This window comes from Somniosus microcephalus, chromosome 5 (genome assembly GCF_052327205.1).
Source record: "Somniosus microcephalus isolate GS21.2 chromosome 5, FLI_Smic_1.0, whole genome shotgun sequence".
Lineage (NCBI taxonomy): Eukaryota > Metazoa > Chordata > Chondrichthyes > Squaliformes > Somniosidae > Somniosus > Somniosus microcephalus.
The window spans coordinates 219181531-220334963 of NC_140991.1; the positions used below are offsets into that span (position 1 = coordinate 219181531).

The 1153433-nt window shown below is 47.2% G+C and overlaps 1 protein-coding gene across 5 annotated transcripts; it reads right to left on the reverse strand.

Moving 5' to 3' along the window:
* Positions 1-31209: 31209 nt before the first annotated feature.
* Positions 31210-810737, reverse strand: adcy2b (adenylate cyclase 2b (brain)). 5 transcript variants are annotated; one of them, XM_085988700.1, is made up of 26 exons: positions 810549-810737; positions 762793-763319; positions 755462-755659; positions 659087-659248; positions 462868-463017; positions 397687-397841; positions 328021-328132; positions 327805-327932; positions 306060-306218; positions 288280-288412; positions 268405-268581; positions 249049-249092; positions 248088-248168; positions 220418-220487; positions 218111-218208; positions 200534-200618; positions 184435-184572; positions 128704-128820; positions 123994-124178; positions 122520-122604; positions 104752-104910; positions 99316-99462; positions 92043-92150; positions 85308-85422; positions 54909-55033; positions 31241-31770 (listed from the first exon to the last, which is right to left on the reverse strand). In XM_085988700.1, exons 2-26 carry the CDS (start codon positions 762988-762990, stop codon positions 31618-31620), a joined length of 3282 nt encoding a protein of 1093 aa, XP_085844826.1. In that variant the 5' UTR covers positions 762991-763319; positions 810549-810737; the 3' UTR covers positions 31241-31617. The 5 variants fall into 5 exon arrangements, with proteins under 5 accessions (XP_085844827.1, XP_085844828.1, XP_085844829.1 ...); XM_085988701.1 differs by lacking the exons at positions 762793-763319; positions 810549-810737 and adding an exon at positions 660931-661045 and having other exon boundaries at positions 31210-31770; positions 755462-755551; XM_085988702.1 differs by lacking the exons at positions 762793-763319; positions 810549-810737 and adding an exon at positions 673444-673594 and having other exon boundaries at positions 31210-31770; positions 755462-755546.
* Positions 810738-1153433: the final 342696 nt, after the last annotated feature.

Sequence of the window (1153433 nt, forward strand, 5' to 3'; positions counted from 1 at the left end):
GTTTTGTCCTTGGACCAGCAGTCCTTCTGGTCATGGGTTGTTCTGCCGCAGCGATAACATTTTTCAAATCCCCGTGTCATTTCATGGGTGCCGTATTCCTGTGGCTTTTGCTGTATTTCCGCAGCTCCCCTTGCTGCTGCTTCGTACGATACTGCCACGCTGAAAGCCTTATCTAGCGTCAGCTCTTTCTCTGAGAGTAACCTCTTCTGGGTTCCTTCACTCAGGAGTCCACAGACAAATTTGTCCCGTAGGGTATCTGCCAGTCCTGCTCCGAACTGGCAGTGCTTTGATAGCTTGCGTAGTTCCGTAAGGTAATCAGCATTGCTCTCATCTTTATGCTGATTTCTCTTGTGGAATTTAAATCTTTCTGCTATCAGCAGCGGTGTAGGATTTACGTGTTCCTGTAGGATATCAACAATTTCGTTAAAACTCTTCGCCATCGGTTTGACTGGAGTGATCAGGTTCCGCAATAGGCCGTACGTTCTTGCGCCCATTAAGTTTAGTAGCACTGATGCCTTTTTCTCATCGGCTACTTCATTTGCCTTGCAATATACTTTGACTCTTTCCACATACGTGGTCCAGTCTTCTATTTCATTATCGAAGGCAGTGATATTGCCAGTCTTCGGCATCTTGGAGATCTAAGATGGTGCCTCCCGCACTTTGCCTTCTTCCCCGATTGAACAAAATGGTGCCTCCCGCGCTTTGCCTTCTTCCCCGATTGAACAAAATGGTGCCTCCCGCGCTTTGCCTTCTTCCCCGATTGAACAAAATGGCGCCTCCCGTGCTTTTCCTTCTTCCCCGCTGGATTAAGATGGCGCCTCCCGTGCTTTCTGTCTTTTCCGCTGCTGCCAACGCTGTTGTTGGCATTTTTTATGCCTTGATGGCGACGCCCGATGGTCTTCGCACGCTTCCCCTCGCGTTGCTGCCAACGCTGCTCTCCGCGGTCCCCGTGGCAAACTGCAGCTCCTCACGGCTTTCTGCGCTTCTAATTTCTTTTTCTTTTATTTTAATTACTGTTCCCGTCGTCAGAGCAGACCCTATGGGACACTTTCCTCCCTCTTCTTGGGTCTGTACGCTGCCCGGCTTCGTAGCACCGGCCGCGCCCTGTGTGGTCCACCCTCTCTCTCTCTCTCCTCTTCCCGACAACGCTGCTTGGCCCCGTTGAAAAGCCACCCGATCGAGCTCTAGCCCGCCGCAGCCCAGGAAGGATCAGTGTACGACCTGCCACCAGCCCGATTAGCTGGAACACCATAGACTGGAGAACCAAGCCCAGCTCTCGACAGCCTCTCCTGCAAATCTTCGAATTCGATGAATCAGAGGGCGGTTGCCCACGGTTGACGCCCGTTTCTTCTGTTTTTTTTTTCTTTTTGGATTTCTTCCTTCTGGCTTCGACCTCTAATAACTTCGCTTCAGGGATGGATCCCCGTGAGGTGGTGCAGAACTGTAGGTAAGTTCGGATCTGTTCGTCGCCAATGTAATGTCCGTGTGTAATTGAGACACGGACTGCAGAAGTTGGTTATAACAGGTGTTTACTGAATGGAGACAAAACTGGAACTACTATACAAAGTTACTTCACAGGCTTATATACAGGGGTGGTCACTACTGGTACTGCAGTATACAGGGGCTGCAGAATATAGTTCCTTCTTCAAGGTACATACACTACAGCACTGACTGTGGCTGACAAAAAGGATGACGACGTCACACCTGGGCGACTGTCAAAGATCCTAACTGACGCAAAAGAAGTGTTCCAGCAAGGACTCAGAACACTAAAAGGCATGACAGCGACGATTAAAATTGAAGAAAATGCAAGCCCAAAATTTTTTAAGGCCAGACCTTATGCGATCCGCCCAGCCGTCGAAGCAGAGCTGGAGAGTCTGGAACGTTCAGGTGTACTGTCCAAGGTAGACTGGAGCGAGTGGGCTACACCCATCGTCCCTGTGATGAAAAAGTCATTGAGCAGCACGCCTGGGGAACCAAGGAAGGTTCACATCTGTGGGGACTTTAAGGTAACAGTGAACCCGGTCCTTCACACCGTACAATATCCACTTCCGCGGATTGAAGATATTTTCGCCTCGCTATCTGGAGGGAAACGCTTCACTAAGATTGATCTGGCCCAGGCGTATCTGCAAATGGAGGTAGAAGAAGCATCAAAAAAATACCTCACAATCAACACCCATAAAGGTCCCTACCAATATAACCGGCTGGTATTCGGGGTAGCATCAGCTCCGGCTATTTGGCAGAGGGCAATGGAACAAGTCCTGCAAGGGATTCCAGGGACCCAGTATTTTTTGGACGACTTCCTGGTCATGGGCGAAAATGACAGTGATCACCTTGCCAACCTGGAGCAGGTGCTCACTAGATTGCAGGAATATGGGCTCCAAGCTAACCGCCCCAAATGCGAGTTTTTTAGAAAACAGATCTCGTATTGTGGCCACGTTATCGATAATGAGGGGTTACATAAGTCCCCAGAGAAGATTGAGGCAGTAGTCAAGGCTCCAGCACCGGAAAATGTGTCACAACTGAGGTCGTTCCCCGGGCTGGTAAACTACTACCATAAGTTCTTGCCAAATTTGTCTACAATACTACACCCACTGAACACCCTACTGCAAACTGGGGTGCCATGGAAGTGGAGTGACGAATGTAGATGACCTTTCCAGAAGAGCAAAACACTAATCACATCGAAAGAGGTATTGGCCCATTACAACCCGGCATTACCAATTTGGTTGGCATGTGATGTGTCACCCTACAGCATTGGAGTGGTGCTGTCGCACAAATTCTCGGATGGCTCAGAGAGGCCAATAGCCTTTGGGTCACGATCACTAACCTCAGCCGAGCGTAACTACACCCAGATTGACAGGGAGGCCCTCAGCCTAGTGTGGGGAGTGAAAAAGTTCAATCACTATCTGCACGGACAGAAATTCACCTTGCCGACTGATCACCAGCTTCTTGTCTCCATTTTTAATCCGAAGAAGGGCGTTCCGGTGATGACTGCGCAATGACTACAAAGATGGTCGCTTTTTCTAGGTGCGCACCACTATGAGATTGAATATAAGGGCACGAAACAGCATGGAAATGCTGATGGGCTATCACGCCTGCCACTGCCTACTGCGGAGGAAGCACCAGCAGTGGATCCTGTCGAAATATTCCATTCGACTATAGTTGAATACCTACCGGTAACTAACGCTTGTATCGAAACGGAAACCCAAAATGACCCGACACTGTCTCGGGTATATGATTTGACGGTGAAGGGATAGCCAGCACATGGCGACTCACTGTTGCCAGCATTCTCAACAAGGAGAGAACAGCAGTCAGTGTGCCGGGGGACCTTGATGTGTGGATCCCGAGTGGTAATTCCACCCAAGTTAAGGCATGGGGTGCTCAATGAGCTTCATGAGGGTCATCTGGGAGGGGTAAAAATGAAAAGCCTAGCCAGGGCTTATGTGTGGTGGCCGGGAATCGATAAACAAATCGAGGACCTGACCAAGAGCTGCTCAGGATGCCAGAAAGTCCAAAATGCACCACCACAGGCCCCTCTACACCCATGGGAGTGGCCCTCATCTCCATGGCAACGGGTGCATATTGATTTTGCTGGTCCATTCATGGACTCAATGTTTTTAATAGCCATGGATGCGCACTCGAAATGGCCTGAGGTCATCAAAATGTCCTCCACCACCACGGAGAAAACTATTGCAGTCCTACGGACCATTTTTGCCAGGAATGGCTTGCCAGAACAGATTTGCTCCGACAACGGACCACAGTTTGTGTCCGAAGAGTTCCGGAGGTTCTTGAAAAAGAATGGGGTAAGGCATTACGCATCCGCCCCGTATCATCCAGCCACAAATGGATTGGCTGAGAGGTTCGTACAAACCTTTAAGAAGGCAATAAAGGCTATGTACAATGACAACATTCCGCTGCAGCACAAGGTGGACAATTTCCTGTTCGCCTACCGGAATGTGACACATGCAGTCACCAACCAGGCCCCAGCCATGATGTTCTTTAACCAAAGGTTAAGATCTCGCCTGGATTTGCTCAGACCAAACGTACGAAGAGATGTTGACTGTAAGCAATTCCAGCACATCCATGAGAAGCCAACAAGGAGCTTCAATGTAGGGCAACCAGTCTTGGCCCGCGACTACCGAACAGAAAAATGGCAGCCAGGAACGATATGCACACGGCAGGGCCCACTAATGTACACAGTGGACGTTGGGGAGAGCATCGTGAGACGCCATGCTGACCAGTTCCTAGAGTCACAGGAACAAGTCAACCCCATGCCTCACCCATACGTACCTGGTGATGAACCCGACGTACAGGTCGCATCTACCCCAGAAACAGTAGCATCGGAAGCTGATGAACCAACCGACGACAGGGGGCCAGAATCGCCTCCGCACCAAGAGCAAGACACTCGGGAAAGGCGCTATCCAGAAAGGATCAGGAAGCCTCCCCAAAGACTGAATATATAATTAGACTATTTTCAGCTAATGTTGCATGTTAAAAGTGTTAATTGTAATTAGTTTGATATTTAATTGTTAAATGAGTGTTATGGTACTGTTAATCTAAAAGGGAAGGAATTGTAATGTAGATACCTTTAAGGGGGAACTATGTTTTACAGCTCATGTATACTGCAGTACCGGCAGTGACCACACCTGTATATAGCACTGAGTAGTAATTTGTACAGATCATTTGCAGTGTGAGCCACGTTGAGTAAACACCTGTTGTACCATTCTCCGCAGTCTGTGTCTTATTATACACGGACGCAACAATCACACTCCTTACTTGTGCCTTGTCGATGGTGGAAAGGCTTTGTGCAGTCAGGAGGTGAGACACTCGCCACAGAATACTGGTCCAGTTAAGTTTCTGGTCAATGGTGTCCCCCAGGATGTTGATGGTGGAGGATTCAGCGATGGTAATGCCGTTGAATGTCAAGGGGTGGTGGTTAGACTCTCGCTTGTTGGAGATAGTCATTACCTGGCACTTCTGTAGTGCGAATGTTACCTGCCACTTATCAGCCCAAGCCTGAACGTCGTCCAGGTCTTGTTGCATGTGGGCATGGACTGCTTCATTATCTGAGGAGTTGTCAATGGCACTGAACACTATGCAGTCATCAGTGAACATCCCCATTTCTGACCTTATGTTGGAGGGAAGGTCATTGATGAAGCAGCTGAAGATGGTTGGGCCTAGGACACTGCGCTGAGGAACTCCTGCAGCGATGTCCTTGGGCTGTGATGATTGACCTTCAATCACCACAGCCATCTTCCTAGTAATACTCACAGAATCATACCTTTTAGCCAATGTCCCAAACTCCTCCATCACCATCCCACCGGCTGGACAGACCCACCAGAACTGGTGGCACAATGGTATACAGAAGGGACGGAGTGGTCCCGAGAATCCTCAACATTGCCTCTGGACCACATGAAGTCTCTTGGAAATGTCCTGCTGATTACCACCTACTGCCCTCCCTCAGCTGATGAATCAGTACTCCTCCATGTTGAACACCACTTGGAAGAAGCACTGAGGGTAGCAAAGGCACAGAATGTATTCTGGGTGGGGGACTTTCATGTCTATCTCCAATAGTAGCTCGGTAGCAGCATGAATGACTGAGCCCTGAAGGACATAGCTGCCGTCTGGGCCTGCGGCAGGTGATGAGATAACCAACATGAGGGAAAAACCTACTTGACCTCGTCCTCACCAATCTACCTGTCCCTGATGCATCTAGCACCACTAATGACTGAGCTGGCCGAGTCCTGAAGGACATATCTGCCAGACTGGGCCTGAGAGGTGGGGAGAGAACCAACAGGAGGAAAAACATACTTGAGCTTGTCCTCATCACTCTACCTGTCGCAGATGCATATGTCCATGACAGCACTGGTCACCGCACAGTCCTTGTGGAGATGAAGACCCGCCTTCACACTGAGGACACCCTCCATCATGTTGTTTGGCACTACTACCATGCTAAAAGTGATAGATTCAGAACAGATCTAGCAACTCAAAACTGGGCCACCATGAGGTGCTATGGGCCATCAGCAGCAGCAGAATTGTACTCCACCACAATCTGTAACCTCATGGCTTGGCATATTCCTCACTCTACCATTACCGTCAAGCCAGGAGACCAACCCTGCTCAATGAGGAGTGCTAAACATCATGCCAGGAGCAGGACCAGGCGTAACTAAAAATGAGGTGCCAACCTGGGGAAGTTGCAAGTCAGGACTACATGCATGCTAAACAGCAAAAGCAGCATGCTATAGACAGAGCTAAGTGATCCCACAATCAACAGATCAGATCAAAGCTCTAAAGGCCTGTCACATCCAGTTGACAATGGTAATGGACAATGAAACAACTAACGGGAGGAGGAGGCTCCATGAATATCCCCATCCACAATGGTGGCGGAGCCCAGCATGTGAGTGCAAAAGTCAAGGCTGAAGCATTTGTAAACATCTTCAGCCAGAAGTACCGAGTGGATGATCCATATTGGCCTCCTCCTGACGTCCCCACCATCATAGACAGCCAATTCGATTTACTTCACGTGATATCAAGAAATGGCAGAGCGCACTGGATACAGCATAGGCTATGGGCCCCGACAACATCCCGGCTGTCGTGCTGAAGAATTCTGCTCCAGTGCTAGCTGTGCCTCTCGCCAAGCTGTTCCAGTACAGCTACAACACTCGTATCTACCCAATAATGTGGAAAACTGTCCCGATATGTCCTATTTACAAAAAGCAGGACAAATCCAATCTGGTCAATTACCGCCCCATCAGTCTACTCTTAATTGTCAGCAAAATGATAGAAGGTGTCGTCAACAGTGCTAACAAGCAGCACTTACTCATCGATGCTCAGTTTGTGTTCCACCAGGACCACTCAGCTCCAGACCTCATTACAGCCTTGGTCCAAACATGGACAAAAGAGCTGAATTCCAGAGGTGAGGTGAGAGTGACTTCCCTTGACATCAAGGCAGCATTTGACCGAGTGTGACATCAAGGAGACCTAGTAAAATTGAAGTCAATGGGAATCAGGGGAAAACTCTCCACTGGCTGGAGTCATACCTAGCACAAGGGAAGATGATTGTGGTTGTTGGAAGTCATCTCAGCCCCAGGACATCGCTGTAGGAGTTCCTCACGGCAGTGTCCTAGGCCCAACCATCTTCAGCTGCTTCAACAATGACTGGCAGGTAACATTTGCGCCACACAAGTGCCAGGCAATGACTATCTCCAATAAGCGAGAGTCTAACCACCGCCCCTTGACATTCAATTGCATTACCATCGCCAAATCCCCTACCATTATCATCCTGGGGGTCTCCATTGACCAGATACTTAACTGGACCGACCACATAAATACTGTGGCTACAAGAGCAGGTCAGATGCTGGGTATTCTGTGGCGAGTGTCTCACCTGCTGACTCCCCAAAGCCTTTCCATCTACAAGGCACAAGTCAGGAGTGTGATGGAATACTCTCCACTTGCCTGCATGAGTACAGCTCCAACAACACTCAAGAAGCTTGACACCATCCAGGGCAAAGCAGCCCGCTTGATCAGCACCCCATCTACCACCTTAAATATTCACTCCCTCCACCACCAGTGTACCATGGCTACAGTGTGTACCATCTACAAGATGCACTGCAGCAACTTGCCAAGGCTTCTTTAACAGCATCTCCCAAACCCGCGACCTCTACCACCTAGAAGGACAAGGGCAGCAGACACATAGGAACACCATCACCTGCCAGTTCCCCTCCAAGTTACACACCATCCTGACTTGGAAATATATCGCCATTCCTTCATCGTTGCTGGGTCAAAATCCTGGAACGCCCTCTCTAACAGCACTGTGGCAGTACCTTCACCACACGGACTGCAGCGGTTCAAGAAGCCGGCTCACCACTACCTTCTCGAGCAATTAGAGATGTGCAATAAATGCTGACCTTACCAGTGACACCCACATCCCAGGAACAAATAAAACAATGTTAAAGTCTTTGGAGTGGGACTTGAACCCACAACCTTCTGACTCAGAGGTGAGAATGCTACCCACTGAGCCATGGCTGAATGAACCGGCTGCTCATCCCACCCACTCCCACTAACTACTGTATTTTCAGCTGGACGTGAACCCTAGTGACCAGAGCTCCCATTGGTAACAGGTGAGAGCCTCATGCATATATGCAAATTGGGGTCGTGATATCATTTAGAGATTTTCATCAATCAGTGCCTGACTACCTCCAGTTCCTGCTCCTGATCACCAACCTTGAGCAATACATGTCATGAGGTAGCCATTTGGAGTAATGTTTAAAGGAATACTTTTCTGGAAGTTGTTCATGGGTTTCACATCTTAATGGATTTGAAAGCTTATGCAGTTACTAGTGTAGGTACTGAACTTGTATTGCCTGCTGTTCCACGGTGTTGCTACTCTCTCTTTCTGCTGAAAAATACTCCTCCTCCTTAAGCTACTGTTGCAGGTCTTTGACAATCAGCCTTACCAGCTGATTTTCTGCCTCCAAATCGATGAGATACCTATGGGGAGCACCGATCATGCTGGCAACTCATCAACCACATGTAACTGAGGGGTGATCCGAAGAATCACACAGTTCCTCCAGTGACACCTCCAGGTGGGGCCACACTTGCTCCACCCACTACTGACCCATTTACCGTGCGCTTATGAAAATTGTCCACCATAAGTTCTTTTAAAAGAGAATTAAATAGTTGTTTAAATAAAATGAATATTGAAAGGTATGGAGAGCAGACATCTGCTGAATGCAGTTGATTTTTCATACACCTCTCTTCCCCGTTCATGTACTTTATTTGTGTTACTCATTTTGTTCTTGTGCAATACTGTAGACCAATTGGTGTGACTATCCATAAGCACACCAATCTGAATAGACTTGAGAACATTTACAATTAAAGTCCATGTCAATAATATAGATCCTTTGAAAAAAATCTGGATGCCATAATTATGCTTTACAGACAAATAATTGAAAAATGGTTGTATTCAGTTCTGTTGTTGGGTGTGGGGGTGGGGGTTGGGGAGAGGAAGGAAAATCACATTAGCTAGTACTAATGGAAGACTTCGGATGCTACTGCATTCAGTAACACAGTGAGAGTTCGCTCGCACTCCAAACATAAATAAATTCCCAATTACAAGAGGAAGACCAGCTGGTATCAGACAATGTTAATTTAGAGTGAGGATAGATCCTGTGATTGATTACAAACAAAATGCAGGGTAACGTGCAAAAAAGATTCTATTTTCATTCCCAGGACTTTGGTTAAGAGTCACTACAACAGCTCATCCAATTTTATTGTGAGAGTCCTTCATTTAATTCATCATCTTTAATGCAAGAACTCATAATTTTTACTGAGAAACCATCACTTTTTATTGTGAGAATCCATCACTTTTTACTGAAAGTCCACATTTTTACTGTGAATCCATCACTTTTTACTGAGAATCCATCACTTTTTAATGAGAATCCATCACATTTTACTGAGAATCCATCGCTTTTTACTGTGAGAATCTATCACTTTTTACTGTAAGAATCCATCATTTTTACTGTGAGAATCCATCAATTTTTACTGAAAATACATCACTTTTTATGGAGAATCCATCACTTTTTACGGAGGGAGAATCCATCACTTTTTACCGAAGAATCCATCACTTTTTACTGAAGGATCCATCACTTTTTACTCAGAAACCATCACGTTTTACTGAGAATCCATCACGTTTTACTGAGAATCCATCACGTTTTACTGAGAATCCATCACTTTTTACTGAGAATCCATCACTTTTTACTGAGAATCTATCACTTTTTACTGAGAATCCATCACTTTTTACTGAAGGTTCCATCACTTTTTACTGAGAATCCATCACTTTTTACTGATAATCCATCACTTTTTACTGAAGGTTCCATCACTTTTTACTGAGAATCCATCACTTTTTACTGAAGGATCCATCACATTTTACTGAAGGTTCCATCACTTTTTACTGAGAATCCATCACTTTTTACTGAGAATCCATCACTTTTTACTGAGAATCCATCACTTTTTACTGAAGGTTCCATCACTTTTTACGGAGAATCCATCACTTTTTACTGAGAATCCATCACGTTTTACTGAGAATCCATCACGTTTTACTGAGAATCCATCACTTTTTTACTGAGAATCCATCACTTTTTACTGAGAATCCATCACTTTTTACTGAGAATCCATCACTTTTTTACTGAGAATCCATCACATTTTACTGAGAATCCATCACTGTTTACTGAGAATCCATCACGTTTTACTGAGAATCCATCACTTTTTTATTGAGAATCCATCACTTTTTACTGAGAAACCATCACTTTTTACTGAGAATCCATCACTTTTTACTGAAGGTTCCATCACTTTTTCCTGAGAATCCCTCACTTTTTACTGAGAAACCATCACTTTTTACTGAGAATCCATCACTTTTTTACTGAGAATCCATCACTTTTTACTGAGAATCCATCACTTTTTACTGAGAATCCATCACTTTTTACTGAGAATCCATCACTTTTTACTGAAGGTTCCATCACTTTTTACTGAGAATCCATCACGTTTTACTGAGAATCCATCACGTTTTACTGAGAATCCATCACTTTTTACTGAGAATCCATCACTTTTTACTGAAGGTTCCATCACGTTTTACTGAGAATCCATCACTTTTTACTGAGAATCCATCACTTTTTACTGAGAATCCATCACTTTTTACTGAGAATCCATCACTTTTTACTGAGAATCCATCACTTTTTACTGAGAATCCATCACTTTTTACTGAAGGTTCCATCACTTTTTACTGAAGGTTCCATCACTTTTTACTGAGAATCCATCACTTTTTACTGAGAATCCATCACGTTTTACTGAGAATCCATCACTTTTTACTGAGAATCCATCACTTTTTACTGAGAATCCATCATTTTTACTCAAAATCCATCACTTTTTACCGAGAATCCATCACTTTTTACTGAGAATCCATCACCTTTTACTGAGAATCCATCACTTATTACTGAGAATCCATCACTTTTTACTGAGAATCCATCACGTTTTACTGAGAATCCGTCACTTTTTACTGAGAATCCATCACTTTTTACTGAGAATCCATCACTTTTTACTGAGAATCCATCACTTTTTACTGAAGGTTCCATCACTTTTTACTGAAGGTTCCATCACTTTTTACTGAGAATCCATCACTTTTTACTGAGAATCCATCACGTTTTACTGAGAATCCATCACTTTTTACTGAGAATCCATCACTTTTTGCTGAGAATCCATCACTTTTTACTCAGAATCCATCACTTTTTACTGAGAATCCATCACTTTTTACTGCGAAACCATCACTTTTTACTGAGAGTCCATCACTTTTTACTGAGAATCCATCACTTTTTACTGAGAATCCATCACTTTTTACTGAGAATCCATCACTTTTTACTGCGAATCCATCACTTTTTACTGAGAATCCATCACTTTTTACGGAGAAACCATAACTTTTTACTGAGAAACCATCACTTTTTACTGAGAATCCATCACTTTTTACTGAGAATCCATCACTTTTTACAGAGAATCCATCACTTTTTTCTGAGAAACCATCACTTTTTTACTGAGAATCCATCACGTTTTACTGAGAATCCATCACTTTTTACTGAGAATCCATCACTTTTTACTGAGAATCCATCACTTTTTACTGAAGGTTCCATCACTTTTTACTGAGAATCCATCACTTTTTACTGAAGGTTCCATCACTTTTTACTGAAGGTTCCATCACTTTTTACTGAGAATCTGTCACTTTTTACTGAGAATCCATCACTTTTTACTGAGAATCCATCACTTTTTACTGAGAACCCATCACTTTTTACTGAGAATCCATCACTTTTTACTGAGAATCCATCACTTGTTACTGAGAATCCATCACTTTTTACTGAGAATCCATCACTTTTTACTGAGAATCCATCACGTTTTACTGAGAATCCATCACTTTTTACTGAGAATCCATCACGTTTTACTGAGAATCCATCAATTTTTACTGAGAATCCATCACTTTTTACTGAGAATCCATCACTTTTTACTGAGAATCCATCACTTTTTACTGAGAATCCATCACGTTTTACTGAGAAACCATCACTTTTTACTGAGAATCCATCACTTTTTACTGAGAATCCATCACGTTTTACTGAGAATCCATCACTTTTTACTGAGAAACCATCACTTTTTACTGAGAATCCATCACTTTTTACTGAGAATCCATCACGTTTTACTGAGAATCCATCAATTTTTACTGAGAATCCATCACTTTTTACTGAGAATCCATCACTTTTTACTGAGAATCCATCACTTTTTACTGAGAATCCATCACGTTTTACTGAGAAACCATCACTTTTTACTGAGAATCCATCACTTTTTACTGAGAATCCATCACGTTTTACTGAGAATCCATCACTTTTTACTGAGAAACCATCACTTTTTACTGAGAATCCATCACTTTTTACTGAGAATCCATCACTTTTTGCTGAAGGTTCCATCACGTTTTACTGAGAAACCATCACTTTTTTACTGAGAATCCATCACTTTTTACTGAGAATCCATCACTTTTTACTGAGAAACCATCACTTTTTACTGAGAATCCATCACTTTTTACTGAGAATCCATCACTTTTTACTGAGAATCCATCACTTTTTACTGAGAATCCATCACTTTTTTACTGAGAATCCATCACTTTTTACTGAGAATCCATCACTTTTTACTGAGAATCCATCACTTTTTACTGAGAATCCATCACTTTTTTACTGAGAATCCATCACTTTTTACTGAGAATCCATCACTTTTTACTGAGAATCCATCACTTTTTACTGAGAATCCATCACTTTTTACTGAAGGTTCCACCACGTTTTACTGAGAAACCATCACTTTTTTACTGAGAATCCATCACTTTTTACTGAGAATCCATCACTTTTTACTGAGAATCCATCACTTTTTACTGAGAATCCATCACTTTTTACTGAGAAACCATCACTTTTTACTGAGAAACCATCACTTTTTACTGAGAATCCATCACTTTTTACTGAGAATCCATCACTTTTTACTGAGAATCCATCACTTTTTACTGAGAATCCATCACTTTTTACTGAGAATCCATCACTTTTTACTGAGAAACCATCACTTTTTACTGAGAATCCATCACTTTTTGCTGAAGGTTCCATCACGTTTTACTGAGAAACCATCACTTTTTTACTGAGAATCCATCACTTTTTGCTGAGAATCCATCACTTTTTACTGAGAATCCATCACTTTTTACTGAGAAACCATCACTTTTTACTGGGAATCCATCACTTTTTACTGAGAATCCATCACTTTTTCCTGAGAAACCATCACTTTTTACTGAGAATCCATCACTTTTTACTGAGAATCCATCACTTTTTACTGAGAATCCATCACTTTTTACTGAGAATCCATCACTTTTTACTGAGAATCCATCACTTTTTACTGAGAAACCATCACTTTTTACTGAGAATCCATCACTTTTTACTGAGAATCCATCACTTTTGACTGAGAATCCATCACTTTTTACTGAGAATCCATCACTTTTTACTGAGAATCCATCACTTTTTACTGAGAATCCATCACTTTTTACTGAGAGAATCCATCACGTTTTACTGAAGAATCCATCACATTTTACTGAAGAATCCATCACTTTTTACTGAGAATCCATCACTTTCTACTGAGAATCCATCACTTTTTACTGTGAATGCATCACTTTTTACTGAGAATCCATCACTTTCTACTGAAAATCCATCACTTTCTACTGAGAATCCATCACTTTTTACTGAGAATCCATCACTTTCTACTGAGAATCCATCAGTTTTTACTGAAATCCATCACTTTTTACTGTGAAAATATATCGGTTTTTACTGTTAGATGCCATTATTTATTCCTGTGTTTACAGCCGTTTTTATTTTGTGAGTCATACATGTTTCACTGGAAAAGTTCATTATTTGCATTTAAATTTGATGGACTCCTGCATCTTTGCCTGTTTGGTGGAACACCAATTATGAAATTTACGGGGAAAGTCAAATCAAAGAAGTGCATGAGCATGACTATGCGCCATGACAGTCCATGGACTGATATGGTTCCTCACCACTCATTCTATGTAACAATGTAACACACAATCCCACATACTTGTTATTCGTTGTAATACAGGCAGTATTAAGGAGAGTTACTGGCCATTTCATACCTGAATAGTAAATTTAGATAAGGAGGAGCTGAGTAAATGTAAAACAAAACACTAAATCTGTGTATATGACTAATGTGACATGAAGCTTTATTTCATAATTCAACACCAGAAAACAAGCTTTGAATTTATGCTGTGCAAAGAAGCCAAACCTTCTTCTTTCTCTGACATAAAGAACTAACAGTCCCACCTAGTGCATCATAATAATACTGTAAATATAGGATTCTTCTAAGCAATATTTCAGAACTGATGTAATTCATTTGTGGAATGTGGGCGTCGCTGGCAAGGCTGCCATTTATTGCCCATCCATAATTGCCCTTGAGAAGGTGGTGGTGAGCCGCCTTCTTGAACCGCTGCAGTCTGTGTGGTGAAGGTACTCCCACAGGGCTGTTAGGTAGCAAGTTCCAGAATTTTGACCCAGCGACGATGAAGGATCATAGAAACATAGAAAAATAGGAGCAGGAGTAGGCCATTCAGCCCATCAAGCCTGCTCCACCGTTCAATATGATCATGGCTGATTCACTATCTCAATACCATATTCCTCTGCTCTCTCCCCATACCCCTTGATGCCTTTTGTGTCTAGAAATCTATCTATCTCCTTCTTAAATATATTCAGTGACTTGGGGCTGGATTTTGCCAATGGGGAGCTTTTGGAGGTGGGACTCCCACTTGTCGGGTATTAGTCCTGCCTTCATCGACTTGTGGCCAACTCCGCGCTATTTTCCATTGATTGACCTTGTTAAGCCCGCCCAGCGGGCTTAGCAGGCCAATTAAGGGAAAGCCAGTTACAGGTAACGTCAGCGAGTGCCGTTTCATCTGTCAAGAGCTTTTGACAGATGAAATGTTATCGTTTGACAGCTCTGTGAAGCTATCAAACACTGACGATCTGTCTTCTAAGTTGTGTCTTTACTCAAGACTCAATTAGAAAGCCTTACTGACCAGAAAGCAGAAGGCTGCAGCTTTTGACAGTTCAGTGGCCATTCTGATTTCTGAGCCGGTGAGCTGAGGGACTCCCGAGACCTGAAGGGAGGAAGCTTGCAGGAAGTAAAGGTAAGTAAAACTTATAGAAACATAGAAGACAGGAGATAAGAGCAGGAGTAGGCCATTTAGCCCTTCGAGCCTGCTCTGCCATTCAATGAGATCATGGCTGATCATCCAAATTCAGTACCCTGTCCCTGCCTTCTCCCCATATCCCTTGATCCCTTTAGCCTCAAGAAATATATCCAACTCTTTCTTGAATATATTTAATGAACTGGCCTCCACCGCCCTCTGTGGCAGAGAATTCCACAGGTTCACCACTCTCTGGGTGAAGAAATTCCTCCTCATTTCAGTCCTAAATGGCTTACCCCTTATCCTTAGACTATGACCCCTGGTTCTGGACTCCCCGGCTATCAGAAACATCCTTTCTGCATCTAGTCTGTCCAGACCTGACAGAATTTTATAGGTTTTGATGAGATCCCCTCTCAATCTTCTAAACTCCAGTGAGTATAAGCCCAATCGACACAATCTCTCCTCGTACGTCATTCCTGCCATCCCAGGTATCAGCCTGGTGAATCTTCGCTGCACTCCCTCCATGGCAAGAACGTCCTTCCTCAGGTAAGGTGACCAAAACTGCACACAATACTCAAGGTGCGGTCTCACCAAGGCCCTGTACAACTGCAGCAAGACATCCTTGTTCTTGTACTCAAACCCTCTTGCTACGAAGGCCAACATACCATTTGCCTTCTTAACCGCCTGCTGCACCTGCATGCTTACCTTCAGCGACTGGTGCACAATAACACCCAGGTCTCTTGCACTTCCCCTTCTCCCAATCTATTGCCATTCAAAAATAATCTGCTTCCTGTTTTTGCCACCAAAGTGGATAACCTCACATTTATCCACATTATAGTGCATTTGCCATGTTTCTGCCCAATCACCCAACCTGTCCAAATCGTACTGGAGTTTCATGACATCCTCCTCACAGCATACCCTCCCACCCAGCTTTGTGTCGTCTGCAAATTTGGAGATATTACATCCAATTCCCTCGTCCAGATCATTAATATATATTGTGAACAGCTGGGGTCCTAGGACCCATCCTTGCGGTACCCCACTAGTCACTGCCTGCCACTCGGAAAATGACCCGTTTATTCCAACTGTTTGCTTTCTGTCCGCCAACCAGTTCTCTATCCAAGTCAATACCTTGCCCCCAATCCCATGTGCCTTAATTTTGCACGCTAATCTCTTATGTGGGACCTTATCGAAAGCCTTCTGAAAGTCCAAATACACCACATCCACTGGTTCTCCCTTATCTATTTTACCAGTTACATCCTCAAAAAATTCCAGTAGATTAGTCAAACATGATTTACCTTTTGTAAATCCATGTTGATTTTGTCCGATCCTGTCACTGCTTTCCAAGTGCTCTGCTATTACATCTTTTATAATGGACTCCAGCATTTTCCCCACTACCGATGTCAGGCTATAATTCCCCGCTTTTTCTCTACCACCTTTTTTGAACAGTGGGGTAACATTAGCTACCCTCCAATTCATGGGTACTGTTCCAGAGTCTATTGAGTTCTGGAAGATGACCAGCAATGCATCTACTATCTCTAGGGCCACTTCCTTAAGTACCCTGGGATGTAGACCATCAGGCCCTGGGGATTTATTGGCCTTCAGTCCCATCAATTTTCCTAACACCATTTCCCTACAAATACTGATTTCTTTCAGTTCCTCCCTCTCATTGGACCCTATGTTCCCTGGCATCTCTGGAAGGTTATTTGTGTCCTCCTTTGTGAAGACAGAACCAAAGTATGTATTTAGTTGGTCTGCCATTTCCTTGTTTCCCATTATAAATTCCCCTGATTCTGACTGTAAGGGACCTACGCTTGACTTCACCAATCTTTTTCTCTTCACATATCTATAAAAGCATTTACAGTCAGTTTTTATGTTCCCTGCAAGCTTACTCTCATATTCTATTTTCCCATTCTTAATTAATCCCTTTGTCCTCCTTTGTTGACTCCTAAACTGCTCCCAATCCTCAGGATTATTGCTTTTTCTAGCCAATGTATATGTCCTCTCCTTGGATCTTATGCTATCCCTAATTTCCCTTGTTAGCCACGGCTGAGTCACCTTTTTTGTTTTATTTTTATGCCAAACTGGGATGAACAAATTCTGTAGCTCATCCATTCGGTCTTTGAATGTTTGCCATTGCCTATCCACCGTCAACCCTTTGAGTGCCATTCCCCAATCAATCCTACCCAACTCGCTCCTCAGACCATCGTAGTTTCCTTTATTTAAATTGAGGACCCTTGTCTCTGAGTCAAGTACTTCATTCTCCATCTTAATGAAGAATTCGATCATATTATGATCGCTCCGACCCAAGGGGCCTCGTACAACAAGATTGCTAATTAATCCTTTCTCATTACAGAATACCCAGTCTAAGATGGCCTGATCTCTGGTTGGTTCCTCGACATATTGGTCCAGGAAACCAGCCCGTAAGCACTCCAGTAATTTCTCCTCCACAGTATTGTTACTAATTTGGTTGGCCCAATCTATATGTAGATTAAAGTCACCCATGATGACTGCTGTGCCCTTATTGCACGCTTCTTTAATTTCCCTTTTAATGCCATCCCTAACCTCCGCCTTACTGTTTGGAGGTCTATATACCACTCCCACTAATGTTTTTTTCCCCTTAGTATTTCTCAATTCTACCCATACAGATTCCACATCATCAGAGCTAATATCCTTCATTACAATTGTATTAATCCCTTCTTTAACCAGTAATGCTACCCCACCTCCCTCTCCTTTTTGCCTATCTTTCCTGAATATTGAATACCCCTGGATGTTGAGTTCCCAGTCTTGGCCATCCTTGAGCCATGTTTCCGTAATCCCAACCAAATCATATTTGTTTACCTCTATTTGCGCAGCCAATTCATCCACCTTATTACAAATGCTTCTCGCATTAAGACACAAAGCCTTCAGGCTTGTTTTTTTAATGCTCTTAGACCTATTAGAATTATTATTTACTGTGGCCACGTTTGATTTAAACCGTTAAAACACTTTACACACACCTCACACACTTACCTCAGCACACATGCACCCATTACTCACCTGCACACCGGGCATCTCAGCCCCTCCGACCCCCACAGACCGACGGCCCACCTCACTGACCCTGGCATCGGGAAGCCCACACTTCAGGGCTCAAAATAGGGATTAGCCAAAAAACTGCCTGTTAACTACTTGTTAACAGGCAGTTAATTGGCATTAATTCCCTTCCCGCCTCGAGGAGGCGGGACCCAGCACGGGTCAGCTACCCGCCTCCTGGCAAGATGGCATGAGGGTGGGTTGGGCACCCGCCCCCAAATTCTGCCATTTTCCCGGCAGTTCTGCCTCCAAACCCGCCTCCCCAGAGCTGGCAAAATCCAGCCCCTTGTATTCAAGACTCATCAAACCTGTTTTGTGAGCAGAAATCAGACAGCTGCTACATCGGAAAATGCAGCAGCCATCGGTCATCTCTGCCGGTGAGATGCCGGTGTCTCCGGTTCCCCAACTCTTGAAGCCTGCAGGAAGAAACAAAGGTAAGTAAACATTTTCTATCACTTTTCACTCACCTCACATACTTACCTCTCCACACTTGCACCCATCACTCACCTCTACAGTGCACTTTTGGACCCCTCTGACCCCCACAGACCAACTGCTCGCCTCAGTGACCTTGGCGAGGTTTCCCGACGTCGGGAAGCCCACACTTACAGGGGTAAAATGGGGATAATCCTCTTAACTGCCAGTTAACCACCTGTTAAAAGGCAGTTAAGTGGCTGTAATCCCCTGCCCACCTCGGGGAGGCAACTCCCAGTGCGGGCGGCTACCCGCCTCCTGGGAAGATGGCACAAAGGCGGGTTGGGGCGGGATGGGCACCCGCCCCCAGGTTCTGCCATTTTCCTGGCAGTCCCACCTCCAAACTCGCCTCCCCAGGGCTGGCAAAATTCCCCCCTTGGCCTCCATAGCCTTCTGTGGTAGAGAATTCCACAGGTTCACCACCCTCTGAGTGAATCGGCGATATACTTCTAAGTCAGGATGATGTGTGACTTGGAGGGGAACTTGGAGGTGGTGGTGTTCCCATGCACCTGTTGCCCTTGTCCTTCTAGGTGGAAGAGGTCGCGGGTTTGGGAGGTGCTGCCAAAGAAGCTTTGGCGAGTGGCTGCAGTGCATCTTGCAGATGGTACACACTGCAGCCACGGTACGCCGGTGGTGGAGGGAGTGAATGTTTAAGGTGGTGGATGGGGTGCCAATCAAGTGGGCTGCTTTCTCCTGGATGGAGTCAAGCTTCTTGAGTGTTGTTGGAGCTGCACTCATCCAGGCAAGTGGAGAGTATTCCATCACACTCCTGACTTGTGCCTTGTAGATGGTGGAAAGTCTTTGGGGAGACAGGAGGTGAGACACTCACTGCAGAATACGTAGCCTCTGACCTGCTCTTGTTGCCACAGTGTTTATGTGGCTGGTCCAGTTAAGTTTCTGGGCAATGATGACAGGATGTTGATGGTGAGGGATTCGGCGATGGTAATGCCATTGAATATCAAGGGGCGCTGGTTAGACTCTCGCTTCTTGGAGATAGTCATTGCCTGGCACTTCTGTGGCACGAATATAACCTGCCACTGATAAGCCCAAGCCTGAACAGTGTACAGGTCTGGAGCACAAGTCTTCAGCACGATAGCCGGGATGTTGTTGGGGCCCATAGCCTTTGCTGTATCCAGTGCGCTCAGCCGTTTCTTGATATCACGTGGAGTGAATTGAATTGGCTGAAGACTGGCTTCTGTGATGGTGGGGACCTCAGGAGTAGGCCGATATGGATCATCCACTTGGCACTTCTGGCTTCAGATGGTTGCAAATGCTTCAGCCTTGTCTTTTGCAATCACGTGCTGGGCTCCACCATCATTGAGGATTGGGATATTCATGGAGCCTCCTTCTCCCATTAGTTGTTTAATGGTCCACCACCATTCACAACTGGATGTGGCAGGACTGCAGAGCTTTGATCAGATCCGTTGATTGTGGGATCACTTAGCTCTCTCTATAGCATGCTGCTTCTGTGTTTTAGCATGCATGTAGTCCTGTGTTGCCGCTTCCCCAGGTTGACACCTCATTTTTAGGTACGCCTGATGCTGGTCCTGGCATGCTCTTCTACACTCCTTATTGAACCAGGGTTGGGTCCCTGGCTTTATGATAATGGTAGAGTGAGGGATATGCCTGGCCATGAGGTTACAGATTGTGGTGGAATACAATTCTGCTGCTGCTGATGGCCCACAGCGCCTCATGGATGCCCAGTTTTGAGCTGCTAGATCTGTTCTGAATCTATGCCATTTAGCACGGTCGTAGTGCCACACAATGGGGGGTATCCTCAGTTTGAAGACGGGTCTTCGTCTCCACAATGACTGTGCAGTGGTCACTATTACCAATACTGTTGTGGACAGAAGCATCTGTCGCAGACCCAGACTGGCAGCTATGTCCTTCAGGACTCGGCCAGCAGTGGTGTTACTGAGCCACTCTTGGTGATGGACATTGAAGTCCCCCACCCAGAGTACATTCAGTGCCCTTGCTACTCTCAGTGCTTCTTCCAAGTGGTGTTCAACATGGAGAAGTACTGATTCATCAGCTGAGAGAGGGCAGTAGGTGATAATCAGCAGGAGGTTTCCTTGCCCATGCTTGACCTGAAGCCATGAGAATTCATGGGGTCCGGAATCAATGTTGAGGGTTCCCAGGGCCACTCCTTCCCGACTGTAGACTACTGTGCCACCACCCCTGGTGGGTCTGTCCTGCCGGTGGGACAGGACATACCCAGGGATGGTGATGGATGAGTCTGAGACATTGGCTGAAAGGTATGATTCTGTGAGTATGACTGTCATAAGTCCCCAGATGTTGGTGAGGAGGACTTTGCAGGGTTATCTGTGCCGTTGCCGTGTCTATAGCTGGTGCCGAGGTCGATGCCGGGTGGTCCGTCCAGTTTCATTCTTCTTATTGTTTTTCATAGCAGTTTGTTACAACTGAGTTGTTTGCTTGGCCATTTCAGAGGGCATTAAGAGTCAACCACATTGCTGTGGGTCTGGAGTCACATGTAGGCCAGACCAGGTAAGGATGGCAGATTTCCTTCCCTAAAGGACATTCGTGTACCAGATGGGTATTTACGACAATCTGGTAGTTTTATGATTACCATTACTGATACTAGCTTTTTATTCCAGATTTATTTAATTGACTGAATTTAAATTTCCCAGCTGTCATGGTGGGATTTGAACTCATGTCCCTGGATCATTAGTCCAGGCCTTTGGATTACTAGCCCAGTGACATTACCACTTTGCTACCGTTCCTGTTGAGTCTGTGTTTCCAAATGTAGTTATGCTGAATAACTGGACACAGACTACAGAAATAATTAAACAGGTCTTTAGTAATTGAGGGTCAGGGCTGAACTGGAATACACTTTGCTCCACAGGGTTTATATACCGGTGTGGTCACCACCGGTACTACAATGTACAGGAGCCATCAAAAAGTAGTCCATCACCTTAAGGTATCCTCTTAAGGTGGTACAGGTTACATACACTACAATTCCTCCCCTTTTAGCTTAACAGTGTACACCCCAATTTAAACATTACATGGATAACATATATACAACTTTCACACAAAACTGTTCAAAGATTCAGTCTCTGAGGAGGCCTCCTGATCCGGGCCGGATAATGCCTTTCAGGGGTCTCTGGTTCTCGTTGCTGGGGTGACTCATCCATTTGATCTCCTATGGATTGAACATCATCATGTACGTTCGAGTCTGAGGTAGATGCTACAGGCTCAATAACTTCTTCAACTGGTGTCTCTGCCGTAGACATGGGGTCGACCCTTGTTCTCGATTCCACAAGTTGGTCAGCATGACGTCGTATTACGTTCTCTCCAACGTCTACCGTGTACATCAAGGGTCCTTGTCGGGCACGAATTGTTCCGGATTGCCAATTATCATTCCTATAGTCCCTGGCCAACACTGGTTGTCCTATTTCGAAACTCCGAGTAGCCTTGTTATTTACGTGCTGGAATTGCTTGTTTTCGACTTCCCTACGCACATTGGGTTTTAACAAATCCAACCGGGACCGCAACCTCCTGTTATAGAACATTATGGCAGGGCTTTGATTTGTCACTGCATGTGTGGCGTTTCGATATGCCATCAGGAAATTGTCCACCTTGTGTTGTAGTGGAATATGGTCTTCGCTCATGGCCTTTATCGCCTTTTTGAACGTTTGTACAAATCTCTCGGCCAACCCATTTGTAGCCGGATGATATGGGGCAGATGTATAGTGTTTCACCCCATTCTTTTTCATGAATTTCTGGAATTCTTCTGACACGAACTGTGGTCCGTTGTCTGAACATATTTGTTCCGGCAACCCATTCCTTGCAAATATGGTTCTTAGAACTGCGATCGTCTTTTCAGAGGTAGTGGTCGACATCTTAATCACTTCTGGCCATTTAGAATGTGCGTCTACTGCTATCAAAAACATGGAATCCATGAATGGACCTGCAAAGTCGATATGCACACGTTGCCATGGGGTTGAAGGCCATTCCCACGGATGCAGCGGTGCAATTGGAGGTGCGTTTTGAACTTTTTGGCACCCTGAGCAGCTTTTAGTCAGATCCTCTATTTGTTTGTCGATACCTGGCCACCACACATAAGCCCTAGCAAGGCTTTTCATCTTGACTCCCCCCAGATGACCTTCATGCAATTCCTTCAGAACTCTCTCCCTTAATTTAGGAGGAATAATCACCCTTGTTCCATACATCAATGTTCCTTGACAGACGGACAGCTGTTCTCGTCTGGCTGAGAATGCTGGTAACAGTGGGTCGCCATGTGCTGGCCATCCCTTCACTGTCAAATCGTAGACCCGAGACAGTGTCGGGTCATTTCGGGTCTCTCTCTCAATACCCGCATTGGTGACTGGTAAGCATTCGATGATGGTCGAGTGAAATATCTCGACAGGGTCAACTGCCGGTGCCTCTTCCGCTGTAGGTAGTGGCAGGCGCGACAGCCCATCAGCATTACCATGTTGCTTTGTACCTTTGAATTCGATATCATATTGATGTGCCCCTAGGAAAAGGGACCATCTCTGAAGCCTCTGCGCCGTCATAACCAGAACACCCTTCTTAGGGTTAAAAATGGAAACCAACGGCTGGTGATCTGTCAGCAGCGTAAACTTTTGGCCTTGCAGGTAATGGTTAAATTTCTTAACTCCCCACACGAGGCTGAGAGCCTCCCTATCTATCTGAGCATAGTTGCGCTCTGTGGAGGTCAATGATCTGGATGCGAACGCGACTGGCCTTTCCAAGCCATTTGGAAACTTATGTGAAAGCACTGCCCCGATACCATATGGAGAAGCATCACAAGCTAAGCGAATAGGCAACGTTGGGTTAAAGTGAGCCAACACTTCCTTAGAGGTGATCAGTGCCTTGCTTTTTTGAAAAGCCCGCTTACAATCATCGCTCCACTTCCATGGTATTCCCATTTGCAAAAGAGTGTTCAGCGGGTGTAACACCGTGGATAAATTTGGAAGAAACTTGTGGTAATAGTTAACCAACCCAAGGAACGACCTCAACTGGGATACATTTTCCGGAGCGGGAGCTTTCACAACAGCTTCGATCTTGTCAGGTGACTTATGGAGCCCCTCCTGGTCAATGACGTGGCCGCAGTACGAGATTCGCTTTTGAAAGAACTCACATTTCTGGCGATTAACTCTGAGCCCATATTCTTTCAATCTGGTGAGCACCTGCTCCAAATTCGCGAGGTGATCCTTATCATCATCTCCTGTAATCAGAATGACGTCCAGGTAGCATTGTGTGCCTGGAATTCCCTGCAATACCTGCTCCATGGCCCTTTGCCAAATCGCTGGAGCCGATGCCACTCCAAAAACCAGTCTATTATACCGATATAAGCCCTTATGTGTGTTGATCGTGAGATACTGGCGTGACGTTTCATCAACTTCTATCTGTAGGTACGCCTGCGCCAGGTCTATCTTGGTGAAGTGTTTCCCGCCAGACAGCGAAGCGAAGATATCTTCAATCCGCGGAAGCGGATATTGCACCGTGTGAAGAACCGGATTAACAGTGATCTTGAAATCGCCACAGATGCGAACCTTCCCAGGTTCCCCTGGCTTGTTGCTCAATGAACGCTTCATGACAGGAACAATGGGTGTGGCCCATTCGCTCCAGTCCACCTTTGACAGTACTCCTGAACATTCTAGCCCTTCCAGCTCTGCTTCCACAGCAGGTTGTATCGCATAAGGTACTGGTCTGGCTTTGAAAAATTTTGGGTTTGCATGTTCTTCAACCTTGATGTTTGCCGTAATTCCTTTCAGTGTTCCCAGTCCTTGTTGGAACACCTCCTTAGCATCGTCCAATATTTTGGACAGTCGTTTAGGTTTGACGTCGTCCTCTTTACAGGAATCTACAGTCAGTGCTTGTATGGAATGCCAGTCCACATTTATTCTCCGGATCCATTCCCATCCCAGTAGTGGCGGACCTCCATCAGGTAACACATACAAGTCCATTTCCTGACTTTCTTTACCATTGTCGACCACATTTACTTTTATCTTTCCGATGGGGTATACTATTTGCCCCGTGTATGTTTTCAATACAATCTCCGTATCCCTCAGGGGAATGTGCGAGAATAACCTTTTGTAATCTTGCTTATTCATGACCGTCAATGCCGATCCAGTGTCCAATTCCATCTTCACTTGGACTCCTGCTATCTGAAGCATGACCCAGATAGTTTGGTGGTCTGCTGTGTTACCCACATTATGTATTTTTAGACAACCCAGTTCCTTACTGCTGGAGTCTGAATCCATCTTCTGTTCATCCGAACTGTTCTCTGTCACCTTGTGTACTTTTTTGTACTTCTCCTGCGGCGACTTTTTGCTGCTGGTCTTCTTTCCTGACCGGCATACTCTCGCTATGTGACCAAGTTTGCCACATTGCCTGCATTCTTTATCTTTGAACCAGCACTGGTTCTGGTCATGCGTTGTCCTTCCGCAACGATAGGACTTTACTGCGCCCAATGCCATTTCATTGGTGCTGAATTCTAATGGCCTTTGCTGTATCTCTGCAGCGCCTCGTGCTGCTGCCTCGTGCGATGCTGCAATGCTGAAAGCTTTGTCCAGCGTAAGATCCTTTTCCTCTAGCAGTCGCTTCTGGGTTCCTTCCTTAGGAGCCCACACACAAACTTATCTCTCAGTGCGTCTGCTAGTCCTGTACCAAACTGACAGTACTTTGATAACTTGTGCAGTTCGATTAAGAATTCAGCGTTGCTTTCCTCTTTAAGTTGAATTCTTTTGTAGAATTTAAATCGTTCCGCTATCAGCAGCGGCGTGGGGTTTAAATGCTCTTGCAGGATAGTAACAATATCCACGAGACTCTTTCCTACCGGTTTATCTGGTGTTACAAGGTTCCTTAATAACCCGTACGTCTTCGCACCCATCGAGTTTAATAGGGTTAGTGCTTTCTTATCCTCTGGTACCTCATTCGTTGTACAGTAAACTTCGACGCGTTCCACATAAGTGGCCCAATCTTCCACATCGCTATCAAAAGCAGTGATGTTACCCGTTTTTGGCATCCTTGTTGAGTTTCCTTTCCTTCGGATATGATTATTATTTTTTTTTTTTTTTTTCAAAATGGTGGCTTCCCATGCTTGGCGGCTTTTCCCGCGCTTGTCTTCTTCCCCCGCCGACTCAAAATGGCGATTACCGCGCTGTTGCCGTTCTCGCCTCCCAGCGATCCTTTATTTTCCCCTACGCTGCTGCTCTTGTTCCCCGCCGCTCCCGCGGTCCTTGTGGACATAAACGCTTTTCTGGCTGCTGCGCGTCTCTGCCCCGATTGCAGTCTGACCCCTGACACCGGCTGCGGTTGTGTTCTCCGCCCTTTTCGTCATTTCCCTCCCCTTCTCTTACTGACAACTCGGCCGACTTCCCCCCCGTGCCGCTCGATCGGGCTTACCCGCCGCTGTCGTCGAAGGGATGTTCACTGATGTTTGACTTCGTGGCCAGAAACCAACCCGGGTTCCCGATTGCCTCCTGTGCTATGCAGTGCCCAGCAGGATGTTGAGGGTGGATGTCCTTGATCGACGCCCGTTTCAGAGGCGAAGCTTCCTTTGATGCAACTGCCGCTAGGTAAGATCAGACTCGTCGCCACTGTTGAGTCTGTGTTTCCAAATATAGTTATGCTGAATAACTGGACACAGACTACAGAAATAATTAAACAGGTCTTTAGTAATTGAGGGTCAGGGCTGAACTGGAATACACTTTGCTCCACAGGGTTTATATACCGGTGTGGTCACCACCGGTACTACAATGTACAGGAGCCATCAAAAAGTAGTCCATCACCTTAAGGTATCCTCTTAAGGTGGTACAGGTTACATACACTACAGTTCCTGTAATAACACATTTATATTTCTGATTAACATTTCCTCAGTATTTTACATTACAAAATTAATAATGTTTGAATTTTCCTTCAAAAGATAGTGATAAGCCTATTTGATCTTCTGATGATTATGCCCTGTTGCATAAGTATACATAAATAATTACAGGCTTGTGGCTTTGATTAGCTTTTATTATGAAATCTTTTAAAGTAAACTTCAAATACTCAATGCTCTGAATTAATTTCAACCTATCAATCAATGGTAGCAATATATGTGATTACAATAAGTAGTTTCTGAATTAGATTATTAAATGCAACGCTCAGTATGGCAATATTCTAATGAATTTTCAGTGTTTTGTGAATCATCCACCACTGATGAAAAACTACTTTGGTTTGTTCTTTCCATAAAGGAGCTTTGTTTGACATCTTTTGAACATGAATTAACAGTTCCATGAGTGTTTTCACAGAAAAAATGGTGGCAAATTTCTTGACCTTTGCTCCATTTCCCAAGCACAAACATCAGGAAAAAGGGGTGGAGACCACTTTCATCAGGTCGGAGCAGAGTTGGGCCTGCAACTATTGTAGACCTCTGAAGACCAGAGGATGCTGGGCACATTGAGGGGGTCAGGAAATTCGGTTGCAGTATTTTGCTACAATACTGAGATACATCTCCTGGCAAATTGTTGAAGGAGCAGCACTGATGACAATGGGATAGATTTTTGTCTGGGCCCATTTTCGGGATCAATCAGCGCATGCCCAAACTGAAAGGCCAGAGGATCAATGGAAATTGGTCCGCGAGCATCGTCAGCATACTCCCGCTGCACAAGCTGCTAGGCAGGTCGCCTGAGCATAGGGATCAATGTTGGACCGCCTGCCTTGCTGGAAGTGGCCCTCGGATAAGTCCCAGGAGAGGGGGGTATTGTATTGGCCTGGGACATCTAAAAAAAAACTCACGAATTTAGCAGTGGGTCCAACGCCTCTGCAGTTTTGGTGCAGGCTGTCCTATTGCTATATTGGTATGATTTGTGCTCATTTTACACCCAAAAAGCAGGCTTAAAAGATACCAATTAATACCCCTATCGCTATACAGTTTTCCCTTTACAAAGATAAAACTTTGATTTGACTTGACAAGAACTAGCTATTCCATTCACTGCGAGTAGAGTTTTACAAGTTGAAGAGAACAAGATACCAGTGTAGGGTTTGGCCGGTGCCAACATCAGTGGGTGCATGGGCCTGAAGGATTTTTGGACTTTTAAAATGGATATGTACCCTTTAAAATGAAGACGCACATGGGCTGCATTCCATAATGGAGTTTGGAATTCTCCACTTTTAAAAAAAAAGGACTGAGTTTTGGTTTCTGTGAAGATAGCAGGAACTGTCTGTCTTTTGGGTTGCCATGGGACCAGTCTCAATGCGGACGTCATGAAAGGCAGGGGCCTTTCCATATTCAAACTTGTGTGATTTGTGGAAAAACACCTTTTGTCCATGGAGCTGGGATGTCTGGATGGACAATGACGTTTGCAGGCCAAAAGTAACACCTCTGGACTTTCTCAATGAAGGAGCAGTCAAGAACTTAACAAACAGTTAGCCCTTCGAGAACTGCTCATCTACAGTAATGGCCTACCATTGTTTTCATCAAGATGACCAATCCAGGACAGAGACGTCACCAGGAAGTCCAACTAGAGCCTCTGCGACCATGGTAACCAGGAATCGCCCAGCCAGTTTTGTGTATTATACGGGGTATAAATATGCTGAACTTTGGGGATTTGCGCTTGTTTTTTTCTCTACCATCTGGAACGGGGTTCTCCATGTAGCTACATGTCTGTCAACTCTCCAGGAACGCCCGAAGTGAGTGCCTCGCCGTACCGCCTGAACATAACTCTCTAGGCCTCATCGCATGCCTCTGTTAGGCACGGTTTTGTCTCTGGAGTCGAACGGACCCGGGACTGCGTGAATCAACGACAAGGGCTGGTAATTATATCCAGCATACACTTCTAGAAATCCCCAGGACCGCCCCCATGTTTGGCTGCTGAGGAACTGCAAGCGTCCAAGACGCAGGCTAACACGTGTGTGTGTGAGGAGACTTCCAAGTGTGGGTTCTGACTAAACCAGGAGAGGGCTTTAGTTAGAAGGGTTTTTCCATTATCTAGGCTTAGATTCTGGGAAGGGGGTTGGTTCGGCGTAACTGAGAGGCTGGGTATTTTAGTCTAAGATTATAAGTTGGTGTCCACGGTCACCTACTCATTATGCCGTAAGCGAAAGGAGTAGGGGTTGTCATTTTGTGATTGTAATAAAAGGAATCGATCTTTGACCAACCTGAACCGTTTCGTTTCGTCTGAGTCAATTATAATCTATCCATAGTAACTCCTTGGGTCCGAACTTGGGGGTTGTGGGGCTTGTAGTTCGCGGTATAATTCGGAAGACCAACCGGGTGGCATCTGGTCACGGCCGGTTTACACAGTAATCCCGCTGGGGACGCTGCGCATCGGGCATAGGAGAAGACCTATTTGGCCTTGGTTTCTCTCTCTGTGTGGGATTACCCGCTAATCGACGGGCCAGGCAGGGATTATTGACAAAAGCTCCTGCCGTCCAAGGGAAACAACCTAAACTGGGGAGTTTTTAATGCACGGGTCAACTCAAGGGAGAGTCATAGCAACACGGGGCACGCAAAAACACCCTACACCAATACCGAGGTTTATTTAAGAGGCAGCATAAACAATTAATATTTTCTTATGTGAAGCTAGTTTCAACTTGCTGCAGTGACCTAGATATCTGTGGCAGTGAGTGCCTAAAATGGTACTTGCAGACTTAACTTCTAAACATGGTTGACCACTCCATCCTTCTCCATCGCCTCTCCACCATCGTCCAGCTGGGTGGGATTGCACTCGCCTGGTTCCATTCTTATCTATCTAATTGCAGCCAGAGAATCACCTGCAATGGCTTCTCTTCCCACTCCCACATCGTTACCTCTGGTGTCCCCCAAGGATCTATCCTTGGCCCCCTCCTATTTCCCATCTACATGCTGCCCCTTGGCGACATCATCCGAAAACACAGCGTCTGTTTCCACATGTACGCTGATGACACCCAGATCTACCTCACCACCACTTCTCTCAACCCCCCACGGTCTCTAAATTGTCAGACTGCTTGTCCGACATCCAGTTCTGGATGAGCAGAAATTTTCCCCAATTAAATATTGGGAAGACCGAAGCCAGTGTTTTCGGTCCCCGCCACAAACTCCATTCCCCAGCCGCTGACTCCATCCCTCTCTCTAACATCTGTCTGAGGCTGAACCACACTGTTCACAACCTTGGTGTCATATTTGACCCTGAAATGAGCTTCCGATCACATATCCGTGGCATAATAATTCCACCTATTTCCACCTCCATAACATCGCCTGCCTCCACCCTTGCCTCAGCTCATCTGCTGCTGAAACCCTCATCCATGCCTTTGTTACCTCTAGACTTGACTATTCCAACGCACTCCTGGCTGGAATCCCACATTCTACCCTACGTAAACTTGAGGTCATCCAAAACTCGGCTGCCCGTGTCCTACCTCGCACCAAGTCCCGTTCACCCATCACCCCTGTGCTCACTGACCTACATTGGCTCCTGGTTAAGCAATGCCTCGATTTCAAAATTCCAATCCTTGTTTTCAAATCCATCCATGGCTTTGCCACTCCCTATCTCTGTAATCTCCTCCAGCCCCACAACCACCCCCCCTCCCCCGAGATATCTGCGCTCCTCTAATTCTGCCCTCTTAAGCTTCGCTGATTATAATCGCTCAACTTTTGGTGGCCGTGCCTTCTGTTGCCTAGGCCCTAAGCTCTGGAATTCCCTGTCTAAACCTCTCCACCTCTCTAACTCTTTTTCCTCCTTTAAGACACTCCTTAAAGCCTACCACTTTTGAGCTTTTGGTCACTTGCCCCAATTTCTCCTTATATGGCTTGGTGTCAATTTTTTTTGTCTTTTAACACTCCTGTGAAGTGCCTTGGGATATTTTACTATGTTAAAGGCGCTATATAAATACAAGTTGTTGTTGTTGATGGGATTGCTCAGTAGGTGCCTCGGGCATGTGCCTGAAACTGGCCGTGATGCTGCAGTTAGTTTTTTAGGCGCACAGCCGGAGGTTGCCACTTAAAAGATAAGTTTCAAGCTTTTCACTTACCTTATTGTAGAGCCGAGAGGAGTGCTCCGGCATCGGCTTGTACTCCTCCCGCTTGCCTCCTCCCGGACTCTCCTGAGGCCCTCGTCCATCATCTAAATTCGCTGATCTTGCTGCCACCCCCGTGACCAGTAACTTGTCCCTGGAGCTGCAGCTGGTGTCTGCAACCCGCCAGTACTATCTTACTGAGGCTGGTGGATCAATTTGCCATTGCCCTGCCGCCAAACTCATTAAGCCTGTGCAGCGTGCCCTGCACAGGGATCATGCCCCGATTCGGGCTCGATCCAATTTTTAGGCCAGCAGTTCTGTATGGTTATTAGTCATTCTAATGTGTTTAGGGACGCAAAGACAATTTACAATCAGTTTAATGAGTGGAGAAGATGGAAGGAAGGTAATGAAAAGCTGACCCCTGGTGGTGGATGCAGTGGGCTACATATCAAGGTAAATGAGGTCAACCTTAATGCGTAAAAGCATTTCATTTTATTTTTCCATGGAATAACAACAAATGACAGATTCTGTAAATAAAAGAACATACAAACGTTTAATGAATAAGTTATTACAAAACAATGTAACTTTAAATGCAGGACACATTTGTAAAAACTGGTCCTTGTAAGTGATTCTTTTAGTTTGCTCAATTAAAGCAAATAAGGTGTCCGCAGCACGTGTGAGTGTTTCTAAACCTGAAGAATTTAGATATAAGTAGTTCTACATATCCAAAACATAGGCAATGTATGTGCAGCTAAGGACAGACTCAAATCTATGTACAAACTATATTTATTCAGATCACTGCTTCAGAGGCTTGTCTTACTTTGCTGCTGAACATGTGATCATTGATGTTGAGCCTTCTGTTTTTAGGTCACCAGATTTCCTTGTGACAGCGATCGTGTCATTTCTGTATTTACAAAGTATGTTTTCAGCTCTCCTTTCCCTTTGACATTTATTATTCCCCTGCATGTGCAGTTGTAGCCAAGTGTTTGTAAAATGTTACTGGTTTCTTCTGTGATCTAGGAAAAGTTAAAAATGAACAAGAAAAAAAGACTCGTTACGACAGTAATTTATCCTGCACATTGTGTTCTTATGAAGTTTGAATCTCTAACCTAGTGTTGTAAAATATTGCAACAAAATAGCATTTTGATATTTGGATCTGGGTCTTCCTTCTAATTACAGCCCATTTTCAGGTGGTTTTGAGGCACTGAAAAGAGTAAAATGGGATGGTAAGGTCAACCACCTCTATTCACACAAAAGAATTGTATCAAAATTGACCTCCCAAAACTCTGCCTTTCATCTTTAACACCTGCCTAGAGCCCACTCACCACAATTAAATGGTGGTGTGACCAACATACCTGCTCCATTTCCTTCAATTACTGCGACAAATCTGCCTCAAATAAAAGCGTGCGAGCACTAACAGCTGTATCCTTGAGTGTGATACTGCATTCAGGGGGCCATTATGTTTGCTGAAGCTGCATATCGATCTTAGCTGTTTGATACTCTGAAGGTTCTGTCAACACTCTTCCTGTCACACTGAGAATATGGATTTCCCAATGGGAATCCCTTTATTCTTAAGTTTTGAAGAGGATGCGGATATGGAAGAGGCAATTAGAGTGAGGCATTGCAGAAGACATTTGTTCCCTACATGTAGCTACCCACTCATCGGGGTTTACAGACCTAGTTTTCTCAGCATGTCACTTCCTCAGAAGGTTGTGCTTCCTCTCAGAGGCAACTGAAGACCTGTTGCCCACTTCCACCAGAGGAACAGCATTGTCTGTAGCAGTCAAAATCACTACTGTCTTGAATTTCTTTGCTACCGGATCCTTGCAGGAAGCATTTGGTGACTTTTGTCACATTGGCCACGCAGCATCTCAACTCTCATGCTCTTTTCAGCAGGCCACCCAGTTTATTTCCTTGTCAATGAAACTAGCTAAACAGAGAGCTATCCAATTCAACAGACCGACAGGGTTCCCACAGGTGTAAGGAGCACTTTCTGAATGCACGTGGTACTCAAAGCTCAATATGTGAACCATCCTCAATTTCAAAAACATGAAGGTCTTTCATTTGATTAATACACAGCTAGAGTGTGCTGCCAGTGACCTTATCCTACATTTGTTCGCTCACATGGTGGGAGATATTGAGGCCCTAGAGTAAGTTCAGAGGAGGGTCATTAGATTAATACCTAGTTTCAAAATCCCTACCTATCAAAATTAGAACATAAGAACTTAAGAAATAGGAGCTGGAGAGTCTAGAACTAGGGGGCATAGTCTCAGGATAAGGGGTCGACCATTTAAGACTGAGATGAGGAGGAATTTCTTCACTCAGAGTGTTGTGAATCTTTTGAATTCTCTATCCCAAAGGCCTGTGGATACTGAATTGTTGAGTATATTCAAGGCTGAGATTGATAGATTTTTGGTCTCTAGGGGAATCAAAGGATGTGGAGATCAGGCGGAAAAGTGGAGTTGAGGTTGAAGATCTACCATGATCTTATTGAATGGCGGAGCAGGCTCGAGGGGCTCTTTGGCCTACTCCTGCTCCTAATTCTTATGGTTGCTCCCTATTCATAGCTCTTTTGTACACTAAGACCCTGAGATTTAGGCCCCTACGCTCCTCAGACAAAGACGGTAATTTTGCCTCCCTCTCCTGGATTTCTCGGCACTCTTCCACTCCCAGGTCCTCCTGCTCACAAATGTTATACCCAGTGAAAACACTTCTGACTCACTGGCCCTGATATTAATGGAAAGGCAGCTTCTGAGCTGGACTGGGGTAAGCGGTGCAGGGGAGAGTTGGAATTGCATGGGCAAAACCCGTAAGTCAGGTCAGTGCATTGGATTCTTCGATTTCAGCTTGATTGAGGGAATACATTTGGCTTCTGGGTTTTGCGTCTGCAAGCTGCGCAGTGGGCATCTTACGCACCCGCATGACGCGCTCTTAACTCTATTTAAAGGGACAATGTAGAAATAGAATTTGGAGGAGTTAGGAGGTGTTCATGATTGATGGTGCACAGAGAGCATGGGTAGCACCCAGATTTAATGATGCATCCTTGGAATTACTTCTGGGTGCAGTCAGAAGCAGGGGGGAGATACTTTTCCCTAGCAATGGGAGAAAGAAACCTGTGGCTCTCTACAAGAAGGCGTGGTTGGAGCTAGCTGTGGAGGTGAGCAGCAGAAGTGTTATGTCCTGGTCTTGGATGCATTGCAGGAAGTGATTTAATGACCAAACTAGTTCAGGAAGAAGTGAGCACATTTTCTGATTCACCTACATCATGTGGTTTAACCTCCCCCACCATTTTACTCTGTCTTGCCAAGCATACTCTATCACATCACTCCTCCCCAATGTTCCCTATAAACTGTGCGGCTGTCTGGAGGTCCTGCGCGGCCAGCTCACTGGCTTTTGAATGGAAAAACCGCGCAAGCGCGGAAATTTGAATGGGCCGCGCAGCCCGTTAAAGGGACTATGCACCCCCCAAAAATGAAAGGGAATATTGCTCCTCACACTCACTCAAATCTCAGCAGCACCCAGCCTTCACTTTCTATACACTTCAACACTTCCCCATTTATCCATCTACCATTGCCACTCACCCTAATCCTTATGCAATGTGATGCATCTACCTCATAGTCACCCTCACTGAATGCACTTTGTAGGAGAAGAGAGCACAAAACACGAGGGAGAGGACTGGAGGTGTGCTGCCACAAATAGTTGGTTGGGTTTTCACCTGGTGGTTCACTACTCACAAGTGAGCATGAGCAAACACTGGTGCCAGGGATAGCTGTGGTAAGTCCGCTTCGGGGGCAAAATCCTCTCCAAGCTCTGCTCAGCTGGACACCGATGTTGAACCTCAGGGGCTATCATTGAGAAGGAGAATGCCAGAGGTACAGCAGTAACTTTGCGAGATGCTGGCAGGTGTGCCAAGCACACACTCCACAATAGCGGAGAGGATTGAGGAGTCTAACTCGATCACTAGTGGATTGGTGGCGTAGAGAATTGCGAGAATGTCTGCCCTGGAGTGAATGGCTGCCTCCATGGAGCTTCAAGCACAGCGATCAAATGAGTCCATGCAGGCCATGACCACGGCCGTGCAGATTTTGGATGGCAACATTTCTACCGCCTTAAACAGGATAACAGATACCTTATCTGTGGCCTTACAATTTGTCACTAATCTTCGCCAAGCTGGTCTGCAGCAGAGTGGTAGGAGTGATGTGGCACTGGCCCATGGCGAAAATATTAAGGGCAACAGATAGGGTAGAGAGAAACTATTTCCACTGGTTGGGGATTCTAAGACTAGGGGGCATAGTCTAAAAATTAGAGCCAGACCTTTCAGGAGTGAAATTAGGAAACACTTCTACACACACAGGGTGGTAGAAGTTTGGAACTCTCTTCCGCAAATGGCATTTGATGCAAGATCAATTGTTAATTTTCAATCTGAGATTGATAGCTTTCTGTTAACCAAAGGTATTAAGGGATATGGGCCAAAGGTGGGATATGGAGTTAGGTCGCAGATCAGTCATGATCTTATTGAATGGCAGAACAGGCTCAAGGGGCTGAAAGGCCTACTCCAGTTCCTATGTTCCTATGAAAGGGGACATGGAAGTTGGAACTCCACTCAAAGCCCTCCCACTTCTCACCTGTTGCCTCCGCCCCCCCCACCCCGCACCCCCCACCCCCAGCCAGTAGCCGACATCCTGCCTCGTCTCCCGATGGCAGAGTCTTCCCCTGCACAGGTGCAGGTGGAGCAGTCTTTGGCAGGGTCCTTAGGGGCTCCAAACCCCAGAGGACGTAGGCTGAAAGCATTTCAGCAGTCAGGGGAGGGATCTGAGCTGCCTGTCACTATCTCTGCTGAAGGCACAAGGGATGAACCAAGTAGAAACAGCAGAAAGCATAAGAGAAAGCTATTGTAATTGACCAATGGTATGCACATGGGTGTTTGGCAAAATGTTATACTGTTGTGTTTCCTTTTTGTATAACGACACATGAAATTTATTGATTAGCACCACTTCCACATCCTGCCCACCATTGTGTGCCGAGTGCCTGCCCACCTTGTGTCCCGAGTGTCAACTTGCCCTTTTCCCTTTTACTTGTTTCATGTTGAATGTCAATATATGACAGGACCAATTGGGTAGATGTGCAATGGGTGGATGTGTGGTTGAAGGACTGTTTAATGCAAAGGCGGAGTGGGGGGCAGTGGATTTGGTGGTGGTGGTGGGAGCGGGCCAGAGGATTTCATTTGTGATGGTTTCTTGTGTGAGTCACCACTAGCTGAACTGTTGAGCTATTGGGGCATCCCTTGCAGCAATGTACATGGCTGGTCTGTCGATGGGTGCCCCATCTTCATATTACTCCTCCTCCTCTTCAGTGTTCTCCTCATCCGAAGATAAATGATGAGTGCCTTCATCCTCTCAGCTGCACAATGTTGTGCAAGATGCAGCACATCACTATCATTCTGGATACCCTCGCTGGTGAGTATTGAAGGGCGCCTCCAGACCTGTCTTGGCACCTGAATGTCTCCAACATTCCAATGGATTGGTGGCCATGTGGCACTCGTTGTGGAGCTCCTGCGCCTTGTTGGTGGGGTTACTTATAGGTGTCATGAGCCAACTTTGAAGGGGGTATCCTTTGTCTCCTACGAGCCAGCCCTTAAGTCTGCTTCCTGGAATGAAAAGGTCTGGAATATTGGACTGCCATAGTATGAAAGCATCATGACAGCTCCCAGGCTATCAGGCACCCACCTGCATGAACCTCTGCTTGTGGTTGCACACCAGTTGCCCATTGATGGAATGCTATCCCTTGCAGTTGATGAAAACTTCTGGTTGCTGTGGTGGCACTCGGATTGTGTGTGCAATATATGGCACCCTGTACCTGTGGGACGCCAGCCAGAGAGGCGAATGCGAGTGTCCAGTCATTCTGGCTACTGTCATCACAGGAGAAGTTTACATAGCTCCCAGCCCCAACAAACAATCCATCAGTGATCTGCCTTATGCATCTATGTGCAGTGGACTGCGAGACTCTCCGGTAGCACTCTGGAAGGAAGCAGAGGCAAAATAATTGAGGGCGATGGTGACTTTCACAGCCACTTGTAATGCGTATCTGCCAGGACCAGCAGGTCTTCTTCTAGGAGGCTACAGATGTCTGTGACCACTTGACGTGATAGCCTCAACCTGCGGAAGCACTGCTCTTCTGAGAAGTCAAGGAAGCTGAGACTTTTTCTGTAAACCCTGTAATGTGGGCAGTGCCTCCTACGACCTTGGCCCCGCTCCTGTGCACCTCTCTCTCCTGTGCACCTCTCTCTCCGGTGCACCTCTCTCTCCTGTGCACCTCTCCCTCCTGTGCACCTCTCTCTCCGGTGCACCTCTCTCTCCTGTGCACCTCTCTCTCCGGTGCACCTCTCTCTCCTGTGCACCTCTCCCTCCTGTGCACCTCTCTCTCCGGTGCACCTCTCTCTCCTGTGCACCTCTCCCTCCTGTGCACCTCTCTCTCCTGTGCACCTCTCTCTCCTGTGCACCTCTCTCTCCGGTGCACCTCTCTCTCCTGTGCACCTCTCCCTCCTGTGCACCTCTCCCTCCTGTGCACCTCTCTCTCCGGTGCACCTCTCCCTCCTGTGCACCTCTCTCTCCTGTGCACCTCTCTCTCCTGTGCACCTCTCCCTCCTGTGCACCTCCCTCTCCTGTGCACCTCCCTCTCCTGTGCACCTCTCCCTCCTGTGCACCTCTCTCTCCTGTGCACCTCTCTCTCCTGTGCACCTCTCCCTCCTGTGCACCTCCCTCTCCTGTGCACCTCCCTCTCCTGTGCACCTCTCCCTCCTGTGCACCTCCCTCTCCTGTGCACCTCCCTCTCCTGTGCACCTCCCTCTCCTGTGCACCTCTTCCTCCTGTGCACCTCTCTCTCCTGTGCACCTCCCTCTCCTGTGCACCTCTCCCTCCTGTGCACCTCTCTCTCCTGTGCACCTCTCTCTCCTGTGCACCTCTCTCTCCTGTGCACCTCTCCCTCCTGTGCACCTCTCCCTCCTGTGCACCTCTCTCTCCTGTGCATCTCTCCCTCCTGTGCACCTCTCCCTCCTGTGCACCTCTCCCTCCTGTGCATCTCTCCCTCCTGTGCACCTCTCTCTCCTGTGCACCTCTCCCTCCTGTGCACCTCTCTCTCCTGTGCACCTCTCCCTCCTGTGCACCTCTCCCTCCTGTGCACCTCTCCCTCCTGTGCATCTCTCCCTCCTGTGCACCTCTCTCTCCTGTGCATCTCTCCCTCCTGTGCACCTCTCCCTCCTGTGCACCTCTCCCTCCTGTGCACCTCTCTCTCCTGTGCATCTCTCTCTCCTGTGCACCTCTCCCTCCTGTGCACCTCTCCCTCCTGTGCACCTCTCCCTCCTGTGCAACCTCTCCCTCCTGTGCACCTCTCCCTCCTGTGCACCTCTCCCTCCTGTGCATCTCTCCCTCCTGTGCACCTCTCCCTCCTGTGCACCTCTCCCTCCTGTGCACCTCTCCCTCCTGTACACCTGCTGATCCCACCACAGCACGTCGTCGGTGCTGTGGATGGTGATGGTCTTCCTCTTCTGTCAAAAACATCCAAGGCGTCTCCCATTTTGCTGGTGTCTGGTTGAAAGCCTCCAAAGTTCTCCAATGCCTATATGGTGACAAGAACTCTCTGCTAAACATTTGCCAAAGAGAACTGACAAAGCAGCTGTAAGAAATGAGCCTTTATTAAGTTTGAGCTATTTGAAGTTGATAGACCCCCGTGAAGTGTACCTTCAAATCGTCTCCTTTTTACTGATCAGTTTCCCGAGACCCATGCTGGAGGTGTTAAATCTGAAGGAAAGTTAAATTCCTGTGAAAAGGCCCTCATTTGCATCCAATTAGCACCTTAAATTATGTCTTCATTGTCCACCCGCCTGCGTTAATGATCACGTCAGCTTCGGCGAGCAGATTGTTCGCACGCAGCCAAATGTGCCTCAGTGAAACCCGAAAGTCGGCGCGTTGGAGCCAGGTTGCGGTCGCGACTCTTTTCTCGCCAAATTTAACTACACACAATGCACTAACCCACTCATTCTAGCCTGTTAAAATTCCCCCCACTATTTGCTCCTGACTGGATATGTTTGGATTGGTGCTGGAGTAGGTGAGATGTCATGATGGAGTTAGTGCGAGGAGCTCATATACTTATTTGTCACTAAGATTAAGGCTATCCGTTCAGCTGCCTCTGCCACTTCCCTCCCTTCCCCTAGCCCACTGGGCCAAATATCCCCTAAGGTTCCTCCCACCGTAGCCCTGAACTTGCATTTTACTCCATTTTCTCCCCAAATTGCCTCATGCCTTCTTTAAGCTCATCTTGTCCATGAGATCCACCTTCGACCCTATTCCCACCAAACTGCTGACCACCTAATTTCCCTTCCTGACCCCATGTTAGCTAATACTGCTAACGGTTCCCTCTCCCCAGGTAATGTCCAACTCCCCTTCAAATTTGCCATCATCACCCCTTGCCTCAAAAAACCACCCTTGTCCCCTTGTTCTTGTAAACTACCGCCCCATCTCCAACTTCCCTTTCCACTCCAGTCATTGAACGTGTTGTCACCTCCCAATTCCGTGCTCACCTTTCACGCAACTCCATGTTTGAATCCCTCTAATCAGGTTTCCGCACTGGCACAGTACTGAAACAGCCCTTATCAAAGTCACAAATGACATCCTATGTGACTATGACCGTGGTAAACTATCCCTCCTCATCCTTCTTCACCTGTCTGCAGCCTTTGGCACAGTTGACCACACCATCCTCCTCCAATGCCTCTCCACCATCGTCCAGCTGGGTGGGACTGCCTTTGTCTGGTTCCATTCTTATTTATCCAGTCTTGGCCAGAGAATCACCTGCAATGGCTTCTCTTCCCACTCCTGCATTATTATCTCTGGAGTTCCCCAAAAATTTATCCTAACTCCCTCCAATTTCTCATCTACATGCTGCCCCTCGGTGACATCTTCTAAAACACAACATCAGGTTCCACATGTACGCTGATGACACCCAGCTCTACCTCTCAACCTCTACACTGTCTCTGATTTATCATATTGCTTGTCTGACATGAGCAGAAATTTCCTCCAGTTAAATATTGGGAAGACTGAAGCAATTGTCTCGGTCCCTGCCACAAACTCTGTTCCCTAGCTATTGATTTCATCCCTCTCTCTGGCAACTGTCTGAGGCTGAACCAGACCACTCACAATTTTGGTGTCATATTTGACCACAAGATGAGCTTCCAATCACATATCCGCTCCATCACCAAGACCACCTACTTCCACCTCCGCAACATCGCCCGACTCCGCCCATGCCACAATGCATCTGCTGCTGAAACCCTCATCCATGCCTTTGTTACCTCTAGACTTGACTATTCCAATGGTCTCCTGGCCGGCCTTCAATCTTCCACCCTACATAAATTTAAGCGTATCCTAACTCGCACAAAGTCCTGTTCACCCATCATCCCTGTGCTCGTTGACCTACATTGGTCCCAGTCTGGCAATTTTAAAATTATCATCCTTATTTTCAAATCCCTTCATGGCTTTGCCCCTCCTTATCTCTGTAACCTTCTCCAGCCCTACAACTCTCCGAGATCTCTGCGTTCCTCCAATTTTAGCCGCTTGAGCATCCCCGATTTTAATCGCTCCACCACTGGCAGCCTTGCCGTCAGCTGCGTGGGCCCTAAGCTGTGGAATTCCCTACATCTTGCTGTGTGCATCACACCACCCCCTCACTCTTCCTTGTCAAGCCTGCTCCATGACATCACTCCTTACACCCACTTACCTTGCACACGCACCCATTCTTCTCTTTTTATGCAATTCCTTACATCCCCATCTAACAATCCACCACTCCCACTCACCTTCATTTTATGCAATTTCATGCCTTTCCCTGACACACCCTCACCAAATGCACTGCAACCAACGGGTGAACACATGCCATTACACTCACTCGTAGGTCGGTTCTTTCACTCACTGCAGGAGAGAGAGCACAGAACACGAGGGAGCGGGCAAGGACTGGAATTAGGCCTCCAAACATTTCCCAGCTTACAAGTGCAGAGGAGGAGGTTCTCGAGATAAGTGGAGTTTCGGTGTCCCTGGCCATCAGAGATGGGGAGATGGGGACCTCCCAGCTACCTGGTGACACAATTAAATATCAGTGACCCACATGTCATACAACACTCAGTCATGTTGATTTGATTTCAACAGTGAGTGAAATATGATCATCTTCCTAATGATAAGTTGCAACATTCTTACCTTGCCAGGATTAATTCATATTAATTTTTATCTCCCCCAGGGCCTTCATGCGCGCAGCAGAAGTCACTGGAGGTTGTGGAAAATGATTCCTCAAAGGAGCTGAATCCTCAGGACTCATGCAGACCATGCACCAGCTCAGACACTCACACCAGCTCAGATACTCGCACTTCGGTGGGACCAGATAGTAAGATAGTTTGGTTTTTACCTGGTGACTCAGTTCACAAGTGAACAACTGCGGACAGTGGAGACAGGGACAGCAGTGGAGGGTCTGCATCAGAGGGCGCAGCCTCCTCCAAACTCTGCTCTGCTGGACCCTGGGGGTCCATTGATAAAAAGAATCACTGAGCAGCAGCAGAGAATTTGCAATGCACTGACTGGCCTTCCAAGCACACTCACCGCGATTGTGGAGAGAATGGAGGAGTCCACCTCAAGTATGAGTGGGTTGATGTCACAGGGCATTGTGATGATATATTCTATGGATCGAGTGGCCAGCTCCATGGAGCATCAAATGCTCCAATCAAATGAGGCCATACACACCTTGACCACAGCTGCGCAGACTCTGGATGACAAAATATCTGCCATCTTAAATTCCTTAGCCTTGGCCTTACAGTGCCGCACTGATCTGTACCAAAGTGCTCTCCAGCACAATGGTAGCAGTAAACTGGGGCTGGGCCATGAGAGGGATGATGGCGAAAGGGAACATGGAAGTGGGGACTTCACTCAAAGCACTTCCACTTCTCACCTGTTGCCACGCCACCAAGCCACCCCCCCACCACCCCATTCAGTCAGTACCCGACATGTTGCCTCATCTCACGATGGCTGAGTCTCCCACTACACAGGTGCTGGCGGGCCTCTCACCGGCTCCAAAACCCAAAGGTTTTCGGTCACAAGCATCTCAGTAGTCAGAGCAGGGATCTGAGCAGTTTTCCTCTACCTCTGCTCAAGCCACAGGGGTTGCACCATGTAGAAGTGGAAGGGAAAGAAAGTGGAAAACTTTGTAGTTGCACAATGGTATGCACATGGGTGTATGATAAAATATAATGTTAAGTTTCTGTTGTTTAGTTAAACCACATAAATGTTATTCTATTGCACCACTTTCCCGTGTTGCCCATTTTTGGTTGCTGGGTGGCAAATAGTCATTTAACTTGTTTGATGATGAATGGGAGACCTGAACTGATGGGGACCAATGCGGGGTATGTGCAAGGAGGCTAAAAAGTTGAGGGCAGTGGTAACTTTGACAGCCACTGGTTAACGCTCAGCTAACAGGTCCAGCAGGCAGCAGGTCTTCTTCTAGGATGCTGCCAGGCGTGTGCCACCACTTGACACGACAATCTGAGCCTCCTGAAACACTGCTGTTCGGACATGTCAATGAAACTCAGCCTCTGCCTGTACAACCTGTGTCGCAGGTACTGCCTTCTGGGAGATTTCTGCTACTGCCCTCTCTGCTGCTCCCCTCTCTGCTGTCCAGCTACAGGTCTCTCAAGTGCAGGCTGCTGCTGGTGCTGGTCATATTGTTCCTCATCTGAGACTCAATCTAAGACAGCCAAAGTGCTACCCATCCTGCTGTGATTCAGAAAACCTCCAAAGTGTAGAAAGTAAACTCTCAGCAAAAGTACTGTGAACAAACACTTTCCCACTAGCAGATAAGAAAGCAGCTGTGAGTACTGAGTATATATCGCAGTATTTCCACGAGTTTAATTCAGCCTCCTCAATTGCCTTTGTGTTCTTGCCTTGCGCCCACCGGCGAGTTTCAGGAAGCCCGAAAAACCTGTGGATGCGCTGTTAAATTAAAAAGTCAGTTGAAATAACGCTCCAATTGAATGACTAAAACATAGAAACATAGAAACATAGAAGATAGGAGCAGGAGTAGGCCATTCGGCCCTTCGAGCCTGCTCCGCAATTCAATGAGATCATGGCTGATCATCCAAATTCAATACCCTGTCCCTGCCTTCTCCCCATATCCCTTGATCCCTTTAGCCTTAAGAAATATATCCAACTCCTTCTTGAATATATTTAATGAACTGGCCTCCACCGCCCTCTGTGGCAGAGAATTCCACAGGTTCACCACTCTCTGGGTGAAGAAATTCCTCCTCATTTCAGTCCTAAATAGCTTACCCCTTATCCTTAGACTATGACCCCTGGTTCTGGACTCCCCGGCAATCAGAAACATCCTTCCTGCATCTAGTCTGTCCAGGCCTGACAGAATTTTATAGGTTTCGATGAGATCCCCTCTCAATCTTCTAAACTCCAGTGAGTATAAGCCCAATCGACACAATCTCTCCTCATACGTCATTCCTGCCATCCCAGGTATCAGCCTGGTGAATCTTCGCTGCACTCCTTCCATGGCAAGAACATCCTTCCTCAGATAAGGCGACCAAAACTGCACACAATACTCAAAGTGCGGTCTCACCAAGGCCCTGTACAACTGCAGCAAGACATCCTTGTTCCTGTACTCGAACCCTCTTGCTACGAAGGCCAACATACCATTTGCCTTCTTAACTGCCTGCTGCACCTGCATGCTTACCTTCAGCGACTGGTGCACAAGAACACCCAGTTCTCGTTGCACTTCCCCTTCCCCCAATCTATTGCCATTCAAAAAATAATCTGCCTTCCTGTTTTTGCCACCAAAGTGGATAACCTCACATTTATCCATATTATAGCACATTTGCCATGTTTCTGCCCAATCACCCAACCTGTCCAAATCGTACTGGAGTTTCACGACATCCTCCTCACAGCATACCCTCCCACCCAGCTTTGTGTCGTCTGCAAATTCGGAGATATTACATCCAATTCCCTCGTCCAGATCATTAATATATATTGTGAATAGCTGGTGTCATAGGACCGATCCCTGCGGTACCCCACAAGTCACTGCCTGCCACTCGGAAAATGACCCATTTATTCCAACTCTTTGCTTTCTGTCCGCCAACCAGTTCTCTATCCAAGTCAATACCTTGCCCCCAATCCCATGTGCCTTAATTTTGCATGCAAATCTCTTATGCGGGACCTTATCAAAAGCCTTCTGAAAGTCCAAATATACCACATCCACTGGTTCTCCCTTATCTATTTTACCAGTTACATCCTCAAAAAATTCCAGTAGATTAGTGAAGCATGATTTACCTTTTGTAAATCCATGTTGACTTTGTCCGATCCTGTCAAGTGCTCTGCTATTACATCTTTTATAATGGACTCTAGCATCTATTATTTCTAGGGTCACTTCCTTAAGTACCCTAGGATGTAGATTATCAGGCCCTGGGGATATATCGGCCGTCAGTCCCATCAATTTTCCTAACACCATTTCCCTACAAATACTGATTTCTTTCAGTTCCACCCTTTCATCAGACCCTATGTTCCCCGGCATCTCTGGGAGGTTATTTGTGTCCTCCTTTGTGAAGACAGAACCAAAATATGTATTTAGTTGGTTTGCCATTTCTTTGTTCCTCATTATAAATTCCCCTGATTCTGACTGCAAGGGACCTACGCTTGACTTCACCAATCTTTTTCTCTTCACACATCTATAAAAGCTTTTACAGTCAGTTTTTATGTTCCCTGCAAGCTTACTCTCATATTCTATTTTCCCTTTCTTAATTAATCCCTTTGTCCTCCTTTATTGAATCCTAAACTGCTCCCAATCCTCAGGATTATTGCTTTTTCTGGCCAATTTATATGTCCTCTCCTTGGATCTTATGCTATCCCTAACTTCCCTTGTTAGTCACAGTTGAGTCACCTTTTTTGTTTTATTTTTATGCCAAACTGGGATGAACAAATTCTGTGGTTCATCCATTCGGTCTTTGAATGTTTGCCATTGCCTATCCACCGTCAACCCTTTGAGTGACATTCTCCAATCAATCCTGCCCAACTCGCTCCTCAGACCATCATAGTTTCCATTATTTAAATTGAGGACCCTAGTCTCTGAGTCAACTACTTCATTTTCCATCTTAATGAAGAATTCAATCATATTATGATCGCTCCGACCCAAGGGGCCTCATACAACAAGATTGCTAATTAATCCTTTCTCGTTACATAATACCCAGTCTAAGATGGCCTGATCTCTGTTTGGTTCCTCGACATATTGGTCCAGGAAACCATCCCATAAACACTCCAGGAATTCCTCCTCCACAGTATTGTTACTAATTTGGTTAGCCCAATCTATATGTAGATTAAAGTCACCCATGATGACTGCTGTGCCCTTATTGCACGCTTCTTTAATTTCCCTTTTAATGCCATCCCCAACCTCCGCCTTACTGTTTGGAGGTCTATATACCACTCCCACTAATGTTTTCTTCCCCTTAGTATTTTTCAATTCTACCCATACAGATTCCACATCATCAGAGCTAATATCCTTCATTACAATTGTGTTAATCCCTTCTTTAACCAGTAATGCTACCCCACCTCCCTTTCCTTTTTGCCTATCTTTCCTGAATATCGAATATCCTTGCATGTTGAGTTCCCAGCCTTGGCCATCCTTGAGCCACGTTTCCGTAATCCCAACCAAATCATATTTGTTTACCTCTATTTGCGCAGCCAAGTCATCCACCTTATTCTGAATGCTCCTCGCATTAAGACACAAAGCCTTCAGGCTTGTTTTTTTAACGCTCTTAGACCTATTAGAATTATTATTTACTGTGGCCATGTTTGATTTAAACTGTTGATTTCTCTGACTGCCACTTTTGTTTTTTCCTTCCTCTCTTTTGCTTTTATCCTTGTTTCCCTTTCCTCTGTCTCCCTGCTCAGGTTCCCAACCCCCTGCCATTTTAGTTTAAACCCTCCCCCACAGCACTAGCAAACACTCCCCCTAGGACATTGGTTCCAGCCCTGCCCAGGTGCAGACCGTCCGGTTTGAACTGGTCCCATCTCCCCCAGAACCGGTTCCAATGTCCCAGGAATTTGAATCCCTCCCCCTTGCACCATTCCTCTAGCCACGTATTCATCTGAAATATCCTTCTATTTCTACTCTGACTAGCACATGGCACTGGTAGCAATCCTGAGATTACTACCTTTGAGGCCTATTTTTTAATTTACCTCCTAACTCCCTATATTCCGCTTTTAGGACCTCATCCCGCTTTTTACCTATATCGTTGGTGCCTATATGCACCACGACAACTGGCTGTTCTCCCTCCCCTTCCAAGATGTTCTGCAGCCGCTCTGAGACATCCTTGACCCTTGCACCAGGGAGGCAACACACCATCCTGGAGTCTCATTTGCGGCCGCAGAAATGCCTATCTATTCCCCTCACAATAGAATCCCCTATTACTATAGCTCTCCCACTCTTTTTCCTCCCGTGCTGTGCAGCAGAGCCACCCCTGGTGCCAGGAAGTTGGCTGCTGCTGCTTTCCTCTGATAAGCAATCCCCCCCAACAGCACTCAAAGTGGTGTATCTGTTTGAGAGGGGGATGTCCACAGGGGTCCCCTGCACTACCTGCCTGCGCCTAGTACTCCGCCTGTTGGTCACCCATTCCCTTTCTTCCTGTCCAACCTGTACTTGCGGTGTGTCCAACTCTGTAAACGTGCTATTCACGATGTCCTGAGCATCGCGAACGCTCCAGTATGCATCCAATCGCAGCTCCAGTGCCGCAATGCGGTCTGTCAGTAGCTGCAGCTGGATGCACTTCCTGCACATGTAGTTGTCAGGGACACAGGAAGTGTCCCTGAGTTCCCACATAGTGCAGGAGGAGCATACCACGTGGCCGGGTTGTCCTGCCATGACTTACCCTTTAATTAATTGAATTTAAATTAAATCAATCAATCCCACTAATTACACTACAGTTAAATGGTTTACCAACAGTCCCCGCTACACCAGAGAGACCTCAGTAACTATAAACCACGGAGTTAAAGTTTAAAAAAGAGAAATACTCACCAACCAATCACTTGCCTGCTTCCTGGTGACGTCACACTTTGATTACTTTTTACCTCTCTCTCCCACTGCTGAATTGGTATGCCTCGTTCACTGCCGCGGCTTTTAAACTGCCACCGCTCCTCGTTCCTCACCCAGGTCCATCGCTCTGGCCGGGCCTCGGTCGCTGCCGCCGCTTTTAAACTGCCGCCGCTTCTCGCTCCTCACCCAGGTCCATCACTCTGGTTGGGCCTCGTTCGCTGCCGCCGCTTTTAAACTGCCACCGCTCCTCGCTCCACACCCAGGTCCATCGCTCTGGTCGGGCCTTGTTCGCTGCCGCCGCTTTTAAACTGCCGCCGCTCCTCACTCCTCACCCAGGTCCGTCACTCTGGTCGGGTCTCGTTTGCTGCCGCCGCTTTTAAACTGCCACCGCTCCTCGCTCCACACCCAGGTCCGTCGCTCTGATCGGGCCTCGTTCGCTGCCGCCGCTTTTAAACTGCCGCCACTCCTCGCTCCTCACCCAGGTCCGTAGCATATGTTAATAGGCAACCCGCCTCCCCGAGGGGATTGCATGCAAGTAGCCTAACATGCTCAAGTTAAACGTGGAAGGCGGCGGGTTGGAGCCGGCTTCCCGACGCGCTTGCATTTTTGCTGGGTTTAAACCCCCACCTGCACCCAAGCCCACGCGCTCCTCCAGGTTAAAATTTACCTCATTGTTTCAGCAATGATGACCATACAGTAATATATGTCCAAGTAAAGATGCTGTGTGAATTGGAGGAAAATTTGAAGGTGATAATTTTCTCAAAATATTGCTGCTCTTGTCATTCTTGGTAGAAGAGGTGACAGGGCTTGGTGGTGCTGTTGAGGTATGCTTGGTGGGTTGTTGCAGTGCATTCTGTAGATGGTATATACTGCACCCAGTGTGCCAGAAATGGAAGGGATGGATACTGAGTCTAGTGGCAGAGGCACTGATCAACTGAACTGCTCTGTCCCGGGTGGTGTCAAGCTTATTGAGTGTTTCAGCTGCACCTATCCAGGTGAGTATTGCATCACACTCCTGACTTGAACCTTGTAGATGGTGGAGGGACTTTGAGGAGTCAGGAGGTGAGCCACTTGTCACAGAGTACCCAGCCTCTGCCATGCAGAAAGGAGGGAGAGAGAAAACGGGGAACTACAGACCAGTTAGTCTGACATCAGTAGTAGGGAAAATGCTAGAATCTATTATTAAGGACATAGTAACAGGGCACTTAGAAAATAATAATAGGATTGGGCAGAGTCAACACGGATTTATGAAAGGGAAATCGTGTTTGACGAATCTGTTGGGAGTTTTTTGAGGTTGTAACTAGCAGAATAGATAAGGGGGAACTAGTGGATTTTCAGAAGGCATTCGATAAGGTGCCACACAAGAGGTTATTAAACAAAATTAGGGCTCATGGGATTGGAGGTAATATACAAGCATGGATTGAGGATTGGTTAATGGACAGAAAACAGAGAGTAGGAATAAATGGGTCATTTTTGGGTTGGCAGGCTGTGACTAGTGGGGTACTGCAAGGATCAGTGCTTGGGCCTCAGCTATTCATAATCTACATCAATGATTTGGATGAGGGGACCAAATGTAAGATATCCAAGTTTGCTGATGATACACAGCTGGGTGGGAATGTAAGTTATGAGGAGGATGCAAGGAGGCTTCAAGGGGATATAGAAAGGTTAAGTGAGTGGCCAAGAACATGGCAAATTGAATATAATATGGAAAAATGTGAAGTTATCCACTTTGGTAGGAAAAATAGAAAAGCAGAGTATTTTTTAAATGGTGAGAGATTGGGAAATGTTGGTGCTCAGAGCGACCTGGGTGTCCTTGTACAAGAATCACTGAAAGTTAACATGCAGGTACAGCAAGCAATTAGGAAAGCAAAGGGTATGTTGGCCTTTATTACAAGAGGATTTGAGTATAAGAGTAAAGATGTCTTACTGCAATTATATAGGGCCCTGGTGAGACCACACCTGGTGTATTGTGTACAGTTTTGGTCTCCTTACCTAAGGAAGGATATACTTGCCATAGCGGGAGTGCAATGAAGGTTCACCAGACTGGTTCCTGGGTTGGGGGGATTGTCCTATGAGGACAGATTGCATAGACTAGGCCTATATTCTCTCGCGTTTAGAAGAATGAGAGGTGATTTCATTGAAACATACAAAATTCTTACAGGGCTTGACAGGGTAGATGCAGGGAGGATATTTCCCTTGGCTGGGGAGTCTAGAATAAGGGGTCGGCCAATATAGGACTGAAATGAGGAGAAATTTCTTCACGCAGAGGGTGGTGAATTTGTGGAATTCTCTACCCCAGAGGGCTGTGGAGGCTCAGTCGTTGAGTATATTCAAGACAGAGATCGATAGATTTTTGAATATTAAGGGAATCAAGGGATATGGGGATAGTTCAGGAAAATGGAGATGAGGTAGAAGATCAGCCACGATCTTATTGAATGGTGGAGCAGACTCGAAAGGCCAAATGGCCTACTCCTGTTCATATTTCTTATGTTCTTATGCTCATGTAGCCACATTGCTAATACAGCTGGCCCAGTTAAACTTCTGGTTAATGGTGATCTCCAAGATGTTGATGGTGGGGGCTTTGGCAATGGTGATGCTGTTGAAGGTTAGGGGGAGATGGTCGGTCTTTCTTTTGTTCAAGATGGTCATTACCTACCCATTATATACAAAATTTTCTCCTTCACGAATTAGACTCCTGGATGTGCTCTGACCCATCTGCAAGATCCATGACCAAACTGTGAATTAGGCTTGTGGCAAAAAGGGGAAACGATTGCAGGAAGGGATGGCTCAAATCTACACTGACCTATCACTGAATGACCTGCAGGGAAAGTTAGCCTCACAATGGACATGTCTCTTTGCCAAAGTATCTCACATGACAATCTGGATTAAACTGTTAGCGATGATTACACCTGGTACATGGTATTTGACTTTGTCTAGAATATCAAGGTGGCTGACATACTTTCAATTGCCACATATAGGTCTTTCAACCACCCTGAAGTCAGCTGTCTGTCAAAAAGTTGATGAGGAAACACTGAAATTTTAGATGGCTTAGTGATAACATTTTCCAGTAGTCTGTCAAATGGTAACTATTCTCAGTTATCATCAGTTAATGTGACTTTGGATGCCAGTAGCTTTTGATCATTTTAATGCAAGCTGAATTCTCACATCTACCAATTCCTGATAAAAATAGGGTGTCATTAACAAATCATTCACAAAGCTTTCTGCTAATTTTTATGATGATAATTCTGCATGTGATGCTTTATTCGCAAAAGTAACATAAGTTAATATTGAAAGGTAAATTTACTAGTCCCTGCAGGGAGCCATGCTTGAAGGAAGCCTGGATCAGAGACAGCACTACAATACTATGGTGTGGAGATGCCGGTGTTGGACTGGGGTGGACAAATGTAAGAAGTCACACAACACCAGGTTATAGTCCAACAGCTTTATTTGAAATCACAAGCTTTCGGAGCGCTGCTCCTTCGTCAGGTGAAGTGGAGAAATGCATAAAGACACAGCTTATATAGTCAGAGAATAATGTCAGATGTTTACAGGTAATCTTTCTAACTGCCATTTATCACACCTCGGCAGAGAGATAATCACAGCAATCAAAGGTGTGAGTGGTGTCCAAACAGGTCAGTCAGGAAAACATTACATCAAAGAACAATGAGGTGGGGTCACAAGGGGTCAAATGTTGCAGATGCTGGGGTCTGCATGAAAAACAAAAAAACAGACAAAAAACATTTTTTTTGCTTGAAATCACAGCAGGTCCAGCTGCATCTGTGTAGAGAGAACAAGCCAACGACGACTCGAGTCTGGATGACCCTACGTCAGGTGGGGTTACATGTAGCATGACATGAACCCAAGATCCCGGTTGAGGCCATCCTCATGGGTGTGAAATTTGGCTATCAGTTTCTGCTCGACGATTTTGCGTTGTCGTGTGTCTCGAAGGCTGCCTTGGAGAATGCTTACCCGAAGATCGGAGGCTGAATGTCCTTGACTGCTGAAGTGTTCCCCGACTGGGAGGGAACACTCTTGCCTGGCGATTGTTGCGCGGTGTCCGTTCATCTGTTGTCGCATTGTCTGCATAGTCTCGCCGATGTACCATGCTCCGGGGCATCCTTTCCTGCAACGTATGAGGTAGACAACGTTGGCCGAGTCACATGAGTATGTACCATGTACCTGGTGGGTGGTGTCCGCACGTGTGTTGATGATCTGGCATGTCTTGCAGAGGTTGCTGTGGCAGGGTTGTGTGGTGTCATGGTCGCTGTTCTCCTGAAAGCTGGGTAATCTGCTGCGAACGATGGTCTGTTTGAGGTTAGGCGGCTGTTTGAAGGCGAGTAGTGGAGGCGTGGGGATGGCCTTAGCAAGGTGTTCGTCATCATCGATGACATGTTGAAGGCTGCGAAGAACATGGCGTAGTTTCTCCGCTCCGGGGAAGTACTGGACGACGAAGGGTACTCTGTTGGTTGTGTCCCGTGTTTGTATTCTGAGGAGGTCTATGCGATTTTTTGCTGTGGCCCATCGGAACTGTCGATCGATGAGTCGAGCGTCATATCCCGTTCTTACGAGGGCGTCTTTCAGCGTCTGTAGGTGTCCATCGCGTTCCTCCTCGTCTGAGCAGATCCTGTGTATTCGCAGGGCTTGTCCATAGAGGATGGCTTGTTTAACGTGGTTAGGGTGGAAGCTGGAGAAGTGGAGCATCGTGAGGTTGTCCGTGGGCTTGCGGTAGAGTGAAGTGCTGAGGTGTCCGTCTTTGATGGAGATTCGTGTGTCCAAGAATGAAACCGATTCTGAGGAGTAGTCCATGGTGAGTTTGATGGTGGGATGGAACTTGTTGATGTTATCGTGTAGTCTTTTCAGTGATTCTTCACCGTGGGTCCATAGGAAGAAAATGTCGTCGATGTATCTGGTGCATAGCGTTGGTTGGAGATCCTGTGCAGCGAAGAAGTCTTGCTCGAACTTGTGCATGAAGATGTTGGCGTATTGGGGTGCGAATTTGGTCCACAGGGAAGTCCATCGTCAACCTGTCCGACCACACCCTTCAACCAGACGAAATTGAAGTTCTCAGCCGAGGGCTCAATTTCTGCCCCACCACCAAAATGGACCCCATTGGTCTCGCGGCAGACACAGAGGAATTCATCAGGAGAATGAGGCTCCGGGAATTCTTCCACAAATCCCAAGATGTCAGCAGCGAACCCAATGAGACAATCAATGATCTGGAACAGCAGACAGAGGGATCCACAGTGCAGCAACCGAAGAAGAAAGAGTCAAATTGGACCCCTCCGGAGGGTCGCTGCCCTAAGCTTGACATGTATGCTCACGCTGTCAGGAGATGCAGCAACGCTAGATTCATCAGCTGCACTCACAAGACAGTCCAGAATGTCACCCGAGCACAACGCAATGCCATCCACGCTCTCAAGACCAACCACAACATCGTCATCAAACCAGGAGACAAAGGAGGAGCCATCGTCATACAGAACAGAACAGACTATTGCAAAGAAGCATACCGACAACTGGACAACCAGGAACACTACAGGCAGTTACCCGCAGATCCGACCAAAGAACACACCCGCCAACTCAACAGGCTGATCAAGACCTCCGATCCAGATCTTCAAAGCATCCTACGCGCTCTCATCCCACGTACTCCCCGCGTGGGAGACTTCTACTGCCTCCCAAAGACACACAAAGCCAACACACCCGGACGTCCTATCGTATCAGGCAACGGAACCCTGTGTGAGAACCTCTCTGTATATGTCGAGGGCATCCTGAAACCCATCGTACAGGGAACCCCCAGCTTCTGTCGCGACGCTACAGACTTCTTACAGAAACTCAGCACCCACGGACCAGTTGAACCAGGAAAACTCCTCGCCACGATGGACGTCTCAGCACTCTACACCAGTATCCCCCACGATGACGGCATCGCTCGGACAGCCTCAGTACTCAACACCAACAACAGCCAATCTCCAGGCGCCATCCTACAACTCACCCGCTTCATCCTTGATCACAATGTCTTCACCTTCGACAACCAGTTCTTTACCCAAACACACGGAACAGCCATTGGGACCAAATTCGCACCCCAATACGCCAACATCTTCATGCACAAGTTCGAGCAAGACTTCTTCGCTGCACAGGATCTCCAACCAACGCTATGCACCAGATACATCGACGACATTTTCTTCCTATGAACCCACGGCGAAGAATCACTGAAAAGACTACACGATAACATCAACAAGTTCCATCCCACCATCAAACTCACCATGGACTACTCCTCAGAATCGGTTTCATTCTTGGACACACGAATCTCCATCAAAGACAGACACCTCAGCACTTCACTCTACCGCAAGCCCACGGACAACCTCACGATGCTCCACTTCTCCAGCTTCCACCCTAACCACGTTAAAGAAGCCATCCCCTATGGACAAGCCCTGCGAATACACAGGATCTGCTCAGATGAGGAGGAACGCGATGGACACCTACAGACGCTGAAAGACGCCCTCGTAAGAACGGGATATGATGCTCGACTTGTCGATTGACAGTTCCGACGGGCCACAGCGAAAAGTCGCATAGACCTCCTCAGAATACAAACACGGGACACAACCAGCAGCGTACCCTTCGTCGTCCAGTACTTCCCCAGAGCGGAGAAACTACGCCATGTTCTTCGCAGCCTTCAACATGTTATCGATGACGACGAACACCTCGCTAAGGCCATCCCCACGCCTCCACTACTCGCCTTCAAACAGCCGCCTAACCTCAAACAGACCATCGTTCGCAGCAAATTACCCGGCTTTCAGGAGAACAGCGACCATGACACCGCACAACCCTGCCACAGCAACCTCTGCAAGACATGCCAGATCATCAACACAGATACCATCATCACACGTGCGGACACCACCCACCAGGTACATGGTACATACTCATGTGACTCGGCCAACGTTGTCTACCTCATACGTTGCAGGAAAGGATGCCCCAGAGCATGGTACATCGGTGAGACCATGCAGACACTGCGACAACAGATGAATGGACACCGCGCAACAATCGCAAGGCAGGAGTGTTCCCTCCCAGTCGGGGAACACTTCAGCAGTCAAGGACATTCAGCCTCCGATCTTCGGGTAAGCATTCTCCAAGGCGGCCTTCGAGACACACGGCAACGCAAAATCATCGAGCAGAAACTGATAGCCAAGTTCCGCACCCATGAGGACGGCCTCAACCGGGTCTTGGGTTCATGTCACGCTACATGTAACCCCACCTGACGTAGGGTCATCCAGACTCGAGTCATCATTGGCTTGTTCTCTCTACACAGATGCGGCTGGACCTGTTGTGATTTCAAGCTAAAAAAATGTTTTTTGTCCGTTTTTTTGTTTTTCATACAGACCCCAGCATCTGCAACATTTGACCCCTTGTGACCCCACCTCATTGTTCTTTGATGTAATGTTTTCCTGACTGACTTGTTTGGACACCATTCATACCTTTGATTGCTGTGATTATCTCTCTGCCGAGGTGTGATAAATGGCAGTTAGAAAGATTACCTGTAAACATCTGACATTATTCTCTGACTATATAAGCTGTGTCTTTATGCATTTCTCCACTTCACCTGACGAAGGAGCAGTGCTCCGAAAGCTTGTGATTTCAAATAAAGCTGTTGGACTCTAACCTGGTGTTGTGTGACTTCCTACAATACTATGGCATTGATTCTTTGACTTATGCTCCTATCGAGTGCAGCTTTCTACTAAGAGTGTGAGATCAGTGAATTTATCCTTTAGAAAAATATTACATAAAACAGCTTTAAAAATCAGCAATCTTTGGTGACCAGCTATCTGTTAGTCCTGTTACAATCTCTCTTCCTCTATGCCAATGTGATTAGATAAACTTTTTTCCCATTCTGAGATCCTACATATAACTGGATTCTGTTGTAACTTAAGATTGAAAGTATTTGATACGCGAATTGTTCGTATAAAAAATAGCAGCTATTTGTGACACATGAAGGACAGTAAATCCATTAGGTGCTTGTGTCTGAAGAACAATGTAGAAAGAATTAAGATGAGGCTACCTGTATCTTGCCAAGGACTCCTGTGCTGTCCATCCTGCTGGCCACATTAACACTATTTCCCCAGATGTCGTACTGTGGTTTCTGAGCTCCAATCACTCCAGCAATAACAGGGCCATGGTTAATACCTGCCAGAAAATTAAATGATCACTTTGCAAACAATGGTATAACAAAATATTTTCTCACTGTTACAAAATAAAAGTGGGGCAAGGGCAGCGACAGGTCAGTGCATATCAAAAAATATTATGGGGCAGCTTTTGTGGCTGGCAGCATACCTACGGAGTGCGCCGCAGGCATCCGAATAGAATACAAACTTACCTGATGGGGACTCTCCTTCATGAACTTGCTCTCTGATGCTGCGGATTTGAGGGCAGTGTAATGGCCCACAGATCCCAGGGGCTCAGTGTGTGCGGAAGCGTACCTGAGATCACATGGGCCTGGCGCTCCAATCATCAAACGGAATTAGATTTTAAATCATTTCAGAATCAAATCCCGTAATCAGATTTCATTACAATTACTTTACAGGATTGGAATTTAATTCCTCATTAGCTTCATTCCACCAACTTCACTACATCTTAGGCAGCATCTGTGGAGAGAGAAACAGAGTTAACGTTTCAGGTCGATGACCCTTCGTCAGAACCTTCGTCATCGACCTGAAACGTTAACTCTGAGTTAACGTTTCAGGTCGATGACCCTTCGTCAGAACCTTCGTCATCGACCTGAAACGTTAACTCTGTTATCTTTCCACAGATGCTGCCTGACCTGCTGAGTATTTCCAGCATTTTCTGTTTTTATTTCAGATTTCCAGCATCCGCAGTATTTTGCTTTTGTTTTTTCACTACATCTTAGTTATGTTAGGAAAAATTTAAATTTGCTGGTAATAATTATCAACATCATTAAAACTGCAATCTTTTCAGAAACAAGAAAAACTCATTTGATACAGATACAACAGTATGTAAGAACAAAGGAGCAGATTATTCTTTGTGTATGTTTAATTAACAAATTTGAATTATGAATGGGGATGGCGATCTATGGATCAATTCAAACACCTCAAAATCAGAAAATTAAACAGTCCGATTTCTGAGATGAAAATGATGTTAAAACATGCCGAACAATGCTTTGGATCTTCTGCGGTATCCCCTCATGCTGATGCAAACAGGCCCTGCGTCTGTTTGCATTAGCCATAAAAAAAAATTGTACGTAATTGCTGGGCAGTTGGTGGGCAATTAGCCCAACTCTGCGCCAACAATTGAGATTTCCAAGGCGGTGCGGATGATCTGTCAAGTCGTAACTTGACAGATTGCAAGTTTGGGATTTAGTGCATGCGCTTCCCGAACTTGTGGTCCATTTCAAAGGCGGTATGACGCGTACCCACCGCAAATTCTGGCCCAACATCTGCATGGCAGACAGGTTTAATAAAAAAACCTTTAATTCCTCCATGACTATAACATACTGGTAGCAGGCATGTGCAACTCTGATCCTTTGATTAAATGGTTTAGCTTTGAATTACCAGATAGAACAAAAATGCAATTGACTGATTGGATATTTTGAATTGAAAAGGAACATTCTATAGTGGGTTAAGTGATTACAGGACATAGCTACATTTACCAACATAATACTATATTTTCTTCTGACACACCACCTGTTTTCGGGCAGTGCAGGAAAAATGAGCACAGCGAGGCCTATCTGAACCTCGGTCCCCAAATCAGGCCACTGAAACTTTTCTGTCCTGTCATTACCGGAGATCACGGTCATCTGGCCTTTGGCCGTCCTGCCGCATTCAAATGATGGTGAGGAAGTAGGACTTTATTGCTGCAGTACCGCCAACCCATAACTAGACTGCTACCAGTGTGGCACATTACTGACTTTAGTGACAGAAAGAGCATGCCATCCAGGGAAGCGGGAGGGGAAGAACTTGTGTTGTCCACCACTCCCTCTCTTATGACTCGACAACTGACAGGTCTGTTTTGAATATCGTCAGGGCAATTCTGCCTCCTTTAATAGCTATCTAGATTTTCCTAGGTTGCAGTGCTGAGCTCCCTCTAAAGAGCATAAATAATTGATCCCAACTCGGGAAGATGAGAAGTCCTCTCCGCAACCCATCTCCACCGGCAATACCATCCTAAATGAAATTCCAGGTCTATATATCAGGGGATTAAAAGTTCTACCTAAAATAATGAGTCAATGTAGGAATAGACCTTTGAATTAATAGTTTGTTTATTTGAGTGTCAACAGTATACTGGTTGCCTACTTCTAATGAAGCCTTTCTGTTCTGTACTGTTTAAAACTGGGTGCTGCAAGTACTGGCACATGTTTTTAATTTGTTCATGAGATGTGGGTGTTGCTAGCGAAGCCAGCATTTATTGCCCATCCCTAATTGCCCTTTAGAAGGTGGTGGTGAGCTGCCTTCTTGAACCGCTGCAGTCCGTGTGGTGAAGGTATTCCCACAGTGCTGTTAGGTAGGGAGCTCCAGGATTTTGACCCAGCGATGATGAAGGAATGGCGATATATTTCCAAGTCAGGATGGTGTGTGGCTTGGAGGGGAACTTACAGATGGTGGTGTTCCCATGCGCCTGTTGCCCTTGTCCTTCTAGGTCAGTGGCAGGCAAAATACGGACCGTGGGCTGTATCCAGCCCTCCAATGGATTCAATCTGGCCTGTCAAGGCCTGCCTTCGAGGCCGAACATTCGCTGCAACTGACCCCGGCCACATAACGTCAGGAGGCGGGTCATTGTTTCTCAGGGAGCAGGGGTATCTACCAATGGGCCTTAGAGATAGGAGGCAAAGATGTAGGGCTGGATTTTACCAGCCCTGAGGAGGCGGGTTTGAAGGCGGGTCAGGTGGGAAACTTTGCAAAAATGACGGTGGGTTCCGATCCCACCATCAACCCGCCTCCGCGCAACTTTGCCAGAGGCGGGCTTGCAGAGTCTGTTTCGGTCGCGCCTCCAAGCGGCGGAATAGGCCCTTCAGGCTCTTAACTACCACTTACCCACCTCTATAATGCCATTTTGAGAGGCCTTTCCCACATTTCCAGCATCCTGCACGTCTCCTCTGAAACACACCAGCTTATCCTGTCGGGTTCACAAATGGCTGGCTTCCTAACAGCTGCAGCTCCACCATACAAAAGGAGTTTTCAACAAGGATCAGTTGCAGGTGGCATAACTTTGTTTTTTTAGATCTTGGAGAACGTTTTGCAGGTCTACTCATTTTGGAAGTGGTGAAGCTGAGATCCATCTCCACTGTGACCTCCTGGGAAAACCCTCTCCCCACATTGACTGAGCGCTTCCTCAACTGAGGTATCCACCAGCAGCATGGGAACCATTTATATCCTTTCATCCTGGACTTCTGATTCAGATGAAGAGCAGCCGCGGCAGCAGCAGAACCAGGAACAACAGCAGTAGGAGCGCCAACCTGCTGCTCATCCACCTGATGGTGCACAGGGCAGAAGGCGGCAGCGCAGGGAAGCACGTCGTCGCAGAAGATACCACCAAGACAGGATTTACAGGATGAGGATGAGCTTCCTCAACATGAGTGAGCAGCAGTGCCAAAGGAGGCTGAAACTTTCGCGAGAGGTAGTCGCTGACATCTGCGCAATGCTGCACCAACACCTGGAGCCCAGAGGATCCGGTGGACACTCCTTACCAGAGGCTGTCAAAGTCACCACCACACTCAACTTTTTTGCTTCAGGCTCCTTCCAGGGATCATCAGCAGAACCTCCCAGTTGGCCGCACACACTTGCATCACGCAGGTAACTGATGCCCTCTTTGCAAAGGCGCACAATTACATACACTTCTCCACGGATCAAGCACATATAACCGCGCGTGCAGTTGGCTTTGCAGGCTTGCCAAGGGCGCAGGGCGTCGTAGACTGCACACATGTTGGTTTTTTTTTATTCGTTCATGGGATGTGGGCATCACTGGCAAGGCCAGCATTTATTGTCCATTCCTAATGGCCCTCGAGAAGATGGTGGTGAGCCGCCTTCTTGAACTGCAAAGGGCAGTTAAGAGTCAACCACATTGTTGTGGGTCTGGAGTCACATATAGGCCAGACCAGGTAAGGATGGCAGATTTCCTTCCCTAAAGGACATTAGTGAATCAGATGGGTTTTTACAACAATCTGGTATTTCCATCACAACCCAGCTATTTTTGTCAATTGCAAGGGCTTCCACTCCCTCAACGTGCAGCTGGTGTGTAACCACAGGAAGGACATTTTGCATGTTCGCACCAAGTACGCTGGCAGTTGCCATGACTCATTTATCCTGCGGCAGTCTAGTGTGCCTCCGCTCTTCAGTCTGCCAAACCAACTTTCGGGATGGCTGCTTGGAGACAAGGGCTATCCCCTGAAGACGTGGCTAATGATGCCGTTCAGGAGGCCATCCAACGAAGCCGAGGAGCGCTACAACTCCAGCCACATTTCGACCAGATCCATTATCGAGCAAACCATCAGCTTGCTGAAGTTGCAATTCAGATGCCTTGATAGATCAGGTGGAGCCCTGCAATGCACAGCAGCCAGGGTCTCCAGAATCAACGCGGTCTGCTGTGCACTGCACAACATTGCACAGCATCGTGGCTGGCAGCTGCCTGAGGAACAAGTGAGTCAGATGAGGAGGAGGAGGAGGATGAGGAGGAGGAGAAGGAGGAAGAGGAGGAGCAGTAGGAGGAGGAGGAGAATGAGAATGAAGACCTTGTGGCGACGCGAGCATATTGCTGCCCGGAATGCAAGGGATGCACTCATCTTGGCCAGATTTGCTTAAGTTGGCCAATCAAACACTTGTGCCTGGCACTGTAAGATTCGAAATTTTTCATTATATAATCACACGAGACAACAGGATTAATAACACAGCTTTATTGACCAAAAGAAGCTTGTACCGATAAAACCTTTGATAAAAGGGCACACAAAATGGCCGCCAGACCTCGTGATCAGTTTCTTGGACCATTTGATTTCTGTTACTGCAAGCCAGACAGGCTTGTGGATTGAGAACAGTAAGCCCGCGAAAGCCAGTATCGGGAAACTGAAACTCAGGGAAATGGGCATACATATTCAATTGGATTCTAAGTACAAGACAGTTTCAGGCAAACAGGATGGGGCCCATCAAGATATGGGCGGACAATGCATGAACACTTAAACCCATTTAATGTACAAAGGAAAAACCGTTTAACAGCCATCAAGGGAAATCTCCAGACCGATCAATATGCGAACCGAGTTACGGTGACAAAGTAAAAGACATTATCGGCCAGGAAGGCCAGTTAAAGCTATCACCGGCTCCCGTTACAAGACAAAGCGCCCCTGCAGAGATTTCTGCCCGCCAAAATATTACAAAGACTGGACTATGATCTGGCGGGAGATAAGGCTGGCCCAAAAGGGTATAACTATGGATTTTGAAAAGTCCATCAGCGCCTCTTCTACCTCGGTAGCTTCGGAATTCGATCAGGACGTTTCGGATGGACATTTCGGAAAAGGACAACGTGGTCGGTGTTCAGCCAGACAAGGCTCGGCCACGACGAGAAGACAACGAGGGTGGCCCGGGTGCCGTTGTCGGGAGATCATCGACGACCCAGGCCGAAGAAGAAGACACCCTCAGGAAAACCGACGATCCAGGCCGGAGGGAAAGGACATTCCGGGCCTAGCACTCCCGTGCCTCAACATCCCATTCTCGGGGTGTTTTCCTGCTCCATGAATCCAAATCCACAACAGACTTAGTGGATTTCAGCCATGACGAGCGCTCACCGAGGCTGTGTCCACTGCCTCATCGCCTGAGAGAGAGAGAAAAACAAGCTGCGCCAGAAGTTTCCAAATCCACGCGACGACGGAAAGCTGTGCAAAAAGGCTGCGAACCCCTCCTTTTCGTGAGTTTGAAAGTGGTGAGCATGATCCCGAGTTCCTCAAGTCGAAACTTAGTTTAGGTATAAAGGGGAGGGAGAGGGTAAGGGTAATCGTAATGTGTTTCCCCTTTTTCGATGTGCCGTGTGTTTCCCATTTCCATGGAATCAAGTTTATAGATATGTGCATGCTTGTAGTCGCTTTGATTTGTGCTTATGATATGTATTTTGTAATGCTGCAAACTGTTTAATAATAAAAGCATCCATTTCGTGCTATTCAACCTGGTCTATTGAGTCTTTCTCTGCACTACAGTTCCCTGCACCTAAGTCCAAGGTCTAGAACCGTAGGGAAGAGTGGGTCGAACCACTCAAGGGTAATTATTGCACGAAGCCTGGTAGGAGACCAGAACGAGCAAGAGAAACCCCCTACAGAAATGGCGACCGCGGCAGGACCTTGGCAGCAGGAATGTAGCGTGTTAGATCAAGGTTTAAATAAACGAAATGTGATGGATGAGAGGATAACAGATTATGTTTTTGGGAAGGTAAACCTTACAAAACAATGGATATCTGACCTATTAAGGGATAGGCGCTCGCTAGACGCAGCCATCAAGTGGACAGAAGGCAAAGAGCACAAAAGATCTGCAGAAAAGGCGGTCTGGCTGATGTGTTACAAGAAGCAAGTCCAGCTTTTGGACCAGGTCGTTGTAGCACAGACAGCCCAGATAAAAGGGCTGCTTACAGAAGTAGAGGAAAAGGTTGCGGGAGGTCAGAAACTGATTCAATCGCTCAATGTGCTGAATCAGGAACGCCAATCCACAACCCACCGCCATGAGACCGGATAGAGTATTTGGAATGTCAGGTCATTGAGGCCAAGGCCAGTGAAGGTAGAATGAGAGAGAGATGTTTCCGCCTAGCCAAGCAGATAGCGACACAGGAGGAAAGTATCTTGGGGGCCAGGGCAGCCTATAAGATGGCCATGCAGGATAGGTCTGAGAACACCGACCATAGCGCTTGCCACCGGGAGCTAGAGGACCTGAGAACGGCCCTAGCCAAGGCAAACGGATTGGTGTGTCTCATAAACCCGCCAGCGAGCCAGCTACTGTTAGCCAAGGAATCCAAAAGACCGATTCCACCAGAGACAGTTAGGGTATCAACTCCCGAGCCCTCAGCACCTCCTGCCTATGATGAGTCTTGGACTCCGGGGAAGGAAACGGAGGAGTCAGACACAGGGGTTCTTGAGGCAGAGCAACCCCAGGTAGCAGAGTCAGGACCGGCACCAGTGTGTCCCACGCGACACCGGAGGCTCGGTCCGGACCAAGCGAATGGCGATGATGGACCCCTTGTGAATCAGATCATAATGCCCCATAGCGCACGACAGCTAAGGGAAATGATCAGTGACATCCCAAAACTCTCCGAGTCAGGAGATCCCTCAGTGCATTTTCGGGACGTGGAGCAAACCGCAGCAGTTAATGACTGCGACGGGGCCGAAATGTCCAAAATGCTGCTGTTCTCCCTGGACAGCTCACTCCACCAATGTCTCCCTGATGAGAGCAAGAGAGGGCGAAAAACGTACGAGGAGATACGGAATGAGATCCTGGAGATTATAGGGGAGGGTGATGGAAGTCCGTTCCTCCGATTGGAAAGGACGATACAGCTAGCGGGAGAACCCCCACGCGCTAGATGATGACCAAAGGGCTCATTGGCTCCGGTGTCTGGTCGCCAATTGCTTGCCGTCGGTGAGGGAGCAGGCCAAAGCATGGTTTGACCCCACTAACCCCCGCTCCACGGAGGAAATAGTACTTGATCAGCTCACGATAGGTTACAGAAACAACAAGAGTAGGAGTGTGCCTTCCTCAAAGGGGAAGGTGCATGAGGCAAGGCCTGCAGCTCCTGCTAAAAAGGAATGGCATCAGGAGGGGAATCGCGCCCCCCAAGCCAAGAGCAGTTGTTACGGGTGTGGAAAGGAGGGTCATTGGCGCCGGGACTGTAGAAATCCGTGGAAGGATAATAGAGGGAAATTTCCCGCAGTCCAAGCCCAAGCCCAGACCGCTGCCCCAGCACCAGCCCAAAACCAAACCATAGCTCTCGCCCCAGCACCAGCCCAAAACCAAACCGTAGCTCTCGCCCCAGCACCAGCCCAAAACCAAACCGTAGCTCTCGCCCCAGCACCAGCCCAAAACCAAACCGTAGCCCCTGCCCCAGCACCAGGAGCTGGTGCAGTTGTGGATCCCGCCGCGATTGAGTCGATTTTACAGACAATGCGGTCCCTAATGACCTCGCAGGGGAAGGTGGCATTTGTCAACAACCCTGTTGCTCCCCCAGCCCCAACCGCAGCGCCCCAATGACTGAAGCCCGCGCAGCCCGTCTACCTGTGTCCGCTCCGTTATGACGCGTGGAGAAGACCCGTTGTGGAGATGGAGGTGGAGAAGGAAAAGGGTAGTTACCTGTTGGATACGGGAGCATCATGCACCGTGATCCACACAGCTAAGCCTTTCGCCTCACCTCTATCTACCCAGACTCCATTCTCAGTAGCGGGTTTCACAGGCAGAGAACAGGCTGGCGCGTACTCCATCCCGCTCTCCATTCATTTGGGAGCACTCCACACCACATGGACGTGCATCCTATTGAAGTGGAATGAGGGGGGTGGGAAAGGCATCCTCGGGGCTGATTTCTTGGTGGAACACGGGATCCTCGTGGACCTTAGAAATCACTGTCTCTGGGGAGCCGAGAATGGATTAGGTAAGGTAGTTGTGATCCCAGGGAAGGGAGAAAAAGGGACCCTGTGCACCATGAAGCCGTCAGGGGGTTACGACCGCGAGCTTCTGGTCGCGGACGTCCCAACGGACTTGCAAGCGTTTGTGTCAGACAATCTGACCGCGTTTGCCACCCACAAGCACGACTGTGGGAGGGTCACCGGGTTTGAGGTCAGCGTAGACGGGGACCCCATGATCCGGCCACAAAAGCAGTATAACTTCCCCAAGGAGGCAGAACCCGACATGGAGACAGCAATATCTTCCTTGGTGCAGCAGGGCGTATTAAGACAAATAGCCACTCACGTGAACTCCCCATTATGGCCGCTAAAGAAGCCGGACAATTCATGGAGGGCCACGGTGGACTATAGAGTCCTCAACAGTAACATCCCAGCCTGCACGCCCACGGTAGCAGCAGTTGCCGACCTAATAGGGAGTATTCCAGCCTCCGTGACCACGTTCACAGTGTTGGATATCTTGAACGGTTTTTGGTCCATCCCAATGCGGCGGGAGGATCAGTACAAGTTTGCTTTTACTTTTAAAGGGCAACAGTACACTTGGAACTGCTTGCCACAGGGTTTTCACAACAGCCCCAGCATTTTCCATCAATGCATGGCGGGAAGTTTAAAAGAATTTAGCCAGCCCAATCAGATAGTGCAGTATGTGGACGACTTACTCCTGTTCACGGACTCAAGGGAGGAGCACGGCCCACTATTAGCCGAATTATTGGAACTGCTAGAAAGGAAGGGTTTCAAGGTAAACCCAAAGAAGGCACAGATCGGCCAGCAAGAGGTGAAATTCCTGGGTCTGGCCATCCACGCCGGGGAAAGGGCCATAGATAAGGCTAGACGGGAATCGGTGCAAGATTTACCGATCCCTAACACAGTAACGGGTGTAAGGTCCTTTTTGGGGTTGACCGGGTACTGCAGGGATTTCATCGAGGACTATGCAGCCACAGCAGCCCCGCTACTCCGACTCTTACACAAGGGAGTCGAGTGGTCTTGGGATGAGGGGTGTCAGGCAGCATTCGAGAAGTTGAAAAGGGATCTGCAGACCGCGCCAGCCTTAGGGGCCATAGATGGGGGAGAGGAGTTCTTCCTGGAAGTAGCCGCTAGTGGGGGCAGCCTGAGCGCCGTGCTGCTCCAGGAGCGACACGGCAAGCTGAGACCAGTGGTCTATTCCTCCAGGGTACTCATGGATGTGGAGAGGAGTTTTTCCAATTGCGAACGGCATCTCCTGGCCACGCATTGGGCTGTGAACAGATCAGTGATCTTCACAGGAACCTCTCCCATCACTCTCCTCACCCATCACACTCCCACAAAGATGCTTCTGGATGGAAGGATTAAGGGTGGGACTGTAAGCAGCGCCCGGATTGCGCGCTGGACCCTCCTCCTTTTCCAGATGGATCTCAAAGTTAAAGGTCTCTGCGAGCCGAAGCTCGCAGCCAACATGGTATATCCCGGAACAGCCCATCGGTGTTCCGTCGAAGGGGTATGGGAGGTTCACATAGGTTTATGGGCCGGGATACACCCCACAGGCCGCGAGATCTATGTAGACGGTTCCAGCACGGTATCTGCTGGCGAACGACTCACAGGGTGTGGAGTTTATGACCCTGCGGCAAACATTGCCTTGGCAATTAAGCTCCCCAGCACTATGAGCGCACAGCAGGCTGAACTGTCCGCGGTGGCGTACGTGGTCACCCACCCCGAAATTTTCCCGACCCCATACACTATTTGCTCGGACAGCATGTTCACGTGCAATTCGTGTACGGAATACCTCGCCATCTGGTCCCGCCGCGGATATACCTCCGCGGACAGACGGCCTTTAACAGTTAAGCCCTTGCTGGAAAAGATCCTGGCAGCTGTGGGGGAGGAAGGGGAGGTGTTCATCCATAAGGTGAAGGCTCATTCCACCACAGAACCCCGCAGTCAGGGCAACCAGCAGGCGGATGCGCTAGCCAGGGAGGGTGCCCGCAACGGCATTCTCTGGGACCCCTATGGACCCGGACCCGTGGCGGCGATCCAAGGCGGGGAGGGGACTCCAGGGAACACAGGGGTGACACCGCCCCTAGACCTAAAAACCGTCCAGACCCTGGATCCCGCCCTCAAAACGGTCCTCAAAGCCATTGCTGAGGGTAAGCAGGTAGAGGGTCCGTACAGTACGGCAGCCCTCTCAGTCAAGGAAGGCATGCTGTTCCGAGAGGAGCAGTGGGTTGTGCCGCAGCAGCACCGGAGGGAATTCCTTCAACTGGCCCATGAGGGTCCAGGGGCAGGACACCCCGGGCCTGAGGTTACTTGGCAACGGGTAGAGCAGGCGGGATGGTGGCCGGGACTTAGAGACGATGTCTGCGAGTTCTGTGCGAGCTGTCTTGTGTGTGCTGCAAACAACCCAGACCCCCAGAAAAGGAAGGTGCCCATGGGACACATCAGGAGGGTAGAGGGACCGTGGCAATCGATTCAGGTCGACTACATAGGGCCCCTGCCCGCCGCCCAGGGCGGTTATAAGTATTGCCTTGTTCTGGTGGATGTGTTCACCAAATGGGTAGAAGCTTTCCCGTGCAGAACAGCTACGGCACTGGGTACTGCCAAGATCTTGATCCGGGAAGTGTTCTCACGGTGGGGACTCCCCCGTTTTGTTGAGTCCGATCAAGGGAGTCAGTTCACCGGTCAAGTGATGCAGAACACCCTCATGCTCTTGGGCATTGAAGGGAAGTGGCACGTAGCTTACAATCCCCAGTCATCCAGGATTGTTGAGCGCATGAACCGGACCCTCAAGGAAAAGCTGAGGAAAGAGACAATGGGCTCGCCCCAGAAATGGGCGGAGGTCCTGCCTTTAGTCCTCATGGGGATCCGAGCCAGCCAGTCCAAAAGTACGGGATACTCCCCGCACGAATTAATGACTGGGAGGATCATGCGAACACCCACCCATGTACTAGCCCCGGTGCTCACTGAGGGCCAACTCCAAGAGGTGAAACGAGACAAGTTCGTCCAGACCCTTTTGGAGCGCCTGAAACAGATTTATGGGCAGGCGGCTGGGAACATAGGGAGACAGCATCAGGGCAATCGACTGTTGCTGGAACCTCGTAAGCAACAAGAGTGGGAAGTCGGAGACCAGGTCATGGTTAGGAACTATGCCCGGGTGGGGAGTTTTGAACCACTGTACATGGGGCCTTACAGCATTGTAGACAAGGCCAGCCCCATGGTTTATGCAGTGAAGGTGCCCTGACGTACAAAATGGTTTCACATTAACCAGTGCAAACTGTTTAAGGCGGGTGCACAAGGGCCAACAACAGTGGCCAGGTCTGAGGACGAAAATCCCCAGCCTGCGACAGAGTCACAGACCATACAGGCTGGAAGAGTGGCCTGCGTGAAGGGAGAAGTCATCCCATTGGAGTGGGAGGTGTTGTGTATGTAATATGTGTGCTACTTGAACCTATGGACAGGACTGCACTACTTGTAGGGCGTAGTGATACGCAGTACCACTCCTGGCCATAGGGGTATAAATAGTACTGTGGGTACTGATCTCCCCTCAGTTCCCGCCTGTGGGCATGAAGTAAAGACCTACGTATAGTCCCTACCTCCAACCAGTAAAGACCTGTTTGAGTTATACGTTTAAGTCTTTGTGTTAATTGTTCAATACAATACACATACTTAACACTGGCGACGAGTCAGGTTCTTACCCTGCGGCAGTTGAAGAGAGGTTTCAAACATCACCACACCACTAGAAGCGACAGGCTTTAGGACTCTGAAGCCTCCATCAGCGACTGAGCACTGGAGTGCAGCAGCCATCCTGACAGCTTCCAGCGACTGACAGAAGTCTTTCTGCAGTTTCCTTGTTCAACCTAGGTGGTGGGGTAAGCCGTGCAGCGTTGGCTGCAAAGACAGGGCTGGGGAAGTTGGAGGAGATAAGGGCGATCGCAATCCCTGATAAGAGCCGCGGTGAAATGCGCGAGCGGGTAAGCCAGAGCCCGGGAGGGAGCGAGCAAGAGCCGCGCGAGCGGGCGAGCCAGAGGCCGGGAGCCGCTTCAAGTGCGAGGCGCAGCGCGGGCCAGCGATCGGGACCAAAGATAAGGGCTGCACTCGGGCTGAAAGGCGCAGCGTCGGCAGACACTGAAGGCGCGAGAGCCGCGGTGAAAAGCGCGGGCCATCGATCGCGGCGGAGATAAGGGCCGCACTCGGGGCTGAAGGGAGACGGCGTCGGGGGACGGGTGAAGACCGCCAAGCGTGGGAAAACCGCCATTTTGTGGGCGGAGGACGATGGCAAGAGCGGGAAGCCGCCATCTTGGATAGCAGTAAAAAAAAAAATCTGAGAAATTGCAAATCTGATAAAGTACTACAATGCCTAAACACGGGAATATTAGCAACTTTGATAGTGACATCGAAGATTGGGCCATATATGTTCACAGAATCACAGAAACCCCACAGTGCAGATAGAGGCCATTTCAGCCCATCGAGCCTGCACCGACACATATCCCACCCAATCCCCGTAACCCCTACACCTAACACATATCCCCATTTAATCCCCCTAACACTAAGGGTCAATTTATCATAGCCAATCAACCTAACCCGCACATCTTTGGACTGTGGGAGGAAACCGGAGCACCCGGAGGAAACCCACGCAAACACGGGGAGAATGTGCAAACTCCACACAGACAGTCGCCCGAGGCCGGATTCGAACCCGGGTCCCTGGCGCTGTGAGGCAACAGTGCTAACCACTATGCCACCGTGCTGCCCTTGAACGAGTTAAAAATTATTGTAAGGCCAATAAAATTCGTGAGGCTGATAAAGCACTAACATTATTAAATTTAATGGGTGCGAAGACATACGGGCAATTGAAACACCTGTTATCACCAGATGAACCGGCGGATAAGACGTTCGATGAGATTGTTACTGTCCTGAAAGATCATCTAAACCCCACGCCGCTGATGCTAGCGGAACGATTTAAATTTTACGACAGAAGGCAGCTACAGCATGAAAGCAATGCTGAATATTTGCTGGAATTGCGTAAATTAGCGAAATATTGCCAGTTTGGAACGGGACTGACAGATGCACTACGAGACAAATTTGTGTGTGGTTTATTTAAACAGGATACACAAAAGCGACTGCTCGAGGAGAATGAGCTGACGCTTGAGAAGGCGGTCACTATGGCAGCAGCACACGAAGCCGCAGCGAGAGGCACGGCAGTAATGCAGCTACGGTCACCGGAGCTCAGTGCACACAAATTGGGTGTGAGTTCTGGCAAATGTTATCGTTGTGGAAAGACAACGCATGATCAGAACCAGTGTTGGTTTAAAAACCAAGAATGTAGAACTTGTGGTAGGCTTGGACATATAGCTAGAGTATGCAGGTCAGGGAAGAAGACCAGCAACAAGAAGTCACCGCAAGGAAAATACGCAAAGGTACACAAGGTGACCGAACAGGAGTCCGATTCAGACGCTAGCAGTAATGAACTGGCTAGCTTAAGCTGTAATGAACTGGCTAGCTTAAGAGTACTCAACGCTGGTAAGGGTGCAGACCTCCAGACAATTTGGGTCACTCTTCAGATAGAAGGAGTCCAAGTAAAACTGGAATTGGACACTGGATCGGCATTGACGGTCATAAATAAGAAAGATTACGGAAAGTTATTCCAACATATTCCCCTACAGGATACGGGGATTATATTGAAAACATACACGGGGCAAAGAGTGTACCCCATCGGGAAAATAGAGGTTGCAGTGGTCCACAAGGGCGAAGACAGTCAAATAATGGACTTATATGTGATATCTGAAGGAGGTCCTCCACTACTAGGATGGGAGTGGATTAGGAAAATGAATATGGACTGGCATTTCCTACAAACAATAACGAGTGAGAACTCGGTGAAGATAGTCGGCCCAGACTCTGGAACGGATGATGGTAAGCCAACTCAGGTGCAAAAGACAAAGTTTCAGCACAGAATTCCACTGAGCAACAACAACATAGTTTAACTGTGGATTCTGAGTCTGGCAAGTCTACTGATGTGCCCATTTCTGAGGGACACCGGGCTCGAACTCAACTCCATTTCAAACTACAACAGCAATTAGAACAAATGCTTCGCCGTTTTGAGCAAGAGTTGAATGCAACGAAAGAGTTCTTTGATATAGAGTTGGAGAATCTGGAAAGACAACAGAAGCAGCTGATGGAGAAAATGGAGCAGGAGCACACAAAACGTCTGATGTCAGAGGAGTTAATGGTCAGCCAACTCCTGCATATGCTGAAGGACAGGACTCTGAAATGGGAAAAACTTGAACACGAACTTCAATATTCAAACGAAAGGGGTTCGGAGCTCTCAAAGGTTATTGGAAGAGCTGAGGTGGCAACACAGATTGAGATGACTGCAACAGAGCAGCCCTTGGATGCCAAAAGTACGCTGACTCACGTCAACGTAGAACAACAGACCGCTGAAACAGCTGCTCCGGTAGAGGGATTGAATAGTCCGATCAATCAATCTCCAAAAGAAGTTGAAGTAGTAAAATCTCAAATGAGGTCATTAGTAAACGACTTGCTGAAAGCCCAGAAAAAGCTGGATGAAGAGGTACGCATGAAGAAGTCTCTTCAGGAAAGATGTCTGGACTTGGAACAAAAGCTGGCTAACGCCCAGCTGGGTATGGAGGAAATAGAAGACCCTCTCGCTAGCCTAGATCAGGACGACACCGAATATTACTATGTCCTGTCCTGCCCAACTTGTAACTTCGACTCCCACCATACAGAAGTCATGGAGGAGCACCGAAAGTCTACGGAACATCGGGAGAAGGTGGCTCTACTACGGAAAAAGGAGGAAGAGAAGGAGGAACTGCGCATGCAGCTGGCAGCTGACAGTGGAGCCCAGAGAGTCTCCAAGAAGCAGAAAAGGAAAAGTCGAAACAGAAGATGACCCATCTGAACCATTATTACCTCTACCAGATCACACACGTGGTCCCTCCGAACGGAGCCAATTCAGTTCGGAAGTTCAAACAGTTAAATCCATGGAAGGACTATTGAATGAGTCACTCCAGCAACGTGAACCGACTACACCACAGAGATTGAATCTGTGAACTGTTTTCCGCAGAGACTGAATCTGTGATCTGTTTTGACATGAAGTTATCTATGTATCTATGTTATTCTGTTATGTAAACCTGAAGTTATATATGTATATATGTTATTACGTTATGTTAAATGGGGAGATGACTGTAAAGCTAAGAAGGGAGGAATGTTGTGTATGTAATATGTGTGCTACTTGAACCTATGGACAGGACTGCACTACTTGTAGGGCGTAGTGATACGCAGTACCACTCCTGGCCATAGGGGTATAAATAGTACTGTGGGTACTGATCTCCCCTCAGTTCCCGCCTGTGGGCATGAAGTAAAGACCTACGTATAGTCCCTACCTCCAACCAGTAAAGACCTGTTTGAGTTATACGTTTAAGTCTTTGTGTTAATTGTTCAATACAATACACACACTTAACAGGAGGTCTCCCCCCTGATTTGGGATTCGGATGGGGAGGGGGCTGAACAGCTTGACCCCGCCCTTGACCCGATCACGGAGGAGGATGAGTCAGAGGACGAAGATTCCGCCCTCGACTCAAGCTCAGGGGAGGTAGGGATTGGGGGAGGAGACTCACTACCTGTAGGGACAGGTGCGGTAGAGTCGGATACCACAAATCCCGGCCCCGGGGGGGCGGAGCCAGAGGGAAGGGAGCCGGAGCCGGCAGCTGTGGTGGGACCACAGGCTGTGACGGTGAAAGTCCCAACCCCCGGTCCGTCAGCCCTGGGAGCCTCACCCAAGGCAGCCCCTCGTAGGTCGACTCGAAAGCCCCAGCCCAGAAAGCAATGGTCCAACTCTCCCTATCTTCCCCAACCTCGATACAGAGCAGCCCGAGAGAGGCACGATTCCCATTCAGCAGAGACAGGCTGCGGGGGATCAAAGCCTAAGGTCAGTGCAGCCCCGCCACAGGAAGCGGCGTGCTGCAGCCCTCACAGGAATTAGGTAGGCCGCCCGAAGGAGGGCGGCGCTGTATATAGGTTTAGGTGATGATGTCAAGTATAAGTCATTTTAATGTCAGTTTAAGATGGGAAAAGTTTGAAATGACGGAATGTTTAAAGAATAGTTTTCAAAGTCTGCCCAGTATGTGTGGTTGTTTGGAAGCAGGGTCAAGGGACCCGCGCGTCCGTTTAATTAAGCCAGCACCCGTTGGGAGCCTGGCTACATCATCTTGTCGATTACAGGAACCAGGGATACAATGGAAAGGATTCTCGTAGGGATCGCGGTGATCGGGTGCGGGCTGGCCTACCGGGGCCACACCAAGGACGTCATCGTGTTCGGGTGTTCCGGGGACACAGCCCCCATCGCGACGGATGGGACGGGGAAGCGAGAGGTTGAGGAAACCGCCACCTACTTCCACCAAGGGAGATGGCCAGGATGGCTGGGGACAAATTCTACGGAATACTCCAGCAATTTCGGTTTCGCCTACCAAGAGACTTCATTGATGTGCCCTCGGGTGAGGATCCTTGCACCCAGAGTCAGCGTTACCGTGGGAAAGAAGATCTGTTTGGTGTGTAATGGGAACGTACCACTAAGTCGATGGTGGTGGTTACGAAAGCTGGGAAAGGACATGAAAAACTCTACTATCGAGTGGGAGCGACTGGGTAACAATACCCATCGGACAATTACGGGGACTCACGGACAGTTACGTGTGTGTTGGGACAAATGGTGGGAACCAGATGAAGGAATATATGTCTGTATGTGGGGTTCGAAACGCGTCTGCCCCAAGGGCGTATCCATCTTTTTCCAGAGGCAGTGGCAGGTCGAAGGAAAGGGGATGAGATGGGATGTCAGCACTCGGGCGTGCGGAGCCCCATACTCCCCGATTCCGGTAAACGCCACTGAACTCATCACCCGCCCACGCAAGCCCCTGCCCACAATCCCGGTAGCACTAGCCCAGAAGGAAGGGTGCCCCACCACCACAAAGGGACCCGGAAACGGGTTAGTATTGGTACCCACCGGTCAGGTGCTGTACCAAGGGGTACACTACGCGGTGGCCTCAGTGATTTTAAACCTCACTGAGGTACGATTGCCGGAGTGGTGTCCCAGAGAGACGGAACAGTTGTACCAGGTACTGTTAACCCGAATGTTCAGACAATTTTACGAGTTTCACTTTGCCGACATCGACAAGGCCAAATTATACACCACACCACAGGAAGTTTTGGATCGGGTAGGGAGGCAAAGAAGGGGTACTGTAAATGACATTTTCACTGCTTTTAGCACCGGAACGTCTGTTGTCAACGCTCTAGACAACGTGGAGCTGCAGACACAGATCAATGGTTTAAAAACCCAGTTGAGGAACATACTGACAAGCGAAAATAAGGTAGTGGGTTCTGAGCTGCATGAAGACCAAGCCATGACACTACACTTAAAGGAAATAATTGCTGAGCTGGAGAAGCACGCTAGGACAGTAAATGCGCTCATTAAGGAGGATCGGAATGCGTCCGATCAGGCTGCGCAGAACGAGGCTTGTGTGCTATACGGGGCGTGGTTACTGGGCGAGGGCCGCAGTAATCTGGAGGATTTAAAACAAGGTTTGGTCCCGTCCTGGATCAGCAACAAGCACTTGCAAGCGCTCCACCCTTTCGAGAACGCATTAAGTCCGTGCCAACTCAGACTAGCCGCAGAGGCGTACCCAGTCCCAGTGGACTGCGGACGCTCGAATCACACTATCATGGGAATCGTAATAAGGATGCCGGTGTTGGGTCCCGCAGCAAGGCCCGCCCCGGTATACAGGGTGGAGAACATTGGAGTCATTCAGGGGGGTGCGCACATTCGTTACGCAGTGGTCCCGCCTTATGTCAACAGATGGGAGCGTACGATGACAGGCACCGACCTCTCGGGGTGTCGTAGCCGGGGAGCACACATCATCCTGTGCCCCCAGCATTTGAATGCCTTTTTGAAACCACAGTGCGGGTTCAGAGCCGCTAGCGCGAAGCCGATAAATTGCACCATGGAGGCAATGGCAAAGGACCATGTGCCCCCGCAGGTGGCATATATCGGAGGTGGGGCATACTGTGTCACCACTGCAGCACCTCACTACCGCCATGGACAGCACGAGTGGTGTCCGGTCAGTGACAGCAGTTTCTGTTTCAAACCCAGGGCTGAAGTTCAAGTGGCACAACAACGGATTGTCCCCATTCCTGCACCCTCCACCGTTCACCTCACTGTAAAAGAGAATTTCACGGACTTGCAGTGATTCATCGCGCATTTTGGTTATGTCATTCCCCCTCTCCCCGAACACCTCACCAAGATTTTAAAAGCCGTTATAGTTTCACAGAAACATTTCTACACACTGGAGCAGAAGACAATAGAGATAGGAAAAGACATATTGGATATGGTCACCCCACCATGGTGGGACCTGTTCACCAATATAGAAATCCCGGCCTGGATTAGAATAGCATCCCACATCCTAGTAGTGTGTCAGGTTTTAATTGTAATATTTTTATTGTTCGTGCATTGCAAGAGAGGCAAACGCCTCCAGAGGCACGAGAACACAGGAGAATGGAGAGAACGCTATGTACGAGTGGGGGAGGAGGACACCCCTGTGTAAACAGCTAGCGTTAAAAGTTAAAAAGCGTCCCTCCATTTTTAGATTTTCAGATACTGCAGGGTTTAAGTGTGTGAATATTGTAATATTATAGCCGTTTGGTGAAGTTTGTTTTTTTGATTAATAAAAGGTGTATACAGGTGGTGCAAGGAGCATTGGGCCCTTCACATCTGAAAGATTTAGTGTGTTATAGTTTAAGGTAATACTGCCTATGATTGTCCAATTGTACACAAGGTAATTTTCTGAAATGGGAACTGCATGTGTCATGGGGGTCATGGATAGTAAATTACCGGGAATGTTTGGACGTGAGGAATCGGGAAAAATTTGCTCACCAAGGATTATTGATACTGTAAGCAAGCTATCAGTATCACAGGGGGGACTGTAAGATTCGAAATTTTTCATTATATAATCACACGAGACAACAGGATTAATAACACAGCTTTATTGACCAAAAGAAGCTTGTACCGATAAAACCTTTGATAAAAGGGCACACAAAATGGCCGCCGGACCTCGTGATCAGTTTCTTGGACCATTTGATTTCTGTTACTGCAAGCCAGACAGGCTTGTGGATTGAGAACAGTAAGCCCGCGAAAGCCAGTATCGGGAAACTGAAACTCAGGGAAATGGGCATACATATTCAATTGGATTCTAAGTACAAGACAGTTTCAGGCAAACAGGATGGGGCCCATCAAGATATGGGCAGACAATGCATGAACACTTAAACCCATTTAATGTACAAAGGAAAAACCGTTTAACAGCCATCAAGGGAAATCTCCAGACCGATCAATATGCGAACCGAGTTACGGTGACAAAGTAAAAGACATTATCGGCCAGGAAGGCCAGTTAAAGCTATCACCGGCTCCCGTTACAAGACAAAGCGCCCCTGCAGAGATTTCTGCCCGCCAAAGTATTACAAAGACTGGACTATGATCTGGCGGGAGATAAGGCTGGCCCAAAAGGGTATAACTATGGATTTTGAAAAGTCCATCAGCGCCTCTTCTACCTCGGTAGCTTCGGAATTCGATCAGGACGTTTCGGATGGACATTTCGGAAAAGGACAACGTGGTCGGTGTTCAGCCAGACAAGGCTCGGCCACGACGAGAAGACAACGAGGGTGGCCCGGGTACCGTTGTCGGGAGATCATCGACGACCCAGGCCGAAGAAGAAGACACCCTCAGGAAAACCGACGATCCAGGCCGGAGGGAAAGGACATTCCGGGCCTAGCACTCCCGTGCCTCAACATCCCATTCTCGGGGTGTTTTCCTGCTCCATGAATCCAAATCCACAACAGACTTAGTGGATTTCAGCCATGACGAGCGCTCACCGAGGCTGTGTCCACTGCCTCATCGCCTGAGAGAGAGAGAAAAACAAGCTGCGCCAGAAGTTTCCAAATCCACGTGACGACGGAAAGCTGTGCCAAAAAGGCTGCGAACCCCTCCTTTTCGCGAGTTTGAAAGTGGTGAGCATGATCCCGAGTTCCTCAAGTCGAAACTTAGTTTAGGTATAAAGGGGAGGGAGAGGGTAAGGGTAATCGTAATGTGTTTCCCCTTTTTCGATGTGCCGTGTGTTTCCCATTTCCATGGAATCAAGTTTATAGATATGTGCATGCTTGTAGTCGCTTTGATTTGTGCTTATGATATGTATTTTGTAATGCTGCAAACTGTTCAATAATAAAAGCATCCATTTCGTGCTATTCAACCTGGTCTATTGGGTCTTTCTCTGCACTACAGTTCCCTGCACCTAAGTCCAAGGTCTAGAACCGTAGGGAAGAGTGGGTCGAACCACTCAAGGGTAATTATTGCACGAAGCCTGGTAGGAGACCAGAACGAGCAAGAGAAACCCCCTACAGCACCTTCTTACCACATCATAGACAATGGACAAGGACCTGTGGCTTCCTATCACTCTGACCACCATCATGACAAAGACAATTCACCCTGAGCCCTCAATGTGGCACTTCTATTTCCGAAATGACTGAGTCCAGGACTTCAACAGTTTGCCATCAATTCATTTTAATACATTGACTAAAGGATGGCATTTAACAATTAAACCCAACAGAACACCCAAGTGACTACCCTTGTGACTACTTGTGCTTTATCTTCCTCTTACGTGTGCTCCTACGTGGTGCCTCCCCTGTGGCTTCAGCAGATGTGGAGGCCCCTTTCTCACTTTCATGCTGCTCCTGCTTCGACACCTTTGGCGGGCATCCTCTGGGGTTGCGAGCCTGTGAGGGCTCGGCAACAGTCTGCTCCTCCTGCGGCTGTGCAGGGGCGAGACGCCCATTTGAGTTGGGTGAGGACTCTAGTGGGGCTCTGACTGAGGGCTCCGCAGTGGCATGGAAGTGTGAGCACTTGGAGAGGAGCCCCCACTTCCTTGTTGTCTGCTACCAACATCCCTCTCATGGGTCGGCCCCACTTCAGTGCTAGCAAGTGGTTTGACAGCACCTTGCTGCACATCAGGGGAGCCATGAGGAACCGTATCTGCACTGGCAGTCCTACTCCAGGGGACTTCCTTGAAGGTCTGGTTTCTCTGATCAATAGCTGCCCGTCACTCCTCCAGAAATGTCAGTCTATTCTGAACATTCACCATGTTTTCAACACTCTGACGACTTAGCTCCTCCATGGCCGTAGCCATCCTCTCCTCTACCATAACCATCCTTTCCACGGAGGTAGCCATCCTTTCCACGGAGGTTGCCATCCTTTCTGGGGTGATGCGTTCATGCGCCAATGCCTCTACAAAGGCTCTGCTTATGTTAGCGTTGGATTCCTCCATCCTCTCCACACACGCAGTGACCCTGGAGACAAAACCTGCCAGAGACTCCTGCACCTGTTCCTGGAGTTCCAGCACCACTCTCCTTTTGGATGAATCCGGAGGCACAGGGTCCACATGCAGCTGAGCAGAGCTGGGAGCGCCCCGCGGCCTTCGACAAGAATTCGCCACTGCTGTCCCTGTCTCCACCATCTGCTGATGCTCACTTGTGAGCTGTGATACAACAGGTGACAACACTGCTCTATGTCCTGAAGGTCCCACTGAGGTCTGAGTGTCTGCGCTGGTGCTGGGTGCGTTTAACTCTGCTGACGCTGCACCCTCAGAGGTTGCAGGGCCCTCTGAGGAGTCTTCCAGCTCAGGCTCTTCCTCCTAGATCGTGGGGAGGGGGGCTGTTGATGGTCCTGTGGGGGAGTAAAGAAATCAGTTAGACATGTGATATAAACGTTGAATGCACATGGAATTGTGAAGATGATCAGAAGTCAATGGCCTAGAAATTCAGTGGGCTGCGCCACCAGTTACGCCTAAAGAGGGCACTCAGTGGCTTTAGCGCCACTGGCCGTGCCCGCCGCGATATTTAGCGGGGCGCTAATGGCGGCGTTAGCCTGTTGCGCTGCGCCACCACCGATGACGTCATCGGTGTGCGCAGCGCCCCGCTACCGCCCCGATCATGATATTTGGTCGCGCCCGCCTCTGTAACGCCGATCGCAAATCGCGCCCGGTTCATGGGGCCTACCTGTGGCGGTAGTGGCGCAAATTAAGGTGGAGGTGCGGGGCGGCCATTTTTTCGGTGGCCGCCTGCCAGCACCTCCATCCCCGGCCTCCTGATCCCCCCCCCCACACCCGGGCAGTGCCAGCTGTGTCCCGAGAGCCCGGCACTTCTCCTCGGTGCCGGGCTCTTTTGCCGGCACTCGCGATCGGTCATCGCGCTGGTGCAGGCCCCTCCCCCTTAAGAAGGGGAGGAGGGCCTGCAGTACCGCAGTGCGCCGTGCCGCAGTGTGTGGCGCTGCAGCACGTTGCGCTGCGATATTCAGTTTCAGCGCCCCAAGAGGGACGCGGGGCGCCTCGAGCAGCGCCCCGCGTCCCTCTTGGGGCGCTCCAACTGAATTTCCGGCGGGCGCAACTGCTCCGTTCACAGCGGTAATTCCGGCGCCCAGGCGAGCTTGGCGCCCCATTTGGGGCTCCACCGAATTTCTAGGCCAATCTGTTTGAGCATCAGTAGCCATATCTGTCACTCAGGCAATGTAAATGAGAGAGATGCAAAGCTATTGTGTCACCAGCCTGCTCTGATGCGCCCGCCTGTCTGTCCCCCACTTTCACATCCTCCTCGGCTCGAACGACCTCTAGGGCCGCCTCCTCAGCGCTGGTGAGATGGGCTATTGAGGGTGGCCCTCCTCCTGTCTTTGCCCTTTCCCTCTTATTGTAGGCTTTTATTTTCTGCAATGTGGAACACAAGTAGAGTTTGAGTGAGAATGATAGAGTGAGTGTAGATAATCCATAGCATAGATGCTTCGAAGGACACAAAGATGGAGGCCGGTGTCGGGAGCAGCAGGAAAGCGGCATTACAGTGAGTATTTAAACCCACTTTTGCAGGCTTTTTTCAGAGGCTTACCAATCTGGTGGCGTTCCAGAGCCACGTCACAATTCAAAAAGTGACGCGGGCAAGAGGAAACAGCTGATTGGGTGAGTATGGCCAAGTGAGTATTTATACTACTCCATAGTTTGAGAGTTAAGGTTACTAGTTTATAAAGTTTAGAAGGTCGTCATTTTTGTGGTTTATAGTTTCTAAGGTCTTTGTTGTGTAGCGGGGAGTGCTAGTAAACAAGTGCCCTTGAATATATCATTTAATTATAGTGTAATTAGTGATATTGATTTGATTTAATTTAATTTGAATTAATTAAAGGGTAAGTCATGGCAGCACAGCTCGGCCCCGTGGCATGCTCCTCCTGCACTATGTGGGAAATCAGGGACACGTTCTGTGTCCCTGATGACCATGTGTGCGGGAAGTGTATCCAGCTGCAGTTACTGGCAGACCGCATTGCAGCGCTGGAGCTGCGAATGGATAATACTGGAGCATTCACAATGCTGAGGACATCATGGATAGCACGTTTAGGGAGTTGGTCACACCGCAGGTAAAGGCTGCACAGGCAGGAAGGGAATGGGTGACCGCCAGGCAGAGTAGTAGGCGCAGTCAGTTAGTGCAGGGGTCCCCTGTAGCCAACCCCCTCTCCAACAGATATACCGCTTTGGATATTGTCGGGGGAGATGGCTTATCGGGGGAAGGCAGCAGCAGCCAACTTCCTGGCACCATGGGTGGTTCTGCTGCACAGGATGGGAGGAAAAAGAGTGGGAGAGCTATAGTGATAGGGGATTCTATTGTAAGGGGAATAGATAGGCGTTTCTGTGAGCGCAAACGAGACTCCAGGATGGTATGTTGCCTCCCTGGTGCAAGTGTCAAGGATGTCTCGGAGCGGCTGCAGGGCATTCTGGAGGGGGAGGGTGAACAGCCAGTTGTCATGGTGCATATATGTACCAACGATATAGGTAAAAAACAGGATGAGGTCCTAAAAGCTGAATATAGGGAGTTAGGAGGTAAATTTTAAAATAGGATCTCAAAGGTAGTAATCTCAGGATTGCTACCAGTGCCACATGCTAATCAGAGTCGAAATAGAAGGATCTTTCAGAAGAATACATGGCTAGAGGAATGGTGCAAGGGGGAGGGATTCAAATTCCTGGGATATTGGAACTGGTTCTGGGGGAGCTGGGACCAGTACAAACTGGACGGTTTGCACCTGGGCAGGACCGGGAGCGATGTCCTAGGGGAGTGTTTGCTAGTGCTGTTGGGGAGAGCTTAAAGTAAAATGGCAGGGGGTTGGGAACCTATGCAGGGAGACAGAGGAAAGGGAAACAAGGATAGAAGCAAAAGACGGGAAAGAGAAAAGCAATAGTGGAAGGCAGAGAAATCAAGGGTGTAAATCAATCAGGGCCACAGTAAATAATAATTCTAAAAGGACTAAGAGTGTTAAAAAAATAAGCCTGAAAGCTTTGTGTCTTAATGCGAGGAGCATTCGTAATAAGGTGGATGAAATAGCTACGCAAATAGATGTAAATGGATATGATATAACTGGGATTACGGAGACATGGCTCCAGGGTGACCAAGGCTGGGAATTCAACATCCAGGGGTAATCAATATTCAGGAAGGACAGGCAAAAAGGCAAAGGAGGTGGGGTAGCATTGCTGGTTAAAGAGGAGATTAACACAATAGTAAGGAAGGATATTAGCTCTGATGATGTGGCATCTGTATGGGTAGAGCTCAGAAATACCAAGGGGCAGAAAACGTTAGTGGGAGTTGTATACAGACCCCCAAACAGTAATGCTGAGGTTGGGGATGGCATTAAATGGGAAATTAGAGACACGTGCAATAAGGGCACAGCATATAGATTGGTCTCACCAAATTAGTAACAATACCGTGGAGGACGAATTCCTAGTGTATACGGGATGGTTTCCTGGACCAATATGTTGAGGAACCAACTAGAGATCAGGCCATCTTAGACTGGGTATTATGTAATGAGAAAGGATTGATTAGCAATCTTGTTGTGCGAGGCCTCTTGGGGAGGAGCAATCATAATAGGATAGAATTCTTCATTAAGATGGAGAGTGAAGTAGTTGACTTAGAGACTAGGGTCCTGAATTTAAATAAAGGAAACTACGATGGTATGAGGCACGAGTTGGCTAGGATGGATTGGGGAACGTTACTTAAAGGGTTGACGGTGGATAGGCAATGGCAAACATTTAAAGAGCGCATGGATGAACTACAGAATTTGTTCATCACTGTTTGGCATAAAAATAAAACAAAAAAGGTGACTCAACTGTGGCTAACAAGGAAAATTAGGGATAGCATAAGATCCAAGGAGAGGACATATAAATTGGCCAGAAAAAGCAGCAAACCTGAGGATTGGGAGCAGTTTAGGATTCAGCAAAGGAGGACAAAGGGATTAATTAAGAGGGCGAAAATAAAGTATGAGAGTAAGCTTGCAGTAAACATAACAACTGACTGTAAAAGCTTCTATAGGTATGTGAAGAGAAAAAGATTGGTGAAGTAAAGAGTAGGTCCCTTTGCAGTCAGAATCAGGGGAATTTATAATGGGGAACAAAGAAATGGCAGACCAATTAAATACATACTTTGGTTCTGTCATCAAAAAGGAGAACACAAATAACCTTTCAGAGATGTCGGGGAACATAGGTTCTAATGAGAGGGAGGAACTGAATGAAATCAGTATTTGTAGGGAAATGGTGTTAGGGAAATTGATGGGATTGAAGGCCGATAAATCCCCAGGGCCTGATAATCTACATCCTAGGGTACTTAAGGACGTGGCCCTAGAAATAGTAGATGCATTGCTGGTCATCTTCCAAAATTCTATAGACTCTGGAACAGTTCCCATAGATTGGATGGTAGCTAATGTAACCGTACTATTTTAAAAAGGTGGCAGAGAGAAAATGGAGAATTATAAACCTGTAAGCCTGACATTGGTAGTGTGGAAAATGCTAGAGTCCATTATAAAAGATGTAATAGCAGAGCACTTGGAAAACTGCGACAGGATCGGACAAAGTCAACATGGATTTACAAAAGGTAAATCGTGCTCGACTAATTTACTGGAATTTTTTGAGGATGTGAATGGTAGAATAGATAAGGGAGAACCAGTGGATGTGGTATATTTGGACTTTCAGAAGGCTTTCGATAAGGTCCCGCATAAGAAATTAGCATGCAAAGTTAAAGCACATGGGATTGGGGGTAAGGTATTGACTTGGATAGAGAACTGGTTGGCAGACAGGAATAAACGGGTCTTTTTCCGAGTGGCAGGCAGTGACTAGCGGGGTACCGTAGGGATCGGTCCTAGAACCCCAGCTATTCACAATATATATTAATGATCTAGACGAGGGAGCTAGATGTAATATCTCCAAGTTTGCAGACGACACAAAGCTGGGTGGGCGTGTGTGCTGTGAGGAGGATGCAGAGAAATTCCAGGATGATTTGGACAGGTTGGGTGATTGGGCAGATGCATGGCAGATGCAGTATAATGTGGATAAATGCGAGGTTATCCACTTTGGTGGCAAAAACAGGAAGGAAGATTATTATCTGAACGGCAATAGATTGGGAAAAGGGGAAGTGCAACGAGACCTGGGTGTCCTTGTGCACCAGTCGCTGAAGGTAAGCATGCAGGTGCAGCAGGCGGTTAAGGAGGCAAATGGTATGTTGGCCTTCATAGCGAGAGGATTTGAGTACAGGAACAAGGATGTCTTGCTGCAGTTGTACAGTGCCTTGGTGAGGCCGCACCTTGAGTATTGTGTGCAGTTTTGGTCGCCTTATCTGAGGAAGGATGTTCTTGCCATGGAGGGAGTGCAGCGAAGATTCACCAGACTGATACCTGGGGTGGTAGGAATGACGTATGAAGAGAGATTGGGTCGATTAGGCTTATATTTGCTAGAGTTTAGAAGAATGAGAGGGGATCTCATTGAAACTTAGAAAATTCTAACAGGACTAGACAGACTAGATGCAGAAAGGATGTTCCCGATGGCGGGAGAGTCCAGAACCAGGTGTCACAGGCTAAGGATTAGGGGTAAGCCATTTAGGACAGAGATGAGGAGGTATTTCTTCACCCAGAGAGTGGTGAACCTGTGGAATTCTCTACCACAGAAGGCAGTTGAGGCCAATTCATTAAATATATTCAAGAAGGAGTTAGGTATATTTCTTAAGGTTAAAGGGGTCAAGGGATATGGGGAGAAAGCGGGGACAGGGTACTGAATTTGGATGATCAGCCATGATCTCATTAAATGGCGGAGCAGGCTCGAGGGGCCGAATGGCCTACTCCTGCTCCTATCTTCTATGTATCTATGAGTGAGGTCCCAATACTAAGGGCCCTCCCTGTGTGTTGTTAGTTGTTGTCATTGCATAACAGTGATAGGGAGTGTGAGGGCAGTATAGTCGAATTGTGAAGTGATTGTGTACATAGAGAGAGAGGGAATGGTTAAGGGTGCAAGGGATGTAAGGGTAAAGTGGGATGTGTTGGAGTAGGTTGACAATGCAGAGTGATGGTGCTGAGAGGAGATGGGGAGCAGAATGAGGGTAAAGGTGATGTTATACTCACTTTGCCTGTTCGGACAAGGTCATTGAACATCTTTTGGCACTGCAGCCAGGTTCTGCTGCATATTGATCTGAAACTGACCTCCTGAGCCAGTTGTAGCCACACAGCTTTGGTCTGCTGGGGATGTTATTTCCTCCCAGAGGATGGAAACAGCACCTCCTTTTGTGCTCTGGCTCCCTCCACCAGAGCATGGAGGGAGTCATCATCAATCCGTGGTGAGGCCTTGGGCCTTGAAGTAGACATTCCACTAGCTCCAAATACTTTGAAGAGAAGCAATCACAAGCATAGAGGCCAAAAATTAAACAAGGCTGCTTGGAGCCCTTAAATGCAGCAGGAAAAATAACATCATCAGAGGCGAGTTTCAGGCCCAAAAGACTCATTGGGTCAGAGGTACGCACACGCTGGGAATCAATTGCCCAATTAGGGCAAAATAGATCAATTATCCTGCCTGACAGCGGAGGTGGGAGCGGGACCCGCCGACCACCTGACACCTGGTAAAATCCAGGCCACAAAGTCTGGCAGCTGAGGTGGACACAAGGTGACCGGGAGTCGCAGATTGGGCCACGCCCCCCCCAGTGAGGGCCTTTTACCGACGGCAGCGTGGCCCCATAACCGGTGGAGAACAGTGAGTGCAGCAGCGGGGATGGCGCTGGCCCATCCCCCACCCCCAACCCAGGCTGTTTGTTGCTGTCAGGGACTAAAGGAAATCTGATACTGTCTCATTTCATTGACAAGGAGAATGGATATCAGGTAGCAGACTATCTGTTCTACTGAAGTGTTGAGAGTTTGTATAAGACCATGTGGTGTTTGGTCTTGCTGTCGAGGGATAGGTGTGGCATAGATGTGACAGACTACATCAAATCAGATATTATTCTCATGTCACAACGGGTCCGAAGCATCCCAAAATCTGGCTATATTTATCTAACCCCTGTGATGGGGTGACTGATGGATGATACCTGTTAACCAATTATTAACTACCACCTAACTAATTAATGCAAAACTGATTTGTGTTTACTAATTAGCATTTTAATTAGCTCAAATTTATTTATTTAACACTGATTATACTAACTGATAATTAGTAAATTAGTTAGCAGATTTATTCATTAACTTAACACCCTCTGCTCATTAGGCAATTGGTGAGTAATTTAATTTTGCTCATTACTGTACTAATTACACAGCGATTAATTTAAAAGCCGCTGAGCGGTGTGCGCGGGACCTCCAGACCACCGAACGACTGAACGGGAACATTGGTGTGCGGCCATCAATAACTTACTAAAACTTGTTAAGTGGCCCTCCAGCCCAAATAATTGGCCACCCCTGTTCTAGGTGGTAGAGGTTGCAGGTTTGGGAGGTGCTGTCGAAGAAGCCTTGGCGAGTTGCTGCAGTGCATCTTGTAGATGGTACACACTGCAGCCACGGTGTGCCAATAGTGGAGGGAGTGAATGTTTAAAGTGGTGGATGGGGTGCCAATCAAGTGGGCTGCTTTCTCCTGGATGGTGTCGAGCTTCTGGTGTTGTTGGAGCTGCACTCATCCAGGCAAGTGGAGGGTATTCCATCATACTCTAACTTGTGCTTTGTCGAAAGAGTAAAGACTTTGGGGAGTCAGGAGGTGAGTTACTTGCTGCAGAATACCCAGCCTCTGACCTGCTCTTGTAGCCACAGTATTTATGAGGCTGCTCCAGTTAAGTTTCAGGTCAATGGTGACCCCCAGGATATTGATGGTGGGGGATTCGGTGATCCCATTGAATGTCAAGCGGAGGTGGCTAGACCCTCTCTTGTTGGAGATGGTCATTGCCTGGCACTAGTTTGGTGTGAATGTTACTTGCCACTTATCAGCCCAAGCCTGAATATTGTTCAGATTTTGATGCATGTGGGCATGGACTGTTTCATTATCTGAGGAGTTGCGAATGGAAATGAACACTGTGCAATCATCAGCAAACATCCCCATTTCTGACCTTATGATGGAGGGAAGGTCATTGATGAAACAGCTGAAGGTGGTTGGGCCTAGGACACTGCCCTGAGGAACTCCTGCAGTGATGTCCTGGGGCTGAGATGATTGACCTCCAACAACCAAAACCATCTTCCAACTGGAGTCAGTATTAGTCTACAAATCCAAAATGAAGAACCCTCTGCATGTGTGTAAACATGTGTGTATACAGCCTCATTTGTCTGATCAGATGGGTATATGGAACTGGAAGTATAATTCAGTGTCACCAGTTCTGCATCATTCTAAGCAGGTATTAGTTTCAAACCATATCTGCAGCATAACAGCACCAAAGGAGTACTTTGTACTGGCAGTTTCACCACCAGATCATGAGAGCAGACAGTATAAACATACATACCAATACGCAGCTTAAAGTCATTGAAAGAATGCTTGTTGATCACATCAAGTTTTATCATGAGTGCGAAGGCAAACTCTAACATGGTTCCAATGTGTGTATACTGTCTGTCTGCCTCCTGAAAATCAAGAGAATCTTTGAATCAAATTGCATAAGAAAGCAAGACTTTCATTTATATAGCACCTTTCGTGACCTCCGGACGTTCCAAAGTGTTTTACAGCCAATAAAGTACTTTTGAAGTGCAGTCACTGTTGTAGTGTAAGAAACGCACAGCCAATTTACGCACAGCAAGCTCCCACAAACAGCAATGTGATAATAACCAGACAATCTGTTTTTTAGTGATGTTGATTGAGGGATAAATATTCACCAGGACAACTCCCCTGCTCTTCTTTGAAATAATGCCATGGGATCTTTTACATCCACCTCATTCGAAAGATGGCACCTCCGACAGTGTAGCACTCCCTCAGTACTGTATTGGAATTTCAGCTTGGATTTTGTGCTCAAGTCTCTGGAGTGGGGTTTGAACCCACAACCTTCTGACATGAGAGGTGAGAGTGCTACCCACTGAGCCATGGCTAACGCTTAGTGACTAGGCAACACACAGTTCACAAATGAAAGGTATATTGGGAAGCATTTAGAAATTGTTCATAAAACTGAGCAAAAATAAATCTATGAATGTAAGCTAAAAATGCAGAAAATGTTATTAAGCAACATTAATTTTTTTTTGAAGGAAAATGTGGATCAACACACAAATCACTAAGTGCCGTAGAGCCTGCATAATGAATAACATTGAGTGTTAATATATATTACATAATAATCTACCAAAGGACATTGATCCACTTAGCTGTCATGCCCAAATTTAAGTATTTTAAATAATGCCCTGCTCCAAAGGTATTTGCTATAATTTTGCACATGTGATGTAGAATCTCAAAAATTAAGTTCAGGCTTTTATTATGAAACATAACACAGATGTTTCTGCTTTTATGTTGTTGATGCATTGATGATGTAGCTAACAGTTCACAGATCAAAATAATACAATGTTATTAATTTACTTGTTTGCCTGCTAAATCTTGCACATTGTGTTTGCAGTTTTCCTGCTTTTTGTAGCATTAGCTGCTGAGCTTTCCTGAAAGTGTTCCTGCCAAGTATAGAATCACCACCTCATCTGATGGGTTGGGAATGGCTGCTGATTTATGTTAATTCACATTATTTTCTGTCCAGAGTACTCTGCTCGCCCATTTAAACTCGCACATGGGGAATCTTGAAACGTGGGCGCTCAACACCCAGTACAGCTGAGACTAGCATGCACAGCTCCTGCTACATCTATTTTTACAATTATTGTAATTGGGGCCCTATTGGTGTGAATACTGTCTCTATTTTTGCATTGTTAAATGCCTGGTAGCAGGTTACCTGTCTACTGGCAGAATAATGAATGTTATGGGAATTGCACAGAGGGAGGAAAAATAAACTATGCATTTATGCAAACAGATTAATCTTATCTTGGAAAGCAGTCAATGCTTGTGAGGAAAAGGTTATTAACCGTATTATTATTTTGGATTTCAAGCTGCTTGGCAGTTCCCAATTAAGTGTCCTCTCTATATAGTCAGCACTTTGGGAGCCTGATCCGTGTCAAAACAAACATCAGTGTAGACCAAACCACTGTCCTCACAGCACTGATTCTTCTGAGCCAGGTTCAATGGCAGAGTGGAAGATGAGTACCATTTGAACTAGATTGGAAGGAAAGAACAGTGCAGGTTCAATGGTGGAGGAAGGAAAAGATTGGCAGATTAAAATGAGGTGAGAGGGGGAGTACCAGGTTGAATTGAGGAGAGCGAGGCAAAAAACATGAACTGGGAGAGTTTGAAGAGGAGAGAGCTGGTTGGATTTTTCTATTCTCATAGTAGAAGGTGGGTCGGAGCTGAACTTCTACCCACTGCCCCGACCATGCCATGAATGCAACTGATTTTCCTGAGTCAGGTCTGATTAAAAGTCCTGATGGGATCTCCACCACACAAGAGCCCTATACATCAAAATTTGGGCCAGAAGAAGGAGCCAGCATTAAAAGACTTTAAAAGCAATTTTTACAAATGGTTCTGAATGAACAATTGACCCAAGGCATGGGACAGAAGTGAAGGACAGGTGTCCACTACCAGACACTCTCAGTCCATTAGGACCTTCAGTGGTCTTTGTGCCACTGCCCCCATGTTACCTGGGGTTGGTGGTACAGTAGCGGGAAGGCAGAGAAATAGGATGGTTTCCTTAGTCCCGCCACCCTGACTTCATTTAAATGCAGTGTGGCAGTCAAGGGTTGGGTGGCGAGTTTCCTGCTTGGGGAGAGGAAAACTTGAGATTTCACTTTTCAGGGTCAGGGATTTAGTGACAAGAGGAAAGAAGCTGGAGGCAGTGCTAGAGTGGAGAGAGAAGAGGGAGTTCTGGGGAGGATGGGAAGAACACAAGTTTGAATTGGAGGAGAAAGCAGAATGCTGGGTTCAACCAGGAAAGTGGGGACTAGAGGTAGAGCACCAGTTTGAACTAAGGGGAGGAGAGGGTGAAGTTTGCTAGCATGAACTGGAAGAGTTGGAGAGGGAGAGGGTGAATTGGGTTCAGAGGGCAGTGAGTGTCTCAATAAACTGGGGGTGTGGTTTGAGGGGAAGAGTGCCCCTATGAAACAGGAAGAGTGACTATTGAGGTAGGTTTTGGAGGAAACCCAATGACATTGCAGTTTTCCTTTTATTTGATTAAAAATCTATCAGTTGTGAAGTATAAATGGAGGAGCAATATTTGGAAATGTGTATAATTCTAAATTTACTGTCTGCCATCCTGATTCAAATAATCCTATGATCAATAAGGACACATTTGAGTTTCCTATTTGCTGTGATGCTATTTTTAAAAGAAAAGAAAATTAACTAAAAACTTTTCTCTCTCAGTATACAGATTATTGTCTGCTGTTAAGGAAAGCTTTAAAACATAAAGAAAAATAATGAATTACCAAATACAAATACAGAATACTTTTCAATAAAATTGAGCAAATGTTTCATCCTTTTTAGGTGAATAAATGCAATGCACTTCTGCATTATAAATTCCAAAATACTTAAAATGCACAAAATTAAGTATTGAAAGCAACAACTTGCACCCCTTTAACAGAAAAATGTCCCAAGACATTGAATGGTGAGCTAAAGAAGGTATAATTAGTAAAGGTGACCAAAAGCTTAGTCAAAGTTATGCGTTTTAAGGAGGATCTTGAATGAGGAGAGGATAGTGAAGCGTTTAAAGGGTTTAGGGAGGGTATTCAAGAGCGTGGGACATTAGTGGCTGAATGCAGTCACCAATGGTGGGGTGGGGGGTGGGGGGGTGGTGGCGTAGTGCACAAGAGTTCCAAGTTAGAGTAACAAAGAGTTCAGGAGGGGGATTGTAAGGCTGGATGAGGTTACAGGAATAGGGGAAGGAAGGTCATAAAGGGGTTTAAACACGAGGATGAGAATTTTACATTTGAGATATTGGAGGACCAAAAGCTAATGTTGGCGAGGACAGTGGGACTTGGTACGGGATAGGATATAGGCAGCCGAATTTTGGATGAGCTGATGTTTATGGAGGATGGAAGTTAGGTGTTGTCAGCGTAATTGTGGAAGATGGCACCATGTGTGTGGATGATGTTGCCAAGGGGTAACATGTAGATGAGGAAGAGGAGGGGGCCAAGATAGATCCCTGTAGAACTTCAGAGATAATGGTGCAGGGGCAGGAAGAGAAGCTATTGCTGAAGATGCTCTGGCTACAAAATGTTCTGGGTGGGTGGGGGTGGGGGGGAGGCTGGTGGTGACATAACCCCAGACTCCACTCCCAAAAAAATAAATTTTGTGCCTTCAACATCTGTATGCCTCCAGACTTTCAAGCGCTTATTTGCTCCCCCCAATATGATTGAAGGAACATTGGGTATACCAATAGCTTAAGTTAAAAGCTCATGCCCCACTGCAATCTCAGTATAATTACTTGTTTTCACATACCATAGACAAGGTCAGATTTGATTTTGAGTTGTTAGGTTTTTGAAACTATTAGTCAACTTTTTTGAAGCTATTGATCAGCGTTTGCTACTTTTCTAGGTTGGCAATTATGTATGCAACACTGTCACAGCTAAAAAAAACAGCCTAATTCATCTTGATATAATTCACATGGAAAATAACCAGATGATTGCACTTGTCTAACAACAGCCATTTTAGTGGAAATAATCTGTATTCACAGTCGATGCTAAACAGACACACCTTTGAAAAGCAAAATGTCAAGTGCTGTTTAGCAATGAAGAGTTCACTATAGGGACAATTATCACAGATTGCACCACCGGCAATGCCTTTGAGATACACTAAACAATGAAGAGTGAATAAGGCTCTTCAGATTATTTGCATTCTAAGAAACTGCAGTAACTCATTTTAATTGGTTGCTGTCATTAACACAGAACAACCACATTTCATAGTTAGAATTCTAATTAGCAATTCAAATTGTTGCTGCAATTACCAAATTAATCCTCTTCTACAGATCCTAATAAAGCTCTTTCACTCTGATAAGTTTAGATGCTAAAGCATGTCACTCATTTTGTAAAATGGGCACAGGTATATCAATTTCAGCATAACCATGGCAATACGTTTAATAACTAAAACAGAGCATTATAATCTGTTCTTGTTTAGTGGAAGCTTGGCTGTAAATTTAAAATAAAAGCATGTTCTGCTAAAGATGCTTCACTATGTCTGGGAAAAAGTTCAGATGTTTTAAAATGCTTTACAAGTCAACCATTTCAGGACTATGATGGAACTTTTGCAGTAAAATTGAAATCAAAAATGATAGTGTACGTGAGGGACTGGGCACTGAATGAAACTGAACAGGTCGCTCCTTTTATATCCCTATCTCTCTTTTCAATAGCATCATGTTCTAACTCATTGATCCTTTATCTATCAACCATGTGCTTACCTCATGAATAACAGCATTACCTCCCTGGGCTATTCCCTCTACTGGATACATATGCAACTGCATTGTATTATTTTAAACATTACTATTTGTATCATTTTATATTATACAGAAAATGTGTATGTGATATATATTTTACATTAAAGTGGAAACTGAGGATTAGGAGAATTATAGCTACGCCGATGCAATCAATTGTTCATACAGATTGTTTTCTTCACTGGAACATTTTAGGTTAAGTGCGAATTAGGGCTCTGCATAAAGGTAATTTATACATTTGGCAAATATTCTAAAAGAGTAGTTCTGCAGTCTTGTTTTACCATTTATCTGAATTTCCCCAAATCACATTTTTTTAAATTGGGCATTCTCTAATTCTAAGCCCATAGACTGTCTTTACATTACCCATAGTTAGGAGGGACAATAAATAGTGCAGATGGGAGGAGGAAGTTGCAAAGGGGCATAGAGAGTGAGTGGGCAAAATTATGGCAAATAAAATTCAACATGGGTAAGTGTGAGGTTATCCACTTTGGACCTAAGAAAGATAAATCAGAGTATTTTCTAAATGGTGAGAAATGAGGAACTGAGCAGGATCAAGGAGATTTGGGAGTCCAAGTACACAAATCATTCAAAGCCAGTAGACAGGTACAAAAAGGCGAATGAAATGTTGGCCTTTATATCAAGGGGGCTAGAATACAATGGGGAGCAAGTTATGCTTCAGTTGTATAGAGCCTTGGTCAGACACCATCTGGAGTACTGCGTTCAGTTTTGGGCACCGCACCTCAGGAATTATATATTGGCCTTGTAGAGGGTGCAGCGAAGATTCACCAGAGTGATACCAGGTCTTGGTTAAATTATGGGGACAGGTTGCACAAACCTAGCTTCTATTTCCTTGAGTATAGAAGATTGAGGGGTCATCTGATAGAAGTGTTTAAAATGTTAAAAGGATTTGATAAGGTAGATATGGAGAATCTATTTCTTATAGTGGATGAAATCAAGAACAAGGGGGCAAAATCTTTAAAATTACAGGCCATTCAGGAGTGAAATCAGAACTTTGTCACACAAAGGGTAGTAGAAATCTGGAACTCTCTCCCCAAAAGGCTGTGGTTACGAGGACAATTGGAGCTTTTAAGATTGAGATAGATAGATTGTTGTTAGGTATGGGTATCAAGAGATATGGAGCAAAGGTGGGAAAATGGAGCTGAGGTACAGATCAGGCATGATCTAACTGATTAGCAGAGAAGGCTCGAGGGGATAAATGGCCTTCTCCTGTTTCTAATGGGAATGGGAATCTTAACATAAATCATAATTATGCAGAGTACCCATAAACCCTCAGATGGGTGAAAGTAAATTTATACCACCCTTAGCTTCTCAATTATGAGCTCCCAGTACCACCTCAGCAACAAGATGGTTTCTCATTTATAGCCCAAGAAGTAACACATTCCTTTAGCGAGTGGGCAGCAGCAGATCCAGAGAAAGTAGAGTCGATGGCAGTGACCACACACCTTAATGGGAAGGCTGCTTGGATCACAGGAAACGTGCCTCTCTGATTTTAATGTTTTCAGTGGCAACAGTCCCACTCTCCACAATGCTGCTACTCTGCATCCTCCCCTTTGCTACCACTTGCCAAAGGACCCATATACATATGTATAAAAATAGCAAAATATTTTGCGCAGGTTTGTTTCTAAAATTATGGGTATGCCTGTGTAAATCTGAAACTGAACAATGATATGCACTGAAAACTTGCCATTAGAAACTCATTTTAAAGAAAGAGAAAAGAATATGACTTACTTGGCTGTACTCCTGAACTGTGGCAGCACTTAGCCCAGTTGCTGCCATATACGTGCTCCCAATAGTTTTGATCTTTTCTACTCCGCTGAATTTAGGCTTGGACAATAACTATAGGAAATAATAACATAATATTTTTGTGAACATCTAAATATTAATTTGGATAATCAGATTCCAAGTAAATAGTGTCTTGAACAACAGTGATGTGTATATATTTAGGGGGTTAACATGCTATGATTGTTTAACACAAGACAAAAACAAGAGATTGCTTTGATGTTGTACAAAATAAGCTAACAGACAAATACATTCAAAGTATTAAATTCAATTTAAAACCGATAGATTTATTCCAAAAAATGGAGAAATGCAGCAACAACACAACAGATTGTTTAAATGTTTATTATTTTTGAATTTTACTATCAACTGAAAGCAGGAAAATAGTGATTAAAGGTGACCAATGAAAGTGCTTCAAGGTTATTTTGAAAGCCAACCTGAGGGGCTGTTGAATCTCTATTATGGTCTGGGAGAAGCAAATTGAATAATGTACAAAAGATTTGAAGAAAAATGCATGCCTGATCTGGCAGAAAAAAGGGCAAAAGGAAAAGCAAAACAAATCACCAAGAACAGTTTTTGATGAATTTACTGTGCACTAAATGTGACGATGCACGCACATCACTCGTTGGATTTGCATTCATCCCAGAATCCAAAAAGCTTTAATTCCACATCAACGTAACTTGACTGTTATGATCAATACCTGAGCTAAATTTCAAAAGGTAGCCTGTTCTATTGCACAAGTGTGTTTATATTTCAAAATCTATGTTTGGAGAGAAAGTTAAAGGGAATTGAATCGCAGAGAGTAGAGAGATGTGTTTAGTATTTAATCATCTGTCTTATATCAATAAAACCACATTGGTTTAAAGCCTTAGGCCAGAATTTTCTTTACCTGGGCAGGTCAGGTGCAGGCGGTCGTCATTGCGGGTCATGACCCCATTCTTGCTTCCATCCCGCTGCTGAGATCGACTTTGCGCTAATGGGGCCTATTAAGCCAGCCCTGCTCGTTACCCGGCCCTCTTAAATGATAAATGATACAGACCTGATAACGTCATCGATGATGCGTTTTCAGCCGGGATATTTAAACGAGCCATGGCCACATTGCATTTGAAGGATTATCTAGGAGTGTGCAGCCACTGCACTGGAGGTTTTGATTGCTCCAAGCAGTTGGAGAGATGATTGCACAGAGGCAGAGGACTGCACACAGGTTCTCCGATGACTCCCTCCATATGCTTGTGGAAGGAGCCAGAGCACACAGGGAGGTCCTCTTCCCTTTGAATGGAAGAGACCTCCTTAGGAGACAAAAAGAGCCTGGCTCCAAATTGCAGAGGAGGTCAACAGAAGGGATGTGTTCAGGAGGACCTGGGTGCAGTGCCGGAAACGTTTTAATGATCGCATTAGGAAAGGTGAATGCAAAGCTGCACTCAACTTCATCCTGCTGTGCCTCTCATCACATCCTCATCACTCTGCTTTCCCAACCCTATTCCTGCACATCCTTACTCACACCAACATACCTTGCACAATCACCCATTCCTCTCTCTCTATCTACATTATCACATCCCCATCTTACTAGCCATCCCTAACACGCACCCTCATCCTAATGCAATCATACCAACTAACAGCATGCAAGGAGGCCACTTGGCATTGCCACCGTAATCCATCATAGTCTTCTTCTAAAGATGTAACCCATCCATTCCTTACACCCATTCCATCACTCTCACTCAGCCTTCTCTTCTTTCCCTCCTTGCAGGAAAAGAGAGCGCACAATAAGAGGGAGAGGGAGAGAACTGGAGGTGGGCCTCCATCATTTGCCACCCTCACAACGGCAGAGGAGGCTGCCTTGGAAGTATCGGGAGTGGCCGAGCAGCTGGAGGTGGGAGACGGAGAGAGGGGGACATCTCAGCAACCTGCTGACAGAATTACATACCATACGGCATACATCAGTCACTCATATGGGGACTGATATCATCAGCCACTGAATGGTCATCATGTGCATAATGGTATGTGTACCCATTCTTCATATGGCAAATCTAACTGATCTCTTTACTCTCCCATAGATCCATCAAGAGGCTCCCCTTCCAGGAGGAAGAGGAAGACAACTCCTCAGAGGAGCCTCCAGCCTCTGAGGGCGCAGCATCACCAGACATGAGCTCACCTAGCACCAGCACACAGACGCACACCTCGGTGGGTCCCATGCGAGATAGTGTTGTCACCGGGTCCGTCACAAGTCAAAAGTCAGCAAGAGCAGATGATGGAGACAGGGACAGCAGTGGAAGCTCCTACAGAAGGGTGCAGGATGCTCATAGCTCTGCTCAGCTGCATGCAGATGCTGAGCCTCAGGGGGCCATCCAGAAAGAGGGCGATCCTGGAGGTGCAGGAAGAAATGCAGGGGGCTCTGACAGGTTTTGCGACCGCGATGTCCATCTCCAACATGAGCACCACTGTGTAGCAGGCGATGGTAACTGTAGGCTCTTCCATGGATAGGATGGCCACCTGCATGGAGCAGCTAATGCACCACTCACAGGAGCACATGGTCTCTATGGAGAATAGATGGCTATCTATGGAGCATAGATGGCAGAGGCTCATAGACCTCCTGTCTAGGAGGGATGTTCCTATCTCTATGTTTCTATGTTTCTATGTTTCAGCATAGATGTGGGTCCTTATGGCCCCACTGATGTGCAGCAAGGTCCTCTCCAGCTCCTTGCTAGCAGGGAAGTATGGTTGGGCCATGAGAGGGATGATGGTGAGAGGGGAAATGGAAGTGTGGGCTCCTCTCAAAGCACTTATACTTCTCCCCTGTTGCCACCCCCTCAGTCAGAGTCCCAGATGGTTACTCGGATTGCGATGGCCGAGTCTACCCCTGCACAGTCGCAGGAGGAGCAGACTTTGGCGGGGCCATCACAGGCTCCAAAACCTAGAGGACATCCGCCAAAAGTGTCTATGTAGTCGCAGCAGGGAAGTGAGCTGGCTACCTCTACCTCTGCTGAAGCCACAGGGGTAGCACCATGTAGAAGCACGTGGAAGAGAAAGATGACACAAGTAGATTCACAAGGGTAGCCACTTGGGTTTTTTATTCAATGTTAATCTTAAGTTTCCGTTAATGTATTGTCAACCATAAAATCTTTATTTTCACCACTTTCCCGTCATGGACAAATTTGTGTACAGCTTTGGAAGTGGCTTATTGAGTTGCAGTGAATGGTGAGACTTAATGGTACCTCCAGCAATGGTGGTCAGTGTGAAAGAAATGGCTTGGTTATTGTAGGGATCCTTTATGGTGTTGCTGTGGGGTGGTGCCAACCTGGCGCAGCATGTGGCAGCCATATGGGTGGGTGTACTGCATAAAGTTAAGTAAATCTGGCCATGACGAGGCCATCCCCGGGCAGCAATGTGCTCGGGTGCTGGTGGGATCTGGCCCGCAGCTTCCTCCTTCTCTGAAGAGACTGTGCACTCAGTGCCTTGCTCTTCAAGCAGTGCTAATCCTTGCTGCTGCACTATATTGTGCAGGTGCAGCAGACCACAATGATTCTGGAGACCCTGGCTGGTGCATACTGAAGGGCTCCTCCAGATCTGTCAAGGCATCTGAAGCACATTTTAAGCATGCCTATTGTCTGCTCTATGACACATCTGGTGGAAATGTGGCTTTCACTGTGTCTCTCCTGGGCCTCAGTACTTGGCCTCCTCAAGGGTGTCATGAGCCATGTCTTCTGTGGATAGCCCTTGTCTCCAAGCAGCTAGCCGGAAAGTATGTTTGGAGGAGCGAAGAGCTGAGGGAGGGTGAACTGGCGAAGGAAGAAAGCGTCATGGCAGCTGCAATGGAATTTGGCACACACATGCATGATGATCTTCCTATGGTTGTAGACCAGCTGCACATTGAGGGAGTGGAAGCCCTTACGGTTGACAAAGACTCCTGGGTTATGATGGGGTGCCCTGATGGCCACAAGCATGCAGTCGATGATGCCCTGCACCCGTGGGAAGCCAGGCAGTGTGGCAAAGCTGAGCGCCCGCTCAGTAACACTGGCTTCATCAGTGGCAAAATTGATATAATTGGCTGACTTGTCAAAGAGGGCATCAGTGACCTGTGTGATGCATCTGTGGGCGCCGGACTGCAACATGCCGCAAATGTCTGCTGCAGATCCCTGGAAGAGCCTGAAGTGAAGAAGTTGAGGACACTGGTGACTTTGACAGCCACTGATAAGGCACATCCACCCACTCCTCTAGGCTGCAGGTCTTGCTCGAGCAATGTGCAAATGTCTGCGATGACATGGCGTGATAGCCTGAGCCTCCTTTGGCATGCTGCTCCGTCATGTTGAGAAAGCTCATGCTCTGCCTGTATACCCTAATTTGGGGGTATCGCCTCTGGTGCGGTGCAGCCCTGTGATGATGCCCTCTGTCCTGTACAGCATCAGGTGGTTGAGGAGAAGGTTGGTGGTGTTGTTGTTGGTGCTGATGGTGTTCCTGGTGCAGCTGGTGTTGGGGCTCATCCTGGTTCGATTCTGAGGAGACAAGGTGAGACAGTATAAACGGCACCCATGCTTATGGACTAGATGCCAGGTCAAGTAGAGATCAGAGGAGCAAGCTGTCAATGGTGTGATGAGTTGTACCAATGAGGTGAGACTGGATGGCAACTTTGTTGGAAACACTTGCAGCCTATAGAAAGTTAAATGTGTGCTGGGAATGCAATCAGCAACAGCTTCTGCCTGAGGAAAGTGATAAGCTGTGAGGTGGGAGCTTTTATAGTACATTTTATGTTGTCATCTAATCAGCTGGAGCAATGGCCACTCACCTCCCACCTCAGGCTGAAAGACATCGTTCCCGAGCTGCGTGAATCTCGTGAGAAGCCAGGGAAATTCGAAAGCTAGGTTGAAAAAGGTGCTTAAAAGTCTGACAACTACCTGTTAATGATTTGAATTAGGTTGCCCGCCTCAGCTGGTTGGGTCACTGCTGCACCGGCAAACGCACCCAAGGGAAATAGGCGTCGGGGCGGGATGATGGTGGGTTCCCGACCCGCTGCAACTTATTTCAAATTTCCCACCCGATCCGCCTCCAATTGCGCTTGCACGGGCTCCAGAAAATTCCGGCCTAAGCCTTAGTCTTGTAGGAGCACATATTCAGGCCACTTTTGAAGAGGAGAGTCATGAGGTAACACAATATATTCCATTAGCTGGGAATCTCTGTTACAATCTGTGGGTCTTGCTATCATTTACCTAGATATTGGGCAGAAAAAGAGGCACTCTGGATCCAGGTAAACAAGGTCTGCTTACGGGAATGGTCAGTGAAGCTGAATAACAACATCTTGTAATTAAATAGTGCCTTTAATGTAGAAAAATGTACAAAGGCACTTCACAGAAGTATAATTAGACAAAAACTGATACCGAACCATGGAAGGCGATATTAGGAGTAACTAAAAGCTTTGTCAAAGAGATAGGTTTTAAGGAGGGTCTTAAAGAAAAAGAGGTGGAGAGGTTTAGGGAGGGAATTCCAGAGCTTAGGCAGCTGAAGTTTGACCCCCAATGGTGGGGCAAAGGGAGTGGGGGATGCACAAGGGCCCAGAGTGTAGGAGGAATGCAGAGTTCTCACAGGGTTGAGCTCAGTGAGCACAGGGATGATGGGTGAGCAGTATTTGGTGCAGGTTAGGGCAGAAGTTTTGGATGAGCTGAAGTTTATGGAGGGTGGAGGATGGAAGGCTGGTCAGGAGAGCATTGGAATAATCGATTCTGGAGGTGACAAAGGCATGGATGAGGGTTTTGGCAGCAGATAAGCTGAAGCAGGGAAAGAGACGAGCGATATTACAGACATTTTTGTGATGGAGAGGAGATAGGGTCAGAAGCTCAACTTGGGGTCAAATAGGAGACTGAGATTGTGAAAGTCAGCTTCAGCCTGAGACAGTGGCAGGGAATGGGGATGGAATTGGTGTTGTGGGTAAGTGTGGCAGGTTCGAAGACGACGGTTTTGGTCTTCCCAATATTTAGCTGGAGAAAATTGTGGCTCATCTAGGACAGGATGTTGGTCAAGCAGTCTGGCAACACAGAAGCAGTGGAAGGGTCGAGAGAGGTGGTGGAGAAGTAAAGTTCGGTGTCATCAGTGTACATGTGAAACCGGACGCCATGTCTTCGGATGATGTCGCCGATGGGGGGCATGTAAATGAGGAATAGGATGTCTCCAAGGATAGATCTTTGTGGGACTCCAGAGGTAATGGTGTGGGGGTGGGAAGAAAATCCATTACTGGAGATGCTCTGATAAAGTTTGGATAAGAAAGAGTAGCACTGTCCCATTGAGCTGGACAATGGAAGAGAAGCGTTGGAGGAGGATAGTGTGATCAAAAATGTTAAAGGTTACAGAAAGGACGAGGAGGATAGTACGCTATGCTCACAGTCACAGAGGATATCAGTTTGTTTCAGTGCTTTGGCAGGGGTGGAAACCTGATTGTAGAGAATCAAACACTGAATTGTGGGAAAGATGGGCATGGATTTGGGAAGCAACAACATGTTCCTGGACTTTTGAGATGCAAGGGAGATTGGAGATAGGGCGGTAGTTTGTGAGGACAGAGGGCTTGAGGGTGGGTTTTTGAGGAGGAGATGGAAGCATTTACAATGGGGGCCAGGAAAGGAATGTGGGTGATCAGCAAATTAGTGAGAATGGGGATGAGAGAGCAGGAGGTATCTCTCATGGACAAGATGAGCTCGGAGACGGCATGGGGGGAGTAAGGAGACAAGCTAGACAAAGAGCTGGTTCAGGGTTCGGACTTGGGAAGCAGTGTTAAGTAGGGCGGACCGGTGAGAAATCCGTCGGGCATCCTGCCCCCAACACTATTTGCATGCAGTTGGCAGGAGTGGCCAGTAGAAATCCCCATGGAAGCAGACAGAAGGAAATCTCAGTCGAGGCTGTGAGGCTGCAGTAGGCCTCATCGCCCACATTTTTCATCATTCTCCTCTGTGATTCCATCCAATTTCGGATGGGATTGCGGTTGGTGAATGCCGGCCACAGTTATTTTGTACTTGTCTCTAAATTTACTACAGTACTATATTCTTCTTTGTCGTTAAAAGTGAAAATGTGAATGAAAAAAAATGGTTTATGTGAAGAAATTTACAATGCAGTAAGTTAGATTATTGCACTTTTTCCATCAAGGGCTGTCAGTCATCTGAATACTGAGAAGTGGTTCCCCTGCATTTGGAAAGATCACATCATCATATCTACAGGCTAACAAATGGCTATGTTGCTGTACACTTACATCATCAAAGTCAGCAATAATTTCATTCAGTAATCGGAGACATTCCAATCCTTCTTTATTTACATCTGACTCTGTGTAGAATTCTTTGAAATCTGGGATGGATGCAAACATGACACAGACACATTCGTATGACTGATGGTAAAGGTCCTGCCAAGCAAATGAGAGATGTAACATTAGAAATGTGCAGGCTTATTCTTTTCCATTGAAAGTTTAAATCCAGCATTCAATCCACACATTTTCCAAGTCTAATTACAATCATGCATTTTTTCTGATATTTGGAAGAATTGAAAAGACTATGAGGGCAAAATTCCCCTTGATAACCGTGCCTCCTGCAAATTCTGCGGGAGGTTAGCGGCGGCGCTACTGGGTATCACCCCGATTTTCTGCGCCCAGAGATCATTTGCCTGGTAATGTGGAAACACCCATAAATGGCGAAAACCCAGTATAACTGGGTCCTACCATTTTCTTGGGAATTCCAACAGAGATACAAAAGGAGGCCCATTGAGCCCCAGCAGAATTTATGGGACATAGCATTTTGGAGTCCCATTGATGGGAACAGATTTGGACCCTGAAACATGATTACATATAATCGGTAAAGTTTACACATGAATATTACATTCTTCTGTGTGCTATTTTAAGGCAGGCATTAACCATTTTATGAGTATATTAAGCATTTCTACCTGAACTTCATCAATCAGAAAATATAACTGACACAGCCAAAAGAATTTAGGATCTCTTTTATGATGCACTAGCCTTAGTGCAACTAGGTAGAAAAACTAAGGTGTTGTGAATTCCATTCAAGTATAGAATCAAGCGTAATAATTCTAAAATCGATTAACATGTCTTGGGCAAAAAAGAATTAATAGAAATTAAATGATAAAGCTTCTAAAACCTTGTTGCATAATTACATTTTGGGATTTTTTTTAACTATGTATTTTCATTGGGTTCAGCTTCACACTCCATAAGTGAGTACTTGAACCCCATGATCATTACCTAACATTTAGGTAAGTGATGTGAGCGCAGGGGTCCAACAGAGATAAGAACATAAGAATTAGGAGCAGGAGTCAGCCATACGGCCCCTCGAGCCTGCTCCTCCAATCAGTAAGACCATGGCTGACCTTCGAACTCAACTCCACTTTCCTGCCCTATCCCCATATTCCTTGATTCTACAAGAGTCCAAAAATCTATCTATCTCAGCCTTGAATATACTCAACAACTGAGCATCCACAGCCCTTTGGGGCAGAGAATTCCAATGATTCACAACCCTCTGAGTGAAGAAATTTCTCCTCATCTCAGTCTTAAAAGGTCGACCACTTATCCTGAGACTATGCCCCCTAGTTCCAGATTCTCCAGCCATGGGAAACAATCTCTCAGCATTTATCCTGCCAATCCCCCTCAGAATCTTATATGTTTCAATGAGATCACCTCTCATTCTTCTGCACTCCAGGGAGTATAGGCCCAATCTACTCAATCTCTCCTCAAAGGTCAACCCTCTTATCCCAGGAATCAATCTAGTGAACCTTCATTGCACGCCTCTAAGGCAAGTATATCCTTCCTCAGATAAGGAGACCAAAACTGTGCACCGTACTCCAGGTGTGGTCTCACCAAAGCCCTGTACAATTGTAGCAAGACTTCCTTACTCGTGTACTCCAATCCCCTTGCAATAAAGGCCAACATGCCATTTGCCTTCCAAATTGCTTGCTGTACCTGCATGCTAACTTTGTGTTTCCTGTACAAGGACACCTAAATTTCTCTCAATACCAACATTTAATAGTTTCTCACCATTTAAAAAATATTCTGTTTTTCTATTCTTCCTACCAAAGTGAATAACCTCACATTTCCCCATACAGGAAACTTTGTGCTATCCGGAGGTGAGCTATCCGGCAATCTGGAGCCACTGGCAAAAATCAGCAGCCGTTTTTTATTCTTTTTGTTTGTTTTTTTTGCTTTGTTTGAACAGTCAAGCTGTGCAAGGTCTGTAGCTATAGCAACAGCTTCAGCTACAGAGCTTTAGGGCCACACCCGAGTGTTTAGAAGCTGTTGCTAAGCAACAGTGTTTGTTGTCAAATACGGAGATAAGAATCTCCGTATCTCTCAACATTAACTCTGGAGAGTACGGCACTTTTTAGGCAACGGCAGCAGCTCGGTCCCGTGGGTGCCGGATAGCACAAAGTTTCCTGTATTATACTCCATCTGCCACCTTACTTGCCCACTCACTTAACCTGTCTATATCCCTTTGCAGGCTCTTTGGGTCCTCCTCCCAGCTTACTTTCCCACCTAGCTTTGAATCATCAGCAAACTTGGATACATTGCAATCGGTCCCTTCATCTAAGTCATTAATATAGATTGTAAATAGCTGAGGCCCAAGCACTGATTCTTGCGGCACCCCACTAGTTACAGCCTGTCAATCTGAAAATGACCCGTTTATCCCTACTCTCTGTTTTCTGTCCGTTAGCCAATCCTTTATCTACTCTAATACGTTACCCTTTTATGTGGCACCTTATCGAATCCCTTATCCTTGTACTCTAGTTTAATGCATATAATATTTGCTGCCATGAGACCTCCTCAACTTCAGAAAGATGGAAAAGTAAACACACTATCAGGCAATGGCTTAAGCTATAAACTGCTGGACTGACTTACTAAGCAGTACACAGTTAAATGAACAGTATTAAATACAAACAGTGGGTTTATAGTACAGTAATTACAAATTTTGCTACACTCCTCAAAATCTTGAAAATAACAAAGATGCATTCTGCATTATTGGTCACTTATGTCTTCAATACCATAGACTCTCTGGCCTGACCTATTGTTGTTGGCTTCAGAATGACTGCTAACTAGGAGAAAGTTAGCCACAGATATACTAGTCAAAGTAGTTTCAAAATACACAAAAATAAACAATATTAAAAAATATATTTTTCATAACTACATTAGGTGGTCAGCCACTCACAGAATTCAAGTCAGTGTTTGCCAGCACAAATAGAGTTGTCACTTACAGTAAGGTTCAAAGACATCTCTCAGCCTGTTTGTCTGTACCTGACCAAGGTATCAAGCTGATCAAATGGAACAGAATGGCACCCAAGCATATCAGTGATAGGAAGTGCTTCATAGGAATAATGAAGCAAATTTTCCTCTTCCTGTGGCTGAATGTATTGAATTGCCTGGGTGCAGTGCATAGAGGAAAATTGGGCAAGGAGGTTTGCATACTCACAAGGGAGCCTATCAATCTGGTGAGCCCCATTTTGGGCAAGCGATCCTCTCTGTCCAATTTTCCTCTATGCAATATGTCTAGGCAAAACAATACGTTCAGGTGCAGCAACAGGAAAATAAACCCCAGTGTCTTTAAAGTGACCTTTTATGTACCAGATGGTAATGTGTATTCCCTGCAGCTTGAAGAAGAAGCTAACTGCATCCGATATTTAAAGTAATTGCCAGAGTTTTGTGCACAGATGCAGCACATCTAACTGAGGCAGTGATACTTGCATTTGATGGCTGTGGGAAGCCCCTCTCCCCCATGTAAAGGGTAAGTGTGGCTCTTTTAGTCTTGGTTGCAGCCCACCTAGAAAAAGGTACTCTGAAGATAGAAAAGACCCATGAGGAAGGCCATGGCAAAGCACTTCAGCTACTCTTCCCTAGTAAGTGGCTCAAGAATCTTATGTGTGATACTTGAGTTAAGACCTGCTGTAGGGCAGAACACAATAGATGAAGGGACGGACATATCTGCTATGTAGCACCAGATGCAATGCAATTCCTGCTAAGGTTTGCTTTAGGCATTGTATGGGATTTTTGAGCGTGAACCACCTTTTACTTTATTTGTACTATTATATTACTAAAAAGTGCTGGGATTTGTCTGCAGAATTACAGACAGCAACAGTTTGTGCGTGTCAATATTCCACCATGTTGGTTGTGGTGTTTTCTGGGCTTTAGCTGTCTGGCATGGCCTGAAGTTTTCAAAAATTCGACGGTTTTACTGAAAGTTTTTTCATTTTTACATGAAACATATGGTGGATGATGCAATTACGCCATTGTGTGCTCAACAACTTAATGGCCCTGAAATTGCGGTGTCTGTGACAGAATACTCTCAGTGTACACCATCGTATTCTCTTTAAAAGGCTCCGCAAGTTTTGGATTTCCACATGCGCTTGCAGTACGCCTTGACAGATCATCCGAACTGCCTGAAAAATGAGTATTGCTGGTGCAGAGTTGGGCTATTTGCCCAAAAACTGCACAGCAATTGCCCACACAACTCTTACAGCTGGTAAAAGGAGGCATAGGGCCTGCTTGCATCAACGTAAGGGTATATATATTGCTTAAATAAAACATTTAAAGATCCAAAATTATGCACATACACATTAAATTAGTTCATGCAAATATTGACCCAGATTTCAAAGGTTGAAATAATTAATCAAAAAATTAAATTTTTATTGAGGTTGGTGCAATGAAGGAATTCATGAATAAAATTGCAATTCAATACATTGTATAATTATTAGAATTCTGTACATTGTATAATTATTTGGGGATTCCATTGCATATCATTAGGGGATTCCCTTCATAAATGATTGCAATGGAATCCTCCATTGTCATCGGAGGACCGGGCCCACTTGATCCCAGGGACGCTTCCAAAATGCCTGTATCTCTGGGATCTATGGGCCTTTACGTTTCCGTCCGCCTGGAGGCCTGAGGCCACAACTCTTTGCAACCTGATCGCCAACAGGTAATTTCAGAATTGTTTCGCAGGTTGGAGGCGTACTCTGGAGGTACGCTTCCGACCGCAAGTTCTAGGCCAATATGTACCAAAAGAATCTTTAAAATTGACTTGGATTTTCAATCCAAAATTGCTTTACTAATAATCACTATTGCCATTTCCTACACACGTGCATCAATCCAGTGCTGCAGACAGGCTAGTATCTAAAAAATGTACATGAAACGTGATGTATTAGAAAACAATTAAATTTTATGTGTATTTATTAATCCTATAAAAGCAGTGTAAGTTTTGAAAATAAGTAATATGCAAAAAAAGTCCAATAAGACTGTAAATTAGCAACTGGACTGACTGCAGCACTGGATTGATGCACTGTGTGTAGAAAATGGCAATAGTGATTATTAGTAAAACAATTTTGGATTGAAAATCCAAGTCAATTTTAATGATTCTTTTGGTACATATTAAGTTGTTGAGCACAGAATGGCATAATTGCAATACCCACTATATGTTTCACATAAGAATGAAAAAGATTTCAGTAAAATAGTAGAATTCCATTTTCTGTCTGCTGCCGCACAAGAATCTCACCAGGACTCCATGTGAAGTTTTCTGTTAAAGCTAGTACTGGTGGGAATCCTTTAGACCAACAAGACTGATGAACTAAATAGTGGCTGGAAATGTATATAGACTCATAACAGAAACCATTGATTTTTTTTGTTGAAGACTGAAAAAACACTTACTTCATTTTTCCAGTTTTGAGCCAGGAAATGTTCAGCCACGTGAGCAGGAAGCACATTTTCTAGCAACACTCTGTTGAGGTTTTCCATGGTTTCTATCTCCTCACATTCTCTTTTGAATTTGTTCTTCCACAGGAAGTCTAACCTACAGTAATATTCATTCTGTTACAAGAGGACACAGAGGTAAAGAAACAATAGACAACTTATCATCTGACCGAATTACACAAGATAGTAAAAAGATTCTAAGGCAAATGGAATGCATGTTAACACACATCAGTTTATAATATGAATGCACTGATGGTATAAAATCAGTGGTAGATGTCACAGTAAAACTCTCAAAGTCTCAACTTGCAACTGTACAGCGCTCCTTACATGCAGGAAGATGTCTCAGAGCACTTTACAATAAAGTTCCAAGGGATACCGTACACACCAAGCATGAGAAAAGAGGGAAAAGGGCAAAGAAGGTTTTGAGGAGTTTTTTGAAAGTTGGGAGAGGAGGGGCAAGGCAGAGGGAACTGGGTAAAGAGTCCCAGAGGGCTGGAGCACAGAGGGAGAAATTGGCTAGTGCCTATCAACGGGCACAAATCGGGCAGCGCTACTGCAACGCATGCCCGAAGAAGTTAGCCCAAGGATCACCAAAAATTGGTCCTCAAGCCTCATTACCATGAAACTGCTGAGATGGGGGCGCCAAGCAGGTGCTCTAATGCAGCTCGTTGGTTGGGCCAAATGCAAAATCAGCTAGCTCGGGTGCCTGCAACGGTCGCCGTGTAAAACCTGTGGGGTGAGAGGCAAACAGGAGGGGGCTAGGTTTTGCGTCTGTTTTACGCCCGAAAAATGGGCAGAATGCATACCAATTCCTACCATATAGTGGCCAACTCCCAACTTTCAATCTAATATCTAAATATTAATCTTTATGTCCAGAAGCTGAGTAAATACAAAGAATCTCCAAGTAACAATACTTAAAAAATTTACATTTTAATCTACATTTAGAGTTCTGAAATTAATAAAAAATAATTTGGACTAAAATTGATCTTAAAAAGAGTTATTTTCACATATGGTACCTTCAGTTGAATATAATTTCATGGTGAGTTTGTAGTGTGAAGATTTATGTTAGAAACACTACAAGCCCATATTTTGTTAAGAGATTAATTACCACGTTCTATAAATTCAATTAGCTACAATTATCAACTGAGGATTACCCTTAAGAATTACACCAAGGGCCTCAAAAATTGTAGTATTATACAAGCTCAAGGGGTCCAGTTAAAATTCTTCTAGCTGTTTTTCTTCTCCACTTGAGTCACTGTTACTAACAGAGAGCTCTGCAGTAGCAGATTGTGCTGTTAGATGGCACGAATACACGCTTGACTCATATCAAAAGTAAAACAGCCCTTTATAAAGGGTGTTTTAAAAAATACATTATTGGTGAGGTTTAGTGCTCCACTTTTGCATATATCAATGAAGCACTCCAAGGTCACATGTGATACAGCCAGATGTCAGGTCAAAATCCTTTGACTACACCACAGGTATGTGCTTTAATCTTCCACTTCAAAATAAAAGAATCCCAATACACCAGTGTGAATTTTCCCACTTCAGCCATTGTCTTTAAGTAAGATGGTCAATTAATGCTGAATTATTGATGATGTGTCTGCATAGGAACTGGGTTAAGTGAGCCCAAACTGTTTTCAGGCAACTTTAAAACAATCTTCCTTTCTTCCCTGAAGGCAATGATTCCTTATTGCTTATGGTTCTACAGACACCCATCACCAGACATCAAATGGGTTACTATACTTTGTCAGAAATATGTTTGACAATGTGGAAGATGCATTGACTGTCATTAACAAAGTCCACATTGATAGAACTCAGTTGGTATTGGGCCATATATCAAAGGCAAAAGCGAGGAATGGTTTAGTGTGAAGATTTGGCATGCAATCACTGAACGGAAAAGGCCAAGCTCAAAATTCTTAACGTATTTGATCCAGATGATATATAGCGGAATAAAGAAGAATTCAAACAAAAAGACAAGGCAGTTAAATGCTCAGCATGTAAAGACAAAGGAAACAGCATCGACAAACAAGCTCAAGAGGCAGAAATGGCTGCAGCGAGGGGCGATATGAGGGCATTCGATCAGATCACAAAGAAACTTGCAAGACACTTTAAACAGCATGACGAAGATCCTGTCACAAACAAGCATGATTTACCTATCACCAAACCAGAAGATATAAAGTGGTGGGCAGAGCACTGTCCACAAAATCTTCAACATAGGAATAGGAGTAGGCCATTCAGCCCCTCAAGCTTGTTCTGCCATTCAATTAAACATGGCAGATCTGTATCTTAACTCCATTAACCTGCCTTGCTTCCATATCCTTTAATCAGTCCACTTCTGAAGAGTAGGATTGACTTTAACTGAAGATAGCTGAATTGGATATCAATTGTGATGAAATTACATTGTATGAGCTAAGATCTGATATAGCTAACTTAAAGAACAAGAAGTCACTTGGACAACATCAAATTTGTGTAGAATTACTTAAATAAAGTGCAGATGAAAGCCTGATTACCATCCTACGTTTATTTAATTAGTGTGGGAAATAGAAATTACACCAAAAATTTGGATAAAAGGAATCAGTGTCAAACTTCCCAAGAAGGGGGACAGAAGTGATTGTAACAACCGGGATAATATTATGTTACTCTCTGACTCTTCTGTACCATTATCCTCAATAGAATTAGGGTGGCCATTACGTAAGAAAGTCATCATTAAAATTCTGTATCAAGAAGCGCAGTGTGCAGTGAGAACAAGCAATGAATAATCCAATGGTTCGATATATACTGGTGACAGACAAGGTTGCATCTTGTTCCCTATACGTTTTGGTAGATGTTTTGATGAGACAGTCACCTAGCATCAAATCAGACATTGCATGGACCAGTGGAGAACTTGGAGACCTAGGGCTAACTGGCAAAAAGTTGCATTAAGATGGTGGCCGCCGCTCATTCACCTGCTGGTGGCAGGTTCCGCGGCGTCCTCCATTATCAAAGGCCCGGCAGCACTGCCGATAACATCCATCGCCCAGCAAATTAAAATGAAGGCGGTGATGTCAGGTCGGCGTGCAACGCTGACTTAACATCACCACAGCGAACTTGGGCCTTTGCGCTGAGTTCAGCGGTGGGTCCTAAGCTTGCCATGTAAACCTAGCGTGCAGCAGACTGACAGGCGCTGTCAATACCTCTTAAAGGGACACACACATCTTTCAGGCAAGTGTGCATTTAAGCTTTTAGACTGTTTTTTTTAATTTTATTGAAGCAGTGACTTGCTGAAATACATGTTAAAAGTTTTTTGTGTGTGTAGGGAGTGCTGCTGGATGCGTGCAAAGCCGCAGATGGTAAAGGAAGGCCTCTGAGAAGACAAAAAAATGCTGGAAATACTCAGCAGGCCAGGCAACATCACTGGAGAGAGAAACAGAGTTCACGTCTCAGGTCAAGATGCTGCCTGACCTGCTGAGTATATTTTATGCTGTCATTTCAGATTTACAGCATCTACTCACAGAAAGAAGAGGAAAACGCAGAAGATGAAGACGCAGAAGAGGAAGAGGCTGAAGAAGAGGCAACAGAAGAGGAGGAAGCAGAAGGAAGGTTGCAACCCAGACAGCTCCTTTCTGGCTGGGATATCCGGGATGGAATCATCTGCCTGCGGTACCAATGACCACAACCCCAATTCCCCTTTCACCATTTGTCCCACACCTTACCTTCCCTCTGTTACTGACCATCACAGCATCCTCTTGGCCACAATGCTGAAATAAAAGCTGCCACAAAGCAAATTTTCCAATCCAACTTTATACATCCATCCTCCAATATGACATCAAGAAATCAACTTATCACTCTTATGCATTCTCTTAGTGACTGTCTTGTGTGTGCCTTTGCCTATCCTACTGATGTCACGCAGTGCTACCCCAGTGGCTGCAGCATGGCTGGTGGAAAGCTGCTGGCCTAGAAATTGAGTTTGCGCTGCGCCAGGGCTTTAGCGCCGGAAGTTAGCGCCGGCGCTAAAGCCCTTTGCGCGCGCCAAAAATTCAGTAGCGCCGCGCCCAAACGGCTGCCGGCGCTACTGAAGGGTTTTAGCGCCTGAAAACTGGCGCAACGCACCGCATTGCGGCGCTATTCCGGCGCTGCGGCACCCGCTGCGGTGCGGCAGGCTCGGGAAGTGCAGGCCTCCTCCTTCCGTTAAGGAGGAGCTGCCTGCACCCGGCCGCGGCCCGCGCAAATCTCATCAAAAATGAGCCCGGCACCTCGGACAAGTGCCGGGCTTGCATCTGTTCCGGGGGGGGGGGGGGCGGAGAAGTCCGGGGAGGGAGCTGCGGGCAGGCGGCCGGCGGGAAAGCGGCCGGCCGCCGCGCCTCCTTAAAGTGCCGGCGCAGACTCCGGCAACACTCGTTTGCCGGAGTCTTAGTTGCGGCTGCCACTGGCGAGGCGGCCGCAACTGAATTTCGGCTTGGGGCCGGGTTACCACGGCAACCGGGACGCTGCGCACACCGATGACGTCATCGGTGCCGGCGCAGCGCTACCGGTCTACCGCCGCGGAAGGGCGCCAGGCAATTTAGGAACCGGCGCCAATTGCAGCGCTAGGCCCTCTAGCGCCGCAAAATCGGTGCTAAGGGCACTGAATTTCTAGGCCGCTGACTTTCACTGGGGGACACTTCAAATGACCCTGCTGGTCGACCTTGAGGAGCTGGAGGCTGGGAGTGTGAAATCAAATGAAGGTGTTTCTTCTTCTTCGCCCTCCTCTTCATCTTCTTGGCCCTCCTCTTCATCTTCTTGGCCAACCACTGGCTGGCTGGCTGCATTTCTTGGGTGTGTGAAATAAGGAAGGCAAAAGGGTGTAGTTGTGATGAGGGGAGGGCAGGAAAGCAAGAGGTGCATGCAAGAAGGAGGATAATGTATGAGGATACCAGCATCTTGTATCCTTTCTGCCCCGCCACTGACCAAGGGCTCAGCCATACTCCTGCCAAGAATGGCCTGCACTGTCTCCTCCAAGGGGGTGAGGTGAGGCTAGGAATAGGAAGCGTGCTTCGTGATTGGTACAGATTGTTGGTAGGTCCGTGATTTGGTGGGGGAGGGGGGGAAAGTCGTGCATTGAGCAATGTGTGAGGCTAGCTGGAGTGCTGCGTGTGAGACCCTGGGTGCCCCTTCCCTGTCTTGCTGAGCCATTTGTGTTAGTGCTTGTTGTGTATGTACCTTTAAGAGAATAACTGGTCTCAGACTGCAATACCGGCAGTGACCACCCCTGTATAAAAGGCGCTAGAGAGCCTCTGTTTTGTTAGATTCGTTTATGCCTTTCACCAGTAAAGTTCTGTTTGTTTCTCTCCTGCTAGTCCGTGTCTCAATCATTCATGGACTTAACATTGGCGACGAGGTAGAAAGAACTTACCTGCAACTCCGCAGCAGCTCCGACGACGTTGAAGGTCGGAAGAAAAAAAAAAGAGTCCATTGAAACTCGAGGAACGGGCGTCGACCGTCAATCATCGGGTTCAAGGCTTTGCAGGAGCGACTTTCCAGAGCCAGGCTGGGTTCCTCGGTCCGTGGTTTCCCAGCTAATCGGGCTGGTGGCAGGTAGTGCTCTGATCCTTCCTGGGCTGCAACGGGGCCGGGCAGCGAGTCGGGAAGCAAGGAGAGAGAGAGAGGGTGGAGCATACAGGGCGCGGCCGGTGTTTCGAAGCTGGGCAGCGTTCGGACCTCAGAAGAGAGAGGGGAGTGTTCCAGAGGGTCCGCTCCACGACAGGAAGATAATAAAAGAAAACGAATTAATATTTAACGCGCAGGAAACCGTGGAAAGCAGCGCTAACAACAGCGGGGAAGAAGGAAAAGCGCGGGAGGCGCCATTTTGTTAAATCGGAGAAGAAGGCAAAGCGCAGGAGGCGCCATTTTAGATTTGCAAGATGCCGAAGACTGGCTGTATCACTGCTTTTGATAATACATTAGAGGACTGGACCACGTATGTGGAAAGAGTAGAGGTATATTTCGAGGCAAACGATATAGCGGAGGGGAAAAAGGCATCGGTATTGTTAAACTTAATGGGCGCTAGAACGTACAGCCTATTGCGGGACCTGATTACTCCAGTCAAACCGAAGGCGAAGAGTTTTAACGAAATTGTTGCTGTTCTACAGGAGCACTTAAACCCTGCACCGCTGTTGATAGCAGAAAGATTTAAATTCCACAGGAGAACTCAGCACAAAGATGAGAGCAATGCTGAGTATCTTACGGAACTACGCAAGCTATCAAAGCACTGCCAGTTCGGAGCAGGACTGGCAGATACCCTATGGGACAAATTTGTCTGTGGACTCCTGAGTGAAGGAACACAGAAGAAGTTACTCGCAGAAAAAGAGCTGACGCTAGATAAGGCTTTCAGCGTGGCAGTATCGTATGAAGCAGCAGCCAGGGGAGCTGCAGAAATTCAACAAAAACCACAGGAATACAGCACCCATGAAATGACACGGGGATTTGCAAAACGTTATCGCTGCGGCAGAACTAACCATGACCAGAAGGACTGCTGGTCCAAAGACAAAATATGCAGACAATGCGGGAAGATTGGACACATTGCACGAATTTGCAGGTCTGGGAAGAAGACCAGCGACAACAAAAAGGCTACTAAGGAACCGTACAAGAAAGTACAAAAGATGACGGACAGTAGTTCCGAAGACCAGATGAGCGATAGTGAATCCGAGAACAGGAGATTAAGCTGTCTCAAACTTCACAATGTAATCGCAAAAGAGGATCACCGAACCATTTGGGTCACCCTCACGATAGCAGGGTCACAAGTTAAAATGGAATTGGATACAGGATCAGCGCTAACTGTCATGAATCGACGAGACTATGAGCGGCTATTTTCACACATACCCTTGAGAGAGACATCCATCATCTTGACGACGTATACGGGGCAAAAAGTATACCCCAGAGGAAAAATAAGGGTGCCTGTCGAATACAATGGCAAGAAAATACGGAAATTGTATCTCTACATACTGCCAAATGGTGGACCACCGTTATTGGGACGGGAATGGATCAGGAAGATAAACTTAGATTGGCATTCCATTCATGCAATGACGGTGGACGGTAAAAAAGATGAAGACGTCACTCCTGGACGATTGTCAACAATCTTAGCTAACGCCAAAGAGGTATTTCAACAAGAACTGGGCACGCTTAAAGGCGTAACCGCCTCGTTAAAAATAGAAGAGAATGCAGTTCCCAAGTTTTTCAAAGCGAGACCGGTACCATATGCAATTCGTCCAGCCGTCGAGGCAGAGCTGGAGAATCTGGAGAAGGCGGGCGTGTTGTCTAAGGTCAACTGGAGCGAGTGGGCGACACCCATTGTTCCTGTCATGAAAAAAACATTAAGCAATAAGTCCGGAGAGCCAAGGAAGATTTGCATCTGTGGAGATTTCAAGGTGACGGTGAACCCTGTCCTTCACACAGTACAATATCCTCTTCCAAGGATAGAAGACATCTTTGCCTCACTGTCTGGAGGGAAGCGTTTTACAAAAATTGACCTAGCACAAGCATATTTGCAGATGGAGGTTGAAGAGTCCTCTAGGAAGTATCTCACGATAAACACTCACAAAGGTCTTTACCAATATCATCGATTGGTATTCGGAGTAGCATCGGCTCCGGCGATATGGCAAAGAGCGATGGAACAAGTCCTGCAAGGGATTCCGGGGACTCAGTGTTACTTGGACGACATCCTTGGAACAGGTGAAGATGACAGTGAACACCTTAACAACCTAGAACAGGTGCTCACTAGACTACGGGAACATGGGCTGCGAGCCAACCGCCCCAAGTGCGAATTTTTAAAGAAACAGATATCGTATTGTGGCCACGTGGTTGATGAAGAGGGGTTACATAAGTCCCCTGACAAAATTGAAGCGGTTGTTAAGGCCCCAGCGCCTGAAAATGTGTCGCAACTGAGGTCATTCCTCGGGTTGGTGAATTACTATCATAAGTTTTTGCCGAATTTGTCGACAATTCTGCATCCACTGAACGCCCTGCTACGAACGGGGGTAGCATGGAAGTGGAGCGATGATTGTAAACGTGCTTTTCAGAAGAGTAAGGACTTAATCACTTCGAAGGAAGTATTGGCTCACTACAACCCAGCACTGCCAATCAGGCTGGCGTGTGATGCGTCTCCCTACGGCATTGGGGCGGTACCGTCACATAAATTCCTTAATGGTTTGGAGAGGCCGATAGCTTTTGCGTCACGCTCGTTAACTTCTGCCGAGCGTAACTACGCCCAGATTGACAGAGAGGCCCTCAGCCTAGTGTGGGGGGTGAAGAAGTTCAATCACTATCTGCACGGTCAAAAATTTACTCTACTAACCGATCATCAACCTCCTGTCTCCATTTTCAACCCTCAGAAGGGCGTACCGATAATGACAGCACAACGGCTGCAGAGATGGTCCCTTTTCCTAGGGGCACACCAATATGACATCGAGTACAGGGGAACTAAACAGCATGGAAATGCTGATGGATTGTCACGTCTACCGTTGCCGATGGTGGGAGAAGAAGACCTTGCAGTGGATCCAATGGAGTTATTCCACTCGACCATAGTCGAATGTCTCCCTGTGACGAATGCAAACATAGAAAAGGAAACACGGAATGACCCGACTCTATCACGGGTCTATGATTTAACGGTGAAGGGATGGCCAGCACATGGCGAACCACTGCTGCCAGCATTTTCATCAAGAAGAGAACAGCTGTCAGTGTGCAGAGGAACCTTGATGTGTGGATCCAGAGTAGTAATTCCACCTAAGTTGACGGATAGAGTGCTCAGTGAGCTTCATGAGGGTCATCTGGGTGGGGTAAAAATGAAGAGCTTAGCCAGAGCGTTTGTGTGGTGGCCGGGAATCGATAGAGAAATCGAAGAGATGACCAAGAGCTGTGCAGGATGCCAGAAGGTCCAAAACGCCCCACCACAAGCTCCTCTGCATCCATGGGAATGGCCCTCATCCCCATGGCAAAGGGTGCACATTGATTTTGCTGGTCCCTTCATGGCCTCGATGTTTTTAATTGCGGTGAATGCACATTCAAAGTGGCCAGAGGTAATAAAAATGTCCTCAACCACCACGGAAAAAACTATCGCAGTTTTACGAACCATATTCGCCAGGAATGGGCTGCCTGAACAGATTTGCTCTGACAATGGACCACAGTTTGTGTCTGAAGAGTTCCGGAGGTTCTTAAAGAACAATGGTGTTAAGCATTACACATCTGCCCCATATCATCCAGCCACTAATGGATTGGCCGAGAGGTTTGTCCAAACATTCAAGAAGGCTAGCAAGGCAATGTGCAATGAAGATATACCCCTACAACACAAGGTGGACAACTTCTTGTTTGCCTACCGGAATGCGACACATGCGGTTACCAACCAAACTCCAGCCATGATGTTCTTCAATCGAAGACTACGATGCCGCTTGGATTTGGTTAAGCCAAACGTCCGAAGAGATGTGGAGAACAGGCAGTTTCAGAATATGAATGAAAGGCCGACCAGGAGTTTTAAGATAGGTCAACCAGTTTTGGCCCGGGACTACCGCACTGAGAAATGGCAGCCAGGAACGATTTGTACACGACAAGGACCTCTCATGTATACCGTGGACGTTGGGGAGAGCATTGTAAGACGCCATGCTGACCAGATTCTAGAGTCACTGGAAAACGTCAACTCCACACCACGATCTGATACACCTGGTAATGAAATCGATGTTCCAATTGCAGCTACCGCAGAACTGGTAATATTGGAAGCAGATGAACCAAACAACGACATTGATTTCGACTCAACATTGCCAGAAGAACCTGATACTCCAAAGAGGCGTTATCCAGACAGAATCAGGAAGCCTCCTCAAAGACTGAACTTATAATTGCTTAAACTTAACCAATGTATCTAGCAACAGTAATTGTGATTGTAATTCGTTATCATTAGTGTTAAATGAATGTTATGTACTGTTTATCTAAAAGGGGAGGAATTGTTGTGTATGTACCTTTAAGAGAATAACTGGTCTCAGACTGCAATACCGGCAGTGACCACCCCTGTATAAAAGGCGCTAGAGAGCCTCTGTTTTGTTAGATTCGTTTATGCCTTTCACCAGTAAAGTTCTGTTTGTTTCTCTCCTGCTAGTCCGTGTCTCAATCATTCACGGACTTAACAGTGCTGAAGCACTTTTCTCATTTTTTAAAGTTCGGAAGGGAGTTCAGTTTTAAGAGCTGAAGGGCTAGATTTTCAGTATAGACAGTTTTGGGGCGCTAAGCTTAGCGCCCGCCCGAAGTTATCGCCCGCCCCAAAGTAGCGCCCCGTTGCCGGAAATTCAGTGGCTTCGCCCTAAGAGGTTGGTGGAGCGCTAAAAGAGGCGTTCCACTAGTATCTTTAGGCGCTAAGCCGGCGGTGGAGAGCGCAACACCCGAGCTTGGGCGCAGCGCACGGCAGACACTCTGGTGCCAGTGAGCTCTTAAAGGGGAAGGGTGCATGTATTTTTTTCAAATGCAAAGTCTGGGGGGAAACGGGATGATGATGATGATGATGATGATGATGATGATGATGATGAGGAGGAGGAGGAGGAGGAGGAGGAGGAGGAGGAGGAGGAGGAGGAATAATAATAATTATTGGTGCCCGGAAACAGGACCGTTCACAACAACACCCAGCTTACTTCCACACAACACATGCAGAGTGCCTTTTGTACGAGTGCCCTTTAATTTGCGCTCCCCAGGGTGTGTTGCGTTCCCTTTTACAAACGCTCTGGACGCCAGCCGCACAATGGGGCGGTCCGACTGAAGTTTGGATTCGGGGCGGCCAAAGGGCGTTGCACGAGGATGTGACGTCATTTTCTGCGCGCGCATCCGGGCGGCCGCTAAACTTTGCACCGGCGCTAACGGGCAACTTAATTTGGGGCGGGGCGCAAACTGCGCTGCGCCCAGGCGCTACACGCATAGCGCCCGAAAATCACTTCTCTTAAGGCGCTAACTGCTGGCACAAGCAACTGAAAATCTAGCCCGAAGTCTCCCATTTGGGACTTCTTTTTAATGTTAATTTTTTTTAAAAAGGCAGTAAGGGCTGAAAACTTAATTTTTCCACTTAATTTTAATTTTTATAAGTTCAGAAGGCATTGCCCTTTTAATGCATTGCCTTTCAATTTCCCATAATGCCTAGTGAACTCCATTGCCTCGCTTCCAGAGGCTGTTGGAACATCGAAAGCCGCTTCTGGGGGGCACTCCGATGCCTGCAGTAACACACCAGGAGGGCATTACATGGTAAATTAGCGCTGGGCTAAAAATCTTTAGCCCCCACCATGAATTTTTCTCTTATAGCTTCGTCCATTTTCAGCGGCCGTTAACCCAAGGCCGCGGTGACACCAGCACCTCTCGTGGCAGCCATGAATTTTTAGCCCCTAGTTTTTGCAGACGATATCTGCCTCATTAATAAAAGTATACAAGACATGCAAAGAAAGACAAATGATCTCACAGAGACAAAACCAGAAAAGTGGGGTTATGCATCAACAGTACAAAAAGTCATGTCATGAAAGTTAATGTTGACTGAAAGGTGTATGACTGCAGGTTGTGTATTCTTAAACCTACTTAGGCAGTGTGCTGGAAGACGATGGAGGCTGCATGTCAGATATCAAAGCTCGCACCAGAAAGCGAGTAGAGCTTTTAAAATGCTTCACTCAATCTGGAAACCAAATGTGGCCGGAGAAAAAGCCAAGTTGAGAATTTTTCAAAGAAGTGTGCTAGCTGTGGTCCTACATTGATTAGAAATGTAGTGGTCCAACAGAGCCACCCAAAAGAAGCTCAACAGCTTCCAGTGTAGATGCCTGCGACTGCTCTTTATATCAGATGATTTAATAAAGTGATGATTGCAAGTGTACTTCAGGTGGCACAGATGCCAGCATTGACTATAATTACCACCTACAGGAGGCCTTCAAAGTGGAAATGGTTCAGGTACAGAGTAGACACATTCCCACGAGGAGGAAAGGAAGGGCATCCAAAGCTGGATGAATAAAGATATAGATGTTAAAATGAGACAGAAAAAGGAGGCTTATGACAATTGCAAGGTTCATAACACAGTGAATATAGAAAGTACAGGGGAGACCTAAAAAAAGTAATGAGGGGCAAAGCAAGAGTATGAGAATAGATTAATGACTAACATTAAAGGGAACCCAAAAGTATTTTATAAATACATAAATAGTAAAATGTTTGTCAAAGGAAGAGTGGGGCCGATTAGGGATCAAAAAGGAAATATCCTTGTGGAGGCAGAGAGCATAGCTGAGGTACTAAATGCATACTTTGCATCTGTCTTCACTAGATAAATGGATGCTGCCAATGTAGCCGTAAAGGAGGAGGCAGTAGCAATTTGGATAAGATGATAATAGATAAAGAGGAGGTACTTAAGTGTTTGGCAGTCCTCAAAATAGAAAAGTCACCAGGTCTGGATAGGATGCATCCTAGGTTACTGAGGGAAGGGTGGGACTTGTGGAGGTTCTGGCCACAGTCTTTCAATCCTCATTGGGTATGGGGGTGGTGCCAAAGGGCTGGAGGATTGCAAAGGTTATACTGTGGCAGAACCACTGAATGACTCTGGCTAACTATATATAATTCTCTTTAACGATGTTCTAACACCAGCCTAAACCTGTACCATTGTGTTAGGCATTACTATGTTTTGTATATAGAGTTTGCATGTATGGGGCGTGGCCCCTTTAAGAGCGCGGGAAAACGCGGGCAAACGCGATGACGTCACGTCGCAAATCACGGGACTGCCCAGTCAGTCCTCGTGGCATCTCCTTTGAGTAAAGACCTATTTGATTGTTCTCTTGTGTCGATCTCCGTTATTCGTAGGAATTTGTTAATTCCTACATTGGTGACCCCGTTTTTGTGAACGTTTTCACAAAAGAAGAGCACAGCATGGAAGCAAACGCCATTTCGCTAAAGCTACCGCAGTTCTGGGAGCAGCAAGCGCCCTCGTGGTTTGTTCAGGTCGAGGCCCAGTTCGCCCTGAGGAACATCGATGCGGATCAGACCAAGTATCTTTACATGGTCTCCGCACTCGACAGCTCTACCGCCTCTCGGAACGTCAGCCTCCTCGAAAACTCCCCAACGGAGCGCAAGTATGAAACCCTCAAAGCTCGGGCCATGTCATCCGTCCAGTCTACCGGGTTCTTGCCAGTCTTGCCCTTGAGGGCCTCGTACAGGGGCTGCATGAGTAGTGCTGCCTTGGGCACGAAACGGTGGTAAAAGTTTACCATGCCTAGGAATTCCTGCAGGGCCTTTATGTTCTGCGGGCGTGGAAAGGATGTCACCGCCTCTACCTTCGAAGGTAAAGGAACCGCTCCCTCTGAGGTGATGCGATGCCCCAGAAAGTCAATTTGGTGCAGGCCAAACTGACACTTGGCCGGGTTGATAATCAGGCCATGTTGGCTGAGGCGTCGAAAAAGGGTGCATAGGTGACAGGTATGTTCTTCCTTAGTAGGACTGGCAATTAGAATATCGTCCAGGTAGACGAAGAGGAACTTGGGGTCCCGCAGCACGGAGTCAATCAGGCATTGGAAAGCCTGGGCGGCGATCTTTAACCCAAACGGCATCCGTAAAAACTCGAAGAGGCCGAATGGGGTGATGACTGCAGTCTTCTGGACGTCTTGTGGATGAACTGGGACCTGGTGGTAGCCCCGGACGAGGTCGACTTTTGAGAACACGGTGTTCCCTGCCAAATGGGCAGAGAAATCCTGGATATGGGGGATCAGGTACCGATCCGGAGTGGTGGCGTCGTTTAGTCGTCGATAGTCGCCGCATGGCCGCCATCCACCGCCAGGCTTCAGGACGATATGGAGGGGTGAAGACCAGGGACTATTCGACCGGCGAATAATCCCTAACCGTTCCATGGTTGCGAACTCCGCCTTTGCGACCGCCAGCTTGCCAGGTTCTAGGCGCCGGGCCCGCGCATAGACCGGGGGGCCGTTGGTGGTGATGTGGTGTTCCACACCATGTTTCGTGGCTGTGGAGGAGAACGTGGGTCTTGTCAGGTTGGGGAATTTGCTGAGCAGGCGAGCGAACTCATCAGGAGTCGGGAACGCACAATACCACTGTTTAAAAAAGGGTAGAGCGATAAACCCAGTAACTACAGGCCAGTCAGCCTAACGTCGGTAGTAGGGAAACCTTCAGAGACAATAATCTGAGACAATATTAATTGGAATTTGGAAAAGTATGGGCTAATAAATGAAAGTCAACATGGATTTGTTAAAGGCAAATCGTGTTTGATGAAGTAACGGAAAGGGTTGATGAGGCTGATGTTGTGTATGGACTTTCAAACGGCGTTTGACAAAATACCACATAATAGACTTGTTAGCAAAATTAAAACCCATGGGATTAAAGGGACAATGGCAGCATGAACACAAGATTAGCCAAGAAAGAAAGAAAGAAAGAAGAAAGACTTGAATTTATATAGCACCTTTCATGACCACCGGCAGCCAGTTTGCACACAGCAAGCTCCCACAAACAGCAATGTGATAATGACCAGGTAACCTGTTTTAGTGATGTTGATTGAGGGATAAATATTGGCTAGGACACCAGGGAGAACTCCCCAGCTCTTCTTCAAAATAATGCCATAGGATCTTTTACATCCACCTGAGAGGGCAGATGGGGCCTTGGTTTAACGTCTTATCCAAAAGACAATAGAAAGCAGAGAGTACTGGTGAACGGTTGTTTTTCAGATTGGAGTGAGGTGTATAGTGGTGTTCCCCAGGGGTCAGTAATAGGACCACTGTTCTTTTTAATATATATTAATAACTTGGGTATACAGGGCATAATTTCAACGTTTGCAGATGATACGAAACTGTGTAGAAAACAATGAGGAGGATAGTAACTGACTTCAGGAGAACATAGACAGACTGGTGAAATGGGCCGACACATGGCAGATGAAATTTAATGCAGAGAAGTGTGAAGTGATACATTTTGGTAGGAAGAATGAGGAGAGGCAATATAAACTAAATGGTACAATGTTAAAGGGGCTGCAGCAACAGAGAGACATGGGGGGTGTCTGTACACAAATTTTTAGAGGTGGCAAGTTGAGAAGGCTGTTAAAAAAGTATATGGGATCCTTGGCTTTCTTATCAGATGAATAGAGTACAAAAGCAAGGAAGTCATGCTAAACCTTTATAAAACACTGCTTAGGCCTCAGCAGGAGTATTGTGTTCAATTCTGGGCACCACACTTTAGGAAGGATGTCAAGGGCTTAGGGAGGGTGCAGAAGAGATTTACTAGAATGGTACCAGAGATGAGGGACTTCAGTTATGTAGAGAAACTGTAGAAGCTAGGGCTTGTTCTCCTTAGAGCAGAGAAAGTTAAGAGGGGGTTTGATGAATGTGTTCAAAATCATGGATGGTTTCCAGTGGCAAAAGGGTCGGTAACCAGAGGACACAGATTCAAGGTGATTGGCAAAAGAATCAGAGGTGACATGAAGAAATATTTTTTGAGACAGTGAGTTGTTGTGGTCTGGAATGCACTGCCTGAAAGGGTGGTGGAAGCAGATTCAATAGTAACATTCAAAAGAGAGTTGGATATATACTTGAAAGGAAAAGAATTACAGGGCTATAGGGAAAGAGCAGGGGAGTGGGATTAATGGGATAGTTCTACAAAAGAGCCGAATGGCCTCATTCTGTGTTGTATCATTCTATGGTAACAGTCTGGGAGAGAAGATGGACCTACATTGGTCGCATTCTGAGAATGACTGACACAAGGATCACTAAGCCAACATGAAATTAGAAGCAACGAGGAAAAAGAGCTAGAGTTGATCAAGAGAAACTCTATGCAACAACAATGGATGCAGCTGTAGTGCACTTGCAACTAGGGGAGCTGGAGGCAAAAGCCTAAGACAGAATTAGATGGCGTGGATTGGTTACTACCTTACATCAATGGCACAGGAAGAATGATGATGGTGGGCTGGCAATGCATCTAAGGTGTTCTCCTCACCACCCCCCCACCCCCGCTGGAAATTCCAGACAGTCCGGCCACTGATTGGAGCCAGGGCAGGGTGTCAGTAACCTCCCCCCTCCTTCCAGCTTACACAGGGGCTCGTATTTAAATAAGTTTTAAAACATTATATTCAGGAGTCCCACTTCCGCCAGTTGTTCAAGCTGCTTCCCACCAGACATACTAGCATGTAACATGCACTGGATCCCTAAGTAGACCTGGAGCACAGGAACTCTGATGTTTGGAGTCCAAGTGCTCCTGATGTCAATGACTTCTAGGGGAAGGAGTAGGCTCTGCTCTCCCAAAGCCATCCCAGAATTCCTGGTTCTATGATGGGAACCAGTGTAACCTGCTTAATTTCTAGCCATTCTGGAGGTATTCAGTCAAAGTTATGTCAGAGGTCCACCAAAATGGCTGCAAATTTTTTGTCTCTATGTTTTCTATTACAGCATTACAACAAAAAGTTAATATCTGCTTCAAATTAAAATATAGCCCAATAATTCTACCAATATAGCCTGGAGTCTCAAAGCTGACTGGCCTTCAGGCCAACCTTTCTTCTTCATTCAGAGGGTCACCTCTTGTCAGTTGCTATGAAGCAGCAAAACCCTTAGGTATCTACAACTCAGGCCATTCCTGATTCTGGCTAGATAAGATGCAGGAAGAGGAGAGGAAATAGAAAGATTTTTTTTAAAAATTTCAAGCATTGTATATTAATGAATAATTATTGCAAGGCCCCATTCCTGGCATGTAGGCTCATTAGATTGGAGGAGGGGAGGGCTAGTCTTAAATCCACTCTTCTTCATTCCCCACCCCCAGATGATGGAGTGCTCCATAGTGCTCCATTTTGCAACCCAACCAACAACAGAGAAATCTGGTCAATGAGGGTTGGAAATAAGGCAACACTATAGGGCTGATTCTGTGACCCATGCTCCCAGCCAGACTTACAAAAGGATCCCATACTTATATGGTATTCACCATCCAGAAAACTTTTCAAACTGTTTACATTTCAGCCATGGCTCAGTTGATAGCACACTCGTCTGAGTCAGAAGGTTGTGGGTTCAAGTCCCACTCCAGCAACTTGAGCACATAAATCTAGGCTGACACTCTAGTGCAGTAGTGAGGGAGTGCTGTACTGTCGGAAGTGCCGTCTTTCAGATGAGACGATAAGCCGAAGCCCTGTCTGCTCTCTCAGGTGGACGTAAAAGATCCTATGGCACTAATTTGAAGAAGAGCAGGGGAGTTATCCTTGGTGTCCTAGCCAATATTGATCCCTCAATCAACATCACTGAAACAGATTATCTGGTCATTATCACATTTTGTGGGAGTTTGCTGTGCGCAAATTGGCTGCTGCATTTCCTACATTACAACAATGACTACACTTCAAAAAGTTCTTAACTGTCTGTAAAGCGCTTTGGGTCTGGTGGTCCTGAAAGGCGCTATATAAATGCAAGTCTTTATTTCTTTTGTTTTTAAAAAACTTTTACAGCTCCAAAAACAAAGAAAAGCAATTTATATGTCACTGTATGAAATGTAGCTGAAGCCAAAAGAGTTTCAGCTTTTAACAATTAGTGTGTGAGATGTAGGTTAATACAAGGGAAAATGCTACTCCCTGTATTAATCACTTGAATGTCAACAAGGTCAAGGGAGTCTAGTGTCATTGAACCTCTGTTTATTATTGCAGTATTAATTTAATAATCTTTAAAATTATTCCTGCACATTTCAATTGTTCAGCTCTTTTCTCTTCATTTTACTTTTTATTGTTAAAAAATCAAATATTTAGAGAATGCTGTCCTCACCTGTCTAGCCAGAACAAGAAGAGTGACGAAGAAAATAAAAAGAGAGATTGCACCCATTGTCTTCAGATCCTTCAGCACACCAGGCCTAACAAAGGAGTAGAAATATAATATGCTTAATACATGAAATCAATATTAGAATAAAATTCTGGCACCAGATCAGTGTATAACTGTAAAAAATATTGACCTTTAAACAATATTGATTCAATTTATTTGTATACAGTCTTCCTTTTTGTTCCATGTTAAAATTTTTCCTTACTTCCACTTTTTTAATTTAATGTTCATTGCAAGCTGTAACATTTCCATCTGTTTCTTTTAAAGTTATTGTGATAAACATACAATGATGGAAAACATGATCAAAAGTTTAAGGGGAAAAAATTTGGCATCGGCCATTTTGGGACGCTAACATCGCCTGGGCGATAACTTTAGCGCCCGGCTGTAATTAGCGCCGGCAACCGCAAAATTGAGTTTTAGCGCCCCAAGAGGGAAGTGGATGCTAAATCAAGTGCCTGATGCACGCCTCCTGCAGTTGTCGGTGTTTTCAACTGGCGCTGCTGCGGGGAGCGGAAGTCAATTTCGGGTCCGGGGCGCTACCGGGGCAATGCGCACGGCAATGATGTTATGATCTCCGGGCGAAGGAGATCGGGGCGCAACGCCATAGCACCGCCGCCAAACTCCCGCCTAATATGGCAGGAGTCGATGTCAGCACCGCGCCCGATCGCAAAGCCATTTGCGCCCATTAGCTCCCCCAGGCAAAAGCATCCAATTTCACCCCCATAAGTTTTTCATATTCACCACAAAAATATTTATTTCACGGTGTTCTGAATTGATTCCATCATACTCATCGTATTCATAATATGTATAAATTCTTTGCTACTTTCATTTTTTAAACCTTGATTTCTTCAACTTTTTCTATCCACGGTATATTTCAGCCAGAAGGGTGAAATAATGTGCATAGTTAGTAGTGTAGGTTGCATAATGAGAGTTCTTCACTTCCTTGAAATAAAATAATGGTATCAGGAGTAATTTCTTGGTGAAGCAGAGAAGGCTAAAAGGAAATTTTATATATATTTAAAATTTTGACAAGGTGAATAGAAAAAGGATATTTACTCCAGTTGGAGATTCAGTGACAAGGGGAATTTAAAACAGTCATTAGCACAGTGAGAAGAGAGATTAGAAGGGATTTCTTTAGGCAAAGAGATGTTGGAGCATGCAATGCTTTGCCACAGGACATAGTTGAGGCATACCTTTTAATGGAAAAGTGGATAAATATTTGAAGCAGAGGAAGATACAGAGCTATATGGAAAGAACAAGGCAGTGGGATTAGTTTTGGATTGCTATAGCAAAGAGCTGGCAGACACATGATGGGCCAAATGGCCTCCTTCTATGCTGTAAACTTCTATGGTTGAATGATTCACACATATGATAATCAACAGGAAAAACTCTACAAAGTACTGTAAGCTTGGAGAGAATTTACCTTTCTATCTGTACAGTTGTGTATAGCATTTTGCTATAATCATCAAAGAGCGAGGCATGGGTTTGCAGAAGAATTACATTGTAAACCACCACAGCAATCAGCATTATCATCATCTTCAGCTCGTAGTTTACTCGCAGGAACACAGAACACGACATCAATGCCAAAATACAGCTGTATAGAAAGTACTATGGTAGAAAAGTAACACATTGAAACCCTATTATAGTGAAGTCTATTAAAATGAATTTTCCTTTATAAAAAAATTGAAAATCGCACTGTTGGCTTCTGCTATAATAACACACCTCTTACAGGGAGATGTCTCTAAAAGGTCAAGATCAGTGCCGCAAGGCTAAGAGTATTTGGATGTATTGCTAGCACAATCCAATATAAAACAAAAAGCACCATAATGTCTTTGTACAAAACCTTAGTTAGAACTCACCTAGTAGTCAAGTTATGATCTCCTCACATGGTGGGTAATAGAGGCCCTGGAAAAGGTTCAGAGGAGGGCCACTAGATTTATACCCAGTTCAAAAGCCCTTAATTATGATATACTTAGAGAGCTTGGCATTTCTACTCTAGAAAAGCATAGACTTCGAGCAGATTTGATTGAGGTATTTAAAATAATGAAAGAACTAGACTGTGTTTGGGTGAATAGACTATTTTGATTAGAAATGTTAGAGAGAAGCAGGGGACATGCATATAAGTTAGGTAAGCATAGCACTGGTTAGATGTCAGAGGTTCTTCTTTTTGCAGAAGGTCATCATTCTCTGGAACAAGTTGCCTGCTTGTGCAGTGAGTGCGGATTCATTGCAAACATTCAAAAGAGAGTTGGAGGAATTCCTGGCTGAGGCTGATATCACAGTGTGCAAAATGTAGGTGGGATGGATTGGGTGATATGTCTCATGGTCACTGTGGTTTCTGGAACTAGTTTTGGCTACCTTTGGGAGTCAGAGATGAATTTCCAAGAATGCTACCTCCACCGCTTGCCCCCACCCCTGAATTGGCCATGGGTTTTTTTTTAATCTGTTTTTTTGCCTACCAAGGAGATTACATGGCTTCTGGTGGATGGGACCATTGGTGGTCAGGTTGCTTAGTTGTAACATGACTGTACGGGACAGTCTTAACGGACCAGCTGATCTTTTCCTGTCCATCATTTTTGTATGTTGGGACAAGCAGGACTTTGTTCTAAGAGGGTTTCACTATGGATGTGCATTAGAAACATTTTTTTTTGAAAGAATCTAATAAAAAATGAAAAGTCACTAAAATACAACTATGAATCAAAAATAAAACTAATGGTTACTATTTCTGATTTGAGTTGTCAACATAAATGGCTGAGTGGTACCTATAATGTTTTCAAAATGTCTAATGTGTGCAGCTTACAGCATTAACATCAAAGACAACAGCAAGCTGACTATAGTACTCTGATGTTTCTGTAGAACCACTGCTGTGCACATCAATCCATCAACCAGAGCTGCAAAACTAATACTGTGTAATTTCTCTGAAATGTTGCTACATATGTCCAAGTTAAGAGTAAGAATACATGAGATGAGAAATGGTCATTCAGCCCATCTAGCCCGTATCTTCCAGAGTCGGTAATCCACTTTATCACGGACTCTATCCAGCTTATTTAAGCTCCTGAGGAAACTTTACCCCTGATTTTTAAAGGTGAATTAAACAAATATCTAAAAACATTCATGTTATGGCAATGTGAAATTACTTCACAGCAACTGATAAGCCTATGTTTCTCAGTTATCTGTAAACATTTTTCATTCTGTCTTAAATTATCATTTTACAATTCAAATAATTATAAAACTAGTCAGATGATCTCTGATGAACTTTTTTAAAATAAATGTGTCTTTCTTGTGCTGTAAATGATTTTCTGTTTGTGTGGTACTGTGCAACGCTTTGTCTGAAAAATAATATGATGAATACTCAAGAAGGAAGTTGATCAGAGCATAAGTAATAGATGTTTCACTGCAGATGGAAAAATAAGTATAATTTTAGATCTTTATGTGTGTTGAGCTGGTTCTTCTTTACTTGGCTAGATGTTCTAACTTTCCTTTTTCTACTGCGATGCTTCTAATTTATTTTTCTGGGTAGGAAGTGAATTCATAACTACTGCCAAGATGATATAATCAAATAAATATCAATTATGGCCTTCTGCCAACCAAAGGAAAATATGCCCTTTGGGGTGTGATAAAACTCTTAGGGCTAGATTTTCATGGAGCCGTCAGGCGGGGTTTCAGGCGTGTGGGGGGGAAAATCCCAGCTTTGGGGGTCCCGACACCATCCCGCCCAAAACCCCGCCCCACGTAAGTTTCAGGGGCGGCGGGTACCTGCCCCGCACTGGGACCCGCCGAAACCAGGCGGGAAGGGATTAGTGCCAATTAACTGCCTGTTAACAGGGAGTTAACAGGCAGTTTTTAGCCTAATCCCCATTTTGAGGGGTTTCGTGTAGGTTTCCCGACGGCTCCAAACCACGCCAGGTTAGAGCAGCGGGCTGTCGGGTTGAATGAGTTGGAGGAGTCGCGATGTCGGCGCTCAGGTGAGTGATGGGTGCATGAGTGTAAAGGTAAGTGTGTTTGGTGTGTCTAAAGTGTGTAAAGAACTTTTACTCACCTTAACAGCCTTTCTTCCTGCAGCCGTCGGGAGCGCAGCACTCAGCTGGAACTGAAAGCTGAATGGCTGCGATCTGTCAAAAGTGACAGCCTTCAGCTTTTAGTGCTGCTGAGATTTCTAAATGAGTCTGCGCAGAAGGACTCAACTTAGAAATCAGACTGTCAGTGTTTGACAGCTTCAAACAGCTGTCAAACACTGATATTTCATCTATCAGAAATCTTGACAGATGAAATTTCAGTCTGTGATGTCACCTGTTGCCGGGTGGCCCTTAATTGGCCTGCTGAGCCCGCTGGGCGGGCTCAACAAGGTCAATCAAGGGAAAATCGCGCGGATTGGCCGGACGTCGAAGTAGGCGGGTCAGAAACCCAAAAGGGGAAGTCCCGCCTTCTTCCCGACAGGTTCGACAAAATCGACCCCTTAAATTCTATTTTTAGGTGTCCTTTGGTGTTACTTTATCTTGAAGCACTTCATTAAAGGTGCATTCTTACTACAAGTGCTGACTTGGCTTTTGTTCAGAAAATGTTACTTTAACACCAAATATCACCCATTAGGAAAATATTCACTCAGCATAAAGATTCCAGTGGGGTTTCAAGTTATCAGATCAGGTTACTTTTCAATATAAAATAATTCCAAACCATATGCATCACTAATCATTGAAATATTATTGACCAACATGCAACACAATCAAACATGCATCAGTGAATTCATAAATTAATAGAGTACCATCAACCAGAGAATCAATACATTCAGAGACCACTGGGAGCCAGAAATTAATAAATGAATACAGTAGCAGAAAAAGCAGTAAACAGAAAATAATACTGGAGCAACTATTGTAGAAATGGGTTGCAGTGAATTACTAGACCAGTGGTATTACCAGCAAAAACAAGATTTTAATGAAAATTGGACAATATCTTAATAAATTCATCGAGCAGCAGGCACATCAATAAATGAATACATTGACACAGCACTGGGCACGAGTGAATTAGTAAATGAATGGAGTAGTGGTACATAAACAAATCAATAAAATAATGAAGCATCAGCCACTAATAAATTCATAGAAGAGCAAGTACACCAACAAATTAATGAAACAGCAGGCCCCAGCAAATTTATTAATGCATAAGTGGACACCAGTGAATTAATAAATTTACAGAGCAGCAATCACACCAACAAATCAATAAAATAATGGAGCAGAAAGCAGCAGTGAAGCAATGAATTAACATAGCAGCATGCACACCAACAATATCAATAAATGGATGGAGCAGCCAGTACACTATCAAGTGAATAATAGGCAGCAGGCACCAGTGAATTAATACACGACAAATAATTAAATTATGGAGCAGTACTAAACAGTGAATTAAGCAATCAATGTAGAAGTGAGTATTAACTAATGAATAAATTAATAGAGCAGCAGGCACACCGTTAAGTCAATGCATTAATGGAAAATGGTCGCACCAACTGAATGGTATATCAGGCAGAAACTAATTAATAAATTCATAGAGCCGTGAGCAAACTGACAAATCAAGAATTAATTAATGGAGCAGTGTGCAGTAGTATTTAATTAATTATGGAACAGTAGGCACACCAAAATGGAGCAGAGTACTAATGAATTAATACACCCTTCCTATTTTTGAAACTGCTGCCTCCTGTAGCTGCTGATTTACTTTCATTGGTTTCACCTGCAGTTAATGACAACTACATTTTCATGTCACTGTGTCACACAGTGGCCAGAGGGCTGCAGTTACAAGACACGATGTTAACATTGGGATTTTCTATTATACTATTTTTTTTCCATTATAAATGTTGACATGAAAGTGACAAAACATTGTGACAACAGAAAATAAGGTTTGGAAAAACAATTATAAATTAACTTCCAGATTAACTATTTCAAATCCTCTTCTGCAATTTACTTGAATTATTTGTATATTGGCAAGTAATTGATTTTTAAACTACATATAACTACTTTATTATTTTAAGTGTTACAGTTGGTATAGTGAAAGAAATGACTCCAATGGACTGCTGCCTTTAGCTAAATATTAACATGCATATATAAAACAATTCATAAGGGAGAGAGCGGTCAAATATAATTGTACTTACTGGCAGGAAGAAATAGTCATTGTGCACAAACAACAGAGCCTGCCCATTTGAAAATTGTAAACTTGCATTTGTGCTGTTAACAGAGACAGAAGGTACCACTGAGTTCTTCAAGAAAAACTGAAGGAAAAATGACAAAAGAAATCAGCAATTGTAGATAAAAATAGAAGTTTTCATTTTAGATAGTAACATCTCTTAAGACTATTGATGTAAAACATCTTGAAATTCGGGTCGGGGGCTTCCTGCGGGAGCAAGCCTCCGACCTGCACTTACCTATCGCGCCGGCCGTTGAGCTGTGGGCCCCCGTGGGATTTCGATCCTGGGCCTGCTCCAACTGCCGGCGTGCAGTGCTTGCGTATCCCAGGGGCGCAGTTAGTTCGATGCGTCCCCTGGGATCACGTGGGCCATGGAGAGCCAATGGCAGCAGGGAATGCTTCATTCATAAGTTTGACAGGAAGAACTGTCAAACCTATAAATACTATAAGCCCCAAAACATCACTAAAACTTCAAATACATTTTTTTTTAAATCACATTTTTAAAATAACTATAAATTACATGAAATAACTATTTTAAACAATAATTAAAATTTTTGAAAAAATTAATTACATTTTCTAATGGGGCTAAAAATAAACTTACCTTTCTTTAAAGTATTTAAAAATAATAAACCTGTGGAAAAAATGTTTTAATTTTTATTAATTCACCACTTACCTTGTTAAAAGCAGGCCTTGCACCTGCTTTTTAAAAGTGTAACTGCTGGAGACTTAACCTCCCGGAAAAACCTGGAAAAAAAACGTAAGTTCGATGCGCATGCGCTGCCTCTCCGGCGCACGTGTTCCACCTCTCAACCCCTTCTTTCAGGGGAACGAAAGTGCTGGTTTCCCGCGCATGCGCAGTGCATGCACGAAACCAGCACTTCCATTGGGCCTACGCGTGAGTACCCTGTGTGTACTCACGCGTTGGGACCCGAATTTCTGGGCCCTTCTCTCCGCTTATGTATAATATTGTTTCAGCATAGGAAGCAGCTGAAGGTTTTTTAATGATAAATTAGCCCTCACCTAGAGATTCAGTGAATATAATTAAACCATTTGTCAATGTGATAAAGTCAGTTTTTTAAATTGCTAATATAGGCATATTTACATTACATAACTGTATTGTTGCCCTATTTAAGTGCATTTCCCCCCCAACTTATTCAATGCCTCATCAATCATGCAGCAGTTCTGTCCAGGCTGGGGGAGGGTGGGGTGAAAGAGTGGTGATGCTCCACATTGTACCATCAGAACATATACAAACTATACTTTATGCTTGGTGGTCATTTGACTGGTTTGTTACTCGTGTTGTTATTAATGGTGAAAGTATATTTTATTTTGTGTCAGGTTTTAATATGCAAAGTGGCTTCTTCAAATGGAGTAATGTTTAGGCTAAGAGTTTACTTCATTTAATTGTTTGCTTTTCAAAACAAAATAATTATATCACAAATAGAGTAAAAACTGGAACAAATTTCCCTTTCTGTTTTACCAACTTGGTTGAACTTTTTGAGGAAGTTACTAAGTTGGTTGATTTCAAAAGCCGAATGACAATACGCACCTTGATTTTCAGAAAGCCTTTGACAATATGCTGGACAAAAGGCTACTAAATAAGGTTATGTCTTGAGATTGGTAGGCAGATTTTGGGTTGGATAAGAAACCGGTTGCATTCTCTTAGCCAGAAAGTAGTTATTAATGGTAGTAGTTCTGTGTGGGGATCCGTCACTAGTGGAGTCCTAAAGGATTTTGTGTTCGGGCAGTTGTTCTTCACCATCTTTATCAATGATCTGGATAAAGGGAACTGTCCACTAGTTCGTGGATGGTATGAATATATATGTAGGTGTAGTTATTAAATGAACAATAAAGAACTCTGAAAAACTATTTTAAACAATATTGGCCCAGTAATTCGGGTCCGGGGCTTGCCGCGCGTGCAAGCCCCGTATATGCACTTACCCGACGCGCTGACATTTCACCTCCAGGGACGCCTGCAATTCGAGTTTGAAAAAGAAGAATCCCGGGCAGCGTCTGACGTCACGCCGCCCAGGAGTGCAGCCAGCGCGAAGCCTGGAGCGCGCTGTGCAAGTGAGACACGCCCCTTGAGGTCTCAGTTTAATAGGACACGCCCCCAATGTTTCTCACAAGCTGCTAAGCATTTTTACATGCAAAGCAACATTTTAAATAGGTTTTTGGTATTTTTATGAAGTTTTTGGTAACTTTTATAAACTTTTAAAAACGTTTACATTATTTTGAAGAATCTGAAGTAGTTTTAAACAGATTTAAAGCAATTTAAAGACTTTTAAAAGCCCTAAAATAATTTTTTTTATTCCATTTATTTATTTACCAATGTCATCGTCATACGTGTCTTCACACTGTTCCCTTTGGCGAACTGTATGAAGTGGTGGAAGGATTTATGGCCGTGATTAACACTCATTCCGTGACCGTAACCATCTTTGAACCAGCCATTAGGGTGGTTAGTCCTATGGCAGGAGGGTTTTACGGGCTCCCACAAGCTATACAAGGAGGGGGGGCTACCCACACCCACGGACGCAAATATCCCACTGGATGTCAACCCAGCATTTAGAGCCGGAGCTCCGACTCCACTTGCCGGGACTGTCTGGAGCGGGGTTCGAAACCCTAACCCCGTTTGGCCCAGCGGCGGGGATCCTACCGCTACGCCAAAGGCCCAATCCGATTAGCAACGTGAAATGGCTGGAATGAGCACAATTCACGGCATTAAAAGAACTCACAATTGAACTGATGATGACCTCAGCAATCTCCTCAATGAGGTGGAGGCGCAGCGCCTGCTCATCATTGGTAATGAGAAGTCCAAGGCGCCGCAAAAAGGACAGATGATAGCTTGGTCTTTCAAGTGGCAGCATAGGGCTCCAGTCACGGGGAGGGAAAAGGCGCAGGAAACGTATGGGTGTCACCTTTTGCGCGGAGTGGGCCTTTTGCGTAGCGGTAAGCATCCCCGCCGCTGGGCCAGAAGGAGTAGGGTTTCGAACCCCGCTCCAGACAGTCCCGGCAAGTGGAGTCGGAGCTCCAACTATAAATTCTGGGTGGACATCCAGCGGGATACTTGCGTTCGCGGGTGTGGGTGGCCCCCCCCTCAGATGGGTTGTGGGAGCCCGTAAAACCCTCACGCCATCGGACTAACCACCCTAATGGCTGGTATGAAGATGGTTATGGTCACGGAAGGAGTGTTAACGTGGCCAGAAATCCTTCCACCACTTCATACAGTTCCCGAAAGGGAACAGTGTGAGGATACGTACGACGATGACCTGTTGCGCAATGCACCTCCTTGGACCCTCAGTCGCAGATGCGAGGGGGCAAATCGTGCAATTGTTAAATTTTTCATTTTATTGACATGTAAAATATTGGCCCAGTAATTCCCTTCCAAACGCGCGAGTACGGTCGGGGTACTTACGCGTCTGTCCGGAGGAAATGCCGGTTTTCAGCATGCACAGCGCATGCGGGGAAAATCGGCATTTCCTGTCCTCTGAACGAAGGGGTTCAGAGGCAGAACGCGTGCGACTGTACAGGCAGCGCGTGCGCAGTAAAATTCGCCGCTTTCATTCATGCTTTCAGTGAGGTCAAGTCCTTACAACTTACACATGAAAAAAGCATGAGTACAGTTGCTCCAGAGGCTGCGGTTGTTTGGGAAAGGGATGAAAGTTATTTTAAGAAATGCTGAGGTAAGTTTTAAAGTTTATTTTTGTTTTTTAAAACGGGTTTTCAGTACTGTAGGTAGAAGGATCAATTGTGGCTATGTGAATTGAATTTGCTGTGTTTATTAAATGTGAAAATGACTCCAACATTTTTAAGAAAGAAACTTTTCATCAGTAATCTATTCTTTTAAGTAATTATGTATGTATGTCTGTATATATTCCTTTGAGTGTATGTATATATTCCTTTACTTATGTGTATGAATGTATGTATTTAATTATGACTTTCAAAGAAAGTAACTTATTGGAAAATCATAATTAAAAACATACATTCATACACATAAGTAAAGGAATATAAAACATACATACATATACGTAAAGGAATATATGCGGACATACATACATAATTACTTATTACTGATGAAAAGTTTCTTTCTTAAAAGTGTTGGAAATGTTACATTACTCATTTTAGAACACTCATTCTCACATTCAATTCACACAGCCACAATTGCTCCTTCTACCTACCGTACTGAAAACCCGTTTAAAAAAAAAAAAAATTTAAACTTTAAAACTAACCTCAGCCTTTCTTAAAATAAGTTTCCTCCCTTTCCCAAACAGAAATTGAAGACTTTCAGAAGCTCCACGATGACAGACTTCTTCCTCCGCAGCTTCTCGATAGCTTTACTCCTGCTTTTTTCATGTGTAAGTTGTAAGGACTTACCCTCACTGAATCCATGAATGAAATCGACGAAGTTCACTGCGCACGCGCTGCCTGTGCAGTCGCACGCGCTGTGCCTCTGAACCCCTTCGTTCAGAGGACCGGAAATGCCGGCGTTCTCCGCATGCACGGTGTTTCCTGAACGCCGGCATTTCATCCGGCCAGATGCGTGAGTACCCAGACCGTACTCACGCATTTGGACCCGAATTACTGGGCCAATGTTAAAATTTGAAAAAAAAAAAAAATTTTTAAATCGGGGCTAAAACTAAACTTACCTTACTGTAAATTCTTTAAAAATAACAAAATGGTGGAAAAAAAAATTCTCAATTGTACTAAAAGCCCACTTACCTGAAAAACTAAGTACTTACGTGTGGTTTTTCAATGCGTAAAGACCAGAGGCCTTTACACACGCGCAACTCTGGAAAAAAAAAAGGAATTTCACTGCGCACGCGCTGCCTGTGCAGTCGCGCGTGTTCTGCCTCTTAACCTCTTGGGTCAGAGGACAGGAAATGCCGGTTTTCAGCGCATGCGCTGTGCATGCTGAAAACCGTCAATTCCTCCGGGCACACGTGTGAGTACCCCGTCCGTACTCATGCGTTGTGCCCGGAATTACTGGGCCAATATACTGTTGTGTCCCGCATGCAGTTCTATCTGAAATGTGTAATGAGTGGGGGTATTGGGGATGAAAAATCACAGCCCTTCCAGCATGCTTCCACTGTATCTCTGGTGGGAGTGTGCTGGAAGGTCCGCAAATTAGGCTGAAACCCAGAATTGCCAGGTTCCAGGCTTATTTTGGGAGATTCTGCAAGGTCTTATCGGGGCAGATCCTCCATTCACACCAAACAAGGTCAGTAGGCTAGCAGAGGGCAGGGGTAGGAGTGGGAAGACTGAAATTTTGTGTCCCCCCACCCGCTCAATAAATGGGAGGATTATCAGTGACTGGTATGTCGAGTAAAATTGGGGGTAATGGCCAGCTGACTAACCATTGTAGGGCCCACTTGGGGTTCCAGGCCTCTATCATGGCCTGTACTCCCAAAGGTTCTGCAATTTTTTTAATACATTATTGGCTATGCCGAGAGAGGGAGCTAAGGGGGCACTTCATAAAAACATAGAAGATAGGAGCAGGAGTAGGCCATTTGGCCCCTCGAGCCTGTTACGCCATTTAATGAGATCATGGCTGATCATCCAAATTCAGTACCCTGTCCCTGCTTTCTCCCCATATCCCTTTAGCCTTAAGAAATATATCTAACTCCTTCTTTAATATATTTAATGAATTGGCCTCAACTGCCTTCTGTGGTAGAGAATTCCACAGGTTCACCACTCTCTGGGTGAAGAAATTCCTCCTCATCTCAGTCCTAAATGGCTTACCCCTTATCCTTAGACTGTGTCCCCTGGTTCTGGACTCCCCCGCCATTGGGAACATCCTTCCTGCATCTAGTCTGTCTAGTCCTGTTAGAATTTTATAAGTTTCAATGAGATCCCCTCTCATTCTTCTAAACTCTAGCGAATATAAGCCTAATCGACCCAATCTCTCCTCATACATCATTCTTGCCATCCCAGGTATCAGTCTGGTGAATCTTTGCTGCACTCTCTCCATGGCAAGAACATCCTTCCTCAGATAAGGTGACCAAAACTGCACACAATACTCAAGGTGTGGTCTCACCAAGGCCCCCTACAACTGCAGCAAGACATCCTTGCTCCTGTACTCGAATCCTCTCACTAAGAAGGCCAACATACCATTTGCCTTCTTAATCGCCTGCTGCACCTGCATGCTTACCTTCAGTGACTGGTGCACAAGGACACCCAGGTCCCGTTGCACATCCCCTTTTCCCAATCTATTGCCGTTTAGATAATAATCTGTCTTCCTGTTTTTGCCACCAAAGTGGATAACCTCGCATTTATTCACATTGGGCAGATGCATGGCAAATGCAGTATAATCACCCAACCTGTCCAAATCATACTGGAGTTTCTCTGCATCCTCCTCACAGCACACACGCCCACCCAGCTTTGTGTCATCTGCAAACTTGGAGATATTACATCTAGTTCCCTCATCTAGATCATTTATATAGATATATTGTGAATAGCTGGGGTCCTAGCACCGATCCCTGAGGTACCCCACTAGTCACTGCCTGCCACTCGGAAAAAGACCCAATATTCCTATTCTTTGCTTCCTGTCTGCCAACCAGTTCTCTATCCAAGTCAGTACCTTACCCCCAATCCCGTGTGCTTTAACTTTGCACACTAATCTCTTTTGCAGGACCTTATCGAAAGCCTTCTGAAAGCCCAAATACACCACATCCACTGGTTCACCCTTATCTATTCTGCCAGTTACATCCTCAAAAAATTCCAGTAGATTAGTCAAGCATGATTTACCTTTTGTAAATCCATGTTGACTTTGTCTGATCCTGTCACTGTTTTCCAAGTGCTCTAATATTACATCTTTTATAATGGACTCTAGCATTTTCCCCACTACCGATGTCAGACTTACCGGTCTATAATTCTCCATTTTCTTTCTACCATCTTTTTTAAATAGTGGAGTTACATTAGCTATCCTCCAATCCATGGGAACTGTTCCAGAGTTTATAGAATTTTGGAAGATGACCAGCAATGCACCTGCTGTTTCTAGGGCCACTTCCTTAAGTACCCTAGGATGTAGATTATCAGGCCCTGGGGATTTATCGGCCTTCAATCCCATCAATTTTTCTAACACCATTTTCCTACAAATATTGATTTCATTCAATTCCTCCCCTCTCATTAGACCCTATGTTCCCCAACATCTCTGGGAGGTTATTTGTGTCCTCCTTTGTGAAGACAGAACCAAAGTATGTATTTAATTGGTCAGCCATTTCTTTGTTCCCCATTATAATTTACTCTGATTCTGACTGCAAGGGACCTACGCTTGACTTCACCAATCTTTTTCTCTTCACATATCTATAGAAGCTTTTACAGTCAGTTTTTATGTTCCTGAAAGCTTACTCTCATAATCTATTTTCCCCCTCTTAATTAATCCCTTTATCCTCCTTTGCTGAATCCTAAACTGCTCCCAATCCTCAGGTTTGCTGCTTTTTCTGGCCAAATTATATGTCCTCTTCTTGGATCTTATGCTATCCCTAATTTTTATGCCAAACAGGGATGAACAAATTCTGTAGTTCATCCATGCGATCATTAAATGTTTGCCATTGCCTATCCACCATCAACCCTTTAAGTAACATTCCCCAATCCAGCCTAGCCAACTCGTGCCTCATATTTCTTTCCAGGGCAGAGGGGACCTAGCACCCCATCTGGTTCTGGCAACCTGCACTGCAGTTTGCGGCCTCTGAGGCCTAGGGCTCGATTTTAATAATGGATGTGGGTTGAGGGCGGGCCCGCTACTCGGCAGCTTTCGGACCTGCACCCGGCTGCCGCCTCCCAGCACTTCTGATTTTGGCTTCGTTGTCCTCGTTACGGCCGACGTGCAGGTCCCTCCAGGCAATTGCTTGGAGGGTGTCAGTTTCTTGCGTCTGATGACACATTGTTTGTTTGAAACTTTAAAGGGGCCATGTCCCCTTTGCATACAAATGTCATTGGGATGGCTTGGTGCTTTATTATCTAGAAAGGGTAGTTGACAGCGTCTGCTCTGAGCAAAATTTAATGAATGATATTGCTGGTCATAATATTCCAGAAGGAGATTCATGATTTTTTGATATCATCGGACAATGAAATGAAAAAGATGTTAGATGTGTTCCAATCATTTGCTTTGGTAATATTGCTTTTTTCTCTTAACGGTGCTGGGAGCTGCAGGAATGGTAGCCCCAAAACTAAGGCTGCAGCCAGGTTCAATGAGGGCTCTTTCCATGCTCTTGTTGAGGAAGTTAGAGGACGTTAGGAGCTCCTCTTTCCTGGAAACGGAAGGAGGAGGCCTCCTCAGCAAACCAAGGCAGCTTGGCTGCAAATTGCTGAGGAGGTGTGCTCGAGGTCTGAGTGCAGACGCACATGGGTTCAGTGTTCAGAAAGGTTTAATGATCTGCTGAGATCACCTAAAGTGTGGCCTCTGTGTTCTGGGAAATGTAAGTTCAAGAGTGAGGGCTCAGGGCAACTTCCATGTAGAATGTTGGTGGTGACACTGAGCGCAAACCACCGTTTATTGGACAGATGATGCCTGGGGTTTGAGACTGTCGGACTTATATTCATCTCCATGTGCCAGCCACCTGTGGTTGAAGCGTTAGCTTACGCGAATCTGGCATGGCTGAGTGTATCCCTTGCCTGACGGCCATCAATGTGGTCACCTGCTGCTGGATTGGCGGCATTCGGCCCCGCAGGGTGTCACTCCCCGTTCTCCGCCTCGTCCTATTCATCTTCCTCCAACGAGGCTGTGTGCTGTGCCACTTGTTCATCCGGCAGCACTAAACCGCGCGGCTCTTCCTCCGAACCCGACGACCAGGATGAGAGGATGTAAATGGTTCCCATCCCGTTGTTATAGATTTCAGTTGAGGCAAGAAGCTTGCAAGTGCACACTCAAAGTGGCCTGAAATTATTCTAATCAGTTCAAACTGCAGATGGGTGTCAGCTTGACCAGTCACAAGGTCAGTAGATTTGCAAAATCTTATCCCAAACCTCCAACAACAAAGTTGTTGCGCTTGAATGCCAGCCATGTTACAGAGCACTAAAGTTCTGCACCAATAATGACTACAAATCATGTCCTCTACCAACAAGTTTCCTTGCAGCGGGACTGTTTCTGACAAGACAGGAAACAGGAGCCAGAGGCACGAAAATGGGAACCCACTATCAAAATAGGATTAGCACAGCAGTTAACAGCCTCTTAACTGCATCAACTACCTGTCCCACCGGTTGGAGTCGGGTCAGTTTGGGAGCGGCTGACCCGACACTCTCAAAAATCACGTGGGGGGCGGGATGGAAGCGGGTTGGGTGTCTGAAGCCATTATTTCCAATTTTTGCATCTGACCCGCCTCCTCAGGGCTATTAAAATAGATTTACTTAGTGACACAGGTACCCATCGTTGTAATGGAATTGAAGGGACCTCCCACTGACCCCAGAAACTGTGACAGGGTCAGTGATTATGCTGTGATGCTGCCCACACAGATTATGTGTCACTAATATACTTTTGTTTTAGCCAACTGTGTTTATTATCATAATAACTTGCTAATGGAAAAATGGCTATAGTCTGTCCTGGAAAGAATTAAGATGGATGCTAACAACACTCATTGCAATAACATGGAGTTAGGTGCAGAATGAAGATCGCTTTACATTTTTCCAACAAGGAACCTCTGAAGCAATGATTCCAATGTCTTGACAGATCTTGGGACTTCCTTCAACACAGTCGAAATGGTTTGTCATGCATTATTTTGGTTTGGTGTGCAACATGGAATTCATAGGCGCTGACAGGAGAGGAGAACCCTCAGTTTCCCAAGGTTGAAGACACACAGTGAGGATGCCACTGATGGATAAGAATTACCAGGCACCAGTGGCTTGTGTCAAGATCTGATTAATGAGTCTTTCACATAGGACACCTTAGCTCCCTTGCATGAACAGTCCTCTCAAAACACTTTCCTCATTCCCTGGAAATATACACCCTCACCACCACAGTTAATAACTATTCCACAACTGCCAAACAGAGCATTTATTTCATCTCTGGTTCCAATTTACATTGTTGTAGCAGGAATGCTCTCTTGACACAATTTTAATGAAGTACCACAAAATGTTATTGTTCAACATTTCACTTAGATCTCTTGCTAATGTTTGCCACCCCGTGTTCATCCCAGGTACTTGAGTGTTGTGCTGTACTCCCTAATCTTGTGCTTCTATGATGTGCTCCCCCAATGACTGGAGCATGGAAGGTGGATTATCTACTATATTTCAGCCAAAGGTTCCTAAGATGGTGGTAGTTGTTCACCCCTGTGAGCAGGTGCCTGAGGCAGCCCAGCTGCAGCCTACACTGGAATGACCACAAGCTCCATGGTGGACTGTGCAATAGAACCCCACATATATGGGGTGTGGCATCTGCCATGCGCTGGAAACTCCTATACACACTCTCTGAACCTTGCTGCAGTGTGTCAATACTCAGAAAGCATTGTTCTTTTAAAAGCTGGATTCCTAAAGTCTGCACATGTTCTTTTCAGCAGAGAATAGGTCAACTCGGCTGCTGAGCAGCTTGTTCCTTTCCTTTATTGTCACCACCACCTGCTCCTACTCACTTGTATTCCAAATATTATCCAATGCATTCCTTTAAAAGTCACTGTCTAAATGTTGCAGGTGGATATTGCTATGCTGATACTTAGCAGGGTGAAAATCAGTGGTTGTGCATCTTTCAGTTGCCACATCACTAGACCCTAAGTCAGTTGCCTGACCTTGGGAAAGAAAAGAGACATATGGGTTAGGATGTAGCATTGATGACAATGACTTCTCAGTTCATTTTCCGCACATTGAAGGAACTGATGTTCACTTTCTGATTGAGTTACAGTGAGTGAAAAATTGGGTAAACAATGGTCTGGAAAAGCTGGTCACAGCCCTCAGCTGGGACTATACCTCTGGCCTCCCATCTCCTGCTTCCGCCAAATTATCCCTGCCCTGGATCTCTTGGGCTGCCTCCTCAAAAGGGTGAAATGAATCAGGTTGAGGGAGCCTTTTCCTGTGCAGCTTCTCCATCTCTTGTTATAGGCATTCTTCTCTTGCAAGAACAATGCAGAGAGTTAGATAATTGATATTGGTAAGAAGGCAGTCAGCATTGGCCATATGTAAGTCTGCTTACTATAGTGTATATGATAACAGGAACAATCATCATGCCGCTGCACTACATGGGAGGAGTTGTCAGGGGGAGCAGCATTTCAGGGTATGAGGAAAGGCACAATGAGGGTCAACTTTGTTCTAGACTTGACTATTCCAACGCTCTCTTGGCTGGCCTCCCATCTTCCATCATTCATAAACTTCAGCTCATCCCCTGCTGCCCGTATCCTAACTTGCACCAAGTCCCATTCATCCATCACCCCGGTGCTCGCTGACCAATATTGGCTCCCGGTCCAGCAATGTCTCAATTTTAAAATTCCTATCCTTGTTTTCAAATCTCTCCATGGCCTTGTAGTGATCAATAGCATGTCATTCTATAGTGGACACTAGGTGGAGCTCTGTAGAGCTGTATATAGCTGTATGTATAAGACTACACTACCCAGCTGTATGATATTAAGACTACATTACCCATGAGGCACTAGGCTACCCACAAGGCAACAGTCAAGATGGAAGCCTCTACAGAGACTGTACAAGTCCACATGTGCTCAATAAAAGTAACTAGCAAAAGCTAGCTGTGTTCATAATAAGAATGTCTAGTTATTAATGAACATAACATGGTACCAGGGTGGTGAAGATCTGCTGAGAATTGTGAAAAGCGACATGGAGAATTTGAAGCCACCAGAGCATTTGAATCTCACAGAAAAAATCGACTACAATTGGCAGACTTTTAAACAACAATTCGAACTCTACATTGCAGCCATCGGATTCGGTACGAAGCCAGACGCAAGGAAGATGGCGTTGCTGCTTACGGTTGCAGGCCCACAGGCGATAGAGGTATTTAATACATTTGTATTTAATCCAGAGGAGAACAGAGGAAAATTAGAAGATGTGCTAAAAAAATTTGATGCACATTGCTCTCCCAAAAAGAATGAGACGTATGAAAGATACATCTTCCGTTCTCGGACACAGCAACAAAATGAGACTTTTGATAGCTTTATAACTGATCTGAAACTGAAAGCACAGACATGTAATTTCTCTGAGCTCAAAGCATCCATGATTCGTGACCAGATTGTGTTTGGTATTCATGATAAAAAAGTCAGGGAACGTCTGTTGAGAGAAACCGAACTAAATTTGGAAAATGCGGTGAAAATATGCCAAGCCAGCGAGCTAGCTCGAAATCACGTGAAGACTTTCAGTGAAATCAATAATGATGCGAATGTAATGAGTGATAATGCTGCTGTTGGTGCTGTGTCCTACAAGGGGAAGAAACGTGGGCAGAACAGAAATGAAAAGCAATCGGAGGATGAAATTTTTAATTGTAAACGCTGTGGTTACAAACACCAGTTAAGACAATGCCCAGCATTTGGAAAAATGTGCACAAAGTGTAATGGAAAGAATCACTTTGCCAAACAATGCTTTTCAAAAGTACAAACTAAGAAAGGGCAACGAGTTAATGTGATTGAGGACACTGATTTAAGTGAGACATTTTTTGTAGGAATGGTGTTGTGACGATATCAAAAAAGATACAGAAAATGTGCAGCCCTCAGAAATAAACAATGCTGAACATAAAGTTAATGCAGTAAAAGAGGACAAATGGATGATCCCACTGCAGATAAATGGAGCATTAGTTACATTGAAACTGGACACTGGGGCAAAAGCAAACTTAATCAGTATGAGTGACATTAACAATATGAAAGAAAAGCCCAAAATACAGAAAAAGTCAGTACTACTGAAGAACTATAATGGACAGAAAATAGATAGCTTAGGTGTATGCAGACTTAAAGTGACAGTCAAAGACAAAGTGCATCATCTCATGTTTTCTGTTGTGGCTGAAAGACTTGATTCGATACTAGGTGACAAAGCTTGTGAAGACTTAGAACTGGTCAAAAGAGTCTACCGTATAAACTGTGCCATAAGCAGACCAGATGACTCAGGTGATGAAGCAGAGAGCCCATCAAGGATGAAAAGGCCAAAGGGTATCCATGTCTTAAAAAAGCCTAGTTTCTCCAAGAAGAAAAAGACTTCAAGGTCAAAGAGAAGCCAAAGGAAGAAAAGCACAAAGAGGAAAAACACAAGGAGAAAAAATCCAAAGATATAACCGCAGCAGATGTTGTTTAGCAGTGGAAAGAGAAAAAGAAAAAGAAGAAGCCTGCACCAGAGCAGGAAGCAGTTCCGGTGGATACTCCTTCTTCCCTCAGGCCAATCTTTGGTGTTCCATTAGCCAAGGCTGCTGAGAGGACTATGCCGAACATAAAGTGAACCAGCTGCCAGCAGTTTTTCGAGAGTGCATTGACTACATTGAGAGTTATGGAATGAAGAGTGAAGGAAACACTGAAACCCTCTCCAAGCAAAGATCGCAAGGAGACCTCGATCTATACAAGAGCAGATTGATGACAATGCCGCAACTGCATCTTGTCATTCACCACCAGAACAATCTCATGAAGACACATCAGACTTACCCGTGTTGAGAAGATCCACACGTGAAGTAAAAAAAGCCTGATAGACTTAATCTTTGAGTACAATGTAAAGCTTTGAAAATGTGTTGACTGTTTTGAAAATGTTTATGTTTATAGAGCACTAACAAAAGTGTTACTGATATTATTTTTATTGTTTTCTTGAAAGTTGATTGATATTGATTTTGTTAAACCTCAAAGAAAGGGGGATGTAGTGATCAATAGCATGTCATTCTATAGTGGACACTAGGTGGAGCTGTGTAGAGCTGTATATAGCTGTATGATATTAAGACTACATTGCCCATGAGGCACTAGGCTACCCACAAGGCAACAGTCAAGATGGAAGCCTCTACAGAGACTGTACAAGTCCACATGTGCTCAATAAAAGTTACTAGCAAAAGCTAGCTGTGTTCATAATAAGAATGTCTAGTTATTAATGAACATAACAGGCCTCACCCCTCCCTATCTCTGTAACCTCCTCCAGCCCCACAACCCTCTGAGATCTCTACGCTCTTCTAATTCTGGCCTCTTGCGCATCCCTGAATTTAATCGCTCCACCATTGGTGGCTGTGCCTTCAGCTACCTAGGCACTAAGCTCTGGAATTGCCTCCCTAAGTCTCACCGCCTCTCTAAATTTTTCTCCTGCTTTAAGGCGCTCCTTAATACCTAACTTTTTGACCAAGCTTTTGGTCATCTATTGTAATATCTCCTTATGTGGCTCGGTGTCAAATTTTGGTTGATAATGTTCTTGTAAAATGCCTTGGGGCGTTTTACTGTGTTAAAGGTGATATATAATTGCAAGTTGTTGTCGCATAATGGGCCAACATGGCAATCTTCCCAGGTACTGTCAGCCTGTATGGAGGTGAAGGCATGGGTCCTATGTTAATTATACTTAAGTGGAGTGTGCGTGTGTGTGTGTGTTCAAAATCAACTGGGCCGCACACATAAACATTGTCTGGCCCGGGACAGCTGGAGCTGCTTGGGTGAAGTTTTTCTTTCTATTCCCATTAACATGATTTGATGGAGGACTGCGCCTGGGCAGTTCCAGCTGTCCTGGGTGAAGACATCCCCTCCCCCTACCAGGAAGATCCTAAAGACTTGTATTTAACAACTAGAAAGTGCACCCCTGCAACAAAGTGCACCCCTGCAACAAACCCAACCCACCCATTGAGCCCCGTTTCGAGTGGCGACCCACCTCTGCAGCCTCCCTCCTTCCTTCCCTCTCTCTCCCTCTATCACTCTTAAGAGACAACCTCTCCTTTTGTTATTATTATTGTTTCCTTTACCTTTTTTGAGCAAAGGGGAGAAGGCGCCTCTCCCATCCTGATATCAGAGGGTGAGGTGGGGTTTTCTTCCTTTTTGTTTCTAAAACCCCTCTGTCTGAGAGAAGGCCATACTAGTGTATCAGGCCTAAAACTTGGGGTGAGTGTAGCCCTTATTAACAGCAGTGGCAACTCCATCTTCATCAGTGACGGGGCATAAGTGGGCATGGCAGCTACAGCTATTCCTGTTGCCCTGTCACTTTTCACCCTTATCATCCAAAAACATGGGGCGAAGGGCTACACTTACCCCAACATGACCATCGAGCCATGCGTCAAAGCAATGGCTGGGGTTGTCGGCTCTTCAGCCATCGTTGCTGCCTCAAACGTACGGGAAGGCTGTGTTCTTCCTGAGGTCTGAGCGGGTGGTGTTCCTAGCCCTTAATAAGGGGCTCATGGTGGGCGGGACCTTCCTGCCACTGGATCCCCTTGAGGCCACCACTCAGTTTTTATCAAATGTCCCGCTCTTTATCCTCAGTGAGCGCCTCCTCCCCCACCTACATCAACTGGTGGAGGTGAGATCGGGGATAGCGCCGATCCCGCTCAGCTTCAGAGAGGTCAGCCTCCATCACGTCGTCTTCTTCCGGCGCCAGCTTTACATTCAGCGGGCAAGGGAGGAGGACACGGAGGGTGGATTTGTAGTTAACCACCTACCGCGTCGCCTGCAAGGAGGGTGGGGTATGTACGTAAAAACTGCCCTGCTTCCAAGGCAGCCAAAACAACTAAGGCGGCCAAGGCTGGCACTGCCACTGCCACAACCCGCCTCGCCCCCGTGCTAGGAACACAAATGCGTGGTCGACTTCGGAGGCCAATGTCATTGCGGCCTCTGGCGGGGAGTGCGGAAAGCATCCATGTTGAAGGAAGGTGCGGCAGCAGATTAGACACCTCAGGCCGAATTCCTCGGAGAACGCGAATGCTCACATACCCATGCTCATTCGGGATTCTGATCCTGTGCCAGCGAGCGACCCCGTGCCTGCGAACGATCCCATGCCTGAGCCCACGATCATGCCCGCTTCTGCAGAAAACTTGCATCCTGCAGTCGGGCTCAGGATCAGGAGCCAGAAACAGAAGGAGGATGTGGAGATGGAGTCCTTTGCCAACATGGAGGTCTCCCTCCCTCTGCACCCCTCCGAGAGGAAGAGACGAAGGCGCCACTTCTTAGAAGTGGAGGAGAACCCATGTCCCTCCGTGGAAGAGGAGACAGCGCCCATCGCTGGTGCTGTGGCACCCCCAGCACCACCTCACACAGTCGGCGGGAGTCGACCATCCCTCGGGAGGGTGAGACAGATCCGCCTGTCCAGCCTGTGCCTCCTGGGGGTGGGATGGAAGCCCTGCCCATGGGGAGGGCAGCAGACCCTCCCAAAATAACACTGTCACTCATCGCTGGGTCAGGCATCCTGGAGGTTGGGGCGGGCGGGGGGTTGTTACATGGAGCAGTCCCGTGCAACAAATTTTTAAGTAGATTCATGGACTCCCAGGCTGCCTGCAATTTCTGCTGCCTGGATGAGTCCCTGTACCATGTATACACAGAGTGTGAGGGGCACCTGCCTCTCTTACAATTTTTAAAGGAGCTGCTCCTCAATTTTTGGTTGCACTTCAGTCCCACGCTCATTATCCTTGGGTACCCAGTGCGGAGGGGAGTGGGCAGATCGGAGGACCTCCTTGTTGGACTGCTCCTGGGCCTGGCCAAGGTGGCCATTAACAGTTCCAGGCAGCGGGCGGTCGTTCGGCCTGACTGCCTGCCTCTCTTCTGTGGCTACGTTCGCACCCAGGTTTCCCTGGAGATGGAGCATACAGAGTCTGCCGTACGCTTGAGGCCTTTGCGACCGGTGGGCACCGCAGGGACTGGAGTGCTTCATTACCCCGGGAACAAAATTTTGATTTGATTTGTTAAGTATCATTTAAATTCGATTTAATTTGCAGTTTATTGGTTGTGCCCTTTTAAAATGGGGCACTTGCTTTTTTATTGGTGATGGCACCAGCCATCGATCACTGAAATCAATATAAAAGATGTAAGTAACTGAAGACTGGGCTCCAGTACTCTATCCATCACCAACTGGCTACCTGACATTTACAGCCTACGCTTCAGGTTGCAACAATGAGAGGTGTGAATAAGATTTTCTGCTATCCACACCGAGTGAAATCATTGAACTTCTTGCAACACTGTAGCCAATTGCTTGGAACAATGATGCTGCTGGCATTCACATGGATGGTTACTTCTTGCCAAGAATAATGCCCAACTTGCTGTGGGACACATCTGTAGGGAAGATGTCCCTGCTCAGTTGCAGTTGCGCCAGTAATATTTCCACAACTTTTAAGACTTGCAACAGCATGCAATTTCCCAGCCACTCATGCTGCCAATCTTAGGCGCTACTCATGCCTGCAGCGTGCCCAAATTATGCTAATTATACTGAATCCAAAAACTTAGCTGAATTCAGCACTTTTTGGGGTTATTTAAGCCTAAGGGTGAAAACAGGGGCGAAATCGGTGCTGTGCTAATAAGAAACTCCTGTTTGAAAGTCCGCATTTAGCACACAATTTTCAGGCTAATTGATGATTATCATGATTTGAACTTGTCTGGAGCGCTAACCAGAAACCTGCAGGTTTAGCACTCAAGTGCTGATTAGATGCAATTTTAGAGGAGCAGTAGTTGTGGGCTCCTCACACACACTTTCACTGAAGGTGTGGAGTGCTCTCGCTGGCACATAGTAGTACATTGCAGGATGCCGCAGGGACTGAGGGAGAGGGTGCACAACAGGTTATCTGATGCGGCACTGGAGGTCCTGGTGAAGGAAGTCCAGAGGAGGAGGAGGGATGGCCTGTACCCACAGGAAGGGAAGGATGCCAACTTGCCTTCCTGTCCCTCTCTCCTGCAGCAGCTGGTGCTGCTCTGCCTGACCTCATGTCCTCCTCTCATTCCTCATCCAGGCCAAGGTGCCCATGACCAAGCACTCCCTTTCTTCTGGTGACTCCTATAAGGCGCAGTACCATAGAACTTACTCTTTTTAGGTGAAGTCCTCAGAGAATTTAGGGAATATTGCTCAAGTGTTGCTGAAGTCTTAACAAAGTGTCCCAGAAAGTCTCCCGATGTGTTTCAGAGGTCCTCTTCACAGCTCCAACAGCAATGATCATGAAATGGTGAGTATCCCTTTAAGTAGCGTTTGAAAACATCAACACTGTGTTTACTCCCAAACAGCTGTCGCTGTTAGGAGAGGGCGTAGTTGAAGTGTTAGCCCCCAAAATGCCATGCAGACTCTTTAATGAGCGCTAGAAGGCATTTTAAGTTGCAAGCAGCCATTCCTAGCACTGGCTTCAACTCCTTTACCAAGATGGCATCTTGCGCAAATGTGGGCTAAACTGGCATTTCAGCTTAAGACCCCATCTTGGCTAACTCTTTTGCGCCTGAAGTATTCGACGAAAATTTCCCCCAATGACTTTGGCGGGTGCTATTCCTGCTGCACCTGCCTCCCTCCAGTTCCAGGATTATACATGCAAATCAGCCCAAAATGTTCTTAGAAATTCAAATAGAAAAACTCAGCAGATCTGAAAGGATTAAACTCAATTAAGCAAAAAGAGAACTGGAATTGATTTATTGTCCTGTTCTATTTTACAATGAGGGAGTGGAGTCAAAACACCTTGCTCTTATTCAGTTTGCCTCGAAATGTACTTTCAAAGACATAACAAATAATTTTACTTATGTTAAGACATTTAACCACAATGTTCTCCTCTTCAAATTAGCTCTCAAATACTAATTGCTCAGCTCACTGCAAGAAAAAAAAATACTTTGCAGCTTTGAAAGTGTCAGGATCCTCTGTATTTTTAATTCTGTGCTTATCAAGGGCATTTTCTTCATCAAAATATCTGGGGCTAGAAATTTGCCTCCTTTGCACCTCCTGTTAGTGCCTCTGTGGGATGATAACTGGGCTCTACCGGCTTTGTGACTGGGCGCAGCAATAGTACCGATGCCCGCGAAATTGACGTGGAGGTTTGCGGTGGCGGTAACCACTAGAGCCATGATCTCCTGCACCCGGAGATTGTGACCTCATCCGGCTGTGGAGTGCCTCGGATCCAAACTTCGGTTCTGCCTCCTGCAGCACCGCTGGGCGATAACACCGACGACTACAGGAGGCGTTGTTAGGGAGGCCGGGTGCTTGGGGATCGGTATTTAAAGGTAAGGCTGCTTGCGTCAATTAAAAATGTCTTTTCACCCCTTAGGTTGTTTTTTCAACTTTTTCCTATGCTGCAATTGATCAGCCCTGCGCTCTGAGTGCTAGGGGCTGATCATCGCGGATCACAGCTGCCGTCGGCGACGAGGGACATCAATTTAATGCAGAGCCTGCAGCAATGGCCCTTCCCTTTAAGAGGGGGAAGAAGCCTCCATTCCCGGCAGTGCTGCACTCGACATTGGGCAGCGTTGAACCGGTACCGCCCCTCTTGCTGAACTTTAGCGCTCCAAGGGAAATGGTAGCACTTGATTTAGTGCTGCACTTCCTTCCTGGAGCGCTAAACCCGAAGTTCACATCGGAATTACTGGCATAGCGCCGGGCACTACTTTTTCGTTGCCGCTAAAGTTATCACCCCAAAAGTAGTCCAGGTAACACGTAAAATTCATGCTCAGTGCTCACTTAGATGATTATAGTGCTGATATCAATGCTAAAACTGCTGCTCTTGGGCTCGCCACTCAATTGAATTAATTAAAGGGTAAGTCATGGCAGCACAGCTTGGACCCGTGGTATACTCCACCTGCACGATGTGAGAAATCAGGGACACTTTCTGTGTCCCTGACGACCATGTGTGCGGGAAGTGTATCCAGCTGCAGCTACTGGCAGACCGCATTGCGGCACTGGAGCTGTGAATGGATACATACTGGAGCATTTGCGATGCTGAGGATGTTATGGATAGCACGTTTAGGGAGTTGGTCACACCACAGGTAAAGGCTGCACAGGCAGGAAGGGAATGGGTGACCGCCAGGCAGAGTAGTAGGCGCAGGCAGGTAGTGCAGGGGTCCCCTGTCTCCATCCCCCTCTCAAACAGATATAAAACTTTGGATATTGTTGGGGAAGATGGCTTATCGGGGGAAGGCAGCAGCAGCCAACTTCCTGGCACCATGGGTGGTTCTGCTGCACAGGACGGGAGGAAAAAGAGCAAGAGAGCTATAGTGATAGGGGATTCTACTCTAAGGGGAATAGATAGGCGTTTCTGCGGCCACAAATGAGACTGCAGAATGGTATGTTGCCTCCCTGGTGCAGGGGTCAAGGATGTATTGGAGCTGCTGCAGGGCATTCTGCGGGGGGTGCTCACAGGTAATAACGATATAGGTAAAAAATGGGATGAGGTCCTAAAAGCTGAATATAGGGAGTTAGGAGGTATATTAAAAAATAGGACCTCAAAAGTAGTAATCTCAGGATTGCCACCAGTGCCACGTGCTACTCAGAGTAGAAATAGAAGGATACTTCAGATGAATACATGGCTGGAGGAATGGTGCAAGGGGAAGGGATTCAAATTCCTGGGACATTGGAACCGGTTCTAGGGGAGATGGGACCAGTGCAAACTGGATGGTTTGCACGTGGGCAGGACTGGGACCGATGTCCTAGGGGGAGTGTTCGCTAGTGCTTTTGGGGACGGTTAAAACTGAAATGGCAGGGGGTTGGGAACCTGTGCAGGGAGACAGAGGAAAGGGAAGCAAGGATAGAAGCAAAAGACAGAAAGGAGAAAAGCAAAAGTGGAAGGCAGAGAAATCAAGGGTGTAAATCAAACAGGGCCAAAGTAAATAATAATTCTAAAAGGACTAAGAGTGTTAAAAAATAAGCCTGAAGGCTTTGTGTCTTAATGCGAGGAGCATTCATAATAAGGTGGATGAATTAGCTACGCAAAAAGATGGAAATGGATATGATATAATAGGGATTACGGAGACATGGCTCCAGGGTGACCAAGGCTGGAAATTCAATATCCAAGGGTATTCAATATTCAGGAAGGACAGGCAAAAAGGAAAAGGCGGTGGGGTAGCATTGCTGGTTAAAGAGGAGATTAACACAATAGTAAGGAAGGATATTAGCTCTGGTGATGTAGAATCTGTATGGGTAGAACTGAGAAATACCAAGGGGCAGAAAACATTAGTGGGTGTTGTATACTGACTCCCAAACAGTAATGCTGAGGTTGGGGATTGCATTAAATGGGAAATTAGAGACGCGTGCAATAAGGGCACAGCAGTTATCATGAGTGACTTTAATTTACATATAGATTGGGCTAACCAAATTAGTAACAATACTGTGGAGCAGGAATTCCTAGAGTGTTTACGGGATGGTTTCCTGGATCAATATGTCGAGGAACCAACTAGAGATCAGGCCATCTTAGACTGGGTATTATGTAATGAGAAAGGATTAATTAACAATCTTGTTGCGCAAGCTCCCTTGGGGAAGAGCGATCATAATATGATCGAATTCTTCATTAAGATGGAGAGTGAAGTAGTTGACTCAGGGACTAGAGGCCTGAATTTAAATAAAGGAAACTACAATGGTATGAGGCGCGAGTTGGCTAGGATGGATTGGGGAACGTTACTTAAAGGGTTGACGGTGGATAGGCAATGGCAAACATTTAAAGATCACATGGATGAACTACAGAATTTGTTCATTCCTGTTTGGCATAAAATTTTTTAAAAAGGTGACTCAACCGTGGCTGAGAAGGGAAATTAGGGATAGCATAAGATCCAAGGAGAGGGCATATAAATTGGTCAGAAAAAGCAATAATCCTGAGGATTGGGAGCAGTTTAGGATTCAACAAAGGAGGACAAAGGGATTAATTAAGAGGGGGGAAATAGAATATGAGAGTAAGCTTGCAGGGAACATAAAAACTGACTATAAAAGCTTCTATAGATATGTGAAGAGAAAAAGATTGGTGAAGTCAAGCGTAGGTCCCTTGCAGTCAGAATCAGGGGAATTTATAATAGGGAAAAAAGAAATGGCAGACCAATTAAATACATACTTTGGTTCATTCTTCACAAAGGAGGACACAAATAACCTCCCAGAGATGTCGGGGAACATAGGGTCTAATGAGAGGGAGGAACTGAATGAAATCAGTATTTGTAGGGAAATGATGTTAGGGAAGTTGATGGAATTGAAGGCCGATGAATCCCCAGGGCCTGATAATCTACATCCTAGGGTACTTAAGGAAGTGGCCCTAGAAATAGTACATGCATTGCTGGTCATCTTCCAAAATTCTATGGACTCTGGAACAGTTCCCATGGATTGGAGGGTTACTAATGTAACCCCACTATTTAAAAAAGGTGGTAGAGAGAAAACGGGGAATTATAAGCCTGACATCGGTAGTGGTGAAAATGCTAGAGTCCATTATAAAAGATGTAATAGCAGAGCACATGGAAAACAGTGACAGGATCGGACAAAGTCAACATGGATTTACAAAAGGTAAATCATGTTTGACTAATCTACTGGAATTTTTTGAGGATGTGACTGGTAGAATAGATAAGGGAGAGCTAGTGGATGTGGTGTATTTGGACTTTCAGAAGGCTTTCGATAAGGTCCCACATAAGAGATTAGCGTGCAAAGTTAAAGCACATGGGATTGGGGGTAAGGTACTGACTTGGATAGAGCACTGGTTGGCAGACAGGAAGCAAAGAGTTGGAATAAACGGGTCTTTTTCCGAGTGGCAGACAGTGACTAGTGGGGTATCGCAGGGATCGGTGCTAGGACACCAGCTATTCACAATATATATTAATGATCTAGATGAGGGAACTAGTGGTTAGCACTGTTGCCTCACAGCGCCAGAGACCCGGGTTTGAATCCGGCCTCGGGTGACTGTCTGTGTGGAGTTTGCACATTCTCCCCGTGCTTGCGTGGGTTTTCTCCGGGTGCTCCGGTTTCCTCCCACAGTCCAAAGATGTGCGGGTTAGGTTGATTGGCTATGATAAATTGACCCTTAGTGTTAGGGGGATTAAATACGTGGGGTTACAAGGATAGGGTGGGATATGTGTTGGTGTAGGGGTTACGGGGATCGGGTGGGATATGTGTCGGTGCAGGCTCGGTGGGCCGAAATGGCCTCTATCTGCACTGTGGGGTTTCTGTGATTCTGTGATTCTGTAATGGCCTAGAAGTTGGGTATAGCCCCGCTTGAGGCGTTAGAACTGGCGCTGCACAAAGTTTATAGCCAGACAAAACTTATCGCTGCCTGGCGCGATATTGGGTTGCATCACCCTCAAAGGGGATTGAGGCGCTAACTCAGACGTTGCACGGGGCTCCTAAGGTGCAAAAGTTCAGGTGCTACCCAATATCGTCGTGGATGGGCGCAGCGCAGGTGATCTCAATTACCGGAAACCACGAGACTTCCAGGCGCCGGCCGGCTCTTAAAGGGATGGGTCAGTCAGCCTGAGCTGCTACACTCAACGCCCTGTAGGCGTCAGAATCGGCGCTCGCCCTTCTCTGGCGCAAGAAACTTGGTGAGGATGGAGAAGGTGAGACAGAGAGCAGAGCGCTTCAGCACTGGACCACTTGGTGTCTGCAGTTGAGTGCCGTCGAGATGTTCTGTATCCTGACAATGGCAAGAGGCCGAATCAAAAGGCTTACCGGCGATCTTAGAGGGAGGTTTCTCAGAGGGTCAACTCCAACAGCTTGGCGACCAGGACCCCTGTTCAGTGCAGGAAGAAATTCAACGACCTCACTCGGGTCGTTAGGGTGAGTGTTGGTTATGCAAACTTCTGATTCCCTCCATCTGCACCTAACTTCGAGGACCCTGTTGCCATGATGCCCCAATGGCCATCTGTCAGCAAGCACCCATGGCCCTTTCTGGGCACACACATGGACATTTCTCTCAAGGCCACATGTAAGGGCCCTTGCACCATGGGGGGCATCAGATGATCTCTCAAGGCATCATGTTACAGAACTTCCCCTTCTTTCCCCTGCAGTCCAAGCTGGCGACGATGCGGAGGGAGCAGCGTCGAACCGGTGGCGGACCTCCACAAGTGGTCACTCTCACGGATCTCGAGGAGAGAGTGCACCAGATTCTTGGAGGACGTCTGTCTGGTCCTGTTACCACTGCAGCTGCCGACCCCATTCTCGACAGCGAGGGTAAGGCTCTCACCTTTTGCAACTGTCTCCTTCCACTTGGTCCCCCCGCCAGCATGCTTCCTCAGTGTGCCACAATCTGCCATGCCTTTCCGCCAACCTGTCCTTTTGCTAAAGCCACTCTTCCACCTCCCCGCTTTCAGATGATGCATCACCAACTGGGGCTCCATGCCCTGAAGCTACCAGTGCCAGTGCCTCCAGAGTTGAGGATCAGGAGGAAGCCGGACCATCCGCTCCAATCTCAGAGGAGCATACACATGTACAGACTGGGGATAGTAGTTCCCTGGAGGGGAGCGGGGGGTGCTCTGATGATCAGGCAGTTGCCGGACCAAGCGGCATGCCGCAACGCAAGGGGGGTAGGCAAGTTCGGCCACCGTCTCCCCGGAGGGCAAGGCAGGTAGTGATGACTGCTGCACAGAGTGCAGAGGAGGTGCGTCGCCTGGCTGAAATGAGCACCCAGGCCCAGCTCAGGCACACTGAGCTGATGGCTGCAGTGGGGAGGATGCCTCAGTCAATAGATACACTGACAAAGAGTGTGTTGGACTTCGGGGCAACAATGGAGAGGACTCTCCAGGGCTTCGGGGCAACAATGGACAGGACTCTCCAGGGCTTCGGGGCAACAATGGACAGGACTCTCCAGGCCTTCGGGGCAACAATGGAGAGGTCTGTCGAGGACTTTGGACCAACAATGGAGAGGACTGTCCAGGGCTTCGAGGCCGCTATGGAAAGGACTGTTCAGGGCTTCGGACAATCCCTGGAAAGGTCTGTCCAGGGCTTGTCCGAGGCAGTGGAGCGGTCAGCACCGGCCTTGTCCGAAGCAATGGAAAGAACTGTCCAGGGCTTCTCCGAAGCACTGGCACCTGGCTCACAGGTCCTCACTGCTGCCATGCAGTCACTTGCCGGCCTCGTCCACACCCAGATTGAGGCAACGCGAACTCTCACTGCAGCCACCCTATCTGCATCAGCTAGGATCACCCCGGGCCCTTCCAGTCCCATACAAGGCCAGGAATCAGTGGAGCATGCGATTGTGGCGGATGAGCCGAGCCGGTCCCCTCAGAGAGCCAGTGTGTCATCCGACAATGGTGCAGGTGTCCTCTCTCGGCAGGTGACCATTCCACATGCCAGCGCTGGCACGTCTGCAGTGCAGCTGCCACCACCTGCAGTGCACACTGCCTCCAGCCATGCTCAGATCAAGCATCCTGCGTCCGCACCCTCCAAGCCCAGAGGACGGCCAGGCCGTCCCTCAGGTGCTTCTGCGCTTCCAGACAGTCAGCAGGCGTCCCCCAGCCTTCACCCCGCCACTGGGGTTCAATTACGTAGGAGCAGCAGGGAGGGAAGGGGCCGAGCGCGAAAGAGAAGTCGTTCTCCATCAAGGGGCCAGCAGTAGAGGGAGATCCTGAGACGTTTCTTTAGCCAAACTCAAGGAGACCCTCACCTGTTGGAATTGTTGGAAATAGTTTGTTCAGTTTGGCGGCTTCGCCGAAGAGTTTACTGTTATTTTGTTTGTTATGGTTTCTGTTGACATGACGTTGTTTTGCTGTAATGAAAGACTTTTGTGACAATAAAGATAAGTTTAAATGTGCTATGGTGTACATGAATAATTACAGTGATGCTGGCCTTCAGATGCTTTCAAACATCCAAAGTGCGCAGCAGTTAAGACACTCATCATTCCGCCAGAGGGGCCTCGAGATGACTCCTCATGAGCCAGTGACGGATGGCCCTTCCACTTTCAGGAGCCCTTCCATCTTCCTCCTCCTGCTCCTCCTCCTCCTCGTCCGCACGCTCCTCCTCCTCCCCCGCCTGCTTCTCCAGGGTCAGAGGGAAGGCGATGAATTGACGCCTTCGCCTATAAAGGGCAGCTGTAACTTGCCGGATGCAGCAGTGGACTGCAGCCTGAGAGATATTCGCGATGTCCCCAATGGCTCACTGAAAGGATCCGTTGCCATAAAAATTGAGGCCAACAGTCAGTTTAGCGGCCACCGACAGAGAGGTCATGCACCGTTGACGCGGCTGCAGATCCTCAGTAAGCAGGTGGCACAGCTCAGTAACAACGTCCATCCCGATTCGGAGCCTTCGCACACACTGCTCCTCCGACATGTCAAGGTATGACCCCTAAAGACCCTCGCAGCATACCCTCGGATTGGGCAACCTCCATTGCCCCGCCTCCTTCTGGCCAATCCCGGCCCTCTCTCCCGCCGTCTTTCTGCCCCTTCATAGTGTTCGGCCAGGAGCCCGTCGCCCTCCAAAGCATCTCCCATTCCGATGCCAGTTGGTCAGAAGGCTGTTAGGTCTAGTGCTCCAACTGCTCCGGACAGGTTTGAGGGTCCCAAGTACTCTAATGCTAAAATCCAAAAACTCTGCTCCACAGTAGCTCCCCAACTCTCTCCACCAACGATCGCAATGAACAGGCCAAGTGACTGAAGCTTCTATACTAGAGCTGTCCCCTTTAAATAGCGCCCCCCGACTCCGAGAAGGGCCTGCTAACGCTCCTTTGAACTGTCACTAATAGCGCTAGGCGTTAAGGCTCCGGGCGCCGCCCAATATCCAGTCAGGCGCCCCTAAAAGGCGTTGCACCATGAAATGACGTCATTATGTGCTTGCGCTCGCAGACGCGCGCAAACACTTAGCGCAGGCGTTAAATGTATAGTCAATATGGGAGTTGTCGCTATCTTCATTGCGCCCGCCCCAACATTAGGCAACGCCCTAATTCTCGGTCTCTTTAGGCGCTAACCGCTGGCGCAAACAACCGAATTTCTAGGCCAATATGTCCAAGTTTGCAGACGACACAAAGCTGGGTGGGCGTGTGTGCTGTGAGGAGGATGCAGAGAAACTCCAGTATGATTTGGACAGGTTGGGTGATTAGGCAGATGCATGGCAAATGCAGTATAATATGGATAAATGCGAGGTTATCCACTTTGGTGGCAAAAACAGGAAGGCAGATTATTATCTAAACGGCAATAGATTGGGAAAAGGGGAAATGCAATGAGACCTGGGTGTCCTTGCGCACCAGTCGCTGAAGGTAAGCATGCAGGTGCAGCAGGTGGTTAAGAAGGCAAATGCTATGTTGGTCTTCATAGCAAGAGGATTCGAGTACAGGAGCAAGGACGTCTTGCTGCAGTGTACAGGGCCTTGGTGAGACCACACCTTGAGTATTGTGTGCAGTTTTGGTCACCTTATCTGAGGAAGGATGTTCTTGCCATGGAGGGAGTGCAGCAAAGATTCACCAGACTGATACCTGGGATGGCAAGAATGACATATGAAGAGAGATTGGGTCAATTAGGCTTATATTCGCTAGAGTTTAGAAGAATGAGAGGGGATCTCATTGAAACTTATAAAATTCTAACAGGACTAGACAGACTAGATGCAGGAAGGATGTTCCCGATGGCGGGGGAGTCCAGAACCAGGGGTCACAGTCTAAGGTTAAGGGGTAAGCCATTTAGGACTGAGATGAGGAGGAACCTGTGGAACTCTCTACCACAGAAGGCAGTTAAGGCCAGTTCAATAAATATATTCAAGAAGGAGTTAGATATATTTCTTAAGGCTAAAGGGATCAAGGGGTATGGGGAGAAAGCAAGGACAGGGTACTGAATTTGGATGATCAGCCATGATCTCATTAAATGGCGGAGCAGGCTCGAGGGGCCGAATGGCCTACTCCTGCTCCTATCTTCTATGTTTCTATGTTTCAACAGGTGGGCCAATATCGGGTGCAGTCTAATTCCCAGTCTTGTTTGGCCTAGGTTTTTCCACTACTTAAAGGGGAGATTCTTTGATACAACAGCACCTCATTGTCATTGCATTTGGAGCATCACTTGGAAGCAGAACTGACTAGGAAGAGATGGCTGTGCAGCAGCAGAGGGAGAGAGCAACATGGTTATCAGATGCGGTGCTGGAGGCACTGGTGGTGGCCGTGGGAAGGAGGTGGGCTGTCCTCTTCTCACAAGCCAATAGGAAGCCATCGGCCTGTACGTGTAGAGGCTGTGCTACGAGATATCTGCTTACATGACGGCCAACATTTTGGTCCCCATGTCCTCGATCCAGTGCCGCAAGAGGTTTAATGACCTCACACGGCAGGTGAAGGTGAGTGAATGCATCAGCAAATGCCATATCCTACCTTCTGCACCACAAGCCTCACAGACTGCTCAAAGCACTACACCCCCATCACTCTGCTACCAACAATCTCTACCTATCACCACTCAGACCACACAATCATAGCTTCACTTCACCCTCACAACCTTATCACTGCTGAAATATTCACACCCACATCTCACACCATGCACACACTGACAGCTATTTAGCTATGGCAGGCACTTCACCCAAACACATTGCACCACACTCACTCACACACTTCCCTCTCTCTTGCAGGCTAAGGACACACACAATTGCCGGGAGCAGGAGCAGACAGACCGGGGCGGGGGGGGGGGGGGGGTGGTGCAAGTCACAATACAGGCCTTGAGCCAACTGGAGGAGAGAGTGCTCAACATCATTGGGCGGGAAGTCACTGAGGCCGTAGCAATGGGTGAAGTTGAAGCCCTTGGTGACAATAACAGATTGGTGATTCCTAATCCTTCTTCTCACATCCCACTTCCCCCCTCTTCCCACAATCTCTTCTCACTTGCATGCATATCTTGCTCTCCCCCCAGCTCCCCTCCACCACAACCCGACACTTGTTCCTTTCTGTTTTCAGATAACCAAGAACAAGCAGCCACAGAGCCTATCCCTGAGGCAATGGAGGAGAGCGAGGGGACGAAGAAGAAGACACACCATAACTGCATCTGACACTGTCAGACACCAGTTCAGAAACTGGCACTGCGCATAATTTAGAGGGTAGTGTAGAAGCAGGATCTGCACATCAAATTGCTAGGTGCAATGGCAAGCCTGCCAGAGAGCCTCTTGGCAATGTCAAGGAGCATGGAGGAGTCTGCCTCCAACATTGGCCAGGGTTTTGCACAGAGCTTGGAGCCCATGATTTCCATGCTGGAAATGATGGAAAACTCCAGGAGAGACCGTGTCAACCCAGACACGGTGTTGTGTGTGATGGGTGATGTCGCAGCTGCCATTGCAGCACAGGCAGAAGCGACTCAACATCTTAGTGCTGCAGCAGAAGCGCAGACAGCTGTCCTGCAGTCTCAGCTTGCTGCCATACAAGATCAGACTGCTGCTATCGTGGCTGGGTTTACCACTGTCGAACTGGGCTTGCAGCAGGCCAGCAATCTGTCCTTCAACAGATTGCGTGGAATGCTGAGGCGTGCCCCGGGGGAGTGGCAGTGGGTCTGTGGAGCAGGGACCTGCTGTCCTCTCTCAAGGTGACAGCATTCCTCTTCCCACCACTGCCACTCCACCATTGCCCTTGCCACTGCATGTAAGCCAGCCAGCCCAGACTGCTGCCGCCCATGCGGAGGTGGTGCAGTGTACAGCTGGGCCTTCTAGGGCCAGAGCTGCTCGAGGTCATCCTGCAAGGCCATCTAAAGTCTCCCCTATGGAACCTCAGCAACCTTGAACCAGCCATGCTGCAGCCACTAGGGGAGCACTTTGTCGGAGCACTAGAGCAGGAAAGGGCACCTGAACGACAGGCACTTAGGGATTGCACAAGGGTGATTAATTGATATAGTATTTGTGGATTGATTATTGATAAATTTATTAATTTTGTTTGGAATCTTTGTTTGTGGTGGCTCTCATTTCAGCTTTGTGCCCAGGAGAATTGTGTGGTATTCCATGACACAGGGATGGTATGATGGGGATCTGGTTGCTGAGGATGTGGTGAGCAAAGGGGATCTGGGGTTACATTCACTGGAATCGGTGTCTGACGAGGCTTTCGGGGACAGCCCGTGCCGAAGGGGGATTTGCTGCCTGCCTCCTCCCTTCCTCCTCTTCTTCTTCCTGAGGTGGTCCTGCAATCCCTGATGGCAAGAGCTGTGCCCTTATGATGGCCAAGTTGTGAAGCATGCAGCAGACCACCACAAAATGGGACACCCGCTCCACCTAGTACTGGAGGGCTCCTCCTGAGCAGTCAAGGCAGCGGAACCGGTGCTTCAGTAGCCCGATGGTCTGCTCGATGATGTTCCTGGTGATAGCATGGCTCTTATTATTATTTGAGTGCTGGGCACGAGTGGTGGGGTTGCGGAGGGGAGTCCTGAGCCAGGAACAGAGTGGATAGCCCTTGTCTCTGAGCAGCCACCCTCAGGTTTGACATGGTGACTGGAAGATTGCTGGCACACTGGACCGACGCACGATGAAGCAATCATGGCTGCTGCCAGGATAGCAGGGATTGACCATCAGGATGTGCTGGGTGTGGTCACACAACAACTGCACATTAAGTGAGGCGTAGCCTTTGCGGTTACGGAAGATCTCAGGATTGTTATGCGGCGCACACAAAGCCACGTGGGTGCAATCGATGGTGCCCTGCACCATGGGGAAGCCCGCTATCCCGGCAAAGCCTAATGCGCGATCCTTTTGCTTCTCTCTGCTGAGAGAAGAAAATGTAGTCTTCTCCTGGTGTTAAGAGCCTCTGTGACCTTCCGGATGAAGCGATGAACGGGAAACTGGGAGATGTTCGCTATGTCTCTTGCTGGAGACTGGATGAATCCACTGCCGAAGAAATTGAGGGCCACTGAGAGAGCCGTGGTCGCCCTGCTCTGAAGCTGCAGGTCTGGTTGCAGAAGGTGGCAGAGTTCTGTGATCACCTGCTAGGTGAAGTGGAGCCTCCTAATACACTGCTCCTTGCTTAAGTGGATATAAGAGAAGTGCGCTCCTGTTGAGAGGCCTCCTGTTTGTAATGATCAATAACATGTCATTCTATAGTGGACACTAGGTGGAGCCGTAGAGCTGTATGTATAAGACTACACTACCCAGCTGTATGTATATTAAGACTACATTACCCATGAGGAACTAGGCTACCCACAAGGCAGCAGTCAAGATGGAAGCCTCTACAGATACTGTAGCTAGTCCACATGTGCTCAATAAAAGTGTCCAGCAAAAGCTAGCTGTGTTCATAATAAGAATGTCTATTTATTAATGAACATAAGATGGTACCAGGATGGCGAAGATCTGCTAAAAATTGTGAAAAGCGACATGGAGAATTTGAAGCCACCAGAGCGTTTGAAACTCACAGGAAAAATCGACTACAATTGGCAGATTTTTAAACAACAATTCGAACTCTACATTGCTGCCATCAGATTCGGTACGAAGCCAGATGCAAGAAAAATAGCGTTGCTGCTTACGGTTGCAGGCCCACAGGTGATAGAGGTATTTAATACATTTGTATTTAATCCAGAGGAGAACAGAGAAAAATTAGAAGATGTGCTAAAAAAATTTTGATGCACATTGCTCTCCCAAAAAGAATGAGACCTATGAAAGATACATCTTCTGTTCTCGGACACAACAGCGAAATGAGACTTTTGATAGCTTTATAACTGATCTGAAACTGAAAGCACAGACATGTAATTTCTCTGAGCTCAAAGCATCCATGATTCGTGACCAGAATGTGTTTGGTATTCATGATAAAAAAGTCAGGGAACGTCTGTTGAGAGAAACCGAACTAAATTTGGAAAATGCGGTGAAAATATGCCAAGCCAGCGAGCTAGCTTGAAAGCACGCAAAGACTTTCAGTGAAATCAATAATGATGCGATTGTAATGAGTGATAATGCTGCTGTCGGTGCTGTGTCCTATAAGGGGAAGAAACATGGGCAGAACAGAAATGAAAAGCAATTGGAGGATGAAATTTTTAATTGTAAATGCTATGGTTACAAACACCAGTTAAGACAATGCCCAGCGTTTGGAAAAATGTGCACAAAGTGTAATGGAAAGAATCACTTTGCCAAACAATGCTTTTCAAAAGTACAAACTAAGAAAGGGCAACGAGTTAATGTAATTGAGGACACTGATTTAAGTGAGACATTTTTTGTAGGAATGGTGTCATGTGACAATATCAAAAAGGATACAGAAAATGTGCAGCCCTCAGAAATGGACAATGCTGAACATAAAGTTAATGCAGTAAAAGAGGACAAATGGATGATCCCACTGCAGATAAATGGAGCATTAGTTACATTGAAACTGGACACTGGGGCAAAAGCAAACTTAATCAGTATGAGTGACATAAAAAATATGAAAGAAAAGCCCAAAATACAGAAAAAGTCAGTGCTACTGAAGAGCTATAATGGACAGAAAACAGATAGCTTAGGTGTATGCAGACTTAAAGTGACAGTCAAAGACAAAATGCATCATCTCATGTTTTCTGTTGTGGCTGAAAGACTTGATTCGATACTAGGTGACAAAGCTTGTGAAGACTTAGAACTGGTCAAGAGAGTCTACCGTATAAACTGTGCCATAAGCAGACCAGATGACTCAGGTGATGAAGCAGAGAGCCCATCAAGGATGAAAAGGCCAAAGCGTATCCATGTCTTAAAAAAGCCTAGTTTCTCCAAGAAGAAAGAAAAAGACTTTAAGGTCAAAGAGAAGCCAAAGAAAGAAAAGCACAAAGAGGAAAAACACAAGGAGAAAAAGTCCAAAGATATAACCGCAGCAGATGTTGCTAAGCAGTGAAAAGAGAAATAGAAAAAGAAGAAGCCTGCACCAGAGCAGGAAGCAGTTCCGGTGGATACTCCTTCTTCCCTCAGGCCAATCATTGGTGTTCCATTAGCCGAGGCTGCTGAGAGGACTATGCTGTATGATGGGATCCAGCTGCCAGCAGTTTTTCGAGAGTGCATTGACTACATTGAGAGTTATGGCATGAAGAGTGAAGGAAACACTGAAACCCTCTCCAAGCAAAGATCGCAAGGAGACCTCGATCTATACAAGAGCAGATTGATGACAATGCCGCAACTGCATCTTGTCATTCACCGCCAGAACAATCTCATGAAGACACATCAGACTTACCCATGCTGAGAAGATCCACACGTGAAGTAAAAGAGCCTGATAGACTTAATCTTTGAGTACAATGTAAAGCTTTGAAAATGTGTTGACTGTTTTGAAAATGTTTATGTTTATAGAGCACTAACAAAAGTGTTACTGATATTATCTTTATTGTTTTCTTGAAAGTTAATTGATATTGATTTTGTTAAACCTCAAAGAAAGGGGGATGTAATGATCAATAACATGTCATTCTATAGTGGACACTAGGTGGAGCCGTAGAGCTGTATATAGCTGTATGTATAAGACTACACTACCCAGCTGTATGTATATTAAGACTACATTACCCATGAGGCACTAGGCTACCCACAAGGCAGCAGTCAAGATGGAAGCCTCTACAGATACTGTACCTAGTCCACATGTGCTCAATAAAAGTGTCTAGCAAAAGCTAGCTGTGTTCATAATAAGAATGTCTATTTATTAATGAACATAAGACTGTTGAGAGCCCTTCTGGCCCTCCTCCTCCTCTGCGCGCATCTTCTCCTCTTCCTCGCTTTCCTCACTGCCTCTGCTCCCTCTCCCGAAGATACTCGACTGTGAGGGGAACTGCCAGTAGAGCCCCTATGACTGTGAGCAAGTGTCGTGAGCAGAAGCCTTTAAATAAAAACGAAGGCACTCTCCACTTGCCCCAATACTCCCCGTCACCTTAGGACCTCGAAAGAAGTGTAGAAAACTGCTGGAGTTGCAGAAATTTCCACAAAGTTGCACAGAGCCAGTCAAACTGCAGAAACATGTCAGCTGCAAATTGTTGCTGATGATCCCTTTGAATAATGTTGCTGGAGCCTCCTTTCTGCTCATCGTCTTGCTCAGCTGGTCGCAATTAAGACAGGCCGGTAAGTGGAGCGACGCAGTTCAAAATGGCAGATCGGGCGTCAAGTGAGCTTACTGATGTCGCGATCTGTATAATCTCCAAAATGATGGCGAGCGCACACATCGGCAGCACAGCCGCCCAGCTGAAAATGGCGGCTGCCGCGGGACTGACACGCAGTGCATGGAAGTTTGGCAGCTGCCATTTTTTCACCAAATCAGGCCTTAACGACTGACATTAAACCCCTGAATTTATAGAGATTGAAAGGAAACAGAAGATGGAGGCTTATGATCAATGTCAGGTTCATAATGCAGAAGATAACTAAGCTGAATACAGAAAGTACTGAGGGGAACTGAAAAAGGAAATAAGAGTAGCAAAGAGAGATTAAGAGAATAGATTAGTGGGTAACATAAAAGGTAGCAGAAAAGTCATGGCTGAGGTACTAGATAAGTACTTTGCATGAGTCTTCACTAAAGAAGAGGATGATGCCAATGTCACAGTAAAGGAGGAGGTAATAGACAATTTGATAGGATAAAAATAGATATAGAGGAGTTATTAAAAGCTTGGCAGCTCGCAAAGTAGAAAAGTCACCCAATCTGGATGGGATGCATCCTAGGTTGCTGAGGGAAGTAAGGGGGAAGTTAGTGGAGGCTCTGGCCACAATCTTCCAATCAATGTTCCCTATAAGCTGCGTGGCTGCGGAGCTCTCTGCCAGTCTCGCGCAGCCTGGGACTGGCTTTTGCAATGTTAAAGTTCACGCATGTGTGAAACTGTGAATGTGACACGCAGCCCCTCAAAAAAAAATTACGGGGTACATTGCTTCCAATCCTCCCAAGAGATGTGAAGTGAAAAAGGAAATAATAAGGAATATATTAATGATCTGGACGAGAGAACTAGATGTAATATCTCCAAGTTTGCAGACGATACAAAGCTGGGTGGATGTGTGTGCTGTGAGGAGGATGCAGAGAAACTCCAGTATGATTTGAACAGGTTGGGTGATTGGGCAGATGCAGTATAATGTGGATAAATGCGAGTTTATCCACTTTGGTGGCAAAAACAGGAAGACAGATTATTATCTGAATGGCAATAGATTGGGAGAAGCGGCAGTGCAACGAGACCTGGGTGTCCTTGTGCACCAGTCGCTGAAGGTAAGCATGCAGGTGCAGCAGGCGGTTAAGAAGGCAAATGGTATGTTGGCCTTCGTAGCGAGAGGGTTCGAGTACAGGAACAAGGATGTCTTGCTGCAGTTGTACAGGGCCTTGGTGAGACCACACCTTGAGTATTGCGTGCAGTTTTGGTCGTCTTATCTGAGGAAGGATGTTCTTGCCATGGAGGGAATGCAGCGAAGATTCACCAGAATGATACCTGGGGTGGTAGGAATGACGTATGAAGAGAGATTGGGTCGATTGGGCTTATATTCGCCGGAGTTTAGAAGAATGAGAGGGGATCTCATTGAAACTTATAAAATTCTAACAGGACTAGACAGACTAGATGCAGGAAGGATGTTCCCGATAGCGGGGGAGTCCAGAACCAAGGGTCACAGTCTAAGGATATGGGGTAAGCCATTTAGGACAGAGATGAGGAGGAATTTCTTCACCCAGAGAGTGATGAACCTGTGGAATTATCTACCACAGAAGGCAGTTGAGGCCAATTCATTAAATATATTCAAGAAGGAGTTAGATATATTTCTTAAGGCTAAAGGGATCAAGGGATATGGGGAGAAAGCAGGGACAGGGTACTGAATTTGGATGATCAGCCATGATCTCATTAAATGGTGGAGCAGGCTCGAGGGGCCGAATGGCCTACTCCTGCTCCTATCTTGTATGTTTCTATAAGAGGGGCAAAGAGACTATACGAGAATAGATTGGCGGCTAACATAAAGGGGGATCCAAAGGACTTCTATAGGCATATTAACAGTAAAAGGGTTGTCAGAGGATCGGTGGGGACGATCAAGGACCAAAATGGAGAACTATTGGTGGAAGCAGGATGCATGGCTGAGGTACTAAATGAGTACTTTGCACCGGTTTTTACCAAGGAAGAGGACTTTACCAAAGCTATGGTAAACAAGGAGGTTGCTGGGATACTGGTTGAGATAGAAATAGATAAAGGGGAGGTACTAGACAGGCTGGTAATAATTAAAGTGGATAAGTCACCCGGTCCGGATGGGATACATCCTAGATTACTGAGGGAAGTAAGGTCAGAAATTGCGGAGGTGCTGGCCACAATCTTACAATCCTCCTTAAATACAGAGGTGGTGCCAAAGGACATAGAAACATAGAAGATAGGAGCAGGAGTAGGCCATTCGGCCCCTCGAGCCTGCTCCGCCATTCAATGAGATCATGGCTGATCATCCAAATTCAGTACCCTGTCCCTGCCTTCTCTCCATATCCCTTGATCCCTTTAGCCTTAAGAAATATATCCAACTCCTTCTTGAATATATTTAATGAATTGGCCTCCACTGCCTTCTGTGGTAGATAATTCCACAGGTTCACCACTCTCTGGGTGAAGAAATTCCTCCTCATCTCTGTCATAAATGGCTTACCCTTTATCCTTAGACTGTGACCCCTGGTTCTGGACTCCGCAACCATCGGGAACATCCTTCCAGCATCTAGTCTGTCTAGTCCTGTTAGAATTTTATAAGTTTCGATGAGATCTCCTCTCAATCTTCTAAACTCCAGCGAGAATAAGCCCAATCGACCCAATCTCTCCTCATACGTCATTCCTGCCATCCCAGGTATCAGCCTGGTGAATCTTCGCTGCACTCCTTCCATGGCAAGAACATCCTTCCTCAGATAAGGCGACCAAAACTGCACACAATACTCCAGATGTGGTCTCACCAAGGCCCTGTACAACTGCAGCAAGACATCCTTGTTCCTCTACTCAAACCCTCTCGCTACGAAGGCCAACATACCATTTGCCTTCTTAACCGCCTGCTGCACCTGCATACTTACTTTCAGCGACTGGTGCACAAGGACGCCCAGGTCTCGTTGCACTTCCCCTTCTCCCAATCTATTGCCATTCAGATAATAATCTGCCTTTTTGTTTTTGACACCAAAGTGGATAACCTCGCATTTATCCACGTTATATTGCATCTGCCATGCTTCTGCCCAATCACCCAACCTGTCCAGGTCATACTGGAGTTTATCGGTATCCTCCTCACAACACACACGCCCACCCAGCATTGTGTCATCTGCAAACTTGGAGATATTACATCTAGTTCCCTCATCCAGATCATTAATATATATATTGTGAATAGCTGGGGTCCAAGGACCGATCCCTGCGGTACCCCACTAGTCACTGCCTGCCACTTGGAAAAAGAGCCATTTATTCCAACTCTTTGCTTTCTGTCTGCCAACCAGTTCTCTATCCAAGTCAATACCTTGCCCCCAATCCCATGTGCCTTAATTTTACACGCTAATCTCTTATGCGGGATCTTATCGAAGGACTGGAAGATTGAAAATGTTACACACTTGTTCAAAAAAGGGGAGAAGGATAAACCTGGCAATTACAGGCCAGTCAGTTTAACGTTGGTGGTGGGGAAGCTTTTAGAAACAATAATCCGGGAGAAAATTCACAGTCACTTGGATAAGCATGGACTAATAAAGGAGAGCCAGCATGGATTTGTTAAGGGCAAATTGTGTTTGACTAACTTGATTGAGTTTTTTTTATGAGGTAACTGAGAGGGTGGATGAGGGCAGTGCAGTTGATATTGTTTATATGGACTTTCAAAAGGTGTTTGATAAAGTACCACATATTAGGCTTGTTAGCAAAATTGAAGTCCATGGGATAAAAGGGGTAGCAGCAGCATGGATACAAAATTGGCTAAGGGATAGAAAACAGAGAGTTGTGGTGAATGGCTGTTTTTCAGACAGGAGGGAGGTATACAGTAGTTGTCCCCAAGGTTCAGTACTAGGACCACTGCTGCTTTTGATGTACATTAATGACTTGGACTTGGGGGTACAGGGCACAATTTCAAAATTTGCAGATTACACAAAACTTGGAAGTGTAGTAAACAGTGAAGAAGATATTGGCCCAGAAATTCGGATCAGGGGCTTCCCGCAGGTGCAAGCCCCCGACCTGCACTTACCTTGCGCGCCGGCAGTTGAGCTGTAGGGCCCTGTCAAATTCCGATCCAGGGCCTGCTCCAGCTGCCGGTGCGCAGTGCTTGCATGTCCCAGGGGCGCAGTTAGTTCGATGCGTCCCCTGGGAATCACGTGGGCCATGGGCAGCCAATCGGAGGAGGGAAAAGCCCATTCATAAGTCTTGACAGGAAGAGCTGTCAGACTTATAAATACTACGGCCCCAAAATAGCAGTTAACCTTCAAATAATTTTTTTTTTAAATCACATTTTTTAAATAAACTATAAATTACATTAAATAACTATTTTAAACAATAATTTAAATTTTTGAAAAAAATAATTTTATATTCTAATGGGGCTAAAAATAAACTTACCTTGCTTTAAAGTATTTAAAAATAATAAACCTGTGGAAAAAATGTTTTAATTTTAATTAATTGACCACTTACCTTGTAAAAAGCAGGCCTTACGCCTGCTTTTTAAATTTCTAAATTCTAAAGACTTACCCTCACGGAAAAACCTGTAAAAAAAACGTAAGTTCAAAGTGCACGCGCAGACTCCCCTGCGCACGCGTTCGACCTCTGAACCCCTTCGTTCAGAGGAACGGAAGTGCCGGTTTCCCGCGCATGCGCAGTGCATGCACGAAACCGGCACTTCCATCGGGCTTACGGGTGAGTACACAGCGCGTACTCACCCGTGGAGACCCGAATTTCTGGAATAATAGACTTCAAGAAGACATAGACAGGCTGATGGAATGGGCAGACACATGGCAGATGAAACTCAACGCAGAGATGTGTAAGGTGATACATTTTGGTAGGAAGAATGAGGAGAGAACATACACACCAAATGGTACAATTTTAAAGGGGGTGCAAGAACAGAGAGTCCTGGGGATGCTTGTGCACAAATCTTTGAAGGTGGCAGGACAGGTTAACAAAGCAGTTAATAAAGCATATGAGATCCTGGGCTTTATAAATAGAGGCAAAAGCCAGGAAGTTATGCTCAACCTATATTAAACACTAGTTCGGCCTCAGCTGGAGTATTGTGTCCAATTCTGGGCACCACACTTTAGGAAGGCATGAAGGCTTTGGAGAGGGTACAGAACACATTTAGTGCAATGGTTCCAGAGATGAGGGAATACAGTTACATGGATAGACTAAAGTAGCTGGGGTTGTTCTCCTTGGAGCAGAGAAGGCTAGGTTTGTTCTCCTTGGAGCAGAGATGGCTAAGAGGAGATTTGATAGAGGTGTTTAAAATTCTGAAGGGTTTAGATAGAGTAAATAAAAAACTGTTTTCAGTGGCTGAAGGATCAATAACGACTGGGCACAGATTTAAGGTGATTGGCAAAAGAACAGAGGTGACATGAAGAAAAACTTCTTTATGCAACGAGTGGTTAGGATTTGGAATGCAATGCCTGATAGGGTGGTGGATACAGGTTCAATAGTAGCCTTCAAAAGGGAATTGGATAAATACTTGAAGAAAAAATTGCAGTCCTGGAAATAGGAAGGGGCCATTGAACTTGAACTTATTAGAAAGGCCACTCTAATATGCAAAAGCACTTCTCACCTCCATCTCAGAAGAGAAGCAGAACAATGAACCCACTAGCCTCTGCCAGCTGAAGAGGAGCCAGTTTTTCCCAACACAAAGACCAAAGATATGTCCCAGACTTAGGGCCATTAATCCAATCACGGGCGGCGCAGACACGATGGGCCGAAGGGCCTCTTTCTGTGCTGTAAAACTCTATGACTCGTGGGTTTGATGATGACCCATCACTGATTAAGCACCGGAGTGCTTAGAAACAAAAGGAATTTAAAGATTGGTGGAAAAGATAGGGGTAGCAAGACTCCTATAAAGATAAATCCTTTTCCACCATTCTCTCTCTCTCTCAGTCTCACTCCACCAAGATTGACCTAACAAGAAGTACCAGAGGAAGAAGCCGCTGAGCGGAGTGATCGAGACCGACTGTGTGTGGTGGTAAGCATGGTCTCGAGTGTCCGAAGTTGGTAACCAGGTACCCCAGGCGAGCTGGGTCAGGTGTAAGGGCTCAGGGCTTTTCTCAGAAGTGAAGTTTTTGGGCTATTCCGGGGTGGAAGCTTCATTTGGTTCAGCCAGGTGAAGGGGCTTATGCAACTGGGTAATTCATTGGTAGGGGTGGAGTTAGAGTCCACCATAGCAACAAGGGAATTACTGCATGTTATAGTCCCCAGTTGTGTGCTGTATGTATGTTGTTTGTAACCTGGACCTTATTCTCCAGAGAGTGATTTCATTTAGTAGTGTATGTTTTAGCCAGTGTATGTTAGACCAAATAAATATAAGTTTGATTTTTCACCGAAGCATTCCTGCCTGTGACTTACTCCATTTACGCTCTGAATAATCATTCCCGGATATAGAACTTTTGTAAGGCGGGGGCGATTCGAACTGTCCGTCTAGCAATTGGGCTAGGATCAAAACTGCTTACAACGGGGGTGGTGCCAGAAGACTGGTGAATTGCAAATTTTACACCCTTGTTCAAAAAAGGGTTTAAGGATAAACCCAGCAACTACAGGCAGGTCAGTTTAACCTTGGTAGCGGGAAGCTTTTAGAAACAATAATCTGGGACAAAATGAACAGTCACTTGGACAAGTGTGAATTAATTAAGGAAAGCCAGCATGGATTTGTCAAAGGCAAATCGTGTTTAACTAACTTGATTGAGTTTTTTGATGAGGTAACAGAGAGGTTTGATGAGGTCAGTGCGGTTGATGTGGTGTACATGGACTTCCAAAAGGCGTTTGATAAAGTGCCACATAATAGGCTTGCCAGCAAAGTTAAAGCCCATGGAATAAAAGGGACAGTGGCAGCATGGATACAAAATTGGCTAAGTGATAGGAAACAGAGAATAGTGGCGAATGGTTGTTTTTCGGATTGGAGGAAGGTACACAGCGGTGTTCCACAGGGGCCGGTACTAGGATCACTGCTTTTCTTGATATATATATTAATGACTTGGACTTGGGTGTACAGGGCACAATGTAAAAATTTGCAGTTGATATAAAACTTGGAAGTATAGTAAACAGTGAGGAGGATAGTGATAGACTTCAAGAGGATATAGACAAGCTGGTGGAAAGGACAGACACGTAGCAGTTGAAATTTAATGCAGAAATGTGCAAATTGATACATTTTGGTGGGAAGAATGAGGAGAGGCAATATAAACTAAAGCATCCAATTCTAAAGCAGGTGTATGAACAGAGAGACCTGGGGGTATATGTGCACAAATTGTTGAAGGTGACAGGGCAGGTTGAGAAAGTGGTTAAAAAAGCATACGGGTTTCTGGGCTTCATAAATAGAGGCATAGAGTACAAAAGCAAGGAAGTTATGATGAACCTTTATAAAAACACTGCTTCGGCCTCAACTGGAGTACTGTGTCCAATTCTGGGCACTGCACTTTAGAAAGGATGTGAAGGGCTTAGAGAGTATGCAGAAAAGATTTACAAGAATGGTTCCAGGGATGAGGGACATCAGTTACGTGGATAAACTGGAGAAGCTGCGGTTGTTCTCCTTAGAGCAGAGAAGGTTGAGAGAAGATTTGATAGAGGTGTTCAAAATCATGAGGGGTCTAGACAGAGCAGATAGAGAGAAACTGTTCCCATTGGCGGAAGAGTCGAGAACCAGAGGACACAGGTTTAAGGTGATTGGCAAAAGAACCAAAGGCGACATGAGGAAGAACATTTTTATTTCCATTATTTTCTGATTTTACCCCCAATAGTCAAAGAGTCAGAAGAAGTCGTCAGAGACGTTCCAAGGCAAGAACCAACCAAAAATCACTGTAGGAATTTTTTCTACAAACTTCACTCAGGAAATTCAAAATCGCCCCCTCCGTGCTCGTACTGCCACTTGAGTGCCACTTTTAGAGTGGCAGTGCTCTGGGAGGTCAAGTTAGGGGTGGAAGTTGGGATAAATGTTGTGGGAACATTGGCATGTCCACCCAGCTCCACTTACCTCCAAGCGGATGTCAATATCAATTAGCGATCTTGTTGGCCACCTTTTGGGGTGGGACATATGCATCATTTTACTTTATTTTATGCTTCAATATGCTTGAAAATAGGTGTTTTTTTAACACAAAAATCCTGGCCGTTATAGTAAATATTGTTGTTGTAAAGATGTGTTCACTGATTATTGATAAATGTATTAATTGACTTCGGATAATTTTGTACTGTCTCTCATTTCAGCTGTGCGCTGTGATATGGCCTGTGACAGGGATGGAATGATGTAGTGAGCAACGGGGATTTGGGGCTGAATTTACTGGAACCACAGTTTGATGAGGCGGACACGGACTGCCCTTCCAGAAGGCCGATTGAGTGGCTGCCTCCTCCCTCGCTCCTGTTCCTCATCGTCCTCGTCATCCTCCTCCTCCTCATTTCCCTCTTCCTCTTCCTGAGGTGGTCCCGCAATCCATGCTGGCAAGGGCTGGGCCGACATGATGGCCAGATTGTGGAGCATGTAGCACAACATGACGAACTGGGACACCCACTCCGGCGCGTACTGGAGGGCTCGTCCTGAGTGGTCAAGGCAGCGGAACCATTGCTTGAGCATCCCAATGGTCTGCTCAATGAAGTTCCTGGTGGCAGCATGGCTCTCATTATGAGTGCTGTACAGGAATGTTGGGGTTGCGGAGGGGAATCATGAGCCAGGTGGACAGCAGATACCCCTTGTCTCCGACCAGCCAGCCACGAGCCTGGTGTGGTGGCTGGTAGAGAGCTGGAACACCGATCTGGCGCAGGATGAAGGCACCGTGGCTGCTGCCATTGAGGATTCGCTGTCTGTGGTCACACACCAACTGGACATTAAGTGAGTGGTAGCCTTTGCAGTTACAGAAGATCTCAGGATTGTTATGAAGTGCCTGCAAAGCCACATGGGTGCAGTCAATGGCGCACTGCACCATGGGGAAGCCCGCATTCCTGGCAAAGCCACATGCACACTCATCCTGCTTCTCTCTGGTGATGGGGAAGGAAATGTAGTCCCTTATCCTACTGTAGAGAGCCTCTGCGACCTCCCGGATGCAGCGGTGGATGGCGAACTGCGACATTTTACCTATATAACCTGTTGCAGACTGGAAGGATCCGTTGGCAAAGAAATTGAGGGCGACGGTGGCCTTGACTGCCACTGAGAGAGCCATGGTCGTCCTGATCTGAGACTTGAGGTCTGGTTGCAGGAGGTGGCAGAGTTCTGTGACCACCTTCTTGCTGAAGCGGAACCTTCTAAGACCCTGCTCCTGGCTTAATTGGAGGTAGGAGAATTGCTGTCGGGAGACCCTTGGAGGGTAAGGCCTCCTGTTGAGAGCCCCGATGGCCCTTCTCCTCCCTCTGGCCACATGTTCATCTTTCTCGCTGCCTGTGCTCCCTCCACAATAGATCCTGGAGGGCGAAGTCGACTGCCAGTACAGCCCCCATTAATGTAAGGAAGTGCAACACTTTGATATTTTGTGAGAATAAATGTAACTAACTTTTAGAAGCTGCAACATTCCGGAGATTAAACAACCTTTGAATGACTGAATTAAACTCTTGAATGACTGAATTAAACTCTTGAATGACTGAATCAAACTCTTGAACTATCTCAAACTGACAAGGAAACAGTGAAACAGCACTAACCTGACAGCTGTGACTCATTACTCATATTCCCTTTAAGTAGCGCCCCTGGAGCCAGCTCCAGACTGCTTCACGCCTCTTCTCCCTGTCGCTGTCACGGCGAGGCACTAAGGCAAGGGGCGATATTCAATTTGGCAGATCGCGTGCCCAGTGAGCGTTGCACGCTCACTGATGTCACAAACTGCCGGGTGCTGAAGGCGCTAATTCGTAGCGGTGGCGCTATGGGGGGGGGGGCAGAATTTGTCGTGCAGTGCTGGATTTGCCTCGCTGCGGCGCTACTGCCTCAGCCCCACCTAGCGGCCCTGACAGCCGCTAACTGGAGGCGTTAAGATACCGAATTTCTCCACCCATCTATTTTCTTGCTGGTTTGGGAAGCTGCTCTGATTATTCTATAGGGCAGTTTGATGAACTGGCAGTATGACAGAAAGTGACACTGTACTTCCCTTGTGTAGTTAGCTGCCCTCACACATAGAACTTTTCCTCTTTTTTAGTTCATTTGCATGGGAACTGCAATTGGAACTCATCAGCAGAATAAATCCCAAATAAAAATAAATGCACAAAATTCTGTGGAGATACTTTTTTCCGCTCACCTCTGAACTGATTAGCTGTCAGAGATGGTTTGGTTCATTTGGAGGAATGGAGTTCAGATCATTTATGAATGCTTGATTTTTATAAACATAGTTTTAAAAAGGCTCTGAGAACAAAAAAAATTCAGATGTCTGTGCTTGTCTCTGACTCCTCCCTTTCTCCTGGCCCTTTATCTCTTTTCTCTCACATTCAAATTTGAATTTATCAATTTTGCACCCAATAATTTTCCATATTTGTATAAGTAAACATAACCTCTTATGTATCCCATAAAAAGAGGACCATTATGTAACAAAGAAACTTAACGGAGAGAGACATTCCTGAGCATTCACTCAATATTATACAGCGAATTGTTGCCTAACAATTGTACTTTTCTATGTGCCTCTTTTCCAATATCTAGTACTGCTCACATTATGGCTGGAATTTTCTGTATCTGGGTGTTCGATGTGGCGGGTCGCGACCCCATTCTTCATTCCATCCCGCTCCTGAGATTGACTTTCCGTTAATGGCGCCTATTAAGGCCGCCCTGCGTGTTATACCCAACCCTATTAAATGGTGCAGGTCTGATGATGTCATCGATGACACATCTTCAGATGGGATATTTAAAGGAACCATGGCCACATTGCATTTGAAGGTTCATCTAGGATAGTGCAGGGACTGCACTGCACCATTGGAGTGTTGCAAAGAGTGGCAAACATGATGGCACAGAGACAGAGGGCTGCACCCAGGTTCTCAGATAATCCCCTTCCATATGCTTGTGGAGGGAGTGAGAGCATGCAGGGAGGTCCTCTTCCATTCCAATGGGCAGAAGAGATCTCCCCAATAGACCAAAGGAGCCTAGCTCCAAATAGCAGAGGAGGTCAACAGCATGGATGTAGTGAGGAGGACCTGGGGGCAGTGGCGCAAACATTTCAATTATCTCATTAGATCAGGAAAGGTGTGCGCAAAGCCACACTCAACTTCATCCTGCTCTCTCATCACATCCCCATCACTCTGCCTTCCCAAGCCTACTCCTACACATCCTTACTCACACCAACGTACTTTGCATGTCCACCCATCCCTCTCTCTCTATCTACATTATCACATCCCAATCTGGCTAACCACCCCTCACACTCACCCTCATCCTAATGCAATCATGCCAACTGACAACACAAAAGGAGGCCACTTGACATTGCCATCCCACTCCATCATAGTCACCCTCTAAAGATGTAACTCATCCATTCCTTAAACTCATTACATCACTCTCACTCAACCTTCTCTTCTTTCCCTCCTTTCAGGAAAAGAGAGCGCACAATAAGGGAGAGAACTGGAGGTGGCCCTTCATCAGTGGCCACTTTACCAACAGAGGAGGTTGCCCTGGAAGTGTCTGGAGTTGCAGATCAGCTGGAGGTGGGAGACGGAGAGAGGGGGACATCTCAGCAACCTGATGACATAATTACATCTCATACAGCCACATGGCATACAGCAGTCACTCATATGGGGACTGCTGTCAGCAGCCAGTGAATGTTCATCATGTGCATAATGGTATCTGTGCCCATTCTTGAGATAACATATCTAACTCATCCCTTTACTCTCCAACAGGTCCATCAAGAGCCCCTCCCACTGTCCAGGAGGAAGAGCAAGATGACTCCTCGGAGCAGCCTCCAGCCTTTGAGGGCGCACCGTCACCAAACATAAGCGCATCCAGCATCAGCGCAGATACGCATACCTCAGTGGGTGCAATGCAAGATAGAGTAGTGTTGTCACCTGGTGTCTCACAACTCACAAGCGAGCAAGAGCAGATGGTGGAGGCAGGGACAGCAGTGGAGACACCTCGCCAGAGAGCACAGGATGCTCCCAGCTCTGCTGACCTGCATGCAGATGCTGAGCCTTGGGGACTTTCCAGAAAGAGGGCAATTCTGGAGTTGCAGCAAGAAGTCATAGAATCTTAGAATGGCTACAGCACAGAAGAAGGCCATTCGGCCCGTCGAGCCCGTGCCGGCTCTCTGCAAGAGCTCTTTAGCTTGTCCCACTCCCCGTAGCCCTGCAAATATCTTTCCTTCAGATACTTGTCCAACTCCCTTTTGAAAGCTGTGGTTGAATCTGCCTCCACCACCCTTTCAGACAGTGCATTCCAGATCTTAACCACTCGCTGCATAAAAAAGCTTTTCTTGCATCTCCTTTGGTTCTTTTGCAGGAGGCTTTGACATGTTGTGCGACTGCGATGTCTGCAAACTTGCAGAGAATGGAGGAGTTCATCTCCACCATGTCGCAGGTGATGGCAACTGTAGGCTCTTCCATGGAAAGGATGACCACCTGCTTGGAGCAGCTAATGCGCCACTCACTGGAGCACATGCTATCTATGAAGAATAGATGGCTATGGAGAATAGATAAGAAAGAAAGACTTGCATTTATATAGCGCTTTTCATGACAACCGGATGTCTCAAAGCGCTTTACAGCCAATTAAGTACTTTTTTGGAGTTTAGTCACTGTTGTAATGTAGGAATACAGGAGAAAACTGTGGTCTGGATCTCACTAGCACCCAAGCACATTGCTGCCCGGGAGGCCAGGGATGGCTTCATCGTGGCTAGATTTACTTAACTTCATGCATTACACTCATATGGCTGCCACATGCTGTGCCCGGTTCGCACAGATGGCTATCTATCTTCTTCTTAGGTAGTCCCTTGGAACCGAGGATGACTTGCTTCCACATTAAAAATGAGTTCTCAGGTGACTGATGAGTCCAATGCGGGACCTACAGCGCTGGATTTTGATTCAGGGGCGGGCTGGGGTCGTGTAATCCGCATTTCGTGTTAGCCACCCAATTCTAAATCAATGTGGGAGAATGATGCGATTTTAACTTAATTGGCCAATTGAGTTCCAATGTGTGGGAACCCATGGCCAATGAGTTTTTCCAGTCTGAAAGTCGCCTCCGATGACGTCATCATTGCTGCTGCATTTAAGGTCTGTAACAAGACTTGCTTCTTCTGCAGACTGCCAACCTTTTGGCCTTTGCAGTGAGAGGGTCCTGGAGGAAGAAAAGCCAGCCAGAGACCTAGGTCTGCTCCCAGGTTCGATGACATTGCCCTGCAGGCTTTAGTAGAGGGAGCAAGAGCACATAAAGAGGTGCTCTTCCCTTCCTCAGGGAGGAAGAAGCCTCCCCACCAGACCAAGGCTGTGTGGATCCAGGTGGCAGAGAAGGTCAACTCATTGTCAGTAACTCGCAGAACCTGGCTTCAGTGCACGAAGAGATTTCATGACGTTCTGCGCACTGGAAAAGTGAGTATGAATTTCCCATCACCCTCAATCTGATCCCCATTGCCTTTCTGCACCAGCACTCAGCTTTAGCAATCTCTTCCTCCACATCCCACTTGACACTGACATCCATGCTCCCTTCCCCATTCCCTCTCTCTCTATGGTCACATTCACCTAACTATTCGACTATGCAGCCCTCACACTCCCTATCACTGTGATGCTATGAAAACAACTGACAACACACAGGGAGGACCCTTGATCTTGTCTGCTTCTAAGCATCTATGCTATGGCTTCTCTACACTCATTTCTTCATTCTCACTCAACCTCCACTTGTCTCCCTCATTGCAGGAAAAGAGAGCTCACAATAAGAGAGAAAGAGCGAGGACAGGAGGAGGGCCACCCTCAGTAGCCCAGCTCACCCCCTGGGAGGAGGCGGTCCTGGAGATCGTGGGAGTGGAGGACGATGCGCAAGTGGGGGAGGGACAGATGGGTGCATCACAGCAAGCTAGTGACAGAATAGTTTTCCATCTCTCTCAATGACATTGCATGAGTCGCTGATAATGATTCTGAAGCTCTATCAGGTGGACTTAAGATCATCTGCAATATGCAATGTGCATGTAACCTTGGCATCACATCTCTGACTCTTTCCTTTACTCCCTCACAGGACCATCGCAAGCAGCCATCCCCACTAGCCAGGAGGAAGAGCCTGAGCATCCAGACTCCTCAGAGGAAGCTGCAACCTCTGAGGGTGCAGTGTCAGCAGAATTCAGCGCACCCAGCACCAGCGCAGACACTCACACCTCGGTGGGACCATCGCGAGATAGGGTAGTGTTGTCACCTGGTGTATCACAGCTCACAAGTGAGCATCAGCAGATTGTAGAGACAGGGACAGAAGTGGAGAGTCCTAGTCGGAGGGCGCAGGACTCTGCCAGCTCGGCTCAGCTGCATGTCGACCCTTTGCCTCTGAGTCCATCCACAAGATCAGCGGTGCTGGAACTCCAGGAACAGATGCAAGAGTCTCTGGCAGGTTTTGTCTCCAGGGTCACTGCGAGTGTGGAGCGAATGGGGGAGTCCATTGCAAACATGAGCAGAGCCTTTGTGGAGTCATTGGCACATGAACGCTTCACCATGGAAAGGATGGCAACCTCCATGGAGATGATAAGTCGGCAGAGTGCAGAAAACATGGTGAGTGTTCAGAATAGAATGACATCTCTGGAGGAGCGATGGTCATCTACTGAACAGAGAAACCAGCCCTTCATGGAAGTCCTTCTGAGTAGAACTGCCAGTGCAGATACGGGTCCCCATGGACCCTCTGATGAGCAGCAAGGTGCTCTCAAGCCACTTGCAAGTGCTGAGGGGGACCTGACCCATGAGAGGGAAGTTGGTGGCAGACATCAAGGAAGTGGGGGCTCCTCTCCAAGCGCTCACACTTCCATGCCACTGCAGAGCCCTCGGTCAGAGCCCCACCAGAGTCCACACCCATCTGAGATCGGCATCTCAACCCCTGCACAGCCGCAGGAGCAGCAAACTGTTGACGAGCCCTCACAGGTTCGCAACCCCAGAGGACGCCCGCCAAAGGTGTCAAGACAGGAGCAGCAAGAAATTGAGCAAGGGGCCTCCACATCTGCCGAAGCCACAGGGGAAGCACCACGTAGGAGCACGCATAAGAGAAAGATACTGCACAAATAGTCACAAGGGTAGTCACTTGGGTGAAATTTGATGTTTTATGTTAAAAAGCCATCAGATGATTATTGTAAATAAAAAAATCTGATGGCTACTGCTGCAGTTGTGGTGTGTGTCATTTCGCGAATGGGACTTCCACATTGAGGGCTTAGGATTACTTGGTATATGCCTCAGTTGAGGAAGCGCTCAGTGAAGGTGGCGAGAGGGGTTTCCCAGGAGGTCACACTGGAGATGGGTGTCAGGCTCCAAACTTCCACAGCTGTGGTTATGCCTTCTAAAAGTTCACCCAGACCTGAGACAACAAAGTCCTGCCACCTGCAAATGATGGCTGATCAAATATCCAATTTAATGGTGGAGCTACAGCTAATAGTCAGCAATCCAATTGTGCTCCCGCCAGGTTTCACCGTCGTGTTTCAGAACAGGCATGCTTCATGTCGGAAAAGGGTTAAAATCACCAAGGCCTATCAAAATGGCACTATAGAGGTAATTTAATGCTTGTTAAGGGCAAGGACGGAGACGGGACCAGTAGACACAATTTACGTAAAATTGCTTGGAGGCAGGGTTGGGCCCGCCCGCCAGCTTTTGCAATTTTAAACCCCACACGCCTCCAATCCCGCCTCAATGGCCCGATGAAAATCGAGCCCACAGTCTCTGACATTGGTGGGGCAGGTGGTGGTTGAAGGGGTGGGTGGTTGGGGTGCTTGGGGTGACGTGCGCTGCTTGCGCTTGGCTTCCGCTTGTTCCCAGCGAAGAGACTTGAGGTGTTCGGTGCCTTCCCGGATGCTTCTCCTCCATTTTGTGTGGTCTTGGGCCAGGGATTCCCAGGTGTCAGTCGGGATGTTGCGCTTTTTCAAGGAGGCTTTGAGGGTGTCCTTGAAACATTTCCTCTGCCCACCTGTTGGAGCTCCAAGTAGAGCGCTTGTGTTGGGAGTCTCGTATCAGGCATGCGGACGATGTGACCCGTCCATCGGAGCTGATCGAGCGTGGTCAAAGCTTCGATGTTGGCCTGAGTGAGAACACTGACGTTGGTGCGCCTATCCTGCCAATGGATTGGCAGGATCTTGCAGAGGCGGTGTTGGTGGTACCTCTCCAGTGCTTTGAGGTGCCTGCTGTACATGGTCCATGTCTCTGAAGCATACAGGAGGGCAGGTATCTCTACTGCTCTGTAGACCATGAGCTTGGTGCCGGGTTTGAGGTCCTGGTCTTCAAACACTCTCTTCCTCAGGCGACCGAAGGCTGCACTGGCACACTGAAGGCGGTGTTGGACTTCGTCATTGATGTCTGCCCTTGTTGATAGTCGGCTCCCAAGGTATGGAAAGTGGTCCACGTTGTCCAAGGCCTTGTCGTGGTTTTTGATATTCGGGGGGGCAGTACTGTGTGGCGCGGGCAGGTTGGTACAGGCCCTTTGTCTTACGGATATTTAGTGTAAGGCCGATGCTCTCGTACGCTTCGGTGAAGGTGTTGACAATGGTTTGGAGTTCGACCTCTGAGTGTGCGCAGATGCAAGCGTCGTCTGCATACTGTAATTCGAAGACAGAGGATGGGATGACCTTGTATCTGGACTGGAGGCGACGGAGGTTGAACAGTTTCCCGTTTGTTCTGTAGATTAGCTCCACTCCAGTGGAGAGCTTGCTGAGGGTGAGATGGAGCATTGCAGCAAGGAAGATCGAGAAGAGCGTTGGTGCGATGACACAGCCTTGCTTGACCCCGGCCCGTACATGAATTGGGTCTGTGGTGGAACCATTGGTCAGGATCACGGCTTGCATGTTGTTGTGAAGCAGACGGAGGGTGGTGACAAACTTTTGAGGGCAGCCGAATTTGAGGAGGACGCTCCATAATCCCTCACGGTTGACAGTGTTGAAGGCCATTGTGAGGTCAAAGAAGGCCATGTACAGCGGTTGGTGCTGTTCCCTGCATTTCTCTTGTAATTGACGCGTGGTGAAGATCATGTCCATTGTGCCCGTTAGTGGGCGGAATCCGCATTGCGACTCTGGGAGGAGCACTTCAGCCACTGGGAGAAGGCGATTGAAGAGGATTCTTGCGATGACTTTCCCTGTGTCAGACAGCATGGAAATGCTTCTGTAATTACCGCAATCGGACTTGACACCTTTCTTGAAGATTGTCACAATTATGGCGTCTCTGAGATCCCCTGGCATGCTCTCCTCCTTCCAGATAAGAAAATGAGTTCATGAATTCGCACCAAAGTGCTTCTCCGCCATGCTTTAGTGCCTCGGCAGGGATTCCATCTGCTCCTGAGGCCTTGTTGTTCTTCAGTTATTGGATGGCCTTTTCAATCTCTTGCCGGGCTGGGGTTCTGCTGAGGTGGTGGCGGGTAGCATGCTGCGAGATGGAGTTGAGGATACTCGCGTTGAAGACAGAGTCTCGGTTAAGGAGATCTTCGAAGTGCTCCTTCCAGCGGGCACTGACTGCCCCCCTGTCCTTGATAAGTACCTCTCCGTTCTTGGCCCATAGTGGGGTAGGACCTTGGGTGCTTGGGCCGTAGGTGGTCTTGACTGCGCTGAAGAATCCACGCATGTCGTGGTTGTCAGCTAGCTGCTGGGTCTCCTGCGCTTTCTCCACCCACCATCTGTTCTTTAGGTCGTGAGTTTTTTGTTAGACCTCGGCCTTCAGGCATCTGTAGAGCTGCTTTCTTGCTCTCGAGTTCTATGGAGAATAGATGGCAGACGCTCATAGACCTCCTCTCTAGGAGGGATGTCAACGTAGACATGGGTCCTCATGGCCCCACTGATGTGCAGCAAGGTGCTCTCCAGCTCCTTGCTAGCAGGGAAATGTGGTTGGTCTATGAGGGGGATGATGGTGACAGGGGATATGGAAGTGGGGGCTCCTCTCAAAGCGCTCACACTTCTCCCCCATTGTCTTCCATCAGTCAGAGCCCCTGATGGCTCCTCGGATTGTGATGGCTGAGTCTGCTCCTGCACAGTCGCAAAAGGAGCAGACTTTGGTGGGGCCATTACAGACTCCAAAACCCAGAGGACGTCCGCCAAAAGTGTCTATGCAGTTGCAGCAGGGAAGTGAGCAGGCTGCCTCTTCCCCTGCTGAAGCCACAGGGGTAGCACCTTGTAGAAGCACGCATAAGAGAAAGATGAAACACAAGTAGATGCACAAGGGTAGCCACTTGGGTGTTTTAATAAATGTTTCTGTAAAGTTTCCGTTACTGTGATGTCACACACAAAATTATTTATTTTCACCACTTTCCAGTCATGGACAAATTTGTGTGCAACTTTGGAAGTGGCTTAGTGAATTGTGAGACGTAATGTTACCTCCAGCAATGGTGGTCAGTGTGAAAGGAATGGCTTGGTCATTGTAGGAATGCTTTATGGTGTTGTTGTGGGGTGGTGCAAACCTGGCACAGCATGTGGCAGCCATATGGGTGTAATGCGTGAAATTAAGTAAATCTGGCCATGATGAGGCCATCCCTGGCCTCCCGGGTGCTGGTGGGATCTGGACTGCAGGTTCCTCCAGCTCCTCCTCCTCCTCATCTTCCAGCTGATGCTTCTCCTGCTCCTCCTCCTCTGAAGAGGCTGTGTGCTCAGAGCCTTGCTCTTCATGCAGCGCTGATCCTTGCTGCTGCGCTATGTTGTGCAGGGTGCAGCAGACCATGATGATTCTGGAGATCCTGGCTGGTGCATACTGAAGGGCTCCTCCAGATCTTTCAAGGCATCTGAAGTGCAATTTCAGCATGCCTATTGTCTGCTCTATGACACCTCTGGTGGAAATGTGGCTTTCATTGTATCTCTCCTCGGCCTCAGTACTTAGTCTGCTCAAGGGTATCATGAACCATGTCTTAAGTGGATGGCCCTTGTCTCCAAGCAGCCAACTAGAAAGTCTGTTTGGAGGATGAACAGCTGAGAGAGGGTGGACGGATGCAGGACAAAAGAGTCATTGCAGCTGCCAGGAAATTTAGTGCACATATGCATGATGATCTGACTGTGGTTGCAGACAAGCTGCACACTGAGGGAATGGAAACCCTTGTGGTTGACAAAGACTCCTGGGTTATGATGGGGTGCCCTGATGGCCACATGTGTGCAGTCGATGACGCCCTGCACCCATGGGAAGGTAGCCAGAGCAGCAAAAGCCAGCGCCCACTCATTAACACTGGCTTCATCAGTGGCAAAGTTGATATAATTGGCTGACTTGTCAAAGAGGGCATTGATAACCTGTGCGATGCATCTGTGGGCGGCCGACTGCGAGATGCCGCAAGTGTCTGCTGCAGATCCCTGGAAGGAGCCTGAGGAGAAGCAGTTGAGGGTGCTGGTGACTTTGACAGCCACTGGTAAGGAGTGTCCACCAGGTCCTGTGGGCAGCAGGTCTTGTTTCAGCAATCTGCAAATGTCTGCGATGACCTGACACGATAGCCTGAGCCTCCTTTGGCACTGCTGCTCCGTCATGTTGAGGAAGCTCATCCTCTGCCTCGATACCCTGTGTTGAGGGTATCACCTCTGGCCCTGCGTTGATGCCCTCTGTCCTGTGCAGCATCAGGTGGTTGAGGACAAGTTTGGTGGTGGTGTTGTTGGTGCTGCTGGTGTGCCTGGTGCTGTTGGTGTTACGGCTCATCGTGGTCCGATTCTGAGGACCAAGGTGAGACAGTATAAACGGCACCCATTCTGATGTAATAGATGGCAGGTCAAGTAGAGATGATGGAAGCAATCTGTCAATAGTGTGATAGGTTCTACCAATGAGGTGACAATGGATCCCGACTTTGCTGGAAACACTTGCAACCTCTAGAAAGCTCAATCTGTGCTGACAATGCACTCAGCAACAGCATCTGCTTTAGGAAAGTGACCAGCTGTCAGGTGGGAGTTTTTATTGTACTTTTCATGCTGTGCACTAACGAGGAGCATCAATGGCCACTCGACTTCCGCCTCAGGTTCATCGACGTGGTTCCCGAGCTGCGTGATTCCCGTGCTCATCCAGGGAAATTTGAAAGATCAGGTTAAAAAAAAGCTTAAGTGTCTGACAAGTACCTCATAATGATCTCAATTAACCTGGCCGCCTCTGCCGGTCGGGTCACTGCCACGCTGGCAAACGCACCTGAGGAAAAGGAACATGGGGGCGGGATGATGGCGGGTTCCCGACCCACGCCAAGATTTTTCAAATTTACCTCCCGACCCTCCTCCAATCGCGCCCGCACAGACCCCAGAAAATTCAGGCCTATGTTTTCTCCAAAATACAGTTTTGAAATCTGTAAGACATGCTGTTAAGGCCAGTTTGGGTGAAAAAAATCACAGCCTCACTTTCGGCCACTTATGGCGGGAACTGCAACGGCCGCCATTTTGGGCAGGTCGGCAGCTCTGCCGTTGCCTTCGCTCATTGCAGAAATGGTAATGAGGCAGATTGTGACATCAATCAGCGTGCAACACTGATTTGACGCAAGAACTGCCATTTTTGACCTCACCACTCCATTCAACGGTCTCTCCAAATCACGAACAGATGGACAAGCAGCAAAAAGGATCCCCCAGCAGCGTTATTTAAAGGGATCAGCAACAACATGCAGCTGACTTGCTTTTTGATTTCTACTGACTCTGTGAAAGTTTGTGCAACTGTTTAGAGCTTTCTACAGTTATTTAAAGTTGCTGAGGTCACAGGGAGTGTTGCTGCGAGTGGAGAACGCCTTGCTTCTCATTTAAAGGCTTCTGCTCACACCACTTGCTCCCAGTCATGGGGGCTCTTTTTGCAGTTCCCCTCGTGCTTGAGTATGACAGGGAGATGGAGTGGAGGCAGCAAAGAGGACAACTTGCTCGCAGAGGGAGGAGGAGGAGGGGCAGGAGGGCTCTCAGCAGGAGACCTTGCCCACCTAGGATCTTCCGAGAGCACTTCTCTTAACTCCACTTAAGCAAGGAGCAGTGTATTCGGAGGCTCCTCTTCACCAAGGAGGTGGTCACAAAACTCTGCCACCTACTGGAACCAGACCTGCAGCCTCAGAGCACGGTGCTGCCAGTGGTCCTCAAGGTCACCGTGGCTCTCAATTTTTCCGCCACCAGATCCTTTCAGTCTGGAGCAGGCGACATAGCTAACATCTCCCAGTTCACCATCCATCGCAGAGGTTCTGTACTCCAGTAGAAGGAACTTCATTGTCTTCTATCTGAACGGAGAAAAACAGGAGGAACGTGCATGTGGCTTTGCCAGGATATCGGGCTTCCCCATGGTGCAGGGTGCCATCAACTGCACACACATGGCTTTGCAGGCACTGCATAGCAATCTGGAGATGTTCCGTAACCACAAAGGCTACCACTCACTTACTGTGCAGTTGGTGTGCGACCATGCCCAGCACATCATGATGGTGAATGCCTGGTATCCTGGCAGCAGTCATGATGCCTTCATCCTGCGCTAGTCCGGTGTGCCAGCAATCTTCCAGGCACCACATCAAACCCAAGGGTGGCTGCATGGAGACCAGGGATATCGGCTCTACCCCTGGCATAATAAATAGTTGGATATCAAAGTGCAGTACAGCATGTTAGAACATCTAAGCACTGTACCATAGAGTGGTAGAATGTGGGCATACAATTTCCCACCAGCTGAGTTTCCAGTATCAGTTGCACCAAACAGATGCAACATGCTTCACTGCTGCACAGTGAGAAGAAATCAGAGAGCAAGTCAACTGTGGCTCATTCTTACACAAACCTTGATAACCGATTCAATACTGATTCTGGCAGAAACCTGGGAACAAGCATTTGTTTTTATTCTAATCTGTGAATGCTCCATGGTACAAGAGGAAAGAAAAATAAATAGGGATGATTTAATATAGCAGTACAAAAAATGAATTTAATAAAGAAGATTAACCCCACAATGTTAAAAGAATCAAAGCCTAATTTGGTTTCATTATATAACATACTTACCATGTTAAATATGGCCATAACTAATATAACTGTGGTGGTAGTCATTGTGAGTGTAAGACGTGGCAAAGGCCTGTTGGCAATTATCTCAGATGATTTCAAAATCCACAACAAGGATGCTGAAGCCTTCTTGCTACATTTCTAGATGCAAAAGAAACAATACAATTAAACTTCTTTAAAAGAAAATTGCAATCCATGCTAGCAGTCCAAATTAACAATTTCTGTCAGCCTAAATGCTTTTGGTTTTGCTAATATGAATTATTGCCAGCAAAAGTGGAAAATTAGAAAACTAAATTTTTGCCAAATAAACCATTAGTTAAAAGATTAAATTGCTGCTCAGTAATAGCAGGAAGAATCTCCGACCTCTTTTGATACCAATTAAGTATTTGAATGCATCATTCCTGTATAAATACATATGACACATATTTACCACTTTAAAACTGTGGAGATGGACTTGTTATAACCTTGAAAGGTGAAGAAAACAGTAAAGTCTAATGTTTTACATCTTTGCATGAGTGGATCTAGTTAACAGTCAGATTTTTTGGCTCAAAAAAATCCTGCTGCTTCAATTTGAGCTGCAGCCCTTACACGCTGCTCACTCAGTCCCACACAACATTGACACTTGCTTCAAAAACACTTGAGACGGCATTATTCGAACAGTGAAGATGTGTCCCAATGTACAGAGGCAAGATCATCATTTATTCAAGATTTATGAAGCACACATTTTCCTGCTGTCACCCTATTCACCATGCAGAATCCTAAAATCATAGAATAGTACAGCACAGAAGGAGGCCATTCAGCCCATCAAGTCGGTGACAGCTCTTTTGAAGAGCAATCCAGTTAGTCCCACTCTTCCGCTCTTTCCCCATATCCCTGCAATTTTTTCTTCTTCAAGTATTTATCCAATTCCCTTTTGAAGGCTACTATTGAATCTGTATCCGCCACCCTATCAGGTAGTGCATTCTAAATCCTAACCACTCGTTGCATAATAAAGTTTTTCCTCATGTTGCCTCTGGTTCTTTTGCCAATCGCCATAAATCTGTGCCCTCTCGTTATCGATCCTTCAGCCATTGGAAACAGTTTATTTACTCTATCTAAACCCTTCATGATTTTCAACACCTCTATCAAATCTCCTCTTGAGCTTCTCTGCTGCAGAACAATCCCAGCTTCTCCAGTCTATCCACATAACTGTAATTCCTTATCCCTGGAACCATTCCAGTAAATCTTTTCTGTACCCTTTCCAAAGGCTTCCCGGCTGGGGCCGAACTATTGTTTTATATAGGTTTAGCATTACGTCCTGGCTTTTGTATTCTATGCCTCTATTTATAAAGCGCAGGATCCCATATGCTTTATTAACTGCTTTGTTTACCTTCAGGGATTTGTGTTGTGTATGTAATAGGTATGTTACTTTAAACCTATGGCCAGGGCAGCACTACTTTGTAGGGCATAGTGATACCGTAGTACCACTCCTGGCCATAGGGGCATAAATAGTACTGTGGGTACTGATCTCCCCTCAGTTTCCCGCCTGTTGGTATTAAGTAAAGACCTACGTTGAATCTTCCAAGCTGTCTCGTCATTATTGCATTAAGTATAGACACATACTTTATACTGGCGACGAGTAAGGTTCGAACTCACCAGTACACGGTGCAACAAAGGAACGGTAGCAGTACGGAGAGAGAAGGAGAGAGGCTTCTTACCAGCCAGCCTGCAGAGTCCAGCGTCGACCAAAGGAGGCCGCCCAGCACTCCGGGTTCGGGAGGAGCGGCAGCAACGGAGCGAGAGAGAGAGAGGTTTCCAGCGGAGGCTGCGGCAGCTGAGAGAAGAGGCTGAACGGGCGCTCCAGCCACGGGGCAAAAGTCCACCCAGGGCCAGGTAAACTGAAATTCTTCCCGGGGAACGGGAGCTGCAAGGGCCAGAATGGGCAGGCGATCTGGGGAACAAACGGAGCCACAAGGACTAGCGGGCCACGAGAGGGGAAGGTCGTTGTTAATAGCGGCGGTGGCAATAACGGGAGCTGCAAGGGCCAAAAATAACGACGCTGGAGAGAGGTCATTGACAGCAGAGGGAGAAAAGGCGGGAAAAACGCCATCTAGTGGAGAAAGCGGGAAAAGTTTTTTTTTCTCTTCAAAAGTTTAAAATGGCTAAAGAAGGTTGTTTGTCAGCATTTGTTGAGGACACAGAAGAGTGGGATGCCTATATCGAAAGGCATGAACTTTATTGCATAGTAAACAAGGTGGAAGATGACCAAAAGGTAGCAACCTTATTAAATTTTATGGGGGCAAAAACATACGGTCTGCTGAGGAATCTTCTTACTCCAGAAAAGCCAGCAAACAAAACGTACGCCCAAATTGTTGATACATTAAGGGAACATTTAAACCCTAAGCCACCATTTATAGCGGAAAGGTACCGCTTCTACAGACGCGACCAAAGGAATGATGAGTCGCAGGCAGCCTATTTAGCTGAGCTCAGAAGGTTGTCCAAACATTGCCAGTTTGGAGCCATATTGGCGGGCGCGATCAGAGACAGATTTTTCTGTGGCATGTTAAATGAGAATACCCGTAAACGGTTGCTAGCCAAGAAACAGCACAGCCTAGATCAGGCGATTGAAAGAGCACAGGGTGCTGCTCAAATACGACAAAACACAACCGGCTATGACACCCATGAGGTGACATTTCACAAAGGTAAATGCTACCGTTGTGGCAAAACCACCCACGACCAAAGTAATTGTTGGTTTCGTGATAAAATATGCCGGCAGTGTGGGAAAAAGGGGCATATAGCGAAAGTTTGTCGGTCTGGTACGAAACCCAATCGTGGGGGCAATCCGAGCAGTACCAAGGCAAGGACAAAAATACATAAGATGTCTGACAGTAGCTCAGACGAGTCACAGGAAGGCACAAAAGCAGAGCCTAAAGGTCTGGGATGTCTCAAGTTATATGGTGTAGACAAAACGGAGGACCACAGCACCATGTGGGTTAAAATGAAGGTAGCAGGCGTCGAAGTTAAGATGGAGCTGGACACGGGTTCAGCCCTATCAGTAATTAATGAACAAGATTAGAACAGGCTGTTCAAACGCATTCCCTTAAAGGATACAGAAATTAAATTAAAAACATATACGGGACAAAAAGTTTACCCGAAGGGAAAAATGCAAGTAACAGTTAAATACAATGGCAGAAAAGTGCCAGGACTTTATTTATACGTCCTACCAAACGGTGGACCACCACTTTTGGGTAGGGAATGGATAAGAAAAATCCATTTCGACTGGAAGTCGATACATGAGTTAAAAGTAGAGACCACCAAGGATGATACAACCATTACAAGCAGGCTGTCGAAACTATTGGCAAAAACGCCAGAGGTGTTCCAACAAGGGCCAGGGACCTTAAAGGACATTAGAGCAAAAATAACTATTGCTCAAAATGCAAACCCCAAGTTTTGTAAGGCCAGACTGGTGCCTTATGCCATTCGGCCAGTGGTGGAAGCAGAACTGGATGCCTTAGAGAGTGCAGGTGTCCTTGCAAAGATTGAGTGGAGCGAGTGGGCCACGCCCATCGTCCCAGTTATAAAGAAATCTGCAAATAACACACCGGGGGAACCAAAGAAGGTTCGCATTTGCGGGGATTTTAAGATAACTATTAACCCAGTCCTGCACATGGTACAGTATCCGCTGCCGCGGATAGAGGACATATTCGCATCGTTAGCTGGGGGTAGACACTTTACGAAGATTGACCTTTGTCAAGCTTATTTACAGATGGAGGTGGAGCAGGACTCGAAAAAGCTCCTAACGATTAACACACACAAGGGATTGTACCAGTACAATCGCCTGGTATTTGGTGTGGCGTCCGCCCCGGCAATATGGCAGAGGACCATGGAACAGGTCCTGCAGGGCATTCCAGGAACGCAATGCTACCTGGATGACATCCTGGTGACAGGACAAACGGATAACGACCACCTCGCTAACCTGGAGCGAGTACTTCTGTGGTTACAACAATACGGATTCAGGGCGAACAAGCAGAAATGTGAGTTTTTCCAGGAACGTATCTCATACTGTGGTCACATTATAGATAAGGAAGGCCTGCATAAGTCCCCGGAAAAGATCGAGGCAGTAGTGAAGGCCCCGCCCCCTGAGAATGTATCTCAGTTACGATCATTCTTAGGCCTTATAAATTATTACCATAAGTTCCTCCCGAACTTATCGTCCATTTTACATCCACTAAATTCATTGCTGCAACAGGGAGTCTCCTGGAATTGGGATGAAGCGTGTGAGGCTGCTTTTAAAAAGGGTAAACAACTCATTACATCAAAGGAAGTGCTCGCACACTTTGACCCAAAAATGCCAATGAGGTTGGCATGTGACGCCTCCCCGTACGGTATAGGGGTAGTGTTGTCACACAAATTTCCCAACGGGACGGAGAGGCCAATAGCATTTGCCTCAAGGTCGTTAACTACAGCCGAAAGAAACTATGCACAAATCGACAGGGAGGCCCTCAGTCTGGTGTGGGGTGTAAAAGAATTCCACCACTACCTGCATGGGCAACGTTTCACACTACTGACGGATCAACAACCGTTGGTGTCGATATTTAATCCAACAAAAGGGGTGCCCCTGATGACGGCCCAAAGGCTACAGAGATGGTCACTGTTCTTAGGAGCACACCAGTACCTTATCGAATATAAGGGTACCAAACAGCATGGCAATGCGGATGGCCTGTCGCGGCTACCCTTGCCTGCCGAGATCGAAGAGGTAGTACAGGACCCCGTGCAAATATATCATACGGCTGTTATGGAACACTTGCCCATCACCAGCCAATGTATCGAGCGGGAAAAACGGAACGACCCGAAATTGGCAAGGGTTTACGAATTAACCGTGAAAGGCTGGCCGGCGCAGGGTGACGCATCATTGCCGGCGTTTTCGGCAAGTTGTCCGTCTGCCGGGGCACATTGATGTGCGGAGCCAGGGTGGTGGTCCCTCAAAAATTACAACATAAAGTGTTGCAGGACTTACACGAAGGTCATCTGGGGGGTGTCAAAATGAAAAGCCTCGCCAGAGCCTACGTCTGGTGGCCCGGCATTGACAGGGACATTGAGGAAGTAGCAAAAGCGTGCCAAGGGTGCCAGATGGTACAGAACGTACCACCACAAGCCCCACTACATCCGTGGGAGTGGCCCTCAACGCCGTGGCAAAGGATCCACGTGGACTTCGCTGGCCCCTTCCTGGATGCGATGTTCCTTATTGTAGTGGACGCCCATTCAAAATGGCCGGAGGTCATAAAGATGTCATCAACGACAGCCGAAAAGATGGTCACAGTCTTAAGGAGCATTTTTGCCCGAAACGGGGTGCCCGAGCAAGTCTGTTCGGACAATGGGCCACAATTTGTGGCAGAAGAATTTCAAGCATTCCTAAAAAGGAATGGAGTGCGACATTATACGTCCGCAACATATCATCCGGCTACAAATGGGCTGGCAGAGCGATTTGTACAGACTTTTAAAAAGGCCATCAAGGCGATGGGGGAGGAAAGGTTGCCACTACAACACAAGGTGGACAACTTCCTATTCGCATACCGTAATGCTGCACATACGGTGACCAACCAGGCCCCCGCCGTCATGTTCTTTAATAGAAGGTTGAGGTCTCGCCTTGAATTGCTCAGACCAAACATTCGGAGAGACGTGGAAAACCGAGTATTTCGTAGGGCTCCTGACAGACAGACACGGAGCTTCGAGGTGGGGCAGCAAGTGTTGGCCCGTGATTATAGGAATGAAAAGTGGCGGTCTGGTACGATAAAGGCCCGCCAGGGACCCTTGATGTACACAGTTGAGACAGGGGAAGGCATAATCAGACGACATGCTGATCAACTTGTGGAGTCCAGAAACCCAACTGATTCACTACCTCAAACGTCTCAGCACATTGTTACAGCGGAATCACGGCCCAGCTCGTCGTTACAGAGGTCTCAGGATTGCGAGGAGTTCAGCACTCCAGTGATCTCCACGGCACAGGATGTGCCATCAGACACTGACGAGTCCAGCGATGAAGGGGTGACGGAAGTACCACCGCCTACACCGAGACCGACTAGAGAAAGACGTTATCCTAGTCAAGACAGGAGGCCTCCTCAGAGACTGAATCTATAACATGCTTCTGTTTATATATATATAAGTAGACAACTCTTGATGTAAATATGTTATGTATATTGTGTTACCAAATGTTATTAGCCCTAGTTATGGGGCATCGATTGACTTAATTGCACGGGTACGTTTTAATTAAAAAGGGGAGGAATGTTGTGTATGTAATAGGTATGTTACTTTAAACCTATGGCCAGGGCAGCACTACTTTGTAGGGCGTAGTGATACCGTAGTACCACTCCTGGCCATAGGGGTATAAATAGTACTGTGGATACTGATCGCCCCTCAGTTTCCCGCCTGTTGGTATTAAGTAAAGAGCTACGTTGAATCTTCCAAGCTGGCTCATCATTATTGCATTAAGTATAGACACATACTTTATAATTTGTGCACCCCCTTTAAAATTGTACCATTTAGCATGTTTTGTCTCTCCTCATTCTTCTTGCCAAAATGTATCACCTCACACCTTTCTGTATTGAATTTCATCTGCCATGTGTCCGCCCATTCCACCAGCTGTCTATTTATTTCCTTTTGAAGTTTATTACCATCTTCCTCACTGTTTACTACACTTCCAAGTTTCATGTAATCTGCAAATTTTGAAATTGTTCCCTGTACCCTCAAGTTCAAGTCATTAATGTATATCAAAAACAACAGTGGCCCTAATACTGAACCTTGAGGAACTTCACTGTATACCTCCCTCCAGTCTGAAAAACAGTCATTCACCACAGCTCTCTGTTTTCTATCCCTTAGCCAATTTTGTATCCATGCTGCTGCTGCCCCTTTTATCCCATAGGCTTCAATTTTGCAAACAAGCCTAGTATGTGGTACTTTATAATAATAATAATAATAAAATAATCAACTTTATTGTCATTGTTAGTGCACAAGTGCAGTAATGCCTTTTGAAAGTCCATATACACAACATCAACTGCACTGTATTTAAGGAAGATTAGAAGATTGTGGCCAGCACCGCTGCAATTTTTAGGCAAAATATGCATATTCATCTACACATAGCTCATTGCATTTTAAGTTCCTTGCTCAGTTTTCTCTATAATTTGCTTATTTACACCATAAATTAGGAACCACTAAAAAAGGGAAGGTAATGACAAGTAAGGAGCATTAATGACAAGTGTGTTGTGTGTGACTTAAATTTAACACCTGTGAAAAATGAGAATGACAAACTGTGGATCTTCATAAGTTGTGCTCAGTGAAGGCGCTAGAGAAGATTTTAAATACTATACTTTATAAAAACAGTCATAGCAGCTAGAGGGTCAAATGGACTTTTTTGCGCTCAATAATGCAAATAATTCAAAGAGAAAAGATCCAAGTAAATTTGGTCTATGAAGGAGATCAACTAGTTCTATTATTCTTGGTACAAGGGAATTTCAAACTGATTTACTTCACTGGTCTTGGGAAGTACCTCCATCATCACCAAGACTAGGGTAATGCTGAGAAACTAAGATGAAAGACATTGGTGAGTAGCCATCCAGGTCATCGCTGCAGGGGTTCCTCAGGGCAATGTTCTTGACTCAACTATCTTCAGCTGTTTTATCATTGACCATCACTCCACCGTAATATCAGAATGGGGCTGTTTGTTCACAGTGATTGCATAGTTTTCATCTCCATTCACAATTCCTCAGATAATGAAGCAGTCCATTCCTGCATGCAGCAAGACTTGGACAACATCCAGGCTTGGTCTGATAAATGGCAAGCAACACCTGCGCTACACTAGTGCCAGGCAATGACCATTGCCAACAAGAGAAAGCCCTTTCTCCTGACATTCAACAGGATTACCATCACCAAATCTCCCACCATTAACATCCTGGGGGGTCACCATTAATCAGAAACTCAACTGAAACAGCCACATAAATATCGTGGTTATTTCAGCAGGTCAGAAGCTGGGTGTTCTGCAGCGAGTTGTTCACATCCTGACTCCCCAAAGCTGTAAGATTTCACAAGAATTTCTGAAATTTCTACAGCCGAAGATTAAAGATAACCTGGGTAGAATATACCTTTAAAAATCCAGGGATCAAAATGGCCGTCAGACCTCGTGGCAGAAGACAAAAGACAGTCTCTCTGCAAAGCACGGGCTGACAAAAAGGACTTGAAAGGCAACCTGTGTGTGTGCTGTGAAAAGGATAATCAAAGATGGCTATCCGACCTCGTGGCAGAAGACACCACACAGCCTGTGTGCATATGAAAGGGAAAATCAAAGATGGCCGACAAAGGATTTAGAAAAAAAACCAGCCCCTGAAGCAATGGAGTATTTAAACTGTCAATCAAAGGCAGTTCGAGGAGTTTCACTGCAGGACAATCGATGTTTGTTTACAGGAAGTCTACAATGTTGACACAAAGGCTTAACCACTTGAGACTGCCAATCAATTGCGGTTCCAGTGGCCACAAGACAATGGCTTTGTTCACACTAACATCCAAGGGCTGTTTACTCAGCAATTAAGGAAATAGACATGTTTTTTTCAAACCAAGACAGCTCTATTCAAACCCATCACGATGAATGGGGAGACATTCAAAAACCCTTCATAAGGGAAATGGGTAATTCATCCAAACCCCATCACAGTCAATGGGGACAGTTTGGATCCCTTTTGTTCAGCCCAGATACATCCGGATTTGGGCAGGAAGATTTCGGCCCCAAATGGGGTATAAGATAGCTTCTCAAGAAGCCATCTCTCTCTCTCTCTGCAGCCTCACCTCCGTGCCCTATCTACAACTCAGGAGCCCGCCCAAGGGAGTGGAATACCAGCAGTTACTTTTAAACACTGGGGTATCTCCATTTCAGGGTTGTGAAGAATCTAAGACTGCAGGGGCACGGAGCAGGCATTTCACTGGTGAGCATAGTTTTTCTGGCCTATCACAAGGCAACTTAGATAGGTATTTACGGGTGGGATTTAAGGGGGATTTTGTTAAATTGTGATTTTAGTCAATTTTCCCTTGTTGTGTCTGTTTTCTCCTCCCCTGTTAAGTAACAGTGTTGCACTAAGCAAAAGAGTGCTGTAGTGGACACTAAGTACTGTGAGAAGTAAAGTGCCGCACTAGTTATAAGTGCTGTATTTAAGTAAGAGTGTACTGTATTAAAAGTGCTATATTTAAGTAAAAGAGTGTTGCACTAAGCAAAAGAGTGCTGTAGTGGACACTAAGTACTGTGAGAAGTAAAGTGCTGCACTAGCTATAAGTGCTGTATTTAAGTAAGAGTGTACTGTATTAAAGGTGCTGTATTTAAGTAAAGGAGTGTTGCACTAAGCAAAAGAGTGCTGTAGTGGACACTAAGTACTGTGAGAAGTAAAGTGCTGCACTAGTGAAAAGTGCTGTATTTAAGAAAGAGTGTATGTATTAAAAGTGCTGTATTTAAGTAAAAGAGTGTTTCACTAAGCAAAAGAGTGCTGTAGTGGACATTAAGTGTACTGTGTTAAGTAAAAGTGCTGTATCGAGCACAGGTGTGTTGTATTCATTATTTTAAGTTGTTTTCTTTTTGTTTCAATAAATACTGGTCTGTTTTGCACCCAACCACAAGTCTTGTTTCTGTCTACATCGCTACTGACTAAGTCCAGCGGTCAGAACCAGGGAAAGGGGAGCACTTCGAAACCACACGGGGCTCTGTAGCAGCTCAGAGGCTTCTGACTGGCCAGACACAATAACCCCATCCCCGTTAATAATTCCTATAAAATGACGACCGCGGCAGGACTGTCGGCAATGGTATGCCATGTGGCTGACGGTGGTTTGAGTCTGGACAGAGCAGCAGTTATGGTTTTACTTTTTATCACCCCACTGATCTGTTTGTGGTTAGGTGCCCACAGGCTTGGGGAAGTTACCCATAGGCTTAGGGAATCTAGAGCAGAGAGTTGGGATACGGAAAGGGAGGTCAAAGAATACCAGGCCAAGATAGAGCAACTGGTGGTCCAGTTTAGTGAGGGCAAAAGCCACACGAGGCACGAGTCAGAGTACCTGAAGTGCCTAGTTGCAGAGGCCAAGAGCAATGAGATGAGGGTGCGGGAGGAGAACGCCCGCCTCATACAAGAAATAAAAGATCAGGAGGAAAAGGTTAGGGAGGTAAAGGCAGCATATAAGCTGGCCTGCGAGCAAGGGTTTGAGGAAGCAGATCATGGCCCCTGTAGGGAAGAGATAGAAAGCTTGAATATGGCTTTAAAGAGGGCAAAGGGGATGATATGTCTGATCAGCCCGAAGGCAGGTCAGTCGGATTTTACCGGCAACCCAAATAAAACTGTTCCATTGGCAACACCCAGGAAAAGGCTGGTCAGGGAATCAGAGGTCCCACGACCGCCACCCACGGCACCGAGCTTTCAGGAGCTCTGGCAGCAAAGGGGGGTGGAGGATGAGGTGGTAGAGGAAGCACAGCAGGCCCCGCTAGATAGACCGGGACCAGGACCAGTGTACCCCCTCCAACAACGGAGGTACGGTCCGCCCGTTGATGAAGATGACCCCGGGGCCATCCAGAATCAGTTTGTGGTGCCGTATGGCACCCACCAGCTCAGGGACATGGTTAGCCACATCCCCAAGCTCACTAAAAAGGGAGACCCCTCTCTGCACTTCAGGGAGATAGAGCAAGCAGCTTGTGTAAATGACTGCGATGACGCAGAGCAAGCAAAAATGCTGCTATTTTCCCTGGCAGCTGATCTCCTCCAGGCCCTATCTGGCGAGTGCAAAAGGGGGCAGAGGGATTATGAGGGTCTGAAGAATGAGGTATTGGAGGCCATGGGACTCAATGATGGTAGCCCGTTCACCCGGGTAGAAAGAACGGTGCAGCTCCCAGGGGAGTCCCCGCAGGCGTTCGCAGACAGGCTGTGGCCAGTCTACCGGAGCACATGCCCGGGAATGCCAGGGCGGGCAGCACTGGATCCAGTCCAATTGACTCACTGGCTCCGGTGTCTCATGACAAACAGCCTACCCCAGATCCAAGCCCAGGTTGTGGCTTGGTTTGACCCCCGAAACCCCCAGACCACTGAAGAAGCGGTGATCCGCTGGCTCACTGTAGCCTTCAGGAACATGAGGGGTATCGAGACGCCCCAACCCAAGGGAAGGGTCCATGAGGTTAAACCTGGGAGCCAGAGTAAGAAAGAGTGGCACCAGGAGGGGAACCGTCCCTCCCAGGCTAGGTTAAATTGCTATGGGTGCGGGAAAGATGGTCACTGGAGAAAAGACTGTAAGAATCCCTGGAAGGATAGCAAGGGAAAGGATCCCACAGCCCCAGCCCATAAGGCAGGGCCAGGCATCCCTCCTGCAGTGATTGAGTCATTTTTACAGTCCCTACAGTCTCCTCTGACTGGCCAGGGGAGAGTAGCAGCCACCACCAGTGCTTTGACCCCATCTGTCCCACCTCACACTCAGCAATGACTAGAGCCAGCGCAACCTGTGGAAATGCTGAGGGGAGCAGGCCCTATGTTGAGATGGGGGTGAAGATGGTGCAGGGGAGATATTTGGTGGACACTGGAGCCTCCAGCACGGTGGCCCACTCAGAAGACCTGACCAATTCACCCCGGTCTAACAAGGTCCCATTTAGCTTAATGGGACCCACAGGGAAACAGGCAGCTGGGAGCGAACCTGAGAATAGAGATCCTCAGCCCACAGCAGGTACAAGCTCACAGGCTGCACAGGCAGGTGCAGTGGCTTGTATTAGGGGAGGAGCCATACAGGACCAGTGTAAGTTGTTTAAGCAGGGGGGCAGGGAAGGAGAGTTCTGGGACCCCTGTAGAGCAGGACCGGTAGCAGTAAGCCAGGACAAGGAAGGCACACAAGGGATAGCTTTGGCCCCGGACCAAAAGCAGCTCCAGGCCCAAGATTCCACATTTAAGGCCGCCCTGGTAAGGGAAAAGGATTTTGAACAGGATTACTGGCAGGCTGCCAGTTATATTAAACAATGCGGGTTGTTTAAGCAGGGGGCAGGGGAACAGGCAGCTGGGTTGTACCCAAGATTAGAAATCCCCAGCCTGCAGCACGTATGCACACACAGACTGCACACACAGGTGCAGGCGCGTGTATGAGAGGAAAGCTCCCCAGCACTTGGCCGGAGCAATTCCCCCTCTCTTGTGGGACTCCGGGGAGGAGCCTGAATCAGGTTTTAGACCTGAAGGGGTAGGCTGTCAGCCACCGGCAGCCAGTGGCAAGGGGTTGCCTGTCCCCAGCCCAGGTTTAGGAAGGGAGGGACCCAAAGGAGGAGGTCCCCAGCCAGCAGGGAGTGTGACCCGAGCTAAGAGTCTGCTCGCCGGGGTAACCCCACCAGTGACACTCCCTAGGTGGTCTCTTCGGGTACCCCAGCCCAAGAAAGTAGGGTCACCCACTTTCCAGTGGAGTAGGGCAGACTCCCGAGTCAGGGAGGAGCCAAAAGGCGGAAGTCCCCAACCAGCAGCCATAATCTGCGAGGGACCGGAAGCTGGAATCAGTCCAGCCACGCCGCAGGGAGCAGCCTGTGGCAGCCCAAACAGGGATTAGGCTGGCCGCCCAGAGACGGGTGGCGCTTGTATATAGCTTTGTTCAAGTAATGTGTATAAAGGATTAAGGTAGTACGTGTTAATTTTAATTATTATATTGCAATTCAGTCGTGGTAATTATTAGTGTATAAGTTTTAAGTATGGTACCGTTCCAGAATTGTATTGTGAATCGAGGTCGCGGGACCTGATCACACTCCCTCGAGCCAGGGGATCTGGCTAGATGTCTTTTTAGTCTTTTCCAGAGGTCCGGAAGGTACAGAGGACCATCGTGTTTTGGGTGATTCGAGAAAGGAAGCACCCCTAGTCCACGAAGGAAAGGGTCTGCAGGAAGCAGATGCCCACAACATTTAAACTGTTATTGGAAATTCGATTAAGATTAAGAATTTACAAAGCTTGTTAATTATTGTTTGGAGTTAAGGGAACAAATTGCATATGCCTATGAATTGTTATGTTTGCATGGCGAAAATTTGAAAAACATTTATGGCTGAAGAATAGTGCCACTTAATAAAGTGTCAGACAATTGCATTTTAATTAAAAAAAAGGAAGCTCGTTTTCTTCCATGTGTATTTTTAACAGATATGTTGGCTTGCTGATAATCCCATTGAAGATGTTGTATCATGATAAAACTATGTCGCAAGTGGTGCAGGGGCATTGGACCCCTCCATGCTTGAATTATTGTGAATGCAGTGATGCAGGGGCATTGAACCCCCTCCGTGTATTGATTATTTAACTAATCTTGTTTTTCTGTCGATAGATGCTTACTGTGTACTGTGATTCTCTCTGGGTAGGGGAGATGGAGGTGTCGGGGGATCAAAGATAGATTTAGATAAGTATAAGGGAAGGTTGTTTGTGGGGGGTCAGAAATTATTGCTCACCTTTGGACAGGATACTACAAGCAAGTTTTAGTATCCGATGGGGGACTGTAAGATTTTGCAAGAATTTCCGAAATTTCTACAGCCGAAGATTAAAGATCACCTGGGTAGAATATACCTTTAAAAATCCAGGGATCAAAATGGCCATCAGACCTCGTGGCAGAAGACAAAAGACAGTCTCTCTGCAAAGCATAGGCTGACAAAAAGGACTTGAAAGGCAACCTGTGTGTGTGCTGTGAAAAGGATAATCAAAGATGGCTGTCCGACCTCGTGGCAGAAGACACCACACAGCCTGTGTGCATATGAAAGGGAAAATCAAAGATGGCCAACAAAGGATTTAGAGGAAAAAAAACAGCCCCTGAAGCAATGGAGTATTTAAACTGTCAATCAAAGGCAGTTCGAGGAGTTTCACTGCAGGACAATCGATGTTTGTTTACAGGAAGTCTACAATGTTGACACAAAGGCTTAACCACTTGAGACTGCCAATCAATTGCGGTTCCAGTGACCACAGGACAATGGCTTTGTTCACACTAACATCCAAGGGCTGTTTACTCAGCAATTAAGGAAATAGACATGTTTTTTTCAAACCAAGACAGCTCTATTCAAACCCATCACGATGAATGGGGATACATTCAAAAACCCTTCATAAGGGAAATGGGTAATTCATCCAAACCCCATCACAGTTAATGGGGACAGTTTGGATCCCTTTTGTTCAGCCCAGATACATCCGGATTTGGGCAGGAAGATTTCGGCCCCAAATGGGGTATAAGATAGCTTCTCAAGAAGCCATCTCTCTCTCTCTCTGCAGCCTCGCCTCCGTGCCCTATCTACAACTCAGGAGCCCGCCCAAGGGAGTGGAATACCAGCAGTTACTTTTAAACACTGGGGTATCTCCATTTCAGGGTGGTGAAGAATCTAAGACCGCAGGGGCATGGAGCAGGCGTTTCAGTGGTGAGCATAGTTTTTCTGGCCTATCACAAGGCAACTTAGATAGGTATTTACAGGTGGGAATTAAGGCGGATTTTGTTAAATTGTGATTTTAGTCAATTTTCCCTCATTGTGTCCGTTTTCTCCTCCCCTGTTAAGTAACAGTGTTGCACTAAGCAAAAGAGTGCTGTAGTGGACACTAAGTACTGTGAGAAGTAAAGTGCTGCACCAGTTATAAGTGCTGTATTTAAGTAAGAGTGTACTGTATTAAAAGTGCTGTATTTAAGTAAAAGAGTGTTGCACTAAGCAAAAGAATGCTGTAGTGGACACTAAGTACTGTGAGAAGTAAAGTGCTGCACAATTATAAGTGCTGTATTTAAGTAAGAGTGTACTGTATTAAAGGTGCTGTATTTAAGTAAAGGAGTGTTGCACTAAGCAAAAGAGTGCTGTAGTGGACACTAAGTACTGTGAGAAGTAAAGTGCTGCACTAGTTAAAAGTGCTGTATTTAAGTAAGAGTGTACTGTATTAAAAGTGCTGTATTTAAGTAAAAGAGTGTTGCACTAAGCAAAAGAGTGCTGTAGTGGACATTAAGTGTACTGTGTTAAGTAAAAGTGCTGTATCGAGCACAGGTGTGTTGTATTCATTATTTTAAGTTGTTTTCTTTTTGTTTCAATAAATACTGGTCTGTTTTGCACCCAACCACGAGTCTCGTTTCTGTCTACATCGCTACCGAATAAGTCCGGCGGTCTGAACCAGGAAAGGGGTGCGCTTCGAAACCACACGGGGATCTGGAGCTGCTCAGAGGCTTCTGACTGGCCAGAGACAATAACCCCATCCCCATTAATAATTCCTACAAAGCCTCTCCACCACCTACAACCCAGAAGTAAAAAGTGTGATGGAGTACACTCCACTTGCCTGGATGGATGCAGCTGCAACAACACTCAAGAATGCTCGACACCATGCTTGACAAAGCAATCCGCTTGATTGGCATCCCATCAACTAGTTTAAACATCCAGTCTCTCCCCCACCGGTTCACCGTGGGTGCAGTGCATCCTATCTACAGGACGCACTGCAGCAAATCACCAAGGCTTCAAAACCCACAACCTCCACTAACTAGAAGCTTCAGAATGATTAAGCTGCTTGTTGACCCCATTGTCACTCTTGAATGTCCACTCCATGTAGTGTTAAAGCAGATTAATAGATATGTCTCCTGTGCCTTTTCCAAACTTAATAACACATAGCAGTACAAATACATTACTCTCTTAAATTCTAAATTCTATCAGTTTGCTTTAGCTGTTGGCTAATTGTGCTCTCCCTCTGTGCTGGCTGGGCTCAACTGTGATGTTGGCTATGGACAAAAAAACCTGTCAGCACTCATTATGTAGGCTGAAATATTTAAAAAATGGCCATTTGAGAACAATAGCACACTGTGGCCAGCAGCCATTGAATTGTATTCCACTTTGAGTTACCACCTTAAGAAGAGGGAGAATGAAAGGAAAACATGATTTTTTTTTTAAAAAAAACAGCTTGCCTAAGGATGGCATTGTTATTTTTAGCACTCAATGTTGCATTACATTTAAAGAAAATTAACCTGTTTTTCTAATTGCTGTGGGTGATCTCTTCATCATAGATACAGACACATCTATCTGAGATATTATCTGACTGATCAATCACATGGATATAAGTAGTTGTCTGTTAATTTATTATTATCTCTATCCTAAATGAAAGGCATAATCACCCACCAGAAGCTGTCCTGCAAAACAGGTGAAGAGGATGAGGACGAGTGTGAGGAAAGCAGTTCCAAATGAAATCCCAAGAATAGAAGTTCTACAAGAAATCCAAATATTTCATTTAAAATAAATGTATTTTTGATCACTTACACAAATCGTATTAACAGTTGCTGAATTAACCAATATGTGTTTCAACTTTGGCCTACCATCAAAACAGCATCTCACATCTCCCAAGATATCCCAAAGTGTGTCACATATATTGAATTACTTTTTCTTTTACAGCAATTTCATTGCTCCACAAATAGCAATGGAATGAATGGTAATTTATTTTGGTGGTGTTGATTGAGAGAAGAATGCTGGCCAGGAACCTGCTCGTCTTTTAATGGTGCCATAGGATCATTAACATCTACCTGAACCACTGGACTAGGCATATAAGACCTTGGTTTAATGTGTCATCTGAAGGACACACCTCCAACTGCGTACCTGCTTAGATTATGCAGTCAAGTACCAAAATTGAGCATGAACTCACAATCTTCTGACTATGGGGTAAAAGTGATTCTAAGTAAGCCAGCTAACATTTAAAGAACTTCTGCTGATGGATAATGGGGTACTATGGCTTGTTGACTCCCTAAGTTGCAGCACCATGGAATTCCGTGAGTTTAAATCAGTTTTCTGATTTCCAATCTCAGCCACTGTGGGAAAGCACTGACCATAGGTCTAGCCTTCCTCTAAAACGGAAAAACTTAGTTGAGAGAGTTGTCCCAAGCTGCTGTCAACACACATTACACATTTTAGCACCCAATTCAAGAGTGCATGGGTGGAGGCTGACAAGGAAGGGTGGTGGCTGCTGTCTAGAAAACAGTTGGTATATACCATGGCCAACCATGGCATGGAGAAGATAAAATAGAAGTTAGCACTCCTATTTAAAAATAAAATCACTCTCATTGACTCTATTAACATGTATTACATAACAGTCACTTAACAAAGCCAAATCCGTAGCAAGTAAAGATCTCATTTGTCATATGAGCCTTATAATAAATGTCCATCAAATTCACTAGTAATGTATCAAAGTTAGGTGCACATAGTCATGTAAAACAGGAAAGCATCAAACAATGCTACCAGTCAAGTTGAATATATTATTATTACTGAATTAAAAGCAAAGATATAAAAATCAAATACACAACATGATAATCAAAGAATCTTTAATGCATCATTAAATGCTAGGGCCTAGAAATTCAGTGGTGTTAGCGCCCACTTAGCGCCTAAAGAGGTCTTTTGCGCCGGCGCTGTTGGTAGCCTGGAATTCAGTGTAGCGCAAATGGTGGCGTTAGCCGGTAGCGCTGCGCCGGCACCGATGACGTCATCGGTGTGCGCAGCGCCCCGGTTCCAACGCGATGCCGGCCCGACGCCCAAATTCAGTTTTGGCCGCCTCTCCCGTAGCGGGCGCAAAGAGCGTTTGTAAAACGGGGCCTTGCAGCTCCGAGAGGCCGGGGCGTAAAGGTGGAGGTGCGGCCGGCCGCTTTCCCGGCGGCCGCTTGGCCGCACCTTCCTCCCCGGACTCCCACACCACCCCCCCCGTGGCATTGGTCTCTGACCCCCGCGAGCCCGGCACTTCTCCGTGGTGCCGGGCTCATTTGCCGGGGGAATCCAGCGGCGATCTCACGGCTGCAGGCAGCTCCTCCTTAAGAGAAGGAGGAGGCCTGCAGTACCCCAGCCTGCCGCACCGCATCGGGTGGCGCTGCGGCAGCTGGACGCCTGAAATTGACTTTCAGCGCCCCAATCGGAGGCAGCCAAACCCTGCAATAACGCCCGCCTCCGTCTTGGGGCGCTGCAACTGAATTTCAGGCGGGCGCTACGGGAATCCGGGCGTGCGCTAACTTTCGGGCGCTAAAGACCTGGCGCGGCGATAGCAAAATTCTAGGCCTAGGTATTTAATTATTAAAATATGGAGAGGTTAGTAAAGCTTTATCTTGTAGTCCCCCCTTTTATATTTCAACCCTGCTCTATTCACATTAGTATCTCTCCATCAGCATATATCATAAATATTTTTTATGCAGACTGCCTCAATATAATCCCTTGGTCAACCTGCCAGGGTTGGACTCAAGCCTGGGGAATGAGGAGAAATTTTGTGACAATTGTCAAGTCTGCTAGGATTTTTCATAGACTCTCAATAGGCTAGCCTACCACTGGTGGTAGATTGTTTCCTGGATTGATGTGGGTAGGGTCTCCATGCTATTTTTCTTTTCTTTTATTGATGACACAGTTGACAAGAGCAAAACAAAGTCACTAAGGAAAGCATAATGTAAATGATGGTTCACCAGTTAAGAATTAATTTCTCCAGCATCATAGCTGCTGAATCAAGAATAAATTGAGTTTAACATGTGAAAAATCATTCAGAGGATTAACAATTTTGTTGATGATTTACATTTTAAAGATCCGCTTGTAGCAGCATCTACAGGTGTAAAGTGCTTCCTTAAAAACACGCGATTCATTATAGAAGGGTATTGGGAAGGGAAATCAAATAATCAAATTAAATTGCAGAAGTCAATTATCACTTCTGTTATTATAGCCCGTATTTTCCGATGCCTATGGGTGTGTACCCGCTGTGTACACACCCATAGGGACATCGGAAATGCCGGTTTCAGGCATGCACAGTGCATGGGCTGAAAACCAGCATTTCCGATCTGTCAAGAATGCTCTTGACAGATTGGATGCCTGCCCTGGAGACAGGCCTCTGCGGGGGAGAGTTCCACTTTCTGCAGAACCTCCGCCCGCTGAAAACCCTTAGAAATCTTACGCCTGGTAAACGCAGGGGTAAGGCCTGCTTTTACCAGCATAGGAGTTGAAAAAAGTTTTTTTTTAAATTTCACTCATTTATAATTTTAAAATACTTTTAAAAAAGGTAAGTTTATTTTTAGCCCTGTAAAAAACTTTAATTCTTTTCAAAAATAAATTTTTGTTTCAAATATTTAATTTAATGTAATTTTCACTCATTTTAAAAACGTGATGGCTTTTTTAAAATGTATTTAATGTTTTAGTGTCTTTTTGGGGTGATCTCCATTCATATATTTGACAGGTCTATCTGTCAAAAGTATGAAGGGAGATTCCCTTTTCCTATTGGCTGGCCTGGCCCACGTGATCCCAGGGACGCTTGTGAACCGCATGCGCCCCTGGGATACGTGGGCCCTGTGCATTTCGACTGAGGAGAGGCCCAGGAGCGGAAGTGTCCGGACCTTGGGAGCCTTCAGGTAAGTTCATAGATTTTTTTTCGATAGGAGGCATCCGCACGCAGGAAGCCTCCTATCGGAAATTATGGGCCTTAGTATCATGACAGTGTCAAGGGCAAGTCACAAAATTCGATTTTCATGAAGTGAAGAATGTTTTTACAATACAAATTAAGTTGCACTTCAGAACGGTCTCCGCTGCAGCCTTCTAATGCTGGCTTTCCCGCCCAGCAGCCAGCCAGCCAGCCTCTCAATCTGACCGACTGCGAGGAGGGAAGTGGAGTAAAAAAATGACAATGAGATCCTGCCTTTAAATTCGTCAGGACTTCGACATTCCTGGCATTGCCAGGTTCATCCCCACACCGCACCCCCCGGGAATTGTATGTTGTTGATTTTAACTTCACAATATGAAAACTTTACAGGAGTGGCAATCCACTTAAACAGTGGAAGATTTAATTGGCAGTGGGAGACATCCTTCTCATTTCTACCTGTCTACCAACTTACCCATTATTTATCAGTTCACATCCTGTGTTTCCCTTCAGTTTGCTTTTTCAGTTTTTTTTAGACCCAATTAAATTATTTAATTCACATATTAGTTCAGATACTGTCCATCAAAGGTGTATGAATTATGATGAGTAAGTGTCATGAATGATAGATACATCATGCATTTAATTAAAAATATAAATTTGGATCTAAATAATATATTTGCATACATATCTGTAAAGCAAGCATCATTTTGTTTCCAAAGAGTGGAAGGACATAGACATAGAAACATAGAAGATAGGAGCAGGAGTAGGCCATTCGGCCCCTCGAGCCTGCTCCGCCATTTAATGCGATCATGGCTGATCATCCAAATTCAGTACCCGGTCCCTGCTTTCTCCCCATATCGCTTGATCCCTTTAGCCTTAAGAAATATATCCAACACCTTCTTGAATATATTTAATGAACTGGCCTCCACCGCCTTCTGTGGTAGAGAGTCCCACAGGTTCACCACTCTCTGGGTGAAGAAATTCCTCCTCATTTCTGTCCTAAATGGCCTACCCTTTATCCTTAGACTGTGTCCCCTGGTTCTGGACTCCCCGACCATCGGGAACATCCTTCCTGCATCTAGTCTGTCCAGTCCTGTCAGAATTTTATAAGTTTCAATGAGATCACCTCTCATTCTTCTAAACTCCAGCGAGTACAAGTCCAATCGACCCAATCTCTCCTCATACGTCATTCCTGCCATCCCAGGTATCAGCCTGGTGAATCTTCACTGCATTCCCTCCATGGCAACAACATCCTTCCTCAAATAAGGCGACCAAAACTGCACACAATACTCAAGTTGTGGTCTCACCGAGGCCCTGTACAACTGCAGCAAGACATCCTTGTTCCTGTACTCAAACCCTCTCGCTACGAAGGCCAACATACCATTTGCCTTCTTAACCGCCTGCTGCATCTGCATGCTTACCTTCAGCAACTTGTGCACAAGGACACCCAGGTCTCGTTGCACTTCCCCTTCTCCCAATCTATTGCCATTTAGATAATAACCTGCCTTCATGTTTTTGCCACCAAAGTGGATAACCTCACATTTATCCACATTATATTGCATCTGCCATGTTTCTGCCCAATCACCCAACATGGCCAAATAATCCTGGAGTTTCTCGACATCCTCCTCACAGCACACACGCCCACCCAGCTTTGTGTCGTCTGCAAATTTGGAGATATTACATCTCGTTCCTTTGTCCAGATCATTTATATATATTGTGAATAGCTGGGGTCCAAGGACCAAACCCTACGGTACCCCACTAGTCACTGACCGCCATTCGGAAAAAGACCCGTTTATTCCAACTCTTTGCTTTCTGTCTGCCAACCAGTTCTCTATCCAAGTCAATACCTTGCCCCCAATCCCATGTGCCTTAACTTTACACGCTAATCTCTTATGCGGGACCTTATCGAAGGCCTTCTGAAAGTCCAGATACACCACATCCACTGGTTCTCCCTTATCTATTTTACCAGTTACATCCTCAAAAAATTCCAGTAGATTAGTCAAGCACGATTTACCTTTTGTGAATCCATGTTGACTTTGTCCGATCCTGTCACTGTTTTCCAAGTGCTCTGCTATTACATCTTTTATAATGGACTCTAGCATTTTCCCCACTACCGATGTCAGGTTTACCGGTCTGTAATTCCCCGTTTTCTCTCTACCACCTTTTTTGAATAGTGGGGTAACATTAGCTACCCTCCAATCCATGGGTACTGTTCCAGATTCCATCGAATGTTGGAAGATGATCAGCAATGCATTTACTATTTCTAGGGCCACTTCCTTAAGTACCCTAGGATGTAGATTATCAGGCCCTGGGGATTTATCGGCCTTCAGTCCCATCAATTTCCCTAACACCATTTCTCTACAAATACTGATTTCTTTCAGTTCCACCCTTTCATCAGACCCTATGTTCCCCAGCATCTCTGGGAGGTTATTTGTGTCCTCCTTTGTGAAGACAGAACAAAAATATATATTTAGCTGGTCTGCCATTTCTTTGTTCCCCATTATAAATTCCCCTGATTCTGACTGCAAGGGACCTACGCTTGACTTCACCAATCTTTTTCTCTTCACATATCTATAAAAGCTTTTACAGTCAGTTTTTATGTTCCCTGCAAGCTTACTCTCATATTCTATTTTCCCCTTCTTAATTAATCCCTTTGTCCTCCTTTGTTGAATCCTAAACTGCTCCCAATCCTCAGGATTATTGCTTTTTCTGGCCAATTTATATGTCCTCTCCTTGGATCTTATGCTATCCCTAATTTCCCTTGTTAGCCACGGTTGAGTCACCTTTTTTGTTTTATTTTTATGCCAAACTGGGATGAACAAATTCTGTAGTTCATCCATGCGGTCTTTGAATGTTTGCCATTTGCCATTGCCTATCCACCGTCAACCCTTTGAGTGACATTCCCCAATCAATCCTACCGAACTCGTGCCTCCGTCCATCGTAGTTTCCTTTATTTAAATTTAGGACCCTAGTCTCTGAGTCAACTACTTCATTCTCCATTTAATGAAGAATTCGATCATATTATGATCGCTCTGACCCAAGGGGTCTCGTACAACAAGATTGCTAATTAATCCTTTCTCATTACATAATACCCAGTCTAAGATGGCCTGATCTCTGGTTGGTTCCTCGACATATTGGTCCAGGAAGCCATCCCATAAACACTCCAGGAATTCCTCCTCCACAGTATTGTTACTAATTTGGTTAGCCCAACCTATATGTGGATTAAAGTCACCCATGATGACTGCTGTGCCCTTATTGCACGCTTCTTTAATTTCCCTTTTAATGCCATCCCCAACCTCCGCCTTACTGTTTGGAGGTCTATATACCACTCACACTAATGTTTTCTGCCCCTTGGTATTTCTCAATTCTACCCATACAGATTCCACATCATCAGAGCTAATGTCCTTCCTTACAATTGTGTTAATTCCCTGTTTAACCAGTAATGCTACACCACCTCCCTTTCCTTTTTGCCTATCTTTCCTGAATATCAAATACCCCTGGATGTTGAGTTCCCAGCCTTGGCCATCCTTGAGCCACGTTTCCATAATCCCAACCAAAACATATTCGTTTACCTCTATTTGCGCAGCCAATTCATCCACCTTATTACAAATGCTCCTCGCATTAAGACACAAAGCCTTCAGGCTTGTTTTTTTAACGCTCTTAGACCTATTAGAATTATTATTTACTGTGGCCACGTTTGATTTAAACCGTTGATTTCTCTGACTGCCACTTTTGTTTTTCTCCTTCCTATCTTTTGCTTTTATCCTTGTTTCCCTTTCCTCTGTCTCCCTGCTCAGGTTCCCAACCCACTGCCATTTTAGTTTAAACCCTCCCCCAGAGCACTAGCAAACACTCCCCCTAGGACATCAGTCCCGGCCCTGCCCAGGTGCAAACCATCCGGTTTGAACTGGTCCCACCTCCCCCAGAACCAGTTCCAATGTCCCAGGAATTTGAATCCCTCCTCGTTGCACTATTCCTCTAGCCACGTATTCATCTGAAATATCCTTCTATTTCTACTCTGACTAGCACGTGGCACTGGTAGCAATCCTGAGATTACTACCTTCGAGGTCCTATTTTTTAACTTACCTCCTAACTACCTATGTAAGAGCCATAAAAGCTTAAGAAAATACTTTAAAATAGTGGCTAAATGGCATAATACAGTTAATTTACCTGAACGACTTATTGTATTAAGAAACCCCCTATTTTCTTGCTCCAGTAGTATAGTCCGACACCCCCTTCATTCTTGCCACAATGGAACAGTCCCTAAGCCACACATGGGTGCAGCCATCTTACAGTTTTAAACTGCACGTGGTGAAAGAGGCAGAAGCTGTGAGGTTTGGAGCAGTACAGTTTTTGACCGTGTTCGTTTATACGTGTTTGCTTTGTAATTCTGTTTGTTAAGTGTTATAGTAAACCATTTAAAAGACAAAGCTACGTTTGGGAACGTTTTATTTCGACACGCGTCTACTCGATGTTAAAAGCCCCACAGCCCAGTGGCCTGCCTGTTTGGAAACTAAGAAGCGCCACTACATTAGTCAAAAACTAGCTCCCTAAGAAGGAAGGGACGGAATCGTCGGCGAACGTATACATGAATGGTCACGGAGCCAGACGACAATTTAAGAAAGCGAAGGTACAGTGACTGTTACTTGCTTTGTTCATTCTGTTGAGAAGCTAAATAAGAGCTGCGGGTAAAATGGCCGAGGCCTTACGGAGCCAGGAGCTTCCCCCAGCCAGAAGGATTGCTGGCCAAAAGAGGGAAATAAAGCTCACCCCAAAGGCAAGGGAAGAGAAGTTACATAGAAGCATAGGTGCAAGGAAGGCTAAATTAGTTCAGATAACTGGAAAAATGAAGATAATTGATCGTCTCATGGAAGATAATGCTAATATTAAGAAAGCTGAAGACATGATGTATTACGATTTCTCCAAGCTGCATGAAGAATTTAATATACTCAATGAAGATGTATTAGCACTTCTGTCTGAAGAAGAGGGAAGCACTGATCAGCACGACTGGTTTGATCTTAAATCAACCAGCATTAAGGACTATATCAAGGCCACGGAGCAGTGGATGTTAAAAATTCGTCAAGATGCTGATACAGCAGAGAAAGATAAGGTTGACGATGAAGTCGGACCAGACGATAGCATTTCAGAGACTTCCGCCAGACCGAGCAAAAATCGAAAAGAAGGTAGCTCTGTTTCTGGACGCAGGTCAGTCGCTTCTACCACAAGCTCGGCGCGACGCATGAGAGCGGAGGCTGAACGGGCGGCGTTGATGGCGCGCGCAGCATCTTTAGATGAGAAGCAAGCTCTTGAACGGGAAGAGGCCCAACTGCAGGTCCAAGAGGCCCAACTGCAGGCCCAACTGCAGGCCCAACAGGCCCAACTGCAGGCCCAAGTGCAGGCCCAACAGGCCCAAGTGCAGGCCCAGCGGGCCCAGGTGCAGGCAAAGAAAGAACGGCTGGAGATGAAAACAGCTATCGAGGTCTCAGATGCCAGGTTGAGTGCGTACGAAGATTATGAAGGCTCACGGGACGGCGGGAGCCACTGCCAGTCAACGTTGCCACATAGAGTTGGATCCAGGGCACCTTCAAGAGTTACAACAGAGCCCGAAAGCAATTCCCCGGCATTACAGCGTGGAAGAGTGGCCTCTCCACTAACAGGAGCACGTGATGCTACCCCAGACGTCAGACGGTCTAGACTAGACCCTGCTGATGACCACCAGAGGCCTGAAGACACAGGGAGAAGCCTATACCGAGTGATGCAACGTCAGAACGAAATTACAGAGATGCTTGTAAAACAACAGAATCTGTTTCGACTCCCTCAAAGAGACATACCAGTGTTCCAAGGCGACCCACTCAAGTATAAGCCCTTCATCAGATCCTTTGAACAAGCCATTGACTCCAAGACAGAGAGCAGCAGTGATAAGTTGTACTACCTGGGACAGTACACCAGTGGTAAACCACAAGACCTGGTCAGAAGCTGTGAACACATGAGACCGGACCGGGGATACATAGAAGCCAGGAAGTTGCTGCAGGAGCACTATGGTAACAAGCTGAAGATAGCCACTGCATATATCGAAAAGGCTACCAAGTGGCCACAGATCAGATCGGAAGACGGAGAGGCATTGAACGCATATGTTCTCTTCCTCATAGGATGTCGCAACACCATGGAGGATGTTGAATTCATGGAAGAGATGGACAATCCTACGACTATGAGAATCGTCATCTCTAAGCTTCCTTACAGGATGAGAGAACAATGGAGAAGAACAGCCTTTGAGATAATGGAGAGACGGAAAAGTAGAGCCAGGTTTGCAGACTTAGTGAATTTCATAGACAAACAGGCTAAAATTGCTAGGGACCCATTGTTTGGAAACATCCAGGATGTCAGCCCGACCACCGATGGAAGAGTGAAAGCCAAGCCTGCTGAATCAAAGACTCTCAGGAAAGGTGGTTCCAGGGGAAGCAGCTTTGCAACTATCGTCACTCAGGCCGAGGAAGAAAGGCCCCAGAACTCATCTCCCAAAAAGAGCAGCACAGTGACGCCTGCTAATGCCTTTCAGAAGCCATGCTTATTCTGCCAGAAGAATCATACATTGGATTTCTGCAGCGACATCAAAGCACAGCCACATAAGGACAGAATCGAATTCCTGAAGTACAACGGCCTATGTTTTGGATGTCTCTCTCAGGGGCACCTGAGTAGAAACTGTAAGCAAAGAACAACATGCAGAGAGTGCACTCGGAAACATCCCAGTCTGCTGCATATCCATAAAGAAGAACAAGTCTCTAAGAAGAGTGAAGAAAACAATACCGACGAGAAGGTTGTTTCAAGTGCTCTGGTGTCGCTAGAACCAGAGACTTGTGGACTCACTGGGGCCGGTGACAGTGACTGTATTCTTGCCATCGTACCAGTAAGGATCAAGTCTAAGAGGAGTGAGAAGGTTGTGGAGACTTACGCCTTCATGGATCCAGGTAGTTCAGCAACGTTCTGCACAGAATCACTCATGCGACAGCTGAACGTTAGAGGCAGAAGAACAGAAATCCTATTACGCACCATGGGTCATGAGAAGTCAATGCAAAGCTATATCCTGTCAGACCTAGAAGTGTGTGGACTTGAAGAGAAGGACTTCATAGACCTGCCTAATGTTTTCACACAGAGGGAGATTCCTGTTAGAATAGGGAACCTAGCCCTGCAGAAGGATGTGGATAGATGGCCCTACCTAGAAAAGGTGCGTCTCCCATACATTGAAGCAGAAATTGGCCTATTAATTGGAACCAATGCCTACAAAACTATGGAGCCATGGCAGGTGATAAACAGCAAGGATGACGGACCCTACGCCGTCAGGACAGCCCTTGGATGGGTAATCAATGGACCGGTAAGGAGAGATGATGGCCACAAGTCGAACAAGGAGGAACGACAAAACGTCACAGTTAATCGCATCTCTATCGCAAGCATTGAAGAGCTGTTGATACAGCAGTTCAACGCAGGCTTCTCAGAACGCAGCTGTGAGGAAAAGACAGAGACGTCACAAGAAGACCATCAGTTCATGGGTTTGATGACAAGGTCTACACAGTTCATTGATGGCCACTATCACATTGGTTTGCCACTGAGAAGACAGACCGCGAAGATGCCGAACAATCGCTGCATAGCAGAGCAACGCGCCATCAATCTAAAGAGAAAGCTGAACAAGAACCCTGACTTTCACGAAGACTACAAAGACTTCATGAGAAACATCATAGCGAAAGGCTATGCTGTAAAAGTGCCCGAAGAACAGTTGAACAGAGACGATGGAAGGGTCTGGTACATTCCTCATCATGGGGTGTATCACCCAAAGAAGAAAAAGATCCGTGTAGTGTTTGACTGTGCCGCCTCATTCAGAGGAACTTCATTGAATGACCAGCTGCTTCAAGGTCCTGATCTTACTAATACCCTCATTGGCATCTTGACTAGGTTTAGACAAGAGCTCGTTGCCATGATGGCAGACATAGAATCAATGTTCTACCAAGTCAGAATCCCTGACGAAGATGCTGATCTTCTGCGTTTCCTTTGGTGGCCAGATGGCGACGTTAGTGAAGCGATGGTGGAATGTAGAATGGCCGTACACCTGTTTGGAGCCACATCATCTCCCAGCTGTGCAAGCTACGCTCTCAGAAAAACTGCAGAAGATGGCAAGGGCAAAGCACCATCCGAGGCTGTGGAGACAATCTTCAGAAACTTTTATGTCGATGACTGTCTGAAGTCCGTGTCAACAGAAGACGATGCCATCGCACTGTCAAGAGACCTTAGAACTCTGTGTTCGAATGGAGGATTCCATCTGACTAAGTGGATAAGCAACAGCAGAGCAGTTCTAGCTTCTATCCCAGAAAAGGAAAGAGCCACTGAAGTCAAAGATCTGGACCTGAGCCACGATGTCCTTCCTATCGAGAGAGCTCTTGGTGTACAATGGTGCATCGAGTCAGACACGTTCAACTTCAGGATAATGGTGAACGAAAGACCATCCACAAGACGAGGGATTCTCTCCGTGGTCAGTTCCATCTACGACCCTCTCGGATTCCTGGCACCACTCATTCTGCCGGTGAAGCTGATGCTACGAGAGCTGTGTAGAGACAAGAGAGGATGGGATGAAGATATCCCAGAAGGTCAAGCTCAGAGATGGCACAGATGGCTGACAGATTTGCAACAACTTTCTAGCTTCAACGTCAGTAGATGCATCAAGCCCGCGAGTTTTGGAGTTACAAAGACGGCTCAACTACATCACTTCTCGGACGCCAGTGAGGACGGCTATGGCATGGCTACCTACCTCTTGCTGACAAATCAACAGGGCCAGAAACATTGTGCCTTCCTCATGGGAAAATCCAGGGTGGCTCCGCTGAAGCAGGTCACCATCCCGAGACTGGAATTGACGGCAGCGGTTGTTGCAGTTAAAGTTGACCAGGTGATGCGTAAAGAGTTACAGCTCCCATTAGAAGAATCTGTCTTCTGGACGGATAGCACGACGGTGCTGAAGTATATAGAGAATGAGAAGATACGCTTCAAGACCTTCGTAGCAAACAGAATCTCATCCATTAGAGAAGCTACACAACCATCTCAATGGAGGTATGTAAACACCTCATTAAACCCAGCAGATCAAGCCTCACGGGGATTGAAGGCTGAAAACTTCATGAGGAGTGAAACTTGGATACAAGGCCCAAGTTATCTGCTGGAAACAGAGAGATCATGGCCAGAAAGACCAGATATGCCAAGTCAGATTACTGAAGACGACGTCGAAGTCAAGAGATCAGTCACAGTAAATTTCATAACTACGAAAGAGAACTTTGACACAGTGAACAAGCTTGTTAACCATTTCTCAGGATGGCACCAGTTGAGGAAAGCAGTTGCATGGTTTCTAAGGTTGAAAGAGTTGCTGCTACACCTGAGCGGTAAGAGAAAAGAGTACCGAGCCACTATCAGTCAGTCTGAAAGTAACCCTGATAAGCAGAGAATGCTTCTACAGCAGTATATGCATCAGCACAAGACCACATCGAGCAAGAATTCATTGACCGTGGAGGATTTGGCCAAGGCTGAGAAGGAGATAGTTTGCTTCAGTCAAAGACAAAGATACCCAGAAGAAACTGAAGCTCTACAGCAAAATACTCCAATCAAGAAAGGTAGTCATATCTACAAGCTGGACCCTACACTGCAAGCTGGAGTACTGAGGGTGGGAGGGAGACTAAACAAATCTGCTATGCCAGAGGAGGCCAAGCATCCTGCTATCCTTTCTAAGGACCTCCGGGTTGCTACTCTCATTCTTCAGCATATACACCAGAGTATTGGACACAGTGGGAGGAATCACGTGCTTGCGAAGCTAAGACAAAGATACTGGATTCCAGGAGCTAATTCCGTAATAAGAAAAATACTCTCTGAATGTATTGTTTGCAGACGGTTACACGCTAGAGCTGGGGAGCAGAAAATGGCAGACCTGCCTGAAGACCGTTTGTTACCAGACAAGCCCCCATTTACAAATGTAGGGGTGGACTATTTCGGGCCTTTCGAGGTAAAGCGAGGACGGAGCCTTGTCAAGAGATATGGTGTGCTTTTCACTTGTTTGACCATCAGAGCAGTTCATATTGAGGTGGCACACACGCTTGACACTGATTCCTGTATTAACGCCTTGCGGCGCTTTGTCTGTAGAAGAGGACAGGCGTCCATTATGCGTTCTGATAATGGCACTAATTTCGTCGGAGCGGAGAGAGAACTACGGGAAGCTATTGAAGGTTGGAATCAGCTTAAAATACAGGAAGCCATGATGCAAACAGGAATTAAGTGGATCTTCAATCCTCCGGCTGCATCCCACCACGGAGGTGTCTGGGAAAGACAGATACGCACCGTAAGAAAACTACTCAGTTCTGTACTGAAGCAGCAAGCGCTGGACGACGAGGGACTCCAAACCGTTCTGTGCGAGGTCGAAGCCATCATTAATGACCGACCGATAACTAAGACATCAGATGATCCCGATGACCTCGAAGCCCTGACTCCGAACCACCTGTTGTTGTTGAAAACACAGCCAGCCATGCCCCCGGGAGTCTTCAAAAAGGAAGATCTGTATGCCCGTCGGAAGTGGAGGCAAGTTCAGTATATGTCAGACCTCTTCTGGACCAGATGGACAAGAGAATACTTACCTCTGCTACAGGAGCGTCAAAAATGGTCCAAAATAAAGAGGAACTTCATCGTCGGAGACATTGTCTTAATTGTGGATGATTCAGCCCCTAGAAATTCTTGGTTGATGGGAAAAATAATTAAGGCCATGCCAGACTCCAGAGGCGTCGTTCGTCGCATCTGTTTGCAAACCAAGACCAGTACCCTGGAGAGACCGATCACAAAGCTCTGCCTGCTACAAGAAGCAGCGTGAAAAGCTCCTGAACGAAAGAAAAAAGTGGACACTTGTATTGTAAATATGTTGAACTCATTAGTTTATGACTCTTAATGTTTGAGTAATTGATATGCCTCATGTGCCTAGTCAATTAGGGGCCGGAATGTAAGAGCCATAAAAGCTTAAGAAAATACTTTAAAATAGTGGCTAAATGGCATAATACAGTTAATTTACCTGAACGACTTATTGTATTAAGAAACCCCCTATTTTCTTGCTCCAGTAGTATAGTCCGACACCCCCTTCATTCTTGCCACAATGGAACAGTCCCTAAGCCACACATGGGTGCAGCCATCTTACAGTTTTAAACTGCACGTGGTGAAAGAGGCAGAAGCTGTGAGGTTTGGAGCAGTACAGTTTTTGACCGTGTTCGTTTATACGTGTTTGCTTTGTAATTCTGTTTGTTAAGTGTTATAGTAAACCATTTAAAAGACAAAGCTACGTTTGGGAACGTTTTATTTCGACACGCGTCTACTCGATGTTAAAAGCCCCACAGCCCAGTGGCCTGCCTGTTTGGAAACTAAGAAGCGCCACTACAACCTATATTCAGCTTTTAGAACCTCATCCCTGTTTTTAACTATATCGTTGGTACCTATATGCACCACGACAACTGGCTGTTCACCCTCCCCTTCCAAGATGTTCTGCAGCCGCTCTGAGACATCCTTGACCCTTGCACCAGGGAGGCAACACACCATCCTGGAGTCTTGTTTGCGGCCGCAGAAATGCCTATCTATTCCCCTTACAATAGAATCCCCTATTACTACAGCTCTACCCCTCTTTTTCCTCCCGTCCTGTGCAGCAGAGCCACCCCTGGTGCCAGGAAGTTGGCAGCTGCTGCTTTCCTCTGATAAGCCATCCCCCCCAACAGTGGTGTATCTGTTTGAGAGGGGATGATGCTGGGATGATGCACACATCCCTTTGAAGAATGCTCAATCCTTATCATTGATCTTAGTGGGGGCATAGTATGGGTTGCAGCTACGAAGACAGGAAGAAGCCGGAGCATCTCCTGACTTTTTAAGGTACCAGCGCCATTAAAGAGTTAAAGCCTCATGAGAGACTGGAAAGGATTTGGGTTTTTTCACAGGTAATGGGGAAGGATTTTATCTGGACACCTCCTGATGAAGAATAATGGCCCGCGGGCGGAGGGCTGCGACCTGGAAAAATCTGCGCCCTTGCTTGAGGGCTCCCGGAACGCACATGCTTCCGCTCCTGGGCCTCACCAAACTTGAAGTGCGCAGGGCCCACATATCCCAGGGGCGCATGTAGTTCGCAGCATCCCTGGGATCAGGTGGGCCATGGGGAGCCAATCATAGAAGGGAATCTCCCTTTATACATTTGACAGGAAGACCTGTCAAATATATGAATGGAGATCAATGAAAAAACATAGTAAAACTTTTTTTTTTTTAATTTAAAAATCACATTTTTAAAATGATTTGAAATTACAATAAATTAAGTATTTTAAACAAAATTTTAATTTTTTGAAAAAAATAATGAAAGTTTTTTATGGGGCTAAAAATGAACTTACCTTTTTTAAAAAGTATTTTTAAATGATAAATCAGTGAAAATTTAAAAAAAAACTTTTTTCAACTCTTATCCTCGCAAAAGTACCAGGCATAAGAATTGTAAGGGCGGAGGGTCTCCAAAAAGCGGAACTATCCGCCCGCAGAGGCCCTTCTCCAGGGCAGCCGGACGATCTGTCAAGAGGATTCTTGACAGATCGGAAATGCCGGTTTTTAGCATTTCCGATGTCCCTACGGGTGGGTACACAGCGCGTACCCACCCGTAGGGATCGGAATATTTGGGCCAATAAGTTCTTAAGTAAATGGGGGTAATTTTAACCCCACACGACCGGCGGGAGAGGGGTCGGAGGTTAAATTGTCAAATATGTGACACCTGACCCCAACCCGCTGCGAACGCGCCTACTTCTGGTTTAACCACGAGTACCCTGCTCTGGAGCGATGGGTTCGTGATTATAATATGTTAATGAGGCTCCCTTCCTAGGTTTTGGCAGCCATTTGATGTTAACGCTGACCGGCCAGGTTTCCCAGGGCTTGGGAAACCTGGCAGCTAAAGGGAGGCGGAAATAGCCGGATCAAGCAAGTAAGTGCTTTTTAGAGCACTGCTTGCGGGCCAGGAGGAGCAGAAGTCCTTCCCCTTGGCCCCTGAAGCAAATCTTCTGCCGCAATAGGCTGACCCCAGTTGCCCCTACGATCTGCCGACACCCCCCGCTCCAAACCCACGATCCCGCGCTTTCCTCCCAGCCATTCCTCTCTCCTTGCTGCCGCGTTCTAAGCCCTCCACCATGCCTCGGCCTTTTCTGATTACCAGGGACTGTCCCCGGTGGTCCCCACTGCAGTCTTCTAATGCTGGCTTCCCGCCCGGCAGCCAGCCAGCCTCTCAATCTGGCCGACTGCCAGGAGGGAAATGGAGTAAAAGAATAAAAATGAGCAAGAGGAGGGTACTGGTTTGACTGTGAAGCTTGTCTTTTTATTCCAAGTGGCAGGGAGTAGGGATATGCTCAGCAAGTGGGGGAGGATTCCTACTCGGTAGCATTGGTTAGTGGCCTAAAAGAGGCCGAGGTGAATAGCTATCTAGGGGCTTGTGGTTGCTTCCCCTCATCTGTTTCCAAATAAGCCATAATCAAAAAAGGGTAGGGTGTGGCACAGTACTGAGCACAGCCTCCATTACTAGGTGTAACAGATGACCAGCATTCGGATCCAAGCCCTGAAGCAGCAAAATCATGTTTTATTCAAAAAGCAAAACTAATTACCATGCTTGACATTACCAGCCTGTCCCTTAAGAAAGATAGCACCTAAATGATGCACTGGAACCAGTTGCACCAGATTTATTGGGGGAGTAGTTTGTTTCTGGGCTGCATCCGAGTGTAAAGGTCTATGGCATTCATTTTCATGTGATTCAGGTGCAGACACCATAAAAGCTCGGCGGTTGGAAACGCTGCAGCAGTGGGAATGACCACTGGAGTCCTGTCCTTCTGGATGCTATCTAAAAACAGCAGCCAGAAGGCCTTCAGTATTTATTCCTGTTCCTTGAAGATAAAAAAAAGACTTAGCTTGGGCCCTGTTGTCTTTGGTGCCTGTCCCTCCGCGATCATCGATTGGAGAGTGGCCAGGCGCAGGGCCTAAGGCTTATTTCTACTAGGCGCCTTTCAAAATGGCCCCCTTTCAGTGTTGGAGAGGAAAATGAAGCAGGAGAGCCAAGAACGCCCCTCCTGTCTCATTACCATGACAGTCCTTAGCCTGTGCCTACTGTAGATACAGGTACTCTCTCCACTTCTTGGGGGAAGCCCTTGAAGTCTTGGAGAAATGCAAAGAGGCAGAGAATAAGCATCTTCTGGGTGCAAAGCACAGGGAAATTGCCCCTAGTATTTCAAGGACATTAATACATTCACAGAAGTGAATTGTGTACACGTACTTACTTTGGCAACACCAGAATCTGAACGATGAAGATACAGAAAAATATGAGGCAAGCACAGGTGACATAGTACTTGAAGGCTGGAAGTGTAGTTGCTCGGTACTACAGGAGTTAATACAAAAATATTAATTAATAAATGATCTAATGTAAAAAAAAACTACACATTACTGTAAACTGATATTTTTCTAAGTACAGACAGTAAAACAATAGCCCCAAAATTCATGAGGAGGCCTTAGCAAGGTGAATCTGGAGTAAATAGTCTCCCTATAAAACAATTTGTAAAATGTTCCCAAGTAGTCATAGTTGGTCCATTTTGGAACATTTTTAATGCTGGCGAAGAGTTCTGTCAGCTTTTTTCTACCATTAAATAAACTGGCATGCAGATGCCCATAAGAGAACCTTTTCACATATATTTAAGTATGTATGCATAGAATATCATATTGCCACAGAATAATGCATATATGGCAGCATAATTTAGCATTGCAAATTTCATGGTACCATGCAGGTACCAGCTTTAAATGGTAATCTGTAATATAATAATGTCATAAAAGTGCTTAAGCTTAATGCTTTAGGGGCTAAATTGGGCCGTATGTCACCTGTTTGTTAGGCGCTATGTGGCCAACTAAGACTCGAAAATGGGGTCCAAGATGCAGGTGCACTCTTCCGATGAGAGGTGTGCAGGAGGCCATCTTGGTAAAGGGGTTTGTGTGCACGCCTAACGACCACCAACAGCATGCAGAGCAGCGAGATGATGATGCAAATCAGTGTGCAATACTGATTTGAAGCCACCGCTGCCTTTTTCCAACTCCACACTCCAGCCAATGCCCTAGCTTAACCTCGCAGAATGAAGGATCCCCCACCAGTGTGCTATTTAAAGGGATCATGAACAATGTTCCCTGTAATTTTTTTTTTGCTGCATGGGCCCTTTAACTGCCTGCATGGCCCATTCAATTTCTCACACATGCATGGTTGTTTATTTGAAAAGTCTGTGAGCAGCCTACGCAGGACCTCCAGAATGCTACCCGTTAGTGGGAAAATGAATCATGAAGTACTTATAGATTAGTTGCTGGATTATTTCTTCTGGCTGCTGGTGCAATTGTATGTATTTTTGGAAGTTTCCTACTTGACTAAAGTTTGAATACTCTACAGGGAGTGGTCTGGTTAGTCTTGTAGTACTTTTTTTGTTAGATAAAATATTGTGCTGAAAGAAGTTGCTTCCAGGCATGGGTGGTCTGGTAAGGCTTCCTCTGGGAACTGAACATAACTGGGAGAATAAAGAGAGGCCTCAGAGAGCAGGACAAGCTGCTAGAAGAGGGAGGAGCAGGAGGAGGGGGAGAAGGGCACTCAGCAGGAGACAATAGCCATGGAGGGTCTTCAGGGAGCAATTCTCTTACCTCAACTTCAGCGACGACCAGTGCATGAGATGTCTTCACTTCACTAAAAAGGTCATGACTGAAATCTGTCAACTGCTGCAGCAGCAACTGCAGCCTCAAGGCAGAGCAAGGACAGCATTGCCTGTAGTTGTCATGGTTGAAAAGCTGCCAGTGTGTGTAAGCTGTGAGTTGTGTGTGAGGGTGAGTTAAACCACAGGAATTGAAGGGTTGAGTACTGCTTGATAGAGATTATTGGTAGGTGGGTGATGGGGGTTTAGTGAATTGAGCAGTGGATGTGGATAGTGGTGCAGTTGGTAGGATACGCCATTTGAAGATTGAACTCACTCACCTTGACAACTTGTGTCAGATCATTAAACTTCTTCCTGTACAGCATCCATATTCTTGGAGCAACTCTCTTGGCATTGACCTCTGCTGCTCTTCCCACTGTTTCCTGAGCATATGTCTCAAGGGCCTCCTGCCCCCCTGTGGATACAGGATGTCCCTCCTTCTCTCCACGTCTTGCACCAAGTCCTCCAGTACATTATTAGAAAACCTTGGTGCATGCTGTCTCGCATGTTCAGTCACTCTTCAATATATTACTGCCCAGATTCAGTTCACAAAGGACTCCCACCAGTTCTTGCAGCCATAATGCACCGTCCCTTTAAGAGTTGCAGGTTGGCTTTAAGTAGCGCTAACCATTTGCAATATAGGGCCCCCTGCTGATGTATGCAGCCAATAAACAGCGCGGGTAGCGCAGGCTGCACGCAGCAATCATTTAAAACAGCAGGCAGCACGAATTTACCGTGCTGCCTGCAACACAATGAATGGGTACAGTTTAATCGCATGCCGCGATCCCCACGCCCGTTTTTGGGGGTTATTAAATTTAACCCCCAATATCTTCACTATAACATCAATATTTGAATAATAATGACACTTACCTCTTTCTCTAATTCTTGATTATGAAAGAAAAGGGAAATTCTTTGAATGTCATCAGATTTTAGCCATTGTCTATAAAACAAACACATTTTCTATAAACTATTCTGTTAATTCTCAAACAAATGCTACAGATTTTTTTTTTAAAGAGTAAACGTTGTGATCTGGGATTGATTCCAGATAAATGCATAATCTGATCCAAACCAAGAACACTAATGTAGTAAACTGGCAATGTCTAACCCCAGGCCACTTATTCATATTATCTGGTGCATGGAGCTCTGACTTTCAACACATCCCTCTCACCAGGCCACTGGTAAGTGCAACGAGCACTGTTAATGAAAAGTGCTCCCTCCTGAAAACCAACTGACAGAAACAACCGATTTACTGGTAGATTTTAGAAATTTAACAAAAAACTAGTATCAGCATTGCTGCTTAATTAGCAGGAGCACAGCAGGCTGACATGCAACTATTGTTTCCAGCGGTGGTGCTCTCCACTCCAGTTGAGTCACCTGTGCAGGAGGAATCTGTTAAAAGGCAGAGCTCTGCAAGATGGATAAAAATGGGAAACTGGCTGGAGTTGGTTCGTGGGCTGGAGATTGGACACCGTCACCCACATGCCAGAGTTCTGATGCCCCCTCTTTTACCTGCCTGAGTCCTGATGCCATTGCCTCTAACTTACCTACTCACCTGAGTCCTGATTCTTCTATGCACCTGCCTAAGTCTTCACCAGATGCTGCTGTCTCTAAATTGAGTTTGAGTGCTGCTACTTCTAGCTACCTATCCAAGTCCCTATCTTATGCTACTCCGTCTAACACACCTGCTGACGTGGATGCTCTTACTGGTGTCTCTCCTTGACTGCAATTGCAGAAACAAACAGGGGAGAGAGTCAAAAACAGAAGAGTAAGAAACAAGTGAAAAAGGAGAAAAGAGAGCAGAGAGAGAGAAGTGAAGGAGACTGTGCTTTGATTGCATTGAGGAAGAGATTAAAGTCCCTGCTCCTCCAGGACCCATAAGAAATGTCAGACAAAAATACATAGGGGGCAAAAATGAGCTCAGTAGCACTGTTATTGGGTGATACAAGTGTCCTTAGGGTTCCAAAATGGCACACGTGTGCACTTCTGATGCAAAGTGCACCATCTTGGTAAAGGGGTTAGCACGTGTGCACTTAATGTCCACTGGAAGTATGCAGAACCGGCAGATCATGATATCAATTGGCCTGCAACGCTGATTTGACACCAGCTCTGCCATTTTGGAGCTCCACGCTCCAGCCAACACCCTCTCTTAAGCTTGCACAGCTGAACACATGTTAAGCAGCAGGAAGGACCCCCACCAAAAGTGTGATTTAAAGGGATCATCAACTACTTACAGGTTAGTTGCTGTTTTATTTTTTCTGGCTGTTGCTACAATTTTACACGTTTTTGGTGCTGTCTATAGTTGTTTCAAGTTTCAAAAGTGTACAGGGAGTGGTGTGGCAGGTGCTGAAGTACTTTTTGCTGGCTTCAAGGCTTCTGCACAAACCAGACATGCACTAGTACAGCTTCCTTTTGGAATCGAGCATGACTGGGAGAATGAGCAGAGGCCACACAGAGCAGGACAAGCTGCTGGAAGAGAGAGGAGGAGGAGGGGGAGAAGGGCCCTCAGCAGGAGGCCATATCCACCCAGGGTCTTCAGGTAGCAATTCTCCCACCTGAACCTCAGCGACAACCAATGTTTAAGATGTCTGCAATTCACTAAGGAGGCAGTCACTGAAATCTGCCACCTACTGCAGCCACAACTCCAACCTCAGAGCAGGGCAAGGACCGCATTGCCAGTGGCTGTGAAGGTGACTGCGGGTATGAAATTTTATGCGTCTGGCTCATTCCAGGCTGGAGCTCGAGATATTTGCAACATCTCGCAGTTTGCAGTGCACTGTTGCATAAAGGAGGCCACTGAAGCTCTCGCCTGCTCAGAAGAGCAGGCTAAAATCAGAACCTGTGGGATCGGTGTGGGACGTTGCTAGGTGAGTCCCATAGGTGATTTAAACAGCCAGTTAAAATCACCCCTATAGAAGTAGAGAAGGGAGGCAGAGTTAAAGAAAGGAAAGAATCAAACTGAAATGGAGAAACATGCTGACAGAAGAGCAGGAGGAGACAGACAGGCAGAAGCAACAGAAGTGGAGAAGAGATATGCAGGCAATTGTAAAGGAGAAGGAAAGATAGACAAATAGAATTGAAGATGTGCTTTTTTATATTCATTCCTGGGATGTGGGCATTGGTGGCAAGACCAGCATTTATTGCCCATCCCTAATTGCCATTCAAAAGGTGGCGGTGAGCCCCCTTCTTGAACCGCTGCAGTCCGTGTGGTGAAGGTACTCCCACAGTGCTGTTAGGGAGGGAGTTCCAGGATTTTGACCTAGCAACGATGAAGGAACGGCGATATATTTCCAAATCAGGATGGTGTGACTTGGAGGGGAACTTGGCATCTAGTTTAGCAAGTGAAATATGCAATGTGTGAAATACATGAGGTCTAATGAGTTGCAAATCAATGGAAATTAGAAGACTGATTTAATTCAGACTCAGAACACCACAGGCAGAATTTTCTGTGGTCCAACACCACCGGTGGAATTTTGCACACAGCAGGAGGCTAATTGGAAAATCATTGGGGTGTTGTCTGAGATTTTCTGGCCATTAATGTCAACGAATGGAAAATAGCTGACAGTGTACCCAATATTTTCTGATAATCCACCCGTTGCGTGCAACGTCATACTGGTGGCGCAGGGCCTTAGAAAATGCTGCCCAGGTTATTTAAAAAAAAATCGTTCCTGGGATGTAGGCATCGCTAGCAAGGCCAACATTTATTGCCCATCCTTAATTACCCTTGAGAAGGTGGTGGTGAGCTGCCTTATTGAACCGCTGCAGTCTGTGTGGTGAAGGTACTCCCATGGTAGTGAATTTCTTGAGTGTGTCTGGGATTGTTTTCTACAACAATATGTCCTAGAGGCAACAAGGGGGCATGCCATATTAGATTTAGTAATGAGTAATGAGCCAGATTTAGTTAACAGCCTAACCGCGCGTGAACCTTTATCCAATAGCGATCATAACATGATCGAGTTCAACGTAGCATTTGAAAGGGAGAAACGGTAAACAGCTACTAAGATTCTAGATTTGGGTAAGGCCGACTTCAACGGGATGAGACAGAGACCATCCGCAGTAAACTGGGCAAATCTGTTAATGGGTAAAATGACAGAAGATCAGTGGGAGATGTTCAAAAAATAATTTAATGTGATACAGAACCAGTTTATACCCCTGAGGGGCAAGAGCTCTACTTGCCAAAAAAAACCCAGCCAAGGATGACTAACGAGGTGAGGGACAGCATAGAACTAAAGGAAAAAACATACAAAAATGCAAAAAATAGCACAGATCCTGGTGAATGGGAAAAATACAAAGAACAGCAAAGGGTCACAAAACAGACGGTAAAAGCTACAAAAAGGGTGTATGAAAATAAACTTGCAAGAGATGTCAAAATTAACACACATTTTTTTTACAATTATATTAGGAAAAAGAGGGTAGTCAGGAGCAATGCTGGCCACCTGAAAACTGAAAGCGGTGATATTGTCAGTGATAATAAGCAAATGGTGGACTTGTTGAATAATTACTTTGCATTAGTATTTACAGTAGAGGAAGAGAATAGCATGCCAGAAATCCCAAGGAAACTAATATAAATCAGGGACAGGAACTCAATAAAATTAACGTAAGTAAAATAACAGTAATTATGAAAATAATGGCACTAAAGAGTGACAAATCCCCAGGACCAGATGGTTTCCATCCCAAGGTTTTACAGAAAGTAGGTGAGCACATTGCAGATGCCCCTAACTATAATCTCCCAAAGTTCTCTCGATTCAGGAACTGTTCTTTTAGATTGGAAAATTGTGCATGAATTTATGAATGACAAGAGAGGGAAAGAAGGGAATTATGGACCAGTTAGCCTAACATCTATTGTTGAGAAATGACTAGAGTCTATAATTAAGGACAGGGTGACTGAACACCTCGAGTATTTTCAGCTGATCAGAGAGCCAGCGTGGATTTGTGAAAGGTAGGTCATGCCTGACAAACCTGATTGAAGTTGTGAGGAGGTGACTAAAGTGGACAGGGGAATGTCTATGGATGTTATTTATAAGGACTTCCAGAAGGCATTTGATAAAGTCTCACATAAGAGACTGTTAACTAAGATAGAATAGTGGTTATATTACTGGACTAGTAATCCGAAGGCCTGGACGAATGATATGAAGACGTGCGTTCACAATCGCATCACGGCAACTGGGGAATTTAACTTCAGTTAATTAAATAAGTCTGGAATAAAAAGCTAGTATCAGTTATGGTGACCATGAAACTATCAGATTGTCGTAAAAACCCATCTGGGTCACAAATGTCCTTTAGGGAAGCAAATCTGTGGTCCTGACCTGGTTTGGCCTATTTGTAACTCCAGACCCACAGCAATGTGGTTGACTCTTAACTGCCCTCTGCAATGGCCTAGCAAGCCACTCAGCTGTAACAAACTGCTACGAAAAGCAATAAGAAGAATAAAACCGGATGGACTGGAGAACAGCTAACGTTGTAGCATTATTCAAGAAGGGTAGTAGGGATAAACCAAGGAATTACAGGCCAGTGAGCCTAACATCAGTGGTAGGGAAATTATTGGAAAACATTCTGAAGGACAGAATTAGTCTCCACTTGGAGAGGCAAGGATTAATCAAGGATAGTCAGCATGGCTTTGTCAGGGGGAGATCATGTCTGACCAATTTGATTGAATTTTTCGAGGGGGTGACTAGATGTGTGGATGAGGGTAGTGCAGTTGATGTGGTCTACATGGACTTCAGTAAGGCTTTTGACAAAGTCCCGCATGGGAGACTGGTCAAGAAGGTAAGAGCCCATGGGATCCAGGGCAACTTGGCACATTGGATCCAAAATTGGCTTAGTGGCAGAAAGCAGAGGGTGATGGTCGAAGGTTGTTTTTGTGACTGGAAGCCTGTGTTCAGTGGTGTACCGCAGGGATCGGTGCTGGGTCCTTTGCTGTTTGTAATGTTCGCAGATGACACAAACATTGGTGGGGTAGTAAATAGCGAGGAGGAAAGCCTCAGGCTACAGGACGATATAGACGGGTTGGTCAGATGGGCAGAACATTGGCAAATGGAATTTAACCCTGAAAAGTGTGAGGTGATGCATTTTGGATGGACTAACAAGGCAAGGGAATACACAATGAATGGTAGGACCCTAGGAAAGACAGAGGATCAGAGGGACCTTGGTGTGCATGTACATAGATCCCTGAAGGCAGCAGGATAGGTAGATAAGGTGGTTAAAAAGGCATATGGGATACTTGCCTTCATTAGCTGAGGCATAGAATATAAGAGCAGGGAGGTTATGATGCAGCTGTACAAAACGCTAGTTAGGCCACAGCTGGAATACTGTATGCAGTTCTGGTCGTCACACTATAGGAGGGATGTGATTGCATTGGAGGGGGTGCAGAGGAGGTTCACCAGGAAGTTACCTGGGCTGCAGCGCTTCAGCTATGAAGAGAGACTGGGCAGGCTGGGGTTGTTTTCCTTAGAGCAGAGAAGGCTGAGGGGGGACGTCATTGAGGTGTACAAAATTATGAGGGGCATAGATAGGGTAGATAGAAAGGAACTTTTCCCCTTAGTAGAGGGGTCAATAATCAGGGGGCATAGGTTCAAGGTAAGGGGCAGGAGATTTAGAGGGGATTTGAGGAAAACTTTTTCACCCAACGGGTGGTTGGAATCTGGAACTCACTGCCTGAAAGGGTGGTAGAGGCAGGAACCCTCACAACATTGAAGAAGCATTTAGATGAGCACTTGAAACGCCATAGCATACAAGGCTATGGACCAAATGCTGGAAAATGGTATTAGACTGGACAGGGATTGATGGTCGGCGCAGACACGATGGGCCAAAGGGCCTCTTTCTGTGCTGTATAACTCTATGACTCTATGACCACCCAGCATCGACCTCGGCACCAGCTTCAGACATGAAATCGGCACACCCAGCCCAATCGACCCTGCAAAGTCCTCCTCACTAACATCTGGGGACTTGTGCCAAAATTGGAAGAGCTGTCCCACAGTCTAGTGAAGCAACAGCCTGACATAGTCATACTCACAGAATCATACCTTTCAGCCAATGACCCAAACTCCTCCATCACCATCCCTGGGTATGTCCTTTTCCAACAGCAGGACAGACCCACCAGAGGTGGCAGCACAGTGGCATACAGTCGGGAAGGAGTGGCCCTGGGAGTCCTCAACATTGACTCCGCACCCCATGAAGTCTCATGGCTTCAGGTCAAACATAGGTAAGGAAACCTCATCTACCGCCCTCCCTCAGCTGATGAATCAGTATTCCTCCATGTTGAACACCACTTGGAAGAAGCACTGAGGGTAACAAGGGCACAGAATTAACTCTGGGTGGGGGACTCCAATGTCCATCACTAAAAGTGGCTCGGTAACACCACTACTGACCGAGCTGGCCAAGTCCTGAAGGACATAGCTGCCAGACTGGGCCTGAGAGGTGGTGAGAGAACCAACAGGAGGAAAAACATACTTGACCTCGTCCTCACCAATCATCTGTCCATGACAGCATTGGTAGGAGTGACCACCGCACAGTCCTTGTGGAGACGAAATCCTGTCTTCACACTGAGGACACCCTCCATCATGTTGTGTGGCACGACCATGGTGCTAAATGGGATAGATTCAGAGCAGATCTAGCTGCTTAAAACTGGGCATCCATGAGGCGCTGTGGGCCATCAGCAGCAGCAGCATTGTATTCCACTACAATCTGTAACCTCATGGCCCAGCATATCCCTCACTCTACCATTTCCATCAAGCCAGGGGACCAACCCTAGTTCAATAAGGAGTGTAGAAGAGCATGCCAGGAGCAACACCAGGCACACCTAAAAATGAGGTGCCAACCTGGGGAAGCTGCAACATAGGACTACATACATGCTAAACAGCAGAAGCAGCATGCTATAGACTGAGCTAAGCGATCCCACAATCAACGGATCAGATCAAAGCTCTACAGTCCTGCCACATCCAGTCATGAAACTAACGGGAGGAGGAGGCTCCATGAATAGGCCCATCTTCAATGATGGCAGAACCCAGCACGCAAATGCAAAAGACAAGGTTGAAGCATTTGCAACCCTCTTCAGCCAGAAGTGCCATGTGGATGATCCATATCGGCCTCCTCCTGAGGTCCCCACCGTCACAGGAGCCAGTCTTCAGCCAATTTGATTCACTCCACGTGATATCAAGAAATGGCTGAGCGCACTGGATACAGCAAAGTCTATGGGCTCCGACAACATCCCGGTTGTCGTGCTGAAGACTTGTGCCCCAGAACTAGCCGTGCCTCTAGCCAAGGTGTTCCAGTACAGCTACAACACAGGCATCTACCCGACAATGTGGAAAGCTGCCCAGGTATGTCTTGTCCACAAAAAGCAGGACAAATCCAATCCGGCCAATTACCGCCCCATCAGTCTACTCTCAATCATCAGCAAAGTGATGGAAGGTGTTGTCCACAGTGCTATCAAGCGGCACTTACTCACCAACAACCTTCTGACCAATTCTCAGTTTGGGTTCTGCCAGGACCACTCGGCTCAAGACCTCATTACAGCTTTGGTACAAACATGGACAAAAGAGCTGAATTCCAAAGGTGAGGTGAGAGTGACTGCCCATGACATCAAGGCAGCATTTAACCAAGTATGGCATCAAGGAGCCCTAGTAAAATTGAAGTCAATGGGAATCAGGGGAAACCTCTCCACTGGCTGGTGTCATGGTGTCAAAGGAAGATGGTTGTGGTTGTTGGAGGCCAATCACCTTAGCCCCAGGACATCACTGCTGGAGTTCCTCAGGGCAGTGTCCTAGGCCCAACCATCTTCAGCTGCTTCATCAATGACCTTCCCTCCATCATAAGGTCAGAAGTGGGGATGTTCGCTGCCCTTGACATCAAGGCAGCATTTGACTGAGTGTGGCATCAAGGAGCCCTAGTAAAATTGAAGTCAATGGGAATCGGGGGGAAAACTCTCCACTGGCTGGAATCATACCTAGCACAAAGGAAGATAGTTGTGGTTGTTGGAGGCCAATCATTTCAGCCCCAGGACATCGCTGCAGGAGTTCCTCAGGGCAGTATCGTAGGCCTAACTATCTTCAGCTGCTTCATCAATGACTTTCCCTCCATCATAAGGTCAGAAGTGGGGATGTTCGCTGATGATTGCACTGTGGTCAGTTCCATTCGCAACTCCTCAAATAATGAAGCAGTCCACACCCGCATGCAACAAGACCTGGACGACATTTACGGCTTGGGCTGATAAGTGTTAAGTAACATTCGCGCCACACAAGTGCCAGGCAATGACTATCTCAAACAAGTGAGAATCTAACAACCATCCCTTGACATTCAGCAGTGTTACCATCGCTGAATCCCCCACCATCAACATTCTGGGGGTCATCATTGACCAGAAACTTAACTGGACCAGCCACATAAATACTGTGGCTAAAAGAGCAGGTCAGAAGCTGGTATTCTGCGGCAAGTGTCTCACCTCCTGACTTCCTAAAGCTTTTGCACCATCTACAAGGCACAAGTCAGGAGTGTGCTGGAATACTCTCCATTTGCCTGGATGAGTGCAGCTCCAACAGCACTCAAGAAGCTTGACACCATCCAGGACAAAGCAGCGCACTTGTTTGGCACCACATCCACCACCTTAAACATTCATTCCCTCCACCACCGGTGCACAGTGGCTGCAGTGTGTCAAGTAGGTTTTTCCCCTCGTTCTGGTCCACTTACCACCTGCTACAGGCCCAGTCTGGCAGCTATGTCCTTCAGGACTTGGCCAGCTAGGTCAATAGTAGTGCTACTGAGCCACTTTTGGTGATGGACATTGAAGACCCGCCACCCAGAGTACGTTCTGTGCCCTTGGTGACTTCAGTGGTGTTCAACATGGAGGAGCACTGATTAATCAGCTGAGGGAGGACAGTAGGTGGTAATCAGCAGGAGATTGGAGGGAGGTATACAGTGAAGTTCCTTAAGGCTCAGTACTAGGGCCACTGCTGTTTTTGATATACATTAATGACTTGGACTTGAGGGTACAGGGAACCGAGCCATTGAAGTCCCCCAGCCAGAGTTAATTCTGTGCCCTTGTTACCCTCTGTGCTTCTTCCAAGTGGTGTTCAACATGGAGGAGTGCTGATTCATCAGGTGAGGGAGGGCGATAGGTGGTAATCAGCAGGAGGTTTCCTTGCCCATACTTGACCTGAAGCCATGAGACTTCATGGGGTCAGAGTCTATGTTGAGGACTCCCAGGGCCACTTCCTCCTGACTGTATACCACTGTGCCACCACCTCTGGTGGGTGGGTCTGTCCTGCCGGTGGGAGGAGTCTGGGACATTGGCTGAAAGGTATGATTCTGTGAGTATGACTATGCCAGACTTGACTAGTCTGTGGAATAGCTTTCCCAATTTTGGCACAAGGCCCCAGATGTTAGTGAGGAGGACTTTGCAGGGTCAACTGGGCTGTGTGTGCCATTGCCGTGTCCAAAGCTGGAGCCTAGGTTGATGCCGGGTGGTTTATAATGGTTTTGATACAACTGAGTGGCTTGCTAGGCCATTTCAGGGGGCAGTTAGATCATTTCAGAGGGCAGTTAAGAGGCAACCACATTGCTGTTGGTCTGGAGTCACGTATAGGCTTGACTAGTTAAGGACAGCAGGCATTTGTGAACCAGATGGGTTTTTACTACAATCCAATACCTGTAGTTTGATGGTCACCATTACTGATACTAGCATTTAAAAAAATTCCTGATTGATTTAATTAACTGAATTTAAATTCCCCAGCTGCCATGGTGGGATTCCGTACTAGTCCAGTAACATAACCACTAGGCCACCGTACCCAATATTATATGAAGGAGAAAGAGTGGACAGCAGTGAAGCAGATACATGGGTTGGTCCAAGGATTACAAGAAATGCAAAATATATTGTAAATTGGATGTAACATCTAATTATGTTTCCACTTGACTCACAAAAATTTTAATCAGATTGTCCCAGTCATTAGTTATGTCACAAAAAACTAGTGCACTGATCCAAAAAGTTTTCTCTGGGCTAACCTCCTTCCCATTAACCATTGCAATATAAAGATTCATGCCTAAAATGTGCCACAAATGATCCAGTTTTTAATGCTCAGGCTGTAAGCATAGATATTCCACTATTAGATTGTACCTGGGAAGAAATTTAAATTGCTTTACTGGGAAACACAGGCCCCGATATTTACTGGGGCGAATTTTGTGAGCGAGTGGGAGAAGTTTTGGTCGAAAACTCAGAAGTCAGCGTATATGTGTGTGTCTTTTCTTGCCAGCAGGTTCCCCGCCCGGAGGCCAGTCTGATTGATAGGCTTGGCTCCCTGTCGGGTGAGGAACACTCCAGAGCAGGCTGCAGATCAAAAGCAGGTAGGGAGTCTGCAGCTGGGTTAGTGGTAGCGTGGGGGGTGGGTGGGGGAACCGCATCTTGGGGGGGTGTGGTTGCCGATCCAAGTTGGGGGTGGGGGGGGTGGTCTGATACCTGATCCCAGGGGGGAGGGTGTCTGATTGCAGGGCGGGGGGTCCGATGATAGCCAGGGTAGAAGGTAAGCTTGGTGGGCTAGGAGGAAGCACTCCTGCTCCTTTGGATGACAAGCACTTAACTTTCCCGTAGCAGCCCTTGCCTCCCTTTATAGAGTCATAGGCCTAGAAATTCGGTGGTGCCCCAAACTCGCCTGGGCGCCGGAATTACCACTGCGAATGGAGCCGCTTCCGCCCGCCGGAAATTCAGTTTGAGTGCCCCAAGAGGGACGCGGGGTGCTGCTCGAGGCGCCCCGCGTCCCTCTTGGGGTGCTGAAACTGAATATCGCAGCGCAATGTGCCGCAGCGCCACACGCTGTGGCACGACGCGCTGTGGTACTGCAGGCCTTCCTCCCCTTCTTAAGGGGGAGGGGCCTGCACCAGCGCGATGACCGATCGCGAGTGTAAAGTCCGCGCCTCAATAATACACGGACTTCGGGAGAACAGCTTAATAGGTACTTTACTGAACAAGAGGCAGCTTGAAACTGAAACTACAGAAGCCTGCTAGGGCCTTTTAGGGGTGGTCACTGCCGGTACTGCAGTCTAAGACCAGTTATTCCCTTAAAGGTACGTACACAACAATTCCTCCCCTTTTAGATAAACAGTACATAACATTCATTTAACAACTAAATAATAACTAATTACAATTACAATTTTCTCAGTAATATATACATCAATTGGAATAGTCATTTATAAGTTCAGTCTTTGAGGAGGCTTCCTGATCCGGACTGGATAGCGCCTTTCTCGAGTATCCTGTTCTAGCGGTGGAGTCAATTCTGGCTCATTGTCATTGGTTGGTTCGTCAGCTTCCAATACCCCTGCTTCTGAGGTAGACGCAATCTGTACTTCGGGCTCATTACCAGGTGCACATGCTTGTGGTACAGGTTTGGCTTGTTCCTGTGACTCTAGAATCTGGTCAGCATGGCGTCTCACGATGCTCTCTCCAACGTCCACTGTGTACATTAGTGGTCCCTGCTGTGTGCATATCATACCTGGCTGCCATTTTTCTGTTCGGTAGTCGCGGGCCAAGACTGGTTGCCCTATCTTGAAGCTCCTGGTTGGCTTCTCATTTATGTGCTGGAACTGCTTATCCTCAACATCTCGTCTTATGTTTGGTTTGAGCAAATCCAAGCGACATCGTAGTCTCCGGTTGAAAAACAGTACGGCTGGAGTTTGGTTGGTTACTGCATGCGTCGCATTCCGGTAAGCAAACAGGAAGTTATCCACCTTGTGTTGCAGTGGTATGCCATCATTATACATTGCCTTTATGGCCTTTTTAAAGGTCTGAACCAACCTCTCAGCCAATCCATTTGTGGCTGGATGATATGGGGCAGATGTGTAATGTTTCACCCCATTATTCTTCAGGAACCTCCGGAAATCCTCAGACACAAACTGTGGGCCATTGTCAGAACAGATCTGTTCTGGCAACCCATTCCTGGTGAAGATGGTCCTTAGGACTGCAATAGTTTTCTCCGTGGTGGTGGAGGACATTTTAATGACCTCTGGCCATTTCGAATGGGCGTCCACAGCGATTAGAAACATTGAGTCCATAAATGGACCAGCAAAATCAATGTGTACCCGTTGCCATGGAGATGAGGGCCACTCCCATGGATGTAGCGGGGCCTGTGGTGGAGCGTTTTGGACCTTCTGGCATCCTGTGCATCCCTTGGTCATATCCTCGATTTCTTTATCGATTACCGGCAACCACACAAATGCCCTGGCTAGGCTCTTCATTTTTACCCCTCCCAGATGACCCTCGTGAAGCTCATTGAGTACTCTATCTCTCAACTTGGGTGGAATTACCACTCGGGATCCACACATCAAGGTTCCCCGGCACACTGACAGCTGTTCCCTCCTTGGCGAGAATGCTGGTAACAGTGATTCGCCATATGCTGGCCATCCCTTCACCGTCAAATCATAGACCCGAGAGAGTGTCGGGTCATTTCGGGTTTCCTTCTCAATACTTGCGTTTGTAACAGGCAAACATTCGACTATGGTCGCATGGAATATCTCCACAGGGTCCACTGCAGGTGCTTCTTCTGCCGTAGGCAACGGTAGGCGCGACAGCCCATCAGCGTTTCCATGTTGTTTCGTACCTTTGTACTCTATGTCATACTGATGTGGCCCTAGAAACAGTGACCATCTTTGCAGCCGTTGCGCCGTCATCACCGAAACGCCCTTCTTTGGGTTAAAAATTGAGACCAGGGGTTGATGATCAGTCAGTAGGGTGGATTTCTGCCCGTGCAGATAGTGATTGAACTTCTTCACCCCCCACACCAGGCTGAGGGCCTCCCTGTCAATCTGGGCATGGTTACGCTCGGCTGAGGTTAGCGAGCGCGATGCAAAGGCTATTGGCCTCACTGAACCGTCACAGAATTTGTGTGACAGCACCGCTCCAATGCCGTAAGGTGACGAATCACATGCCAACCGAATCGGTAGTGTTGGGTTGTAGTGGGCCAATACTTCTTTTGAAGTGATTTGGCATTTACATTCCTGAAAGGCACGCTTACACTCATCACTCCATTTCCATGTTACACCAGTTTGAAGGAGGGCGTTCAGTGGGTGCAGAATTGTAGATAAATTCAGCAAGAACTTATGGTAGTAGTTCACCAACCCGAGGAACGACCTCAGTTGCGACAGATTTTCTGGTGCTGGAGCCTTGACTACAGCCTCAATCTTGTCCGGCGACTTATGCAACCCTTCCTCATCAATCATGTGGCCACATTACGAGATTTGTCTCCTGAAGAACTCGCATTTGGGACGGTTGGCTCGTAGCCCATATTCCTGCAATCTCGTGAGCACCTGTTCCAGGTTGGCAAGGTGTTCATTGTCATTTTTGCCCGTAACCAGGATGTCGTCCAAATAACACTGGGTCCCCGGGATCCCTTGCAGGACTTGTTCCATTGCCCTCTGCCACATAGCCGGGGCCGATGCTACCCCAAATACCAGTCGATTGTACTGGTAAAGGCCTTTGTGAGTGTTTATCGTGAGGTATTTCCTAGATGCTTCTTCCACCTCCATTTGTAGATACACTTGAGCCAGGTCAATCTTTGTAAAACGTTTCCCTCCAGATAGTGAGGTGAAAATATCTTCTATCCGCGGAAGCGGATACTGTACTGTGTGCAGGACTGGGTTCACAGTCACCTTGAAGTCCCCACAGATGCGAACCTTCCTTGGCTCCCCAGGTGTGCTGCTCAATGCTTTCTTCATTACAGGAACGATGGGTATGGCCCACTCGCTCCAGTCCACCTTAGACAGCACCCCCGAACGCTCCAGACTCTCCAGTTCAGCTTCCACAGCTGGGCGTATCGCGTATGGCACCAGTCTGGCCTTGAAAAATTTTGGGGTTGCGTTATCCTCAATCTTTATGGTTGCCTTTACTCCTTTTAGAGTCCCAAGTCCTGGTTGGAACACCTCTTCCGCGTCAGATAGAATTTGTGACAGACGTCCAGGTGCGACGTCATCATCTTTTTTGTCAGTCACAGTTAGTGCCAGAATGGAATGCCAATCCAATTGTAGTCTTCGGATCCATTCACGTCCCAATAATGGTGGTCCTCCATCTCGTAGTATATACATGTATAGTTTCTGTGTTTCCTTTCCGTTATACTCAACTGGCACCCTTATTTTTCCTCTGGGGTAGACCTTTTGCCCCGTGTATGTCTTCAATACAATGGACGTGTCCTTTAAGGGTATGTGTGAGAATAGCCGCTCATAGTCTCGTCGATTCATGACAGTTAGGGCTGATCCTGTGTCCAATTCCATCTTCACTGGGGACCCTGCTATCGTGAGGGTGACCCAAATGGTTCGGTGATCTTCTTTTGCGATCACGTTGTGTAACTTTAAACAACTTAGTCGCCTGCTCCCGGAGTCCTTATCACTCTCCTGATCTTCGGAACTACTATCTGTCAGTTTCTTTACTTTCCTGTACTGTTCCTTAGTAGTTCTTGTCGTGTTGGTCTTCTTTCCCGACCTGCAGACTCTTGCTATATGTCCCATTTTCCCGCATTGCCTGCATATTTTGTCTTTAAACCAGCAGTCCTTCTGCTCATGGGTTGTTCTGCCGCAGCGATAGCACTTTTCGGCTCCATACGCCTTTTCGTTAGCGCTGTATTCTTGTGGTTTCTGTTGTATTTCCGCAGCTCCCCGTGCTGCTGCTTCGTAGGATACTGCCACGCTGAAAGCCTGTTCTAGCGTCAGGTCCTTTTTTGAAAGTGGTCGTTTCTGGGTTCCTTCAAACTGGAGCCCGCAGACAAACTTATCCCATAAGGTGTCTGCCAGTCCTGCTCCGAACTGGCAGTGCTTCGATAACTTGCGTAGTTCCGTACGATAATCAGCATTGCTCTCATCTTTGTGCTGGTTTCTTTTATGGAACTTGAATCTTTCTGCTATCAGCAGTGGTGTAGGGCTTAGGTGTTCTTGTAAGATATGAACAATCTCCTCAAAACTTTTCTCCATTGGTTTAGCTGGGGTAATTAAATTCCGCAATAGGCCGTACGTACTCGCACCCATCAGATTTAATAATACCGACGCCCTCTTTCCATCAGCCACCTCATTTGCCTTGCAGTACACTTCAATTCTTTCCACATACGTGGTCCAGTCTTCTACCTCGTTGTCGAAAGCAGTGATACTGCCACTTTTTGGCATCTTCGGCGATTTAAAATGGCGCCTCCCGCGCTTTTGCTTCTTCCCCAATGGAATAAAATGGCGCCTCCCGCACTTTTGCTTCTTCCCCAATGGGATAAAATGGCGCCTCCCGCGCTTTTGCTTCTTCCCCTTACTGCCACGCTGCTCCTAGCGTTCTACGGGGTAATGGCGGCGACCCGCAGCTTCGGCGCGTCTCGCTTTCCTTCCCCCCGTTTAGTTTCTCTCCGCTGTCCTATTCTCGAGCACCAACCGCGCCCTGGGCGCTCCACCCTCTCTCGTTTTCTTTTCCCGGCGACGCTGCGCGGCCCGATTTGTAGAGCCGCTCGATCGAGCTTGAGCCCGCCGCAGTCCGGAAGGGTCAGCGCGCTACCTGCTACCAGCACAATTCGCTGGAACCACAGTCTCTCCCGCAATTCTCCAAACACCGATGGATTCTTTGGGCGGTTGCCCTCGGTCGACGCCCGTTGCTCAGACTACGACCTTCCAGGACCTTCCTTTCAGGCAAGATCCCCGTGAGATGATGCCACACTGCAGGTGAGTTCGAACTTACTCGTTGCCACTGTAAAGTCCACGCCTCAATAATACACGGACTTTGGGAGAACTGTTTAACAGGTACTTTACTGAACAAGAGGCAGCTTGAAACTGAAACTACAGAAGCCTGCTAGGGCCTTTTATACAGGGGTGGTCACTGCCGGTACTGCAGTCTAAGGCCAGTTGTTTCCTTAAAGGTACATACACAACAGCGAGTGCCGGCAAAAGAGCCCGGCACCGAGGAGAAGTGCCGGGCTCTCGGGACACAGCCGGCACTGCCCGGGGGGGGATCAGGAGGCCGGGGACGGCTGCGCGAGGAGGTGCTGGCAGGCGGCCACCGAAAAAAATGGCCTCCCCGCACCGCCACCTTAATTTGCGCCACTACTGCCACAGGTAGGCCCCGTGAACCGGTCGTGATTTGCGACCGGCGTTACAGCGGGGGGCGCAACCAAATATCGCGATCGGGGCGGTAGCGGGGCGCTGCACACACCGATGACGTCATCGGTGGCGGCGCAGCGCTACAGGCTAACGCCGCCATTAGCGTTCCGCTAAATATCGCGGGAGGCATGGCCAGTGGCGCTAAAGCCACTGAGTGCCCTCTTTAGGCGCTAACTGGTGGCGCAGCCCACTGAATTTCTAGGCCATAGAGTTATACAGCACAGAAAGAGGCCCGTCAGCCCATCGTGTCCACGTGGCCATCAAGCCCTGTATTCTAATCCCATTTTCCAGCACTTGGTTTGTATGCTATGGCATTTCAAGTGCTCATCTAAATGCTTCTTGAATGTTGTGAGGGTTCCTGCCTCTACCACCCTTTCAGGCAGTGAGTTCCAGATTCTAACCACCCTCTGGGTGAAAAAGTTTTGCCTCAAATCCCCTCTAAACCTCCTGCCCCTTACATTGAATCTATGCCCCCTGGTTACTGACCCCTCTACTAAAGGGAAAAGTTCCTTTCTATCTACCCTATCTATGCCCCTCATAATTTTGTATACCTCAATCAGGTCCCCCCTCAGCCTTCTCTGCTCTAAGGAAAACAACCCAGCCTGTCCATTCTCTCTTCATAGCTGAAATGCTCCAGCCCAGGTAACATCCTGGTGAATCTCCTCTGCACCCTCTCCAATGCAATCACATCCTTCCTATAGTGTGGCGACCAGAACTGCACACAGTATTCCAGCTGTGGCCTAACTAGTGTTTTGTACAACTCCATCATAACCTCCCTGCTCTTATATTCTATGCCTCGGCTAATGAAGGCAAGTATCATATTGTGGCAAAGCCACCAACAGACTCCTGTATAAATGCCTTTAACAGAGTGCTACAGCGCCTATGTTTGTTTACAGTATGTAAATAGCCGTTCTGGATAAGCCCCAGAATCAGCGCGATGACATCATCACGTTGGTCACGTGAAGCCCCGAACGGCGGGAAATGTGATGACGTCATGACGTCAGAGAGTGGGAGGTTCCCAACTCAAACCTCGTGAAACCAGCACCAGAAAAGACCTGTTGATTATTTCTCCTGCATGCAATTGTTTGTTCTCTAGCTTCTATTAAACTTCGTTTTATTATCGGACTGACTCGACCTCAGTGCTTCAGTTAGGGATCTGACGATTCCTACATTGGTGACCCCGAGACTTCGCGGACGATTTTCGCGGAGGACACGCAGAACAAAATGATGGATGTTAATGCAGCGACTTTGAAGCTCCCTCAATTTTGGGAACAACAGGCGGCCTCCTGGTTCGTCCAAGCAGAGGCTCAGTTCCAGCTTCGGAACATCGTGCTGGGTCAGACCCGTTATCTTTACGTGGTCTCCGCACTGGGCAGCTCGACGGCTGCACGGATTATCAGTCTGCTGGAGACCCCGCCCGTGGATAACAAGTATGATACGCTTAAGGCGCGACTTATGCAGGTTTTCGGCCTCACGAAAGCGGAGCGCGCGCGACGTTTACTCACACTGCCCGGGATAGGCGACGCTAAGCCGTCTGAGTTGATGAGCCAGATGCTCACGCTCATTGGGTCTGAGCCGCAGTGTTTTCTGTTTCGGGAACTGTTCCTGAGCCAGCTCCCCGAGCAGGTGCAAGCAGCCCTCACCAGGTCGGAGGCTACGGACTGTGTAGTGCTCGCAGCCGAAGCCGACACCATTTATGCGGTATTGCAGCAGTACTGTGCCACCTCGAAGCGTCCCGCCCCGAAGAATCCCACCTTGGCGCCTCCACCGACCGGCCTCTGCTACTACCATGCCTGTTTCGGTCCAAAAGCCAGATGTTGCCGACACCCATGCAGTTTCGCGCCAACTGCACCGAGGAAGCAGCAGCACCACCGATTGCGTGAACGGAAGAACGACCCCGAGGTCGGTTTCGCGTCTACGATGGCAGTTGGCGATTCCGGGAAATTATTGTATATCACCGACTCCATTTCGGGCCGGCGGTTTTTGTGCGACACGGGCACTCAGTGCAGCATCCTTCCCGCTTCGCTCCTCGACGTCAGGTCAGGGAGGCGCGGTTCTCCACTCCAGGCCACCAACGGCAGCGCTATTCGTACGTTCGGGAAGCGGCGGATCCAGGTGTGTTTCGGCGGGCAACTTTTCCACTGGGAGTTTATAACCACCAAAATCGCACACGCAATCCTCGGTGCTGATTTCTTCTGTACCAATGGCCTATTGGTTGATTTACGTAATTGCCGTCTGATTCATGCCGCCACGTTTGCCTCCATCTCCTGTTTTCGGGGCTCAGGCACGCCCCACGCGGGTTCCTGCACCGTGCCGGCGCCCGACGACTTCACCCACCTGCTTGGGGAATTTCTGGATCTCACTCGACCCACCTTCTCGGCAGTGATCGCTAAACATGGTGTAGAACACCACATTGCGACGACCGGCCCCCCGGTTTATGCCCGGGCTCGATGGCTGGAGCCCAGTAAATTTGAGGCCGCGAAGGCGGAGTTCAGCACCATGGAGCGACTGGGAATCGTTCGCCGCTCGGATAGTCCCTGGTCGTCGCTGCTTCATATCGTCCCTAAGCCCGACGGTAGTTGGCGGCCCTGCGGCGATTATCGGCGCCTCAATGAGGTCACGACTCCTGACCGGTACCCAATACCGTACGTCCAAGATTTCTCCACTCATTTGGCAGGCAATTCGTTTTTTTCCAAAATTGACCTCGTCCGGGGGTACCATCAAGTGCCCGTCTACCCCCAGGACGTCCAGAAGACGGCGGTCATTACCCCTTTTGGACTGTTTGAATTCCTCCGAATGCCATTCGGACTCATAAATGCAGCGCATGCGTTCCAGCGCCTTATGGATTCAGTGCTGCGGGATCTTAAGTTTCTCTTTGTGTATCTCAATGACATCCTGGTCGCCAGTGCTTCGAAAGAGGAACATCTACAACACCTGCGCCTCCTTTTTTGACGCCTCCATCAGCATGGCCTTATAATCAACCCGAACAAATGTCAATTCGGACTGCGGCAGATAGACTTTTTGGGCCACCGCATCACTGCAGCAGGGGCACTGCCGCTTCGGTCGAAGGTGGCGGCCATCGCTGCTTTCCCGCGCCCGCAATCCATTAAAGCGCTCCAGGAGTTCCTTGGTATGATAAATTTTTACCATAGGTTTGTCCCCCGGGCCGCGCAGCTGATGCGGCCGCTCTACGAGGCACTCAGAGGGAAGCCTGGGAAGGAACCTGTGGTTTGGACGCCGGAGATGGATCGCGCTTTTGTGGACACGAAGGATGCTCTCGCAAACGCAACGATGTTGGCGCACCCGCTGCTTGGCGCCACCATCGCGCTCACGACGGACGCTTCAGACTACGCTGTAGGCGCCGTGCAGGAGCAATGGGTCGATGGGACATGGCAACCACTGGCGTTTTTTAGTTGCCAATTGCGTCGTAATGAGCGTAGCTACAGCACATCCGCCATTTTCATTTTCTATTGGAAGGACGCCAATTCACCGCGTTTGTGGATCACAAGCACCTGACGTTTGACATGGCCAAGACGGCTGAGCCATGGTCAGCTCGACAGCAACGACAGCTCACCTTTATTTCCGAGTTCACCACCGACATCCGGCACGTGGCCGGCAAGGACAACGTGGTCGCCGATTGCCTCTCGCGTGCGACTGTCCAGGCCGTCCAGCTGGGACTCGATTATTCACTCATGGCTGCTGATCAAGCGGCTGATCCAGAAATGCAGGCTTTCCGCACTGGCTCGTCCTGCCTGCAGCCAGCGGATGTGCTTTTCCACTCGGCTGGCACCTCCTTGCTCTGCGACGTCTCCTTGGGAGACCCCCGCCCGATCGTTCCGCTGTCCTGGCGTAGGAATGTTTTCGATGCCATTCATGGGCTTGCGCACCCGGGCGTGCGGGCTTCACAAAAATTGCTGGCGTCCAAGTTCGTCTGGAGGGGAATGCGAAAAGATGTCCGTGATTGGGCCAACACCTGCGTCGTGTGCCAGAGGGCTAAGGTGCAGCGCCACGTCAAAGCTCCCGTCGCCGTATTCGAGGTACCGGAGAGGCGTTTTGATCACGTCCATGTCGACCTCGTGGGCCCACTACCGCCGTCACAAGGTTTCACACATCTTCTGACCATAGTCGACCGTACCAGCAGGTGGCCAGAGGCCATTCCTTTGACGTCCACCACCTCCGCGGATGCCGCCCGGGCTTTTCTTTCATCCTGGGTTGCACGTTTCGGCGTTCCGTCTGATATTTCGTCGGATCGCGGGCCGCAATTCTCGTCTGCTTTGTGGAACGCCGTAGCCTTGGGTTTGGGCACCAAGCTCCATCGGACCACGGCTTACCATCCGCAGGCCAATGGATTATGCGAACGTTTTCATCGGTCTTTGAAGGCGTCGCTGAGGGCCACCCTCCAGGGGACCGCATGGATGGACAAGCTGCCGTGGGTGATGCTCAGGTTACGCACAGCGCCTAAAGAGGACCTGCAGGCATCGGCCGCCGAACTGGTTTATGGCCAGCCGCTCCGGGTACCCGGCGAGTTTCTTCCATCACCAATGCGTCCTTGGTCGACGGCCGAACAACTGGAGGCTCACTGGGCCGCAGCGCAATATTTCCGGCCCATTCCGACGTCGCATCACGGGTTGCCCGCGTCCCACGTTCCGCCGGAGCTTGTGTGGACTAAATTTGTTTTCGTCCGGCATGACACCCACCGTAGTCCTCTCACGCCTCCATATACAGGCCCTTTCCAGGTACTGCAGGCGGGTGCCAAGAGTTTTTTAGTGGACGTCGGGGGCAAGCCTGACCACATTTCCGTGGACCGCCTCAAGGCCACACACCTGGACCTTGAGCAACCGGTCGAGGCAGCGCAGCCACTGCGTCGTGGGCGGCCGCCCGTGACCACTTCGCCTGACCCGACTGTTCTGCAGACCACCGTCTGACCAGCCCATTCCTCTCTGGGAATATCGGAGTCGTTTGGACAGGCTTGTCCGACCTCCTCTGCAATTGACTTTTGAGGTTAAAGACACTTCTGGGGGGGGCGCATGTGGCAAAGCCACCAACTGACTCCTATATAAATGTATAATAACTGCCTTTAACTGAGTGCTACAGCACCTATGTTTGTTTACTGTATGTAAATAGCCGTTCTGGATAAGCCCCAGAATCAGCGCAATGACGTCATCACGTTGGTCACGTGAAGCCCCGAACGGCGGGAAATGTGATGACGTCATGACGTCAGAGAGTGGGAGGTTCCCAACTCAGACCTCGTGAAACCAGCACCAGAAAAGACCTGTTGATTATTTCTCCTGCATACAATTGTTTGTTCTCTAGTTTCTATTAAACTTCGTTTTATTATCGGACTGACTCGACATCAGTGCTTCAGTTAGGGATCTGACAATTCCTACAATATATGCATTCTTAACTACCTTATCTACCTGTCCTGCTGCCTTCAGGGATCTATGTACATGCACACCAAGGTCCCTCTGATCCTCTGTCCCTCCTAGGGTCCTACCATTCATTGTGTATTCCCTTGCCTTGTTAGTCCTCCCAAAATGTATCACCTCACACTTTTCAGGGTTAAATTCCATTTGCCACTGTTCTGCCCATCTGACCAACCCATCTATATCGTCCTGTAGCCTGAGGCTTCCCTCCTCGCTATTTACCACTCCACCAATTTTCGTGTCATCTGCGAACTTACTGATCATACCTCCTACATTCATATCTAAATCATTAATGTACACTACAAACAGCAAGGGACCCAGCACCGATCCCTGTGGTACACCACTGGTCACAGGCTTCCAGTCACAAAAACAACCTTCGACCATCACCCTCTGCCTCCTGCCACTAAGCCAATTTTGGATCCAATGTGCCAAATTGCCCTGGATCCCATGGGCACTTACCTTCTTGACCAGTCTCCCATGCGGGACTTTGTCAAAAGCTTTACTGAAGTCCATGTAGATTACATCAACTGCACTACCCTCATCCACACACCTAGTCACCCCATCAAAAAATTCAATCAAATTGGTTAGACATGATCGCCCCCTGACAAAGCCATGCTGACTATCCTTGATTATTCCTTGCCTCTCCAAGTGGAGACTAATTCTGTCCCTCAGAATTTTTTACAATAATTTCCCTACCATTGATGTTAGACTCACTGGCCTGTAATTCCCTGGTTTATCTCTACTACCCTTCTTGAATAATGGTACTATGTTAGCTGTCCTCCAGTCCTCTGGCACCTCCCCTGTGGCCAGAGAGTTTCTGAAAATTTGTGTCAGAGCCCCTGCAATCTCCTCCCTTGCCTCACACAGCAGCCTGGGATACATCTCGTCTGGGCCTGGGGATTTATCCATTTTTAAGCCCACTAAAACCGCTATTACCTCCTCCCTCTCAATGCTAATTTGTTCATGTATATCACAATCCCCCTGCCTGATTTCTATGCCTACATCGTCCTTCTCCAGTGAGCACAGATGCAAAATATTCATTTAAAACCCTACATCTTCTGGCTCAACACACAGATTGCCACTTTGGTCCCTAATGGGCCCTACTCTTTCCCTGGTTATCCTCTTGCCCTTAATATACTTATAAAACACCTTGGGATTTTCCTTTATTTTGCCCACCAGTGTTTCTTCATGCCCCCTCTTTGCTCTCCTAATTTCTTTTTTAAGTAACCCCCTGCACTTTCTATACTCCTCTAGGGCTTCCACTGTTTTTAGTCCTTTCTATCTGCCAAAAGCCTCCCTTTCTTTCCTAATCCATTCTTGTATATCCCTTGACATCCAGGGTTCCCTGGACTTGTTGGTCCCACCCTTGACCTTTACGGGAACATGTTGGCGCTGTACTTTCTCTATTTCCTTTCTGAATGACTCCCACTGCTCTGATGTGGATTTTCCTACAAGTAGCTGATCCCAGTCCACTTTGGCCAGATCCTGCCTTATCATATTAAAATCAACCTTCCCCCAATTTAGAACCTTTGTTTCCGGTCCATCTTTGTCCTTTTCTATGACTACCTTAAATCTCACCGAATTATGGTCATTGTCACCAAAATGCTCTTCTACTGACACTTCTACCACTTGCCTGGCTACATTCCCTAGAATTAAGTCCAGTACCGCCCCCTCTCTTGTAGGATTTTCTACATGCTGGCTCAAAAAGCTCTCCTGGATGCACTTTAAGAATTCTGCACCCTCTAAGCCTTTCACACTCTGACTATCCCAGTTAATATTGGGGAAGTTGAAATCCCCTACTATTATTGCCCTATTATTTCTACACTTCTCTGAGATTTGCCTGCATATTTGTTCCTCTATCTCCCCCTGACTGTTTGGGGGCCTATAGTACACTCCCAGCAAAGTGCTTGCCCCCTTTTTGTTTTTAAGTTCTACCCATATGGCCTCATTAGAGGAACCTGCTAAGATATCATCCCTCCTTAGTGCAGTAATTGACTCCTTGATTAATATTTCGACACCCCCTCCTCTTTTGCACCCCCCTCTGTCTCGCCTGAAGATTCTATACCCCGGAATATTGAGCTGCCAGTCCTGCCTCTCCCTCAACTATGTCTCTGTGATAGCAACAATATCATACTCCCATGTGTTCATCAACACCTTCAATTCAGCTGCCTTACTCGCAAGACTCCTTGCATTAAAATAAATGCCATCCAGCCTTGCCATACTCCCTTGTGCCGTTACATATTTGCTCTGCCTTCTAGGCTGACTTGTTTTCTCCTCTATATTTGGCTGTGCATCACCCCTTACTATAGCTCCACTCCGTATCCCATCCCCCTGCCAAGTTAGTTTAAACTCCCCGCAACAGCACTAGCAAACCTCCCCGCAAGGATGTTGGTCCCATTCCGGTTCAGAAGCAACCCGTCTGACTTGTACAGGTCCCAGCTTTCCCAGAAACAGACCCAGTGATCCAGGAAACTAAAGCCCTCCCTCCTGCACCAACTCTTTAGATGCTGTGTTTCCTGAGGCCCAGGAAACCTGGCCCGCCAGGGTTAAATCTGGAAGGTAGTTTAAATCTGAGGCACGCAGTTTCATTATAATTTTTAAATGACCAACCCGCCTCCTGAGAGCAGGCTGATTGCCTGCTCCCACCAGCAGCCCCCCATCCCGCCTCCATTAAAACCGGAATGGGTGGGTTGAAGGCATTTTGAGATTTTTAAATTCTCACATCTCACCCGAGCCCAACCCACCTGTTTTTGGGGGTTAAAATTCCTCCCCCAGAGTTGTTATCTGAATGTCAGTTGTGCATTGCAATTTTTCTAATGTGGTAGTGTCAGGGGTCCTAGAATTCTTGGCCAATTCTTGTGGTAAGACCAAATTAATTGTGCGGTGCAAAAATTAAAATCCCTGATTTTAATCTGGTGCAAATTAGGGGTGGGCAGGTGTCCCTCATGGATGGCTTGGGGCCATTTAACTCCCAGGCCTCATTTAAATGTGTCTACCCTGAAGCTGGTGGGAATGACATCAGGGCCAGTGGGTAGGAGCAGGAAATCAGACAGGAGGCCGACACTGCCGGCATAAGGTTCATGCTGGGGTGGAGATCTCCATAGAGCTGTCAGTAGTGGGAGGGAGAGGGAAGGCAGGGCAGAATCCTGCTTCTCCTGGCCCACAAGGAATTCTCACAAAAATGAAAAAAATATATTTATGTTGACCTCTTACGATCCTTCTGCTGCCTCCTGCCAGATTTTGCTGGTGGTTAGGTGCCGTGTGGGCCTCCCATGATTTTCAGTTAATGATGTCATCGGCCTGCGACTTTCACCTTTTTACTTCACAGCTCCTGAATACTGACAGCTAAAATGGTTGGGGGCAGTAACGCAGTGGCATATGTCCAACCATCACTTTGACTCCCTTACCATCCCATTCCCACCGGTTCGGCTGGGTTAAAATCAGGCCTAAAAATTCTGTGGCAAGTCTATCCAGGGATTGCGCATATCTCAATTGGCATATAATAAGGATTTTAATAGTGTAATAATTTTACAGTGGTTGCTTTTGCTAGGCATTCTAAATTATTTTAAAGCAATTTAATGCGCTTAGCCTTTGAGACCCTGGTGCTGCTCAGCTATTAATAATTATGGTTGTCACTTAACAATTAGCTGTCCTTGCCAGGTGAGAGTAATACCTAGCACAAAGGAAGATGGTTTTGGTTGTTGACAGTCAATCATCTCAGCCCCAGGAGTTGCAGGAGTTCCCCAGGACAGTTTCCCAGGCCCAAACATCTTCAGCTGCTTCATCAATGACCTTCCCTCTAACATAAGGTCAGAAGCCTTTCCACCATCTACAAGGCACAAGTCAGGAGTGTACTGGAACACTCTCCACTTGCCTGGATGAGTGCAGCACCAACAACACTCAAGAAGCTCGACACCATCCAGGACAAAGCACCCCATCCACAACCTTAAACATTCACTCCCTCCACCACCAATACATTGTGGCTGCAGAGTGTACCATCTACAAGATGCACTGCAGCAACTCGCCAAGGCTTCTTCGGCAGCACCTCCCAAACCCGCAACCTCTACCACCTAGAAGGACAAGGGTAACAGGTGCATGGGAACATCATCACCTCCAAGTTCCCCTCCAAGTATTTTTTTATTTGTTCCTGGGATGTGGGCATCGCTGGCAAGGCCAGCATTTGTTGCCCATCCCTAATTGCCCTTGAGAAGGTGGTGGTGAGCCGCCTTCTTGAACTGCTACAGTCATCATATGAAAGTACTCCCACAGTGCTGCTAGGACAACAGGATTTTGACAAAGCGACAGTGAAGGAACGGTGATACATTTCCAAGTCAGGATGGTGTGTAACTTGATGGGGAACTTGCAGGTGATGGTATTCCCATGCACCTACTGCCCTTGTCCTTCTAGGTGATAGATGTCTCGGGTTTGGGAGGTGCTGCCGAAGAAGCTTTGGCGAGTTGTTGCAGTGCATCTTGTAGATGTTACACACTGCAGCCACGGTACGCCGGTGGTGGAGGAAGTGAATGTTTAAGGTGGTGGATGGGGTGCCAATAAAGTGAGCTGCTTTGTCCTGGATAGTGCTGAGCTTTTTGAGTGTTGTTGGAGCTGCATTCATCTAGGCAAGTGCAGAATATTCCGCCACACTCCTGACTTGTGCCTTGTAGATGTTGGAAAGGCTTTGGGGAATCATGAGGTGAGACACTTGCAGTAGAATACCCAGCCTCTGACCCACTCTTGTTACCTCAGTGTTTATGTGGCTGGTCCAGTTAAGTTTCTGGTCAATGGTGACCCCCAGGATGTTGATGGTGGGGATTCGGTGATGGTAATGCCGTTGAATGTCAAGGGGCGGTGGTCAGACTCTCGCTTGTTAAAGATGGTCATTGCCTGGCACTTGTGTGGCGCGAATGTTACTTGCCACTTATCAGCCCAAGCCTGAATGTCATCCGGGTATTACTGCATGCGTGTATGGGCTGCTTCATCATCTGGGAGTTGCGAATGGTACTAAACACTGTGCAATCATCAGCGAACATCCCCGCTTCTGACGTTATGATGGAGAGAAGTTTATTGATGAAGCAGCTGAAGATTGTTGGGCCTAGGACACTGCCCTGAGGAACTCCTGCAGCGATGCCCTGGGCTGAGAGGATTGACCTCCAACAACCACAATCATCTTCCTTTGTGCTAGGTATGACTCCTGCCAGTGGAGAGTTTCCCCCCTGATTCCCATTGACTTCAATTTTACTAGGGCTCCTTGATGCCACACTCGGTCAAATGCAGCCTTGATGTCAAGGGCAGTCACTCTAACCTCTGGAATTGAGCCCTTTTGTCCATGTTTGAACCAATGAGGTCTGGAGCGAAGTGGTCCTGGCGGAAGTCACACACCATCCTGACTTGGAAATATAACTGTGTGGGGACGGAAAATAATGAACAAAACTAACAGGGATAAATCCACTGTCGAAGACAAAATTCTGTAACACTTTCCATGTCCGGTGATTTGCAGAGAAATACAGGCCCTGGGTAGAATGTAACGAATCAATGGAGGAGTGTGCTTTTTGACGTATTTTTAATCGGTTAATAAAAGTATTTCCACTGCTTTATAATAGATGATCTAATCCCCAACTATCTGGGTGGTCTCAGCCAGTCATTGCCTAATTCCTATGGCATAGGAGAATGTTAGAGGTAGTACCTGTGCTTTAGTAGCACATAGGTGACCTCTAATGTATAGGTGCTGTTTGTGATATGTGTGATCTCTGGCAGGCTAGTAATCATATGATTGTGCACTCATCTTTGGGAATCAGCAGCACGCATTGATGAGCTTCTTTTTGATTTTCTTATATTAATTTTTGCCCCTCCGTGTTATCCTTCAACAGAGATGGTGAGGCAGTCAAGGCTTTAAATTTCTTCATAGCTGTCAAGAGTATTCTAACCATCCCAGATACAAACTTATGGTAAATTGTGTGGCATTAATATTTAACTCTGCATTTTAAATTATTTATTAAGTTGTCAGCCTTTCTTTAATGCAAACTTACTTTTGTGAATTAATTCCATCTATAGCTCGAATCATCCTTTCATTTAATTCCTCCTCAAATCTCCTTTTCTGTGACTTTGTTCTGCAACAGTAAAAGTGGTTATCTGTCAATGTAGAGCGTGGGATACTTATCAGCCAAACGTAACACCAAGTAATTCAGAGAAAAACTCTGAGGATTCCCATCATGTTTCCTTTATCACCACATGCACAGAACTCTTGCATGTAGTTACTTGCTGACATACACTGGTCTTGAAATTGTGCACCATGATAATAAGAGCCATAACTCCAGAAAATAGGCTAGGACCTAGATACATCAGGTCCTGACCATGTGCTGCCACTTGCTGTGGGGCCTTGTGGAGGGCAGGAGCAGGGAAGAGGGTCAACTGGAGTCCAAAGACCTTGGGCTAACAGAAGCTGAGGGCATTTTCAGAAGCCAGTACACCAGAAGAGTAGAGCTATACTTAGCAGAAGTGGGTGTGGGGGGATCTAGGCCTCAATGGTAGGCTGGACCCTTGAAGAGATAAGGCGCAGGAATTGTTATGCATTTTGCTTGTTTTTCAGGTAAAACGACACAACATATACCAATTTCTGGGTGCGAGGGCTTGTGCCCGATACACAGTGGCGGTTTGACCACTGGCATATTGGAATTTCAGGGCTATTGTGTACAAATGCTTAAAACGTTCATATGAAATTTCTCTCTGCTAATTAAGTGGAGGTGTTAGCCATTTAAAGTAAATAGGTTAATGCCTCCGCTAAAATAGCGTTTAAAGATTTTCAGATAAATCTGTTAACCATTGCTACGCTACTACCTTAAAGCATAATTTCAGAACCACTGTACAAAAACTTCAACAATTCCGAATCTAAGAGAAGAACAGATGTAGGTTTTAACAGAGTGATCAGGAAAACAGCTGATGGGGTAATGAATTAGAAGCTGTATATGAAGGATGATAATTGACACTAACCTTTCTGTGCGTCGATGGAAATGGTACTGAACCATAGGTACGTCCTGCAAAAGTGGAATATTATTTGATCATTGTTATCTGGAAAAAAACCAAAACAGTAAGAAAACACACCATTTCATGGTGTTGTCACACATATGACTAAATGTTCCTATTTCACTGTTTCTTTAAACACTCTCAGTTCTATGGGGCTGAAATTTACAGGGCCTGAAATTTGGGGTGGAACACAGATCTGTCATTTCATCACTCCATTTAAACAATGTACCAAATTCCATTGGGGATGCGGCGGGCGAGCTGTCTGCCTGACCCTATGCCTTGGGGGTATGTCTGTGGGAGTTCAGGGCTACCTGAGAAGTCCATCAATAACAACCCCATTAGGTTCTACAGAGCTTTGGTCTGCTGAGAGCTGGCGTAACTTCCACTTTGAGATTAGCAAAGGCTCCAAGACTGTACTGAAGAAAGATAAATGATCCCAGAGGGGGTTGATTACCTCTCCACTTGCACTCTTAGGAACATTAAACAAAATTCTAGCATTTTCTCTTTGGGCTTTCCTGGTCCTCACATCCACCATATTCCTGCATGACTCCTCTCCAAATTTCCTGATAGCATCTGTACAGGCATGGGCCACCTGTCTCTAGTATTTAAAAAACTCCATCCTCATGATTTGGGACAAGATCTACAGCAATGGAGGATGGCAGAAGGGAGTCCCGCTCCATTGCACTACTACTGTCGAAGTGGAACACCTGGAATTTTGGCCTCTATTTCTCAGTCTTGCATGGATAATTTTATTTAGCAACGATTATTGTCTGGAGCCACATATGTAGAAAATTGTTGTCGGTCCTGATTTCGCTCGGAATCACTGTTATTTTGGCCATCCATCTTCTTAGTTTTAAATTTAAACTTCGCTCTTCCCCACCCCTCCTCCCCGCACGCAATGCTGTGCATTAATTCCCAAGTGAGAGGTCGGCAGACAACATGCTGTGAAGCTGGTAATTTTTCATCCATCCCTGCAGTGCTTCAAACAAAATCAGAAACTTCTTGTGTGGGATTCCTAAGTGAAAAATCAACAGCTCATCGCTTCACAGCATAGCACAAATAGAAGCTTGCTGTTACTGAAATGAAGTGAGTGCACTAGTCAGCTCATGTATTTATAGTTTTCTGTTAATCAGTAGGTTCAAACTCATTTCATCTTATATCATTTGTAGCTCTCCAGATGAGAAACAAAATGTATTAATGAAGTTTGTTGGAAATGTGTGGTTAACATGTGATAGACAGTGCAATGTAGAACGGCACAAAAAGTTCTAAGAAAAGACAAATGGACGTATATAGATCTTTGTACTTAAATGCCATCCTGCACTTTTAAAACATTAATTTCAAGATGACACTTGGGCAAATTTCTGACAAAAGCTTATCAATATAGTTCTTTAAAAGACTAGTATTTCTCCTATTTTATTTTTGACAGGAGGTTGGAGGATATGCTGCCTGTCCTATTCCCTGCTCTCCTGCCCCAACCCTAGGCATCATCTCTAATCTTCGCCAGACCTCCAACTCTGCAATTGCCCCAGTTCTCTTCATATTAATAGGCACCAGAGAGGGCTCTGGAGGTCTGATGCTGAGACCTGATTGGGGGGTGTGCGGATTAGGGGAATTTGCCATTGATGCTAGAGGAACCCGAGTACATATAAACAGCTGGACAGTGATGTGCTATGGGTTTGGCCATTCTGGGGGAATGGGTCAAACTTACAAATTTTCAAGTAGAGGTGAGAACTAATTTTTCCAGATATATTTAGTTAGTTTCCATACAACAGATTTTATATCTTTGATCCTAACACTGATTCCAGCCCCAGCTCCTGCCTCAATCACCCCTTCATGTCAACCATGCAGAACCCCACATTCTCCAATTTCTCTTATTTGGAAGGAGGAGGGCATGCCAGGGGATCTCAGAGACGCCGTAATCGTGACCATCTTCAAGAAAGGTGACAAGTTCGATTGTGGTAATTACAGAGGAGTCTCCCTGCATTCTGCCACAGGGAAAGTCATCGCAAGAATCCTCCTCAATCGCCTTTTCCAGTGGCTGAAGAGCTCCTCCCAGAGTCGCAATGTGGATTCTGTCCACTAAGGGACACAATGGACATGATCTTCACCATGCGTCAACTACAAGAGAAATGCAGGGAACTGCACCAACCACTGTACATGGCCTTCTTTGACCTCACAAAGGCCTTCGAGACTGTCGACCGTGAGGGATTATGGAGTGTCCTCTTCAAATTCGGCTGCCCTCAAAAGTTTGTCACCATCCTCTGCCTGCTTCACGACGACATGCAAGCCGTGATCCTGACCAACGGATCCACCACAGACCCAATTCACATATGGACCGGGGTCAAGCAAGGCTGTGTCATCGCACCAACGCTCTTCTTGATCTTCCTGGCTGCAATGCTCCATCTCACCCTCAGTAAGCTCCCCGCTGGAGTGGAGCTAATCTACAGAACAAACGGGAAACTGTTCAACCTCCGTCGCCTCCAGTCCAGATCCAAGGTCGTCCCATCCTCTGTCATCGAATTACAGTATGCAGAGGATGCTTGCGTCTGCGCAGACTCTGAGGTCGAACTCCAAACCATCGTCACCACCTTCACCGAATCGTACGAGAGCATAGGCCTTACACTAAACATCCGTAAGACAAAGGTTCTCTACCAACCTGCCCCTGCCACACAGTACTGCTCCACGATTATCAAAATTCATGACGAAGCCTTGGACAACGTAGACCACTTTCCATACCTCAGGAGCTGACTGTCAACAAGGGCAGACATCGATGACAAAGTCCAACACCACCTTCAGTGTGCCAGTGCAGCCTTCAGTCACCTGAGGAAGAGAATGTTTGAAGACCAGGACCTCAAACCCAGCACCAAGCTCATGGTCTACAGAGCAGTAGTGATACCCGCCCTCCTGTATGCTTCAGAGACATGGACCATGTACAGCAGGCACCTCAAAGCACTGGAGAGCTACCACCAACGCTGCCTCTGCAAAATCCTGCAAATCCATTGGCAGGATAGGCGCACCAACATCAGTGCTCTCGCTCAGACCAACATCCTCAGCATCGAAGCTCCGATGGACGGGCCACATCGTCCACATGCCCGATACGAGACTCCCAAAACAAGCGCGCTACTCGGAGCTCAAACACGGCAAGAGAGCCCCAGGTGGGCAGAGGAAATGCTGCAAGGACTCCCGCAAAGCCTCCTTGAAAAAGTGCAACATCCCCATCGACACCTGGGAATCGCTGGCCCAAGACCGCACAAAGTGGAGGAGAAGCATCCAGGAAGGCGCCGAACACCTCGAGTCTCTTCGCCGGGAGCAAGCGGAAGCCAAGCGCAAACAGCGGAAGGAGCACACGTCAACCCAAGCACCCCACCCACCCGCCCCTTCAACCACCATCTGTCCACCTGTGACAGAGACTGTAGGTCCCGCATTGGACTCATCAGTCACCTGAGAACTCATTTTTAATGTGGAAGCAAGTCACCCTCGGTTCCAAGGGACTGCCCCAGTCGCTCTCTCTCTTCCCCCCAGTCGCTCTCTCTCTTCCCCCCAGTCGCTCTCTCTCTTCCCCCCCAGTCGATCTCTCTCTTCCCCCCAGTCGCTCTCTCTCTTCCCCCCAGTCGCGCTCTCTCTCTCTCTCTTCCAACAACAACATGCCCTCGAAAAAGCCTCAGCACCGCCGGGCACTCCAGCTAGTATTGTTATAAAAGGGAGAGGAGTCTACTAAATAAATATAGACTAAGATAAGGTAAGGATCGAAGATAAAGAACTAAGATACCTAAAGCGGGTTTCAAAAAGCATGAGGTGTTCCAGTAGTGTCCATTAGGCCGGGATAAGCAACTCACAGACCCGGTGATGTCACAGGACAGCAGGTAGGTGACTGGTTGGTGAGTAATACATTTTTTTTGCTTTCGGGTGAGTAAACAGTGAGTAATTTGTTTTTTTTAACAAAAGTAGTCTACTTACTTTTCTTTAAGGCTATCAATAAACAAATTTTAAAAGGCTAGAGATGGCAGGGCAGGCGATGTGTCAGGATTGTAGTATGTGAGAGATCGTGGACAGCGAGTCATTCCTGGATTCTCACATTGGCAGGAACTGTTTCTGCCTTCAATCACTCTGGCTCAGAGTCATTGAGCTGGAGTGCAAGTTAGAGACACTCCGAAACATAAGGGAGGAGGAGGAATTTCCATGATAGATTTATCCAGAACACAGTCACACCTCAGCGGAAAGCACAGGTTCAGAAAAGGGAGGGTGTGACTGTTAGGGAGCCAGGTAGCGGGGACTTAGGAGAGGTTGAGAAGGTGGTCCTGCAGACACTGGTCCTGTCCAACAGGTACGAAGCACTCGCTATCTGTGAGGACAAGAAGAAAGACTGTGGAGAGGACAGCCACAATGCAGACCAAGGCACCATGGCTCAGAAGGCTGTCTAAGGGGAGGGCAGGGGGAAGAGCGGAATAGAAATGTGGTAGTGATAGGGGATTCTATATTTAGTGGGATAGCTAGCATCCTCTGCAGACACAAATGAGAATTCCGAAAGATGTGTTGCCTACCCGGAGCCAGGGTAAGGGATATCTCGAGGCGGCTGGAGAGGAATTTGGAAAGGGAAGGGGAAAATCCAGTTGTCGTCATCCATGTTGAAACAAACGAGATAGGTAGAAACAGGGAGGAGGTTCTGCTAAGGGAGTATCAGGAGTTAGAAGCTAAATTAAAAAGCAGGACCTCGAGGGTAATAATCTCTGGATTATTGAACGAGCCATGTGCAAATTGACAGATTAGGAGAACTAACACATGGCTAAAACGCTGGTGTAGGAAAGAGGGGTTAATTTTCATTGGACAGTGGCATCAGTACTGGGACAGAAAGGAGCTGTACTGATGGAATGAGCTCCACCGGAACAGGAAAGGGACCAGTATCCTAGTGGAAAGGGTAAATAGGGAGGTGGCAAAGGCTGTAAACCAGTAAGACGGGGGGAGGGATCTACAAGAAATGAAATAAGTCTAACTATAAAAAATACAGGAAAGGAGAGCATAGGACAGAATAAACTAAGGGAGAACATAAATGGCCAGGGAGTAAATAGAGTTGTAGAACAGGAGTGTAAAAAGATGGTTAAAAATAAAATAAGAGGAACTAGTATCAACAATGAATTAAACTGTCTGTACAGCAATGCACAGTGTCCATAATAAAACAGAGGAACTGCAGGCAATAATATGTTGTGAGGGACCAGATACAGTAGGGATTACTGAGACATGCTACAGAAAAATCAGGACTAGGAATTAAACATTGCAGGGTATTACATATTTAAAAAAGATAGAGGGGGAAAAGGGGGAGGTGGAGTAGCTGTACTTATTAGAGAAAACATAATGGCAGTAGAAAAAAGTGACACAGGCATCAGTAAGACAGAAATCAAATCCATGTGGATAGAGATAAAAGAGAAGGGTAGCCTACCGACCAATGTTCCCTTTAAGTTACGCGGCCGCGCAGTACTCCACGGGTCCCGTGCAGCCAGTGAGATGGCTTTTAAATTGAATGGGCCATGCAGCCTGCTGAAGGGGCCATGCAGACCAAAAATAAATTATGGGGAACATGACTATGGACCACCTAATAGTGGAAGGGAGAAGGAGGAAGAAATATTCAAACAAATTAGGGAAATGAGTAAAAAAACATTGGGGGAAAAATTCGTGTTTGCCAGTAAAGTTGCTGGCGTCACTGGCAACTGCAGTTAACAGCCGCTGAAAATGGCCGCAACGCTAACTGAGTGAAATTAATCAGCGGGTATGGAGATAGCTGGTGCAGTGCTCACCTTCCATGCAACGCCATCCTGGTGGCATTGCTGGAGGGATCCGGGGCGAAGTTTCTTTCTAGGTCTGGTGTTGCAGCTTCCCACAGCCTCTATAAGCGAAGCTAAGGAGCTCGCAAGGAATTGTGGGTAATGAAGAGGTCTGAGAATTAAAGGGACCCTGCACAGTGAAGCAATACAAAATAAAATGCAGTGAATCAATACATTTTTCAGCCCTTTCTGCCTTTAAAGAAATATTCAATATTTCAATTAAGTTCCAAATGTGAATATTCAGCTGTTAAAGCTGAATTACCTTCCTAACCTGAACAAATGGGAAAACTGCCTCAGCGCTAACACAACAAGCCAGTGAAGAGGCATCAAGGGCCTCACATACAGCACTCTAGCTTTGCGCAAGGGGTCAACACTGCAAGAGCGGCCCTTCACCCACGGGCCAGGAGGCCCTTCTGAAAGAACGATGTGGGAGTACATCACTGAGGCTGTCACTGCCAGCAGTGTCGCCCCCCACCACCTGGCTTCAGTGCCCAAAGAAGCTTCATGACCTCAGACCATTGGTCAAGGTCAGTGAATGCATCTTCAAAAGCTGTCCCCTACCAACTGCACCACTAGCCTCACACATTGCTCAATGCACAATCCCCAATCACTCACCTACCAACAATCTCCCATTCCTAGCCTCACCTCACCCTTGGAGGAGATGGTGCAGGCCATTCTTGGCAGGGGCATGGTTGAGCCTTTGGCCAGCGACGGGGCTGAAAGGATACAAGATGCGGGTATGCTTGTACGTTATCCTCCTTCTGGCATGCACCTCTTGCTTTCCCGCCCTCCCAACTGTGACATCCCAGCACAACTCCACCCTTGTGCCTTCCTCATTTCACACACCCAAGAAATGCAGCCGGCCCAGCCAGTCGGACCGAAGGTGGATGATTCCATCCCAGATATCCCGGTCACAAAGGGGCTGTCTGGGATACATCCTTCCATGTGATTCTTCCGCTTCGGCTTCCTCCTCTTCTGCGTCTTCCTCTTCTGCATCTACCTCTTCCCTCTGCAAGCAGAGGCTGTAACTGTAAAATGCTGGAAATACTCAGTTGGTCAGGCAGCATGTCGACCTGAGATGTGAACTCTGTTGCACAGATGTTGCATGACCTGCTGAGTATTCGCAGCAAGTTCTGTCTTCTCAAAGGCCTTCATTTACCATCTGAGCCCTTGCAAGCATCCAGCAGCACTCCCTACACACTTAAAAAAAAAATTCACATCTATTGCAGAAAGCCACCACTTCAATAAAATAAAAATCCAAACCCTTAAATTCAAACTTACCTGAATGATGTGTGTGTCCCTTTAAGAGCTGCAGACATTGCCACTGTCAGCCTGCTTGTATGCCAGGTTAACCTGGCATGCTTAGGTCACAGCGCTGAATTCAGTGCTAGGGTCAAAATTCGCATTGGTGACGTGAAGTCAGCGTTGCACGCCGATTGACATCACCACACCGCCTTTTTTTTTTGCAGGGCGCTGCCGGTTACCGGCAGCACAAAAGGGAAAAGGAATATGGCTATGGTGGCCGCTGCGGGAACCACTACCAGCTGGCGAAAGAGTGGCAGCTGTCATTTTATCGCCATTTCATGGCGCTACGGAGTGGCAGTGAGTAAATAAATTTCTAGTCCGTAGAATAATAATCATGAGGGTTTCAACTACCCCGAAGTTCACTGGCCAGAAGAGACAGGTAAAGGGGATAAGGTAATGGAGTTCCTACAATGTGTGCAGGACTCCTTTCTAACCCAGTATGTAAGAAGCCCAACAAGGAAGGATTTGCTATTGGATCTAGTAATGGGGAATGAACCAGAGCAGGTAAGAGAAGTAAAAGTTGGTGAACATCTAGGCAATAGTGAATAAAATATAATGTGGTTTAAGATAATAATTGGGAAGGACATAAGCATGACAGGATAATAGATTGGAGAAAAGCCAATTTTGAGGGGCTGAGAATAGAACTTGAGAAAATAAAATGGACAACAATAGTGGCAATCAATTATGTAGAACAGCAATGGGATACAACAGAGTCCATGAAAAATATATTCCGTTAAAAAAAAACACTAATGAGACACCATGAATGAATAAAGACATAAGGGAAAGATTGAGGGTAAAAAAAAGCATACACTAAGTACATGGACAGCAAGGGAGAGCTTGATAAGGGAGAATACGACGCAATTAGGAGAGAAGTCAAAAAAACAATTAGGAAGGCAAAGAGGAACTATGAAATTAAATTATCAAGGAACATAAAACAAAACAGTAAAATATTCTACAGGCACATAAATTTAAAAAAAGGAATGTTGGGATGGAAATAGGGCCACTAAAGGTTGGACAGGATAATGTCACAAGCAGTGATAGCGCAATGGTAGAAATATTAAAAAGTTACTTTGCTTCAGTATTTACTAGGAAGACAGATCAGGTGGACACAACATCGGAAGATGAGATAAGAAATTATATACTGCATATAAAATAAAGAGGAGAAATATTAAATAAATTAATTGAACTCAAAGAGGATAAAACCCCATGTCCAGACGGATTGCATCTGCACATTTTAAAAGAATCTAGGGAAGAGGTAGCAGAGGCACTACTAATCATATTTAATAATTTATTAGAAAAAGGTGTAGTGCCAGAGGACTGGCGGATAGTTAATGATATACCTATATTTAAGAAGGAAGATAGAACATATCCAGGGAACTATAGGCCAGTCAGCTTAACATCGGTGGTAGGAAAAATAACAGAATCCCTACTAAAGGTAACAGAAAAACATCCAGAAACTAAAATTATAATAACGAATAGTTAGCCTGGATTTCAAAAGGGAAAGTCTTGTTTGACCAACCTCATTGAATTCTTTGAAGAGGTAACAGAGAGAGTAATGCAGTAGATGTAATTTATCTAGATTTCCAAAAGGCTTTCGATAAGGTGCCACATAATAGACTAATGAATAAGGTCACAGCATGCAGAGTCAGGGGACAAGCAGCAGAATGGATAGCTAGCTGGCTGCAAGACAGAAAACAGAGAGATGGGGTAAAGGGTGGCTGTTCAGAGAGGCAGAAGGTAGAAAGTGGTGTCTCACAAGGGTTAGTGCTTCAATCTATATTAATGATTTAGACTTTGGAATCAAAAGCACAGGCCTAGAAATTCCTTACCTTAGCACCACCCATTAGCGCTGGAATCGTGGTGAAAAATGGCAGCTGCCACTCTAGTGCCCTTCTCTGGGGTGGGACTCAGCAGCCGCAATTTTGGTGAGGGCCTTAGTGCTGACGATAGCAGTGCTGGTCCTGGAGATGTAAATTAAGAGAGGGTGATGTCAGTCGGCGTGCATCGCCAACTTAACGTCACCTCAGCGAACTTCAATGTTAGGCTGGGTCCTAGGTTCGCTATGAAAACCCAGCATTCAGCAGACTGACAGAGACACTGTCAGCACCTCTTAAAGGGACACACACATCTTTCAGGTAAGTTTGCATTTAAGTTTTTGGACTGAATTTTTTTGATTTTATTGAAGTAGTGGCTTGGTGCAATACATGTTAAAAGTTTTTTAAGCGTGCAGGGAGTGCTGCTGGATGCTTGCAAGGCTTCAAATGGTAAAGGAAGGCCTCTGAGAAGACAGAAAATACTGGAAATACTCAGCAGGTCAAGCAGCATCCGTGGAGAGAGAAAGTGTTTACATCTCAGGTCGAGATGCTGCCTGACCTGAGTATTTTCAGCATTTTATGCTTTCATTTCAGATTTACAACATCTACTCGCAGAGGGAAGAGGAAGACATAGAAGAGGAAGATGCAGAAGAGGAAGACGCAGAATAGGAGGAAGCAAAGGTAGGATGCAAACCAGACAGCCCCTTTCTGCCTGAGATATCCGGGATGGAATCATCCACCTGAGGTACCAATGATCGCAACCCCAAGTCCGCTTTCAACATTTGTTCCACACATTACCTTCCCTCTGTTACTGATCTATCACAGCATCCACTTGGCCACAATGCTGAAATAAAAGCCACCACAAAGCAAACTTTGCAATCCAACTTTATACATCTTTGCATCCAATATGACATCAAGAAATCAACTCATCACCCTTATGCATTCCCTTGGTGACTGTTTTGTGTGTGCCTTTGCTTATCCTACTGATGTCATGCAGTGCTACCCCAGTGGCTGCAGCATGGTTGCTGGAAGGCTGCTGACTCTCTGTGGGGGACACTGCAAATGGCCTTGCTGGTCGACATTGAGGAGCTGGTGGCTGGGAGTGTGAAATTCATCCTTCTTCTTCTTCTTCTTCTCTCTCCTCTCCTTCTTCTTGGCCAACCACTGGCTGGGCTGGCTGCATTTCTTGGGTGTGTGAAACGAGGAAGGCACAAGGGTGGAGTTGTGGTGAGCAGAGGGTGGGAAAGCAAGTGGTGCATGTGAGAAGGAGGCTAACGTATGAGGATACCAGCATCTTGTATCCTTTCAGCCCCGCTGCAGACCAAAGGCTCAGCCACGCCCCTGCCGAGAATGGCCAGCACTGTCTTCTCCAAGGGGGTGAGGGTAAGCTAGGAATGGGAGGTGTGCCTCGTGTTTGGTACAGATTGTTGGTAGGTGAGTGATTGGGCGGTGGGGGGGGGGGGCAGTCGTGCATCGAGAAGTGTGTGAGGCTAGTGGTGCACTTGGTAGGAGACGGCTTTTGAAGATTTATTCACTGACCTTGATCACTGGTCTGAGGTCATGAAGCTTCTTTGGGTACTGGAGCCAGTTCGTGGGGGCGACACTGCTGGCAGTGATGGCCTCGGTGATCTGGTTGCACATCCTTCTTTCTGGAGGGCCTCCTGGTCCCTGTGGGTAGAGGACCTCACTTGCAGTGTTGACCCCCTGCACAAAGCTGGAGTGCTGCGTGTGAGACCCTCGGTGCCCCTTCCTTGGCTTGCTGAGCCATTTGTGTTACTGCTGAAGAATTTCCCCATTTTTTTAGGTGCAGAAGGGATTTCAGCTTTAAGAGCTGAAGACTCCCATGTGGAAATTTTGTTTAATGTTAATTTTTTTTTTCCAGACGGAAGTTGAGCTGTAAGGACTAAAAGCTGAATATTTTTTCATCATTTTATTTTTAATTTCAGAAGGCATTGCCCCTTTAAGAGATCAAAAATGCTTTCTGAAATGACAGCCTCATTTTCAGAGAGGCTGTTCTAGCTGCAATAACGCTTCAGCCACGCTACATTGAGGCCTCCTGCCGGACCAACGCCACCAGGATGGTGTTGCACAGTGAGTTATGCGTTGGGCTAATGTTAATTAGCCCACAGCACCAATTTTTCGGCCCAGCCAGTGCCATCATTTTCAGTGGCTGTTATACCTGACCACGGTGGCAGCGGCAGCTTTTGTACCGGTCACGAGGTTCTAGGCCACAATTTCATAAATTTGTGGATGATACCAAATTAATGGGGTGGGGGGGGAATAGTCAATGCTGAGGAGCACTACAACAAATTACAAGAAGGCATTAATAAACTTGCAGAATGGGCATATCATTGGCAAATAAATTTCAACACAGATAATTGTGAGGTATTACATTTTGATAAGAAAAATAAGGAGGTTACATATTACTTGGAAAATAAGAATCTAAAGGGGATAGAGGAGCAAAGGGATCTGGGAGTACAAATACACAAAATCACTAAAAGTAGCAATGCAGGTTAATAATACCATTTTAAAAAAACAATCCAAGCCCTAGGGTTTATTTCTAGAGAGATAGAATTGAAAAGTAGAGAAGTTATGCTCAACTTGTATTAAACCTTGGAGTACTGTGTACAGATCTTATCGCCATATTATAAAAAGGATATAGAGGCACTGGAGAGGGCTCAAAAAAGATTTACAAGGATGACACCAAAAATGCGAGGTTGTACCTATCAGGAAAGGATGAACAGGCTGGGTCTCTTTTCTCTTGAAAAGAGAAGGCTGAGGGGTTGATGCTGAAGAATAAAATAGTGTTCCACTTTTTACATTGTCAGCATCAAGCACCACAGACCAAGTACAACACAGGTTAGATTTGAGCGGTGGCGTCCTCTGTTCCGTTCCAACAGTGTGCCTTAAATCCCATGACACACTTACTGCATGTGTATGACATTGTAGATCTCCCACAATGTGTGACATCTCTGAGAAAGAATGTCAACTTGGAGCCAAATAATGCTGAATTATAGATAATTTTAAGCTTGGACCTTTCACCAACATGAACTGTATTGAGACCATTTGCAACCTATTCATGTTGTGACCTTGGTTTCTTGTCATTGATCTGAGCTCCAGAAAAGGATAGTGCTCTAATCCACTGCAACTCCCACCCTAAGCCCCATTTTAAGTAATTATATAAATTCTCTGTAACCCATGGGGAACTCCTCATACAAGCCTGACTGAAGTTGTTATCCTTGATGTCATGGACTTTCAACTGTACATTTGCATTTATCTCCAAATACCATGTAAGAACTGTAGTGTATGTGCTTTAAGTCAGAACTACTTTTTACAGCTCCTGTATACTGTAGTACCGGCAGTGACCACACCGGTATATAAGCTGTGCGCATGCCTCTCTACCCCAGTCTAGAGATTACCCTCCTCCAGTAAAGACCTGTTATTTGTTTATGTACAGCATCCGTGTAATTATTTATCCACTGAACCACGGATCTAACAGTGGCGACGAGTGTTGATGCAAATCTACCTGCAACATAAAAAAATTTTTTTTAAATAGTTGAGTCCAGGAACACGGGCGTCGACCGCGAGCAACCGCCCAGCAGTCAGGCAGAGATCCAACTTCGCTGGGGAGGCTGTGGAGAGCCGGGCTTGGTTCCCCAGCCACAACGAGCAGTAAGAGACCGACGACAGGTCCAGAGCAGACCCTTCCCAAGCAGCGGCGGCTGGAGCCGACCGACGGCAGAAAGAGAGAGCCGGGCAGCGTCGACGGGGTAAGAAAGAGGGTGAAGAGAACAGGGCGCAGCCGGGGGTTGATCACCGAGCGGCGTCGAGGAAAAATACTGCAAACCGGAGAGAGAGAGGGTAAAAAACAGCCGGGTTCTAGACTCAGCGGCGTTGACAAATATCAAATGAACGTGCAGAGCACAGCCAGGGATCACGGGCTGATCAGGGTCCACGGGGCGAAGCAAGGGGAGATGCCATTGAGCCGCGGAGAAGCAGGGAGAGCGTGGGAGATGCCATTGAGCTGCGGAGAAGCAGGGAGAGCGCGGGAGGCGCCATTGAGCCGCGGAGAAGGAAGAGCGCGGGAGACGCCATTTTGAGAAGCCGCAGCGGAGAAGACAGGCGAGCGCGGGAAGGAAGGAAAGCGCGAGAGACGCCATTTTGTGCCAGCGGAGAAGAAGGGGAAGCACGGGAGGCGCCATTGGTGATAGTTAACGCACAACCAAGGATGCCGAAGAGTGGCGGTATCTCTACGTTCGACAATGAAGTCGAAGATTGGGCGACATATGTGGAACGTATTGAGGTGTACTGCAGGGCGAATGAGGTGCCAGATGCTAATAAAGCACTGGTTCTGTTAAATTCCATGGGTGGAAAAACTTATGGGTTACTACGAAATCTAATAACCCCAGAGAAGCCGGTAAACAAGAATTTTGAAAGCATAGTAGAAATCCTACAGGACCACTTAAACCCCACACTGCTGCTGATAGCAGAACGATTTAAGTTCCATAAAACATAGAAACATAGAAACATAGAGATAGGAACAGGAGTAGGCCATTCGGCCCTTCGAGCCTGCTCCGCCATTCAATGAGATCATGGCTGATCTTCGTCTGAGATCATAGCTGATCTTACCAGTTCAGTACCCCGTCCCCGCCTTTTCTCCGTAACCCTTAATCCCCTTAGCCTTCAGAAATATATCCAATTCTCTCTTGAAAATATTTATTGAATTAGCCTTCACAGCCCTCTGTGGCAGGGAATTCCACAGGCTCACCACTCTTTGAGTGAAGAAATTCTTCCTCATCTCTGTTTTAAATGATTTGCCCGCTATTTTTAGACTGTGGCCCCTGGTTCTGTGCTCCCCTGCCATTGGAAACATTCTCTCTGAATTCAGCCTGTCCAGGCCTGCCATAATTTTATATGTTTCGATGAGATCCCCTCTCAATCTTCTAAACTCCAGTGAGTACAAGCCCAAACTATTCAATCTCTCCTCGTAGGTCATTCCCGCCATTCCAGGTATCAGCCTGGTGAATCGCCGCTGCACTCTTTCCATGGCAAGAACATCCTTCCGCAGATGGGGCGACCAAAACTGTACACAATACTCCAGATGCGGTCTCACCAGCACCTTGTACAGCTGTAGTAAGGTATCCCTATTCCTATACTCGAACCCCCTTGATATGAAGGCCAACATACCATTTGCCTTCTTAATCGCCTGTTGCACCTGCATGCTCTCCTTCAGTGACTGGTGCACAAGAACACCCAGGTCCCTCTGCACTTCCCCATCTCCCAATCTATTGCCATTTAGATAATAATCCACCCTCCTGTTTTTACCCCCAAAGTGGATAACCTCGCATTTATCCACATTATAGTGCATCTGCCACGTATCCGCCCATTCCCCCAACCTGTCCAAATCGCACTGTAGCCTCCTGACATCCTCATCAGAGCCCACCCCTCCTCCTAGTTTAGTGTCGTCAGCGAATTTGGAAATATTGCATCCAATTCCCTGATCCAGATCATTTATATATATTGTGAACAGCTGGGGTCCCAGGACAGATCCTTGCGGCACCCCGCTGGTCACTGCCTGCCACTCCGAAAACGAGCCGTTTATTCCAACTCTCTGTTTTCTATCCGCCAGCCAGTTCTCTATCCACGTTAATACTTTGCCCCCAATCCCATGAGCCTTAATTTTGCATGATAATCTTTTGTGTGGAACCTTATCGAAGGCTTTCTGGAAGTCAAGGTACACCACATCCACTGGCTCTCCCCCATCTATTTTACCAGTTACTTCCTCAAAAAATTCCAGCAGATTAGTCAAACACGATTTACCCTTTGTAAATCCATGTTGACTCTGTCCGATCCTTTCCCCATTTGTCAAGTGCTCCGCTATTTTATCCTTAATAATGGACTCTAGCATTTTGCCCACAACCGATGTAAGGCTTACTGGTCTATAATTCCCTGCTTTCTCTCTACCCCCCTTTTTAAATATTGGGGTAACATTAGCTACCCTCCAATCCACGGGTACTGTTCCCGAGTCAATGGAGTTCCGGAAGATGATCCTTAGAGCATCTGCTATCTCCAGGGCCACCTCCTTAAGTACCCTAGGATGTAGTTTATCAGGCCCCGGGGATTTGTCGGCCTTCAGTCCCCTCAACTTACCCAACACCATATCCCTAGAGATACTAATTTCTGTCAGCTCCTCCCTCTCATTAGTCCCTGTGTTTGTCGATATTCCTGGGAGGTTATTTGTGTCCAACACAAAGACGAAAGCAATGCTGAGTACCTAATGGAACTGCGCAAGCTATCGAAATACTGCCAGTTTGGAGCGGGACTAGCAGATACGTTAAGGGACAAGTTTGTGTGTGGGCTACAAAGTGAAGGAACCCAGAAACAGCTTCTATCAGAAAAGGACCTTACGCTGGACAAAGCTTTCAATATGGCAGTATCACACGAAGCAGCCGCAGGGGGTGCTGCACAGATACAACGGAGACCGCAAGAATATGGCACCAACGAAATGACCTATGGAACAGGGAAGTGCTATCGCTGCGGCAGAACAACACATGACCAGAAAGATTGTTGGTTCAAGGACCAAGTGTGCAGACAGTGTGGGAAAGCAGGACACATAGCAAGAGTCTGCAGGTCTGGGAAGAAAACCAACAGTAAGAAATCTCCACAGGAGAAGTACAAAAAGGTACACCAGGTGATGGACAGTGGTTCAGACGAACAGAAAAGTGACACAGACTCCGGAAGCAAGGAGCTGGGTTGTCTGAAATTACATAATGTAACCGAAATGGAGGATCACCAGACTATCTGGGTTACACTCAAGATAGACGGAGTCCAAGTGGAAATGGAATTGGACACAGGGTCAGCTCTAACAGTCATAAATCAAAGAGACTACAAGCGGCTATTTTCACACATACACTTGAAAGCTACAGAGATTGTCTTGAAGACGTATACGGGGCAAAAAATAAGGGTGAAAGTGACATATAAAGGTCAGGAAATACCTAAAATGGATATATATGTATTGCCAAATGGAGGAGCACCACTGCTAGGACGTGAATGGATCCGGAAGATACATTTAGATTGGCATTCCATACAGGCACTGAAGGTGGAGGCCAAAAAGGATGACGACGTCACACCTGGACGACTGTCAAAAATGCTAACTGACGCAAAAGAAGTGTTCCAGGAGGGACTAGGAACACTAAAAGGAATAACAGCAACAATTAAAATAGAGGATAATGCAAGCCCAAAGTTTCTGAAGGCCAGACCAGTGCCTTATGCGATCAGACCAGTGGTTGAAGCAGAGCTGGAAGGGTTGGAACGTTCAGGAGTACTGTTCAAAGTGGACTGGAGCGAGTGGGCTACACCCATCGTTCCTGTAATGAAGAGGTCGTTGAGTAATACGCCTGGGGAACCAAAGAAGGTCCGCATCTGTGGGGATTTTAAGGTGACAGTGAACCCAGTCCTTCACACGGTGCAATATCCGCTTCCATGAATTGAGGATATTTTCGCCTCGCTATCTGGTGGTGAACGCTTCACCAAAATTGATCTAGCCCAGGCGTACTTGCAAATGGAGGTAGAAGAAGCTTTGAAACATTACCTTACGATCAACACCCATAAAGGTCTCTATCAATACAACCGGCTGGTGTTTGGAGTAGCCTCGGCTCCGGCTATCTGGCAAAGGGCAATGGATCAGGTCCTGCAAGGGATTCCAGGGACCCAGTGTTATTTGGACGACACCTTGGTCACGGGCGAAAATGACGGTGATCACCTCGCTAACTTGGAGAAGGTGCTCGCCAGATTAAAGGAATATGGGCTACGAGCTAATCGCCACAAGTGCGAGTTTTTCCAGAAACAGATCTCGTATTGCAGCCACGTCATCGATGAAGAGGGGTTACATAAGTCCCCTGACAAGATAGAGGCAGTAGTCAAGGCTCCAGCACCGGAAAATGTGTCACAACTGAGGTCGTTCCTCGGGCTGGTAAACTATTACCACAAGTTCTTACCAAATTTGTCTACGGTATTACACCCGCTGAACACCCTACTGCAAACAGGGGTACCATGGAAGTGGGATGACGAACGTAGACGAGCTTTCCAGAAGTGTAAAGAATTGATCACATCAAAAGAGGTGTTGGCCCATTTCAACCCAGCACTACCAATTCGTTTGGCATGTGATGCATCATCCTACGGCATTGGAGAGGTGCTGTCGCACAAATTCCCAGACGGGTTGGAGAGGCCAGTAACCTTTGCGTCTCGGTCACTAACCTCAGCCGAGCGCAACTACGCCCAGATTGACAGGGAGGCCCTCAGCCTAGTATGGGGAGTAAAAAAATTCAACCACTATCTGCATGGACAGAAGTTTACCTTGCTGACTGACCACCAACCACTTGTCTCCATCTTTAATCCTAAGAAGGGCGTGCCAGTAATGACTGCACAGCGGTTACAAAGATGGTCCCTGTTTCTAGGGGCGAATCAATATGAAATAGAATATAAAGGCACGAGACAGCATGGGAACACTGATGGGCTATCGCGCCTGCCACTGCCTACTGTGGAGGAAGCACCAGCAGTGGACCCTATCGAGATATTTTATTCGTCGATAATTGAACAATTGCCAGTAACAAACGCGGATATAGAGGAGACCCGCAATGATCCGACGCTGTCACGGGTATATGAATTGACGGTGAGGGGATGGCCAACACATGGCGACTCACTGTTGCCAGCATTCTCATCCAGAAGAGAACAGCTGTCAGTATGCCAGGGGACAGTGATGTGTGGATCCAGAGTGGTGATTCCACCCAAGTTAAGGGAGAGAGTGCTAAATGAGCTACATGACGGTCATCTGGGGGGAGTGAAAATGAAAAGCCTAGCTAGGGCTTATGTGTGGTGGCCGGGAATCGATCAACAAATCGAAGACCTAACTAAGAGCTGCTTAGGATGCCAGAAGGTCCAAAATGCACCACCACATGCCCCTCTACACCCATGGGAGTGGCCCTCCTCTCCATGGCAACGGGTGCACATTGATTTCGCTGGTCCATTCATGGACTCAATGTTCTTAATAGCAGTGGATGCTCGTTCAAAGTGGCCTGAGGTGATAAAGATGTCTTCAACCACTACAGAGAAAACGATTGCAGTCCTACAGACCATATTTGCCAGAAACAGGTTGCCAGAGCAGATCTGCTCTGATAGTGGACCACAGTTTGTGTCCGATGAGTTCCAAAAATTCATGAAAAGGAATGGGGTAAGGCATTAAACATCCGCCCCGTATCATCCAGCCACTAATGGATTGGCTGAGAGGATCGTACAAACCTTTAAGAAGGCGATAAAGGCCATGTGCGACGAGGAAATTCCACTACAGCATAAGATGGACAATTTCTTATTAGCCTACCGAAACGCGACACATGCAGTTACCAACCAGACCCCGGCCATGATGTTCTTTAACCGAAGGTTGAGATCTCGTCTGGACTTGCTCAGACCAAATGTGCGAAGAAATGTTGAGGACAAACAATTCCAGCACATCAACGAGAAGCCGACAAGGAGCTTCAATGTAGGGCAACCAGTCTTGGCCCGGGACTATCGAACAGAGAAGTGGCAACCCGGAACGATATGTACAAGGCAGGGGCCATTAATGTACACAGTGGATGTCGGGGAGAACATTGTGAGACGCCACGTCGATCAGATCTTAGCATCACAGGAATGCATCAACCCCATGTCTCGAGTACCTGGGGATGAACCCGACATCTACTTCAGACCCAGTAGCAGTGGAACCCGATGAACTACCCAATGAAAGGGGGTCAGAATCGCCTCTGCACCAAGAACAAGAACCTCCGGAAAGGCGCTATCCCGAAAGGGTCAGGAAGCCGCCCCAAAGACTGAATCTATAAATGGACTTTTTGTTATTGAATGTACATGTAAAAATGTAATTGTTATTTGAATATTAAGGGGGTATTATTAATCTAAAAAGGGAGGAATTGTAGTGTATGTGCTTTAAGTCAGAACTACTTTTTACAGCTCCTGTATACTGTAGTACCGGCAGTGACCACACCGGTATATAAGCTGTGCGCATGCCTCTGTAACCCAGTCTAGAGATTACCCTCCTCCAGTAAAGACCTGTTATTTGTTTATGTACAGCATCCGTGTAATTATTTATCCACTGAATCACGGATCTAACAAGAACCACTATTACTTCCCATAGGTTCGTTCCACAATGTAACAAACTATACAGAGGCAACACAATTATGACAAAGGTCAATACAATACATCCACGAGTGAAACTTGGTTTTCTTGTAATAGATACTTTTCTAAAAGTGTTCTGACTTTGTACTGTCATAAGCTTCAAAAGAAAGTTAACACTTTTAGAATAATCTCCCAAAAAATAAAATACACCAGCTCATCCTTACAACAGTGTTGATTTTGCCATTTTCAGTTGTCATACTGTCTCGATGGTGTAAATGTGCAAAGGGTTTGGCTGCTCCCCAGGACTCCAGGTATCTGGTCATACGGACAGAAGCTCTCATCTTGGCTCCATCTGCAGTGTGTCGATGTCTGTAATGGTGCTGAGGGCTACGTCTCTCCACCTGTAAATTTAAAAACAAAGATGCTAAAAATCAGTACTTTCTAAAGGTCACATGACCAAGATATTCTACATCTTGCATTAATTCACATTAAAAAATACACATTATTAGAATAAAAAGTTAAAGTGATCCCTTAGGATCACACCCACCTTAAAGAAATCTCGCTACCAGCACTCTTTCTCAAAATCACACTGTTACAAACAATAATGAATAACTTTCACCTCTTTTTTCTGTCCTTTCATCGATGTCATTAGTCAGCTTTGTTTACATAAAAAAGATTTAAGAACATATACAAGGATAGATTCTGCAAGTCCTTGCACGTAGGGAGGCTTTGAAAAATCTACCCAATAGTGATGACATCATGGGAAGAACAATTCCGTAAAAGTCTGACCATGCAAGGGAGCCAATTATAATCTGTAGGTACAGTCAATATTAAACTAATGTGCATCAGCAATTTTGGTCATTTCAATTAACTCGGCTCCCTGCTTCTCAAATTCAACAGCGTGCATTTTCCAATTGGTTACACCTGATTAACAGGTATAAGTGGGTGTAACCAATTTGACAAATAGTTAGAGACACCCATTTTAGACCTCAGTGAAATCTCCAGTCAGATTTTATGCTGCTGCCAGAAGCATTATCACTTAATAGTAGGCCTCACTTTGGTATGTCCACAATACTGGGACAACAGGCTCCTCAACAGCCAGCAAATGGGGGTGGGAGTGTTGTGTCACTGCATCACTTGGCCACAGACATGGGGCACTATTTTGGTTAAAGGGTGAAAACAGGCGCTAAATGGGTGCTGTGCTAATAAGAAACACCTGCCCAAAAGACTGGATTTAGCATGCAATATTCAGGCTAATTGATGATTATCATGATTTGAACGTGCCTACAGGCGCTAACCAGAAACCTGCAGTTTTAGCACTCAAGTGCTGATTAGATGCAATTTTCATGGAGCAGTATATGTGGGCTCTTCGCGCCCATTTCCACTGAAGGTGTGGAGTGCTCTGGCTGGCACACAGTAGTACATTGCAGGATGCCGCAGGGACCGAGGGAGAGAACGCACAGGTTTTCGGATGTGGCACTGGAGGTCCTGGTGAAGGAGGTCCAGGGGAGGAGGGATGTCCTGTATCTGCAGGAGGGAAGGACGCCACCTTGCCCTCCTGTCCCTCTCTCCTACAGCAGCTGATGCTGCTCTGCCTGGCCTCATGTCCTCCTCTCTTTCCTCATCTTAAACTTAAATAAAGCCAATTACATAGGTATGAGGGATGAGTTGGCTAATGTAGATTGGGAACTTAGATTAAAAGGTATGATGGTAGATAAGCAGTGGCAAACATTTAAAGAAATATTCCAAAATTCTCAACTAATATACATTTCATTGAGAAATAAAAATTCCATGGGAAAAGTGAACAATCCGTGGCAAACAAAGAAATTAAGGATATTTTTATATTAAAAGAAGAGGCTTATAATGTTGCGAAAAATAGCAGTAGCCTGAGGATTGGGAGAGCTTTAGAAACCAGCAAAGGATGGCCAAAAAATTCATAAAAAGGGAGAAAATAGAATGAGAGTTGTGGTAAACCACTGTTGTTAGTATTGTTGTTCACTGTTAGTACTGTTGTTCACTCTTGCATATTGTTGTACTTGTCTGTGCATGCCTCAGCTGACTCCGCCCCTGGCTCCACCCTCATGGCTGGGTATAAAGGTTGCTGCTCAGAAGCCTCCAGCCCTTTTGGATACCAGGCAACCACAAGAGGCATGCTCTGTTCTTTGGTAATAAAAGCCTGTTTATTACTTTCTCAATCTCCAGTCTTTTGTAGCAATTGATAGTGCATCAATTTTATTACCAAAGTTAAATGTTGGCTGCGGATGCTGATCAACCGATGGCGCAAAACGCTGAGCAGCAGGCGCTGCTGTGAGCCCTCAGACCAACATGCCTGGACCTAGACCCCCAAGAAGCGGGTTCGTCGACTAAATTCGCACAATGGCTGCGTTGCTTTGAGGCGTATCTGGAAGCCTCGACCGTGACTCTTGATGAAAATAAACTGAAAATCCTGGCCTCGAAGGTGAGCCACCAAGTCTATACTTTAATCCAAGATGCGACGACCTACGCGGCGGCTATCGACCTACTGAAAGGGCAGTATGCACGCCCGGTTAACACGGTCTATGCCAGGCACCTTTTAAGATCTCGCAGACAGCAGCCCGGGGAATCGGTGGAAGCCTTCCTACGGGCACTGCGGGTACTCGGACGCGGCTGCGACTGCAAGGAAGTATCGGCCGCGGCACATGCGGAGGGATTGATACGAGACGCTTTCGTTGCGGGTCTAAGGTCCGACTACTCCCGGCAGAGGCTGCTGGAGAAGGGTGAAATAGACCTGACAAAGGCAGTGTCCCTCGCGCTCTCGCTCGACGCGGCCCACAGAAATATGGACGCTTTCTCCCCTCATCGCCCCGCGCCGTGGACGCCGCAATCTTGGGCCATGGGACCGCCACCTCCGACTGCTGCAGCGATGTCCAAGGCACAAAAATGCTATTTTTGTGGCCAAGCTAAACACCCTAGAGCACGCTGCCCCGCGAAGAATGCTACCTGCTCCGGCTGCGGGAAGAAAGGTCACTACGTTAGCGCCTGCAAAGGGAAGACCGCTAACGCCAGCAGCGCTGCGTGCGAACCGTGGGCGCAGCCATCTTGTCTGCCATCTTGGGCTCCCCCAGCCGCGTGGGGATCGGGACCGTGGGCGCCGCCATTTTGTCCGCCATCTTGGACGCCTCCGACTTCAACCACGGGGGAGCCGGACTCAACCACCGCCTCATCTGACGACCACATCGACTCGCTCGACCATACGCTGGCCTCCGTGACGCTGGACCAATCTCTCCCTCATCAACTGTCCAGGTCCATGATGGATATTACGGTAAACGGCCGCGCCACTACCTGCCTTTTTGACAGCGGGAGCACGGAGAGCTTTATCCACCCCGACACGGTGCGCAGTTACTCTCTCCCGGTCCTGCCGACGCGCCATCGGATCTCTTTGGCTTCCAAAGCCCAGTCAGCGGACGTCGGTGGCTACTGTGTAGTGACCCTTTCAGTAAGGGGCACAGAATACAAAAATTTTAAACTTCTGGTCCTGCCCCATCTCTGCGCTGCCGTTCTACTGGGGTTGGATTTTCAGTGCCACCTTAAGAGTGTCACATTAGCGTATGACGGACCCCTCCCCCCACTCACAGTCTGCAGCCAGCAGCTTTTAAATCGCCCGCCGTGCACCATTTGCAGCCTCTCCACCCTTAAAGTTCCCCCCCCCTCCTTGTTCGCTAACCTCACCCGCGACTGTAAGCCCATCGCTACCAAAAGCAGGCGTTACAGTGTTGGGGATAGGAGCTTCATTAAATCCGAGGTAGCGAGACTCCTGAAGGAAGGGATTATTGAAAGTAGCACCAGCCCATGGCGAGCACAAGTGGTGGTAGTGAAGACTGGCGAAAAACAGCGCCTAGTTATTGACTACAGCCAGACGATCAATCGCTACACCCAACTAGATGCATACCCACTCCCCCGCATATCTGACATGGTCAATCAGATAGCACAATACCGGGTGTTCTCGACGATTGATCTGAAGTCGGCATACCACCAGCTCCCCATCAGGGCTGAGGACCGCCAGTACACAGCTTTTGAAGCTGACGGTCGGCTCTATCACTTTCTCAGAGTTCCCTTCGGCGTCACCAACGGAGTTTCTGTCTTCCAACGGGAGATGGACCGGATGGTTGACCAGAACGCGCTCCAGGCCACTTTCCCATATCTAGACAACGTCACCATCTGCGGCCACGACCAGCAGGACCACGACGTTAATCTAGAGAAATTCCTCCGGACGGCCCAGCGGCTGAATCTCACATACAACAAAGACAAATGTATGTTTCGTACTACGCGCCTCGCTATTCTTGGCTGCGTAGTGGAGAACGGAGTCATCGGCCCAGACCCCGATAGAATGCGCCCCCTTATGGAGCTCCCCCTCCCCCACTGCCAGAAAGCACTGAAGAGATGCCTGGGGTTTTTCTCTTACTATGCTCAGTGGGTGCCCAACTATGCGGATAAAGCCCGACCCCTCATCAAGTCCGCCTCCTTCCCCCTGACAGCAGAGGCCTCCTGATAGACTTCAGTACACGAATTTTTAGTGCACTTCACCCCGCCGGACTCAATTCTAAACAAGGGGTGAATGTGGTAAACCACTGTTGTTAGTATTGTTGTTCACTGTTAGTACTGTTGTTCACTCTTGCATATTGTTGTACTTGTCTGTGCATGCCTCAGCTGACTCCGCCCCTGGCTCCACCCTCATGGCTGGGTATAAAGGTCGCTGCTCAGAAGCCTCCAGCCCTTTTGGATACCAGGCAACCACAAGAGGCATGCTCTGTTCTTTGGTAATAAAAGCCTGTTTATTACTTTCTCAATCTCCAGTCTTTTGTAGCAATTGATAGTGCATCAAGAGTAAACTAGCAAGAAATATAAAAATAGATTGTAAGAGCTTCTACAAGTATGTAAAAAGGAAGAGACTAGCAAAAGTAATCATTGGTCCATTAGATGCTGAAACAAGAGAAATTATAATGGAGAATAAGGAAATGGCTGAGACTTTAAACAAATATTTTGTATCTGTCTTCACAGTAGAAGACACAAAAAGCATACCAAAAATAGTGGGGAACCAAGGGCGAATGAGATTTGAGGAACTTAAAGTAATTAAGTTGAGTAGAGAAAAAGTACTTGAGACACTAATGGGACTAAAAGCTGACAAATCCCCTGGACCTGATGGCCTACATCCTAGGGTTCGAAAAGAGCTGGCTGCAGAGATAATGGATTCATTGGTTGTGATCTTCCAAAATTCCCTAGTTTCTAGAATGGTCCCAGCAGATTGGAAAGTATCAAATGTAACCGCGCTATTTGAAAATGGAGGGAGAGAGAAAACAGGGAACTACAGGTGAGTTAGCCTGGCATCAGTCGTCAGGCAAATGCTGGAATCCATTATTAAAGAAGATCATAATATGATTAGGCAGAGTCAACATGGTTTTATGAAAGGGAAATTGTGTTTAGCCAATGTGTTAGAGTTTTTGAGGATGTAACTAGCAGGGTATATAAAGGGGAACCAATTGATGTGGTATATTTGGATTTCCAAAAGACATTCGATAAGGCAATATATTAGCATGGATAGAGGATTGGTTAATGGACAGAAAACAGAGAGTAGGGATAAATGGGTCATTTTCAGATTGGCAGGCTGTAACTAGTGGGGTGCCGCAAGGATCAGTGCTTGGGTTTCAGCTATTTACAATCTATATTAATGACTCACATGAAGGGGCCGAGTGTAATGTATCCAAGTTTGCTGACGATACAAAGCTAGGTGGGAAAGTAAGCTGTGAGGAGGACACAAAGAGCCTGCAAAAGGATATACAGGAAACTTTGGTTTATCCAGAGGTTATATGTCCGGAATACTCGATCTAACGGCAAAAATCAGGAGCCATTTTCTATATGTTTTTTCAGTTCTCGTTGCTTTTTTTTTCCCAGTCAAGCACTGCAAGGTCTGTAGCTATAGCAACAGCTTCAGCTACAGATGCTTGCAGCTGCAGCCGATTGTTTTGAAGCTGTTGCTAAGCAACAGGGTTTGTTGATTCACACGGAGCTTCTCAGTTCTGTATGTTTAAACATTAACTCTGGTATGTCCGGCACTTTTGATGTTACGGCACCAGCTCGGTCCCATCAGTGCCGGATATCAGAAAGTTTCCTGTAGATAGGTTAAGTGAGTGGGCAATAAGGTGGCAGATGGAGTATAATGTGGGGGAATGTGAGGTTATTCACTTTGGTAGGAAGAATAGAAAAACAGAATGTTTTTTAAATGGTGAGAAACTATTAAATGTTGGTGTTCAGAGAGATTTAGGTTTCCTCATATAGGAAACACATAGGGGGAGAAATTCGGTTGTTAGCGCCACCGATTAATGCCTAAAGAGGCCGAGAAGTGGGGTGCTAGCCAATTTCCGGGCGGGCGCAAGGCGCCTAGTGCCTCGCCCCATATTGAGCATGCATTTAGCGCTGGCGCCAAATCTTAGCACCCGCTCATGGGCGCAGGCTGATTATGATGTCATTTGAGTGTGCAACGCCTTTTGGGCGCCCCGGACTGGAAATTCAGTGGCGCCCCCCTCCGTAGCACCTGGCGCTAATAGTGACAGCTTACCTGGACCTTACCAAGTCACTCTCGGGCTGGAGGAGCGTTATTTAAAGGGGACTGGTGTGGTTTAAAAGCGACAGCCATTTTTGGAGCACAACTTCCTCGAGAGCTACAAAGAGTTGCTGAGCTGCACACTGAGAGCCATTTGACCACTGAGCCAGCGCAGGCAGACGATCTTCAGCTTTCTGACCATCACCTTGCTGTTGGTGAGCCTTGACAATGGGGAACCTTCCTGTGGGCACTTATTATGGGGGCTGCATTGGAGGGGAATGTCCTGCTGCTGAATCATCTGGAAAGGGCACTGAGACGCTGGGAGAGGGGGGCGGGCATGGCCAGATGGAGGAGGGCCAACAGACATCACCACAGCAGACCTTACGCTGGCAGGGTTTTCCGACAGCAGTTTTCCTACATGAACATGCCGGAGGAGCAGTGTGTCAGAAGGCTGCGATTTAGAAAGGAGGTGGTGACTGAGCTGTGCCAGCTGCTTCAGCCAGATCTGCAGCCTCAGATAAGGTGCAGGACATCTCTGTCGGTGGCTGAGAAGATGCCTGCTGGCCTGAACTTCTACGCGAGCAGCTCTTCTCAGGCTGCGCGTCAGAGGCTGATCAGAAGTAGCTTCTAGGCCCCTCTCACGGAATGCTTGCTGCCATTCCAAGAACAGGAATGGAACCGGTCTGATACCCCCAAGCCAATGAAGGGCAAGATGCATGTAAATAGCAGGCATGGCCATTGTAAATGAAGAAAGTGTTTCATTAAACAAAATGTGGTTCCTTCAAACATGAGAAAGCTATGGCAACAGAAAGCAAAACTAATACACTGACACATAACTGCCTCTCACACCCGGGAGACTGTCCAAAACATAAATCACATTCCGACCATCTTCCTTGGCCTTGATTCCACTGCGCCAACCAAAGCATCCAATGCTCCATCAGTGAGGCGTTCCGCCCTCTGCCTCACCCTTTCCATGTCTTGCTAGGCTGGTGCGCCACAGGTAGGCTCCCACCACTTTGAAGGCCTACAAGGCAGTGAGTGTGTCTGGTGATGCCAATTGACCTGCCCCTTTAAGAGCTGGCCGGTGCCACTGTGTCTCAGGGAACATGATTATTGACAGCATCCTCGCTGTGCCCCGCCGCCGCGAAATTGGGTTGCGCCGCCGGGTTAGCGCCTTAAGAGTAGCGTGCAGCGCCTGATTTAGCGCCGCAATCACCTTTAGGGGGCGCCGCAACCCAATATTGCGCCAGGTGGCACTAAATCGCAACTGGCGCTAGGCTTTGCGCTTCGCCAGAACTAGCGCCCCAAACGGGGCTTTACCCAATTTCTCCCCCATAGAGTTAGCATGCAGGTACAGCAAGAAATTGGGAAGGCAAATGACATTTTGGCCTTTGTTGCAAGGAGGTTGGAGTACAAGAGTAAGGAAGTATTGCTACAATTGTACAGGGCTTTGGTGAGGTCACATCTGGAGTAATGTGCACAGTTTTGGTCTCCTTATCTGAGGAAGGATATATTTGCTTTAGAGGCAGTGCAACGAAGGCTCACTAGATTGATCTCTGGGATGAGAGGGTTGTCCTATGAGGAGAGATTGAGTAGACTGGGCCTATATTCTCTGGAGTTTAGAAAAGTGAGAGGTATGATGTGCCTCAATGAATCCGAGACTCGACGTTAACGGAGCAAAGCAAGGCTTTTATTAACTCAGAAAGTAATACACATTGGAGAAGTGTCTCTCATCCAGAGATCTGTTGTACTGCTGTGAGACACGCTGGGGCTTGCTTAAGTAGGGGCCAGGTATGGGCGGAGCCCTACACACAGTACAATACAGGTAAGGAAATGAAACTGAAACTAAACTAAACACAGGGAATACAGTGCCTGATGAATGGCATATTTCATCACAAGGTAATCTCATTGAAATATATAAGATTCTGAGGGGGATGACAGGGTAGATGCCGAGAGGTTGTTTCCCCTGGCTGGAGAGTCTAGAACTGGGCAGCACAGTCTCAGGGTAAGGGGTTGGCCATTTAAGACTGAGATAAGGAGGAATTTCTTCACTCAGAGGGTTGTGAATCTTTGGAATTCTTTACCCCAAAGGACTGTGGATGCTGAATGGTTGAGTATATTCAAGGCTGAGATAGATAGATTTCTGGACTCTAAGGGAATCAAGGGGCTATGGGAATCAGGCGGGAAAGTGGAGTTGAGGTCGAAGATCAGCCATGATCTTATTCAGTGGTGGAGCAGGCTCGAGGGGCCTTATGGCCTCCTCCTGCTCTTAATTCTTATGTTCATTCAGACTAAGGGGGTCATCTAGCAAGGTTCCCATGACCAAGAAGTCCCCTTCTCCTGGTGACTCCTATAAGGTGGAGTAGCACAACACTTACTCTTTTTAGGTAAAGTCCTCAGAGAATTTCCGGAATAAATGTTGTTAAGTGTTAGTGAAGTCTTGACAAAGTGTCTCAGAAAGTCTTTCGATGTGTTTCAAAGGTCCTCTTCACAGCTCCAGCAGCAATGATCATTGAATGGTATTATCCCTTTAAGTGGTGAGTATCCCTTTAAGTAGCGCTTGAAATCAACATCAACGCTATGTTTACTCCCAAACAGCTGGTCGCTGTTAGGAGAGGGCGTTAGTTGAAGCGCTAGCCACCAAAATACCGTGCAGCCTCTTAATGAGCGCTAGCAGGCATTTTAAGTGGCAATCAGCCCCTTAACGAGCCTCCGGGCAGCCGTTCCTAGCGCTGGCTTCAACTCCTTTAGCAAGATGGCATCTTACACTAAATGTGGCCTAAACCAGCGTTTCAGTTTAAGACCCCATCTTGGCCACCTCTTTACCTCTTTAGTGCCTGAAGTATTCACTGAAAATCGCCCCCAGCCCAGGTTTCTTACCTCAACATTTATTGTGCTAAACACTAGGTTTTATGGTGAGTTGTGTTGTGCACCGTGCAGTCTGTAAGGAGCTCCTGGTAACTGCTGCCCACCTATTGAGAACGCAAACTTATGCTTGTCAGTTGCTGAACAACTAATCAGTGACGATTTGCCTGGGAGGGGACAGTAAGCATTGTCTCTTTGAGGCTAAAGTGATTCCAAGATGACACGTCTGTAATGGAAGTTTGAAGTGAGTCATCCCTCTGTGGCTGACTCAGTAATCTGATAGCTGAAACAGGGAGGTCTGGAGTACTCCAATCAGCATGCTGCACTAGTGAAACACGGAGGGTTAGACCTGTCACTGGGGACTGCGACCCTTTTACTCAGTTTCCAGATGACCAATGCCTTACAGGTAGGTGGTCCTAACTGGACAAGCAATGGAAAGCTTACCAGTGCTCTGTACTGGTAAGCTGCATAATATTAACTAGTTCAATTGCAGCAGTACTTCTGCAAACACTAAGGGGGTGAAATTGGATTGGGCCCAAAAACGGGCACGGGGACCTGCCCGCGCCCTTTCAAAGTGGTGGAGGATGCATGCAGATTTGGTGCTGCCTATTCATTTACATGATTAGAGCGCTGAGCTCAGCGCTAAATGTGCTGCTGGTTGGCTCAGTGCTCAAGAGGGGGTCAATATGAATCGCAAACAGAGCGGAAGCTGAGAATTTGGTGATAGTAGGAATTCGGTTTGCAAGAGTAAGGTGGTTTTTCACGTCCAACTCAAAATTAGGAGTGGAGGCACAGGACCCGAGGATTCTAAGTTAAGTATGTAATATTTAGTTTATTTGTATTTGGTAGCTCACTGGTCTTTGTTAAGCTTGAGTAAATAATCTCGTCTTTGGGTAGTTTGCTTTGAGGAGCAAATACAAAAATTGCATGTAGTTTAGACATGGTTAACAGCAATTATATAAATCACCTTGTATCTAAGTAGTTTATTTTAAGTTTCCAATTAGTATGGAGGGACAGCTATGACCCGTAGCCTGCAATTCCTGCGTTATATGGGAACTTCAGAACGGTTCATATGTCTCGGTGACCCAGGTTTGCTCGAACTCACGCTGAGAGTTTCTGAGCTTGAGGGGCAGCTGGGTTCACTGCAGGGCATACGGGTGGCTGAGTGTGTCCTGGATCGCAAGTTTCAGGTGGCAGTCACCCCACAGCCAGACAGAGATCAGAATAGCAAGTGGGTGGCCACCCGCAAGGGTAGGAAGAGGCAGGCAATGCAGGAATCCTCTGGGAGTGTGGCACTCTCAAACCGATATTCAGCATTGAATACCGGTGAGGGTGATGATACCTGAAATGAGTGCAGTCCTGAGCCTGGTACTAGGAGGCAAAGGACTGCACAGGGGGCTACAGCAAAGTGCAGGAATGCAGTAGTAATTGGAGATTCAATAGTCAAGGGGACAGACAGGCAGTTCTGCTACCGTTGACGTGATACCCATTGCCTCCCTGGTGCCACGGTAATGGACATCACGGAGATGGTGCAGAACATTCTGTGGGGGGAAGGGGAAGAGCCAGAAGTCATGGTCCAGGTCAGAACCAACAACACAGGGAGGAAGAGGGCTGAGGTCCTGCAGTCAGAGTTTAAGGAGCCAGAGAGTAAGTTAAAAAGCAGGACCTTAAAGATATTAATCTCTGGATTACTCCCAGTGCCACGCGATAGCGAGAGCAGAAGTAGAAAGATATGGCAGGTTAATGCGTGGCTAGAGACACGGTGCAGGAGAGAGGGCTTCAGATTCTTGGGACATTGGGATCAGTTCTGTGGCAGGAGGGACCGGTTCAAGATGGAAGGGCTGCACCTGAACAGAGTTGGGACCAATATCCTTGTGGACAGGTTAACTAGTGCTGTGGGGGAGGGTTTAAACTAATTCACTAGTATTAAAAAGTATAAACAAGGTGCACAGCAGACTGAGAGAGACAGTTATAGTTAGAAATAATACAGAATTGGGTGGGATCATAGAAAATATGAAGAGGTCTAAGTTAGGTTTGCAATGCAGGTGTGCAAATGCACAAAGTGTGGTTAATAAGGTTGGTGAGATTCAGGTGCAAATAGCCATGTGGGAATACGATGTAGTGGCGATAACTGAGAACTGGCTCAAAAAAGGAGAGGATTGGATGCTTAATATTCCTGGGTACGAGATATTCAGGAAAGACGGAAGGAAAAAATGGAGGAGGGTTGCAGTTTTGATTTAGGAAATTATTGGAGTGCTAGAAAGAGAGAATGTCCTTGAGGGATAAAAGACAGAATCTATTTGGTTGGAATTGAGAAACAATAAAGGAGCTATTACGCTACTTGGTGTATTTTATAGACCACCAAATAGTAGGAAGGAGATAGAGGAGCATGTTTCCAAAGAAATTACTATAGAGTAGTGATAATGGGAGCCTTTAACTACCCCAATATTTAATGGGGCAGGGCTTGGGTTAAGGGCACTGAAGAGGAGGAATTTCTGAATTGTGTTCAGGAGAACTTTCTTGATCAGTATATTTCCTGGCCAATGAGGAAGGAGGCATTGCTGGATCTAGTCCTGGGGAATGAAATGGGTCAAGTGGAGAATGTCACAGTTGGAGAGCATCTCGGGAATAGTGATCATAGTATTGTAAGGTTTAGATTAGTTATGGAGAAGGACAAAGAGCAATCTAGAATAAAAATAGGAGGGCTAATTTGAGCAAATTGAGGAGGGATCTGGCTCGGGTAAATTGGCGCCAAAGACTGGCAGGCAAAAATGTAAAAAGGCCTAGAAATTGGATAAGGCCCGAAAACGGGTGGTGTCACAGCCTACGCTACTTGCCTGTGCCTCTTCTAAGTGGTGCAGGCAGCACGCAGATTTCGTGCTGCCTGCTCACTAACATCATTTGAGCGCTGATCTCAGCGCTAAACAGGCTGACAGTAATTAAAGTGGATAAGTCAGCCGGTCTGGATGGGATGCATCCTGGGTTACTGTGGGAAGTGAGGGTAGAAATTGCAGAGCTGCTGGCCATAATCTTCTAATCCTCCTTAGATACAAGGGTGGTGCTAATGGACTGGAGGATTGCAAATGTTCCACCCTTGTTCAAAAAAGAGAAGGATAAACCTGGCAATTGCAGGCCAGTCAGTTTAATGTCGGTGGTCGGGAAGCTTTTAGAAACAATAACCCGGGAGAAAATTAACAGCCACTTGGACAAGCGTGGATTAATAAAGGAGAGCCAGCACGAATTTGTTAAGGGTAAATCATGTTTGACTAACTTTTTGATGAGGCAACAGAGAGGGCGGATGAGGGCAGTGCAGTTGATGTTGTGCATATGGACTTTCAAAAGGCGTTTGATAAAGTACCACTTACTAGGCTTGTTAGCAAAATTGAAGTCCATGGGATAAAATAGGCAGTAGCAGCATGGATATAAAATTGGCTAAGGGATAGAAAATAGAGAGTTGTGGTGAATGGCTGTTTTTCGACTGGAGGGAGGTAAACAGTGGAGTTCCTCAAGGTTCAGTACTAGGACCACTGCTGTTTTTGATATACATTAATGACTTGGACTTGGGGGTACAGGGCACAATTTCAAAATTTGCAGATGACACGGAACTTGGAAGTGTAGTAATAGACTTCAAGAAGACACTGACAGGCTGGTGGAATGGGTGGACACATGGCAGATGAAACTCAATGCAGAGAATTTGAGGTGATACATTTCGATAGGAAGAATGAGGAGAGACCATACACACTAAATGGTACAATTTTAAAGGCGTGCAAGAACAAAGAGACCTGGGGGTGCTTGTGCATAAATCTTTGAAGGCGGCAGGACAGGATATCAAAGCAGTTAATAAAGCATATGGGATCCTGGGCTTTACAAATAGAGTACAAAAGCCAGGAATTTATGCTAAACCAAAATAAAACACTAGTTCAGCCCCAGCTGGAGTATTGTTTCCAATTCTGGACAGCACACTTTAGGAAGGACATGATGGCTTTAGAGAGGGTACAGAAGAGATATACTAGAGTGGTTCCAGGGATGAGGGAATGCAGTTATGCAGATAGACTGGAGAAGCTGAGATTGTTCGCCTTGGAGCAAAGAAGGTTAAGAGATTTGATAAAGGTGTTAAAAATCATAAAGGATTTGGATAGAGTAAATAAAGAGAAACTGTTTCCAATGGCTGAAGGGTCGATACCGAGAGAGCACAGATTTAAGGTGATTGGCAAAAGAACCGGCAGTGACATGAGGAAACACTTTTTTACGCAACAAGTGGTTAGGATTTGGAATGCACTGTCTGATGTGGTGGTGGATACAGGGTCAATAGTAGCCTTCAAAAGGAAATTGGATAAATACTTGAAGGAGAAAAAACTGCAGGGATATAGGGAAAGAGCTGGGGAGTGGGACTAACTGGATTGCTCTTCAAAAGAGTCGGTGTAAACTCGATGGGCTGAATGACCTCATCAGTGCTGTACTATTTTATGATTCTATCTCCTTGTGATACTCCAGCACAAGGGGGCTTGCAAGTAGAGCCCCCATGACTGGGAGCAAGTGCTCTAAGCAGAATCCTTGAATTCAGAAGCAAGGACTTCTCCACTTGCAGCACCAATCCCTGTCACCTCACCAACTTAAAATAACTGTAGAAATCTCCAAACATTTGCACAAACTTACATAGAACCAGTAGAAATCAAAAAGCATGTCACCTGCAAGTTGTTGATGACCCATTTAAATACCATGGGTGGGGGTTCTCTCGTGCAGCTGAACTCACATTCTGCTGTATGTGATTTGGAGAGGCTGTGCAGTCGAGCGGCGACTTGCAAAATAGCAGGTTGTGCGTCAAATCAGCGTGGCACGCTGATTGACGTCACGATCTGAGTCATTAACATTCTACTGGCGAATGCGGGCAACGGCCGCGCTACCAACCTGCCCAAAATGGTGGCTGCTGCGGCCCGTGCCAGAAGTGGGTGGAAATGAGGCGTCTGCCATTTTATTAACAGCTGGTGCTAAAGTACAGAATTTTGCGGCCTTATCCTTGCATCAAAGCTCTCTGGACTTAGTTAAGTGGGGTATGTCTCTATGGGAGAGAGAGTGCACTCTCTATATTGGGAAAACACAAATTCCAAATTATAGATTTCGCAGTTGCTTGGATTGTCGACTCTAATACATGGTGATGGGCTTCCATGTGTGTCAGACAAAGCACTTTAAAAAATTTATTTTTGAGACAAAGGAGTAGAATGCATAATAATATACAATGAAAACCTCTAGAAAGAAAAATAAAGTACAAACTAATCTGCAATTATTAAATGTACCTGATTAAAATATTTTAAAATTAAACTGATTCCCATGGTACAAATGTAAATTCAAAATTGCATGACTATAATTTTTTCAAGGACAGGGTACATTTGAAAAGATAATGCATTGTGCAGCTACATCTAGAATCAGAGGATCCAATGAATAAATAATAAAGCTTATTCCTATTCTTCTGAGTCATTCATTCCCCCAGGCATATTTTCTTATCAAACCAACTTTCCTATTTAAATGGAATGCAACCTCTCTCAGCATCCCAAGTAATCTTTGTGTGTTCCAGGGAACTTGCTGTAATTGCCCATTAGTTCCGCACTATAAATGGCTGAAAAAATTAGGGCTGGTGCATTGAGGAGTAAGTTTTTAATGGCATGATAAGTGATAATTACTGTTGAACAACCTCTCTGGCCCTGAAAAATTAATTTTCCCTTAATCCCATCTGTATGTCCCAATCTTTATTTCGCTTTCTGTACATCATTTAAATCTAATTATTATTTCCTGCTTTATACTTCCTGGTTTGGACTTTGCGTGTCTCAGTGAGGATTCTTCAACCTGATTGGTTGAAGAGCCTCGCTGTGGCTTCACTGCTCACACATGCCACAAATCCCCTGTAGAGGGTGCTGCACTGGAAAGGACGCTGGATTAGAAGAAATCTCCGCTGACAAGCCCGCAAAAAGTCTGTGGGCAGCGAGGTGATTGGTGAGCGTCGTTCCTTCCTCACTGAGAGCAAACTCCGGGCCAATGATTGTTTCCTTTTTCACTAAAAAAGAACCAATTTTCCATGCACTCTGTTCACTGCTCAGCAAGCTATTACTTCTCAAATAACTGCTGCTGATTATTAACATCTAATTTTAGACTTCCATTAAAATGTTTCAAACCCAAATAATGTTGTTCTAAAACTGACTGACTATGAAATGTACAACTGTACTAAATAGAGCAAATAGACTGAAAATACACTTCACAAACCTCAATTCTCAAAATATTATTTGAAGCATACTGTCTTGTAGAAATCAAGGTATGTGGCTAGAGTGGTGACGTTGGACAGCCATGTTATGCTCCTATTGCTATTTAATGAGAAAGGAGATGAAAGTGTTGTGATGCTAGGGGGTGATTTTGCCAATGGGGGCACATTGGAGGCGGGACTGCTGCTTGTCGGGTTTTAGTCCTGCCTCCATCGACTTGTGGCCATCCCACGCTATTTTCCCTTGATTGACCTTGTTAAGCCCGCCCAGCGGGCTTAGCAGGCCAATTAAGGGGAAGCCGGTTACAGAGAACGTCAGCAAAATTTTTGACAGATGAATTGTTATCGTTTGACAGCTTGTATTCAAGACTCATCAAACTTCTTTTGTGAGCAGAAATCAGATGGCTATTGCATCGGAGAATGCAGCAGCCATCTGTCATGTCTGCCGGTGAGATGCGAGAGTCTCCGCATCCCCAACTGTTGAAGCCTGCAGGAAGAAACAAAGGTAAGTAAACATTTTCTATCACTTTTCACTCACCTCACATACTTACCTCTCCACACTTGCACCCATCACTTACTTCCACAGCGCACTTTTGCACCCCGCAGACCCCCGCAGACCCACTGCTCGCCTCGGTGACCTGGCGAGGTTTCCTGAATTCAGGAAGCCCACGCCTCTGGTGGAAAAATGAGGATAATCCTCTTAACTGCCTGTTAACTACCTGTTAACAGGCAGTTAAGTGGTTGTAATCCCTTTCCTGCCTCCAGGAGATGGGACCCGGCATGGGAAGATGGCACGGAGGCGGGTTGCTGGCGGGATGGGTACCAGCCCCAGATTCTGCCATTTTCCTGGCATACTTACCTCGCCAGGTCACCGAGGCGAGCAGTGGGTCTGCGGGGGTCGGAGGGGTGCAAAAGTGCGCTGTGGAAGTAAGTGATGGGTGCAAGTGTGGAGAGGTAAGTACCAGCCCCAGATTCTGCCATTTTCCTCTAAATCCGCCTCCCCAGGGCTGGCAAAATCCAGCCCTGCTCTCTGCATCACCTGTTTAATACATTTGTGGCCAACACATTGATACTGCAGGTGATCCATATGGAAGGAGGCAGGGGCATAAATTTAACGGTGGTGGTGGCGACTATCTACCACTGGCAGAGCTGTCCTAATGCAAGAGGTGGTTGCATGTATCCTTACAGTTACTAACAGAGCTATGCAACTAGCCTCCTGCCGACCCAGGGCCTTTGGAGGCAGTCGTCCTCAGTCATTGCTTGGCAAGTGTCCCAGGGCCTGCAGATATGGTTGGCGGCATAACAGGAGGTATAGGAAGTCTAATTTTGGTAACTGGTCTCCTTGATTTGCCCTTTTTCACCTTGTACCACTTCAACTTTAAAAGCATTCCTTATCATTATTATAAATTGTGCTGCAAACTGGCACAGCACTCTAGCATGTATTAGATGGTTTGCCAATCCCTGAGGCGGAGTGAACATTTGTATTTTCATGCCCACTGTTCCTTTGCTAGATTCCTGTTCTGCTGAACTTTCGTAAATGCTTCAAGACTGACAGACTTGTAATTATATAGTGCCTTTCATGACCTTGGATGTCCCAAACGCTTTACAACCAATGAAGTACAGCCAGTGTAGTCACTGTTGTAATGTAGGAAACATGGCAGCCGATTTGCACAGAGCAAGGACCCACAAACTGAAATGAGATAAATGACCAGATAATCTGTTTTTAGTGATGTTGGTTGAGGGAGAACACCCCTGCTCTTTTTCCAATAGTGCAGAGGGATCTTTTACGTCCACCTGCGAGGGCAGACAGGGCCTCGGTTTAATGTCTGATCCAGAAGACCGCACCTCTGACAGTGCAGCACTTCCTCAGTACTGCACTGGATTGTCTGCCCAGATATTGTGCTCAAGCCTCTGGAGTGGAACTTTAACCCACAACCTTCTGACTCAGAGGTGAGAGTTCTACCACTGAGCCACAGGCTGTAATTCAATTACAATTCAGCTGTTTTTGTTCATACATAAACTTTCTGAACATCTCTGGATACAAAAAAAACTGCAAAAAACAAAAGCCAAAAATGAGAAAAAAAGGACAGAAAAATAACATTTTTTAAACCAGAAATTAAAAGCCATTTAAAAAACATTGGCCCGGATTTTCCGGGGCCTATGTGCATACGTGGTCATAAATGCCCCACGAGTTCTGGGTTTCCGTGTGATGCACATTCGCGAAAACCCCAAAGTTTCAGCTTGACAGATCGTACGAATCCGATGGAAATGGACATTTGCTGCCGGAGATTAGCCCAACTCCTGCCCAGCGAATGCCCATGAAACTCTTATGCCTGATAAAAGCAGGCATAAGGCCTTCTTTTACCAGCGTAAGGGTTTAAATAAATATTAAAATAAAATTTTTAAAATCAATTAAACATTCAAAAACTTTTAAAATGAGTTTAGGTTATTTTTGGCCCCTTGAAAAATATATACATTTATTTTTCAAAAAACTAAATATTTGTTTTAAATGTTTAATTAAATTGTATTCTAATAAATTTTTAAGCGCGATGATTTATTTTTATTTAAGTGCAGTGAAAATGTGTTTTTTAGGGGATTCCTATTATGCTTATGGGGATTTTGTACATAAATAGAGGCCCAGGACTGCAAGAGTCCAAAGATACAGAGGCACCAGGTAGGTGTGTAGGATCGGAGGCATTCGACCACTGGAAGCCTCTGACCACAATTTCCAGCCCATTAATAATGACACTGTTTGTTTAAGAGTTCCTTTATGTATTTGTTTTTTCTAGGCTTTAAACAAAAACAATTGAATTGTAATTGAAACAGTTACAAAAGTTCAGCAGAACAGGAAAATTGCAAAAGAAATGAAAATTACTTTTTTCTGTAACTAAATTTAAGTCAAGAGTCTTTTAGGTGAATAAATATTATAAATGTACCCAACAGGCTGAATTTTTGGCTGCCAATGAAAGAAAGAAAGAAAGACTTGTGCCTTTCATGACCACCAGACGTCCCAAAGCACTTTACAGCCAATGAAGTACTTGTTAAAGTGTAGTCACTGTTTTTAATGTAGGAAACACGGTAGCCAATTTGCACACAGCAAGCTCCCACAAACAGCAATGTGATAATGACCAGATACTTTGGGGTAGATTTTCCCGAACCTGTCAGGAAGAAGGCGGGACTTCCCCTTTCGGGTTTTTCACCCGCCTAGCCTACTTCGCCGTCCGGCCAATCTGCGCAATTTTCCCTTGATTGACCTTGTTGAGCCCGCCCAGCGGGCTCAGCAGGCCAATTAAGGGCCACCCGGCAACAGGTGACGTCACAGACTGCAATTTCATCTGTCAAGAGTTCTTGACAGATGAAATATCAGTGTTTCACAGCTGTTTGAAGCTGTGAAACACTGACACTCTGAGTTCTAACATGAGTCCTTCTGCACAGACTCAGTTAGAACTGTCACCGGCACTCAAAGTTGAAGGCTGTCACTTTTCATCGCAGCTGTTCAGCTTTCAGTTCCGGCTGAGTGATGCGCTCCCGACGGCTACAGGAAGAAAGGCTGTTAAGGTAAGTACAAGTAAGTAAAAGTTCTTTACACACTTTAGACACACCAAACACACTTACCTTTACACTCATGCACCCATCACTCACCTGAGCACCGACATCGCGAACCCTCCAACTCCTTCAACCCGACGGCCCACCTGCTCTAACCTGGCGTGGTTTGGAGCTGTCGGGAAACCCACACGAAACCCCTCAAAATAGGGATTAGGCTAAAAACTGCCTGTTAACTACCTGTTAACAGGCAGTTAATTTGCACTAATCCCTTCCCGCCTGGTTTCGGCGGGTCCCAGTGCGGGGCGGGTACCCGCCGCCCCTGAAACTTACGTGGGGCGGGGTTTTGGGCAGGATGGTGTCAGGACCCCCAAATTGGGGATTTCCCCCCCCCCCCCCCCACACGCCTGAAACCCCGCCTGACGGCTCCACGAAAATCTAGCCCTTTGTTTTTGTTATACATAGAAACATAGAAGATAGGAGCAGGAGTAGGCCATTCGGCCCTTCGAGCCTGCTCCGCCATTCAACATTATGTTGATTGAGGGATCAATATTGGCCAGGACACTGGGAATAACCCCCCTGCTCTTCTTCGAAATAGTGTTGTGGGATCTTTTACATCCACCTGAGAGAACAGAAGGGACCTCGGTTTAACATCTCATCCGAATGACGGCACCTCCGACAGTCCAGCACTCCCTCAGTACTGCACTGGAGTGTCAGCCTAGATTTTTATGCTCAAGCTTCTGGAGTGAGACACACATTGCCAGAGATTGGTGGTCGCGTGTCGTCCAAGTCCACTGTTTGAACACAGCCAATTTAAAGAATTATACCATAAAGAGGAGAGGAGGATAACCAATTAACACTTACCTTTGGGTTAATCACTAAGTGGGTCCTGATGTTGTGCACCTTCAGATAGGGGTCTCTGATATGCCCATTACCATCTTCCACTTTATAAGCTCCATTCAAATTCTCCAGTGTGACAGAAGTGATATGCACGCGACTAGCAGGGTCAAAAATAAGATAAAGTTGAACAATATAAGAGTAAGATTGCATAGTACTATGGAAAGTAAATGTGAACAATCAAAGACTTAAAAAATGGCTGTGAGGTAGTTCAAACTTAGCTTCTCAACATACACGGATTACAGCCATTAATCTTTGTAAACCAGTGTTCATTGCCCCAATCACCCATGTAAAGAATGCCACGAAACTAAATGGTAATGAAGATATTAAGCAGACAAAGCTCAAGTTCTGCAGTTTATAATCAGAAAATTATTGAACTATTACTGATAGCTGAGGCCTGGAAGTTATAGATCCTGAGGAATGAGAAAGAAGGAAAGAATGGGCAATCTTGTCATTTGTCCTGGTAAATGTTGACTGACAGTCTATAGCATATTCTGACTTTTTAAATGCAGATGTAACCCTTAAGCTTCCACTCTTCTCTCTCCTGTGAGTTCAGTTGATAGCACTCTCAGCTAAGTCAGAAGGTTATATGTTCAAGTTCCACTGCAGGGCTTGAGTATATAATCTAGGCTGACACTTCAGTGCAGCACTGAGAAAATGCTGGAGATGAGATGTAAAACTGAGGGCATGTCTAAAAGATCCCATGGCACCATTCAAAAAAGAGCAGTGGAGGTCTCCCTGTGTCCTGGCCAACATCCCTTAGTAAAAACAAATAAACTGGTCAATTATCTCATTGCTATTTGCGAAGCCTTGGTGTCCAAATTGACTGCCACGTTTGCCTCTAAACCAACAGTGACTACATTTCAAAAGTAGTTCACTGGCTTTGAAGCACTTTGGGACATTAAAATTAAATATAAATGCAAGTTCTTTCTTTCTATCTCTACTGTCAGCAGATGTTATACTCTGCACAGTTTGAGAAACACTGAAATTGTAGATGAGTATGTTACTGCATATTGAACACAAATAGGCCATTTGTTCCAATGGGCCTGCTTTATCATTTTACCATGACAGCTCTAACATTTTATTCCCGATTCTACATTTTTTTAGGTGTGGAGATGCCGGAGTTGGACTGGGGTGGACAAATGTAAGAAGTCACACAACACCAGGTTATAGTCCAACAGCTTTATTTGAAATCACAAGCTTTCAGAGCGCTGCTCCTTCTTCAGGTGAAGTGGAGAAGGAGCAGCGCTCCGAAAGCTTGTGATTTCAAATAAAGCTGTTGGACTATAACCTGGTGTTGTGTGACTTCTTACATTTTTTTAGATGCCCCAATACCCATGTTTCTCAAGTAAATATCTACCTCCCTTTTAAACACTTCAATTGATTCAGCATTTATGGCCTTCATGACCTTTTGTGCTAGGATTTGTTCTCTAAAACTAATTTTTAGCTAGCTTAGTTGAACTTTTATGAGAAATACATAAGTAAAGCCTAAAAGCATAAGTTCTATTAACTGTATCTGCTATTATTCCACCTACTTGTTTAATCCATCTATTTTATTTTTCAGTTTGCAGCTCCCTTCTTTACAATTCACCATGGAGTGATTCCATGATCCTGTGTTTCAAGAGGGAAGCCGTGTTCAATGGGAGCAAAGTTGGAAAGAAAGAAAAGACTTGCATTTACATAGCCTTTCATGGCCACCAGATGTCCCAAAGCGCTTAACAGCCAATTAAGTACTTTTTGAAGTGTAGTCACTGATGTAATGTAGGAAACACAGCAGCACAGCAAGTTCCCACAAACAGTTATGTGATATTGACCAGATAATCTGTTTTAGTGATGTTGATTGAGGGATAAATATTGGCCAGGACACCGGGGATAACTCCCCTGCTCTTCTTCGAAATAGTGCCATAGGATCTTTTATGTTCACCTGATAGGGCAGACAGGGCCTTGGTTTAACATCTCATCTGAAAGACGGCACCTCCAACAGTACAACACTCCCTCTGTACTGCACTGGAGTATCAGCCTGGATTTTTGGGCTCAAGTCTCTGGAATAGGACTTAAACCCACAACCTTCTGACTGAGAGGCAAGGGTGCTACCAACTGAGCCACAGCTGATACAGAGATAAGGGTACAACATTACCTCCAATTTCCTGACCCATACTGCCGTTCAGCACAGTTCCCTACTGAAAGCATGGGATCACCCATTATATTTCCTAGCTTGGTAACATCTGCAGTTTTGGCTATAATCTTATCTATTTCCAAATCTTGGTCATTTATAGACAGAAGGATAAGTGAGCACTGATTCCTGGAGAACACCCGTGCTTGCTTTTATCCCACATTTTGGCATCATACGTCCTATCAATTTTCTATCCATGCCATGAGGCTGCCTCCAATTTCATGTCCTTCAGTTTTAACTCACATTCATTTATGAGAAATTATCAAATTATCTTCTGAGATCCATGCATACAAAATACATTGATCCTCCGTTATTCACCAACTCAGTGACTCTCTCAAAGAATTCTATTAGCTTTGTTAGACATAAGCGCTTTTCCACAAAATCATGCTGACTCTCCCTAATCATCTTATATTTATTGATGTGTTAACTTACTGTCCCTGATTATAGATTCTTGTAATTTTTGCACTTCTGAAATTAAACTCACTGCCTGAAATTACTTGGTTTGTCCGTTCCTTCTTTTTTGAACAATGGAGTATTTAAGCCTTATGGTACTATCTCTAAATCTAGGAAGCTTGGAAGATTATGGGGTGAACTTCCTCGGGACTTCTCCCCCTCCGCTGCCATAACTTTAGCAGAAACCCCATATACACGAGTAAATGGGGCCGCTGCTGATTCCCGCTGAAATTACGGCAGCAGAGAGGAAGAATCCTGAGGAAATTCACCCACTCCAATTACCTTGCCTATTTTTTTAAATTCGCTTATGGGATCTGGGCGTCGCTGGCAAGGCTAGCATTTATTGCCTATCCCTAATTGCCCTCAAGAAGGTGGTGGTGAGCCGCCTTCTTGAACCGCTGCAGTCTGTGAAGGCACTCCCACAGAGCTGTTAGGTAGGGAGTTCCAGGATTTTGAACCAGCGACAATGAAGGATCGGTGATATATTTCCAAGTCAGGATGGTGTGTGACTTGGAGGGGAACTTGGAGGTGGTGGTGTTCCCATGCGCCTGCTGCCCTTGTTCTTCGAGGTGGAAGAGGTCGCGGGTTTGAGAGGTGCTGCCGAAGAAGTCTCGGCGAGTTGCTGCAGTGCATCTTGTAGATGGTACACACTGCAGCCATGGTACGCTGGTGGTGGAGAGAGTGAATGTTTAAGGTGGTGGATGGGGTGCCAATCAAGCGGGCTGCTTTGTCCTGGATAATTTCATTAAATGTAACCTTGAGAAGTATGGTTGGTGGTGAGAGGGGAGAATCGCCTTCATAAACATTCATGTTATGCCCATCCAACAGTAGCTGCTTAAGCAGAAATCGATTTGGTTCTACCTCACATTCCTTCTGATAGAAAAATACAGCTGTACATTAAAGAATCATAATGCGTCTTACAAATGTACGAATGATAGAAAATGTATCTGTGCTGAGTGGTAAACACTTCAAATAAGGAGTGACTGCTGGGCAGCATTGACAATTAATTACAATTTCAAACTAAATATTTATACCGTTGCATGTGTTCACAAATGTATGTGACAGGCAGTATTAGGAACAAGCCAGTGTACACTCAATATTCGAAACTCAGTGCATAAACACATGAACTCGTTTTCTTTAATCTGCAATTGTAGGATCATGGTGATTGTTGTAGTTCAGTGAATTACTCAGCAGCTTACTCTTAACAATACCCTGAGGTGCTGTCACAGGAGAATTGGTATTGGACACCTTGAAAGAAACCATTTGTCAATGCACCCTTCAAAAAAGTAATGTGACTATATGCTTTTCCATTCCATTGCTGTGGTTTAATCTGATTATTTTCCTCACAATTTTTTTAAATTTTTGTCCTCCAACCTCCTTGTAATGTGAAATTGAATAAAGAGAAGTCCTTCAGGAAAAAAAAAGAAAAAGAAAAAAAAAGAAATGATCAGCCATGATCTCATTGAATGGCGGAGCAGGCTCGAGGGGCCGAATGGCCTACTCCTGCTCCTATCTTCTATGGACCTGGAAATTTGCCTTGCTTCCTTAATTTATACTAATAAACAGGAAAATTCTAATGGTTAAAACTAATTGAATTGAAAAATTCCTTTGCTTCATAGATCTCTACCCGTCTTTGTACATCCAGTATCATATTTTCCTTCTCCAGAGTGAAGCAAAGTAGTTATTTAATGATTATACAATGTCCTCTAACTTCAACCTAAGTCATAAATGAATGTGTTTTAATGGTCCACCTCTGCATTCACTGGTTTCTTTTTTTGTTGCATGTATAAAAATCTTTGCTATTACTCATGATCATAAAATCAGAATTGTAGAATGGTTACAGCACAGAAAGATTCCATTCGGCCCATTGAGCCCGTGCCAGCTCACTGCAAGAGTCCCACTCCCCCGCCCTTGTCTCGTAGCCCCGCAAGGTTTTTCCTCCAATTCCCTTTTGAAAGTCACGATTGAATCTGCCTCCACCACCCTTTCAGGCAGTGCATTCCAGATCCTAACCACTTGCTGCATAAAAATTATTTTCCTCATGTCGTCTTTGGTTCTTTTGCCAGTCATCTTAAATCTGTGTCCTCTGGTTCTTGATCCTTCTGCCAATGAGAACATTTTCTCTCTATCTACTCTGTCTAGACCCATCATGATTTTGAACACCTCGATCAAATCTCCTCTCAAACTTCTCTGCTCCAAGGGGAACTACCCCAGTTTCTCTAGTCTATCCATGTAACTGAAGTACCTCATCCTTGGAACCATTCACGTAAATCTTTTCTGCACCCTCTCTAAGGCCTTCACATCCTTCCTAAAGTGCGGTGCCCAGAATTGGACGCAATACTCCAGTTGAGGCCGAACTAGTGTTTTATAAAGGTTCATCAATTACTTCCTTGCTTTGTACTCTATGGGCTGGATTTTCCTAAGCCCCTGGAGTCGGGTTGGAGGCGTGCGGGCGATAAAAATCGGAGATCTGGGGGTCCCGACCCCATCCCGCCTCCAACCCGCCTCCATGTCAATTTCATAGGAGTCGGGTTGCCGACAAGTGCTGGAACCCGACTCCCAGAGGCGGGAAGGGATTAAAGGCAATTAAACTGCCTGTTAACAGGTAGTTAACAGGTAGTTTTTTGCCTATTCGCGATTTTTATTGCTGGTTTGTGGGCTTCCCGACAGCTCCAAACCACGAAAAGTTTTCGAGGCGGGACGTGGGTCTGAGGTCTTGGAGGGGTCGAGATGCCCAGTGTTCAGGTGAGTGAGGGGTGCAGGAGTGCAAAGGTAAGTGTTTTGCAAGTGTTTAAAGTGTTTAAATAAGTTTAACTTACTTTTACTTACCTTTACAGGAGTCCTGCATTCCGGTGTCGGGAGTCGGCTGCAAGAACCACAGAAGCTCCGATTTTTAAAAAAAAATCAGCTTCTTGGTTTCTGCAGCAAAATGATTTTAAAGTTATCCTGAGAAAGGACTGAGGCTGAATTAGCAGTTTTTCAGTGCTTGACAGCTTCAAACAGCTGTTAAACACTGATATTTCATCTGCCAAAAGCTTTTGACAGATGAAATGTCAATCTCTGACGTCACCTGTTGCCGGGTGGCCCGTAATTGGCCTGCTGAGCCCACAGGGCGGGCTCAACAAGGTCAATCAGAGGAAAATCCAGTGGGTTGGCCACATCTCCATGGAGGTGGGACAACAAGCCCGAATGTGGGTTTCCCACCTCCAACCCGCCCCCGTAGCAAAATCCAGCCCTATGCCTCTATTTATGAAGCCCAGGATCCCATATGCTTTTTTAACCGTGTTGTCAACCTGCCCTGCCACCGTCAATGATTTGTGCACATATACCCCCAGGTCTCCCTGTTCATGCACCCACTTTAATACTCTTTAGTTTAAATTGCCTCTCCCCGTTCTTCCTACCAGAATGTATCACTTCGCACTTTTCTGCATTAAATTTCATCTGCCACGTGTCCACCCATTTCACCAGCCTGTCTATGTCTTCTTGAAGTCTATCACTATCCTCCTCACTGTTCACTATACTTACAAGTTTTGTGTCATCTGCAAATTTTGAAATTGTGCCCTGTACACCCTAGTCCAAGTCATTAATATATATCAAGAAAAGCAGTGGTCCTAGTATCAACCCCTGGGGAACACCACTGTGTGCCTTCCTCCAGTCCAAAAAATAACTGTTCACCACTACTCTCTGTTTCCTGTCACTTAGCCAATTTCGTATCTATGCTGCCACTGTCTCTTATATTCCATGAGCTTCAATTTTGCTGGCAGGCCTATTATGTGGCACTTTATCAAACGCCTTTTGGAAGTCTAGACAAATATCCTTGCGGGGAGGTTTGCTAGCACTGTTGGGGGGGGGGGTTTAACCGAACTTGGCAGGGGGATGTGGAACTATAATGGGGGTGATGTACAGCCAAATATAGAGGAAAAAACAAGTCAGCTTGGAAGGCAGAGCAAATATGTAACGGCACAAGGGAGTAGGGCAAGGCTGGGTGGCATTTATTTTAATGCAAGGAGTCTTGCGAATAAGGTGGATGAACTGAAGGTGTTGATGAACACATGAGAGTATGATATTGTTGCTATCACGGAGACATGGTTGAGGGAGGGGCAAGACTGGCAGCTCAATATTCCGGGGTATAGAATCTTCAGGCGAGAGAGGGGGGGTGGTGGGGGGGTAAAAGAGGAGGGGGTGTCGCAATATTAATTAAGGAGTCAATTACTGCTGTAAGGAGGGATGATATATTAACAGGTTCCTCTAATGAGGCCATATGGGTAGAACTTAAAAACAAAAAGGGGGCAAGCACTTTGCTGGGAGTGTACTATAGGCCCCCAAACAGTCAGGGGGAGATAGAGGAACAGATATGTAGGCAAATCTCAGAGAAATGTGCAAATAATAGGGTAATATTAGTGGGGGATTTCAACTTCCCCAATATTAACTGGGATAGTCAGAGTGTGAAAGGCTTAGAGGGTGCAGAAATCTTAAAGTGCATCCAGGAGAGCTTTTTGAGCCAGCATGTAGAAAGTCCTACAAGGGAGGGGGCGGTACTGGACCTAATTCTAGGGAATGTGGCCGGGCAAGTGGTGGAAGTGTTAGTTGGTGAGCACTTTGGTGACAGTGACCATAATTCGGTGAGATTTAAGGTAGTCATGGAAAAGGACAAGGATGGACCGGAAATAAAGGTTCTAAATTGGGGGAAGGCCGATTTTAATATGAGAAGGCAGGATCTGGCCAAAGTGGACTGGGATCAGCTACTTGTAGGAAAATCCACATCGGAGCAATGCGAGTCTTTCAGAAAGGAAATTGAGAGAGTACAATGGCAACATGTTCCCGTAAAGGTCAAGGGCGCGACCAACAAGCCCAGGGAACCTTGGATGTCAAGGGATATACGAGAATGGATTAGGAAAAAAAAGGGGGCTTTTGGCAGATACAAAGGACTAAAGACAGAGGAAGCCCTAGAGGAGTATAAAAAGTGCAGGGGGATACTTAAAAAAGAAATTAGGAGAGCGAGGAGGGGCCATGAAATAACACTGGTGAGCAAAATAAAGGAAAATCCTAAGGTGTTTTATAAGTATATTAAGGGCAAGAGGATAACTAGGGAAAGAGTAGGGCCCATTAGGGACCAGAGTGGCAATCTGTGTGTGGAGCCAGAAGATGTAGGTGGGGTTTAAAATGAATTATTTGCATCTGTGTTCACTATGGAGAAGGACGATGTAGACATAGAAATCGGGCAGGGGGTCTGTGATATACTTGAACATATTAGCATCGAGAGGGAGGAGGTACTAGCGGTTTTAGCAGGCTTAAAAGTGGATAAATCCCCAGGCCCGGGCGAGATGTATCCCAGGCTGCTGTGTGAGGCAAAGGAGGAAATTGCAGGGGCTCTGACACAAATTTTCAGAACCTCTCTGGCCACAGGGGATGTGCCAGAGGACTGGAGAACAGTTAATGTAGTACCATTATTCAAGAAGGGTAGTAGGGATAAACCAGGGAATTACAGGCCAGTGAGCCTAACATCAGTGGTAGGGAAATTATTGGAAAAAATTCTGAGGGACAGAATTAGTCTCCACTTGGAGAGGCAAGGATTAATCAGGGATAGTCAGCATGGCTTTGTCAAGGGAAGATCATGTCTGACCAATTTGATTGAATTTTTCGAGGGGGTGACTAGGTGTGTGGATGAGGGTAGTGCAGTGGATGTGGTATACATGGATTTCAGTAAGGCTTTCGATAAAGTCCCGCATAGGAGACTGGTCAAGAAGGTAAGAGCCCATGGGATCCAGGGTGCCTTGGCACATTGGATCCAAAACTGGCTTAGTGGCAGAAGGCAGAGGGTGATGGTCGAAGGTTGTTTTTGTGACTGGAAGCCTGTGTCCAGTGGGGTACCGCAGGTATTGGTGCTGGGTCCCTTGCTGTTTGTGGTCTACATAAATGATTTGGATGTGAATGTAAAAGGTATGATCAGTAAGTTCGCAGATGACACGAAAATTGGTGGGGTGGTAAATAGCGAGGAGGGTAGCCTCAGTCTGCAGGACGATATAGATGGGTTGGTCAGATGGGCAGAAGAGTGGCAAATGGAATTTAACCCTGAAAAGTGTGAGGTGATGCATTTTGGAGGGACTAACAAGGCAAGGGAATACACAATGAATGGTAAGACCCTAGGAAAGACAGAGGATCAGAGGGACCTTGGTGTGCATGTACATAGATCCCTGAAGGCAGCAGAACAGGTGGAGAAGGTGGTTAAAAAGGCATATGGGATACTTGCCTTCATTAGCCGAGGCATAGAATATAAGAGCAGGGAGGTTATGATGGAGCTGTACAAAACACTGGTTAGGCCACAGCTGGAATACTGTGTGCAGTTCTGGTCGCCACACTATAGGAAGGATGTGATTGCTTTGGAGAGGGTGCAGAGGAGATTCACCAGGATGTTACCTGGGCTGGAGCGCTTCAGCTATGAAGAAAGACTGGACAGGCTGGGGTTGTTTTCCTTGGAGCAGAGAAGACTGAGGGAGGACCTGATTGAGGTGTACAAAATTATGAGGGGCATAGATAGGGTAGATAAAAAGGAACTTTTTCCCTTAGTAGAGGGGTCAATAACAAGGGGGCATAGATTCAAGGTAAGGGGCAGGAGGTTTAGAGGGGATTTGAGGAAGAACTTTTTCACCCAGAGGGTGGTTGGAATCTGGAACTCACTGCCTGAAAGGGTGGTAGAGGCAGGAACCCTCACAACATTCAAGAAGCATTTGGATGAGCACTTGAAATGCCATAGCATACAAGGCTACGGACCAAATGCTGGAAAATGGGATTAGATTAGACAGGGCTTGATGGCCGGCGCGGACGCGATGGGCCGAAGGGCCTCTTTCTGTGCTGTATAACTCTATGACTCTATGTACAAAATGTCAACTGCATTGCCCTCATCATACCTCTCTGTTACCTCATCCAAAAACATTGATCAAGTTGATTGGTTTTTCCCTTGATAGGTTTTTCCCATGCTCTTTCATTGCCCACCTTAACATTTTCTTTCTCTTTTTCTGTTGCTTTCTATAACCCCCGCCATTCCACTTTTTTCCAACATTCTTTGCCCTTACACAGGTCTCTTGTTCTTGCACTATCGGCAATGTGGGGTTTTCCTTAACTGAGTTTATAATCAAATAAAGATATAGGCAATGTTCTCTATTGGTTCATATCTATTCCTTACTAAATATAGAATTTGGTTTTAAAGAATTGACGGAGCAGCAGAAAATGGTGGGATGCAGTTTAAGAACATAAGAACATAAGAAATAGGAGCAGGAGTAGGCCAATCGGCCCCTCGAGCCTGCTCCACCATTCAATAAGATCATGGCTGATCTGATCCTAACTGCCAATCCACTATCACAGAACCATCTCCTGAATCTAACAGAATTGGACACATGAAATAGGAGCAAGATCAGGCTACACAGTCCTTGGGCCCGCTCCGCTACCCACAGGGCCATGACCGATCCGAACCTAGACTCATGTCCAAATTCCTGCCTGCTCCCCGTAACCTTTAATTCCCTTTACTTCTAGGAAACTGTCTATTTCTGCTTTAAATTTATGTAATGATGTAGCTTCTACAGTTTTTTGGGGCAGCATATTCCATGGACCTACCACCCTCTGAGTGAAGTAGTTCCTCCTCATCTCAGTTTTGAAAGAGCAGCCCCTTATTCTAAGACTATGCCCCCTAGTTCTAGTTTCACCCATCATCGGGAACATCCTCCCTGCATCCACCCGATCCAACCCCTTCACAATCTTATATGTTTCAATAAGATCGCCTCTCATTCTTCTGAACTCCAATGAGTAGAGTCCCAATCTACTCAACCTCTCCTCATATGTCCATCCCCTCATCCCCGGGATTAACCGAGTGAACCTTCTTTGTACTGACTCGAGAGCAAGTATGTCTTTTCTTAAGTATGGACACCAAAACTGTACGCAGTATTCCAGGTGCGGTCTCACCAATACCTTGTACAACTGAAGCAATACCTCCCTATTTTTATATTCTATTCCCCTAGCAATGAAAGCCAACATTCCATTGGCCTTCTTAATCACTTGCTGCACCTGCATACTAACCTTTTGAGTTTCGTGCACCAGGGCCCCCAGATCCCTTTGTACTTCAGTACTTTCCAGTTTCTTGCCATTAAGATAATAACTTGCTCTACGATTTTTCCTGCCAAAGTGCATAACCTCACACTTTCCAGTATTGTATTCCATCTGCCAAATCTCTGCCCACTTACTTAGCCTGTCTATGTCCCCTTGAAGGTTTTTTATGTCCTCCTCACTCACTACTTTCCCCCCCATCTTAGTATCATCTGCAAACTTTGATATGTTATACTCGGTCCCCTCCTCCAAATCGTTAATATAGATTGTAAAGAGTTGGGGACCCAGCACTGACCCCTGCGGAACACCACTAGTTACTGATTGCCAGTCAGAGAATGAACCATTTATCCCAACTCTCTGCCTTCTGTTAGATAGCCAATCCTCTATCCATGCCAGAGTATTACCCCCAATCCCATGATTTTTTATCTTAAGCAATAATCTTTTGTGTGGCACCTTGTCAAATGCCTTTTGGAAGTCTAAATACACTACGTCCACTGGTTCCCCTTTATCCACCCTATATGTTACTTCCTCAAAGAACTCCAGCAAATTTGTCAAACATGACTTCCCCTTCATAAAACCATGCTGACTTTGTCCTATTAAATTATGATTATCCAAATGTCCTGTTACTGTCTCCTTAATAATGGACTCCAAAATTTTACCTACCACAGATGTTAGGCTAACCGGTCTATAGTTTCCAGCCTTCTGTCTACTGCCCTTTTTAAATAAGGGTGTTACATTAGCAGTTTTCCAGTCTGCCGGGACCATTGCCGAGTCCAGGGAGTTTTGGAAAATTATTACCAATGCATCCACAATCCCTACCGCCACTTCCCTCAAGACCCTAGGATGTAAGCCATCAGGTCCAGGTGATTTATCCGCCTTGAGTCCCATTATTTTACCGAGTACCACTTCCTTAGTGATTTTGATCATGTTTAGCTCCTCCCCCCCTTTAGCCCCCTGTTTGTCCAGTGTTGGGATATTCTTAGTGTCTTCTACTGTAAAGACTGATGTAAAATATTCATTCAGTGTTTTTGCCATCTCCATATTTCCCACCATTAATTTCCCGGTCTCATCCTCTAAGGGACCAACATTTACTTTAGCCACCCTTTTTCTTTTTATATAACTGTAAAAACTCTTACTATCTGTTTTTATATTTTTTGCTAATTTACTTTCATAATCTATCTTCCCTTTCTTAATCAATCTTTTTGTTATTTTTTGCTGTCTTTTAAAGTTTTCCCAATCCTCTATCCTCCCAGTAGATTTGGCTACTTTATATGCCCTTGTTTTTAGTCGAATACTATCCTTAATTTCTTTACTTAGCCACGGATGGCTGTCTTTTCTTTTACACCCTTTTCTTCTCAGTGGAATATATATTTTTTGGAAGTGCCCCAAACGCACTGAGTTGTCAATCTCCATATCACTGTGCATCACTCCACCCCTTCTGGAGGGAGAGTTATCTTTGGGAAGCTCTTATGCACTTGGAATTCTGGAAAATGCAACACAAATTGAGATTATTAAGTCCATCATGACTGTGTCATGCTAGCACTAATTCAGAACTATCTACTTCAATACCATTTGCCTGTTTTTTCCTGCTTTATCCCTATTCTGTTTATTATTTTTCTGCTGCAAGTTTCTATATAACTCACTCTTAAATGTCATAATTGACTCAACTTCAATAGCGACTTGTAGTAATATATCTAGGGGGCGATTTTCCCTGGATACTTTAGGCGCTAAAGTGCCTCCAAGGCGGCCAAGATGGGGTCTTAAGCTGAAACGCTGGTTTAGCCAGCATTTAGCGGCAAGATCCCACCTTGGTAATGGAGTTGCCCTAAGAAAGGCCGCCTGGAGAATCGTTAAGCAGCTGATTGCCACTTAAATTGCCTGCTAGCGCTCATTAAGGTGGCTGCATGGCATTTTGCTGGCTAGCACTTGAACTAGTGCCTGCTCCTAACAGCGACGAGCTAATTCAGAGTAAACTAGTCCTTGCAGAGGATTTTGAGTGCTACATAATGGTATATCACCTTTTACTGTTCACTTGTGGCTGGAGGTTTGAAGCAGACTTTTAAAATACATCAGGACACTTTCTGGGACACTTTGTCAAGACTTCACCAACACTCTATCAACATTTATTCTCGAAATTCTCTGAGGACTTCACCTAAAAAGAGTAAGTGCTGTGCTACTCCAACTTATTGGACATCTTATAGGAGTAACCAGGAGAAAGGGAGGTTTTGGTCATGGGCATCTTGCTAGGGTTTGGTCTGCAGGAGCAATGGGAGGAGGTCATGAGGTCAGGCAAAGCAACCTCAGCTGCTGCTGGAGAGAGGGAGAGAGGGATAGAACGGCGAGGTGGACTCCTTCCCCCCTCCGGGCAGAGGACATCCCTCCTCCTCAGGACCTCTTGTGTTGCATCCGAGAACATTGGCACCCTCTCTCTAGGTCCCTGAGACACCACAAGGACTACAGCGGTTCAAGAGGTTGGCTCACCACCACCTTCTCAAGGGCAATTAGGATGGGTAATAAATGCTGGCCTTGCCAGCGATGCACACATCCCAGGAACAAATTTTTAAAAATCCTTCCACGTTGGCTTCTCTCCCAGCCAGCGCACTTCCATGCCTTCATTGGAAGTGGGTGAGTGCAGGCTACATATACAGCTCCGGAAGATGTAGGAGGGGTTCTGAATGAATTTTTTGCGTCTGTTTTCACTATGGAGAAGGACGATGTAGACATAGAAATAGGGCGGGGGGACTGTGATATGCTCGAACATATTAACATCGAGCGGGGGGAGGTATTGGCGGTTTTAGCTGGCCTAAAAATGGATAAATCCCCAGGCCCGGATGAAATGTATCCCAGGCTGCTGTGTGAGGCAAAGGAGGAGATTGCGGGGGCTCTAACACATATATTCAGGACCTCTCTGGCCACAGGGGATGTGCCAGAGGACTGGAGAACCGCTAATGTAGTACCATTATTCAAGAAGGGTAGTAGGGAAAAACCGGGGAACTACAGGCCAGTGAGCCTAACATCAGTGGTAGGAAAATTATTGGAAAAAATCCTGAGGGACAAAATTTGTCTCCACTTGGAGAGGCAAGGATTAATCAGGGATAGTCAACATGGCTTTGTCAAGGGAAGATCATGTCTGACTAATTTGATTGAATTTTTTGAGGGGGTGACTAGGTGTGTGGATGAGGGTAACGCAGTGGATGTGGTATACATGGATTTCAGTAAGGCCTTCGATAAAGTCCCGCACAGGAGACTGGTCAAGAAGGTAAGAGCCCATGGAATCCAGGGTGCCTTGGCACATTGGATACAAAACTGGCTTAGTGGCAGAAGGCAGAGGGTGATGGTCGAAGGTTGTTTTTGTGACTGGAAGCCTGTGGCCAGTGGGGTACCACAGGGATCGGTGCTGGGTCCCTTGCTGTTTGTGGTCTACATTAATGACTTGGATATGAATGTAAAGGGTATGATCAGTAAGTTCGCGGATGATACAAAAATTGGTAGGGTGGTAAATAGCGAGGAGGGTAGCCTCAGTCTGCAGGACGATATAGATGGGTTGGTCAGATGGGCGGAACAGTGGCAAATGGAATTTAACCCGGAAAAGTGCGAGGTGATGCACTTTGGGGGGACTAACAAGGCAAAGGAATACACAATGAATGGAAAGACCCTAGGCAAGACGGAGGGTCAGAGGGATCTGGGTGTGCAAGTACACAGATCCCTGAAGGCGGCGGAACAGGTGGATAAGGTGGTAAAAAAGGCATATGGGATACTTGCCTTCATTAGCCGAGGCATTGAATATAAGAGCAAGGAGGTTATGATGGAGCTGTATAAAACACTGGTTAGGCCACAGCTGGAATATTGTGTGCAGTTCTGGTCGCCACACTACAGGAAGGATGTGATCGCGTTAGAGAGGGTGCAGAGGAGGTTCACCAGGATGTTACCAGGGCTGGAGCGCTTCAGCTATGAAGAGAGACTGGGCAGGTTGGGTTTGTTTTCCTTGGAGCTGAGGAGGCTGAGGGGGGACATGATTGAGGTGTACAAAATTATGAGGGGCATAGATAGGATGGATGCTGAGGAGCTTTTTCCCTTAGTAGAGGGGTCGATAACTAGGGGGCATAGATTCAAGGTAAAGGGCGGGAGGTTTAGAGGGGATTTGAGAAAGAACTTTTTCACCCAGAGGGTGGTTGGAGTCTGGAACTCACTGCCTGAAAGGGTTGTGGAGGCAGAAACCCTCACAACATTTAAGAAGCATTTGGATGTGCACTTGAAATGCCATAGCATACAAGGCTACGGGCCAAATGCTGGAATATGGGATTAGATTAGACAGGGCTTGATGGCCGGCGCGGACACGATGGGCCGAAGGGCCTCTATCCGTGCTGTATTACTCTATGACTCTATGACTCCACAAAAAAATGAGAGTTCTAAACCTGTCGTTGTCGGTTTCAGCACCTGCAGGCACGTTTAAATCATGATAATCATCAATTAACCCAAAAATTGCATGCTAAATCCACACTTTTAATCAGGTGTTTCTTATTAGCACAGCACCCATTTAGCACCTGTTTTCACCCTTTGGCCAAAATAACCCCCTTAATATTCTAAAATGCCTTTGCATGAAAAATTGCTTCTAAGCTCTTTAAGCTTCTATTACTAAACCCAAATGTATGCCCCTTGTTACTGATTCAGCAACAAATGGAATTAATCTTTCACTGCTTACTTTTGCAAACACTTTCATAATTTTGAACATGCTGATTAGATCATTCCTTAACTGTCTCTAGTGAATGCAGCTGAACTTTTCAAGCCTCTCTTCCTTGCAATTCTCCCAGTTAATCTCTGTTGCACTTGTTCCGTGGATCCTTTTTTTTATTAAAGGGCTCCCTAAATCTGCATACAGAACTCCAACTTAGCCTAACCAAAATCTTGTACAGATTCATCATCATCTCTTTTCTTTTGCATTCAATGCCCTTATATGTAAAATCCAGAATCCTATTGTCCTTTTTATGACTTTTCCCACCTGCAATCATGCTTTTAAAGATCTGTGTATCTGCACCATTTGACCTTTTGTTCCTCCATTCCACTGAAAATTTTCGGGTATATTTTCGATCTTTTTTCCAAAATGTGCTACTTCATATCTATTTATATTGAATTGCATTTGCCACATTGCTACCCACTCTCTTAGGGTTATTTTGAGTAATGACTCAGCCACAAGGAGATATCACCAAAGTGAAAATGAGTTGGCAAATTACAGAACTTGGAACTTGGCATCCAGATCCTAATGAATTTTAATTTAATAAAATTATTAAATAAAATAAAATACTTTTTGCAGAATTTACCGCAAAATCAAATTGTTTCCCTAATTACTACTACAAATAGGCACAAAAATTCTCAAAAGTAATAATGAATAAATTGAAATTCATCCATTAACAGAAACTAAATTATTTATGCCATGCTATTACAAGATCTCTGTTTCAGAAGGTTGTAGGATTTTACCAGTTTTTTTTAATATTGCAGGATAGTTTGATACAAACGATAGTGAAGATGCTTAACTACTCCTTTTTACAAGAAAAAGGGAGCATATGTTATAGCATCACATTTATGGTTCATGGGGGTTCTGCCAGTCTTCTGCCACAACTCCAGCAGAAGAATAGTGGAACTGACCGGAAATCACAGGGACCCGGATGCACTGGATCTCTGCTGCTCCCCAGATATTCCAGCCTCCTATTCCAGGACCTCCTGCTTTCCTGGCTGATTTGGGACCCAGCGTAGTACAGAATCCATTACACTGAGTGAGATGAAGTGCATCGACTTCCAGATGGGCTCTACTGGGTGAGACCAGGGAAGGCAAATAAAGAATGAGGCAAGTATTTTTTTTTAAATATTTGGTTGAGCCCTCTTAAGTAGGGGGCTGAGGGAGACATGGCTATTGTCCACAGTGGGCAGAAACAGGATTTTCCTCCTGCATGGGGCAGGCGGGTGCCGGACTGTGCCCGCAGAGGTGCTTGCATCCACCGCTCCACACAAATTAGATGCTTTCCCGCTGACCCAACAAATTCCAGCAGGGACAGTACTGGAGGGCACCAGATGGGCACGATGCCAGCTTAAGCGCTGGGATTGCATCCTGAGGATTTTCAGGGCGATAACAATTAAGTCATTAAGGGGGAGAAATTCCCCTCCTTTGTGCCTCCCATGGGGGGGCGCTAACGGGGCGCAAAGGCCTTTTAGCCCTGCTGCGGTGCTGACCGCGCCTCCCGCCAAATTCCACGTGGCGCTGCTGTGCTGAGCTGTGCGCCCCGGGTCGCGAAGTCACCCCCCGCCCCCCACTCTTGCGCTCCAAGAAGGAAGTGGAGTGCTTGATTTAGCGCTCCACTTCCCTCTTGGAGCAAGAAGTGGGAATTTTAGAAAGGCTGGAAGAGGTTAGCAGCTGGCGCTAACTTTTCCAGCTTTTCTGATTTAGCGCTCCAAACGGGGCTCGAGGGGAATTTCTAGCCCAATGATCCTTGTATAAGACCAGAGTCAACACAGCTTTTATTCAACAAAATTTCACCTTCATGTTGGCTGGTGTACACAAAGGTAATTTCTCCCTTCTTTTTCTTTACATTAACTGGTCCTCCACTCTTCCAGGGCAGCAATATGCCTTCCAATTTCAGTACTGGCTTCTGCTGCTGAATTTAAATCTTCTCTCGCTGTATCTATCTGCTTTCAATTTAAAACCAGCAGCAGAAGCCTCGATTGAAGTTGGTAGCTGAGAGGAAAAATTGCCATTAACATTGCAACATTGAAGGAGCAGCGTGGAATAACAAGTGACAGCAACAGTTGCTCAGAATGTACTGGCATTGTGCTGTTGCTGGGTCTACCATTTTTGAAGAGATTGTTCCACTAGGAGGGAAATCAACCAGGAGGGAAACCGTGTGCAGGATATGAACCTTGTACAAGACAACCTTGGTTGCTACTTTTCATCCCAAATAGACATATGGAAATATATATGGTACTTTTAAATTTCAAACATAAAAAATAGTGGTGCATTTGGAAATTTTCTTACCCTGGGACACCTCCAGCTTCCATGTGATTTGCAAGAGTAACATCATGTGACCAGACATCATATTGCCATTTCTGTAATCCAATGACTCCACAAAGAACATTCCCAGAATGTACTCCGACACGCATGTTTATATCAACTCCTGTGGCATCCCTTACCTTCCTTTAAAATAAAAGATGAAGATTAATATGAGCAACTTTTGTTCTAGAATGAGAACAAATTGAAAAATAAATCCCAGTTATCCATTACAGAATTCTAGTGCTGAAAGTTCCTTTCAGAGCTTTTAGGTGGACATGTGGTTAATTTTCACTTTCATCGCCAGGTGGAAAATGGGAGGTAGTGGATTGACTGCCCATTTTTACACCATGTGTACACTGGTCCGCACTGACCCCCCCTTCCCACCAGCCCACCCCACCCCCCGCCATTTATCTGTGGGCCAACTTGGCGAACCAGCCAGATGATTTTGGGAGCTGCATTGGAACTCTCCGTTTGCCATCCGCAGCTTGCCGGTGTTATGCAGATGTGCCCAAAGGGTCAATTGCAAGTAAGGCTTGGGCTTCCATCTTTAAGAGCGTGTCCCAGGTGCGCAATCCACTTTGCTCCAGTTTTTGGCATGGGCCCAATTTCCTAGCCAATATGTTCCTCAACTAAATATAATGGCCACAAAATTCGGCTCCTTAGCGCCCATTGTTTCAGCGCTATGAGTGCTATTTTGGCTCCAAAATGGTATCCGCAGTGCGCTCGTGCATTTCTGGTGCAAGTTGCCTTGGACGCCATCTTGGTGATGGTGTTAGCCTCCGTGCAATGAGCATCTGCCGGAAGTATGTAGAGTAGGCAGATTGTGACGTCAATCAGTGTGCAACGCTGATTCAATGCCACCGCTGCCATTTGGAGTTAAACGCTCCAGCTGATGCCCTCTCTTAAACTCGTACAGCTGAATACCTGTTCAGAAGCAGGAAGGACCCCTGACCATGCTATTTAAAGGAATCATCAGATGCTTTGAGGTTAGTTGCTGATTAAGTGCTACTAGCTTTTGCTATGACTGTACAAGTGTTTGGTGTTTTCTAGAGTTCTTTAAAGTTGCTAAAAACATCAGGGAGTGGTGTGGGAGGTGCTGAAGAACTTTGTCCTGACTTCAAGGCTTCTGCACAAGCCAGTTGCTCCCAGACATGGGTGAACTAGTGGGAATTCCCCTTGGAATACAGCATGACCTGGAGAATGAACAGAGGGCTGGCAGAGCAGAACAAACTGCTGGCAGAGGGAGGAGGATGGAGGGGAGAACGTTTCTCAGCAGGAGGTCATATCCGCCCATGGTGTTCAGGGAGCAATTCTCCTACCTGAACCTCAGTGAGGAACAATGTGTGAGACGTCTGTGCTTCAGTAAGGACATCCTCACTGAAATCTACCACCTGCTGCAGCCACGACTGCAACCTCAGAGCAGGGCGAGGACCGCATTGCCAATGGCTGTGAAGGTGACTGTGGCCATGAACTTTTATATGCGGGCTCCTTCCAGGCTAGAGCAGGAGATATTTGCAACATCTCTCAGTTTACTGTCCACTGTTGTGTAAGGGAGGTCACTGAGGCTCTCTTTTCCAAGAGAGCTCACTACATTTCATTCTCTCTTGCCAGAGATCAGCAGGCAGAGTGAGCACGCAGCTTTTCAAGGATTGCAGGCTTCCCCATGGTGCAGGGGGCCATTGACTGCACACACATCGCATTGCAGGCGCCGCATGCCAACTCTGAGACGTACCGCAAGTGAAAGGGATTTCATTCCCTCAACGTCCAGCTGGTGAGTGACCATATGCAGCAAATTATGCAGGTCAATGCCTGGTATCTTGGAGGCAGTCATTATAACTTCATTCTGCGGCAATCCACTGTGCCATCAGCATTTGAGCCACCAGGACAAACCAAAGGTTGGCTCCTGGGCAACAAGGGCTATCCATTGACAACATGGCTCATGACGCCAGTGTTCAACCCACGAACACGTAGGCAGCAGACATACAATAAAAGCCATGCTGCCACATGAAATGTGATAGAGCACACCACTGGTGTGCTGAAACAATGCTTCCACTGCCTGGACCGCTCTGGAAGAATCACAGAAACCCCACAGTGCAGATAGAGGCCATTTCGGCCCATCGAGCCCTGCAATACTCGGCAGAGTGGGTGTCAAGATTCGTGGTGGTCTGCTGCATGCTGCACAACCTCATCATCATGAAGGCACAGCCCTTGCGACCAGCTGTACAACTGCAGGATTCTCAAAATTTACAGATCCCCCATTACGAAAGAAAAGCCATATTAAAGTGATTTTGGACCCTTGCTAAAAACTACAGGAGGATAAAAGGCATGTTGGGCATAGCAAGGAGATTCAAGGTCAAAAACCAGACTTGGTATTTTTTTTAAAGGGACATGTTCAGGCAGGTTTGGGAAACAGGCTGCAACAAAGAATTTGGGATCTACTTATGCAGTAGCCAGTTTGAGTATTCGAGGTAATCAAACTGTCTGGGGGGAAACTGTAAACGTAACTCAGCCCCTATCAAGAGATTTACATGCTAACAATAGACACGGAAGAACAGCCTCACAGACCCATCCAAAAACATGCATAAACCAAATCGTTTAGCCAACCTACAAAGAATCTCAGGCCCCACAGGAAACTCAAAGCTTGAGGACAATTCACTACAATTAGATAAGAGCTCAACAGCTTAGTAAAACCATCCCAAAACTACTTCTTACATTTTTAATGACTCCAACAATTCAGGAAGCCATCTTGAAACCGCTTAAATAATTTACACATCTTAATATTAACGAGCCCGCCAAAATCTAACAAAAGACCTGAACAGATTTGGCACGCAGATTAGCAGGCCTCATTTTGTATAATTGGGGGCCTGTTCAACAGTTAAAGGGTATTCATCTCAAAGTACGTTCAAGTTCAGCAAGGCGGAGTACAGTTCAGCAAGGTATCATCTCACAGTTCCAAGTTCAAGGAGAGTCATCGCTGAGCAACATCGAGGTCGAGGAGCAAACATCTTGAAGCAGTTCTGTCTCGAAGAAGTAACACACCAACGGACACCTCGTGGCACCAAGGGCCCCATGAAACAATCAACCGAATATTACCCACAGCCAACCAGGTAATATTGGGCCACCGCGACCAATGAGAAAAAAACAACTTGGAAGAAGCCGAAGATTCCGCAAGTCTTTTCCACTCTACATTCTATCCTGACTTACCCCTGGGTAAGATTTTATCCAAAAAGACTCTAGGCCCTATTCCTAGCCAAAGAAAATTGGGTACTCACCTGATAGATCCAATACGCACCCTACCGCATCAGTGGACTCGTGAAGACTGACCAGCTACGCAGGTGAAGTCTTCTACCGCATCTGGGGTACGGCAGACCCCAACCAACACATCTAGTGAACCCCGAAATCGTGAACCAGCTCAACTGTCAAGAAGTTGTTTTGGTGAGCATTATCCCTGGTCCTTTAGAGTCCAACTTAGCTAGTAAGATGGGATTGGGAGATGTGAGAGATTTGTCTACTGTAAATTTTTCCTCGTGTATGTTGAAATGTTTCCCCATTTTATTAGAGTGTTATTATTGTGTTGTATTTTCTTTTCTCAAATAAAAATCAAAGTTCTTGCACCAAAATCAGTTGTTTGCTGCACTTTTATCACAACCCCCAAATAAGTCCAAGGTCTAGAACCAAGGGAATGGGAGCGATTCGAACCGCTCACAAGTCAGGGGCAAAGCTGACTCAAAACACCACCTCCTACACAGCGAGCAGCTGAGGAGGAGGAGAAGGAAGTGAAGGAGGAGGAGGAAGAGAAAGTGAGGAGGCAACCTAGACAGCCTCTTTCTGGATGGGCTGTCCGTGAACGACTCATTCAAATGCGATACCAGAAACGCAATCCAAATTCCCCAAAGTTCCACACCTTACCTTCCCTAATTGGATAAAGCCTAAAAATGGGTGTGGGGAGCAGGAAGCGTAATGTGCCTGCGACCGTTCAAAGCGCACCTCATTGTCAGTCTGGATGAATCATGGCCCAACAGGGAAGAGAGAGGGCGAGGAGGTTATCTGATGGGGCACTGGAGGCCTTGGTCCTGCAGGTTCACAGACGACATGAGTCATCTACTAGCAGGGGGGCAGGAGGTCTTCCAGGCAGCATGCCAGAAGGCTGTGGGAGGAAACAGCTCCAGCTGTCAGTGCAACGAGTGTTGTCCCCAGGACCTGGATCCAATGCCGCAAGAAGTTTAATGATCTCACACGAGTGGTCAAGGTGAGTCAATGTATCTTCAAATGACATATCCCACCAACTGCTCCATTAGTCTCACACACTGCTCAATGCACCACACCCCCATCACTCACCTACCAGCAATCTCTAGCAATCACCACTCATACCTCACAATCATAGTTTCACCTCACTCTCACACACGTACCACTGTTGCAACAGCCTTGCCAGCAACGCCCACATCCCAGGAATGAATTAAAAAAGACTCACATCAACATCCCACACCTTGCACACACTGCCAGCTTTTCAACCATGGCAGGCACATCACCCAAACACATTGCACCATACTCACTGACACACTTCCCTTTCTCTTGCAGACAAAGGTGGCTCATAACCGCTGGGAACAGCAGCAGACGGGCAGAGGGGAAACTTGACTTCACAACCTCATGGAGCTGAAGGACACAGTGCTGGAGATAATTGGAGGGGCCACCACTGAGTCCGTGGCAAGCCACAAAGTTGAAAGTATTGCTCATGATGACGATATGCTCATACCTAATCCTTCTTCTCACATCCCACTTCCCCCTCGTCCCACAATCTCTTCTCATTTACAAGCTGCTGATTGTGTAAGCATGCACATTTTGCTTTCCCCACCTCCCCTCACCACAATTCGACCCTTGTTCCTTTCTCCTTTCAGATCCCCAAGGAGTCCCACCAGCCCAGCCTGTCCCCGAAATTATGGAGGAGGAGAATGAAGGAAACGAAGAGGCACTGTCACACGATCTGACATTTCCAGGCACCAGCTCAGAAAATGGCACTGCGTGGACTTTAGAGGGTAGTATAGAGGCAGGATCTGCACATGGTGAGTCACCGGGCACGAGTGGGCTGTAGCCAGGCCAGGGGGAAAGGGTAGCTCAGGTGCCATCTCCCCGAAGGGTGAGTTCACACATGAGTTCTGCTGCACAGGACTCAGATGATGACCTCAATGGGGCAACCTTCAAAAGGGGGGTGGCGATGCACACGGAAATGCTTTGCGCAATGGCAAGCCTGCCAAAAAGAGCCTTTTGTCAGTGTCAAGGAGCACGGAGAAGTCCGGCTCCAACATTGCACAGGGTTTTGTGCGGAGCTTGGAGCCCATGATTTCCAGGATGGAAGTGATGAGCAACTCCATTAGAGAAATTGTCGACCAAACCATGATGCTGGGTGTGATGGGTGATCTCGCAGCTTGCATTACAGCACAGGCGGAAGTGACACAGTGCTGCAGTGGAAGCTCAAACTGCTCTCATGCAGTCTAAGCTTGCTGCCATGCAAGATCAAATGGCTGCCATCTTGGCTGGGTTTAGGAGTGTGGAAATGGGCTTGCAGGGTCTCACAGCAGGCCAGCAATCTATCCTCCAACAGATTACTAGAACTGCTGAGGCACTGCTCCAGGGGAGTGGCAGTGGCTCCATTGAGCAGAACCCTGTTGTCCTCTCTAGCATTCCTACTCCCACCCCTTCCAGACCGCCAGTGCCCTTGCTGCTGCCTGTCATCTAGCCAGCCCAGACTGCTGCCGCCAATGACAAGGTGGTGCAATCTACATCCGTGCCTTCTCGACCAGAGCTGCTCGAGGTCATCCTGCAAGGCCTTCTGCAGTGTTTCCCATGGAAATCCACAGCCTTCCACCAGCCATGCTGCGGCCACTGGGGTAGCAATGCATAGGAGCACTAGAGTAGGAAAAGGAACACGAAATAGAGACACTAAGGGAATGCATCAGGGTGATTAGTTGACGTTGTTATGTAGTATTGGAATTAATAAATTTATAAATTATATTTGGAATGTTTGTTTTGTGGTGGCTCTCATTTCAGCTTTGTGCCCAGGAGGATGCTGTGATGTTCCGTGACAGAGGGATGGCAAGGTGGGGAAGTGGTGAGCAACGGGGATCTGGGGTTTCATTCATTGGAACCGGAGTCTGATGACGCGCTCACAGACAGCCCGTCTGGAACGGGAATCTGCCGCCTGACTCCTCCCTTCCTCCTCCTCCTCCTCCTGAGGTGGTTCCGGAACCCATGGTGGCAAGGTTGTGGAGGATGTGGTAGACAACCACTCCGGTGTGTACTGGAGGGCTCCTCCCGAGCGGTCAAGGGAGCGGAACCATTGCTTGAGCACCCCGATGGTCTGCTCGATGAGGATCCTCGTGGCAGCATGGCTCTCATTATATGACTGCTGGCCATGAGTGGTGAAGTTGCGGAGGGGAGTCATCAGCCAGGCATAGAATGGATAGCCCTTGTCTCCGAACAGCCACCTTTGGGTTTGAGATGGTGGCTGGAAGATTGCTGGCACACCGGACTGGTGCAGGATGAAGGCATCATGACTGCTGCCAGGATAGCGGGCATTCACCATCATGATGTGCTGGGCGTGGTCGCACACCAACTACACTTTAAGTGAGTGATACCTTTTGTGGTTATGGAACATCTCAGGATTGATATACGGCACCCGCAAAGCCACGTGTGTGCAGTCGATGGCGCCCTGCACCATGGGGAAGCCCGACATCCTGGCAAAGCCACATGCGCACTCCTCCTGCATCCCTCTTTTCAGAGAGAAGACAATGAAGTCTCTTCTCCTGAAGTACAGAGCCTTCCGGATGCAGCGATGGACGGTGAACTGGAAGATATTAACTATGTCTCCTGCTTCAGACTGGAAGGATCCAGTGGAGAAATTTGATATGTTATATGGTTCTGAAGAAAAAAGGAATTTTCTCTCCTTTGATGATCAATAGCTTTCAAATCAGCTGTTCTGAAGGCAGTGATCAAATGCTTAACATGTGAATCAAAAGGAATGGCACAGCAAGAGATGGTGACAGAACATCCATATGATGTGAGACTGCTAGTACAGCAGCAAAAAGATCTGGGAGACAGCCTCTTACAGGGGTTAAAGGCTGCAACCATTATTATCACAAATAGCTTGCTGACTAAAGAACTAGCAATGCAAATGCAAATTATTATGGACCTTTTATTCACCCTTTTCAATTCACACTTAATAGCGAAACTACGTGGTCCCACTTTCGACGATTAGAGAGGATGTGGTATAATTAGTGTTCGGCTTTTAAAGAACAAGGCATACTGAAACCATATAGCAGCACATATAAAAATCACCCTATAATATTGCACAATCAGTATGATATTTTTGTTTCATAGAATCATTGAATGATACAGCACAGGAGACCATCGTGCCTGTGCTGGCTCTTTGAAAGACAGCCTGCCCTTTCCTCATAGCCCTGCAAATTGTTCCCTTTCCAGTTTTTATCCAATTCCCTTTTGAAAGTTATTACTGGGTTCTCCAGGCAGTGCATTCCAGATCATAACATCACTCTGTAAATTTTTTTATCCTCATGCCGCCTCTGGCTCTATTGCCAATTACCTTAAGTCTCTGTCCTCTGGTTACCGACCCTTTTGCCACTGGAAACGATTTCTCCTTATTTACTTTCAAAACCCTTCATAATTTTGAACACTTCTATTAAATACCCCTTTAATCTTCTTGGCTCTAAGGAGAACAATCCCAGTTTCTCTAATCTCGCCACAGAATTGAAGTCCAGCGTTCCTGGTACCATACTGGTAAATCTCCTCTGTACACTCTCTAAGGCCTTGACATCCTTCCTAAATTGTGGTACCCAGAATTGGACGCAATGGAGGGAATTTTAACTTTTGGACCCACCGGGTGTGGGGGGATCCGGTAGCATGATGGAAACCCGGAAGTCCGAGTCTCCTCGCATGCTGCCGTGTGTGTGACGTCACTGACAGGTTCCCCGTCCGGAGGTTAGCCTGATTGACAGGCTTGGCTTCCAGTCGGGTGGGGAACACTGGAGAAAAGGCCGTAGCCCCAGGTAAGTCCGTGATCCAAACCCAGGGAGGAGGGTTGTCTGATCCTGGGTGGGTTATCCGATCCTGGGGGGGCGGGGTTTGTATCGAGAGGGTGTAGTTGATGGTGGGGGAGATTCGGGGGCTGAGAGGAAGCACACCTGCTCCTCCCGGTCCACAAGGAGTGCTCCCCGAGGCTGTCCTCACCTCGCTGCAGCTGCTGGGATTTCCGAAGCCTGGGAACCCTGGCAGGCCACAGTTAAACCTGCAAAGTAGGCTAAATCCGAAGCTTCCAGCTATATAGTTAAAGTGCCAACCCGCCTCCTGGGAGCTAGGTTGGCTGCCCACCCCATCCCGCCTCCATTAAAACCGGAAGTGGGCGGGTTGGGTCTGGATTCAGATTTTTAACACTTTAATCTCCTACCTGATTCAAACCCGCCCATTTTTGGGGGTTAAAATTCACCCCAATACTACAGCTGGGGCCTAACCAGTGGTTTATAAATATTTAGCATAACTTCTTTGCTTTTGTATTCTCTGCCTCTGTTTATAAAACCAAGCTTTTTTAAGCAACCTTCTCAACTTGTCCTGGCACCTTCAAAGATTTGTGTACGTACACCCCCAGGTCTCTCTGTTCATGCACCCCCTTTAAAATTGCACCATTTAGTTTATATTGCCTCTCCTCATTATTCCTACCAAAATGCATCACTTTGTATTTTTCTTCATTAAATTGCATCTGCCATGGATCTGCCCATTTCACCAGTCTGTCTACGTTCTCCTGAAGTGTGTTACTATCCTCCTCACTGATTACTACATTTCTGAATTTCGTGTTATCTGCAAACTTTGAAATAATGCTCTGTATACCGAAGTCCAGGTTGTTAATATATCAAAAATAGTAGTGGACTTAATACCGACCCCTGGGAAACACCATTGTATACTTCCCTCCAGTCTGTAAAACAACCGTTCACCACTACACTCTGCCTTTTTCCTCTTAGCCAATTTCGTATCCACGCTGCCACTGCCCCTTTAATCACATAGACTTCAACTTTGCCAACAAGTCTATTATGCAGTATTTTTATCAAAAGCCTTTTGAAAGTTCATATACACAACCTTAATCGCACTACCTTCATCAAACCTCTCCATTACTTTATCAAAGAACTCAATTAAGTTAGTCAAACATAATTTGACTTTAACAAATCCGTGCTGGCTGTCATTTATTACCCCATATTTTTCCAAGTGCCAATTAATTTTGTCTCGGATTATTGTCTCTAAAAGTTTCCCCACCACCGACGTTAGGCTGACTGTCTTGGAGTGTCCTGGTTTATCCCTCCTCTTTTTTGAACGGGGGTTGCAATGTTTGCAACCCTCCAGTCCTCTGGCACTGCTCCCATAATGAGTATTGGAAGATTGTGACTTAGAGCCTCTGCTATTTCCATGTTAAGTTCTCTCAACAACCTAGGATGCATCCAATCCAGACCTCAGCAATGCCCTCTGATTCCACAAGAAAATCTGCTTTCTGGTCCTAATTGTAATGTATATACCTTTAAGGGGGGAACTATCTTTTACAGCTCATGTATACTGCAGTACCGGCAGTGACCACACCTGTATATAGCACTGAGTAGTAATCTGTACAGATCAGTTCCTGTGTGAGCCACGTTGAGTAAACACCTGTTGTACCGTTCTCCTGCAGTTTGTGTCTTATTATACACGGACACAACATTGGCGACAAGGCAAGTTCAAACCTACCTGCAACTCTGCATCACCTCCCGGGGATTCGTTCCTGGAGATCAGTGGATTGGAGGTCAAGGCCAGAGACTTGGGTGTCGACCACAGGCAACCTCCCAGTCATCCAGCAGAGACTCGAGAATTGTGGGGGAGGCTGTCGAGAGCCAGGCTTGGCTTTCCAGTCGAGGTGGTCCAGCGAAACGGGCTGGCAACAGATAGTGTGCAGACCCTTCCCGGACAGCGGCGGGCTAGAGCCCGACCGAGCGGCACAGCAAAGGGCCGAGCAGCATCGACGGGGGAGAGAGAGAGAGGGCAGAGCGTACAGGGCGCAGCCGGTGTTCAGGGGCCGAGCAGCGTCGAAGAGAGGGAGAGAGAGACGTGTAGAAACCCGCGAGGCGCCGCCATTGCCACGAGGACCGCCGAGAGTGGCGTTGGCAGCAGCACAGGAGAAGCGCGCAAAACCTACAGGGCGCCGCCATTGCCACGAGAACCGCTGGGAGCGGCGTTGGCAGCAGCGGGGGAGGAAGGAAAGCGCGGGAGATGCCATTTTAAGCCATTGGGAGACGCCATTTTAAACCACACCCAAAATGCCAAAGAGTGGCAGTATCACCGCATTTGACAATGAGGTCGAAGATTGGACTACATATGTCGAACGAATAGAGGTATACTGCAAGGCAAATGAGGTGTCAGATAACAAGAAAGCGTCGGTATTGTTAAATTTAATGGGTGCAAAGACGTATGGTTTATTACGAAATCTAGTAACCCCAACGAAGCCAATGGAAAAGAGTTTTGAAGACATAGTAATGATACTACAGGAACATTTAAACCCCACACCGCTGCTGATTCAAGTTTCACAAACGGAACCAGCATAAGGATGAAAGAAATGCTGATTATTTAACAGAACTGCGCAAACTATCGAAACACTGCCAGTTTGGAGCGGGACTGGCAGATACCTTAAGGGACAAGTTTGTGTGTGGGCTTCAAAGTGAAGGAACGCAGAAACGGCTTTTATCTGAAAAGGACCTTACGCTGGAAAAGGCTTTCAGCATTGCGGTATCATATGAAGCAGCAGCACGGGGCGCTGCAGAGATACAACAGAGACCGCAAGAATATGGCACAAATGAAATGTCATATGGAACAGAGAGCTGCTATCGCTGCGGCATAACAACACACGACCAGGATGATTGCTGGTTCAAAGACAAAGTGTGCAGACAGTGTGGAAAAGTAGGACACATAGCACAAGTCTGCAGGTCAGGAAAGAAAACCAGCAATAAGAAACCTACCAAAGAAAAGTACAAGAAGGTACATAAGATGACGGAGAATAGTTCAGACGAACAAAAGAGTGATAACGACTCCGAAAGCAGGGAACTGAGTTGTCTGAAACTACATAATGTGATCACAACGGAGGATCACCGAACCATTTGGGTCACTCTCAAGATAGCAGGAGTCCAGATAAAGATGGAATTGGACACAGGATAAGCCCTAACAGTCATAAACCGACAGGGCTACGAGCGGCTATTCTCACACATACCCTTGAGAGACACAAAAATTATTTTGAAGACGTACACGGGGCAAAAAGTCTACCCCAAAGGAAAAATAAGGGTGACCGTTATATATAACGGTAAGGAGACACCAAAACTAGACCTGTATGTATTGCAAGATGGAGGACCACCATTACTGGGACGTGAATGGATCCGGAAAATACAACTGGATTGGCATTCCATACAGGCACTGACTGTGGCTGACAAAAAAGATGACGACGTCACACCTGGGTGACTGTCAAAGATCCTAACTGACGCGAAAGAAGTGTTCCAGCAAGGACTCGGAACACTAAAAGGCATGACAACGACGATTAAAATTGAAGAAAACGCAAGCCCAAAATTTTTTAAGGCCAGACCGGTACCTTATGCGATCCACCCAGCCGTCGAAGCAGAGCTGGAGAGTCTGGAACGTTCAGGTGTACTGTCCAAGGTAGACTGGAACGAGTGGGCTACACCCATCGTCCCTGTGATGAAAAAGTCGTTGAGCAGCACGCCTGGGGAACCAAGGAAGGTTCGCATCTGTGGGGACTTTAAGGTAACAGTGAACCCGGTCCTTCACACCATACAATATCCACTTCCGCGGATTGAAGATATTTTCGCCTCGCTATCTGGAGGGAAACGCTTCACTAAGATTGATCTGGCCCAGGCGTATCTGCAAATGGAGGTAGAAGAAGCATCAAAAAAATACCTCACAATCAACACCCATAAAGGTCTCTACCAATACAACTGGCTGGTATTCGGGGTAGCATCAGCTCCAGCTATTTGGCAGAGGGCAATGGAACAAGTCCTGCAAGGGATCCCAGGGACCCAGTGGACGACATCCTGGTCACGGGCGAAAATGACGGTGATCACCTTGCCAACCTGGAGCAGGTGCTCACTAGATCGCAGGAATATGGGCTCCGAGCTAACCGCCCCAAATGCAAGTTTTTTAGAAAACAGATCTCGTATTGTGGCCACGTTATCGATAAAGAGGGGTTACATAAGTCCCCAGAGAAGATTGAGGCAGTAGTCAAGGCTCCAGCACCGGAAAATGTCTCACAACTGAGGTCGTTCCTCGGGTTGGTAAACTACTACCATAAGTTCTTGCCAAATTTGTCTACAATACTACACCCACTGAACACCCTACTGCAAACTTGGGTGCCATGGAAGTGGAGTGACGAATGTAGACGAGCTTTCCAGAAGAGCAAAACACTAATCACATCCAAAGAGGTATTGGCCCATTACAACCCAGCATTACCAATTCGGTTGGCATGTGATGCGTCACCCTACGGCATTGGAGCGGTGCTGTCGCACAAATTCTCAGACGGCTCAGAGAGGCCAATAGCCTTTGCGTCACGATCACTAACCTCAGCCGAGCGTAACTACGTCCAGATTGACAGGGAGGCCCTCAGCCTAGTGTGGGGAGTGAAAAAGTTCAATCACTATCTGCACGGGCAGAAATTCACCTTGCTGACTGATCACCAGCCTCTTGTCTCCATTTTTAATCCGAAGAAGGGCGTTCCGGTGATGACTGCGCAACGACTACAAAGATGGTCACTTTTTCTAGGGGCACACCACAATGAGATTGAATATAAGGGCACCAAACAGCATGGAAATGCTGATGGGCTATCACGCCTGCCACTGCCTACTGGGGAGGAAGCATCAGCAGTGGATCCTGTCAAAATATTCCATTCGACTATAGTTGAATACCTACCGGTAACTAACGCTTGTATCGAAAAGGAAACCCGAAATGACCCGACACTGTCTCGGGTATATGATTTGATGGTGAAGGGATGGCCAGCACATGGCGACTCACTGTTGCCAGCATTCTCGACAAGGAGAGAACAGCTGTCAGTGTGCCGGGGGACCTTGATGTGTGGATCCCGAGTGGTAATTCCACCCAAGTTAAGGGATAGAGTGCTCAATGAGCTTCATGAGGGTCATCTGGGAGGGGTAAAAATGAAAAGCCTAGCTTATGTGTGGTGGCCGGGAATCGATAAACAAATCGAGGACCTGACCAAGAGCTGCTCAGGATGCCGGAAAGTCCAAAATGCACCACCACAGGCCCCTCTACACCCATGGGAGTGGCCCTCATCTCCATGGCAACGGGTGCATATTGATTTTGCTGGTCCATTCATGGACTCAATGTTTTTAATAGCCGTGGATGCGCACTCGAAATGGCCTGAGGTCATCAAAATGTCCTCCACCACCACGGAGAAAACTATTGCAGTCCTACGGACCATTTTTGCCAGGAATGGCTTGCCAGAACAGATTTGCTCCGACAACGGACCACAGTTTGTGTCCGAAGAGTTCCGGAGGTTCTTGAAAAAGAATGGGGTAAGGCATTACACATCCGCCCCGTATCATCCAGCCACAAATGGATTGGCTGAGAGGTTCGTACAAACCGTTAAGAAGGCAATAAAGGCTATGTACAATGACAACATTCCGCTGCAGCACAAGGTGGACAATTTCCTGTTCGCCTACCGGAATGCGACACATTCAGTCACTAACCAGGCCCCAGCCATGATGTTCTTTAACCGAAGGTTAAGATCTCGCCTGGATTTGCTCAGACCAAACGTACGAAGAGATGTTGAGAGTAAGCAATTCCAGCACATCCATGAGAAGCCAACAAGGAGCTTCAATGTAGGGCAACCAGTCTTGGGCCGTGACTACCGAACAGAAAAATGGCAGCCAGGAACGATATGCACATGGCAGGGCCCACTAATGTACACAGTGGACGTTGGGGAGAGCATCGTGAGACGCCATGCTGACCAGATCCTAGAGTCACAGGAACAAGTCAACCCCATGCCTCGCCCATACGTACCTGGTGATGAACCCGACGTACAGGTCGCATCTACCCCAGAAACAGTAGCATCGGAAGCTGATGAACCAACCGACGACAGGGGGCCAGAATCGCCTCCGCACCAAGAGCAAGACACTCGGGAAAGGCGCTATCCAGAAAGGATCAGGAAGCCTCCCCAAAGACTGAATATATAAATAGACTATTTTCAGTTAATGTTGCATGTTAAAAGTGTTAATTGTAATTAGTTTGCTATTTAATTGTTAAATGAATGTTATGGTACTGTTAATCTAAAAGGGAAGGAATTGTAATGTATATACCTTTAAGTGGGGAACTATCTTTTACAGTTCATGTATACTGCAGTACCGGCAGTGACCACACCTGTATATAGCACTGAGTAGTAATCTGTACAGATCAGTTCCTGTGTGAGCCACGTTGAGTAAACACCTGTTGAACCGTTCTCCTGCAGTCTGTGTCTTATTATACACGGACACAACACTAACTGGCCCCAATCTTCCTTTGACTACCCTTTCACTATTATGTTTGTACCTGTTTCATAGAAAGTTTCTGATTCAAACCTGAAATTTCATTATTTCTACTAAAGGTTACAACATGATATATTTTCTCCTTGCAAGCACTGTTTTATAATTCAGCAATGTTTTGACATAGGCCCCACACTGTTTCAGTCCCAGGCTTCTTTCCTCACAAGCATTGGAACAGACTACAGTTTCTATAAAACAGGTGCTATGTCATGTTTGTCCCTTTCCATGTATTTTAATCTTTGAACAGATAGGTATTATAAAAGAAAGCACTTTTATTCCTGATATTGAAAAGTATTAAAATCTACCTCTTTGACCAAGCTTTTGGTCATCTGCCCTAATTTCTCCTTATGTGGCATGGTGTCAAATTTTTGTCTTATAATACTTCTGTTAAGCACCTTGGGATGTTTTACTGCTTTAAAGTTGCTGTATAAATACAAGTTGTTATTGTTGCTGTTATTATTAAAATTATTTTATTCCTTATCCAATGAGTGCTGAAAGACCTTTTCAACTTTCAAAGCATAAATATTTTTATGCAGTTAAATGAGTGAGGTAAAGTACAATTAGAGAAATGTAAAAAAAGGATATTTATGATTTACCTTAAGACAAAAACTGATAAATTTGTATATTTCTTGTTGATTTAGTTCAAAAAAATCTAGTGTCATTGCATTATAGCCCCTAAATTTATTGGATCACTAAATACTATGCAACAAGAGCCATGTTGGAATCCTGGCATGTGTAATTTTCCACATGAGCTTCATTTCTATATTCAAATAGTGCATCTGTGCCAGCCTTGGCTCAGTAGTAGCACTCTTGCCTCTAAATCAAAAGGTTGTGAGTTCAAACCCCACACTAGAAACTTGAGCACATATTCTAGGCTGATACTTCAGTATATTATTGAGGGGCGTGGACTTTTGGATGAGTTGTTAAACTGAGGCCCTATCTACCCTCCCAACATTTATCCCTCATCCAACATAACTAAAACAGATTATTTGATCATTTATCTCATTGCTGTTTGTGGGATATTGTTATGTGCAACTTGGTTGCCATATTTCGCCACATTACAACCGTGCATATTTAATTGGCTGTGAAGTACTTTGGGACATCCTGTGGTTATAAATGGCACTATATAAAAGCAAATTCTTTCTTTCTTAATTAAGTTTCTTTTATTTATTTTTTACTGCTTTCAAATATTTTTTCTGAGGTTATTTTTCTGTGTTTCTTCCTGTTTTTCTGGCTTTTTGTTGTTTTCTGCTCAATTTTTGGCATCAGACGATGTTCAGAATGTTTCCGTGGAAACAAAAACATTTGAATATTAGGGTAAATTTTACTAACTAGTGCTCCTGACAGAGAGCTGTGCATGACAGCACACATATTTGGATTTTTACTGCATAGATCAGAGCACCCTGCACAATTTTCTACTAATTTGCTTGCAAAATCCCTGGTAAGTGCATTGTTAATTGAAGCAGACATAAAAAGGGGATATTACAATACTCCAGCTCAGCGAATGATAAGCCACCTAATGCTTGCCAGCAGCAGGTCATCTCAAAATGAATGCTGGGGCTACATTTAAAATGCCAAAATTGCTCTACTTCATGATTGAAATGGTACAAGATGAAAGAAGGCATTCCAGATCCATCAGAAGGCTTCACAGCTGGACCCGCCCACACTCACTCATTATGCCATCAACCTGCAGGACCTGGGATGCTTACCTGACAATGACCAAAGACAATCAGCACCAGTTCACACAGCTATACCATCAGCTGCAAGAACACTTGTAGCCAACATAGTGAAGGTCAGTGGCAGGCAAGGTCAGCACTCTCTTCAAGCGTCCTGCCTTTGTCTTCACCTGAAATATTGTGCTGGTGACACATGTGGCAGAGGGTAACTGAGGCAGTGGCTAGTATTGTCATTTATCCACTTACCCACTGTATAACAACAAAAGAATGATACAGCTGCTGAATGGCACAGCATTGCTGTATTTTCCAAAGTAGAGGAGAGTCATTGATAACAGCCATGTGGCCACCTGGGCAACTTGAATGCGTGGCCTGCTGGAGGTTTGATGTGCATAGTCACCTGAATGGTGAGGCTTGAGGCTCCCCAGATATTGGGCCTCAGGCCTTTTCTTTTATATGTTCCAGGGATGTGGGCATCGCTGGCATGGCCAGCATTTATTGCCCATCCCCAATTGCCCTTGAGAAGGTGGTGGTGAGCCGCCCTCTTGAACCGTTGCAGTCCATGTGGTGAAGGTACTCCCAGGGAGTGCCAGGATTTTGACCCAGTGACTATGAAGTAACAGCCATACATTTCCAAGTCAGGATGGTGTGTGACTTGGAGGGGAACTTGCGGGTGATGGTGTTCCCATGCACCTGCTGCCCTTGTCCTTCCAGGTGGTAGAAGTCGTGGGTTTAGGGGGTGCTGTCGAAGAAGCCTTGGGGGATTTCTGCAGTGCATCTTGTAGATGCTACACACTGCAGCCACGGTGCGCTGGTGGTGGAGGGAGTGAATGTTTAAGGTGGTGGATGAGGTGCCAATCAAGCGGGCTGCTTTGTCCTGGATGGTGTTGAGCTTCTTGAGTGTTGGAGCTGTACCCATCCAGCCAAGTGGAGAGTATTCCATCACATTCCTGACTTGTGCCTTGCCTTCGGTGGAAAGGCTTTGAGGAGTCAGGAGGTGAGACACTCGCCACCGAATACCCAGCCTCTGACCTGCTTTAATGGCAACAGTATTTATGTGGCTAGTCCAGTTAAGTTTCTAGTCAATGGTGACCCCCAGGATGTTGATGTTGGGGAATTCGGTACAAGATGAAAGAAGGCATGCCAGATCCATCAGAAGGCTTCACAGCTGGACCACTCCACACACACTCATTATGCCATCAACCTGCATGACCTGGGATGCTTACCTGACAATGACCAAAGACAATCAGCACCAGTTCACACAGCTATTTGGTGATGGTAATGCCGTTGAATGTCATGGGGAGGTGGTTAGACGCTCTCTTGTTGGAGATAGTCATTGCCTGGCACTTCTGTGGCCCGAATGTTACTTGCCACTTATCAGCCCAAGCCTGAATGTTGTCCAGGCCTTGCTGTATGCAGGTATAGACTGCTTCATTATCTGAGGAGTTGCGAATGGAACTGAACACTGTGCAGTCATCAGTAAACTTCTGGCCTTATGATGGAGGGAAGGTCATTGAGGAAGCAGCTGAAGATGGTTGGGCCTAGGACACTGCCCTGAGGAACTCCTGCAGCGATGTCCTGGGGCTGAGATGATTGGCCTCCAACAACCACAACTATCTTCCTTTGTGCTAGGTATGACTCCAGCCAGTGGAGAGTTTTTCCCCTGATTCCTATTTACTTCAATTTTACTAAGGCTCCTTGATGCCCCACTCAGTCAAATGCTGCCTTGATGTCAAGGGCATTCACTCTCACCTCACCTCTGGAATTCAGTTCTTTTGTCCATGTTTGGACCAAGGCTGTAATGAGGTCTGGAGCCGAGTAGTCCTGGCGGAACTCAAACTGAGCATCGGTGAGCAGTTTATTGGTGAGTAAGTGCTGCTTGATAGCACTGTCTACAACACCTTTCATCACCTTGCTGATGATTGAGAGTAGACTGATGGGGCAGTAATTGGCCAGATTGGATTTGTCTTGATTTTTGTGGACAGGACATACCTGGGCAGTTTTCCACATTGTCGGGTAGATGCCAGTGTTTTAGCTATACTGGATCAGCTTGGCTAGAGGCACGGCTACTTCTGGAGAACAAGTCTTCAGCATGACAGCCGGTATATTGTTGGGGCCCATAGCCTTTGCTATATCCAGTGCACTCAGCCATTTCTTGATATCACGTGGAGTGAATTGAATTGGCTGAAGACTGGCTTCTGTTATGGTAGGGACTGCAGAAGGAGGCCGAGATGGATCATCCACTCGGCACTTCTGGCTGAAGATGGTTGCAAATGCTTCAGCCTTGTCTTTTGCACTCACCTGCTAGGCTCCGCCATCATTGAGGATGTTCATGGAGCCTCCTCCTCCCGTCAGTTGTTTAATGGTCCACCACCCTTCACACCTGGATGTGGCAGGACTGCAGAGCTTTGATCTGATCTGTTGATTGTGGGATCGCTTAGCTCTGTCTATAGCATGGTGCTTCTGTTGTTTAACATGCATATAGTCCTGTGTTGTAGCGTCCCCAGGTTGGCACCTCATTTTTAGGTACGCCTGGTGCTGCTCCTGGCATGCTCTTCTACATTTTGCTTTGAACCAGGGTCAGTCGCCTGGCTTGATGTTAATAGTAGAGTGAGGGATATGCCGGGCCATGAGGTTTCAGATTGCGGTGGAATAAAATTCTGCTGCTGCTGATGGCCCACGACGCCTCATGGATGCCCAGTTTTGAGCTGCTAGATCTGTTCTGAATCTATCCCATTTATCACGGTGATCGTGCCACACAACTGGATGGAGAGTATCCACACTTTGTCTCCACAAGGACTGTGCGGTGATCCCTCCTACCAATATTGTCATTTGCTACAGGTAGTTTGTCTATGTTATGCTATTCGATAGACTCTGGAACAGTACCCATGGTAGCTAATGTTACCCCACTATTCAAAAAAGGTGGTAGAGAGAAAACCGGTAAGCCTGACATCAGTAGTGGGGAAAATGCTAGAGTCCATTATAAAAGATGTAATGGCAGAGCACTTGGAAAACAGTGACAGGATCGGACAAAGTCAACATGGATTTACAAAAGGTAAATCGTGCTTGACTAATCTACTGGAAGGTTTTGAGGATGTAACTGGTAAAATTGATAAAGGAGAACCAGTGGATGTGGTGTATTTGGACTTTCAGAAGGCTTTCGATAAGATCCCGCATAAGAGATTAGCGTGTAAAGTTAAGGCACATGGGATTGGGGGCAAGGTATTGACTTGGATAGAGAACTGGTTAGCAGACAGAAAGCAAAGAGTTGGAATAAACGGGTCTTTTTCCGAGTGGCGGGCAGTGACTAGTGGGGTACCACAGGGATCGTTCCTGGGACCCCAGCTATTCACAATATATATTAATGATCTAGACGAGGGAATTGGATGTAATATCTCCAAGTTTGCAGACGACACAAAGCTGGGTGGGAGTGTGTGCTGTAAGGAGGATGCCGAGAAACTCCAGTATGATTTGGACAGGTTGGGTGATTGGGCAGAAGCATGGCAGATGCAATATAATGTGGATAAAAGTGAGGTTATCCACTTTGGTGTCAAAAACAGGAAGGCAGATTATTATCTGAATGGCAATAGATTGGGAGAAGGGGAAGTGCAACGAGACCTGGGTGTCCTTGTGCACCAGTCGCTGAAGGTAAGCATGCAGGTGCAGCAGGTGGTTAAGAAGGCAAATGGTATGTTGGCCTTCGTAGCGAGAGGGTTTGAGTACAGGAACAAGGATTTCTTGATGCTGTTGTACAGGGCCTTGGTGCGACAACACCTGGGGAATTGTGTGCAGTTTTGGTCGCCTTATCTGAGGAAGGATGTTCTTGCCATGGAGGGAGTTCAGCGAAGATTCACCAGGCTGACACCTGGGATGGCAGGAATGACGTATGAGAAGAGATTGGGCTTATACTCGCTGGAGTTTAGAAGAATGAGAGGGGATCTCATTGAAACATATAAAATATTAACAGGACTAGATAGACTGGATGCAGGAAGGATGTTCCCGATGGCCGGGAAGTCAAGAACCAGGGGTCACAGTCTAAGGATAAGGGGTAAGCCATTTAGGACTGAGATGAGGAGGAATTTCTTCACCCAGAGAGTGGTGAACCTGTGGAATTCTCTACCACAGAAGGCAGTAGAGGCCAATTCATTAAATATATTCAAGAAGGAGTTAGATATATTTCCTAAGGCTAAAGGGATCAAGGGATATGGAGAGAAGGCAGGGACAGGGTACTGAATTTGGATGATCAGCCATGATATCATTGAATGGCGGAGCAGGCTCGAGGGGCCGAATGGCCTACTCCAGCTCCTATCTTCTATGTTTCTATGTTATATGTTATATGTTATCCAAGTTAATATATTATATGTATGTATAGCACTGATTATAACTCAATTTTTTTGCCATTTTTGTTTTATCAGTTCAGCTCACTGATGGGATATAAATCCTATCTTACAGCTCATCAACACTCTCCATGTATGTAGAACTGCTAAGTTTACTTGATTAAAAAAACCAAGGAATGATAAGCATTTATTCCGTGCCTGGGACCTGTCCAATGCCTTATATACTCGGTGTTTATCATTGTTTACAGTCTTGCTCGTAACCGTACGAGTGCATTTTCATGAATCGTTTGTGAGGAAGACTGATTTACGAAAATGTCAGTACTAAAATGTCAGTGCACTGCTCTATTCCCTCTGTTTGCACAAGAAGACATTATTAAATCATTAATAGTGACTGGTAAAACAGCCTGAATGTAGTGCAAGGCCAACCAGTTAATTTTGCTGGAATAATCCATTAGCAATAAATGGGAGGGAGAGCTTTTCAATTTAAAGTTTATAATCACTTCAATAAAATATCTTTGAACTTTTTTTTTTCTCCAACCCCATTGTCACATAGTTTTAGATGTCTCTCCAAGCAGCACATCAGCTACAGCTATAGCAGGATCATCTGACAGGCCTCTGCCAAAGTCACTGTTAACTGGTTAGTACACGTGGATGATTCTTCAATTTTTATTCCCTATAGGAAGTCTCTGGTCTCCATTCAATATTTTCACCCTCCCCGCCACACTACTGTGAAACAAAGCTGAGATTGTCAGCTCAGCGATATGGGGAAATCAAACTTGTGATCCATCACTTTGTGATGTTGCAGATTTGTGTTTCAATGGATTGTGCCATTCTGCAACTGCCAAATTTGTATTAACTTATAAAATGTTGTTTGAAAGCACTTACCTCTCTCTTGTTCATTCATTCAAAGAACTTTTATAAATCATTGACAGTATACAGGATGGAGTTTTGAGGAAGACACTCTTGAACCAGAAGTACATACTGCCGAACAACATTTGGCATATATACAAACTTACAACAAGCAGCACGGATTAACATTTAGGAATCCAAATTTTACATTATTTCTATTACTCAAAGTGGAAAGGCTTTAAACGTAACTTACTTTATGGCTTCGCACATGTCCAAACCCATTTTCACGCAGTTTTTGGCGTGATTTGGCAGGGATATTGGTAAACCGGAGACACAGTAGTAGCAGTCCCCTAAAATCTTGATCCTCATACAATCATTTTCCTGAATAAAAGCAAAGGTAAATGTCACTTGGTAATGCCAATGCATGATAGTGCACGTAACCTTGCTTGTCAGTATACTTACTGCTTACCTTTGCAATTTGATCAAACTTGCCAAATAACTCGTTGAGTGTGTGCACAAGCTCCCCAGGTGAACACTCACTGGCCAGGCGTGTGAAACCCACAATGTCAGCGTACAATATACTGCAGAAACAAATATATTTAGCATTTAAATTCCATTGCCAATCATAAAAATAAAGCAGCACAACAGCATGCTCTGCCCATTGACGGGAAAAATCTAAAGAAATTTAAGAGTGCAGTTACACTATAGCTGGCAGACCCAAGTTAGACTGCTGAATCCATCCGCATTGAACTCCATGACATAGCATGTGTGCTTAGATCCATGCTCAGAATCTGCCTTGTGAGTGTTGTAACCAATGTTCCCCCTATTTTTTTTCCAGTGCGGGCTGCACCGCCTATTCACACTTCTGCACATGCATGAAATTTAACATTGATAAAGCCGGTCCTGGGCTGCGCAGGACCAGCAGAGAGCTGCGTGGCTTAGAGGGAACATTGGTTGTAACAGCAGATGCAAAACCTACTTATTCACCTGTACTCACACCATTCCCATGGTCTCAAACACTTTTTTCATGTGAGACAGCCATTCACTTACTTCCTTCAATCTAGTATATTGTATTTGCTGCTCAAGGTGCAGCCTTCTCTACATTGGGGAGACCAACTACAGTTTGGATGATTACTTTTCTGAAAACCATTCTGCTTCCAAGTGTGATCCTGACCTCCTTGTAGCTTGTCACTTTAACTCCCGTCTCATTCTCCCTCTGTCCTCTGGCTTTGGCCTCCTACACTGTTCCAACCAAACTCAACAGAACTTCAGGAACTTCTGGGTAGTCTGCAGGCCTCTGGTCTGACCATATCTATAGTAGGGGGTGGTGGGATGTTGGGTGGGTCTACTGACACCTGGGGGGAAAGGGTGAGATGAGTTGTCATTTTAATTGTTGATCCTTTGTCAGATCTGAGTTCTGCCCTAGGAAGCGGTGGGGTGTGCCCACAGTGTTGACCTGTCTTTTCTCTTTTTGAAAACGGCAAATCCTCTTTGTGTTCCCATCATTTCTATTTTCATTTTAGACCTCCTGCATCTACAGTTTCCCCCCCTTTTCTCAATTTCCTACAATGTTCCTGCCTTTTTCTTTGTGTTAACTTATCCCATGCCTTTACCCCATTTTAGCAATTTGCATATTCTTTCATTCTATTAATGGCCAAGATTTTGCTGGAGTGGGGCATCTCGCAGTATGCCCCGTCAGTTAGACTGGTTTGCACACGTTTAGGTTTTAATGTTTTTTGCCCACAAAGTTGCAGGAAGTGCAAGCTGATTATGGTGCGGCAAGGGCACCAGGCATCTGGGATCTTGGCAAACGATGGGACAAATAATGTATCTCCTTAGCCAATGAGAAATAGCCAGAGGAAGTACTGAGAAAGAGGGTGAATTAGAGTGGGTAAATTCAATGTCAAATCAGGTACAGAAAGAGACATAGAGTGAAAGAAAGATTGGATTAAGAGAGAAAGAAGAGACAGGAAGCAAAAGTATCCAAAAAATTAAAAAATTTTAAATTTAACATTTTTCAAATCTCCAACTACAATTCACATCCTGAAGGAATGAGACTCCACACTTTTAACTGTTCACTTTCTGAGCAAGAGGGGTTGATTGGCAGTCATTAAAAATGATCACGTTCTTAAAGTGGTACTTATGCTGTTAATTACTAGACTTAACTGTCTGTGGCGAGTTTAATGGGCAATTAATGAGCAAATTTTTTAAAATGTGTTTATGGGATGTGGGCATCACGGGCAAGGCCAGCATTTATTGCCCATCCCTAATTGTCCTTGAGAAGGTGGTGGTGAGCCGCCTTCTTGAATTGCTGCAGTATTCCCACAGTGCTGTTAGGTAGGGAGTTCCAGGATTTTGACCCAGCGACGATGAAGGATCAACGATATACTTCTAAGTCAGGATGGTGTGTGACTTGGAGGGGAACTTGGAGGTGGTGGTGTTCCCATGCACCTGCTGCCCTTGTCCTTCTACGTGGTAGAGGTCGTGGGTTTGGGAGGTGCTGGCGAGTTGCTGCAGTGCATCTTGTAGGTGGTACACACTGCAGCCACAGTATGCCAGTGGTGGAGGGAATGAATGTTTAAGGTGGTGGATGGGGTGCCAATCAAGCGGGCTACTTTGTCCTGGATGGTGTCGAGCTTCTTGAGTGTTGTTGGAGCTGCACTCATCCAGGTAAGTGGAAAGTATTTCATCACACTCCTTACTTGTGCCTTGTAGATGGTGGAAAGACTTTGGGGAGTCAGGAGGTGAGACACTTGGCACAGAATACCTAGCCTCTGACCTGCTCTTGTTGTCACAGTATTTATGTGGCTGGTCCAGTTAAGTTTCTGGTCAATGGTGACCCCCCAGGATGTTGATGGTGGGAGATTCGGTGATGGTAATGCCGTTGAATGTCAAAGGGTGGTGTTTAGACTCTCGCTTGTTGGAGATATTCATTGCCTGGCACTTCTGTGACATGAATGTTACCAGCTACTTATCAGCCCAAGCCTCAACGTCGTCCAAGTCTTGTTGCATGCGGGCATTGACTACTTCATTATCTGAGGAGTTGTGAATGGCACTGAACATTGTGCAGTCATCAGCGAACATCCCCATTTCTGCAGCAACTTCATGAATATCAGAGGGAGGTTAAGGGAAAGATGCTGTTTTCGCAATTCATGGAGTATCTCTTCCTCACTACAAGTTGCTGGCCGATTTGCACGTTAATAACGGCTCATGATGTTCACAATCCATTTTTTCAGCAAATTCTGGGCCAATGCCTTTTCATTGCCTCACCGAGATGATATTTAAAACAGTTTCCTGTTTTTCTTTAAAGCAGTTTGCAGATCATTAAACCTATTAACTTCTTCTCTGCGATTGGACTACCTGTTGTATCTTCTCCACTTTCCTTTCCAATCCTGCTAAAATGTTTGCTTATCTTTCCATTTTGAGTTTTGACAAAGAGCTACAGATGAAATACTGACCTATCCTTTCATTTCACAGATGCTGATAATTTAATGTGTATCTCCATAATTTTCCAGAATTTGAAGTTTTTTCCTTTTGCTTGTAGTCTCATATCTGTCACTTTAGTGTGCTCAAGAATCTTATTGCCAACCAAGTTATACTGCCACTTTTGTCCAATGCATAACTCAAATTCCTTCCAATGGTGTCAAAGTGTCAGTATAACTGCACGCTGAAGGTCAAATTATAAACGTGTATGTACTACAAACAGATAACTAGTCAATATGTTGAGCCATTTTCAGTACAACCATTTGTATAACTTAGAAAGCTAGCAATTCTGTATTCCTCCTTTTCTCAATTATTAAAAGAAATAAAAATATGCACTCCTTTCAGTACCTTCTAACGTCACTTCAGCTGTCGACGTCCTAAAAACACAATGGCTCGTAATTTCTGACAGGAAGCTTCCTGCGTGCGGACGCCTCCGATCGGAAACATATCTACGCTCTTACCTGAGGGCTCCCGAGATCCGGACACTTCCGCTCCTGGGCCTCTCCACAGTTGAAATACGCAGGGTCCACGTATCCCAGGGGCGCATGCAGTTCGCAAGCGTCCCTGGGATCACGTGGGCCAGGCCAGCCAATAGGAGAAAGGAATCCCAAAAAGACACTAAAACAATAAATACATTTTTTTAAAAACCATCGCGTTTTTAAAATGAGTTAAAATTACATTAAATTAAATATTTTAAACAAAAGTTTAATTTTTTGAAAAAAATAATTAAAGTTTTTAACGGGGCTAAAAATAAACGTACCTTTTTTAAATGTATTTTTAAATTATAAATGCGTGAAACATTATTAAAAACTTTTTTTCAACTCTTATGCTGGTAAAAGCAGGCCTTACGCCTGCTTTTACCAGGCAGAATATTTCTAAGGGTTTTCAGCGGGCGGAGGTCCTGCAGAAAGCAGAACTCTCCACCCGCAGAAGCCCGTCTCCAGGGCAGGTGTCCGATCTGTCAAGAGCATTCTTGACAGATCAGAAATTCCAGTTTTCAGCACATGCACTTCGCACCAACGCGTACACACCCGTAGGCATCGGAAAATACGGGCCTATAGCCTAGAAATTGCTGACAATGCCATTAAGCCAAATGCTGATGGAAAATGTCATACTGGGCAGGAATGTTGTGAATGTGTCATAGCATTTACATACTGTGCTTTTCCCTGCTGGCACAAAATTATTGTGTGAATTTTATTTAAGATTGAGCACTAATGTGATAGGCCAATTAAACCAGCACACATATCACCATTGATTATTCAATACATTCAAATGAAGTAGATGTTGCAGATGAGGCTGTAGTGGGAAAACTGATAAGAGCATAAGAACATAAGAATTAGGAGCAGCAGTCGTCCATACAGCACTTGGAAAACAGTGACAGAATAGGACAAAGTCAACATGGATTTACAAAAGGTAAATCATGCTTGACTAATCTACTGGAATTTTTTGAGGATGTAACTGGTAGAATAGATAAGGGAGAACCAGTGGATGTTTTGTATTTGGACTGTGCTGCCTTCCTTTAGGAATTTATGTTAGTTTTCAAGATAATTCAGGGGTTTGAGTAATTTGGGTCGCTTTCCATTGTGTGCTGCCACCTAGTGGATATTTGGTACCTAGCAAGTGTAGTAAAGCGCAGTAAAGTAAGTGCTGTAAAGTAAATTGCTATATATCACAAGACCTGCAGCTCGACACATGGTCTTGCAGTTATTTTCTTGTTACGCTTCGGCCTTGGACACTATTTGTCTGTAAGTACTTGAGAATGTTATAGATGATTAGTGTACACTATACTTTGCAGAAAATGTTTAGTTTGTAACCTTTCTCTGTAAGCAAACCTACACAACTAGCCGTAAATTGCTCGCTCTCTGTATCTAGCTTGTAGCTGTATTTTGATGCACTATGTACAGGGCTAATTTAAAGTGAATGTAAGAGAATGCCTTTCAGTTTGCTAAATGTATATTCACAGTAAGCTGTGTTTTCACGTATTTTGGTAAGTTACATGCCAAATGTACTGTGTTGCTCAGGCTTACCTAAGTTTGTGTATGCATATCAGTTATGTGTTTGTGTACTAATGTATGCTTCCATTTCTGCATTGTATTTAAGTTTCACAATAAGAATCTTTCAGTAAAGTTTACAAGAAAAGTCAAGCCTTGTGATTTTTATGGGAAGATATCAAGTTGTTAGCTACCTGTCTAGCTCTGCATAGGAACGTGCTGCAAGGGCAGAATAGTGAAAAGACAACAGCACAGCGGGCTCAAGCACAAGAAGATACCACCCAGCTACCATGAGTCTACGCTCAGGAAGACAATATACAATAGAGGACGTCGACCAGCCAACTGAGAAGCATGAGCCTCTTCGAGCAAATGATGCCAAGTCACAGTCCTCTAAAGCATCCTCTAGATCATCTCGGCGGTCCAGCAAACCGTCGTCATTGACAGCTTCTGCAGCCGCCAAAGCACATGCCAAGGCAAAAGCTGCCCAGGCTCAATTGTCCTTCGCTGGAAAAGAAGCTAGTGTGATGAAGCAGAGAGCCGACCTCGACGCTAGTGTGATGAAGCAGAGAGCTGACCTCGACGCTAGTGTGATGAAGCAGAGAGCTGACCTCGATGCCAGTCTCCACATTCTCCAAAGCCAGAGAGCTGCCGCTGCCGCTGAAGCTGAAGCTGCAGCTTATAAAGAAGGTGAGGAGAACGAAGGCAGGGAGCACAGCCATGAACCATATGTTCCAGAACAGCCCCTCAGTCCAGTGCAACGTACAAGTGAGTATGTCCAACAACACTCCAAATTGTTCTTCAAGGAAACATCCAGGTATCTCGACGCAGAACCAGCTACTCACCACAGTAACAAACAGCCTGTTTTCGGAGACACTGAGCTTAAAAGAGAAGAAACAAGTAAGACTTACCTGCAGAGACCTCCACAGCACTCGGCCAATCCAGCCAAGCAGTCCTTACCCGAGCCACAAGGTGCACAAGACCTCGCTAGGTACCTCATCCGCCGAGAATTGTTAAGTTCAGGTCTTCTAGAATTTGATGCCCATCCTGAAAATTATTGGTCAAGGAAAGCGTCCTTCCTGAGTACCACCAAGGACTTGAATCTGTCAGCCAGAGAAGAACTAGATTTGATGACAAAGTGGCTCGGAGCTGAGTCGTCAGAACAGGCGAGGAGAATTCGCTCAGTGCACGTCCGCAATCCCACAGCAGGCCTCAACCTGGTTTGGCAACGTCTCGAAGACTGTTATGGGACACCAGAAGTCATTGAACACGCACTACTTAAGAAGATTGAGGACTTTCCGAAGCTAACCAACAAAGATAATGTCGAGCTTCGAGAACTGGGTGACATTCTCCTCGAACTGGCGTGTGCTAAGGGAGAAGGTTACCTGACAGGCCTCTCGTATTTGGATACAGCTCGTGGGGTAAACCCAATAGTGGAAAAGCTCCCCTACAACCTTCAAAAGAAATGGATAGATAAGGGATCCAAGTACAAGGAGGACTACGGAGTGGCATTTCCTCCCTTCTCTCTCTTCTCCAGGTTTGTCCAACAACAGGCAAAGGTGAGGAATGATCCAAGTTTCACTTTCTCCACCTCCAGCAGTCACGCTCCTTCGAGAACAGAAAAACCCACAAAGTACAGCAACAAAGCCTCTGTGAGCGTGCACAAAACAGATGTTCCAGCCGAACCCTCAGTCAACCAATCCAGTTCTGCTGGGAATAAAGTGGATGACCCAGATCGTCAGTGTCCAATACACAAGAAGCCCCACCCACTCAAAAAGTGTTCATGCTTTAGAGGCAAGCCTATTGATGAGCGCAAATCATACCTGAAAGAGAATCGCATCTGCTTCAGGTGTTGTGGGTCGACTCTGCACATGGCAAAAGACTGCAAGGCGACAATCAAGTGCTTCGAGTGCAACAGTGAAAAACACATCGCAGCCCTGCATCCAGGTCCTCCTCCTTCGACCACCGAGAGTGCTGCGGTTGACAAAGAGGATAGCGGGGAGCAAAGTGAAAGCGCATCTTCTTCAGTCACCTCCAAGTGTACAGAGGTTTGTGGAAATTCAAGCAGCCCACACTCATGCTCCAAAATCTGCTTGGTTAAAGCATATCCTGTAGGGAGAAAGGAGAAGGCAATCAAGATGTATGCAGTGCTTGATGAGCAAAGTAACAAGTCTTTAGCGAAGACAGAATTCTTCAATCTTTTTGAAGTCAAGGCCAGCGCAGCTCCATACACGCTGAAAACCTGTTCAGGGACAACAGAGACTGTGGGTAGGAGAGTTGGCAACTTCGTGATCGAGTCCATGGATGGGAAACTACAGCTTCCCCTCCCCACCTTAATTGAGTGTGACATGATGCCAGATGATAGGACGGAAATTCCCTCCCCAGAGGTCGCACGTCATCAGCCCCACCTACAGCCAGTTGCCAACAAGATTCCAGCTGTGGACCCGGACGCTCCAATCCTCCTGCTCTTGGGAAGAGACATCTTAAGGGTGCACAAGGTGCGTGAGCAAATCAACGGGCCCCACAATGCTCCTTATGCGCAGCGGCTTGACCTGGGATGGGTCCTCGTGGGTGGAGTTTGCCTGGGAACAGTCCACAAACCAACGGATGTCAACGTCTATAAAGCAAACGTGCTGCACAACGGTCGCACATCCTTTCTCAGCCCATGCCCAAACAGGATCCAGGTAAAGGAAGACTACAATAGCATGACGCAGCATCATAGGTCAACCTCCTCTGCCTGTGAGGAAGAGGCAGGCCTCACTGTGAGCATAGACAGCCTAGGATGCTCAGTGTTTGAAAGGTCCAAGGAGACTCCTGAGTCCAATCTCTTCACCCTTGTGGAGCCTGAAGCTGATACTGAGATTTGGCCTGAAGTTACGACCCTGCTCACCAAAGCCTCAGAATCTCAGTTGGGCTCACAACGCTTCGAGCGATTCTCAAGCTGGAGAACACTCTGTCGAATCACAGCCCGACTCATTCATGTTGCAACATCCTTCAAGGGGAATTCGGACAACGTAGAATGCAAAGGATGGAAATGTTCTAAAGAAGTATCCAGCAAAAGTGAGCTTTCACAAGCCAAAGGTGTGATCATTCGCTCTGTCCAGCATGATGTCTTCAAGGAGGAATTCAAATGTCTTGAAGAGGGACAAACATTCCCCAAGCAAAGCCCACTTAAAAAGCTCAACCCAGTTACAGATGAAGATGGTTTGCTTCGGGTCGGAGGTCGCATATCATCCGCAGACTTGTCAAGAGAAGAAAAGCACCCTCTGATCATCCCACGCACCCATCACATTGCCACACTACTCGTGAGATACTATCATGAGCAAGTGGCTCACCAAGGACGGTACATAACAGAAGGAGCTATCCGAGCAGCCAGATACTGGATAATCAGGAGCAAGCGTCTGGTTTCTTCTGTTATCCACAAGTGTGTTACCTGCTGCAAGTTATGAGGGAGGTTAGAGGACCAAAAGATGGCAGACTTGCCAGCCAACAGACTCACTCCAGAGCCTCCATTCACCAGCGTAGGCCTTGACGTATTTGGGCCATGGACCATCATGACGCATCGCACAAGAGGAGGTAGTGCAGGCAGCAAGCGCTGGGCGGTGCTCTTTACGTGCATGTCTACCAGAGCTGTGCACATTGAGCTGATTGAATCAATGTCAACAGACAGCTTTATCAATGCCCTGAGGAGGTTCTTCTCAATCCGTGGTCCAGCCAAACTTCTCCGCTCCGACAGAGGGACTAACTTCGTGGGTACCTGTAAGGAGTTGGACATCCACACGGACGATGCAGCGGTAAGAAGCTACCTCCAAAAGAAAGGATGCACGTGGGTGTTTAACCCCCCGCATTCATCCCACATGGGTGGTTCATGGGAAAGGCTCATCGGTGTTGCCAGGCATATTCTGGATGCTATGCTGCTTCGGACAGGACCCACTCATCTCATACACGACGTCTTGAGCACTCTCATGGCGGAAGTCATGGCGATCATGAATGCAAGACCCCTGGTGCCGGTGTCCACTGACCCAGACATACCTGCAGTCCTCACCCCAGCGATGCTCCTGACTCAAAAGGTGAGTGCTATTTCAGCCCCCTCTGGAAACTTCGACATGGCTGAGCTGCACGGGAAGCAGTAGAAGCAAGTCCAGTGTCTTGCAGACACTTTTTGGAAGAGATGGAGAGGAGAGTATTTGTCCACCCTACAGAGCCATAGGAAATGGACAGAAGACAAGCCAAATGTCGAAGTGGGAGATGTTGTCTTGCTGAAAGACAGCCAAGCACACAGAAATGAATGGCCAGTGGGACTAGTTGTCAAAACTCTGCCAAGCAGGGACAAGAGGGTCTGCAAGGTGGAGGTGAAGATTGTCAAGGAGGGGACTGTCAAAGTGTTTCTGAGGCCAGTCTCAGAGATTGTAGTCCTCCTTTCTGAAGAAACCTAGAGAAAGGATTCTGAGTATGTTTGCAGCCAAAGGACGTTTTCTTTAGGTTTTATTTTGTATCTGTAGTGGTACAATGGAATTGTACAAAGTGGGGAGTGTGCTGCCTTCCTCTAGGAATTTATGTTAGTTTTCAAGTTAATTCAGGGGTTTGAGTAATTTGGGTCGATTTCCATTGTGTGCTGCCACCTAGTGGATATTTGGTACCTAGCAAGTGCAGTAAAGCGCAGTAAAGTAAGTGCTATAAAGTAAATTGCTATATATCACAAGACCTGCAGCTCGACACATGGTCTTGCAGTTATTTTCTTGTTACGCTTCGGCCTTGGACACTATTTGTCTGTAAGTACTTGAGAATGTTATAGATGATTAGTGTACACTATACTTTGCAGAAAATGTTTAGTTTGTAACCTTTCTCTGTAAGCAAACCTACACAACTAGCCGTAAATTGCTCGCTCTCTGTATCTAGCTTGTAGCTGTATTTTGATGCACTATGTACAGGGCTAATTTAAAGTGAATGTAAGAGAATGCCTTTCAGTTTGCTAAATGTATATTCACAGTAAGCTGTGTTTTCACGTGTTTTGGTAAGTTACATGCCAAATGTACTGTGTTGCTCAGGCTTACCTAAGTTTGTGTATGCATATCAGTTATGTGTTTGTGTACTAATGTATGCTTCCATTTCTGTATTGTATTTCAGTTTCACAATAAGAACCTTTCAGTAAAGTTTACAAGAAAAGTCAAGCATTGTGATTTTTATGGGAAGATATCAAGTTGTTAGCTACCTGTCTAGCTCTGCATAGGAACGCGCTGCAAGGGCAGAATATGGACTTTAGAAGGCTTTCGATAAGGTCCCACAAAAGAGATTAGCATGTAAAGTTAAAGCACATGGGATTGGGGGTAAGGTACTGTCTTGGCTAGAGAACTGGTTGGCAGACAGGAAGCAAAGAGTTGGAATAAACGGGTCTTTTTCCGAGTGGCAGGCAGTGACTAGTGGGGTACCGCAGGGATTGGTGGTAGGACCCCAGCTATTCACAATATATATAAATGATCTAGACAAGGGAACTAGATGTAATAACTCCAAGTTTGCAGAAGACACAAAGCTGGGTGGGCATGTGTGCTGTGCAGAGGATGCAGAGAAAATCCAGTACGATTTGGACAGGTTGGGTGATTATACAGCATTTGCCATGCATCTGCCCAATGTGGATAAATGCAAGGTTATCCACTTCGGTGGCAATAACAGGAAGACAGATTATTATCTGAACGGCAATAGATTGGGAAAAGGGGAAGTGCAATGAGACCTGGGTGTCCTTGTGCACCAGTCACTGAAGGTAAGCATGCAGGTGCAGCAGGTGGTTAAGAAGGCAAATGGTATGTTGGCCTTCATAGCGAGAGGATTTGAGTACAGGAGCAAGGATGTCTTGCTGCAGTTGTACAGGGCCTTGGTGAGATCACACCTTGAGTATTGTGTGCAGTTTTGATCGCCTTATCTGAGGAAGGATGTTCTTGCCATGGAGAGAGTGCAGCGAAGATTCACCAGACTGATACCTGGGATGGCAGGAATGACGTATGAAGAGAGATTGGGTCGATTGGGCTTATATTCGCTGGAGTTTAGAAGAATGAGAAGGGATCTCATTGAAACTTATAGAATTCTAACAGGACTAGACAGACTAGGTGCAGGAGGGATGTTCCCGATGGCAGGGGAGTCCAGAACCAGGGGCCACAGTCTAAGGATAAGGGGTAAGCCATTTAGGACTGGGATGAGGAGGAATTTCTTCAGCCAGAGAGTGGTGAACCTGAGGAATTCTCTGCCACACAGGGCAGTTGAGACCAATTCAATAAATATATTCAAGAAGGAGTTGGATATATTTCTTGAGGCTAAAGGGATCAAGGGATATGGGGAGAAAGCAGGGACAGGGTACTGAATTTGGATGATCAGCCATGGTCTCATTAAATGGCAGAGTGGGCTGGAGGGGCCGAATGGCCCACTCCTGCTCCTATCTTCTATGCTTCTATGTTGGGGAGGGTTTAAACTAAAATGGCAGGGGGTTGGGAACCTGTGCAGGGAGAACGAGGAAAGGGAAGCAAGGATAAAAGCAGAAGACAGGAAGGAGAACAGCAAAAGTGGAAGTCAGAGAAATCAACGGTGTAAATCAAACATGGCCACAGTAAACAATAATTCTAAAAGGTCTAAGAGTGTTAAAAAAAAACAAGCCTGAAGGCTTTGTGTCTTAATGCGAGGAGCATTCGTAATAAGGTGGATGAATTAGCTGCGCAAATAGATGTAAACGGATATGATATAATTGGGATTACGGAGACATGGCTGCAGGATGACCAAGGCTGGGAATTCAACGTCCAGGGGTATTCAATATTCAGGAAGGAGAGGGAAAAAGGAAAAGGCGGTGGGGTAGCATTGCTGGTTAAAGAGGAGATTAACACAATAGTAAGGGAGGATATTGGGCCAGAAATTAGGTTCGGGGGGTTGCCGCGCGTGCAAGCCCCCGATGTGCACTTACCCGGCACGCTGACATTTCAATCCTGGCCCACATTGCATTTCCTGTCACTGGCCCGCTTCAGGTCCTGCCGCGCTGTGCATGCGTGACCCAGCGGCGTACTTAGTGCGATGAGCCGGCTGGGATCACGTGAGCACTGGGCGACCAATGGGAGGTTGCAAAAGTTCATTCACGAGTTTGATAGTAAGAACTGTCAAACTCATGAAAACTCCTGGCCCCAAAACACTACTTAACTTGAAAGAAAATTTAAAAAAACATCGCACTACTTAAATAAACTATAAATAACTGTAAAAAACTATTTTAAACAATAATTTTAAATTTTGAAAAAAATTATTATATAAAAAATCGGGGCTACAAATACACTTACCTTCCTGTAAAGTCTTCAAAAAAAAAGAACCTGTGGAAAATTTTTCTAATTTAACTTAATAGACCACTTACCTGTTAAAAGTAAGTACTTACGGCTGCTTTTTCCACGCGTAAAACCGGAGTCTTTTCACCATGGGCAACTCTAATAAAAAAAGGGAAGTTCAGCGCGCACGCGCTGCCTGATACGTCGTACGCGTTCCGCCTCTTAACCGCTTGGGTCAGAGGAGAGGAAATGCCGGTTTTCCCCGCATGCGCTGTGCATGCTGAAAACCGGCAATTCCTCCGGGCCCACGCGTGAGTACCCCGTCCGTACTCACGCGTTGGGACAGGAATTACTGGCCCATTAGCTCTGATGATGTGGAATCTGTATGGGTAGAGCTGAGAAATACCAAGGGGCAGAAAACATTAGTGGGAGTTGTATACAGACCCCCAAACAGTAATGCTGAGGTTGGGGATGGCATTAAATGGGAAATTAGAGATGCATGTAATAAGGGCACAGCAGTTATCATGGGTGACTTTAATCTACATATAGATTGGTCTAACCAAATTAGTAACAATACTGTGGAAGAGGAATTCCTAGAGTGTATACTGGATGGTTTCCTGGGCCAATATGTCGAGGAACCAACTAGCGATCAGGCCATCTTAGACTGGGTATTATGTAACGAGAAAGGATTAATTAACAATCTTGTTGTGCGAGGCCCCTTCGGGAGGAGCGATCATAATATGATAGAATTCTTCATTAAGAGGAAAGTGAATTGGTTGACTCAGAGACTAGGGTCCTGAATTTAAATAAAGGAAACTACGATGGTATGAGGCGCGAGTTGGCTAGGATGGATTGGGGAACGTTACTTAAAGGGTTGACGGTGGCTAGGCAATGGCAAACATTTAAAGATCGCATGGATGAACTACAGAATTTGTTCATCCCTGTCTGGCATAAAAATAAAACAAAAAAGGTGGCTCAACCGTGGCTAACAAGGGAAATTAGGGATAGCATAAGATCCAAGGAGAGGACATATAAATTGGCCAGAAAAAGCAGCAAACCTGTAGATTGGGAGCAGTTTAGGATTCAGCAAAGGAGGACAAAGGGATTAATTAAGAGGGGGAAAATAGAATATGAGAGTAAGCTTTCAGGGAACATAAAAACTGAAGATTCACCAGACTGATACCTGGGATGGCAGGAATGACGTATGAAGAGAGATTGGGTCGATTAGGCTTATATTCGCTAGAGTTTAGAAGAATGAGAGGGGATCTCATTGAAACTTATAAAATTCTAACAGGACTAGACAGACTAGATGCAGGAAGGAGTCCAGAACCAGGGGTCACAGTCTAAGGATAAGGGGTAAGCCATTTAGGACTGAGATGAGGAGGAATTTCTTCACCCAGAGAGTGGTAAGGCTGTGGAATTCTCTACCACAGAAGACAGTTGAGGCCAATTCATTAAATATATTCAAGAAGGAGTTAGATATATTTCTTAAGGCTAAGGGGGTCAAGGGTTATGGGGAGAAAGCAGGGACAGGGTACTGAATTTGGATGATCAGCCATGATCGCATTGAATGGTGGAGCAGACTCGAGGGGCCGAATGGCCTACTCCTGCTCCTATCTTTTATGTTTCTATGTTTTTATGATCTTCAACTTCAACTCCACTTTCCCGCCCGATCCCCATATGCCTTGATTCCCCTGGAGTCCAAAAATCTATCTATCCCAGCCTTGAATATAGTCAAAGACTCAGCATCCACAGCCCTCTGGGGTAGAGAATTCCTAAGATTCACAACCCTCTGAGTGAAGAAATTCCTCCTCTTCTCAGTCTTAAATGGCCAAAACCTTATCCTGAGACTATGTGCACTAGTTCTAGACTCCCCAGCCAGGGGAAAAAACCTCTCAGTATCCACCCTGTCAATCTACCTCAGAATCTTATATGTTTCAATGAGATCACTCCTCAGTCTTCTAAACTACGGAGAGAATAGTCCCAATCTACTCAATCTCTCCTCAGAGGACAACCCTCTCATCCCAGGGATCAATCTAGTGAACCTTCATTGCATCCCTCTAAGGCAAGTATATCCTTCCTCAGGTAAGGAGACCAAAACTGTGCACAGTACTCCAGGTGTGGTCTCACCAAAGCCCTGTACAATTGTAGTAAGACTCCCTTACTTTTGTATTCCAACCTCCTTGCAATAAATCCAACATGCCATTTGCCTTTCTAATTACTTGCTGTACCTGCATGCTAACTTTGTGTTTCCTGTACGAGGTCACCTAAATCTCTCTGAACACAAATTAATAGCTTCTCACCATTTAAAAAATATTCTGTTTTTCTAATCTTCCTACCAAAGTGAATAACCTCACATTTCCCCACATTATACTCCATCTGCCACCTTATTGCCCACTCACTTAACCTGTCTATATCCCTTTGCAGGCTCTTTGTGTCCTCCTCACAGCTTATGTTCCCACCTAACTTTGTATCATCAGCAGACTTGGATACATTGCAGTCGGTCCCTCCATCTAAATCATTAATATATATTGTAATAGCTGAGGCCCAAGCGCTGATCCTTGCGGCACCCCACTAGTTGCAGCCTGCCAATTGGAAAATGACCCATTTATTCCTACTCTCTGTTTTCTGTCCATTAACCAATCCTCTATCCATGCTAATATATTACCCCCAACCCTTTCATAGTTTCATAGAGATAGGAACAGGAGTAGGCCATTCGGCCCTTCGAGCCTGCTCCGCCATTCAATGAGATCATGGCTGATCTTCCTCTGAGATCTTAGCTGATCTTACCAGTTCAGTACCCCGTCCCCGCCTTTTCTCCGTAACCCTTAATCCCCTTAGCCTTCAGAAATATATCCAATTCTCTCTTGAAAATATTTATTGAATTAGCCTTCACAGCCCTCTGTGGCAGGGAATTCCACAGGCTCACCACTCTTTGAGTGAAGAAATTCTTCCTCATCTCTGTTTTAAATGATTTGCCCGCTATTTTTAGACTGTGGCCCCTGGTTCTGTGCTCCCCTGCCATTGGAAACATTCTCTCTGAATTCAGCCTGTCCAGGCCTGCCATAATTTTATATGTTTCGATGAGATCCCCTCTCAATCTTCTAAACTCCAGTGAGTACAAGCCCAAACTATTCAATCTCTCCTCGTAGGTCATTCCCGCCATTCCAGGTATCAGCCTGGTGAATCGCCGCTGCACTCTTTCCATGGCAAGAACATCCTTCCGCAGATGGGGCGACCAAAACTGTACACAATACTCCAGATGCGGTCTCACCAGCACCTTGTACAGCTGTAGTAAGGTATCCCTATTCCTATACTCGAACCCCCTTGATATGAAGGCCAACATACCATTTGCCTTCTTAATCGCCTGTTGCACCTGCATGCTCTCCTTCAGTGACTGGTGCACAAGAACACCCAGGTCCCTCTGCACTTCCCCATCTCCCAATCTATTGCCATTTAGATAATAATCTACCCTCCTGTTTTTACCCCCAAAGTGGATAACCTCGCATTTATCCACATTATAGTGCATCTGCCACGTATCCGCCCATTCTCCCAACCTGTCCAAATCGCACTGTAGCCTCCTGACATCCTCATCAGAGCCCACCCCTCCTCCTAGTTTAGTGTCGTCAGCGAATTTGGAAATATTGCATCCAATTCCCTGATCCAGATCATTTATATATATATTGTGAACAGCTGGGGTCCCAGGACAGATCCTTGCGGCACCCCGCTGGTCACTGCCTGCCACTCCGAAAACGAGCCGTTTATTCCAACTCTCTGTTTTCTATCCGCCAGCCAGTTCTCTATCCACGTTAATACTTTGCCCCCAATCCCATGAGCCTTAATTTTGCATGATAATCTTTTGTGTGGAACCTTATCGAAGGCTTTCTGGAAGTCAAGGTACACCACATCCACTGGCTCTCCCCCATCTATTTTACCAGTTACTTCCTCAAAAAATTCCAGCAGATTAGTCAAACACGATTTACCCTTTGTAAATCCATGTTGACTCTGTCCGATCCTTTCCCCATTTGTCAAGTGCTCCGCTATTTTATCCTTAATAATGGACTCTAGCATTTTGCCCACAACCGATGTAAGGCTTACTGGTCTTGAGTAGCAACCTTTTCTGTGGCACCTTATCGAATGTCTTTTTTAAATCCAAATATACTACATCCACCAGTTCCCCTTTATCTATCCTGTTAGTTACATCCACAAAAAACTCTAATAAATTTGTTAAACACAACTTCCCTTTCATAAAACCATTTTGACTCTGCCTCATCATATTATGATTTTCTAAGTGCCCTGTTACCACTTCCTTGATAATGGATTCCCAATGACTGATGTCAGGCTAACTAGCCTGTAGTTCCCTGTTTTCTCTCTCCCTCCTTTCCTGAAATGCGTAGTTACATTTGTTACCTTCCAATCTGCTGGGACCGTTCTAGAAACAATGGAATTTTGAATGATCACAACCAATGCATTCACTCTGCAGCCACCTCTTTTAGGACCCTAGGATGTTGGCCATCAGGTCCAGGGGATTTGTCGGCTTTTAGTACCATTCGTTTCTCAAGTACTTTTTCTCTACTCAACTTAATTACTTTAAATTCTTCAATCTCATTTGCCCCTTGGTTCCCCACTATTTTTGGTATGCTGTTTGTGTCTTCAACTGTGAAGACAGATACAAAATATTGATGCCTTTCAGGTTGATTTTTCCAAAATAACACTTAGGACACAGAGCGTCACATGTCGTAAATTTCGGCACAGAACTTCAACATCAAAATTCATTCATAGAAAATGAAATGGGGTGCACTGACCTCTGTGACAGTGTTCCTGATATGGCCTGTTTCTGTGCCATATATCATAGGATATAGGATATATGGCACAGAGACAGGCCATTCGGCCCAACCAGTCCATGCCAGCCTTTATGGTCCACTCGAGCCTCCTCCCGTCTTTCCTCATCCACCTCTATTAGCATAACCCTCTATTCCCTTCCCCCTCATATGCTTGTCCAGCCTCCCCTTAAATGCATCTATACTATTTGCCTCAACTACTCCCTGTGGTAGTGAGTTCCACATTCTCACCACTCTCTGGGTAAAGAAGTTTCTTCTGAATTTGCTATTTGATTCCTTTGTGACTATCTTATATTGAAACTCTCTCTCTGTATCTACTCTATCAAAACCTTTCATAATTTTAAAAACCTCAATTAGGTCACCCCTCAGTCTTCTTTTTTCAAGCGATAAAGAGACCCAGCCTGTTCATCCTTTCCTGATATGTATACCCTCGCATTTCTGGTAACATCCTTATAAATCTTCTCTGCAACCTCTCCAGTGCCTCTATATCCTTTTTATAATATGGCAACCAGAATTGCACGCAGTACTCCAAGTATGGTCTAACCAAGGTTCGATACAAGTTTAGCATAAACTTACTACCTTTCAATTCTATCCCTCTAGAAATAAACCTAGTGCCTGGTTTGCTTTTTTTATGGCCTTGTTAACCTGTGTCGCTACTTTAAGTAATTTGTGTATTTGTACACCGAGATCCCTTTGCTCCTCTACCCCACCCAGACTCGCACTCTCCAAGTAATAAGTGACCTCCCTATTCTTCCTACCAAAATATAATACCTCACATTTATCTATGTTGAATTTCATTTGCTAATTATATGCCCATTCTGCAAGTTTATTAAGGACTTCCTGTAATTTGTTGCAGTCCTCCTCAGTATTAACTATCCTCCCCCCCCCCAATTTGGTGTCATCCGCAAATTTAGAAATTGTGTTCTTGATTCCAAAATCTAAATCGTTAATATAAATTGTGAATAACAATGGTCCCAGCACAGATCCTTGTAGAACACGACTACCCACCTTCTGCCACTGTGAATAGCTACCTTTTACCCCTTTTCTCTTCTTTCTGTCTTGAAGCCAGCTAGCCATCCATTCTGCTACTTGTCCCCTGACTCCGCATTTTCTGACCTTATTCATTAGTCTATTATGTGGTACCTTATCGAAGGCTTTTTCAAAATCTAGGTAAGTTACATCTACTGCATTACTCTTGTCTATTCTCTCTGTTACCTCCTCAAAAAGGTCAATGAGGTTGGTCAAGCAAGACTTTCCCTTTTGAAGTCCGTGCTGACTATTTGTTATATTTTTGGCTTCTAGGTGTTCTTCTATTTTCTCCTTTAGTAGGGATTCCATTATTTTTCCTACCACTGATGTTAAGCTGACTGGTCTATAGTTCCCTGGACATGTTCTCTCTCCCTTCTTAAATATAGGTATTATGTTAGCTATCTGCCAGTCCTCTGGCACTACACCTTTTTCTAATGAAATATTAAATATGTGTAGTAATGTCTCTGCTATCTCTTTGCTAGATTCTTTTAAAATGTGCGGATATAATTCATCCAGACCAAGGTTTTTTCCTCTTTTGAGTTTCATTAGTTTATTTAATAATATCTCCTCTTTTTTATTTTAAATGCAGTTATTTCATTGCTAATCTCATGATCCAATGTCATGTCCACCTGTTCTATCTCCCTGGTAAATACTGAGGCAAAGTCATTATTTAATATTTCTGCCATCTCTCTATCACTGCCTGTGGTATTATCCTGTCCATCCCTTAGTGGCCTTATTCCCATCCCGACCTTCCTTTTTTTATTGATGTGCCTGTAAAACATTTTACTATTTTGTTTTATTTTCCTTGATAATTTAATTTCACTGTTCCTCTTTGCGTTCCTAATTTTTTTTTACTTCTTTCCTAATCTCTTCGCATTTTCCCTTATCATGCTCTCCCCTGTACAATGTTAGCAGTCCTCCAATCCTCTGGCACCAAATCTGTAGCCAGAGAGGATTGGAAAATGATGGTCAGAGCCTTCTTTATTTCCTCCCTTGCTTCTCTTAACAGCCTGGGATACATTTCATCTGGGCCTGGTGGTTTATCTACTTTCAAAGAGGCTAAACTCCTTAATACTTCATCTTTCGCTAATTTGTCTTTGAGGTCCTGCTTTTTAATCTCTTTCCTGGCTCCCAAAATCTGCCTACATGACCTCATCCCTCTTTCTACCTATGTCATTGGTCTGATATGGACCTCGACCTCTGGCTGTTCACCCTCCCCCCTCAGAATGTTCTGCAGCCGCTCAGTGACATTCTTGACCCTGGCACCAGGGAGGCAACATACCATCCTGGAGTCACGTCCGCGGCTGCAGAAACACCTGACTGTTCCCCTAACTATTGAATCCCCTATCACTATTGCTTTTCTGGCATTCCTCCTCACCCCCGCCCCCCCCCCCAACCCCCGTACAGTTGAGCCACCCATGGTGCCATGGACTTGACTCTGGCTGTACTCCCCAGAGGAACCATCGCCCTCACCTTACCGATTAGAGAGCAAGATGCACTCAGGGGACTCCTGAACTACACGCCTGGTACACAACCACCATCAAAAAATCACAGAAGTTCTCACAGTGCCTTCATTTAAAGAAAACATCTGTGCATCCCTATTTGAAGGTGATTAAGGAGTGGAAGTATGGTTTTAGCTAGGCTAATGCTACCCTATGGAAATATGGCTCAAGGCACCCATGTGCCAACCATACTGCTCAATGACGAAAATGATAATGTTATAGCAGAGTACAAGAGTGAAAATGCCAATAAGGAATTAGCAGTTGTACTAGCAATGCAGCAAGGGAGAATGTTGAACCAGGCACTAATTCCAGATGCTTTTCAAGGAGTGCCACGGCTACATATTTTCTTAAAATAGCAAATCCAATCTGAAAGTAATCCTGTGCAAACCATCTTGTTCTGCACTTTCATGCTTAGTTCTTCAAATAGCATATTCTTCTGGACTCCTACTATATTGTAATCAATAAAAGTACAATACTCAGTATAGAACTCAAATCAAGTGTTGTGCAATTATTTCCTCTGCTAGTCAATCTCCCATGGTGTTGCACATGGTGAGTACAACAAAGTACAAAGATTAGGTGCTACAGTGTATAATTACAGCTTGACAAAATTACATAGGTGCTTCCCATTATAAATGTGGACACAGGAATTTATAATGGGAAAAGTCCTTTGTGCAAATCCCATTTATTAGTGGGAGAAAATAACATTTTTTACAGCCCAGATTTCTCAAAGATTTACTTACAGAATGTGTTAGATAATATCTTGTGACATTGCACACTAGGTGTAATCTCCAGATGACGCTTGGATACAGCATGGGGAATAATTGAATTAGGGAATGAAGACTGGTGTTTTTGTGACTGGAAGGCTGTTTCCAGTGGGGTTTTGCAGGGCTCAGTAATAGGTCCCTTGCTTTTTGTGGTACATCTCAATGATTTAGACTTTAATGTAGTGGACATGATTTAAGAAGTTTGCAGATAATACAAAAATTGGCCATGTGGTTGACAGTGAGGAAGAAAGCTGTAGACAGCAGGAAGATATCAATGGACTGGTCAGGTGGGCAGAAAAGCAGCAAATGGAATTCAATCCGGAGAAGTGTGAGATAATGCACTTATCATAGAGTCATAGAGTTATACAGCACGGATAGAGGCCCTTCGGCCCATCGTGTCCGTGCCGGCCATCAAGCCCTGTCTAATCTAATCCCATATTCCAGCATTTGGTCCGTAGCCTTGTATGTTATGGCATTTCAAGTGCTCATCCAAATGTTTCTTCAATGTTGTGAGGGTTCCTGCCTCCACAACCCTTTCAGGCAGTGAGTTCCAGACTCCAACCACCCTCTGGGTGAAAAAGTTCTTTCTCAAATCCCCTCTAAACCTCCCGCCCTTTACCTTGAATCTATGCCCCCTAGTTATTGACCCTTCTACTAAGGGAAAAAGCTCCTCAGTATCCATCCTATCAATGCCCCTCATAATTTTGTACACCTCAATCATGTCCCCCCTCAGCCTCCTCTGCTCCAAGGAAAACAAACCCAATCTGCCCAGTCTTTCTTCATAGCTGAAGCGCTCCAGCCCTGGTAACATCCTGGTGAATCTCCTCTGCACCCTCTCCAAAGCGATCACATCCTTCCTGTAGTGTGGCGACCAGAACTGTACACAGTATTCCAGCTGTGGCCTAACCAATGTTTTATACAGCTCCATCATAACCTCCTTGCTCTTATATTCTATGCCTCGGCTAATGAAGGCAAGTATCCCATATGCCTTTTTTACCACCTTATCCACCTGTTCCGCCGCCTTGGGGAGGGCTAACAAGGCAAGACAATAAATGGTAAGATACTGAGAAGTACATAGGAACAGAGGGACTTTGGAGTGCATGTCCACAGATCCCTGAAGGTAGCAGGACAGGTAGATAAGGTGGTAAAGAAGGTATACGAGATACTTTCCTTTATTAGTCGAGGCATAGAATATAAGAGCAGGGAGATTATGCTTGAACTGTATAAAACACTAGTTAGGCCACAGCTAGAGTACTGTATACAGTTCTGGTCACCACATTGCAGGAAAGATGTGACTGCACTAGAGAGGGTACAGAAGAGATTTACGAGGATGTTGTCAGGACTGGAGAATTTTAGCTATGAGGAAGGATTGGAGAGACTGGGGTTGTTTTCTTTGGAACAGAGGAGGCTGAGGGGAGATTAAATTGAGGTGTATAAAATTATGAGGGGCCTAAATGGAGTGGATAGGAAGGACCTATTTCCCCCAGCAGAGAGGTCAATAACCAGGGGCATAGATTTAAAGTAATTAGTTGAAGGATTAAGGGGAGCTGAGGAGAACTTTTTTCACCCAGAGGGTGGTGGGGGTCGGGAACTCACCCTGAAAGGGTGGTAGAGGCAGAAACCCTTATCACATTTAAAAAGTACTTGGATATGCACTTGAAGTGCTGTAACCTACAAGGCTACGGACCAGGAGCTGGAAAGTGGGATTAGGTGGGATAGCTCTTTTCCGGCCAGCACGGACACAGTGGGCCGAATGACCTCCTTCTGTGCCGTAAATTTCTTCTGAATCTATGATTCTAACCTTCTTAGAAATCTGCACTCCTCCAATTCTGGCTTCTTGAGCATCCTCAATTTTAATCGCTCCACCATTGGTGGCCGAGCCTTCAGCTGCCAAGGCCCTAAGCTCTGGAATTCCCTCCCTAAACCTCTCCATCTCTTTTTCCTCCTTTAAGATGCTCCTTAAAACCTACCTCTTTGACCAAGCTTTTGGTCATCAGTCCAAACATCTCCTTTGGAGGCTCGGTGTCAAATTTTGTTTGATAGTGCTCCTGTGAAGTGCCTTGGGATGTTTTACTATATTAAAAGCACTATATAAATACAAGTGGTTGTTGTTGTTGGTAGCACTGTACAATGCAACATTCAGCCTGCTATTCAAGAAGAGATCACCAAGAGACAACCTTAATCCCACAGACCTACCAGTAATACATTGAATATAGCCTATGAACTTAAACTCATTAAAACCATGCTTTAATTCTGTTACTAAGAACAAACTAGTTAATGCAGAGAAAATGTGAAGTTTATATTTAGGTTACTGTTGTAATGATTTAAATTCTGTTGATTCATTTTAAGAACCAACTTGCCTTTAACTTTATGACTGCAATTATAGTTAAATAAAGTAGCATTAGCATCTGCCTTGTTTCGGGTCGGGGGCTTCCCGCGGGTGTAAGCCTCCGACCTGCACTTAACTTGCGCGCCGGAAGTTGAGCTGTAGGGCCCCGTGGAATTCCGATCCGGGGCCTGGTCCAGCTGCCGGCGCGCTGTGCTTGCGTATCCCAGGGGCGCAGTTAGTGCGATGCGTCCCCTGGGATCATGTGAGCCATGGGCAGCCAATTGGAGGAGGGAAAAGCCCACTCATAAGATTGACAGGAAGACCTGTCAAGACTTATAAATACTACGGGCCCCAAAATAGCAGTAAACCTTCAAATAATTTTTTTTTTAAATCACACTTTTTAAATAAACTATAAATTACATTAAATAACTATTTTAAACAATAATTTAAATTTTTGAATTTTTTTTTTTTATATTCTAACGGGGCTAAAAATAAACTTACCTTGCTTTAAAGTATTTAAAAATAATAAACCTGTGGAAAAAATGTTTTAATTTTAATTAATTGACCACTTACCTTGTAAAAAGCAGGCCTTACGCCTGCTTTTTACATTTCTAAATCCTGCAGCCTTACGATCCCGGGAAAACCTGCAAAAAAAACCTAAGTTCAAAGCGCACGCGTAGCCTCTCCTGCGCGCGCGTTCGACCTCTGAACCCCTTCGTTCAGAGGATCAGAAGTGCCGGTTTCCCAGTGCATGCAGAAAACCGGCACTTCCAGTCGGCCTACAGGTGAGTACCCTGTGCGTACTCGGGCCGATGTATCTGACAATGAGTGTTAACTAAGTGTTGTACTGTGGCTCTGCTATTGCGTGTTCTGGTTTGTCAACAATCAATATCTTTCAAAATGAGTTATGGAGTCTCAAGTGGGCCAATTTAGGCATTGTATATAAAACTTGACATAAACAGTAGATCTCATTCTAATCCTCAGATGAAGACATAGTGGTGGAGGGATGATTTGTCTAACAGCTTTTCACTGAGTACAGACTGCATACTGGGATTTGTCAATACAATACTTCTGATACATTGGGGTATTGTGAAGAACTTAAAATCAGCATAATCTATTATATTTTAATTTCAGTATATGGAGTGCACATTTCATTGAAAACTAGTTATAACTACCTAGTACTCCTGTACATAGTGCTGTGATAGAGCTATTCGATGTTAAAGGTATGATGACTGTATGACACAATAGCAGCTAATTTATAGTTAGGCTATAACAATTTAGCCATGCAGTTCCCATAAATCACTCAAACGGTTTTCTACATTTTTTAAACCACCTTTTTTTTTATCAGTCACTGGGACACACCCAGACGCATTTCACCCCCACAGTGTCTTTCCTCACTTAATTTGTTTTTTCAAATAAAAAAGAATCAAATTGAATGTAGAAAGCTCAAATTACCAGGTATGTTTTGTTGATTGTTAATAATTAGGATGTTTATATTTTCTGATGTCTGTAAGTCAAGCATAGAAAGATTGAGGGCGAGAGAGACAGACAAACATGGCACAAATAAACGTATCAAGGAACCAATCACAAAACATCAATGTTTACAGAGATTCCTTACAAAGTCACAAAGCCACCAATGTTGTTCAGCCCATACCCTGCACCTTACTGTTGAAAAACACTAGGGGGGCGAAATTCATTATCGCCCAGGAATGGGCGCTAACTTCTTAAAAGTTTGAGATTTAGCGCCAGGAGCTAATGAATCTCGCTGCATGCACAACTCAGTGTCATCACTCAAAGAAAGGATGGGAGCGCTAAATCAAGTGCTAATGACCTAGCTCAGTGGCATTAGACTCAAACGCTAAGCAATTTCAGGTGCAGTTTAATCACCAGTCATCATTGCCACAGGCTCTTTCCTGTTCTTAAAAGGGAGGTGCAATCATGCTGCAGAACCTCATTCTCAGCATTGCTGGTTCTGCAGTGGTCTCAGCAAGCAGCAGAAGGCCAAGGAGAAGGAACCGGACCACTGAAGGAGGTATCATTATGGCAAATCAACGGCCCAGGGAGAGAGCTCGCAGATTCTGCAACCAAGCATTGGAAGTGTTGGTCTTTGCTGTGGAGAGACGGAGGGCGGTTCTGTACCTGGCAAGTGGCAGGAGGCCCTCGCCGCAAGTCTTCCATGCCATGTGGAGGGAGGCAGCCCAGCAGGTCTCGGGCAGCACTGTGGTCCCCAGGACCCACACACAGTGCAGGAAGAAAATTAACAACCTCACTCAGGTGGTCAGGGTGAGTCAATGCTTCAACAAATGCTACACACCACCGTCTGAACCACAGTCTACACACACTGCCCAAAGCACCAACCCCCAGCACTCACCCGCCAACAATCTCCACCTACCAACACTCACACCCACTTCTCACACCATGCACACAATGACAGCTATTCAACTATGGCAGGCACATCTCCCAAACACATTGCTCCACACTCACTCACACACTTTCCTCTCTCTTGCAGGCCAATGTCGCTCACAACAGGAGGGAGCAGGAGCACACAGGCAGGGGACAACCTGACACCCAACCACTTTCTCAGCTGGAGGAAAGGGTGCTGCAAGCCACTGGGCACCAGGTGGTGGGTGCCGTGGCCACCGGTGACCTTGACACCCTTGGGGACAACAACGGTATGTTCATCCCTACTCCTTCTCACATCCCACTTCCCCCTCACCCCACAAGCCTTTCCCACTTTCCAGCTAATCATGCTGTATGCATGCCTTTCTGCCTTCATGAGCCCTTTCCCTCCCTCACCTTAACCCGGCTCTTGTGCCTTTATGCTTTCAGATAATGAACAAGCAGCTGAGCAGCCTGTCCCTGAGGGTACCAGAGAGCGAGGCGGAAGAAGAGGAGGAGGGAGAACACATTGCGTCACTGCATGTCTCACCTGCAGGCACTAGCTCAGATACTGGCACTACTTGTTCTTTAGAGGCTAGTATAGTAGTGGGATCTACACAGGGTGATGCACCAGGGACGAGTGGGCTGCAGCAAGGCCAGTGGAAAAGGGTAGCTCGGGAGTCAGCTCCCCGGAGGGAGAGTTCGCACGCGAGTTCTGCTGCACAGGACTCAGATGAGGACCTTGATGGGGTGGCCTTTAAAAGAAGGGTGATGGGCATGCACACGGAGATGATAGGTGCAATGGCAAGGGTGCCTGAGAGCCGCTCGGCAATGGTAAGAAGCGTGGAGGAGTCTGCCTCCAACACTGCACAGAGCTCTGCGTACACCATAGAGCCCGTCAATTGCAGTCTGCAAATGATGATGGACTCCCAGAGACCGTGGCGACCCAGACCTGATGCCGCTTGTGATGTGCGACGTCGCAGCTTTCATTGCAGCACAGGCGGAATGCAGTCTATTCTTGGTGCCATTGATTCTCAGAATGCGCTCATGCAGTCTCTGCTTGATGCCATGCAAGCTCTGGCTGCTGCCATCATGGCTGGGCCGACCACCATGGCTTTCACAGTGTCGCAGCAGGCCAGCAATCTGTGCTCCAGCAGATTGGTAGTAATGCTGAAGTGCTGCCCTGGGGGAGTGGCAGTTGGTCAGTGGAGCAGGAAGCTGCTGTCCTCTCAGGATGACAGCATTCCTGCTCCCACCACTGGCACTCTGTCATTGCCCCTGTTGCTGCCTGTCATCCAGCCATCCCAGACTGCTGCTGCCCGTGCTGAGGTCTACAGCTGGGCCTTCCAGGCCCAGAGCTGGTCGAGGACGTCCTGCAAGGCCATCTGAAATCTCCCGCATGGACACTCAGCAGCCTTCCACCCGCCGTGCTGCAGACACTGGCTTACAATTCGTAGGAGCACTAGAACAGGCAAAGACACAGTAACAAGAGGCACTAAGGGATTGCACAAGGGTGAATAGCTAATATTGTTGTTGTAAATATGTGTTCGCTGATTATTGATGAATTTTTTAATTGTCTTTGGATGATTTTGTGGTGTCTCTCATTTCTGCTTTGCATTGTGATATGGCCTGCGACAGGGATGGAATGATGGGGATGTGGTGAGCAACGAGGATCTGGGGTTTAATTTATTGGAACTGCAGTCTGATGAGGCAGTCACAGACCACCCTTCCAGAAGTCCAATTGAGTGGCTGCCTCCTCCCTTGCTCCTGTTCTTCCTCCTCCTCCTTCTCGTCTTCCTCTTACTCATCATCCTCGTCCTCCTCCTCCTCTCCCTGAGGTGGTCCCGCAATCCCTGGTGTCAAGGGCAGGACCCTCATGATGGCCGAGTTGTGGAGCATTCAGTAGATAACGACGAAATGGGACACCAGCTCCGGTGAGTACTGGAGAGCTCCTCCCGCGTGGCCAAGGCAGTGGAACCATTGCTTGAGCACCCCGATGGTCTGCTCGATGATGTTCCTGGTGGCAGCGTGGCTCTCATTATATGAGTGCAGAGCAGGAGGTTGGGGTTGCGGAGGGGAGTCATGAGCCAGGTGGAGAGCGGATACCCCTTGTCTCCGACCAGCCATCTGCGAGCTTGATGTGGCGGCTGGAAGAGTGCTGGCACACCTGTCTGGCGCAGGATGCAGGCATCGTGGCTGCTGCCAGGATAGCAGGCATTCACATTGAGGATTCACTGTCTGTGGTCGCACATCAACTGCACATTAAGTGAGTGGTAGCCTATGCGGTTACATAAGACCTCAGGATTGTTATGCGGTGCCCGCAAAGCCACGTGGGTGCAATCAATGGTGCCCTGCACCATGGGGAAGCTCACTATCCTGGCAAAGCCACATGAACATTCGTCCTGCTTCTGTCTGGTGATGGGGAAGGAAATGTAGTTCCTTTTCCTATTGTAGAGAGCCTCTGTGACCTCCTGGATGCAGCAATAGATGGCGAACTGCCAGATGTTCGCTATATCTCCTGTTGCAGACTGGAAGGAATCGCTGACAAAGAAATTGAGTGGGACGGTGACCTTGACTGCCACTGAGAGAGCCGTGGTCGTCCTGATCTGAGACTCGAGGTCCGGTTGCAGGAGGTGGCAGAGTTCTGTGACCACCTCCTTGCTGAAGCGGGGCCTTCTAATACACTGCTCCTCGCTGAATTGGAGGTAGGGGAAAGACTCTCGGAATACCCTCGGAGGGTAAGGCCTCCTGTTGAGAGCCCTGATGGCCCTCCTCCTCCTTCTGGCCACAGCTTGTAATCTTTCTCGCTGCCTGCGCTCCCTCCACCGTAGATCCTGGAGGGCGAGGTCTACCGCCAGTACAGCCCCCATTAATGTAACGATATGTAGCCCTTTGAAATTTCGTCAGAATAAATGTAACACATTTTTAGTAGCCACAACACTCCTGATACTAAAGAACCTTTAAATGACTGAATTAAACTCTTGCACAATCGCAAACTGACAAGGAAGCAGTGAAACAGCACTAACCTGACATCTGCGATTGATCCCTTTAAGTATCGCCCCTGGAGCCGCCATCCACGTGCTTCATGCCTCCTCTTCCTGTCGCTGTCGGGGCGAGGCGCTAAGGCAGGGGGCGATAATCAATTCCGCAGATAGGGCGCTGACTCACTGACGTCACGATTTGCCTGGCACTAAAGCCCAGGTGCTAACTGTTAGCGGCGACTGGATTTGGCGTGCGGCACTGGATTCACCTCGCCCTGGTGCTACTTCATTAGTGCCCCGTTAGCTCCCCCGCCAGGCGCTAACGGAATTTCTCCCCCATGGAATCCACCAGTTCGCCAAACTTCACATTGCACCTTCAGGTTTTCCTTCTACAGTTCTGTCAGTCCTATATTCCCCCTTCTAGTGATACCAGATCAAAGGACCCCCATGCTGCTAAAGTCCAGCAACCCCACTGCATTTCTCCAAACCCATAACGGGTGGGAGAGGGCCAAGTTAAAAATTTAAACTCGGGATCCGATCCCACCGTGTACACACCTCCGGCCATTTTTACGGCAGCTGGTTACGTGGCATGTCTTGGGAGCTGCTTGGGAGGCAGGACAACTCATTATAATATTTACATCAGACTCCCACAGTGCAGTTGGGAGCCTGATTTAAATGTAATGGCTGCAGGGCAGATTTCCCAGGGCAAAGGAAACCCGGCAGCTAAATGGAGACGGGAGCATCCAGATCAAGCAGTTAAGTGCCTTTTATAGCACTCCTTGTGAGCCAGGAGGAACAGGAGTGCTCCACCCGACCCCTCAAATGAATCTTCTGCCGATCACGACACCCTCCCACCATTTCCAGAACTCTGGCTTGCCCCGCGATCAGCCGACAACCCCCCAACCTTCTGCCCCCGTCTTTCTCTCCCTCCCTCCTCGCTGCCGCGCTCCGAGCCCACCCACCATGCCCCGAACTTTCTCTCCCTCCATCCTCGCTGCCGCGCTCCAAGCCCATCCACCATGCCCTGAACTTTCTCTCCCTCCCTCCTCGCTGCCGCGCTCCGAGCCCACCCACCATGCCCTGAACTTTCTCTCCCTCCATCCTCGCTGCTATGCTCTGAGCCCACCCACCATGCCCCGAACTTTCTCTCCCTCCATCCTCGCTGCCGCGCTCCAAGCCCACCCACCATGCCCCGATCTTTTTCAATTGCCTGGGACCGTCCCCAATGATCCCCGGCTACCATGGGCTTTCCCACCCAGCAGCCGGCCAGCCTGGCAATCTAAAAAAAATGATAATGTGTTCCTGCAGGTTAAATTCAGCAGGATCTCTGTGTTTCCAGGATTTCCGGGTTACTACCCCGCACTCGCGCCTTCTCCCCACCTCCCCTTACATATCAGGGCCTTTGCCTTTGGTGAAAAGCTATGAGGTTCTGGTCAAATTAGCTGGACAGTAGTAGGGAAAATGCTAGAATCTATCATTAACGATATGGTAACAGGGCACTTGGAAAATCACAATATGATTAGGCAGAGTCAACACAGTTTTATGAAAGGGAAATTGTGTTTGACAAATGTATTAGCGTTTTTTGAGGGTGTAACTAACAAAGTAGATAAGCGGAACCAATGGGTGTTGTGTATTTCAATTTTCAGAAGGCATGCGATAAAGTGCCACACAATAGGTTATTACACAAGATTAGAGCTCATGGGATTGATGGGTAAAATATTAGCATGGATTGAGGATTGGTTAACAGACAGAAAACAGAGTGTAGGAATAAACAGGTCATTTTCAGGATTGCAGGATGTAACTAGTGGAGTGCCGCAAGGATCAGTGCTTGTGCCTCAGCTATTTACAATCTATATCAATGACTTAGATGAGGGGACCAAGTGTAATATATTCAAGTTTGCTGACGACACAAAGCTTGGTGGGGAAGTAAGCTGTGAGGAGGACAGAAAGAGGCTGCAAAGGGATATTGATCGGTTAAGTGAGTGGGCAAAAAGGTGGCAGATGCAGCATAATGTGGGGAAGTGTGAAATTATCCACTTTGGTGGGAAGAATGGAAAAGCAGAATATTTTTAAATGGTGAGAGACTAGTAAATGTAGGGATTCAGGGGGATTTGGGGTCCTAGTACACAAATCACAGAAGGTTAGCATGCAGGTACAGCAAGGAATTAGGAAGGGAAATTATATGTTAGCCTTTATTGCAAGGGTGTTGCAGTATAAGAGTAAGGAAGTCTTGCTGCAATTATATAGGGGTTTGCCGAGACCACACCTGGAGTACAATGTACAGTTTTGGTTTCCTTGAAGGAAGGATATACTTGTCTTAGAGGGGATGCAATAAAGGTTCACTAGATTGATTTCTGAGATGAGAGGGCTGTCCTATGAGGAGAGATTGAGTAGAATGGGCCTATATTATCTGGATTTTACAAGAATGAGAGGTGATCTCATTGAAACGTGTAAAATTCTTAGAGAGTTTGCTGAGAGGTTGTATTCACTGGCTAGAGAGTCTAGAACTAGGGGTCATAGTCTCAGGAGAAGGGGTTGGCCATTTACGACTGAGATTAGTTGAAATTTCTTCACTCAGAAGGTTGTTAATCTTTGGAAATCTCTACCCTGGTGAATGCTCAGTCGTTGAGTATATTCAAGACTGAGATCGATAGATTTTGGGCACTAAGGGAGTCAAGGGATATGGGGATAGGGTGGGAAAGTGGAGTTGACGTAGAAGTTCAGCTATGATCTTATTAAATGGCCTACTCATGCTCCTATTTATATGTTCTTATTATGTGCTTAAATATCTTCAGCTTATTGACGTAGATTCTGCATAACACCAGTTCCAGAGTATGAGCTGTAGCCTTGACAACATTTTTAATGGATTGTCTGAATTCTGATAAATGCCATTTCTAGAATACAGTACATATATTTCTGCATTGTGGAAATTTAAGTTTGCTCAATGTGTGAAATTACACAGGTGCATAGGCATAAATAAGAAAATAAAACTACATTAACACATTGAACATCTTGATTCTGGGTGCAATGCTGTATATTTATTGTAGAAAAATATGTTTATCACTTTATCCAAAAACTATTTGAGATTGTTACATTATAATGATGACATGCTAACTTTTGTCAAAATTACTAATGACTGATTTTGTAAAATTAATATCAGACAAATGTAAATCTCTATCTAAAATAGTTTGGATGAAGATAGCCATTGATATTAGAGGGAAACAAAAATAAAACACGGATGTTCATTTAAACCTTGCTTCTCTTTTCAGAAAATTAATTTAGAAAGTGAATGAGGAAAAGGCAGTCTATAAGTAGTAACTGAATTCAGCTTTTGTCAAATATCTTTGAAAAATGTGTACAGCTAGAGTTTATGAATTTGCGCTCCCAGTGTGCAGCCTGGACCACCTTTCGGGATATTAATATTATTGGACAAAAAAAAAAATACTGTGACGCATGCTGAGCCCCACACCCAAGCTCCCAATCTGTGTTCCCGACAGGCAAAGCTCTATGTCTGGAGCACAAATTCATAAAATGTATTCTATAGTCCATTTACAGCAGTCACTTCGTATCCTCTCAAAGATACTTTCCACTGGATGCAATCCTATTTCATTTTTGTGATATTTAATTTACTTCTTGCCCAGGATTAGAAGTGCAGGAAGAATGAACTTTTGAGAACTGCCCAGGGACTCTTAGTCTGGAGTTGCTAAACTGAATTAGCCAGACACTAATATTACATGCATTGCAAAGTAAGTTGAAACAGAACTAAAAAAAATGGGTTAATCCTCAAGACAGAATTGTCATCTGGTAAAGCGTCTTTCAAGATAGCAGTAGATATTGAGTGAAAGAATACAAAACAGGAATGCTCATTTAGTCTCGGAGTCAGAGGATATGCTATTTTATAACAATGTAGGGGTGTTATGTCATGAATATTTTGTTATAAAATATGTCTTTCAAGACACATTATCATGCTTTCTACCACTTTAAAAAAACAATTTCATTACAAACTAACAAAAAAACATCAGAAGAAAGTTTATGCTGCAGCAGAAAATCTAGTGGAGTACAGTTTTATTACCTACAGCCAAAGTGAAGCAGCGACCTTTAAAACTGCAATATGCACATCTGTCTGAATGAAAATGTAGCCATGTTTTTGATATGTGACAGTTACCATAGCACGGATATTTCTTTATTGTGGCTAGGCACACACGTTTCCCTTTCCACAATTGTTTCTGATACTGAGTTTGAGTGAAATTTTCAGGACAGGCTGTTCTTGCTCATTCCAGAAACTTGGCATACCCCTAACTGATTTCCACACAAATATTTATTGCGCTAGTCATAGTAGTTACTGTCCTTACTTATAATGTTATAAGGTCTCATTTTTCTGCTATCCGTCCCTTCTGGCATATACTGACTCAAATCCAGTGGAAACAATGCAGCATTTTAAGTAGGTCATCTTATTAGAACTGCTGTATTTGCATCATGAATATTTCTAAGTATACATTTCCATTGTTCATTACCAATGAATATAGATGCAGTTTTGTATGCCACTGGCCACAGCAAAATTGAGCACTTACACTTAAAAATATGCAAAAAAATGTTTTACTTCTCGCTGGTTTTCTCCCCTTCCCTTTTATCCTGAAGGCACTGATTCTTTCTGATAGTATAGTTCCAATGGCACTGGTCACCCTCCAATAACCTCAACCAAATGGCCACTATTCATGTGTGAGCCTTAACATCGGCTACTGCCAGGATATTCAACTATGAAGAAGCCTGATTTGTGCCCTCAATTGATGTCTACACGACCACTTCCAGCAGGGGCTGCTGGACAGACATCAGGAGTGGAAACAGTGGCCAATTTTCCCCTTCCTAATACAGGGCAGTTGCCAAATGCCTCTACACCTATCGTAGATATTTTTACCGTCATATTTTCCCCAAAACTATTGGATAGATTTTCTAGACTTGATAGCCAATAATTATCCTACTCAAATGTTATCATGCTCAAAAGTCTACAGCCTAGAAATTCGTTAGCTCCCTAAAATGGGCGCGGGGATCCCGATGCGCGATCAACCTGTGCTTGTTCAAAGGAATGCAGGCAGCACACGAACTTCATGCTGCCTGCTAATTGGCATGATTACGGTATTCAGCCCAGCGCTGGACACACTGCTGAGTGGCTGAACGCTCAGCAGGGGGCCCAAGTTCATGCGAGGCTAGCACCACTTAAAGGTAGCCTGCACTACTTAAAGGCAGTCTGCACCTCTTAAAGGGGAGGCGCATTCTGCCTGCAGCAGCTCACTGAACTGGTTGGGGAAGAGAGTGAGAGGACAAGTAAAGAACAGTTATGTCACAACAGGGGCGGGAGCGTGCGCCTAGGTTCTCCGATGCAGCACTGGAGGCCTTGGTGCAGGAGGTCAACTTGAGGAGAGAGGTGCTGTTTCCACAGGGGGCCAAGAAGCCTTCCAGGCAAAAGTGTAAAGTCTAAAGGGAGCAGATAGGTGCTGTGGTGAATGCCAGCAGTTTCGCCTCCAGGACCTGGCACAGTGCAGGAAGAAGTTTAATGACCTCACATGTGTGGTCAAGATCAGTAAACTCATCCTCAAATATCATATCCCACCATCTGCACAATTAGCCTCACACACTGCTCAATGCACCACATCCCCATCACTCACCTACCAACAATCTCTACCAAACATGACTCATACCCCACATTCATAGCTTCACCTCACCCTCACACACTTACCACTGCTGCAAGACTCACATCCACAGCTTACAGCTTGCACAAACTGTCAGATATCCACCATGACAGGCACATCACCCAAACACATTGCACCACAGTCATTGAGACACTTCCCTTTTTCTTGCAGGAAATGGTTGCTTACAACCGGTGCCAGCAGGACCTACAGGCTCGCCTTCATAACCTGACCCCCATGGAGGAGACAGTGCTGGCAATTCTTGGGAGGGGTATCGCTGAGCCCGTGGCCAGCGGCGAGGCTAAAAGAATACAAGATGTTGTTATCCTCCTTCTCACATCCAACTTCCCCCTCATCCCACAATCTCTTCTGATTTACAATGTGCACATGGTGTAAGCATACACCTCTTGCTCCCCCGCCCCCCGACCACAACCCTACTCTTGTGTCTCTGAAATGAGAAAGGCACAAGAAAACCAACCTGCCCAGCCAGTGGTGCATGAAGAAGAAGGAGAGGAGAGTGATGATGAAGAAGAAACACCATCACTCGATCTGACATTCGCAGCCACCAGCTCAGATACTGGCACTGCGCGGGCTTTATAGAGGGTAGCTTAGAGGCGGGACCTGCACATGGTGAGTCACCGGGCACGAGTGGGCTGCAGCCAGAGCAGGGGGAAAAGGTAGCACAGGTGCCAGCTCCCCGGAGGGCATGGTCGCACATAAGTTCTGCTGCAGAGGACTCAGATGAGGTCTTCAATGGGCTGGCCTACAGAAGAACACTATTGGGTATGCACAACAAAATGCTTGATGCATTGGCAGGCCTGCCAGAAAGCCTGAATGCAATGTCAAGGAGGATGGAGGAATCCAGCACCAACCTTGCACAGGGCTTTGCGCAGAGCTTGGAGCCCATGATTTCCAGCATGGAAGTGATGGCCAACTCCATTAGCGCACTTGTTATGCAGATTCTGATGGCTGATGTCTCAGCTTCCATTGTAGCACAAGCAGAAGACATCCAATATCTGAGTGTTGCAGTGGAAGCTCAGGCTTCTGTCATGCAGCCTCAGACTGCTCTCACGCAGGCTTAGCTTGCTGCCACGCAAGCTCAGACTGCTGCCATCATGGCTGTGTTTACCATGTGGAAAAGGACTTGCACGGTGTCACAGCAGTCCAGCAATCTGTACACCAACATATGACGAGAAATGCTGAAGCGTCGTCCCAGCGAGTGACAGGGGTTCCGTGGAGCAAGAACCTGCTGTCCTCTCTCAGGATGACAGCATTCATCCTTGCACTGCCACTTCACCAGTGCCCTTGCTGTTGCCTGTCAGCCAACCAGCCCAGACTGCTGCCGCCCATGCTGAGGTGGTGCAGTCCACAGCTGGCCTTCTAGGCCCAGAGCTGCTCGAGGTCGTCCTGCAAGGCTGTCTGCAGTCTCCCCCACTGAAGGTCAACAGCCTTCCACCAGCCATGCTGCAACCTCTGGGGTTGTACTTCGTAGGAGCACTAGGACAGACAAAGGCACACTGAAGACAACAACAACAAAAACTTAAATTTATATAGCGCCTTTAACGTAATAAAAGCGCTTCAAAGGAGTGTTATAAGAAAAAAGCACGGGCAGAAAGGGGCTGTCTGGGTTGCCTCCTCACTTTCGCTTCCTCCTCTTCCACTTCCTCTTCAGCTGGTCACTGTATGCCTGGTGGCAAGGACTGTGCCCTCATGATGGCCAGGTTGTGGAGCATGCAGGAAACCATGACAAACCTTGGGATGCGCTCTGGTGAGTACTGCAGTGCTCCTTCAGGGCTGTCCAGGAGCAGAAGCATTGTTTAAGGACGCCAATAGTCTGCGCTATAAGATTCCATGTGACAGCATGGCTCTCATTGTACGCATGCTGCCCACGTGTGGTTGGGTTGCGGAGCAGAGTCATGAGCCAGGTGATAAGCGGATAGCCCTTGTCGCCCAGTAGCCACCCTCTGGTTTGTCGCAGTGACTCAAAGGCTGAGAGAACAACAGACTGGCACAGAAGAAAAGTATCATGACTGCTGCCAGGATACCGGGCATTCACCATTATGAAGTGCTGAGCATGGTCACACACCAACTACACATTCAGCAAGTGGAAATCTTTGCGGTTTCCGTACATCTCAGCATTTAGATGCGGCGCCTGCAAAGCCATGGGCGTGCAGTCTGATGGCGCCCTGCACCATAGGAAAGCCTGCTATCCTGGTAAAGCCACGAGTACGCTCCGCCTGTTTGTCTCTGATCTGAAGTCCCCTCTCCTAGCATAAAGAGTGTTGGTCACCTCTTTTATGCAGCAGTGGACGGCGAACTGGGAGATGTTACTGCAAGAGAAAACCTTATTTATTTCAAAGAGAACCATATTGATCATATAATTAAGTTCAGAAGCATGTATTATTTTAATACAATTAGCCTAGCTTTACTCACAGGGGATGGTGAGTCACGTCTATCTATCAAATTTTGTTTTAATATGGATAACAGCCTTAGCAAACGTCTCAAAAGGTTTTTTGTAAAAAACATGAAAACCTTGATATCCCCTCACTAGCTATGAAAAATTATAAAAGTCAAATACAATGTTTGACAAATGGTTCCAAAAGGAGATATAAACTTACATTAACTCCAATTAATTTTACATCCCTCGAGTATAGTGAAGGACTAAAGTTTAATACATGGCAAATGGATTTCCAACAGTTATAATAAACAGGGTAATATAATTAATGTAAAATGATGTTTATAATTTTAAAATCACAGTAGCAAAACTTTAATGTAATTTTGAACTTAAATTGCTTCAGCCCAATAGCAGTACCCCCTGTTTGATGATTACATATGTAGCAATAGCCCTTTTTCAGAAGAATCCATAGTGTTTTGTCATTTTAGATGTGCCAAGTCTGTCATGGTGGCATCTATTCTGAAATGGAGTCTGTGGGTATGATCCCTGTTCAGGCCAACCTGTAAGGTGGTCCTTTCTCCAGACCAGAACTAGCAGTGGTTCACTTTTTAGGGCCAGCATGTGAATGTGAAGTGGCTATTGAAGAGAGTCTGAAGTGGTGGCTCTGTTCAAGAAGAGAATCTGTAGCAGTGGTCATTGCTTGGAAGATTCTGGACCTGAAAATCCTCAGGTCCATTGGCAGATCTGTGTGTATCTTGCAAATTTGTGTGGGAATTTGAAATACTGCGTTTACACCCAGAAACCCAGCGGCAACCAATTTGTACTGAGGTCTGGGGAGGACGGAAGTTCCATCTGTCCCAAACATGGCCCTTGGCATCAGAGGAGGCGGGGCCAAAGGGAAGGAATTCGCCAAGAATTTCCTCGGTCCCAGCTTTCTATTCACCCAGCAATCTGGACACTGGGATAAACTTGCCATACTGGTTGCTGAGGAAAAGAAGTGCAGCCTAAATGTGGGTCCAGGCCTGGCCTGGTCACACATGAAAATGCTAGCATCACTATTGATATTAGCACCCCTTTAAAAGGGGCTGATTAGTCACAACATAAAAAATCCAGTCATGCTGGCTGGCCAATGAGTGGCCTGCTAACACTGCATTTTCTCCTTTTTCTAGTGAACAGCCACGGGTTCAGGATTTTTGGGGTCTCTATCTTTGGGAGAATATGAAGTGATGGTACTTATTTTTGATAACAGCAACTTGCATTTATAGCCCTAATGCATTTTGTAGGTAGGAGCATTGAATACAAGACAACTTATTATGGCAATATTTGGGAGATCTGTCCTTATTTGGGAAAGTCTGGTACACTAACATTTTTCAACGTAACAGTAATATTATGGTATTGTGTGGACACAGCATCTTTGCATAGTTCTTTTGGTAAAATTTACGGTTAAAAAAATGTTTTGCATGTATCTGTGAAATGGCACAATAGTACGTGCTACACTGATATGTAAGTGGAAACCGAACTGACATATAATTAATTTTTCAACAACCGCCATGCTACACTGTTAAGTTGATCTTCCACTTTTTGATTAAATGTAAACAAACAACCATCATCCACAAGAGAAAGCGGCATGAGGCAAAGAATTGATCAATACATAAATGTTATTCCAAAACCATTAAAGCTGTTGTAGTTATTTAAAGTTAAATGAACTGAAATCACCATATAACTTTTAATTTTGACAAATATAAAAATGGAAGTAACAGAACTTGTATACAGTAAAATGTTTCCAAGTGCCTAAGTCATCCAATAAAAAGCAGCACAACATCAGCATTTGAAAACATGAACCATATTATTATTTTATATATATACCTGTACTGCATAAATTTTGAGGCAACTTGTAACCTGAATTATATTTTCTACAAAACTGTTGAAATTTGTTTTATTTATAGGTATTACGTTTTCAGTATCTGGCAAAGTCATAATCCTCTAATGGGTAGGACTAGAAGAATATCAATGGTACGTGCATTATGCAATATCTAATAATCTGCATAAACTGGACCCCACAATATTGTAGAACATTTAGTGATCCACTTATGTTGCTATGCACATGGTTGAATCCATGTTGCACTGTGCTCACAAGCATACCCAACGTCATGCTAAATTCTTCCTCCAGAGTGCTCTGAAAGTGTAGTGAAAGACGTGAAATGCTAGCACCAATATACTTTAACTTATGTACTAGTCACACATAAATTAGATATGGAGGACATATCTGTATAAAAAATTGCCTACTAGTGTCTGACCAATATGAAGGACCTGTTCCCACAGGAGGGTGAGTGAATTTTGTTTTGCTTTTAAATTTACCTCAGCCATACCAAATTCCTCTCTGAGATCATGATGGTTTCTAATATTTGGACAGCAAGGATGAGGATTATCTATGGAGAACAAATTTTGCTTACTTGTTAGATTGTACATTAACTGATGGGCTAAGTGACAACAAACTTTACAGATATTTTGAATATTGAAGATGACTGAGTGGAACTTATGACAAGGTGACTGATTATGGAGAAAGGATATTTACATAGGTTTTATAGGGCTTGCATTTTATATTACTATAATGCATATTATACAATATGTAATGGAATTATCTGGGGATGTAAGATGCAAAGTATTATTGGTGATTTCATTAAAAAAACTAAAACTTACCAGAAAATTCTAACTGTCACAGGTGAACTCTGATTGAATATCCTGTTTTTTCTGAGGAGCTGTATTTGTAGATGCTTCAACAGAGATTGTCAGGCGTTTCCCCCTCAAAACTAATTGAAAATCCACCTACACTTGTTTCTGGAAGATCCTGTCAATAGTGTCTGCACATGCATTGTGATAAGTTATTAGTTTCCACGCCAGGAGCCACTTGCCACATCAGACAGCCTGCAGTGCGCACATGTATTAAGGAAGTGGCAATGCCTATGTTTGTAAGAGGCAACACCATCATCACTTTTCTTGTGGAAAGGAAAAATTAGCTGGATAGGATGCATAGCTTTCACCAGCTGACAGAGTTCCTTCAAGGGTATAGAGTTGTACATGGTACCATGTAAGAATCAGGGATCTTCATAGCAACCCATTAGCTTTACGAAGAGAAAAGGTTTGCACTCAATGTTCAGATGGTAACTACATCACAGAAATATTATCATGCGTGTCAGTAGCCATTATGCAGGAAATTGCCATAATACCTTCCTTGTGTGGCAGTGCATAGTATTTAAAGAAGATACATGACCTGTATGGCTCTTAGGACAATAGAACTACCCTCTATAGTTATGACTGTTAAACCCACTGAGAAACCCATCAACATCAAAGGATCACCTTGGCCTGTATGCCTCTACATTTGCTTGTTGTTCCTCATCCATCACTTTCACCTTCAAGAAAAGTGTGCCATGCAGCTTAGGCACATTGAAAGATAATGGGGATAAAGAGCAATACTTGTGCACAATACGTGAAATGGTTCCTGTGATGAAATATTCCATTCATCACTGCCTGTGACTGTGGTCGGTTTCAGTGTCATTTCCCTTCCCCCAGTCCTCATTGTATTGTTTATTGGAATGTGCTGGAATGTGCTGTGTGTGTAGGGCTCCGCCCATACCTGGCCCCTTTTGTAAGCTAGCTCAGTCTGGCCTCAGTCTCCAGAAGGAAGATACCTCTCTCTCTTACGTGTTACTTTCTAAGTTAATAAAAGCCTTGTTTTGTTTCGCTAACATCGAGTCTCGGAATTATTGAGGCACACATCAGTTCCTCCCTTGGAGTATAGAAATTTCCAACTTAGGTTTGTACCATGTTTGATGGACCAAGCAAAAATGTGTACTAACTGTCTCCTAGCTCCTGAAAGCAGCACACTTCTTCCTCATATGCACCCAGGTTTGAGGGAGCTAGGGGACTGCACTGACTTGGTCAGCAATCTTCCTCTATTCACTTGGAACCAATGCTTTTACTGGAGGGTGACCTTCAACCCCTAGTAGGCCCCTCTTTCTTTGTGCACCTCCTGGAGCAGGACCTCTGAATCTGTAGGATCAAAAAGAGCAGTACTGCCTACCTGTCTCTGCTGTGCCATTGTGAATGACTAGTTCACTTTTCTGTTACCATCATAATTTCCCTTTTGCGCTGAACTACAACCCTTTAAGAGCTGCTGTCTCCACAGATTTTGCACTCAACCAAGTATCCTACAGGCCAAACGTATGGGTCAGGCTTTTCCTGTAATTGTAGCTTTTTCACAAATTTACGCAAATTTCACTCCCTGCACTTCTGATGCTGGTATGCCTGCTATGGACTCATATAGCCTAATTTTCCCAGAATTGCAACATTAGGGCTCTCATGTCACCACCTGGAATAGAGTGACCGCCAGGAGTGTGCTGGAGCTGACGAGATCTTGTCCAAATTCACTTGTGATATAGTGGTTATATTTCCTTTGTATGCTTTTACCTGAAAGTCTTTTGGGTGTATGTGTCCAAAACTATTTAGTCTAGTCGGTGTCTAAATTTTCTTATTACTTTGGCAATCTGAGGTTATCATCTGAGGTAGTCATGCTTTTGGTAGTTTACCCCTATTTTCCTGACCAACTTTAGGACTGTTCTTGTAGTTTATAACTCCAAATTTGAATTATAACGAGTCTGGTCTGAAATTTCTAATTTTTCATCCCTGACGATCTTTCTAATTGTTGTTTGGTTAATTCATTCCACCTAAGAACCCCAATCAGAATCATATCCCCAGTTGATAAAGTTAAAAAAAACCTCACATAAAGTACCAATAATTGTTACTGAAAAATGAATTTGCGTGAGTTGAATCTCTATTTAACACAATCTCCTGACTGTTCACTTGATTTCAAAGCAAGTACTATAACACAGTGGTTTATTTCCAATGACAGCCGAAATGAACAGAAGCTCTTCAGTATCTGTAAATTTATCCCTACTCATCCTCAGCACATTAATGCTTCCATTATCTGACCTTTTGAGAATCCACAGAATGATGCAGCTCCAAAGGAAAACTGCACTGTACCAAAGATGTTTGAAGGAACATTCAAACATTACTAATCTATCAGTATATTTCTGACTTGTATGTGAGAACTTATCCACTGTAGTCACACAGCATCAAAGTCACTGCCAGACCTATTTTGCAAACCATTCCGTCTTCTTTTGTAATTTAAAATTAATTTGATCAAAAAAGCATCACAGAGAATACCTTTTTGTTGGTGTCAGCAGACATCAATACCATCTTTGAATACCAGCATCGAGGTCCTGGTATAAAGTGTCAATTGTTACTGTTGAAAACATAGCTCAAAAAATGATCGCAAAGCCCACAAAACAACAGCAACAGTGTGCATCATAAATTATAACAAATAACTGGGAGTAAGTCCAAGGTGCTAAATTAATCTCTGTTGAAAGGAAGAAGGGTTTCAGAAAATAAGTTATTGAAGCTTTGTTGCCACAACTTATTGTTCATTAAACACATTCACTGGATTACAACCATGTAATCTTGGATGGTTATTATTTAATATGGGATGTCTTGTTTCCAGTTCCTCATTATTAAAGCCAAATGTGAGTTACCACTGAAACCTTTGCAAGGTTTTTTTTAAAGCAGTGGCTAGAATACTGGGCAATTTCTTCATAGGCAGAGCAAATTGTAAACACAAGCCTCACAGCCATTCATCATTCCATTAAAATAATAAAAATAACAAGACCATATGTTAATTAGTAGTTCAATTATGGGATGTACTACCACTTAATAGACTTTACTGGCAGCTTTTCTCCCTCTAGCTGCTAAATTGCTCTTTAAATTACTCTCAACATATAATTTTTACAAGGGGTAATTTTGCAAGGCTCTGCTGCTGATGCAGAGACTTACTTGTGATGAGTACAGATCTAGCAAGGCTCCTTGCTGGCAGTGAAGTCTTGTGAAATTAACCCTACAGTCCCTTTAATTAAAAGGAAAAGAAAAGTGTAAGTGGCTACTTTAGTTCAAAGCACTCTCCCAATTTTATGTAGGAAAATAAATTTTGTTTGCCCTTTTTGTAAAAGCATCAGCCCTGACTTTGTCCCCCACATCCCATGAGAATGGGACTTGCAGGAGGTTAAAATTCTTGTGGCAACCTACTCACTTGATCCTCGCTGGACTCCTGCTGCATGCCATTTTAACAGACGTGTTCTACCGAGCCAGTGACATTCTCGTACCAGGCAGGCAAGAGTCTCATTGAAATTCAAAAATCAGGGTCTGATGATGTCATTCAGAATCCGACTAAATTTTAACCCTCACAGCCGCTTTCGGTGTCCAGTACCATCCACACAGGGAAACCCACTGCTACATCCCGGACTTCACTCCTTCCACCATGATCATCTTCCCCCTGATCACATACCCAACTGCTGGGGACCATTGCGATGGGTCCCTGGCTGCAGCCTCCTGCCGTGCTCGCTGACTGGCCTGATGTCATTGACGCCGGATTCAGGCAGGTGCCTGCTCTGGTATATTTTAATGGGGCCCATGAGATCAAATGGCTTGGGCCTCAAGTTGACGATACGGGCGAGCCTGAAGCTCACCCTGTCGTCCCTACACTGCTAGCAATTTTAATACTGCATTAATTTTAATTGAGTTGCTCAGGTTGGGTCACTCTCCTTGCTAGATTACACTGGTACATCACTGAAGGGAAGTATCCTCGTGCAGTGCCACAGGAGACATCAGAGGCTATAACTCTGAACCAGCCTGAGAGCTGTTCACTGAAAGAACTGGGTTATTTCAGGTGGCTGGTTCATTCGGTGGGGAAGGTGGGGTGGGGGGGGTGGGGGGAAGTGGGAGGCTCTGCAATATGGTTCAAGTAGAGTTTCCTAGCAGTAGTTGTGTGATGCATGCTGCACAATGTCACCTTTCAATTAATCCAGGTTATTAAGTCACTGAGGAGGAAAGTGAGCCAGATCTATCCAGAACACACAAAACAACATCAGCAAGAGGTGGCAGAGGGCCATCCAATACTGACTGTTAGAGATGTATGTAACCTGGCAATACGGGAGACCTTCTCCAGACAATAAAATATTCACACTGCCTAAACTGAGTGCATCTAGTCCATTCCCCTGCACACTATGCTGGATTCTCCACAAGTCAGCCAACTCCATTCTATCATATCCCAAAGAGTTCAAAAGGTAGCTAATGTTACCCCACTATTCAAAAAAGGTGGTAGAGAGAAAACAGGGAATTATAGACCGGTAAGCCTGACATCGGTAGTGGGGGAAATGCTAGAGTCCATTATAAAAGATGTAATAGCACAGCACTTGGAAAACAGCGACAGGATCGGACAAAGTCAACATGGATTATCAAAAGGTAAATCGTGCTTGACTAATCTACTGGAATTTTTTGAGGATGTAACTGGTAGAATAGATAAGGGAGAACCAGTGGATGTGGCGTATTTGGACTTTCAGAAGGCTTTCGATAAGGTCCCGCATAAGAGATTAGCGTGTAAAGTTAAGGCACATGGGATTGGGAGCAAGGTATTGACTTGGATAGAGAACTGGTTGGCAGACAGAAAGCAAAGAGTTGGAATAAACAGGTCTTTTCCGAGTGGCAGGCAGTGACTAGTGGGGCACCGCAGGGATCGATCCTAGGACTCCAGCTATTCACAATATATATTAATGACCTAGACGAGGGAACTAGATGTAATATCTCCAAGTTTGCAGATGACACAAAGCTGGGTGGGCGTGTGTGCTGTGAGGAGGATGCCGAGAAACTCCAGTATGATTTGGACAGGTTGGGTGATTGGGCAGAAACATGGCAGATGCAATATAACGTGGATAAATGCGAGGTTATCCACTTTGGTGGCAAAAACAAGAAGGCAGATTATTATCTGAATGGCAATAGATTGGGAGAAGGGGAAGTGCAACGAGACCTGGGTGTCCTTGTGCACCAGTCGCTGAAGGTAAGCATGCAGGTGCAGCAGGCGGTTAAGAAGGCAAATGGTATGTTGGCCTTGGTAGCGAGAGGGTTCGAGTACAGGAACAAGGATGTCTTGCTGCAGTTGTACAGGGCCTTGGCGAGACCACATCTTGAGTATTGTGTGCAGTTTTGGTCGCCTTACCTGAGGAAGGATGTTTTTGCCATGGAGGGAGTGCAGCGAAGATTCACCAGGCTGATACCTGGGATGGCAGGAATGATGTATGAGGAGAGATTGGCTCAAATGGGCTTATACTCGCTGGAGTTTAGAAGAATGAGAGGGGATCTCATTGAAACTTATAAAATTTCTAACAGGACTAGACAGACTAGATGCAGGAAGGATGTTCCCAATGGCCAGGGAGTCCAGAACCAGGGGTCACAGTCTAAGGATAAGGGGTAAGCCATTTAGGACAGAGATGAGGAGGAATTTCTTCACCCAGAGAGTGGTGAGCCTGTGGAATTCTCTACCACAGAAGGCAGTAGAGGCCAATTCATTAAACATATTCAAGAAGGAGTTAGATATATTTCTTAAGGCTTATAGGGATCAAGGGATATGGGGAGAAAGCAGGGACAGGGTACTGAATTTGGATGATCAGCCATGATATCATTGAATGGTGGAGCAGGCTCGAGGGGCCGAATGGCCTACGCCTGCTCCTATCTTCTATGTAAAAACTAGCAAAGGAAATTCCTGTCAACCACATCCATCAAACGGCTGAAAATTCAGTAGCCTTAGCGCCTCATTTGAGGCGCTAGAGGGCCTTGCGCCGGAGTTATGGCCAGTAGTGAAATTCCCTGGGACCCTAAATCGGCGTTGCTCCGGTAGCGCTGCGCCGGCACCGATGACGTCATCGGTGTGCGCAGCGTCCCGGTTGCCGTGGTAACCCGCCCGAACTCCGAAATTGAGTTGCGGCCGCCTCGCCCGTGGCAGCCGCAACCAGCGTTTTGTCAGAGGTGCCTTACTGCAGTTAGCGCCGGTGCATTAAAGGCCCCGCGGCGGCCGGCCGCTTTCCCGCCGGCCGCCTGCCCGCAGCTCCCTCCCCGGACTTCTCTCTCCTCTCTCTCTCCTCTCTCCCCCCTCCCCCCCCCCCCCCCCCCGGAACAGATGCAAGCCCGGCACTTGTCCGAGGTGCCGGGCTCATTTTTAAGCAGATTTGCGCGGGCCGCGGCCGGGTGCAGGCAGCTCCTCCTTAACGGAAGGAGGAGGCCTGCACTTCCCCAGCCTGCCGCACCGCATCGGGTGCCGCAGCGCCGGAATTGCGGCGCGAAACGGCAGTTAGCGCCCTTTTCCAGGCGCTAAGACCCTTCAGTAGCGCCGGCAGCCGTTTGGGCGCGGCGCCACTGAATTTTTGGCGCGCGCAGGGGACTTAGCGCCGGCACTAATTTCCGGCGCTAAAGCCCTGGCTAAGCCAAAACCCAATTTCTAGGCCAAAATGTTTATTAGCATCAACCCTGCCAACTGTTTCCTACCACCATGCCTCCCCATGGTACACCTGCATAATGTTTTCATGCCTAATCTGGTGTCCCTTCTAGTTGGTACCTGAAAGCCAGGGGTACAAATTAGGATAATGAACCTTTTTGGACTGAGGTGGTCCTCATCTCATGGCAGCTGAGTCCTGGAATGGGTCTGTTGCAGATTGTGGCTCTGCTTCTATTGTGCCAGATATACAGGAATTGGATGGGTTAGCTGAAGGACTTGCATGCAAGGCTGGCAAAAGACACCTCCAATAGCCCATCTGCTGCACATGTTGGGAGATCATCCTCAGTCTCTGAATATATGTGTGATGCGCGGCAAGCATCATTCATTTTAAAGCAGAACCAATAATGCCAAAATCTGAAGGCTCTTCAATCAAAGGCTGACATCTCTTGAGCCTCCACTCAGAAATTTCAATCTCCTCTTCCACTTCCCACCTCTCTAGATCATTTGTCCTCGGTGCTTTACCTGATACAATATTCTCATTTCCACTATCTATTTTCCCCTGGGTAGTCCTCTCAGTTGGTGAGTGGGAGAAAGAAGACAAGTTAAAGCATAGGTAAGGATTGGTGGCTGCCCTGAAACAAAGGGGCCTGGCAGACCTTCCTCTTTCCCTCTCTGCATTTTCTTGCTGTGTTTCATTTAGATGAGAAAAGTAGAGGTTGGAATGGGTGGCAGACAAGCACAGATGCTATAAGTTACAGAACAAGGAGTAACAGGAGCTTGTTTGCATGCTGTGCTTCAGCAAGAGGAAATAGAAAATTGACATACTGTGAAGAAGAACCTACGGCTAACAGTCCCTTCGACTTCTTCCTCCCTGACATTCTCCACTGTGTACCTCCCCAGGAGATCAACTGCTACCTCCTCAAAGGATATCCAAGGCCTGGAACTGGGGAGTCAGCCCCAAGGCCTATTTTTCATGGGCATTGTTTATTATTTCTCCTGCAAGAAGGATGCAGACAGTGTAAAAGTCCTGTATTTGGCATTAAATACTATGGGGGAGAAATTTGGTTGGTAGCGCCAGCGATTAGCGCCTAAAGAGGCCGAGAAGTGGGGCGTTAGCCAATTTTCGGCCGGGCGCAGTGAACCCAGCGCCTCTTGCCATATTGAGTGGCTTTTAGCGCCGGCGCTAAATCTTAGCGGCCGCTCGCGGGCGCAGGCAGATCATGATGTCATTTCAGTGTGCAACGCCTTTTTGGCACCCCGGACCGGAAATTCAGTGGTGCGCCCCTTCGTTCCGCCTGGCACTAATAAGGACAGCTTACTGGAATGTTCCCCAGTCGCTCTCGGGCTTAGGGGGGGGCGCTCTTTAAAGGAGACTGCACTGGTATAAAAGCGACAGCCATTTTGGGAGCACAACTTCTTTGGGATTTTCACAGAGCTGCACGCTGAGAGCCATATCACTAGTGACCCAGCGCTGCCAGAGGACCTTCAGCCTTCAGACCATCACCCTGCTGCTGGTGAGCCTTTACACCGTGTATAATTTCTTGTTACCTATTATTATGGGGACTGCTTTGGAGGGGAATGTCCTGCTGCTCGACCATCTGGAAAGGACACAGAGACGGAGGGAGAGAGGGCCAGGAATGGCCAGATGGAGGAGGGCCAACAGACGTCGCCACACCAGACCTTATGCTGCCAGGGTATTCAGGCAGCAGTTCTCTTACCTCAACATGTCGGAGGAGCAGTGTCTTAGGAGGCTGCAATTCAGAAAGGAGGTGGTGACTGAGCTGTGCCACCTGCTTCAGGCAGATCTTCAGCCGCAGATAAGGTGCAGGACCTCTCTGTCGGTGGCTGTCAAGATTACAGTAGCACTGAATTTCTATGCGACCCGCTCCTTTCAGGCAGCAACTGGGGACATTGCCAACATCTCCCAGTTTGCGGTGCATAGCTGCATCCAGCAAGTAACAGATGCCCTGTTTAAAAGGCGGCGGCAGTACATCTCCTTCACTGTGACACTGGAGAAACAGCGGGAGCGCGCAGAGGGCTTCGCGGCAATAGCGGACTTCCCCATGGTGCAGGGCGCCATTGACTGCATGCACGTGGCTTTGCGGGCACCTGTTTTGAATCCTGAGGACTTCCGCAACCGCAAGGGGTTCCACTCCTTGAATGTGCAGCTGGTCTGTGACCACCGGCAGCTGATCCTCGCGGTCAATGCTCAGTTCCCAGGCAGCAGCCACAACGCATTCATCCTGTGCCAGACTTCAGTAGCAGACCTTCGAGTCCCCGGCTCACCCAGAAGGTTGGCTTCTCGGTGACAAGGGCTATCCTCTGTGCCCATGGCTGATGACCCCGCTCCGTTCGCCCAGCACCCCTGCAGAAGAGCACTACAACGTCAGCCATCAGGTGACGAGGAACATTGTGGAGCACACAATCGGTGTGCTGAAGCAGCGGTTACGCTGTTTGGACCATTTGGGAGGCGCCTTGCAGTACTCACCAGAGCGACTCTCCCACTTCGTCGTTGTCTGCTGCATGCTCCATAACCTTGCCACCCTGCGCACCCAGCCAATGCCAGCAGACATTGAAGGACCAGCAGAGGAGGAGGAGGAGGAGCAGGAGGAGGAGGAGGACCAAGACGGGAGGGTCCCAGAAACTGGAAGGGCCGTCCGTCAGAGGCTGATAAGGAGTCGGTTCTAGGCCCCTCTGACGGAATGCTTGGTGCCAATTGAAGACCAGGAATGGAACCATTCGGATAACCCAAAGCCTATGAAGGCCAGTATGAATGTAAACAGCAGACATGGCCAATGTCAATAAAATAATTTGTTTATTTTGAAAAATGTGCTTCCTTCCAGCATGACAAAGCAATGGCACCAGAAAGCTTAACTAACAAACTAACACATAAGTGACTCGCACACCCGGGAGACTATCCAAAACATTACTAACATTCAGACCAAGGGACTCGCACACCCGGGAGACTATCCAAAACATTATTAACATTCAGACCAGCATCCACTGCCTTGATTTCTAGAAATAAGACGTCTCTACTCTTTCCCCTTTGATGGTGATCTACTTCTCTTGCGAGAACGGCCCCTTCCCTCCCTGCAGCTCCTCTGTAATGGGACCCCAGTGGCTGCATGAAGGCTGGGGGACGCCTGCTGACTGTCCGAAAGTGCAGATGCCCCTGAGGGACGGCCTGGACGGACTCTGGGCTTGGAGGGCCTGGATGCTGACTGCTCCAACTGGGCACAGAGTGCTGTGGCATTGAGTGCAAGCGAGAGTTTGGTAAGTGGGAGAGTTCGAGCAAGTGGGAGGTGAGGGTGTGTTTTTTGCTCTGTTTTGTTCCCCACTCCCAGGCTTAGACAGCACTGCAGAAGCGGAGAAGCGAGACGAGTCAACCAAACGGGCCCCACAGACAGTATTCAAGGAGGAGGTTGGTGATCAGCTGGTTGGTTGGTTTTCTTCCTTCTCTTTTTATACCTTTAAGTTGGTAAGTCCTATTGAATAGTGGTGTGATATTATCATCTATATCCGGACAGGGTCTTCATAACTAATATTAAGAAATGTAATTAATTATATAGAATGGAGCAGGTGATGTGTTACTGTTGCGAGATGTGGCAGCCGGTGGACCCCATTGAGGCTCACGGTGATTACATCTGCGACAAGCTTTTGCTGCTAGAGGAACTCCGGCTCCATATTGAGGTGCTTGAGACCGAGCTTCAGACACTGCGACACATCAGGGAGGGGGAGAAGTTCCTGGACTCTATGTTTCAGGAGGTAGTCACACCTATGAAATTAATTAATTCAGATGTCGCCCGTGGTCAGGGACAGGATGGTGTGACTATGAGTGAGGCAGGTACAGGGATCCAGGAGGCAGTGCTGAAGGAGACGCAGCCCTTGCTCTTGTCAAACAGTTTCGAGATTCTTTCTCCTTGTGAGGGTGGGAGCGGGGACTGCAGGGAGGATGAGCAACCTGGCCACAGCACCGTGGAACAGGGGGCCATTCAAGTGGGGGGAGTAAAAAGAAATCTTGTAGTGGTAGGGGATAGTATCATTAGGGGGATAGATAGGGTTCTCTGCAGTCGATAGTGGGAGTCCCGAAGGCTGTGTTGTCTGCCCGGTGCCAGGGTTAAGGACATCTCTTCTGGGCTGGAAAGAAACTTGGAGTGGGAGGGGGAGGATCCAGTTGTCGTGGTCCATGTTGGTACAAACAACGTAGATAGGACAAGGAAGAAGGTTCTGTTAAAGGAGTATGAACAGCTAGGGGTCAAATTAAAAAACAGAACTTCAAGGGTAATAATCTCTGGATTATTACCGGAGCCACGAGCAAATTTGGCTAGGATAAATAAAATTAGAGAGTTAAATGCATGGCTCCAAGACTGGTGTGGGAAAAATGGGTTTTGCTTCTTGGGACACTGGCACCAGTACTGGGACAAGAGGGAGCTGTTCCGTTGGGACGGACTTCACTTGGCCAGTGCTGGGACTAGAATCCTGGCAAATCATATAACGAGGGCTGTAGAGAGGGCTTTAAATTAATTAGTGGGGGGGGAGGTTTCTAGAGAGCAAATAATAAAAATGACTACGGAGAAGGTCATAGACTTAGGTAGCAGTGGGGGAATTAAAAAACAGAGCGTGTCAGGAAGGGGCAGAAGGTATGGAGTAAAAGGTAAAGTAGTAAAAGGGGAAAAAGCAGGAACTAAGTGTCACAAAACATACTTGAAAGTTCTTTATCTGAATGCACGTAGCATTCGTAACAAAATGGACAAGTTAACGGCACAAATAACTACATATGGGTATGATCTTGTGGCCATTACAGAAACATGGCTGCAGGGTGACCGTGACTGGGAATTAAATATACCAGGTTATTTAACAATCAGGAAGGACAGGCAGGAAGGAAGGGGAGGTGGGGTGGCTGTGTTAATAAAGGAAGGAATCACTGTAATACAGAGAAATGATATTGGGTGAAAGGATCAGGATAGTGAAACAGTTTGGGTGGAGATACGGAATAATAAGGGGAAAAAAACACTAGTGGGTGTAGTCTATAGGCCTCCGAACAGTTGCAACTCTGTTGGACGGAGTATTAATCAGGAAATAGTTGAGGCTTGTAATAAGGGAACAGCTATAATTATGGGGGATTTTAACTATCATATTAACTGGACAAATCAAATTGGGCAGGGCAGCCTTGAGGATGAGTTCATTGAGTGTATTAGGGATGGGTTTCTTGAGCAGTATGTAACTGAACCAACCAGGGGGCAAGCAACCTTAGATTTGGTCCTGTGTAATGAGACAGCATTAATTAAAAATGTCCTAGTAAAGGATCCCCTTGGAATGAGTGACCATAACATGGTTGAATTCCATATTCAATTAGAGGGTGAGAAGGTTGGATTTCAAGCAAGCGTGCTAAGCTTGAATAAAGGAGACTATGAAGGTATGAGAGCGGAATTGAGTAGAGTGGATTGGTAAAATAGATTAAAGGGAAAGACGATACATGATCAGTGGTGTACATTTAAGGAGTTATTTTACAACTTCCAAAAGAAATATATTTCACTGAGGAAAAAAGGGTGTAAAAGTAAAGCTAGCCATCTGTGGCTAAGTAAAGTAATTAAGGATAGTATCCAACTAAAAACAAGGGCATATAAGGTAGCCAAATCTAGTGGGAGGATAGAAGATTGGGAAGTCTTCAAAAGACAGCAAAATATAACTAAAAGATTGATTAAGAAAGGGAAGATAGATTATGAAAGTAAATTAGCAAAAAATATAAAAACAGATAGCAAAAGTTTCTATAGTTATATAAAAAGAAAAAGGGTGGCTAAAGTAAATGTTGGTCCCTTAGAGGATGAGACCGGGAAATTAATGGTGGGAAACATGGAGATGGCAAAAACGCTGAACAATTATTTTGTATCAGTCTTTACGGTAGAGGACACTAAGAATATCCCAACACTGGACAAACGGGGGGCTCTGGGGGGGGGGGGGGGAGGAGCTAAATAAGATTAAAATCACTAAGGAAGTGGTACTTGGTAAAATAATGGGACTCAAGGCGGATAAATCCCCTGGACCTGATGGCTTACATCCTAGGGTCTTGAGGGAAGTGACGGTAGGGATTGTGGATGCATTGGTAATAATTTTCCAAAACTCCCTGGACTCAGCAAAGGTCCCGGCAGATTGGAAAACTGCTAATGTAACACCCTTATTTAAAAAGGGTAGTAGGCAGAAGGCTGGAAACTATAGACCTGTTAGCCTAACATCTGTGGTTGGTAAAATTTTAGAGTCCATTATTAAGGAGACAGTAACGGGACATTTGGATAAACATAATTTAATAGGACAAAGTCAGCATGGTTTTATGAAGGGGAAGTCATGTTTGACAAATTTGCTGGAGTTCTTTGAGGAAGTAACATACAGGGTGGATAAAGGGGAACCAGTGGACGTAGTGTATTTAGACTTCCAAAAGGCATTTGACAAGGTGCCACACAAAAGATTATTGCTCAAGATAAAAAATCATGGGATTGGAGGTAATATTCTGGCATGGGTGGAGGATTGGCTATCTAACAGAAAGCAGAGAGTTGGGATAAATAGTTCGTTCTCAGACTGGCAATCAGTAACTAGTGGTGTTCCACAGGGGTCAGTGCTGGGTCCCCAACTCTTTACAATCTATATTAATGATTTGGAGGAGGCGACTGAGTGTAACATATCAAAGTTTGCAGATGATACAAAGATGGGAAGGAAAGTAGTGAGTGAGGAGGACATAAAAACCTGCAAAGGGACATAGACAGGCTAAGTAAGTGGGCAGAGATTTGGCAGATGGAATACAACACTGGAAAGTGTGAGGTTATGCACTTTGGCAGGAAAAATCATAGAGCAAGTTATTATCTTAATGGCAACAAACTGGAAAGTACTGTAGTACAAAGGGATCTGGGGGTCCTGGTGCACGAAACTCAAAAAGTTAGTATGCAGGTGCAGCAAGTGATCAAGAAGGCCAATGGAATGTTGGCTTTCATTGCTAGGGGGATAGAATATAAAAATAGGGAGGTATTGTTGCAGTTGTACAAAGTATTGGTGAGACCGCACCTGGAATACTGCATACAGTTTTGGTGTCCATACTTAAGAAAAGACATACTTGCTCTCGAGTCAGTACAAAGAAGGTTCACTCGGTTAATCCCGGGGATGAGGGGGTGGACATATGAGGAGAGGTTGAGTAGATTGGGACTCTACTCATTGGAGTTCAGAAGAATGAGAGGCGATCTTATTGAAACATATAAGATTGTGAAGGGGCTTGATCGGGTGGATGTGGTGAGGATGTTCCCAATGATGGGTGAAACTAGAACTAGCGGGCATAATCTTAGAATAAGGGGCTACTCTTTCAAAACTGAGATGAGGAGAAACTTCTTCACTCAGAGGGTAGTAGGTCTGTGGATTTTGCTGCCCCAGAAAGCTGTGGAAGCTACATCATTAAATACATTTTAAAAAGAAATAGACAGTTTCTTAGAAGTAAAGGGAATTAGGGGTTACGGGGAGCGGGCAGGAAATTGGACATGAGTCTAGGTTCGGATCGCTCATGGCCCTGTGGGTAACGGAGCGGGCCCAGGGGCCGTGTAGCCTGGTTCTGCTCCTACTTCTTGTGTTCTAATTATGTGTTAGATTTCAGGAGATGGTTCTATTCCTGTTCCTGGCTGGGGAGGAGATCACCTTTTACAGAAGGTAAGTACTGTAGAAAATATAGGGACAGTGATCTCCTGGACGAGTTTCGATCGCCTAGATGGGTCGGAGAGGAATTTCCCAGATTTTTTTCTCCCAAACTGGCCATTGGGTTTTTTATCTGGTTTTTCGCCTCTCCCAGGAGATCACATGGGTTCGGGAGGGATGTAGAGTGATAGTAGATTTGAGGTTAGGATCAGATCAACCATGATCTTATTGAATGGTGGAGCAGGCTTGAGGGGCCAATTGGCCTACTCCTGCTCATATTTCTTATCTTATGTTCTTATGTAAGCAGTCTGTCCTGCAGGTGATGGCAGCTGCAGTGGAGACGTGCCAGCGGTGACATCAGGAATGCTGACATCCTGAGAGCGGACACCCACTCCGTGGTCGGCCGACACACTGGCACTCTGACGGGGCAGCACCGCAGCATGTGAACCAATTGGCTGGTCCACAGATTGCTGGCCTGCTGTGGTGCTGCAAGGGCCCCGGGTAATCCTGCCTGATCCATCGAGGGTGGCAGCAGTCAGTGCTTGCGTGGCCTCAATCTGCCTCTGCATGAGGCCAGCGAGTGACTGCGTGGCAGCATTCAGCACTTGCGTGGCAGGTGCCAGTGCTTCGGTGAAGCCCTGGACAGTCCTTTCCAGTGCTTCGGTCAAGCCCTGGACAGTCCTTTCCAGTGATGTACCGAAGCCCTGGACAGTCCTTTCCAGTGATGTACCAAAGCCCTGGGCACTCCTTTCCAGTGATGTACCGAAGCCCTGGGCACTCCTTTCCTGTGCTGCCCCGAAGTCTTGTACACTCCTCGCCTGTGCTGCCCCTAAGTCTTGCACACTCCTTGCCAGTGTCTCGATGGATTCGGGCATCCTTGCCACTGCACCCATCAGCTCAGTGTGCCTGAGCCGAGCCTGGGCGCTCATTTCTGCGAGGGAACGCACCTCTTCTGCGCTCTGTGCAGCAGTCATCGTGGCCTCACTCGCCCTCCGGGGAGACGGCTCCCGAGCTTCCCTACCCCCCTTGCGTTGCTGGAGCCCGCTGGTTCCTGCAACTGGTTCCTCCTCAGAGCCATCCCCCCCGCTCCCCTCCAGGGAAGCACTATCCCCAGTCTGCAGATGGGCTGGCTCGCCTGAGGGTGGTACGGATGGTCCGGCTACCTCCTGCTCGTCGCCTCTGGAGTCAGTGTCCCTGGCAGCTTGATGGCCCGGCTCCCGAGCTGGTGATGCAGCATCTGAAAGCAGGGAGGTTGAAGAGTGGCTTTAGCAAAAGGACAGGGTGGCAGCAAGGGATGCAAGAGTGCTGCAATGCTCTGACATGGGTCCAGAGTGAAAAAGCATGCTGGTGGGGGGAACAAGTGGAAGGAGGCAGTTCAAAAAGGTGATGACCTTACCATCGCTGTGCACAATGGGATCGGCAGCTCCAGTGGTGAAAGGGCCACTCATCCAGCCTCCAACAATCTGGTGGACTCTTTCCTCCAGGTCCATCAGTGTCTGCAGCTGAGGAGGGCCTCCTCCGGTACGAATCTGTTCCCTCCGGTTCCTGGCCAGCTTAGCCTGCAGGAGAAAGGACGGGAAGTGATGAAACATGCTGCCCTGAGTGGTCATCTCATGCCCCCCATGGTGGAACAGCCCTTACAGTATGCCCTGAGTGGTCATCTCATGCCCCCCATAGTGGAACAGCCCTTACAGTATGCCCTGAGTGATCATCTCATGCCCCCCATGGTGGAACAGCCCTTACAGTATGCCCTGAGTGGTCATCTCATGCCCCCCATGGTGGAACAGCCCTTACAGTATGCCCTGAGTTGAATGTGCGTGTGTGTTCCCAGAAAGGGACATGGGTGCTGGCTGACAGATGGCCATTGGGGCATCGCGCACCCTCTGGCCATAAAGTCAGGTACAGATGGAGGGATGAAGAAGATTGCCAAAAAGCCACTCACCCTAACGACCCGAGTGAGATCGTTGAACTTCTTCCTGCATTGCACAGGAGTCCTGGGCGCCACGCTGCTGGATTTGACTATTTGCAAAACTTCCCTCCAAGCTCTGCGGTACTCGTTCTGATGAGGCCTCCTGCCATTGTCAGGGTACAACATTGCTCGCCGGCGCTCCACTGCGCCAACCAAAGCATCCAATGCCCCATCGGTAAAGCGCTCCGCTCTCTGCTTCACCCTCTCCATCTGGTCAAAGTTTGTAACGCCACAGAATGAACAGCGCCGATTTTGAGGCCTACAGGGCGATGAGTGTGGCTGCTGATCCTAAATGACCCGCCCCTTTAAGAGCTGGCCGGCGCCAGCATGTCTCGTGGTCAGCGATTATTGACAGCACCTGCGCTGTGCCCGGCCGCCCAGATATTGAGTAGCGCCGCCAGGTTAGCGCCTTAGGAGTCCCGTGCAGTGCCTGATTTTACGCCGCAATCACCTTTAGGGGCGATGCAACCCAATATCGCTCGAGGTGGCGATAAGTTGCGCCTGGTGATAGATTTTGTGCACCACCAATTCTAGCACCCCAAGCGGGGCTATACCCAATTTCACCCCCTATGTAACTCAGGTGTCCGCATGCTGAAAATCAAATGAGGTTGACAAGTGTAGGAAGGAAGGACATGCAAGGAGAAGCTTTGAAAAGTCTGCGTGAATGAAAGGCTATGAGGGAAGATCCATTTCCAGATAGGGACAATGTGAAGGAACATTGGTGCACACTGCAGCCCTCTGTTGCAGCTCTTAAACACTGAGGGCAAGTTGGGACTGACAAGCATACTAGCATAATGCATTCTGGGAAGCTGGGAGAGATTTTTCATTCCTTGCCTGCCCTTATCAGCATATGTGGTATTTTGAATGTGCTGCGCAGCACCCCAAAGGGGTGCGCACCCAAAAAAAAATTAACGGGAACGTTGTTTATCAGGCCTCTTTCTGTTGCATTGCATTGCCATCCTTACAGTTACAGAGGTCATACTTACTGTTGCTCACTGCTACATCCCCCTACATGGCTCAAAGCACTGACTTGGATAGCCACATCCCATGCACTCCAAACAATCTGTCCCTCCACTGCCACATCTGCTGCAGAGGGACCTCTTGGACTGCATCAGAAAAAGTACTTGCAGGGCACTTTGTAGGTGGCCTGTCTTCTATCATTCCAATGCCGTTATAAATCTGCTGCTTATTCACTGATGATTGCTGTGTTCCACAATTTGCAAAGATTGCTGCCTGCCCCTTTAAACTGCTGCAGGATTTTAAAATATGGCTGTTCTGCTCCTCCTCACAGGTAATATACTAATGGATGGCAAGACTACACATTCAGCTTGCCCAACATTATGATAACGAGCTGACCTAAGAATTGGACAGTGGTCACAAGTGCAAGTGATGGGCAGTTGGAAGTCCTGCCTCACCACACCCAGAGGAAACTCTAGCCTGTTGTGTTCTGCAAGATATGATGTACCTGTCCTTAAAAAACATAACTCATTGTACGTAGTGCCACAGGAGATTTGCAAACAATTTGATATTATCATTAGTATTTATTATTCTGCAATGTATATTGCAACTTGGGAGAGCAATTAGTGTGGAGAGTGATCTTAATGTTGTTTTTCTTCTCAAGTACAAAAAGAGTACTTTTGGGCTCTTAATTGGTCTGTGTCAGATATTAACCCTTTTCATCAATTTAAGCCTAGATTTTGATCTCACCCTGGTGCAAATCCTGGCCTGATCTTCCATCTATCGGCTCTGCCCCAAGTTTGATTCCTGGCCACCCAGTGCCATGAGAGAGAATGAGAAAAAATAGCAGAGCATACTGATTGCATACCTTTTGTAACATTTCTTTGGTGTTCTACAAACTTCAGAAAGTGTATCTGAGAAAGGGAGACAGAGTATCTTTCCTTATCCTAATCTAAGGTTATAAACAGAAAGGGCTGGAGTTTATGTTAGCGACGCACTGGGAGCGGGGGGAGGGGGTTGGGAGGGTCCGGTAGCATGCAGGAAATCCGGAACTAAGTGCAGCACATCTGTCAGTGGCTTTTTAACCCAGCCACTGCATTAACGTATGATTTCCATGTTTCCTGACAAATTAACGCCAGCGGGCATGATGACGACTTGCATGATGCGATTTCAACTTCACTATTTAAGGGGACACTCCAAACATGAAAGTTGAAGCAGTTGCCGGTGGGAAGGAGGGAGAAACAAGTCTTGGAAGGTAAAAGGTCAAAGGCTGCATCCCATTTATTAGCTTGCAAAATTAAGGCACATGGGATTGGGGGCAAGGTATTGACTTGGACAGAGAACTGGTTGGCAGATAGAAAGCAAAGGAGTTGGAATAAACGGGTCGTTTTCTGAGTGGCAGGCAGTGACTAGTGGGGTACCGCAAGGATCAGTCCTAGGACCCCAGCTGTTCACAATATATATTAATGATCTGGATGAGGGAATTGGATGTAGTATCTCCAAATTTGCAGACGACACAAAGCTGGGTGGACATGTGTGCTGTGAGGAGGATGTCGTGAAACTCCAGTATGATTTGGACAGGTTGGGTGATTGGGCAGAAACATGGCAAATGCACTATAATGTGGATAAATGTGAGGTTATCCACTTTGGTGGCAAAAACAGGAAGGCAGATTATTATTTGAATGGCAATAGACTGGGAGAAGGGGAAGTGCAAAGAGACCTGGGTGTTCTTTGCACCAGCCGCTGAAGGTAAGCATGCAGGTGCAACAGGCGGTTAAGAAGGCAAATGGTATGTTGGCCTTCGTAGCAAGAGGGTTCGAGTACAGGAACAAGGATGTCTTGCTGCAGTTGTACAGGGCCTTGGTGAGACCGCACCTTGAGTATTATGTGCAGTTTTGGTTGCCTTATCTGAGGAAGGATGTTCTTGCCATGGAATGAATGCAGCGAAGATTCACCAGGCTGATGCCTGGGATGGCAGGAATGACGTATGAGGAGAGATTGGGTTGATTGGGCTTGTACTCACTGGAGTTTAGAAGATTGAGAGGGGATCTCATCGAAACCTATAAAATTCTGTCAGGCCTGGACAGACTCAATGCAGGAAGGATGTTCCCGATGGCCGGGGAGTCCAGAACTAGGGGTCATAATCTAAGGATAAGGGGTAAGCCATTTAGGACAGAGATGAGGAGGAATTTCTTCACCCAGTGAGTGGTGAACCTGTGGAATTCTCTGCCACAGAAGGCAGTGGAGGCCAATTCATTAAATATATTCAAGAAGGAGTTGGATATATTTCTTAAGGCTAAAGGGATCAAGGGATAGGGGAAGAAGGCAGGGACAGGGTACTGAATTTGGATGATCAGCCATGATCTCATTGAATGGCGGAGCAGGCTCGAGGGGCCGAATGGCCTACTTCTGCTCCTATCTTCTATGTTTCTATGTCCTGCTTCAGCGACGCCTCTCTGGATATGCTGCTGGAGGCTGTGAGGACCCGGAGGGATATAATTGTTCCCTAGCGACAGGAGGAAGAAGCTGGCTGAGGACACCAAGAAGGCGTGGTTGGAGGTGGCACAAGAGATCAGCAGCAGGAGCCTGGTGCCATTCTCCCAGATACAATGTCGGAAGCCGTTCAATTATCTTAGCAGGGCAGGAAAGGTGAAAGCAATGATACATTCACCTACCTTTTGATGTGCGTATCACCCCAACCTCTTCACTCTGCCTTCTGAAGCCTACTCCAGCACATCACTCCTCACACCAACTTACCTTGCGGGTAGACCCATTCCTCTCGGTCTATGCATTTCCTCACATCCCCATCTGTCCATCCACCACTGACACTCACACTCATCTTATGCATTGTCATGCCTCTCCTTCACAGTCACTCTCAACAAATGCTATCCATCCATCCGTTCAACACATGCCATTACTCTCATTCATAGGTCTCTTCTTTCCCTCCTTGCAGGAGAAGAGAGCACGGAACCTGAGGGAGAGGCAGAGAACCAGAGGTGGCCCGCCAGCCATCTCGCAACTGACAGCTGGAGAGGAGCAGGCGCTGGAAATCAATGGAGTCTCGCTTGCCTGGCCGTCCGAGATGGGTGTGGGGGCCTCCCAGCGACAGAATTAAATATCAGACAGCCACATGGCAGACAACATTCACTCATGTTGACATGATGTCAACAGGGAGTGAAATATGATCATGTGCATAATGATAACTTCAAACATTGTTACCTTGACAGTACTCATTCATGTCTTTTATCTCCCACAGGGCCATGAGGTGGTCCAGGTTTCTGCCTCCACCACCGACTACTCACAGGAGGTCACTCCCTCTGAGGGTGCACCATCAAAGGACTCATGCAGACCATGCACCAGCTCAGATACTCACACTTTTGTGGGACTAGTAAGACAGATAGTTGGGTATTCACCTGGTAACTCACACATCACAAGTGAACAAGAGCAGGGAGGCAGGGAGAGTTACCATTGGAGGATGCAGGGCGCTTCAAGCTCTGCTCAGCTGGGCACTGATGCTGTACCTCAGGGGCCACTGACGAACAGATACTTCTGGAGCAGCAGCAGAGAATGTGCGATGTACTGTCAGGCGTTCCAGCTGCACAATGGCAGCGAGATTGGAGGAATCAATCTCAAAAATGAGTGGCATGATGTCGCAGGCCTTTTGCGATGATGTCTTCGTCCATGGAAAGAGTGACCACCTGCATGGAGCATCAAACGCGGCAATCACATGAGTGCATGCAGTCCTTCACCAATGGCTTGCACACTCTGAATGCCACCTTAAATAGGATGAATGATACCCTAGACTTGGCCGTTCATCGCCCCACTGATCTGCAGTTCTCCAGCACATTGCTAGCAGGAAAGTGTAGGTGGGCCATGAGAGGGATGATGGTGAAAGGGGACATGGAAGTGGAGACTCGGCTCAAAGCACTTCCACTTCTCACTCATTGCCCCCCTCAGTCAATACCCCTCATGCTACCTCATGTCCCAATGGCTGAGTCAACCCCTGCACAGGTGCAAGTAGAGCAGTCTTTGGCGGGACCCTCATGGGCTCCAAAACCCAGAGGACATCCGCCAGGTGCAAATCAGCAGTCACAGCAGGGATCTGAGCAGCCTATCTCTACCTCTGCTGAAGCCAAAGGGGTTGAACCATGTAGAAGTGCTAGGAAACGAAAGAGTAAATATTTGAAGTTGCACAAGGGTATGCACGTGGGTGTGTTACAAATTGTTAGGGGGAGAAATTCAGTATCGCTCCGTTTGGGGGGTGATTATCAGCCGGGCACAAAGTTTAGCGCCTGGCGCTAATTATCGCCTCTGACTGCAAACTTGGCTTCTATCGCCCCTGGAGGTGATTGGAGCGCTAAATCAGGCGCTACACACCTCTCAAGGCGCTAACGCCGAGGAGCGAGGCGCTACCTCAGAGCGCTGGCGAAGCTCATGTGATGTCAGTCAGCAACGGAACACAGACAAACTGGCGCCGGCCAGTTCTTAAAAGGGGAGGGTTGGCTGTTTGCAGGACTGCTTTGTGTTAGTGGCATTGGGGGTATGGGGGTGGGCAGTGGGGCAAAAGTGGCTTTTGCATGCGGTTGTTAGATGGGTGCACTGCTGGAATCTAAGTGAACCTCACAATAATGAGGGCATTCCAGGCAGCAATGTGTGTCACTGGTAGTGTATTGCATGCATCACCTTCTGCCTCCTCCTTCTCCCCCTCCTCGGAATCGTCTGAAGAGTTTCTGAGCTCTGCGCCTTGTTCCTCCTGCAGGACCAAACCTCACTGCTGAGCAATATTGTGCAGAGCGCAGCACACCACGACCATTCTGGAGACCCTGGCTAGTGCGTACCGAAGGGCCCCTCCAGATCTGTCCAGGCACCTGAAGTGCATTTTCAACATGCTGATGGCTTGTTCGATGACACATCTGGTGGTCGTATGGCATTCATTGTATCCTGGGCCTCATTCCTTAGGTTTCTGAGGGGTGTCATCATCCACGTTTTAAGTGGGTATCCCTTGTCACTGAGCAGCTAGCCGATAACTTCGAGGTGCGAAGTGATCATGGAGGGTGGACTGCCGCAGGATCAAAGTATCATGGCAGCTTCCCGGAAATCTGCGCACACCTGCATAAAGATCTGTTTGTGGTTGCACATCAGCTGCACATTGATGCAGTAGAAGCCCTTGTGGTTGACAAACACTCCTGAGTGATCTATGGGTGCCTTCATTGCCACATGTGTGTAGTCAATGATGCCCTGCATCATTGGGAAGTCAACTAGAGCCTCAAATCCGAGCACACACACTATCTGACTGGTGTCATCGCAGGCGAAGTTCACATAATTGCCGGCCCTGGCAAGGAATCAGTCAGTCACTTGTCTTATGCATTTGTGGGCCACTGCCTGCGAGATCCTGCAAATGTCTCCGGCAGAGCCCTGGAAGGATTCAGAGGCAAAAAAGTTGAAGGCAATGGTGATTTTGACAGCCACTGGAAAAGCTCCAGTTGGCAGCAGGTCTTGTTCCAGCAGGCTGCAAATGTCTGCCACCATCTGCACTGACACCATGAGCATTCTCAGACACTGGTGTTCTAATATGTTGAGGAAGCTTATTCTCTACCTGTAGACCCTTATAGCCGGGTATGGCCCCCTGCGAGCAGCCTAATGCGTTGGAGTTAAATGCGGATTGGAGCCGGATTCCCGAGGCACTTGCATTTTTCCTGGATTACACCCTCACCCAAATTCCCCCCAAATCCTCTATCTCATCTGTGTTTTATTGACATCTAGAAAATGTAAGAATTCTAACTACCGAAACTTATGTGACAGAGAGAGAGAGAGAGAGAGAGAGAGAGAGAGAAAGAGAAGAGGTGAGTGACAGTGGAGTAAGGGAAGGGGAGGATACAGGAGTTGAGTGGGTAACTCAAATTTGAAGAGATGGGGTGGTGATGGGAGTGAGTGGGTGACGAAGGGAAGGGGGATGTAACATGATGAGAGTGATAAGGTCGGTAGAAGTACAAGTGATGTGAGGAGGGAATAGGAAGGGAACTGCTGAGAGTTGTAGGCCACATTTTCCCCACAATCCCCAGCAGAAAATGAAGCCTGTAACCATTGGTGGCTCCTATCCTCACCACTGCATGTCATTCACCACCTCCCATCTGAATGAAAGGAGGCAATGAAGAAAAAGACAGAGAAATACACAAAAAAGTTAGGGTAAAATAATCAGAAGAGAAGAGACAGGGAGAGAAACGGAAGCATGAGGACATACAGGCCTAGAAATTGGATACGGCCCAAAAATGGGCGGTGTCATGGCCCAGCGCTATTTAGCTGCAACAGTGCAAAGTGGTCTAGGTAGCATGCAAAATTCATGCTGAATGCTCATTTACATGATTATAGTGCTGATCTCAGTGCCAAAACCCACTGCTCATTGATTTACCACTCAACAGGTGGGCCAATATCGGGTGTAGTCTAATTGCAAGTCATGTTTGACCTAGGTTTTCTCCACTACATAAAGGGGAGGTTCTTTGATGCAGCAGTATCTCATTGTTATTTCATTTGGAGCTCCACTTGGAAGCAGATCTGAATTTGCAAGAGATGGCTGAGCAACAGCAGAAGGAGAGAGCTAGATGCTTCTCAGATGGGGCTCTGGAGGCCGTGGAGAGGAGGCAGGCTTTCTTCTTCCCGCAGACTGGTAAGAAGCCATCGCCCCACACATCTAGAAGACTCTGGCACGGTGGCATAGTGGTTAGCACTGTTGCCTCACAGCGCCAGGGACCCGGGTTCGAATCCGGCCTCGGGTGACTGTCTGTGTGGAGTTTGCACATTCTCCCCGTGTTTGCGTGGGTTTCCTCCGGGTGCTCCGGTTTCCTCCCACAGTCCAAAGATGTGCGGGTTAAGTTGATTGGCTATGATAAAAATTGACCCTTAGTGTTAGGGGGATTAAATACGTGGGGTTACGGGGATAGGGTGGGATATGTGTTGGTGTAGGGGTTACGGGGATCGGGTGGGATAAGTGTCGGTGCAGGCTCGATGGGCTGAAATGGCCTCTATCTGCACTGTGGGGTTTCTGTGATTTCTGATAACTGATATGTGACGGCTAACTGCGTGGTCCCCAGGTCCTGGATACAATGCCACAAGAAGTTTAATGACCTCACATGGCAGCTCAAGGTGAGTGAAGGCTTCAGCAAATGCCATATCCCATCATCTGCACCACAAGCCTCACACAATGCTCAATGCACCACACCCCCAGCACTCACCTACCAACAATCTCTACCTAGCAACACTCAGACCTCACAATCATGGCTTCACTTCACTCTCACAACCTTACCACTGCTGTAACTCTCACACCTTGCACACACTGGCAGCTATTCAACAGTGGCAGGCACATCACCCAAACACATTGCAACACACTCACTCACACACTTCCCTCTCTCTTGCAGGCTAAGGTCGCTCACAATCACCGGGAGCAGTGGCAGACAGGCAGAGGGGGAAGCAGCAATACAGGCCTGGAGCCAACTGGAGGAGACGGTGCTCCACATCATTGGACGGGAAATCACTGAGGCCGTGGCAACGGGCGAAGTTGAAGCCCTTGGGGAGAACAACGGTCTGCTCATTCCTAATCCTTCTTCTCACGTCCCCCTCATCCCACAATCTCATCTCATTTACAAGCTGCTGATGCTGTATGCATGGATATTTTGCTTCCCCCGCCCCTCCCCTCACCAGAACCCGACCTTTGTGCCTTTCTGCTTTCAGATAACCAAGAACTGCCAGCCACAGAGCCTGTCCCTGAGGCGAAGGAGGAGAGCGAGGGAGAAGAAGAAGGCGCACCATCACTGCATCTGACACTCGCAGACTCCAGATCAGAAACTGGCACTGCACGGAATTTAGAAGGGTAATGTAGATGCGGGATCTGCACAGGGTGAGGCACCAGGCACGAGAGGGCTGTAGCAAGGCCAGGGGGAAAGGGTAGCTCGGGGGCCAGTTCCCCAGAGGGCGAATTGACGCACGAGTTCTGCTGCACACGATTCAGATGATGGCCTCGATGGGGTGGCCGTCAGAAGAAGGGTGATGGGCATTCACACCGAATTGCTAGGTGCATTGGCATGCCTGCCAGAGAGCCTCTTGGCAATGTCAAGGAGCATGGAGGAGTCTGCCTCCAACATTGGCCGGGGCTTTGTGCAGAGCTTGGAGCCCATGAGTTCTAGGCTGGAAATGATGGCCAATTCCAGAAGAGATCGTGGTGACTCAGACATGATGCTGCGTGTGATGGACAATGTTGCGGCTGTCATTGCAGCACAGGTGGAAGCGATCCAACGTCTCAGTGCTGCAGTTGAAGCACAGACTGCTCTCCTGCAGTCTCAGCTTGCTGCCATGCAAGATCAAACTGCTTTCATGCAGTCTCAGCTTTCTGCCACCCAAGCTTAGACTGCTGCCATCGTGGCTGGGTATACCAGTGTTGAACAGGGCTTGCAGGATGTTGCAGCTGCCCAGCAATCTGTCCTCCAACAGATTGCTAGGAATGCTGAGGCGCTGCCTCGGGGGAGTGGCAGTGGCAGCGGGTCTGTGGAGCAGGAACCTGCTGTCCCCTCTCAGGGATCTGTGTTGGGGCCTCAACTATTCACAGTATTTATTAACGACTTAGATGATGGGATAGGAAGCCATATATCCAAATTTGCTGAAGACACAAAGATAGGCGGCATTGTAGGCAGTATAAATGAAAGCATAAAATTACAAAGAGATATTGATAGACTAAGTGAATGGGCAAAAGTGTGGCAAATGGAGTTCAATGTAGGCAAATGTGAGGTCATCCACTTTGGACCTAAAAATGATAGAACAGGGTACTTTCTAAATGGTGAAAAGTTAATAACAGTGGAGGTCCAAAGAGACTTGGGGGTCCAAGTATATAGATCATTAAAATGTCATGAACAGGTACAGAAAATAATCAAAAAGGCTAATGGAATGCTGGCCTTTATATCTAGAAGACTAGAATACAAGGAGGTAGAAGTCATGCTGCAGCTATATAAAGCCCTAGTTAGATCACACATGGAGTACTGTGAGCAGTTCTGGGGGCCACACCATAGGAAGTTTTCAAGATATTAAGGGGAACAGATAGGATAGATAGAGGGAAACTATTTCCGCTGGTTGGGGAGTCTAGGACTCGGGGTCATAGTCTAAAGAATTAGATCTTTCAGGAGTGAAATCAGGAAACACTTCTACACATGAGGTAGTAGAATTTGGAACTCTCTTCTGCAGACAGCAATTGATGCTAGATCAATTGTTAATTTTAAATTGCAGATTGATACATTTCTGTTAACAAAGGTATTAAGGGATATGGGGCAAAGGTGGATATATGGAGTTAGGTCACAGATCAGACATGATCTCATTGAATGGTGGAACAGGCTCGAGGGGCTAAACTGTCTACTCATGTCCCTATGTTCCTATGACAGCATTCCTATTCCCACCACTGCCACTCCGCCATTGCCCTTGCTGCTGCCCGTCAGCCAGCCAGCCCAGACTGCTGCCGCCTATGCCGGGCCTTCTCGGTCCAGAACTGCTCGAGGTCATCCTGCAAGGCCATCTGAAGTCTCCGCCACAGAAACCTTCCACCAGCCATGCTGCAGCCACTGGGGGAGTACTGCGTAGGAGCACCAGAGCAGGAAAGGGCACCCAAACAACAGGTACTAAGTGATTGCACAAGGGTGATTAGTTGATATTGTATTTGTGAATTGATTATTGATAAATTTACTAATTTTGATTGGAATCTTTGTTTTGTGGTGGCTCTCATTTCAAATTTGTGCCCAGGAGGATGCTGTGATATTCCGTAACAGAGGGGTGCTATGATGGGGATGTGATTGATGGGGATGTGGTGAGCAACAGGGATCTGGGGTTTCATTCACTTGAAATGTCATCTGATGAGGCGTTCATTGACAGTCTGTGCAGAAGGGGGATTCACTGCCTGCCTCCTGCCTTCCTCCTTGTCCTCCTCCTCTGCCTCGTCCTCTTTCTGAGATGGTCCCGCAATCCCTGCTGACGAGGGCTGCGACCTCATGATGGCCAAGTTGTGAAGCATGCAGGAGACCACCACAAAATAGGACACGCGCTTCACAGAGTACTGCAGGGCTCCTCCTGAGCAGTCAAGGCAGCAGAACTGTTGCTTCAGCAGCCCAATGATCTGCTTGATGATATTCCTGGTGGCAGCATGGTGCTTATTATATAAGTTCTGGGCACGAGTGTTGGCGTTGCAGAGGGGAGTCATCAGCCAGATGCAGAGTGGATAGCTCCTGTCTCCGACCAGCCACCCTCGGCTTTGAAGTGGTGGCTGGACGATTGCTGGCACACCGGGCTGGCACAGGATGAAGGCATCATGACTGCTGCCCAGATAGCAGGCATTGACCACCAGGATGCACTGTCCGTGGTCGCACACAACAACTGCACATTAAGTGAGTGGTAGCCTTAGCGGTTACGGAAGATCTCAGGATTGATATGCGGTGCCCGCAAAGCCATGTGTGTGCAGCCTTGTCACCGGAGGACCCTGAAAGAAGTTTATAAAGTTGCTAGAGTTGCAGAAAGTTACACAGAGCCAGTCTAACTGAAGAAGCATGTCAGCTGCAAGTTGTTGGTGAGGATTCCTTTAAATAACACTGCTGGGGACTCCTTCCTGCTTGTCAACACTTGCTTAGCTGGTCGCAATTAACACAGGCCGGTAAGTTGACTGGCGCACTCCAAAGTGGCAGATTGGGCATCAAGTGAGCGATGCATGCTCACTGACATCACGATCTGCATAATCTCCAGAATGATAGTGAGCGCGGACATCGGCAGCGCTGCCACCCAGCCTAAAATGGCGGGCAGAAGTGCGGCAGCCACCATTTTTTTTTCCTGAATCGGGCCTTAACAGCCAGTGGTAAGGCTTTGAATTTCTAGGCCACAGTTTCCAATGTCAAAGGAAATCCACTGGTATAAAATAAAATTTTTGCCGCTAGCATGGACTATTCAACATTGACTGTCAATGGAGGACGGAGCGGCTGAGGGACATCGTGCTCCCACTGCCACGAGAAGCCATTGTATTGACTCTGAACGCGGCGCTGTATGTATAGCTGACGCGTCACTACGGGGAATAAGCATTCCATTGTACTTGTAATTGTACTGGTTACATATGGCAAATAAAGCTGAACTGAACTGAACTGAACATAGAAGTTCATAATTGGCTCTAATTTCACACAAAAATGTAACTAAACAATTTATTCAATCTAAAATTCCACTCACACTTTTGATCATCGGTTCTATTAAAGGGAGAGATTTTAAGTGTAAGCACTTACGATGCAGAGCTTCACATGACACAAACACGTATCAGAATTTGGTCGTGGGGTTAACTACGCCCCATAAGATCTTCATAAATGGAATTCCTGATAGATCCTTCCATACTGGCCATGACTTTCATTTTGGAAGTGTTGATCAGCACCCACCTTGTGAAGGAGGCTGAACAGCAAGCTGAAGTCTTCGGGGTTCCAGGCCAAAATCTAGGCCTGTAAGTCTAGATGTGCCCTAGATCTGTCACTGAATGAGCTGGTACACCTACTTTACCCTGGCATACTGCCACACGGTGAATCCCCAGATGAACCACTGATGAGGGGAAGTATAGAATGCTCATTAATTTTGTATTATTAAGCAGACAAGTTGAACCGATTGAATTAAGTGTGTCTGATTATAACTATTGCTCTGCATGTTCACTTGCTGTGAAATAAAGCATCTTAATGATTCATACCTAGCCTTATCTTGCCAGGCATTATCTTGGTCCATCTTTGAATAGATTGGAGATGCACATGTAAAAGACACAAATATGCAGTGCAGATCAGAAAGGGATATCATTATTGGACCCCAGCATTATGCTGTTGTATAATAATATATTGAGCAGCATGAGTCTGTCTACTCCAGCACATAAGAGGCATGGGATCTACTTACAGGAGCAACTGACGCCACTGAACCTGAGAAGGTACATACAGCAGACCCAAATTTGCAACAATTGGTGGCAGCTACTTGGGATACTGGAGTACACTGGTGATAAAGATTAAGGCCTAGAAATTCAGTGGGCTGTGCCACCCGTTAGTGCCTTAAGAGGGCGCTAAGTGGGTCGGCAGCCACTGGCCATGCCTCCCGCTAAATTCAGCGGGACGCTAATGGCGGCGCTAGCCATTAGCGCTGCGCCGCTACCGATGACGTCATCGGTGTGTGCAGCGCCCCGCTGATGCCCCGATCGCGATATTTAGATGCGCCCCCTGCTTTAAAGCCAGACGCTATGTGCGACCGGTTCAGGGGGGCCTACCTGTGGCGGTAGAGGCGCTAATTAAAGGAGAGGTGCGGGGCGGCCATTTTTGTTGCTGGCCGCCTGCCAGCACACCTCCGCGCTGCCGTCCCCAGCCTCCTGAGCCGCCCCCCCCCCCCCCCGCAGAGTGCTGATTGCGCTCCAAGAGCCCGGCACTTCTCCTCGGTGCCGGGCTCTTTTGCCGGCACTCGCGATCCTCGGGGGCCCAGCTGGGCCCCAGATCGCGCTGCACAAGGCCCCTCCCCTTTAAGAAGGGGAGGAAGGCCTGCAGTACCGCAGCGCGCTGCGGCACGTTGCGCAGCGATATTCAGTTGCAGCGCCCCAAGAGGGATGCGGGGTGCCTCCAGTAGCACTGCGCTTCCCTCTGGGGCGCTCCAACTGAATTTCCAGCGGGCGGCCGCGACTGCTTCCGGGGCGCTACTTTTAGTGCCCTGGCAAGGCTGGCGCCCCAAACGGGGCTATAGTGAATTTCTAGGACTAAACGTTTAAAGTTTTAAAGTGAATGAAACAGAATTAGTGAGATTTTAAAAGATTAGTAACGTTGGTGGCCAAAGAGAAATCAAAGGAAAGAGAGTGATGCAGACATAAGAGGAGCAATATAAATGGGAAGAACAATCAGAATAAGAGCAATGCAATCAGGCTTCCATTGATGAATGAGGAATGCAGATTGTGGGAATAGAGGGAATGATGTAAATCTTAGGCCAACAAATGGGAGAAAGAGCAGCACCATACTCTTGAACTGACCGGGAAACATGCATTGGTGTCTTATGGGCAATGTACTTGTGTAAACAGGGTGGAGGAATTCAGGCCCACTATTTTATGAAGTCAAATCTTATTCCAAATTTTAAAAATAGAGCTGATACTGATAGTTTTATCCAGGCATCTGACTCGTTAACCACAAGTGGGGAAAAAATGAATGGGCCATCCGACTCGCAAAATAACTAAGCAGAAAAATGCTCTCTGCGTATCCTTATTTTAATCTGGCTAATAGTATGGACTGTGATATTATAAAATGTGCTTTTTTCAAAGTTTATGATTTAATGCCTGAACAATACAGACAGAAAACATAACAAATGTGAAAAATAATCATCAGCAACTGGAATGACTGAGTAATTTTACAATGCGTGTCTTGTGGCAACATACTCATGTAGCAATGTCAAAATACGTTTTTCTTATATCTTTTTCATACTTTTGAGAAGAAACGAAAAGTACCTCACATTTGTGTGCCTCTTCACATACAAATTGTGAAAGTTATTTGTATTTTCCAGCTGGCAGTGACCAGACTTAGGTCCTTGTAATCGCTGAATGATTTCAGCCTTCATCTCCATGGCAATATGTGCAGGAAGCAACGACAGTAACAGACGTTCCTTTGGAACAAGAGGGAAAAGAAAAATACAAATTAAGATGTTGTAATGCTACACTTTCTCATCTCTTGCCTATACTCAAGACATTTTGCATAGAAACAGAGTGAATAAATGCAGCACAAATGAAAACCAATATACCTTAAATGACATTTTAATTGATTTACTTGTGCAATTTTAAACAATTTTTGTACATACTACATTTAATTCAACAAAATTTCTGTGGGTGATATGGCAATCAAAATTTGCTCCTTTATCTATCTATCTATAGACAGACATACAGACAGACAAACCAACTGCATATATAAGATATCAAAAGAAAGTTGATGATCAGGGGAGTGTCATAGGCGTATTTACTTTTCGGTCAGACAAAAATTGTTCGGACAGTATACAAAAAACGTTCAAAAATCCTACCGCTCATTAGCGTTGAGTGACGTGATGGTTGACCAATCCTACAGTTCAGTGACCAATCGGTGCGTCACGGGCAGGACCTAATCCTGCAGCCTCCCGAAACGTCGCCGCCATTTTTTCCCCTGCTTTTCCTCAACAGCGAGCGGGGCAGCTGCGTCGGCCTGCCGGAGCTGGAGGTGAGTTGGGGTCACTCGGGCCGGGCCTCACAACCGCTCAGCCCGAGACGGAGCGGCAGCGGGCGGCCGTCAACCGCGCGGCCCGAGACACAGAGCGGGGGAGCGGCAGCGGCTGGCCGTCAACCGCGCAGCCCTCTAAACTGCCCTGGCAATGCCGGGCCCCCCCAGCTAGTGTTATATAGAAGACAATGTAGAAAATATCAGTTTTGAACTGAGGATAACAAGCTGATTTCTCTATAAATATTTTGTTTAAAAAGCACATTTGCTTTCTGCTTTCACATCACTTTTGATCTCGCTCTCCACTTTGAACATTTGTGCTAAATTTTTAACGTAAAAAATGCATCATAGGAAAAACCAGTAAGTACTTCCCTCAACAGCTGTTTTTAATTTTAACACTGAAATTGCACCAAACATGCTTATGTTTTGAGAGATATGGTATTATATTCTATGGCTTAACATCAAAACAAGCTAATCCTTTTCATGTGGTTATTAGTGATGCTATGCACCCATATCTGTTTGATCTAACACAAATCAATATCCTGCTGTATTGGTTCTTTACAGCTTTAGTTGAAACCTTGAATTAATTTTCCTGCAAATCATTTATAATTTTAATGCATAGTGAACGTAGAATATGGGGTTGATTTTCCTGCAGGTGTGGGGAATTGTCGGGTTCCCCGAATGTCGGGGTTCCCACATGAATGTAAATGGGTCTGCCAGATTGATGCAATTTTCCCTCAATTGGCCAATTCATTTCCAACGTGTGGGAACCCTTGCTAATTGACTATTTCCAGTCAGAAAGCCCCACAGTATGATGTCATCATTTGTGGTGCTTTTAAAGTCTATAGCAAGCATTGCAACCTCTGCAGGCTTCCATACGAACCACACAGGATGGCAGAGGAGCCTGCAGCAGCTGTGGCCAGTGCCAGACCCCAAGCTGGCAGCAAATTCGACAAGGCTTCACTGCAGGCATTATTGGATGGGGTGAGGGCCCACAGGGAGGTCCTCTTCCCTAGGTCAGGGAGGAAGAGGCCTCCCACTGAGACCAAGGCTGCATAGATGCAGGTGGCAGCAGATGTCAACTCACTGAGAGTCACCAGAAGAACCTGGATACAGTGTCGGAAGCGATTCCATGACTTTCACCGTACAGGAAAAGTAAGTATGAAGTTTCCATCACCCTCAAACTGATTCGCATTGCCTTTCCCCACCAGCACTCAGCTTTAGCACTCTCTTCCTCCACATCCCACTTCACAGTCACATCCATGCACCCTTACCCATTCCCTCTCTATGCTCACGTTCACATAACTATTCTACCATGCAGTCCTCACACTCCCTCTCACTCTGATGCTTTGAGAACTGACAACACACAGGGAGGGCCCTTGGTCTTGCAGTCTCACAGCATCTTTGTCTCCCTCTAAGTATCTATGCTATGCAATCTCTACACTCACTCCTTCATTCTCACTCAAACTCCACTTGTCTCCCTCATTGCAGGAAAAGAGAGCTCACAACAACAGAGCGCGAGCCAGGACTGGAGGAGGGCCACCCTCAGTAGCCCACCTGACCCCCTGGGAGGAAGGAGTCCTGGAAATTGTCGGGGCTGATGTGGCTGCGGAGGCTGGGGAAGGAGAGACAGGGGCAGGCCCGCAAGCTGGTGACAGAATAGTTTTCCATCTCTCTCATTGACATAGCATAAGTCGCTGTTATGATTCTGAAGCTACATCATTTGGACTTATGAACATCTGCAAAATCCAATGTGCATGTAACCTTGGCATCACATCTCTAACTCTTTCCTTTACTCCCCCACAGGACCATCCAAAGCCCCCATCCCCATTGCGGAGGAGGAAGAGGCTGAGCAGCCAGACGCCTCAGAGGAAGCTCCCACCTCTGAGGGCGCAGCATCAGCAGAATTCAGCGCACCCAGCACCAGTGCAGACACTCGCACCTCAGTGGGACCTTCACGAGATAGAGTAGTGTTGTCACCTGGTGTATCACAGCTCACAAGTGAGCATCAGCAGATGGTGGAGACAGGGACAGCAGTGGAGAGTCCTCGTCGGAGGGCGCAGGACTCTGCCAGGCCAGCTCAGCTCTGCTGCATGTCGACCCTCTGCCTCTGGGTCCATCCGCAAGAGAAGAGGTGATGGATCTCCATGCACAGATGCAGGAGTCTCTGGCAGGTTTTGTCTCCAGGGTCGCTGCGAGTGTGGAGCGAATGGAGGAGTCCATAGCGAACATGAGCAGAGCCTTTGTGGAGTCATTGGCGCATGAACGCATCACCACGGAAAGGATGGCAACCTCCGCGGAAAGGATGGCTACAGTAGAGGAGAGGATGGCCACGGCCATGGAGGAGCTAAGTCGCCAGAGTTGAAAACATGGTGAGTGGTCAGAATAGACTGACATCTCAGGAGGAGCGATGGTCAGCTCTTGAGCAGAGAAACCAGACCTTCATGGCAGGCCCTGTGAGTAGGACTACCGCTGTAGAAACGGGTCCCCATGGCCCCCCTGATGTGCAGCAAGCTGCTCTCAAGCCACTTGCAGGCACTGAGGGGGACCTGACCCATGAGAGGGAGGTTGGTGGCAGACCTCAAGGAAGTGGGGGCTCCGCTCCAAGCGCTCACACTTCCATGCCACTGCAGAGCCCTCGGTCAGAGCACCGCCGGAGTCCACACCCAACGGAAATAGAGATCTCAACCCCTGCACAGCTGCAGGAGCAGCAGACTGCTGGCGAGCCCTCACAGGCTCGCCACCCCAGACGACGCCCGCCAAAGGTGTCGAGACAAGAGCAGCAGGAAAGTGAGCAAGGGGCCTCCACATCTGCTGAAGTCACAGGGGAACCACTACGTAGGAGCACGCGTAAGAGAAAAATAAAGCACCACTAATCACAAGGGTAGTCACTTGGGTGAAATGTGTTTATTTTTAAAATGCCATCAGTTGGTTATTGTAAATAAAATTTCAGATGGCAACTTCTGCAATTGTGGTGTGTGTCATTTCGCGATTGGGGCTGGAGGTCCTCTAATGCCAAGAGGGGTAGGAAAAAAAGGCCTCCCATGCTTCTGGTAGGTGCCTCAGTTGAGGAAGTGCTGAGTGAGGGTGGCGACAGGGGCTTCCCAGGAGCTCACACTGGAGAAGTGTGTGAGGCTCCAACCTTCCACAGCTGTGCCTAAGCCTTGAACAAGTTGCCCCAAGCCTGAAACAACAAGGTCCTGCAACCTACAAATGCTGTCTGATTAAATCTCTTCTTTCCTGATTGACCTGCAGCTGAAAGTAAGCAAGCTGACATTGTTCATGCCAGGTCTCATCAGCGGGGTTCCCACCAGGCATGTTTAGCGTGGGAAAAGGCTGAAAATAGCAAGGGCCCCTTAAAATGGCATTAAAGATGCCAATTATTGGTGATTAGGCTCCCGACGACCAGTCCCGCCAGCTGCGGGCAGGACTGATTCGGGTCGGATTGAAATGCCGGGGTGAAAGTCGGACGGGGTGGGGAATCAGGCGGTGGGGGGGGGGGGGGGTCGCGACCCCCTATTTTTGCGATTTTTTTTTTTTTTTTTTTTTTTTTTTTCTTCCCCCGCCCATACGCCTGAAACCCCGCCCGATGGCTCCAGGAAAATCGACCCCTATAAGTTTAAATCAGTTTAACTATCATAATTCACACCCATCAATACTGGGAATCAGCTCATCCCACATTAACCCGAACTTCGGTTCCGCCCCCTGCAGCATCGCTGGGCGACAACACCGACAGCTGCAGGAGGCGTTGTTCAGGAGGTTGGGTGCTTCGGCGGCACAAGTTAAAGGGGAGGTTGCCGAGGTAAGTAGGAAAATTTCTAAAATGCTTTCTTTAAAATATTTCCATTCTCCTGGATCAGCCCGGCACTCTGCTGGAGCTCATGGGGCTGATCGGGCTGGATCACGGCTGCCGTTGAGGACCAGCTAACAGGCCCCAATGCAGAGCCTGCAGCGATGGCCCTTCCCTTTAAGGGAGGGAAGTAGCCTCGGATCGTGGTAGCGCTGCACGGTACATTGTGCAGCATTGCATCTCCACCGCCCCGCCTGCATCCTTTAACGCTCTAGGAAGGAAATGGAGCACTTGATATAATGCTCCACTTCCTTCCTGAAGCACAAACACCGAATTTAGAAAAAGGTGGGAATCGTTAGCGCCTGGCGCTAAGATTCCCAGCTTTCAAAAGTTACCACCCCCAAACGGGGCGATACCAAATTTCTCCCCCATAGACTCTTTAATGTCAGGCCTACCTTTATCTCCAGCTGCTTCTCTTGCTCTCTTAATTAAAGTCTTAATTCAAACAATTATTTATAGCTATATGAATTAGTTTATCTAGTCAAGTTAGAGAGAAAAAAAAAACGCTAATACTCACCCACCAATCACCTACCTGCTGTCCTGTGACGTCACTCCTTGGCCGGAATTTTCTGGGGTGTTAGCAGGCGGGATCGATGGTGGGTTGGGTGGGGAAAAAAAATGTTGACAGCAGGTCGGGAACTTTTAATTCTCCCAGTTATGCTCAAGTCCAAGAGGAAGGCCTACTATGCCATTCATGTTTGGAAGCAACTTGTTTCAGCACAAGTTTTTAAATGACCAAAAAAGTACTTCAGCACCATCCAGGCCACTCCCTATAGACTAGTGAAACTTTAGGCAAGCTCCAAAAATGTGTACACTTGCACCAGCAGCCAGAAGAAATAATCCAGCAACTAACCTGTAATAGTTCATGACCCCTTTAAGTAGTGCTGGTGGGGCATTCCTTCATGCCATTTAATGTCGTGCTCAGCTGTGCAAGGTTAAGTCAGGGCATAGGCTGAAGTGTGGCATTCAACAATGAATTCTGACGGCGGTCATTAGGTATGCGCACGCAAACCCCTTCACCAAGATGACGTCCGCACACTCCCCGTCGGAAGTGAGCGCTCGCATCTCGGATGCCATTTTTGTGAGTTCGGAGGCTGTGTAGCACCTAAAAAACGGGTGCTACAGAGGCCAATTTCTCCCCAAATAGCTTCATTGAGATCATTTATAAATATTGCAAACAGGATTGAGAACTGGCTGGCAGGACGTAGGCAACAAATAGTTATAGATGGATTTGGATCTGTTTGGAGACCGGTCACCAGTGGTGCCCCGCAAGGATCAGGGTAGGAGCTGTTGCTCTTCACTATTTTTATTAATGATCTGGATGTAGGTGTTGGGGGCATGATCTGCAAATTTGCAGATGATACTAAGAACTGTGCGAGTGTTAGGACTGTAGACAAGCTCATCTGCTTCAGGCGGATCTTATAGTGTTGGGAAATTGGGCTCCTGACTGCAAAATGATGTATAACTTGGATAAGTGCTGTGTTGTGCATGTGGGCAGGGTGAATGCTCAACATTCACACACCCTTCAGGGAAAAGCATTAAAGAAGGTGGAGATTTGGGCATTCTAGTGCATACATCTTTAAAGGTACATGAGCATTGCCATGAAGCGATAACTAGAGCAAATAGGGTGTTGGGGTGTATCCATAGGACAATTGAGTACAAGATGAGGCATACTTTTTGTCCTTGTACAAGACTTTGGTCAGGCTGCATGTGGAATACTATGTCCAGTTTTGGTCTCCTCACATGGTGGGTGATATTGAGGCTTTGGAAAGGGTACAGAGGATGGTCACTAAACTAATTCCCAGTTTAAAGCATCTTAGTTATCAAGATAGGCTAAAAGAGTTGGGACTCCACACTTTAGAGAAGCACAGACTTAGAGGTGATCTGATTGAGGTTTATAAGATAATGAAGGGAATAGATTGTGTTCCAATTGACAGTTTGTTCCAATTATATAGGTTAGGGAAGGACCAGGGGTCACAAATTTAAGTTGTGTAAGGCCAGGTCTAGGTTAGATGTCAGGAGGTGGTTCTTTTCCCAGAGAATAGTGGACCTCTGGAACAGGCTGCCGTCTCGTGCAGTGAACGCCGATTCGCTGAATTCCTTCAAGTGAGAGCTGGACCTGGTTCTGGCTGGGGTGGCGATCACCTCTTACATAAGGTAGGTACTGCAGGAAATTCAGGGCCAGAGAGATCTCCTGGACTAGTTTTGATCACCTAGATGGGTTAGAGAGGAAGTTCCCAGATTTTTTTCCCCAAATTGGCCTGGGTTTATTAATGTTTTTTTTCCTCTCCCTGGCAATCACATGGTTTTGGGTTGGGTGGATAGTGTATATATTGTGAGACACAGGGTATCACAATTGTGTGGGACAGGCTCGACGAACCAGAGGGTATTTATCTGTCTGTCATTGTTCGTATGTTCATTGAAGATATACCAAGGCCTAGAAATTGGAGGTGTTAGTGCCAGCCGTTAAGGCCCATTTCGGCAAAAAAATAGCAGCCTCACTTCTGCCTGATGCCGGCGGATCCTGTGGCCGCCGCCATATTCAGCTGGGCGGCAGCACTGCCGGAGTCTGCACTTGCCAGGGATATGTAGATTCTGCAGATCGTGACGTCAGTGAGTGTGCAACAGTCACCTGATGCCCGGTCTGCCATTTTTGGGTGTGTCGCTCGACTTACTGGCTTGTGTTAATTACGACCAGCTGATGAAGCGTTCACAAACAGAAAGGAGCCTCCAGCAGTGTTACTGAAAGGGATCATCAACAATTGACATGTTTCTGCAGTTTGACTGGCTCTGTATAACTTTCTGCAACTATAGCAGCTTTCTAGGTGTGTTTCAAGTTCCTAAGGTGACAGGGAGTGTTTGGTGCAAGTGGAGAATGCCTTCATTCTTATTTAAGTGCTTCTGCTCACAACACTTGTTTACAGTCATGGGGGCTCTGCTTACAGTCCCCCTCAAGATCGAGTATCTTCGGGAGAGGGAGTGGAGGCAGCAAAGAAAAGGAGAAGATGCACACAAAATGAGTAGGTAGGGGTTCTAGGAGAGCTCTCAACAAGAGGCCTAACCCACCCAGGGTCTTCAGAGAGCACTTAATAGCCACTTAATCAAGGAACAGTGTATTAGGAATAACAAAAGAAAATACTGGAAGCACTCAGCAGACCAGGCAGCATCCGTGGAGAGAGAAACAGAGTTAACGTTTCAGGTCTGTGACCCTTCATCAGAACTGGAAAAGGTTAGAGATGTAACAGATTTTAAGCAGGTGCAGAGACGGGGAAAGGGGGGGGGAAAGGATATTAGGAGGCTCCGCTTCAGCAAGGAGGTGACCACAGAACTCTGCCACCTCCTGCAACCAGACCTGCAGCCTCAGAGCAGGGCGACCACGGCTCTCCCAGTGGCCCTCAAGGTAAGTTTCCCTCAATTTCTTCACCAGCAGATCCTTCCAGTCTGCAGCAGACGACATAGCTAACATCTCGCCTTACATCACTGCATCTGGGAGGTCACAGAGGCTCTCTACACCAGGAGAAGGGACTAGGTTTTCTCTCTGAGCAGAGAAAAGCAGGAGGAGAGTGCATGTGGTTTTTGCAGGATAGCGGGCGCCATCAACTGCACACACGTAGCATTGCGGGCGCTGCATGACAATCCTGAGATCTTCTGTAACTGCTAAGGCTACCACGCATTAATGTGCAGTTGTTGTGCGAACATGCCCAATGCATCCTGATGGTCAATGCCCGCTATCCTGGCAGCAGTCATGCTGCCTTCATCCTGCGCCAGTCCGGTGTGCCAGCAATCTTCCAGCCACCACGTCAAACCCGAGGGTGGCTGGTCGGAGACAACGGCTATCCACTCTGCACCTGGCTGATGACTCCCCTTCGCAACCCCAGCACTTGTGGTCAGCACTCAAATAATGAGCATCATGCTGCCACGAGGAACATCATTGAGCAGACCATCGGGCTGCTGAAGCAACAGTTCCGCTGCCTTGACCACTTGGTAGGAGCACTCCAATACTCAGCGGAGCGGGTGTCCCATTTTGTGGTGGTCTGCTGCATGCTTTACAACTTGGTCACTATGAGGGCACAGCCCTTGCCAGGGATTGTGGGACCACCTCAGGAAGAGGATGAGGGTGTAGAGGAGGAGGAGGACGAGGAAAAGGAAGAGGATGAAGGGAACAGGCAGGCAGCAAATTCTCCTTCTACATGGGCTGTCCGTGAACGCCTCATTGAATTTGATTCGATTGAATGAAGCCCCAGATCCCAGTTGCTCACCACAACCCCATCAACCACATCCCCATCATACTATCCCTTTGGCATGGAATATCACAGCGTCCTCCTGTGCACAAAGCTGAAATGAGAGCCACCACAAAACAAACATTCAAAACAAAATTAATACATTTATAACTATTCAATTTACATTACAATATCAACTAATCACCCTTGTGCAATCCTTTAGTGTCTGTCATTTGTGTGCCCTTTCCTACTCTGGTGCTCCTATTCAGTGCTCCCCCAGTGACTGCAGCATGGCTGGTGGTAAGGCTGCTGAGTTTCCATGGGGGAGACTTCAGATGGCCTTGCAGGATGACTGTGACCAGCTGTGGACCTCGAAGGGTTGGCTGTAGACTGGGCAGCAGCAGTCTGGACTGGCTGGCTGACAGGCAGCGGCAAGGGCAATGGCGGAGTGACAGTGGTGGGAACAGGAATGCTGAGGTGCCGCTCTGGGAGAGTGGCAGTCGGTCTGTGGAGCAGGAACCTGCTGCCCTCTTTCAGGGTGACAGCATTCTTAGCAATCTTTTGGAGGACAGATTGCCGGGCTGCTGCATCACCCTGCAAGCCCATTTCGACGCTGGTAAATCCAATCACAATGGTAACTGTTAGATCCGTGTGTTAATGGAAACACGGAATGCAGGAGTTGATTTAACAAGTGTTTACTGAACAAAGTCTGGAGGTGAACTAACAACACAAGACGCTACACAGGCTTATATACCCGAGTGGTCACTACTGGTACTACATTATACAGGGGCTTCAAAAACATAGTTCCTCTTAAAAGGTACATACACTACAATTCCTCCCCTTTTATATAAATAGTGCATAACATTTTAAGTAATCATTAAATAACATTTTTACAAGAACAATAATATACACATTTGCTGAAGTTAATCAATTACAAATTCAGTCTCTCTGGAGGCTTCCTGACTCGGTCCGGATAATGCCTCGGTGGTGCAGTAGGTTCTTTTGGCAAGGTCGATTCGGCTTCAATGCTAGTGTCGGGTTCATCTGGTTCCAGTATCACCGGATCGGAGGTAGATACTATGGGTATCTCTGCTTCATCACTAGGCGTATAGAGTTGTGGTGTAGGTTGTCCTTTTTCGGATGACTCTATGATCTGGTCAGCATAGCGCCTTATTATGCTTTCTCCAATGTCCACGGTATACATCAGCGGTCCTAGTCGTGTGCAAATAGTTCCAGGCTGCCATTTCTCGGTACGGTAGTCCCGGGCCAAAACTGGTTGACCTATCTGGAAGGTTCTAGTTGGCCTTTCATTCATGCTTTGAAATTGCCGGTTCTCTACGTCCCTTCTGACGTTTGGCTTGACCAAATCCAGCCGGCATCTTAGTCTTCTATTGAAAAACATCATGGCGGGGGTTTGGTTTGTAACCACATGTGTTGCATTCCTGTACGCAAACAAGAAGTTATCTACCTTATGTTGTAGATTTATGTCTTCATTACCCATGGCCTTTATGGCCTTCTTGAAGGTCTGGACAAACCTTTCAGCCAATCCATTGGTGGCGGGATGGTATGGGGCGAACGTGTAGTGCTTAACCCCATTGTTTTTTAAGAACTTCCTGAATTCTTCGGATACAAATTGCGGTCCATTATCAGAACAGATCTGTTCAGGCAGCCCATTCCTGGCGAATATGGTCCTTAATACTGTGATGGTTTTTTCCGTGGTGGCGGAGGACATCTTTATTACCTCCGGCCACTTGGAGTGTGCATCCACCGCGATTAAGAACATTGAGTCCATAAATGGACCAGCAAAGTCGATATGTACCCTTTGCCATGGAGATGAGGGCCACTCCCATGGATGTAGAGGGGCTTGTGGTGGGGCGTGTTGGACCTTCTAGCATCCTAGACAGCTCTTGGTCATTTCTTCGATGTCTCCATCGATACCTGGCCACCACACAAACGCTCTGGCTAAGTTCTTCATTTTCACTCCACCCAGATGCCCCTCGTGAAGCTCCTTTAGCACTCTATCCTTGAGTTTGGGTGGAATCACCACTCTGGATCCACACATCAAGGTTCCTCGGCACACTGACAGCTGTTCTCGTCTTTGCGAGAATGCTGGCAACAGTGGTTCGCCATGTGCTGCCCATCCCTTCACCGTTAAATCGTAAACTCGTGAGAGTCGGGTCATTTTGCGTTTCCTTTTCAATGGTAGAATTTGTCACCGGTAGACATTCCACTATGATCGAGTGGAATATCTCCACTGGGTCCACTGTAGGCGCCTCTTCCACTGTTGGCAACGGTAGGCGCGATAACCTGTCAGCATTCCCATGCTGTTTTGTTCCTTTGTACTCTATGTCATATTGGTGTGCCCCTAGGAAAAGGGACCACCTCTGTAGCCTTTGCGCTGTCATAATGGGAACGCCCTTTTTAGGGTTGAATATGGAGACGAGGGGTTGATGGTCAGTCAACAAGGTAAACTTTTCTCCGTGTAGGTAATGGTTGAATTTCTTCACCCCCCACACCAAGCTGAGTGCCTCCCTGTTGATCTGGGCATAGTTACGCTCAGCTGAGTTCAACGAGTGTGACGCAAAAGCTATCGGCCGCTCCGAGCCATCAGGGAATCTATGCGATAATACCGCTCCCACGCCATAAGGGGATGCAACGCACGCCAGTCTGATTGGCAGTGATGGGTTGTAATGAGCCAACACTTCCCTGGACGTGATCAAGCCTTTGCATTTATGGAAGGCACGTTTACAGTCTTCGCTCCATTTCCAAACTATTCCCGTTTGTAGCAGTGCGTTAAGCGGGTGCAGAACCGTCGACAAGTTTGGTAAAAATTTATGACAGTAATTTACTAATCCCAGGAACGACCTTAATTGTGAAACATTTTCAGGCGCTGGGGCCTTTATGGCCGCTTCAATTTTTTCAGGTGACTTATGCAACCCTTCTTCGTTAATGACATGGCCACAATATGATATTTGTTTCTGGAAAAATTCGCATTTGGGGCGATTTGCTCATAGGCCCCGTTCTCTCAGCCTCGTGAGCACCTGCTCCAAGTTGGCAAGGTGCTCGTTGTCGTTTTCTCCTGTTACAAGGATGTCATCTAGGTAGCATTGAGTCCCCGGAATCCCTTGCAGGACTTGCTCCATAGCTCTTTGCCAGATAGCCGGAGCTGATGCCACTCCGAAAACCAGTCGATTGTACTGGTACAGGCCTTTGTGTGTGTTTATCGTGAGATACTTTTTAGAGGCCTCCTCAACCTCCATCTGTAGATATGCCTGTGCTAAGTCAATTTTGGTAAAACGTTTCCCTCCGGATAGTGAGGCGAAAATATCTATCCTCGGAAGAGGATACTGTACCGTGTGAAGAACCGGGTTTACAGTCACCTTGAAGTCCCCACAGATGTGAACTTTTCTCTGTTCTTCAGATTTATCATTATTCAATGTTTTCTTCATGACCGGGACGATGGGTGTTGCCCACTCGCTCCAATCTACCTTGGATAACACGCCTGCTTTTCCCAAATTCTCCAGCTGTGCCTCGACGGCTGGACGAATTGCGTATGGCACCGGCCTTGCCTTAAAAAACTTGGGAATTGCCGCATCTTCCACTTTTATTGAGGCGGTGGCGCCTTTCAGGGTTCCTAGTTCCTGTTGAAACACTTCTTTGGCGTTAGCCAAGATTTCTTTTAATCGTCCAGGTATGACGTCATCATCGTTTTTTTTCTTACTGGTCACCGTCAGTGCCTGAATGGAGTGCCAGTCTAAACGTATCTTTCTGATCCATTCACGTCCCAACAACGGCGGACCACCATCTTGCAGAACGTATAAATACAACTTCTGTATTTCCTTGCCGTTGTATACAACAGGCACCCTTATTTTCCCTCTGGGGTATACTTTCTGCCCCGTATATGTCTTCAAGACAATGGATGTGTCTTTTAAAGGTATATGCGGAAATAGCCGCTCGTAATCCCGTCGACTCATGACGGTCAGAGCTGATCCTGTATCTAGCTCCATTTTGACTGGGGACCCCGCTATCGTGAGGGTAACCCAAATGGTCTGGTAATCTTCTTTGGCAATTACATTATGTAATTTGAGACAGCTTAGTCTCTTGTTTCCGGAGTCGCTATCGCTCTTCTGGTCTTCGGAGCTACTGTCCGTCATCATTTGTACCTTTCTGTACTTTTCCTTATTGACTTTTTTACTGTCAGCGGATTTCTTTCCAGATCTGCATACACGTGCAATGTGTCCCATCTTTCCGCATTGCCTGCATACTTTGTCCTTGAACCAGCAGTCCTTCTGGTCATGGGTGGATCTGCCGCAGCGATAACATCTCTCGAAACCCCGTGTAATTTCATGGGTGCCGAAGTACTGTGGCTTTTGCTGTATCTCTGCAGCTCCTCTTGCTGCTGCTTCGTATGATACAGCCACACTGAAAGCCTTGTCCAGTGTCAAATCTTTCTCAGAAAGTAGTCTTTTCTGTGTTCCTTCGCTTGGGAGACCGCAGACGAATTTGTCTCGTAGAGAATCTGCCAGTCCTGCCCCGAATTGGCAGTGCTTTGACAGCTTTCGTAATTCGGTGAGGTAATTAGCGTTACTTTAATTCTTGTGCTGATTCCTCCTGAAGAATTTGAATCATTCCACTATCAGCAGCGGTGTTGGGTTTAAGTGCTCCTGTAAGGTATCAACAATCTCCTTAAAATTCTTGTCCATCAGTTTGGCTGGAGTGATCAAGTTTCGTAACAGCCCATATGTCCTTGCGCCCATCAGATTTAGAAGTACCGATGCCTTTTTATCATCCGCTACTTCATTCGCCTTGCAATATACCTCCACTCTTTCCACATATGTGGTCCAATCTTCCATATCACTATCGAAAGCAGTAATATTGCCAGCCTTCGGCATCTTGAAAATCTAAAATGGCGCTTCCCGCGCTTTTCTTTCTTCCCCGCTGAGTTAAGATGGCGCCTCCCACGCTTTCCCGCCACTGCCGCTGCTGCCAACGCTGTTCTCCGCAGTTTCCGTTGCGACCTGCAGCTTTTCGCGGTATTTCTATTTTTTTTTATACATCGCTTCAATAGTTTCTCCGTTACTTGGAGAACCGTTCCCGTCGTGGAGCGGACCCTCTGGGACTTTCCCCTCCCTCTGCTCAGTCCGAACGCTGACCTGCTTTGCAGCACCAGCCACGCCCTGAGTGCTCCACCCTCTCTCTCTCTTTGCTTCTGCTTCCCGACTCGCTGCCCGGCCCCGTTGCAGAGCCACCCGATCGAGCTCTAGCCCGCCACAGCCCAGGAAGGATCAGTGCACTACCTGCCACCAGCCCGTTTAGCTGGGGAAACCGCAGACTGGAGACCAAGCCTGGCCCTCGTTTTCGAGTTTCTTCGAGTTATTTATTTTATTTTTTTTGCTTCTGGCTTCGACCTTCGTCTGAGGAATCGATCCCCTTGAGGTGCTGCCAAATTGCAGGTAAGTTCGTTTCTAACTCGTCGCCACTGTTAGATCCGTGTGTTAATGGAGACATGGAATGCAGGAGTTGATTTAACAAGTGTTTACTGAACAAAGTCTGGAGGTGAACTAACAACATGCGGGGAGAATGTTCCCGATGATGGGTGAAACTAGAACTAGGGGGCATAGTCTTAGAATAAGGGGCTGCTCTTTCAAAACTGAGAGGAGGAGGAACTACTTCACTCAGGGGGTGGTAGGTCCATGGAATATGCTGCCCCAAAGAGCTGTAGAAGCTACATCATTACATAAATTTAAAACAGAAATAGACAGTTTCCTAGAAGTATAGGGAATTAAGGGTTACGGGGAGCGGGCAGGAATTTGGACATGAGTCTAGGTTCAGATCGGTCATGGCCCTGTGGGTAGCGGAGCGGGCCCAGGGGCCGTGTAGCCTGATCCTGCTCCTATTTCGTGTGTCTAATTCTGTTAGATTCAGGAGATGGTTCTGTGATAGTAGATTGGCGGTTAGGATCAGATCAGCCATGATCTTATTGAATGGCGGAGCAGGCTCGAGGGGCCGATTGGCCTACTCCTGCTCCTATTTCTTATGTTCTTATGTTCTTACAAGACGCTACACAGGCTTATATACCCGAGTGGTCACTACTGGTACTACAGTATACAGGGGCTTCAAAAACATAGTTCCTCTTAAAGGTACATACACTACAGTAGCAGTCTGAGCTTACATGGCAGCAAGCTGAGACTGCATGAGAGCAGTCTGTGCTTCCACTGCAGCACTGAGATGTTGGATTGCTTCCGCAGCATCATGGCTGGGTCGACAAGTTCTCTCCTGGAGTTAGCCATCATTTCCATCCTGGAAATCCTGGGTTCCAAGATCTGAGCAAAGTTCCGTCCAATGTTGGAGCTGGACTCCTCCATGCTCCTTGGTATTTCCAAAGGCTCTCTGGCAGGCTTGCCATTGCACCTAGTATTTCGGTGTGCATGCCCACCATTCTTCTTCTGAAGGCCGCCCATCGAGGTCATCATCTGAATCATGTGCAGCAGAACTGGTGTATGAACTCGCCCTCTGGAGAGATGGCCCCCAAGCTACCCTTTCCCCCTGGCCCTGTTGTAGCCCACATGTGCCCAGTGCCTCATTGTGTGCCGATCCCGCATCTATACTACCCTCTAAATTCCGTGCAGCGCCAGTTTCTGATCTGGTGTCTGCGAGTGTCAGATGCAGTGACGATGTGTCTTCTTCTTCTTCATCTCCCCTCTCCTCCATGACTTTGGGGACAGGCTGTGCTGCTGGCAGATCTTGGTCATCTGAAAGCAGAAAGGCACAAGAGTCCTGTTCTGCTGAGAGGAGGCGGAGTGGAGCAAGATATCCATGCATACAGCATCAACAGCTTGTAAGTGAGAGGAGATTGTGGGATGAGGGGGAAGTGGGATGTGAGAAGAAGGATTAGGAATGACCATACTGTTATTGTCCCCAAGAGCTTCAACTTCAACCATTGCCATGGCCTTGTTGATTTCCCCTCCAATGATGTCAATCACTGTCGCCTCCAGTTGGCTCAAGGCCTGTAAAACGGCTTAGCCACCTCCTGTCTGCCACTGCTCGAGGCGATTGTGAGCCACCTTGGCTTGCAAGAGAAAGGGAAGTATGACAGTGAGTGTGGTACAATGTGCTTGGTTGATGTGCCTGATATAGTTGAATAGTTGTCAGTGTGTGCAATGTGTGAGATGTGGGTGTGAGTGTTGCAGCAATGGTAAGATTATGAGGATGAAGTGAAGCTATGATTGTGAGGTCTGAGTGGTGTTTGGTAGAGATTGCTGGTAGGTGAGTGATGCGGGTGTGTTGCATTGAGCAGTGTGTGAGGCTGGTGATGCAGATGGTGGGATATGGCATTTGCTGAAGCCTTCATTTGACCTGCTGTGTGAGGTCATTAAACATCTTGCAGCACTGGATCCATGTCCTCGGTACGACACTGTTGGCTGTGACGTACCCAGCTATCTCTTGCCACAGTCTTCTTGAAGTATGCGCTGATGGCTTCCTGCCACCCAACAGGAACAGGACAGCCTGCCTCCTCTCCACTGCCAATACCAATGCCGACAGAGCCATATCGGAGAACGTTCTGGCTCATTCTCTTTGCTGGTGCTCAGCCATGTCTTCCAACTGCAATTGCAATTCCAACTCTGATGACAATGAGGTCCTGCTGCATCAAAGCCCCTCCTCTTAAGTAGCGGAGAGAGACTAGGCCAAACATTACTGGCCATTAGACTGCACCCGTATTGTCTCACCAGTTGAGCGGTAAGCCAATCAGCAGCACATTTAGTGCTGAGATCAGCACCCCAATCATGTTTCTGAGCAGGCAGCATGAATTTTGCATGCTGCCTGGACCACTTTGAATGGGCATAGCCAAAGAGCGCTGGGCCATGACATCGCCCATTTTTGGGCCATATCCAATTTCTAGGCCCATGATTAACAGAAACATAGAAAAATAGGAGCAGGAGTAGGCCATTCGGCCCTTTGAGCCTGCTCTGCCATTCAATATGATCATGGCTGATCCTCTATTCAATTCAATTCAATTCAAATCGCTTTATTGGCATGACAAGCTACATCTTATGTTGCCAAAGCATCGAAAAACATTTATGGTTGAACACATAAACGCAGATCTATCCATACAGTGTATAAACAGATATATCCCTGAGTGTATAAATATACATTCATATAATTTGTATGTACTCTTTTCTTAGATTTAATAGTTGTCCCTCTGTTTATGGCAAGCTGTAACATAGTGTGCCGCTAAGGTTACACAATTTCTCTGTTCCCCTAGTAGGTATGGGAGTTTTTGGTCGTCATTCAAATTTCTGAATTCAGGGCATATTTTTGTGAATTTTGGGTAGAAATTCTCCCTTATGCCCTGATATTTTCCACAAGCTGTGAGGAAGTGCATCTCTGTCTCCTCCACTCCCTGACTGCAGTGAGAGCATATCCTGTTCTCAATACCATATTCCCACTCTCTCTCCATACCTCTTGATGCCTTTTGTGTCTAGAAATCCTTCTTAAATATATTCAGTGACTTGGCCTCCACAGCCTTCTGTGGTAGAGAATTCCACAGGTTCACCACCCTCTGAGTGAAGAAATTTCTCCTTATCTCAGTCCTAAATGTCCTACCCCGTATCCTGAGACTGTGACCCCTCGTTCTAGAACCCCCAGCCAGGGGAAACATCCTCCCTGCATCCAGTCTGTCTAACCCTGTCGGAGTCCTTTAGATTTGCTGCCATTGATTACTTTCCTTAATCAGCCTTTTATCATTGATTTGTCATTTTCTTTTATATACCATGAGCTTTCACTTTAGCCACAAATCTGCTGTGAGGCATATTATGAAATACCTCCTAAAATCAAAATATCCAAGTGCTGATTCCTGACTGAGAGCTCCCAGCGAGGAGCAACTCTCACTGGGGGCACTGGTTGGGAAATTACAGGCCTGAATCTCCATATCTGGAAAGCAAATAATAGCCAGCAATTCTGTTGTAGCTTTAAAAGGTTCCAATAGGTTTGTAGGGCATGACTTTATCTAAGGCTATTTATAGCCATGTTGACTGTGAACTGTTGTAATTCACTTGTGGTGAATGCATTCAAAATCTTTCTTGTGAAGCAGATACCAATGATTTTCCTACCAGTAATTTAAAGCTAACAAGTCTGCAATTACCAGCATCAACTTTCTGTTTCAAAACTGCAATAATATTAGTTATTCTATAGTCTTCTGGCATTGTCCCTATATTTAAAGGGCTGCTAAAAATTTCAGGCACAACTTTCCCTACTTCTTGCTTCAGATCTCTAAGCAATGTGGAAAACACCAACCTCTCCAGACTTTCTCCCCAAATCCACATTATCGATTTTCCTTTCTGATCCTTTTGTTTTCTTGACTCAATTCCACTTTTTGATTCTACCGGAACAGTCAGTTCTATTTAAAGAACTGTTACTCGATCAAAGCATAGTGCTGTAACTCTCAAAAATGAATTGTTACTATTAGCAGAATTATTTCTATTGTATTTTTCAAAGCCACAATTTTTTGTGTAAGAGGTGCCTGTATACTAGATTGCTTTTAACATACAAATCATTGCCTCTTAAACTCAAAACCGAACTAAATAAAAAATGGCTTAAAATGCACTTCTAGAGGGGAGCCGGTGACCTCTGTGGTCAAACTCCCGGTGGGCAGTGTTTCATGCCGGAAGCACAAATTTGTAAAATGTACCCTGTAAATAAATATACTCTGTAAAGCTTGGGAGTGGGGGGGGGGGAAATTTGGTTGCTTTGCGCCTCCCGTTAGTGCCCTAAGAGGGCGCTAATGGGGCGCAAGGCAACTAGCGCCCGGGCACGGCGATGTTTGCGCTGCTCGTGAAATTGACCAGACATTTTGTGGCGGCACTAAACACTAACACTTTATGCAAATAACATTAAAAGCGCTCCACTTTCACTCCGCACTGAAGCTATTCAGTGAGTGCTATGCAAAACTCCAGCTGCTGATGAAGTGGAAATGGGGTGAGCTTGTGTTCGGTTGTGCTCCAGAACTAGCCAAGCTGTTCCAGTACAGCTATAACATGGGCATCTATCCGACAACGTGGAAAACTGCACAGGTATGTCCTGTCCACAAAAAGCAGGACAAATCCAATCCGGCCAATTACCACCCCATTAGTCTACTCTCAATCATCGGCAAAGTGATGGAAGGTGTCATCGACAGTGCTATCAAGCAGCACTTACTCACCAATAACCTGCTCACCAATGCTCAGTTTCAGTTCCGCCAGGACCACTCGGCTCCAGACCTCATTACAGCCTTGGTCCAAACATTGACAAAAGAGCTGAATTCCAGAGGTGAGGTGAGAGTGACTGCACTTAACATCAAGGCAGCATTTGACCGAGTGTGGCATCAAGGAGCTCTAGTAAAACTGAAGTCAGTGGAAATCGGGGGGAAAACTCTCCACTGACTGGAGTCATACCTAGCACAAATGAAGATGGTTGTGGTGGTTGGAAGTCAATCATCACAGCCCCAGGACATCATTGCAGGAGTTCCTCAGGGCAGTCTCCTAGGCCCAACCATCTTCAGCTGCTTCATCAATGACCTTCCCTTCATCAGAAGGTCAGACGTGAGGCGTTCGCTGATGACTGCACAGTGTTCAGTGCCATTCGCAACTCCTCAGATAATGAAGCAGTCCATGCCCGCATGCAACAAGACCGGGATAACATTCAGGCTTGGGCTGATAAGTGGCATGTAACATTCACGCCACACAAGTGCCAGGCAATGACTATCTCCAACAAGCGAGGGTCTAACCACCTCCCCTTGACATTCAATGGCATTATCATCGCCAAATCCCCCACCATCAATATCCTGGGGGTCACCATTGACCAGAAACTTAACTGGACCAGCCACATAAATACTGTGGCAACAAGAGCAGGTCAAAGGCTGGGTATTCTGCGGCGAGTGTCTCACCTCCTGATTCCCCAAAGCCTTTCCACCATCTAGAAGGCACAAGTCAGGAGTGTGATGGAATCCTCTCCACTTGCCTGGATGAGTGCAGCTCCAACAACACTCAAGAAGCTCGACACCATCCAAGCAGCCCGCTTGATTGGCATCCCATCCACCACCTTAAACATTCACTCCCTCCACCACCAGCATACCGTGACTGCAGTGTGTACCATCTACAAGATGCACTGCAACAACTCGCCAAGGCTTCTTCAGCAGCACCTCCCAAACCCGCGACCTCTACCACCTAGAAGGACAAGGACAGCAAGCACATGGGAACACCACCACCTCCAAGTTCCCCTCCAAGTCACACACCATCCTGACTTGGAAGTATATTACCGATCCTTCATCGTCGCTGGGTCAACATCCTGGAACTCCCCCCCCCCCCCCCCCCCACCCCCCACCCCCCCACCAACAGCACTATGGGAGTACCTTCACCACACGGACTGCAGTGGTTCAAGAAGGTGGCTCACCACCACCTTCTCAAGGGCAACTAGGGATGAGCAATAAATGCTGGACTTGCCAGCGACGCCCACACCCATGAACGAATACTGCTGGAGGCATGCATCGGGTGGCCAGCCGCTTCAGGGGCGATGATTAAAGGCGAGGTAAGTAAAAAAAAACTTACCTTTCTTGTTCCCATTTTTTTCACAGGTTCCTGCCTGCGATCAATCAGCCCGGCACTTTGTTTGTGTGCCGGGCTGATCGCGCTGGATCGCAGCTGCCTTGGTGGTCCAGGTGGGTACTTTTCATATTGTAGAGCCTGCAGCGATGGCCCTTCCCTTTACACTGGCCTTTGAACAGCCCAGTGTACAGCACTGCTGAAGTCTCAACCCCGCCTGCTGCTGATTGCACTCCAAGAAGGAAGTGAAGCACTTGATTTAGTGCTCCACTTCCTTCCTGGAGCGCAAAACCAATTTTTTTTAAAGTTTAGAAACCTTAGCGCCTGGCACTAATTTTCTAAACTTTTAAAATTTATCGCCCCAAACGGGTCTATAATAAATTTCTCCCCTTGTAAGTCTTATCCAGCAGAGAGCTGCATGCTTTTGAGGCAGGCGGTCCAAAATCCATTAATGCAGAAGGGTGAACTACCAGTCTTTGTCGCACCTCCACGAGCAACTTGCCCAGATTATTTAGATGAGGCCTGAGGCCCAATTTTGGTCCAGCCTTGGGTCTCCTGGTTTGGATGTATGTTGCAGCTGCACCGCTGCCTTAGTGCCCGAAACCGCATGCCAATGAATTTCTACGCCACATAGTCTGGAGCCTTAACTGGCCATAGTGACTTAGTCTATGCAGCCACAGGATTTCAAGCTCTACTGACAAAACTGCATCCATAAACTAAAATGTACAATCCAATTCAGATCTGGATCCAACAATTATATAGGTCCAATGCTCACAGTCTCTCTGAGGAGTAATTTTAGGTACATATATCAGTCTCAAAATTCCTCTCCCCGGGACCTTGGCCCAAGTCAGGATGTCAGGCAGAGCTGAACCCACCTAGATGGCTTTAGGCCATTGTGATTGGGCCATTGTTCCACGGGTGCAGGCCAACCCAATGGTGCAGGCCTGAAAAGGCAACAGTGGCAATAGCTGTTGGTTGTAGTCTTTCTAGTTCATGTTGAACAAAAGTAGCCAGAAACCTTTCAGTCATGAGTATCCACTGCAGACTTGTTAAAAGTAAAGGCGCCACCTACATTTTTCGCCTCCCTGTCCTTGCTTTCTGGCCTTCTGATATCCGCCAATTTAAGAGTGGCCAGATGCAAAGATTACAAACAAAATCTTCTTAGTGTCCCTGCGTTTGGTTATCAATCAGCAATCGTGGAGGAAAATGAGGTGGGAAGCTTTATTGAGGCCCTTTCGCCTCATTTTCATTACTACTTCTTGATTACTCCTACTCCAGGTGCAAGCATTCCCATCCCTGAAGAGATCCCTTGGCAACATAGAGAGGAAGGAGACTTGGCATCATAGTCTCCACTGCTGTTTGCTCTCCTTTCTGCCTAGGAACTGAGCATTCCTCAGGTCCATGAGACAGAAAAATCCAGCCTATTATGTCATGCAATTTGGTCCAGTTTACTTTAACACACTGACCTAGATCTTCTAGAAATTGCTAAATTTTAGTTAATTGATATATAGAGGGTTTTCAGCTTTTGTTCTCTATAATATTACTTCACAGGGGCGATCTAATATATTAGCCAATTTGAAGTACAGAATGGGTTTATTACAGAACAGACATTAAGGGGTCGATATTCATTGACCCGTGGAGTCAGGATTGGAGGCATGTGGGGAGTTAAAGTCCCGAATTCGGGGGTCCCGACACCATCCCGCCCCCAACCCGCCTCCATGTAAGTTTCAAAGGAGGCGGGTACCCGCCCCGCAATGGGACCCGCCTACCCGAGGCGGGAAGGGATTAGTGCCAATTAACTGCCTGTTAACAGGTAGTTAACAGGCAGTTTTGAGCCTAATCCCTATTTTTAAGGTTGAAGTGTGGGATTCCCGACGGCTCCAAACCATGCCGTCGGGTTGAAGGCCTTGGAGGGGTCGATATGTCAGTGTTCAGGTGAGTGATGGGTGCACGAGTGCAAAGGTAAGTGTGTTTGGTGTGTCTAATGTGTGCAAAGAAGTTTAAATTACCTGTACTTACCTTTTCAGCCTTCCTTCTGTAGTGTATGTGCCTTGAAGAAGGAACTATATTCTGCAGCCCCTGTATACTGCAGTACCAGTAGTGACCACCCCTGCATATAAGCCTGTGAAGTAACTTTGTATAGTAGTTCCAGTTTTGTCTCCATTCAGTAAACACCTGTTATAACCAACACACGGACATTGCATTGGCGACAAACAGATCCGAACTTACCTACAGTTCTGCACCACCTCACGGGGATCCATCCCTGAAGCGAAGTTATTAGAGGTCGAAGCCAGAAGGAAGAAATCCAAAAAGAACAAACAAACAGAAGAAACGGGCGTCGACCGTGGGCAACCGCCCTCTGATTCATCGAATTCGAAGATTTGCAGGAGAGGCTGTCGAGAGCTGGGCTTGGTTATCCAGTCTATGGTGTTCCAGCTAATCGGGCTGGTGGCAGGTAGTACACTGATCCTTCCTGGGCTGCGGCGGGCTAGAGCTCGATCGGGTGGCTTTTCAACGAGGCCAAGCAGCGTTGTCGGGAAGAGGAGAGAGAGAGAGAGAGAGGGTGGAGCACACAGGGCGCGGCCGGTGCTACGAAGCCGGGCAGCGTACAGACCCGAGAAGAAGAGGGAGGGAAGTGTCCCATAGGGTCTGCTCTGACAACGGGAACAGTAATTAAAATAAAAGAAAAAGAAATTAGAAGCGCAGAAAGCCGCAGTTTGCCACGGGGACCGCGGAGAGCGGCGTTGGCAGCAGCGCGGGGGGAAGCGCGCGAAGGCCATAGGGCGTCGCCATCAAGGCATAAAAACACCAGCAACAGCGCTGGCAGCAGCGGAAAAGGCAGAAAGCGCGGGAGGCGCCATCTTAATCCAGCGGGGAAGAAGGCAAAGCGCGGGAGGCGCCATTTTGTTCAATCGGGGAAGAAGGCAAAGCGTGGCAGGCGCCATCTTAGATCTCCAAGATGCCGAAGACTGGCAATATCACTGCCTTCGATAATGCAATAGAAGACTGGACCACGTATGTGGAAAGAGTCGAAGTATATTGCAAGGCAAATGAAGTAGCCGATGAGAAAAAGGCATCGGTACTACTAAACTTAATGGGCGCAAGAACGTACGGCCTATTGCGGAACCTGATCACTCCAGTCAAACCGATGGCGAAGAGTTTTAACAAAATTGTTAATATCCTACAGGAACACCTAAATCCTACACCGCTGCTGATAGCAGAAAGATTTAAATTCCACAAGAGAAATCAGCATAAAGATGAGAGCAATGCTGATTACCTTACGGAACTACGCAAGCTATCAAAGCACTGCCAGTTCGGAGCAGGACTGGCAGATACCCTACGGGACAAATTTGTCTGTGGACTCCTGAGTGAAGGAACCCAGAAGAGGTTACTCTCAGAGAAAGAGCTGACGCTAGATAAGGCTTTCAGCGTGGCAGTATCGTACGAAGCAGCAGCAAGGGGAGCTGCGGAAATACAGCAAAAGCCACAGGAATACGGCACCCATGAAATGACACGGGGATTTGAAAAATGTTATCGCTGCGGCAGAACAACCCATGACCAGAAGGACTGCTGGTCCAAGGACAAAACATGCAGGCAATGCGGAAAGATGGGGCACATTGCACGAGTTTGCAGGTCCGGGAAGAAGACTAACGACAACAAAAAGACTACTAAGGGACAGTGCAGGAAAGTACAAAAGATGACGGACAGTAGTTCCAAAGACCAGAAGAGCGATAGTGAATCCGGGAACAAGAGACTAAGCTGTCTCAAACGACACAACGTAATCGCAAAAGAGGATCACCGAACCATTTGGGTCACCCTCACGATAGCAGGGTCCCAAGTCAAAATGGAATTGGATACAGGATCAGCCCTGACTGTCATGAATCGACGAGACTACGAGCGGCTATTCTCACACATACCCTTGAAAGACACATCCATTGTCTTGAAGACATATACGGGGCAGAAAGTATACCCCAGAGGGAAAATAAGGGTGCCTGTCGAATACAACGGCAAGGAAATACAGAAATTGTATCTGTACATACTGCAAGATGGTGGACCACCATTATTGGGACGTGAATGGATCAGAAAGATAAGTTTAGACTGGCACTCCATTCAGGCACTGACTGTGGCTGGTAAAAAGGATGACGACATCACACCTGGATGATTGTCAAAAATCTTAGCTAACGCTAAAGAGGTACTTCAACAAGGACTGGGAACTCTTAAAGGCGTAACCGCCTTGATAAATATAGAAGAGAATGCAATTCCCAAGTTTTTCAAAGCAAGACCAGTACTGTATGCAATTCGCCCAGCCATCGAGGCAGAGCTGGAGAATCTGATGAATGCAGGCGTGTTATCTAAGGTAGACTGGAGCGAGTGGGCGACACCCATCGTTCCAGTGATGAAGAAAACGTTAAACAATAAGACTGGGGAGCCAAGGAAGGTTCGCATCTGTGGGGACTTCAAGGTGACTGTGAACCCAGTCCTTCACACAGTACAGTATCCTCTTCTGAGGATAGGAGATATTTTCGCCTCACTATCTGGAGGGAAACGTTTTACAAAAATTGACCTAGCGCAAGCATATTTGCAGATGGAGGTCGAAGAATCCTCTAGGAAATATCTCACGATAAACACTCACAAAGGTCTTTACCAGTATAATCGACTGGTATTCGGAGTAGCATCAGCTCCGGCTATATGGCAAAGAGCGATGGAGCAAGTTCTGCAAGGGATTCCGGGGACTCAGTGTTTCTTGGACGACATCCTAGTGACAGGTGAAAATGACAGTGAACAACTTGCCAACCTAGAGCAGGTGCTCACTAGACTAAGAGAACATGGGCTACGAGCCAATCGCCCCAAGTGCGAGTTTTTTAAGAAACAAATATCGTATTGTGGCCACGTGATCGATGAAGAGGGGTTACATAAGTCCCCTGACAAAATTGAAGCGGTAGTTAAGGCTCCAGCGCCTGAAAATGTGTCGCAACTGAGGTCATTCCTCGGATTGGTGAATTACTACCATAAGTTTTTGCCGAATTTGTCCACAATTCTGCACCCACTGAACACCCTGCTACAAACTGGAGTAGCATGGAAATGGAGCGATGAATGTAAGCGGGCCTTTCAGAAGTGTAAAGGCCTGATCACTTCAAGAGAAGTATTGGCTCACTACAACCCATCACTACCGATAAGACTGGCGTGTGATGCGTCTCCCTACGGCGTTGGAGCGGTACTGTCACATAAATCCCTTGATGGTTCAGAGAGGCCGAAAGCTTTTGCGTCACGCTTGTTAACTGCAGCCGAGCATAACTACGCCCAGATTGACAGAGAGGCCCTCAGCCTGGTGTGGGGGGTGAAGAAGTTCAATCACTACCTGCATGGACAGAAATTTACTCTACTAACTGATCATCAACCTCTTGTCTCCATTTTCAACCCTAAGAAGGGCGTCCCGATAATGACAGCACAACGGCTACAGAGGTGGTCCCTTTCCCTAGGGGCACACCAATATGACATCGAGTACAAAGGAACTAAACAGCATGGGAATGCTGATGGATTGTCGCGCCTACTGTTGCCGACAGTGGAAGAAGCACCTGCAGTGGATCCTGTGGAGATATTCCACTCGACCATAGTCGAATGTCTACCTGTGACGAATGCAAACATAGAAAAGGAAACACGAAATGACCCGACACTCTCCAGGGTCTATGATTTAATGGTGAAGGGATGGCCAGCACATGGCGAACCACTGTTGCCAGCATTCTCGCCGAGAAGAGAACAGCTGTCAGTGTGCCGAGGAACCTTGATGTGTGGATCCAGAGTAGTAATTCCACCCAAATTGAAGGATAGAGTGCTCAATGAGCTTCATGAGGGTCATCTGGGTGGGGTAAAAATGAAGAACTTAGCCAGAGCGTTTGTGTGGTGGCCGGGAATCGATAGAGAAATCGAAGAGATGACCAAGAGCTGTACAGGATGCCAGAAGGTCCAAAACGCCCCACCACAAGCCCCTCTACATCCATGGGAGTGGCCCTCATCTCCATGGCAAAGGGTACACATTGATTTTGCTGGTCCATTTATGGACTCGATGTTTTTAATTGCGGTGGATGCACATTCAAAGTGGCCAGAGGTAATAAAAATGTCCTCAACAACCACAGAAAAAACTATCACAGTCTTATGAACTATATTCGCCAGAAATGGGCTGCCTGAACAGATTTGCTCTGACAATGGACCACAGTTTGTGTCTGAAGAGTTCCGTAGGTTCTTAAAGAACAATGGTGTTAAGCATTACACATCCGCCCCATATCATCCAGCCACCAATGGATTGACTGAGAGGTTCGTTCAAACATTCAAGAAGGCTATCAAGGCAATGTGTAATGAAGACATACCCCTACAACACAAGGTGGATAACTTCTTGTTTGCCTACCGGAATGCGACACGTGCGGTTACCAACCAAACTCCAGCCATGATGTTCTTCAATCGAAGACTAAGATGCCACTTGGATTTGGTTAAGCCAAACATCAGAAGAGATGTGGAGAACAGGCAGTTTCAGAATATGAATGAAAGGCCAACCAGGAATTTCAAGATAGGTCAACCAGTTTTGGCCCGGGACTACCGCACAGAGAAATGGCAGCCAGGAACGATCTGCACACGGCAAGGACCTCTAATGTATACCATGAACGTTGGAGAGAGCATTGTAAGACGCCATGCTGACCAGATTCTAGAGTCACTGGAAAACGTCAAATCTACACCACGATCCTATGCACCTGGTGATGAAACCGAAGTACCAAATGCATCTTCCTCAGAATCGGTGATATTGGAAGCAGACGAACCAAACAACGACGTTGATCTCGAATCAACTTTGCCAGACGAACCTGATACCCCAAAGAGGCGTTATCCAGACAGAATCAGGAAGCCTCCTCAAAGACTGAATTTATAATTGATTAACTTCAGCTAATGTATATAGCAACTGTAATTGTAAATATGTTATTTAATTATTAATCGAATGTTATGTACTGTTTAGCTAAAAGGGGAGGAATTGTAGTGTATGTACCTTGAAGAAGGAACTATATTCTGCAGCCCCTGTATGCTGCAGTACCAGTAGTGACCACCCCTGTATATAAGCCTGTGTAGTAACTTTGTATAGTAGTTCCAGTTTTGTCTCAATTCAGTAAACACCTGTTATAACCAACTTCTGCAGTCCGTGTCTCAATTACACACGGACATTACACCTTACTCTAGGTTTCGGGAGTCCACCATCTAATCGGCACAGAAAGCAGAATGGCTGCGAACTGTCAAAAGTACAGCCTGCAGCTTTCTGTGCCAGTGAGATTTCTAACTGAGTCTGCGTAGAAGGAGTCAGGTTAGAAGTAAGACTGTCAGTGTTTGACTGCTTCAAACAGCTGTGAAACACTAATATTTCATCTGTCAAAACGTATTGACAGATGAAATTTCAGTCTGTGATGTCACCTGTTGCCAGGTGGCCCTTAATTGGCCTGCTGAGCCCGCTGGGCGGGCTCAACATCGATCAGGTTAAAATCGCGTGGATTGGCCGCATCTCGATGGAGGCGGGACTACAACCCCGAAAGTTGTAGTCCCGCCTCCTTCCCGACTTCTGAATGAAAATCACCCCCAAGACTTTATGGGGGAGAAATTCGGTATTTCCCCGTTTAGGGTGCAATTATTGGCTGGGCGCAAAGTTTAGCGCCTGGCGCTAATTATCACCTCTGACTGCAAACTTGGCTTCTATCGCCCCGGAGGTGATTGGAGCGCTAAATCAGGCGCTACGCACCTCTCTTAAGGCACTAGCGCCGAGGAGCGAGGCGCTATCTCAGAGCGCTGGCGAAGCTCATGTGATGTCAGTCAGCAATGGAACACAGACACACTGGCACCGGACAGTTCTTAAAAGGGAGGGTCGGTCTTGCTCTCCATCCACACCCTGCTCATTACAGCCTTGAATCTCGGCCTGGAGAGACCTGTACATCAAATCTGCTGGAAAGAAGAATGGAGAGGCCCAGGGAAAGAGCTCAGAGTGCAGCCCCCAAAGTCTGTTCTAAATCGATGCAAGGTCAAATCAAAATGAACCTGCAAAGTGCTGCTCAGTACCCAAAACTCCTTCACACAGCGTTGAATCTCTCCAGAAGTCTCTCTCAGAATGCGTGGTGCAAAAATGTCACTGACAAAAAAAGTCAGGAAGCGGTCGCCTTTAAATAGCGCTGCCCCAGTCCCTTTCCGACTGCAAAACGTTTCCCTCAACCTGTTGTTGCTAGCGGCAGGCGAAAAGGCAGGGGGCGCCACTCAATATCCGGTCCGGGGCGCTACCGGGATGTTGCAGCTCATCTGATATCACGATCTGCGGGCGCAGGAGATCGTGGCGGTAGTGTTTAGCGCCGCCGCAAAATGTCTGGTCAATTTCACGAGCGGCGCAAAGATCGCCGCACCCGGGCGCTAGTTGCTTTGCGCCCCATTAGCAACCGAATTTTTTCCACTATGACTTTGTAATGCTGATTAATCGTGGGTCATTAAATCATGTTACAACAGCATTTCTGAAATCTATTTCAGTGTACAAATTCATCTTCATTGTATTGAGCTCATGATTCCTTTTCCATTTCCTCCAAAACCCCTATTTAGTAAAATCAAACAGAATTTTTATTAGGCGAGTAAATGCTTGTAAAGCGCAGCTGAAACATTGTAATCCATTTTATCCTGAAGCAATGCAGCCAAGGCTTGCTTCTCACTGTTCAATCAATGATGTTGCTAGCCAAGTAGGACTGCATTCACTCTACTGTGAAATGAACAATTGCCTATAATAAACAAAGCAAAGCTGTTATAGCTGCTGGCCTATTTTAAGTCAAGCTAAAACATTTTGAGGTAGAAATGCCTTTGCTTTTGCCGGGTTTATGAGTGGGAAATAGGCATTCCACTTACCAATTTCGCGGTTGGACATCCTGCATCAGAAAGGCGCCAAAAAGTGGTCGCCGCCATATTGATTCTGATGCACATTAGGCATGCTTGGCGGCTGCCTGAAATAAACACTGGAATCAAATATACAAATTGGGGTCCAGCGCTTGAAATTAGGACCCCTTTTGGAAATTGGTGCCTGGGAGCCTTTCATTTGTTCATTTTTATGCCTGCCTAGAAAAACATGGTGCCAGCACTCGAGAAACTGGCTGCTGCAGTGATATTTAAAGGGATCCCACTTCCATTAAGGTAACTCTCTGGAAAGACACTTTTGTCTCCTGGGGATTTTTGGAGAGTTGTTTTGCCTAACTTTTGGGTACTTTGAAGATTTTCTGGCGAGAGGAAACATAGAGGGAAACTGTGAGAAGATGACTCTATCAGAAAGGGATGAGATTGTTGAGCTTAATAGGTTATTATTCCTAAAAAAAAGTATGTTTTTATATCTTAGGAATGAGCAACTCTCCACATGTGAATTTGGAGCCAACACTGCCTGACCTGAAATTATCGGGGGAGTTTTTACTTCCCGATGTGCTGTGAGTGGGGGAGGCGTCCGATAGCATGTGGGAAACTCTGAAGACTGGGTTTCCCCGCATGCTGTGGAGCTTTAACTCCACAGCGTGCATCTTTCATCATTGACAGGTTCCCCACCCGGAAGTCAGCCTGATTGACAAACTTGGCTTCCAGTCGGGCGAAGAGCACTCCGGAGGACCAGGTAGGTCCGATCCCCGACCCCAGAGTGGGGGTGGTGTCTGATCCCAAGGGAGGTTCAATCCCCAACCCAGGTAGGCAGTCTGAATCCAAGGGGAGTCTGATCCAGTGGTGGGGGGGGGTGTTTGTGTGTGGGTGGGGGTCTGATGGTAAGGGAGCTTTTGGGGGGGGGGGGGGGCGCTGGGAGGAAGCACTCCAGCTCCTCCCGATCCACAAGGAGTGCTCCCGAGGCTGTCCTCAGCTCGCTGCAGCTGTCGCATTTCCTGAGGCCCGGGAAAGCCGGCTGGCCACGGTTAAACTGGCAAAGCAGGTTAAATCTGAGGCTTCCAGCCAATGTTCTTTCTAATCTGCAAGGTCCCGCGCAGGCAGCTCACCGGCTTTTATATTGTAAATACCACGTATGTGCAGAAATTTAAAGGGACCGCGTATTAAAAGAAACAGGCTGCGCATTACAAAGCACAGCTTACAGTGAACATTGCTTCCAGCCTCATTAACATATTTAAAATGCCTACCCGCCTCCTGGCTGCCCACCCTTTGTAAAATCCGGAAGTCTGCGGGTTGGATATTTCACTTATTTGCCCATTTAACCCCGCACCCGCACCCATTCCCACTCATTCACCCATGTTAGATTTCCCCCCTTTAATTCTAGCTGTGTGGGTGCATTTCATAGTAATGTAAAACCTTGCCCCACCAGACTACAAATGGATTGATCTGAAGGAACAAGCCTGCTACTTCATTTTACTTAAGGAAATATTATTTTCTGTGATCAAAGTTAGAATCGTAGAATAATACAGCATAGAAGGAGGCCATTCGCCCACCATGCCTGTGCTGGCTGTTTGAAAGAGCTATCTAATTAGTCCCATTCCCCTGCCCTTTCCCCATAGCCCTGTGAATTAGTAAGGGCCAAATTGGTGCCCATAGCTTGCCGGAATTATGATGATGAGGCCCGAGAACCAATTTAGGGCAGACCTCAGACCTCTCCCTTCTGGCATGCTGCCAGAACTGTGTCCGGTTTCGGCCGCTGTCCAATTTCCACTTCAATTTTTACTTCGTAATCCTAATGCATATTTGCCATGATGAAAACAAAATTACTGAGAATTAGATGTGAATATTAATAGAGGGCATAATATTCATATAAAGTATTGTTTTGCCTTCAGGTCAGTTAATGCATTGTTCATAAGAAGTGCTGCATTTTTATTTTAGGCTTCATGCATAATTAAGAGATAGCTTCAAAATTAGACTGCAATTTGGCAGCATATTCGAATACTCAGCCTAAAGGTGGATTCTTTAAGCATTTAGCCCTATTTTTCAAATAGCCGGTACAGGTGGACAGCTATCGTAATACTGATATTTAAGAAGGAGGATAGAACAGGGAATTATAGACCAGTCAGCTTAACATCGGTGGTAGGAAAAATAATGGCATCCCTACTAAAGGAGAAAATAGAAGAACATCTAGAAACCAAAATCATAGCAATGAATAGTCAGCATGGATTTCAAAAGAGAAAGTCTTGCTTGCCCAACCTCATTGAATTTTTTGAAGAGGTAACAGAGTGAGTAGACTATTATATTGCAGTAGATGTTATTTATCTAGATTTTCAAATAGACTGATGAACAAGGTCAGAGAATGTGGAGTTGGGACAAGTAGCAGAATGGATAGCTAGCTGGCTTCAAGACAGAAAGCAGAGAGTAGGGGTCAAAGGTAGCTATTCACAGTGGCAGAAGGTGGGTAGTGGTGTTCCACAAGGATCAGTGCTGAAACCACTGTTATTCACAATTTATATTAACGATTTAGACTTTGGAATCAAAAACACAATTTCTAAATTTACGGATGACACCAAATTGGGGGAGAGTCAATACTGAGGAGGACTGCAACAAATTACAGGAGGACATTAATAAACTTGCAGAATGGGCATATAATTGGCAAATGAAGTTCAACACAGATAAATGTGAGGTATTACATTTTGGTAGGAAGAATAGGGAGGTCACTTATTACTTGGAGAGTGTGAGTCTAGGTGGGCTAGAGGAACAAAGGGATCTAGGAGTACAAATACACAAATCGCTAAAAGTAGCGACACAGGTTAACAAGGCCATAAAACAAGCAAACCAAGCACTAGGGTTTATTTCGAGAGGTATAGAATTGAAAAGTAGGGAAGTTATGCTTGGTTAGACCACACTTAGCGTACTGTGTAGAATTCTGGTCGCCATATTATAAAAAGGATATAGAGGTACTGGAGAGGGTTCAGAGAAGATTTACAAGGACGATACCAGAAATTCAAGGATATATTAGGAAAGGAAAGGATAAACAGGCTGGGTCTCCTTTCTCTTGAAAAAAGAAGGCTGAGGGGTGAACTAATAGAGGTCTTTTTAAAATTATGAAAGTCTTTGATAGAGTGGATAAAGAGAGAGTGTTTCCACTTGTGGGGAAGAGCATAACTAGAGGCCATCAATATAAGATAGTCACCAAGAAATCCAATAGGGAATTCAGAAGAAACTTCTTTACCCAAAGAGTGGTGAGAATGTGGAACTCGCTACCACAGGGAGTGGTTGAAGCGAAAAGTATAGATGCATTTAAGGGAAGGCTAGATAAGCATATGAGGGAGAAGGGAATAAAGGGTTATATTGATAGATTTAGATAAGGAAAGACGGGAGGAGGCTCGAGTGGAGCATAAATGCTGGCATGGACTGGTTGAGCCGAATGGCCTGTTTCTGTGCTGTGTATCCTATGTAATCCTATGTAATTTTATCAATGGTGATCACAGAGTCACAGTTCAAATTATCCTTTGGAATTAGGGCCCAAAAACCTGAGCGGCAGACTTCTTGGTGTAAGTTCTACAATATGCTCCCTGTGACCTCCTGCATTGACCCTGTAGCTCAGATAGCTGCTCCAGGAGGCCACAAAATGCAGCAAGTGGTGCCAGGAACAGTGCTCTCCCACCCCGCCCGCCGCCCCCCCCCCCCGCCCCCGCCACCCCACAAAGAGCTCAAAAATGCACCTTCTGTAAGGGGCTGAAATTTTACCTTTTCCTTCTTTCATTGAGGGTCGAGGGCATGTCCCAGGTGGGTTCCACATCAGTTGTTGGATGGGCTGGTATGCATATTTTCACTTGGCACCCTGGCTCGTTGATATTCTGCCAGATCGTGGATGTGGAAATTCTCAGCCTGGGAGTTCCTGCCTCCCCTCCTATGCTGCTGGTGTTGTTTGGAAAAGGCTCAGACTCCTCAAGCTGTTAGAGATGCTCAAGACCCGATGTATTTGGGTCCACAACACGCACCCTATGACTCTTTTTACAATTTAATGCCAGTTAGGACAGTTTTGTGCTAAAGGTTCTTGCCTGCTTGGAACTGCCCAAACTTATTTCACACAGGAAAGTGACAGCAGCAGACAGAAACTTTCAATAATTTGACATGTTAAGCCCTCACTACAGACAAATGCACAAATTTACTCATGCTTGACTTTCAGTTCACATTGTATTAATCAGAGGAAGAATGAGGGTAATTTTGCAAGTAAGTGTTGTGACGGTGGTAGGGTGATGTCACCTTCTGTCAACCCATATAAAAAAATTGCTTTTTCAATATGCACTGAAGGTGGGTGAGATTTCCTGCCACTGGCACAAACTTGGAAAATTACCCCACATATGTGCAAAAGATATGGCTCAGCAAGGAAACTGTAGATGAATTCTGCTATTTCCTGGAAGCGAATCTGTAATCAATGAGCAATGTGAGCACTGTACAGCAAGTACAGCGTAGTAATAAAAGTGGTAACAGCACTCAATTCTTCTTTCCACAGGCTCCTTCCTGGCAAAGTCAGTTTGCAGTTAACCATTGCATTACCCAGGTCAAATATGCTCTGTTTCAACTGGTGACTACATTAAGATCAGCACTTTTTTGAAAGATACAGCATTTCTAGACTGAACCTATGTAGTCACTCAAGTAGCATCCCAACAGGTCAATGGAGAAGGTTACCAAATGGTGTATGACCACTGCCAAATCATTATGCATATGAATACATAATTTCTAGGGAGGGCCACGGCACTCATGTCTTAAGGAAATCATGGAAGGTAAGCAGCCACAAACCATATTATGGGAGAAGGAGGAAACGGAGGCAGTGGAGGATGATGATGAGGCTGGCAGAAGCTCAGCAGCCACTGCAGGAAGAAACATGCATTCACCAGGCTCTGACAGAGCAGTTTTTTTCTTGATTCCTGCCCTTATGTTTTATTTGGAATTTTAATTTTAACAAAGGCCAAAAATTTCGATTGTGCCCAAAAATGATGCTGCATGTGCCTGTTCTCGTGGTTATAGGGGCCACATTAAATTGGTGCTGGCAGCTCTTTATCATGAGTCAGGCGTGCAGACAGCGCTACCCATGCTATTCACTGGCTGCACGCTTGTTTGGGGGCGGTGAATCAGGCTTGACTAACGCCACTTAAAGGCAGCCAACACCTCTTAAAGGGAGGTTCAGTGTGTCTGCAGACAGCATGGAAACTTTGCAAGTGGAGAAATGGCTGCATACTTGGACACCCAGGAATTTGGGATCCTATTACCTGTTTTGATTTTTTTTAAACTTTGCTGATAGATTTAATTTTTTTTTACAAATACTTCTGACAAAAACTGAAGGAGGTACAGCATTCATTGCAACCCAAAACTGTTGAGATAAATGTATCAAGCAAATATTTTCCCTCTAATTCTCACCAATGGAGTCGTTAGTGTTGTGTCTGTGTATCAAACGACACAGGCTGCAGGAGAAACGGTACAACAGGTGTTTACTCAACGTGGCTCACAGTGGAACTGACTGTACAGATTACTACTCAGTGCTATATACAGGTGTGGTCACTGCCGGTACTACAGTATACATGAGCTGTAAAAAGTAGTTCCCCCCTTAAAGGTATATACATTACAATTGCTTCCCTTTTAGATTAACAGTACCATAACACTCATTTAACAATTAAATATCAAACTAATTACAATTAACACTTTTAACATGCAACATTAGCTGAAAATAGTCTATTTATATATTCAGTCTTTGGGGAGGCTTCCTGATCCTTTCTGGATAGCGCCTTTCCCGAGTGTCTTGCTCTTGGTGCGGAGGCGATTCTGGCCCCCTGTCGTCGGTTGGTTCATCAGCTTCCGATGCTACTGTTTCTGGGGTAGATGCGACCTGTACGTCGGGTTCATCACCAGGTACGTATGGGCGAGGCATGGGGTTGACTTGTTCCTGTGACTCTAGGATCTGGTCAGCATGGCATCTCACGATGCTCTCCCCAACGTCCACTGTGTACATTAGTGGGCCCTGCCGTGTGCGTATCATTCCTGGCTGCCATTTCTCTGTTCGGTAGTCACGGGCCAAGACTGGTTGCCCTACATTGAAGCTCCTTGTTGGCTTCTCATGGATGTGCTGGAATTGCTTACTCTCAACATCTCTTCGTACGTTTGGTCTGAGCAAATCCAGGCGAGATCTTAACCTTCGGTTAAAGAACATCATGGCTGGGGCCTGGTTGGTGACTGCATGTGTCGCATTCCGGTAGGCGAACAGGAAATTGTCCACCTTGTGCTGCAGCGGAATGTTGTCATTGTACATAGCCTTTATTGCCTTCTTAAAGGTTTGTACGAACCTCTCAGCCAATCCATTTGTGGCTGGATGATACGGGGCGGATGTGTAATGCCTTACCCCATTCTTTTTCAAGAACCTCCGGAACTCTTCGGACACAAACTGTGGTCCGTTGTCGGAGCAAATCTGTTCTGGCAAGCCATTCCTGGCAAAAATGGCCCGTAGGACTGCAACAGTTTTCTCCGTGGTGGTGGAGGACATTTTGATGACCTCAGGCCATTTCGAGTGCGCATCCACGGCTATTAAAAACATTGAGTCCATGAATGGACCAGCAAAATCAATATGCACCCGTTGCCATGGAGATGAGGGCCACTCCCATGGGTGTAGAGGGGCCTGTGGTGGTGCATTTTGGACTTTCTGGCATCCTGAGCAGCTCTTGGTCAGGTCCTCGATTTGTTTATCGATTCCCGGGCACCCCACTTAAGCCCAGGCTAGGCTTTTCATTTTTACCCCTCCCAGATGACCCTCATGAAGCTCATTGAGCACTCTATCCCTTAACTTGGGTGGAATTACCACTCGGGATCCACACATCAAGGTCCCCCGGCACACTGACAGCTGTTCTCTCCTTGTCGAGAATGCTGGCAACAGTGAGTCGCCATGTGCTGGCCATCCCCTCACCGTCAAATCATATACCCGAGACAGTGTCGGGTCATTTCGGGTTTCCTTTTCGATACAAGCGTTAGTTACCGGTAGGTATTCAACTATAGTCAAATGGAATATTTCGACAGGATCCACTGCTGGTGCTTCCTCCGCAGTAGGCAGTGGCAGGTGTGATAGCCCATCAGCATTTCCATGCTGTTTCGTGCCCTTATATTCAATCTCATAGTGGTGCGCCCCTAGAAAAAGTGACCATCTTTGTAGTCGTTGCGCAGTCATCACCGGAACGCCCTTCTTCGGATTAAAAATGGAGACAAGAGGCTGGTGATCAGTCAGTAAGGTGAATTTCTGCCCGTGCAGATAGTGATTGAACTTTTTCACTCCCCACACTGGGCTGAGGGCCTCCCTGTCAATCTGGGCGTAGTTACGCTCGGCTGAGGTTAGTGATCGTGACGCAGAGGCTATTGGCCTCTCTGAGCCGTCTGAGAATTTGTGCGACAGCACCGCTCCAATGCCGTAGGGTGACGCATCACATGCCAAGCGAATTGGTAATGCTGGGTTGTAATGGGCCAATACCTCTTCCGATGTGATTAGTGTTTTGCTCTTCTGGAAAGCTCGTCTACATTCGTCACTCCACTTCCATGGCACCCCAGTTTGCAGTAGGGTGTTCAGTGGGTGTAGTATTGTAGACAAATTTGGCAAGAACTTATGGTAGTAGTTTACCAGCCCGAGGAACGACCTCAGTTGTGAGACATTTTCCGGTGCTGGAGCCTTGACTACTGCTTCAATCTTCTCTGGGGACTTATGTAACCCCTCTTTATCGATAACGTGGCCACAATACGAGATCTGTTTTCTAAAAAACGCGCATTTGGGGCGGTTAGCTCAGAGCCCATATTCCTGCAATCTAGTGAGCACCTGCTCCAGGTTGGCGAGGTGATCACTGTCATTTTCACCCGTGACCAGGATGTCGTCCAAATAACACTGGGTCCCTGGGATCCCTTACAGGACTTGTTCCATTGCCCTCTGCCAAATAGCCGGAGCTGATGCTACCCCGAATACCAGCCGGTTGTGTTGGTAGAGACCTTTATGGGCGTTGATTGTGAGGTATTTTTTTGATGCTTCTTCTACCTCCATTTGCAGATACGCCTGGGCCAGATCAATCTTAGTGAAGCGTTTCCCTCCAGATAGCGAGGCGAAAATATCTTCAATCCGCGGAAGTGGATATTGTACAGTGTGAAGGACCAGGTTCACTGTTATCTTAAAACCCCACAGATGCGAACCTTCCTTGGTTCCCCAGGCGTGCTGCTCAACGACTTTTTCATCACAGGGACGATGGGTGTAGCCCACTCGCTCCAGTCTACCTTGGACAGTACACCTGAACGTTCCAGACTCTCCAGCTCTGCTTCGACGGCTGGGCGGATCGCATAAGGTACTGGTCTGGCCTTAAAAAATTTTGGACTTGCGTTTTCTTCAATTTTAATCATCGCTGTCATGCCTTTTAGTGTTCCAAGTCCTTGCTGGAACACTTCTTTCGCATCAGTTATGGTCTTTGACAGTCGCCGTGTGACATCGTCATCCTTTTTGTCAGCCACAGTCAGTGCCTGTATGGAATGCCAATCCAGTTGTATTATCCGGATCCATTCACGTCCCAGTAATGGTGGTCCTCCATCTTGCAATACATACAGGTCTAGTTTTGGTGTTTCCTTACCGTTATATATAACGGTCACCCTTATTTTTCCTTTGGGGTAGACTTTTTGCCCCGTGTACGTCTTCAAAATAATTTTTGTGTCTCTCAAGGGTATGTGTGAGAATAGCCGCTCGTAGTCCCGTCGGTTTACGACTGTTAGGGCTGATCCTGTGTCCAATTCCATCTTTACCTGGACTCCTGCTATCTTGAGAGTGACCCAAATGGTTCGGTGATCCTCCGTTGTGATCACATTATGTAATTTCAGACAACTCATTCCCTGCTTTCGGAGTCATTATCACTCTTTTGTTCGTCTGAACTATTCTCCGTCATCTTATGTACCTTCTTGTACTTTCCTTTGGTAGGTTTCTTATTGCTGGTTTTCTTTCCCGACCTGCAGACTCGTGCTATGTGTCCTACTTTTCCACACTGTCTGCAGACGTTGTCTTTGAACCAGCAATCATTCTGGTCGTGTGTTGTTCTGCCGCAGCGATAGCACTTCTCTGTACCATATGACATTTCGTTTGTGCCATATTCTTGTGGTCTCTGTTGTATCTCTGCAGCACCCCGTGCTGCTGCTTCATATGATACCGCAATGCTGAAAGCCTTTTTCAGCGTAAGGTCCTTTTCAGATAAAAGCCGTTTCTGGGTTCCTTCACTTTGAAGCCCACACACAAACTTGTCCCTTAAGGTATCTGCCAGTCCCACTCCAAACTGGCAGTGTTTCGATAGTTTGCGCAGTTCTGTTAAATAATCAGCATTGCTTTCATCCTTATGCTGGTTCCGTTTGTGAAACTGGAATCTTTCTGCTATCAGCAGCGGTGTGGGGTTTAAATGTCCCTGTGGTATCGTTACTATGTCTTCAAAGCTCTTTTCCATTGGCTTCGTTGGGGTTACTAGATTTCGTAATAAACCATACGTCTTTGCACCCATTAAATTTAACAATACCGACGCTTTCTTGTCATCTGACACCTCATTTGCCTTGCAGTACACCTCTATTCGTTCGACATATGTAGTCCAATCTTCGACTTCATTGTCAAATGCGGTGATACTGCCAGTCTTCGGCATTTTGGGTGTTGTTTAAAATGGCGTCTCCCAATGGCTTAAAATGGCGTCTCCCACGCTTTCCTTACACCCCACTGCTGCCAACGCCGCTCCCGGCGGTTCTCGTGGCAATGGCGGCGCCCTGTAGGTTTCGCGTGCTTCTCCTGCGCTGCTGCCAATGCCGCTCTCGGCGGTCCTCGTGGCAATGGCGGCGCCTCGCGGGTTTCTGCGTGTCTCTCTCTCCCTCTTTTCGATGCTGATCGGCCCCTGAACACCGGCTGCACCCTGTGCGCTCTGCCCTCTCTCTCTCTCCCCCGTCGACGCTGCTCAGCCCTTTGCTGTGCCGCTCGGTCGGGCTCTAGCCCGCCGCTGTCCGGGAAGGGTCTGCACACTACCTGTTGCCAGCCCGTTTCGCTGGACCACCTCAACTGGAAAGCCAAGCCTGGCTCTCGACAGCCTCTCCCGCAATTCTCGAGTCTCTGCTGAATGACTGGGCGGTTGCCCGTGGTCGACGCCCGAGTCTCTGGCCTTGACCCCCAATCCACTGATCTCCAGGAACGAATCCCCGGGAGGTGATGCAGAGTTGCAGGTAGGTTCGAACTTGCCTCGTCGCCAATGTTGTGTCTGTGTATAATAAGACACAGACTGCAGGAGAAACGGTACAACAGGTGTTTACTCAACGTGGCTCACAGTAGAACTGACTGTACAGATTACTACTCATTGCTATATACAGGTGTGGTCACTGCCGGTACTACTGTATACATGAGCTGTAAAAAGTAGTTCCCCCCTTAAAGGTATATACATTACAGTTAGCTCAAACACAATTCAATGAGTTGTATTTAGAATGGCACCAAAAGAGGTATTTTCATCGTTGGTGTAAGATGCCATTTTTATTAGTTCTTAAATTAGGTTTTTCCACAGAAGGCGAGGATTTGCTTAGGTATTAGACGTTGAATAAAAATTCTCCTCTTTGCTACTCCTGAAAATATTAATATATGTTCAACAACACCAGGACAAGGTTGTGAGTCCCACCAGCAATAAGCCAGATACATCAGAAAAGGAGTGGAGCAATGTCATAGAGACATAACGGCACAGAAGGAGGCCATTCGGTCCATCGAGTCCGTGCTGGCTCTCTGTAGAATCAGTCCCATTCCCCCGCTCTATCCCCGTAGCCCTGCAAATTTATTTCCCTCAAATGCCTATCCAGTCTCCCCTTGAAAACATTGAGAGTCTCCGCTTCCACCACTTCCGTCGGCAGCGAGTTCCAGGTCCTCAACACTCGCTGTGTAAAAAATTTTTTCCTCACATCCCCCTTGTATCTTTTGTCCAAAACCTTAAATCTGTTTCCCCTCGTCCTTGTATCATCAACTAGTGGGAACAGTCTTTCCCAGTCTAGCCTATCCAAACCTGCCGTAATTTTGTACACCTCTATCAAATCACCCCTCAACCTGCTTTGCTCTAATGAACACAAATCCAGCTTCTCCAATTTGTCCTTGTAGCTAAGATCCCCCATCCCCGGAACCATTCTGGTAAATCTCCTCTACACCCTCTCAAGGGCCTTCACATCCTTCCTAAAGTGTGGTGACCAGAACTGGACGCAATACTCCAGTTGTGGCCTAACCAGTGTTTTATAAAGGTTCAGCATAACTTTTCTACTTTTGTACTTAATACCTCTATTTATGAAGCCCAAGATCCCATATGCTTTGCTAACCAATCTCTCAATATGTCCCACTACCTTCGGGGACCTATGCACATTAACTCCCAGGTCCCTCTGTCCCTGCACACTCTTTAAAACTGTGCCATTAATCGTATAGTGCCTCTCCCTGTTCCTTCTGCCAAAATGCATCACCTTACACTTCTCTGTATTAAATTCCATCTGCCACTTGTCTGCCCATTCTGCTAGCCTTTCTATGTCCTGTTGCAGTCAATTGGTATTATCCTCACTGTTTGCCGCACCCCCAAGTTTGGTGTCATTGACAAATTTAGAAATTCTACTCTGTATTCCAATATTCAGGTCATTTATACATATCAAAAAAAGCAGTGGCCCCAGCACTGACCCTTGGGGAACACCACTGTCTACTATCCTCCAGTCTGAAAAACAGCCATTTACCACAACTCGCTGTTTTCTGTCCTTAAGCCAATTCCTTATCCAAGCTGCCACTGACCCACCTATTCCATGAGCCTCAATTTTGTTAACCAGCCTTCTATGTGGTACTTTGTCAAACGTCTTCCTAAAATCCATGTAGACAACATCCATTGCATTCCCTTCATCAATCCTCTGTTACTTCATCAAAAAATTCAATTAGATTAGTCAAACACAATCTGCCTTTTACAAATCTGTGTTGGCTCTCCTTAATTAGCTTAAGCCTCTCCAAGTGCCCGTTAATTTTTTCCTTAATTATTGTTTCTAAAACTTTACCCACCACTGATGTTAAACTGTAATTACTAGGATTGTCCTTACACCCTTTCTTGAAAAGGTGCAGCTTCATCATTTAAAAGACTTACTCAATTTAGAAAGTGTAAGATTCGCAAAATTCCCACATTCCCCCAAGGTTATCAATAAAAGGGACCCTGCATGGACAATTTAAAAAGGGTACCCAAAAGATGGCGTCCGCACCTCGTGACCAAAAGCCTGTAAGATTTTAAAAGCTTGGACTCTGCAGCACAGAGCAGGCAGTTTCGGGAAATCGAAACTTAAAATGCATTTCTGTGAAAAGGACTTTGTGTTTGAAAAGCCAGACAGCTAGGCAAACACTGAATATGCATTGTGTCAGATTGGAACAGGTCAACCCAGTTAGGCCTAAGCATGAGGCCATTAGTTTGTCCGCATAAATAATCGGAAACAACTTAAGGAAGCCACCAAGGCTGGACAGGCCAATTAGAATGCATTAATGACAATACAACTCGGACATCAGGCCATCAGGTGCGATAAACGGCCATCTAAAGCCAGTTAGTTTAGATTGGTGTAATCATTTAAAACAGCCCGCCAAAAGTTAAACAATGGACTGACCTGATTTGGCGTGCAGATTAAGGGCCACCTGAAGGAGTATAACTGTAGGCCCTTAGTAACAATCGCTCTCTTACTCTCTTGCTCTGCCCTCTCGACTCTGACCTCTTGGGCTGCTGCCGCCCGCACTCGTGCCCTGGCCTTGTGGTGGGTTCTCTTCTCGCTCTCCGCTTTGTTTCACAACCAAGGACATCCATACCAATCGCGGAGAGGGGAACGAGACCCTAGTCCAAAGTCACCTAGGACACACGGGCCACGAAAGAGGGCAGACGAAATGAGGCGAAACGAAACGAGACGAAAACAAGATAGAGACCCGACAAGAGCAGAGAAGGGCAGCAAAAGACGCATTGATAAAGGCCAAACGCCTAGTTATAAGCTGGCGTTTGGGGAAGAATTTAGATGAATAATACCGGCGTTCCAAGAATGGGTAGGAAAATCTAAGCAGTGAAGACCGCCAACCGCCCCGCCACCGCCGCCAACCGCCCCGCCACCGCCGACGACCACCCGAGGGAGAAGAAGAGAACCCATCGTGACGAGACGACGACAGTAGCTGAGGAGAGGAAAGGTGTGTCGCAGCAACAGCTCCAGCACCACATCCTGAGACCACGTGGCGACGGAGTACCCCAAAGGACAGGAGACTAAACCTCAAAACCCACAATTGTTAAAGCAACAGGCTTTGGATTGGTGAGCATGACTTCCTGGCCCCTCATAGCTTAATCTAGTTAGGTATAGGGGGTGGGGTAAGGATAAGGGGATTGTTAATATAGTTGTTTTTCCCTCGATGTGCCGTGTGTTCCCCATTCCCTATATAAGTATAGTTATTTGTTTATGCCTGTAATTGTTTACCAGTAAATTTCTCATAAGCCTGTGTTTTATTTCTGTTTTAATAAAATCTTGGTTTTCTTACACCAAACCACTTGTCTACTAGATTTTTCTGTATCGCCGCCTGCACCTAAGTCCAGTGCCTAGAACCCAGGGGCGTGGGAGTGATTCGAACCGCTCACAGGCAGATAGGGGCATAACTGACTGGGTGCACGCGCCACCCGCCACCCCCTACAAAAGGTGAGGAGGCTTTGGTAAGAGGGCAGGCATTAGCTACTACAAGAGGAGGAAAAAGGAAAGCAGCAAATTATTCAGAGGGTGATATTGAAGTTTTGCTGTCAAAAATAAGACAAATGAAGAATGCCATCAATGGAATAGCTGAGAGAAGCCATAAGTGTAACAGCAAGAGTTATGTGTAAGGAGGTTGATGCAGCAGTAAACCAAGGACTCCTTTGCAATGTTGGAAGAAATTTAATGACCTCACAAATTCAGCAAAGGTAAGCGAGTTGCCAGCTAAGTACAGGAAAGATTGCTGAAACCTGAAAGAGCCGATTTTAACCGTGCCCGTCTGGTGGAAACCAGACAGGTGAGCAGCTAAAATCACCGAGGTGACTTACCAGCTGTAATGTCGGTGCTGGAATTTTAACCCACTCTTTTAGCAGTCAAGTGACACATCTTCCAGAAGGCAGCGGAGTTTAGCTTTAAATAGGTAGATTACATCATTGGGGACTTCCTGCAATTTTAACCCGAGACTCTGAGCGGGGAAGCGGATAGGTTTCTCTTGTCAATTCAACTTAGCGGCAAGAAGAGCTGGGGCCAGAAGAATCCCAGAAAGTTAAGTAACTTTTATAAGAACATAAGAAGCAGGAGCAGGAGTAGGCCATACGGCCCCTCGGGCCTGCTCCGCCATTCAATAGGATCATGGCTGATCCGAAACTAGACTCACGTCCACTTCCCTGCCCGCTCCCCGTAACCCCTAATTCCCTTATCTGCTAGGAAACTGTCTATCTCTGTTTTAAATTTATTTAATGTCGCAGCTTCCACAGCTCTCTGGGGTAGCAAATTCCATAGATTTACTACCCTCTGAGTGAAGAAGTTTCTCCTCATCTCAGTTTTGAAAGGGCAGCCCCTTATTCTAAGATTATGCCCCCTAGTTCTAGTCTCACCCATCAGTGGAAACATCCTCACCGCATCCACCCGATCAAGCCTCCTCACAATCTTATATATTTCGATAAGATCGCCTCTCATTCTTCTGAACTCCAATGAGTAGAGGTCCAACCTAATCAACCTTTCCTCATACGTCAACCCCCTCATCTCCAGAATCAACCGAGTGAACCTTCTCTGAACTGCCTCGAGAGCAAGTATATCTTTTCTTAAATATGGAAACTAAAACTGCATGCAGTATTCCAGGTGTGGCCTCACCAATACCCTGTATAACTGCAGCAAGACTTCCCTGTTTTAATACTCTATCCCCCTTGCAATAAAAGCCAAGATTCCATTGGCCTTCCTGATCACCTGCTGCACCTGCATACTAACTTTTTGTGTTTCATGCACCAGGACCCCCAGATCCCTTTGTACTGTAGCACTTTGCAGTTTTTCTCCATTTAGATAATAACTTGCTCTTTGATTTTTTCTGCCAATGTGCATAACCTCACACTTTCCAGTATTATATTCCATCTGCCAAGTCTCTGCCCACTCACTTAGCCTGTCTATGTCCTTTTGCAGGTTTTTTATGTCCTCCTCACTCACTGCTTTCCCTCCCATCTTTGTATCGTCAGCAAACTTGGATATGTTGCACTCGGTCCCTTCCTCCAAATCGTTTATATAGATTGTAAAGAGTTGGAGTCCCAGCACTGACCCCTGCGGAACACCACTAGTTACTGATTGCCAGCCCGAGAACGAACCATTTATCCCAACTCTTTGTTTTCTGTTAGATAGCCAATCTTCCAGCCATGCCAGCATATTACCCCCAATCCTGTGATTTTTTATCTTGATCAGTAATCTTTTGTGTGGCACCTTGTCAAATGCCTTTTGGAAGTCCAAATACACCACATCCACTGGTTCCCCCTTATCCACCCTGTATGTTACGTCCTCAAAAAATTCGAGCAAATTTGTCAAACATGACTTCCCCTTCACAAAACCATGCTGACTCTGTCCTATTAAATTATGTCTATCCAAATGTCCTGTATTTTATTGTTTCCTTGTGGGCCGGATTCCTTCTCTGGGCCCCATAAGAAAACCTTGCATTTCCCTCCCACTCCCCCTACCAAAATGCCCTACTAACCCCCTCCTCACCACTTATTTGAGTGCCGGGGACCGTTCCTTCAGGACATCGATGGTGGCCTCCTGTCGCCCAAAATCCTGCTGACCTGCTAATATTTCCGGCCGAGTTTAACCGGGAGACTGCCAGGGCCTATGCAGATGAGGCCTGGGAGGCAAAATCAACTGGGCCTTGCCGCAGGGGGCTGGGTGGTTTGCCATCCACCTCAGCTCCCACTTGTCCACTCCTACTGGAAGTCAAAACTGACACGATGATGTTACCTGAATCCTAGAAAAATAGATTTTATTACGATCATTCCCCACCCCCACTTATTATTTTCCACATAATGACAGGAATTGTGCATGGCCCTAAAGTCCAAAATAATATACAAAAGTAACTCAGTCCCAGTTATTTTACCTAAATCCACTACCACAAAATAGTGCGAAGTTTGATCCTCTTCCAGATGTGGAGCTATGTAAATATAGAGGCAAGATTCATCATTGAAACTAGAGAAGGACAATCAGAAGAATTAGAAAAGAGAATCTTTACAGGGCTCCTCTAGCAAAACCATATTAGTGGTATTGTCGGAACAAACTCCACCATTTTAACTGCAGGCAATGAATATCTAGAAGGAACCGTGAAAAAAGGAAAGTGGAAATAGGGGGCATATAAAATAATAAAAACGTAGCAAATAACATAAACAGAAGAAGGTTCAACATAACAAAAACAGTTCGATAGCAAAATACTGCAGATGCTGGAAATCCGAAATAACAACAGAAAATGCTGGAAAAACTCAGCAGGCCTGGCAACATCCGTGGAGAGAAAATAGTTCTGAAAAAGGGTTAGACCCGAAACGTCGACTCTATTTTCTCTCCACGGATGTTGCCTGGCCTGCTGAGTTTTTCCAGCATTTTCTGTTGTTATAACAAAAACAGTTGATCTGGTCATTATCACATTACTGTTTGTGGGAGATTGCTGTGCTAAAATTGGTTGCTGTGTTTCCTACATTATAACAGTGACTACACTTCAAAAGTACTTCATTGGCTGTAAGGCGATTTGCTAGGTCCCGAGGTCGTTAAAGGCGCTGTATAAATACAAGTCTTTTTTTCTTTCTTTCTAATGAAGTCAGCCCAATTTGCTGTTCTGTGCAACTTCTTATAGTTGGATGAAACCAGGCTGATGTAAATACTGTGAAACTGCAATGTATTTGAAAACTCAATAAAGAACACTTTGAAAATATGGACCCTGATTTGTTTTTCTTCTGGTATATTGACATAAATACAATGGGTAAATTTTGATCTTCAGTCCTCCCTGTGCACGAAGCTTTTCTGTTGTGTCTCAAGGGGTTTTATACCCTTACCTATATAACAATTAAGAAGGACTCTGGGGTGGAGAGTTTAGTTAACGGCCATTTTATTTACAATGTACTTCTTCACTCAATGCACTACATTTCCCATAGTACATTGCAAATCACCACTACGGTATCCCATGTGGGACAATTCTAATACACATTCAAAATACACAACATCTTTCCTCCCCCTTAAAATAGAATGTCCACAAAACAGAATAACTGAAAATGACTATAACTTTGGAAGAGAGGGTAGACTGCCTCTACATTCCGCTAACCCTGGGGATTATTCTGCCCCATGCACACAGGTTAGCACTAACTGTAACTAAGGCGCTCTGGAGGCTGCCTTTCTCTTTGGGGGGTAACGCCTAGTCTCAGGAGCAGGCTCTGGCTGGCTCTCCCATGACCCTGCAGGCGTGGCTTCCTCCCTCGATGGCACAAGAGTGGATGGTGCCACCGTCTCAGGGTCGGACGACCAGTCCCTGCTGGAGCCCCCAGCAAGTCCTTGATCCTCTGTTTCTTGGGTTACCTGTGGCGACTGTCTTGGCAGTAACTGGTCTACATGCCATCTCCATGTTCGGTCGTCTCCGGTGCGGACTCGGTATGAAACGAGGCCCGTCTTTTGAATGACCGTAGCCGGGACCCACCGCTCCGGGCTGGTGTAGTTACGCGCGAGGACTTTGCCCCCCACCACAAAGTGTCGTTCTTTGGACCTCTGAGTTCGTCTGCTGACTTGATCCTGACGATTGGCGTGCACCACTGCTTCTGTGGACGTTGGCCTCAGCAGGTCAAGGCGTGTCCGTAGCTGCCTTCCCATGAGTAGGTAAGCAGGAGATGCTCCAGTCGTAGCATGAGGCGTGTTTCGGTATTTCAGCAAGAAAGCATTCAGGCGCTGCTTTAGAGGAGCATCACTTCTTGCCGCTTTCAACGCGCGTTTCAGCGTTCTGACAAATCTCTCCGCCAATCCATTCGTGGATGGATGATAAGGCGCGGAGAACATGTGCTGGATTCCATTGCTCTTGAGGAACTCCTCCATCTCCTGGGATGTGAACTGTGTTCCATTGTCGGTTACGATCTGCTCCGGCAGACCAAATCGCCCGAACATCTCTGAGTCTCGATGGTTTTCTCCGTAGTGGTAGTGGACATTACTGCAACCTCCGGCCATTTGGAATGGGAGTCCACCGCGACCAGGAACATCGCTCCTTCCACTGGTCCCGCGAAGTCCAGATGGATCCGTTGCCACGGTGTCACCGGCCATTCCCATGGATGCAGTGGCGCTGCTCTTGGCGTATCCCTGGTTGTCTCGCATGATGGGCATGATTTTGCTTCAACTTAAATTTCATGATCCAGACCGGGCCACCAGAAGTAGCTTCGTGCCAGCTCCTTCATCCGGACAATACCACAATGTCCTGAGTGCAGCTCGTTGAGGACATGTTTCCACAGCTTTGGTGGTATGCTCACTCGCATGCCCCAAAGGAGGCATCCTGACGTGACAGACAACTCCTTCCCTCTTGACAGGTAAGGTAGCTCAGGTGGTGCGTCTGACACCCGTGATCCGTCTCCTCGCATCACCCGATCCAGCACCTTGGCTAGCGTAGGGTCCACTCTGGTCTCTTTCTTGACCTGCCAGGCCGTGACAGGGGCATTGCTCACCATGTCAAAGTAGAAAATATTCTGCTCACAGCCTTCAGAGGGCACAGGCAGCGGAAGTCTTGACAATCCGTCTGCATTGCCATGTGCTGCTGACCTCTGGTATTTGATGTTGTAATTGTGAGCGCTTAACATCAGCGCCCAGCGCTGCATCCTGCATGCTGCCAGGGAGGGTATTCCTATGTGTGGACCAAAGATTGATGTCAGAGGACGATGGTCCATCAGCAAGGTGAATTTCCTTCCGAACAAGTAGTGATGGAACTTTTTGATTCCAAAGATGATGCCCAAAGCCTCTTTTTCGATCTGCGGGTATTTCACCTCCGCCTTGCTCAGGGACCTGGATGTGAATGCAATCGGCTTCTCTTCGCCTGAGGGAAAGATGTGGGACACGACCGCGCCGACTCCATAAGGCGACGCGTCACAGGCCAGCTGAATCTGCAACGACGGGTCAAAGTGCGTCAACACTCTGGGGTCAGTCAAAGCTGCTTTGGCTTTCTTGAATGCAGCTTCGCACTCCTTCGTCCACGCCCAGGCCTTGCCCTGACACAGCAACTCATGTAATGGCTTCAACAGTGATGCCAGCTGTGGAATAAACTTTCTGTAATAGTTCAGGAGACCTAAGAATGACCGCAGTTGGCCGACATTTGTAGGTGCAGGAGCGGCGGCAATGGCTTTCACTTTCGACGGTGCTGTGTGTAGGCCGTCCGCGTCGATGACATGGCCTAGGTACTCCACTGATGGCTTGAAAAATTCGCATTTGTCCTTGCGAACGCGTAAGCCATATTCTTCAAGTCTTCCCAGTGTCTTCGTCAGGTTCTGCAGATGCTCGTTGTCGTCCTTTCCTGTGACAAGGATATCGTCGAGATAACATTGTACCCCTGGAATGCCGCTTCAGATCTGGTCCATAGCCCGCTGAAACAATGCTGGTGCTGACGTTATACCAAAGGGTAGGCGGCAGTACCTGTAGAGGCCCTTGTGGGTGGTGATGGTGAGGTACTTCTGTGAGTCCCCTTCTACATGCATCTGCAAGTAGGCTTGGCATAGATCAATCTTGCTAAACTTCTGACCACCTGCTAGACCCGCGAAAAGATCGTCAATGATGGGGAGGAGGTACTGTTCAGCTGAGAGCACAGGATTCACTGTTACTTTGAAATCTCCACATAAGCCAACCGTGCCATCACTCTTCATCACTGGTACCACGGGCGTGGCCCATTCACTGTGCGAAACCGGCACCAGGACCCCTATCTTGACCAGACGCTCCAGGTCAGCCTCCACCTTTGGTCTGAGGGCGTAGGGAACGTTCCTGGCCTTCAGGAATCGTGGCTGGCTGTCAGGCTTCACCTTGAGTTTGACCGTAATCCCCTTCATACTCCCCAATTCTCCGTCAAAGACAGCCACATGCTTTGTCAACACTGCCGCTAGCTCCGCCTCTTCGACTGACACCGCATTCACTTTTTTCCAATCCAGATGAATTTTCTCCAACCATGGCCTGCCCATCAGGGATGGATAGTCACCCTTGACTACGTAAACTGGCAGCATTACGGTTTGTCCATTAAGCTCCACCTTGACCTCCGTCTTACCCAGCATTGGGACTGTTTCCCCAGTGTAGGCCTTTAAGATGAGCTTGGCCAGCGTCAGTGATAGGTGGTTCAGTTTTTCTTTGAATAGCTTCTCTGAAATCAAGGAGACAGTGGCCCCCGTATCCAGCTCCATTTTGACCGGTATTCCCTCTAGTAGTGGAGTGACTCCATAGCCTGATGAGCCTCCATTCACCGGTAACACATGGAGATTCAGCTCCGCATCAGAGTCTGTGTCACTGTCTTCCTGTTCTTGTTTCACCATGTGTAGGTTTTTCTTTTTAGATCGCCAGTTGGATGTGTTTCCTTGTTTGTTTTTGTGTGTCTCTGTGTAGGATTGTTTGCTTTGCCCTTTACACACACGTTCAATGTGTCCTTTCTTTTCACATTTCCGACAGGTCAGGTCTTTACACCAGCAGTCAGATGGCTGATGACCTGACCTTCCACATCTGTAACACTCTCTGGCACCCCTTACATGCTTTTCCGGTGTAGCTGCTACCCTGTGCACTCTTGTTGCAGCCCCCAACAGCTGTGCATCTTTAGCTCCATAGACACAGCGAGCTCCACTGCTGATTTAAGCGTCAGTTTGTCAGTCGTGAGCAAGCGCTTCTGTGTTGCTTCACATCTTAATCCACACACAAACCTATCACGGACAGTGTCATTTAGAGTTTCACCAAACTCACAAGGCTCAGTTAGCTTCTTTAGCACTGCAACATATTCGGCTATGGGCTCACCCTCCCCTTGGTTTCGTTTGTGAAACCTGAACCTCTCGGCAATCAGCAGCGGCTTGGATGCGAAATGTGTTTCCAAAACTTCCACAATCTGATATGTCTTAGCGCCGGGCTTATCTGGGCGCATCAAACTCCATAACAAGCCAAATGTTTTTGCTCCGATCACACTGAGGAACGTCGCCACTTTCACGTCATCTTTAATGCCATTTGCAGTCACGAAAAATCCGAAACGCTCTGTATAAGCACTCCATTGCTCCGCCGTTTCATCCAATGGTCCAAACGCTCCGGTTAGCATAGCCATTTTGTTATCTTTTTTTTTTTTCTTTACAGTCCTTTTCCTCCACTTTAAAAAATGTTTTTACAGTCCTTTTCCTCCACTTCGTTTCACTGTATCGTTACTCTCCCCCTTCTTATTTGTGTAACACACGAACCGCCACCTTTACGAGGCAATTGCATCAGCACTAAACTGCGGGCGCGCCATTAAGAAAAGACAGGAACTTCTTACTTTAAACATCGCCGATTCCAGTGCAAAGTGATGCGCAAGTCCGTCGTCCTCGTCGCCAGTTTTGTTGTGTCTCAAGGGGTTTTATACCATTACCTATATAACAATTAAGAAGGACTCCGGGGTGGAGAGTTTAGTTAACGGCCATTTTATTTACAATGTGCTTCTTCACTCAATGCACTACATTTCCCATAGTGCATTGCAAATCACCACTACGGTATCCCATGTGGGACAATTCTAATACACATTCAAAATACACATTTGCCCAAAAGAAATAAAGACAAAATTTACCACATACTTTTCCTCCCATCAGAGATGCAATTGAAGTGGAAACAGCAGCAATAGGAAACAAAAAATATTGTATAGCTGTGTGGATGAGGCATTAGGGCAGATCATAGCTTAGAATATTCAATTTTGTGATTTCTCCAACTCACCTATAATAGAAGGCAATTTAAAGATTACAGCTGGGAAATTGGGCCTTTAAGGCCAGTATGGAAGAAAAAATGGTGGCCGCCTCGCTTCTGCCCACTTCAAGTAGGTCCTGCGGCCGCCGCCATCTCGCTTACCTTTGCTGAATTTGTGAGGTCATTAAATTTCTTCCAACATTGCAAAGGAGTCCTTGGTTTACTGCTCCACCAGAGCGGCGAGAGCGGCGGACCTGCGGGAGAATCGACGGGGCGGCGGGATAAAAGCGCGGCTGAGACTCAGGTAGGCCACAGAGCGGCGGACCTGCGGGAGAATCGGAGGATTCGCGATGCTGAGGAAGTCGTGGATAACACGTTTAAGCAGTTGGTCAGACCGCAGGCAAAGGTTGGACAGGCAGAAAGGGAAGGGGTGACCAACAGAGAGTTCTAGGCGCAGGCAGGTGGTGCAGGGGTCCCCTGTGGACATCCCCCTCTCAAAAAGATACACCACTTTGAGTACTGTTGGGGGGGATGGCTTATCAGAGGAAGGCAGCAGCAGCCAACTTCCTGGCACCAGGGGTAACTCTGCTGCACAGGACAGGAGGAAAAAGAGGGGTAGAGCTATAGTAATAGGGGATTCTATTGTAAGGGGAATAGATAGGCGTTTCTGCGGCCACAAACGAGACTCCAGGATGGTGTGTTGCCTCCCTGGTGCAAGGGTCAAGGATGTCTCAGAGCGGTTGCTGAACATTTTGGAAGGGGAGGGTGAACAGCCAGTTGTCGTGGTGCATATAGGTACCAACGATATAGGTAAAAAACGGGATGAGGTCCTAAAAGCTGAATATAGGGAGTTAGGGGGTAAATTAAAAAATAGGACTTCAAAAGGTAGTAATCTCAGGATTGCTACCAGTGCCACGTGCTAGTCAGAGTAGAAATAGAAGAATATTTCAGATGAATACGTGGCTAGAGGAATGGTGCGAGGGGGAGGGATTCAAATTCCTGGGACATTGGAACCGGTTCTGGGGGAGGTGGGACCAGTTCAAACCGGACGGTTTGCACCTGGGCAGGGCCGGGACCGATGTCCTCGGGGGAGTGTTTGCTAGTGTTCTGGGGGAGGGTTTAAACTAAAATGGCAGGGGGTTGGGAACCTGAGCAGGGGGACAGAGGAAAGGGAAACAAGGATAAAAGCAAAAGATAGGAAGGAGAAAAACAAAAGTGGCAGTCAGAGAAATCAACGGTTTAAATCAAACATGGCCAGAGTAAATAATAATTCTAATAGGTCTAAGACCGTTAAAAAAACAAGCCTGAAGGCCTTATGTCTAAATGCGAGGAGCATTCGTAATAAGGTGGATGAATTCGCTGCGCAAATAGAGGTAAACAAATATGATTTGATTGGGATTATGGAAGCATGGCTCCAGGGTGGCCAAGGCTGGGAACTCAACATCCAGGGGTATTCAATATTCAGGAAAGATAGGCAAAAAGGAAAGGGAGGTGGGGTAGCATTGCTGTTTAAAGAAGGGATTAACACAATTGTAAGGAAGGATATTAGCTCTGATGATGTGGAATCTATGGGTAGAACTGAGAAATACCAAGGGGCAGAAAATGTTAGTGGGAGTGGTATATAGACCTCCAAACAGTAATGCGGAGGTTGGGGATGGCATTAAAAGGGAAATTAGAGAAGCATGCAATAAGGGCACAGTAGTCATCATGGGTGACTTTAATATACATATAGATTGGGTTAACCAAATTAGTAACAATACTGTGGAGGAGGAATTCCTGGAGTGTTTACAGGATGGTTTCCTGGACCAATATGTCGAGGAACCAACCAGAGATCAGGCCATCTTAGACTGGGTATTATGTAACGAGAAAGGATTAATTAGCAATCTTGTTGTACGAGGCCCCTTGGGTCAGAGCGATCATAATATGATCGAATTCTTCATTAAGATGGAGAATGAAGTAGTTGACTCAGAGACTAGGGTCCTGAATTTAAATAAATGAAACTACGATGGTCTGAGGCGCGAGTTGGGTAGGATTGATTGGGGAATGTCACTCAAAGGGTTGACGGTGGATAGGCAATGGCAAACATTCAAAGACCGCATGGATGAACTATAGAATTTGTTCATCCCAGTTTGGCATAAAAATAAAACAAAAAAGGTGACTCAACCGTGGCTAACAAGGGAAATTAGGGATAGCATAAGATCCAAGGAGAGGACATATAAATTGGCCAGAAAAAGCAGTAAACCTGAGCATTGGGAGCAGTTTAGGATTCAACAAAGGAGAACAAAGGGATTAATTAAGAAGGGGAAAATTGAATATGAGAGTAAGCTTGCAGGGAACATAAAAACTGACTGTAAAAGCTTTTATAGATATGTGAAGAGAAAAAGATTGGTGAAGTCAAGCGTAGGTCCCTTGCAGTCAGAATCAGGGGAATTTATAATGGGGAACAAAGAAATGGCAGACCAATTAAATACATATTTTGGTTCTGTCTTCACAAAGGAGGACACAAATAACCTCCCAGAGATGTCGGGGAACATAGGGTCTGATGAAAGGGGGGAACTGAAAGATATCAGTAATTCTAGGGAAATGGTGTTAGGGAAATTGATGGGATTGAAGGCCGATAAATCCCCAGGGCCTGATAATCTACATCCTAGGGTACTTAAGGAAGTGGCGCTAGAAATAGTAGATGCATTGCTGATCATCTTACAACATTCGATGGAATCTGGAACAGTACCCATGGATTGGAGGGTAGCTAATGTTACCCCACTATTCAAAAAAGGTGGTAGAGAGAAAACGGGGAATTACAGACCGGTAAGCCTGACATCGGTAGTGGGGAAAATGCTAGAGTCCATTATAAAAGATGTAATACCTGGGATGGCAGGAATGACGTATGAGGAGAGATTGGGACGATTGGGCTTGTACTCGCTGGAGTTTAGAAGAATGAGAGGGGATCTCATTGAAACTTATAAAATTCTGACAGGACTGGACAGACTAGATGCAGGAAGGATGTTCCCGATGGTCGGGGAGTCCAGAACCAGGGGTCACAGTCTAAGGATAAGGGGTAGGCCATTTAGGACAGAAATTAGGAGGAATTTCTTCACCCAGAGAGTGGTGAACCTGTGGGATTCTCTACCACAGAAGGCAGTAGAGGCCAATTCATTAAATATATTCAAGAAGGAGTTGGATATATTTCTTAAGGCTGAAGGGATCAAGGGGTATGGGGAGAAAGCAGGGACCGGGTACTGAAATTGGATGATCAGCCATGATCGCATTGAATGGCGGAGCAGGCTCGAGGGCCCGAATGGCCTACTCCTGCTCCTATCTTCTGTGTTACTATGGCAGGTCGGCAGCACTGCCGTTGTCTGCGTCACTGCAGAAATGGAAATGATGCAGATCGTGATGTCAATGAGTGTGCAACACTGATTTGACACACGATCTGCCATTTTGGACGTCACCGCTCCATTTAACGCCCTCTCCTAATCACAACGAGCTGAACATGCGTTCAGCAGCAGGAAGGACCTTACCAGCTCTAGTTAAAGAGATCATAAATAACTTGCAACTGACTTGCTTTTTCATTGCTATTGGCTCTGTGTAAGTTTATATAAATGTTTGAAGCTTTCTAGAATTGTTTAAAGTTGGTGAGGTGACAAGGACTGTTGCTGCAAGTGGAGAATGGCTTGCTTCTCATTTAAAGGGCTCTGTTCACGGCACTTGCTCCCAGTCATGGCGGCTCTACTTGCAGTCCCCCTCGCACTCGAGTATGACAGGGAGATGGAGCAGAGGCAGCGAAGAAGAGGACAAGATGTTCGCAGAGGAGGAGGAGGGGCAAGAGAGCTCTCAGTAGGAGGCCTTACCCACCTAGGGTCTTTCGAGAGCACTTCTCATACATGCACTTAAGTCAGGAGCAGTGTATTAGGAGGCTCCACTTCACCAAGGAGGTGGTCACAGAACTCTGCCACCGCCTGGAACCGGACCTGCAGCCTCAGAGCAGGGCGACAATGGCTCTGCCGGTGGCTCTCAATGTCACTGTGGCCCTCAATTTTTTTGCCACCAAATCCTTCCAGTCTGGAGCAGGAGTCATAGCTAACCTCTCCCAGTTCGCCATTGCAGGGCGCCATCGACTGCACACACGTGGCTTTGCAGGCGTCGCACAACAATCCTGAGATGTTCTGTAACCGCAAAGGCTACCACTCACTTAATGTGCAGTTGGTGTGCGACCATGCCCAGCACATGATGATGAATGCCCGGTATCCTGGCAGCAGTCATGATGCCTTCATCCTGCGTCAGTCCGGTGTGCCAGCAATCTTCCATCCACCATGTCAAACCTGAGGATGACTGCTTGGAGACAAGGGCTATCCGCTTTGCACCTGGTTGATGCGACCCCTCCGCAACTGCACCACTCATGGCCAGCACTCATATAATGAGAGCCTTGCTGCCACGAGGAACCTCATCAAGAAGACCATCGGGGTGCTAAAGATATGGTTCTGCTGCCTTGACCACTCGGGAGAGCCCTCCAGTACTGGCCGGAGCGGGTGTCCCATTTTGTGGTGCTCTGCTGCATGCTCCACAACTTGGCCATCATGAGGGCGCAGCCCTTGCCACCACGGGTTCTGGAACCATCTCAGGAGGAGCAGGTGGAGGAAGAAGAGACGGAGAAGCAAAAGGAAGAGGAGCAGGTGAAGGAGGAAGGGAGGAGGCAAGCACTAGATCCCCGTTCCGGACGGGCTGTCCATAAGCACCTCATCAGACTCCGGTTCCAATGAATGAAACCCAAATCCCCGTTGCTCACCACTTCCACATCTTACTTTTCCTCTGACACGGAACATCACAGTGAATACCCTGATGGCTATGGCTGTTCCCACTCCCAGGGAGAGAGCTTGTTGGTTCACAGACGTGGCATTGGAGGCATTGGTGGCTGGAGTGGAGAGAAGGAGGGCAGTGCTGTTCCAGGCCACTGGAGGAAGGCAATCGCCTCAGGTGTTCAGGACAATTTGGAGGGAGGTGGCCCAGGAGGTCTCGGCCAGTAGTGTGGTGGAACACAGCCTGACAGTGCCGCAAGAAATTCAATGACCTCAGTCGGGTGGTCAGGGTGACTACATGCTTCAACAGGTCCTACATACCAGCATCTGAACCTTCATCTGTGCACACTGCGCCAATAACCACTCACCCACCAAAAATCTTCACCTACTCAAGCTCACATCCACATCTCACGCCTTGCCTACAATCACAGCTATTCAACGACGACAGGCATATCTCCCAAACATATAGCTGGACTCTGGCTCAAATACATTTGTTTCTCTTGCAGGCCAAGATGGCTCACAATAGGAGGGAGCAGCAGAGAACAGGCGGGGGTGATGCGCAGCTCCAGCAGCTCTCAGACCTTGAAACGCGAGTGCTGAGACAGCAGTGGTGGGTACCGTGGCCGACATCGAACCCCGTTGGGGGAAAAAATGTTATCTTCAACCCCTCTCCTTCTCTCATCCCACTTCCCCCTCACACCACAAACCTTTCCCACTTTCCACCTCCTGAGAATGTCTGCATTCCTTGCTCCATTCCTGCCCCCCTGCCCTCACCTTAACGTGAGTGTTGTGCCTTTATGCTTTCAGATAATCAGCAACTAGATGACCAGCCTATCCCTGAGCCCCCCCACTGAGAGTGAGGAAGAAGAGGAGGAGCAAAGCATCGCGTCACTGCATCTCTCATCCGCAGGCACCACCTCAGATACTGGCACTACGCGATCTTTAGAGGCAAGTTTAGTAGAGGGGTCTGCACTGGGTGATGAACCGGGGACAAGCGGGCTGCAACAAGGCCAGAGGGAAAAGGTAGCTCAGGAGCCAGCTCCCCAGAGGGTGAGTTTGCGCATGAGTTCAGCTGCACAGGACTCAGATGAGGACCTCGATCGTGAGGCGTTCACAAGAAGGGTGATGGCCATGCACACCAAGATGATGGCCATGCACACCAAGATGATAAGTGCAATGGCAAGGGTGCCCAAGAGCCTCTTGGCAATGGTAAGGAGCATGGGGGAGTCCGCCTCCAACATTGCACAGAGCTCTGCAGAGGATAGTGGATTCCCAGAGAGACCGTGCAGATCCAGACCTCATGATGTGTGTCATGGGTGATATGGCAGCTTCCATTGCAGCACAGGTGGAAGCAATGCAGTCAGTGCTGTAATGCAGTCAATGGTTGCTACCATCGAGTCTCAGACTGCTCTCCTGCAGTCTCAGCTTGATGCCACAAAAGCTCTGGTGTCGCAGCAGGCCAGCAGTCTGTGCTCCAGCAGATTGATAGGGATGCTGAGGTGCTGCCCCGGGGGAGTGGGAGTGGGTCAGTGGAGCAAGAACCTGCTGTCCTCTCTCAGGATGACAGCATTCCTGATCCCACCACTGCCACTCCACCACTGCACTTGTCGCTGCCTGTCATCCAGCCAGCCCAGACTGCCGCCGCCCAGCCTGAGGTGGTGCAGTGTACAGCCGGGCCTTCCAGGCCCAGAGCTGGTCGAGGGCGTCCTGCAAAACCATCTGTAGTCTCTGGCACTGACACTCAGCAGCCTTCCACCAGCCCTGCTGCAGCCACTGGGGAGACACTATGTAGGGACACTACATTAGGAAAGGGGACTGTAAAGAGGGGGGGCAAGGGTTTGCACAAGGGTGATTAGTCAATATTATTGTTGTATATATGTGGTTAATGGTTTTTGATAAATTTATGACTGGAATGTTGCAGATTTGATGCTGTGCCTCATTTCAGTTCTGGGGTGTGGTATGGAATCACAAAGTGATGGAATGATGGCGACGTGCTCAGCAACCAGAACGAGGACTCGAAGTCACTGGAAATGACATCTGATGAGGCGGTCATGGACCGATCTTGCAGAATGCCGAGTGGCTGCCTCCTCTGTCACTGTTGTTTGTCCTCCTGTTCCTCCTGCTCTTCTTCTTCCTCCTCCTCTTCCTCTTCCTCCTCCTCCTCCTCCTGAGGTGGTGCGGCTAAGCCTGGTGGCAATGGCTGTGCCCTCATAATGGCCAAGTTGTGCAGCATGCAGCAGACAACGACGAAAAGTAACACCCGCTCAGCCGAGTACTGGAGGGCTCCTCCTGAGCGGTCAAGGCAGTGGAACCGTTGCTTGAGCACTCCGATGGTCTGCTCAATGATGTTCCTGGTGGCAGTATGGCTCTCATTATATGAGTGCTGGGCATGAGTGTTGGGGTTGCAGAAGGGAGTCATGAGCCAGGTGCAGAGCGGATAGCCCTTGTCTCCCAACAGCCAGCCGCAAGCTTCATGTGGTGGCTGGAGCAGATCTGGCACACTGGTCTGGCGCAGGATGAAAGCATCGTGGCTGCTGCCAGGATAGCAGGCATTGACGGTCAGGATTCACCATGTGTGGTCGCACACCAACTGTACATTAAGTGAGTGGTAGCATTTGCAGTTGCGGAATACCTCAGGATTGTTATGCGGTGCCCGCAAAGCGACGTGGGTGCAGTCAATGGCGCTCTGCACCATGGGGAAGCCCGCTATCCTGGCAAAGCTTCAGTGAAATTCATGTAGGAGAACTGCTGCCGGAATACCCTGGGTGGGTAAGGCCTTTTGTTGATAGCCCTGTTGGCCCTCCTACTTCTGGCCCCATTTTGCACTCTTTCTCTGTGCCTCCAGTGCCAGTACAGTCCCCATGAAAGGATACCAATATTCCACTTTCAAATCTACCCTCAATGTAATTCAATAATCTTTATGTGCCAGAACACTCGTTGAGATGAAGAACGCGCAAATCGGTCAAAAGGCCTCTTTGCCTATGTGAAATTAACAACGCAGCATTGTTGGCTGCCGAAAACTATGCCGGAAGAGAGTGCCTTTAAATAGCACTCCTCCAGGGGACATCCGACTGAAAGCCGCCTCCTCTACCTGTCATTGTTAACAGCAGGTGCACAAGCAGGGAGCAAGAAAGAATTTTTCATCGGGAGCGCAGCGCATGGCAATGACGTCATGATCTCCAGGCGCAGGAGATCGGGGCGCAATGTCTTACCACCACCGCAAAATTCCCGCCGAATTTAGCGGGAGGCATTGATATCGCCGCGCCCAGTTGCAAACCCATTTGTGCCCCATTAGCGCTCCCGGAGGTGCTAACGGGAGGTGCAAAGGAGTCCAATTTCTAGCCCAAAGTCTACTAATCACCCTTGTGCATTCCCTTTGCATCCGTCTTTCGTGTTGCTTTTCCTACCCTCGTGCTCCTATGAAGTGCTTCCCCAATGGTTGCAGCATGGCTGGTGAAAGGCTGCTGACTTTCAGTGGGGTAACTGCAGATGGCCTTGCAGGGCAACCTCAAGCAGCTCTAGGCCTAGAAGGCATGGCTGTAGACTGCACCACCTCAGCATGGGCGGCAGCAGTCTAGGCTGGCTGGATGACAGGCAGCAGCAAGGGCACTGGTGGTGTGGCAGTGGTGGGAGTACGAATGCTGTCATCCTGAGAGAGGACAGCAGGTTCTTGCTCCATTCCTAGCCATCTGTTGGGGGACAGATTGCTGGCCTTCTGCAAGACCCTGCAAGCCCCTTTCCACACTCGTAAACCCATCCACTGCAGCTCTGAGACGTTGGGTCGCTTTCACCTGTGCTACAATGGAAGGTGTGACATCGCTCATCACACGCAGCATCCTGGAAATGATGGGCTCCAAGCTCCGCGCAAAGCCCCATGCAATGTTGGTGCCAGATTCCGCCACGCTCCTTGACACTGACAAGAGGCTCTCTGTCAGGGTTGCCTTTGCACCAAGCATTTCTGTGTGCATGCCCATCACCCTTCTTCTGAAGGCTGCCCCATCGACGTCATCATCTGAGTCCAGTGCAGCAGAACACATGTGCGAACACACCCTATGGGGAGCTGTCACCCGAGCTACCCTTTTCCCCTGCCCTGGCTGCAGCCCACTCGTGCCAAGTGACTCACCACGTGCAGATCCCGCCTCTATACTACCCTCTAAAGTACACTCAGTGCCATTTTCTGAGCTGGTGCCTGCGAGTGTCAGATCCAGTGATGGTGTGTCTTCTCCTCCTTCACTGTCCTCCTCCATCACTTCAGGGTTGGAGGTTGGAGTTCTTGGGTATCTGAAAGGAGAAAGGCACAAGGGTCGGGTTGTGGTGAGGGAAGGGGGGAAAACAAGATATTCATGCAGACACCATCAGCAGCTTGTAAGTGAGAAGAGACTGTGGGATGAGGGGGAAGTGGGATGTGAGAAGAAGAATTAGGTATGAGCATACTGTCATTGTCATCAATGCTTTCAACTTCTCTGCTTGCCATGGACTCTGTGACTCCCCCTCCAATGATGTCCAGCACTGCTTCCTCCAGCTCCATCAGGATCTGCAGACGGGCTTCCCCATCACCCGTCTCCAGGCAGTTATGAGCCACCTTTGCCTGCAAGAGAAAGGAAAATGTGTCAGTGCATGCGATGCAATGTGTTTGGGTGATGTGCCTGCCATGGTGGAACAGCTGGCAGTGTGTGCAACATGTGAGATGTGGGTGTGAGTCTTGCAGCTGTGGTAAGTGTGTGAGGGTGAAGTGAAGCTATGATTGTGAGGTATGAGCGGTGATTGCTAGAGATTGTTGGTAGGTGAGTGATGGGGGTGTGGTGCGTTGAGCAATGTGTGAGACTTGTGGTGCAGATGGTGGTATATGGCATTTGAAGATGCATTCACTCACCTTGACCACTCGTGTGAGGTTATTAAACTTTTTGCGGTACTGGATCCAGGTCCTGGGGACAACACTCATCATGCTGACAGGTTCAGGGATCTCCTCCCACAGCCATCTGGTGTTCTACCTTGAAGGCCTGTTGCTCCCCTGCGGGTAGACGACCTGACGGCGTTTTGAACCCTCAAGACCAAGGCCTCCAGTGCCGCAACTGAAAATCTCCTCACCCTTTCCCTTGGCTGTTTTGCCATGGCTCTCTCCACAATGACAACGAGGTGCTTCTGTAACAAAGCACCTCCCCTTTAAGTAGTGCAGGGAGCCTAGGCCGAACTTTATTGGCCAGTAGACTGCACCCAATATTGACCTGCCCTGATCAGGGCTATGCTAATCAGCAGTGCGTTCAGCGCTGAGATGAGCGCTGCAATCATTATAATGAGCAGGCAGACTGAATTTTGCTTTTTTTTTTGTGGCCTTTGCTTCAGAAAATGGAAATTAAAACTTATTTTGTGGAGAGAATAGACATTTACATTCTTGTCTTCAATGCCGAATGATTACAAAACCTTCTCTGCATCAATACCTCTTTCTAATCAAGCAGCAGGTACACTTAAAAAAAGTTGGAAACCATGAACACAGTGGATCAGATTTTGCTGAAAAAATAACGGCGTCTGAACAACGCACACTGTTATTAATTTGCAAACTGGCCAGCAACTTGCAGTGAGGAAGAGCTACCCCGTGAATTGCAAATCGCCACAAGATGTCGTTAGCTTCGTGAAAACGGCATCTTGCACTTAACCTCTTGAAGTTGCTGCATTTGCACATTAATTTCTCATTAAACTCACCACAGAAAGTTAAGTCCAGTAATTAACAGCATAAGTATCCTTTTAACAATGTGATAATTGTTAATGACTGCCAAGCAACCGCTCGGGCCCAGAAAATGAACAATTAAAAGTGTGGTGTCTTATTCCTTCAGGTTGTGTATTGTTTTATGAGATTTTTAAAAAGTCACATTTTTAATTTTACATTTTTTTCTTACTTCTCCTTTCTGTCTCTTTTTTCTCTCTTTCTTAATCGATTCTTTCTTTCCCTCTCTTTATTCTGCTTTCTGTGCTTGATTTGGCATTGAATTCACCCACTCTAATTTACTCTCCTTCTCAGTCCTTCCTCTGTTTATTTCTCAATTCTTTAATCTCATTGGTTAACGAGATACACTATTTGTCCTGTTGTTCACCAAGGTCCCAGATGTCCTGTGCACATCAGCACACATTTCCAGCAACTTTGTGGGCAAAAATTTTAAAATCCTAAATGTGTATGAACAAGTCTAACTAATGAGGCACGCTGTGAGATATTCCGCTCCAGCAAAATCTGGCAACTTCATCATATGAATAAAGTAAATTAATGTCAACAGCTGTCCAGTGTGTCAGTATTTATCATCATTTACCTAATGCCAACTTTTATTACTCAGAAGTAATTAGAAAAATAGGATTCTTCTAAATGGATTATAAGAAAACAAGTGCACTGATAAAAATTTTAAACCACAATATTGCTTCTGCCAAAAATTTACTGTTCTGTGGTCATACAATTTTCATGAAGCTGTGTTGTATGTAATTGAATAGATGCTCTGTACATTTTCTAATCACCAACCTACACTTTTCTGTGCTTCTACTTCAATTTGCTGAAGTTCACACCGGTCTTGGCTTAATGCTAATGATTTCTGCAGTTGAACATGGCATATTGACTCATTAAAACTCAACACAAAAATAGATCAGAAAAAGGATGAACATATACGTAAATTGTACTTTTTAACAGCACAGTGGGTTAGAGCACACAGTGTGCTACTGAACCTTTTCCTTAAAAAATATAGGAGTAGAAATTGCTGTAAGTGCGATTTCCTGCGCAGACAGGGCGCCGCTCTTGGATTGCACATCCGATTACATGGCTGCAAAGAAGGCCCCAAATTCGTGCCCCTCATTAATTAAAATAAAATAGGCAGGCTATCAGCATGACTCACATTCTTCAATGGCAGTTTGCCTAATCAGGGGCTTCAATTTCACACATTGCTGATGACACTTAAAGGCAGTCTGTACCTCTTAAAAGGGAGGTGCATTTTGGCCGCAGCAACTGTCACTAAAGACTCTGCACAATGGCAGGCACAGCAGATGCTGCAAGGGCACCTCTGGTTTCGGACGCTGTGTTGGGGGTTTTGATGGAGGAGGTTGGGAGGACGAGGGAGATGTTCTATCCACCTGGAGATAGGAAGATATCCAGATAAGCGCCATGAGTGGGCAGATGTGGTTGAGTGCGTGAGTGCCAGAAGCATCGTTCCCAGGACATGGCTGCAATGTTGAAAAAAGATAAGGACCTCACTAGGAAAAATAAGGTAGGCTTGCTAACTGATATCTCTCATTACTCTTTGCTTAGCCCAGCACTACCTTTGCCTAAGCACTCAAAACTCTCCTCCCCTCGATTACCAGCACTCTCCTACAATCACTACAGCACTCTTCACTCCATTGTCTTCTGCTCCTATTGCAGCTACACTCCTCACTAGTACTTCCTCACCTGCTCACACCTCTACCATCTTTCACACACCAGCAACACTATTCTATCCTGACATGCATATCTTCAAAACTTCTCGCTACTCTAACACGTTTCCTCTTTCTTTCAGGACAAGTTCGCACAGGAAGCAGATGGCTACAGGAGGAGGATCACGATTCATCCCTATGCTGTACCCACTTGAAGAACGGGTGATAGACATCGTGGGCAGGGGGCACGTCAGGAGTGTGGTGTGTGGCAAGGCTGGAGAAGTCCTGCAGAGTTATAAACCATCTTTCTCTTCTCACCTCAATGTTATCCTTTCACATGATGCAGGACACTGCTCGCACATAACAATGGAGAAGCAGGACTTCATGACATTTTCCTTACTACTGCAGGTAGGATAAATAAGGATCTTGGTTATAGAAACATATCTCTGCATGTAATATTGAGGAGCAGCTCTTTAGTAAACATCTCTTCAGAATGTGGCTTTTAACTGCAAAGGCTAAGAAATATTTAAAACATTAATTTTTTTTGCATCGTTCCTTCTTTACCAAATATCTCTGCAACAAAACTTAAAGACCAATTTTACAACTATGTACTTCCAGCAGGAAGCTTTGCCTACAATGCATATTGAAAAATTATGGGCAGGGCCTTACTTAATGTATCATCCAAGAAACAAGACCTCTAACAATGCAACAATTCCTCAAGTCCTGCAATGAAGTATCTGACATGACTCAGTCATTCATGAAAGAAAGACTTATGAAATAATACTGAGCAGCCTACTGGTGGCGCTGTCCAGGGAGAGTATAAATACTCTGGCACAGGCCCAGCTTGCACAGGACATTCTTAACAGGAACTAGTGAAGGACACAACTAGGCCTCCATGTTGTAAAACAGTTGATTAAAACTTTGTTTAACGCTTAGACCAAGTGCCTAGTACAGGAAACTCTTTGGTATCCGGCACCAATGGGACCGGGATGGTGCCGGTTGATTAAAAATTCCGGATGACGGAGAGGATTATCTACCGAGACTATTTCTAACAAACAAAAATTTTTAAATCAAGAAATGTGCAGTATAATTGGGTACTCATCTACAGAATGTTGTGTTAAATGGATGGTGGAAGATGCTTAAGTACAGTACTGCCAGTTGAGGATAATCCATAACTCTTTAATTACTTAACAGTAAAACAAAACTTATACAGTAAACGGCTGTATACAGTACTGTAGTTGACTGTACACTTATTCCAAGTCAGCTGGTTCATCATTGAGGCGTCCGGACTTCCGACAGCGCCAAGAAGCCGAGTAGTGGCAGTTTGGAGAACTACCCCCACTGACTAACTCGGCCACCGTGGGAGACTCGGACTCGGCAACATTTCCGGTTATTGAGGTGTTGTTTTCGGAGTATGAATTTTGCCGGTTAATAGAGAATTCCAGATATTTAGGTGGCGTTTAAACAAGAGTTTCCTGTAGTTTTCTTACGTCAATATCAACCTAGGTTGTGTTCCTGGCTCTAGTGGGGCTTGAGCACACAAACTTCTGACTCAAAGTCAAGATTACTATCAAATGAGGTAGGCTGACACAGAGATAAACATTATCAAGGGGCTTTAGTGATACAATAAACTAATCAAAATCAGTTTGAGTATAGATTATATATGTTATCTCTACTCCATGTCAAATTTCTAGATAGAAAAATGATGTTATGGTGCAAAATGCACATATGGAATATAAATATTTACCTGTTGTCGCTTTTCAAATTCTAGCTTGATACGTGACTTAATGCAGTTGCATGTGTCTTGATATGTCTGCTGCAGGGCCAGTTCCATCAGGTGCTTGTGATAGGCTCCTGCCAGATTTCCACAGATGAAAATGATGACATTGGCCAATATCTGGATCAAATCAAATCAAATCAGTAAAATTTACTTTCAGCAATGCCCATGATTTTTAATATCTAAAGAGTACATTTTTAGGGATTTGGCTCCCAATACAGTCTCGCTCAACAGGAGTGCTGATTTGGAGAATCGAATGCATAAGAACATAAGAAATAGGAGCAGGAGTAGGCCATTCGGCTCCACCATTTAGTAAGATCTTGGCTGATCTTCTACCTCAACTCCACCTTCCCGCACTATTCCCATATCCCTTGATTCCACTAGTATCCAAATATCTATAAATCTCTGTCTTCAATATACTCAACGACTGAGCATCCACAGCTGCCTGGGGCAGAGAATTACAAAGATTCACAATCCTTTGAGTGAAGAAATTTCTCCTCATCTCAGTCCTAAATGGCCGACCCCTTATTATGAGACTGTGAACCCTAGCTCTAGACTCCCCAGCCAGGGGAAACAACCTTCCAGCATCCACCCTATCAAGCCCTTTACGAATTTTATATGTTTAAATCAGATCACCTCTTATTCTCTAAACTACAGAATATAGGCCTAGTCTACTCAGTCTCTCCTCATAGGACAATCCCCTCATCCCAGGAATCAGTCTAGTGAACCTTTGTTGCACCCCCTCTAAGGCAAGTATATCCTTCCTTAGGTAAGGAGACCAAAACTGTACACAATACTCCAGGTGTGGTCTCATCAAGGCCCAATATAATGGTACTAAGACTTCTTTACTCTTATACTCCAATCTCTATGTAATAAAGGCTAACATACCATTTGCTTTCCTAATTGCTTGCTGTACCTGTATATTAACTTTCTGTGATTCTTGTACAAGGTCACCCAGATCCCTCTGAATGCTAACATTTCCCAGTCTCTCACCATTTAAAAAATATTCTGCTTTTCTATTTTTCTTACCAATGTGGATAACTTCACACTTCTCCACATTATATTCCATCTGCCATGTTCTTGCCCACTCACTTAACCTGTCTATATGCCTTTGCAGCCTCTTTTCATCTTCACAGCTTATTTTCTTACTCTAACTTTGCGTCGGCAGCAAACTTGGATACATTACACTCGGCCCCCTCATCTATGTCATTGATATAGATTGTAAATAGCGGAGGCCCAAGCACTGATCCTTGTGGTACCCCATTATTTACAGCCCGCCAACCCGAAAATGACCCGTTAATTCCTACTCTCTGTTTTCTGTCCTTTAACCAATCCTCAATCCATGCTAATATATTACCCCAACCCCATGAGCCCGAATTTTGTGTAAAAACCTCTTGTGTGACACCTTACTGAATGCTTTTTGAAAATCCAAATAGACTACATCCACTGGTTCCCCTTTATCTACCCTGCTAGATACAGCCTCAAAAAACTCTAACAGATTTGTCAATCACAATTCCCCCTTTATAAATCCGTGTTGACTCTCCAATCATATTATGACTTTCTAACTGCCCTGTTACCACATTCCTAATAATAGAATCTAGCATTTTCCCTACTACTGATGTCAGGCTTACTGGTCTATAGTTCCGTGTTTTCTCTCTCCCTCTCTCTCTCCTGGTTAACAAAATTGAGGCTCATGGAATAGGTGGGTCAGTGGCAGCTTGGATAAGGAATTGGCTTAAGGACAGAAAACAGCAAGTTGTGGTAAATGGCTGTTTTTCAGACTGGAGGATGGTAGACAGTGGTGTTCCCCAAGGGTCAGTGCTGGGGCCACTGCTTTTTTTGATATATATATAAATTACCTGGATATAGGAATACAGAGTAGAATTTCTAAATTTGCCGATGACACCAAACTTGGGGGTGTGGCAAACAGTGAGGATGATACTAATTAACTGCAACAGGACATAGAAAAGCTAGTGGCAGATGGAATTTAATACAGAGAAGTGTGAGGTGATGCATTTTGGCAGAAGGAACAGGGAGAGGCAATATACACTTAATGGCACAGTTTTAAATAGTGTGCAGAGACAGAGGGACCTGGGAGTTAATGTGTATAGGTCCCTGAAGGTGGCAGAACATATTGAGAGAGTGATTAGCAAAGCATATGGGATCTTGGGTTTCATAAATAGAGGTATTGAGTACAGAAATAGAGAAGTTATGCTGAATCTTTATAAAGCGCTGGTTAGGCCACAACTGGAGTATTGCATCCAGTTCTGGTCACCACACTTTAGGAAGGATGTGAAGGCCCTTGAGAGGGTGCAGAGATTTACCAGAATGGTTCTGGGGATGGGGGATCTTAGCTACAAGGACAGGTTGGAGAAGCTGGATTTGTTTTCATTAGAGCAAAGGAGGTTGAGGGGTGATTTGATAGAGGTGTACAAGATTATGACGGGTTTGGATAGGCTAGACTGGGAAAGGCTGTTCCCACTAGTTGATGGTACAAGGACTAGGGGACACAGATTTAAGGTTTTGGGCAAGAGATACAGAGGGGAGATGAGGAAAAACTTTTTTACGCAGCGAGTGGTGAGGACCTGGAATTCGCTGACGACGGAAGTTGTAGAAGCGGAGACACTCAATGTTTTCAAGGGGAGACTGGATCGGCACTTGAGGGAAATGAACGTGCAGGGCTACGGGGATAGAGCGGGGGAATGGGACTGACTTGATTGCTCTGCAGAGAGCCGGCACAGACTCGATGGGCCCAATGGCCTCCTTCTGTGCCGTTATGACTCTATGGGGGAAAAAGTCAGTATCGCCCATTTTGGGGTGCTAATATCGGCCGGGCGCAAAGTTTAGCGCCCCGCACTAATTATTGCCTTTGACTGCAAAATTCGCCTCTATCGCCTCTGGAGGTGATTTGAGCGCTAAATCAAGCACTACACACCTCTCTTAAGGCGCTAACGTCGAGGAGCGAAACACTACCTCAGAACACTACCAAAGCTCAGGTGATGTCAGTTAGCAATGGAATCCAGACAGACTGGTGCCGGCCAGTTCTTGAGGGAAGGGTCCATCTTGCTAGCCAGGAACACCCTTCTCATTGTAGCGTTGACTCTGGTGCTAGAAAGACCTATCACCATTGTGCTGAGAGGAGTGATGGATAGGCCCAGGGAGAGAGCTCAGCGCTTTAGCGACGAAGCCTTTGTGGCTCTGGTTGACGCTGTCGGGCGGCGACGGGCAGTGCTGTACCCAGAGAGTGGCAGGAGGCCCAGGAGTACCGAAGAGTGTGGAGGGAGGCGGCTCTGCACGATTCCTTAAGGAGCTTGGTGCCGAGGAGTCACACTCAATGTAGGAAGAAGTTCAACGACCTCACTCGGGTCGTCAGGGTGAGTGGATGCTTTTCAATACCTCTACATCTCTCCATCACAACTTCACTCTGTGGACTGAGGGTTTAAAATCCCACATGCACAGCACTCATCCAAGACCTATGGCCATCTCATAAAAAACACATGCACATTCCACACCTTGCATACATTAAGGGCTATTCGACTATGGGAGGCACATCAGACAAGCACATGGCTGCACACTCACTCAGACACCGTCCTTTTTCTTGCAGGCCAAGCTCTCTCATAACAGGCGGGAGCAGCAATGCACGGGAGGAGGACCGGCTGACCTACACATCCTCAGCGATTTGGAGGCGCATGTGCACAGGATCGTTGCCAGCCAGGTCATAGGTGCCATGGCCGCTGGAGAGGTCGACCCCCTTGGGGACAGCAATGGCATGTTCATCAGCTTTCTCTCCTCTCTCACACCATTTGCCCCTCACAACACCAGCCTTTTACACTTTCAATCCAACTTACTGTCTCCAGTGCTTGCTCCCTTCCTGGCCCCCTGTCCTTACACTAAAGCCACTCTTGTACCTCCCTGCTTTCAGATAGTGAACCACCAGCTGACCAGCTTGTCCCTCAACCTGCCAGTGGCAGCGACACCCCAGACGAGGAGGAAGAGGAAGCTGGAGCCTCACTACCTGCGTCTCCCGAGGGAGCCAATTCCGACACTGGGACCACACCTTCCCTGGAGGGGAGCAGGGTAGTAGGTTCTGATGAGGGCGAAGCTCCTGGACCCAGCGGGCTGCAGCAACGCCATGGGGGTAGGGAAGCTCGGGGGCCAGCTCCCCGGAGGGTGAGTAGGCAAGCGAGTCCTGCTGCACAGGACTCAGAGGAGGACCATGCCATCATGGCCATGAATAGCCAGGCATTGAGCATGCACATTGAGCTCATGGGTGCAATGGCAAGGGTGACCGAAAGCATGGATAGACTGGCTAGGAGTGTGGAGCAGTCCGCTGTAGCACAGGCCGACACAACGCAATGGCTCAGTGCTGCAATTCAGTCATTGGCTGGTTCCATCCAATCTCACTCTGCTCTCGTGCAGTCTCAGATTGATGTCACGCAAGCACTGACTGCTGCCATCCTCGCTGGGTTGGCCACATTGCCCCGGGGGCTCACAGTGCCACAGCAGGCCAGCAATCTGTGCTTAAGCAGATTGCTCCAGATGCTGAAGTACTGCCCCGTGCGAGTGCCAGTCTGTCGGTAGAGCAGGAAGATGCTGTCCTCTCTCAGGATGACAGCATTCCTGCTCCCACCACTGGCACTTCCCCAATGCACTTGCCACGGCTTGCAACACAGCTAGCCCAGACTGCTGGCGCCCATGCAGAGTTGGTGCAGTCTGCAGCCGGGCCCTCCAGGCCCAGAGCTGGTCGAGGGTGTCCTTCAAGGGCATCTGCAGTCTCTGGATCCAGCATTGAGCAGCCTTCCACCAGCCTTGCTGCAGCCACTGGGGCCCCATTACGGAGGAGCAGTAGGGTGGGAAAAAGGGAAGTGCGTAGGGATGTAGATCACCCTCGAAGGGCAAACAGTAGGAGGTCTAAATAAATGGCGGGAATATTTGTGGTAAAGGTCGAGGTTCGTGTGATTACATTTGTTTACTGTTTTGCCGTTTATCTCCATGTTGTGAGACTGAGTTCTGTTAGTTCATGATTTGTTGTGTTGGTTTCTACTTGCTTGTCCTGAATAAATGACACACAGAGTTTGTAAAATAAATATGTTTTTTATTCAATATTTACATTTTTGGTCTTTTGAATCATTCCAGCTTTTCCTGGCAATAGGGGGTGCGGGTTGCTTTCCATGATGTTATTCTCCATGCCAGAAACCATCTTCTCAGTAGGGGCCTAGAAGTGGCTTATCAGCCATTCACGGATGGCCCTTGCACTGGCAACATTGTGCGCCTCCCTCCCACATTGGTGCTGCTGATCCTCTTCCTCATCCTCCTCCTCCTCCTCTCTCTCTTCCTCCTCCTCCTCCTCAGGAGGTGCACCAATCCCTGGTGGCAATGGCTGAATCCTCAGGATTGCAAGGTTGTGAAGCATGCAGCACACAACTATGAAGAGGGAGACTCACTCAGGGGAGTACTGCAGGGCTCCTCCTGAGTGGTCCAGACAGCGGAACCGTTGCTTGGGCACGCCGATCATCTGCTCAATTATGTTCCTGGTGGCGCTATGGCTCTCATTATACCGCAGCTCAGCAGGGGTGTTGGGGTTACAGAGCGGTGTCATCAGCCAGGTGCAGAGTGGATAACCCTGGTCTCCGAGGAGCCATCCACTTGGGTGATGCGGTGCCTGGAAAACGTCTGACACACCAGTCTGGCGCAGGATGAAAGCACCGTGGCTGCTGCCAGGATAGCAGGCATTGACGGCGAGTATGAGCTGTATGTTGTCACAGACCAACTGCACATTTAAGGAGTGGTAGCCCGTGTGGTTTCGGAAAACTTCTGCAGTTTCACGTGGTGCCCGCAATGCCACATGCGTGCAGTCAATGGCGTCCTACACCATGGGGAAGCCCGCTATCCTAGCAAAGCCACATGCGCGTTCCCGCTGCTTGTCCCTGTAACGGCTTCAGTGGCACTTCCCTCTGCTCGCCGCCTGAGGGCGGTTTTTGAGGCCTCGGTGCACTGCTGCCATGCCTCCTGGGCCCCTCTCCTCACCTGTTTCTCGAGTAATTGATCTCATCAGAGTAATTAGGCTAGTTAATAAAGTTGTTCGGTCTTGTCTTGTCCCTCTTTTGGTAGGACCAAAAAATAAACAAATAAACTGTAACTAATAGAACTTTACTTAAACGTTAATAAAACAAATTAAAATTTGGTTATCCAAATTAATTATGCACTCCAGTCCCCGCGGCGCCCACCGGTCACGGAAGTCCTCGAGCGTGCCAGCGGACACCGCATGCTCCATCTCCAGGGCCACCCGGGCGCGAACATGGCCGCGGAAGAGAGGGAGGCAATCTGACTGGACGACCCCCTCGACCGCCCACTGTCTGGACCAATTGATGGCTTTCTTAGCCAGGCCCAGGAGCAGACCCATGAGGAGGTCCTCCAACCTGCCCGCTCCCCTCCGCACCGGGTGACCGTAGATCAAGAGCGTGGGACTGAAGTGCAACCAAAAATCGAGGAGCAGCCCCTTCAAATAATGGAAGAGGGGCTGCAACCTCTCACACTCCGTGTAAATGTGAAAAACGGACTCCTCCAGGCCGCAGAACAAACAGGCGGCCTGGGAGTCCGTGAACCTACTTAAAAATATATTGCACGGGACTGCTCCGTGCAACACCCTCCAGGCCAAGTCCCCAATAGAACAAGGGAGGACTCCCGCATAGAGAGCCCTCCATTGGGGACCTCCGCCTCCGCCAGAAGGCAAGACGGCACGCCATGGCGTGTCCGGACGGTAGGCGAAGATGACAAAGTGGAAAGTGTGCAGGAGCAGCCCGTACAGGAAACACCTCCGTGCGGAATGAAAAGGCACGGAGGGTATTTCCTCGAGACGGTTCAAGTTGTGAGGCGCCGGTTCCCGAGGGGGGTTTCGGGGCTGGGCGCCGATAAGGAATTCCGTCCGAACAGGGGAAAGCTCGGACGGGATCGCCCCACGCGCTTGAGCCGCCTCGATACACCTCGTGGCGCCGGGGCGCAGCGTCGCTTTCATCGACTCGATGGCATTGACCGTGAGCTGGACGTTGGCCCAAGACATGCGCCGCGCCAACTCCTCCGGCACCATCCAGCCCACTCCTCCGCCATCGAGCAGGTCCCCGACTCTAGTCACCTTGCCAGGCACAGCCCTGCCCTCCGCCAGCCACCCGAACCTGCAGACGTGGAGGTGCGGATTCCTGAACAGCGGCTCCCGAAGGACAGCCGCCATTCCTGACGGGGGAGAGCTCCGCCTGGAAGCGACGTAGTTCCAAACCCATAGCAGTTCCTGGTAGAAGACAGGCAGCTCCCGCAGGCTGGCACGCGTGCCGCCCACTTCCAAAAACAGGAGCTGCATGTCGCAATTGAGGCCGTGCAGCTGGCGGAAAAAATACGTCGCCAGCGCACACCATCTCGGAGGGTTCTCGACGTACAGGTATCTCTGCAGCGTCTGAAGACGGAAAGTCGCAGCCTGGGTGCGGAGGCACACCAGCGCTTGGCCGCCCTCCCTAAGCGGGAGACTCAGAACCACGGCAGAGACCCAGTGCTTCCTTTTGTCCCAGAAGAAGTCAACGAGCTTCTTCTGTATCTTGGCGACAAACGCAGGGGGAGGGATCAAAGTGACGAACCGGTACCACAACATGGTGGCCACCAGTTGGTTTATGACCATCGCTTGACCCCTGTAGGACAACACTCGGAGCAATCCTGTCCAGCGTCCTAAGCAAGTGGCGACTTTGGCCTCCAACTCTTGCCAGTTCGCCGGCCAGGCGTCCTCGGCAGGGCTAAGGTAGACTCCCAAGTAGAGGAGGTGCGTGGTGCTCCAGGCGAAGGGCCTGAACTCCTCCGGCAGGGAGTCCACCCGCCACTGACCCACCAGGAGTCCGGAACATTTCTCCCAGTTGATCTTGGCAGAGGATGCATCCGAGTAAATCTGCTGGCATTCCCGCATCCTCCGCAAGTCAGCGGGATCCGTGACCGTGAGGAGCACGTCATCGGCTGGCGGAGGGCGCCGGTCAGCTCCTCCAGACTCAGAGGAGCGTCCAATTTTTCGGCACCCTCCAGGCCGACCTTCGGCAGGTCCTCCCACAAAACTCTGCGCGCATCCTCGCTGGACGGATCCGGAGAGAACAGAGCCCCGTAATAGGCGCGGGCCTCCGCGCTGATTCCCTCCAGATCCGAGACCAGGGATCCGTCGTCAGCCAGCAGCCCCAAGAGCTGCTTACGGACCCGTCTTTTTTCCAGCGAGTAGAAGAAGGGGGAGCCGCGGTCCAGGTCCCGCAGGAACTGGATCCGCGACCTCACGTACGCGCCTCGGGACCCGACGAGCTGCAGGTCCTTCAGCGCGCCCTTCTTCTCTTCGTACACCTTCCGCAGGGCCGGGTCCTCGACGACTTGACCGAGACGGGACTCCAGGTCGAGCACCTCCTTCTCCAACCGCCCAACCCGGGCCTCCCGCCTCTTGGTCGACCCCTTCGCGTACTCCTGACAGAAGAGACGGATGTGAGCCTTGCCCACGTCCCACCATAGCCTCAAGGAGGGGAAGCCCCCCCGCTTCCTACTCCAGTCGGCCCAGAACCGATGAAACGAATCCTGGAACCGCGCGTCCTCCAGCAGCAGGTTGTAAAATGCCAGTACGCGGACCCCCCACGCGCGCAGCGGAACGAGCTCCGCCCACACCAGGTGGTGGTCCGTGCACGGCACCAGCCGCATGGAAGTTGCCGGAACGCAGGAGACGTACGCCCAGGAAATATAAAGGCGGTCGATTCTGGACCATCCTCCTCCAGACCTCACGCTAGTGAAGGCGCTGGAGTCGGGGTGGAGATGTCGCCAGACGTCCACCAAGTCGAAGGACCCGACCAGGTCCCTCAACTTCTCCATCGCTGCCGGGCATCGCTGGGGGGCCGAACGGTCCCTTGCCTCGAAGGTGCAGTTAAAATCCCCCCCGAGGATGACGCACTCGCCCGCGTCGATGGAGCCCAGAAGAGCGGACACTTCTTCAAAGAAGCGCACTTGCTGCGCACCGGCCTGAGGGGCATACACGTTCACTAGATGGAGCGGCACGCCCCCCAGGCGAACAGTGACCTGGAGCAAGCGGCCCGGCACGTGCTCCTTGACCCCCAAGATCTCCGGCTGAAAATGCGGGGCCAGCAAGATAGCCACCCCACTGGAAACGCTGGAGAGGTGACTCATGCTGACCCCTCCTTGCCACTCCAGGAGCCACGTGGCCTCGTCTCCCGGAACAGTGTGGGTTTCTTGCAGGAAGCACACCGATTACTTCCCGTCCCGAAGGACCGAAAGGTTATTAAATCTGCGGTGAGCCTCTCTGCTGCCGTTGATGTTGAGGCTGGCTATGGTTATCTTCATATCAGAAGCATAGTGCAACATCTACCTACACCTAACGGGGGGAGAGAGCGCAGCTGCTAGTTGACCGCCACTCCCTCAGCAGCCCAGTGAGGAACGACCTGAGCCGACGCAGCTCGAGCGGGCTCACGTCCGCGTCCATGGTCTTGACGGTGGCGCGGACCGACCCGATGAGCAGCGCCAGCTCCGACCACCTGGCGAGGGCCAGCCGGGTCTTGTTTTGACGACCCTGGCACACGGCCACAAAATCCCGGAGTTCCCTGACGGGAATGAGGGGAGACTCGGCGAGCGGCATGAGGTCATCCATCGCCTCGTCAGTGATGGAATCCAACTCGTCCTCCGCGCCCATCACTGAGTCCCCATCCTCCTCCGGGGGGTCACCACCAGCAGCCGACCCATCCGTCGCGCAGTGCGCAGCGAACGGCTCGGCCGCATCGGCCGGCCCCGCCTCTGCCCGGATCCCACCCCCAGGATCGGTGGCAGAGGAATCCTCCCTGGGCTCCTCCGGGGGCGCCGGGCCAGAAGACGGCGGCGGTTCGGAGTCCCCCTCCGCCCCAGACACCAGAACGCCCGGAGAAATCGGGGAGAAAACAAATTGAAATTCCTCCAGGACGTCCGGCGCCAGAGGCACAGTCAGGGGGCCTTCCTCCTCCTCGCCACCAGTCTCCGACCCAGCGGATGGGGTGTCCTGGACTAAAATTTCAGCCAGGTCGAGCAGCCCCTGGGAAATGTCCGGGTCGCATTGGGAGAGCTCAGTTTCTTCCAGCTCGCCCGACCCAGACCCCAGGCCGCCCGACCCGGCGAGAGGTAATGGGACAGATAAAATATCGATTTCTGCAGCGGGTTGTTCCGCGACCTCCCCACGGGCAAGGTCTCGTCCCCATCCCCGGGAGGCACGTGCTGGACAGACACATCTGCCTCAGCCTCCCGAGGGACAGGCGACCCCTGCCGATCGCTGGTGATGGTGACAGCGGGGGGGCGGGCACCGTACCCGCGGTGGGCGACGACTCCCCCTGCGCGGAGGGACCTTCCTCCTCCCGGTCCTCCTCCTCTTCCAGGGGGTCGCGCCTTCTTTTTAACGCGGAGGGAGCGAGGGAGACCTCCATGTCTGCAGGGGCCCCCTCCTCTGCTCCCTCCGGCAGAGCAGGTTTGTCGGGTCCCTCGGGCCCGAGCCCGGCCGCAGGTATCGGCGTTTCCGCCTCGGCGGTCACGACCACAGGCTCGGGCACGAGGTCCCTCCCACCCTCGTCTGCCCCGACTGACTCCGCGATGAGCGCGGGTGTCAGGGGCTCCAGGTTCAAGGGCTCGGCCTCCCCGGGGGGACCCACCCTAAGGTGTTTGGCTTTCCCCCGCACCTTCCTTCCGCCCGGATGCACTCCCTCCCCCCCGCTGGAGGCCTTGATGGCATCGGCCTCCGACTACGACCGCGCATCGGTTGCTTGGGGGGCGCGGCCAGACTTGGGGAGAGGAGCAGCGGCGGCGCCCACCTTGGCCGCACCAGACGATCCGGCGGCCTTGGAGGCGGGGCAGTTTTTCCGGATGTGCCCCACCTCCTTGCAGGCGTGGCACTGCACACCGTCCACCGTCCAAAAGGCGGTCCCCTCATGGAGGACGACAAATGCCCCGTCGGTGTCCTCCTCCTGCGCCAGCTGAATAAAGACCTGGTGCCGGAAGGAGAAGACGTGCCGAAGGCTGGCTTCCCGGCAGCCGAGCGGGATAGGTGCGATCCCCGACCTCACCTCCCCAAGTTGGCGCAAGTGGGGGAGGAGGAGCTCACCAGGAATATAGGGCGGGACGTTGGAAATAACGATCCTCCACGCGGTGGCCTCAAGAGGATCCACCGGCAGGAAGGTCCCGCCCACGGTGAGCCCCTTGGTGACGGCCAGGGACACCACCCGCTCCGACCCCAGGAAGAACACAGCCTTCCCGTACATTTTTGAGGCGGCGAGGATGGCTGAAGGGCCGACAACCCCAGCCATGGCCTTTACGCACGCCTCAATTGTCATTGTGGGGTGGGTGTAGCTCTTCACCCCAAGCTTTTTAGTTATTAAGGAGAAAGGTGATGGGGCGGCAGAGCAGCGGGAGCAGCCGTGGCTGTGGCTGCTACCGCCGCATATGACCTAGCCGGCACCGCCACCGGTGAAGAAGTAGACGCCATTATGGGGTGGTTTTTATAAACCCAAGTCACAGGCCTTGAGATGTTGAAGATGGCCTCCGTTTTTTTTTTTTTTAAGTCCTCCCTTGAGCAGAGGGAGCTGTTAAATTAAAGGCCCACCTCTCCCCTTATTGATTAGAATTGGGAGAGGGGCCTTCTCCCCTCTACTCAAGTGGCAATTAATTAAAAGTTGGAAAAGAGGTGCCTCTTGAGAGAGACAAAGAGAGAGACAAAGAGAGAGGGGGGGTGGGAAGGAGGGAGGCCGCAAAGGCAGGGGCGCCACTCAGGATGGTAGGTGGGTGGGTGTCGGCAGGGGTGCACTCCCCGATGGAAAAAATAAAGTCTCTGAAAGGTGTTCTTCTGGCAGGGGGAGATGTCTTCACCTGGGAAAGCTAGAGAATGCCCAGGCTCAGCCCTACACCAGGTCTTAACGATGTATTAATGATTTAAAGGCTTCACCTAGGCAGCTCCAGCTGTCCCAGGCCAGGCAATAGAAGGGGTGCTTATTAGTGGTGTGTGTGGCCTAGTATTCTACAAGAGCCACACACACACACACACACACACACAGACAGACACAGACACCCCTTGGTGTTCCGGCCGGTCTTCTTTCCTCCCCCCACCTACAATACAAAATCTTTTGGGGAATGCACCAAATGACACCCACCTGCAGATGTTCAGCAGAAGAAGTTGCTCCTTCCCTCCTTCCAAGCAGTTGGTGTCGATGCTGTTTCTCTCCCCTCTCTCCCTCTCCTGAAATGGAGGCCAATTTGGGGAGGCAGTGGTGGAAAGGCCTCTCCTCTTGTAGATGTTGGCTTCTTTTCTTTTCTTTTCTTTTCTTTTCCTCTCCTCTCCTCTCCTCTCCTCTCCTCTCCTCTCCTCTCCTCTCCTCTCCTCTCCTCTCCTCTCCTCTCCTCTCTCCAGGCACCTCAGTAGTAGATGTTGCTGGTAGGTGGTAGTGGTGGTCTGGGGTCTCTCCTTCTCCTCCACTCCCTGGTCAAGGAGACCACCACTTTCCACTCTCCTTCTGGTCAACCAGCAGCACAGAGAGCAAGGCAGAGAATGAGTAAAGCTGAGAGGTTTGTCCTTGTCTTGTCTTTGTGCCTCTGGCCTCATCTGTGTGTTGTTAAAGTATTTGTCTCCTGTCTCATTTGAATAATTATGTCATGTGACCACTCTGGCCTATATTTAAGCTTCCTGTTTCCTGTCCTCTTTGCTCAGTCCTGGGTTTGCCTGCAGGTAGCAGCTCTCTCGAGTCTCTCTGTTTTCGAGTTTCAAGGAATCTCCTTTCGAGTGTTACCCTGTTTCTATGTTCTCGAGTCTCAAGGAAGCATCTTTGGAGTTCTACCCGGTCTCGAGTCCTTGGATAGGTTTCCTGCACTTGGGTCCACTACCGAAACCCTAGCAAAACGGCCCCGTGAATGCACGGCCCCATGACAGTCCCGGGTCATCGGGAAAGAGATGTACTGGCGTCTCCTTTTATACAGGGCATTTGTCACCTCCCGGATACAACAATGGACAGCGAACTGGGAGATATTTGCAATATCCCCAGTAGAAGCTTCAAAGGAGCCACTGTCACCTTCACTGCCACCGACAGAGACGTTCTGGTCCTCAGTTGAGGTTACAGATCTGGTTGCAGCAGGTGGCAGAGCTCAGTGACTACCTCCTTGCTGAAGTGCAGCCTGCTGAGACACTGCTCCTCAGACAAATGAATGTAGGAGAATTGCTCCCGGAATACCCTGGGAGGGTTAGGTCTCCTGTGCAGAGGCCTGTTGGCCCTCCTCCCTCTGGCCACGTTTGCCACAATCTCTCTGCGTCTCTGCTGCCTCCGATTCTGCAGGTGCAGGATGACGCCCCGAGTCAGTGCAGCCCCCATAGTATCTTCTAAATCGCTGGAATGAAGGTAAAGTAAAAATTAACCTCCAAAGTGCTGCTCAGGACTCAAAACTCCTTCGCACAGCGTTGAATCTCTCCAGGCGTCTCTCTCTCTCTCTCAGCATGCGTGGTACAAAAATGTTGCCGACAAGAAAAGGCAGGAAGCGGCCACCATTAAATAGCATTCCTCCAGCCCCTTCCCGACTGCAAAACATTCCCCTCTACCTGTCGTTCCTAGTGGCAGTCGGAAAGGCAGGGGGTGCGACTCAATGTCAGGTACGGGGCATTGCACGCTCGACTAACATCACAATCTGCAGGTGCAGGAGATCGTGGCAGTAGTGTTTAGCGCTGCCGCAAAACGTCTGGTCAATTTCATGAGCGGCGCTAAACTCACCATGCTCGGGCGCTAAGTTCCTAGCACCCCATTACCGTCCGCCGGAGGCGCTAACGGGACGCGATAACCAACCCAATTATTCCCCCTTTGACTCTATGGCTCTTTTCTTGAATAGCAGGGTTACGTTTTCTACCTTCCAATCCAATCCAGAGTTCAATATATCCGATTTGCTGCATTTCTGACTTTCCAATTATTGGGGGAGATTTTGAAGCCTCTTGCCTGATGGAAACGTAGTGGTAGCACACCAAAAATGACAAGATATGACTTAAAACCCCGTTCCCCACCAGAGGTGTTGCTGACGCTACCTTCTGAAGGACCTACCTATGACTGGGCAGCTGGAGTGCCTGTCTGAGTCGGGCGGTAGACCCTTTTAATATGCAAATTAGGGTCCTATTATGTACATAGCGACAATTGCTATTTTAGGACTCAATTGGGAGGGGCGTTCGTCATGCACGATCCACACAGTATCCCTTAGAATCATAGAAGTTTACGGCACAGAAGGAGGCCATCCGGCCCATCATGTCTGTGCTGGCTAAAAAAGTTATCCAGCCCAATCCCACTTTCCAGCTCTTGGTCCATAGCCTCTTAGGTTATGCCATTTCAAGTGCACGTCCAAGTAATGTGATGGGTATTTCTGCCTCTACCACCCTTTCAGGTAGTGAGTTCCAGACCCTCACCACCCTCTGGGTGAAAAAGGTTCTCCTCAACTCCCCTCTAATCCTTCTACCAATTACTTTAAAACTATGCCCCCTGGTTATTTTTTTATTATTATTCATTGATGGGATGTGGGCGTCGCTGGCTGGCTAGGCCTGCATTTAGTGCCCATCCCTAATTGCCCTTGAGAAGATGGTGGTGAGCCGCCTTCTTGAACCGCTGCAGTCCATATGGTGTAGGTACACCCACAATGCTGTTAGGAAGGGAGTTCCAGGATTTTGGCCCAGCGACAGTGAAGGAACGGCGATACAGGTCCAAGTCAGGATGCTGTGTGGCTTGGAGGGGAACTTGTAGGTGGTGATGTTCCCATGCGTCTGCTGCCCTTGTCCTCTCTGCTGAGGGAAATAGGTCCTTCCTAGCCACTCTATCTCGGCCCCTCATAATTTTATACACCTCAATTAAACCTCCCCTCAGCCTCCTCTGCTCCAAAGAAAACAACTCCTGCCTTGCCTGGATGGGGTGCCAATCAAGTGGACTGCTTTTGTCTGGCTGGTGTTGAGCTTCTTGAGTATTGTTAAAGCTGCAGTCATCCAGGCAAGCGGAGGGTATTCCATCACACTCCTGACTTGTGCCTTGTAGATGGTGGAAAAACTTTGAGGAGTCAGAAGGTGAGTCACTTGCCACAGAATACCCAGCCTCTGACCTGCTCTTGTAGCCACAGTATTTTTGTGGCTAGTTCATTAAGTTACTGATTAATGGTGATGCCCCTGGATGTTGATGGTGGGGGATTTGATGATGGTAATGCTGTTGAATGTCAAGGGGAGGTGGTTAGACTTGCTCTTGTTGGAGATGGTCATTGCTGGGCAATAGTGTGGCATGAATGTTACTTGCCACTTATGAGCCCAAGCCTGAATGTTGTCCAGGTCTTCCTATATGGGAGCACAAACTGCTTCATTACCTGAGGAGTTGCAAATGGAACTGAACACTGTGCAATCATCAGCGGACATCCTCACTTCTGACCTTATGATTGAGGGAAGGTCACTGATGAAGCAGCTGAAGATGGTTGGGCCTAAGACACTGTCCTGAGGAACTCCTGCAGCGATGTTCTGGGGCTGAGAAGATTGGCCTCCAACAACCACAACCATCTTCCTTTGAGCTAGATATGACTCCAGCCAGTGGAGAGTTTTACCCCGATTCCCATTGATGGACACTATGTGCATTGCTGTTACAGACAGTTTAATTCATTTTTAATAGCAGTTCCTCTCACTTTATTTTTAAACATCTTTTTACACTCCTGTTCTCCTGTGGATAATCTACTCTATTAAAGATAATAAATTGAGAGGTCCAGAATCTCCAATCCATACTTCTATAAATGAACCCTAACTGTGTCTTGACTAGAGAATGATGCATAGTCGCAAAGACTAAAGACAGGAGAAAACAACTTACAAATTCATTCCAAAACAAACTATGCAATTCTGAAAATATCATCGCCCAGAAATTTGGGTCTCCACGGGTGAGTATGCACGGGGTACTCACCCGTAATCCCAATGGAAGTGCCGGTTTCCTGCATGCACTGTGCATGCGCGGGAAACCGGCACTTCCGTTCCCCTGAAAGAAGGGGTTCAGAAGCCGAACGCAAGCGCAGGAGAGGCTGCGCGTGCGCATCGAACTTACGTTTTTTTTGCAGGTTTTCCCGGGAGGGCATGTCTCCAGAAGTTAGACATGTAAAAAGCAGCCAGCATTAAGTGTTGGTCATTCTGTATGAAATGAGAGAGATCTGAAAAAACAAAGCTAAAAAATGACAGTTTTTTATGCCTATCATGTATGTAAAAATCTTCATTGGTATTGGCATCTATAAAACCACTGTACTGGGAGCTGAGTCTTTGATAGTATACCTCTAGGTGACTTAATCTTCTACTTGTAATTCTGAAATTACTTAGGCGATAATCTTCTGAGCTCACACTACCAACGGCAAGCCTCACCTGCCGACTGTACATATCATAAAATCATGGTGTGCTGCTCACAATTTTCTATATCTTTTAAAACTTAAATTTTCTTGGAGTACTCAAAAGATTAAGCAAGAATTTCACAAAATAAAAACCAGTTGTCTTAATTTTACAGTTAGGTTTCATACTGTGAGTTTAGTTCCTTACAGTCCTCTACCCCTGTCTTTAATGAGCTTTACAAAGCAACTGCCTCCTACTCCCACTCCCATTTCTTTAAGGTCACATTTATTTCCAACACCAGATTGCTGATTGGTCACCTTGGAGGACTAGACCTGATTTCTGATTGGTCCCCTTGGAGGACAAGACACACCCAGCGGTTTATCTGGAATGTGTAATTAAATCGTGCCTGCCTAAGTAATCAATTACTTTGCAAAGTGTAATTCGAGCTATTCTGACTGCCAGTTTCCAGACAGAACAGAGCTCACGTAGAACAGACAGGGCTCACCCTTGCGGGTTAGGACCTTCTCCACCACCCCCCCCGAAACAAGTTCCTGCCCCCCCCAAGTTCCTAACCTTCCTCCCACCCTCCGAGTTTCTGACCTTTTCCATCCCCAGCAAGTTCCTGACCCTGAACCTTCCCTCCCAAGTTTCTGACCTTCTCCCCCTGCCCAATTGCCTGACTTCCCCCACCACCGAGTTCCTGACCTCCCCCTGTCCAAGTTTCTGACCTCCTCCCCCCCAAGAGTTCCTGACTTTCTCTCGCCCCCCCGAATTGCTGACCTCCTCTCCCCTCCCCTCCTCTCTTCCCCCTTCAATCCTCTCTCCCTTCATTCCTTTCCCCCTCCACTTTCTCCCCCTCTCCCTCTCTCACCCTCTGTCTCTCTCTCCTCCTCTCTCCCCTCCTCTCACACCTCCTCTCTTCCCCCTCCTCTCTCACCCTCTCTTTCTCCCCTCCTCCCTCTCTCTCTCTCCCCCTACCGATTCCCTCTCTCTCTTCCCACATTCGATTGCCTCTCTCGCTCCCCTTTCCATCCTCTCTCTTCTCCCCCCCCCCCGCCCCCCGGCCACCAACGGATCCAATGACCTTCTCCTTACGGAGCCAAGGAAAGTGTAGCCTACGGTGCAGGCCGCAACTGTTGGGTACTGTGCATGCACGGCTGCGGGATACCGTGCGCATGCACAGTAGGCCGCAAAGATGTTCGTGCAGATAATCACTCCGTTTCTTTAAGTACTCTTGAATTAGAGAAATATACAACAGGAATTACACTTGGATGCACCCATCTAGAGCTGGGGGCAAAATTTCCGATTTCCTGCTGTAACTTCAGCAGAAGACTGCGAGAAACCCCGAAGAAACAGTATAAACATCCATTTACCCTGTTTCCCCGGGGTCATCGACGATCTTCTGCCAAAGTTATGGTGGAGATCGGGAAACTCCCGTGGAAATTATTGGCGCTGGTATTTTATGCAGCTCCAAGCTATTCAGTGTTCTAATTACCATTTAATTTCTGTGTTTTTTGGTGTGGAGGACAAATTCTTGGAATACATGCGAGATGGTTTCCTGGATCAGTATGTGGAGGAACCAACCAGGGAACAGGCTATTCTGGATCTGGTACTGTGTAATGAGAAAGGGCTAATCAATAATCTTGTGGTAAAGGGCCTTTAGGGACAAGACCCTAATATGATTGAATTTTACATTAAGTTTGAGAGTGATGTAGTCCAATTTGAAACTAAGGTCGTCAATCTAAACAGAGGAAACTACAAGTGTATGAGGGACATGGTAGATTGGGAGACTACACTAAAAGGTATGAAGGTGGACATACAATGGCTAATATTCAAGGAAATAATACATAATTTGCAACAAACATATATTCCTCTAGGGCATAAAAACCCAAAAGGAAAAGGTGATCCAACCATGGCTAACAAAATAAATTAAAGCTAGTATTAAGTCAAAGGAGGAAGCTTATAAAGTTGCCAGAAAAAGTGGTCAGCCTGAGGATTGGGATCTTTTTAGAAATCAGCAAAGGGGGACCAAGAAATTGATAAAGAAAGGGAAAATGGAATATGAGCACAAACTAGCGAAAAATATAAAAACGGATTGTAAAAGCTTCTATAGGTATGTGAAAACGAAAAGACTGGTGAAGGTAAATGTAAGTCCTTTACAGTCAGAGGCGGGAGAATTTATAATGGGGAATAAGAAAATGGCAGAGAAATTAAATAAATACTTTGTTTCTGTCTTCACGGAGGAAGACACAAAAAACCTCCCAGAAATACGAGAAAACCAAGGTTGTGACAGGAATGAGGAACTTAAAGAAATTATTATTAGTAAAAAAACAGTACTAGCAAAATTAATGGGACTAAAAGTCGATAAATCCCAAGGACCGAATAACCTATGTCCTAGGGTTTTGAAAGAGGTGGCCATTGGGATAGTGGACACATTAGTTGTCATCTTCCAAAATTCTATAGATTCTGGAACGGTTCCTGCAGATTGGAGGATAGCAAATGTAACCCCGCTATTTAAGAAAGGAGGGAGAGAGAAAACGGGGAACTATAGACCTGTTAGCCTCACATCATTAGTTGGGAAAATGCTGGAATTTATCATAAAGGATGCAATAACTGGGCACTGAGAAACTAATAGTAAGATTGGGCAGAGTCAACATGGATTTATGAAAGGGAAATCCTGTTTGACAAACCTATTGGAGTTCTTTGAGGATGCAACTAGTGGAGTAGACAAAGGGGAACCGGTAGATGTGGTGTATCTGGATTTTCAGAAGGCCTTCGATAAGGTCCCACACAAGAGGTTGGTGAACAAAATTAGGGCACATGGAATTGGGGGTAATATACTAGCATGGATTGAGAATGGGTTAACAGACAGAAAACAAAGAGTAGGGATAAACGGGTCTTTTTCAGGGTGGCAGGCTGTGACTAGTGGGGTACCGCAAGGATCGGTGCTTGGGCCCCAGCTATTCACAATCTACATCAATGATTTGGATGAGGGGACTAAATGTAACATTTCCAAATTTGCTGATGATACAAAGCTAGGTGGCAGTGTCAGTTGCGAAGTGGATGTGAAGAGGCTTCAAGGGGATCTCTGCAGGCTCACTGAGTGGGGGAGAACATGGCAGATGGAATATAATGTGGATAAATGTGAACCTATCCACTTTGGTAGAAAAAAAAGGCAGAGTATTTCCTAAATGGTGAAAGATTGGGGAATGCAGATGTTCAAAGGGACCTGGGTGTCCCTGTACACGAGTCACTGAAAGTGAATGTGCAGGTGCAGCAAGCTATTAGGAAGGCAAATGGTATGTTGGCCTTCATTACAAGAGGATTTGAGTACAGGAGTAAAGAAGTCTTACTCCAACTATATAGGGCCTTGGTGAGACCACACCTGGAGTACTGTGTACAATTTTGGTCTCCTTACCTAAGGAAGGATATACTTGCCATAGAGGGAGTGCAACGAAGGTTCACAAGATTGATTCCTGGGATGGCAGGACTGTCGTATGAGAAGAGATTGAGTAAACTAGGCCTGTATTCTCTTGAATTCAGAGGAATGAGAGGGGATCTCATTGAAGCATACAAAATTATTACAGGGCTTGATAGGGTGGATGCTGGGAGAATGTTTCCCTTGGCTGGGGAGTCTAGAACCAGGGGCCACAGCCTCAGGATAAAGGGTAGGCCATTCAGGACTGAGATGAGAAGAAATTTCTTCACACAGAGGGTGATGAATATTTGGAACTCTCTACCCCAGAGGGCTGTGGAGGCTCAGTCATTGGGTATATTCAAAACAGAAGTCGATAGATTTCTGACAAGTAAGGGATATGGCGATGGGGCCGGTGAATGAAGTTGAGGCAGAAGATCAGCCATGGCGGAGCAGGCTTGAAGGGTCGAATGGCCTACTCCTGCTCCTATTTCTTATGTTCTTATGTTCTTAATACAATCACACACAAACATATAGGAGACTACTTCAAATACAAGAGTTAACTGTAGCCTTCAGAAATCTGGGCAGTTTCCATCCATGTTGTTCGTAACTAAACAAATGCTCTACTACTTGAGGAGAGCAATGATATTTCACTCTATTCTTTCACACCAATTCTTTACATGTGTATATACATTTTCAACATGACGCTGCCCCATTGCCCATACCTCTGTATTTTCTAAAGTTACAGAAGCTGCTGTTAATCTTCAAATTACCCATCACCTTCAAAGTTCAATCTTAATCTATAATCACTGGTATGATTTTCAAATTGCCCTACTATACTGTAACTGATGATTATCCTTTTTCTTTTTTGCAATTAATTCAGTGATCTCAAGGCTCTGTTTTCATTTCAGCTTTGTTCCTTCTGTCCTGGTGCAAACTTCTGTCTTCTTGTGATACACTAAACCTTATCCTAAGGAACACAGTTTACTCAGAATTTTAATGTAATGGTTTGAACTGTATAAAACACAGAAAAAAGTGTTTTTTTAATGCTGGTCGATCCACTGTTCATGCATCACAGTTGTTATTGGTACATTTTCAGTCTGGTGTGACAATACATTCTGGGCATTAACATTCTACAGGCACGAGGTAAAAACTAAGGCCTAGAAATTGGGTTGTGGGCTCGCCAGGGCTGTAGCGCCAGAAATTTTGCGCCAGCGCCCGACGAAAATTCGGTTGCGCCGGCCCCAGAGGGCGGCGGGCGCTAAAGGAGGGTTTTAGCGCCTGAAAACGGGCGTTGAATTGGGTTTCCCGGCGCTAATCCCCCGCTGCGGCACCCGATGCGGTGCGGCAGGCTGGGGAACTGCAGGCCTCCTCCTTCTGTTAAGGAGGAGCTGCCTGCAGCCGACAACTGTCCGGCGGATTCCCCCGACATCTGAGCCCGGCACCTCGGGGAAGTGCCGGGCTCGCAGCACACACTCATCAGGGCCGCGGGGGGGTTGATGCAGGAGTCCGGGAAGGGAGGTGCGGGCAGGCGGCCGCCGGGAACGCGGCCGGCCGCCGCTCCACCTTTATGCGCCGGCGCAAAGGCGTGTAAGAACACTTTTCACATTCGTTAGTTGCGCCTGCCACGGGCGAGGCGGGCGCAACTGAATTTGGGCTTGGGGCCGGGTTACCACGGCAACCGGGACGCTGCGCACACCGATGACGTCATCGGTGCCGGCGCAGCGCTACCGGCTAACGCCGATGGTAAGGCCCAAGTCAATTTGCAAAACGGCTATAAGTCCGGCGCAAGGCCCTCTAGCGCCACTAATTGGGCGCTAAGCCCACTCAATTTCTAGGCCTAAAACTTTCATAATGCACTTATTTCCCACACACACTGAATTTGTCCACAGCAGCTGCAAATCTTCAGCAGCACATGGGCCCATGTGAAATTTGCACATGAGTCTCTTGACTCCAGACAAAAGTAGAGTTCTTCCTAGGAAATAATTTTGCAGGCATTTTGATCATTAAATAACTGATTTCCTGGGTAAATTTAGAATTGTGTTATTTTTTATATTTGTTTTATTAATATTCTTTCTAAATGTATATTGACTTGACCTAAAAAGTAAAATGGCACCAAAAAGAGTATGCAGAAATGATTTGAGAAATTTGATTCGATGGCTTTGCATATTGCTAGTTTGTGAATAATAGCTTTGAGAGATTTGATGGCTGGATTTTCTGTGGGTTTCTGGTTAATTGAGAGCGCTAATTCTTCAGTTGGTTACTGGTCCTTCACTTTTTTTTTGCTATTTTTGATTCATTCACATTTAGTGAATTGGATATTTGATTGTTAAGTGTTTAGTTGAGCCAACTATGATGCTTTTGTCCTATGAACATGTGACACTTTACAGTTGTTATGATCTGAGGTGTGACACATTTGGGGTGTGACACTTCTGAGCCCACCATTTTTATATATTTCCTTGGAAAAGTGCAACGTAATAGATCTGTACTAGATGCAAGACTTAATAGATGCACAAAATGCTTGTATGTGTCTCAGACATAGTAAACTAGAGAAAGATAATGAAGTTAATAAAAACTATATTACAATGGTTGTAATAGAGTCAGGGCGTGGGCCAATAATCACTTGTATGTTTTACTGAAGAGAAACACTGTGCGTTTGTGTGGGGGGAAAGAGTTTGAATTGTCAACTTTGATAAAATATTTGTGGCAGCCTGAGATTCCTGCAGCTAGGATCACAGAATTTTACACCACAGAAGGAGATCATTCGGCCCGTCAAGCTTGTGCCGGCTCTTTAAAAGAGCAGTCCAATTTAGTTCTACACCCCAGCTTTTGCCCCATAACCCTGCAAAGTAGTCTTCTTCAAGTACATGTCCAATTGCCTTTTAAAAATTCCTATGGAATCTGATTCTACCACCCTTTCAGGTAGTGCATTCCAGATCTTAACCCTCTGTGTGAAGAAATTTCTCCTCATTTGCCCTCTAGTTCTTTTGTCAATTATTTTAAATCTATGATCTCTGGTTACTAACCCACTTGCCAGAGAAAATAGTTTTTCCCTACTTGCTCTATCAAAACCCCTCATAATTTTGAATATCTCTATTAGGTCTCCCCTTAACCTTCTCTGATCTCAGGAGAACAATCCCAGCTTCTCCTATCTCTCCACATAACTGAAGTCCCTCATCCCTGGTATCATCCAGGTAAACCTCCCCTGTACCTTTTCCAGGGCCTTGACATCCTTCCTAAAGTGTGGTGCCCAGTAGCTGAGGCCTAATCAGAGTTGTTTAAAGGTTTAGATTACTTCCTTGTTTTTGTATTCAGTGCCACTATTTACAAAGCCGAGTATCTCATTTGCTTTCTTAACCACCTTATCAACTTGCCCTGCCACCTTTAAAGATTTGTGAATATGCAACCCTGTTCTGTTCTTGCGCCCACCTCAAAATAGTACCATTTAGTACCGTTCTGACGAAAGGTCATCGACCTGAAACGTTAACTCTGTTTCTCTCTTCACAGATGCTGCCTGACCTGCTGAGTTTCTCCAGCATTTTCTGTTTTTATTTCAGATTTCCAGCACCTGCATTATTTTCTTTTTGTACCATTTATATTATACTGCCTCTCCATGTTGATTCTCCCAAAGTGCATCACTTCTCACTTAATCGCGTTAAATTGCATCTGACACGTGTTTGCCCATTTCACCAGTCTGTCTATGTCCTCCTAAAGTCTGCTACTATCATGCTCACTATTTACTATGTTAGCAAGTTTTGTATTGTTCGTAAACTTCAAAATTGTAATACAGATCCCTGGGGGACACCACTGCATACTTCTCTCCAGTCAGAAATAAATCCGTTCACTGCTACTCTCTGCCTCCTATCCCTTAACCAATTACGTACCCAAGTTACCACCATCTCATTACTACCATGTGCTTTTATTTTTGGAGTAAGTCTGTTATGAGGTACTTTATCAAATGCCGATTGAAAGTCCATATATACAACATCTATTGCACTACCTTCATAAACCCTCTCTGTTACTTCATCAAAGAACTAGCTTTACTCAATTACGCAATAAAACAACTACTGGATATGTGGCCTCATAAAAAAATCTTTGAGAAGTAAAAGTTTTATTTGTTTGCCAGTTCTCTTGAAAAGCAACTCCTTGCTAAGGTACTTCCCAAGGTGCTGATAGGTCTCCTTGGGAAATGCCTGATCTGCATGCCTCAGCTATTCACTATATAAAATCATTGGGGACTAAATTTGATAAAGCCCGAAAACTGGCGCAGGGATAGCGATGCGCGATCTGCATGTGCCAGTTGAAAGTAATGCAGATAGCAAGCCAAATTCGTGCTGTCTGCTAATTAACATGATTGAAGTGCTGAGCCCAGTGCTGAACGCACTGCTGGTTGGCTCAGTGCGCAGCAGGGGGCCCAATTTTGTGGGAAGTGTGATCTCTATTTAAAGGTAGCCTGCACTTCTTAAAGGGGAGATGCTTTCTGAAAGAAGCACTTCATTTTTAGTGTAGCAAAGGAAAGGGGAATATACGCATGGCTCACCAGGGCAGAGTAGGGGAAATCGGTTCTCCGATGTAGCACTGAAGGTCTTAGTGCAGAGGTCGAAAGGAGGAGTCAGGTGCTCTACCTGCAGGAGGTCAGGAGGCCCTCCAGACTGACTGTAAGAAGGCAGTGGGAACTGATTGCTGAAGTGGTCAGTGCCACCAGTCTTTCCCCCAGGACCTGGATCCAATGCTGAAAGAAGTTTAATGACATCACATGAGTGGTCAAGTTCAGTGAATGCATCTTCAAATGTCATATCCCACCAACTGCACCACAAGCCTCACACACTGCTCAATGCACCGCACCCCATCACTTGCCTACCAACAATCTCTAGCAATCACCACTCATACCTCACAATCATAGCTTCACCTCACCCTCACACTTACCACTGTTGCAAGCCTCACACCCATATCTCACACGCTACACACAATGCTAGCTATTCAACCATAACTGGCACATCACCCAAACACATTGTATAACCGGCACCAGCAGCAGCTAACAGGCGGGGGGGCAGGCATGGCTGTAGAACCTGACCCAGATGGAGGAGACAGTGCTGGATATTATTGGAGGGGCCGTCACTGAGGCCATGGCAATCAGCAAGGCTGAAAGCATTGATGATGACAATATGCTCATACCTGATCCTCCTTCTCACATCTCACTTACAAACTGCTGATGGTATAAACATGCACATCTTGCTTTCCATCCCTCCCCTCATTACAACCTTACCGTTGTGCCTTTCTTCTTTCAGATACCTAAGAACTTCAACCAGCCCAGCCTGTGCAGGAAGAACAAGAGCAGGAGAGTGATAAAGAGACACCATCACTCACAAGCAACATCTCAGAAAATGGCACTGCACGTACTTTAGCGGGTAGTATAGAGGTGGGATCTGCAGGTGGTGAGTCACCAGGCACGAGTGGCCTACAGCCAGGGCAGGGGGAAAGGGTAGCGCGGGTGCCAGCTTCCCGGAGGGTGAGGTCGCACACGTGTTCTGTTGCAGAGGACTCAGATGGGGATTTCGATGGGGCGGCCTGCAGAAAAAGGGTGATGGGCATGCACACAGAAATCCTTGGTGCAGTGGCAGGCCTGCCAGAGAGCCTGTTGCCACCGTCAAGGAGCATGGAGGAGTCTGGCTCCAACCTTACACAGGGCTTTGCGCAGAGCTTGGAGGCCATGATTTCCAGGATGGAAGTGGTGGGCAACTCCATTCACGCATTCGTGGACCCAATCATAAAGCAGGGTCTGATGGGCAATGTTTTAGCTTCCATTGCAGCACAAGCGGAAGTGACCCAATGTCTGACTTGTAGCAGTTGGTGCAGCCTTCGTGGATTTTTAGATTTTAACCCTTATTAAAAACTGGACAGGCTGTTTTGGGGGGTGGGGGGAGCAGCGAAAACCCACTCAAGCTGGAGATGACTCATTCGTATGGAAACGAACTGTCCTGGGAACAATGGCCCGAGAGGACCACTCTCAAGTCTTGATTAACAAGGCTGACGACTCACTGTTCTAGTCAAGATGAACTCGTTAAGTTAATCGGCAGGAAGATTGAAAAGAGATCAAAAACCATTCAAACCATTCACGAGATCGAAAACCATTCTCCCGGCCATGTGTCCATTAATACCACAGACTGCGGTCTGTGTATTGGAGGGGTATAAAAGAGAGCAGTTTGGATAGCTCTCTTTCTCTCTCTCCTGCCCTCCACACAATGGAACATCAAGAGGAGCAGAGCCTTGCTGTTCCAACCGAGATGGACTCCGACTAAGGCTGGGATTCGCATGCCGCAAGGCCGGTACGGAACCAGGTAGCCGAGACGTACGGGAGAAAGCTGCAAGATCAAAAGGGGCAATCTAGGTGAGCATTGCCAAGCCTATACACCCACAAGGTCACTTAGCGTTGGAAGGGTCCTGTGATAGTTTAGTTCATGGGACGGTGTTTTTAGGCCATGGTAAGTCAGCACGGCAGGGGCTTGTTGGACAAGTCAGGGTTGTACTGTTTTAAACTGTACTGTTGTGTTCACACTGCTCGTACTGTATGCGAGTGGAGTGGTTTTTGTTAACCTTAATAAACACTGTACGGGTGAGCCCGAAAACACTGTCCGTGTTCAAATCTGTCCTCAGTAATCCCTATCATCCAGAACTTGTAGTAAGGGGGTTGCGTGCTCACTATGGGTGGGGTGAAACCACTTACAATAATTACCGATTGCGGCAGGGGCCATAGGAAATTGGCCACCGCAAAAACCGGTTACAGACTGCTGCAGTAGACGCTCAGACTCCAGTTATGCAGGCTCGGCTTGCTGCCACGCAAGCTCAGACTGCTGCCATCATGGTTGTGTTTCCAAGTGTGCAAAAGGGCTTGCAGGATCTCACAGCAGTCCAGCAATCTGTCCTCCAACAGATTACTAGGATCGCTGAGGTGCCGCCCTGTGGAAGTGGCAGTGGCTCCGTGAAAGATGAACCTGCTTTCCTCTCTCTGGATGACTGCATTCATATTTTCACCACTGCCACTCCGCCAGTGCCCTTGCTGTTGCCTGTCAGCCAGCCAGCCCAGACTGCTGCCGCCCATGCTGAGGTGGTGCAGTCTACAGCTGAGACTTCTAGGCCCAGAGCTGTTCGAGGTCGTCCTGCAGGGCCATCTGCAGTCTCGCCCACTGAAAGACAGCAGCCTTCCACCAGCCATGCTGCAGTCACTTGGACAACACTGCATAGGAGAACTATGATAGGCAAAGGCACACGAAAGACAGATACTAAGGTTATGCACAAGGGTGATTAGTTGACTTCGTTATGTAGTTTTGGAATTAATCATTTATAAATTATGTTTGGAATGTTTGCTTTGTGGTGGCTTTCATTTCAATATTGTGGCCAAGAGGACGCTGTGATGGTCTGTGACAGAGGGATGGTAAGGTAGGGAAGTGTTGAGCAACGGGGATCTGGGTTTCATTCAGCAGAACTGGAGTTGGACAATGCGCTCACAGACAGAACGGGAATTTGCAGGCTGCCTTCTCCCTTCCTCCTCATCTTCTTGAGGTGGTCGTGGAATCCGTGGTGGCAAGGGCAGTGCCCTCATGATGGCCATGTTGTGGAGGATGCAGCAGGCCATCATAAATTGGGACACCCGCTCCGGTGCGTACTGGAGAGCTCCTCCCGAGTGGTCAAGACAGCAGAACAGCTGTTTGAGCACCCCAATGGGCTGCACAATGACGTTCTTCGTGGCAGCATGGCTGTCATTATATGAGTGCTGGCCATGAGTGGTGGGATTATGGAGGGAAGTCATCAGCCAGGTGTAGAGCAAATAGCCCTTGTCACCTAGCAGCTACGCTTGGGTTTGACATGGTGGCTGGAAGATTGCTGGCACAGCGGACTGGTACAGGATGAAGGCCCCATGACTGCAGCCAGGATACCAGGCATTCACCAGCATGGTGTGCTGGGCATGGTCGCACACCAACTGCACATTAAGTAAGTAGAATCCTTTGCAGTTAAGGTACATCCCAGGATTGATATGCAGCAACTGCAAAGCCACATGTGTGCAGTTGATGGCACAGTTGATGCCGTTGAGGATGTAACTGGTAGAATAGATGAGGGAGAAATAGTGGATGTAGTGTATTTAGATTTTCAGAAGGCCTTTGATAAAGTCCCACATAAGAGGTTAGTGTGCAAAATTAAAGCACATGGGATTGGGGGTAATATACTGGCATGGATTGAAAATTGGTTAACAGACAGGAAACAGAGTAGGAATAAATGGGTCTTTTTGGGGTGGCAGGCGGTGACTAGTGGGGTACTGCAGGGATCAGTGCTTGGGCCCCAGCTATTCACAATATATATCAATGATTTGGATGAGGGAACCAAATGTAGTATTGCCAAGTTTGCTGACAACACGAAACTAGGTAGGATTGTGAGTTGTGAGGAGGATGCAAAGAGGCTTCAAGGCGATTTAGACAAGTTGAGTGAGTAGGCAAATACATGGCAGATGCAGAATTACGTGGATAAATGTGAAGTTATCCACTTCGGTAGGAAAAACAGAAAGGCAGAGTATTATTTAAATGGTGATAGATTGGGAAATGCTGATGTACAAAGGGACCTGGGTGTCCTTCTACACCAGTCACTGAAAGCATGCAGGTGCAGCAAGCAGTTAGGAAGGCAAATGGTATGTTGGCCTTCATTGCAAGAGGATTTGAGTACAGGAGCAAGGATGTCTTACCACAGTTGTACAGGGCCTTGGTGAGACCACACCTGGAGTAGTGTGTGCAGTTTTGGTCTCCTTACCGAAGAAAAAATATACTTGCCATAGAGGGAGTGCAGCGAAGGTTCACCAGACTGATTCCTGGGATGGCAGGACTGTCGTATGAGGAAAGATTGGGTCGACTAGGCCTGTATTCACTACAGTTTAGAAGAATGAGAGGGGATCTCATTGAAACGTATAAAATTCTGACAGGGGTAGACAGAATGGATACAGGGTGGATGTTTCCCCTGGCTGGGGTTTCTAGAATGAGGGGTCACAGTCTTAGGATACGGGGTAGGACATTTAGGACTGAGATGAGGAGAAATTTCTTCACTCAGAGGATAGTGAACATGTGGAATTCTCTACCACAGAAGGCTGTGGAGGCCAAGTCACTGAATATATTTAAGAAGGAGATAGATAGATTTCCAGACACAAAAGGCATCAAGGGGTATGGGGAGAGGGTGGGAATATGGTATTGATATAGAGGAACAGCCATGATCATATTGAATGGTGGAGCCAGCTTGAAGGGCCAAATGACCTACTCCTGCTCCTATTTTTCTATGTTTCTATGCCCTGCACCATGGGGAAGCCTAATATTCTGGCAAAGCCACGTGTGTGCTCCTCCTGCTTCTCTCTGTTCAGAGAGAAGACAATGAAGTCCCTTCTTCTGGAGTACAGAGCATCTGTGATCTCCCGGATGCAGCGATGGACGGCGAACTGCGAGATGTTTGCTATGTTGCCTGTTCCAGTCTGGAAATATCCGCTGTCGAAAAAATTCAGGGCTATGGTCAGCTTGAGGGCCACTGGCAGCACCGTCGCCGTCCTGCTCTGAGGCTGCAAGTCTGGTTCCAAGAGGTAGCAGAGTTCTGTTACCACCTCCTTGGTGAAGCGGAGCCACCAAACACTCTGCCCCAGGCTTAGGTGCAGTTAGGAGAAGTGCTCCCTGAAGACCCTAGTTGGGTAAGGCCTCATTCTGAGTGCCCTACTGCCCCATCTACCTCTGCGGGCAGCTTGTCTTCTTTGCTGTCTCTTCTCCATCTCCCTGTCATGCTGCAGCATGAGGGGGATTGCAACTAGAGCCCCCATGACTGGGAGCAAGTGGTGTACTCAGATACCTTCCAGAAGCAGCCAACGCCGTCCCAACATCAAGCAGCATTCCCTGCACACTTTACCAACTTTATAAATGTCTTCCAGCAACCCAGTATTCACACAAACTCTGCAACAGCCAGTGTAAGAGAAATAACAACTTACCTCTAAGTTGGATGTATCCCTTCAAATAGCGTTGGTGGAGGGTCCAAGGTGCAGCTGAACGCACATTCAGCAACGTGTGTTTAGGAGAGGGCGCTGAATGGAGCGGCAACATCCCAAATGGTAGGTCATGTGTCAAATCAGCATTACACGCTGAATGACATCACGATCTGCCTACTCTGCACACTGCCGTGCACACACATCCCACCCTGTGCTATCGCCCATACCAAGATGGTGAACAGTGTGGGCTGTGACGGATGTGGGTGGAATCGAGGTAGACACCATGGACTCGATTTTAATGCAGCTGACAGGCGGGCTTTTAGGTGTGCGGGGGGTTAAAATAGCAAAACCTGGGGGTCGGGACCACCCCCGCCTGGTTCCCGCCACCACGCCATTTTAACCTAGGTGTGTCTGATTGACCCGAATCAGTCCCGCCTGCAAGGGGACTGGTCTTTAGGGCCCTTGAACAGCACTGATTGGCCTTCATAATCCCATTTTAACAGGCCCTTGCCTGTTTAACCCTTTTCCCACATAAAACGCGCCTGGTGGGGATCACGCCTGTGACACCTAGCGTGAATACTATTGGCTTGCTGACTATCAGCTGCAGGTCCAACATTAAAGAGGATATTTGATCAGTCATCATTTGCAGGTAGCAGGACTTCGTTGTCTCAGGTCTGGGGCAACTTTTACCAGGCCTAACCACACCTGTGGAAGGTTGGAGCCTCACACACTTCTCCAGCGTGACCTCCTGCGAGACCCCTCTTGCCACCCTCACTCAGCGCTTCCTCAACTGAGGCACCTACCAGAAGCATGGGAGGCCTTTTCTTCCTTCCCCTCTTGGCATTAGAGGACCTCCAGCCCCATTCGCGAAATGACACACGCCACAACTGCAGAAGTTGCCATCAGAACTTTTATACAAAACAAATGATGGCATTTTTACAGAATACACATTTCACCCAAGTGACTACCCTTGTGATTATTTGTGCTTCATTTTCCTCTTACTCGTGCTCCTACGTCTTATGTTCATTAATAAATAGACATTCTTATTATGAACACAGCTAGCTTTTGCTAGTTACTTTATTGAGCACATGTGGACTAGGTACAGTATCTGTAGAGGCTTCCATCTTGACTGCTGCCTTGTGGGTAGCCTAGTGCCTCATGGGTAATGTAGTCTTAATATATATACAGCTGGGTAGTGTAGTCTTATATACAGCTCTACACAGCTCTACGGCTCCACCTAGTGTCCACTATAGAATGACATGTTATTGATCATTACATCCCCCTTTCTTTGAGGTTTAACAAAATCAATATCAATCAACTTTCAAGAAAACAATAAAGATAATATCAGTAACACTTTTGTTAGTGCTCTATAAACATAAACATTTTCAAAACAGTCAACACATTTTCAAAGCTTTACATTGTACTCAAAGATTAAGTCTATCAGGCTCTTTTACTTCACGTGTGGATCTTCTCAACACGGGTAAGTCTGATGTGTCTTCATGAGATTGTTCTGGCGGTGAATGACAAGATGCAGTTGCGGCATTGTCATCAATCTGGTCTTGAATAGTCTCTTGTGTTTTTAGGAGGGAACGGCGGTTCCTCCTGAGAATCTGTCCTTCCTCAGTTCTAACAGTGTATGACCTTGGTCCTACTTCCTCAAGAACTGTAGCTTTCCTGTTCCCTGCATCTGGATCCTCAATCCTGACAACATCATCCCTTGTCAATGGTTTTAGAGTTTTGGATGACTTGTCATAGTATGGTTTCTGTTTCAGCTTTAACAGTTGAAGTCTCTGTCTCAGTTCCTCACTTTGCTGTTCTTTTGCACAGCAGGGTAGTGTGGTGCGCAACTTGCGACCCATTAGGAGTTCAGCAGGTGAAGAACCACAGTCTAAAGGTGAGGCTCGGTAGCTCAGCAGGGCGAGATAAGGATCAGACTTGCTTTCTGTCACTTTCTTCAGTAGCTGCTTGAGAACTTGAACACCTTTCTCTGCCTTACCATTTGACTGAGCATACAAAGGACTGGATGTGATGTGCTGAAAGTCATAATGTGCTGCAAACTGTTACCACTCCTTACAGTTGAAGCACGGACCACTGTCGCTAACGGCAATCCTGGGAATGCCATGTCTGGCGAAGATGGATTTCACATGCATTATGACACTGCTTGCTGTGGTGCTTGAGAGCAGCGCCATCTCAGGATAGTTAGAATAGTAGTCAATCACTATTAGATAGTCTTTACCATTTAAATAAAAAAGGTCCATACCAACCTTTAGCCATGGTGCTGTTGGTATGTCAGCTACTATCATTGGTTCCTTTGCTTGTTTGTTTTGGTGTTTCTGACATGTCTCACATTTGCCTATCATGTTCTCAATGTCCTTATTTATGCCAGGCCAATAAACAGTGTCTCTTGCTCTCCTTTTGCATTTTTCAATTCCGAGGTGTCCCTCATGAATCCTTTTGAGCATGTCTTGATGTAGAGCCTGTGGAATGACTATTCTGTTCTGTTTTAGTAATAGTCCACTTGCAACACTCAATTCTGACCTTATGTGAAAATATTTTGGACAGGAACCTTTTGGCCAACCATGATGAATGTTCTCTATTACTGTTTGTAATACTGTATCTTTTACTGTTTCTTCTGCTATTTGCTTTGATTTTGTGTCTGACACGGGCAGCGCAGCAGTGACCATACTCACATGAACATCCACGTCTTCTTCAGTAGAGCTCACATGACTCATTGTGGGTGCTCGGGATAGTGCATCTGCTAACACTATGTATTTGCCTGGTGTGTAGATCAGTTCAAAGTCATATCTTTGCAGCTTCATCATGAGTCGTTGAATCCTTGGAGACATCTCATTCAGGTTTTTTTTTATGATGGCAACCAGAGGGCTGTGGTCTGTCTCAACTGTGAAGGTGGGAAGTCCATATATGTAGCCATGAAACTTTTCTAGTCCAACTACCAAGCCTAGACATTCCTTTTCAATCTGGGCGTATCGACACTCAGTATCAGTCATAGACCTGGAGGCATAGGCAACAGGCTTCCAATCTTCACCCTCTGCTTGTAGCAAGACCGCACCTAGGCCATCTTTTGATGCATCCGTTGACACTTTGATTCTTTTTGTTGGGTCAAAGAAGGTGAGTACAGGTGTGGTTGTCAGCACTGTCTTGAGGTTTATCCACTCTTGTTCATGTCTTTCTGTCCATGCGAACTCATTTGTTTTATGCAGCAGGTCTCGCAGACACGCTGTCTTGGCTGACAAGTTAGGAATGAACTTTCCAATGAAGTTTATCATCCCCATGATGCGTAGAACTCCTTTTTTGTCAGTGGGTCGGGGCATTTTGAGTATGGCGTTTACTTTTTCCATATCTGGCTCTATTCCTTTACCAGATAGATTATCTCCTAGGAAAGTGACTTCCTGGACGCCAAACTGACACTTGGTTTTGTTGAGCTTCAGTCCATTCTGGCGTATGCTCTGTAACACTTTAGTCAGTCTCTCATTGTGTTCTTTCAGTGTGGAGCCCCAGATGGTGATGTCATCAACATAGACCCGAACTCCTTCCAGACCTTCAATTATGTGTTCCATCGCTCTATGAAAGATTTCAGATGCAGATATTATCCCGAAAGGCATTCTGAGGAAACAATACCTGCCAAATGGTGTGTTGAAGGTACAGTATTTGGTGCTCTCTTCATCCAGTTTTAGTTGCCAAAATCCTTGTGAGGCATCGAGCTTTGTAAAGTATCTGGCACCTCACATTTCACTGGTGATTTCTTCTCGCTTGGGAATCTGGTAGTGTTCACGTTTTATGTTTGCATTTAAGTCCTTTGGATCCATGCATATTCTTAGATCATTGTTCTTTTTCTTTACACATACCATGGAGTTAACCCAGTCTGTTGGCTCTTCGACTTTCCTGATGACTCCTAGTGTGGTCATTCTGTCCAGTTCATTCTTGAGCCGGTCACGCAGGGGTGCTGGAACTCTTCGTGGAGCATGTACCACTGGCTGAGCATCCTGCTTTAGCTGGATCTTGTAAGTGAATGGTAGAACTCCAAATCCTTTGAACACATCCTGGAAATTATTCACTACAGAATCCACTGAGTCATCTGGTCTGCTTACGGCACAGTTTATACGGTAGACTCTTTTGACCAGTTCTAAGTCCTCACAAGCTTTGTCACCCAGTAGTGAATCAAGCCTTTCAGCCACAACAGAAAACATGAGATGATGCACTTTGTCTTTGACTGTCACTTTAAGTCTGCATACACCTAAGCTATCTATTTTCTGTCCATTATTGTCCTTCAGTAGTACTGACTTTTTCTGTGTTTTGGGCTTTTCTTTCATATTGTTAATGTCACTCATACTGATGAAGTTTGCTTTTGCCCCAGTGTCTAGTTTCAAGGTAACTAATGCTCCATTTACCTGCAGTGGGATCATCCATTTGTCCTCTTTTACTGCATTAACTTTATGTTCAGCATTGTCCATTTCTGAGGGCTGCACATTTTCTGTATCCTTTTTGATATTGTCACATTCCTACAAAATGTCTCACTTAAATCAGTGTCCTCAATTACATTAACTCGTTGCCCTTTCTTAGTTTGTACTTTTGAAAAGCATTGTTTGGCAAAGTGATTCTTTCCATTACACTTTGTGCACATTTTTCCAAACGCTGGGCATTGTCTTAACTGGTGTTTGTAACCACAGCGTTTACAATTAAAAATTTCATCCTCCGATTGCTTTTAATTTCTGTTCTGCCCATGTTTCTTCCCCTTATAGGACACAGCACCGACAGCAGCATTATCACTCATTACAATCGCATCATTATTGATTTCACTGAAAGCCTTCGCGTGCTTTCGAGCTAGCTCGCTGGCTTGGCATATTTTCACCACATTTTCCAAATTTAGTTCGGTTTCTCTCAACAGACGTTCCCTGACTTTTTAATCATGAATACCAAACACAATCTGGTCACGAATCATGGATGCTTTGAGCTCAGAGAAATTACATGTCTGTGCTTTCAGTTTCAGATCAGTTATAAAGCTATCAAAAGTCTCATTTTGCTGCTGTGTCCGAGAACAGAAGATGTATCTTTCATAGGTCTCATTCTTTTTGGAAGAGCAATGTGCATCAAATTTTTTTAGCACATCTTCTAATTTTTCTCTGTTCTCCACTGGATTAAATACAAATGTATTAAGTACCTCTATCGCCTGTGAGCCTGCAACCGTAAGCAGCAACGCTATCTTCCTTGCGTCTGGCTTCGTACCGAATCCGATGGCTGCAATGTAGAGTTCGAATTGTTGTTTAAGAGTCTGCCAATTGTAGTCGATGTTTCCTGTGAGTTTCAAACGCTCTGGTGGCTTCAAATTCTCCATGTCGCTTTTCACAATTTTCAGCAGATCTTCACCACCCTGGTACCATCTTATGTTCATTAATAAATAGACATTCTTATTATGAACACAGCTAGCTTTTGCTAGTTACTTTATTGAGCACATGTGGACTAGGTACAGTATCTGTAGAGGCTTCCATCTTGACTGCTGCCTTGTGGGTAGCCTAGTGCCTCATGGGTAATGTAGTCTTAATATATATACAGCTGAGTAGTGTAGTCTTATATACAGCTCTACACAGCTCTACGGCTCCACCTAGTGTCCACTATAGAATGACATGTTATTGATCATTACACTACGTAGTGGTTCCCCTGTGGCTTCAGCAGATGTGGAAGCCCCTTGCTCACTTTCCTGCTGCTCCTGTCTCGACACCTTTGGCGGGTGTCCTCTGGGGTGGCAAGCCTGTGAGGGCTCGCCAGCAGTTTGCTGCTCCTGCGGCTGTGCAGGGGTTGAGACCTCTATCTCCGTTGGGTGTGGACTCCGGCGGGGCTCTGACCGAGGGCTCTGCAGTGGTATGGAAGTGTGAGCGCTTGGAGAGGAGCCCCCACTTCCTTGAGGTCTGCCACCAACCTCCCTCTCATGGATCAGGTCCCCCCCAGTGCCTACAAGTGGCTTGAGAGCAGCTTGCTGTACATCAGGAGGGCCATGGGGACCCGTATCTACAATGGCAGTCCTACTCAGAAGGACTTCCATGAAGGTCTGGTTTCTCTGTTCCATAGATGCCCATCGCTCCTCAAGCGATGTCATTCTATTCTGAACACTCACCATGTTTTCCATACCCTGGTGACTAACCTCCTCCATGGCCGTATCCCTCCTCTCCCCTACCGTTACCCTCCTCTCCTCTACCGTAGCCATCCTCTCCTCTACGGTAGCCAGCCTTACCACGAAGGCAGCAATCATTTCCACATAGGTAGCCATCCTTTCTGTGTTGATGCGTTCATGCGCCAATGACTCCACAAAGGCTCTGCTCATGGTCGCTATGGACTCCTCCATTCGCTCCACACTCACAGCGACCCTAGAGACAAAACCTGCCAGAGATTCTTGCATCTGTGCATGGAGTTCCATCACCTCTGATCTTACGGATGGACCCAGAGGCAGAGGGCCGACATGCAGACTGTAATATTAGCATATGAATGTTGTGATTCCTGTATCCGTTATTTCATCCAAAGTATTAACTGTTTAAAACATGTATGGTAATATTGCACATCACCCCATTACTTTTCAAAAGAAAACACATAAAAGTGATGCTGATTTTACATAAAGCAGCATGACAATATTAAGATATTCATTACACCTTCATTACAGTTTATTATTGGGAAACAAGTGCAGCAGTTTGTTGTGTACTGCTGTAGCTGACAGTTCCACTGAGTCCCTGCAAATGCATTGTGTAGAATGGGTTGAACAGGAATTCAAAGAATATGCTGAATTCTTTTCACTCTTTTTGGAGCTCAGTAACAACAGCAAGGATTATGTAACCGGTTCTGAGGTCATTGTTAGTACAGCTTTGTCAAATCAGTTTCTCATGGCAACTCATGAAAAGCAGCTGTGTTAGTCTGCCTCATATCCTTCCTGGGCTGTTTCTCACTTTCTCTTGCACTGTACTGACCCTGATTTTTTTCTCTCCTCCATCTGCTCCATTTTTCCTGAAGGCAGTAACCATGGCTGGGTATGATTTCAAGGGCATCTGTGGCCCCCTAGTTCCTTGCCCATGAGGCAATTCTTCATATACGAGTCTAAACCATAACTGTCAGCAGGCAATTCAACCATTAGGGGCATAACATGCAAGACTGATCCTGCCATCATCACATGTCCACAATTAAGCACTCCTATCAAGGGTCACTATGATAATTATCATTGTCAGGACCATCATATTAGTAATACAAAAGCAAAATACTGCAGATGCTGGAAATCTGAAATAAACACAGAAAATTCTGAAAATACTCAGCAGGTCAGGCAGCATCTGTGGAGAGAGAAACATTGCTTTAACAATGCCCGAGGATTGTTGCAGCTTTACTAGGTGATATACAGTATTGGTAATCTAAATACTTTGCTTAATTACCAATTGTGGACTGAGTTCAGGAAGGTAGGCCTGGAAAATCCATGGGAAGGGGGCACTCCTGGCTGTTACATTGAGAACACCCTCCTCCCACCCCCCTCCAGTGGAACTTGCCACAGGCCCACCTGAAGTGTTCAGGGTCAGGGATGGGGTCTACAAGAGTGGGCCTTTGGTGGTGGAGCGGGGGGTGGGGCTGGGTGCATTTCGGGTGCTCCCACTGAAGACCCTGGAAATGCTGGCTAGCTTGGAGGCAGGGTTAAACCCCCTCCCCACGGCTTTTTGGTTTCCTCATCTTCAGGGTCCAAGCCTCGACCATGGTCTGGACCCCACAGTTAGGCCCCACTTCTGGTGAGACCAAGCACACCTGCACTGATTATAATGATAGCAAAATACTGTGGATGCTGGAAATCTGAAATAACAACAGAAAATGCTGGAAAAACTCAGCAGGCCAGGCAACATCCATGGAGAGAGAAATAGAGTCAACCTTTCAGGTCCTGATGAAGGGTTTCGACCTGAAACGTTGACTCTATTTCTCTCTCCACGGATGTTGCCTGGCCTGCTGAGTTTTTCCAGCATTTTCTGTTGTTATTTTGCATTGATTATAATTTAGGTACCGACACAAGGCCAAGGCATGGGGATTCCTGACAGGAAGTTCCCACACCCTCTTATGTCAATGGCCTTGTAGGGGTGGGTGGAATCTCTGCCCCTACAAAGCCATCCTGGAAACGCGCACTTAAGGCTAGGCCCAGCATAGTCGCATGATTTCAGGACCATGAGCCCGTTTGGGGCGCCAGCCTCGCCAGGACGCCAAATGTAGCGCCCCGGAAGTAGTCGTGGCCGCCCACCGGAAATTCACTTTGCGCGCCCCAGAGGGAAGCGCGGCGCTACTGGAGACGCCCTGCATCCCTCTTGGGGCACTGCAGCTGAAGATCGCTGCGCAACGTGCCGCAGCGCACTGCGGTACTGCAGGCCTTCCTCCCCTTCTTAAAGGGGAGGGGCCTTGTGCAGCGCAATCGAGGATCGCGAGTGCCGGCAAAAGAGCCCGGCACCGAGGAGAAGTGCCGGGCTCCTGGAACGCAGTCGGCACTCCGCGGGGGGGTGGGGGGTGGCTCAGGAGGCCGGGGACGGCAGCGCGGAGAGGTGCTGGCAGGCGGCCAGCAAAAAAAATGGCCGCCCCGCACGTCTCCTTTAATTAGCGCCTCTACCGCCGCAGGTAGGCCCCCTGAACCGTTCGCAAATAGCGTCCGGCGTTAAAGCAGGGGGCGCAACTAAATATCGCGATCGGGGCGGTAGCGGGGCGCTGCGCACACCGATGACGTCATCAGTAGCGGCGCAGCGCTAACGGCTAGCGCCGTCATTAGTGTCCCGCTAAATTTAGCGGGAGGCGTAGCCAGTGGCTTCCGACCCACTTAGTGCCCTCTTAAGGCGCTAACGGGTGGCGCAGCCCAGTGAATTTCTAGGCCATGGTCTCTAACTGAAACTTACATTTTCGTGACAGAGGTTTAGGAGATGTATAGGCATATATTGTTGCAGTTTCTGTGTAATCCATGTCTCTATAAAGGACAGACATTACAATGGTGATGAGGACATAGCATAATTGCTGAGAACAAAACAGAACCAGCTGGAAAAAAATGAGAAAGACAAGAAAAAAATGTTTATCTGGAGCCTGCAGAAAAAACACATTCCTACCAAAGTGAATAACCTCACATTTCCCCACATTATACTCCATCTGCCACCTTATTGCCCACTCACTTAACCTGTCTATATCCCTTTGCAGGCTCTTTGCATCCTCCTCACATCTTACTTTTCCACCTAGCTTTGTATCATCAGGAAACTTTGATACATTGCAATTTCTCCTTTTATCTAAGTCAGTAATATGGATTGTAAATAGCTGAGGCTCAAGCACTGATCCTTGCGGCACCCCACTAGTTACAGCCTGCCAATCTGAAAATGACCCGTTTATCCCTACTCTCTGTTTTCTGTCTATTAACCAATCTTTTATCCATGCTAATACCTTACCCCCAAATCTTGCTTAACAACCTTTTATGTGGCACCTTATCGAATGCTTTTTGGAAATCCAAATATACTACATCCACTAGTTCCCCTTTATCTACCCTGCTAGTTACATCCTCAAAAAACTCTAATAAATTTGTCAAACACGATTTACCTTTCAGGAAACCATGTTGACTCTGCCTAATCATGTTAAGATTTTCCAAGTACCCTGTTACCAATTCCTTAATAATGGATTCCAGCATTTTCCCAATGACTGATGTCAGGTTAACTGGCCTGTAGTTCCCAGTTTTCTCTCTCCCTCCTTTCTTGAATAGCGGGGTTACATTTGCTATCTTCTAATCCACTGGGACCTTTCCTGAATCTAGGGAATTTTGGAAGATCAAAACCAATGCATCCACTATCTCTGCAACCACCTCTTTTAGTACCCTAGGATGTTGGCCATCAGGTCCAGGGGATTTGTTTGCTTTTAGTCCCATTAGTTTTACAAGTAGTTTTTCTCTACTGATGTTAATTACTTTAAGTTCCTTGCTCTCATTAGCCCCTTGGTTCCCCACTACTTTTGTAAACTTTTTGTGTCTTCTACCGTGAAAACAGATACAAAATATTTGTTTAAAGCCTCTGCCTTTTCCTTGTTTCCCAATGTAATTTCTCATGTCTCAGCCTCTAAGGGACCAACGCTTACTTTTGCTACACTCTTCCTTTTTACATACTTGTAGAAGCTCTTACAATTTGTTTTTATATTTCTTGCTAATTTACTCTCATTCTATTTTCTCCCTTTTTATCAATTTTTTGGTCATCTTTTGCTGGTTTCTAAAGCTTTCCCAATCCTCAGGCTTATTACTATTCTCCGCAACATCATAAGTCTCTTCTATTAATCGAAGGGAGATGAAGGCGTGGCTCAAAGACTGGTGTGGGAGAAATGGGTTTCGATTCCTGGGGCACTGGCACCAGTGCTGGGGAAAGAGAGAGCTGTGCCGTTGGGTGGACTACACCTGAACCATGCTGGGACCAGCGTTCTAGTGAATCGAATAACTAGGGAGGTAGATAGGGCTTTAAACTAAATAAGGGTGGGAGGTGGGGGAGCCTGGTGGAGAGAAATCTAGAACGCCAGAGAGAAAAGACAAGGAAGCAGTGCAGGAAAGTGATTGGGGTAAGGATAACGAGATTGTGTCAGGAAGGGACAAAGCGTACAAACAAAGGAATGCACTAACAAATAGGGTCCAGATAAGAAAAAATGGTAATACAAATAGGGCCGTAGTACAAAAAAATGTTAAGATGTCTAAAAATATTAAAAAGACAAATCTAAAGGCACTGTATCTGAATGCACGAAGCATTCGTAATAAGGTAGACGAATTAACAGCGCAAATAGATGTAAACGGATACAATATAATTGTGATTACGGAGACATGGCTGCAGGGTGACTAAGGCTGGGAGCTGAATATCCAAGGATATTCAATATTTAAGAAGGGCAGGCAAAAAGGAAAAGGAGGTGGGGTGGCATTGTTAGAAAAAGATGAAATCAGAGCAATAGTGAGAAGGATATTGGCTCAGAAAATAAAGATGTAGAATCAGTCTGGGTGGAGCTAGGGGGCAGAAAACATTGGTGGGAGTTGTCGATAGGCCTCCAAACAGTAGTGGTAATGTATGGGATGGCATCAAACAGGAAATTAGAGATACATGTAACAAGGGTACTACAGTAATCATGGGTGACTTTAATCTACATATAGACTGGCCAAACCAAATTAGCAATAATACTGTGGAGGATGAATTCCTGGAGTGTGTACGAGATGGTTTTTTAGACCAGTATATTGAGGAGCCAACGAGGGAACAGGCTATCCTAGATTGGGTATTGTGCAATGAGAAGGGGTTAATTAATAATCTTGCTGTGTGGTGTCCTTTAGGGAAGAGTGACCAAAACATAATAGAATTCTTCACTAAGATGGAAAGTGAAGAATTCCAATCTGAAATTAGGGTCCTAAATCTAAACAAAGGAAACTATGAAGATATGAGGAGTGAGTTAGCTATGATAGATTGGGGAGCTTCATTAAAAGGCATGATGGTGGATAGGCAATGGCTAACATTTAAGCAACGAATGCATGAATTGCAACAGTTATACATTCCTTTCTGGCGCAAATACACAAATGGATAAGGAGCCCAACCATGGCTAACAAAAGAAATTAAGGATAGTATTAGATCCAGAGGAGTCATATAAAGTTACCAGAAAAAGTAGCAAGCCTGAGGATTGGGAGCAGTTTAGAGTTCAGCAAAAAAGGACCAAGAGATCGATTAAGAGGGGAAAAATAGAGTATGAGAGTAAACTTCCAAGGAACATAAAAGCGGACTGTAAAAGCTTCTACAAGTATGTAAAAAGAAAAAGACTAGTGAAGACAAATGTAGGTCCCTTACAGTCAGAAATGGGGAAATTTATAATGGGGAACAAGGAAATGGCTGAGCATTTAAACAAATACTTTGGTTCTGTCTTCACGGAAGAGGACACAAATAACTTCCCAGAAATGCTAGGGAACCAAGGGTCTAGTGAGAAGGAGGAATTAAAGTAAATTAGTATTAGTAAAAAAATAGTGCTGGAGAAATTATTGGGACTGAAAGCTGATAAATCCCCAGGGCCTGATAATCTGCATCCCAGAGTACTAAAAGAGATAGCCATGGAAATACTAGGTGCATTGGTTGTCATCTTCCAAAATTCTATAGATTATGGAACAGTTCCTGCAGATTGGAGGGTGGCAAATGTAACCCCACTATTTAAAAAAGGAGGGAGAGAGAAAACAGGGAACTACAGACCGGTTAGCCTAACATCAGTAGTAGGGAAAATGCTAGATTCTCTTATAAAGGATGTGATAACAGGACACTTAGAAAATATCAACGGGATTAGACAAAGTCAACATGGATTTATGAAAGGGAAATCGTGTTTGACAAACCTACTGGAGATTTTTGAGGATGTAACTGATAGAATAGACAAGGGAGAACTAGTAGATGTGGTGTATTTAGATTTTCAGAAGGCCTTTGATAAAGTCCCACATAAGAGGTTAATGTGCAAAATTAAAGCACATGGGATTGGGGGTAATCTACTGGCATGGATTGAAAATTGGTTAACACACAGGAAACAGAGAGTAGGAATAAATGGGTCTTTTTTGGGGTGGCAGGCGGTAACTAGTGGGGTACCGCAGGGATCAGTGCTTAGGCCCCAGCTATTCACAATATATATCAATGATTTAGATGAGGGAACCAAATGTAATATTGCCAAGTTTGCTGACGACACGAAACTAGGTGGGATTGTGAGTTGTGAGGAGGATGCAAAGAGGCTTCAAGGCGATTTAGAAAAGTTGAATGAGTGGGCAAATACATGGCAGATGCAGTATAACGTGGATAAATGTGAAGTTATCCACTTCGGTAGGAAAAACAGAAAGGCAGAGTATTATGTAAATGGTGATAGATTGGGAAATGTTGATGTACAAAGGGACCTGGGTGTCCTTGTACACCAGTCACTGAAAGCAAACATGCAGGTGCAGCAAGCAGTTAGGAAGGCAAATGGTATGTTGGCCTTCATTGCAAGAGGATTTGTGTACAGGAGCAAGGATGCCTTACTACAGTTATACAGGGCCTTGGTGAGACCACACCTGGCGTACTGTGTGCAGTTTTGGTCTCCTTACCTAAGAGAGGATATACTTGCCATAGAGGGAGTGCAGCGAAGGTTCACCAGACTGATTCCTGGGATGGCAAGACTGTCGTATGAGGAGAGATTGGGTCGACTAGGCCTGTATTCACTAGAGTTTAGAAGAATGAGAGGGGATCTCATTGAAATGTATAAAATTCTGAAAGGGCTAGACAGATTGGATGCAGGGAGGATGTTTCCCCTGGCTGGGAGGTCTAGAACAAGGGGTCACAGTCTCAGGATACGGGGTAGGACATTTAGGACTGAGATGAGGAGAAATTTCTTCACTCAGAGGGTGGTGAACCTGTGGAATTCTCTACCACAGAAGGCTGTGAAGGCCAAGTCACTGAATATATTTAAGAAGGAGATAGATAGAGTTCTAGACACAAAAGGCATCAAGGGGTATCGAGAGAGAGCAGGAATATGGTATTGATATAGAGGATCAGCCATGATCATATTGAATGGTGGAGCAGGCTCAAAGGGCCGAATGGCCTACTCCTGCTCCTATTTTTCTATGTTTCTAAGTTTGCCTTTTGCCAGTTGACCCTGTGCCACCTTGTCCTACTTTGATTGTATGCCTTGGTGTAATGCTCCAAATTTACTTTATTATCTATATAATTAATACCTGATATACCTTTATACTTTGAAGACTGAAGTGGCCAAATTTTTCCATCTTCTGTGATAATTTTATCCACTGTACTACCTCCAGGGCTTGAATGTCACCATTACATCTCAGTTACCAAAAGTGCATTACACATGTCTGCAAAGTGACAAATGGCAGCTGCAGGGGAAGTACAAAAAGACAATATAAAATTCCCTGATGGCTTTGTGAGCTCATTCACGACTTGGAATAATTTGCATTCTATTCTAAAACATGAATAAAACTTAAGCCCTGATTTTAACTCGCAATCTGAGTTTGGCGTGGTAGTAACAGAGCGAGTGTCAAGTTCGTTTGGCCATACTGTAGTGAGGCCTGAGCCATTTTAACTCCCGGGCCTCATTTCCATCTCCTAAGAGTCTCCCACCCAAACTTATAGGGGAAACAATGGGATTTCAGGACAGCAATTGGGAAGGAGGGGAAGGCCAGGCCAAGGGAGGTCTAAGGTACCCTCTCGGGCCTTTTCTGAGCCTGCTCCTGCGCAACTGCACGTTAAAATCATGTTGGGGTCCTATTTACGTCGTAGGACCCCTACTTTTGCACATTTATGATGCTCTTGCTTGCCGACAGCGGGCTTCACACTACCTGAAACACGGTAGGTAAAATGGTGGCGGCGACAGGTGTGAGCGGGGCACTAACATGGAGGGGAGCATGCTGCCTCTATTTTAACACCATTCTCATCGAGCGTGGGGGAGGAAGGGTTAAAATCATCACTTTAAAGTTGCTCCACAATCCTTTGCAATAAGTAGGCAATACAGATAGATGTGTGATAAGTCCAATTCAGTGAAGGCGACGGAAAAGGGATGGCTTGAGAGCAAGGACGGAGAGAAATACCATAGTGAGCAAAGCTTACCGTACAATTGGAAAAAAAAATATGAACAAATTTGTAAATTAAAACATGAATGATGAATTTGATTAAAATATTTATATTATATTCATTTTTAACCTTTTAAAGAAATGTCACTGTTGGAATGGGTTTTGTATAGAAATGTCTGTTTATCATTCTGTATATCATTTATCAAGAGTAAATTGGGCCTGTTCCTGGCTGGGGTGGAGATCACCTTTTACAGAAGGTAAGTACTGCAGGAAATACAGGGACAGAATGATCTCCTGGACGAGTTTCGATCACCTAGATGAGTCGGAGAGGAATTTCCCAGATTTTTTCTCCCAAATTGGCCATTGGGTTTTTTATCTGGTTTTTCGCCTCTCCCGGGAGATCACATGGGTTCGGGTGGGATGGAGAGTGGAAGTAGATTTGAGGTTAGGATCAGATCGGCCATGGTCTTATTGGGTGGCGGAGCGGGCTCGGGGGGCCGATTGGCCTACACCTGCTCCTATTTCTTATGTATCATTCACTCTCATTTTCAACTAATGTTTACTATTTTAATCACTTCTCTAATGAATGGTAGAAACAAAAAACTGGAGACCATGGAATACGAATTACATCCACAGGTGTCTGTGACTTTGTTGCTCACAAATTGATTGCTCATAACCTTATCAACCTTGGTGTCATGTTTGAGCCCAAAATGAGCTTCCGACCACATATCCGCGCCACCACTACGTCCACCGATTTCCACCTCTGGAACATCGCCCGACTCCACCCCTGCCTCAGCTCATCTGCTGTTGAAACCCTCATCCATGCCTTTGTTACCTCTAGATTTGCCTATTCCAACGCACTCCTAGTTGGTCGCCCACATTCTACCCTACATAAACTTGAGGCCTTCCAAAACTCTGCTGCCCCTGTCCTAACTCGCACCAAGTCCCATTCACCCATCACCCCTATGCTCACTGACCTACATTAGCTCCTGGTTAAGCAACGCCTGGATTTTTAAATTCTCATCTTTATTTACAAATCGCTCCTTGGCCTCACCCCACTCTATCTCCGTAATCTCCTCCAGCCCCACAACCCTCCGAGATATCTGCACTCCTCTAATTCTGGCCTCTTGAGCATCCCTGATTTTAATCACTCAACCATTGGTGGCCATGCCTTCAGGTACCAAGGCCCTATGTTCTGGAATTCCCTCCCTATACCTCTCCGCCTCTCTCCCTCTCTTTCCTCCTTTCTCTCTTCTCTTCTCTTAGGCAGTCCCTCGGAACCGAGGATGACTTGCTTCCACATTAAAAATGAGCTCGCAGGTGACTGATTAGTCCAATGCAGGACCTACAGTCTCTGTCACAGGTGGGGCAGACGGTGGTTGAGGGGGCGGGTGGGTGGGGTGCTTGGGTTGAAGTGCGCTCCTTGCGCTGCCTGCGCTTGGCTTCCGCTTGCTCCCGGCGAAGAGACTCGAGGTGTTCGGCGCCTTCTCCTTTAAGATGTTCCTTAAAACCTACATCTTTGACCAAACTTTTGGTCATCTGTTCTAATATCTCCTTATGTGGTTCGGTGTCAAATTTTGTTTTATAATGCTCCTGTGAAGCGCCTTGGGACGTTTTACTACGTTAAAAGCACTATATAAATACAAGTTGTTGTTATATGTGTGGGCATATGTATTGAGTGGCCTAGAAATGGATGGCGGTGTGCCCGTTTTTTGGGTGCTAAACCGACGTCTAAGCCTCCAATGTGGCAGGCTGAAAGCACAGGTTCATTATGTAGTGTGCCGCCCGCCATATTGGTGTAGGCAAAAAAATTGGTGTCCAGGGCCCACAACTGTAACAGGTGTCAGGGCATTTCAGTATTCTAAGCGGCTTAATGCCTGTTTGAAGCCCCCTGAAATATTGGGTTTCCCTAAAAACAGCTGGGCCGGCTACATTAAATAAATCCAGGTCTCAATGCGGCTTAACTGGCGGTCCTTAAAGGGACCTTTGTAGCGAGAGGATTCGAGTACAGGAACAAGGATGTCTTGCTGCAGTTGTACAGGGCCTTGGTGAGACCACACCTTGAGTATTGTGTGCAGTTTTGGTCGCCTTGTCTAAGGAAGGATGTTCTTGCCATGGAGGGAGCGCAGCGAAGATTCACCAGGCTGATACCTGGGATGGCAGGAATGACGTATGAGGAGAGATTGGGTCGATTGGCCTTATACTCACTGGATTTAGAAGAATGAGAGGGGATCTCATTGAAACTTATAAAATTCTAACAGGACTAGACAGACTAGGTGCAGGAAGGATGTTCCTGATGGCCGGGGAGACCAGAACCAGGGGTCACAGTCTAAGGATGAGGGGTAAACCATTTAGGACAGAGATGAGGAGGAATTTTTTCACCCAGAGAGTGGTGAACCTGTGGAATTCTCTACCACAGAAGGCAGTAGAGGCCAATTCATTAAATATATTCAAGCAGGAATTAGATATATTTCTTAAGGCTAAAGGGATCAAGGGATATGGAGAGAAGGCAGGGACAGGGTACTGAATTTGGAGGATCAGCCATGATGGCATTGAATGGCGGAGCAGGCTCGAGGGGCCGAATGGCCTACTCCTGCTCCTATCTTCTATGTTTCTATGGACCGTTGCTGGTCACAACTAACAACGTAAGTGATTAAAATATACTTACCTGAATGTGAAACCGAGAGGAGGAGGAGTGCTCCTCCGGTTCCACATTCAAAGCAAGCCGCTGCCAGAGAATAACGTCAGTATATATTATGACTTGTCAATAATAATTAACTCCCAGCTTTGACCTCTGCTAATATTTGAATCTAATCACAAGGTCATAAAATTAACACTTCACTCCTAATTTTCATCAGGTTTAGAATAACTACAGATACATTTCATATGCTTGAGGGGTTGATCAAGAACACTGTTCTTATTAACATCCCTTGTGCATTATAATTTTCGTAGTGCAGAAGTAGGTTTTAGATGATTCAAAAACCTGACAGCACAAATCAGGAAAATTATTTGCAATTCATATATCTGACAGGTATCCTGCTTAGAATAAAAGCAAAAATAGTGATTGCTTTCTCATGATCAACCCTCTTTCAATCCAACTAGTCATTATTTTTAATTGTTAAGTTAAAAGGAAAAGAAGCAGTCAGTTACTGTAAAGATAGTGCGGGTAGGGTAGCTACAAAAAGGGCTGATTTTCCAGTTGGGCGCTCCTGGAAAGTAAAAGCTCTTGCAAGGAGCGTGGGTGTGAAATCTTGGGCCCAAAATCCCTAATTTTCTTTCCATTTATTGGGAGTGCCAATTGGGAAATCTGACCCAAAATGACAACAAAATAGGACTGCTTTTCATCTTGGCCCTGGTGAGGACCAAAATGAAAACAGAAAACTCCAGGTTGTAGACCTGCTATTTCCCAACTTCTCACCAGGAGAGCCCAATCATGAATAGCCTTATCAGGGAAACAAAATTATACATTTAATAATCAATACAATTTCAATCAGAGTATGTACAGACATTAAACAGAATTAAAATTCAACAAACCATCTTTCTTTCAACAATTATTCTGCGTGAATTCTCTTTATATCACTTTGATAAATGTAGCACAGAGGTGGTTGTAGCTCAAATAGCTCCTTAAAAGCAAAATGCTTTAAGTTAAAAATATGACAAAATACATGAGTGAATTCCCATGGAGATTCGTACACACTTCTGTTTACTTCCCTTCTTTTGAGTCACTTACGTATGTCTGTAGTCAAAGGTTCTATTTCTATTCAGTTTAAATGTAAAACACTGGGGTCGATTTTAAACCCCTCGCTAGGGTTCCTAACGCTACCGTACTGACTGGGAGTTTCCCGGAATCGGGGGTACCTCTACTGAGCTCTGCCTTCATCAGTCCAGGAGATCAGCTATTTAAATTTCCCACCACAGTGCACATCCCACCAACCCCCCCCCCCCCCCACCCCGCCAGCGCCCCCACCCACTCCCCGCTCTCTGCCCAGTGACCTCACCGACTGCTACTGTAAAACCTGCGACTCGGAGATGTCACCCAACTACCGCTGCAAGGAGCTGCAGCCCGTTGAAGCGCAGTCCGCAGAGGGCTGGAGTGTCAGGAATCAGGAGCATCAGGAATAGCTGGTGTCGGCATTCGGGGAGTCTCTGAACTTGTGGGGAGGCTCGAGAGTGGGGTTAAGAGAAGGAAACTGGAGAATCAAGGGGAGACTGGGGAATAGAGACCAGGGGGACAGATGGAGACTGGGGACAAGAGATCAGGGGGACAGATGGAGACTGGGGACTAGAGATCAGGGGGACAGATGAAGACTGGGGAATATAGATCAGGGGGACAGATGGAGACTGGGGACTAGAGATCAGGGGGACAGTTGGAGACTGGGGAATATAGATCAGGGGGACAGATGGAGACTGGGGACTAGAGATCAGGGGGACAGTTGGAGACTGGGGAATATAGATCAGGGGGACAGATGGAGACTGGGGACTAGAGATCAGGGGGACAGATGGAGACTGGGAAATAGAGATCAGGGGGACAGATGGAGACTGGGGACTAGAGATCAGGGGGACAGATGGAGACTGGGGAATAGAGATCAGGGGGACAGATGGAGATGGGGAATAGAGATCAGGGGGACAGATGGAGACTGGGGAATAGAGATCAGGGGGACAGATGGAGACGGGGAATAGAGATCAGGGGGACAGATGGAGACTGGGGAATAGAGATCAGGGGTGTAATGTATATACCTTTAAGTGGGGAACTATCTTTTACAGCTCATGTATACTGCAGTACCGGCAGTGACCACACCTGTATATAGCCCTGAGTAGTAATCTGTACAGATCAGTTGCAGGTGAGCCACGTTGAGTAAACACCTGTTGTACCGTTCTCCGCAGTCTGTGTCTTATTATACACGGACGCAACATTGGCGACGAGGCAGGTTCGAACCTACCTGCAACTCTGCATCACCTCCCGGGGATTCGTTCCTGGAGATCAGTGGATTGGAGGTCAAGGCCAGAAACTCGGGCGTCGACCACGGGCAACCGCCCAGTCATCCAGCAGAGATTCGAGAATTGCGGGGGAGGCTGTCGAGAGCCAGGCTTGGCTTTCCAGTCGAGGTGGTCCAGCGAAACGGGCTGGCAACAGGTAGTGCGCAGACCCTTCCCGGACAGCGGCGGGCTAGAGCCTGACCGAGCGGCACAGCAAGGGGCCGAGCAGCGGCGACGGGGGAGAGAGAGAGAGGGCAGAACGCACAGGGCGCAGCCGGTGTTCAGGGGCCGAGCAGCGTCGGGGAGAGAGAGACACGTAGAAACCCGCGAGGCGCCGCCATTGCCACGAGGACCGCCGGGAGTGGCGTTGGCAGCAGCGGGGGAGGAAGGAAAGCGCGGGAGATGCCATTTTAAGCCATTGGGAGACGCCATTTTAAACCACACCCAAAATGCCGAAGAGTGGCAGTATCACCGCATTTGACAATGAAGTCGAAGATTGGACTACATATGTCGAACGAATAGAGGTGTACTGCAAGGCAAATGAGGTGTTAGATGACAAGAAAGCGTCGGTATTGTTCAATTTGATGGGTGCAAAGATGTGTGGTTTATTACAAAATCTAGTAACCCCAATGAAGCCAATGGAAAAGTGTTTTGAAGACATAGTAATGATACTAAAGGAACATTTAAACCCCACACCGCTGCTGATAGCAGAAAGATTCAAGTTTCACAAATGGAACCAGCATAAGGATGAAAGCAATGCTGATTATTTAACAGAACTGTGCAAACTATCGAAACACTGCCAGTTTGGAGCGGGACTGGCAGATACCTTAAGGGACAAGTTTGCATGTGGGCTTCAAAGTGAAGGAACCCAGAAACGGCTTTTATCTGAAAAGGACCTTATGCTGGAAAAGGCTTTCAGCATTGCGGTATCATATGAAGCAGCAGCACGGGGCGCTGCAGAGATACAACAGAGACCGCAAGAATACGGCACAAACGAAATGTCATATGGAACAGAGAAGTGCTATCGCTGCGGCAGAACAACACACAACCAGAATGATTGCTGTTTCAAAGACAAAGTGTGCAGACAGTGTGGAAAAGTAGGACACATAGACGAGTCTGCAGGTCGGGAAAGAAAACCAGCAATAAGAAACCTACCAAAGAAAAGTACAAGAAGGTACATAAGATGACAGAAAATAGTTCAGACGAACAAAAGAGTGATAATGACTCCGAAAGCAGGGAACTGAGTTGTCTGAAACTACATAATGTGATCACAACGGAGGATCACCGAACCATTTGGGTCACTCTCAAGATAGCAGGAGTCCAGGTAAAGATGGAATTGGACACAGGATCAGCCCTAACAGTCATAAACCGACGGGACTACGAGCGGCTATTCTCACACATACCCTTGAGAGAGACAAAAATTATTTTGAAGACGTACACGGGGCAAAATGTCTACCCCAAAGGAAAAATAAGGGTGACCGTTATATATAACGGTACGGAAACACCAAAACTAGACCTGTACGTATTACAAGATGGAGGACCACCATTACTGGGACGTGAATGGATCCGGAAAATACAACTGGATTGGCATTCCATACAGGCACTGACTGCGGCTAACAAAAAGGATGACGACGTCACAACTGGGCGACTGTCAAAGATCCTAACTGACGCGAAAGAAGTGTTCCAGCAAGGACTCGGAACACTAAAAGGCATGACAGCGACGATTAAAATTGAAGAAAACGCAAGCCCAAAATTTTTTAAGGCCAGACCGTTACCTTATGCGATTCGCCCAGCTGTCGAAGCAGAGCTGGAGAGTCTGGAACGTTCAGGTGTACTGTCCAAGGTAGACTGGAGCGAGTGCGCTACACCCATCATCCCTGTGATGAAAAAGTCATTGAGCAGCACGCCTGGGGAACCAAGGAAGGTTCGCATCTGTGGGGACTTTAAGGTAACAGTGAACCCGGTCCTTCACACCGTACAATATCCACTTCCGCGGATTGAAGATATTTTCACCTCGCTACCTGGAGGGAAACGCTTCACTAAGATTGATCTGGACCAGGCGTATCTGCAAATGGAGGTAGAAGAAGCATCAAAAAAATACCTCACAATCAACACCCATAAAGGTCTCTACCAATACAACCGGCTGGTATTCGGGGTAGCATCAGCTCCGGCTATTTGGCAGAGGGCAATGGAACAAGTCCTGCAAGGGATCCCAGGGACCCAGTGTTATTTGGACGACATCCTGGTCATGGGCGAAAATGACACTGATCACCTTGCCAACCTGGAGCAGGTGCTCACTAGATTGCAGGAATATGGGCTCTGAGCTAACCGCCCCAAATGCGAGTTTTTTAGAAAACAGATCTCGTATTGTGGCCACGTTATCGATAAAGAGGGGTTACATAAGTCCCCAGAGAAGATTGAAGCAGTAGTCAAGGCTCCAGCACCGGAAAATGTCTCACAACTGAGGTTGTTCCTCGGGCTGGTAATCTACTACCATAAGTTCTTGCCAAATTTGTCTACAATACTACACCCACTGAACACCCTACTGCAAACTGGGGTGCCATGGAAGTGGAGTGACGAATGTAGACGAGCTTTCCAGAAGAGCAAAACACTAATCACATCGAAAGAGGTATTGACCCATTACAACCCAGCATTACCAATTCGGTTGGCGTGTGATGCGTCACCCTACGGCATTGGAGCGGTGCTGTCGTACAAATTCTCGGACGGCTCAGAGAGGCCAATAGCCTTTGCGGCACGATCAATAACCTCAGCCGAGCGTAACTACGCCCAGATTGACAGGGAGGCCCTCAGCCTAGTGTGGGGAGTGAAAAAGTTCAATCACTATCTGCACGGGCAGAAATTCACCTTGCTGACGGATCACCAGCCTCTTGTCTCCATTTTTAATCCGAAGAAGGGCGTTCCAGTGATGACTGCGCAACGACTACAAAGATGGTCACTTTTTCTAGGGGTGCACCACTATGAGATTGAATATAAGGGCATGAAACAGCATGGAAATGCTGATGGGCTATCACGACTGCCACTGCCTACTGCGGAGGAAGCACCAGCAGTGGATCCTGTCGAAATATTCCATTCGACTATAGTTGAATACCTACCGGTAACTAACGCTTCTATCGAAAAGGAAACCCGAAATGACCTGACACTGTCTCGGGTATATGATTTGACGGTGAAGGGATGGCCAGCACATGGCGACTCACTGTTGCCAGCATTCTCGACAAGGAGAGAACAGCTGTCAGTGTGCCGGGGGACCTTGATGTGTGGATCCCGAGTGGTAATTCCACCCAAGTTAAGGGATAGAGTGCTCAATGAGCTTCATGAGGGTCATCTGGGAGGGGTAAAAATGAAAAGTCTAGCCAGGGCTTATGTGTGGTGGCCGGGAATCGATAAACAAATCGAGGACCTGACCAAGAGCTGCTCAGGATGCCAGAAAGTCCAAAATGCACCACCACAGGCCCCTCTACACCCATGGGAGTGGCCCTCATCTCCATGGCAACGGGTGCATATTGATTTTGCTGGTCCATTCATGGACTCAAGCCGTGGATGCGCACTTGAAATGGCCTGAGGTCATCAAAATGTCCTCCACCACCACGGAGAAAACTATTGCAGTCCTACGGACCATTTTTGCCAGGAATGGCTTGCCAGAACAGATTTGCTCCGACAACGGACCACAGTTTGTGTCCGAAGAGTTCCGGAGGTTCTTGAAAAAGAATGGGGTAAGGCATTACACATCCGCCCCGTTTCATCCAGCCACAAATGGATTGGCTGAGAGGTTCGTACAAACCTTTAAGAAGGCAATAAAGGCTATGTACAATGACAACATTCCGCTGCAGCACAAGGTGGACAATCTCCTGTTCGCCTACCGGAATACGACACATGCAGTCACCAACCAGGCCCCAGCCATGATGTTCTTTAACCGAAGGTTAAGATCTCACCTGGATTTGCTCAGACCAAACGTACGAAGAGATGTTGAGAGTAAGCAATTCCAGCACATCCATGAGAAGCCAACAAGGAGCTTCAATGTAGGGCAACCAGTCTTGGCCCGCAACTACCGAACAGAAAAATGGCAGCCAGGAAGGATATGCACACGGCAGGGCCCACTAATGTACACAGTGGACGTTGGGGAGAGCATCGTGAGACGCCATGCTGACCAGATCCTAGAGTCACAGGAACAAGTCAACCCCATGCCTCGCCCATACGTACCTGGTGATGAACCCGACGTACAGGTCGCATCTACCCCAGAAACAGTAGCATCGGAAGCTGATAAACCAACCGACGACAGGGGGCCAGAATCGCCTCCGCACCATGATCAAGACACTCGGGAAAGGCGCTATCCAGAAAGGATCAGGAAGCCTCCCCAAAGACTGAATATATAAATAGACTATTTTCAGCTAATGTTGCATGTTAAAAGTGTTAATTGTAATTAGTTTGATATTTAATTGTTAAATGAGTTTTATGGTACTGCTAATCTAAATGGGGAGGAATTGTAATGTATATACCTTTAAGTGGGGAACTATCTTTTACAGCTCATGTATACTGTAGTACCGGCAGTGACCACACCTGTATATAGCCCTGAGTAGTAATCTGTACAGATCAGTTGCAGTGTGAGCCACGTTGAGTAAACACCTGTTGTACCGTTCTCCGCAGTCTGTGTCTTATTATACACGGACGCAACAAGTGGGACAGATGGAGACTGGGGAATAGAGATCAGGCGGACAGAGGGAGACTGGGGAATAGAGATTTGGGAGATAGATGGAGACTGGGGAATAGAGATCAGGGGGACAGAGGGAGACTGGGGAATGGAGATCAGGAGGACAGATAGAGACTGGGGACTAGAGATCAGGGGGACAGAGGGAGACTGGGGAATGGAGTTCAGGGGGACAGAGGGAGACTGGGGAATAGAGATCAGGGGGACAGATGGAGACTGGGGAATAGAGATCAGGGGGACAGATGGAGACGGGAATAGAGATCAGGGGGACAGATGGAGACTGGGAAATAGAGATCAGGGGGACAGATGGAGACTGGGAAATAGAGATCAGGGGGACAGATGGAGACTGGGGACTAGAGGTCATGGGGACAGAGGGAGACTGGGGAATGGAGATCAGGGGACAGATAGAGAATGGGGACTGGAGATCAGGGGACAGATGGAGACTGGGGAATGGAGATCAGGGGACAGATAGAGAATGGGGACTAGAGGTCATGGGGACAGATGGAGACTGGGGAATGGAGATCAGGGGGACAGATAGAGACTGGGGAATAGAGATCAGGAGACAGATGGAGACTGGGGAATAGAGGTCAGGGGGACAGATGGAGACTGGGGAATGGAGATCAGGGGGACAGATGGAGACTGGGGAATAGAGATCAGGGGGACAGATAGAGACTGAGGAATAGAGATCAGGAGACAGATGGAGACTGGGGAATGGAGATCAGGGGGACAGAGGGAGACTGGGGAATAGAGATCAGGATGAAAGATGGAGGCTGGGAGATTGAGATCAGGGAGACAAACAGAGACTGGGGAATAGAGGTCAGGGGGACAGATAGAGACTGGGGAATGGAGATCAGGGGGAAAGATGGAGACTGGGAGATTGAGATCAGGGGGACAGACAGAGACTGGGGAATGGAGGTCAGGGGGACAGAGGGAGACTGGGGAATGGAGATCAGGGGGACAGATGGGGACTGGGGAATGGAGATCAGGGGGACAGATGGAGAATGGGGAATAGAGATCAGGGGGACAGATGGGGACTGGGGAATAGAGATCAGGGGACAGAGGGAGACTGGGGAATGGAGATCAGGGGACAGAGGGAGACTGGGGAATAGAGATCAGGGGGACAGATGGGGACTGGGGAATAGAGATCAGGGGACAGAGGGAGACTGGGGAATAGAGATCAGGGGGACAGATGGGGACTGGGGAATGGAGATCAGGGGACAGAGGGAGACTGGGGAATGGAGATCAGGGGACAGAGGGAGACTGGGGAATAGAGATCAGGGTGACAGAGGGAGACTGGGGAATGGAGATCAGGGGACAGAGGGAGACTGGGGAATGGAGATCAGGGGACAGAGGGAGACTGGGGAATAGAGATCAGGGTGACAGATGGAGACTGGGGAATGGAGATTAGGGGGACAGATGGAGACTGGGGAATAGCGATCGGGGGACAGATGGAGACTGGGGAATGGAGATCAGGGGACAGATGGAGACTGGGGAATGGAGATCAGGGGAACAGATGGAAACTGGGGAATAGAGATCAGGGGAACAGATGGAGACTGGGGAATGGAGATCAGGGGGGCAGATGGAGACTGGGGAATAGAGATCAGGGGAACAGATGGGGACTGGGGAATAGAGATCAGGGGGACAGATGGGGACTGGGGAATGGAGATCAGGGGGACAGATGGGGACTGGGGAATGGAGATCAGGGCGACAGATGGAGACTGGGGAATAGAGGTCAGGGGGACAGAGGGAGACTGGGGAATAGAGATCAGGGGAACAGATGGGGACTGGGGAATGGAGATCAGGGCGACAGATGGAGACTGGGGAATAGAGGTCAGGGGGACAGATGGAGACTGGGGAATGGAGATCAGGGGACAGAGGGAGACTGGGGAATGGAGGTCAGGGGGACAGAGGGAGACTGGGGAATAGAGATCAGGGGAACAGATGGGGACTGGGGAATGGAGATCAGGGGGGCAGATGGAGACTGGGGAATAGAGATCAGGGGAACAGATGGAGACTGGGGAATGGAGATCAGGGGGGCAGATGGAGACTGGGGAATAGAGATCAGGGGAACAGAGGGAGACTGGGGAATAGAGGTCAGGGGGACAGATGGAGACTGGGGAATGGAGATCAGGGGACAGAGGGAGACTGGGGAATGGAGGTCAGGGGGACAGAGGGAGACTGGGGAATAGAGATCAGGGGAACAGATGGGGACTGGGGAATGGAGATCAGGGGGGCAGATGGAGACTGGGGAATAGAGATCAGGGGAACAGATGGGGACTGGGGAATAGAGATCAGGGGGACAGATGGGGACTGGGGAATGGAGATCAGGGGGGCAGATGGAGACTGGGGAATAGAGATCAGGGGAACAGATGGGGACTGGGGAATAGAGATCAGGGGGACAGATGGGGACTGGGGAATAGAGATCAGGGGAACAGAGGGAGACTGGGGAATAGAGATCAGGGGAACAGAGGGAGACTGGGGAATAGAGTTCAGGAGGACAGAGGGAGACTGGGGAATGGAGATCAGGGGGGCAGATGGAGACTGGGGAATAGAGATCAGGGGAACAGAGGGAGACTGGGGAATAGAGATCAGGGGAACAGAGGGAGACTGGGGAATAGAGGTCAGGGGGACAGAGGGAGACTGGGGAATAGAGATCAGGGGAACAGATGGGGACTGGGGAATAGAGATCAGGGGGACAGATGGGGACTGGGGAATGGAGATCAGGGGGGCAGATGGAGACTGGGGAATAGAGATCAGGGGGACAGATGGGGACTGGGGAATAGAGATCAGGGGGACAGATGGAGACTGGGGAATGGAGATCAGGGGGACAGATGGAGACTGGGGAATAGAGATCAGGAGGACAGATGGAGACTGGGGAATAGAGATCAGGGGACAGATGGAGACTGGGGAATAGAGATCAGGGGGACAGAGGGAGACTGGGGAATAGAGATCAGGGGGACAGATGGAGACTGAGGAATAGAGATCAGGAGGACAGATGGGGACTGGGGAATAGAGATCAGGGGGACAGATGGAGACTGAGGAATAGAGATCAGGAGGACAGATGGAGACTGGGAAATGGAGGCTCAGGGGAGAGATGTAGACTGGGGAATAGAGATCAGGGGGACAGATGGAGACTGGGGAATGGAGATTAGCGGGACAGATGGGGACTGGGGAATGGAGATCAGGGGGACAGATGGGGACTGGGGAATAGAGATCAGGGGACAGATGGAGACTGGGGAATGGAGATCAGGGGACGGATGGAGACTGGGGAATAGAGATCAGGGGACAGATGGAGACTGGGGAATGGAGATCAGGAGGACAGATGGGGACTGGGGAATAGAGATCAGGAGGACAGATGGGGACTGAGGAATAGAGATCAGGAGGACAGATGGAGACTGGGAAATGGAGGCTCAGGGGAGAGATGTAGACTGGGGAATAGAGATCAGGGGGACAGATGGAGACTGGGGAATGGAGATTAGCGGGACAGATGGGGACTGGGGAATGGAGATCAGGGGGACAGATGGGGACTGGGGACTAGAGATCAGGGGGACAGATGGAGACTGGGAAATGGAGGCTCAGGGGAGAGATGTAGACTGGGGAATAGAGATCAGGGGGACAGATGGAGACTGGGGAATGGAGATTAGCGGGACAGATGGGGACTGGGGAATGGAGATCAGGGGGACAGATGGGGACTGGGGAATAGAGATCAGGGGGACAGATGGAGACTGGGGAATAGAGATCAGGGGACAGATGGAGACTGGGGAATGGAGATCAGGGGACGGATGGAGACTGGGGAATAGAGATCAGGGGACAGATGGAGACTGGGGAATAGAGATCAGGGGGACAGATGGAGACTGGATCATAGAGATCAGGGGGACAGAGGGAGACTGGGGAATAGAGATCAGGGGGACAGATGGAGACTGGGGAATGGAGATCAGTGGACAGATGGAGAATGGGGAATAGAGATCAGGGGGACAGATGGAGACTGGGGAATAAAGATCAGGGGGACAGATGGAGACTGGGGAATAGAGATCAGGGGGACAGATGGAGACTGGGGAATAGAGATCAGGGGGACAGATAGAGACTGGGGACTAGAGGTCATGGGGACAGAGGGAGACTGGGGAATGGAGATCAGGGGACATAGAGAATGGGGACTGGAGATCAGGGGACAGATGGAGACTGGGGAATGGAGATCAGGGGACAGATAGAGAATGGGGACTAGAGGTCATGGGGACAGATGGAGACTGGGGAATGGAGATCAGGAGACAGATGGAGACTGGGGAATAGAGATCAGGGGGACAGATAGAGACTGAGGAATAGAGATCAGGAGACAGATGGAGACTGGGGAATAGAGATCAGGAGACAGATGGAGACTGGGGAATAGAGATCAGGATGAAAGATGGAGACTGGGAGATATAGATCAGGGGGACAGATGGAGACTGGGGAATGGAGATCAGGGGGACAGATGGAGACTGGGGAATAGAGATCAGGGGGACAGATAGAGACTGAGGAATAGAGATCAGGAGACAGATGGAGACTGGGGAATAGAGATCAGGATGAAAGATGGAGGCTGGGAGATTGAGATCAGGGAGACAAACAGAGACTGGGGAATAGAGGTCAGGGGGACAGATAGAGACTGGGGAATGGAGATCAGGGGGAAAGATGGAGACTGGGAGATTGAGATCAGGGGGACAGACAGAGACTGGGGAATGGAGGTCAGGGGGACAGAGGGAGACTGGGGAATGGAGATCAGGGGGACAGATGGGGACTGGGGAATGGAGATCAGGGGGACAGATGGAGACTGGGGAATGGAGATCAGGGGGACAGATGGGGACTGGGGAATAGAGATCAGGGGACAGAGGGAGACTGGGGAATGGAGATCAGGGGACAGATGGGGACTGGGGAATAGAGATCAGGGGACAGAGGGAGACTGGGGAATGGAGATCAGGGGACAGAGGGAGACTGGGGAATAGAGATCAGGGTGACAGATGGAGACTGGGGAATGGAGATTAGGGGGACAGATGGAGACTGGGGAATAGCGATCGGGGGACAGATGGAGACTGGGGAATGGAGATCAGGGGACAGATGGAGACTGGGGAATGGAGATCAGGGGAACAGATGGAGACTGGGGAATAGAGATCAGGGGAACAGATGGAGACTGGGGAATGGAGATCAGGGGGGCAGATGGAGACTGGGGAATAGAGATCAGGGGAACAGATGGGGACTGGGGAATGGAGATCAGGGGGGCAGATGGAGACTGGGGAATAGAGATCAGGGGAACAGATGGGGACTGGGGAATAGAGATCCGGGGACAGATGGGGACTGGGGAATGGAGATCAGGGGGGCAGATGGAGACTGGGGAATAGAGATCAGGGGAACAGATGGGGACTGGGGAATAGAGATCAGGGGGACAGATGGGGACTGGGGAATAGAGATCAGGGGAACAGAGGGAGACTGGGGAATAGAGATCAGGGGAACAGAGGGAGACTGGGGAATAGAGATCAGGAGGACAGAGGGAGACTGGGGAATGGAGATCAGGGGGGCAGATGGAGACTGGGGAATAGAGATCAGGGGAACAGAGGGAGACTGGGGAATAGAGATCAGGGGAACAGAGGGAGACTGGGGAATAGAGATCAGGAGGACAGAGGGAGACTGGGGAATGGAGATCAGGGGAACAGAGGGAGACTGGGGAAAAGAGGTCAGGGGGACAGAGGGAGACTGGGGAATAGAGATCAGGGGGACAGATGGGGACTGGGGAATGGAGATCAGGGGGGCAGATGGAGACTGGGGAATAGAGAGGGGGACAGATGGGGACTGGGGAATAGAGATCAGGGGGACAGATGGAGACTGGGGAATGGAGATCAGGGGGACAGATGGAGACTGGGGAATAGAGATCAGGAGGACAGATGGAGACTGGGGAATAGAGATCAGGGGACAGATGGAGACTGGGGAATAGAGATCAGGGGGACAGAGGGAGACTGGGGAATAGAGATCAGGGGGACAGATGGAGACTGAGGAATAGAGATCAGGAGGACAGATGGGGACTGGGGAATAGAGATCAGGGGGACAGATGGAGACTGGGGAATAGAGATCAGGGGGACAGAGGGAGACTGGGGAATAGAGATCAGGGGGACAGATGGAGACTGAGGAATAGAGATCAGGAGGACAGATGGGGACTGGGGAATAGAGATCAGGGGGACAGATGGAGACTGAGGAATAGAGATCAGGAGGACAGATGGAGACTGGGAAATGGAGGCTCAGGGGAGAGATGTAGACTGGGGAATAGAGATCAGGGGGACAGATGGAGACTGGGGAATGGAGATTAGCGGGACAGATGGGGACTGGGGAATGGAGATCAGGGGGACAGATGGGGACTGGGGAATAGAGATCAGGGGACAGATGGAGACTGGGGAATGGAGATCAGGGGACGGATGGAGACTGGGGAATAGAGATCAGGGGACAGATGGAGACTGGGGAATGGAGATCAGGAGGACAGATGGGGACTGGGGAATAGAGATCAGGAGGACAGATGGGGACTGAGGAATAGAGATCAGGAGGACAGATGGAGACTGGGAAATGGAGGCTCAGGGGAGAGATGTAGACTGGGGAATAGAGATCAGGGGGACAGATGGAGACTGGGGAATGGAGATTAGCGGGACAGGTGGGGACTGGGGAATGGAGATCAGGGGGACAGATGGGGACTGGGGACTAGAGATCAGGGGGACAGATGGAGACTGGGAAATGGAGGCTCAGGGGAGAGATGTAGACTGGGGAATAGAGATCAGGGGGACAGATGGAGACTGGGGAATGGAGATTAGCGGGACAGATGGGGACTGGGGAATGGAGATCAGGGGGACAGATGGGGACTGGGGAATAGAGATCAGGGGGACAGATGGAGACTGGGGAATAGAGATCAGGGGACAGATGGAGACTGGGGAATGGAGATCAGGGGACGGATGGAGACTGGGGAATAGAGATCAGGGGACAGATGGAGACTGGGGAATAGAGATCAGGGGGACAGATGGAGACTGGATCATAGAGATCAGGGGGACAGAGGGAGACTGGGGAATAGAGATCAGGGGGACAGATGGAGACTGGGGAATGGAGATCAGTGGACAGATGGAGAATGGGGAATAGAGATCAGGGGGACAGATGGAGACTGGGGAATAAAGATCAGGGGGACAGATGGAGACTGGGGAATAGAGATCAGGGGGACAGATGGAGACTGGGGAATAGAGATCAGGGGGACAGATAGAGACTGGGGACTAGAGGTCATGGGGACAGAGGGAGACTGGGGAATGGAGATCAGGAGACAGATGGAGACTGGGGAATAGAGATCAGGGGGACAGATAGAGACTGAGGAATAGAGATCAGGAGACAGATGGAGACTGGGGAATAGAGATCAGGAGACAGATGGAGACTGGGGATTAGAGATCAGGATGAAAGATGGAGACTGGGAGATATAGATCAGGGGGACAGATGGAGACTGGGGAATGGAGATCAGGGGGACAGATGGAGACTGGGGAATAGAGATCAGGGGGACAGATAGAGACTGAGGAATAGAGATCAGGAGACAGATGGAGACTGGGGAATAGAGATCAAGATGAAAGATGGAGGCTGGGAGATTGAGATCAGGGAGACAAACAGAGACTGGGGAATAGAGGTCAGGGGGACAGATAGAGACTGGGGAATGGAGATCAGGGGGAAAGATGGAGACTGGGAGATTGAGATCAGGGGGACAGACAGAGACTGGGGAATGGAGGTCAGGGGGACAGAGGGAGACTGGGGAATGGAGATCAGGGGGACAGATGGGGACTGGGGAATGGAGATCAGGGGGACAGATGGAGACTGGGGAATGGAGATCAGGGGGACAGATGGGGACTGGGGAATAGAGATCAGGGGACAGAGGGAGACTGGGGAATGGAGATCAGGGGACAGATGGGGACTGGGGAATAGAGATCAGGGGACAGAGGGAGACTGGGGAATGGAGATCAGGGGACAGAGGGAGACTGGGGAATAGAGATCAGGGTGACAGATGGAGACTGGGGAATGGAGATTAGGGGGACAGATGGAGACTGGGGAATAGCGATCGGGGGACAGATGGAGACTGGGGAATGGAGATCAGGGGACAGATGGAGACTGGGGAATGGAGATCAGGGGAACAGATGGAGACTGGGGAATAGAGATCAGGGGAACAGATGGAGACTGGGGAATGGAGATCAGGGGGGCAGATGGAGACTGGGGAATAGAGATCAGGGGAACAGATGGGGACTGGGGAATGGAGATCAGGGGGGCAGATGGAGACTGGGGAATAGAGATCAGGGGAACAGATGGGGACTGGGGAATAGAGATCAGGGGACAGATGGGGACTGGGGAATGGAGATCAGGGGGGCAGATGGAGACTGGGGAATAGAGATCAGGGGAACAGATGGGGACTGGGGAATAGAGATCAGGGGAACAGAGGGAGACTGGGGAATAGAGATCAGGGGAACAGAGGGAGACTGGGGAATAGAGATCAGGAGGACAGAGGGAGACTGGGGAATGGAGATCAGGGGGGCAGATGGAGACTGGGGAATAGAGATCAGGGGAACAGAGGGAGACTGGGGAATAGAGATCAGGGGAACAGAGGGAGACTGGGGAATAGAGATCAGGAGGACAGAGGGAGACTGGGGAATGGAGATCAGGGGAACAGAGGGAGACTGGGGAATAGAGGTCAGGGGGACAGAGGGAGACTGGGGAATAGAGATCAGGGGGACAGATGGGGACTGGGGAATGGAGATCAGGGGGGCAGATGGAGACTGGGGAATAGAGATCAGGGGGACAGATGGGGACTGGGGAATAGAGATTAGGGGGACAGATGGAGACTGGGGAATGGAGATCAGGGGGACAGATGGAGACTGGGGAATAGAGATCAGGAGGACAGATGGAGACTGGGGAATAGAGATCAGGGGACAGATGGAGACTGGGGAATAGAGATCAGGGGGACAGAGGGAGACTGGGGAATAGAGATCAGGGGGACAGATGGAGACTGAGGAATAGAGATCAGGAGGACAGATGGGGACTGGGGAATAGAGATCAGGGGGACAGATGGAGACTGGGGAATAGAGATCAGGGGGACAGAGGGAGACTGGGGAATAGAGATCAGGGGGACAGATGGAGACTGAGGAATAGAGATCAGGAGGACAGATGGGGACTGGGGAATAGAGATCAGGGGACAGATGGAGACTGGGGAATGGAGATCAGGGGACGGATGGAGACTGGGGAATAGAGATCAGGGGACAGATGGAGACTGGGGAATGGAGATCAGGAGGACAGATGGGGACTGGGGAATAGAGATCAGGAGGACAGATGGGGACTGAGGAATAGAGATCAGGAGGACAGATGGAGACTGGGAAATGGAGGCTCAGGGGAGAGATGTAGACTGGGGAATAGAGATCAGGGGGACAGATGGAGACTGGGGAATGGAGATTAGCGGGACAGATGGGGACTGGGGAATGGAGATCAGGGGGACAGATGGGGACTGGGGAATAGAGATCAGGGGGACAGATGGAGACTGGGGAATAGAGATCAGGGGACAGATGGAGACTGGGGAATGGAGATCAGGGGACAGATGGAGACTGGGGAATGGAGATTAGCGGGACAGATGGGGACTGGGGAATGGAGATCAGGGGGACAGATGGGGACTGGGGACTAGAGATCAGGGGGACAGATGGAGACTGGGGAATAGAGATCAGGGGACAGATGGAGACTGGGGAATGGAGATCAGGGGGACAGATGGAGACTGGGGAATAGAGATCAGGGGGACAGATGGAGACTGGATCATAGAGATCAGGGGGACAGAGGGAGACTGGGGAATAGAGATCAGGGGGACAGATGGAGACTGGGGAATGGAGATCAGTGGACAGATGGAGAATGGGGAATAGAGATCAGGGGGACAGATGGAGACTGGGGAATAAAGATCAGGGGGACAGATGGAGACTGGGGAATAGAGATCAGGGGGACAGATGGAGACTGGGGAATAGAGATCAGGGGGACAGAGGGAGACTGGGGAATGGAGATCAGGGGACATAGAGAATGGGGACTGGAGATCAGGGGACAGATGGAGACTGGGGAATGGAGATCAGGGGACAGATAGAGAATGGGGACTAGAGGTCATGGGGACAGATGGAGACTGGGGAATGGAGATCAGGAGACAGATGGAGACTGGGGAATAGAGATCAGGGGGACAGATAGAGACTGAGGAATAGAGATCAGGAGACAGATGGAGACTGGGGAATAGAGATCAGGAGACAGATGGAGACTGGGGAATAGAGATCAGGATGAAAGATGGAGACTGGGAGATATAGATCAGGGGGACAGATGGAGACTGGGGAATGGAGATCAGGGGGACAGATGGAGACTGGGGAATAGAGATCAGGGGGACAGATAGAGACTGAGGAATAGAGATCAGGAGACAGATGGAGACTGGGGAATAGAGATCAGGATGAAAGATGGAGGCTGGGAGATTGAGATCAGGGAGACAAACAGAGACTGGGGAATAGAGGTCAGGGGGACAGATAGAGACTGGGGAATGGAGATCAGGGGGAAAGATGGAGACTGGGAGATTGAGATCAGGGGGACAGACAGAGACTGGGGAATGGAGGTCAGGGGGACAGAGGGAGACTGGGGAATGGAGATCAGGGGGACAGATGGGGACTGGGGAATGGAGATCAGGGGGACAGATGGAGACTGGGGAATGGAGATCAGGGGGACAGATGGGGACTGGGGAATAGAGATCAGGGGACAGAGGGAGACTGGGGAATGGAGATCAGGGGACAGATGGGGACTGGGGAATAGAGATCAGGGGACAGAGGGAGACTGGGGAATGGAGATCAGGGGACAGAGGGAGACTGGGGAATAGAGATCAGGGTGACAGATGGAGACTGGGGAATGGAGATTAGGGGGACAGATGGAGACTGGGGAATAGCGATCGGGGGACAGATGGAGACTGGGGAATGGAGATCAGGGGACAGATGGAGACTGGGGAATGGAGATCAGGGGAACAGATGGAGACTGGGGAATAGAGATCAGGGGAACAGATGGAGACTGGGGAATGGAGATCAGGGGGGCAGATGGAGACTGGGGAATAGAGATCAGGGGAACAGATGGGGACTGGGGAATAGAGATCAGGGGGACAGATGGGGACTGGGGAATGGAGATCAGGGGGACAGATGGGGACTGGGGAATGGAGATCAGGGCGACAGATGGAGACTGGGGAATAGAGGTCAGGGGGACAGAGGGAGACTGGGGAATAGAGATCAGGGGAACAGTTGGGGACTGGGGAATGGAGATCAGGGCGACAGATGGAGACTGGGGAATAGAGGTCAGGGGGACAGATGGAGACTGGGGAATGGAGATCAGGGGACAGAGGGAGACTGGGGAATGGAGGTCAGGGGGACAGAGGGAGACTGGGGAATAGAGATCAGGGGAACAGATGGGGACTGGGGAATGGAGATCAGGGGGGCAGATGGAGACTGGGGAATAGAGATCAGGGGAACAGATGGAGACTGGGGAATGGAGATCAGGGGGGCAGATGGAGACTGGGGAATAGAGATCAGGGGAACAGAGGGAGACTGGGGAATAGAGGTCAGGGGGACAGATGGAGACTGGGGAATGGAGATCAGGGGACAGAGGGAGACTGGGGAATGGAGGTCAGGGGGACAGAGGGAGACTGGGGAATAGAGATCAGGGGAACAGATGGGGACTGGGGAATGGAGATCAGGGGGGCAGATGGAGACTGGGGAATAGAGATCAGGGGAACAGATGGGGACTGGGGAATAGAGATCAGGGGGACAGATGGGGACTGGGGAATGGAGATCAGGGGGGCAGATGGAGACTGGGGAATAGAGATCAGGGGAACAGATGGGGACTGGGGAATAGAGATCAGGGGGACAGATGGGGACTGGGGAATAGAGATCAGGGGAACAGAGGGAGACTGGGGAATAGAGATCAGGGGAACAGAGGGAGACTGGGGAATAGAGATCAGGAGAACAGAGGGAGACTGGGGAATGGAGATCAGGGGGGCAGATGGAGACTGGGGAATAGAGATCAGGGGAACAGAGGGAGACTGGGGAATAGAGATCAGGGGAACAGAGGGAGACTGGGGAATAGAGATCAGGAGGACAGAGGGAGACTGGGGAATGGAGATCAGGGGAACAGAGGGAGACTGGAGAATAGAGGTCAGGGGGACAGTGGGAGACTGGGGAATAGAGATCAGGGGAACAGATGGGGACTGGGGAATAGAGATCAGGGGGACAGATGGAGACTGGGGAATGGAGATCAGGGGGGCAGATGGAGACTGGGGAATAGAGATCAGGGGGACAGATGGGGACTGGGGAATAGAGATCAGGGGGACAGATGGAGACTGGGGAATGGAGATCAGGGGGACAGATGGAGACTGGGGAATAGAGATCAGGAGGACAGATGGAGACTGGGGAATAGAGATCAGGGGACAGATGGAGACTGGGGAATAGAGATCAGGGGGACAGAGGGAGACTGGGGAATAGAGATCAGGGGGACAGATGGAGACTGGGAAATGGAGGCTCAGGGGAGAGATGTAGACTGGGGAATAGAGATCAGGGGGACAGATGGAGACTGGGGAATGGAGATTAGCGGGACAGATGGGGACTGGGGAATGGAGATCAGGGGGACAGATGGGGACTGGGAAATGGAGGCTCAGGGGAGAGATGTAGACTGGGGAATAGAGATCAGGGGGACAGATGGAGACTGGGGAATGGAGATCAGGGGGACAGATGGGGACTGGGGAATAGAGATCAGGGGGACAGATGGAGACTGGGGAATAGAGATCAGGGGACAGATGGAGACTGGGGAATGGAGATCAGGGGACGGATGGAGACTGGGGAATAGAGATCAGGGGACAGATGGAGACTGGGGAATGGAGATCAGGGGGACAGATGGAGACTGGGGAATAGAGATCAGGGGACAGATGGAGACTGGGGAATGGAGATCAGGGGGACAGATGGAGACTGGGGAATAGAGATCAGGGGGACAGAGGGAGACTGGGGAATAGAGATCAGGGGGACAGATTGAGACTGGGGAATAGAGATCAGGGGGACAGATGGAGAATGGGGAATAGAGATCAGGGGACAGATGGAGACTGGGGAATGGAGATCAGGGGGACAGATGGAGACTGGGGAATAGAGATCAGGGGGACAGATGGAGACTGGGGAATGGAGATCAGGGGGAAAGATGGAGACTGGGGAATAGAGGTCAGGGGACAGATGGGGACTGGGGAATGGAGGTAAGGGGGACAGATGGAGACTGGGGAATGGAGGTAAGGGGGACAGATGGAGACTGGGGAATAGAGATCAGGGGGACAGATGGAGACTGGGGAATAGAGATCAGGGGGACAGATGGAGACTGGGGACTAGAGATCAGGGGGAAAGATTGAGACTGGGGAATGGAGATCAGGGGACAGAGGGAGACTGGGGAATAGAGGTAAGGGGGACAGAGGGAGACTGGGGAATAGAGATCAGGGGGACAGATGGAGACTGGGGAATGGAGATCAGGGGGACAGATGGAGACTGGGGAATGGAGATCAGGGGGACAGATGGAGACTGGGGAATGGAGATCAGGGGGACAGATGGAGACTGGGGAATAGAGATCAGGGGGACAGATGGAGACTGGGGAATAGAGATCAGGGGGACAGATGGAGACTGGGGAATAGAGATCAGGGGACAGATGGAGACTGGGGAATAGAGATCAGGGGACAGATGGAGACTGGGGAATGGAGATCAGGGGGACAGATGGAGACTGGGGAATAGAGATCGGGGGGACAGATGGAGACTGGGGAATAGAGATCAGGGGGACAGACAGAGACTGGGGAATAGAGATCAGGGGACAGATGGAGACTGGGGAATAGAGATCAGGGGGACAGATGGAGACTGGGGAATAGAGATCAGGGGGACAGATGGAGACTGGGGAATGGAGATCAGGGGGACAGATGGAGACTGGGGAATGGAGATCAGGGGACAGATGGAGACTGGGGAATAGAGATCAGGGGACAGATGGAGACTGGGGAATGGAGATCAGGGGGACAGATGGAGACTGGGGAATGGAGATCAGGGGACAGATGGAGACTGGGGAATGGAGATCAGGGGGACAGATGGAGACTGGGGAATGGAGATCAGGGGACAGATGGAGACTGGGGAATAGAGATCAGGGGACAGATGGAGACTGGGGAATGGAGATCAGCGGGACAGATGGGGACTGGGGAATGGAGATCAGGGGGACAGATGGAGACTGGGGAATGGAGATCAGGGGGACAGATGGAGACTGGGGAATGGAGATCAGGGGACAGATGGAGACTGGGGAATGGAGATCAGGGGGACAGATGGAGACTGGGGAATGGAGATCAGGGGACAGATGGAGACTGGGGAATAGAGATCAGGGGGACAGATGGAGACTGGGGAATAGAGATCAGGGGGACAGATGGAGACTGGGGAATGGAGATCAGGGGGACAGATGGAGACTGGGGAATGGAGATCAGGGGGACAGATGGAGACTGGGGAATAGAGATCAGGGGGACAGATGGAGACTGGGGAATGGAGATCAGGGGGACAGATGGAGACTGGGGAATGGAGATCAGGGGGACAGATGGAGACTGGGGAATGGAGATCAGGGGACAGATGGAGACTGGGGAATAGAGATCACGGGGACAGAGGGAGACTGGGGAATAGAGATCAGGGGGACAGATGGGGACTGGGGAATAGAGATCAGGGGGACAGATGGGGACTGGGGAATAGAGATCACGGGGACAGATGGAGACTGGGGAATGGAGATCAGTGGGACAGATGGAGACTGGGGAATGGAGATCGGGGGACAGATGGAGACTGGGGAATAGAGATCAGGGGGACAGATGGAGACTGGGGAATAGAGATCAGGGGGACAGATAGAGACTGAGGAATAGAGATCAGGAGGACAGATGGGGACTGGGGAATGGAGATCGGGGGACAGATGGAGACTGGGGAATAGAGATCAGGGGGACAGATGGGGACTGGGGAATAGAGATCAGGAGGACAGATGGGGACTGGGGAATGGAGATCGGGGGACAGATGGAGACTGGGGAATAGAGATCAGGGGGACAGATGGAGACTGGTGAATAGAGATCAGGGGGACAGATGGAGACTGGGGAATAGAGATCAGGGGGACAGATGGAGACTGGGGAATAGAGATCAGGGGGACAGATGGAGACTGGGGAATAGAGATCAGGGGGACAGAGGGGGACTGGGGAATGGAGATCAGGGGGACAGATGGAGACTGGGGAATAGAGATCAGGGGGACAGAGGGGGACTGGGGAATGGAGATCGGGGGACAGATGGAGACTGGGGAATGGAGATCAGGGGGACAGATGGAGACTGGGGAATAGAGATCAGGGGACAGATGGAGACTGGGGAATAGAGATCAGGGGGACAGATGGAGACTGGGGAATAGAGATCAGGCGGACAGATGGAGACTGTGGAATGGAGATTAGGGGGACAGATGGAGACTGGGGAATGGAGATCAGGGGGACAGATGGAGACTGGGGAATAGAGATCAGGCGGACAGATGGAGACTGTGGAATGGAGATTAGGGGGACAGATGGAGACTGGGGAATGGAGATCAGGGGGACAGATGGAGACTGGGGAATAGAGATCAGGCGGACAGATGGAGACTGTGGAATGGAGATTAGGGGGACAGATGGAGACTGGGGAATAGAGATCAGGCGGACAGATGGAGACTGTGGAATGGAGATTAGGGGGACAGATGGAGACTGGGGAATGGAGATCAGGGGGACAGATGGAGACTGGGGAATGGAGATCAGGGGGACAGAGGGAGACTGGGGAATAGAGATCAGGCGGACAGATGGAGACTGTGGAATGGAGATTAGGGGGACAGATGGAGACTGGGGAATGGAGATCAGGGGGACAGATGGAGACTGTGGAATGGAGATTAGGGGGACAGATGGAGACTGGGGAATGGAGATCAGGGGGACAGATGGGGACTGGGGAATAGAGATCAGGGGGACAGAGGGAGACTGGGGAATAGGGATCAGGGGGACAGAGGGAGACTGGGGAATAGAGATCAGGGGGACAGAGGGAGACTGGGGAATAGGGATCAGGGGGACAGATGGAGACTGTGGAATGGAGATTAGGGGGACAGATGGAGACTGGGGAATGGAGATCAGGGGGACAGATGGAGACTGGGGAATAGAGATCGGGGGACAGATGGAGACTGTGGAATGGAGATTAGGGGGACAGATGGAGACTGGGGAATGGAGATCAGGGGGACAGATGGAGACTGGGGAATAGAGATCAGGGGGACAGATGGAGACTGGGGAATGGAGATCAGGGGACAGATGGAGACTGGGGAATGGAGATCGGGGGACAGATGGAGACTGGGGAATAGAGATCGGGGGACAGATGGAGACTAGGGAATAGAGATCGGGGGACAGATGGAGACTGGGGAATAGAGATCAGAGGGACAGATAGAGACTGGGGAATAGAGATCGGGGGGACAGATGGAGACTGGGGAATAGAGATCAGAGGGACAGATAGAGACTGGGGAATAGAGATCAGGGGGACAGATGGAGACTGGGGAATAGAGATCAGAGGGACAGATGGAGACTGGGGAATAGAGATCAGGGGGACAGAGGGAGACTGGGGAATGGAGATCAGGGGGACAGATGGAGACTGGGGAATAGAGATCGGGGGACAGATGGAGACTGGGGAATAGAGATCGGGGGACAGATGGAGACTGGGGAATGGAGATCAGGGGGACAGATGGAGACTGGGGAATGGAGATCAGGGGGACAGATGGAGACTGGGGAATAGAGATCGGGGGACAGATGGAGACTGGGGAATAGAGATCGGGGGACAGATGGAGACTGGGGAATGGAGATCAGGGGGACAGATGGAGACTGGGGAATAGAGATCGGGGGACAGATGGAGACTGGGGAATAGAGATCGGGGGACAGATGGAGACTGGGGAATGGAGATCAGGGGGACAGATGGAGACTGGGGAATGGAGATCAGGGGGACAGATGGAGACTGGGGAATAGAGATCGGGGGACAGATGGAGACTGGGGAATAGAGATCAGGGGACAGAGGGAGACTGGGGAATGGAGATCAGGGGGACAGATGGAGACTGGGGAATCGAGATCAGGGGGACAGATGGAGACTGGGGAATAGAGATCAGGGGGACAGATGGGGACTGGGGAATAGAGATCAGGGGGACAGATGGGGACTGGGGAATAGAGATCAGGGGGACAGATGGAGACTGGGGAATGGAGATCAGGAGGACAGATGGAGACTGGGGAATAGAGATCAGGGGGACAGATGGAGACTGGGGAATGGAGATCAGGAGGACAGATGGAGACTGGGGAATAGAGATCAGGGGGACAGATGGAGACTGGGGAATAGAGATCAGGGGGACAGATGGGGACTGGGGAATAGAGATCAGGGGGACAGAGGGAGACTGGGGAATAGAGATCAGTGGGACAGATGGAGACTGGGGAATAGAGATCAGAGGACAGATGGAGACTGGGGAATCGAGATCAGGGGGACAGATGGAGACTGGGGAATAGAGATCGGGGGACAGCTGGAGACTGGGGAATCGAGATCAGGGGGACAGATGGAGACTGGGGAATAGAGATCAGGGGACAGATGGAGACTGGGGAATAGAGATCAGGGGGACAGAGGGAGACTGGGGAATAGAGATCAGGGGGACAGAGGGAGACTGGGGAATAGAGATCAGGGGGACAGAGGGAGACTGGGGAATAGGGATCAGGGGGACAGATGGAGACTGGGGAATAGAGATCGGGGGACAGATGGAGACTGGGGAATGGAGATCAGAGGACAGATGGAGACTGGGGAATCGAGATCAGGGGGACAGATGGAGACTGGGGAATAGAGATCGGGGGACAGATGGAGACTGGGGAATAGAGATCAGGGGGACAGAGGGAGACTGGGGAATAGAGATCAGGGGGACAGAGGGAGACTGGGGAATAGAGATCAGGGGGACAGAGGGAGACTGGGGAATAGGGATCAGGGGGACAGATGGAGACTGGGGAATAGAGATCAGAGGGACAGATGGGGACTGGGGAATGGAGATCAGGGGGAAAGATGGAGACTGGGGAAGAGAGATCAGGGGGACAGATGGAGACTGGGGAATAGAGATCAGGGGGACAGATGGAGACTGGGGAATGGAGATCAGGGGGACAGACAGAGACTGGGGAATGGAGATCAGGGGGACAGATGGAGACTGGGGAATAGAGATCACGGGGACAGATGGAGACTGGGGAATGGAGATCGGGGGACAGATGGGGACTGGGGAATAGAGATCAGGGGACAGAGGGAGACTGGGGAATAGAGATCAGGGGGACAGATGGAGACTGGGGAATAGAGATCAGGGGGACAGATGGAGACTGGGGAATGGAGATCAGGGGGACAGACAGAGACTGGGGAATAGAGATCAGGGGGACAGATGGAGACTGGGGAATAGAGATCACGGGGACAGATGGAGACTGGGGAATGGAGATCGGGGGACAGATGGGGACTGGGGAATAGAGATCAGGGGACAGAGGGAGACTGGGGAATAGAGATCAGGGGGACAAACAGAGACTGGGGAATAGAGATCAGGGGGACAGACAGAGACTGGGGAATAGAGATCACGGGGACAGATGGAGACTGGGGAATGGAGATCGGGGGACAGATGGGGACTGGGGAATAGAGATCAGGGGACAGAGGGAGACTGGGGAATAGAGGTCAGGGGGACAGACAGAGACTGGGGAATGGAGATCAGGGGGACAGACAGAGACTGGGGAATAGAGATCACGGGGACAGATGGAGACTGGGGAATGGAGATCGGGGGACAGATGGGGACTGGGGAATAGAGATCAGGGGGACAGATGGAGACTGGGGAATGGAGATCAGGGGGACAGATGGAGACTGGGGAATAGAGATCGGGGGACAGATGGAGACTGGGGAATGGAGATCAGGGGGACAGATGGAGACTGGGGAATAGAGATCAGGGGGACAGATGGAGACTGGGGAATAGAGATCAGGGGGACAGATGGGGACTGGGGAATAGAGATCAGGGGAACAGAGGGAGACTGGGGAATGGAGATCAGAGGACAGATGGAGACTGGGGAATGGAGATCAGGGGGACAGATGGAGACTGGGGAATAGAGATCGGGGGACAGATGGAGACTGGGGAATGGAGATCAGGGGGACAGATGGAGACTGGGGAATAGAGATCAGGGGGACAGATGGAGACTGGGGAATGGAGATCAGGGGACAGATGGGGACTGGGGAATAGAGATCAGGGGGACAGAGGGAGACTGGGGAATAGGGATCAGGGGGACAGAGGGAGACTGGGGAATAGAGATCAGGGGGACAGAGGGGGACTGGGGAATAGAGGTCAGGGGACAGATGGAGACTGGGGAATAGAGATCAGGGGGACAGATGGAGACTGGGGAATAGAGATCAGGGGAAAGATTGAGACTGGGAAATAGAGATCAGGGGACAGAGGGAGACTGGGGAATAGAGGTCAGGGGGACAGACAGAGACTGGGGAATGGTGATCAGGGGGACAGACAGAGACTGGGGAATAGAGATCACGGGGACAGATGGAGACTGGGGAATGGAGATCGGGGGACAGATGGGGACTGGGGAATAGAGATCAGGGGGACAGAGGGAGACTGGGGAATAGAGATCGGGGGACAGATGGAGACTGGGGAATAGAGGTCAGGGGGACAGATGGAGACTGGGGAATAGAGATCAGGGGGACAGATGGAGACTGGGGAATAGAGATCAGGGGGACAGATGGAGACTGGGGAATAGAGATCAGGGGACAGAGGGAGACTGGGGAATAGAGGTCAGGGGGACAGATGGAGACTGGGGAATGGAGATCAGGGGGACAGATGGGGACTGGGGAATGGAGATCAGGGGGACAGACAGAGACTGGGGAATAGAGATCAGGGGGACAGATGGGGACTGGGGAATAGAGATCAGGGGGACAGAGGGAGACTGGGGAATAGAGATCAGGGGGACAGAGGGAGACTGGGGAATGGAGATCAGGGGGACAGACAGAGACTGGGGAATAGAGATCAGGGGGACAGATGGAGACTGGGGAATAGAGATCACGGGGACAGATGGAGACTGGGGAATGGAGATCAGTGGGACAGATGGAGACTGGGGAATGGAGATCGGGGGACAGATGGAGACTGGGGAATAGAGATCAGGGGGACAGATGGAGACTGGGGAATAGAGATCAGGGGGACAGATAGAGACTGAGGAATAGAGATCAGGAGGACAGATGGGGACTGGGGAATGGAGATCGGGGGACAGATGGAGACTGGGGAATAGAGATCAGGGGGACAGATGGGGACTGGGGAATAGAGATCAGGAGGACAGATGGGGACTGGGGAATGGAGATCGGGGGACAGATGGAGACTGGGGAATAGAGATCAGGGGGACAGATGGAGACTGGTGAATAGAGATCAGGGGGACAGATGGAGACTGGGGAATAGAGATCAGGGGGACAGATGGAGACTGGGGAATAGAGATCAGGGGGACAGATGGAGACTGGGGAATAGAGATCAGGGGGACAGAGGGGGACTGGGGAATGGAGATCAGGGGGACAGATGGAGACTGGGGAATAGAGATCAGGGGGACAGAGGGGGACTGGGGAATGGAGATCGGGGGACAGATGGAGACTGGGGAATGGAGATCAGGGGGACAGATGGAGACTGGGGAATAGAGATCAGGGGACAGATGGAGACTGGGGAATAGAGATCAGTGGGACAGATGGAGACTGGGGAATAGAGATCAGGCGGACAGATGGAGACTGTGGAATGGAGATTAGGGGGACAGATGGAGACTGGGGAATGGAGATCAGGGGGACAGATGGAGACTGGGGAATAGAGATCAGGCGGACAGATGGAGACTGTGGAATGGAGATTAGGGGGACAGATGGAGACTGGGGAATGGAGATCAGGGGGACAGATGGAGACTGGGGAATAGAGATCAGGCGGACAGATGGAGACTGTGGAATGGAGATTAGGGGGACAGATGGAGACTGGGGAATAGAGATCAGGCGGACAGATGGAGACTGTGGAATGGAGATTAGGGGGACAGATGGAGACTGGGGAATGGAGATCAGGGGGACAGATGGAGACTGGGGAATGAGATTAGGGGGACAGAGGGAGATTGGGGAATAGAGATCAGGCGGACAGATGGAGACTGTGGAATGGAGATTAGGGGGACAGATGGAGACTGGGGAATGGAGATCAGGGGGACAGATGGAGACTGTGGAATGGAGATTAGGGGGACAGATGGAGACTGGGGAATGGAGATCAGGGGGACAGATGGGGACTGGGGAATAGAGATCAGGGGGACAGAGGGAGACTGGGGAATAGGGATCAGGGGGACAGAGGGAGACTGGGGAATAGAGATCAGGGGGACAGAGGGAGACTGGGGAATAGGGATCAGGGGGACAGATGGAGACTGTGGAATGGAGATTAGGGGGACAGATGGAGACTGGGGAATGGAGATCAGGGGGACAGATGGAGACTGGGGAATAGAGATCGGGGGACAGATGGAGACTGTGGAATGGAGATTAGGGGGACAGATGGAGACTGGGGAATGGAGATCAGGGGGACAGATGGAGACTGGGGAATAGAGATCAGGGGGACAGATGGAGACTGGGGAATGGAGATCGGGGGACAGATGGAGACTGGGGAATGGAGATCGGGGGACAGATGGAGACTGGGGAATAGAGATCGGGGGACAGATGGAGACTGGGGAATAGAGATCGGGGGACAGATGGAGACTGGGGAATAGAGATCAGAGGGACAGATAGAGACTGGGGAATAGAGATCGGGGGGACAGATGGAGACTGGGGAATAGAGATCAGAGGGACAGATAGAGACTGGGGAATAGAGATCAGGGGGACAGATGGAGACTGGGGAATAGAGATCAGAGGGACAGATAGAGACTGGGGAATAGAGATCAGGGGGACAGATGGAGACTGGGGAATAGAGATCAGGGGGACAGATGGAGACTGGGGAATAGAGATCAGGCGGACAGATGGAGACTGGAATGGAGATTAGGGGGACAGATGGAGACTGGGGAATGGAGATCAGGGGGACAGATGGGGACTGGGGAATAGAGATCAGGGGGACAGAGGGAGACTGGGGAATAGGGATCAGGGGGACAGAGGGAGACTGGGGAATGGAGATTAGGGGGACAGATGGAGACTGTGGAATGGAGACTGTGGAATGGAGATTAGGGGGACAGATGGAGACTGGGGAATAGAGATCAGGGGGACAGATGGAGACTGGGGAATAGAGATCAGGGGGACAGATGGAGACTGGGGAATAGAGATCAGGGGGACAGATGGAGACTGGGGAATAGAGATCGGGGGACAGATGGAGACTGGGGAATAGAGATCAGGGGGACAGAGGGAGACTGGGGAATGGAGATCAGGGGGACAGATGGAGACTGGGGAATAGAGATCGGGGGACAGATGGAGACTGGGGAATAGAGATCGGGGGACAGATGGAGACTGGGGAATGGAGATCAGGGGGACAGATGGAGACTGGGGAATGGAGATCAGGGGGACAGATGGAGACTGGGGAATAGAGATCGGGGGACAGATGGAGACTGGGGAATAGAGATCGGGGGACAGATGGAGACTGGGGAATGGAGATCAGGGGGACAGATGGAGACTGGGGAATAGAGATCGGGGGACAGATGGAGACTGGGGAATAGAGATCGGGGGACAGATGGAGACTGGGGAATGGAGATCAGGGGGACAGATGGAGACTGGGGAATGGAGATCAGGGGGACAGATGGAGACTGGGGAATAGAGATCGGGGGACAGATGGAGACTGGGGAATAGAGATCAGGGGACAGAGGGAGACTGGGGAATGGAGATCAGGGGGACAGATGGAGACTGGGGAATCGAGATCAGGGGGACAGATGGAGACTGGGGAATAGAGATCAGGGGGACAGATGGGGACTGGGGAATAGAGATCAGGGGGACAGATGGAGACTGGGGAATGGAGATCAGGAGGACAGATGGAGACTGGGGAATAGAGATCAGGGGGACAGATGGAGACTGGGGAATGGAGATCAGGAGGACAGATGGAGACTGGGGAATAGAGATCAGGGGACAGATGGAGACTGGGGAATAGAGATCAGGGGGACAGATGGGGACTGGGGAATAGAGATCAGGGGGACAGAGGGAGACTGGGGAATAGAGATCAGTGGGACAGATGGAGACTGGGGAATAGAGATCAGAGGACAGATGGAGACTGGGGAATCGAGATCAGGGGGACAGATGGAGACTGGGGAATAGAGATCGGGGGACAGATGGAGACTGGGGAATCGAGATCAGGGGGACAGATGGAGACTGGGGAATAGAGATCAGGGGACAGATGGAGACTGGGGAATAGAGATCAGGGGGACAGAGGGAGACTGGGGAATAGAGATCAGGGGGACAGAGGGAGACTGGGGAATAGAGATCAGGGGGACAGAGGGAGACTGGGGAATAGGGATCAGGGGGACAGATGGAGACTGGGGAATAGAGATCGGGGGACAGATGGAGACTGGGGAATGGAGATCAGAGGACAGATGGAGACTGGGGAATCGAGATCAGGGGGACAGATGGAGACTGGGGAATAGAGATCGGGGGACAGATGGAGACTGGGGAATAGAGATCAGGGGGACAGAGGGAGACTGGGGAATAGAGATCAGGGGGACAGAGGGAGACTGGGGAATAGAGATCAGGGGGACAGAGGGAGACTGGGGAATAGGGATCAGGGGGACAGATGGAGACTGGGGAATAGAGATCAGAGGGACAGATGGGGACTGGGGAATGGAGATCAGGGGGAAAGATGGAGACTGGGGAAGAGAGATCAGGGGGACAGATGGAGACTGGGGAATAGAGATCAGGGGGACAGATGGAGATTGGGGAATGGAGATCAGGGGGACAGACAGAGACTGGGGAATGGAGATCAGGGGGACAGATGGAGACTGGGGAATAGAGATCACGGGGACAGATGGAGACTGGGGAATGGAGATCGGGGGACAGATGGGGACTGGGGAATAGAGATCAGGGGACAGAGGGAGACTGGGGAATAGAGATCAGGGGGACAGATGGAGACTGGGGAATAGAGATCAGGGGGACAGATGGAGACTGGGGAATGGAGATCAGGGGGACAGACAGAGACTGGGGAATAGAGATCAGGGGGACAGATGGAGACTGGGGAATAGAGATCACGGGGACAGATGGAGACTGGGGAATGGAGATCGGGGGACAGATGGGGACTGGGGAATAGAGATCAGGGGACAGAGGGAGACTGGGGAATAGAGATCAGGGGGACAAACAGAGACTGGGGAATAGAGATCAGGGGGACAGACAGAGACTGGGGAATAGAGATCACGGGGACAGATGGAGACTGGGGAATGGAGATCGGGGGACAGATGGGGACTGGGGAATAGAGATCAGGGGACAGAGGGAGACTGGGGAATAGAGGTCAGGGGGACAGACAGAGACTGGGGAATGGAGATCAGGGGGACAGACAGAGACTGGGGAATAGAGATCACGGGGACAGATGGAGACTGGGGAATGGAGATCGGGGGACAGATGGGGACTGGGGAATAGAGATCAGGGGGACAGATGGAGACTGGGGAATGGAGATCAGGGGGACAGATGGAGACTGGGGAATAGAGATCGGGGGACAGATGGAGACTGGGGAATGGAGATCAGGGGGACAGATGGAGACTGGGGAATAGAGATCAGGGGGACAGATGGAGACTGGGGAATAGAGATCAGGGGGACAGATGGGGACTGGGGAATAGAGATCAGGGGAACAGAGGGAGACTGGGGAATGGAGATCAGAGGACAGATGGAGACTGGGGAATGGAGATCAGGGGGACAGATGGAGACTGGGGAATAGAGATCGGGGGACAGATGGAGACTGGGGAATGGAGATCAGGGGGACAGATGGAGACTGGGGAATAGAGATCAGGGGGACAGATGGAGACTGGGGAATGGAGATCAGGGGACAGATGGGGACTGGGGAATAGAGATCAGGGGGACAGAGGGAGACTGGGGAATAGGGATCAGGGGGACAGAGGGAGACTGGGGAATAGAGATCAGGGGGACAGAGGGGGACTGGGGAATAGAGGTCAGGGGACAGATGGAGACTGGGGAATAGAGATCAGGGGGACAGATGGAGACTGGGGAATAGAGATCAGGGGAAAGATTGAGACTGGGAAATAGAGATCAGGGGACAGAGGGAGACTGGGGAATAGAGGTCAGGGGGACAGACAGAGACTGGGGAATGGTGATCAGGGGGACAGACAGAGACTGGGGAATAGAGATCACGGGGACAGATGGAGACTGGGGAATGGAGATCGGGGGACAGATGGGGACTGGGGAATAGAGATCAGGGGGACAGAGGGAGACTGGGGAATAGAGATCGGGGGACAGATGGAGACTGGGGAATAGAGGTCAGGGGGACAGATGGAGACTGGGGAATAGAGATCAGGGGGACAGATGGAGACTGGGGAATAGAGATCAGGGGGACAGATGGAGACTGGGGAATAGAGATCAGGGGACAGAGGGAGACTGGGGAATAGAGGTCAGGGGGACAGATGGAGACTGGGGAATGGAGATCAGGGGGACAGATGGGGACTGGGGAATGGAGATCAGGGGGACAGACAGAGACTGGGGAATAGAGATCAGGGGGACAGATGGGGACTGGGGAATAGAGATCAGGGGGACAGAGGGAGACTGGGGAATAGAGATCAGGGGGACAGAGGGAGACTGGGGAATGGAGATCAGGGGGACAGACAGAGACTGGGGAATAGAGATCAGGGGGACAGATGGAGACTGGGGAATAGAGATCAGGGGGACAGATGGAGACTGGTGAATGGAGATCAGGGGGACAGATGGAGACTGGTGAATGGAGATCAGGGGGAAAGATGGAGACTGGGGAATAGAGATCAGGGGGACAGATGGAGACTGGGGAATAGAGATCAGGGGGACAGATGGAGACTGGGGAATGGAGATCAGGGGGACAGATGGAGACTGGGGAATGGAGATCAGGGGGAAAGATGGAGACTGGGGAATGGAGATCAGGGGACAGATGGAGACTGGGGAATAGAGATCAGGGGGACAGATGGAGACTGGGGAATAGAGATCAGGGGGACAGATGGAGACTGGTGAATGGAGATCAGGGGGACAGATGGAGACTGGTGAATAGAGATCAGGGGACAGATGGAGACTGGGGAATGGAGATCAGGGGGACAGATGGAGACTGGGGAATGGAGATCAGGGGGACAGATGGAGACTGGTGAATGGAGATCAGGGGGACAGATGGAGACTGGGGAATGGAGATCAGGGGGACAGATGGAGACTGGGGAATAGAGATCAGGGGGACAGATGGAGACTGGTGAATGGAGATCAGGGGGACAGATGGAGACTGGGGAATGGAGATCAGGGGGACAGATGGAGACTGGGGAATAGAGATCAGGGGGAAAGATGGAGACTGGGGAATAGAGATCAGGGGGACAGATGGAGACTGGGGAATAGAGATCAGGGGGACAGATGGAGACTGGGGAATGGAGATCAGGGGGACAGATGGAGACTGGGGAATGGAGATCAGGGGGACAGATGGAGACTGGGGAATGGAGATCAGGGGGACAGATGGAGACTGGGGAATGGAGATCAGGGGGACAGATGGAGACTGGGGAATAGAGATCAGGGGGACAGATGGAGACTGGGGAATAGAGATTAGGGGGACAGATGGAGACTGGGGAATAGAGATCAGGGGGACAGATGGAGACTGGGGAATAGAGATCAGGGGGACAGATGGAGACTGGGGAATAGAGATCAGGGGGACAGATGGAGACTGGGGAATAGAGATCGGGGGACAGATGGAGACTGGGGAATAGAGATCAGGGGGACAGATGGAGACTGGGGAATAGAGATCAGGGGGACAGATGGAGACTGGGGAATGGAGATCAGGGGGACAGATGGAGACTGGGGAATGGAGATCAGGGGGACAGATGGAGACTGGTGAATGGAGATCAGGGGGACAGATGGAGACTGGGAGATAGAGATCAGGGGGACAGATGGAGACTGGGGACTAGAGATCAGGGGGACAGATGGAGACTGGGGAATGGAGATCAGGGGGACAGATGGAGACTGGGGAATGGAGATTAGGGGGACAGATGGAGACTGGGGAATAGAGATCAGGGGGACAGATGGAGACTGGGGAATGGAGATCGGGGACAGAGGGAGACTGGGGAATGGAGATCAGGGGGACAGATGGAGACTGGGGAATAGAGATCAGGGGGACAGATGGAGACTGGGGAATAGAGATCAGGGGGACAGATGGAGACTGGGGAATGGAGATCGGGGACAGAGGGAGACTGGGGAATGGAGATCAGGGGGACAGATGGAGACTGGGGAATAGAGATCAGGGGGACAGATGGAGACTGGGGAATAGAGATCAGGCGGACAGATGGAGACTGGGGAATAGAGATCAGGGGGACAGATGGAGACTGGGGAATAGAGATCAGGGGACAGAGGGAGACTGGGGAATGGAGATCAGGGGGACAGATGGAGACTGGGGAATGGAGATCAGGGGGACAGATGGAGACTGGGGAATGGAGATCAGGGGGACAGATGGAGACTGGGGAATAGAGATCAGGGAGACAGATGGAGACTGGGGAATGGAGATCAGGGGGACAGAGGGAGACTGGGGAATGGAGTTCAGAGGGAGACTGGGGAATGGAGATCAGGGGGACAGATGGAGACTGGGGAATAGAGATCAGGGGACAGATGGAGACTGGGGAATAGAGATCAGGGTGACAGATGGAGACTGGGGACTAGAGATCAGGCGGACAGATGGAGACTGGGGAATAGAGATCAGGCGGACAGATGGAGACTGGGGAATAGAGATCAGGCGGACAGATGGAGACTGGGGAATAGAGATCAGGGGGACAGATGGAGACTGGGGAATGGAGATCAGGGGGACAGATGGAGACTGGGGAATAGAGATCAGGGGGACAGATGGAGACTGGGGAATGGAGATCAGGGGGACAGATGGAGACTGGGGAATAGAGATCAGGCGGACAGATGGAGACTGGGGAATAGAGATCAGGGGGACAGATGGAGACTGGGGAATGGAGATCAGGGGGACAGATGGAGACTGGGGAATGGAGATCAGGGGGACAGATGGAGACTGGGGAATGGAGATCAGGGGACAGAGGGAGACTGGGGAATAGAGATCAGGGCGACAGATGGGGACTGGGGAATGGAGATCAGGGGGACAGATGGGGACTGGGGAATGGAGATCAGGGGGACAGATGGAGACTGGGGAATGGAGATCAGGGGACAGAGGGAGACTGGGGAATAGAGATCACGAGGACAGAGGGAGACTGGGGAATAGAGATCAGGGCGACAGATGGGGACTGGGGAATGGAGGTTAGGGGGACAGATGGAGACTGGGGAATAGAGATCAGGGGGACAGATGGAGACTGGGGAATGGAGATCAGGGGACAGAGGGAGACTGGGGAATAGAGATCAGGGGGACAGATGGGGACTGGGGAATGGAGATCAGGGGGACAGATGGAGACTGGGGAATAGAGATCAGGGGGACAGATGGAGACTGGGGAATAGAGATCAGCGGGACAGATGGGGACTGGGGAATGGAGATCAGGGGGACAGATGGAGACTGGGGAATAGAGATCAGGGGGACAGATGGAGACTGGGGAATAAAGATCAGGGGGACAGATGGAGACTGGGGAATAGAGATCAGGGGGACAGATGGAGACTGGGGAATGGAGATCAGGGGGACAGATGGGGACTGGGGAATAGAGATCAGGGGGACAGATGGAGACTGGGGAATGGAGATCAGGGGGACAGATGGAGACTGGGGAATAAAGATCAGGGGGACAGATGGGGACTGGGGAATAGAGATCAGGGGGACAGATGGAGACTGGGGAATAGAGATCAGGGGGACAGATGGAGACTGGGGAATAAAGATCAGGGGGACAGATGGGGACTGGGGAATAGAGATCAGGGGGACAGATGGAGACTGGGGAATGGAGATCAGGAGGACAGATGGAGACTGGGGAATAGAGATCAGGGGGACAGATGGAGACTGGGGAATAGAGATCAGGGGGACAGATGGAGACTGGGGAATAGAGATCAGGGGGACAGATGGAGACTGGGGAATAGAGATCAGGGGAACAGATGGAGACTGGGGAATAGAGATCAGGGGGACAGATGGAGACTGGGGAATAGAGATCAGGGGGACAGATGGAGACTGGGGAATAAAGATCAGGGGGACAGACAGAGACTGGGGAATAGAGATCGGGGGGCAGATGGAGACTGGGGAATAGAGATCAGGGGGACAGATGGAGACTGGGGAATAGAGATCAGGGGGACAGATGGAGACTGGGGAATGGAGATCAGGGGGACAGATGGAGACTGGGGAATAGAGATCAGGGGGACAGAGGGAGACTGGGGAATAGAGATCAGGGGGACAGATGGAGACTGGGGAATAGAGATCAGGGGGACAGATGGAGACTGGGGAATAGAGATCAGGGGGACAGATGGAGACTGGGGAATGGAGATCAGGGGGACAGATGGAGACTGGGGAATAGAGATCAGGGGGACAGAGGGAGACTGGGGAATAGAGATCAGGGGGACAGATGGAGACTGGGGAATGGAGATCAGGGGGACAGAGGGGGACTGGGGAATAGAGATCGGGGGACAGATGGAGACTGGGGAATAGAGATCAGGGGGACAGATGGAGACTGGGGAATGGAGTTCAGGGGACAGATGGAGACTGGGGAATAGAGATCAGGGGGACAGATGGGGACTGGGGAATGGAGATCAGGGGGACAGATGGAGACTGGGGAATGGAGATCAGGGGGACAGATGGAGACTGGGGAATAGAGATCAGGGGGGCAGATGGAGACTGGGGAATGGAGATCAGGGGGACAGATGGAGACTGGGGAATAGAGATCAGGGGGACAGATGGAGACTGCGAAATGGAGGCTCAGGGGAGAGATGTAGACTGGGGACTAGAGATCAGGCGGACAGATGGAGACTGGGGAATGGAGATCAGGGGGACAGATGGGGACTGGGGAATGGAGATCAGGGGGACAGATGGAGACTGGGGAATAGAGATCAGGAGGACAGATGGAGACTGCGAAATGGAGGCTCAGGGGAGAGATGTAGACTGGGGACTAGAGATCAGGCGGACAGATGGAGACTGGGGAATGGAGATCAGGGGGACAGATGGGGACTGGGGAATGGAGATCAGGGGGACAGATGGGGACTGGGGAATGGAGATCAGGGGGACAGATGGAGACTGGGGAATAGAGATCAGGGGGACAGATGGAGACTGGGGAATAGAGATCAGGGGACAGATGGGGACTGGGGAATGGAGATCAGGGGGACAGATGGAGACTGGGGAATAGAGATCAGGGGGACAGATGGAGACTGGGGAATAGAGATCAGGGGGACAGATGGAGACTGGGGAATAGAGATCAGGGGGACAGAGGGGGACTGGGGAATGGAGATCGGGGGACAGATGGAGACTGGGGAATGGAGATCAGGGGGACAGATGGAGACTGGGGAATGGAGATCAGGGGGACAGATGGAGACTGGGGAATAGAGATCAGGGGGACAGATGGAGACTGGGGAATAGAGATCAGGGGGACAGATGGAGACTGGGGAATAGAGATCAGGGGGACAGATGGAGACTGGGGAATAGAGATCAGGGGACGGATGGAGACTGGGGAATAGAGATCAGGGGACGGATGGAGACTGGGGAATGGAGATCAGGGGGACAGAGGGAGACTGGGGAATGGAGATCAGGGGGACAGAGGGAGACTGGATAATAGAGATCAGGGGGACAGATGGAGACTGGGGAATAGAGATCAGGGGGACAGAGGGAGACTGGATAATAGAGATCAGGGGGACAGATGGAGACTGGGGAATGGAGATCAGGGGGACAGAGGGAGACTGGGGAATAGAGATCAGGGGGACAGAGGGAGACTGGATAATAGAGATCAGGGGGACAGATGGAGACTGGGGAATAGAGATCGGGGGACAGATGGAGACTGGGGAATAGAGATCAGGGGGACAGATGGAGACTGGGGAATGGAGATCGGGGGACAGATGGAGACTGGGGAATAGAGATCAGGGCGACAGATGGAGACTGGGGAATGGAGATCAGGGGGACAGATGGAGACTGGGGAATAGAGATCAGGGGGACAGATGGAGACTGGGGAATAGAGATCAGGGCGACAGATGGAGACTGGGGAATGGAGATCAGGGGGACAGATGGAGACTGGGGAATAGAGATCAGGGGGACAGAGGGAGACTGGGGAATAGAGATCGGGGGACAGATGGAGACTGGGGAATAGAGATCAGGGGGACAGATGGAGACTGGGGAATGGAGATCAGGGGGACAGATGGAGACTGGGGAATAGAGATCAGGGGACAGAGGGAGACTGGGGAATAGAGATCAGGGGACAGAGGGAGACTGGGGAATGGAGATCAGGGGGACAGATGGAGACTGGGAAATGGAGATCAGGGGGACAGATGGAGACTGGGGAATAGAGATCAGGGGGACAGATGGAGACTGGGGAATAGAGATCAGGGGACAGAGGGAGACTGGGGAATAGAGATCAGGGGGACAGAGGGAGACTGGGGAATAGAGATCAGGGGAACAGAGGGAGACTGGGGAATAGAGATCAGGGGACAGATGGAGACTGGGGAATGGAGGCTCAGGGGAGAGATGTAGACTGCGGACTAGAGATCAGGCGGACAGATGGAGACTGGGGAATGGAGATCAGGGGGACAGATGGAGACTGGGGAATAGAGATCAGGGGGACAGATGGAGACTGGGGAATGGGGGCTCAGGGGGACAGATGAAGACTGCGGAATGGGGGCTCTGGGGGGAGATTGTAAATGGGCGAGAGATGGGGAGTTAGGGGATGGGAGGTCGTGGGAGAGAAGGGGGCTAGTGGTCGGCGGGTTGGGGCTCAAGCAAGGGGGAGAAATGGTTTGGATGTGGGTGTGGGAACCAGCATTTCCCACAGAGCCAGGTGCAGCAGCTACGTGGTGAATGGGAGCGGCACTGAGAGATGAGCAGTCAATAAAGGGGTGTGTGTAACCTAGGGACCTTACTGTGGGTAATTAGTGAAAGACTATTTCCACTGGTGGAAGGATGGGGAACAAGGGAACAGGAAACAAGAATTCTCACTGGAAGAAACAAGGCAGAAGGGACGAGGAAAGTTCGAGAACTGAGGCGATTAGACGATGGGATGCTTCACCACATGTTGAGATTGAGATAGGCACTAAAACTTAATTTCTAAGGGAATGGGATAAATATTTGAAAAGGAGCAATATTAAAAGTTCTTGGGGGTTGGGAATGGGGTTACAGGAGAGTGCCAGGGGACAAATGTCCTCCTCCTGTGCTGTAATAATTTCTATAATTTTAGGAAAACCTACCTTTATCAAGTCCGAGCCCAGGGAGTGCTTTAGAAATGTTGGTGCTGAGCTGAGTTTACGATGATGTGCCCTGTGAGAAGTGCCCCAAACACTGAGCCTGCTGCCCTTTGTGTGATCTCTTGGTTTGGTTAAGGTCAGCCTGTGCCGCCCAGTTTTGACGTATGAAGCCCAAGTACAGATCAGCTCTGACCGAGGTTCCCAGTTCAGGGTTGTCACCTTCATACAGAACCAGAGCCCAAGGAGATAGGGAGAGAGATCGGACCTGTTAAAAGTGGCATCACCTGGGGAACCTGATTGCAGCTTGTGTAGTGCAGGAGGAGTCTGGCTATGGATTCAGTGTGAATGTCAACAGGTTATAGGATTACTACTAGTTACAGGCAGGATATCGGGCCATTACACCTATTACTGTACTATTAGTTACATATAGACTATCAGTGAGTTAATGGGCCAGAAATTCCAGGCCAGAAGCGTGAGTACGGTCGGGTTACTCACGCATCTGGCCGTTGGAAATGCCGGCGTTCAGCAGGAACAGCGCATGCGGGGAACGCCGGCATTTCCAGACCCGAGGTCTATTCACAGCGCGTGCGACTGCACAGGCAGCGCTTGCGCAGTGAACTTTGTAGATTTCACTGATGGATTCAGTGAGGGTAAGTCCCTAGAACTTGCACTTAAAAAAAGCAAGTGTAAAGTTGTTCATTGGCTGGGGAAGGAGATATATTTTATGGAGGAGCTTATGAAATGCAATATTTAGGTTTGGGAAAGGGAGGGAAGTTATTTTAAGAAATTTTAACTAAGTTTTAAACTTTAATTTTTTTTTTTTAAACGGGTTTTCAGAACGGTAGGTAGAAGGAGCAATTGTGGCTGTGTGAATGGAATGTGAGAATGAGTTATGTATGTATGTCCACATATATTCCTTTACGTATATGTATGTATGTTTTATATTCCTTTACTAATGTGTATGAATGTATATTTTTAATTATGATTTTCCAATAAGTTACTTTCTCTGAAAGTCATAATTAAATAATACATTCATACACATAAGTAAAGGAATATATACATAACACGCAAAGGAATATATACAGACATACATACTTTCAGAAGCTCCACGATAAGAAATATCTTCCTCCGCAGCCTCTGGAGCAACTGTACCCATGCTTTTTTCATGTGTAAGTTGTAATGACTGGACCTCACTGAAAGCATTAATGAAAGCGGCGAATTATACTGCGCACGCGCTGCCTGTGCAGTCGCACGCGTTCTGCCTCTGAACCCCTTCGTTCAGAGGACAGGAAATGCCGGTTTTCCCCACATGCACTGTGCATGCTGAAAACCGGCATTTCATCCGGCCAGATGCGTAAGTACCCCGACCGTACTAGCGCATTTGGAAGGGAATTACTGGGCCAACATTTTACATGTCAATAAAATAAAAAATTTAACAATTGCACAACTTGCCCCCTCGCATCTGCGACTGAGGGTCCAAGGAGGTGCATTGCGCAAGAGGTCATCATCGTACGTATCCTCACACTGTTCCCTTTGGGGAACTGTATGAAGTGGTGGAAGGATTTATGGCCGTGATTAACGCTCATTCCGTGACCGTAACCATCTTTGAACCAGCCATTAGGGTGGTTAGTCCTATGGCGGGCGGGTTTTACGGGCTCCCACAACCCATCTGAGGGGGGGGGGGCCACCAACACCCACGGACGCAAGCATCCCGCTAGATGTCCACCCAGAATTTAAAGTTGGAGCTCCGACTCCACTTGCTGGGACTGTCTGGAGTGGGGTTCAAAACCCTACTCCTTCTGGCCCAGCGGCGGGGATGCTTACTGCTACGCAAAAGGCCCACTCCTCACAAAAGGTGACACCCATACGTTTCCTGCGCCTTTTCCCTCCCCGTGACTGGAGCCCTATGCTGCCATTTCACGTTGCTAATCGGATTGGGCCTTTGTCATAGCGGTAGGATCCCCGCCGCTGGGCCAGATCAGGGTAGGGTTTCGAACCCCGCTCCAGACAGTCCCGGCAAGTGGAGTCGGAGCTCCGGCTCTAAATTCTGGGTTGACATCCAGTGGGATATTTGCGTCCGTGGGTGTGGGTGGCCCCCCCTCCTTGTATAGCTTGTGGGAGCCCGTAAAACCCTCCCGCCATAGGACTAACCGCCCTAATGGCTGGTTCAAAGATGGTTACGGTCACGGAATGAGCATTAATCATGGCCATAAATCCTTCCACCACTTCATACAGTTCCCCAAAGGGAACAGTGTGAAGACACGTATGACGACGACATTGCTAAATAAATAAATGGAATTTTAAAAATTCTTTTAGGGCTTTTAAAAGTCTTTAAATTGCTTTAATTCTCTTTAAAACTACTTCAGATTACTCAAAATAATGTAAACATTTTAAAAAGTTTATGAAAGTTACCAAAATCTTCAAAAAACTTCCAAAAACCTATTTAAACTGCTGCTTTGCATGTAAAAATGGTTAGCAGCTTGACAGAAACATTGGGGGCGTGTCCAGTGAAACTGAGACCTCAAGGGGCGTGTCTCACTTGCACTGCACGCTCCTGACTTCGCGCTGGCTGCACTCCTGGGCGGCGTGACGTCATACGCTGCCCGGGATTCTTCTTCCGGAAACACCAATTCCAGGCGTCCCTGGAGCTGATCGGCAGTAGCGCGGGGTAAGTGTAAATATGGGGCTTGCACACGCTGCAAGCCCCGTTCTGGAATTTCTGGGCCAATGTATTACTGTTGGTTATGATAGGAATCTAAGTTTTACCAGTATTAATATTACTTATCAATGCAATTTCAGTGAGGTACTATTAGTTACTGGTGTATCAAAGTTCCTCCCACCTCTGGTTTCACCTCTGCGAATTGCTCCCCCGCCTTCGGTTTCCCCACCCTGAGTTTCCCCTCTTTGTCCACTCGCAGGTGGCCTCCTGGTTCTTAGAACTTGTTGCACAACAGCTTCTGGTGCAAAACCAAGTGCTAAAATACTCAACTACAAGGGACCCAACCTTTATAAGGTAAAAGCAATAATATTTGTAGAAGTCATGTGGTCAGATGTCATGTGATCAGGCATCACATGGTCAGATGCTATATAGTCAGAATGTCACATGATCAAACCTCCAGGAATGCCTCCAACCAGAGTTGGCAACCATACCCCTCGCCCAGCAAAAATGGTGCACGGGAGGGATTAAGAACAGGCCGAGTCCTATCTGAGGCCACATTGTCCCGCCTGGCAACATTGTAACTTCACCGACTTTGAAGTCGGCCAAGGCTCTCACTGCAGGCAAGCAAGGGCCTAATTTAACTTAAAAATTCATGGTCCGATGACATCATCAATGCCATGACGTGCTGTTTATGAAGACTCAGCCCGCCCAGTATCGATGCAGCACAGTGGCCAAAAGAGGCCAATTATGTAAGGTTTTTGATACTTTGGAGGGACGGGAAGAAATCCTCAGGCCTCTCTTGTCCTCTCTCTCTCCCTGCCCACAACAACATCTGTTTGTGAATCCCATCCCTTGCCCCCACCCCCAGCACCTACTTTATGCCGAGGCACGTTTCGTTAGGGCCCCGGTGGCAACTGGCTCCCGCCTTAATTCCCGCTCCTGCCCACTGGCCTTGACTTCATTCCCACTAGTTTCGAGCTGGATGCCGGTTTCAATTATTCAAATGTGACCCTTAAGTTAAAATCAGCCGAGCCTCACTGCCTTCATAACTGCCGAGTGCGCCATCCGCTTCAGGCACCCCAAGCATGTACCACCCACCTCCCCCCCCTAATTAAAATCGGGGTCATTGTTTCTATACCTCACCTAAGTGGTAATTTTTCATACGTGAGCCATTATAGTGAGTCTCACCAGACCATTTAACCGGGAAGGACAATAGAGTTAAGCCTGATCTTGTTTTCACTCAACACCATGCACATGCCCTTCTATTTTGTAGTTCATTGGATATAAATCAGGATATTGAACAGGGACCCTAGTCAATTTCTGCCTCCACCCTAACCTAAAAACACTGTCGCATTCTCATCATTACCCAGGCAAACTCTGCAAAGACTGGGAATCAAATCTGGTTCCTTCTTGGTTTCAGTATCAAGCTACAGAGTATATATTTCCTATCTGAGCTATTATAGGGTGGGGTGGATGCTATGTATTATTTCATAGGACTTTGTACAAATCAGTACTGAATCTCCTACTGTAGATACCTGTTTAAAATAATAAAACAAAATCCATGACTTTATCATATTTTTCTTCAGCACAATACTGCCTAAAACTGCTGTTGCTTTTAATTATGAGATTATTATATCAGAAAATAACACATTGTCCATCTGTTTACAGAATGGTAGAAATTACATTGGACATCTAAGATGGCTGGAATAATATGCCGAGACTTATATAATAATGTTTGAAGACTGGATAGAAACATAGAAACATAGAAGATAGGAGCAGGAGTAGGCCATTCGGCCTCTCGAGCCTGCTCCGCCATTCAATTCGATCATGGCTGATCATCCAAATTCAGTACCCTGTTCCTGCCTTCTCCCCATATCCCTTGATCCCTTTAGCCTTAAGAAATATATCCAACTCCTTGTTGAATATATTTAATGAATTGGCCTCTACTGCCTTCTTTGGTAGAGAATTCCACAAGAACGCCATTAGTTGGTGGACAGATCCAATTACATAAAGTCATGTTGCACATGCGTCTCCAATAAATCAAACACACAACTGTCACCAAAGGGATAAATAGACAAAATGATTCACTAAATTCAGCAAGAGGAAAGCAATAGGGCATTTGATTCTATAATGGTTACCATCATCCTTTCTGGAGACAAAATGGTCAAATTATTAAGTATGTAAGTTAAAGATTCTCATAGACTATGTCTGAGGGAGAGCTTTACGAAGCCAGAATGTCATATCTTTGGCTAATTAAGGAGTAGAGTAGGTGGTGGTTTAGGTTCTCCAGGGAGGCAATTACTGAAATTGTCAAATGGAAGCAGATGGCTTTTGGTGTCTTTTGTGAATAGAACTGCTCTGCCTGTGAAAGTCTCAGCAGCCCTGAGCTTATAGTTCTGTATCATTCCAATCACCTGAGGCAATTTTATCTCCACCTGCATTTAGGAAGTGACTAATACACTGTTCCAAAGGGGTTGCACACTCATGCATTGCCGCAGACATATGGATGAATACTTGGAGAGAACACAACAATTCTTCCCTAAAATCTTGGATGTGAATCACTGTACTCATGGGGGTAAATCTTGACTTTTAGGTGGCCGACCAGTGGAGCATGCAGCCGACAGTAAAGAAGCCCTGAAATAACAGAAAATGCTGGAAAAACTCAGCAGGCCAGGCAGCATCCATGGAGAGAAAAACAGAGTTAGCGTTTCAGGTCTGAGACCCTTCATCAGAACTGGAAAAAGCTGGAGATGTAACCGACATTAAGCAGATGCAGAGACGGGGGCGGTGGTGGGAGGGGAGGAAGGAATTGAAGGAACATACTGTGCTTTTGTAAGAGGCAGGAAAGATAAAATGTTGCAAATGGGAATGGCAAAATCATACCGCATGAAAAATGGGGGCAGGGGTTATAGTTTGAAATGGTTGAACTCAATGTTGAGTGCAGAAGGCTTTAAAGTGCCTAATCGAAAGATGAGGTGCTGTTCCTCGAGCTTACGTTGAGCTACATTGGAACAATGTAATAGGCCAAGGACAGAGAGATCAGAGTGGGAGTGAAGTGGTGAATTAAAGTGACAGGCGACCGGAAGCTCAGGGTCACCCTTACGGACTGAATGGAGGTGTTCCGCAAAGCAGTCGCCCAATCTGCGTTTGGTCTTCCCAATGTAGAGGAGACCGCATCGTGAGCAGCGAATACAGTATACTAAATTGCAAGAAGTACAAGTAAATCGCTGTTTCACCTGGAAGGGGTGTTTGGGGCTCTGGACAGTGGGAAGGGAGGACGTAAAAGGGCATGTGTTGTATCTCCTGCGCTTGCACGGGAAGGTGCCAGGCGAAGGGGAAGGGGTGATTGAGGAGTGGACCAGGGTGTCGCAGAGGGAGTGGTCCCTTCGGAATGCTGAAAGGGGAGGTGAGGGGAAGATGCGTTTGGTGGTGGGATCACGTTGGAGGTGACAGAAATGGCGGAGAATGATCTATTGAATGTGGAGGCTGGTGGGGTGAAAGGTGAGGACAAGGGGAACCCTATCATGGTTCTGAGAGGGAGGGGAAGGGGCGAGAGCAGAAGTGCGGGAAATGGAACGGACACGGTCATGTCAACACATTAGAGGGGAATCCTCGGTTGAGGAATAAAGAAGACATGTCGGAAGCACTGGTATGGAAGGTGGCATCATCAGAACAGATGCGGCGGAGACAGAGAAACTGGGAGAATGGAATAGAGTCCTTACAGGAAGCGGGGTGGGAGGAAGTGTAGTCCAGGTAGCTGTGGGAGTCAGTGGGCTTGTAGTGGATGTTTGTCGAAAGCCGATCGCCAGAAATGGAGACGGGGAAGTCAAGGAAGGGAAGAGTCGGAGTTTACAAGAAGCGGGGTGTAAAGAAGCCCTGTAGTTTTGAGCCCTGGGCCTCATTTGAATCTGTTCGGCGAGCGTTGGCGGCAGCTACAGGTAGGTCATGGAAGCAGGGGGGTGAAGAGGCGAGGCCAAGGGGGCAAGCCCAAGCTGGCAGCGACCCACAGTATTTTTCTGGAACCTGAAGGAGCCCTCCTGTTCCTCAGGGCCCAACAAAAGTAATGTGGAACTTACCTACACAGAGCCCTTTTGGCTCTAACACCGGTAAAATTGGTCAGAGCGTGCACAGCACACGCTAAGACTAGTTCTCTCCTAAAATGGCAAGCAGGGTCCTATGCACATCATAGGACTCTAATTTGTCGATTAAAAGGGGCCTATCACCTGAAACAAGCAGGCACTTTGGCCGCCCATTGGAAATCTGTCCCATGAAAGTTGTAGTAGGACGATTATCGAAGTTAAGTCTTGTAAGAATTCGCAATAATTTACAGCTCCGAAGATTAATTTCTTTGATTAAAGAATCCCTGGGTGATGTGCCTTTAAACGATTCCAGGGATCAAAAATGGCCATCAGACCACATGGCTGAAGGCAAAGGACTTGGAAACAGCTTGTGAGTGTGTTTCTGTGTCAAACAAAGGGGAGTTTCCCCCCCCCCCACCCTGCAGCAGGACAATCGATGCCTGTTTAAAGAACATTCTACAATGTTGACTCTAAGATCAAGTGCTTGAAACTGCCAGCATGAACAAAGGAACTTTGTTTGCTAAGCACTCAAGACTGTCAATCAATTGCGGTTCCAGATGACCACAGGACAATGCTTTGTTTACAAAGAAATTGAATGCTATTAGCATTTGTTTGTATATCAAGTGGACACATCCAAACTGAGGAGAAATCGTTTAAATGAATGGGAGAACACATTCAATCCTATTACTGGACAATGGGGCAGTTGGATCCCTTTTGCTTTAGCCCAGAAACATCAGGATCTGGGCGGGTCCCAAATGAGGGTATAAAAGATAGCTTCCCAGAAGCATCTCTCTCTCTGGCCTCGCCTCCGTGTGCCTCTACAGCGTGGGAGCCTGCCTGAGGAAGTAGAACACCAGCAGTTTACTTTTAAAACACTGGGGTGTTTCTTACTTCAGGGCAGTGAAGATCTAAGTTCGCAGGGCACGGAGCAGGCATTTCCAGTGGTGAGCATATATTTTTCTGGCCTTCCACAAGGCAACTTAGGATAGGTATAGGGATAGAAATTAAAGGGAATTTTGTTAAGAACTGTGATTTTAGTCGATCTTCCCTCGTTGTGTCCGTTTCTCCTCCCCTATTTAAGTAAGACAGTGTTGCACCTAGCAGAGAAATGCTATGGTAAACACTGAATTCGGTATTTAAAACTGTATTAAAAAGGAGTAGCTGTTTCAAAGTACTGTATTTAAAACTGTATTAAAAGGAGTGTTGCACCAAGCAAAGAAGTGCTGTGGTGAATGCTGTTAGCTGTTTTTTTAAGTAACTGTATTTAAGGTGCTGTTTTTAAGTAAAAGCCACTAAGCTAAGGTGCTGTAGTGAGCAAAGTGTTTCTATATTAAAAGTGTTGTTAAAAGGAGTGTTGCGCTAAGCAGAGAAGTGCTTCAGTGAACACTTTACAGCTGTATTAAAGTGCTGTTTTTAAGTAAAAGCCACTACGCAAAGGTGCTGTAGTGAGCAAAAGGGTTTTTAAGCAAAAGGTGCTGGATTTAAAATAAAGTAGTGTTTCACTGAGCAGGGAGCGCTCTAGTGGACACTGAGTGTACTGCGTGTATTTAAAATAAAGTAGTGTTGCACTGAGCAGGGAGCACTCTAGTGGACACTGAGGGTATTGCGTTAAGCAAAAGTGTTGTACCAGGCATAAGAGCTATATCGATTTTTCTAAGTTGTTTCTTTCTTTTGTTTTCAATAAATACTGGTCTGTTTTGCACCCAAACCACGAGACACGTTGTTTTCTGTCTACATCGCTACCGAATAAGTCCGGCGGTCAGAACTCAGGAATAGGGGAGCGCTTCGAAACCGCAAGGGGGTCCCTGGAGCAGCTCAGAGGCTTCTGACTGGCCAGAGACAAATAACCCCAACCCCGCTAGCGTGTGCTAATTCCTTACAGTCTATCAACCGCATTTTGAGCATGTTAACGCCAATTTCAGCAGGTTAAAATTGAAGTAATGCAAACAATAATTGTGACTATATGTAATTACCTGTAATTGAACACTGCTTATTTTCAACTTAAATAGAATGCTAGAATGGTTACAGCACAGAACGAGGCTATTCAGCCCATTGAGCCCGTGCTAGCTCTCTGCAAGAGTACTTCAGCTAGTCCCACTCCCCCGCCCTTGCCCCGTAGCCCTACAAATTTTTTTCCTTCAGGTACTTATCCAATTCCCTTTGAAAGCCATGATTGAGTCTGCCTCCACCATCCTTTCAGGCAGTGCATTCCAGATCCTAACCACTTGCTGCGTAAAAAAGTTTTTCCTCATGTCGCCTTTGGTTCTTTCGCCAATCACCTTATATCTGTGTCCTCTGGTTCTCGACCCTTCTGCTAATGGGAACAGTTTCTCTCTACTTTGTCTAGACCCCGCATGATTTTGAACACCTCTATCAAATCTCCTCTCAACCTTCTCTGCTCTAAGGAGAACAACTCCAGCTTCTCCAGTCTATCCATGTAACTGAAGTCCCTCATCCCTGAAACCATTCTTATAAATATTTTCTGCACCCTCTCTAAGGCCTTCACATCCTTCCTAAAGTGCGGTACCCAGAATTGGACACAATACTCCAGTTGAGGCTGAACCAGTGTTTTATAAATGTTCATCATAATTTCCTTGCTTTTGTTCTCTATGTCTCTATTTATAAAGTCCAGGATCTCGTATGCTTTTTTAACCGCTTTCTCAACCTGCCATGCTACCTTCAACAATTTGTGCACATATACCCCCAGGTCTCGCTGTTCATGCGCTCCCTTTGGAATTGTAACCTTTAGTTTATATTTCCTTTCCTCATTCTTCCTACCAAAATGTATCACTTCGCACTATTCTGCATTAAATTTCATCTGCCATGTATCCACCCATTTCACCAGCCTGTCTATGTCTTCTTGAAAACTATCACTATCCTCTTCACTGTTCACTATACTTCCAAGTTTTGTGTCATCTGCAAATTTTGAAATTGTGTCCTGTACACCCAAGTCAAAATCACTAATATATATCAAGAAAAGCAGTGGTCCTAGTACCGACCTCTGGGGAACACCACTGTGTACCTTCCTCCAGTCCGAAAAACAACTGTTCACTACCACTCTCTGTTTCCGTCATTTAGCCAATTAGGTATCCATGCTGCCATTGTCCCTTTTATTCCATGGGCTTCAACTTTTCTGGCAAGCCTATTATGTGGCACTTTATCAAACAACTTTTGAAAGTCCATTTACACCACTTCAATCGCATTGCCCTCATCAACCCTCTCTGTTACCTCATCAAAAAACTCGATCAAGTTAGTTAAACACAATTTGCCATTAACAAATCCATGCTGGCTTTCCTTAATTAATTCACACTTGTCCAAGTGACTGTTAACTTTGTCCCTGATTATCGTTTCTAAAAGCTTCCCCACTACCAAGGTTAAACTGACTGGCCTGTAGTTGCTGGGTTCATCCTTGCACCCTTTTTTGAACAAGGATGTAAGATCTGCAATTCTCCAGTCCTCCGGCATCACTCCTGTATCTAAGGAGGATTGGAAGATTATGGCCAGTACCGCCGCGATTTCCTCCTTAACTTCCCTCATCATCCTAGGATGCATCCCATCTGGTTCTGGTGACTTATCAACATTAAGTACAGAAAGCCTTTCTAGTACCTCCTCTTTATCAATTCTTATCTCATCCCATACCTCCACTACCTCCTCTTTCACTATGACTCTGGCAACAGCTTCTTCCTTGGTGAAGACAGATGCAAAGTATTCATTTAATACCTCAGCCATGCCCTCTGCCTCCATGCATAGGTTTCCATTTTGCTCCCTAATCGTCCCCACCCCTCTGCTTAATACAAATTTACTATTTATAAGCCTATAGAAGACTTTTGAATTCCCTTTTATGTTAGCTGCCAATCTATTCTCATACTCTCTTTGCCCCTCTTATTTTCTTTTTCACTTCCCCTCTGAACTTTCTATATTCAGCCTGATTTTCACTTGTATTCTCAATCTGACATCTATCATACACGCTCATTTTCTGCTTCATCTTACTCTCTATCTTTTTCGTCATCCAGGGAGCTCTGGCTTTAGTTGCCCTACCTTTCCCCCTCGTGGGAATGTACCACGACTGTACCCGAACTATCTCCTATTTAAAGGCATCCCATTGTTTGATTACAGTTTTGCCTGCCAATCTTTGATTCCAATTTACCCGGGCCAGATCCGTTCTCAACCCACTGAAACTTGCCTTCCTCCAATTAAGTATTTTTACACTAGATTGCTCCCTGTCCTTTTCCATAGCTAATCTAAACCTTATGATACTTTGATCACTGTTCCCTAAATGTTCACCTACTGACACTTGCTCCACTTGACCCACCTCATTCCCCAGAACCAGATCCAGCCATGCCTCCTTCCTCGTTGGGCTGGAAACGTACTGATCAAGAAAGTTCTCCTGAACACACTTCAAAAATTCTTTCCCCTCTCTGCCCTTCACAGTATTACTATCCCAGTCTATATTAGGATAATTGAAGTCCCCCATTATCACCACTCTATAGTTCTTGCACCTCTCTGTAATTTCACTGCAAATTTTCTCCTCTATATCCTTCCCACTAGTTGGTGGCCTGTAGAATACACCTAGTAGTGTAATGACACCTCTATTATTTCTTAACTCAAAAAGTAGGAGGTGTGGCAAAATGCTGTTAATTTTTTTCTTGAAGGCCGAGGATCATGGTCATTTTTGGTTAACTCTTTTGTTCATTGTCTCCAGGTTGTGAGAGCCAGTTATGTGTCTGACTGTTTTTTGGGGGGTTTCTCTGCATTTCTTTGTCATGCGGGAAGGGCACACAGTTTGTTAAATAAATAATTGTCTTTATCCAGATTGTGCATGTTTGCTCTTTGAACTATTTGTTGCCTTGACCGGCTCAGGGTTTGCGGAACCGTTCCATTCATGTTCTTTCAATGACACAAGCCATTCTCTCAGAGGGGGCCTAGAACCGACTTGCAATAAGCCACTGACGGACGGCCCTTGCACTTTGTGCCTCCCTCCCATCTTGGTGCTCCTCCTCCTCCTCCTCCTCTGCTGGTGCTCCAATGTCTGCTGGCAGTGGCTGAGTCCTGAGGATAGCCAGGTTGTGCAGCAGGCAGCACACTACAACGAAATGGGAGACTCGCTCAGGCGAGTACTGAAGGGCTCCCCCAGAATGGTCCAGACAGCGGAACCATTGCTTTAGCACGCCAATTGTGTGTTCAATGATGTTCCTGGTCGCTTGATGGCTGTCATTGTATCGTTCTTCAGCAGGGGTGCTGGGCGCACGGAGCGGGGTCATCAGCCAGGTGCACAAAGGATAGCCCTTGTCTCCGGGAAGCCAGCCTCCTGGGTGAGCTGGGGCTTCGAAAAGGTCTGCCACAGAAGTCTGGCGCAGGATGAAGGCGTCGTGGCTGCTGCCTGGAAAGCAGTCATTGACAGCTAGTATCAGCTGTCTGTGGTCACACACCAACTGCACGTTCAACTAATGGAACCCCTTCCGGTTGCGGTAATCCTCGGCATTCTCTTGAGGCGCCCGCAAAGCCACATGTGTGCAGTCAATGGCGGCCTGGACCATGGGGAAGGCCACTATTCTTGCAAATCCCATTGCGCGCTCTTGCTGCTTGTCCAGGGTCATGGGGAAGGAAATGTACTGACGTCTCCTTTTGAAGAGGGCATTCGTGACTTGGCGGATGCAGCAATGCACCGCAAACTGGGAGACATTGGCAATGTCCCCAGTAGCGGATTGGAAGGAGCCGGTGGCATAGAAGTTGAGAGCCACTGTCACCTTCACTGCCACCGACAGAGACTGCAGCTGAGGCTGCAGATCTGTCTGAAGCAGGTGGCAGAGCTCAGTGACCACCTCCCTGCTGAATCGAAGCCTCCGAATACACTGCTCCTCAGACATGTTGAGGTAGGAGAACTGCTGGCGGCATACCCTGGGAGGGTAAGGTCTCCTGTGCTGACGCCTGTTGGCCCTCCTCTGTCTGGCCATGATTGGCATTCTCTCTCAGCGTCTCTGAGCCCTCTGAATGCAATGGAGAAACCCAACATTTCCACCCATTGCAGCCCCCATAATATGTGGCCACTCAAGGCTATGGCACTGAAAAATCAATCCAACTGCAAAGTTCTGGGCTGAAGCCAGAAGTACCTGTGCGAGCGCTGACTCAATGCAGAAAGCTCGCTCCCTTTGTCGCTCTGCAAATCTCTCTCTCTCTCACACAGGAGTGGTCCAAAATGGCTACCACTAAGAAGCCAGGAAGAGCCCCCTTTAAATAGCGCCCCCCCCCCCGCAACCCCACAGCAACTGGGAACCATTCCAGTCAACCAGTCGCTGGGAGCGCCAGGCGGAAAGAAGGGGGGCGCCACTGAAGTTCCGGTTCGGGGTGCACGAAGGGCGTTGCACCATGAAATTACGTAAGGATCTGTGCGCGCAGCTGAGCGGGCGTTGTGGTTTTGCGCCGCCGCTAAATGTCCGCTCAATTTCGCGAGAGGCGCAGGTCTCACCGCGCCCGGGCGCCCTCTTAAGGCGATAACGACTGGCGCTAACAACTGAATTTCTCCCCCTATGTGTTTAAGTCCCTGGAGTGGGACTTGAACCCACAACCTTCCAACTCAGAAGCAAGTGTGCTACCCACTGAGCCACAGCTGACACTATGAGATGGGGGGGGGCGCACTTCTGGCGTGGAATGTGCACATGCACATCGCCTGTCACGTTGGATACTTAGTTGCCCATTTTTCAAATGTAAAATGATTGTGGCATCAATCAATTTCTGGGCCAACATTTGTAACTGGGATTTAGTTAAACTGGATTTTATTTAAACATAAGACACTGGTAAACACAGATGTAGTTTGGGATTTCATTTATTATTTTACCGCAATTTTAACCAAATCTTTAACAAAAATAATTCCAATGTGCAACCAAGATTGCTTTATTGACATACGAGTTACCTCACATAACTTTATTAAAATCTCTTTCAATTGAGATTCTGGGAGCACAGCATCAGAGACCCATTTATGCTGCTAAGCCTGGTTTTGACAGATCAGTAAGAGACTTCATAGACCAGCAGATTCATGGATGCTGGGCTCCCAGAATCCAAAATAACGGAAGGTCAATATTAAATGGTTTATAGTTGGAGTTCACGTATGTGAATAAGAAGGTTACAAAAGATGACATTATGACAAAGTAAATAAAGTCAAGTTGTGAAAAAGCCAGAAGATATATTTTAGTTTTTTTTGCCAGAAGTAGCATGAGATTTTGAAAGTATTCAAAACAGTTTTTGATGTTCACACATTTTATTATCTATTAACAGTCATCTATACATCAACTACTTACTGCTATGTAACTCAAATTGAACTTCTTTTGCTCAATAATGTGTAACTGTTCTACCTCTGAGAAGGGGGGATCAGTTATTTTAAAATTTTACACCAGAGTTCACTGCATATCTGAGTTTAAGTGATTTCTGCAATGTTTATACATTAATTTGGAGTCCAGTGCTAAAACTGAATTACGTGCATGGCAATTCCACTGAACCTTTTCACTAATGCCGTCTTTGCCAGCTATATGAAATGCATTATTTAGGAGGTATTTACATTATTTTTGTAAAAGAGAAGGTACCATGATTATCAGTAATAAATGCTATTAGGGTATATCAAGTAGTGTTGTTCTGAAATATTGGTGTATTTCACATGGATGTTTTGTAATTTCTTTCACCTATTGGGGATCCATACTTCATTAAAGCACAATAGCAGTGACTAACGTCAGATTGAATAAATAAAATAGGCTTCAAAGGCCAATTGCAAACTGTACAAATGTGTTTTTGTTGCTAAAAAGTGTTTTACAATATAGTATATGCTTTAATACAAAATTAACTTGGAAAAATGCTGGCTTTATACTTAAAACCAGACAATCTGGCTTAAAAAAACGGGGAGACTTACACAATTGAGAGTCAAGTGGTTAGTAAATAATGAGGTGCAGAACTGATGTGTTTAGATGAAAGATTAATAAACAATGTTTTAACAGTAAGAATGGGCTTGGCTGCATGACTGCATATCAAAAATAACATTATCATTCATATCACAAATTACTTCCATAAATATGATTGGGGATATTTTAAGAATTGAGTTAAATGGAATATACATTTGAGCATAGTTCAGTTGACAATAGCATTGTTCACACATCTTCAGTAGATGCTGCTTGCATTGTGATGAGCTCGAATATGACTAAATTGATATTCACAAAGCTTTTGTTGAAGACTCTGGAGATATGCAAGCCTGTGGTACTTTTGATTTGCTCAGATCTGAAAAGACTAATCAGACTTAAAGAAAGTTTTTGAAAATTCCAGAAAGCATCTGCCCTAATGGTTTAGTCAGTAAATGCACTGCAGTATGTGATGTAACCATGCGGAGACCAGAAAGGTCTCGGAATTGAATTCCTGGTATGTACTGAGCTAGCTGAACTCAGGCACTGGGGGGAAAGAAGTTTGCTGAAAGAAGTTTGCTTCTGCTCTACGGATTAGGGGCTCCAACAATCAGCCTAGCGTCTAGCTTCCAATTGCTCTGCAGTTACCCTGCTGGAAAATGTGTAAATATGTTGAGCAAAACCAAGACTAGCCTCAGCAATGATGCTCCCCCTAACTGAACACTCTGCTGACACTCAATATATAAATTCACACATGAAGAATAGCCAGTGGAAAGTTACTTGAGGGCAGCTGGTATCCCAGTATAAATCAGTATGAGAGGAGTGCAGAAAATTGCAGAGCCAAAAGAATGTTCCAGTAACTTACACAAAATGTTATTATTTACGTAAGAAGTGCAATAGTTAAAATCAGCGCACTCAGAAATTAAGAGGGCAATTGACAAATCAGTATGCGTGTGTGCATGTGTTTAAATATCTAAAATAACTTTAGTCATCTTAACAGAAAGCTGTTTTTTTTCTGAATGAAAGGCCAGAAAGCACACACAACTGATAGAGGAATGCATTTTAAATTACTGGCCACAAAAATCTCCGGGGTCAACATCCTGGCATAGGTGTCAGAATGACAGTATCTCACTGTCGGAGATACGGCGGGTCAGGGGAGGCTCCGTCATTTAAATATCAATGGCAAGCACCTGCGTCATTCAGGGCACATCTCAGTTGCCTGCCAGTTGGTGGAAACCAGTAATTGTGCTGGAGACAGCTTCACTCTAGAGTGGGGTGTTAGCACATCCTGAGATGTGGCTCATTGGCTCAATTTATCAAGGTTGGGTTGTGGCCTGGACTCAAGGTGGATCGGACAGACACAGTCATGGATTTTAAGCCCCACCTTTTTACTCGGTTATTTTTTGTTATATTGGTAATATTCTAGATGTCATTAGTTACAGATATCTCCGTACTTAACTGAGCGCCAATGTTAATTAGTAGACCTGTGATTTCAATATATCACCAAAATCTGTTCTTGTAAGGCTATTGATCAGTCTTTATAAAATAATTAAATATTTGCTTGACGCATGCCAGAGGAATTTACTTTCACATACATTGCAGTTCTTAAGTGCCATTATCATTGTCCTCTTAGTGTTATGGAGAATGTCTAAGGAAAATCTCATTCAAAAAAAACTTAAGGGTAAATGTATTTGCTTGTGATGTTTAATCCTATATTGCTTTCCTATATTACAACATTGAGTACATTTCAAAAGTACTTCATTGGCTGTAAAGTGCTGTGGGAAATTCTGAGGTCATGAAAGGCATTATATAAATGTAAGTCTTTCTTTGTTTTCTTTAATTAAGAAGAATTCATCTGTAAACACGATAATTGTGGCTAATCTACTCACACAAGACTAATTTTCAAAGTTACAGTGCTCAAAAATGATGCAAGGTGAAACAGTAGCCCTGATGGCCGAGGACATCACAACTGAAAATAAAACCATGGCCGGAATTTTCCCATTGCCATGCGTGCAGATTTGGAGGTGGGTCAGCTGTAAAAATTGTGAAAATAGGCAGTAAATCAGGAACCCGCCATCAGCCTGCCTCCTCGCGCCTTTAACTCGGGCATGTTTGCCAGCGCGCCACGGACCCGATTGGGAGAGGTGGGCGACCTAATTAAATTCACTAAATGCTTGTTATCAGATGCTTAACAGGGTTTTTAACTGCAGCTTCTGAATTTAACAGCATGAACACGGGAAGCACGCAGCTCTGGAACCTCACCTGTGAAAGGGAGGCGGAAGTTCAGTGGCCATTGTGCGAGGGCATTAATTGACAGCTGGGAGTACCAGATAAATACACACACCTTACACCTCATTAGTTGCCTAAGGGAAAGGCTGTTGCTGACTCCATTTTGTGTACAGATTTAGAATTCTGGAGTTTGCAGGTCATTTCTGAAACCTTGGAAGCCACTCTCACTACATTGCTAGTCACTATCACAACATTGAGGGTTTGGCCCTTTGATCGCTACTTGACCTACCATCTACGACATCAGCATGGGTGCCGCTTATACTATCTCACCTTGGTCTTCAGAATCGGACCAAGATGAGCCCCACCACCAACCACAACAGCAGCCTTCTCCTCAAAGACCTGATGCTCCACAGGAGAGGGGGACACCACAGGGCTGCAGCTCGTGGAAGGCGATACCCCGAACACAGAGTTTACAGGCAGAGGATAAGCTTCCTCAACATAACTGAGCAGCAGTGCTTCAGGAGGCTCAGGCTATCGTGCCAGGTCATCACAGACATTTGTAGCTTGCTAGAACTAGACCTGCTACCCAAAGGTCCTGGTGGACAGTCCTCGCCAGTGGATGTCAAAGTCACCACCGCCCTCAACTTCTTTGCCTCAGGCTCCTTCCAGGGAACTGCAGCAGACAATTGCGGGATCTCACAGTCGGCTGCCCACAGATGCATCACCCAGGTGACTGATGCCATGTTTCACAAGTCAGCCAATTATATCAACTTTGCCACTGATGAGGCCAGTGTTACTGAGCGGGCGCTCGGCTTTGCGCCTCTGGCTGACTTCCCAAAGGTGCAGGGTGTCATCAACTGCACACAAGTGGCCATCTGGGCACTCCATCATCACCCAGGAGTGTTTGTGAATCACAAGGGCTTTCACTTGCTCAATGTGCAGCTCGTCTGCAACCATAAAAAGATGATGATGCCATTTTTGCGCCAGATTCTCATGACTCTTTCGTGCTGCGCCAGTCCACCCTTCCTCAGCTCTTTGGACCTCAAAACAGACTTACCAGCTGGCTGCTTGGAGACAAGGGCTATCCACTGAAGACATAGCTCATAACACCCCTGAGGTGACCAAGTACTGAGGCCGAGGAGCGTTATAATGAGAGCCACATCTCCGCAAGATGTGTCATAGAGCAGGCAAAAGGCATGCTGAAAATGCGCTTCAGATGCCTTGACAGATCTGGAGGAGCCCTTCAGTATGCACCAGCCAGGATCTCCAGAATCATTGTCTGCCATGTGCTGCACAACAAGGCGCAGCAGCGAAGATTGGAGCTGCAGGAGGAGTATGGCTCACAGCACACAGCCTATTCAGAGGAGGAGGAGGATGAGCATTTGGAAGACGAGGAGGAGGAAGCTGAGATGCAGATGCCACCAGCAGTGGCGCACACTGCTGCTCCGGAGGCCCGGGATGGCCTCATCATAGCCAGATTTACTTAACTTGCTCCAATTCAGCCATATCGCTGCCAGATGCTGTACTAAGTCCCCACCACCGCCCCCAGCCACTACCACAACACCATAAGGCATCCTTACAATGAGCAATCCATTGCTCTCACCCAAAGTCCCAATGCTTGAGGTTAAATAGTGTGTCACCATTCACTCCAAGTGACAAAGCAACTTCCAAGCTTTGAGGCATAAATGGACAAGACCCAAAAGTGGTGCAAAGAAAAACATTTATGTGTCCAATCAAAACAACTGAAACTTAGCACTAACAATTTTTGGTTACACCCATGTGCTAACCCTTGTGCATCTACTTTTGTGTCATTTTTCTTTTGCGAGTGCTTCTACGAGGTACAACCCCTGTGGCTTCAGTAGAGGTAGTTGCAGGCTGCTCACTTCCCTGTTGCGACTGTGTAGACACTTTTGGTGGATGTCCTCTGGGTTTTGGAATCTGTGATGGCCCCGCCAAAGTCTGCTCCTCCTGCGACTGTGCAGGGGCAGACTTGGCCATCGCGATCCGAGGAAGCATCTGGGGCTCTGACTGAGGAGGACGCAATGGGAGAGATGTGGGAGTGCTTGGAGAAGAGCCCCCACCTCCATGTCGCCTCTTACCATCATCCCTCTCATGGACCACCTGCACTTTCCTGCTAGCAAGGAGCTGGCGAGCACATTGCTGCACAGCAGCGGGGTGATGAAGGCCAAAGTCAATGTTTACATCCCTCCTTGAGAGAAGGTTTATGAGTGTCCGCCATCTGTTGTCTACAGCTAGCATATGCTCATGTGAGTGGCACATTTGCTGCTCCATGCAGGTGGCCATCCTTTCCAAGGAAGGGCTCACGTCGCCACTGCCTGCAACATGGTAGTGCTCATGTTGGAGATGGACTCCTCCATTCTCTGAACATTTGCAGATGTTGCGGCTGCAAAAGATGCCAAAGCCTCATGCAATTGTTGCTGCCACTCTAAGATCACCCTCTTTCTCGATGGCCCCCGAGGCTCAGCGTCTGCATGCAGCTCAGCAGAGCTTGGAGCATCCTGCGCCCTCTGGCGAGGAGTCTCCACTGCTGTCCCTGTCAACACCACCTGCTCTTGCTCACTTGTGAGACACTTCGGGCTGGATTTTGTCATTGGGGGCGGGTCAGATGGTCGGCGGGTCCTGCCCCACCTCCGATGTGAGGCGGGACAATTGAGCGATTTTGCCCTAATTGGGCACTTAATTTCCAGCGTGTGGGAACCCCTGGCCCAATGAGTCTTTTGGCCCTGAAACTCGCCTCTGATGACGTCATCTATGGAGCTGCATTTAAGGCCTGCAAGCAGCCTTGGTTCATTTTCTGCCTTACAACTTTTTGCTGAGACTTCTGAGGGGTTAGTGGTGCAAACATGGCAAGCTCAAGACCCAAGTGCGCACCTCACTTTGATGAGGACTCCCTCCAAGCTCTGGTGGAGGGAGCAAGAGCTCATAAGGAAGTGCTGTTTCCTTCTTCTGGGAAGAAAAAACCTCCCCAACAGACCAAAACTGTGTGGCTGCAAGTGGCACAGGAGGTGAGTGCCACCTCAATGTGCAGCAGAACCTGGCTGCAGTGCAGAAAGAAGTTTCATGACCTTCTCTGCACAGGAAAAGTGAGTATTACATCACCATGACCCTCAATCTGCTCCCCATCGCCTCTCATCACCAGCACTCTTCATTGCCAACCTCCTCCTCCACATCCCACTTGACCCTTACATCCCTGCACCATTAACCATTCCCTCTCTCTGTACGTTCACTATTCGACTTTGCAGCCCTCACACTCCCTATCACTGTTATGCTATGACAACAACTTACAACACACAGGGAGGGCCCTTGCTCTTGGGACCTCACTCCATCTTTGTGTCCTTCTAAGTAGCTATGCTATGGATTCTCTACACTCACTCCTTCATTCTCACTCAAACTCCACTTGTGTCCCTCATTGCAGGAAAAGAGAGCCCACAATAAGAGGGAAAGGGCGAAGACAGGAGGAGGGCCACCCTCATTAGCCAGGCTCACCAGTGCAGAGGAGACAGCCCTGGAGATCGTGGGAGTCAAGGAGGGTGTGCAAGTGGGGGACGGACAGATGGACGCATCAGAGCAAGCTGGTGACAGAATAGTTTTGCATCTCTCTAATTGGCATTGCATGAGTGACTGATCTTGATTCTAATGCTCTAACAGATTGACTTATGATCATCTGCACAATTCAATGAGCATGCAACGTTTATCTCACATGACTAACTCTTTCCTTTACTCCCCCACAGGACCATCGACAGCCCCCTCCCCACTATCCAGGAGGAACAGCCTGAGCCACCAGACTCCTCAGAGGAAGCTGCAACCTCTGAGGGTGCAGCGTCTGCAGAATTAAGCGCACCCAGCACCAGCGCAGACACTCACACCTCGGTGGGACCTTCAGGAGATAGAGTAGTGTTGTCACCTGGTGTATCACAGCTCACAAGTGAGCATCAGCAGATGGCAGAGACAGAGACAGCAGTGGAGAGTCCTCGTCGGAGGGCGCAGGACTCTGCCAGCTCTGCTCAGCTGCATGTCGACCTTGTGCCTCTGGGTCCATCCAGAAGGAGAACGGTGCTGGAACTCCAGGAACAGGTGCAGGAGTCTCTGACAGGTTTTGTCTCCAGGGTCGCTGTGAGTGTGGAGCAGATGGAGGAGTCCATCGCTAACATGAGCAGAGCCTTTGCGGAGGCATTGGCACATGAACGCATCACCAGGAAAGGATGGCAACCGCCGTGGAAAGGATGGCTACCTCCGTGGTAAGGCTGGCTACCGTAGAGGAGAGGATGGCTACAGCCAGGGAGGAGCTAAGTCACGAAGGTCTTGAAAACTTGGTCATTGTTCAGAATAGACTGACATCTCTGGAGGAGCGATGGTCAGCTATTGAGCAGAGAAACCAGACCTTCATGGAAGCCCTCTGGAGTAGGACTGCCAGTGCAGAAACGGGTTCTCATGGCCCCTCTGAAGTGCAGCAAGGTGCTGTCAAGCCACTTGCTAGCTCTGAAGTGGGGCTGATCCATGAGAGGGATGTTGGTGGCAGAGAATAAGGAAGTGGGGGCTCCTCTCCAAGCATTCACACAACCATGCCACTGCAGATGCCCTCAGTCAGAGTCCCACCAGAGTCCTCACCCAACTGAGATCGGCGTCTCAGCCTCTGCACAGTTGCAGGAGCAGCAGACTGTTGGCGAGCCCTCACAGATTCGCAACCCCAGAGGACGCCCGCCAAAGGTGTCAAGGCAGGAGCAGCAAGAAAGTGAGCAAGGGGCCTCCACATCTGCTGAAGCCACAGGGGAAGCACCACGTAGGGGCATGTGTAAGAGGAAGATAAAGCACAAGTAGTCACAAGGGTAGTCACTTGGGTGTTCTGTTGTGTTTAATTCTGAAATGCAATCCGTGAATTAATGTTATTAAATGACTTGATGGCAAACTGTTGAAGTTGTGGGCTGTGTCATTTCGCAAATGGGGCTTCCACATTGAGGGCTCAGGGTGACTTGGAATTGTCAGTATAAGAACATAAGAACATAAGAAATAGGAGCAGGAGTAGGCCAATCGACCCCTCGAGCCTGCTCCGCCATTCAATAAGATCATGGCTGATCTGATCCTAACCGCCAATCCACTATCACAGAACCATCTCCTGAATCTAACAGAATTAGACACACGAAATAGGAGCAGGATCAGGCTACACGGCCCCTGGGCCTGCTCCGCTACCCACAGGGCTATGACCGATCCGAACCTAGACTCATGTCCAAATTCCTGCCCGCTCCCCATAACCCTTAATTCCCTATACTTCTAGGAAACTGTCTATTTCTGTTTTAAATTTATGTAATGATGTAGCTTCTACAGCTTTTTGGGGCAGCATATTCCATGGACCGACCACCCCCTGAGTGAAGTAGTTCCTCCTCATCTCAGTTTTGAAAGAGCAGCCCCTTATTCTAAGACTATGCCCCCTAGTTCTAGTTTCACCCATCATCGGGAACATCCTCCCCGCATCCACCCGATCCAATCCCTTCACAATCTTATATGTTTCAATAAGATCGCCTCTCATTCTTCTGAACTCCAATGAGTAGAGTCCCAATCTACTCAACCTCTCCTCATATGTCCATCCCCTCATCCCCGGGATTAACCGAGTGAACCTTCTTTGTACTGACTCGAGAGCAAGTATGTCCTTTCTTAAGTATGGACGCCAAAACTGTACGCAGTATTCCAGGTGCGGTCTCACCAATACCTTGTACAACTGAAGCAATACCTCCCTATTTTTATATTCTATCCCCCTAGCAATGAAAGCCAACATTCCATTGGCCTTCTTAATCACTTGCTGCACCTGCATACTAACCTTTTGAGTTTCGTGCACCAGGACCCCCAGATCCCTTTGTACTTCAGTACTTTCCAGTTTCTTGCCATTAAGATAATAACTTGCTCTACGATTTTTCCTGCCAAAGTGCATAACCTCACACTTTCCAGTATTGTATTCCATCTGCCAAATCTCTGCCCACTTACTTAGCCTGTCTATGTCCCCTTGCAGGTTTTTTATGTCCTCCTCACTCACTACTTTCCCTCCCATCTTAGTATCACCTTAGTATGGTGGTCAGAGTGATAGGAAGCCGTACGTTCTTGTCCATTGTCGATGGTGTGGTAAGAAGGTTCGAGGCAAATGTGTTTAATTAGGCAGCCTAAGCAAATCTGGCCAAAATCAGTGCATCCCTTGCATCCCGGGCAGCAATGTTCTCGCATGCTGCTGCCACTGGTTGATGTGCCTCCGCGAGCTGTTCATTGTCGCTCTCCTCCTCCTCTTCAACCTCATCTGAGGAGGCTATGCGATGACCCACTTGTACCTCAGGCAGCTGCAAGCCGCGACGCTGTGCCATGTTGTGAAGTGCACGGCAGACCACGACAATTCTGGACACCCTTGTTGCTGCGTACTGCAGGGCTCCACCTGATCTATCAAGGGATCTGAATCGCATCTTCATTAAGCCGATGGTTTGCTCGATAATGGATCTGGTGGAAATGTGGCTGGAGATGTAGCGCTCCTAAGTTTCGTTGGATGGCCTCCTCAACGGCACCATTAGCCATGTCGCCAAGTAGCCATCCGCAAAGTTGGTCTGGTGGACTGAAAAGCGGAGGAACACTAGACTGGCGCAGGATGAAGGAGACATGGCAACTGCCAGGGTACTTGGCGCAAACATGCAAAATTTCCTTATTGTGGTTACACACCAGCTGCACGTTGAGGGAGTGGAAGCCCTTGCGGTTGACAAAAATACCTGGATTGTGATGGGGTGCCTTAAGGGCCACATGTGTGCCGTCTATGATGCCCTGCGCCCTTGGAAATCCTGCCAGATTCGCAAATCCAACCGCACACACGGTTACACTTGCTTGATCCTTGGAGAAGTTGATGTAATTGTGCGCGTTGGCAAAGAGGGCATTGGTCACCAGCGTGATGCAAGTGTGTGCGGCTGCCTGGGAGATGCCGCTGATGTCTGCTGTTGATCCCTGGAATGACCCTGAAGCAAAAAAGTTGAGTGTGGTGGTGACTTTGACAGCCACTGGTAAGGGGTGTCCACCTGCTCCTCTGGGTTCCAGGTCTTGCGCAGATGTCACCCACTACCTCTCGCGAAAGTCTGAGCCTCCTTTGGCACTGCTGCTCAGTCATGTTGAGGTAGCTCATCCTCTGTCTGTAAACTCTGTTTTGGGGGTATTTCCTGCAGTGACGTCCTTCCCTGCGCTGGTGCCTTCTGGTCTGTGCAGCTTCAGGTGGGTGAGCAGAGGTTGGCGCTCCTGTTGTTGCTCCTGCTGTTGGTGCTGCTGTTGTTCCGGGTTCTGCTGCTGCTGCGGCTGGCCTTCGTCCGAATCTGAGGTCCAGGAGGAAAGGAAATAAATGGTTCCCATGCTGCAGATATATACCTCAGTTGAGGAAGTGCTCAGTCAAGGTGGGGAGAGGGGTTTCCCAGGAGATCACAGTGGAGATGGATCTCAGCTTCAAAACTTCCAAAATGAGTAGGCCTACAAAAAGTCCTCCCAGACCGAAGAAAAGAAAGTTCTGCCACCTGCAAATGATCATTGTGGAAAACGCTGTTTTTATGGTAGAGCTGCAGCTGTTAGTAAGCCCTCCAGTTGTGAGCCTGCCAGGATTAACTGGCGTGCTCCAGGGGAGACATGCAGCATGCAGGAAATGTGTTAAACTCAGAAAGGCCTCTCAAAATGGCATTATAGAGGCACTTAAGTGGTTGTTAAGTGCCTTAAGGACCTATCCTGCCTCTTGGCAACTTTCCCAACTGACCCGCCTTCAAACCTGCCTCCTCGGGCCTGGCAAAATCCAGCCCCAGGTGCCCACTCTACTCTATGGCACAAAGGACCCACCAAGGTGTGTGTATCTGCGCTGGTGCTGGTGCGCTTGGGTCTACTGACGCTGCATCCTCAGATGCTGGAGGTTCCTCTGAGGAGTCAGAAAAAGTAGAAAGCCTGAGGATTGGGAGCAGTTTAGAGTTCAGCAAAAAAGGACCAATAGATTGATTAAGAGGAGAAAAACAGAGTATGAGAGTAAACTTGCAAGGAACATAAAAGAGGATTAAAACATTTTCTACAAGTATGTAAAAAGAAAAAGATTAGTGAAGGCAAATGTAGGTCCCTTACAGTCAGAAACGGGAAAATTTATAATGGGGAACAAGGAAATGGCTGAGCATTTAAACAAATACTTTGGTTCTGTCTTCACGGAAGAGGACACAAATAACTTCCCAGAAATACTAGAGAACCAAGGGCCTAGTGAGAAGGAGGAATTAAAGGAAATTAGTATTAGTAAAAAAATAGTGCTGGAGAAATTAATGGGACTGAAAGCCAATAAATCCCCAGGGCCTGATAATCTGCATCCCAGAGTACTAAAAGAGGTAGCCATGGAAATACTGGATGCATTGGTTGTCTTCTTCCAAAATTCTATAGATTATGGAACAGCTCCTGCAGATTGGAGGGTGGCAAATGTAACTCCACTATTTAAAAAAGAAGGGAGAGAGAAAACGGAACTACAGACCGGGTAGCCTAACATCAGTAGTAGGGAAAATGCTAGTCTATTATAAAGGATGTGATAAAAGGACACTTAGAAAATATCAACAGGTTTAGACAAAGTCAACATGGATTTATGAAAGGGAAATCTTGTTTGACAAACCTACTGGAGTTTTTTGAGGATGTAACTGATAGAATATAAAAGGGAGAACCAGTGGATGTGGTGTATTTGGATTTTCAGAAGGCCTTTGATAAAGTCCCACATAAGAGGTTAGTGTGCAAAATTAAAGCACATGGGATTGGGGGTAATATACTGGCATGGATTGAAAATTGGTTAACAGACAGGAAACAGAGAGTGGGAATAAATGGGTCTTTTTCGGGGTGGCAGGTGGTGACGAGTGGGTACCGCCCCAGCTATTCACAATATATATCAATGATTTGGATGAGGGAAACAAATGTAATATTTCCAAATCTGCTGACAACAAAAAACTAGGTGGGATTATGAGTTGTGAGGAGGATGCAAAGAGGCTTCAAGGGATTTAGAGAGGTTGAGTGAGTGGGCGAATACATGGCAGATGCAGTATAACGTGGTTAAATGTGAAGTTATCCACTTCGGTAGCAAAAACAGAAAGGCAGAGTATTATGTAAATGGTGATAGATTGGGAAATGTTGATGTACAGAGAGACCTGGGTGTCCTTGTACACCAGTCACTGAAAGCAAATATGCAAGTGTAGCAGGCGGTTAGGAAGGCAAATGGTATGTTGGCTTTCATTGCAAGAGGATTTGAGTACAGGAGCAAGGATGTCTCACTACAGTTATACAGGGCCTTGGTGAGACCACTCCTGGAGCACTGTGTGCAGTTTTAGTCTCCTTATCTAAGAAAGGATATACTTGCCATAGAGGGAGTGAAGCGAAGGTTCACTAGACTGATTCCTGGGATGGCAGGACTGTCGTATGAGATCGGGTTGACTCGGCCTGTATTCACTAGAGTTTAGAAGAATGAGAGGGGATCTCATTGAAACGTATAAAATTCTGACGGGGCTAGACAGACTGGATGTAGGGAGGATGTTTCCCCTGGCTGGGGGGTCTAGAACGAGGGGTCACAGTCTCAGGATATGGGGTAGGACATTTAGGACTGAGATGAGGAGAAATTTCTTCACTCAGAGGGTGGTGAACCTGTGGAATTCTCTACCACAGAAGGCTGTGGAGGCCAAGTCACTGAATATATTTAAGAAGATAGATTTCTAAACACAAAAGACATCAAGGGGCATGGGGAGAGAGCGGGAATATGGTATTGAGATAGAGGATCAGCCATGATCATATTGAATGGCGGAGCAGGGCCGATGGGCCGAATGGCCTACTCCTGCTCCTATTTTTCTATGTTTCTATGGGGGAAAAATTGGCTCACGTCCCCTTTGGGGCAGTAACTTCACCAGGGCACTATCTGAAAAAGTTAGCATCCCGTGCTCGAAATTCACTGGTAGCACCCCAAAAGGGAGGCGGGATGCTATTAAAAGTGCCCTGCCTCCCTCTTGGGGCACTGCGAGTGAATATCGCGGCTATACGTGCCGCAGCACCATAAGCTGCGGCACGTCGCGCTGCAGTACGGCAGGACTTTCTCCCCTTATTAAAGGGGAGGGGCCTAGAGCAGCGCAACCTGGGCCCCAGCTGGGCCACCAGGGATCGGAGTGCCAGCAAAAGAGCCCGGCACTTAAGAGAAGTGCTGGGCTCACGGAGCACAGCCAGCACTCTGCAGGGGGCCTTCACAGAAGGCCGGGGACGGCAAAGCGGGCAGGTGCTGGCAGGTGGCCAGCAACAAAAATGGCCGCTCAGCACCTTCCCTTTAATTTGCGTCACCACAGCCACAGGTAGGCCCCCTTGACCCTGTCGGATATAGCGTCCGGTGGTAAGTCAGGGGGCGCTACCAAAGATCGCAGCTGGGGCATGAGCGGGGCGCTAACGGTTACTGCCGTCGCTAACCTCTCGCTGAATTTCGCGCGAGGCATTAGCGGCGCCACGCCCAGGCGCTAGTGGCTTTGCGCCCCGTTAGTGCCCTCTTAGGGTGCTAATGGGAGGTGCAAATCAACCGAATTTTTCCCCCTATGAGTCATCTTCTTCCTCTGGCTAGACAGTGGGGGACCAGTTGATGGACCTGTGGGAGAGTAAAGAGATGAATTAGAAGTGTTATAATAATGGGTAATATTATTATGCACATCATGACATTTCACTGGCTGCTGACATCAAGATGCATTGCAGCAACTCACCAAGGCTTCTTCGGCAGCACCTCCCAAACCTGCGACATCTTCCACCTTGAAGGACAAGGGCAGCAGGTGCATGGGAACACCACCACCTCCAAGTTCCCCTCCAAGTCACACACCATCCTGACTTGGAAGTATATTGCCAATCCTTCATCGTCGCTGGGTCAAAATCCTGGAACTCCCTACCTAACAGCACTGTGGGAGTACCTTCACCACACGGACTGCAGCGGTTCAAGAAGACGGCTCACCACCACCTTCTCAAGGGCAATTAGTGATGGGCAATAAATGCTGGCCTTGTCAGCAATGCCCACATCCCATTAACAAATTTTTTTTAATTGCGTTTCTGACCCACTATGCCGCCCGCACGCACCCAACCCGACGCAAAGGTGAAAATTTGGCCCTTGTAGCAATAAACTACCTTGCAATTCATGTGGGAAATTTAAACAAGTATAAAATGCCACTTTAAGCATCAGCTTGGCTCAGTGGTAGCACTCCTACCTCTGAGTTACAAAGTTGTAGGTTCACGTTTCACTCCAGAACTCAAGCATATAATCTAGCCTGATACTTCGAGTGCAGTACTGAGGGAATGCTGCATTGTCAGAGATACTGTGCTGAATGAGACATTAAACCATGGTCCAACCTGACTGTTCAAGGGGACATACAAGATCCTATGGCAATATTCAAAGAAAAGCAGGGTTTCCTGCCCAACATTTATCCCTCCACCAACACCACAAAAATAATTTACCTGGTTACCATCTCTTTGCTCTTTGTGGGATCTTGATGTACACACATTTGCTGCCGTGTTTACCAACAAACCAACAATGTTTATACTTCAAAGTGATTCATTGGATATCCTTAGAATGTAAAAGGCACTATATAAATGCAAGTTCTTTCGAAAGATTCACACATGAATTGCAAATGTGCAAAACTTCTCAAATTCTGAGAGTTCATAATTTTAAAGTTATTTTCTACCATTTGGTGATTTTGGCTCCTTGGCTGAAAGGACGGGCAAGTGACCCTCTCCTGGGTTTCTGCCAATGACACTCTGAGATGGCTACTAGGAGGTGTGGAGGGTCTGAATAGAGTGACTGTCACTATAATTTTTCCTTTCGCACTGGTAACTATGCCATACCATTTGGCACCTGTCCACAGTGCAGCAGGTCCTCCAAATAATCTCTGCAGGTTAATGAGCATCAGAAATGAAGAACCTGAATTTTGTGAACCGAAGCATAAGAGCCTGCTGTATTCCAACAGTTACCAGCAGACAGAAGGAGTCCGTTAGTTGGGTCAATTAAAAAAATACTGGAACTGCACACAAACTCAAAATGACAAAGCACCCCTTGTTACCACTACACAGAAAGATTTTCACCTACTTTTGCAGAATAGGAGGTTCATTCAAATACTTGAAGCAGAATTGTAATGGCCAGGAAAAGTGAATGAATGATTTTGAACCATGGATAATCTATAGCGTAGAACTGTTGTATTGCCAAGCTACTTAAAGGAGTTGGGCATCTTAATTGGGAAAACCTTGTCTTACTACTAGCATTGCCCAAATAAAAATATTTCTTAAACCATTTTTAAAGTGTTTTTTAACTGGCAATTAGAATAGTTGCAAAAGATGCTGGTGATTATTCATCCTTGAATTTTCCTCCACTTGGTGCTCTCGCCCATAACTGCTCAGCTGAGCTCAGAAGCTTTGAGGAGTAAAAGATTAAAACCTACATAAGTCTGTCCCATGTTGGAACATATTGAGGCCCCATTGAGCTGCACCACTATGTGTGTTGTTTATGTACTTGCTAACTCAAAGTATTCTACACACTGTAGTATCAGAAGATATAAAAGTTTCAGCTTCTTGTTTGTAGGTTGGTCGTTTTTTTTGGCAGAAGAACTTGGGGGTTAGTGGGGGAGAATTGAGTCAAGCACCAAGACTACTATCGTAAAATGAAGTAAGTGTTGCTGCACTGCTACTTACTAAACAAAAATTATAAATAACATAAAATTTAAATTGTCATTGTGAAGGAATAGCAATATACCTATTCAGAAAAATACATGATTCTATGAAATATTCTGACTTTATTAAAACATGACAAACTGGGCTTGAAAATCTAAAAACCTAACAATGGAGAAGCTGTAAACAGCATACAAGCTAAGTTGTTGACACTGAATCAATAGCCTTGTTGAAACAGAAGGTTAAAGGTTCCTGAAAGTCTGAAGCCTTGGAAGGAACACAATGGTACGCCCAGTTAAAGTGTCTTAAACCAACACTTCAGAGAGAATCACATAAATTAAAGAAACATATGCTTTCGTAAAAATAACATCAAATGAAACACGGAGACATGAACCAGTGTTACAAACAGTTGAGGTAACTAAGAAGACAACGGTGCATCCAGTTGAGGTGTTTTAAATTTACACATTGTAAAAAGATACAAACAGAAGACCTTGGTAAGAATGACATCAAATAGATGCACCAGCCATCACATTGACCCAGTAATTCCTGTCACAACGCGTGAGTACGGACAGGGTACTCACGCGTGTGCCAGGAGGAATTGCCGGTTTTCAGCATGCACAGCGCATGCGCTGAAAACCAGCATTTCCTGTCCTCTGACCCAAGGGGTTAAGAGGCTGAACGCATGCGCGGTATTGGGCAGCGCGTGCGACTTGGATTTCCTGTATTTTTACAGATTTGCGCATGTGTAAAGGGCTCCGGTTTTTACGCATTGAAAAACCACACGTAAGTACTTAGTTTTACAGGTAAGTGGTCTTTTAGTACAATTTAGAATTTTTTTTTCCACAGGTTTATTATTTTTAAAGAATCTACAGTAAGGTAAGTTTAGTTTTAGACCCTATTTTAAAAAAAATTATTTTTTTCAAAAATTTGATTGTTTAAAATAGTTTTTTAAAGTTATTCATAGTTAATTTAATTATTGGGATGCTTTTTAAAATTTTATTTAAAGTTTAAGTAGTGTTTTGGGGTGCCGTACTTTTCATGAGTTTGAGTCTTTACTCTCAAACTTATGAATGAAGTTTCCCCTCCCCTGATTGGCTGAACAGTGCTCACCTGATCCCAGCCGGCACATCGCACTAACTACGCCGCTGGGTCAGGTTAGCACAGCGCGCCGAGATCAGAACCGGGCCTCTTACAGGAAATCCACTGCGGGCCAGGTTTCAGATGTCGGCGCGCCGGGTAAGTGCACATCGGGGGCTTGCACGCGCGGCAAGCCCCCGACACCAAGTTCTGGGCCATTGTTTTTATGATGAGCTTTGAACACCTAGGGTAGAGACACGAGTTTGCATTGCTACCAGCTGAACTGACTGTAAAAACAGCAGGGGTCAACAGAAAAATGACTAGAGATAATTAGCTTACATCAGCAGAAAACTTCAAAGGACATACCACTGAAAAAAAGTATAAAAATTGGACTTTCAAATGGGAAGACAGATTCGCTGTAAAGGGGCAAAGCAATTCTCGGCTTCAGAGGCAAGCTCTGTAAGTCTACAACTCTTTGAGTCTCGGGGATCAAAACGGTATTGTATTTGATTTTGATGGATATCCTGGAATAAGACTAAGAAATGTAAAAATGTAACAAAGTTAAGATTTGAGAATAAGGATCTCTGATAATAAGATTGTAAAAGCTTTTTGTATTTGGAACAGTTAATGTTGCGATTGAATCATCAACGGTAAATTACATGTCGGTTCTTTAATAAATCTATATATTTTTAGAATTGTCTCACATAATACTTCTGTATCAAACTCACAAACTCAATCTCTGTACACTCTTTGGTGAGGAGTTGCAGAATTCTGGGGGAGTTTTCCGGACTCTCATAATATCTGGAAGGTTACAGTCTAGCTAAACTTATTAAACGTGCTATCTGGAGGACGGTAACATCTTCAGATTGTTCCTTTCCTTTAGGGAGAGATAGTCTGGACCTTTAGACCCAATTAAGCGTCTTTAGGATTCGGCTACCTCTAACTTTAGTTGAAAGTGAACGTCTGGGGAATATGCCTGATCTGGGTGTGGTAAACCACTGTTATACCTGCCTGTGTGGGTGTTTGTATTCCACTGTGTACATGTCTGTACATGCCTCGGCTGACTCCTCCCACGAGTCCAGGTATAAAGGTGACTGCTCCACAGTCCCTCTGTATTCTGGACTGGTCGACCACTCGAGGCACACCTTCATTCTCTTGTTAATAAAAGCCTGTTAGTTACTCGCTTAACCTCAGTCTTTTGAGTAATTGATAGCGCATCAATTTTACTAACAAGATTTTTTTATAATGGAGAAGATCCTCACACCAGCATGCCTGGGCTTAGACCATCGGGAGGCGGATGCATCCACCAAGTTTGCTCACTGGCTTAGGTGCTTTGAAAGATTCCTGATCGCCTCCGCTGCAACGGTCAAATCGGATGAGGACAAACTGGATGTCCTGACCTCCAAAGTGAACCACCGAGCGTACTCGGTCATCCAGGACGTGACCTCGTACACGGCTGCTCTCAAGCTCCTCAAGGACCAGTACACGCGCCCAGTGAACAAGGTGTACGCCAGGCACCTCCTGGGGAGTCGTAAACAACAACCTGGGGAATCGACCGAGGAATACCTTCAGGCACTGTCTGTGCTTGGCCGGGCCTGTGGTTGTAAGGATGTAAAGGCCGCCGTGTACACAGAGGAACTTATCCGGGACGCTTTTGTAGCGGGTCACAGGTCCAATTACACCCGACAGCGACTGTTGGAGCAGAGTGACCTCGACCTCAACAAGGCCTCTGAACTCGCACTATCATTGGACGCAGCCTACCGGGGCATGGATGCCTACTCCTCTGCACCGTGGACGCCGCGGGGAACGACAGCCTGGGACACGGTAGGACCGTCTCATAGCGCCGTGCCACCCCAGCCACATCCCAGCAACGGCCCAACTACCGCAGCAGTGTCCCAAGGCCAGAAATGCTACTTCTGTGGCCAGGCCAAACACCCCAGAGCGCGCTGCCCGGCGAAAAATGCGATCTGCTCAGGCTGCGGGAAGAAGGCACACTACGCCAGCGTCTGCAGGGCCAAAGCCGCCCCGAACCCCAGCAGCGCCGCGTGTGGGCCGTGCGGGCCGCCATCTTGGGCCTCCCCAGCCATGTGCGAACCACCAGAACAGCAGCCATTTTGGACGCCTCCAGCCACATGGGGATCATGGACGCCGCCATCTTGGACGCCAGCCGGGACACAGCAGGCCCCCAACACCGCCTCATCTGATACCTGCAGCAACACACCGACCCCTACGCTGGCCTCCGTTAGGCTGGACCAAGCGAGACCGCACCAACTGGCCCGGTCCACAATGGACATTAAGGTAAATGGTCACGAAACAACCTGCCTTTTTGACTCTGGGAGCACGGAGAGCTTCATTCACCCCGACACGGTGCGGCGTTGCTCTCTCCCAGTCCTGCCTGCGCACCAGCGGATTTCTATGGCCTCCAAGTCCCAGTCGGCGGACATTGGCGGCTACTGCGTGGTGACACTCTTAGTAGACGGGACTGTGTACGATAATTTTAAACTCCTGGTCCTGCCCCACCTCTGTGCTGCCGTTCTACTGGGGTTAGATTTTCAGTGCCACCTTAAAAGTGTTACGATGGCGTACGGTGGACCCCTCCCCCCACTCACAGTCCGCAGCCAGCAGCTTCCAAATTGCCCACCGCGCACCAGGTGCAACCTCTCCACACTCAGAGTCACCCCCCCCCCACTGTTTGCTAACCTCACCCCCGACTGTAAGCCCATCGCCACAAAGAGCAGGCGATACAGTGCCGGGGACAGGGTTTTCATTAAAACCGAAGTGGAGCGGCTCCTGAAGGAGGGGATTATTGAGGGCAGCACCAGCCCCTGGCGAGCCCAGGTTGTGGTCATTAAGACCGGCGAGAAGCAGCGCCTGGTCATCGACTACAGCCAGACAATAAATCGCTACACCCTGCTGGACGCTTACCCACTCCCCCGCATAGCTGATATGGTCAACCAGATTGCGCAGTACCACGTCTTCTCGACCATTGACCTGAAATCAGCGTACCACCAGCTCCACATCCGCCCTGAGGACCGCCAGTATACTGCCTTTGAGGCAAACGGCCGCCTCTATCACTTCCTTAGGGTTCCCTTTGGCGTCACCAACGGGGTCTCCGTCTTCCAAAGGGAGATGGACCGGATGGTCGATCAAAATGCGTTGCAGTCCACTTTCCCATATCTGGACAATGTGACCATCTGCGGCCATGACTTGCAGGACCATGACGCAAACCTCGAAAAATTCCTCTGCACCGCCCAACTCCTGAACCTGACGTATAACAAGGAGAAGTGCATATTCCGCACAACCCGCCTTGCCATCCTTGGCTGTGTTGTGGAACACGGAGTCATCGGTCCTGACCCCGACCGGATGCGTCCCCTTATGGAACTCCCACTGCCCCACTGCCTCAACGCCCTGAAGAGGTGCCTAGGGTTTTTCTCCTATTACGCCCAGTGGGTCCCCTACTATGCGGACAAGGCCCATCCGCTGATTAAGTCCACCTCTTTTCCCTTGATGGCAGAGGCCCGCTTAGCCTTCCACCGTATAAAGGAAGACATTGCCAAAGCCACCATGCACGCAATGGACGAATCCATCCCCTTCCAGGTGGAAAGCGATGCGTCCGACTTTGCCCTGGCCGCTACCCTTAATCAGGCGGGGAGACCCGTGGCCTTCTTTTCACGAACCCTCCAGGGCCCGGAGACCAGACACTCTGCTGTTGAGAAGGAGGCCCAGGCTATTGTGGAGGCTGTGCGTCATTGGAGGCACTACCTGGCCGGAAAACGATTTACCCTGCTCACTGACCAGCGTTCAGTTGCTTTTATGTTTAACAACAAGCAGAGGGGCAAAATCAAAAACAACAAGATCTTGAGGTGGAGAATCGAACTTTCCACCTACGATTACGAGATCTTGTACCGGCCCGGGAAGCTCAATGAACCCCCGGATGCTCTATCGCGTGGCACCTGCGCCAGCGCAGATCGATAGACTGCAGGCCCTCCACAATGACCTCTGCCACCCGGGGGTCACCAGGTTCTTCCACTTCATCAAGGCCCGCAACCTGCCTTACTCCATTGAGGAGGTCAGGACCATGACCAGGAACTGCCAAGTCTGCGCTGAGTGAAAACCGCACTTTTATAGACCAGACAGGGCTCACCTGATAAAAGCCACTCGCCCCTTCGAGCGCCTGAGCGTTGATTTTAAAGGGCCTCTCCCCTCCTCCGACCGCAATGTGTACTTCCTCAACATTATTGATGAGTACTCCCGTTTCCCGTTCGCCATCCCCTGCCCGGACATGACCAGTGCCACGGTCAGTAAATGTCTGAACGACCTCTTCACCCTGTTCGGTTTCCCCAGCTATATCCATAGTGACCGGGGCTCATCGTTTATGAGCGACGAACTCCGCCAGTACCTGCTCGCTAGGGGTATTGCCACAAGCAGGACCACCAGTTACAACCCCCGGGGGTACGGACAGGTGGAAAGAGAGAATGCGACAGTTTGGAAGGCCGCCCTGCTAGCCTTAAAGTCTAGGGGCCTTCCGACCTCCCGCTGGCAGGATGTGCTCCCCGATGCGCTCCACTCTATTCGGTCACTGCTCTGCACTGCCACTAACGCCACCCCTCATGAGAAAATGTTTGTCTTCCCAAGGAAGTCCACATCGGGGACATCGCTACCGCCATGGCTGATGTCCCCAGGGCCGGTCCTACTGAGAAGACACGTGAGGACCCATAAAACGGACCCCCTGGTCGAGAGGGTCGACCTCCTCCACGCCAACCCCCAGTATGCTTACATTGCGTACCTGGACGGGCGGGAGGACACAGTCTCCATACGAGACCTCGCACCCTCGGGGGCCCCAGTAACCCACTACCCACTACCACCCCCCCCCCACGATCCAATATCCAACCCCAGCAGACGGCACGCCTGGGCCCCGCGACCCGCTCGACACCCACGAGGACTACACACCAGTGCCCCAGCCTACGCGGGACTCGACGCCGGAAGCTTCACTACCCCTGCCGTCGCCACGTCATTCACAGCGGCAGACAAGACCTCCGGAGAGATGGAAATAAATTACTGTGGGTCTGAGAGGACGTAAGGCAGAAGGTGGCAGATCTAAAGAGATCTGCTAAGGTGAACTCAATACTGTTACTATGAAGGATAAGCTATTCTAAGTTGTCATTGAAGAACAACTGTCCTTCTACTTTTTACAACTAAAAATTTCCTGTGCCGCTTTTTGAATGACCGCCAATGGTCCCTTTAAGGGTCACTGGTTAGGCCGCTCAACACCTGTTACAAATAGGTGGAGCATGTGTGGCACAAACTCTGGTCATTTGTACCTGAATTTTGCATTCGGGGACCTATGGCCAGCATAGGACCCTGATGTGCATATTTAGAGAGCCTAATGCCTGTTTCAGGTGAGCGTCCTGGACAACTAAAAGTCGCCAGGCCAATAAAAAAAAGACTTGCATTTATATAGCGCCTTTCACGACCTCAGGACATCCCAAAGCACTTTACAAGCAATGAAGTACTTTTGAAGAGTAGTCACTGTTATAATGTAATATGGCGTCTGAAGCACTTCCATGCAGTCTTGGTACGACAGGTCACGATGCAAAATTCAGAGGTTCAACACCAATTTTATGTCAGAAAAACATGCTTTTTAATCACCCCAAGATGTCTAGAATTCTCTATGCATAATGTCAAGAAGTCATTTAATCTGAATATATTATTTAATCTGAAGTAATTTCTAATAAAGTATCTTTACTTCAGAAAGGGAATACATTTATGATTTTTTTTTAACTTTGTGCTCATCAATCTGAGGGTGTAAGTGCTGGAAATGGGGCACTTTTCACTTACCCAAACAATCCCAGTTCACCTAAATTAAGGTAGATGCAGAAAAAAACTATTTTTAATCTCTTCCACAATCTGCAGAACAGCCTGAACAGAATCTCTACTCTAGCAATGTGACATTGATTCCATTTTCCAGACAAGCCAACCTAAGGCCTCTCTGTGAATTAATGCCAAATCAGGGATAATTCTGTGCTGTGGGCCCATGCCCACAGGTAACTAGATTCAGATTGTGATGCTGTGGGCCCATGCCCACAGGTAACTAGATTCAGATTGTGATGCTGTGGGCCCATGCCCACAGGTAACTAGATTCAGATTGCTATAAAGGAGTATTAACACTGACCTGAAAAAAATAGATCTCTGAAAAATATTCACTCATTTAACTGAGTAGTAAGTGGCACTTCCTGGGATATATCAGAGAATGTTGTAAATAAAATAGATCCAGGCCAAAACTAAAAAATTAAGGATTACATGGATGATAGATTTGATTGAAAGCACTAAATAGTATAAATCTGAGAGTGAACCATGTATTCTAGAAATGAAATAGAGAAGAATCCACTTTGAAATCCATTTTATGGATCAGTTAACAGAGGCAACATGGGAAATAGATGCCTACACTTAGGCCTAGAAATTCGAGAGTGCTGGAAACCTGCCGGTGGCATTGCGGGCTACAGTTAGCGGACACCGAAATTAATGGTACTGGCAACACCGGTATATTGGTGCTGCTTGCTAATTAACATTAGCACAGCACTAAACTCACTGTGCAAGGTCAGATTTCATGGCGATAGTCTCAGCAGGAGGCCTAATATGGCGTGGCCGTAGCGTCATTGCAGCAAGAACAGCCTTCACTTAAAGCAAGGCTGTCATTTTAGAAAGCAGTGTGGTCCCTTAAAGGAAACTGCCTTCTAAAATGAAAACAATAAAAATAATTTAAGAATAGGCAGTTTTTAGCCCTTAGAGCTCAAATGCCATCTGAAAAAAAATTAACATTAAAAAGATTTCCCAAATGGCAGTCTTCAGCTCTTAAAGCTGAATTGCTTTCCATGCCTAAAAAAATGAGAAAAGTGCTTCAGCACAAATGGCTCAGCAAGCCAGGGAAGGGGCACCCAGGGTCACGCATGCAGCACTCCAGCTTTGTGCAGGGGGTCAACACTGCAAGACAGGTCCTCGACCCTCAGGGGCCAGGAGACCCTCCAGAAAGAAGGATGTGGGACCAGATCACCAAGGCCATCACTGCCCCAGTATTGCCCCCACGACCTGTGTCCAGTGCCCAAAGAAGCTTCATAACCTCAGACCAGTGGTCAAGGTCAGTGAATGCATCTTCAAAAGCCATCTCCTACCAACTGCACCACTAGCCTCATACACTGCTCAATGCACGACCCCCACCCCCCAATCATTCACCTACCAACAATCTGTACCAAACACAAGGCATACCTATCATTCCTAGCTTCACCTCACCCCCTTGGAGGAGACAGTGCTGGCCATTCTTGGCAGGAGCATGGCTGAGCACTTTGCCAGCAAGGGGCTGAAAGGATACAAGATGCTGGTATCCTCATGTTATCCTCCTTCTCGCATGCACCTCTTGCTTTCCTATCCTCACCTCACCATAACTCCACCCTTGTGCCTTCCTTTTTTCACACGCCCAAGAAATGCAGCCTGCCCAGCCAGTGGTTGACCAAGAAGAGGGAGAAGAGAGTGAAAAAGAGAAAAAGAAGAAACGCCGTCACTCGATTTCACACTCCCAGCCACCAGCTCAAGGTCGACCTGCAAGGCCCTTTGCAGTGTCCCCTACTGAAAGTCAGCAGCCTTCTGCTGCAGCCACTGGAGTAGCACTGCATGACATCAGCAGGATACAAGACAGTCACTAAGGGAATGCATAAGGGTGATGAGTTGATTCTTGATGTCATATTGGATGGATAGATGTATAAAGTTGAATTGGACGCTGTGATGGTCAGTAACAGAGGGAAGGTAAGTTGTTGGACAATGTTGAAAGGGGAATTGGGGTTGTGATCACTGACACTGCAGGCGGATGATTCCATCCCGGGTATCCCAGCCAGAAAGGGGCTGTCTGGGTTGCATCCTTCCTTTTGCTTCCTCCTGTCTGCATCTCCCTCTTCTGCATCTTTCTGTTCTGAGTCTTCCTCTTCTGCGTCTTCGTCTTCCCTCTGCGAGTGGATGCTGGAATCTGAAATAAAAGCAGAAAATCATGGAAATACTGAGGAAGTCAGGCAGCATCTCGACCTGAGACATGAACTCTTTTTTTCTCTCCACAGATGCTGCCTGACCTGCTGAGTATTTCCAGTATTTTCTGTCTTCTCAGAGGCCTTCCTTTACCATCAGCGTCCAGCAGCACTCCCTGCATACCTTAAAAACTTTTAACATGTATTGTACCAAGCCACTACTTCAATAAAATTTTTAAAAATGCCCAAAAGCTTAAATGCAAACTTACCAGAAAGATGTGTGTGTCCCTTTAAGAAGTGCTGACAGCGTCTTTGTCGGCCTCCCATCTATTTCAGGCAGGCGGGCTGCTTGCACCCCGTCAATGGGGTGACCAATAATTCCCCACCCCAATTTTCAACTGCTGGCTCCGTTTTTCAGGTGAGTAACAGACAGCCAGCAGTGGAAAATTGCCCCCATAGATGAAGAAAATTAGAATTAGTCCTTAAAAATGTTACCTTACATATCTCACACTAATTGCTACTTGATTACATCACACTTTCTTTGATAAATTTGGTTATAAGGGAAAGACCATAGTTTACTTAAATTCATTTAGGATTTCTCCAGTATAGTGTAAAATCTACCAACAAAAAATAATCACTGGAGTCAAAGTGCAATATTTATTACACATCTCAGCCATCTATCAGTGATTCCAACTCCAAATACTTTTGTAGTGAAATATCCATAACAATGGTAGTGCCTTAAAAGCATTCTATAGCAGTTAATGACTATGCTGAATTTAATGTCATGCTGTTAACAACAACAATTTGCATTTATATAGCACATTTAACATAGTAAAATGTTGCATGGTTTCACAGGAGCATTATCAAACAAAATTTGACACTGAGCCAACAAAAGGAGATATTAGGACAGGTGACCAAAAGCTTAGTCAAAGAGGTAGGTTTTAAGGAACGTCTTAAAAAAGGAGAGAAAAGTAGAGGCAGAGAGGCTTAAGGAGGGAATTCCAGAGCCTAGGGACCAGGTTGCTGAAGGCATGGCCACCAATGGTGGAGTGATTAAAATTGGGGATGCACAAGAGGCAAGAATTAGGGAAGAACAGAGATCTCGGAGGGTTGTAGAGCTGGAGGAGGATACAGAGATAGGGAGGGGTGAGGCCATAGAGGGATTTGAAAATAAGGATGAGAATTTTAAAGTCAAGGGGGGGAAAATTGGCTCGTGCCCACTTTTAGCACCCTGAAAAAGTTAGTGCCCCCGCACCCGAAATTCAATGGTAGTGCCCCAAGCAGGAGGCGGGGCGCTACTGGAAGTGCTCCCCCTCCCTCTTGGGGCGCTCCCATTGAATATCGTGACGCTATGTGCAGCATGCCACGCCTCCCTCCCCTGATTAAAGGGGATGGGCCTAACTGGCCCACCAGGGAGCGGGGCACCGGCAAAAGAGCCCGGTACTCAAGAGGAGTGCCGACTGATGGATCGTGGCCGGCACCCCGTAGCAGGAGACTAGAGGGGACAGCTGCTGCCAAGCAGCCCAAAAAAAAGGCCGCCCGGCATCTGCCCTTTAATTATCACCGCCCCGGCTGCAAAAACGCCCCCCTGACCCTGTCGAACATAGCGTCCGGTAGGTCACGGGGCGCAAGTCAAGTTTGCAGCTGGGGTGCGAGTGGGGTGCTGCACACAGCGATGACATCATCGCCGGAGGCGCAGTGCCACGGGTGCTACCGGCTACCACCGCCGCTAATCTTCCCGCTAAATTTGGTGGGAGGCATTAGCGGCGCCGCACCAGGGTGCTTGTTGCTTTGCGCCCCGTTAACACCCCCTCAGGGCACTAATGGGAGGCGCAAAGCAACCAAATTTTTCCCCCAAGGTGTTGTCGGACTGGGAGTCAATGTAGGTTAAGAATCAGAAATAAATATTTCCACAATTTGCACCCTTTTCTTGACCGTTTGCAGCAAAGAAAGTGAAGTGGGGAAAGGAAGATTAGAACAGCTGAAAGGGAATATTAAGAATAGCCAGCAGATAATATAAGAGGAAACAGTAAAGGATTTAATAAACATATTGAAAGTGAAAGAATGATTAAAGCGGTTAGAACTACTCAGGGATGAAGGGTGAAATCTAGTTGCAGAGGATAAATATAATAAATAAGGATTTGCAGCAGTTTTTAGCAATCAAAGTGTAAGTGAGCATTTAGATGTAATGAAGGAGAATGTGGGAAAAAATTATAGATAACACATTTTCCACATCCAGCCTCTTTGTGTATCCCCCTGCTTTTTGTTCCACCATTAGGGACTGTGCATTCACACTCGCTAGAATTATTTCCGCAAACCCCACTGGATTTTCACTTCCTTCTTTTTTTGACTTTGATAAACCCCCCACTTTGGCCAAGCTTTTTATTACCCTTCCTAATCTCTCCTTTGACTCAGCATTCAGTTTTTTCTCACGCCTCTGTGAAGCCCCTTGGGACTTTTTCTATGTTAAAATTGGAGCTTTAGAAATGCTAGTCACTATTGCTAATAACTGTACAAAAGGTATTGGTTCTGACAAAAATTAGAATTCAAAATCGATAAGGCTGTTGAAAGAAGAAAAAAGTCAAACATCAATTATGGACAAACATTTAGAATCTGTCAGGGGAATTTTAATCACCAAGAACGGGTGAATGAGCTGAGAGCGGGTGCGGGGGGATAAAAATTATTGATTTTTAGAGTGGGAGAGCAGCCCGGCTCCAACGCGTCCACTTATATGTTTAACAGGCGCATTTGGATGCCAGCGAGAAACCTACTTGCTGAAGTTGGAGTTTCCTAATTGGATGTGGGCGGGTACTTATTGGTGTAATTAACATTCTTAGGAACACTAATGAGGTATTTTTATATGTTTTTAACTTTGCTCTAAAGTTTACTTGAGCAGGACGGGTTTCCTGGGGCTCGGGGAAACTGACAAGGGAAACAGAGGCGAGTTTGAGCAGCAGTGCAGGTGGGTGTTTAAACTTGTCATTGTCCCATCTGAATAAAACCTAACTTATTGCAGCTACTGCCTCAGTTTCCTCTGGCAAATGTCTGGCTGGCAGTGCTTGTGTGGATACAGCTTATTTCAACCTTGGAGGATTTCAAATTGACAATATCAGGATGGGAGCCGGACTGGATTTGTTTAACAGCACATCAGAAGAGGAAGGCCATCACCATTCACAGCAGCGATGATGTGCTATGCACAGGAGAGAGGTCCACAGGAGGGAGGTTTGCAGGTGGAAGAGCACAAAGGGGCTTATCACTCATCTTCGGATGAGGAGAACATAGAGCAGGAGGATGAAGATGGGGCACCGATCACCAGCCATGCTGCTTACATTGCTGCCAGGGATGTCCTAATATCGCAAAGGTTCACCTAATGTGAAACATAACAAATGAAATCCCGCAGTCCGCTCCCACCAACCAGCCCCCCTCCCTTTGCACTAAACAGTCCTTCAACCACTCATCCATCCATTGCACATCGTCCAATGGGTCCCAGCATATATTGACATTCTTCATGAAACAAGTGAAAGGGAGAGTTGGCCCACCGGATGCAATAATAGGCAAGATGTGGAAGTGGTGTAAATCATTACATTTTATGTGGCATTATAAAAAAAGGGAACTTAACAACATAACATTTTGTCAAACACCCATGTGTATACCCTTGGTGAATACAATTTTGTCATCTTACGCTGCCTACCGCTTCTATGTGATGCAACCCATATGGCTTCAGCAGAGGTAGAAGCAGGCTGCTCAGATCCCTGCCCTGACTGCTGAGATGCTTTTGGCCTATGCCCTTTGGGTTTTGGAGCCCCTGAGAGCCCTGCCAAACACTGCTTCACCTGCATCTGTGCAGGGACAGACTTAGTCATCGAGAGATGAGACAGCATATCGGGTACTGACCGTGGCAGGGGAGGGGGTGTAGTGGGGATGCAACAGGTGATAAGTGGGAGTGCTTTGAGTGGAGTTCGCACTTCCATGTCCTCTGTCGCCATCATCCCTATCCTGGGCCAGCACCATATCAATCCTACCACAGGAAACTTTCTGGTATCTGGCACTGTCAGGACCGAGCTGGTGCCGGTCGATCAACGCTGCCGGAGAAACCAGCGCTAATGTTAAAACATACGGAGCTTCTGAGCTCCGTATCTAGCAACAAACCCTGTTGCTTAGCAAGAGCTTCAAAACAGTCGGCGCAGCTTGCAAGCGTCTCTGTAGCTAAGCAACAGCTTCAGCTAGATGCTTGCAGAGCCAGGAATGGAGAAAAAAATCAACGAAAAGTAAAAAAAGGTTTTCTGAACCGACTCCTGAATTTTGCCGGTGGATAGAGCATTCCGGAGATTTAACCTCCGTTTAAACAAAAGTTTCCTGCACTCTGCTGCAGGCCAGATAGGTGAAGATCAGTGACACGTTGTAAGGCCACAGATAAAGTATCTGTCATAGAAACATAGAAACATAGAAACATAGAAGGTAGGAGCAGGAGTAGGCCATTCGGCCCTTCGAGCCTGCTCCGCCATTCAACAAGATCATGGCTGATCATCCAAACCCTAGCACCCGGTCCCTACACCGACAGCCATCCCACCCAAGCCCTATCCCCGTCACCCCATAACCCCACGTATTTAATCCCCCCTAACAATAAGGGCCAATTTTTTTTTATCATGGCCAATCAACCTAACCCGCACATCCTGTTTAAGGTTTTATAAATAGGGGCATAGAGTAGAAATGTAAAGTTTTTTTTTGCTCTTCAAATGTAAGGGACACTGTTAAAGCAGTATTTATTGCTTGTACGCATTAAGAGTCAACCGCATAGTGTGGTTCTAGAATTACATATAGGCCAGGCCAGATAGGTTCCTTTCCCTGAAGGACATTAGTGAACCAATTTGGTTTTTACAACAGTCCAGCAGCTTTCATGGTCATTTTCTGATACTCACTCATAAATTAAATTCTATTTCACAACATACCATGGTGGGTTACTAATTCCAGTACCATAACCATTAGGCTACCATACTGATAATTACACAATCAGATAAAGAAAAAAGAAATAAATTGCATATATATAGCGCCTTTCATGACCTCAGGACATCCCAAAGCACTTTACAGCCAATGAAGTGCTTTTTAAAGTGTAGTCACTGTTGTAATGTAGGAAACACAGCAACATTTGTGCCACAGAGAGTATACAGTGTAGACAATGCCAGGGATTGGAAACTATGTTTGTGAGAGCAGACTGAGGTACTGGAACTAATATAACTGGAGCAGAAAAAATTAAATGAAGATTTAATAGCAGTTTTTAAGATTATAAAGGGCTTTGATAGGATGAATACAGAATGTATATTTCCTCTGATTGGAGAGTCAAAAGAGAGTGAGGAGAAAAGTTAGGAGAAAGTTCCTTGTACAGAAAATTGCTAGAGTATGGAATGCTTTCCTACAGGGAGTGGTTGAGGCGAAGATGAATAAAAAGCAGTTAGATATTACTCCAGCATTACAAGTGTTTATTTGGATATAACAGTGGTGACAAGCCTGATATCAATTTAACAGCTGTGGGCCGGGCTTGGGAAACCCGGCAGCTAAATGGAGACGGGAGCAGACAGCTGCAGCAGCTAAACACTTTTTAGAGCACATCTTGTGGGCCAGGAAGAGCAGGAGTGCTTCACCCGGCACTTGAAGCAAACCTTCTGCTGATTGCAGTCTCTCCTTGCTGCTGTGATTGCCGACCATACCCCCACAAACCCCCGATCTCCGGCCTAACCCTAATCTCACCCTCCCTCATTTGCTCCAACCCTCGATCTCCAGCCTGCCCCAATCTCGCCCTCCCTCCCTCCAACCCTCGATCTCCAGCCTGCCCCAATCTCGCCCTCCCTCCCTCCAACCCTCGATCACCAGCCTGCCCCAATCTCGCCCTCCCTCCCTCCAACCCTCGATCACCAGCCTGCCCCGATCTCACCCTCCCTCCATCCAACCCTCAATCTCCAGCCTGCCCCGATCTCGCCCTCCCTCCCTCCAAACCTCGATCACCAGCCTGTCCCGATCTCACCCTCCCTCCCTCCAACCCTCGATCACCAGCCTGCCCCAATCTCGCCCTCCCTCCCTCCAACCCTCGATCACCAGCCTGCCCCGATCTCGCCCTCCCTCCCTCCAACCCTCGATCACCAGCCTGCCCCGATCTCGCCCTCCCTCCCTACAACCCTCGATCACCAGCCTGCCCCGATCTCGCCCTCCCTCCCTCCAACCCTCGATCACCAGCCTGCCCCAATCTCGCCCTCCCTCCCTCCCTCCAACCCTCGATCTCCAGCCTGCCCCAATCTCGCCCTCCCTCCCTCCAACCCTCGATCACCAGCCTGCCCCAATCTCGCCCTCCCTCCCTCCAACCCTCGATCACCAGCCTGCCCCAATCTCGCCCTCCCTCCCTCCAACCCTCGATCCCCAGCCCGCCCCAATCTCACCCTCCCTCCCTCCCTCCAACCCTCGATCTCCAGCCTACCCCAATCTCGCCCTCCCTCCCTCCAACCCTCGATCCCCAGCCTGCCCCAATCTCACCCTCCCTCCCTCCCTCCAACCCTCGATCCCCAGCCTGCCCCAATCTCACCCTCCCTCCCTCCAACCCTCGATCACCATCCTGCCCCAATCTCGCCCTCCCTCCCTCCAACCCTCGATCCCCAGCCTGCCCCAATCTCACCCTCCCTCCCTCCAACCCTCGATCCCCAGCCTGCCCCAATCTCGCCCACCCTCCCTCCAACCCTCGATCCCCAGCCTGCCCCAATCTCGCCCTCCCTCCCTCCAACCCTCGATCACCAGCCTGCCCCAATCTCGCCCTCACTCGCTCCAACCCTCGATCCCCAGCCTGCCCCAATCTCACCCTCCCTCCCTCCTTCCAACCTTCAATCACCAGCCTACCCCGATCTCGCCCTCCCTCCCTCCATCCAACCCTCGATCCGAGGCCTGCCCCTATCTCACCCTCCCTCCCTCCAACCCTCGATCACCATCCTGCACCAATCTCGCCCTCCCTCCCTCCAACCCTCGATCCCCAGCCTGCCCCAATCTCGCCCTCCCTCCCTCCAACCCTCGATCCCCAGCCTGCCCCAATCTCACCCTCCCTCCCTCCAACCCTCGATCACCAGCCTGCCCCAATCTCGCCCTCACTCGCTCCAACCCTCGATCCCCAGCCTGCCCCAATCTCGCCCTCCCTCCCTCCAACCATCGATCCCCAGCCTGCCCCAATCTCACCCTCCCTCGCTCCAACCCTCGATCACCAGGCTGCCCCAATCTCGCCCTCCCTCCCTCCAACCCTCAATCCCCAGCCTGCCCCAATCTCACCCTCCCTCCATCCAACCCTCGATCACCAGCCTGCCCCAATCTCACCCTCCCTCCCTCCAACCCTCGATCACCAGCCTGCCCCAATCTCGCCCTCCCTCCTTCCAACCCTCGATCTCCAGCCTGCCCCAATCTCGCCCTCCCTCCCTCCTTCCAACCCTCGATCTCCAGCCTGCCCCAATCTCGCCCTCCCTCCCTCCTTCCTACCTTCAATCACCAGGATACCCCAATCTCACCCCCCCTCCCTCCAACCCTCGATCTCCAGCCTGCCCCAATCTCACCCTCCCTCAATTCCTCCAACCCTCGATCCCCAGCCTGCCCCAATCTCACCCTCCCTCCCTCCCTCCAACCCTCGATCACCAGCCTGCCCCAATCTCACCCTCCCTCCCTCCAACCCTCGATCACCAGCTTGCCCCGATCCCGCCCTCCCTCCCTCCAACCCTCGATCCCCAGCCTGCCCCAATCTCGCCCTCCCTCCCTCCAACCCTCGATCTCCAGCCTGCCCCAATCTCGCCCTTCCTCCCTCCTTCCAACCCTCGATCCCCAGCCTGCCCCAATCTCACCCTCCCTCCATCCAACCCTCGATCACCAGCCTGCCCCAATCTCACCCTCCCTCCCTCCCTCCAACCCTCGATCTCCAGCCTGCCCCAATCTCGCCCTCCATCCCTCCAACCCTCGATCACCAGCCTGCCCCAATCTCGCCCTCCCTCCGTCCAACCCTCGATCACCAGCCTGCCCCAATCTCACCCTCCCTCCCTCTCTCCAACCCTCGATCACCAGCCTGCCCCAATCTCGCCCTTCCTCCCTCCTTCCAACCCTCGATCCCCAGCCTGCCCCAATCTCACCCTCCCTCCCTCCAACCCTCGATCACCAGCCTGCCCCAATCTCGCCCTCCCTCCCTCCAACCCTTGATCACCAGCCTGCCCCGATCTCGCCCTCCCTCCCTCCAACCCACGATCACCAGCCTGCCCCAATCTCGCCCTCCCTCCCTCCTTCCAACCCTCGATCTCCAGCCTGCCCCAATCTCGCCCTCCCTCCCCCCTTCCAACCCTCGATCTCCAGCCTGCCCCAATCTCGCCCTCCCTCCCTCCTTCCTACCTTCAATCACCAGCCTACTCCAATCTCACACTCCCTCCCTCCAACCCTCGATCTCCAGCCTGCCCCAATCTCACCCTTCCTCCCTCCCTCCAACCCTCGATACCCAGCCTGCCCCAATTTCACCCTCCCTCCCTCCAACCCTCGATCACCAGCCTGCCCCGATCTCGCCCTCCCTCCCTCCAACCCTCGATCACCAGCCTGCCCCGATCTCGCCCTCCCTCCCTCCAACCCTCGATCCCCAGCCTGCCCCAGTCTCACCCTCCCTCCCTCCCTCCAACCCTCGATCACCAGCCTGCCCCAATCTCACCCTCCCTCCCTCCAACCCTCGATCACCAGCCTGCCCCGATCTCGCCCTCCCTCCCTCCAACACTCGATCCCCAGCCTGCCCCAATCTCGCCCTCCCTCCCTCCAACCCTCGATCCCCAGCCTGCCCCAATCTCACCCTCCCTCCCTGCCTCCAACCCTCGATCTCCAGCCTGCCCCGATCTCGCCCTCCCTCCCTCCAACCCTCGATCCCCAGCCTGCCCCAATCTCGCCCTCCCTCCCTCCAAACCTCGATCACCGGCCTGCCCCGATCTCGCCCTCCCTCTCTCTAACCCTCGATCACCAGCCTGCCCCAATCTCGCCCTCCCTCCCTCCCTCCAACCCTCGATCTCCAGCCTGCCCCTATCTCGCACTCCCTCCCTCCAACCGTCGATCACCAGCCTGCCCCAATCTCGCCCTCCCTCCCTCCAACCCTCGATCCCCAGCCTGCCCCAATCTCACCCTCCCTCCCTCCCTCCAACCCTCGATCACCAGCCTGCCCCGATCTCGCCCTCCCTCCCTCCAACCCTCGATCCCCAGCCTGCCCCAATCTCGCCCTCTCTCTCTCCTTCCAACCCTCGATCACCAGCCTGCCCCGATCTCACCCTCCCTCCCTGCATCCAACCCTCCCTGCCCCAATCTCACCCTCCCTCCCTCCAACCCTCGATCACCATCCTGCCCCAATCTCGCCCTCCCTCCCTCCAACCCTCGATCCCCAGCCTGCCCCAATCTCACCCTCCCTCCCTCCAACCCTCGATCCCCAGCCTGCCCCAATCTCGCCCTCCCTCCCTCCAACCCTCGATCCCCAGCCTGCCGCAATCTCACCCTCCCTCCCTCCAACCCTCGATCACCAGCCTGCCCCAATCTCGCCCTCACTCCCTCCAACCCTCGATCCCCAGCCTGCCCCAATCTCGCCCTCCCTCCCTCCAACCATCGATCCCCAGCCTGCCCCCAATCTCACCCTCCCTCCCTCCAACCCTCGATCACCAGGCTGCACCAATCTCGTCCTCCCTCCCTCCAACCCTCAATCCCCAGCCTGCCCCAATCTCACCCTCCCTCCATCCAACCCTCGATCACCAGCCTGCCCCAATCTCACCCTCCCTCCCTCCAACCCTCGATCACCAGGCTGCCCCAATCTCGCCCTCCCTCCTTCCAACCCTCGATCTCCAGCCTGCCCCAATCTCGCCCTCCCTCCCTCCTTCCAACCCTCGATCTCCAGCCTGCCCCAATCTCGCCCTCCCTCCCTCCTTCCTACCTTCAATCTCCAGGATACCCCAATCTCACCCTCCCTCCCTCCAACCCTCGATCTCCAGCCTGCCCCAATCTCACCCTCCCTCAATTCCTCCAACCCTCGATCCCCAGCCTGCCCCAATCTCACCCTCCCTCCCTCCCTCCAACCCTCGATCACCAGCCTGCCCCAATCTCACCCTCCCTCCCTCCAACCCTCGATCACCAGCTTGCCCCGATCCCGCCCTACCTCCCTCCAACCCTCGATCCCCAGCCTGCCCCAATCTCGCCCTCCCTCCCTCCAACCCTCGATCTCCAGCCTGCCCCAATCTCGCCCTTCCTCCCTCCTTCCAACCCTCGATCCCCAGCCTGCCCCAATCTCACCCTCCCTCCATCCAACCCTCGATCACCAGCCTGCCCCAATCTCACCCTCCCTCCCTCCCTCCAACCCTCGATCTCCAGCCTGCCCCCAATCTCGCCCTCCATCCCTCCAACCCTCGATCACCAGCCTGCCCCAATCTCGCCCTCCCTCCGTCCAACCCTCGATCACCAGCCTGCCCCAATCTCGCCCTCCCTCCCTCTCTCCAACCCTCGATCACCAGCCTGCCCCAGTCTCACCCTCCCTCCCTCCCTCCAACCCTCGATCACCAGCCCGCCCCAATCTCGCCCTCCCTCCCTCCCAACCCTCGATCACCAGGCTTCCGAATCTCGCCCTCCCTCCTTCCAACCCTCGATCTCCAGCCTGCCCAACCTCGCCCTCCCTCCCTCCCTCCAACCCTCAATCTCCAGCCTGCCCCAATCTCGCCCTCCCTCCCTCCAACCCTCGATCACCAGCCTGCCCCAATCTCGCCCTCCCTCCTTCCAACCCTCGATCTCCAGCCTGCCCCAATCTCGCCCTCCCTCCCTCCTTCCAACCCTCGATCTCCAGCCTGCCCCAATCTCGCCCTCCCTCCCTCCTTCCTACCTTCAGTCACCAGCCTACCCCAATCTCACCCTCCCTCCCTCCAACCCTCGATCCCCAGCCCTGCCCCAATCTCACCCTCCCTCCCTCGACTCCACCAGCCTGCCCCAATCTCGCCCTGCCTCCCTACAACCCTCGATCACCAGCCTGCCCCGATCTCGCCCTCCCCTCCCTCCAACCCTCGATCACCAGCCTGCCCCAATCTCGCCCTCCCTCCCTCCTTCCCAACCCTCGATCTCCAGCCTGCCCCAATCTCGCCCTCCCTCCCTCCTTCCAACCCTCGATCTCCAGCCTGCCCCAATCTCGCCCTCCCTCCCTCCTTCCTACCTTCAATCACCAGCCTACCCCAATCTCACCCTCCCTCCCTCCAACCCTCGATCTCCAGCCTGCCCCAATCTCACCCTTCCTCCCTCCCTCCAACCCTCGATCCCCAGCCTGCCCCAATCTCACCCTCCCTCCCTCCAACCCTCGATCACCAGCCTGCCCCCATCTCACCCTCCCTCCCTCCAACCCTCGATCTCCAGCATGCCCCAATCTCACCCTCCTCCCTCCCCTCCAACCCTCGATCCCCAGCCTGCCCCAATCTCACCCTCCCTCCCTCCAACCCTCGATCACCAGCCTGCCCCAATCTCACCCTCCCTCCCTCCAACCCTCGATCACCAGCCTGCCCCGATCTCGCCCTCCCTCCCTCCAACCCTCGATCACCAGCCTGCCCCAATCTCGCCCTCCCTCCCTCCTTCCAACCCTCGATCTCCAGCCTGCCCCAATCTCGCCCTCCCTCCCTCCCCCCAACCCTCGATCTCCAGCCTGCCCCGATCTCGCCCTCCCTCCCTCCCTCCAACCCTCGATCCCCAGCCTGCCCCAATCTCACCCTCCCTCCCTCCAACCTTCGATCTCCAGCCTGCCCCAATCTCACCCTTCCTCCCTCCCTCCAACCCTCGATCCCCAGCCTGCCCCAATCTCACCCTCCCTCCCTCCAACCCTCGATCACCAGCCTGCCCCGATCTCGCCCTCCCTCCCTCCAACCCTCGATCACCAGCCTGCCCCGATCTCGCCCTCCCTCCCTCCAATCCTCGATCCCCAGCCTGCCCCAATCTCACGCTCCCTCCCTCCCTCCAACCCTCGATCACCAGCCTGCCCCAATCTCACCCTCCCTCCCTCCAACCCTCGATCACCAGCCTGCCCCGATCTCGCCCTCCCTCCCTCCAACACTCGATCCCCAGCCTGCCCCAATCTCTCCCTCCCTCCCTCCAACCCTCGATCCCCAGCCTGCCCCAATCTCACCCTCCCTCCCTCCCTCCAACCCTCGATCTCCAGCCTGCCCCGATCTCGCCCTCCCTCCCTCCAACCCTCGATCCCCAGCCTGCCCCAATCTCACCCTCCCTCCCTCCTTCCAACCTTCAATCACCAGCCTTCCCCGATCTCGCCCTCCCTCCTTCCAACCCTCGATCACCAGCCTGCCCCGATCTCGCCCTCCCTCCCTCCAACCCTCGATCCCCAGCCTGCCCCAATTTCGTCCTCTCTCTCTCCTTCCAACCCTCGATCACCAGCCTGCCCCAATCTCACCCTCCCTCCCTCCCTCCAACCCCAGCCTGCCCCAATCTCACCCTCCCTCCCTCCAACCCTCGATCACCAGCCTGCCCCAATCTCGCCCTCCCTCCCTCCAACCCTCGATCCCCAGCCTGCCCCAATCTCGCCCTCCCTCCCTCCAACCCTCGATCCCCAGCCTGCCCCAATCTCGCCCTCCCTCCCTCCAACCCTCGATCCCCAGCCTGCCCCAAACTCACCCTCCCTCCCTCCAACCCTCGATCACCAGCCTGCCCCAATCTCGCCCTCCCTCCCTCCAACCCTCAATCCCCAGCCTGCCCCAATCTCGCCCTCCCTCCCTCCAACCCTCGATCCCCAGCCTGCCCCAATCTCACCCTCCCTCCATCCAACCCTCGATCACCAGCCTGCCCCAATCTCACCCTCCCTCCCTCTCTCCAACCCTCGATCACCAGCCTGCCCCAGTCTCACCCTCCCTCCCTCCCTCCAACCCTCGATCACCAGCCTGCCCCAATCTCGTCCTCCCTCCCTCCAACCCTCGATCACCAGGCTGCCCCAATCTCGCCCTCCCTCCTTCCAACCCTCGATCTCCAGCCTGCCCCAACCTCGCCCTCCCTCCCTCCCTCCAACCCTCAATCTCCAGCCTGCCCCAATCTCGCCCTCCTTCCCTCCAACCCTCGATCACCAGCCTGCCCCAATCTCGCCCTCCCTCCTTCCAACCCTCGATCTCCAGCCTGCCCCAATCTCGCCCTCCCTCCCTCCTTCCAACCCTCGATCTCCAGCCTGCCCCAATCTCGCCCTCCCTCCCTCCAACCCTCGATCTCCAGCATGCCCCAATCTCATCCTCCCTCCCTCCCTGCAACCCTCGATCCCCAGCCTGCCCCAATCTCGCCCTCCCTCCCTCCAACCCTCGATCACCAGCCTGCCCCAATCTCGCCCTCCCTCCCTCCAACCCTCGATCACCAGCCTGCCCCAATCTCGCCCTCCCTCCTTCCTTCCAACCCTCGATCTCCAGCCTGCCCCAATCTCGCCCTCCCTCCCTCCTTCCAACCCTCGATCTCCAGCCTGCCCAATCTCGCCCTCCCTGCTTCCTACCTTCAATCACCAGCCTACCCCAATCTCACCCTCCCTCCCTCCAACCCTCGATCTCCAGCCTGCCCCAATCTCACCCTTCCTCCCTCCCTCCAACCCTCGATCCCCAGCCTGCCCCAATCTCACCCTCCCTCCCTCCAACCCTCGATCACCAGCCTGCCCCGATCTCGCCTCCCTCCCTCCAACCCTCGATCACCAGCCTGCCCCATCTCGCCCTCCCTCCCTCCAACCCTCGATCCCCAGCCTGCCCCAATCTCACCCTCCCTCCCTCCCTCCAACCCTCGATCACCAGCCTGCTCCAATCTCACCCTCCCTCCCTCCAACCCTCGATCACCAGCCTGCCCCGATCTCGCCCTCCCTCCCTCCAACACTCGATCCCCAGCCTGCCCCAATCTCTCCCTCCCTCCCTCCAACCCTCGATCCACAGCCTGCCCCAATCTCACCCTCCCTCCCTCCCTCCAACCCTCGATCTCCAGCCTGCCCCGATCTCGCCCTCCCTCCCTCCAACCCTCGATCCCCAGCCTGCCCCAATCTCACCCTCCCTCCCTCCTTCCAACCTTCAATCACCAGCCTTCCCCGATCTCGCCCTCCCTCCCTCCAACCCTCGATCACCAGCCTGCCCCAATCTCACCCTCCCTCCTACCAACCCTCGATCCCCAGCCTGCCCCAATCTCACCCTCCCTCCCTCCTTCCAACCTTCAATCACCAGCCTACCCCGATCTCGCCCTCCCTCCCTCCAACCCTCGATCACCAGCCTGCCCCGATCTTGCCCTCCCTCCCTCCAACCCTCGATCCCCAGCCTGCCCCAATCTCGCCCTCTCTCTCTCCTTCCAACCCTCGATCACCAGCCTGCCCCGATCTCACCCTCCCTCCCTCCCTCCAACCCCAGCCTGCCCCAATCTCACCCTCCCTCCCTCCAACCCTCGATCACCAGCCTGCCCCAATCTCGCCCTCCCTCCCTCCAACCCTCGATCCCCAGCTTGCCCCAATCTCGCCCTCCCTCCCTCCAACCCTCGATCCCCAGCCTGCCCCAATCTCGCCCTCCCTCCCTCCAACCCTCGATCCCCAGCCTGCCCCAAACTCACCTTCCCTCCCTCCAACCCTCGATCACCAGCCTGCCCCAATCTCGCCCTCCCTCCCTCCAACCCTCGATCCCCAGCCTGCCCCAATCTCGCCCTCCCTCCCTCCAACCCTCGATCCCCAGCCCGCCCCAATCTCACCCTCCCTCCATCCAACCCTCGATCACCATCCTGCCCCAATCTCACCCTCCCTCCCTCCATCCAACCCTCGATCTCCAGCCGGCCCCAATCTCGCTCTCCCTCCCTCCAACCCTCGATCACCACCCTGCTCCAATCTCGCCCTCCCTCCGTCCAACCCTCGATCACCAGCCTGCCCCAATCTCGCCCTTCCTCCCTCCAACCCTCGATCACCAGCCTGCCCCGATCTCGCCCTCCCTCCCTCCAACCCTCGATCACCAGCCTGCCCCAATCTCGCCCTCCCTCCCTCCTTCCAACCCTCGATCTCCAGCCTGCCCCAATCTCGCCCTCCCTCCCTCCTTCCAACCCTCGATCTCCAGCCTGCCCCAATCTCGCCCTCCCTCCCTCCTTCCTACCTTCAATCACCAGCCTACCCCAATCTCGCCCTCCCTCCCTCCAACCCTCGATCACCACCCTGCTCCAATCTCGCCCTCCCTCCGTCCAACCCTCGATCACCAGCCTGCCCCAATCTCACCCTCCCTCCCTCCCTGCAACCCTCGATCACCAGCCTGCCCAAATCTCACCCACCCTCCCTACCTCCAACCCTCGATCACCAGCCTGCCCCAATCTCACCCTCCCTCCTTCCAACCCCCGATCTCCAGCCTGCCCCAATCTCGCCCTCCCTCCCTCCCTCCCTCCCTCCAACCCTCAATCTCCAGCCTGCCCCAATCTCGCCCTCCCTCCCTCCAACCCTCGATCACCAGCCTGCCCCAATCTCGCCCTCCCTCCCTCCAACCCTCGATCACCAGCCTGCCCCAATCTCGCCCTCCCTCCCTCCTTCCAACCCTCGATCTCCAGCCTGCCCCAATCTCGCCCTCCCTCCCTCCTTCCAACCTTCAATCACCAGCCTACCCCAATCTCACCCTCCCTCCCTCCAACCCTCGATCTCCAGCCTGCCCCAATCTCGCCCTCCCTCCCTCGCTCCAACCCTCGATCACCAGCCTGCTACAATCTCGCCCTCCCTCCCTCCAACCCTCGATCCCCAGCCTGCCCCGATCTCACCCTCCCTCCTTCCAACCTTCAATCTCCAGCCTGCCCCAATCTCACCCTCTCTCCCTCCCTCCAACCCTCGATCACCAGCCTGCCCCAATCTCGCCCTCCCTCCATCCAGCCCTCGATCACCAGCCTGCCCCAATCTCGCCCTCCCTCCCTCCAACCCTCGATCACCAGCCTGCCCCAATCTCGCCCTCCCTCCCTCCCTCCAACCCTCGATCACCAGCCTGCCCCAATCTCACCCTCCCTCCCTCCAACCCTCGATCACCAGCCTGCCCCAATCTCGCCCTCCCTAACCTCCCTCCAACCCTCGATCTCCAGCCTGCCCCAATCTCACCCTCCCTCCCTCCAACCCTCGATCTCCAGCCTGCCCCAATCTCACCCTCCCTCCCTCTCTCCCTCCAACCCTCGATCACCAGCCTGCCCCAATCTCGCCCTCCCTCCCTCCAACCCTCGATCTCCAGCCTGCCCCAATCTCACCCTCCCTCCCTCCCTCCAACCCTCGATCACCAGCGTGCCCCAATCTCACCCTCTCTCCCTCCAACCCTCGATCTCCAGCCTGCCCCAATCTCGCCCTCCCTCCCTCCAACCCTCGATCACCAGCCTACCCCGATCTCGCCCTCCCTTCCTCCTATCTTCAATCTCCAGCCTGCCCCGATATCGCCCGCCCTCCATCCAGCCCTAGCTCTCCAGCCTGCCCCAATTTCACCCTCTCTCTCTCCTTCCAACCTTCAATAACCAGCCTACCCCAATCTCGCCCTCCCTCCCTCCAACCCTCGATCACCAGCCTGCCCCAATCTCGCCTTCCCTCCCTCCAACCCTCGATCACCAGCCTGCCCCAATCCCGCCCTCACTCCCTCCAACCCTCGATCCCCAGCCTGCCCCGATCTCGCCCTCCCTCCCACCGAACCCCGATCTCCGGCCTTCCCCAATCTCGCCCTCCCTCCATCACTCCAATCCCCAGGGCAATGATATCTGATATGTATAGCACTTGCATATTGTTAGCTGAGCACTCAATGGTCTCCTGATGGGAGTAATAACATAGTAACAATATACTCCACGGTCTCTCATATTATTTTTGCTATTCTTTGTTGGAAGATTCTTGAGGGTCTGGAAATAAAAAGCAGTTAGTTATTACCCCACCATTATGAGTGTTTATTCAGATATAACAGTGGCAACAATAAAAAAGTGCAACACCTTGTTAAAATTTAATATTGGACATCTTTGTTACTTAGGTATTGGTCCACCTTGTCACAGACATTTTTTTAAATCATGTCAGCATTAGTTGGAGAGTATCAAATGGGGTCAAGCTGACCATATTTTTGCATTGGCAAAGCCATAAATGGGAAATAGAAAATTCATACTTGTAGTTAGGAGTTCTAAGTTTACAGTTTAATTATATTGTTGGAGCAGATATATCCTTGCATCTAACCCATGCTACACCTCTCTTCAAGAATGTTTCTAGTTGACTGGATGCAAAAAAAAAGAGAATGTTTTTCATTCTCCAGCACCTACATCCCCCATCCTAATGAACATAAAACTCATCTCCAAAAAATGTAGTAGAAGGATCTGCACGATACATTAACCTTTTAACTGCCACCAGCAAGATAACTCACTTCAACAGCAGCCAAGATGACTCTGGCCGCGATTGTGCTGACCAAGGCGGGTCCATGGCAGGCGACGTCGGTGGTGGGTCCCGACCCCGCTGCTGTCTCCTTCCCGGCCTCTGAAATGAATTTCCCTTCATTGGGCTTGTTAAGTCCGCCCAGCGGGTTTCTGGCTAATTAGATGAAATGGGTCTGGTGACATCATTTGATGACAGGTCATCAGCCGGTTTCCTTACAGGGACCATGGCCAACTTTATTTTGACATTTGTGCTGTCAGTGTTTTACAGCATTGAGGTGCTGCAAACACTGCACAGAGGTGCACGGCTGTACCCAGGCTCTCCCATGACTCCCTCCATATGCTTATGGAGGGAGTCACAACACGCAGGGAGGTCCTCGTTCCTTCCCATGGGCAGAAGAGACATCCCCAGGAGATCAACACAGCCTGGTTGCACAGTGCAGAGGAGAGCACAAGCAGGGATGTGATCAGGAGAACCTGGGTGCAGTGCCGCAAACGTTTCAATTATCTCAGTAGATCACGAAACGTTAGTACAAAGCCACACTCAACCTCATCCTGAGGTGCCTCTCATCACATCCCCATCACTTTGCCTTCCCTACCCTACTCCTGCACATCCTTACTCACACCAACTTACCTTGGACCTCCACCCATCCCTCTCTATCAACATTATCACATCCCCATCTCACTAGCCACTCCTCACATTCACCCTCATCCTAGTCCAACCATACCGCGGAACATAGGGTCTGATGAAAGGGTGGAACTGAAAGAAATCAGTATTTGTAGGGAAATGGTGTTAGGAAAATTGATGGGACTGAAGGCCGATAAATCCCCAGGGCCTGATAATCTACATCACAGGGTACTTAAGGAAGTGGCCCTAGAAATAGTAGATGCATTGCTGGTCATCTTCCAGAACTCGATAGACTCTGGAACAGTACCCATGGATTGGAGGGTAGCTAATGTTACCCCACTATTCAAAAAAGGTGGCAGAGAAAAAGCGGGGAATTATAGACCGGTAAGCCTGACATCGGTAGTAGGGAAAATGCTAGAGTGCATTATAAAAGATGTAATAGCAGAGCACTTGGAAAGCAGTGACAGGATCGGACAAAGTCAACATGGATTTACAAAAGGTAAATCATGCTTGACTAATCTACTGGAATTTTTTGAGGATGTAACTGGTAAAATAGATAAGGGAGAACCAGTGGATGTGGTGTATTTGGACTTTCAGAAGGCTTTTGATAAGGTCCCGCATAAGAGGTTAGCGTGCAAAATTAAGGCACATGGGATTGGGGGCAAGGTATTGACTTGGTGTGGTAAACCACTTTTATCGTTACACTATAGTTATCACTGTTGTATTGTTATCACCGTTATCACTGTTGTATCACGATACGAGGTCGCCTCTTGTCGCGCTGTTATACCTGGGCTGACCACCTCCGACTCCGCCCATGGCTCCACCTACCTGCCCAGGTATAAAGGTAGTCGACTGGCTGGTATTCCTCCTTGTTGGACCCGATCACCCACGAGGGTGGGCTCTGTTATTTAGTCAATAAAAACCTTTAGTTACGTTCCTAACTCGTCGCTTTTTATTGGACGAATTGATAGGTATATCAATTTTATTGACTAAATTTTAAAGATGTCTACTACTGGCCAGCCAGAAGCCCTCCCAGAAGCACAGCCACACCAGCCGGCTTGGCTGCAAGCCCTCAAACCACCGTACCTGGATCTAAACCCACAGGCAGCAAACGCAGCCCTCAACTTCAAACACTGGCTGGACTGCTTCGAATCCTACCTGGAAGAATCCGGCGCCCCGCAGAGATCCAAACTAAGACTTCTGAACGCCCAAGCGAGCCCGAGAGTATACGCACTCATCCAGGACACGACTACGTACGAGGCCGCTATCAACCTACTGAAACAGCAGTACCGCAGCCCAGTAAATTACATGTACACCAGGCACCTCCTAAGATCCCGCCCGCAACAGCCAGGAGAGTCTGTAGCTGAATTTTTACGGGCGCTAAGAGCACTCGGCAGGAACTGTGACTTTAAAGCGGTGACGGCTGTTGAAAATACGGAAGATAATATCCGCGATGCCTTTGTGAAAGGCCTACGGTCCGACTACTCACGGCAAAGACTGCTTGAAGCTAAAGACCTCGACCTGGACAAAGCTGAAGCCCTCGCTCTCTCCCTGGAGGTGGCCCATCAGGACCAGGAGGCGTTTTCCAGGTACTGCTCGCGACCCTGGGACTCGGGCCCGACCCCTACCGCAATACCCTTCGCAGCGCCGCCCCCGGGACCTACCTCAGCGTCGGCGTCCCGGACCCGACCGGGCCCGTCACCCCCGGTACCGGCTCCGACATCGGGAACCCGCGATCGGGCCGCCGGCTGCTTCTTTTGCGGCCAGGAGAAGCACCCGAGGTCGCGCTGCCCAGCCAGGAACTCTACCTGCGCAACCTGCAGGAAGAAAGGCCACTTCTCTAAGGCCTGCAGGAGCGGATCTTCAGAGGCCAGCAGTGCCTCATGCGAACTGTGGGGGCGGTAATCTTCTTTCACGGCAACTGAGGCCAGTATCCCCACACGTGAGTCATGGGGGCGGCCATCTTTGATCAAGGCAACCGACCCCAATAGTGCCTCATGTGAGTTATGGGGGCAGCCATCTTCTCCGCCATTTTGTCCTACCTCGTGGGAGACGCCATTTTACCCACCACGCCCGACTGCCACCGGGCCCCCGGACCCGACGACCGCCTCGCCCGCAGACGACAACGACTCGCTTACCTACACGCTAGCCTCCGTCACTCTGGATCAAGCCCGCCCACACCACCTGTCCAAGTCGATGATGGACATCAAAGTAAACGGCCACGCCACGACCTGCCTGTTCGACAGCGGAAGCACGGAGAGCTTCATCCACCCAGACACGGTGAGCCACTACTCCCTCCCTGTCCTGCCAACGCGCAACCAAATCTCGATGGCATCGAGGTCCCACGCCACGGACATTAGCGGCTACTGTGCTGTGACCTTGTCGGTTAAGGGTACAGAGTATAAAAACTTTAAACTCCTCGTCCTCCCCCAGCTCTGCGCTGCCGTCCTACTAGGGCTGGACTTCCAATCCCACCTCCAAAGTGTAACCCTAGCATACGGTGGACCCCTCCCCCCACTCACAGTCGACAACCAGCGAAGGTTAAACCACCCACCGCGTAACACCTGCAGCCTATCCACCCTCAAGGTGCCGCCACCTTCCCTGTTCGCTAACCTCACCCCCGACTGCAAACCCGTCGCTACCAAGAGCAGGCGGTACAGCGCTGGGGACAGAGCTTTCATTAGCTCTGAGGTGCAGCGTCTCCTGAAGGAGGGCATCATCGAGGGGAGCAACAGCCCCTGGCGTGCCCAGGTCGTGGTCGTTAAGACTGGCGATAAAAATCGCCTGGTCATCGACTACAGCCAGACCATAAACAGATACACCCAGCTGGACGCATACCCCCTTCCCCGCATATCTGACATGGTCAATCAGATTGCACAATACCGCGTATTCTCGACCATCGACCTTAAGTCGGCCTACCACCAACTCCCTATCCACCCCGAGGACCGCCAGTACACCGCCTTCGAGGCGAATGGGCGCCTATACCACTTCCTTAGGGTCCCCTTCGGTGTCACCAACGGGGTCTCGGTCTTCCAAAGGGAGATGGACCGGATGGTTGACCAGAACGGACTGCAGGCCACATTCCCCTACCTAGATAACGTCACCATCTGCGGCCGCGACCGGCAGGACCACGACGTGAATCTGGAGAAATTCCTCCGTACAGCCCAACGGCTGAACCTCACCTACAATAAGGAGAAATGTGTGTTTAACACCTCGCGCCTTGCCATCCTTGGCTGTGTAGTAGAGAACGGACTCATCGGCCCCGACCCCGAAAGAATGCGCCCCCTCATGGAGCTACCCCTCCCCCACTGCCCTAAGGCACTTAAGAGAACCCTGGGGCTCTTCGCCTACTATGCCCAATGGGTGCCCAATTATGCGGACAAAGCCAGACCCCTCATGAAGTCCACATCCTTCCCCCTTACGGAGGAAGCGTGCGCAGCCTTCTCCCTCATTAAGGGAGACATTGCCAAGGCCACTATGCACGCAGTGGATGAGTCCATCCCCTTCCAAGTCGAGAGCGATGCATCCGACTTCGCCCTAGCCGCCACCCTTAACCAGGAGGGGAGACCAGTGGCCTTCTTCTCAAGGACCCTACAGGGCCCTGAGATCCGACACTCGTCGGTCGAGAAGGAGGCCCAGGCGATTGTGGAGGCGGTACGACGCTGGAGGCACTACCTGGCAGGCAAACGATTTACCCTCCTTACCGACCAACGTTCGGTCGCTTTTATGTTTAATAACAAGCTGAGGGGCAAAATCAAGAATGACAAGATCTTGAGGTGGAGAATCGAGCTCTCCACCTACGATTATGATATCTTGTACCGGCCAGGTAAGCTGAACGAACCCCCCGATGCTCTGTCACGAATTACATGCGCCAGCGCGCAAAGTGATAGACTTCAGACCCTCCACAACGACCTCTGCCACCCCGGGGTCACCAGACTTTACCACTTCATTAAGGCCCGCAACCTGCCCTACTCCATCGAGGAGGTCAGGACCATAACCAGGAACTGCCAGACCTGTGCCGAGTGCAAACCGCACTTCTTTAGGCCGGACAGAGCAAGCCTGATCAAGGCCACCCGCCCCTTCGAGCGCCTGAGCATCGACTTTAAGGGGCCCCTCCCGTCCTCTGACCGTAATGTGTACTTCCTCAACATTGTTGATGAGTACTCCCGTTTCCCCTTTGCCTTCCCCTGCCCAGACATGACCAGTACCACGGTCATTAAATGCCTGAACGACCTCTTCGCCTTGTTCGGGTTCCCAAACTATATACATAGTGACCGGGGCTCCTCTTTCATGAGCGAGGAACTCCGTCAGTTCCTACTAGCGAGAGGTATTGCAGCAAGTAGGACCACCAGCTACAACCCCCGAGGGAACGGCCAGGTGGAAAGAGAGAACGCGACGGTATGGAAGGCCGTCCTCTTAGCCTTAAAGTCTAAGGGCCTCCCAACCTCCCGCTGGCAGGAAGTCCTCCCGACAGCGCTGCACTCCATCCGGTCACTACTTTGCACTGCCGTTAACGCCACCCCCCATGAACGAATGTTTGTTTTCCCCAGGAAGTCGACTACGGGAACCACTCTACCAACCTGGCTGACCTCTCCGGGGCCCGTCTTGCTGCGAAAGCACGTGAGGGCCCATAAAACAGACCCCCTGGTCGAGAGGGTGAACCTCCTGCACGCCAACCCCCAGTACGCCTACGTGGCTTACCCAGACGGGCGGGGGGACACTGTCTCCTTACGAGACCTCGCACCCTTGGGCACTCCGGAGACACCACCTTTACCCCCCCCCACCACCCCCCCAATTCCAGCCCAGGTAGACGGCATGCCGGAACCCCACGAGCCTTCGCCGACCACGCAGACACCAGCACTAACACCGGATAATGCAGCACCGCCGCTGCGACGATCGGAGAGGCTTACGAGGCCTCCGGACAGACTGACATACCAGAACTGGTAGTACACTTCACCCCGCCGGACTCAAATCTAAACAAGGGGTGAATGTGGTAAACCACTTTTATCGTTACACTATAGTTATCACTGTTGTATTGTTATCACCGTTATCACTGTTGTATCACGATACGAGGTCGCCTCTTGTCGCGCTGTTATACCTGGGCTGACCACCTCCGACTCCGCCCATGGCTCCACCTACCTGCCCAGGTATAAAGGTAGTCGACTGGCTGGTATTCCTCCTTGTTGGACCCGATCACCCACGAGGGTGGGCTCTGTTATTTAGTCAATAAAAACCTTTAGTTACGTTCCTAACTCGTCGCTTTTTATTGGACGAATTGATAGGTATATCACTTGGATAGAGAACTGGTTGGCGGACAGAAAGCAAAGAGTTGGAATAAACGGGTCGTTTTCCGAGTGGCAGGCAGTGACTAGTGGGGTACCACAAGGATGGGTCCTAGGACCCCAGCTGTTCACAATATATATTAATGATCTGGACGAGGGAATTGGATGTAATATCTCCAAATTTGCAGACGACACAAAGCTGGGTGGGAGGGTATGCTGTGAGGAGGATGTCATGAAACTCCAGTACGATTTGGACAGGTTGGGTGATTGGGCAGAAACATGGCAAATGCACTATAATTTGGATAAATGTGAGGTTATCCACTTTGGTGGCAAAAACAGGAAGGCAGATTATTATTTGAATGGCAATAGATTGGGAGAAGGGGAAGTGCAAGGAGACCTGGGTGTTCTTGTGCACCAGTCGCTGAAGGTAAGCATGCAGGTGCAGCAGGCGGTTAAGAAGGCAAATGGTATGTTGGCCTTCGTAGCAAGAGGGTTCGAGTACAAGAACAAGGATGTCTTGCTGCAGTTGTACAGGGCCTTGGTGAGACCGCACCTTGAGTATTGTGTGCAGTTTTGGTCACCTTACCTGAGGAAGGACGTTCTTGCCATGGAGGGAGTGCAGTGAAGATTCACCAGGCTGATACCTGGGATGGCAGGAATGACGTACGAGGAGAGATTGTGTCAATTGGGCTTATACTCACTGGAGTTTAGAAGATTGAGAGGGGATCTCATCGAAACCTATAAAATTCTGTCAGGTCTGGACAGACTAGATGCAGAAAGGATGTTTCTGATGGCCGGGGAGTCCAGAACCAGGGGTCATAGTCTAAGGATAAGGGGTAAGCCATTTAGGACTGAAATGAGGAGGAACTAGTAAAAATTCTGAGGAGGAGGAATTCCTAGAATGTTTTCGGGACGGTTATCTGGACCAATATGTCGAGGAGCCGACTCGAGATCAGGCCATTTTAGACTGGGTATTGTGCAATGAGAAGGGACTTATCAGCAATCTTCTTGTACGAGGCCCCTTGGGTCAGAGCGATCATAATATGATCGAGCTCTCAGTCGAGATGGAGAGTGAGGAAATTGAATCAGAGACTAAGGTCCAGAACTTAAATAAAGGGAATTACGAGGGTATGAGACGGGAATTGGGTAAGATTGATTGGGTGGTGTTTCTGGGGGGATTGACAGTGGATAGACAATGGCAAGCATTCAAAGATAGAATGGAAGAATTCCAGAACATGTTTATACCGGTTTGGCACAAAAATAAACCTAAAAAGGTGACTCAACCGTGGATAACGAGGGAAATTAGGGACAGCATAAAATCAAAAAAAAGGGCATATCAACTGGCAAAAAAAAGCACCAGACCGGAAGATTGGGGGCAGTACAAGATACAGCAAAAGAGGACAAAGGGATTAATCAGGAAGGGGAAAATAGAATACGAAAGTAAACTTGCAGCAAACATAAAGACAGACTGCAAAAGCTTTTATCGGTATATCAGGAGGAAAAGACTGGTAAAATCCCAAGTCGGTCCCTTGCAGTCCGATTCGGGAGAATATATAATGGAGAATAAGGAAATGGCAGACCAATTAAACTCATACTTTAGTTCTGTATTCACAAAGGAGGACACAAATAACCTCCCAGGAATATCGGCAAACATAGGGACTAATGAGAGGGAGGAGCTGACAGAAATTAGTATCTCTAGGGATATGGTGCTGGGTAAGTTGAGGGGACTGAAGGCCGACAAATCCCCGGGGCCTGATAAACTACATCCTAGGGTACTTAAGGAGGTGGCCCTGGAGATAGCAGATGCTCTAAGGATCATCTTCCGGAACTCCATTGACTCGGGAACAGTACCCGTGGATTGGAGGGTAGCTAATGTTACCCCAATATTTAAAAAGGGGGGTAGAGAGAAAGCAGGGAATTATAGACCAGTAAGCCTTACATCGGTTGTGGGCAGAATGCTAGAGTCCATTATCAAGGATAAAATAGCGGAGCACTTGACAAATGGGGAAAGGATCGGACAGAGTCAACATGGATTTACAAAGGGTAAATCGTGTTTGACTAATCTGCTGGAATTTTTTGAGGAAGTAACTGGTAAAATAGATGGGGGAGAGCCAGTGGATGTGGTGTACCTTGACTTCCAGAAAGCCTTCGATAAGGTTCCACACAAAAGATTATCATGCAAAATTAAGGCTCATGGGATTGGGGGCAAAGTATTAACGTGGATAGAGAACTGGCTGGCGGATAGAAAACAGAGAGTTGGAATAAACGGCTCGTTTTCGGAGTGGCAGGCAGTGACCAGCGGGGTGCCGCAAGGATCTGTCCTGGGACCCCAGCTGTTCACAATATATATAAATGATCTGGATCAGGGAATTGGATGCAATATTTCCAAATTCGCTGACGACACTAAACTGGGAGGAGGGGTGGGCTCTGATGAGGATGTCAGGAGGCTACAGTGCGATTTGGACAGGTTGGGGGAATGGGCGGATACGTGGCAGATGCACTATAATGTGGATAAATGCGAAGTTATCCACTTTGGGGGTAAAAACAGGAGGGTAGATTATTATCTAAATGGCAATAGATTGGGAGATGGGGAAGTGCAGAGGGACCTGGGTGTTCTTGTGCACCAGTCACTGAAGGAGAGCATGCAGGTGCAACAGGCGATTAAGAAGGCAAATGGTATGTTGGCCTTCATATCAAGGGGGTTCGAGTATAGGAATAGGGATACCTTACTACAGCTGTACAAGGTGCTGGTGAGACCGCATCTGGAGTATTGTGTACAGTTTTGGTCGCCCCATCTGCGGAAGGATGTTCTTGCCATGGAAAGAGTGCAACGGCGATTCACCAGGCTGATACCTGGAATGGCGGGAATGACCTACGAAGAGAGATTAAATAGTTTGGGCTTGTACTCACTGGAGTTTAGAAGATTGAGAGGGGATCTCATCGAAACATATAAAATTATGGCAGGCCTGGACAGGCTGAATTCAGAGAGAATGTTTCCAATGGCCGGGGAGCACAGAACCAGGGGCCACAGTCTAAAAATAGCGGGCAAATCATTTAAAACAGAGATGAGGAAGAATTTCTTCACTCAAAGAGTGGTGAGCCTGTGGAACTCCCTGCCACAGAGGGCTGTGAAGGCTAATTCAATAAATATTTTCAAGAGAGAATTGGATATATTTCTGAAGGCTAAGGGGATTAAGGGTTACGGAGAAAAGGCGGGGACGGGGTACTGAACTGGTAAGATCAGCTATGATCTCAGACGAAGATCAGCCATGATCTCATTGAATGGCGGAGCAGGCTCGAAGGGCCGAATGGCCTACTCCTGTTCCTATCTCTATGAATCTATGAATTTCTTCACCCAGAGAGTGGTGAACCTGTGGAATTCTCTGCCACAGAGGGCGGTGGAGGCCAGTTCATTAAATATATTCAAGAAAGAGTTGGATATATTTCTTGAGGCTAAAGGGATCAAGGGATATGGGGAGAAGGCAGGGACAGGGTACTGAATTTGGATGATCAGCCATGATCTCATTGAATGGCGGAGCAGGCTCGAAGGGCCGAATGACCTACTCCTGCTCCTATCTTCTATGTTTCTATGTAACAACACACAAGGGTAGGCACTAGGGTGAAAGTGGCTTAGTGAGTTGCAGTGAATAATGAGACATATTGGTAACCTCACGCACCCCCACCTCCGCAATGGTGATGAGTGTAAAAGGAATGGCTTGGGCATTATAGGAATGCTTTATGGTGTTGGTGTAGGGTGGTGCCAACCTGGCGCATCATGTGGCAGCCAGAGTGTACAGCATCAAGTGAAGTAAATCTGGCCATGGTGAGGCCATCCCTGGCCTCCCGGGCAGCAATGTGGTCGGGTGCTGATGCCCTCTGTCCTGTGCCACATCAGGTGATTGCGGAGAAGGTTGATGGTGTTGTTGTTGGTGCTGCTGGCGTGCCTGGTGCTGCTGGTGTTGGGGCTGATCGTGGTGGGATTCTGAGGACCAAGGTGAGAGCGTATAAATGGCACCCATGCTGATGGAATAGATGGCAGGTGAAGTAGAGATGATAGAAGCGATCTGTCAATGGCGAGAGAAGTAATGAGGTCAGACTGGATGGAGACTTGTGTAAGGACTTGCAGCATGGTGAATCTGTTATGGAAATGCAGTGAGGAAGAATTTTTGGCTGAGGGAAGATATCTCTCTAAGGTGGGAGCTGTTACTGTACATTTGAAGCTGTCAACTCAACAGCTGTAGTCCTGCCTCAGCTTGACAGACGTGGTCCATGACCAGCGTGGACCCTGTGGGCGAGCTGTCAAATGCAGGTGAGCTGAAATTCATTCTTAAGTTGCTCTAAACAAGCCACTAATTACCTGAATTAGGTCCCCTGCTGTGAACCTGCCGCTGTGTGTCGGGTCTGCTCAGCACTGACAGACCCGACATTGGGGAAAGGTGCGTGGTGGCAGGTTCACAGCGGGGTCCTGACCCGCTGCGGAAAAAAAAGTTTCCCACCCAACCCACCATCGATCGTGCCCGCTGACACCCTGCAAAATCCAGCCCTTTGAGTGTTTGGAGAACATGCACTGATTTTACTTGGTCATTTTAATGCTGTGACTATGTCAAACTACAATATCCTGAGCCACGGTCTGAAAACCTGACATTTGGAGCCAATTTTCTGCCAATCGGATGATGGGACACACAGAAAGTACAAAATAAAATAAAAATACATAAATATAAAAACAAGTAAAATATAGAATATTAGTTTAAAATTGTGTAAAATTAATACTAGAACAATTAAAACAGAAGACAGATAATGGGGGAGATAATTAGGGAAAAGACACAACAGGGTGAGCATAAGTAGTTTATAAAAACAAATTTCTTTTTTTAAGTTTTAATTTTAGAAAAAATAGAAACAACAACTTGCTTTTAATATAGAAAATATCTCAAGGTATTTCACAGAGGCATAATCAAAAAATGGACAGTGAACCAAAGAAGGAGATATTAGGAGGGGTGGCCAAAAGCTTAATCAAAGAGGTGGATTTTAAAGAGAGCCATAAAGGAGAAAAGGGAGATGGAGAGGTATTAGTTTAGGGAGGGAATTCCCAAGCATGGGGCCTAGGTGGCTATCGGCATGGCTGCCAATAGTAGGGCGAAAGTAGAGGAGAGCCACAGGATGCCAGAGTCAGAGGAATGGAGAGTTTGAATGTAGGGGAGGACAAACTAGATTATGTGCTTAAAACCTGGAATAGGGCTCACACTGACAGCCCTGATTTTAGAAGTATAACACTGACATCTGAGTAGCAGTATGACTATAGTATTAGTGGATTATCCATGTCATTGTGTGTGAGCTAGAATATTTAAACAACGAGCCAGCTCAGGAAGTAGGGGGGTTTCTGCATCTGCCAACAGTCTAAAGATTATTTCTATGTAACCTGCTATGATTCTTTTAAGTCAGTAGCTTATGTGGTTGCACATTTCTTAGTTGATTAAGTAAACTGTAAACATATTAGTCCATGAATTAAAAATTGAACAAAACTTGAAAAATCTGCCACTAGTCTATTTCAAAGTTAAATTTCATTATGCTATCTAATAATGAGGCTTGCCATTATAAATATTAAATATAGTATATTAATGGTTTGTTGGAGTTATCTAAAGATTCTAAATCATGTATTGTGAACCAACTTCACTGCATCTTGACATTTGCCAAAAAATACTTAAAACAGAATGGCCTAGAAATTCAGTCTGGCCACTTTTGGGGCGGTAAAGTCGGGCGGTCGCTAAAGTTAGCGCCCGCCGGAAAGTGTAGGCCACTTCGCCGAAATTCAGTAGATTTGGCCAAGAGTTTGGGCGAGCGCTGAAACTGGCGTTGCACTGCTATCTTCAGGCGCTAAGCCGGCGATGCGGACTGATAACGCCGAGGCCGGGCGCAGCGCAGGTGCGGTCATGTTTTGATTGACAGCAGACACCCTGACGCCGGCCAGCTCTTAAAGGGGGAAGGGTCGACTTTGACTGCTGCCACACCCTGCATAGTGGAGCCCTGCAGCTAGGCCTCAACACTGCTGGTGGACCCAAATAGCGCCTGAAGCCATGGAGAAGGCCCGTGAACGAGCGCAGCGCTTCTCCCAGCATGCTTTGAGGGTGCTGGTTAATGGTGTGGAAAAGAAAAGAGAGATCTTGTGCCCGGACAGTGGCAAGAAGGCTCCCAGGAGGCAGTACAGGAGAGCCTGGAGGGAAATCGCCCTGAGGGTGTCAGCCAACAGCGATGTCCCCAGGACTGGTGACCAATGCCGCAAGAAGTACAACGACCTCACTCGGTTGGTCAGGGTGAGTACCCTTTCCAGTGTCCTCCTCATCCTTGCATGTGCACCTCACATTATGGGCAAAGGGACCTCAAAGGCCTAATGGCCAGCCCTCCTCCCGCAGCTATGGCACTGGCATGATCATCAATAGCACTTTCTGCACTTAACACACTGGCCAAGCTATTCGACCATGGGAGGCAGTGCACACAGCAACAGGGCACCACACTGGCCAAGCTATTCGACCATGGGAGGCAGTGCACACAGCAACAGGGCACCACACTGGCCAAGCTATTCGACCATGGGAGGCAGTGCACACAGCAACAGGGCACCACACTGTACTTAGAGGCCGCCCTTTCTCTTGCAGGCCAAGCTGGCGCGGAATTTGAGGAGCCAGTCTGCCACCGGGGGAGGCCGTCCCCAGTACCAGGCGCTCAGTGAGCTGGAGGAGAGCGTGGCTCGACTCATGCGTGGCCGAGTGACTGGCCCTGTTGCCATTGGAGATGCGGACCCTGTACTGGGACCCACTGGTAAGGACATGACCGGTTGGACCTCTCTCGTTGCCCTTGCGCTTCAGATCTACATCCTTTCCCACTGTCCGACCAATGCGCATAATGCCACCACTCATGCCTCCCTCGCTGACGCCCTGTCCTCACTCTAAAGCTACTCTTGTGCCTTCCTGCTTTCAGCTGGTGAGGAGGAGGTGGTCCCTGAAGCTCAGAGTGCCAGGCCCTTGGAGGAGGAGGATGATGAGGACCAGGAGGAAGGCGGCACATCGGGGGAACCCTCATCCGCGCCAGGGGATGGCAATGGAGGGGAGACGTCTGGCCTGGAGGAGAGGCAGGGGGAAGTGTTGCAGGGGGGTGTAGCTCCTGGGCCCAGTGGGGTCGAGGCACGCGGGAAGGGTCGGGCAGCACGGCGGCCTTCTCCCCAGAGGGGGGAAGTGTTGCAGGGGAGGGCAGTTCCTGGGCCCAGTGGGGTCGAGGCACGCGGGAAGGGTCGGGCAGCTCGGCGGCCTTCTCCCCAGAGGGAGAGTCCGCCCTCCAGTCCGGAGACGGTCCTCGGCCAGGAGGTGCGCCTCCTTGATGAGATGTCCGCGGCGTCGGAGCGGCGCCACAAGGAGTTCATGGGGGTTGTGGGACAGTTGCCTCAGGCCATTGAGTCCCTGGCTCATAGTGTGGTCACTTTCAGGGAATCACAGGCCAGGGGGGTCGAGCAACTCGCGGCAGCACACGACAGGGGTGTCCAGCAACTCGCGGCAGCGCAGGACAGGGGTGTCCAGCAACTCGCGGCAGCGCAGGACAGGGGTGTCCAGCAACTCGCGGCAGCGCAGGACGTGAGTCGCGAGTCCATGAGTGGTGCCGTCCAGACACTGGCAGATCTGATGCGGGCACATACCAGGGCAGTTCGGGCACTCATTTCTGCCACACTCGCTGTGGCGCGGAAGCATCGCCAGGGCACCCGCCGCCCTGCTGCAGCACAGCGGTCTGGCCTCCACCAGATTGCTGCGCTTGCTGCACTGCCAGCCCGGTCGAGTGCCAGTGTCTCTGGCGAACAGCGCGCGCCTGGCATCAGCCAGCTTGCCCCCATTGGTGCAGCCGACACTGCCACTCCCCCAGCCAAGGTGCGACGAGCTGCTGCTGAGACTGATGCTGGCCAGCCACAGCTGCAGCGGTCAGCAGCCGACCCCTCCCGGGCCGGGCCTCGTCTAGGCCGACCCCCAAGGGCATCTGCCGTCACGCATTGTGGCCCTCATGAGCCTTCCCCCAGCCTTGCCACACCCACAGGGCCCAGGTTGAGGCGGAGCAGCAGGTCGGGCAGGGGCCGGAGAAGCCTGCATAAGGACTCGCCCTCTCGGCACACCCAGTAGAGTGTGGTGATAGCGGTTTTTTTTATATGGGGGTGTTTGTGTTCTGGGGGGGGCTTATTTTGGTAAGGCCGAAGATGAAGGCATTTTTTGTTTTTATGGGGGTGTTTGTGTTGTGGAAGGGGGGGCTTATTTTTGTAAGGCCGATGATGAAGGCCAATTGGATGGGCAAGTTTTGTTATTCCTCCCCAGGTTGTGGGAGTGACAGATGTTTTTGACTGTTTTTTGGGGGTCTCGTCTGTTTTTCTGTTTCATGTGGGAAGGGCCCTGAGTTTGTAAAATAAAGCTTTTTATTTATTCAGCATGTCCAGGTGTCATATTTCAAGTGGTTGTTGCGTTAACCGGCTGAGGGCTTGCAGAGCGGCTGCATTCAGGTGCGTTCATTGCCACAGGCCATTCCCTGACAGGGGGCCTAGAAGTGTCGTTCAATAAGCCGCCGGCGGACGGCCCTTGGACCTTGTGGCTCCCTCCTGGGCTGGTACTCCTCCTCCTCCTCCTCCTCCTCCTCATGGTCCTCCTGCTCGTCCTCCTGAGGTGGTGGTGCAACGTCAGGTGGCAGTGCCTGAGTCCTGCGGATAGCCAGGTTGTGCAGCATGCAGCACACGACGACGAACTGGGAGACTCTATCCGGCGAATACTGTAGAGATCCGCCGGAACGATCCAGGCAGCGGAACCGTTGCTTGAGGACGCCAATCGTTTGCTCTATGATGTTCCTTGTGGCTTGATGGCTTTCGTTGTATGCCTCCTCCGCTGGGGTCCTGGGCACGCAGAGCGGGGTCATGAGCCATGTACACAAAGGGTAGCCCTTGTCCCCAATAAGCCATCCCCTTGGTGGAGGCTGTGCCTCGAACATGTCAGCCACAGTAGTCTGGCGCAGGATAAATGCATCGTGGCTGCTTCCTGGAAAGCGGGCATTGACAGCTAGGATGCGCTGCCTGTGGTCACACACCAGCTGTACATTGAGGGAATGGTAGCCCTTCCGGTTGCGGTAATCCTCGGCATTGTCGATAGGTGCCCGCATAGCCACATGCGTGCAGTCAATGGCGCCCTGCACCATGGGGAAGTCCGCGATCCTGCCAAATCCGACTGCACGCTGCTCCTGCCTCTCTAGGGTCAGGGGGAAGGAGATGAATTGGTGTCTCCTCGCGAAAAGTGCATCGGTGACCTGCCGGATGCAGCGATGCGCGGCGAACTGGGAGATGTTCGCTATGTCCCCAGCAGCGGCTTGGAAGGAGCCGCTTGCATAAAAGTTCAGAGCCACCGTGACCTTCACTTCCACCGACAGAGACGTCCTGCACATCAGCTGTGGACGCAGATCTCTGTGAAGCAGCTGGCAGATCTCTGCAACCACCTCCCTTCTGAAGCGCAGCCTCTTAACACAATGCGCCGCAGTGATGGTGAGATAGGACACCTGCTGCCGGTATTGCCTGAGTGGGTAAGGCCTACGTTGCCGACGCCTGATGGCCCCTCTGCGTCTAGGCATGGCTGGCCCTCTCACACAGCGTCTGCGAGCCCTTCGCACATAATGCTGCAACTGAGGGTTGGAACCCCATACAGCCCCCATAATAAACTTGCAAACAGTGAAATCACAATGATTCAAGTGTCAAAGCTCTGGCCAGAAGCCAAAAATACCTCTCCTATGTTGTCCCAAATCAGTAAGCTCTGTTCCTTGGTCTCTGTCCAGAAATCCAAAGCAGTAAAGTCATTGCAGCAAAATGGCTGGGCTTTATAGGTCAGTGTAAGTGCCCTTTAATTAGCGCTCCCCGAGGCCCACAGGGCCTCTGTTGCGTTCCACTTCACAGTTCTTAACAGCACCACGCCCACATTGGGCGGGCGCCACTGAATTTCCGGTTTGGGGCGCACAAACAGCGTTGCACGACGAAATGACGTCATAAGCTGCGCGCGCAGCTGAGCGGGCGCAAACACTTTGTGCCGGCGCTAAATGTCTACTGAATTTGGGCGTAGGCGCAGATCGGCCTGCGCCCGGGCGCTAAGTGCCTAGCGCTGGAAATATACCCCTCTTATGGCGTTAACGGCTGGCGAACGCAACTGAATTTCTAGGCCAATGTTTTAAGCTATTATTATGCAGCAATGCAAGAAATGAGCAGTTCTGTTTCACAGCCAGCACTCAGTGCTATAAAATGCCAGCTGTCTTCTGCCTATTGATATTTTCTTAGCATTGATGCAGTGTGATTATTTGTTAAAAGTGTAATATAACACTGCGGAGTCTGCAGAAATTTGCATTTTTGACATAATATCTGGAAGAGGTGATTGTGATAAAAATGAAGCAGTTTTCTTATAATTTATCATGGAATTGGTTTCTTTCTTGCTGTTGCTGTATATATAAAGTTAAAAACCAGGGGGGTGAAATTGGGTGCTTTGTGACTGGTAGTGACGTTAACATCGACTCCTGCCATATTCGGCGGGATTTTGCAACGGCGCCAAGCCGTTGCACCCCAATCTCCCTCGCCCGGAGATCATGACGTCATTGCCGTGCGCATCGCTCCGGACCCGAAATTGACTTCTGCCCCCTGCAGCAGCGCCAGTTGAAATCACCGACAGCTGCAGGAGGCGTGCATCGGACGGATGGCCGCCTCGGCGGCGATGATTAAAGGCGAGGTGGCCAAGGTAAATGGAAAAAAAACTTACCTTTCCTGTTCTAGTTTTTGTCACGGGTTCCTGCTCGCGATCGATCAGCTCGGCACTCTGCTTGAGTGGCGGGCCGATCGCGCGGGATCGCGGCTGCCTTGGTGGTCCAGGTAGGTACTTTTTAAATTCCAGAGCCTGCAGCGATGGCCCTTCCCTTTAAGGGAGGGAAGACGTCTTTGAACGCGGCAGCGCTGCACAGCCCAGTGTGCAGCGCTGCTGAAGTCTCTGCCCCGCTCTCTGCCATTAGCGCCCTAAGAAGGAAGTGGAGGGTTTCATTTAGTGCTCCACTTCCCTCTTGGGGCGCTAAAACTCAATTTTGCGGTCGCCAGCGCTAAAGTTAGCGCCCAGGCGATGTTAGCAGCCCAAAATGGTCGATACCGAATTCCCCCCCACCCCAAGTTTACTCACAGAAAATAGCTTCAGAATACAAATGTTTCTATGGGAGGGGCCAAGCCACTCATTTCAAATACAGCCATTTTGTTAGTTTTATTTGCCTATATGTTTCATTGGTAGCTTTTTTTTAACTTGAGACACATATTTGAATTTGCTTTTTTCTACTCACTTTTAAAAAAAAGTATTTTTGAGCCTGTCTTATTAGAATTGGTTAGTCCATCTGAATTCAGAGGTACATAGATAGACCAGAGATTCACTCCGTTGATGGTCAGCAACAGTTATTCAGGGATCTTGGGGTTAAACCTCTGCAGGGCTTCCAGTGGTCTCCCACTGTAACTCCAACAAGAGACCAGCAGAGCACAGAGAGAAATGGTATGCTGCCATTTCATTTCCAGTGGTCTCCCACCAGAGTTATGGCAAGAGACCAATGGAACCCCCTCAGAATTTCAGCCTCCTTCTGTCCAGTCTGGCTTACATTGCAGTTTAGTGCAGTAGACATGACTGTTTTTTTTGTCTTCTGAAGAGCTATAGTTAAGTCTTTTGGTAAATGTACAGTGTGTCATTGCTTCTGTTCTGTTATGCATTTACTGTTTAATACATCTGTTTTGGCAGTTTATAGTCTAAGCATCATCTAGTGAAGTGTTTATTCTACTGCCTTCCAAAGTTGTAGAAGATTATAAGAGGGCACATTATATAAAAAGTAGCTGAAATACAGTAACAAGGGTTTTCTGTTCAATCACAGAATCACAGAAACCCCACAGTGCAGATAGAGGCCATTTCGGCCCATCGAGCCTGCACCGACACATATCCCACCCGATCCCCGTAACCCCTACACCAACACATATCCCACCCTATCCCTGTAACCCCACGTATTTAATCCCCCTAACACTAAGGGTCAATTTATCATAGCCAATCAACCTAACCCGATCCCTGAGCTTGCTACAAATTACTTAGATATTGAGCAGGTAAAGGCACAGTCTAGGTCATATGATCACCTACTGAGATTCTGAATATCAGAAAAATATCTAGAGTAAAACATCCAAAAATGTAACACATTATTAATGCTTTGGTATAATTGCAGTTGGCAGGTTAATTTTTTTTAAACTAGTTATAAAAAGATCTGAGGTGATCAACTGTACCACTTTTAAGTTTCTAAAACATAGTTTAATATCCCATCCTGTCATCTCTATTCTATCAATAGATATTTTGCAACAACTGGAATTTGGTAATCAAATCTTTGTGCTTTTATGTGAGCATGTACAAAGATTTGCTGACCAAACTCAGCATTCCTGCTGTCAAAGGTTTCGTAGCATGGGAGTAAACCTTACGGATTTATGTTCTTGGTGCACAGCTTTATCTTGGTGCACGACACCACACAACCCTGCCACAGCAACCTCTGCAAGACATGCCAGATCATCAACACAGATACCATCATCACACGTGAGGACACCACCCACCAGGTACATGGTACATACTCATGTGACTCGGCCAACGTTGTCTACCTCATACGTTGCAGGAAAGGATGCCCCGGAGCATGGTACATCGGCGAGACCATGCAAACACTGCGACAACGGATGAACGGACACCGCGCAACAATTACCAGGCAGGAGTGTTCCCTCCCAGTCGGGGAACACTTCAGCAGTCAAGGACATTCAGCCTCTGATCTTCGGGTAAGCATTCTCCAAGGTGGCCTTCGAGACACACGACAACGTAAAATCGTCGAGCAGAAACTGATAGCCAAGTTCCGCACCTATGAGGACGGCCTCAACCGAGATCTTGGGTTCATGTCACGCTACATGTAACCCCACCTGACGCAGGGTCATCCAGACTCGAGTCGACATTGGCTTCTTCTCTCTACACAGATGCAGCCGGACCTGCTGTGATTTCCAGCCAAAAAAAATGTTTTTTGTCTGTTTTTTTGTTTTTCATACAGACCCCAGCATCTGCAATATTTGACCCCTTGTGACCCCACCTCATTGTTCTTTGATGTAATGTTTCCCTGACTGACCTGTTTGGACACCATTCACACCTTTGACTGCTGTGATTATCTCTCTGCCGAGGTGTGATAAATGGCAGTTGGAAAGGTTACCTGTAAACATCTGACATGATTCTCTGACTATATAAGCTGTGTCTTTATGCATTTCTCCACTTCACCTGAAGAAGGAGCAGCGCTCCGAAAGCTTGTGATTTCAAATAAAGCTGTTGGACTATAACCTGGTGTTTTGTGACTTCTTACATTTGTCCACCCCAGTCCAACTCCGGCATCTCCACACCACAGCTTTATCCATTGACCCCCATACCCAAATTTATGATTTGTGTTGCAGGAGATGAAGGTCTACAAGATGGCATTTGGTATAATGTAGTAGCAACAGCTTTAAATTAAAAATATAAAATGACTTGCAGTGCAGGTACTGCAGTTTTACCCCAGCATCTCCTTGACTGGCCCACAATGAAAAACAGTCCCTGCCCAAGGAATGGAGAATAAAGAGGTAGGGAAATTAAATGTCAAATGTTTGAAGAAAGTTACTTGCTTTTGTTTACATTTTTGCCTCTAAACAGCAGACACCTCAGGCATGTGAAATAATAATATAGGCAAGATTTCCACTATAAAAGGAAATGTGTCACTTTGCACCAAGGTATTTATAATATCTATCAATTATTAGAAAGAAAGAAACAACCTGCATTTACATAGCAACTTTTGCATCCTCAGGACATCCTAAAGCCCTTCATTGTCAATGAAATACTTTGGAAGCTGAGTGCTTCCAGCATTTTCTGTTGTTATTTCAGACTTCCAGCATCTGCAGTATTTTGCTATTGTATTAGTGTTTGTTTCACTGCCACTTGTCTTCTAGGAATGCCCACCTTGAAGAAGTTCTGCTCTTCTCTCCGATGGGATTTCCGTTTGTCTCTTCAACCTTGTTCATCTACATTGCTTTCGGTTTCCCTTCTCGTGTTTGATCAGGTATCTGCCAATACTCGTTTTCACAGCCACATCTCTTTCCTCAGCAGCTGTCTCCGGTTCCGACTTATTCCATGAGGATTCCAACTGAAATTCCACCCTTTGTGTTTCAGATCCACCCAGGATTACAAATATCTCCAAGATATTCAGCGTTCCTCAAACTACTGCTCTCGCCATATCCTGAGATCCACGCTCAACGCCATGCGCCACCACATGAACACTCTCGACCTCTCTCTTCAACAGCACTGATGCACTCTTTCTCAAAGCTGTACGGGTCCACTGTTCCATTTCATCCTTCAACTCATCCGGCGCTTCAACACAAAACTTTTTTTCTGCCTTTCTGATTTCAAGGATTGCAAGCTACATCAACTCTTGGATACCAACGCCCCTCCAGAACCTTCTTCCCCTTCACTTTCCTCTGACCACATCTCTTCGTCCAATCTCACCCCCTGCCGTGTTTTCACTTGTGATGAAATATGCCGTTCATCAGGCACTGTATTCTCTGTGTTTAGTTTAGTTTCAGTTTCATTTCCCCACCTGTACTGCATTGTGTGTAAGGCTCCGCCCATACCTGGCCACTACTTAAGCAGGCTGCACTGTCTCACAGGCAGTGCAGCAGATCTTTGGATGGGAGACACTTCTCCACTGTGTGTTACTTTCTTAGTTAATAAAAGCCTTGCTTTGCTCCGTTAACGTCGAGTCTCGGATTCATTGAGGCACATCAATTTTTTTAACTAAATTTTCAACGCAATGGATCAACTCTTGAAACCCGAACGTTTGGATTTGGACCAGCATGCTTCGGACGCATCGGCACGCTTCGGACACTGGTTTAAGTGTATGGAATTCTTCCTGGACAATTCCGTAGTCATCACAGGCGCTACGGACGCCGAAAGTATGAAACTCGGAATCCTGCGGAATTGGGTAAGCCACCGGGTTTACCCCCTCATCCAAGACGCCGACACGTACCCGGCCGCCTGCGACATCTTAAAGGCGCATTACCAGCAGCGTACGAATGAGGTGTACGCTAGACATCTGCTCGCTACTCGCGCACAGCGACCTGGGGAATCGTTGGATGAGTTCCTAGTCACCCTGAAAACGCTTGGCAAAGACTGCAAGTGCCAAGATGTAAAAGCCGCAGTGTACACTGACGAGCTTGTTCGTGATGCCTTTATCACAGGCCTCAGCTCCACTTACATCTGGCAGAGACTACTGGAAAAAACGGGATTGGACCTGAAACAGGCTGTGGACACAGCGCGATCCCTGGATGTGGCCCAGAGAAACTCGGACGCCTACTCTTCAGCCCGCGCCACCCACGCCGCCACGTGTGCACCAAGGGCGCCGCCATCTTGGAAGGCATCTTCCCCGCCCGGCAGCCCGACACCGTCGGGGCCCCGCTCTCCCCCAGAAGCCCTACGACAGCCGCGACGCGTCGGGGCCCCAACTGCTACTTCTGCGGGCAGCCGAAGCACACCAGAAACCTGTGCCCGGCGAAAGGCACCACCTGCTTTAAGTGCGGTAAGAAGGGGCACTTTGGGAAGGTGTGCAGAGGGAACCCCGCTGGAAAACCCGCCACCGCCGCGTGTGCGCCGTGGGAGCGGCCATCTTGGACGCCATCTTGCCCGACCTCGTGGGGTCCGCCATTTTGTGAGCAGACAGCGTGGATGCCATTTTGTCTCGATCAGGGCCCTACAGTGGCATCGGTCACAGTGGACCAGACCAGACCGCACCCGCTATCCAAATCAATGGTGGACATCGAGGTAAACGGGTGCGGGGTTAAATGTTTAATTGACAGTGGAAGCACGGAGAGTTTTATCCACCCTGAACTAGCACAACAACTCTCTCTAACGGTGGTCCCTGCTCGGGGCACCATCTCTATGGCTGATAAAACCCAGACATCGACCGTTATGGGTTACTGCGCGGTACAATTGTCCGTTAAAGGAACTGTATACGATAATTTTAAATTGCTAATCATGAAGAATCTATGTGCGAGTGTGATCTTGGGCCTGGATTTCCAGTGCCACCACCAAAGCATCACGCTCAATTACGGTGGGTCCCAGCCGCCCCTCACAGTGTGCGGTCTGGCTACCCTGAAGGTAAAGCCGCCTTCGCTATTCGCGAACCTTACTCCCAACTGCCGGCCAATAGCGACCAAAAGCAGGAGGTACAGCTGGGAGGACAGGCGGTTTATCGCGACCGAGGTGGACAGGCTGCTGAGGGAGCGCGTCATTGAACGCAGCAACAGCCCGTGGCGCGCCCAAGTGGTAGTGGTGAGGGGTAGCGAGAAGAAACGGATGGTGATCGACTATAGCCAAACGATCAACATGTACACCCAACTAGACGCCTACCCGCTACCCCGCATATCAGAAATGGTGACCCAAATTGCCCAATACCGGGTGTTCTCCACCATCGACCTCAAGTCAGCGTACCACCAGCTCCCTATCAGACCAGAGGACTGCCCGTACACCGTCTTCAAGGCGAACGGACGCCTCTACCAATTCCTCAGAGTCCCCTTTAGGGTGACGAATGGGGTCTCGGTCTTCCAGAGGGAGATGGACCGCATGGTCGATGACCACCACTTGCAGGCAACCTTCCCCTACCTCGACAACGTCACCATCTGCGGTCACAACCAGCAGGATCACGACTCGAACCTCGAGAGGTTCCTGAAAACCGCACAAAAACTCAACCTCACTTACAACGAGGACAAGTGCGTTTTCAACACCACGCGCCTCTGCATACTAGGCAGCGTGGTGGAGAATGGGGAAATCGGACCAGACCCCGACCGATTGCGCCCCCTACGGGAGCTGCCCCTGCCCAACACTCCCAAAGCCCTGAAAAGGTGCCTGGGGTTATTTTCTTATTATTCCCAATGGGTCCCCAACTACTCCGACAAAGCCCGCCCCCTCTTGAAAGCATCCGCTTTTCCGCTCTCTGCTGAGGCCCACGCCGCCTTCAAAAGCATTAAGCAGGATATTGAGCGGGCCACGCTACAGGCAGTGGACGAGAACACTCCCTTTCAAGTGGAAAGTGATGCGTCTGACTTTGCCTTGGCGGCCACCCTCAACCAGGTGGGGCGGCCCGTAGCTTTCTTCTCGAGGACCCTCCAAGGGCCCGAGATCAGACACTCCTCCGTGGAAAAGGAGGCCCAAGCCATCGTGGAGGCAGTGCGCCACTGGCGCCACTACCTAGCCGGCAAACGCTTCACCCTACTTACCGACCAACGGTCGGTAGCGTTTATGTTTAATAATAAACAGAAGGGGAAGATTAAAAATGATAAGATTCTCAGGTGGCGGATCGAGCTCTCCACCTTCGAGTATGACATCATTTACCGGCCAGGGGCCCTTAACGAATCCCCCGACGCCCTCTCACGAGGGATGTGTGCAAGCGCCACCGGGGATCGGCTACAGACCCTCCACAACGACCTCTGCCACCCAGGGGTCACGCGGCTGTTCCACTTCATAAAGTCCCGCAACTTACCCTACTCGATTGAGGAAGTTCGGTCTCTGACCAGGAACTGCCGCACTTGCGCTGAGTGCAAGCCTCGGTTCTACCGCCCAGATAGAGCCCACTTAATCAAAGCTACATGGCCCTTTGAGCGGCTCAGCTTAGATTTCAAGGGCCCCCTCCCGTCAGTCGACCGCAATGTTTACTTCCTGAACATTGTGGACGAATATTCCCGTTTCCCATTCGCCTTCCCCTGCCCAGACATAACCAGCGCCATGGTCATTAAATGCCTCAACAGCCTGTTCTGTCTGTTCGGTATGCCGAGCTACATCCACACGGATAGGGGGGCGTCCTTCATGAGTGAAGAGCTACGCCAGTACATGCTGTCCAGGGGGATCGCCACGAGCCGTACCACCAGCTACAACCCCCAGGGTAACGGCCAGGTGGAGCGAGAGAACGGGACAGTATGGAAAGCAGTCACTCTAGCTCTAAGGACCAAGGGCCTCCCTATCTCCCGCTGGCAGGAAGTCCTCCCAGATGTGCTCCATTCGATACGGTCGCTATTGTGTACTGCCACTAATGCCACGCCTCATGAACGAATGTTTGTCTTTCCCCGGAAATCCACCTCAGGCGTATCCATGCCGTCATGGCTCTCCACCCCAGGTCCGGTATTTGTACGAAGGCATGTGAGGGGCCACAAGACAGACCCTCTCGTGGAGTCAGTGCACCTACTCCACGCCAACCCCCAATACGCGTATGTCCGGCATGCCGACGGAAGGGAGGACACCGTGTCCATAAAAGACGTCGCCCCAGCCAGTAACGACAACAACCACGACAACAACAGCAACAGCGATCACAGCAACTCTTACCCACCCACTACTCTTTCATCACCCCCGGAAGAACATCGACCAACGGTGCCCCCACCAACTACCCCTTCAACAACCTTGGCGGTGCCCCCGGCAGAGACCCAGGAGGCCACCGGGGACACCCAGCCGACACCCGCGGCACCACGTCGGTCACAGAGGACTATCAAACCCCCGAACAGACTAAATCTATAGAAGGGGTGAATGTGATGAAATATGCCGTTCATCAGGCACTGTATTCTCTGTGTTTAGTTTAGTTTCAGTTTCATTTCCCCACCTGTACTGCATTGTGTGTAAGGCTCCGCCCATACCTGGCCACTACTTAAGCAGGCTGCGCTGTCTCACAGGCAGTGCAGCAGATCTTTGGATGGGAGACACTTCTCCACTGTGCGTTACTTTCTTAGTTAATAAAAGCCTTGCTTTGCTCCGTTAACGTCGAGTCTCGGATTCATTGAGGCACATCATCACTATCCCCTCTGACCTACCCCTCTCTGACCCCGAACGATCAGTCCTCAAAAAGGCCTGAGCCTCATCCCCTTACGCCCCCATCTCAATGAATTTTGAGCTCGGCACGATGCTGAGCTCTTTTTCTGTCGCCATCTTCTCTGTGTCCTTCTTTGGCCAGGTGACTTCCCCCCGCACGGCTGACCCTTTCTCCCGCTTTCTGAATTCTCGTTCTACCTGGACCCCTGCCTCTGGCCTCTTACCCTCTCTAGATCTTTTCATTGCTAACTGCCAGCGCGGCATCGGCCGTCTCAATTTCTCTGCTCCTCTCTCTCTCACTCCAACCTACCTCCCTCTGAACTTGCAGCACTCCATTCTCTCAGATCCAACCCTAATATTATCATTAAACCTGCTGATAAGGGTGATGCTGTTGTTGTTTGGCAGACCGACTTCTACCGTGCGGAGGCTGAACACCAACTCTCCAACACCTCCTCCTACCACCCCCTGGACCATGACCCCACTACTAAACATCAAGCCATTGTTTCCAAGACTGTCACTGACCACATCTCCTCTGGAGATCTTCCCTCCATGGCCGCCAACCTCATAGTACCCCAACCCCACATAGCCCGCTTCTACCTCCTTTCCAAGATCCACAAACAGGACTGCCCTGGTAGACCCATCATTTCAGCCTGTTCTTGCCCCACAGAACTTATCTCTTCCTATCTCGACTCTATTTTTTCTCCCCTTGTCCAGTCTCTTCCCACCTACATTCGCGACTCTACCGACGCCCTCCGCCACTTTAACAGTTTCCAGTTTCATGGCCCCAACTGTCTCCTTTTCACTATGGACATCCAATCCCTCTACACCTCCATCCCCCACCAGGACGGCCTGAGGGCGCTCCGCTTCTTCCTTGAACAGAGGCCCAACCAGTCCCCATCCACCACCACCCTCCTCCGCCTGGCTGAACTTATTCTCACAACTTCTACTTTGACTCCACTCACTTCCTCCAAATTAAAGGTGTTGCTATGGGAACCCGCATGGACCCGGACAACTTTGAGAAAGAGTGCGTCAGTGCTGTTGAAGAGAGAGGTCGAGCGTGTTCATGTGGCGGTGCATAGCATTGAGCGTGGATCTCAGGATATGGCGAGAGCAGCAGTTTGAGGAACGCTGAATATTTTGGAGATATTTGTAATCCTGGGTGGATCTGAAACACGAAGGGTGGAATTTCAGTTGGAATTCACGTGGAATAAGTTGGAACCAGAAACAGCTGCTGAGGTAAGAGATGTGGCTGTGAAAACAAGTCTTGGCAGATACCTGATCAAACACGATAAGGGAAACTGAAAGCAATGAAGATCGTGACGTCAGTGAGCATGGAACACTCACTTGGCACCCAATCTGCAAAATTGATTTTCGCCACTTACCTTTGCGCCTCGAACAGACAGCGACAGGGAGAGCAGGTGCACAGCTGATGGAAGCCGGCTCCAGCAACGTTATTTAAAGGCATCAGCATTAATCACTCGCAGCTGTCACAGCAGGCTAGTTTCAGCAGCTTCTTGTCAGTTTCAGCCAGTGAAGTAGTTTGTATGAGTAATTTCAAGCTTCTTTTTTATCAAGTCTTCTGGCAAGTGCAAAGTGGTTACATTTATTGTGCAAAGATTCAAACTGCTACACTTGGCAACATTAATGAGGGCTGTACTGGCAATCCACCTCGCCCTCCAGGATCTACGGCAGAGGGAGCGTAGGCAGCCAGGAATACGGGAACATGTGCACAGAGGGATGAGGAGGCTCACCAGGAGGCCTTACCTCCCAAAGGTATTCCGACAGCACTTCTACCTTCAATTAAGTGAGGAGCAGTGTATTAGACAGCTCTGCATCACCAAGGTGGTGGTCACAGAACTCTGCCACCTCCTCCAAACAGACCTCCAACCTCACAGCAGGATGATTTAAACCCCAGATCCCTTTTGCTCACTACGTGCCCATCATACCATTCCTGTGTCATGCCATATCACAGCGTCCTCCTGGGCGCAAAGGTGAAATGAGAAAGACCACAAAATATTGCAAACTCCATGAATAAATTTATGTGTAAACAGATCACACATCTCACATTCATTCTAATAACTAATGACATTGTGCCTACCATAGTTGAATAGCTGTCATTGTGTGCAAGGTGTGAGATGTGGATGTGAGTGTTGGTAGGTAGAGGTTGTTGGTGGGTGAGCGCAATGGGGTGTGGTGCTTTGAGCAGTGTGTGAAGCTTGTGGTACAGATGGTGGTATGTAGCATTTGTTGAAACATTCAATCACCCTGACCACCCGACTGAGATGGATCTGCCATCAGCACATCTGCTTCAGTCCTCTGGCTCCTTCTCTTTGTTGTGCTTTTCCTTGCTGAGGCAGCTGCACAGCCAGCAATGCTGAGAATGAGGTGCTGCAGTATCACTGAACCTCCCCTTTAAGTACTGGGAAAACCCTGTGGCAATGATGAGTTGAGATTAGACTGCACCTGATATTGGTCCACCCTTTGAGCTAAGCCATTAAGGGGGAGAAATTCATTATAGCCCCATTTGGGGCACTAAAACTTCTGAAGCGGAAAAATTATCAGCAGGCGCTAATGATGAGGGCACCTACAAAATTCAGTTGTAGCGCTCCAAGAGGGAGTGAGAGGTATGGTATCGGCAGAGCGCTGATCAATGTTCTGTGCAGCGCTGCCAGATTCGCAGGCTCCTTCCCTCCCTTAAAGGGAAGGGCCAATGCTCACAGCAGTTAAAGGTAAGGTTGGGGATGGGTTGGTGACAGCACCTGCGATCCGCGAGGAGCAGCCCCAAGCACTCTAAAAGAGTTGAGGGCTAATCAATCGCGGCAATTACATTTTTTTTTTAAACAGCACAAAGGGGTTTGAAATTTTTTTTGGCCTACCTGACCACCAATTCCTTTAATTACTGCTCCCAATCGGCCAGCCGAGGTCACAACGCCTCCTGCAACTGCCGTTGCTGATGCCCGGCAAAGCTGCAGGGGGCAGAAGCAAATTTAGGATCCGGGGCGGTAACGGGGCGATGACACCGGATGACGTCACGATCTCCGGAGCGCAGGAGATCGAGGCGGTAAATTTTACACTACCCCCCCCCTCATTGAATTACGTGGGAGTCGTTTCTTTTGCCGTGCCCGGTTGGTAAGTCGTTACCGTCCCCCAGAGGCGATAACGGGAGGCGCAAAGGAGGCCAATTTCTTAGGACTTGATTTAGCGCCCCAATCATTTCTTTGAGCAGTGACAATGAATTTTGTGTGCAGTCTAAAGCATTAGCACCTGGCGCTAATTCTCAAACTTTTCTAAAGATACCGCCCATTCAATTCAATTTCAATTTCAATTTCAATTTCAATTTTATTTGTCACATAACCAAATACAACAAGTGAAATCCAGTCAGTGAAATGCTTTTTCTTAACGAGCCGAGCGCACCAAGCAGCAAAGGACACTTAGCTGCCTGGTACGTACGGAGCCCGCAAGGACGGCAGCCATTTTCATTGGTGCCATCACAATAGGGTCTGTTTTTCTTTTCTAGGCTATAATGAATTTCTAGTCCATCGTCTTTAATCAACTTAGTTTACAATTTTTAAAACTAATTACATGATCTAGTTTAAGTTATAGGTAGATTAAATTAAATATTTACCTGTAATACAAACCACTACAAGCATTGGAGGCAAAAAGCAGCACCTCCTTCCCCCTCTGTACCGAATTCCCACTCTCACCAAATTCCCAACTTTTACACAGTTTATGGCGCACTCCCTCTCTGATCAACTCTGCGATCACTCTGTGTGACACCAGATAATAATTACTTTACTACACCTTTGTGCCACACTCAAGTTACAAGTGCTCACTCAGCTTCGTGCTCACAATAATTAGTCCCTATTCAAGCAATTCAGCTGATTAACTGTTAACTGTTAACTGCCACTGACAAGCAGTTTCTGTTAACTGTTGACTAACTTGCAGTTTTTTTTTCAGTTTTAAAGTTCTAAGTTAAGGTTACATTCAAGAGGAAAAAACAAGTCAGTCTGGAAGGCAGAGCAAATATGTAACGTCACAAGGGAGTATGGCAAGGCTGGATGGCATTTATTTTAATGCAAGGAGTTTTGCGAGTAAGACAGATGAATTGAAGGTGTTGATGAACACATGGGAGTATGATATTGTTGCTATCACAGAGACATGGTTGAGGGCGGGGCAGGACTGGCAGCTCAATATTCCAGGGTATAGAATTTTCAGGCAAGACAGCGGGGGGTGCAAAAGAGGGGTTGTCGCAATATTAATCAAGGAGCCAATTACTGTTGTAAGGAGGCATGATATCTTAGCAGGTTCCTCTAATGAGGCCATATAGGTAGAACTTAAAAACAAAAAGGGGGCAAGCACTTTGCTGGGAGTGTACCATAGGCCCCCAAACAGTCAGGGGGAGATAGAGGAACAGATATGCAGGCAAATCTCAGAGAAGTGTAGAAATAATAGGGTAATAATAGTAGGGGATTTCAACTTCACCAATATTAACTGGGATAGTTAGAGTGTGAAAGGCTTAGAGGGTGTGGAATTCTTAAAGTGCATCCAGGAGAGCTTTTTGAGCCAGCATGTAGAAAGTCCAACAAGAGAGGGGGCGGTACTAGACCTAATTCTAGGGAATGTAGCCGGGCAAGTGGTAGAAGTGTCAGTAGGAGAGCATTTTGGTGACAGTGACCATAATTCGGTGAGATTTAAGGTAGTCATGGAAAAGGACAAAAATGGACCGGAAATAAAGGTTCTAAATTGGGGGAAGGCCGATTTTAATATGATAAAGCAGGATCTGGCCAAAGTGGACTGGGATCAGCTACTTGTAGGAAAATCCACATCAGAGCAGTGGGTGTCATTCAGAAAGGAAATAGAGAGAGTACAGCGCCAACATGTTCCTGTAAAGGTCAAGGGTGGGACCAACAAGTCCAGGGAACCCTGGGTGTCAAGGGATATACAAGAATGGATTAGGAAAAAAAGGGAGGCTTTTGGCAGATACAAAGGACTAAAAACAGTGAAAACCCTAGAGGAGTATAGAAAGTGCAGGGGGGTACTTAAAAAAGAAATTAGGAGAGCGAAGAGGGGGCATGAAAAAACACTGGCGGGCAAAATAAAGGAAAATCCCAAGGAGTTTTATAAGTATATTAAGGGCAAGAGGATAACCAAGGAATGAGTAGGGTCCATTAGGGACCAAAGTGGCAATCTGTGTGTAGAGCCGGAAGATGTAGATGAGGTTTTAAATTAATATTTTGCATCTGTGTTCACTATAGAGAAGGACGATGTAGGCATAGAAATCAGGCAGGGGGATTGCGATATACTTGAACAAATTAGTACTGAGAGGGAGGAGGTACTAGCGGTTTTAGCGAGCTTAAAAGTGGATAAATCCCCAGGCCCAGACGAGATGTATCCCAGGCTGCTGCGTGAGGCAAGGGAGGAGATTGCAGGGGCTCTGACACAAATTTTCAGAACCTCTCTGGCCACAGGGGAGGTGCCAGAGGACTGGAGGACAGCTAACATAGTACCACTATTCAAGAAAGGTAGTAGGGATAAACCAGGGAATTACAGGCCAGTGAGCCTAACATCAATGGTAGGGAAATTATTGGAAAAAATTCTGAGGGACAGAATTAGTTAGGGAGAGATCATGTCTAACCAATTTGATTGAATTTTTCGAGGGGGTGACTAGGTGTGTGGATGCGGGTAGTGCAGTTGATGTAGTCTACATGAACTTCAGTAAGGCTTTTGACAAAGTCCCACATGGGAGACTGGTCAATAAGGTAAGAGCCCATGGGATCCAGGGCAATTTGGCACATTGGATCCAAAATTGGCTTAGTGACAGGAGGCACAGGGTGATGGTCGAAGGTTGTTTTTGTGACTGGAAGCCTGTGTCCAGTGGTGTACCTCAGGGATCAGTGCTGGGTTCTTTGCTGTTTGTAGTGTACATTAATGATTTAGATATGAATGTAGGAGATATGATCAGTAAGTTTGCAGATGACACGAAAATTGGTGGAGTGGTAAATAGCGAGGAGGGAAGCCTCAGGCTACAGGACAATATAGATGGGTTGGTTAGATGGGCAGAACAGTGGCAAATGGAATTTGACCCTGAAAAGTGTGAGGTGATGCATTTTGGGAGGACTAACAAAGCAAGGGAATACACAATGAATGGTCGGACCCTAGGAAGGACAGAGGATCAGGGGGACCTTGGTGTGCATGTACATAGATCCCTGAAGGCAGCAGGACAGGTAGATAAGGTGGTTAAAAAGGCATATGGGATACTTGCCTTCATTAGCCGAAGCATAGAATATAAGAGCAGGGAGGTTATGATGGAGCTGTACAAAACGCTAGTTAGGCCACAGTTGGAATACTGTGTGCCGTTCTGGTCGAAACACTATAGCAAGGATGTGATTGCATTGGAGAGGGTGCAGAGGAGATTCACCAGGATGATACCTGGGCTGGAGCGCTTCAGCTATGAAGACAGACTGGACAGGCTGGGGTTGTTTTCCTTAGAGCAGAGAAGGCTGAGGGGGGACCTGACTGAGGTGTACAAAATTATATGGGGCATAGATAGGGTAGATAGAAAGGAACTTTCACCCTTAGTAGAGGGGTCAATAACCAGGGGGCATAGTTTCAAGGTAAGTGGCATGAGGTTTAGAGGGGATTTGAGGAAAAACTTTTTCACACAGAGGGTGGTTGTAATCTGGAACTCACTACCTGAAAGGGTGGTAGAGGCGGGAACCCTCACAACATTCAAGAAGCATTTAGATGAGCACTTGAAATGCCATAGCATACAAGGCTACGGATCAAGTGCTGGAAAATGGGATTAGTATAGACAGGGCTTGATGGCCGATGGGCCGAAGAGCCTCTTTCTGTGCTGTATAACTCTATGGGGGAGAAATTCAGTAGGTTGCGCCACCCGCAAGCCAACTGGCGCCCGGGCGCGGCACTGCCCATGCCTCCCGCTAAATTCCGCAGGACGTTAATGGTGGCGCTAACCGTTAGCGCTGTGCCGCTGCCGATGATGTCATCGGTGTGCGCAGCGCTCCGCTGACGCCCTGGCCGCGATATTCGGCAGCGCCCCCTGATTTACCGCTGGACGCTATGTCCGATGGGTTCAGGGGGGCCTACCTGCGGCCGGGGAGGCGCAAATTAAAGGCGAGGTGCGGGGCGGCCATTTTTGTTGTTGGCCGCCTGCCAGCACGTGCCTGCGCTCCCGTCCCCGGCCTCCTGAAACCCCCACCCACCCCGCGGAGTGCCGGCTGCGCTCCAAGAGCCCAGCACTTCTCTTGGGTGCCGGGCTCTTTTGCCTGCACTCCCGATCCTCGGGGGCCCAGCTGGGCCCCAGATCGCGCTTCACAAGGCCCCTCCCCTTTATGAAGGGGAGGAAGGCCTGCAATACCGCAGCGTGATGTGCCGCAGCGGCACGTTGAGTCTAGAGCTAGGGGGCATAGTCTCAAGATGAGGGGTCAGTCATTTAAGACTGAGATGAGGAGGAATTTCTTCACTCAGAGGGTTGTGAACCTTTGGAATTCTCTACCCCAAAGTCCTGTGGAAGCTCAGTCGTTGAGTATATTCAGGACTGAGATCGATAGATTTTTGGACTCCAGAGGAATCGAGGAATATGGGGATAGGGCAGGAAAGTGGAGTTGAAGTCAAAGATCAGCCATGATCTTACTGAATGGTGCAGCAGACTCGAGGGTCAGTATAGCCTACTCCTACTCCTAATTCTTATGTTCTTATGTTCTTAATAACATCAATAACTTTAATATTTTTAAAGCACTTAAAGAAACTTAAACCTCATTCTCTCTGACCATATGAACCTGGCATTTGACCCTGCTGGGGTAGTATTCCTGCTGAACCCCCTCGCACCACCCAGGCTTTACACCCACTCAAGCACTTACGTAGAATTACATAGAATATACAGCACAGAAACAGGTCATTCAACCCAATCAGTCCATGCTCCACTTGAGTCTCCTAACCTTCTTCATCATAAATTTGTTAAATACAACTTCCCTTTCATAAAACCATGTTGACTCTGCCTAATCATACAGGAAACTTTCGATTAACCGGCCACTAAATAACCGGAAATGTCGGTTAACCGGCAAAATTCAGGAGTCGGTTCAGATAACTTTTTTTACTTTAGTTACTTTTTTTTACTCATTTCTGGCTGTGCAAGCGTCTGACTGAAGCTGTTGCTAAGCTACAGAGACGCTTGCAAGCTGTGCTGATTGTTTTGAAGCTGTTGCTAAGCAACAGGGTTTGTTGCTAGATACGGAGCTCAGAAGCTCCGTATGTTTTAACTATAGCGCTCGATTCTCCGGCAATGTTGATAGACCGGCACCAGCTCGGTCCCGTCCGTGCCGGATACCAGAAAGTTTCCTGTATTATGATTTTCTAAGTGCCCTGTTACCACTTCCTTGATAATGGATTCCCAGCGACTGGTGTCAGGCTAACTGGTATGTAGTTCCCTGTTTTCTCTCTCCCTCCTTTCTTGAAATGCATAGTTACATTTGCTACCTTCCAATCTGCTGGGACCATTCTAGAAACAATGGAATTTTGAATGATCACAACCAATGCATTCACTCTGCAGCCACCTCTTTTAGAACCCTAGGATGTTGGCCATCAGGTCCAGGGGATTTGTCGGCTTTTAGTACCATTCGTTTCTCAAGTACTTTTTCTCTACTCAACTTAATTACTTTAAATTCCTCAATCTCATTCGCCCCTTGGTTCCCCACTAGTTTTGGTATGCTGTTTGTGTCTTCAACTGTGACAGATACAAAATATTGATGCCTTTCAGGTAGATTTTTCCAAAATAACACTTAGGGCACAGAGCGTCACATGTCGTAAATTTCGGCACAGAACTTCAACATTAAAATTCATTCATAGAAAATGAAATGGGGTGCACTGACCTCTGTGACAGTGTTCCTGATATGGCCTGTTTCTGTGCCATATATCATAGGATATATGGCACAGAGACAGGCCATTCGGCCCAATCAGTCCATGCCAGCCTTTTTGGTCCACTTGAGCCTCCTCCCGTCTTTCCTCATCTAACTCTATTAGCATAACCCTCTATTCCCTTCTCCCTCATACGCTGATCTAGCTTCCGCTTAAATGCATCTATATTATTTGCCTCAACTACTCCCTTAGGTAGCGAGTTCCACATTCTCACCACTCTCTGGATAAAGAAGTTTCTTCTGAATTCCCTATTTGATTTCTTGGTGATTATCTTACATTGATGGCCTCTAGTTTTGCTCTTCCCTATAAGTGGATCTCTCTTTCTCTCTCTGTGACTACTCGATCAAAACATTTGATAATTTTAAAGACCTCTATTACATCACCCCTCAGTCTTCTCTTTTCAAGAGAAAAGAGACGAAGCCTGTTCATCCTTTCCTGATAGGTATACCCTCGTAGTTCTGGTATCATCCTTGGAAATCGTTTTTGCACATTCTCCAGTGCCTCCATATCCTTTTTATAATATGGCGCCCAGAACTGTACACAGAACTCAAAGTGTGGTCTAACCAAGGGTTGATACAAGTTTAGCATAACTTCTTTACTTATCAATTCTATCCCTCAAAAAATAAACCATAGTGCTTGGTTTGCTTTTGCTATGGCCTTATTGATCTGTGTCACAACTTGTAATGATTTGTGTATTTGTACTCCCAGCTCCCTTTGCTCCTCTACCCCATTAAGATTCTTATTTTCCAAGTAATATGTGACATCCTTATTTTTCTTACCAAAATTTAATACCTCACACTTAGCTATGTTGAAATTCATTTGCAAATTATATGCTCATTCTGCAAGTTTATTAATGTCTTCTTGTATAATGTTGCAGTCCTCCTCAGTATTGACTATCCCTCCCAATTTGGTGTCATCCACAAATTTAGAAATTGTGTTTTTCATTCCAAAGTCTAAACTGTTAAAATAAATTGTGAACAACAGTGGTACCAGCACTGATCCTTGTGGGACCCCACTTCCCACATTCTGCCACTCTGAATAGCTACTCTTTACCCTTACACTCTGCTTTCTGTTTTGTCGCCAGCTAACTATCCATTCTGCTACTTATCTCCTGACTCTGCATGCTCTGACCTTATTCATTATTCTAGATGTTTCTAGATGTTTTTCTATTTTCTTCTTTATTACGGATTCCATTATTTTTCCTACTCCCGATGTTAAGCTCTTTGGTCTACAGTTCCCTGGACATGTTCTATCTCCCTTATTAGATACAGGTATAACATTAGTTATCCACCAGTCCTCTGGCACTACACATTTTTCTAACAAATTATTAAATATGTGTAATAGTGCCTCTGCTATCTCTTCCCTATATTCTTTTAAAATGCGTGAATGCAATCTGTCCAGACCAGAGGTTTTATCCTCTTTGAGTTTGATTAGTTTATTTAATATTTCACCTCTTTTTATTTTAAATGCCGTTATATCATTTCTAATCACATCTTCCGATGTTATGCCCACCTGATCCACCTCCCTGGTAAATACTGAAGCAAAATAATGATTTAATATTTCTGCCATTTTGCTATTGCTGCCTGTAATTTTATCCTGACTGTCCCTTCGTTCCCATCCCGACTTTCGGGGGGTGGGGGGGTCAGGGTCCTGGAGAGTGTAAAGAGGTTGTGGTTGGTGAGGGCTCAGGATCCTTCTAGGTAGAGGGGTGCAGAGCCTTGTGAGGGCTTGGGATGCTGACAGGAAGAAGAGGTACAGCAACCAGTAGGGGCTCACAGTCATGGCAGATGGAAGGAGTGAGGTGGTTGCTGGGTGCTTAAGGTCCCTATGTGAGAGGGACAGTGACCAGAGGCAGCTTGGGCAGCTGGGTGGTAGGAGGCATGCAGCAGCCACTGATTCCCGACTGGTCTTTCTCAATTTAGAACACTCCATATTATTAAACATGACTGCTTTAATAAAATAGAACTTTTATAAATTCCTCCACCTGCTAGCCACCATGTGGCCCACAACACACCTATGACCAGCTGGCCTACAGCCTAGCTGGATCCTTACTGCAATCGGTGCCCGGCTCCTGCCACCAGAAAATGTGGACTGTGGCATCTCCCTCCTTCTCTGTCATGCACCCACCACCTTCAAGCTGAAACAACAGGAGGTCAGTGTTACGTCCGTGTAATAATAAGAAAAGGACTGCAGAGAACGGGTACAACAGGTGTTTACTCAACGTGGTTCAAACTGCAACAGACTGTACAGATCACTACTCAGGGTTTATATACAGGTGTGGTCACTGCCGGTACTACAGGATATAGGAGCTGTAAAAAGTAGTTCTCCCCCTTAAAGGTATATACATTACAATTCCTCCCCTTTTAGATTAACAGTACCATAACACTCATTTAACAATTAAATATCAAACTAATTACAATTAACACTTTTAACATGCAACATTAGCTGAAAATAGTCTATTTATAAATTCAGTCTTTGGGGAGGCTTCCTGATTCTTTCTGGATAACGCCTTTCCCGAGTGTCTCGCTCTTGGTGCGGAGGCGATTCTAACACCCTGTCGTCAGTTGATTCATCAGCTTCCAAAGCTATTGTTTCTGAGGTAGATGCGACCTGTACGTCGGGTTCCTCACCAGGTACGTATGGCCGAGACATGGGGTTGACTCGTTCCTGTGACTCTAGGATCTGGTCAGCATGGCGTCTCACAATGTTCTCCCCAACATCCACTGTGTACATTAGTGGCCCCTGCCGTGTGCATATCGTTCCTGGTTGCCATTTCTCTGTTCGGTAGTCGCGGGCCAAGACTGGTTGCCCTACATTGAAGCTCCTTGTCGGCTTCTCATTGATGTGTTGGAATTGCTTACTCTCAACATCTCTTCGTACATTTGGTCTGAGCAAATCCAGACGAGATCTCAACCTTCGGTTAAAGAACATCATGGCCGGGGCCTGGTTGGTGACTGCATGTGTCGCATTTCTGTAGGCTAACAGGAAATTGTCCACCTTATGCTGCAGTGGAATGTTGTCATCGCACATGGCCTTTACTGCGTTTTTAAAGGTTTGTACGAACCTCTCAGCCAATCCATTTGTGGCTGGATGATACGGGGTGGATGTGTAATGCCTTACCCCATTCCTTTTCATAAATCTTCGAAACTCTTCGGAAACAAACTGTGGTCCGTTATCAGAGCAAATCTGCTCTGGCAAGCCGTTCCTGGCAAAAATGGTTCTTAGGACTGCAATAGTTTTCTCCGTGGTGGTGGAGGACATTTTGATCACCTCAGGCCATTTTGAGTGCGCATCCACGGCTATTAAAAACATTGAGTCCATGAATGGACCAGCAAAATCAATATGCACCCATTGCCATGGAGATGAGGGCCATTCCCATGGGTGTAGAGGGGCATGTGGTGGTGCATTTTGGACCTTCTGGCATCCTGAGCAGCTCTTTGTCAGGTCCTTGATTTGCTGATCGATCCCCGGCCACCACACATAAGCCCTAGCAATGTTTTTCATTTTCATCCCTCCCAGATGTCCTTCGTGAAGCTCATTGAGCACTCTCTCCCTTAACTTGGGTGGAATTACCACTCGGGATCCACACATCAAGGTCCCCTGGCATACTGACAGCTGTTCTCTTCTGGATGAGAATGCTGGCAACAGTGAGTCGCCATGTGCTGGCCATCCCTTCACCGTCAAATCATATACCCGAGACAGTGTCGGGTCATTTCGGGTCTCCTTCTCTATACCAGCGTTAGTTACTGGCAAGCATTCAATTATAGTCGAATGAAATATTTCGACAGGATCCACTGCTGGTGCTTCCTCCGCAGTAGGCAGTGGCAGGCGTGATAGCCCATCAGCGTTTCCATGCTGTTTCGTGCCCTTATACTCGATTTCATATTGGTTCGCCCCTAGAAAAAGGGACCATCTTTGTAGCCGTTGCGCAGTCATCACCGGAACGCCCTTCTTTGGATTAAAGATGGAGACAAGTGGTTCGTGGTCAGTCATAAGGTGAACTTCTGCCCGTGCAGATAGTGATTGAACTTTTTCACTCCCCACACTAGGCTGAGGGCCTCCTTGTCAATCTGGGCGTAGTTACGCTCGGCTAGTGACCGAGACGCAAAGGCTACTGGCCTCTCCGAGCCGTCCAGGAATTTGTGCGACAGCACCGCTCCAATGCCATAGGGTGATGCATCACACGCCAATCGAATTGGTAGTGCTGGGTTGAAATGAACCAACACCTCTTTTGATGTGATCAATGCTTTGCTCTTCTGGAAACTCGTTTACATTCATCACTCCACTTCCATGGTACCCCCGTTTGCAGTAGGGTGTTCAGTGGGTGTAGTACGGTAGACAAATTCGGCAAGAACTTATGGTAGTAGTTCACCAGCCTGAGGAACGACCTCAGTTGTGACACATTTTCCGGTGCTGGAGCCTTGACTACTGCCTCAATCTTTTCAGGGGACTTATGTAACCCCTCTTTATCAATAACGTGGCCACAATACGAGATCTGCTTCTGGAAAAACTCGCATTTGTGGTGATTAGCTCGGAGCCCATATTCCTTCAATCTAGTGAGCACCTGCTCCAGGTTGGCGAGGTGATCACTGTCATTTTCGCCCGTGACCAGGATGTCGTCCAAATAACACTGGGTTCCTGGAATCCCTTGCAGGACTTGTTCCATTGCCCTTTGCCAAATAGCCGGAGCTGATGCTACCCCGAACACCAGCCGGTTGTATTGGTAGAGACCTTTATGAGTGTTGATCGTGAGGTACTGTTTCGAGGCTTCTTCTACCTCCATTTGCAGGTGTGCCTGGGCCAGATCAATCTTAGTGAAGCGTTTCCCTCCAGATAGCGAGGCGAAAATCTCTTCAATCCGCGGAAGCGGATATTGTACAGTGTGAAGGACTGGGTTCACTGTCACCTTAAAGTCCCCACAGATGCGAACCTTCTTTGGTTCCCCAGGTGTATTACTCAACGACCTCTTCATTACAGGAATGATGGGTGTAGCCCACTCGCTCCAGTCCACTTTGGACAGTACTCCTGAACGTTCCAAACCTTCCAGCTCTGCTTCGACGGCTGGGCGGATCACATAAGGTACCAGTCTGGCCTTAAAAAACTTTGGGCTTGCATTTTCCTCTATTTTGATCGTCACTGTTATGCCTTTTACTGTTCCGAGTCCCTGCTGGAACACTTCTTGTGCGTCAGTTAGCATTTTTGACAGTTGTCCAGGTGTGACGTCGTCATCCTGTTTTGGCATCTACAGTCAGTGCTTGTATGGAATACCAATCTAGCTGTATCTTCTGGATCCATTCACGTCCTAGTAGTGGTGGTCCTCCATCTGGCAATACATATAGGTCCATTTTTGGTGTTTCTTTGCCGTTATATATAACGTTCACCCTTATTTTTCCTTTGGGGTAGACTTTTTGCCCCGTGTACGTCTTCAAGACAATCTTTGTATCTCTCAAGGTTATATGTGAGAATAGCCGCTTGTAGCCCCTTCGGTTTATGACTGTTAGGGTGGATCCTGTGTCCAATTCCCTTTTCACTTGGACTCCTGCTATCTTGAGCGTGACCCAGATAGTTTGTTGATCCTCCATTTTGATCACATTATGTAGTTTCAGACAACCCAGCTCCTTGCTTCCGGAGTCTGTATCACTCTTCTGTTCGTCTGAACTACTCTCCGTCACCTTATGTACCTTCTTGTACTTCTCCTGTGGAGATTTTTTGCTGCTGGTTTTCTTTCCCAACCTGCAGACTCTTGCTATGTGTCCTACTTTTCCACACTGTCTGCACACTTTGTCCTTGAACCAGCAATCATTATGGTCGTGTGTTGTTCTGCCGCAGCGATAGCACTTCACTGTTCCGTATGACGTTTCATTTGTGCCATATTCTTGCGGTCTCCGTTGTATCTCTGCAGCACCCCGTGCTGCTGCTTCGTGTGATACTGCAATGCTGAAAGCCTTGTCCAGTGTAAGATCCTTTTCTGATAGAAGCCGTTTCTGGGTTCCTTCACTTTGAAGCCCACACACAAACTTGTCCTTTAAAGCATCTGCTAGTCCCGTTCCAAACTGGCAGTGTTTCGATAGCTTGCGCAATTCCGTTAAATACTCAGCATTACTTTCATCTTTATGCTGGTTCCTTTTGTGAAACTTAAATCTTTCTGCTATCAGCAGCGGTGTGGGGTTTAAGTGGTCCTGTAGGATTGACACTATGTTTTCAAAATCCTTTTCTACTGGCTTCTCTGGGGTTACTAGGTTTCGTAGTAAGCCATACGTTTTTGCACCCATTGAATTCAACAATACCAGCGCTTTCTTGTCATCTGGCACTTCATTCGCCTTGCAGTATACTTCTATGCATTCGACATATGTCATCCAATCTTCAACTTCATTGTCGAATGCTGTGATACTGCCATTCTTCGGTATTTTTGGGTGTGGTTAGATTGGCTTAAAATGGCGTCTCCCGCGCTTTCCTTTCTTTCCCGCTGCGGCTTAAAATGGCATCTCCCGCGCTTTCCTTTCTTCCCCACTGCGGCTTAAAATGGCGTCTCCCGCGCTGCTGCCAACGCCGCTCTCGGTGGTCCTCGTGGCAAATGGCGACGCCCTGTGGGTTTCATGTGCTGCTCCTGCGCTGCTGCCAATGCCGCTCTCTGCAGTCCTCGTGGCAATGGCAGCGCCTCGCATTTTCCTGCGTGCCTCTCTCCCCCGTTGACGCTGCTCGGCCCTTGACCACCGGCTGCGCTCTGCTCTGTCTCGTCTCTCTCCCCCGTTGACGCTGCTCGGTCCTGAACACCGGCTGCGCCCTGTGCGCTCTGCCCTCTCTCTCTCCCCCGTCGACGCTGCTCGGTCTTTTTCTGTGCCGCTTGGTCGGGCTCTAGCCCGTCGCTGTCCGGGAAGGGTCTGCGCAGTACCTGTTGCCAGCCCGTTTTGCTGGACCACCATGACTGGAAAGCCAAGCCTGGCTCTCGACAGCCTCCCCTGCGATGCTCAAATCTCCGCTGGATGACTGGGCGGTTGCCCGTGGTCGATGCCCGTGCTTCTGGACTCGACCTTCTTCCACTGTTCTCCAGGAGCGAATCCCTGGGAGGTGATGCAAAGTTGCAGGTAGGTTCGAATCTGCTCGTCGCCACTGTTACGTCCGTGTAATAATAAGAAAAGGACTGCAGAGAACGGTACAACAGGTGTTTACTCAACGTGGTTCAAACTGCAACTGACTGTACAGATCACTACTCAGGGTTTATATACAGGTGTGGTCACTGCCGGTACTACAGGATACAGGAGCTGTAAAAAGTAGTTCTCCCCCTTAAAGGTACATACATTACAGTCAGAGAAAGAGAGATGCAGAAGAGGACAGAGAAAGAAAAGACAGAAGCAGAAGATAACAGAAAGAGAGAAAGAGAAAATGAGAGAGAGAGAGAAATAGAAACAGAATAGAACGAGATAGAAAAGATTTTTTACGTATGTTAGTAGATCTCCTGTAGTGTTACGTTGAATCGGGATCTGCTAGTGTATAAAAAAAAATTGCATAAAATGTGTGCGTCACACACTTTCTCTAGTGTTCCTCTGTAGTAATTCTCTGTCACATTTAATCAGCTGCAAATTTAATCACCACATTTTGTAGTTTTGGTTAGTGGCTGTCCCTTTAAAACCAGTTACTACATAAGCAGTTACATTTCAGATCACTGTACCAAGCTTCTTTTGATGCATATGTTGCAAGTCCAGTTGACACTGGCTTTCAAACTATAGGCTTGAAGGAAGGAATCAGCCTACCTTTGAACAAGTACAAAGGGTCACCTTGGTATCCTAGTCTTCTCTCCCACCTTTACAATGACCATGTGCTCCGTTCCATAGCTCTGCTTAAATTCATGACAGGCAATTATTTTGAATCTGACTTGTCAGTTATGAAGAATACAAATAAACCACAGAAGCCAGTGAAAGGGTACTGAAGTAGCTTGATCTGTTCATTGAGTTATCTTATCAGAAGATGGTTGCATCTATTAGAAACTACACAGCAAAAGTAACGTAGGCTAGCTCGTTTCCATACTCAGAAAAGATTGCAAGGAAGAAAATTACTGTTTATAAAAGTTCTATATAAAAGGACGCAACTGCTGCCAACGAACCGGAAGTGGACTGCGCATACGCGCTGCTGGTTCATCATGGGAGTGGGTTCGTTAAAAAAAAAATTAAATGCCAGAAGGGAGCGGGCTGTGAATAAAAATGGTGGGCATCAGAGGGCTGTGAGGAAAAATGCCGAAAGATGCTTCTGGTTCCAGATTAATGCGCAGTACGCTTCTGCACAGCTTCCGGTCATTGGCAGGAGTCCCAATAAAAGAATTGCTTAGTATTAAATTACAACTCTTATTTTATCTATTTGAGGAGTTCAATGGATATTACTTTGGGCTTGGAATATGGTTGAATGGACATACCATCAATAGCAGTTACATAATAGGTTACATTCCAAAAAATGAAAATGCAGAATAGCACTCTGGCCATAAAGCCTTTTCCAGCTAGGACTGGTGGATAAAGAGTTAAAAAAGGTGAGAATGGCTATGGGGCAGAAAACAAGGTCATTGTAGAGGTGGAAGAGAAAATTAGAAAACCAAGGTGACGATGTGTGAAATAAAATGAAAATTAAGGCGGTATGAGAAATAATTCAGATGTGGTGGTATAATCAAAAATAGGCATAAAGCTGACAAACAAAATTATAATGAAAAGATTATGTACACAACAAAAACAAAAATGTAAAGGACCAACGGAAAGCATGGGGATAGAGATTGGAAAGCATGGGGATAGAAATGGGGAAGCAGAAGTCTGAGCAAGAGAACATGATCTTTAATCAAACTGAGCAGTCAGGCAGTAGTTGAGCTTACTTTCCACTGATCTGCAGTGACGAGTACCTTGAAAACTATTGGACAGAGTGATCATGAAAGTTATGCTCGATGAATTAGAATGGGTGACAATGACCTTGGAAAGTCATTCATCCTTGCAGTGCTGTGGCATTCTTTGAGTATATCCCTAAGGTGCTTCTTTGTAGTTGTCTAGCTGTTTTACAAGAGATACAGTAATAACCATTACAATTCCTCTTTTCTGTGCTCATGGAATTGATGATGCGCAGACACCCTGGGGAAGAAGCTGAATTTCTGGGGCAGAGGAGAGGTGAAGGAAGTACCAAAAATGAAGGCAGAAATATTTTTATGCAGAGGGTTGTTAGGCCATGGAATGCCATACCAGAAACAGTAGCTGAAGCAGAATCCATATAAATAGTTGAAAAAGAAAAAATTAAGAGTATTGAGAAAGAGCAAGGGAATGGGTCTAATTGAAGTGAATGGCTTTCTGCTATGCTACAAAGTTCTATGATAGCATCTGTATTAAATAGAAATTTTGGATAAAGTGGTCACTCATCAACTGAGGAAGTTAGAGGAAGACAGGGCATAAAGACTGAATGGAGTTCATGCAAGGCTACTTGAAGAAATGGCCAGCAAAGTCAGTCACTATGGCCCCGATCTTACCTCCGAGGTGCGTTCCGTGCCAGGGGAGGTGAAATTAGGAATGGAACACCTGGGAGTATGGGAGCAGATGGTGGTCGGGGGAGGGGGCTGTTGTCCAATCACGGGGAACAGTAGATGGTGGTCGGGGAGGGGGGGTGGTCCGGTCGCAGTGGCGGGGGATCAGATGGTGGTTGGGGGGAGAAGTTGGTGGTCGGGGGAGCAGATGGTGGCCGTGGGGGTCTGATTGGGTGGGGAGGCAGACAGATCATGGTGTGGTTTACTGGTTAGCTTGTTGGGCCTGGAGTAAACTCTCCTGCTCCTCCTGGCCCACAAGCAGTGCTGTAAAGGCACTTACCTCATGGATTCAGTCCTACTTGACTCCTTTCACCTGCCGGGTTTCCCAAGTCTGGAAATCCCGGCTGACTGTGGTTAAAAATAGAATCACAGTTAAAACGATGAGGCACATAGCCTCATTAAAATATTTCAATTGCCATTCCTCCTGCTGAGAACCGGAAGTGGGCAGAGCTTGAGGTAGGTTGGATTACTGTTTCAGATTTTTAGCTTTTTAAAATCCCACCCAAACCAAACACACCCGTTTTGGTGGTTAAAATTACCCTCAATATTTCAGAAGGCATTACAAATGGTAGCAGTGTCAAAGGATTGGAAAGTAGCTATTTTAACATCAAACTTTAAAAAGGGCCCAATGAAATTATAGGCTCGTGAGCTTATGGCTGAAGTATTAAAAGGTATCCTGAACGTTACACCGCGATTGCACCATCCACTGACGTCCACCACTGAGTATGTGTGGTTAGGGGAGGCTGCCTTATTGCCATGGGTCTAGCGAGCATTACAGCGCATCCTGGTCACTCGGTAGGCCAAACAGGCCTGTAACTCAGGTGCCTGCTTTTGTCCTGAAGGGAGAGAACCTGTCCCCCCCAACCCCCCGCCAGATTTCTCGGTTACTTTTTATTGGGGGTTCAGGCTCCTTTCCTGGCCTAGACCCACTCTCCACAGTGGGGTCCTTCAGGAGGCCAGTATCCCTCATCTCACTGCAAGTACTTACCTCCACACACGCTGAACCCCACTGAAGCTGGGAAAGTGTAGTGAGTCTCTGTCCCCAGCGCCAGCCCCAACCCTGCTGTCACAAGTGACTTTGAGGAAGACAGAGGTTCTGCCCCAGGCCACCTGGAAACTATCAACTCCTGCCTGATGTCATTGACACAGAATATGGGTGGGAGTTGGGCCTGGTGTATTTAAATGAGTTCCAGGAGTTAAACGGGCCAGGATTTCACATTGCCATGATAGTGTGACTTAATAAACGCTCCGGTGGCCCCACGCTCCCCACTCACCCCAAGTTAAAATTGGGGTTTATGTGCTTATAAATTTGTGCTACCAACAAAGATCTTTGTCCGCCAGGAGCATATATTGGGAATTCAAGCATGGAAGTCAGTGGGCTTCACAGCATTTCAGGCCATATTTGGAAATCCTGACCGCTGCTTCCCTGCCCTCTGCACGCAAATGGCAGCAAGGTGATGTGGGGCCTTGCCACCTGTGTTAATGCCGCTTCCTGGGACTGCCATGTAGAAGGTGCTGGTAGGCCCCAGGAAGTGACAGTAATGACCCTGAGAAAAAGGACCTTGTAGCGGCCTCCTCTTTCTCCAATCTGGCCTCTATTAACCCACTTGTGTAGGCCTCGGTCTCTACCAAGGCTGCCATAACCCTAATCTTCTGACCCTTAAAATGTTCAGCTGCCTCTTCTGTTGCATCTCCAACCTATTATCTAAACGTACCAAGGTGGGTGTATCTGGGCTGGCAGTTGCAAGGGATAGAGTGAGTGATGGTGTTTTGTGGAAAGGAGTGACTTTGTTGGATGTAGTGCGTATCAGATTATCAAGTCTGGCACAGATTTGTTTCCATCACCAGGCATGTCATCTTGGACATCTGCTAACAACAACAACAACAACTTGCAATTATATAGCGCCTTCTGTAGTGTATGTACTTTTAAGGGGAGAACTACTTTTTACAGCTCCTGTATACTGTAGTACCGGCAGTGACCACACCTGTATATAAACCCTGAGTAGGGATCTGTACAGTTAGTTTTAGAGTAACCCTCATCCAGTAAACACCTGTTGATTGTTCCCTTGTCTCTTGTCTAGTTATTGAAGGACACACAACATCAAGATACACGGATCTAACATTGGCGACGAGAAGATTCAAACCTACCTGCAACTCTGCATCACCTCCCAGGGATTCGCTCCTGGAGAACAGTGAAAGAAGAAGGCCGAGTCCAGAAGTACAGGCGTCGACTATCCAGCGGAGACTTGAGCATCGCAGGGGAGGCTGTTGAGAGCTGGGCTTGGTTCTCCAGTCACGGTGGTCCAGCGAAACGGGCTGGCAACAGGTACGGCGCAGACCCTTCCCGGACAGCGGCGGCTAGAGCCGACCGACGGCACAGAAAAAGGCTGAGCAGCGTCGACGGGAGAAGAGAGAGGGTAGAGCACACAGGGCGCAGCCGGTGTTCAGGACCGAGCGGCGTCGACGGGAGAAGAGAGAGGGTAGAGCGCACAGGGCGCAGCCGGTGTTCAGGACCGAGCGGCGTCAACGAGAGTGCACAGGGCGCAGCCGGTGTTCAGGACCGAGCGGCGTCAACGAGAGAGAGCAGAGCGTAGCCGGTGTTCAAGGGCCGAGCAGCGTCAACGAGAGAGAGAAGCGCGCAGGAAAATGAGCAGAGCGTAGCCGGTGTTCAAGGGCCGAGCAGCGTCAACAAGAGAGAGAGGCGCGCAGGAAAACGCGCAGAGCGCAGCCGGTGTTCAAGGGCCGAGCAGCGTCAGCGGGGAAGAAAGGAGAGCGCGGGAGATGCCATTTTGAGCCACAGCGGAGAAGAAGGGAGGGCGCGGGAAGAAAGGAAAGCGCGGGAGACGCCATTTTGAGCCACAGCGGAGAAGAAGGGAGAGCGCGGGAGATGCCATTTTGAGCCAGTTTAACCACACCCAGGGATGCCGAAGAGTGGCAGTGTCACAGCGTTCGACAATGAAGTCGAAGATTGGTCGACATATGTCGAACGCATAGAAGTGTACTGCAAGGCGAATGAAGTGCCAGATGACAGGAAAGTACTGGTATTGTTGAATTCAATGGGTGCAAAAACGTATGGCTTACTGCAAAACCTAGTAACCGCAGAGAAGCCAGTGGAAAAGGATTTTGAAAACATAGTGTCAATCCTACAGGACCACTTAAACCCCACACCACTGCTGATAGCAGAAAGATTTAAGTTTCACAAAAGGAACCAGCATAAAGATGAAAGTAATGCTGAGTATTTAACGGAACTGCGCAAGCTATCGAAACACGGCCAGTTTGGAATGGGACTAGCAGATACTTTAAGGGACAAGTTTGTGTGTGGGCTTCAAAGTGAAGGAACCCAGAAACGGCTTCTATCAGAAAAGGATCTTACGCTGGACAAGGCTTTCAGCATGGCAGTATCACACGAAGCAGCCGCATGGGGCGCTGCAGAGATACAACGGAGACCGCAAGAATATGGCACAAATGAAATGTCATACGGAACAGTGAAGTGCTATCGCTGCGGCAGAACAACACACGACCATAATGATTGCTGGTTCAAGGACAAAGTGTGCAGACAGTGTGGAAAAGTAGGACACATAGCAAGAGTCTGCAGGTCGGGAAAGCAAACCAGCATCAAGAAATCTCCACAGGAGAAGTACAAGAAGGTACATAAGGTGATGGAGAGCAGTTCAGACGAACAGAAAAGTGATATAGACTCCGGAAGCAAGGAGCTGGGTTGTCTCAAACTACATAAGGTGATCAAAACGGAGGATCACCAAACTATCTGGGTCACGCTCAAGATAGCCGGAGTCCAAGTGAAAATCGAATTGGACACAGGATCAGCCCTAACAGTCATAAACCGAAGGGACTATAAGCGGCTATTCTCACATATACCCTTGAGAGATACAGAGATTGTCCTGAAGACGTACACGGGGCAAAAAGTCTACCCCAAAGGAAAAATAAGGGTGAACGTTATATATAACGGCAAGGAAACACCAAAAATGGACCTATATGTATTGCCAGATGGAGGACCACCACTACTAGGACGTGAATGGATCCGGAAGATACAGCTAGATTGGCATTCCATACAAGCACTGACTGTAGATGCCAAAAAGGATGACGACGTCACACCTGGGCGACTGTCAAAAATGCTAACTGACGCTCAAGAAGAGTTCCAGGAGGGACTCGTAACACTAAAAGGCATAACAGAGACGATCAAAATAGAGGAAAATGCAAGCCCAAAGTTTTTTTAAGGCCAGACCGGTGCCTTATGCGATCCGCCCAGCCGTCGAAGCAGAGCTGGAAGGTTTGGAACGTTCAGGAATACTGTCCAAAGCGGACTGGAGCGAGTGGGCTACACCCATCGTTCCTGTAATGAAGAGGTCGTTGAGTAATACGACTGGGGAACCAAAGAAGGTTCGCATCTGTGGGGACTTTAAGGTGACAGTGAACCCAGTCCTTCACACGGTACAATATCCGCTTCCGCGGATTGAAGATATTTTCGCCTCGCTATCTGGAGGGAAACGCTTCACTAAGATTGATCTGGCCCAGGCGTACCTGCAAATGGAGGTAGAAGAAGCCTCGAAACAGTACCTCACGATCAACACTCATAAAGCTCTCCACCAATAAAACCGGCTGGTGTTCGGGGTAGCATCAGCTCCGGCTATTTGGCAAAGGGCAATGGATCAAGTCCTGCAAGGGATTCCAGGGACCCAGTGTTATTTGGACGACATCCTGGTCACGGGCGAAAATGACAGTGATCACCTCGCCAACCTGGAGCAGGTGCTCACAAGATTGAAGGAATATGGGCTCCGAGCTAATCGCCACAAATGCGAGTTTTTCCAGAAGCAGATCTCGTATTGTGGCCACGTTATTGATGAAGAGGGGTTACATAAGTCCCCTGAACAGATTGAGGCAGTAGTCAAGGCTCCAGCATCGGAAAATGTGTCACAACTGAGGTTGTTCCTCGGGCTGGTGAACTACTACCATAAGTTCTTGCCGAATTTGTCTACAGTACTACACCCACTGAACACCCTACTGCAAATGGGGGTACCATGGAAGTGGAATGACGAATGTAAACGAGCTTTCCAGAAGTGCAAAGAATTGATCACATCAAAAGAGGTGTTGGCTCATTTCAACCCAGCACTACCAATTCGGTTGACGTGTGATGCATCACCCTATGGCATTGGAGCGGTGCTGTCGCACAAATTCCCGGACGGCTCGAAGAGGCCAGTAGCCTTTGCGTCTCGGTCACTAACCTCAGCCGAGCGTAACTACACCCAGATTGACAGGGAGGCCCTCAGCCTAGTGTGGGGAGTGAAAAAGTTCAACCACTATCTGCACAGGCAGAAGTTCACCTTGCTGACTGACCACCAACCACTTGTCTCCATCTTTAATCCAAAGAAGGGCGTTCCGGTGATGACTGCGCAACGGCTACAAAGATGGTCCCTTTTTCTAGGGGCGAACCAATATGAAATCGAGTATAAGGGCACGAAACAGCATGGAAACGCTGATGGGCTATCACACCTGCCACTGCCTACTGCGGAGGAAGCACCAGCAGTGCACCCTGTCGAAATGTTTTATTCGACTATAATTGAACGCTTGCCAGTAACTAACGCTGATATAGAGAAGGAGACCCGAAATGACCCGACACTGTCTCGGGTATATGACTTGACGGTGAAGGGATGGCCAACACATGGCGACTCATTGTTGCCAGCATTCTCATCCAGAAGAGAACAGCTGTCGGTATGCCAGGGGACCTTGATGGGATCCACCCAAGTTAAGGGAGAGAGTGCTCAATGAGCTTCACGAAGGCCATCTGGGAGGGGTGAAAATGAAAAGCCTTGCTAGGGCTTATGTGTGGTCGCCGGGGATCGATCAGCAAATCGAGGACCTGACAAAGAGCTGCTCAGGATGCCAGAAGTTCCAAAATGCACCACCACATGCCCCTCTACACCCATGGGAATGGCCCTCATCTCCATGGCAACGGGTGCATATTGATTTTGCTGGTCCATTCATGGACTCAATGTTTTTAATAGCCGTGGATCCGCACTCGAAATGGCCTGAGGTGATCAAAATGTCCTCCACCACCACGGAGAAAACTATTGCAGTCCTACGGACCATATTTGCCAGGAACAGCTTGCCAGAGCAGATTTGCTCTGATAACGGACCACAGTTTGTGTCCGAAGAGTTTGAAGATTTATGAAAAGGAATGGGGTAAGGCATTACACATCCGCCCCGTATCATCCAGCCACAAATGGATTGGCTGAGAGGTTCGTACAAACCTTTAAAAAAGCAGTAAGGGCCATGTGCGATGACGACATTCCACTGCAGCATAAGGTGGACAATTTCCTGTTAGCCTACAGAAATGCGACACATGCAGTCACCAACCAGACCCCGGCCATGATGTTCTTTAACCGAAGGTTGAGATCTCGTCTGGATTTGCTCAGACCAAATGTACGAAGAGATGTTGAGAATAAGCAATTCCAGCACATCAATGAGAAGCCGACAAGGAGCTTCAATGTAGGGCAACCAGTCTTGGCCCGCGACTACCGAACAGAGAAATGGCAACCAGGAACGATATGCACACGGCAGGGGCCACTAATGTACACAGTAGATGTTGGGGAGAACATTGTGAGACGCCATGTCGACCAGATCCTAGAGTCACAGGAACGATTCAACCCCATGTCTCGCGTACCTGGTGATGAACCCGACGTACAGGTAGCATCTACCCCAGAAACAGTAGCATCGGAAGCTGATGAACCAACCGACGACAGGGGGCCAGAGTCGCCTCCGCACCAAGAGCAAGACACTCAGGAAAGGCGCTATCCAGAAAGGATCAGGAAGCCGCCCCAAAGACTGAATTTATAAATGGACTATTTTCAGTTAATGTTGCATGTTAAAAGTGTTAATTGTAATTAGTTGATATTTAATTGTTAAATGAATGTTATGGTACTGTTAATCTAAAAGGGGAGGAATTGTAGTGTATGTACCTTTAAGGGGAGAACTACTTTTTATAGCTCCTGTATACTGTAGTACCGGCAGTGACCACACCTGTATATAAACCCTGAGTAGGGATCTGTACAGTTAGTTTTAGAGTAACCCTCATCCAGTAAACACCTGTTGATTGTTCCCTGCAGTCTCTTGTCTTGTTATTGAAGGACACACAACATCAAGATACACGGATCTAACACCTTTAACATAGTAAAATGTCCCACGGCACTTCACAGGAACGTTATCAAACAAAATTTGACACCAAGCCACATGAGGTGATATTAAGGCAGCTGACCAAAAGCTTGGTCAAAGAGGTATGTTTTAAAAAGTGCCTTAAAGAAGGAAAGAGAGGTAGAGAGGCGGAGAGGTTTAGGGAGAGAATTTCAGAGCTTAGGGCCTTGGCAGCTGAAAGCACGGCCACCAATGGTGGAGCAATTAAAATCGGGGATGCACAAGAGGCCAGAATTGGAGGAGCGCAGATATCTCGGAGGGTTGTAGAGCTGGAGGAGCTTTCAGAGATGGGGATGGGGCGAAGCCATGGAGGGATTTGAAAACAAGGTTGAGAATTTTAAATCGAGGCGTTGCTCAACTGGGAGCCAATGTAGGTCAGCGAGCACAGGGGTGATGGGTGAACAGGAGTTAGTACGAATTAGGATATGGGCAGCAGAGCTTTGGATGTGCTCAAGTTTACCTGCCCCCCCTCTTTTCATTAGGCACATGGCAGATACCAAAAACTCCTCATGTGGCACAATGAACAGTGAAACCCACCATTAACTGTGAGTAAATTTCCACCATTCTCCTGACCACAATATGGACATAACACCAGACCCAACGGAATGGTAATTTTACCAGTTGGAGGTACACAGCTTCTGCAGCAATTGCTTGCCACTCTGTAACCCAGTCATGATAGTTACCTAACCTTTGGACATGTAAATATAAGTTCTCATACCTTCCAGCAGCTTTCTTCTCAACCCTCGTATGTTCCATATCAGCTATAAGTCAGATAACAGCCTTCAACATAGTGGAAGGCCCTATGCAAAACAGCTTGCAAAATTCCAGCCACCTTGATGTTATAGATATGTATGTCTTGTGTTGCATAGAAAGCATACTTATCATCATCTCTTTAATCCAGTAATCTCCTCCACTTTCTGCTCATTGAAAATAGCTGATCTCATTTTAATCAGAAGAAATTATGCCATAGAAGGCAGTGCAATTTACAAACATACAAGCTAAAAGGTGGATAATGTGCAGTTATATTGGAAGGAGTATGAAAAAAATCTGATGTTAAACCATTATCTGCAAGTCAATAAGAGTGGAAGCTGAACTGGCATCATCAGTGCTATACTATAAATCTTGAACATCACTAAAAAAGAACAGCAGTTAAAATATTTCAGTATAGCAGGTTGTAACAGCAAGTTATTGGGGTATCTTTTAAAATGATAAAAGTCTATTCAGCAGCTGGGACTCTTGCATGTCACAGACAGAGACAAGGCATTCATCAAATATATGTTAACCAGCTAAATCAATTTCAATTGACCATCTGGCACTTCCAGGGATTGGTAATATTGTTCTCATTTTATCAAATTTACAGGTCAAATTAACCAAGTTATACATATGTAAACTGCTTAGAGACAGTCGTTATTAATTTATCTGCATCACCAGAAAAGCTTTATGCCAGAGGCTCAGACGTCTACTAAGAATTACAGAAAAAATACCATTTGGCTCTTTCTCACACATTGGGATAATATATTATAACAGGAGCATCTCAGGTACAATTAAAGAGCGTTTACGGTGTTGAAAAGATGTTCAAAAATGGCAAGAATGGAATTTTCACATTACACCTGCAACGAACTGCCAAATCATTTTACCATTTATTAGCATAATATTGACAGTGTCTCTTGTGAGTTACTCGGAAAGGTAACTAAGGCTAGGTCAGTAAGTCTCGTTAAGTTACAGTTGGCTTATGTTCCATTATAAGTTTAGATATATCTCAAGCAATACATCATGTATAATCTATTAAGTTAAGTGTGGTTAAAATTTATTATAATTATTGCTCATCATTCGTACTTTGACAACAATCTTGATCTTGGAAGCAAGTCTAACCACCGCCCCTTGACATTCAACGGCATTACCATCGCCGAATCCCCCACCATCAACATCCTGGGGGTCACCATTGACCAGTAACTTAACTGGGCCAGCCACATAAATACTGTGGCAACAAGAGCATGTCAGAGGCTAGGTATTCTGCGGTGAGTGTCTCACCTCCTGACTCCCCAAAGGCTTGCCACCATCTAGAAGGCACAAGTCAGGAGTGTGACTGAATACTCTCCACTTGCCTGGATGAGTGCAGATTCAACAACACTCAAGAAGACTGACAACATCCAGGACAAAGCAGCCCGATTGATTGGCACCCCATTCACCACCTTAAACATTCACTCCCTCCACCACCAGTGTACCATGGCTGCAGTCTGTGCCAAGATGCACTGCAGCAACTCGCCAAGGCTTCTTTGGCAGCACCTCCAAAACCCGTGACCTCTATCACCTAGAAGGACAAGGGCAGCAGGCGCATGGGAACACCACCACCTCCAAGTTCCCCTCCAAGTCACACACCATCCTGACTTGGAAGTATATCGCTGTTCATTCATCATCGCTGGGTCAAAATGCTGGAACTCCCTCCCTAACAGCACTGTGGGAGTACCTTCACCGCACGGACTGCAGTGGTTTAAGAAGCCGGCTCACCACCACCTTCTGAAGGGCAATTAGGGATGGGCAATAAATGCTGGCCTTGCCAGCGACGCCCACATCCCAAGATCGAATTAAAAAAAAACATTTTATACAGAAACAGGAACGATCACGTATTGATTGTACACACTTGGTGCTTTTCATTAGACCTTAAACTATCAATAATCAAAGCAAACACAAATTAGAATTGCCTTACGTTTATAATAGATAAATTCAAGCTGACACAATACTGAAGCCATATTCAAAAAAGGTTTGACAAGAAAAACTGCACTTTCTGTGTAAAACATGCAATGGGCAACATGGATTTCCTAAGCAGATACATAGTTCACAACTGAAAAAAATGATTCACAACAAAACAATCAGTATTTCCATTTCTGTTTGCTATTTTTTTTAAAAATCAGCTTGTGAATGCATTCAGATTTCACTTCTAGTACCTCTGAACTCTTGCAAATATTTTACTGAACACTCACCTGCCAGACCAAATGCTGCTTACTGACAGATGTGGCTGATAGGCAGATGCTGAGCACTATTGTATGGGAGGATGATGTCAGCACGCTGGCAACTACAGCATCTCGCATACGGAAGGGCAGCATGGTGTAGACCACAAAGATAATGAATAAGAAGAAGGATACCTGAAAATAAAAGAATATTTTTTTTAAACTGGTGAGAAAATGGACAGAAACAGTCATTCCTGTCTCAGAGCTTGAAGTTATCACTCACTAAATCACCTAAAATAGTCATTTGGGTTGAAAATGTGATTGGAGGTGCTGAAAGTGCTGCAGTGCTTCAGTCACCTCTATGCTTGGCATGCAATCGGCATGTCTATGCAATCAGGAAACATTTTGCCTTCTACGAACCTGTACACAGACCGTGTACATAGTACAAGAAATATGCATAATAACCATATTTCAACTGATACAGCATGACAAAGCAAGTTCTCAATTTTTTTTTAGAGGTACAGAACATTCAATAATGTTTCATTTTCTGACCTAAACACAGGTGAGAATGCTGTAAGTATAACCTGTCATAACCAGTTACATAACACAATAAATATTCACCCATTATTTAATTAATTAATTAGTGGTGAATTCTGCAGTCTTTGGGGGAGAAATTCGGTATCGCCACGTTTGGGGCGCAATTAGCGGCCGGACGCAAAGTTTAGCGCCTCCGACTGCAAACTTGGCTTCTATCGCCCCTTGAGGTGATTGGAGTGCTAAATCAGGCGCTACACACCTCTCTTAAGGGGCTAACACCGAGGAGCGAGGCGCTACCTCAGAGTGCTGGCGAAGCTCATGTGATGTCAGTCAGCAATGGAACACAGACACACTGGCGCCGGCCAGTTCTTAAAGGGGAGGGTCGATCTTGCTCTCCATCCACACCCTGCACATTGCAGCCTTGAATCCCGGCCTGGAGAGACCTGTACATCAAATCTGCTGGAAAGAACAATGGAGAGACCCAGGGAAAGAGCACAGAGTGCAGCCCCCAAAGTCTCTTCTAAATCGATGTAAGGAAGGTCAAATCAAAATGAACCTGCAAAGTGCTGCTCAGTACCCAATACTCCTTTACACAGCGTTGAATCTCTCCAGGAGTCTCTCTCTCTCAGAATGCGTGGCGCAAAAATGTCGCCGACAAAAAAAGGCAGGAAGCGGTCACCTTTAAATAGCGCTCCCCCAGTCCCTTCCTGACTGCAAAACGCTCCCCTCAACCTGTCGTTGCTAGCGGCAGGCAGTAAGGTAGGGGGCGCCACTCAATATCCGGTCCGGTGCGCTACCGGGACGTTGCACACTCGACTGACGTCATGATCTGCGGGCGTGGCGGTAGTGTTTAGCGCCGCCGCAAAATGTCTGGTCAATTTCGCAAGCGGCACAAACATCACCGTGCCTGGGCATTAGTTGCTTTGCACCCCATTAACGGGAGGCGCAAAGCAACCGAATTTTTGCCCCTTTCTCTCTTGTGCAGATATTTTAATTTTAATTTTATTTTTTACTCAGTCACGGGATGTGGGCGCAGCATTTATTGCTCATCCGTCGGGAAGGTGGTGGTGAGCCGCCTTCTTGAAACAACTGAGTGGCTTGCTAGGCCATTTCAGAGGGCAGTTAAGAGTCAACCACATCACTGTGTCACACATCTGGAGTCACATATAGGCCAGTCCGGGTAAGGACAGCAGATTTCCTTCTCTAATGAGCATTAATGAACCAGATGAGTTTTACGACAATCCAGTAGTTTCATGGTCACCATTCTAGCTTTTTATTCCAGATTTATTTAATTAACTGAATTTACATTCCCCAGCTGCCATAGCAAGATTTGAACTCACATCTCTAGATCCTTAATCCAGGCCTTTGGATTACTAGTCCAGTGATATAAGCACTATGCTACTGTACCCGTGAGGGGCACGAGCTCTACTTGCAAGAAGAAAAAGCCATGGAATACTAAAGAGGTAAGAGACAACATAAAATTAAAAGAAAAAGCATACAAAAATGCAAAAAATACCACTTACCCAAGTGAATGGGAAAGATACAAAGAAAAGCAAAGGGTGACAAAACATATACAGCAGTAAGATTTACAAAAAGGGATTATGAAAAGAAACTTGCAAGCGATATCAAAATCAATACAAAGCATTTTTACAATTATATTAGGAAAAAGGTGGTCAGGAGCAATGTTGGCCCCTTGAAAACTGATATCGGTGATATTGTCAATGATAAGGAAATGGCAGACAGGTGGAATAATTATTTGGCATCAGTATTTACAGTAGAGGAAGAGGATAGCCTGCCATAAATACCAAGGAAACTAATATTGAATCAGGGACAGGGACTCAATAAAATTAACGTAAGCAAAATAGCAGTAATGGAGAAAATAATGGCACTAAAGCATGACAAATCACCTGGACCAGATGGTTTCCATCCCAGGGATTTAAAGGAAGTAGTTGAGCACCAAGATGCCCCAACTATCATCTTCCAAAGTTCTCTCAATTCAGGAATCGTCCCTTTAGATTGGAAAATTGTGCATGGCACTCCACAATTTAAGAATGGCGAGAGAGGGAAACCAGGAAATTATAGAGCAGTTAGTCTAACATCTGTTGTCGGGAAATTACCAGAGTCTATAATAATGATCGGGCGACTGAACATCGTGAAATTTTTTAGCTGATCAGAGAGCGCCAGCATGGATTTGTGAAAGGTAGGTTATGCCTGTCAAACCTGATTGAATTTTTTGAAGAGGTGACTAAAGTAGTGGACAGGGAATCAAATCAAATCAAATCAAATCAACTTTTATTGTCATTGTTAGTGCACAAGTGCAGTACAACGAAATGTAGGCTTGCGGCTCCCGAGAGTGTACAATTTGGATTGTATGGATGTTTTTTATATGGACTTCCAGAAGGCATTTGATAAAGTCCCATAGAAGAGACTTTTTTCTCAGGTAGAAGCCAATGGAATTGAAGGCAAACTGTTGAACTAATTAGGAAATTGGCTGAGTGACAGGAAACAGAGAGTAGGGATAATGGGCAGGTACTCTAATTGGCAGGATGTGACTAGCGGTGTCACGCAGGGATCTGTGTTGGGGCCTCAACTATTCACAGTATTTATTAATGATTTAGATAATGGCATAGAATACCACTTATCCAAATTTGCCAATGACACAAAGGTAGGCAGCATTGTAGGCAGTGTAGATGAAAGCATAAAATTACAAAGGGATATTGATAGATTAAATGAATGGGCAAAACTGAGGCAAATGGATTTCAATGTAGGCAAATGTGAGGTCATTCACTTTGGACCTAAAAAGGATAGAACAGGGTACTTTCTAAATGGTGAAAAGCTAAAACAGTGGAGGTCCAAAGAGACTTGGAGGTCCAGGTACATAGATCATTAAAATGCCATGAACAGGTTCAGAAAATAATCAAGAAGGCTAATGCAATGCTAGCATAGAAACATAGAAAATAGGAGCACGAGTGGGCCATTCGGCCCCTCGAGCCTGCTCCACCATTTAATGAGATCATGGCTGATCATCCAAATTCAGTACCCTGCCCCTGCTTTCTCCCCATATCCCTTGATCCCTTTATCTTTAAGAAATATATCTAACTCCTTCTTGAATATATTTAATGAATTGGCCTCCACTGCCTTCTGTGGTAGAGAATTCCACAGGTTCGCCACTCTCTGGGTGAAGAAATTCCTCCTCATCTCAGTCCTAAATGGTTCACCCCTTATCCTTAGACTCTGACCCCTGGTTCTGGACTCCCCTGCCATCGGGAATACCCTTCCTGCATCTAGTCTGTCTAGTCCTGTTAGAATGCTATAAGTTTCAATGAGATCCCCTCTCATTCTTCTAAACTCCAGCGAATATAAGCCCAATCGACCCAACCTCTCCTCATACGTCATTCCTGCCATCCCAGCTAGCCTTTATATCTAGAGGACTAGCATACAAGGGGATAGAAGTTATGTTGCAGCTATACATAGCCCTGGTTAGACCACACCTGGAGTACTCTGAACACACCTTAGGAAGGATATATTGGCCTTGAAGGGAGTGCAGTGTAGGTTTACCAGAATGATACCTGGACTCCAAGGGTTAAATTAGGAGGAGGGATTACACAAACTAGGGTTGTATTCCCTAGAATTTAGAAGGTTAAGGGGTGATTTGATCGAAGTTTTCCAGATATTGGCCCAGAAATTCGGGTCGGGGGCTTCCCGCAGGTGCAAGCCCCCAACCTGCACTTACCTTGCGCGCCGGCAGTTGAGCTGTAGGGCCCTGTGGAATTCCGATCCGGGGCCTGGCCCAGCTGCCGGCGCGCAGTGCTTGCGTGTCCCAGGGGTGCAGTTAGTTCGATGCGTCCCCTGGGATCACGTAGGCCATGGGCAGCCAATCGGAGGAGGGAAAAGCCCATTCATAATCTTGACAGGAAGAGCTGTCAAGACTTATAAATACTACGGCCCCAAAATAGCAGTAAACCTTCAAATAAATTTTAAAAAAACATCACATTTTTTAAATAAACTATAAATTACATTAAATAACTATTTTAAACAATAATTTAAATTTTTGAAATTTTTTTTATATTCTAACAGGGCTAAAAATAAACTTACCTTGCTTTAAAGTATTTAAAAAGAATAAACCTGTGGAAAAAATGTTTTAATTTTAATTAATTGACCACTTACCTTGCAAAAAGCAGGCCTTACGCCTGCTTTTTAAATTTCTAAATTCTAAAGACTTACCCTCACGGAAAAACCTGTAAAAAAAAACGTAATTTCAAAGCACACGCGCAGACTCCCCTGCGCACGCGTTCGACCTCTGAACCCCTTCGTTCAGAGGAACGGAAGTGCCGGTTTCCCACGCATGCGCAGTGCATGCACGAAATAGGCACTTCCATCGGGCCTACGGGTGAGTACCCAGCGCGTACTCACCCGTGGAGACCCGAATTTCTGGGCCATTAAAGGGAACAGATAGGGTAGATAGAGAGAAACTATTTCCACTGGTTGGGGATTCTAAGACTAGGGGGCATAGTCTAAAAATTAGAGCCAGACCTTTCAGGAGTGAAATTAGGAAACACTTCTACACACAAAGGGTGGTAGAAGTTTGGAACTCTCTTCCGCAAAAGGCAATTAATGCTGGATCAATTGTTCATTTTAAATCTGAGGTTGATAGATTTTTATTAACGATATTAAGGGATATGGGCCAAAGGCGGGTATATAGAGTTAGGTGGCATATCAGCCATGATCTCATTGAATGGCAGAACAAGCTTGAGGAGCTAAATAGCCAACTCCTGTTCCTATGTACCCCGATTTACCATACTTGACCATTTTTTATTATTAGAATTGTAAATGCTTTAATCCAAGTGGCTATTAAGGCAGAGACTGTAACACCATTAACAAGAAATTGGATGAGTGTTTGAAAAGGAAGAATATTAAACAATATGGGAAAAGGGAAGGAAATTGGGATTTGAGTGGATAGCTCCAGTTGAAAAGCTAACAGTGGCACAGGTGTGCTGGTCTTTGTGTGTTGTGGTTTTTATGCCATCTCGATAAGATTGTTAGAGATTGGTATTGTGCTCGCCATATCCTGCACTTTCTTTGAAAAATCTTAAATTGGTATTGTGAGCTCCTTTGCGTGACTGTCATAGCAACATACCATTCCAATAAGGAGCAGGAGTAGACCATTTGCCCCTCGATCCTGCTCCGCCATTCAATAAGATCATGGCTGGTCTGATCTTGGCCTCAACTCTACTTTTCTACCTGTTCCCCATAACTCTTTACTCCCCTATAGTTCAAAAATCTGTTTATCTCAGCATTGAATATATTCAATGACTCAGCCTCCACAGCTCTCTGGGGTAGAGAATTCCAAAAATTCACAACCCTCTGAGAGAAGAAATTCCTGCTCATCACCGTCTTAAATTAGTGACCCCTTATTCACAAGGGGAAACATCCTCTCAGCGTCTACCCTGTCAAGCCCCCTCAGTTTCAATAAGGTCACCTCTCATTCTTCTAAACTCCAATAAGTATCGGCCCAACCTGCTCAACCTTTCCTCATAAGACAACCCTTTCATCCCAGAAATCAACCTAGTGAACCTTCTCTGAACTGCCTCCAATGCAAGTATATCCCTCCTTAAATAAGGAGACCAAAACTGTACGCAGTACTCTAGGTGTGGTTTCACCAACGCCCTGTACAGTTGTAGCAAGCCTTCCCTACTTTTATACTCCATCCCCCTTGCAATAAAGGCCAATATTCCATTTGCCTTTCTAATTACTTGCTGTACCTGCATGCTAACTTTTGGTGTTTCATGTACGAGGACACTCAGATTCCTCTGTATCGCAGCATTCTGTAATCTCTCTGCACTTAAATAATATTTTGCTTTTGTATTCTTCCTACCAAAGTGGATAACCTCACATTTTCTTACATTATACTCCATCTGCCAAACTTTTCCCAATTAGTTAACTTATTTTTATATCCCTTTGCAGGCTCTTTGTGCCCTCCTCAAAACTTGCTTTCCCACCTATCTTTGTATCGTCAGCAAATTTGACTACAGTACACTCGGTCCCGTCATCCAAGCCATTAATATAGATTGTAAATAGTTGAGGCCCCAGCACTGATCCCTGTGGCACCCCACTAGTTACAGTTTGCCAACCTGAAAATGACCCATTTATCCCAACTCTCTCTTTTCTGTTAGTTAGACAATATTCTATCCATGCCAATATATTACCCCCAACACCATGAGCTCTTATCTTGTGCAGTAACCTTTTATGTGGCACCTTATTGAATGCCTTTTGGAAATCCAAATACGCTACATCTACTGGTTCCCCTTTATCCACCCTGCTTGTTACATCCTCAAAGAGCTCTAATAAATTTGTTGTTTTTCGTACTGGAGGAAGGTATACAGTGGTGTTCTCCAGGGGTCGGTTCCAGGACCACTGCTTTTCTGGATATATATTAATGACTTGGATGTGAGTGTACCGGGCACAATTTCAAAATCTGCAGATGACACAAAACTTAAAAGTATAGTGAACAGTGAGGAGGAGAGTGATAGACTTCAGGAAAACATAGACTGGCTGGTGAAATGGGTGGACATGTGGCAGATGAAATTTAACGCAGAAAAGTGCAAAGTGATACATTTTAGTAGAAAGAATGAGGAGAGGACATACAAACTAAATGGTACAATCCTAAAGTGGGTGCACGAACAGAGTGACCTAGGGGTATGTGTGCACAAATCGTTGAAGGTGGCAGGGCAGGTTGAGAAAGCAGTTAAAAAGACTTATGGGATCCTGGGCCTCATAAATAGAGGAATAGAGTGCAAAAGTGTGGAAATTATGATGAACCTGTATAGAACACTGGTCCGGCCCCAACTGGAGTACTGTGTCCAATTCTGGGCACCACACTTTAGGAAAGGTGTGAAGGCCTTGGAGAAGGTGCAGAAAATATTTATGAGAATTATTCCAGGAATGAGGGACTTCAGTTACATTGATAGATTGAAGAAGCTGGGGTTATTCTCTTTGGAGCAGAGAAGATTGAGAGGAGATTTGATAGAGGTGTTCAAAATCATGAGGGGTCTGGACAGAGTAGAGAAAGAGAAACTGTTCCCATTGACAGAAGGGTCGAGAACCAGAGGAGACAGTTTTAAGGTGATTGGCAAAAGAACCAAAGGTGACGTAAGAAAAAACTTGTTTACGCAGTGAGTGGTTAAAATCTGGAATGCACTGCCTGAAAGGGTGGTGGAGGCAGGCTCAATCTTATCTTTCAAAAAGGAGTTGGATAAGTAACTGAAGGAAGAAAAATTGCAGGTCTACGGGGAAAGGGCAGGGGAGTGGGACTTGCTGAGAGTTGGCAGGGGCTCGACGCACCAAATGGCCTTCTTAGAACATCAGAACATAAGAAATAGGAGCAGGAGTAGGCCAATCGGCCCCTCGAGCCTGCTCCGCCATTCAATAAGATCATGGCTGATCTGATCCTAACTGCCAATCTACTACAGGTAGACTATCCTTTATCCGAAAACCTCGGGACCAGCCGTGTTTCGGTTTTCGGAAAATTTCGGATTTCAGAAGGTATTTTATAAGACTGGGAAATTTGTCGGGGGTGGGTCGGCGGGGGGGTCAGCGGGGGTCCGCGGGAGGGTCGGCGGGGGGTCGGGGGTGGGGGTCGGCGGGGTCGGGGGTCTCGGGGGTGGGGGTCGGCGGGGGTCGGGGTCGGTGGGGGTCCGCGGGGGGGGGGTCGGCGGGGGGTCGGGGGTGGGGGTCGGCGGGGGTCGGGGTCGGCGGGGGGGTCGGCGGCGGGGGTCGGGGTCGTGCGCATGACTTACGCTGACCCTCTGCTCAGCGTAAGTCATGCGCCACTCTGGTCATGTCGTGCGCACGACTTACGCTGAACGAAAAAACCTTCGGTTTTTAGAGGGTTTCGGTTTTCGGAAGTTCGGATAAAAGGTAGTCTACCTGTATCACAGAACCATCTCCTGAATCTAACAGAATTAGACACATGAAATAGGAGCAGGATCAGGCTACACGGCCCCTGGGCCCGCTCCGCTACCCACAGGGCCATGTCCGATCCGAACCTAGACTCATGTCCAAATTCCTGCCCGCTCCCCGTAACCCTTAATTCCCTTTACTTCTAGGAAACTGTCTATTTCTGTTTTAAATTTATGTAATGATGTAGCTTCTACAGCTTTTTGGGGCAGCATATTCCATGGACCTACCACCCTCTGAGTGAAGTAGTTCCTCCTCATCTCAGTTTTGAAAGAGCAGCCCCTTATTCTAAGACTATGCCCCCTAGTTCTAGTTTCACCCATCATCGGGAACATCCTCCCCGCATCCACCCGATCCAACCCCTTCACAATCTTATATGTTTCAATAAGATCGCCTCTCATTCTTCTGAACTCCAATGAGTAGAGTCCCAATCTACTCAACCTCTCCTCATAGGTCCATCCCCTCATCCCCGGGATTAACCGAGTGAACCTTCTTTGTACTGACTCGAGAGCAAGTATGTCTTTTCTTAAGTATGGACACCAAAACTGTATGCAGTATTCCAGGTGCGGTCTCACCAATACCTTGTACAACTGAAGCAATACCTCCCTATTTTTATGTTCTATCCCCCTAGCAATGAAAGCCAACATTCCATTGGCCTTCTTAATCACTTGCTGCACCTGCATACTAACCTTTTGAGTTTTGTGCACCAGGGCCCCCAGATCCCTTTGTACTTCAGTACTTTCCAGTTTCTTGCCATTAAGATAATAACTTCCTCTACGATTTTTCCTGCCATAGTGCATAACCTCACACTTTCCAGTATTGTATTCCATCTGCCAAATCTCTGCCCACTTACTTAGCCTGTCTATGTCCCCTTGCAGGCTTTTTATGTCCTCCTCACTCACTACTTTCCCTCCCATCTTAGTATCATCTGCAAACTTTGATATGTTACACTCGGTCCCCTCCTCCAAATCGTTAATATAGATTGTGTAGAGTTGGGGACCCAGCACTGACCCCTGCGGAACACCACTAGTTACTGATTGCCAGTCTGAGAATGAACCATTTATCCCAACTCTCTGCCTTCTGTTAGATAGCCAATCCTCTATCCATGCCAGAATATTACCCCCAATCCCGTGATTTTTTATCTTAAGCAATAATCTTTTGTGTGGCACCTTGTCAAATGCCTTTTGGAAGTCTAAATACACTACGTCCACTGGTTCACCTTTATCCACCCTATATGTTACTTCCTCAAAGAACTCCAGCAAATTTGTCAAACATGACTTCCCCTTCATAAAACCATGCTGACTTTGTCCTATTAAATTATGATTATCCAAATGTCCAGTAACTGTCTCCTTAATAATGGACTCTAAAATTTTTTAGGCTAACCGGTCTATAGTTTCCAGCCTTCTGTCTACTGCCCTTTTTAAATAAGGGTGTTACATTAGCAGTTTTCCAGTCTGCCGGAACCTTTGCTGAGTCCAGGGAGTTTTGGAAAATTATTACTAATGCATCCACAATCCCTACCGCCACTTCCCTCAAGACCCTAGGATGTAAGCCATCAGGTCCAGGTGATTTATCCGCCTTGAGTCCCATTATTTTACCGAGTACCACTTCCTTAGTGATTTCGATCGTGTTTAGCTCCTCCCCCCCCTATAGCCCCCTGTTTGTCCAGTGTTGGGATATTCTTAGTGTCCTCTACTGTAAAGACTGATAGAAAATATTCATTCAGTGTTTTTGCCATCTCCATATTTCCCACCATTAATTTCCCGGTCTCATCCTCTAAGGGACCAACATTTACTTTAGCCACCCTTTTTCTTTTTATATAACTATAAAAACTCTTACTATCTGTTTAATATTTTTTGCTAATTCACTTTCATAATCTATCTTCCTTTTCTTAATCAATCTTTTTGTTATTTATTGCTGTCTTTTAAAGTTTTCCCAATCCTCTATCCTCCCACTAGATTTGGCTACCTTATATGCCCTTGTTTTTAGTCGAATACTATCCTTAATTTCTTTACTTAGCCACGGATGGCTGTCTTTTCTTTTACACCCTTTTCTTCTCAGTGGAATATATATTTTTTGGAAGTTGTAAAATAACTCCTTAAATGTACACCACTGATCATGTATCGTCTTACCCTTTAATCTATTTTCCCAATCCACTCTACTCAATTCCGCTCTCATACCTTCATAGTCTCCTTTATTCAAGCTTAGCACGCTTGTTTGAGATCCAACCTTCTCACCCTCTAATTGAATGTGGAATTCAACCATGTTATGGTCACTCATTCCAAGGGGATCCTTTACTAGGACATTTTTAATTAATCCTGTCTCGTTACACAGGACCAGATCTAAGGTTGCTTGCCCTCTGGTCGGTTCAGTTACATACTGCTCAAGAAACCCATCCCTAATACACTCAATGAACTCATCCTCAAGGCTGCCCTGCCCAATTTGATTTGTCCAATTAATATGATAGTTAAAATCCCCCATAATTATAGATGTTCCCTTATTACAAGCCTCAAATATTTCCTGATTGACACTCCATCCAACAGAGTTGCAACTGTTCGGAGGCCTATAGACTACGCCCACTAGTGTTTTTTCCCCCTTTTTATTCCTTATCTCCACCCAAACTGTTTCATTATCCTGAGCTTTTGACCCAATATCATTTCTCTGTATTACAGTGATTCTTTCCTTTATTAACATAGCCACCCCACCTCCCCTTCCTTCCTGCCTGTCCTTCCTGATCGTTAAATAAACTGGTATGTTTAATTCCCAGGCATTGTCACCCTGCAGCCATGTTTCTGTAATGGCCACAAGATCATACCCATATGTAGTTATTTGTGCCATTAACTCGTCTATTTTGTTACGAATGCTACGTGCATTCAGATAGAGAACTTTCAAATATGTTTTGTGACACTTAGTTCCTGCTTTTGCCATTTTTATTACTTTACCTTTTACTCCATACCTTCTGCCCCTTCCTGACACGCTCTGGTTTTTAATTTCCCCACTGCTACCTAAGTCTATGACCTTCTCTGTTGTCATTTTTATTACTTGCTCTCTAGGAACCTCCCCCCCACTAGTTAGTTTAAAGCCCTCTCTACAGCCCTAGTTATATGATCCGCCAGGACTCTAGTCCCAGCACTGGCCAAGTGAAGCCCGTCCCAACGGAACAGCTCCCTCCTGCCCCAGTACTGGTGCCAGTGTCCCAGGAAGCAAAACCCATTTCTCCCACACCAGTCTTTGAGCCACGCATTTAACTCTCTAATTTTATTTGTCCTAGCCAAATTCGCTCGTGGCTCAGGTAATACCCTTGAGGTTCTGTTTTTTAATTTGACCCCTTGCTGCTCATACTCCTTTAACAGAACCGGCTTCCTAGTCCTATCTTCGTCATTTGTACCAACATGGACCACGACAACTGGATCCACCCCCTCCCACTGCAAGTTTCTTTCCAGCCCAGAGGAGATGTCCTTAACCCTGGCACCGGGTAGGCAACGCAGCCTTCGGGACTCTCGCTCTCGTAAGCAGAGAACTCTATCTATCCCCCTAATAATACTATCCCCTACCACTACAACATTTCTATTTACTCCCCCCTCTTGAATGGCCCCCCGTTCCACGGTGCTGTGGCCAGGTTGCTCATCCTCCCTGCAGTCCCTGCTCCTGTCCCCACAGGGAGTAAGAACCTCGAACCTGTTGGACAAGAGCAAGGGCTGCGGCTCCTCCAACACTACCTCCTGGATCCCCGTACCTGCCTCACTCATAGTCACACCGTCCTGTCCCTGACCATGGGCTACATCTGAATTAATTAACTTCACAGGTGTGACCACCTCCTGAAACACAGAGTCTAGGTACTTCTCCCCCTCCCTGATATGTCGCAGTGTCTGAAGCTCAGACTCCAGCTCATCAACACGGAGCTGGAGTTCCTGTAGCAGCAGACACTTGTCACAGACGTAATCACCGTGAGCCTCAATGGGGTCCACCGGCTCCCACATCTCGCAACAGTAACACATCACCTGCTCCATTCTATGTAATTAATACAAATTTTTATTGTTAGTTATGGACACCCTCAGCCCGATTTTAGATGCTAGTATCCCTTTTAATTAATTGGATTTAAATTAAATCAATCCCTCTAATTACACCAGTTTAAATGGTTTACCAACAGTCACTCTGCACCAGAAAGGCCTTATTAACTACAACCCACAGAGTTAAAGTTTGAAAAGAGCACCTAACACCCCACTTACCCTAACTCACACTTACCCAAACTCACAGCACTCTCTGCTGACTCGCACACAGTGCTTGCTCGCACTAGGACTGGTCTTTTTATACTGTTTGTTTGTTTACAGCCAAATGAGCCACCCCTGCTGATTGGTTAGAAAACTGGTTTCCACTGCCTGCTGTGCCAATTTACTCCTACTGCAGTGTAACCTTGTTTTACTCTTCTTAAACCAACAGAATCCTAAATATTTAACTTTTCCCCTTTACTTAAACTGCTTAAGTAATCTTATCAAGAATGATTTAAAGAGAAATAACAATTAAAGAACTCTCACACTTACCCAAACTCACAGCACTCTCTGCTGACTCGCACTCAGTGCTGTAACCATTCTATGATTCTAAGATGTTTTTCGGTAAACAATGCTGTTGCACTAATGATGGTTCAGTAGGGGATGCCATGTAATGTTAGGTGACAACCCACTATAGACAATATGTCACAATGTCATGTTGATGGTGTCATTTACTGATGCAGTACCATTAGAATATGGAAACCACTCTCCATTTTTTTAATATATACTAGCTGGGGGGAGCCCGGCGTTGCCAGGGCTGTTTTGGGCTGGGCGGTTTAAATTGAGTGCCAGGCTTTGGGGCCTCTCTGTGTCCCTCTGTGAATCTGCTGCCGGGCAACATTTTAAATCGAGTCCCAGGCTTTTGGGCCCTGTCTGTGTCCCTCTCTCAATCTGCTGCCGGGCAACATTTCTACCTTTTAATACCTTGAAAGATGAAAGTGAAAGTACTTATAAAACGTTTTTGGTAAATGTTATGTTATTTTTAAAAGAGATACTAACTTTTTCAAAGCTGGATGATCAAAGTAGTTTGAGCTGGAAGCTGAAGTAATGGCAGTGAAACAATGGCTGCCAGATCCCTGAGATGAAAATGATTAGTCCCGCCCACACACACACACCGATTGGCCAACCATCAGGGGACTGTACTGTAGGATTGGTCAATCGTGACGGCACAGGATTGGTCGAACCTTGACGTCAGTCAATCAATGCTAAGTAACAGATAATGAGTTTAATTTTGAAGGTTTTTTGCATAAGGCGCGAACAATTTTTGTGCGACCGAAAAGTAAATACGCTTATGACGGTTCTGGAATCGTAAGCTTTCTTTCGATGTAACACACGTGTAGGTACGCTGTATAACTTTCGAGTTTATTCACTACAGACAGACGGAATGACAGACAGAAGAACCGCTTATATATAGATAGATAGATAGATAGATAGATAGATAGATAGATAGATAGATAGATAGATAGATAGATAGATAGATAGATATAGATAGATAGATAGATAGAAGATTAGATATTCTTGCGCTCCAATTTTTTTAAAATTTAAAAATATCAAAGTCATTTCATCATCTATCTACTAATGATCCTTGATTTGATCTAATTTTGTGGACTAGTAGTTTGTTGATTTGAAAACTGGAAATTCACCAACAAATTAACTAACATTCATAATGTCATGGAGGAATATGAAGATGTTCAATTGTTTCCAGTTTATATATTGTGCATTTGCAAATTATTCAAGTGGCTCTGAACAGAGGGAATGATCCACCAATGTTTATTGCAGTGACAAAGATCTACTCCCTAAGAATGTCTCTTTTCTCGAGCATGTTTGACAGGTTATTCAGGTACTCACTCTTCCTCCCTCAAAAGCTCCCGAGGTTAGTTCTTTTGAGAGCTAAAATTGCTGATTTCTTCTGCTGCCTCAGTTAGATGTTCAGGTCAAAGAGGAAGTATTGTAGCATTTATTTTGTCTGTAACAGTTAAGAAGTAATGAATCTTCTTCCCTGTAGGGGACAGCAATAGAAGGGTCCCAAGTTCATAACAACTGCAAGCTGAAAAGGTTAACTTGATTATAACGTCATTATGTATAATTTTTTTTATGAGCTACTTTTGACATACTGCTCAGGAAATTACTCTTACGGCAGACAGAAAAGGTCATATTTCACGTCATGCTTCAATATAGTTTATGGTCAAGAAAAGGCCTGTTTGCCCTCCGCACATTTCTCCCATGGGCACCAGCACATTCTTTAACCTTTAAAGATAACAGCCTAGAAATTGGAAATGGCCCGAAAACGGGCATTGTCATGGCCCAGCGGTATTGGCTGCGCCTGCTCAAAGTGATCCAGGCAGCACGCAAAATTTGTGCTGACTTGTCATTTGCATGTTTGTAGTGCAGATCTCAGTGCTAAGTGCACTGCTGGTTGGCTTACATAGGATTTTATAGGATATGCAGCACAGAAACAAACCATTCGGCTGAACCAGTCTATGCCGGCGTTTCTGCTCCACTCAAGCCTCCTCCTGTCTTTCTCATCTAATTCGATCACCATAACCCGCTATTCCTTTCTCCCTCATATGCTTATCTAGCCTCCCAATAAATGCGATACTTTTTGCTTCAACCACTCCCTGTGGTAGCGGGTTCCACATTCTCATCACTCTCTGGGTAAAGAGGTTTCTTCTGAATTTCTTATTTGATTTCTTGGTGACTATCTTACATTGATGGCCTCTAGTTACGCTCTTCCCCACAAGTGGAAACATTGGCCGGAATCTTTACCTTGGAATTGGGTTTCGTGAATGCGGGTAGTGTAGCGGGTCGGGAACCCGAAGAGTTGAACAGCGCGTTCTGCAGTGCGACTTTTACATAATGACCCCAATTAAACCAGTCATGCGCATTTCCTGGCCCAATTAAATGGAGCGGGTCTGATGAGGTCATCGATGACTCGTTTCCAGCGTGGATATTTAAAGCAGCCTTGCACACATCTCATTTGAAGGTTGATGCAGGAGTGAATAATTTGGTATCCAGAGGTCTGAGTAGCATGATAAAACTGTGGGTCATGGAGACAAGGCAGAGAGCCGCACCAAGATTCAACAATGATTCCCTCGAAGTTCTGGTGCAGGCAGAAAGAGCACGAAGGGAGATCCTCTTCCCTGGTGTTTGACACAAACGGCCACCCAAAGACACAAAACGGGCATGGCTGGAGATCGCAGAGGAGGTCAGCAGCAAGGCTGTGGTGAGGCGAATGTGGATCCAGTGCCGGAAAAGATTCAATGATCTCATGAGGTCAGAAAAGATGAGTGCAATGTCACACTCACCTACATGCTGATGTGCATGTCACCCCAACCCCATCACTCTGACTTCCCAAACCTACTCCTGCATATCATTCCTCACACCAACCTACCTTACACGTCCACCCATCCCTCTCTGTCTATGTACATACTCACATCCCCATCTGACTAACCACCACTGACACTCACCCTCATCCTGATCCAATCATAGCAAGTACCAAAAATAAAACAGAAAATGCTGGAGAAACTCAGCAGGTCAGACAGCATCTGTGAAGAGAGAAACAGAGTTAACGTTTCAGGTCGATGACCTTTTGTCAGAACCTGAACGTTAACTCTGTTTCTCGCTTCACAGATGCTGCCTGACCAGCTGAGTTTCTCCAGCATTTACTGTTTTTATTTCAGATTTCCAGCATTTGCAGTATTTTCTTTTTGAAATAGCAAGTACTAAATGGGATAGATTCAGAACAGGTCTAGCAGCTGAAAATTGGGCATCCATGAGGTGCTGTGGGCCATCAGCAACAGCAGAATTGTATTCCACCACAATCTGTAACTTCATGGCCCAGCATATCCCTCACTCTACCATTACCATCAAGCCAGGGGACCAACCCTGGTTTAATAAAGAGTGTAGAAGAGCATGCCAGGAGCAGCACCAGGCATACCTAAAAATGTGGTGCCATCTTGCGAAGCTGCAACACAGGACTACATGCATGCTAAAAATCGGAAGCAAAATGCTATAGACAGGGCCAAGCGATCCCACAATCAATGGATCAAAGCTCTGCAGTCCTGCCACATCCAGTCATGAATAGTGGTGGACAATCAAACAATTAACAGGAGGAGGAGGCTCCATGAATATCACCATCCTCAATGATGGTGGAGCCCAGCACATGAGTGCAAAAGACAAGGCTGAAGCATTTGCAACCATCTTCAGCCAGAAGTGCCAAGTGGATGATCCATATCGGCCTCCTCCTGAAGTCCCCACCGTCACAGAAGCCAGTCTTCAGCCAATTCGATTCACTTCACGTGATATCAAGAAATGGTTGAGCGCACTGGATACAGCAAAGTCTATGGAACCCGACAACATCCCGGCTGTCATGCTGAAGACTTGTGCTCCAGAACTAGCTGTGCCTCTAGCCAAGCTGTTCCAGTACAGCTACAATACTGGCATCTATCCGACAATGTAGAAAACTGCCCAGTTATGTCCTGTCCACAAAAAGCAGGACAAACCCAATCCGGCCAATTACCGCCCCATCAGTCTACTCTCAATCATCAGCAAAGTGACGGAAGGTGTCATCAACAGTGCGATCAAGCGGCACTTACTCACAAAGAACGTGTTCACTGATGCCCAGTTTGGGTTCCGCCAAGACCACTTGGCTCCTGACCTCTTTACAGCCTTGGTCCAAATATGGACAAAGGAGCTGAGTTCCAGACGTGAGGTGAGAGTGACTGCCCTTGACATCAAGGCAGCATTTGACCGAGTGTGGCATTAAGGAGCCCTAGTAAAACTGAAGTCAATGGGAATCAGGGGGGAAACTCTCCACTGGCTGGAGTCATACCTAGCACAAAGGAAGAAGGTTGTGGTGGTTGAAGGTCAATCATCACAGCCCAAGGACATTGCGGCAGGAGTTCCTCAGGGCAGCGTCCTAGGCCCAACCATCTTCAGCTTCATCAATAATCTTCCCTCCAACATAAGGTCAGAAATGGGGATGTTTGCTGATGACTGCACAGTGTTCAGAGCCATTCACAACTCCTCAGATAATAAAGCAGTCCATGCCCGCATGCAACAAGACCTGGACGACTTTCAGACTTAGGCTGATAAGTGGCAGGTAACATTCGCGCCACACAAGTGCCAGGCAATGACTATCTCCAACAAGCGAGAGTCTAACCATCGCCCCTTGACATTCAACGGCATTATCATCGCTGAATCCTCCACCATCAACATCCTGGGGGTCACCATCGACCAGATACTTAACTGGACCAGCCACATAAATACTGTGGCAACAAGAGCAGGTCAGAGGTTAGGTATGCTGCGGTGACTATCTCACCTCCTGACTCCCCAAAGCCTTTCCACCATCTACAAGGCACAAGTCAGGAGTGTGATGGAATACTCTCCATTTGCCTGGATGAGTGCAGCTCCAACAACACTCAAGAAGGTCAACACCATCCAGGACAAAGCAGCCCACTTGATTGGCAACCCATCCACCACCTTAAACATTCACTCCCTCCACCACCAGCGTACCGTGGCTGCAGTGTGTACCATCTACAAGATGTACTGCAGCAACTCACCAAGGCTCCTTCGGCAGCACCTCCCAAACCCGTGTCCTCTTCCACCTAGAAGGACAAGGGCAGCAGGCGCATGGTAACACCACCACCTCCAAGTTCCCCTCCAAGTCACACACCATCCTGACTTAGAAGTATATCGCCGATCCTTCATCGTCGCTGGGTCAAAATCCTGGAACTCCCTCCCTAAGAGCACTGTGGGAGTACCTTCACCACACGGACTGCAGTGGTTCAAGAAGGTGGCTCACCACCACCTTCTCAAGGGCAATTAGGGATGGACAATAAATGCTGGCTTTGCCAGCGATGCCCACATCCCATAAATGAACTTTTAAAAATTAACAGCACAGAAGGAGGCCATTTGGCAATTTCACTCCACTCCCTCATAGTCACCCCCTACAGATGTAGCCCATCCATTCCTTACACTCATTCCATCACTCTCACTCAAAGTTCTTTTCTTCCCGTCCTTGCAGGAGAAGAGAGCCCACAACAACAGGGAGAGGCAGAGAACTGGAGGTGGCCCTCCAGTATTCACTCAATTGACTCCAGCAGAGGAGGAGGCACTGGGGATCTCTTGAGTTGCAAGTTAGGTAAATTTGGCCATTATGAGGCCATCCCAGGCAGCAACTTGCGCTGCTGCTGGTGCCATCTCCAGCTCAGTTTCCTCCTCCTCCTTGTGTTACACCTGTTATAAATCTCATCATCGTAAAGAAACTACTCATGAAATAACACTGGACGGCCAGCTGGTGGCGCCGTCCAAGGAGTATAAATACTCGGGTGTGGGCCCAGCTTTCCAGGGATATTTTGTAAGACAGGAACTAGTGAAGTACAACTAGACCTCCATGTTCTGAAACAAGTTGATTAAAGCCTTGCTTTATACTCAAACCAAGTGCGTAGTGAGTTTTATTACATCAACACTTCTTCCTCCTCCTCCTCTGAAGAGACTGTGCACTCTGCGCCTTGCTCCTCCTGCTGCTCCAATCCTCGCTGCTGCTGCAAATGACGATGATTCTGGAGATCCTGGCTGGTGCGTACTGAAGGGCACCTCCAGAGGCATCTGAATCGCTTCTTCATCATGTCTATTGCTTGCTCTATGCCACATCTGGTGGACATGTAGCTCTCATTATAACTCTCCTGGGCCTCAGTACTTGGCATCCTCAAGGGTGTCATGAGCCACGTCTTCAATGGATAGCCCTTGTCTCCAAGCAGCCAGCTGGTATGTCTGTTTGGAGGAGCGAAGAGCTGAGGGAGGGTGGACTGGCGTAGCATTAATGAGTCATGAGAGCTGCCAGGGAATCTGGCGCACACATGCATGATGATCTTTTTATGGTTGTAGACGGGCTGCACATTGAGGGAGTGGAATCCCTTGCGGTTCACAAACACTCCTGGATAAAGATGGGGTGCCTTGATGGCCACATGTGTGCAGTCAATGATGTCCTACACCTGTGTGAAGCCAGCCAGAGCCGCAAAGCCAAGCACCCACTCAGTAAAAATGGCTTCATCAGTGGCAAAGTTGGCATAATTGGCTGACTTGTCAAACATGGCATTGGTCACCTGGGTGATGCATCTGTGGGCCGCCGACTTCGAGATCCTGCAAATGTCTGCTACAGATCCCTGGAAGGAGCCTGAGGCAAAGAAGTTGAGGGCGGTGGTGGCTTTGACAGCCACTGGTAAGGCGTGTCCACCAGGTCTTCTGGGCAGCAGGTCTTGTTCCAGCAAGCTGCAAATGTCTGCGATGATCTGGCATAATAGCCTGAGTGTCCTGAAGCAGTGCTGCTCAGACATGTCCAGGAAGCTCAGCCTCTGCCTGTATACCCTGTGTTGGGGGTAACGTCTCCGGCGCGGTGCACCCTTGTGCAATCCCTTACTGCCTGTCGCTCGTGAGCTCGTTCCTACTCTTGTGCTCCTCTGCAGTGCGTCCTCAGTGGCTGCAGCACAGCTGGTGAAAGGCTGCTGAGTTTCCATGCGGGAGACTTCAGATGGCCTTGAAGCATGACCTCGACCAGCTGTGGACCTAGAAGGTCTGGTTGTAGATTGCACCACCTCGGCAAGTGCAGCAGCTGTCTGGACTGGCTGGCTGACAGGCAGCAACAAGGGCAATGGCGGAGATGCAGTAGGAATGCTGTCATTCTGAGAGAAGAAAGCAGGTTCCTGCTCCACAGACCCACTGCCACTCCCCCGGGGCGGCGCCTCAGCATTCCTAGCAATCTGTTGGAGCACAGATTGCTGGCCTGCTGCAACACCATGAAAACACCGGTCGATGGTAGTAAATCCAGCCACGATGGCAGCAGTCAAAGCTTGGGCGGCTTCAAGTTGAGACTGCATGAGAGCAGTCTGAGCTTCCGCTGCAGTACTAAGACATTGGGTTGCTTCCGCACGTGCTGCAGTGGAAGCTGCAACATCACCTCGCCCATCATGCGCACCATCACGTCTGGGTCGCCACGGTCTCTCTGGGAGTGCTCCGTCATTTCCAGACTGGAAATCCTGGGGTCCATGCTCTGCGCAGAGCCCCGTGCAGCGTTAGAGGCAAAATCGTCCACGCTCCTTGCCATTGCCAAGAGGCTCTCTGGCAACCTTGCCATTGCACCTATCACTTCCATGTGCATGCCCATCACATCATCTGAAAGCCTCCCCATCGAGGTCCTCATCCGAGTCCTGTGCAGCAGAACTCGCATGCGAATTCTCCCTCCGGGGAGCTGACCCCTGAGCTACCCTTTCCCCCTGGCCTTGCTGCACTCCACTCGTGCCCGGTGCCTCACCCTGTGCAGATCCCACTACTACACTAGCCTCTAAAGTACGTGTAGTGCCAGTATCTGAGCTGGTGTCTGTGAGTGACAGATACAGTGACGCTGTGTCTTCTTCTTCCTCCTCTTCTCCCCCTCACTTTCTGCGATGCCCTCTGGGACAGGCTGCTTGGGTGCTTGCTGATTATCTGAAAGCAGAAAGGCACAAAAGTCAGGTGTGGTGAGGGGACGGTCGGGGGTGGGGTGGTGCGCAGGAAGGTAGAAATGCATGCATACAGCATGAGTAGCTTTTGAAAGTAAGAAATGATTGCAGGCTGAGGGGGAAGTGTGATGTGAGAAGAAGGATTAGGAATGAACATATCGTTGTTATCCCCAAAGGGGTCAACGTTGTTGGTGGCCACGAAGCCAACAACCTGGCACCTAATGATCTGTAGCACTCTAGTTTCCAGCTGGCTCAGCTCTACAATGTGGGCTTGGCCCTGCCTGTCCGCCCCTGCTTCATCGGAGAACCTCCGGGCTCTCTCCCTGAGGTGACAATCTGCCATCAAAATTCGTACAGAACTCTTCCTTCTCCTTGAGCTTCTTCTTATGGTTGTTGAGGCAGCTGCACTCCTAACAATCCTGACAATGAGGTGCTGCAGCATTAATGAAGCTTCCCTTTAAGTAGTGAAAAAAGCCTGTGGCAATCATTACTTGCAATTAGACTGCACCCGATATTGGTTCAGCTTTTCAGTGTAACACCAATGAGCTTGAGTTTTTAGACTGGAATCATGACTACAATCATTTTAATGAGGAGTGAGCACGAATTTTGCGTGCATCCTAGATGCTTTTCAGGTGGTGCAGCTTAACATTTTTTAGTCTAAACATTGCCCATTTCTTGGCTATAACGAATTTCTAGCCCTAAGTTCCTAATTCCATCTAAACCTATGCCACATCTCTGTTGTAGTTATTATTTTCTCCATAGTTATTAATGATTCTAACAATAATTTTGAATTGACTGATTTGTGCATACCACTCAATCCTAACTCCAATGTCTTGCAACATTGATCCGTATTCTTTTTCCTGATTTTCTCATTTAATGTTTTGATATTCCATGCTTCTTCTATTTATCACGATGTCAAAGCTTCTTTCCTTCCCTTTCTCCTCCAATATTTTCTCACTATTTATTTTAGCTAAACCAGGTGCTTTTCCTCCAACAGCTTTACAAATCATGCTATGATCCATAGTCTCAAACTTAGACTTTCCGAATCTCTTGCCATATTAGTTTAAATTCATCCCCACTACTCTATTTGCCCTCTTCGATAGGGCATTAGTGTTGTTTCAGCTGAAAGCCATGGTGGCTAAATTGGATAGCCCCAAAAACGGGCTCGGGGATTGCAATGTGCGATTAACACGCACCCATTGCTTCTGATGCAGGCAGCACGCCAACTTCGTGCTGCCTGCTAATTTGCATGACTGCTACATGCAGCCAGCGCCTGAACATGCTGTTGAGTGGCTACATGCCTCAACAGGGGGCCAATACTGTGACAGGCTAGCACCACTTAAAGCAAACCTGCATTATTTAAAGGGGAATAAAAACAGAAAATGCTGGAGATACTCAGCAGGTCAGGCAGCATCTGTGGAGAGAGAAACAGAGTTAACGTTTCAGGTCGATGACCTTTCGTCAGAACTGGAAAAAAGCAGGAAATGGAACAGATTTTTAAGCAGATTGTTCCATTTCTTGCTTTTTTCCAGTTCTGACGAAAGGTCATCAACCTGAAACGTTAACTCTGTTTCTCTCTCCACAGATGCTGCCTGACCTGCTGAGTATCTCCAGCATTTTCTGTTTTTATTTCAGATTTCCAGCATCTGCAGTATTTTCTTTTTTTTATTTAAAGGGGAGGTGCATTCTGGCTAGAGCAGGTGCTGGAACTGCCTGTAGAAGAGAGTCTGAGCAGGAAGAAAAGTAAATTATGTCGCAACAGTGGAGCGAGCTGTAGTGTATCTGCCTTTAAGAGCCCCAGGTGTGCTGTAATGCCGGTAATTGCCACTCGGGCTATATAAGCCTGTATATTGTGTGTATCCGTTAGAACCCCCCCCCCCAGACTTTGCTTATAAACACCTATGAACCAACTCCTGTCTTCAGTGTCTTTATTAACACACGGACACTACAGTGGCGACGAAGTGGAAACGGACTTACCTGCAATTCGGCAGCACCTCAAGGACATCGATTCCTCGGGCGTCCAGAAGACTCAAGAAAGTGAGAGAAGCTGTGCTTTCACCAGCTGGCCAAGCTGGTGGCAGGTACTGCGCTAATCCTTCCTGGGCGTCAGGCTGGGGCTCCAGCGGCTGGCTATACAGCTGAGACAGGCAGCGAAATCGGAGGCAAGCAATAACGGACTGGGAGGGAACACTCGGGAGACGGCCGGCGCGGCAAGCAGGTCAGCGTTCAGACCTGGAGAGAAAGTCCGGCGGGAACGAGTCTCCAACTGTAAATAATTTTTTTTAAAAAGAACGGAAATCGCGGGAAACAGCGTTGTCATCGGCAGCAGCGGCGGGGAAGCGCGGGAAGCACCATATCTTTGCTGCAGAAAAGAAAGAAAAGCGCGGGAAGCACCATATCTTTTCTGAAATGCCTAAGTCTGGCAATATTGATGCTTTTGATAGCGAAATAGAGGATTGGACCACATACGTGGAAAGAGTAGAGGTACATTGCACTGCAAATGGAATAGAAGATGAAAAAAAAGCTTCAGTACTGCTGAACCTAATGGGCGCAAAGGCATACGGGCTGTTACGAAATTTAATCACTCCAGCCAAACCAAAGGACAAGAATTTTAAAGAAATTGTTGATACCCTGCAGGAGCACTTAAACCCAACACCGCTGCTGATAGCGGAACGATTCAAATTCTTCAAGAGAAATCAACACAAGAATGAAAGTAACGCTGATTACCTAACCGAATTAAGAAAGCTATCAAAGTACTGCCAATTCGGGGCAGGACTGTCAGATTGTCTTTGGGACAAATTTGTTTGCGGTCTCTTAAGTGAAGCAGCACGGTGGCATAGTGGGGCAGCACGGTGGCATAGTGGTTAGCACTGTTGCCTCACAGTGCCAGGGACCCGGGTTCGAATCCGGCCTCGGGTGACTGTCTGTGTGGAGTTTGCACATTCTCCCCGTGTTTGCGTGGGTTTGCTCCGGTTTCCTCCCACAGTCCAAATATGTGCGGGTTAGGATGATTGGCTATGATAAGTTGACCCTTAGTGTTAGGGGGATTAAATACGTGGGGTTACGGGGATAGGGTGGGATATGTGTTGGTGTAGGGGCTATGGGGATCGGGTGGGATATGTGTCGGTGCAGGCTCGGTGGGCCGAAATGGCCTCTATCTGCACTGTGGGGTTTCTGTGATTCTGTGAAGGAACACAAAAAAGGCTGCTTTCTGAAAAAGATTTAACATTGGACAAAGCTTTCAGTATGGCTGTATCATACGAAGCAGCAGCAAGAGGAGCTGCAGAGATACAACAAAAGACACAGGACTTCGGCACCCATGAAATGACACAGGGTTTCGAAAGATGCTATCGCTGCGGCAGATCCACGCATAACCAGAGGGACTGCTGGTTCAAGGACAAAGCATGCAGGCAATGCGGAAAGATTGGACACATTGCACGGGTATGCTGATCTGGACAAAAAAAATCCACAGACAGAAAAAAAAAATCAATAAAGGAAAGTACAGGAAGGTACAAATGATGACGGACAGTAGCTCCGAAGACCAGAAGAGCGATAGCGACTCCGAAAACAAGAGACTAAGCTGTCTCAAATTACATAATGTACTTGCCAAAGATGATTACCAAACCATTTGGGTTACCCTCACGATAGCAGGGACCCCAGTTAAAATGGAGCTAGATACAGGATCAGCTCTAACCGTAATAAATCGACGGGATTACGAGAGGCTATTTTCGCAAATACCTCTAAAAGACACATCCATTATCTTAAAAACATATACGGGGCAGAAAGTATACCCCAAAGGAAAAATAAGGGTGCCTGTTGTGTACAACGGCAAAGAAATACAAAAGTTGTATTTATAAATTCTACAAGCACAGTGGCATAGTGGTTAGCACTGTTGCCTCACAGCGCCAGAGACCCGGGTTCGAGTCCAACCTCGGGCGACTGTCTGTGTGGAGTTTGCACATTCTCCCCGTGTTTGCGTGGGTTTCCTCCGGGTGCTCCGGTTTCCTCCCACAGTCCAAAGATGTGCAGGTTAGGTTGATTGGCTATGATAAATTGACCCTTAGCGTTAGGGGGATTAAATACGCGGGGATAGGGTGGGATATGTGTTGGTGTAGGGGTTACGGGGAACGGGTGGGATATGTGTCGGTGCAGGCTCGATGGGCCGAAATGGCCTCTATCTGCACTGTTGTGATTCTGTGAATTCTGTGAAAAGATGGTGGTCCACCGTTGTTGGGACGTGAATGGATCAGAAAGATACGTTTAGACTGGCACTCCATTCAGGCACTGACGGTGACCAGTAAGAAAAAAAACAATGATGACATCATACCTGAACGATTAAAAGACATCTTGGCCAACGCCAAAGAAGTGTTTCAAGAGAAACTAGGAACCTTGAAAGGCATCACCGCCTCAATAAAAGTGGAAGATGCAGCAATTCCCAAATGTTTTAAGGCAAGACCGGTGCCATACGCAATTCATCCAGCAGTCGAGGCAGAGCTGGAGAATTTGGAAAAGGCAGGCGTATTATCCAAAATAGATTGGAGCGAGTGGGCAACACCCATCGTTCCAGTCATGAAGAAAGCATTGAATAATGATAAATCTGAAGAACAGAGAACAATTCGCATCTGTGGAGACTTCAAGGTGACTGTAAACCCGGTCCTTCACACTGTACAGTATCCTCTTCCGAGGATAGAAGATATTTTCGCCTCACTATTCGGAGGGAAACGTTTCACCAAAATTGACTTGGCACAGGCATATCTACAGATGGAGGTTGAGGAGGCCTCTAAAAAGTATCTCACGATAAACACACACAAAGGCCTGTACCAGTAAAATCGACTGGTTTTTGGAGTAGCATCAACTCCAGCTATCTGGCAAAGAGCTATGGAGCAAGTCCTGCAAAGGATTCCGGGGACTCAATGCTACCTGGACGACATCCTTGTAACAGGAGAAAACGACAACGAGCACCTTGCCAATTTGGAGCAGGTGCTCACTAGGCTGAAAGAATACGAGCAAATCGCCCCAAGTGTGAATTTTTCCAAAATCAGATATCATATTGTGGCCACATAATTAATAATGAAGGGTTGCATAAGTCACCTGAAAAAATTGAAGCGGTCATAAAAGCCCCAGTACCTGAAAATGTTTCACAATTAAGGTCGTTCCTGGGATTAATAAATTACTATCATAAATTTTTACAGAACTTATCAACTCTTCTACACCCTCTTAATGAACTTCTACAAACAGGAGTGATTTGGAAATGGAACGAAGACTGTAAACGTGCCTTCCATAAACGCAAAGACTTAATCACATCCGAAGAAGTTTTGGCTCATTACAACCCATCACTGCCAATCAGACTGGCGTGCGATGCTTCCCCTTATGGCATAGGAGCAGCATTATCCCATAAATTCCCTGATGGCTCAGAACGGCCAATAGCTTTTGCGTCACGCTCATTAAACTCAGCTGAGCGTAACTATGCCCAAATCGACAGGGAAGCACTCAGCCTGGTATAGGGAGTGAAGAAATTCAACCATTACCTACACGGACAAAAATTTACCTTGTTGACTGACCATCAACCCCTCATCTCCATATTCAACCCTAAAAAGGGTGTTCCCATTATGACAGCGCAAAGGCTACAGAGGTGGTCCCTTTTTCTAGGGGCACACCAATACAACATAGAATACAAAGGATCAAAACAGCATGGGAATGCTGACGGTTTATCGCGCCTACCATTGCCAATGGTAGGAGAGGCACCTACAGTAGACCCAGTAGAGATGTTCCACTCTACCATAGTGGAATGTCTACCAGTAACAAATTCTGCCATTGAAAGGGAGACAAGAAATGACCCGACTCTCTCATGGGTCTACGATTTAACAGTGAAGGGATGGCCAGCACATGGCAAACCACTGTTGCCAGCATTCTCGCAAAGAAGAGAACAGCTGTCAGTGGATCCAGAGTGGTGATTCCACCCAAACTCCAGGATAAAGAGCTAAAGGAGCTTCACGAGGGGCATCTGGGTGGAGTGAAAATGAAGAACCTAGCTAGGGCGTTTGTATGGTGGCCAGGTATCGATGGAATCATCGAAGAAATGACCAAGAGCTGCCTAGGATGCCAGAAGGTCCAAAACGCTCCACTACAAGCCCCTCTACATCCATGGGAGTGGCCCTCATCTCTCTGGCAAAGGGTGCACATCGACTTTGCTGGTCCATTTATGGACTCAATGTTCTTAATCGCGGTTGATGCACACTCCAAGTGGCCGGAGGTAATAAAGATGTCCTCCACCACCACGGAAAAAACCATCACAGTATTAAGGACCATATTTGCCAGGAATGGGCTGCCGGAACAGATATGTTCTGATAATGGACCGCAATTTGTGTCCGACGAATTCAGAAAGTTCTTAAAAATCAATGGGGTTAAGCACTACACGTCCGCCCCATACCATCCCGCCACCAATGGATTGGCTGAAAGGTTTGTCCAGACCTTCAAGAAGGCCATAAAGGCCATGGGTAATGAAGACATAAAACTTCAGCACAAGGTGGATAACTTCTTATTCGCATACAGGAATGCAACACGTATGGTTACCAACCAAACTCCCGCCATGATGTTCTTCAATAGAAACCTAAGATGCCGGCTGGATTTGGTCAAGCCCAACATCAGAAGGGACGTGGAGAACCGACAGTTTCAAGGCATGAATGAAAGGCCAACTAGAACCTTCCAGATAGGTCAACAAGTTTTGGCCCGGGACTACCGTACCGAGAAATGGCAGCCTGGAACTATCTGCACACAACTAGGACCACTGATGTATACCGTGGACATCGGAGAAAGCATAATAAGGCGCCATGCTGACCAAATCATAAAGTCATCCGAAATGGGATAACCTACACCACAACTCTATACGTCTAACGATGAAGTAGAGATACCCATATCTACCTCCGATCCGGTGATACTGGAACCCGATGAACCCGACACTGGCATTCAAGCCGAATCAGCCTTGCCAAAAGAACCTACTACACCACCAGAAACTACTACACCCCCGAGGCGTTATCCGGACCGAGTCAGGAAGCCTCCTGAGAGACTGACTTATAATTAATTAACTACAGCAATGTGTATATTATTTTTCTTATAACATGTAATTAATAATTACTTAAAATATGATGTACTGGTTAGCTAAAAGGGGAGGAATTGTAGTGTATGTGCCTTTAAGAGCCCCAGGTGTGCTGTAATGCCGGTAATTGCCACTCGGGCTACATAAGCCTGTATATTGTGTATATCCGTTAGAACCCCCCCAGACTTTGCTTAGTAAACACCTATGAACCAACTCCTGTCTTCAGTGTCTTTATCAACACACGGACACTGCACGAGCGTACTCCAAGTTTCTCTGACGCTGCTCTGGGGGCCTTGGTGCAGGAGGTGGTGAGGAGAAGATAGGTCCTCTATCCACAGGAGGCCCTTGCAGGCAAACTTTGCAAAGGCAATGGGAGCAGATAGCCATGGTAATCAATGCCAGCAGTCAAGTCCCGGGAACCTGGATGCAGTGCTGCAAAAAGTTCAATGAACTCACACGAGTAGTCAAGGTCAGAGAATTCATCTTTAAATGCCATATCTCACCAGCTGCACCATTTACCTCACACACTGCTCAATGCACCACACCCCCATCACCCACTTACCAACAACCTCTATCAATCTAGACTCTTTCCAAACATTCATAACTTTACCTCACCCTCACACACTTAGCACTGCTGTAAGCCTCACACCCACATCTCACAGCTTGCACACACTGCCAGCTATTCAATCATGACAGGCACATCAACCAAACAGATTGCAGCACAATCACTGACGCACGTCACTCTCTCTTAGTGGTCATCATCATTGGAGCGGCCAGTGGCGGGGCTGAAAGCATCGAAGATGATGGTATCCTCATACCTAATCCTCCTTCTCACATCCCACATCCCCCTCATCCCATAATCACTTCTGACTTACAAGCTGCAGATAGTGTAAGCATGCACTTCTTGATTTTCCCCCCTTCCCTCATCACAACCCTACTCTTGTGCCTTTATCCTTTCAAATACCCAAGAACTGTAACCTGGCCAGGCAGTGGTGAAAGACCAAGAGGTGGAAGAGCAGGAATACAGTGATGAAGAAGAAACACCATCACTCGATTCCACACTCGCAACCACCCGCTCAGATACTGACACTGCGCGTAATTTAGAGAATAGCTTGGAGACAGGATCTGCACGTGGTGAGACACTCGGCATGAGTGGCCTGCAGTCAGGGCAGAGGACAAGGGTAGCGCAGGTACCAGCTCACGAGTTCCGCTGCAGAGGACTCAGATGAGCACCTTGATTGGGCGGGCTACAGAAGAAGGCTGATCGCTATGCACAATGAAAAGATTGGTGCATTGGCAGGCCTGCCAAAAAGCCTGCGTGCATCGTCAAGGAACATGGAGCATGGAAGTGGTGGCCAACTCTGTTGTATCCGTGTATTAATGGAGACACGGAATGCAGGAGTTGGTTTAACAGGTGTTTACTGAACAAAGTCTGGAGGTGAACTAACAGATACAAGACACTATACAGGCTTATATACCCGAGTGGTCACTACCGGTATTACAGTACACAGGGGCTCTTAAAGGTACATACACTACAAACTCCATAAGCACACCTGCAGATCCAACCATGATGCAGCATCTGATGGCCGATGACTCAGCTTGCATTGCAGCACCAGCAGAAGCCACCCAACATCTGGTTGCTGAAGTGGAAGCTCAGACTTCTGTCAGCCAAAGTCAGCTTGCTGCCACGCAAGCTCAGACTACTGCCATCATGGCTGCGGATAGCAGAGTTTAAAAAGGCTTGCAGAGTGTAACAGCAGTCCAGCAATCGCTCCTCTAACAGATTACTAGGATTGCTGAGACGCTGCCCTGAGGCAGTGGCAGTAGCTCCATGTAGAACGAACCTGCTGTCCTCTCTCAGGGTGATAGCATTCGTCTGCCCACCCCTGCCACTCCCCTTGCTGTTGCCTGTCAGCCAGCCAGCGCAGACTGCTGCCGCCCATGCTGAGATGGTGAAGACCAATGCCGGGCCTTCTAGGCCCAGATCTGTTCGAGGTTGCCCTGCAAAGCCATCTGCAGTTTCCTCCACTGAAAGACAGCAGCCTTCCACCAGCCGTGCTGCAGCCACTGGGGTAGCACTGCGTAGGAGCACTAGGACAGGCAAAGGCACATGGAACACAGGCACTAAAGGAATGGTCAAGGGTGATTGGCTGACATGTCTATGCAATGTGCCATGGTTTGATTTATAAATTTGGTTTGGAATATTTATTTTGTGTCGGCTTTTTTTTTTGCCTGTGGCCAAGCGGACATTATGATGATCAATAACAGAGGAAAGGTAAGGAGTGGGGCTGTTGGTGAATGGGGAACTGGGGTTGCGTTTACTGGTATAGTAGTCGGATAAGTTGTTCACGGGCAGCCCGGCCAGAAAAGGGGCTGTCTTGGTTGCCTCCTCCCTTCCTCCTCCTCCTGCTCCTCAGCTGGTTGCCACATAGCTGGTGGCAAGGGCTGTGCCCTCATGATGGCGAGGTTGTGCAGCATGCAGCAGACCACCACAAACCGAATACTGCAGGACTCCTCCAGAACGGTCCAGGCAGTGGAAGCATTGTTTCAGCACACCAACGGTGTGCTGTATGAAATTTCTTGTGGCAGTATGGCTTTCGTTATATGCATGCTGCCCATGTGTGCATGGGTTGCGAACTGGAGTCATGGGCCATGTCGACAAAGGATAGCCCTTATCGCCCAGGAGCCACCTTCTGGTTTGTCATGGTGATTCAAATGCAGATGGCACAGTGGTCTGCCGCAGAATGAAGGCTGCTGCAAGGATATTGGGCATTGACCTGCATGATACGCTGCGTATGGTCGCACACCAACTGGATGTTGAGGGAGTGGAATTCCTTTCAGTTGCGGTACATCTCAGAATTCACATGTGGCACCCACAAAACGATGTGCATGCAGTCAATGGCATCCTGCACCATGGGAAAGCATACAATTCTCACGAACCCGCATGCTTGGTCCACCTGCTGATCTCTGGCAAGAGAGAATGAAATGTATTCAGCTCTCTTGGAATACAGTGCTTCAGTGACCTCCCTTACACAACTGTGGACGGCAAACGGGGAGATCTTGCAAATATATCCTGTTCCAGCCTGGAAGGAGTCCGATGCATAAACGTTCATGGTCACCATCACCTTCACAGCCATTGGCAATGCTCGCCCTGCCCTGAAGTTGCAATTGTGGCTGTAGCATGTGGCAGATTTCAGTGAGTCATCCCAAGTGAAGTCCAAACACCTGACACACTATACCTCGCTGAGGTAGGTGAATTGCTCCCTAAACACCCTGGGCTGACATTCTCCCCCCGCCACCCCCCCCTTTCTTCTTCCTCTGCCAACAGCTTGTCCTACACTGTTTCACCTCCCTGTCGTGCTGTAGTTCAAGGGGAATGCCTACTACTGCATCCATGTCTGGGAACAAGTGGCCTGTGCAGAATCACTGAAGTCAGGAAAAGTCTTTCAGCAAATGCCACACCACTCCCTGTAGACTTTTGCAACTTTAAATAACTCTGGAAAGCACCAAACACTTCTACAATTGCAGCAAGAGCCAGCAGAAATCAATCAGGAACTAACCTGTAAGTAGTTGATAATTCCTTTAAATAGCGCTGGTGGGGGGTCCTTCCTGCTGCTGAACACATGTTCAGCTGTGTGTGTTTAAGAGAGGGCATTAGCTGGAGCGTTGAGCTCCAAAATGGCAGCGCTAGCGTCAAATCAGCATAACACACTGATTGATGTCTCAATCTGTGTACTCTGCATACCTCTGGCAGATGCTTCCTGCGCACGCGCTAACACCTTCACCAAGGTGGTGTCCAGCGTTTGTCATTTTGGAGCCAAAATGACACACGTAGCCCTGAAAATACAGGTGCTATGGAGCCGAATTTTGTGGCTATAACTTTTATATAGCTTTCCCTTTTTCCAGAACTTACTCTAATGCACTAAGGATGTGAACCTTTCCTGCCTGCAGCCATGCATTAACTTTCCTAATCTCCATGTTTGTGAAAGTAGCTTGAGGTCAGCTTCCACGTGTACAGATCGTACTCGCTAACTTGACTCACACTCCCTAAATTTCCAGATCTATTGTCTTTCTCAAGCAGTTGCTTCTTCAAGGCCTTCCTAACAAAGGGAGCTTTTCTGCCTATTCTGTGTTTATGCAATAACTTTAGTTTTAATTCGTTCCTTTCTGAGACCAATCTCCTTCGTCTAAAAAGGATGGGGCAGAATTTGCGGTTGGTATGACACGTACTCTCAAAGTACACCATTATACCACCTCCAGGATGGTGTGTTGCCTCCCTGGTGCAAGGGTCAAGGATGTCTCAGAGGTCCTAAAAGCTGAATATAGGGAGTTAGGAGGTAAATTAAAAAATAGGACCTCAAAGATAGTAATCTCAAGATTGCTACCAGTGCCATGTGCTAGTCAGAGTAGAAATAGAAGGATATTTCAGATGAATACGTGGCTAGAGGAATGGTGCAAGGGGGAGGGATTCAAATTCCTGGGACATTGGAACTGGTTCTGGGGGAGGTGGGACCAGTACAAATGGGACGGTCTGCACCTGGGCGGGACCGGGACCGATGTCCTAGGGGGAGTGTTTGCTACTGCTGTTGGGGAGGGTTTAAACTAAAATGGCAGGGGGTTGGGAACCTGTGCAGGGAGAAAGAGGAAAGGGAAACGGGGATAGAAGCAAAAAACAGGAAGGAGAAAAACAAAGGTGGCAGTCAGAGAAATCAAGGATTTAAATCAAATATGGCCACAGTAAATAATTCTAAAAGGTCTAAGAGCATTAAAAAAACAAGCCTGAAGGCTTTGTGTCTTAATGCGAGGAGCATTCGTAATAAGGTGGATGAATTAGCAGCGCAAATAGAGGTAAATGAATATGATATGATTGGGATTACGGAAACATGGCTCCAGATTCAGATTCAGATTAGATTTATTTGCCATATGTAACAAGTACAATGGAATGCTTGTTCCCCGTAGGGACGCGTCAGCAATACATACAGCGCCGCGTTCAGAGTCAATACAATGGCTTCCCGTGGCAGTGGGAGCACGATGTCCCTCAGCCGCTCCGTCCTCCTCTTCACCGTGGCCTCCTCCTCACTGTTGCCGGCTCCACGTGTGGTGGCCTGCTTCTCCCACTCTGGCCAGCATGCCCGGTTCCCCTCCTCCCATCCGCACTGCGAGTTACCCGAAATGGAGCTGACGGCCGACGTGCTGCAGCGTGTCGTGAGTCTGCTGCTGCTGCTCGTTGCGCTGCGCTCCTCTGGCCGACTCGCCGGACACATCGTCGGGATGTTAATGCTCCAATGCGGCCTCCTCTTCACCGTCGCCGGCTCCACGCTCCACGGCCCGGGGCCTACTTCTCTCTCTTCATGGGTCGGCCTCTGGCCGCCATGCTCGGCTCCCCTCCTCCCAGTCGGAATTCCTTCCCGCCGAGGAGCTGCCGGCCGATGTGCTCCAGCGGGTCGGCTTGGCTGCTGCTGCTGCTCATCGCGCTGCGCTGCCTCTGCCCGACCCGCCGAGCACCTCGCTCCGGTTGCGGGAGCGAGCGGCGAGAGCTGGCTGCCCGAAACAGGGAGAGCGATCTCAGTACCGGTCCGTCACGTCCGTCACAGCCGCCATCTGGGTGACCAAGGCTGGGAACTCAACATACAGGGGTATTCAATATTCAGGAAAGATAGGTAAAAAGGAAAAGGAGGTGGGGCAGCATTGCTGGTTAAAGAAGGGATTAACACAATTGTAAGGAAAGATATTGGCTCTGATGATGTGGAATCTGTATGGGTAGAACTGAGAAATACCAAGGGGCAGAAAACGTTAGTGGGAGTGGTGTAGACTCCCAAACAGTAATGCAGAGGTTGGGGTTGGCATTAAAAGGCAAATTAGAGAAGCATGCAAAAAGGGCACAGCAGTCATCATGGGTGACTTTAATCTACATATAGATTGGGCTAACCAAATTAGTAACAATACTGTGGAGGAGGAATTCCTGGAGTGTATACGGGATGGTTTCCTGGACCAATATGTTGAGGAACCAACTAGGGATTAGGCCATGTTAGACTGGGTATTATGCAATGAGAAAGGATTAATTAGTTGTGCGAGGCCCCTTGGGTCCGAGCGATCATAATATGATAGAATTCTTCATTAAGATGGAGAGTGAAGTAGTTGACTCAGAGACTAGGGTCCTGAATTTAAATAAAGGGAACTATGATGGTATGAGACACGAGTTGGGTAGGATTGATTGGGTAATGTCACTCAAAGGGTTGACAGTGGATGGGCAATGGCAAACATTCAAAGATCGCATGGATAAACTACAGAATTTGTTTATCCCAGTCTGGCATAAAAATAAATCAAAAAAGGTGACTCAACCGTGGCTAACAAGGGAAATTAGGAATAACATAAGATCCAAAGAGAGGACATATAAATTGGCCAAAAAAAGCAGCAAACCTGAGGATTGGGAGCAGTTTAGGATTCTGCAAAGGAGGACCAAGAATTAATTAAGAGGGGGAAAATAGGTTATGAAAGTAAGCTGGCATGGAACATAAAAACTGACTGTAAAAGCTTTTATAGATATGTGAAGAGAAAAAGATTGGTGAAGTCAAGCGTAGGTCCCTTATAGTTAGAATCAGGGGAATTTATAATGGGGAACAAAGAAATGGCAGGCCAATTAAATACATATTTTGGTTCTGTCTTCAAAAAGGAGGACACAAATAACCTCCCAGAGATGTCGGAGAACATAGGGACTAATGAGAGGGAGGAACTGAAAGAAATCAGTATTTGTAAGGAAATGGTGTCGGGGAAGTTGACTGGATTGAAGGCCGATAAATCCCCAGGGCCTGATAATCTACATCCTAGGGTACTTAAGGAAGTGGCCCTGGAGATAGTAGATGCATTGCTGGTCATCTTCCAGAACTCGATAGACTCTGGAACAGTACCCATGGATTGGAGGGTAGCTAATGTTACCCCACTATTCAAAAAAGGTGGTAGAGAAAAAGCGGGGAATTATAGACCGGTAAGCCTGACATCGGTGGTGGGGAAAATGCTAGAGTCCATTATAAAAGATGTAATAGCACAGCACTTGGAAAGCAGTGACAGGATCGGACAAAGTCAACATGGATTTACAAAAGGTAAATCGTGCTCGACTAATCTACTGGAATTTTTTGAGGATGTAACTGGTAAAATAGATAAGGGAGAACCAGTGGATGTGGTGTATTTGGACTTTCAGAAGGCTTTCGATAAGGTCCCGCATAAGAGATTAGCGTGCAAAATTAAGGCACATGGGATTGGGGGCAAGGTATTGACTTGGATAGAGAACTGGTTGGCAGATAAAAAGCAAAGAGTTGGAATAAACGGGTCGCTTTCCGAGTGGCAGGCAGTGACTAGTGGGGCACCGCAGGGATCGGTCCTAGGACCCCAGCTGTTCACAATATATATTAATGATCTGGACGAGGGAATTGGATGTAATATCTCCAAATTTGCAGACGACACAAAGCTGGGTGGGAGGGTGTGTTGTGAGGAGGATGTTGTGAAACTCCAGTATGATTTGGACAGGTTCGGTGATGGGCAGAAACATGGCAAATGCACTATAATGTGGATAAATGTGAGATTATCCACTTTGGTGGCAAAAACAGGAAGGCAGATTATTATTTGAATGGCAATAGATTGGGAGAAGGGGAAGTGCAAAGAGGCCTGGGTGTTCTTGTGCACCAGTCGCTGAAGGTAAGCATTCAGGTGCAGCAGGCAGTTAAGAAGGCAAATGGTATGTTGGCCTTCGTAGCGAGAGGGTTCGAGTACAGGAACAAGGATGTCTTGCTGCAGTTGTACAGGGCCTTGGTGAGACCGCACCTTGAGTATTGTGTGCAGTTTTGGTCGCCTTATCTGAGGAAGGATGTTCTTGCCATGGAAGGAGTGCAGCGAAGATTCACCAGGCTGATACCTGGGATGGCAGGAATGACGTATGAGGAGAGATTGTGTCGATTGGGCTTATACTCACTGGAGTTCAGAAGATTGAGAGGGGATCTCATCGAAACCTATAAAATTCTGTCAGGCCTGGACAGACTAGATGCAGGAAGGATGTTCCCGATGGCCAGGGTGTCCAGAACTAGGGGTCATAATCTGAGGATAAGGGGTAAGCCATTTAGGACTGAGATGAGGAGGAATTTCTTCACCCAGAGAGTGGTGAACCTGTGGAATTCTCTGCCACAGAGGGCGGTGGAGGCCAGTTCATTAAATATATTCAAGAAGGAGTTGGATATATTCCTTAAGGTTAAAGGGATCAAGGGATATCGGGGGAAGGCAGGGACAGGGTACTGAATTTGGATACGATAGCAAAATACTGCAGATGCTGGAAATCCGAAATAACAACAGAAAATGCTGGAAAAACTCAGCAGGCCAGGCAACATCCGTGGAGAGAAATTAGAGTTGACGTTTCGGGTCGAAACCCTTTTTCAAAACTGGAAAGGAAATAAAATAGATCGAAGGCAGGGCTGCGATAGAACAAAAGAAGTAACAGAGACATTAAGAGGTATTCAAAACCAGACGAGATGGTAATAGGACAAGTGGAGACAAAAGACGGCTAGGATTAGGTGTGAAGTGTACTGGCAGGATGAGACACAGCTGCCATGTGGGAGAGAGAGAAAAAAGGAAAGGGGGGGGGAAAGGGAAGACCCAAAACAAAGAGAATTTGGATGATCAGCCATGATCTCATTGAATGGCGGAGCAGGCTCGAGGGGCCGAATGGCCTACTCCTGCTCCTATCTTCTATGTTGAAATTGACCGCAAGTTCAGGATTTGCATGCGCTAAATCCCAAACTTGGGATCTGTCAAGTTCAGACTAGACAAATCATCCTCTGCGACTATCAAATCCTCATTGCTGGCGAGAAGTTGGGCTAATTGCTCACCAACTACGCAGCAATTATGCTGGAAAATTTTACAGCTGGTGCAAACAGGCACAGGAGCTTAAAACTTAAAAAACAAAAATAATACTGTGTAGGGCAGTGGTCACATCAGCTGTGGCACAAATGATTTTGCCAATTCCTGAGTATCGCATTGATTGTTTTCAGGTGCAATCCTGTTCTAATTCGATTAGCGCCACTTTCAGACCTGTCTTGCAAGAGCAAGAAATTCGTTATAGCCAAGAAATGGGCAGTGTTTAGACTAAATAAGGTTAAGCAGTGCCACCTGAAGATGGTCTAGGTAGTACACAAAATTCGTGCTCACTCCTCATTAACATGATTTTAGTCTTAAAACGCAAGCTCATTGGCGTTACACTGAACAGCTGGACCAATATCGGGGGCAGTCTAATTGCAACTCATGATTGCCACAGGCATTTTCTACTACTTAAAGGGGAGGTTCATCGATGTTGCAGCACCTCATTGTCAGGCTTGTTGGGTCTGCAGCTGCCAAAACAGCAAAGCAACTAACATTAAGAGATCAATTGCAGCCATGGAGGGAGAAGGAGCGAGAGAGCCCACAGGTTCTCGGATGAAGCTCTTGAGGCATTGGTGTTCGCGGTGGAGAGGAGGGGGATGGCCCTATACCCGCAAACTGGCAGAAGGCCCTCGCCATTAATATCCCGACTATGTGGAGGGAGATTACGGACCATGTCACGGGCAGCACTGTGGTCCCCAGGACCCACACCCAGTGCAGGAAGAAGTTTAATGACCTCATATGGGTGGTCAGGGTGAGTAAAGGCTTCAGCAATTGCCACATACCACCATCTGTACCACAAGCCTCACACACTGCTCAATGCACCACACCCCCAGCACTCACCTACCAACAATGTCTACCTATCAACACTCACACCTTGCACACAATGACAGCTATTCAACTTTGACAGGCTCATCATCCAAACACATTCCACTGAACTCACTCAACACTTCTCTTTTTCTTGCAGGCCAAACTGGCACAGAATCACCGGAAGCAGGAACAGGCAGGCGGGGGCCAGGTGGACAATGAAGAGCTGAGCCAGCTGGAGAATCGAGTGCTGGATATATTTGGATGCCACATCGTCGGCGCCGTGGCCCCTGGCAACGTTGACCCCTTGGGGACAACAACAATATGTTAATTCCTAATCCTTCTTCACACACCCTACTTCCCCCTCAGCCCACAATCTTTTCTCAATTTCAAGCTACTCAGGCTATATGCATGTATTTCTCCCTTCCCCGCCCCCATCCCTCACCATAACCCGATTCTTGTGCCTTTCTGCTTTCAGATAATCAGCAAGGACCCAAACAACCTGTCCCAAGGGCACCACAGAGAGCAAGGAGGAGAAGAGGAGGGGAAAGAAGATGCCACATCACTGCATCTCTCACTTGCAGATACCAGCTCAGATACTGGCAGTACGCGTACTTTAGAGGCTAGTGTAGTGGGATCTGTACAGGGCGAGGCACCGGGCATGAGTGGGCTGCAGCAGGTCTGGGGGAAAGGGTAGCTCGGGGGCCAACTCCCTGGAGGGCAAGTTCGCGCGCGAGTTCTGCTGCACAGGACTCAGATGAGGACCTCGATGGGGAGGCCATCAGAAGAAGGGTGATGGGCATGCACGGAAATGATAGGTGCAATGGCCAGCCTGCCAGAGAGCCTCTCGCCAATGTCAAGGAGCGTGGAGGAGTTCACCTCCAACATCTGCATAGAGCATGGAGCCCAGAATTTCCAGTCTGCAAATGATGGTACAGTCCTAGAGAAATCGTATCGACCCAGACGTAATGGCATGCATGACGGGCGATTTTGCAGCTTCCATTGCAGCACAGGCGGAAGCGACCCAACGTCTTAGTGCTGCAGCGGAAACTCAGACTGCTCTCATGCAGTCCCTGCTTGAAACCACCCAAGCTTTGACTGCTGCCATTGTGGCTGGGGCTTTCAGGGTGTCGCAGCAGGCCAGGAATCCGTGCAGCAGCCACTGGGGGAGCACTGCATAGGAGCACTAGATCAGGAAAGGGCACGCAAAAGACAAACACTAAGGGATTGCACAAGGGTGATTAGTTAATAGTATTAATGTAAATATGTGTGATATGATTGTAGATAAATTTATTAATTGTGTTTGGAATCTTTTGTGGTGTCTCTCACATCAGCTTGCGCCAAGGAGGACGCTGTGATATACCATGAGACAGGAATTGTATGATGGGGATGTGTTGAGCAACGGGGATCTGGGGCTTCAATCATGCGAATCGGAGTCTGATGAGCCGGTCACAGACAGCCCGTCTGGATGGCTGATTGTCTGCCTGCCTCCTGCCTCCCTCCTGTTTTTCCTCCTTCTCGTCCTCCTCATCCTCTTCCTCCTCATTCTCCTCTCCCTTATCGTCCTCCTGAGATGGTCCCGCAATCCCTGGTGGCAAGGGCTGCGCCCTCATGATGACCAAGTTGTGGAGCATTCAGCAGACCACCACAAAATGGGACACCCACTCAACCGAGTGCTGGATGACTCCTCCCGAGTGGTCCAGGCAGCGGAACCACTGCTTCAGTAGGTCGATGATCTGCTCGATGATGTTCCTGGTGGCAGCATGGCTATCATTATATGAGTGCGGGGCACGAGCGTTGGGGTTGCAGAGGGGAGTCATGAGCCACATGGAGAGTGGATAGCCCTCGTCTCTGAGCAGCCACCCTCGAGCCTGACGTGGTGGCTGGACGATTGCTGGCACAACGGTCTGGCGCAGGATTAATGCATTGTGGCTGCTGCCAGGATAGTGGGCATTAACATTGAGGATTTGCTGCGTGTGGTCGCATACCAACTGCACATTAAGTGAGTGGTAGATCTCAGGATTGTCATGCCTTGCCCGCAAAGCCACATGGGTACCGTCGATGGCAAAGAAACTGAGGGCCACAATGAACTTCACTGCTCCTGGACACCCTGATCTAAGGTTGGAGGTCTGGTTGCAGGAGATGGCAGAGTTCTGTGACCACCTCCTTGGTGAAGCGGAGCCTCCTAATATGCTGTTCCTCGTTTAATTGGAGGTAGGAGAAGTGCTGTTGGAAGACCCTAGGTGGGTAAACCCTCCTGTTGAGAGCCCTGATGGCCCTCCTCCTCCCTCTGCGCACATGTTTCCATCTTTCTTGCTGCCTCCGCTTCCTCCACCGTAGATCCTGGAGGGCGAGGTCGACTGCCAGTACAGCCCCCATGACTTTTAGCAAGTGTTGTAGTTTGAAGCATTTCAAAAATGATGAGGGAGTTTTGTACTTGCCAGAACACTCCTTGATACCAAATAACCTTGAAATAACTAAAGAAAACTCTTGCAGTTGCAGGAAGTAGCACACAGCCACTCAAACTGCAAACCCCTGTCAGGTGCGAGTAATGATCCCTTTAAATATCGTTGCTGGAGCTGGCTTCCTGCTGTTGCATGCCAGCTCTACCTATCGTTGCTTTCTCCAGCCAGTAACTACAATGGCCAAAACCAAACAAGTGGCACTGAAGACAGGAAATTTTAGCCCATAGTTCCTACTGCAATTAGCGCTCAATTTTAAGCTCATTTGCGCAATTGTTCACAATTCTATGTGCAAACTCAGATGGGTCTAGGGATGACCACTGATAGGAAAGGAATAAGATGGGAAAACAAGAGCTGAACAAGCAAAATTGTTTGCAGAGCTGCAAGGTAAATTTGTGTTAAAATTATATCAAAAACACACTTGTATACAATGCAAATATAACAGAATTCAGCTATTGTCACCGCCAGCACTCTGTTTATAAATGGTACAAGTTAACATGTATGAAGATGACCCTGCACTTCAACCGTAGTTTAGGCTTTTCAAGTTTTATAGTCAACTTTGACATATAATTATTTTGAAATCATAAAAGTCCATTGTTCTTAAATCCTGCATAACACCCAAATACCCAAATACCTATTTCTAAAAGGTACCATACATTTTATTTGCAAATGGGTCTGATACTTGATTTTGCCAGACAAACTGCATTACGTACTGAGTATGGGCTTCAGAGTGTCTGTCAATACTGATATTCTTTCCCGCCAACTTTTCTACTCTTCCCTTTCTCCTCTTCTGATGGTGTTGGTGTGGAAAACCACTGTTTGTATTCCACTGTGTACATGCCTGGACATGCCTCGGCTGACTCCTCCCACAAGTCCTAGTATAAAGGTGACTGCTCCCCAGCCCCTTTGTATTCTGGACCGGTCGACCACTCGAGGCAGACCTTCATTCTTTTGTTAATAAAAGCCTTCAGTTACTCTCTTAACTCTCAGGCCTAGAAATTGGGTTGTGGGTTCGCCAGGGCTGTAGCGCCAGAAATTTTGCGCCAGCGTTAATGCGGCAGCGCCCGACGAAAATTCGGTTGAGCCGGGCCCAGACAGCGGCGGGCGCTAAAGGAGGGTTTTAGCGCCTCAAAACGGGCGTTCAATTGGGTTTTCCGGCGCTAATCCCCCGCTGCGGCACCCGATGCGGTGCGGCAGGCTGGGGAACTGCAGGCCTCCTCCTTCTGTTAAGGAGGAGCTGCCTGCAGCCGACAACTGACCGGCGGATTCCCCCGACATCTGAGCCCGGCACCTCGGGGAAGTGCCGGGCTCGCAGCACACACACATCAGGGCCGCGGGGGGGGGTGATGCAGGAGTCCGGGAAGGGAGGTGCGGGCAGGCGGCCGCCGGGAACGCGGCCGGCCGCCGCTCCACCTTTATGCGCCGGCGCAAAGGCGTGTAAGAACCCTTTCCACAATCGTTGGTTGCGCCTGCCACGGGCGAGGCGGGCGCAACTGAATTTGGGCTTGGGGCCGGGTTACCACGGCAACCGGGACGCTGCGCACACCGATGACGTCATCGGTGCCGGCGCAGCGCTACCGGCTAACGCCGATGGTAAGGCCCAAGTCAATTTCAGAAACAGCTATAATTCCAGCGCAATGCCCTCCAGCGCCGCTAATTGGGCGCTAACCCCACTCAATTTCTAGGCCTCAGTCTTTTATGAGTAATTGATAGCGCATCAATTTTATTAACAAAATTTTTATAATGGAGAAGATCCTCACACCAGCATGCCTGGACTTAGATCATCGGGAGGCGGACTCCTCCACCAAGTTTACTCACTGGCTTAAGTGTTTCGAAAAATTCCTGACCGCCTCCGCAGCAATCAAATCGGACGAGGACAAACTGGATGTCCTGACCTCCAAAGTGAACCACCGAGTGTACTCGGTCATCCAAGACGCGACCTCGTACGTGGACGCTATCAAGCTCCTCAAGGACCAGTACACACGCCCAGTGAACGAAGTGTACGCCAGGCACCTTCTGGGGAGTCGTAAACAACAACCTGGGGAATCGACCGAGGAATACCTTCAGGCACTGTCTGTGCTTGGCCGGGCCTGTGGTTGTAAGGATGTAAAGGCTGCCATGTACACAGAGGAACTTATCCGGGACGCTTTTGTAGCGGGCCACAGATCCAATTACACCCGACAGCGACTGTTGGAGCAGAGTGACCTCGACCTCAACAAGGCCTCTGAACTCGCACTATCACTGGATGCAGCCTACCGGGGCATGGATGCCTACTCCTCTGCACCGTGGACGCCGCGGGGAATGACAGCCTGGGACACGGTAGGACCGCCTCATAGTGCCGTGCCACCCCAGCCACACCCCAGCAACGGCCCAACTACCGCAGCAGTGTCCCAAGGCCAGACAGCAGTGCCCCAAGGCCAGAAATGCTATTTCTGTGGCCAGGCAAAACACCCCAGAGCGCGCTGCCCGGCGAAAAACGCGATCTGCTCGGGCTGCGGGAAGAAGGGACACTACGCTAACGTCTGCAGGGCCAAAGCCACCCCGAACCCCAGCAGCGCCGCGTGTGGGCCATGCGGGCCGCCATCTTGGGCCTCCCCGGCCATGTGCGAACCACCGGTACAGCAGCCATTTTGGACGCCTCCAGCCACATGGGGATCATGGACGCCGCCATCTTGGACGACAGCCGGAACGCAGCAGGCCCCCAACACCGCCTCATCTGATACCCGCAGCGACACACCGACCCCTACGCTGGCATCCGTTACACTGGAGCAAGCGAGACCGCACCAGCTGGCCAGCTCCACAATGGACATTAAGGTAAATGGCCACGATACAATCTGCCTTTTTGACTCTGGGAGCACGGAGAGCTTCATCCACCCCAACACGGTGCGGCGTTGCTCTCTCCCAGTCCTGCCTGCGCACCAGCGGATTTCTATGGCCTCCGAGTCCCAGTCGGCGGACATCGGCGGCTACTGCGTAGTGACACTCGTAGTAGACGGGACCGTGTACGATCATTTTAAACTTCTGGTCCTGCCCGACCTCTGCGCTGCCGTCCTGCTGGGGTTGGATTTACAGTGCCACCTTAAAAGTGTTATGATGGCGTACGGTGGACCCCTACCCCCACTCACAGTCCGCAGCCAGCAGCTCCCAAATTGCCCGCCGCGCACCAGGTGCAACCTCTCCACACTCAGAGTCACCGCCCCCCCCCACTGTTTGCTAACCTCACCCCCGACTGTAAGCCCATCGCCACAAAGAGCAGGCGATACAGTGCCGGGGACAGGGTTTTCATTAAAACCGAAGTGGAGCGGCTCCTGAAGGAAGGGATTATTGAGGGCAGCACCAGCCCCTGGCGAGCCCAGGTTGTGGTCGTTAAGACCGGCGAGAAGCAGCGCCTGGTCATCGACTACAGCCAGACAATAAATCGCTACACCCTGCTGGACGCCTACCCACTCCCCCGCATAGCTGATATGGTCAACCAGATCGCGCAGTACCGCGTCTTCTCGACCATTGACCTGAAATCAGCGTACCACCAGCTCCCTATCCTCCCTGAGGACCGCCAGTATACTGCCTTTGAGGCAAACGGCCGCCTCGATCACTTCCTTAGGGTTCCCTTTGGCGTCACCAACGGGGTCTCCGTCTTCCAAAGGGAGATGGACCGGATGGTAGATCAAAATGCGTTGCAGGCCACTTTCCCATATCTGGACAATGTGACCATCTGCGGCCGTGACTTGCAGGACCATGACGCAAACCTCGAAAAATTCCTCCGCACCGCCCAACTCCTGAACCTGACACATAACAAGGAGAAATGCATATTCCGCACAAACCGCCTCGCCATCCTTGGCTGTGTTGTGGAACACGGAGTCATCGGCCCCGACCCCGACCAGATGCGTCCCTTTATGGAACTCCCACTGCCCCACTGCCTCAAGGCCCTGAAGAGGTGCCTAGGGTTTTTCTCCTATTATGCCCAGTGGGTGCCCTACTATGCGGACAAGGCCCATCCGCTGATCAAGTCCACCTCTTTTCCCTTGACGGCAGAGGCCCGCTTAGCCTTCCACCGTATCAAGGAAGACATTGCCAAAGCCACCATGCACGCAGTGGACGAATCCATCCCCTTCCAGATGGAAAGCGACGCGTCCGACTTTGCCCTGGCCGCTACCCTCAATCAGGCGGGGAGACCCGTGGCCTTCTTTTCACGAACCCTCCAAGGCCCGGAGACCAGACACTCCGCTGTTGAGAAGGAGGCCCAGGCGATTGTGGAGGCTGTGCGTCATTGGAGGCACTACCTGGCCGGAAAACGATTTACCCTGCTCACTGACCAACGTTCAGTTGCTTTCATGTTTAACAACAAGCAGAGGGGCAAAATCAAAAATGACAAGATCTTGAGGTGGAGAATCGAACTTTCCACCTACAATTACGAGATCTTGTACCGGCCCGGGAAGCTCAATGAACCCCCGGATGCGCTATCGCGTGGCACCTGCGCCAGCGCGCAGATCGATAGACTGCGGGCCCTCCACAATGACCTCTGCCACCCGGGGGTCACCAGGTTCTTCCACTTCATCAAGGCCCGCAACCTGCCTTACTCTATTGAGGTCAGGACCATGACCAGGAACTGCCAAGTCTGCGCTGAGTGCAAAGCGCACTTTTATAGACCAGACAGGGCCCACCTGATAAAAGCCACTCGCCCCTTCGAGCGCCTGAGCATTGATTTTAAAGGGCCTCTCCCCTCCTCCGACCGCAATGTGTACTTCCTCAATATTATTGATGAGTACTCCCGTTTCCCGTTCGCCATCCCCTGCCCGGACATGACCAGTGCCACGGTCATTAAATATCTGAACGACCTCTTCACCCTGTTCGGTTTCCCCAGCTATATCCATAGCGACCGGGGCTCATCGTTTATGAGCGACGAACTCCGTCAGTACCTGCTAACTAGGGGTATTGCCACAAGCAGGACCACCAGTTACAACCCCCGGGGGAACAGACAGGTGGAAAGAGAAAATGCGACAGTTTGGAAGGCCGCCCTGCTAGCCTTAAAGTCTAGGGGCCTTCCAACCTCCCGCTGGCAGGATGTGCTCCCCGATGCGCTCCACTCTATTCGGTCACTGCTCTGCACTGCCACTAACGCCACCCCTCATGAGAAAATGTTTGTCTTCCCAAGGAAGTCCACATCGGGGACATCGCTACCGCCATGGCTGACGTCCCCAGGGCCGGTCCTACTGAGAAGGCACGTGAGGACCCTTAAAACGGACCCCCTGGTCGAGAGGGTCGACCTCCTCCATGCCAACCCCCAGTATGCTTACATTGCATACCCGGACGGGCGGGAGGACACAGTCTCCATAAGAGACCTTGCACCCTCGGGGGCCGCAGTAACCCACTACTCACTACCACCCCCCCCCCCCCACGATCCGATATCCAGCCCCAGCAGACGGCAGGCCTGGGCCCAGCGACCCGCTCGACACCTACGAGGATGACACGCCTGTGCCACAGCCTACGCGGGACTCGACGCCGGAAGCTCCACTACTCCTGCCGTCGCCACGCCGATCACAGCGGCAGACAAGACCTCCGGAGAGACTCCAATACACTAACTTTTAATACACTTCACCCCGCCGGACTCAATTTTAAACAAGGGGTGAATGTGGTAAACCACTGTTTGTATTCCACTGTGTACATGCCTGGACATGCCTCGGCTGACTCCTCCCACAAGTCCTAGTATAAAGGTGACTGCTCCCCAGCCCCTTTGTATTCTGGACCGGTCGACCACTCGAGGCAGACCTTCATTCTTTTGTTAATAAAAGCCTTTAGTTACTCTCTTAACTCTCAGTCTTTTATGAGTAATTGATAGCGCATCAGTTGGCTTCTTGACAATGTGGAGTTCCACAGGCACCAGACACTCTCCAGCCTAAAAAGTGAGTGCCAGCAGGTTATTCAACCATAGGAGGAATCACATCAGGGGTCAATGGATAGTGATTTGGAATAAGAACCCTAGATTCCCTCCTTAACCCAGGATCAACGAAACCACTTGGAATGCGCCCACTGCCACCACAACTGAGTTCTGATTAAATTGGGAAAAGATGAATTCCAAAGAAGGATATATACACTGTTATGTAGGTCTTCATTGTTTATGTTGCACACGTGTCTCCTTGCTTCTTGCAAAAACAATGCCTTAAAATACACAGATGATTACTGTGATATCCGAGTGGTAAGGTCAAGAACTGAGATAAGCCAGACTTCAGGAACCAAAACCCAACTTTTTAATTAACCGATTTAGCAGAGAACATAGCTCTTACAGCTGCAGCAAACACACTCTATTTCTTACTGTGCGATCACAAAGATGGAAGATCAACCTCTGAGTCATACCCAGAATGCAATGCCACTACTTTAATAAGTGGTGTGCCAGGACATTACCTTAATACTGGTAAATATGATCCCTTAATATTTGTCTCCATCTGGTGGATAACTTAAGCATTACATCCCAGATTAATATATCCCCCCCCCTCTTATGTTTACAATAATTTCTTAACAACATTCTTAAAAAGTCCATAAGGAAACTCCTTTAATGATAGTCCATACTGAACGAATCTAGCAGGTCGTGATCAATCTCTCTGGCGGCTTGTGAGCCCTTGGCGAACGTCTTACAGTCAAGTCCCTGCTTGATTGTGGTAGAGCCACCTGCTGCTCCTGAGCAGTACTCAGAGTATCTGACTCTGCTACAATGGTTTCCTCTTGACGAAGGTGTCCAGGTATAACTGGTTCTGTTCGTGGTGTTGGTACCACCAATGCATTTGGATAACTGGGGACCAACTTGTCCTCCAACATTTCCTCTGGAACCTCCAGTTCGATTTCCCTGTGTCTGGTCAGTATCTGATCTACATGTCTGCGTACTACCTGACCAGTTCCCACCATGACCGTATATGAAACTGGGCCGGTCATTGAGTCTATGACGCCAGGAATCCATTTTGGACCATAACTGAAATTCCTGGTAAGGACCGCATCTCCTTCTTCAAAACTGCGGCTCTTTGTCCTTCTGTCATGGTTCTCCTTTTGTTTGATTTGTCGGTTTTCCACCTTCCTTTTTAGATCTGGGTAAGCCAGGTCAAGAGTGGAGCGTAGTCGACGTCCTAACAACTCAGCAGGAGAGAGTCCTGTGGTAGATTGAGGTGTTATTCTGTAGCTGAACAGAACTCGTGACACCTTTGCTGCCAAACTCCCTTCCGCACTTTTTTTCATCATCTCCTTAAATGTTTGTACGGCTCTCTCCGCAAGTCCATTTGAAGACGGATGATATGGAGCTGAGGTCACGTGCACTATGCCATTGTTTCTCATGAACTCTTTTGTTTCTGTACTCACAAAACACATGGCATTGTCACTTACTACGATCTCCGTATCCCTTGATTACTAAAACTCCTACGCAGGCAGTCTATAGTAACAGTAGATGAAGCAGAATTTACAGGATACACATCCATCCATTTAGAATGTGCATCAATGATTATGAGGAACATCTTTCCCATGAATGGACCCGCATAATCTACATGTAATCTTCTCCATGGTTTATCCGGCCACTCCCAGGGGTGGAGTGGAGCCGCTGCTGGTGCCTTCCTGTGTACTTGACAAGTGCTGCATGTCTTGACTAGATTTTCTATCTCCTCATCTAGCTTTGGCCACCACAAGTAACTCCTTGCCAATGCTTTCATACGCGAAACTCCAGGATGACACTGATGTAGTTGCACTAGGATAGAATGTCGTGCTGGCTGTGGAATAATCACTCGAGCTCCCCACAACACGCAACCATCCTGCACACTCAGCTGTTTTCCTGACACTGTAAGGTATGAAATCAGTCCCTTCCAGATGTTGTGGCCAACCCCTCATCACATATTCTTGGACTCTAGACAGTACTGGATCTTTACCTGTCCATGTCCTTACAATTGCCGTGTCCGTGTCCTCCAACATCAAAACTCTGTCCTCTAGAGCTGCACGGATAGGTGTACCTGGTAGTGGAAGATGGCTCAAGGCATCTGCATTCCCATGGTACTTGCCCGCCTTGTAAACGATGACATACTCATATGCCCTTAACGTCACTGCCCACCTCTGGATCCGGGGTGACACCATCTGTGGTACTGCTTTCATCTCATTAAAAAGAGATAGAAGAGGTTTATGATCGGTGCATATGGTGAATTTCCTGCCATATATGTACTTGTGAAACCTCTGTAACCCAAACATTACTGCTAATCCCTCTTTATCTAACTGGGAATAGTTTTTTTCCGCTGGCGTCAGAGTTTGAGACATAAACCCTATCGGTCTTTCTGTTCCATCTTCCAAGCTGTATGAAGGAACTGCCCCCACCCCGTAAGGTGAAGCATCACAAGAGAAAATGATGTCTTTCTCTGCATTGTAGTGAACCAACACATCCGAGGACAGCATCAGTTTCTTGGACTGTTCAAATGAAACCCACTGCTCCTCTCCCCACTGCCACTGTGTCTCCTTGTGCAGTAGTTTGTGAAGAGGTGCTAACACTGTTGCCAAGTTTGGTAAAAACCTGTTATAATGGTTTAGCAGTCCCAGGTAAGCTTTTAACTCAGTCATATTTGTAGGAGCTGGGGCCTCCTGCAGTGCTTGTACCTTCTCCTTGATTGGATGGAGCCCTGTGGCATCCACTCTAGGTCCCAGGACCACGGCCTCATTCCCAAGGAAAGTTCACTTACTCCTCTTGAGCCGTAACCCAGCCTTATCCAATCTTTGCAGTACCTCTCTCAGAGTGCTCAGATGCTCCTGGTCGGTTCTTCCCATCACCAGAATATCATCCAGATAGACTGAAACATGTGGAATCCCTTGCAGTACACCCTCGATAGTCCTCTGAAAGTTAGCTGGGCTAGATGAGACACCGAATGGCAAGCGGTTATAGGTAAACAAACCCTTGTGTGTAATTATGGTTACATACTTCTTGGATTCCTCATCTAGTGTAATCTGCAAGTATGCATGACTCATATCCAGCTTCGTGAATTTCTTCCCTCCAGCCAGGTTTGCAAAAAGATCCTCAGTTTTAGGAATAGGATACTGTTCAAGTTTAGACACCCTATTTACTGTCAATTTATAATCTCCACAGATTCTTACCGAATTGTCCGGTTTTAAAACAGGTACAATGGGAGCTGCCCATTCTGAACATTTTACGGGTTCTAGAATGTTCTCTCTCAAAAGACGGTCAAGCTCAGCCTCTACCTTCGGTTTCATGGCATACGGCACAGGTCGTTGTTTAAAAAACCTTGGCAGTGCCTCCTTGTCGACATAAATCTTAGCTGGGGGGTATTTAATGTTCCAAGTTCTTCCTTGAACACGTTCTCATGTTCAATCAACACGTCTTGCAAAGACAATTGTTTGCCTCCCTCCAGTTGATTTATTGCTCCCCAATCTAATTTAAGTTCTTTTATCCAGCCCCGACCTAACAAGTTTGGTCCAGAACCCAATACTACAACTACAGGTAGCTGTTCCACGGTGTCCCTGTGTTTCACAGTTACAGTAGCTGTACCCAATGTTGCCACTCGGTCATCGGTATATGTTTTAAGCTGCATAGAGCAAGACTTTAACTCTGGAACTTTCGCACGGTTCCACAATTTTGAGTACGCCTCCCTGTTCATTATGGTAACACCACATCCGGTATCCACCTCAAAGTTCACCTTAGAGTCATTTACTATCAGTTGCAAAGTGGTAGGATCCACTTTTGGAATGTCCTCTACCATACTATGCAATATGAACATGTCGTCTTCTTTCTCAGCTTCTTCGCTGATGTGATGTGCTCCCTGTTTTTTCACTTCTCTTACTAGGTTTTGCTTTTCTCCCCCTTTAGATTTGTATACCTCCAGGGTAGCTTTTGCTCGGCATGCACGTTTTATATGTCCTTTTTTCCCACACTTGTGACACTTTTCCTCCAGAAACCTGCATTCCCTCGCCAGGTGATCTCCATTGCATCTATAACATGCCTTTACATGCTCACGTTGTGGTTTCTGACTCATATTTAACTTGTGCACCAGCAGACCTGCAACTTGTCTCGTAGTAGCCCAGTCTGAACCTTGTATTTCTTTTACATCTCAGTTAGCTGTCTCTATGGCTTGAGCAAGTTCCAACGCTTTTTCATACGTAAGCCCAGTCACGGACAATAATCTCCTCTGCATTCGAGCATCCATTATCCCGCAAACAAGCCTATCTCTCAGCATGTCTTTCAAACTGTTCCCGTAATTGCAATCGTGTGCCAGTTTTCTCAACACCGCTACATAATCCAATACAGTCTCTCCCGGTTTCCTGCTCTGTGAATTAAATTTGAAATGCTGTACAATCTCACTCGGTCTGGGATTGAAATGTTCCTTCAGCAAGGCCACTAAGTTAGCAAATGTAATGTCTCCAGGCTTTTCAGGACTGCATAAGTTCCTCATTAAACTATACGTCTGACTTCCCACGGAAGTGAGCAAAATAGCTCTCCTTTTCCCGACATCAACTATATCATTTGCTACAAAGAAATGCTCCAGCAACTCACAGTATTCGTTCCAGGTCTGCATCTGAACATCAAAAGCAGAGAGCTGTCCTACCATAGCAGCCATGATTGGTTGATTCAGTGCTTTTCTTTTCTTTTTCCTTCTTCAAGATGAGATCTATCCCATCCTCATCGCCAAATGTGATATCCGAGTGGTAAGGTCAAGAACTGAGATAAGCCAGACTTCAGGAACCAAAACCCAACTTTTTAATTAACCGATTTAGCAGCGAACATAGCTCTTACAGCTGCAGCAAACACACTCTATTTCTTACTGTGCGATCACAAAGATGGAGGATCAACCTCTAAGTCATACCCAGAATGCAATGCCACTACTTTAATAAGTGGTGTGCCAGGACATTACCTTAATACTGATAAATATGATCCCTTAATATTTGTCTCCATCTGGTGGATAACTTAAGCATTACATCCCAGATTACTATAATTACAGTAAAAATTACTGTAATATTTATATATAAGTTCTACCATCACAAAGGATTTTGTGACATTTAAATTTGAAGACAGTATGGTGACTGATACTTGTAAAACCAGAATAATATAGCCTAGAAATTTAGGCACGCTAATTTTTGGGCCCTCGGGAGGCACAGGGTGCAATCCCCATACCTGAATGGTGATGCCCAAGGTGTGCCCGATATTGGGCCTTGGGCCTAATTTTCATGCAGCTGGAGACCTGCCAGTGAAATGTAATTGAAAATCAGACCGCTGCAGGCATCGCAGGTAAGTGAGGAAGGGTGGACAATTGGGCTGGGGCTCGGGCTCAGGTGATCAGTGGACAGCGGGGAGCAATCGGTGACTGGGTGAGAGGTAGCTGTGGACGGGGGGGAGTAGGGAAGGTAGCGGTGGCCATGGGAGCAATAGCTGGTCGGGGGATCAGTAACTAGATCCAGTAGAATCAGTAGCTGAGTCCGTGGCCCACGTTTTTTTAATGTGGGGGTCAGGTAATTATGGGGGCCTTGAAGCTCTGGAGCATTTGAAAATCAAAAACCGTGCAGGACCGTAATTTAAATAAATTATTCTGGCTTTTAATGATTCCCGACATGTGCTGCTGCCACCAGCGCCTCTACATTATCCCACATGGGGGTTAGTGAACCTCTGACCATAAATGAGCGTGCACATCCTGCCTGCCATACTGGGGACTTAGTTGGTCGATTAATGCCTGAAAAACGGGTGCTGCATGCCCGAATTTCTAGGCCTAGATGTTACACTAGTTCCTCATTTGTATGTAAGTAAATGAAGCCATCTTGCACTTTTTAGTATTTTGGTGCAATGTGCATAAATGAATGCAGCCAGTTTCACCTTGAGCACAAATGTGTGAACACTAAACTTAGCAATTTTTGCAGATAAATTTGCAAGCGTTATTCATCTCCTGAAACCAAACACCCATAAGTTCCTTTTTAACAAATGAGTCCCGTTATTCATGTCAATGAACATGAAATGATCAACGACTAATTAAACAATAGTTAATGTATTCCACCATCCTCTGTAGAATTCTCTAAGGCAAATCCTTTGTGGAAAAAATAAATACACCAGATGTAACATCTTGTTAGAGTTTCCCATAACCAAGTGTGGTGTTAAACCAAACTACTTCTTCAGAACCTCATTATTGTAATATCCATCATATAACTTGTAGTCTGGCACTTGTGATACACCCAAACCTCAACTGAGTACAGGAAACTTTGTGCTATCCGGAAGTTGAATGTCCGGCAACTTTGATCTAACGGCAGAAATCAGCAGCCGTTTTGGTTAGGTGTTTTTTTCTCTCCTAGCATTCTTTTCACAGGCAGGCTCTGGAAAGCGTCTTTGTTGCTTAGCAACAGCTTCAGAGACGCTTCCAAGCTACTGGGCTGAGTGTTTACAAGCTGTTGCTGAGCAACAGTGTTTGTGGTCAGACACAGCAGGCTCTAGAAAGCGTCTCTGTATCTTAACAACAGCTTCAGAGACGCTTCCAAGCCATGGGCCGAGTGTTTACAAGCTGTTGCTGAGCAACAGTGTTTGTGGTCAGATACTGCGATGAAAAGCTCCTATCTGATAACATTGACGCTGGTCTATCCGGAGCTTTTAAAAAAACGGCAGTAGCTCGGTCCCATGGGTGCCGGATAGCACAAAGTTTCCTGTACTGTACTGAACAGGCTTTCACTCTTAAAGTTGTGAAGTATATTTCAATAAATTATCATTTTTAAACACCAATATTTACGTCAAAAAGGCAAAGCTTTTACGCAGAAGATCAAATAAATGCAAACTTTAATCCCTCCTCCCCACACAGAAATCATGCCATGCAACAGTACCATATGCAGCTTTATGTACCTGGAGGAAGTGCTTAATCACAGAATCACAGAATCTACAGTGCAGATAGAGGCCATTTCGGCCCATCGAGCATGCACCGATACATATCCCACCCTATCCCTGTAACCCCACGTATTTAATCCCCTAACACTAAGGGTCAATTTATCATAGCCAAATCAACCTAACCTGCACATCTTTTATAAGATTTTAGATTATTAGATTTTAGATATTAGATTTTAATCACTTACATAAGAACATAAGAAATAGGAGCAGGAGTAGGCCAATCGGCCCCTCGAGCCTGCTCCGCCATTCAATAAGATCATGGCTGATCTGATCCTAACCGCCAATCTACTATCACAGAACCATCTCCTGAATCTAACAGAATTAGACACACGAAATAGGAGCAGGATCAGGCTACACGGCCCCTGGGCCCGCTCCGCTACCCACAGGGCCATGACCGATCCAAACCTAGACTCATGTCCAAATTCCTGCCCGCTCCCCGTAACCCTTAATTCCCTTTACTTCTAGGAAACTGTCTATTTCTGTTTTAAATTTATGTAATGATGTAGCTTCTACAGCTTTTTGGGGCAGCATATTCCATGGACCTACCACCCTCTGAGTGAAGTAGTTCCTCCTCATCTCAGTTTTGAAAGAGCAGCCCCTTATTCTAAGACTATGCCCCCTAGTTCTAGTTTCACCCATCATCGGGAACATCCTCCCCGCATCCACCCGATCCAACCCCTTCACAATCTTATATGTTTCAATAAGATCGCCTCTCATTCTTCTGAACTCCAATGAGTAGAGTCCCAATCTACTCAACCTCTCCTCATAGGTCCATCCCCTCATCCCCGGGATTAACCGAGTGAACCTTCTTTGTACTGACTCGAGAGCAAGTATGTCCTTTCTTAAGTATGGACACCAAAACTGTACGCAGTATTCCAGGTGTGGTCTCACCAATACCTTGTACAACTGAAGCAATACCTCCCTATTTTTATATTCTATCCCCCTAGCAATGAAAGCCAACATTCCATTGGCCTTCTTAATCACTTGCTGCACCTGCATACTAACCTTTTGAGTTTCGTGCACCAGGACCCCCAGATCCCTTTGTACTTCAGTACTTTCCAGTTTCTTGCCATTAAGATAATAGCTTGCTCTACGATTTTTCCTGCCAAAGTGCATAACCTCACACTTTCCAGTATTGTATTCCATCTGCCAAATCTCTGCCCACTTACTTAGCCTGTCTATGTCCCCTTGCAGGTTTTTTATGTCCTCCTCACTCACTACTTTCCCTCCCATCTTAGTATCATCTGCAAACTTTGATATGTTACACTCGGTCCCCTCCTCCAAATCGTTAATATAGATTGTAAAGAGTTGGGGACCCAGCACTGACCCCTGCGGAACACCACTTGTTACTGATTGCCAGTCTGAGAATTAACCATTTTTCCCAACTCTCTGCCTTCTGTTAGATAGCCAATCCTCTATCCATGCCAGAATATTACCCCCAATCCCGTGATTTTTTATCTTAAGCAATAATCTTTTGTGTGGCACCTTGTCAAATGCCTTTTGGAAGTCTAAATACACTACGTCCACTGGTTCACCTTTATCCACCCTATATGTTACTTCCTCAAAGAACTCCAGCAAATTTGTCAAACATGACTTCCCCTTCATAAAACCATGCTGACTTTGTCCTATTAAATTATGATTATCCAAATGTCCAGTAACTGTCTCCTTAATAATGGACTCTAAAATTTTTTAGGCTAACCGGTCTATAGTTTCCAGCCTTCTGTCTACTGCCCTTTTTAAATAAGGGTGTTACATTAGCAGTTTTCCAGTCTGCCGGAACCTTTGCTGAGTCCAGGGAGTTTTGGAAAATTATTACTAATGCATCCACAATCCCTACCGCCACTTCCCTCAAGACCCTAGGATGTAAGCCATCAGGTCCAGGTGATTTATCCGCCTTGAGTCCCATTATTTTACCGAGTACCACTTCCTTAGTGATTTCGATCGTGTTTAGCTCCTCCCCCCCCTATAGCCCCCTGTTTGTCCAGTGTTGGGATATTCTTAGTGTCCTCTACTGTAAAGACTGATACAAAATATTCATTCAGTGTTTTTGCCATCTCCATATTTCCCACCATTAATTTCCCGGTCTCATCCTCTAAGGGACCAACATTTACTTTAGCCACCCTTTTTCTTTTTATATAACTATAAAAACTCTTACTATCTGTTTTTATATTTTTTGCTAATTCACTTTCATAATCTATCTTCCTTTTCTTAATCAATCTTTTTGTTATTTATTGCTGTCTTTTAAAGTTTTCCCAATCCTCTATCCTCCCACTAGATTTGGCTACCTTATATGCCCTTGTTTTTAGTCGAATACTATCCTTAATTTCTTTACTTAGCCACGGATGGCTGTCTTTTCTTTTACACCCTTTTCTTCTCAGTGAAATATATATTTTTTGGAAGTTGTAAAATAACTCCTTAAATGTACACCACTGATCATGTATCGTCTTACCCTTTAATCTATTTTCCCAATCCACTCTACTCAATTCCACTCTCATACCTTCATAGTCTCCTTTATTCAAGCTTAGCACACTTGTTTGAGATCCAACCTTCTCACCCTCTAATTGAATATGGAATTCAACCATGTTATGGTCACTCATTCCAAGGGGATCCTTTACTAGGACATTTTAATTAATCCTGTCTCGTTACACAGGACCAGATCTAAGGTTGCTTGCCCCCTGGTCGGTTCAGTTACATACTGCTCAAGAAACCCATCCCTAATACACTCAATGAACTCATCCTCAAGGCAGCTCTGCCCAATTTGATTTGTCCAATTAATATGATAGTTAAAATCCCCCATAATTATAGATGTTCCCTTATTACAAGCCTCAACTATTTCCTGATTGATATTCCGTCCAACAGAGTTGCAACTGTTCGGAGGCCTATAGACTACGCCCACTAGTGTTTTTTTCCCCTTATTATTCCTTATCTCCACTTATAAACTCAAATTTTGTAAAATGAGCTATAAAAACCCCATTACCATTAGGCGATGAATAAAACGCAATCGAGTACACATCTCTTGCCCACAATGGTATTACTAGGAATCCTCGTTCAAGTGAATAATTTCTGAGGCATTAATTTGATTTTAATATATTTAGTAAAAATTGTTAGGCAAAGTACAAACAAGCAAACAACCTGCTTGATAAACTTGTTAACTACACCATAATAAATTAAAAATATGAATGCTCCCTGATTCAAAGGTAACAGCCTTGTTAAGTTTCTGACAGCAACAACTTCTCATTGCATGTAACTTTTAAAACACAGGAATAAATAAAAAGGAATGGACAGAGTCATGGTGGAAGTGCTAGGAGAACTAACCAAAAGCTTGGTCGAAAAGATTGGTTTCAAGAAGGTAGTTAAAGACGTAAACAGAAGTATAGAGGTGGAGTGATTTAGGAAGAGAGTTCCAGAGAGTAGAGCCAACGAGACTGAAGGCTTTGCCAGCAATGCCAGGTTGAAGAGAGGGGGATGCACAAAAGGTCAGAGTCAGAAGAGCAAAAGGTGTGGGAAGGAGCATAAGACTGGAAGAGGTTGCAGAATTAGGTGAGAAAAGGTCATGGAGGCATTTCACAGAATCACACAGAAACCCCACAGTGCAGATAGAGGCCATTTCGGCCCATCGAGCCTGCACTGACACATATCCCACCCGATCCCCGTAACCCCTCCACCAACACATATCCCACCCTATCCCCGTAACCCCATGTATTTAATCCCCCTAACACTAAGGGTCAATTTATCATAGCCAATCAACCTAACCTGCACATCTTTGGAGTACAATGATTTAAAAGTTAATACATTGGGGATAAGAAGCCACTGTGAATCAGTATGGACTGAGGTGATTGGCAAGGAAGAACAGGATATAGATGTTTGAGTTTTGGACAAGTCTAGATGTGACAAAAGCACAATTAAAGATTTTGGTAGCAGTGAGGGTGAGATAGCGGTGTAGTCAGGCAGAGGTGGAAATAAGCAAAATTGGTAACCGATAGAAGGTAAGTTTTGAAGCTCGCAGGTCGGATTCAGTTTGAGCAAATAGCTGGGACAGGGATGGAGTTAGTGGACTTTATGGCAGTGGCCACAAACAATAGCTTCAGTCTTCCCAGTATTCAGTTAGAGGAAATATTGATTCACCTACAACTTGATATCAGTCAAGTAGTCAAACAAGATAGTTGTGGGCTGAGAGAAGTGGTGGAGAGATAGAGTTATTGGCAGAACATAAGAACATAATAAATAGGAGCAGGGGTAGGCTATTCAGCCCTTTGAGCCTGCTCCACCATTCAATAAGACCATGGCTGATACTCTACCTCATCTCCACCTTCCCACACCATCCCCATATCCCTTGATTCCTTTAATACCTAAAAATCTATCAATCTCTGTCTTGAATATACTCAACGACTGAGCATCCACAGCCCTCTGGGGTAGAGAATTCTGAAGATTTACAACCCTTTGAGTGTTCATATGGAAGCTGACTCTGTGTCTATGGGCTAGATTTTACCAACCTCGGCAGGCGACATTGGTGGCGGGTCCCGGCCTCGCTGCTGGCTCCAGCCCACTGTCCAAAATGTTTTCCCGTGACTGGGCTTGTTATATGCTTATGGAGGGAGTCACAGCGCGCAGGGAGGTTCTCTTCCCTTCCAATGGGCAGAAGAGACCTCCCCAGGAGACCAACGCAGCCTGGTTGCACATTGCACAGGAGGACACAAGCAGGGATGTCGTCAGGAGGACCAGGCTGCAGTGGTGCAAACCTTTCCATGATCTTAGTAGATCATGAAACATTACTGCAAAACCACACTCAACCTCACCCTGCTGTGCCACTCATCACATTCCCATCACTCTGTCTTCCCTACCCCTGCACATCCTTACACCAACTTACCTTGCACCTCCACCCATCCCTCTCTATCTACATTATCACTTCCCCATCTCACTAGCCACCCCTCACACTCACCCTCATCCTAGTCCAGCCATACCAACTTGTGTGTTTTAGCCAATGTTCATGAGAAGTTTCTGTTAATGTGCTGTCAAACATTGAAACTTTTATTTTCAACACTTTGCGTTCTTGGACAGATCTTTGTGCACCTTTGGAAGTGGTTTAGTGAGTAGCAGTGAATGGTGAGACATAACGGTACTCCCCGCAATGGTGATGAATGTGAAAGGAATGGCTTGGGTATTGTAGGGATGCTTTATGGTGTTGGTGTGGGATGGTGCCAACCTGGCGCATCATGTGGCAGCCAGGGTGTACAGCATCAAGTGAAGTAAATCTGTCCATGGTCATCCCAGGTGTCCCGGGCAGCAATGTTGTCGGGTGCTGATGCCCTCTGTCCTGTGCAGTATCAGCTGATTGTGGGGAAGGTTGGTGTTGTTGTTGTTGGTGCTGCTGGTGTGTCTGGTGCTGCTGCTGTTGGAGCTGATCGTGGTGGGATTCTGAGGACCAAGGTGAGATAGTTTCAAGGGCACCGTTGCTGATGTAATGGATGGTAGGTGAGCTTGAGATGACAGAAGTGATCTGCCAATGGTGAGAGAGGTTGTTCCAATGAGGTGACACTGGATAGAGAGTTTACTCCAAACACTTACAATCTAAATAATGCTCAATCTGTCTTCCAAATGCAGTAAGCAACAGCTTCTGAGTTTGGAAAGTGATCAGCTGGGAGATGGGACCTTTTATAGCACATTTGCAGCTGTCAAATAATGAGATGATTCGATAGCCATTCAACTCCTGACCTGCTTACTTGACGTGATCCCCGAGCAGTGGAGACCCCGTGGGCGACCTGGTAAACTCTGAAGGTGAGGTCAAAATAGCTATTAATGGTCAGTTAATAAGGTCATAATGACTTGAATTGCCTCCCCCACCGTTGCATGTCGGGTCTGCTCAGCGCGTGGCTGCGGGTTTACAGCGGGGTCCCGACCCGCTGTCAAAAAAAATGTTTACCCACCTACCAACGATCGCGCCCACTGATCCCCCGGAAAATTCCCCTCTATGTTACTGATGGGCAGCATGTAGACAAAGAAGAGGAGGGACCAAGAATTAATCTTTGGAGAATGCTGAGATGGCCACACAGACAGAGGAAGAGGAGGAAGCAGAAGAGGAGGAAGCAGAAGGAAGGAGGCAACCCAGACAGCCCCTTTCTGGCTGGGAATTCCTTGTTGGAATCATCTGCCAGTTGTACCAGTGACCACAACCCCAATTCCCCTTTCAACATTTGTCTCACACCTTACCTCATGATTGATACAGATGGTTGGTAGGTGAGTGATTGGCTGGGGAGTTGTGCATTGAGTAGTGTGTGAGTCGAGTGTTGCAGTTGGTAGGAGACGGCTTTTGAAGATGCATTCACTGACCTTGACCAGTGGTCTGAGGTCAGGAAGCTTCTTTGGGCACTGGAGCCAGGTGGTGGGAGCGACACTGCTGGCAGCGACGGCCTCGGTGATGCAGTCCCACATCCTTCTTTCTGGAGGGCCTCCTGGCCCCTGTGGGTAGAGGACCTCTCTTGCAGTGTTATCACCCTGCACAAAGTTGGAGTGTTGCGTGCGAGTCTCTGGGTGCCCCTTCCCTGGCTTACTGAGCCATTTAGTGCTGAAGCACTTTTCTCATTTTTTGTGGTTCAGAAGGGAATTCAGCTTTACAGGCTGAAGACTCCCATTTGGGACTTCTTTTTAATGATAATTTTTTTATTGAAAGGCAGTAAACTGCATTTTTTCACTGCATTTTAATTTTAAAAAGTTCTGGATGCATTGTCTCTTTAATTGCCCACAATGCCTTGTGAACTCCAAAGCCTCGCTCCCAGAGGCTGTAAGAAGCTGCAACACCACTCCTGAATGGAATCTTCAGGTCGGATGCCTCCACTAACACCACCAGGAGAGCGTTACATGATAAGTTAGCGCTGCGCTACAAATCTCCAGCCCCCAACACGAATATTTGTCCGGTAGCATTGCGGCCATTTTCAGCGGCCCTAAACTCGAGGCTGCTGTGACATTGGCAGGTTTCTGTCGATGTCCAATTTCTAGGCCAATGTATTACGGAGTGAGTTCAGCACTCCCAGGAAAACATTGGCCGATATGTTTAACTAACCTGCTCGACCAGTTCCAGATTTTTGTGATGTTAATTAGCAAAGGTTCTTTTGCAGTGTTTAAAACTTGATTCCTCAGGATCCTTCCAGGCTGCTTCTGGGCAGATCTCCCACATCTCCCAGGCTGCAGTCCACAAATACATCAGGGAAGTCACCAATGCACTGATTGCCAGCGCAAATCAGTACATTTTTTTTCCTATGGATGAGAACACTCAAATTGAGAGAACCTTGGGGTTTGCAGCAATGGTTGGCTTCCTTCAAGTGCAGAGCGCTATTGATTGCAATCACGTTGCCATCAGTGCTTCAATCACTGAAGTCAGCCTTTTCTTAAAAGAAGGTATACTCACTCTGTTACTTCTATGAAGTGCTCCCCCAGTGGCTTCAGCAGAGATGGTCGGTAGTGTATTGTAGATGATTTTAGGTCCTTTGAGATGTTCATGGCCAGTGACCTCAGGGAGCTCGAGCCCTTGAGAGCACATCTGCAGACCATAGCTCCTTGACTGCTGCCTGGGCTGTCTGGCCCAGCTGGCTTTCTGGCACCATGGTAGGTAGGTATTGGTTGAAGGAGTGGCAAGGCAGGAGATGCGCTGACATCCTGAGAGAGGCAATGCTTGCCTTTCTCATAGTGCCACCATTGCTTCCATGAGGCTACAGCTCATTACTTCCACTGATCTGAAGTAGAGAAGACTACAGGAGGTGAGTGAGGCCTTGAAAGCCCCTGTTCATGTGGTCCACCAATCTCTCCATCTGGTGCACTAGTCTCTCCAAGGTGGAACAACTGTTGGAACCCAAACTCTGAATGGCAGCTGTGTGAGCTTCCATCAAAGTTGCAAATGCAGGTGACACAGACTCCTTCTGTGAGGGCCCAGCTGCAGTGTCCCTGGAGATGGCCACAGACTCCAAGGTAGAATGCAGAGTGGAAATGCCATATGAGAGAACTCCACACATGCTGGAGTGGATTCAAAGTGTTTGGCATCCTTTCCAATATCTCATATAATCACAGGTGTGCTGCAAGCTGGGCCCCGGAAGTCCACATCTCTGTCTCGCTCATCAGAGCTGCGCAAGGACATTGCTCTCCATGGAGCCATCTCCTGTGCTGTCCCTGCGACCCACAACCTGCTCCTGCTCACTTATTTGTGTTTTCCACCAGGTGCAGGTGCCTCAATCTATCCCGGTTGAGGTGGTAATCTGTGCGCAGGTGCTTGGGAAGGATGGCGCGCCTGACAGTGCTTCCTTAGGAGGGATGTTTTCCTCTAAGGTGCCTTCTTGCAGAGATTCTTGCTGCTGAGAAGGATCTAGTGGCAAGAGACAAGAGTTAGGATGGCAAAGAGAGGCTGAACAGTAGCACATGAAAGGCTTGACCATACTGGTTGAGGTTCTGAACTTGACTGAAGGATCAATTGCTTGTGGTACATCAAAGTGTACACGTTATAAGTTGTCACCCTACTCAAAGAAGCCACCAGCCTTGCCATATCCAATGCTGCCAGGTCCTTGTGGTGATTCTACCGCTGATTTCCAGTGCTTCCTGCTCCACCTGGGTGAGGGCCATGATGTTGGGCTTCTCCCCCATCTTATTTCTTTCCCTCCTGTTGTGAGCTGTTTTCTCTTGCAGAAGGAGAGGAAGAGAGTGATGAGTAGCTCTGAGAAGGCAAGTGCACACATGTGTGGCTTCTGTATGTAGTGCATAAGCTGAAAAGGAGGAGAAGCAAGATGCAGGGTGATAGGGGAGGTGCTGAGTGCGAAGTAATTGGCTTGAGTGTGAATTTAGGAAGGACTCATAAGATGTGGTGCAGGTCCAGTAATTAACATCAGGTGAGAAGAGCATGCTGTTAGTGGAAGCAGTGAAGGCAACGTGGCAGGCAAATGTGTGTTAGGAGTGAGATTGAGGGAGCATCGTGTGCCATTGTAAGTGGCGCTGTAACTGTAACACTGTCATGGTAAACTTGACTGAATCTCCACTTGATTGAATCTAAAAGTGACCAAATGCACCGACAAGCTTTGAAGTCAAGAGAATGCTTGGCTAAATCATTTGTAAAATAAGTGATGTGTTGATACTTTTCCTTCAAAAGATAAGATCTTGAAAATTCTGTGAGAACCACAAGTCAACAACCCTGCAGATGTGAAAAACAACGACTCTAATCCTTGAATGTCTGGCCTTGGTTAACTAACCGTCAAAACAGATAGGAAGAGAGAGGGAGAAAACAACATTACCCACAGTTTGAAACATGAATGCTGGGGGCCAGTTGCCAAGTTTTGGGGTATGTGATATTGGACACTGACATTCGGAGCTATAGTCGATGGTGACCTGGTCAGTTGCCAGTTAAAGTCAGTCATACATCTTGTCATCACTGAATTGACCTCTCATCTGGTGATAGTATGTATGTGGTTTTGTTTATAATCACCTGAGCTTAAAGCAAATGATTTTAGATGCTTGCCTGTAATAAGTACATGAATTGAGTACAGTTTGTATTCTGGTAATTACTTGTAACCTCTTGCTGATTTTTAAGGAAATGATTCATTGTGTTTTGTGTTGTCTGTTCGACGGGTCTGAACTCTATAAACTGTCAGACACTCAGAACGTCTTACAGCGCTGAGGTATGCAATACAGGAGTGATAATTGCTCTGAATGCTGGGGGAGGGAGGAGAGCGACAATGACCTCAGGTGCAATGCCTGTTGGGGAAAGGAAGAGCTATACTCACCTTTGCTGAACTTGTGAGGTCATTACATTACATTTCTTCCTGTACTGTACCAACAACAACAACCTGTATTTATATAGCGCCTTTAACGTAGTAAAACGTCCCAAAGCACTGCACAGGAGTATTTTAAGACAAAAAATTTGACACCGATCTATATAAGGATAAATTAGGGCAGGTGACCAAAAGCTTGGTCAAAGAGGTAGGTTTTAAGGAGCGTCTTAAAGGAGGAAAGAAATGTAGTGAGGCAGACAAGTTTAGGCAGGGAATTCCAGAGCTTAGGGCCTAAGCAACAGAAGGCATGGACACCAAAGGTTGAGCGATTATAATCAGGGATCCTCAAGAGGGCAGAATTAGAGGAGTGCAGGTATCTCGGGGGGTTGTGGGGCTGAGGGAGATTACAGAGATAGGGAGGGGCGAGGCCATGGAGGGATTTGAAAACAAGGATGAGAATTTTGAAATCGAGGCGCTGCTTAACTGGGAGCCAATGTAGGTCAGCGAGCACAGGGGTGATGGGCGATTGGGATTTGGTGCGAGACATGGGCAGCCGAGTTTTGGATGACCTCAAGTTTACGTAGGGTGGAATGTGGGAGGCCAGCCAGTAGTGTGTTGGAATAGTCGAGTCTAGAGATAACAAAGGCATGGATGAGGGTTTCAGCAGTGGATGAGCTGAGGCAATGACGGAGACGGGCGATGTTATCGAGGTGGAAGTAGGCGGTCTTTGTTATGCTGCAGATATGTGGTCGGAAGCTCATTTCAGGGTCAAATATGACACCAAGGTTGCGAACAGTGTGGTTCAGCCTCAGACAGATGTTAGGGAGAAGGATGGAGTCAGTGGCTAGGGAACGGAGTTTGTGGCAGGGACCGAAGACAATGGCTTCGGTCTTCCCAATATTTAATTGGAGAAAATGTTTGCTCATCTAGAACTGTATGTCGGAAAAGCAGTCTGACAATTTAGACACTGTGGAGGGGTCGAGAGAAGAGGTAGTGAGGTAGAGCTGGGTGTCGTCAGCGTACATGTGGAAACTGACGCTGTGTTTTCGGATGATGTCGCCAAGGGGCAACATGTAGATTAAAAATAGGAGGGGGCCAAGGATAGATCCTTGGGGGACACCAGAGGTAATGATGCGGGAGCGGGAAGAGAAGCTGTTGCAGGTGATTCTCTGGTTACGATTAGATAGATAAGAATGGAACCAGGCGAGTGCAGTCCCACCCAGCTGGACGATGGTGGAGAGGCGCTGGAGAAGGATGGAGTGGTCAACCATGTCAAAGGCTGCAGACAAGTCAAGAAGGACGAGGAGGGATAGTTTACCTTTGTCACAGTCACAAAGGATGTCATTTGTGACTTTGACGAGAGCCGTTTCAGTACTGTGGCAAGGGCAGAAACCTGATCAGAGGGATTCAAACATGGAATTGCGGGAAAGATGGGCACGGATTTGGGAGGCAACAATACATTCAAGAACTTTGGAGAGGAAAGGGAGGTTGGAGACGGGGCGGTAGTTTGCAAGGATGGAAGGATCAACGTTTGGTTTTTTGAGGAGGGGATGATGACGGCAGGTTTGAGGGAGAGGGGCACAATACCTGAGGAGAGAGAACCGTTAACAATATCAGCTAACATAAGAGCCAGAAAAGGAAGTTGGGTGGTCAGCAGTTTGGTGGGAATATGGTCAAGGGAGCAGGAGGTGGGTCTCATAGACAAGATGAGCGTAGAGAGGTCATGAGGGGAGATCGGAGAGAAACTGGAGAAAGATGTGAGTTCAGGGCTAGGGCAGGGGGGAACCTTAGAGGAAGTTTGGCCCAGTGGGCTAGGGGAAGGAAGGTAAGCAGCAGAGTCCAGGTCCATGTGGTGATGCAACTCACTTGATCACATATCACAGAATCACAGAAACCCCACAGTGCAGATAGAGGCCATTTCGGCCCATCGAGCCTGCACCGACACATATCCCACCCGATCCCCGTAACCCCTACACCAACACATATCCCACCCTATCCCCGTAACCCCACGTATTTAATCCCCCTAACACTAAGGGTCAATTTATCATAGCCAATCAACCTAACCCGCACATCTTTGGACTGTGGGAGGAAACCGGAGCACCCGGAGGAAACCCACGCAAACACGGGGAGAATGTGCAAATCTATCACTGTTCTCCAGGCTTTCTGAGTGAGGTTGTTGGGTATCTTCTTCTCACTTTGTGGGGGAAACACTTCCCTCCTGGCTCTGAGTTCTGCCAACAACACTTCCAGGGAGTCATCTGAGAATCTGAGGGCAACCTTTCCTTTCACTGCAGCACTCTCCAATAGAATAAAACTCTAAACTCAATGTGATTACATTTAGTGAGCATAACATTCCTTTTAGAGGTGCATTCACCCTTTAAATATGCTGCCTCATGAGTCCTGCAATGTTTTCCTATACCCTCCCTTCTTATCCGTTTATCTCAAAGAGGCTTTGTTTATTTTCAAAATTCAAGTTACTTATGTTTTTAAAAATAATAAATCAAATTAGAATGAGGAAAAACACTGTGTGCTTTTCTCTCTCTCTTGCTCATTCTGTCAAGTAGAATGACAGAATCTGACAGACGTAAACAATTAACATTTAGAAAACACATGTGACATGATTAGTGGCTTCAAAATTCAACTTTTTTTGGAAACAGGACTATTCCGTAAAGAAAGGAACTCTCTCTCTTTCTATCCCTAATATTTCTCATTCTTTCCCTCAGCTTAATACAATTTCTGAAGTTTATAGAACATATAACAAATGCTATAATGGGTGTGCAACCAGCAGCCTGTCACTTTCTTTCTTTCACTCACACAAAAATGCACGCATACAGGTATACACACAGCCTCTCTGGTTTTTTAAAACCAAAAATAAAATTTAACTGAATAACGCTTTTAAAAATCCATCAGGACAGCTGATTAAATAGTACTGATATATCTTGGGAAATTTGGCATACTGCATAAGACAAATTCAGTTAACAGCACCATAGATGTGCACAAAAATATTAATTCCATGCCTAGGCTTTTGGGAGAGCCTGAAACCTTCAAGTTAAAACTTTAATGAAGACATTAATAACACAAAGACAATTTTATGGACAAATTTAATAATTTTATCGAGAAATATGTAAATTTTTAATTTAAAAAAAAAATTCAATCCTTATTTTTGACTTTAGAAATTTGCATTACTAAGAAAAATGATTGATCAAAAATTGATTAGTTGAAAATTTTCAGAAAGCATTTTGAACAATTTGTGGAGAGAAGCCATGTGGTAGAGACCGTGTAAATACAAGTGGCAGGTAGACATAGGCAAAATAAATGTGGACATAGGAATTTACAATGATAAAAAATTGACACAAAAATGTGACAAAAGGAAGTCAGATTTTGTAAAGGGAAGTGCGTCCCATGGTGCCATGGTGCGTCCCACAGGGAGTTAAGATGAAGTGTAGTATTGTGTTGAAGTGGGGTTAGAAGGCAGGGGATTATTAGTGACAGGAAACTTATGATGTTGGTGGGTGAAGGCTCAAACCAATGGTGCGGGGCCGAGTCCCAAGGGGGATTCGGGAACAGGTGGGACGTGGAAAGGGGCTGGTGGCACAGAACAGGGCAACAGAAGAGATACCAAGGCCTGAGACAGGAAATGGCATGGTGTGGCGGGAGGGGGGGGGGGGTCAGGAACCAGTGGTGGGAGAGAAGGAGGCTCAGGAACATGCGGCAAATGGCAGCGGAGGTTGTTTCAACCCGTTAGGAATTAAATTATACATTTTACTAAATTATAAGTTTTTAAAAGATATTAAAAACTGTAATAAAACAACCGAAGTTTGCAGTAGCTCGAAACTGATTGCCATAGCACCATTTAAAGTGGAGTCAAACATGGGAGGGATCAAAGGTAGGAATGCAACAATGCTAATTAGCTTGCAGATCAAAGGGCAGAATTTTCTTTGGAAGTTACACTGGTTTTCTGTTGTTATTCGGATGGGCAGAGGCAGAAAAACAATCAGCAACCTGTACTGTTGTTCCTTACCCATTTCTGTAGTACAACAGAGTGCAAGATACAAGTATAACAATGACTGGAAAAGTGATACAATGATATGTGTTATGTTGTGTATGTACCTTTAAGAGAATAACTGGTCTCAGACTGCAGTACCGGCAGTGACCATCCCTGTATAAAAGGCGCTAGTGAGCCTCTGTGTTTTTAGTTTCACTATGGACTTCCACCAGTAAAGACTTATTTTGTTCACTCCTGCTGTCTGTGTCTCAATTATTCACGGACGTAACACTGGTGACGAGTAAGAAACGAACTTACCTGCAACTCGGCAGCACCTCAGACGACGTTATTGAAGGTCGAAGCCAGAAGAAAGAAAAAAAAATCCAAAGAAACTCGACAAACGGGCGTCGACCGTGGGCAACCGCACTCCAAATCGTCGGATTGAAAACTTGCAGGAGAGACTGTCCAGAGCCAGGCTGGGTTCCTCGGTCTGTGGTTTCCCAGCTAATCGGGCTGGTGGCAGGTAGTGCACTGATCCTTCCTGGGCTGCGGCGGGCTAGAGCTCGATTGGGTGGCTTTTCAACAGGGCCGAGCAGTGTTGTCGGGAAGCAAAGAGAGAGAGAGGGTGGAGCACACAGGGCGCGGCCGGTGCTTCGAATCCAGGCAGCGTTCGGACCTAAGTAGAGAGAGGGAAGTGTCCCAGAGGGTCCGCTCCACGACGGGAAAATAATAAAAGAAAAAGAATCAATATTAAACGCGCAAGAAACCGTGGAAAGCAATGCTAACAACAGCGGAGAAGAAGGCAAAGCGCGGGAGGCGCCATTTTGTTAAATCGGGGAAGAAGGCAAAGCGCGGGAGGCGCCATTTTAGATTTGCAAGATGCCGAAGACTGGCTGTATCATTGCTTTTGATAATACAATAGAGGACTGGACCACGTATGTGGAAAGAGTCGAGGTATATTTCGAGGCAAACGAAATAGCGGAGGGGAAAAAGGCATCGATATTGCTAAACTTAATGGGCGCTAGAACGTACGGCCTATTGCGGGACCTGATTACTCCAGCCAAACCGAAGGCGAAGAGTTTTAACGAAATTGTTGCTGTCCTACAGGAACACTTAAACCCTGCACCGCTGTTGATAGCAGAAAGATTTAAATTCCACAGGAGAACTCAGCACAAAGATGAGAGCAATGCTGAGTATCTTACGGAACTGCGCAAGCTATCAAAGCACTGCCAGTTCGGAGCAGGACTGGCAGATACCCTATGGGACAAATTTGTCTGTGGACTCCTGAGTGAAGGAACACAGAAGAAGTTACTCTCAGAGAAAGAGCTGACGCTAGATAAGGCTTTTAGCGTGGCAGTATCGTATGAAGCAGCAGCCAGGGGAGCTGCAGAAATTCAACAAAAACCACAGGAATACGGCACCCACGAAATGACACGGGGATTTGCAAAATGTTATCGCTGCGGCAGAACTAACCATGACCAGAAGGACTGCTGGTCCAAAGACAAAATATGCAGGCAATGCGGGAAGATGGGACACATTGCACGAGTTTGCAGGTCTGGGAAGAAGACCAGCGACAACAAAAAGGCTACTAAGGAACCGTACAAGAAAGTACAAAAGATGACGGACAGTAGTTCCGAAGACCAGATGAGCGATAGTGAATCCGGGAACAGGAGGCTAAGCTGTCTCAAACTTCACAATGTAATCGCAAAAGAGGATCACCGAACCATTTGGGTCACCCTCACGATAGCAGGGTCACAAGTTAAAATGGAATTGGATACAGGATCAGCGCTAACCGTCATGAATCGACGAGACTACGAGCGGCTATTTTCACACATACCCTTGAGAGAGACATCCATCGTCTTGACGACGTATACGGGGCAAGAAGTATACCCCAGAGAAAAAATAAGGGTGCCTGTCGAATACAACGGCAAGAAAATACAGAAATTGTATCTCTACATACTGCCAAATGGTGGACCACCGTTATTGGGACGGGAATGGATCAGGAAGATAAACTTAGATTGGCACTCCATTCATGCAATGACGGTGGACGGTAAAAAAGATGAAGACGTCACTCCTGGACGATTGTCAACAATCTTAGCTAACGCCAAAGAGGTATTTCAACAAGAACTGGGCACGCTTAAAGGCGTAACCGCCTTGATAAAAATAGAAGAGAATGCAGTTCCCAAGTTTTTCAAAGCAAGACCGGTACCATATGCAATTCGCCCAGCCGCCGAGGCAGAGCTGGAGAATCTGGAGAAGGCGGGCGTGTTGTCTAAGGTCGACTGGAGCGAGTGGGCGACACCCATCATTCCTGTCATGAAGAATACGCTAAGCAATAAGTCCGGGGGGCCAAGGAAGATTCGCATCTGTGGGGATTTCAAGGTGACGGTGAACCCAGTCCTTCACACAGTACAATATCCTCTTCCAAGGATAGAAGACATCTTCGCCTCACTGTCTGGAGGGAAGCGTTTTACAAAAATTGACCTAGCACAAGCATATTTGCAGAGGGAGGTTGAGGAGTCCTCTAGGAAGTATCTCACGATAAACACTCACAAAGGTCTTTACCGGTATCATCGATTGGTATTCGGAGTAGCATCGGCTCCGGCGATATGGCAAAGAGCGATGGAACAGGTTTTGCAAGGGATTCCGGGGACTCAGTGTTACTTGGACGACATCCTTGTAACAGGTGAAGATGACAGTGAACACCTTAACAACCTAGAACAGGTGCTCACTAGACTACGGGAACATGGGCTGCGAGCCAACCGCCCCAAGTGCGAATTTTTAAAGAAACAGATATCGTATTGTGGCCACGTGATTGATGAAGAGGGGTTACATAAGTCCCCTGACAAAACTGAAGTGGTTGTTAAGGCCCCAGCGCCTGAAAATGTGTCGCAATTGAGGTCATTCCTTGGATTGGTGAATTACTATCATAAGTTTTTGCCGAATTTGCCGACAATTCTGCACCCACTGAACGCCCTGCTACGAACGGGGGTAGCATGGAAATGGAGCGATGATTGTAAGCGTGCTTTTCAGAAGAGTAAGGACTTAATCACTTCAAGGGAAGTATTGGCTCACTACAACCCAGCACTGCCAATCAGGCTGGCGTGTGATGCGTCTCCCTACGGCATTGGGGCGGTACTGTCACATAAATTCCTTGATGGTTTAGAGAGGCCGATAGCTTTTGCGTCACGCTCGTTAACTTCTGCCGAGCGTAACTACGCCCAGATTGACAGAGAGGCCCTCAGCCTAGTGTGGGGGGTGAAGAAGTTCAATCACTACCTGCACGGTCAAAAATTTACTCTACGAACCGATCATCAACCACTTGTCTCCATTTTCAACCCTCAGAAGGGCGTACCGATAATGACAGCACAACGGCTGCAGAGATGGTCCCTTTTCCTAGGGGCACACCAATATGACATCGAGTACAAAGGAACTAAACAGCATGGAAATGCTGATGGATTGTCACGTCTACCGTTGCCGACGGTGGAAGAAGAAGACCTTGCAGTGGATCCAATGGAGTTATTCCACTCGACCATAGTCGAATGTCTCCCTGTGACGAATGCAAACATAGAAAAGGAAACACGGAATGACCCGACACTATCACGGGTCTATGATTTAACGGTGAAGGGATGGCCAGCACATGGCGAACCACTGCTGCCAGCATTCTCGCCGAGAAGAGAACAGCTGTCAGTGTGCAGAGGAACCTTGATGTGTGGATCCAGAGTAGTAATTCCACCTAAGTTGACGGATAGAGTGCTCAATGAGCTTCATGAGGGTCATCTGGGTGGGGTAAAAATGAAGAGCTTAGCCAGAGCGTTTGTGTGGTAGCCGGGAATCGATAGAGAAATCGAAGAGATGACCAAGAGCTGTGCAGGATGCCAGAAGGTCCAAAACGCCCCACCACAAGCTCCTCTGCATCCATGGGAGTGGCCCTCATCTCCATGGCAAAGGGTGCACATTGATTTTGCTGGTCCCTTCATGGACTCGATGTTTTTAATTGCGGTGGATGCACATTCAAAGTGGCCAGAGGTAATAAAAATGCCCTCAACCACCACGGAAAAAACTATCACAGTTTTACAAACCATATTCGCCAGGAATGGGCTGCCTGAACAGATTTACTCTGACAATGGACCACAGTTTGTGTCTGAAGAGTTCCGGAGGTTCTTAAAGAACAATGGTGTTAAGCATTACACATCTGCCCCATATCATCCAGCCACTAATGGATTGGCCGAGATGTTTGTCCAAACATTCAAGAAGGCTATCAAGGCAATGTGTAATGAAGATATACCCCTACAACACAAGGTGGACAACTTCTTGTTTGCCTACCGGAATGCGACACATGCGGTTACCAACCAAACTCCAGCCATGATGTTCTTCAATCGAAGACTACGATGCCGCTTGGATTTGGTTAAGCCAAACGTCCGAAGAGATGTGGAGAACAGGCAGTTGCAGAATATGAATGAAAGGCCGACCAGGAGTTTTAAGATAGGTCAACCAGTTTTGGCCCGGGACTACCGCACTGAGAAATGGCAGCCAGGAACGATTTGTACATGACAAGGACCTCTCATGTATACCGTGGACGTTGGGGAGAGCATTGTAAGACGCCATGTTGACCAGATTCTAGAGTCACTGGAAAACGTCAACTCCACACCACGATCTGATACACCTGGTAATGAAATCGACGTTCCAATTGCAGCTACCGCAGAACCGGTAATATTGGAAGCAGATGAACCAAACAACGACATTGATCCTGACTCGACATTGCCAGAAGAACCTGTTACCCCAAAGAGGCGTTATCCAGACAGAATCAGGAAGCCTCCTCAAAGATTGAACTTATAATTGCTTAAACTTAACCAATGTATCTAGCAACAGTAATTGTGATTGTAATTCGTTATCATTTAGTTGTTAAATGAATGTTATGTACTGTTTATCTAAAAGGGGAGGAATTGTTGTGTATGTACCTTTAAGAGAATAACTGGTCTCAGACTGCAGTACCGGCAGTGACCACCCCTGTATAAAAGGCGCTAGTGAGCCTCTGTGTTTTTAGTTTCACTATGGACTTCCACCAGTAAAGACTTATTTTGTTCACTCCTGCTGTCCGTGTCTCAATTATTCACGGACGTAACATGTTACACAGCAGGAAACCCATGCATGTGCAAGAATTTTAATATATTACTAGCAGACCCCTTGTGGCCATACTTAAAGTGAATTGAAGATTATACTATTTTCTAACTGTAGGGTTGTTATGCCATGTAATGAACAATTTATTATCAGAACCACAATTTATGGTGACTGAAAATGTCAAATTCCATTATTATAGTTTATTCTGGGAAGTCTGAAGATGACATGCAAGATATATCAATTGGAGGTAGGTATTTAGCAGTGGAAGGGGGTGGGGTTTAGATACGCTGTGTGGTGCTCCTGCACTTTAGTAGCAATATGGGCAATCCTGGCTTTGGTCACACTGGGGGAATGGTACTGGGGTTTAGTTGAACTATGGATTTTGGAGTTTGTGATGAATATGCTGGGGTTTGGCATAATTGTTGAAGGGGAGCTTGGTCTGGCAGAACTGGAAGGTGGAATGTGGTGTTTGGTTTATTGGTGGATTCCTGGTGCTTGTCAGCAGTGAGGGGCGGGGGAGAGTACAGACCTGACAACAAGCAGGGAATGGATGGTCCCAGGTCTGGCAGCACTGCCTTGTAAGCTTCTAAGAGATACAAACAATGAATTCACTGTTTTGTGTTTGAGTACTGCACTTGACGTGTGTGTGTGTTTGTCTATTTATTTGTCTCATTCCCTCTCACAGTTGTCACTAATTAGGATGTTTACATTTTCTATCAACATAATGCAGTTCATGCTTATTGCAACCTATTTGCTTGAGAAGCTTTAGAAATACAACTCAATTATTATAAAGAAAAAAAACTCAAACCGCTGCCTGGAATTTCTGGTTCTGCGAAACTGAGGCGCAACTTCATCTGGCTGGACTACTGCCTGCTGCACAGATGCTCCTCTGACACCGAACAACCTTCCATCTTTGGAGTCATTTAAAAATTGGAGCTGTATTGACAGGCTGTTTAATTACCTGATCCTGTCCTCACCTGACCCGCACCCGTGACAAGGACTACTGAATGGCAGTCAGGACCAGCTCCCTTGGCCAATCTTCCCTTCCTTAGCCCAGGGAGACTGAAGCCAATTATAGCAATTCCAGCTAAATCGGCACAGACCTAATCTGCATGATGCAGTAACACACCATGTAATGTATGTACCCACTGAGCCTTCTAATCTCTTGGGAAGGGATAGGATCATTTGAAGAACATTACATTACCTCTCTTGTCATCACTAGTTTTTTCTTTTGACATTTTCCTGATGTATATGAATTAAATAGGAATTACTAACAACTGAAGAAGACAAATCGGCGTTCTAGTACTCTGTCCTTTAATGATTTTACGATTTGCTTTCTTTCGCATGCTGTATTCAGTCACAAGCTGCTTCCATTATTAATCATTGTGAGATCCTCCTGCAGTTCAGTAAATGTGACTGAAAGCACAAGCAGCAAAAAAACAAGGGATGTGACTTAAACAGCAATAGAGGTGAATGTGCTGAGCTTTTCTCCAAATAACCTATGCTTCTATGAACTCTAAAGCAACAAATTTAATGCTGGGGGCAGAGGGGGGAGAGGGAGGAATGGAAAATATATACAATATCTGAGGACCTCAGGTGTGTTGCTTCTTCCTACCAATCAATTACAGGTAGACTATCCTTTATCCGAACTTCCGAAAACCGAAAACCTCTAAAAACCGAAAGTTTTTTTGTTCAGCGTAAGTCGTGCGCACGACATGACCAGAGTGGCGCACGACTTACGCTGAGCAGGGCAGAGGGTCACAGAGTTCCCTCCTGGGTAGGAGATTGCAGGCCGAGCCGGGCAGTGTGAAGGAGGTACCGGGAGAGTGAACCCAACAATACAGCGGCCCGTCCGATAGCTGCAGCGGCCCGTCCGATATTCTTTTCTCCCCCCCCCCGACCCGTCCGATATTCTTTTCTCCCCGACCCGAACCGCGGCCCGTCCGATATTCTTTTCTCCGCCCGACCCCCGACGACCCCCCCCCCGACCTGAACCGCGGCCCGTCCGATATTCTTTTCTCCCCCCCCCCCGACCCGTCCGATATTCTTTTCTCCCCGACCCGAACCGCGGCCCGTCCGATATTCTTTTCTCCGCCCGACCCCCGACGACCCCCCCCCCCCAACCTGAACCGCGGCCCGTCCGATATTCTTTTCTCCCCCCCCACCCGACCCCCGACCTGATTTGCGGACCAGCTTAGTAGGAGTCAGCCGATATCCGGCTTTCCAGAGAAGCAGGAAGGGGAATGAGACACGGAACAGTCGCAAGAGGTAGCCTGAACTTTTAAAATTTATATTACATACAAATTTTCCAGTCTTATAATAATTCCTTCTGAAATCCGAAAAATTCCGAAAACCGAAACTCAGCTGGTCCCAAGGCTTTCGGATAAGGGATAGTGTACCTGTACTGTGTAAATTAATTCCCTATTACTCGCCATTTAGTGAAAATTGTCTGTTATCAGAGCAGTTCTTTGCCTAACACAAATCTGTTCCCTATTTATTTTAATAATATTCAAATGTACTTTAAATATACAAGATCTTATAAAATATACGATGCCGTGGGCAGCACGGTGGCATAGTGGTTAGCACTGTTGCCTCACAGCGCCAGGGACCCGGGTTCGAATCCGGCCTCGGGCAACTGTCTGTGTGGAGTTTGCACATTCTCCCCGTGTTTGCGTGGGTTTCCTCCGGGTGCTCCGGTTTCCTCCCACAGTCCAAAGATGTGCAGGTTAGGTTGATTGGCTATGATAAATTGACCCTTAGTGTTAGGGGGATTAAATACGTGGGGTTACGGGGATAGGGTGGGATATGTGTTGGTGTAGGGGTTACGGGGATCGGGTGGGATATGTGTCGGTGCAGGCTCGATGGGCCGAAATGGCCTCTATCTGCACTGTGGGGTTTCTGTGATTCTGTGATTCTGTGATTCTGTGAAAATATTATCTGTAATCAAATGCAGAGTGTTTCTCCTTAAACATGCAAAAGTAAAAATACAAACTTCTTAAAGCCCTTTTGTGAATGTCATATAGCACCATTCTTAACTTATCACTGAAAACTGTAAAGGACTAAAAATACAGCACCTCAAGAAACTGTTCAATAAAAAAAATTCATCATCCGATGACACTTTTTTTATTCCCTGTTATCTGTGATGAGAAAGATATTTTTGTCAACACAAGGTTGCAGCACACACACATTCCCAACAGACACTGACTGATGTGGAACTTCCTCACCTGACATACTTCCGGACGCAAGACATTTGCCAAAATCATAAAACTAATTGTAATCTAATCTCAGGAGAAAGAATTCAGATGTTTTTCATAAACATTCTGTTTATTAGATTACTGGCTGAATAATGGTTGGGAGAAAGTGCTTCTTCAAAACATTATACTGTACTATATACATATCATTATATTACTGCCAATCACTTGGGAGTAATCATTTTGTCTGTGTAAACAGACTATATTTTACACTTAAATGGTACCTAGACTACAAGCCAAATACCTTTCACATATTAACAAGTAACAACTGGAATGCCACATTTTGCCTTTCTGTGAAAAATGAAGATTTTATTAAAGATTTTACCATGAAAATAATTTATATTATTGCATTTTAGTAGGATCAATTCACAAATGCTTTGCTGTTTTCAGTAAACTGTTTGCCCATCCAGATCAGAGCTGGTAGTGGAGAGAAATGGAGCATTCTCCCATTTCTGACACTAAATATTGACACTAATCACTTCCAGATCAGATACAGTAACCTGCAGCATAGAGCTCCGATACTCTTTAATCCTATGCTCTCAAGGCCACCCCATTGCAGAAGCATGATATGTCCCAGCTATGCTATGGCCTCCCTGAGTGAGTTGCCAATTTAAAGCTAGTTTTGTCTTATGGTCCCATGCCCACTAATAATTGTGTTGAGACTACCCAAACCTATTTCACATTTGGCCATTATAACCAGCAGTAAAGGTTTTCATCCTTGAAATGTTATTGCTTTATCTTTCTGAGATAATCAAATTAAGTATTGTCAGGGAGTTGGGACAGTTTCAAAAAGGTTTGGCAAGTGTTTGTTCCCAAGGATTGTGTGCCAGTTCTGTTAACAGAATGCTTTGTATGAGTTTATGACTTGTTTAAGCCATTGTCCTGAAGGACTGTATTGAACTCTAACATTACACACGAACTACCAAGTTCTATACAAAATATTATTGATTATATACGTGCAATAGATCTTGGTACAGAAATTTTTGAAATGAGTAAGTTACCTAATACTGTAGATTCTATTGATATATGGTGAAAAGATTAAACTTCTTTTTAATTAAAAATGGGAGGCTACCTGTTTTCCCCTTAATTAACAACTGGCTAACAAAACTAAGGAAATGTGAGGCATTGAAATTTGTGATTTCAGAGAAAGAAAATCCCCTTTGTTTTGTTAAACAGATTGCTTCACCCCCCAGAGAGTTCAAATATGTTGTTTTCTTTATATTTCATTTCATTTTAAATTCAAGCTGTTCCATTCCATTTTCAAAAACAAATCTTAAACAGTTCAATGTTTATATTGATCTGTAATGTCTTTAAACAGTTCTTCATTTATCATAGTCTTTATATTTTTTTCCTGAAACAATACATTGTCCTTACAACAAGAAAATGCAACAAAGAATGCATCCAGCACATCTCACAACATCAACAAGAAAAATTATTGAATTACAAATTACTAATATAACTACAGGGCATAAACTCTTTACAGAAATTAATTGTACACTGTTTTTCCATAACTTAATAGAGATGAGAGAAGGGTTCCAGGATTGCCTATCATGCAATTAAATTATAGCGTTTGAAGTATCTGAGGAACTTCAACTAAACAATCTTAAATTGTTTTGGGCATTTGTAATTCAATTTGTGAAGAGCTATATATCCAAGTGCTTTGATTAAAGGCCACTTTCCCAAATGCTGCAATGTGCTGTAATGTAGAATGGTAGAACATGGGTTGTCATAATTTCTTACACCATGAGCTCCTGAACTTAGCCATACCTCCATTGGAAGGTTCTCAGTGGAGGCCAAGCTCATTCCTCAGGGTGAAGGAAATAAATTAAATAACTGGTAATCCACTCTTAAACACATTTTAGCAACCAACTATTGAGTGGCATTGGCAGAAGCTTTGAACAACAAGGCAGACAAGGTGTGTATAGTGCTGGGAGAAAAACAGGAAAGAATAATAAATAAATTCCTGGGAGAGGGATGAGAATGAAAATCATGCATTTGCTGTTTAAGCTAGTGCACAGGTACAAAAAGTAATGAAAAAGACCAGTGGAATGTTGGCTTTTATCTCAAGGAGGCTTGAATACAACGGAGAGGAAGTGATCCTTCAATTGTACAGAGTTTTGGTCAGACCCCATATGGAGTACTGTATTCAGTTTTGGGCACCACACCTCAGGGTGGACATATTGGTCTGGAGGGGATACAACCCAGATTCACCAGAATTATATCAGGGCTTAAAGGGTTAAATTATGAGACCAGGTTGGCTTGACTTATATTCCCTTGAGTTAGTAACATAGAAACATAGTAGGAGCAGGAGTAGGCCATTCGGCCCCTCGAGCCTGCTCTGCCATTCAATGAGATCATGGCTGATCATCCAAATTCAGTACCCTGTCCCTGCCTTCTCCCCATATCCCTTGACCCCTTTAGCCTTAACAAATATATCTAACTCCTTCTTGAATATATTTAATGAATTGGCCTCAACTGCCTTCTGTGGTAGAGAATTCCACAGGTTCACCACTCTCTGGGTGAAGAAATTCCTCCTCATCTCTGTCCTAAATGGCTTACCCCTTATCTTTAGACTGTGACCCCTGGTTCTGGACTCCCCCACCATCGGGAACATCCTTCCTGCATCTAGTCTGTCTAATCCTGATAGAATTTTATAAGTTTCAATGAGATCTCCTCTCATTCTTCTAAACTCCAGCGAGTATAAGCCTAATCAACCCAATCTCTCCGCATACGTCATTCCTGCCATCCCAGGTATCAGTCTGGTGAATCTTCGCTGCACTCCCTCCATGGCAAGAACATCCTTCCTCAGATAAGGCGACCAAAACTGCACACAATACTCAAGGTGTGGTCTCACCAAGGCCCTGTACAACTGCAGCAAGACATCCTTGTTCCTGTACTCGAATCCTCTTGTTACGAAGGCCAGCATACCATTTGCCTTCTTAACCGCCTGCTGCACCTGCATGATTACCTTCAGCGACTGGTGCACAAGGACACCCAGGTCTCGTTGCACTTCCCCTTCTCCCAATCTATTGCCATTTAGATAATAATCTGCCTTCCTGTTTTTGCCACCAAAGTGGATAACCTCACATTTATCCACATTATACTGCATCTGCCATACATCTGCCCAATCACCCAACCTGTCCAAATCATACTGGAGTTTCTCAGCATCCTCCTCACAGCACACATGCCCACCCAGCTTTGTGTCGTCTGCAAACTTGGAGATATTACATCTAGTTCCCTCGTCTAGATTAGAAGGTTGAGGGGTGATCTAATTGGGGTGTTTAACATTATAAAAGGATTCAGTAGAGTAGATATAGAGAAGCTATTTCCTCTGGTGGGGGAATGTAGAACAAGGGGGCACAATCTTAAAATTACAAATATGCCATTCAGGAGTGAACTCAGGATGCACTTCTTCATACAAAGGGTAATGGAAATCTAGACTTCCTTCCTTCAAAAGGCTGTGGCTGTTGGGTCAACTGAAATTGTCAAGATTGAGCTGAACAGATGTTTGTTAGATAACGGTATCAAGGAATATGGATCAAAGGTGGGTAAGTAGAGATGAGGTGCAGATCAGGGATGATCTGATTGAATGGCAGAATAGGCTCAAACGGCTGAATTTTCTACGCCTATTCCTATGTACTGCTTCACTTTTATGGAGTATTTTCCCCTTTTTGTTTGAAGCTTTTTTCTTCCTTTTTGTAGTCTTTTTCTTCTGTTTGACAGCATGAGTGTTATTTGTCTTCCTGAGTGTGAGTGAGCTGAATTAATATCATAGGGTTAGAAATAATTAGGCGAGTGGTGTTTTGGTGATTGTCTTATTTCAGACTGGTGAATTCAGCTTCCTCACAATATCAGCCTTAGTAGCTTCAAGTCGGTTACTTCCTGCAAGGAAGTTGTAAGCAGTTATTATATATCAAAAAATATATATATATATATTAAAAGTGCTTTTGTAAAAGAGATGTTGTAATGACTTTAGATATTTCAATTCCCTCAGGTAAGGCTGTGACGGAACTTTTTCTTCCAACTTAAATATCAGATTTTGTTAGTGAGAAGGTTATAGTATTTCAATGAAAAGGTTATTACAGGAACAAAGGTAGCACTAAACTGTGAGTCACACTGTTCGGACTGCCATAATAACTTGTCAAAGGTTTCATTAGATCAAGGTTAACACAGGTTTGAATTGAATTAAAAAAAACTTTTTTAAATGGGCAAACCATTCTGAAATACTGATGGCACTAGAGGACTTGCTATTTTTTGATATACTTGAACAACTTGTTAAAGCAAAATTCTGATGCTTTGGAGCAAAATTATATTTTATTTCTTAAGCGCTTGTTTTCTCACAGCTCGATCATCGACCTGAAACATTGGGCTGGATTTTGCCATTGGGGTCAGGCTGGGGCGTGTCAGGTGGTTTTCGTGTCAGGACCCCGACTCCGATGTGAAGTGGGAAAAAAGTGCGATTTTCCCCTAATTGGGCACTTGATTTCCAGCGTGTGGGAACCCCTGGCCCAATTAGTCTTTCCATCCTGAAAGTCACCTCCAATTACATCATCAGTGCTGCTGGATTTAAAGCCTGCAAGCAGCCTTGCTTCTTCTGGAGACTGGAAATGCTTTGGACATTGTATGAAGGACTTCATTTACTGACCATGTCCACCAGCAAGCAAAAGTGTGCACCTCCATTTGATGAGCCCGCCCTCCAAGCTCTGGTGCAGGGAGCAAGATCTAATAAGGAGGTGCTCTTCCCTTCCTCAGGGAGAAAAAAGCCACAACAGACTAAAGCTGTGTGGCTGCAAGTGGCCCAGGAGGTCAATGTCATCTCTATGTGCCGCAAAACCTGGCTGCAATGCCGAAAGAGGTTTCATGACCTTCTCCGCACAGGAAAAGTGAGTATGACTTTCCCATCTCCCTCAATCTCATCCCCATCGTCTCTCAACAGCACTCTGCTTTGCCAACCTCTTCCTCCACATCCCACTTGACACTGACATCCCTGCACCCTTACCCATTCCCTCGCTCTCTATGGTCAAATTCACTTAACTATTCAACCATGCAGCCCTCACAATCCCTATCACTGTGACGCAATGACAACAACTTACAACACACAGGGAGGGCCCTTTGTCTCCTTCTAAGCATCTATGCTATGGATTCTCTACACTCACTCCTTCATTCTCACTCAAACTCCACTTGTGTCCCTCATTGCAGGAAAAGAGAACCCACAATAAGAGGGAAAGCGAGAGGACAGGAGGAGGGCCACCCTCAGTAGCCCAGCTCACCACCTTGAAGGAGGCTGAATTTGGATGATCAGCCATGATCTCATTGAATGGCGGAGCAGGCTCGAGGGACCAAATGGCCTACTCCTGCTCTTATCTTCTATGTTATGAGGTGGCACTGGAAATTGTCGGGATCGAGGGGACGGACAGGCGGGCGCATCACAGCAAGCTGGTGACAGAATAGTTTGGCATCTCTCTCATTGACATTGCATGAGTGACTGATAATGATTCTGATGCTCTAACAGATTGACTTATGATCATCTGCACAATTCAACGTGCATGCAAACTTTACCTCACATCTCTAACTCTTTCCTTTACTCCCCCACAGGACCATCGAGAGCCCCCGTCCCCACTGTCCAGGAGGAAGAGCCTGAGCTTCCAGACTCCTCAGAGGAAGCTGCAACCTCTGAGGGCGCTCCGTCAGCAGAATTAAGCACACCCTGCACCAGCGCAGACACTCACACCTCGGTGAGACCTTCAGGACATAAAGTAGAGTTGTCACCTGGTGTATCACAGCTCACAAGTGAGCATCAGCAGATGGTGGAGACAGGGACAGCAGTGGAGAGCCCTCGTTGCAGTGGAGAGAATGCTCCTAGCTCATCTCAGCTGCATGTCAACCCTGTGCCTCTGGGTCCATCCAGAAGGAGGGCGGTGCTGTAACTCCAGGAACAGGTGCAGGAGTCTCTGGCAGGTTTTGTCTCCAGGGTTGCTACGAGTGTGGAGCAAATGGAGGAATCCATCGCTAACATGAGCAGAGCCTTTGTGGAGGCATTGGCGCATGAACGCATCACCATGGAAAGGATGGCAACCTCCGTGGAAAGGATGGCTACCTCCATGGTAAGGCTGGTTACCATAGAGGAGAGGATGGCTACGGTAGAGAGGATGGCTACGTCAATGGAGGAGCTTAGTTGCCAGGGTATGGAAAACATGGTAATTGTTCAGAATAGACTGACATCTCTTGAGGAGCGATGGTCAGCTGTTGAGCAAACAAACCGGACCGTCATGCAAGTCCTCTGGAGTAGTACTTCCAGTGCAGAAATTGGTCCTTATGGCCCCCCTGCAGTGCAGCAAGGTGCTGTTCAGCCACTTGCTAGCTCTGAAGTGGGGCTGACCCATGAGAGGGATGTTGGTGGCATACAACAAGGAAGTGGGGGCTCCTCTACAAGCACTCACATGACCATGCCACTGCAGGGCCCTCGGTCAGAGCCCCACCAGAGTCCCCACCCAACTGAGATCGGCGTCTCAACCCCTGCACAGCTGCAGTAGCAGCAGACTGTTGCCAAGCCCTCACAGGTTTGCAATCCCAGAGGACGCCCTCCAAAGGTGTCAAGGCAGGAGCAGCAAGAAAGTGAGCAAGGGGCCTCCACATCTGCTGAAGCCACAGGGGAAGCACCACGTAGGAGCACACATAAGAGGAAGATAATGCACAAGTAGTCACAAGGGTACTCACTTGGGTGTAAAGTTGTGTTTAATTTTGAAAAGCCATCAGTTGCTTATTGTCATTAAAAATTCTGATGGCAAACTGTTGCAGTTGTGGCGTGTGTTATTTCGCTAATGGGACTTCCACACTGAGGGCTTAGGGCTACAGTACTTGCAATTGTCAGTATGGTGGTCAGAATGATAGGAATCCGCAGGTTCTTGGCCATTGTCGATGGTCTGATAAGAAGGTGCGAGGCAAAAGTGTTTGATTGTGCAGGCTAAGCAAATCTGGCCAAGATGAGTGCGTCCCTTGCATCCCGGGCAGCAATATGGTCGCACGCTGGCACCTTCTGGCCTGTGCAGCTTCAGGTGGGTGAGCAGCAACTTGCCGCTCCTGTTGTTGCTGCTGCTGTTGGTGGTGCTGTTGTTCATAGTTCTGCTGCTGCCACGGCTGGTCTTGGTCCGAATCTGATGTCCAGGAGGAAAGGAAATAAATGGTTCCCATGCTTCTGGTATATGCCTCAGTTGAGGAAGCGCTCAGTGAAGGTGGCGAGAGGGGTGTCCCAGGAGGTCACATTGGAGATAGGTGTCAGGCTTCAACCTTCCACAACAATGGATATGCCTGCTAAAAGTTCCCCAAGACCTGAGACAACAATGTTCTGGCACCTGCAAATGATGATTGCTGAAAACTCCTTTTTAATGGTGGAGCTGCAGCTGTTAGTAAGCAGTCCACTTGTGAGGCCGCCAGGATTCACTGGCGTGTTCCAGAGGAGACGTGCAGGACATGGGAAAAGTGGTAAAATCAGAAAGGCCTCTCAAAATGGGATTATAGAGGCAATTAAGGGCCTTAAGGGCCTATCCCGCCTCTTGGAGGCGGGTTGGAAACGGGGTCAGAAAACACGCATTTGGGAAAATTGCTCGGAGGCGGGATGGAGGTGGGATCGGGCCTGCCCGCCATTTTTGGCGATTTTAACACCTCACACGCCTCCAATTCCGCCTCCTCGGACCTGGCAAAATCGAGCCTATTAACTCTGTTTCTCTCTCCACAGATGCTGCCTGACCTGCTGATTATTTCCAGCATTTTCTGTTTTTATCTCATTTTTCTCTCACCTCCTTCATTTGTTTCCTTTTCCCATCTGTTTTTCTCTCTCCTCTTTTGTGTCTCTCAGCTTTTGCTAATGTTTCAATAGGGTATATTTCTGTCTTCACCTCCAGATGGTAATCTGGCGAAGCGGATTACCTGCCCATTGCAGAACCCACTTGATTTTCATTCCATTGAAAGCGGGTGGTGAAGATTAAATTTACCCCATGTCTCTGCTTCTGTTTCTCTCCCCTTCTGCTTCTTTCCCTCTCTCCTCTGCTGGTTTGCTGTCTGACTTCCTTTGTCTGGTTCACCCTCTCCCTCGCCCTTTCTGGTCCATATGTTCCCATTTTCTGGTTGTATGTTCTTTCCCCTCTTCTAGTTCTCTCTCGCTCCTTTTCTGCCTTTGTTCCCTCTTGTTTATTGTCTTTCTCTTCTCTTTTCACTTTCTCTTTTTCTGACATCTCTCTGCTGTCATCTGTGTATGGAGATACTTCAGGTTAGAAAGAATGTGAGTCATTAAAGAGAGGCAATGAGAGTAGGTCTAAGTGGCTAATGAGGAAAATCAGAGAGCACCTGAAGCAGCCCAAAAAACAGATGAGAGTGTCCGTTGGCGCCTGGAGAATGGGAAGTATCTAGCTGGACTGCTACAGCAGTACAATAACAACAACAACAACTTGTATTTCTATAGTACGGTGAACATGGCCCTCGCTGAGCTTTGCAAGATATGAAGAAATGGTGTAGGGACTAAAGAAAATAATTGAACATGCACAGCTAGAAGGCAAACTTGTAACAGGATGCTCATCCTTGTGGAAGCAAACGTAAAGAAATTATTTAAGGCTTCTTGTGCATTTCCAATCTTTTTAGCAACAGGCAACTTACCCTATTTCTATCCATCTTTGCATTATTCCCAACTGGGCTACCTCCATATAGTGTTCTTAGCTAAGAGGGTATGCAAGTGAAATCTTGGCTTGTTATACTTATTATGTCCAGGTTGCTCTTATAAAGAAGCGCAATGGCTGTGAATTTAAGATGAACTACAAGTTCTCTTGAAGAACCTGAACTATATGTTAGGGAGTCTAAGCATCAGTACTCTACTTAAAAGTCAATGGTGTTGATTTTCACTTTAAGTGTTGTGGGCGGAGTGAAAACCATTTTGATGGCTGGGCCCTATTTGAATCTCATTGGCGAGTTGCCCACACATTTTCCAGCAGGGCCAGTGCCTATTTAAAGCAAGGTTGTGTAAGAATAGGTGGAATAGTCATAGTAAGAATTTCTTTATACATATATATATAAAATATAAACAAACATATTAAAGACTAATTCTGAAGTAGTACGAGGTCAAGCTTGGCGTATAGCAGACATTACTTCACTAACAGAATATGGGAAGAGATAAGAAATATAGCCAGATAGTTAGGAGAATGTAAAAGAGTAACTGGTATGAATGGAGTTAGTTATAGATGTACTGGAAGGAGATAAGAAAGGGATATCCACGCTTTCTCATTAGTGAATAGAATGAACAAGAATCAGGTGGCGCAGGCGTAGTGGAAGGGATTATATAATAAACGCTGCTTTACGCGGTGACATAGTAGATTAGCATACTCCTGTATTTATCCAGATGTAGATAGGATACGTTGATGTATTAGCTTCACATTAGGAGACGTGATTTACCCTATAAAGGTATGGCACAGCGGAGCTCATTACGGGCTTCAATCTAGTTTTGTTGAGACTAGCGTGAGCAGTCAAGATGACACACTTTAGGTATTCTTGATGTGTCCTTTGCACATGAGTTACTATTGGTACCAGTCTCATGGGCACTGCATGAAAGGGGTTGTGTCTTTGATTTGATTAAATAAAAAGTATTAACCAGAAAGATACTAATAGGCCTTGCTATTATTCACAAGATAATTACCTTTATCTATTAAATGATTTTCCCTATACACTAGTTTCATACTAACTCCAATAAGCACAAATTACAACAGAGTATTTTTGAAAATTTGGTAATGCCATTCAGAACAGAACATCTTTTTCGGAAGCTGTGGGACAAATAGATTGTGCTGGAACAAATCCAATTTTCATAAAACTGCAGAAAATTTTACTCATGTGTACAATGGCATATTAAACAAGAAATTAACTAAGTACATCAAGGGGGTAAAATTGGTCGTTGGCAGCTGTGCAAAGCGGCCAATAACGAATCAGCAGTGCATTTTACATACACCCGATTTTCTTTTCCATTGACTTCAATTAGTTAGACATATTCAATGGGCTGGATTTTCATTGAGGAGTCGGGTAGGAGGCGGGAAACATAGAAACATAGAAGATAGGAGCAGGAGTAGGCCATTCAGCCCCTCGAGCCTGCTCCGCCATTCAATGCGATCATGGCTGATCATCCAAATTCAGTACCCTGTCCCTGCTTTCTCCCCATACCCCTTGATCCCTTTAGCCTTGAGAAATATATCCAACTCCTTCTTGAATATATTTAATGAATTGGCCTCTACTGCCTTCTGTGGTAAAGAATTCCACAGGTTCACCACTCTCTGGGTGAAGAAATTCCTCCTCATTTCTGTCCTAAATGGCTTACCCTTTATCCTTAGACTGTGACCCCTGGTTCTGGACTCCCCGACCATCGGGAACATCCTTCTAGCATCTAGTCTGTCTAGTCCTGTTATAATTTTATAAGTTTCGATGAGATCCCCTCGCATTCTTCTAAACTCCAGCGAGTACAAGTCCAATCGTCCCAATCTCTCCTCATACGTCATTCCTGCCATCATCCCAAATCAGATAGAGAGATGTCTGTTGTAAAAGAGCTGTGGTCAACACAGAAGATGAGAACACTGAAACAGGAAATTTAGTGGAGTCAGACCAGAATATAGATAACAGTAGAGGTATGAACCCTCCTCCTAGAGAGAGAGAAAATCAGATGAGGTCCCAGAAATTCAAGCATAGGGTACATTTCCTGCAACTGAATGGTGAGAGCCAAGACTCCCCAGATATTGGGCCTCACCCTTTATTATAATGGAGCCAGCTGGCGATTTGCCACTGCTAGCATCACAACAGCCCTCAGGTAAGTGGATCAAGTCTGGGATTAGGGCCAGAGGCCGAGAATCGAGGGGGTCGGGAAACATCGGGGCAAGACTCCGGTAATCACGGGGTCGGGGGGAGTGGGTGGTAAATGAGGGTGAGGGATAGATCGGGGGCATCAAAGATGAGGGGGTAGCGGCGGTGATTGGTTCCTTTTAAGTGGGGTTGGGAGGAGCACTCCTGCTCCTCCCGGTTCCAGATTCAGGTAAGTTATTTATCTTCTTGGTTGGGCCAAGTAGGCAATCCCTAGGGCTGGTTTCCTTGAGTGTCTACAGTGGGCTGTTATTTTATACCACATTGTGGGCAGTGCCTCACTGTGAGAACTGCCTCACTGCCCGGCCCTCTCAATTTCATTGAAATATAGGCCGGAATTTTCCCATTGCAGAGCGTGCAGGTTTGGGGGCGTGTCAGCAGTTAAAAGTGTGGAGATTGACAGCGCGTCGGGAACCCGCCATCACCCATCTGACTTCCGCTTTAACTGGGGCGCATTTTGTGGCACGCCATGGACCCACTTGGGAGAGCTGGGCGAGCTCATTGAGGTACTTAACTGCTCATTTACAGACTCTTAACTGCCTTTTTAACCTCATTTTTGGCTTTAACTTGCAGCGCATGCGATTCACGCCTGTGAAGGGGAGGAGAAGCTCAGTGGCAATTGTGCGAGTTCATTAAGTGACAGCTGGAAAAAATACATCAATACTCACACCTTACACCTGCTTCCTTGCCTAAGGGAAAGGCTCTGGCTGACACCATTTTGGGCAGAAATTTAGCTTTCAGGAGTTTGCAGGTCATTTCTGCAAACTCGGAAGCCACTCTCACCACATTGCTAGTCACTCTCACTACATTGAAGGATTGGGCCTCTGATCTCCACTTTACCTGCCATCTATCAGATCAGCATGGGCGCCGCTTATGCTGTCTCACCTTGGACATCAGAATCGGACCAAGATGAGCCACAATACCAACAAAACCAGCCACACCAGCAGCAGCAGCCACAACACCAGCAGCAGCAGCCACTACAACAGCAGCCTTCTCCTCAATGACCTGATGCTCCACGGGAGAGAGGGGGTCAGCACAGAGGTGCACCGTGCCGGAGGCGATACCCCTAACACAGAGGATGAGCTTCCTGGTCATGACTGAACAGCAGTGGTTAAGGAGGCTCAGGATATCGCACGAGGTCGTCGCAGACATTTGTAACTTTCTGAAAGAAGACCTGCTGCCCAGAGGACCTGGTGGACACAGTGGCTGTCAAAGTCACCACTGCCCTCAAAGTCTTCGCCTCAGGCTCCTTCCGGGGATCTGTAGCAGACATTTGCAGGATCTCGCAGTCCGCCACCCACAGGTGCATTACCCAGGTGACTGATGCCATGTTTGACAAGTCAGCCGATTATGTAAACTTTGCCACTGATGAAGCCAGTGTTACTGAGCGTGCACTTTGCTTTGCCTCTCTGGCTGGCTTCCCACAGGTGCAGGGCGTCATCGACTGCACACATGTGCCCATCAAGGCACCCCCACATCAACCAGGAGTGTTTGTGAACTATAAGGGCTTCCACTCCCTCAATGTGCAGCTCATCTGCAATCATAAAAAGATCATCATGCTTGTGTGCTCCAGATTCCCTGGCAGCTGTCATGACTCTTTTCGTGCTGTGCCAGTCCACCCTCCCTCAGCTCTTCGTAATTCCAAACAGACATACCGGCTGGCTGCTTGGAGACAAGGGCTACCCACTGAAAACATGACTGATGACACCCTTGAGGTGGCCAAGCAATGAGGCTGAGGAGCGCTATAATGACAGCCACATGTCCACCATTTGTGTCACAGAGCAAGCAATCGGCATGATGAAGATGCACTTCAGATGCCTTGACAGATCTGGAGGAGCTCTTCAGTATGCACCAGCCAGGATCTCCAGAATCATCGGCATATGCTACGTGCTGCACAACATAGCGGAGCAGGGCACAAAGCGCAAAGCCTCTCCGGAGGAGAAGGAACAGGTGGGACATGAGAAGAAGGAGTAGGAGGAGGAGGAACAGGTGGTACACGAGGAGGAGGATGAAACTGAGATGGAGATACACCACCAGCGGCGCATATTGCTGCCTGGGCGGCATCTTAATGGCCCGATTTACTTAACTTGCGCCAGTGCACCCATATGGCTCCCAGATGCTGTTGTAACTTCCCGCTGCCCGTGCCCCCCCGCCCCCAACAACAACACAAAGCACCCCTACAATGACCAAGCCAATCCTCTCACCCAAACCCCCATTGCTCAAGGTTAAGTAACGTCTCACCATTCACTTCAAGTGACAAAGCCACTTCCCAGGTAGCAGGCAAAAATGGACAAGATGGGAAAGTTGTGCAAAGAAATAAATTTATGTGCATCATAAATATAACTGAAACTTAACATTAACATTTTTTCATACACCCATGTTCATACTCTTGTGCATCTAGGATTGTGTCTTTTTTCATTTCCGCGTGCTTCAACGAGGTGCAACCCCTGTGGCTTCAGCGGAGGTAGAGGCAGGCAGCTCGCTTCCCTGCTGCGACTGCTTTGACACTTTTGGCAGACGCCTCTGGGTTTTGGAGCCTGAGGGCTGTAAGATTCGCAAAATTCTGCAGATCCCCCAAACCAAGAAGATTACCCCAAAAGAAGAGATTTTTGGACTGTTTAAAGAATATTGGGCCTAAAAGGGGCTTAAAGTCAAAACCCCAGGATTTTGGTTATTTTAAAAGGCATGTCCAGGCCTGTGAAAGGCTGCGACAAAGGGGTTGGGATAGGCCCCTGTAAAACGAGCAGTTTGGATATTGGCATAAGCCAAGCTGTCTGGGGACTATCTGGACTGTCTCAGTCATTTTACATAATGACAATAGGCCCACGGAAGAGCAGTTCCCGCCCAAAAACTACAGAGCCATCCAAAGTATGCATAATGCAGAACCTGCCACTGACCAACAAAAGGGGCCCTGACCCCAGCAGGAAAAGACAAATCTTACTAATCGAACCAGAGATTAAACAGTCATTTAAAGCCATTTTTGGTTTTGATGGACCATCCTGAAACTAATTCACACCAACTTAAACCAATTTAGATGGGACCAGCTCGAAACCCGTTAAAGAATTCAAAAACTATTACTGTTAACGAGCCCGCCAAAAATGACAATGGGCCAGAGAAGATTTGGCGGGCAGATAAGCAAGGCCTTAAACGATATAATTGGGGTCTACTTTTTCAGTAGAAATAGTGAGTCGGTTTCATTCGGTCAAGGAGTTCGGTTCAGTACAGTCCGGAAGAAGAGAGCAGTTCAGTTTCAGCCCGTTCGATACAGCACGGCTCGTGTAGAAGAGAAGAAGGAAACTTCAAAATCTACATCGTCACAAAAGTATCCGAGCCAGGAGAAGACATCATCGAACGCCTCACGGCAACCAAAGGCCCCAAGAAACAAACAACCAAAAATATTACCAGCAACTTGGTAATATTGGGCCACCGCGACCGACAAGAAACCAACCTGGAAGAAACCGAAGATTCGCAAGTTTGTTTCCACTCTACAAACTATTCTGACTTACCCCTAGGTAAGATTTGATGAAAAGACTCTAGACCCTATTTCTGACCAAAAGAAATTGGGTACTTACCCGATAGATCCAATATGCACCCGACCGCATCAGTGGACACGCAGAGACTGAAACAGCAACGCAGGTGAAGTCTTCTTCCGCATCCGGGGTATGGCAGGCCCCAACTGCCACACCTAGAGAACCCCAAAATCGCGAACCTCTACAACTGTCAAAAGAAGTCATTTGGTGAACATTATCCCTGGTCCTCTGGAGTCCAACTTAGTTAGTGTAGTGGGATTGAGAGGGGTGAAGTATTCTGTCTATTGTTATTCTCCCTCGTATATTCCGAAGTGTTCCCCCTTTTAGAGTGATAAGATTGTTGTGCTGTATATATTTTCTTGTCTCAAATAAAACCCAAGTTTTTCACCAACTCAGTTGTCTGATGCAATTTCATTACAACCCCCAAATAAGTCCACGGTCTAGAACCAAGGGAGTGGGAGCGATTCGAACCGCTCATGAGTCAGAGGCAAAGCTGACCACACACACCACCCCCTACAGGGCCCCATCAAAGATTGCTCCTCCTGCAACTGTGCAGGGGCAGACTCGGCATTCGGGATCCAAGGCAGCATGTGGGGCTCTGACTGAGAGGGAGGCAAAGGGGGAGAAGTGTGAGCGCTTTGAGAATAGGCCCCACTTCCATGTCCCCTCTCACCACCATCCCTCTCATGGGCCACCTGCACTTCCCTGCTAGCAAGAAGCTGGAGAGAACATTGCTGCGCATCAGTCTACGTTTGTATCCCTCCTTAAGATGAAGTCACTGAGAATCTGCAATCTGTTGCTCAAAGCAAGCACGTTCTCATTAGATTGGCGCATTTGCTGCTCCATGCAGGTGGCCATCCTTTCCATGGAACAGCACATCGTACATCGTCGCCATCACTTGCAAGATGGTTCTGCTCATGTTGGAGATGGACTCCTCCATTCTCAGTACAGTTGCACACATCGTGGCTGCAAAAGCTGCCAGAGCCTCGCACAATTGTTGCTGCTCCTCCAAGATCACCCTCTTTCTCGATGGCTCCCAAGGTTCAGCATCTGCATCCAGCTCAGCAGAACTTGGAGCGTCCTGTGCCCTCCGGCGAGGAGTCTCCACTGCTGTCCCTGTCAACACCATCTGCTCTTGCTCACTTGTGATGTGTGAGATACCAGGTGACAACACTACTCTATCTCATAGGACCCATCGAGGTGTGCGTATCAGCGCTGGTGCTGGGTCTGCTGACGGTGCATCCTCAGAAAATGGAGCTTCCTCTGAGGAGTTGTCATCCTCCTGCAGCTGGACAGTGGCGGGGGGGGGGGCACTTGATGGACCCGTGGGAGAGTAAAATGACGAATTAGAAGTCTTATGATAAGAATGTGTAACGTTACTGTTATGCACATGATGAAATTTCACCATGAGTACCATGTGGCTGTATGATATTTAATTCCGTCACCAGGTTGCTGGGAGGTCTCCCTCTCTCCATCTCCCACCACCAGCAGCTCTGCAACTCCAGAGATTTCTAGTACCTCCTCCTCTGCTGGAGCCAAATTGGTGAATATTGGAGGGCCACCTCCAGGTCGCTGCCTCTCCCTGTTGTTCTGGGCTCTCTTCTCCTGCAAGGAGGGAAAGAAGAGAACTTTGAGTGAGAGTGATGGAATGAGTGCAAGGAAATGGATGAGCTACATCTGTAGAGGGTGACTATGAGGGAGTGGCGTGACATTGCCAAATGGCCTCCTTCTATGGTGTTACTTGCTATAATTGCATTAGGATGTGGGTGAGTGTCAGTTGTGGTTAGTCAGAGGGGGATGTGAGTAGGTAAATAGACAGAGAGGAATGGGTGCACTTACAAGGTAGATTGGTGTGAGGAGTGATGTGCAGGAGTAGGCTTGGGATGGCAGAGTGATGGGGTTGGGGTTACAGGCACATCAGGATGCCGGCGAATGTGACATTGCACTCACCTTTCCTGGCCTCAGAGATCATTGAATCTTTTGCGGCACTGGATCCATGTCCACCTCACCACATCCCTGCTGCTGACCTCCTCTGCGGTCTCTAGCCATGCCTTCTTAGTGTCTTTGGCTGGTCTTTTGCGGCCATTCTCAGAGAATTGGACCTCCCTGCATGCTCTGACTCCCTGAATCAGCACTTCCAGGGAAGCATCTGGGAATCTTGGTGCAGCTTTCTGCCTGTGTGACTCCATGACCCACAAAAATCTCAATATTATGCAGCAATTTGTAGCTCTCCCAAACAACTTTATCTCTCCTACAGCAACCTTCAACTGAGATGTGTGCAAGGCTGCTCTAAATATCCCCGCTGAAAATGAGTCATCGGTGATGTCATCAGACCCGCTCCATTTAATTGGGCCGGGAAACCCACATGACTCTTTCAATTGGTGTAAGTGAGTTAAACGCGCAGAGCAGAACGCACTGTTGAAAAGTTTGGGATGGCGACCCGCTACATGGCCCACACGCACCCGCCCCGACGCTCAGGTAAAGATTCCGGCCATAATATGCCTTCAGAAAAATAAGAGAGAAAAGTTATCCTAAAACACAGCAGAGGGGTGATCACGGGATTGGGTGTAATATTCTGGCATGGATAGAGGATTGGCTATCTAACAGAAGGCAGAGAGTTGGGATAAATGGTTCATTCTCAGACTGGCAATCAGTAACTAGTGGTGTTCCGCAGGGGTCAGTGCTGTGTCCCCAACTCTTTACAATCTATATTAACGATTTGGAGGAGGGGACCGAGTGTAACATATCAAAGTTTGCAGATGATACTAAGATGGGAGGGAAAGTAGTGAGTGAGGAGGACATAAAAAACCTGCAAGGGGACATAGACAGGCTAAGTAAGTGGGCAGAGATTTGGCAGATGGAATACAATACTGGAAAGTGTGAGGTTATGCACTTTGGCAGGAAAAATCGTAGAGCAAGTTATTATCTTAATGGCAAGAAACTGGAAAGTACTGAAGTACAAAGGGATCAGGGGGTCCTGGTGCACGAAACTCAAAAGGTTAGTATGCAGGTGCAGCAAGTGATTAAGAAGGCCAATGGAATGTTGGCTTTCATTGCTAGGGGGATAGAATATAAAAATAGGGAGGTATTGCTTCAGTTGTACAAGGTATTGGTGAGACCGCACCTGGAATACTGCATACAGTTTTGGTGTCCATACTTAAGAAAAGACATACTTGCTCTCGAGTCAGTACAAAGAAGGTTCACTCGGTTAATCCCGGGGATGAGGGGATGGACATATGAGGAGAGGTTGAGTAGATTGGGACTCTACTCATTGGAGTTCAGAAGAATGAGAGGCGATCTTATTGAAACATATAAGATTGTGAAGGGGTTGGATCGGGTGGATGCGGGGAGGATGTTCCCGATGATGGGTGAAACTAGAACTAGGGGGCATAGTCTTAGAATAAGGGGCTGCTCTTTCAAAACTGAGATGAGGAGGAACTACTTCACTCAGAGGGTGGTAGGTCCATGGAATATGCTGCCCCAAAAAGCTGTAGAAGCTACATCATTACATAAATTTAAAACAGAAATAGACAGTTTCCTAGAAGAAAAGGGAATTAAGGGTTACGGGGAGCGGGCAGGAATTTGGACATGAGTCTAGGTTCGGATCGGTCATGGCCCTGTGGGTAGCGGAGCGGGCCCAGGGGCCGTGTAGCCCGATCCTGCTCCTATTTCATGTGTCTAATTCTGTTAGATTCAGGAGATGGTTCTGTGATAGTAGATTGGCGGTTAGGATCAGATCAACCATGATCTTATTGAATGGCGGAGCAGGCTCGAGGGGCCGATTGGCCTACTCCTGCTCCTATTTCTTATGTTCTTATGTCTTCAATTTAGATGCAGCGCTAATATTATGGAACTACTTTAAAATAACTGCACATGAAAGACAGTTCAGAACAAAAGCTAAAAAAAGAGCTTGTACTAATATAGGCCTAGAAATTGGGTTTTGGCTTAGCCAGGGCTTTAGCGCCGGAAGTTAGTGCCGGCGCTAAGTCCCCTGCGCGCGGCAAAAATTCAGTGGCGTCGCGCCCAAACGGCTGCCGGCGCTACTGAAGGGTCTTAGCGCCTGGAAAAGGGCGCTAACTGCCGTTTCGCGCCGCAATTCCGGCGCTGCGGCACCCGATGCGGTGCGGCAGGCTGGGGAAGTGCAGGCCTCCTCCTTCCGTTAAGGAGGAGCTGCCTGCACCCGGCCGCGGCCCGCGCAAATCTGCTTAAAAATGAGCCCGGCACCTCGGACAAGTGCCGGGCTTGCATCTGTTCCGGGGGGGGGGGGGGGAAAGAAGTCCGGGGAGGGAGCTGCGGGCAGGCGGCCGGCGGGAAAGCGGCCGGCCGCCGCGGGGCCTTTAATGCGCCGGCGCTAACTGCAGTAAGGCACCTCTGACAAAACGCTGGTTGCGGCTGCCACGGGCGAGGCGGCCGCAACTCAATTTCGGAGTTTGGGCGGGTTACCACGGCAACCGGGACGCTGCGCACACCGATGACGTCATCGGTGCCAGCGCAGCGCTACCGGAGCACCGCCGATTTAGGGCCCCAGGGAATTTCACTACTGGCCATAACTCCGGCGCAAGGCCCTCTAGCGCCTCAAATGAGGCGCTAAGGCTACTGAATTTTCAGCCGATAGTGTCTTGCATATCCCAAAGTGCTTCACAGCTCAGGAATTACTTTTCAGATGTAGTCACTATTGTTTTGTATGCAAAAGTTGCATCCAATTTTCACACAACAAAATCCCACAAACAGAAAATGAGATAAATGACCAGATAATCTGTTGACCGGGATATCAGATGAACTGACTGCTCTTCTTCAAATAGTGCCATAAAATCTTTACACCCATCTGGAACAAGCATATGAGGCTTCAGTTTAACATCTGATGGAAAACATCGCACAATACAGTACTCCTTCGGTACTGCTCTGAATTGTCAGTGTAGATCATATCCACACATCCCTTTGTGATACAGGGTGCAAAACCAGTTTTCAATGACCTACAAAAGCTCCCCCAAAAACAAATAAACACACACACACACACACAGCTCTCTAGGCTACATAAGTGGTTAAAATAACAACACCCACCATAGACATGGACTAAAATCTCCAGTTGCTGATGTTTACAATTGACCTGCAGTATATTGTACATCATATATCAAACTGATTGGAGAGCTCTCTTTCCTACCATTTAATAAATCATTAATAGACAAAAGTGCTCAATTATTAAACCAGTTTTAGTATTTCAGTTGGGTCCACAACTTCGAAAATGGAAATATTTTAACAACAGATTTCAATTGAAAGCAAGTGTTGGCTGGTAAAGCACTTCAGTTATAATTTTTTAAAGTGCATTTTTTTTATTGGCCATTACAGCATTTTTCAAACTCTTTGGAGTGGAATGTTCTTTCAACAACTATGTTAAAATTAGAACTAACACTGATAGTCTCTGGTTGGTGTGATATAGATCAATCCACATCTTTTATAAAAAGTAGGGCTATGTATAATGACACAGTGTTTTGGAGCACCAATGCATTGTATCATGGAGTGGTGGGGAATACAGGTTCAAAGCCCTATTTTGCCACATTCCGATCTCATCCATATCACTGTATGGAGAGACCTCCTGTTGATGGGAGGAAGAAAAATCATCACTAGGCTGTTTGTGCATGCTTTCTTGGGACTGGTTTAAGAGCAGCATTGGTAGATGACTAAGAGTAGGTCACCCTCTCAGAGTTGTATGACATGAGTAAAAATACAGATAGGAACAGTCACCAATCATGAACAAAAGATAGGTAAGAAAAGATAATGGCCTAGAAATTGGGTTTTGGCTTAGCCAGGGCTTTAGCGCCGGAAATTTGTGCCGGCGCTAAGTCCCCTGCGCGCGCCAAAAATTCAGTGGCGCCGCGCCCAAACGGCTGCCGGCGCTACTGAAGGGTCTTAGCGCCTGGAAAAGGGCGCTAACTGCCGTTTCACGCCGCAATTCCGGCGCTGCGGCACCCGATGCGGTGCGGCAGGCTGGGGAAGTGCAGGCCTCCTCCTTCCGTTAAGGAGGAGCTGCCTGCACCCGGCCGCGGCCCACGCAAATCTGCTTAAAAATGAGCCCGGCACCTCGGACAAGTGCCGGGCTTGCATCTGTTCCGGGGGGGGGGGGGGGGGGAGAGAAGTCCGGGGAGGGAGCTGTGGGCAGGCGGCCGGCGGGAAAGCGGCCGGCCGCCGCGGGGCCTTTAATGCGCTGGCGCTAACTGCAGTAAGGCACCTCTGACAAAACGCTGGTTGCGGCTGCCACGGGCGAGGCGGCCGCAACTCAATTTCGGAGTTCGGGCGGGTTACCACGGCAACCAGGACGCTGCGCACACCGATGACGTCATCGGTGCCGGCGCAGCGCTACCGGAGCAACGCCGATTTAGGGCCCCAGGGAATTTCACTACTGGCCATAACTCCGGCGCAAGGCCCTCTAGCGCCTCAAATGAGGCGCTAAGGCTACTGAATTTTCAGCCGAATAATCACAAACCAGTAATCTCACAAACCCAACTATTCAAATTTCACATCACTTCAATTTTTTCAAAGTTGTTACCTGTCTAATCAGGAACCAGCAGCTGCCAATCAAACCACTCAAATATTTTTGTCTTTCAGTATGTACAGTTAACAATAATATTTCTAAAAAAAAACTGGAGGGTAAAATATTACATTTGAACATGATTTGGTAACTGACACTCGCATATGATTTCTTTGCAGAATTCTTACCTGGTCCCATGGAGAAATGATCCCACCAAAACACATGAAGAGGTAACCCATAGCAACCAGACATGCCCAAACTACAAGGGAAAACACATGCAGTAGCTTTCTGAACACTGACTCCACGCAGACCAGAACAAAAATTGTGAAGAATATAGCCAAGGCTGTTGGAACAGTTATTAGGAAAGCCATATGGTCTTCAATATCCTGGGGAAAAAAGAAATGAAAAGCTGGCTAAACACATCACCACAGTATCTCCAGGCTGATTCATTCTTCTAAGAATCTCAATTATATGTCAAAATCATTTGCTGAAGCAGTTTTTTTTGTCAGTTTCAGAAGTTTGCAGGAACTGATCATCATTCACCATTTCAAATAGTAAATTAAATTGACACAATCTAATTAAGTCTAAACCTCCAATCGATTCTGTTTATTTATAGTAATGCATTACAAATCTGTGCGTATTTGGTTCTGATGAAAGTTCATTAATCTGAAACCTTTCTCTCTCCACAGATACAGCCTAATCTGTTGAGTGTTTCCAGCATTTTCTGTATTTATTTTTGTCACATTTATTGCTATGTTGTGAAACAGACATTATTTACTTACTCCAAGTACAATTAACATTTACATTTATAATGCTGTGATTCAGAATATCTAATTAAATGGCTATGATTAGTATTGTGCCCAGTGGGGGGTTGTTAGTTATTTCTGAAAGAACTCTAAGTACTGAACTTCCTCTGCATTATGTTGTCAATAAATGTTTTCAATTACACAATATATGTGCAATAACAATATTGGCTCACAGGGGTTGCAGTCACCCCTCAATTTCCTGTCAAAGTTATACACATATTACCTTCAAAACAAGATGTGCCTCACGGACTACAACCTTTATAATATGTGTTGCTTTCTACCCCTATCAAAAAGTGCCAACCTGTGTTCCCCTTGATTGACAAGGACAGAACAAGAGGGCAATAACAATATATTCTACTTCAGGCTGAATGCATATTTGCATGCCTGTTGTTTTCAATGGGGAAAGAAGAAATTAGAAAAAGCTTCTCCTGTGATTTAAACATAAGCACTTCTGTCTTTTTGTGTGCTGTGGCTGTCACCATTCACAGCTGTTTTCCTTATATGCCTATGTTTAGTGTTCAACCAGAATGACACTGATATTTTTTTGTTTGTTTTGTGTCCATGTATAGGTGTTTGAAATTCCCTGCCACCAGTGGTTGTTCCCATTTTCACTAAGTCACCAATAGAGATCTTAGTTTAAAAAACTAATGTAAGTACTAACCTAGCTAGTTCACCTGTTTGTACACAGAGGAAGGAGTTTATATAACAAGCCACCATGATGCAACACTCTGCCAGTAGGGAGGGCCATTTCTCACTATACGTAATGTTTTTAGAATGGAAAAATGGATATCAAACACTAAACACAAAGAAATAGGAGTGAGCCTTTGGCTTAGTGGTAGCAATCCTGCTTCTGAATCAGAAAGTGCAGGGTTCAAGCTTCACTCCAGACAGTGCTCCTGACTGAAGTATAATTTAAAGTATTTCATTTGTGCCAGCATTTTAAGTACATTAAGGGCATTGTATTATGAGACCAGTCCTACAGTTTGAAATCAGACTATTAATGGATTTTCATGATCCATTTTCTTGAGCTCAAGTTAAAGATTACTGTTCTGTGTTTCTCTGTTTTATTTCTTTGGGGAAAGGATTCCTCTATGCATTGAGTTACACATAGCACAAAGAGAAAATTTGACAACCCTTTTTACTCCTTTGTATTGTTCTTTAATTCTATTTGAGTTTGTATGGTTTCATTCCTCATTTATGACTTTTTACCTCCGTTTCATTTTTTGGGGAAAAATTCGGTATCGCCCCATTTGGGGCGCCATTGTCGGCCGTGCGCAAAGTTTAGCGCCTGGCGCTAATTATCGCCTCCGACAACAAACTTGGCTTTTATCGCCCCTGGAGGTGATTGGAGCGCTAAATCAGGCGCTTCACATCTGTCTTAAGGCGCAAAGGCCAAGGAGTGAGGCGCTAACTCACAGCGCTGGTGAAGCTCATGTGATGTCAGTCAGCAATGGAACACAGACACACTGGCACCGGCCAATTCTTAAAGGGGAGTTCTGACGAATGGTCATTGACCTGAAACGTTAACTCTGTTTCTCTCTTCACAGATGCTGCTTGACCTGCTGAGTTTCTCCAGCATTTTCTGTTTTTATCTTAAAGGGGAGGGTTGATCTTGCTCTCCATCCACATCCTGCTCATTGCAGCCTTGAATCTCGGCCTGGAGAGACCTGTACATCAAATCTGCTGGAAAGAACAATGGAGAGACCCAGGGAAAGAGCTCAGAGTGCAGCCCCCACAGTCTCTTCTAAATAGATACAAGGGCAAATCAAAATGAACCTGAAAGTGCTGCTCAGTATGCAAAACTCCTTCACACAGCATTGAATCTCTCTCTCTCTCTCTCATAATGTGTGGTGCACAAATGTCACCAACAAAAAAAGGCAGGAAGCGGTCACCTTTAAATAGCATTTTTTTGTAATTTCACCTTTATGTTTAATTTTTCTGTCTTTTATTTTCACTGTACTTATTTGCCTTTTACTATTCATATTTTTTATTTCTCTTTGTTCTTTTTGTATCTTCGCATTAGATAATATTTTAAAGTACTGGAAGGACTTGCAGACTGATTAACAGTCTGATTTCAATTCAGTATTTGCATTATTACATCACATATATGACTCTGTATGCAGAGGGGTGCACCAAGTTTTGCAGTAAGCAAGAGTACACAGTCAATATAAACCTGACTGCATACATTTGGCCGGAATTTGCGGTCAGGATGACAGCGAACTGGCAGCTTTCGCCATCATTCCGCCTTTGAAACTAACTGCAACTTCTGGATTTGGCGCATACGCAGGCGCATGCAGAAATCCTGAAGTTGCGGTCTGTCATTCGCAGCTCTGACACAGGCTGTGCTGTACCCGCTACCCGCCCCCCCTCCCCCGCCCCACAGAGCTGGTAATCCATGTAATCACCCAAATCAGGGAAACTGATGAAAACTTTGGCTCTTCCGAAGTAATTACGCTGTTAATTTCCCCACTAAAAGTTAAACCCAAAGGGATTAGGTGTAACTGGGGTTTTAACAGGGTATTGACTACTAAACAAAGGTTAAGGGCCTTAAAAACGAATTTTAAATTTGTGCAATGTGAAATCTGTCCATTTTAAATAAAAATAAAAACATTTAAGGAACTTTGTTCATCTTTGTTTCAGATTTGCCTTTTCCCCATTGAGAGCCTCATCTTTGTTTTACTCTCTCTAACATTTTTAAAAAGTTAGAATTTTAAGAGCTTACTCACTTCCTTGTTCACTGTCTATGAGAATTCTGTGTTTTGATTGGCTGCTTAGACAAGCTTGTTGATGTCACAGCAGCTCGCACAAGGGGACCTCACTAACCGCCGTTGATTTGAACTGAATGTCGGAAAACCTGATGTTCTCAACACAGAGATCACGAGATCCTTGTGCGAAGCGTACTTCGGAGCCAGTGGCCGCTGACCACAAATTTCGCGCCATTATATCTACTTACACATTGTTTACCAACCCAAGAAGTCAAACACACTCTTGTGAATAATAATGTAACTTTACAACATGCATTGAATTGTAGGAAATTATGTGAACACTAGGTTTTATAATTGGGCAAATATAATACTACTCCACTGCTGTACCACTACCTTGGAGGGGGTTCAGTGTTACTGATTGGGTGGAAACTGCTTTGGATTTTGCAGCTCAGCAAAGAGATTTTTGAACCACATTTATGCCACTACGAACACAAATGAGATATTAAAATCTTAGTAAAATAAAGGTGTTAGAGAGATCAAAGCAAGCCCTGCAGATCAGGTAGCATGCACAATTCATAAATCTTAACTATCATCGTATTTCTCAGTCTTGGTCTGAGTCCAGTCTCATTATCAAAAGGTTGTGCTATTCTATTTCTTTTGTTATGACTCCAGTGTTGGTTCCTGAGAGCCCTGAAAATTTCTTGTGGTTGCTCCAACTCATTAACCTTTTGTCTAGTTCATATTGCAAAACCATTTCTTGACCCTTGGAGCTTTGAAATTTGCTTCATGTACATTTAAGGAGATCTGTTGAGTACATTTCAGAGTGCCGAGCACATTGCATACACAACAGCAGAGACTGCACTTCTAAAAGCAATTAATTGGCTGTGAAGAGCTTTGAGACGTTCTCAGAATGTGAAGGAGGCTATGTAAATGCAAGTTCTTTCTGGCAACAGAAAAAAAAATGCATGATCAAGTTTGCACATGAATGGTTGTTTAATAGACACTGTGGCCCAGATATTCCGATCCCTATGGGTGGGTACGTGCTGTGTACCCACCCGTAGGGATATCGGAAATGCCGGTTTCAGGCATGCACAGCACATGCGCTGAAAACCAGCATTTCCGATCTGTCAAGAATGCTCTTGACAAATTGGACACCTGCCCTGGAGGAGGACCTCTGCGGGCAGATAGTTCTGCTTTCTGGAGACCCTCCGCCCGCAGAAAACTCTTAGAATTCTTATGCCTGGTAAAAGCAGGCGTAAGGCCTGTTTTTATCAGGATAAGAGTTGAAAAAAGTTTTTTTTTTAATTCAGTCATTTATCATTTTAAAATACTTTTTAAAAAGGTAAGTCTATTTTTAGCCCCAAGAAAAACTTCAATTATTTTTTTAAAAAATTAAATTTTTGTTTAAAATATTTAATTTATTGTAATTTCAACTAATTTTTAAAAGGTGATGGTTTTTTAAAAATGTATTTAAAGTTTTACTATGTTTTTTCATTGCTCTCCATTCATATATTTGACAGGTCTATCTGTCAAGTGTATGAAGGGAGATTCCCTTCTTCTATTGGCTGCCCTGGCCCACATGATCCCAGGGACGCTTGCGAACTGCATGCGCCTCTGGGATACGTGGGCCCTGCACACTTGGAGTTTGGAGAGGCCCAGGATCGGAAGTGTAGGCGCCCCGGGAGCCCTCAGGTAAGTTCGTAGATTTTTCCTGATCAGAGGCCTCCGCACGCAGCAGGCCTCCGATCGGAAAATGCGGCCCTGTATCTTTACTTTTCTGGCTAAGGGCCTTCAATAATGCATCACTGTAACATATACCTGTGTGCTGCTGCAGAAGGCTTTTGTAAATCTGGAGATTTTAATTGTCAATTTACAAGTTTCCTGAACATTCCTTTTAGGTAAAAAAAACTATGTTTTTAAAGACTCCTGTTCCATCAGGAACACACTTTTCTTTTGTGTATTTAAAAAAAAATTATGCAATGACATAGCACAACTACACTCTTGCATCTGTTGTCTAAACTGTGCAGTCTGACTCTATTTTGCAAGAACACTTTTTCAGCAGGATAGTGTCAGTGCCACTTGGCACAGCAAACTTTCATGCATTATAATGTCCCTGCCCCCTCCACTGGAGGCGAATGCAAAGTCGCAGTGTTGCCAGCAGTAAGAAATATTAGGTCAACACACAACAGGGCACAATTGTTTCTAGTATCATTAGAAATAAACAAAATTCTGCCTAATAGTTGCAGCAAGATTCAACAAGGAATGAGGCACCTTAATTTTTTTCAGAGATTATTGTAGTAGTTGATGTTTTAAAACAAGCAATAATGAGGAGGAAATTCAGTTCACAAAGGTTCAGTTGCAATAAGCTTCTAAAACAGAATGGTAGCAAAATACTGCGGATGCTGGAAATCCGAAATAACAACAGAAAATGCTGGAAAAACTCAGCAGGCCAGGCAACATCCGTGGAGAGAGAAATAGAGTCAACGTTTCAGGTCGAAACCTTTTGTCAGGACTGAAAAAACACAGGAAATGAAACCGATTAAAAGGCCAGTTTGGGGGCTGGGAAATGGGGATGAGAGAACAAAAGAGAAGTGAAGAGACATTAAGAGGTATTCAAAACGAGACGAGATGGTGATAAGACTAGTGGAGACAAAAGGCGGCTCTAGATTAGGTGTGAAATGCGCTGGCAGAATGAGAGACAGCTGCCATGTGGGAGAGAAAAAAGGGGGAAGGGCACAAAACAAAGGTGTGGATAAAAAATATATATAAAAATGTAATAGGGGCCGAGGTTATGATCTGAAATTGTTGAACTCGATATTGAGTTCAACAATTTCAGATCATAACCTCGGCCCCTATTACATTTTTATATATATTTTTTATCCACACCTTTGTTTTGGCCCTTCCCCCTTTTTACTCTCCCACATGGCAGCTGTCTCTCATTCTGCCAGCGCATTTCACACCTAATCTAGAGCCGTCTTTTGTCTCCACTAGTCTTATCACCATCTCGTCTCGTTTTGAATACCTCTTAATGTCTCTTCACTTCTCTTTTGTTCTCTCATCCCCATTTCCCAGCCCCCAAACTGGCCTTTTAATCGGTTTCATTTCCTGTGCTTTTTCAGTCCTGACGAAGGGTTTCAACCTGAAACGTTGACTCTATTTCTCTCTCCACGGATGTTGCCTGGCCTGCTGAGTTTTTCCAGCATTTTCTGTTGTTATTTCTAAAACAGAATGTTTATTCTAAATGTCCTTGTGAAAGTGATAATCCGTTGAACACATTAACGTTTTCTTTGTTCTTCAAAATGTTGATAATACTTTCAAACATTCAGATTTTTAAAATTCTTACAATATGGCATTTCTATGATTAACAAAACTGAAGCTCTAAACAGCCTTAGGGTGTCAATGTGAGCAGGGAATATACAACCGGATCTAAGGACATGGGTTAAGCAGATCTTTTACATAATTCTCACAAGCACCGACACTCCAAATGTGCATAATGATGCTTTCAATCAGTTTTATAAATTAATACTGTTTAATAAAGGTACAGTATAGAGTTTTTATTTTGTTTTATTTGCCATTCTGTGATAGCATTTTGTTTTTCTTTTCTACATAATACAACAGTTGTAAGAACTTGGAACTCTTTGTTTATGTGCTAGGGTGTTGCATGCAGCAGAGGTGCACTCACGCTGCTCTGCATGCTTTCTGACTGGCTTCAAATCAGGTAATAATTATGGCACCACAATCTGAATGTACATTTTACTCTAAGCTGTTTATAATTTTCACTGCTGAACAATTGCATGCAATGATCCTCATTGACAATTATAGAAAAATAGTAACACTGACAAAAATGTGTGCAAATGGTGTAAAATATATGGTTTAAATGCAAAAAACAGACATATATTTAATATATGAACACAATCATGCTGATTTTTAAAAATAAAACTCAAAATAATGGAAAGTGAACTATTTTACAAATAATTTCAGATAGTGTTGAGACAGAAAGGATCTTACCAGCCCTGAAGCAAAGAAGACAGCCAGCAGTGACAAACAGGCTCCCATCACAATCAGAAGCAAGAAAACAATCAGAGGATGCTGCTGGCTCATGCAGTAATACGACTCATACAGCCAGTCGGTTGACTTTTGTTTGACAGGGGCATCATCAGTTCTATTAAGCAAATAGCGTCTCCTCCTCATTGCGTCTTGCCACATAGAAATCAGCAATTATGCTTTTCAACTCTCAATTAACTGGTACACAGTCAGCAAGGTGCAGCTGAGGGAGCACACTTAAACTGTATCGCTGAAGCAACATGTTGAGCTGTGATGAACTAGAAGCAGACTGCAAGCTAGACTGGTGTGCAAAGCAGAGGGTGCACTCATCTCAATCAAAGCGCATCATCCTAAAGAACTATTTCCCCTCTAATAATGGATGTCAAACATCAATAGTAAGTGGCTTTCAGTTGATTGAAGGCTTCATGAAAAACATTTAGTTCCTATTTTCTTTTGTGATCAATCCCTCATTTATCTGCAAAAAATATAGCCTAAAGAAAAAAAAGACATCTACAATTAGTTAACTCATTACTGCATCACATGTAGCTACATGCATGAAAAACTGTAAATTAGATCATGAACCTAATGGATCGCGGAGAGATTTTTTTGTAATCCAGTGGAATAATTAAAATATAATCCTATAAAATGAATTGCAGTTCTCTCTTTTCCCTCCAGTATTTTCAGAATTTATCAACAAAATCTGAAGTAAAGCGAATAGACATAATACATAGCACACAAAAACTTATGTCACACAGGTTGCACGTGTATAATAAAGGAACCATATGACATCTGCACAGGAGAAATATTGCTTGTAACAGGGGATTGTGTGTCATTTTCACAGCTGCTGTAACAAGCTAAGTAAATAGCAACTCATCCATCAACAACACAGCTTATTCTGCTTTCAAATATTCAATCTTCTGCTATTGGGGGAATACATCTTAGCACTTTTACAGGATATATGTACAGTACTGGGGATCTAAAAGATGAATACGCCAGTCATACCATACCAAATGAGTAATCTGTCAAATTTCACTCGTTATGCATTTATTTCAGTGCAGTTCAAGTGCTTTTTTTTAAATTGTTCAAATAGATTATTTTAATTTATTGATTTGATTATGTTGATTCTTAGATTTGTGTTTCATGGAAGTCCACAAGGTAGTTTGGTATAAAGGCAGTTATGTTGTATTAACATTTAAGAATTCTACCAGCCTGGAATGTTGCATAGTTGCATGTTCTGTGTGTGATGGAAAGATGGAGAAATTTAGAAGATCCAACAGTTTCAAATAGTCAGGAAGTACTGATCTGGAGAATTGATCTCATTGTTGCATTACTGTTGCTTTAGATATTATTGATGACCTTATATTTTTCTCTCTTGAATTTCTCCTATACCCCTCTTTTTCTGATGGCAGTGACTCAAGGTGGGTGTACAATGCTATAGATGTCAGCTACCACCTCATTTCCTCACCTGGGTAGCCATTCTTCATGTGCAAGCCTAAACAGTGAATGTTGGTAAGCATTTACCATGGGGCCATCACTAAATGAAATGTGTTTTTCTCCTCACATTATCCACACACTTGGAGTCACTGGACAGTGATTAAACGTAGGGGAGCACACAATTTTCCTGCTCCAGGCCACTTGCCTGGTTCGAGCACACTCCCAGCACAGGCCTACCCAATGGCTGGGACTTTTACCTGAAAACTGAGGAGGAGACAGGAGTGTAGCTGTAGACTTCTCAGCTCTGCACTTGCACTCTTGGTCACCACCATTGGGCTTTTTGGTAACTATCTTAAAATCATCTGGGTGGTTACGTTTTTAACAAAGATCCGTAATTTGCTAACAAAACCTTTGTCCTGCCCCTGGGACTTTCACAAACCCACCATTTCATTCCATGGCAGGCCTTGGCACCAGATTTCTTTAGGTGCCCCAGTGGGTCATGGGATGAGCAAACTAAGGCAGAACTCTGGAAACTCTCATTAAGCTCTTATTACTGGACTGGTATTTAGTTCAGATGTAGGCCTAATACTGCTGGGGACTTCCCTGGAAATCCTGGTGTATTAGGTTGCTGCTCTTTTTTCCTGGGGAACAGAGATATCCCAGGTATGACGAAGAGGAAAATCCACCATTCCCCTCCTCTAGGTTCTTGACATCAGGCAGTATATTTCAGCCAAATGGGCTTCTCTGGTGCTGCTCTATAGCTAGCTGCATGAAAGCTTCTGACAGAAAACTTCTGTCTAGAAGCAATTTGGGTGCCATGCAAGATCTCAGCACCATAGCATACGGAATAATCCAGGCACACCTGAAGTGCATGTGGGAGTGCCCTATTGGACACAGGCAGGAAGGAAACAGGAAGAATGGGCATTTCTGGGGCCTTGAAGGCTGCAGAAACCATAAAAGGGCAGATACAATAGAAGTGCTGTGTCAGAAACAGAACGTTTTGAATTTCAGTTTTATGGGAGCAGGATTTTTATTTTCTTAGCTTCTGATAAATAGTGACAAGTTTTTTAATCCATTCATGTCAGTCAGAAGCTGTAATGAGCATATCTCTGGTCTTCACATTTATCCCTGTGAGTGTATTTGTGCTTCTATACCAAGCCTAGCATTGCAGAAGCATCCCAAGCAGGAATCTGGGTGACTGTAGTCTGCCTTGGAAGGAATTGATGAAAGGGCAGCACTGTGGTGCCAAGCAGTAACTGAAGGAACAGGGAAAACAAGTGTGGGTATGAAAATTATGGTACAGGAATAGGAGTAGGGTTCTAGTTTAACTGTGAGGCTTTTCTTTCCAGTCAATGTGGAATGGAGCAGTTGCATGGTTGGGGGAGGAAGGGTTTTTGTTCTGTGGTAGAAAAACAGTTATTAGTGCCTGCACATGACCTTCAGCAGAGAGGAAATCAGTGTGCAGAACCATCTGACACGAATCTGGATGTAATTTACATTGCTGTGCCGTCTTCAGCACACCAGAAAAATCATAGAAGAAGTTCGAGTGCAATGCTCTTCAGGCACAGAAGGGGGAAATGGGAATAGTGGCCATTTTTTCTCTGTTGCACCGGCTTTTCTAGCAGTATCCGGGATCAAAGCAAAACAAAATCTACCCAACACCTGCATTCTGCAAGGTAAATGAAGGATGAGATGCATTGTCAAAGGAGAATTGTCTTTATCGAGAAATGTTTGGCAAGTTTTTTTCTACATTTGCAAACAAAATCAAATGACCTTCCATTGGTTACGGGGTGTGAAATTGGTCTACGTCAGTAGCACAAAATGGGCTCATGATGAATTGGCAGCCCATTTTCCACCGCACCCGATTTTCTTTTCCATTGACTTTACATTGGAGTAAAACGGGCTTTCAATTTGCTATGAGCCCGTTTCACACAACTGCCAAAGACCAATCTTACCCCCACCATGTAAGGAAGAACAGCAAGCAACTTAGAATTCAAATATGCCATCTGAATTCTTGAATTTTATGCTTCTTTGAATTTGTTGAGTAGTAGGTTTGAATTTCAATATGGTTCTCCCAATCTCCCTCTGTACCTTAGGGCGAAGATTGACAGCAACCCTGGAGAAATTGGGGGAAAAATTCAGTATTGCCCCGTTTGGGGCGCCATTATCGGCCGTGCACAAAGTTTAGCGCCTGGCGCTAATTATCGCCTCCGACGGCAAACTTGGCTTTTACCGCCCCTGGAGGTGATTGGAGCGCTAAATCAGGCGCTTCACACCTGTCTGAAGGCGCAAAGGCCGAGGAGCAAGGCGCTACCTCAGAGCGCTGACGAAGCTCATGTGCTGTCAGTCAGCAATGGAACACAGACACACTGGCGCCAGCCAGTTCTTAAAGGGGAGGGTTGATCTTGCTCTCCATCCACATCCTGTTCATTGCGGCCTTGAATCTCGGCCTGGAGAGACCTGTACATCAAATCTGCTGGAAAGAACAATGGAGAGACCCAGGGAAAGCGCTCAGAGTGCAGCCCCCACAGACTCTTCTAAATCGATACAAGGGCAAATCAAAATGAACCTGCAAAGTGCTGCTCAGTATGCAAAACTCCTAAACACAGCGTTGAATCTCTCCAGAAGTCTCTCTCTCTCTCAGAATGCGTGGTGCAAAAATGTCACCAACAAAAAAAGGCAGGAAGCAGTCGCCTTTAAATAGCACTCCCCCAGTCCCTTCCTGACTGCAAAACGCTCCCCTCAACCTGTCGTTGCTAGCGGCAGGTGGTAAGGCAGGGCGGCGCCACTCAAAATCCGGTCCAGGGCGCTACCGGGGCATTGCGCACTCGACTGACGTCACGATCTGCTGGCTCAGGAGATCATGGTGGTGGTGTTTAGCGCTGCCGCAAAATGTCTAATTAATTTCGCGAGCGGTGCAAACAACGCCAGGGCGCTAGTTGCTTTGCGCCCCATTGGCACCCTCTTAAGGCGCAAGCCAACTGAATTTTTCCCCCATTGAGTAAGTGGCCATTTTTAGCCATTTACATTGTTTCTCTGGGATTCTGCAAATCTCTCATCAGAAAACTCCAACAGAAATTCCAGACAGATGTATTTTACAATGGCCCAGAACTTGGTGTCGGGGGGTTGCCACGCGTGCAAGCCCCCGATGTGCACTTACCCGGCGCGCCGACATCTGAAGCCTGGCCCGCAGTGGATTTCCTGTCAGTGGCCCGGTTCTGATGTCGGCGCGCTGTGCTAACCTGACCCAGCGGCGTAGTTAGTGCGATGTGCCGGCTGGGATCAGGTGAGCACTGTTCAGCCAATCAGGGGAGGGGAAACTTCATTCATAAGTTTGAGAGTAAGAACTGTCAAACTCATGAGAAGTACTGCACCCCAAAACACTACTTAAACTTTAAATAAAATTTTAAAAACATCCCAATCATTAAATTAAGTATAAATAAGTTAAAAAAAATAATTTAAACAATAATTTTTTTTTTTGAAAAAAATAAATTTTTAATAAAAAGGGTCTAAAACTAAACTTACCTTATTGTAGATTCTTTAAAATAATGAACCTGTGGGAAAAAAAAATTCTAAATTGCACTAAAACACCACTTACCTGTAAAAATAAATACTTACGTGTGCTTTTTACAAGCGTAAAGACCGGAGGCCTTTACACATGCGCAAATCCCCCAAAACAGAGGAAATCCAAGGCGCACGCGCTGCCCCCTACAGCGCACGCGCTAGCTTCTTCACCTCTTGGGTTAGAGGAGAGGAAATGCCGGTTTTCAGCGCATGCGCTGTGCATGCCGAAAACTGGCATTTCCTCTGGCCAGAGGCGTGAGTACCCCTTCCGTACTCATGCGTTTGGGGAGGAATTACTGCCCCATTATAATGTTTCATCGCCATTGAACAGAATTTAAGGGAGCAGTTTTATTCTGAAATATTGTTCTACCAGCATTTTGCTGTGATTAGAAGCAAACCCATGTCTTATCCACAAATACAATGGGCTGAATTTTGCCAGCCCCGAGGAGGCGGGTATGGAGGCGGGATTGCCGGTAAAGTTGCAGAATGTGGGGGCAGCTGGTAAACCCGCCCCCATCCTGCCTCCGTGCCCTTTTGCCAGGAGGCGGGAAGCCGTCCTGACCCAGGTCCAGTCTTCTCGAGGCAGGAAAGGGATTAAATCCTTTTAACTGTCTGTTAACAGGCAGCAAAAAGGTTTGGTCCCATTTTACCTTTTCAAGTGCAGGCTTCCCGACCTCAGAGATCCCAGCTGGGGTGGAGAAGTTGAGTAGGAGGTCTGCGGGGTCGGAGGGATCTGAAAGTGGAATGCAGAGGTGAGTGATGGGTGCAAGTGTAGAGTGGTAAGTATGTGAGGTGAGTGTAATGTGTTAGAAAATGTTCACTTACCTTTGCTAGCCTTTAGCCGCTCTGGATCCGGAGTCCCGACATCTTCATTGTAGATTTCACAGAGTAGCTGTTGGATCCTCCGAACCAACAGTCATCTGATTTCTACAAAGTAGAAAGGTTTGATAAGTCCTGAACACAAGGGCTCATCAAACTACACAGAATGTCAGTGTTTGACAGCTTCATAGAGCTGTAAAACGCTGACATTTCTTCTTTCAGGAAATCTTGACAGATGGCACGTCAGACATTGACGTGCTCTGTCAGTGACTTCCCCCTAATTGGCCTGCTGAGCCTGCAGGGTGGGCTTAACAAGGTCAATCAGGGGAAAATCCCGCTGGTTGATCAGAAGATGATTGAGGCAGGACTGAGACCCGGCAAGCAGCAGTCCCGCCTCCAACATGTCTCCATTCAGAAAATCCAGCCCATTAAGTCACAGTGCATGAGAGTACAGCATGCAATGTAATCTCATGACACAAATTACATCATATTAATGTACACTTAGTCATCATTTAATTTTAACGTAAGAACATAAGAAATAGGAGCAGGAGTAGGCCATACAGTCCCTTGAGCCTGCTCCATCATTCAATAAAATCATGCCTGAACTTCTACATCACCTCCAGTTTTATACGATATCCCCATATCCCTTAATTCCCTTAGTGCCCAAAAATCTATCGATCTCAGTCTTGAGTATACTCTTCGACTGAGTAGCCACAGCCCTCTGGGGTAGAGAATCCCAAAGATTTACAACCCTCTGAGTGAAGAAATTTTTCCTCATCTCTTCCTTAAATGGCTGACCCCTTGTCCTGAGACTCTGACCCCTAGTTCTAGATTCTCCAGCCAATGGAAACAACCTCTCAGCATCTACCCTGTCAAGCCCTCTTAGAAATTTATAATTTTCAATGAGAGCACCTCTCGTTCTTCTAAACTCCAGAGAATATAGGCCTAGTCTACTCAATCTCTACTCATAGGACAACCCTCTCATCCCAGGAACCAGTCTGGTGAACCTTCATTGGCCCCCTCCAAGGCAAGTATATCGTTCCTTAGGTAATGAAACCAAAACTATACATAGTACTCTAGGTGTGGTCTCACCAAAGCCCTATATAATTGCAGTAAGATTTCTTTACTCTTGTACTCCAACCCCCTTGTAATAAAGGCTAACATACCATGGGGTTAAAATTGGGTAGTGTCCCCTTTGGGTCGCTACCTTCGCTGGGGCGCTAATTTTAGTGCCCTGAAAAAGTTAGCGCCCCCCCCGCGGCCGATTTTCCCAGGTAGTGCCCCGAGAGGGAGACGGGGCGCTACTGGAAGCACCCGCGTCCCTCTTGGGGTGCTGCGAGCCAATATCACGGCGCTACGTGCCACGGTACTGCAGGCCTTCCTCCTCATATTAAAGGGGAGTGGCCTGGCGCAGCACGTCCCGGCGCCCAGCTAGGCCACCAGGGATCGGGAGTGTCGGCAAACAAACCCGGCACTCAAGAGGAGTGCCGGGCTCACGGAGAGCAGCCGGCACCCCACAGGGGGGCTTCACGGGGCGGGGACAGCAACGGGGGCAGGTGCTGGCAGGTAGCCAGCAACAAAAGTGGCCGCCCGCCACCTCCCCTTTAACTAGCGCCGCCCCGGCCGCAGGTAGGCCCCCCTGACCCCGGCAGACATAGCGTCCGGCGGTAAGTCAGGGGGCGCCACCCAATAATATAGCTGGGGTGCTGTGCACCGCGATGATGTCATCGCCAGCAGCGCAGCGCGGCGCTAATGGTTAGTGCTGCCGCTTACCTCCTGCTGAATTTCACAGGAGGCGCTAGTGGCGCCGTGCCCAGGCGCTAGTTGATTTGCGCCCTCTTAGGGCGCTAATGGGAGGTGCAAAACAACCGAATTTAGCCCCCCACATGCCTTCCTAATTGCTTGCTGTACCTGCATGTTAACTTTCTGTGATTCATGTATAAGAACCCCAAAATCCATCTGAATACCAACATTTACTAGTCTCTCACCTTTTAGAAAATATTCTGCTTTTCCATTTTTCCTACCAAAGTGGATAATTTCAGACTTCCCCACATTATACTCCACCTTCTTGCCTAATCACTTTACCCTTTGCAGCCTCTTTGCATCCTCTTCACAGCTTACTTTCCCACCTAGTTTTGCATCATCAGCAAACTTGGATATATTGCACTCAGTCCCCTCATCTAAGTCATTGATATAGATTGTAAATAGCTGAGACTCAAGCACTGATCCTTGCGCACTCCACCAGTTACACACTGCCATCCCAAAAATGACCCATTTATTCCTACTCTCAGTTTTCTGTCCGTTAACTAATCCTCATCCATAATATATTGCCCCCAATCCCATGAGCTCTAATCTTGTGTAACAACCTACTGTGTGGCACCTTATCGAATGCCTTCTGAAAATCAAAATATACAATATCCACTGGTTCCCCCTAATTTCCCACTTATCTACCCTGCTAGTTACACCCTCAAAAAACTCTAACAGATTTGTCAAACACGATTTCCCTTTCATAAAACCATGTTGACTCTCTGCCTAATCCTAATATTATTTTCCAAGTGTCCTGGTACCAAGTCCTTAATAACAGATTCTAGCATTTTCCTACTACTGATATCAGACTAACTGGCGTGTAGTTCCCTGTTTTCTCTCTCCCTTCTTTCTTGAACAGTGGGGTTACATTTGCTGCCTTCCGGTCCACTGGGACTGTTCTAGAATCTAGAGAATTCTGGAAGATCAAAACCAATGTATCCACTATCTCTGCAGCCATAGCTTTTAAAATTCTGGGATGTAGGCCATCAGGTCCAGGGGATTTGTAGGCTTTTAGTCTATTAATTTTTCCAGTACTTTTTCTTTATTAATATTAATTACATTATGTTCCTGACTCTCATTAGACCCTCGGTTCCCCAAAATTTCCAGTATGCTTTTTGTGTCTTCTACTGTGAAGACAGACACATAGGCCGGAATTTTCATGCTGCCGTGCGTGTGGGATTGGAGGTGGGTCGGGAATAAAATGCACAATAAATGGGAGCTGGTTAGGAACGCACCATAATCCCACCTCCTCGCACGTTTAATTCATGGCACGTACCCGAACGGCAGAGGCGGGGGCGACCTAATTTACATCATTAATACCTTGTTGTCAGGCCCTTAACAGTGCTTTTAATCAGATCTTTTGAATTTCACTGCATGACCAGGGGAATCACGCAGCTCGGGAACCACGTCTGTCAAGCTGAGGTGGAAGTTCAGTGGCCATTGATCGAGGTCATTATTGCAAAGCATGGAAAGCACAATAAATACTCCCACATGACACCTGCTTACTTGCCTAAGGGAAAGGCTCTTGCTGAGTGCATTTTGAGCACAGATTATGGGGGGAGAAATTCAATATCGCCACGGTTGGGGCGTAATACTCGAGCGGGCGTGAAATTTAGCGCCCGGCGCAAATTATCGCCACCTACTGCTAAATTGACCTGCTTCGCCCCAAGAGGTGTTTGGAGCGCTAAAACAGGTGCTACACGACTGTCTTAAGGCGCTAAGCCGGAGAAGCGAGGCGCTACCACCGAGGGTGGGTGCAGCGCAGATGCGGCCAGTTAGCAATTGCATGCAGACATGCTGGCGCCGGTCAGCTCTTAAAGGGGAGGTTCGATCTTGGATTGCAGCCACACCCTGCGCATCGGAGCCCTGATTCTCGGCCTGGACAGACCTGCTGCCACATTCTAACGCCTAGGACCATGGAGAGGGCCAGGGAGCGAATGCAGCGGTTCAGTGAGGGGGGCCTTGCAGGTTCTGGTTGGCGCGGTGCAGCGCAGGCAATCTATCCTGTTCCCAGACAGTGGCAGGAGGCCGCTGCCCAACGACTATCGCAAAGCTTGGAGGGAGGTGGCTCACAGAGTGACCTCCAGCAGCATGGTGCCTAGGACCCCTGTGCAATGCAGGAAGAAGTTCAATGACCTCACTCGGGTCGTCAGGGTGAGTACCCTTTTCCGTATCCTCTTCATCCCTGCATGTCCACCTCACTTTATGGCCAAAGGGTCCTGAAAGCCCCAATGCCCAGCCCTCATCCAACACCTATGGGCCTTTCATGAAACTCACACGCACATTCAGCACTTTACACACTGTAAGGGCTATTCACCATGGGAGGCAGTGCAGCCAAGATCAGGGCTTCACACTGTAAGGGCTATTTGACCATGGGAGGCAGTGCAGCCAAGATCAGGGCTTCACACTGTAAGGGCTATTCCACCATGGGAAACAGTGCAGCCAAGATCAGGGCTTCACGCTGTACTCAGAGCCCATCCTTTCTCTTGTAGGGCAAGCTGGCCCATAACAGGAGGCAGCAGCAACGGACCGGGGGAGACCGGCCTCACCTTCAAGCCCTCACCAATCTGGAGCAGTGTGTCCAGCGGATTATGGCAGGCCGGATGATTGGCCCCGTTGCCACTGGAGATGCCGACCCCGTTCTGGACAGCAATGGTAGTAAGGTGATCACCTTTTTGACCTCTCTCCTTCCACTTGTGCCTCACACCAGCATCCTTTGCCACTATCGAACCAAAACAGTGCATTGCAGCACTCATGCCTCCCTCGCTGCCGCCCTGTCCTCATGCTAAAGCCACTCTTGTACCTCCCTGCTTTCAGATGCTGATTCGCCAGGTGAGGAGGCGGGCCCTCAAGCTGCCACTGTGAGTGATTCTGAAGGCGATGACGAGGAGGAAGCCGGACCATCAGTGCCACCCTCAGCCGAGGCAGCCCATGGCCATAATGGGGACACGTCTTCTCTGCGATTTGTTGCCTTGACTGGCTTAGGGGTTGCGGAACGGTTCCATTCATGTTCTTTCAATGGCACAAGCCATTCCCTCAGAGGGGGCCTAGAACCGACTTGCAATAAGCCACTGACGGACGGCCCTTGCACTTTGTGCCTCCCTCCCATCTTGGTGCTCCTCCTCCTCCTCCTCCTCTGCTGGTGCTCCAATGTCTGGTGGCAGTGGCCGAGTCCTGAGGATTGCCAGGTTATGCAGCATGCAGCACACTACAACGAAATGGGAGACTTGCTCAGGTGAGTACTGAAGGGCTCCCCCGGAATGGTCCAGACAGCGGAACCGTTGCTTCAGCATGCCAATTGTGTGCTCAATGATGTTCCTGGTCACTTGATGGCTCTCATTGTATCATTCTTCAGCAGGGGTGCTGGGCGCATGGAGCGGGGTCATCAGCCAAGTGCACAGAGGATAGTCCTTGTCCCCGAGAAGCCAGCCTCCTGGGTGAGCCCGGGCTTCGAATAGGTCTGCCACAGAAGTCTGGCGCAGGATGAAGGCGTCGTGACTGCAGCCTGGAAAGCAGGCATTGACAGCGAGTATCAGCTGTCTGTGGTCACACACCAACTGGACGTTCAACGAATGGAACCCCTTCCGGTTGCGGTAATCCTCGGCATTGTCTTGCGGCGCCCGCAAAGCCACATGCGTGCAGTCAATGGCGCCCTGGACCATGGGGAAGCCCGCTATTCTTGCAAATCCCATTGCGCGCTCTTGCTGCTTGTCCAGGGTCATGGGGAAGGAAATGTACTGACATCTCGTTTTAAAGAGGGCATTCGTGACTTGACGGATGCAGCAATGCACCGCGAACTGGGAGATATTGGCAATGTCCCCAGTAGCGGATTGGAAGGAGCCGGTAGCATAGAAGTTGAGAGCCACTGTGACCTTCACTGCCACCGACAGAGACGTCCTGCTCCTCAGTTGAGGCTGCAGATCTGGCTGAAGCGGGTGGCAGAGCTCAGTGACAACCTCCCTGCTGAATCGCAGCCTCCGAAAACACTGCTCCTGAGACATGTTGAGGTATGAGAACTGTTGGCGGAAAACCCTGGGACGGTAAGGTCTCGTGTGCCGATGCCTGTTGGCCCTCCTCCGTCTGGCCATGATTGGCACTCTCTCTCGGCGTCTCTGAGCCCTCTCAATGTAATGGAGAAGCCCAACATTTCCACCCATTGCAGCCACTCAAGGTTATGTCAGTGAAAAAGCAAACCAACTACAAAGGGGGGGAGGAGCTAAACGCGATTAAAATCACTAAGGAGGTGGTACTCGGTAAGATAATGGGACTAAAGGTGGATAAATCCCCTGGACCTGATGGCTTACATCCTAGGGTCTTGAGAGAAGTAGCGGTCGGGATTGTGGATGCATTGGTGGTAATTTTCCAAAACTCCCTGGATTCAGGAAAGGTCCCAGCAGATTGGAAAACTGCTAATGTAACGCCCTTATTTAAAAAGGGATGCAGACAAAAGGCTGGAAACTATAGACCAGTTAGCTTAACATCTGTGGTTGGTAAAATGTTGGGAGTCCATTATTAAGGAAGCAGCAACAGGACATTTGGATAAGCATAATTTAATCAGACAGAGTCAACATGGTTTTACGAAGGAGAAGTCATGTTTGACAAATTTGCTCGAATTCTTTGAGGACGTAACAAACAGGGTGGATAAAGGGGAACCACTGGATGTGGTGTATTTGGACTTCCAAAAGGCATTTGACAAGGTGCCATACAAAAGATTACTGCACAAGATAAAAAATCACGGGATTGGGGGTAATATACTGGCATGGGTGGAAGATTGGCTATCTAACAGAAAACAGAGAGTTGGGATAAATGGTTCATTCTCGGGTTGGCAATCAGTAACTAGTGGTGTTCCGCAGGGGTCAGTACTGGGACCCCAACTCTTTACAATTTATATTAACGATTTGGAGGAAGGGACCGAGTGCAACGTATCCAAGTTTGCCGACGGTACAAAGATAGGAGGAAAAGCAGTGAGTGAGGAGGACATAAAAAACCTGCAAAAGGACATAGACAGGCTGGGTGAGTGGGCAAAAATTTGGCAGATGGAATATAATGTTGGAAAGTGTGAGGTTAGATATTTCAAACCTTGCACACAATGTCAGCTATTCAACCATGACAAGCACATCACCCAAACACATTGCACCACGCTCACTGACACATTTCCCTTTCTCCTGCAGGCCAAGTTGGCTCACAATCGCCACGGGCAGCAGCAGATACCGGGGGTGAAGCACGTCTGCAGAATCTTACTGCTCTAGAGGAGACTGCTGGAGTTAACTGGAGGGACCGTCACTGAGTCCGAGGCGAGCAGCGAGGTTGAAAGCATTGCTGATGATGGTAAGCTCATACCTAATCCTTCTTCTCACATCCCACTTCCCTCATTGCACAATCTCTTTTCAGTTACAAGCTGCTGATGGTGTAATCATGCACATCTTGCTTTCCCCCCGCTCCCCTCACCACAATCCGACCCTTGTGCCTTTTTGCTTTCAGATACCCAAGAACCTCCAGCAGCCCAGCCAGTCCCTGACCAAGCAGAGGAGGCGAGTGATGGATAAGAATAGGCACTGTCACTCCATTTGACACTCCCAGGCACCAGATCAGAAAATAGCACTGCGCAAACTTTACAGGGTAGTGTAGAGGCAGGATCTGCACCGGGCACAAGTGGGCTGCAGCCAGACCAGAGGGAAAGGGGAATTTGGGTACCAGTTCCCCGGAGGGCAAGTTAGCACCCAAGTTCTGCTGTATAGGACTCAGATGAGGTCTTTGATGGGGTGGCCTTCAGAAGAAGGGTGATGGGCATGCACACAGAGATGCTTCGTGCAATGGCAGGCCTGCCAGAGAGCCTCTTGTCAGTGTCAAGGAGCATGGAGGAATCCGGCTCCACATTGCACGGAGATCTGTGCGGATCTTGGAGCCCATGATTTTGAGGATGGAATTGATGGGCAACTCCATCAGAGCACATGTGGACCCAACCATGATGCTGGGTGTGATGGGCGATCTTGCAGATTCCATTGCAGCAGAAGCAGAAGAGATCCAACATCTCAGTGCTGCAGTGGCATCTCAGACTGCCCTCATGCAGGCTCAGTTTGCAGCTACGCAAGCCCAGATTGCTCTCATGTCTCAGCCTGCTGCCACGCAAGCTCAGACTGATGCCATCATGGCTGGGTATACGAGTGTGGAAAGGGGCATGCTGGGTCACACAGCAGTCCAGCAATTTGTCCTCTAACAGCTGGCTAGGAAGGCTGAGGCGCCGCCCTGGGGGAGTGGCAGTGGCTCTGTGGTGTAAGAACCTGCTGTCCTCTCTCAGGATGACAGCATTCGTACTCCCAACACTGCCACTCCATCAGCGCCCTTGTTGCTGCCAGTCCAGACTGCTGCTGCCCATGCTGAGGTGGTGCAGTCTACAGCTGGGCCTTCTAGGCCCAGAGCTGCTCGAGGTCATCCTGCAAGGCCATCTGCAGTGTCCCCCACAGAAAGTCAGCAGCCTTCCACCACCCATGCTGCAGCCACTGGGGTAGCACTGTGTAAGAGCACTAAAATAGGCAAAGGAACATGAAAGACAGACACTAAGGGAATGCACAAGGGTGATTAGTTAACTTTGTTATGTAGTATTGGACTGAATCATTTATAAATTATGTTTGGAATGTTTGTTTTGTGGTGGCTCTTGTAGTGTATGTACCTTTAAGAGAGAACTACTTTTACAGCTCCTGTATACTGTAGTACCGGCAGTGACCACACCTGTATATAAGCCTTGAGCAGGCATCCGTACTGTCAGTCTTTGGACTACCCTCCTCCAGTAAACACCTGTTGATTGTTAATTTACAGCCTCCGTCTAGTTATTGGAAAACATCATACTTTAAGAATCATGGATTCAACAGTGGCGACGAGGTCGATTCGAATCTACCTGCAACTCTGCATTTCCTTTCAAGGATTCGCTCCGGGAGGATGGTGGAAGAAAGTCGAGGCCAGAAGCACGGGCGTCGACCATGAGCGACCGCCCAGTCATCCGGCAGAGAGTGAACATCGCAGGAGAGGTTGTTGAGAGCTGGGCTTGGTTCTCCAGCCACGACGATCCAGCAACAGACTGGCAACAGGTACAGCGCAGACCCTTCCTGGACAGCGGCGGCTGGAGCCGACCGACGGCACAGAAAAGGCCGAGCAGCGTCAACGGGGTAAGAGAGAGGGTGAAGCGCACAGGGCGCAGCCGGGGGTTGAAGACCGAGCGGCGTCAACGGAAAACAAATAGAGAGGGTAAAGCACAGCCGGTGTTCAGGACCGAGCGGTGGTAACGAGAGAGGCACACAGTAGAACGCGCAGAGCGCAGCCAGGGCTCAAGGGCTGAGCAGCGTCCGCGGGGAAAGAAAGGAAGCGCGGGAGATGCCATTGAGCCGCGGAAAAGGGAGAGCGCGGGAGACGCCATTTTAGGAGCCGCAGCAGAGAAGAAGGGCGAGTGCGGGAAGAAAGGAAAGCGCGGGAGACGCCATTTTGAGCCAGCGGAGAAGAAGGGAGAGCGCGGGAGACGCCATTTTAGACAGTTTAACCACACCCAGGGATGCCAAAGAGTGGCAGTGTCACTGCGTTCGACAATGAAGTTGAAGATTGGGCGACATATGTGGAACGCATTGAGGTGTACTGCAAAGCGAATGAAGTGCCAGATGCTAGGAAAGCACTGGTTTTGTTGAATTCCATGGGTGCAAAAACTTATGGCTCACTGCGAAACCTAATAACCCCAGAGAAGCCAGTGGATAAGAATTTCGAAAGCATAGTGGGAATCCTACACAACCACTTAAACCCCACACCGCTGCTGATAGCAGAAAGATTTAAGTTCCACAAAAGGAACCAGCATAAAGACAAAAGTAATGCTGAGTACTTAACGGAACTGCGCAAGCTATCGAAACACTGCCAGTTTGGATTGGGACTAGCAGATACGTTAAGGGACAAGTTTGTGTGTGGGCTTCAAAGTGAAGGAACCCAGAAATGGCTTCTATCAGAAAAGGATCTTACGCTGGACAAGGCTTTCAGCATGGCAGTATCACACGAAGCAGCCGCACGGGGCGCTGCAGAGATACAACGGAGACCGCAAGAATATGGCACCAATGAAATGTCATATGGAGCAGGGAAGTGTTATCGCTGCGGCAGAACAACACACGACCAGAAGGATTGTTGGTTCAAGGACCAAGTGTGCAGACAGTGTAGAAAAGCAGGACACATAGCAAGAGTCTGCAGGTCAGGGAAGAAAACCAGCAGCAAGAAATCTCCACAGGAGAAGTACAAAAAGGTACATAAGGTGATGGACAGTAGTTCAGACGAACAGAAAAGTGATACAGACTCCGGAAGCAAGGAGCTGGGTTGTCTGAAACTACATAAGGTAATCAAAATGGTGGATCACCAGACTATCTGGGTCACGCTCAAGATAGATGGAGTCCAAGTGAAAATGGAATTGGACACAGGATCAGCCCTAACAGTCATAAACCGAAGGGACTACAAGTGGCAATTTTCACATATACCCTTGAAAGCTACAAAGATTGTCTTGAAGACGTACACGGGGCAAAAAGTCTACCCCAAAGGAAAAATAAGGGTGAACGTGACATACAAAGGCCAGGAAATACCCAAAATGGACCTATATGTATTGCCAGATGGAGGACCACTACTACCAGGACGTGAATGGATCCGGAAGATACAATTAGATTGGCATTCCATACAGGCACTGAAGGTTGAGGCCAAAAAGGATGATGACGTCACACCTGGACAACTGTCAAAAATGCTAACCGACGCACAAGAAGTGTTCCAGGAGGGACTCGGAACACTAAAAGGCATAACAGCGACAATTAAAATAGAGGAAAATGCAAGCCCAACGTTTTTTAAGGCCAGATCGGTGCCTTATGCGATCCGACCAGCCGTCAAAGCAGAGCTGGAAGGTTTGGAACATTCAGGAGTACTGTCCAAACTGGACTGGAGCAAGTGGGATACACCCATCGTTCCTGTAATGAAGAGGTCTTTGAGTAATACGCCTGTGGAACCAAAGAAGGTCCGCATCTGTGGGGATTTTAAGGTGACAGTGAACCCAGTCCTTCACACGGTACAATATCCGCTTCCGCGGATTGAGGATATTTTCGCCTCACTATCTGGAGGTAAACGCTTCACTAAGATTGATCTGGCCCAGGCGTACCTGCAAATGGAGGTAGAAGAAGCCTCGAAACAATACCTCATGATCAACACTCATAAAGGTCTCTACCAATACAACCGGCTGGTGTTCGGGGTAGCATCGGCTCCGGCTATTTGGCAAAGGGCAATGGATTAAGTCCTGCAAGGGATTCCAGGGACCCAGTGTTATTTGGACGACATCCTGGTCACGGGCGAAAATGACAGTGATCACCTCGCCAACCTGGAGAAGGTGCTCACTAGATTAAAGGAATATGGGCTACGAGCTAATCGCCACAAGTGCGAGTTTTTCCAGAAGCAGATCTCGTATTGTGGCCACGTTATTGATGAAGAGGGGTTACATAAGTCCCCTGAAAAGATTGAGGCAGTAGTCAAGGCTCCAGCACCGGAAAATGTGTCACAACTGAGGTCGTTCCTCGGGCTGGTGAACTACTACCATAAGTTCTTACCAAATTTGTCTACAGTATTACACCCACTGAACACCCTACTGCAAACGGGGGTACCATGGAAGTGGAATGACGAATGTAAACGAGCTTTCCAGAAGTGCAAAGAATTGATCACATCAAAAGAGGTGTTGGCCCATTTCAACCCAGCACTACCAATTCGGTTGGCGTGTGATGCATCACCCTATGGTATTGGAGCGGTGCTTTCGCACAAATTCCCAGATGGGTTGGAGAGGCCAGTAGCCTTTGCGTCTCGGTCACTAAACTCAGCCGAGCGCAACTACGCCCAGATTGACAGGGAGGCCCTCAGCCTAGTATGGGGAGTAAAAAAATTCAACCACTATCTGCATGGGCAGAAGCTCACCTTGCTGACTGACCACCAACCACTTGTCTCCATCTTTAATCCAAAGAAGGGCGTTCCGGTGATGACTGCACAACGGCTACAAAGATGGTCCCTTTTTCTAGGGGCGAACCAATATGAAATCGAGTATAAGGGCACGAAACAGCATGGAAACGCTGATGGGCTATCACGCCTGCCACTGCCTACTGTGGAGGAAGCACCAGCAGTGGACCCTATCGAAATATTTTATTCGTCAATAATTGAACGCTTGCCAGTAACTAACGCGGATATAGAGAAGGAGACCCGAAATGATCCGACACTGTCTCGGGTATATGATTTGACGGTGAAGGGATGGCCAACACATGGCGACTCACTGTTGCCAGCATTCTCATCCAGAAGAGAACAGCTGTCAGTATGCCAGGGCACAGTGATGTGTGGATCCCGAGTGGTAATTCCACCCAAGTTAAGGGAGAGAGTGCTCAATGAGCTTCACGAAGGCCATCTGGGAGGGGTGAAAATGAAAAGCCTTGCTAGGGCTTATGTGTGGTAGCCGGGGATCAATCAACAAATCGAGGACCTAACAAAGAGCTGCTCAGGATGCCAGAAGGTCCAAAATGCACCACCACATGCCCCTCTACACCCATGGGAGTGGCCCTGCTCTCCGTGGCAACGGGTGCATATTGATTTTGCTGGTCCATTCATGGACTCAATGTTCTTAATAGCAGTGGATGCGCACTCAAAATGGCCTGAGGTGATCAAAATGTCCTCCACCACTACAGAGAAAACGATTGCAGTCCTACGGACCATATTTGCCAGGAACGGCTTGCCAGAGTAGATTTGCTCTGATAACGGACCACAGTTTGTGTCCGAAGAGTTTCAGAAATTTATGAGAAGGAATGTGGTAAGGCATTACACATCTGCCCCGTATCATCCAGCCACAAATGGATTAGCTGAGAGGTTCGTACAAACCTTTAAAAAGGCAATAAGGGCCATGTGCGATGATGACATTCCACTGCAGCATAAGGTGGACAATTTCCTGTTAGCCTACAGAAATGCGACACATGCAGTTACCAACCAGACCCCGGCCATGATGTTCTTTAACCGAAGGTTGAGATCTCGCCTGGATTTGCTCAGGCCAAATGTGCGAAGAAATGTTGAAGATAAGCAATTCCAGCACATCAATGAGAAGCCGACAAGGAGCTTCAATGTAGGACAACCAGTCTTGGCCCGCGACTACCGAACAGAGAAATGGCAACCCGGAACGATATGCACACGGCAGGGGCCACTAATGTACACAGTGGATGTTGGGGAGAACATTGTGAGACGCCACGTCGACCAGATCCTAGCGTCACAGGAACGAGTCAACCCCATGCCTCGCGTACCTGGGGATGAACCCGACATACCGGTAGCATCTACCCCAGAAACAGTAGCAGCGGAAACTGATGAACTAACCGACGAAAGGGGGCCAGAATCGCCTCTGCACCAAGAACAAGACACTCAGGAAAGGCGCTATCCAGAAAGGATCAGGAAGCCGCCCCAAAGACAGAATCTATAAATGGACTATTTCAGTTAAATGTGCATGTTAAAGTGTTAACTGTTATTTGAATGTTATGGGTACTGTTAATCTAAAAGGGGAGGAATTGTAGTGTATGTACCTTTAAGAGAGGACTACTTTTACAGCTCCTGTATACTGTAGTACTGGCAGTGACCACACCTGTATATAAGCCTTGAGCAGGCATCTGTAATGTCAGTCTTTAGACTACCCTCCTCCAGTAAACACCTGTTGATTGTTAATTTACAGCCTCCGTCTAGTTATTGGAAAACATCATACTTTAAGAATCACGGATTCAACAGCTCTCATTGCAGTTTTGTGCCCAAGAGGATGCTGTGATGTTCCTTGACAGCCGGATGGTAAGGTGGGGAACAGTCGGATGGTAAGGTGGGGAACAGTCGGATAGTAAGGTGGGGAACAGTCGGATAGTAAGGTGGGGAACAGTCGGATGGTAAGGTGGGGAACAGTCGGATACTAAGGTGGGGAACAGTCGGATACTAAGGTGAGGAACAGTCGGATGGTAAGTGGGGAACAGTCGGATAGTAAGGTGGGGAACAGTCGGATGGTAAGGTGGGGAAGTATTAAGGAACGGGGATCTGGAGTATCATTCATTAGAACCGAAGTCTGATGAGGCGCTGATGGACAATATATCCAGAATGGGGATCTGCTGCTTGCCTCCTCCCTTCCTCCTCCTCCTTAGGCGCTCGCAGAACCGGTGGTGGCAAGGGCTGTGCACTCATGATGGCCAAGTTGTGGATGATGCAGCAGACTACCACGAAATGGGACACTCGCTTCGGCATGTACCGGAGGGCTCCTCCCGAGTGATCAAGGCAGCAGAACCATTGCTTTAGCTCCCTGATGGTCTGCTCGTTAAAATACCTCATGGCAGCATTTTTTTATATTCGTTCATGGGATGTGGGCGTCGCCGGCAAGGCCAGCATTCATTGCCCATCCCTATTGGCCCTTGAGAAGGTGGTGGTGAGCTGCCTTCTTCAACCGCTGCAGTCTGTGTGGTGAAGGTACTCACACAGTGCTGGATTTTGACCCGGCAACAATGAAGGATCGGCGATATACTTTCGGATGGTGTGTGACTTGGAGGGGAACTTGGAGGTGGTGATGTTCCCATGCGCCTGCTAACCTTGTCCTTCTAGGTGGTAGAGGTCGCGGGTTTGGGAGGTGCTGCCGAAGAAGCCTTGGCAAGTTGCGGCAGTGCATCTTGTAAATGGTACATGTAGTGTCCAAGGATCAATAATACTCAGACTGCAGGAGAACAATAAACAAGGTATTTACTGAACATAGAGTAATTCAAGACTGAAGTACAGAAGCCTGCTATGGCTTTATATACAGGGGTGGTCACTGCCGGTACTGCAGTATAGAATCAGTTCTTCTCTTAAAGGTGCATACACAACAATTCCTCCCCTTTTAGATAAACAGTACATAACATTCATTTAACAACTAAATAAAAACTAATTACAATTACAATTTTCTCTGTACTATATACATCAACTGAAATAATCATTTATAAGTTCAGTCTTTGAGGAGGCTTCCTGATCCTGACTGGATAACGCCTTTCTCGAGTATCCTGTTCTTGCGGCGGAGTTGATTCTGGCTCATTGTCATTGGTTGGTTCGTCAGCTTCCAATACCACTGCTTCTGAGGTAGACGCAATCTGTACTTCGGGTTGATTACCAGGTGCACCTGCTCGTGGTATGGGTTTGGATTGTTCCTGTGACTCTAAAATCTGGTCAGCATGGCGTCTCACGATGCTCTCTCCAACGTCCACTGTGTACATTAGTGGTCCCTGCTGTGTGCATATTGTTCCTGGCTGCCATTTTTCTGTTCGGTAGTCGCGGGCCAAGACTGGTTGCCCTATCTTGAAGCTCCTGGTTGGCTTCTCATTTATGTGCTGGAATTGCTTATCCTCAACATCTCGTCTTATGTTTGGTTTGAGCAAATCCAGGCGACATCTTAGCCTTCGGTTGAAGAACATTATGGCTGGAGTTTGGTTGGTGACTACATGTGTCGCATTCGGTAAACAAACAAGAAATTATCCACCTTGTGTTGTCGTGGTATGTTGTCATTATGCATTGCCTTTATTGCCTTTTTAAAGGTCTGAACCTCTCAGCCAATCCATTTGTGGCTGGATGATATGGGGCAGATATGTAATGTTTCACCCCATTATTCCTCAGAAACCTCCGGAAATCCTCGGACACAAACTGTGGCCCATTGTCGGAGCAAATCTGTTCTGGCAAGCCATTCCTGGCGAAGATGGTCCGTAGGACTGCAATAGTTTTCTCCGTGGTGGTGGTGGAGGACATTTTGATGACCTCTGGCCATTTTGAATGGGCGTCCACAGCGATTAAAAACATTGAGTCCATAAATGGACCAGCAAAATCAATGTGTACCCGTTGCCATGGAGATGAGGGCCACTCCCATGGATGTAGCGGGGCCTGTGGTGGAGCGTTTTGGACCTTCTGGCATCCTGTGCATCTCTTGGTCATATCCTCGATTTCTTGATCGATTCCCGGCCACCACACAAACGCCCTGGCTAGGCTCTTCATTTTTACCCCTCCCAGATGACCCTCATGAAGCTCATTGAGCACTCTATCTCTCAACTTGGGTGGAATTACCACTCGGGATCCACACATCAAGGTCCCCCGGCACACTGACAGCTGTTCTCTCCTTGGCGAGAATGCTGGCAACAATGAGTCGCCATGTGCTGGCCATCCCTTCATCGTCAAATCATAGACCCGAGAGAGTGTCGGGTCATTTCGGGTTTCCTTCTCTATACTTGAGTTTGTAACAGGTAGACATTCGACTATGGTCGCATGGAATATCTCAACAGGGTCCACTGCAGGTGCTTCCTCTACCGTAGGCAACGGTAGGCACGACAGCCCATCAGCATTTCCATGCTGTTTCGTACCCTTGTACTCTATGTCGTACTGATGTGCCCCTAGAAAAAGTGACTATCTTTGCAGCCGTTGCGCCGTCATCACCGGAACGCCCTTCTTTGGGATAAAAATGGAGACCAGGGGCTGATGATCAGTCAGTAGGGTGAATTTCTGCCCGTGCAGATAGTGATTGAACTTCTTCACCCCCCACACCAGGCTGAGGGCCTCCCTGTCAATCTGGGCATCGTTACGCTCGGCTGAGGTTAACGAGCGCGACGCAAAGGCTATTGGCCTCTCTGAACCATCAAGGAATTTGTGTGACAGCACCGCTCCGATGCCGTAGGGAGACGCATCACATGCTAACCGAATCGGTAGTGTTGGATTGTAGTGGGCCAATACTTCTTTTGAAGTGATTAGGCATTTACATTTCTGAAAGGCACGCTTACACTCATCACTCCATTTCCATGTTACTCCAGTTTGCAGTAAGGCGTGCAGTGGGTGCAGAATTGTAGATAAATTCGGCAAGAACTTATGGTAGTAGTTCACCAACCCAAGGAACGACCTCAGTTGCGACACATTTTCCGGTGCTGGAGCCTTGACTACAGCCTCAATCTTGTTCGGCGACTTATGCAACCCTTCCTCATCAATCATGTGGCCACAATGCGAGATTTGTCTCCTGAAGAACTCGCATTTGGGGCGGTTGACTCGTAGCCCATATTCCTGTAATCTCGTGAGCACCTGCTCCAGGTTGGCAAGGTGTTCACTGTCATTTTCGCCCGTAACCAGGATGTCGTCCAAATAGCACTGGGTCCCCGGGATCCCTTGCAGGGCTTGTTCCATCGCCCTCTGCCAAATAGCCGGGGCTGATGCTACCCCGAATACCAGTCGATTGTACTGGTAAAGGCCTTTGTGAGTGTTTATCGTGAGGTATTTCCTAGATGCTTCTTCCACCTCCATTTGTAGATACGCTTAGGCCAGATCAATCTTTGTAAAGCGTTTCCCTCCAGATAGTGAGGCAAAAATATCTTCTATCCGTGGAAGTGGATATTGTACTGTGTGCAGGACTGGGTTCACAGTTACCTTGAAGTCCCCATAGATGCGAACCTTCTTCGGTTCCCCAGGCGTGCTGCTCAATGATTTCTTCATTACAGGAACGATGGGTGTGACCCACTCACTCCAGTCCACCTTGGACAGCACACCCGAACGCTCCAGACTCTCCAGCTCTGCTTCAACAGCTGGGCGGATCGCGTAAAAAATTTTGGGTTTGCATTATCTTCGATTTTTATCGTTGCCGTTACTCCTTTTAGAGTCCCAAGTCCTTGTTGGAACACCTCTTTCGCGTCAGTTAGAATTTTTGACAGTTGTCCAGGTGTGACGCCATCATCCTTTTTATCAGTCACAGTTAGCGCCTGAATGGAATGCCAATCCAATTGTATTTTTCGGATCCATTCACGTCCCAATAGTGGTGGTCCTCCATCCGGTAGTATATATAGATACAGTTTCTGTGTTCCCTTGCCGTTGTATTCAACTGGCACCCTTATTTTTCCTCTGGGGTAGACTTTTTGCCCCGTGTATGTCTTCAATACAATGGACGTGTCCCTCAAGGGTATGTGTGAGAATAGCCGCTCATAGTCTCGTCGATTCATGACAGTTAGGGCTGATCCTGTATCCAATTCCATCTTTACTTGGGACCCTGCTATCATGAGGGTGACCCAAATGGTTCGGTGATCCTCCTTTGCGATCACGTTGTGTAACTTTAGACAACTTAGACTCCTGCTCCCGGAGTCATTATCACTCTCCTGATCTTCCGAACTACTGTCTGTCATTTTTTTTTACTTTTTTGTACTTTTCCTTAGTAGTTCTTGTAGTGTTGGTTTTCTTTCCCGGCCTGCAGACTCTTGCTATATGTCCCATTTTCCCGCATTGCCTGCATACTTTGTCCTTAAACCAGCAGTCCTTCTGATCATGGGTTGTTCTGCCGCAGCGATAACACTTTTCTGCTCCATACGCCATTTCGTTAGTGCTGTATTCTTGTGGTTTCTGTTGTATTTCCGCAGCTCCCCGTGCTGCTGCTTCGTAGGATACTGCCACGCTGAAAGCCTGTTCTAGCGTCAGGTCCTTTTCCGAAAGTAGTCGTTTCTGGGTTCCTTCACTCTGGAGCCCGCAGACAAACTTATCCCATAAGGTGTCTACCAGTCCTGCTCCGAACTGGCAGTGCTTCGATAACTTGCGTAGTTCCGTAAGATAGTCAGCATTGTTCTCATCTTTGTACTGGTTTCTTTTATGGAACTTGAATCTTTCTGCTATCAGCAACGGTGTAGGGTTTAGGTGTTCCTGTAAGATATTAACAATCTCTTCAAAACTTTTCTCCATTGGTTTAGCTGGGGTAATTAAATTCTGCAATAGGCCGTACGTTCTCGCGCCCATCAAATTTAATAATACCGACGCCTTCTTTCCATCGGCCACCTCATTTGCCTTGCAGTACACTTCAATTCTTTCCACATACGTGGTCCAGTCTTCTACCTCGTTGTTGAAAGCAGTGATACTGCCACTCTTCAGCATCTTGGGTGATTTAAAATGGCACCTCCCGTGCTTTTTCTTCTTCCCCAATGGAATAAAATGGCGCCTCCCACACTTTTCCTTCTTCCCCAATGGAATAAAATGGCGCCTCCCACGCTTTTCTTTCTTCCCCTTGCTGCCACGCTGCTCCTAGCGTTCTACAGGGTAATGGCGGCGACCCGCGGCTTCAGCGCGTCTCACTTTTCCTTCCCCGTGTTCCATCCTCTCCAAGCTGCCCTGTTCTTGAGCACCGACCGCGCCCTGTGCGCTCCACCCTCTCTCTCTCTCTTCCTCCCGACGACGCTGCCCGGCCCCTTTGCAGAGCCGCTCGATCGAGCCCGAGCCCGCCGCAGTCCGGAAGGGTCAGCGCACTACCTGCTACCAGCACAACTTGCTGGAACACCTCGACTGGGGAGCCAGGCCCAGCTCCCCACAGCCTCCCCTGCAACTCTCCGATGGATCCCTGGGCGGTTGCCCGCGGTCGACGCCCGCCGTTCTGACTTCGACCTCCAAGAAGCTTCTCTTCAGGGAAAAGATCCCCGTGAGGTGATGCAGTACTGCAGGTGAGTTCAAACCTGCCCGTCGCCAGTGTAGTGTCCGAGGATCAATAATACTCAGACTGCAGGAGAACAATAAAACAGGTATTTACTGAGCAGAGAGTAATTCAAGACTGAAGTACAGAAGCCTGCTATGGCTTTATATACAGGGGTGGTCACTGCCAGTACTGCAGTATAGAATCAGTTCTTCTCTTAAAGGTACATACACAACAGTACACACTGCAGCCACGGTGCATCGGTGGTGCAGGGACTGAATGTTTAAGGTGGTGGATGGGGTGCCAATGAAGCAGGCTGCTTTGTCTTGGATGGTGTCGAGCTTCTTGAGTGTTGTTTGGCCCAGCGACAGTGAAGGAACGGCAACACAGGTCCAAGTCAGGATGGTGTGTGGCTTGGAGGGGAACTTGTAGGTGGTGATGTTCCCATGCGTCTGCTGCCCTTGTCCTTCTAAGTGGTAGAGGTCGCGGGTTTGGAAGGTGCTGTTGAAGGAGCTTTGGTGAGTTGCTGCAGTGCATCTTGTAGATGGTACACATTGCAGCCACAGTGCGCCGGTGGTAGAGGGAGTGAATGTTGAAGGTGGTGGATGGAGTGCCAATCAAGCGGGCTGCTTTATCCTGAATGATGTCGAGCTTCTTGAGTGTTGTTGGAGCTGCACTCATCCAGGCAAGTGGAGAGTATTCCATCACACTCCTGACTTGTGCCTTGTAGATGGTGGAAAGGCTTTGGGGAATCAGGAGGTGAGACACTCGCCGCAAAATACCTAGCCTCTGACCTGCTCTTGTAGCCACAGTATTTATGTGGCTGGTACCGTTAAGTTTCTGGTCAGTGGTGACCCCCAGGATGTTGATGGTGGCGGATTCCGTCATGGTAATGCCATTGAATGTCAAGGGGCGGTGGTTAGACACTTGCTTGTTGGAGATAGTCATTGCCTGGCACTTGTGTGGCGAGAATGTTACTTGCCACTTATCAGCACAAGCCTGAATGTCATCCAGGTCTTGCTGCATTTGGGCATGGACTGCTTCATTATCTGAGGAGTTGCGACTGGAACTGGACACTGTGCAATCATCAGCGAACATCCCCACTTCTGACCTTAATCATGGAGGGAAGGTCATTGATGAAGCAGCTGAAGATGGTTGGCCTAGGACACTGCCATGAGGAACTCCTGCAGTGATGTCCTGGGGCTGAGATGGTTGACCTCCAACAACTACAACCATCTTCCTTTGTGCTAGGTAGGACTCCAGCCAGTGGAGAGTATTCCCCCTCATTCCCATTAAGTTCAGTTTTACTAGGGCTCCTTGATGCCACACTTGGTCAAATGCTGCCTTTATGTCAAGGAAAGTCACTCTCACCTCACCTCTGGAATTCAGCTCCTTTGTCCATGTTTGAACCAAGGCCGTAATGAGGTCTGGAACCAAGTGGTCCTGGCGGAATCCAAACTGAGCATCGGTGAGCAGGTTATTGGTGAGTAAGTGCCGCTTGATAGCACTGTCGATGACACCTTCCATCACTGCTGATGATTGAGAGTAGACCGGTGGGACGGTAATTGGCCGGATTGGATTTGTCCTGCTTTTTGTGGACAGGATATACCTGGGCAATTTTCCACATTGTCGGGTAGATGCCAGTGTTGAAGCTGTACTGGAACTGCTTGGTTAGAGGCGTGGCTAGTTCTGGAGCACAAGTCTTCAGCACAACAGCCGGGATGTTGTCGGGTTCCATAGCCTTTAATGTATCCAGTGCGCTCAGCCGTTTCTTGATATCATGTGGAGTGAATCGAATTGGCTGAAGACTGGCTTCTGTGATGGTGGGGACTTCAGGAGGAGGCTGATATGGATCATCCACTCGGCACTTCTGGGTGAAGATGGTTGCAAATGCTTCAGCCTTGTCTTTTACACTCGCGTGCTGGACTCCGTCATAATTGAAGGTGGGGATGTTCATGGAGCCTCCTCCTCCTGTTACTTGTTCAATTGTCCACCACCATTCACGTCTGGATGTGGCAGGACTGCAGAGCTTTGATCTGATCCGTTGATTGTGGGATCACTTAGCTCTGTCTATAGCATGCTGCTTCCACTGTTTAGTATGCATATAGTCCTGTGTTGCAGCTTCCCCAGGTTGGCACCTCATTTGTAGGTACACCTGGTGCTGCTCTTGGAATGCTCTTCTGCATTCCTCATTGAACGTGTTGGTCCCCTGGCTTGATGATAATGGTAGAGTGAGGGATATGCCAGGCCATGAGGTCACAGATTGTGGTGGAATACAATTCTGCTGCTGCTGATGGCCCACAGTGCCTCATGGATGCCCAGTTTTGAGTTGCTAGATCTGTTCTGAATCTATCCCATTTACAATGGCAGTAGTGCCACACAACACAATGGAGGATGTCCTCAGTCTAAAGACAGGATCTCGTCTCCACAAGGACTGTGTGGTGGTCACTGCTACCAGTGCTGTCACGGACAGATGTTACTGCGACAGGTAGATTGATGAGGACGAGGTCAAGTAGTTTTTTCCCTCGTGTTGGTTCTCTCACCACCTGCCACAGGCCCAGTCTGGCAGCTATGTCCTTCAGGACTCAGCCAGCTCAGTCAGTAGTGGTGCTAGCGAGCCACTCTTAGTGATGGACATCGAAGTCCCCCACCCAGAGTACATTCTGTGCCCTTGCTTCCTCCAAGTGGTGTTCAACATGGAGGATTACTGATTCATCAGCTGAGGGAGGGCAGTAGATGGCAATCAGCAGGAGGTTTCCTTGCCCATGCTTGACCTGAAGCTATGAGACTACATGGGGTCCGAGTCAATGTTGAGGACTCCCAGGGCCACTCCTTCCCGACTGTATACCACTGTGCTGCCACCTCTGGTGGGTCTGTCCTGCCGATGGGACAGGACATACCCAGGGATGGTGATGGAGGAATTTGGGACATTGGCTGAAACGTATGATTCTGTGAGTATGACTATGTCAGGCTATTGCTTGACTCATCTGCAGGACAGCTCTCCCAATTTTGGCACAAGTCCCCAGATGTTAGTGAGGAGGGCACTCAGAGGACTGGGCTGAGTGTGCCTTTTCATATCCGAAGCCAGTGCCGAGGTCGATACCAGGTGGTCCATTCGGTTTTATTCTTATTATTGTTTCTTGTAGCGGTTTGTTACAACTGAGTGGCTTGCTCGGCCATTTCAGAGGGCAGTTAAGAGTCAACCACATTGCTGTGGGTCTGGAGTCACATATAGGCCAGACCAGATAAGGATGGCAGGTTTCCTACCCTAAAGGACATTAGTGAACCAAATGGGTTTTTACAACAATCTGGTAGTTTCATTGTCACCATTACTGATACTAGCTGCTGTGGTGGGATTTCAATTCTTTTCCCACTGAAATGAGAAGCTGAAAGTGTGGAAAAAATACATTTTACCTGAGGCAGGATGAATTTTACATATACACTTGTTTGCAATGAGAGAAAAAAGTATCAACTCATGCTTTCAAAATTTTCCAGCAGACAAAAAAGCACTTTTTCACCTTTCTATTGTGTGCCACTGCAATTATACACATTCGATGAGACAGTGCGTGAAAATTAGAGCATTTTTTCTATGATTTTTAAATCTTTTTTAAACTGTTATCACTAAACCACTAAACCATATAAGCAGCATATTCAGAAGGATTATGATTCTATGTTCCATTTTTAAAACCTTTTCATACTAATTAAAATCAGTGTAACAGAATATATCAATTGTTAACTAGCAAGTTAACTGTTGTATTTTACTAGATTTTACTGATGATTTAAAACAAAAGTGTAATATTGGTTTAACTTAGAAAATCCTCTGTACTGTTGAAATGCATAATACTTTTTTGTTCTGAATAAAATTTACCACGTAGGACAGAGTCAAAGATAGTGAATATCCCAAGCTTTTAATACCACTGGTGATGGGAGAGGTTAATACAATTTCATGGCAACAATACTTAAATGGCATCTATAAAGTAGATGATGATCCTTTGTAAAATTTTACTGTTAATTTGTGACAAGGAATAATGCAAATAACAATTGAATGATTGACGTTCTCAGCTAAAATATCATCTATGAAAACAATCACTAATGATGCTTAAAATATCTTATTAGCTATACACGAGTTATAAATGAGAAGAGACTATAGGCTAAATTCTGTGGTCCCTTTGCAGTGTTGGTGGGATCATTAGCAAGCGTATGGACATTGCATTTAAATTGCAGGGTGTACATTGTAACATTGCTCAATTAAATATAATCTATTCTCTGTGTGGATGAGTGGTGTGCGGGGAACATAATTGCTTGGTCATGTGATATTCAGCACCACAGCAGATTTATAGAGCCTTATTATTATAGGAGAACTAACCAATATGTAACAAGTGCAACAATTTATCAGCTAAACTTGGAAGAATAGGAACATACATGGGTGTAGGAAGCGCTAGTGGTCATGGCAGGGGGTGGGGGTTGCTCCCTTTATAAAGAGGTACTTGCAGCTAATGCTGTAGGAGTGGGAAAGGAGGGGCACTCTCATCAAAACAAAATGCAGCAAGGCCTGCATGGGAAGAGGTCACAGAGCATGTCAATACAGTGTCCTGGAGGATGGCAACTCAGATCCAGGTGGAATTTTCTTCAGGAAGTTTGATAAAGTAAATGAATCTAGCATTTAGTTGCATCAAATTAAATGGTTTGGCCATCCAGAGTTTGCAACAAGCTCACCTCCACCAGCAGCACCTTGGCTTTCTATGTATATGTTTCTCAGATGGGAACACAGCCTTACTCACATCACAAAGCATCCCATATTGATGTGTGATATACTATACATCTTTCAAAGAAACCTTGTAATGCTGTAGCTCACTTATCAGAAAATGTAGGTCTACTAATGTTTGCACCAATAGAGCTTTCATGCTGTGTATTTGTGGGCTGAGAAATTCAGGCACGATCTCAGTGCTGCGCACACTGCACATGCCTATTGAGGCCAGCAGCAGGACTGCGGCAAATTGGCCTGCCGGCCTCATTTGTTTATTGCCGGTGAGCTGTAGGCATCAGTCACGGCCCTAGTGGCAGCTTGTCAATCGCAGATGGGGAGCAAATTCAGCAGTTCAAACGCTGACCAAGGTTATCAGTAGAGCAGGGAGGCAATTGGTAGTGGGGGGGAGGGTGGTGGTGGCGATTACTCCTGCTTCTCCTAGCTCCACAATAAAGTAAATAAGTTAAAACTTACATTTCGGGTGGCAGCTTTAAGGGCCGCTGGTTTAGCTGCTAAGTGCCTAAAGAAACATGCTGCGGTCAGTCACCATCAAATTTTGCAAAGGGATCCTCAAACAGGCGTTAGTATTTGCATGTGCAAAGGGCCTAACACCTGTTTCAGGTGCGTACCCTGGAAGCCTACGGAGAAGCTTTAATCAATATCACGGATAGCGTACTTCCGGCACAAAATGAGCGCATGCATCCTACGCACCATATTGGATCCTTAAGTGCTCATTTTACACCTGTAAAATGTGTGCAGCGCCATCCAATTGCTAGGCTCCGATCTGAGACATGTTTTGGGAGGCAGGATGGCTAATGTGCGGTATTCTTCAACTTTGCAGCACTTCAAAAAATTGTTTTGACTGCAGGAAAAAGAGGCACGGTGGCATAGTGGTTAGCACTGTTGCCTCACAGCACCAGAGACCCGGGTTCAAATCTGGCCTCGGGCGACTGTGTGGAGTTTGCACATTCTCCCTGTGTCTGCGTGGGTTTCCTGCGGGTGCTCCGGTTTCCTCCCACAGTCCAAAGGTGTGCAGGTTAGGTTGATTTGGCTATGATAAATTGACCCTTAGTGTTAAGGGATTAAATACGTGGGGTTACGGGAATAGGGTGGGATATGTGTCGGTGCAGGCTCGATGGGCCGAAATGGCCTCTATCTGCACTGTAGATTCTGTGATTCTGTGATTTGTGAATAGACGAGAGAGGCAAGCAATTGGAGGTGACCAGCCCAGCTTCTTAATAAGCTTGAAGAAGTTAATCTGAAAATAGTGGGGCCAGAATTTGTGGAAGCAATCAACAATCATGCAGTAGGGTGTTGTGCACCTGCACAATAGCACTCACACTGATGCTTATTTTACCTGTTTTTAATCTTTCACACATTCAAGCAATTTGCCATTCACTAAGTTTGCCTGCAACTCAGATTTATATCAAATATGTATTGTTAAGTCACATTTTATTTCTATGGGTGTACACAAGGTGCAGGCAGCAGTTGCCCAAGAAGAAGTCTAGAAGAGTCTAGCCCAGATCCACCCTCAGATGTTAAGAACTGGGACTGGTGTCATCCTGGGCTAAATACAAATGTTGCTTTATGAGCACCTCCTATTCTTGGACTCATTTGAGAGCATGAGAAGCACTCTGAAAGGCAAGAGAGCTGTTGTGAAGGAGTCTACTAGCAGTATTTTTGCAGTGATGTTTTACTACTACTCAGAACTGCAGTTACTGTGCAGCATGTTGCACTTCCACAACCATTTGCAGTGCAATCCTTATTAACGAAAGTCCGAAGCACAGCTGTGAGTTCTCCCGGGAATGTTTCCAATGCTACAGACCCCTTGGGCTGCAGCGTCTATGAGGGAGAAATTGGTTAGCTCCTAACTGCAGGCACAAAATAGCAGGCACCACTTAAATCGTCCCAGAAGAGCTGGGCCCAAGAATCACCTGAAATTGGTCCTCAGGCCTCATTGCCATAAAACTGACAAGCTGCAGGCACTAATCAAGCATTCTAATGCAGCTCGCCTGTCGGGCCCAAAGCAAGATCAGACACCAGCAGCAGCTCACTCCTGCTCCAAATTAAGGCAAACAATTTTTTTTTTACTTACCTTGTTTTCACCGGTCTCCAAATGTCCCTTTAAGGAATGCTGGTTAAGTTATGCCACTGTGAAGCCCAAAAAAAACTAGTCGGAGCTTCTACAGCACAAGGTCCACCAAGTTTTTGACCAATTTCAGAGCGTGGTCCTTAAACAGGCATTAAGCCCCTCATTACCATATGTAAGGAGCATGACACCTGTTTAAAGGTGGCTGTGAGGGACGCCTGAATATCACCTGAGCTAATATGGGTGTGGACGTATTTCAGGCATCTTTGGTGCACGGGACATTGCCCTGTGAAACTGGACCTTTTTGCCCCATCTCACACCTGAGAAATGGGCGAAACGAGGTCCAATTTCACCCACTATGAGTCTGTCCTGTCTGGATTTACAATGTTGGTGAACTGACTGGACAGTATCCTGACACGAGCTTCAACAATCTCAATGCAGCCCTGAAGTCTTCCCCCACGTAAATCACAGGACATGCTGAGGGAATGTTCAGCAACAGGTGCATGGCTGAAATATCCCCCACTCAAATAACCCATGCTGAGCCAAACAAAGGGGAGTTGCCTCCAATCCACAAGCAACTCAGTTATATCCATCTGTTATCCAACTGACTTACTTCTCCCACTAGGGTAACAACTGGAAGGAGCACTATTTTAGGCAATAGAAGACACTCACCATATGCAGTCACAAAGGCAAAGTACCAGGTGAAACAAACACTAACTTGCAGAATAACCTTTGCTACAACAATACATTATTTGATCTGCATTTCCACTTCATTCTGAGAGCTATTTTTTACTGAGGTAGTTCTGCAGCAGGGGATGAATTGATGGGCAATGAAGAAAAATGGAAAATAAAATTTGGTGGCGTGTAAAATGGGCTGCCGATTAGCTGTTGCACATTTTGCGCTATTGTGCAAGCAAATTTCACCTCCCATATCTTTTGTTTGAAATAAAAACAAACATTTATTAATATTCACACCATTATGCAACCACATTTGTACTTCAATTTGCTCTTGACAAGGTACCACATAGGAGACTATTAGAGAAGATTTAAGGGGTATGGAATTAGAGCACATTTAACAAAGTGGATTAAAAACTGGTTAGAAGGGAGAGAGTAGGGGCAAAGGGCAGTATCTCACTGGTTGGAAATGGGTTGTGGTGTCCCATGGGATTCTGTTCTGGTATCACTTCTGCTCGCTGTTTACATCAATGATATAGGGCTAGAGAGAGTGGTGTGTAAATTTGTAGAGGTTACTAAAATAGGAGGCATTTAAATAATTCTGAGGACCAAAGGAAGCTTAAAAGGGATATTGATAAAATTGTGTAATGTCACATATGTGGTACATGGAACTCAATATCAGTAAATGTGAGGTGGTACATTTTGGCAAAGAAAAGTAATAATTATACATTGAATGGGGAAAGGCTGAATGATGTTTAAGAGCAGAGATATGGTAATGAGTGGTTATGTTAGAGGACTGGTAATCCAGAGGCCATGACTAATAATCCAGCCAATATGAGTTCAAATCCTAACGTGACAATGGAATTAATGATTTCATGAATTACATAGAATATACAGCACAAAAAGAGGCCATTTGGCCAAACCAGTCCATGCCGGTATTTCTACTCCTCTCAAGCCTCCTCCCATCTTTCCTCATCTAATTTTATCAGCATAACCCTCTATTCCCTTCTCCCTCATATGCTGATCTAGCTTCCCCTTAAATGCATCTATGCTATTCGCCTCAACCACTCCCTGTGGTAGCGGGTTCCACATTCTCACAACTCGCTGGGTAAAGAAGTTTCTTCTGAATTCCCTATTTGATTTCTTGCTGACTATCTTATATTGATAGCCTCTAGTTTTGCTCTTCCCCACAAGTGGAAACACTCTGGCCGGAATTTTCCAGGGTGGTAGCGGGCGCAATCGGTGGTGGGTCGTATGGGAAAGTTTTTATTTTTGATAACGCCTTTCACCCAGGCGCATCTGTCATCGCGGACCCGACCCGACCCGACCAGCAGAGGGGTGGGGGGGGGGTGGGGAGGCGAGCCAATTTAAACAATTAGCAGCTTATTGTCAGACCCTTAAGAGTGTTTTTAATCTCCCTTTTAAATTTAACTGGATGCCCACAGGGACCATGCTGCTCGGGAAGCACGTCTGTAAACTTGAAGTGAGAGTTGAGTTGCCATTGCTCCAACTGATTAGTTGACAGGATGAAATGTACTATAACAGCTCCCACCTGACAGCTGATCACTTTCCTCAGTCAGAAGCTGTTTCTCACTGCATTTGCAACAGAGATTGAGCTTTCTGCAGGCTGCAAGTCTTTCAAGCAAAGTCTCCATCCGGTGTCACCTTATTGTAAGAACCTCTCTCACCATTGACAGATTGCTTCTGTCATCTCTACTTCACCTGCCATCTATTCCACCAACATGGGTGCTGTTTATACTGTCTCACCTTGGTCCTCAGAATGTGACCACGATGAGCCCCAACATCAGCAGCACCAGGCACACCAGCAGCACCAACAACACCAACCTTCTCCGCAATCACCTAATACTGCATAGGACAGAGGCATCAGCACCCGAGCACAATGCTGCCCGGAAGGCCAGGGATGGCCTCATCATGGCCAGATTCAGTTAACTTGACGTTGTATACCCATATAGCTGCCACATGATGCGCCAGGTTGGCACCACCCCACACCAACACCATAAAGAATCCCTACAATGAACAAGCCATTCACTGCAACTCACTAAGCCACCTCCAAAGGTGCACACAAATTTCTCCAAGACCGGAAAGTGTTGAAAATAAAGATTTTTATATTTGCCACCACATTACCAGAAACATTGGATAAAACACCCAAGTGGCTACTCTTGTGTGTTGTTAGTTGGTATGATTGCACTAGGATGAGGGTGAGTGTGAGGTGTGGCTAGTGAGATGGGGATGTGATAATATAGATAGAGAGGGATGGGTAGAGGTGCAAGGTAAGTTGGTATGAGTAAGGATGTGCAGGAGTAGGGTAGGGAAGACAGAGTGATGGGGATGTGATGAGAGGCAGAGCAGGATCAGGTTGTATGTGGCTTTGTACTAACGTTTCGTAATCTAATGAGATCATTGAAACGTTTGCGGCACCATACCCAGGTCCTCCTGACGACATCCCTGCTTGTGGCCTCCTCTGCAATGTGAAACCAGGCTGTCTTGATCTCCTGGGGAGGTGTCTTCCACCCATTGGAAGGGAAGAGGACCTCCCTGCGTGCTGTGAACCTGGGTGCAGCCCTGTGCCTCTGTGCAGTCATTGTCAGTGTTTGCAGCACTCCAATGCTGTAGTGCACTGACAGCACTATGTTAGATTAAACTTCAAATGAAATGTGGCCAGGGTCCCTTTAAAGATCCCGGCTGAAAACGCATCCTGAATGACATCACCAGACCCGCTCCATCTCATTGGGCTGGGTAGCGCACTGGGTGGGTTTAATAGGCCCCATTAAGGTAAGTTCATTTCCAACAGCGGGATGAAGCCAGCAGTGGGATCACGGCCCGCCATTTACACTGCCCACACTGGACCTACCAAGGTAGGCAAAATCCTGACCTCTCTCTCTGTTTACTCTATCAAAACATTTCATAATTTTAAAGACCTCTATTAGGTCACCCCTCAGTCTTCTCTTTTCAAGAGAAAGAGATCCAGTCTGTTCATCCATTCCTGATAGGTATAACCCCTCAGTTCTGGTATCAATCTTGTAAATCTTTTTTTCACCCACTCCAGTGCCTCTGTATTCTTTTTATAATATGGCGACCAGAACTGTACATAGTGCTCCAAGTGCAGTCTAACCAAGGTTCCTACAAGTTTAGCATAACTTCTCTACTTTTTAATTCTATCCCTCTAGAAATAAACCCTAGTGCTTGGTTTGCTTTGGCCTTATTAATCTGCGTCGCTACTTTTAGTGATTTATGTATTTGCACTCCCAGATCCCTTTGCTCCTCTATCCCATTTAGATTCTTATTTTCCAAGTAATATGTGACCTCATTATTTTACTTACCAAAATGTAATACCTCACACTTATCTATGTTGCAATTAATTTGCCAATTATATGGCCATTTATCAAGTTTATTAATGTCTTCTTGTAATCTGTTGCAGTCCTCCTCCTTAGCATTGACTATCCCCCCACCCCACCAAAATTTGGTATCATCTGCAAATTTAGAAATTGTATTTTTGATTTCAAAGTCTAAATCGTTAATATAAATTGTGAAGAGTAGTCCGAGCACTAATCCTTGTGGGACCGCTCTTTCCACCTTCTGCACGCTCTGTTTTCTGTCTTGCAGCCAGCTAGCTATTCATTCTGCTACTTGTCCCCTGATTTCGCATGCTCTGTCCTTATTCATTAGTTTATTATGTGGCACCTTATCAAAGTCCTTTTGGAAATCTAGATAAATTACATCTACTACATTACTCTTGTCTACTCTCTCTGTCGAATTGCCATAAAAACTGGCTCACTAATGTCCTTTAGGGAAGAAAACCTGCCATCCTTACCTGGTCTGACCTACTTATGACTCCAGTCCCACACCAATGTGGTTAACTCTTAACTGCCCTAGCAAGCCACTCAGTTGTATCAGTTACAAATAATAACAGGAATTGCAGTAGTTCAATAAGTCAGCCCACCACCACCTTCTCAGGGCAACTAGGGATTTGCATCAAATGCTGGCCTTGCCAGCAACACCCACATTTTTTAAAAAGGTGTGGCAGTTCAGATTCACAAGATATTAAAAACAGCCCCTCAAGTGAATGAGGTCATGAAAATGCTGATGAAATACTGGGGTTTATGGCAAGAGATATAGGATACAGAATATAAAATTCAAGGTGTAATGGTGAATCTAGATAAAACCTTGGTGTGACCATAATTGGAGTACTACGTGCAGTTTTTGGCAACACACCATTGGAAGGGCATCGAGGCACAGATTCACTAGGATGCTGCCTGGTATGATAAAGTATAAATATGAAGAAACACTTGAAATTTGGGGCTGCTTTCATTAGAACAGAGGACATTAAATGGTGATTTGATAGAAGTGTTTAAAATTATGAAGGGATGGGACAGTGAACATTTAATCAGGCTATTTCCAGTAGTTGAGGAGTCTAGAACGAGGGAATATTGATGTAAGATTAAATGTAAGAAATTTAGGACAGAGAATGCTTTCAGGTAGTGCATTCCAGATCATAACAACTTGCTGCATTAAAAAATTCTCATCTCCTATCTGGTTCTTTTGCCCCCTTGGAAAATGATATGGGAACAGTGTGGGTACATGGGATTAGGACTACTCATCAAGTGAACAATAAACACCAACACCAATTGGTTGGGCCAAACAGGCTGTTTATATGAGTAATTTCTATGTTGTTACCAGCTTTAATACCTTTTACCAATTCTCTAAACAATACTAGCAATTTGCAGAGTAACTTAACAAATATAATTACTAAAAGAATAGATAAGTAGTGGATCCACAATCCATACTCCCAGCATTCATAGAAGGAATTTCTCCAGAAATTGCAGGTGCACCGCCTATGATTTGCCTCCATTCAAATTAATGTCAGTCCTTACTAAATATTTTCTGCCTAGTAGGAGGAATTAATTTGTCTTCCCTTATGCTTGTTCATGTTATCAAATTATGTTAGTAACCGTCAGTCAAGGTTAAATATGTGTTGCTACTTTCCTTTTGTCTGTAAAGCATTTTACTTCTTTGCTATCTGTATTCCACAATTTTCATGGGTTCCTGCTTAAACAGGTCTTGACTAATTACGGCTGAATTACATTACACTCTATTTAAATGGCTAGCAATTTTTGTGACCTAATTCATAAGTGATCATCTCTAGCAGTCCATTAATAAAAGGCTGGTCACCTTACGGTTAAATGTCTCATAAGAATCTTTATATTTGTTTATAACTTGGGCGGAACGACAACCTGATTAATGAAGACATTAAGTAATCAGACTAACAATTGCTTCTGTTGCCACAAATTTATTCAGAAAATCACTTGAAAGGTTAATGATAATGCTGTAGCAAATATTGAATTTACAGCTGCTCAAATTTTCCCTCATGGCCAATATGGCAGCATGAGAGCTGGCTGGCTGCATCATTACATTTGGCTCAGGCGAATGCATGATCAAACCCTCACCTAATGCAGTATAAGTAGTGTGCAATCCTGGGTTAGATTTTCACCAGTGCAATCATATCTTGCAATGCCACAGTACATTTTTTAAAGTTAATTTATTGATGCAAATCATATTTCTGCTGGACTTAACTTTTTATTTCTAAGTGCAATTTTGACCTATGAGTATATTTTAATAAAGCAGTATGTCAGTGTAAACATGTACTCTAAACTCATCTCTCTCATCTCTGTTAGACTATATTGATTTTAACCGTAATTTCCTGTTGAGACGTTTCTGTGTTATTGCATTTGGGCCCTAATCCATGGTATCAAAAAATGCAACTTTAATTCTGAGAATGTCTATTTTCGTCATAAAATCAAGCTTTGTACTGCCCCATCTCATTCATGTACCTTAAACTTCTGCTAACAGGGAAAAAATTTTAAAGGACATTTATATGTGTCCTGGGCATCATTACCATATGATTCCACACACTGGCTACAGGAAATACAGCCCAGAAATAATGGGACAGTATTCATTTGCACTGAAACACGGAGCATGAATAAAGAGAAGCAAATGTAAGTGGAATTGGAGGAGCTGTAAGTTGCTTGCAGGTTTGGAGGTTCCAATCAAGGACTCCAGCAATTGCTGAGCCCAGGGATTAGGTCCTCACTGGGCCTAATGGTTTTTATAATAAATTGGGATTGCAGCAAAGAGCCCGCAAGTTTGGGGGTGTCTATGGAGGAGTCCACAATGTTAAGTGCTTCATGACCGTCTGACACAGCTGCAGAGTTGATGCAATTGTGCTGGTGTATGCCATTGCAGATGTAAGTGATGTAGAATGCAGTGAGATGTTAGTCTTGGGTCCGCATAATTGTGGAATTTAGAGGATCAGAAGATGTCACATATGTTACAATGCTTCCAGTAAAACAACAATGCAAACACAGACTCATAGAACAGTACAGCACAGAAGGAGGTCATTTGCCCGTCAAGTCTGCGCCGGCTCTTTCAAAGAGCAATCCAGTTAGTCCCATTCCCCTGCGATTTCCCCATATTACTGCAATTTTTTTCTTCTCCAAGTATTTATCCAATTCCCTTTTCCAAGCTATTATTGAATCTGTTTCCACCACCCTATCAGGCAGTGCATTCCAAATCCTAACCACTCGTGTAAAAAAGTTTTTCCTCATGTCACCTCTCGTTCTTTTGTCAGTCACCTTCAATCTGTGCCCTCTGGTTATCGACCCTTAAGCCACTGGAAACAGTTTCTCTTTATTTACTCTATCTAAACCCTTCATGATTTCAAACACCTCTGTCAAATCTCCTCCTAGTCTTCTCTGCTCTAAGGAGAACAACCCCAGCTTCTCCAGTCTATCCACATAACTGTAATCCCTCATGCCTGGAATCACTCTAGTAAATCTCTTCTGCAACCTCTCCAAAGCTTTCAGGGGGCAAAATTCGATAGCCCCTGAAAATGGGCGCAGGGATCGCAATGCGCAATTAACCTGCGCCCGTTGCTTCTGATGCAGGCAGCATGCCAACATCATGCTGCCTGCTAATTTACATGGTTGCTGTGGCAGCCAGCGCTAAATGCGGTGTTGAGTAGCTGCACGCCTCAGCAGGGGGCCCAAGTTTGTGCGAAGGCTAATACCTCTTAAAGCTAGCCTGCACTACTTAAAGCCAGCCTGCAACCTCTTAAAGGGGAGGAGCATTCTGGCTGGAACTGTTTGTGGAAGAGCGTCTGAACAAGAAGAAGAGTGATTTATGGTGTAACAGGGGAGAGAGTGTGCTCCAAGGTTCTCTGATTCCGCTCTGGAGGCCTTGGTGCAGGAGGTGGCGAGGAGGAGAGAGGCCCTCTATCCATAGGGGGCCAGGAGGCCCTACAGACAAACTCTGCAAAGGCAGGGGGAGCAGATAGCCGTGACAGTCAATGTCAGGGTTCAAGCCCCGAGGTCCTGGATGCAGTGCCGCAAGAAGTTCAATGACCTCACACGAATAGTCAAGGTCAGTGAATTCATCTTCAGATGACATATCCCACCAACTGCACCAGTAGCCTCAGATACTGATCAATGCGCCACACCACCATCACCCACCTATCAACAATCTCTATCAATCACCACTCATACCTCACATTCATAGTTTCACCTCACCATCACACACATTGCACTGCTGCAAGCCTCACACCCATATCTCACAGCTTGCACACACTGCCAGCTATTCTACCATGACAACCACATCACCCAAACACATTGTACCAAACACACAGATACAATTCCCACTCTCTTGAAGGAAAACTTGGCACATAACCGGAGCTGGGTGCTGCAGTGGAAGCTCAGACTGCTCTCATGCAAGGTCAGCTTGCTGACATGCAAGCTCAGACTGCTGCCATCATGGCTGTGAATACCAGTATTCACAGGAGCTTGCAGGGTGTCACAGCAATCCAGCAATCTGTCCTCCAACAGATTACTAGGATTGCTGTGACGCCACCTCAGGAGGGTGGCAGCAGCTCCGTGATGCACGAACCTACTGTCCTCTCACAGGATGACAGCATTCATTCTCCCACCCTGCCACTCCGCCAGGCAGCCCTGACTGCTGCCGCCCATGCCGAGATGGTGCAGTCCTAAGTCGGGCCTTCTAGGACCAGTTCTGCTCAAGGTTCTCCAAGGCCATCTGCAGTCTCCGCCATTGAAAGTCAGCAGCCTTCCACCAGCCATGCTGCAGCCACTGGGGTAGCACTGCATAGAGCACTAGGACAGGCAAAGACACACGGATGACAGGCACTAAGGGAATGCACAGGGGTGATTAGTTGATGTTTGTATGCAATATGGCATGCTTTGATTTATAAATTTGGTTTGGAGGGTTTATTTTGTGTTGGCTTTTATTATTGCATTGTGGCCAAGCGGACTCTGTGATGGTCAGTAAAAGAGGGAAGGTAAAGTGTGGGACTGTTGGTGAATGTGGAATTGAGGTTGTGTTTACTGGTATCGCAGTTGGACTGGTATCTCCCAAGTACTGCAGGGCTCCTCCAGAGTGGTCCTCACAGCGGAAGAGTTGCTTCAGCAGGCTAATGGTGTGCTCTATGATATGTGTGGCAGCATGGCTATCGTTATATGCATGCTGCCCCTGTGTGCGTGGGTTGCGCACCGGAGTCATGAGCCATGTAGCCACCCTCTGGTTTGTCATAGTGGCTTGAATGCAGATGGCACAGCGGACTGCCACAGAATGAAGGCAATATGACTGCTGCCAGGATACTGGGCATTCACCTGCATGATTTGCTGAGTATGGTCGAACACCAGCTCGATGTTGAGGGAATGGAATCCCTTGCGGTTATGGTACATCACAGAGATTAGATGCAGCACCCGCAAAGTGATGTGCGTGCAATCAATGGCACCGTGAACCATGGGGAAGTCTGCAGACCTCGCAAAGCCACGTGCTCGCTCCACCTGCTGCTTTCTTGCCTGAGAGAATAAAATGTATTCAGCTCTCTTGGCCCCCGCCACAAACTCTGTTCCCCAGCCTGGCAACTGTCTGAGGTTGAACCAGACTGTTTGCAACCTTGTTATCATATTTGCCCCCGAGATGAACTTCTGACATCACGATCTGCTAATTTACATTTCAGAGGCCAGTGCTGTCAATGGCGGCGCTATGGCCCTTACCAAAATGGCGGCCGCCGTGTCCCACACCGGAAGCGAGGCACCCATAATTTTTTCAAGAAAATCAGCGCTAAGGTAGGGAATTTCTAAGCCATAGGGTACAAAAGCCAGGAAGTTATGCTAAACCTATATAAAACACTAATTCGGCCCCAGCTGGAGTATTGTGTCCAATTGTGGGCACCAAATTTAGGAAGGACATGAAGGCCGCAAAATTCGGCTTCTTAGTGCCCGGTGTTTTGCCGCAATTTCTACCCTTACTTCCCTCAACAACCTAGGATGCATTCCACCTGGACCGGGTTACTAATCCACTTTAAGTACTGCCAGCTTTTCTAGTACCTCCTCTTTATCTATTTTTATCTCATCCAGTATCCCAACAACCTCCTCGTTTACTGTAGCTTTGGCAAAGTCCACTTCCTTGGTAAATAATGTGTACCGATGCAAAGTACTCATTTAGTACCTCAGCCATGCCTTCTAGCTCCACCAATATTCTCCATTTTCGGTCACAATCGGCCCCACCGCTCCTCTGACAACCCTTTTACTGTTAATATGCCTATAGAAGGCCTTTGGATTCCGTTTTATGTTAGCCACCAATGTATTCTCGTACTGTCTCTTTGCCCCTCTTATTTCCTTTTTCACATTGCATGTATGGCAAGAATGGCCCTGAAAATCCATGATGGGATGCATCCTGAAGTAACTGCCAAGATGCACCCACTGGGAACCTTTCCCATTGATCCTGACAGTCTTACAGGAGTCAAGGCAATATTCCCTAAGTAGCCTGTAAATGGCGGGTGCATGTGCCACTAGATGCATCTGGGATGCTCGCATAGAAAGCAAGCTGGAAAGTCCAGTGGAGGTGGCCGGGCTAGGGTTCAGGGTTGGAGGTGGTCCCCTCCCCCCTATCTATTCCGTCAATCGCCTTCAGGCTAATAATGTACAGGTCTCACTTATCATAGGGGGAAAGGCTTTTAGACTCTGAGTTTCTGGTTCCTCTTTTGTGTGGCCTCCTGCTGTAAGTAGTTAGAAAAGGGACTTATGTGCATCAGCCAAGTGCGTAAACCAGCTCGTACCTTATGTGAACATGTAGCATGCAGACAGCTTGTTTTGGCAGCATACATGCTCCTTACACCTTACCAAGTTCCATAGGCTATAGAGCAAACACACTGGCATGACAACAGTATACAGTAGCAAAACTATGGGCATGCCTTTGCCTTTGGGGAGTAAGTGAACTGCTAACAGAGTGCAGTTCATTTGCCTTGTATGATGCTGTACCAAGCTTACAATTTTACAATATTGCCTTGCAATCTGTCAGCACACATTGCAAGGCAATATTGTAAAACTCAGCAAATTGTAATGTCATACACTGTGCCAATTTTTTGGAAACCTGTAAATTTCTTGTGCATCTGCTCACAAAATCGTTGGGACAGGTGAAATGGTATTGACCCGTTCTGCCACTTTCCATAGTGCTCTTCATAGTAGAATGCCCCTCACCACTAAATAAGACGATGCTTCTTCCCAACACCTTCTGCAGCATGACCACCAGAGCTTCACTCTGAACTGGTGGCATTGCTGCAGCAATTTCTTCACAAAACTACAGCTTTAAGGCAACCAACAGATTTTTAAGTTGCTGGGACCAATTAACCCATGGTACGTCAGGCAGTGTATCAGGAGCACTGCATATTTATACTAATGAGCTAGCTTGTTTTATAGTGCACTGCAAGTGCATGTAGCACCAGAAGAGCAACAGTCCCAGCTTCACTGCACCTTTGGGTTGCCAACTCTGACTGGATGTATTCTTGGAGGTTTCATCATATGACCTCCTGTCTCCAACTGTCCCAATCACACACTCCCGCCATTAGCCACCCAACATGTCCATCCTCTCGGTGCACCGCCTTCCCATGCCGAATGGAAAGCAATAAAACTCTTCATTACCCAAACGGATGAATTTTGACTGTCAGTCAAACAGCCTCTTTTTCCCCATCTCCAATATTTTTATAACTAAGGCCACGATTTTCCCAGCAGAGGCGGGTTGAAGTCGGATTGGCTGGTTGTCAGGTTCCGGTCCTGCTGCTCCGAAATAACGATTTAATTTAACTGGGCTTATTAAGCCCGCCATGTGCACTACCCGGCCCAATCAGTGGGTGCGGGTATGCTGCTCGCCTCTGCTGACGTCTTCGATTCAGGTGCTTTTAAGGGGCCCATGTAGCCTTTGCATTTCATTTCCTTTCTGATGATCCTGATAACTGGTATTTGGAAGATGACTGCTGCAAGAGCAAAGGCTGCTCCTCGATTTGGTGATGACTCCTTCCATGCTCTTGTGGAGAGAGTAAGAGTGCACAGGGACGTTCTGTTCCCTCCCAATGGCTGGAGGAACCTCCTCAGCACACAAAGGCAGCCTGGCTGCACATTGCTGAGGAGGTAAGCAACAGGTCGTTGTGTTCACGCACCTGGGTGCAGTGCCAAAAACAGTTCAATGATCTGCTACACACAGCAAAAGTGAGTATAACATCACACTTACCTTCAATCTGCTCCCCATCTCCTCTCATCACCAGCACTCTGCATTGTCAACCTACTCCTCCACATCCCAACTTACCCTTACATCCCTTGCACCCTTAAGTATCCCTCACTCTCTATGTACAGAATCACTTCACCATCCTACTATGCACCCCTCACACTCGCTCTCACTGTTATGCAATGACAACAACTAACAACGCACAAGAAGGCACCTTGGTATTGGCACCTCACTCCATCTTTGTCTCCCTTTAAGCATCTATGTTATGGAATCTTAACACTCACTCCATCAATCTCGCTGAAACTCCACTTGTGTCCCTCATTGCAGGAAAAGAGAGCCTACAATAAGAGGGAGAGGAACAGGACAGGAGGAGGCCCACCTTCGATGGCGCATTTAACAAATGTTGAGGAGGCTGCTCTCAACATCGTCGGAGGTGCAGAGCAGCTGGAAGTGGGGGACAGAGAGACGGGCGCAGTAGAACAAGTTGGTGACACAATAGATTTGCAACCCTCTCATTTAGATTTCATGAGTCACTGAGATGGCATCTGATGTTCATAGAGATTGACTTCTGATCATCTGCACAATAGGATGTGTCTGCTACCTAAATATCACATGTCTAACTCATGCCTTTACTGCCCCACAGGACCATCGAGAGCCCCCTCTCCACTGTCCAGGCGGAAGAACCGTACGACTCCTCAGAGGAACCTGCAGCCTCTGAGGGAGCAACATCACCAGAAATCAGCGCAGCCAGCACCAGCGCAGATACGCACACCTCGGTGGGTCCTTCGCGACATAGAGTAGTGTTGTCACCTAGTATATCACAGCTCACAAGTGAGCATCAGCAGATGGTGGAGAAAGGGACAGCAGTGGAGAGTCCTCGTTGGAGGCCGCAGGACGCTCCTAGCTCTGCTCAGCTGCATGTAGAAGCTGTGCTTCTGGGGCCATCCAGATAGAGAGCAGTGTTGGAACTTCAGGAACAAGTGCAGGAGTCTCTGACAGGGTTTGCATCCAGGGTAACTGCGAGTGTGCAGAGAATGGAGGAGTCCATGTCAAACATGAGCAACGCCATGGTGCACGCAATGGCGAATGTAGGTGCCGCCGTGGAAAGGATGGCAACCTCCATGGAGGACATAAATCGCCAGATGCAAATGAACATGGTGACTCTTCTAAATAGACGGTCTACTATGGAAGATAGATCAGCATCTATTGAGAGGAACCAAAGATACATGGACGTCCCCATTATGAGGACTGTCAGTACAGAGACGGGTCCTCATGGCCCCACTAATGTGCAGCAAAGTGCTCTCCAGCCACTTGCTAGCAGTGAAGTGCAGGTGACCCATGAGAGGGATGTTGGTGGTCCACAACAAGGAAGTGTGGGCTCCTCTCCAAGTACTCACACTCCCATGCCACTGCAGAGCCCTCAGTCAGAACCCCAGATTCCTCAGCCAACTCAGATGGCCGTCTCAGCCCCTGCACATCTGCAGGAGGAGCAGACTTTTGCGGAGCCCTCCCAGGCTCCCAAACCCAGAGGACACCCGCCAAAGGCGCCTAAGCAGGCACAGCATAGAAGTGAGCAAGGTGCCGCTACATCAGCTGAAGCCACAGGGGAAGCACCACGAAGAAGCACGCGTAAGAGAAAGTTAACACACAAATAGTCACAAGGGTAGTCACTTGGGTGTTTTGATCTAATACAAAATAACGTTTGTCATCATGATTTTAAATGTATTAAAGAAATATGATGGCAAAGATTCAAAGAGTTGGCCTATGTTTGCTCAGAAATGGAAGTTGCACAATGAGGGGTCAGGGTGCTTTTCATCTGTAATGATGATGGTGAGAGTGATAGGAAACCACAGTTTATTGTATGGTGTGTTAAGAAGGTCAGCCAGGCAATCATTTCCATGTGCCAGCCACATGTGGTTGATGCGTAAAGTTACGCGAATCTGGCATGGATTAGTGTATCCCTTGCCTCACGGCCAGCAATGTGGTTGCATGCTGGTGGAATTGGCACAGCCGCCTCCGCAAGTTGTCCCTCATCTGCCGCCTCCTCCTCCACCTCCTCCTCTTCCAAGGAGGCTGTGCGCTGAGCCACTTGTTCCTCAGGCAGCGCTAAGCCACGCTGCTGTGCGATGTTGTGCAGGGCACAGCAGATCATGCTGATTCTGGAGACCCTGGCTCGTGCGTACTGTAGGGCGCCACCAGGCCTGTCGAGGCATCTGAATCGCATTTTGAGCAAGTCGATGGTTTGCTGTATGATGCTTCTGGTGGAAATGTGGCTCACATTGTATCGCTCCTCAGCTTCGTTTGATGGCCTCGTCATCGGTGTCATTAGCCACTTTTTCAGGGGATAGCCCTTGCCGCCAAGTAGCCGTCCAGAATGTTGGGTTGGCGGTTTGGAGAGCTGAGGCACAGTGGACTGCCGCAGGATGAACGAGTCGTGACAATTGCCAGGGAACTTGCCGCAAACATGCATAATGTTTTTCCAGTGGTTACACACCAGCTGAACGTTAAGGGAGTGGAAGCCCTTGCGGTTGACAAATACAGCTGGGTTGTGATGGGGTGCCCTGATGGCCACATGTGTGCAATCTATGACACCCTGCACCACTGGGAAGCCAGCCATATTTGCAAAGCCAACCGCACGCGCAGTTACACTTGCTTCATCCGTGAAGAAGTGAATATAATTGTGCGACTTCGCAAAGAGGGCATCGGTCACAAACAAGTGTGTGCGGCTGACTGAAAGATGCCGCTGATGTTTGTTGCTGATCCCTAGAAGTACCCCGAAGCAAAGAAGTTGAGTGCGGTGGTGACTTTGACAGCCACTGGTAAGGAGTGTCCACACTCTCCTCTGGGCTCCAGGTGTTGGTGCAGCATTGTGCAGATGTCAGCGACTACCTCTCGCAAAAGTCTCAGCCTCCTTTGGCACTGCTGCTCACTCATGGTGAGGAAGCTCATCCTCTGCCTGTAAACCCTGTGTTGGTGGTTTCTCCTGCGGCAAGGTGCAGCCCTGCGCTGACGCCCTCTGCCCTGTGCAGCATCAGGTGGCTGAGAAGGTTGGTGCTCCTGTTGTTGGTGCTGCTGGTGTGCCTGGTTCTGCTGCTGCCACGGCTGCTCTTCCCGTTTCTGAGAATCAGGATGAGAGGGTATAAATGGTTCCCATTCCGCTGGTATATATCTCAGTTGAGAAATAATTGTTATAAGCGCTCAGTCAATGTGGGCTTTCCAAGGAGGTCACAGTGCATATGGATCCCAGCTTAAACACTTACAAGCTTAATAGACCTGCAAAATGTGTTACAAAACCTCAAAACACAAAGTTCTGCCATCTGACAGTCAGCCATGTTGCAGGTCCGCTTTTATGCTGCAGGAACAGCTGTCAACAATTCAGCGAGTTGCTGAACCTGGCACAATCAGCTGGTGTGTTTGTCGCACAACGGGCAACACGCTGAAAATGTATTAAAATGGGAAGAGCCTGTAAAAATGGAATTATCTTGGAAGTTAACAAGCTGTTTAATGCCTTAAGTGCCTACCTGCCATTTGGTGTCGGGTCTAATCGGGAATCGCAGACCTGACACTTTGCAAAGTTGCGCGGAGGCGGGATCGCAACCTGCCGTCAATCATTTGGATTTTAACTCCCAACCTGCCTCCAAACCCGCCCTCTGAGCGCCGGCAAAATCAGGAACAGAAGTGCTGAAATAAAATGAAAAAAACATTTTTTTTTAACACCACTATGATTTTTTCCAGGATTGTTTGCAGAAGTGTCCTGGAGATTACTCTTTAATTCATGGAGACTCCAGTCCAATCCTGGAGGGCTGGCAACCCTACTGCACCTGAATTACATTTTTAGCCCTATTTACAGTATAATAAAAACAAAGATGATCAGTCTTGCCAGAAATGGCATGTGTGCCACTCCATCTGCACAAACTGTGACCAGAATTACAAATACTGTTGCATCAAATGAATATTCATGTGATTTGCTCATTCAATGTTTCATGTTCACCCATTTTAAACAAGGGCAATTTGCCATGTATCATAACTCAGGCATTTCTACCAAGGCGCACACAAAACCTCCAGTAATGAGAGAAGTTCTGATGACAGTTATCTGCTTTCCTGAATCATTGTTTTCTGTGGTCCTGTCAATCACAAGGTAACAAAAGCAATCTTTAGAAACACATGCCATCTCCTCACACAAGTACAATATTTAATTGTAGGTATTTGCTAACAGCAGGAGAGAAACTCTTCACATTTCCAAAATATATCATACAAAACAAACAGAACAAAACAAATAAAAATGAACTACTCTGCTGGCATTAGAAAAATACAATCTATCTCACGTGTAAGTACAGTGGTCCCTACTTATTACATATTAGTTTTTAAAGAATCGCCATTAATAAAGAACAAATTGAAATGTACTGAATTGAATCTATGGCAACAATGTTTGAATATACCAAATGCATTATCCATGTACAACAACTTTTTAAAAATAACTTCTTCCTGAAGCTAATAAAATTCCAGACTAATTACAAGATATCTTTCCCTCCAGTTGCTAATGTGAGCAAAAATCTTGGTGCAAATGGTGCATCTTATACTCGCACTGATCTTTTCATTCCTATTAGCAACTGGAGGGAAATATACCTTAAGAAAATTACAGGTACCATTGCATATAGCTCTTTTGGAGCAGACTTTGAGGGCTAGGGATGAATGAACTGTGCGGAGATTGGGAGTACTTTTTTTGAACTCCATGGAGACTGCACTCAGTATAGCACTGCACCGCCTCCAGCTACTCTCACTTGTCCTGTTCACATCGGAATCTGTACACGAGGAAAGATTCCCTCTGGTGTGTCACATGTAACAAAACCATAAACTCATTTGTGCAGAAACCATTTACAGGAAACTTTCGATTAACCGGCCACTAAATAACCGGAAATGTCGGTTAACCAGCAAAATTCAGGAGTCGGTTCAGGTAGCTTTTTTTTACTTTTAGTTACTTTTTTTTACTCATTTCTGGCTGTGCAAGCGTCTAACTGAAGCTTTTGCTAAGCTACAGAGATGCTTGCAAACTGTGCTGATTGTTTTGAAGCTGTTGCTAAGCAACAGGGTTTGTTGCTAGATACGGAGCTCAGAAGCTCCGTATGTTTTAACTATAGCGTTCGGTTATCCGGAATTGTTGATGAACCAGCAACACGTCGGTCCCGTCCGTGCCGGATACCAGAAAGTTTCCTGTACTACAAATACCGCACAGAGGAAAGCTTCTCCTGCATATTGTTGGTTTTAAATATCCCTTATTAGGCTCATCCATAAAGTATGTAAACAGGTGCGGTGGGTGAAAGTGAACTTTGAAAGGCATACAAAAAAATAGGAGGGCAGGGGCTATCTTTATCTAACAGTATGTATATTATTTTCAACTGTTATTTTGAGTCAGAACAATGATGTCAGCTCAAGTGAGAATTTGAACTTGTTCCAAATATAAGGTGAGAGTCACAAGAATAGTCACTTTATCACTTCAGCAGCTCCAGGGAGAGGATGGACTCAAATAGTTGTTTAGAGGTCTGATTGTATTTGGAGGGGTGATGGAGGAAGATGCCATGCACTTTAAAAGGCCGTGGAGAATGGTACAATTGGGAACAAATTGGATTTCTGTAGTGCCTTTAATGTAAAAAAACAACCCAATGCAATTCACAAATGCTTTTAAAGAAAACGGATGCAAACCAGAAAAGGAGAGATTTTAGAAGGGGTGACTGAATGTTTAGTTAAAGGGCTCGATCATAAGGAGATTTTTAAAGATGGAGAGAGTAGTGCAAAGGCACAATGTTTTAAGAAGAAGGTGCCAAAGAGTAGAACTGAAGTGGTGAGCAAAGGGAGGGGGAGATGTATAAAAGACTGGAATCAGAAGAATGGAGCAATCACGTGGAGATGGAACACTGAAGTAGAATGTAGAGATATGGTGGGACCAAGTCATGCAGGGATTTACAGATAAGAGGATTTTGAATTTAATGCACTGGGGGAGGGGGAACCAGTGTAGGTCAGTGAGGACAAGGGTGATCGATGAGTGGGACTTAGTGTGGGCCAGGATATGTGTAGTAGCATTTGGACAAATTGGAGTCTAAAAAGAGTGAAGAATAGGGGACCAGCAAGGAGAGCATTAGAATAATCAAATATGGATGTGATAAAAACATGTACAAGGGTTTCAGCAGTAGACGATGACTTTGGTCTTCCTGATGTTGAGTTGGAGGAAGTTGTCACTCAGCTAGGACTTGATGTGGGACAAGCAGTCTGACAGCACTAAGGCGAGAAATCTGGTGGAGAGGTAGAGCTGGCTATCATCAGTGTACATATGAAAGCTGATCCCATGGCCCGGATTTTGCAGTGGGTATGACAGCATACTCTGAGAAGAACGCCTTGACTGATCATCTGCACCACCTTGGAAAAACCAATTGCTGGCGCAGAGTTGGGCTATTTGCCCACCAACTGTCCAGCTATTACGGACGTTTTTCTTATGGTTAGTGAAAGCAGGCATAGGAGCCTGTTTCACATCGTAAATGAAGATCTGCAGTTGAAAAATCACCACTTTGCATTTCCCTGATACCAAGACAAATACAGGATAGCACCCTTTAAAATATTATCAATTGATTTTGATTGGAAATGCATTGCAAAATGATTAGTCCGCAGCCCATTTCTGGTTCACAGCATTTATACTAAGCTCCCTCTCACATGTTTTGTTAACAAAGCTACAAAACAATTTTAGGGAAAACAACCTGAGAAAATATCTGCCACTTGCAATAAAAAAGGTTCATGAATATTGGTGGAGAAAATGTGGCAAACAATCTACTCACTTAACAGGAACTGACTGCAGAGCTGTTTGAATTGATTTTATGGATATACAGAGGGAAACAATCTAATTCATCCTGTGAGGTTTCTGTGTGATGAATAAAGCTTTTTGTGATGATGTTTTATGTTGGAACAAAGAATCCAGCACACAGACGATTAGATGGTTTTAGGCTGATTTATTAATAGCAGACAGTATATTGTGTACATTTTGGTGGAGGAAATATTTTTTTTGGTCGAGTTTCATTTTAATTACTTGGGAAGTTGAATAAGAAAGTTAAATAACGTGAATCTATCAGATTTCAGTGACCAATTCTGTCCTTTCAACCAAAAATGAACATAACAAAAATGTAACCCATCTATAACAAGGAAAATAGATTTATCTATTACCAGTCTAAATGAGGTCTCAATAATATATTTTAATCCTGAAAATTAACATTGAATATATGGCTGGGAATCTCTTTCTGAATTTAACAACATTACTTGGAGGAGATATAAAACATTAATAGACCTTTACTGGGAAACAAAACAGGAAGTTGTATACATAGTGATTAATAAATTGTGAGTTTGGATGAAAAAAAAACAAAATGCTGATATATGAAATAAGTCCAAGTACCAGTTTAATTAAAAGTTTTTAGAAGGTTTTAAAATGTAATTTCAGTGTAAAAGACTGAGATAAGTTTCTGTGGGCGTGGCTTAGTTTTGACAGCTTTTGTGGGCGTCTTCCCTTCCGCATAGACTGTACGCTGCGTTCCTGACCTTCCTGACATCATACGCTGCGCAGAACTTTGCAGCGCTGAAGAGGAAGTCTCCATTCTGGGCCTTGCTAAATGTATGTACGTATTCTTTCCGTAGGTCGGTGGCATACTCTGGAGCTATGCCGCCAACCACAATTTCTGGCCCCATGTCTGTAGATGAGGTTGTTAAGGGGTGTGCTGAGGGGAAGAATGTAAATAAGGGAGAGTAGGGTCTGAGGTTACATGCTTGGAGATGATGGAGGGAACAGATACCATTGCTGGAGATGCACTGGCTACTTTTGGACAGGTCGGAATGGAATTAAATAAAGACAGTCCCATTGGGGAGATGCATTGGAGGAGGATAGCATAGCCAACTGTATCAAATTCTGCAGAACGGTTAAGGAGGATGAGGATTGATAATACACCACCGGAACAGTCACAGTCACAGTCACGTAGTATGTCATTCACAACTTTAGCTAGGGGCATTTTAATGCTATGTGAAAGATGGATTGGAGAGATTTCAAAAGAAATTTTCAATAGAGAAGCACATGGAACTGAGAAATAATAACACATTTGAGCAACTCTGCGAGAAAAGGAAGTTGGAGATGGGGCAGTTGTTGGAGAGGATGATGAGTTGACGATAAGTTTTTTGAGGAGTGAGGTGATGATAATGGTTTTGAGAAAGAAGGTATCTGAGAAAAAGTAATCATTGGTAATTTTAGTTACATAGGGAACAGGAAGGGGCGTTGAATAGGAAGGTGACTGAGTGATGAGAATGTGGATCTCATACATGAGATGAACATTGAGGCCCTGGGCCTGGGAAAAATGGGCAATTACTGCAAAAATGGGGGTTCTGGGCTTGAGTGGGTGGGAGATGGGAGAGACATTGTGGGCAGTGCGTGGGAGGAAACAGAGGAAGCAGCTGCACAAATGGTTTTGATCTGAGAAACAAAGAATTTTGGTGTTAGAGATGAGAAAGGAGAGTATGGAAGAGAAGTTTACCAGAACAGTTGGCTGTGGAAAAAATGAACGTGGAGTTGTCCTTGCCAGCCAAGACAATCTTGCAGTAATAAACTAGGTTTGGCTGAGCAGAGCAAAGCATAGCAATGCTTAACATGGTCAAGCCAGATCCGGGGTTAAGAACAGAAGAATTAGGAACAGGAGTAGACCATACGGCCCCTCGATCCTGCTCAGCCATTCAATAAGATCATGGCTGATCTTCATTTTAACTCCACTTTCCTGCCCGATCCCCATGTCTTTTGATTCCCCATGAGTCCAAAAATCTATCTCAGCCTTGAATATACTCAATGACTCAGCATCCATAGCACATTGGGATAGAGAATTCCAAAGATTTACAACCTTCTGAGTGAAAAAATTCCTCCTCATCTCAGTCTTAAATGGCCGACCCCTTATCCTGAGACTATTCCCCCTAGTTCTAGACTCTCCAGCCAGGGGAAACAATCTCTCAGCATCTACCCTGTCAATCCCCCTCAGAATCTTATATGTTTCAATGAGGTCACCTCTCATTCTTCAAAACTCCAGAGAGTATAGGCCCAATCTACCCAATCTCTCCTCATATGGTCATGGGGGAAAAATTCAGTTGTCTGCGCCTCCCGTTAGCGCCTTAAGAGGGTGCTAATGGGGCGCAAAGCAACTAGCGCCCAGGCGCGGTGATGTTTGCGCCGCCCGCGAAATTAACTAGACATTTTGCGGCGGCGCTAAACACTACCGCCACGATCTCCTGCGCCGGCAGATTGTGACGTCAGTCAAGTGCGCAACGCCCCGGACCGGATATTGAGTGGCGCCCCCTGCCTTACCGCCTGCTACTAGCAACGACAGGTTGAGGGGAGCGTTCTGCTGTCAGAAAGGGACTAGGGGAGCGCTATTTAAAGGCAACCGTTTCCTGCCTTTTTTTGTCGGTGACATTTTTGTACCACGCATTCTGAGAGAGAGAGAGAGAGACTTCTGGAGAGATTCAACGCTGTGTGAAGGAGTTTTGAGTACTGAGCAGCACTTTGCAGGTTTATTTGCCCTTCTTTGCTTCGCCAGCGCTCTGAGGTAGCACCTTGCTCCTCGGCCTTTGCGCCTTAAGACAGGTGTGAAGCGCCTGATTCAGCGCTCCAATCACCTCCAGGGGCGATAAAAGCCAAGTTTGCTGTCGGAGGTGATAATTAGCGCCAAGCGCTAAACTTTGCGCACGGCCGATAATGGCGCCCAAATGGGGAGATACTGAATTTTTCCCGCATAGAGTCATAACGGCACAGAAGGAGACCAATCAGCCCAGTGAATCCGTGCCGACTCTCTGTAGAGCAATCCAGTCAGTCCCATTCCCCCGCTCTATCCCCGTAGCCCTGCAAGTTTATTTCCTTCAAGTGCCTATCCAGTCTCCCCTTGAAAACATTGAGTGTGTCCGCTTCCACCGCTTCCATCGGCAGCAAGTTCCAGGTCCTCACCATCGCTGCGTAAAAAAGATTTTCCTCACATCCCTCCTGTATCTTTTGCCCAAAACCTTAAATGTGTGTCCCCTAGTCCTTGTTCCATCAACTAGTGGAAACAGCCTTTCACCTTCTAGACTATCCAAACCCGTCATAATCTTGTACACCTCTATCAAATCACCCCTCAACCTCCTTTGCTCTAGTGAAAACAAATCCACCCTCTGCAACCTGTCCTTGTAGCTAAGATCCTCCATCCCTGGAACTATTCTGGTAAATCTCCTCTGCACCCTCTCAAGGGCCTTCACATCCTTCCTAATGTGTGGTGACCAGAACTGGATGCAATACTCCAGTTGTGGCCTAACCAGCGCTTTATAAAGGTTCAGCATAACTTCTCTACTTTTGTACTTAATACCTCTATTTATGAAACCCAAGATCCCATAGGCTTTGCTAACCACTCTCTCAATATGTCCTGCCACCTTCAGGGACCTATGCACATTAACTCCCAGGTCCCTCTGTCCCTGCACACTCTTTGAAATTATGCCATTAAGTGTATATTGCCTCTCCCTGTTCCTTCTGCCAAAATGCATCACCTCACACTTCTCTGTATTAAATTCCATCTGCCACTTGTCTGCCCATTCTGCTAGCCTTTCTATGTCCTGTTGCAGTCGATTGGTATCATCTTCACTGTTTGCCACACCCCCAAGTTTGGTGTCATCGGCAAATTTAGAAATTCTACTCTGTATTCCAATATCCAGGTCATTTATATATATATATATATCAAAAAAAGCAGTGGCCCCAGCACTGACCCTTGGGAAACACCACTCTCTACCGTCCTCCAGTCTGAAAAACAGCCATTTACCACAACTCGCTGTTTTCTGTCCTTAAGCCAATTCCTTATCCAAGCTGCCACTGACCCACCTATTCCATTAGCCTCAATTTTGTTAACCAGCCTTCTATGTGGTACTTTGTCAAACGCCTTCCTAAAATCCATGTAGGCAACATCCATTGCATTTCCTTCATTGATCCTCCCTGTTACTTCATCAAAAAAATCAATTAGATTAGTCAAACATGATCTGCCTTTTACAAATCTGTGTTGGCTCTCTTTAATTAGCTTAAACCTCTCCAAGTGCCCAGTAATTTTTTCCTTGAGTATTGTTTCTAAAACTCCCACCACTGATGTAATACTGACCGGCCTGTAGTTACGAGGATTGTCCTTACACCCATTCTTGAACAATGGTGTCACATTTGCCACTTTCCAATCCTCAGGCACCTCCCCTGCATCTAGGGAAGATTGGAAAATTATGGCAAGCTCTTCTGCTATCTCTTCCCCCAATTCCCTTAGCAATCTGGGATCCAAACCATCTGGACCAGGTGACTTATCCACTCTAAGCATACCCAGCCTTTCTAGTACATCCGTTCTATGAATTTTCACCCCTTCCATTGCTTCTACCTTTTCCACAGCTACCGATATTTTGTCAGCATCCACCTCTTCAGTAAACACCGACACAAAGTACTCATTGAGTGTTCTAGCCTTGCGCTGCACTTCTAAGCATATATCACCTTCTTTGTCGCTAATAGGCCCCACCCCGCCTCTTACTACCCGCTTACTGTTTACATTCCGGTAGAAGATTTTTGGGTTCCCTTTTATGTTAACCTCCATACTCTCATATTCTCTCCTTGCCAATCTTATTTTCATCTTCACTTCCCCTCTCAACTTATTGTATTTGGTCTGGTTCTCCATTGAAGAATTCACCTGACATGCATCATACACCCTCTTTTTTTGTTTCATCATCTTCTCTATCTCCCTCATCATCCAAGGAGCCGTTGCTTTGGTTCCCTTACCCTTCCCTCTTGTTGGAATGTACCTAGCCTGTACTTGGAACATCTCCTCCTTAAAGATCACCCATTGTTCCGTTACAGTTTTTCCTGTCAGTCTTTGATTCCATTTTACCCTGGCTAGATCATTTCACATCCCATTGAAGTTAGCCCTATTCCAGTTTAGAAGTTCCATTCTAGATTGTTCCTTGCTCCTCTCCATTGCTAATCTAAATCTTATGATATGATGATCACTCATACACAAGTGTTCTCCCACAGACACTTTGTCGACCTGGCCCACCTCATTCCCCAGCACCAGATCCCTACCATCACAGAAGCCAGTCTTCAGCCAATTCATTTCACTCCACGTGATATCAAGATACAGCTGAACACACTGGATACAGCAAAGGCTAAGGGCCCTGACAACACCCCGGCTGTTGTGCTGAAGACTTGTGCTCCAGAATTAGCCGCGCCAGTACAGCTACAACACTGGCATCTACCTGACAATGTGGAAAATTGCCTAGGTATGTCCTGTCCACGAAAAGCAGGACAAATCCAATCCGGCCAATTACCACCCCATCAGTCTACTCTCAATCATCAGCAAAGGAAGGTGTCGCTGACGGTGCTATCAAATGGCACTTACTCACCAATAACCTGCTCATCGGCACTCAGTTTGGGTTCCGCCAGGAATACTCGGCTCCAGACCTCATTTCAGCCTTGGTCCAAACATGGACGAAAGAGCTGAATTTCAGAGGTGAGGTGAGAGCGACTTCCCTTGACATCAAGGCAGCATTTGATCGAGTGTGCCAGCAAGAAGCCCCAGTAAAATTTAAGTCAATGGGAATCGGGGGAAAATGCTACACTGGCTGGAGTCATACCAAGCACAAAGGAAGATGGTTGTGGCTGTTGGAGGCCAATCATCTCAGCCCTAGAACATCACTGCAGGAGTTCCTCAGGGCAGTGCCCTAGGCTCAACCATCTTCAGCTGCTTCATCAATGACCTTCCCTCCATCATGAGGTCAGAGGTGGGGATGTTTGTTGATTGCATAGTGTTCAGTTCCATTCGCAACTCCTCAGATAATGAAGCATTGCATGCCCACATGCAGCAAGACCTGGACGACATTCAGGCCTGGGCTGGTAAGTGGCAAGTAACATTCGCACCACACAAGTGCCAGGCAATGACTGTCTCCAACAAGAGCAAGTCTAGCTACCACCCTTTGACATTCAACAGTATTACCTTCACCGAATCGCCCACCATCAACATCCTGGGGGGTCACCATTGATCAGGAACTTAACTGGACCAGCACATCAATACTGTGGCTGCAAGAACAGGTCAGAGGCTCGGTATTCTGCAGCGAGTGTCTCACCTCCTGACTCCCCAAAGCCTTTCCACCATCTACAAGGCACAAGTCAGGAGTGTGATGAAATACTATCCACTTGCCTGGATGAGTGCAGCTCCAACAACACTCAAAAAGCTTGACACCATCCAGGACAAAGCAACCTGCTTGATTGGCACCCCATCCACCACCTTCAACATTCACTCCCTCCACCATCAGTGCAGTGTGCACCATCTACAAGATGCACTGCACCGACTCGCCAAGGCTTCTTCAACTGCGCCTCCCAAACCCGCGACCTCTTCCACCTAGACGGACAAGGGCTGCAGGTGCATGGGAACACCACCACCTGCAAGTTCCCCTCCAAGTAACCCGCCTTGTGACTTCCAAGTCACGCCATTCCTTCATCGTCGCTGGGTCAAAATTCTGGAACTCCCTCCCTAACAGCACTGTAGGAATACCTTCACAACATAGATTGCAGCGGTTCAAGAAAGCGGCTCACTACCACCTTCTCAAGGGCAACTAGGGATGAGCAATAAATGCTGGCCTTGCCTGTGAATGAATAAAAAAAAAAAAATTCTTGAAAAATGGCACAAAATTATTCATGAGACATGCAGTCAAGCTAACTGAGAGGTAGGTGAGTGAGCCAAGCACTGTTCCTCACTTACCTACTCCTCCCCCAACCTACTGCTGTAATCTTCAGCAAGAACTGGCTTTTTAGATGCTGCACTCTCATTTCCATGCATCCTAGCAGATTACGCCTATTTTATACCAATCACGACTTCAACTGATATGCAAATGAGCTGACCCAGAAAATTCTGGTGTAAAAGCTCTCCAGATCACTGGCAGGCACAACTCATTTTCCATTTTATATCACTGTACATTCTACATCATTTTCCATTGGTGTACAAGTGGTATGTGGAATTTCTAGGCCGAAGTGTATATAACCTTATTGTCAATGAGCAGATAAAAGTTATGACAAATCATTTAACAGTATTCTGTTATGAATGTAGGTACCTGTAATATATTAATTTAAAACTAATGAAAAAGTGTAATGATGTGTTTTTTATTTTGCTTGCAGTCTGACTACCTTTTACAAGTGAGACAATCAAACTCGGCACTGAGTGTGCAAGATGGACACTCGGAAAATGAGGACCATAGCAACGTTGCTGCTGCTAGTAATAGTTGCTGTTTTCTCTCCAACTGAAACACCGTGGCATTACTTTCCATACTGCAATGACCCCCTGGGTAAACAGATTTCTTCTCTGTTCACGTTCATTTTAAATTATGTGACAACTCATCACCTGGGCCCCAACCCTTGATCTATGATACATATTAAAAATTGGGAGTGGTCGCAAAATTCCAAAAGTACTGTACCTGTAGTTTGCACTGTCATCATAACAGTGGGACACCCCGTAACACTATGTGATAGTGCAAAAGGTGCCTGAGGTGAATCCCCTAACTAGGCAAGAAAGTAGCAGGACAACAATGTCACTAGAAACTCATAATTATAGGAAAAGAAAGCAACAAAGTATAGACAGCCATAGATGAAGAACACTTTTCAACCTCTGTCATCCCCACCCGCCCCCCACCCCAGCCCCGAGCAATTGTTATGCCTGTGTTCATGTCCCCCATCCCCAATGTGCAAGTTATCAGCTTGGTTCCCCCTTCCTCCCCACTGAGGAGGAATATTGTACCACTCACCAATGAGCAGTAATTCATGGATTCCACTCAACTCGCCCCTGGACAACTGGCTGCATCTCACAACATGAGCCCTGCATGTTGTGTTGCCTCCTTGGTGCCACAGTAAATGACATCACTGAGAGGGTGCAGAAAATTTTGAGGGGGGAAGGGAAATAGCCAGAATTTGTGATCTGTGTGGGAACCAATGACATAGGAAGAAAAAGGGTTGAAGTCCTGCAGTCAGAGTTTCAGGAGTTAGGGAGAAAGTTAAAAAAAAGCAGGACCTCAAAGGTAGTAATCTCTGGATTACTCCCAGTGCTAGTGAGTATGAAGGGATAATTACTAGTCCTAGCCCCTTTAGGGCTACCCCGGATCAGGCGTATTCCTCAGATGTTCACTTTCAACTAAAGTTTGAGGTAGCCGAATCCTAAAGACGCTTAATTGGGTCTAATGATCCGGACTATCTCTCCCTAAAGGAAAGGAACAACCTGAAAATGTTACCATCCTCCAGATAGTACTTTTACTAAGTTTAGCTAGACTGTAATGTTCCGGATATTATGAGGGTCTGGAAAACTCCCCCAGATTTCTGCAACTCCTCACCAAAGAGTGTACAGAGATTGAGTTTGCGATTTTGATACAGAAGTATTATGTGAGACAATTCTAAAAATATATAGATTTATTAAAGAACCACATATAATTTACAGTTGGTGAGTCAATCGCAACCTTAACAGTTCCAAAAAAAGAAAGCTTTACAATTCTATTATCAGAGAACCTACTCTCAAATCTTAACTTCGCTACAGTTTTACAGTTCTTAGTTTTATTCAGGATATCCACCAAAACCAAATACAATACCTTTGATCCCCGAGATACAAAGAGTTGGAGACTTACAGAGCTGGCTCCGAAGCCGAGAATCGCTTTGCCCCTTTAAGCGAGTCTATTATCCCATTTGAGAATTCAATATTTATACCCTTTTCCAGTGGTATTTCCTTTAAGGTTTTCTGCTGATGTAAGCTAATTATCTCTAGTCATTTTTCTGCTGACCCCTGCAGATCTTACAGTCACCTCAGCTGGTAGCACTACAGAACCATGTCTCTCCTCTAGGTGTTCTAAATTTATCATAAAAAACGGTGTAACAGCAGGTGCACTTTACTTGGTATCATTTTTATGAAGGCAGATGTTTGTTACTTTTATGTGCTCCTTTATGGGGTGTAAATTAGAACACCTTATAAAGGGTGAACTATTGTCTTGTTCCCAAAGATTCAGATTATCAGGAGCCTTTAACCTTCTGTTTTAATAAGGTTATTGATTCAGTGTCAACAACTTATCTTATCTCAATAGCCAGAATGCTATCACAGCTTTTTCATAGTTAGGTTTCTAGATTTCCAGACCAAGTTTGTCATGTTTTAATAAGGCCAGAATTTTGTCATAGAATGGTGTATTTTTCTGAATCCGTTATATGGCTTATTCCTTCACAAGTATAGGAATAGTAAGATAAGAAAGGTTAACACTTGGTTGGAGAAATGATGCAGGAGGGAGAGCTTCAGATTCCTGGGGTACTGAGACCAGTTCTGGGCAGGACGTACCTGTTCACTATGGACAGGTTGCACCTCAATAGAGCTGGGACCAATGTCCACGCGGAGAGGTTAACGAGTACTGTAGGGGAGGGTTTAAACTAACTTGGCCGGGCGGGGGTGGGCACCAGGATGAAACACTGGAGAGAAGAAACAAGATGCATAGAGGAATGGGAGAGACAAATAGCACCAGAGTAAAGAATAGTCCAGAAATAGGAGGGATCAAACAGGGGACAAATTCGAGTCATTCCAAGATGGATTTGGAGTGCATGTGCGTAAATGCACATAGCATGGTAAATAAGGTTGGTGAGCTGCAGGCACAAGTTGCTACATGGGACTATGATATAGTGGCAATAATAGAGACCTAGCTCAAAGAGGAGGAGGGTTAGGAAGTTAACAGTACTGGCTACAAGGTATTCAGGAAAGATAGGGAAGGAAAAAAAGGAGGGGGATGGCAGCATTGATCAAATTGATCAATGAGTTGGATGAGGGGACCAAATGTAATATATCCAAAGATGTGCGGGTTAGGTTGATTGGCTATGATAAATTGACCCTTAGTGTTAGGGGGATTATATACGTGGGGTTACGGGGATAGGGTGGGATATGTGTTGGTGTAGGGGTTACGGGGATCAGGTGGGATATGTGTCGGTGCAGGCTCGATGGGCCGAAATGGCCTCTATCTGCACTGTGGGGTTTCTGTGATTCTGTGATATCCAAGTTTGCTGATGATAAAAAGCTAGGTGGGAATGTAAGTTGTGAGGAGGATGCAAAGAGGCTGCAAGGGGATATAGACAGGCTAAGCGAGTGGGCAAGAACATGGCAAATGGAATATAATGTGGAGAAATGTGAAGTTATCCATTTTGGTTGAAAAAATAGAAAAGCAGAATATTTTTTAAATGGTGAGAGATTGGGAAATGTTGGTGTTCAAATGGACCTGGGTGTCCTTGTACACGAATCGCTGAAAGTTAATATTCAGGTACAGCAAGCAATTAGGAAAGCAAATGGTATGTTGGCCTTTATTACAAGAGGATTTGAGTACAAGAGTAAAGACATCTTACTGCAATTATATAGGGCTTTGGTGAGGCCACACCTGGAGTATTGTGTACAGTTTTGGTCTCCTTACCTAAGTAAGGATATACTTGCCATAGAGGGAGTGCAACGAAGGTTCACCAGACTGTTTCCTGGGATGGGGAGTTTGTCCTATGAGGAGAGATTGAATAGACTAGGCCTATATTCTCTAGAGTTTAGAAGAATGAGAGGTGATCTCATTGAAACATACAAAATTCTTACAGGGCTTGACAGGGTAGATGCAGGGAGGATGGTTTCCCTGGCTGGGGAGTCTAGAAAATGGGGTCAGAGTCTCAGAATAAGGGGTCAGCCATTTAGGACTGAGATGAGGAGAGATATCTTCACTCAGAGGGTAGTGAATCTTTGGAATTCTCTACCCCAGAGGGCTGTAGATACTCAGTCGTTGAGTATATTCAAGACAGAGAGGGATAGATTTTAGGCTTTTAAGGGAATCAAGGGATATGGGGATAATGCAGGAAAGTGGAGTTGAGGTAGAAGATCAGCCATGATATTGAATGGCGGAGCAGGCTCGAAGGGCCAAATGGCCTACTCCTGCTCCTATTTCTTATGTTGTTAAACTATTATAGCATTAGAAATGGATGATGTAGTTGAAGGATTAAAGACAGAGTCTATTTGCTTAGAATTAAGGAATAGAGGAGCTATTACTTTACTGGGCGTATACTATTGGCTACCAAATACTGGGAAGGAGACAGAACAAATTTGCAGGCAAATTACAGAAAGATGCAAGAACTATAAAGAGATAATGGGGGACTGCAATTATCCTAATACTGTATAGACTGGTAAAATAACAGTGTAAAGGGCAAAGAGGGAGAGGAATTCCTGAAATGTGTACAAGAGAGCTTTCTTGATCAGTGTGTTTCCAGCTGAATGAGAAAGAAAGCAATGCTGGATCTAGTTCTGGTGAATGAAGTGGGCCAAGTGGAGCATATTTCAGCAGGAGAGCATGTGGGGAACAGTGATCGTAATATCATGTTTAGATAGTTATGGAAAAGTATAAGAAACAATCAAGTGTAAAAATACTTAACTAAAGGACGGCTAACTTCAGTGAGTTGAAAAGCGATCTGGTTCAGGTGGATTGGAATCAAAAATTGGTAGGCAAAACAGTAATTGAACAATGGCAAAGAGGAGAGGAGATAGTTCAGGTACAAGGTAGACACATTCCTATGAGGGGGAAAGGAAGGGCATCTAAAGCTAGAGCTCCCTGGATGACTAAAGATATAGCAATTAAAATGAAACAGAAAAAGGAGGCTTATGACCAATGTAAGGTTCATAATACAGTGGAGAACGAAGCTGAATACAGAAAGTACAGAGGAGATCTAAAAAAGGGAATAAGAGGGGCAGGGTGGGTATGAGAATAGATTAGCAGCTAACATAAAAGGGAACCCAAAAGTCTTTCATCAACATATAAATAGTCAAAGGAAGGGTGGGGCCAATTAGGGACTAAAAAGGAGATCTTCTGGTGGAGGTAGAGGGCATGTTGAGGTAGAATACTTTGCATCTATCTTCACTAGAGAAGAGGATGCTGCCAATGTAGCAGTAAAGGAAGATGTAGTAGCAGTACTGGATAGGATAAAATAGATAAAGAGGAAGAAATTAAAAGGTTGGCAGTACTCAAAGTAGAAAAGTCACCCAGTCCAGATGGAATGTATCCTAGGTTACTGAGAGAAGGGTGGAAATTGCGGAGGCTCTGGCTATAATCTTCCAATCCTCCTTAGATAAGAGGGTGGTGCCAGAAGCCTGGAAGATTGCAAATGTTACACCTCTGTTCAAAAAAGGGGAGAGCGATAAACCCTGCAACCAATGTTTCCTCTAATTTTTATTTGTATTGGGTGGGTGACAAACTCCTCTGAGTACAACTTTTTTGTCCATGGGCAGTTAACAACAACAACACCTTACCCAACAACAGCAGCAACAACAGAAAATTCAGATCTTTCATTATTTTTGTTCATTCCACAAATACTTTTTGGAGTATTTGAAGAGTTAATGACTTGATATCTTCACTTTATCTCTTTCTCCTGACTCCCCTCTTCACATCAAGCAAACCGAGGTCAGGTTCTAATATCTTGAGGCCTTGGAGAAAGTGCTGAGGAGATTTACTAGAATGGTACGAGGGATGAGTGACTTCAGTTATCTTGAGAGATTAAAGAGGCTGGGGTTGTTTATCTTAGAGCAGAGAAGGTTAAGAGGAGATTTAATAGAGGTGTTCAAAATTTTGAGGGGTTTTGAGAGAGTAAATAAGGAGAAGCCATTTACTCAGTGAGTTGTTATGATCTGGAATGCATTGCCTGAAAGGGTGGTGGAAGCAGATTCAATAGTAACTTTCAAAAGGGAATCGGATAAATATTTGAAAATAAAAAATTTGCAGTTATGGCAAAAGTGCAGGGGAGTGGGACCAATTGGATAGCTTTACCAAAGAGCCGGCACAGGCATGATGGGCCGAATGGCCTCCTTCTGTGCTGTATGATTCTATCTGATGATATATTTTATCAAGCTCAAAGCCAGGTTGAGGACAGGTTCGGGTATGGCGGGGGTTCCAGGCCCAGAATGCTGGGCAGGGGGAGTTGGGGAACTTTTTAAGAATTGCATTAAGGCAAATTATTAAATTTTAACTTTTTTACTTATGTTTTTATTAGTATTTGAGAGTAATTTTTTTTTGGCAGACTCTACAACCCATGTTGGCACCTCATTCAATGTAGTGTGTTTGCCATTGCCTTTTTCACTTTGAGGCACTACATGGAATCTGACTTCTCCTTTAGGTGAGACACTTCATAGCAATTATTTAATAATAATAATGACGTTTCTGAGTTTCAGCTTGGGGTTTATCTGCAGTTTGACTTTCCAGCCGAGTTCTTTGTGTCTCCTCACCAAAATGATTTTGGGCATCTCACTTTGCTCACTCAAGTCGTATTAATATATGTAAATTGATCTGCTTCTGTCTAGTCATTACTCAACGCGATAATAATTAATAATAAGGCATCTGTTTGCTGTGCTAGGGCTGGTTGGAGCCCAGCCTGAATTTGCATGCTTCATGGTTCCTTCTCTCCCTTTTTTGCGGGACGGATGGATTTCCTTGCTTTGTCCCCTTTTCTGTTCTGCCTCCCAGTGAGACCCTTACCAGTGGGGAGAGCTCCCTAACACCAGGGAACAGGACTGCTGCAGTGTTCGTGGCTAAACCCCGGCATTGCCAACCCCATCGCCTCATAAATCAGGAGACAAACTCTTAAAAATCATGAGATTTGATAAGAAATCATGAGTTGCTATTTTTTTCCCCGACCTGAGCCCTTGCTGACCTTTGCTCCCGGACAGGAAGCACATTCCGCAAACTTTGCTCCCAGACAGGAAGTGCATTCGGCCGTCACTAACTGATTACTGACATAAGAACATAAGAAATAGGAGCAGGAGTCGGCCATACGGTCCCTCAAGCCTGCTCCGCCATTCAATAAGATCATGGCTGATCTTCGAACTCAACTCCACTTTCCCGTCTGATCTTCATAAAGTCTTCACTACCAGTTTAATGAGGAATAAATCTTTAGTTGTAAATGATTTGTCAAGTTAATTCACATCTATGACAAATAGTTTTATAGAGAGTTTAACAGGAGAGCAGATCTTAAGTTTTATAAACTGTAACCTTCCTGCATGCATCCCAGTGGATGGGTTATCTTACATAATTGTATCGTACAGCAGTGTGTCTGCACATTTTTGCACTGATATATAAACATTTTTTTTTAAGTCAGGAGAGGCTTTATTACAAACTGTTAGTAAATGACAAAGGAAAGGATCGCATTTAATAATGAAAACTGAAAAAAAAACAAGCCCCACTAAATTGTAGCACTGCCTCGGTACATTGAACAAGGGGATCCAATAAAGCCCTACCACTTGCTATTAGCTACATCCCAAATGAGCAAGTATTTAAAACAAATTTAAACAATGACTACCTTCTGGTATTTTAATCTTTATGTGCAGAAGCTGTGTGCCTTAGACTCAAGCCTGGGAATATGATTGTTGTTTATATAAAGTTCTGAGAGCAATACCTTTCCCAGGCCTCCGTTCCAATTTTCTGCAACAAGCAATTTTCCCACGTGTGTTTCCGAGGTAATTTCTTTTCTCGCTCATTATTACCAACAAGAATTGGTCACCTCAGATGGGCCATGAAAGAGCATGTGGTTATTCGACAGGGCCAACAGCAGGAAAGCAAGTTGCCATTCAACAGGCTAAAGCCCCGGCCTGTTGGTTCGGCATCAAACTCACGATTAGAGATTTTGTGGGAGTTGATTTAATCATCTTGCGGGGTTGTTTATCAATCTTCTGGCAGTGGAAGTTTATTTTATTTGTACAGTTCGGTTTATCCAACTGCTAAGTCACTGATGAAATAAAGAGTGCATCGCCCATGGCTTGGCTCATTGAGGAGAATGCTGTTTTGGAACAAAGTATTAGCCTACTTCTGAAGTAAACTTTATGTAACTGTTGTCTTTCAAATACTAGAAGGTGTCATTGTTGTCTTAATTTAAAAAAAATAAAGTAACAAATTGTTAATTTTTAACCTGGGAGTAAGAGAAATCAAGATGGCTGACATGTCAGAGTTCCTCTTCAGGATTCAAAATGTGTTCCAAATCGTATAATTTTCCACACATGTGCAAATCAAAGGTTTTTTTTGGGGAAAAAAATCCAGTGTGCACAGTATACACAGGAGGATAAGAGGTGAACTGGTGATTACTTTCAATGTCTCACTGAACAGGGCATTGAGTTGAGAGAGAGTGTGGTAAGTGGGAGAAGTCATTTAAGTGTATTTTGTGAATTTTAGTGTGTTAAAAAGTTAATTATTTGAAGTGAGTTTAATTTTTTAAGTGTAAATTAAACTGCTGGGGAGTTTAAACCAGAAGTAGAATCCGGGTATAAAAGGGGCGGGGCTAGTGCGGCTGCACAGAGTTCGGGCAAGTGGGAGGTGAGGGGGTGTTTTTGCTCTGTTTTGTTCCCCACTCCCAGGCTTAGACAGCACTACGGAAGCGGAGCAGCGAGACGAGTCAACCAAATAGGCCCCACAGACAGTATTCACAGAGGAGGTTGGTGATCAGCTGGTTGGTAGGTTTTCTTCCTTCTCTTTTATACCTTTAAGTTGATAAGTCCTATTGAATAGTGGTGTGATAATATCATCTATATCCAGGCAGGGTCTTCATAACTAATAATAAGAAATGTAATTAATTATATAGAATGGAGCAGGTGATGTGTTACTGTTGCAAGATGTGGGAGCCGGTGGACCCCATTGAGGCTCACGGTGATTACATGTGCGACAAGTGTTTGCTGCTAGAGGAACTCCGGCTCCGTATTGAGGTGCTTGAGACCGAGCTTCAGACACTGCGACACATCAGGGAGGGGGAGAAATTCCTGGACTCTATGTTTCAGGAGGTAGTCACACCTATGAAATTAATTAATTCAGATGTAGTCCGTGGTCAGGGACAGGACGGTGTGACTATGAGTGAGGCAGGTACGGGGAACCAGGAGGTAGTGTTGGAGGAGCCGCAGCCCTTGCTCTTGTCAAACAGTTTCGAGATTCTTTCTCCCTGTGAGGGCGGGAGCGGGGACTGCAGGGAGGATGAGCAACCTGGCCACAGCACCGTGGAACAGGGGGCCATTCAAGTGGGGGGAGTAAAAAGAAATGTTGTAGTGATAGGGGATAGTATCATTAGGGGGATAGATAGGGTTCTCTGCAGTCGAGAGCGGGAGTCCCGAAGGCTGTGTTGTCTGCCCGGTGCCAGGGTTAAGGACATCTCTTCTGGGCTGGAAAGAAACTTGGAGCGGGAGGGGGCGGATCCAGTTGTCGTGGTCCATGTTGTTACAAACGGCGTAGATAGGACAAGGAAGAAGGTTCTGTTAAAGGAGTATGAACAGCTAGGGGTCAAATTAAAAAACAGAACCTCAAGGGTAATAATCTCTGGATTATTACCTGAGCCACGAGCGAATTTGGCTAGGACAAATAAAATTAGAGAGTTAAATGCGTGGCTCCAAGACTGGTGTGGGAAAAATGGGTTTTGCTTCTTGGGACAATGGCACCAGTACTGGGAGAAGAGGGAGCTGTTCCGTTGGGACGGACTTCACTTGGCCAGTGCTGGGACTAGAATCCTGGCGTATCATATAACTAGGGCTGTAGAGAGGGCTTTAAACGAATTAGTGGGGGGGAGGTTTCTAGAGAGCAAATAATAAAAATGACTACGGAGAAGGTCATAGACTTAGGTAGCAGTGGGGGAATTAAAAAACCGAGCATGTCAGGAAGGGGCAGAAGGTATGGAGTAAAAGGTAAAGTAGTAAAAGGGGAAAAAGCAGGAACTAAGGGCTAGATTTTCAGTATAGGCAGTTTTGGGGCGCTAACCTTAGCGCCCGCCCGAAGTTAGCGCCCGCCCCAAAGTAGCGCCCCGTTGCCGGAAATTCAGTGGCTTCGCCCTAAGAGGTTGTTGGAGCGCTAAAAGAGGCGTTCCACTACTATCTTTAGGCGCTAAGCCGGCGGTGCAGAGCGCAACGCCCGAGCTCGGGCGCAGCGCACGGCAGACACTCTGGTGCCAGTGAGCTCTTAAAGGGGAAGGGTGCATGTGTTCTTTTCAAAAGCAGAGTCTGGGGGGGGAAAAGATGAGGAGGAGGAGGAGGAGGAGGAGGAGGAGGAGGAGGAGGAGGAGGAGATAAATACACCGTTCACAACAACACACTGGATCCATGAGGAGTGCCCTTTAATTTGCGCTCCCCAGGGTGTGTTGCGTTCCATTTTACAAACGCTCTGGACGCCAGCCGCACAATGGGGCGGTCCGACTGAAGTTTGGATTCGGGGCGGCCAAAGGGCGTTGCACGAGGATGTGACGTCATTTTCTGCGCGCGCATCCGGGCGGCCGCTAAACTTAGCGCCGGCGCAAACGGGCAACTTAATTTGGGGCGGGGCGCAAACTGCGCCGCGCCCGGGCGCTACACCCATAGCGCCCGAAAATCACTTCTCTTAAGGCGCTAACTGCTGGCGCAAGCAACTGAAAATCTAGCCCTAAGTGTCACAAAACATATTTGAAAGTTCTTTATCTGAAGGCACGTAGCATTCGTAACAAAATGGACGAGTTAACGGCACAAATAACTACATATGGGTATGATCTTGTGGCCATTACAGAAACATGGCTGCAGGGTGACCATGACTGGGAATTAAATATACCAGGTTATTTAACAATCAGGAAGGACAGGCAGGAAGGAAGGGGAGGTGGGGTGGCTATGTTAATAAAGGAAGGAATCACTAATACAGGGAAATGATATTGGGTCAAAGCATCAGGATAGTGAAACAGTTTGGGTGGAGATACGGAATAATAAGGGGAAAAAAACACTAGTGGGCATAGTCTATAGGCCTCCGAACAGTTGCAACTCTGTTGGACGGAGTATTAATCAGGAAATAGTTGAGGCTTGTAATAAGGGAACAGCTATAATTATGGGGGATTTTAACTATCATATTAACTGGACAAATCAAATTGGGCAGGGCAGCCTTGAGGATGAGTTCATTGAGTGTATTGGGGATGGGTTTCTTGAGCAGTATGTAACTGAACTGACCAGGGGGCAAGCAACCTTAGATTTGGTCTTGTGTAATGAGACAGGATTAATTAAAAATGTCCTAGTAAAGGATCCCCTTGGAATGAGTGACCATAACATGGTTGAATTCCATATTCAATTAGAGGGTGAGAAGGTTGGATCTCAAACAAGCGTGCTGAGCTTGAATAAAGGAGACTATGAAGGTATGAGAGCGGAATTGATTAGAGTGGACTGGGAAAATAGATTGAAGGGTAAGACGGTACATGATCAGTGGAGTACATTTAAGGAGTTATTTTACAACTTCCAAAAAAAAGATATTCCACTGAGGAAAAAAGGGTAGCCATCCGTGGCTAAGTAAAGTAATTAAGGATAATATCCGACTAAAAACAAGGGCATATAAGGTAGCCAAATCTAGTGGGAGGATAGAAGATTGGGAAGTCTTTAAAAGACAGCAAAAAATAACTAAAAGATTGATTAAGAAAGGGAAGATAGATTATGAAAGTAAATTAGCAAAAAATATAAAAACAGATAGCAAAAGTTTCTATTTCTATAGTTATATAAAAAGAAAAAGAGTGGCTAAAGTAAATGTTGGTCCCTTAGAGGATGAGACCGGGAAATTAATGGTGGGAAACATGGAGATGGCAAAAACACTGAATGATTATTTTGTATCAGTCTTTACGGTAGAGGACACTAAGAATATCCCAACACTGGACAAACAGGGGGCTCTAGGGGGGGGAGGAGCTAAATACGATTAAAATCACTAAGGAAGTGGTACTTGGTGAAATAATGGGACTCAAGGCAGATAAATCCCCTGGACCTGATGGCTTACATCCTAGGGCCTTGAGGGAAGTGGCGGTAGGGATTGTGGATGCATTGGTAATAATTTTCCAAAACTCCCTGGACTCAGCAAAGGTCCCGGCAGATTGGAAAACTGCTAATGTAACACCCTTATTTAGAAAGGGTAGTAGGCAGAAGGCTGGAAACTATAGACCTGTTAGCCTAACATCTGTGGTTGGTAAAATGTTAGAGTCCATTATTAAGGAGACAGTAACGGGACATTTGGATAAACATAATTTAATAGGACAAAGTCAGCATGGTTTTATGAAGGGGAAGTCATGTTTGACAAATTTGCTTGAGTTCTTTGAGGAAGTAACATACAGGGTGGATAAAGGGGAACCAGTGGACGTAGTGTATTTAGACTTCCAAAAGGCATTTGACAAGGTGCCACACAAAAGATTATTGCTCAAGATAAAAAATCATGGGATTGGGGGTAATATTCTGGCATGGGTGGAGGATTGGTTATCTAACAGAAAGCAGAGAGTTGGGATAAATGGTTCGTTCTCAGACTGGCAATCAGTAACTAGTGGTGTTCTGCAGGGGTCAGTGCTGGGTCCCCAACTCTTTACAATCTATATTAATGATTTGGAGGAGGGGACCGAGTGTAACATATCAAAGTTTGCAGATGATACAAAGATGGGAAGGTAAGTAGTGAGTGAGGAGGACATAAAAAACCTGCAAAGGGACATAGACAGGCTAAGTAAGTGGGCAGAGATTTGGCAGATGGAATACAATACTGGAAAGTGTGAGGTTATGCACTTTGGCAGGAAAAATCACAGAGCAAGTTATTATCTTAATGGCAAGAAACTGGAAAGTACTGTAGTACAAAGGGATCTGGGGGTCCTGGTGCATGAAACTCAAAAAGTTAGTATGCAGGTGCAGCAAGTGATCAAGAAGGCCAATGGAATGTTAGCTTTTATTGCTAGGGGGATAGAATATAAAAACAGGGAGGTATTGTTGCAGTTGTACAAGGTATTGGTGAGACCGCACCTGGAATACTGCATACAGTTTTGGTGTCCATACTTAAGAAAAGACATACTTGCTCTCGAGTCAGTACAAAGAAGGTTCACTCGGTTAATCCTGGGGATGAGGGGGTGGACATATGAGGAGAGGTTGAGTAGATTGGGACTCTACTCATTGGAGTTCAGAAGAATGAGAGGCGATCTTATTGAAACATATAAGATTGTGAAGGGGCTTGATCGGGTGGATGCGGTGAGGATGTTCCCAATGATGGGTGAAACTGGAACTAGGGGGCATAATCTTAGAATAAGGGGCTGCTCTTTCAAAACTGAGATGAGGAGAAACTTCTTCACTCAGAGGGTAGTAGGTCTGTGGAATTTGCTGCCCCAGAAAGCTGTGGAAGCTACATCATTAAATAAATGTAAAACAGAAATAGACAGTTTCTTAGAAGTAAAGGGAATTAGGGGTTATGGGGAGCGGGCAGGAAATTGGACATGAGTCTATGTTCGGAACGGTCATGGCCCTTTGGGTAACGGAGCGGGCCCAGGGGCCGTGTAGCCTGGTTCTGCTCCTACTTCTTGTGTTCTAATTATGTGTTAGATTTCAGGAGATGGTTCTATTCCTGTTCCTGGCTGGGGTGGAGATCACCTTTTACAGAAGGTAAGTACTGTAGAAAATATAGGGACAGTGATCTCCTGGACGAGTTTCGATCACCTAGATGGGTCGGAGAGGAATTTCCCAGATTTCTTTCTCCCAAATTGGCCATTAGGTTTTTTATCTGGTTTTTCGCCTCTCCCAGGAGATCACATGGGTTCGGGAGGGATGTAGAGTGATAGTAGATTTGAGGTTAGGATCAGATCAGCCATGATCTTTTTGAATGGTGGAGCAGGCTCGAGGGGCCGATTGGTCTACTCCTGCTCCTATTTCTTATGTTCTTATGTTCTTCAGGTAAAGGGACTATTGAATCCAGTAAAAGGTCAGAAGCAGTTGCACTTAATATTGACCGTAGCCCCATAAATATTCTTGGTTGTCAATAGGTTGCTGTTAGTATCTCGTCCACATCCTTCAGTTCACTGAGTTCCTGATTTTCTCGGGCAGGCTATCTGTAGTGAAGCCATCCAGCACCCGCCCCCTCTCACCTGCTATTGGCTCATCCGCTGGACCGCCCCCCCGCCCGCCCCCCATACCCCATAGCTACTGGTGAGTCACAGAAAGCTGGGCGGTGATTGGTGGAGTGGGTTGTCGGTCAGGGCAGGTGAGACCCGCCCCCTCCCTCTTGGGATACTTTTCTTGGCTGCTGCTACTTTGCTGTGTTATTAAAGATCCCACTGTTGTGAGCCTGAGCACAGTGAGCGGATGGTTTCTTTTATTGCGCGGTTGCGCGCGCCGCAGCTTAAAGGGAACATTGCCTCCACTACAGATCAGTCAGCTTAAAGTTCGTGGTGGGGAAACTTTTAGAGACAATAATCCAGGACAAAATTAATTGGCACTTGGAAAAGTATAGACTAATAAATGAAAGGCACCTGGGATTTGTTAAAGGCAAATTGTGTTTGACTTACTTGATTGAGTTCTTTGATGAAGTAACGGAGAGGTTTGATGATGGTATTACAGTTGATGTTATGTATATAGACTTTCAAAAGGCATTTGATGAAGTAACACATGATAGATTCGTTAGCAAGGAAAACCCAAAGATGTTTTATAAATATATTAAGAGTAAGAGAATAACTAAAAAAAGGGTAGGACCTATTAGAGATCATGAGGATAATCTGTGTGTGGAGGCGGGAGACGTCAATAGGGTTCTTAATGAATACTTTGCATCTGTTTTCACAGAGAGGGGCGAAGCAGACATTGTTATCAGGGAGGAGGAGAGTGAAATATTAGATGAAATAATCATAGTGAGAGAGGAAGTATTAAGGGGTTTAGCAGCTTTAAAAGTGGATAAATCCTCAGGCCCGGATGAAATGTATCCCAGGCTGTTAAGCGAAGCAAAAGAGGAAATAGCAGAGGCCCTGACCATCATTTTCCAATCCTTTCTGGCTTCAGGTGTGGTGCTGGAGGACTGGAGGACTGCTAATGTGGTACCCTTGTTTAAAAAGGGAGAAAAGGATAGACTGAGTAATTACAGGCCAGTCAGCCTAACCTTGGTGGTGGGAAAATTATTGGAAAGAATTCTGAAGGACAGGATAAATCTTCATTTAGAAAGACACGGATTAATCAAGGATAGTCAGCATGGATTTGTTAAGGGAAGGTTGTGTCTGACAAGCTTGACTGAATTTTTTGAGGAGGTAACAAGGAGGGTAGATGAGGGTAATGCGTTTGATGTAGTGTGTATGGACTTTAGCAAGGCTTTTGATAAGGTTCCATTTAGCAGACTGCTCACGAAGTTAAAAGCCCATGGGATCCAGGGCAAAGTGTCAAGTTGGATTCAAAACTGGCTCGGAGACAGGAAGCAGAGGATAATGGTTGATGGGTGTTTTTGTGACTGGAAGGCTGTTTCCAGTGGGGTTCTGCAGGGCTCAGTACAAGGTCCCTTGCTATTTGTGGTTTATATCAATGATCTAGACTTGAATATAGGGGGTATGATTAAGAAGTTTGCAGATGATACTAAAATCGGCTGTGTGGTTGATACTGAAGAAGGAAGCTGTAGACTGCAGGAAGATAACAATAAATTGGTCAGATGAGCAGAACAGTGGCTAATGGAATTTAATCCGGAGAAGTGTGAGGTAATGCATTTGGGGAGGGTTAACAAGGAAAGGGAATGCACATTAAATGGTAGGACACTGAGTAGTGTAGAGGAACAAAGGGACCTTGAAGTGCATGTCCACAGATCCCTGAAGGTAGCAGGCCAGGTAGATATGGTGGTTAAGAAGGCACACGGTATGCTTGCCTTTATTAGCCGTGGCGTAAAATACAAGAGCTGGGGGGGTTATTCTTCAACTGTATAAAACACTAGTTAGTCCTCAGCTAGAGTACTGCATGCAGTTCTGGTCACCACATTACAGAAAAGATGTGATTGCACTAGAGAGGGTACAGAGGAGATTTACAAGGATATTGCCAGGAGTATAGAATCTTAGCTATGAGGAAAGACTGGCTAGGCTGGGTTTGTTTTCCTTGGAACAGAGGAGGCTGAGTGTAATGATCAATAACATGTCATTCTGGAGTGGTACACTAGATGGAGCCGTAGAGCTGTATAGAGCTGTATATTTAGATGTATGCGTCTAAGACTACACTACCCACGATGCACTAGGCTACCCAGAAGGCAGTAGTCAAGATGGCAGCCTGCACACAGAAGCACACATGCTGAATCTCTACAGATGCTGTACCTAGAGAACGTGTACTGAATAAATGACTAGCTAGAAGCTAGCTGTGTTCATAATAAGAATGTCTAGTTATTAATGAACATAACATGGTACCAGGATTGGTGAAGATCTGCTGAAAATTGTGAAAAGCGACATGGAGAATTTAAGGCCACCGGAGTTTTTGAATCTCATGGGAAATGTCGACTACAATTGGCGGACTTTCAAACAACAATTCGAACTCTACATTGCTGCCATCGGATTCGGTACGAAGCCAGGCGCAAGGAAAATAGCGTTGCTGCTCACGGTTGCAGGCCCACAGGCGATAGAGGTATTTAATACATTTGTATTTAATCCAGAGGAGAACAGAGAAAATGTAGACGATGTGCTAAAGAAATTTGATACACATTGTTCTCCCAAAAAGAATGAAACCTATGAAAGATATGTGTTCCGTTCGAGGACACAGCGGCAAAATGAGACTTTTGATAGCTTTGTGACCGATCTGAAACTGAAAGCACAGACATGTAATTTCTCTGAGCTGAAAGCATCCATGATTCGTGACCAGAGTGTGTTTGGTATTCATGATAAAAAAAGTCAGGGAACGTCTGTTGAGAGAAACCGAACTAACATTGGAAAATGCTGTGAAAATATGCCAAGCCAGTGAGCTAGCTCGACAGCACGCGAAGACTTTCAGTGAAATCAATAATGATGCGATTGTAGTAAGTGCTGCTGTCGGTGCTGTGTCCTACAAAGGGAAGAAACATGGGCAGAACAGAAATGAAAAGCAATCGGAGGAAGGAATTTTTAATTGTAAACGCTGTGGTTACAAACACCAGTTAAGACAATGCCCAGCGTTTGGAAAAATGTGCACAAAATGTCATGGAAAGAGTCACTTTGCCAAACAATGCTTTTCAAAAGTAACAACAAAGAAAGGGCAACAAGTCAATATGATTGAGGACACTGATTTAAGCAAGATATTTTTTGTAGGAATGGTGCCATGTGACAATATAGAAAAGGATACGGAAAATGTGCAGCCCTCAGGAATAAACAATGCTGAACATAAAGTTAATGCAGTAATAGAGAACAAATGGATGATCCCACTGCAGATAAATGGAGTATTAGTTACATTGAAGCTGGACACTGGGGCAAAAGCAAACTTAATCAGTATGAGTGACATTAAAAACATGAAAGAAAAGCCCAAAATACAGAAAAAGTCAGTACTACTGAAGGACTATAATGGACAGAAAATAGATAGCTTAGGTGTATGCAGACTTAAAGTGACAGTCAAAGACAAAGTGCATCATCTCATGTTTTCTGTTGAGGCTGAAGGACTTGATTCACTACTGGGTGACAAAGCTTGTGAGGACTTAGAACTGGTCAAGAGAGTATACCGTATAAACTGTGCCATAAACAGACCAGATGACTTGGTGGATTCTGTAGTAAATAATTTCCAGGATGTGTTCAAAGGATTTGGAGTTCTACCATTCACTTACAAGATCCAGCTAAAGGAGGATGCTCAGCCAGTGGTACATGCTCCACGAAGAGTTCCAGCACCCCTGCGTGACCAGCTCAAGAATGAACTGGACAGAATGACCACACTAGGAGTCATCAGGAAAGTCGAAGACCCAACAGACTGGGTTAACTCCATGGTATGTGTAAAGAAAAAGAACAATGATCTAAGAATATGCATGGATCCAAAGGACTTAAATGCAAACATAAAACGTGAACACTACCAGATTCCCAAGCGAGAAGAAATCACCAGTGAAATGTCAGGTGCCAGATACTTTACAGAGCTCGATGCCTCACAAGGATTTTGGCAACTAAAACTGGATGAAGAGAGCACCAAATACTGTACCTTCAACACACCATTTGGTAGGTATTGTTTCCTCAGAATGCCTTTCGGGATAATATCTGCATCTGAAATCTTTCATAGAGCGATGGAACACATAATTGAAGGTCTGGAAGGAGTCCAGGTCTATGTTGATGACATCATCATCTGGGGCTCCACAATGAAAGAACACAATGAGCGACTGACTAAAGTGCTACAGAGCATACACCGGAATGGACTGAAGCTCAACAAAGCCAAGTGTCAGTTTGGTGTCCAGGAAGTCACTTTGCTAGGAGATAATCTATCTGGTAAAGGAATAGAGCCAGATATGGAAGAAGTAAACGCCATACTCAAAATGCCCCGACCCACTGACAAAAAAGGAGTACTACGCGTCATGGGGATGATAAACTTCATTGGAAAGTTCATTCCTAACTTGTCAGCCAAGACAACCTGTCTGCGAGACCTGCTACATAAAACAAATGAGTTCGCATGGACAGAAAGACATGAACAAGAGTGGATAAACCTCAAAACAGTGCTGACAACCACACCTGTACTCACTTTCTTTGACCCAACAAAGAGAATCAAAGTGTCAACGGATGCATCAAAAGATGGCCTACGCGCGGTCTTGTTACAAGCAGAGGGTGAAGATTGGAAGCCTGTTGCCTATGCCTCCAGGTCTATGACTGATACTGAGTGTCGATACACCCAGATTGAAAAGGAATGTCTAGGCTTGGTAGTTGGATTAGAAAAGTTCCATGGCTACATATATGGACTTCCCACCTTCACAGTTGAGACAGACCACAGCCCACTGGTTGCCATCATAAAAAAGAACCTGAATGAGATGTCTCCAAGGATTCAACGACTCATGATGAAGCTGCAAAGATATGACTTTGAACTGATCTACACACCAGGCAAATACATAGTGTTAGCAGATGCACTATCCCGAGCACCCACAATGAGTCATGTGAGCTGTACTGAAGAAGACGTGGATGTTCATGTGAGTATGGTCACTGCTGCGCTGCCCGTGTCAGACACAAAATCAAAGCAAATAGCAGAAGAAACAGTAAAAGATACAGTGTTACAAACAGTAATAGAGAACATTCATCATGGTTGGCCAAAAGGTTCCTGTCCAAAATACTATCACATCAGGTCAGAATTGAGTGTTGCAAGTGGACTATTACTAAAACAGAACAGAATAGTCATTCCACAGGCTCTACATCAAGACATGCTCAAAAGGATTCATGAGGGACACCTCGGAATTGAAAAATGCAAAAGGAGAGCAAGAGACACTGTTTACTGGCCTAGCATAAATAAGGACATTGAGAACATGATAGGCAAATGTGAGACATGTCAAACACCAAAACAAACAAACAAAGGAACCAATGATAGTAGCTGACTTACCAACAGCACCATGGCAAAAGGTTGGTATGGACCTCTTTCATTTAAATGGTAAAGAATATCTAATAGTGATTGACTACTATTCTAACTATCCTGAGATGGCGCTGCTCTCAAGCACATCAGCAAGCAGTGTCATAAGGCATGTGAAATCCATCTTCGCCAGGCATGGAATTCCCAGGGTTGCCGTTAGCGACAATGGTCCGTGCTTCAACTGTAAGGAGCGGCAACAGTTTGCAGCACAGTATGACTTTCAGCACATCACATCCAGTCCTTTGTGTGCTCAGTCAAATGGTAAGGCAGAGAAAGGTGTTCAAGTTCTCAAGCAGCTACTGTAGAAAGCGACAGAAAGCAAGTCTGATCCTTATCTCGCCCTGCTGAGCTACCGAGCCTCACCTTTAGACTCTGGTTCTTCACCTGCTGAACTACTAATGGGTCGCAAGTTGCACACCACGCTACCCTGCTGTGCAAAAGAACAGCAAACTAAGGAACTGAGACAGAGACTTCAACTGTTAAAGCTGAAACAGAAATCATACTATGACAAGTCATCCAAAACTTTAAAACCATTGACAAGGGATGATGTTGTCAGGATTGAGGATCCAGATGCATGGAACAGGAAAGCTACAGTTCTTGAGGAAGTACGACCAAGGTCATACACTGTTAGAACTGAGGAAGGACAGATTCTCAGGAGGAACCGCCGTTCCCTCCTGAAAACAGAAGAAACTATCCAAGAGCAGATTGATGACAATGCCGCAACTGAATCTTGTCATTCACCACCAGAACAATCTTATGAAAACACATCAGACTTACCCGTGCTGAGAAGACCCACATGTGTAGTAAAAAGGCCTGATAGACTTAATCTTTGAGTACAAAGAAAAACTATATTGAAAATGTATTGACTGTTGTGAAAATGCTTGTTTATAGAGCACTAGCAAAAGTGTTACTGATATCATCTTTATCGTTTCTCTTGAAAGTTGATTGATATTGATTTTGTTAACTCAAAGAAAGGGGGATGTAATGATCAATAACATGTCATTCTGGAGTGGTACACTAGATGGAGCCATAGAGCTGTATATTTAGTTGTGTGTCTAAGACTACACTACCCACGATGCACTAGGCTACCCAGAAGGCAGTAGTCAAGATGGCAGCCTGCACACAGAAGCACACATGCTGAATCTCTACAGATGCTGTACCTAGAGTACGTGTACTGAATAAATGACTAGCTAGAAGCTAGCTGTGTTCATAATAAGAATGTCTAGTTATTAATGAACATAACACTGAGGAGAGAGCTTATTCTGGTGTATAAAATTGAGGGGCCTGGATTAAGTGGATAGAAAGGACCTATTTCCTTTAGCAGAGGGGTCAAAAACCAGGGGCACAGATTTAAAGTAATTGGTGGAAGGTTTAGAGGGGATCTGAGGGGAAATCTCTTCACCCATTGGGTTGTGGGGGTCTGGAACTCTGCCTGAAAGGGTGGTAGAGGAAGGAACTCTAACCAAATTTAAAAAGTACTTGGCTGTGCACTTGGGATGCTGTAACCTGCAGGGCTACGGACCAAGAGCTGGGAAGTGGGATAAGGCTGGATAGCTCTTTGTTGGCCGGCGCGGATACGATGGGCCGAAATGGCCTCCTTCAGTGCTGTAACATTTTATGATTCTAGTAAGATTAAAGCTCATAGGATTAAAGGGATATTGGACATGGCTGAAAAATTGGCTCCGGGACAGAAAGCAGAGAGTAATGAACAGTTGTTTTTCAGACATAGAAACATAGACATAGAAGATAGGAGCAGGAGTAGGCCATTCGGCCCCTCGAGCCTGCTCCGCCATTCAATGAGATCGTGGCTGATCATCCAAATTCAGTACGCTGTTCCTGTGTCCTCTCCATATCCCTTGATCCCTTTAGCCTTAAGAAATATATCCAACTCCTTCTTGAATATAATTAATGAATTGGCCTCTACTGCCTTCTTTGGCAAAGAATTCCACAGGTTCACCATTCTCTGGGTGAAGAAATTCCTCATCATCTCTGTCCTAAATAGCTTAACCTTTATCCTTAGACTGTGACCCCTGGTTCTGGACTCCCCCGCCATCGGGAACATCCTTCCTGCATCTAGTCTGTCTAATCCCGATAGAATTTTATAAGTTTCAATCAGATCCCCTCTCATTCTTCTAAACTCCAGCGAGTACAAGCCCAATCGACCCAATCTCTCCTCATATGTCATTCCTGCCATCCCAGGTATCAGCCTGGTGAATCTTCGCTGCACTCCTTCCATGGCTTGAACATCCTTCCTCAGATAAAGCGACCAAAACTGCACACAATACTCAAGATGTGGCCTCACCAAGGCCCTGTACAACTGCAGCAAGACATCCTTGTTCCTGCACTCAAACCCTCTCGCTACGAAGGCCAACATACCATTTGCCTTCTTAACCGCCTGCTGCACCTGCATGCTTACCTTCAGCGACTGGTGCACAAGGATGCCCAGGTCTCGTTGCACTTCCACTTCTCCCAATCTATTGCCATTTAGATAATAATCTGCCTTTCTGTTTTTGACACCAAAGTGGATAACCTCGCATTTATCCACGTTATATTGCATCTGTCATGCTTCTGCCCAATCACCCAACCTATCCAAATCATACTGGAGTTTCTCGGCATCCTCCTCACAGCACACACGCCCACCCAGCTTTGTGTCGTCTGCAAACTTGGAGATATTACATCTAGTTCCCTCGTCCAGATCATCAATATATATTGTGAATAGCTGGGGTCCAAGGACCGATCCCTGCAGTACCCCACTAGTCACTGCCTGCCACTCGGAAAACAACCCGTTTATTCCAACTCTTTGCTTTCTGTCTGCCAACCAGTTCTCTATCCAAGTCAATACCTTGCCCCCAATCAAATGTGCCTTAATTTTACACGCTAATCTCTTATGCGGGACCTTATCGAAAGCCTTTTGAAAATCCAAATACACCACATCCAGTGGTTCTCCCTTATCTATTTTACCAGTTACATCCTCAAAAAATTCCAGTAGATTAGTCAAGCACGATTTACCTTTTGTAAAGCCATGTTGACTTTGTCCGATCCAGTCACTTTTTTCCAAGTGCTCTGCTATTACATCCGTTATAATGGACTCTAGCATTTTCCCCACTATCGATGTCAGGCTTACCGGTCTATAATTCCCTGCTTTCTCTCTACCACCCTTTTTGAACAGTGGGGTAACATTAGCTACCCGCCAATCCATGGGTACTGTTCCAGAGTCTATCGAATGTTGGAAGATGACCAGCAATGCATCTACTATTTCTAGGGCCACTTCCTTAAGTACCCGAGGATGTAGATTATCAGGCCCTGGGGATATATCGGCCCTCAATCCCATCAATTTCCCTAACACCATTTCCCTACAAATACTGATTTCATTCAGTTCCTCCCTTTCATCAGACCCTATGTTCCCTGACATCTTTTGGAGGTTGTTTGTGTCCTCCTTTGTGAAGACAGAACCAAAGTATGTATTTAATTGGTCTGCCATTTCTATGTTCCCCATTATAAATTCCCCTGATTCTGACTGCAAGAGACCTACGCTTGACTTCACCAATCTTTTTCTCTTCACATATCTATAAAAGCTTTTACAGTCAGTTTTTATGTTCCCTGCAAGCTTACTCTCATACGCTATTTTCCCCCTCTTAATTAATCCCTTTGTCCTCCTTTGTTGGATCCTAAACTGCTCCCAATCCTCAGGTTTACTGCTTTTTCTGGCCAATTTATATGTCCTCCCCTTGGATCTTATGCTATCCCTAACTTCCCTTGTTAGCCGTGGTTGAGTCACCTTTTTTGCTTTATTTTTATGCCAAACTGGGATGAACAAATTCTGTACTTCATCCATGCGATCTTTGAATGTTTGCCATTGCCCATCCACCGTCAACCCTTTGAGTGACATTCCCCAATCAATCCTACCCAACTCACACCTCATACCATCATATTCTCCTTTATTTAAATTCAGGACCCTAGTCTCTGAGTCAAATATTTCACTCTCCATCTTAAAGAAGAATTCTATCATATTATGATCGCTCCGACCCAAGGGGCCTCGTACAACAAGATTGCTAATTAATCCTTTCTCATTACATAATACCCAGTCTAAGATGGCCTGATCTCCAGTTGGTTCCTCGCCATATTGGTCCAGGAAACCATCCCGTATACACTCCAGGAATTCCTCCTCCACAGTATTGTTTCTAATTTGGTTAGCCCAGTCTATATGTAGATTAAAGTCACCCATGATAACTGCTGTGCCCTTATTGCACGCTTCTCTAATTTCCCGTTTAATGCCATCCCCAACCTCCGCATTACTGTTTGGAGGTCTATATACCACTCCCACTAACGTTTTCCGCCCCTTGGTATTTCTCAGTTCTACCCATACAGATTCCACATCATCAGTGCTAATATCCTTCCTTTCAATTGTGTTAATCCCCTCTTTAACCAGCAATGCTACCCCACATCCTTTTCCTTTCTGCCTATCTTTCCTGAATATTGAATACCCCTGGATGTTGAGTTCCAGCCTTGGCCACCCTGGAGCCATGATTCCGTAATCCCAATCATATCATATTCATTTACCTCTATTTGCGCAGCTAATTCATCCACCTTATTACAAATGCTCCTCGCATTAAGACACAAAGCCTTCAGGCTTGTTTTTTTAACGCTGTTAGATCTCTTAGAATTATTATTTACTGTGGCCATGTTTGATTTAAACCCTTGATTTCTCTGCCTGTCACTTTTGTTTTTCTCCTTCCTGTCTTTTGCTTTTATCCTTGCTTCCCTTTCCTCTGTTTCCTCGCTCAGGTTCCCAACCCCCTGCCATTTTAGTTTAAATCCTCCCCCAGAGCACTAGCAAACACTCCCCCAGGACATCGGTCCCGGCCCTGCCCAGGTGCAAACCGTCCGGTTTGACCTGGTCCCACCTCCCCCAGAACCGGTTCCAATGTCCCAGGAATTTGAATCCCTCCCCCTTGCACCATTCCTCTAGCCACGTATTCATCTGAAATATCCTTCTATTTCTGCTCTGACTAGCACGTGGCACTGGTAGCAATCCTGAGATTACTACCTTTGAGGCCCTGTTTTTTAATTTACCTCCTAACTCCCTATATTCAGCTTTTAGGACCTCATCCCGTTTTTTACCTATTTCGTTGGTACCTATATGCACCACGACAACTGGCTGTTCACCCTCCCCCTCCAGAATGCCCTGCAGCCGCTCCGAGACATCCTTGACCCTTGCACCAGGGAGGCAACACACCATCCTGGAGTCTCGTTTGCGGCCGCAGAAACGCCTATCTATTCCCCTTACAATAGAATCCCCTATTACTATAGCTCTCCCCCTCTTTTTCCTCCCCTCCTGTGCAGCAGAGCCACCCCTGGTGCCAGGAAGTTGGCTGCTGCTGTCTTCCCCTGGTAAGCCATCCCCCCCATCAGTATCCAAAGCGGTATATCTGTTTGAGAGGGAGCTGGCCACAGGGGACCCCTGCACTACTTGCCTGTGTCTAGTACTCTGCCTGTTGGTCACCCGTTCCCTTTCTGCCTGTGCCACCTTTATCTGCGGTGTGACCAACTGATTAAACGTGCTATTCACAACGCCCTCAGCATCGCGAATGGTCCAGTATGTATCCAATCGCTGCTCCAGCACCGCAATGCGGTCTGCCAGTAGCTGCAGCTGGACACAGTTCCTGCATACGTAGTTTTCAGGGACACAGGAAGTGTCCCTGAGTTCCCACATAGCGCAGGAGGAGCATACCACAGCACTGGGCTGTCCTGCCATGACTTACCCTTTAAATAATTGAAATTAAATTAAATCAAATCAATCCCACCAATTACACTACAGATAAATGATATATTTTTGGGCCCTGTTTTACCAACAGTCCCCGCTACACCACAGAGACCTTAGAAACTATAAACCACAGAGTTAAAGTTAAAAAGAAAGAAATACTCACCAACCAATCACTTACCTGCTTTCTGGTGACGTCACACTTCGATTACATTTTACTTCTCTCCCTCTCTGAGATTGGATGGAAGTATACAGTGGTGCCTTCCAGGGGTCGGTATTCGGACCAGAGCCCTTTTTGATACAAATTAATGACCTGGACTTGGTTATACAGGGCATAATTTCAAAGTTTGCAGATGGCACTAAACTCAGAAATGTAGTAAACTATGAGGTGGATAGTAACAGAATTCAGGAGAACATAGACAGACTGGTGAAATGGGCAGACACATTTCAGATGAAATTTAACGCAGAGAAGTGTAAAGTGATACATTTTGGAAGAAAGAATAAGAGGCAATATAACAACAACAACCTGTATTTATATAGCACCTTTAACAGAGTAAAACGTCCTAAGATGCAGCACAGGAGTATTTTAAGACAAAAAATTTGACACCGATCCGCATAAGGATAAATTAGGGCAGGTGACCAAAAGCTTGGCCAAAGAAGTAGGTTTTAAGGAGCGTCTTAAAAAAGGAAAGAAAGGTAGTGAGGTGGATAGGTTTAGGCAGGGAATTCCAGAGCTTAGAACCTAGGCAACAGAAGGCACGGCCACCAAAGGTTGAGCGATTTATAATCAGGGATGCTGAAGAGGGCAGAATTAGAGGAGCGCAGATATCTCAGGGGGTTGTGGGGCGGAAGGAGATTACAGAGATAGGAAGGGGCGAGGTCATGGGGGGATTTGGAAACAACAAATCGAGGCACTGCTTAACCGGGAGCCAATGTAGGTCAGTGAGCACAGGGGTGATGGGCGAATGGAACTTGGTGCAAGTTAGGACACGGGCAGCCGAGTTTTGGATGACCTCAAGTCATATAAACATAATGCTACAATTTTAAAGGGACTGCAGGAACAGAGATACATTGGAGTGTATGCAACAAAGCTTTGAAGGTGGCAGGGCAAATTGAGAAGGCTGTTAAAAATCACATGGAATCCCTGGCTTTATTAATAGAGGAGTAGAGTACAAAAGCAAGGAAGCTTTGCTAAACCTTTATAAAACACAGGTTAGGCCTCAGCTGGAGTATTGTGTTCAATTCTGGGCACCACACTTTAGGAAGGATGTCAAGGCCTTGGAGAAGTTGCAGAAGAGATTTACTAGAATAGTACCAGGGATGAAGGACTTCGGTTATGTGGAGAGACTGGAGAAGCTGGGGTTGTTCTCCTTGGAGCAAAGAAGGTTAAGAGGCGATCTGATAGAGGTGTTCAAAATCATGAATGGTTTATATAGAGTAAATAAAGAAACGGTTTCCAGTGGCAGAAGTGTCGGAAACCAGAGGACACAGATTTAAGGTGATTGGCAAAAGAACCAGAGGTAACATGAGGAAACTTTTTAAACGCAGTGAGTTGCTGTGATCTGGAATGCACTGCCTGAAAGGGTGGTGCAAGCAAATTCAACAGCAACATTCAAAAGGGAATTGGATAAATAGTTGAAGGGAAAAAAATGACAGGGCTATGGAGAATGAGCAGGGGATTAGGACTAATTGGATAGCTCTACCAAAGAGCCGGCACAGGCCCAATGAGCTGAATGGCCTCCTTCTCTGCTGTATCATTCTATGATTCTATGGGGTAATTGTAATCCCCAAAGGCAAGTGGGAGCTAGGCGGGTTAAAAAATTGTTTTAAATGGGCAACCCGACCCTAATTCGCTCACTTCCAGTTTTAATGGAGGTAGGTTGGGGGCAGCCGACCGACCCGCTCTCAGGCAGTGGGTCGGTCACTAAAATACCTTAAGGATACATATTTAACTTAACTATTAATTTTAATGACTGCGGTTGAAGGGAGGCATGAAGGGGCAGATCCATCAAGTAAGTGCCTTTACAGCACTGCTTGTGGGCCAGGATGAGCAGGAGTGCTTCCCCCCAGCCCAACAAGCTTACCTTCCACGATCAGTCTCCCCTACCCCGCAATGTCAGACTCCTTGCGCTCCTCACCCCCCCATGTCGGACTTACCTCTGCTCTGCTCCTCGGCTGCCTTCCCACCCAACAGCCAGCCAGACTGTCAACCTGGCTGGCTGCAGTTGGGAAACCTGTTGAAAAAATTTAAACATGCCCTCCCATTAACAGTAATGCCAGCCTCACCATCTCAAAATCATGAGACAAAATCTTAAAAATCATGAGATTTGGTATAGAAATCATGAGTTGCTATTTTTTTCCCAACTCAACCCCTCGGTGACCTTTGCTCCCAGACAGGAGGTGCATTCTACGACCTTTGGTCCTGGATAGGAAGCGCATTCGGCCATCACTAACTGATTACTGTCATAAGAATATAAGAAATAGGAGGAGTAGGTGGATCGGTGGCCCTGCAGACGCATCGCTCGCAGGCCAGCCTCGCTCTGCTTTGGATCTCTGCGCTCCTCCAACTTGGGCCTCTTGCGCATTCCCAATTTTAATCGCTCCATCATTGATGGCCGTTACCTCAGCTACCTAGACCCTAAGCTCTGGAATTCCCTTCCTAAACTTCTTCGCGCCTCTCTCCTCCTTTAAGACGCTTCATAAAACCTATCTCTTTGACTGAGCTTTTGGTCACCTGCCCTAATAATATCTTATGTGGCTCGGTGTCAAATTTTGTTTGATAATCGTTCCTGTGAAGCACCTTAGGACATTTTACTACTTTAAAGGATCTATATAGTTGTTGTTGCTGTTATTGACTTCTGGCCCTCATTGCCAGGTTACCATCTGCCCTGGTGCGCAAACAACTCTAGTGTTCTCAGTAAAGGCATTCACCCATTGGCGCACACACCTAGCCCTGTTAAACTGACGCGGGGCACAGTGACCCAACAGGGGGACGAGTTAAACACTGTGCATCCTATCCTCCTCCACCACCCCCCCACCCGTGATGTGCCTCAATAAATCCAAGACTCAATGTTAGCGGAACAAAACAAGGCTTTTATTAACTTAGAAGGTAACACACAGTGGAGAGGTGTCTTCCATCCAGAGGTCTGCAGTACTGGATGTGAGGCACGCTGAGCCTGCTTACATAGGGGCCAGGTATGGGCGGAGCCCTACACACAATACAATGCAAGGTGAGAAAACGGAACTGAGGTAAGGGAAATGAAACTGAAACTAAACCACAGTCACAGGCACAATCACACAGAGAATACAGATGAGTGATGAATGGCATATTTCATCACAACCCGCACCCATGGTAAGTAGAACTGGTAACTTACTAGGAACTCTACTGGTAGCCAGCAATGGTTAACAAATGTATTTGATTTAGTAGATGATCTCAGTGCGATGTATTGTCTCCCAGGAGCTGGGGATGGAGGAGGGGTGGGATGGAGGAGTGGGTTGGGGAATGGGTGGGATGGTGGGGAGTACCCTCCCCTCCGCCATCCCACCCACAAATACTGTACCCCGGTGTTGCACAGTGACAGATCTGTACCTACTAGTACTGTACCCCAGTGTTATACAGTGATAGATCTGTACCTACTAGTACTGTACCCCGGTGTTATACAGTGATAGACTTGTACCCACCGGTACTGTACCCCAGTGTTGCACAGTGACAGACCTGTACCCACCAGTACTGTAGCCCAGTGTTATACAGTGATAGACTTGTACCCACCAGTGCTGTACCCCAGTGTTATACAGTGACAGACCTGTACCCACCAGTTCTGTAGCCCAGTGTTATACAGTGATAGACTTGTGCCCACCAGTACTGTACCCCGGTGTTGCACAGTGACAGACCTGTACCCACCAGTACTGTACCCCAGTGTTATACAGTGATAGACCTGTACTCACCAGTACTGTAGCCCAGTGTTATACACCAACAGATCTGTACCTATCAGTACTGTACCCCAGTGTTATACAGTGACAGACCAGTACTTACCAGTACTGTACCCCAGTGTTATACAGTGACCGACCTGTACCCACCAGTACTGTACCCGTGTTATACAGTGATAGAGCTGTACTCACCAGTACTGTAGCCCAGTGTTATACAGCAACAGATCTGTACCTACCAGTACTGTACCCCAGTGTTATACAGTGACAGACCTGTACTTACCAGTACTGTAGCCCAGTGTTATACAGTGACAGACCTGTACCCACCAGTACTATAGCCCAGTGTATACAGTGACAGACCAGTATCCACCAGTACTGTAGCCCAGTGTTATACAGTGACAGATCTGTACCTACCAGTACTGTACCGCAGTGTTACATGGTGACAGACCTGTACCCACCAGTGCTGTACCCCACTGTTATACAGTGACAGACCTGTACCCACCAGTACTGTACCCGTGTTATACAGTGATAGAGCTGTACTCACCAGTACTGTAGCCCAGTGTTATACAGCAACAGATCTGTACCTACCAGTACTGTACCCCAGTGTTATACAGTGACAGACCTGTACTTACCAGTACTGTAGCCCAGTGTTATACAGTGACAGACCTGTACCCACCAGTACTATAGCCCAGTGTATACAGTGACAGACCAGTATCCACCAGTACTGTAGCCCAGTGTTATACAGTGACAGATCTGTACCTACCAGTACTGTACCGCAGTGTTACATGGTGACAGACCTGTACCCACCAGTGCTGTACCCCACTGTTATACAGTGACAGACCTGTACCCACCAGTACTGTAGCCCAGTGTTATAAAGTGGTAGACTTGTACCCACCAGTACTGTACCCCAGTGTTATGCAGTGATAGACCTGTACCCACCAGTACTGTACCCCAGTGTTATACAGTGACAGACTTGTGCCCACCAGTACTGTAGCCCAGTGTTATGCAGTGATCTCCCTAGATGTGGGGATGGGAGTTGGGCCTTCCCCCCCGCCCTGCCCGTTACTCCCCCTGAGCCGGGACCCACTTCTCATGTGCTGTCTGTTGCCGGGCTGCACAGCGCCGAGTGCCGGGAGTCAAGCACCGAGCGATGGATTGGCCAAGCCGAGTGCCAGGAGTCAAGCACCGAGCGATGGATTGGCCAAGCCGAGTGCCAGGAGTCAAGCACCGAGCGATGGATTGGCAAGCCGAGTGCCGGGAGCCAAGCACCAAGTGATGGAATGGCAAGTCGAATGCCGGGAGCTCAGAGCAATCGGTGGATTGGCCAAGTGCCAAATGCCTACCGTAGGCGGATCGATGAATTCCAAGTGCAGACAGACACATTAATTCTACAGTTCCTGCAGCCCACTCTCAATGGGAAGTGACGTGGGGTGGGGGTTGGGGGCAAGTTTAATTTGCTAGGTGACAGTTAAGGATCAAGTGAAGGATTGGCTGTGGCCAGAGATTGAATGACTTACCCCGGGTTGAGAACCCACATGTCCAGCAGCAGCCAATCACAGTGTAATGTATACAATATTGAAGGGACTACTTTGTTTTGCGGATGTACATCCTTAGTTGCGAGTGTATATAACAGACGCGTATCGATTTGTATAGTCAGTGCCGAAGTTCCAGTTACCCAGTAAAGATCACTTGAAGTTACTCTCAGTCTCTGCTGCTTTATTATTTTATGTAGTTGTGTATAGCGGTACAAACACAACAAATTGGCAACGAGAATGATGAACCTACGTCTTCCTATTCTGGCATCGCATCCAGAGGACACCGAAACTTGGAAGAAAGGAGCGAGAAGGTGGAGAAAACGGAGCACGCTTGCTAAGCTAGGTAGGGGATACGTAAGTCAAGTGAAAAGTGCACAGGACTTGCATGACGCTAGCTAACTAGTAAAGAAAGTAAAACGGGTTTGGAAAAAAAAAATGGCGATGATTGGCACTATTGCAGCATTTGATAGCAGCATTGAAGACTGGGCAACTTACATTGAAAGAGTGGAGTTGTACTGTGAGGCTAACGGAGTGGAAGTAGAAAAGAAAAGCCACTGGCCTAGAAATTGAGTTTGCGCTGCGCCAGGGCTTTAGCGCCGGAAGTTAGCGCCGGCGCTAAGTCCCTTTGCGCGCGCCAAAAATTCAGTAGCGCCGCGCCCAAACGGCTGCCGGCGCTACTGAAGGGTTTTAGCGCCTGAAAACTGGCGCAACGCGCCGCATTGCGGCGCTATTCCGGCGCTGCGGCGCCCGCTGCGGTGCGGCAGGCTCGGGAAGTGCAGGCCTCCTCCTTCCGTTAAGGAGGAGCTGCCTGCACCCGGCCGCGGCCCGCGCAAATCTCTTCAAAAATGAGCCCGGCACCTCGGACAAGTGCCGGGCTTGCATCTGTTCCGGGGGGGGTGGGGGGGGGGAGAAGTCCGGGGAGGGAGCTGCGGGCAGGCGGCCGGCGGGAAAGCGGCCGGCCGCCGCGCCTCCTTAAAGCGCCGGCGCAGACTCCGGCAACACTCGTTTGCCGGAGTCTTAGTTGCGGCTGCCACTGGCGAGGCGGCCGCAACTGAATTTCGGCTTGGGGCCGGGTTACCACGGCAACCGGGACGCTGCGCACACCGATGACGTCATCGGTGCCGGCGCAGCGCTACCGGTCTACCGCCGCGGAAGGGCGCCAGGCAATTTAGGAACCGGCGCCAATTGCAGCGCTAGGCCCTCTAGTGCCGCAAAATCGGTGCTAAGGGCACTGAATTTCTAGGCCACTGTTTTGCTGACTGTTATGGGCGCAAAGACATATGGGCTACTACGTAGTTTATTAACCACTGAAAAGCCAGCAAAAAAAACATTCAAACAAATAATGGACACACTCCAAGACCATTTAAGCCCCAAACCACTGCTCATAGCCGAAAGATTTAAATTCCATAAACGGAACCAGAGCAAAAATGAAAGCATTTCTGAATATTTGGCGAAGTTGCGCAAATGATCAGAACATTGCCAATTTGGAGTGGGCTTATCAGACGCATTGAGGGACAGATTTGTGTGTGGCATGCAAAGTGAAAGCACACAAAAGAAGCTCCTGTCTGAAAAAGACCTCACATTGGAGAAGGCTCTGAGTATTGCAATATCAATGGAAGCAGCAGCACGTGGCGCTTTAGAAATTCAACAAAAATCCCTGGAATATTCAACTGAAAATATCACTGAAACAAGAAAAGAAGTGCTATCGCTGTGGCAAAATGTCACATGACCACAATGACATGTTGGTTTAAAGACAAAGACTGCAGGCAATGTGGTAGACGAGGGCACATTGAAAGAGTCTGCAAAGCGAATAAGAAGCAGAAAACTGATACAATACAGAGTAACAAAAAGGTACATCAAGTGACTGAAAACAAGAAACCTTTCAAAGATAGATACAAGAAGGTACACTACGTGACTGGAGACAGTTCAGATAAAGAAAAAGGTGACACAGACTCAGAGGAAGAGGATCTGGCTTGTCTAAAACTACACAGTGTGAAAGAGACAGGGGATCACAGAATAATATGGGTTACTCCAGAAGTGGCAGGAGTTAGGATGAAAATGGAGTTGGACACAGGCTCAGCTTTAACAGTGATCTCTGTACATGACTACAAACGACTGTTTTCACACATACCGCTAAGGCCAACTAAAGTACTGTTAAAGACATACACAGGACAAAGAGTGTGCCCCAAAGGTAAAATAAAAGTGACAGTGACATACAAAGAAAAAAAAATACCGCAATTGAACCTCTATGTAGTGGAAAATGGAGGACCACCATTGCTGGGACGCGAATGGCTCAGGAAAATACAGTTGGATTGGCACACCATCCAAGCACTGTTTGTGTCAGCAAAGGAGGACAGCAACGCCACTCCTGTGAGACTGTCACAAATACTCTGACTCTCAGGAAGTGTTCAAGAAGGGAATAGGAACACTTAAGGGCATGAAAGCAAAAATTAAGATTGAGGAGAACGCAAATCCAAAGTTCCACAAGGCCAGACCAGTGCCTTATGCAATTCGCCCTTCAGTAGAGGCAGAGCTGGAGAACTTGGAGCAGTTAGGGGTCCTGTCCAAGGTGGATTGGAGTGAATGGGCCACACCTATAGTTCCAGTGATGAAGAAAACCTCCAGCACAAAACCAGGAAAGCCAAGAAAAGTGCACATCTGCAGAGACTTTAAAGTGACTGTTAACCCAGTCCTCCACACAGTACAGTACCCATTGTCTCGCATTGAGGACATCTTTGCTTCCCTGTCAAGAGGGGAACGCTTCACAAAGATTGACTTGGCCCAGGCCTATCTCCAAATGGAAATTGATGATGCATCAACGAAGTACCTGACAATAAATACGCACAAAGGCCTTTACCAGTACAATCGGCTGGTATTCGGAATAGCATCAGCTCCTGCAATCTGGCAAAGGGCAATGGACCAAGTCCTGCAGGGGATCCCAGGTACTCAGTGTTATCTTGATAACATCATCATTACTGGCAAGAATGACAACGACCACCTTTCCAACCTTGAACAGGTGCTCATCAGGTTACGGGAGTATGGGCTCCGAGCGAACCGAGACAAGTGTGAGTTTTTCAAAAAGGAAATCTCATACTGTGGACGTGTGGTTGACAAGGATGGTTTACACAAGTCTCCAGACAAGATTGAAGCTGTGATTAATGCACCAACACCTGAAAATATGTCTCAGTTGAGATCATATCTTGGACTGGTGAACTACTATCACAAGTTCTTGCCCAACCTATCCACAGTGTTACATCCACTAAATGCACTGCCACAGACAGGGTCACAATGGAAGTGGAGTGACAGCTGTGAACAAGCTTTTCAAGAGAGTAAAAGACTCATTACTTCAGAAGAGGTGCTAGCTCACTTTGACCCATCCTTACCTATTCGACTGGCATGTGATGCTTCACCCCATGGCATTGGTGCCGTGTTGTCACGTAAGTTCCCAGACGGCTCAGAGGCCAATAGCCTTTGCCTCAAGATCATTGACTACAGCTGAACGCAATTATGCACAGATTGACCGAGAGGCCCTCAGTCTTGTGTGGGGAGTCAAGAAATTCAACCACTACTTGTATGGTCAACAGTTTACACTGTTAACTGACCACCAGCCTCTCGTTTCAATCTTCAACCCAAGGAAGGGCGTTCCAGTGATGACGGCACAACGGCTACAGCAATGGTCACTCTTCCTAGGGGCTCACCTGTATGACGTTGAATACAAGGGGACCAAGCAACATGGCAACGCCGATGGTTTGTCACGTTTACCACTGCTGACCTCAGAGAGAACTACAACAGTTGACTCAGCAAAGGTATTTCACACGACAATAGTTGAGCAGCTACCAGTGACAAACTCCCTCATTGAAAGAGAAACACGCAATGACCCTACATTGTCAAAAGTTTATGACATCACTGTGAAGGGATGGCCAGCGCATGGTGACTCATTGTTTCCAGCATTCTCAGCTAGGAGGGAGCAATTATCAGTGTGTTGGGGAACACTGATGTGCGGCTCACGAGTTGTGATTCCTCCCAAGCTTCGTAACCGAGTGCTAGATGAACTGCATGAAGGCCACTTAGGTACGGTAAAGATGAAAAGCCTTGCCCGTGGATACGTGTGGTGGCCGGAAATTGACAAACAGATCGAGGACCTGACAAAGAGCTGCTCAGGATGTCAAAAGGTTCAGAACGCACCACCACAAGCCCCTCTCCATCCATGGGAATGGCCCTCATCACCATGGCAACATGTGCACATCGACTTTGCTGGACCGTTCATGGACTCCATGTACTTGATTGCAGTCGATGCACATTCCAAATGGCCCGAGGTCATTAAAATGAAATTAACCACATCTGAAAAGACCATTTCAGTTCTGAGGACCATGTTTGCTAGAAATGGCCTACCAGAACAAATCTGCACAGACAATGGACGACAATTTGTCTGACGAATTCCAAGGTTTCATGAGGAAAAATGGAATCAAGCACTACACATCTGCCCCGTACCATCCAGCTACAAATGGCTTGGCAGAAAGATTCGTACAGACTACCACTGCAACACAAGATAGACAATTTCCTCTTTGCTTATCGGAACGCAGTACACGCAGCCACTAATCAGACTCCAGCGATGATGTTTCTGAACAGGAACCTGAGATCTCGCATGGACCTTCTTAAACCGAATGTACGTCGTGATGTAGAGAACAAACAGTTCAAACATTTGAATGCTAAGCCAACAAGAAGCTTCAGTGTGGGACAGTCAGTTCTTGCTCATGATTTCCGGACGGAAAAGTGGCAACCAGGGACAATATCCACAATAGAGGGACCACTGATGTATACAGTGGATGTGAGAGAGAACGTTTTGAGATGTCATGTGGACCAAATTCTGGATGTTCAGGTGGAAAACACCCCTATACCTCGCCCAGACTCACCTGACATGGAAACAGACACTCCTGATTCATCAGAATCAGCACCAGCCTCATCCACAGCTGAGAGCTCTACCTGTGCTGATAGCTCACCTAATGCACCTGTACCTGTACAGTCTCATTCCCCAAAGCAAGAGAGTCTGGAGAGACGTTACCCAGAGAGGCAGAGGAGGCCTCCCCAGAGACTTGACTTGTAAAAGGGCTGCTGACAAAATAAAATGTTATGTTGGAATTTGAATTTTGTTACTTTTAAGAAAACAAAAAGGTTACTGTAAAGACAGGCTCTATGTTGATTATAGAAATGTTGCATTAATATACTATTAAACTAAAGGGGGAGGAAGTGTAATGTATTCAACATTGAAGGGACTACTTTGTTTTGCGGATGTACATCCTTAGTTGCGAGCGTATATAACAGACGCGTATCGATTTGTATAGTCAGTGCCGAAGTTCCAGTTACCCAGTAAAGATCACTTGAAGTTACTCTCAGTCTCTGCTGCTTTATTATTTTATGTAGTTGTGTATAGTGGTACAAACATAACACACAAGATTAATGAAGATTAATACAGTGGGAAAAAAATCGTGATTTTTCAGCTTCGAATCATGAGTTAGGGAAAATCTTCTTTAAGTATCGTGTGTCTCACAATTAATTCGCGAGAGTTGGCAACACTGCGTTAAATTCGGCAGGACCTGCGGGTAACACGTACTTCTAGGTTTTCGGGCCGTAAATCTTTTCCCTTGCTGCCTCGCAGTTACTATTGGGGCCTATGGTTCTACTGCAGATATTAACGTCTCCTTTTCCAGTAAAAAGCCACCATTAAGACTTTTAAATCAGAAATGCCTCCATATGCAGTCAAAGGGATACAATCCATAATTAAATCTTTTCTATCGATAGGTCCGATTTCTAATTCCTCTGGATTTTTCTACAAACCACTTTGAAGGGTTAGAAATCAAAAACATCTTTCAAAGCTCATCAGTTTAAAAATGATTCAGGTCAATCTTCAAATTGCTTTTACATAAAGGCAAAATACTGCAGATGCTGGAAATCTGAAATATAAACCAAAAATGCTGGAAATATTCAGCGAGTCTGATGAGGACCGGAAGTGGGCAGACTGGGGTCAGGTTGCCCATTTAAATTTTTTTTGTAAACAAAAATGTTTCTATAAACTAAAGGCATCTAATACTCAACTAAACAGTGTTGATTTTAGCTGATCTAATAGCAGCCTTTGTTTTCTTTAGCTGTTCCTTATACTCAACTTGAGACCGGGAACTAGGAAGTGAATAAGCTCCTTGTATTCTAACTTTTAAAAAATGCTATTGAGAGTAAAACAAAGAGTGGAGCTCTCACATGGGGAAAAGCTAAACCTGAAATATGAACAAACTTTTTAAAGTTTCTTAAAAATTGTAATTTTTATTTAAATGTTGAAATTTGACACTCCACAAAATTAAAATGAGGTTTTCAGGGCCATCACATTTGTTTATCAGTCAATAAGCTGTTACATCTAATCAAACAAGCTTTAACTTTTAATGGGGTATTGAACAGTGATATTACCATGGAAGAGCCCAAGTTTTCATCAGTTTCACTGATTTCCCTGATTACACAGTTTGCCAGCTATGGGGGGCGGGTGGGGGGGGGGAATGCGCGGTCATAGCGCAGCCAGTGTCGGAGCAGTGAATGTCTGACCGCAACTTCAGGATTTTCGCATTAGAATGCACATGCGCTAAATCCTGAAGTTGCAATCAGTTTCAAAGGGCGCTGTTCGTTCGCTGTTATTACCCACTGCAAATTCCAGCCTATTGTTTTAAATGGAATTAACAACTTGAAAATAGATAGAACAGCCAGGCTGGATGCTGTCATAAGAACATAAGAAATAGAAGCAGGAGGAGGCCATTCAGCCCTTCGAGCCTGCTCCACCATTCAATATCATGGCTGATCGTCTACCTCATCTCCACTTTTCTGCACTATCCCCATATCCCTTGATTCCCTTAAAAGCCTAAAATCTATCCATCTCTGTCTTGAATATACTCAATGACTGAGCCTCCACAGCCCTCTGGGGTAGAGAATTCCAAAGATTCACCACCCACTGAGTAAAGAAATTTCTCCTCATCTCAGTCCTAAATGGCTGACCCCTTATTCTGAGACTGTGACCCCTGGTTCTAGATTCCCCAGCCAGGGGAAACATCCTTCCTGTATCTACCCTGTCAAGTCCTGTAAGAATTTTGTATGTTTCAATGAGATCACCTCTCATTCTTCTAAACTCTAGAGAATATAGGCCTAGTCTACTCAATCTCTCCTCATAGGACAATCCCCCTGAGGGTCCTCGGGGAAATGGGTCTCGAGTTTTGCGAGCCCCTAGCTCGTATTTTTAATAGCTCACTGCACTCTGGGATGGTTCCCGTAGACTGGAAGGAGGCTAATGTAGTCCCCATCTTTAAAAAAAGGTGACAAGACAAAGTTGGGTAACTATAGGTCCATTAGTTTGACATCAGTAATAGGAAAGATGCTTAAGGGAATCATTACAGATGCAATATATGATTGCTTGGATAGAGAGGGACATATTTGGGACACCCAACATGGCTTCATAAAAAAGTAATGTCTTACAAATCTGACTGTATTTTTTGAAAAAGTCACCAAGATGCTGGATGAGGGAAGCCCAGTACTTCCAAAAAGCTTTTGCTAAGGTACCACACAAGAGGCTTCTCTACAAGATTGAAGCCTTTGGTATTAGCAATAATATATTGAACTGGATTGAGAACTGGTTGGAAGGATGTAGGCAAAAAGTAGTTATAGATGGATTTGGATCTGTTTGGAGGCCAGTCACCAGTGGTGTCCTGCAGGAATCAGTGGTGGAACCATTGCTCTTTACTATTTTTATTAATGATCTAGATGTAGATGATATGCAAATTTGCAGATGATACTAAGATCTGTGTGGGTAATAGGACTGTAGACGATGCTCAACAGCTTCAGGCAGATCTTGATGTTTTGGGAGATTGGGCTCACGACTGTCAAGTGATGTTTAATTTAGAAAAGTGCAGTGTTATGCATGTGGATAGGGCGAATGCTCAACTTACATAGACCCTTCAGGGAAAAGCATGAAAGAAGGTGGAGAAAGAAAGAGATCTGGGCATTCTAATGCACACATCTCTAAAGATACAAGAGCAATGCCGTGAAGCGATAGCTAGAGTGAATAGGATGTTGGGGTGCATTCATAGGGCAACTGATTAGAATTCGAGGCATACTCATAGAATAGTACAGCACAGAAGGAGGACATTTGGCCCATCGAGTCTGCACTGACTCTTTCAAAGAGCAAACCAGTTAGTCCCACTCCCTGGCTCTGTCCTCATATCCCTGCAATTTTTTCTCCTTCAAGCATTTATCCAATTCCCTTTTAAACACTACTATTGAATCTGTTTCCACCACATCAGCAGGCAGTACATTCCAAATCCTAACTACTCGCTGTATGAAGAGGTTTTCCTCATGTCACTTCTGGTCTCTTTGCCAATCACCTTCAATCTGTGCCCTCTGGTTATCAACCCTTCAGCCAATGGAAACAGTTTCTCTTTATTTACTCTATCTAAACCCTTCATAATTTTAAACAGTTCTAATAAATCTCTTCTTAGCCCTCTCTGCTCTAAAGAGAACAACCCGAGTTTCTCCAGCCTGTTCACGTAACTGTAATCACTTGTCCCTGGAACCATTCTACTAAATTTCTTCTGTACCCTCTCCAAAGCCTTCATGTCCTTCCTAAAGTGTGGAGCCCAGAATTGGACACAATACTCCAGCTGGGGCCAAACTAGTGTTTTAGATTTTGTCCTTGTACAAGATCTTGGTCAGGCCTCACTTGGAATACAGTGTTCAGTTTTGGTCTCCTCATATGGTGGATGATATTGAGGCTTTGGAAAGAGTGCAGAGGAGGGCCACTAGACTAATTCACAGTATAAAGCATCTTAGTTAACAAGACGGGCTAAAAGAGTTGTGACTCTACACTTTATAGAAGCGTAAACTTAGGACTGATCTGCTTGAGGTTAATAAGATAATGAAGGGAATAGATTGTGTTCCAATTGACAGTTTGTTCCAATTATATAGGTTAGGGAAGGACCAGGGGTCACAAGTTTAAGTTCTGTAAGGCCAGGTTTAGGTTAGATGTCAGGAGGTGGTTCTTTTCCCAGAGAATAGAGGACCTCTGGAACAGGCTGCCGTCTCATGTGGTGAACGCCTATTCACTGAATTCCTTCATGTGATAGCTAGACCTGTTTCTGGCTGTGGCACACATCACATCTTACAAAAGGTAGGTACTGCAGGGAATTCAGGGCCAGAGTGATCTCCTGGGATAGCCTTGATTGCCTAGATAGGTGGGAGAGGAATTTCCCAGATTTTTTTGCCCCAAATTGGCCTGGATTTTTATCTTTTTTTCACCTCTCCCAGGAGATCACATGATTTTGGGTGGGGTGGAGAGTGTATATAGTGTGATACACATGGATGCTTTGTTTATTATTCAAATTGTTCCTGCTATACATAAAAATCCCAAAGTGTTTTTAAACACTACTATCTACTGTTAAATCTTTAATTTACCTGGAATGTTCTAAAGAGAAAAGGTATTTAGTTCATTAAGAGTTTATTATCCATTTGTATCAGTTAAGAACCACAGTAAAAAACACTCTAGTGTAAACAGGTGTCCATATTCAAAAAGGACAACAAATCAGAAACAGGCAACTATAGATCCATTATCCTTACTTCAATCACAGGTAAAATAATGGTCAATTATCAGGTGTAAACATGAAGATCATCTGTACAATAATAATTCAGTAAACAGCATTCAGACAGGGGAAAATCTTTTCTGATCAATCTCCCCTACTGCTTTGAGATAATGGCATCCTAAGAGGATGGTGGCAAACATTAGCCCCCCCACCCACCAAGAATCTGAGTCTGGACTCTACAGATAAAGGAAGCCGTAGGGAGGCTATCTAATTTTGTTTCTGGTGGGTGCTCAACACCCCCACCCTGCCTGGACATTTACATCACATTATGTGGCCTCTTTTGGCTAGGAGCAACCCAGATGCACTGCACAGGCCTAAGAGGCCTGCTTTTCATGGCCCCAGTCCTGGACCCTGCAAACTTTGACGGGGTCAATAGCAACAACTGTGGACTGGAACAACCCAGCATTTTTGGGACCCTGATGCCTAACACCAATTGTCTCTTTCTAATTAATTCATGAATACATAAATTTGGTCCAATTCAGTCAATTAATCTAAGTTCAACAATCCCATTAAAAGAATGCCCCTTTCTATTTTCATGCTATTTTCTGAGTCCTGTTTACTAGTATTATGGTAGACAAGTGAGGAGTTCATGCCTGTAGCTGCAGAACCACCAACAAGAGGAATCAAAAGATATGCTGAAAGGCTGAGATGGAGCAGGAAGAGACTCATTTGGAGTATAAACACCAGCACAGACTAGTTTGGCTGAATGGCTTGTTTCTGTGTTGTATATTCTATGTAATCCTATTAGTTTCAGAGAATTAATTGGAGCTAGTTCAGTGAGCTGAGGTGGGCATGCTGTGTACTTAATTTCTTAAAAAACATAGACACACAGAAACATAGAAGATAGGAGCAGGAGTAGGCTATTTGGCCCCTCGAGCCTGCTCCGCCATTCAATGAGATCATGGCTGATCATCCAAATTCAGTATCCTGTCCCCGTTTTCTCCCCATATCCCTTGATCCCTTTAGCCTTAAGAAATATATCCAACTCCTTCTTGAATATATTTAATGAATTGGCCTCTACTGCCTTCTGTGGTAGAGAATTCCACAGGTTCACCACTCTCTGGGTGAAGAAATTCCTCCTCATCTCTGTCCTGAATGGCTTACCCCTTATCCTTAGACTGTGACCCCTGGTTCTGGACTCCCCGACCATCGGGAACATCCTTCCTGCATCTAGTCTGTCTAGTCCTGTTAGAATTTTATAAGTTTCAATGAGATCTCCTCACATTCTTCTAAACTCCAGCGAGTACAAGCCCAATCGACCCACTCTCTCCTCATACGTTGTTCCTGCCATCCCAGGTATCAGCCTGGTGAATCTTCGCTGCATTCCCTCCATGGCAAGAACATCCTTCCTCAGATAAGGCAACCAAAACTGCACACAATACTCAAGATGTGGTCTCACCAAGGTGCTGTACAACTGCAGCAAGACATCCTTGTTCCTGTACTCAAACCCTCTCGCTACGAAGGCCAACATACCATTTGCCTTCTTAACCACCTGCTGCATCTGCATGCTTACCTTCAGCAACTTGTGCACAAGGACACCCAGGTCTCGTTGCACTTCCCCTTCTCCCAATCTATTGCCATTCAGATAATAATCTGCCTTCCTGTTTTTGACGCCAAAGTGGATAACCTCGCATTTATCCACATTATACTGCATCTGCCATGCTTCTGCCCAATCACCCAACCTGTCCAAATCATACTGGAGTTTCTCGGCATCCTCCTCACAGCACACACGCCCACCCAGCTTTGTGTCGTCTGCAAACTTGGAGATATTACATCTAGTTCCCTCGTCTAGATCATTAATATATATTGTGAATAGCTGGGGTCCAAGGACCGATCCCTGCAGCACCCCACTAGTCACTGCCTGCCACTCGGAAAAAGACCTGTTTATTCCAACTCTTTGCTTTCTGTCTGCCAACCAGTTCTCTATCCAAGTCAATACCTTGCCCCCAATCCCATGTGCCTTAACTTTACACGCTAATCTCTTATGCGGGACCTTATCGAAAGCCTTCTGCAAGTCCAAATACACCACATCCACTGGTTCTCCCTTATCTATTTTACCAGTTACATCCTCAAAAAATTCCAGCAGAATAGTCAAGCACGATTTCCCTTTTGTAAATCCATGTTGACTTTGTCCGATCCGGTCACTGTTTTCCAAGTGCTCTGCTATTACATCTTTTATGATGGAGTCTAGCATTTTCCCCACTACCGATGTCAGGCTTACCGGTCTATAATTCCCCGTTTTCTCTCTACCACCTTTTCTGAATAGTGGGGTAGCATTAGCTACCCTCCAATCCATGGGTACTGTTCCAGATTCTATCGAATGTTGGAAGATGACCAGCAATGCATCTACTATTTCTAGGGCCACTTCCTTAAGTACCCTAGAATGTAGATTATCAGGCCCTGGGGATTTATCGGCCTTCAATCCCATCAATTTCCTTAACACCATTTCCCTACAAATACTGATTTCATTCAGTTCCTCCCTTTCATCAGACCCTATGTTCCCCAACATCTCTGAGAGGTTAATTGTGTCCTCCTTTGTGAAGATAGAACCAAAATATGTATTTAATTGGTCCACCATTTCTTTGTTCCCCATTATAAAATCCCCTAATTCTGACTGCAAGGGACCTACGCTTGACATCACCAATCTTTTTCTCTTCACATATCTATAAAAGCTTTTAGTCAGTTTTTATGTTCCCTGCAAGCTTACTCTCATAATCTATTTTCCCCTTCTTAATTAATCCCTTTAACCTCCTTTGTTGAATCCTACACTTCTCCCAATCCTCAGCTTTACTGCTTTTTCTGGCCAAGTTATATGTCCTCTCCTTGGATCTTATGCTAATCCTAATTTCCCTTGTTAGCCACGGTTGAGTCACCTTTTTTGTTTTATTTTTATGCCAAACTGGGATGAACAAATTCTGTACTTCATCCATGCGGTCTTTGAATGTTTGCCATTGCCTATCCACCGTCATCCCTTTGAGTGACATTCCCCAATCAATTCTACCCAACTCGTGCCTCATACCATCGTAGTTTCCTTTATTTAAATTCAGGGCCCTAGTCTCTGAGTCAAATACTTCACTCTCTATCTTAATGAAGAATTCTATCATATTATGATCGCTCCGACCCAAGGAGCCTCGTACAACAAGATTGCTAATTAATCCTTTCTCATTACATAATACCCAATCTAAGATGGCCTGATCTCTAGTTGGTTCCTCGACATATTGGTCCAGGAAACCATCCCGTATACACTCCAGGAATTCCTCCTCACAGTATTGTTACTAATTTGGTTAGCCCAATCTATATGTAGATTAAAGTCACCCATGATAACTGCTGTGCCCTTATTGCAAGCTTCTCTAATTTCCCTTTTAATGCCATCCCCAACCTTTGCATTACTAACGTTTTCCGCCCCTTGGTATTTCTCAGTTCTACCCATAAAGATTCCACATCATCAGAGCTAATATCCTTCCTTACAATTGTGTTAATTTCTTCTTTAACCAGCAATGCTACCCCACCTCCTTTTCCTTTTTGTGAATCTTTCCTGAATATTGAATACCCCTGGATGTTGAGTTCCCAGCCTTGGCCACCCTGGAGCCATGTTTCTGTAATCCCAATCAAATCTATTTGCGCAGCTAATTCATCCACCTTATTACGAATGCTCCTCTCATTAAGACACAAAGCCTTCAGGCTTGTTTTTTTAACGCTCTTAGTCCTTTTAGAATTATTATTTACTGTGGCCATGTTTGATTTAAACCGTTGGTTTCTCTGACTGCCACCTTTGTTTTTCTCCTTCCTATCTTTTGCTTTTATCCTTGATTCCCTTTCCTCTGTCTCCCTGCTCAGCTTCCCAAACCCCCTGCCATTTTAGTTTTTTTTTATTCATTGATGGGATGTGGGCGTCGCTGGTTAGGCCTGCATTTAGTGCCCATCCCTAATTGCCCTTGAGAAGATGGTGGTGAGCCGCCTTCTTGAACCGCTGCAGTCCATATGGTGTAGGTACACCCACAATGCTGTTAGGAAGGGAGTTCCAGGATTTTGGCCCAGCGACAGTGAAGGAACGGCAACAGAGGTCCAAGTCAGGATGGTGTGTGGCTTGGAGGGGAACTTGTAGGTGGTGATGTTCCCATGCGTCTGCTGCCCTTGTCCTTCTAAGTGGTAGAGGTCGCGGGTTTGGAAGGTGCTGTTGAAGGAGCTTTGGCGAGTTGCTGCAGTGCATCTTGTAGATGGTACACATTGCAGCCACAGTGCGCCGGTGGTAGAGGGAGTGAATGTTGAAGGTGGTGGATGGAGTGCCAATCAAGCGGGCTGCTTTATCCTGAATGATGTCGAGCTTCTTGAGTGTTGTTGGAGCTGCACTCATCCAGGCAAGTGGAGAGTATTCCATCACACTCCTGACTTGTGCCTTGTAGATGGTGGAAAGGCTTTGGGGAGTCAGGAGGTGATACACTTGCCACAGAATTCCCAGCCTCTGGCCTGCTCTTGTAGCCACAGTATTTATATGGCTGGTCCAGTTCAGTTTCTGATCAATGGTAACCCCCAGGATGTTGATAGTGGGGGATTCAGCGATGATAATGCCATTGAATGTCAAGGGGAGATGGTTAGAGTCTCGCTTGTTGGAGATGGTCATTGCCTGGCACTGTGTGGTGCGAATTTTACTTGCCACTTGTCAGCCCAAGTCTGAATGTTGTCCAGGTCTTGCTGCATATGGACACGGACTACGTCAGTATCTGACGAGTCTCGAATGGTGCTGAACAGTGTGCAACCATCAGCGAACATCCCCACTTCTGACCTTATGATGGAGGGAAGGTCATTGATGAAACAGCTGAAGATGGTTGGGCCTAGGACACTGCCCTGAGGAACTCCTGCAGTGATGTCATGTGATTGAGATGAATGACCTCCAACAACCACAGCCAACTTCCTTTGTGCTAGGTATGATTCCAACCAATGGAGAGTTTTCCCCTTGATTCCCATTGACTTCAGTTTTGCTAGGGCTCCTTGATGCCACACTCAATCAAATGCTGCCTTGATGCCAAGGGCAGTCACTCTCACCTCACCTCTTGAGTTCAGCTCTTTTGTCCATGTTTGGACCAAGGCTGTAATGAGGTCAGGAGCTGAGTGGCCCTGGCGGAACCCAAACTGGGCGTCAGTTAGCAGGTTATTGCTGAGTAAGTGCCGCTTGATAGCACTGTCGACGACACCTTCCATCACTTTGCTGATGATTGAGAGTAGACTGATAGGACGGTAATTGGCTGGGTCGGATTTGTCCTGCTTTTTGTAGACAGGACATACTTGGGCAATTTTCCACATTGCTGGGTAGATGCCAGTGTTGTAGCTGTACTGGAACAGCTTGGCTAGGGGCGCAGCTAGTTCTGGAGCACAAGTCTTCAGTACTATTGCCGGAATATTGTCAGGGCCCATAGCCTTTGCAGTATCCAGTGTCTTCAGCCGTTTCTTGATATCACGTGGAGTGAATTGAATGGGCTGAAGACTGGCATTCTGTGATGCTGGGGACCTCAGGAGGAGGCCGAGATGGATCATCCACTCGGCACTTCCGGCTGAAGATAGTTGCAAATGCTTCAGCCTTGTCTTTTGCACTCACGTGCTGGGCTCCACCATCATTGAGGATGGGGATATTTTTGGAGCCTCCTCCTCCTGTTAACTGTTTAATTGTCCACCACCACTCACGACTGGATGTGGCAGGACTGCAGAGCTTTGATTTGATCCGATGGTTGTGAGATCGCTTAGCTCTGTCTATCGCATGTTGCTTCCGTTGTTTGGCATGCAAGTAGTCCTGTGTTGTAGCCTCACCAGGTTGACACCTCATTTTCGGGATGCCTGGTGCTGTTCCCGGCATGCTCTCCTGCACTCTTCATTAAACCAGGGTTGATCTCCCGGCTTGCTGGTAATGGTAGAGTGAGGGATATGCCGAGCCATGAGGTTACAGATTGTGGTTGAATACAATTCTGCTGCTGCTGATGGCCCACAGTGCCTCATGGATGCCCAGTTTTGAGTTGCCAGATCTGTTCGAAATCTGTTCCATTTAGCACGGTGGTAGTGCCACACAACACGGTGGAGGGTATCCTCAACATGAAGACGGGACTTCGTCTCCACAAGGACTGTGCGGTGGTCACTTCCACCAATGCTGTCATGGACAGATGCATCTGCAACAGGTAGATTGGTGAGGACGAGATCAAGTAGGTTTTTCCCTCTTGTTGGTTCCCTCACCACCTGTCGCAGACCTAGTCTGGCAGCTATGTCCTTTAGGACTCGGCCAGCTCGGTCAGTTGTGGTGCTACCAAGCCACTCTTGGTGATGGACATTGAAGTCCCCCACCCAGAGGACATTTTGTGCCCTTGCTACTCTCAGTGCTTCTTCTAATTGGTGTTCAACATGAAGGAGTACTGATTCATCAGCTGAGGGAGGGCGGTAGGTGGTAATTAGCAGGTTTCCTTGCCCATGTTTGACTTGATGCCATGAGACCTCATGGGGTCCTGAGTCAATGCTGAGGACTCCCAGGGCTACTCCCTCCCGACTGTATACCACGGCGCCACCACCTCTGGTGGGTCTGTCCTGCCGGTGGGTCAGGACATACCCAGGGATGGTGATGGTGGTGTCTGGGACATTGGTTGTAAGGTATGATTCGGTAATTATGACTATGTCAGGCTGTTGCTTGACTAGTCTGTGGGACAGCTCTCCCAATTTTGGCACAAGCCCCCAGATGTTGGTAAGGAGGACTTTGCAGGGTCGACAGGGCCGGGTTTGCCGTTGTCATTGTCGTTTCCGGTGCCGAGGTCTATGCCGGGTGGTCCGTCCGGTTTTATTCTTATTGTTTTTCGTAGCAGTTGTTTACAACTGAGTGGCTTGCTAGGCCATTTCAGAGGGCATTAAGAGTCAACCACATTGCTGTGGGTCTGGAATCACATGTAGGCCAGACCAGGTAAGGACAGCAGATTTCCTTCCCTAAAGGACATTAGTGAAGCAGATGGGATTTTGCAACAATCGACAATGGTATCATGGTCGCCATTACTAAGACTAACATTTAATTCCAGAATTAAATTGAAACCGTCCCCCAGAACACTAGCAAACACTCCCCCTAGGACATCGGTCCCGGTCCTGCCCAGGTGCAAACCGTCCGGTTTGAACTGGTCCCACCTCCCCCAGAACCGGTTCCAATGTCCCAGGAATTTGAATCCCTCCCCCTTGAAACATTCCTCTAGCCACGTATTCATTTGAAATATCCTTCTATTTCTACTCTGACTCGCACGTGGCACTGGTAGCAATCCTGAGATTACTACCTTTGAAGTCCTATTTTTTAATTTACCTCCTAACTCCCTATATTCAGCTTTTAGGACCTCATCCCGGTTTTTACCTATATCGTTGGTACCTATATGCACCACGACAACTGGCTGTTCACGCTCCCCTTCCAAAATGATCTGCAGCCGCTCTGAGACATCCTTGACCCGTGCACCAGGGAGGCAACACACCATCCTGGAGTCTCGTTTGCGGCCGCAGAAACACCTATCTATTCCCCTTACAATAGAATCCCCTATTACTATAGCTCTACCCCTCTTTTTCCTCCCGTCCTGTGCAGCAGAACCATCCCTGGTGCCAGGAAGATGGCTGCTGCTGCTTTCCCCTGATAAGCCATCCCCCCCAACAGTATTCAAAGTGGTATATCTGTTTGAGAGGGGGATATCCACAGGGGACTCCTGCACTACCTGCCTGTGCCTACGACTTTGCCTGTTGGTCACCCATTCCCTTTCTGCCTGTGTAACCATTACCTGCAGTGTGACCAACTGATTAAACGTGCTGTTCACGACGTCCTCAGCATCGCGAATGGTCCAGTATGTATCCAATCGCAGCTCCAGCGCTGCAATGTGGTCTGCCAGTAGCTGCAGCTGGACACACTTCCTGCACACATGGTCGTCAGTGACACAGGAAGTGTCCCTGATTTCCCACATATAGCGCAGGAGGAGCATACCACGGGGCCGAGCTCTCCTGCCATGACTTAGCCTTTAATTAATTCAAATTAAATTAAATCAAATCAATCCCACCAATTACACTACAGTTTCTGTGCTGTATAACTCTATGGGGGAGAAATGCGGTTGTTAGCGCCATCGATTAACGCCGAAAGAGGCCGAGAATTGGGGCGCTAGCCAATTTCCGGGTGGGCGCAGGGCGCCTAGCCCCATATTGAGCATGCATTTAGCGCCGGCGCTAAATCTTAGCGCCCGCTCATGGGCGCAGGCTGATTATGACGTCATTTGAGTGTGCAATGCCTTTTGGGCGCCCCGGACCAGAAATTCAGTGGCACCCTCCTCCGTAGCGCCTGGCGCTAATAGTGACAGCTTACCTGGACCTTACCAAGTCGCTCTCGGGCTGGAGGAGCGTTATTTAAAGGGGACTGGTGTGGTTTAAAAGCGGCAGCCATTTTTGGAGCACAACTTCCTCGAGAGCTACAAAGAGTTGCTGAGCTGCACACTGAGAGCCATTTGACCACTGAGCCAGCACAGGCAGACGATCTTCAGCCTTCTGACCATCACCTTGCTGTTGGTGAGCCTTGACAACGGGGAACCTTCCTGTGGGCACTTATTATGGGGACTGCATTGGAGGGGAATGTCCTGCTGCTGAATCATCTGGAAAGGGCACTGAGATGCTGGGAGAGGGGGGTGGGCATGGCCAGACGGAGGAGGGCCAGCAGACGTCGCCACAGCAGACCTTACGCTGGCAGAGTTTTCCGACAGCAGTTTTCCTACATGAACATGCCGGAGGAGCAGTGTGTCAGAAGGCTGCGATTTAGAAAGGAGGTGGTGACTGAGCTGTGCCAACTGCTTCAGCCAGATCTGCAGCCTCAGATAAGATGCAGGACATCTCTGTCGGTGGCTGAGAAGATGCGTGCTGGCCTGAACTTCTACGCGAGCAGCTCTTCTCAGGCTGCGCGTCAGAGGCTGATCAGAAGTAGTGTAATGAAATCTGTTTGTCTTGATCCTGTATTCGTTTTGCACTCATGTATATTACCCTCCCCCACTGTGTATAGTTTCACTTCCTCTTTCCCGACTAACCTGGGAGGTTCCAGGTCTTGGCTCTTGGCTCCGCCCCTGACTTCTCTTACATAAAGATCCCAGGATCTGTATGACTCATTCCTGTAAACCAGTCGGCGTGTTGAGATGTTAGCTCTGATCTTAGTGATTAAAAGCCAACTTGTTTAAGTCTATAACTTCTAGTTTTGTGGTTATTGAAGGCCCATCAATTTTAATCACTAAAGAATACTAGGATGGATCGACTCCTAAAACCAGAGCGTCTGGACTTGGATCCACATTCTGCTGAAGCATCAAATCAATTTGGACACTGGCTCAAATGCTTCGAACTCTTCGCGGGGGCCTCATCCGCTAGCGAGGTAGATAAACTGAGTCTACTGACTACTCGCGTAAGTCATCGGATTTATTCGTTCATCCGGGACGCCACCTCTTACACGGAGGCTATCACTATCCTGAAGGCCCAATACCAGAGGCCGGTAAACGAAGTGTACGCCAGACATCTGCTGGCTACACGCAGGCAGCGACCAGAGGAATCAATGGACGATTTCTTACAGGGCCTAAAGGACCTGGTCCGGGACTGTAACTGCAAGGCCGTGACAGCCAACGCGTACTCTGACGAATTGGTCCGCGATTTCTTCATCACGGGCCTCAAATTGAATTATATCCGGCAGAGACTGCTGGAGAAGGAGGTCCTGGACTTAAAAAAGGCAGTGGCCACTGCGCGATCGCTGGACGTGGCCCAGAGAAACTCTGACTCTTATTCTTCCGGCCATGCGGCCCTCACCGCCTCATGCGCGCCGAGGGGGCCGCCATCTTGGAATCAGCCATCTTCCCCATCCAGGTCTCAGACCAGCTCTACGCCGCCGGAGTCCCCACACAGAAGTTCACCCAGGAGTCCTACTACAGCGGCAATGTCTCGAGGCCCGAAATGCTACTTCTGCGGCCAGGCCAAGCACCCCAGACAACGATGCCCAGCGAAGGACGCTACATGCTTCAAATGTAAGAAAAAGGGGCATTTTAGCAAAGTCTGCAGGGGGAATCCGATTTCCAACTCCGCCACCGCCTCGTGCGTGCTGTGCGGGCCACCATCTTGGGATCCGCCATCTTTTCCCGACTCAACGGCCGCCCAGGGCCCAACAGTGGCTTCGATCACGGTGGATCAATCCAGGCCACACCCGTTGACAAAATCCATGATGGACATACAGGTAAACGGGAATTTAACGAAATGTTTAATTGACTGTGGGAGTACCGAGAGTTTTATCCACCCTAGCCTGGTACGGCGGCACTCATTAACGGTAACCCCTACACGGAGCAGAATTGCTATGGCTGCTAAGCACCACACTTCGGACATTTTGGGCTACTGTGTGGTAACACTGACTGTAAAAGGCACGGACTACAAGGATTTTAAACTCCTCGTGATGCCAGAACTCTGTGTTAATGTAATCTTGGGCCTGGACTTCCAGTGCCACCACAAAAGTGTCACGCTAGCATATGGCGGGTCCCAGCCGCCACTCACAGTCTGTGGCCTATCAACCTTAAAAATCAGCCCGCCCTCTTTATTCGCTAATCTCGCTCCGAACTGTAGGCCCATAGCGACCAAAAGTAGACGGTACAGTCTGGAAGACAGACACTTTATCAAGGCGGAAGTGGACAGACTCCTGCGGGAAGGCATTATTGAATGCAGTACCAGCCCGTGGCGTGCCCAAGTAGTCATAGTTAAAAATAGCGAAAAGAAACGGATGGTAATTGACTACAGCCAGACTGTTAATATTTATACCCAGCTGGACGCCTACCCTTTACCCCGCATATCAGAAATGGTCAACCAGATTGCGCAATACCGAGTCTTCTCGACTATCGACCTCAAATCCGCGTATCACCAGCTCCCCATTAGAACGGGGGACCGCCCATACACCGCCTTCGAGGCGAACGGGCGCCTCTACCATTTTCTCAGAGTGCCCTTCGGGGTAACAAATGGGTCTCGGTCTTCCAACGTGAGATGGACCGCATGGTTGACGAAAATAAACTACAAGTTACCTACCCCTATCTGGACAATGTCACTATCTGCGGGCACAACCAGCAAGACCACGATCTAAATCTTGCGAGATTTTTAAAAACTGCCCTAAAGCTGAATCTAACCTACAACGAAGACAAATGTGTCTTCAACACAACCCGTCTCTGTATCCTCGGCTGTGTGGTGGAAGATGGGGTAATTGGACCGGACCCTGACCGATTACGCCCCCTAAAGGAATTGCCCCTGCCACACAATCCCAAAGCTTTAAAAAGGTGACTGGGATTTTTTTCGTATTATGCCCAATGGGTGCCCAATTACTCTGATAAGGCCCGACCCCTCATTAAATCGACGTCCTTCCCACTATCAGCTGAAGCTCGGGAGGCTTTCACCAGTATTAAACAGGACATTGAAAGGGCTGCAGTGTGTGCAGTGGACGAATGCATTCCCTTTCAAGTCGAAAGCGATGCGTCAGACTTTGCCTTAGCTGCGACCCTCAATCAGGCTGGGAGACCTGTGGCCTTCTTCTCCCGAACCCTTCAGGGACCTGAAATCAGGCACTCTTCTGTCGAGAAGGAGGCACAGGCTATAGTGGAGGCAGTGCGGCACTGGAGACACTACCTAGCCGGTAAACGTTTCACCCTGCTCACCGACCAGCGGTCGGTGGCTTTCATGTTTAATAACAAACAAAGGGGGAAAATCAAGAATGACAAAATACTCAGGTGGAGGATCGAACTATCCACGTTCGACTATGATATTATGTACAGGCCGGGAGCCCTTAATGAACCCCCAGACGCCCTATCGCGGGGAATGTGTGCCAGCATTCATACGGACAAATTACAGGGTCTCCACAACGACCTCTGTCACCCAGGGGTCACCCGACTATACCATTTTATAAAGTCCCGCAACCTGCCCCACTCCATCGAGGAGGTCAGGGCAATGACCAGAGCCTGCCGCATCTGTGCGGAATGCAAGCCTCGTTTCTACAGGCCTGACCGTGCACACCTTATCAAAGCCACACGGCCATTCGAGCGTCTAAGTCTGGACTTCAAGGGACCCTTTCCCTCTGCCGACCGTAACGTATACTTCCTCAATATCATTGATGAATATTCCCGCTTCCCCTTGGCCATTCCCTGCCCAGACATGACCAGTGCCACGGTCATCAAGTGTCTCTGTAATCTATTCTGCATGTTTGGCATGCCGAACTACATACACAGCGATAGGGGGACGTCATTCATGAGTGACGAGCTGCGCCAGTTCTTGCTCTCGAAGGGGATAGCCACTAGCAGAACCACTAGCTACAACCCCCGGGGTAATGGGCAAGTGGAAAGGGAGAATGCTACTGTTTGGAAGGCTGTCACGTTAGCCTTAAAGTCAAAAGGCCTTCCGACCTCCCGCTGGCAGGAAGTCCTCCCAGACGTGCTCCACTCCATAAGGTCTCTGTTATGTACTGCCACTAACGCTACCCCTCACGAAAAGATGTTCGTTTTCCCCCGGAAATCCACCTCGGGCATATCTCTACCCGCGTGGCTGCCGTCTCCGGGGACAGTACTATTGCGGAAGCACATGAGAGGCCATAAAACAGACCCCCTTGTGGAAAAGGTACAGCTCCTCCATGCAAACCCTCAGTACGCCTATATCGAATACTCTGACGGGCAAGAGGACACTGTTTCCATAAAAGACCTCGCTCCCTCGGGGAGCAGAGAGAACGATGGGAGACTACCCGATGAAGACCTACACTACAAAGAGACAGGACGCCCAGAGGTATCAATACCCAACTTTAACCTGGAGGACACTGCAGATAACCTGGAAGACACTGCGGAGGCCCGGACAGCGGAGGAACCAGAATCCACTCCCCTAGAGGCACCCCAACCAGCTTTGCGCCGATCACTGAGAACTGCAAAACCTCCTGACAGACTCACTTATACCAACTTTTAAGAAACATCACCCCGATGGACTAAATCTATAGAAGGGATGAATGTAATGAAATCTGTTTGCCTTGATCCTGTATTCGTTTTGCACTCATGTATATTACCCTCCCCCACTGTGTATAGTTTCACTTCCTCTTTCCCGACTAACCTGGGAGGTTCCAGGTCTTGGCTCTGGGCTCCGCCCCTGACTTCTCTTACATAAAGATCCCAGGATCTGTATGACTCATTCCTGTGAACCAGTCGGCGTGTTGAGATGTTAGCTCTGATCTTAGTGATTAAAAGCCAACTTGTTTAAGTCTATAACTTCTAGTTTTGTGGTTATTGAAGGCCCATCAAGTAGCTTCTGGGCCCCTCTCACGGAATGCTTGCTGCCATTCCAAGACCAGGAATGGAACCAGTCTGATACCCCCAAGCCTGTGAAGGGCAAGATGCATGTAAATAGCAGGCATGGCCATTGTAAATGAAGAAAGTGTTTCATTACACAAAATGTGGTTCTTTCAAACATGAGAAAGCTATGGCAACAGAAAGCAAAACTAATACACTGACACATAACTGGCTCTCACACCCGGGAGACTGTCCAACACACCCGGGAGACTGTCCAAAACATAAATCACATTCCGACCATCTTCCTTGGCCTTGATTCCACTGCGCCAACCAAAGCATCCAATGCCCCATCAGTGAGGCATTCCGCTCCCTGCCTCACCCTTTCCATGTCTTGCTAGGCTGGTGCGCCACACGTAGGCTCCCACCGCTTTGAAGGCCTACAAGGCAGTGAGTGTGTCTGGTGATGCCAATTGACCTGCCCCTTTAAAAGCTGGCCGGCGCCAGTGTGTCTCAGGGAAAGTGATTATTGACAGCACCCTCGCTGCGCCCCGCCGCCGCGAAATTGGGTTGCGCCACCGGGTTAGCGCCTTAAGAGTAGTGTGCAGCGCCTGATTTAGCGCCGCAATCACCTTTAGGGGTGCTGCAACCCAATATCGTGCTAGGTGGCGCTAAATTGCGCCTGGCGCTACACTTTACGCATCGCCAGGACTAGCGCCCCAAACGCGGCTATACCGAATTTCTAGGCCTATGACTCTATTAAGGGCCCTGGTTTACCAACAGTCCCCGCTACACCACAGAGAGCTTAGAAACTATAAACCACAGAGTTTAAGTTTAAAAGAAACATTCACCAACCAATCACTTACCTGCTTTCTGGTGACGTCACACTTCGATTACTTTTTACTTCTCTCCCTTCCTCGGAGATTGGTAAACCTACCTGGTCCGCCTCTCCCGCTTTTAGCCTCGCCGCTGCCGCCTTGTTCCTCGCAGGTGCGCCGCCGCTCTGAGGCCTACCTGGTCCGCCTCTCCCGCTTTTAGCCTCGCCGCTGCCACCTCGTTCCTCACAGGTGCGCCGCCGCTCTGAGGCCTACCTGGTCCGCCTCTCCCGCTTTTAGCCTCGCCGCTGCCGCCTTGTTCCTCGCAGGTGCGCCGCCGCTCTGAGGCCTACCTGGTCCGCCTCTCCCGCTTTTAGCCTCGCCGCTGCCACCTCGTTCCTCGCAGGTCTGCCACCGCTCTGAGGCCTACCTGGTCCGTCTCCCCCTCTTGACAGTCTAATGATGTACTATGTCTAATTCCCCCAATAACCTAAATATAGATCTGCTATTTGATTTGTGCTGTCTGCTGGCCTGTGTGGTCCAAATGGGTATGGTAGGTTTACATAACATGGTCTAGTGAGTGGTACAATGCTTGATTATTTCAAAATATTGTATTTCTAAAGTGGTCAAAATTCTTGATTATTTCCTCAAAGGGACTGGAAATAGTAGATGGTGAGAAAGCTGCAGAGAGCCAGATGTTGGTGGTAGGGAGGCCAATGCAACCTTTTGCTCCCTATTTTTGGTGGCCCCTGGCAGGCTGACACTGTCACTCCATCTAAGATGCAATTTTAACCAGGCGGGTTTTAAGTTCCAGAAGGCATTTGATAAAGTCAAACATAAGAGACTGTTATCTAAGGCAGAAGCCCAAGGAATTGAGGGCGAATTATTTACCTAGTTAGGAAATTGGCTGAGCGGCAGGAGACAGAGAGTAGGGATAATGGTAGGTACTCAAATTGGAAGGATGTGACTAGTGGTGTCCGCAGGGATCTGTGTTGGGGCCTCAACTATTCACAATGTTTATTAACAACTTAGATGATGACATAGTAAGTTATATATCCAAATTTGCCAATGACACAAAGATAGGCAGTATTGTAGGCAGTGCAGATGAAAGCATAAAACTACAAAGGGATATTGATAGATTAAGTGAATGAGCAAAACTGTGGTATTTCCTCGGAGGTTCTCCTGCTCTGCTATAACTTTGGCAGACATTCGGCAGAAACCCTGTTTACGTGCGCACATGGAGTTTCCATTGATGTTATAGCGGTGGAGTGGTAGAAGCTCCAAGGAAATTCACCTCCCAGTGGAGTTTAGCTGTTCTGAGATAGCCTGGTTTAAATGAATTGTTTTTCCTTAATTATCATCTTGCACATTCATTAAGGAAGAAGGCAGTGTCAGATCTGATTATCGGTAATAGCAAATAAGCAACCTGAAGAACACTTGGGAAATAGTGACTGCAACCTAATTAAGTTTATACAAAGATAAAGAGATGGATTGAAAATTAACTAATTTCAGTGGGATGAAAGGAAGCTTAACCGAGATTCATTGGTTGGAAAATAAATCAACAGAACAAAGAGTGAACCAGTAGTAAGATATTTAAATATTTGATTAATAAAGATAAATACATTCCTACTAGGTGTGTGCTAAAGGCTGGGATTCAGTGGATAAATAGAAGCAAAAATTAGATTTAAAAAGATGCATTTGATAACTATAGGGGAATATTACAGAAGAAAACAATGATGAAAATTTAGGAAGGGAGAACAAATGCAGATTAGGAAAATTAGGAAGCAGTGCAGAAGATTGAAATAAATATAAAAGGAAACAGCAAGGGCTTTTAGCACACTTAAGACAGTAAACAGCATGCATTATAATTCATTATTAATGTAAAAGCAGAAGCAAAGTTAGGGATGAGAAAAAGCATCCAGAACAGTAAAGCTCATCTCTCCAGTACAGGCCAAACAGCCCATCAAGTCTGCATTGGTGTTTTTTTTCTTCATGAAGGCCACGTGGTCTAATCCAACTTTCCTGATTGCTCACCATAACCTTTAATATTCCTTTTGAAGCAGCTATCTAATTTTCCTTTAAAGAATTTCTGAACTCAGCTTCAACAATGGTTTGTAGCACAGAATTCCTCATCCCAACACTACAGTATAAAATCGGTGGTTTCAACATAACAACGAATATGAAGAACAGCAGCAAAGCCAAGCAAATAAAAGCTGTTTACTGAACATTGTGGCCTAGAAATTCATTGACGCCACTTTTGGGGCGCTAAAGTGGGACGTCCGCTAAAGTTAGCGGCCGCCGCCAAATCTAGGCCACTTCTCCAATATTCATTAGCTTCGCCCTACTAGTTCGGGCGAGCGCTAAAACTGCTGTTGGACGCCTCTCTTTGGGCGCTAAGCCGGAGGTGGTGATCGATAGCGCCGAGGCCGGGCGCAGCGCAGGTGCGGCCATCTCGTGACTGACAGCAGACACGCTGGCGCCGGCCAGCTCTTATGGGGGAAGGGTCGACTGTGTCTGCTGCCACGCCCTGGATAGTGGAGCCCTCCAGCTAGGCCTGAACACTGCTGCTGGACCCAAATAGCGCCTGAGGACATGGAGAAGGCCCGTGAACGTGCGCAGTGCTTCTCAGAGCGTGATCTGAGTGTGCTGCTTGCTGCTGTGGAGAAGAGGCGCCATGTTTTGTACCCGGACAATGGCAAGAAGGCGACAGTCCGCGTCTACAGGAGAGCCTGGAGGCATGTCGCCAGCAAGCTGTCAGCCAACAGCGACGTCCCCAGGACCGGTGCCCAATGCCGCAAAAAGATAAATGACCTCACACGCATTGTCAGGGTGAGTACCCTTTCCAATGGCCTCCTCATCCTTGCATGTGCACCTCACATTATGGGCAAAGGGACCTGAAAGCTCTAATGGCCAGCCTTCATCCAGCAGCTATGACACAGGCATGAGCATCAATTGCACATTCTGCACTGAACACACTGGCCAAGCTATTCCACCATGGGAGGCAGTGCACACCAGATCATGGCGACACACTGGCCAGGCTATTCCACCATGGGAGGCAGTGCACAGCAGATCATGGCGCCACACTGGCCAGGCTATTCCACCATGGGAGGCAGTGCACACAAGATCACGGCGACACACTGTACTTAGAGGCCGTCCTTTCTCTTGCAGGCCAAGCTGGCGAATAATCGCAGGAGCCGGACTGCGACCGGGGGAGGACGACCCCATATCCAGCCACTCACCGACCTGCAACATCGCGTGGAGCGCCTCATGGGTCGCCGGGTGATTGGGCCCATTGCATGTGGAGATGCCGACCCTGTTCTGGGAAGCAATGGTAAGGACATCACCTTTTGCACCTCTCTCGTCCCACTTGCGCATCAGATCTACATCCTTTGCCACTGTCCGACCAATGCGCTGAATGCCACCACTCATGCATCCCGCACTGACGCCCTCTCCTCACTCTAAAGCTACTCTTGTGCCTTCCTGCTTTCAGATGGTCAAGAGGAGGTCCCTCAACTTGCCAGTGACAGACCCTCCGAGGAGGAGCAGGAGGAGGAGCAAGAGGAAGGCGACCCATCAGGGGAACCCTCAGCCGCGGCCACCCAGGCCAATGTAGGGGACACGTCTTCCCTGGAGGGCAGCGTGGCGGAAGTGTCGAAGGGGAGGGGAGCTCCTGGGACCTGCGTGCTGCAGAAAGGCGGGAGGGGGGTGGAAGCTCGGCGGCCTTCTCCCCAGAGGGGGGATGCGTCGGAGGGGAGTCCAATTGCTGGGCCCAGCGGCTTCCAGCAACGCAGGAAGGGTCGGCCAGCTCGGCAGCCTTCTCCCCAGAGGGAGAGTCCGGCCTCCAGTCAGGAGATGCTCTTCGCCGAGGAGATGGAACGCCTCGAAGACTTGTCCGCGGACTCGGAGCGCCGGCACACGGAGCTCATGGCGGCAGTGGCACGGTTGCCTGAGTCCATCGATTCCCTCTCTCGGAGTGTGGCCGAGTTCGGGCCCTTCGAGGCCACCAGTCGGGCGGAATACCGGGCAGATCTTTCAGCGACTGGCCAGGTGATTAGTGGTGCCGTCCAGTCACTGGCTGCTCTGCTGCGGGCAGTGAACAGGTCAACACGGGCACTCACTGCTGCCACACTCGCTGTGTCAGCCAGGCATCGCCAGGGCACCCGGCGCGCTGCAGCACCACATCGGTCTGTCCCTCGGCAGATTGGTGCGCATGCTGCAGTGCTGGCCCGGGCGAGTGCCAGTGTCTCAGGCGACCAGCGAGCGCCTGCCATCCGCCAGCTTGCCGCCATTCCTCCAGCCGCCACTGCCACGCCCCCAGTGGAGCTGCCAGGAGCTGCTGCAGCGACTGATGCTGGCCAGCCACAGCTGCAGTAATCAACAGCCGGCCGCTCGACGCCCAGACCTCGACTAGGCCGACCCCCAAGGGCATCTGCCATCACGACATGTGCCCCTCAGGAGCCTGCCCCCAGCCTTGCAGCAGCCAATGGCCTTACTTTGAGGCGGAGCAGCAGGGCGGGCAGGGGCCACCCAAAGATGGCCAAGGCATCGCCCTAGCGGGCCAAATAGTCGAATGTGTGGCCATTTGTGTTTGTTTCTTGAGGCCGAGAATTGGATGTTTGTTTTTTGAAGGCCGATGATGTGATGTTTGTTTTGGACGAAGGCCGAGAATGACGGCCATTTTAGTTGCCCTATTTTGTTAATCCTCCCCAGGTTGTGGGAGCGAGTAATGTGTTTGAGTGTTTTTTGGGGGTTTCCTCTGTTTTTGGTTTTCATGTGGGAAGGGCCCAGAGTTTGTACAATAAAGCATTTTATTTATTCACATTGTCCATGTTTGATCTTTGAAGTGTTTGTTGCCTTAACCGGCTGAGGGCTTGCGGAGCGGCTGCAATCATGTTCTATCATTGGCACAAGCCATTCCCTGACAGGGGGCCTAGAAGTGACGTTCAATAAGCCGCGGACGGGCGGCCCTTGGACCTTGTGCGTCCCTCCTGGGCTGGTACTCCTCGTCCTCGTCGTCCTCATGCTCCTCCTGCTCCTCCTCCTGAGGTGGTGGTCCAACGTGAGGTGGCAGTGCCTGAGTCCTGCGGATAGCCAGGTTGTGCAGCATGCAGCAAACGACGATGAATTGGGAGACTCGATCCTGCGAATACTGGAGGGCTCCCCCGGAGCGGTCGAGACAGCGGAACCGTTGCTTGAGCACGCCGATTGTTTGTTCTATGAGGTTCCTCGTCGCTTGATGGCTCTCGTTATGCCTCTTCAGCAGGGGTCGTGGGCGCACGGAGCAGGGTCATGAGCCAGGTACACAAAGGATAGCCTTTGTCCCCGATAAGCCATCCTCTTGGGGGAGGCTGTGCCTGGAACATGTCAGCCACAGTTGTCTGTCGCAGGATAAAGGCATCGTGGCTGCTGCCTGGAAAGCGGGCATTGACAGCTAGGATGCGCTGCCTGTGGTCACACACCAGCTGTACATTGAGGGAATGGTAGCCCTTCCGGTTGCGGTAATCCTCGGCATGCTCAAGAGGTGCCCGCAAAGCCACATGCGTGCAGTCAATGGCGCCCTGCACCATGGGGAAGCCCGCTATTCTTGCAAACCCCACTGCACGCTGCTGCTGCTTGTCCAGGGTCATGGGGAAGGAGATGAATTGATGTCTCCTTCTGAAAAGGGCTTCGGTCACCTGGCGGATGCAGCAATGCACGGCGAACTGGGAGATGTTAGCGATGTCCCCAGAAGCGGATTGGAAGGAGCCGGAGGCATAGAAGTTGAGAGCCACCGTCACCTTCACTGCCACCGACAGAGACGTCCTGCGCATCAGCTGTGGCTGCAGATCTCTCTGAAGCAGCCGGCAGATGTCTGTAACCACCTCCCTTCGGAATCGCAGCCTCCTAACTCACATCGCGGCAGACATGGTCAGATAAGAGGTCTGCTGGCGGTATACCCTGCGTGGGTAAGGCCTCAGTTGGCGACGCCTGTTGCCCCCTCTGCGTCTAGCCAGGGCTGCCACTCTCTCACGGCATCTGTAAGTCCTTCTGGCATAAGGCTGAAATTCAGCGTTGCCACCCAATGCAGCCCCCATTATGTGCTGGCAAACACTGAGCTCTGAATGAAGGCTAAGATAATTGGTAAGCTCTGGCCTGAGCCAAAAATACCTGTCCAAGTGTTGGTCCAAACCAGTAAACTCTCCTCCTTGGTCTCTGTCCAAAAAACCGTTGCACAAGAGTGAATGCTGCAAAATGGCTGGCCTTTATACTGCTGGGTAAGTGCCCTTTAATTAGTGCTCCCCCCGGCCCGGCTGGCCTGTGTACCGTTCCACTTCACAGTCGCTCGGGACGCCCGGCGCACAATGGGCCGGCGCGAGTGAAGTTCCGGTTTGGGGCGCACAAAGGGCGTTGCACTATTATATGACGTCATGATCTGCGCGCGCAGCAGGGCGCGCGCTAAGACTTTGCGCCGGCGCTAAATGTGTCCTGAAGTTGGGGAGAGGCGCAGATCGTGCTGCGGCCGGGCGATAAGCGCCTAGCGCTCGAGATCTACTCCCCCTAAGGCGCTAACGGCTGGCGCGCCCAACTGAATTTCTAGGCCTGTGTGTTTTATAACTTTTCTTGCCATTTCATATTGAAATGAAATCACTGTAGTGCTGGCCTCTGTGATCGTTGACCTACTCTCATTTTCCTACTAAGTGTTTCCCCTGTCACTGGAGTCTCCGAGGTGGGATGCTGCTGATCATCCAGAGGGCACTTGAGATGGCCGTGGTGGCCGACATCGAGCAGCTCTGGACCTTGAGGGCCAAGCTGCAGACTGCTGCGTCTCAGCATCAACCGGAGCAGTCTAAGTCACCTGGCTGTGTGGGCGTCATAAAGGCACTGGGTCAGGGGCTGCCAGGTGAGCTGGCCTGCTGTCATCCTGAGAAAGGCCAGTATGAGCCTTTCCCATGGAGCCAATGCTACTGACATGGGCCTGCGTCGCTACACACCCCTCTGCTCTGGCCATCACTGCAGTGTTCATAGAGCTGACCACTCACTCCAAAAAGGTATCAATGGACTGGTCAGGTGGGCAGATAAGTGGCAAATGGAATTCAATCCGGAGAAGTGTGAGGTAGTGCATTTGGGGAGAGCTACCAAGACAAGGTAATACAATAAATGGTAGGATACTGAGAAGTGTAGAGGGACAGAGGGACGTTGGAGTGCATGTCCACAGATCTCTGAAGGTAGCAGGACAGGTAGATAAGGTGGTTAAGAAGGTATATGGGATACTTTCTTTTATTAGCAAAAGCATAAAATATAAGAGCAGGGAGGTTATGCTATAACTGTATAAAACACTAGTTAGGCCACAGTTAGAGTACTGCATACAGCTCTGGTCACCACATTACAGGAAAGATGTGATTGCACTAGAGAGGGTACAGAGAAGATTTACGAGGATGTTGTCAGGACTGGAGAATTTTATCTATGAGGAAAGAATGGAGAGGCTGGGGTTGTTTTCTTTGGAACAGAGGAGGCTGAGGGGAGACTTAATTGAGGTGTATAAAATTATGAGGGGCCTAGATAGAGTGGACAGGAAGGTCCTGCTCCCCTTAGCAGAGAGGTAAATAACCAGGGGGCATAGATTTAAAGTAATTGGTAGAAGGATTAGAGGGGAGCTGAGAAGAAGTGTTTTCACCCAGAGGGTGGTGGGGGTTTGGAACTCACTGCCTGAAAGGGTGGTAGAGGCAGAAACCCTCACCACATTTAAAAAGTACTTGGATATGCTCTTGAAGTGCCGTAACCTACAGGGTTACAGACCAAGAACTGGAAAGTGGGATTAGGCTGGATAGCTCTTCTTCGGCTGGCACAGACACGATGGGCCGAATGGCCTCCTTCTGTGCCATAAATTTCTATGATTCTATGAAAGTTGACTGCATGGTCTGAATGTCTTGCTTGAAGATCACACACAAGCTAGAACTGGACTGCTCCATACTCTGTGTCATTGTGCGCAAGTTCTGGGCAGGAATGGGAACTAAACATTCCTGGCTACAATGTATTCAGGAGGGATAGGGAAGGAAAAAAGAGAAATGTAAAAATAATTCAGCAGTGATAGTAAGGTACTTCAATTACTCCATTATTCGATGTGCCAAATTGCCTCCTTCTGTGCTGTAAGTTTCTATGTTTCTCTGACAGGCTGCCCAGTGCACTTAAAGGTCCTGGTGTATGGGGATTAGTCTTTGAATGTAGGCTGCACCCTCAAGATTTTCATCTGTGCCCTCTGCAGCAGGGCTATGATGCAAATGCTCTCTCCATTGTTGTACCATATGTTATCTTCTTTTCCCTTAAAAGTTCTTTTGATGTTGAGCAATCAGATTGGTAAAAATATATTCAATGTGAAATGTGCCAAAAAATGTTTTATGGACTAAAATTATCCCAGTCACTCAAAATTCTGTTGCTGTGGTAACTACCATTAATTAGGCAGATAAGAGTTAGAATGCCTGATAATGAAGTTGCCATCAGCACATAAGATGCAAAAGGTTACAGATATTAAAGTCTAAACATTCCCACAGCTTCTTTGTAGGTCATTCACACATATGTGCTAAAATTACAACAAAGGCAGCAATTACCGAAGATGTAATATTAAAACTTGAAAAGTATTTTAGTTGGGCCGGAATTCTCTTTACTTCGACGGGTCCGGTGCGGGTGGTGGCCATGTCGGGTCGCGACCCCGCTGCTGGCTCCAACCTGCTGTTGAAAATGAACTTACCTGAATGGGGCCTATTAAGCCCGCCCAGCGCATTACCCGGCCCAATGAGATGGAGCGCGTCTGGTGATGTAATTCATGATGCGTTTTCAGCCATGACCTTTAAAGGGACCCTGGCCACATTGCATTTGAAGTTTCATCTAACATAGTGCTGTCAGTGCACTACAGCACTGGAGTGCTGCAAATACTGACATGACTGCACAGAGGCACAGGGCTGCACCCAGGTTCTCCAATGACTCCCTCCATATGCTTATGGAGGGAGTCAGAGCAGGCAGAGAGGTCCTCTTCCCTTCCAATGGGCGGAAGACACCTCCCCAGGAGACCAAGACAGCCTGGTTGCAGATTGCAGAGGAGGTCACAAGCAGGGATGTGGTCAGGAGGACCTGGGTGCAGTGCCGCAAACATTTCAATGATCTCAGTAGATCACGAAACGTTAATACAAAGCCACACTCAACTGCATCCTGCTGTGCCACTCATCATATCCCCATCGCTCTGCCTTCCCTACCCTACTCCTGCACATCCTTACTCACACCAACATACCTTGCACCTCCACCCATCCCCCTCACTCTATCTACAATATCACATCCCCATCTCACACTCACCCTCATCCTAGTGCAATCATACCAACTAACAACACATAAGGGTAGCCACTTGGGTATTTTAACCAATGTTTATGTAAAGTTTCTGTTAATGTGGTGTCAAACATAAAAATCCTTATTTTCAACACTTTCACTTGGAGAAATTTGTGTGCACCTTTGGAAGTGGCTTAGTGAGTTGCAGTGAATGGTGAGACATAACGGTATCCACCGCAATGATGATGAGTGTGAAAGGAATGGGTTGGTCATTGTAGGGATGCTTTATGGCGTTGGTGTGGGGTGGTGCCAACCTGGCGCATCATGTGGCAGCCATATGGGTGTACAGTGTAAAGTTAACTAAATCTGCCATGATGAGACCATCCCTGGCCTCCCGGGCAGCATTGTGCTCGGGTGCTGATGCCCTCTGTCCTGTGCAGCATCAGTTCATTGCGGAGAAGGTTGGTGGTGCTGCTAGTGTGGCTGGTGCTGCTGGTATTGTGGCTCATCGTGGTCCGATTCTGAGGACCAAGGTGAGACAGTATAAACAGCACCCATGTTAGTGGAATAGATGGCAGGTGAAGTACAGATGGCACAAGCATTCTGTCAATGGTGAAAGAGTTCTTCCAATGAGGTGACACTGGATGGAGACTTTGCTGGAAACACTTCGGGGGAGAAATTCAGTATCGCCCCGTTTGGGGCGCAATTATCGGCTGGGCGCAAAGTTTAGCGCCTGGCGCTAATTATCACCTCTGACTGCAAACTTGGCTTCTATCGCCCCTGGAGGTGATTGGAGCGCTAAATCAGAGTGCTGGTGAAACTCATGTGATGTCAGTCAGCAATGGAACACAGACACACTGGCACCGGCCAGTTCTTAAAGGGGAGGGTCGATCTTGCTCTCCATCCACACCCTGCTCATTGCACCCTTGAATCTCCAGCTGGAGAGACCTGTACATCAATTCTGCTGGAAAGAACAATGGAGAGGCCCAGGGAAAGAGCTCAGAGTGCAGCCCCCATAGTCTCTTCTAAATCAATGCAAGGAAGGTCAAATCAAAATGAACCTGCAGAGTGCTGCTCAGTACCCAAAACTCCTTCACACAGTGTTGAATCTCTCCAGAAGTCTCTCTCTCTCTCTTTCTCAGAATGTGTGGTGCAAAAATGTCACCAACAAAAAAAAATCAGGAAGCGGCCACCTTTAAATAGCGCTCCCCCAGTCCCTTCCCGACTGCAAAACGTTCCCCTTAACCTGTCCTTGCTAGCGGCAGGCGGTAAGGCAGGGGACACTACCGGGGCGTTGCACGCTCGACTGACGTCACAATCTGCGGGCACAGGAAATCGTGGTGGTAGTGTTTATCGCCGCCGCAAAATGTCTGGTCAATTTCGCGAGCGGCGCAAAGATCTCCGCGCCCGGGCGCTAGTTGATTTGCGCCCTCTTAGGGCGCTAACGGGAGGAACAAAGCAACCGAATTTTCCCCCCTTGGAGCTTACAGAATCTGTGCTGAAAATGGACTGAGCAGCAGCTTCTGCCTCAGATAAGTGATCATCAATCAGGTGGGAATTTTTATTGTACATTTCATGCTGTCAAGTAATCAGCTGGAGTAATAGCCACAGAACTCCCACCTCAGGTTGACAGATGTGGTTCCCGAGCTGTGTGAATCCCGTGGCCATGCAGGAAAATTTAAAAAGCAAATGAAAAAAGGCTCTTAAGTGCCTATAAATTACCTGCTAATGATCTCAATTGGGTCCCCCACCACTGCCGGTCGGGTCAGCTCCGCAATGACAGATGCCCCTGAAGGAAAGACGTGTGGGAGCGTGATGACAGCGGGTTCCCGACCGGATGTCAAAAATAACAACTTTCCCACCTGATCCGCCACTAATCATGCCAGCTACCACCCTGGAAAATTCCAGCCTTATTTTTAAAATTTTATGCTCAGCAAGGTGAGGGGTATTAAGTTCTGACGAAAGATCATCGACCTGAAACTGTAACTCTGTTTCTCTCTCCACAGATGCTGCCTGACCTGCTGAGTGCTTCCAGCATTTTCTGTTTTTGTTTCAGGTTTCCAGCATCCTCAGTATTTTGCTTTTGTGGAGGAGTATTAAGTGTTGGGAATGGATCACTTATGATTTTGAGCACCCAGTGTTAGCATCACACACTTCTAGGTCAGCAGTAAAGCTCCTTCTACTCTCCCCAACCAAGAAGGTAAGCAACTTACTTGAATGTGGAGCTGGGAGCAGTAGGAGTGTTCCTCCTGACCCCACAAACCAAGAATCGATCACCGGCGTTCCCGGCCCTGATCTCCCTCTATCGTCCTTCAGCTCATCACCGCACCATCGCCATTATATTGAGGCCTGAGGCCCAATATCTGGGGGGACTTCAGGCCTCACCATTCAGGCACAGGCCCTAAACAGACAATACAACATAGCTGATTACCTGACCATGGTTAAAGATAACAAACTGAGAAAAACCTTGACAAGGTACAGACTTAGCGAACATAGCCTAGCGATCGAAAAAGGCAGACACAGGCAGACCAGGCTGCCAAGAGAGGACAGGATATGCTCTCACTGCAGTCAGGGAGTAGTGGAGACAGAGATGCACTTCCTCACAGCCTGTGGAAAATATCAGGGCATCAGGGAGAATTTCTACCAAAAATTCTCACAAATATGCCCTGAATTCAGAAATCTGAATGACAACCAAAAACTCCCATACCTACTGGGGGAGGAGAGTAGCTGTGTAGCACTGGCGGCACACTATGTTACAGCTTGCCATGAACAGAGGGACAACCAGTAAACTAAGAAAAGAGTATATATAAATAATGCGATTGTATATTTATACACTCAGGGATATACCTGTTTATACACTGTATGAATAGAACTGCGTTTATGTGTTCAACCATAAATGTATTTTGATGCTTTGGCAACATAAGGGGCCAGAAATTGCTGAACGGGGCTTGCAGCCCCGTTTTTACACTTACCCCACGCTCCTGCCGATCAGCTCCAGGGACGCCTGCACTTGCTGAAACAGAAAGAAGAATCCCGGGCAGCGTATGACGTCACGCCGCCCAGGAGTGCAGCCAGCGCGAAGCCAGGAGCGTGCAGTGCAAGTGAGACACGCCCCTTGAGGTCTCAGTTTCACTGGACACGCCCCCAATGTTTCTGTCAAGCTGCTAAGCATTTTTACATGCAAAGCAGCAGTTTAAATAGGTTTTTGGAAGTTTTTTGAAGATTTTGGTAACTTTTATAAACTTTTTAAAATGTTTACATTATTTTGAGTAATCTGAAGTAGTTTTAAAGAGAATTAAAGCAATTTAAAGACTTTTAAAAGCCCTAAAAGAATTTTTTAAATTCCATTTATTTATTTAGCAATGTCGTCGTCATACGTGTCTTCACACTGTTCCCTTTGGGGAACTGTATGAAGTGGTGGAAGGATTTATGGCCATGATTAACGCTCATTCCGTGACCGTAACCATCTTTGAACCAGCCATTAGGGCGGTTAGTCCTATGGCGGGAGGGTTTTACGGGCTCCCACAAGCTATACAAGGAGGGGGGGCCACCCACACCCACGGACGCAAATATCCCACTGGATGTCAACCCAGAATTTAGAGCCGGAGCTCCGACTCCACTTGCCGGGACTGTCTGGAGCGGGGTTCGAAACCCTACCCTAATCTGGCCCAGCGGCGGGGATCCTACCGCTATGACAAAGGCCCAATCCGATTAGCAACGTGAAATGGCAGCATAGGGCTCCAGTCACGGGGAGGGAAAAGGCGCAGGAAACGTATGGGTGTCACCTTTTGTGCGGAGTGGGCCTTTTGCGTAGCAGTAAGCATCCCCGCCGCTGGGCCAGAAGGAGTAGGGTTTTGAACCCCACTCCAGACAGTCCCGGCAAGTGGAGTCGGAGCTCCAACTTTAAATTCTGGGTGGACATCCAGCGGGATACTTGCGTCCGTGGGTGTTGGTGGCCCCCCCCCGTCAGATGGGTTGTGGGAGCCCGTAAAACCCTCCCGCCATGGGACTAACCACCCTAATGGCTGGTTCAAAGATGGTTACGGTCACGGAATGAGCATTAATCACGGCCATAAATCCTTCCACCACTTCATACAGTTCCCCAAAGGGAACAGTGCGAGGATACGTACGATGATGACCTCTTGCGCAATGCACCTCCTTGGACCCTCAGTCGCAGATGCGAGGGGGCAAGTCGTGCAATTGTTAAATTTTTCATTTTATTGACATGTAAAATGTTGGCCCAGTAATTCCCTTCCAAATGTGCGAGTACGGTCGGGGTACTTACGCATCTGGCTGGGTGAAATGCCGGTTTTCAGCATGCACAGTGCATGTGGGGAAAACCGGCATTTCCTGTCCTCTGAACGAAGGGGTTCAGAGGCAGAACGCGTGCGACTGCACAGGCAGCGCGTGCGCAGTATAATTCGCCGCTTTCATTAATGCTTTCAGTGAGGTCAAGTCATTACAACTTACACATGAAAAAAGCATGGGTACAGTTGCTCCAGAGGCTGCGGAGGAAGATATTTATTATCGTGGAGCTTCTGAAAGTATGTATGTCTGTATATATTCCTTTGCGTGTTATGTATATATTCCTTTACTTATGTGTATGAATGTATTATTTAATTATGACTTTCAGAGAAAGTAACTTATTGGAAAATCATAATTAAAAACATACATTCATACACATTAGTAAAGGAATATAAAACATACATACATGTACGTAAAGGAATATATGTGGACATACATACATAACTCATTCTCACATTCCATTCACACAGCCACAATTGCTCCTTTTACCTACCGTTCTGAAAACCCTTTTAAAAAAAAAAAAATTTTTTAACTTTAAAGCTTACTTAAAATTTCTTAAAATAACTTCCCTCCCTTTCCCAAACAAAAATATTGCATTTCAGAAGCTCCACGATAAAATATATCTTCCTCCGCAGCCAATGAACAACTTTACACTTGCTTTTTTCAAGTGTAACTTCTAAGGACTTACCCTCACTGAATCCATCATTGAAATCCACAAAGTTCACTGCGCAAGCGCTGCCTGTGCAGTCGCACGCGCTGTGAATAGACCTCGGGTCTGGAAATGCCGGCATTCCCCGCATGCGCTGTTCCTGCTGAACGCCGGCATTTCCAACGGCCAGATGCGTGAGTACCCCGACCGTACTCACGCTTCTGGCCGCGAATTTCTGGCCTATTATGTACCTTATCATGACAATAAAGCGATTTGAATTGAATTGAATTGAATTGAATGTACTCTGTGCCCCTGCCCCACCCTCACCCGGCACTCGCATTTTTGGACCCTGGTGTTTAGTAGTACTGGAACGGGGTTTAGATGCACTTGGAGACAGTCCTGTGCTTTGGTAGCAATGGACAGCAGTCCTGTTCTTTAGTAACACTGGGGAATTGTTTTGGGGTTTTAGAGAATTGGGGTAGGGGTCCTGGACTTTGACCATACTGTAGTGAGGGTTACTGGTGTTTGGCGATATGGGGGAGAGGGGTCTTCTGGTCTAGCTTTCCTTTAGAAGGGGCTTGGCAGAACTGTGAAAGGAAATCCTAAGGTTTGGCTTGCTGGTGAAATCCTGCTACCTGTCAGCAGTAAGGGGAGGGAAAAGGCTGGGAGGAGGATATCCCAATCCTGGAAGCATTAGCTTTTCACTTCCTCAAGGATCCCTGCAGTGTCTGTGTATTGTGATTCTGTATTTCTAGGAGAAATTTCCAATGCCTGAAAAACAGGCAGCCAGCAGCTGAAAATGCAGGGGGTGCAGGGGAGGGGTAGGGGGCAGGGTGGTGGTGGGGAAACAAGACGCATTTTCTTTTAAGTGAGAACATCTTGTTCCAAAATCTCTTTCCTTCATTTTCTTCAAATTTATTGGTGATATGATGCATTTCTAAAGGTGTACTTTAGTTCTTTTTTATGAGTTCAAGCACATGTAGGCTGAAGAAACAATGATTAAGTATTTTAGCCAATGCTTGTCTGTGACAACTGAATAAACGGAATACACTAACTCATGATTATAGGAAGTCTGTTGGTAGTGTGAAACAAAGCTTGACTTTGATGTCTAGTTGAGGCTTCAGGTTACCACACTGACAATTACATGCTGTCGCAATATTAATGTGTAACTGAATAAGATCACAGAATACAATTGCAATGGATCTGAAAACAGACTAGTAATTATAATATTTTCAGTGATATACAATGGGCATTTGTATTATAACTGTCACAGAGTTCTGTAGAAGTTAGAGATATCAGAGTAAATATCATCATCCAAGAGTTCTGAGATATTCTTATGTTATATATACTGTAAGGCACAGAAAGATGTTTGTAAGTTATTTAAGTGAACTAGTTCACTGTATATGGAAAGGATGTATCATATAACAGGATTATCAATTACATAGCATTATCTCAGCTTTAAAACATGCTAAGATGGCACACTATAGAAATTATGGCCTAGAAATTGGGTTGGTAGCGCCGGCGCTGAGTGCCTAAAGAGACCTAGAATTGGGGCGATGCCCTATGTTGGGGCGAGCACTATGAAGATAGCGACAACTCAGATATTGACTGTACATTTAGCGCCTGCGCTAAGTGTTTGCGCGCGCCCGCGAGCGCAAGCAGTTCATGACGTCATTTCAGTGTGCAACGCCTTCTAGGAGCGCCTGAGCGCATATTGGGTGGCGCCCGGAGCCTTAGCGCCCAGCGCTATTAGTGACAGTTCGAAGGAGGGCTAACAGGCCCTTCTCGGAGTAGGGGGGCGCTATTTAAAGGGGACAGCTTTAGTGCAGATTCTTCTGCCACTTGGCCTGCTCATTGCGATCATTGCCAGAGAGAGTTGGCGAGCTAATGTGGAGCGGAGTTCTGGGAATGTAGCTTTACAGTACTTGGGTCCTTCAAACCTATCCAAAGCACTTGCAGCACTACACCTAAAAGCCTTTTGACCAACTGGCATCGGAATGAGAGCTTGTTTGCAGGGCGACGGCCTCATCGCCCAACACTGTGAAGAGGCAGAGAGAAGGCGGGAGGGCCGGGATTGGCCAGAAGGAGGAGGGCCAATGGAGGTTGGCCAATCCGACGGGAAGCTGCGAGGGTCTTTAGGCAGCAGGTGACAAGCCTTGACATGTCGGAGGAGCAGTGTTTGTGTTTGGGAAGGCTCCGATTGTGGAGGGACATTGTTACTGATCTGTGCCACCTGTTTGGTCATGAGCTGCAGCTGCGTGAACGCTGCAGAACCTCTCTGTCCGTGATGGCTAAACTGACTGATGATCTCCATTTTTATGCCAACGGATCCTTTCAGTCAGCCATTGGGGACATTGCGACTGTCGCTCAGGTTGCAGTCCACTGTTGCATCCGGCAAGTTACAGAAGCCCTTTATAGGCGAAGGCGTCAATTCATTACCTTCCCTCGGACCCTGCACAAGCAGGCGGAGGGCGCGCAGGGTGTCGCTTCTATTGCGGACTTCCCCATGGTGCAGGGGGCGAGTGACAGCACACAACACTTGGCTTTGAGGGCGCCATGCCATCATCCTTAAGACTTCCGCAAGGGGTTGCACTCCCTCAACATGCAGCTGGTCTGTGACCACCACCAAATCATCATGGCAGTCACCGTGCATTTCCCAGGGTGCAGCCACGATGCCTTTATCCTGCGGCTGACCTCAGTTTGTAACCATTTTGAGGGGCTGCCTCGAAGACGAGGCTGGCTTACTGGGGACAAGGGCTATCCTCTCTGGCCATGGCTGATGACAACACTCCGTGTGGCCGACACCCCAGCAGAAGAGCTGATCAGCAGCGGCCATCAGGCGACCAGGCACAGTAAACAGCACACTATTGGTGTTGTCAAAAAGCGTCTCCAATGTCTGGAAGATTCGGGGGGATCCCTGCAGTACTCGCCGCAGCAAGTGGGACACATCGTCGTCGTCTGCTGCATGCTCCACAACTTGGCGATTCGACGCACACAGCCAATTCCAGCTGTCCCTCAACGACCAGCAGAGCAGGCTGAGGAGTAGGAGTAGGAGTACGAGGATGAGGAGGAGGAGGAGGAGGAGGAAGAGCAGGTGGAGGAGGAGGCGGAGGAGGAGGAGGAAGAGCAGGCGGAGGAGGAGGAAGAGGAGGAGGAGGAAGAGCAGGCGGAGGAGGAGGAGGAGGAGGAAGAGCAGGCGGAGGAGGAGGAGGAGGAGGAGGCGGAGGAGGAGGAGGAAGAGCAGGCGGAGGAGGAGGATGAGGATGAGGAGGAGGATGAGGATGAGGAGGAGGAAGCTGGAAGGGCTGGTGAAAGTGGAAGGGCCATACGTCAGAGGCTCATCTGCACTCGTGTCGAGACCCCTATGGCGGAATGATGAGAGTCTTAACTCATGCGCACTTTGGATGTTTGAGGGCCTCTGAATGCCAGCATCACTGAAACTAGTCACATGCACCATGCCACATTGAAACTTCTGTTTATTGGCACAAAAGTCTTTCATTACAGCTAAACAACGTAATGTCAACAGAAACCATAACTTTCAAAATAACTGTGAACTGTTCGGCAAAGCCACAAAACTCAAAAAACCTTCTGCAAATATAACAACAGGTGAGGGTGTCCTTGCATTTGGACAAACAAACGTCTCAGCACCTCACTCTACAACTGGCCCCTTGAGGGAGAACGACTTCTCTTTCGTGCCCAGCCCCTTCCCTCCCTGCTGCTCCGACGTAATTGAACCCCAGTGGCGGCCTCAAGGCTGGGGGACGCCTGCTGACTGTCTAGAAGCGCAGAAGCCCGAGGGACGGACTGGCCGACCTCTGGGCTTGGAGGGTGCGGACGCAGGATGCTTGATGGGACCATGGCTGGAAGCAGTGTGGCCTGCAGGTGGTGGCAGCTGCAATGCAGGCGTCCCAGTGCTGGCATGTGCAGTGGTCTTCTGCCGAGAGAGGACACCTGCACCATGTTCGGACGACACACTGGCTATCTGAGGGGAGCGGGTCGGCTCTACCGCCACAATCGCATGCTCCACTGATTGCTGGCCTTGTATGGGACTGGAAGGGCCCGGGGTGATCCTAACTGATGCAGAGAGGGTGGCTACAGTGAGAGATCGCGTTGCGTCAATCTGGCTGTGGAGGAGGCCAGCAAGTGACTGCGTGGCAACAGTGAGGACCTGTGTGCCAGGTGTCAGTGCTTCGGAGAAGGCCTGGACAGTTCTTCCCATTGCTTCGGACAAGCCAGGTGCCGACCGCTCCACTGCCTCGGACAAGCCCTGCACAGACCTTTCCAGGGATTGTCCGAAGCCCTGAACAGTCCTTTCCATAGCCGACTGAAAGCCGTGGACAGTCCTCTCCATTGTTGGGCCGAAGCCCTGGATAGTCCTGCCCATTGTTGGGCCGAAGCCCTGGATAGTCCTGTCCATTGTTGCCCCGAAGCCCTGGATAGACCTGTCCATTGTTGCCCCGAACACCTGCAGAGTCCTGTCCATTGTTGCCCCAAAGCCCTGGAGAGTCCTCTCCATTGTTGCCCCGAAGTCCAACATACTCTTAGCCAATGAATCTATTGACTCAGGCATCTTCTCCATTGCAGCCATCAGCTCCGTGTGTCTGACCCGGGCCTGTTTGCTCATCTCAGCCAGGCGACGGACCTCATCTGCACTCTGTGCAGCAGTCATCACGACCTGCCTTGCCCTCTGGGGAGACGGTGGCCGAACTTGCCTATCCCCCGTGCGTTGCTGCATGCCGCTTGGTCCGGCAACTGGTTCATCCTCAGAGCCCCCCCCTCCCCTCCAGGGGACTACTATCCCCAGTCTGTAGATGTGTCAGCTCCCCGGATTCTGCAACGGCTGGTCCGGATTCCTCCTGGTCCTCGCCTCCGGTGGCACTGGCACTGGCAGCTTCAGCGCGTTGATCCCGAGTTGGTGCTGCTTCATCTGAAAGTGGGAGGTGGAAGAGTGGCTTTAGCAAAAGGACAGCTTTGCTGAAAGGCATGCCAGATTGCGGCAAGGCTCTGACATGGCTGCACACTGAGGATGCATGCTGGCGGGGGGACCAAGTGGAAGGCAACAGGTGAAAAAGGTGAGAGTCTTACCCTTGCTGTCAGTAATGGGGTTGGCAGATGCAGTGGTCACAGGACCAGACAGACGTCCTCCAAGTATCTGGTGCACTCTCTCCTCCAGATCCGTCAGAGTGACCACTTGTGGAGGTCCGCCACCGGTTCGCTGCTGCTCCTTTCGGATCATGGCCAGTTTGGACTGCAGGGGAAAGAAGGGGAAGTTCTGTAACATGAGGCCTTGAGAGATCATCGCATGCCCCCCATGGTGCAAGAGCCCTTACATGAGGCCTTGAGAGATTATCGCATGCCCCCCATGGTGCAAGAGCCCTTACATGAGGCCTTGAGACATCTGTTCATGTGTGTGCCCAGAAAGGGCCATGGGTGCATGCTGACAGATGGCCATTGGGGCATCATTGCAGCAGGGTGCCCGAAGTCAGCTGCAGATGGAGGGAATCAGAAGATTGCTAAACCATCACTCACGCTAACGATCCATGTGAGGTCGTTGAATTTCTTCCTGCACTGAACAGGGGTCCTGGTCGCCATGCTGCTGGAGTTGGCCCTCACAGCAACCTCCCTCCAAGATTGTCGGTAAGCCTTCTGATTCGGCCTCTTGCCATTATCCGGATACAGGACCTCTCGACGGCGCTCAACTGCAGCCACCAAGTGGTCCAGAGCCTCAGTGCTGAAGCGCTCTGCTCTCTGTCTAACCTTCTCCATGATGAACAACTTTGTACCGCCAGACAAGAGCTGACTGACCCACCCCTTTAAGAGCCGGCTGGCGCCTGGAGGTCTCGTGGTTTCCCGTAATTGAGATCACCTGCGCTGCGCCCGTCCGCGTCGATATTGAGTAGCGCCTGAACTTTTGCACCTTAAGAGCACCGTGCAAGACCCTTTGGGGGCGATGCAACCCAATATCTCACCAGGCAGCGATAACTTTTGTCTGGCTATAAACTTAGCGCTTCGCCAGTTCTAACGCCTCAAGCGAGGCTATACCCAATTTCTAGGCCTATATTATTACACAGCAAACAACTGGGAAAAGCAGAATCATGTCATCATGCTAATGTATTACAGAACAGCAGTTTGCAAGGCACATTTGCTTGCAAATTCTGGGGCCAGTAATGCAAGCCTCAATTTTAACTCCCAGGCAGTTTTTGGGTGGGTGGGTATCAGGTTAAGTTAGAAACTCACCTGCTGCAGCAGAAAACAGGCTCAGGGGGGCTGAATTGGAAAGACCCGGAAACGAGTGCAGGGCTCATGATGCGCGATTACCCCGTACCCATTCAATGTGATGCAAGCAGCACAGCAACTTTGTGCTGCCTGCTCATTACCATGATTGTCAGTTTCCACATGCATGCTGACGACACCCAGTTCTACCTCACTAACACTTCTCTCAACCCCTCCACGGTCTCTAAATTGTCAGACTGTTTGTCCAACATCCAGTTCTGGGAGAGCAGAAATTTTCTCCAATTAAATATTGGGAAGACCGAAGTCATTGTTTTCGATCCCCGCCACAAACTCCATTCCCTAGCCACTGACTCCATCCCTCTCCCTAACATCTGTCTAAGGATGAACCACACTGTTCGCAACCATGCTGTCATACTTGACGCTGAAATGAGCTTCCGACCACATATCCGTGGCATCCATGCTCCAGAACTAGCTGCGCCTCTAGGCAAGCTGTTCTAGTACAGCTACAACACTGGCATCTATCCGACAATGTGGAAAACTGCCCAGGTATGTCCTGTCCACAAAAAGCAGGACAAATCCAATCCGGCCAAATACCAACCCATCAGTCTACTCTCAATCATCAGCAAAGTGATGGAAGGTGTCACCGACAGTGCTATCAAGCGGCACTTACTCAACAATAACCTGCTCACTGATGCCCAGTTTGGGTTCCGCCAAGACCACTCGGCTCCCGACTTCATTACAGCTTTGATCCAAACATGGACAAAGCAGCTGAATTCCAGAGGTGAGATGAGAGCGACTGCCCTTGACATCAAGGCAGCATTTGACCGAGTGTGGCATCAAGGAGCCCTAGTAAAACTGAAGTCAATGGAAATCGGGGAATACTCTCCACGAGCTAGAGCCATACCTAGCAGAAAGGAAGATGGTTGTGATGGTTGGAGATCAATCATCACAGCTCCAGGACATCGCTGCAGGAGTTCCTCAGGGCAGTGCCCTAGGTCCAACCATCTCCAGCTGCTTCATCAATGACCTTCCCTCCAACATAAGGTCAGAAATGGGGATGTTCGCTGATGACTGCACAGTGTTCAGTGCATTCACAACTCCTCAGTTAATGAAGCAGTCCATGCCCACATCCAACAAGATCTGGACAACGTTCAGGCTTGGGCTGATAAGTGACAGGTAACATTCGCACCACACAAGTGCCAAGCAATGACTATCTCCAACAAGCGAGCGTCTAACCACCGCCCCTTGACATTCAACGACATTACCATCGCCAAATCCCCCGCCAGCAATATCACAGAATCACAACAGTGCAGATAGAGGCCATTTCGGCCCATCGAGCCTGCACCGACACATATCCCACCCGATCTCCGTAACCCCCACACCAACACATATCCCACCCCATCCCCACGTATTTAATCCCCCTAACACTAAGGGTCAATTTATCATAGCCAATCAACCTAACCCGCACATCTTTGGACTGTGGGAGGAAACCGGAGCACCCGGAGAAAACCCACGCAAACACGGGGAGAATGTGCAAACTCCACACAGACAGTCACCCGAGGCCGGATTCGAACCCGGGTCTCTGGCGCGGTGAGGCAACAGTGCTAACCACTATGCCACCGTGCTGCCTGGGGGTCACCATTGACCAGAAACTTAACTGGACCAGTGACATCAATATTGTGGCAACAAGAGCAGGTCAGAGACTAGGTATTCTGCGGCGAGTGTCTCACCTCCTGATTCCCCAAAGCCTTTCCACCATCTACAAGGCACAAGTAAGGAGTGTGATAGAATACTCTCCACTTGCCTGGATGAGTGCATATAAGATTCTGAAAAGTGTAATAAAACCGCTGCTACCGTCTGGAGATCGAAATTGCGAATGAATTGTAAGATGATAATGGACGGATTTAAAATGTAAGAAATCAGCATGTGTTCTTTGTTTGTGAAGACACAAAATGGTGGTCAGTATGTGTTCTTTGGTTGATAGGCCACCTGGACAAGAAGGGAAGAACATACATCTCACAGGAACAGGAATGTGTCATGCGGATGGAACTCCAATTAGGGAAGGTTTGGAGTGGACAGACCTATCCAAGGGAGGCAGAGTAATTTACAATCAATGAGGCCTTATAACCCAGTGGCAGGAGTTTTCAGAGATAAGAAGGAGAACAGAGAAGACAAAGCAAGAGGAAGATTGAAGTGAGAAAGCTGGCCAGTTCATGTTTTGACTCACAGTTTCCTTTGACCGATCACCCAGAAATGGAGGAGTATGTATGAGAATTGGACATGGGCTGAGATAAAGTTAAAGAGAGTACTTTTAGGTACATTTGAATCATTAAAGAGGCATTTTTATATACTTTGCATTGATAAGTTGCAGGCATATTTATTGCCGGGAGTTCTTTGAATTTATTGCCAAAGGTGCTTCTATGTACACTTGAATTTTGAACTATAGTCTGATTAAAAGACCAATTTTATTGATCACATCCTTGTCTGTCATTGTTAAGCTAATTCGTAATTCTCGAGGTCCGAACAGTAGTAAGAGAAAGTGCTACATAAATTGGCGAACATGAAGGGACCTCGAGGGGAAAAAGCATTTTTATAACAGTGCCGGACAAGAAAGTGAGAAGTATGGAGGATTTGGTAGCAAAATATATTAGTTCAAAATTTGATACGGATAAACCATGGGTTAGAGATATTGTGCAGAACGATGACCCTGTACAAAAAGCAAAGGAATGGACGGAAGGTCCGTTTGGAAAGGTGTCATGGTATAAAGCGGTATGGCTGTTAGCCTATCACAGACAATTAATTCAAAATAAGAAAGATTGAGCAACTGAAACAAAAGGCGAGCGACAGGGAAGCGGTGGTGAACCATTTGCTAAAAGATTTAGAGGAATTAAAAGAACAGAGACAAGCTGAGAAAGTGAAAGGGGAAAGTAACATAGAATACTTGCAGTGTCAGGTGACGGAGTATTGGCGAAGAGCTGATAGCTGGGAGAAAGAAAGCTATAAGCAACATCGGCAGGGAGCCTCGGCTGAGGAAGAGTTAAGCAATGTAAAAACAGCATTTAAGGTGTTGCAACAACAGAAAGCGGGAGAAGCTGATCCCACTAAATGCCGAAAGGAAATTGAGCGATTGAAAGCTCGTCTATCGGTAGAGAAGGGGGTAATATGCTTAATGACCCAAGAGGAAAGGGATATCGAGGGGGAAGGAAAGTGGTCTGATGATGGGCCACAATATGGGGAATTGAGACCCCCGCCAGAAGTACTGGAACCCCCTGTTCCACCGCCAATGGATTCTATGAGGCAGCAGAAATTTGGTCCCCCTGCAGGAGCACAGAATAGAGGGGTGTTACAGGGTGATTTTACCATACTGTATAACAACACACAATTGAAAGAAATGGTGGGTGATTTAGGGAAACTAAAAATGGGAGATGACCCTACAATTATGTTTCAGGAAGTTGCAGCTGCGGCTGCAATAAATGAGTGTGATGAACCAGAACACGTTAAGATGTTACTATTTACGCTGTCAATATCGGTCTTAAGTGGCTTACCAGCTGCCACAAAAAGGAACATTGCAGGAAGTTAAAGATCAAATCATGATAGCACTAGGGTATGGATCAGGTAATCCATTCGAACAGGTGGGCAAAACTAAGCAAAGACCTGGGGAGAGTCCTGAAAGTTATGCAGAAAGGTTGTGGCCGGTATATAACATGGCCTGTGGAGGGATACTTGTTAGAGCTAACCTTGCAGCAGAGCCCCTGAATCATTGGCTGCGAGCATTAACAGCTAATCGCCTGCCACATATTAGAGCAGTGACAGAAGCATGGTATGACCCACAAGGCAACCAGACTGAGGTACAGACCTTGCGGAAAATGACCCAAGCTTTTGAAAGAGAAAGGCAGGAAGTAGAAGAGCAGGGCCTAATTAAGTCGAGACAAAAGGATAAGGTGTGTGAGGCAAGGGGATGGAAACAGGAAGGAGCTTACCCCCCTAAGGAGGATAAGCGATGCTTTAATTGTGGAGGAAAGGTACATTTTATTAGAGACTGCAGAAGGCCAAGGAAAGATAGAAATGAAGAACCGATTACAAAGCCCGCTGCGCCTACAGAGTAGACAAAGGCAACCGTAACCGATCAGGCGGTGCTGGCCTTAGTGGAAGCCCTGAAACAACTAGGGGTCGCGGGGAAGGTGGATGCTGCAAAAGGAAGCGATACACCACTAAGATCACAATGAAGGGGCCGCGCCCAGCCCGAGTTCCTGTGTCCCCTCAGGTGAAGGGGCCGCGCCCAGCCCGAGTTCCTGTGTCCCCTCAGGTGCGACAATTGGGGACAACCATGTGTGAAAGTAGAAGTAGAACATACAAACGGGATGTGTCTGGTGGATACCGGAGCCTCAAGCAGCGTGATTCACTCGGAATGTCCTGATAGTTCCCCATGGTCGTCAGGAACAACATATGTGTTAGCCGGTTTCACGGGCAACCAAAAGGCAGGGGCGGTATCAAGACCGTTAAAATTTAAGGTAGGGGGACTAGAATCAAAGTGGGAGTGTGTTTTTATGAATTGGGATAAGGAAGGGCATGGGGTGCTAGGCTCTGATTGGAGGTTAGCCCACAATGTGATAGTGGACCGGCATAATGATTGTTTGTGGGGCGTAGCAGAGGAGGATAAATCAGGAGAGGTGTGGGTAATCCCAAAGGGAAATAAAGGGGACGGTTGGAGCTGCATGATGCAACCGCAAGTGAGGTATGACTGGGAGAGTAGGTTGTGGAGGCAATTTAAGAAAAGGAAAAAGGGAAAAATTAAAGTTTTACCGACACAAAGCTATTAGTTTCTGTCCAAAACAAGTAAAACACAAGGGCCTAGAAATTCAGTTGTTTGCGCCAGCCGCTAGCGCCTTAGGAGGAGATGTGGGGCGCTAGGCGGCTAGCGGCCGGGCGCAGCGCGATCTGCGCCTCTCCCCAACTTCAGTAAAGATTTAGCGGCGGCGCAAAGCCTTTGCGCGCGCTCAGCTGCGCGCGCAGATCCTGACGTCATTTCATCGTGCAACGCCCTTTGTGCGCCCCGAACCGGAAATTCAGTGGCGCCGCCCTTCTTTGTGCCTGGCGCCCCCAGCGACTGGTAGAGGGGAACAGTTCCCAGTCGCTGCGGGGCGCGGGGGGCGCTATTTAAAGGGGACTCCTCCTGCAATATAAGTGGCAGCCATTTTGTGCCAATCCCTCTGTGTGAGAGACGGATATTTGGAGAGAGGCAAAGGCAGAGAGCTTTCTGCTTTGACTCAGCGCTTGCACAGGTACTTGTGGCTTCAGGCCAGAGCTTTGCACTTGGATTTCACTTTCAGTGCCATAGCCTTGAGTCGCCTCATATAATGGGGGCTGCAATGGGTGGAAACGTTGGCTTTCTGCATTGCATTCAAAGGGATCAGAGACGCCGTGAGAGAGTGCCAGTCATGGCCAGACGGAGATTGGCCAACAGGCGTCGGCACAGGAGGCCTTACCCACCCAGGGTATACCGCGAGCAGTTCTCATATCTGAACATGTCTGAGGAGCAGTGTGTTCGGAGGATGCGATTCAGAAGGGAGGTGGTCACTCAGATCTGCCACCTGCTTCGCAGAGATCTGCAGCCACAGCTGAGGAGCAGGACGTCTCTGTCAGTGGCAGTGAAGGTGACGGTGGCTCTCAACTTCGATGCCACTGGCTCCTTCCAAACCACTACTGGGGACATTGCCAACATCTCCCAGTTCGCGGTACATTGCTGCATCCGCCAGGTGAACAATGCCCTTTTCAGAAGGAGATGTCAGTACATCTCCTTCCCCATGACCCTGGACAAGCAGCAAGAGCGTGCAATCGGCTTTGGAAGAATAGCGGGCTTCCCCATGGTTGAGGGCGTAGAACTGATGAACCAGCAATGGTCAGGCCTTGCTTCAGGGCTGCAGTGTGCAGGGCATGGCAGCCAAACAAGTCGACCCTTCCCCTTTAAGAGCTGACCGGCGCCAGCGTGTCTGCCTTCATTGAGCAACTCGCCGCACCTGCGCTGCGCCCGTCCTCGGTGTTAGCGCCCCGGATCGCCGGCTTAGCGCCTAATGATAGTCGTGCATTGCCTGCTTTAGCGCAGCAGCAACCTCTTGGGGCGATGCCACTGAATATCAGCGAAGGTGGCGCGAAGTTGCGCCGGGCGCAAACTTTAGCGGCCGCCCGGCTGTAGCGCCCCAAACGTGGCTATACTGAATTTCTAGGCCAAGGTGTTGTGTCTCCTTGTGTTCTTTTACTATAAATAATAGACACTTTTAGCTCATTTTAGTTACTGCTTTTACTAGCTGTATTTCTGCTTTGTTTCTGTGCTGCCGCATGGTGCGGAGTGATACAAGATGTCCGACGCTGCACTGTGCACTGCCCGTGCACAGTGTGCCACATAGCAATATAACTACACCATACCAAAGTAGTTCCATACCAAAGTAGTTCCATTTAACGGTGTGATACTATAACAATGTAACATCCCTCTTTCTCAAAAAACTAAAACATGAAATTTAACAATTTAAATTAACAAATATTATATCTAAACTATTATTATCAACTATAAAGAATCGTGAGCTTTTATTTTATTCGCGATATCGCTCAGGTGGTTGGATGTTGTCCCTCCATCTTGTGGATTTGGTGGTGACCATTCCTCTCTGCGGTGTTTTGGTGTGTTCCGCTCTCGTCGTTGTTGTTGCTGTTGCCTTTGGAGTTGGAGTGTGCATGCTCATCGTTGTTTGATTTGTAGCGCTTGTTTCTGGTGTTGTACTGCTTGTGGTAGCTGGAGTTGTCAATGTTGCTGATGTTGTCTGCTGCTTATCCAGTTCAGGTGAAGGTCTGATGTGGAGTCTGTTCCGTCTGTATTGGTTACCAGGTTCAGTCTCTACGAAGTAGGATCTTGGAGTATCAGCTTTTCCAATGACCTTGGCTGGATTCCAGGTTTTCAACACCGGGTCTTGCACATGCACTGATTGTCCATTCAGCAATTCTGGTAGCGTCTTTGCATGTTTATCGTAATATTTGCTTCCTACGATTTGTGCTTCTGCCAGCTTTTGTCTGAAGTCCTCCTGGTCCTGGGGAGGATGTATTTTTGCTGGTAGTGTAGTCTTAAACTTCCTCCCATTCAGCAATTCCGCAGGTGATTTCATGTCTGCTTTCAGTGGTGTTGATCTGAGTGATAGGAGAGCAAGGTCTTGGTCTTCCCTCATCTCACTACTTTTGATGAGAGTTCTCTTGACAGTCTGGATCTGTCTTTCGATGAACCCATGTCCCCTTGGGAAATGTGGGGATGAGGTTACTATTTTGAATCCATACATTTCTGCCAGAGCTCTGAATTCACTCGATGTGAACTGGGTTCCACTGTCACAGATTACCTTTTCTGGGATTCCTTGTTCAACAAACAAGCTCTTTACAATCCTGGTGGTAGTTGTGGCTCTCAAGTCTTTCATCCTTCTCACAAAAGGAAACTTGGAATAGTAATCTGCCACTATGAGATACCATTCTTGATTGCACATGAAAAGATCTGCCCTAACAGTGTGCCATGGTCTTGACGGTATTTCACTAGGTATCATCTCCTCTTTCTGTTGTGCATTTCTGTATTTCTGGCATATACCACATGCAGAGACCATCTGTTCAATATTTTTGTACATGCCTATCCAGTATACAGCTGATCTGGCTCTCAGCTTGCATTTCTCCATTCCCATGTGGCCTTCATGTATGAGATGGAGAAGTTGTACCTGCATCGTCTTTGGCACGATGATCCTCGATCCAGCAAGGAGAATACCGTCTTCTACTGCAATATCGTCTTTAATCGTCTAGCATTGACGAATTGTCATCTGTACCGGCTGGATTCTCTCCGGCCACCCCTGTATTACTTGTTGTGTGAGTAGTTGCAACTCTTCATCTTTGCTAGTCTCATCTCTGATTTGACTGAGCTTTGTAGGGGTAACATTCACTAGGTGGTGGATTTTTACCGTTAGGCCCTCCACCTCATGTTTCTTATATGGTGACAATCAAGACAACGCATCTGCTAGCACCATTTCCTTTCCTGGCTTATATTTAAGCGTGAAGTCATAGCTTTGGATCCTTAGAAGTAGTCTTTGCAGTCGCTTTGCACAGATTCTTCTTATAGATCTGTTCTAGTGGACGATGGTCACTCTCTATTGTAAATCACCTGCCATATAGGTATGTATGGAATTTCTCGCATCCGTACACTACTGCTAATAGTTCTCTTTCTATGTTGGCGTATCTCGTCTCGGCTGACGTCAAGGCCTTTGATGCGAAAGCTATCGGCTTTCCTTCCTGCACCAGAGCTGCCCCTAGTCCTCTGGTAGAAGCGTCTTCTTGCAGAGTGACTGGTTTTCTTCTGTCATAATATGACAGACTTGTTTCTTTGCACAACAGTTCTTTAAGTTGTTTGAAATTCCTTTCGTGTGATTCAGACCACTGGTATTCGGCGTCTTCTTTCAATAGCTCTCTGAGATTTGTTGTATGTTCCGACATGTGGTGTCGGTGTCCGATACGGTGTCCGATACGGTGGCATAGTGGTTAGCACTGTTGCCTCACAGCACCAGGGACCCGGGTTCAAATCCCACAGTCCAAAGATGTGCAGGTTAGGTTGATTTGGCTATGATAAATTGACCCTTAGTGTTAGGGGATTAAATACGTGGGGTTACGGGGATAGGGTGGGATATATGTCGGTGCAGGCTCGATGGGCCGAAATGGCCTCTATCTGCACTGTTGATTCTGTGATGTGTGGGATGAAAGAACTCATGTATTGGACCAAGCCGAGGTAACTCCTCAGCTCTTTCTTGTCTTTGGGTGGTTTCATTTCAGCAATCGCCGCAATCTTCTCTGGATTTGGCTTGACTCCCTCTGGTGTATAAATCATACCGAAGAATTGGCATTCCTTGACTTTAACTATGCACTTATCTGCATTTAACTTGATGCCAGCCTTCCTGGTACTCTCCATGGCCTCATGCAGGTGCATGTCATGGTCTCTTTCATCTGCTCCATAGATCTGAATGTCATCAGCTATTCCTATAGCTCCTTCACAGCCTCTGTATGTCTCGTCTATTTTCTGTTGAAAGATATCTTGACTGACCTTTAGCCCGAATGGTAGCCACAGGAATTTGTAACGCCCAAATGGTGTGTTGAATGTTGTCAGTGTTGTTGATTCCTCATCCAGCTTCACGTTCCAATATCCATTTCTGGCATCTAGTTTTGAGAAAACCTTGGCTCCTGCCAGTGATGGCGTAATCTCCGCTAGCATTGGGGTGGGATAGTGGTCCCTCTTTATCACCTGGTTTAGATCTTTGGGGTCCAAACATATTCTGAGACGCCCGTTTGGCTTTTCTCGTACCACAATTGAGTTTACCCAGTCTGTGGGTTCAGTGACCTTTACGATCACTCCCTTTTCTTCCATCTCCTTTAGCTCTCTTTCAAGCTTTGTCTTCAGCTCGATGGGTACTTTTCGTGGAGCATGGATAACGGGCTTTACCTCTGGATCGATGGTGATGTGGGATTGGAAATCTCCGAAACCTCCCACTGTATCATCAAAACATTCCGGATACATGTCTATCAGGTCTTTTTTTACTCTTGATTTGTGGGCGGTTCTCCAGTGGGGTGTTGCTGTCTATCTTCAGTAACGTTTCCGTCAGCTCATGATGCACTGAGATCAATCTCAGCTTCTCGCAGCTGTTTAATCCCAGGATCGCTGGCCCCTCAGTGTCGGTGACATAGAACATGCAGTTGATGTTCTTTCTTTTATGTGTCCCTTTGATAAAGGTTATTCCAAGTTGTTTAATCTCACTCCCCCCGTATGCTGTCAGGGTGACATTACTTGCCTTTAAACAACCATTTTTCGGGTAGCCATCTTCTCTCAGGTTTTCGGGAAAAATCTGCTGGTACAGTCTCAATGGGAGAATGTTGCTCTGAGCCCCTGTGTCCAGCTTCAACTTTAAGTTGATGGTTGTGGGCCGACCTTTGACCTTTTTTTTTATTTGGATGATGGTGTGAAATTCTCTCCTCGGAGTATTTTCCGCTCTGGACATCTCGTGAAGCTGTATCTTTATGGTTTCGATGTTTAGTGCATTGTCGTGATCATCATCATCATCCTGCTCATCCATGGCATGGATATTGTGTTTCTTTCTCTGGTTCTGCTGTCCACCTTTGTTTTTGATGTATGTTCCTTCTTTCTTCGTTCTACACCTCTTTTCCCAGTGGTTTAGTTTGCCACATGCATTGCAGCTTGTTCCATATGCTGGACATTTCCTCTTGTCTGTGTAATCGTGCGGTCTTCCACAATTTCTGCACATGTTTCCCCCATTGTCATGTGCATGTCTTTGTGTGTTGTACTTTTCTCTCACTGCATCCACTCTGTTGTCCATCTCAGAAGCCGTCCGCATGTCAGCCGTTTGAGAAATCAGCGTTTTCATTTGTTGCTTCATGGCTTCATGAGCTCTCGCAGTATCTATAGCCTCTGTTATTCCGAGCTTTTCTTTTCCTATCAGGGCTTTTTGTACCTCTACATGCGCTGACCCCCATATTAGCTGGTCCACAAGCCTTTCCTCCATTTCCTTAATTTTACACTTGCTGGCTTCATTTCTCAGCCTTGTCAGGAAATTGTCAGCTGTTTCACCGGGTTCCTGTCTTAGACTCTGGAATTTGTATCTGTGTATACGGTGATTGGATTTAGGCTCTAGATGGTTGCTGAATTTATCAAAAATTGTCGCAGGGTTTCTGTGCTGCCGCATGGTGCGGAGTGATACAAGATGTCCGACGCTGCACTGTGCACTGCCCGTGCACAGTGTGCCACATAGCAATATAACTACACCATACCAAAGTAGTTCCATACCAAAGTAGTTCCATTTAACGGTGTGATGCTATAACAATGTAACACAAGGTTTGCTGAGCGAAAGGGTCAGAAAGGAATGCTGGAATCTGTCTTTGAAAGAAAGTGTTTGGTGTGTTTGTTTCAGCTCCACCTACTTTTCTGTACTGAGAGCTCAATGGTGTCACTAAGCAAATGGGGACTTGTGAATGTGGAACTGAGGCACAGACTATGCAACATCTCCTGCAATGTCCATCATTAGAGGAACCCTGCACTGTTGCAGATCTTGCCGAATTCAACAACAAGGCGCAAAAATGTGTCCAGTTCTGGCTGGGCTATGTATAGACTGTCTGTGGACACGATAAGAAGAAGTAGTCTTGTCTTGAATGATGGACAAGTGTGCTGTTTTAAGTTTGTTAATTGTTTTACAAAAGATAAGCTTCATCCTTGAAGTTAAATGTGCCTGGAATAAAATGAATAGAACGTTTACAAAGCATGTGTGAATGTTTCTTTGTTAGTGTGGCTTCTTCCTTTGTTTTTCAAGTGATGCTGCTAAGTTTTAAAATATTGGTTTGAATTGAATTGGAGTTATTGAGGTTAATTAACCTATTAAAACCAGACTTTTATTGTGGCCACAGTGAAATTCTGGTTGCTGTAAATTTGTGTGGAAGCTACTAGTTCCGGATATTTGGCAAAAACACATCAACAATTTTTGGAAATTTTTGACTAATTGCAAGTATAGGTGACCAGGAAAAAAAAGAGGAAATGCTATTGTGTGGAGTTGCTTCACAGAATGTTTAGGACATCTCATTTTAAAGCTACAAGACTTTGCAAGCTGTGAGGTTGTGTGACCAAACCTGACAGTGAGTGATGTCTGTGTTTGTCTTCTTTTGAAATGCAAAAGAAAGTTAACTCTTTTCACAAGCAGCTGTGAACTCTGTTTTTAACTCCACAAACAGGTGTGGGTTTTGTAAACATTTTGGGCATTGTTAAATTTTTAAGTTTTAAATTTGAGTGGATTGATGAATTAACCAATTTGGCTCTTAGGAAAGCCGCAATGGGTTGTCATTTTTTTCTTTTAAGCAGGGGGCCAGATGAGTGTTGATGGTGCAAGATTACCAGCTCCAGGATGGGGAAACTCCTGTACACATTGAGCGCTTTGATGCTCGTAGTGGATGGGATTGAACTATATCAGGAATCACAGCAGCTCGGAAGCAGCAGCAATGAAACCATAACCTCACTGGATATAGGGTTTTCTGTTGTAAATGGGATGAATGTAGCAATTAAAAATCAAACTATAACATATTATAATTGGACAGTGAGGGTAACAGAGCAGAGGGTGCATGAGGGGCAAAGGATTTGTTTAAAATGCTCAAATTAAAAATCATTATGATAATATTCAATGTCCTGATCAGTCCAAAGAAGCCATTCAATTAAAGGTGAGGGAGAAACCAGTGGCACCCGATGAAGGGAGTGAAGAGTGCCCCACCCCATTCCCTGCTCCGATTAACGGATTGGTGTTGGTTCCCAGTGAGTTGTCAATGTTACATGATGTTGTATTAGATAGATGTAAGGGAGGTTATTGTCAATATGTCTGGTATCTAACAGTACTATGTGTATTAAACCTAAAAGGATGGTAAAAATCGGGAACAGGACTATTCTGCCTTTAATGGATCAGAATCCAATGCATGTTAAGGCATTAACCGAGATAGACAATTTGGGGAAATACGTGTCCATTTTTGGATATGGGTTACCTTGGACGAATGAAAATCTCACTGAGTTTGTGAAACGGATTGGAGAAGTGGGAAGGACATTCTCAGTATTAAAAGGGCGGAATGATGCTAATGCCAGAATAAGAACCTCGTTAATGAACGAGGCGACTTCTTGGTGGGATTCGCGATTTAATCGTATAGATCTAGCTCCATGGGTAAGACTGTGCTCACAAGCTTTGTTATGGTTACAACTAATGTGTGTGATCGTGCTTATGTGGGAGTGGGGAATGCGGGCAAGACGTAACCAAAGAAAGAACAAGGGAAGACAATTGGGGCATATGAGGGGACTGTTCCCGAATTAGCTTTAATAATGTGAAATGGGGTATAGATATCGTATTATAGGGGATAAAAAGGGGACTATGTCCGATTGGAATACATACTGCTCCAACTCTGGTGAAATGTCTGCACGTGAATAAACATGAGAGACATTTGAGGGAGGACTGTAAGATTCTGAAAAGTGTAATAAGACTGCTGCTACCGTGTGGAGCTCAAAATTGCGAACGAATTGTAAGATGATAATGGACAGATTTAAAATGTAAGAAATCAGCAGGTGTTCTTTGTGAAGACACAAAATGGTGGTCAGTATGTGTTCTTTGGTTGAGAGGCCACCTGGACAAGAAGGGGAGAACATACATCTCACAGGAACAGGAATGTGTCATGCAGATGGAACTCCAATTAGGAAAGGTTTGGAGTGGACAGACCTATTCAAGGGAGGCAGAGAGTAATTTACGATCAACGAGGCCTTATAACCCAGTGGCAGGAGTTTTCAGAGATAAGAAGGAGAACAGAGAAGACAAAGCAAGAGGAAGATTGAAGTGAGAAAGCTGGCCAGTTCATGTTTTGACTCACAGTTTCCTTTGACCGATCACCCAGAAATGGAGGAGTATGTATGAGAATTGGACATGGGCTGAGATAAAGTTAAAGAGAGTACTTTTAGGTACATTTGAATCATTAAAGGGGAATTTTTATATACTTTGAATTGATAAGTTGCAGGCATATTTATTGCCGGGAGCTCTTTGAATTTATTGCCAAAGGTGCTTTTATGTACATTTGAATTTTGAACTATAGTCTGATTAAAAGACCAATTTTATTGATCACATCCTTGTCTGTCATTGTTAAGCTAATTCGTAATTCTCGAGGTCCGAACAGTAGTAAGAGAAAGTGCTACATGCAGCACCAACAACACACACAAAGCTCGACACCATCCAGGACAAAGCAGCCCACTTGTTTGGCACTCCATCCACCACCTTAAACATTCACTCCCTCCACCACCACCGTACCGTGGCTGTAGTGTGTATCATCTACAAGAAGCACTGCAGCAACTCACCAAGGCTTCTTCGGCAGCACCTCCCAAACCCGCAACCTCTTCCACCTCGAAGGACAAGGGCAGCAGGCACATGGGAACACCACCATTTCCAAGTACCCTTCCAAGTCACACACCATCCTGACTTGGAAGTATATCGCCGTTCCTTCATCGTCGCTGGGTCAAAATCCTGGAACTCCCTCCTTAACAGCCCTGTGGGAGTACCTTCACCACATGGACTGCAGTGGTTCAAGAAGGTGGCTCACCACCATCTTCTCAAGGGTAATTGGGGATGGGCAATAAAAGCTGGCCTTGCCAGCGACATCCACATCCCATGAACATTTTTTTTAAAATAACTAAGACCGTCTATTTCCACCTCCGTAACATCGCTTGTCTCAGCCCTTGCCTCAGCTCATCCACTGCTGAAACCCTCATCCATGCCTTTGTTGTCTCTAGACTTTACTATTCCAACGCATTCCTGGCTAGCCTCCCACATTCTACCCTATGTAAACTTGAGGTGATCCAAAACTCGGCTGCCCGTGTCCTAACTCGCACCGAGTCCCGATCACCCATCACCCCTGTGCTCGCTGGCCTACATTGGCTCCCAGCTACGCAACGTCACAATTTCAAAATTCTCATTCTTATTTTCAAATCTCTCCATGGCCTCATCCCTCCCCATCTCTGTAATTTCCTTCAGCCCCAAAACCCCCCGAGATATCTACGCTCCTCTAATTCTGCCCTCTTGAGCATCCCCTGCTCCCTCACCACAATCCGACTCTTGTGCCTTTCTCCATTCAGAGAACCAAGAACTGCCACCTGGCCAGGCACTGGTGGAAAAGCAACAAGTGGAAGAGCAACAAGACACTGATGATGAAGAAACACCATTGTAATGTATGTACCTTTAAAGGGGAGAACTACTTTTTACAGCTCCTTTATCCTGTAGTACCGGCAGTGACCACACCTGTATATAAACCCTGAGTAGTGATCTGTACAGTCAGTTGCAGTTTGAACCCTCATTCAGTAAACACCTGTTGACCGTTCTCTGCAGTCCTTTTCTTATTATTACACGGACGTAACAACCGTCACTCGATTTCACACTGAGAGCCACAAGCTCAGAAACTGACACTAGACGTAATTTAGAGGATAGCACAGAGGCGGGATCTGCACGTGGTGAGACACTGGGTATGAGTGGCCTGCAGGCAGGGCAGGCAGCAATTGTTGCACAGGTGCCAGCTCACCAGAGGGCAAGGTCGCACACAAATTCTGCTGCAGATGACTCAGATGACCACTTTGAAGGGGTGAGCTATTACAGAAAGCTGATGGTTATGCACAATGAAATGCTGGGTGCATTGGCAAGCCTGCCAGAAAGCTGATGTGCAATGTCAAGGGGCATGGAGGAGTCAGGCACCAACTTTGCACCTGGGTTTGTGCAGAGCTTGGATTCCATCCTTTCCAACGTGGAAGTGGTGGCCAACTCCATTAACGCACTGTGGACCCAACCATGATACAGCGTCTGATAGCTGATGTCTCAACTTCCAACTTCCATTGCAGCACAAGCAGAAGCCACCCAATGTCTGGGTGCTGCAGTAGAAGCTCCGACTGCTGGCATGCAAACTGAGCTTTCTGCCATGCAAGCTCAGAATGCTGCCACCATGGCTGTGGACACCAGTGTTCAAAGGGACTTGCAGGTGTCACAGCAATCCAGCAATCTGTCCTCCAACAGATTACTAGGGTTGCTGAGGCGCTGCAGGAGTGACAGTGGCTCCATGGAGCACAAACCTGCTATCCTCTCTCAGGATGACAGCATTCATCCTCCCATCACTGCCACTCCACCGGCAGCTTGCTGTTGCCTGTCAGCCAGCCAGCCCAGACTGCTGCCGCCCATGCCGAGATGGTGCAGTCCAATGCTGGGCCGTCTAGGCCCAGAGATACTCAAGGCCGTCCTCCAAAGTAATCTGCAGTCTCCCCCACTGAAAGTCAACAGCCTTAAACCAGCCATGCTGCAACCACTGGGGTAGCACTGCATAGGAACACTAAGACAGGCAAAGGCACACAGAGGACAGGCACTAAGGCAATACGCAAATGGGTGATTAGTTTGGCATGCTTTGATTTATAAATTTGGTTTGGAATATTTATTTTGTGTTGGCTTTTATTTTTGTATTGTGGCCAAGTGGACACTGTGATTTTTGAAAATTTATTCCTGGGATGTGGGCGTCACTAGCAAGGCCAGCATTTATTGCCCATCCCTAATTGTCCTTGAGAAGGTGGTGGTGAGCTGCCTTCTTGAACCGTCGCAGTCCGTGTGGTGAAGGTACTCCCACAGTGCTGTTAGGTAGGGAGTTCCAGGATTTTGACCCAGCAATGATGAAGGAATGGTGATATATTTCCAAGTCAGGATGGTGTGTAACTTGGAGGGGAACTTGCAGGTTATGATGTTTCCATGCGCCTGCTGCCCTTGTCCTTCTAGGTGGTAGAGCTCACGGGTTTGGGAGGTGCTGCCGAAGAAGCCTTGGCGAGTTGTTGCAATGCATCTTGTAGATGGTACATACTGTAGCCACGGTGCGCCAGTGGTGGAGGGAGTGGTCCAGTTAATTTTCTGGTCATGCTGACCCCCAGAGTGTTAATGGTGAGAGATTCGGCGATGGTAATGCCATTGAATGTCAAGAGGCGGCGGTTAGACTCTCGCTTGTTGGAGATAGTCATTGCCTGGCACTTGTGTGGCGCAAATGTTATCTGCCACTTATCAGCCTAAGCCTGAATGTTGTCCAGGTCTTGCTGCATGCGGGCATGGACTGCTTTATTATCTGAGGAGTTGCGAATGGAATTGAAACTGTGCAATCATCAGCGAACATCCCCACTTCTGACCTTATGATGGAGTGAAGGTCATTGACAAAGCAGCTGAAGATGGTTGAGCCTGGGACACTGCCCTGACGAACTCGTGCAGTGGTGTCCTGGGGCTGAGATGATTGACATTCAACAACCATCTTCCTTTGTGCTAGGTATGACTCCAGCCAGTGGAGAGTATTCCCCCTCATTCCCATTGACTTCAATTTTACTAGGGCTCCGTGCAAAATTAAGGCACATGGGATTGGGGGCAAGGTATTGACTTGGACAGAGAACTGGTTGGCGGACAGAAAGCAAAGAGTTGGAATAAACGGGTCATTTTCCGAGTGGCAGGCAGTGACTAGTGGGGTACCGCAAGGATCGGTCCAAGGACCCCAGCTGTTCACAATATATATTAATGATCTGGACGAGGGAATTGGATGTAATATCTCCAAATTTGCAGACGACACAAAGCTGGGCGGGAGGGTAAGCTGCAAGGAGGATGTCGGGAAACTCCAGTACGATTTGGACAGGTTGGGTGATTGGGCAGAAACATGGCAAATGCACTATAATGTGGATAAATGTGAGGTTATCCACTTTGGTGGCAAAAACAGGAAGGCAGATTATTATTTGAATGGCAATAGATTGGGAGAAGGGGAAGTGCAAAGAGACCTGGGTGTCCTTGTGCACCAGTCACTGAAGGTAAGCATGCAGGTGCAGCAGGCGGTTAAGAAGGCAAATGGTATGTTGGCCTTTGTAGCAAGAGGGTTCGAGTATAGGAACAAGGATGTCTTGCTACAGTTGTACAGGGCCTTGGTGAGACTGCACCTTGAGTATTGTGTGCAGTTTTGGTCACCTTACCTGAGGAAGGACGTTCTTGCCATGGAGGGAGTGCAGCGAAGATTCACCAGGCTGATACCTGGGATGGCAGGAATGACGTATGAGGAGAGATTGTGTCGATTGGGCTTATACTCACTGGAGTTTAGAAGATTGAGAGGGGATCTCATCGAAACCTATAAAATTCTGTCAGGTCTGGACAGACTAGGTGCAGGAAGGATGTTTCTGATGGCCGGGGAGTCCAGAACTAGGGGTCATAGTCTAAGGATAAGGGGTAAGCCATTTAGGACTGAAATGAGGAGGAATTTCTTCACCCAGAGAGTGGTGAACCTGTGGAATTCTCTGCCACAGAGGGCGGTGGAGGCTAGTTCATTAAATATATTCAAGAAAGAGTTGGATATATTTCTTGAGACTAAAGGGATCAAGGGATATGGGGAAAAGGCAGGGACAGGGTACTGAATTTGGATGATCAGCCATGATCACATTGAATGGCGGAGCAGGCTCGAAGGGCCAAATGGCCTACTCCTGCTCCTATCTTCTATGTTTCTATGCCACACTTGGTCAAATGCTGCCTTGATGTCAAGGGCAGTCACTCTCACCTCACCTCTGGAATTCAGCTCTTTTGTCCATGTTTGGACCAAGGCTGTAATGAGATTTTTTTATTTTTTATTATTCATTGATGGGATGTGGGCGTCGCTGGCTGGGCCTGCATTTAGTGTCCATCCCTAATTGCCCTTGAGAAGATGGTGGTGAGCCGCCTTCTTGTACCGCTGCAGTCCATATGGTGTAGATACACCCACAATGCTGTTAGGAAGGGAGTTCCAGGATTTTGGCCCAGCGACAGTGAAGGAACGGCGATACAGGTCCAAGTCAGGATGGTGTGCGGCTTGGAGGGGAACTTGTAGGTGGTGATGTTCCCATGCGTCTGCTGCCCTTGTCCTTCTAAGTGGTAGAGGTCGCGGGTTTGGAAGGTGCTGTTGAAGGAGCTTTGGCGAGTTGCTGCAGTGCATCTTGTAGATGGTACACACTGCAGCCACAGTGCGCCGGTGGTGGAGGGAGTGAATGTTGAAGGTGGTGGATGGAGTGCCAATCAAGTGGGTTGCTTTATCCTGAATGGTGTCGAGCTTCTTGAGTGTTGTTGGAGCTGCACTCATCCAGGCAAGTGGAGAGTATTCCATCACACTCCTGACTTGTGCCTTGTAGATGGTGGAAAGGCTTTGGGGAGTCAGGAGGTGAGACACTCGCTGCAGAATTCCCTGCCTCTGGCCTGTTCTTGTAGCCACAGTATTTATATGGCTGGTCCAGTTCAGTTTCTGATCAATGGTAACCCCCAGGATGTTGATAGTGGGGGATTCAGCGATGGTAATGCCATTGAATGTCAAGGGGAGATGGTTAGAGTCTCGCTTGTTGGAGATGGTCATTGCCTGGCACTTGTGTGGTGCAAATGTTACTTGCCACTTGTCAGCCCAAGTCTGAATGTTGTCCAGGTCTTGCTGCATATGGACACGGACTGCGTCAGTATCTGACGAGTCTCGAATGGTGCTGAACAGTGTGCAATCATCAGCGAACATCCCCACTTCTGACCTTATGATGGAGGGAAGGTCATTGATGAAACAGCTGAAGATGGTTGGGCCTAGGACACTGCCCTGAGGAACTCCTGCAGTGATGTCATGTGATTGAGATGAATGACCTCCAACAACCACAGCCAACTTCCTTTGTGCTAGGAGTCCACATCAAGGAAGACCTCTCCTGGTCCCTCAATACCTCCTCTCTGGTGAAGAAGGCCCAGCAGCGCCTATATTTCCTAAGGAGGCTGAAGGGATGTAACCTGTCACCCCTGATCCTCTCTAACTTTTACCGCTGCACAATAGAGAGCATCCTGACGAACTGTATCACAGTATGGTATGGCAGCTGTAGCTACTATGACCGGAAAGCCCTGCAGTGGGTAGTCAAAACTGCCCAACGCATTACCGGCACCCGGCTACCGACCATAGAGCACATATACCAGAAACGCTGTTTACGGAGGTCACGGTCCATCATCAAAGACCCTACCCACCCCAGCCACAGTCTGTTCGCCCTCCTGCCATCTGGGAGACGCTCCAGATGCATTCGCACCCGTACGACCAGATTTAGGAACAGCTTCTTTCCCAGGGCTGTCATCCTACTGAACTCCACAAATAAACTCTAAAGCCTGCACATCTGCCAATGCACTTTATTATGGTTATGTTTATGTTAATGTATTACAAGCCAAATGTATGTTGAATGTTTAAATGTCTTAATCTAAATGTACAGTCTCGGGATCTGCAAGCCTACATTTCGTTGTACTGCACTTGTGCACTAACAATGACAATAAAAGTTGATTTGATTTGATTGATGATATGGAGCCAAGTGGTCCTGGCGGAACCCAAACTGAGCATCAGTGAGCAGGTTATTGGTGAGTAAGTGCCGCTTGATTGCACTGTCAACTACTCCTTCCATCACTTTGCTAATGATTGAGAGTAGACTGATGGGGCAGTAATTGGCTGGGTTAGATTTGTCCTGCTTTTTGTGGACAGGACATACCTGGGCAGTTTTCCACATTTTCAGATAGATGCCAGTGTTGTAGCTGTACTGGAACAGTTTGGCTAGAGGAGCGGCTAGTTTTGGAGCACAAGTCTTCAGCACGACAGCCGGATGTTGTCAGGGCCCATAGCGTTCGCTCTATCCAGTGAGCTCAGCTGTTTCTTGATATCACATGACGTGATTCGAATTGGCTGAAGACTGGCTTCTGTGATGGTGGGGACCTCAGGAGGAGGCCGAGATGGATCATTCACTTGGCACTGTAAGATTTGCAAAATTTCTGCATCTCCCCGAAGGTCATTATTAATAAAAGGGACCCTGCATGGACATTTTAAATTAAAAAGGGTACCTAAGATGGCGTCCGTGCCTCATGGCAGTAAGCCTGTGGGACTCCAAAATGGATTCTGCAGCGCAGACAGCTTGGGAGATATAGAAACTAAGGCTGCAGGTTTTCTGTGAAGAGAAACTTTGTGTTTTGGAACGAGACAGGACTTTGAATTATTTATTAGACCGAATTGGTGACAGATCTAAATTCAGTGAGGCCTATAGTTAAAGCCATCAAACAGTTTGCATACATAATCAGAAACAAATTAAACCCAGCCATCAAGGCTGGACAAGCCCATCAAAGAACTTTCAGGATAATACAAGTCAATTATCGGGCAGGTAGATGCGATTACCGGCCATCTAAAAACCGTCAGTATAGATTGCTACCATTGTTTAAACTAGCCCGCCAAGTTTAAGACAAAGAACTAACCTGATTTGGCGCAAAAATAAGGATTTTCGAAAGGAGTATAATTGAAGGCCCCGGGTAGCAATCTCGCTCTCTTGCTCTTGCCCTTGACTCTGCTCTCGTGGCTCCGGCCTCTTGGGCTGCCGCTCGTACTCGTGTCCTGGCCTCATGGCGGGTTCTCTCCCTGGAGCAGATTTTCAGTAGCCAGAAACACCATACCAACTGCTAGCAAGGGGAGCGAGGCCCAAGTCCACAGCCATCCAGGATGCCCAGGCCGCAGAAAGGGGCGAGACGAAGCTGAGCAGGTAGCCCAGGACTCGTATAGTAGTCCAACAAGACGAGACGAGTGGAGACGAAGAAGACGATAATAACTCGATAAGGGCAGAGCAAGGCAGCGCAAAAACGTATCGATAATTAAACCAAGCGCCTAGTTATAAGCTGACGCTTGGGGAAGAGAGTCCTTAAGGACGGTGAAGACAAGTATCTTGTTGAACACTGCAAATAAAGGCAGGTGTCCACGCCATGATGAATATGCTGGCGTTCAATGCCTGGCTAGTAAAATCCAAGAAGTAAAAACTGCTAATCGCCTCATCGACGTAACGTTACCGCCGACGATCGCCCGAGGGAGAAAAAAAGGAGAACCCATCGAGGCAAGACGATGACGATAGCAGAGGGGAGAAGGTGTGTCGCAGTAGCCGACCCAGCACCGCATCCCTGAGGACCACGTGGCAACGAGGTACCTAGAAGGACCAGAACCCAGACTTCAAAACTCGCACTCGTTAACAGTTGGCTTTTATCTTTGGATTGATGAGCATGAATTCTGGCCCCTCATAGCTTAATCTAGTTAGGTATAGGGGGTGGGATAAGGATAAGGGGATTGTTAAGATAGTTGTTTTTCCTCGATGTGCCGTGTGTTCCCCATTCCCTGTATAAGTGTATTTGCCTGTAATGTTATATTAGTAACTTCTTTCAAGACTGTATCAATTTTTCCTGTTCAATAAAATCTTGGTTTTGCTTACATCCAAACCACCTGTCTACTCGAGTTTTCTGTATCGCTGCCTGTACCTAAGTCCGGTGTCTAGAACCCAGGGGTGTGGGAGCGATTCGAACCACTCACAAACAGTCAGGGGCATAACTGACTGGGTGCAGGCGCCACACCCACCACCCCCTACAGAAATGGCAACCGCGGCAGGACACCGGCATCAGGGTTGCGATATGGTAGACAATGGTTCGGATGAGCGAACCGTTATGGAGGAAAGGATTTCTGATTATCTGTTTAGCAAGGTGAATATCACTAAGAAGTGGATCACCACTCTGTTAAAGGCTGGGCGTCCGGTAGATGCAGCAGCTAAGTGGACAGAGGGAAAGGAACACAAGAAGTCCTTAGAGAAGGCAGTTTGACTGATATGCTTTAAAAAGCAGATCCAGCTGCTGGACGGGCTCGTTGCCGCACAGGCAATCGAGTTAAGGGAGTCAACCCTGGAGATCCAGGATAAGGCTCTCGCAGGGGAAAAGTTGTTAGTAGCTTTGCAGGCTTTGAACCAAGAAAGGGTGCATCTAGTGAGAGAACACAAGGCCCAGCTGGAATACCTATGGTGCCAAGTCACCGAGGCCAAGGGAAATGAGTCAAGGTTGCGGGAGAAAAACGCCCGCATGGCAAGGCAGGTTAGGGAACAGGAAGAGAAAGTGCAGGAGGTAAAAGCCGCTTACAAGCTAGCGAATGAACAGGGGTTTGAGGAGGCAGACCACGGCCCCTGTAAAGAGAGGATAGAAAATCTGAGCCGGGCCCTCCGGAAGGCAAAAGGCATGGTATGACTCATAAGTCCAAAGGCAGCTCAGGCAGATTTTATGGGGAACGAGGGGAGAACAGTTCCAATGTCACCGGTAGTGCCTAGGGACGACCCGGTTGAGAGAGAGGAGACCTCACGACCACCACCCATAGCGCCAAGTTTCAGCGAGGTTTGGCAACAAGGGGGGGTGGAACCCAGAGTGCAGGCGGAGGTGGAGAGCAACCCCTGACCGAAAAGTCGGAACCGGAACCGATGTGCCCAGCACAGCATCGGAGGATCGGCCCACCCGCCAATGGCGAAGATGAGGGACCCCTCCAAAACCAGTTCGTATTACCCTTTAACACCCAACAGCTTAGGGTTATGGTCAACCATATCACGAAGCTTTCCGCCAAGGGAGACCCCTCGATCCACTTCAGGGAAATAGAGCAGACCGCCAGCATCAACGGCTGCGATGACGCTGAGAAGGCCAAGATGCCGCAATTCTCCCTGGAGAGTAATCTCCTCCAATCCCTCTCTGAAGAGTGTAAGAGGGGACAGAGTACGAGGAACTTAGAGACGCGGTTCTGGAGGCCATGGGAATGGATGAGGGAAGTCCTTTCTCCCGCGTGGAGAAGACGGTACACCTCTCAGGGGAGACCCCGCAGGCTTTTGCGGACCGGTTGTGGCCGGTGTACCGGAAACCTGCCCGGGGACGCGGGACCGGGGATTCCTGAACGGGGATTCTCTGACGCATTGGCTCCGTTGTCTAGTGGCGAACAGCTAGACACAGATCCGGGCCAAGGCAGAAGCCTGGTTCGACCCCAAAGATCCCCAGACCACAGAGATCACGGTAATTAGGCAGCTCACTCTGGCCTATAAAAACGGTAGGGGAGCCGATGCACACCCACCCAAGGGTAAGCTGCATGAGGTAAAACCTGGACCGGGTAGGAAAGAGTGGCACCAGGAAGGGAGTAACCCCCCCCAGCACAAAGACCAATTGTTACGGGTGTGGGAAGGATGGCCACTGGCAGAAGGAGTGTAAGAACCTTTGGAAGGATAACAAGGGAAAGCATCCCACAGCCCCAGCCCAAAAGATGGGGGTAGGGACCCCTTCCGCAGAGGTCGAGTCGCTTTTGGACGCCATGAGGTCCTTACTGACTGGCCAGGGGAGAGTAGCAGCCACCACCGGTGCTCTCACCCCGTCAGCCCCATCCAACCCACAGCCGTGACTAGAGCCGGCGCAGCCTGTGTATCTGTGTTCGCTCCGATATGATGAGTGGAGGAGACCCATGTTGGAGATGGAGGTGGAAAAGGTAGCAGGGACCTATCTGTTGGACACGGGGGCATCGCGCACCGTGATCTACTCAGCTAACCCCACCACCTCACCTCTCTCCAGCGGGGTCCCATACAGTCTATCGGGGTTCACGGGTAAGGAACAGGCTGGCTCGGTCTCTATCCCGCTCACCATTCGGATAGGACCGCTCCGCTCCAAGTGGACGTGTGTCCTGATGAATTGGGAAGTGGAGGGTGGAAGAGGGGTCCTGGGGGCCGACTTTATCGTAGGTCACGGGATCCTGGTGGATTTGAGGAATCACTGCCTCTGGGGGGCAGGAAAAACAAAGAACGGTGAGATCGTAGTTATCCCGGGTAAGGAAGGGAAGGGGACCCTCTGCACCATGAAGCCCAAAGAGGATTATAACCTCGGGCTCATGGTCAGCAACACCCCACCAGGGTTCCAGGCATTTGTGCAGGACCACCTGGCCACATTTGCCACGCACAAACACGACTGCGGGAGGCTCACAGGGCTTGAGGTCAGAGTAGATGGGGACCCCATGGCCCGACCACAGAAACAGTATAACTTCCCCAGGGAAGCAAAGCCGCACATGGAAGCAGCCATGTCCTCGTTAGTACAGCAGGGAGTTCTGAGGCCAATAGCCACCCATGTAAACTCTCCGTTGTGGCCGCCAGACAATTCCTGGAGGGCCACGGTGGACTATCGGGTGCTCAATAGTAACATCCCAGCCTGTGCACCTACAGTGGCAGCAGTTGCCGACCTGATAGGGAGTATTCCATCATCCGCGACCACTTTCACGGTGCTGGATATTTCCAATGGGTTTTGATCCATCCCTGTAAGGAGGGAGGATCAGTACAAGTTTGCCTTTACGTTTAAAGGGCAACAGTACAGGTGGAACTGCTTGCCTCAGGGCTTCCATAATAGCCCCAGCATCTTCCATCAGTGCATGGCAGACAGTTTGAAGGATTTTAGTCAGCCCGGACAGTTGGTACAATATACCGTGGTTGACACGGCCCTCGACCGTGTCCGTTCTATTTCCCGCACTTCTGCTCTCACCCCTGCCCCTCCCTCCCAGAACCACGATAGGGTTCCCCTTGTCCTCACCTTTCACCCCACCAGCCTCCACATTCATCGGATCATCCTCCGCCATTTCCGCCACCTCCAACGTGATCCCACCACCAAACACATCTTCCCCTCACCTCCCCTTTCAGCATTCCGAAGGGACCACTCCCTCCGCGACACCCTGGTCCACTCCTCAATCACTCCCAACAGCCCTGCTCCTTCACCTGGCACCTTCCCGTGCAAGCGCAGAAGATGCAACACATGCCCTTTTACCTCCTCCCTTCCCACTGTCCAGGGCCCCAAACACCCCTTCCAGGTGAAACAGCGATTTACTTGTATTTCTTGCATTTTAATATACTGTGGCCTAGAAATTCGGTGGGGTTAGCGCACAATTAGAGGCGTTAGAGGGCCTTGCACCGGAATTATAGCCGCGATCGAAATTGCGTTGGGCCCTACCATCGGCGTTAGCCGGTAGCGCTGCGCCGGCACCGATGACGTCATCGGTGTGCGCAGCGTCCCGGTTGCCGTGGTAACGTGGCCGGACGCCCAAATTCAGTTGCGGCCGCCTCGCCCGTGGCAGCCGCAACCAACGATTGTTCAACGGGATGTTGCAGCACGTAGCGCCGGTGCATTAAGGTGGAGCGGCGGCCGGCCGCTTTCCCGGCGGCCGCCTGCCCGCACCTCCCTCCCCGGCCTCCTCCACCACCCCCCCGCGGCACTGATGTGTGTGGCCCACGAGCCCGGCACTTCTCCGAGGTGCCGGGCTCATTTGTCGGGCGAATCGACCGGTCAGCGGTCGGCTGCAGGCAGCTCCTCCTTAACAGAAGGAGGAGGCCTGCAGTACCCCAGCCTGCCTCACCGCATCGGGTGCCGCAGCGGGGGATTAGCGCCGTAAACCTGCATTCAGCGCCCATAGCGAGGCGCTGAAACCCTCCATTAGCGCCCGCAGCCGTCTGAGCGCGGGGCAGCTGAATTTTTGGCGGGCACAGCGGCAATTATCGCGGGCGCAAAATTTCGGGCGCAAAAGCCCTGGCGGAGGCAAACCTAATTTCTAGGCCTGTATTCGCTGCTCACGATGCGGTCTCCTCTACATTGGGGAGACCAAACGCAGATTGGGCGACCGCTTTGCGGAACACCTCCGTTCAGTCCGTACGGGTGACCCTGAGCTTCTGGTCGCTGTATTGATTTCTTTGTGGGTTCAATGACGAGACATTTATGAAAGAGAATGACTTTTTATCTAAAGTATGTTCAACTCAGTTAACAGCATTTACAGGAGACATCATGTTAGAAATCCATCTAAAGCGAAACTGAAACTAAACTCCTCTGCTTGTCTCTCACATGACCTCTGCTGGTCAGGCATAAGTAATCAATACATGCAAACGTGCTGGTAAGGCATCATAATCAAACAGGCAAATCCCTTCACTATTTCCTGATATCATTACATCTCCTTTTCTTAAAACAAAAGTATTTTACTTTTAACTAACAACATGTTTTCTTTGTATTAATCTGCATTTAACTGTAACACTTAATGAACTTACATTATCATTATCATGATCAAGGTTTTTTAACCTTGCTTTGTGTGTTCACATGAAATATGTCAATACACTAGAACTTGAAGAAAGAATAAGATAACATTACTTCCTTCTATAACAATAGTCCTTAAATTTGCTCAATGAGTCTCTCAGGAGGCGTCACGTGTCTTGAGGATTTTCTGACTGATTGTCCTTGAATCTGAGTTGTTGCCTCAGATGATTGGTTCTCAGCTGTGTGATAAGGTTGTTCAACAGTATCAGTCTTTTGACCTGCTGTGTGATCAGGTTGTTCAACAGTATCAGTCTTTTGACTTGCTGTGGCTGGTCCCATGAGAAGATCTCGACGATTTCTTCTCAGAACAGCACCCTCATCTGTCTGAATGGTGTATGATCTTGGTTGAACTTCACTCAGGACAGTTCCCTTCTAAGTCCATATGTTTGTTTTGTCTTTGAACCTTACTTGGTCACCAGTGTGGAGTTCAGGTAGGTTTTGTGTTCCTCTGTCATAGTAGTACTTTTGCTTTTCTTTCTGTTGCTCTTTGAACTTCCTCACTTTCTCCCGCTCTTTTGTTTTCAGGAGTTTCTCCGGGATGGGTAGGTTTGACCTTAGCCGACCTCCCATAAGGAGTTGGGCTGGTGACTTACCACACTCGAGCGGCGTTGTGCGGTATACAAGCATGCTCTGGTAGAAGTCAGTTCCACTGTCTTTTGCCTTGTACATCAGTCTTTTCACTGTCTGGACCGATTTTTCCACTAGTCCATTGGACTGTGGATAGTGAGGACTTGACGTTGTGTGGACAAAGTCCCACTCTTTGGCAAAGTGTCGGAAACTTGCATTGTAAAACTGGGGTCCGTTGTCTGTGAAGACCTCGCTTGCCACGCCATGTCTGGAGAATATGGCTTTCATACATGTTATCACAGCATCTGCAGTGGTGGTGTACAGTCTACAAACCTCTGGATACAGGGAGTAATAGTCTGTTACTACAAGATAGTCCTTCCCTTGACATACGAATAGGTCAGCGCCTACCTTCTGGTAAGGTCTGTCTGGTGCTGGGTGTGGCTTTAGTGGTTCTACCGGATTGCTTGCTCGATATTTCAGGCATATTGTGCAGTTTGACACCTCATTTGTCACATCTTGGTTGATTCGTGGCCAATACATCACCTCTCGTGCTCTTTTCTTACACTTTTCGATTCCCAGATGTCCTCCATGGATCCTTTTTAGCATCTCTTTTCTCAGACTCTTTGGGATAACTATTTTACTTCCTTTGTAGATGATGTCTTCGACCACTGATAGTTCCGCCCTGCAGTTCCAGTACTCTGCCATGTCAGGTGAGCAGTCTTGCTTCATGTTGGGCCATCCATCCAAGATGCTTTTCCTCAGTCGTCTCATTGTTTCATCTTTGTTTGTCTCAGTCTTTATGAGCTCCATTTTTGCATCTGCTATGGGCGGTGCACTTGTGATCATGTCCACGTAGGCGTTCACTATTTCATCCATTTTGGTGTTTGCGGGCTCACTTGGGTCAACAGCTCTGGACAACGTGTCTGCTGTATACATCAGCTTACCCGGTGTTTACGCAACATTCAGTGTATAGCGTTGCAGCCTGATCATCATTCTTTGTATTCTAAGCGGACAGCTATTTAGTGGCTTTTGGAACAATGCAATCAAGGGCTTATGGTCAGTCTCTACACTGATTGCTTGTCCTGCCACAAACTGGTGAAATCTTTCACAGGCGTATGTGATGCTGAGCAGCTCCTTTTCTATTTGAGCATATCGCGTCTCCGCGTCTGTCATTGAGCGCGATGCATATGCAATAGGTTGCCAGTAGTCATATTTTTGAAGAAGAACGGCACCGAGCCCACTCTGTGATGCATCTGATGATATCTTGATGGGTCTCGCTGGGTCATAAAACCTCAGAACTGGTTCCTCTGTGAGCAGTTTCTTTAGATCGCTCCATGACTTCTCATGCTCATGATTCCATTCCCATTCTATGTTCTTTTCAGTTAGTCTTCTCAGTGGCGCCATCTTTTCTGAGAGGTTGGATGTGAATTTACCCATGTAGTTGATCATTCCATTAAACCTCTGCACGTCCTTTTTGCATTGTGGCTTTGGCATATTCTCAATGGCGGACACCTTTCTGGGATCTGGTCTGATGCCCTCACTGCTAAGGATATCTCCCACGAATGTCAGTTCTGTTACCCCGAGCTGGCATTTCTCTCTATTCAGCTTCAGGTTTGTTTTCCTTGTTGCTTCCAGCACTTTTTTCAGTCTCTCGTCATGCTCAGTTCTCGTGGTTCCCCATACTATGATGTCATCCATTGATGTATCAACTCCCTCCAGGTGCTCATAGATCATATGGATAGTTTTGTAATACACTTCAGAAGCTGAGGCAATGCCAAATGGTAACCTTAGGAATCTGTATCTGCCAAATGGACTGTTGAACGTGCACAGTCTTGAACTTGCTTCGTCCAATTTCATCTGCCAAAATCCTGATGATGCATCTAACTTGCTGAAATACTTTGCATTTGCAAACTGTGCCATGATTTCCTCACGTGTAGGAAGCTTGAAGTGCTCTCTCTTTATTGCTCTGTTTAGATCTCTTGGATCCAGGCAAATTCTGAGCTTTCCATTCTTTTTGTCCACTACGACGAGGGAACTCACCCACTCAGTTGGCTCATCTATCTTCTGAATCACATTCAGGCTTTCCATCCTGTCCAACTCTGCCTTCAGTTGCTTTTGAAGAGCAAACGGAACTTTTCTGCATGGATGTATGACCGTTGGCATACTTTTATCTACTCTGATCGTGTGTTCTCCTGGAATGCAGCCTAGACCCTTAAATAGGTCGTTGTACTCTTTCATGAGTTCATCATAGACTGTCTCTCCTTCGCTTTCCACAATGAGGATTCTCTTTACCAGGTTCAGTCTCTCACAGGCTTTTAAACCTAGTATGGCCTGCACATCCTTTGGCACCACGATTAATGCTAGCGTGTGCTCTCTGTCCTTGTGTGTCACTTTGACAATGCATCTTCCTTTCACTGGTATATCAGTACCTGAGTATCCTGTCACTTTCACTTTTATTCCATGTATCTTTGGTCTGGGTCTAATTTTCTTAAAATCAGTCTCTGATATCACATTAACTTGTGCTCCAGTATCCAATTTAAATGGAATGTGTATGTCATTCACTTTTAGTGTCAACATCCAGTCTCTTTTTTCTTCTTTGTTTTCAGACACAACATCTACATAGAACTCCTCTATCTCGCTTTCATCTACTGTATGGACCTTGCTTTGTTGCGCTTGGTTCTTGCAGCAACGGGCATAATGGTTGTTTTTGTTGCATCTATTGCATGTTTTACCATATGCTGGACACTTTCTTGGTGGATGCTGTGTACCGCATCGACTACATGACTTTCGCTTGTCCCTTTCATTTTCGTTTGCTGGCCACGCCTCTTTTTTCACATTGGCGCTCTTTTTGTTAAACGGTTTGTGTCCGTTCATTCTCACTGCATCCACGTTGCAGCTATTGTCACTGAACAGCTCCTTTGCCTGCAACTTCACAGTCTCTGTAGCCCTACACAGTGCTATGGCTTTTCCCAGGTCTAGATCTTGCTCTCTTAGCAGTCTTTCCCTTAGACCATTATCTGGAATACCACACACCAGTCTGTCTTTTATCAGCGAGTCTGTCAGTCCCCCAAATTCACATGATTTGCTCCTGTTTCTCAGTTCAGTCACATGCTGATCAATAGGCTCTCCCGTTTTCTGTACACATGTGAAAAATCTGTGCCTCTCAAACGTCACGTTACGTTTAGGTATGCAGTAGGCCTCAAACTGTTCCATTATTTTATCTAGCTTCATATTGTCTCCATCAGCAGCGAATGTGAAGTTATTATACACCTCCAGCGCTTCATCACCCACGACATGTATGAACACTGACGATTTCTTATCACTTTTCTCGTCAGCTCCAATTGCCGCTAAATACAACTCTACACGTTGTTAGAATCTCCTCCAATTTTCAGCCACATTACCTGTCAACTGAAGCTTCGCCGGTGGGAGTAAACCTTCCATTTTTCACTTCGTTAGCTATTCTCTAATGGTAAGTAACGATGTTCTCTTTTGGCTTGCTAATATGTGGAGAGCTGATTTAACTTCAGATTTTTCCTCTTCATCTCTTTCAATCACTTCTGACACCATGTATTTATTTCTTTGTGGGTTCAATGACGAGACATTTATGAAAGAGAATGACTTTTTATCTAAAGTATGTTCAACTCAGTTAACAGCATTTACAGGAGACATCATGTTAGAAATCCATCTAAAGCGAAACTGAAACAAAACTCCTCTGCTTATCTCTCACATGGCCTCTGCTGGTCAGGCATAAGTAATCAATACATGCAAACGTGCTGGTAAGGCATCATAATCAAACAGGCAAATCCCATCACTATTTGCTGATATCATTACAGTCGCCTGTCACTTTAATTCACCGCTTCACTCCCACTCTGATCTCTCTGTCCTCGGGCTATTGCATTGTTCCAATGAAGCTCAACGTAAGCTCGAGGAACAGCACCTCATCTTTCGATTGGGCACTTTGCAGCCTGCCGGACTCAACATTGAGTTCAACAATTTCAGATAATTATCCCTGCCCCCATTTTTCATGCAGTATGATTTTTGCCATTCCCATTTGCAACATTTTATCTTTCCTGCCTCTTACAAAAGTACAGGATGTTCTTTCTATTTCTCCCCCCCCCCCCCGTCTCTGCACCTGCTTAATATGTTACATCTCCAGCTTTTTCCAGTTCTGATGAAGGGTCCCAGACCTGAAACGTTAACTCTGTTTCTCTCTCCACAGATGCTGCCTGGCCTGCTGAGTATTTCCAGCATTTTCTGTTGTTATTTCAGATTTCCAGCATCTGCAGTATTTTGCAATTATATGTGGATGACCTGCTCCTGTTCACTGATTCGAAAGAGGAGCATGGCCCACTATTGGCCAAACTACTGGAGCTGTTAGGACAGAAGGGTTTCAAAGTGAATCCCAAGAAGGCGCAGATTGGCCAGCAGGAGGTGAAATTCCTCGGTCTGACCGTGCGCGCCAGAGAAAGGGCCGGAGGTAAGACCGTACCGGTGAGAAAGGAGAAAAGACAGCCCCTAGAAGGTCCGTCCGGGGCAGCGGGCGAGCCTTCAGCACAGGTTTTAAAACAGGCCGCTGGTTATATCAACCAGTGCAAGCTGTTTCAGCCTGAAAAGGGAAAACAGCCAGTTGGGGTAAGGTCTGAGGATAAAGATCCTCAGCCTGCAGCACGAGCAAGTTCACAAACTACACAAGCAGGTGCTGTGGCTTGCTTGAAGGGAGGGGCCATCCAGCCCATCGATTGGGACACGCCCCCACTCTTCTGGGATCCAGACGAGGGGGAGGGACTTGAGGGCGAAAACACCGCCCGTAACCCAGGTATAGACAGGGAGGGACCTGAGGTCAAAAACCCCGCCCCGGACCCAGCCATGGGACCCGGGGGCGGAGACTCTCAGCTCGCGGCAGCAGGCTGCGAAAAGTTACCTGCCCCCAGCACAGATTCAGGAGGGGTCAAGCCCGGGGGAGCAGCGGCTCGGGTAAAAGGCCCAGCGGCCAAGACAGCCCCACCCGCCAAAGCCCCCAGAAGGTCCCCGCGGATGCCCCAGCCGAGAAAGCCATGGTCCCCAGCCCTCCAGTTCCCAAGGGCCGCCCCTCGAGCCAGGGAGAGGTCCAAGGACAGAGGTCCTCAGCCAGCAGCCTCGGGCTGCGAGGGACCAACAGTGGAGGACGGTGCGGTCACGCCGGGGGTAGCAGCGAGTCGCAGTCCGACCAGGGATTAGCCCGGCCGCCCGGAGACGGGCGGCGGATGTATATAGTTATAGTTTTAAGTTTAAGTTTTAAGTAGGTGTAATTATTTAGCTTAAGTCTAGGTGTTTAGCTTAGGTTAAATAAGGTGATGGGTAGTTTGAGTAAGAAATCTGCCGAGAGTGTGTATATTGGGGTCGAGGTCGCGGGACCCGACTGTGCCTCACCAAGCCAGAGAATTTCTTGGGGACCTGGCTGCATGTCTTTACATCTCTTTGCAGGAAGACTTTTCGGGATGGAATGGATCGTGATCCTATTCGCCCTGATCGGGATGAGTGCGGAGAGGAGGGGCGACGTCCAGGACTCCCACATCTATGGGTATTCGGGAGACACGGCGCCCCTGGCGATCGACGCGAGCGGTGAACGGGATGCGGAGGAGACCGCTGTCTACTTCCACGAGGGAAGGTGGCCAGGGTGGTTGGGGTCCAATTCGTCTCAGTACTCCAGCCAAACCAGATTCACGTACGGGGAAGCCTCCCTCCTGTGCCCCCGGGTACGAGTCATTAATACGAGGGTCAGCGTCACCGTTGGAAAGCGAATATGTTTGACGTGTAAAGGACACATTCCACTGGATAGATGGTGGTGGCTCAGGAAGTTGAGCAAGGACATGAGGAACCCCGAAGTCGAGTGGGAACGGTTGGGAAACAACATCCATCGGACAATTACCGGGACTCATGGAGGACTAAGCGTGTGTTGGGACAAATGGTGGGAACCGGACCAATGGATTTATATCTGTATGTGGGGGTCAGAGACGGTCTGCCCCGCGGGCATATCCATTGTTTTCCACCAGCAGTGGCAAGACGCCGGGGAGGGGATAAGGTGGGATACCAGCCTGAAGGTGTGTGCGATCCCATACACCCAGATCCCGGTCAATGCCACTGAGCTGGTAACCCGCCCCTGTAAGCCCCCGTCCACGGCGCAGGTGGCGAGGTTATCCAGGGAAGGTTGCCCCACCACCACCAAGGGACCAGGGAATGGGTTGGTATTAATACCCACCGACCAGGTGCTGTACCAGGGGGTACACTACGCGGTAGCCTCCGTGATTTTAAATCTCACGGAGGTACATTTACCGGAGTGGTGCCCCAAAGAAACAGAGCAGTTATACCAGGCCCTATTAAAGGACATGTTCAAGAAGTTTTACGAGTTTGATTTTGCCCATGTGGACAAGACCGAACTCTACACCACACACCGAGAATTTTTGGGTAACACAGGGAGACAAAGAAGGGGTGTATGGAATGAAGTTTTTACTGCGTTTAATACTGGGTCCTCTGTCATCAACAACTTGGATGACATAGAGCTGCAGACCCAGATAAACGGTTTAAAAACGCAATTAAAAAGGATATTCAGGAGTACGTAGCGCACTTTGACTACGAAATTCCGCCTCTCCTTGAACCTTTTCAATAATATAGAGGTCCCTTCGTGGATCAGACTGGCTTCCCACATTCAGTGTAAGGGAAAAGGTCGGTGGTCAGAATTCTGAAACCAGAGCTTTTGGAAAGAACATTATGTAAAGGTAGAGGAAGATACGCCGGTTTAAGTCTTTTTCCCTGTATTTCGATTAAAGAATTGTTGTTTCTTTGTGTTTGTTTTTTTAATTAAAGGTTTTCTTTTGTTGTCTGTGTTGCGACACGGTTTAATAAAGATATGTGTACCAAGTGGTTCAGGGGTGTTAGACCCCCTCCATGCTTGGATGTGTGTGTAAAGTCTGTAATTTTACTCTCTGTATGCTGATGTACACTACATTTTCGTGGAATCGGAAGTGCATGTGTCGTGGGTATATTAGATAGATAATTACAGGGGAAGGTTGACTATGGAGGATCAGAAAATTTTGCTCACTTTAAAAGTATGATACTTCAAGCAAGTTTTAGTATCACAGGATGGACTGTAAAATTTGCAAAATGTCTGCATCTCCCCAAAGGTCATTATTAATAAAAGGGACCCTGCATGGACATTTTAAATTAAAAAGGGTACCCAAGATGGCGTCCGTGCCTCGTGGCAGAAAGCCTGTGGGACTCCAAAATGGATTCTGCAGCGCAGACAGCTTGGGAGAAATAGAAACTAAGGCTGCAGGTTTTCTGTGACGAGAAACTTTGTGTTTTGGAATGAGACAGGACTTTGAATTATGTATTAGACTGAATTGGAGACAGATCTAAATTCAGTGAGGCCTATAGTTAAAGCCATCAAACAGTCTGCATACATAATCGGAAACAGATTAAACCCAGCCATCGAGGGTGGACAAGCCCACAAAGAGCTTTCAGGACAATACAAGTCAATTATCGGGCCGGTAGATGCGATTACCGGCCATCTAAAAACCGTCAGTATAGATTGCTACCATTGTTTAAACTAGCCCGCCAAGTTTAAGACAAAGAACTAACCTGATTTGGCGCAAAGATAAGGATTTTCGAAAGGAGTATAATTGAAGACCCCGGGTAGCAATCTCGCTCTCTTGCTCTTGCCCTTGACTCTGCTCTTGTGGCTCCGGCCTCTTGGGCTGCCGCTCGTACTCGTGCCCTGGCCTCGTTGCGGGTTCTCTCCCCGGAGCAGATCTTCAGTAGCCAGAAACACCATACCAACTGCTAGCAAGGGGAGCAAGGCCCAAGTCCACAGCCATCCAGGACGCCCAGGCCGCAGAAAGGGGCGAGATGAAGTTGAGCAGGTAGCCCAGCACTCGTATAGTAGTCCGACGAGACGAGACGAGTGGAGACGAAGAAGACAATAATAACTCGATAAGGGCAGAGCAGAACAGCGAAAAACGTATCGATAATTAAACCAAGCGCCTAGTTATAAGCTGACGCTTGGGAAGAGAGTCCTTAAGGACGGTGAAGACAAGTATCTTGTTGAACACTGCAAATAAAGGCGGGTGTCCACGCCATGATGAATATGCTGGCGTTCAATGCCTGGCTAGTAAAATCTAAGCAGTAAAAACTGCTAATCGCCTCATCGACGTAACGTTATCGCCGACAATCACCCGAGGGAAAAGCAGAGGAGAACCCATCGAGACGAGATGACAATGGTAGCGGAGGGGAGAAGGTGTGTCGCAGTAGCCGGCCCAGCACCGCACCCCTGAGGACCACGTGGCGACAAGGTACCTAGAAGGACCAGAACCCAGACTTCAAAACTCGCACTCGTTAACAGTTGACTTTTATCTTTGGATTGGTGAGCATGAATTCTGGCCCCTCATAGCTTAATCTAGTTAGGTATAGGGGGTGGGATAAGGATAAGGGGATTGTTAAGATAGTTGTTTTCCCTCGATGTGCCGTGTGTTCCCCATTCCCTGTATAAGTGTATTTGCCTGTAATGTTATAGTGGTAACTTCTTTTAAGTCTGTATTAATTTTCCTGTTCAATAAAATCTTGGTTTTTGCTTGCATCCAAACCACCTGTCTACTCGAGCTTTCTGTATCGCTGCCTGTACCTAAGTCCATTGTCTAGAACCCAGGGGTGTGGGAGCGATTCGAACCGCTCACAAACAGTCAGGGGCATAACTGACTGGGCGCACCGCCACACCCGCCACCCCCTACAGCACTTCTGGCAGAAGATGGTTGCAAATGCTTCAGCCTTGTCTTTTGCACTTAGGTGCTGTGCTCTGCCATCATTGAGGATGGGGAGCCTCCTCCTCCCGTTAGTTGTTTAATGGTCCACCACCATTTATGACTGGATGTGGCAGGACTGCAGAGCTTTAATCTGATCCATTAATTGTGGTATCGCTTAGCTCTGTCTCTGTTTAGCATGCCTGTAGTACTGTATTGCAGCTTCCCCAGGTTGGCACCTCATTTTTAGGTGCACCTGGTGCTGCTCCTGGCATGCTCTTCTGCACTCCTCATTGAACCAGGGTTGGTCCCCTGGCTTGATGGTAACGGTAGAATGAGGGATATGCCGGGCCATAAGGTTACAGTTTGTAGTGGAATACAATTCTGCTGCTGCTGATGGCCCACAGCACCTCATGGATTCCCAGTTTTGAGCAGCTAGATCTGTTCTGAATCTATCTCATTAGTGCCACACAAATCAATGGAGGGTGCCGTCATGTGAAGATGGGACTTCTACCAATACTGTCATGGACAGATGCATCTGCGATAGGTAGAGCAGTGAGGACAAGGTCAAGTAGGTTTTTCCCCTCGTGCTGGTTTTCTCACCACCTGCTGCAGGCCCAGTCTGGCAGCTATGTCTTTCAGGATTCAGCAAGCTCAGTCAATAGTGGTGCGACTGAGCCACTCTTGATGATGGACATTGAAGTCCCCACGCAGACTATATTCTGCGCCCTTGCTAACCTCAGTGCTTCTTCCCAGATGTTAGTGAGGAGGATTTTACAGGGTTGACTGGGCTGAGTGTGCCATTGTCATGTCCGCAGCTGGTGCCTAGGTTGATGCCAGGTGGTCTGTCCGGTTTTATTCTTATTATTGGTTTTCGTCACAGGTTGTTACAACTGAGTGACTTCCTAGGCCATTTCAGAGGGCAGTTAAGAGTCAACCACATTGCTGTGGGTCTGGAGCCACATATAGGCTAGACCAGGTAAGAACGGCAGAATTCCTTTCCTAAAGGACATGAGTAAACCAGATGGGTTTTTACCACAATCCAATAATTTCATGGTCACCATTATTGATACTAGCTTTTTATTCCAGGTTTATTTAATTAACTGAATTTAAATTCCGCAGCTGCCATAGTGGGATTTGAACTCACATCTCGGGAACATTAGTCCAGGCCCCTGGATTACTAATAGTAACATAACCACTATGCTACCATTCCCGTTGTGATGGTCTGTGACAGAGGGAAGGTAAGGTGTGGGACTGTTGGTGAATGGGGAATTTGAGTTGCTTTTACTGGTATCGCAGTTGGATGAGTTGTTCACGGACAGACTGGCCAGAAAGAGGCTGTCTAGGTTGCCTCCCCCTTCCTCGTCCTCCTCCTGCTCCTCAGCTGCTCGCCATACAGCTGGTAGCAAGGGTTGTGCCCTCATGATGGCGAGGTTGTGCAACATGCAGCAGACCACCAGAAATCTTGACACCCGCTCTGGCAAGTACTGCAGGGCTCCTCCAGAGTGGTCTAGGTAACCACATGCCAATGGTCTGCTCGATCACATTTTGTGTGGCAGCATTGCTTTCACTGTATGCATGCTGCCCACGTGTGCGTCGGTTGAGTCCTGAGGCATATTATCAGCAGGTAGGCCTTGTCGCCCAATATCCGCCCTTTGGCTTGACATGGTGGCTCAAATGCAGATGGCACAAAGAACCATCACAGAATGAAGGCATCATGACCGCTGCCAGGATACCGGGCATTGAGCTGCATGATTCGCTACCTACGGTTACACACCAGCAGGATGTTGAGGGAGTGGACTCCCTTTCGGATGTGGTATATCTCAGAGTTGGCCTGCGGCGCCCGCAAAGCAACGTGTGGAATCAATGGCACCCTGCACCATCGGGAAGCCTGCAATCCTCGTGAAGCTGCGTGCTCACTCCACCTGCTGCTCTCTGGCAAAAGAGAATGAAATGTAATCAGCTCTCTTTGAGTACAGAGCCTCAGTGACATCTCTTACATAACAGCAGACGGCAAACTACGAGATATTGCAAATATCTCCAGCTTCAGCCCGGAAGGAGCCCAACGCATAAAAGTTCATAGCCACGGTCACCTTCACAGCCACTGGCAATGCGGTCCGCGCCCTGCTCTGAGGTTGCAGTTGTGGCTGTAGCAGGTGGTAGATTTCAGTGAGGACGTCCTTACTGGAGCACAGACATCTCGCACACTGTTCCCCATTGAAGTTCAGGTAGGAGAATTGCTCCATGAGCACCCTGGGCAGATATGGCCTCCTATTAAGAGTCTTTTTCTCCCTCCTCCCTTGTCTAGCAGCTTGCCCTGCTCTGCATCATTCTTCCAGTCATGCTGTATTCCAAGGGGAATGCCTACTACTGTACCCATGTCTGGGAGCAAGTGGTTTCTGCAGAAGCCTTGAATTAAAGACAAAGTCCTTCAGCCACATCATTCCCTGTAGACTTTAGCAACTTTGAAGATCTCTAGAAAGCTCCGAACACTTGTACAATCGTAGCAATAGCCAGTATAAATCAATCAGCAACAAACCTGAAAGTAGTTGATGACCCCTTTAAATAGAGCCCGTGAGGGGTTCCTTCCTGCTGCTGAACACTCATTCAGCTGCTTAACAAAGAGGGTTAGCTGGAGCGGTGAGCTCCAAAATGGCAGTGCTAGCATCAAATCAGCGTTACATGCTGATTAACATCATGATCTGCCTACTCTGCATAGTTCCGTTGGATGCTCACTGCTGGTGAGCTAACGGCCTCACCAACAAAGGCTTTTGCTCACAGCACTTGTCCTGAGAGTTTGCTTTCAGTACTTTGCAGGTGATTTCTACAACTTTGAAGGTGATTTCTACTAATTTGGAGGTGACTTTCACTGCATTGGAGGTCACTCTCACTACTTTGGAGGTTTGTGCATCTGATCGCCACTTTAATTCTGTCATATATCAAATGTGCGTGGGTGCCGCTTATGCAATTTCAACTTGGACCTCAGAGGAGGACCACGATGAGCACCAGCATCAACAGCACCAGCAGCAGTGCACACTGCTGCCCGTGATGGACTCATCATGGCAACATTTGTACCTATCTAACAGCCACATGCTGAACATACTTGTGCCCCCACCCCAGCACGAAAGAGTCCTGCAATCAACAAAGCATCCCTTTCACAGACATCCATTGCTCAGATTTAAGTCTTGTCTTACCATTCATCAGAACTGAGAAGGGAGTTGGCAGGCTGCAGGCAAAAATGGTCAAGACTGGAAAGTGGTGCAAAGAAATCATTTTATATGTGCATCAAAACTGACAGTAACTTATTATTGTGACATGTCCAAAACACCCATGTGAATACCCTTGTGCAACTAATAATCTTTCATCTTCCTTTTCTTGTAACTCCTACGAGGTGCAACCTTTGTGGCTTCAGCAGAGGTAGAGGCAGGCTGCTCGCTTCCCTGCTCTGACTGCTCAGATGCTCTTGCCCAACGTCCTCTGGGTTTTGGAGTCTGTGAGTGCCCCGCCAAAGACTGCTCCTCCTACACCTGTGCAGGGGCGGACTTGGCCATCAGGACAGGAGGCAGCATGTGGGGCACTGACGGGGGGATGGAGGGGGCAGTACGGCAACGGGTGAGAAGTGGAAGCACTTTGAGCAGGTTCCCCACTTCTATGTTCCCTTTTACCATCATCCCTCTTATGGCACACCCGCACTTCCCTGCTAGCAATGAGCTGGAGCGCACTTTGCTGCACATCAGTGGGGCGATGAATGGCCAAGGCTAGATTTTAATCTATCCTAGTTAAGGTGGCATTCAGAGTGTGCAAGCTGTTGGTGAAGGGAAGCATGCACTCGTTTGATTACCATGTTTGATGCTCCATGCAGGTGGCCAGCCATTCCATGGATGAACACATCATAGCTAAGGCCTCCAACTTCATGCCAGTCATGCTTGAGATGGACTCCTCCATTCTCTCTGCAAGCGAGCACATCGCGGCTGGAAATCCTCCAGAGCATCACACATTTTTTGCTGCTCCTCCAGAATCAACCACTTTGTCGACGGCCCCGAGGTTCAGCATCTGCATCCAGCTGAGCAGAGCTTGGAGCATCCAACGCCTTCCGATGAGGACTCTCCCCTGCTGTTCCTGTCTCCACCATCTGCCCTTGCTCACATGTGATCTGTGAGACACCAGGTGACAACACAACTATCTGTCTTGATGGCCCCACCGACGTGTGTACGATGGTGGGGGAGCTTGGAGTGGCGGGAGGAAGCATTCCTGCTCCTCCTGGCCCAAATACCTTCTTTCCGAGGCTGTCCTCACCTCACTGCAGCTGCCGGGTTTCCCGAGGCCAACCACGGTAAAACATGCAAAGCAGGTTAAATCCAAGACTTCCACCCTCATTAACATATTTAAAATACCAACCCGCCTCCTGGAAGCAGGTTGGCTGCACACTCCTTGTCCCGCCTCTGCTAATAATCTCTTGTGTGGAACCTTATCAAATGCCTTCTGGAAGTCCATACAGACAACATCCATAGACACTCCTCTATCCACCATGCTAGTGACCTCCTCAAAAAATGTACCTAGATTAGTCAGACATTACCTACCCTTCACAAATCCATGCTGACTTTCTTTGATTAACTGATACCTCTCCAAGTGCTCTGTCACTCTGGCCGTGATTTTGCCTACCGAGGCAGCCGGGATCATGGCAGGGTGCGACCCCGCTGCTGGCTCCGACCCCGCTGCTGGCTCCATCCCGCTTTGTGAAAAGATTTTACGCTGATTGGGCTCGTTAAGCCCGCCCAGCGCATTTTCCAGTCAATTGAAGGAAGCGGGTCTGATGTTGTCATTTGATGACGTGTCATCAGCTGGTTTCCTTAAAGGGACTATGCGCAAATTGATTTTGACAGTTCTGCTGTCAGTGTTCTACAGCATTGAGGTACTGCAAACACTGACAAGCACTGCACAGAAGTGCATGGCTGCACCCAGGCTCTCCCATTTCACAGCACGAAGGGAGGTCCTCTTCCCTTCCCATGGGCGGAAGAGATCTCCCCAGGAGTTCAACACAGCCTGGTTGCACACTGCACAGGGGGACACAAGCAGGGATGTTGTCAGGAGGACCAGGCTGCAGCGGCGCAAACCTTTCAATGATCCCAGTAGATCGCGAAACGTTACTGCAAAGCCACACTCAACCTCATCCTGCTGTGCCACTCATCACATCCCCATCATTCTGCCTTTCCTACCCTACTCCTGCACATCCTTACTCACACCAATTTACCATGCAACTCCACCCATACCTCTCTATCTACATTATCACTTCCCCATCTCACTAGCGACCCCTCACACTCACCCTCATCCTAGTCCAATCATACCAACTAACAAGACACAAGGGTAGCCACTTGGATGTTTTAGCTAATGTTCATGAGAAGTTTCTGTTAGTGTGCTGTCAAACATTGAAATCTTTATTTTCAACACTTTGCGTTCTTGGGCAGATTTGTGTGCACCTTTGGAAGTGGCTTAGTGAGTAGCAGTGAATGGTGAGGCATAACAGTACCCTCCACAATGGTGATGAGTGTGAAAGGAATGGCTTGAGCATTGTAGGGATGCTTTATGGTATTGGTGTGGGGTGGTGCCAACTTGACACATCATGTGGCAGCAAGGGTGTACAGCGTCAAGGGAAGTAAATCTGGCAATGGTGAGACCATCCCTGGCATCCCAGGCAGCAATGTGGTCGGGTGCTGATGCCCTGTGCAGCACCAACTGATTGCGGAGAAGATTGGTGTTGTTGTTGGTGCTGCTGGTGTGCCTGGTGCTGCTGGTGTTGGGGCTGATCGTGGTGGGATTCTGAGGACCAAGGTGAGATTTTTTCAAGGGCACCGATGCTGATAGAATAGATGGCCAGTGAGGTTGAAATGACAGAACTGATCTGTCAATGATGAGAGAGGTTGCTCCAATGAGGTGACACTGGATAGAGAGTTTGCTCCAAACACTTGCAACCTGCATTAAGTTCAATCTGTCTTCCAAATGCAGTAAGCAACAGCTTCTGATCTTGGAAAGTGAACATCTATGAAATGGGAACTTTTATAGACCATTTGCAGCTGTCAAGTGAAGAAATCATCCCATGCTGACACAACACCCGACCTCCTTACCTGACATGATCCCCGAGCAGCGGGGAAGCCGTTGGCGAACTCTAAAAATCTAAAGGTGAGCTTAAAATACAATTTAATTGCCTCTTAACAATCTATCTAATGTTCTAAATTGCCTCCCTCGCCACTTGGTGTCGGGTCTGTTCAGCGATGATAGACCCGACATATGGGAGACTAGCATGGAGCCGGGTTATAAATTCCCCACCCAGCCCACCATGAAATGCACCCGCTGACCCCCCGAAAAATTCCCCCCTCTGTCTCTGATAATAGACAGTTGTAATATATGGGTTAAATTCCCACTGGAAGGAACTGGACCCTGTTAAGTTATATTGAAGTCCAAACAACTGCTCTATTTTTAAAGTACCTGTATCTGTAACCTGGATAAAATATTTTTGCTTGAAAGGCAGAAATATAGTAGACTCCAAACTGCTGGAACTAGAACCAACTAAAATATCAAAAATCAAAGTTTTGAGTGGGAGGTGATGCTCCAAGACCCTTCTGGGAAATATATCTTGTGCAGTCATACTTGTATTCCTCCTTCAGGCTTTTGTGTACTTCGATGTAAGCCTTGGCTCAGTGGTAGCTCTCTTGCCTCTGCATCAGAAGGCTGTAAATTCCAATCCCTAGTCCAGAGACTTGAGCTCCTAATCTAAGATGACACTCCAGTGCAGTACTGAAGGAGTGGTGCATTGTCAGAGATGTTGGGGGAGAAATTCGGTGGAGCCGCAAACGGGGCACCCAGCTCGCCTGGGCGCCAGAATTACCGCTGCGATCGGAGCAGTTGCAACCGCTGGAAATTCATCTTGAACGCCCCAAGAGGGACGCGGGGCGCTGCTCGAGGCGCCCCGTGTCCCTCTTAGGGCGCTGAAACTAAATATCGCAGCGCAAAGTGCCGCAGCACCACACACCGCAGCACAGCGCGCTGCGGTACTGCAGGCCTTCCTCCGCTTAAGGGGGAGGGGCCTGCACCAGCGCGATGAGCGATCGCGAGTGCCGGGAAAAGAGCCCGGCACCGAGGAGAAGTGCCGGGCTCTCGGGACACAGCCGGCACTGCCCGGGGGGGATCAGGAGGCCGGGGACGGAGGTGCTGGCAGGTGGCCACCGGAAAAAATGGCCGCCCCGCGCCGCCACCTTAATTTGCGCCACTGCCACCACAGGTAGGCCCCATGAACCGGGCGCGATTTGCGAACGGCGCTACAGAGGCGGGCGCTACCAAATATCGCGATCGGGGCGGTAGCGTGGCGCTGCGCACACCGATGACGTCATCGGTGGCGGCGCAGCAAAACAGGCTAACGCCGCCATTAGCGCCCTGCTAAATATTGTGGGAGGCGTGGCCAGTGGCGCTAAAGCCACTGAGTGCCCTCTTTAGGCGCTAACTGGTGGCGCAGCCCACCGAATTTCTAGGCCGTTGAGATGTCAAACCAAGGTTCCGTCTGCCCCCTTAGGTGGATGGAAAAGATTCCATGACACTATTCGAAGAAGAACGGGGTGAGTTCTCCTGGTGTCTTGGCCTACATTTAACCCTCAACCAACACCACCAAAACAGACTATATGGTCATTTTTCTCATTGCTGTTTGTGGGACCTTGCTGTGTGCAAATTGGCTGCCGCATTTCCTCTACATTACAACAGTATCTACACTTCATTAGCTGTGAAACACTTTGGGACATCTTAAAATCGCTATATAAATGTAAGAAGGAAAGCAATGTTGAGTACATCTACAACCTACAGGCTCAAAATCCTTAGCTCCTTTGTGCTAGTGTAAATGCAACGGAGCTGGGTCTGGTGACCTCTGCTCTTGACCTTGCCAGAGTATTCATGGCCAGGTGTATGTTAACATATGTTTGGCTGCAGCCATTTGAGTATTGACACACCTTGGGCACCCACTGTGGGTAAGGTAACAAAAGCAGCACTGGCAAGCCACTCATTAAAAAGCTGGTGCCATTGGCTAAGACAAATCTTGACTTTCAGCTCAATTGGCTCTCTTTATGTATAACTCAAATGCCGTTATTTTATGGGAGTTCAGGGCAGGATCCACACCTGGACCCCTGGGTAGGCCCCACTTCTGTTGCTGAGCCAACCCATATGACAGGGTCATTCCAGTATCCAGGTTGCTGGGCAGTAGGGAGGTCAAAGCCAAGGAAAATTCCCAGCATGGGAACTCCCTTGGCTTTGCCCCCTCTGAAGTCAGAGGCCATGTTTCGGATGGACAGAAGTTCTACCCGCCCCAAGCCTCTGCGCAAATTGGTAGACTGCTGTCTTCTGGGCAGAGACCCAACGTTTCTTGGTCTTGCCTGAACTTTGGAATTCACTGTGTCTCTTGCACCCCACTTCTCCAGGGATCTGCCTTTGGAGTCAAAGATTTTAGGCCCCTAAATTACAAGCCCATGTCCCATTCCACTTCCAATGCTTCTTTTCACATAATAATTATGGCCATTGTTTTGGGGCAGCGCCAGCTCTGGTAAAGGTATTGGGTCAGCTTTTGCTAGTTTTATTCTGGTGGGGTAATAGCCATTCAAATACTGAATTTACAGAACAAATAGTTCAACTGTTGACCTACAACTCAAAGCCCATTGTGCTCAGCAACAAGACAAGGATCTAAGTATATCCTTATCTTGTTCCATTACTAACAATGCCAAATATTTACTTGTTTAATTAAGAGGAATGTGAAAAGGATAAAGACAGTACAACTTCCAAAAATCATTATTCTGCAAAAAGCAAAAGAAACACATCAGTATTCACAAGTCTCCTCATGAAACATCAATAGACTATTTTCTTGTTCAAAATAGCATGGTTCCTCTGCTCAGTTTGAGCAACCGCCCGCTCTCCAAAAGAAAAATGTAAATTCCTGACAGTTATTTCAAAAGTAGAAGCCGTTTCATGTGCACTTAGCAGATTTGATAGAACAGCAAGAGAGATGACTTCAATAATATATATTTCAAAATTTAGAATAATTGCTACTTCAATTTGAGAGAAATAGCAGTAACCTTTTCCAAAAAACTTGAGATTTAATCACTACATTTATTTTTCTTAGCACCAAAACTTGGTATTGAATGAACATGAGTGTCATTAATTCTGCTTTCATACAATAATTTTGGTAGCAGATTCCATTCTCATTGGGCACAAACTCTATGCCAGAAGTTCAGTATAGTAACAAGCAGATACATATTAATGCTAAAATTTGCATTCAGTAGTGAGATCACATGGTAGAACTGGTTCTAGAACTGGTAGAAATACATATTAACTACAATACGTAAGTAGCCTGTAAAAAGGCCGCCTAAAAAGTTAAGTAAAAGCAAATTTCAGTGGCTTAATGCACCACCATTTACACTTTATTGATTGGAAAGATCTGACTGCCCAATCAGCTCTTTGGATTCAATAAAATCTCAATTGGTAAGCAGCCTTCATGAAGGTGTTTAAGTACAAAAAGTTGTTGAGGCTAGGTCAATTGAAAATGTCAAAACTGAGAATAAAGATTTTTGTTAGACATGGGTATTAACGGATATGGAAACAAGGTGGGTAAATGGTGTTAAGATACAGATCAGCCATGATCTAATTTAATGGTGGAACAAGTTCGAGGGGCTGAATGGGCTACTCCTGTTCCTAAGTCCCATATGCACTGAAGTACTTCTACTTTACAGTAATATAAATGGGAAGAATGTATAAGCTTCCTGCTTGTACTGTTGCTGAAAGCTGAGGCAGCTCTGTGTTCCTTGATCCAGTACAAAAGGGGAATAAGAGACTATTCACTTGAGGAAACAGGGCAGTCATGTGGCAGTAGGGCTACTGCTTATGTGGAGGATACACACTAACTGGCTGGGCTGTTTCCGTGTTGTAATTCTCTTTGTTTCATAGGTGAATTTTATGCTGTATAACTCTCATGTTCAGAAATAACTATTGAAATAAAATTCATATTTACATGTTGTATAGCACTATAAAGACAGAGGGACAAGACAATTCATTTAAATTGATTATATTCCCAATTGAAAATGGCAAATGCTAAAATTAAAATATTTTATGGCTGCCAGGTATTAAGATTGCTTTTTCCACTCATGAGGCTGACAACTCACTTGGGATTTTGTCACTCATAATTTATTCAATCAGCTTCATTTGTGGAAATACATCAGTCACCGTGAAGCAGTCTTACATATTAGACACAAGATAATGGGATAGAAATTCAGTAGGGGGTGCTCAGGCATTAGCTCCGCACGGAAAATTCGCCAGCCCCGTAGCGCCAGCGATAACAGTTAGCACCTCGGTCCCTTTCGCCATGCAGATCGTGACATCAGCGCGTGTGCAACGCTCGCTGAGTGCCCGATCTGCAAAATTCAATAGCGCCCCCTGCCTTACCACCTCACACCAACACCGCCAGGGTGCAGAGGCGTGAATCAGCCGGCTGGTGGCGCGCTACTTAAAGGGATGCGCCCCAGCTCTCAAGGAACTTCAGTTCCAAAGGTCATTTATGAGTGGCAGAGAGTGCAGGATGTATCTGCAGCCAAATAAAGGTTGCCTAGTCCCCGGAGTGTTGCGGCTCGTCAAAGCACTTTGTATTTCATCTGAAAGCATATTGCCGCTCTGCACTCCCCGAATCATTGGGAGCTGGTGTGCAGACTCCAGTGACCCTCCTCTTTAATGGCTGGAAGGCGCCTGCACCAATGTTCACTCCCGATTACACAACACCTCATATTCTGTTATGGCTTGGAGTCTAACACCACTCACCTATGCCATTAATTAACGCCTGATTTATCGCTCCCCTGCATTCTTTGAGCACCGAGACTAAATTTAGCAGGCACCGAGATTGATTAGTGCCTGGCGTTAAATTTCCAAATTCTCAAAAGTTAGCACCCCTTCCTGGGCGCTACTGAATTTCTCCCCAAATGATTTTTCCTGTAAGCTAGTGTTAAAAATAACACGGCAGTATAAGCTGGTCTGTCAGGAACAATTTTTGTGTCAGTTTCAATTCTCAGTGGGCACAGACCCTATGCCAAAAGTCCCGTATAGTATAAAACAAGCAAAGCGTATTGGTGTTAAAATTGGTGCGATCACTTGGAAGAAGTGGCTCTAGAATTGGTGGTGATGTGCATTCACTGCAATGTATAAGCAGCCTGTGCAAAACCTGCCTAAAGATACGAGCAAACTTCAGTGGCTTATATATTTTTTCATTAAAAAGGCAAGGGGAAGGCCAAGGATCTTAGTGCAGATCGTCATTAAGAGTAAAAGAGTAGGTAAATCAGGAAGCAATAATTAGATGATGGCAAGCTTGAGTTCTAAAAGTCTAAAGATTGCAGCAGGAAGGAAAGACTGAAGACAAGAATTCCCAAGTTTTATAATTTTGTGGAAAAAATTAATTAGAAGACGACTGCACATTGAGTCTTTTGCAGGAAAGAATGAGAGCATGTGGAATTGTGCAAATATACGGTGGGTGTAACACGAGAACAAAGTTCAGAGGAGCAATAACCATTGTATAATCAATAAAGTTCAGAGAGACAAGAAAGGTTGTGGCAGACACTTGAGGTTGGAGCCTACAGGTGAAATGTAAGTTGCCTACTCTATGGCAAGCTTTATCTTGTAACTAGTACCATGCAACAGGTGTTAGAAGAGACTTTCTAAATATTCTAATCTTGGACAGGTTTCTTCATTGTTATAATCATCATCATCATCGACAAAACCATTAACAGGCAACATTTTTATAGTATCCCATATATAGAATACCTCTGATCACTTCAAACTGGAGTGTTTTGGTCCAGAGGGAAAAAGGTTATGGGACTAGGGACAGGGTCACTGGCAAGGCTTGGAAGCTAAGCTAGAACCAGGCCTGGTTAATACCTGGAGGGGTGACCATCAGGGAAGACCAGGTGCAGAAGGTCACGGGAGGAGGGGCGGTTGGTGAGAAGGTCACGGAAGGAGGAGCGGCTGGTGAGCAGGCCCGGGCGTTGGGCTGAAGATTGTCGGACAGGAGGAATGGTGGAAATGGAATGGCGGCACGCACCGACGCAGCGGCTTTGCTTCTCCCAGTCATGGGAGCTTGCAAGATCACATTTTGTTGTTCATGTACTTGTGCAATGACAATAAAGTTGAATTATTATTATTAAAAAATGCAACCTTGGCAACTGATCATATATGGGTTCAGGTTTGAGGAAAACAGCAAGACTTGATTTTAAAGAGAGTTAATATTTGTTAAGTGAAAATGTCTTTGATCATTTGTGTCAAAAATGTCACTACACGATACTTATACCGTTGTTTTGGTGCAATTTTTCAGGAAATGCTGGGTCATATACATAGAAACTAGAATTGATAACACCAACCTGTTCTTACTTGAAAGAAGTGCAAATCCATGCTCCACTGCAGATAATTCTTCACACCAACATTTATGCATGCACACATATATAATTATTCATGATATATCTGCATCATAGATGTGATACAAAGATTTGCGAGTGGAACAATTACTCCTGTACCAGTGTGTAATTAACTTGGAGAGTGAAAATGCTTCAAAGTGCAGCTTGAAGAACTTTTACAAGAGTGCATTTTCTGTACAGTGCCATAATTGCTGCACTAAAAATGTAATGGTTTAAATGTGATGTTTTTCCTTTGCTATTTTCAAATGTGAAAAGAGGTGATTAATTATTTATGCCTTCCAACCATAATTATCTACAGGTATATTTCTGTTTTTAAAGAAATGAAGCCACATCATCTGCTCAAAATGGCAAGCCATTTATAATTAATATTATTTTCAAATCAACAGTTTCAATATTTAATTACTTAATTTCATGAAAGATTAGTCTCCATTTAATTCATTGACTATGCACTTCAAATGCTGCATTTTCCTGTAATCTTTACTTTCTTGTCTCACATTGCCTATTCCACATATGGCAACCAAGAGTCCTTGCCCACATAACATTTTATCTGAGATTTCACAAAAGTTACTGGAGTAACAAATTTAAGATTTTGAACTTTTTATTATTTTGCAACAGTTTATATCACTGGTAAGGCAAATATTTCAGTGCTGTTCTCTTGATGTATTTATGTGTTTGTTAATTATCTTACTTAAAAATAAATCTATGGGCACCAGCTTCGCCAGGGCGCCGGAAGCACCACCCCGAAGGAGTCGCGGCCGCCCGCCGCAAATTCAGTTTCAGCGCCCCAGACGGAAGCGCGGCGCGACTAGAGGCGCCCCGCATCCCTCTTGGAGCGCTGCAACTGAAAATCTCAGCGCAACGTGCCGCAGCACCACACGCTGCGGCACGGTGCGCTGCGGTACTGCAGGCGTTCCTCCCCTTCTTAAAGGGGAGGGGCCTGCTGCAGCGCGCTCAAAGAGCGCGAGTGCCGGCAAAAGAGCCCGGCACCGAGGAGAAGTGCCGGGCTCTTGGGACACAGCCGGCATTACCCGGGGGGGGGGGCGCAGTAGGCCGGAGATGGCGGCGCGGAGAGGTGCTGGCAGGCGGCCAGCAAAGAAAATGGCTGTCCCGCACCTCAGCGCCTCTACCGCCGCAGGTAGGCCCCCCTGAACCGGTCGCAAATTGCAACCGGCGTTAAAGCAGGGGGCGCTACTAAATTTCGCGTTCGGGGCGGTAGCAGGGCGCTGCGCACACCGATGACCTCATCAGTAGCGGCGCAGCGCTAACGGCTAGCGCCACCATTAGCGTCCCGCTAAATTTAGTGGGAGGCGTGGCCAGTGGCGTAAAACCCACTAAGTCCCCTCTTAGGGCGCTAACGGGTGGCGCAGCCCACTGAATTTCTAGGCCTATGAATTTTAGCCTGAACTTTACTGTCAGACACTGTTATACCACCTTCTGGAGTGGGCGGACTGAGGTAATTTTGCAGTTTAACTGGGGTCTGGCAGTACCAGTGTCAGGTTGGTTATCGCAGAGGTTTAGTCGCAGAGTTCCAGAGAGTCGGGTCAAGGTGACTGAAAGCTCTGTCATCAATTGGGTGATATGACAGAGAAGGTCATAGACTTAGGTAGCAGTGGGGTAATTAAAAAACAGAACGTGTCAGGAAGGGACAGAAGGTATGGAGTAAAAAGTAAAGTACTAAAAAGGGAAAAAACAGGAACTAAGTGTTACAAAACATATTTGAAAGTTCTTTATCTGAATGCACGTAGCATTCGTAACAAAATGAATGAGTTAACGGCACAAATAACGACATATGGGTATGATCTTGTGGCCATTACAGAAACATGGCTGCAGGGTGACCATGACTGGGAATTAAACATACCAGGTTATTTAACAATCAGGAAGGACAGGCAGGAAGGGAGAGGAGGTGGGGTGGCTATGTTAATAAAGGAAGGAATCACTATAATACAGAGAAATGATATTGGGTCAAAGGAGCAGGATAGTGAAACAGTTTGCGTGGAGATAAGGAATAATAAGGGGAAAAAAACACCAGTGGGTGTAGTCTATAGGCCTCCGAACAGTTGCAACTCTGTTGGACGGAGTATTAATCAGGAAATAGTTGAGGCTTGTAATAAGGGAACAGCTATAATTATGGGGGATTTTAATTATCATATTAACTGGACAAATCAAATTGGGCAGAGCAGCCTTGAGGATGAGTTCATTGAGTGTATTAGGGATGGGTTTCTTGAGCAGTATGTAACTGAACCGACCAGGGGGCAAGCAACCTTAGATTTGGTCCTGTGTAATGAGACAGGATTAATTAAAAATGTCCTAGTAAAGGATCCCCTTGGAATGAGTGACCATAACATGGTTGAATTCCATATTCAATTAGAGGGTGAAAAGGTTGGATCTCAAACAAGCATGCTGAGCTTGAATAAAGGAGACTATGAAGGTATGAGAGCGGAATTGATTAGAGTGGACTGGGAAAATAGATTAAAGGGTAAGATGGTACATGATCAGTGGTGTACATTTAAGGAGTTATTTTACAACTTCTAAAAAATATATATTCCACTGAGGAAAAAAGGGTGTAAAAGAAAAGATAGCCATCCGTGGCTAAGTAAAGTAATTAAGGATAGTATCCGACTAAAAACAAGGGCATATAAGGTAGCCAAATCTAGTGGGAGGATGGAAGATTGGGAAGTCTTTAAAAGACAGCAAAAAATAACTAAAAGATTGATTAAGAAAGGGAAGATAGATTATGAAAGTAAATTAGCAAAAAATATAAAAACAGACAGCAAAAGTTTCTATAGTTATAAAAAAAGAAATAGGGTGGCTAAAGTAAATGTTGGTCCCTTAGAGGATGAGACCGGGAAATTAATGGTGGGAAACATGGAGATGGGAAAAACGCTGAACAATTATTTTGTATCAGTCTTTACAGTAGAGGACACTAAGAATATCCCAACACTGGACAAACAGGGGGCTCTAGGGGGGGAGGAACTAAATACGATTAAAATCACTAAGGAAGTGGTACTTGGTAAAATAATGGGACTCAAGGCGGATAAATCCCCTGGACCTGATGGCTTGCATCCTAGGGTCTTGAGGGAAGTGGTGGTAGGGATTGTGGATGCATTGGTAATAATTTTCCAAAACTCCCTGGACTCAGCAAAGCTCCCGGCAGATTGGAAAACTGCTAATGTAACACCCTTATTTAAAAAGGGTAGTAGGCAGAAGGCTGGAAACTATAGACCTGTTAGCCTAACATCTGTGGTTGGTAAAATGTTAGAGTCCATTATTAAGGAGACAGTAACGGGACATTTGGATAAACATAATTTAATAGGACAAACTCAGCATGGTTTCATGAAGGGGAAGTCATGTTTGACAAATTTGCTTGAGTTTTTTGAGGAGGTAACATACAGGGTGGATAAAGGGGAACCAGTGGACATAGTGTATTTAGACTTCCAAAAGGCATTTGACAAGGTGCCACACAAAAGATTATTGCTCAAGATAAAAAATCACGGGATTGGGGGTAATATTCTGGCGTTGGTGGAGGATTGGCTCTCTAACAGAAAGCAGAGAGTTGGGATACAAAGATGGGATGGAAAGTAGTGAGTGAGGAGGACATAAAAAACCTGCAAAGAGACATAAACAGGCTAAGTAAGTGGGCAGAGATTTGGCAGATGGAATACAATATTGGAAAGTGTGAGGTTATGCACTTTGGCAGGAAAAATCATAGAGCAAGTTATTATCTTAATGGCAAAAAACTGGAAAGTACTGTAGTACAAAGGGATCTGGGGGTCCTGGTGCACGAAACTCAAAAAGTTAGTATGCAGGTGCAGCAAGTGATCAAGAAGGCCAATGGAATGTTGGCTTTTATTGCTAGGGGGATGGAATATAAAAACAGGGAGGTATTGCTGCAGTTGTACAAGGTATTGGTGAGACCGCACCTGGAATACTGCATACAGTTTTGGTGTCCATACTTAAGAAAAGACATACTTGCTCTCGAGTCAGTGCAAAGAAGGTTCACTCGGTTAATCCCGGGGATGAGGGGGTGGTCATATGAGGAGAGGTTGAGTAGATTGGGACTCTACTCATTGGAGTTCAGAAGAATGAGAGGCGATCTTATTGAAACATATAAGATTGTGAAGAGGCTTGATCGGGTGGATGCGGTGAGGATGTTCCCAATGATAGGTGAAACTAGAACTAGGGGGCATAATCTTAGAATAAGGGGCTGCTCTTTCAAAACTGAGATGAGGAGAAACTTCTTCACTCAGAGGGTGGTAGGTTTGTGGAATTTGCTGCCCCAGAAAGCTGTGGAAGCTATATCATTGAATAAATTTAAAACAGAAATAGATAGTTTGCTAGAAGTAAAGGGAATTAAGGGTTATGGGGAGCGGGCAGGAAATTGGACATGAGTCTAGGTTCAGAATGGTCATGGCCCTGTGGGTAGTGGAGTGGGCCCAGGGGCCATGTAGCCTGGTTCTGCTCCTACTGTGTTCTAATTCTGTGTTAGATTTCAGGAGATGGTTTTATTCCTGTTCCTGGCTGGGGTGGAGATCGCCTTTACAGAAGGTAAGTACTGTAGAAAATATAGGGACAGAGTGATCTCCTGGAAGAATTTCGATCGCCTAGATGGGTCGGAGAGGAATTTCCCAGATTTTTTTCTCCCAAATTGGCCATTGGGTCTTTTATCTGGTTTTTCGCCTCTCCCGGGAGATCACATGGGTTCGGGTGGATGGAGAGGTTTGAAGATTTGAGGTTAGGATCAGATCAGCCATGATCTTATTGAATGGTGGAGCAGGCTCGAGGGGCCGATTGGCCTACTCCTGCTACTATTTCTTATGTTCTTATCTTATGTTCTTGTGAAAGGGCGGGGGAAATGAACAGAAGGCCAGATTTGGAGAACTGAAAGATGTGGGAGGGGTGGTAAAGTCAGGAAATATTGCAGCATTAAGTTAGGGTGAGGCAATTGAGGGATCTGAAAAAGTGGGACAATGATTTTAAATTTTGATGTTTTGGGGACTAGAAAGCTAACATAAGTCAGCAAGGATGGGAGTGAAGGGACAGCAGGACAGGATACAGCTGAATTTTTAATAAGTTGGAGAATATGTAGGATGGATGAGAGACCAGCAAGAAGGACATTGGATTAGTCGAGTCTGGAGGTGACAAAGGTGTGGATAAGGGTTTCAGCAGCAGTGGAGTTGAGATAGGGGTGGATGCAGATGAAACTGCCGAGATGGAAGCAAGCAGTCTTGGTGGTGGATGTAATGTAAAGCTTGAACAGGCATACAAGACATCTGTTGGGAACTTTTAGACTAAAAGAGGACAGGCTAGGATTCTAATGTGCAAAAATCAATGTTTGGGAAAAATTTGCCATGCACACAATTCATTAAATGCATTATATACCAGACACCTATGTTATTTGTTGTTAATACAAAGTTTATTATACTGGTTACCCAAAACACATTTTTTATAAAAGCACTACTGTAGCAATGTACATTCTCTTGCCCACTACAGTTCATTAAAATGACAATTACTGCACATAAAATTAATTAGTAAATTATATTTGTAATGCACTCTTTAAGCAAACAGCTTTGTAGAGACAAATACTGCTCATATTATCTGTTACCTTTTCGGGATTAGTGGACTCTTTTTCAAGACAGTAAAAAGCAATAATGGGGGAAATTTTAACCCCCAAAGAATGTGTGGCTTGGGGTCGGGTGGGTATTGTGTCGGTACCTTTCTACCGAGACACAATTTAGGACTCAGAACTCAGAGATTCAAACATGAAGTGCTTTATTGGAAGGAAAGGAAGTTCTGGAAAGTTCCGAACAAAGAGAGCTAAACTTAACTAAGAGAACACCCAACCATTTATCTCCTGTTACAGCGCCAGCACAGGTGGGAGGAGAACACACAATACATAACATTTCCTCCCCTCTTAAATGGAAGGTCCACATTATTCCTCAACAGGTAAGTTACTTTCAATGCACTCAACGAACCTAGAGTAGAGGTAGACTGCCTCAAACCCCGACTTTACCCTGGGGTTTATTCTGCCCCAGTCTTGTGGGTAAGTCACTAAGCCTACAGATCCAAGCGTCTTGGAGGCCGCCGCTCTCTGACAGGATACCGGCGGTCATCGCTGGCTTCCACAGCAGTTGGCATTGACACAGGCCTAGATGGAGAAGGTGCCTGTGTCAGTCAAAAGTCAGGAGTTTGCACAGGTGGAACAGTCTCTTTGACTTCCTGTGTTGGAGAAGAGCACTGTGGCAAAGGATGCTGGTTTGCGGTATCATCCGGAAACAGTTCAGGCCAACCAGCCGTTGGAGCCTCTGTGGCTGTCTCTGCTCCTAGCAACAGTTGATCTGTGTGTCTTCTCCAGACGATGTCCTCAGCAGTCTCAACCATGTAAGACACAGGGCCCGTCTGCACGATCACCGTAGCAGGAACCCATTTCGGTCCAGTGTTGTAGTTTCGAGCTAGGACGTGCTCTCCCGGATGAAACCGTCTCTCCTTGGCTCTTTTCTCTCTCTTTTCAACTTGAGCTTGTTGTTGACGATGGACAACCTGCTCTGCCCTTGGAGGTTTGAATAAGTCAAAACTTGTCCGCAACTGTCTCTTCATCATGAGCGAAGCGGGGGAAGTTTTGGTTGTGGCATGCGGCTCATTCCTGTAGGACAACAGGAAGCTGTTCAGACGTTGGTGGATTGAGCCCTGACCTTGCGATGCCTTCAAGGCGTGCTTCAAAGTTTGCACAAACCTTTCTGCCTGGCCGTTAGTAGAGGGATGATAGGGCGCAGACCTGATGTGTTGGACACCATTCACATGCAGGAAGGTTGCAAACTTCTGTGATACAAATTGTGGACCGTTGTCACTTACGAGTTGTGCCGGTGAGCCATAACGGCTGAACATCTCACCAAGTTTCTCAATTGTTTTCTCTGCCGTGGTAGACCTCATCACAGCGACCTCTGGCCAATTGCTACGAGCATCCACAACCACCATAAACATCTTCCCTTCGAAAGGACCGGCGAAGTCCACATGTACTCGCTGCCACACTTCTGCAGGCCAATCCCAGGGGTGTAGGGTTGCCAGCTGTGGAACATTCCGGACCCTTTGACATGGGGAACATGTTTTGGCTTTCTCCTCAATATTCCCATCGAGACCTGGCCACCAGAAGTAGCTTCTTGCCATTTCCTGCATCCGAACCATCCCACTGTGGCCTGTATGAAGTTGTTGCAGTATAGGTTCCCTCAGAGGTGGCGGAATAATGACATGGCGTCCCCAAAGAGGCCAACCTGCCTGGACGGAGAGCTCATTTCTTTTTGAAACGTAAGGTTTCAAACTAGGAGAATCTCCTATAGCTCTCCCTCGAATGACATCGTCCATTACCTCAGACAGGACTGGATCGTTGCGGGTGTACCTTCGCACCTGAACTGCAGTGACAGGTGCTCCCTCCACTTGTCTAAAGTAGAAGATGTCTATCTGACGAGGGTCTGGGGGAGTAACAGGCAAGGGTAGCCTCGAGAGACCGTCTGTGTTGCCGTGCATGTCTGATTTGCGATATTTGATGTTGTACGTGTGTCCTGACAACAGTAAAGCCCACCTTTGCATCCTGCTTGCAGCGAGAGACGGAATTCCGGTGTGGGGCCCGAAGATTGAAGTCAATGGACGGTGGTCCGTCAGGAGTGTGAACCTTCTCCCAAACAGGTACTGATGAAATTTTCGAATTCCAATAAAGATTCGCAAGGCCTCGCGCTCGATCTGCGCATAGTTACTCTCGGCCTTGTTCAAGGTGCGTGATGCGAAGGCGATAGGTTTCTCTTCACCCAAAGGCATGATGTGGGATATGACTGCTCCCACACCATATGGTGATGCATCACATGCGAGCTGCACGGGTAGCTTTCGGTCGAAGTGTGTCAGGGCCTCCGATTTCAGCAATGCTTTCTTTGCTTGGGCGAAAGCTTTGTTGCACAGTTCAGTCCATTTCTATGTTTTGCCTTGACATAGCAACTGATGTAACGGCTTCAGCAATGTTGCTAAGTCTGGAATAAACTTCCCATAGTAGTTAAGTAGCCCCAGAAATGAACGTAACTGGCTCACATTCTGGGGTGCTGGGGCCTCCACGATCGCCTTGACCTTTGACGGCGCCTTATGCAGGCCAGTAGCGTCAATCACATGCCCCAGGTACTCAACTGAAGACTGAAAGAATTCACATTTGTCTTTACGAACTCTGAGTCCGTACTCTTTCAGTCGTTGTAGTGTCGCATCCAAGTTCAGAAGATGATCCTCCTCATTTGTCCCAGTGACAAGAATGTCATCCAGGTAGCACTGGACTCCTGGCAGTCCACTCAAAATCTGATCCATTGCCCTTTGGAATAGAGCAGGGGCCGACGTAATTCCAAACGGAAGGCGGCAGTACCTGTATAGCCCCTTGTGTGTCACAATTGTCAGCAGCTCCTTTGACTTATCATCGACATGCATTTGTAGATAAGCCTGGCATAAGTCTATTTTGCTGAACTTTTGCCCTCCGGCCAGGCCCGTAAAAAGATCATCAATGAGGGGAAGAGGGTACTGTTCTGCCTTCAGCACCGGGTTAATAGTCACTTTAAAATCCCCGCAGATTCGAACAGATCCATCCTTTTTCAGGACAGGAACAATGGGTGTGGCCCATTCGCTCACGCTCACAGGCTCCAGGACTCCATTCTCCACTAAGGCCTCCAAGTTAGCCTCAACTTTTGGCCTAATTGCATAGGGTACAGGTCGGGCTTTGTGAAACTTCGGCTTGCTGTCAGGTTTAATGTCCAGTCTCACGCTGATCTTTTTCATGCTCCCAAGTTCCCCCTTGAAGAGTTCTGCATGTTTGTTTAACACTGCAGTCAGACCTGACTCCCCTTTTGACATCATGCGGACTGCAGGCCAGTCCAGCGTGATTTTCTCTAGCCACGCATGTCCCAGTAGCGATGGGTAATTTTCCTTTACCACATATAGTGGCAGTTTTGCAGTCTGTCCGTTCAATTTAACTGTCACCTCAATGGCGCCTCTCATGGCCACAGGTTCGCCGGTATACGTCTTTAGCACAATGTTTGTTGGCTGAAGGGTAAGATGCTTTAGCATTTTGCTGTAGACAGTGTCTGAAACAAGGGACACAGCCGCGCCTGTGTCCACCTCCACCCGCACTGATTGTCCCTCCACCAGTGGTGACACCCAGTAGCCATTTGAATCACCTGCAACCATCAGTATGTGCACTTCTTCCTCCTCAGAGGTGTCGCTCCCCTCTGTTTTGCTTGTTCCATCATACTGCACTGAATGAACACTCTTTTTCCTCTCTTGTCCAAATACAGACATTTTGCTTCCATGCTTCCCAGCTCTGACTGTTCTATTTTTACCTCTACAGGCGTGTTCAATGTGACCCTTTTTGCCACAATTTCGGCATTCCAGCTCTGTACACCAGCAGTCATTAGCGTGATGGCCCGTTTTCCCACAACGGTAACATGTGCCGTTCCGTGCACCTTTAGGCTCAGACGACACCTTGTGAACTCTCCCTGTTGAACTCAACTGGTGAGCCTCCTTTTCCGCCATCTCCATGGAGACACTAACTTTAATGGCCTTTTCAAGAGTAAGGTTGTCCTCAGTAAGAAGGCGCTTCTGTGTGGCTGCATTTTGCAGACCACACACGAGTCTGCCTCTAATGGTGTCCTTCAGCACCTCCTTGAACTCGCAGTGTTCTGACCACCTTTTTAAAGCAGCAATAAACATCGTCACTGATTCCCCCTCCTCTTGATTCCGTTTGTGAAATCTAAATCTCTCCGCAATAACCAGAGGCTTTGGTGAAAAATGTGCTCCAAGAATTTCCACTAGTTGCTTATATGTTTTAGTTCCTGGCTTATCTGGCTGCACGAGGCTGCGAAGTAAATTGAATGTCTTCGGCCCGATTACACTCAAAAAGGTAGGCACGACCTTTTCATTTGCCACCGCATTCGCCAATACAAAATAGTCAAAACGTTCCGTATATGCGCTCATTGCTCCACATTTTCATCAAAATCACCAATGTTTCCTAATATAGTAGCCATCTCACGTTTCAAATTAAAATTTCTGTTTACTCACTGCCGTAACATTAATGTGATGCTGCAATCTCTGTTCCGAGTGTTTTGTAGTCGAAAACAAGAAAGTTCCCACAACACAGATTCATCCGATCCTCGTCGCCACTTGTTGTGTCAGTACCTTTCTACCTAGACACAATTTAGGACTCAGAACTCAGAGATTCAAACATGAAGTGCTTTATTGGAAGGAAAGGAAATTCTGGAAAGTTCCGAACAAAGAGAGCTAAACTTAACCGAGAGAACACCCAACCATTTATCTCCTGTGACAGCGCCACCACAGGTGGGAGAACACACAATACATAACAGTTGGAAGATAAAGTGTTCAAACCCCCAACCCGCCCACTTTCGGTTTTAACGGAGGTGGGACCGGGGCCGACAGCCAACCCACTCCCAGGAGGCGGGTTGCACATTTGAATATATTATAATAAGGCTGCCGTGCCTCAGATTTAGCCACCACTTTAAATTTAACTGTAGCTGATCGGGTTTTGCAGGCCTTGTGAAACCCGCCAGCTAAAGTAAGGTGAAGACTGTTGGATCCAGGAGGCAAGTGCCTTTACACTTACCTCCTGGATCCAGCATCCCTGCCTAACCCACCCCCTGCGATTGGAGACCTCCCCCAGGCTCTGATCATCCTCACGAGGCCTCCCCACATCACCTCCCCATGCTGCGCTGGCACCCCAATGATCACCTGGCCCCCTGATCTGCCGCTCCCAGCCCCCCAAAGATCATTCAGCACCCCGATGCATACCTGCAACCCCCCCCCCCCCCCCAGCGACACTTCTCCGGCCCGCCAATGCTTACCTGCCACCCTCCCCCGGATCAGCTGCACCGGCCCCCGATTGGTCCAGATCCTGCTCCGCACCCCCCCCCACCCCCCGGTCCTCGATCGGTCCCGAACTCCCCCATTCCGCCTCCTGCCCTTCCCGTGCTCCTCTGCCCTCCACCTCTGACCACCCCACACGATCCCTTTCTTCCTCCTCTCTGTGGCCTAGTGCCACAGGCCTACCCGCCCGCAGCCAGTCAGCCTCTCAATCTGTGGCTGCCAGTGGGAAACAGAGGTTGCCAATGCAAATCAGGCTCTGCCGTTAAATTCGGCAGAGCCTGTGGGAAACCCGTTCTCCCAGGTTTCCCGACCGTTTCCGAGCCCCCCCGCTCCCAACCTGCCTCCCGATTAAAATTCAGGCGTATGCATCTAATTTAGAAAGCAATATTGGGCAGTAATATAACTTTGAATATTAGACAACATAAGGAGATCAAACTCCAGATCACATCAAACTTGTTCATGTTTATGGAACTATTAAAAGATCTCATGGCACTATTTGAAGAAGAGCAGGGGAGTTCTCTAGGTGTCCTGGCCAATGTTTATCCCTCAATCAACATCACTAAAATAGATTATCAGGTCTTTCACTTACCACTGTTTGTGGGACCTTACTGTATGCAAATTGGCTGCCACATTTCCTACATTAGAACAGTTACTACACCTAAAGCAGTTTATTGGCTGTAAAGCGCTTTGGGATATATAAATGCAAGACCTTTCCTTTTCTTTTTCTCAAACAAATAAGAAGTTCTGGGGGAGAAATTGATTCTCATTGTGCCATTTTCCAGGTGGAAAACGAGGGCAAAAAGGACCCGATCTGCACCTGCATTACGAGCGCCACCATATTGGTGAAGACCATGGCTGCGAAATTCGGCTCTGTAACACCCAGTTTTTTGGTGCTACAGGTGCCGGTTTGTGTCCAAAATGGCATCCGAGCAGTGCACGCACACTTCTGGAGGGCATTAGAGTCGGCACTGGGAGCGTGCACCATTAGTATGCACAGTAGGCAGAACATGATGTCAATCAGCGTGCTATGCTGATTTGACGCCAGCACTGCCATTTTTGATCTTAACGCTGGAGCTAATGCCCTCTCTTAACCTCGCACAGCTGAACATGCATTCAGTAGCAGGAAGGACCCCTCACCAGCACTATATAAAGGGATCACCACCTACTTACAGGTTAGTTGCTGATTGATTTCTACTAGTTGTTGCTGAGTTTGCAGAAATATTTATGCTTTCTAGAGTTCTTTAAAGTTGTAAAAAATCTACAGGGAGTGGTATGGCACGTGATCAAGGACTTGGTACTGACTTGCAAGGCTTCTGCTCAGACCAGTTGCTCCCAGATATGGGTGCAGAAGTTTGTAACCCCCTTGGCATTCAGAAAGACAGGGAGAATGAGCACAGGAGGCAGAGAGCAGGACAAGCTGCTCGAAGAAGGAGGAGGAGGAGGAGAAAGTGGAGAAGGGCTCTCAGCAGGAGGCCATATTCACCCAGGGTCTTCAGGGAGCAGTTCTCCTACCTCAATCTCAGCAAGCAACAGTGTGTGCACCGTCTCCACATCACTGAAATCTGCCACCTGTTACAGGCAGAACTGCAGCCTCAGAGTAGGGTGAGGACCACTTGCCAGTGGCTGTCAAGGTGATCGTGGCCATGAACTTTTATGTGTCGGGCTCCTCCGACCAGGGCTGGGAACTGAATATTCCAAGGTATATGATAATTCAGAAGGATAGAAAGGAAAGGGAGGTGGGGTGGCATTGTTGGTAAAAGTTGGGATCAGTGCACTAGTGAGAAGTGATATTGGCTCAGAAGATCAAGATGTAGAATCGGTTTGGGTGAAGATAAAAAATAAGGGGGAAAAATCTCTGGTGGGCATAGTCTACAGGTCCCCGAACAGTAGCAATGCTGTTGGACAGAGTATAAATCAACAAATAATGGAGGCCTGTAAAAAAGGTATGGTAATAATCATGGGTGATTTTAATCTCCATATTGATTGGACAAATCAAATTGGCCATGGTAACCTGGAGGAGGAGTTCATAGAGTGCATCCGGGATGTTTTCCTAGAACAGTATGTAATGGAACCAACCAGGGAGCAGGCTATCTTGGATCTGGTACTACGTAATGAGACAGAATTAATAAATGATCTCATAGTAAAGGATCCTCTAGGAAAGAGTGACCATAGCATGGTTGAATTTCAAATTCAGTTGGAGGGTGAGAAAGTTGTATCCCAAAGCAGTGTCCTGATCTTAAACAAAGGCAATTATAATGACATGAGGGCAGAACTGGTTAAAGTGGACAGGAAAAGCAAATTAAAGGGTAAGAAACTTGAAATGCAGTGGCAGACATTTAAGGAGCTATTTCATAACTCTCAACAAAAATATATTCCACTGAGAAAGAAAGATTTTAAGAGAAGGGAGCGCCATCCGTGGTTAACTAAGGAAGTAAAGGATGGTATCAAATTGAAAATGAAAGCGTACAATGTTGCCAAGATTGGTGGGAGACGAGAGGATTGGGAAATTTGTTTAAACTAGCAAAGGATAGCTAAAAAAATAATGAAGAGAGAGAAGATGAATCATGAGAGTAAGCTGGCAAGACCCACGGCGAAGAATCACTGAAAAGACTACACGATAACATCAACAAGTTCCATCCCACCATCAAACTCACCATGGAGTACTCCTCAGGATCGGTCTCATTCCTAGACACACGAATCTCCATCAAAGACGGACACCTCAGCACTTCACTCTACCGCAAGCCCACGGACAATCTCACGATGCTTCACTTCTCCAGCTTCCACCCTAACCACGTTAAAGAAGCCATCCCCTATGGACAAGCCCTGCGAATACACAGGATCTGCTCAGACGAGGAGGAACGCGATGGACACCTACAGACACTGAAAGACGCCCTTGTAAGAACGGGATATGACGCTCGACTCGTCGATCGACAGTTCCGACGGGCCACAGCGAAAAATCGCATAGACCTCCTCAGAAGACAAACACGGGGCACAACCAACAGAGTACCCTTCGTCATCCAGTACTTCCCCGGAGCGGAGAAACTACGCCATGTTCTTCGCAGCCTTCAACATGTCATCGATGATGACGAACACCTCGCTAAGGCCATCCCCACGCCTCCACTACTCGCTTTCAAACAGCCGCCTAACCTCAAACAGACCATCGTTCGCAGCAAATTACCCAGCTTTCAGGAGAACAGCGACCACGACACCACACAACCCTGCCACAGCAACCTCTGCAAGACATGCCAGATCATCAACACAGATACCATCATCACACGTGAGGACACCACCCACCAGGTACATGGTACATACTCATGTGACTCGGCCAACGTTGTCTACCTCATACGTTGCAGGAAAGGATGCCCCGGAGCATGGTACATCGGCGAGACCATGCAGACACTGCGACAACGGATGAACGGACACCGCGCAACAATCACCAGGCAGGAGTGTTCCCTCCCAGTCGGGGAACACTTCAGCAGTCAAGGACATTCAGCCTCCGATCTTCGGGTAAGCATTCTCCAAGGCGGCCTTCGAGACACACGACAACGCAAAATCGTCGAGCAGAAACTGATAGCCAAGTTCCGCACCCATGAGGACGGCCTCAACCGAGATCTTGGGTTCATGTCACGCTACATGTAACCCCACCTGACGCAGGGTCATCCAGACTCGAGTCGACATTGGCTTCTTCTCTCTACACAGATGCGGCCGGACCTGCTGTGATTTCCAGCCAAAAAAAAAAAAAAAAATGTTTTTTGTCTGTTTTTTTGTTTTTCATACAGACCCCAGCATCTGCAATATTTGACCCCTTGTGACCCCACCTCATTGTTCTTTGATGTAATGTTTCCCTGACTGACCTGTTTGGACACCATTCACACCTTTGACTGCTGTGATTATCTCTCTGCCGAGGTGTGATAAATGGCAGTTGGAAAGGTTACCTGTAAACATCTGACATGATTCTCTGACTATATAAGCTGTGTCTTTATGCATTTCTCCACTTCACCTGAAGAAGGAGCAGCGCTCCGAAAGCTTGTGATTTCAAATAAAGCTGTTGGACTATAACCTGGTGTTGTGTGACTTCTTACAAGAAACATTAAAACAGATAGTAAGAGCTTCTACTGGTATATAAAAAAGAGGGTAGCTAAAGTAAATATTTGTCCCTTAGAGGATGAGACTGGGGAATTAATAATGGCAGAGACTCTGAACAAATATTTTGCAGCTGTCTTCACAGTAGAAGACACTAACAACATCCCAATAATGGATAATCAAGGGGCCACAGGGAGTGGGGAACTAAAGACAATTATTATCACTAAGGAAATAGTACTCGGTAAAATAATGGGATTAAAATACAAGTCCCCTGGACCAGATGGCCTGCATCCCAGGGTCTTAAAAGAAGTGGCTGCAGAGATAGTGGATGCATTGGTTGCAATATACCAAAATTCCCTGGACTCTGGAGAGGTCCCAGCGGATTGGAAAACTGCTAATGTAACACCCCTATTTAAGAAAGGAGGGAGACAGAAAGCAGGAAACTATAGGCCAACTAGCCTAACATCTGTCATTGGGAAAATGCTGGAGTCCTTCATTAAGGAAGCAGTAGCAGGGCATTTAGAAAAACATACTGCAGTCAAACAGAGTCAGCATGGTTTTAGGAAAGGGAAATCATGTTTAACTAATTTGCTGAAGTTCTTTGAGGATGTAACAAGCAGGGTGGACAAGGGTGAGCCAGTGGATGGGGTGTATTTGGATTTCCAGAAGGCATTTGATAAGGTGCCACATAAAAGGTTACTGCATAAGATAAGAGCTCATGGAGTTGGGGGTAATATATTAGCATGGATAGAGAATTGGCTAAATAACAGAAAGCAGAGAGTCGGGATAAATGGGTAATTTTCTGGTTGGCAAACGGTAACTAGTGGGGTGCCACAAGGATCGGTGCTGGGGCCCCAACTATTTACAATCTACATTAATGACTTGGATGAAGGGATTGAGTGTAATGTAGCCAAGTTTGTGGATGATACAAAGATGGGTGGGAAAGCAAGTTGTGCAGAGGACTCAAAGAATCTGCAAAGGGATATAGACAGGCTAGGTGAGTGGGCAAACATTTGGCAGATGGAGTATAATGTGGGAAAGTGCGAGGTTATCCACTTTGGCAGGAAAAATAAAAAAGCAAACTATTATTTAAATGGAGAGAGATTACAAAATGCCATAGTTCAGAGGGACCTGGGGGTCCTTGTGCATGAAACGCAAAAAGTTAGCATGCAGGTACAGCAAGTAATCAAAAAGGCAAATGGAATGTTGGCCTTTATTTCAAGGGGGTTGGAGTATAAAAGCAGGGAAGTCCTGCTACAACTGTACAAGGTGTTGGTCAGACCACACTTTGAGTACTGCGTACAGTTTTGGTCTCCTTATTTAAGGAAGGATATACTTGCATTGGAGGCAGTTCAGAGACGATTCACTAGGTTAATTCCAGAGATGAGGGGTTTGACTTATGAGGGAAGGTTGAGCAGGCTGGGCCTATACTCATTGGAATTTAGAAGAATGAGAGGTGATCTTATCGAAACATATAAGATACTGAGGGGGCTCGACAGGGTAGATGCAGAGAGGATGGCCCCGGTTTTCCCAAGGGTGCGGGGAATTGTCGGGTTCCCCGAATGTCGGGTTCCGACCTGAATCTAAATGGGTCAGCCAGCTGCACGCAATTTTCCCTCAATTGGCCAATTTATTTCCAGCGTGTGGGCACCCTTGCTAATTGTCCATTTCCAGTCAGAAAGCCCCACAGTATGATGTCATCATTCGTGGTGCTTTTAAAGTGTCCAGCAAGCTTTTCAACCTCTGCAGGCTTCCCAACCAGTCTTGCAGAATGGCAGAGGAGCCTGCACCAGCTGCTGCCAGCGGCAGAGGCCGAGCTACCGCCAAATTTGATGAGGCGTCACTCCAGACATTGGTGGATGGGGTAAGGGCCCACAGAGAGGTCCTCTTCCCTAGCTCAGGGAGGAAGAGGCCTCCCAAGGAGATCAGGGCTGCATGGATGGAGGTGGCTGCAGAGGTCAACTCTCAGGAAGTCACCTGACGGACCTGGATACAGTGCAGGAAGCGCTTCTATGACCTTCACCGTACAGGAAAAGTAAGTATGAAGTTTCCATCACCCTCAACCTGATCCCCATTGCCTTTCCCCAACAGCACTCAACTTCAGCAATCTCTTCCTCCACATCCCACTTCACAGTCACATCCATGCACCCTTACCCATTCCCTCTCTCTCTATGCTCACCTTCACATAACTATTCCACCATGCAGCCCTCACACTGCCTCTCACTCTGATGCTTGGAACACAACTGACAACACACAGGGAGGGCCCTTGGTCTTGCAGCGTCACACCATCTTTGTCTCCTTCTAAGTATCTATGCTATGCAATCTCTACACTCACTCCTGCACTCTCACTCAAACGCCACTTGTCTCCCTCATTGCAGGAAAAGAGAGCTCACAATAGGAGAGAGCGTGCGAGGACTGGAGGAGGACCACCCTCAATCGCCCACCTGAGCCCCTGGGAGGAAGCAGTGATGGAGATTGCTGGGGCTGACGTGCCTGTGGAAGCTGGGGCAGGAGAGACAGGAGCAAGCCCGCAAGCTGGTGACAGAATAGTTTCCCATCTCTCTCATTGACATAGCATGAGTCGCTGATATGATTCTGAAGCTACATCATTTGGACTTATGAGCATATGCCAAATCCGATGTGCAAGTAGCCTTGGCATCACATCCCTAACTCTTTCCTTTACTCCCCCACAGGACCATCCGGAGCCCCCGTCCCCACTGCCGAGGAGGAAGAGGCTTTGCAGCCAGACTCCTCAGATGAAGCTCCAGCCTCTGAGGGCGCAGCATCAGCAGAAGTAAGCGCACCCAGCACCAGCGCAGACACTCACACCTCGGGGGGGCCTTCGGGACATAGAGTAGTTTTGTCACCTGGTGTTTCACAGCTCACAAGTGAGCATCAGCAGATTGTGGAGACAGGGACAGCAGTGGAGAGTCCTCGTCGGAGGGCGCAGGCCTCTGCCAGCTCAGCTGCATGTCGACCCTATGCCTCTGGGTCCATCCGCAAGAGAGGAGGTGATGGATCTCCATGCACAGATGCAGGAGTCTCTGGCAGGTTTTGTCTCCAGGGTTGCTGCGAATATGGAGCGAATGGAGGAGTCCATGGCGAGCATGAGCAGAGCCTTATTGGAGTCATTGGCGCATGAAAGCATCACCACGGAAAGGATGGCTACCTCCGTGGTAAGGCTGGCTACTGCCAAGGAGAGGAGGGCTGCAGCCGAGGAGAGGAGGGCTGCGGCCAAGGAGAGGAGGGCTGCGGCCGAGGAGAGGAGGGCTGCAGCCGAGGAGAGGAGGGCTACGGCCGAGGAGAGGAGGGCTATGGCCATGGAGGAGCTTAGTCACCAGGGTATTGAAAACATGGTGAGTGCTCAGAATAGAATGACATCTCTTGAGGAGCGATGGGCATCTATTAAGCACCGAAACCAGACCTTCATGGAAGTCCCTCTGAGCATGACTTCCAGTGCAGAGACGGGTCCGCATGGCACCCCTGATGTGCAGTGCAGCAAGGTGCTCTCCAGCCACTTGCAGGCACTGAGCGGGAGCTGACCCATGAGAGGGAGGTTGGCACACCTCAAGGAAGTGGGGGCTCCTCTCCACGCACTCTCACTTCCATGCCACTTCAGAGTCCTCGGTCAGAGCCCCACCGGAGTCCACACCCAAGTGAGATAGGAGTCTCAACCCCTGCACAGCCGCAGGAGCAGCAGACTGCTGGCGAGCCCTCACAGGCTCGCCACCCCGGAGGACGTCCGCCAAAGGTGTCGAGACAGGAGCAGCAGCAAAGTGAGCAAGGGGCCTCCACATCTGCTGAAGCCACAGGGGTACCACTACGTAGGAGCACGCGTAAGAGAAAAATAAAGCACCACTAATCACAAGGGTAGTCACTTGGGTGAGAAGTCTTGTATATAGTTTTAATGCCATCACTTTGTTGTACATAAAAAATCTGGTGGCAACTGCTGGAGTTGTGGTGTCTGTCATTTGGCAAATGGGGATTTCACATTGAGGCCTTAGGATTACTTGCAGATGTCAGCAAGCTGGTCCAATAGGTAGAAATGCGCAGGGATGGGCCACTGTCCATGGTCAGTTAAGAAGCAGCGAGGCTACAGTGTTTAAGGTACCAGGCTACGCAAATCTGCCCAGGATGAGTGCATTCCTTGCCTTCCGCCCAGCAATGTTCTCGCGCACTGGTGCTGCTGGTTGACGGGCCTCTGCAGGATGCTCATTTCCGTCCTCCTCCTCAGCATCATCCTCATCCGAGGCGGCTCTGTGAGGAGCCTCTTGGTCCTGCGGAATCGGCAAGCCACGACGCTGTGCCATGTTGTGAAGCACATAGCATACCACAAGGATTTTGGAGACCCTGGCTGATGAGTACTGTAGGGCTCCACCTGATCTATCGAGGCATCTGAAGCGCATCTTTAGCAATCCGATGGCTTGCTCGATAATGCATCTGGTGGAAATGTGGCTGGAGTTGTAGCGCTCCTCAGCTTCGTTGGCTGGTCTCCTCACCAGCGTCATTAGCTAACTCTGCAGGGGATATCCCTTGTCTCCAAGTAACCATCCCTGAAGTTTGTTTGGCGGACTGAATAGCGGAGGCACAGTAGACTGGCGCAGTATGAGGGAGTCATGGCAGCTGCCAGGGTACTTGGCACAAACTTGCAAAATTTCCTTCTTGTGGTCACACACCAGCTGAACGTTAAGGGAGTGGAAGCCCTTGCGGTTGACAAAAACTCCTGGATTGCGATGGGGTGCCCTAAGGGCCACATGTGTACAGTCAATGACACCCTGCACCCTTGGAAAGTCTGCCAGCTGAGCTAATCCACGTGCTCACGCCCTCACACTTGAAATGGATGTGATTGTGTGCGAGGGCAAAGAGGCCATCGGTGACCTGTTTGATGCAAGTGTGTGCGGCCGCCTGGGAGATGCCGCTGATGTCTGCTGCTGATCCCTGGAAGGAGCCTGAGGCATAAAAGTTGAGTGCGGTGGTGACTTTGATGACCACTGGTAAGAAGTGTCGACCTGGTGCTCTGGGCTCCAGGTCTTGCTGTAGCATTGCGCAGATGTCAGTCACTACCTCTCGCGAAAGTCGGAGCCGCCTTTGGCACTGCTGCTCAGTCATGTTGAGGTAGATCACCCTGTGTCTGTAGACCCTGTTTGGGGGGTATCTCCTGCGCTGATGGCCTGCTATGCGCTGGCCCCTTCTGGCCTGTGCTCCCTCAGGTGGCTGAGCCGTAGCCTGTCGCTCCTGCTGGTGCTGCTGTTGCTGGTGCTGCAGTTGTTGCTGGATCTGCTGCTGTTGCTGGATCTGCTGCAGCCTCCTCTGCTGTTGGAGATCCTCTAATGCCAAGAAGGGAAGGAACAAAAGGCCTCCCATGCTTCTGGCAGATGCCTCTGCTGAGGAAGCGCTGAGTTAGGGTGGTGAGAGGGGCTTCCCAGGAGCTCACACTGGACAAGTATGTAAGGCTCCAACCTTCCACAGCTATGCCTAAGCCTTCCCACAAGTTCCCCCAAGCCTTGAGCAACAAGGTCCTGCAGCCTACAAATGCTGGCTGATTAAATCTCTACATTCCTGATTGACCTGCAGCTGAAAGCAAGCAAGCCGACATTGTTCATGCCAGGTTTCATCAGCGGTGTTCCCACTAGGCATGGTTTACGTGGGGAAAGGCTGAAAATTCCAAGGGCCCCTGAAAATACGATTAAACATGCCAATTATTGATCATTAGGCTCCAGCCGACCAGTCCCGCCTGCTGCGGGCGGGACTGATTCAGGTCGTGCTGAAACACCGGGGCGAAAGTCGGGCGGGGAATCGGGTCGGCGGGGGCGGGGGGACGGTCGCGACCCCCTATTTCTGCGAATTTCAGCCCCTGCCTGCCTGAAACCCCGCCCGACGGCTCCAGGAAAATCGGGGCCGATGTTTCCCCTCATGGGGAAATCTAGAACTCGGGGGCACAGTCTCAGAATAAAGGGTCGCCCTTTTAGAACTGAGATGAGGAGGAACTTTTTCATTCAGAGGGTTGTAAATTTGTATATTTCTCTGCCCCAGAGAGCTGTGGAGGCTGGGTCATTAAATACATTTAAAGTGGAGATAGACACATTTTTGCAAGATAAGGGAGTGAAGGGTTATAGGGAGTGGGCTCGGAAGTGGCTTTGAACCCTAGATCAGCCATGATCTTATTGAATGGCGGTGCAGGCTCAAGGGGCCAAGTGGCCTATTCCTGCTCCTATTTCTTATGTTCTTATGTTCCAGGTTGGAGCGGGGAATATACAGTAGTTGCAATATCTCCCAGTTCGCCGTCCACTGCAGTGTAAAGGAGATCACTGAGGCACTGTATGCAAAGAGCTTCAAATACATTTCATTTACTCTTGCTAGAGAGAAGCAGGCAGAGCGAGCACGCAGTTTTACGAAGATTGCAGGCTTCCCCATGGTGCAGGGTGCCACTGGCTGCACACGTCGCTTTCCGGTTGCCACATATGAATTCGGAGATGTACCGCAACCGGAAGAGATTCCACTCCCTCAATATCCAGCTGGTATGCGTCCATACTCAGCGCATCAAGCAGGTCAATGCTCGGTATTCTGGCAGCAGTCATGATGCCTTCATTCTGCTGCAGTCCGCTGTGCCATCTGCATTTGTGCCACCACGACAAACCAGAGGGTTGCTACTGTGCGACAAGGGCTAGCCGTTGACCGCCTGGCTCATGACACCGCTGTGCACCCCAAGCACACATGGTCAGCATGTATACAGCAAAAGCCATCCTGCTACACAGAATGTGATTGAGCAGACCATTGGTGTGCTTAAACAACGCTTTTGCTGCCTGGATCGCTCTGGTGGAGCCCTACAGTACTTGCCAGAGTGCGTCTCAAGATTCATCATGGTCTCCTGCATGCTCCACAACCTCGCCATCATGAGGGCAGAGCCCTTGTCACCAGGCATATGATGACCAGCTGAGGAAGAGGAGGAGGAGGAGGAAGAGGAGGAGGAGGGGGAAGAGGAGAAGGAGGAAGGGACGAGGCAACCCAGACAGCCCCTTGCTGCCCAGGCTGTTCATGATCGACTCATCTGACTGCAGAACCAGTGAACCATTCACCAATAATCCCACACCTTAAATTCCCTCTCTTACTGACAATCGCAGTGTCCTCTCGGTCACAATGCTACAATAAAAGCCATGACAAAACAAGCATTCCAAATCAAATTTATAAATCAAACCATTCCAATATTTCATTCAAAATTCAACCAATCACCCTTGTGCATTCCCTTAGTGCCAGTCTTCAATGTGTCTTTGCCTGTCCTGCTGCTCCTACACAGTGCTACCCCAGTGGCTGCAGCATGGCTGGTGAAAGGTTGCTGACTTTCAGTGAGGGAGACTGCAGATGGCCTTGCAGGATGACCTCGAGCAGCTCTGGGCCTAATAGGCCCGGCTTCAGACTGCACCCAGCATGGACGGCAGCAATCTGGGCTGGCTGGTTGACAGGCAACAGCAAGGCCACTGGTGGAGTGGCAGGGGTGGGAGCAGGCATGCTGTCATCCTGAGAGAGGTCAGCAGGTTTGTGCTCCATGGAGCTACTGCCACTCCCCTTTTTCAGCAAATATGGTCTCCTGCTGAGAGGCCTTCTCCCCTTCCTCCTCCTCCCTCTTTTAGCAACTTGTCATCCTCTGTGTAGCCTCTCTTCATTCTCCCAGACATGCTCAATTCCATGAGGAAGGCTTTCCCGGCCACTCATGTCTGGAAGCAACTTGTTTCAACACCAGCTTTTAAATCAATAAAAAAGGTACTTCAGCACCAGCCAGACCACTCCATGTAGACTATTGAAAATTTAGGCAAGTGTAGGAAAGCTCAAAAAACCTTACAATTGCACCAACAGCCAGAAGAAATAATCCAGCAACTAACCTGTAAGTAATTAATGATCCCGTTAATTAGCGTAGTGGGGGTGGTCCTTCATGCCATTTAATGTTCTGTTCAGCTATGCCAGTTTAAGATAGGGCATAGGCTGGAGCACGGCATTCAAAAATGACAGCGCGGGCATCAAATCAGTATTGCACACTGATTGACGTCATTATCCACCTGTTCTGCATGGTCGTAAGGTACATGTGCGCAAAACCTTTACCAAGTTGGCATCCGGTGCACTTCTCATAGAAACATAGAAGATAGGAGCAGGAGTAGGCCATTCGGCCCCTCAAGCCTGCTCCGCCATTCAATGAGATCTTGGCTTAACATCCAAATTCAGTACCCTGTCCTTGCCTTCTCTCCATATCCTTTGATCCCTTTAGCCTTAAGAAATATATCTAACTCCTTCTTGAATATATTTAATGAATTGGCCTCTACTGCCTTCTGTGGTAGAGAATTCCACAGGTTCACCACTCTCTGGGTGAAGAAATTCCTCCTCATCTCTGTCCTAAATGGCTTACCCTTTATCCTTAGACTGTAACCCCTGGTTCTGGACTCCCCGGCCATCGGGAACATCCTTCCTGCATCTAGTCTGTCTAGTCATGTTAGAATTTTATAAGTTTCAATGAGATCCCCTCTCATTCTTCTAAACTCCAGCGAGTATAAGCCCACTTGACCCAATCTCTCCTCATACGTCATTCCTGCCATCCCAGGTATCAGCCTGGTGAATCTTCGCTGCACTCCATCCATGGCAAGAACATCCTTCCTCAGATAAGGCGACCAAAACTGCACACAATACTCAAGGTGTGGTCTCACCAAGGTCCTGTACAACTGCAGCAAGACATCCTTGTTCCTGTACTCGAACCCTCTCGCTACGAAGGCCAACATACCATTTGCCTTCTTAACCGCCTGCTGCACCTGCAAGCTTACCTTCAGCGACTGGTGCACAAGGACACCCAGGTCTCATTGCACTTCCCCTTCTCCCAATTTATTGCCAATCAGATAATAATCTGCCTTCCTGCTTTTGACACCAAAGTGGATAAACTCGCATTTATCCACATTATATTGCATCTGCCATGCTTCTGCCCAATCACCCAACCTGTCCAAATCATACTGGAGTTTCTCGGCATCCTCCTCACAGCACACACGCCCACCCAGCTTTGTGTCGTCTGCAAACTTGGAGATATTACATCTAGTTCCCTCGTCTAGATCATTAATATATATTCTCATTAGAAGTGTGCGCATGCATCTCAGATGCCATTTTCGAGCGTTAGGAGGCCATGTAGTGCCTAAAAAACGGGTGCTACAGAGCCCAATTTCTTCCCCATAGAATCGTACAGCACAGAATGAGGCCATTCAGCCGGTCTTGCCTGTGCTGGCTCTGTCCAATTTAGTCCCACATCCCAGTTTTACTCCATAACCCTGCAAATTAGTCCTCTTCAAGTACATATCCAATTGCCCTTTGATACATGTCCAATGGCCAGGAAAGTATGAAAACGTAGCACATTCTCTTATATTTAGCTTGCCTTACAATACAGCATTAAATACACTTTTAAAAAAACTTTTAAAATATGTCCATATCTTCAGAATCTAAATTCATCATTTGCAAATTAACTGTTTTAAACTAACAGGAAGGTAATGATATGTAGTATACTATGTATGATTCTGCTGCTAAGGTGGCTTGCCTAAGCTTTTTCGTGCCACAAAGTCTAATTATGTAAACAGGCATAACTTGAGTTCAAATAGAGACTGATTGCTGTGGAATGTTTGTAGATTGGTAGCTGTTAGAAAATCCATCCCCCAACTTCCCTCCAGGTCAGAAGAAACCAACACAAAATAACAGGCTTTCTTTCTCTTTTTTTAAAAAAATGCAAGCTTTTCACTGGTAGGTTTCCTATCTATTCAGCAGTGATTTGTTTCTGTTTTATGAATATATGAGCCAATCGTGCAAGTGTGATATGCACTTTCAAGTGTCACACTGTGAGGTTTGACCAACACTAAAGTAATAAATAACTTTGATTTATATAGAGCCTTTCACAACCTCAGTACATCCTAAAATGCTTCACAGCCAATGAAGTCTTTATGAAGTGTAATCTCTGTTGTAATGTAGGCAATGTGGTGGCTAATTTGTTCTCAGCTCAGTCCCACAAACAACAATGAGACTAATGACCAGATAATTTGTTTTAGGTGTTATTTCAGGAATAACTGTTGGTCAGAGGATGAGTAGAATTCCCCTGCTCTTTGAATAGTGCCATGGGATATCTTATGTCCACCTGAGAAGGGAAATGGTGCCTTGGTTTAACGTTTCATCCAAAAGATGGCACTTCCAACAGTGCAGCACTTCCTCAGTACTGCAGTGAAGTGTCAGCTTAGATTTTGTGCTCTGGAGTACGGCTTGAACCCACACTCTCTGACTCAGAGGTGAGAGTGCTGCTACTAAGACAAGGTTGACACCTACTGGATGTAAGACATAATAGGGCTGGATTCTGCACCCACTGCTGAATTAGTGGTTGGGATGACTAATGCCAACCCACGTGACTCTGCCACTAACCTGCTGCAATTTCCTCCCGGGGATCTCATTATGTATGCAGAGCAAAATGGCTGCGAACTGTCAAAAGTGACAGCCTTCATCTAGGACGCCCAGGCCGCAGAAAGGGATGAGACGAAGTTGAGCAGGTAGCCCAGGACTCATATAGTAGTCCGACGAGACGAGACGAGTGGAGACGAAGAAGACGATAATAACTCGATAAGGGCAGAGCAGGGCAGCGAAGAAAACATATTGATAAGTAAACCAAGCGCCTAGTTATAAGCTGGCGCTTGGGAAGACAAGTATCTCGTTGAGCACTGCGAAAACGCAGGTGGCCACACCACGACGAATAAACTGGCGTTCTTAAGCTTGGGTAGGAAAATCTAGGCAGTTAAGACTGCCAACTGCCCTGCAGGCACAACAGTGCCGCCGCCGACCGTCCGAGGGAGAAGAAGAGGAGAACCCATCGCGACGAGACGACAACGGCAGCAGAGGGGAGAAGGTGTGTCACAGTAGCAGACCCAGCACCGCACCCCTGAAGACCACGTGGCGATGGGGTACCTAGAAGGACCAGAAACCAGACTTCAAAACTCGCACTCGTTAACAGTTGGCTTTTATCTTTGGATTGGTGAGCATGAATTCTGGCCCCTCATAGCTTAATCTAGTTAGATATAAGGGGTGGGATAAGGATAAGGGGATTGTTAAGATAGTTTGTTCTCCCTCGATGTGCCATGTGTTCCCCATTCCCTGTATAAGTATAGTTATTTTGTATTTGCCTGTAATTTTATACTAGTAACTTTTCATAAGATTGTGTTAATTTCTGTTTCAATAAAATCTTGGTTTTCTCACATCCAAACCACTTGTCTACTCGAGTCTTTTCTGTATCGCCGCCTGTACCTAAGTCCGGTGTCTAGAACCCAGGGGCGTGGGAGCGATTCGAACCGCTCACAAACAGTCAGAGGCATAACTGACTGGGCGCATGCGCCACCCCACACCACCCCCCTACAAGGTGAATCAGCAAATGTACTCATATTTCCTGACCTGGTTAGGTCATTAAACCGCTTCCTGCACTGCATCGAAGACCAGGGTATAACGCCTCTCCTGCTCACCTCTTCAGCCACAACTTCTCGGTGGTAGCAGCAGATTTCTTCTTCCCATTGATGGGGAAAAGTATGTCCCTTCTTTTCCTGACCGCACCCAGCAATAATTCAAGGGAAGCATCATTGAATCTGGGTGCTGCCTTTGTTGTTTGTGAATCCATCCTAAACACCTCTTGGCCCCTCCAAATTCCATTTCTGCATTGGCCCTTTTCAATTGTGTAGTTCAGATCACGTCATGCAAGTGTGCATCACGCCCACTGCACAGCTTGGAGACCCGAAACCTGGAAGGAAAATTTTAATGATACAACAAAGTCGAAATCGGAGAATCCAACCTGCTAAATTAACGTCCATGTTTCGCGCACGCAATCCGATGGTAGTATATTGGTTATATTATTGGACTAATCCAAGGAATGTGAGTTCAAATCCCATCATGGTAGTTTGAGAATTTGAATGTAGTTAAAAAATAAATCTTGAAATAAAAAGTTAGTATTGGTAAAAACATTATGAATGGGGCTCTAATGGCAACAACATTGCTTTCTGTTCTTTATGGCTAAAGATCTCCAGTACCAGCAGCAATGTTGAGGCTAGCAGGAAGCTGGACATAGAAAAAGCCTAAAAAAAAAGCAAAAAAAAATTAAAGTTTTCATCAACAAAGTGTCCTTCAACAGTGCTCCTGCCTGTCTGTCACTGCCTAGCAAGCAGCAATGCCTCTTTTATGCAGGCATTCATTTTTTGAGGCAAGCCATAGGTAGTAGGACATCAAATTATTATTTAAATACCATTTAGAAGCAGTGGACATTGCAGGCTGCCCATATCCCAGGCGGAGGAAAATTGGAGCAACAGTTTTTATGAGAGGAGATGTGGCACTAGGACACCTAGCCCACTTTTCCTCCATGGTCTGTCCAAATCTGCTACAAAATGAGTCGTAAAGGAAAAACCCAGACTGAGTTAAATAAACCTCAGTTAACTTTCGTACTTCTGGTGGAGGTCGGCTTCAATCTGAGGCAAGCAGGTGACACAATTCCACTCCAATTCTTCCATGACCTCTCCCCTCCCTATCTCTGCAAACTCCTCCGGACCTACAACTCTCAGGTCTCTGTGCTCTTCTAATTCTAGCCTCTTGTCCATTCCCAATTTTCAGCACTCTGGAATTCCCTCGCTAATGCTCTCCGCCTCTCTAACGTCCTTTAAGAAGCTCCTTAAAACTTACCTCTTTGACCAAGTTTTTGGCCACCTGTCATTAGTATATCCTTATGTGGCTTGGCGTCAAATTTTGTTGGATAACACTCCTGTGAAGCCCATTGGGACCTTTTACTACGTTAAAGATGCTATATAAGTGCAAGTAATTGTTGTTGTTGGTAAGTAGGGTATAGTAGAAACACATAATAGTCTGTCGTTTCTCGAGTCTCATAAATTTGAACTAACATCGATTTTGTCTCAGTTTTGCTGCAGAATACCCTGGTTGCAGGAATGTACAAATTATATACTTGCAACTTCAAAGCTATCTTTCAGGGCCTTCAAGGGTTTAAATAGTACCTGATTCACAGAAAGCTTTCATAAACTTTAATGTCTCTGATTCCATTTACTTGTACATTCAATTTACGTTGCACAGCCTGCAGCACCAAAACATGCTATGAGTTGTTCAAAATTCATTTCCATTGCTAAACTAAGCTAAAGGCTTACAGTGTTGCAATGCAGAACAGATTGGACCTCAGATAGAATCTCTGATAGTTTATCTCAGCTTAATGGACCCCATCCACATGAAATTGCCTGCTCTTGTCTAATATTTTGAAGAATATTACATGCTGAAGTGACTCAACCACAGGTACAGCAGCGTGCTCTACTCACGTGCTTCATTTGTCTCCTTAACATATGACAATAATAAAGTAATACTAAAGGGAAGCTCACAGAAATTACATGTAACCATTCCTAAACTCAAAAGTTAAAGTTAAATTTACCTGTATATTGTCATGACATTGGACATCAGGGGCTGGATTATTCTCCGTGAACCCGCCCAAATGGAGCACGATAGCAGCAGTGAAGGATCAAAACTTGATAGTGAGGCTTACTGCTGCCTCACCACCTTGACTTAGATTTATCCCCCACCCCTCCTGCACCTGCTGGGACCACCACTGGCCACCCACCATTCCTCTCCTCCCACAGCATACAAATGATGCTGGGGTCGGTGGGGGGTGGAGGGAGGTTGGAGTGGCCCCAGGTCACCAGTGGATTTGCCTGGTGCTGCTCTAGTTGCTGTTTATGGGGATTTCTGCTCTAGTGCTCAACAGCCTTAGTCTTCCGGCCTTCACTTCTGTCAAGTAGACCTCCACAGCTGCATCTGGCAATCTGGTGGCTGCAATGTTTTACACGCTGCAGTTATAAATTTCCCTCCCTCTCAGCAAATGGCTGCGAACTGTCAAAAGTGACAGCCTTCAGCTTTCATTGCCGGTGACAGTCCTAACTGAGTCTGTGTAGAAGGACTCAGGTTAGAAGTCAGACTGTCAGTGTTTGACAGCTTCAAACAGCTGTGAAACACTGATATTTCATCTGTCAAGATCTCTTGACAGATGAAATTTCAGTCTGTGACGTCACCTGTTGCCAGGTGGCCCTTAATTGGCCTGCTGAGCCCGCTGGGTGGGCTCAACAAGGTCAATCAAGGGAAAATCGTGTGGATTGGGCGGATGTCGATGTAGGCGGGACTAAAACCTGAAAGTTGTAGTCCTGTCTCCTTCCCAACAGCTTAATGAAAATCGATCCCAGAGTGTCCACAGCGCCTGGTCTGCACTCAAGGTCTCCATAATCAGCACCTGTGAAGAGACGCTTGGTCACTCAAACAGGAAACACCAAGACTGGTTTGACAAGAACAACCAGGAGATCCAGGAGCTAATAAGCCGCAAGTGCAAGGCATTCCTGATCTGGAATCAGCAACAGAACTCGAGAGCAAGAAAGCAGCTCTACAGATGCCTGAAGGCCGAGGTCCAACAAAAAACTCGCGACCTAAAGAACAGATGGTGGGTGGAGAAAGCACAGGAGATCCAGCAGCTAGCCAACAACCACGACCAGCGTGGATTCTTTAGCGCAGTCAAGACCACCTATGGCCCAAGCACCCAAGGTCCTACCCCACTGCGGGCCAAGAATGGAGAGGTACTCATCAAGGACTGGGAGGCAGTCAGTGCCCGCTGGAAGGAGCACTTCGAAGAGCTCCTTAACTGAGATTCTGTCTTCGACACGAGTCTCCTCAACTATATCCTGCAGCATGGTACCCTCCACCACCTCAGCACAACTCCCGCCCGACAGGAGGTTGAAAGGGCCATCCGACAACTGAAGAACAATAAGGCCTCAGGAGCAGATGGAATCCCCGCCGAGGCGCTAAAACATGGCGGAGAAGCACGATTGGCGCGGATACATGAACTCATTTCTCTTATTTGGAAGGAGGAGAGCATGCCAGGGGATCTCAGAGATGCCGTAATCGCGGCCATCTTCAAGAAAGGTGACAAGTCCGATTGCGGTAATTACAGAGGAGTCTCCCTACTGTCTCCCACAGGGAAAGCCATTGCAAGAATCCTCCTCAATCGCCTTCTCCTAGTGGCTGAAGAGCTCCTCCCAGAGTCACAATGCGGATTCTGCCCATTAAGGGGCACAATGGACATGATCTTCACGTGTCAGCTACAAGAGAAATGCAGGGAACAGCACCAACCTTCTTTGACCTCACAAAGGCCTTCGACACCATCAACCTTGAGGGATTATGGAGTGTCCTCCTCAAATTCGGCTGCCCTCAAAAGTTGGTCACCATCCTCCACCTGCTTTACGATGACATGCAAGCCATGATCCTAACCAACGGATCCACCACAGACCCAATTCACATACGGACCGGGGTCAAGCAAGGCGGTGTCATCGCAATAACGCTCTTCTCGATCTTCCTGGCTGCAATGCTCCATCTCACCCTCAGTAAACTCCCTGCTGGAGTGGAGCTAATCTGCAGAACAAATGGGAAACTGTTCAACCTCCATCGTCTCCAGTCCACATCCAAGGTCATCCCATCCTCTGTCATCAAATTACAGTATGCAGATGATGCTTGCATCTGCGCACACTCTGAGGTCGAACTCCAAACCACCGTCAACACCTTCACCGAAGCATACGAAAGCATGGGGAAGTCATGTTTGACAAATTTGCTGGAGTTCTTTGAGGAAGTAACATACAGGGTGGATAAAGGGGAACCAGTGGACGTAGTGTATTTAGACTTCCAAAAGGCATTTGACAAGGTGCCACACAAAAGATTATTGCTTAAGATAAAAAATCACAGGATTGAGGGTATTATTCTGGCATGGATAGAGGATTGGCTATCTAACAGAAGGCAGAGAGTTGGAATAAATGGTTCATTCTCAGAATGGCAATCAGTAACTAGTGGTGTTCCGCAGGGTTCGGTGCTGGGTCCCCAACTCTTTACAATCTATATTAACGATTTGGAGGAGGGGACCGAGTGTAACACATCAAAGTTTGCAGATGATACTAAGATGGGAGGGAAAGTAGTGAGTGAGGAGGACATAAAAAACCTGCAAGGGGACATAGACAGGCTAAGTAAGTGGGCAGAGATTTGGCAGATGGAATACAATACTGGAAAGAGTGAGGTTATGCACTTTGGCAGGAAAAATCGTAGAGCAAGTTATTATCTTAATGGCAAGAAACTGGAAAGTACTGAAGTACAAAGGGATCTGGGAGTCCTGGTGCACGAAACTCAAAAGGTTAGTATGCAGGTGCAGCAAGTGATTAAGAAGGCCAATGGAATGTTGGCTTTCATTGCTAGGGGGATAGAATATAAAAATAGGGAGGTATTGCTTCAGTTGTACAAGGTATTGGTGAGACCGCACCTGGAATACTGCATACAGTTTTGGTGTCCATACTTAAGAAAAGACATACTTGCTCTCGAGTCAGTACAAAGAAGGTTCACTCGGTTAATCCCGGGGATGAGGGGATGGACATATGAGGAGAGGTTGAGTAGATTGGGACTCTACTCATTGGAGTTCAGAAGAATGAGAGGCGATCTTATTGAGACATATAAGATTGTGAAGGGGTTGGATCGGGTGGATGCGGGGAGGATGTTCCCGATGATGGGTGAAACTAGAACTAGGGGGCATAGTCTTAGAATAAGGGGCTGCTCTTTCAAAACTGAGAGGAGGAGGAACTACTTCACTCAGAGGGTGGTAGGTCCATGGAATATGCTGCCCCAAAAAGCTGTAGAAGCTACATCATTACATAAATTTAAAACAGAAATAGACAGTTTCCTAGAAGTAAAGGGAATTAAGGGTTACGGGGAGCGGGCAGGAATTTGGACATGAGTCTAGGTTCGGATCGGTCATGGCCCTGTGGGAAGTGGAGCGGGCCCAGGGGCCGTGTAGCCTGATCCTGCTCCTATTTCGTGTGTCTAATTCTGTTAGATTCAGGAGATGGTTCTGTGATAGTAGATTGGCGGTTAGGATCAGATCAGCCATGATCTTATTAAATGGCGGAGCAGGCTCGAGGGGCCGATTGGCCTACTCCTGGTCCTATTTCTTATGTTCTTACACTAAACATCCGTAAGACAAATGTCCTCTACCAACCTGCCCTCATTACAAAGTACTGCTCCCTGATTATCAAAATCCTTGATGAGGCCTTGGACAACTGTGATCACTTTCCATACCTCAGGAGCCTACTGTCAACAAGGGCAGACATCGATGGTGAAGTTCAACATCGCCTTCAGTGTGCCAGTGCAGCCTTCAGTCACCTGAGGAAGAGAGTCTTTTAAGACCAGGACCTCAAACCCAGCACCAAGCTCATAAGTCGACAGAGCAGTAGTGATACCCGTCCTCCTGTATATTTCAGAGACATGGACCATATACAGCAGGCACCTCAAAGCACTGGAGAGGTAGCACCAACGCTGCTTCCGCAAGATCCTGCAAATCCATTGGCAGGATAGGTGCACCAACGTCCGTGTTCTCGCTCAGGCCAACATCCCCAGCATCGAAGCTTTGACCATGCTCGATCAGCTCCGACGGATGGGCCACATCGTCCGCATGCCTGATACAAGACTCCCAAAACGAGCGCTCTACTCGGAGCTCCGACATGGCAAGAGAGCCACAAGTGGGCAGTGGAAGTGCTTCAAGGACACCCTCAAAGCCTCCTTGAAAAAGTGCAACATCCCCACTGACACCTGGGAATCCCTGGCCCAAGACCATACAAAGTGGAGGAGAAGCATCCGGGAAGGCGCCGAACACTTCGAGTCTCTTCGCCGGGAGCAAGCGGAAGCCAAGCGCAAACAGCGGAAGGAGCGCACATCAACCCAAGCACCCCACCCACCCGGCCCTTCAACCACTATCTGCCCCACCTGTAACAGAGACTGCAGGTCCCGCATTGGACTCATCAGTCACCTGACAACTCATTTTTAGTGTGGAAGCAAGTCATCCTCGGTTCCGAGGGACTGCCTAAGAAGACTCCATCACATTACTCCTCACACCAACTTAAGTTTCAGCACAGTAATGTATGTACCTTTAAGGGGAGAGCTACTTTTTACAGCTCCTGTATACTGTAGTACCAGCAGTGACCACACCTGTATATAAACCCTGAGTTATGATCTGTATAATTAGTTCTAGAGTAACCCTCATTCAGTAAACACCTGTTGATCGTTCCCTGCAGTCTTTTGTCTGATTATTGAAGGACACAACATTAAGATACACGGATCTAACATTGGCGACGACGCAGATTCGAACCTACCTGCAACTCTGCATCACCTCCCAGGGATTCGCTCCTGGAGAGCAGTGGAAGGAGGTCGAGTCCAGAAGCACGGGCGTAGACCACGGGCAACCGCCCAGTCATCCAGCGGAGATTTGAGCATCGCAGGGGAGGCTGTCGAGAGCCAAGTTTGGCTTTCCAGTCACGGTGGTCCAGTGAAACGGGCTGGCAACAGGTACTGCGCAGACCCTTCCCGGACAGCGGCGGCTAGAGCCGACCGAGCGGCACAGAAAAAGGCCGAGCAACGTCAATGGGGGAGAGAGAGAGGGCAGAGCGCACAGGGCGCAGCCGGTGTCAACGGGGAGAGAGACGAGAGAAAGCAGAGCGCAGCCGGTGTTCAAGGGCCGAGCAGCGTCAATGGGAGAGAGAGGCGAGAGAGAGCAGAGTGCAGCCGGTGTTCAAGGGCCGAGCAGCGTCAACGGGGCAGAGAGGTACGCAGGAAAACGCGAGGCGCTGCCATTGCCACGAGGACCGCAGAGAGCGGCATCGGCAGCAGCGCAGGAGCAGCGCACGAAACCCACAGGGCGTCACCATTTGCCACGAGGACCGCCGAGAGCGGCGTTGGCAGCAGCGCGGGAGACGCCATTTTAAGCTGCAGCGGGGAAGAAAGGAAAGCGCGGGAGATGCCATTTTAAGCCAGTCTAACCACACCCAAAAATGCCGAAGAGTGGCCGTATCACAGCATTCGACAATGAAGTCGAATATTGGACGACATATGTCGAACGCATAGAAGTATACTGCAAGGCGAATGAAGTGCCAGATGACAAGAAAGCGCTGGTATTGTTGAATTCAATGGGTGCAAAAACGTATGGCTTACTATGAAACCTAGTAACCCCAGAGCAGCCAGTAGAAAAGGATTTTGAAAACATAGTGTCAATCCTACAGGACCACTTAAACCCCACACCGCTGCTGATAGCAGGAAGATTTAAGTTTCACAAAAGGAACCAGCATAAAGATGAAAGTAATGCTGAGTATTTAACGGAACTGCGCAAGCTATCGAAACACTGCCAGTTTGGAACGGGACTAGCAGATACTTTAAGGGACAAGTTTGTGTGTGGGCTTCAAAGTGAAGGAACCCAGAAACGGCTTCTATCAGAAAAGGATCTTATGCTGGACAAGGCTTTCAGCATTGCAGTATCACACGAAGCAGCCGCACGGGGTGCTGCAGAGATACAACGGAGACCGCAAGAATATGGCACAAATGAAATGTCATACGGAACAGTGAAGTGCTATCGCTGCGGCAGAACACACGACCATAATGATTGCTGGTTCAAGGACAAAGTGTGCAGACAGTGTGGAAAAGTAGGACACATAGCAAGAGTCTGCAGGTCGGGAAAGAAAAGCAGCAGCAAGAAATCTCCACAGGAGAAGTACAAGAAAGTAAATAAGGTGACGGAGAGTAGTTCAGACGAACAGAAAAGTGATACAGACTCTGGAAGCAAGGAGCTGGGTTGTCTGAAACTACATAATATGATCAAAACGGAGGATCACCAAACTATCTGGGTCACGCTCAAGATAGCAGGAGTCCAAGTGAAAATGGAATTGGACACAGGATCAGCCCTAACAGTCATAAACCGAAGGGACTACAAGCGGCTATTCTCACATATACCCTTGAGAGATACAAAGATTGTCTTGAAGACGTACACGGGGCAAAAAGTCTACCCCAAAGGAAAAATAAGGGTGAACATTATATATAACGGCAAAGAAACACCAAAAATGGACCTATATATATTGCCAGATGGAGGACCACCACTACTAGGACGTGAATGGATCCGGAAGATACAGCTAGACTGGCATTCCATACAAGCACTGACTGTAGATGCCAAAAAGGATGACGACGTCACACCTGGACGACTGTCAAAAATGCTAACTGACGCACAAGAAGTGTTCCAGCAGGGACTCGGAACACTAAAAGGCATAACAGCGACAATCAAAATAGAGGAAAATGCAAGCCCAAAGTTTTTTTTTTAAGGCCAGACCGGTACCTTATGCGATCCGCCCAGCCGTCGAAGCAGAGCTGGAAGGTTTGGAACGTTCAGGAGTACTGTCCAAAGTGGACTGGAGCAAGTGGGCAACACCCATCGTTCCTGTAATGAAGAGGTCGTTGAGTAATACACCTGGGGAACCAAAGAAGGTTCGCCTCTGTGGGGACTTTAAGGTGACAGTGAACCCAGTCCTTCACACTGTACAATATCCGCTTCCGCAGATTGAAGATATCTTTGCCTCGCTATCTGGAGGGAAACGCTTCACGAAGATTGATCTGGCCCAGGCGTACCTGCAAATGGAGGTAGAAGAAGCCGCTAAACAGTACCTGACGATCAACACTCATAAAGGTCTCTACCAATACAACCGGCTGGTGTTCGGGGTAACATCAGCTCCGGCTATTTGGCAAAGGGCAATGGAGCAAGTCCTGCAAGGTATTCCAGGGACCCAGTGTTATTTGGACGACATCCTGGTCACGGGCGAAAATGACAGCGATCACCTCGCCAACCTGGAGCAGGTGCTCACTAGATTGAAGGAATATGGGCTACGAGCTAATCGCCACAAATGCAAGTTTTTCCAGAAGCAGATCTCGTATTGTGGCCATGTTATTGATAAAGAGGGGTTACATAAGTCCCCTGAAAAGATTGAGGCAGTAGTCAAGGCTCCAGCACCGGAAAATGTGTCACAACTGAGGTCGTTCCTCGGGCTGGAGAACTACTACCATAAGTTCTTGCCGAATTTGTCTACCGTACTACACCCACTGAACACCCTACTGCAAACGGGGGTACCATAGAAGTGGAGTGGCGAATGTAAACAAGCTTTCCAGAAGAGCAAAGCATTGATCACATCAAAAGAGGTGTTGGCTCATTTCAACCCAGCACTACCAATTCGGTTGGCATGTGATGCATCACCCTATGGCATTGGAGCGGTGCTGTCGCACAAATTCCCAGACGGCTCGGAGAGGCCAGTAGCCTTTGCGTCTCGGTCACTAACCTCAGCCGAGCGTAACTACGCCCAGATTGACAGGGAGGCCCTCAGCCTAGTGTGGGGAGTGAAAAAGTTCAATCACTATCTGCACGGGCAGAAGTTCACCTTGCTGACTGACCACCAACCACTTGTCTCCATCTTTAATCCAAAGAAGGGCGTTCCGGTGATGACTGCGCAACGGCTACAAAGATGGTCCCTTTTTCTAGGGGCGCACCAATATGAAATCGAGTATAAGGGCACAAAACAGCATGGAAACGCTGATGGGCTATCACGCCTGCCACTGCCTACTGTGGAGGAAGCACCAGCAGTGGATCCTGTAGAAATATTTCATTCGACTATAATTGAATGCTTGCCAGTAACTAACGCTGGTATAGAGAAGGAGACCCGAAATGACCCGACGCTGTCTCGGGTATATGATTTGACGGTGAAGGGATGGCCAGCACATGGTGACTCACTGTTGCTAGCATTCTCATCCAGAAGAGAACAGCTGTCAGTATGCCAGGGGACCTTGATGTGTGGATCCCGAGTGGTAATTCCACCCAAGTTAAGGGAGAGAGTGCTCAATGAGCTTCACGAAGGTCATCTGGGAGGGGTGAAAATGAAAAGCCTTGTTAGGGCTTATGTGTGGTGGCCGGGAATCGATCAGCAAATCGAGAACCTGACAAAGAGCTGCTCAGGATGCCAGAAGGTCCAAAATGCACCACCACATGCCCCTCTACACCCATGGGAGTGGCCCTCATCTCCATGGCAACGGGTGCATATTGATTTTGCTGGTCCATTCATGGATTCAATGTTTTTAATAGCCATGGATGTGCACTCGAAATGGCCTGAGGTGATCAAAATATCCTCCACCACCACGGAGAAAACTATTGCAGTCCTACGGACCATTTTTGCCAGGAACGGCTTGCCAGAGCAGATTTGCCCTGATAACGGACCACAGTTTGTGTCCGAAGAGTTTCGAAGATTTATGAAAAGGAATGGGGTAAGGCATTACACATCCACCCTGTATCATCCAGCCACAAATGGATTGGCTGAGAGGTTCGTACAAACCTTTAAAAAAGCAGTAAGGGCCATGTGCGATGACGACATTCTACTGCAGCATAAGGTGGACAATTTCCTGTTAGCCTACAGAAATGCGACACATGCAGTCACCAACCAGGCCCCGGCCATGATGTTCTTTAACCGAAGGTTGAGATCTCGTCTGGATTTGCTCAGACCAAATGTACGAAGAGATGTTGAGAGTAAGCAATTCCAGCACATCAATGAGAAGCCGACAAGGAGCTTCAATGTAGGGCAACCAGTCTTGGCCCGCGACTACCGAACAGAGAAATGGCAACCAGGAACGATATGCACACGGCAGGGGCCACTAATGTACACAGTGGATGTTGGGGAGAACATTGTGAGACGCCATGCTGACCAGATCCTAGAGTCACAGGAACGAGTCAACCCCATGTCTCGGCCATACGTACCTGGTGAGGAACCCGACGTACAGGTCGCATCTACCTCAGAAACAGTAGCATCGGAAGCTGATGAACCAACCGACGACAGGGGGCCAGAATCGCCTCCGCACCAAGAGCAAGACACTCGGGAAAGGCGCTATCCAGAAAGGATCAGGAAGCCGCCCCAAAGACTGAATTTATAAATAGACTATTTTCAGCTAATGTTGCATGTTAAAGTGTTAATTGTAATTAGTTTGGTATTTAATTGTTAAATGAGTGTTATGGTACTGTTAATCTAAAAGGGGAGGAATTGTAATGTATGTACCTTTTAAGGGGAGAACTACTTCTTACAGCTCCTGTATCCTGTAGTACCGGCAGTGACCACACCTGTATATAAACCCTGAGTAGTGACCTGTAGAGTTAGTTCTAGAGTAACCCTCATTCAGTAAACACCTGTTGATCGTTCCCTGCAGTCTTTTGTCTGATTATTGAAGGACACAACATTAAGATACACGGATCTAACAAGCACCACCCATCCTTCACTTTCTATGCACTTCCTCAGATTCCCATGTATCCATCCACTGCTGCCACTCATCCCAATCCTATGCAATGTGATGCATCTGTCTGATAGTCACCCTCATCGAGTGCACTGCATCTATTGGGTGAATACCTGACCTTCACTCACACACAGATCTGGTTTTTCACCCGTTGTAGGAGACGAGCACAAGACGCAAAGGAGAGTGGCCACAAATTGTACCACCTACAGGTGCAGAGAAGGATTCCATGGAGATAAGTGGTAGATCTGCACACAACTCAATCGAAGATGGAGAGACAGGGAACTCACTGGTGATAGAATTAAAAATATCTCTGACATACATGCTGATTTTATTTCATTAATGACTGAACTATGAGAAGACTGACTATGGAGATTGCCAAGATTGTTACTTTGCCACGACAAATTCGTATCCGTTTTATCTTCCAGGGCCTTCACGCGTAGAGCAAGAGTCACTGAAGATACATGAGGATTATTCCTCAGAGGACCTCATTCCTTCTGAGGGTGCACCATCACAGAACGTACAGCCATGCACCAGCACAAATACTCACATTTCTTTGGGTCCAGTTATAGAGAATTAGCTGGTTTGGTGGCAGGGACAGTTGTGGAGAGTCCACATCGGGGGGCACAATCCTCTCCAAGCTATACTCATCTGGACACAAATGCTGAACCCCGGGGGCCATCATTGAGAAGGAGAATTATAGAGGTGCAGTAGCAAATTTGCGAGGTACTCAAACATGCCACGCACACTCTGCACCATAGCGAAGAAGATGGAGGAGTCCAGCTCCAACAGGCATGCATTGGTGGCGTAGGTAATTGTGAGATTGTCTGCCATGGAAAGAGTGGCCGCCTCTATGGCGCTTCAAGCACGGCTCTCAAATGAGTCCGTGCAGGCCATGACCACAGCCGTGCAGATTTTGGATGACAACATGTCTTCCGCCTTAAACAGGATGACAGATACCTTATACGCATCCTTGATCTTCACCAAGCTGACCTGAAGCAGAGTGGTAGGAGTGATGTGGCATTGCCCAAGATGGCAAAAAGAGACATGGAAGTGGGAACACCACTCAAAGTGCTCTCACTTCTCACCTGTTGCCCCATCCCTCAGCCAGTACCCGACATGCTACGTCATCTCCCAATGGCTGGGTCTGCCTTTGCACAGGTTCAGGTGGAGCAGTCTTTGGTGGGACCCTCAGGGGCTCCAAAACCCAGAGGTCATAGGCCAAAAGCATTTCAGCTGTCAGGGCAGGGATCTGAGCAGCCTGCCTCTACCTCTGCTGAAGCCACACGGGATGCACCACGTAGAAGCGGTAGGAAGCGTAAGTTCAAGAAATTCTAATTCACCAAGGGTATGCACATGGGTGTTTGACAAAATGTTAAGTTTCCTTTTCTTATAACGACACATAAAATTTATTGATCAGCACCACTTTCATGTCTTGTCCATTATTGCCTCCCAAGTGTCAACTCGGCCCCATTTCACTTGTTCCATGATGAATGTCAATACATTACGGAGCCCATTGGGCGAATGTGCAATGGGTGTATGCATGCTTGAAGGACTGTTTTGTGCAAAGTGTGGGGGGGGCGGCGGCTGGTGGTGGTTGATGATGGTGGTGGCTTTAATTTGTTATTTGTTCCAGTCAGAGTAATGAACTGAACCTTCGAGCTATGAGGGCATTCCTGGCATCCCGGGCAGCAATGTATGCGGCTGGCGTGGTGATGGGTGCCCCATCTTCATATTGTTCCTCCTCCCTCTCCTCTTCAATATTCTCCTGATCAGAAGATGTCTGATAGCATCTTGGTCATCCTCCACCTCTAATCCGCTCTGCTACGCAATGTTGTGCAGGATGCAGCACCCTCCGGACACCTCCAGACTTATCTAGGCACCTGAAGTGCATCTTCACCATGCTATTGGCTTGCTTGATGACACACCTGTTGGTCATGTGGCTCTCACTGTAGCGCTCTTGTGCCTCATTGGTGGGGTTCCTCACCAATGTTCATTTTTTTTCATGAACGGTCCCTTTAAATTTGCTGCGCAGTATTTCTTCCAGCAGCAAGAGCTTGTGAGCAGCCTGCGCGGGATCCCCCGATTGATGCACAGCCATACACCTTAGGGGGAACATTGTTCCTCACAGGTGTCATGAGCCACGGTTGAAAGGGGTATCCCTTGTCTCCTACGAGCCAGCCCTTAAGACTGGTTCCTGGAATGAAAAGGTCTGAAATGTTAGACTGCCGCAGTATGAAAGCATCATGACAGCTCCCAGGGAATCTGGCGCAGACCTGCATGAACCTCTTCTTGTGGTTGCACTCCAGCTGCGCATTGATGGAATAAAATTCCTTGCGGTTGATAAAAACTCCTGGTTAATGAGGTGGTCCTCAGATTGCCATGTGCGTGCAATCGATGTACCAGAGCTAGCCAGAGAGGCGAATGAGTGCCCGTTCATTCTGGTTATTGCCGTCGCAGTGGAAGTTGACATACATCAACGCCCTGGCAAGCAACTCATCCATGATATGCCGTATACATTTATGGGCATTCAACTGAGATCCTCGAGATGTCTCCACTGCACACTGAAAGGAGCCAGAGGCAACGAAGTTGAGGGTGATGGTGGTGTGGCCACCAGGTCCAGCAGGGAGCAGCCCTTTGTAAAGGAGGCTGCAGATGTTTGCAACCACCTGCTGTGTCAACCTGAGCCTCTGGAAGCACTAATCTTCAGAAAGGTCAAGGAAGCTGAGCCTCTGTCAGTAGACCCGCTCATGTGGCCTTGTGACCTCGGCCCCTCTGTTGGTCTCTCTGCTATTCTGCACCTCTCTCCTGTGCACCTCTCCCCTGTGCGCCTCTCCCCTATGCACCTGCTGATCCCAGCACAGCACGCCGTCGCTGCCGTGGATGGTGATTGTCTTCCTCATCCGATGTACTGTCGAAAACATGCAAGGCACCTCCCATCCTGCTGGTGTCCATTTGAAAGCCTCCAAATTATCAAAAACCTCTATGCCAACAACAACTCTCCATGAAACGTTTGCCAGAGGGAACTGACAAAGCAACTGTAAGAACTGAGCCTTTATGTAGATCGGGTAATCTGAACTTTAAATGGTGATTGCACTCCATGAACTGCACTTCAATCTCGTCTCTTTTCCACTGGCGAGTTTCCTGAGCCCCAGGAAACACATGCTGGAGGCGTTAAATTAAAATGTCCGTTTAATTCAATTGTAAAACCCCTCATTACCATGTGCTAATGATGTTAATAGCTGTGATAATTACTGAACCGCCTGTTTTAATGATCACGCCAACTCTGACGAGCAGGTTCCTTGCACACAGTCTCTGTTGAACCAGGAAATGGCTGCAGTGGAGCCGGGTTGGATTCGCACTTTAATTTTCTTCATTTTTACTTCCCACCTGACCACAACCCACCTGTTCTTGGGGGTTAAAACTGCACCCCACCCATGGTCTCATTTGGCAACTACATCAATTCACTTATTTGATGATGTGTAGCTCTTCTCCATAGTTAGCAAAGCTCCTATTTGGAAAACGTTCTGCTTTGCTGAAGTTACAGAGCGGGTTGATGAGGGTAGTGCGGTTGATGTTATGTATATGGACTTTCAAAAGCATTTGATAAACTACACATAATAGGGTTGTTAGCAAAATTGAAGCCCATGAGATTACAGGGACAGTGGCAGCGTGGATCCAAATTTGGCTAAGGGCGGAAAGCAGAGAGTAGTGGTGAACGGTTGTTTTTCAGACTGGAGGGAAGTGTGCAGTGGTATCCTCTAGTGGTCAATATTAGGGCCACTGCTGTTTCAATGACCTGGACTTGGGTATACAGAGCATAATGTCAAAGTTTGCAGATGACACGAAATTCAGACATGTAGTAAACAGTGAGGAAGATAGTAGCAGACTTCAGGAGGACATATGCAAACTGGAAATGTTAAAGAGGAATTTACCCTTTCTAAAAATTATTCCTTGAATCGCAATGCACCCCATCCAAGTGCTGCAAACTTTTCAATGATCACATTAGATCTGGAAAGGTGAGTACAAAGCTACACTCAACTTCATCCTGCTGTGCCTCTCATATCCCCATCACTCTGCTTTCCCAACCCTACTCCTGCACATCCTTACTCACACCAATATACCTTGCGCGTCCACCCATCCCTCTCTCTCTATCTACATTATCACATCTTACGAGCCACCCCTCACACTCAGCCTCATCCTAATGCAATCATACCAACTAACAACACGCAAGGAGCCCACTTGACACTGCCACCCCAATCCATCATAATCTCCCTCTCCCTCTAAAGATGTAACCCATCCATTCCTTATACTCAGTCCATCACTCTCACTCAATCTTCTCTTCTTTCCCTCTTTCCAGGAGAGAGCGCACAATCAGAGGGTTTGGGGAGAGAACTGGAGGTGGGTCTCCATCATTTGCGACCCTTACAACAGCAGAGGAGGCTGTGTTGGAAGTCTTGGGAGTGGCCAAGCAGCTGGAGGTGGGAGACGGAGAGAGGGGGACATCTCAGCAACCTGGTGACAGAATTACATATCATACAGCTGCATGGCATACATTAGTCACTCATATGGGGACTGATGTCATCAGTCATTATATAGTCATCATGTGCATAATGGTGTGTGTATCCATTCTTCATGTAGCATATCTAACTCATCTCTTTATTCTCCCACATGTCCACCAAGAGCTCCCCCACAACTGTCCAGGAGGAAGAACAAGACGACTCCTCAGAGGAGCCTCCAGCCTCTGAGGGCACAATGTCACCAGACATGAGCGCACCCAGCACCAGCGCAGAGATGCACACCTCGGTGGGTCCAACGCGAGATAAAGTAGTTTTGGCACCGGGTCCGTCACAAGTCAGAAGTGAGCAAGAGCAGATGGTGGAGAAGGGAACAGTAGTGGAAACTTCTCGCCGGAGGGCGCAGGACACTCCAAGCTCTGCTCAGCTGCATGCAGACGCTGAACCTCGGGGGCCATCCAGAAAGAGGGCGATCCTGGAGGTGCAGGAAGAAGTGCAGGAGGCACTGACAGGTTCTGCGAGCGCAAAGTCTGCAAATGTTCAAAGAATGGAGGAGTCTATCTCCAACATGAGCACCGCCATGTCGCAGGCGATGGTGACTGTAGGCTTTTCCATGGATAGGATGGCCACCTGCATAGAACAGCTAATGCACCAATCACAGGAGCACATGGTCTCGATGGCTATCTATGGTCATAGATGGCAGAGGCTCATAGACCTCCTGTCTAGATGGGATGTCAGCTTAGACGTGGATTCTCATGGCCCCAGTAATGTGCAGCAAGGTGCTCTCCAGCTCCTTGGTAGCAGGGAAGTGCGGGTGGCCCATGAAAGGGATGACGGTGAGAGGGGAGAGGGAAGTGTGGGCTCCTCTCAAAGCACTTACACTTCTCCCCCATTGCCACCCCCTCAGTCAGAGCCCCAGATGGCTCCTTGGATCGCGATGGCCGAATCTGCCCCAGCAAAGTCGCAGGAGGAGCAGACTTTGGCGGGGCCATCACAGGCTCCAAAACCCAGAGGACATCCACAAAGAGTGTCTAAGTAGTCACAGCAGGCTGCCTCTACCTCTGCTGAAGCCACAGGGGTAGCAGCTCGTAGAAGCACGTGGAAGAGAAAGATGACACAGAAGCAGATTTACAAGGATAGCCACTTGGGTGTTTTAGTCAATGTTAATCGCAAGTTTCCATTAATGCATTGTCAACCATTAAAATCTTTATTTTCACCACTTTCCCAGCTTGGACACATTTGTGTGCACCTTTGTAAGTGGCTTAGTGAGTTGCAGTGAGACATAATGGAACCTCCAGCAATGGTGGTCAGTATGAAAGGAATGACTTGGTTATTGTAGGGATCCTTTATGTGGCAGCCATATGGGTGTACAGTGTAAAGTTAAGTAAATCTGGCCATGATGAGGCCATTCCTGGCCTCCCAGGCAGCAATGTGCTCGGGTGCTGATGCCCTCTGTCTTGTGCAGCATCAGTTGGTTGCAGAGAAGGTTGATGGTGTTGGTACTGCTGGTGTGCCCGGTGCTGCTGGTGTTGAGGCTCATCGTGTTCAGATTCTGAGGACCAAGGTGAAACAGTATAAACGGCACCCAATCTGATAGAATAGATGGCAGGTCAAGTAGAGTTGACAGAAGCAAGCTGTCAATGGTGAGTGAGGTTCTTCCAGTGAGGTGACACTAGATGGAGCCTTTGCTGGAAACACTTACAGCCTGCAGAAAGGTAAATTTGTGCTGGCAATGTAGTCTGCAACAGCTTCTGCCTGATGAAAGTGATTAGCTGTGAGGTCAGAGTTTTTATACTACATTTGATGCTGTCAAGTAATCAGCTGGATCAATGGCCACTCAACTCCTGCCTCAGGTTGACAGATGGGGTTCCCGAGCTGCGTGAATCCCGTGGCCATGCAGGGAAATTTGAACGGTAGGGGAAATAAAGTTTCTTAAGTGTCTGACAACAAGCTGATAATGATTTCAATTAGGTTGCCCACCTCTGCTGGTCGGGTCATTGCCGCACCAGCAAACACGCCCAAGGCAAAGGTACGTGGGGGTGGGATGACGGCAGATTCCCGATCCGCTCCGACTTTTTTCAAACTTCCCACCTGACCCACCTCTGATCGCGCCCGCACGGATCCCAGAAAATTCCAGCCTCTGTTTTTATATTCTTCCCACCGAAGTGAATAACTTCACATCTCCCCACATTATACTCCATCTGCCAACTTATTGCCCACTCACTTAACCTGTCTATATCCTTTTGCAGGCTATTTGTGTCCTCCTCACAGCTTACTTTCCCATCTAGCTTTGTATCATCAGCAAACTTGGATACATTACACTTGGTCCCTTAATCTAAGTCATTAATATAGATTGTAAATAGCTGAGGCCCAAGCACTGATTTTTGTGGCACCCCACTAGTTACAGCCTCAAAAAACTCTAATAAATTTGCCAAACACGACTTCCCTTTCATAAAACCATGTTGACTCTGCCTAATCAGATTATAATTTTCTAAGTATCCTGTTACCACTTCCTTAATAATGGATTCCAGCATTTTCCCGATGACTGATGTCAGGCTAACTGGCCTGTAGTTCTCGGTTTTCTCTCTCCCTCCTTTCTTGAATAGCTGGTTTACATTTGCTACCTTCCAATCCACTTTAAACTTTCCTGAATCTAGGGAATTTTGGAAGATCACAACCAATGAATCCACTATCTCTGCAGCCACATCTTTTAGAACCCTAGGATGTAGGCCATCAGGTCCAGGGGATTTGTTGGCTTTTAGTCCGATTAGTTCCTCAAGTACTTTTTCTCTACTGATATTAATTACTTTAAATTCCTCACATTCATTAGCACCTTGGTTCCCCAATATTTTTCGTATACTTTTTGTGTCTTCTACTGTGAAGACAGATACAAAATATTTGTCTGAAGTCTCTGCTATTTCCTTATTCCCCATTATAATTTCTCCCGTCTCAGCAACTAAGGGAGCAATGCTTACTTTTGCTACTCTCTTCTTTTTTACATACTTATAGAAGCTCTTCCAATCTGTTTTTATATTTCTTGCTAGTTTATTCTCATATACTATTTTATCCCTTTTTGTCAATTTTTTGGTCATCCTTTGCTGGTTCCTAAAGTTCTCCCAATCCTCAGGCTTACTACTATTCCTCGCAACATTATAAGCCTCTTCTTTAAATATAATACTGTGGCAAAGCCACCAACGGACTCCTGTATAAATGTATAACTGCCTTTAACAGAGTGCTACAGCACCTATGTTTGTTCACTGTATGTAAATAGCCGTTCTGGATAAGCCACAGAATCAGCGCGATGACGTCATCACGTTGGTCACGTGACGCCCCGAACGGCGGGAAACGTGATGACATCATGACGTCAGAGAGTGGGAGGTTCCCAACTCAGACCTCGTGAAACCAGCACCAGAAAAGACCTGTTGATTATTTCTCCTGCATGCAATTGTTTGTTCTCTAGTTTCTGTTAAACTTCGTTTTATTATCGGACTGACTCGACCTCAGTGCTTCAGTTAGGGATCTAACGATTCCTACATTGGTGACCCTGAGACTTCGCGGACGATTTTCGCGGAGGACGCGCAGAACAAAACGATGGATGTTAATGCAGCGACTTTGAAGCTCCCTCAATTTTGGGAACAACAGGCGGCCTCCTGGTTCGTCCAAGCAGAGGCTCAGTTCCAGCTTCGGAACATCGTGCTGGGTCAGACCCGTTATCTTTACGTGGTCTCCGCACTGGACAGCTCGACGGCTGCACGAATCATCAGTCTGCTGGAGACCCCACCCGTGGATAACAAGTATGATACGCTTAAGGCGCGACTTATGCAGGTTTTCGGCCTCACAAAAGCGGAGCGCGCGCGACGTTTACTCACACTGCCCGGGTTAGGCGACACTAAGCCGTCTGAGTTGATGAGCCAGATGCTCACGCTCCTTGGGTCTGAGCCGCAGTGTTTTCTGTTTCGGGAACTGGTCCTGAGCCAGCTCCCCGAGCAGGTGCAAGCAGCCCTCGCCAGGTCGGAGGCTACGGACTGTGTAGCGCTCGTGGCCGAAGCCGACACCATTTATGCGGTGATACAGCAGTACTGTGCCACCTCGAAGCGTCCCGCCCCGAAGAATCCCACCTCGGCGCCTCCACCGACCGGCCTCTGCTACTACCACGCCCGTTTCGGTCCAAAAGCCAGATGTCGCCGACACCCATGCAGTTTCGCGCCAACTGCACCGAGGAAGCAGCAGCACCGATTGCGTGAACGGAAGAACGACCCCGAGGTCGGTTTCGCGTCTACGATGGCAGTTGGCGATTCCGGGAAATTATTGTATATCACCGACTCCATTTCGGGCCGGCGGTTTTTGTGCGACACGGGCGCTCAGTGCAGCATATTCCCGCTTCGCTCCTCGACGTCAGGTCAGGGAGGCGCGGTACTCCACTCCAGGCCACCAACGGCAGCGCTATTCGTACGTTCAGGAAGCGGCGGATCCAGGTGTGTTTCGGCGGGCAGCTTTTCCACTGGGAGTTTATAACCACCAAAATCACACAGGCAATCCTCGGCGCTGATTTCTTCTGTACCAATGGCCTATTGGTTGATTTACGTAATCGCCGTCTGATTCACACTGCCACGTTGGCCTCCATCCCCTGTTTTCGTGGCTCAGGCACGCCCCACGCGGGTTCCTGCACTGTGCCGGCGCCCGACGACTTCACCCGCCTGCTTGGGGAATTTCCGGATCTCACTTGACCCACCTTCTCGGCGGCGATCACTAAACATGGTGTAGAACACCACATTGCGACGACCGGCCCCCCGGTTTATGCCCGGGCTCGACGGCTGGAGCCCAGTAAACTCGAGGCCACGAAGGCGGAGTTCAGCACCATGGAGCGACTGGGAATCGTTCGCCGCTCGGATAGTCCCTGGTCGTCACCGCTTCTTTTCGTCCCTAAGCCCGACGGTGGTTGGCGGCCCTGCGGCGATTATCGGCGCCTCAATGAGGTCACGACTCCCGACCGGTACCCAATACCGTACATCCAAGATTTCTCCGCTCATTTGGCAGGCAATTCGTTTTTTTCCAAAATCGACCTCGTCCGGGGGTACCATCAAATGCCCGTCCACCCCCAGGACGTCCAGAAGACGGCGGTCATTACCCCTTTTGGACTGTTTGAATTCCTCCGAATGCCGTTCGGACTCAAAAATGCAGCGCAGGCGTTCCAGCGCCTTATGGATTCAGTGCTGCGGGATCTTAAGTTTCTCTTTGTGTATCTCGATGACATCCTGGTCACCAGTGTTTCGAAAGAGGAACATCTACAACACCTGCGCCTCCTTTTTGACGCCTCCATCAGCATGGCCTTATAATCAACCCGAACAAATGTCAATTCGGACTGCGGCAGATAGACTTTTTGGGCCACCGCATCACTGCGGCAGGGGCACTGCCGCTTCGGTCGAAGGTGGCGGCCATCGCTGCTTTCCCGCGCCCGCAATCCGTTAAAGCGTTCCAGGAGTTCCTTGGTATGGTAAATTTTTACCATAGGTTTGTCCCCCGGGCCGTGCAGCTGATGCGGCCGCTCTACGAGGCACTCAGAGGGAAGCCTGGGAAGGAACCTGTGGTTTGGACGCCGGAGATGGATCGCGCTTTTGTGGACACGAAGGATGTTCTCGCGAACGCAACGATGTTGGCGCACCCACTGCCTGGTGCCACCATCGCGCTCACGACGGATGCTTCAGACTACGCTGTAGGCGCCGTGCAGGAGCAATGGGTCGATGGGACGTGGCAACCGCTGGCATTTTTTAGTCGCCAATTGCGTCGTAACGAGCGTAGCTACAGCACGTTCGACAGGGAGCTGTTGGCGTTGTTTCTGGCTATATGCCATTTTCATTTTCTATTGGAAGGACGCCAATTCACCGCGTTTGTGGATCACAAGCCCCTGACGTTTGCCGTGGCCAAGATGGCTGAGCCGTGGTCAGCTCGACAGCAACGACAGCTCACCTTTATTTCCGAGTTCACCACCGACATCCAGCACGTGGCCGGCAAGGACGTGGTCGCCGATTGCCTCTCGCGTGCGACTGTCCAGGCCGTCCAGCTGGGACTCGATTATTCACTCATGGCTGCTGACCAAGCGGCTGATCCGGAAACGCAGGCCTTCTGCACTGGCTCGTCCTGCCTGCAGCCAGCGGATGTGCTTTTCCACTCGGCTGGCACCTCCTTGCTCTGCGACGTCTCCTTGGGAGACCCCCGCCCGATCGTTCCGCTGTCCTGGTGTAGGAACGTTTTCGATGCCATTCATGGGCTTGCGCACCCGAGCGTACGGGCTTCACAAAAATTGCTGGCGTCCAAGTTCGTTTGGAGGGGAATGCGAAAAGATGTCCGTGACTGGGCCAACACCTGCGTCGTGTGCCAGAGGGCTAAGGTGCAGCGCCACGTCAAAGCTCCCGTCGCCGTATTCGAGGTACTGGAGAGGCGTTTTGATCACGTCCATGTCGACCTCATGGGCCCACTACCGCCGTCGCAAGGTTTCACACATCTTCTGACCATAGTCGACTGTACCACCAGGTGGCCGGAGGCCATTCCTTTGACGTCCACCACCTCCGCGGATGTCGCCCGGGCTTTTCTTTCATCCTGGGTTGCACGTTTCGGCGTTCCGTCTGATATTTCGTCGGATCGCGGGCCGCAATTCTCGTCTGCTTTGTGGAACGCCGTAGCCTTGGGTTTGGGCACCAAGCTCCATCGGACCACGGCTTACCATCCGCAGGCCAATGGATTATGCAAACGTTTTCATCGGTCCTTGAAGGCGTCGCTGAGAGCCACCCTCCAGGGGACCGCGTGGATGGACAAACTGCCGTGGGTGATGCTCGGGTTACGCACAGCGCCTAAAGAGGACCTGCAGGCATCCACCGCCGAACTGGTTTATGGCCAGCCGCTCCGGGTGCCCGGCGAGTTTCTTCCATCACCAACGCGTCCTTGGTTGGCGGCCGAACAACTGGAGGCTCAGCGGGCCGCAGCGCAATCTTTCCGGCCCATTCCGACGTCGCATCACGGGTTGCCCGCGTCCCATGTTCCGCCGGAGCTTATGCGGGCTAAATTCGTTTTTATCCGGCATAACGCCCACCGTAGTCCTCTCACGCCTCCATATACAGGCCCTTTCCAGGTACTGCAGGCGGGCACCAAGAGTTTTTTAGTGGACATCGGGCGAAGCCTGAACACATTTCCAAACTCCAGCCCTTCCCAAGAGGATCCTTTACTAATTACCCTTGTCTCATTACACAAACAACACTCGAGAAGCTCGACACCATCCAGGACAAAGCAGCCCGCTTGATTAGCACCCCATCCACCACCTTACACATTCACTCCCTCCACCACCGGCGCACTGTGGCTGCAGTGTGTACCATCTACAAGATGCACTGCAGCAACTCGCCAAGGCTTCTTCAACAGCACCTCCCAAACCCGCAACCTCTTCCACCTAGAAGGACAAGGGCAGCAGGCACATGGGAACACCACCACCTCCAAGTTCCCCTCCAAGTCACACACCATCCTCACTTAGAAGGATATCGCCGATCCTTCATAGTCACTGGGTCAAAATCCTGGAACTCCCTAACAGCACTATGGGAGTACCTTCACCACACGGACTGCAGCAGTTCAAGAAGGCGGCTCACCACCACCTTCTCAAGGGCAATTAGGGATGGGCAATAAGTGCTGGCCTTGCCAGTGATGCCCATATCCCATAAACAAATTTAAAAAAACCTAAAATAGCCTGTTCCCTGGTTGGTTCCACGATGTATTGTTCTTGGAAACTGTCTCGAGTGCATTTCATGAACTTGTCCTCCAGATTACCATTGTCAATTTGATTTGCCCAGTCTATATGAAGATTAAAGCCCCCCACAATTATTGTATTACCTTTGTTGCAAGCTGCTATTTATTTGTTGTTTAATACTCTGTCCAACAGTATAGCTACTGTTAGGGGGCCTATAAACTATACCTACCAGTGTTATCTGCCTCTTGTTATTTCTTATCTCCACCTATACTAATTCTACTTCCTGATCTTCCGAGCCAAGATCCTTTCTCACAACTGTCCTTATGTCATCCTTCATTATCAGGGCTACCCCCTTTTCCATTCTGCCTGTCTTTTCGAAACGTCAAGTACTCTAGAATATTTAGTTTCCAATCTTGGTCTCCTTACAACCACATCTCTGTAATGGCTATTGGATCAAACCCATTTATCTCTATTTGTGCCATTAATTCATCTATCTTGTTACAAATGCTTCATGTATTCAGATAATCCAAGTTTGCCAATGATACACTACTTACAATGCCACCAATCTTTGTAAGACGGCAGCATAAAATTACAAAGAGACATCGACAGAGTGAGTGGACGAAACTGTGGCAGATGGATTTCAACGCAGTTAAGTGTGAGTTCATCCATTTTGGACCAAAAAAGGATAGATCCAAGTATTATTTAAATAGTGAAAAGCTAGGAACAGTGGCGGGCCAAAGAGATTATAGGATCCATCGACACAGATCACTAAACTGTTGTAATCAGGTAAAAAAAAGTCAAAAAGGCTAATGGAATGTTAGCCTTTACAAATAGAGGGCTAGAATATAAAGGGGAGGTAGTTTTGCTACAGCTATACAAAGCCCTGGCTAGACTACATCTGGAGTGTTGTGTACAGTTCTGGGCACTGCACCTTAGAAAGGATATATTGCCTTGGAATGAATGCAGCGCAGATTCACCAGATTGTTACCAGGGCTCCAAGGGTTAGATTGTCAGGAGAGATTACATAAACTAAGCTTGTATTCCCTTGAATATAGGCGGTTAAGGGGTGACTTGATTGAGGTGCTAGCTCAATTAATAATTTTAAATCCGAGATCGATACATTTTTGCTAGACAAGGGTATAAAAGGAATACAAAGCCAAGGTGGGTGGATGGAATTAAGATACAGATCGCCATGATTTCACTGAATGGCAGGACAGGCTCAAGAGGCTGAATGGCCAACTCCTGTTGATATGTCAAATTGTTAAAAAATAGGAAATCCAATCCCAACCCACCGTGAACACACCTACTTGAGGTTTAACTGCAGTAATTTTGGGGTTGATCGAGTAACCTGCTCTGGAGAGGCGGGTCAGTAATCATACTATTTAAATGAGGATCCATGCCTCAGATTATGTCAGCGATTTAGAACCAACGCCTCCAACACGGGTTTCCCGAGGGCAGCTGAAGGGAAAGGAGAACTGCCAGATCCACCAGGAAGTGCTTTTCCAGCACTGCTTGTGGGCCAGGAGGACCTGGAATGCTTCCCCCCGGCACCACAAGCAAACCTTCTACCAGGATCTCTCCCCCCACCACAATCGCCCAAGCCCTGCGATCGACCAAGCCCCCACCAGCCATGTCTCCTCCCTGTGATATCTCGATGTTTCCTCGCTGCCACACTCAAAGCCCCACCCCACACGACCCTTGATCTTCTTGATTGCCGGGGTCTGTCCCCAGCGGCTGCCAACTACAGCAGGCTTTCCCACCCGGCAGCCGGCCAGCCTCTCAATCTGGCCAGCTGCCAGGTGGACTCCCTCCTCACCGCTCCATCATTATTGAGGCCCAGAAGTCCCACCTCACCACACGTTTGACAGCGTTGCTGCCTGTGCGGAAAATCAGTGTTGGTGAAGCATATTTTAAGCCTATTACATTTATTCTTTTCTGTTTTCCTTTAGAGCAAGAATAAGAAAAATAATTTAGATTCACAAAAGTTAACAGAGGGACAATGTAAGAATGAAGCGATGTTTATTTTTTGCGGCAGAGTGGAAGGCAGAACCTGCCTACCTTAAACTGTCCAAGTTATTTCCTGAGACAGGGCATCGATTCAAAAATACCATCTGTGCCAACTGAAAGGAATAAAATGCTGATGAACTGCTACAGCGACGAGACATGTCAAACAAATTCACGATTGCTTTGCATTCTGTTTTTGAAGCTTTTCATAATAGATATTAAACAACTTAGTTTTGTGTGGATTGTGATTACATACATCTGTAAATGTGCTTATTTCTCATGGCTTACTGTATTTATAGTATTGTAGGAATGTCTAGTTCCTATCCAAAAGACTGAGGTCCACTCAGGCGATCAAATAAACGAGGTTTAATGAAAACTAACAGAGTTTAACGGATAACTACAGGAGATCATCGAATATAGGTCTAGTCAGTTCGGAGGCTCCACGAGGATTGCTTGGGCGGTCCCATGGCTGACGTCATGACGTCATCACGTTTTTCCCGCCGGTGGGGGATCACGTGAAGAACGGCGTGACATCATCGCGTTTACCCGCACTATTAAAGTGATCGCGCTCTGTACATGTAAACAGTGAAAACAAAGATACAGACTCAGGCTGTAGCCAACATATTATTAAAGGGAATTATATACAATTGATTGGAGTCCCTTAGTGGCTCCGCCACATGCGCCCCCCCAGAATTGTCTTTAATAGCAAAAGTAAAATGGTGAGGAGGCCTGACAAGCCTGTCAGATCGACTTCTGTAGCCTTGAGGTGGAAGCTGATGGACAGCGGGCGAGCTGGCGGGCGGTTGCGTTTGATCTGGCACGGCGACTGTGGGCGGTCGGCCACGTTTCGGCGGTTGTGCGATCTCGACTGGGCGGTCAAGGTCCAAGTGAGCTGGCTTCAACCGGTCAACCGAAATGTGGTCCGGTTTACCTCCGACATTGACCGAAAAAGATTTGTCTCCCGGCTCTATCACACGGAAAGGACCAGTGTAAGGGGGTTTGAGCGGGTCCCGATGAGTGTCGTGGCGGGGATAAACACATAGTCGGCATTCTTCAGCTCAGCTGGGACGTGGGTGCTCCGCAAGCCGTGATGCGATGTAGGCACTGGGGCGAAACTTCTGGCTGCCTCCTGGTGGCTGATGAGCTGCTGGGACACGGACCATGGCTCTGTTGGGAGTCGGAAGGAAATCCCCTGGTACGCGTAGCGGCTGGCCATATACGAGCTCCGCCGAGGACGATTGAAGATCTTCTTTAGGTGCCGTACGAAGACCCAAAAGGACCCATGGAAGCCTGTCCACCCAGCCCGCGCCTTGAAGGCTGGCTCGCAGTGCGGCTTTGAGCGACCTGTGGAATCGTTCGCACAGGCCGTTCGCCTGTGGATGGTAGGCAATGGTGCGATGTAGCTTGACGCCGAGCCCCTGAGCCACAGCGTTCCAGAGCTCCAAAGAAAACTGCGGCCCACGATCGGACGAGATGTCCGCCGGTACCCCGAAGCGGGCGACCCAAGAGGAGATGAATGCCCTGGCGACGTCTGCGGAAGTGGTGGATGACAGAGGAACCGCGTCCGGCCATCGAGTGGTGCGGTCCACCATTGTAAGAAGATGAGTAAACCCGTGCGAAGGCGGAAGTGGCCCCACCAGGTCCACATACACATGATCAAACCTACGTTCCGGAATGGCGAAAGTGGCCAATGGAGCCTTGGCGTGACGCTGCACCTTGGCCTTTTGGCAGACCACGCAGGTGTTGGCCCAGTCGCGAACATCCATGTGCATGCCCCGCCACGCGAATTTGGACGACATCAACCATTGCGAGGCCTTCATGCCAGGGTGCGACAACCTGTGTATGGAGTCAAAAACTTTTCGGCGCCAGGCGACCGGAATAGGGCGAGGATCTCCTACGGAGACATCGCAGAGTAGCGTAGTGCCCGCGGCATGGAATTTGTCGTCGGCCACTTGGAGGCTAGAGGGGTTGGTTCTGTAAGATTGGACCTCCGGATCCGATGCTTGATCCGCAGCCATGAGGGCATAGTCGATGCCAAGCTGGACTGCATGAACGGTCGTGCGGGAGAGGCAATCCGCCACCAGGTTGTCTTTACTGGACACATGCTGAATGTCAGTGGTGAATTCTGAGATAAACGTCAACTGACGTTGCCGAGCTGACCACGGTTTGGTGGTCTTGGCCATAGCGAACGTTAGTGGCTTATGGTCCACAAAAGCCGTGAACGGACGTCCCTCTAGCAAGAACCGGAAATGGCGGATGGCCAGAAAAAGGGCCACCAACTCCCGGTCGAACGTGCTGTACTTTTGTTTGTTTCGCCGTAGTTGATGGCTGAAAAACGCCAGCGGTTGCCACATCCCATGCACCCACTGTTCCTGCACTGCGTCGATGGCGTAGTCTGATGCGTCTGTGGTAAGGGCGATGGTGGCACCTGGCAGCGGGTGTGCCAGCATGGTTGCGTTGGCTAAAGCGCCTTTTGTGTCGACGAACGCCCGGTCCATGTCAACCGTCCAGCTAATCGGATCCTTGCCGGACTTGCCCTTGAGGGCCTCGTACAGGGGTTGCATGAGCAGAGCTGCATTAGGGACGAACCGGTGATAAAAATTTACCATCCCGAGGAACTCCTGCAGGGCCTTGACGGTCTGCGGGCGCGGGAACGAAGTAACTGCCTCCACCTTCGTTTGCAGGGGAATTGCGCCGTCCGATGTGATGCGATGGCCTAAAAAATCAATCTGCTGCAGGCCGAACTGGCACTTGGCCGGGTTGATGATCAAGCCGTGTTGACTGAGGCGTCTAAAGAGGGTGCATAAATGGCAGATGTGCTCCTCTTTATTAGGGCTGGCAATGAGGATGTCGTCAAGGTAGACGAATAGAAACTTGAGGTCCCGAAGCACGGAGTCCATCAAGCGCTGGAAAGCCTGTGCAGCGTTCTTCAATCCAAACGGCATCCGCAGAAATTCAAACAGGCCGAATGGGGTGATGACTGCAGTTTTCGGGACGTCTTGCGGGTGTACGGGGACCTGGTGGTAGCCATGGACAAGGTTGACTTTTGAAAAAATGGTATTTCCCGCCAAATGTGCAGAGAAATCCTGAATATGAGGGATCGGGTACCAATCAGGAGTAGTGGCTCCAGGCGTCGGTGGTCGCCGCAAGGCCGCCATCCGTTGCCAGGTTTCGGAACAATGTGGAGAGGCGAAGACCAGGGACTATTCGACCGGCGAATAATCCCTAGCTGCTCCATCGTGTCGAACTCCGCTTTCGCAGCCGCGAGCTTGCCAGGTTCGAGGCGCCGGGCCCGTGCGTAGACCGGGGAGCCAGTATTGGTGATGTGATGTTCGACACCATGTTTCGTGGCCGTGGAAGAGAAAGAGGGTCTGGTCAGGTCTGGGAAATCTCCGAGGAGGCGAGTGAAGTTGTCCGGAGGTGGGGACGCGCAGGAGACAGTGCGGGCCACGGTGTTACCGCGGTGGCATGGGATGGAGTGAAAAGTGGCCGCATTGATCAACCGGCGGTGCCGTACATCTACCAGGAGGCCGTTGGCACACAAAAAATCCGCCCCGAGGATGGCTTGAGAGACTTTGGCCGTGATGAAATCCCAGTAAAACCGCTGGCCGCCGAAGCACACCTGGACCCGCCGGCTTCCAAAGGTCCGAATGGCCCCGCCATTAGCCGCCTGGAGGGAGGGGCCGTGCCCCCCGGCTTGTAGATCAAGATTTGACGCGGGTAGGATGCTACACTGTGCCCCGGTGTCGCAGAGGAAACGTCGACCAGATAGGGAGTCATCGATGAAGAGGAGTTTTCCCGAATTACCGATTGCCATCGCAGCCGCAGGGCGCTCATTATAACCGGTCCTCTTTCGACAGGGTGGCTGCTGTTTTTTTGAGCGAAAAGCTGCAGGGAGGGCGGCAGCATCTTGCTTTCACGCCAAAACGGGCGTGGTAGAAGCACAACCCCGCAGGTTGAGGGGCTGGAGCGCCGTCTGTGGGGGATGGGCGCCTCGTGGCAGCTCAGTACTGCTGTGTCACCGCGAAGATCTTGTCCGCATCGGCAGCCAGCTCTGCGCAGTCGGTGACTTCTGACCTGGCTAGGGCAGCCTGAACTTGCTCCGGTAGCAGGCTGAGGAATAGCTCCCTGAAGAGGAAGCATTCCGGTTCGGAGCCCAGGAGCGTGAGCATTTGGCTCATGAGCTCGGACGGCTTGGAGTCCCCGAGGCCGGGCATATTGAGCAGCCGGCGGGCGCGCTCCGACTTCGTGAGCCCGAAGGCCTGTAACAACCGCGCCTTTATCGTATCATACATGCGATCTTCTGGTGGATTACCAAGCAGGCTGACGATCCGCGAGGTGGTGGCGCTGTCGAGGGTGGAGACCACGTGATAGTAACGGGTCTGATCCGCAACGATGTTCCTGATTGCGAACTGGGCTTCAGCCTGGATGAACCACGCGGCTGGCTGTTGCTCCCAGAACTGTGGTAGCTTCAAAGCAAAGGCGTTCGATTCCATGTTCAGTAACTTCTGCGAAAACCGTTCGCAAAAGTCAGGGTCACCAATGTAGGAATGTCTAGTTCCTATCCAAAAGACTGAGGTCCACTCAGGCGATCAAATAAATGAGGTTTAATGAAAACTAACAGAGTTTAACGGAGGCTCCATGAGGACTGCTTGGGCGGTCCCGTGGCTGACGTCATGACGTCATCACGTTTTTCCCGCCGGTGGGGGATCACGTGATGAACGGCGTGGCGTCATCGCGTTTACCCACGCTATTAAAGTGATCGCACTCTGTACATGTAAACAGTGAAAACAAAGATACAGACTCAGGCTGTAGCCAACATATTATTAAGGGGAATTATATACAATTGATTGGAGTCCCTTAGTGGCTCCGCCACAGTATACAGTTATAAAGACGAGATTATCCTAAATCCACCATGGAACAGTCTGCTTATGGTACTGAATTATGTTAATTTAGGATGTAATTCTGGGATGCCATCCAACAGGCCAAGCATCACGTTTTAGGATATTTTGACCATTTTCCACAAAAAAGATTTAGATGCAAGCTATTTTTTAAATGTACTTCCAAGTTAAAGCTTGATTAAAAGAGCTGGTTTCTCTCGACAGCCCCCATCCTTGGGATGCAAATCAGAAACCAAAAAAAAATCTGACTAGATGGCCTCAGACAGTGGCAGCTCATTAACTCCAGCAAACATTACATCTTAAGGATTCAATTGCATCATCATTTTTAAACTGCTCATTGAGCTAATTTCAAAGCTGGCCCATATTCAGGCAGGCTTGACTGGCAGCTCTACTGGCTAGCCTTCTGTCCTGAAATGCATCAGGAATAAAGTGATCTAATTTCCTGTCCAGAGGTGCTTTTGAATCAGCATGGCTGTAACAGTAATCCGTTCTTTTGGAAACGGGAAAGCTGTGAAGGCTTTCACTGAGGCAAAGAGGTTAAAAAAGTTGGGAGATATTTAGAAGAACTCTTTGTTTAAGTTAAGTAAGACACCATGGGGCAAATGACTGCACGGGGGGGCACAGAATGTGTAGAAATGCAGTGGTCGTAGGAGATTTGATAGTCAAAGGGGATAGACAGTCCTTTCTGATACCGCCGTTGTGAGTCTTGCATAGTGTGTTGCCTCCCTGGTGCCAAGGCAAAGGATATCAGTGAGAGGATGCAGAACATTTTGCGAGGGGTCGTAGTCTATGTTGGAACCAATGACGTAGGTAGGAAAAGGGTTGAGTCCTTTCGACAGAGTTTCAAGAGCTAGAGAGGAAGTTAAAGAGCAGGACCTCAAAAGTAGTAATCTCTGGATTACTCTCAGTGCCACATGCTAGTGAGTATAGGAGCAGTAAGATAAGACAGGTGCCGGAATGGTGCAGGAGGGCTTCAGATTCCAGGGGCATTGGGTCTAGTTCTGGGGCAGGAGAGACCTGTACAAAATGAATGAGTTGCACCCCAACAGGGTTGAGTCCAATGTCCTCGCAGGGAGTTTAACTAGTGCAGTGGAGGAGGGTTTAAACTGGCAGGTGGAGGGACACCAGGATGAAGCATTAGAGAGGAGATACAAGGTGCACTGAGGACTGGGAGAGACAAAACTTTAGAATAAAAAGTAGTTCGGAAATAGGAAGGATCAGACAGGGGGGACTGCATATGTGTAAATGCCCAAAGCGTGGTAAATAAAGTTGGTGAGCTGCACGCACAAGTAACCGTTACGATATAGTGGCAATTTTGGAGACCTGGCTCAAACAAGGGGAGGAATGAGCACTTAATAATCCTGGCTACAATATATTCAGGAAAGATAGGGAAGGAAAAAGAGGGGGTGACAGAATTGATCAAAGATACCATTACAGCACGAGAAAGGAATGATGTACTTGAGGATTAAAGACATAGGGGGAAAAATTCAGTATCGTCCCGTTTGGGGTGCAATTATCAGCTGAGCGCAAAGATTAGCGCATGGCGCTAATTATCGCCTCCGACTGCAAACTTGGCTTTTATCGCCACTGAGGTGATTGGAGCGCTAAATCAGCCGCTTCACACCTGTCTTAAGGTGCAAAGTCCGAGGAGCGAGGTGCTACCTCAGAGCGCTAGCGAAGCTCATGTGATGTCAGTCAGCAATGGAACATAGACACAATGGCGCCGGCCAGTTCTTAAAGGGGAGGGTCGATCTTGCTCTCCATCCACACCCTGCTCATTGGAGCCTTGAATCTCCAGCTGGAGAGACCTGTACATCAAATCTGCTGGAAAGAACAATGGAGAGACCCAGGGAAAGAGCTCAAAGTGCAGCCCCCACAGTTTCTTCTAAATCGATACAAGGAAGGGCAAATCAAAGTGAACCTGCAAAGTGCTGCTCAGTACCCAAAATTCCTTCACACAGCGTTGAATCTCTCCAGAAGTCTCTCTCTCTCTCAGAATGCGTGGTGCAAAAGTGACACCAACAAAAAAAGGCAGGAAGCAGTCGCCTTTAAATAGCACTCCCCCAGTCCCTTCCTGACTGCAAAACGCTCCCCTCAACCTGTCGTTGCTAGTGGCAGGCGGTAAGGCAGGGAGCGCCACTCAATATCCAGTCCGGGGTGCTACCGGGGCGTTGCACACTCGACTGATGTCACGATCTGCCGGCGCAGGAGATCGTGGCGGTAGTGTTTAGCGCCACCGCAAAATGTCTAGTTAATTTCGTGAGCGGCGCAAACATCGCCGCGCACGGGTGCTAGTTACTTTGCGACCCATTAGCGCCCTCTTAAGGCGCTAACAGTAGGCGCAAACCAACTGAATTTTTCTCCCATAATCTATTTGGTTAGAATTAAGGAATACAGGAGCTATTACGTTGCTGTGTATATACTGCAGCCAACAAATAGTGGGAAGGAGATAGAGAAGCAAATCTGCAGGCAAATTACAGAAAGATGCAAGAACTTTATAGTGATAATGAGGGACTTCAATTATCCTAATATAGACTGGAAAATAACAGTGTAAAGGGCAAAGTGTGGGAGAAATTCCTGAAGTGTGCACAAGAAAACTTTCTTGTTTAGTGTGTTTCCACGCCAATGAGGAAGGAAGCAGTGTTGGCTCTAGTTCTGGGAATGAAGTGGGGCAAATAGGGCATGTTCCAATGCGAGAGCATTTGGGAAACAGTGATCACAATATCATTTTGGTTTAGAGTAGCTATGGAAAATGACACTTAAACATGAAAATATTCAACTGGAGGATGGCTACTTTCAGTGAGTTGAAAAGGGATCTGGCCCAGGTGCAATCCGAGATTGGCAGGTAAAATAGTAAATGCGCAATGGGAGGACGTCAAAGAGGAGATAGTTTGGGTACAGACTAGAGACATTACCCCGAAGTAGAAAGGAAGGGCATCCAAATCTAGAGTTCCTTGCATGACTAAAGATATGGAGCTAAAAATTCAATAGCTCCCGAAAATGGGCGCTGAGATCATGATGCGCAATTAAACCATTTAATTGCACCCGTTCAAAGTAATGCAGGCAGAACGAAAACTTAGTGCTATCAGCTAATTTAAATGATAGTGCCGTGCCGTGCAGTCCAGTGCTAAACACGCTGCTGAGTGGTTGCACTTTCAGCAGGGGCCAAAGTTCGTGCGAGGCTAGCACCAATTAAAGCTAGTATGCACTTCTTAAGCCAGCCTGCACTTCTTAAAGGGGAGGTACAGTTTGACAAGACCAGGCGCTGGAAGTCATTCCAGAAGGCAGTTTCAACTGCGAAACATTCAGTAATGGCATAACAGGTTAGAGAGAGGACTCCAAGGTTATCAGGCGCAGCACTGGAGACATTAATACAGAAGCTGGAGGGAGGCCCTGTTTCCACAGGGGGCCAGGAGGCCCTCCAGACAGACAGGACCTGGATTCAGTACTGGAAAAAGTTCAATGACATCACATGAGTGGTCAAGGTCAGTGGATGCATCTTCAAATGCCATATCCCACAAACTGCACCACTAGCTCAATTCACCACACCCCCATTACTCACCTATCCACAATCTCTAGCAATCACGACTCATACCTCACAATGATATGCTCCATCTCAACCTCACTGCTGCAAGCTTCACACCCACATCTCACAGCTTGCACATATTACCAGCTATTCAACCATGATAGCCACATCAGCCACACACTTTCCTCTTTCTTGCAGGTCAAGGTGGGATAGGCACAACTCCATATCCTGACACCACTCAAGGAGACGGTGCTCGGCATAATTGTAGTGGCTGTGACTGAGGCCGTGGACAGCGGTGGTGCTGAAACCATTGAACATGACGGTATACTTATACATAATCCTCCTTCTCATATCCCAGTTCCCCCTCATCCCACAATCTCTTCTAACATACAAGCTACAGATGGTGTAAGCATGCCACCTCCCCTAACCACAACCCAACCCTTGTAACTTTCTCATTTCAGATACCCAAGAAATCCAGCCTGGCCTGGCAGTAGTGGAAGAGGAAGAGGAGAGTGATGATGAAGAAGAAACACCATCACTCGATCTGACACGCACAGCCACCAGCTCAGATACTGGCACTGCGCAGACTTTAGAGGGTAGCTTAGAGGCGAGATCTGTATGTGATGAGTCACCAGGCACGAGTGGACTGCAGCCAAGGCAGGGGGAAAGGGTAACGAAGATGCCAGCTCTTCAGAGGGTGAGGTCGCACAGGAGTTCTGCTGCACAGGATTTAGATGATTACTTCGATGGGGGGCCTACAGAATAAAGCTGATGGGTATGCACAACAAAATGCTTGGTGCATTGCCAGGCCTTCCAGAAAGCCTGAATGCAATGTCAACGAACATGGAGGAGTCTAGATTCAACTTTACACAGGTCTTTGCACAGAGCTTGGAGCCCATCCTTTCCAGCGTGGAAGGGGTGGGCAGATCCATTACCACACTTGTGGACCCAACCATCATGCAGCATCTGATGGCCGATGTCTCAGGCTTTCCTTGCAGCACAAGCAGAAGCCACCCAAGGTCTGAGTGCTGCAATGGAAGCTCAGGCTGAAGTCATGCAAGCTCAGACTGCTGCCATCATAGCTGCGGTTAGCAGTGTTGAAAGGGGCTTGCAGGATGTCACAGCAGTCCAGCAATCTGTCCTCCAGCAGATTACATGGATTGCTGAGGTGCCACCCCGGGGGTGTAGCAGTGGCTCCGTGGAGGACGAACCTGCTGTCCTCTCTCAGGATAGCAGCATTCGTCTTCCCGCTAGTGCCCTTGCTGTTGCCTGCCAGAGGTCTGGAGGATTGCAAAACCCTGATCAAAAAAGGGGCGAGGGATAAATCTGGCAATCACAGGCCAATCAGCCTAATGTCAAGGTGGGGAAACTTTCAGAGACAATGGGGGAGAAATTCATTTTAGCCAGTTGATGATCACTGAAAATGGCCACAACGGTAACAGAGCAAAATTTGTCTGGGAGGATGGAGATTATTGGTGCAGCACTTACTTGCCGGGCAACGCTGTCCTGGTGGCGTTACTGGAGGATTCGAGGTGAAGTTTGTGTGCAGGAGCGGTGTTGCAGCTTACCACAGCCTCTGGAAGTGAGGTTGTGGAGTTTGCAAGGAATTAGGAATTGTGGCAATGAAGACGTCTGAGAATTAAAGGGGCCATGTACACTGAAGAAATACAAATTAAAATGAAGTGATTGTTGTAGTTTTCAGCCCTTTCTGCCTTTCAAAAAAATATTTAATATTAAAAAGTCCCATATGTGAATATTCAGCTCTTAAAGCTGAATTTCCTTCCTAACCTCAAAAAATGGGACAAATGCCTCAGCACTAACCCAAATGGCTCAGCAAGGGAAGGGGCACCGAGGGACTCGCACACTGCACTCCAGCTTTGTGCAGAGGGTCAAGACTGCAATACAGGCCCTCTACCCACGGGGCCAGGAGGCCCTCCAGAATGAACGATGTGGGAGTACATCGCCGAGGCCATCATAGCCATCAGTGTTGCCCCCACCACCTGGCTCCAGTGCCCAAAGAAGCTACATGACCTCAGACCACTGGTCAGGGTCAGTGAAGATTTCTTCAAAAGCCATCTCCTACCAGCTGCTCCACTAGCCTCACACACTGCTCAATTCACAATCCCCACCCCCAATCACTCACTTACCAACAATCTGCACAAGTCATGAGGCACATCTCCCATTCCTAGCCTCACCTCGCCTCCTTGGAGGAGACGGTGCAGGCCATTCTTGGCAGGAGCATGGCTTAGTCCTTGGCCAGTGGAAGGGCTGAAAGGATACAAGATGCTGGTATCCTCATACATTATCCTCCTTCTGGCATGTACCTCATGCTTTCCCACCCTCCCATCACCACAACTCCACCCTTATGCCTTCCTCATTTCACACACCCAACAAATGCAGCCTGCCCAGCGAGTGGGTGACCAGGAAGAGGGAGAGGAGAGTGAAGAAGAAGAACAAGAACAGAAAAAATCAATTGATTTGACACTGCCAGCCACCAGCTCCTCAAGGTCAACCAGCAAGGACATTTGCAGTATCCCACACTGAAAGTCAGCAGCCTTCCACTAGCCATGCTGCAACTGGGGTAGCACTGCGTGACATCAATAGGCTAGGCAAAGGCACACACAAGACACTCACTAAGAGAATTCATACGGGTGATGAGTTGATTTCTTGATGTCACATTGGATGGATAGATATGTATAGGTGGATTGGAAAGTTTGCTTTGTGGTGGCTTTTATTTCAGCGTTGTGGCAAAGAGGACGTTGTGATGGTCAGTAACAGATGGAAGGTAAGGTGTGGGACTAATGTTGAAAGGGGAATTGGGGTTGCGGATACTGGGACCGCAGGCGGATGATTCCATCCTGGATATGAGGGCCATGAAGGGGCTGTCTCGGATGCATCCTTCCATCTGATTCCTTCTCTTCGGCTTCCTCCTCTTCTGTGCCTTCCTTTTCCCTCTGCAAGCGGATTCTGTAAATCTGAAATGACAGCATAAAATGCTGGAAATTCTCAATTGGTCCGGCAGCATCTCGACCTGAGATGTGATCTCAGTTTTTCTCTCCACGGATGTTGCATGACCTGCTGAGTATTTACAGCCTGTCCTGTCTTCTCAAAGGCCTTCATTTACCATCCAAGCCCTTGCAAGCATCCAGTAGCACTTCCTACACACTTAAAAAACTTTTCACATCTATTGCAGCAAGGCACCACTTCAATAAAATCCAAAAAAAGTCCAAAACCTTAAATCGAAACTTACCTGAATGATGTGTGTGTCCCTTTAAGAGGTGCAGGCATCGCCACTGTCAGCCTGCTTGCAAGCCAGGTTAACCTGGCGTGCTTAGGACCCAGCGCTGAATTCAGTGCTAGGGTCGAAGTTCATGCTTGTGACATAAAGTTGGCGTTGCACGCCAATTGACGTCACAACGCCACAATTTTGTCCAGCAGGGCACTGCCAGTTACCAGCAATGCAAATGTAAGGACGAAAATGGCGGCCGCCGTGGGAACCGCCAGCAGTTGGCGAAAGAGCGGCGGTTGCCATTTTAGCATCATTTAATGGCGCTACAGAGTGGCACTAAGGCCATGAATTTCTAGCCCAATAATCCATGTTAAATTAATTGGCACTTGGAAAAATATGGGTTAATAAATGAAAGCCTGCATGGATTTGTTAAAGGAAGTTTGTCTTTGACTGACCTGATTGGCTTCTTTGATGAACTTGTGGTGTATGTAACTTGTTCCACCTTAAGAGAACTTAAACCTGTTCCACCTTAAGAGATGTACTACTTTCTCTGGCTGCTGTATACGGTAATACCGGTGGTGACCACACCGGTATATAAGTGCTGTGTAGTAATTTGCTGGGTAGTTCAGCCCTGACCTTCGACTAGTAAAGACCTGTTAAAGTTATTCTTGTGGTCTGTGTGCAGTGATTCATATTAACCATAACTGGAACACACAGACTTAACAGAACTAATGGAGAGGATTGATGAGGGTACTGCGGTTGATGTATATATAAACTTTCAAAAGTCGTTTGATACAGTACCACGCAAAATTAAAGCCCATGGGCTTAAAGGGGCAGTGGCAGCATGGACAGAAAGCAGAGAGTTTTTCAGACTGGAGGGAAGTGTGCAGTGGTGTCCCTCAGGGATCGGTGTCGGGACCACTTTTTGACATATATATATTAATAACCTGGACTTGGGTATACAAGGCATAATTTCAAAGTTTACAGATAACACAGAACTCTGAAGTGCAGTAGACAGTGAGGAGGACATCTTCAGGAGGACATAGACAGAATGGCGAAATGGCCAGACACATGGCAGATGAAATTTAACGTAAAGAAGTGTGAAATGATACATTTTGGTAGGAAGAATGAGGAGAAGCAATATAAACTAAATGGTAGAATTTTAAATGGGGTGCAGGAGCAGAGAGACCTGGGGGTGTACGTACACAAGTCTTTCAAAGTGGCAGGACAAGTTGAGAGGCTGTTAGAAGGCATACGGGATCCATGGCTTTATAAATAAAGACATAGGGCTAAAAATTCGAGTACGCTGGAAACTTGCTGGTAACAGAGCTGGCCAAGGCTAAAGGCTGTCTGCCAAGGGAGCGCAGGCAGCACTGGTATTTTGGTGCTGCCTGTTAATTAACATCACCGGAGCACTGATTTTGTGATGTAACGCGCTCTTTCCAGTGCTAAGCTCAGCAGGAGGCCAAAGGTCGCATCTGTCTCCTGCTTGCAATGAAGGGAAACGGGGAAGAAAGGAGCAAACCTGTAGACCATGTACGGAACAGTTGCCGTACCTGCTACAAAAATATTACCTGCCACCCAATGTTTGTTGATTTTTTTTAGTAGTTCATGAAATGAATGCATCTGCGTTCTCTTTAACACTAATCTTTTCCCAGTGGTTACTCTTGAAAGTGTTTAAATGTGTAGTAATCATGCCAACTTTTAGTGGGTCTTGCATACTCACCACAAAATAATTACTTGATAAATCATTGGTTATGGAATGTTGAATAAATTAATTATAATTCCTTAATATCTTAAGCAGTTGAGTCCAGATTTGCTAGTGGGTGATGTTCTGGTGACTTTATTGTAAAGATAAAAGAGATCTTATCAGAGATGATCTTCAAACGTTGCGATGGAGCTCTAGGCAATCTGATGCTCTTTAGGAATTCATTTTTTTAAATTGCTGTGAACCTGCCGAGCGATTTGCAGTTTTGGCCAGGTATTCAGTTCTGAACTAAAAGCTTGTTCCACAAGGCTTCAGCCATTGATTTACTGACTCACAAACACTGTAGGCATTCTGGAAAGCCACCAGAAAATGCAACCACCCCCAGCCCCCCTCCACACTGATGGGCAAAAACTGAAAGTATAAAAGAAGAACCTTGGCAAAGGAGACATTTGAAGTTCCGGCATCCATCTGAGGTGTTTTCCACTTGTCGGCCTCCATTCTTGTATACAATCTGTCAAGTCCTGTCAGACTCTCCCGGCCATTAACGCTGCTGAAGCACTTTTAGCGGCTGCACACACGGGCGTGTAGGAGCGGCGAAATCCAAAATGGACGAGCGGGCGTCAACTCGCCGTTGCACGCTGATTGACGTCACGCTCCAACTCATTACAATAATTTTGGTAACGGAGGTGCTGCCGACCTGTCGAAAATGGTGGTGGACACCATTTTCTTCCCCGAATCTGGCGGTAATGGGTGATGCCAAACCCCTGAACTTTTGGCCCATAGAGCACAAAAGCAAGGATGTTATGCTAAATCTTTATAAAACACTGGCTAGGCCCCAGCTGGAGTACTGTGGTCAATTCTGGGCACCACACTTTAGGAACAATGTCAAGGCCTTAGAGAAGGTGCATAGGAGATTTGCTAGAATGGTACTAGGGATTAAAGACTTCAGTTATATGGAGAGACTAGAGAAATTGGGTATGTTCTCCTTAGAGCAGAGAAGGTTAGGGGGCAATATGATAGGTGTATTCAAAATTTTGAAGGGTTTTGATAGAGTAAATAAGAAGAAACTATTTCCAGTGGCAGAATGGTCAGTAACCAAAGGATACAGCTTTAAGGTAATTGGCAACAGAACCAGTCGCGATCTGAGGTAAAAATGATTTATACAGCGAGTTTTTATGATTTGGAATGCACTGCCTGAAAGGGTGGTGGAAGCAGATTCAATAGTAACATTCAAAAGAGAATTGGATAAATACTTGAAAAGGAAATATTTGCTGGGCTAAGGGGAAAGAGCAGGGTAATGGGACTAATTGAATAGCTCTTTCAACGAGCTGGCACAGTCACTATGGGCCAAATGGCTTCCTTCTGTGCTGTGGCATTCTATGATTCTATAATCTAAATTCTGACTTTAAATTATTATTTAAAATTAAGTGACAAAAATGTTATTGAATTTAAAGGCCCAATTTTCCTGATAATGAGAAAAATAGGGTTGGGGACTGGAAAATCTGGTCAGGGATCAGCTCTTAATTGCTGCAGCATCCCCACCATATGTGGTGGTGGGGACAGAAAAGTAACTTGATTGATCACAAAGGAGATCTGGCTGCAGACAGTGCACCAAATGAGGGAGGCCCTATCTTAATTTGGGCTGAAAACCACCCTGCAGTAAAAGCACATGAGGGATGTTGTCAAACAAGCCCTTGTAGTCACCTAGGTCACTAGCTGCAAATGAGGAATTAGCTTTGTGGTAACAGTTGGAAGGCAATGGTAAATGTGCACCTCACTCTTTTAAAAATTTCTTTTGGGGCTCATCAAGGATGGTACAAACTTAAGATGAGAGCTCCACACCTTTAAGGAGGTACTATTTCAAGCATTATACACATTCTTCCATTATGCCAAAACTGCACATAATACTTCTCCTGCTTATCCAGCTAAAGCCTCCTTACCACATGGAAAATTAAGGTACTGCCCATTGGAATCTCATACTTGCTTAATATAGATGTGAATTGCAAACTGTCTGATGTGACGCGTGTTCCTAGGGAAGCTTGGAGCCAACCACTCCATTACTTGATGACAACTCTATCATCTTAGACCTCAGGAAGACTATTATCTACCGCTAGGTGCCTGACTAATTGTGGATGTGCAAGAACTCCAGTGCGCACATGCGCCAAAGAAATTTGTGAGCTATTCTGGGGTAAGTTCAGACCCGCATGTATAATCTCCAGTGTGCACACGTGCAGAAGAAAATTGTAAGACATTCTGGGGTGATTTTGAGAGACTGGCTAGGTAGTAGTGGAAGTACTGATTTTTGTAAACACTAACATATCACTAAAGCTGAGGGTTGACACACATGCAGAATGTTCTTTACCTCAAATAGTGGAGTATTAAAAAAGCTGCAGTCAGATTCTTTAATTTCTCTCATCAGTCTCAAGATCCATACAATTTAAGCTGTCCTATTCCTCTGTTTTGTATCCTAAAATGAGCTGAAATCTTGCAATCTCCCACTCTAACTTATTCTTTCCCAGGTTCTCAAACCTGTGGATGTCCTTGGCCCAGAATTTCCTCGGAGCTGCTCCTGTTTCTGCCGCACTTCTGGCTAAGTAACAGTGATGGAATGGGAAATTGTACCCAAGAAAATTCCCATCTCCTATAGTCTTGTCCTTCAGTACAATTTTCAGGTTTTCCAGACCGAAGCTTCACATCACCTAATCATTAGTTAGCGGGTGTTCTCTTTTACTCTATTCAGTGTCCTTGGCTTCTCACTAAAACTATAATATAGCACAGTACTCATATACTTCCACCATTGTTGAGATAAGATTGAATGCTATAAGGTTTTGATTCTTTTTCAAACTAATTAATATTGCAGTAACTGCTTTCTCCCTCTATGCAAGAAATCAATAAGTGCAACAGGAAAATATCTGATTAATAGATATTTATATGGAACACCATAAATGTGTAGGACAACCATAAAATGAAGAGCTGATAAAAGTAATTGACCACGATGTTAATGAGGAAAATTGAAAGTTGCTAAATAAAACAAAACATTGAAATTTGAAACTCTATTATGGTACAGGGCACTTTTATTACCGAAATACAACACAAAAAAAAGTTATGCGTGACACTTCACAAAACATTAGGTGGGGGGACTGCTCCACCCACCTGCACAATGACGTCAGTTGGAGGCCCGATCGATTTTGGTAGTTGGGTCTCATTTACATTGACTAGGTTAGCTACTAGCACAATTTGCACTGCTTGTAGGCAGTTCGACATTTGGTAGGGTGGGAAACCTAGTTGGCCTGCTGCCACTTAAAGCCAGCCTGCAACTCTTAATGGGGAGGTATAGTTTTTAAAGGTTGTCAGTGGACAACGGGTTATTAAGGCAACACAATGCTGTCCAGAACAGCTTGATTCTCTGATGCAGCCATGATGGTCCTCGTGGAACAAGTGAGGAATAGGAAGGTTCTCTTTCCTTCAAATGAGCAACAGGTGAACTGTCAGTTTAGCTGGTAGCAATGGAGAGTTGGTTAGGAAGGTCAATACCAGCAGCATAGTTCCTAGGTCTTGACCGCACTGCAGGAAAAACGTTAATGACTTTACCAGGATTGCCAAGGTAAACTGCTCTCCAAATCTCTCTTACTCTCTAGACAGCTCTGCAACACCAAACTGTAGTTCTACTGCTCCAGTTCCTTCTCTCTCCAGCTTCTCAAGCCTTCAATCACAACTGGACACTTCACTACACTTCCCCCTGTACAAGAGATAGCCCTTGTCTGCAAGCAGCTGGCCTCTCACTTGCTGTGCAGGGGCAAAGAGTGGAGAGATGGAGGATTTGCATAACATAGATGAGTCATGGCAACGGATAGAAAAGTGGGTACAGACCTACATGATGCACTGTTAGTGATCACACACCACTTATGCATTAATGGAGTGGAAGCCATTACGATTCAGGATGATGTGGGTGCAGTCAATTACACCCTGGACTTGGGGGAATCCTGCAATGTGTGTGAACCCTAGAGCTCCATCCTCCTGGTTTCAGTTGTCCATGAGGAAAGTGATAAAAGTGTTTGCTCTAGTAATCGTGGCATGAGTCACATGCTTAAAGCAAGCATGAGCTGGTTGCTCCTTCTCCTCTTCCTCTAGCTAGAGTGGAATTGCCAAAAAATCCCCATGTAGAAAAAGGGTACTGTCAGAAGCCGCTTAAGATTTCAGAAGGTCCTACAGCCACGACACACACTGAAATTTTCTAAGTAGCCAAAACCATCATAAATTACTAGCAAAATGTCTCCAAAACCTTTGCAGCATTTGAAATTTCAGCAGATGAGTATCCCTTTAAATAGCACGGTAATAGCTACCTCCCAACTTGTACAACCCATGGTTCGTGGGTGGGTTGTGAAAGAAGTGGAGTCAATGCTGATTGACATGAAAATGTTGGGGTCATACTCATGTCAGTTGACCCTTTATTATATATTTTAGTCCTTTGGCTGTTTCTTGCAAAAGTGTTGGCTACATAAATTGAGGTTTGCCCAAAAATCCAGCTGTAAATCAGCAAATTTTTTATTCCTGATTTTCATCCCGCTACTGTCCCATTTACGGCATAAATGGGGTGGTAGCAAAACATAGGAACATGAGGAGGCCATTCAGCTCCTCAAGCCTGTTCCGCAATTCAATTAGGTCATGTTTGATCTGTACCTCAACTCCATATTACCCACCTTTATTCCATATCCCTTGATGCCCTTACCAAATAAAAATCTGCCCTCTTGTTCTGGTTTCCCCCACCAGTGGCGCCATATTGTCTACCCTGAGCAATAATGCTTTACCAGCAACTTTAGGTAGCAATTTGCAATAACCCAGTTTTCTCCATGCCAGCATATATAGGACATCAAAGTTAGCAGCTTAATTATATTCTCATAGTGCTGTCCCATTATAGTGATCTAAGAAAGTGAGGAAATAAGAAATAAACACATAATTACACTTTACAACAAAAACTTGTAACTATATAGCGCCTTTAACGTAGTAAAACGTCCCAAGGCGCAGCACAGGAGTATTTTAAGACAAAAAATTTGACACTGATCCACATAAGGATAAATTAGGGCAAGTGACCAAAAGCTTGGTCAAAAAGGTTGGTTTTAACAAGCATCTTAAAAGAGGAAAGAGAGGTAGCAAGGCGGACAGGTCTTCCTGTGGACCAGCCGTCGATCTGAGCTTTTCCTTTCACAATGTAGTATGGGATACCCATCTTTTCACAGACCAGGAAGCAACACAACCAGCTCAAAAGAACCACATCATGAACAATTACCACCAACTGTGTTTTCTTGGTAACTGTATTCACACTGACTCACAGGACAAGTGGCCTTTTTGAGATTACATCGCCTTTCTCTCCCACCTTCAGCTCAGCCCAGGAAAATAGTGGCCTTTTCTCCTGTTTGATCTTGGGATGCTAATTGTCGGCTAGCTTAAGCTGTGTCGCAGTCTGCCTGTCGAGAGCCTGTGTGAACTGGTTAATCATAGGAGGGACCTTAAGGCCTAAAAATTAGAACATTTAGCGACGGTCATTAAGGCCAGTTTTGAAGAGAAAATGGTGACCGGCTCGCTTCCGGCATGCAACGCGGTGGCCGCCATATTGGGCAGGTTGGGAGCGCTGCCTGTGTTTGCCTCAAATATTTTAATGATCAGGAGTGTGACGTTAATCAGCGTGCAATGCGAAATTGACGCACGCTGACCAATTTTGGACGTCACCACTCCTTTTACTGCCCTCTCCAAAACAGCCTGTGCCTGCAGCCATTGCCAACGCGTAGAGCCGGGAGAAAGCGGTGAAGATCTATAGATCTCCACCAAAGTCTTCAATAACTATGCAAAGTATGTCCAGTTCAGTGAGATGTCTCATGGTGATTGCTGCAGAAACACATCAGCAGATTGAATGCCTGTTCTGTACACATTAGATGTCAGCACTCAACCAGAGCAGGTCAGTGAGTATATAGTTACAAATAGTCTTGGGGACTTGTACTGCATCTAAAGGCCTGGTCCATTACTGTCGATCAGTTGTGTAATGCAAGACATACATACACTTGTACACCAGATTTTCAAATCTTACTAATAAGCGCTTGCAGCTGTGTCAGTAAACTGGAAATGAAATGATATTTGGGCTTTGTAAATGTTCACTGTTATTGTTACAAATGTCTGTATTGAATATGCATTCTGTTCCTCTGAAGTAACAGGTGTGTGCTTATTACATTTTCAATTAAAGGAAACCTAACGACTTTTTCCTGTTTCTGAAGGCATTTGTACATCTGCATTTACTCGTATTAATATTCAGGTGTTTGTTCAGGGTTTCCAGTAAACTTTTCACATATCTTGGTCAATTCAGGGAGGAATCATGGATCACCTATGCCAGCTCTGACATCCCATATTGCAACAAATCCCCCAATTCCAGTACACCATTGCCCTTTCAAAATGCTTATCTGGGTACTTTCTAGAGAGATATACTCCTAAAAAGACTTACAATGAAAAGCCTCTGTAATAACAAAGCGTTTTCACTGTGTATGTGTATTAAAAGAATAAGTTGAAGGACTGTGAGCCAATATAGGAGCAAGGAGAGTGGCGACAGGTAATTGAGATTGGAGTAGAATAGGATGGGAAGAAGCATTTTAGATAAGCTGAAGTTTACAGATAGTGGAAGATGGAGGTTGGCCAGAAGAGCATTCAAGTAATCAAGTCAAATACATAAATATAGGTTTCAGTGGCAGATAGGTTAAGGTTGGGGTAGGTGTTAAAGAAGTGGAAGTAGTTGCTATTTGTAAATGAGAAGGTATGGGATTGGAAACTCAGCTCGGGGTCAAACAGGACACTGAGGTTGCACGTAATCTGGTCCAGACTGAGAAAGTGGCCTCGGAGGTTGGAGTTGGTATCAAGGGTACAAAGTTTGTGCAGGGGGCTGAAGATGTTTAGCTGTAGGATATTATGCTTTATTAAAGACTGGATGTCAGATTGAATGGCACAGAGGCAAGTCAAGAAAGGTGGTGGAGAAGTAGAGCTAGGTATCATCAGCATATATTCATTGATGAAGGATTCCTCAGGACAGATTTGAGTAGGCTCCCAGGATATGGCAGAGATTTTAAAAGGCTACTTTGTATCACTTCACTACAGAACATGATGCTGGGTTAATCAATAATACATCGTAGGGTGGATGATAAGTTGAAGGTGTCAAAGTGGATGCAGAAAGAATCTTAACTAAAGTAATGGATCTTAAACAGATCTGGCTGCTGGCCCTAACAGCATTCACCTGAGGGTGCTCAAAGAAATGGGGGCTGTGTTCTGTCAGGGAATTCTGGCGAGCTACTTAAAGGCAGCCTGCAGCATCTTAAAAGGGGAGGTGCACTTTACAATTGTGCATAGTGGACAGTGATATTCTAGAGCAGCGGACAGTACAATTCTCTGATGCAGTGGTGGAGGTGCTCATAGACTAAGTCAGCAGCCGGAAGGAGGTCCACTCCCCCTCCAATGGGCCATGGCAAATTTCTCAGTAGCAATAGAGAGGTGGCAGAACATGTAAATGCCACAAACCCAAGACCTGGCTGTAGTGTAGGGGAAAGGTTTAATGACCTCACTAGCACTGTCAAGGTAAGACTCCGTTTCATGTCTCTATTACACTCTGCAAATCCACACTCTTTGCATATCCCACATCAACAAAATTTAACCCCAGCACATTTGATCCCTTCCTCCCCTGCTTCTCCTCCAATCAGAATGGGGCACTTCACATGTGGTGGAATGCGCTACTTTTTAGTAGGTGGGCATCACTGGCAAGGCCAGCATTTATTGCTTATTCCTGGTTGCCCTGAGAAGGTGGTGGTAGACTTGCTAGGCCACGTCAGAGGGCAATTAAGAGTCAGCCACATTAGCATGGGACTGGAGTCACATATAAGCCAGAAGGACGGCAGGCTTCCTTTCCTAAAGTACATTGGAAACCACGTGGGTTTTTAACAACAATATTGATACAAGTTTTATATTTCTGGATTTTTAAAACTGAATTCAAATTCTCTAACTGCCAGGATGGGATTTCAACTCAGGTTCCCTGGAGTTAGTCCAGGTCTAGATTACTAGTCCAGTAACAGAACCACTACACTACCGTACCCTTGCCACGCTGCCCTTTTTCTAGGTCCTTCAGATGACTCGGGTCTTGCTACACAGATGGAGGGGGACAACCCTCCCGAAAATGCTCTGACCCTTCCAAACACCAGAACAAAACCAGCACTCTGGATATATAGATAGCGAGTTAGAGAGGTCTTTACAGTTAATTCACCAAGTGCAGGTGGAAAGGACAGCCCAAGAAACAGCCCACCAGAGGGCAAGCAAAAAGTCCTAAACCTGGTGAAGATGACAGAGATGCAAACTTTATGGGTCCAGTCTTTAAAAGAAAGATGCTTTCTGTGCACCAATGCATTGGACTGCCTGCCAGGGAATTTCTGAACTATGTGGGAAAGTGGTAAGGAGTTTATGACCAACTTGTGCGGGCTTCTGGTGCATGGTACTGATATTTTGCAGTTAACCATGAAGCATGTGGTGACCTCAATGGAGGTTGCAGCTGGGCCCTCCTTTTGGGGGCATCAGTAGAAGCATCTCTCAGAGAAGCTTATACTGGCATCATGCAGACTCTGGGCTCCACCATGTTTTCTGCCTTGGACAGGCTGGGAGACCTAATAGATAGGGACTTCTGTTGGATCACTGATCTCCTACAGTTTGTTCTCCCACAGATCAGTGAGAGTGCTGAGCTAAAACCCAATAGCAGGGATAGTCATGCAATTAAAATGGATGATGCGGCTCTCACTCAGGATGATCGCACATCTGCACCATCTCCACCACCCCAACCAGTGCCCCGCTGCCAGTAAGCCAGCTGGGCAGGACTGCCCTGGCAGCTGCCGAGCATCAGCTATCTCAGGGCCTCTCAGACCTGAGTTCCTAGAGTTCACTGGCCACATGCATCTCAACAACTTGACTGTGCCATAGCAGATGACATCATCTCAATGTTGGCCTTTGGGCAGATGGAGTTTATTTCAGGGCGGAAGGACAAGGGCAGAACTTCGAGAAGACTGTTAACGCAGAGGAGTAGGGATTGATCAGCTGAAGCACTCTTCATTGACTGCTGTTGGAGCCCAAGCACATCACAGGCAACTGTTGGAGCCCAAGCACATCACAGGCAACTGTTGGAGCCCAAGCACATCACAGGCAACTGTTGGAGCCCAAGCACATCACAGGCAACTGTTGGAGCCCAAGCACATCACAGGCAACTGTTGGAGCCCAAGTATATCATTGCCATCCTCTGTCATCAGTGTCATCTCCCTCATCATGCTGACGGTCCTCGTCCAATGTCACTCCCTGTGTTGTCCTTGTTGCAGAGCAAAGCTTGCAGCAGTTGTTTTAAAATTTATTCCTGGGATCTGGGCATCACTGGCAAAGCCAGCATGTATTGCCCATCTCTAATTGCCCTTCAAAAGGTGGCGGTGAGCCACCTTCTTGAACCGCTGCAGTCCGTGAGGTGCAGGTACTCCCACAGCGCTGTTAAGGAGGGAGTTCCAGGATTTTGACCCAGCGACGATGAAGCAAAGGCAATATACTTCCAAGTCAGGATAGTGTGCGACTTGGAGGGGAACTTTCAGGTGGTGGTGCTCCCATGCACCTGCTGCCCTTGTCCTTCTAGGTGGTAGAAGTTGCGGGTTTGGGAGGTGCTGTCGAAGAAGCTTTAGCAAGTTGCTGCAGTGGCTTGTAGATGGTACACACTGCAGCCACGGTGCACCAGTGGTGGAGGGAGTGAATGTTTAAGGTAGTGGATGGGGTGCCAATCAAGTGGGCTGCTTTGTCCTGGATGGTGTCGAGCTTCTTGAGTGTTGTTGGAGCTGCACTCATCCAGGCAAGTGGAGAGTATTCCTTCACACTCCTGACTTGTGCCTTGTAGATGGTGGAAAGGCTCTGGGGAGTCAGATGATGAGTCAGTCACCGCAGAATACCCTCTGAGCTGCTCTTGTAGCCACAGTATTTATGTGGCTAGTCCTATTGAGTTTCTGCTCAATGGTGACCCCCAGGATGTTGATGGCGGGGGATTCGATGATGGTAATGCTACTGAAGGTCATGGGGAGATGATTAGGCGTTCTCTTCTTGGAGCTGGTCCTTGTCTGGCACTTGTGAGGCACGAATGTTACTTGCCACTTATCAGCCCAAACCTGAATGTTATCCAGGTCTTACTGCATGCGGGCACTGACTGCTTCATTATCTGAGGAGTTGCGAATGGAACTGAACACTGTAATCTTTAGTGAACATCCCCACTTCTGACCTTATGATGGAGGGAACGTCATTGATGAAACACCTGAATATGGTTGGGCCTAGGACACTGCCCTGAGGAACTTCTGCAGCGATGTCCTGGGGCTGAGATGAAATTGGCATCCAACAACCACCACCTTCCTTTGTGCTAGCTATGGCTCCAGCCAGTGGCGAGTTTTCCCCCTGATTCCCATTGACTTCAATTTTACTAGGGCTCCTTGATGCCACACTCGGTAAAGGCTGTAATGAGGTCTGGAGCCAAGTGGTCTTGGCGGAACCCAACTGAGCAGGTTATTGATGAGTAAGTGCCCCTTGACAGCACTGTCAACGAGACCTTCCATTGCTTTGCTGATGATTGAGAGTAGACTGATGTGGTGGAATTAGCTGGATTGGATTTGTCCTGCTTTTTGTGGACAGAACACACCCGGGCAAGTTTCAATTTTGTTGGGTAGGTACCAGTGTTATAGCTGTACTGGAACAACGTGGCTAGAGCGTGGTTAGTTCTGGAGCACAAGTCTTCAGCACTACAGCTGGGATGTTGCCAGGGCCCATAGCCTTTCCTGTATCCAGTGCGCTCTGCCGTTTCTTGATAGCACGTGGAGTGAATCAAATTGGCTGAAGACTGGCTTCTGTGATGGTGGGGACCTGAGGAGGAGGCCAAGAGGGATCATCCACTCAGCACTTGTGGCTGAAGGTGGTTGCAAATGTGTCAGCCTTGCCTTTTGAACTCACGTGCTGGGCTCCACCATCAATGAGGATGGGAATGTTCATGGAGCCTCCTCCTCCCTTTGGTTGTTTAACTGTCCACCACCATTCACGACTGGATGTGGCAGGACTGCTGAGCTTGTGATCCATTGGTTGTGGGATCACTTAGCTCTGTCTATAGCATGCTGCTCCGCTGTTTAGCATGCATGTAGTCCTGTGTTGTAGCTTCCCTAGGTTGGCACCTCATTTTTAGGTATGCCTGGCGCTGCTCCTGGCATGCTCTTCTACAGTCCTCATTCAACCAGGGTTGGTCCCCTGGCTTGATGATAATGGTAGAGTGAGGGATACACTGAAGTATGAGGTTACAGATTGTGGTGGTGTACAACTCTGCTGCAGCTGATGGTTCACAGCGCCTCATGGATGCCCAGTTTTGAGCTACTAGATCTGTTCTGAAGCTATCCCATTTAGCACAGTGGTAGTGCTTTACAGAGGGTGTCCTCTGTGTGCAGATGGGACTTTGTCTCCACAACGATTGTGCGGTGGTCACTGCTACCAATACTGTCATGGGCAGATGCATTTGCAACAGGAAGATTGGTGAGGACAAGGTAAGTAGGTTTTTCCCTCATGTTGGTTCTCTCACCATCTGCCTCAGGCCCAGTCTGGCAGCAAAGTCCTTCAGGACTTGGCCAGCTCAGTCAGTAGTGATGCTACCAAGCCACTCTTGGTGATGGTCACTGAAGTCCCCCACCCAGAGTACATTCTGCATGCTTGCTACCCTCAGTGGTCCTTCCAAGTGGTGTTCAACATAGAAGAGTACTGATTCATCAGCTGAGGGAGGGCAGTAGGTAATAATCAGCAGGAGGTTTTCTTGCCCATGTTTGACCTGATGCCATGAGACTTCATGGGGTCCAGAGTCAACGTTGAGCACTCTCAGGGCCACTCCCTCCCAATTGTATACCACTGTGCCACACCCTTTGGTGGGTCTGCCCTTCTGGTGGGACAGGACATACCCAGGGATAGTGATGGAGGAGTCTGGAATGTTGGCTGAAAGGCATGATTTTGTGAGTATGACCATGTCAGGCTGTTGCTGTTGGGACAGTTCTCCCAATTTTGGAAAAAATCCCCAGATGTTAGTGCAGAACTTGCAAGGTTGACTGTGCTGGGTGTGCCTTTGCCGTGTCCAAATGCGGTGCCTAGATCGATGACGGGTGGTCTGTCCGGTTTTATTCGTATTGTTTTTCCTAGCAGTTTGATACAACTGAGTGGTTTGCTAGGCCATTTCAGACGGCAGTTAAGAGTAAGCCACACTGCTGTGGGTTTAGAGTCATATATATAAGCCAGACTAGGTAACGGCGGCAGATTTCCTTCCCTAAGGGACATTAGTGAACCAAATGGATTTTTACGACAATCCAGTAGCTTCATGGTCACCATTACTGATATTAGCTCTTTTAAAAAATTCCAGAATTATTTAATTAACTGAATTTAAATTCCACAGTTGCCGTAGTGGGATTTGAACTCACGTCATTACTCATGCCAGGCTTTTGGATTACCAGTCCAGTAACATAACCATTATGCTACCGTTCCCGGTATCGTACAGGAAACCGTTATCATAACTGACATTCTTTGTAGGCTGTACTCCAGGTACCCACCAGACCTGTCCAGGAATCAGAATCATGCTTGAGAACTCCAATGGCTTGTTTAATGAGGACTCCAGATGACCCAAGTGCATGTATCCAAGAAGAGTTATGAGCCAAGTATGCAAGGGATAGCCCTTGTCCTCAAACAGTCAGCATTTCACTTGCTGTGCAGGGGCAAAGAGTGGAGGGATGAAGGATTGATGCAATATAAAGGCATCATGACAGCTACAAGGAGATCAGGCACCGATCGTTGCCGATGATCACACAACTGTTGCACACTAATGGAGTGGAAGACCTGACCATTTATAAAGGCAGTGGGGCTATGTGAAGGAACCCGCAGAATGATATGGGTCCATCAATGATACCCTAGACTTGGGGAAAGCCTATAATCTGTGTGAACCCCAGAGCCTTATTCTGTTGTTTCCAGATGTCATTGGAGAAAATGATTAAACTGCTTGCTCTAGGAAACATGATATCAGTCATATGCTTATGCAATCATGAACTGCAGACTGACTGATGTTACCGATTCCCCTCTGGCAGCCTGGAAGGAGCCAGTGGCAAAAAAAATCATGGCTTCAGTGGCTTTGACTGCAACAGACAATGCAGTGTTAGATGCGGCAGTTGGTTGCAGGTCTTCTTATAGGAGACAACACAACTCTATGACAGCCTCCATAGAGAAGCACAGCCCCTCAGTTCCCAGTTGGTGGGTCTAAGGATTTAGCTTAAGGTAAGGATTTAGCATCTGCAAACTATCTTCAGCTCTTGTTGCACAAAGATCAAAAGTCAATTTGGTTTACACACAGGTTCACGTAAAAGAAATGCATTTCTATAAGGGCCTTTCACAACCTCAGGACATCCCAAAGTGCTTTACAGCCAATGAAGTACTTTTGAAGTGCAGTCACTGTTGTAATGTAGGAAACGTGGCATGCAAATTTGCAAACAGCAAGGTCTCACAAACAGCAATGTGATAATGAACATGTAGACATGTTTTAGTGATGTTGGTTGAGGGACAAATATTGACAAAGAGATCTCCCCTGCTTCTCTTCAAAATAGTGCCATGGGATCTTTTATGTTCACCTGAGAGGGAAGACAGGGCCTCGGTTTAACATCTCATTTGACAGACAGCACCTCTGACAGTGCAGCACTCTCTTTCTACTGCACTGAAGTGTCAGCCTAGATTTTATGCTCAAGTCTCTGGAGTGGGACTTGAACCCACAACCTTCTGACTCAGATGCGACAGAGCTATGGCTGCCATAGCAGCATTTGTAGACTTCACTTCTCAGAATGTGTGTGGACAGCAGACGAAAACTACAATGAAATAAAATATATTGGCCTGGATTTTCTGGGGCCGATGACCACATACGCACAGCGTACGCGGCCCTAAGTGCCCCGTAGGTTCAAGGTTTCCGCGTGTGATTCATGTCTAAGCAGCCAACCACATTGAAGAATTCTCAGACAGCAAACCAGGAAATAAAAAGCAGTAATTCAATTCACTTTCCTAAATTTTTTACACAGGGCGTGAAATACAGATTGGAACACACACATGGGGTTAAGGTAGATGCGGAAGTATCATAAACAAGCTCCAAAAATGTTTTTAAGACAACTTTATTTTAAAAATCTAGTAATTGCCTATCATAATTGAGAAAATTGACATTCCACAAATAAAAAATAGTTTTTTCAGAGCCAGAACGGTTGTTCTGCAGTCAATACATCATCAAAACCCCAGTTACACCTTTTCCAACAATGTTTAATTTTTAATGGGGTGTTTAACAGCATAATTAAATCGGAAAAGTTTGTATCAGTTCAACTGATTTCACTGACTGCTGACTATGGGGAGTTTCACAGCGCAGCCTGTAGCAGAGCATTGAATGACTGGCCTCAACATCAGGATTTCCGCGTTTATCTACTCGTCTGCTAAATCCTGAAGTTACAGTCCGTTTCAGAGGGATAATTACCACTGCAAAATCCTGGCCATTATTCTGACTAATAATCATTGTTGCTGGTTAGAGATAGCTTTGATTGATGCAGAGCCACCAAGTGGTAAGGGCGTATAGTTGCATGGATACTGCAAAAGGAATTGACTGGGTAGCAAACAGTTCTCAACCTTTTTGCTTCTAAGGCCCCCTCCTGTGATATAGAAATTCCACGGACCCCCAATAACACAACAGAAGTACATTTTCTGTATAGAAATTAGATATACAATTATGGGAAATGGTAGCATAGTGATTATGTTATTAGACTAGTAATCCAGAGGTCTTGACTAATGATACAGAGATGTGAGTTCAAATCCCACCACAGCAACTGCGGAATTTAAATGCAGTTAATTAAGTAAATCTGGAATTAAAAAAAGCTAGTATCAGTAATGGTGACCATGAAACTACTGGATTGTCATAAAAACCCATTGGTTTACTAAAGTAATTTAGGGAAGGAAATCTGCCATCCTTACCTGGTCTGGCCTGTATGTGACTCCAGACCCACAGAAATGTGGTTGACTCTTAACTACCCTCTGAAATAGCCTAGCAAACCAGTCAGTTGTATCAAACCGCTAGGAAAAACTAAGAATAAAACCAGATGGACCACCCGGCATTGACCTAAGCACTGGATTAAGACATGGCAAATGCATACTCAGCCCAATCAACCTTGCAAATTCCTCCTCACTAACATCTGGGGATTTGTGCCAAAATTGGGAGAGCTGTCCCACAGACTAGTCAAGCAACAGCCTGACATAGTCATACTCACAGAATCATACCTTTCAACCAATGTCCCAGACTCCTCTATCGTTATCCCTGGATATGTCCTGTCCCGCCAGAAGGACAGACCCACCAGAGAACACCGGAACAGTGGTATACAGTCGGGAAGGAGTGGCCCTGGGAGTCTTCAACATTGACGCTGGACCCCATGAAGTCTCATGGCATCAGGTCAAACATGGGCACGGAAACCTCCTGTTGATTACCACCTAGCGCCCACCCTCAACTGATGAATCAGTACTTCTCCATATTGAACACCACTTGGATGAAGCACTGAGGGTAGCAAGGGCACAGAATGTACTCTGGGTGGGGGATTTCAATGTCAAGCACCAAGAGTGGCTCGGTAGCACAACTACTGACCGAGCTGGTCGAGTCCTGAAGGATACAGCTGCCAGATTGGGCCTGCAGCAGATGATAAGAGAACCAACACAAGGGAAAAACCAACTTGACCTTGTCCTCACCAATCTTCCTGTCACAGATGCATCTGTCCATGACAGGATCGGTAGCAGTGATCACCTTGTGGAAACGAACTCCCGTATTCACACTGAGGACACCCTCCATCGGGTTGTGTGGCACTACCACTGTGCTGAATGGAATAGATTCAGAACAGATCCAGCAGCTCAAAATTGGGCATCCACATGATATCAAGAAAAGTCTGAGCGCACTGGATACAGCAAAGGCTATGGGTCCTGACAACATCCCGGCTGTAGTGCTGAAGACTTGCGTTCCTGAACTACTCACGTCTCTAGCCAAGCTGTTTCAGTACAGCTATAACACTGGTATCTACCCGACAAAATGGAAAACTGCCTAGGTACGTCCTGTCCACAAAGAGGACAAATCCAATCCGGCCAATTACCACCCCCTCAGTCTACTCTCAATCATCAGCAAGGCGGTGGAAGGTGTCGCCCACAGTGCTATTAAGCGGCACTTACTCACCAATAACCTGCTCACCAATGCTCAGTTTGGGTTCCACCAAGACCACTCAGCTACAGACCTCATTACAGCCTTGGTCCAAACATGGACTAAAGAGCTGAATTCTACAGGTGAGGTGAGAGTGACTGCCCTTGACAGCAAGGCAGCATTTGACCAAGTGTGGCATCAAGGAGCCCTAGTAAGGTTGATGTCAATGGGAATCAGGGGGAAACCTCTCCACTGGCTAGAGTTATACCAAGCACAAAGTAAGATGGTTGTGGTTGTTAGAGGCCAATCATCTCAGCCCCAGGACATCGCTGCAGGAGTTCCTCAGGGATATGATGACCTTCCCAGAAGTGGGGATGATCACTGATGATTGCACAGTGTTCAGTTCCATTTGCAGCTCCTCAGATAATGAAGTAGTCCGTGCTCACATGCAGCAAGACCTGGACAACATTCAGGCTTGGGCTGATAAGTGGCAAGTAACATTCACACCACACAAGTGCCAAGCAATGAGTATCTCCAACAAGAGAAAGTTTAGCCACCTCCCCTTGACATTCAGTGGGATTACCATCACCAAATCCCCCATCATCAACATCCTGGGGATCACCATACAGGGCAAAGCAGCCCGCTTGTTTGGCACCCCATTCACCACCTTAAACATTCACACCGACGCACCATGTCTGCAGTGTGTACCATCTACAAGAACCACTGCAGCAACTCGCCAAAGCTTCTTCGACAGCACTTCCCAAACCTGCGAACTCTACCACCTAGAAGGACAAGGGCAACAAGCACATTGGAACACCACTACCTCCAAGTTCTCCTCCAAGTCACACACCATCCTGACTTGGAAATATATCACTGTTCCCTTATCATTGCTGGGTCAAAATCCTGGAAATCCCTACCTAATATCACTCTGGGAGTACCTTCACCACACGGACTGCAGCCGTTCAAGAAGGCGGCTCACCATCACCTTCTCAAGGGCAGTTAGGGAAGGGCAATAAATACTGGCCTTGCCAGCGACGTCCACATCCTGTGAATGAATTTTTAAAAACTTGGATATATTACACTCGGTCCCCTCATCTAAGTCATTGATATAGATTGTAAATAGCTGAGGTCTAAGAACTGATCCTTGCAGCACTCCATTAGTTGCACGCTGCCATCTATTCCTACTCTGTTTTCTGTCTGTTAACAAATCATAGGATTACATAGGATATACTGCACAGAAACAGGTCATTCGGCCCAACCAGTCTATGCCAGTGTTTATGCTCCACTTGCGCCTCCTCCCATCTTTCCTCATCTAACTCTATCAGCATAACCCTCTATTCCCTTCTCCCTCATATGCTTATCTAACCTCCCCTTAAATGCATCTATATTATTCGCTTGAACTACTCCCTGTGGTAGCGAGTTCCACATTCTCACCACACTCTGGGTAAAGATGTTTCTTCTGAATTTCCTATTTGATTTTTTGGTGACTATCTTATATTGATGGCCTCTAGCTATGCTCTTCCCCACAAGTGGAAACGCTCTCTCTGTGTCTACCATATCAAAACATTTCATAATTTTAAAGACCTCTATTAGGTCACCCCTCAGGGACCTAATTTTCAAGAGAAAATATACCTAGCCTGTTCATTCTTTCCTGATAGGTATGTCCTCACATTTCTGGTATCATCCTTGTAAATCTGCTCTGCACCCTCTCCAGTGCCTCTATATCATTTTATAATATGGCGACCAGAATTGTACGCAGTACTCCAAGTGTGATCTAACCAAGGTTCAATACAAGTTTAGCATAACTTAACTACTTTTCAATTCTATCGCGCTAGAAATAAACTCTAGTGCTTGATTTGCTTTTTATATGGCCTTTTTAACCTGTGTCGCAACTTTTAGTGATTTGTGTATTTGTACTCCGAGATCCCTTTGCTCCTCTACCCCACCCAGACTCTCACCCTCCAAGTAATAAGTGACCTCCCTGTTCTTCCTACCAAAATGTAATACCTCACATTTATCTGTGTTGAAATTAATTTGCCAATTATATGCCCATTATGCAAGTTTATTACTGTCTTCCTGTAATTTGTTGCAGTCCTCCATAGTATTGACTATCCCCCCAAATTGGTGTCATCCGCAAATTTAGAAATCGTGTTTTTGATTCCAACATCTAAACCATTAATATAAATTGTGAACAACAGTGGCCCCAACACTGATCCTTGTGAAACACCACTTCCCACCTCAATCCTCGATCCATGCTAATATATTACCCCCAATCCCATGAGCCCTAATCTTGTGTAACAACCTCTTGTATGGCACCTTATTGAATGCCTTCTGAAAATCCAAATATACTACATCCACTGGTTCCCCCCTTATCTACCCTGCTAGTTACACACTCCAAAAACACTAATAGATTTGTCAAACACGATTTCCCTTTCATAAAACATTGCTGACTCTGCATAATCATATTTTAATTTTCCAAGTGGACTGTTACCACGTCCCTAGTAATTGATTCTAGCATTTTCCCTACTGCATATGTCAGGCTAACTGGCCTAGAGTTCTCTGTTTTCTCTTTCCCTCCTTTCTTGAACAGCGGGATTACATTTGCTATCTTCCAATCCACGGGGACCATTCTAAAATCTAAGGAACTCTGGAAGATCAAAACCAATGCATCCACTATTTCTGCAGCCACATTTTTTTTTTTTAGAGAAATAGCAAAAAACATATGTTACTGTAAATAAACTTCACGCTGTACAATCTCGAATGTTAAAAGTGCTACGGACCAGTCAATTGAAGGATGAGACCTTGAGGTTAAGTCTTCCAATCAGTACGCCTGTCCTCAATTCCACATTACAATGTACACAAAAGTCTGCTGTTGTTATTTAATCAAATATTTTATGAATCGTGAAGTTGTTTTGTTATTATGCAGAGATCTTCCTAATTAAGTTCTATTGATATGCACCATTTCTACCAATAGAAACTTAGTGTGATGCTACCCTCATGTGAATGCAATCTCAGTAAGGTTACAATATCCTCACTCGTGATTAGAAGTACAGCATTCAACTAAACAGAGTTCTGCTTTTTACTTGACTGAACACAACATGACAATTCTCACACAATTTTAACATTTTCTCTGCATCCAAAACTAAGCTTAAAAAGATAAAAATGCAATTCTGAATAAATGTGCCTGAAGTGTTCAAACTCAGATATTGCCAAAGACATTCCCTCCCCCATTCCACCCCTAAGATCCAGTCCAGTGCATACCTAGTCCTATTCAACAGCATTTTTAGTGTTCTAAATTGTACAAGGTGAAGTTCATTTACAGTAACATATGTTCCTTGCTATTTCCCTAATATAAACCCTGAACCTAATCTTAGTGGAATTGCACCCATCAAATCAGCTTAAGTTAATGGATACTGGTCATTTATCTGGTTAAACTGGACCTGTGACATAGTGCTGTGTTAAGATTTTTAGTGCATCAACATCAAAAGAACATTATAGTATGATGCTGATTAGTATCAAGAAGTTGCCTAGCATTATTTTTACTTTGCACTTACCAATTTATTCTGAAAATTCAACTGACTTCCTCTACTGCCATTCTATCAATTAAAAAAGAGCTCGTCAAATGGAAGAAAGCTCAGTGCAGTCAGAAACTATTGCGCACATGCATTTGAACACAAACAAATGGAACGTGGCCAACTCAGACTCCAAAGCAGTGATTAAGCAATGTTGCCATGGTTCCCTGCTGGCATTTCTGTGGAAAATATCAATAGATTTCAGAAAATGACTGAGACCAGTACTACTTGCATCAGCTTGGCTCAGTTAGTAGCACTTTCAGGTTTGGGTCTGTGCAGTAACATATAAATACAAGTAGTTGTTGTAGTATTGTCAAAGGTGCCTTACTTCAAATGAGATTAAGTCGCGCTGGGTCAGACAGATGTTAAATATTCCTCCCTCAACCAACATCAACAACTGATGTTGGTTGAGGGAGGATAAATGGCAGGTAACATTCACGCCACAGAAGTGCCAGGCAATGACTATCTCCAACAAGCGAGTGACTAACCACCTCCCCTTGATATTCAACGGCAATGCCATCGCCGAATCCCCCACCATCAACATCCTGGGGGGTCACCATTGACCAGAAACTTAACTGGACCAGCCACATAAATACTGTGGCAACAAGAGCAGGTCAGAGGCTAGGTATTCTGTAGTGAGTGTCTCACCTCCCGACTCCCCAAAGTCTTTCCACCATCTACAAGGCACAAGTAAGGAGTGTGAAGGGATACTCTCCACTTGCCTGGATGAGTGCAGCTCCAACAACACTCAAGAAGCCTGGATAAGAGGAACACCTATGTGAGAATGTTGTTCATTGATTATAGTTCAGCATTCAATACCATTATCCCCTCCAAGCTTGTTAACAAGCTCAGTGAGCTAGGACTTAACACCTCCCTATGCAACTGGATCCTGGACTTCCTGACGGGCAGACCCCAGGTGGTGAAAATAGGCAGTAATACCTCCTCCACACTGATCCTGAACAAAGGAGCTCCCCAGGGTTGTGTGCTCAGCCCCCTTCTGTACTTCCTGTTTACTCACGATTGCGTGGCTACGCACAACTCCAACATCAAGTTTGCTGATGACACTACCGTTATAGGCCTGATCACAGATGGCGACGAGACAGGCTACAGGGAGGAGGTAAGAGCCCTAGCAGAATGGTGCAAGTACAACAACCTCTCCCTCAACATCAGCAAAACAAAGGAGATGATCGTGGACTACAGGAAGCGGTAGAGGGAGGGACACACCCCAGTCTACATCGAAGGGGCTGAGGTGGAGAGGGTTAGCAGATTCAAATTCCTGGGTGTGTTCATTACGGAGGACTTAACGTGGTCCAATCACATCGACGTCGTAACCAAGAAGGCATGCCAATACCTGTTCTTCCTCAGGAGACTGAAGAAATTTGGAATGGCCCCCCAGATTCTCACCAACTTCTACCGGTGCACCATCGAGAGTATCCTGTCCGGCTGCATCACTACCTGGTATGGCAACTGCACCGCCATAGACTGCAAGGCTCTACAGATGGTGGTGAAAGCTGCACAACATACTATAGGAATTAAACTACCTGCTGTGCAGGATATCTACCCCGAGAGGTGCCGGGGGAAGGCCCTGAGAATCATCAAAGACGCGAGCCATCCTAGCCACAACCTCTTCGCCCTGCTCCCGTCCGGTAAGAGATATCGAAGCATACGGTCTCGTACCAGCAGGTTTCGAAACAGCTTCTACCCCCAGACCATAAGACTCATGAACGAATAATTTATTATTATTTATTACTGTTGTTTTATTTATTATTATTGTATTTCTATTAGTATTTTTATCATTGCTATGCCATATTTATTCCAATGTTGGGAGGACTCGTAAAAATCAACATTTCATTGTGCAGTACACAAGTTTGCTGCATATATGACAAATAAAATTGAACTGAATTGAATTGAAAAAGCTCAACACCATCCAGGACAAAGCAGCCCGCTTGATTGGCACCCCATCCACCACCTTAAACATTCACTCCCTCCACCACCAGCGTACCGTGGCTGCAGTGTGTACCATCTACAAGATGCACTGCAGCAACTCTCAAACCTGCGACCTCTTCCACTTAGAAGGACAAGGGCAGTAGGCGCATGGGAACACCACCACCTCCAAGTTCCCCTCCAAGTCACACACCATCCTGACTTTGGGTCAAAAGCCTGGAACTCCCTACCTAACAGCACTGTGGGAGAACCTTCACCACATGGACTGCAGCGGTTCATGATGGCAGCTCACCACCACCTTCGAGGGCAATTAGGGATGGGCAGTAAATGCTTGCCTTGCCAGTGACGCCCACATCCCATAAACGAATTTTAAAAAACTTGCATTTATAAAGCACTTTTAATGTAGAAAAAATTACTAGTGCTCAACAGAGGTGTAAGTGAAAAATGGATACCAAGCTAGGTGACCAAGAGCTTGAAATGTGGCTTTAAGAAGGGTTTAAAAGATGACAGTGAGGTGGAGGAGTTTAAGGAGGGAATTCCAGAGTGCAGCCTAGGCAGCTGCCGGTATGGTCACCAAAAGTAGGCCGAAGGCAGGGGAAGAATAGACAAGATGAGTTTTTGGGAGGGATTGTAGCACTGACGAAGGTTACAGCGATATGGAGAGGCAAGGCCATGGAGGGATTTAAACACAAGAATGAGAATTTTGAATTGAGACTTTGGGAGGCAGAGATACAGGCAGCAGGGTTTCAAATAAGCTGAAGTTTATGGTGGGCAGAGGATGGGAAGCTGGCCAGGACAGCATTAGAATAGTCATAGTGGAGTCTGGAGGTGAGAAATTTGTGGATGAGGGTTACAACAACTGTTAGGTTGAGGTAGGGATGGAGGCGGGGAATGCTACCGAGATGGAAGCAGGCGGTCTTTTTGATGGACAGGATATTGGAAGTTCAGCTCAGGGTTGAATAGGATATCAAGGTTGTCTAAGACAGTAGCCATGAAGTGGCACCGGTACAGAGTTTGTATGGAGGGGCAAATACAACAGCTTTGATCTTCCCAATGAGGAAATTGCTTCTCATCCAAAACTTGCTATCAGATAAGCCATCTGACAGAGGGAGCAGAGGGAATGAGAGGTGTTGGAGAGGTAGAACTGGGTGTCAGCGTACACGTGGAAGCTGATCCCAGGTCTGTAGATGATGTCACCAAGGAGCAGCATGTAGACGAGGAAGGATAATGGGTGAAGGGTGGATCCTTGGGGGACTATAAAAATGATGGTGTGGGGTTGGGAACAGAAGGTAATTTTTTTGAGGAGAGGAGTCATGACTGCGGCTTTGAAAGGGACAGGGGCAGGGTGTGGGGAGAGGGAACCATTTGCAGTATCAGCTAGCAGAGGATCCACAAAAGAACTTGGATGATCAGCAGTTTAATTGGAAAGGTTTCAAGGGAATAAGAGCTTTGTTCCCGAGTAAACTGATATCCTGGAGGGAAAAGCTAAAATGGATGGTGATTGTTGATCAGCTGGCAGGATCCAAGGAGGTAGTGGTGGGTGGAGTGAGTGGGATGGGAAGGAGGTTGATTAGGTTAGCCCCCAGCAGGTGCCCTGGGCATGAGAGGAAGATGGGGCAGTTGGGGTTTATGCTTGTAAGGAGGCAGTGATGGGTGCCTTGATGGATTTTTAAAAATGTTTTATTCATTGATGGGATGTGGGCGTCGCTGGCTAGGCCTGCATTTAGTGCCCATCCCTAATTGCCCTTGAGAAGATGGTGGTGAGCCGCCTTCTTGAACCGCTGCAGTCCATATGGTGTAGGTACCCCCACAATGCTGTTAGGAAGGGAGTTCCAGGATTTTGGCCCAGCGACAGTGAAGGAACGGCGATACAGGTCCAAGTCAGGATGGTGTGTGGCTTGGAGGGGAACTTGTAGGTGGTGATGTTCCCATGCGTCTGCTGCCCTTGTCCTTCTAAGTGGTAGAGGTCGCGGGTTTGGAAGGTGCTGTTGAAGGAGCTTTGGCGAGTTGCTGCAGTGCATCTTGTAGATGGTACACACTGCAGCCACAGTGCACCGGTGGTGGAGGGAGTGAATGTTGAAGGTGGTGGAGGGAGTGCCAATCAAGTGGGCTGCTTTATCCTGAATGGTGTCGAGCTTCTTGAGTGTTGTTGGAGCTGCACTCATCCAGGCAAGTGGAGAGTATTCCATCACACTCCTGACTTGTGCCTTGTAGATGGTGGAAAGGCTTTGGGGAGTCAGGAGGTGAGACACTCGCCGCAGAATTCCCAGCCTCTGGCCTGCTCTTGTAGCCACAGTATTTATATGGCTGGTCCAGTTCAGTTTCTGATCAATGGTGACCCCCAGGATGTTGATAGTGGGGGATTCAGCGATGGTAATGCCATTGAATGTCAAGGGGAGATGGTTAGAGTCTCGCTTTTTGGAGATGGTCATTGCCTGGCACTTGTGTGGTGCGAATGTTACTTGCCACTTGTCAGCCCAAGTCTGAATGTTGTCCAGGTCTTGCTGCATATGGACACGGACTGCGTCAGTATCTGACGAGTCTCGAATGGTGCTGAACAGTGTGCAATCATCAGTGAACATCCCCACTTCTGACCTTATGATGGAGGGAAGGTCATTGATGAAACAGCTGAAGATGGTTGGGCCCAGGACACTGCCCTGAGGAACTCCTGCAGTGATGTCATGTGATTGAGATGAATGACCTCCAACAACCACAGCCAACTTCCTTTGTACAAGGTATGATTCCAACCAATGGAGAGTTTTCCCCTTGATTCCCATTGACTTCAGTTTTGCTAGGGCCCCTTGATGCCACACTCGATCAAATGCTGCCTTGATGTCAAGGGCAGTCACTCTCACCTCACCTCTTGAGTTCAGCTCTTTTGTCCATGTTTGGACCAAGGCTGTAATGAGGTCAGGAGCTGAGTGGCCCTGGCGGAACCCAAACAGGGCATCAGTTAGCAGGTTATTGCTGAGTAAGTGCCGCTTGATAGCACTGTCGACGACACCTTCCATCACTTTGCTGATGATTGAGAGTAAACTGATGGGACGGTAAATGGCCGGGTCAGATTTGTCCTGCTTTTTGTAGACAGGACATACTTGGGCAATTTTCCACATTGCCGGGTAGATGCCAGTGTTGTAGCTGTACTGGAACAGCTTGGCTAGGGGCGCAGCTAGTTCTGGAGCACAAGTCTTCAGTACTATTATTGGAATGTTGTCAGGGCCCATAGCCTTTGCAGTATCCAGTGTCTTCAGCCGTTTCTTGACATCACGTGGAGTGAATTGAATGGGCTGAAGACTGCCATCTGTGATGCTGGGGACCTCAGGAGGAGGCCGAGATGGATCATCCACTCGGCACTTCTGGCTGAAGATAGTTGCAAATGCTTCAGCCTTGTCTTTTGCACTCACGTGCTGGGCTCCACCATCATTGAGGATGGGGATATTTTTGGAGCCTCCTCCTCCTGTTAACTGTTTAATTGTCCACCACCACTCACGACTGGATGTGGCAGGACTGCAGAGCTTTGATTTGATCCGATGGTTGTGAGATCGCTTAGCTCTGTCTATCGCATGTTGCTTCCGTTGTTTGGCATGCAAGTAGTCCTGTGTTGTAGCCTCACCAGGTTGACACCTCATTTTCGGGATGCCTGGTGCTGTTCCCGGCATGCTCTCCTGCACTCTTTGTTAAACCAGGGTTGATCTCCCGGCTTGATGGTAATGGTAGAGTGAGGGATATGCCGGGCCATGAGGTTACAGATTGTGGTTGAATACAATTCTGCTGTTGCTGATGGCCCACAGCGCCTCATGGATGCCCAGTTTTGAGTTGCCAGATCTGTTCAAAATCTGTCCCATTTAGCACGGTGGTAGTGCCACACAACACGGTGGAGGGTATCCTCAACATGAAGACAGGGCTTCGTCTCCACAAGGACTGTGCAGTCCTCTGAAGAATGCCAAAGAAACTCAGAAGATGGGCATGAGCTTATTCAAGAGGGGTTTAGGCGAGGAACAGCAGCAGGAGAGTAGGAAAGCCGAAGAATAGTGACGGGTTGGGGTAGGGATGGCAGGGGCAAAGTGCCTGAGAAGGAAGAAGTGAAATCTGGCACAGCTGAATGACAGGACGGGAAGGAGAGAGAAGACCCTGAGTGGTGCCAAGAGAAAAAAAAGGAGATAGAAGTAGTGGATATCAGGTCCACAGCAGCAGCTGAAATGCATATGGATAGAAAGGGAATTTAGGTTACTTAAGCATGGCAACAATTAAGTGAGACATATCATGGTCATAAAAGAGGATAGGAAGCAAATGATATGAAAAGACCAAAGTTAAACTCTGAGGTCCTGTGGTGAGATGAAGTCAACTTGTAGATAGCATGGAGGTTGTCCCGTTGAATCAGAGGGCTGAGGAGGAACAGAGAGGTCATTGAGTCAGCAGAGGTTGATCCTAGGATCCAGTGGATGTGCACAATATCCTCAGTGCACACCAGTGGATCTAGTGGATCGGCAGAGGAGCAGTGGAAGTGAAACTCAAGGACCAAGAGCAATGAATACCAGAGAGCCAAGGAAATGTGGGTCGAGGAACAGCTGTAGGATAACGAAGAACACACAAGATAGAGAGCGGCAGCGGATCCAATCCAGTCTAGAGAAGGGCAATGGAAGCATTCTGAAGGACATGAAGCAGAACAGAATTAGTGGCCACAGGTTCCAAGCAGATAGCAGCAAAGCAGAGATTATTCAGCAGCATGGAAGCACCATCCAGAGCAGGATGGGAACCAACAGGAACGGGTTAGAAGTAGCTGAGCATAGTCTGAAAAGTTCTAGTGGAGGAGCAGAAACTGAGCCTGCAGGAGCAGGATAGGTAATGGAATAGAGGCAGTCCAGCAGAGAATATAGTCTCAGTAGAAAGCAGGAGCAAAAGTAGGTCACAGTAATGCCCAGAAGCCAGCAGGGAAATAAAATTTGGCCCAGGAGAAAGCATATTTCTACCCAGGACCTATTATAGCACCATAGTAAAGATAAGAAGCCAGCAGTGCACTGGAGTACTCAAAATGCTTTACACAGTGAATTACTTTTTGAAGTGCTGTTGTATAGGCAAATGCAATAGCAATGTTTAACAAACAGAAATGAGATGAATGACCAATCTGTTTTTTGCTGACGACAACAAGATGGCTCCCAGGCTGACAGCTCCCTACTGAGTTCCTCGCCTTTCCAGTTCCATCAGTTAACAGCAGCAGGTGGACGATGGGGACAGAAAAAAGTTACCTTAACTTTGAAGTGATTGATTGGCAGAGCAAAGTTATGTCAACCAAGGCATACAATGTCGTCAAGCAGAACAGTGCAGTCCTGATGGCAGAGAGGTCCAGGAAATCAAATGTAAGCAGAGTCCCAGCTGTTGTAAAAGGTACAGGTAATAACAAAGAAAGATGGTCAGGAGATGGGCAATGTGTTCTGTATACATAGCTTTAACTAGTAGCTTGAACTTGTAGATGGAGTTAAATATACCAACTTATGGAACAGGAGGTATTAAGTAGTGGGGGAGAGACGATGGAGGGGGCGGGGAAGGACAAAGGATAGCTGCGAATTTGCCTATGTAACAGCAGTCACTTCAAAAAGTAATTATCTGAGTAAAGCAGTTAGGGACATGTTGATGGGAAAGGCATTATATAAATGCAAGTATTCCTTATCAAGAGACCATGTACAAGTTCACATTGTTGTAGGTTCTTGCCAATTTGTTTTAATCCTCCTGAGTGGGTAAATAACGAGAGATTAACCCCCTCAGAGCCATTTATTATTGTAAACATAAAGCAATCCTGATCATAAACTGAAGCCTTTGAAGTTTCCACTGCTTTTTCTTTAACTGTGCTTGGTGTGGTTTTTGAAATTAGTTTTTATTTTTGGGATAGTTGCAATCTGTTGAAGCAGAGATAAGCTAGTGTCATCCTATTAAATTTGAGCCAAGTCTGAACTGCTGAAATTGCTGTCTCCTTCTCCAACCCAGTGGCAAAGTCAAACCTGGCTCAATCTTAAGTTCCAAATAAACAGCAAGGATTTTCCTGAAAATGTATAATCGACAAGTTACGCCAATTTCTATACCAAATCTTGCTAACCAGTACTTGCAGCAACATTTCCTGCCATTAGCATACGCCGGAATGGAAAAGAACAGGGAAAACAAGCGGCCATCAAGTGTAAAAATCAGGGCCTGAGGAAAGCATAGAACATATTCCTTCTTTAAGTCCCTCTTTATGTATGAAAATTTAAGTTTGAAGACATCAAAACATCTTTTGCGCATATTAGGCACAGCATATTTAAGAAAATGCAATTGTGGATGCATCACAATTTTTAATGTGACTTATTCTGATGCCATTCAAAGATGCAGAAAGTATACTGCAGGTCTCAGTGAGTTGAAATTTTAAAAAACTGTTGAAAGAATCGCCATAAAACACCAGAATTATGACTTTGGGTCCTGGTGCACCTAATATTTTGGGTGTAAATTTATAGCCTGTTCAGAACTGGTGTAAATGCAGGAAACTTAAGTCTTTTGCATGGGGTGGAGCTACGTTAATGAGCCACACAGGGTTTTGGCGGCAGTTTCGCTAAATTGGCATAAAAAAATTGAGGAAACTCGAGTTTAGTGTAAAAACCAGCATAAGTCACTTGCATGCGATGTTCTTCAATCTTTTGCTCTGAAAAATCGTCATTACGCTATTGTTCCAGTGCAAGTTTCAAGGAAATTCTGTGCCAAAATAAGACATTGAACTTAGTACAGTTTGGTTTTTACTCTATTCTACTAAATCTTGCAAGTTCAGATCAATCAAGATTTAACATGTAGATTCCACCCAGTATGTTAAGCTCTTCAGGAAATTACATCCACACTTCAGTCACAAAAAACTGTATTGATTAAAAGTGGTCCAACTGTGCAAGCATAAAGGATTACATTGTCCTGGGGAGATTTTACATACTCCATATATGGTTTTCTGTCAGTGGGAAGGATAATCTGACTCTGATGGGTAAAAGCTGACAACATATGCATAGCAACAATTTTTCTAATAAAACCAAGCTGTTTACTTAAATTTTATGATCATGATTAATTTTACAACTTTAAAGCTAATTGATTTTGTAATGTGGATTTCAAGGGATAATTTTATTGAATGTTACAGTTTAAGAAGCCTTAATACATTATTATGGTGCAGATAAATAGAATTTATAGCTCCTATGCACCAGCATTTTAAGTGGGAAACGATTCAAATATCATTATTTCCAATTATTTCACTTCTTAGTAACAATCTTCAAATTCATCACGTTTCTTTATATAAACAGTCAGTCTGTGTCAAGTTCTGCCCTGATACCTCATGCCAGGGTGTTATGCATTTACCATATATACTTATATATATTACACATCTGGCAAATAAAACAATCCCCTACCACAATTTCCAGCCAAAACGATGATGAAAAAAATTACTAAGACAATTCCATCTTTATTGGTTGTCGATAGTGATTTAATTTTTTTTTTTTTTAACAGCTTTTCAATGCAATAGCAGCATCTAAATCCGATTTCAAACAGAACCCAACCTGACCTAATGGCTATCACACACACATACAATATCTATACATGCATACATATATATACACATATATGTATAAACATATACACATATGCATACACACATATACATACACATACATATTTCACATCAAACTCACTCTGGGAGAGTTTTAACTGAATTCAAGTAATAAAGCAAAATGACATGATCAACTCACCTACTTATGTATAATTTATGCGTTATTGCTAATTGCACCATCCAGCACCACACACAGCAGATCTAGCCTGTGCAAGTGGTCGATTGCAAATCAGATGCTATGGTGTATTCCTGTGGGGGTGGAAAAAATGACATAATTCAACCTGTTCGGTAACTCATGCCTTCTAATCCAGCCGGTACAGTAATTTATGTCTCCCAGTGGTGAGCCAGGGTGTCCTGAGTACATGAAATTCAGTTTCACAGAATCACAGAAACCCCACAGTGCAGATAGAGGCCATTTCGGCCCATCGAGCCTGCACCGACACATATCCCACCCAATCCCCGTAACCCCTACACCAACACATATCCCACCCTATCCCTGTAACCCCACATATTTAATCCCCCTAACACTAAGGTCAATTTATCATAGCCAATCAACCTAACCCGCACATCTTTGGACTGTGGGAGGAAACCGGAGCACCCGGAGAAAACCCATGCAAACACGGGGAGAATGTGCAAACTCCACACAGACAGTCGCCCAAGGCCGGATTCGAACCCGGGTCCCTGGCGCTGTGAGGCAACAGTGCTAACCACTATGCCACTACACACTTCTGTAACCCTGTATTATGATTAAAAATAAAGATCACTGGCCTTTTGTGTTAAACTCTCCATTGTGTTGCTTACACCATGAAGGGTAATACAATTGTCAGGATGGAAATCATATAATAGAATCATAGAATGGTTACAGCACAGAAGGAGGCCATTTGGCCCATTGAGCCCGTGCCGGTTCTCTGCACGAGCACTTCAGCTAGTCCCGCTCTCCCGCCCTTTCCCTGTAGCCCTGCAAATGTTTTTTCCTTCAGGTACTTATCCAACTCCCTTTTGAAAGCCGTGATTGAGTCTGTCTCCACCACCCTTTCAGGCATTGCATTCCAGATCCTAATCACTCGCTGAGTAAAAAAGTTTTTCCTCATGTCGCCTTTGGTTCTTCTGCCAATCAGCTCAAATCTGTGTCCTCTGGTTCTCGACCCTTCTGCCAATGGGAACAGTTTCTCTCTATCTACTCTGTCCAGACCCTTCATGATTTTTATCTAATCTCCTCTCAATCTTCGCTGCTCTAAGAAGAACAACCCTTGCTTCTCCAGTCTATTCATGTAACTGAAGTCCCTCATCCCTGGAACCATTCTTGTAAATCTTTTCTGCGCCCTCTCTAAGGCCTTCACATTCTTCCTAAAGTGTGGTGCCCAGAATTGGACACAATACTCCAGTTGAGGCCGAACCAGTGTTTTATACAGATTCATCATAATTTCCAAGCTTTTGTACTCTATACCTCTATTCATGAAACCCAGGAACCCGTAAGCTTTTTTAACTGCTTTCTCAACCTGCCCTGCCACCTTCAATGATTTGTGCACATATACCCCTAGTTCTCTCTGTTCATGCACCCCTTTTAGGATTGTACCCTTTAGTTTATAATTCCTCTCATTCTTTCTCTACCAAAATGTATCACTTCATACTTTTGTGCATTAAATTTCATCTGCCATGTGTCCACCCATTCCACCAGCCTGTCTATGTCCTCTTGAAGTCTATCACTATCCTCCTCCCTGTTCACTATACACCCAAGTTTTGGGTCATCTGCAAATTTTGAAATTGTGCCCTGTACACCCACATCCAAGTCATTAATACATATCAAGAAAAACAGTGGTCCTAGAACTGACCCCTGGGGAACAGCAATGTATAACTTCCTCCAGTCCAAAAAACAACCGTCCACCACAACTCTCTGTTTCCTGTCACTTAGCCAACTTTGTATCCATGTTGCCACTGTCAATTTTATTCCATGGGCTTCAACTTTGCTGGCAAGCCTATTATGTGGCACTTTGTCAAACACCTTTTGGAAATCCATGTACACCTCATCAATCATCTCTGTTATCTCATCCAAAAACTCAATCAAGTTGGTTAAACACGGTTTGCCTTTAATAAATCCGTGCTGGCTTTCCTTAATTATTCCACACTTGTCCAAGTGACTGATAATTTTGTCCCTGATTATTTTTTCTAAAAGCTTCCCCACTACCGAGGTTAAACTGACTGGCCTGTAGTTGCTGGGTTTACCTTTGCACCCTTTTCAAACAAGGATGTAACATTTGCAGTTCTCCAGTCCTCTGGCACCACCGCGTTTCTAAGGAGGATCGGAAGATTATGGCCAGTGCCTCAGCGATTTCTTCCTTCACTTCCCTCAGCGTCCTAGGATGCATCCCATCTGTCTGGGTGACTTATCTACTTTAAGTACAGCCAGCCTTTCTAGTACCTCCTCTTTATCAATGTTTATCCCATCCAGTATCTCAACTACCTCCTCTTTCACTATGTCTATGGCAGCATCTTCTTCCTTGGTGAAGACAGATGCAAAGTACTCATTTAGCACCTCAGCCATACCTTCTGCCTCTATGCGTAGGTCTCCTTTTGGTCCCTAATCGACCCCACCCTCCTCTTGTTACCCGTTTACTATTTATATGCCTATAGAAGACTTTTGGATTACCTTTTACGTTAGCTGCCATTCTATTCTGATCTCTCTTTGCCCCTATTATTTTCTTTTTCACCTCCTCTGAACTTTCTATATTCATCCTGATTCTCAGATGTATTCTCAACCTGACATCTGTCATATACACTCTTTTTCTGCTTCATCTTACTCTCTATCTCGTTTGTCATCCAGGGTGTTTGGACTTTAGTTGCCCTACCTTTCCTCCTTTGTGGGAATGTACCTCGACTATACCCGAACTATTTCCTATTTAAAGGCAGCCCATTGTTCCATTACAGTTTTGCCTGCCAGTATTTCATTCCAATTCACCTGGGCCAGATCCATTCTCATCCCACTGAGATTGGCCTTCCTCCAATTAAGTATTTTTACTCTAGATTGCTCCGTGTCCTTTTCCACAGCTAATCTAACCCTTATGATACTATGATCACTGTTCCCTAAATGTTCACCTACTGACACTTGCTCCACTTGACCTACCTCATTCCCCAGAACCAAATCCAGCAATGCCTCCTTCATCGTTGGGCCAGAAACATACTGATCAAGAAAGTTCTCCTGAACATACTTCGGAAATTCTTCCCCCTCTCTGCCCTTTACACTATTACTATCCCAGTCTATATTAGGATAGTTGAAGTCCCCCATTATCACTACTCTATAGTTCTTGCATTTCTCTAATTTCTCTGCAAATTTGCTCCTCCATATTTTTCCCACTAGTTGGTGGCCTATAGAATACACCTAGTAATGTAATGGCACCTTGATTATTTCTTAACTCTAGCCATATAGATTCTGTCCTTGACCCCTCCAGGACATCCTCTCTCTCCAACGCTGTAACATTCTCCTTAACCAATACTTCCACACCACCTCCTATCTTTCCTTCCCTCTCTTTCCTGAACACCTTGGGCAGGATTTTCATTGGGCCGTGGAGGCGGGATTGGAGGTGTGGGGGGGCGGGGGGGGTTAAAATCCCGAAATCAGGGTTCCCGACCCCATCCCGCACCCAAACTCGCCTCCATGCCAGTTTCAAAGGAGGCGGGAAGGGATTAGTGCCAATTAGCTGCCTGTTTAGCCTAATCCCTATTTTTAAGGTTGAAGTGTGGGATTCCCAACGGCTCCAAACCACGCCAAGTTAGAGGAGGCGGGCCGTCGGGTTGAAAGACTTGGAGGGGTCGAGATGTCGGTGTTCAGGTGAGTGATGTGTGCATGAGTGCAAAGGTAAGTGTGTTTGGTGTGTCTAAAGTGATTAAATAAGTTTTACATACCTTTTCTTACCTTTTCAGCCTTCCTTCCTTTAGGTCTCGGGAGTCCCTCATCTCACCGGCACAGAAAGCAGAATGGCTGCGATCTGTCAAAAGTGACAGCCTTCAGCTTTCTGTGCAGGAGAGATTTCTAACTGAGTCTGTGAAGAAGGACTCATGTTAGAAGTAAGACTGTCAGTGTTTGACAGCTTCAAACAGCTGTGAAACGCTGATATTTCATCTGTCAAAACCTCTTGACAGATGAAATTTCAGTCTGTGACGTCACCTGTTGCCGGATGGCCCTTAATTGGCCTGATGAGCCCGCTGGGCGGGCTCAACAAGGTCAATCAAGTTAAAATCACGTGGATTGGCCACATCACGATGGAGGCGGGACTACAACCCCGAAAGTTGTAGTCCCGCCTCCCACCCGACTCCTGAATGAAAATCCTGCCCCTTATATCCAGGAATATTTAATATCCGATCCTGCCCTTTTTTGAGCCAGGTCTCCGTTATTGCCACGACATCATATTCCCATGTGGCTATTTGCGCCTACAGCTCACCAACCTTGTTTACTATGCTTCATGCGTTTACATACATACACTGTAAACCTACCTTAGACCATCTTTTGTTCTCTTTAGTCTGACCCCACCTAATACCTTACTAGTTCTTACTTTAGTGCTATCTGCCTCTCCCAATCCTTTGTGCCCTTTGTTACTTCTTTCTAATGCTACATCCTGGTGTCCATCCCCCTGCGAACTTAGTTTAAACCCTCCCCAACAGCACTAGCAAACCTCCCCACGAGAATATTGGTACCTGCTCTGTTGAAATGCACCCTGTCCGGCCTGTACAGGTCCCACCTCCCCCAGAACCAGCCCCAATGCCCCAGGAATCTGAAGCCCTTCCTCTTGCACTATCTCTCCAGCCACGCATTCATCTGCTCTATCCTCCTATTTCTATACTCACTCGCGAGTGGCACCAGGAGCAATCCAGAAATTACTACCTTTGAGGTCCTGCTTTTTAATCTCTTTCCTAGTTCCATGAAATCTGCCTGCAGGACCTCATCCCTCTTTCTACCTATGTCATTGGTACCGATATTGACCACGACCTCTGGCTGTTCACCCACCCACCTCTGAATGTTATGCAGTCGCTCAGTGACATCCTTAACACTGGCATCAGGGAGGCAACATACCATCCTGGTGTCACGTCTGCGGCCGCAGAAATGCCTGTCTGCTCTTCTAACTATCGAATCCCCTACCACTATTGCTTTCCCTATCTTCCTCCTCCCCCCTGTACAGCTGAACCACCCGTGGTGCTGTGGACTTGGCTCTGGCTGTACTCCCCAGAGGAACCATCGCCCCCACCAGTGCTCAGAACAGAATATTGGTTGGAGAGCGAGATGCACTCAGGGGACTCCTGCACTACCTGCCTGGTCCTCCTCTTCTGTCTGGCGGTCACCCATTCCCTCTCTGCCTGCACACTCCTTAGCTGCGGGGTGACCACCTCCTGAAACATGCTATTCACATGGCTCTCAGCCTCGCGGATGCACCGCAGTGATGCCAGCTGCTGCTCAAGCTCCGAAACCCGGAGCTCAAGCTCCGAAACCCGGAGCTCGAGCTCCTCCAGCTGACGACACCTCCTGCGCACGTGGTTGACCAGGGCACGGGAAGCATCCTGGATGTCCCACATGGCACAGGATGTGCATTCCGCTGGACCGAGCTGCCCTGTCATGCCTTTATTTATTCGACTATTAACTAACTTTACAGAAACTTAAGACTAAGATGTATCTAATTCAAGTTATTAATATAATATATTAACAGTTACTAATTTAATATAGTATTAACAGTTACTAATCTCCAAGTTCCTGTTTTATCCCTAACCAGCTATCTAACTCTGGCCCCTAACTTGAAGAGAAAAAAAGTGTGATCTTTACCAACCAATCAGTTACCAGCTATGCTGTGACGTCACTCCTTGTGTATTTTTGAATCGCCGCTCAGCTCCCTTTATGCTGCTGCTGCCGCCACTGCAGCCAGTCCCATGCAGGAAAGATTATTTCCACTGGGTGGTAACAAAGGGGTTTTAAATTTATGTTTAGTGCTAATAATGAATAGAGAAGGCTAGATGATACTTTTTTTATGCAAAGGATCTTTAGAATGTGGAATCCATTACCTCAAGTGACTATCGAAGCCAAGTCAATCATGGCATTTTGAGGGAATTAGACAAGTATTTGAAGCTTCCATTCCCACTCGGACCTCACCGTCCTTGGCCTCTTGTATTGTTCCACGGAAGCTCAACGTAAACGCGAGGAACAACAACTCATCTTCCGACTAGGCACTTTGCAGCCTTCCGGACTCAATATCAAGTTCAACAATTTCAGATCATAACCTCGGCCCCTATTACTTTTTTACTTATAATTTTTTCCACCCCTTTGTTTTGGGTCCTCCTTCCACCACCCCCCCCCCCCACCTCCTTTCCTTTTGTTTCTCTCTCTCACCTGTCAGCTGTCTCTTACCTGCCAGTACACTTCACACCTAATCTCAGCTGTCTTTTGTCTCCATGGGCCTATTACCATCTCGTCTGGCTTCGAATACCTTTTATTGTCTCTTTTGTTCAATCGCAGCCTTGCCTTCGATCTATTTTATTTTCTTTCCAGTTTTGAACAAGGGTTTCGACCCGAAACGTCAACTCAAATTTCTCTCCACGGATGTTGCCTGACCTGCTGAGTTTTTCCAGCATTTTCTGTTGTTATTTCGGATTTCCAGCATCTGCAGTATTTTGCTTTCGAAACAGTAGGAGAGTTGGATTAGCGTAGACAACTCTAATTTGGAGCTGGCACTGGCACAGGCACAGGCACAATGAATCTCCTTCTGTGCTGAAATTCCTGGCATCTATAAAGTCACCACTGAGTGTTATTCTGGAATATTCCTTTAAATGGCACAAGTAAAGCCAATGGAATCATAGACATAAACTACTGCGGTTTGTTCACCACACTAAACCTATTTCAAATAAAACTCCATAGATCTTTCATAACCCTTCAGAATCAATCTTTCAAAAAATTTGATTTGTGAATGGCCTTGTGCTTCTACTGAATAACAATCTAACAAATAAGTGCGGGATCACCAGAAAGCTTTTAAAGAAGGTAGAGTGCTGCCAGTAACTAATGCAGCAAGGAGTTCATTTTAATTCCATAAATTTTCCATTCTTACTAAACTCAGGATGAGATTAATCTTTTCCAGGAAAAGTAAATATAGTGCTATTGATTCCATGCCTTGAATTCTTTTAAAGTTGAGTTGAGCTCATGAGTGTATTATTTTCAAAAACTTATCTTCTCATGAAATAAACCACAGCAAAATATCTGGTAGAATTGCTCTTAAAGTACTTCCTTTTTCCTTGTGTCTAAATTTTATTTCACAAGACGGCAAGGTAACAAATCATCTGGTCAGGTCCTGCACATTAGCAAAAAACAACAGGGCAACCTAGATGTGCTTTTATTGTTCCAATTGTCTTATATTTATATGTTCCAAATGTTCATAAATGAATGCTGGGCAGTGGGCAAACAAGTTAACTAAAATAGAGTAAGATTATAAAGATGCTATCTATATCCGTTACCAATGTATAGATTCTTGGTGAGGAGTTTCACACAACTAAATCAAAATTAAAGCAATTTCAGTTCCATCAAATGCAAGGCAGATTGATACAGTAGGCTGAATTTTTTGCTTCGATTTGCAATACAAAGTTCCATTCAGTATGGTTCAAAAAGCTGATTTATTTAAGTGGAGCTAAGTGCTGTTTTTGCCAATAAACACTCCCTGTTAGTGGACAGGAACAATGTCAGTGTACTAGGGAGAAAATAGTATCACACAGTAAAGGAGGGTAAAAAAGACTGCATTAGATTTTCCTCCAGGCTGGGTCCACTGCTGGAGGTGGAGGAGCTTGGAACATCCTGGGTCAGAAGTCATTGGGATCTCTGCCGCACAGAGGGAGTCTGCCATTGTCAGGGAGCAAACATTGGTAGTGCTGCAGTGGGACACCTGTTACAGCATCGTAAAGAGTAGGAACCAGCCTTTAAGGGGCAGAAGTGTCCTGAAGATTTTTTCAAACATCTTGCAATGAAAGGTTCCCCGTGAGCATCCGGAGGTGGTCACTACCAGATTCTTTCCCTCCAAGACAGTCAACAGTGCAATTCCAGCCACGTGCCCGCTAACCTTCCCTTGCTAGTACCTGGTGTTGGCAGTACAGTAGTGGAAAGGCAGGAAGCTGAGCCAGTTTACCAGTCTCTACCCATCTCCTCCACCGTCATTTAAATGTGGCGGGATGGCCAAGGGTCAGGATCCGAGTTCCCTGCTTGGTGGAAGGGGAATTTTCCAGTCGTACACAAAGGAGCAGACATCGGGTAATAGATCTCATTGCCCCATTTTTCATTATCTTCCTATTACAGTGATAGAGTGGATGATATCCAGCCCAATATTTCTTCCCCAGTCATGGATTAAACACAGAAAAGCCAAGTGTTGCAAGCAGCACTTCAACTACTGGGTTTAAATATTCTTCTAATTCTTAATTTTTTTACCATTGGTAATTGTGCCAAGTTTACAGCAATATGAGATGGAAGAATAGTTGTCATGGGATTGATGCTACAACTGAAATAAAGACATGCCATGAAAATACACAGGATGCAAACATGGCATAATCGTGGTCAGAGGGCAAACATAAGCATCACTGTGGGCACATCTCCGACATCCCACCATTGCAACTCGACCAACAGTCAAGCACCTACCACCATTGGAGGAAGGGGTTGGGGTGATCCAGGTTTGCCACCCTCAGATTCCAGTCATGTCCTCATCGACACCTTGGTGGGGACCCCCATATGCCGATCTGGAGGTCGGTATGCTCCCGAACAGCACTGGGAGTACCAGCTGCAAACACTACTCTGGGTCCTGAATGTGGCAGGAAAGCGGGAACTCTTGACATAGGGATTCTCTGCACCCACTCCACTGATATTTGCCTTTTAAGGGGTGGACGGAGGTTCCACCTTTTACATGGCAGGCCATGGAATCGCGGACATGGCACAGACCCTGAGCAACCAGATCTCTGCCATTTTCTGGTGCATTCTGCCAGTGATGCACCAGAGTTATGGTGGGAGACCGGCAGAACCCCACAAAATTTACCAATTAGCGCTTCCAGCGCTGATCAATCAGGCAAGTAGGTTGGGGTGCCCAACTAACAGCCCTGCTATTAGAATATAAGAACATAAGAAATAGGAGCAGGAGTGGGCGATACTGCCCCTCGAGCCTGCTCCATCATTCAATAAGATCATGGAGGATCAGCGACCTCGATTCCACTTTCCCGCCCAATACATTCCTGCTAATACATTCCAGCTATCAATAAATGGAAAATCAGGGTTGTGAATTTGGACCTCTACCACAATTACCCAATTGGTCATCTTGTCAAGTGTTGCTCTGTGCTAGATATATTAACTCATAAAATATATTCCCATTTAAGTTTCTTAATCAGGAACTTACCTCAGCTAGCCAGATAAATACTATGGCTACAAGAGCAGATCAGAGGCTGGGTATTTTGTGGCGAGTGACTCACCTCCTGACTCCCCAAAGGGCTTTCCACCATCTACAAGGCACAAGTCAGAAGTATGATGGAATACTCTCCACTTGCCTATATGAGTGCAGCTCCAAAAACACTCAAGCTGTTTGACACCATCCAGGACAAAGCAGCCCGCTTGATTGGCATCCCATCCACCACCTTAAACATTCACTCCCTCCACCATTGGCGCACCATGGCTGCAGTGTGTACCATCTACAAGATACACTGCAGCAACTCGCCAAGGCTTCTTTGACAGCGCCTCCCAAACCTGCGACCTCTACTGCCTAGAAGAACAAGGGCAGCAGGTGCATGGGAACACCACCACCTCCAAGTTCCCCTCCAAGTCACACACCATCCTGACTTGGAAATATATCATCATTCCTTCATTGTCGCTGGGTCAAAATCCTGGCACTCCCTCCCGAACAGCACTGGATGAGTACCTTAGCCTCACGGACTGCAGCGGTTCAAAAACACAGCTCACCACCACCTTCTCAAGGGCAATTAAGGAATGGGCAATAAATGCTGGCCTTGCCAGCAATGCCCACATCCCATGAATGAATAAAAGAAAAAATGTTGTAATGTGGGAAACCTGATAGCCAATTTGCAAACAGCAAGGTCCTACAGACAGCAATCTGATAATGAATCTGTTTTAGTGAGGTTGGTTGAGGGATAAATATTGGCCACAACACTGGGGAGAACCCCCCTGCTCTTCTTCAAATCGTGCCATGGGATCTTTTACGTCCACCTGAAAGGGCAGATGTGGACTTCGTTTTACATCTCATCCAAAAGACAGCACCTCTGACAGTGCAGCACTCCCTTAGTATTGCACTGAAGTGTCAGCTTGGATTAAGCACTCAAGTCTCTGGAGTGGGACTTGAACCCACGACCTTCTGATTCGGATGCGAGAGTGCTGCAGCCGCACAGGGTGGTAGCCTACATGCAGTATCAATACCAAATAGTAAAATTCTGGTTGTAAAAAGCTTTTTTAAGCTGACTGAATAGGATTGATTACCCAATTTCAAAATATAATCAACAGAAGTTTAAATAACTGATTAATTGACCTGTCACTCGAGCTGGCTAGAAAAGCCTGGTTTGCAGTTGTGCTTGAGCATTTAACTTTTCATTCTGAACCTGATCTACCACAGAGTGCTGGCATGGTTGTGATAAGAAAACAAGCAAAGCCTTAAAATAGATTTAATTATCAGTTGAACAGATGATATGTTTACTGTCTGGAAAATATTCTCTGAACAAGCTGATGTTCAGCCAGTGTGGTGTTAATTATGCAACATATGGCACACACATCTAAGATGGAACGTGTGCTAATTTTCCGAATTATCAAAATATTTCATACTTTTCAATAACTAATAAAATGTTTGACTTCAAAAGTCCTCATTTGGATTAGGATTATTTTTCTCCCTCGCTGAATGCAATTAATTCTCTGCAGGTGGGAACATAGAACTGGCACCTGGCCTCCTCCATGAACAATCTATAGATGACATGTTTTTCTTTGAAGGAGATGAGGAGCATATCAATGAATTCCTCTTTAAAATTATTCCCTAAACAGTTCAATTCCAACACATCACAGCCTGGTACTCACCCCCTCTATCCTACAACACCTTTCTCCCTCTGTATTGGCGGCCCTTCACAGAAAGATGGTAGGGCAGGTGACGTGAACCCTGGACATCAGCTGCTACCTATTCTACATTTTATCATTTTGACAATCCTCAATGTTATAGCCACAGTACATCTCGTGGCTGATGATCAGACAATATCAGTATCTGTTACTATGTTTGCTATATTCACATAGTCACATGCTATATTCTGATTATAATCAACTGCAAATTATTCCTTGATAAACTTGTAGCAAAGTCACAATCATTTATCCTGCAATGTGAATATAATCATGTATCAACATGGATCACAAGAAGTTGCCAACCACCCCCCACTATCTGCTAAAAAGGAGCCAAAACTGAATAAATGCTCCATACAAATATTAAACTATAATAGATATAGCATAAATATCCCCAATGATGCACTACAGTTGAAATTCTAACAGTAAATTACATTAATGTGGAGCCAAAAGGAAGCACTTACATGGCACAAATGTTTCATGCCACTTGTCAACCCAAGCCTGGACCTTGTCCAGGTCCTCTTGTAGGTCAAAGCAGTAGGTTTTAAGGAGGGTCTTAAAAGCAAGAGGTAAAGAGCTTTAAGAAGGGAATTCCAGAGCAGGGAACTCAGATGGCTGAAGGCACAACTGTCAATGGTGGGGGAAAGGGAGTGGGGCAGGGGGGGAAGCACAAAAGTCCAGTGGTGGCCACATTGCACCGTCACCATAATTGCGAGGGTGTGGCGGAGCCACTAAGGGACTCCGGTCAATTGTATATAATTTCCTTTAATAATATGTTAGCTACAGCCCGAGTCTGTATCTTTGTTTTCACTGTTTACATGTACAGAGCGCGGTTCATCGCGTGATCCCCCACCAGCGGGAAAAACATGATGACGTCATGACGTCAGCCACGGGACTGCCCAAGCAGTCCTCATGGAGCCTCCGAACTGATTAGACCTATATTCGATGTTCTCCTGTAGTTATCTGTTAAACTCTGTTAGTTTTCATTAAACCTCGTTTATTTGATCGCCTGAGTGGACCTCAGTCTTTTGGACAGGAACTAGACATTCCTATAAGGGTATAATTAGAGCATGGCAAGTTTACAACTGCGATTTCCATTATAAATGTAGACATAAGAAAAAGTGCTCCTCCTGGCTCCGCAGCGACACTGCAGGCCACTGCCGGCCTGGGCTTGTCTCACTCCCATTTACCCTCCCCTCCCCCCATCCCAGCGCTTTAGGAAGGGAACTCCAGAGTGTGGGACTCAGATGGCTGAAGGCACAACTGTCAATGGTGAGGCAAATGGAGTTGGTCGGGTTGGAGGGCGGGCGGAGGGGATAGCACAAAAGGCCAGTGGTGGCCACATTGCATCATCCCCACAATTGCGAGGGTATAATTAGAGCATGACAAGTTTACATTTGCCATTTCCGTTATAAATGTAGATATAAGAAAAAGTTAATATGAAGTGCACAAAGATCTAAAGACCTAGAAATTCTGCAGGAGCTCTACCAGTTTCCTGTCATAACTCCAGCGACAGTCCAGTGGAACAATCACCTTCCACCCCGCTCACCCACAAAGAAATACTGGAAATGGCAGGGATTTCAAGGCAAAATGTTTAATATTTTATTACATGGATAGATTGTAAATATATAACAATAATTTCATATATTGCACATAGATTAGTTGCTGTTTAAATGCATTTATTACTGTCCCCCTCCCCAAAAAAATCCACAGCCATATAATGTTTTGTATTTTCCTGTTGTGTCAAATTTGGCCTTCAAAGTTTCTTCATTTGTTCTTACATTATATTGGCTAACTGATCTGTGGACATGACAAATGTGAATGTTGTGTAGTCAGGAAAGCACGCATGAACAAAATAAACCATGAAGTGTCTGCTGCATTTATATGTGATTTATTGTTAGTTAAAAGCTTTACTGCACTTCATTAACCTAAAACTCAGGTGAAGTTATTGCCCATGTTTTTTCTAGTAGTGTCTTTGAAACTGAAAGATACACAACCTATTATAGGATTCTGTTGTAATGGATACATACATTTTAGCTCTATTTTGCTGATTAAATTAAATAAAGCTTCTGTTGTGTATGTACCTTTAAGAGAAGAACTGATTCTATACTGCAGTACCGGCAGTGACCACACCTGTATATAAAGCCATAGCAGGGTTCTGTATTTCAGTCTTGAGTTCCCCTCTGTTCAGTAAATACCTGTTTTATTGTTCTCCTGCAGTCCGAGTATTATTGATAACCGGACACTACACTGGCGACGGGCAGGTTCGAACTCACCTGCAGTACTGCATCACCTCACGGGGATCTTTTCCCTGAAGAGAAGGTTCTCGGAGGTCGAAGTCAGAACGGCGGGCGTCGACTGCGGGCAACCGCCCAGGGATCCATCGGAGAGTTGCAGGGGAGGCTGTGGAGAGCTGGGCCTGGCTCCCCAGTCGAGGTGTTCCAGCAAGTCGTGCTGGTTGCAGGTAGTGTGCTGACCCTTCTAGACTGCGTCGGGCTCGGGCTCGATCGAGCAGCTCCGCAAAGGGGCCGTGCAGCGTCGTCGGGAGGAAGAGAGAGAGGGTGGAGCGCACAGGGCGCGGTCGGTTCGCAAGAACCGGGCAGCGTGGAGAGGATAGAACGAGGGGAAGGAGAAGTGATATGCGCCGAAGCTGCGGGTCGCCGCCATTACCCTGTAGGGCGCTAGGAGCAGCGTGGCAGCAAGAGGAAGAAAGAAAAGCGTGGGAGGCGCCATTTTATTCCATTGGGGAAGAAGGAAAAGCGCGGGAGGCGCCATTTTATTCCATTGGGGAAGAAGAAAAAGCGCGGGAGGTGCCATTTTAAATCACTCAAGATGCCGAAGAGTGGCAGTATCACTGCTTTCGACAACGAGGTAGAAGACTGGACCACGTATGTGGAAAGAATTGAAGTGTACTGCAAGGCAAATGAGGTGGCCGATGGAAAGAAGGCGTCGGTATAATTAAATTTGATGGGCGCGAGAACGTACGGCCTATTGCGGAATTTTATTACCCCAGCTAAACCAATGGAGAAAAGTTTTGAAGAGATTGTTAATATCTTACAGGAACACCTAAACCCTACACCGCTGCAGATAGCAGAAAGATTCAAGTTCCATAAAAGAAACCAGCACAAAGATGAGAGCAATGCTGACTATCTTACGGAACTACACAAGTTATCGAAGCACTGCCAGTTCGGAGCAGGACTGGCAGACACCTTACGGGATAAGTTTGTCTGCGGGCTCCAGAGTGAAGGAACCCAGAAACGACTACTTTCGGAAAAGGACCTGACGCTAGAACAGGCTTTCAGCGTGGCAGTATCCTACGAAGCAGCAGCACGGGGAGCTGCGGAAATACAACAGAAACCACAGGAATACAGGGCTAACTGTTGTGTCTGTGTGTTAATAGAGACACTGAAAGCAGGAGTTGGTTTCACAGGTGTTTACTGAACAAAGTGTGGCGGTGAACTAACTGATACAACACAATATACAGGCTTATATAGCCCGAGTGGCCATTACCGGCATTACAGTACACAGGGGGCTCTTAAAGGCACATACACTACAATTCCTCCCCTTTTAGCCAACCAGTACATAATATTTTAAGTAATCATTAATTACATATTACAAGAACAATAATCTACACATTGCTGCAGTTAATCAATTATAAGTCTGTCTCTCTGGAGGCTTCCTGACTTGGTCCGGATAACGCCTCGGTGGTGTAGCAGTTTCTGGTGGTGTAGTAGCTTATTTTGGCAAGGCTGATTCGGCTTGCATGCCAGTGTCGGGTTCATCGGGTTCCAGTATCACTGGATCGGAGGTAGATATGGGTATCTCTACTTCATCATTATAGAGTTGTGGTGTAGGTTGTCCCTTTTCGGATGACTATGATTTGGTCAGCATGGCGCCGCCTTATTATGCTTTCTCCGATGTCCATGGTATATATCAGCGGTCCTAGTCGTGTGCAGATAGTTCCAGGCTGCCATTTCTCGGTACGGTAGTCCCGGGCCAAAACTTGTTGACCTATCTGGAAGGTTCTAGTTGGCCTTTCATTCATGCCTTGAAATTGCCGGTTCTCCACGTCCCTTCTGATGTTGGGCTTGATCAAATCCAGCCGGCATCTTAGGCTTCCATTGAAGAACATCATGGCGGGAGTTTGGTTTGTAACCATGTGTTGCATTCCTGTATGTGAACAAGAAGTTATCCACCTTGTGCTGAAGTTTTATGTCTTCATTACCCATGGCCTTTATGGCCTTCTTGAAGGTCTGGACAAACCTTTCAACCAATCCATTGGTGGCAGGATGGTATGGGGCGGACGTGTAGTGCTTAACCCCATTGTTTTTTTAAGAACTTCCTGAATTCTTCGGACACAAATTGCAGTCCATTATCAGAACAGATCTGTTCCGGCAGCCCATTCCTGGCAAATATGGTCCTTAATACTGTGATGGTATTTTCCATGGTGGTGGAGGACATCTTTATTACCTCTGGCCACTTGGGAGTGTGCATCAACCGCGATTAAGAACATTGAGTCCATAAATGGACCAGCAAAGTCGATGTGTACCCTTTGCCATGGAGATGAGGGCCACTCCCATGGATGTAGAGGGGCTTGTGGTGGAGCGTTTGGGCCTTCTGGCATCCTAGGCAGCTCTTGGTCATTTCTTCGATGTCTCCATCGATACCTGGCCACCATACAAACGCCCTGGCTAGGTTCTTCATTTTCACTCCACCCAGATGCCCCTCGTGAAGCTCCTTTAGAACTTTATCCTGGAGTTTGGGTGGAATCACCACTCTGGATCCACACATCAAGGTTCCTCGGCACACTGACAGCTGTTCTCTTCTTTGCGAGAATGCTGGCAACAGTGGTTCGCCATGTGCTGGCCATCCCTTCACTGTTAAATCGTAGACTCGTGAGAGAGTCGGGTCATTTCTAGTTTCCCTTTCAATGGCAGAATTTGTTACTGGTAAACATTCGAGTATGGTAGAGTGGAAAATCTCCACTGGGTCTACGGTAGGTGCCTCTTCTACCGTTGGCAACGGTAGGCGCGATAAACCGTCAGCATTCCCATGCTGTTTTGATCCTTTGTATTCTATGTTATATTGGTGTGCCCCTAGAAAAAGGGACCACCTCTGTAGCCTTTGCGCTGTCATAATGGGAACACCCTTTTTAGGGTTGAATATGGAGATGAGGGGTTGATGGTCAGTCAACAAGGTAAATTTTTGTCCGTGTAGGTAATGGTTGAATTTCTTCACTCCCCATACCAGGCTGAGTGCTTCCCTGTCGATTTGGGCATAGTTACGCTCAGCTGAGTTCAATGAGCGTGACGCAAAAGCTATCGGCCGTTCCGAGCCATCAGGAAATCTATGCGATAATACCGCTCCTACGCCATAAGGGGATGCATCGCACGCCAGTCTGATTGGCAGTGATGGGTTGTAATGAGCGAAAACTTCTTTGGACGTGATTAAGTCTTTGCATTTATGGAAGGCATGTTTACAGTCTTCGCTCCATTTCCAAATTACTCCTGTTTGTAGCAGTTCATTAAGAGGGTGCAGAAGAGTTGATAAGTTCGGTAAAAATTTATGATAGTAATTTATTAATCCCAGGAACGACCTTAATTGTGAAACATTTTCAGGTGCTGGGGCTTTTATGACCGCTTCAATTTTTTCAGGTGGCTTATGCAACCCTTCCTTATTAATTATGTGGCCACAATATATTTGATTCTGGAAAAATTCGCACTTGGGGCGATTTGCTCGTAGGCCCCGTTCTCTCAGCCTAGTGAGCACCTGCTCCAAATTGGCAAGGTGCTCGTTGTCGTTTTCTCCTGTTACAAGGATGTCGTCTAGGTAGCATTGAGTCCCCGGAATCCCTTGGAGGACTTGCTCCATAGCTCTTTGCCAGATAGCTGGAGCGGATGCTACTCCGAAAACCAGTCGATTGTACTGGTACAGGCCTTTGTGTGTATTTATCGTGAGATATTTTTTAGAGGCCTCTTCAACCTCCATCTGTAGATATGCCTGTGCCAAGTCAATTTTGGTGAAACGTTTCCCTCCGGATAGTGAGGCGAAAATATCTTCTATCCTCGGAAGAGGACACTGTACCGTGTGAAGGACCGGGTTTACAGTCACCTTGAAGTCTCCACAGATGCGAATTTTTCTCTGTTCTTCAGATTTATCATTATTCAACGTTTTCTTCATGACTGGGACGATGGGTGTTGCCCACTCGCTCCAATCTATTTTGGATAATACGCCTGCCTTTTCCAAATTCTCCAGCTCTGCCTCGACTGCTGGATGAATTGCGTATGGCACTGGTCTTGCCTTAAAAAACTTGGGAATTGCCGCATCTTCCACTTTTATTGAGGCGGTGATGCCTTTCAAGGTTCCTAGTTTCTCTTGAAACACTTCCTTGGCGTTGGCCAAGATGTCTTTTAATCGTTCAGGTATGACGTCATCATCATTTTTTTCCTTACTGGTCACCGTCAGTGCCTGAATGGAGTGCCAGTCTAAACGTATTTTCCTGATCCATTCACGTCCCAACAGCGGTGGACCACCATCTTGTAGAACGTATAAATACAACTTTTGTATTTCCTTGCCGTTGTATACAACAGGCACCCTTATTTTTCCTTTGGGGTATACTTTCTGCCCCGTATATGTTTTCAAGGTAATGGATGTGTCTTTCAAAGGTATATGCGGAAATAGCCGCTCGTAATCCCGTCGATTTATGACGGTCAGAGCTGATCCTGCATCTAGCTCCATTTTAACTGGGGACCCTGCTATCGTGAGTGTAACCCAAATGGACTGGTAATCTTCTTTGGCAATTACATTATATAATTTGAGACAGCTTAGTCTCTTGTTTTCGGAGTCGCTATCGCTCTTCTGGTCTTCGGAGCTACTGTCCGTCATCATTTGTACCTTTCTGTACTTTTCTTTATTGATTTTTTTTTTCCTGTCCGTGGATTTTTTTTGTCCAGATCGGCATACCCGTGCAATGTGTCCAATCTTTCCGCATTGCCTGCATGCTTTGTCCTTGAACCAGCAGTCCCTCTGGTCATGGGTGGATCTGCCGCAGCGATAACATCTCTCAAAACCCTGTGTCATTTCATGGGTGCCGAAGTCCTGTGTCTTTTATTGTATCTCTGCAGCTCCTCTTGCGGCTGCTTTGTATGATACAGCCATACTGAAAGCCTTGTCCAGTGTCAAATCTTTCTCAGAAAGCAGCCTTTTCTGTGTTCCTTCACTTAGGAGACCGCAGACGAATTTGTCTCGAAGATAATCTGCTTGTCCTGCCCCGATTTGGCAGTGCTTTGATAGCTTTCTTAATTCGGTGAGGTAATCAGCATTACTTTCATTCTTGTGTTGATTCCTCTTGAAGAATTTGAATCATTCCGCTATCAGCAGCGGTGTTGGGTTTAAGTGCTCCTGTAGGGTATCAACAATTTCCTTAAAATTCTTGTCCTTTGGTTTGGCTGGAGTGATTAAGTTTCGTAACAGCCCGTATGTCTTTGCGCCCAATAGATTTAGAAGTACTGACGCTTTTTTTATCATTTTCTATTCCATTTGCGGTGCAATATACCTCCACTCTTTCCACATATGTGGTCCAATCCTCTATATCATTATCGAAAGCATCAATATTGCCAGCCTTAGGCATCGTGGAAAAAAAATGGCGCTTCCCGCGCTTTTCTTTCTTTCCTGCAGAAAAGATATGGCGCTTCCCCGCCGCTGCTGCCGATGACAATGCTGTTTTCCGCTGTTTAAAAAAAAAAGTTATATTTATTTACAGGTGGAGACTCGTTCCCGCCGGACTCTCTCTGCTAGGTCTGAACGCTGACCTGCTTGCAGCGCCGGCCGTCTCCAGAGTGCTCCCTCCCCGTCTGTTACTGCTTGCTTCCGCCTTCGCTGCTTTGCCTCGCTGCAGAGCCAGCCGCTGGAGCCCCAGCCCGACGCCCAGGAAGGATTATTGCAGTACCTGTCACCAGCTCAGCTAGCTGGTGAAACCACAGAGCTTTCTTTTTCTTGCTTTTCTTCGACTTTGGACGTCTGAGGAATCGATGTCCTTGAGGTGCTGCCGAATTGCAGGTAAGTCCGTTTCCAATTCGTCGCCACTGTTGTGTCCATGTGTTAATAGAGACACTGAAAGCAGGAGTTGGTTTCACAGGTGTTTACTGAACAAAGTCTGGAGGTGAACTAACTGATACAACACAATATACAGGCTTATATAGCCCGAGTGGCCATTACCGGCATTACAGTACACAGGGGGCTCTTAAAGGCACATACACTACACTAACGAAATGGCGTATGGAGCAGAAAGCTGCTATCGCTGCGGCAGAACAACCCATGATCAGAAGGACTGCTGTTTAAGGAGAAAGTATGCAGGCAATGTGGGAAAATGGGACACATAGCAAGAGTCTGCAGGTCGGGAAAGAAAACCAACACTACAAGAACTACTAAGGAAAAGTACAAGAAAGTAAAGAAATTGACAGACAGTAGTTCGGAAGATCAGGAGAGTGATAAGGACTCCAGGAGCAGGAGACTAAGTTGTCTAAAGTTAAACAACGTGATCGCAAAGGAGGATCACCGAACCATTTGGGTCACCCTCATGATAGCAGGGTCCCCAGTATAGATGGAATTGGACACAGGATCAGCCCTAACTGTCATGCATCGACGAGACTATGAGCGGCTATTCTCACACATACCCTTGAAGGACACGTCCATTGTATTGAAGACATACACGGGGCAAAAAGTCTACCCCAGAGGAAAAATAAGGGTGCCAGTTGAATATAACGGCAAGGAAACAGAAACTGTATCTATATATACTACCAGATGGAGGACCACCATTATTGGGACGTGAATGGATCCAAAAAATACAATTGGACTGGCATTCCATTCAAGCGCTAACTGTGACTGATAAAAAGGATGATGATGTCACACCTGGACGACTGTCAAAAATTCTAACTGACGCGAAAGAGGTGTTCCAACAAGGACTTGGGACTCTAAAAGGAGTAACGGCAATGATAAAAATCGAAGATAACGCAAACCCAAAATTTTTGAAGGCCAGACCTTATGCAATCCGCCCAGCCGTTGAAGCAGAGCTGGAGAGTCTGGAGCGTTCGGGTGTGCTGTCCAAGGTGGACTGGAGCGAGTTGGCCACACCCATCATTCCTGTAATGAAGAAATCATTGAGCAGCACGCCTGGGGAACCGAAGAAGGTTCGCATCTGTGGGGACTTCAAGGTAACTGTGAACCCAGTCCTGCACACAGTACAATATCCATTTCCACGGATAGAAGATATTTTCGCCTCACTATCTGGAGGGAAACGCTTTACAAAGATTGATCTGGCCCAAGCGTATCTACAAATGGAGGTGGAAGAAGCATCTAGGAAATACCTCACGATAAACACTCACAAAGGCCTTTACCAGTACAATCGACTGGTATTCGGGGTAGCATCAGCCCCGGCTATTTGGCAGAGGGCGATGGAACAAGTCCTGCAAGGGATCCCGGGGACCCAGTGTTATTTGGACGACATCCTGGTTACGGGCGAAAATGAGAGTGAACAGCTTGCCAACCTGGAGCAGGTGCTCACGAGATTACAGGAATATGGGCTACGAGCCAACCGCCCCAAATGCGAGTTCTTCAGGAGACAAATCTCGTATTGTGGCCACATGATTGATGAGGAAGGGTTGCATAAGTCGCCGGACAAGATTGAGGCTGTAATCAAGGCTCCAGCACCGGAAAATGCGTCGCAACTGAGGTCGTTCCTTGGGTTGGTGAACTACTACCATAAGTTCTTGCCGAATTTATCTACAATTCTGCACCCACTGAACGCCCTGCTGCAAACTGGAGTAACATGGAAATGGAGTGATGAGTGTAAGCGTGCCTTTCAGAAATGTAAATGCCTAATCACTTCAAAAGAAGTATTGGCCCACTACAATCCAACACTACCGATTCGGTTAGCATGTGATGCGTCTCCCTACGGCATCGGAGCGATGCTGTCACACAAATTCCTTGACGGTTCAGAGAGGCCAATAGCCTTTGCATCGCGCTCGTTAACCTCAGCCGAGCGTAACTACGCCCAGATTGACAGGGAGGCCCTCAGCCTGGTGAGTTCAATCACTATCTGCACGGGCAGAAATTCACCCTACTGACTGATCATCAGCCCCTGGTCTCCATTTTTAACCCAAAGAAGGGCGTTCCGGTGATGACGGCGCAACGGCTGCAAAGATGGTCACTTTTTCTAGGGGCACATCAGTACGACATAGAGTGCACGGGTACAAAACAGCATGGAAACGCTGATGGGCTGTCGCGCCTACCGTTGCCTACGGTACAGGAAGCACCTGCAGTGGACCCTGTTGAGATATTCCATTAGACCATAGTCGAATGTCTACCTGTTACAAACTCAAGTATAGAGAAGGAAACCCGAAATGACCCGACACTCTCTCGGGTCTATGATTTGACGGTGAAGGGATGGCCAGCACATGGCGACTCACTGTTGCCAGCATTCTCGCCAAGGAGAGAACAGCTGTCATTGTGCCGGGGGACCTTGATGTGTGGATCCCGAGTGGTAATTCCACCCAAGTTGAGAGATCGAGTGCTCAATGAGCTTCATGAGGGTCATCTGGGAGGGGTAAAAATGAAGAGCTTAGCCAGGGCGTTTGTGTGGTGGCCGGGAATCGATAAAGAAATCGAGGATATGACCAAGAGATGCACAGGATGCCAGAAGGTCCAAAACGCTCCACCACAGGCCCCGCTACATCCATGGGAGTGGCCCTCATCTCCATGGCAACAGGTACACATTGATTTTGCTGGTCCATTTATGGACTCAATGTTCCTAATCGCTGTGGACGCCCATTCGAAATGGCCAGAGATCATCAAAATGTCCTCCACCACCACGGAGAAAACTATTGCAGTCCTACGTCTTATGTTCATTAATAAATAGACATTCTTATTATGAACACAGCTAGCTTTTGCTAGTTACTTTATTGAGCACATGTGGACTAGGTACAGTATCTGTAGAGGCTTCCATCTTGACTGCTGCCTTGTGGGTAGCCTATTACCTCATGGGTAATGTAGTCTTAATATACATACAGCTGGGTAGTGTAGTCTTAATATACAGACAGCTATATACAGCTCTACGGCTCCACCTAGTGTCCACTATACAATGACATGTTATTGATCATTACACTACGGACCATCTTCACCAGGAATGGCTTGCCAGAACAGATTTGCTCCGACAATGGGCCACAGTTTGTGTCCGAGGATTTCCGGAGGTTTCTGAGGAATAATGGGGTGAAACATTACACATCTGCCCCATATCATCCAGCCACAAATGGATTGGCTGAGAGGTTTGTTCAGACCTTTAAAAAGGCAATAAAGGCAATGTATAATGGCGACATACCATTACAACACAAGGTGGATAATTTCTTGTTTGCTTACCGGAATGCGACACATGCAGTCACCAACCAAGCTCCAGCCATAATGTTCTTCAACCGAAGGCTAAGATGTCGCCTGGATTTGCTCAAACCAAACGTAAGACGAGATGTTGAGGATAAGCAATTCCAGCACATAAATGAGAAGCCAACCAGGAGCTTCAAGATAGGGCAACCAGTCTTGGCCCGCGACTACCGAACAGAAAAATGGCAGCCAGGAACGATATGCACACAGCAGGGACCACTAATGTACACAGTGGACGTTGGAGAGAGCATCGTGAGACGCCATGCTGACCAGATTCTACAGTCACGGGGACAAGCCAAACCCATACCATGAGCAGATGCACCTGGTAATCAACCCGAAGTACAGATTGCGTCTACCTCAGAAGCAGTGGTATTGGAAGCTGACAAACCAACCAATGACAATGAGCCAGAATCAACTCCGCCGCAAGAACAGGATACTCGAGAAAGGCGCTATCCAGTCAGGATCAGGAAGCCTCCTCAAAGACTGAACTTATAAATGATTATTTCAGTTGATGTATATAGTACAGAGAAAATTGTAATTGTAATTAGTTATTATTTAGTTGTTAAATGAATGTTATGTACTGTTTATCTAAAAGGGGAGGAATTGTTGTGTATGTACCTTTAAGAGAAGAACTGATTCTATACTGCAGTACCGGCAGTGACCACCCCTGTATGTAAAGCCATAGCAGGGTTCTGTATTTCAGTCTTGAGTTCCCCTCTGTTCAGTAAATACCTGTTTTATTGTTCTCCTGCAGTCCGAGTATTATTGATACCCGGACACTACAGCTTGCAAACTGAAATGTTTTTTCACTATTGATAAAATTCCTTTTTAACTCCAAAATATGCAAGAAATTTCAAATGGTAACCCTTTTAAAAATACAGCTCAAAATAAGCAGGCAACTAGTAAGACATATTTTTGATCGCTGACACCCGCTTTCAACCAGTTTATCAGAAAATCTAGGCTGCTGAATCAGTGAGTGTACATTCCATCTTTTTGTTACATTCTACCTTATCCTGTGAGTAAAGTATTAGTGAGATGTTAGTGTCAAAAGCACATAAAGTGACACACAGTGCCAATCCTGCAGCCTATTATGTGAATAAGTAATTCATGCAACTAGGTTTTCTAAAAAGGATTTGCTTTGTTAAGATGTTACTAGGTGTCAGTGTCCCAAGAGTTTCAGTGATAATTTGTAGCCAGGATTTGTACCCTGCTGCAGTATTGTAATGAGTTAAAAGAAGCCAGCGGTCTTGAAAAAGTAGTCTGAGTGCTTTGCATAGGGCTTCAATGTGTAAAGGTGCGAGTAAAAACTTTTTGTGATGTGCCGACGTTGCCACCAATTTGCCAAAGATACTGGTGGGCAACTTTACCTTGCCTAATCTATTTAGGTGCAAAAACCTCTTCCTAATTTGGCGCCACCTTCACGATTCAGCCCTGCTAATGATATAAACCATCAAATTTTGGCGTACTTTGCTCTTATCCCACCTTCCAAGTGATCTGACTGGTTGACACCGAGAACCTCCAATTGCAGTGAAATATTAAAAAGCTAACATATGGGTTGAAAAGCCATCTCAGCTTAAAAACCAATGGTTGGCATATATGCTGAAGGCGTAATCTTTATTTTGAGTGTGGTGTTTAATACTGTTATTTAAAAACTAAGCAAACAAAGATAAACTGGATATTATGGGTGTGGGGTGGGGGGGCGGGATTTTAACCTGGAGAAGTGCATGGGTTTGGGTGCGGGGTGAAAACCGGGAAAAATGTCAGCACGTCGGGAAGTCAGCTGCAACTCACCTCCGCGTTTAACTCGAGCACGTTAAGCTGCTTGTGCGCAACCCCCTCAGGTTGCCTATTAACATATGCTAGTTGCTCAACTGCAGCGCGATTTCAACACACTTTCAAATTTAACAGCGCATTCACGGGTTTCCTGAAACTTGCCAGTGAAAGCAAGATGAGAACACAAAGGCAATTGAGGGGGCCAATTCAAACTCATGGAAATAGAAACATAGAAGATAGGAGCAGGAGTCGGCCATTCGGCCCCTCGAGCCTGCTCCACCATTTAATGAGATCATGGCCGATCATCCAAATTCAGTACCCTGTCCCTGCTTTCTCCCCATGTCCCTTGATACCTTTAGCCTTAAGAAATATATCTAACTCCTTCTTGAATACATTTAAATGAATTAGCCTCAAATGCCTTCTGTGGTAGAGAATTCCACAGGTTCACCACTCTCTGGGTGAAGAAATTCCTCCTCATCTCTGTCCTAAATGGCTTACCCCTTATCCTTAGACTGTAACCCCTGGTTCTGGACTCCCCGGCCATCAGGAACATCCTTCCTGCATCTAGTCTGTCTAGTCCTGTTAGAATTTTATAAATTTCAATGAGATCCCCTCTCATTCTTCTAAACTCTAGCGAATATAAGCCTAATCGACACAATCTCTCTTCATACGTCATTCCTGCCATCCCAGATATCAGTCTGGTGAATCTTCACTGCACTCCCTCCATGGCAAGAACATCCTTCCTCAGATAAGGCGACCAAAACTGCACACAATACTCAAGGTGTGGTCTCACCAAGGCCCTGTACAACTGCAGCAAGAAATCCTTGCTCCTGTACATCGAATCCTCTCGCTATGAAGGCCAACATACCATTTGCCTACTGTAATAAATACTCAGTACCCACAGCTGCTTGCTTACATGCTAGTGGGAAAGCATTTGTTCACAGTACTTTTGCTGAGAATTTACTTTCTACACTTTGGATGTTTTCTGCTACACTTTGGATGTTTTCTGAAACACAATCAGGATGGGTGGCGCTTCGGCTGCTTTAGATTGAACCTCGGATGAGGAGCAATGTGACCAGCACCAGCAGCAGCCAGCTCGAGAGACCTGTAGCTGGACAGCAGAGACAGGAACAGCTCACAGGGGGTACTACCCGCGAGCAGGGTCTACAGGCAGAGGCTGAGTTTTCTTGACAAGTCCGGACAGCAGTGTTTCAGGAACCTCAGGTTATCACGTCAGGTGGTGGCAGTCATCTGGACCCTGCTAGAAGATGACCTGCTGCCTCCTGGACCTCATGGCCACTCGTTACCAGTGGCTGACAAAGTCACCACCGCCCTCAACTTTTTTGCCTCCAGATCCTTTCAAGGCTCTGCTGGAGACATATTTGGGTTCCCCCAGTCGGTGGCCCACAAATACATAAGACAGGTGACTGATGGCTTGTTTGCCAGGGCCGGCAATTATGTCAAGTTTGCCTGTGATGAAGCTAGTCAGATTGAGCGAGCGCTCGGGTTTGCATCTCTGGCTGGCTTCCCATAAGTGGAGGGAGTCATCGACTGCACACATGTGGCAATCCAGGCACCTCCAGATCACCCAGGATTATTCATCAACCGTAAGGGCTTCCACTCCATCAATGTGCAGCTGGTGTGCAACCACAAAAAGTTATTTATGCAGGTGTGTGCAAGTTCCCTGTGAGCTGCCATGATGCTTTCATCCTGATATCTTGGACCTGCAAGCAGACAAGCTGTTAGCAGACAAGGGATACCTACTTCAAACTTGATGACACCCATCAGAAACCCAATCAATGAAGCCCAACAGAGCTACAATGAATGCCATATGACCACCAGATGTGTGACTGAACAAGCCATCAGCATGTAGGTGCCAAGGCAAACCTAGAGGCACCCTACAGTACGAACCAGCCATGGTTTCCAGAATGGTTGTGGTGTGCTGTGCTCTACACATTGCACTACAGCGAGCTTGGGACCTGCAGGAGGAACAAGGCGCAAAGCTCAGATTCTCTTTGAACGATTCTGAGAGAAGGGGGAACGTGATTAGGACAATGCACTACCAGTTGCTCACATTGCTGGCCAGGATGCCAGTGATGCCCTTATTAATGCAATGTTCACTTAGGTTGCACCAGTGAACCCATGTCAGAAGCACATGCAATGGCCACTCTAACCGCCCCTCTCACCCCCACCCCCAATGCCACTGACTTAAAGCATTCCTGCAAATAACCAACCACCCCTTTTGCATCCCCCCATTGGTCCCCGTCAATCCATGTCTTCCCATCCATCATCACACAAATTAAAAGGCAACTTGCCACCCAGCAACCAAGAATGGGAAAGATGGGAAAGTGGTGAAATTGAACCAAGAACAGAAACTTTAGAACATAACATTTTCTCAAACACCCATGTGCATACCCTTGTGCAACTACAAAGCTTTACTCTTCCTTTTCCTTCCACTCCTACATGGTGTAACCCCTGTGGTTTGAGCAGAGGTAGAGGCTGGCTGCTCAGATCCCTGCTCTGACTGCTGAGATGCTCTTGGCTGACGGCCTCTAGGTTTTGGAGCCTGTGAGGGCCTCGCCAAAGACAGCTCTGCCTGCACCTGTGCATGGGCAGCTTCGGCCATCAGGACATGAGGCAGTATGTCAGGTACTGAGTGGGGAGGATAAACGGGTGAGAAGTGAAAACACTTGTGTGGCATCGCCACTTCCATGTCCCCTATCACCATCATTCCTCTCATGGTACAGCCTCATTTCACTGCTACCACTCTGCTGTAGAGCACTTTGGTGCAGATCAGTGCAGCACTGTAAGGCCAAGGCTAAGGTATCAGCCATCCTATTTAAGGTGGCAGACATGTCGGCATCCAGAGTCTCTACAGCTGTGGTCAAGGCACGCAAGGACTCATTTGATTGCAGTGTTTGATGTTCCATGGTGCTGGCCACTCTATCCATAGAAGAACACATCATCGCAATGCCCTGCAACATCAACCCACTCATGTTTAAGGCGAACTTGTCCATTCTCTCCACAATCATGGTCAGTGTGCTTGGAAGGCCTGTCAGTGCATCACACATTTTCTGCTGCTGCTCAATGATTACCTTTTTTCATCAACGGCCTGCGGGGTACAGCTTCCGAGTCCAGCTGAACAGAGCTTGGAGGGCTGTGCTTTCCGACATGGACTCTCCACTGCTGTCCCTGCCACCACCATCTGCTCTTGCTCATTTGTGAAGTGTGAGTCACCAGGTGAAAACCCAACTATCTGTCTAACTGGTCTCACCGAAGTGTGAGTATCTGAGCTGATCCATGAGTCCTGTGACAGTGCACACTCCGAAGGTTTCAGCTCCTCTGAAGAATTGTCGTCCGTGACCTCCAGCGACTTTTTTTTTAAACGGGATGTGGGCATCACAAGCAAGGCCAGAATTTATTTCCCATCCCTAATTGTCCTCAAGAAGGTGGTGGTGAGCCACCTTCTTGAACCGCTGCAGTCCATGTGGTGAAGGTACTCCCACAGTGCTGTTAGGGAGGGAGTTCCAGGATTTTGACCTAGCAACGATGAAGGAACGGAGATATATTTCCAAGTCAGGATGATGTGTGACTTGGAGAGGAACTTGGAGCGTTCCCATGCGTCTACTGGGGAAGAACATCGCTCTCCGGCTCTTCACTGACCCCAGCAGCACATCAAGCGAGGTATCATCGAACCGTGGCACAACCTTTGACCATCTGGAATCCATTCTCACAGCTCCTCTTCTCTTCTTCCCAACTTCAAACTCCTCCAAATTCCATCTTCAAATCAGCCCTTTAAATACTGGAGTTGAAGTCACGTTATGCAAGTCCTCATCACACCCGCTGCCGCGCATTGGACGCCAAACCTGGCAGTAAAACGATAACGAGCTGGGGGAGTTAAAAAGCCACTGACAGATGCGCTGAACTTACTTCCAGGTTTCCCACGCAATATTGGACACCTCCCCCTCTACCTGCTCCCAACACGTCTCCGAGTTAATATTGGAGCCTATATTTTTGTCACAAACCTCAATCCCATTCCCATCCAGAAAGTAATTCAGTTCAAAAAGATGTTAACTGACGTTCTATTTCACTCTATTGGGGGCGGGGGGGGGCGATCTTTCTATGTTAATGTTTATGTATAAGGTCAGGAAGAAGAGACATTAGGCCCACGTATGTGCCACCGCACCACACCACCACCCGCCCCCCCCCCCGCAACCACTCGCCAATCCTTTGGTTGAATTTTTGCACCAACTCTCCCTCCCTCCACCTCCAGAGAGAGGCAAAGAAACAGAGACGTGTAACCAAGTCAGAAGACTTTTCTCAAAAATGCCTCCCCAACCTCGAATGGGTAATTGGGCAAATCCTAGGAGGTTCCAGCCCTACTAATTATTTTCTACAATAATTTATTCTTACTCTCCCCATATGCCATGAACACCTCATTTCCCAGAAATACATTTAACTGATCTCACATCCTATTTGAAGCTTGTTAATTTTACATTTAAGTCCTGTAGTTCTATGCTCACGTTCAAGTTAAATAATTTACATACAAACATATGTACATACGAATTAGGAGCAGGAGTAGGCCACTCGGCCCCTCGAGCCTGCTCTGCCATTCAATAAGATCATGGCTGATCTGATTACTCCACATTCCCGCCTACCCCCGATAACCTTTCACCCCCTTGCTTATCAAGAATCTATCTACCTCTGCCTTAAAAATATTCAAAGCCTCTGCTTCCACCGCCCTCTGAGGAAGAGAGTTCCAAAGACTCACGACCCTGTGTGAGAAAACATTTCTCCTCATCTCTGTCTTAAATGGGCGATCTCTTATTTTTAAACAGTGACTCCTAGTTCTAGATTCTCAAACAAGAGGAAACATCCTCTCCACATCCACCCTGTCAAGACCCCTCAGGATCTTATATGTTTCAATCAAGTCACCTCTTACTCTTCTAAACTCCAGCGATACAAGCCTAGCCTGTCCAACCTTTCCTCATAAGGCAACCCGCCTATTAGTCTAGTGAGCCTTCTCTGAACTGCTTCCAACGTATTTACATCCTTCCTTAAATAAGGAGACCAATACTGTACACAGTACTCCAGATGTGGTCTCACCAATGCCCTGTATAACTGAAGCATAACCTCCCTACTTTTGTATTCAATTCCCCTCGCAATAAACAATAACATTCTATTAGCTTTCCTAATTACTTGCTGTACCTGCATACTAACCTTTTGCGATTCATGCACTAGGACACCTAGATCCCTCTGCATCTCAGAGCTCTGCAATCTCTCACCAGTTAGATAATATGCTTCTTTTTTATTCTTCCTGCCAAAATAGGCAATTTCCCATTTTCCCACATTATACTCCAGTTGCCAGATCTTTGCCCATTCACTTAACCTATCTATATCCCTTTGTAGCCTCCTTATGTCCTCTTCACAATTTACTTTCCTACCTATCTTTGTGTCATCAGCAAATTTTGCAACCATACCTTTGGTCCCTTCATCCAAGTCATTTATATAAATTGTAAAAAGTTGAGGCCCCAGCACTGATCCCTGTGGCACATCACTTGTTACATCTTGCCAACCAGAAAATGACCCATTTATGCCTACTCTCTGTTTCCTGTTAGCTAGCCAATCTTCTACCCATGCCAATATGTTACCCCCTACACCATGAGCTTTTATTTACCGCAATAACCTCTGATGTGGCACCTTATCAAATGCATTCTGGAAACCTAAGTTCAATACATCCACCGGTTCCCCTTTATCCACAGGACATATTACTTCATCAAAGAACTCCAATAAATTGGTTAAACATGATTTCCCTTTCACAAAACTGTGTTGACTCTGCCTGATAGCCTTGAACTTTTCTAAGTACCCTGCTATAACGTCTTTAATAATAGCTTCTAACATCTTCCCTATGACAGATGTTAAGCTAACTGGCCTGTAGTTTCCTGCTTTCTGTCTCCCTCCCTTTTTGAATAAAGGAGTTACATTCGCTATTTTCGAATCTAATGGAACCTTCCCCGAATCTAGGAAATTTTGGAAAATTAAAACCAACGCATCAACTATCTCACTAACCACTTATTTTAAGGCCCTAGGATGAAGTCTATCAGGACCCGGGGACTTGTCAGCCCACAGCTCCAACAATTTGCTCAGTACCACTTCCCTGGTGATTGTAATTTTCTTGAGTTCCTCCCTCCCTTCCATTTCCTGATTTACAGCTATTTCTGGAATATTACTTGTATCCTCTATAGTGAAGACCGATGCAAAATACCTGTTCAATTCAACTGCCATCTCCTTATTTTCCATTATTAATTCCCCAGACTCACTTTCTATAGGACCAATGCTCACTTTATTAACTCTTTTCTTTTTAAAATATCTATAGAAACTCTTACTATCTGTTTTTATATTTCTAGCTAGCTTTCTTACATTAACATTATCTAATCTGTTAGTTTTTTAAAGAAGTCTCTTCAAAACATAAAGCTCTAAATCCTCTTCCTTTAAGTCTTAATGCGAGGAGCATTTGTAATAAGGTGGATGAATTGGCTGCGCAAATAGAAGTAAACAAATACGATTTGGTTGGGATTACAGAAACGTGGCTCAAGGAAGGCCAGGACTGGGAACTCAACATTCAGGGGTATTCGATATTCAGGAAAGATAGGCAAAAAAGAAAGGGAGGTGGTGTAGCATTACTGGTTAAAGAAGGGATTAACACAATTGTAATGAAGGATATTAGCTCTGATGAGGTGGAATCTGTATGGGTAAAATTGAGAAATACCAAGGGGAAAAAAACGTTAGTGGGAGTGGTTTATAGACCTCCAAACAGTAAGGCAGAGGTTGGGGATGGCATTAAAAGAGAAATTAAAGAAGCGTGCAATAAGGGCACAGCAGTCATCATGGGTGACTTTAATGTACATATAGATTGGGCCAACCCAATTAGTAACAATACTGTGGAGGAGGAATTCCTGGAGTGTTTACGGGATGGTTTCCTGGACCAATATGTCGAGGAACCAACCAGAGATCAGGCCATCTTAGACTGGGTATTATGTAACGAGAAAGGATTAATTAGCAATCTTGCTGTACAAGGCCCCTTGGGTCGGAGCGATCATAATATGATCGAATTCTTCATTAAGATGGAGAATGAAGTAGTTGACTCGGAGACTAGGGTCCTCAATTTAAATAAAGGAAAGTACGATGGTCTGAGGAGCGAGTTGGGTAGGATTGATTGGGGAATGGCACTCAAAGGGTTGACGGTGGATAGGCAATGGCAAACATTCAAAGACCGAATAGATGAACTACAGAATTTGTTCATCCCAGTTTGGCATAAAAATAAAACAAAAAAGGTGACCCAACCGTGGCTAACAAGGGAAATTAGGGATAGCATAAGGTCCAAGGATAAATTGGCCAGAAAAAGCAATAATCCTGAGGATTGGGAGCAGTTTAGGGTTCAACAAAGGAGGACAAAAGGATTCATTAAGAAAGGGAAAATAGAATATGAGAGTAAGCTTGCAGGGAACATAAAAACTGACTGTAAAAGCTTTTATAAATATGTGAAGAGAAAAAGATTGGTGAAGTCAAGCGTAGGTCCCTTGCAGTCAGAATCGGGGGAATTTATAATGGGGAACAAAGAAATGGCAGACCAACTAAATACATATTTTGGTTCTGTCTTCACAAAGGAGGACACAAATAACCTCCCAGAGATGCCGGGGAACATAGGGTCTGATGAAAGGGTGGAACTGAAAGAAATCAGTATTTGTAGGGAAATGGTGTTAGGAAAATTGATGGGACTGAAGGCCGATAAATCCCCAGGGCCTGATAATCTACATCCCAGGGTACTTAAGGAAGTGGCCCTAGAAATAGTAGATGCATTGCTGGTCATCTTCCAGAACTCGATAGACTCTGGAACGGTACCCATGGATTGGCGGGTAGCTAATGTTGCCCCACTATTCAAAAAAGGTGGTAGAGAAAAGGCGGGCAATTATAGACCGGTAAGCTTGACATCGGTAGTGGGGAAAATGCTAGAGTCCATTATAAAAGATGTAATAGCAGAGCACTTGGAAAGCAGTGACTGGATCGGACAAAGTCAACATGGATTTACAAAAGGTAAATCATGCTTGACTAATCTACTGGAATTTTTTGAGGATGTAACTGGTAAAATAGATAAGGGAGAACCAGTGGATGTGGTGTATTTGGACTTTCAGAAGGCTTTCGATAAGGTCCCGCATAAGAGATTAGCGTGCAAAATTAAGGGACATGGGATTGGGGGCAAGGTATTGACTTGGATAGAGAACTGGTTGGCGGACAGAAAGCAAAGAGTTGGAATAAACGGGTCGTTTTCCGAGTGGCAGGCAGTGACCAGTGGGGTACCGCAAGGATCTGTCCTAAGACCCCAGCTGTTCACAATATATATTAATGATTTGGACGGGGGAATTGGATGTAATATCTCCAAATTTGCAGATGACACAAAGCTGGGTGGGAGGGTATGCTGTGAGGAGGATGTCGTGAAACTCCAGCACGATTTGGACAGGTTGGGTGATTGGGCAGAAACATGGCAAATGCACTATAATGTGGATAAATGTGAGGTTATCCACTTTGGTGGCAAAAACAGGAAGGCAGATTATTATTTGAATGGCAATAGATTGGGAGAAGGGGAAGTGCAAAGAGACCTGGGTGTTCTTGTACACCAGTCACTGAAGGTAAGCATGCAGGTGCAGCAGGCGGTTAAGAAGGCAAACGGTATGTTGGCCTTCGTAGCAAGAGGGTTCGAGTACAAGAACAAGGATGTCTTGCTGCAGTTGTACAGGGCCTTGGTGAGACCACACCTTGAGTATTGTGTGCAGTTTTGGTCGCCTTACCTGAGGAAGGACGTTCTTGCCATGGAAGGAGTGCAGCGAAGATTCACCAGGCTGATACCTGGGATGGCAGGAATGACGTATGAGGAGAGGTTGTGTCGATTGGGCTTATACTCACTGGAGTTTAGAAGATTGAGAGGGGATCTCATCGAAACCTATAAAATTCTGTCAGGCCTGGACAGACTAGATGCAGGAAGGATGTTTCTGATGGCCAGGGAGTCCAGAACCAGGGGTCATAGTCTAAGGATAAGGGGTAAGCCATTTGGGACTGAAATGAGGAAGAATTCCTTCACCCAGAGAGTGGTGAACCTGTGGAATTCTCTGCCACAGAGGGCGGTGGAGGCCAGTTCATTAAATATATTCAAGAAAGAGTTGGATATATTTCTTAAGGCTAAAGGGATCAAGGGATATGGGGAGAAGGCAGGGACAGGGTACTGAATTTGGATGATCAGCCATGATCTCATTGAATGGTGGAGCAGGCTCGAAGGGCCGAATGGCCTACTCCTGCTCCTATCTTCTATGTTTCTATGTTTCGCAAAGGAAATCTGATGCTTGAAGTAGAAGAACACAGTATTGTATGAAATCTTCTGTACAGTGAGCTGTGGATTGTTTTGAAAAATACAAATGTTACAACAATTACCTCTCCACCACCTCTCTCAACCCCTCCACTGCCTCTGTATTGTCAAACTGCTTGTCCAATATGCAGTCCTGGAAGAGCTGCTAGTCCAGTTCCCGCCCGACTTAAACATTGGGAAGACCAAAGCCATCGTCTTTGGCTCCTGCTACAAACTCCATACCCTCGTTACCAATTCTAACCCCCTCCTCAGCTAATGTCTCAGGTTACTCCAGCCCTACAACCCTCAGAGAAATTTGCGTTCCTGCAACTCTGGCCTCTTGTACATCCCCTAGTCCCTTTGTCCCACTACTGGCAGCCATCTATGCCCTAAGCTCTGAAATTCCCTTCCTCTCCATCTCCCTTTCCTCCTTTCAGACTCTCCTTAAAACCCTTAGTCATCCCTACTAATATCTCCTTCTTTAAGTTGGTTTACAACAGTACAACAGTGACTACGCTTCAAAAAAGTAATTCATTGACTGTAAAGTGCTTTGGGATATCCTGAGGTCAAGAAAGGTACTATATAATTGCAACTCTCTTTTTTGGTGTCAATTTCTGTCTGATTAAGCTTCTGTGAAGCGCTTTGGAACATTTTTTATGTTAAAGACGCTATACAAATGCAAGCGGTTACTGTAACAAGGGTAGAAGATCCTAAAAATAGATTTAAATAAAAATAAAATCTGAAAATGCTGGCAATACTCAGCAGGTCAGGCAGCATGTGGAGGAAGAAACAGTTAACATTTCATCAAAACTGGAAAAAGTTGAGATTTAACAGTTTTTAAGCAAGTGCAAAGCCAGGGAAAGGTGGGGGGGATGCATTGTAGGGAAGGAACTAACAAAGGAAAAGGTTTGTGACAGGGTGGAGAGCAGGAATGATTAAATGACAAAAGAGTTATGGTGCAAGGCAAAAGGGTGTGGTAATGGGACGAGCAAATAACCAAAAGATGGGTCCAGCGAGGGTGTAAATGGTTACAGAAGAACCATTACTAACACCGGCTGTCCGAGAAAAAGGGAGCAGTGGCTATGATCTAAAGTTGTTAAACTCAATGTTGAGGCCGGAAGGCTGTAAAGTGCCTAATCGAAAGATGAGGAGCTGTTCCTGAAGCTTGCGTTGAGCTTCATTGGAAGAGTGTAGGAGGCCAAGGACAGACAAGCCGGTTGCAGAGAACGTCATTTATGAGAGTGGGATGGAGAATTAAAATAGACTTTCTCTGTGAAAGCTTTCATTAACAAGTCACTGTGCATTCAAGCTCCATGTTATTATTTAAAATTGTTTTATGTTTGTTACCAGGCAGTGATATTGACTGTTAGAAGTTTTTAACATTCTTGTATATAAATTCAACAACAGACATGATACTTAATAAAAAACCTCCAGTGATTCAACACCAGGTTGAAATAGTCATTGTCATATAATTCCACACACGTAAAAAGTAGCAAGAGGGTTCGAGTACAAGAACAAGGATGTCTTGCTGCAGTTGTACAGGGCCTTGGTGAGACCACACCTTGAGTATTGTGTGCAGTTTTGGTCGCCTTACCTGAGGAAGGACGTTCTTGCCATGGAAGGAGTGCAGCGAAGATTCACCAGGCTGATACCTGGGATGGCAGGAATGACGTATGAGGAGAGGTTGTGTCGATTGGGCTTATACTCACTGGAGTTTAGAAGATTGAGAGGGGATCTCATCGAAACCTATAAAATTCTGTCAGGCCTGGACAGACTAGATGCAGGAAGGATGTTTCTGATGGCCAGGGAGTCCAGAACCAGGGGTCATAGTCTAAGGATAAGGGGTAAGCCATTTGGGACTGAAATGAGGAAGAATTCCTTCACCCAGAGAGTGGTGAACCTGTGGAATTCTCTGCCACAGAGGGCGGTGGAGGCCAGTTCATTAAATATATTCAAGAAAGAGTTGGATATATTTCTTAAGGCTAAAGGGATCAAGGGATATGGGGAGAAGGCAGGGACAGGGTACTGAATTTGGATGATCAGCCATGATCTCATTGAATGGTGGAGCAGGCTCGAAGGGCCGAATGGCCTACTCCTGCTCCTATCTTCTATGTTTCTATGTTTCGCAAAGGAAATCTGATGCTTGAAGTAGAAGAACACAGTATTGTATGAAATCTTCTGTACAGTGAGCTGTGGATTGTTTTGAAAAATACAAATGTTACAACAATTACCTCTCCACCACCTCTCTCAACCCCTCCACTGCCTCTGTATTGTCAAACTGCTTGTCCAATATGCAGTCCTGGAAGAGCTGCTAGTCCAGTTCCCGCCCGACTTAAACATTGGGAAGACCAAAGCCATCGTCTTTGGCTCCTGCTACAAACTCCATACCCTCGTTACCAATTCTAACCCCCTCCTCAGCTAATGTCTCAGGTTACTCCAGCCCTACAACCCTCAGAGAAATTTGCGTTCCTGCAACTCTGGCCTCTTGTACATCCCCTAGTCCCTTTGTCCCACTACTGGCAGCCATCTATGCCCTAAGCTCTGAAATTCCCTTCCTCTCCATCTCCCTTTCCTCCTTTCAGACTCTCCTTAAAACCCTTAGTCATCCCTACTAATATCTCCTTCTTTAAGTTGGTTTACAACAGTACAACAGTGACTACGCTTCAAAAAAGTAATTCATTGACTGTAAAGTGCTTTGGGATATCCTGAGGTCAAGAAAGGTACTATATAATTGCAACTCTCTTTTTTGGTGTCAATTTCTGTCTGATTAAGCTTCTGTGAAGCGCTTTGGAACATTTTTTATGTTAAAGACGCTATACAAATGCAAGCGGTTACTGTAACAAGGGTAGAAGATCCTAAAAATAGATTTAAATAAAAATAAAATCTGAAAATGCTGGCAATACTCAGCAGGTCAGGCAGCATGTGGAGGAAGAAACAGTTAACATTTCATCAAAACTGGAAAAAGTTGAGATTTAACAGTTTTTAAGCAAGTGCAAAGCCAGGGAAAGGTGGGGGGGATGCATTGTAGGGAAGGAACTAACAAAGGAAAAGGTTTGTGACAGGGTGGAGAGCAGGAATGATTAAATGACAAAAGAGTTATGGTGCAAGGCAAAAGGGTGTGGTAATGGGACGAGCAAATAACCAAAAGATGGGTCCAGCGAGGGTGTAAATGGTTACAGAAGAACCATTACTAACACCGGCTGTCCGAGAAAAAGGGAGCAGTGGCTATGATCTAAAGTTGTTAAACTCAATGTTGAGGCCGGAAGGCTGTAAAGTGCCTAATCGAAAGATGAGGAGCTGTTCCTGAAGCTTGCGTTGAGCTTCATTGGAAGAGTGTAGGAGGCCAAGGACAGACAAGCCGGTTGCAGAGAACGTCATTTATGAGAGTGGGATGGAGAATTAAAATAGACTTTCTCTGTGAAAGCTTTCATTAACAAGTCACTGTGCATTCAAGCTCCATGTTATTATTTAAAATTGTTTTATGTTTGTTACCAGGCAGTGATATTGACTGTTAGAAGTTTTTAACATTCTTGTATATAAATTCAACAACAGACATGATACTTAATAAAAAACCTCCAGTGATTCAACACCAGGTTGAAATAGTCATTGTCATATAATTCCACACACGTAAAAAGTTTAGTATATGTTAAGTCTATTACTGCCTGCAAGACCATGTTCTTAAGAGCAAAGTGCTCTGAGCACTGGGATTTGCTCTGATGCCAGCTTTCAGCTGCAGCAGCCTAATCAATTTGCACCAGATGCAGGAGTCATTACTTCATATCTCATTGCACTGGAAACAATCGTAGCTTTTAAATAACACCATCAGTCAGAATATGCTCTATCAAAATTGCATAGCAGGAACAGTGCTGAAAATAGAATAACTGCTGCAGCCTGGTCCCCAATGGTGAACGGGAAAATGAAGTGACAGTCAAAAGCAATTACATGGTACAAGGAATGATGACAAAAGCCTGTTATTCCACATTTCCTGTACTCTTTTGCCTTCTAGGTCAGATATCACTTCATAAATCTAATTGACCAAAACAAGTTAATACAGGACTATCTAACCTCATTACTCCACTACTATTGATTTTGCTAAATCTGTAAGTCTATTTGTGTGAGTAGCATACTAAATATATTATAGTAAATCATTTAGATTTTACAATGATTTCTAAACACGGCTCTTTACAATGTGTCTTGACAATGGTCATGATGAATTTGAACAATCTGTCTACCTACATTTATTATCTGTTATAAAGTTAATTAAGTACATGGGCACAATATTTATTGAAAACTCGTTATAACTACCTACAGTACCTATTACTCCTGTAGATGGCACTTTGATAGGTATTTTCAATGTTAATGGTACAGCAGAATCTCTCATGGCAAAGGCCCTGGGGCCAGTCAGGATATTTCCTGTGAAAGCTTAGTCTGTTGCTGGCAGAGTGTATTTGCAACATCAGATTTCTAATTGGGCCCCTTGGAGGACAAGACCAGATTTCTGATTGGGCCCCTTGGAGGACAAAACACTTTGGGGGTGTTTTTGCTAATGGGGGCGCGTTGGAGGCGGGACTGCTGCTTGGCGGGTCGATGTCCCACCTCCATCGATTTGTGACCAACCCACGCTATTTTCCCTTGATTGACCTTGTTAAGCCCGCCCGGCGGGCTTAGCAGGCCAATTAAGGGAAAGCCACTTGCAGAGAACGTCAATGTATGATGTTTCATCTGTCAAAGATGAATTGTCATCGTTTGACAGCTCTGTGAAGCTGTCAAACAGTGACATTCTCTGTAGTTTGATGAGCTCTTGAATTCAAGACCTCATCAAACCTCTTTCTTTTGCAGAAATTAGATGGTTGTTGCATTGGAGAATGCAATGGCCATCTGTCATCTCTACTGCGGAGGTGCGAGACTCTCTGCATACCCACCGATTGAAGCCTGCAGGAAGAAACAAAGGTAAGTACACTTTTTCTAACACTTTCCACTTACCTCAGATACTCACCTCTCCACACTTGCACCCATCACTTACCGCCACAGCACACTTTTGGACCCCTCAGATCCACTACTCACCTCGGTGACCCTGGTGGGGTTCGGAGCCTTCGGGAACCTGCACTTTTGTGGGTAAAATGGGAATAATCCTCTTATCTGCCTGATAACTACCTGTTAACAGACAGTTAAGTGGCACTAATCCCCTTTCCGCTTCCAAGGAGACGGGACCCAGCGCAAGACGGCTACCCGCCTCCTGGCAAGATGGTACAGAGGCGGGTTGGGGGCGGGTTGGGCACCCGCCTCCAAATTCTGCCATTTTCCCGGCAGTCCCGCCTCCATACCCGCCTCCCCAGGGCTGGCAAGATCATGCCCTTTGTCTGGAATGTGTAATTTGATCCTGCTTGCTGGAGAGTAATCAAGATTTCTGCAATGTAATTTGATTCAGTCATTGTCACAGGCAGACTCCAGAGCTCACCGTGCTAACTCTACTACTTTCAGAGAACAAACAGAGCTCACCCTCCCAGGTTAGGAGAGCTCACAGCGCTCAGACTGCCACGTTCAGATAGGAAGGGGTGAGGCCATGGAGGGATTTCAACAGAAGGATGTGCATTTTAAAATCAAGGTGTTGGTGGTCAACGAGATGGGTGAATGGGTCTCGCTGCCAATGTTCCTTCTAAGTTTTTGGGGGGGCCAAGTGGCCCCTTTAATAGGTTGTGCAGCCCATTCAAAATTCCGCACAGGTGCAGTTTTTCTCTTTAAAAGTCGGGGAGGCCGGCTGCGCGGGACAGCTAGAGCATTGCACGGCCACGCAGCTTAAAGGGAACATTGCTTGCTGCGTGTTAGGATACGTGCAGCAGAATTTTGGATGAGCTGAAGTTCATTGAGGGTGGAAGATGGGAGGCTGGCCAGGAGAACATTGGAATAGTTGAGTCTGGCAAATAACACATAAATGTAATGTTATGCATGTTGTAGGGCCAACACAGAATACGCTCTCATTTTTAAAAATTTATTTATTTATTGCCCATCCCTAGTTGCCCTTGAGTGGGTGATAATGAGCTGCCTTCTTGAACTACTGCAGTCTGGGGGTGTGGGCGGGGGAGGGGAGAAAGAATGTGATGCGGGTGTAAAGGTGGTGGGAGTTGAAGGACGTGATCCAGGCCTAACAGAGGGCAGGAGAACGTGATCCATCTTCCCATCTGGATCACATTCTTGCTCTCATTCTCCCCCCCCCCGACCCCTTTTGACCAGGATCACGTTCTTACCCCCCCGCCCCCCCCACTGTTTTCACCATGCTCCCACCTCAAAAAGTTCCTGACCTTGCCTCCGCCTCCGGCCGAGTTCCTGACCTTCACTCCCCGAGTTACTGACCTCCTCCCCGCCAAGTTCCTGACCTCCCCAACCCCCACCGAGTTCTTAACCTTCTCCCCCGAGTTCCTGACCCCTCCCCCCGCAGTTCTATTTTTTTTTTTTTTAAAAACAGTGTCAGCTGTGGCTCAGTGGGTAACACTCTTGCCTCTAAGTCAGAAGGTTTTGGGTTCAAGACCCACTCCAAAAACTTGAGCACAAAAATCTAGGTTGGCACTCCAGTGCAGTGCTGAGGGAGTGCTGCACTGTCAGAGATGCCGTCTTTTGGATGAGACGTTAAACCGAGGCCCTGTCTGCTCTCTCAGATGGATGTAAAAGATCCCATGGCACTATTTCAAAGAAGAGCAGGGGAGTTATCCCCGGTGTCCTGGCCAACATTTATCCCACAAACAACATAACAAAAACAGATTATCAGGTCATTATCACATTGCTGTTTGTGGGACCTTGCTGTGCGCAAATTGGCTGCGGCGCTTCCCACATTACAACAGTGACTACACTTCAAAAAGTACTTAATTGGCTATAAAGTGTTTTGGGACATCCAGTGGTCATGAAAGGCACTATATAAATGCAAAAGGGTTTTGAAAAAAGGTTTCGACCCGAAACGTCAACTCTAATTTCTCTCCACGGATGTTGCCTGGCCTGCTGAGTTTTTCCAGCATTTTCTGTTGTTATTTCGGATTTCCAGCATCTGCAGTATTTTGCTATCATACTATATAAATGCAACTCTGTTCGGATGGTTGCTCTGTTGCTGATGTCCCCAGTAGCAGCCTGGAATTACCCCAAACCATAAAAGTTAAGGGCACTTGTGATTTTTACAGCCACCGACAGTGCGGGGCTTGTGCGGGAGTTTGGCTGCAGTTCCCATTGGAGCATTCTGAATAATTCTGACTCAGCCTCCCTTGTAAGTTGTAATTAATTCTTGAAAACCCAAGATGTTTGTGCCTTTACCTACATATGCAGGTGTGAGGGTACCATCAAGTCTGTGCAGAGCACCACTGGTGACGTGCCTGGCATCCCTCCATTGGACCTCATCATTTTCCTCCATGTGCCATGTGAAACCATTACGTTACTATTACGAACATTGCAAAAAAAATGGCAGTGCCATGACAATTGGCACAAAGGCTACTGACCACCAAATAGAAAAGGAAAAATAATGAAGTAAAAAGGTTCAGAAACTCAAAATTCTACCAGCAATCTTCATACAGGACTTTTAAATTAACTTTATAAACAGCACAAACATGGGCAGTTTGGCATTGCAAATTGGCATAGGTACCAGCAGATTAGAAGGTTAAATGTGTGGCTAAAAGAGGGATGTGAAAAGCAAGGGTTTCAATTACTGGGGCACTGGCACCAGGGGAAAGAGGGAGCTGTTCCATTGGGACTGGCTCCACTTAAACCAGGCTGGGATCAGTGTCCTGGCAAATCGAATAACTAGGGCGGTAGACAGGGCTTTAAACTAATGAAGGGCGGGGGGGGAGATGGGAGGATTCAGGAAAGGCTAAATTCAAAAGCAGTAAGAGAAATGTCAAGGCTGTAGAGCAGAGTAGAGATCTGGGTAAAAATAAGCAGAGTGGGTCACTAAGGTGACACCAGGGAAAAATAACCAAACAGTTAAAGCTAAAGGCACTGTGTCTGAATGCATGAAGCATTTGCAACAAAATAGATGAATTAATAGCACAGATAGAAATAAATAGATTTGATCTAATAGCCATTACGGAGATGTGGTTGCAGAGTGACCAAGGTTGGGAACTAAATATTCCAGGATAATTGACTTTTAGACGAGATCGGCAGAATGGAAAAGGAAGAGGGTGGGGTAGCCCTGATAATAAAGGATGGGATAAAGGCAGTAGAGAGAAAGAATCTTAGCTTGGAAAAATAAGATGTAGCTGGAGCTAAGAAACAACAAGGGGCAGAAAACACTAGTGGGAGTAGTTTATACACCTCCTAGTAGTTGTAGTCGTGGGCACAGTATAAATCAGGAAATTAGAGCTTCATGTAACAAGGGTAATACAGTAATCATGGGGGCATTAATTTTCATATACACTGGGCAAACCAAATTCGCAGTAATAGTGCAGAGGACGAGTTCAAGGAATGCATTCAAGATAGTTTTCCAGATCAGTATGTTGAACCAACAAGGGAACAGACTATTTTATATCTAGTATTGTGCAATGAGACAGGTTTAATTTACAACCTTGTAGTAAAGCAGCCTCTGGAGAAGAGTGATCATAATTTTATAGAATTTTATGTTGAGTTTGAGAGTGATTTCGTTAAGTTCGAAACTAAGGTCTTAAATCAGAACAAAGCAAACTATGAAGGAATGAGAGGCGAGTTGGCTAAGGTAGGTTCAAAAACTGGATTAAAAGAGATGACGGTAGATAAGCAGCGGATAACTCACAAATCACAACAAATATACATTCCCTTAAGGAATAAAAACTCCACGGGGAAAATGGTCCAACTGTGGCTATCAAGGGAAGTTAAAGATAGTATTAGATTAAAGGAAGAGACTTATAATGTTGCCAAAAAGAGTAGTAAGCCTGAGCATTGGGAGGATTTTCAAATTCAGCAAAGGAGGACCAAAAAATTGATAGGAGAGAGAAAATAGAATATGAGAGTAAACTAGCAAGAGACATAAAAACAGATTGTAAAAGCTTCTATAGTATGTAAAAAGGAAGATATTAGCAAAAGTAAATGTGGGTCCCTTACAGGCAGAGACAGGAGAAATTATAATGGGGAATAATGAAATGGCAGAAACATTAAACAAATACGTTTTACTGAATTTTGCTGGCGCTCAGAGTGTGGGTTTGGAGGCAGGTCCGCTGTCAAAATAGCAAAGTTTGACAGCGGGTAGGAAACCCGCTGTCAACTCACCTCCACACGGGTCTCCCAGGTGTCGGGTCTGTCAGCGCAGAACTGACCCAACCCCAAGCGGCAGGGGAGACAATTTAGATCATTAAATGGCTTGTTAACAGCCAATTTAATGCTATTTTGAGCCTACTTTGTAATTTTATGAGCTTCCCCACGGGTTACCCGCTGCTCAGAGAACACGCCAGCTCATCTGGCGTGAGTTGAGTCTGCTTTGATTTATCTGATAACTTGACAGCTGGAGAAGTGGTATGAAGGACATCATGTTGCAGCTGTTCAGTTTCAAAACTCAAACTGTTGGTTACTGCATTTGTAAGACATAGAGATTTCTTTACCTTGCAAGTGTTTAGAGCCAACTCTATATCCAGTGGCACCTCATTGAAACAACCTCTCTCACCATTGACAGATCGCTTCTGTCATCTCAACTGCAGCTGCCATCTATTTCAGCAGCATCGGTGCCCTTGAAAAAATCATACCTTGGTCCTCTGAATCCTTCCATGATCAGCCCCAACACCAACATCACCAGACACACTAACATTACCAACAACAACACCAACCTTCTCCGCCATCACCTGAGGCTGCACAGGACACAGGGCATCAGCCCCTGACAACATTGCTGCCCGGGAGGCCAACGATGGTATCACCATGGCCAGATTTACTTCACTTGATGCTGTACACCCTGGCTGCCACATGATGCGCCAGGTTGACACCATCCCACCATAAAGCATCCCTATAATATCCAAGCCATTCCTTTCACACTCATCACAATAGCGGGATGGGGGGGTGGGGAGTTATTTCTCAACATTCACTGGAACTCAGTAAGACACTTCTCAAGGTGCGCACAGATCTGTCCAATAAGGTGAAGTGTTGAAAATATAGATTTCAATATTTGACAACACATTAACAGAAACTTCACATGAACATTGGCTAAACCTCTTAAGTGCCTACCCTTGTGTGTTGTTAGTTGGTATGCTTTCAGTAGGATGAGGGTGAGTGTGAGGGGTGGCAATGAGATGGGGACATGATAATGTAGATAGAGAGGGATGGGTGGAGGTGCAAGGTAAGTTGGTGTAAGGATGTGCAGGAGTAGGGTAGGGAAGGCAGAGTGATGGGGATGTGATGAGTGGCACAGCAGGGTGAGTTTGAGTGTGGCTTTGCAGTAACGTTTTGTGATCTACTGAGATCATTGAAAGGTTTGCGCCACTGCAGCCAGAGACTCCTGACAACATCCCTGCTTGTGTCCTCCTGTGCAATGTGCACCCAGACTGCGTTGATCTCCTGGGGCTGTCTCTTCCACTCATAGGATCTCCCTGCATGCTGTGACTCCCTCCAGAAGCACACGGAGGGAGTCATGCGTGAGCCTGGGTGCAGACAAACACCTTTGTACAGTGCTTGTCAGTGTTTGCAGCACCTCAATGCTGTAGAACACTGACAGCACAACTGTCAAAATCAATGTGGCCGTGGTCCCTTTAAGGAAACCAGCTGATGATGCATCATCAAATGACGCCATGAGACCCGCTTCCTGTTAATTGGCCAGGAACCCTGCAGGGCGGGCTTAATGAGGCCAATCTACGGAAAATCATTCTCAGAGGGGCTGCAGATGGAAGCGGGACCGGAACCCGCCAACCAGCTTTCCCACCGCCATCCCGCCTCCGCAAGGAAAATCTTGCCCTTTGTATCTGTCTTTACAGAAGAAGACACAATAAACATTCCAGAAATAGTGGAGAACCAAGGGTTTAGTGAGAATGAGGAACTTACAAAAATTAGTATTAGTAAAGAAATAGTACTGGAGAAATTAATGGGTCTAAAAGCCGACAAATCCCCAGGACCTGATGGCCTACATCCTAGGGTTTTAAAAAAGGTGGCCACAGAAATAGTGGATGCATTGGTTTTGATCTTCCAGAATTCCCTAGATTCTAGAATGGCCCCCGTGGATTGGAAGGTAGCAAATGTAACGCCGCTTAAGAAAGGAGGGAGAGAGAAAACAAGGAACTCTAAACTAGTTAGTTCGACATCAGTAGTAGGGAAAATGCTAGAAACTAATATTAGGGACATGGTAACAGGGCACCTAGAAAATCATAATGGGGCAGAAATTCGGATCGGGGGCTTGCCGCGCATGCAAGCCCCCGATCTGCACTTACCCGACGCGCCTGCCGTTCACCTCCAGGGACGCCTGGAATTCCTTTTTGAAAGAGAAGAATCCCGGGCAGCGTCTGACGTCACGCCGCCCAGGAGTGCAGCCAGCGCGAAGCCTGGAGCGCGCTGTGCAACTGAGACACGCCCCTTGAGGTCTCAGTTTAATAGGACACGCCCCCAATGTTTCTCACAAGCTGCAAAGCATTTTTACATGGAGAGCAGCATTTCAAATAGGTTTTTGGTATTTTTATGAAGCTTTTGGTAACTTTTATAAACTTTTAAAAACGTTTACATTATTTTGAAGAATCTGAAGTAGTTTTAAACAGAATTAAAGCAATTTAAAGACTTTTAAAAGCCCTGAAAGAATTTTTTTCATTCCATTTATTTATTTAGCAACGTCGTCGTCATACTTGTCTTCACACTGTTCCCTTTGGGGAACTGTATGAAGTGGTGGAAGGATTTATGGCCGTGATTAACGCTCCTTCCGTGACCGTAATCATCTTTGTACCAGCCATTAGGGTGGTTAGTCCTATGGCGGGAGGGTTTTACGGGCTCCCACAAGCTATACAAGGAGGGGGGGCCACCCACACCCACGGACGCAAATATCCCACTGGATGTCAACCCAGAATTTAGAGCCGGAGCTCCGACTCCACTTGCCGGGACTGTCTGGAGCGGGGTTCGAAACCCTACCCCGTCTGGCCCAGCGGCGGGGATCCTACCGCTACGCCAAAGGCCCACTCCGATTAGCAACGTGAAATGGCTGGAATGAGCACAATTCACGGCATTAAAAGAACTCACAATTGAACTGATGATGACCTCAGCAATCTCAACGAGGTGGAGGCGCAGCGCCTGCTCATCATTGGTAATGAGAAGTCCAAGGCGCCGCAAAAAGGACAGATGATAGCTTGGTCTTTCAAGTGGCAGCATAGGGCTCCAGTCACGGGGAGGGAAAAGGCGCAGGAAACGTATGGGTGTCACCTTTTGCGCGGAGTGGGCCTTTTGCGTAGCGGTAAGCATCCCCGCCGCTGGGCCAGAAGGAGTAGGGTTTCGAACGCCGCTCCAGACAGTCCCGGCAAGTGGAGTCGGAGCTCCAACTATAAATTCTGGGTGGACATCCAGCGGGATACTTGCGTCCGCGGGTGTGGGTGGCCCCCCCCCCTCAGATGGGTTGTGGGAGCCCGTAAAACCCTCACGCCATAGGACTAACCACCCTAATGGCTGGTATGAAGATGATTATGGTCACGGAAGGAGCGTTAACGTGGCCAGTATTCCTTCCACCACTTCATACAGTTCCCGAAAGGGAACAGTGTGAGGATACGTACGATGATGACCTCTTGCGCAATGCACCTCCTTGGACCCTCAGTCGCAGATGCGAGGGGGTAAATCGTGCAATTGTTAAATTTTTCATTTTATTGACATGTAAGAGAAAGTAACTTATTGGAAAATCATAATTAAATACATACATTCATACACATAAGTAAAGGAATATATACATACATACATATACGTAAAGGAATATATACGGACATACATACATAATTACTTAAAAGAATATATTACTGGTGAAAAGTTCTTTCTTAAAAATGTTGGAAATGTTACATTACTCATTTTAGAACAGTCATTTTCATACTTAATAAACACAGCAAATTCAATTCACACAGCCACAATTGCTCCTTCTACCTACAGTACTCAAAACTCGTTTAAAAAAAAAATTAAACTTTAAAACTTACCTCAGCATTTCTTAAAATAACTTTCCTCCCTTTCCCAAACAAAAATATTGCCTTTCAGAAGCTCCACGATAAAATATATCTTCCTCCGCAGCCTCTGGAGCAACTTTACACATGCTTTTTTCATGTGTAAGTTGTAAGGACTTAACCTCACTGAATCCATGAATGAAATCAACGAAGTTCACTGCGCATGCGCTGCCTGTGCAGTCGCACGCGCTGTGCCTCTGAACCCCTTCGTTCAGAGGACAGGAAATGCCGGTTTTCCCCGCATGCGCTGTGCATGCTGAAAACCGGCATTTCCTCCGGCCAGACACGTGAGTACCCCGACCGTACTCACGCGTTTGGAATGGAATTACTGGGCCAATATGATTCGGCAGTCAACACAGATTTATGAAAGGGAAATCGTGCTTGACAAATCTATTAGTGTTTTTGGAGTGCGAACTAGCAGGGTAGATAAGGGGGAAACCAGTGGATGTAGTATATTTGGATTTTCAGAAGGCATTCAATAAGGTGCCATACAAGAGGTTGTTACACAAGATTAGGGCTCATGGGATTGGGGGTAATATATTAGCATGGATCGAGGATTGAGGTGGGAAGTGGTGTTCCACAAGGATCAGTGCTGGGACCACTGTTGTTCACAATTTATATTAACGATTTAGACTTTGGAATCAAAAACACAATTTCTAAATTTGCAGATGACACCAAATTGGTGGGGGGGGGTGGATAGTCAATACTGCAGAGGATTACAACAAATTACAGGAAGACAGTAATAAACTTGCAGAATGGGCATATAATTGGCAAATGAATTTCAACACAGATAAATGTGAGGTATTACATTTTGGTAGGAAGAATAGGGAGGTCACTTATTACTTGGATATATTAGCATAGATTGAGGATTGGTTAATGGACAGAAGAGAGTAGGAATAAACGGCTCATTTTCAGGTCAGCAGGCTGTAACTAGTGGGGTACCACAAGGATCAGTGCTTGGGCCTCAGCTATTTACAATCTATATCAATGAATTAGATGAGGGGAATCGAGTGTAATGTATTCAAGTTTGTGGACGATACAAAGCTAGGTGGGGAAAGTAATTTGTAAGGATGATGCAAAGAGGTTGCAAAGGGATATAGACAGGTTAAGTTAGTGGGCAAGAGCATGGCAGATGGAATATAATGTGGAGAAATGTGAAGTTATCCACTTTGGTAGGAAAAATAGAAAAGCAGAATATATTTTAAATGGTGAGAGATTGGGAAATGTTGGTATTCAGAGGGACCTGTGTGTCCTTGCACATGAATCCCTGAAAGTTAACATGCAGGTACAGCAAGCAATTAGGAAAGAAAATGGTATGTTAGCCTTTATTACAAAAGGATTGGAGTATAAGAGTAAAGAAGTCTTACTGCAATTATATAGGGACTTGGTGAGGCCACTCCTGGCGTACTGTATACAAGTTTTGGTCTCCTTACCTAAGGAAGGATATACTTGCCTTAGAGGGAGTGCAACAAAGGTTCACCAGACTGATTCCTGGGATGGGGGGATTGTCCTATGAGGAGAGATTGAGTAGACTGACCTATATTCCCTAGAATTTAGAAGAATGAGAGGTGATCTCATTGAACCATATAAAATTCTTACAGGACTTGACAGGAGGATGTTTCCCCTGGCTAGGGAGTCTAGAACTAGGGGTCACAATCTCAGAATAAGGGGTTGGCCATTTAGGACTGAGATGACGAGAAATTTCTTCACTCAAACAGTTGTGAATCTTTAGAATTCTCTACCCCAGAGAGCCAAGGATGCTCAGTTGTTCAGTATATTCAAGACAGAAATGGATAGATTTTTGGATATTAAGGGAATCAAGGGATATGGGGATTATGTGGGAAGGTGGATTTGAGGTATCAGATCAGCCATGGCCTTATTGAATGTCGGGGCAGTCTCAGAGGTCCGAACGGTCTACTCCTACTCCTATTTCTTATGTTCTTGTATGCCATTGTGAATGCCAGGAAATTGCCAATGGATGTAATTACACCATTTGTGCAATGTTCCTGGGCCACTAAAAAATTCAGATTTCAAAATTGGATACAGCATTACATGGGTGGAAATTCAACATATAGGTCTCCATTCCATCTTCCAATTAATTATGCCCTAATTATTGGCCTAAAAAATTGGAATGTCTGCCCTAATGTGTAATGGAGAGACTGAGTGGGGAAATAAACAGAGATAAAGACAGATAGCTAAAGTGTCCAAGCCACTTGAAGTATCAAGCAAACATAATGAAAGAAATATATTCAAAGAGAAAGATAGAAATTCTGAGAGGCATTCAAACAAGAACAGATAGAATCAAGGAAAGACTTACATAAGTGGAGAGTGAGAAAGAATCAGAAACTCAATTTTAATCAGTAGTATATTTTAAAATATCCATGTTCTTATCTCTCAGGACTTTTGAAGGAAAGAGCTTACTTGAAAATTACTACTTTCTATGCTGACATCCAAGATGAATACAAAGTTTATTGCTACTGCACAATATATGGCAATATCAATTCAGTTTCTGTTTTCTTGTCCTTTGTTTTCCTAATGTTCCTGACATTCTTGATAAACTGCCTAATCCAAGCTATTAGGGTAAAAAAAAGACTTGCATTTGTATAATGCTACATAACATTTCTCAAACATCTCAAAGTGCTTCAGCTATAATGAATTGGAGATGCAGAGCGTTATTATCTAGGCCAGTGCAACAGCATTTTTCGACAGCAGATCCCATAAGCACAACAGAATCATCTCCTGGGCACTGCTGCGAGCAACCCGGGAGAAAATAGGGAAGTAAAGTTATTGCACAGTGCAAGTGCACTAATGAGGAGGTGGAACTTTGACTATGGGCATGGAGGCCAAAGGGCATCGGGCTGGTTGCTGCTAGCAGCTAAGGCTGCACTGGAGCCTGTGTGAGCACAGTAGGCGGTAAAGTTCCCAAATAAAATCTGTTCATATTTTGGCTGCAGCTGTAGCTATTTTAAATAAGTACTTGTGATAACTTTTCCATTCCAATCAGTTCATTTTTTCCAAATTTCAACTCCTACTTTCACTGCATCTATTCTTGAGTATGTAGTCAACCTATGAGGAAACTAGCAGGTCATGTTTGGAATGAAGTCGTTGGAAATTCCTGATGGACTTAGTTTTCCCCCTCTAAATAAATTTCCTGCTAATTTTTCATTTAAATAGAGTGTAAAATGGCATTTACAACACAGAAACAGGCCATTCAAGTATAGTGCAGGAATTGACGAATTCCTATGAATAACTGAGGTCGACACCAGAGAATGATTAAACAGGTCTTTACTCAACGGAGATGCCACGAGGACTGACTGGGCAGTCCCGTGGTTTGCAACGTGACATCATCGCGTTTGCCCGCATTTCCCCGCGCTCTTAAAGGGGCCACGCCCCGTACATGCAAACTCTATATACAAAACACAATAATGCCTAACACAATGGTACAGGTTTAGGCTGGTGTTAGAACATCGCTAAAGAGAATTATATAGTTAGCCAGAGTCATTCAGTGGTTCTGCCACATGCGCCCCCCCAGAATTCGCTTTAACGGACAAAGTCAAACGGTGAGGGGGTCTGACAAGCCTGTCAGAACGACTCCTGTACTCGAGGCGGAGGCTGCTGGGCGGCTGGCGGGCAGTCGCACTTGGTCTGCCGTAACGATGACGGGTGGCTGACCCCGTCTCGGCGGTTGTGCAGTCTCGACGGGGCGGTCGAGGTCCAAATGTGCCGGCTTTAAGCGGTCGACCGAAATGTGGTCCGGTTTACCACCGACATCTACCATGAAGGTTTTGTCCCCTGCTTCCAACACGCGGAAGGGACCGGTATATGGGGCCTTGAGCGGATCCCTATGTGCGTCATGGCGAATAAAAACATATTCAGCCTTGTGAAGCTCCATGGGAACGTGTGACCTCTGCGGCCCATGGTGCGAAGTGGGCACCGGTGCAAAACATCTGGCCGCCGCTTGGTGACTAGCAAGCTGGGCAGACGCGGACCATTGCTCCGTCGATGTTGGTAGGAAGTCCCCTGGGACCCACAGCGGCTGACCATACACCAGCTCCGCTGATGAAGAGTGAAGGTCTTCTTTGGGGGCCGTGCGAAGGCCCAACAGGACCCACGGTAGCTTGTCTGCCCATCCAGCGTCCTGGACGCTGGCTCTCAGGGCGGCCTTCATTGACCGGTGGAAGCATTCGCAGAGGCTATTTGCCTGTGGGTGGTAGGCTGTGGTGCGGTGTAATTTGACACCGAGTCCTTGGGCCACTGCATTCCAGAGTTCGGAGGAAAACTGCGGTCCCCTGTCTGATGAAATATCGGCAGGTACTCCGAAATGGGCGATCCAGGAGAAAATGAACGCCCTGGCCACGTCCGCCTCCGGCCATCTGGTGGTGCGGTCAACCATGGTCAGGATGTGTGAAAAACCATGGGAGGGTGGGAGTGGTCCTACCAGGTCCACGTTGATGTGGTCAAAACGTCGCTCCAGAACTGTGAAGGCGGCCAACGGAGCTTTAATGTGGTGCTGTACCTTGGCCTTTTGGCAGACCACGCAGGTGTTGGCCCAGTCGTGGACATCCTTATGCATGCCATGCCATACAAATTTCGCTGACATCAGTTTCTGAGAGGCCTTCATTCCAGGGTGTGACAACCCATGTATGGCGTCGAACACTTTGCTGCGCCAGACGACCGGCACGACAGGGCGAGGATCCTGTACGGAGACGTCACACAACAGTGTGGTACCTGCCGAATGGAACTTGATGTCGGCCAACTGGAGGCCAGTGATGGCCGTTCGGTAAGCTTGGACTTCCGGGTCTGAGGCTTGGTCTGCTGCCATGAGGGCGTAGTCGATGCCCAAATGAACCGTATTGATGATCACGCGGGAGAGGCAGTCTGCCACCAGGTTGTCCTTACCGGCCACGTGCCGTATATCCGTGGTGAATTCGGATATGTAGGTCAGTTGACGCTGCTGTCGGGCTGACCACGGTTCGGCGGTCTTGGACATTGCAAAGGTTAGCAGCTTATGGTCCACAAAAGCGCTGAAAGGACGTCCTTCCAGAAGGAACCAAAAATGGCGGATGGCCAGAAAAAGGGCGAGTAACTCCCGGTCGAACGTGCTGTATGCTCTCTCGTTCTGCCGTAGTTGACGGCTGAAGAATGCCAACGGCTGCCACGTCCCGTTCACCCACTGCTGTTGCACGGCACCGACTGCGTAGTCCGACGCGTCGGTGGCGAGGGCGATGGTGGCTCCTGGCAGTGGGTGCGCCAGCATAGTCGCGTTGGCTAAGGCACTTTTGGTGCCGGCGAACGCCCGGGCCATGTCATCCGTCCAGTCTACTGGGTTCTTGCCAGTCTTGCCCTTGAGGGCCTCGTACAGGGGCTGCATGAGTAGTGCTGCCTTAGGCACGAAACGGTGGTAAAAGTTTACCATGCCTAGGAATTCCTGCAGGGCCTTTATGTTCTGCGGGCGTGGAAAGGATGTCACCGCCTCTACCTTCGAAGGTAAAGGAACCGCTCCCTCCGAGGTGATGCGATGCCCCAGGAAGTCAATTTGGTGCAGGCCAAACTGACACTTGGCCGTGTTGATAATCAGGCCGTGTTGGCTGAGGTGTCGAAAAAGGGTGCGTAGGTGACAGGTATGTTCTTCCTTAGTAGGACTGGCAATTAAAATATCGTCCAGGTAGACGAAGAGGAACTTGAGGTCCCGCAGCACGGAGTCCATCAGGCGTTGGAAAGCCTGGGCGGCGTTCTTCAACCCAAACGACATCCGTAAAAGCTCGAAGAGGCCGAATGGGGTGATGACTGCGGTCTTGTGGATGAACTGGGACCTGGTGGTAGCCTGGAGGTCGACTTTTGAGAACACGGTGTTCCCTGCCAAATGGGCAGAGAAATCCTGGATATGGGGGATCGGGTACCTATCAGGAGTGGTGGCGTTGTTTAGTCGTCGATAGTCGCCGCATGGCCGCCATCCACCGCCAGGCTTCGGGACGATATGGAGGGGTGAAGACCAGGGACTATTCGACCGGCGAATAATCCCTAACCGTTCCATGGTTGCGAACTCCGCCTTTGCGACCGCCAGCTTGCCAGGTTCTAGGCGCCGGGCCCGTGGTGATGTGGTGTTCCACACCATGTTTCGTGGCTGTGGAGGAGAACGTGGGTCTTGTCAGGTCGGGGAATTCGCTGAGCAGGCGAGCGAACTCATCAGGAGTCGGGAACGCACAGGAGACGGTGGTAACACGGAAGAGAATGAAAGGTTGCTGCGTTGATCAGCCGCCGGTTCCTAACGTCGACCAGGAGGCTGTTGGCGCACAGGAAATCCGCGCTGAGGAGGGGCTGGGAAACTTTGGCCGTAACAAAATCCCAGTGAAAATGTTGCCCCCCGAGGCACACCTCCACTCGCCGTCTGCCGAAGGTTCGAATTGTGCCGCCATTGGCCGCTTCAAGGGCGGGGCCGTGATTCCCCGTCTGCACATCGAGGGCGGACGCGGGTAAAATGCTGCACTGCGCTCCGGTGTCACACAGAAAACGATGACCGGAGAGAGTATCAGTGATGAAGAGCAATTTTCCCGCATTGCCGATCGCCATCGCGGCCACGGGGTGCCCGTTAGACCCGTTCCTCGGTGGCCGCAGTGTCAGTCGTTGGTTATTTTTTGGGGGAAAACTGCAGGGAGGGCGGCAACGCTTCACTTTCGCGCCCATCTGCGCGTGATAGAAACACAGCCCAGCAGGCGGACGAGCTGGGGCGGTGTCTGCGGGGGGTGGGTGCCTCGTGGCGGCGCAGTACTGCCGAGTTACAGCGAAAATTTTGTCAGCCTCCGCAGCGAGTGTTGCGCAGTTTTCAACTTCAGATCTGGCCAGGGCAGCTTGTACCTGTTCAGGCAGTTGGCTGAGGAAAATCTCACGGAATAGGAAACATTCCCGTTCTGAGCCCAGGAGTGTGAGCATTTGGCTCATCAACTCTGAAGGCTTGGAGTCCCCGAGCCCGGGCATAGTGAGTAATCAACGGGCGCGCTCCAATTTTGTGAGCCCGAAAACCTGCAGTAACCGCGCCTTGAGGGTTTCATACTTGCGCTCCGTTGAGGGGTTTTCGAGGAGACTGACGATCCGAGAGGCGGTAGAGCTGTCGAGTGCGGAGACCACGTAAAGATACTTGGTCTGATCCGCATCGATGTTCCTCAGGGCGAACTGGGCCTCGACCTGAATAAACCGCAAGGATGCTTGCTGCTCCCAGAACTGCGGTAGCTTTAGGGAAACGGCGTTCACTTCCATGCTGTGCTCTTCTTTTGTGAAAATGTTCACAAAAAACGGGGTCACCAATGTAGGAATTGACGAATTCCTATGAATAACTGAGGTCGACACCAGAGAACGATTAAACAGGTCTTTACTCAACGGAGATGCCACGAGGACTGACTGGGCAGCCCCGTGGTTTGCGACGTGATATCATCGCGTTTGCCCGCGTTTTCCCGCGCTCTTAAAGGGGCCATGCCCCGTACACGCAAACTCTATATACAAAACACAGTAATGCCTAACACAATGGTACAGGTTTAGGCTGGTGTTAGAATATTGTTAAAGAGAATTATATACAGTTAGCCAGAGTCATTCAGTGGTTCTGCCACAATAGTAAATTTTCTATGCATTAGCAGCATTAAGTGGCTCCTGAAAACTGCTATCTCCAACAATCCCCTCTGTGACTACAACTTGGTCTTCACAGTGGAGGCAAAGGCAGCTTGTATCCTCTGAAGAGCTCAGTGATCCAAACCTTCTCATTGTTTTCCCACTGCTTGCTCTTTCAGGTTTCAGAGCTGGTGGATGTAAGAGCAGAGTGCATTCAATTGAGCCAGGTCCTCATCAAAAATGCAATTTTCCTGAAAGCAAGATTGCCAGAATTATAAAAATATATTTCTCAGAGTCCACCCAATAAGTACCCTGGAAATGTTTTTCCTACTGAGCTTTGAGTTGTAATACAACCAACTTTCAGTGAGTACCACAAGCAGGTGTACAAATACAGCACTGAATCAAATGTGGTTTTTACATTTCAAAATTTAGCGATACATTCACTTCTTCACTACAAGTGGTGAAAACTGCAAGCAGATTCTACTTTTTTTTGTTGAATTTGTGTTTTCAAATGCTTTGAGTTTAAAAATGAATTAAATTCTCTCGGAGCTGTGGGTAAGAGTAAAGCTCAACTAAATCTTGTTGATGATTTTACTTTAAATGTGCCTGATGTTTATTTCAGGTTTCCTTTAATCAACAGAAATGATAAAGAAAAAAAAATACTGCAAATGATGGCAATCACAAACAGAATGTGCTGGGAACATTCAGCAAGTCAGGTAGTATCTATAAAGAAAGGAAAATGTTAGTTTCAGGAATAGCCCTTCACCGGATGCTGCCTTGCTTGCTGAGTGTTTTCAGCATTTTCTGCTCTTGTTTGCAATTATAACAAATTGACCACCTTTGATTTCTCAGAAGCAGTGAGCGATCAGGGAGTGCAACTCTCAGGGGCATTTGGGAACCCATTCGTGGAGCACTCCGGAAATTAGGAAATTTCCAGATACCCAGTCCGCGCCTGCCAGTGAGCAAAGAGACTCAACTGCAGGGGGATCGGCCCTTAAGGTAAATGCAATAATAATAATGCAAGTGTCATATGATCAAACCTCCAGGAAAATGTCCCACCAGAGTTGATAACCCTAATAGCAGCCCTGAGATGAATCAATGGCTAATCCGTTTTGGATAGTGTTGACTGGGGGAAGAATGCTGACCAGGACACTGAGACAATTCTCTACTCTTTTTCAAGTAATGCCATGGGATGTTTTACTACGACCTGAACATGTAGCTGGAACCTTGGTTTAATATCTGAAGGACTGCGCCTTCAACAATGCAGTAGTCTACTGAATCGTGCTTAAAGCCTGGAGTAAGAACCCACAAACTTCTGACAATGTCAATCAACAGTTATTGTGGCTTGTTTTTAAAAGGGTGAGTAAGCACAATTTGCAATGCATAACAGGTATTCATGATTTTATGCCTTTTTTAGTTGATGGTAGTCATGTGCTTCGCCAACATGCTGCCAGTCCTCTTAAGAGTATGGTGGTGTAAAGGTTATAGTATGGGACTAGCAACCCAGAAGGTATGTGCAAATCAAAGAATGGTAATTCCTTGTTTTCCAGTTACAGGTCATACTATCTTCTGTTGGAAAAATAAGAGAAATAGCAGCTTTTCATTGATATATATATTATTTACCAGCAAAATTGCAGCAACACAAATTGGCCAATCATGTGTCTGCAATAATGATACTTTAGCACTTCTCAAACAGCTAATGAGCCACTGAACCTAAATATCAAAATGGGGTATGTTGTGTATGTACCTTTAAGAGAGAACTGCTTTTATACTGTAGTACCGGCAGTGACCATACTTGTATATAAAGCCGTAGCAGGCTTCTGTACTTTCAGTTCCAGCATACCCTCTGTTCAGTAAACACCTGTTATTACCGTTCTCCTGCAGTCCGTGTGTTATTGGTACGCGGACACTACAGTGGCGACGAGCAGGTTCAAACTCACCTGCAGTACTGCATCACCTCACGGGGATCCATCCCTGAAAAGAAGCTTCTTGGAGGTTGAAGCCAGAACAACGGGCGTCGACCGTGGGCAACCGCCCAGTGATCCATCGGAGTTCAGAGAATCGCAGGGGAAGCTGTGGAGAGCTGGGCTTGGCTCTCCAGTCAAGGTGTTCCAGCAAATCGTGCTGGTAGCAGGTAGTGCGCTGACCCTTCCAGACTGCGGCGGGCTAGAGCTCGATCGAGCGGCTCTGCAAGGGGGCCGCGCAGCGTCGTCGGGAAGGAAAAGAGAGAGAAAGGGTGGAGCGCACAGGGCGTGGTCAGTGCTCAAGAGCCGGGCAGCGTTAAAGAAAATAAAGAGGAAGGAAAAGAGACGCGCAGTGGACAGCGTCGAAGAAGAATAAAACTAAGAAAATTAATTAACAAAAGAGAGACGCGCAGAAGCCGCGGGGCGCCACCATTACTATTTAGAACGCTAGGAGCAGCATTGGCAGCAGGGGGAAGAAGGAAAAGCGTGGGAGGCGCCATTTTAATCCATTGGGGAAGAAGGAAAAGCGCGGGAGGTGCCATTTTAAACCACCCAAGATGCCGAAGAGTGGCAGCATCACTGCTTTCGACAACGAAATAGAAGACTGGGCCACATATGTGGAAAGAATTGAAGTGTACTGCAAGGCAAATGAGGTGGCCGATGAAAAAAAGGCGTCGGTATTATTGAATTTGATGGGCGCGAGAATGTACGGCCTATTGCGGAATTTAATTACCCCAGCTAAACCAATGGAGAAAAGCTTTGAAGAGATTGTCAATATCTTACAGGAACATCTAAACCCTACACCGCTGCTGATAGCAGAAAGATTCAAGTTCCATAAAAGAAACCAGCATAAAGATGAGAATAATGCTGACTATCTTATGGAACTACGCAACTTATCGAAACACTGCCAGTTCGGAGCAGGACTGGCAGATACCTTAAGGGATAAGTTTGTCTGCGGGCTCCAGAGTGAAGGAACCCAGAAACGACTACTTTCGGAAAAGGACCTTACGCTAGAAAAGGCTTTCAGCGTGGCAGTATCCTACGAAGCAGCAGCACAGGGAGCTGCGGAAATACAACAGAAACCGCAAGAATATAGCACCAATGAAATGGCATATGGAGCAGAAAAGTGCTATCGCTGCGGCAGAACAACCCATGACCAGAAGGATTGCTGGTTTAAGGACAAAGTATGCAGGCAATGTGGAAAAGTGGGACACATAGCACGAGTCTGCAGGTCGGGAAAGAAAACCAACACTAAAAGAACTACTAAGGAAAAGTACAAGAAAGTACAAAAGATGACGGACAGTAGTTCAGAAGATCAGAAGAGTGATAATGACTCCGGGAGCAGGAGACTAAGTTGTCTAAAGTTACACAACGTGATCGCAAAGGAGGATCACCGAACCATTTGGGTCACCCTCATGTTAGCAGGGTCCCAAGTAAAGATGGAATTGGACACAGGATCAGCCCTAACAGTCATGAATCGACGAGACTACGAGCGGCTATTCTCACACATACCCTTGAAGGACACGTCCATTGTCTTGAAGATATATACGGGGCAAGAAGTCTACCCCAGAGGAAAAATAAGGGTGCCCGTTTAATACAACGGCAAGGAAACACAGAAACTGTATCTATATATACTACAAGATGGAGGACCACCATTATTGGGACGTGAATGGATCCGAAAAATACAATTGGATTGGCATTCCATTCAGGCGCTAACTGTGGCTGACAAAAAGGATGACGACGTCACATCTGGATGACTGTCAGAAATTCTAACTGACGCGAAAGAGGTGTTCCAGCAAGGACTTGGGACTCTAAAAGGCATAACGGCAATGATAAAAATTGAAGATAACGCAAACCCAAAATTTTTTTAAGGCCAGACCGGTACCGTATGCGATCCGCCCAGCCGTCGAAGCAGAGCTGGAGAGTCTGGAGCGTTCGGGTGTGCTGTCCAAGGTGGACTGGAGCGAGTGGGCCACACCCATCGTTCCTGTAATGAAGAAATCATTGAGCAGCACGCCTGGGGAGCCGAAGAAGGTTCGCATCTGTGGGGACTTTAAGGTAACTGTGAACCGAGTCCTGCACACAGTACAATATCCACTTCCGCGGATACAAGATATTTTCGCCTCACTATCTGGAGGGAAACGCTTTACGAAGATTGATCTGGCCCAAGCGTATCTGCAAATGGAGGTAGAAGAAGCATCTAGAAAATACCTCACGATAAACACTCACAAAGGTCTTTACCACTACAACCGACTGGTATTCGGGGTAGCATCAGCTCCGGCTATTTGGCAGAGGGCGATGGAACAAGTCCTGCAAGGGATCCCGGGGACCCAGTGTTATTTGGACGACATCCTGGTTACGGGCGAAAATGACAGTGAACACCTTGCCAACCTGGAGCAGGTGCTCACTAGATTACAAGAATATGGGCTACGAGCCAACCGCCCCAAATGCGAGTTTTTCAGGAAACAAATCTCGTATTGTGGCCACGTGATTGATGAAGAGGGGTTACATAAGTCCCCAGACAAGATTGAGGCAGTAGTCAAGGCTCCAGCACTGGAAAATGTGTCGCAACTGAGGTCGTTCCTCAGGTTGGTGAACTACTACCATAAGTTCTTGCCAAATTTGTCTACAATTCTGCACCCACTGAATGCCCTGCTGCAAACTGGAGTAGCATGGAAATGGAGTGATGAGTGTAAGCGTGCCTTTCAGAAATGTAAATGCCTAATCACTTCAAAAGAAGCATTGGCCCACTACAATCCAACACTACTGATTCGGTTGGCATGTGATGCGTCTCCCTACGGCATTGGAGCGGTGCTGTCGCACAAATTCCTTGACGGTTCGGAGAGGCCAATAGCCTTTGCGTCGCGCTCGTTAACCTCAGCCAAGCGTAACTACGCCCAGATTGACGGAGGCCCTCAGCCTGGTGTGGGGGGTGAAGAAGTTCAATCACTATCTGCACGGGCAGAAATTCACCTTACTGACTGATCACCAGCCTCTTGTCTCCATTTTTAACCCAAAGGGCATTCCGGTGATGACGGCGCAACGGCTGCAAAGATGGTCCCTTTTTCTAGGGGCACATCAATACGACATAGAGTATAAGGGCACGAAACAGCATAGAAATGCTGATGGGCTGTCGCGCCTGCCGCTGCCTACGGTGGAGGAAGCACCTGCAGTGGACCCTGTTGAGATATTCCATTCGACCATAGTCGAATGTCTACCTGTTACAAACTGAAGTATAGAGAAGGAAACCCGAAATGACCCGACACTCTCTCGGGTCTATGATTTGACGGTGAAGGGATGGCCAGCACATGGCGACTCACTGTTGCCAGCATTCTCGCCAAGGAGGGAACAGCTGTCAGTGTGCCGGGGGACCTTGCTGTGTGGATCCCGAGTGGTATTTCCACCCAAGTTGAGAGATAGAGTGCTCAATGAGCTTCATGAGGGTCATCTGGGAGGGGTAAGAATGAAGAGCCTAGCCAGGGCGTTTGTGTGGTGGCCGGGAATCGATAAAGAAATCGAGGAAATGACCAAGAGATGCACAGGATGAAAGAAAGTCCAAAACGCTCCACCACAGGCCCCTCTACACCCATGGGAGTGGCCCTCATCTCCATGGCAACGGGTACACATTGATTTTGCTGGTCCATTTATGGACTCAATGTTTTTAATCGCCGTGGATGCACATTCGAAATGGCCAGAGGTCATCAAAATGTCCTCCACCACCACGGAGAAAACTATTGCAGTCCTACGGACCATCTTCTCCAGGAATGGCTTGCCAGAACAGATTTGCTCCGACAATGGACCACAGTTTGTCTCCGAGGATTTCCGGGGGTTTTTGAGGAATAATGGGGTAAAGCATTACACATCTGCCCCATATCATCCAGCCACAAATGGATTGGCTGAGAGGTTTGTTCAGACCTTTAAAAAAGCAATAAAGGCGATGTATAATGACAACATACCACTGCAACACAAGGTGGATCATTTCTTGTTTGCTTACCGGAATGCGACACATGTAGTCACCAACCAAGCTCCAGCCATGATGTTCTTTAACCGAAGGTTAAGATGTCGCCTGGATTTGCTCAAACCAAACATAAGACGTGATGTTGAGGATAAGCAATTCCAGCACATCAATGAGAAGCCAACCAGGAGCTTCAAGATAGGGCAACCAGTCTTGGCCCGCGACTACCGAACAGAAAAATGGCAGCCAGGAATGATATGCACACAGCAGGGACCACTGCTGTACACAGTGGACGTTGGAGAGAGCATCGTGAGACGCCATGCTGACCAGATTCTAGAGTCACAGGAACAAGTCAAACCCATACCACGAGCATGCGCACCTGGTGATGAACCCGAAGTATAGATTGCGTCTACCTCAATCAGTGGTATTGGAAGCTGACGAACCAACCAATGACAATGAGCCAGAATCGACTCCGCCGCAAAAACAGGATACTCGAGAAAGGCGCTATCCAGGCAGGATCAGGAAGCCTCCTCAAAGACTGAATTTATAAATGATTACTTCAGCTGATGTATATAGTACAGAGAAAATTGTAATTGTAATTAGTTATTATTTAATTGTTAAATGAATGTTATGTACTGTTTATCTAAAAGGGGAGGAATTGTTGTGTATGTACCTTTAAGAGAGAATTGCTTTTATACTGTAGTACCGGCAGTGACCACACCTGTATATAAAGCCGTAGCAGGCTTCTGTACTTTCAGTTTCCAGCATACCCTCTGTTCAGTAAACACCTGTTATTACCGTTCTCCTGCAGTCCATGTGTTATTGATACGCAGACACTACATACATGGCCAACAATTAGATTTGCATTCGACTGAATTACATAGATAAAACTGCTCTATAGCACAAATAAACCAATGTGCCTATTTTCTAAGTGTCAGTACTTTACACACAGAGTTAAGTATCAGATAGTCAATGGTATTCTTAATGGCAAGGCTCATTTTGACACTTTTAACACAATGTTAGATGATCAAAGTTTAACTCTTACCACTAGTATACTGAAGACATCAATTGAGCCAATTATTGGGAGTGAACAATTCTATAGCTTCAGTATTTCTGCAATTATCTAGTACTTCAGTTTTTTAAATCTCAAGGTAGTATCTCCAATTACTGTATGTAAAAACAAATGTAAATTTAAAGAAGGAAGGTAATGGGATTTTGTGTCAAAGCTAGTTAACTTACTTAAATGACTAAGGGGTGAATTTCCTCATCCTTTCCAGTGTAATAGTGGTACAGGAATGGCATAGTAAATATTCCTATTGTGGAAATTCACATGGAAGCCATATCTGGCACTTGAATGGCATTAAACTGTTTTCTCTGAGTTTCCGCACTCTTCTGGAGCCGTTCTGTGTTGCACCCATGAGTTGCCATTGGCCTTATTTACATGTGGCTGCCCCCTCAGCCAATGGAGATGTAGATGAGAGTATTGCACTCAGGGCATGTTACACCTGTTTGTATGAAGAGCAGCAGCTGCTAGGTTCATATGATACAGGAGAAAAGTGAGGAGTTCCTGACAGAGGAGAGTATGCAGATTAAGATTTCTGAAGGTAGGAAAGGATTTTGAATTTTTTTTCCGCATTCTGCCTACAGACACCTGCACTTGCTTCTGACCAAGAAGCAGAAGGCTAGAGCAGCAGCAGATTTTCATTGGATTTTTGATTTCAAAAGTAAATGAAAATCAGGCGGGTTCTATAAAAGGTGGGCAATCTTCTCTACCAGTTTACCACCTAAGCAGCGAAGGTGAAAATTACCCCTAATAATTTTCACAACTATACTTCTGTGTTACTGGTAGTCTTTGTTGCTCCAACATCTCACTTCTCTTTCACATTTTCTCATCTGCAGAATTCCTTCTTTTATTTTATTTTTGAATACATAGCCCAAAGCCATTTATGTTACAGTTGGTGACAGCTTTAAAAAACGGAGTTACCTCTCATCTATTTATCTATCAGTTGCAATATTACTTAGGATGCGTGCTAAAACAGTAAGAATCAAACTGCTCTGTTAAATGCTCCTTAGTGATCTCAAGAGGGTAAAATAAGGAATAAGGCATTAAATACAACTGCAAATCTTCATGTAGGAAGATAACTCAATGAAATGCAAAATAAGTAATTTGTAAAAAAAAAAATGGGTAAAATAGGTTGCAATATTTTTGCATGCTAAACCACTAAATATTTAATAGTGTAGGTAAAAAATCACTTAATTTCAAATATGTTTCACTGAATTATTCGCTGTTGCTTCATGCAGAAATAGCAACACTAGTAAAATTAGGAAGTGGTTGCCTAAAACATCCACCAGGACTGCTATGCTTCTCTTTTAGAGACCTTGATATGAACCCAAACCAGAAAAAATATTTAAATTTCTGATTTGTTAAATGCCTGAAATGTTAGAAATTTTGGGAAAATATTATTAGGAAATTCCAGTCGAATGGTAAATGTCCTCCATAAATTGTAGATGGTTATATTTTCCCCTCCAATGATTTCTTTCTTCAATAATTCCAAAAGGGCCTTATATTCAACCAATTTAGACCAGCCTGCATGCTGGTATATTCTTCCCACATGAGATTTCACCTCCTAATCTTTCTGGAAATGACCTTCATTGTGCAAAAAGCGGGCTTGCCACACATTATCATATTTAATGTTAGTCTTTTGTTGGCCATAACAACAACAACAAGTATTTATATAGCGCCTTTAACGTAGTAAAACATCCCAAGGCACTTCACAGGAGTATTAAAAGACAAAAAGTTGACACCGAGCCACATGAGAAATTAGGGCAGATGACCAAAAGCTTGGTCAAAGAGGTAGGTTTTAAGCAGCATCTTAAAGGAGGAAAGAGAGGTTGAGAGGCGGAGAGGTTTAGGGAGGGACTTCCAGAGCTGAGGGCCTAAGCAGCTGAAGGCACGGCCACTGATGGTTGAACGAATATAATCAGGGATGCCCAAGAGGTCAGAATTTGAGAAGCGCAGATACCTCCGGGGTGGGGGGTGGGGGGCGGGGGCGGAGTGGTTGTGGAGCTGAAGGAGATTACAGAGATATGGAGGGGCGAGGCCATGGAGGGATTTGAAAACAAGGATGAGAATTTTGAAATTGAGGCGTTGCTTAACCAGGAGCCAATGTAGGTCAGCGAACACAGGGGTGATGGGTAAACAGGACCTGGTGCGAGTTAGGACACGGGCAGCTGTGTTTTGGATGAACTCAAGTTTACGTAGGGTAGAATGTGGGAAGCCAGCCAGGAGTGCATTTGAATAGTCAAGTCTAGAAGTAACAAAGGCATGGATGAGGGTTTCAGCAGCAGATGAGCTGAGGCAGGGGTGGAGTTGGGCAGTCAGAGGTGGAAACAGACGGTCTTAGTTATGCCACGGATATGTGGTCAGAAGCTCATTTCAGAGTCAAATATGACACCAAGGTTGCGAACAGTCTGGTTCAGCCTCAGATAGATGCTAGGGAGAGGGATGGAGTTAGTAGCTAGGGAACAGAGTTTGTGGCGGGGCCCAAAGACAATGGGCAGGATTTTCCTTGGGCCGTGGAGGCGGGATTGGAGGCTTATGCGTGGTTAAAATCCTGAAATCGGGGGGCACGAGCCCATCCCGCCTCCATGCCAGTTTCAAAGGAGGCGGGTACCCGACCCGCACTGGGACCCGCCAAGGGGATTAGTGCCAATTAACTGCCTGTTAACAGGTAGTTAACAGGCAGTTTTTAGCCTAATCCCTATTTTCATTCTTGATGTGTGAAATTCCTAATGGCTCTAAACCACACCAAGTTAACGAGGCGGGCCATCGGGCTGAAGGGCTTGGAGGGGTTGAGATGCCCGGTGCTCATGTGAGTGATGGGTGCATGAGTGGTAAGTGTGTTTGGAGTGTGTAAAGTGTTAAAAGAAGTTTAATTACCTTTACAACCTTCCTTCCTTCAGGTCTCGGGAGTCCATCATCTCACCGGCACAGAAAGCAGAATGGCCGTGATCTGTCAAAAATTGCAGCATTCAGCTTTCTGTTCCGGAGAGATCTCTAAATCATCCTGAGAGGAAGGAATTAACTTAGAGTACAGATTGTCAGTGTTTGGCAGCTTCAAACAGCTGTTAAACGCTGATATTTCATCTGTCAAAAGGTCTTGACAGATGAAATATCAATCTGTGACGTCATGTTGCCGGGTGGCCCTTAATTGGCCTGCTGAGCCCGCTGGGCGGGCTCAACAAGGTCAATTAAGTCAAAATCGCGTGGGTTGGCTACAACTCGATGGCGGCGGGACTACAACCCCGAAAGTTGTAGTCCCGCCTACAACCCGACTCCTCAATGAAAATCCAGCCCAATGGCTTCGGTGTTCCCAGTATTTAATTGGAGAAAATTTCTGTTCATCTAGTACTGGATGTCGGACAACCAGTCTGACAATTTAGAGACCATGGACGGGTCGAGAGAAGTGGTGGTGAGGTAGAGCTGGGTGTCATCGGATGATGTCGCCAAGGGGCAGCATGCAAATGAGAAATAGGAGGGGCCAAGGATAGATCCTTGGGGGACACCAGAGATACCGATGCAGGAGTGGGAAGAGAAGCCATTGCAGGTGATTTTCTGGCTACGATTAAATAGATAAGAATGGAACCAGGCGAGTGCAGTCCCACCCAACTGGGCGACGGTGGAGAGGCACTGGAGGAGGATGGAGTGGTCAACTGTGTCAAAGGCTGCAGGCAAGTCGAGAAGGACGAGGAGGGATAGTTTACCTTTGTCACAGTCACATTTGTGACTTTGATGAGAGCCATTGCGGTACTGTGGCAGGGACGGAAACCTGATTGGAGGGATTCAAACATGGAATCCCGGGAAAGATCAGCACAGATTTGCGAGGCAACAACATGTTCAAGGACTTTGGAGAGGAAAGGGAGGTTGGAGACGGGGCAGTAGTTTGCAAGGACAGGGGGGTCAAGGGTTGTTTTTTTGAGGAGAGGAGTAATGACGGCAGATTTGAAGGAGAGGGGGACAGTACCTGAGGAGAGCGAACCATTAACAATGTCAGCTAACATGGGAGCCAGAAAAGGAAGTTGGGTGGTCAGCAGTTGAGTGGGAATGGGGTCAAGGGAGCAGGAAGTGGGTCTCATGGACAAGATGAGCATCGAGAGGTCAAGAGGGGAGATCAGAGAGAAACTGGAGAAAGATGCTAGTTCAGGGCTAGGGCAGGGGGAACTGTTGTGTCGGTACCTTTCTACCTAGACACAATTTAGGACTCAAAACTCAGAGATTCAAACATGAAGTGCTTTATTGGAAGGAAAGGAAGTTCTGGAAAGTTCCGAACAAAGAGAGCTAAACTTAACCGAGAGAATACCCAACCATTTATCTCCTGTGACAGCACCGCCACAGGTGGGAGGAGAACACACAATACATAACATTTCCTCCCCTCTTAAATGGAAGGTCCACATTATTCCTCAATAGGTAAGTTACTTTCAATACACTCAACTAACCTAGGGTAGAGGTAGACTGCCTCAAACCCTGACTTTACCCTGGGGTTTATTCTGCCCCAGTCTTGTGGGTAAGTCACTAAGCCTACAGATCCAAGCGTCTTGGAGGCCGCCGCTCTCTGACAGGATACCGGCGGTCATCGCTGGCTTCCACAGCAGTAGGCATTCACACAGGCCTGGATGGAGAAGGTGCCTGTGTCAGTTAAAAGTCAGGAGTTTGCACAGGTGGAACAGTCTCTTTGATTTCCTGTGTTGGAGAAGAGCACGGTGGCAAAGGATGCTGGTTTACGGTATCATTCGGAAACAGTTCAGGCCAACCAGCCGTTGGAGCCTCTGTGGCTGTCTCTGCTCCTAGCAACAGTTGATCTGTGTGTCTTGTCTAGACGACGTCCTCAGCAGTCTCAACCGTGTCAGACACAGGGCCCGTCTGTGCGATCAACGTAGCAGGAACCCATTTCGGTCCAGTGTTGTAGTTTCGAGCTAGGACGTGCTCTCCCGGATGAAACCGTCTCTCCTTGGCTCTTTTCTCTCTCTTTTCAACTTGAGCTTGTTGTTGACGATGGACAACCTGCTCTGCCCTTGGAGGTTTGAATAAGTCAAAACTTGTCCGCAACTGCCTCTTCATCATGAGCGAAGCGGGGGAAGTTTTGGTTGTGGCATGCGGCTCGTTCCTGTAGGACAACAGGAAGCTGTTCAGACATTGGTGGATTGAGCCCTGACCTTGCGATGCATTCAAGGCGTGCTTCAAAGTTTGCACGAATCTTTCTGCCTGGCCGTTAGTAGAGGGATGATAGGGCGCAGACCTGATGTGTTGGACACCATTCACATGTAGGAAGGTTGCAAACTCCTGTGATACAAATTGTGGACCAGTCACTTACGAGTTGTTCCGGTGAGCCACAACGGCTGAACATCTCACCAAGTTTCTCAATTGTTTTCTCTGCCGTGGTAGACCTCATCACAGTGACCTCCGGCCACTTGCTACGAGCGTCCACAACCACCATAAACATCTTCCCTTCGAAAGGACCGGTGAAGTCCACATATACTCGCTGCCACACTTCTGCAGGCCAATCCCAGGGGTGTAGGGTTGCCAGCTGTTGTGTATGTAACCTGTTCCACCTTGAGAGCTTAAGCCTGTTCCACCTTAAGAGATGTACTACTTTCTCAGGCTGCTGTAGACGTAATACCGGGGGTGAACACACCGGTATATAAGCACTGTGCAGTAATCTTGTATTCAGTATAGTCCCTACCTCCAACCAGTAAAGACCTGTTTTTATTGTTACTCATTAGTCTGTGTCTTAATTAACTAAATAATTCACAGACTTAACACTGGCGACGAGTCAGGTTCTTACCCTGCGGCAGTTATTCCACGGCGGTTGAAGAGAGGTTTCAAACCACACCACCCCACTGGAAGCGACAGGCATTAGGACCCTCAAGCCTCCATCAGCTTGTGAACCGGAGTAGAAGACAGGGCTGGGGGAAGACAGAGGTACAGGGCGATAGCGATCGGCAGATAAGGGCCGGGCTGCTTTGAAGTGAGGGGCGCAGCCGGGCCATCGATCGCAACCACCGATAAGGGCCGCACTCGGGCTGAAAGGGCAGCGGCTGCAGAAATTGAAGGCGCGAGAGCCGCGGTGAAAAGCGCGGGCCATCGATCGCGATCGGGAGATAAGGGCTTTGGAGTGCGAGGCGCAGCCGGGCCATTGATCGCAAGCACTGATAAGGGCCGGGCCGCTTTCAAGTGCGAGGCGCAGCCGGGCCATCGATCGCATCCGCTGATAAGGGCCGCACTCGGGCGATCGCGGCGAAGATAAGGGCCGCAATCGGGGGCTGAAGGGAGACGGCGTCGGGGGACGGGTGAAGACCGCCAAGCGCGGGAAAACCGCCATTTTGTGGGCGGAGGACGACGGCAAGAGCGGGAAGCCGCCATCTTTGATAACAAGTAAAGAAAATAAAATCTGAGAAATTGCAAATCTACAATGCCTAAACACGGGAATATTAGCACCTTTGATAGTGACCTCGAAGATTGGGCCATATATGTTGAAAGAGTAAAAAATTATTGTAAGGCCAATAAAATTCGTGACCAAGATAAAGCTCTAACATTATTAAATTTAATGGGTGCGAAGGCATACGGGCAATTGAAACACCTGTTATCACCAGATGAACCGGCGGATAAGACGTTCGATGAGATTGTTACTGTCCTGGAAGATCATCTAAACCCCACGCCGCTGATGCTAGCGGAACGATTTAAATTTTACGACAGAAGGCAGCTACAGCATGAAAGCAATGCTGAATATTTGCTGGAATTGCGTAAATTAGCGAAATATTGCCAGTTTGGAACGGGACTGACAGATGCACTACGAGACAAATTTGTGTGTGGTTTATTTAAACAGGATACACAAAAGCGACTGCTCGAGGAGAATGAGCTGACGCTTGAGAAGGCGGTCACTATGGCAGCAGCACACGAAGCCGCAGCGAGAGGCACGGCAGTAATGCAGCTACGGTCACCGGAGCTCAGTGCACACAAATTGGGTATGAGTTCTGTTAAATGTTATCGTTGTGGAAAGACAACGCATGATCAGAACCAGTGTTGGTTTAAAAACCAAGAATGCAGAACATGTGGTAGGCTTGGACATATAGCTCGAGTATGCAGGTCAGGGAAGAAGACCAGCAACAAGAAGTCACCGCAAGGGAAATACGCAAAGGTACACAAGGTGGCCGAACAGGAGTCCGATTCAGACGCTAGCAGTAATGAACTGGCTGGCTTAAGCAGTATTGAACTGGCTAGCTTAAGGGTACTCAACGTTGGTAAGGGTGCAGACCTCCAGACAATTTGGGTTACTCTTCAGATAGGAGTCCAAGTAAAAATGGAATTGGACACTGGATCGGCATTGTCGGTCATGAATAAGAAAGATTACAGAAGGTTATTCCAACATATTCCCCTACAGGATACGGAGATTATATTGACAACCTACACGGGGCAGAGAGTGTACCCCATCGGGACAATAAAGGTTGCAGTGGCCAACAAGGGCGAAGGAAGTCAAATAATGGACTTATATGTGCTACCGGAGGGAGGTCCACCACTACTAGGCCGGGAGTGGTTTAGAAACATAAATATGGACTGGCATTCGCTAAAAGCCATAAAGAGTGAGAACTCGGTGCAGATAATCAGCCCAGACTCTAGAACTGATGATGGTAAGACCAGCACATGTGCAAAAGACAAAGTTTCAGCACAGAATTCCACTGAGCAACAACAACATAGTTTAACAGAGAATTCTGAGTCTGTCAAGTCTACTGATATGCACATTTTTGAGGGACACTGGGCTCGAACTCAACTCCATTTCAAACTACAACAGCAATTAGAACAAATGATTCGCCGTTTTGAGCAAGAGATGAATGAAATAAAAAAGTTCTTTGTTACAGAGTGGGAGAATCTGGAAAGTCAACAGAAGCAACTGATGGAGAAAATGGAGCAGGAGCACACCAACCATCTGCGCGAGGAGGCCGAACGAATCAAAGCTGATTCAGGTTCTGAAGGTGCGTGCCATAATCTGGTGTCAGAAGAGTTAACGGTCAGCCAACTCCTTCATATGCTGAGGGACAAGACTCTGAAATGGGAAAAACTTGAACACGAGCTGCGATCTTCAAAGGAAAAGGGTTCGGAGCTCTCAAAAGTCATTGAGATGGCTGATGTGACGACACAGACTGAAACGACTGCAACAGAGCAGCCATTGGATGCCAAAAGTACGCTGACTCACGTCAACGTAGAACAACAGACCGCTGAAACAGCTGCTCCGGTAGAGGGATTGCATAGGAAGTTGAAGTATTAAAATCACAAATGAGGTCACTAGTAAACGACTTGCTGAAAGCCCAGGAAAAGCTGGATGCAGAGGTACACAGGAAGAAGTCTCTTCAGGAAAGATGTCTGGATTTGGAACAAGAGCTGGCTAACGTCCAGCTGGGTATGGAGGAAATAGACGACCCTCTCACTGGTCTAGCTCAGGACGACACCGAATATTACCATGACCTGGTGGACGACACCGAATATTACGATGTCCTGTCCTGCCCAGCTTGTAACTTCGACTCCCAAAGTGCAGAAATCATGGAGGAGCACCAAAAGTCTACGGAACATCGGGAGAAGCTGGCCCTACGACGGAAACAGGAGGAAGAGAAGGAGGAACTGCGCATGCAGCTGGCAGCTGTGGCAGCTGACAATGGAGCCCAGAGAGTCTCCAAGAAGCAGAAAAGGAAAAGTAAAAACAGAAGATGACCCATCTGAACCATTATCACCTCTACCAGATCACACACGTGGTCCCTCCGAACGGAGCCAAATCAGTTCGGAAGTTCAAGCTGTTAAATCCATGAAAGGACTATTGAATGAGTAACGTGAACCGACTACACCACAGAGATTGAATCTGTGAACTGTTTTCCGCACACTGAATCTGTGATATGTTACATTAAACATGAAGTTATATATGTATATATGTTATTACGTTATGTTAAATGGGGGGGATGACTATAAAGCTAAGGGAGGAGTGTTGTGTATGTAACCTGTTCCACCTTAAGAGAGCTTAAGCCTGTTCCACCTTAAGAGATGTACTACTTTCTCAGGCTGCTGTAGACGTAATACCGGGGGTGAACACACCGGTATATAAGCACTGTGCAGTAATCTTGTATTCAGTATAGTCCCTACCTCCAACCAGTAAAGACCTGTTTTTATTGTTACTCATTAGTCTGTGTCTTAATTAACTAAATAATTCACAGACTTAACACCAGCTGTGGAACATTCCGCAACCTTTGACATGGGGAACATGTTTTGGCTTTCTCCTCAATATTCCCATCGAAACCTGGCCACCAGAAGTAGCTTCTTGCCATTTCCTTCATCCGAACCATCCCACTGTGGCCTGTATGAAGTTGTTGCAGTATAGGTTCCCTCAGAGGTGGCGGAATGATGACACGGCGTCCCCAAAGAAGACAACCTGCCTGGACGGAGAGCTCATTTCTTTTTGAAACGTAAGGTTTCAAACTAGGAGAATCTCCTATCGCTCTCCCTCGAATGACATCGTCCATTACCTCAGACAGGACTGGATCGTTGCGGGTGTACCTTCGCACCTGAACTGCAGTGACAGGTGCTCCCTCCACTTGTCCAAAGTAGAAGATGTCTATCTGACGAGGCTCTGGGGGAGTAATAGGCAAGGGTAGCCTCGAGAGACCGTCTGCGTTGACGTGCAAGTCTGATTTGCGATATTTGATGTCGTATGTGTGTCCCGACAACAGGAAAGGCCACCTTTGCATCCTGCTTGCAGCGAGACACGGTGTGGGGCCCGAAGATTGAAGTCAATGGACGGTGGTCTGTCACGAGTGTGAACCTTCTCCCAAACAGGTACTGATGAAATTTTCGAATTCCAAAAACGATTCCCAAGGCCTCGCGCTCGATCTGCGCATAGTTACTCTCGGCCTTGTTCAAGGTGCGTGATGCGAAGGCGATAGGTTTCTCTTCACCCGAAGGCATGATGTGGGATATGACTGCTCCCACACCATACGGTGATGCATCACATGTTAGCTGCACGGGTAGCTTTGGGTCGAAGTGTGTCAGGACCTCCGATTTCAGCAATGCTTTCTTTGCTTCGGCGAAAGCTTCGTTGCACAGTTCAGTCCATTTCCATGTTTTGCCTTAACATAGCAACTGATGTAACGGCTTCAGCAATGTTGCTAAGTCTGGAATAAACTTCCCATAGTAGTTAAGTAGCCCCAGAAATGAACGTAACTGGCTCACATTCTGGGGTGCTGGGGCCTCCACGATCGCCTTGACCTTTGGCGGCGCCTTATGCAGGCCAGTAGCGTCAATCACATGCCCCAGGTACTCAACTGAAGACTGAAAGAATTCACATTTGTCTTTACGAACTCTTTCAGTCGTTGTAGTGTCGCATCCAAGTTCAGAAGATGATCCTCCTCATTTGTCCCAGTGACAAGGATGTCATCCAGGTAGCACTGGACTCCTGGCAGCACTGGACTCCTGGCAGTCCACTCAAAATCTGATCCATTGCCCTTTGGAATAGAGCAGGGGCCGATGTAATTCCAAACGGAAGGCGGCAGTACCTGTATAGCCCCTTGTGTGTCACAATTGTCAGCAGCTCCTTTGATTTGTCATCGACATGCATTTGTAGATAAGCCTGGCATAAGTCTATTTTGCTGAACTTTTGCCCTCCGGCCAGGCCCGTAAAAAGATCATCAATGAGGGGAAGAGGGTACTGTTCCACAGACAGCACCGGGTTAATAGTCACTTTAAAATCCCCGCAGATTCGAACAGATCCATCCTTTTTCAGGACAGGAACAATGGGTGTGGCCCATTTGCTCACGCTCACAGGCTCCAGGACTCCATTCTCAACTAAGGCCTCCAAGTTAGCCTCAACGTTTGGCCTAATTGCATAGGGTACAGGTCGGGCTTTGTGAAACTTCGGCTTGCTGTCAGGTTTAATGTCCGGTCTCACGCTGATCTTTTTCATGCTCCCAAGTTCCCCATTGAAGAGTTCTGCATGTTTGTTTAACACTGCAGTCAGACCTGACTCCCCTTTTGACATCATGCGGACTGCAGGCCAGTCCAGCGTGATTTTCTCTCGCCATGCACGTCCCAGTAGCGATGGGTAATTTCCCTTTACCACATATAGTGGCAGTTTTGCAGTCTGTCCGTTCAATTTAACTGTCACCTCAATGACGCCTCTCATGGCCACAGGTTCGCCAGTATACGTCTTTAGCACAACGTTTGTTGGCTGAAGGGTAAGATGCTTTAGCATTTTGTTGTAGACAGTGTCTGAAACAAGGGACACAGCCGCGCCTGTGTCCACCTCCATCCGCACTGATTGTCCCTCCACCAGTGGTGACACCCAGTAGCCATTTGAACCACCTGCAACTGTCAGTATATGCACCTCTTCCTCCTCAGAGGTGTCGCTCCCCTCTGTTTTGCTTGTTCCATCATACTGCACTGAATGAACACTCTTTTTCCTCTCTTGTCCAAATACAGACATTTTGCTTCCATGCTTCCCAGCTCTGTCTGTTCTTTTTTTACCTCTACAGGAGCGTTCAATGTGACCCTTTTTGCCACAATTTTGGCATTCCAGCTCCGTACACCAGCAGTCATTAGCGTGATGGCCCGTTTTCCCACAACGGTAACATGTGCCGTTCCGCGCACCTTTAGGCTCAGATGACACCATGTGAACTCTCCCTGTTGAACTCAACTGGTGAGCCTCCTTTTCCACCATCTCCATGGAGACACTAACTTCAATGGCCTTTTCAAGAGTAAGGTTGTCCTCAGTAAGAAGGCACTTCTGTGTGGCTGCATTTTGCAGACCACACACAAGTCTGTCTCTAATGGTGTCATTCAGCACCTCCTTGAACTGGCAGTGTTCCGACAACCTTTTTAAAGCAGCAATAAACATCATCACTGATTCCCCCTCCTCTTGATTCCATTTGTGAAATCTAAATCTCTCAGCAATAACCAGAGGTTTTGGTGAAAAATGTGCTCCAAGAATTTCCACTAGTTGCTTATATGTTTTAGTTCCTGGCTTATCTGGCTGCACGAGGCTGCGAAGTAAATTGAAAGTCTTCGGCCCGATTGCACTCAAAAAGGTAGGCACGACCTTTTCATTTGCCACCGCATTCGCCAATACAAAATAGTCAAAACGTTCCTTATATGCGCTCCATTGCTCCACATTTTCATCAAAATCACCGATGTTTCCTAATATAGTAGCCATCTCACGTTTCAAATTACATTTTCTGTTTACTCACTGCACCCGTAACGTACGCAGATTCATCCGCTCCTCGTTGCCACTTGTTGTGTCGGTACCTTTCTACCTAGACACAATTTAGGACTCAGAACTCAGAGATTCAAACATGAAGTGCTTTATTGGAAGGAAAGGAAGTTCTGGAAAGTTCCGATCAAAGAGAGCTAAACTTAACCGAGAGAATACCCAACCATTTATCTCCTGTGACAGCGCCACCACAGGTGGGAGGAGAACACACAATAGAACACACAATACATAACAGGAACCTTAGAGGAAGTTTGGCCCGGTGGGCTAGGGGGAGGAAGGGAACTGGCAGAGGCAGCTGATCGGATGGTCTCAATCTTAGAGACAAAGAAGTCCATGAGTTCCTCGCACTTGTTTTTGGAGGTGAGTGTGGAGGACACAGGGGAGAGGGGTTTAAGAAGACGGTTAGCAGTAGAAAATAGTAGCCGGGGGGTTTCTTTGCAATCCAGAATGATCCTGGAATAGTGAGCAGTTTTGGCAAACTGGAGTAGGACCCGATAATGCTTTATGTGGTCCAGCCAGATCTGGCGGTGAATGGCTAAACCAGTTGTCCGCCATATCCGTTCAAGTCTGCATCCCTTGGACTTGAGGGAGCAAAGAGGTGGGCCATACCAGGGGGAATGGCCAGGGTGAGAGAGAGTACTGGTTCTAATAGGGACTAGGGCATCAAAGGTGGTGGTGAGGGTGTGGTTGAGCAGATAGGTAGCGGCAGAAATGTTGTGGTGAATGGAGGACCAAAGGCTGGACAGTTGGGATTTCGTAAATGTAATTGTAAGAAAATCAGGAGAGCGCTTTTTCCAGGGGCGGACACAGAAGGAAGGAGGGTTGGGTGGGGGAAGGGGGATGTGGGTGTAGAGCGATAGAAGGAAGTGGTCAGAGATGGCCTTATCTTCGATTAACAAGGTGGGAGTAGCGAGGCCATGAGAGATGACAGGGTCAAAGGGGTGGCCATGAATATGGGTTGGGGAGTTCACTTGGAGGGAGAGATTAAGGGAGGGTAGGAGGGTAGTGAACTCAGAGGAGAGAGAGCATGATCAATTGAGATGGAGGTTGAAATAACCGAGGATGAGAAGTTGCTCGGTGCAGAGGCTGAGGGAGGAAAGCAGTGAGGATATCTCGGTGATAAAATTTTTATCGTACTTGGGTGGGTGGTAGAGAATGAGAATTTTAAATGAGAAGTGAGAGGGGTGGAACAAGGCGAAATGCTCAAAGGAGGAGAAAGTGCCAGAGGAGTAGGGGGACAAACCCAGGTGTGATTTGATGATGAGAGCCACACCGCCACCATGACGTTCTGGGCGAGGCAAGTGGTGATGGTATAGCCAGGGGGAAGCTTCATTTAAGGGTAAGGTGTCTTCACCCCTCAGTCAAGTTTCTGTCAGGGCCATGGATGTCAATGCAACCATCCACGATAAGCTCGTGGATGGCAAGTGGTATAATGGATAAAGTGGTCGAAGCAGACTTACTACCAGGAAAAAAACAGCAATACAAAAGCAGAATAAGAAAGAATATACCTGCATCTAATTTATAGACCACTGCATTTTTAAAAATTCATATTCCTGGGTTTCAGTAGAGACCAGATGTATATTTGTTACAGGGTGCTAATAAAAATTAAATAGAAACAACATCTCTATCTTATCTACTTTGTTTCTGTCCTGTGGATACAAATAGTCACTAGGCATCAGTAACATCCACAGCTTTTCTCTGTCAGTTAACATCCGTAGTTCAGCAATACAACCCAGGGCGCTACATCACATATATGTTCAATCATCTTTTTCTCAGACAATAGAATGAAATGTTTGATGGTTCCAAAGTTAAATTCTTGATGCCATCTAAATCGGCTTGATCTCTCTCATGATGACATATACGCATCCAATGGGCTATCATCTGGTTTATGCTTAGCACCATCCCAGCCAAATGAGTCCAAAGTGTTGTACCCTATCCCCCTATCCCCAGGGCAACACAACCACAATGACACATACACAATGTCCACACAACAACACACTTTCATCTGTTCTTCTTTACACCCATTGTGTTTTGGTATTACTTAAATTTTGTTGGTAGAGAAATTGATTTAAGTCACCTTTCAGGCAGCAAATTGGCACCTGATTGATTGCTGGTGGTCCGATGATTGTGGTAAATTGGCCCTTGGGCTTTGGTGCAACAAAATTGAGATACGCTGCCCACCCCCCATTCCCCCTCCACTCCACCCCAGCAGTTCGCCGGTTCAGATGTCGAGACGGTTCACAGCTAAGACCAGGAAGGGGAGGGGAAGGGAGGCAAATGAGAGGGGTGGGGGTGGCGGCTGACAGCATCCCACAGTTTTGCTGTGGAGCCAGCAGAAGCACTCTTGCTCCTCCCGCTTCCATATTACAGAATCATACAATCTAACAGTGCAGAAGGAGGCCATTCAGCCTGTCGTGCCTGTGCCAGCTCTTTGAAAGAACTGTCTAATTTTGTCCCACACCCCAGCATTTTCCCCCTAACCCTGCAAATTAGTCTTCTTCAAGTACATGTCCAATTGCCTTTTGAAAGTTCCTATGAAATCTGCTTCCACCACCCTTTCAGGTAGTGCATTCCAAACCGTAACAAACCTTGGTGTAAAAAAAATCTCCTCATTTCCCCTCTAGTTCTTTTGCCAATTATTTTAAATCTATGACTTTTGGTTACCTACCCACTTGTCAAAGGAAACAGTTTCTCCCTACTTGCTCGATCAAAAACTCTCTTAACCTTCTCTGATCTAAGGAGAACAATCCCCACTTCTTCAATCTCTCCACGTAACTGAAGTCCCTCATCCCCAGTATATTCTTGATAAACCTCCTCTGCACCCTCTCCAACGCCTTGTAGTACCATTTAGATTATATAGCCTCTCCATGATGTTTCTCCCAAAGTGCTTCACTTCACACTTATCCACATTAAATTGCATCTGACACGTGTCTACCTATTTCACCAGTCTGTCTGTGTCCTCCTGAAGTCTGCTACTATCATGCTCACTGTTGCCAAGTTTTGTATCATCTCCAAACTTCAAAATTGTACTCCCCATACCCAAGCCCAGTTCATTTATATATAAAAAGAAAAGCAATGGTCCTAATACCCACCCCTGGGGACCCCACTGCATATTTCTCTCCAGTCAGAGAAACATCTGTTCACCATTACTCTCTGCATCCTATCCCTTAACCAGTTACCCAATTACGTACCCAAGTTAACACTGTCCTTTTAATACCATGTGCTTCTATTTTCCTAGTGAGTCTGTTATGTGCTACTTTATCAAATGCCTTTTGAAATTCAATATATACATCTACTGCACTACCTTCATCAACCCTCTCTGCTACTTCATCAAAAAACTCAATCAGGTTAGTCAGACATGATTTGTCTTTAACAAATCCATGCTAGCTGTCACTTATTAACTTCTCCAAGTGAGAATTCATTTTGTCCTTGACAATGGTCTCTAGAAGTTTTCCTACCACTGACATTAGACGTACGGCTATATTTGCGAGATTTAACCCTCTCCCCTTTTTTAAACAGGGGTGTAACATTGGCAATCCTCTAGTCCTCTGGCACCACTCCCATATCCAAGGAGGATTAAAGATTGTGTTCAGAGCTTCTACTATCTCCAACCTAGCTTCCCTCAGCAACCTAGGATGCATCCCACCTGGGCCGGGTGACTTGTTCACTTTGAATGATGCCAACCTATTTTGCATCTCCTATCTATTTTTATCCTAGCTAATGGGGCAGAAATTCCTCCCCAAACGCGTGAGTACGGAAGGGGTACTCACACGTCTGGCCGGAGGAAATGCCGGTTTTCAGCATGCACAGCGCATGCGCTGAAAACCGGCATTTCCTCTCCTCCAACCCAAGAGTTGAAGAGGCTAGTGCGTGCGCTGTAGGGGGCAGTGCGTGCGTCTTGGATTTCCTCTGTTTTGGGGGATTTGCGCATGTGTAAAGGCCTCCGGTCTTTACACTTGTAAAAAGCACACGTATTTATTTTTACGGGTAAGTGGTGTTTTAGTGTAATTTAGAATTTTTTTTCCCCCACAGGTTTATTATTTTAAAGAATCTACAATAAGGTAAGTTTAGTTTTAGACCCTTTTCATTAAAAATTTATTTTTTTCAAAAAGAAAAATTATTGTTTAAATTATTTTTTTTTAAACTTATTTATACTTAATTTAATGATTGGGATGTTTTTTAAATTTTTATTTAAAGTTTAAATAGTGTTTTGAGCCCCCGTAGTTTTCATGAGTTTGACAGTTCTTACTCTCAAACTCATGAATGAACCTTCCCCTCCCCTGATTGGTTGTACAGTGCTCACCTGATCCCAGCCGGCACATCGCACTAACTACGCCGCTGGATCAGGTAAGCACTGCGCACTGACATCTGAACCAGGCCTGTGACAGGAAATGCAAGCAGGCCCGGGCTTCAGATGTCAGCGCGCAGGGTGAGTGCAGGTCGGGGGCTTGCACCCGCGGGAAGCCCCCGACCCGAATTTTTGGCCCAATATCTCTATTCCCCCTCCTCTACTGTGATATTAACTTCTTTTGTGAAGACAGATGCAAAGTATCCATTCAGTACCTCAGCTGAGCCCACCGTTCCTTAACTATCATTTTAATTTTTATGTGATTATACTTTTATGTTCCCTTTTATGTTACTCGCTAATCTTTTCTTATATGCTCTCTTTGCTCATATTTTTTTTCAATTTCCAGCAGTCCTTTCTGTATATTGCTTGGTTTTCGATTGTATTCTGCACTTGACATTTGTCATAAAGCTGCTTTCTCTGTTTTATTTTAACTTCTATTTCCATTGTCATCCAGAGGGGGAAAAATTGGGTTGCTTTGCGCCTCCTGTTAGCGCTAAGAGGCACTAACAGGGCGCAAAGCAACTAGCGCCCGGGGTCGGCACCGCCCACGCCTCCTGCGAAATTCAGCAGGAGGTTAGCAGCAGTGCTAACCGGTAGCGCCCCGCAGTGCTGCGCCGTTGGCGATAACGTCATCACCGTGCGCAGCGCCCCACGCACGCCACAGCCGCGATCTTCGGAAGCGCCCTCTGACTTACCGCTGGAAGCTATGTCCAACGGGGTCAGGGGAGCCTACCTGTGGCCGGGGAGGTGCTATTTAAAGGCGAGGTGCAAGGTGGTCTTTTTTTTGCTGGCCACCTGCCAGCACCTGCCTGCGCTCCCATCCCCGGCACCCTGAACCATCCCCCCGCCCCCCCGCGGAGTGCCGGCTGCGTTCCAAGAACCCGGCACTTCTTTTGAGTGCTGGGCTCTTTAGCCGGCACTTCAGATCCACGGGGGCCCAGCTGGGCCCTGGGTCTTGCTGCGCAAGGCCCCTCCCCTTTAAGAAGGGGAGGAAGGCCTGCAATACCATGGCGCGACATGCCGCAGCGCACGTAGTGCCATGATATTGACTCGCAGCACCCCAAGAGGGATGCAGGGCACTTTCAGTAGCGCCCCGCTTCCCTCTTGGGGCGCAACCACCCAACTTCAGCTGCGGGGCGCTAATTTTTCCGGGTCGCTAAAAGTAGCTAGCGCCCCAAATGGGGTACTACTCAATTTTTAGCCCAGAGAGCTCTAGCTTTGGATGCCCCATCATTTCTCCTTATATCATATGATATAATTCGGATTACGGAGACATGGCTCCAGGGTAACCAAAGCTCGGAATTCAACATCCAGGGGTATTCAATATTCAGGAAGGACAGGCAAAAAGGAAAAGGCAGTGGGGTAGCATTGCTGGGTAAAGAGGAGATTAATACAATAGTAAGGAAGGATATTAGCTCTGATGATGTGGAATCTGTATGGGTAGAGCTGAGAAATACCAAGGGGCAGAAAACGATAGTGAGAGTTGTATACAGACCCTCAAACAGTAATGCTGAGGTTGGGGGTGGCATTAAATGGGAAATTAGAGATGCATGCAATAAGGGCACAGCAATTATCATGGGTGACTTGAATCTATATATGGAGTGGGATAACCAAATTAGTAACAATACTGTGGAAGAGGAATTCATAGAGTGTATACGGGATGGTTTCCTGGACCAATATGTCGAGGAACCAACTAGAGGTCAGGCCATCTTAGACTGGGTATTATGTAATGAGAAAGGAGTAATTAGCAATCTTGTTGTGCGAGGCCCATTGGGGAGGAGCGATCATAATATGATAGAATTCTTCATTAAGATATAGAGTGAAGTTGTTGATTCAGAGACTTAGGTACTGAATTTAAGTAAAGGAAACTACGATGGTATGAGGCGTGAGTTGGCTAGGATGGATTGGGGAATGTTACTTAAAGGGTTGACGGTGAATAGGCAATGGCAAACATTTAAAGATCGCATGGATGAACTACAGAATTTGTTCATCCCTGTTTGGCATAAAAATAAAACAAAAAAGGTGACTCAACATTGGCAAACAAGGGAAATTAGGGATAGCATAAGATCCAAGGAGAGGACATTTAAATTGGCCAGAAAAAGCAGCAAACCTGAGGATTGGGAGCAGTTTAGCATTCAGCAAAGGAGGACAAAGGGATTAATTAAGAGGGGGGAAATAGAGTATGAGAGTAAGCTTGCTGGGAACATAAAAACTGACTGTAAAAGCTTCTATAGATATGTGAAGAGAAAAAAGATTGGTAAAGTCAAGCATAGGTCCCTTGCAGTCAGAATCAGGGGAATTTAAAATGGGGAACAAAGAAATGGCAGACCAATTAAATACATACTTTGGTTCTGTCTTCAAAAAGGACACAAATAAACTCCCAGAGCTGTCGGGGAAAATACGGTCTAATGAGAGGGAGGAACTGAATGAAATCAGTATTTGTAGGGAAATGGTGTTAGCGAAATTGACAGGATTGAAGGCCGATAAATCCCCAGGGCCTGTTAATCTACATCCTAGTGTACTTAAGGAAGTGGCCCTAGAAATAGTAGATGCATTGCTGGTCATCTTCCAAAATTCTATAGACTCTGGAACAGTTCCCATGGATTCGAGGGTAGCTAATGTAACCCCACTATTTAACAAAGGTGGTAGAGAAAAAATGGGGAATTATAGACCGGTAAGCCTGACATCGGTAGTGGGGAAAATGCTAGAGTCCATTATAAAAGATGTGATAGCAGAGCACTTAGAAAACAGTGACAGGATCGGAAAGAGTCAACATGGATTTACAAAAGGTAAATCATGCTTGACTAATCTACTGGAATTTTTTAAGGATGTAACTGGTAGAATAGATAAGGGAGAACCAGTGGATGTGGTGTATTTGGACTTTCAGAAGGCTTTCGATAAGGTCCCACATAAGAGATTAGCGTGCAAAGTTAAAGCACATGGGATTGGGGGTAAGGTACTGACTTGGATAGAAAACTGGTTGGCAGACAGGAAACAAAGAGTTGGAATAAACGGGTCTTTTTCCGAGTGGAAGGCAGTGACTAGTGGGGTACCGCAGGGATCGGTCCTAGGACCCCAGTTATTCACAATATATATTAATGATCTAGACGAGGGAACTAGATCTGATATCTCCAAGTTTGCAGATGACACAAAGCTGGGTGGGCGTGTGTGCTGTGAGGAGGATGCAGAGAAACTCCAGTACAATTTGGACAGGTTGGGTGATTGGGCAGATGCATGGCAGATGCTGTATAATGTGGATAAATGCGAGGTTATCCACTTTGGCGGCAAAAACAGGAAGGCAGATTATCTGAATGGCAATAGATTAGGAAAAGGGGAAGTGCAACGAGACCTGAGTGTCCTTGTGCACCAGTCGCTGAAGGTAAGCATGCAAGTACAGCAGGCAGTTAAGAAGGCAAATGGTACGCTGGCCTTCATAGTGAGAGGATTAGAGTACAGGAGCAAGGATGTCTTGCTGCAGTTGTACAGGGCCTTGGTGAGACCACACCTTGAGTATTGTATGCAGTTTTGGTCACCTTATCTGAGGAAGGATGTTCTTGCCATGGAGGGAGTGCAGCAAAGATTCACCAGACTGATACCTGGGATGGCAGGAATGACGTATGAAGAAAGATTGGGTCGATTAGGCTAATATTCGCTAGAGTTTAGAAGAATGAGAGGGGATCTCATTGAAACTTATAAAATTCTAACAGGACTAGACAAACTAGATGCAGGAAGGCTGTTCCCGATGGTGGGGGGTCCAGAACCAGGGGTCACAGTCTAAGGATAAGGGGTAAGCCATTTAGGACGGAGATGAGGAGGAATTTCTTCACCCTGAGTGTGGTGAACCTTTGGAATTCTCTACCACAGAAGGCAGTTGAGGCCAATTCATTAAATATATTCAAGAAGGAGTTAGATATATTTCTTAAGGTTAAAGGGATCAAAGGATATGGGGAGAAAGCAGGGACAGGGTACTGAATTTGGATGATCAGCCGTGATCACATTGAATGGCGGAGTAGGCTCGAGGGGACGAATGGCCTACTCCTGCTCCTATCTTCTATGTTTCTATGTTATGGGAATATGCTTGGTTTGTACCCAAACTATCTCCATCTTGAAGGCCTGCCATTGCTCATTTACTATTGTCCTGGTCAATCTTTGTTTCCAGTCCACTTGTGCTAGATCCCTTCTTAAATCACTGAAATTGGCTCTATTCCTGTTGAGTATTTTCATCATTGATTTTTATTTGTCCCATTCCATAAATACTTTAAACCAAATTATATTAAGATCACTATTACCCAGATGCTCTCCCACTGAAATACACTCCATTTACCCTACTTCATTCCTCAAAACTAGATACAGCATTGCTCCCTTCCTCGTTGGGCTAGAAACATACTGATCAAGAAAGTTATCCTGTACACATTTCAGGAATTCTTTACCCTCCTTGCCTTTTACTCTTCCCCCCCCCCCCCCCAGGCTATACTAGATCATTGAAGTCTCCTACTATTACTGCTCTAATATTTTTACATTTCTCTGGTATTTGCCTATGGATTTGCTCTTCCATCTCCTTCTCACTATTTGGGGGTCTATAGTAAACACCCAGCAATGTAATAACTCATTTTCTGTTCCTTAACTTTAACCAAATAGATTCAGTCTTTGAAACCTCTAGTATATCGTCCCTCTGTAGAACTATAATATTATCCTTGATCAATACTGCCACCACTGCCTGCACCCACTTCTCAAGAATATATTGTAGCCAGGAATATTTAGTTCCCATTCCTGCTCTTGTTTAAGCCAGGTCTCCGTTATAGCCACTATATTATAACCCCATGTGACAACATCCACCTGTAGCTCATCAACCTTATCTGTCACACTCCATGGGCAGGATTTTCATTGGGCCGTGAAGGCGGGATTGGAGGCGTTTGGGGGGTTAAAATCCCGAAATCGGGGGTCCCGACCCCATCCCGCCCCCAACCCGCCTCCATGCCAGTTTCAAAGGAGGCGGGTACCCACCCTGCAATGGGATCCGCCTCCCCGAGATGGAAAGGGGATTCGTGCCAATTAACTGCCTGTTAGCAGGTAGTTAACAGGCAGTTTTTAGCCTAATCGCTATTTTTAATGTTGAAATGTGGGATTCCCAATGGCTCCAAACCACGCCAAGTTAGAGGAGGCGGACCATCGGGATGCATGAGTGCAAAGGTAAGTGTGTTTGGTGTGTGTAAAGTGTTTAAAGAAGCTTTACATACCTTTACAGCCTTCCTTCCTTCAGGTCTCGGGAGTCCCTCATCTCACCGGCACAGAAAGCAGAATGGCTGCGAGCTGTCAAAAAATGCAGCATTCAGCTTTCTGTTCCGGGGAGATCTCTAAATCATCCTGAGATGAAGGAATTAACTTAGAATACAGATTGTCAGTGTTTGACAGCTTCAAACAGCTGTGAACCGCTGATATTTCATCTGTCAAAAGGTCTTGACAAATGAAATATCAATCTGTGACGTCACCTGTTGCCGGGTGGCCCTTAATTGGCCTGCTGAGCCCGCTGGGCGGGCTCAACAAGGTCAATCAAGTCAAAATCGCTTGGGTTGGCTTGAACTCGATGGAGGCGGGACTACAACCCCGAAAGTTGTAGTCCCGCCTCCTACCCGACTCCTCAATGAAAATCCAGCCCCTTGTATTAACACACATGTATCCCAACACCACGCTAGTCTGTTTTGCTTTTTTCCTCCATCTAATTCCTGCTCTTTCTACACTATTCTTTGTTCTGTTGCTGTTTATCCCTCCTAATTTTCTATGCACATTATCTCTCTTCTCTACTGTCGCGTTCTGGTGCCCCTTCCCCTACCAAATTAGTTTAAACCTTCCCCACAGCATTAGTTAACCTCCCCACAAGGACCTTGGTCCCAGCCCTGTTCAGGTGTAACATATCTGGCTTGTACAAGTCCCTCCTGCCCCAGAACTGGTCCCAATGCCTAAAGAGTCCGAAGGCTTCCCTCCTACACCATTCGTGCACCCAATCATTAACCTCTTATCTTATTGCTCCTATACTCACTAGCATGTGGCACTGGGAGTAATCCAGAGACCTTTGAGGTCCTGTTCTTTAATCTTTTTCCTAGCTCCTGAAACTCTCCCTGTAGGATCTTAACCCTTTTCCTACCTATGTCATTGGTTCCAACATGGACCACGACTTCTGGCTTTATCTCTTAACCTCACAAAATGTCCTGCACCAATTCAGTGATAACTTTTACCTTGCCACCAAGGAGACAACACACCATTCGTGACTTACGTCTGCAGTTGCAGAATTGTCCCTCTAACTATTGAAACCCTTATTTAGCCCCCAGGGTGAATTTTTCTCTTGTAATGCTTCATCCATTTTCAGCTGCCATTTCGACACTTTCTTCTGCCCTCTGTGCAACAAAAATTCCCATGCTGTCATGGATTTGCTTCTGACTGCACTTCACAGAGCTGTCATCACACTCACTGGTAGTTAACACTGAATACTGGTTTGTGAGTGCCACACCCCCATAGGATTCCAGTACTGCCTGAATGTTCCTCTTAGTCTGCCTGGTGATCTCCCACTCCCTCTCCTCCTAAACTCTCTGTAGCTGCAGGGTGACCACCTCCTGAAACGTGCGATCCACAAAACTCTCAGCTTCCTGTATGCACTGTAGTGATGCCAGCCGCTCCTAAAGCTCAGAAACACGGAGCTCGAGCTCAAGCAGTTAGTGGCACTTCCTGCATATGTGGCTTACCAGGACATACAAAGTTTCTGGAGTTCCCACATGGCACAGGATATGCATGCGATGGGCCTCAGCAGTCCTGTCATGTTAGCCAACAGTTACTTTTGTTATTTCAAACTGTTTGTTTAACTTTAAGGCTATTTAACTGTTTAGGTAACACTAAGGGCTGGATTTTGCCAATGGGGAGCTTTTGGAGGCGGGACTCCCACTTGTCGGGTTTCAGTCCCGCGTCCATCAACTTCTGGCCAACCCACGCTATTTTCCCTTGATTGACCTTGTTAAGCCCGCCCAGCAGGCTTAGCAGGCCAATTAAGGGAAAGCCGGTTATAGAGAACGTCAGCGTATGACGTTTCATCTGTCCAAATTTTGACAGATTAATTGTTATCGTTTGACAACTCTATGAAGCTGTCAAACACTGACATTCTCTGTAGTTTGATGAGCTCTTGAATTCAAGACCTTATCAAACCTCTTTCTTTTGTAGAAATTAGATGGTAGCTACATTGAAGAATGCAACAGCCATCTGTCATCTCTGCCGCGGAGGTGCGAGACTCTTCGCATACCACCGATTAAAGCCTGCAGGAGGAAACAAAGGTAAGTACACTTTTTCTAACACTTTGCGCTTAGCTCAGATACTCACCTCTCCACACTTGCACCCATCACTTACCTTCACAGTGCACTTTTGAACCCCTCCGACCTCCGCTGACACACTACTCGCCTCGGTGACCCTGGCGGTTTTCGGAGCCTTCGGGAAGCCCGCACTTGTGTGGGCAAAATGGGGATAATCCTATTTTCTGCCTGTTAACTACCTGTTAACAGGCAGTTAAGTGGCTGTAATCCCTTCCCACCTCCAAGGAGACGGGACCCGGCGTGGGACAGCTCTGCCATTTTCCTGGCAGTCCCGCCTCCAAACCCGCTTCCCCAGGGCTGGCAAAATCCAGCCCTAAGGCACTAAGAGCTAAAATTTCGTGACCACCAGGAGAGTTGCCGGTGTCATGGCAGTCTCGGGTTAATGACCGCTGAAAATGGACAAAGCGCTACAAGAGCAAATTTCGTGCTGGGGGCTAAAGACTTTTAGCCCAGCGTTAATTTACATTTTAGGCGTTAGTACAGGCATAGAAGTTGAAGTTACCGTCCAGGAGCTGCGTTTCAGCTTCGTACAGCCTCTGGAAGTGAGGCAATAGAGTTTGCTAGGCGTTGTGGAAAACTAAAAGGGCAATGCATTGAAAGGGCAATGCCTTCTGAACTAATAAAAATAAAAATTAAGCGCAAAAAATGCCACTTTCAGCCCTAACTGCCTTTTAAAAAAAATTAACATTAAAAAGGCCTAAATGGGAGTCTTCAGCTCTTAAAGCTGAATTCCCTTCCGAACCTTAAAAAGTGGGAAAAGTGCTTCAGCACCAACACAAATGGCTCAGCAAGCCAGGGAAGGAGCACCCAGGGTCTCGCACGCAACACTCCAGCTTTGTGCAGGGGGTCAACACTGTAAGTGAGGTCCTCTACCCACAGGGCCCAGGACACCCTCCAGAAAGAACGATGTGGGACCACATCACCGAGCCGTCATTACCAGCAGTGTCACCCCCACCACCTGGCTCCAGTGCCCAAAGAAGCTTCATGACCTCAGACTAGTGGTCCAGGTCAGTGAATGTATCTTCAAAAGCCAACTGCACCACTAGCCTCACACATGGCTCAATGCACGACTCCCCCATCCACCCTCCCACCCGCAATCACTCACCTACAAACAATCTGTACCAATCACGAGGCACATTTTCCATTCTTAGCCTCTTCTCACCCCCTTGGAGGAGACAGTGCTGGCCATTCTTGGCAGCGGCATGGCTGAGCCCTTAGCCAGCAGCGGGGCTGAAATGATACAAAATGCTGGTATCCTCATATGTTATCCTCCTTCTGGCATGCACTTCTTGCTTTCCCCCCTACCCTCACCATAACTCCACCCTTGTGCCTTCCTCATTTTACACACCCAAGAAATGCAGCCTGCCCAGCCAGTGGTTGGCCAAGAAGGAGAGGAGGGTGAAGAAGAAGAAGAAAAAACACCGCCACTCGATTTGACACTCCCAGCCAAGGTTGACCAGCAAGGCCATTTGCAGTGTGCCCACTTAAAGCCAACAGCCTTTCACCAGCCATGCTGCCACTGCGTGACATCAGTAGGATAGGCAAAGGCACACACAAGACATTACTAAGGGAATGCATAAGGGTGATGAGTTAATTTCTTGATGTCATATTGGATGAATAGATGTATAAAGTTGGATTGGAAAGTTTGCTATGTGGTGGCTTTTATTTCAGCATCATGGCCAAGAGGACCCTGTGATGGTCAGTAACAGAGGGAAGGCAAAGTGTGGGACTAATATTGAAAGAAATTGAGGTTGTGGTCACTGGTACCATGGGCGGATGATTCCATCCCGGATATCATGGCCAGAAAGGGGCTGTCTGGGTTGCATCCTTACTTCGGCTTTCTCCTTTTCGATGTCTTCCTCTTCCCTCTGCGAGCGGATGCTGTAAATCTGTAATAAAAGCATAAAATGCTGGCAATACTCAGCAGGTCAGGCAGCATCTTGACTGGAGACATGAACTCTGTTCCTCTCTCCACGGATGTTGCCTGACCTGATGATTTGCAGCATTTTCTGTCTTCTCGGAGGCCTTCCTTTACCATCCGAGGCCTTGCAGGCGTCCAGCAGCACTCCCTACACACTTAAAAAACTTTTAACATCTATTGCAGCAAGCCACTGCTTCAATAAAATTAGTCCAATAGCTTAAATGCAAATCTACCTGAAAGATGTGTGTGTCCCTTTAAGAGGTGCTGACAGCGTCCCTTTCAGTCTGCTGCACACTAGGTTTACATGGTGAGCTTAGGATCCAGCACTAATCTCAGTGCAAAGGTTGAAGTTCGCCATGGTGATGTTAAGTCGGCGTGCACATCACCTCTCCGTCATTTTAATTTGCAGGATGATGGATGTTACTGGCAGTGCTGCCGGGCCTGGAAAATGGAGGAAGCCGGAGGACACACCACCAGCTGGCAAAAGAGCCACGGCCGCCCTCTTAATGCAATGTTTTGTGGGTAATGGATGGCGATAAGCCCCCGAATTTTTACACCTAAAATTCTAAACACTAAAAGAAAATACTAACCACCAAAAACACTAGCCAATAAACAAAATACTTATCTGTAACTTACCCTCGCTGTTACCGCCTTGTGCTGTGACATCACTGATTGTTTTTTTTTTGGCCGTTTCACAATCATCACTCTGCCCTGACGTGGCTTTATACTGAGCCATGTCTCCGCCCTGCTTTATACTGAGCCAAATCACCGCCCCGCTTTATACTGGGCCGGGTCTCTGCCCCGCTTTATACTGGGCCGGGTCTCCGCCCCGCTTTATACTGGGCCGGGTCTCCGCCCCGCTTTATACTGGGCCGGGTCTCCGCCCCGCTTTATACTGGGCCGGGTCTCCGCCCCGCTTTATACTGGGCCGGGTCTCCGCCCCGCTTTATACTGGGCCGGGTCTCCGCCCCGCTTTATACTGGGCCGGGTCTCCGCCATGCCGTTTATACTGGGCCGGGTCTCCGCCCCGCTTCATACTGGGCCGGGTCTCTGGCCGGCTTTATACTGAGCCGGGTCTCCACCCCACTTTATACTGAGTCAGGTCTCTGCCCGCTTTATACTGAGCCAGGTCTCCACCCCGCTTTATACTGGGCCAGGTCTCCGCCCCGCTTTATACTGGGCCGGGTCTCCGCCCCGCTTCATACTGGGCCAGGTCTCCGCCGTGCCGTTTATACTGGGCCGGGTCTCCGCCGTGCCGTTTATACTGGGCCGGGTCTCCACCACGCTTTATACTGAGCCGGGTCTCCGCCGTGCCATTTATACTGGGCCGGGTCTCCGCCCCGCTTCATACTGAGCCGGGTCTCCGCCCCGCTTCATACTGAGCCGGGTCTCCGCCCCGCTTCATACTGAGCCGGGTCTCCGCCCCGCTTTATACTGGGCTGGGTCTCCGCCCCGCTTTATACTGAGCCGGGATGCGCTATCAATTACTCATAAAAGACTGAGAGTTAAGAGAGTAACTAAAGGCTTTTATTAACAAAAGAATGAAGGTCTGCCTCGAGTGGTCGACCGGTCCAGAAATACAAAGTGCTGGGGAGCAGTCACCTTTATACTAGGACTTGTGGGAGGAGTCAGCCGAGGCATGTCCAGGCATGTACACAGTGGAATACAAACAGTGGTTTACCACACCGGGTCTCTGGCCCGCTTTATACTGAGCCGGGTCTCCGCCCCGCTTTATACTGAGCTGGGTCTCCGCCCCGCTTTATACTGGGCGGGGTCTCCACCCCGCTTTATACTGGGCGGGGTCTCCACCCCGCTTTATACTGGGCTGGGTCTCTGGCCCGCTTTATACTGAGCCGGGTCTCCGCCCCACTTTATACTGAGTCAGGTCTCCACCCGCTTTATACTGGGCCGGGTCTCCACCCCGCTTTATACTGAACCGGGTCTCCACCCTGGCGCCGCTTTATACTGAACCGGGTCTCCGCTCTGGCGCCGCTTTATACTGAACCGGGTGTCCGCTCCGCTTAATATGGACCAAGTCTCGCCCTCACGCTGCTTTTGACCGGGCAGTGTCTCTGCTCTGCTTTATACTAGGACGGGTCTCACCTCATGCTGCCATGGCTCAGTGGTAGCACCCTCATCTCTGAGTCAGAAGGTTGTGGGTTTCAAGTTCCACACCAGAGACTTGAGCACAATAATCGAGGCTGATATTTCAGGGCAGTACGAAGGAGTACTGCACTGTCAGAAACAGCAAAATGCAAGCAGCTATGCCGACAGCGCAGATTCTCACGCCCAAAAATTGGTTAATGTTGTGCCTATTATATGCCCAAAAGACAGGCACAATGCATACCAATTTCTACCCCATTATTTCTATCCCTCCACACTTGCTATGCATCACCACTTTCTCAGTCATTCCAGCCTCCTCAATCTTCTAAATTTAGATAGTAGATTGATTCGCAGTAAGTCATTGCTGTTATTTAAGACAAAGATGAACATAAGAAATAGGAGCGGGAATAGGCCACTTGGCCCCTCGAGCCTGCTCCGCCATTCAATAAGATCATGGCTGATCTTGGGCTCAAAGCCACTTCCCTGCCCGCTCCCCATAACCCTTCACTCCCTTATCTTGCTATCTGTCTATCTTCACCTTAAATGTAACTAATGACCCAGCCTCCACAGCTCTCTGCGGCAGAGAATTACACAGATTTATGACCCTTTGAGAGAGGAAATTCCTCCTCGTCTCAGTTCTAAAAGGGTGACCCTTTTTTCTGAAACTATGCCCTCGAGTTCTAGGTTTCCCCACGAGGGAAAACATTCTCTCTGCATCCACCTTGTCGAGCCCCCTCAGTATCTTATATGTTTCAATAAGATCACCTCTCATTCTTCTAAATTCCAATGAAGCAAGTTATGTTATTTGGCAACAATAAAACCATGTGATTTGGCAACAATAAATAATGCTATAATTAGAAACACTGCTCTCCAGAATAACTGAGCATTAAATTGTCAGACAGGAAATATTTTAATATAAAAATTAAATGCACAAATTAGAAATTCACGGCAGAATTCTTTAGTCATCTAACATGAACCACCTAACAATGTATTTTACAGATTTATGATCCATGCATTGCCTCCATACAGCAATGTAGCAATTAAGGTAGTATCCCTAGAGCAAAATGAACATTTGTAAAGAATATGTTTTTTCACACCTGGGAAAATATTGGAAACAAATAACTTTCATGATTAACTTCCCAATGGAAGAAAAATTAGACTGTTCAATGATTCATTTCACTATAAACTTAACAGCTACTTTACACTCAAGATACAATTTTCTCTCATTTCTGGTTCATCTAGTGTGTCACAGATTACATAGTATTACATAGGATATACAGCACAGAAACAGGTCATTCGGCCCAACCAGTCCATGCCGGCATTTATGCTCCACTCGAGCCTCCTCCCATCTTTCTTCATCTAACTCTATCAGCATAACCCTCGATTCCCTTCTCCCTCATATGGTTATCTAGCCTCCCCTTAAATGCATCCATACCATTCACTTCAATGACTCCCTGTGGTAGCGTGTTCCACATTCTCACCGCCCTCTGGGTAAAGATAATTCTTCTGAATTCCCTATTTGATTTCTTGATGACTATCTTATATTGATGGCCTCTAGTTTTGCTCTTCCCCACAAGTGGAAACACACTCTCTCTGTCAACTCTATCAAAACCTTTCATAATTTTAATGACCTCTATTAGGTCATCCCTCAGTCTTCTCTTTTCAAGAGAAAATGGCCCAGCCTGTTCATCTTTTCCTGAAAGATATAACCTCTCATTTCTGGAATCATCCTTCTAAATCTTTTTTGCACCGTCTCCAGTGCCTCTATATTCTTTTTATAATATGGCGACCAGAATTGTACATAGTACTCCAAGTGTGGTCTAACCAAGGGTCAATTCAGGTTTAGCATAATTTCCCTACTTTTCAATTCTATCCCTCTAGAAATAAACCATAGTGCTTGGTTTGCTTTTTTTATGGTCTTATAAACTTGTGTGGCTACTCTTAGTGATTTATGTATTTGTACTCTGAGATCCCTTTGCTCTTCTACCCCATTTAGATTCTTATTTTCCAAGTAATATGTAACCTCCTTATTTTTCTTACTAAAATGTATATCCTCACATTTATCTGTGTTGAAATTAATTTGCCCATTCTGCAAGTTTATTAGTATCTTATTGTAATTTGTTGCGGTCCTCCTCAGTATTGACTATCCTCCCCAATTTGATGTCATCCGCAAATTTAGAAATTGTGTTCTTGATTCCAAAGTCTAAATCATTAATATAAATTGTGAACAACAGTGGTCCCAGCATTAATCCTTGTGGGACCCCTCTTTCCACCTTCTGCCACTCTGAATAGCTGCCCTTTACCCCTACTCTCTGCCTTCTGTCTTGAAGCCAGCTGGCTATCCATTCTGCTACTTGTCCCCTGACTCCGCATGCTCTGACCTTATTCATCAGTCTATTGTATGGTATCTTATCAATCTGTGCAACTTGTCTCTAACTTAGCATTCCCCAGCCTCTTCCCTCCACAAATCCCATTCCTCAGATTAAACACATTTGTATAAAAGTCAATACCACAAAGAGCTGCTAAATGCACCTTCAGACATGAAAAGCTTCAGTTCAGTTATAAGTTTAGTAAGACATTTTAGTATTTTATTTCTTTACAGAAGACCTAGATTACCAATCAGTTATAGTTTGTACAATAATAATGCATTTACCTCAGACATTCTTTTACAAGTCCCATTAAAAGACATTGGGAGATAATCTGGACATCAGTGTGCCCATTTATTGGGCATAAAATAGACAAAAGGGGATCCAAAAAATCTTGCGCCTGATTTACCCCAGAAGTGCACCTAATGAAATTGAATCAGGCAACTTTTAGACTACCTGAAACATGCGGGACGCTTAGTTAGTTATTCACATCGGGTTTCTATATTGGTTGTAGGACCCTGATGAGAAATTGAACAACAAATAGGTGGAGCTTGCCAGTTAGTTCTTCTGGGTCTAGAGCGGCATAACTAGGAGTCCTTAAAGGGACCTCTGGAGACCATTAAAAAAAGGACCCAAAAACTTTGAAGATTTTCGTACTTTGTTGAGTCAGAAGGAGCAGGAGTGCTTCTCCTGGCTTCGCAATACAACTGTGGGCCACTGCTGGCCTGGACTCTTCCTTCTCAGCATCGACTCCCCCACCCTTGCAGTGCCTACCTGAGGGTTGCTGCTGGCGTTGCAGCTTGCTCAAATTGTTGTCATTGATACCAGCAAGCTGCTGCTGGGCACCCATTGACACCCGTAGTTCACCTTTTAAATGCAGCCGAGGCCAAGTGCCAAATTTAGCACAGAGCAATCTTGCAGCTGACCTGAAGCCCATTTTGGACGCAAGTCCAACTTTTACCCAATTAAGCCTTCCATAGAGCTGATTCAAGTTATTCCTTGCTCTAGTGCAGACATCGGTGTGATATTGATTCCTCCACCATACGTATAACCCAAAACAAACAACACAATTGGATGCAGCTACTGGTAAAATTAGGAACACACAAGCACTCAGCAGAAAACTCAAATTTCTCACTGGGTAAAATCAGAGCAAAAAGATACACAGCAGGAATACACAAATTATTTTTTTTTTTTAAATAAAGGATTTGGCACTTAAGGGTTGAATTTCTGCAAGGAATATCCCGATCATATTATTTATTATTTGTCTATTATTCTATATACTTTACATAAAATGACAATTTGGTCTGTGATATGGCAACAAAAAGTATTTACCCCCTATAAATCATGTCAACATACTTCTAGATGACATCAGTGTATAATATAAGTTGATTATAATAAATGTGATTGACCAAACTCATATTGGTAAACGAGATTGCATTAACAGAATCAACGTGTAATCATGTGGTCATGAAGTTCTCATTAATACTAATCATCGCCCCAAACACAGATTGTTGGAGACCCTTCTCTTCCACAGCCAGGCACAAGTATATTCCTCAGATAGGAGGTAATGCAGCATACTGAAGAATTTACAAACTCTAGATGGATCATACTGCAAGGCACCCCAGGGTGATCAATATATCTGGATTGCTGTTTTAGCAGCATCAACAGTTGTGAATTACCATCACCTCAAGGACTGCAGTGGGTCAAGAAAAAGGCTGACCATCACCTTCTCAGGAGTACTAGGAATGGGCAATAAATGGAACCTTTCCAGTGCTGCCCAACCAGAGAACAATTTTTTAAAATGTTACTAGGAGGATCATTTTCTGGGTGATGTACAGTACCAAGATGTTGGGTTAATAGAAATCATTACAGTTGATGTACTCCATGTTATAAACACAAAAATCAAAGAGGACATGGTTAAAAACTTTATGCATTGATGTGGGCACCTCCTCAGCAATGCAATAAGTTTTCGCAACATATTCGAAGAAAAACAGGCACATAAATTTCTGTAAAATGCATTGATAAATTAAAATCAATTTTCATTAAGGGTCAGTACATTAACTCAATCAGAAAGAATACATGGAGCAGGTCCTGCTTTTTGCTTACAGTCAGATCTAAAATTCCATTTTCAGGCTTCATGGCACTGAATTAAATTGAAGGTCAAGTTTACTCATTTGTACCAGTACACTGCACTTTTAGATCAATGTCAACAAGTAGGTCATTTCGTCTGTTGTTTCTGTTCACTTTTCTTTCTGAAGTTCAGATCAAACTAATTCATGCATTAAAATAAATATTACAATTTCAGTAGGAACTGCTGAGAAACTAAACAAAGGAAAAGAGTGGGCCATTCAGACCCTCAAGCCTGTTCTGCCATTCAATTAGATCATGGCTGATCTGTACTTCAGCTTCATTTACTCACCTTTTCTCCATATGATTTGATAGCCTTACCCAACAAAAATCTATTTTCTAAGAAGTGCACACTATACACAAGACTTTTAATATAGATTTGTATATAGTATAATTGCTTTAACTGTTTGTAAAGAGTTCTGTGCTAGGAAGTTAGCATGAGCATTTGATGAGAAGAACTCTGATAGGGAAGGAGGTGGGGAGGTAAATAAAAGGTCTGTTATGATGGTCAGAGAGTAGGGTCACAAAGCTTGAGGCCTGACCACTACTAATAAGGATAAGAAACTGGGTTAGGGGGAGCAGGGGAGACAGCCTGAATGTCAATCTGGTAGTTGGAAACAAGTAGGAGGTAGATTCAAAGCTGGCACACTATTGCTGAAGAAAGGAAATAGGGCAGTGAGGAGTAGGTGGGGTATGGCCCGAGGCCAAAAGTCAGAATCGAGCGGCCACAAACTCGTTGGATGGATAGTCACTAATAAATTGAGTAAGGAATTCAGAGTGGTGATAATGTGGAAATCACTACCACATGGAGTGGTTGAGGCAATAGCATAGATGCATTTAAGGGGAAGCTAGATAAGTAGAAAGGAATATAAGGATCTTTTGATAAGGTTACATGAAGTACGGTGGGAGGAGGCTCTTGTGGAGCATAAACACTGGCATAGACCATGGTGTGGAGATGCCGGAGTTGGACTGGGGTGGACAAATGTAAGAAGTCACACAACACCAGGTTATAGTCCAACAGCTTTATTTGAAATCACCAGTTAGGCCGAATGGCTGGTTTCTGTGCTGTAGACTCTATGTAATAGAGGAGTACCAATTGCCCAAAAAAGGTTAAAAAAAATGAAAGCGGAAAATTGTGAAACAAGCAAATTGGGTTTTAAAAAAAACTAGGAGAAACCAGGTTTAACAACAAAATGGCAAGTATACCAGTACAATTTGTTGAATGGTAGTGGGGGGGGGGGGGGGAGAGGTTACAGTTACAGCATGACAGGCAAATGGCATCAGACTTTCCAATTAGAAATAGGAAGGTGAGCTTGCATCCTAGCCCTACTGTAGAGGGCAGAGATGATTATTTCCAGGTCCCAGCTTTCAAAAGACAATTATTAGCTGAGTACCAGGAACTTTAATCTAGATATAGACTGGGCTAACCAAATTAGTAACAATACTGTGGAGGAAGAATTCCTAGAGTGTATACGGGATGATTTCCTGGACCAATATGTCGAGGAACCAACTAGAGATCAGGCCATCTTAGACTGGGTATTATGTAATGAGAAAGGATTAATTAGCAATCTTGTTCTGCGAGGCCCCTTGGGGAGGAGCGATCATAATATGATAGAATTTTTCATTAAGATGGAGAGTGAAGTAGTTGACTCAGAGACTAGGGTCCTGAATTTAAATAAAGGAAACTACGATGGTATGAGGCGCGAGTTGACTAGGATGGATTGGGGAACGTTACTTAAAGGGTTGACGGTGGATAGGCAATGGCAAACATTTAAAGATCGCATGAATGAACTACAGAATTTGTTCATCCCTGTTTGGCATACAAATAAAACAACAAAATAAAACAAAAAAGTTGACTCAACCGTGGCAAACAAGGGAAATTAGGGATAGCATAAGATCCAAGGAGAGGACATATAAATTGGCCAGAAAAAGCAGCAAAATTGAGGATTGGGAGCAGTTTAGGATTTGGTAAAGGAGGACAAAGGGATTAATTAAGAGGGGGGAAATAGAATATGAGAGTAAGCTTGCAGGGAACATAAAAACTGACTGTAAAAGCTTCTATAGATATGTGAAGAGAAAAAGATTGGTGAAGTCAAGCGTAGGTCCCTTGCAGTCAGAATCAGGGGAATTTATAATGTGGAACAAAGAAATGGCTGACCAATTAAATACATACTTTGGTTCTGTCTTCACAAAGGAGGACACAAATAACCTTCCAGAGATTTCAGGGAATATAGGGTCTAAGAGAGGGAGGAATTGAATGAAATCAGTATTTGTAGGGAAATGGTGTTAGGGAAATTGACGGGATTGAAGGCCGATAAATCCCCAGGGCCTGAAAATCTACATCCTAGGGTACTTAAGGAAGTGGCCCTAGAAATAGTAAATGCATTGCTGGTCATCGTCAAAAATTCTACAGACTCTGGAATAGTTCCCATGGACTGGAGGGTAGCTAATGTAACCCCACTATTTAAAAAAGGTGGCAGAGAGAAAACGGGGAATTATAGATCGGTAAGCCTGACATCGGTAGTGGGGAAAATGCTGGAGTCCATTATAAAAGATGTAATAGCAGAGCACTTGGAAAACAGTGACAGGATCGAACAAAGTCAACATGGATTTACAAAAGGTAAATCATGCTTGACTAATCTACTGGAATTTTTTGAGGATGTAACTGGTAGAATAGATAAGGGAGAACCAGTGGATGTGGTGTATTTGGACTTTCAGAAGGCTTTCGATAAGGTCCCGCATAAGAGATTGGCTTGCAAAGTTAAAGCACATGGGATTGGGGGTAAGGTACTGACTTGGATAGAGAACTGGTTGGCAGACAGAAAGCAAAGAGTTGGAATAAACGGGTCTTTTTCCGAGTGGCAGGCAGTGACTAGTGGGGTATCGCAGGGATCGGTGCTAGGACCCCAGCTATTCACAATATATATTAATGATCTAGACGAGGGAACTAAATGTAATATCTCCAAGTTTGCAGACGACTCAAAGCTGGGTGGGCGTGTGTGCTGTGAGGAGCATGCTGAGAAACTCCAGTATAATTTTGACAGGTTGGGTGATTAGGCAGACGCATGGCAGATGCAGTATAACGTGGATAAATGCGAGGTTATCCACTTTGCTGGAAAAAACAGAAAGGCAGATTATTATCTGAATGGCAATAGATTGGGAAAAGGGGAAGTGCAACGAGACCTGGGTGTCCTTGTGCACCAGTCGCTGAAGGTAAGCATGCAGGTGCAGCAGGCAGTTAAGAAGGCAAATGGTACGCTGGCCTTCATAGTGAGAGGATTCGAGTACAGGAGCAAGGATGCCTTGCTGCAGTTGTACAGGGCCTTGGTGAGACCACACCTTGAGTATTGTGTGCAGTTTTGGTCGCCTTATCTGAGGAAGGATGTTCTTGCCATGGATGGAGTGCAGCGAAGATTCACCAGACTGATACCTGGGATGGCAGGAATGACGTATGAAGAGAGATTGGGTCGATTAGGCATATATTCGCTAGAGTTCAGAAGAATGAGAGGGGATCTCATTGAAACTTATAAAATTCTAAGAGGACTAGACAGACTCGATGCAGGAAGAATGTTCCCGAAGGCGGGGGACTCCCGAACCAGGGGTCACAGTCTAAAGATAAGGGGTAAGTCATTTAGAACTGAGATGAGGAGGGATTTCTTCACCCAGAGGGTGGTGAACCTGTGGATTTCTCTACCACAGAAGGCAGTTGAGGCCAACTCAAGAAATATATCTAACTCCTTGAATATATTTAATAAGGCTAAAGGGATCAAGGGATATGGGGAGAAAGCAGCGACAGGGTACTGAGTTTGGATGATCAGCCATGATCTCATTAAATGGTGACACAGGCTCGAGGGGCCGAATGGCCTACTCCTGCTCCTATCTTCTATGTTTCTATGTACTTGATAATCACGCAATGTATTTTTTCCTGAACACCCTATGCTTGTGTTAGGGTTAACTGGGACTGATGTTGGGAGGGACTCTTGGTGCAGTGGAATAGGAAGGTCTCAGCTATAGTCACTCCAGGATAAGCTGCTGTTCAACAGCTCTTGCAGCTGGCAGGATTGCTGGGCCTTGCTCTTTCATCCTCAGTATCTTTCTGTTACGCATGTTCCTTCATCTCCATGTCTTCCTCTGCAGCTGGGTTGATTGGTTGGCCTCTCTGGATACAAAGTTGTGAATCATGCAGCAGACAACAACAATCCTGGAGATTCTCTGGAGACTATAGTGCAGGAAAACTCTAGAACTATATAGGCAGAATAACAATGGTTACAGAAGACCCATGGTCTGTTCTATCAGGACTCGAGTGGAGGCATGGTACTGATTATCCCTCATCTCTGCCCGCTTCTTCAGGAGGTGTGGTTAGGCAGGATTGGAGAAGATAGCCTTTCTCACCCAGGAGCCAGCCTCTGACCTGATTCTCAGGGTGAAAGAGTGGGGTTTTAAGACCTAGCACAGGGTGAAGAATCATGGCAGCTACCAGAAAACCTGGCAGACTTGCATGTTAAACTAGATATTGTTGCACACCAGCTGGATGTTCCGTAAGTGAAATGCTTTCCTATTCATGTAGACTCTAGGCTCTTCTACTGGAGCATGCAAAGCAATGTGTGTGCAGTGGATGATGTCCGATACCTGGGGCGGGAGTGAGTACCGGGGGGTGGTGGGGGTGGGGGGGGCGGTGGAATCTTGCAATCCTGGAAAAGCCCATAGCCCTGTATTCCTGCTTCATGGTATCTATGTGAAAGGTATGGCAAAGAGTACATCCATCACCTGGCGAATGTCACTATCTTTCTGGAGATTGCATTAAGGCCCCCTCTAATGCCTATATAGGGAGCTTCAGATATTGGCCCGGCCCCCCTTGCCACTGCAAGGGGAAAAACTGGCAGAAGCTGGTCCCTATGGGAGAGCTGCTTCCATGAGACACGAGTTGCCTCAGGCCACAAGGGTTCCAGAGGTACCAACCCAACCATCCACCCCTTAACTTCATCTCACTGAAAGAGCACCTCTTGGGAGTAGTAGTGTAGGGTTCGAAAATCCACAACCACGTTTTACCAAAAATTGGATTGCCCTATACAGTTTAAAACCAACATTTTCAGCCAAGGCAGAGGTCCCGACAAGTAGGCTGGGATATGCCTGGGACATCCAAATACAGGGGACTGTGGCTCAGAGGCGAGCCATAGATGTTGGCCAATCGAAGCAGAGTGCATTCTCAAAGGCCAATCAGGGGACTGAGTCAGACCTGAAGCGAGGAAACCCCCGGCCAATAGGGACCACCCGGTCCGGGTTTGAATATGTGACTCACCCCTAATCGGGCTATGAATACAAGCCATCATCACCTTAATCAACTCGGACTAGGGACAATAGTCTTGGGATCACTACAGTTAAGAGGTGGCCCAAACTAATCAAGTCCCAGGACTGACACAATGGGGCAGCTGGGACAGCAGACTTGGAGGAGCCGATGTGCACTCAAAACAATACCCCTGTCCTCACACCTACCTGTATAAATATGGAACACAAGAAGGACCAACGCTGAGAGAGAACTATTACCAGAAGAACGAACAGGAGAGCGAGTTAAGACGCTGAGGGAAAAGACAAGCCTGGGAGGGACGAGCTGGGGCGAACTAACATCTAAAGAACTCCAACCACGCTGAGGAGAAGATCCACCATCAGGCCCCAGGCTCAATCGGTATACTGAAGGTTTACTCCGCTACCAGACGGCGCAACATCGCCGCAAGAAGCCGTACCGTATACCGACTCACGTTCCGGGGACCTCGACGAGAAGACACCAACGACCGAAGTGGCTGTGGGAGACAGCATTCACTCCAGTCATTTTCTATCAAGCACAAACCAACCAACGACAACCGACCAAAAGCGCAATCAACAAAACCAAACTTCGAGAAAACCCAACCAGACGCAGCAAGGTCCTCTCCGAGGTTCGGGGTACGGCGAACCCCGAGGCACAGGTTGAATTCATATGACGACAGCAACAACAACAACCGCACTCAAAATTGCATCTGTCAAGGGAGGAGGCTGTGAGTATAATCCAAGGGCCTGCAACTGTCAGTCTAATTTAGGTAGGAAAGTGGGTTGGTGGGATTGGAGTTGGTAAAGATAAAACTGTGTAAACATTCTCGTTGTGTCCGTTCTCTCTCATATTTTATTTATAGTTATAAATGTGTGTGTGTGTTTATTACGTTTGTGATAGAACTTACCTTGGCAAATAAAATTGGTTTCACCTGTTATTTTTCCAAGGACTACTTGTCTCCGAGTGTCTATTTAAAGTGCATCGTTCTCCACCCAAATTCTGGAGTTAGAACCAGATAGGGGCATTCGGGCGCTTCGAACCCGCCAAACAAGGGAACAGCAGATTAGGGAAAAGAGAGAGTACTCCAGGAGCACTTGGGCTCAGGAGTACCCCACAGATTAGGTATAAACTGTGCGGGTCGCCACCGTATTTTAGTCCTCCTCTATAAGCTGTTGTTCTCTATCTCCTTCGAGGGTGTTTAGTGACACCCGACCTGCAGGCTAACATAAGCTGCAAGGGTATAAAGGAGACCGAGGCCCAATACATCAACAGGCACTAAAGACCCCTGCAATTGGGCAGAGCAGAGCCCCATCCCCCTACAGTAGTGTAGGAGTAGGAACAAGCAAGTTCGCTGGCACAAAGGGTAGACAAAGTGTTCAGATATAGTTGTAGATAAAGTGATTGGAATTTTTGGCACTTTTTGGAAAATATGCTGTATAAAATAAACATGGCTTGTCCACCTAGGAGTTCTGAGTTCATTTCAGTGCATCCTACAGCTTTTAGGAATTGGATGATGGCCAAAAAAAGCAGACTTCTATCTTATAGAGGAACTTGGCATAAGTCTTTGACAGTGAGGCTTTGAGTATATGTGGGAAAATAGGCAGATGTGAAGTGACTTATTTATTGAAAGCGCTGCATTATCAGTTCCATCTTTCCTTCGCTGGCTGCTGGGAACTGGCTGCCCTGTGCCACATCCTCGCCCTTCTGTGAACACTCCTCATGCTGTGGTCAGGGAGGTCTTTCCACCCCCACCTTCTTAAGCAGCAAGCTTTCCTTCATTGTCATTTCATGCAGAATGCAGCAAGTTAAAATGATTGAGAATTCTTGCTAAGCTGTCTTGCAGGGCTCCACCAGATTTATCCAAGCACCTAAAACGAGATTTCAGAATACCTGTAGTCTATTCCATGACACTTCTTGTAGTGGCATGAGCCTCATTATATCTGCTGTCCCCCTCCGACTGTGAAAGCTTTACTGGTGTTATCAGCCATGACTGTAGGTGATAGCCCAAATCACCAATCCACCATTCTGATATATGGCTCCAAGTCATGAGAACTGGTATGGTGGATTGTTGCATGATGTAAGCACCATGGCAACTTCCTAGGTATATGACACTGATATGCAAAATAAGGTAATTGTCAATGCACACTAGCGGGACATCAATAGAATAAAAGCCTTTACGCTTTAAATTGAGAGGATAGTTATATGGGGTTTTGAGTACTACATACATGAAACAGTGGTCACCCTGCCAGTCTGTAGAACTGGAATAGCTCTCTTTGTCTGCTTCCATTGGGAAGGATTTGATTGTGCAGACCTCTTGAATAGAGTATTAGTGACCTGCTTCATGCAATGCTGAGCATCTGTCTGACTAATGTGGCAAAGATTGCCTGGCTGCCTGGAAGGATTTCAATGCAAAGAAAAGTGATGCTCTCCTGATGGGAGTGGGCTGCAGGTTTTCAGTCAGCAGTCGACATATTTACCCAATAACCTTCCGAGGGGTATTCGCAGCTAACTAAAAGCAAGTCCCTTTTGATCTGTAGACCCTGGTACGTGGATATGGCATTCTGTGAAGCCTGACTCTAAAAGCCTTCAATCTAGCCTTTCCATATACTCATCCTCCGCCTCTTCCTAGCATAAGAAGTCTTTCCTTGGGAAATCCACATCCCCGCTGTAAAGCAATACTTTGAACAGAGCTGAATGAATCTAACTGCAAAGGTCCTGACTGAAATTCTAAAGTACTAAAGAAATTTTTCTTGTTTTAAATTTGTTCTTGGGATGTGACTGATACTGGCAAGATTGCATATATTGTCCATCTCCTTTTTCCCCCAAACTAAGTGGTGATGGACCTTCTCTTTGAACCGCTGCTCCCACAGTGGTGTTCAGCAAGGAATTTCAGGATTCTGACCCAGCAACAATAAGTCTGGATGGCATGTTGCTGGGAGGGTAACTTAGAGGTGATGGTGCTCCTATAATATTGCTGTTCTTGGTGATGGCATTCCCATGACATTGCTAGACAAAGTTAGACAAACCTTGAGTAAGAGCACAAAATTTTCTCCTGAATGTGGAATCAGCCTCAGATGCCTTCCCACAGCTTTACCACCATTTATATAATGATAATTAATTAGGGTAGGTTTGGGATGAAAGTGAGGAAAATGTGTCAGAGGGATTAGCTGTGGCCCCATGACCTCCCTTACATAAAGCAGATTAGACTCCCAGCCCAGCCTTGAAGGGGATTGGCGCTGTTTTGGGAGGATAATTAAGGTGCACATTATTTTGCAGTGGATTTGATGTGGTAGCCTCTCACAACCCGTGTTACTCTATTTGCCACCCCAAATTAGATGTTAATTTGGAGGAAAGTTCAGGCCAGGATTTTCACCATTATAAATACATGTTGACACGGGGGGGCGGGGGGGGATTTTGCCAGCCCTGGGGAGGTGGGTTTGGAGGCGGGACTGCCGGGAAAATGGCAGAATCTGGGGATGGGTGCTCATCCCGCCTCCGTGCCATCTTCCCAGGAGGCGGGTACCCGACAGGCAGTTAAGAGGATTATCCCCATTTTACTCACAAAAGTGCAGGCTTCCCGACATCGGGAAACCCCGCCAGGGTCAGCGAGGCGAGCAGTGGGTCCAAAAGTGTGCTGTGGAGGTGAGTGATGGGTGCAAGTGTGGAGAGGTAAATATGTGAGGTGAGTGAAAAGTGATAGAAAATACTTACTTACCTTTGTTTCTTCCTGCAGGCTTCAACAGTTGGGCAACTGGGGACTCCAGCATCTCACCGGCAGAGATGACAGATGGCTGCTGCATTCTCCGATGCAACAGCCATCTGATTTCTGCTCAGCAGATAGGTTTGATGAGTCTTGAATACAAGGACTCATCAAACAACAGATAATGTCAGTGTTTGACAGCTTCACAGAGCTGTCAAAATATGACAATTCCTCTGCCAAAAATGTTTGACAGATGAAACGTCATACGCTGACGTTCTCTGTCACCGGCTTTCCCTTAATTGGCCTGCTAAGCCTGCTGGGCGGGCTTAACCAAGGTCAATCAAGGGAAAATAGTGTAGGTTGGCCAGAAGTCGATGGAGGCGGATCTAAAACCCGACAAGCGGGAGTCCCGCCTCCAAAAGCTCCCCATTGGCAAAATCCAGCCCAGGGTTTCCAATTAGAAAGCTTGCCATAAAAAGAGCATTACCCAAAAATCAAGACACAGCAGGAAGTTTAACGTGAACAGGAAGTACACGCCATGTTCAAGACTTTTAATACATTACTAGTAGATCTCCCATGGCAATACCCACAATGAGTCAGAGGAGTCATTGCTCTAAAACAATAGTAGTGTTTATGGCTATGGATGGGGTAATGGACCAGAACTTGGTGTCGGGGGCTTGCCAAGCGTGCAAGCCCCCGATCTACATAAGAACATAAAAGAACATAAAAAATAGGAGCAGGAGTAGGCCAATCGGCCCCTCGAGCCTGCTCCGCCATTCAATGAGATCATGGCTGATCTGATCCTAACCGCCAATCCACTATCACAGGACTATCTCCTGAATCTAACAGAATTAGACACATGAAACAGGAGCAGGATCAGGCTACACGGTCCCTGGGCCCGCTCCGCTACCCACAGGGCCATGACCGATCCGAACCTAGACTCATGTCCAAATTCCTGCCCGCTCCCCGTAACCCTTAATTCCCTTTTCTTCTAGGAAACTGTCTATTTCTGTTTTAAATTTATGTAATGATGTAGCTTCTACAGCTTTTTGGGGCAGCATATTCCATGGACCTACCACCCTCTGAGTGAAGTAGTTCCTCCTCATCTCAGTTTTGAAAGAGCAGCCCCTTATTCTAAGACTATGCCCCCTAGTTCTAGTTTCACCCATCATCGGGAACATCCTCCCCGCATCCACCCGATCCAACCCCTTCACAATCTTATATGTTTCAATAAGATCGCCTCTCATTCTTCTGAACTCCAATGAGTAGAGACCCAATCTACTCAACCTCTCCTCATATGTCCATCCCCTCATCCCCGGGATTAACCGAGTGAACCTTCTTTGTACTGACTCGAGAGCAAGTATGTCTTTTCTTAAGTATGGACACCAAAACTGTACGCAGTATTCCAGGTGCGGTCTCACCAATACCTTGTACAACTGAAGCAATACCTCCCTATTTTTATATTCTATCCCCCTAGCAATGAAAGCCAACATTCCATTGGCCTTCTTAATCACTTGCTGCACCTGCATACTAACCTTTTGAGTTTCGTGCACCAGGACCCCCAGATCCCTTTGTACTTCAGTACTTTCCAGTTTCTTGCCATTAAGATAATAACTTGCTCTACGATTTTTCCTGCCAAAGTGCATAACCTCACACTTTCCAGTATTGTATTCCATCTGCCAAATCACTGCCCACTTACTTAGCCTGTCTATGTCCCTTTGCAGGTTTTTTATGTCCTCCTCACTCACTACTTTCCCTCCCATGATATGTTACACTCGGTCCCCTCCTCCAAATCGTTAATATAGATTGTAAAGAGTTGGGGACCCAGCACTGACCCCTGCGGAACACCACTGGTTACTGATTGCCAGTCTGAGAATGAACCATTTATACCAACTCTCTGCCTTCTGTTAGATAGCCAATCCTCTATCCATGCCAGAATATTACCCCCAATCCCGTGATTTTTTATCTTAAGCAATAATCTTTTGTGTGGCACCTTGTCAAATGCCTTTTGGAAGTCTAAATACACTACGTCCACTGGTTCACCTTTATCCACCCTATATGTTACTTCCTCAAAGAACTCCAGCAAATTTGTCAAACATGACTTCCCCTTCATAAAACCATGCTGACTTTGTCTTATTAAATTATGATTATCCAAATGTCCTGTTACAGTCTCCTTAATAATGGACTCCAAAATTTTACCGACCACAGATGTTAGGCTAACCGGTCTATAGTTTCCAGCCTTCTGTCTACTGCCCTTTTTAAATAAGGGCAGTAGACATTAGCAGTTTTCCAGTCAGCCGGGACCTTTGCTGAGTCCAGGGAGTTTTGGAAGATTATTACCAATGCATCCACAATCCCTACCACCACTTCCCTCAAGACCCTAGGATGCAAGCCATCAGGTCCAGGTGATTTATCCACCTTAAGTCCCATTATTTTACCGAGTACCACTTCCTTAGTGATTTTGATCGTGTTTAGCTCCTCCCCCCCATAGCCCCCTGCTTGTCCAGTGTTGGGATATTCTTAGTGTCCTCTACTATAAAGACTGATACAAAATATTCATTCAGTGTTTTTGCCATCTCCATATTTCCCACCATTAATTTCCCGGTCTCATCCACTAAGGGACCAACATTTACTTTAGCCACCCTTTTTCTTTTTATATAGCTATAAAAATTCTTACTATCTGTTTTTATATTTTTTGCTAATTTACTTTCATAATCTATCTTCCCTTTCTTAATCAATCTTTTTGTTATTTTTTGCTGTCTTTTAAAGTTTTCCCAATCCTCTATCCTCCCACTAGATTTGGCTACCTTATATGCCCTTGTTTTTAGTCGAATACTATCCTTAATTTCTTTACTTAGCCACGGATGGCTGTCTTTTCTTTTACACCCTTTTCTTCTCAGTGGAATATATTTTTTTTGGAAGTTGTAAAATAACTCCTTAAATGTACACCACTGATCATGTATCGTCTTACCCTTTAATCTATTTTCCCAATCCACTTTACTCAATTCCGCTCTCATACCTTCATAGTCTCCTTTATTCAAGCTTAGCACGCTTGTTTGAGATCCAACCTCCTCACCCTCTAATTGAATATGGAATTCAACCATGTTATGGTCACTCATTCCAAGGGGATCCTTTACTAGGACATTTTTAATTAATCCTGTCTCGTTACACAGGACCAGATCTAAGGTTGCTTGCCCCCTGGTCGGTTCAGTTACATACTGCTCAAGAAACCCATCTCTAATACACTCAATGAACTCATCCTCAAGGCAGCCCTGCCCAATTTGATTTGTCCAATTAATATGATAGTTAAAATCCCCCATAATTATAGATGTTCCCTTATTACAAGCTTCAACTATTTCCTGATTGATACTCCGTCCAACCGAGTTGCAACTGTTCGGAGGCCTATAGACCACGCCCACTAGTGTTTTTTTCCCCTTATTATTCCTTATCTCTACCCAAACTGTTTCATTATCCTGATCTTTTGACCCAATATCATTTCTCTGTATTACAGTGATTCCTTCCTTTATTAACATAGCCACCCCACCTCCCCTTCCTTCCTGCCTGTCCTTCCTGATCGTTAAATAACCTGGTATGTTTAATTCCCAGGCATTGTCACCCTGCAGCCATGTTTCTGTAATGGCCACAAGATCATACCCATATGTAGCTATTTGTGCCATTAACTCGTCTATTTTGTTACGAATGCTACGTGCATTCAGATAGAGAACTTTCAAATGTGTTTTGTGACACTTAGTTCCTGCTTTTGCCCTTTTTATTACTTTACCTTTCACTCCATACCTTCTGCCCCTTCATGACAGGCTCTGGTTTTTAATTTCCCCACTGCTACATAAATCTATGACCTTCTCTGTTGTCATTTTTATTATTTGCTCTCTAGGAACCTCCATACCCCTTCCGTACTCACGCGTTTGGGGAGGAATTTCTGCCCCAATATCATATATGCCAATTTATAGTGACTGAAAGTCAAATTCCATTTTTTATTAAATGGTTTTCTTGGATTTTTCCTGTTGTTTTGGGAATTGAGTTACACAAATCTGTCCACTGTTCTGTGGAAGCTGCACACGACTGGCCTTTATTTTACACATGTATTCCTCTACCGCCAACTCTCCGACACCTCCTCCTACCTCCACCTGGACCATGACCCCACTACCGAACATCAAACCACCGTTTCTAAGACTGTCACTGACCTCGTCTCCTCTGGAGATCTTCCCCCGTGGCCACCAACCTCATAGTTCCCCAACCCCGCACAGCCCGCTTCTACCTCCTTCCCAAGATCCACAAACAGGACTGCCCTGGTAGACCCATCGTTTCAGCCTGTTCTTGACCCACGGAACTTATTTCTTCCTATTTTGACTCTATCTTTTCTCCCCTTGTCCAGTCTCTTCCCACCTACATCCGCGACTCTTCGGACGCCCTCCGCCACTTTAACAGTTTTCTGGCCCCAACCGCCTCTTTTTCACCATGGACGTACAATCCCTCTACACCTCCATCCCCCACCAGGATGGCCTGAGGGCACTCCGCTACTTCCTTGAAGAGGCCTGACCAGTCCCCATCCACCACCACCCTCCTCCGCCTGGCTGAACTTGTTCTCACATTGAACAACTTCTCCTTTGACTCCACTCATTTCCTCCAAATCAAAGGTGTTGCTATGGGTACCCGCATGGGTCCTAGCTATGCCTGCCTTTTCATGGGATATGTGGAACACTCTTTGTTCCAGTCCTACTTGGGTCCCCTCCCTCACCTCTTTTTCCGGTATATTGATGACTGTATCGGTGCCGTTTCCTGCTCTCGCCCTGAACTAGAAAATTTCATTCACTTTGCCTCCAATTTCCACCCTTCCCTCACCTTCACACGGTCCATCTCCGACTCTTCCCTTCCCTTCCTCGACTTTTCCATCTCCATCTCTGGGGATAGGTTATTGACCAACATTCACTACAAGCCCATTGACTCCCACAGCTACCTGGACTACACTTCCTCCCACTCCGCCTCCTGTAAGGACTCTATTCCATTCTCCCAGTTTCTCCGTCTCCGCCGCATCTGCTCCAACGATGCCACCTTCCACACCAGTGCTTCCGACATGTCTTCCTTTTTCCTCAACCGAGGATTCCCCTCTACCGTGGTTGCCACGGCCCTCACCCGTGTCCATTCTATCTCCCGCACTTCTGCCCTCACCCCTGCCCCTCCCTCCCGGAACCATGATAGGGTTCCCCTTGTCCTCACCTTTCACCCCACCAGCCTCCACATTCAACGGATCATCCTCCGCCATTTCTGCCACCTCCAATGTGATCCCACCACCAAATGCATCTTCCCCTCCCCTCCCCTTTCAGCATTCCATAGGGACCGCTCCCTCCGAGACACCCTAGTCCACTCCTCTATCACCCCCAGCACCCTTTCCCCTTGCCCAGCATCTTACCGTGCAAGCGCAGGAGATGCAACACTTGCCCTTATACCTCCCCCCTTCCCACTGTCCAGGGCCCCAAACACCCCTTCCAGGTGAAACAGTGATTTATTTGTACTTTTTACAATCTCGTATACTGTATTCGCTGCCAACGATGTGGTCTCCTCTACATTGGGGAGACCAAACGCAGATTGGGTGACCACTTTGCGGAACACCTCCGTTCAGTCCATAAGGATGACCCCGAGCTTCCGGTCGCCTGTCATTTTAATTCACCGCCCCATTCCCAATCAGACCTCACTGTACTCGGGTCTTGCATTGTTCCACAGAAGCTCAACGTAAGCTCGAGGAACAGCACCTCACCTTCCGATTAGGCACTTTACAGCCTTCCGGACTCAATATCGAGTTCAACAATTTCAGATCATAACCTTGGCCCCCATTATATTTTTACTTATACTTTTTATCCACACCTTTGTTTTGGCCCTGCCCCCCTTTTTTTCTCTCCTACATGGCAGCTCTCTCCCATTCTGCCAGCGCAATTCACACCTAATCTAGAGCCGCCTTTTGTCTCCACTAGTCTTATCACCATCTCGTCTCGTTTTGAATACCCCTTAATATCTCTTCACTTCTCTTTTGTTCTCTCCCAGCCCCCAAACTGGCCTTTTAATCTGTTTCATTTCCTGTGTTTTTTCAGTCTTGACAAAGGGTTTCGACCTGAAACGTTGAATCGATTTCTCTCTCCACAGATGTTGCCTGGCCTGCTGAGTTTTTCCAGCATTTTCTGTTGTTATTCCTCTACCTACTTAATTCATTTATAACCCTAGTTTTAAAACTGAAAATACACAGCAAGATAGTATAAAAGATGCACCAAGTGGAGGTAGATATCTGGTATTAAGCAATATACTGGGCAGAGGAAATTAGTTACATAAGAACTATGTTGGCTCATTAGAACAGCTTCTAATCATCACCTGGGTTTTGTTGAAGTTAGAAAAGGTGAACATCCTAATTGCTAATAGCAGTCAGACATAGAGAGACACTGGATAATTTTCACCTTCACTGTCGAGCAGTAAACTGGGGGAGTGTTTCACCCACCCATTGTAAAACCCGCCTGATCATCATTCCATTAATTTCAATGGGATGAAAATCAGGCAGGTTCTATAACAGGCGGGCGATCCTCTGTGCCAATTTACTGCCCATGCAATGAAGGTGCAAATTACCCCCCCAGACACAGAAATACATATACATCTCTTTCCTTAAATGATTGAAAGCTCTAATTATCAACCGTGTATTGTTGTTAGTAATTCGAATATTTTCTTACAGCTGTGAGACAGAGAAACAGACACAGAGGGGCAGGGACAGAGATACATGCCCAGGAACCAATCACAAAACACCAAATTCAGCATTCACAGAGCTTCCTTAGGACAGCACGTAACAGTGCTATCAGACATGCCCTCCCCTCACTAATGACAGACATTAGGAAGCCATCAGTGAGCCAGACCTCACATTCTACTGCCATTTGTGCCAAAACTCCGCTTTCTCTTCCACAGTTCTGCTGAACTTCAGCTTCGTCCTCCACAGTGATGACAGATCAAAGGATTACAGCAGCCCTACTGTAGTACTGTCAAACTCCAAGACTTCCACCCCAGTTCTGCCAAACCCCAGGAACACGCACAGTCTAATGCTATTGAAGCACAACACTATCCTTCAGTGCTTTCAAAAGCCCAGGACCATTCTCTAATGCTGTCTAAGCCTGCAACTGCTCCCATTATTGCCAAACACTGGCACTACCCCCAAGTGCAGCTAAACTAACTAAGAATCAGTTTGGGTGGAGCTAAGAAACAGCAAGGGCAGAAAACATTGGTGGGAGGTGTTTATAGGCCCCCAAACAGTAGTTGTAATACAGGGCAGAGAATAAATCAGGAAATTAAAGGTGCATGTAACAAGGGTCATACAATCATCATGGGGACTTTAATCTACATATAGACTGGGCAAACCAAATTTGCAGTAATACTGTGGAGGACGAATTCATGGAATGTATGCAAGGTGGTTTTCTAGATCAGTATGTTGAGTAACCAACTTGGGAACAGGCTAGTTTAGATCTAGTAGTGTGCAATGAGAAAGGGTTAATTAATAACCTTGTAGTAAAGGGGCCTTTTGGGATAAGTGACCACAATATGATAGAATTTTATACTGAGTTTGAAAGTGATTTAGTTAAATACGAAACTAGGGTCTTAAATCTAAACAAAGCAAACTACGTAGGTATGAGGGGTGAGTTGGCCAAGGTAGATTGGGAAACTACAGTAAAAGGTATGATGGTAGACAAGCAATGGCTAGCATTTAAATAATTGATACATAATTTACAACAAAAATACATTCCTTTAAGGCACAAAAACCCCACAGGAAAAGTGGTCCAACCGTGGCCAACAAGAAGTTAAAGATAGTATTCGATCAAAGGAAGAGGCTTATAATGTTGCCAAACAGGGTAGCAAGCCTGAGGATTGGAAGGATTTTAGAATTCAGCAAAGGAGGACCAAGAAATTGATAAAGAAAGGGAAAATAGAATGAGAGTAAACTAGCGAAAGACATAAAAATAGGCTGTAAAAGCTTCTATAGGTATGTAAAAAGGAAAAGATTAGCGAAAGTAAATAAGGGTCCCTTACAGGCTGAGACAGGAGAAGTTATAATGGGAATAAGGAAATGGCAGAGAAATTAAAGAAATACTTTGGGGGTGATTTTAACTCAGGTGCAGGATGGTGTCGTGTTATCCGAATTTCATGTTTCCCACACGAATCTAAATGGATGTGGAAGATTGATGCAATTTTAACTCAATTGGCCAATTGATTTCCAACGTATGGGAAACCTTTGCAAAGGGGTTTTTCATGACTGAAAGTCCCCTCCGATGACGTCATCATTGCTGCTGCATTTAAGGTCCACAGCAAGCCTTGCTTCTTCTGCAGACTGACAAGCTTCTTCACTGAGCAGTGTGAGGGAGCTGCAGCAAATATGACAAGCTGGAGAGTCAGATCAGCTCCTCGCTTTGACCAGGTGACACTGCAGGCATTAGTCGATGGGGCTTGGGCCAACAGGGAGGTGCTCTTCCCTTCATCAGGGAGGAAGAGGCCTCCCACTTAGACCAAGGCAGTGTGGATGCAGGTGGCTGAGGAGGTCAACTCCTTGGGAGTCACCCGCAGAACCTGGACACAGTGCAGGAAAAGATTTCATGACCTTCAGTGCACTGGAAAAGTGAGTATGAATTTCCCATCACCCTCAATCTGATCCCCATTGCCTTTCCTCACCAGCACTCAGCTTCAGCAATCTCTTCCTCCACATCCCACTTAACACTGACATCCATGCACCCTTACCCATTCTCTCTCTCTCTATGCTCACATTCACATAACTATTCCACCATGCAGCCCTCACACTCCCTATCACTCTGATGCTTTGAACACAACTGACAACACACAGGGAGGGCCCTTGGTCTTGCAACCTCACTCCATCTTTGTCTCCTTCTAAGTATCTATGCTATGCAATCTCTGCACTCACTCCTTCATTCTCACTCAACCTCCACTTGTCTCCCTCATTGCAGGAAAAGGGAGCTCACAACAAAAGAGAGCGAGCCAGGACTGGAGGAGGGACAGCCTCAATAGCCCACCTGACCCCCTGGGAGGAGGCCGTCCTGGAAATTATGGGAATAGAGGATGATTCGCGCATGGGGGACGGACAGACAGGTATAACACAGCAAGCTGGTGACAGAAAAGTTTCCCATCTCTCTCTTTGACATTGCATGAGTTGCTGATAGTGATTGTGAAGCTGTAACAGATGGACTTATGAGCATCTGCAAAAAGCTATGTGCATGTAGCCTTTGCATCACATCTCTGACTCTTTCCTTTACTCCCCCACAGGACCAGCACAAGCATCTGTCCCCCCTAGCCAGGAAGAAGAGGCTGAGCAGCCAGACTCCTCAGAGGAAGCTGCAACCTCTGAAGGCGCAGCGTCAGCAGAATTCAGCGCACCCAGCACCAGCGCAGACACTCACACCTCGGTGGGACTTTCGGGACATAGAGTAGTGTTGTCACCTGGTGTATCACAGCTCACAAGTGAGCATCAGCAGATTGTGGAGACAGGGACAGCAGTGGAGAGTCCTAGTCGGAGGGCGCAGGACTCTGCCAGCTCGGCTCAGCAGCATGTCGACCCTCTGCCTCTCGGTCCATCCATAAGATCAGAGGTGATGAAACACCAGGTACAGATGCAGGAGTCTCTGGCAGGTTTTGTCTCTTGGGTCGCTGCGAGTGTGGAGCGAATGGAGGAGTCCATAGCGAACATGAGCAGAGCCTTTGTGGAGTCATTGGCGCATGAACGCATCACCACGGAAAGAATGGCTACATCCGTGGAAAGGATTGCTACCACCGTGGTAAGGCTGGCTACGGTAGAGGAGGGCTACGGCCATGGAGGAGCTTAGTCGCCAGGGTATGGAAAACATGGTCATTGTTCAGAATAGAATGACATCTCTTGAGGAGCAATGGGCATCTATTGAACAGAGAAACCAGACCTTCATGGAAGTCCTTCTGAGTAGGACTGCCATTGCAGATACGGGTCCCCATGGCCCCCCTGATGTGCAGCAAGGTGCTCTCCAGCCACTTCCAGGTGCTGGCCCCTTCTGGCCTGTGCAGCTTCAGGTGGGTGAGCAGCAGCCTGGCGCTCCTGCTGCTGCTGCTGTTGCTAGTGCTGCTGTTGTTCCTGGTTCTGCTGCTGCCGCGGCTGGTGCTCAAGCTCCTCTAATGCCCAGATGGGAAGGAAATAAATGGCTCCCATGCTTCTGATATATGCCTCTGTTGAGGAAACGCTGAGTGAAGGTGGCGAGAGGGGTTTCCCAGGAGGTCACACTGGAGATGGGTGTGAGGCTCCAACCTTCCACAGGTGTGGTTAAGCCTTCTAAAAGTTGCCCCAGACCTGAGACCACCAAGTCCTGCCACCTGCAAATCATGGCTGATCAAATCTCCTCTTTAATGGTTGACCTGCAGTTGATAGTCAGCAATCCAATAGTGCTCCCGCCAGGTTTCACATTCGTGTTTCCCACCAGGCGTGTTTCATGTGGGAAAAGGGTTAAATTCGCAAGGGCCTTTCAAAATAGGATTATAGAGGCCATTTAGTGGTTGTTAAGGGCCTTAATGACCAGTCCCGCCTGTTGGATGCGGGACGGAATCGGGACCATCAGAAACGACTGAGTTAAAATTGCTCGGAGTCAGGAACCAGGCGAGGGGGGGGGGGTCCCGCCCGCCAGTTTTTGCGACTTTAACCCCCCCGCATGCCTTCAAGCCCGCCTCCACAGCTCAATGAAAATCGAGCCCTTTGTGTCTGTCGATACGGAAGAAGATGCAAAAAACTTCCCGACAAGTGTGCGTGCGCGTCGCAGATGTCATTTTGGAGCACTAAGGACACTCGTAACGTCCAATGAAACGGGAGCAAATGAGCCTAATTGCTGGCCCACAGAATTTTCTTTGGGTGACAACTGATTGAGATTCTCTATTTCCCTTTTGTCCTGAAGAAAGTTCCTTTTGCTACAAATTGAGCCAAATTCTCACTGTTTGTGATCGCTTTCAAAATTTGTCTCCTCCCTCTCCTGACTACCCTCAATATTCCCCCTGCCTCAAACATTTACAAAACAGAGCAATACAAAAGAAATTGAACACATAACATTTTGCACCATTCAG

Coding starts and splice junctions, on each gene's coding strand:
- adcy2b (XM_085988700.1), bottom strand. CDS start 762,990: ATGTGGCAAGACGCAATGAGGAGGAGACGCTATTTGCTTAATAGAACT. Junction 463,018..659,086: donor AGCAGCATTTGGTCTGGCAG/GTGAGTGTTCAG, acceptor GATTTGATCCAG/ATATTGGCCAATGTCATCAT. Junction 104,911..122,519: donor TTCTTGTTCTGGCTAGACAG/GTGAGGACAGCA, acceptor CTCTTGTAACAG/AATGAATATTACTGTAGGTT.